This window comes from Lissotriton vulgaris, chromosome 3_1 (genome assembly GCF_964263255.1).
Source record: "Lissotriton vulgaris chromosome 3_1, aLisVul1.2, whole genome shotgun sequence".
Lineage (NCBI taxonomy): Eukaryota > Metazoa > Chordata > Amphibia > Caudata > Salamandridae > Lissotriton > Lissotriton vulgaris.
The window spans coordinates 2,131,105,965-2,132,109,354 of NC_141689.1; the positions used below are offsets into that span (position 1 = coordinate 2,131,105,965).

The window sequence follows — 1,003,390 nt, forward strand, 5'->3', positions numbered from 1 at the left end:
TTCAAGCGGCGTTGGCCAAGACGGACAACGCTTAAGAAGACTGGGCACTTTATAGCATTATATATAAGCAGGAGAACTTGGCCGTGGGCGGGTGGATGGGAAAGGTTGGCCACATGCTGGACCCTATATTGCCCCCAGGGACCCTCAGGATGCAAGGGGACTTAATCCCCCAACTTAAAATGCGTCAAGGAGTGCATTTGCACACTTGTCACATCAGGCCCGCCCCCTGCTATCTCCACTGTGCAAACACAGCAAGTGGCTCGTTTTAAGTTGGGGGATAAAGTTCCCTTAAATCCTGAAGGTCCCTGGGGTCCAACCAGCCAACCAGGTATCTGCAGTAAGAGCCACAAAGCTGAGTTGCAGAGAGGTGTAAAAAGGGGCGCGTTTGCATAGTTTTGCTGGGAGGGCTTTTTTATTTTATTTTATTTTTTTAGAAGGGGGGCTGTGTAGCCTCCATCCTTTCCTATTTTTTGTGCCCTGGGGACCCCATCCCGTGGGGCCTGATCCCTATTTTGTTCATTTTAATTAAAAAAACGGAAGGGGCCCCCCTCCCGAGACAATTTTCAGCCCTGGGGACCCCATCATCCCCCAGGGCATGGCCAGTATTTTTTTTTTATATTCAGAGGGGGACCGTGTGGCCCACTCATCAGGCCAGGGACCCCCATCCCCCGGGGCTGGCCTTTCCTTTTTTAATGTAAAAAACATTTCTTTTTTTAGGAGAGGTGGGCCGCATGGCCCTCCTCCCGGGCCACTTCTGGTCCCGGGGACCCCATCCCCCGGGGCCTGGCCGTCCTTTTTTTAATGTATTTTTGGGAGGGGGTCTGCGTGGCCCCCCTCCTCAGGCCAATTATGGCCCTGGGGACCCCATCCCCTGGGGCTGGCCCTATCCATTGGGGACCATGGGGGGACACCCAATTCCCCCACTGTCCCGCCGGCTCCCCGCCTCCTGCAGTTGCCGGCATTGCTTTTCCACAAGGGGAGCTGCTGACATGCATCTCCCCATGTGGAAAAGCAATCTGCTTTGGATTTTGGAAGAGATAGCAGGTTTCCCCAGCCTTTTTTATGTTAAATTAGAATAAATTAACTGTGTTCCAACCGACTACTTAGCCTGGTCAGTTGAGATTATTAAGACTGTGCAAGTTCTGCAGTTATGAGCAAAGCTACTGCAATTAAAATTACGAATTATTTTGTCAGTGTGTAATGTAAACAATTCAAATACAGTTTAAAACACTCTAAAGATTTTTAAGTTGAGTCTGCAATAAAATCAGTTTGTGGGGTTCTGAGTTCTTTAAGGCCGGGGCTTGTCAGCGGCTGCTGGACTGTTGAAAGTTATTCCTGCGTGGCCTCTGGTAGTTCAACCTGGCAATTGCTGACTCTTTCCGCTATATCTTTAGTTTTTAGTCTTTGAATATTCTCAGGAACTTTACCATGCAGCAGTTCAGTTGTACATCCTCGCCAGAGAAGCATGCAGTTACCGTATGCTTACATGTCTGTATTCTTTTGAAGTTAAAGACTGGCCTCAGCAATGCACTCCGTTCGTGCAACAGTTCCTTGCATATTAATAACAGGTGAACAATGTCCTCTTTCTTCTACCCCCACAACCGGCAGCGTAATGATAACGAGGAGCACCTCCATGTTGGAAGATGGAATACTGAAGTTAGTATGCCTAGGTGATATCGCAGTAATTTCGCCTTGGTGATTTTGGAGCAACCAGTATCTAATTAGAGTTGAGGGATTGCCTTAGTGAGGTATTGCCTAAGTATAGCTTTGTAGTGCGAACCATCCATGCACCCTTGCCAATATTGCTGCTTGATCCTCCAGCAAGTAGGCTCTTTTGACAGTTTTGTTCAAACGTTTTTTAAAGCTTTCCTGTGAAACTGAAGTCTCCCAGAGGTCTCGCAAACCAGGCTGTTCTAGAGAGTCTTTCAGGTATATCCTAGAGGCACCCATCTCCTTAGATGTAAATGTAAATGTAAAATGTAAATTCGGCTTTATAACAGTGTATGCCACTCTACTCTACCATACTCTTTGACGCCCTACTTTACTGTATATCACTGCACTCTGCAACACTCTACAACCACAGTAGGCCACTCCGCTGTATTCTGCTGTACGACATGTTAATCCACTCTACTGTATGACACGCCACTCCAATTTATGACACTTTAATCAACTGTATGCTATGCCAATCCACTCAACTATACTCTATGCCACTATACTACACAACACATTGACACTTTACTCCACTCTACGGTATGCCAGTCCATTCTACTGCACTGTACTTTAGCCCACTATATGCCACTGTATGATACTCCACTCTATGATGGTCCATTGTACTACACTATCCTCTACTGTATGCAAATACACTCTACAAAATTCTGCTACACTGTATGCCACTCAACAACACTCTACTCCACTCTATACCCATCCACATTATACCACTTTACAACACTCTACAACAACCTAAGATATGCCACTCCACTCCTCCTCACGACACGCCACTCCACTGTATGACACAGATCTCCACTGTCCGACACTTTTCTTCACTCTACTCAACAACATTCCACTTGATGACACTCAATTCAATGACACTCCTCTAACCAACACTCCACTGTACAACACTAGAATATACGACTGTGAACTCTACAACACTACACTGTGGGAGACCCACCTCCACTGTACTGTACGAGACTGCACTCAAGAACACTCCATTCTATGACACTGTAGTCCACTGTACTCCACTATATGCCACTTCACTGTACAACTCTCTAATCCACTGTATGCCACTCCACAATACTCTGTTCAATGACACTCCACTTTACGACACTCCATTACATTCCAGTCGACAACACTCCACTGTACAACACTCAACTCTACTGTACAATTCACCATTCCACTGTACAACAAGCCACTCCACTCTACTACATTTTACTCTATTCCACTCTACAACCCTCTTCTCTATGACACTGCACTCTATGACACTCTCTTCTACTGTACTATACGACTCTCCACTTAACGACACTCCACTGGATGACATTAAGGCTAACGATTTTAAACATATTAGTAATAAACACTACTGAAATTCAATGAAATAAACAAATGAAAAGTTACAGTTGGGGGCGTGGCCAAGCTGCCGACTGCGATGGCCGCACAGCTTTGAAGCTCCTCCATAGTGCCCACAGAAACGTAATTTATTAGCACCAAAGACGTCCCCTAGATCATGGGAGACCAACGCAGGAGTGGTGCAAGGTGTTGGTGACTCGGCAAGGCTGGGACCCGGCCCGATCAACTTCACTGAGCGGAGCTGCGCGCTGGGGCCTGAGACCAAATCCAGGCCCAGACTTGCAGCCTAGCATAAAGCTGTGCTGTGGACTCGCGGAGCGGCAGTGAACCCCCACCAAACAGAACACCGGAGTGAGTGGCGAGGTGAGTGGGACTATGTTGGCTACTCCCTTTACCCCTTCCCCCCCAAGATTCAGATTTGCCATTACTGCGAGACACGGCGTGGGGCCCGCCCGGCGGAGATCTCGGAGGCCCTGCAGTGACAGGGATCGCAGGCGAGCCTGGGATACGGCCACCAAGCCGGCCCGACAGGAGTGGAGGGGGGTACAACAACACATCAGCCCTCCTCTTCAATTTGCAGCCATGAGATTGGTGATGGGGAGGAGCCCAACAACATGTGGGCCTACTAAAAGTCTATGTGCAATGAACTAAGTCCTGCTAGGGAATCCCATGTTCAAACAATTAGGGCTGAAGCTGCTTAATATCCTGGTCTGCAACAAGACAGCGTTTTGTGTGCGGGCAGTGTGTCGCAGCTCAGCGCCCCAAAGAGATATAGTGGATGAGAGGGCCCGCGGTGCGGAGACCTTGTCAGCCCAGAGCTCTTCTCTGGGTCGCCTGCTTTGCCCCTGCGACCGTCACAGCCTGCCCCTTGCTTCTACACTGGTTTTTGCACCCTAAGGAACCTTCCGGCTGGTGCACTGAGTGTGCACATTAGCGGATGTGGTCGAGAAGGCATGGGCCATAAATACCCGAAGCAACAAATATTGTAGTTCCCCAAGGTGATGGAGAGGGTCCCTACTACTGACGCAGATATGGCTGCTGGGGGTTCTGCACGGATTTAAAGCCTTGGATAGCTGATTTGACGTTTTGGACAAACATTTGGACAATCTAGGTGCCAATATTGATGTTCATGAGAAGCATCTGGACACTGTTGAGGGGAGGGTGTCAGACTTGGAGGATGGGTCGGCTCAGGCTGTGGGCAAGCTTGAACGATTCGCAAAGATTCTCAAGGATGTGACAATTAAAAAGAAGGATTTAGAATCCCACAGTAGACGGAATAACCTGCCCATCTTAGGCGTTCCAAAATCTTCCAATACTGGTCGCTTGAATCAGTTCATGGGAAACCTATTAGTTGATCTATTTGGCAGAGACATTTTCACCTCTGTTTTCATTGCTGAGCGCGCCCATCGCTCACTGGGTCCTCCCCCTAACCCTGGCTGCCCCCCTAGACCTATGACTGCGCACCTGCTAAATTTCCGCTACAGGGACCATGCTGCAACTAGCAAGGTAAAAGGACTCACTAAGCTGGTAGGGTTCTACGCTATCAATTGTACCCAGATTTTACTATTATGGTGCAAAAGGGGAGGCGTAAATATAACGGTGTGAAGGCGACGTTACGCAATTTGGGCCTGCGATATGGGCTTTTATACCCACACATCTTCATGTTGATATTGAGGGCAGGTCTCGAATATTTGAGTCCCCTTCAGCAGTACAAGAATTTTGCAGAGGCTACAAGGGTTGCGGGCAGCGTAGTAGCAAAGATGCAGCAGAATCCCCCACCCCACAAAGTGGCTCTGCTGCCAGTGTGGAGCTTTTCTCTACTGAATAATACAGCAGCAGGAGTGTGGCCTTCGGTATCGCTCTACAATATGTAGCTGCGCTATCTTAATTCATGGACTGTCATTGGACGTATTGGATAATCAATAGTTTGGGAAAACGGAGGGCTTTGCCAACCCCCCTCCATTGTTTAACACACTTTTGTGTAGGATGTTGATAATTTGTTCTGATACTTATCTCTTTTCAGTGTTGAATGGTTTGGGGTAGCTAACTGTATGCTTACTGGGGATGTTCCCTGCTTCAGGGTGTGCAGGGATGGGAGGGGGCTGGAAGGAGGGGGCTGGGAGGAGGGAGTTTACCATATTCCTGGCAATATTTGCTGCCGCTCCATTTAATTAGTTGTACACTTTGCCACGTTAATACCGCCAACAATTTGAATACAATGTTTAACAGAACAATATGACTGCTATAGATGATTTACCTACCTCTTCCAACCCTAAAATTATCACTTGGAATGTTAGGGATTTGAACAATGCAAAGAAAGGAATGAATGTATTGCAATATCTACAGAGACATGGAATTGATATTGCATTTCTGCAAGAGACTCACCTCCCTAAAACAGAGGCTACTTCATTTGCTTCCACTTGGGGTCCACATAGATATTTCGCCGGGTTCAGCACCTATGCTTGAGGTACAGCGATTTTAAAACATAAACGCTTGCCATTTCACCTACATAAAGTACATAATGATACAGGCTGCCCCCCATTCCCCCCCGGCTCTTCCCCCCCTCTCCCTCGTGTTTCACCCCCCCACTGGTAACGGAGAACGCACGACCAGGTGCAGGGAGAAATGACTTTGTGACATTGGCAGTGGGAGTGAAAACAGATATGGCAGGGTTCTAAATGGGAGATAACACTCTGTGAAATGCAAAAAAAGTACTAAGTGTTAGTTGGTTGAACATGTGTAAGTGCCCGTGTAGTTAGCGGGAGGGGGGAGTTCTTGTAAATAGAAGGAAGGGAACAAAACGAAAATATGAAAACCACTCTTATGTATACGATTATATGTAATGGATGGACCTAAGCCACTTGTTATGTGATTAATGCAATGTTTTCAAATTGTACATGTCCATGATTGATACCGGAAATAAACATATTTTCAACAAAAAAAGTACATAATGATACAGAGGGCCACTACACCATGGTAACAAGACAATTAATGGTCCACCGTGTAGCCCTAGTGAACATACACGCCCCTAACATAGATTGTCCGGAGTATTTTCGTGATGTAAATTCCCACATTCTGCAAATGGAAGCAGAGTTTATATGCATGGGGGAGATTTTAATTTCCTAATTGACCCAAAACTAGACAGCTCTTCTGTTTTCTCAGATGCTAAGGCATGAGTGCGCCAAGCTCTGTTTGAGCTTTGCGATTCAATTGGACTGTTAGATGTTTGGCAAAGACGACATCAGACCACCGCCTACACACATTACGCTGCGCAGTATGATACCTGGACCAGATTAAATTATTGGTTAATTACTCCAAATTTGTCTACTTGGTACAAAGGTATTAAACTACTCCCCAGAACGTATTCAAACCACGCTCTAGTGGTTTTGGAACTGCTGGTCTCTAGGCTTGAAGGGGTGGAAAGACAGTGGAGATTCCCTGGACGGGCACTCCTGGATGGTCTCTTTCGAGCATAGCTTCAGGTAGCTATTGAAGAATATTTTGAATTAGACATGGGCTCAGTTGCTACTTGGGCGACACTCATGGAGGCTTTTAGGGCCTACCTCCATGGCGTTTGCATTCCTAAACATGCAGGAGTTTTAAAAGATCTCAGAGCTACGATTATGAGCATTGAGCGAAAATTAGAAGACCTAAATAGGGAGCAAGCTGCCCAACACCACACGATATGGCACTATATTGACCCTACTGACTGAATTTAGGGAGGCCGCAGAAAGGGAAACTCTTTTTTTGATCAAATACAGTAACACCCGGTGACATGGAATCAGTGATAGGCCAGGGCGGACTGAGATTCACACCCCTGACGGACAGATTCTCACGAGCACAACGGAAATACGAGATACATTTTTATCATACTACATGAACCTGTACACTTCCCGGAGAGACGATGATGGCTCTGCACAAGCAACCTACCTGGCAAAGATTGTGGTGGTCTGTCTAGAAAAATGTGTGCAGGAGTTCCTTGAGGAACCCTTTTCTAAAGAGGAAATCTCCAGCACAATAGACACGATCAATGGATCCATGGCCCCCTGACTAGATGGATTTTCGGGTAATTTTTATAAGGCTTATAAAGACCTATTGGTATCGCATTTGCTCAAAGTTTATAATGAAGCCTTGGAACAAGGTGAACTGCCCCCCACACTACGGGAAGCAGTAATTATACTCCTTCCCAAGCTAGGTAAAGATCTGTCATCATGTGGAGCATATCGGCCTCTCTCGCTCCTGAACTTAAATTATAAAATCTTGGCTAAAATGATTGAGACATGTCTAGCCCTGATATTAGACTAGATCATTTCCCCTGCTAAATCTGGTTTCATTCCCCTGAGTCTCAGGACACTATTTGCTGTCCTGCATAGAATTTCACTAGAGGTGCTTGCTGCCGCGCTATTACTTGACTCCGAAAAGGCCTTTGATTCTCTGGAATGGTCTTTTTTTCCAGGCAGTGACGCGCAAAGTGGACATGCCAAAGGGTTTTATAGCTCTCTCTGTGCTCCTATACCAGAAGCCCACTGCTAGGCTCCACTTGAACGGTACATTGTTCCAGTCTTTCCACCTTTTTCGGGGCACCAGACAGGGGTGCCTGCTTTCCCTGTTACTTTTAATTACCGCAATTGACCCTCTGGTTAGGCACTTTCAAGAACATCATTTTCATAGAGGACTACTGTTCAAGACCGGCCCTTTGCTTGTGTCTCTCTATGCGGATGATATTATACTTTATGTACGCACCCTGGAGGAGAACCTTGAACCACTCATAAGGGAGATCATTCGTTTTGGGTTGCATTCTGGCTTGGGGATCAATTGGGAGAAATCTGTGATTTTTCCAAAATAATGCAGCGCACTCTAACCAAATTTGCAATCAGCAAGATCGGCGACCCATATTCAGACGGCCATGTCTTTGACGGAGACGAGGAAATATAGATTTAGTTAAGCTACGGGTATGGACAAATTCATCCTTCGACGGGTGCTAAGAGCGTTTAGGGCTACATTTATAGAATTTTCCTTGGCACCAGCCGACTTCAGCCCGTTAACCATTGTAATTTCTTCCCGGTGTAGTGCCTGACTGGTTTCGAAAATGTATAGTTCATGCATGACACTAGTTCCTGGAAAAGACGCCAAGATCAGTGAGGCTTGGGAAAGGGATTAAGGGCATCCTTTTCCAGACACACACTGGGACTTTAGCTGTGCACAAATTAAAGACATTTTCTTAAACAGCAGACACTGATTATTACACTTTAAATTCTTATGGAGGGTCTACATGTCCCCAGGAAAAATACACAATATCGACGCTAGCAGGCCACACGCATGTTTAAAGTCTGGTGCGCACTCAGGGGTCGATTACAATGGGGGGTGCATCGCCACCGCCCACATGGCGGTGGCGATCTGCCCGCCATAATCCACCGTCCGCCACCCAATTACCCCATCATATTACTATGGCGGGGGGACCCCGGCAGATGGAAAGACTGTCTGGTCGATGAGTTGACAGGGCGGAAAATGTTTTAATATGGTGGCGGTGTCTGGTAGACACAGCCATCCACATTAGGATACATGCAGGGATTTGCCTTTCTGTGGCGGCGCCGTCACGGAAAAGCATGCGGTCCTTGACATTGGGGGCCTGTAGCGAGTCCCCAGGTATTTTGGTGAGTGGGAGGGTGCACATGGGGGTACCTATGGTACCCCCCTGCATTTGCATGTACAACGTGGCAGGCACCGAACGGTGCCTGTCACGTTGTGCATTCAAATGCATAACTTGCATTTTTAACCTTGCGGTGGGGGCTGCAGGCAGCACTGCCCGCCGTCATGTTAAAAATGTTACAGATACGGGATGCGCCCGCCAGTATGCAGTAATCCAAATTGCAATGCGGGGCCGCCGCATGCATTGCGGGCGGTCCCATTTCCTGAGGCTATGGGGGGTGCCCGCCTTGCTAATCAGCCCCTTAGTTTGGAACTGTGCAAAGATTGGGGCATATTGGCGTTCGATTTCTACTGAAATAGCTAAGATGATTGATGAGGATGTGGCTCTGTCACCGGAGTCTGCATTATTGAGCTGTGGACTAAGCTTCCCTAAGCCCGTTCGTAAATTTACTGCAACGGTCTTCCTGCTTGCCAAGCGGGAGATTGCACTTAAATGGGGCTGCAAGGCCCCTCCCACGGCCAAGGCCTGTTTCCAGAGTTTAGCCTACTGTAACATGAATAGTGATCTGTACGCAGACACCATACCTACAGTGTCGCGTCCAAAGGAGACCCCTTCAAAGCCTATTTAGTGGACATGAACACTGCATCGCATTTGGGGATGCAGTGCACACAACAAAATTTGTTTTATTTATTTATATGTTTACTTACCTATAAACTCCGTAATCCATAGATTACAACACCCCACCCTGCCCCTCCCCCTCCTTCCCACATCACCGCCCTGCAGGAAAACCCACTACCGACCGCGGCTGGTGGGGGAGACAATCTCGGAAAATGTATTCAATATTCATTGTATGATTCAACGTGGAGTTACCTACTGCTGTGCGGCAGTGTACTACATATGTGAATGCTGTGACTTTTTGTATTATGGAAATAGAAAATAAAGTTTTTTTAAAAAAAGAATAAGTTACGGTTAGGAAAACTTTATTTTGTCTTTCTATATGAAGCCAACTTAAACTACACAAACATCAGAAATGTTAAAGTTATAACTTACGTGTATAATTTACTATAGTTTATACAAACCCTACTTGAGCTATACTAACATTAGAAAAATCTACAGTTAGAGATTTAACTGAAATGTATAATTTACACAACACCTTCAAATTACTAGAAGTCAGGGGCCTTCGTACACAGTAGAGTCAGCTCACTTGTAACAGTACATTAACTATAACTAGTGCCTTCTCCATACACTGCTTATACCCTTACATATTACATAACTTATAATGTGTAAAATCATAGCATTCACAACAGCACTTATAACATCTCAAATGACATAATTTGCGCATGGTAGAGTGATGAATTATAGTTAATGTAGTGTTATGAGTCTGCTAACAACACTGAGTACTAAGAAGCAACTTAAAGTAATATGAAGGTTGTGTGTAAATGATAAATTTCAGTTCTGACTCTAACTGTAGATTTGCAAAATGTTTGTATATTTTAAGTAAGGTTTGTAAAGAAAGAGTACATTATACATTTTTGTGATAACTATAACTTAACTTTTTTTTATAAAGTTTCGAACTTTGGAGAGGTAGATTTACTATGACTAATCTAATCTGAGAAACACTAGAGAATGTTTTGTATTTTTGAGGGGTCAGATTTATTATTACCACTCTGATTTTTTTAATAAAACTTTTAAATATAGACTAAAAAAATCCAATGTCAAAAAACTTTAAAATATCATAGTTACTCATTTAGGATAAAATAAAATTTCATTTAATGAATCCAAATGTTATATTTCAAATATATTCAAAAACCTATAAAAAGATTTCAAATATTTTCACTTGCCACCCTTCTAACATAAAAATGAACACCGATAAACAATTAAAATTAATTAAAAAAATAATAACTTAGTAATATTACATTAAAAATTAAACCAAACAATTAAAATTAACAAGATAATAAACATAAAATCAACACAGTTACTGAATTAATATATATTGATTAACAAATTAACAACTCATTAAAACATATTAAATAATTAAAAATATCAACTAATTATTACATTTACAAATATAAATTAAATAAATTAAATAAAAATAATATAGATTCAAAATAATTATTTATATATAGAAAACCTCTGCCCTTAATCCTAACATACCCAGCAACCCACTAAATTACTAATTAATTACAGATGCCATTTAAAAAATATATATTTACATACAAATTTACAAAATATACTAAAATAATTTAACATAAAACTCATTACAATACTAGTAATTAATAAAGCTAAAGTGAAAATTATCACAATGTACATACAACTTTATTTAAAAAAAGATGTTAAATACTTTAAAATAAATGATAATCTTACTGTCTATATTTTGTCTGACAATACTCGGAATCACAATATTCTTTACATGATATTTGTTTCTCACAATATTTTTTTACACAATATTTTGGCAGAATACCGAGTCTTCACCACCCTGATCTTTTTGTCTTCTGGCAGCATATAGTTTGGATTGGAACTCTCTGCCCACTCTCCTTCGCAGTGAACCCAGCCTTCTAAAATTTCGGAAGGATTTGAAAACTTATCTGTTCATTTAATTTTCTTCCTTTTTAATGGTATGACTGTACACAGCGCTACGAGGCCTCCGGGTTGTTTGCGCTTTATAAAACCCGATTAATAATAATAATAATAATAATTTCTGTCGCCACTGGTAAGACTCCTCCAAAACAATATAAAACAAACATCGACATAATATAAATAAATATAACCTCAAGTATGAACTTACAAAAGGAAAAAAAGGAAAAGGCATGGGGTAGTGTATCTGGGGTTAAGCCAGTATTGTCAATTGCCAAACAAACATTCCAGAGATACTTCAAGGTTTGTTTGGAGTTCTTTGTGGTATTTAATAATTTCCTTTTATAGTTAATATATTATTTATGCATTTATCCAACAATGCAGTATTCAGCAATTGATCAAATAATACCTGACAGTGGTCTGAGGATTCTTTCGTTCTGTGGAAACCTGGTTAGCAAACTGATTTTTGTTATCATGTTAGTCACTGCTGTCAGTAATTCCCAAGTATTGCTTGAACAAGTGAAGCACAATGTGCCAGAAGTATGGCTCGGGGATAAGAGCTGCCATGCTTATCCTACACATTATGGTTTAAATCTTTTTATTAGTTTCAAAGACAAATAAGACAACAAGGAGTATGACCCCCAGCTCTCAAACTTATCTTAGTACAGACAACAAGTGTCTTAGGTAGCTGTGATACTGTAAAGTCTGCATGGAGCGGGTCTGGTAAAGCTGATGCATACGGCACTGCAAGAAGCCAATAACTGAAAACAAAACACAACAGTCCCACCCCACCACACCCCTCGTCCACCAAATGAATACAAATAAGAAAAAAAGGGGAGAGGCTAAAAGAAAAGGGGAGGGTAAGGACAGAGTACCTTATGATTTATCGCAGTCCGAGAGACCCTCCTGTGGAACTTGCCTGCCGTAATGGTGTTTCCGCTAGGCGTAAGAGTCGCAGATATCTGGGACACGTCAATTCCCTGAATTCTGTTGTGAGCAGCGCTAGGCAAGGACGCCACAGTTCGGGGAACTCAGAGCTCCTACCCGCTAAGGTGAGAGACATCTTTTCCATCCGAAACACCATCCAAAGTCTCTGCAGCCATCCGGAGTGTGGAGGCGGCCTGGGAGAACGCCACTGTGCAAGTATGTTCTGGGTAGCCGCTCCTAGGGCGATAGCAATCAGGCACCCTTTCTGTGACATAGCCGGATAGGGTAAGCCCAGAAGGATATAGGCCGGGAAACGTGGAAGTTGTGTGTCCAGGTGCGAGTCTACTTCGTCTAAAATGTGGGACCAGTACGATTGAACTCAGGTGCAATCCCATAGAAGGTGTTCCAGTGTACCCACCTCCCCACACTCCCTCCAACACAGGGCGCTCTGGCAGGGGTCAAACTGGTGGAGGCGCTCTGGGGTGTAATACCAGTAGGTCACTACTTTAGTCAGTGTCTCGGTAAGGCCTGCCTGATACGCCGAGTGCCTGGTCCTGTAATAAATACTATCCCATTCCCTATGAGTGAGAGTGCGCCCTAAGTCCCTCTCCCAACGCACTCGCCCTGCATTATATGTGTGTACAGTGGTGAGTAGTATGTGCTTGTAAAGATCTGAAATGAGCTTCTTTTCTCGAGTGCGAGTGATAAGCCACTTCTTGTATGCAGTTAGGAATCGCTGAGCCCCGGGTCTGACTTGTGGTTGGAGAGCCCAGTATCTTAGTTGTAGATAGGACAGCCTCTCCGTTTCCGCGATACCCTAACCTGTCCGGAGACGTGTAAATGGGATAATTCCTTCCAGGTCAAATAAGTGACCCAACTGTCTGCAAGGGGTAGGGCGCCAGTGTTTAAAGGCCTTGGCAATGGTACCCGGATGGAACTCTGGGTTATTAAATAGTGGAGTGAGCGGGGAGGGGAACGACATCAGCCCATGGGTTATGGCAGTGCGATCTACTGCTTCCATCATGGTGCCCGTGATGTAAGAGGCATAAAGATTAGGTGGTCTGTGTGCTCTGTTAAGGAAGGGAATACCCTGTAGGGGCGTACCGGCGACTGCTTGGTCCTGAAACAGCCACTGTTTCTCGGATTCGAGACAGCTCCACTCCACTAATTAGAGGAGCTGGGAGGCATAAAAGTAGAGCTGTAGGTCAGGGACCCCGATACCTCGTTGCTCCGGAGGCAGATTTGCTATGGCATGCTTAAACCTGGGCTTACAGCCCTGCCAGATGAATCGCGCCAAGTCTGATTGGGTTTGTTGGATCCAGCCCATAAGGGGACGCAGGGGAAGCATCTGGAAAAGATAAAGTATCTGTGGAAGTATCGTCATCTTGGTGGCTGCTATTCTGCCCAGCCAGGAGAGGGTATGAGGTTTCCAACGATCAAGCTCCTGGCGGATGTGGGTAAGGAGCCTCCCATAGTTGGCAGCGATGGTGGCAGGGATGGTGGCCCCAACTGCACTCCTAGATATGGAATGGTGGAAGTGGACCATTGTATCGGGTGTTCGTCGCGTATGTGAGCCAGGGTGTCCGGAGGAAGTGATATGTCAAGGGCGGTGGATTTCTCCATATTATCCTTGAACACAGAGGCCCGTGCAAAGCTGTGTAGCTCAAAGAAGAGAGCCCTCAGGGTCTGGATCGGGTTAGAGAGAGAGAGCAGAATATCGTCTGCGTATAAGCTAATGGTGTGGGTATCGCCACCAAATTTAATCTCAGCAATAAGAGGGTGCTGTCGGATTCGCCGCGCCAGTGGCTCAATGTAGAGCGCGAAGAGGAGAGGAGAGAGGGGACACCCCTGCCTTGTTCCTCTGCTTATGGGGAATCGGGACGATGTTGGGCCATTACACAGACCGTTGCCTTAGGTAGGCGGTAACAGTTTAGTATTTGTGTGCGTAATTTGTCCCCAAAGCCGAATGACGACAGAACTTGCTCCAGGTAGGGACAGTGCACCCTATCAAAGGCCTTCTCTGCATCAATAGCCAGGAGCATATACTCCCCTTGAGTGCGAGAAGCCTTCTCAATAAGGTGTAGTACCCTTTTAGTGTTATCGCTGGTCTGTCTCTGCGATATGAATCCTGCCTGACCTGGTTCAATAAGCTGGGGCATGTAGGGCGTTCGGCGAGTTGCTAATATACTCGTGTAGAGCTTTATATCAATATTTAGAAGGTAGATGGGCCTATAGGCGCTACAAAGCGTCTTGTCTTTCTCAGGCTTAGGGATTACTACGACGGAGGCCTCCAACATTTCACCAGGGATTGCCCCCGTTTGTGCAAAGGTATTAAAAACGTCCCGCAACAGGGGGGCAAATTGACCACAAAAGGTTTAATAAAAGGCTGCCGAGTAGTCATCGGGCCCAGGGGATTTACCAAGTCTGAGGTGGGAGATGGTCACGATTACTTCCTCCGTCCCTATATCCCTATCTAGGTGTTCTGCCTGTGCTTGAGAAAAGTGAGGGTATCTGGTGGTCTCTAGGTAGTCAAGCCCGTGAAAATCGTCAAGAGAGTTGCTCGCATAGAAATCCGCAGAGAAGTCTCTATAAACTTCCGCTATGTCTGCGTCTTCCGATTTAAGCTCAACCCCAGGGTCTCGAATGGCCTGTACACCCTGGCGTTGTCGCGCTTCCCACAGTTTGTGAGCTAGGAGGCGGCCACATCTATTGCCCTCCATGTAATAAGAATGGCGGAGACGAAGAGCTGAGTATTTGGCCTTGTCCTGGTCTAGTGCTGCCAGTTGTTTCCTTTCTATACAGAGCTGGCGCCAGGCTCAACAGCTCCTGTGCGTTGGTGCATTTGCTCTAATTCCGCTACCCGCTGGGTTAGTTTAGCGCTTTTTTTGCTGCGTTCCACATTAATGGGCGCAGAAATGGCAATAAATTCCCCTCGCACGACAGCTTTGAGGGAAGACCACTGCGTCGCCAAAGATGTGTCTGGATTAGAGTTGAGGGTCAAGAAATTTGTGATGGCTGTCTTGGTTTTAGTGACCGTAGACGCGTGATGTAGTAGTGTGTCGCGCAAGCGCCAGTGTCACTGTGGCTGCCGGACATGTGGGAAGTGAGAGGTGGCCGCGAACGGGGAGTGATCAGAGAGGGATGCAGTGAGGATCTCAGTGTCTATTGCAAGCGCCTGTAAGGGGGTGGAGCTAAGGTGATAATCCAATCTGGCATATGTTTTATGTGCCCCTGAGTAGTACGTATAAGCCCGAGAATGAGGGTGAAAGTGGCGCCACATGTCTGAGAGCCCAAGATCGCGAAGCCGATCCAGGTCGGTTTGGGAGAGAGCTCTGACTTGGGTTGTGCGCTGACAAGAGCGGTCAGTGACGTTGTCGAAGACCATGTTTGAGTCCCCCCAGCAGCAAGTATCGTTCAGAATTAGCTGTTGCCTCTGTGAGTGTTGTGTGGAGAAATCTCCCTTGACCTTCATTGGGGGCATAAATAGAACCCACTATGAGGGGAATCCCCGCCACCTGAAACCGGTATGTGAGCAAGCGGCCTTTAATCTCTGCCTCCTTCTGGAGGACCTTACCTTGGAAAGAGCGAGAGACAAGTATAGCAACCCCGGCTGATTTAGTGAAATTAGAAGAAAATAGTTGCATGGGGAATGCCCGGGACCTCAATCTGTGGTGATCCTTAAGGACAAGGTGGGTCTCTTGTAAGAGGCAGATATCAGCCTGTGAGTGTTCTAGACAGTGGACGACCGCTCTGCGTTTGATCGGACATTGAGGGTTAGAATTTTAAGTGATGTCGGGACCATAGGACATGTATAGGGGCAACTGGCTGGGATAAGGTCCGGAAGGGCCTCTCAAGAGCTCCTGGTTACAAAGGGGAAAATAAGGCTCGATAGCGCTGCAATCTGGTACCTAAAAGGGAATGGAAGGTGGACAAGGGGAATACCCCCCAAAAAACCCTGCAAAACCTGCACCAAAGAAAAATCCCACCCCCCATAACCCGAAAACAACCTGAGCAAGAACTGTTTGTAAGAATGGTCCATCTGCCCAAGACGACTGGTGTATCATCCAGTTGGGGTCCATGGTGTGATCAATGGGAAGAGAAGCTCTCCCCCCACCCCACCCCGAACCAGCAAGGAAGCATTAGGATGGTTCAAAAAAAGCATAGTAGTGCTTCCTGTTGGCTACGGGCAATTTCCGAGGCGGGCGGTCTTTGAGGGCGTCGTCTTCTGCCCTGACGTTGCCATCCTGATCGAGAGGCCTCTGGCCTGGATCCCGGCCCGTCGGTCTCCTCTTCCTCACTTTGTGGGGCCAACCCCAGCAGTCGTCATGAGTCCATTAAAGAGCGCAGTTGGTGGAGTTTGCTGTTGTATCTGAAAATGAGGCGAAATGGGTGCCCCTGTGGAAAATGAGCCCGCATTGCTATCGATGCCCAGGCTGCTGGCGCAAACCGCCTCTTGGTTCCCATGTTGAATAATTACCAAATAAAGAGACGGGCGCTGGAAGCAGGAATCAAGAGCAGAGTTTAATTCTCATGAGGAGAGCCAGTCATTTCAGACACGAAGCAAGGTGTCATCGGGAGGTGCTCTAACAAGTGAGCTGAGACTCTGGCTTTTATATCTTACAAAACACTTGAGAGTACAATCAGGACAGTATGACGCAAAGGAAAAGACATCCCTATAATCCTTGTGTCAATCCTTCCCCACATGCGTTCACAATAGGGACCCTTGACCTGCTGATAAGAGGGGAGGGGTCATCACGCAGTTGAGTGTTCTGCCGAGTCTTAGGATGTGTGCGCCTGATCATATCACAGGGGGTGGGGAGGCCTTGGATCAATAGAGGGTCCTTTGAAGGAGAGGGACCTTATACAATAAGGGGGCAGTAAATGGTATCTTCCGGCTTAGGCGATGGCCTCGGACCTGTGTGGTCAGCCGGGCTCGGGGGAAGGGGTCATCAAAAGGAGTGGTATTCATGCCGCGTGGACAATCGAGCGCTGAAGGAAGGCTTGTCAACAGAGGGGCATTCATGGAAGGGAAGGAGGTGTTGGTCAGGCGCGGCCGTGACTCCCAAGGACAGGGTCTTGCAGAAGAAGAAGGTTTATGACTTGCCCATGTGAGGAGAGGGAGGGGGGTCAGGGTGCGCGCAGGGTCAGAGTCGCACAGAGAGAGAGAGAGAGATCCTATGACCTGTACATGGGAGAACAGGGGCAGTCAGATACAGCTGGGGGGCTATGTCAGCTGAGGCGAAGGATGCTTCTTCGAGAGGGAAATGGGGAATGCCTGGGTCAAGCAGGAGGGTTGCCTTTCACATCAGGGTCGCGCAAAGGGAAAGGGTTTCATGGTCTATACATGAGAGAGGGGGTGCAAGATACGCGCAGGAGGGAAGCCGGGGATTCCAATGGGTAAAAAGGCCATGGTGCCCAGAATGGTTGTGCATATGCATATAGGTATGGGCTCCCACTGGCGGAGTGATACGGTCAATAGTCTATGGCATTCACGGTGTTCACAGGGAGAGAAGTGAGAGAAAAAGGGAAATGAATGCTGTCTATGTACATCAATTTCTTCAACTTTCACAGTCGCCCCTTTTTACATAACAGTAGTCATTTTTGCAATCGATGGGTTTACAGATAGACAGGCATCGCTGATGAATTAGTATTTTGTCGATACTAACATTTGACGTACAATAATAGACAGTCGAGGTGATGGGCAGAATGCAGCACATAGGAAATTGCATTTCGTTGTGTTCCTGACAATTAAACGCACTACATAGCATAAATCCGTCTAACTTAAAAAGGTGACCAATGAACAGTTTTGACCAGGTAGTTGAGAGCGGAATTCAGTTCAATACACAAGATTTCTTCGTCACAGTGTCTTTTTATCAGCGAGCCATCACTGGTAGGCTCTAATCTGGGTACTTTCGTTGGCGCTGTTGAGCACCGGCGGTGGAGCTATAGGTCCAGCTCGGTTCTATCCTTACGCGTTGCAGGGTGCGGTCAGTCCTCTGCTGTTAGACCACAGTCCTGTTCCCTAAACAATCCGTTTGGCGGCGCCTTATGCTCGGCACCTATAGTTCTGTGGCAACACCCTATTCCCATATGAATGCAGTTCTTTCCTTTGGCAAAAAGTCACGTGGGAAAGAGGGTGAATGTGGTTCAAATAGTCGATAGGAGAGAGAGAGAGCGGAGTTGGGTCAGAGTTCCTGGGACACACAAAAGGGACCAAGGGAGCAAAGGATAACAAGCAGGCAGGCCCATCAATCGGGCCCAAAGAAGGCGGACGGAGACTCCAGGCACACGTGGGTTAGCAGTCAGAGGGCTTCAAGGCGGCCCGTCATTTTTCATTTTCCACGTTGAAATTGCGGTCTCGTCCCGTATCTTGTTGCTCTGCAGCTCCACCTCTGGTCGATGTCATACGTGTCCCAAGATCTGCAGTCAGGCTGTACGTCACATCTGACCCATCTCCTTCGGTGATCGTGAATCTTTGAATAGGTACAAGACAACGTTTTAGAGAAATGGCAGAAGAAGACATCTACGCATATGAATTCCTCCCTCAATTCTACGCATTTGAGAGTTTATGCTCATCGGTCACAGTCAGAGGTCCATTACCAAGCAGTGCATGTGTCAGCATTCCTACTGAGTTTTATGGCATATTTATTCATCGTCCCATTTAGAATTCAAGTGAGGACAAAATAATATTTCCATCAACTGTGCATTACATCATATTCAACATTTGCGGAGCATTTCCCTTCAGGACTGGCTAACCTTTTCCCACAGGGCGGGGGCGCTATCGTCGAGAGTCGGGCAAAACAATGTTTTCTCGAGGGTCAACAGCTACTCATGGTCATCATGTTTATACCCGGGACAGCAGCTGGGGTCTATCAAATGGGGAGGGTATACTTCGGGCGCTCGCGCTTGGGTGCGAAGGGGTGGGGCAATCTGGGCATTGGGTGTCAATCTAGACGTTGGCGTTCGTCTCTGAAGAACAGACATAAGGTGCCATTGACATACAGTTCCCCTATGAATAGCCAGATTTTGGGGGACCTTAGCCGTCTTACCTGTCCTTTCCTTTTCAGCCAATTCAAGTTCATTTATTTTTGTAGAAAGGAGAGGTAGTAATATGGCGAGGTACAATCATTTTTATTTCGGTCAATTTCGCTGAACACCTCCGTGTTCAATAAGTATCAAATCAGGCTGGTGCCGGTGGGGCACAATTTTACCAAAAAGAGGGAGAGAAAATAGGGAGACTCTCATAGAGAGTGAGAGTCGTCCGCAATCTAAACGAGCCATTCGGTACACGTATGACATGCAAAGAGAGAGAGAGAGGGAGAGAGAGAGATAAGGGGTTGGTGAGAGAGAGAGAGAGAGAGAGACGTGTACGAAAATAGGTCATTTAGTGCGCTCACAACACAGAACAGCAAAGGTCAGGTAACATGCAAATACAGACAGAGGGAAGACATAAATCCGTACATTACACACACAAACTCAGACAGGGAAGACAGCACATGCATTACACATATATAAGACATTCACGACAGGACAGGAAACAACAGGTGGCCAACAAAATTCATATTATATCCTACGTATCTTTACTATCTTATTTATCTATGTGCTTAGCTCTTTCTACCCTTCCCTCCCTTTCTTTCTCGCCAGTTATGTCGGCCAGCGTTCCCAATTGCCAATACTTACACCTCAGTCGTTGGTCGGCCAGAAATTAGCCTGGTCGTGCTATTTACCCATGGTTGGATTTTAAACCATTTTTCAGTTCCTTCCTTTGGTGGGAAGTTCTTCGGGCTGAGGCAACGGCAAGTATTGATCGGGAGAACAGTCGGACAGCTTGGCTACATCTATAAGAGTGCGAAAAAAGGGGGGGCAGTGCATTTTGAACACCAGCAACATTTCTAACTTCCCAGACGGGTGGTGCCGTGATAACCCTTACCCGTATATTTTTCTTTGTCCTTTCCCTACCTAGTCAAAAACGTCCAGTTACATTATTTAACGCGTCGTTTCTAGTCAATTTTTCGTCATTCAGTACCTGTCCAGTTTCTATGTCAGTCCATCCTCCCAGTTGCTATGTTCTAAGGAGGAACAGTCATGTTTAAGTCTACGTCTTTTAAAAACTTTTATTTGTCATAAGGACCATGCTCATATTCCCTTCTTCCCCTTCTCATTGGCTGTTCGGTCATCGTCCTTCCATACATCAGCCAAGGTTCCGACGTGACCTGCAGAAGGGAGGAGAAAGAAGGGGTGGGGGGGCAATATTCAAACCTCATCAGCATGCAATAATCCGGAAATGTTTTTACCTACCACATACTCAACCTATCTCCACGTAGTGCATTTCTCTACCATCACGGCGTTTAAGCCCAGAGGGACCAGAAATGTCAGACAGATAATCATTGACGATCTGCGTATCTACATGAGTTACTTGGTCGTAACCCCTTTTGATCGGGTACAAGGGTGGCGGTCAGGTGGCACTTCTGTGGTGTCGTTTTAGGGCTTCTAAAGCACCTTTCCGGCTGCCTGTCACACATAGTGTGGCTGCTAAATATCGGGTCCTTTTTAACCTTTAGCCTTCATCATACTTTCTCGTTGCTCATAGTAGTAATACATTCAAAACTCATTAATGCAACCGCTACAACTATGCTTTCGTTTTCAAAATACTTTTAATAAAAAGTGTTGACGTATAAATACAGGCCTACAACCCAGTGGACTAGCCACGGAGCAGATTGGAACTGTACATAGGAAGAACAAAGCTGGTGGCAGTTCATTGCATAAAGTGCGGCAGTGCAATAAAATCGTATTAAACTCCCCTACAGAGCAAACATGATGCATGTCAGTAACTCATCTCTAATAAATTCATAAATACATTATCCAATGTTCATTCATTACCTAAATTACACCAATTCATTTTCCAACTCATAATCAGTACCCACCCTAAATCAATTCATTGTCCAAGCACATACTCAATATCCTTCATATCTACTTTCATTATCCAAAACGTTATATATATCTCGGGGCAAAAAGCTTGCGCAATCAGGGTGCAACAAAGTTTATTCAAAACGTCTCATTTTGTGTCGACGCCATTTTGGGTGGGGTCAGGCGAGTTCCAGCACAGTCAGAATGTCTCTAGTCTCGCATGGTTGGCCCAGAACCTTCCGTTGGCAGTTCAAAAAGTTTTGTGCTATGTGGTTAACAGTCTAACAAATATGGACCATTAGTCAAAGAGTGGGGAGGGCGGCAACAATTTTCCTACCGGGTCATTCTGGTGTTCCTCCGGAACTGAACAAGTCTGTGCCGTGGCTGCATTTTGGCCATTTCCAATCCGAGGCTGGCGCCGGCAGGAGTTGCACCGGTGTCGTGATTCCCAGTGAAGGGGCGGGGGCACCCATGCGGGGGGGTCGGGGGCCCCCCCGGCTCTTATAGAATCTTCAAGGTCGAGGAGAGACGATATGGAGCGTGTGCCCGTCCTGGGCAGAAGACCGCTTTTTGATGTTGACCCTCTTTAAGTAAGAGCATTGGGGTGTCGCTGGAAGCCTCCACCTGGAGGGAGGTGGGGGAGGCTCGTTCGCGCCGCCTCCCCCTTCCAGCGACCCCGCGCCGTTCCTCGGCTCCGTCGCTTCGATATTGGCCGTGCCAGCCATTGAAGATGGGGGGGGGGGGTGGTCGGTGGCTGAGGCAAGACAGCCCCCCCCCCTCTTTTCTCTTGACATGTGGCGGGACTACCTGGAACTGTCCAGGGGTGGACACGTGGCAGGACTACTTGTCACTATGCAGGCGATGGCATGTGGCGGGACTACTTGCAACTATCAGGCGTTGGGTGTAGTTGCGGCCATTATAGCACAAAGAAATGCCGTCATCCTCGCCTTGGCTTCGGCCTTCGACGAAAGCCGGATCGGGTGAGAGAGAGGGGTGGTCGGTGGCCGAGGCAAGACAGCCCCCTCTCTCCCCGCGGCCTGCAGGGCGGCAGAAGAGAAAAGATGGAGAGGTCCTTGTCATCCTTTGGACCGCTTGCCCAACATCACCTCCTACCGACCGTGGCCAGGCGAGCCCCTCGTGCCTCGAGGCCTCGCCTTCCGGATGGGCGTAACCGCGGACCTGCTGCACTTCGGGAGCTTCCGGAATGGGGGTAGGTACCTATTGAATTGTTTCTATTTTATGTGACCGTTATTTGGGTGTGGCGGGCAATGAGGCAGACATGTTGGAAGCAGGAACAGGCAGTGAAGCCTAGCTACCTCGTGGCTATTTTTTGCTGTCAAACCTTTTCGCCATTTTACATTTCTTATTACGAACTATTTCTAATGTTTCTTATTTTTGGTGAAGTCAAAAGCTCATCAGGGGGTTACTGACTTAGCCTGATTTCTTTTCATTTTCTTTCTTTTCCTTAGCGTGTTTCAAGCTAAAGTCTTCTGTTAGTAGGGAACGGTGATCACTTCATATTTTTATGTGTCCTTTTCACTAGGGGGTACTTCTGGACGGACCAGACGAGTTCCCTCCAATAAATGGTCCGGGGTGGAACGAGATTATCGATCAAAAAGGGGAACATATATTCCTTCATTAGGGTATCATCCTGGACAGACCGAGCGATGTACTTCCACTTACTAGGGTAGCCGCCTGGACGGACCAGTCGGTCTATTTCTACTAAATGGCCCATGAGTGGAGAGCATATGTCCTCCATAAGGGTAGTCTCCTGGGCGGACCATGCGAGCTACCCCCCAATAACCAACCAGTGGGGAGTGGGTAGGACTGACGAATTCACAAAGGGGCATAACCTACCCTTTTCTACTTGCAAAGACTAGACAGAATATTTCTATTTCACGTTGTTTGCAAATAGAAAATACCTCAAACGAAACAATTCCTGGGACAACAATGTCCAGGCAACCAACCAATCAATGGGGAGAAAAACAGGCATGACGGATTACAACGGGGACAAATGTCTGCATTACCTGCCCTTCGCTATCCATAAAGGAAACAGAATATTCCTATTCGTCTCTGTTTGTGGACAGGGAAGATCTCAAAGAACAACAATCGATTATTAATCGACTTCAAAACAATTCAGTGGGGAGAAAAGTGGGCACGAAAAGTTATCGTTGCCCACTCTTTCTCTACCTGCAAAGCGAGACCTTGTTCTTCCCTGTTTGCAGACGAAGAATCTCCAGACAATAATCCACGAACGACAGTTCGGGAAACAGTGGGGTAGGAAGATAAGCACGACGGATTACAATGGGGACAAAAGTCTGCGTTACCTATCCTTCACTGCTTGCAGAGAGAGAGCCTGTTGTTTTCTCCGTTTGCAGACAGTGAATCTCCAGAGGGTTTCAACAAAGCGTAATACTAGTATTATCCAAAACAATCATTTCACAATTTGTCGCATTTACGCGACCTTACCCGGACCGGACCGTGTGGGCAGTTCTTCGCCTTCCTCCCTCCAGCGCCCGATCGTTCTCTTACTCCGTGTAGCATTCCTGTGGGATTCCAGTCAGGACAATAGGTCACTCAAGAGAGGTCCGTTCAGAATTGGCGAAGTTCTTTTGATCGGCAGCCGGGCTAGGGCCCTCTCAAGGCAGGTATACTCCGATCATTTTAGATGTTCGCTTCTTCGTCTGGATCTCTCTTACCGAACCCTATGTCACTGATGGACCCCGCGTTGGGACGCCAATTGTGGAAAATGAGCCCGCATTGCTATCGATGCCCAGGCTGCTGGCGCAAACCGCCTCTTGGTTCCCATGTTGAATAATTACCAAATAAAGAGACGGGCGCTGGAAGCAGGAATCAAGAACAGAGTTTAATTCTCATGAGGAGAGCCAGTCATTTCAGACACGAAGCAAGGTGTCATTGGGAGGTGCTCTAACAAGTGAGCTGAGACTCTGGCTTTTATATCTTACAAAACACTTGAGAGTACAATCAGGACAGTATGACGCAAAGGAAAAGACATCCCTATAATCCTTGTGTCAATCCTTCCCCACATGCGTTCACAATAGGGACCCTTGACCTGCTGATAAGAGGGGAGGGGTCATCACGCAGTTGAGTGTTCTGCCGAGTCTTAGGATGTGTGCGCCTGATCATATCACAGGGGGTGGGGAGGCCTTGGATCAATAGAGGGTCCTTTGAAGGAGATGGACCTTATACAATAAGGGGGCAGTAAATGGTATCTTCCGGCTTAGGCGATGGCCTCGGACCTGTGTGGTCAGCCGGGCTCGGGGGAAGGGGTCATCAAAAGGAGTGGTATTCATGCCGCGTGGACAATCGAGCGCTGAAGGAAGGCTTGTCAACAGAGGGGCATTCATGGAAGGGAAGGAGGTGTTGGTCAGGCGCGGCCGTGACTCTCAAGGACAGGGTCTTGCAGAAGAAGAAGGTTTATGACTTGCCCATGTGAGGAGAGGGAGGGGGGTCAGGGTGCGCGCAGGGTCAGAGTCGCACAGAGAGAGAGAGAGAGATCCTATGACCTGTACATGGGAGAACAGGGGCAGTCAGATACAGCTGGGGGGCTATGTCAGCTGAGGCGAAGGATGCTTCTTCGAGAGGGAAATGGGGAATGCCTGGGTCAAGCAGGAGGGTTGCCTTTCACATCAGGGTCGCGCAAAGGGAAAGGGTTTCATGGTCTATACATGAGAGAGGGGGTGCAAGATACGCGCAGGAGGGAAGCCGGGGATTCCAATGGGTAAAAAGGCCATGGTGCCCAGAATGGTTGTGCATATGCATATAGGTATGGGCTCCCACTGGCGGAGTGATACGGTCAATAGTCTATGGCATTCACGGTGTTCACAGGGAGAGAAGTGAGAGAAAAAGGGAAATGAATGCTGTCTATGTACATCAATTTCTTCAACTTTCACACCCCCAGGAGTACGAGATCCCCTGTTGCCGCAAGTGGACGGTCACTGGGCGGAACTGCCGTCGTCGCTGAAGGGTGATCAGTGCTAGGTCTTGATATAGGACCGGGGAATTGCCTTGAAATGAGATAGGGTGGAGAGTCCTTGCTTTAGAAATGATAGATTCTTTGGTCTTGAAGTCTTGAACGCACACCAGGATATCCGCCAGTGGTGCGTTGGGACCGCGGGACGGACTCATTCTGTGTGCTCTGTCCAAGACAACGTCAACCTCGTGGGAATCACCGAGTATGTGCCGGAAGAGGCCAACGGTGAAGGCAAAGAGGTCCCGGGTATCGTCTGTCAACCTCACTCCCCGAATTTGGATGTTATGTCTATGGGAGCGGTTTTCTAAATCTCCCAAATGCATTTGCCTGTCCATGTTCTGGTCTTGCAACCAAAGGGCTTCTTGCTGAAGCGTCGTCAAGTCTTTGACTGTGGAATCGCTCTTCTCTTCGAGTGCAGCCACCCGCTCACCGACTCCGTCGACATCCCGGCGTACATCTTTGAGTTCCGTGGCGAATTTGGCCTTGACTGACTGGATATCTTACCTGAGAGTGAGGAAGAGTGTTTCTAAGAAGGCCTTCATGATGGGTTCATCTCTAGCTACCGCAGGGCGCTTCACTGTCTCAGTTTCCGGCGCTATGTTAGCCATGTCAGTAGGTGGGCTGTGGGCCACCAAAGATGTCTTCCTGGGGTTTCGGTTTGGCTGTCGTCTCCCTGGGAGAATTAGTGCTGACAGAGACAAAGGTGTGTGGGCCCTGCCTATCGCGGCAGCACCGACGGCTGGGGTCCAGTGAAAGGGTGATTCCCAGAGTTGCTACTGTGTGTACTCTCCCGTCAAAGATGGCCACTGGGAGAACTCTAAGCCCACACGTGGAGGCAAATGCCAAACACTCCTTGTATAATGAGGTGCAAGCTGGGATGTTCCCGTGGAGAGCCCTGTGATTGGGGTGTAGTGGCCGCTCACTGAGTGCGTCAGGCCCCCTCCGAAGCAGCCCCCGGGCCGCCCCTCCGTCGAGTGGTATGTCCAGCAGAGCTGCGTAGTCAGGAGAGAGATAAAAGGCTAGGTGTAGGGGAGTGCCGCTCTCGATGGGTCACCCCGAGCCCACCTCGTCTCCCAGCGCCAGATATCAGCGGTATCGGGGTCCAGCGGTCTCTCCCAACTTGTCAGCAGACCCACTAAGGGAGCAATTTGGGGCCTCTCCCGATCCTCGGGTCACCACCGATTTGGGACACGGACCCGACACCGGACCCGGCTGAGCACCCAATCGAGCATCGCGTTGTCTCTCAGGGCCCTCTCCTACATCCCCCCGCTGGCGGGTCCCAAGGCGCGGTCTTGAGCGCGCCCCCCAATCGTCCCAGTCCGGCAGGCGAGTGACCCAATCCCAGTCCGCTGGCCTACCGGCTGCAGGCCCACTTCACTCTCTAGGCCTCAGAAGGTCTTCCCTACTGGTGCTGGCGACCTGGAGCAGCTACTCCCAGGCACGGAAGCAGGAAGTGGTCCTCAGATATCCCCCCCAGCAGGCATGTGGTGGATAGGGCGTCAGGAGGGGTCGTGTCAGCTCGCTGAACCAGCGAGTTGGGACTGTAGCAGGCCCGCCCCCGGGAACCGCGGCCTCACCTGCTGCACCGCCGCGTAGTGTAGTGCTGTGTCGGGTGCTCCGCCTACCCTGGGCCGGGGATCTGCGCAGCCCAGTCGGATGTTAGAAACCGGGCCGCAACAGCACTCGACCCGCGCCCCGGGGCGAGCTCGGCGGGGCCTCTGCAGCAGGGTATACAGTTGCTCCTCCGTTGATTCCTCTTCTCCGCAGCCTCAGGGGACCGCGCCCACTTCGCTCGGGCCCGTTCCTCGACCAGCACGGGCGTCACCGCCGGACGACTGACGTGTGGCCCACCGGCTGCCAAACCTGCACCGCTGTGGCTGGGAGGGGAGGTGATGGCCTTGACGGTCCGCGATGCGAAGCAGCGTGTTGTCAGGGCCTCTCGAACTTGGGGAGGCCTGGGCGGCCTCCCGGCCGTTCCTCGTTGCTTCCGGCAGCCGCTCTCTCCGTTGCCATCCTGCCTTGCCATCCTCCGCCGGGACCCAGGGCACCTAGTGGTTCCGTAGGGACCTCTACCGCATTATCAATGGACCTCGGGCTATTTAATGCCCCAAAAGGGCCGTGCTGTGCCGATTCAGGAGGCGGCAGGCAGGAGCTAAGGAGAACACGTCCTTTCCCGCTGCCATCTTGGCCACGCCCCTTATCCTACTACACATTAGAGGTAACAGTGGAGAGCCTTGAAACATGTCAAACCCTTTCTGCAAGACATATCCTTTGTGTCCTTCATCTGCAGTCAATATGCTCCACCTAGTGGTAATGATTTGACTACAATTTCTGTTTTAGGTGATAAATAGAGAATGAACTGGAGACGAACCCTCACAACTGTGTGCTCCACAGTTACAGATGATGCTGGTGCATCCAACGGAAACAGCCGCCTGTAGGCAACTATTGAGATATGGTCCCAGATTACCAGGAGAGCAACAGGAATGACATATACTTGGCGGAATTTAACTGATGCCTGTCCAAGAAAAATACATGTTTAGTTAATTTTGCAATTAGCCAACAAACATTTTTAATACCAACTTCGTTAACATATAACTATTTCTGTGGTGCTGGATCAAAATATGAACCAGATATCATTCCTCCATGACCCTACAGGTATATTATTGCCAAACATACTAGCAAGATCAGCACTAGAATACAATGTTGTTCCCGACATATTCGTTTTACTAAGAATCTTTAGACAGGCTTCATGAGTTCCAACACGCAACCAACACCCGGTGTTTATATGCTCATACAAGTATTTGTACGCTCATTCCTACAATAGATTTCATTGTAATCGTGTCAATGCTTTTGGCAATACGGTATTTACCCAAGTGCACAATTATATGTAATAAAAACAGAAAGTTTCAAAGTAAATTACCTCCGCGGACAAGAAGGCAAACAAGGATGAAGAATAATAAGACTCCTGGGAAGAGGAAGGGAGAATGGAAAATAATGTAAAAAAGTTTTAGAAATACATCTACACAAAAAAAGTAACCTAATCAAATTAAATGCTTAAGTTTCAGAATGTTCATATCGCTCCTCTACAAAAATGTAAATGAGTGTTAGCTAACCATTTGTTTACGTCAACATAAACCCCACTAAAATACTGAAGTGCTTTTTTTTTTAAAAGAATGGTAAATTAATTCTCAGTTTCTGCAGCTGGGTTTTTGGATGTAAATAACATTCTTACATATGGAGGTTTATTTGTGTGTATAATTAAGTATTTTTGAGGTTATTACAGAGCTTAGAATTAATGGCCAGGCGCAATTAATCTTCAATTTTGTTTATGTTTTGTAGAGTCTGCTAATGTAATATCCAAATGAATCGTAGTGCTCCACCACCATAAAGTGGTTAGAACTTGCCCACTTAGTGCTAGAATTGCCAGGTTTTTAAGAACGTTCTAAATTACATATAGTTAATAGATAGATCAAATATCGATGGGCCAAAGGGACAACACCTATAAAAAAAATGATAGCCATTTTGAGCAGATTTCTTTATCTTATGATTAACAAATTGATTAACGAATGTGATGAGGGGCCTCTAAGTCTCCCATATCTTAAAGATATGCATTTGCCATGGTATGAATTGTGGCCCACTGAAGGGTTGGGGGGCCCCATGTGCCATAGGGACTGTAGGGGACATTGTTGTGCCCCTTTGGAGAGAATTTGAAGATGAAATATGGACGGTATAAAAGATGGGCTGTTACAATGAGGTGTTTTGAAACAAACACAAAGACTTTTGAAAATGACATGCTTGTATACAGGGAACCAGCTAATTTAAGTGTTTGGAAATTGGAGTCTAAGCCATAGCCAGTCCACAGAGGTTTGAAGCAAATGTAGAGAGTGGTCACAGGAAGACCAAAATAAAGGCAATTGGCATAATAATGGTATAAAGGGTGTGATCTGGGAGAAACAGGAGGATCATCTTTAAGGTTTTTAGATGAAAAAACAGAAGGCATATATATGAATGTATATAGTATTTTTATAGCACACACATAACCAAAAGGCAGAAGAGTGCTGCACATTGTGAAAGGCAAAGTTAAGGTCAACAAACAATAGGAGAGGAAGGTGTTTTGTGGACAGTTAATGCATTGTGTTGTAATGTCTTTAACAAGATGAGACTTCAACTCTTTCCTACATTGGATTATTTTGAGGTGGCACTGATGGATATGGGGATGCTGTTCCAGATCTTAACAACATACTTGGAAAATGCCTGTTGTCTTGCTTCTTCTTTTTTTTTACAATTTTAAGTCTACAGTCCAGGCTGCCGGTGAGCTTAGAACTACCAGACATTTGGACCTTGCCTGCAAGATAAGCGGAGCTGCTGGTCATTATTGTTGTAAATGATGCAGCTGGTTTTGAAGATGGTGCACGCTGGCAAAGAGAGTCAAAGGAGTTCCATCCGAATAGCGGTAATGTTATCATATTTCTGCAGGCCCTGTATGAGTCGTACTTTGGTGTGTATAGTGCTCCTAAAGTGGGTCTGTGTGAAGTCAAGGATGCCACCATCTAGATGTGAGAGTACAAGGACTTGAACAGTAGTTTGAAGTCGCTTTGATGAGAGTTTGTCATCAAAATGAACACTAATATGTTTTACCGTAAAGGAGGGGGTGGGGCATTTGGTTAGCATATCCAGCCACCAGGCTGACCACCATGTCACAGCAGGGCCCCAGTACCACCACCTTTGTTTTATCTGTGCAACTTTAAGGCAATTGCGCTTCATCCAAGCTCGAGAGGCTGTTAAGCAGGTGCGAAGGTTGAGCAGAGAGGCCTGGTAGTTTGGAATCTAAACTCAGAATGAGCTGAGTGTCATCAGCATACCACACACAAGACGAAGTTTATAACTAAATAGGCTTGCCTCGTGGAGTCACATAAAGATTGAATAGGCTAGGGCTAAGACAGGAGGTCTGGGGAGACCCCACCTATAATTTTAGGACTGAAAGAACAAAAAGGTGGCATTAAGACCTCCTGGCTCAATCAGAAAGAAAAGAAGGAAGCCTTGCCACGTACAGATTTGTTAATGAGTGCTCCATGGGACATTGTGTCAAACGCCTCAAATAAATCAAGAAGAATGAGAGCCACCATGTATCCTGGATTAAATATCATGCAGAGCTCATTCTGCACAACAATCAATGCCACTTCAGTGGCACAAAAAGGGCAGAAGCCTGCTTGAAAAGGCTGGAAAAGAGAATTCTAAGTAATAAAAGAGGATATCTGAGTTACATAGGGTGGTAGATATATTTAGAAGTGGAATCACACAGGCTCTTTACTATTCCGTAGGTACTGTTGCGGACGTGTAAGATGAATTTATTAGTGACTGATTCTCGGGTGCCTCAATGGTAACCATGCAATGAAGACTCCTTGTGGGGCATGGACCATCATGGGAATGTGACTTGACAGCTTTAAAAAATTGTGTTGAGAAGTAAAGAGACAACAATCTCAACCAGCAGTTAGGTTAACCAGACCCATCAATGAGTGTCTACTAGCTGGCAACTAAACGGGTAGAACAGAAAGAGCAGAGAATTAAAAACATCATAGCTGACCTGAATTGTGTCCCTCAAAAAGGTAGTGACTGAGTTGTGTATGCAGAAAACTGCTAATTTTTATTAAGCGCTTGAACTTCACCTTACCCGACCCCCTTTTGCCTTCCTCCACAGCACTCCGTGATCAAGGGCATTTCTGCCCGAAATGCATTGGAGAATGTTCATATACTAACCCAGTGGACTTATGCTGCTCCTGATATGCTGTTAATATACTCTTAACTCTTGCTGTTTCCCTCTGAGGCGGAAGCCGGAGGTTTACTGTGCTCTCTTGCACCTTTCTACCATAAAAACGATTGACTGATAATTGTTTTTTAAAATTGTATGATATTTTAATTGGAGCGCTTTTAAGACTTCCCTGACACCCCTACAGCGAGATCACTTCGCTGGGCACCCCCTTTCCACAGCGTCGATCCACTGAGGCGCAGGGAACATTTCAACACAACTTTGGCAGCCATCTTAGATTGGGCAGGCTCGCCGGAGAGCTCGACGCCCCTCCCGCCCTCCCTGGGTATTTAACAGGGCGTAATTCGGTTCCGCGAGATAACTCTTGCTGTTTCCCTCTGAGGCGGAAGCCGGAGGTTTACTGTGCTCTCTTGCACCTTTCTACCATAAAAACGATTGACTGATAATTGTTTTTAAAATTGTATGATATTTTAATTGGAGCGCTTTTAAGACTTCCCTGAAACCCCTACAGCGAGATCACTTCGCTGGGCACCCCCTTTCCACAGCGTCGATCCACTGAGGCGCAGGGAACATTTCAACACAACTTTGGCAGCCATCTTAGATTGGGCAGGCTCGCCGGAGAGCTCGACGCCCCTCCCGCCCTCCCTGGGTATTTAACAGGGCGTAATTCGGTTCCGCGAGATAACTCTTGCTGTTTCCCTCTGAGGCGGAAGCCGGAGGTTTACTGTGCTCTCTTGCACCTTTCTACCATAAAAACGATTGACTGATAATTGTTTTTTAAAATTGTATGATATTTTAATTGGAGCGCTTTTAAGACTTCCCTGACACCCCTACAGCGAGATCACTTCACTGGGCACCCCCTTTCCACAGCGTCGATCCACTGAGGCGCAGGGAACATTTCAACACAACTTTGGCAGCCATCTTAGATTGGGCAGGCTCGCCGGAGAGCTCGACGCCCCTCCCGCCCTCCCTGGGTATTTAACAGGGCGTAATTCGGTTCCGCGAGATAACTCTTGCTGTTTCCCTCTGAGGCGGAAGCCGGAGGTTTACTGTGCTCTCTTGCACCTTTCTACCATAAAAACGATTGACTGATAATTGTTTTTTAAAATTGTATGATATTTTAATTGGAGCGCTTTTAAGACTTCCCTGACACCCCTACAGCGAGATCACTTCGCTGGGCACCCCCTTTCCACAGCGTCGATCCACTGAGGCGCAGGGAACATTTCAACACAACTTTGGCAGCCATCTTAGATTGGGCAGGCTCGCCGGAGAGCTCGACGCCCCTCCCACCCTCCTACCGCCCCGCCCAAAGTATGTATAAAAACAACAACATCGCCCGTCCGCGCAGCGGGCGGGCGCAGCGGGCGCGCCGGCGGCGCGCCAGAGGCGCGCCAGAGGCAAGCCCGTCTGCGCCCGTCCGCGCCGGGACCGGGCCTAGGGCCACAACCCCTGGCCCTCCTCTCTCATATAACCGGAGCACACTGCTGGAGATCGGTCCCTCCTACGCCCCTCTCTGTACCAAATACGATTTCTCCACAATGTTACCAGAGACACAAATACAATGCCAACATTGTAATACTACACTCGCGTTCACAAACCCAACCAGCCTAGTTCAAAACCTAGGATCTGAGAAAGACACTCACGTGACCATGGCGCCAATCAACGCGCGTTCCCTGAGCAAGCACTGCCAGGAAATAGCCGATCTCATCAGCGATCTCAACTTAGATGTTCTCTACATCACAGAGACCTGGTCTGATGAGGCATCTGCCCCAGACTATGTTACGGCAGTTCCCTCAGGCTTCAGTGCCTATCGGCAGGACAGGCCCAAAGGGAAAGGTGGCGGGCTAGCCATTATAGCGCAAGACCATTTGGAAGTCCGCTCCTCGCCTATACCCATTACCTCATGCGAAGCTATGCATTTTAATATAAAGCTGTCCCCGACTTACAACTTCAAGGGAGTGCTCCTCTATAGACCCCCTGGGAACAGATCTGCGTTCCTTGATAACCTTAGTAACATCACTGAGTCTATAGTTACAGAAGAGTCTACCACAATTATGGGCGACTTCAACTTCTATCTGGAGCAAAGCAGCGATAAGGACACTATTTCCCTCACATCCGATCTAGAAATAATGGGCCTCAGTCAACTGGTCACGACCTCCACCCATCAAGCAGGTCATACGCTAGATGGAATCTTTTCAAATGTGGAAGGTCTGTGCATAGCCTCAGTTCTCCCCATGACATGGACTGACCACTCAGTCATTCTTAGCAGCCTCACTATTAAAGGCTCGCCGAGAAAAAAGGCTGCTCACACGAACAGTGGCACCTTTAAAGCATGGAAGGACATCAACTCCATTGACCTTACGATGCTGTTAAACAACACCATCCCGGATCTATCCACTGACCCCAATACCGCCACCAACCAATTTCAGAAATGGTTGGCCGAAGCCACCACTCAGTTGGCACCTACCAAATCTCTGTCAAAGAACAGAAATTTGCCTAAAGCTCAGTGGTATACAAAAGAACTGAAAATTCAAAAACAACTAACTAGGAACAGAGAACGGCACTGGCGAAGAACTTATGACAGCGAAAATAAGGAAAAATATAAACAAGCTCTTGCTTCTTATAAAGCTATGATAGTAGCAGCAAAAAAACACTATTTCACCACCAATATAGAGACCGCGAAAAATTCTAGCAGACAGCTATATAACATTGCTAAAACCCTTTCTGGAAATACCCCGGACCTTAACCCCCCCCCCATCACAAGCACTATGTGATGCCTTATCCAAGTTCTTTTTCACGAAGGTCAATGACATCTACCAAGCTTTTAACTCTGACCCCGCCAGCAGTCCTGCTACGTCCTCAATGATCACACCGAAAAACACCATGACCAATTTTAAACCCCTCACCACGGATCAAATTAAGGGCATAGTAAAATCGATCAAAGCCGGGTCAGCTCTGGATCCCTGCCCAACCTCGGTGATCGCAACCGTACCAGACACAGTCATTCCCATTATCACACATGTCTGTAACACTATACTGACATCTGGAATTTACCCTGATTCATTAAAAAACACGCTGATTAAACCCCTGCTAAAAAAGCCTGGTCTAGATAAAGGTGAATTAAAAAACTATCGCCCTATCGCGAGCCTCCCTTTTCTAGCAAAAGTCACCGAAAAGGCCATGAACCAGCAACTCTCGGAATTCATTGAGAGTCACAACCTGCTGGATGATACACAGTTCGGTTTCCGTAAACACCATGGAACGGAAACCGCTCTCATCAAGGCAGCTGATGACATAAGAGTCATCCGTGATCAGGGAGGAACAGCATTGCTCGTCCTTCTTGATCTCTCAGCGGCCTTCGACACGGTCAACCACAAGATCTTGGTCGACCGTGTCGAAAGGATGGGTATTCAGCTTACTGCCAAGGATCTTCTTGCCTCTTTCCTGGCCAACAGAACCCAGGCGGTCACCATGGGTCTTTTCCAATCAGCGGATCTGTCGTTGCCGTGTGGGGTCCCCCACATCCCTCAGTCCGACACTATTTAATATCTATGTGTCGGACCTTGCTAGTGTCATCTGAGGATAATAAAAAGGCACATCGTGCAGCCCAAGCCAATTATTATAAACACATCAAGGCTGCCCGCAAAAACAACATCGCTCAACAGCTCATGGAAGCCGATAACTCTCCCAGAGAACTGTATAGGATTCTTGATACTTTTGTAAAACCTACGGCATGTATGCCCAGACGACTTCTCACAAAGCCTATGTGAAGAAGTGTCATCTTACTTTGAAAATAAAATAGAATCAATTTATGGAAAAATCCTAGGATCCCAACCTAATAGCGATTCCCAAAATGCCTCCTCCCTCAATGAGAATATAAACCTTACCTTAACTACATTCCCTCCTATAAACACTGGAGAGCTTGACACAATAATGACTCAAGTCAAATCTGGATCTCCGGATGACCTTATTCCTGCTAAAATCTTAACCCCCCTTCGTACCCTGTTAGCCCCCTACATTCAGGATATCATCAACCAGTCTCTTAAAGAGGGAAAAGTACCAACTGAATGGAAAAGAGCAGTGGTGAACCCAATCCGCAAGAATGCGGCCCTTCCTTGGACGGAGCTTTCCAACCTCCGTCCTATCTCCCTCCTACCTTACTACAGCAAGATGGCCGAGAAACATGTCAACGCACACCTGTCCAACTACATCGAGGCAGCGGGCGGCCTAGACCACTCACAATCTGGTTTTAGGCCCAACCATAGCACCGAATCAGCCCTTCTGTCAGTGACAGATAACATCAGAATGTTACTTGACAGAGGGAGCTCAGTGATTTTGGTGCTATTGGATCTGTCCGCTGCCTTCGACACGGTGTCGCATGAAGTTCTTCTCGGCCGTCTGAAGGGAGCTGGAGTAGAAGGGACCGCCCTTGCGTGGCTGGAAAGCTTCCTCGAAGACAGACAACAAGGTGTCAAATTAGGCTCCTACAAATCTGTCTGCAGGAAGCTCACCAAGGGGGTGCCACAGGGCTCATGTCTAAGCCCCACGTTATTCAACGTATATGTGGCCCCCCTGGCAGAGATCATTAGATCTCACGGGTTCTCACCAATCTCTTACGCTGACGATACTCAGCTGCTTTTCCCCTTTCAAACCATTACACCCGCAGTCATGCAATCTTTCCAAGACGGTATGAGAGCGGTGGCAGGTTGGATGGCCCAGAACTTCCTCCAATGCAACGTGACCAAAACTGAGGTCATGTTGTTTGGAGGGGCCACCCTGCTCTGGTCCCCGGAATGGTGGCCACCTGAGCTCGGACCTGTCCCAGCGCCCAAGCAAACCATCAAGAACCTGGGGGTACGCCTGGACCAAACTCTGATCATGAAAGACCACGTCAATCAGGTTGCGGGAACGTGTTTCCGCACAATTGGTCTTCTACGGCGTATCTTCCCTTTCCTACCAAACACCCATAGGAAGACGCTGGTTCAGGCACTAGTCCTTGGACGGGTGGACTATTGTAATAGTCTACTCATATCCGCCAACCAGGAACAACTTCGCAGACTGCAGGTGGTACAGAACACCGCGGCAAGACTTATCCTGAATGCTCCCCCCCGCACCCCCTCCCGACCCCTCCTCTCCCACCTTCACTGGCTCCCAATGCAACAGTGGATTCAATTTAAACTTTGCTGCATCATGCATAAATGTATCTACGGCTCTGGTCCCAAATATCTGAAGGATATCTTTCTTCCTTACTCTCCTGGACGCACCCTACGCTCCAGCAACACTATGTTGCTATATGTACCTAAAGTAAACAGAGCAAGACAGGGTGGCCGTGCCCCCTCCCTTAAAGGTCCAATGCTGTGGAATTCCCTCCCCCCCCAGCTAAGACAAACTCCTCACCTTCTTAACTTTAGGAAGAAATTGAAAACTTACTTATTTACACAGGACTAACTTAGCCTCCCCTCTGCCTTTTCCGACTTATAGTTTTGCCTAACTCACTCAGAAGCCACGCGCGGAGATACCCCTTCGGGGCTGATTCACGCGCGATACAAGACTATAAATAAATAAATAAATAAATAAATAAATCAAAGCACACGGGATGAGCCTCACCTCATACGCTGACGACACCCAGCTGGTTTTGACCATAAAGGGCGATGGACAGGAGGTGGCAGAAAGATTCCAAAGGGGGATGATTGCTATCAGTGAGTGGATGGCAAGAAATTGCCTGAAGCTCAACTCCGATAAAACTGAGGTGGTCATCTTTGGCAACCTTCTGCCAGCCTGGTCGGCAGCTTGGTGGCCATCGGCTCTTGGTGTCCCTCCTACCCCCACCGCTAAGGTCAGAAACCTAGGAGTGACATTTGATGACAAGCTCAGTTTCATGGCCCATGCAAATAAGGTGGCAGCTAACGCCCATTTTAAGCTCAAAATAATAAAAAAGATCATCCCTTATTTACCAGATTCAGCGGCCAAGACGTTAGTCACCTCCCTGGTCCTGACATCGTTGGATTACTGCAACGGTCTATTGCTCAATGCACAAAGCAGAGTCACGAAAAAGCTTCAGACTGTGCAGAATGCAGCGGCACGCGTGCTATCCAAAAAACCCAAGTTTGCTCCCATCTCGGACACCCTGAAAGATTACCACTGGCTAACCATCCAAAATAGGGCTAAATTCAAAGCACTATGCATAGTCTATAAGACCCTGCAGGATCAAGGACCGCGCTTCCTCAAAAAGCTACTAATTCCTTATAATCCGTCCAGAACACTTCGCTCCTCCTCGCTTAACCAACTTGTGGTTCAACGAAGCAGAACAGTCTCATGGGGTGACCGCCGCTTTTCTATCGCAGCCCCTAAAATCTGGAACTCCTTACCGAACTACATTAAAATAAGTTCCACACTCCTCCAGTTCAGAAAGAAACTGAAGACGTGGTTATTCAACCAGTAAACCCAGCCACCAACTTTTTGATCAGGGATAGACAGCATTGCATACCAGCGCCGAGACGCCTACGGGTAATTGCACGCGCTCTACAAATGCCATTAAATAAATAAATAAATATCAGTCTGAAGATTTTGAATAAACTCTCCAAGTACTAATGAACTGAACACTCGTTTATGTTGTGAATCAAATTATTGATCATCCCCGGAGTGCCTCAACAGGGGATGTATCAGCAGTTTTCTGCATAGACAACTCAGTCAGTATTTTCCGGTGTGTGGACGGACAACACCACCCTTGAGAGCACCCATAATTTAACCTACACGTTTCCTAAAACGCGATCTAACCCAGCAGTGCACCCCCTATTTCTTCTTTCCTCAAAAAGGTAGGCAATGATTCATCAAATTCCAGCAAGGGGCAATTGATTTGAGAGTGCATAGATGAATGGAGAACACTTGCACAATCTTAAACATCTTCCGAACGACATTCTTTGCCTTAGCGATGCATGAGTGTTATATATTTGCCTGGCGCCATCGTGATGCGAGGCGAGCCTGTGCCCAGAATGTAGAGTGGAGGGGTTTGAGTGTTTGGAGGGCGGTTGGTATTGAGGTCTCAGGAGCATGGAGGATGAAGCCTGTCTCCCTCCCATTCTGTATACTACTGTTTCAAATAAATTACTTAAAGCCTCCATCGGTATCCATGTGCCTGAATCCCACAACACTGACGAAAAGTGAAGCACGGTATGACACTATTGGGTATTCCCTGTGAAGGACTAGAAGATTTATAATTCCTCAGTGAAGGACTTCGCACAGAGTGGTGTTTTGCGGCACTGCACTGCAGTGTAGTGCACACCGATTTCAACTTTCACCTTGTTTTATGCTGCGGGCACCAATTGGCCAAATTGTATGCCGGCCATCAGCATTCATAGACGTCATTATCTCTCTGGAGCAGGGTGCATGGGTAATGGTGCCCATCTTTGTTGCTTGACTTTGTCCCATTGCGAGAGACAGGCACCTAATTTGTTACAGGCCACAAAGTGGACAGGTTTAGGTGATTGCCTATACCTGCTTGCCCATGCATAGATTTTCAAATACATTTTGGCATTGTGCTTCTTACATGGGGTATGTTCCATGTAGCTTAATACCTTTGTATTGCTATTGTGACCTCCTATTATAGCAGACATTGTTGTTTCCTGATCTGTACTGCTGCTAAGGTCAGGTATCATTGATGAGTACCTAACATCAAGTTTCATATCTGGTACTGTATTTTACACCAGCATGCAAGCAATAAATCTGCCTCCGCCATTTTTACAGTCACATGGTGAATCATCCATTGCCTGGAAAGAGTGAATCTGAGCATTTAAAGATTTTCTGGGGGTATTGATGGCTTAAAATCCAAACCTGAAAGGAGAAAATGGTTGTCGGAGCATTCATTAGGGCTAGAGGTTCAGGAAATGTTTGCGCATTTGTCTCTATTCATACCTGATGATGAGGAAGAAGAGCTGGTGGAGTATGTCGAAGCATGTGAAAGATTAGAGAGACACTAGTCTAAGCCGTCTAACTTGGTTGTTAGGAGGCAGCAATTTTTTTTTCAAGAGAACAGCATGCTATGGAATCAGTGGACCTGTATGTGGCTTCTTTGCATGTGATGGCAGCCAAGAGTGAATTTAGGGTATTCATTGACCAGCTTATAGGAGAGCTGCTGGTTACCAGCTGCTTTAATCAGTTTATGTCAAAAGGCAAGTGGGTCAAAGCCTCTGTTGTCACTGTGGATTTAAGTTTCATATTGCCTCATCTAAGCACTCTCCCACTGTTGGGAAGGACCTCAACAAGTGTGGGGTTTCTGCCAATTTTCCAGAATGTGCCTGATGAATACTATGAAAAATACTGTGAATACAGTGTCTGAAAATCCTGATCAAGGGTTAGCAGATTGTATGAACAACCTACCATTGTGTATCAGAGTTCATGAAAATTATGTTCCCAAATCCAGGGATCCCATTGAGTATTTTGCCACAGAGGATGTGTTTGCACCTTTATTAACTGGTTCAGAGTCCAAAATCACTATTATTTCTATGAACACATTTGCTGACAAATTTGTTAACGTTAATTTGTTGCCTCCTGATAAATCTCCTTATGGATATAATGGTGAGAAAATTAATTTGGAGGGTTATTTTGACAAAGGGAGGGCTGTACAGGAAAGAGTGTATATCTCAGGTAAGGACCCTGATATTCTTGGGTGGCATCACCAGGGATGTTTGGGTATAAATCCTAGGCCTGGATATGATCAACAAGTGTGGTAAGTGGGTGAAAACACAAAGTGCCGTGTCAGTGATTTAAAAAAAGTGCTGAAGGCACAATATTGTGTTTTTGAGGGCAAATCTGAGAAGTTAGAAGGTTTTGAGTATGAAATTAAACTCAAGGAAGGTTGTGTGGCTGTCAAACACAAATTATGATGTGTTCCTTTGAGTATCAGAGAAAAAGTGGAGAGACTTCTCTCTCAGTTGTGTCAGGACGGTGTAATATAGTCTGTGGACTCATTGCTATAGTTCTCACCAATTGTGGTTGCTTAAAAAATGACTGGTGAGTTGAAGATATGCAACGACCTCAGGAGCCTGAACAATGCTATCTGTGTGGCTTGGCATCCTTTGCAGAAAACAGAAAAAATTATGGCCACTTTAGCAGTGGCCAAGTTGTTTTAAAAACTTGATACGAGGTCGGCGTATCACCAAGTTGTTCTTGCCAAGCATTTGAGACGTCTTACGGCTTTTGTTACTCCTTGTGGAGCTTTTCAACTTTGCAGAATGTCTTTTGGCCGTTCATTGGCTGTGGATATTTTTCAGCGGGTGATTGGAGAAGTTTTGAGAGGAGTAGAGGGGATTTTGGTTTTTCAGGAAAACATTTTGGTGTTCACCAAGGATTATACTGAAGACGTAGTGAGGTTGAATGCTGTGATGAGTGCATTGAGTGAGAAAGGTCTGAAATTGAGGAAAGATAGGGGTGAGTTCTGTGTACAAGAAGTGGAGTTTCTTGGGCATGTCATTTTGGGAAAAGGCACTGGGTTGGTTAAGGCCATTGAAGAAGTGGGTCACCGTAGAACAGAGAACAACTTCAGGCTTTCTTGGGTGTGTGTGAGTGCTATACTGAATGTATTCAGACTTTTGCCAATAAGGTTGAGGCTCATTTTAAAGATAACTGTCAGATTTGTGTGGGGCCAGCCTCAAGAAAATGCTTTTCAGGAGGTGAAGAGAAAACTGTACAACGCTTCTCTTTTCAGTCTATAATGACCAAGAAAGCCTTCGCTCATCAGGGTGGATATGAATATTGTGGGTTTGGGGGCTGTTTTGTCCCAAGGCAAAGGTGAGTCTGAGCATGTCATTATGTTTGCCTTACAAACTTTGAAGCCTCAATAAAGGCTTTATTCTGTGATAGAGCGAGAAATGCTCTTGTGCACCTTGGCTGTTGTACGATTTAAGGCTTATGTTTGGGGTGTTTAATTCTTGTTGCAAACTGATCATAAGACATTGGTGCCCATCATCAGAGGTTCTAATTATACTTTAACAAAAGCTACTGCAAGGTTAGTTAGACAGTGTGTGAAGCTTCTGGATTATTATTTCGAAGTCAAATACATAAAGAGGGGAAGGATAATAATAAAGCAAATTGTCATCCTAAGCTTCCTTGTTTCCCGGACGAGGTAGATGTTAACCTGAAGGATCAACACGATGAGGATTGTTTGGTAGCTAGCGTGGTTTGGAGTGATGAAAAATGTGTATGTGAGTAGGAATGGAGAAATGCACTGTAACATGATATTGTTTTTGGGGAGGTTATAAAGGACATGAAGGACGAATGGCTTAAAGAGGACTTTTCCTGTGAAATTGCAGTCTTACAGCAAGGTCCAGACTGAGTCATCTGTGGATTCTGGGCTGTTATTTAGATCGGAGAAGTTAGTCTCTCCTACTGTCATCAGAGGATCGTGTTACGTCTCACGCATGAGGGTCATTTGTGTATGACTTTTAAAAAGAAAAGACTCAGGGAAACCGATTGGTGGCCTGGGGTGGATAGACATGTGGAGGATGTGGTTGTGAGGTATTCTAGGTGCTCACAGAATGACAAAATGCAGTGGTTTAAGTATTTGGAGGTGTTGGGATTGAGGTCTTGGGAGCACGGAGGACGAAGCCTGTCTCCCTCCCTATTCTTAATGCTACTCTTTGAAATAAATTACTTAAAGCCTCCATCAGTGTCTGTGTGCATGCCTCCCACAACAGTTTGTCCTAGCAATTCTGATCTATTTCTTATACTTTCCAAGCATAGCATTATACAAACTCTTGGCAGTCAAAGAATAATCATGCAAATTCCAAATGTTAGCAAACTTGCATGCTTTCCAGTAGAGAGAGAGTAAATCAGGGAGCCGGGATTTGATTCAGTGAGAGATTATATTTTGAATGGGGGCCTCCGCATGTAAGGCTGAGGTCAGCTAGGCATTGGGGTGGGTATTATTGATCTGAGGGTCATGAGAAAGATCAGAGTAAGCTGTTACAGGATGAGTTAAAGGGTCATCAATTTTAGGAAAAGTGATTTTGGCCCAGCAGTTAGCAGAAAAAGGCTCAGAGCAGGACTTATCGTCACCATGAAGCAGTGAAAAGAGGGTGGTTACATGGTTAGACTAGGAGATGAGGGAATTCATCAGATTATCTATAAATGTTTATGAGCATTGGTTAATGTTGAACACTTTACTTTGTATGCCAATGTTTACCATTGCTCATCAAGACTTTGGGGCCGATTACGATGCGGTCCGGAAAGGCCAACGGTCGGAGCCTTCTGGGCCGCATCGTAACCAGGCCCTCGGTTTAGTTTCCGACCGCTGCAGTACAGTGCTGGCGGTCTGAAACTACACTGGCCAGTTATTTCGGCTTGCTTCCGACGGGCTCAAGGTGCCCGTCAGCCAGTCGGAGGCAGGCCTGTAATCCCAAAGGAACTCCCTTCCTCTCATTATAAAATCTAGCCCCACATTGCTCACTTTCCGAAAGCAACTTAAGACTTGGTTGTTTTCTCAATAAGCCCTCAGCTTTTTAGACTTAGAACCTACTTGTCCTTAAGATACTGGTACCATACATAGCTCTTAGCGCCGAGACACCCAAGGGTAATTGTAGCGCTTTAAAAGTCACATAAATAAATAAATAAATAAAGGGTGGTCTTTCCACCATTGGAATTACGATGCACAGTTTCCAGGATGGTTTCCATATAGGCTTGTCTGACATGGAAACCACGTCGGGAAGTGTGTTTGGAGGCCCCCAGCAGGGCCCCCTTGTCAGTGCGGACTCTGGTTGGAGGCTGAGGAGGACCCTATGGTGCCCCCCCTGTTGATCCCTGCACCCCGTGGCAGGCACCTGTTGATCCCTGCACCCTGTGGCAGGGACCTGTTGATCCCTGCACCACAGTGGCAGGCACCTTATGGTGCCTGCCATGGGGTTCAGGGATCAACAACACCTCTCATTTCCCTATGGGAGCATGTATTACAGCTGGTCTACAGCCGTAATGCTTGCTCCCATAGGGAAATGTAGAATTGCAACCAAACAGTTTTCAGTCGCATTCTAATTAGGCGGTGGAGAATGCCGACCAGAGGTCGGTCGGTCCCAGGACAAAGACGGTATTGGGTGGAAGCAATTCTGCCCGACTTCATAATCGGCCCCTCAGTTTCAGTACAATTGGGGAATCATTTAAAGTTTGTGCTGCAGCACTCCATGAATCGTTTTGGTCTTCATAGTGTCTTGGTTTTTCATGTGCCTCCTCACTTGTGTACATAACCCCTTAGAAAGGGTTAAAGCACCTGGGCATATGACAACTGGCCAAAGTCTCTTTCTAGTATGGAAACACCTCGCCAAAATCCTGCCACATTTTTATTTTGCTTCAGTCCTTGCAGTGAGTTGCCCATGTTCACATTAGACAATTTTCCATGAGCCACATTTGTTGTAAGCAAAAATAATTACACCTTGCTTTAACAAAATGTCTTCAGCTTTGTGATTTAGTAAATAACTAAAAATAAGATAGTTGGTGTCTCCATGAATCATGGACATCCTTTATGTGCAGGTTAGGAAAGAGTTTCTGTATTTGCAAGGGTCTGTGTTTAAGTAGTTCTAAAAGTGATTTCCTGGGCCTGGGTAATCCACTGGGACATTTCCAAGCCCTCCAACTTCAGCTTTTAAAGTTGTAATTTTAGAGCTATCAAGCGTTTTGCAGGTTTCTCAAATATGAGGTGTCCACCCTGGTCTAGTCCATAAGGATGCCCTCTTTGAGCTGTAGCACGTTTGACTATGTATTGTACTTTAATTTTCTGGGTCCTATACAAGCCTGAATGGTATGCAAGATTTCTCTCCATGTTTAATGTTTAATATGTTTCTACTAGGGAGAGCACTCACATACTCCCCATGTGTGGGTAAAACCTTTACATCTAAAACTTCGTCAGTGGGTTCGGCTGAAGTTTGTGCTTTCGTAATATTTATTCTTATTGGCTTGCAGGTTGTGTTTTTACAGTAAGCCAGTAGCGGGGGTGGTGGGGTGGGGCGGGAATGAGAAATATTTTTTAAAAAACATGGCTGGCCGCCGCCTCTCCTCCGTCCTCTTCATCTTCCTCGAGTCTGGCAGTAGGAAGAACCCGGGCTCCCAGGCTGCCCATAGCCAATCACAACACGGCAATGCAGTTGTGATTGGCCTGAGTGCTATGGTTCAGTGCTCAGACAAGCAATGGGAACCTAGGCATGTTCTCCGCCCAGGCTGTAATCAGTGGCGTAACGAACCTTGAGGGGTCCCCCCTGCAGGTTACATGAAGGGGCCCCCTCCGGACTCAATCTAGAGCTTCCCAGCAGAAGTGCCGTGCAGATGGGGCCCCCTGGAGGGTGAGGGCTACCCCGCAACGCGGGGGCTGCAGGGGCCTGTGTTACACCCCTGTCTGTAATACAGCTTGGGTGGAGAACATGCAAAGTGCGCATGACGGTTTGGCCTGGCGAAGACAGCTGGCCAAACCCTCATGCACACTTACAGAGTGCCCACCAGTCCTCCCACTGCAGTGCTCTGGAGTCACAGAGTCCAGCCCCGCCCGCACATAAGGAACTGAGCCACTGCAGTAGGAAAAATAAAATGATAATAACGCTTCGTTATTATCATTTTCTTTTTTCTTTTTGAACTGCTCAGAGCGCAGTTGGGTGACGCTCCTCCACCCTAGCGGAGGAGCTGCTGCTTCCACGGATATAGGTTATATCTGCTGCATTGATGTTCAGACTTGGAGAATCGATACTTGCACAATGCACATATAGGAGCAGGCACTGGAGACTTGCTAACAAGCAGGGCATCTTCGACAAAACACTGTTATACATATCATTACTGTGGAAAAGAACAGGGCAGGAGCCGACAGACAGCTATGTTTGACTCCTCTAGCTATGTCGGTTGCAATAAGAGGAATTATAGTTTATACCAACTAAATGTATTCAGTACTCCTTATTGTATACCACGATTGATTACTTTTTCGCTTCACTTAGCAATAAATAAAAGGATCAATTGAAAAGAGATTCATATTGGCTCTGCAGCAGCCATCATTCAACATCTGGCAGCAGGAAATATCATTGCACCACAGGGATGAAAAGACCAACAACGCATTTCCATTCACAAACATACCATTATTGCCATGAATAATTTAAGAAACGCTCTGGGTGAGTGTGTCTACTGAATAAAAGGAGAAAGGCGACACTTTCTACGAGAAATAGTTTACCATGGTGCCCCCAAGTCAGGAAATTTGTTTTCGAGGGTGTTGGGGTGGTGGCGGAGGTATTTCCATATTTGTACAAAAAAACGAAGATGTATTTATTGTACCTGTGAGTGTTCTGCTCATGCAGTCTTAATTTCATCTGTTGTCATATCCTGAAAGAACCTCTGTTGCTTTTAGCAAGTTTGGTAGGAAGAGCACAAAAGAGCAGAGAAACATTCCAGTAACCTTTCTCAGGACAGTGCATGCCCATCGACTCTAACCCGCCTGCAGTTCGTACCAGTATTTTCTTCCAGATGTGGCTTACGAGGGCAATAGGATACACATTTCAATTAGTCCCCATTGTCAGGGTAAGCACTGTTTCCTCATTTCATTGTTTGTGCTCAAAGTTGTGACGTACTACAGTGTGGAAATTAACTTCAGTAGAACATCATTTTAAATCTTTCTGTAAAAAAATTGTTATGTTTCCTGATGAAGGGTATCACCGCACTAGCACATTTTTGTCACATAATGAGAAAAATGATCTGCCTGCAGAAGGCATCCAAAAAAATGTATCCCGTTTTCCAGTTATTGGGGCCTTTGTTGCTCGAATTTGCTAATTCTTAACAGCTTGTGATCCTCCTTGGCACATTAGTGACCAGGAATGGTTCAATACTAGCCCCTGCAATATGATGTTAATTGCGAGCATATTGTGGACCTGCATGGCAAGATGGTCCGCACCCATAATACTGGCCTTGGCCTGATAATTAAAAATCCTGACATCTTGTGGCCATCCTTGGTATAATTATGTCAATGTATGTATAATGTTGTCCCTGGCAGAATGGTGATAACTCTTGTCATATTGGGACTATCAATGAAAATATGAATCCTATGGCTGGTCCTGACTGAATGGTGACAATTCTGGACATACACAGTGTGAATTCTGGCACATGGTGGGAATCCCCAGCAAATTGGCCTTTATGTCTAGTATGAAAGCCAGCATTATGGTGGTACTTCATTACATACTGTGTTTTTAATATGTTTTTGTTGGCATGTCAAAATGTACAGATATTGTTTACATTTCACAAATAATTCCATAGTGTTGCCTCTTCCTCTTGCATATACTTGTATACATACATGTCCAAGCCGTTTTTTCAACATATTTGTTTCAGTTAACGTCTCCAGATATATGGATTTCAGCTTACTGGGAGCCAGGTATACCAGCGTAGCACGTTATACTGAAGAAGCTTAAATTAAACCCCTTCATGAATCCTTTCCCAATCTTTCTTGGTGAGGTGCTTTTCCACCTGTGCCTCCCACTGCCTCTGCGCTGAAAGTGCTTTTTTGGGGCATCCTCTTTCAGGGCCCTATGTGAGATCAATCTTCTGATCGTGCCATTGATAGGATAACTGCTAGCGTTCAGGATGTAGGTGGCGCGTCTTGGAAAGACGGCCAGATCTCTCGAGTGGTGGCCGCTATCTTTGCGTATTGTAAAAACTGTCCAGGTCCCAGCTGGAATGTCGCTATTGCGTCCATCAGTGATATGAATCAGTTGTTGGGGTAAATATCTCCCAGGGTCGCACAACCACAGCTCTCTATCTCTGCAAAGACATAGACCACTTGATGTTGCGAAATGAGTGTAGTGCCCATTTCCTCATTCCATATGCAAATGGGACCCGTTTTATAACCGTCCTTACTGTTCTGTCCCAGGCCTTATACACCATACGGACCACGTGTGGCAACCAGTATGGAGCCCCAGTCCCCATCATCAGGACTTCCGGCAGTGAATGTCCACTACACGTGCCACGCAACAGTCTACTCTCCCAGCTATTCTCTTCATCCAGCCAATGCACCGCACGCTGGAGATGTGACCCCAGGTAATAATATTCCATACAAGGTACCTCCAGTCCACCCATCCACCATTCACGCATCAATGTAACATCACTATTATCGCCTCACTCAGGGAGTCCGGGAGAACCTCTATCTGTAGGCCTCGTGATAGATCTCTAATAATCTCTCAGCCAGTTTTTCCTGTTGACAGTGGTAATACTCAGATGGCAGGCCATCTCTGCCTGGGGGCCTTGGCTGACTTTAGGCTTCTAATGGCCATTAATATTTCCACCCTTGTGAGCGCATCTAGATCACTGAGGAGTTGTCGCTTAACACCATACGGTATCTTCATGCACTCCCCTCTCAGTACCACCTTCATGGCATCCCAGTCATTGCCCTAGATGAGGCACTGCCGCAGTTGTCATAAAATAGCAATCCAGCACCCCAGTTAACTCGTTCACAAACACCTAATCAGATAACGCTTCCACGCTCATTCACAGCGGTACCACTGGTATCCACACCTGTATACAAACAGAAAACAGCAGGGGGGAGTGATCCTAGAGATAGCGAGCCAGATACAAGGATGCAGCAACCCACTACAACACTACATCCGATACCAGACAGTAGTCTATCCGGCTATATGTGTCCAAGCAGGCACATGGCATGAGTTCTCCCTATTCAGGGAGTGGCACACTCTCCATACATCATGTAGCGTCAAAACTTTAATAAGTTCCAATAAAGCACCTGTCATTGCAGGTTTAGTGGCCTGTTTAGGGGGGTAGCAATCTACAGCATCATTAGGCACACAGTTTAAGTCTCCTGCCAGAATCACTGCAGACCATGTGTGTTTCAAAACTGCTCTCAGAATTCCACTATAGAAAGAAGGATCGTCACTGGTCGGGGCATATACATTCACCAAGCAGATCTCCCTTGCATTTATCATGCCAGCTACGATCACCTACAGACCCCCCGGATCTATCTTAACCTCTCTCACCACAAATGGTACCCTTGGTGCCACCCAGATCAAGGCTTCCCAAGCATAGCTAGAATGCGTGGTTGCAAAAATGTGCCCCCGCCATCTGTGTCGTAGAGCGGGCAAGCATTCTACCCATAAATGTGTTTTTTGCAAAAAGGCTACAATTCCCCACATAAAACTGTAACAAGCTCCAAAATGAAACCCCCCTCCCTCGGGCAGTGTGACCAAACTGGAGAACCCCACCCCAACTTAGCCCTCATGTAGGATACACCGCCCCAAACCCCGTAGAGGCAACAGCCTCCGTGTCATCTTCCCGCTGTTGGCAGAGAGACCGGGTTCCGACGAGCTGGCAAGGCCGAAGCACTGAGCTCTCTGGTCAGACCCAGGCTCACTTGGAGCTCCCCACCTAGTAGTATACATAATACCCTTGCATCAATACCATGTACCTCCTTGTTAGCTGTCTCGGCCCTTAGATTCTCTCTCACAACTGCAATCATTGTACGTATAATTATAATACATTTCGAAAAATATCCTATCAGTGTTCATTCGTAGGCCTTAAAGTAGATGAGCAGTTAGAGAAGAGCAATCAGAAATTTGCACCCCCCTCAGTCCTATTGAGTTGATGATCGCTCACTCTCCTTCAGTGGTTCCCCTTCCTCTGCCCATGGTCTCTCAACGTGGCTGTGGGGGTTCGTCCGTGTCTGGGATGCAGTTTGAATCTGCTAGGGTGCCATCCGGGCAAACCATAATTCGGCCGGTGTGGCATTCGTCCTGATTTGTCAGTGACTCCGTTGAGTGTCTCCCGGCCCGAGGGCCTCGCCCCAGTCCGCTCAATCTGCTCCTCGCTCTCTCCTGGGCACTCCGCTGTAATTTGATCCCTAATGTGTCTATCCACTGGTTCGCTTTGGCGGGTTTTGTGCAAAAATATGCCTTTCCATTATGCTGGATTCGGAGTTTCGCAGGTAATAAGAAGCTGTATCTCATGTGATTGTCTCTTAGCCTTTTTTTGTTTGCCCAGGAGTCCTTCCGCTGTTCTTGTCCTTTACGTGTAAAATCAGGGAATATCATGATTGCTTGACCATTGAACTTCCAGGCACCATGCTCTCTGGCGTGTTTAAGTATTGCGTTCTGATCTCTGAAATTGAACAGCCGGGCAATTATCGCACATTGGTCTAAGCGGAGGTGCCAGGGCTCTGTGCGCCCGCTCAACTGTGAAGAAGTTGGATAACTTTTTGGGGTGCAGTGTGTTCAGAATCCAGTACTCCAGGAACAGTTCCATTGACTGACTTTCCAGCTTCTCCGGGAGACCAATTATGCGAAGATTATTTCTCCTTGATCACCCTTCCGCATCCACGACTAATTTCTCTAGTCGTGTGGTCTTAGTCTGGAGTTCCATCATCGTCCTTTTCAATGAGGCTAGTTCTGTTTGTATGGTCTGCACGTCTCCCTCCGTGGCAGTGACCCTGTCCAATATCTTCCGAACGTCGGCGTAAAGCAACTCCTTCTGCAGTGCGACAGGGTCTATCTTGGCGATGGTGAGATCCCTGGAACCCTTTAATTCAGCCATTAAATAGGCGAGCATGGGGGCCTCCTGTTCATCCATTCTGGGCCTGCTGGCCTGCAACCTTGTCGCTCCATCAGTTTGCAGTGGCAAGGCATAGTTATCTATTTTGTTGGCCTGTACTTTATTGCCTCCTTTATTCTTGGCCTGGCCTCTTTGTAGCAGCACGCACGGCGTGGGGGCCCTAGTAGTGTTGAGGCCCGGTAAGTTCCTCACTCTCATCTACTACTCCCCAGGGCCTCACCTTATAGACTCGGCCCTGGGTGGTGCCTTACCTCCACTCTCTCCAATCTGGGCCCTCCGATCCAATCTTGTCAGGGCCCCCTGGCCCATTGCAATCACTGTTGTGGCACGCTGTTGCCCCCTCCGTGCGATTCTAGAGGCTAGGAGGCCACCTGAGCGTCATGCTTCATGCCCCTTGTGCCCAAACCGGGCCTCTCGAGAGCCGCTCATCTCACTCCCCGCTCTCAAGCATGGCCCGACCAGGCGCTCAGCCTCTACATAGCTTGCCGAGCCGCTCTCCTCCTCCGATCTTGGTGTGGTGGTCGTCCCCCTCCGACCTCGACACAAGGCAGTCCATCACCTCCCACGATAGGCGCCTCGCAGTGAACACCCTTGCACCTTCCGATACGTGCGACCCCCTCACCTGTTTCAGGGGTCTGCTGTCTCAATCGTCTTTAGTAGTGCTGAGGGCCCACCTTCCTGTGGCTGAATTTTGTCTGCCTCAGTCGCAATGGGGTACCGATACCCGGTCTCCAACCCCACTGCCGGAGCGCTGCCTACTCGGAGACAACGTTGCTGTTTTTTCCAAGGGGCGTCACAGGGCAGCCCCAGGACACATTACTCACCACTGCAGCAGTCCCGACTCCTCCAGGATCTTCTGAGTTCCCTCTTGGGGGGAGCGTGAACAGTCAACTAGTCACAAACCTGCCATGCACTGCACCCCAGTGCTCAGAGCTCGCCCGGCTCTCTTTTCTCTGGGGTGTTCCGCCGCACCGCTGCCCCTACCAGGGAGTGGTGCAATCCAGTGACAGTATGTCGGTGCAGCCTCAGGCCTCAGCCACGCCGCAGGCCCCGCAGTCATCTCAGTCATCGCCCCCGCTGCCTCCTCCCCAGGTGACCACGGGCCAAGTTTTCAGGCTCTTGGTGTACCACAACTCCGTCTCAGCAGGACAGCTTCTTATTTCCGGTGGGTAAACACAGGATTAATTCCTGCTGGATTCATTTTTCTGTGGTTGGTACACCGGGGCTCCGCGTCTAGTTCGCCATCTTGCCTAGCCACGCCCCTACATACTGTGTTTTACACGTAACCTGATGGTGCTCATGCTGACATAATCCTGGTCCTGTCTTAGTAGTGGTAATTCTTGGTATATTGTGGGTATACATGACCTGATGGTGCCGAGGCATTAATGTAAATCATTTTCAATATATTAAAGTGTAAGCAGGCTCAGAGTGACAGCAAGTGGACATACGTATTATCCATGCTCCAGACAACTCTCTCTCTAAAACTCAGGACAGATAAGTCTTTGTTATGCTATGATATGTTAATATATTTTTTTTTTTTTAAAGAAGGAAGGAGTTAGGCCCTTATTTAGTGGGGAAGGCTGGACCTTGTAAATAGTTTTATACCACAAAAAATGCCACCCCACTCATTCCATTAGCCCTTGATTATAGGCAACACATCAGCTTCAGTCGGATATGTCAGGTATTTTATTTACCTTTGTTCTCAAAAGTTTTTTTCAAAGAATCATAACTTCTCATGGCAGAGAAGAAACACTGTACATATAAAGAATAATAGACATATTAACAACAATACAGTATTTACAACATGAACAAAATCGCAAAGTGAATCATACAAAACAACTGTACCAGTTTCAGGATGTTCAGACAAAGGTGCAAAATGAATATGCAAACCTCAATGACCATAGATGAACAAAGTTTTTGAACACTATTGGACAGAATCACATTCACAAGGAGATGTCACATTACACAAATGTTGTAATTCTAGAAACTCTCAGTGATCAGAAATTACGTCTCCTTTCATGCTGACGCGTTTCGAACTCCAAACAGTAGTTATGGGTTCTCTTCAGGGCCTGGTTGCTTTCTGTCTGTATGTGTATGAAAGAAAGGTAACAGTGTGTGAATATCAGTGTGTAACCTCCTTAATTCTGACTGCTAGTGATGTATCACATTCAGAAGTGATAATACCTTATTTGTCGCTGTTGTTCTCAGGTAGGATTTTGTGCATCAATGAGACTGTCGTCTGAGGGAAATTAAATTAAAACAATCAATTTCAAGCATCGTTCTATGCTAGCTAGCTCTGCTGTGACCTCATGTCAAAGCGCTGCAGAACGTACCTTTCAGTGTTTATCGGTCCGTGTGGGGGCCATCCCTACGCACGGTGAAGTTTTTGTCCTAGAGGAAAGGCGGGGATAGATTTACTGTCATTGCGCTTCTGTGGTGTTCTCAATGAGCATGGAGCGTTATGTGAACGATTCCTACCTTTTAAGCCGGCACCGCGCGTTTCGGGAGCCGCTGGCTCCGTTATCAGCTGATTTCAGTATGTGGCTCTTAGCGCGGGTCCCGTGTACGTTCCCGTGTTGCTTTTAGCTGTGCGCTATTTGGAAAGGACAGGGGGATTAGTTGAAGTCCCTGTAGCGGGCAAGGGTTGTATCTAGCATCCTTTTGAACAGCTCACCTCGTTTAAGTGTCTTACTCCCACTAGGATTCCGCTCGCTATGGCAGGCGGCGGCCCGGTTGCTAGGTGACTAAGAGGGGTTCTGGGACCATAGGCATTCTGGGTAATGTAGTTCACTCGGATTGCGCTGAGTGCAACAGAAGCTTTATTCTAACTCGCCTGGTGTTCTACCCTTCAGACAAGGGGGGGCATAACAGACCACGTGGAGCCCCACGTAATTAAGACATTATAGCCTGGACACTTCTGACAGAGAATTTAATCCATTAAGCGTGCTATTAAATTTTAGAATGAGATATGCTTCTTTCCTAAGGAGTGTTTCTTCGATATCAATTGGGCCCTTATTGACAATTGGCGCTATTGTCCAAAGTACAGTCCACTTAAAATCCATTTCACTGTGATTTTGATCCAGGAAATGTTGTACCATGGGAGCACTTACAACCTTCTTTTTGATTCTTGACCTGTGTTGGGTCACACGGCTGTTGACCTGCTGGGTAGTTTTACCTATATAGATCTTCTGGCAGTCACAAATGATCGCGTATACCACGTTACGCGTTTTGCAATTTGAAAAACTGGCATGTTTGCATTTGGTACCTCTATGGACAAACTCCACCCCCTCAATTGTGGAGTCGCATGAAATGCAGTTTCCACACTTGTGGTGTCCTTCAATAGGTTTAAGGCCCCATAGTGATAGTAAATCACTTTTGGGCTTTGGGGCTGTCACGTCGGCTCTAATGAGGTCCTGACCAATACTTTTATTTTTCTTATACGCGAACAGCGGTCGCGGGAAAGGGCATTCAAGTCCTTCAAGCAAATGCCAGTTTTTTAGGATCATCTGTCTTACTTTATGCGTGTCTGGTCCAAATGTAGTTACACAGACCAGCCGGTCCATGTCTTGCTTGACTGTTCTCTCAAGTAAGCACTCCCTGGGGGTGTATTTTGCCCTCTTCATCGAATTACTCAGTAATTTCTTAGGATAGCCCCGATTCTTCATCTCATTACAAAAACGAGTTGCATGTTTCTCATAGTCTGTTACTTCCGAGCAGTTCCTCCGTATCCGAAGCAACTGCCCGTAGGGCAAATTGTCCCTCAGACTCCTGGGATGTGCACTTCGGTGGTGGAGGATGGTGTTTTTGTCTGTCTTCTTTCGAAAAAGAGAAGACTTCAAAAGTCCATCTGTGCAACTTATTTCCAGGTCTAAGAATGTCATTTTTTCATTGCTGGAATCTAATGAAAACTTTATTTCGCGGTGTCTGTCATTAATCCAACGGTGGAAATCGACCAACTCTGTGCGGCTCCCCTGCCACAGGAGCCACACGTCGTCGATGTATCTCCACCATTGTCTGATGTGTTTACTGAAGGGGTTATTGGAGTGAATAAATTTATTCTCATACTCAGCCATGTACAGTATGGCCATCTCCGGCGCATATGGACAGCCCATGGCCGTACCTTTGATCTGCATAAAAAATTGGTCATTGAACCTGAAATAATTATTTTTAAGCGTTAGTTCAGCTAATTTCAGGATAAACGAGGTGGGGACCTGATGAGGTCTGTCTCTTTTCTCAAGGTATAGTTCTAGCACTTCTAGTGCCTCACTTTGCGGAATTTGTGTGTACAAGGACGTAACGTCCATTGTCACCATAAGTTCCGTCGTTGGGTCAAACTGGGTTCCCTCAACTTTTAACAAAAAGTCGGTGGTATCTTTCAAGTATGATTGAACATCACAGATGAAGGGCTTCAGAAAGAAATCAATATATTTCGATAGGGGTTCCAAACACGATTCACATCCGGAGACTATTGGTCGTCCCGGGGGTTCCTCCGAATTTTTATGAATTTTAGGCAAAAAGTATAGGATTGGCGTCCTTGGAAATTTCTTTATCAAAAAATCACTTTCCTTTGGTCCCACAAATCCCTCTTCCACACCACTTTTTATTATCTCATCGATTTGTCCCTGAATAGACCGCATCGGGTCATCTGGGAGCTCTCTGTACCATTCTGAGTTGTTGACCTGTGTCGCACCTTCCTTGAGATATTTCTCCCTGGACCAGATCACCACTGCACCACCCTTGTCCGCTGGTTTAATAATGACCGATGGGTCACATTTCAAATTTTTAATGGCTAAGCGTTGACCTTTAGTGATATTTGGTTTAGTGTATTTCTTATTCTTTTCTAGTTTGTTGATTGCTGATAGCATTACCTGTTCAAACGCTACCACCTGTTTCGGGATGTTTTGGTAGGGGATAAAAGTGGATTTATTCCTCAAGCCTGTTACCTCTGGGTCTGGGTTTGGTGGTTTGTTTGCAAAAAAGGCACGCAGCCGGATCTTCCTACAGAAGGCAATGGTGTCTAGTTTAAGTCTAGTGAAGTCTGTACACTGGGTGGGGACAAACTTTAAGCCAAGGTTGAGAACAGCTTCTTCATCTTTAGTGAGTATTTTGGTGGAAAGGTTCACTATAGATGATGGAGTGGGATTTATGACTTGTAAAAGTTCCTGCGGGTGCGCATTTCCCATTGTGGTTTGAATCGGGTTTTTGCCTGGGGGCCTTTGTCTAAAAAAGGCCCTTTCTTGTTTTGGTTATTCCCTCTCTCCTCAGTTCCTGATGAGTTTGATGAGGACGATGTATCAGAAAATGTTTTGAAACGATTTCTTGATCTACCCTGAAAGTTATAAAGGGCTCCACATGATTCTGTCTGCGTGTAATAATCCTCCTTGAGGAAAGGGTAGGCTCTCTCAAGTGTAAACGCCTTTGAGTCCCTCTCGTATTGTGCAGATTTTGAGTTTATAGTTATATCTCTGAAAGTTTGAATATCCTTTTCGATTTTTTCGAGCAACGCCTTGGCATCAGAGACAGCTGGGCTATCCTGAAAGCTTTTAGTGAGAGCCTCAATTTCTTCCAGTTCTTTTACACATAATCTTTGAGCCGTTTCGATGGTGTGAACCATCAGATCCCGGCTGCACTTGGTGTTGATGCAACTAAAGCCTTTTTTATATTCACTATCCTCCGTAAATATAACTGGGACGTTTTTAACCTGAAGGCCCCATGGGATGGTCCCACCCCTGAGGTGTTTCAGGAGAAAATGTCCGTGGAGTTCGGTTCGGATGTGCTTTTTCTTGAGTCTGATAAGTTTGTCTGACTCGTTTTGTTGTTGAGCGGAGGTGCTCAAGGTGATATTATCAAAAGCAGTTGAGGCACACAAGTTCTGAATGTGTGCTTCAGAGAAAGAAAGAGTGTCTTTCTCTGCCATTACTTTGGGAAGACCTGGAAGTCCCCCACAGTTATTATGATAGGTAGTTCGGGCGAGACTTTAAATGCCCGTAGTCTACTCTCGCGAGTGTTCACCCGCTCTCAATCTTTAAAGAAGGAAGGAGTTAGGCCCTAATTCAGTGGGGAAGGCTGGACCTTGTAAATAGTTTTATACCACAAAAAATGCCACCCCACTCATTCCATTAGCCCTTGATTATAGGCAACACATCAGCTTCAGTCGGATATGTCAGGTATTTTATTTACCTTTGTTCTCAAAAGTTTTTTTCAAAGAATCATAACTTCTCATGGCAGAGAAGAAACACTGTACATATAAAGAATAATAGACATATTAACAACAATACAGTATTTACAACATGAACAAAATCGCAAAGTGAATCATACAAAACAACTGTACCAGTTTCAGGATGTTCAGACAAAGGTGCAAAATGAATATGCAAACCTCAATGACCATAGATGAACAAAGTTTTTGAACACTATTGGACAGAATCACATTCACAAGGAGATGTCACATTACACAAATGTTGTAATTCTAGAAACTCTCAGTGATCAGAAATTACGTCTCCTTTCATGCCGACGCGTTTCGAACTCCAAACAGTAGTTATGGGTTCTCTTCAGGGCCTGGTTGCTTTCTGTCTGTATGTGTATGAAAGAAAGGTAACAGTGTGTGAATATCAGTGTGTAACCTCCTTAATTCTGACTGCTAGTGATGTATCACATTCAGAAGTGATAATACCTTATTTGTCGCTGTTGTTCTCAGGTAGGATTTTGTGCATCAATGAGACTGTCGTCTGAGGGAAATTAAATTAAAACAATCAATTTCAAGCATCGTTCTATGCTAGCTAGCTCTGCTGTGACCTCATGTCAAAGCGCTGCAGAACGTACCTTTCAGTGTTTATCGGCCCGTGTGGGGGCCATCCCTACGCACGGTGAAGTTTTTGTCCTAGAGGAAAGGCGGGGATAGATTTACTGTCATTGCGCTTCTGTGGTGTTCTCAATGAGCATGGAGCGTTATGTGAACGATTCCTACCTTTTAAGCCGGCACCGCGCGTTTCGGGAGCCGCTGGCTCCGTTATCAGCTGATTTCAGTATGTGGCTCTTAGCGCGGGTCCCGTGTATGTTCCCGTGTTGCTTTTAGCTGTGCGCTATTTGGAAAGGACAGGGGGATTAGTTGAAGTCCCTGTAGCGGGCAAGGGTTGTATCTAGCATCCTTTTGAACAGCTCACCTCGTTTAAGCGTCTTACTCCCACTAGGATTCCGCTCGCTATGGCAGGCGGCGGCCCGGTTGCTAGGTGACTAAGAGGGGTTCTGGGACCATAGGCATTCTGGGTAATGTAGTTCACTCGGATTGCGCTGAGTGCAACAGAAGCTTTATTCTAACTCGCCTGGTGTTCTACCCTTCAGACAAGGGGGGGCATAACAGACCACGTGGAGCCCCACGTAATTAAGACATTATAGCCTGGACACTTCTGACAGAGAATTTAATCCATTAAGCGTGCTATTAAATTTTAGAATGAGATATGCTTCTTTCCTAAGGAGTGTTTCTTCGATATCAATTGGGCCCTTATTGACAATTGGCGCTATTGTCCAAAGTACAGTCCACTTAAAATCCATTTCACTGTGATTTTGATCCAGGAAATGTTGTACCATGGGAGCACTTACAACCTTCTTTTTGATTCTTGACCTGTGTTGGGTCACACGGCTGTTGACCTGCTGGGTAGTTTTACCTATATAGATCTTCTGGCAGTCATGATATGTTAATATGTCACTAAAGCACCCGAAATACCCAAGAAGGGCATCTTGCCACTGCTTGAAACTATAGGTCAAGTAAATTATTCAACATGGACGCTTAAGAGAGGACAATAACTAGGTCTTCAGTGCTTTCCTAAAGGCCAGGAGGATAGGTATTGATCTCATATGAGGGGGTAAGTTGCTCTAGGTTTTGGCCGCTACCACCACAAAACTTCTACCTCCGCATTTTGTAACTCTGAACCTCTCAACAGCAGAGTTTTGAGTAGAGGGTCAGATAATATCAAACCAGCTGCATTTGTAAATTCTTTTTGTTTTTAATGATACAAAGTTGTTCTTATGATGTTGATGGTTGTAAAAGACAGAATTAGATGAAATAATAGTTGTGGGTCTGACCAGATAATTCCTCCTTCTTTATTATGTGTCTTATTTCACATTAAACAGAATGTCTAGCTTCTTCCACTTTTGAAAATTCTATAATTATCTTTCAAATCCTCAAACAACACATGGCCTGGAGTTTGCAATACTTGTTTTTAAACTGTGAAATCCTGTTTTAGTGTACAATTTCCATGAAAATATTATTCTTTGTTATTTGAGAGCAGCATTTCCTGATAGAGAACACAGGGCCAGATGTACGAAGTCACGAGTTTGCGATTACCTAATAGCAAGTTTTAGTGATTCGCTACTAGGAAATCACAAACATTATAGTGTGTTTAATACTGTTAGTTATACTCAGTGGGTAACAATTGACCTACCTCATTAATATTCATGAGGTACCATTCAGAATCGCTAAAAACACAGGCTGGTGGCCTGCTGGGGACAGCAGACCACCATGTCTTCGTTTGCTTTTAATAAAGCAATGTTTTTTTCATGCAATGCAGCCTGTTTTCTGGGATGCATTTCAAAACTAAAAATGATATGTTTTCTTTACCACTGCCTGCTCTTAAGAAATGTTTTTGCATTCATTCTCAAAGGGGAAGGGGCCCTTTGGGGACTCCTTCCCATTTGCAAATAAGTTACCATCAACTTGAAGTTGGTCGTAAAATGCGAATGTTTCACTACCGCATTCCGGTTGCAACACATTCATACGCACGCTGGAAATTCGGAATTAGGGAGGGACGCCCTTAACACGCCCCTTCCTAACATCGAATAGCAACCCAATATGCGATTGAGTAATAGGTTACTGAATTGCAAAGTGGTTCTTTGTATACGAAAAAATTGCGACTTTGCGATTCCCTAATAGCAAATTTTTGCGAATCCGCTACTAGGAAATCACAAACAGTATAGTGTGTTTAACACTGTTAGTGATTCCCAGTGGGTCACTCTAGACCTACCTCATTAATATTCATGAGGTAGGTCCCAATTAGCGACCCACTCAGAATTGCTAAAAACACAGGCTGGTGGCCTGCTAGGGACAGCAGACCACCATGAATTTGTTTGCCTTTAACCCCTTTAGCGCGTCGAACATTCCGCCCCAGTGCGGACGTTCGATCGCGCTAACGGGATTCGGACGTCCAACGGTCGTGAGCAGCACCAGCGAGGTAGCGCGCGCGACGACCGTTGGACGTTCGAAGCACGGAAGGGGTTAAATAAAGCTATGCTTTTTCCATGCAATGCAGCCTGCTTTCCGGGATGCGTTTCAAAACTAAAAATGAAAAGTTTTCTTTTCATTTTTTAAGAGTAGGCAGTGGTCCGTGGGACCACTGCCTGCTCTTAAGAAATGTTTTTACATTCATGCTCAAAGGGGAAGGGGTCCTTTGGTGGTAAAATGCAAATGTTTTACTACCGCATTCCGGGCGCAACACATTCATACATACCCTGGAGATTCAGAATTAACATTAACATGCCCCATCCTAATACTGAATGGCAAACCCAATCTGCGATTCAGTAATAGGTTACCGAATTGCAAATTGGGTCTTTGTATAAGAAAAAAGGCTTTTTTGAAGTCGCAAACGGACCGGTTCTGCGAATCAGCCCGTTAGTGATCTCAAAAAAGCTTTGAACATCTGGCCCTATTTACCTTCATATGACCACATACATCCCGTGTTGAATTAGCTTATGAATGGTTCTCCACAGCCATAAATCATTTGTACAGGTGATTAAATAACTATGTCCCAGCAATCCACCATTATACTATTATTCTATGGTCTGAAGAAAAATACGAGATGAAAGATTTCAAAATGACTATGACATAAAAGAAGCAGGCATGAAAGGTGTACAAAATATTGACAGTTCACGATAGTAGGTGTAGTAAGCAACTACCATTGGATTGAAGGAGCAAGGGATGGCATTCATAAACGGAGTGGGCAGTCTTTTCTAGAAAGGGTGACAAAACTTGAATAAACAACCATAGGTCAAGAAAAAACGAAATGGCAAACCAGCTAACACAATCATACAGACTGGATAATACCACAAAAATAAAGTGAGAAGCTATGCAAAGAGAAATATGTAAGGAACACTAATTTGAAAAGTCAAATAAAACCACTAATATACACTGCACCATAGGTAGATCTTTGAGAGGGTTACCTTTATGATTTGTAACATTATTTCCTGCTCATATTTCCCAACAGTAGAATGATACAGCTGAACACAATAGACACTAGAATCAGGCAAATAGTAAAAACCTGTCAATCTTTGATGAATTAAACAGTAAATTCAAGAGAATAGTTGACACCGCCACCCATCATTGCAAAAGTTCCTACTCAACTTTCTCTTACTTCACTGTCTCAACTCACCACCTGCTCTAATTCCTAGCACGCATCCTATAGTGAAGATCTCACCCAATCTTGGCATCATGCTTGGACGTCCACTTGCTGTAGCCACACCTACCAAGAGCCACATACAATGCAGAAAAGCTCCGCCTGACTCACAAAGGCACACCTAAGGAACATATCCCCTTAATGGCAATAGAAGGTGTCAATCTAAGATTGCAATTGAAGGTGTCTTAAAAGCTAGGAGCATATTGACCTACTAACTGAATCCCAATGCTAGATAGTGGATCTAACAGAAACCTGGTTCAGTGACAATGAAGTGGCCTACTTAAATTAACTTCTTCCTATGGGTTTCAAGGTCATTCATAACAACGGAGAAGCAAAACGAGGGATAGTAGTAGTCTTTATACACAGTGCTGAAATTACCTGTGATGACCTCCAAATATCCAGCACCTTTAATTTGGCTGCTTAACTACCCACTACACAATCAACAGAAACATTTCTTTCAATATTGTAGTGATCTACTGCCCCAGGCCACAGTTCATCTTTCCTAGATGCATTCCTTGCACTGCCCTTCTACCTGCAGACAATAGCCAATAAAAAGTATAGACAGGCGATGTGTCAATGAACCCACAGCCATCATCAGACCTGCTATCTGACCCAAAACCTATAAACAGTTAAACCTCACAAACAATCAAATCAAAGCATTTCAAAACAATAAGCACTAAAAAGTTTGAAGTAACCTAACGTTATCTATAACAATCATTCTGAATGATTCAGATCACAAAGTCTTGCAGAAAGATTTCTACCATAACATCGTATCCACCCAGTAAACTCTTGCCAATATATGAACTTGAAAACCAAACACCAGCATCAAATAAAAAGGTGGGGTTGTGGGACGGAGGGAGAGTGTCAGGTGAGCTTAAATACAGCAGCTGTCGCTTATGAATGTCAACGTTCAAAGTTAAAGGTAAATGAGGATACAATCCTCTGCAAATCGCATAGAAGAAATGACCACAAATCCATCCAAAAAGCAAAAAAGGCTTACATTGCCCAAGAATTTAATGATATCTAACCAGTCTAACCGTTACCAGGAGGTGACCAATCCTGAAGCTGTGGAAAACAACTTCTTTGTGACATGCAGACACTGTGATTTCCTCCCCCTGTTCTTTGAATTAAAACTCATAAAAATGTACGACTCTGATTCTAGCAATCCAGAACCATCATCTAATCGTCCAGTTGCAACCAGATTTGGTTCAATCATCCTCTAACTCCTTACACTGGATGACCAAAGAGCATTTATCAAAGATGTTCCAAAGGACAAAACCTTTCAACTTGGCGGCAGAATCCTGCTTGTGGCATGTATGAACCCTTGGCGGTATATTTCCTATGAAATCATCCTTTCCACTGAGAGTTATACCATTCCCTCGACACGTCACCATCATGCCTCTCCTACTTAAACCATCTCCAACCCTAAAGTCCTGTCTAACTAGTCAATCCCAACCTGCCATAGCCCAGGACGATCTTGATAAGGCAGGTTACAAAAGAATTCCAGGATTACATCAAAACAAATCTCCTCCTTCGTGATCACCAGTCTGGGTTCAGTCCAGCAAGGGTCAACAAAACAATCAAAGCTGTCCTCAAATAAGAGTTACTTTTGTCTTTGGATGAAAACACGAACACGGCCCTCAAAGTCCTCAACCTTTCAGTGGAGTATTACACTGTGGACTATGACATACTGCTGAACTGACTCAACGCCTTTGTAGAAGCACATGGCTCTATCTTGGAATGGATCTTAGGTCTTCCTATCTTGCCGTAGCTAACACGTCCGGGTCAATGGAACCATCCCTTCAGAAGATATTACGTGGAATTACCCATCGCTTCTCTTGAACATCAACATACGCAGCTCATAGAACAGTGCCAAGTGTGGCTCAAAACATAAGCATATGACAGTGAAATCCATGTTCAGCTTGAAAACAGGCGAGCTAGCCAGTCCAAAATGTCTACCTGTGTTGACTATGTATTCTTCTGCAAGAAATAGCTTTTTTTTCCCAGACAGACCCAAGACAGAAATGTTGGTAATGGGCGGACGGCTCACTACTAGCTCACTACCTTTTAAGTTGCCCACCAATCTCAGATCCCCACCTTCCACCGCAAAGAAAGTCAAAAACTTGGAAGTATTATTCGACTCTGAACTGTGTTTGATTTCGCAGGTTAAATGTACTGGTTAATGGATGCAATCTGCCACTCTCCCCTATCTGTAGAATTCTTTCTCTACCTTGAACTGATCACCGTGTGGAGATTACAAGAGCACTTGGAGAGGCCCGATTAGAATATGATACAATTATTTATACCGAGTTCCCGGAGATCACAAGCAGGATTCACAGGCTCCTGAACAAAGCTTCGAAAATGCAACAGAATATGCGTTGCCACCACATCAATCCTGCCTTAAAAACTCCCCAGTGACTCCCGTAAGTGCCAGAATAAAGTTGAAAGTTCCTGGCACCATGCACATGACATATTTGGATTTTCTGACGAAGCAGGTCGCAAGCTATGGCCCTCTTGCGAGTAGCTCGTTCTTCTCAGATTCATAAGCAAACTTGCTTGCACAGGGATCAGAGTTACGAGGTTTGTGGTGGTTTCCATATCCTATGGAATTTTCAACAGGCAAATTTCGTCAGGTAAAATCTGTTGAAATTTACGAGGGGTAAATACTCAGTAAACACTAGTAAATGTAAATGGTGATGCACAAAGCACCAAAATCTAGATACTATGATCCATCTTAAAGGGAAAAACTTGCAATAGGAGCTCATTATCGCACCTGTTAAATTGGTATAAGAGATTAAAAGGTGCGTTAATTTACACTTCACTCACAGGCGACTGTAACAAAGGGCCTGTCATGAAGTTCTGAAGGGGCTGTGTGCACCTCAGAACCATGTGCACAGCAACACGAAAATAATATGTCAGCAATCCTTAAAATGTAGTAAACACAGAGGCAGGTTCCTCGGAGTGCAAGGATCTAGCCTGTGGAATCCAATGAATCCATGCCTCGTGGGCCCCAAACAACAACCTTTACAAGAAAGGCCGGAATCGGAACCGTTCCAGAGTGCTTACAAGAAAAATACGTGCCTCTGTGAGCAGTTAAAGATAAATAAATACAAGAGTAGGACTCGTATTGGAATACAAAAATCACCAGAAAAGTAACGAAAATTAGCAACTGAATGGTCGGTTTCTAAAAATCGAAGTGGTAGGAAAGTGTGGCTGATGTATGCAGTAGAAAGCAAGCTCAGCATGTGGAAGGTAGACTAAAACAGCGTCAGAATCCAGACATGCAGAGCCCCTCTGACATGGAGGCATCTCCTACAAGTCCTCCCAGCCCGAAAGTGACACCCAGAATGTGACTCACTCATGTTCAACAGGTTCAGCCTGTTGCACAGGATCTTGGCTCTTTGTTGGCGTTGTTTAACCACCTCCTCCTAATACCATCCCTTACCGTTAATGTAAATTTCTTGCAGAATGTCATCAGACATGTTTTTACAACCAGTGCTACTTTGTAGAGGATACCTCGAGTGGTTTCAACAGAATACTAAAGTGCTGGTAATCTAATTCACAGTACCTCTTTACTCCTGACAATTGCCGATACTCTCCCAATATTAGTATTGCAGCAGAGGTGATAAAGTGCACGCGGTCATTGACAGCACTGCTTGTCTTTCAACTACAGGCCTTTTCCTTTCTATTACAATATATTGTCAAATTGCCTTTCACGGTTGGAGAGGTTTTCTGAAAAGTCAATGGGCCTCATTTATGAGAAATGACGCATCGCTGCGTGAAAGCAGCGATGCGTCACTTCTCAGTGCGCACTCCTTGCGACATACCTGATGCGTCATATTTACTGTATAACGCATCATGTCGCAAGGAGTTACAGATACGTCAGTATTTCTAACGTATCTGTATGGCGTAAAAGTGACGCATTGCTGGAGTGTCACAAAAGTGACGCAACTCCAGCAATGCGTCCTTTCACATGGGGCAAGCCCCATGTGAAAGGGCCTGCGTCAGTCTTATGCCTGCTGTGAGGCAGGCGCAAGAATTTTAAACGCAACAGCATCCTAAAAGTGACGCAGTGAAATCTCATAGATTTCACTGCGTCACTTCTACGACCCTTCCTTGCGTCAATACGCCCCCCTTGCATACATTGGGCCTCATTTATGAGGCTGTGCATCACTTTTACGCCGCCGGTACGTCTCCTTTTGTGACGCACCAGTGGCGTAAAAAATGCACCTTGTTGCATCTTATTTACAAAGTGACGCATCTAGGTAGATGCGTCACTTTGTAAACCCCTGCGCCACATTATACCTGCACCAGGTATAATGTATGCAAGGGAGGCGTATTGACGCAAGGAAGGGTCGTAGAAGTGACGCAGTGAAATCTATGAGATTTCACTGCGTCACTTTTAGGACGCCGTTGCGTCAAAATCTTACACCTGCCTCACAGCAGGTGTAAGACTGACGCAGGCCTTTTCACATGGGGCTTGCTCCATGTGAAAGGACGCATTGCTGGAGATGCGTCCCTTTTGTGACACTCCAGCAATGCGTCACTTTTGCGCCACACAGATACGTTAGAAATACTGACGTATCTGTAACTCCTTGCGACATGATGCATCATACAGTAAATATGACGCATCAGGTATGTCGCAAGGAGTGCGCACTGAGAAGTGACGCATCGCTGCTTTCATGCAGCGATGCGTCATTTCTCATAAATGAGGCCCATTATACCTGGCGCAGGTATATTGTGGCGCAGGGGTTTACAAAGTGATGCATCTACCTGGATGGAAATATGGCGTAACAAGGCGCATTTTTTACGCCAATGATGCGTCACAAAAAGTGATGCACCGGCGGCGTAAAAGTGACGCACAGCCTCATAAATGAGGCCCAAAGTATTTATAATAAAAATTTCCTATGAATACTAGTGGACTTTGCCACACATATACATTGATTGATGAATTCGAAATATCTTGTGTCCCATTAAATAATAAACTGGTGCCAGCAAAACGGCATGTGAAGGAGGCAACTGTTTGTTAAATAATCCATGTATTAAAAGAGTCACGGCCACAAAAGGCATAGCACTCCCACTGGTAATGCTCACACCCTGCAAGGAGACATAGATGTATCTGTCATAGGCACACAGAACGGAAAGGGCAAACATTCAGTGTGTGAGATCCAGGCTGTAGATTACATGCTGGTGAATAATACATGAAACCAATGTTCCACGGTTGGTCATAGAATACAAAGGCAGCACCTGTGACATGATGCTGTGCTAATCACAATCAGGCCATTAAAAAGGGACAATGTCGCCCAGAGAATGTGCTTAGACCAATTTTATGAACTAGGGCAAGGGTGTTTGTCTGCAGCAAGAAACAGAATCCACAAGTAAAGAGTCAAAATAATGATTCCTACTCTGTCGAGTTACTTTCGTTCACTGTTTACACAAATTCATGTTCACCTCACAGACCCTGTTCTCAGGGAAACATTTATTTCAACAAGGCAACGAAGCTTTAGATGTAGACTTTTGTTCTGTATTTTCTTAGTGCTAGGGAGCTGCAAAACAGCTCCTCCAGGCATCGGTCTGCCTGTTTCACTGGAATATGCTCAAGGTGCACTGATCTATGCAATTCTTTGCATAAATGTACAGGTTTAAGGTAATTGACGCAAGTGCTGCGCCACCCAGCTTTAATGCTTTGTGGCTGCTGGTGCACGGAACATCCAGATTGTCAACTGCAGTTGTTTAAAGGGCATGTTACTTTTACCCCGCAGGATTTACCCGACATTGCCTTTACCCATCAGTCTTTACTCCACAGGACAGGTTAGTACGACATAGGTATGTATATATAATAGCCTTGTACCTTTAGTACACATCCTTTACCCCACAGAATTTTGCAACGCAGGCAAAACTCTCTGGAGGCTCTAGACCATCTCGGAATGCGGAAAATCTTCTGCTTGAACCTCCCCACTTTCAAGAAGGAAAGATCAATGGCCCAATCCTTTTCAGGCAACGCAGTGAGAATCTGGAACTCACTCCCGCCTCAGCTCCGGACTACCTCCTCCTCTCAGGCCTTCAAACGGGACCTTAAGGTTCTCCTCCTCCAAAGACACCTCCAAGTCTAACTCACACCCTTGCCTTCGTTTGAAGGAAGACCTCCCATTACTGGAAAGTCTTTTGGCCTTCCTCCCCAGTGTGTTCTGGTAGTTTAAATGTTTAGTAATATCCCAATACCTGTGTATGGTACCCTTTTGGAACTTGCACACGTCACTTTTGTTTTGTAACACACTGTTTGCTACCTCACACATTTTGTTTGTTTTGAATACTTGCACAAGTGCCTCCATTGCCTACGTAACGTTTGTTCTTGTGATGGAGTGTCTGCCTTTTATTGCAGTATTATACTTCGACTTGTATTTTGTACATTTTTGTAACCTGCACCCATTTCACTTTTTTCTCCTGTAATGCACCGATTGCTACCTCATGTATTTTGGTTGCTCACTAATGTCACTTGTGTTCCATGTGAGTTATTGTTTGCATTTGTATTTTGTGCCTGTATATCATTATTGGTCCTTCTGTGAAGCGCTCTGACACCTTCAGGTAAAGTCCGCGCTATATAAAATTGCATAAATAAAATTAAAAAAAATAAAAAAAGAAGATATATGTTCTAAATGACATCATTTTTATGTTATTTAAAAACAGGGGGGTTTAGGTGCGGTAGAGGTGAAAGAAGATGGTAAGGGTGAATTTATGCTTTAGAGTGGGAGGAAGTAAGGGCAGGTAAGGGTGATTTTAGCATTAATAGTGGGTAGAGGTAAAGGGAGTTCATGGCTACCCTGGGGCAACGCGTTCAGTGAAAGACAGAGCAACTGCTTACAGGCGCTCCATATTTAACAGTGGAGGCAGTAGGCGGCAGTGGCCTGCACTTTAAAGAGGAGACAGAGATTCCCCTGCAAGTGGGTGCAATGAGTGACTGCACTGGCCTGCAGGAGGATGGCCGGGGTGACCAGGACCCCTTTGCCCCTCCGGGGTGCTGCCTTCAGGCAGTGCACTAACAATGAGCCACCTTTTTATAACTCACTGTCAGTGCGCCTCCTAATGGCTTATTTGTCTCTGTGTCTCCGCCAGTGATAGGGCGGGCGCAGAGGCAAAATAATTCCCTCATTTGCATGTGGCCACACCCTATGCAAATGATGGAGTGCCCATTCACGACAACGCTGGTGCTACATGTGCACCAGCACTAACAGTATTACAGGCGGGCCACAGAAGCATCTGCAGCCCCTTCTGTAATACCATATTATCCCAGGGGCGCAAAAATGGGTGCACACATCTGTTGCTACACAAGGTTGCTATACATAATACATCCCGTAGTGTATTTTTCTCCCTTGTAAAATCCCTACCAAGAGACAATTGCCCTCTTTCTTCTTCCTGGAAGTAGTTAGCAGCCACTGAAGAACACCAAATGGTGGTGATGTTTATTCCAAAAATTCCTTTCTAGGCACCTAATTTCTCTACTCCTGTTTCCAAAACTAAAATCAGGGCACTTATGCCTCCATTGTGAGGCGTCTATAATTATGTATGATATTTCCCGGTCCTGGATTTACCATTACTTGACATCTCGAAATTTCATAGGGCCGAAAATAACAGGAATTATGCGTTTTTGTAAAATAACGTGGAATTCAAACTGACTGTGCCAATATCAACATCTTGTCCCTCGGTATTCCTCCCGGAGAATTTGCTTTTTGAAGCAGTGGTATTTCAGCTGAACTCATGAGGCCTCATTTATGAGGCTGTGCGTCACTTTTACGCCGCCAGTGCGTCACTTTTTGTGACGCACCAGTGGCGTAAAAAATGCGCCTTGTTGCGCCAAATTTACAAAGTGACCCATCTAAGTAGATGCGTCACTTTGTAAACCCCTGCGCCACATAATACCTGCGCCAGGTATAATGTATGCAAGGGGGCGTATTGACGCAAGAAAGGGTCGTAGAAGTGATGCAGTGAAATCTATGAGATTTTACTGCGCCACTTCTAGGACACAAATGCGTCAATTTCTTACGCCTGCCTCACAGCAGGCGTAAGACTGGCGCTGGCCCTTTCACATGGGGCTTGCCCCATGTGAAAGGACAGATTGCTGGAGTTGCATCACTTTTGTGGCACACTCCAGCAATGCGTCACTTTTGCGAAACACAGATATGTCAGAAATACTGACGTATCTGTAACTCCTTGCGACATGATGCGTCATATTATAAATATGACGCATCCAGCATGTCGCAAGGAGGGCGGAATGAAAAGTGACGCATCGCTGTTTTCATGCAGCGATGCGTCACTTTTCATAAATGAGGCCCATGATTCTGATGGACATGGTATCTTCTATTCTCGTCCTTTTTTCAGCTTGTTGCTCCTAGACCAGATGCACCCTGGGAACCTTCCACCTCTAGTGTCACATACGTTCATGAAAAAACTAGCTACATGTTTTTCAATTGAAGAACATCTAGTTTGTGTTATGCTTTTGTGAAATGGGTGCATCTAAAAGGTATGTCAAAGAAGTTAGGGATGTTGCATGTTTCATTTACCTAACAGGAGTCCGTCAGAACATTTAATATGGCACCATCGTTTGCATGAACGGTTTTAGTGATAAAATCTACACAAAGAAAGATCCAAGACTGCAGAGCTGAAAGCTTGAATGTTCCCCAAGTCCTTTGTTTGACCATCTGCTCGCGGTATGGTGGCACATGCTACCAAACTAATCAAGTACAGTCTGTAAGGCATTCAATGGAAAGATTTAACCATATGAAATACAGTCTTATTCGAACATTTTGTGGAAAAGATGAGCCCGTTAATACGAGCGCTCCGCTTATAAAAAACGCTTTCTGTATCAAAGAGGGATCTTTTATAAGTAAGCTATCAAACTTTAAGCTACTTCCCTCAGGGACAGGGGAATTACATAACTAAACATTTAAATGTTGCAAGATATCCAAACTCACTAATGATGTACAGAGTACAGAGACAATTGCGAAACAAGAAAAGAGACCCACATTTCTAGATTTACAAAATATGATGTAGTTGTGTAAAATTCACATTTCAAACATTAAAACACAATACGCAATAATAGTAAATAATTAATTAAACTGCACACTTATGAAGACTAAAGGTGCTCTTAAAGGTTGTATGATGTTACTATGCATTCCGTTGCAACTCATGCCCTTTCCACGCATGCGTTATAATGCGAATGCCACTACCACGAATATGCTTTACAACAAAAATGCCTTTACCACGCATAGTTATACAACGATTTTCATTGTATAACTATGCATGGTAATGGCATTTTCATTGTAAATGCTTTTTTCGATCCCTGCCCCAATTCCTTATATGTTCCCTAAAATCATTAACTGTTAGTATATTAAAAAAAAATACTCACAGTTTTTCATAGACGGACTTCTCCTTCTTCAATGTTAAGTGGTCCTTTTTCTATTTTTTTGTAAAGGCAGTACGTAGACGCGCGTACGTTATTACGTCGTTAGGGAGGCTGGCTTATTTCAGGAAGGTCAAAAGGCACAAATCATCGTCTTTATGGTAAGAGTTTTCTTTCTTTTTTTAAACTCACTCTTTTTTGGGGGGGGGACTCCCACCCAAGACCCCAAGCCCCCTTTTTAGGTCTCGTAGCGATACAGCGTGTCAGCGCTGTACTCGCCGAGATCTTTTGTCACGGACTCTGCTTCCCAGGAGACAGGCTCGGCCACGCGCATTGCCTCTTCAAGGAGGCGATTTCCGCTGGCCACGCGCTCGCGAACGCGCTCAGCTGCTGTCTCCTGGGAAGCAGCAACACCACACTCGCATGCGCAGAAACAGCGACAGACACACACACGAGTGCTCATGCACGCACGCACCCACACATACAGAGAACCCACCCCCGCCGTCGCATACACACACACACACACGTGCACCGAGCATCCCTCCCCCACCCCTCCGCCGTCGCACACACAGACACACACAGACACACACACATGCACACATACAGGCATCCCCCCCCCTTCCCCGCTCACCGGTCAACGGCCCTCCGGACTTGTGCAGCCTCCGACCGCGGGGCTCTCCCTCGGTGCTCCTCCAGGCACTCCGTGGGCGCGGGCTTCACAAAACGGAAGTCCCGCCCCACGATAGGTTTCGTTTTGTCAGTCCCGCCCCACGATAGGTTTCGTTTTGTCCTTTTGTTTGTATTGGTGTCCTCGCAAGATTACTTTTGGGTGAATCTGACCCGGGTGAGAATTTTCTTTCCTACAGAACACGAAGGTGCTATTTGGCAATGCCTTTTTAGAATACATTAATTGGCAATGTTGTTATAGCTGCCATTGATTGGCACTTAAACATCTGCTGGCAAGTGAATGGGTGAGGCCCGCTACCTTTTTAAGACATTGAACACGCAGAGCTGATACATTTTCTCTTAAAGAGCTCTGCCCCATGATAAACGGCGCCCAATACCTCCACTCTTTGATGATGTAATTTTCTGCCACAACAAACGGCACACAAGCCCTTCTACTCTTTGATGTCACTATCAAACAATCCCCTAGAAGTTCGGGAGTTTGAAACAAACTACTGTATTCCATCACACCCTGATCAAAGGTGGGCGAGAACCTCCTAATCAGTGGTAGTTAAGAGTGACAGAGTATATGAATAGCCCATTCCAAAGGGATATGGTTCGCAGCTGGGTATGGAGGACATTTGATTCCCTTGGTTTTTTGTCTGCTCAGTGCTGGCAAGTGCACCCTGTATTCCGTGCTTCCTGTTTCTAAGATAGCTTACCTCTACATGGGCGAGAGATGATCCCGAGGCCTAAAGGAAGAGCTCAACAGCCAACGTGTGAACCAACACGAAGAGCAGTCAGAAGACACGCTTCTCTTGCTTTTTTTTGTTATTGTGCACATTACAAACAGTTACGAACTATTGCATTGCAAATGCTTGTTTAATTCTACCTTTACCACACATTCCTTTACTACGTATTTCGTAGTAAAGAAATGCTTGGTAAAGGCTTTACGTGGTAACCACGCATGGGTTGTAAAGCATGCGTGGTTAAGTACAGCGTGGAAACGGCCGCGTTGTAGAGGCTGTTTCCCGCTCTTAAAGACTACGAATGAGTGACATATTGGACATGAAAAGTATTTGAACATGATTATGTCTGATACAGTTACATACATGCATATGCTGTTAGAATGGAATTGTATTTGTTCACCATCAAAAACAGAAATGTGTCGAGAAGACTGCTGAAACATTTTTATTTTTCACATGCACTAGATAGTACATTTGTTTCGTTTTTTTCTTTAGTCTTTCACAGCCCCTCGCAGTATAATGGAAATGTGATAGTAGGAGCTTCATAGCTTGTGAAAAGTTGAGTGACCGAAATGTAGACCCAGAGCCAGATTCACAAAGAACTGCTGGAAGAGATCTTCGCTTCCACCAGAAAATATTTTCTTACATTTTGCTATTCAAAAACATTTTCATAAGTGTGCTTGGAAAGTTGACTCAAGCACAGTTTCGAGCCAACTCCTACGAAGTTCATATGCCTTTTTGTTGGGCTCCTATTTCCACAGAACTGACTTATTCATAGAGGACAAAACCTCAAAACAGTAATAGGGTCCACTGTTAAATGCACTTGTACCCTTTTTCATCTATGGTATTTTTTCCTATGGAGAAATCCCTTCCGCAACACTCCCAGCACATCTGGTGATGATCCATCCCCTTCCTACTTGGAAAGGAACTTATGACAGCCCTATGCTGGGGTACATTTACAACCTTTTCGAGGATGTAAGGGGGATGGATCAGAGCCTAGGAATTCCCACCAATGTACGAGTTTGTGGACCTTCTAAATCTCCAAAGCAAACAACACTTTAGCATGACCAATCCCCTCTTGAGTGGCCTTTATGACCAGTGCACAACTGTTTGGTAGCTTGATACAGAGCAGTCAGGCTTAACTTGGAGGCAATGTTTAAAGCACTTTATAGGATGAACTTGACGATGATCGACTGTGCTTGGGTTCTACTTGTCGTAACTGATGTTGCCTTTTGGCCTTGTGTGCATGGGGAGAATGTTTCTGGAACCTTCTGGTGTCAATTTTCCCTCGCTGTGATGCATTTGTTTTCTCTTTGACTTTGCAGACCATTATGAAGTGGTTTTCTTTGTAGCAGCCTTTGCAGATCTGCCCTATAGTTGGACATTTACCTTTTATAGGGAAATGAAAACCCACAGTGGAATCATAACTATATCTTCTTCAGAGACGTTGACTTGTGTGCATCTATTTTATGCTTATGCTTGCTTTAAATGATCAACGCTGATTCCTTATGCTCTGTTCCCACTTCCATATCATCAGCTTGTCAATCTGCTCCATCTCCTGTACTTTGAGCTTTTAGAATTTTCTCTAAACTGAGTGTCGCTCTCAATATGAATCTCTTGAAGAAATCTGAAAGACAGCCATCAATGGCTCTGAGGTGCATGGCTTCTTCATCATTAAAGTCACAGACCTGCCAGTGTTCGTTAAGTGCATCAAGTCTCTCAACAAATTGATCCATAGTTTCACCAGCCTGTTGTGCTTTGTTGAAGATGAACCTTTAATAGTCAATATTCTGCATCGGATTAAACTTGGCTTACAATGCTTCTTTTATCTTCTGGTACAATATTGCATCAGTTTGTGAGACTTTCTTCCGCACTTCTTTCACTCTATCACCGGCAAGGCTTTTTAAATATTTTTTTTTTTTTTGGAAAACCTTTATTTATAGAGAAAAGTACACCGCTATTCAGCCATACATCCCGGAGGCCAGGCAGCATTAAGGTAGCAGGTAGACTCATGTACAAAACAATGCGCTGAAGCAGTCAGGTTTAATTTTCAATTACGAACAACCTGGAAGGAAAAAACCCAAAAAGAATATGAGGGCCCCGAAAGGCCACCAGAGAACGAAGTGCCTAGGCACGAAAGAAAGTAGGAGAGAGAGAGAGAGAAGAGAAAGACTTGGCCGAGGACAGTACATAAGTAGTAATGGGGCACAGCGGGAGGGGGCCTGGGGCCGCACATCCAACATAGCTCAGAATATCAATTGTGACACGAAGGTATGGGGGGGGGTATCGTTCCAGGATGTTCTGTCTGGAATAACGGGAAGGGTTGCAATCTATGGGGAGGAATGGACCTCCAAATCCGGCTCAAGCGGGGGTTCGCTTTAATCGCCCCGATACGAATTCCAGGCACCCCATACTGATCTCCACATTTTGGGCTTGCCCCTGGCCACATACACCGCTTTCTCCCGCAGCATGCACCAATCCATGTTGTTCTCCCAGAGGCTAAGGGAGGGGGGAGCGGGCGCACCCCACTTCTGGGCAATGTCCCTCTTGGCCACCATGTTGCCTAAGGTGACCCATCGGGTCTGGGCCACACTATAGTCATTCGGACACCACACATTTAGGAGGCAGCGTCGAGCCTCGGCCGGTAGGGCCACTCCAGTCACCTCCTCCATCACCTCATGCACTCGCTTCCAGAACCGGGCCACACCAGGACACTCCCGAGGATGTGTAGGAAGGTAGCAAGCATACCACAACCCCGCCGACACAGGCCATCCGTGGAAAGCCCCATGTGGATGAGCCTGGGGCCAGTGACATACACTCTATGCAGAATTTTCAACTGGACCAGACGCAACCGCGCCGATATGGCCACTTCCCTGGGGGAGGAGGCCGCTGACTGCCATTCCTCGTCGTCCATTTCTATGCCATCATTCACCCAGTGCATCCGCAGTCGTTCAAGCAAGTCCACCCTCACGTTGATCAGTTTTTTGTAGGTCAGGGAAATGGCGCTGTCCGGCATATGGCCGTCCAGTACCCGATCCTCCAGGGGCGAGGACTCAGGGATAGCACCACCATCAGAGACGTGGGGGGAGAGGGCATGGCTAAGCTGGGCGTGTCGGAAGTATTCCGTCGACGCCAGCTGGTACTCGAGTTGTAGCGAGGCAAACGACTTGATCCTTCCCCGCGCGACCATGTCACCAACTTTAGATATTCCGATGGTGTCCCACCGGTCAAAACCTTTGGTCTTCCACAGTTTCCCCAGAGCATCTGAGTCATACAGGGGAGTGGCCAGAGTGATCTTATCTTTCCAGCCAAGGGTGTCCGTGGCTGCACGCCATACGTGTACCATCGTTCTGGTGGGGCCTGTCAGCCTACGATCCAACCACCTGGAGTAAAGAGCTCTATAGTAGTTACCGTCGTTAACTAGCCACCGATCCATAGCGTAGCCCGGGCTTACCGCAGGGCCATAGAGGCCATGGTTAACCGCCGCAAGCTGGGACGCCCAATAATAACGCCGCATATCCGGTAGTGCGATACCACCGTCATAGCAGGGAATAGTCAATTTAAGCAGTGATATTCTCGGCCGCCCATCCCACAACAGTGCCCGCTGCAGGGATTCGATCTCGCCAAAGTACTTGGTCGGGACCGGGTCCTGTGAATTCTGCAAAGCGTATAGGAAGCGGGGCAACGCCATCATCTTAAACAGCGCGGCCCTGCCCATCAAAGAGATAGGCAGTTTCTTCCAAATCTCGACATCCCTCCGTAAGCGCTCGAGCGGTGGCAGAAGATTGCGTGAGTATCGGGCTCGGGGGTCGCGCGACACGTAGATGCCCAAGTACCGGAAGCCCTGTTGGGCCACCTGAATCGAGCACCCACGGGGGAGGCGCGGAGTATCCCCACACAACGTGTACAGTGAGGATTTAGACCAGTTGATCACCAGTCCCGAGAACGACCCAAAGGTACCCAGCAGGTCAAAAACCACGATGAGCGAGCAACAAGGAGAGGTAAGATAAAGGAGGATGTCGTCCGCGTAAAGCGACACTCGGTCCTCGAAACCAGGCGACCACGTGATCCCTGAAACATCAGGGTGGGTTCTAAGCTTCGCCGCCAGGGGCTCCAGCGCTAGTGCAAACAAGAGCGGCGAAAGCGGGCAGCCCTGTCTGGTGCCTCTGTGCAGTGCAAAGGAGGCCGATAGTCTACCGTTAACAGCCACATTAGCCAGCGGTGCAGAATATAACAGTCGGACCCATCCAATGTAGGATGGCCCGAAGCCCAGCTTGGCTAGAACTGCCCACAAATAATTCCACTCTAGGGAATCGAAAGCCATAGTAGCGTCAAGTGAAGCCAGGACCACCGGGTCGCGAAGCAAGTGAGCGCGTGCCATAACTGCGTGAAGTCTCCTTAAATTAAGCGCCGTGTTCCGGTGTGGTATGAACCCGGACTGGTCCGGATGTACCAGATCTGCGATCACGCCCACCAGCCGGTTGGCCAGCAGTTTTGCTAAGATCTTGGGTTCGGCATTTAACAGTGAAATGGGCCTGTAGGACCGGGACAAATTCCGCGGCTTCCCTTCCTTGTGGATCACCACAATGGTGGCGAGTCTCTGGTCGGGGGGGAGTTCCCCCTGCTCGCGGGCCTCGAGGAACATTTTGCGCAACGGCGCGGCCAACGCGTCAGCCTTTAGCTTGTATAATTCAACCGGGATACCGTTAGGACCCGGCGCTTTGCCAGATCGCAACGAGCGAATCGCCAGGGCAACCTCGTCGTCAGTCAGGTCCCGATCCATGTCCTCACGGTCAAGATCAGATAGGCAGGGGAGGTCAATGTCTTCCAGATAGGAGGCCGAAGCGGACTCCGGGAGGGGAGTTGCGGAGGAATAAACCCCTTCAAAATATTCAGCGAAGGACCCGGCTATAGCCGCCGGGTCCGTCAAGGTTAAACCGTCCTCACCCACCAGTTCCGGGACCACCCGGGACGCCAATTCCCGCTTGTCCAACCAGGCCAAGAGCTTACCAGCTTTGTCACCGGAATCATAAATTCTTCCCTGCTGTTCCCTGCTCAAGGCCTTCGCTGCGTCAGTGGCGGTGGCCCGGAGTTCGGATTGCTTAAGCGAGATGGCATGGACCAGGTCGGGTGACGGGCCCAGTTCCAGCTGGGTGTCCAAGTCTGCGAGGTCCGACTCCAGCCGCACCACGTCTTCATCGCGGCGGCGGCGTGCCTCCGCGATCAGAGAGAAGGCCTCGCCACGAAGAACAGTCTTAAAAGCCTCCCAGAGGGAGACGGCGGAGTCTACGGAACCGGTATTCTCAGCAAAGTACCGGTCCATAGCCTTGGTCAGGAGGGATCGGGTCTTCGGATCGCGAAAGTACCACGGGTTGATGGGGGCAACTCGCGAGCTTTTTAAATATTTAATGATTTTCTTATCGTATTCTCCTTCTAGCACATCTATGAAATCATCAAACTTTTGGATCCCTGCAGTCCTAGCACTGATGTTCTCTTTCTTCACTATATCAAACAGTGATGGTGGCTTCAGGAATGTAGCTGTGGTATATTTCATGCTTCCTTCTATTGGCATTGAAAGTATATGCTGTTCGGGCAGTGTTTAATGTACATGATGCTACCTGAAACTGCTGCACACATCGACCTTGCGTCTGAGCAATCTCGTCCTAGTAGAAGTTGTGTGGCGTTTACTCGCCTGTGCTGGTAAGTTTCTGTTTTTGTACCTGGTCATCATTGCCTTTAGTATTTGTTTTGTATGGATGATGGCTCTGTGTCATGGTGTGACCTGGTAGCTCTTCTTTCAGCCTTACCACCGGGTTCAAGCAGGCTTTTAGAATGTGTTCCTCTGTAGGGCCTTCAACTTGTTTGATGGCTTGTGTGTGGACTGGAGCGGGGCTTTAACCCCTCATATGGAAAGGGGCGACCACTCGGTCCCCCCGAACGTATGGTGGAGTGCCTCGATCCCCCCGGGAAGCCATTTTTGGGCGGGAGGCGTGTCTCGGCTGGTATGCCCGAAGCGGCGTAGCCGGAGCGCGCTTTTTCCCGCCCTAGAGTGGGCTGGCCTAGACACCAACGTAGCCAGCCCCGCCCTAGGGGCAGGCAGGGGCGGGTTCTCGCCCGCCCTGAAGACGGATAAAAAGTGACGCAAGACCAGAAGACGTCCTCTTGTTCTTGTGCTCCGAAGCTGCACCTCCTCGCTACACGTGAGCTCGGGACAGAACGAAGAGCCAATTTTGAGCGTTTTGATCTTTTTCTTTGTCTTCTAGATTCTTCCTCGGAGAAATGCCCAAGAAAGGTGCAAAGAGAATGACGACCGACCAGATGGTGCGGGCCCTTTGCAAAGAGGTGTCCGACATAAAGAAACGTTTGGCGGAGCGAGATGGGGAGGAGGGTTCGGGCCCTGCGCCGGCTGGCGGGAGACCGAAGAGGCCGAGAAAGGTTCCAGCCGGTGGAGACGTCCCGGTTCCCTCTGCCCCGCTCGAGGCGCCGACCCCAGTACCGATGGAGGGGAATCCAATCCCCGTTGTCGTCACCCCGACATCTAAGGAAGACATGCACCCCGAGCTGGCAGCACAGCTGGCAGCTTGGTTGGGGGATATTAGTGATGGCGCCACGGCTGCCGAGGCACAGGCACTGATAAAAGGGCTTCGAGAGAAGAGAGAGGCGGCTAGAGTGGCTGCGCCGTTGGCGGGGATAGACAAGCCGCAAGCGGCAGAAGCTGCGTCCAGTTCAGGTAAGCGGCCATTGCCGATTGCAAGGGACGAGTCAGCACCCTCTCGTAGAGAGAGATTGGGACAACATGTGCCTTTAGCTATAAAGGAAAAGATCTGGGCAGGGGAATACGTGAATATTTTTTCCTTGCTTGTTGACCATTATGATGTGGAGCATGTGAAAAGTCAGAAGGACTTAATGCATCCGAGTGTTTGGCGCGCAAAAATGGCCGCCTTTAAGGTAAATGAGAACATTGGCAATTGGGGCAATGCATGGGGTATTTTTACATCGATTTTGGGGGAACGTAGGCCCGAGTTGCTTCCCGAGTTTCCCGTTTATCAATCAAGGATTATGGGTTACTCGACAACGTATCAAGGTAACCATTGGTTTTGTTACGATAATCTGTTCAGTAAAGAAAAGGAACATAACAAGAGTTTAACTTGGGATTGTTACGATTCTCTAACATGGGATAAAATGAAAGAATCGGGAATGTTAAGAATGCCATTGGCCGGGAGCAATGTTGTTGATTACTCCCGCCAAAACGTGGGGACGGCCTTTCGACCAAGTACGAGCACCGACGACCAGTCGAGGCCCGCAGGTAATACAGGGAGAAAGGGTTTCTGTTTTAATTTCAACAAGGGGAAATGTACCAGGCCTCCTGGATCGTGTAAATTCAAACACGAATGTAGTACGTGTGGGTCATCCCATCCTGAGTCATCGTGCAGAGCCAGAACGAGTGAGAATGGGGGTAAGGGAGGCGCCAAACAGGTCTGAGCTAGGCCGAGGGGCGCCTTTACCAACCCCGATTGATACCTTGGCAATGATTCCCTGGCTCAGCGAATACCCGGATCGTACTTCTGCCGGGGTGCTGCGGAACGGTTTTACACATGGTTTCCGCATCCCGGTAGGGGACTTTCAGGGGGTGGGGATGTGCAAAAACCAACTTTCCATTTTACAACATACATCTGTAGTGCAAGAAAAAATTCAGAAAGAGGTTAGCCGGGGACGGGTCGCCGGCCCGTTTAGTGTACCCCCGGTACCGGATTTCGTTTGTTCTCCGTTAGGGGTAGTCCCCAAGAAGGACCCAGGTGAGTTTCGTTTGATCCATAATCTGTCTGCTCCACATGGTCTTTCGGTGAACGACGCAATTGATCCAGAGGTTTGTTCGGTGCGATATGCATCTTTTGATGAGGCAGTAGCCATCTTGAATCGCCTGGGGCACGGGACGTTGATGGCGAAATCTGATATCGAGTCAGCGTTCCGGTTGCTCCCGGTACACCCAGACGATCAGCGTCTTCTGGGATTCGGGTTCCAGGGGTCATTCTACATGGATAGGTGTATGCCAATGGGATGTTCTATATCATGTGCTTACTTTGAGCAATTCAGTACCTTCCTGCAATGGGTGTTCACGAAGAGAACGGGTTTCCGAAATGTAATGCACTACCTTGATGACTTTTTGTTTCTTGGCCCCGCCGGTAATCTCGAATGTGCACAGGCCTTAGCTGAATTCTGTGTGTTAATGGGTCATCTTGGCGTGCCATTGGCACCGGGTAAAACTGTGGGTCCCACGACTTGCCTCGAGTTTTTGGGGATCGAGTTGGACTCAAGGGAGGGGTGCTTCCGTTTACCAGCAAGCAAAGTGTCAAAATTCAGGGCAGCACTCCAAGTTTGTTTAAATGCATCCAAAGTTACACTGCATCAGTTGCAACAATTAGTGGGAAAATTGAACTTTGCCTTGAGAGTGATACCAATGGCTCGCCCTTTTTCCCGCTCAATTGCCCAAGCGATGGTGGGCCTGAAGGAGGGTCATCATCGCACAAGGTTATCGGCTGAGGTCCGCCAGGACATGCGGATTTGGTTAGCATTCTTGGCGGACTTCAATGGCCGAGTCGTCTGGAGCAAGCCAGCCGTGTCCTCCGAAGAGCTTGGGCTATGGACAGATTCAGCAGGAAGCGTAGGTTTTGGCGCCATCTTCGGCACAAAATGGTCGGCACAAAAGTGGCCCCTATGGTGGCATGAGAAGGGGCTGACGGGTAATATCGCTTTCCTTGAACTGTTTCCCATTCTGGTGGCCCTGAGAACATGGCCAGAAGGGTTGAGAGATCATTCTGTTGTGTTCTGGTCCGACAATATGACCGTGGTAGAATGCATCAATAATCAGGCAGCCCGTTGTAAATTGATTTTGAGGCTGCTCAAAGAAATTGTCTTACTGTGTATGCGACTGAACGTGATATTCAGAGCGAAACATGTCCCAGGGGTGATGAATCAGGCTGCTGATGCACTGTCTCGTTTTCACATGCAGGCTTTCTCGGGTTTCCTTCCCTCAGCGGACCCAGAGCCGGCACCCTTCCCCGAAGCTCTCTGGTCTCTCGGTGCCCCGAACTTCGTCACCTCGTGGGAGAGAGTCTAGCACCCAGGACAAGGAAGGCATATGAAGGGGCGTTTCGGGCCTATTTAGCCTTTTTGGGGGCAGAGAGAGGGGGACTTTGGGGTCAGGAGGAGTCGGTAATACTTTTTCTGATGTCTTTACGTAGGGCTGGGAAATCGGTGGCTACGGCCCAAAGGCATCGTGCCGCCATTTCCTTCGTTGCCAGGGCCCATGGCATCCAGGACCCAACAGCGTCTTTTACAGTTCAAAAGGCGCTGCGTGGGTGGCAACGCCTAGAGGGTCACAGTGTAGACGTAAGACGACCGATAGGGCTAGATAGATTGTCCCAGTTACTGGCCTCGCTCCCTAATACATGCTCGTCTCCCTTCGAGACCTGTTTGTTCCGGACTGCATTTACGCTAGCGTTTCACGGGGCTATGAGAGTTAGTGAGCTGGTTGCAAGGAACAAACAGGATGTGGCGGGGGGCTTGTGCAGGGAGCATGTTCAGATCAAGGGCGATGCGATGATTGTCTCCTTTCCCAGGTCCAAGACCGACCAAGATGGGAGGGGGGACTGCACGATCATTCGCAGGATCCCCGGGTCATCCATGTGTCCGGTACAGTGCTTAGTAGATTACCTAGCACGAAGGGTGGCATCATGGGGAGGGGCATTGTTAAGGCATGCAGACGCCACCCCACTGACGAGGTTTCAGTTTCAGCGGGTGCTTGCAATGGCCATCGCCGCAGCGGGCTTGGACCCGGGCGAATTCGGGACCCATTCCTTTCGGATAGGGGCTGCCACTGAAGCTGCAGCCGGGGGTCTTACTGTAGAACAAGTGAAACGTGTGGGGCGCTGGTCCTCCAATTGTTATAAGAGGTACGTGCGATTGCACATGTTGTGAAGCTGTAATCATGTACTCACGCTTCTTGTCTTTTGTTTGTTTTCAGTTGCGCAAGCCTACGCGGCAGGGCGGACTGTGCAGTCGACCCAACACCAGGCCAGCGGTCGCACGTCACCGGCTGAGAGGAAGGAGGTGTGGGTCGTGGGCCACTCATACGTGAGACGGGCCGCAGACGTATTCAAAGCAGGTGACATGATTCACGTACCTGGGGAATACGGGTACAGAGTGTCCTTCTACGGAAGGGGCGGTCTCTGTATTGACCAGTTTCAGGCATTCTTTGAGGGTTTGTTAGAGCGGATGAGGTCACCGCCGTCCATAGTCATAGTGCATTTGGGGGGCAATGATTTGGTCACCACCGGTAGACGACTTCTCCTGGAGTCTATGCTTTCCACGGTAAGTTGGTTAGCAAGGAGAGTTCCGGGGTGCGTAATTGCATGGTCTCATATGATCCCACGTAAAGTATGGCGGGGGGCTATCTCGATCCCTGCTTTAAATCATTCGGTTAGAAAATTGAATAACAAAGTGAGTAGGTTGTTCCGTTCCAAGACATTGCATTCGATCTCGCATAGTTGTATTAATGATGACAGTATGTATTTGGGGGATGGTGTGCATTTGTCGAGGGTGGGCAATGAGTTACTCATAGGAGACTTCTTAGCTTGGTTAAAATCGTTGAAACATGACCTTTAGGTAGGAGTTTTGTGGGGGGTCCGGGTAGCCGGTCAACTATCCGGACCTGTGGCGGTAAGGTCATGATCGGTGAGCACTAATTGGTAGATCCCTATGAGTGGGCGTCACCCAACACGGATGGGAGCGCTCGGGAGAGGTGGCCATTGGCCCCTCAGTGGGGAGGCGGTCCCGTCTAAGGGCGGGTCGCCGGAAGTAAAGGAAAGGCGGTCAAGGCCCCTTCCTTTGTAGGAGGGGTTACAGCCCCCTCCTGGGGAATTTCCCGGGGCCAGGGTCATCTGCGACGGCAGATGCGGTAAGTTGTGTGGGATGGGGGGAGGTCCACGATACCTTCTAGATACCACACACAAGTCTTCGAACGACCTTTAAATGGCGTCGAGTCTTAAGTGCCCCCGTCAAGTCAAGGGAAATTGTTAGTAGTTGCACTTGAGGTAAGCCTCTGTGCTGTCGCCCCTCACAAGTGGGAGGGGTAAGTCTGGTTAGGGATCTTGACTCCGGTTATGACCTTGCCGTTGGCCCTTAAACGTTAGGATGTACAATTTCAGTGTTTCTAGAGAATGTTTTGTTGGATGCTAGTTCGGCTAGGAGAAACTCTGTATTAGAGAATATGTTAAGGTGAGCCAAACATCGCAATGTGATAATGAAATTGTACATAAAATGAAACGTTTAATGTTTTAATTTTTTGTTTTAATAAATACGGCCGGGGGAGGGTCACTCCCTCCCCACATCCAAAAACTTCAAGAACTGTTTCCGGTTTCCCTCCTTTTGGGGATTGTGTTGAGAGGGGGTGGCGGGTATCTCAGCCATATGGAAAGGGGCGACCACTCGGTCCCCCCGAACGTATGGTGGAGTGCCTCGATCCCCCCGGGAAGCCATTTTTGGGCGGGAGGCGTGTCTCGGCTGGTATGCCCGAAGCGGCGTAGCCGGAGCGCGCTTTTTCCCGCCCTAGAGTGGGCTGGCCTAGACACCAACGTAGCCAGCCCCGCCCTAGGGGCAGGCAGGGGCGGGTTCTCGCCCGCCCTGAAGACGGATAAAAAGTGACGCAAGACCAGAAGACGTCCTCTTGTTCTTGTGCTCCGAAGCTGCACCTCCTCGCTACACGTGAGCTCGGGACAGAACGAAGAGCCAATTTTGACCCACCCACCAGCCCCTGAGGACAGCAAGTTGTTGTGCAATAAAGTGAATTGATAAGTTTGTTTTTCCATTCCGTTTACAGGCTGTGAAAGTATCAGTTTGTTGTTGATCATAATAAAGTATGGTGAATATTGTGTAGGTTGTTTTCGATTAAAACGATTTGATGTAGTGTTGCAATTTTAGCATGTTCCTTCGGTCGTAGCGACCAATGTTTTTTGTAGGTTTGAATAAAAATTTGTCGTATTTATTTTTGGTAGGCGGTAAGGTCATGATCGGTGAGCACTAATTGGTAGATCCCTATGAGTGGGCGTCACCCAACACGGATGGGAGCGCTCGGGAGAGGTGGCCATTGGCCCCTCAGTGGGGAGGCGGTCCCGTCTAAGGGCGGGTCGCCGGAAGTAAAGGAAAGGCGGTCAAGGCCCCTTCCTTTGTAGGAGGGGTTACAGCCCCCTCCTGGGGAATTTCCCGGGGCCAGGGTCATCTGCGACGGCAGATGCGGTAAGTTGTGTGGGATGGGGGGAGGTCCACGATACCTTCTAGATACCACACACAAGTCTTCGAACGACCTTTAAATGGCGTCGAGTCTTAAGTGCCCCCGTCAAGTCAAGGGAAATTGTTAGTAGTTGCACTTGAGGTAAGCCTCTGTGCTGTCGCCCCTCACAAGTGGGAGGGGTAAGTCTGGTTAGGGATCTTGACTCCGGTTATGACCTTGCCGTTGGCCCTTAAACGTTAGGATGTACAATTTCAGTGTTTCTAGAGAATGTTTTGTTGGATGCTAGTTCGGCTAGGAGAAACTCTGTATTAGAGAATATGTTAAGGTGAGCCAAACATCGCAATGTGATAATGAAATTGTACATAAAATGAAACGTTTAATGTTTTAATTTTTTGTTTTAATAAATACGGCCGGGGGAGGGTCACTCCCTCCCCACATCCAAAAACTTCAAGAACTGTTTCCGGTTTCCCTCCTTTTGGGGATTGTGTTGAGAGGGGGTGGCGGGTATCTCAGCCATATGCCAATTGCAGACTGCTTTGCATCGATTTGGGGTGCACATGGCACACACAAGCAGTTTGCTGTACATTTGCGAGCTCACAGGGAGAGCAGACTTGTTTCTTTGTGGCACGTATCCCCTACTCATCACCAGTTGTATCATCTTCCCCAGCCCTGGAGCATGCAAATGACATGCCACACACTGAGCTCTGTAACAGACATCATTATTCTTCAACATACGATCCTGATATGTAGACATTGTGTCATAACTTTCTTAACCACACCTTAACACCTTTCACAAGACTACGTAATTCTTGTTTACAGTCCACCCAGAACAGTGAGGGTCCTAGTGTGCATAATATCAAAGACACTACAGACTTTAGCACTAGTTAGCAATGGTAAAGTGCAAAGAGTCCTACGGCCAGCAAAAACAAAGTCAACAAAAAACAGGTCTGAAGGCAAAAGGTTAGGGGGAAACGACACACAAAGTATGCCAGGTATACCAAATGGGTTTACATCTGCTAGGAATCATTTGTAAATTTGTGCCAGGTGTAAAAAAAGAAAATACTTTTCTCGTCAGACACAATAAACAGCTAACATGACATTTCACAGGGGTGAGAACTGTCTATCTATCTATCTATCTGTCTGTCTGTCTGTCTGTCTGTCTGTCTGTCTGTCTGTCTAGTTAGATGAATATTGCACAGTGGTACTTGCCACAGTGTAGTTATGGCTAGGTCAGAGTTTCCATAAGAAGAGCATTTATTGTTTTGCTAATAACTTCGGTACTGTTTGACAAATCTGCATGAAGCCTTCCAAAATATGTGCATCCACCTCATCTTCTTCCTGGATAGGTTTCACCTCAGGTTTTTCCTGGAAAGGTTCATGCCGATCCGTCAAGTGGCGGCCAAGAAAAAGAAGGCGTCCCAAAACACGGATTTCCAATGTTAATTCACACAGGAATTTTTTCTCTCAGACAGAGAAAAACATGGCTGAATGGACCTACACTATATTTGGCAAAAAGTTAGAACTGTACTCAGAAAGTGTGATTTTTGTATTTTGGTGTAAATCCATTTAGTCGTTTAGGAAATTTGCATTTGAAGATGTACTTAGATGGACTTGAAGATTAAAACATTAGGTATATCTGGTTGGTTGATCCCACAAGACTCCTGCGGTAGTTCTGCAGGGTTCACTGATAGAGTACCGATTGTAAAAACATTGATGGTAAAAATATTGAAAAAAATATATATATAGTAAAAATATCGACTCCCTATACTTAAACAGGTAAGTAAAAAAAATCGAATACAAAATATCAAAGTTAATAATAGATGTACAAAATACCGATTTAAAAATCTAACTAAAATAAAACAATATATATTAAACATATAAAAAGTTAATATTATATTTAACAAAGTAAATTAAATGTAATATACATGTTAACTAAATATAAAAATTAAACGAAATTTAAAAAATATAACACATAAACATAATCATTTATACATATACATATATTTACTTTAAAATAATTTCTTAACTATTATCTTTATTTATTTTTTAAACTTTTAAATTATGTAAAATACAATATATACATATATCAATAATTTAAAATAAAATAAACATTCTATAATTAATCAACACATTAAACCATTAAACCAAAATTAAAACATGCATTTCGAAACACAATAAATACAACAGTAGGGAAAATGTTGGATAGCTAAACAATTAAATGTACTATTCCAACTGTAATAAGTGCAACAGTAGGGAAAGTGTTGGATAGCGGAGGGGTAAAAATTACTATTCCCACTCCAAAAAGTGCAACAGTAGGGAAAGTGTTGGATAGCGGAGGAGTAAAACTTACTATTCCCACTCCATTGAGTACAAAATTAGGGTAAATGTTGGATAGTAGAAGAATTAAATGTACTATTTCAACTTCAGTGATTGCAACAGTAGGGAAAATGTTGGATAGCAGAGGGATAAAAATTACTATTTTCACTCCAGTGAGTGCAACAGTAGGGAAAGTATTGAATAGCTGAGGGGATACAATTACTATTCCCACTCCAGTGAGTGCAACAGAAGGGAAAGTGTTGGATAGCGGAAGGGTCAAAATTACTATTCCCACTTCAAAGAGTGCTACAGTAGGGAAAGTGCTGGATAGCGGAGGGGTACAAATTACTATTCCCACTCCAGTGAGTTCAATAGTAGGGAAAGTATTAGATAGCGGAGGGGTAAACATTCCTATTCCCACTTCAAAGAGTGCAACAGTAGGGACAGTGCTGGATAGCAGAGGGGTAAACATTACTATTCCCACTCCAGTGAGTGCAACAGTAGCGAAAGTGCTGGATAGCAGAGGGGTAAACATTACTATTACCACTCCAGTGAGTGCAACAGTAGGGAAAGTATTGGATAGCAGAAAAACAAACATTATTAATACCATTTAAATAACTAAATAGAACATGTAATTACATATAACAAAAACCTACAAATATAATATAAAAAACAATAAATACATTTATAAACAATATTTATTTTAAAGGAACTAATATTCACAAAAAAACAAATTGTTTTAAAAATAAATGTATTAATTTTATTTCCTATCCTATAACACCACACCAATAAAAAAAAACATCAGCATTTTATTGAAATGTATTTCCATAATTGTTATAATTAATAAGGAATTTAACATATATTATTAATAGAAAAAGATAATAAACATTCATTGAGTACACATTCTTTAACGCTATAATACCCACAACACACACTTAAAAATAATTACACTATTATGATGATTAATTACTAATTAATTAAGTTAAATGAATTAACAAATAAATAATAATTCATCAATACAAAAAAATACTTCCCACTCATCACACCATTTATACCTAAACACTCGACAACACACGCCTAATATGAATTACACAATTACCATCATTAATTACTAATTAATTAATTTAAATTAGTTAACTAATTATTAATGTATCAATAAAAATGAATTAATACCTACCCTTCACACCATTTACACCCATAAACACCACAAAACACACCTACAATTATTTACACAATTACCAACATACATTTCTAATTAATTAATTTAAATGAATTAACAACGAATTATTAATAAATTAATTTACACATTTAACACTATAACATCACAATTAAACAAATATTAATAAATAAAAATGATTCAATAAATGTTATATAATTAAATTACTTCCCACCCTATTCCCCTATAAACCCACAACCCGCTACGGAACTAAAAACACAAAATTCAATTACATTTTTTTTATTAACAACTAAAATTTTAACACTTATAATAAAAATACAAACAATTCTTATACAAAAAACAAACATCATACACATATAAAATATATAATAAGATACAAAGATTAATAAAAAATTCGATATTTTTAACAACAATATTTTTACAAACAATATTAAACACTTTGATATTTTTTTAATCAATAATACTTACCTGAAATCGATATTCTTAACCACAATGATTTTACTGTCGATATTCCTGACCCACAATATTTTTACCACGGTATTTGTGCAATCCGATATTTTTACCTCGATATTCTTTCTCTGTACCGTTCTGCTGTACTGTAAATTTTAAAAAAGGGCCCTGCGATTGGCCAAGGGGAAAGGTCATGGTCACCCTATCATCCTGGACCCCCAGCTCCTTTGGGGGGTGGGCTTAGAGGGACTAAACCATTATGGCAAAAAAAAATTAAAATTGCGCTGTCGGTACTGACCCTCCTGTGAGGTCTTCAGTACTCCAGCTAAACTCTCCACTCAAGCTTCACCACCTCATCAGATTAGCCAAGAGATCCTCCTTCAAAGACCGCTTGGATAACAACGCATGCGACAGCAAAGAGCTCTTCAGCATCGTAAAGGAACTCTCCAGCCCCAGCGCCAACGCCAACGACATCCCGCCCTCACAAGAACTATGCGACTCACTAGCCATCTTCTTCCACCGCAAGATCGCTGACATCTACGACAGCTTCAACACCACGACCGCCCCGACTACGCAAGACTCCACCTCCCCGGTGAACACCACCAGCGCCAACCGCCTGACCTCCTGGTCCAACGTCAACGACAAGCCACGCAAGCTCATGAACTCCATCCACTCAGGATCTCCGTCAGACCCGTGCCCATACCACGTATTCAACAAAGCAGGCGCAGCCATCGCACCCCAACTACGGAAGGTCATCAACATCTCCTTCGAAAAAGCGACATTCCCGGAATGCTGGAAGCATGCCGAAATCAATGGCCTCCTTAAGGACCTCAAGAACTTCCGGGCCATCTCCCTGCTCCCGTTCCCGGCAAAGGTCATCGAGAAAATCGTCAACATGCAATTGGCCCGCCACCTGAAAGACAACCACATCTTGGACCTTCCCAGTCCGGATTCAGACGAAACCACAGCACCGAGACAGCCCTCATCGCAGCCACAGACGACATCAGGCGCCAACTAGACAAAGGCGAAACATCAGCCCTCATCCTCCTGGACCTGTCAGCCGCCTTCGACACAGTCTGCCATCGCACTCTAAAGACACGCCTCCTAGAAGCCGGAATCCAAGAGAAGGCCCTTGACTGAACCACGTCCTTCCTCTCCGGCAGAACCCAGAGCGTCCGCCTCCCACCCTTCCGATCCGAAGCCACCAACATCATCTGCGGCGTCCCCCAGGGCTCATCCCTCAGTCTGACGCTGTTCAACATCTACATGGCCCCCCTCGCACAAGTGGCCCGCCACCACGACCTCAACATCATCTCCTACGCCGCCGACGACACCCAGCTCATCCTCTCCCTCACCAAGGACCCAAACACCGCCAAAACCAACCTCCACGAAGGAATGAAGGCTGTTGCCGACTGGATGAGGAGCAGCCATCTGAAGCTGAACTCGGACATCCTTGGACACACCCCCTCAGCCTGGAACGACTCCTGGTGGCCGACCACACTGGGAACAGCACCAACTCCCACCGACCACGCACGCAACCTAGAATTCATCCTCGACTCCTCCCTCTCCATGTTTAAACAGGTCAGTACCGTCTCGTCCTCCTGCTTTAACACCCTTCGCATTCTCCGCAGTATCTACAAGTGGATCCCCACCGAAACTAGAAGAATGGTGACACAGGCTCTCGTCAGCAGCAGGCTGGACTACGGCAATGCTCTCTACGCAGGAATTCCAGCCAAACACCTACGACGACTACAACGCATCCAAAACGCCTCCGCCCGACTGATCGTCAACGTCCCCCACCGCGGCCACATCACCCCCCTACCTGAGAGACCTACACTGGCTTTCTGTCAACAAGAGGACCACCTTCAAGCTCCTCACACACGCACATAAAGCACTCCATAACGTTGGACCAGCCTACCTGAACAGCAGACTCAGCTTCTACACCCCCGCCCGCCAGCTCCGCTCCGCCAGCCTCACCCTCTCCTCGGTCCCCCGCATCCAACGAACGACCTCCGGTGACAGATCCGTCTCCTACCTCGCCGCCAAGACCTGGAACACCCTCCCCACCCACATACGGCAAACCCAAGACCTACTCGCCTTCAGAAGACTCCTCAAGACCTGGTTCTTCGAGCAGTAGCAGCACCCCCCCCCTCCCCTCAGAGCTTTGAGACCCTCACGGGTAAGTAGCGCGCTTTACTAATACTTTGATTGATTGATTCACCACCATGGTGCAGCAGTACTAGTGTGAGCTTGCCTGCTACTGTGGTACCATGAGGATGAAGCTTATCTAGAAGGTACCATGGTGCAAACAAAACATTAAAAAATATATATATATATATAAAAAATGCATGCAATGTAGGTTGAGTGTACGCAGGACGGTGGGGGCACATGGTGGGTTGATCCCAGGGTAACCGGAGAGTGGGGGAACATAAGTTGTTGATTGCAAGATCTGGCCCAAGTATGACAGGAGAATGGTGGCCTCCTTTGGTAGGGTTGGAAACAGAGCTTGGCCAGAAGTTGGTGAATATGATCAAAAACCCAGGAACTCAATGAAAAAAAACAATGGTTCAAGTTATATTATAGTTAGATATGGTAATAAGATCATCCCTTATGGTAAAAAAAAGCACAGCAATTCACTTAAAAGAAGAGAATTTAATGTGACATTATGGATATGTATAGATATAAGATCTTAGCCTACACTTAAAAAACCTGGTAAAACCAGTAGTTAAAGTGACATTATGGTCAGTTGTTGAAATAAGATAAAAAACAACATTTAAAAAACTAAAAACACAGAAATTTACCAGTTATAGGTTACTGAGCTAACTATAACTTGCGACCCACAGCATATGACCTCGGATATTGCCTTATTTATGACATGTTAAATTACATTATTAATGACATCACTAATGGCATCTCAAATGACATCATAGACACACAATATAAAACATTTAACCTGAGAATAAAAACAATAAGCATCTAGCACTTTAGAATTAATTTAATCAATGCTTGTGTTCCAGAGTGATTGGCCGAGGAAATCTGCTAAATCTCCCCATATAGGGGTCGATTCCGATCTCGTAAGGAAAGCATCCCGACCGATCCTGATCAGGAATGCTTTCCATACGATTTGGAGCACTGGAGTCGGACCGAGCGAGTACGATGCATCGGCATGCTTACGGACTCGGTTTGCTCGGACTCCCATAGAACATTTCCCATAGCAAAAAGGGGTGGCAGGGGAAAAGCGTAACCCTCTGGTGGGCACCCCTTGGTGCCCGCAACATGGGGCATGCTCCGATCGGGGGGACCAATGGGTACCCCCACAGGACACCTCTAGGTGAAGAGGGGCCTGATACGGGCCTCCAAAAAACGATTCCGGCAGCCTTTTCAATCCGGACATACCGTATCATGAAGGCTGTCCAAATCATTCATCGTACTTGCTCGCTCGTAAATAGAGTCCATAGAACTGTTCGAGTCGTCTCCGCACGAGTCGTATTGAATGGATCGGGTTCACAAACGATTTGGTCGATGAGGGCGCCATATTCGCATTGTACTTGGTCGTTCGGAATGGGGGACGATTCGGTATGGAACAAGGGCTCCGTTACGGTTTCGGCAATTTCGTACACAATTCCGACTCCTTACTTACAAGATCAGAATTGACCCCTAAGTGTTATGCTTAGCACAGTATGTTTGAAGATGGATCACACACAACCTATAGGTGCTTGGAACACTGTGCAATAGGGAGGCATCTTTCTATGTCCTGAACGGGGTCAGACATGGGTCTGGTCAAATGGAGCAGATGGGTGTCAGCCCATTGGTACAAAGGAAAGACATAAGAACTGAACAGAACCTAAGTTAAACTTTGGAAAGCAGGTATTAAAAAATTATTCTCCAAATGTGAAACAGGGACCCACTTTTACAGCACCCCTACCACTAAGTTATTTTTTTAAAGGGGGTTTTATTGTTTTTTTAAACATCACATTTACAGAGCAAGCTAATCAAAAAGCGATCATAAACAGTTGTCTCTCCTATAACAAGCAGGGGAAATGAGAGTTCAGATGGAAGCTCACAGATACCAGATAAAGGCAGCGCGGGATGACCTAAATTATGAATAATCACGAAAGGCCACAGAGTGGGTGTTACTCATCAGGCATGGTCACATGTATCTGTGATTAAGGTAGTTTGGCATTGTGGGACAATAGTTGGCTTTCCGAGTTTCCCTTAGCATGTAGCCTTTGTTGCTAACAAGTCCTGGATGAGTATCAAGATGTGCTTACAATATTAGAAATGCTGTTCAATCCAGTTTAGTGGTTCTTAAGCACAAATTCTTTAAACCAGTTAATGGCAAAGGGAAATTGTTGAAACCTACTTCACCACACTTTTTAGATTAGTAGTGTACTGTCAATTTTAACATTTCACAGATCAAGGTGTTTTCACATAACATCTTAGGAATTAAGGGTGAGTGAAGTTGGCAGAGTACCACTACGCAGAATACTGCAAAGTTGAACTCTGCTCTGCAACCCCGTTCCATGGTATCCCAATTTATAAAACAGAAACCTCGCATACTTTTGGTAAAACAAGTATCTCTATCTTCACATGCTAAAATGCATGTAGTCATCTCACAAAAGTGAAACTGAAAATATAGCAAGCAGTGAGAGAGGTGATGATTTTGGTGTACTCCCTAACCTAGGGAGAAAACCAAGCACCATGCCTGGTGGTCGCATCCTAATCTGCGGTGCGGAACCGCAGCTCCCCTGGCGGCCGGTCCCAGCACCGATAGGGTGGTGAGCGGACTTAAGTCCGCCCGCCATCCTAATGGGGCCCTATGTCTTTTTTAAACAAAGGAATGTGTATCACAAAAAAGGTGGACTGTTACATGTAGGCTAAGCAACAAGGTATGCCATTTTGCAAAAGTATGTCACATTTTCCAAGTTAAAAAGTAACAAGATTGTTGCTATAGGACAAAAGGAGGAGGAGAATTGTGAAGTTGCTCAGTTAAAAGAGAATGTACATGACTTTGGTAAATTTTGGTGAAGATGTATGAAGTGGTGATTCATTAGACTGTATTGATCTAAACATTGTTGTAAATGTGGATGACAAAACTCTGCATTTGCTTGTTCAGTATAAGGTAAGAATCACTATGACTACCAAAGAACATTTTCAATATACATGGGGAAACAGAAAGTTATCTCTGCCAGATACAGCACTAGTATCATATGATCCACGGGAACTTTGCAAGTATGCACACACATTTAAAAGGAGAAAGATGCAAAGTTAAGTCTCTGTACCAACCTAGAACCTGAACATATTGGCATGGTTTCGCCAAGGTCTGTTTGGTATGATATTGAGACCTAGAACAAAGGAACAAGTACTCAGAATCAGGTGTGAAAGTTTCCTAGAAAATATATTAGGAAAGTACCCCAGAGTTTTCTCTTATTAGTTGGGTAAAATCAAAAGGTTCCAGCATAGAATTAAGGTCAAAGCTGGGGCTGCCCCTGTCAAAAATACATTGTATGGAGAGCCTTTTAGCTAAGGCAAGATCTAGAGAAGTAGTTGAACTGTCTGTTCCAGCAGCAGATCAAGTCGGTTGATTCTTTGCTCTGTCTTTCACCTCTCATAGTTGAGAGGAAATACAATGGAGAACTGAGCGTGAATGCACCTGCGTAGTTGGAATAGAGAAATTTGCATAGCTACTCATCTTCTACCTCATATCAATACGCTATTGGTCATGCAAGGTAGAGCAGAGTGCTTTACAAATTAGACCTTGCATCAGCTTACCACCAAGTTGAGCTGTAGCCAGAGTCAACACATTTTACAGCTTTTGTCTATTCCATTGGGCCATTGCAATATTACCACATGCCATTTAGATTGAATGTGGTAGCCTTTTTCAGCAAAATATGTTTAATTTCTTCAGAAATGTGAGAAGAGTGGCCATGCCTCAGGATGAGGATTTTGTCCAAAGTTCAACACTTTTCTGGAGCATGGGGTTGTGGTGAGATGAGAGAAGTGTGAGTTCCTGAAACATGAAGTAGAGATCCTGGGACATATGGGCCCCCGGAGGGAGTGAAACTGAGACTAGGCTCTACTGCCCAAAGGCAAAGATGAGGTGAAATATTTCATGGGGTTGTTTAAGTTTAATGCATGCTTTGTTGCTGATTATGCTGCACAAATAAGACATTTAAGTAACATGCTAATCAATGCAACATTTGAGTGGGGTGAAGATTAGCAGAATACTTTTGATTGGGTCAAGGATCAGATGCCTGGGACCACATGATCCAGTTCTACCTTGGAACCTCAGGGTCGATGCCAGTGGCCATGGATTGGAAGGTGTGTTGACACAAAAGAAAGAGGATGTCGAGATGATGGTGAGTTTTCCATCATGTGTGCTAAGGGTGCAGTATTGCATTTCTCTGCCATTGAGAAAGAATTGCTGGTGTGCGGTTGTGCATTAGAGAAGTTCCTCAGTTTTGTGCGGGGTAGAATATTTACTCTGTAGATTGAGCACAAGCCTTTGGTGTTGATTTTCAGTGGCAACATGGTGAGGGCACTATTCCAAACATTGTCAGAGATGCCAGCAAATTGCTGTAATACCAGTTTGAGATTCGAAGAAAGAAAAACAGAGCAGATTCTCTATCCAGATTTCCTCTAAGGATGATGAGATCAATAGAAGGTCCTACGTTCGTCTTGGGTTCCCTGGCAGCCTAGAAGCGGCACCGCGTGACATGTACAGGCTTGACATGGAGTTTTGTTTTGTTTGTTTGCGCTACTAGATGAGACTTCGTCTCATCACAACTTGACATGGAGTTTGCCATTGGTGGCCACCATATCTGTGTTGCTTGTGCTTGGCATCATGAGGTGCGATGTTTGCTGTCCATGTTTGTTGGCCTGTCCCTTGGAAGGTTTTTTACTGATTGTTAGAAATTAGGTTTCTAGTTGGCAGAGGTATACACCCTGTCCCTAGTCAGGGTAACGCAGATACACACCCTAAATTAACCTGTACTCACACTGTAGTAGCTTGGCAAAGAGCAGTCAGTCTTACGAGGCAGTGTGTAAAGTATGTATGCAACATTTCAAAAAGTAAAACAGTGAAAACACCATACAAAAAGATACCACACCTGGTTATAAAAATATAGCTTACTTTAATGAAGAAAACAAGACCAAAACAACAAATATCCAATAGGTAAAACTGGAGTAATTCATATTTAACGAATAAACTGAAATGCAATGCTTAAAAGCATAAAGCACCAACCGGGGATATCTGGTCGTGCTAAATCCGGATCAAATCCAAAAGTTCAAGCCAACTGCAAGGGAGCGGGGATCGGATACAGTCCCAGATTAGTCCAGCTTAAGTTTTACCTTCTCAAGAATTGTGCTAAGAGTCTAGTTAGCGGGTAAGAAGTTGGCCAGGAGTAAGAAGAGAGTCATGCAACCCAGACGTGTATAGGAGACAGGCAGCAGGCACACAGGAATTAAGAGCAGAAAAATGCCAACTTTCCAAAAGTGCTATTTTTAAAGTTGTAATCATAAATCCAACTTTGCCACTGAGAGGACTTATTATTATAAGTCCATAGTTACCAAACATGACAGAGCCAATCCATCTCAATCAGGAATTATAACGTATTAAATGTAATATGAAATCTCCAATGTTAGCCTATGAGAGGGGTAGGCCTCACACTAGTGAAAAATGATTTTGGGAGTTTTCCACTACCGGAACATGTAAAAATTAAAAGTACATGTCCGACCTTTTCGTTACATACCTTAGAGGTGACCTACATGCAATAAAAGGGGATATTATAGCTTGGCAAGGGGGTTCAAATGCCAAGTCAACATGGCAGTAGAGCTGCACACACAGGCTCTGCAGCGGCATGCCTGAGACATGTTTTCAGGTCTTCTTAAGTGGGTGGCACAATCAGTGCTGAAGGCCTACGAGTAGCATTTAATTTACAGGCCCTGGGCACATATAGCGCACTTTACTAGGTATTCATAAGTAAATTAAATATTCAAATTGTGGATAAACAAATGTCACCATGTTTAGGGGAGTGAGCAAATGCACTTTAGCACTTATAGCAGGGGTATATTGCCAGAATCCTAAAATCAACTACAACAGTTCAGCAAAAAGTCAGGCAAACAGGTCAGAGCTTTGGGGGATGACCACCTTGGGGCTGATAGGTCAAAACTGATATTCAGTTTTCTTTTCCTTCCAAGGAGCTTTGCTCTTGTGGGTGAACCCCAGTGCACAGTTAAAAATCAGGAGCCGGAAATTACCAGAAGAATTAATAGGTCCTATCTGTGACCCAAACTGACCATTAAGCCATTGCAAGGAAGGCCAGCCCTTTACAGGATGCAATGTCAAAAGACGGGTACAATGGCTCAAGTTCAGAATTTATTGCTAGAATTAAATGATATGACCCTTCAAGTGCAAATTCTGACAATAGAAAATGCAATGTTAAGGCAGTCCTTGGCTGTACTGCAACAAGAATATTTTGACCTCCCTTTAGCTAAATTAGCTGAACAAACGTTTAATGGAAATCCATGCAAATTAAAATATTTTTGGGACCTTTGCCAGGTTCACTTCACTTTCAACCGCTGAATTCACGTTTGATAGAGCCAAAGTAGGCTTTATTGCTAGTAACACTGTGGGTAACACCCTAGCCAAGCCTGGTTCACACCTCTTGTCTCTGAAGCCAACCCCCTCCAGGATAATTTTTCACCCTTTTTGGTGGAGATTAAAAAGATGTTGGATTGCCAGGATCAAAAATATTCTGTTCAAAAAGAGATTCTTGATATACATTAGGGAACCTTAAATATTCGAGCTTACATCACAAAATTAAATTCAAGGCGCATGGTGTATGAGGTGGATTGGCCAGATTCTGGTCTTTTTACCCTGCTTCGCAAAGTGTGGAAGGAGGAGTCAAAAGACAAATTATCTTTAGTCACGCATCCCACTTCCCGTCACAAGCTAATCTTATGGGTAATTCAAATTGACGGCAGGATTCAGGATTGTAGGTCTGAACGGTGGAGATAGCTTTCTATTAGACTAAGAAATAGACCCATTTTCAAATTGTCAACTAAACTCTGACGCAAAGGAAGAGCTTATGCAGATTGGCATAACTAGGGGTCCACTAAAAGAAGAGGAAAGATCAAGACGAAGAAAAAGACTGGAATTGTTCCTTTAGAGTTGCGAAAAAGGGCATCTCGTGAGTGCCTATCCTACTCCCAAAATCAATGACCTCCATAAAACTAATTGGCCCGTCTCCTTTGAAGGAAAAAGGGGTATTTCGAAAATTGTAACCCTAACATATCCTTCTAACCCTTTGGGATTTTGCAAAAAGAATTAAGTTACTCTAAAACAACCTGATTTGTTCATATTCTTGTTGATTGCAGTGCCTCCAGTTCCTTAATGGATCTTAAATAGGCAAGATTTCTATTGACCTTAAATAAAAATCTAGTAGCAGTCAAGGCTTTGGGTAGTAAACCATCAATATTCAGCTGGAATAGCCGCTCATTGTGAAGTCATCAGTTGTGACTTGATATCATTTACTACCCTTTAATTCCAGGAATAGCCTAGTCGATAAAACACAACCCTTATATTAACTGGGCTGCACAACCCATATCTCTTGAATCTGATTTCTGTGTTTTTCAATGTACCAGAGCAAGGATAATGAATGAAAATATTGAACCTGAAAAGAAACTGGATTAATCTTTCATCATTATTGCTCAGCTTTCAACCATTCCAAAAGCATACCAAGTATTTTCAGATGGTTTGTCTGAAGAAAGAGAACTTCTTCTGCATCGTCCATATGAGTGTTTAATAGATCTGGTTTCAAGCGCTGTTGTGCCTTTTGGTTGCATTTTCCCATTCCCACCCATGAAGAAAACAGCTTTGAAGGAGTATCATGACAAAATATTACAAACAATTGATTTATAGCACCATCTAAATCTCCTGCTGGAGCCTCTTTATTTTTCGTGCCAAACAAGAGTTCGATTGAACTACTTCATTGCATCGTGTACAGAGGACCAACAAATAATTATCAAGGATTGGTATCCTCTGCCCTTAATCACTGATATCATTGCTGCTGTTCAAGATGGTAAAATATTTTCTAAACTAGATATAAGGGGAGCTTATCACTTGTTACTCATCAAGGCAGGGAAGGAGTGGAAAAACATGTTTCAAGCAGTGGCGGCTGGTCCATAGGGGCGAAAGGGGCGTTGCCACACTAGACTCGGGACGAGTCTCGAAGTCAAATCAAAAATGATTCTGACTGTTTTGTTGTTTGTTCCTAGGAAGGGAGTCGGGATAAGGTCACAGCGGGTCAGAGACACCGCCTGCGCATGTGCTTGCCGGGGCGAGGACTATTGCTCGCCCTCGAAGCACATGCGACAGGAGTGATGTCATCCTGAAGGGAGTGGCAAGATTAAGCGCAAAATGAATGGTTTCTTTTGGGGCGCCTATGCTGCGCCCCAGGCATCTCCAGCAGCGCACCACTGAAATCAATGGCAAGGGGCAGGGCAGTGGGTGGCCACAACCCGAGCACTCCCTCGCCTTTGCGCTAGTCCCAGACCTCCTGATTGGACAGCGAGAGGTGAGGGAGTGGGTTGCAGATTGCGGAAGAGCCCGTCGACCGCCACGCAGCGCCCGAGGCAGTGGGAAGGAGAGAGGCGGGCTGCGAGCAGGAGAGCGCAGGACGGTGACTTTCAAAAAATTGTGATGCAGGCGTGACCAATAGGGCCCATTGTGTGTCGCTCCACTATGTTCCCAGGCCCAGCAGCACAACAACATTTCCAGGGCCGGGCCACAGGATTCGGCCAAGATCAAGGTGGTGACCGAGCCTCCGTACCTGGGCCCCATGTGTGTGCGTAAGAGCAGCTACAAGGGGTCCTAGGGTTTAGAACAAGACTTGCAATGCAGCATTGCGGAGATACCTTTGTGGACGCAGGCACCAACTCCCCCCATTCACCGAGGGCGAAACCTCTGAGTGCGACCAAAGGATGTCCGCTCCCAGTGGGGCAGGCCAGCCCTTGCTGCTCCTTTAGAACCCGTAAGCGCTAGCAACAACCCTGCCTGAGCCTCCTCCTGGTCGTTTTGTTAAGGCCCCGCCACCTTCATGAGAGCACCTGGCCAACATAAAAGTGGGGCAGTGGTACCTGCCGTGGGATTGCCTTGAAGGGCTAGACTCGTGACGACGCAGAACTGGAACGGGCAGGCAAAGGTAAGTTAATTTTTTTAAATGTATTTAAATTAAAAGTCCCACCGAGCGACCCCCCGTCCCCGCGTGACCTCGTGAGTTATGCCGGCCGCTACTGGTTTCAAGCTCCATTAAACCTTGTTGAATATAGAGTAATGTCCTTTGACATGAGTAATTCTCCATCCATCTTCCCCTGGTTCATGAATGCCATATTTTTTTACCTTCTCTTGTGCTCGATAGTCGTCTATCTAGATCATATATTGATTTTCTCAACAGTCTATCAGCAAGAAAGAGATCTTTATGAAGTTCTATTTCGACTCCATCAACAAAAACTTTTGGCCATATTAGACTAGTAAGCTCTTTGTAAGATATTTTTGCTAATTCAAGAAGGTTGCGACGGAGATGAACATACAGCGACATATTTTTCTCGAAAATTCTCCCCTGCAGAATTAAATTATTCTGTGCTAAAGAAAGAACTAGGGGCCAGATGTAGGTAAATCTATTTTACCGATTCCTAAATACCGAATTTTACCGAATCGGTATTTTAGAATCGGAAAATGGTATGCAGGAAAAAATTCGGTAAAAAATACTGATTCGGTAAAATTCGGTATCGGACAATCGGAACTTACCGAATCGGTATTTACCGAATCGGAAATCAAACAAAAGTTAAACTCAAGTAGGCAGCCAATCAGGTGCTACCACCCTCCCCCTCCCTACCAGGAAGTGGCTACACAGGCAGCTGCAACTAATTAGAAGCTTCTGGAAAGGCAGTGGAGCTGAGCAGAGTGCAGGAGCAGCAGAAAGAGGTTTGAGCACTTTTAAAAGTGAAATATGACTAGCAGCCAAGGAAAAGAGCAGCATGAGAGGAGGAGGAAGCTGAAATTCAGCAGCATGGAGCTGCAGGTCCTTGTGGAGGAGGTGGTGAAGGTGCACCACAAATTGTTTGGCAGGCAGTCCCTCACTGTGGCTGAATCAGCCAAAAGAAAAATCTGTCTGGACATTATGGAGAAAGTAAATGCCGTTGGGGTGACCACCAGGGACACAGAGGACCTCAAAAAACGTTTTTATGACCTGAGGAGCCAAACCCCAAAAATAAATGGCAGAACATTACAAGCAGGCATCAAAAACAGGCAGAGGCAAGAACCCAGCACCCCCCCCCCCTGACTGGCCTGGAGGAGATGGTGGCCTCAACCATAGAACCAGACAGCGACTGCGGACTAGGAGAAGTAGACAGCTCCGCCAGAGCTGCAAGCAAAAAAGGTAAGACAAATGCACTGCATTCCCCCCAATACCATCACCCTTACCTGTACCCTTAGTGGGCAATTGAACCCAAGTCCAGTACTACTAGCAATATACAGGGCCAATGCATGATGCGATAAGTAGACAGGAAATGTCAGGACAAGTCATACAGCACACCAACCAACTAGTTCATATAATGACTGCATACAGAACATGGCCAATGTGATAAATATTTAATTATAGTGACTGTGAGACAGTAGTGCTTCGCTAATGTACGCTCATATGTCCACAAGTGAAACGTCTCGCAGGCATTCGCAGGAGGCTGGAGGGACACCACCTGAGATGGAGGAGAGTCAGGATGCAGGACAAAGTACCCCCAAAGTACCACAGGACAAAGCTGCTTCAAGTAGCCATCCACCTGCCCAAGACACAGAAATGGCCCAAGAGTTGCTGGCGTGCCCTAGCAGATCTCAGTCCCCTCTCCTGCTGTCATCACCAGAAATGCCAGCATCACAGCATGATGTGATACCCCCATCACAACCAGGCAGGAGGCATGTCATGGGTCCACTCCCTGATTTTTAGTCCGTAGCAGCTGACATGGAGGGTGACGGACCACAGAACTTGCCTGTAGCAGTGGGCTCTGGCACAACACACTCCAGTGCAGGGATGGGCCATAGTACTGCAAGATGCCGCAGAGTGCAAGAAAGGCCAGCAGATGCACCAGTTGAGGGTACAAGTGTGTTCCTTGGTCTGGAGGGGAGCATGGTGCGCATACAAAGGATGCAGGGAAGAGCCATCCAGGCATGCCAACGACAGCTGAGGTCCCTGAATAGTAACATGGGAGAGATAGGAAAGGGCATCAGTGAGCTGGTACAGGTCAACAAGGAGATGGCAGCAGGGATGCGGGAAATCAACAACTCTGTGCAGCTACTATGCACCAAACTGGACAATGATTTTGCTGCAAGGCACAAGGATAGGCATTTTGCACATGTCCAAAGTACAGCCATCAGCCGCCTGGCCACTGCCACATCCCTGTTATGCAGGAGAAGCACCAACATGCAGGAGGCCATGACACAAAACACAATTGAGGTCACTAGGGGCATGGCCAGGATGACCAGTGCTCTTGAGGCGCTGTTGAATGCACAAACTGCACACACAGCTGCTCTGGATGTGCCTGTAAGTGAGGAGAGCACGAGCAGGAGCAGCATCGGAAGCACCCTTGTACCTGAAACTAGGAGGAGCAGGCGCCATGCTGAGGCCACAGGCCAGCAAGACAGTGAGCAGGTTGAACCACCTACTAGTGTTATTAGGAAGCGTGCAAAGAAATAACTTTCACAGTTCATGGTGAAGTTAACCAGAACTGAGAGCATTGCAGTTATATGCTTTTTGTTGCACTTTTGTGCTTAAAAAAAACAACGTCTTTACAAAATTAAACTAGTGTTGTAGCATACTAAGCCAGTCTTTGTCTCCTTACTTACTTAGAAATAGTTGCGTGTGGCCTCTTCCTGTCTGTGTCTGCCATCAGTTGATGTTGCTCCTCCAAATGTGTGTTGTTCAGGCATTGCTTCCTCGTCGTCATGGTCCTCATAATCTGAGATATCCACTTCTGTGCCCTTCTTGACCGCCAGATTGTGCAGCATTGCACAGGCTGCAATCATTTTGCAGCAGGTGATTGGTGTGTACTGGCGGGCCCCTCCACTTTTATGGAGGCAGCGAAACCTACTCTTCCACATGCCAAAGGTGCGCTCCACAATGTTTCTAGTTGTTTTGTGTGCCCTGTTGTATCTCCTCTGACTTGGTGTTGTTGGGTTGAGGTAGGGTGTGAGGATGAAGAACCGGAGGGCATATGCACTGTCCCTTATTAGTGAGAATAAATTAAAATTAATGACATGCTCACATCCACCTGTAATACAATGCAAGTGATTTTCACACAGTGTCTCACCTAGCAAGTATCCTTCGCCGAATTCCCCCGCAGTCAGGCGTGCGTAAATCCCACTGTTTTGGAAGATGTAGGAGTCGTGGGTACTCCCTGGGAATTTTGCTACTATGTCAGTGATCACGTATTTTGCGTCACAGATCACCTGTACATTTATGGTGTGGGTGGATTTACGGTTCCGATAAATGTACTCTGTGGCAGCAGGTGGGCATATTGGTATGTGGGTACCATCAATGCAGCCAATGATGTTAGGGAACTGCGCCATCTGATAGAACTCTGTCTTTGTCCTTAGCAGTTCTGAATGCGTTGCAGGGAAGCAAATGTAGTGCTGCATTCTCTGCAACATGGCATCAAGTAATTTCTGAAAGAAACGGGACAGACAGCTCTGGGACACCCCACCTACCGCAGCAACAACAATCTGGTAGCTTCCAGATGCAAGCAGGTGTAGGCTGCACAGCACCTGCACATGGGGTGGGATGGCGTGGGCCCTTGGGGTAGGATGGTCCAAAAGTGGGTGGAGGTCCCTGATGAGTTCCAGGATTGTTTGTGGGGCCAGCCTGTACCTCTGTAGGATCTCAGGCTCAGTTAGCTGGAATAGTGTGATCCTCTGCCTATACACCTGCTCCTCTCTCCTCCAGACCATCTCTCCTTCTGCCTGGAGCCGTAGCCGCCTCGCAATGACATAGAACGCCGCCATTCTGGTGTAAGTGGTGCATTTTGGGGCTTTTTTTATAGCCTCCATCTGGTTACCACCTGATTTCAATCCATGGTAATTACCGACTCTTAAATACCGATTTTCATGCAAATTCGGTATTTTAAAGGTGACCTACATCTCGAAATTCATTTTTACCATTTCTTATTTTCCGAATCGGAAAAATTACCGATTCGGTAACTTTACCGATTTGGAAACTTTACCGATTCAGTAATTATACCGAATCGGTAAAGTTTCCGATTCGGTAACTTTACCGATTCTGTAAATTTACCGATTCAGTATATTTACCGATTCGGTAGTGTTAGAACCTGGGGTAGCCTGGCCTAGGGCAAGACATACATTTCAGAGACACAGTGTGAAGGTTGCAGACCACCCAACAGTAAAACCACGCAATGACACACAAAAAGATAACGCTACACCAAAAATGTGGAAAAATAAGTACTGCTTTATAAAAATAATATACTCTTCGTTTTCAAGATATACAGCTTAGGACTTTTCAGGTTATTTTAGTACCAGCAATTATATCGCTTAAACTGCTAAGCAAATTATCAATTAACTTCTTCAGTACTCTTAAACTTATTACTTTAGGATTCACAGTTCAGTACTTTATAATCAATCAGGTGAAATAATAATCCGCTAAAGCCTTGGGAGAGAAAACTACAACTCAATATAAGTAAATGCAGATTTCATGGAAGTAATAGAGATCTTTTTAGCAGTGTTAACTGACATTAAAAATCCACATCAACAGTATCTTTCATTACATTTAGATGACATATAAATAGTAGCTCTACTTTCAGGGATGTTAACTTATCTCAATTTTTATCATTAATAATACATTTAATCAGTTCACAACATTGGCCAAATCTGGCTTCAGTGAGGAATTCCAGTTTACCCCAAAGTTTAGTTAATAGCCAGCAAACTTTGTAAGGAACTATGCCTTCACTTAGCCAACAGGCTTCTTTATGCTACTCCCCAACCTGTGTTGAGCAGGGATTGAATGACCAGTATCTACTTCGCTCCACTGTAGGCACTAGCGCCACTTCCCCCTGCAATTCACCTCCTTACTTGTATCCACCACGTTGCTGGGTCCTTTCCTGTGTCAGAAGCAGGGGGGCTGAATACACCACCGAGGTGGCCAATCAATTGAATGGGGCGAAGGCTCTCTGGAAACTCCCCTGCTCTCTCCTCACTCGGGCCAGCTCCTCTGCTGGGCGCTCGAGCGGAGGGCAGGGCCGATTACACAATGCCCCCAAAAAGCCACCGAGTCCCTCAGCTCCCTCTCCATGCTCGGCCAGCTCCTCTGCGTGGCGCGCGAGCAGAGGGAACAGGGCGGGACACTCACTCGGGCTGCAGCCGGCGCTCCCTCCTCACGTTGTTCGGCGGGGTCACTGCTCTGGCGGGCATGCGCGGAAGCGCTCGCTCTGGTGCTTCCTCCTCGCGTTGATCGGCGGGGCCACTGTTCCCGCGAGCCTGCGCGGGAGCGCTCGCTCTGGTGCTTCCTCACCCAGCGCCTGCTCTCAGGAAGGACGCTTCACGCACGGGCCTGCTCGATCCTAGGCCCTTCCTGAGGGAATGAATAAACCGCTTTGGGCATGCGCGAAGGCGCCTTTTTGTAGCGTCTCGCCCTGGCTTTCCCTGGCAACCGGGTCGCTTCACAACAATGCAACTACAGCGCGGAAGGCGCCCCCGGGGTCCCGATCACGGCGAAAGCCTTCAGGACTTCCCAGATCAGATGAGACTTTTCTCCACTCTTCACCACCTTAACAATAAGAAGAGGGTCGGCTCGCTACCAGTCCTACCACAGGTAAGGGGTGTCCAGCGCCACCCAGGCCAAAAGCTTTCTTCTTACCCTCAGAAGGGAGGGGGGAACAAAGGGGGCTTCCACAGATTACGGCCACAGTGCACTTTCTCCGCACTAGTCCACCAGCCCTCCTTACTGGGCAGATAAAGGGGCACAGGAGTCTTCTAAATTCAGTTCTTAGATCCCAAAAGTTAACCCCTAACTAACTGTCCAGGGTCAGCAGGATGAACTAGCTTGGCTAGGACAACAGGAATGGGTGGTGGAAAAGCCTTGACAGAGGGCTACTCTTGTAGAGGAAACCACCCTTCAGGATCCTACCCCTACCAGACCTCAGCCTTCACTCTAGCTGCTCCTCACTGACAGACAAAATGGCTGCCCCGCATTCCGCCTTATATAGGCTGACCCTCAGTGGTCCAGAATGGACCAGAAGGTTCTGGAACGCCCTATGCTAGGCTATGGCCAAGTTCTGAGTGTGACAGTTAGGGCAGTTGGTAGCCACCATTTTGTGTGGTTCCAACTTTTCCTGTCAGAACAGGCCTCTGGGCCTGAGGTGAAAAATTATGAGGGACAAAAGAACACCTATCCCCTTGGCCAACACCTATAAAAAGTCAGTGGACAAAAATTATTAAGGATATGAGGGGCAAAAAGGGGACAAAATAAATAATGAATAGGAGGGACTACGTCAAAAAGCCAGACAGGTCTAACACGCGTCCCCCCCAGCTGAAAGTGGGGAGAACTACCCAACCCCTTGGGAGTCCTCATCACTAAGGCGGAAATACCTGGAGAGACCGTCTGCATTGGCGTGGTCCACTCCAGGTCGATGTTCCACCCGGAAGTCCATTCCCTGTAGGGAGATGGACCACCTCAACAGCTTGGGATTTTCCCCCTTCATTTGCATCAGCCAACGAAGGGGTCGGTGGTCAGTCTGAACCAGGAAGTGCGAGCCAAAAAGGTATGGCCGCAGCTTCTTCAGAGCCCACACCACCGCAAAAGCTTCCCTCTCAATGGCACTCCACTTCTGTTCCCGGGGAAGCAGTCTCCTGGATAAGAAGACGACAGGCTGATCCAGGCCCTCTTCATTTAGTTGCGATAACACTGCCCAAATGCCATGTTCTGATGCATCTGTTTGGACAATGAACTCCTTGGAGAAGTCTGGGGCCTTCAGGACCGGTGCCGCACACATCGCCTGCTTCAGTTTCACAAAAGCTTGCTGACAAGCTCCCGTCCAAACTACCCGTCGAGGTTGTTTCTTGGAGGTGAGCTCTGTGAGGGGCGCTACAATAGTGCCATACCCCTTCACAAAGCGACGGTAGTAGCCTGTGAGGCCCAGGAAAGCTCGGACCTCAGTCTGTGTCTTGGGGGGCTCCCAGGCCATGATTGCCTCAATCTTCGCCTGCAGGGGCTGCACAGTCCCCCTACCCACCAAGTGTCCCAGGTACACAACCGACCCCTGCCCAATCTGGCATTTGCTGGCCTTGATTGTCAATCCAGCTTGTCTCAGGGCCTGGAGAACTGCTTGCAAATGCTGCAGATGGTCCTCCCAACTGCTACTGAAGACAGCAATGTCATCCAGGTAAGCAGCAGAGAAACTCTCCATTCCAGAGAGGACCTGGTTCACCAGCCGCTGAAATGTGGCAGGGGCGTTCTTGAGCCCAAAGGGCATCACACAGAACTGGAAGTGTCCCTCAGGCGTGGAGAAGGCTGACCTTTCCTTTGCTCCATCTGTCAAGGAGATCTGCCAGTACCCTGAAGTGAGGTCAAAGGTACTCAGATATTGGGCAGCTCCTAGCCGGTCAATGAATTAATCCGCCCTAGGGATCGGATGAGCATCAGTCTTTGTCACTGAGTTCAGTCCTCGGTAATCCACACAGAACCTCAGTTCAGGTGTGGTGCCTGGTGGTGCGGCTTTTGGCACGAGCACCACCGGACTGGACCAAGGGCTGTTGGAAGGTTCAATAACTCCCAGCTCTAGCATCTTGGCAACCTCTCCATGGATGCTAGCCTTCACCTTGTCGGACAGCCGGTAGGTCTTCGACTTCACTGGTGGGCTGTCCCCTGTGTCCACGTCATGGGTACACAGGTGAGTCCTTCCCGGGACAAGGGAGAACAACGAAGAGTACTGCTCCAGGATCTGGCGGCAGTCCTCCCGTTGCTCAGGAGTTAGAGTAGGAGAGAGAATCACTCCCTCCACTGACCCATCCTTCTCTTGAGACGAAAATAGATCTGGGAGAGGTTCGCTTTCCGCTTCCTCTTCCCCGTCAGTCACCATCATCAACATGACTTCGGGCCTCTCATGGTGGGGCTTGAGACGGTTGGCATGCAGCACCCGTAGGGGCTGTCGAGGGGTCTTAAGGTCCACCAGGTATGTGGCCTTACCCTTCTTCTCCAACACCTCAAAGGGGCCTGTCCAGCGATCCTGGAGGAAACTAAGCTCTCCAGGCTCCATCACCCACACTTTCTGTCCAGGCTCCAATTCCACCTGGTGAGCATTGTGGTCATACCACTCCTTCGTGACTGCCTGGCTGGCCTCCAAGTTGTCAGAAGCTTGCTTCCACAACTTCGCCATTTGGCTCCTGAAGGCCAGCATATAGCTCACCACATCCTGGGGGGGTTTCCTGGGAGACTTCTCCCAACCATCCTTCACCAGGCTGAGAGGACCGCGTACAGGGTGCCCATACAGAAACTCAAAGGGGCTGAAGCCCACTCCCTTCTGGGGCACTTCCCTGTAGGAAAAGAGCAAACAGGGTAGGAGGACGTCCCATTTCCTCCGCAGGCTTTCGGGCAGACTTCTGATCATGCCCTTCAAGGTCTTATTAAACCTCTCAACCAGTCCATTCGACTGGGGGTGATAAGGAGTGGTGAACCGGTAGGTCACTCCACACTCCTTCCACATTGCCCGCATGTAAGCTGACATGAAGTTGGTCCCCCTGTCAGACACAACTTCCTTGGGAAATCCCACTCGGGTAAAGATTCCCATTAGGGCTCTTGCCACTACAGGTGCAGTGACTGTCCTCAGAGGAATTGCCTCTGGGTACCGTGTGGCATGATCCACCAGAACTAGGATAAACCTGTGACCAGCTGTTGTTGGTGGATCTAAAGGCCCTACAATGTCGATGCCCACCCTCTCAAAGGGTGTGCTAACGACTGGAAGTGGTTCCAGGGGAGCCTTTAGCTTCACCCCTGTTTTCCCACTGGCCTGGCAGGTTACACATGTCCGACAGTAAGTGTTGGACGCCACTTTCATCTGAGGCCAGTAAAAGTGGAGGACAAGCCGTGCAAAGGTCTTGTCCTGGCCTAAGTGTCCTGCCAGGGGTATGGCATGAGCCAATTCCAAAAGAAAGGCTCTGTATTGTTGCGGGACTACCAAGGCCCTTGATGAACCAGGCAAGGGTACCTTGGGTTCACCGTAGAGGAGTCCATCCTCCCAGTAAACATGGTAGTGTCCTGTAACATCACCTGCTGCTTGGGCTTCAGCCTGTCGCCTCAGTCCCTCAAGGGTGGGGCACTCCCTCTGCCCCTTACAGAATTCCTCTCTGGTAGGACCTCCCTCCACATGCCACTCAGCAGGGATGGGTAAATCCTCCAGAGAGTCTACTTCCCCCTCCACGGACTCCTGGTCCACCACCGCAGGTGGCCGATCTGTCACATGGGGTGTGGAAGCCGGAGCAGGCTCTCTCTGTCTCCGGGCCTGTCCCTTCTTAGCAGCGGGTTGGGCCATTGTTCCAGGCTCCAACCCAGGCGAACTCCCTCTCCGGGCAGTTGCAGACCGTGTGCTTGCACAGGCCCAGACAGGTGTACCCAGCATCGCAGAATGCGTCCGGTATTCCACCTCTCTCCAAGTGTTGTGTTCCATGTCATTCCCCAACAGACAATCGACTGGCACGGCAGGGCTTACGGCAACTCGAAGTGAACCTGCAACCCCCTCCCACTCAAAGGGAACCTCAGCCACTGGATAGTGGCCCATTCTGCCGTCAGCCATCGCGGCGGGGTGGAGTACATTAGGAACAACCTGCTCTGGAGACACCAGTTGACTTCTCACCATAGTCATACTGGCTCCTGTATCTCTCAGAGCCTCCCCTCTCTGGCCATTGATGGTAACCCATTGCCCATACTTTGTAGTATTTGGGGGCACCTGGATCTTTGGAACCATCTCCCGCTCTCCCAGGGACACTAAGGTGACACCCGCCCACTCACCCCCCTTATCTAAGGGCAACTCCTCCCCGAGCGCTACACTAGCTACTCCCGGTGACTTTCCTCCGGTGGGAGGGGGTGGTCTTTTTGGGCATCTGACATCCCCCTTATAATGTCCACCACCACCACATTCAAAACAGTGGAGAACCCTTGGCTGCTGGCTTTGGCCAGGATTAGGGTTTCTGGGCGGGTTTGCCCTAGGGGTGAAACCTGCTCCCTTCCCTTGGAAGTTATTTTGGGGACCTTTAGAGAACTCCTTCTTTTTCTCTCCCCGACCAGCAGGAGGCATGTATTTATACAAACCACCCCCCAGTGCTTTTCCTGCACCCCATGAGCTCTCAGGGAGACCTCGTAAGCAGCCAGCCACTTAGCTATGTCATCTCCCTGACTGAAGCTAGCTGTAAGGTCTTTCGGCAAGTAGGGTCTAGTCTCCCTGGCTGTCTCCTTTGTCTCGCTGCCACCATTCATTTCAGGAGAGGACCCCCGTTGCAGGCTCTTGAGTTCTAATTCCTTCAGCCTGAACTCGTGGGCCATCCTCCTCTCCTCCTTCTCCTGCTCCAACTTAGCCAACTCCCATCTCAACTGTCTTTTCTCCCTCCTATCCGTGAGCTCGGCTTCAGTTAAGCTTCCCCCAGAGGCGCTACTGCCCCTTCTGGAGTAGGACACTGGTCCTGGGAGTAAGTTTTCCCCCTCAGTGTGGAATAACCCATCTATCTCCCCCACTGTGTCCTGGTCTACCCCTTCATCCTCCTCCTTCCTTTCTTGGTGTGCCTCCACCCAAGCCCTAAGGCTGGTCTGGAGCTCCCCCTTCCTGGCACCATGCTTGAAAAATACTCCCATTTGCTGGCAGAACACTTTCAGCTGTGACACAGAATAGACCTCTAGGTTTTCCAAGGCGAACTCCATTTTGAGTCAGGCAAACCTAGATAACATCCAGAAATTGTAGAGTTGCAAGGGCAACCTAAAGCCACCTCCACCCACCACCAGGAACAAATTTGGAAAAATCAAAAAGACAAATTAGGAGGGCCGCAAGGAGAAAACTCCTGTTGTAGGTTTAGTGTATTACGTTGAATTACTATTGAGTAGCTGCAACCAAGTCAGTATCCCACCGCTAGGCACCAATCTGTTAGAACCTGGGGTAGCCTGGCCTAGGGCAAGACATACATTTCAGAGACACAGTGTGAAGGTTGCAGACCAATCAACAGTAAAACCACGCAATGACACACAAAAAGATCACGCTACACCAAAAATGTGGAAAAATAAGTACTGCTTTATAAAAATAATATACTCTTCGTTTTCAAGATATACAGCTTAGGACTTTTCAGGTTATTTTAGTACCAGCAATTATATCGCTTAAACTGCTAAGCAAATTATCAATTAACTTCTTCAGTACTCTTAAACTTATTACTTTAGGATTCACAGTTCAGTACTTTATAATCAATCAGGTGAAATAATAATCCGCTAAAGCCTTGGGAGAGAAAACTACAACTCAATATAAGTAAATGCAGATTTCATGGAATTAATAGAGATCTTTTTAGCAGTGTTAACTGGCATTAAAAATCCACATCAACAGTATCTTTCATTACATTTAGATGACATATAAATAGTAGCTCTACTTTCAGGGATGTTAACTTATCTCAATTTTTATCATTAATAATACATTTAATCAGTTCACAACATTGGCCAAATCTGGCTTCAGTGAGGAATTCCAGTTTACCCCGAAGTTTAGTTAATAGCCAGCAAACTTTGTAAGGAACTATGCCTTCACTTAGCCAACAGGCTTCTTTATGCTACTCCCCAACCTGTGTTGAGCAGGGATTGAATGACCAGTATCTAATTCGCTCCACTGTAGGCACTAGCGCCACTTCCCCCTGCAATTCACCTCCTTACTTGTATCCACCACGTTGCTGGGTCCTTTCCTGTGTCAGAAGCAGGGGGGCTGAATACACCACCGAGGTGGCCAATCAATTGAATGGGGCGAAGGCTCTCTGGAAACTCCCCTGCTCTCTCCTCACTCGGGCCAGCTCCTCTGCTGGGCGCTCGAGCGGAGGGCAGGGCCGATTACACAATGCCCCCAAAAAGCCACCGAGTCCCTCAGCTCCCTCTCCCTGCTCGGCCAGCTCCTCTGCGTGGCGTGCGAGCAGAGGGAATAGGGCGGGACACTCACTCGGGCTGCAGCCGGCGCTCCCTCCTCACGTTGTTCGGCGGGGTCACTGCTCTGGCGGGCATGCGCGGAAGCGCTCGCTCTGGTGCTTCCTCCTCGCGTTGATCGGCGGGGCCACTGTTCCCGCGAGCATGCGCGGGAGCGCTCGCTCTGGTGCTTCCTCACCCAGCGCCTGCTCTCAGGAAGGACGCTTCACGCACGGGCCTGCTCGATCCTAGGCCCTTCCTGAGGGAATGAATAAACCGCTTTGGGCATGCGCGAAGGCGCCTTTTTGTAGCGTCTCGCCCCGGCTTTCCCTGGAAACCGGGTCGCTTCACAACAATGCAACTACAGCGCGGAAGGCGCCCCCGGGGTCCCGATCACGACGAAAGCCTTCAGGAATTCCCAGATCAGATGAGACCTTTCTCCACTCTTCACCACCTTAACAATAAGAAGAGGGTCGGCTCGCTACCAGTCCTACCACAGGTAAGGGGTGTCCAGCGCCACCCAGGCCAAAAAGCTTTCTTCTTACCCTCAGAAGGGAGGGGGGAACAAAGGGGGCTTCCACAGATTACGGCCACAGTGCACTTTCTCCGCACTAGTCCACCAGCCCTCCTTACTGGGCAGATAAAGGGGCACAGGAGTCTTCTAAATTCAGTTCTTAGATCCCAAAAGTTAACCCCTAACTAACTGTCCAGGGTCAGCAGGATGAACTAGCTTGGCTAGGACAACAGGAATGGGTGGTGGAAAAGCCTTGACAGAGGGCTACTCTTGTAGAGGAAACCACCCTTCAGGATCCTACCCCTACCAGACCTCAGCCTTCACTCTAGCTGCTCCTCACTGACAGACAAAATGGCTGCCCCGCATTCCGCCTTATATAGGCTGACCCTCAGTGGTCCAGAATGGACCAGAAGGTTCTGGAACGCCCTATGCTAGGCTATGGCCAAGTTCTGAGTGTGACAGTTAGGGCAGTTGGTAGCCACCATTTTGTGTGGTTCCAACTTTTCCTGTCAGAACAGGCCTCTGGGCCTGAGGTGAAAAATGATGAGGGACAAAAGAACACCTATCCCCTTGGCCAACACCTATAAAAAGTCAGTGGACAAAAATTATTAAGGATATGAGGGGCAAAAAGGGGACAAAATAAATAATGAATAGGAGGGACTACGTCAAAAAGCCAGACAGGTCTAACAGGTAGCGTTACCGAATCGGTAACTTTACCGATTCAGTATATTTAGCGATTCAGCTCCTTTTTGGTCCCCTAAATCCCGAAATCCCAATACCGGTCGGTAATGGCCGAAATTACCGATTTTCGGCCGTTACCGACCGGTATTGGGCCACCTACATCTGGGCCTAGATATTTATGAAGCATTCATTGAATGGCGGCGCTGTTTACTTGGAGCTCCATTTAAAGTTGTTGTCCAAACTGATCACTGAAACTTTCAAGTTCTTCAGCAAGCAAGTGTTGGAACAGTAGGCAGGCCAGATGGGCCTATTTCTTCGAGCAATTTGATTTCTGATCAGATATTTTCTTGGTGACCACAACATCATTGTTGATTGTCTTTACAGAAGGAAGCCTGAAAGAGACTTTGAGACCAGAGAAAAGATTCTTCTTGAAAAGGCCTTTATTGCCACTTTAGCTATGTATTTTTTTATCTGATTCAAAAGAATACCAATAAATTAGAGTCTTACCCTTTTAGGGGCACCTGCATCAAGCTAGGCATTTGTGGTTTCTTAATAGCGATTATTAAGGAATCGCTATTAAGGAATCGCAATTGCCTATGCATGTAGGTTTTGCTAAAATATTAGCGATTCCTATAAATTCCTTAATTGCGACTCGCAAATTGCGAATCGCATTTAAATAATTGCTTCCTATTCATTCCTATGAGCCTAGAGACAAATAGGAATGAATGGGAATTGAATGCGCAATTTGAGAGTACCCAATAGGTACTCGCAAATTGCGCATGCAATTTCAAAGGGTGCAAGGGTGCCAAAAGGACACCCCGATGCAACCCTGAAATTGGCGTGTGATCACATGTTGCACACACACATGCACAATGGCATGAATGTGTGCAACATGGAACTTTGAAAAATGCACTTAGGTGCATTTTTCAAAGTTTTAGCAAATTACCATTAACTTGGAATTGATGGCAATTTGCGATTCTTATTTGCGAAATCGCAATTTTTGGGGGGCTAATGCATTGCATTTAAGGAATCGCAATTTGCAATTTCTTAAATGCAATCGCAATTTAAGTAATCGCAAATGTTGCGATTTCTTGAATTCCGATTTTTGCATTTGGGACAATGCATGCCACATGCAAAAATACCGGTTGCAAAGGGACATATTCTGCGACTCTGCCCATTTGCAACCGTTTTTTTCGTGCATGTGGCCCTAAGTCTTTAGTATCCCAAGGATAACTTTAAAAAATCCAAGGGTTTTATTTTTTTGGAAAGATGATTGTTTGTACCCAACAAAGGACTGCAGAAGACATGTCTAACGATGTATCATGACTCCAAAAAAGCAGAACATAATGGTCACCAAACAACTGAAAATCTCGTTCAGTTCAGAAGTGGTGGCTAACTCTAAATAAAGCAAGATATTATAAAATACATCGATTCTTGTGAAATCTGCACTCAAAGTAAGGCTACAACTATAAAGAAGTTGGCTTTTTGTTACGTCCGGAAATACCATCCAAGCCTTGGGAAATAATATGCACCACTTTCATAGTCGACCTAAATGAATGAATGAATGAAGGATTCTTCTATAGCACACAGCTACCCTGAGGAGTGTGCTCGCGCTTTTTTTAGGCACTGAAGGGAATCAAAGCAGAGACTCGCAGAAATCCTAATATCACTGAAATCTGAATAAAAAGGTTTTCAGTTCCTTTTTAAAAGATTTACTTCCTCCGAGATAGACCTCAGATAAACAGGCAGCTGATCCCATATACCTGCCGCTGTGACCATGAAGGAAGCGCCTCTCCTCTGTTGTCTCTGGAAGCGAGTAACCTTGATAAGTCTAGCATTGCTGGAGTGAAGGGGCCTCACTTGGCTACATTCTTTATTTAATCTGTTCATCAAGGTACCCAGGCCCCTGTTGTGATGGTTCAACTCATGATCCTTCTGATGGTTTTGCAACCATTATGATAACCAAGATGGCTCCCTTCTCCACGTTGCTCAAGGCTCCCTCCGCTGTAGAGATGGCAAAATAATTTTGAAGGATATTTTTATACTCTATGGGAATAATAATTTCAGAATGTGAGCCTCCGTACATTTCCAAATTTTGGACATCATTGTGCAAAAAAATGTAGGTATTCGAAAAGCTTTAACTTGTGGATATCATGCCCAGACCAGTGGCCAAACCGGTAGACTTAATAAAGCCCTGATTGAATATTTACAATTGTTTACTTCTGATTCCCAATATAATTGGAGGGAGTTTCTTCCTAAAGCGGAGTTTGCATACAATAATTCCTTTCATGCTTCAATCGTGTACTCTCCACTTTTGTATAATCTGGTATTTATCCTCGATCTTTTCCTAAATTCCGGAACTGGATGAAAGTGTTCCAGGTGTTGAAGATATTTTGACCAAATTAGACAAAGTATGAGAAAACGTGATGCCTAATTTAATACGTAATAGAATAAGACAAACTAAAAAGGCCAATTGCCAAAAACAATCTGCTCCTGTCCATAAAGTAGGAGATAAGGTTTGGCTCTCCTCTGCCAACCTTCCAAGATTCATAATCAACTCTAAGTTAACTCCAAATATCTGAGCTCCTTTTTCTATTTCCACAGTTGTTTAGCCTGTCACCGTACGGCTAACCCTCCCTTCTGACTACTTGGAAGATCCATCCTTTCTTTCCTGTGGCTATCATAAAACCTTCCTACCTCCATCCTTGGGTCCCCCGCCAGCCTAGACAAGGCGCTGTGCGACATGTACAGGTTTGACTTGGCAAGTGATGAGAACCGACTGCCATGTCCATGTTGGGCAGGCAATGCATCATGGGGCTCAATGTTTGCTGTATATCTGTAATGCTATTGACTCGCACAGCCCATTTTATTTTTGGGGCCTTTGCTGGAAAACAGTTTTATGCATGCAGCATAATTGTAATGTTCCATGCATTCTTGGGAGCAAATAATCCGGTCCTTATTTTTCTTTTTGGACTTGACGCTCTAGTTCCTCTGTCTTTTTAGGTCGAGACCTGCGTAGGCTGCGCTTGCGCAGTCGCAGGGAGAGATCTTATGTTGACAGTGTGGGGGCTTGAACCCGCCCCTTTTCTCCATTGGCTGGCTTCCTAAACGGAGGCCAGCCATTGGAGGAGAGGGGCGTCACTCCATTCAAGCCCTATCTTTTTGGGATTGAGGGGTGTGTTTTTTACGTTCTTTCTCTTTTCTTTCTCTCCTCTTCCCATTGGCTGGAATTTTACATTCCAGCCAATGGGAAGAGGAGAGAACGAAAAACACGCCCCTCAATCCCAAAAATGACGTGCGTTTCTCGGAGGCATTTCTTCTTCGCCTCGGAGAAACATGGTTGTGAAGAAGAGAAGCTGTAGTTCGGTACTTGGCTGCTTCTGCCTGGCGGAGCTCGCTGGCTTCTTGCAAGGGCCCGTGAACGAGCCTGTGAACAGGCCTGCTGTTTATGCAGCCACTGTCGGTGCCTGGTGAGCTGGGGGAGGGGTGAGGTGCTCCGGGCTGACTGCCCACGGCCCACGCTCCTTTCGATCCTTGTACTTCTCCCATGCTTTCTTGTCCCTGTGCTTTGCCCCCCGTCTGTTTTGTTTTCTCCTGTCTGGGTTCTTCTCCCCATCTGCTCTATGTTGTCTGTGTCCCTCCCTCTTCCTACCACCTGCACTCCATGTTGCTTGAGAGGAGGGCCCTGTTCCTACCGTGGTCTCACCTCAAGATCCCATGCTCAAAGCCGCTGTGCTCCTACGATCTGCAGTATGTGTTGGACTTTTTCCTGACTCCGGTAAGTTTGCAGGGTAGTGGAGCAGCTGTATTCCCCCTCCCGTCAAACAAAGCTGCCCAATCACCATGCTTGCACTAAAGTATGGGGGCACAGAGGCCTGTGGATCCTTTTTCCTGCTCCAGGGACAAGAGAGTTTTATTTATGGTCCGTGGTCTGGGGCGCCGCAGCTGTGCTATCGGCAGCTGATACTCTTATTGGATGAGTTGTAGTGCTCATGCAGCAGGGCGTTACAGCACAGCCTCTGTACATTCCAGACCCACCCCGATTCATGGTTAGGTCGCCCCCACGCCGCTGCCGCCTGCTCCCGCCTGCTCCCCCTGGTTGCCCGCTGCCTCCTTGCCGCTCGTTTTTTTCCCGCCGCTGCTCCCTGCGGCCCCGCCCCCCGGACCACCATGCATCCAGATTCGCCTCCCAGCTTCCGCCGCCCAGCTGCTCCTCCCTCCCGTCAGCGCTCTTAAGGAGTCCTCGCAGCAGCCCAGGGAGCGACCTCTGACCCTGTCTTCAGGTTAGGTCGCCCCCACGCCGCTGCCGCCTGCTCTCCCTGGTTGCCAGCTGCCTCCTTGCCGCTCGTTTTTTCCCGCCACTGCTCCCTGCGGCCCCGCCCCCCAGACCCTCCCGGACGCAGCGGGTGCGCCAAAGCCGCGCCTAAGGCAAGCCCGTCTGCGCCCGTCCGCGCCTGTACCGCGCCCAGCGCCAGGACCCCATGGACCTCGACGATACCAGTCCACATGTCGGACCTACGATGCCGTCACCCTCCACGCACTCAACGCCGGCCGGAACCCCGCCTGCTACCGAGCCACCCCGAAATGCACCCACAGACCCTTCACCTGCCAAACCTGCAAGCTCACCTGCCTCCGGACCTGCACAGCACCCGCAATGCCAAGCACCAGCAACAATCACCTCGAGTGCATCCTGTACAACACCCGCTCCGTCCACAGACACGCCGTTGAATTCTGGAACCTCCTCGACGCAACATCACCAGACGTCGTCTTCCTCACAGAAACCTGGATGAACGCCTCCTCAGCCCCCGACATCGCCATAGCCATCCCGGAAGGCTACAAGATCCCCCGGAGGGACCGCATCAACCAAACCGGAGGAGGCATCGCCATCGTCCACAGAAACACCATCCGCATCACGACCAACTCCGAAGACGCCCTCACCGCCGCCGAGCACCTTCACGTCCAGATATACATCGACCCCAAGACCACCCTCAGAGGCACTCTCATCTACAGACCCCGGGACCACGCACACAATTCAGTGAAGCCATCGCAGACTTCATCAGCCCACACGCCCTCACCTCCTCAGACTACATCCTCCTAACGGGACCTCAACTTCCACCTGGGGAACAGCAATGACAGCAACACCGCCGCCCTGCTGGAGAACCTCGCCAACCTCGGACTCAAGCAACTGGTGAACACCCCCACCCACTACGCCGGCCACACGCTTGACCCCGTCTTCTCCTCCAGCAAGCACATCTCCTTCAGCCACTACACTGGACTGATCACAGCTGCGTCCACTTCAACTTCAGGAGAACCACGGCCCACAAACACCCACAACAGGTTCCCCGCAGGAGCTGGAGCAGCCCGCAACTTCACAAAGTGGCTCACCAACTGCGCCGATGACCTCGCGCCACTGAAGAACCCTCCCAGCAGACCCGGCAACAAGAAAGCCTTGTGGTTCACCAACGAACTCAAAACCTCCAAGAAAAACGCCGCACCCTCAAGGAAGCCTGGCTCCACAACCAGATTACAGACAACATGACAGCCCTCAAGAATGTCACCAGCATACAACACCAGCTGATCCGCACCACCAAAAGTGCAACATTCAAAGAACGACTGGACAACAACACCCACAACAGCAAGGAACTCTTCAGCATCGTCAAAGAGCTCTCGAACCCCAGCGCCTGCAACAACGACATCACACCCTCGCAAGTTCTCTGCGACTCACTCGCCTCGTTCTTCCACCGCAAAATCGCTGACATACACAACAGCTTGGCCGCACAGACCACGCACCCAACCACTGAACCAGCGCCCCCCACCACCACCCTCTGCAACTGGATAGCGGTCAGCACCGAAGACACCACCCGCACGATGAACACCATCCACTCCGGATCCCCAACTGAACCCTGCCCGCACCACGTCTTCAACAAGGCCGACTCCATCATCGCACCCCAACTCCGGGACATCATCAACATCTCCTTCGCCACTGCCACCTTCCCGGAGAACTGGAAACATTCTGAGCTCAGCGCCCTCCTGAAGAAACCCACCGCGGACCCCACGGACCTCAAGAACTTCCGCCCCATCTTGCTCCTCCCTTTTCCTGCCAAAGTTATCGAGAAGACCGTCAACAAACAACTCGCCGCCTTCCTCGAGACAAACGGATCCCTCGACCCCTCACAGTCCGGTTTCTGAGCTAACCACAGCACCGAGACCACCCTCATCGCAGCCACCGACGACATCAGATCCCTGCTTGACAACGGGGAAACAGCTGTCCTCATCCACCTGGATCTCTCAGCAGCGTACGACACAGTATGCCACCGCACACTAATACAGCGCCTCAGCAACACCGGAATCCAAGGGAAGGCACTGTAGTGGATCGTCTCGTTCCTCAACGGAAGAACCCAGAGAGTCCGCCTCCCCCCGTTCCGATCCGCGGCCACCGAAGTCATCTGCAGCGTACCTCAAGGATCCTCGCTCAGCCCCACCCTCCTCAACGTCTACATGAGCCTCCTCGCAGCCATCGCACGCCAACACAACCTCAACATCATTTCCTACGCTGACGACACCCAGCTGATGCTCTCCCTCACTAACGACCCCGCCACCGCCAGAGCCAGCCTCCAGGAAGGAATGAAAGAAGTCGCAGAATGGATGAAGTCCAGCTGCCTGAAACTGAACTCAGACAAGACAGAAGTCCTCATCCTGGGATCATCATCCTCCGCATGGGATGACTCCTGGTGGCCCCCTGCCCTGGGCACCGCCCCCAAGCCAATGGACCACGCACGTAACCTGGGTTTCATCCTGGACTCCTCCCTCACGATGGCCAAACAAGTCAACACGGTCTCGTCATCCTGCTTCAATACCCTGCGCATGCTCCGAAAGATCTGCCGATGGATCCCCACCGAAACCAGGAAGAAGGTCACCCATGCCCTCGTCACCAGCCGACTGGACTACGGGAACAGAACACCCTCTACGCGGGAACCACAGCCAAACTACAGAAAAGACTCCAGCACATACAGAACGCCTCCGTGCGACTCATCCTGGACATCCCCCGACACAACCACATCTCTGCCCACCTGAGAGACCTGCAGTGGCTCCCCGTCAACAAGAGAATCACGTTTAGACTCCTCACCCACGCACACAAGGCTCTCTTCGACTTGGGCCCCAAGTTCCTCAACAACCGCCTCACATTCTACACACCCACCCGCCAGCTCCGCTCGACCAGCATCGCCCTCGCCACCGTCCCACGCATTCGCAGAGCCACTGCCGGAGGAAGATCGTTCTCCTACCTGGCGGCCAAGACATGGAACTCCCTCCCCATCCACCTACGACTGACCCAGGACCATCTCTCCTTCTGGAAACAACTTAAGACCTGGCTATTCGAGCAGTAGCGGATCCCTCCCCTCCCAGGGCCGTGAGACCCTAACGAGTGAGTAGCGCGCTTTACAAATTCACCTGATTGATTGATTGCAACCAGACATGTGTGATATTGTAGACCTTGTCTTTGTTTATGGTCTGCAGGCTTTGTTGGGTATGGCATCACATGGTTTCCTTATCTGTGTTCAGGCTGAATGTCCTGTGTTTATAGTAGTTTTGTTCTTGGTTTATAAAAGGTGGCAGTGGGTTTGACGTGACTTCATGGCCTGTTTTCCTTCTGTGCTGTCAGCAGACAAGGTTACATTATGAGGATGTCCTGCATAGTCTGTCCTCTATTCTTGAAGCGTCTTTAGATTTATATGGTTTTCTACTGAAAAACATGGGACAGTGTCTTTTTTTCTGATCTTTACTGTTTCGTTTTATTTTTTGCAAGTAGATATGAAAACTGTTGCACCTTTTTTTCCTTATTTTAGACCGTGTCATGCGCTATGTTTATTTCTACCTGCTATTGCACAAAGACTTCCTGTCCCTTTACACGTGAGTCAGTGTGACTCAGTCGCCACGAGCCCCATCAAAGGCGCTCTGTGTCGCTGGTTATTCTTCAGATATCGCCGAGCTGCATCATTTGGACTGGAAAATAATTCAACTTTCACTCGTTAGCTGGGAAAAGGTGCAGTTGAATCTGTCTGGAAGCCCTGAGGTCCTGGTTGTGCTCGCCTGGGGCTCTCGAGTAGTGAGATGTCCGTGTTTGCTTCTGCGCAGCATCTTCCCTGACGTCACTGTGGGTACAGCATCCTGTGTTCAGGCTGTCGTTGAATAGGTGAGCAGACTTGGAAAAGCGCAGGACTGAAAAGCCAATTCCTTCTAGGCGTCCGCAGGATCTTCTTGGGCATTTAGTTACTTTTCTTCATTTTTCTTCCGTGTCTGCACTGTCCAGGATGTGGTCACTCTCCACACCTTGGGTGTTCTAAAGTGATTGCTGCCTCTGTGGTCTCCTGTGCGTGCTGCGTCTCTTCCTGTGTTTGTACACACACTGAGCCTTAGTGTTCCACTCTATTTTAAGGCACGTATGAGACACTTTTTAAGGTCGTAAAAATGTCACACTTGTAAGAATAGCACCGTCCCACCTATATCTGTACCCCCTTACTTACAAAAATTCGACACCCCCCATGTCCAATTCAACCCTATAAGCTTAACAGCTTTGTGGGCAGCCTAGAGCCTTGAAGACAGTGAATGTCTGTTCCCGCACAGTACAGCCCTTGCGATCGTTATGCAGTTGGCATGATTTTTTTTTACTGTTGCTGCTCATGCACTGTGTGCTTCCACTTAAGCTGTTCACAAGGTGTGCGCCCCCTTCCTACCTGTGGGTGAAATGTATGCACCTATCCCAGTTGTTCATGCGCCTGTTCCCTCATTGTGCTTGCGTTTCTGCCTCCCCATTCCCTTGTTGTGCTTGCTTTTCTGCCCCCCCGTTCCCTCGTTGTGCTTGCTTTTCTGCCCCCGTTCCCTCGTTGTGCTTGCTTTTCTGCCCCCCTGTTCTCTCATTGTGCTTGTTTTTCTGCCACCCTGTTCCCTCGTTGTGCTTGCCTTTCTGCGCCCCTGTTCCCTCATTGTGCTTGCTTTTCTGCCCCCCGTTCCCTCATTGTGCTTGCTTTTTTGCCCCCCCTGTTCCCTCGTTGTGCTTGCTTTTCTGCCCCCCCGTGTTCCCTCGTTGTGCTTGCTTTTCTGCCCTCCCCTGTTCCCTCGTTTTTATGGCCTCTGTTCCCTTGTTGTGATCGTTTTTTCTGGCCTCTGTTCCCTGTGTGTGTCTGTGTTTGTGGCTCTGTGTGTGTGGCTCTCTGTGTGTGTGTGTGTGTGTGTGTGTGTGTGGCTCTGTGTGTGGGGCTTTGTGTGTGTGGGGGGTTCTGTGTGTGTGTGTGTGTGTGTGTGTGGGGGGGGGGGCTCTGTGTGTTTGTGTGTGGTGCTGTGTGTGGGGGGGGCTCTGTGTGTGAGTGTGGGACTCTGTGTGTGAGAGTGTGGGACTCTGTGTGAGAGTGTGGGGCTCTGTGTGTGAGAGTGTGGGGCTGTGTGTGTGGGGGGGCTCTGTGTGTGTGTGTGTGTGGGGGGGGCTCTGTGTGTGTGTGTGTGTGGGGCTCTGTGTGTGTGTTTGGGGCTCTGTGTGTGTGTGTGTGGGGCTCTGTGTGTGTGTGGGGCTCTGTGTGTGGGGCGCTGTGTGTGTGGGGGGACTCTGTGTGTTGGGGGGGGCTCTGTGTGTGTGGAGCTCTGTGTGTGTGTGTGTGGCTGTGTGTGTGTGTGTGACTCTGTGTGTGTGTGGGGGGCTCTGTGTGTGTGTGTGTGGGTGTGTGTATGGGTGCAAATGCAATAGGTCTCGCATTTGCGAGAGATTAAGCTATTGACATTGTAATGACAATGCCATTTATTTATCTGTTTTCAAAACCAACACATAAATAAACATTTTGTCATTTACAATGCCAATAGCTCTAACTTTGGTAAAGGCGAGACCGTTGCATTGTAAATGCTTGTTTCAATCCCTACGTAGCATGGTGGAAAAACACTTCATGTGTCTTGAGGATCTCCTTCCTGCCTTTTGTGTATATATAATGAAAACTGCATGGAATACAGAAGCATCATTACATAAATGGATGATACATTGCTGTATATTCATGATCCGCAACAAAATGTGTCACCAGTCCTGCAGGAGGTGGTGAGGTTTGGCGGGCATTCATAGCTATGGATAAATTGGACTAAGTTGCTTATAGTATCCAGATGGAATTCCCGCTAACCCAGAGAAAGTCTTAAGATAGAATAATGGGCAGGCTGTGCAGCAACTCACAGAGGCAGTGGATCCGGCTCCCACTCTCGATGCTGGGTCAGGTAGCGTTGATGAAAATTATTGTGTTACCACACTTTTTCTTTTTCTTTTTCTTTGTGACTATACCAATTTTGTTACCGAAGGTATTTTTTAGTACATTACGAAGCATACTGGTGCATTTGGCATGGGCAGGCAGGCTACCCCGCTTTCAATGGGCCATGCTCACATTACCTTATTCGGCAGGGAGTCTTAATGCCCCAGACCGCAAGGTTTATTAAAGAGAGGCACACATTATGTTTGCATACTTCTGGCTGCACGGTCCTCCTGAACTGCCACACTTGTATCTGGAGCGTGATGGTGCAGACCCGCTGACATTGCCTCAGTACCTACCTGACAGATCGCAATGCGGGTTCCATACTATTGACCCTTTTGGTGTCACACGGAACCTTTTAAAGAAATCCGCAAACATGCTACTTATTAAGCTGCTATATTCCCCATGGCTACCATTAGAATGGTGCAGTTTGTTCCTGCTAGGTAGAGACAGGGCGCTGATGAGGGCGTTGCGAACTCTGCGGATCTGTTATATAGAGGATTTTTTTCGAGAAGCTATTCTTTGTAAATGGGCGCAGGTTGAGTCACTTGTCCCAGACGCATCCTTGCCTACCAAGTATCACTACTACCGTGCATGTCACTCACTCCGCAGAGTGTTAGATGTCGAGGCATCTGAACCAACCAAACTGACCCTGCTCACGTGCCTGGTGCAGGCCCAGTCCCCAGGGCCGGCTCTAGGCTCATGGTGGCCCTGGGCAGGGAGCGTCGGTAGGGGGCCCGGAAGAGGGGGTCCGGGCGGGGCGGAGCGCACAGGCCAGTAAAGAGGGGAGGGGGTCAGGAATTTTTTAAAAGTGGAACAGAGCCGGAGGCCGCCAAATCCCTGCCAGGGGCCACCACGCAAATATGTATCCATCCTCAGAGGATTAATATATTAAGGATATATATTGGCGTGGTGGCCCCTGGAGTTTGGTGGCCCTGAGCAGGTGCACAGCTTGCACATGCCTAGAGCCGGCCCTGCAGTCCCCCAGTTGAGCGATATCGACACTGTACACCAAGGTGCGAGAAGACAGTGGCTTATCTAATGTTAAACTGAGGCAGGAATGGCAGGATGAATTGGATATAGAAATAACTGAGCGGCAGTGGACATACTGCTGTTCAGTCATTCAGACTATATTGCTGAACGGGCGGCATGGATTGGTACATTTCAAATACCTTAATCTGGTACATCACACACCCGCATGTCTGTTTTGGTATGGTTGCGGGAGGGTATTTGCTGCCAGAGATGTGATATTGGGGTGGCTGGTGTTGCACATTTGGCTTGGTATTGTACGGGAGTTTGCAGTTTTGGGGCAGTATAATTTGTAGCCCTCTGAGATATTGTGGGTGCCACACTACCTGAGGCGCCCTTAAAAGCACTGCTGGGGTATGACCGTGATGTGCGGAAAGCGACTCAGCGGCTGGTGGCGATGGGTTTATTGTTAGTGAGATGTAGAATCGCTATGTGAAGAATGAAGGGCCCCTTACCAACTATGCCAGTGTGGTATAATGATATGACCTATTGTAATACGCACTCAGACACGTATAATGCTCTCATGCCATTAGGTAGCGAGCCACACGATATATGGGACCCATTACGGTCATATTTGGTTTGTACATCGGAAAAGGACGAGGATACAGATAAAGGGGGAGAAGCTGTCATCGGGGATGATGTGAGGATTGACTAGATAGGATTCCTATGGTGAGATCACCAATCGCTAACGTGGAGGACGGGAGGGAAATTTGTATGCCTAATTACTTAGGTGGTAATGTGGTTCTATCTTTAAATGATACTCGCATTCTGTGCTTTGATTTTGTAAATTTAGAGTTGTGGATACCCAATTGACTACTTTCATGTTATTGCACACTCTAGGAAACTAAGTAACACTTTATCATGACTGTTTCAAGGCATGCACTGAAATGAGCCTGGAAACACATGACTATTATACTGTTTGTATAACTACAAAATGGCAAATAAAGCTTAACAAAACATTGATGCTTCATAGCTTTTCTTCTAGATAATTACTCGCTTGTGTTTTACACTTAGATTCCTTGCTCCTGCTTGAAAGTTTTTGATCTTTTCCAGTTCTTCAGTCAGTGGTTTCTCCTCTGTGCCCGTTAGCCTGTTCTTTGGAAGTTTTTTTCTCGGAAATTAAGGGACTAATCACGAACCTGGCCGTCAGACCACCAGACCACTGTGTCGGCGGCTGAGGCATTAAGCCAGTGGCTTCCCGACCTCGTATTATGACATGACCACCACAACCGCAGCGGTCTATCAACAGTGGCATGCTCCAGCTCACTATGTGAGCCTGACGGTGGTGCCGCTGCGGTGCACTATCACATGCGCTCTGTTACAATGCACCATGTCATGGATGGCAACAGTGCATCAGGGGTGGCACACCATGTGAACCCATGCAGTGCCCACCCTGGGCAAAATCACCTGGGGGGCCTGTTTGGGACCCCTCTTCATGTTTCTAAAACCTTCACATGACATGGAAGCCGTCATGTAAAGAATGTCGGAATGCAGATTATAATCTGCACCGCAGTGCCTTTCTCAGCACTGCCGCAATTCCCCTCAGCCATAGCCGCTGCCGCACTGTCGGGATCCATGATCCTGTTGGTGGCGGCTGTGTGACATCTGGCTGATGTACTCCTGATAAGGCGGTCGGACCAACAGACTGTTGGCGGTCAAACCGCCACCAACAGACTGACAGCAGTCCGACCGGCAATGTCGTAATCAGGCAATAGGTCTTTTTTTGATGTTGAACAAATGGGTATGTGTACTGAATGAGAGGGGTTTGTTGCAGGACAATGGCATGAAGTCTTGAGACTGGTTATGGAGTTTGCTCAACAAGGTTGAAACAGTGAACAAGAGTTTCATGTGAGTGTTCAGTCATTTGCCAAAGTAGCTGATGGGTTATCTGTTGAGGATGGTATTCCTGTATGAAACAATAGATTTGTTTCTCCTGAGAGTTTGATACAAAAGATTATCAATGATGGATACCTGTACAGAACAGTGACAAAAACATAGAATGGACAACATGGAAAAGAGTGCTAGAGAGTGTAATGTCTGCTTTACTTGTGAGAGAACATGAGGAAGAAGCGTCCCTTGAACACTGCTGTTTCTTGTAAGGAACCTAGAACAAAGTTGGAAGTTATCTGGTTGGGCTGTTTACTACATAACATGTGTATTTCTAAAGCACACGTTTACCCTGTCAGGGTCTCTTGGCGCTGAATAACAGATGTTTATTGTTACCCAACTCAATGGTACTCATTTTATCGATCTCAGATCGATGAAAGGCTGAGTGAACCCACCGGGATTCGAACCTGTACCCATGAGGTAGAACACAGGCCACTGCAGTGAATGCATTAGTCCACTGAGCCACCAGACCCGCCTTACATTAGCAACACAGTATTTTTTTGCACTGGTATTGATTGATTACTATAGCAATTGGCTAGAGTCAGGCATATCTGAATCAAACTCACAGAAAGTTATTGATTTCTAGAGACATTTTGACAGGGAGTATTTCCCTGAATGGCCCTGACTTTCTAGTCTTGGACAATGGGAGTCAATTTGTCAGTGCAGAAATATCTGCTTACTGTCAATTTGAGGGGTGTGAAGCGTTGAATGGGGTATAAGGGAATTGCCTCAGGGGGCATGAATGAACAGTTGTAACATTATTGCTGCTGTTAGCTCCATGCTATGAATCGACCAGACAATTATAATGCACTCACCTTAGAAAATAATTGTTGTTGGGCGATTGTTTGTCTTCAATGTTTCCTTAGCCTGGAACCTTTGTTGTTAACTGACAGTTTGAACCTGAAGGTATAATCTGAGGGTAGCTGTTGGAGTGGTCACATCACAGATGTGCTGGGGGGGTTCTCCATTTGTTTGTTCATACATAAGCCTCACTTGGAGGAAAATTATTTCTCTTTGTATCTCTTCTTACAAACCCTCTCATACAGCTATAAACTCCAACAACAACAAAATTCTAGACCATTCCCTTTTTTTTTATCACACCACTATTCCTTTTTCAATCCAAATAACAGACTAACATGTCCACCACTCAAATTAATTGCATATTTCCCTATAGTAATTCCCAATAATCCTGTTTGGGTTTCAGAGTAGCATTCTACTCATTGAAAATGCGCTTCAACACCTCATCAAGGGTATAAAGCGCTATATAAATGCAAACTTTTTTCCTTCTTCTATCCCTCCACTATCCTTCTCAATCCAAATAACAGACGAACATATTCACCGCTCAGATTACTTCATATTTCACTATACTAATTCACCACTAATCCTTTATGGGTTCCGGAGTGACATGCTACTCGCCGAAAAAGCTCTTTGGCGCATTGTCAACAGTAGTAAGTGCTATATAAATGCAATTACAATACAGTACAATACCTACACTTGTAGATTGGGCAGGTCTCCTCTGGCTCTGGTGTGGGGTGGAGAGGGCTTGTTGATATTTCAGGTCATTGCCTCTAGATTTCATGGGCTGGCTGAGGGTCCCACCAGGGATGTGATGATCATCCAGGTTGTAAAATACTCCTGGATTGCACAATTTCATCACCGTGCATAAAAAAGCAGCCAATAGTGCAGGCTCCATTAGTGATCAGGGACCTGTCTAGCTGGTTGGATTTGACAAATGTATAGGCGCCCACTTGGGCTTATGACATTCTAAAATAATACTTAGTGGCGTGCCCCTTCCGACATAAAATCGCTACAAGATATGTCAGTATCTATTTCATAGAAATAAACCGTTACATCAGGTTGATTTGTAATAAAAAACATTAAACACCAACTAAAGTACAGCAAAGTTAATAAGTGTTTTCTCAATAAACATTTTCTTTTTTAATCATCCTTTTACAGATATATTGATAAATGTGCAGTTTCTGTTGTAGTCTCAGTTTTAAGCATGTTGATTTTGCATTGATTTGCAACTGAATTCATATAGCCGTTTAACTCCTGATGATGCATATACGTGGACATGAGGACATACTTTAATGTAAAAGAAGAAACGTGCCGACAGCTTTGTTGTCAGGCCAATAATGCAGAGAGCTCACTTGAAAAAGTCAGACTGCCTGTTTTTAGCCATCGGCCTAAGAAATCAAGGTTAATTCTTCAGCCTACTTCCTGGGAACAGACTACAGAGCACTCTGTAGTTATGAAAAACGACTTTAAGTAAATGAAAACGTTCCTATTGTGTTAATAAAATGCTCTTAGCTATTACACTAAATTAAATTCTCTGAACAATATGACCCTGGCCAGATTTCCTATGAATTATACAGTCACACAAATAAAGCACGACTGACACAAAATGCAACCCACAGCCCACTTTCAAAATAAAAAACTAAATATGTTTTTGTGCCAGCAATTATAAAACTAGAGACTAGATTCAGAATTACACAGTTTTCTTCATAATATCAAAAATAGTTACTGCATTGGAAGGCAGAGGAGTACTAGGCACAGCATCAAAACTGTGGTAACTACTTTTGGGAATATTTTGAGTTCTCTAAACATAAATAACAAAGACAATCATTATGTACCATAGCAAATGTCACATGAATAAATGTATTTCTTTGTAATTACTGATTAAAAAATACTTGTTTAAAGAAGAGATGAGACAGACGCTTGTCGCACCTTCAGGACATTAGATGTCGGAGGCTCATTTTGGGTGTAGTGGCCTGCCTGCCTGCCTGCCAGTGTGATTGGCAGAGGGTTCGCACTACCAGGGGAAGACTGCCCGCCATACGTGAATATCGCCGCTGGGAAGGCGGGAATCTTTTTGCCGATGGCACTTTGGTCAAGGCAGAAGGCTGAGCAAGCCAGTGTGTCCGTGCGGCCCGCTCGGCATTCAGTTTTGTTTTTAAAAAACAAATCCTCAAAGCCGGGGAGGTGGGGGTGTTTTTGAGAAATAAAATTGAAGTACCCCTGATATGGATAGACTCAGGCATGGAAAATATTCATTGATAGCACCACCTTAATTAACAGGCATTGGTGAATGCATTGGGTTTCTTCCGCATTTGTGATGAATAATAAGCTGTTTTTGTTGTAAATTGTAGCCTGCTGAGTAGTTGCACAATGTAAGTTGCAGAAAGTCTGTTAAAGTGTTATGACTTATTTATGAACGAACTGTCAATGTATTGTGCTGTTACTAGCAGTATAGTGCGGGTAATAGCAACATTTTGAAAAATGAAATGGAAGAGGGACATAATAGAATTAATTAATGTAATAGCAATATTATGTGTTTAGAGGAGTTCTGACAACTTTTAGGCCCGATGCCACTGCACCTGTGGCACACATTCAAATCATGCCGCTAGTGCCTACCAGATACCTGCATTTGTGCTTGTTTACTAGTAAAATATAGCAATACTTGTTGTTTAGATGAGTTATGACAACTTTTGCTCCTGGTGTCACGGCACCTGCTGCACCATTCAAATCATGAACCTATTGCCTGTAAGGCAACTACACTTGTGACTTCCTGTTTAGTAGTAAAATATTGCAATATTTGGTTTTAGAGGGGTTAATAGAGCTTTGGGGACCTGGTGTCCCTGCATCTGCTGCACTGTTGGCATCATCATCCTAGTGCCTGCAAGATAACTTGTGACTGCTTATTTAGTAGTCAAACAGCGATATTTTGTGTTTAGAGGAGTTCTGACAACTTTTGGCCACGGCGGCACAGTACCTGCAGCATCTTTGAAATCATGGCCCCAGTGCCTGCTAGATAACTGCACTTGTGACTGCCTGTCTAGTAGTAACATTTAGCAATATTCTGCATTTAGTGGGGTCCCTAGAGCTTTTAGCTCCATTCAAGTCGCCATTTAAGTTAAGGCCCTTTTAGCTGAATGAAAACTGCAATTGTGACTGCCTGTTTAGTAGTCAAATATAGCAATATTATGTGCTTAGAGGAATTCTGACAACTTTTGGGTCCGGTGCTACTGCACCTGCGGACCATTCAAATCATGACCCTGTTATCTGCAAGGTAACTGCACTTGTGGCTGCCTGTTTAGTAGTAAAATATAGCATAGCTCCTTTATATTAACTTTATTTTTAATGTGCAATGTTTATTACAACATTTAGAATTTTATCATAATGACCAAATAGAGTAAGTTGAAAAAATCAATCCAATATTGAAAGGTAACTGCACTTGTGATTGCCTGTTTAGGAATATAGCACTATTAGGTTTTAGTGGGGTGCCTAGAGCTTTTGGTCCCAGTGCCACTGTACCTACAGCACTATTGAAATCATGACTCTAGTGCTTGCTAGATAACTACACTTACGCCTGCCTGATTAGTTGTAACAAACAGCAAACTAGGTGTTTAGATGAGTTCTGACAGCCTTTGGGCCCGGTGCCACTGCACCTGCTGCACCATTCAAATAATGACCCTGTTGCCTGCAAGATAACTGCACTTGTGACTGCCTGTTTAGTAGTAAAATGTAGCAATATTTGGTGTTTAGTGGAGTTATGAGAAGTGTTGGCCCTGGTGCGACTGCACCTGCTGCACCATTTAAATCAAGCCCCTTTCAACTACATGGTAACTGCAATTGTGACTGCCTGTTTAGCAGTAAAATATATCAATATTAGGTGTTTAAAGGAGTTATGGCAACATTTTGGTATGGTGCCACTGCTGCACCATTCAAATCATGACCCTAGTGCCTCAAAGATAACTGCACTAGTGACTGCCTGTTTGGTTGTAAAATACAGCAATATTTGGTGTTTAGTGGAGTTATGACAACTTTTGGCCCCGTGCCTCTGCACCTAATGTCCCATTTAAATCAAGCCCCTTTTGACTGCAAGGGAACTGCAATTGTGACTGCCTGTATACTAGTAAAATATAGCAATATTAGGAGTTTAGAGGAGTCCTGACATGGAGAGTCGCACACATCTTGACCTAAGATGGCCGCCTAGCGTTGGAGCCTTGCAATGCGCCGCACTTCGCGTTTCCTTTTTGAGCGGTTCTAGCTTTTCGCCAAACAATATGTGGGCATATTTCTGAGTAGGAATGCTTGCCCTACAGTATGCTACCTTCTACATCCTTAATTTTCATGGAGACATAACAGAAGTTACAGGTGACACTTTAGCTGCCTAGTGGCTGCCATTTTTTTTTCTTCCTTCAGCTTTTTCTCTTCAAAATCTCCTCACATGGCACTTTGGGAGGCAATTTTTCGACGTTTTCCTCTACCTTGTGCACATTTTCTTTGACTGAGCATTTCTAAACATTGGAGGGTCTAAATATATATCGGAATTGCTGTAATTTGTGAGGTAATTTTGCCCGCTCTCATGTATGATGCCTATCTACATAGCCTCTTCCTGACCTATTCATATCACGTTTCATGGGTAGGAGCAAATACTTACTCCATAATACCAAGAGACATAAGTCCAATGTCCTGCAGCTTATTGTACCAACTCTATATCTTCCAACAATTCCTCACATCCACCTGAGGTTTTGACGCAAGAGGTTTGGTCTAATAACACAGCGGCTCTTAAGACAATGGCATCTAAAACACAATTACCTTCAGCTACCGTTAAGAAACTCAAACAAGATCCCCCCTCCCCTCCTAAATCTGTCTCTCAGGTTTCTTTGGATATTGTTTTGGAGGAAAGCCGAGCCCTCCGACCCTTCATTGTGGAAACTAACTCTCACCTACAGACCTTAGAGAACAAATGGTCATCTATGGAGTCCAGCCTCACTGTGATGGAGCAGCATCTTAATGAGGTACAGGATTCATCTTCTAGAATTTCCTCTTTGGAGCAAGAGGTCCTAAAACTGAGAAGATTGACCAAAGACCTGGAAAATAGAAATCGTCACAATAACTTACACATGTATGGGCTTCCTGAAGGCCTTGAAGGGGATGACCCTGTTGCGTACTTTACTTCCTTACTGCCACAGGTCTTGGGTCTCCCTTCTTCGACCAAATTGAATATACAACAAGCACATAGACTGGGTCCACGTTTATCCTCCTCAGTCACTCCATCTAAACCTCGTGGAATAATTCTTTTATTTTTACAATTCAAACACCTTCTACATATGCTGGGTGCCGTTAAATCCAAAAAGCAACTGACTTGGCATGGCACAAAAGTATTTATTTCTCAGGATGTTTCTTCAGCCACCGCCAAGTGGCGAAAATAATTACTTCATCTTTTTCCAGCTCTTCGCTACTTGGGTGCACAATATGGTTTATTTCACTCATGCCTGTTTAAGGTCACTTTCTTAAACAAGACTTCAAATTTTGAATATCCGGCTGATCTCAGAAGGTTTATTCAGTCTCATTCTGCTGCTTCGATGGAGATTGTTGCTCCTCCTTCTGGAACTTGACTTTATTGCTTCTTTTGTTGTGCTGCTTCATTTTTTCTGTTGTTATAGTTTTATGTTATTTTGGTTTCAATGTTCTTCTTGCTCTTACCTGCATAACTCTTTATTTCCTTCTACAGGTTCATTGATTTTTTTTATTGTGTTCCTCGTCATGTTCCCGCTCCTGTTTATGTTTAATTGATGTCCTGGTGGGGTGTGTTGACCTTTGTTGGGTGTGCTGATTTCGTTGTCTGTTGCCGCCCCTCATCCTTCCCTTTGTTCCCCGTAAGGTAGGTACCGCAGTTGTAATTTTTGACATGTACGTACGTACTGTCTTCTCTTATTCTTATTTTTCCTCCCCTTCTATTCTTCCCTCTTTATTGTATCTTTCCCCTTTCTTTTCTTGGTAGTATTGCATCCTTTTTCTTATATGTTTCTTTCTTCATATGACTTACTAACTTCCCTCTTCCCTACATTTTTTCCTTTCTCCTTGAGACCTCGACAGAGTTTATCTCTTCTTCTTTTTTCCTCTTCCTTTCTCTTACTTCATGATTTCATTGTTGCATGCATTGTCTTTTATTTATTATTGATGTTTTACATTCAGATTTATTTTGTGGAAGTGAAAGGTTTTATTAGTCCAATTAAAAGACAGAGAATATTATCACATCTTGCCTCTTATAACCCTGAATTAGTTTTCCTACAAGAGACTCACCTAACAGAACCAGAGGCATTAACATTGAAAAAAGGTTGGGTTGGCTCAGTTTTGGTCTCTCCTTCTTCTAAGAAAAATGGTGTTATAATTTTATGTCACACAAAATTGAATTGCAAAGTTATATCGAAGGAGATTGATACAGAAGAGTGATGGTTGTTAGCTAAATTACTTATTAATAATATTTCTTTGACTGTATTTAATTGTTATGGCCCTACTCAACCAGACTGCCCTTTTTGGCCTCTGATCACACAAAAATTTATTCAATTTATAGATGATTCCTTTATTCTAGGAGGTGATTGCAATCAAGTTGTTGACCCCATTCTTCACCACAAATCTCAGGTACGCTTCACTCCTCATAAATCCCATAAACAATTTCTCGACTCTATTTCCCAATCACACTTCGTGGCTGCTTGGAGGCTCTCTCCCCCTGATACTATTGATTTTTATTTTTCTCTCCTCCTCACAACTCTCTCTCACGTTTAGATTATATCTTTCTTTCTCAATCTCTGTCTCAAAATCTTTTATCTTTTTATGGACTGAACAATAATCATAATATTTCCCCCCACTTGCTATGGGACTCTTTAAAGGCTACGGCTAGGGGCTTCATCATAGACTTCGTCTCACACAAAAAAGAAACGTTTCCTCCAACAGCATAAAATAACTCTAGCAAATATTAAGGCCCTACAGCAAACATACTATACCTCACCATCAGACTCTATTTTACAGGATCTTGTCCGTGCCAAATTGAACTTTATTAAAGCTACTACTGATAATGCGTCTTCTATTCTTCTTCGTAGCAGTGCTCTATATTATGGAGGATTTAATAAAATTGGTAAACTTCTGGCGAATTGTCTTGAATCTCAAAATAACCGTACTCTAATTGACACTATTTATTCCTCAGATGGTACTCTTATTCATAAGGATCAGGACATTCTCAATTAATTTATGCTATTTTATAAAGATCTATACACCCCAGAATCTCCTTCTTCTAATCCCCTTATTCAATCTTTTCTTAATCATATTCTGACCCCTTCTAACGATCATCTTAATTTTTCTAAACTTGAAACAGACGTATCCCTTAATGAAATATCCAATGCTTTAATAGCTTTAAGAAAAGGCAAAACCGCTGGTCTGGATGTTTATTCAGTTGAATTTTATTAACACTTCTCTAGTTTATTACTCCACAAACTCTTAGAGCTTTTTAATTCATTCTTTCTCTCTGGCAAGACAGACAGCACTTTTCAAGAAGCCACGATTTGTCTGATCATAAAGAAGGTCGAGATCCCATGTTTTATAAAAATTATCATTCGATATCCTTGGTCACTGTAGATTATAAAATATTTGCTAAATTACTTGCTTTACGTCTTGAACATTTTATGCCCTATTTGGTTGGTAAGGAGCAGTGTGGTTTTGTCAAGGGTAGAGTAAATTTTGATAATTCTCGTCTTTTTCTTATTGTCTTGAGCAAAATTCCTTCTCTTTCCACATTCCTATCGGCAATTTCCGATGATGCTGAAAAAGCTTTTGATAGGGTTGATTGGTCCATTTTATTTGAATCTTTGAAGTGGCATGGTTTTGGTCCCAAGTTGAACTCGCTTCTTTCCTTAGTATACTCTGCCCCGAGAGCCTCGGTATTAGTCAACGATTGTACATCTCTTACTTCTCCTTACAACGTGGTGTCCGTCAAGGTTGCCCTCTCTCCCCCTTCTCTTTATCCTAGCCCTTGAATCTTTTCTATCATCCGTCCATAATAATGATTCTATATCTGGTTTCTTTTTTTTGGTGACCAACATTTAAAACTTTCTGCATATGCAGATGACATTTTACTTTTTATTTCCAATCCTGAAGTATCTATACCTCCTTTATTACACAGATTGCCTTCATTCTCCCTCGTCTCTGGTTACAATATCAACTCAGATAAAACAGAGATTCTCCCTCTTACAAAATTATGTTTTCAACATTCCCTTTCTTCTACTGTTTTTTTCATGGAACAGTTCTAAAATCAAATACCTTGGTATGTGGTTTTCCAACTCCATTGCTTCTTCGGTTAAATTAAATATGGTTGAAGCTTTATCTCGTATTGACAAATTATAGAATCATCTTTTTCTTTTGTGGTAGGGTCGGTTAGATTCAATTAAAATGATAATCACTCCCATTTTAATGTATACTCTTTCCATGCTCCCTATCCACATTCCTGCATTTTATTTTTAAAAAAACGATTCTCGTCTTTTCAAATTTCTTTGGAAAAAAAAACAGAATATCTCTTCTCTGTAAGACGAAATCTAATGGGGGTGTTAATTTTTCTTATTTTTGCTCTTATCATAAATCCTTCTGCCTCCATCAAGCTTCGAAATGGCTCCTTTCTGATTCCTCCCCTTTTATGCATTTATGGTTTTGTATTGAATGTTCTTTGCTTCTATCTTTTTCTTTAAAGGAGATTGTGGCCTTTTCTGCCAAAACTCCTCAAATTTCTCTTCCCTTATTTAAACACACATGTTCTCTGGTGAAACCTTTGACCCTCCCAAAACTATTTCCAGGTACTCTTTTTTATGCTCACCAATTTGGCCTAATTCTCCTATCACTAATAATACTAGACCTATCTTTTGGAAATCCTGGAGATTAAAGGGAATAGCTTGGGTCAAGGACTTATTTGATGGTTTATCTCTGGCTCTTTTCCCCAATTTCAATCTACCTTTAATTGTCCCTGTTCTTTTTTTACAGAAATTCTCCACTTTAATGTCAGTTATTCTTGATACTTTTTATTCTCTTCCCTCAATTCCTTCCTCCTCTGAAGAAAACTCTCTTCTTAAGATTATTTTTACTATTCCTAAGGCCTACCTTATTTATAAACACTCCCTATCTCCTGATACAAATCGTCCTAAAAGTAAACAGGAACTTGCTTGGGAATTGAATCTGGGGTGAGAATCGTCCATCAATTTTTGGGAAAAACTCTGGTCCCGTTCTTTAAAAATCTCTAGATCTGCTTCTGTCGCTCAGTCTATGTTCTTCCTTTATCACAGACTTTATTTCACCTCTACTTCTATAGCCACTTTCTCCCACTCTACTGACAAGTAATGCCGGACTTGTGGATCCCCTGCTGCTGATCTTATGCACCTTCTTTTTCTTTGCCCTCCTGTTACTCATTTTTGGAAGAGAATTTGGTCCTATATTTCTTGTTTGTTTAATATTATCATTCCATTTTCTATCCCTATTCTATTCTCTGGGAGTTTGTTTGAGTCTCTGGATCTCCCTATTCATATGCATGGCCTTCTTGACAATATGTTAGCTTTATCTTTCCGACAAATAACACTTAATTGGAAAATCTGTGCCATCTTCATCGACTTGATATTGCTTTTGCCTCCTCTTGTAACCCAATTGTTAATAGAGATCTTTTTTGGTTGCCACTTACAACCTAACTAGACAAAATGGTAGTCACAAAAACTTCTTGTTTGAACTCTGAAAATTGTAAATCCCTGTAATCGCTTAACTTCTCTGTTCTTTTTCTCTCTAATCTCTTGTTGGCATATTGTATTTTTCAAATTATAATAGGATTACTGTTTACATTAATTTGCAGATAAGCATTATCACATGTTCTTCATTTGTGAGAGTTGCTCCTTTTTCCTCCTGTCTCCTCCCCCATTTTCCTTCCCTCACCCATAACTCTTTATAAAACAGCTTTCTTTTTGCCCTTATTGCTAGCTAATTTTTGTTTGTATATCTTATTTAGTATGATCTCTTTAAATTTGCTAGCCTTTTTATTTCTTGTTATTTCAAAACAAGCTTTTTAAACATAACAAAGAGGAGTCCTGACATATTTTGGTACTGGTGCCACAGCGCCTGCTACACCATTCAAATCATGACCCTGTTGCCTGCAAGGTAACTGCACTTGCAACAGCCTGTTTGGTAGTAAATTCTAGCAATTGTAGATGTTTTGTGGGGAGCCTTTAGCTTTTGGTACTGGTTCCATTGCACTTGCTGCATCTATGAAATCATGACCCTGATGTCTGCAAGGTAACTGCACTTGTGACTGCCTGTTTAGTTTTTAATTTTAGCAATAATCTGGATTTAAATACAAAAGAATGATTGAGGCAAGGAGAATTGCACCTATCCTTAGTGGAATGATTTTTCTCTAAGCATGCAAGGTGCTAAGGACCTGAGATCCGATACCCCTAGATCTCCTAAGACACTAAGGGCCAGATGTAGGAAGGCAAATATCGGTCGGTAATGGACGATTTCCGCCGTTACCGACCGGTATTTGGAGTTTGGGATGTAAGGGCCGGTCAAGATACAGATTCGGTAATTTTACCGATTCGGTAAAATACTGATTCGGTAAAATTACCAAATCTGTAGCTTGACATGTAGGTAGCACTGTAATCAGTGCTACAGGGATTTAAGAATTCGTTATTTACCACCAACTAGAAGATGGTGGTAAATAATGAAAACCCTTTCTTTTTTTATTTCAAATCTTTTTTATTGAAGAATAAGGATAAAAATAAAGACAATACAATAAATCTTTAAAGGTACAAATGAACAAATTCTTGGTATCATGACACTTACAATAATCAAAAAGCAAATCAAGGGAAGAAGATAAGAAAAGGGAGAGAGAGAAAGAGAGGTAGAGAAGGGAAAAGATAGAGAAGAAGAGAAGAGAGAGGTGAGAAGAGAGAGGACAGGTGTATCCATAGGGCAATAGTAGTTGGTTTACCCAGACTCGGTACACTGTGTGCGTAGCAGAGAATATACAGTAAGTATACAAAACCAAAAGCAAACACCTCAAATTCCGCCTAGATACTGTCTAGGAAAGTCAATTGTTGAGATGCATATCATGGTGGTTCAAAGTGGGAGGATGACGCATCCAGGGATGTCCAGAGTTTTTTGTTCGAGGGCTTCCAAGTGGCTGACTGCAGTGCAGGATTATCTGCCCCTCTTAAAAATGAGAGCCATTCCAGCCACATTTTGAAGTTGACTTCGTCAAAATTTTTCCATTTGTAGAGAATGACCTTGCACGCCAGTGTCAGCATAATATCAAGCAATTGCCTGTCATGAATGTCCGGCAGTTGTGTTTCCAGAGGACCTAAAATGACATATATGAAATCTTGGACAGGCGTGATTCCAAGCACTTGTTGAATGTATGTAAATATTTTACTCCAAAATGTTCGTAATAGGGAACAATGAAAAAACATGTGTGCCAAGTCACCAGGAGCTTCATGGCAGTTCCAACAGGTAGGCGTATCCCTCAATTTACATTTAAACAGTCTCTGGGGGGTCCAGAACACTCTATTTAACAGCATATATTTCGTTTGACATAGGATCGGGGATATCTTGTTTGCCAGCGCGGTGTTGTGTATCACTTCCCAGTCTAATGCAATGCCTGTGGAATTAGGTTCCGCTTCCCACTTAATTTCGGTCAGCCTATGTGGTGTCTTGGGTAGGGGGAGGAGCAATTTATATATTCTTGATACAAAATGGTCAGCGTGGTGTAGTATTCGTAGCCGGGACACAAGCCAGGGTAAGTCTGTGTTGAGGGGGCATTTGGAGATAGCGGCCTTCAGTTTTAGGAACTGGTAAAATTCTATGGGTGGTAAGCTAAACTTTTCTTGCAATGTCGAAAAGGGCAGGGGTCTGCCATTATCATAGAGGTCATTCACTATGTGTATACCTTTTCCAGCCCACACTTCCCAGTAAAGGGTTTTCCCTTCTATCCGGATCTTAGGGTTATGCCATAGTGAGAGTAGGGTGGATCTCTTAACCACCAGAGCAGTCTTATGATACTGGTCAAGTCGGAGAAGTGCTCTTCTGGTATTTAGAAGGATGTATTTGGAGTGAGGTATATGGGCCAGATCCATGGTGAGGAGAGACGAGAGGGGTGCATCTGCTATTAACGACCGTTCAATAGTTAGCCATACTGGAGTATAGGATGTATCCTCGACCAACCAAAGGGCCCCTTGCTTACAGAGGAAAGCCGTTTGGTAGTTCCTAAACGAGGGCAGGCCCAGGCCGCCCTTATCTTTTGCTAGCTGCAGCTTTTTAAGTGATATCCTGGCTTTTTTCCCTCGCCATAGGAACTCTCCGAACAGCTTGTCCACCTTCTTAATAAATTCGTCTGAGAAAGTCATGGGGAGCATGCTAGCCAGGTGGTTAACTAGAGGCGTGCACATCATTTTTAGAGTCTCAGCCCTACCCCACCAGGACAAGAATTTTGGTGACCAACTGTCTAGCAAAGTGGATATCTTTTTTAATGTTGAGTCTTCATTTAACTTCAGAGTCGTAATCAAGTCCTTCTCAAAGTCTAGGCCCAAATATTTAAAAGCTTTCGGTTGCCAGGTAAGGCCAGATGTTCCCAGAATTCCTTTATCCCCGATGTTGTTTAGTAACTTAACCTCTGTTTTATCCTTGTTTAATTTATATCCTGAGACTCTAGAGAACCCCTCAATTGTGTCCATCAAGGCCGGGATAGCCTCGTCAGCTTTTTCCGACAAGATCAGGACATCGTCGGCGTATGCAGTCAATTTTACAGTGCAATCACCAAATGGAACCCCAGCAATGGCTTCATTGTGTCTGATATGCCACAGAAAGGGTTCTATTGCCAATAAGAACAGAGAAGGCGATAGTGGGCAGCCTTGTCTCGTCCCTTGTTTTAGGCAGAAAGAGGAAGAGATGGAGCCGCCAGCTCTGACCTTAGCAGTGGGGCCGGCATACAAAGCCATTACGAGTTTAGTAAACGTCTCTCCTAGGTTGAAGTTGCGTAAAACTGCCTCAAGGTAGGACCAATCTACCTTGTCGAAGGCTTTTTCCGCATCCAGTGTGACTGCCACCGTGGGGGTCGTCAAAAGCTTCGCTTTTTCTAGAGCATGGGCCAGTACTCTGGTGTTATCACTAGATAGCCTATGTTTTAAGAAACCCGCTTGAGACGGATGTACTAGGGTGGGGAGGACTTTTTGCAGACGGGCTGACAGGATCATGGCTAGTAATTTACAATCAAGGTTAATCAGGGAAATCGGCCTGTAGTTCTTTGGAAGTGATGGGTCTTTGCCGTCCTTAGGCAGGACTGCAATAGTTGCCTCTGCCAACGTGCCTTTGACTTCTCCTGACTCCGTAAATTCGTGAAAGAGGTTTAGAAGAGGATCAACCAAGTCCACTGCAAAACTTTTATAAAATTTTGCCGTGAAGCCGTCCGGACCTGGTGCTTTCCCACATTTTAACCCTTTGATCGCTTTTTCCACCTCATTAGCCAAGATCGGCCCATTCAGACTGAGTTGTTCCTCAGGCTTTAACTTTGGTAGAACACATTCTTGTAGATATTCCTGAATTTTGTCCCCCATCACCAACTCGTTTTTAGCGTATAGGTCCTCATAAAAGTCTTTAAAGACCTCGGATATCTTTTGAGGGTCCGAATGAGCAACTCCCGCCGAGTCCCTGATAACATTAATAGCATTCCTTTGTACCTTAAATTTTAAGTATGCTGCCAGGCTCTTACCGGCTTTATTAGATTCACATAGCTTAAACCTTCGCTTCCTATCCAGCCACACTCCCGCCCTTTCGCTCACTAGCTTGTTATATTCGTATTTTCTATGGGTCATGATATTGAACGTTTCCTGGTCTCTTGTCATTTGGTGTTTGTTCTCTAAAGTAGCTATCTCAGCTTCCAACCCTTCTAACTTCGCATTACAATCCCTGTTCATTGCTGAACGGATTTTGATGCACACCCCCTTATTGTGCTTTTTAGGGCCTCCCATCGCACTAGTTCTGAGGTGTCCCCCCTCACATTAGTCTCCAAATAAGATCTAATAGCCTCCAAGATTTTAGTCCTATTCTGTTCTTTGTGTAGGATTTCTTCATTAAGTCTCCAGGCCGTTTGTTTAGGGGATGGTTTAATGTTACTGATGGATAGAGATATACATGAGTGGTCCGACAGTACCCTTGGCTCAATTGAAGTATCCTCTATCCTTGCTACGCCATTTTGTGTAATGAAAATGTAGTCAATACGGGAGAACGAGTCGTGAGGGGAAGAGTAGAATGTGTAGTCTCTATCAGTAGGGTTTTGTATCCTCCACGCATCAATTAAGTGGAATTGTTGGCATAGTTTGATGAAGGCATTATGTGATTTGTTTGGCTTGAATGTACACTTAGAGTCCCTATCTAAGGTCGGGTCAAACGGAAGATTAAAGTCCCCCCCAATTATGTGTATCGCCGTGTCAGGAACCGTTGCAATCTGTTTGACTAAATCCTGCCAGAATTCTAAATCATTAGTGTTAGGTGCGTAAACATTAGTGACAAAGAATTCCGTGTTATCCTTAGTGAGTTTCACCGTAACCCAGCGACCTTTTTCATCTGACGAGGATGATAGTAGCTCTACCTTGGACTTCTTTGACAATAATACCAGAACCCCATTCTTTTTACCAAGTGCACCTGATCCTACAACCTCTGTATAAAACTTGTTGCGCAGAGTATAGATTTGTTTAGCATCCAATTTGGTTTCTTGTAGCAGAACAATGTCCCCCTTTTGTCTCCGCAAATAATCTAATATCTTTTGTTTTTTAACGGGTTGATTCAGACCCTTAACATTCATGGATAAAACTTTCAATCGATCAAGAGAGGTTGTACCAAGTGGAGTGGACAGCGTTCTATGTGACATTTACAACGGTGTATGTGTCATGGTTGTACCAAGAGACCCAAGGGAAAACATGGTATTCGGCGCATCATGTAAAGGACATATTGTTCTGCCACTCAAGATGAGATACAGTCGAAAACCACCACCAGATACCTGGATACCTGATGATATAGCACGCTTAGTCTGAGTATAGATATATAGACACATCATATGCATGATACAACTTGTCCAGTCAAGAGCAAAGAGACAGGTAAGAGAAGAGAGAGGTGATACGGGAAGGAGAGGAAAAAGAGAGAAGAAGAATGAAGGAGAAATAAGGAAAAATAATACAAAACACAGAACACAGCACCCACCCCTCCCAACCCCACGCAACCCCCCACCCCACCCACCCCAATTGTAATACAGAAGCATGGCGACGTGAGGAAAACTGCAGTAGCCCCCCCGCCTAAACTTAGTCATTTAAAGACATTGGAACAGCAATACATAACGGAAAATGCATATATAAGGCTATGCAAGCAGTGGAACGTTGAAGTAATGCAGCAAAACCGACATGTGTTCAATAGCACACTTACTCATTATATCTTCTTGTTAATGCAGATTAATTTCTGAGTGTACACTATACTATGATTATCGAGCAGAAATTTGAGAAGACATCATCATGACCTATTATAAGATATTATGGCATCATATCTCACATCAAGGCACGAAGTGGCTAGTAGAATCTAAGTCATCGCATCAGTGGCGAAGAACCTGAACAGAGAACAGTAGGACATCAGTAATCAATAGACAAAGAGACACAGTATTGCCAGAACGAATCCGGTCTACTCCGGGTAGCCTGACAGTGTACTAAAGTCTGGAGTTAGACAACACTTTACAATGTATACATTACCGGCCATCGTCTCATTGGAGCCAACCAGGCGAGCCAACTTTAAACAAGAGGATCAGGTCAATACCAGCTGGGCCACGCCAGCCTGAACCAGATAGGTAAATTAAAGAAACTTCCAGTACATCCGTAGACTTGAGGTCTATCCGGTAGGAACCCAGCAACATATAAGCCCATCAGGCTTTCAATAACAACAGAGCACAGAAAACTTTATGATGAGACCTAACGTGGTCACTTGTATCCTGAAGCAGAAGCCGAGGCCGATAGACCATCCGGGTTATTAGTTTCCATGTCGCGCTCCATGTCTCGTTCTTCCACATCCTCAAGCATGCGTTTGAGCTTCATTGGGTCCGTAAAGTAGTGAGCCGATCCTCGTATCGTCACCCGGTATTTCGCTGGGCCCGCAAAGCCAAATTGGTATCCCTTCACTGACAGATGCGGACGAAGGGCGAGGAAAGCCTTCCTTGTTTCGACGGTCTCCTTACTGTAATCTTGAGAGATGTAGACTTTGGTGTCCTTCCATAGAATATGATTGTGTTTTCTCACGAAGGCTAGGATTTGCTCCACATGTTGGTAGCGTAAGGGCTTACATACGATGGGTCTTGGTCCTCTCTGTGTTTTAGTGATTCTCCCTGGGACTCTATGTGGCCTATCAAATTCCAGAGGATTTGCGAAAGTCATGTTTGTGGCTTTAGTGAACCAGGATTCCAAGAACTTGATGCATGAACCGTCCGAATCTTCTGATCCTTCCGGAATTCCAAAGATGCGTAGGTTCCCTCTCCTGTTCCTGTCCTCCAACTCGGCTAGTCGTCTGGTTGTCTGGTCAGAGGAGATGTGGAGGTGTTTCAAGGCCATTGAGGTTTTAACCTCTATGTCTTCCAGGCGACTGATCCGGGATTCTGTCTCTGTTAGACGCGCGTTAGTGTCTCGAATATCTTGACAGATTGCCACCACTTCCTCCTTTGTAACCTTGGCTAAGTCTTTCACCTCGTCTAACCTATTTAGTATCATATCCAGTGCATCCGGAGTGACTTTCTTTGGCTTGTTTGGTGACCCCGGGTTCGAGTGGTCCGATTTAAGTCTCTTAAAGGTTCCTTGGTCTTTGGTATCCATTGTAACCTTCTCTGGGATGCTCAGGTGCCTAGGCAGCAACTTAAGAGCTCTCTTCTGGTGGTACTCACGTAGCGCAAAGCAGACAGCACCAGCCTGGGTAGGGGCTTAGTCAGCCAGCACCTAGATCACTGACATTAATAGCATTACGCAGCAGGCAACTGAGGAGTAGAGCGACCCATTTATTCATTTATCATAGCACATGGTGTTAGCTGAGACTGGGACATTAGGGAGCCCCCTGTGTGTTCATGTGTTCATTTTCCGCAGACTTGGGTTTCCATACACAGAAGCATCAGCCAGTGTGAATAACACGTGCATCTGAGCCACTAGAGAGTGTTTTGTAGGCACACAGAACAGCGATTATCCTCTCTTTCTAGGTTTCTGGAAGTGCGCCTAAATCCTTCCCCACATGTCTAATTTGTTGCCAGCAGTGCTCGTTTTGGCGTCAAAAGTGGTCTTTTAATTAATGCTAACGTTTGGAGAGACCTCGCTTCGGTGCTCAGGAATTACCGAGTGGCGGCCGCCATCTTGGTAAAGGTCAGTGAAGTCTCTGCATGGCCGGCCCCACTGTCCTCACTCGATCGGCATATGTCAGCTGCCTGCCCCCGAGCGCTAACGACCGCAAACGCGCTCACCTACTGCCGCTTTCCTTGCGCTGCCGAGTTTTCTGCTGTGATCCTCTGAAGGCTCACTTCGCTCTCCGCCGTCCGTTCTACAGCCGCGCTGCCGCCATTAGCGCCCGAAGCCTCAGTCGATGCAGCCTTTGATCCGCTGCAGCCACGGACACGGGAATCAGGTCAGCATGTTCAGGGAGTGATCCGATGCACAAATCTTCGGTCACGTCCCCGCTACAGGCATGGGAAGGTGTCCCAAATGTAGATAAGGACGCTCGTGGCGGGAGGAGAGACGCTTCAAACCGCCATCTTCCTCGGCGTCCAAGCCACGCCCCCAATGAAAACCCTTTCAAAAGCAATTTTTTTGCTTTTAAAACAGTGCCATGTTGCAGAAATACATGGCCTAAGGGCATCTATGTCTGCAACATGTGCACCCATGCACAATTGAGGGGTGCAACAGGGTGTCAAAGTGACACCCTGCCACCCTTCTATGTTTCCCCCAATTACCGAATCGGTATTTACCGATTCGGTAATTGACATTCATTCCTATGGGCCTACAGGCCCATAGGAATGAATGGCAATTACCGGATCGGTAAATACTGATTCATAATTACAGAATCATACCGATTCGGTAATTAAATCGGTAAAATTACCTACATCCCGATGCCAGTTCTTAAATACCGAATCGGTATGATTCTGTATTTAAGAATCGGTAATCTGGGATTACTTACATGGGGCCCTAAGTGTCTCAAATTTACATAAATAACACAATGGTCCAGCACACTGGTTTAGGCAAGATTTAGAAAAAGTAAATCATTTAGTATGACCAACAGTAATATCGCATTATAAACATAAGAATAGCAATTAAGCAGAGTTGTTTCTTTGGTACCAAACGTCTCAGCACAATACACCTGCACTGATTTCAGCATCAGATTTATTCAAAAGTGCACACAGAGGGGGTCGTGGCCAAGATGGCGGAGTAGGAGGACGCGACTTTGGCGATCTCCTCCGGCCCAGGCCCCTAAACAGCTCATTCACCGCTGATCCCCCCCCACCGTTGCTAGCGTTCGACGGCGGATGCAGTGGGGAACTAGCGGACCTCATTGCGAAGAAAATCTATGCACCAGAAGGCACCGTCGGCGGTCTGTTAAAGCCGGACCGCGATATGCGGGAGCCGTGGCCCGACCGGAAGTGCCGCTGGGCCCGCCCTGTGAGGTGTCCTTCCATAGAATATGATTGTGTTTTCTCACGAAGGCTAGGATTTGCTCCACATGTTGGTAGCGTAAGGGCTTACATACGATGGGTCTTGGTCCTCTCTGTGTTTTAGTGATTCTCCCTGGGACTCTATGTGGCCTATCAAATTCCAGAGGATTTGCGAAAGTCATGTTTGTGGCTTTAGTGAACCAGGATTCCAAGAACTTGATGCATGAACCGTCCGAATCTTCTGATCCTTCCGGAATTCCAAAGATGCGTAGGTTCCCTCTCCAGTTCCTGTCCTCCAACTCGGCTAGTCGTCTGGTTGTCTGGTCAGAGGAGATGTGGAGGTGTTTCAAGGCCATTGAGGTTTTAACCTCTATGTCTTCCAGGCGACTGATCCGGGATTCTGTCTCTGTTAGACGCGCGTTAGTGTCTCGAATATCTTGACAGATTGCCACCACTTCCTCCTTTGTAACCTTGGCTAAGTCTTTCACCTCGTCTAACCTATTTAGTATCATATCCAGTGCATCCGGAGTGACTGGGCCCACCCTGTGAGCTAACTCGAGCCTGAGGCGCCACGCGGAGGCCGCCGGTGCTGCCTGGAGAGGAGCGGGGACCTGATCGGGTCCGCCCGCCACTGCAGCATGGCGCCGCTGACTACAGCACAGAGCAGAGGCGAACGAGGCAGCGTGGTGCCAGAGCCCCGCTACGAAGAACGGCCGAGTCATGGCCACAGGTGAGACGGGAGCGGTACCGGGGCGGCCCGGGGGCCTGCTCGGACCGGAATGAGGTACGGGATCGTCCCACCCACTTCAGCCACACAAGAGGTTGCGTGTGCCTGACGGCGTAACTCGGGCCCGGTGGTGACTTAAGCGCCATTGAAGCGGCTGACCCCTGTGAATTGCAAGCTCCCTTGTTGTGAACAGAGAGGGGTCAGACCGGGAGCTGCCTGCGATGTAGGCTGGCGCCGGCACGCTAAGGATTGGGGATACCGCTCCGAGACCGGAGCCTACGCTTCAATCGGCCTGGCACTGAGGCGGAGTTGGCGGGAGTCTTGGCCCCGAGGAACGCGAGGCGGTGGAGGGTGCCGGGGTGCACCTCAGTGGCTGGAGAGGCCGGTGGCTCACGGGCCCACTGAAGAACGAGACCCCAACCCCCGGCCTTGGGCTGTCGGAGACGTGGGGGGCAGCGCCCGGACAGTGCGGTGTGTAAGGGGATCCAGCACTGTTGTTTCCCGGCGGAGCCATTGGAGGGAGTGAGGTCGTCCCCTTCTGTTCCCCCTAGGCAACATATGGGAGTGGCGGAGGGCCTGTGGGCCTAGACTACTGGAGTCCTGCGTCTGGCCTATTAGAGACTTTGCAGTGGGCCCGGCCTGCCCTTGGGACTTGTCTGGTCGTGGGCCGCGAGGGCTTGCTCCCGCTCCTGGCTGACCCGTGCTGGAGTGGATGATCCTGGTGGGGCCCTAGACGTGGCTGGAGTGCGTGACGGCAGTGCGATGCGTGGGGAGTGTGGCGCCTCACTCTAGACATCTAAGCTCGCCCGTGTTGATTTGGGGCCGGGACTGACGAATGCGGGTCCCCGGAAGTCTCCTGAATTTGAAGTATACAGTTGGCGGACGACGGAGTGAACGGACGGAAGGCTCAACCAACTAGGACGGTCAGCCAGCTGGTGGCTAGGTGGTGTAGTGGTCGCTGGTGTTGCAGGTGGGGATTGGACACTTCCATCTATCGCCTAAAATGGCCGGCAACAAGGGGAGCAAGAAGGGTGACCGCACCCTACCGGAAATGCTGAGCAGGGGCACTGCACGGCAAGACCGCGGACAGCACTCCCCGGGACAGTCGAGAAGCTCCCAGGGGGCGAGTGGAGGGGAGCCGCCAGTTACCAGGTCCTTTCTCGAATTGCTTTTTAGCTCCCTCTGGGAGGATTTCCAGGCATTCAAACAGGAGGTGGCAGGAGAGGCGACTGAGGTGCGGAGAGAGGTTGATGGTCTGGGGGAGAGGGTGACCTCTGTGGAGGAGGCTGGTCATGCCTGGGATGAGGAACTCACGCAGCTCCAGCAGGAGGTGATCAGGCTTCGAGACCAACAGATAGATCTCCAATCGCACGTGGAGGACCTCGAGAACCGTTCCCGGAGGAACATCATCCGGGTCCGGGGTGTTCCTCTCGGAGAAGAAGGGGAGGATGCGGTGGGCTACCTGCAGGATCTGTTTAGGGATATCCTGGATGAACCGACTGACTTTCTTATCAAGATCGACAGGGCGCATAGAGTAGGCCCGCGACGCAGGTCCCCGGCGGCCCCTCCCGACCTCCTGGCCTACCTGCCGGATTACACCCTGAAGGAGAGAATCCTCCGGGTGGCTCGCACCAAACCATCGCTAGAGTTCAGGAGCCGCAGGGTGGCCCTCTTTCAGGATCTCTCGGTGGTCACCCTACAGAAACGCAAGTCCTTTAAAATTGCGACTGATTTCTTGCGGGAACATGACACTCAGTACTCTTGGGGTCACCCCTTCCACCTCATCTTTTGCTGGAACGGAACATTGCATCAGCTGCGCTCCCTCCAAGATACCTGTGCAGTATTGGGCATCACAGCGACCGACGAGGACGAACCCACTCCACGCCGCTGTCGAGTCCCCAGAGATGGCTGGCAGACGGTCCCTGGTCGCAGGCATTCGACCTCTTCGGCGAGACCTGACTCGCCTACGATTGGCAGAAATGGATAGTGCTGTGAGAGGAGTCGCTAGAGAAACGGCGACTGGCGAAGTTGCATTGACCGCCTAAGAAGTTCTCCGGGGGGAGATCAACATCGCTTTTTGGAACTGCAGGTTTGGGGGCCTGGGAGGGGGGGGAGCAGGGGTTGTGCGGTGGCTGGACGTCCACTTTTTTTGACTTTCCATAGACTTGCCGTTGGGCCGGGCTTTCACAATGGTTCCCTTGACTCCATTTTGGGGGGATGGGGACGGGGTTTGGGGAGTAGGGGGGGTTGTGTTGGGGTGTGGGGGAATTGGGAGAGGTTGTGGGAGTTGGGAGTTGGGGAAGGGGTTGTCCAGTGCACCACGCAAGAATCTATTGCTTTACTTGTCTTTCTCCACCCTATCTTGATCAGTGCGGGAGGGGAAGCGGGTGTAGGGATAGAGAGAGGGGCTGGCCGGTGTGTGAGGGGAAACACGGACACGTTGGAGTTTATAGCTGGTAGCGGGCTGCCTGGTGTGGGGGGAAGTGGCCTCCCTTGTTATTTTGGTCGACTGTTCTGTTGCTGGTGCGGGGGGGTGCAAATGCCCGCCTTGCCATCCATGCAGGATCCCGACGCATTCACATTCACCTTCTTCTATGCCTCCTTACAGTTTTAAAGTTGTGACCTTGAATGTTCGAGGTCTGAACAACCCCGTCAAACGGCGGGCAGTGCTCTCCCTGTTGGAAAATACCCGAGCAGACATATGCCTCCTACAAGAAACACACTTATTACCACATGACACGCACAGACTACGCTCCCATAAATTTCCGACGCAGTTCTTCTCCTCTGGCGCCACTAAGACAGCTGGGGTGGCGATTTTGGTGGCCCGACACTTTAGAGGGGAACACATTCACAAATTCTCTGAAGTAAAGGGGAGGTTGTTGGTACACAGGTTCAAAGTAGGGGGAACTATGTTCACGATTGCCTCCCTTTATAGTCCTAACGACAAACAGGAGCGTTTCTTACAATCGGCGGTGGAGGAGATCACCGCCTCACAGGATAGACATATTATTCTCGGGGGTGATCTTAATATGGTCTTCGACTCGGCAGTAGACAGATCGGCACAGCGCTCCCCACAGGTCGGGGAATTCTCAGCTGGTTGTAAAGCCCGGCTGGCGGAGGTTGACCTCCTGGACCTCTGGCGTCATATGCACCCCACAGATAGGGACTACTCGTACTATTCTCACGCGCACAAGACCTACGCGAGGCTTGACCATCTTCTGGTCACTTCGCCAGTGCAGGCTTTGGTCTCTGCCGTCGACATGGGAGTACTTTCCTTGTCGGACCATGCCCCGGTTGAGGCCTCGTTTTGTCTGCCCCCCTCTGCCTCCCCGACGAGGACCTGGCGCCTCCGGGATACTCTGCTGCATAGGAAAGTGGTGATAGACCGTATTGAACAGGTGCTAAGTGAATATTTGGCTCACAATGACAACACCGATACCACCCTGGCCACGCAATGGGCGGCTTTGAAGGCTGTCCTCAGGGGGGAGTGTTTGTCGATTTCCGCAGCCGAAAACAAGGAACGAGTGGCCAAGATGGGTGAGCTTACTGACAGAGTCCGGGAACTGGAGTTGATCCATCGCAGGACGGGGGCGCCAAGGATTTGGCGGCAGCTTGAGGAGGCAAGAAAACTTCTAGCCGCCCTGGATATGGATCGGGCAGAATATGCGGCCCTTCGGCTGCGCCACGCCTTTTATACCAGGGGATCGTTGTGTGAAGCTACTGGCCAATAGACTCCGGGTCACTCGGCAGAGCCAGTCGGTGAAGTAAATCTACGACCCTACGGGACATACAGTGACGGATGATGCCCGTATCTCCGCCGTGTTCCGAGGGTTCTATGAAAACCTTTATGCCGGCAACCCACCGGACGTACCGGCTTTGACCTCCTATTTGGACTCGGTAGCCCTGCCATCCTTGGAGCCTCTACAGGCTGATCACCTGGATAGGGATATTAGCATAGAGGAGGTGGTGTCGGCCATTGCCAGACTTAAACATGGCAAGGCGCCGGGTCCGGATGGCTACCCGGCCCTCTTTTACAAGACATTCTGCAAGTCATTAGCTCCAGTTCTCACTCGCCTTTTCAACTCCTTCGCGGAACCTGGTGCCATACCCCCTGATCTCCTGAGGGCTTCTATCACGGTCATCCCTAAACCAGGGAAGGATCCTAAATCTTGCGGGTCCTACAGACCGATATCCCTCTTGAATGTGGATTTGAAACTCTATACCGGGATCCTGGCTAGTCGTTTGGCGCCCCACCTGCCCGGCTTGGTCGACCCGGATCAGGCAGGCTTTGTCCCAGAACGGCAGACGGTGGACAGGGTTCCGTGCTAATCACAGCACGGAACTAGTTATGCTATCCATTTTGGATGAGCTAAGGATGCGAGCTGATGTAAAAACACCGAGCGCCCTGGTACTACTGGATCTCTCCGCGGCGTTTGACACCGTGTGCCATAAACAGCTTCTGTCGCGGTTGAGATCCTTTGGCGTCGTGGGTACAGCACATGCATGGCTCACTTCATTTCTGCAGGGAAGGACACAACGAGTACAGCTGGGGGATCTACTTTCTACCCCTGCTCCGATCACCTGCGGGGTCCCCCAGGGATCTGCCTTGTCTCCACTACTTTTTAACATCTACCTGCAACCACTAATTGCTCTCCTGAATAGGATGGACTGCCTAGTGTACAACTATGCCGATGACACCCAGATAATCATCCGGCTGGATGATGGTCCAGGAGCTCCCACCAGGCTACAGGACATATTGAAAACTACAGTCAATTGGATGTCCGAGAACTCCTTAAAAGTCAACCCGGATAAAACGGAAGTATTACCCATTTCCATCTCGGGTAACCCTTGGAGTGATAAATTTTGGCCTAGGGAGCTGGGTGTACCCCCAAAGCCGGCAGTTGCAGTCAAAAGCCTAGGCCTATATGTGGATAATAAATTATCCATGGAAAAACAAGTTACCACCGTAGTAGGCACCAGTATAGGCTTGTTAAGACAACTTAGGAAGATCGCGGCCCTACTCTCATTCTCTACCTTGAGACACGTGGTCTCAGCCACAATTCTGGCTAGGCTGGACTACGGGAACTCCCTTTATTTAGGTTTGCCACAGCGGCTGCTGGACAAACTACAGGGAGTCATGAACGATGCAGCTAGGTTGATATTTAAAAAACCCAGAAATGCCCATGCCTCTCCCCTGATGCAGGAGTTACACTGGCTACCAGTTCGCCAGAGAGTTGTCTTCAAAGGGATGTGCATTGCTCACAAGGCTTTGTATGGCAAAGCACCAAAATACCTAAAATCCCGACTATCCCCTTACATACCGGGTAGGACTTTGCGTTCGTCGGACGCCACTCTTCTGTCTCAGCCCCGCTTTAAATTGACCACGGTGGGGGGCCGTGCTTTCTCCAACACAATCCCAGCTCTATGGAACAAATTGGATCCAGAGCTCAGGAAGGAGAGTAATTTACTTTCCTTCAGAAAAAAATTAAAAACCGCACTATTCAAACAAGCATGGAGCAGACCTTAGGTGTACAGCTGGTTTCAAGTGAATATAACATCTATCACGTAAATCTGGTCAGACAGCGCTTAGAGACCCCTGTGGTTATAACGCGCCATACAAATTAAATAAATAAATAATACAAAGCGGGTGGTCCATCTGCTGGAAAAGGCTTCCCGGATTCCGGGTGAAAGGATGATGCTAGCGGTTGACGCAGAGAAGGCGTTTGACCGAGTACATTGGCCCTTTTTGGAACAGGTACTGGTGAAGGCAGGCATCGGGGAGAAGTTTCGCTCCATGGTCCTCAACTGTTACAAGGAACCATCGGCCGTGGTCCGAGTTAACGGCCACTCCTCCGCGGCCTTCGCCATTGAGAGAGGCACTAGGCAAGGCTGCCCACTCTCACCCTTACTCTTTGCTCTCTACATGGAGCCGTTCGCCCAAAGGGTGCGGACCCAACCGGCAGTAGAAGGGATACGGATGGGTGGGTTTACCTATGCGATCAGCCTTTACGCTGACGACGTCATCTTCACGTTGGCTACACCCCGGACGGCACTGCCGGCCTGTATGGAGGAACTGACCGCGTTCGGTTCGGTCTCGGGCTTTAAAATGAATATGGGGAAGTCAGTGGCGTTGGATATCTCCCTTGAACCAGCCACCAGGGCGTATCTGCAAAGCAGATTCCCGCTGCTTTGGTCCTCGGAGGCGATACCGTATTTGGGGGTTCAGATAGCACCCACATTGCCGGCTATGGTCTCGGCTAATTACTTGGCCTTGGGAGTCAAGATCAAAGAAGATTGGGCCGCTGGAACCGCGGCATCTTCTCTTGGTTAGGTAGAATTGCTGCCGTTAAGATGACGATCTTCTCGCAGGTGCTCTACTTGTTCAGGGCTCTGCCGCTTCAACCGCCGCCGGGGTGGATTCCGCAGCTGCAGTCAGATGTGGCCCGCTTTATTTGGCAAGAGAAAAAGCCTAGGTTGCGCAGGACCCTCTCCCTATTGTCTCCTGACGCTGGAGGTCTGGGCATTCCCGACTTCCGTAAATACTATCAAGCCACGCAGTTGAGGTATTTAGTAGAATGGTGCAGATGGGAGTCGGATAAGCATTGGCTTTTTCAAGATCAGGCAGTGGCGGGGCGGCCTCTGCAGGAGATACCGTTTCTGCAACGGTCCCATCGGCCTAAGAATCTCTACGCCTCCTTTATCACTAGAGTACCCTTGCAGGTTTGGGACGCTACTTACCTTCGGTATGACCTTACGTCATTCCCTTCGCCGCTCTCGCCGCTGGTGGACAACCCGGCCTTCACTCCCGGAATAGAGAAAGGAGCCTTCACGCACTGGCGGCAGGCTGGGTGCAGAGCTTTATGTCACCTTTACGACCCGAGGGGGTCATCCTGTTCACACAGTTTCATCAGGAATTCTCCCTCCCCGAAACTGAGAGGCACCGTTATATGCAGGCCCGGCATTGGGCTCTTCAGCCGCAAGTGAGAGACGCGGCGGATAGATTGCTTTCGCCGTGTGAGAGATGGTTGCTGTCGCATACGTCGGACTCGAAACTAATCTCGGATCTATATAAGTTCTTACAACTGCCCTCAACACACTTTCACAACCCCGGGAGGGCTAGATGGGAGCGGGAACTTGGGAGGACACTAAGCCCAAGGAATGGGACCACATCTCATATAGGGTGCGCCACTCAGCATTCCACATGGGCCTTACGGATACCTTCACCAAGGTGTCCACTTACTGCTACTACACGCCTGAGCGGATCCATGAGTTCGACCATAGTAAGGCAGACACGTGCTGGCGTGGGTGTGGACATCGAGGTATGCTCACGCACATTTTATGGGATTGTCCTCTTTTAGCTGGTTACTGGAAGGAGGTGCTGGACGAAATAGACTCTCACTTCAACATTGAGCTCCCGCGCTTCCCGGCCTATACTCTACTAGGACTCCCCAATGATTTAATGTATTCCCTCAGGTCCAGAAGAGGCAGGCAGATCGCCATCGCCCTTGGCTCTGCTGTTCAGAATATCTTGATACACTGGCGCACAGACACATCGCCCACAGTCACCGGCTGGCTCCACAGACTGTGGCATGTGCTGGGTATGGAAAAACTGTCTTTATTGGTGGCTGGGGACATAGCGCAATTTAATGAACTGTGGCAACCGTTTCATTCTTTGCTTCTCACGGAATTCAGGGAACTCACCTGTCCTAGATACCTGCGCCTCCTGCGGCTCACGAGCCCGCCGGCGCCAGATCAGTGAATGGGGTTGGTTTCCTTTTTCCTGCCTATATACAGCCGTGGAGTATTGGTTACATGACGGTAGGGCACTGGACAACGGGTGGGGCGGGTGGGGGGGGAGTTGGGTCGGGGAGATTGGGTGTTGGGGAGGGAGGGGGGTGTGTATTAAAATGTTGTGTCATGCCAGATTCAAGCACTTTTCCTACTGCCGATCCTATGTTGCTGTGTATTTGTTTTGGTGTGTCATGCTGAATAAAATACTTTGATGCACAGAACAATGACTCTCCTATGTGGAGGTTTTCACCCCCCCCCATTCCCCCACCGGTCAGGAAGAGCTATCAGTGGCGGCAAGCTTCAAAGGCCCTGCTGCCTTTGTAATGCAACCCCACCCTCTCCTGTTAGAGGGAGTAGACCCCCTTCCGGTCCTCACCCACTTTTTTTTGGAGCACAGGCGGGAAAACATAGAGAGTAGGAGGAGTGCCCCCCACTGTGCTCCCGTCTGTCAACTCCACCCTTCAAGAGCTGGAGGCGAGGTGAAGTACAGTTTTCAGTGCCCACCATCTTGAAGATGGTGGGACTCCTCGAATCACGATCAGGTATAAGCCAATTCCCCATGTGGGGTGAGCATGTGGAGGGTGTAATCACCCGTAAGGTAAGTAGCCCATGTAGTATTTAGGTGGCCTCCCTGAGCCCTGAACTGCAGCAGAGAAGACTGCTGAACCAAAAGATGGCCCGTTCTGCAGCCTGGTGACCTCCAAAGCCTTGGGAGAACTGCCTGCCTTCAATAATGATCCAGCTAACCTGTTCACCAAGCAACCATCTTGAAAGTAAGGACCCTGTGACCTGAAGAACCACAAAGTCTGCCTCGCTTCCACCCCTGCATCCAACACATCTGGCCTCAGTCCAAGGGGCCCACCAGTCCCTGCAAGGTTCCCCAGTGCTCCAGAGCCCAAGTTCACAGTGTGCTGACCTCTCCTGGACTCCTGGACTTCACCAGCAGCCTCTGCACAGAGTCACTCACCTGCGACTTGCACCGGTAAGCCGTATCTGACACCTAAAGGCACCCTGCACCCATCCGCCCTGGGACTTGGTGAAGAGGACAAAAGGTGTACCTCCGTCCCGAGCATATCAACTTACCTCTGCACCTGGGCTGACTGCCGAAGGGGCAGGGAGTTCCATGTCTTGGCAGCGAGGTAGGAGAACAATTTTCCTCCAGTACTGGTCTTGTGGTTCCTTGGGACGGAGGCGAAGGCGAGTTGGGAGGATGGGAGTTGTCAGGTGGGTACGTGGAAAGTGAGGCAGTGGTTCAGGTACGCTGGTCCTTTGTTGTGCAGGGCTTTGTATTAAAAAAACAAAATGATGTGGAGGAACAGATATCAAACACACTCAAACTAGAGTACATTTAATTACTCCTATACATTGGTTCAATATCCCATCAAATTCATATGTATTTCTTAAAAAAACACATTTGTTATTCATTCCTGGTCAAAATCATGTTTTATTTCTTAATTCATATCTGGCTAGGACCAATGGTCTTTTTTTCTGCCAATTTTAAAAGAAACAATCAGACAAAAATATATACACCATACATATCAAGCACATACAAAATTACAAAAGATCAAAGATGGTAATATTTCCTAGACATCGAATTTTTTACAACAAGTGTCCGTTCCTAAAATACATTGCAATCCACTGTGAGATAACCCTATTCACATTAGAGGTATCCTCTCAACCTCAAAGAAAACCTTTTTATGTGCAAGTTCGTGATTATATTTCAATTCAATATTCAACGGATTCCTCCTTCTTCAGTCGTCGCGCTTTTCAGCCTACTACTTGGGCTTCATCAGGACAGAGGTACAAGGAACAACCTAAAGCACAATTCCACAATATACAAAACATATTACTACACATCACAATCCCTACGGAGGAAATACAAAGCTGTGCTGGTAACACCTTAACAACATGCACTTAAACCCATGAGTGCGTCTGGTGACACAGTATGTGCAAGGAAACTACAAACATTTGTGGAAAAAGAAATACCACATGTGTGCATGCTATTTAAAATATATTCAAAGGGCAGTTCTCAAACCTTCAAGGATATAGATACATACCACCACCAAGTACTATAAATAGGTCAGAAAATAGAAAGAGAGATTACCTATTCATTTACTCCCCGCTAATGACGCAAGCTACTAGTAACTCTTACAGCACAGGAAAAACTATGAAACTCAAACGTAAAAGCACACAACACTCACTGAAAGGTGTTGTGTAATTGCCAACATGAAAGAAAAGGCCACTACTGGCGTCTAATGGCCTCATCACAATGGTTCTAATCCAGCCTTATTTCTACAACTACAAATGTAAAATAATGCTCTGTCATAATCACAACTATCTGGGCGTATACTAATTGCTTAAAGGATTTCCAAAGTATAAAGAGAGTAAAAGTACCTGTAACAATCCTCAAATGTAAAATGTATCAGGGGATGGGCTATTTTTAACCCACAATATAGTCCATAAAATTCATAGAATGTGGCTGCTGAGAAAAGAAAAATTGAGAGTACTCCCATGAACATGAACCTGGTTAGCAAGAAAACGAAATCATTACAAGGAAATTTGAATCAACACACACCCCTATTCGTAACTTTCTCCTTCTCACCAAAATCTCCGCGTGTGCCCAATACGCTTCACCTCGGGCTCCATCAGCATCTGTGCACCGGCCAACAAGAAACCAGATAATATCTGGGTGCCATCATATGGGATAGAGACAGAATAGAGCTGGGAGAAATACTTCCGCCGCTAGAGGCAACAATCATTCTTTAAAATGGGTCCAAGGAACTAATGTAAAAATGGAAGATCTAAACCCACAGATTCTTTGGCAATTAAAATACAAAAATATCAAGAGCGGGAATAATTATGAATAATAAATACCAGAACAAAAGAAAACATATAAAATTAGTTTATAGATAGATCACAAAGGATAGTCACCTTAATCCCATATCCCAGCCAGCCTTGTAGTTGATCTTCAACGCTACACATAAAAGAATAAAAACACATTAGAAGCAAAAAAGCAAAACATTCATAAATAGGAGGAGTAGTCCAAATTTTGTATCAAATCAGAAGCTAAACAATTACTTATATACAGAAAATATTGTCAAGGAGCATTAGTATTCATATCAATATACATTAATGGTTCATTGACCCATCAAGAATATTCATTGTACAATCTTTCTCATTCTTAAAACTCTCAGATGATCTCCTACTGGATACGTGTCACCCTGCAGCAGGGCTCAGAACTGTTGTATCTGTGTATCGATAATGACTAGATCTATGCTGTATCCACTTCCCAATACTTCAGATTTAAATCAGTGTCCAAATCTCGTCCCGGTCATTAAGACAGTGTATAGCTGTCTTGTATTTCTCAAACATCCTAGCCTCTTCCCTATTGAGCTGAATTTGTAAACCTTATGCACCAATAGAACTGACCTCATTCTCATTATGGTTGTATGCCTGGTAATGTTCAACCAAAGCGGCGCTCTGGATCTTACATTTCAACCTAGATTTGTGTTGCAATATGCGCATTTTGACTGGTTGGGTTGTTTTGCCTATATACGTCTTTCCACATGGACATGTTATGCAATTGACAACATTTTTAACATTACAGTTGGAGAATCCAACTGCACATGTTTTTGCTCATTTACCATCACAAATTTTGAATCCTTTGTCATAGTACATGCTGCAAAGTTGTTGCATCTAAAGTGCCCCACTACTGGTGCGAGGCCCAACATCCCTCGTAAATCCTTATTGGCAGACGGGGGTCATGCTGCTTTGATCAGATATTGTCCTATGTTTTTACCTTTCTTGAAGGCAAATAACAGCCTTGGGATCCCCAGATGTTTGACTAATCAACAATTTCTCAGGATTATTTTCTTGATTGTATTCGCCTTTGAGCTATATGTCAGCGCACATGTTAAGGGATTATTCTCCAATTTGGATTTAAGGATCAATAGCTCTTCCTTCGGGGTAACCCAGGCTTGTTTTAAGGCTGCCTTAACCAGTTACTTAGGGTAGCCTCTCTCCAATAGCTTCTACTGCAAGATTTCTGCAATTTGAAAATAATTACTTTTGTTGGTACAGTTCCGCCTAATCCTAAGAAATTGCCCATAGGGCAAATTTTCTTTAAGGCTCCTGGGGTGTCCACTTGTGAAGTGGAGAAGTGTGTTCCGATCTGTCGGCTTAGTAAAAAGGCTGACCTCTAGTTTTCCTCCTTTGTTCATGATCCAAACATCTAGAAAATTAATATTTGTATTACTGGCCGTGATAGTGAATCTAAGGTCTTGCGTCCTTGTGTTTAGCCAGCCATGAAATTGTTTCAATTTATTCTGTTTCCTTCCCATATCATCACAATATCGGCAATGTATTGCATCCAATGAAGGATATTTGATTAAAAGCCACTTGATTCATTGAAGATATATTGATCTTCGAAGCAGTTCATCACCAAATTCGCGAACTCAGGGGCAAAACAACACTCCATAGCTACTCCCTTGACCTGTAATAACAAGTCATCCTTAAACCTGATGAAATTATTTCTCAGGCATAGAGTAGCTAGTGCTGTAATGAACGCTGTTGGTACTTGATGTGGCCGTTCCCTCTTGTTCAAAACCATTTCAAGTACAAGCAAGGCTTCATCTTGGGGTATTGAAAGATACGAACAATTGGTTATCTTCATTGAATGGGAGGTTCTCTATCTTTGCTATTAGATCCATAGTATCACGGATGTAGGCTTTGGTCTGGGTCACACATGGTTTGAGGAAAAAAATCGATATATTTCACAGCAGGTTCCAGGAGGGAACTGCATGCTGAAATAATGGGTCTCCCAGGTGGTTGTTCTCTAATCTTATGTATTTTGGGTAAAATATACATATTAGGTGTTTTCTGTGCGCTGGTATTAAAAAAACGCACATTCTTTGTGGGTAATCCATCCCTCTTCTGATGCCTCTGATGTCAGGTATAAAATCTGTGCTCTTAATCTCGGGGTCGGATTATTTTCAATTGTCCGATAATGGGACACCTTGCTAAGTTGTCTCACAACCTCCTTATCATCTGCCTCACTTTCTAAGAGCACTATTCCTCCGTCTTTGTAGGCTGGTTTGATTACCAGCTGCAGGTTTTCTGCTCAATTTCTCACTGCTTGCATTTCTTTTTTTGAACAATTAGATTTATAATGAACTTTGTAGGCATGAACCTGAAAGCGACTCTTTTGTTGACTGCTATCCAGTGAAGTTGTCAGAGGTGTTGCGTGATGTGACTACGGCGGGGGATGTTGAGGACCAGACTTTGGAGTAGGCCCATTGCTATTCTTAAGCTTCACTTTTAAATCTACTAGAGCTAAAAAGGTTTCAAAGTAGTAGCAAATGTACTCCACCTCAGACAGGGAATAAATCTAACAACAAACATGGCCACCCACAGCAACTGCAACGCCCTCACATATGCTATAATGGAGGCAGGGGCTTAAAATTAAACCCCATAGGGAATGATGTTAAATAAATTAAATGAACTTTGACCACTAAGATGTGTTTAAACATTTTGTTTAACTTTAAAAAAACTATAAATAACTTTAAAAGTAATATTTTAATTATATAAAATATATTTATTACGTTTAATTTTTAAATATGTATTAAATAAGTAAACATATTTGTTATTAACTCTAAAAATAACTTTCATTAATTTTTTTCTACATAGAATATAAATGTAAAACTGATACTATTGGTGGAATATTTTCATAACCCCTTAACTGCCGAGGCTACACCCTAGTGTTGAGCCCTTTTTTTACTATTTGGGGTACTTTGTCCTTAAGCCTCCTTAACATTTTACACATAAGTTTCCCACGCCAAATTTGTTTCCTTTATCCAGCATCCTGGGGATTCTAAAGGTGCCCAGGATTTGTAGATTACCCTTGAGGAAATTGAGGAAATATCCAAAATGTATCTACATTTTGTGTTTTTGTAAAGCTATTAGAAAAACATGCTGTGCCTCTCTCTTTTTTTTAAAATGGCATCAATAAAACATTTGCTGTGCTACAATCACAATCTACCCAGCTTACAGGAACAGGCAGAGCTATATTAAAAAACAACTTTTTGCTACAGTTTTGGTATTTTTCTCCACTGGAGTCCAGTTTTCATACATGTTTGGTTTTGGTAGGTTATCCTAGATGGCAGCTGATCCCAGGCCAAAAATTCACAGCTAACCACATTCCAAAAGAAGCGTTGTTTTTTTGGGGGGAAATTGATTGTCCATGTTGCATCTTGAAACCTTTAATATTGCAGGCACTAAGACCACCCACACAAGTGGGCTACCATTTTAATCCAGATATGTGTGGGATCGGTGGGTAGTTGGAAATTTGTAGAGTACTGCAGATTCCAATCCTTTCCATCAAATTCATGATTTTGGCCATTTAGGGAAAGTTTAAAGTTTGCTGGTAATTCTGATAACGTGAGTGGGATCAATCCAAGTTACACCACCCTGGACACCTCTAGGTGTTCAGTCCTAAAGATTGTGAGGGGTTGTTAATGTTTACTCAGATTTTATCCACAACTGAAGTACAAACTTACACCAGTTGGTTCAAAGAGAAAATTCTAATGACAGTATCAGAATATTGAGCCCTTGATACTGGAGGTGAGCCACGAAGCCACGTCAAGGCACCAACCACTTGCCAGGAGATTTGCATGCCTTTCACGCACCACACACAATACCCATCATAGGCCAGCTACAGGACCAATACTACATAGCACAACCATCATACCAACATACTGCAGCCATTCAAGGGCCCAATACAGTTATAAGACACATGACTGATTAACCAATCACACAAAATCGAACCCAGTCAACAACCAACTTTCATTCAAACACACCAAGAGCAAACCTCTACACACATAAACCAGATATGTTATAGGTTGCTGATTTAACAAGCTTCACAACATCCCAAATGAAAAAGAACATAGACTGAGGGCCCGATTTAAAATTTTGGAGATGGAGAAATCTCTGCTGGCCTAGAGGAGGAATTAACACTTGCCAGGCCGAGAATACTCTGTTGGCCTAATTTAAAAATGACCACCTAGCCACCAGTCATTTCTAAAGCATTGTCAGGAACCGCATTCATGGCAGTTCCTGTTAAACCTTTTTAAATGTTGGGGCACGGCTTGGTCAACATCACGGACCCGTTCATCAAACCTATTTCTTTTTTTTTCAAAAACAAAATACAGAAGCAGAATTTTCTTTTCGAAAATAAAAAAGACACTCCCGCCACGGGATTTATCTCCCATTAAGAGGGACGCATTAAACAAATTCACTGTCCCTGCAGTGATGGGCAGTAAGACTGACATATATATTCGTCCATCTAAATTGGGTGGGAAGACAAACAGGTCAATAGCTGACGGCCCTCACTCCATTGGAATGTCGGAAGGCTATAACCATGCCATGTCAAAAAGGGCAGCTGACCTCTTAAAAATATGCGCGCCGTTTTGTTTTCCTCTGGGGGAGATGGGATTGTGCCAACCAGGGAAAGTAGAAATATGCATTAAAACAAATTGTACCTCTCCAGTCGGGGTCGGCCCATTTATTAGAGGTGCTGAGACCCTAAAAATACAGTAAGTCCCTGGTATCTAGTGGTATTCCTGTTTGTGGATTGCAGTCGCTGCATCCACTTCTTCTTCACCTAACCCACAGTACACCACCATGCCCACCGCTACCCTCGCAGAAGTTGGAACAAGATCACAGAAGAACAGCTCACCCCCTCCCTTAGCAAAGCCCTATCCCCGACATCCGAAGACGCTAATACCTCAGCATGCAACCTCCTCCAATGGATCTCCAACTGCAGCAACACACTGGCTCCCTTCAAGAAAGCCCTAGGCAAGAAACACTCCAAGAAAATCAGCTGCTTCTCCCCCGCCCTTCATGAGTAAAGACACATCTGTAGATGATTCGAGAAGGGATGGAGGAGCATCAAGACCCTGGAAGACCACTCAGCCTTCAAAACCTCTGTCACCACACACCACCACTGCATTAGAACAACAAAGAAAGTGGCCCTACAAGAAAGGATCAATGCCAACCCACTTAATAGCATAGAACTTTTCGCCGTAGTCAAAGAATTAGCCAAACCCAGTACAGAGACAGCTGACATCCCACCCTCCCAAGACCTCTGCAGCAACCTCGGTACCTTCTTCCACTGCAAGATTAAGGAAATCTAACACAGCTTCGATAGCCTCGATACCCAAGACCCTCTCACCGTACCCGCAACCATCACACCTGACCACTTCAGACCTTGCTCAGCTAGACTCCCCTTACCACTAAATACACCCTCAAAATCATGAAGAGCATCCACTCAAGAGTACCCTCAGACCCCTGCACCGCATCATATATACAACAGAGCCAGCACCTTAATTGCCACTGAACTCTGATGCACCATCAACTGCTCCATCATCTGAGCCACCTTCCTGGAAGTGGAAACGCCTAGAGACAAACCCCTTGCTGAAGAAACCCTCTGCCGACTCGACGGACCTCATCTCTCTGCTCCCCTTCCCAGCCTAGGTCATCGAGAAGGCCATCAACGCACAACTTTCATCAAAGTGAAACACATCCTGGACCTCTCCCAATCCAGCTTCTGAAGAAACCACAGCTCTGAGACCGCCCTTCTTGCCGCCACAGACAAAGTCAGCACCCTCTTTGACCGATGTGAAACTGCAGCCCTCATCCTCCTGGACCTCTCGGCAGCCAGACTCCATGATGTCGGCATCCACGACAAAGCCATGGAACGGATCCTATCCTTCCTCACCAGCTGACTCAGCTGAGGAGTGCCTCAGGGTACCTTCCTGAGCCCCACTCTCTTCAACATCTGCATGGCCCCGCTCACAGCCATCGTCAGGAACTACAGACTCAACATTGTCTCCTACGCCAACAACACCTAGCTGAATCTCTCCCTCCCCAACGAACCTACAGTCGCTAAGAACAACTTCCATGATGGGATGAAAGCTGTTGGCACCTGGATGAAGGACAGCTGCCTCAAGCTTAACTCATAGTCCTCATCCTGAGCTCCACCCCCTCTGCCTGGGATGACTACTGGTGGCCCTCATGGCTTGGAACTCCCCCCCACACCCACACAACATGCACAAAACCTCAGCACCATCCTGGCCTCCTTGTTCACCAAGAACCACAAGAGCAACGCTGTCTCATCATCCTGCTTCCACACGCTATGTCTGCTCCAAAAGATCTTCAAGTGGATCCCCACCAAATCCAGAAAGATGATCACCCACTCACTCATCAGCAGCAGACTAGACTACTGCAATGCTCTCAACGCAGGCATTACCATCAAAAGTGTAAGAGTAAATTTACACGTTACTCATCTGTAAGTTTACCTTTGTGAGTAGGCCACTAAATATTTACCTCAGGAACCCATAAATTGTGCCCAGAGGTGGGTGACAGTGGTAGAAGGGAGATGGAGACACAAAGGCAGCATCAATGGCAACTATTCTACGAGCTGCCACTACACTTGAATTATTTCAGCATACTTTGCCACTCTACCACCAAGGAAACTGACAGCAAATTAGAATATAGTAGTAAAGCGATCTGGTTTGTTTATATAATCACAGACATACATATTTTTGTATTGTTATTGTTACTTTATGGAGCTAATTTTACCATTATCTTCAGTACTGTAGGAAGGTGTAACCTTCCAAATGGTTTCCATCACAGCCCGCAGCCCAATTTTGTTTGTTGTCAATTTAATTCTTCATCATTGTTCTTGTGGTTACTGTTTCAATTAAATGCCCCTTAAGTGTCTCTCACCAGTTCAAGTGTCAATGAGATGTAATGTCTGAGGAATGTGGCCGAGGTCTGACCAAATAATGTGTATGCTAAGTTCTGCCAAGGCATTCTCTTGGCTGGTAGCATGAGCTGTGAGAGCAATACAAACAGATTCATGTTACAAGACATACAGACTCCGGTCAAAAATTATCATTAAGATACATCAAAGCTGTAAAACATTGGTGGGGAGATAAAACTCCATTGGATATTTTCTTGTATTGCCCGAATTTGACACCTGTTTCAGGCCTGTTACCAAGTACACCCAATTGAATCTCAGTTAAAGGGGCACTCTCACATCTGATTACTTTCCCCTCATCTCATAATATCCTGTATCTATAGCATGCATCATAGCACTTAATTTAGTGAGCTACAGTTTGCCAGGAGGTGAGGGTTTACGCAAAGGGTTTTCTTTGTCAGATAAGCGGTGGAGGTTCAGCTATTTCCAAACTAAAGTCATCTCTCTCAACAGTAGATAGATTATTGTTTAACACATTTTTACACAGACCTAACTATACCCTGTGAGATTGAAATTCTTCGATTGAGGAGTGTATATTAGCTGTGTTATGCACCAACACACGAAGGCTGATTTCATTCATGTGGCTTAGACATAGCCCATGGTACTATCATGCTGGCTGAAGATTTTCGATATATTCTCAGATATCATGGACACTCATGCAGCTCTTTCGTCTAGTGGCCCTATTGGAGTGTTTTAAAGAACTTCCAAATTCCACGAGGCAATTTTCCTAAACGTGGTCAGCTTTATGGTGGGGAAGGGGAGTTGTTGTGGGGTTTATTCATTGAACAGATAAATAATACGTTGATGAAGCAAATGTTAATATATGTATGCAGATGACAATAACTTGATGCCGGACAAGAGGAAAGATGTCCATGAAAATGTATGCATAATTTGAAAAGGAAATAAAATCTGTTTTACAAAAAAACTTTATGGTGGGGAAGAAGTCTAGTGCCCCCCAAAAAATACCGTATAAAGGACTTAGAATAATGTAATGACACAGCCAACATCTGTGCTTCACTATTGCCGCAAACGTTCCACCCTATTGGCATATGGGATCCCCTCTGCAGATACACACCAAACAGGGAAATGCAGCAACATGATGCGCAGAGGAGGGCTTTGAATATGAGTTATGCGGAATACTAGAAATATGCTCATAAGCGGGGAAGGTTTATTCGCCTCCTCAGCTACTCAAGGGTGCTCGAAAGACTGTACAAGAGAGGGAACATAGATGATCCTCCGCTGTCTTTGGATTGCTTCCTGAACATACCAACTGCTTATAATAGATATTATTGTGGTGAAGTTAATGTTATATCCATGTCCAAAACATCTAAGCATTAATTTCATTTCAAGCCAACAGAGACAGAATAGGTATACTTTATTTCTATAATTATACCTATTCCTTTGTCTGTCGGCTTCCCCGTTCCCCCCTCGCCTCACCACCACACCGTGCTAACCTGAGCCGGCCGCTGCTGGTGGCAAATAGGTATGGCCACAGGATTTATGGGAATGTGCAGCTGTGGAGTTTTTCACTTAACTACATCCTTGCCACATTTGCCACATAATCCATCATCTGCTGCATAATCTGCATTTCACAAAAAAAAATGTTTCTAGCTCAACCGGTTCAAAGGTTAATAAAAATGCAGGGACAAGTGCTGTACGAAGGCGAAGGCCCTTTCAAAAGATTCAGTCGTCACCTTTCTGTCGCTAATTGCTTTATGTGGGTGTTAGAACAATGCACAGACAGCGTTAAAAAGTGTAAAATAACTAAACAATGAAGTAATACTATCACAAAATGTGCTGCACAATTGGCCATTCCCTGCCGTAGTATAATTCCGTGGCCCTGCTTATAGGCGAGTGATTAAAGAGCTGCCCCATCAATCTAGTACAGGTGGAAGCCCTGGACAGTGGATTTAGTAGAAGATGTCAGTATGTAGTAGCAATCCAATTTTGTAGAGAAGATTTAGTTCGAATGATCCTGCCCCATCTAAACTATTGACTGGTGAATTGCCAAAACGTTGCCTTTCGTTTAGGGAAAAACTGAAAAATTAGGGATTTTAATGGAGATTCGCCCCAATTAGTGCTATGAAGGGCAGTATAAAGGATGTAATTCAATGACAATCACTGTTAACAGAACTGGGTGGCTAATGAGCACGTGTCCTTTTACAGTATCATGCATGCACTCTGATTCTGGCAAGCTGGGAAAGAGCAGAAGGGAGCAGAATAGAAGGCTGGTCTGGTTCATTAATGAGATGGAAAAATATATGGCATGTGTCACATAGAAAATTTGCAAAAGATAAACCAGTTGTATTGTTTCCTTTCCTGCATAAACCTAACGATCAGAAATATTGGCAAGGGAAACACACACAGATTCAGATTCAGATTAGCTTTATTCGATTTTTGAATTTAAAATCATAAAAGCAACAACAAAACATAGATAAATACAACAATATTTCATTATATATCAATTTCTAAAACACGATTAAATTAATAAGAGAGGACAGCTAATCAATAGAAAAACAATTTAAAACAATACCCTGTCAAATGGAACACCTCTAGGACACACAGTGCTATTAGGTCGGAAAGTGCGTTTTTTGAACAAAGGTTCGAATCTGTTAAGAGCTAGGAAGCTAGGGGCACTAGGTACACATGGTCCCCCACCCCAGACGTTATAATTGTTTACTGCTGTTCTTGATGACGAAATAGGTGGGATGCTCGGATAAAAGTCATGTAAATCCCAGATGCGAATTGGGCCATCCCACTCTTTGTGCTTGCATGATCGTAAAAAAGGGACTATATTCATGTGCTTGAATTTAATTAGCACCAAATCCCCAGGGATGGTTTTTGGCAGCGCGCCCAGCCACCCCACCCTCCTGACACTTAAAATTCCACCATCTAAGTTAGGTGGCAAGGGTCTGTTGGTCTGTAGCCAGGGCATGACCTTGTTTAAAAGGTCTTGACGTGTTTCATATTTTTCCTGGCTTGAAGGTGGGACCCCAGATATGACTGACACATAAGGGGCGGCTTCAGGTGGCAAGTCAATTCGTAGCATTTTAACAAGTCCGGGTTTGGCCTCAGTATGTTTTATCAGCGGGTGAATTTTGGCCGGTTTGAGGCCTGTAGCAAGCGACAATGTTTGCGAGGAGGCGTTCTTACGGAAATTTGATTTAGGTATTTCCGGAATAGTGAGGGGGATAGGACAGTTGGAAAATACCGGTTTTATACTTGGTGAAATGTGCGTTTTCATTGTTTGTTCAATGCTGGATAACCTGTCCCCCAAATCATTAATTTTGGTCACCAGTGGTGATATGAGAGATGTTAGCAAATGTTCAAGCTCGGCCAACAAAGATGGTTGAAGGGGTGATGCACGATTTTCTATTTTTCCATACACCGTCTCCCCCATCGGTGTAATTGGGTTGGAGGGGAGAAGAGCAGGACAGGTACGTACATTTGGATGTTTGGCTTGCTTCTCTTTAATAATATCGCCATCGCGAATGTTAAACCCCGCCGGAGGTGTATTGGCTAAAGTGTTGTGTTTAGTCAAGTGAAGCAGTGGATCCAGCAGGGTGGCGTTTACATCATCTAGACTGGTAATAATAATAATAATAATACTGAGTTTTATAGAGCGCAACAGCTACCTCCGTAGGAAGTGTCCCGGCGCTGGCATGGGCAGTGAGAGTCATAATGCAAGAGAGAAGAGATTTATTGCGTGAAAAGCCATGTTTTCAGTAGGCTTCTGAAGCAAGGTTCGGAGGGTGCTTGCTTATGGTGAGCAGTATGTCCGGTATATAATTGGTTCCACATAGTGCGTTCAGATCCTCCCAGAAGGACATAATGAAAAAGCAGTATGGCTAGGAAAGTCACAATATGAAAAATGAAATTTCAGTACCTCTTAAAAGGAAATATCAGATGGGTGGCCCGTCCCGTCCTCCTTTGGCCTACCGAGGGCTACAGAGGGCCCGCCCTTTGCCCGGGCTTAGCCCTGCTGGTCCCGCGCGCGTCCCGCGAGGCGGGAGGGGCGGCTGCCACTTATGCGCCTCCGGGCGCTGCAGAAAGATCCGGCGTTTCGGCGCCCCCGGTGGCAGTGAGGGGATGCCGGGATTTGAAGTCTTTGGTCTCTCCCCGCCGCGACCGCGATGTCAGGAGCGGCGTCGGTGGGGGGGAGAGCGAGTGCAGCAGCAGTAGGTGTGATGCAGATAGATGAGGAGCTGGGCCCCCACAGGTAAGAGCCCCCGCCAGCAAATGACCCCCGCTCAACAGCAGGGGCGGCTGCCACTTATGCGCCTCCGGGCGCTGAAGAATGATCCGGCGTTTCGGCGCCCCCGGTGGCAGTGAGGGGATGCCGGGATTTGAAGTCTTTGGTCTCTACCCGCCGCGACCGCGATGTCAGGAGCGGCGTCGGTGGGGGGGAGAGCGAGTGCAGCAGCAGTAGGTGTGATGCAGATAGATGAGGAGCTGGGCCCCCACAGGTAAGAGCCCCCGCCAGCAAATGACCCCCGCTCAACAGCAGGGGCGGCTGCCACTTATGCGCCTCCGGGCGCTGCAGAATGATCCGGCGTTTCGGCGCCCCCGGTGGCAGTGAGGGGATGCCGGGATTTGAAGTCTTTGGTCTCTCCCCGCCGCGACCGCGATGTCAGGAGCGGCGTCGGTGGGGGGGGAGAGCGAGTGCAGCAGCAGTAGGTGTGATGCAGATAGATGAGGAGCTGGGCCCCCACAGGTAAGAGCCCCCGCCAGCAAATGACCCCCGCTCAACAGCAGGGGCGGCTGCCACTTATGCGCCTCCGGGCGCTGCAGAATGATCCGGCGTTTCGGCGCCCCCGGTGGCAGTGAGGGGATGCCGGGATTTGAAGTCTTTGGTCTCTCCCCGCCGCGACCGCGATGTCAGGAGCGGCGTCGGTGGGGGGGGAGAGCGAGTGCAGCAGCAGTAGGTGTGATGCAGATAGATGAGGAGCTGGGCCCCCACAGGTAAGAGCCCCCGCCAGCAAATGACCCCCCGTGTCAGTAACATAACATATTACATACCTGTATTCATAACGTGTACGTTCACCCTATTGGGCATTTAGCGGCTGAAAGCTGATTTTTATTGGTACCCAGCTCAACGGTACTTATTTAAAAAGGATGTACATCGGGAACAAATGTGATGGATGTTGATAAGATTCGGTAGTAATTGAATCTTCGTGGCTTGTGGTAGGATTTCCAAATTTGATAAGCAATATGTTGCTTTGTTGTTTGCACATACAATCTGATTACTGAACACAGCCTTCAAGCTGCTTTTAATTATCTTTTCAAACTCTGCCATGTATTGGGTGTGAACAGTTTTATAGTAGTTTAATGTAATTCATATGAATATTACGATAATGAAAGGTCTTATTGTTTATTTAAGCCTTAAGGCTTTTGGCACTAACTTGATTTTAGCTTTTGTAATAAAGTCCAAGTCCCTTTATGAACACTTTGTAATCTACGTCAGCATTGCATAACATTTTATATTGCATTTTTGAATGCTGTACTATGAATTTCGCTAATACCAAGTGAGCATTTAATCAGGAGTATCTTCCTGTGAAAAAGCTCATGTGAACCTTCTCCCAGCTCCAAACTCTGTGGAAAGAGAGATGCCGGTGCATTTGTTCACCACTGTAGCATTCTTCCCAGCTCAGGTACAGGAAAATTATCACACCACACATGGAGCTTGGCATTACAAGTCTTTATTCCTCAGCATGTAACCATTAACTGCACATTCTACATCATGAATTCTATCACCCACACCCACAGGTCTCTGTTCTACGGAATCCGTCAGGAACCAAAAGGTTCCCGTCATCTCTAAGTCACAAGACACTACATTACCCCCTTTATTAAATAAAAAGTACAAATAATATATATATACATTACAACTCTTCAATAAGTCATTTTGGTGCTCGAATCAATTGCCCAGATTTGATCATGTGAGGCTGCCGAGATCCCAGAGAACTGTCCATGACGGGCACTGGCGACGGAGACATTGGTACAGTCATTGGGCTCTCTGTATTCTCAGGTGGGCAAGTCTCACTCCTGGTATCTGGAGCTGGCAAATGTGCTTGAAATGCAAAGAATTGTGCGTAATGGACTTTCCAGGATGGTGAACAAACACCATGTATCCTTTACTAGTCACAACCCTCAGTAGGTCAGCATCAAAAGGAGCATCACACTTGCATTTCCTTTTCTATCTGGCGATAACTTGGTCTATCTGTCTGCATAGCTCTTCATTTTGCATTTGTGAGATAAATCAGTGGTCCGAAGTCTATTAATGTCAATAGATCTCTCAGTGGTCTATTTGGGCAATTTGGTTCCTATGGCTCTCCCAAACATTAAGGTGGCAGGGTTTTCACCCGTGGTAGAATGGGGAGTTGACCTGTATGTACGAAGCATAGACTGACAAACTGATTTGAGTTTAAGCTTTTAACACCTTGGCTGCTAGGTGTTTTCCCCTCCTGTGCTGGAAACTGCACTTTGGCTTTATTCATGACGAGCTCAGCTCGTCATCAGCACAGCTCAACTGTGCATCATGACGAGCTGAGCTCGTCATGAGCATCGAAAGGGTTAAAGAACAATCTTCTTGAGGGCGCTCATAAATCTCTCAACAACACCAAACTTGTGGAAGCTTTTGAGGAGACAGGTGAAGTTGAGGATGCTTTTGTGGCGACAGGAGTACTACTAACAACCTTAGCAACTCTAATCAAATTCCACCAGAAACCTCCCTCAACTTGTACAGCATTTCCCACAATTTTGACCACTTTTACGGGAGACCCAAACTTGCTTTCACCCTTGTTGACATGGACAGACTTCCTAATCCTCCCACAGTCTCCAACTTCCAAAACACTCTCTTTCGTACCCTTCCTAACATCAAAATTTTCCTTTTGCTTGGACTGGGCATGCAGAACATTACTCTTTACAATGGACATGAGACTCGAGACATCAGAACTAGACTTCATCCACTTAGACATCCATCCTGGACAAAACGAAGTGTTTGGCTTTCGACCTCTCATTAACTCAAAAGGAGAGACCTTAGTGGAAGAGTGAGGAGTGGTCCTATAAAACCAAATCATGCTCTTCAGCGCTTTGCTGACCTCAACATTACTACTCCTAGCCCACTTCACACAGACGCCAATAACTCTGTTCATCCTCTCGACAAGAGCATTCCCTTGAGGATGATAAAGAGAACTTTTGATATGCTTCACACCTGAATTTGACAGAAAGTCAACAAACTCATGACTCACAAATTGCTTACCATTGTCGGAAACCAACACTTCAGGAAAACCTTCCCTACTCCAAATATCACACAAGAATTCAATGACACTTTTCGTATCAGCATCTTTTACCAATTTGTACTCAGGCCACTTAGAGGCATAATCAATCAAGACCAGAATGAACCTGGAGCAGCCACTCAGCACAGAATAAGGTCCCATGATATCAATACCCTGTTTACCCAAGGACGATCCGGGCACTCAACCGCCATAAGAGGAGGAACCCAAGTCTTGAGACTCTTATCTGAAGATTTACAAATACAACAGTCAGAAACGAAAAGATCAATATCCGAATCCATAGCGGGCCACCAGAACATTTCGCGAATCCTACGTTTAGTAAGTGAACAACCAAGATGACCCTCATGAGCCTTCACAATGATATCTTTTCTAAATGCAAATGGAGGAATGATCTTATCGTTACGAAGTAAAATCCCATCTTCAATGGAGATCTCATGCCCAACTTTAGAAAAGGGTTGAAGAGAAGAAGACAAGACCTTCTCACGTGGCCAGCCCAACTTAACAAAATTACAAACATCCTGAAGAACACTATCTTGTTCCAAAGCCTTCCTCCACTCCACTTCAGAACAAACTTGTAGTTCAGGGATGTCTACACAGGCAACCAAACAATCATCACAGTCCTCTTCAATAAGATCGGAAAAGGAAATGTCAACATCATCATCATGCACAGCAGGTGGAAACCGGGACAAAAAATCTGCCCTTACGTTTTTCCCACCCGCAATATACACAACATCAAAATGGTACTGTAAAAGCCTGGTCACCATCCTCAAAATCCTAGATGTGCAACATTTTGTAAGACCACCACCCAAAATGTTGACCAAAGGTTTGTGATCAGTTTGAAGTAGGAAACGCCTTCCCCAAATGAACGGTCTAAACTTCTCAATAGCCCATGTACAAGCCATAAGCTCCTTCTCTATAACAGAGTATTGAACCTCAGCAGATCTCAGAACCCTGGATGCAAAACTGATAGTTCTTTACACACCACCCTCACTTTGCGTTAAGGTAGCACCAAGACCAACCTGACTCGCATCAACAGTCAAACAGCACGGCAAAGCAGGGTCAAAAGGTTTAAGGACAGAATCCGACATCAAAGACCGCTTCACTTCGTCAAAAGCCTTAATGCATTCCTCGCACCAAACAAACTTTACTCCCTTTTTCAACAGGTTACTAATAGGACGCACGATGGTCGCGTAATGGGGAATAAACATAAGTAGAAATACAACCTATCAAAGACATATGTGAAATGCATAGAATACTACACCATCTAAAACAGTCCTCTGAGGATTTAACACAGGTGTTGAGACATGGAGCATCTCTTGAATGTAGTGGAGAAGGAGGCATAAATAGTTGCCACTTTGTCAGAAAAGAACTGAGCTAAAGCATTACATCTATCCTTAGAAGGCACGGTGAAAACTGAAATTTGAGACAATGAGGAGAGGGACTTGACGATGGAAAAGATTTCTCGAGAACAGTTCTGAGTCAAAATAATTGTATTGGAGTAGAAATCACTGCGAGATTGTCTAAACCGGCCATGGTAAGCTTTAAGGGCCACTTGATAATTAGCTTTATTGACAGAGTCATAAATTACATGCCAAAAATGCTCCAGATACATACAGTTTTTTTTAAGTAAGAGTAGTTCATCATTGAACCATTGAGCGAAGGATTTCTGTCTATAGAGAATCCGATCAGCCAAAGGAGCTATTTGATCCAATGCATCAGTAATCCAGCATTCCAGTTGAGAGTTGGCTATAGCAACCCAATATCGAGGGAGGGACGACTTCAGTTTAATGCCTGTGTATTGGACGGACGGTATTGGGGTTTAGCAAAGGGAACCAAAAAAGGAACAGCAAAATGATCAGACCAGGTAAGCAGATGAGCGGAGTGGGTAAATAAATTAGCTATGCTGGAATTGAAAAAATGGGATTGAGCGTTTGTCCAAGTGTATGGGTTGGGAAAGACAGATTCACGAAGCTGTAGGCCTTCCCAGTCATCAACCAAGGTCTCTGCCATGGGGCAAGCAGCGTAGTCGAAGTGTTAATTAAAGTCTCTAATAACAAAAGAATTAGATAACTCAGAGCGAATTGAGATAGTACATCAGCTAGCGATATGAAAAAGTCGAAAGCCGAGCCTGGACGGCGGTAGATTAAGGTTTCTGTTAAAGTGAAAATAACTGAGAGAGTTAGGGATAAGGAAGCAGCTTCGCATCCCTCAATGGATAAATCCAAGAAGGAGCAGTGTAAAGTTTGCTTTAAAGTTATGGTAATGCCACCCCCTCTGTGTTTGCCTATCCAATCTCATAATAGGAACCTTGAGATATAGCTTGCAGAATGTCCGGTGAGGAATTCTCAGTCAAGCAAGTTTCTGTCAGGAACATAGCATTTGGCATGTGATCTTCCATGAAATCATGAATCTCCCATTTATGTTTAACCAGTGATCTGCAGTTCAGAGAGAAGAACCACCGCTGGCAGAGGCTGTGGTATAGTACTAACCTTCGTGCTCAGAGGTAGTATGGTTGAGACCTGATGGCCACACTTTCCACAGCAAGCCTCTGCCTGAGTGAGGCCAAGCCCATGACAGCAAATAATTTGCAGAAGGGTTGCTATGTGTTTTAACGCCAGCTGTGCACCTGTGGTGCATGTCAGTGCCATAGCCACCATTTGAAGGTGAGCGAGCTCTAACATGATCTGCCTCCTGACGTCTGATTGGCCTCCCACCAGCTAATCAATGGTCCTCTAGACACATCTGGAGCCTTTCACGGCAAAAGCGCGAAGAAGTGTAAAAAACATCGACAGTACAAAATTCAAGTTCCAATTTTTAAAACAAAGTGCTGTCATAAACTTCATTAAAAGAACACCAGAGCAGCGAGAGCAGTAGCTATAGCTGGTGCGTCTGCGCAGTAGCCACCATTAGAAGGGAAGCAAGTTCTTACAGGATAAGCCACCGTATGTCTGATTGGTCCCCCGCTAACCAATCAATGGCCCCCTGGTCTGGTGTCTTTTTCCTCAAAAGCGGAAAGAAGGGCAAAATATGGTGACAGTATAAATTCAAGTTTTTAAAATGTTATTAACAGTATGGAACTTATTTTTTTAAGGCCAGAGCTGATGGCAATTGGGTAGATGGAGATCAGAAAGATATGGGTTTTCTGTTCTGTTGTGAGCAGGGAGGTTATTTAAAAGGACTATGAGTGTTTGGAACTGGATTTTTGTCCTCTTCACCGGTGTGTTGAATGTAGTGATCACGCTTATTGATTTTGAAATGTCAAATGTAAAATGTCAAAGAAAACACACATGTAGAAATACTTACGAAACACAGTGAGGATGTTCTTTCGAGTAAACTGTGCTGATTTGATAGGGCAAGGCAGGTATGATTTTTTCAGTTATGGGCCAAAAAAATAAATAAGTTATGAAGAATGGTCCAGCAGATATGTTTATCATTCATCCTGAGGACAATGGTTTATAAAAGATGATGAAAAATAATTTTATGAGAATAAGGGGGAGAGGGCCACAAAGGTGGACCAGACTGTTACCTGAGAAAATGCAGCAAGAGATAAAGAAGACGGAAGCTATTAACATGGCAAAGTACAAAATCGATATGAGAAAGGCAGATGTTTGTCATAAGAAGAGTTTAGGTTTCCTTGACTATTATTTTAGAAACTCATATTTACTCCAGTAAAATGGGGTCTATCTACCCATGTTATGTACCAAAATATATTTGATGAAGGTAATCTAAAGAGTGGAAATGTTTGTGGCCAGTTTGCGGCCAACATGTGTACAGGGGAACTGGTGGGGCATAAATAGAGACATTTCCGAGTTGCAAAAAGAGAAAGGAAACAAACATTGGCAAAGCCAACATGTCCGGCAATGGCTCTCAGCCTTTTGGCTCTGTTGATGATTGTTTTGTCTGTCGTGGTTTTTGCTAAACCTTATTGTTGGAGAAGCTGCAGGACCATCATCAATCTGAAAAAAATGGCTAAAAGAAAAGCTCACATTTCCATAATAGTCCTTAACACTGAAGGAAACTACTTTGTTTGGAGATATGCTCCTTATGTAAGGGGACAATGTTGTTACTCACAGTGAAGTTAGCCAATGGTTGAAATGGGCTAACCCACTGTCCCATGATAAATCAGATATGCTAAATGACACAAGAACACACCAATCAATGAAGAGGGCTGGCTGACTGAAAAATCCTACAAGTATATTTATTATACAGGTACTTTTAGCAAATTTAAACGGTGTTGGTTAGCATTATAGCTAATAGACAAGGTATTGAGATCATATTACGAACAGAAAAGAAGGGTGGGCAGTCTGAATAGGAAATAAAAGCAAGAGAAGACTGTTGTAAAACAACAATGCCCCAAGCCTTCACAGAAGTAGGATCACCATACGCAAAAAAGAAGAAACAGCGAGAGGGGAGGTTGTAGGAAAGGCAAGCTAAAAAGGATGATCATGAGTGGTAGGGGGGAGAGAGATATACAGAGGGCGACAGAACAATTGGGGACAAATGCACAATATAGAAATCAGAGTGAGAAGTAAAGGCTGTTTGGCGGGGAACAGGAGCCAGACTAAGAGATAAAGTGGCGGAAAGCCACTATTACTTACCCACACTGCACGATAGATCAGAGGAGCTTCCATCCACATCCACACACGCTGTCTGGCCTGATCCCACCCCGTCCTCTACTTGAACCCTTTGCCCCAGTCCGAAACACCCCTCATAACTCCACATAAGGAATGGTGTAGGCAGTGATTTAGGTGGGATGAAAATGGTGGGAGGTCTCTAAAAAGGGCCGAAGATGCATAACTAAGTTTCGTTTCCAAGAGACAAGGCCAGTTGAATTAAGAGTGTGGCTTACAAAATCTAAACTTAAGTCCTGTGCTTCATGTAGTACGTCACCTACCAGTATTTGGCTACCTCTATTAGTTTTCTGTTATTGCATCCAAACAAGTCACACCGCAACACAACAACAAACACATCTCCTAAAATAAGGCCTTGCCACAGCTTGTTAAATGTATCAGAAAAATGAACAACAATTGTGCTGTGAATAATGAAAATTAAAAGTTTCAATTGTGAAAATGAAACTTACTGCAGCCTGTGGACGGGTTAGTGGACATCAGGGTGTCTCAGACAATCCTGTTTCCCCTTCTGAGCACTTTTATCTGAAATCTCTCATTTTGTAAGACAAATATGCCCTTTTTCTCACCAAATCTTTCTGAAATCATCCATCTATATATCTCACACTTTTCCAGGGTTACCACTGGCGCATAGGCAACTACGGCCCTGCAGAGAGGCCAAGCATTGGACATGCATGTAGTCTGCACACCTCTATGACACACTGAAAGGCACTGTGAGAATCTCAGACTATTTTCTGCCTCAACGTCAGAGCTCACAGTCATACAGAAATCACCAGCATCCAGCACAAGCTGAACTCACGTAGATACCCGGAGGCAACTCAGGTCAAAGTACATACTGTGCAAGAAGTCATATGTTGCAAAGAAAAAAAACCTCCAGAAACACAACACCTTGAAAACAAAGACAATAGTCTTAGGGAACGCAAGATGAAATGTAAACAGGGAGTGAGTCTCTGACATGCAGAACGGTAGGCGTTTTAATGCACTACCGTAAGGGTTTCAACAGCCATCAGGCAATAAGTAAACCACAGTCCATATGGGGTAAAAGGTCACTTTATTTCGGCAGGCATACAGCTCACGTAATTTATAACAAATTTGATAATACAAAAGCAAGTCTAACAGACCGCTGCCCCTAATTGATTACCCACGAAAACATTTCCCAACATTGTTCCACCAAACCTCCGCCCCAACCCCTTTGTTTCGCCCCCTGCCTCATTCCTCAGTAATCTGTTTTCCCTCTGTCCTGAGCTACTCTGACTGCCCCAACCCTTCCTGCCTGCCTCAATCTCATCCAAATCTGGCACCTGTTCATGCGACAATTACAAAAAACACGCATAAATGACAATTTTCTTAAACCAGCGAAACAATTGCCGAGTTAACCTGACAAATATATAGGGAGGGTGGGGGTCTACAAAATGAACTTCCTGCCTCTCCAAATCTTCTCGCCTGACTGAGACACAACGGTCTAACCGCCGCGTTCTAAGGCAGGTGCCCACCTGCACCAATCAGCTGCGGCCTGAGGACTGTACCAAACAGTCCGTAGCGGCCCTGGAGCTGGACATTCCATGAATGCCACCCCCGGGAGCCCTCATCGGGCAAGGAGGACGCCACAATCCATATGGAGTAAAAGGTCGCATTATTTGGACAGGCATGCAGCTCACGTTATTTACAACAAATTTGATAAAGCCTCACTAATACAAAATCATGTCTAACACCAGCCGACCCTCCTTGATTGATTCCCCACAAAATCTTTTCCCAACATTGTTCCACCAAACCTCCTCCCCAACCTCTTTGTTTTGCCACCTGCTTACCTCCTGCCTCATTCCTCAGTCATCTGTTTTCCCTCTGTCCTGAGCTACTCGGACTGCCCCAACCCTTCCTGCCTGGATCAATCTCGTCCAAATCTACCACCAGGAAAAAAACCTGTAAAGTTATTTTTCCTGTCCCACCCCTCCGAGTTCCCAGGTTTGTTTCTTGTAAAATACTATAAGAAAATGTTTAAATTAGTTGAAGTAGCTATGAACGCCATATTAGGACTGAAAAATCCTTGAAATTAAAAAGTTGAATTGCTAGAAAAATTCACTGTTGCTGGAACAGTTAAATAAAATATTATAAGCTAATGGTTGAAAAAGGGGAGAAAGCTGCTGTTCAAACAGCTCATTTACTAACACCCAGTTTTTAAACCCAGCACATCTGACAACTTCTCTTTGAGATTCAGTAAATATAACTCAGCTCCTATGAAGGAAAGATGGACCCCATCCGGGCGGAAAAACTGGAAATGTTCCTTAGTTATATCTGTATGAGCCAGCCAATTTATGGCATTAATACTGCAAAAACTGAAGTTCTCTGTTTACTTTCCTTCTGGCCCTGTCTACAGTTGTAAACTTCTGCGCTCCCCTCCAAACGCTTCTAGGCACTAGACCAGTCAGGATTATTTTTGTGTTTAAGCCGGGATCTGATTATTAATTCTAAATGTTTTCATTACGAACAACAACTCAAGACCTGAAAGTTGAACAATGTCATTTTCACCCAAATGAATAAGTAACATTTTTGGACATCTCTTAGACAAACGCAGTCCCCTTAAAAATGGCACCAATTGACCCCATTTCATACGACCTTTGCCCCACCAATTGAATTTAATATCATCAAAACTAAAACAAAGGTTTTGTCCATAATGATTCCTTTCAGCTTGTTTTGCCGCTCATTTTATGAACGAATGTCCAACAATCTAAACGTTTGCCATGGATGTACACAAGTCCCACAGACTACCTAAAAAGAAACACAATGTTAGTATATATACTAAAATTACTCTAACTCCTCTAACTGTCTAACGTGCTTCAAACAACAATTGGTCGATCACCGGCCTAAATTTTTTTATTGTTTTAAGAAGATACCCCACCTTGCTGCTTCGGAAGCCGCGCCTATTCTGAAAGAATGAGTACTAAAATGATAGGATTACTACCTAATGAACTTCATGCTCTTCTTAATACTCACAAAATCTGTGCTGCTTTCAAGCGAAAGTCATCTTGATGAATAGAATTCAAACCAAGCTTTGACCGGGCATAGCGGGCCGCCCAGCTTCCACAATGCCACTGTGGCTCCCTTACCATTTTGATCAGTTTTTGATTTTTCCAAGAAAACTTTTACAGATAGCTTGGTTATCAGAATGTTTGATATTTTAAGGTCCTCAATATTGGATCTGCCCAGTAACTCTAAGATCCTGAAGGCTCCAAAAATAGCCAAACCATACACAATTTGAATAATAAAAACTAAAAATTCAAATAGCAAATTTGTGCTAAAGTCTGAATGATCATTGTTGGAACCTGGGATGTCAGGTCACCTAGGGTAGCCTGGCCTAGGGTAAGATACATTCACTAGAGGCACATGTGTGAAGGTTGCAAACCACCCAGCAGTAAATTAACGCAATAACACCCAAAAATGACGCTACACCACTGTTTGGAAAAATACGAGTCTGTTTATAAAAATAATCTTTGCTCTTTTGATTCAGAAATCACAGCTCAGTGTATCACATTTACTTATGAAATTTTGAAGCTTTTCAGAGGTGCTAAATTATGAAAATTAAGCAATTTCTCAACTCAACAGCACAGTACATTTAGATATGAGATTTCTAAATTCCTCACAAATTGTTAAACCATTCACGATACTCGGCTGGTCACATTTGCATCACAGGGCAGTAGTTCCCAAGAAGCAGAGTTAGTACTCCTCTAGAAAAGGGGATTAAACACTTCCTCCCTCTCCACCACTGTTTTCAGCAAGATCAGGGCAGCCCTTCAAATTCCCCTTTGATTTAGACGGGCTCTCCTGGAGAAATAACCCGCTGAAGGCAATGAACCGATCTGGGTATTTCCAAAGTAAACAACAGACGATGTAAACCCTTCAGGGATTCCTCAGGGGCGCTGCACAAACTGAGTCAGTTTCTCTCTTAAAATGACTGATGAATCTCCCTTCCCGGCCCTCGTTTACTTTTCTTATGAAGACCACTTCCCCTCTGAACCGTCTCCTTACTTGTGGATGAATTTGCTGGCTTGGGTCTCGGTATGCCAGAGGAAGCGAGGGAAAAACAGGCAGGAAAGAAGAGCCGAATGACGTTTAGGCTCTCCCGCCTCTAGGGGCTCCTCCGCTCTCCCCTCTCACTCGGCCCAGCTCCTCCGTGTGGCGCTCGAGGGGGAAAGGAAGATTCCGCACTATCTTCGAGCCGCTGCTGTGCTCCAGGCGCTTCCCCGTCCGGTCCCGCCTCCACCTTCCTGTAGGGAAGCGGCGCGACCGGGCATGCGCGGGAGAACAGCGGCTCGGCTTGGAGTCTGCTCGGCACTGCGGGACTGCCTCCTCCGGTCCCGCCCACACGCGCCAGCTGACGCGTTCCTTGTGCCAGACCAGCGCTGACAGGAGACAGCTAGGGAAGGGTGATTCTCCTCACGAAGCAACCGCCGCAGCCACCGGATTCAGTGCAACATAGGCGGGCTGAACAAGGCGGTCAGTGCACTCTGTGGCACCTCGCTGAATACACGTTACTAGCCCCACAACAGTCACTTTGATATCTCCTTAGCAAAGGCTGCCCCAGGTAACGGGGAAAGGGGGAAATAGGCTTGAGATTTATGGCGATTGACTCCTCTCCTGCTCACAGTCCTTTTAGCCACTGTTAGTAGTATCCTGGAGTCACTTCCCTTAAGTTCCACCCTAAAGCCTCTTTTCTTACTGGGGAGGGGGGAAAGGCTTCCCTCAGGAACAGTCTCCCTCACCCACGCCTTATACTGGGACCAGGGGGGAAATTGGTGCCCAGGGTCTCCAAGATTTCTCACCCAGCGGGGTCAGGTCAAGTAACCAAAGGGAGGTCGGGTGGTGAATCAATAAGGAGCGTCCCTAGACTGGGAGGTCAACCCTTTGACTATCCTACCCCCACCTTCCACTACAGCCTGTCCTCCACCCATTCTACACTGCAAGACAAAATGGCTGACCAGCATTCCGCCTTTTATAGGCTGACCCTCAGAGGTCCAGAAGGGACCAGAAGGTTCTGGAATGCCCTACTCTATCCTATGGGACAGATTCTAGGTTTGTCAGTTGGGACAGTTGGTAGCCACCATTTTGTGACTCCAACTGAATTCCTGTCAGGAAAGGCCTCTAGGCCTGAGGTGAAAAACTATGAGGGTGAAAGAGCACCTATCCCCTAGACCAACACCTTGAAAAAGTTAGTGGACACAAAAATAAATAAAGGTATGAGAGGCAAAAAGGGGACAAAATAAATAATAACTTGGAGGGACTACGCAAAAAGTCAGACAGGTCTAACACGCGTCCCCCCCAGCTGAAAGTGGGGAGAACTACCCAACCCCTTGGGAGTCCTCATCACTAAGGCGGAAATACCTAGAGAGACCGTCTGCATTGGCGTGGTCAACTCCAGGTCGATGTTCCACCCGGAAGTCCATTCCCTGTAGGGAGATGGACCACCTCAACAGCTTGGGATTCTCCCCCTTCATTTGCATTAGCCAACTAAGGGGTCGGTGGTCAGTCTGAACCAGGAAGTGCGAGCCAAACAGGTATGGCCGCAGCTTCTTCAGAGCCCACACCACCGCAAAAGCTTCCCTCTCAATTGCACTCTACTTCTGTTCCCGGGGAAGCAGTCTCCTGGATAGGAAGACCACAGGCTGATCCAGGCCCTCTTCATTTAGTTGCGATAACACTGCCCCAATGCCATGTTCTGATGCATCTGTCTGGACAATGAACTCCTTGGAGAAGTCTGGGGCCCTCAGGACCGGTGCTGCACACATTGCCTGCTTCAGTTTCTCAAAAGCTTGCTGATAAGCGTTCGTCCAAACTACCCGTCGAGGTTGTTTCTTAGAGGTGGGCTCTGTGAGGGGCGCTACAATAGTGCCATACCCCTTCACAAAGCGACGGTAGTAGCCAGTGAGGCCCAGGAAAGCTCGGACCTCAGTCTGTGTCTTGGGGGGTTCCCAGGTCATGATTGCCTCAATCTTTGCCTGCATGGGCTGCACTGTCCCCTTACCCACCAAGTGTCCAAGGTACACAACCGACCCCTGCCCAATCTGGCATTTGCTGGCCTTGATTGTCAATCCAGCGTGTTTCAGGGCCTGGAGAACTGCTTGCAAATGTTGCAAATGGTCCTCCAAACTGCTACTGAAGACAGCAATGTCATCCAGGTATGCAGCAGAGAAACTCTCCATTCCAGAGAGGACCTGGTTCACCAGCCGCTGAAATGTGGCAGGGGCATTTTTGAGCCCAAAGGGCATCACGCAAAATTGGAAGTGTCCCTCAGGTGTGGAGAAGGCTGAGCTTTCCTTTGCTCCATCTGTCAAGGAGATCTGCCAGTACCCTGAAGTGAGGTCAAAGGTACTTAGATATTGGGCAGCTCCTAGCCGGTCAATTAATTCATCCGCCCTAGGGATCGGATGAGCATCAGTCTTTGTAACTGAGTTCAGTCCCCGGTAATCCACACAGAACCTCAGTTCTGGTGTGGTGCCTGGTGGAGCGGCTTTTGGCACTAGCACCACCGGACTGGACCAAGGACTGTTGGAAGGTTCTATAACTCCCAGCTCTAGCATCTTGGCAACCTCTCCATGGATGCTAGCCTTCACCTTGTCGGACAGCCGGTAGGTCTTCGACTTCACTGGTGGGCTGTCCCCTGTGACCACATCATGGGTACACAGGTGAGTCCTTCCCGGGACAAGGGAGAACAACGTAGAGTACTGCTCCAGTATCTGGCAGCAGTCCTCCCGCTGTTCAGGAGTTAGAGTGGGAGAGAGAATCACCCCCTCCACTGACCCATCCTTCTCCTGAGACGAGAACAAGTCTGGGAGAGGTTCGCTTTCCGCTTCCTCCTCCCCGTCAGTCACCATCATTAAAATGACCTCGGGCCTCTCATGGTGGGGTTTGAGTCGGTTGGCATGCAGCACCCGTAGGGGCTGTCGAGGGGTCTTAAGATCCACCAGGTATGTGGCCTTACCCTTCTTCTCCAACACGTCAAATGGGCCTGTCCAGCGATCCTGGAGGGCACTAAGCTCTCCAGGTTCCATCACCCACACTTTCTGGCCAGGCTCCAATTCCACCTGGTGAGCATTGTGGTCATACCACTCTTTCATGACTGCCTGGCTGGCCTCCAAGTTGTCAGAAGCTTGCTTCCACAACTTCGCCATTTGGCTCCTGAAGGCCAGCATGTAGCTCACCACATCCTGGGGGGGTCTCCTGGGAGATTTTTCCCAACCATCCTTCACCAGGCTGAGAGGACCGCGTACAGGGTGCCCATACAGAAGTTCAAAGGGGCTGAAGCCCACTCCCTTCTGTGGCACTTCCCTGTAAGAGAATAGCAAACAGGGTAGGAGGACGTCCCATTTCCTCCGCAGGCCTTCGGGCAGACTCCTGATCATGCCCTTCAAGGTTTTGTTGAACCTCTCAACCAGTCCATTTGACTGGGGGTGATAAGGAGTGGTGAACCGGTTAGGTCACTCCACACTCCTTCCACATTGCCCGCATGTAAGCTGACATGAAGTTGGTCCCCCTGTCAGACACAACTTCTTTGGGAAAACCCACTCGGGTAAAGATCCCCATTAGGGCCCTAGCCACCACAGGTGCAGTGACTGTCCTCAGAGGAATTGCCTCTGGGTATCGTGTGGCATGATCCACCAGAACCAGGATGAACCTGTGACCAGCTGTTGTTGGTGGATCTAAAGGCCCTACAATGTCGATGCCCACCCTTTCAAAGGGGGTGCTAACGACTGGAAGTGGTTCCAGGGGAGCCTTCAGCTTCACCCCTGTTTTCCCACTGGCCTGGCAGGATACACATGTCGGACAGTAAGTGTTGGACGGCACTTTCATCTGAGGCCAGTAAAAGTGGTGGACAAGCCGAGCAAAGGTCTTGTCCTGACCTAAGTGTCCTGCCAAGGGTATAGCATGAGCCAATTCCAGCAGAAAGGCTCGGTATTGTTGCGGGACTACCAAGGCCCTTGATGAACCAGGTAAGGGTACCTTGGGTTCACTGTAGAGGAGTCCATCCTCCCAGTAAATATGGTAGTGTCCCGTAACATCACCTGCTGCCTGGGCTTCAGCCTGACGCCTCAGTCCCTCAAGGGTAGGGCACTCCCTCTACCCCTTACAGAATTCCTCTCTGGTAGGTCCTCCCTCCACATGCCACTCAGCAGGGATGGGTAAATCCTCCAGAGAGTCTACTTCCCCCTCCACGGACTCCTGGTCCACCACCGCAGGTGGCCGATCTGTCACATGGGGTGTGGAAGCCGAAGCAGGCTCTTCCTGTCTTCGGGTCTGTCCCTTTTTGGCAGCAGGTTGGGCCATGGTTCCAGGCTCCAACCCAGGCGAACTCCCTCTCCGGGCAGTCGCAGACCGTGTGCTCACACAGGCCCAGTCAGGTGTACCCAGCATCGCAGTGTGCGTCCGGTATTCCACCTCTCTCCAAGCGTTGTGCTCCATGTCATTCCCCAGCAGACAATCAACTGACAGACAGGGCTTACGGCAACTCGAAGTGAACCTGCAACCCCCTCCCACTCAAAGGGAACCTCAGCCACTGGATAGTGGCCCATTCTGCCGTCAGCCATCGCGGCGGGGTGGAGTACATGGGGAACCACCTGCTCTGGAGACACTAGTTGTCTTCTCACCATAGTCATGCTGGCTCCTGTATCTCTCAGAGCCTCCCCTCTCTGGCCATTGATGGTGACCCATTGCCCATACTTTGCAGTATTTGGGGGCACCTGGATCTTAGGAACCATCTCCCGTTCTCCCAGGGACACTAAGGTGACACCCGCCCACTCACCCCCCTTATCTAAGGGCAACTCCTCCCCGAGCGCTACACTAGCTACTCCCGGTGGTTTTCCTCCGGTGGGAGGGGGTGGTCTCTTAGGGCATCTGACATCTCCCTTATAATGTCCAACACCACCACACTCAAAACAGTGGAGAACCCTTGGCTGCTGGCTTTGGCCAGGATTAGGGTTTCTGGGCGGGTTTGCCTTAGGGGTGAAACCTATTCCCTTTCCTTGGAAATTGTTTTGGGGACCTTTGGAGAACTCCCTCTTTTTATCTCCCCCCTCCTTCTTCTGGGGGCGCCCTGTCCGGCCTTTTGGGAATCCCCTCCAGTCCCCTTTGAAGACACCCTGGTACTTGCCCAGATGTCCGCCTCATCTGCAAGCTTCCGGGGATTGGTCAGCTTGCTGTCCACCAGGTGTTGGCGCAGCTCGGGAAAACATTTCTCGAGGAGGTGCTCTTTCAAAAATAGATCATACAACCCCTCATAATCTTTCACCTCACTGCCCTTGACCCAGCCCTCTAAGGCCTTTCTGGCGTAGTCAAGGAAGTCCACCCAGTTCTGGGTGCTTAATTTGTGGCTCCCCCTGAACTTCTGACGGTACCTTTCTGGGGTAAGCCCAAACTTCCTTACCAACGCTAGCTTCATGGTGGGGTAGTTGGTTTGTTCCTCTGGTTCTAGGGCCAGCAAGGTGTCCCGACCAGCAGGAGGCATGTACTTATACAAACCACCCCCCCAGTGCTTCTCCTGCACCCCATGGGCTCTTAGGGAGACCTCATAGGCAGCTAACCACTTGGCGATGTCGTCCTCCTGACTAAAGCTAGCTATAAGGTCTTTTGGTAAATAGGGTCTGGACTCCCTGGCTGTCTCTTTTGATTCGCTGCCACCATTCCTTACAGGAGAGGACCCCCGTCGCAGGTTCTGGAGTTCTAATTCCTTCAACCTGAACTCATGGGCCATCCTCCGCTCCTCCTTCTCCTGCTCCAGCTTAGCCAACTCCCATTTTAACTGTCTCATTTCCCTCCGGTCAGTGAGCTCAGCTTCAGTCAGGCTTCCCCCGGAGACACTACTGCCCCTCCGGGAGTAGGACACTGGTCCTGGGAGTAGGTTTTCCCCCTCAGAGGGAAATAAGCCTTCTATCTCCACAACCGTGTCCCGGTCTGTCCCTTCATCCTCCTCCTTCCCTTCTTTGTGTGCCTCCACCCAAGCCCTTAGACTGGTTTGGAGTTCCCCCTTCCTGGCACCATGCTTAAAAAATACCCCCATTTGTTGGCAGAAATCTTTCAGCTGAGCCACAGAATAGGTGTCTAGTTTTTCTAATGCAAACTCCATTTTGAAATAGGCAAAACCAGATTATACACACAAGGAAATTAGAGTTGCAAGGGCAACCTAAAGCCACCTCCACCCCACCACCAGGAACAAATTTGGAAAAACAAAAGTAAAATTAGGAGGGCCGCTAGGAGAAAACTCCTGGTGTAGGCTAGTGAATTCCGTTCATTTACTACTGAGTAGCTGCAACCACAGTCAGGATCCCACCGCTAGACACCAACTTGTTGGAACCTGGGATGTCAGGTCACCTAGGGTAGCCTGGCCTAGGGTAAGATACATTCACTAGAGGCACATGTGTGAAGGTTGCAAACCACCCAGCAGTAAATTAACGCAATAACACCCAAAAATTACACTACACCACTGTTTGGAAAAATACGAGTCTGTTTATAAAAATAATCTTTGCTCTTTTGATTCAGAAATCACAGCTCACTGCATCACATTTACTTATGAAATTTTGCAGCTTTTCAGAGGTGCTAAATTATGAAAATGAAGCAATTTCTCAACTCAACAGCAAAGTACATTTAGATATGAGATTTCTAAATTCCTCACAAATTGTTAAACCATTCACGATACTCGGCTGGTCACATTTGCATCACAGGGCAGTAGTTCCCAAGAAGCAGAGTTAGTACTCCTCTAGAAAAGAAGATTAAACACTTCCTCCCTCTCCACCACTGTTTTCAGCAAGATCAGGGCAGCCCTTCAAATTCCCCTTTGATTTAGACGGGCTCTCCTGGAGAAATAACCCGCTGAAGGCAATGAACCATCTGGGTATTTCCAAAGTAAACAACAGACGATGTAAACCCTTCAGGGATTCCTCAGGGGCGCTGCACAAACTGAGTCAGTTTCTCTCTTAAAATGACTGATGAATCTCCCTTCCCGGCCCTCGTTTACTTTTCTTATGAAGACCACTTCCCCTCTGAACCTTCTCCTTACTTGTGGATGAATTTGCTGGCTTGGGTCTCGGTATGCCAGAGGAAGCGAGGGAAAAACAGGCAGGAAAGAAGAGCCGAATGACGTTTAGGCTCTCCCGCCTCTAGGGGCTCCTCCACTCTCCCCTCTCACTCGGCCCAGCTCCTCCGTGTGGCGCTCGAGGGGGAAAGGAAGATTCCGCACTATCTTCGAGCCGCTGCTGTGCTCCAGGCGCTTCCCCGTCCGGTCCCGCCTCCACCTTCCTGTAGGGAAGCGGCGCGACCGGGCATGCGCGGGAGAACAGCGGCTCGGCTTGGAGTCTGCTCGGCACTGCGGGACTGCCTCCTCCGGTCCCGCCCACACGCGCCTGCTGACGCGTTCCTTGTGCCAGACCAGCGCTGACAGGAGACAGCTAGGGAAGGGTGATTATCCTCACGAAGCGACCGCCGCAGCCACCGGATTCAGTGCAACATAGGCGGGCTGAACAAGGCGGTCAGTGCACTCTGTGGCGCCTCGCTGAATACACGTTACTAGCCCCACTACAGTCACTTTGATATCTCCTTAGCAAAGGCTGCCCCAGGTAACGGGGAAAGGGGGAAATAGGCTTGAGATTTATGGCGATTGACTCCTCTCCTGCTCACAGTCCTTTTAGCCACTGTTAGTAGTATCCTGGAGTCACTTCCCTCAAGTTCCACCCTAAAGCCTCTATTCTTACTGGGTAGGGGGGAAAGGCTTCCCTCAGGAACAGTCTCCTTCACCCACGCCTTATACTGGGACCAGGGGGGAAATTGGTGCCCAGGGTCTCCAAGATTTCTCACCCAGCGGGGTCAGGTCAAGTAACCAAAGGGAGGTCGGGTGGTGAATCAATAAGGAGCGTCCCTAGACTGGGAGGTCAACCCTTTGACTATCCTACCCCCACCTTCTACGCCACAGCCTGTCCTCCAGCCAGCCTACACTGCAAGACAAAATGGCTGACCAGCATTCCGCCTTTTATAGGCTGACCCTCAGAGGTCCAGAAGGGACCAGAAGGTTCTGGAATGCCCTACTCTATCCTATGGGACAGATTCTAGGTTTGCCAGGGCCGGTTTTGGTTCCCAGTCCGGCCCTGCCCATACCTCTTGAGGAATCTGGGTTTTTACCAGGTCTGCTCTGGGCGCCAAACCACAGAACCTCAGCCACTTGGAACGAGATAATGCATCTGCTATATAATTATCTGTTCCTTGTTACGTGTTTAACCTTAAAAACTATATTGTGCATAAGGCAACCTAACATGAATTTTTGTAACAACTTAAGAAGTCTGTCTTTTGCTTTTTGACCTGTCACTGGATCAACAATAGTCTTATTATCAACGTGAAAGATTACTGTTTTGTTTGATAATCATATCGATAATGAAACCAGCAGTGGAAAAAAATTGAATAAGGCTATACTTCTTCTCTCAGAAATCCATTTCGATGGCCACTTTTATGCACACCATTTTCCTTCCGAAAAGAGTCCGAAACCATTGGCCCCTTACGCGTCAGAAATAATGTGTATTGACCATAAGAAGTCTTCATCCAGAGACCAAATTGTAACTTGGGCGATGAACTTGGCATGCTCCAACAGCTCCACCATGTACTTCACTTTCTTAAAAGGCAGCCTTGCTTCCATATTGACTATGTCTATCTCAATTCCCAAGAAAACCAAACAATTTGAAGGGCCTTCTGTATTTTCATGTGCCAGAGGTATACCCAAATCTTTGGCCAATAACTTAACAAATTGAAGAGCTCTGTTACATTGCTGAGTGCCAGCTGTGCCTATAAACAGGAAATCGTCTAGGTTATGTGTTACTTGAACATAACCTGACAACAAAACACCATTGAATAAAAAAGCTAAACTCTTCAAAGAGATTGCATGAAACTGTGCATCCCATAGGCAGCACTTTGTCTGAAAAAATTGTTTTTCAAAATAAACACTTAACGAGAAATCAAGAGGGTGTACAGGTAACAACCAAAAGGCAGATTTAATGTTGCATTTCGCCAATTCTGCATTCGAACCTACTTTCCTTACCAGCTCTAACGCTACATCAATTAACGTAAACTGAACCATGGTATCCTCTTTAGCTATAAAGTCATTAACTGATAAACCTCGTGGCCATGACAAATGTTGAATCTTGCAAAAATCACCAGCCGTTTTCTTTGGCACCACGCCCAATGGTGATACAATAAGATCTTGTAATGGCCATTTAGAAAATGGACCTGCCACCCTCCCCTCTGCAACTTCAGACAAAAGTTTTTGTTTAATAACCTGTGGGAATTCTTTGGCTGATTTGAAATTTTCAGCAAATCTACGGTATCGATGTCCTTGATATCCTAGTCTGAAGCCTTCTTTAAAACCCCATTCAAATCTGGCTGCCTTATCCCTCAATTAATAGAATTTCAACCAGAAGTATAACTTCTGTGTATCAATTGGGGTAAAAGCCCTTGTACTTAGGCTGGAATGAATTTCCTCTTCCTCTGCCTTGCCTAAAATTCCCCTAGTTTGCCTGTTCCCAAAAACATTGTAATACAGCATGCTTGCCTCTGCATTTTGAACATTCATGTTTGTATCTGCAGTGTTTCTTTTGGCAGTGCCCCGTTAAAATTCAAGCATGCTCCTAAATATGCTGAATGTGGTTTGACCCAATTACCCTCCCCTCCCGAGGTGGGTTTGCTAAGAAAGGGCCGATGTGAAACAGTAAACTGCTCGCTGTATACATAGTAGGAGGAGGCCTCTGGAGATACATCCACTGCACCCATAATTCAATATCAACCTCCCCCCAGGGTTTTTCGGGACTAAGGACCAGCCTAGCTCTGAATTCTTTGTCGTAATGAAGCCAGGCAAAACCCCCAAATTCTGTGTGAGCCTTCCAAATAGTGTTTAAATATATAAAAATTGACACTGATCTATCTGGAAACTTCTCACAGTATACACTTGACTTAGCCGGGAGACAACCATCTTGACGCATGCGTTGACATTGTGTGCACTTACAACGCACGTGACATTACGACGCATGCGTTGTCTACGCACGCCATTACGTTGCATGCTCTTGTGACGTAATGGTATGTGTTGTGATTACTCACGATCTAAGGGGACATGCGATGTAACAATTACGATGTTATGGCATACGGTGTAAGTTTTTACGATGTACCATCATACATCCCCTTTGCCTTTTAGCTAATTCCCAATCTTCTTCCTAGATCCCTCTTTTGATTGAATTTCTCTATGGAGAAGCTTCAAAACGTCCACAAATCCTTATTTCCATATTTTCTCTCATGTGTTCTTACTCAAATGTGATCCCAAAGGCATAGATAAACCCATATAAGGAAGACTTTAAACCTTCAGATTTTGATTTTTCTTCTTTTTCACTTCCGTTTGGCTCACGATTGCATTTATATTTATTTGAGTCTGATAACCTGCCCTTCATCTTGTCTTTCTTGCTTAATTCTTCCTCATTCGACAATACATTAGTAATTTCACATTTTGAACATCCATCATTCCCCACACCTTTATCTTAAACCCTCATGTCGGATATTTTCAATTTTTTAATAATAATTTTTCTATACCCATCCTCAAATTGCTTCTAACCTGGTCCTAAAGACTTCATCCAATCCAACGTTTTCTTCTTTCTGTCCCATCTTGGCATCTTGTCTGCCCTTTAGCCTCAAACCAGGAATCCTCAGCATCTTTTTCCTCAAAAATATGAGCTTTGGACAGCTTTTTAGACAACCCCCATATGCTTTGAAGGACCCGCCAGGATTCAATGTCATTATCATCCCCAATTTCCCCCTCTTCCAAATCAAATGTGTTGTCATCAGCTATCCCCCCATCAAATTGAACGCTCTTACTACTCCTGCTACTGCTTGGATGTTCTCCGTCCCCCACCCCACTATCATAAACTCTCCAATTTATAGCTCTTCTCAATTGTGAAATACGATGTTCTTCCAACAGCGCAGGAAAGACCACATCAAAATCTTCCTTTTCCTCACCAATCGTGATGCAGGATGTTTTTCACCTGCTTGTCGGTTTTTTACTACACTTGCCGTCCTTTTGCAGCATTATCCCTGCCTTGGCCTCAAAGTCGCCATAACTTGCTGACTCTGGAACTGTTCCGGCATTGTTGTTTGCAGACGACACTATTTTAATTTCCCAGACACCCAGGGGGCTTCAAAACCTTTTAAATAAATTTAGCTCGTATTGTCATGACAAGGAACTAGAAATCAATTCCTCAAAAACAAAAGTTATGACAATCAACCCTCATAAAGGTTTTAGCAAAGTTTTTAAGATAAATAACGAACCCATTGAAGAAGTCCCCAATTTTAAATACCTGGGTATCATTTTAGACAGTAACGTTACATGGAAAACACAATTGGAGAACTCAAAATTAAGGCTGATTCAAAATCAGTGTCCGATTTTAAAGAGGCATAAGAATAGCCATTTTAAAGCAGTCTCACCAGCCATTGAACTATTCAAGTACAAAGTGCATCTTCACTTTATGGTGCGGATCTCTGGGCTTATGCCTCAAAGGATACTTTCCGAGTGAGGGAGAATTCCTTTATTAGGCAACTCTTAAGGATACCTGGGTCAACACCAATGACACCCGTATTATGGGACCTTAACTTTCGACGTACAGATGACTATGCTTCTCTTCGTCCGCTGCTCTATTGGGTCCGCTTATGGTCCACTGAGGAGCTGACTGATTACAGAGAAGCATTGAAAGAGATACTGGCTATAAGGAATATCACGCATTTGCCATGGTTAGAGTACGTCAAAAAATGGTTTGAAAAACTAGGGTTAAGTGATTTTTGGTTTGACCCGGATTCTCTTATAAATAGCTCAAAAAGGATCTTGAAACAAAGGTACTGGGACTATATTAGAGACTCAGTGTTATCAAACTCTAGAACAGGGACTCTAACTTCGAAATTTTTTTAATTAAAAGTGACCTTGCAATTAGAGCCCCTTATGGACGAAATTTACCCTCCATTGGCCAAAAGCCTATACTTAAAGTTCCGGTATGGTATCTTGCAATTAAAAGAAAGGACAACTAGCTGGAACTGCAACAAGGGGCTGGCCGGGGCCGCTGGATCCGTTATATGCAAGTTTTGCGAAATGGGGCTGAAAGAGGATGTGTCCCATGTTTTATTTATATGCCCAGCATACCTTAAAGCCAGGAAAAAATGGCTAAAGCCAATTTGTAAAAAGCTAGGCCTCCGACAAATTAAGGTTGGGCTCAGAATTTTTAAGGGAGACACTGCCCAACCGATTGTGTTCAGCCTGAGCCGTTTCCTTTTATGCGTAGCCCTGATAAGGAAGATGAAAGACCAAAAGACTTAAGGAAATAGGCTAATTTTCCATGTTACTGTTAGCTGCTAAAGTGCTGCTTTCTTTACTGTCCTGGTGTACATTTTTAAACAAAAACAGATACATAATTTATTGTTTTATTCTGTATATTTATTCAGTGTTCGTGTACATTAGAGGGGCCGACTAGGACCAAGTTACCCCCAAGTGGTCATTCTGGGAAATGAATTGAATTCTATGTATTATATGCAAAGGAAGTGTGTTGATATTTTTACCCACCCGCTATTTTTATGTACTCAAACAAATTTTCTTTTTTTATTGTGATATGATGTATTATGATTAAATGTACTGTATCTTATGAGGTTTTTTAAACCGAATAAAGATTGAATTGGAACACCCATTTCAGACAATGTCAAGCTACTTTTATTGATCTCATCATGATCCCACACCCATTTCCCAGGACCTTCAGGAACATATTCCTCCTTATTGGACATAGCTTGTTTCCTACCAACATCAGTCTTCAGCACTACTACATCTTTAAACTGACTGACATTGAAACCCTGAACTTTCCTGACTGGTTGCAGAATTAACTGCTTAGCTTTGCTTTTTAAGGATGGTATACCTTTTTGAGCTTCATTGTGCCTTAATAATACGTCACCATCCTCACCTGAAATCATAGAGGATAAAGACCTGTCACCTGAAACATTTGGCACATTATGAGCTAGTTTTAATCTTCCGCCAAAATTGGTGTGTTTTTCATTATTCTATATTCATTTACAGAAACCCATTGGTCAAATTTAGCATTTTTTGACTGGAAGGAACCACTAGGGGGCGTCAACGTTCGTTTTTTGTCAAAAGACTCTTTGCCTTTAACAAAACTTGCTCCTTTAAGGGATTTTCCTCTCCCCATGAGCCTGCCTCTTAACGCACGTGTGCGCGACCTGCTCCTCCCTCTCCTCACATCCAACGATGCAAGCTGCCCGATGGTGGTAAGGGGAGCTATCCTGAAGCCGCCTCATTAACGGATGAAATGTCTTTCTTCCTTAACATAGCTACAGATGAGCTATTGCTTGAAGAGCAGGCAAACATGGCCCTGGATATGCCGTCGGCCGATGCTCTCTTCTTTTTCTAATAGTCCATCCATGCTTGTGAAAGGGCACCGAACATGAGCAAGTCCTCCTGTCCCGCCTCGCACAACAACCTCAGGACCTCCCTTACTGTTGTAGCTGACTCAGCCATAGCGGCAGCAACTAAAATAACCAATTATGCCGAAATATGGGCTTGAAAACAAAATACGCTTCCTACCTCTGCGAACCCTCTCGCCTGACTGAGACGCAACGGTCTAACTGCCACTTTCTATGGGAAGCACCCACCCGCACCAATCAGCTGCAGCCTGAGGACTGTACCAAACAGCCCAAAGCTGGCCGGGGGTGGACATTCCATGAATGCTATCCCCACAAACCCTCATTGTCGATAAATCGATAAGTATTTTGGCCAGCAAACTTTAAAACATGAATACAGAGCCTTAGGGGCATGAGTCAGTTATAAGTCAGATCTGAGATCAGACAGGACTCAGCCCACTGAAAGCAACTGACACTGAGAACCACCTAACAGTGATTTAAATAGGCCGGTACTGTCCAGTACTCAGTACCTGCACTTCTTTGTTTTAAAAGGGATAGCATCTTCCCTTTTTAGGTCGAACCTAGCGCAGCGGGCATGTGCTGCTCAATGAGAGGCTTATTGTGAATGCTCAAAACTTATCTGTGTTGGTCTGACTCCTTCCACACATTGGATTGGTCTAAGCGTGTGGCTTTCAATAATGAAAGCACGCAAAATGGCCAAACGCCGGTACATGTCCCACCTCTTCTTAAAATGTTCTCTCCCACTGTGTTTTGTTCTCGGGAGCGAGCAGCGGCGTGCAGGGTGGCAGCTGCAATCCTCCCTCGTCGCATTGTGGATCAGGTTACTAAATAAACACAGTGCGGTCGCTTTCACTTTCGCTGCTGTGCGTGTTTCATTTTCTGTTGCTTTGTTCCCGGCCTCCACTGTGTTCAGAATGCTTCCACTCTCCTCCCGTTGTCGGTGCCCTGCTTCCTGCTCTGTGAATGCATTCATTGCGGGCCGCGGTGATCAGTGTGCGGCTGACAGCCCGCTGGCCTTGTGGTGCGTGACGGCTCATGGAGGCCTCGTGGAGCCCCGCTCCGTCTTCGCTGCAGCCCCTTGCCACTGCGCTGACGGCGTCTCAGGCCTGTCATAGATATAAAGAAATTAGAACAAGGCCCAACTGCCATGAAAGTGGATGGGAACGGGAGGAGTGCTTGCAAGAAGCGGTCGTCGGGCGTTTTTTTTTTTAAAGCGCTAACTGAAAACACCGTACACAGCTCAAGTCCAGCTTGACTCTCGCTGTGACCCAGAGCCTCTACTCTCTGCTCCCATGCACTCCTGCCCTAACTGTGTAGCCGAGGTCCTGCGTAGTGCACACAGCTTCAGACTCCCTACCCTCACTGCGTACATGAGCTTCTGCTCACAGCACAGCTCATCTCATCTAACACCACACTGTAACCTGAGCTCATGCTCACAGCTCCAGTTAACCGTTTGTACGCTTACGGTGTGGTGTTACGGAGCACCAGCTCCCTTCTCCACACTTTGTACCTAAACTCCGACTCTGAGCTATAATCTCCTCCCTACCGCGGTGCACCCTAGGTCATGCTACCATCTCTAATGTTCCTCTCCCACTTACCATGTATGCTAGCCCCTACTTACTGCGTCAGTACCCTCAATGTGAATCCGTGCTCCTGCTCACGAGGTTGTCTACCTCTTCCCTACCCTCTCCGAGTAGAGCACCTGAGCGCATTGCCCCAGTCCTCTCCTACCCTCGCTGCATGACTAACCACTTATAAGGTCCCAAAGGCGAGACCGATTGGCTATGCCAAAACTTGTTAGATGTGCTGCAATGCATTTTATAGGAGAGCATCAGCACTTCTAAAGAGCAAATAGGTACTCTGAGAAGAGAGTACCAGCACTTTTGTATTTCCATTTAAGGCGCTGCCAGTAAGGGAAGCCAGGCTACCGCCGCGGATGAGACTGGCAGATAGTAGCACAGAAGGCGATCTTTGGGCGTAGGCGACGGCGGAGGGGTGCACAATGTCACTGAGCACTGGGGAACTTCACTGCTGTTGCTTTGTACCTGGGTGATATGGGCTGGAACGGGACATAGCGCTCTTAGTCCCATTCTAGCACTAGAAGCTAGCGACAGCGCTCTGTTGGAAGTGGACATCAGCCCAATGACAAGAAAACAAATCCACGGAATGGAGACGGGACCCGAAAGGGAGTCAGATACCACTACCCCGGCAAGGGTACGGTAAAGCCAAGCAGGTCAGGTCCTGGAGGGGGGCGGGGCAGAGGTCCAAAAGCCTTGGAAACACTTTCGCATGATCTGCAGCAGATGTCCACCCCTCCAGGCCTGGATCGGACCATTAGCGGGCCACTTCCAAGACACGTTTTTTTTCCCAGTCAGACAGCGATGAGCAGGAGCGCCATTGATTTCTGGAGAGAAGGCGGCAGGTCTTCCGTCCGTCTGTGTCTTTAACCGAAGGAGAAGAGAGAAGGGGCAGCGGTCCGCCCGTCACCCACCAGCTCTCCGGCGTCTCTCCGCCGCTGCGCTGTTTCCTCTCTGACAGGGGGCGGAGGAGGAAGCACTCCTAAAGACAGGGTGCGCGGCGAGGCCCTGCCCCTCTCCCCAGCGCAGCTCCGCCCCTCCCCCAGCCTCGCTGTGCCCATTCATTGTTGCGGGCTGAACCCGCAGCTCGGCTCGCAGGGCTCCCGCAGGGAGGGCGGCGTGTGTGTGGATGCGCGAGGGAGCGGAGCCCGAGGGGAGCAGTCTGCCGCAGGGTCAACGGAGGCTGGAGTGGACGCGCCTCCCCCCCCCTTGCTTTAGCCGCAGCCAAAACTAGCAGGTGCCACTGAGGGGGAATCCCTGGCGCTGCACCCTCGCCAAGATGCCCGCCACCAGCAGGAGTGTTCAGAAAACCGTGGCGGAGATCCGCTCCAGAGCTGAGGGTAAGTACCTTGGGGGACTTCCTTGGTGTGACGTACAAATGTTGCAGCCACCCAAAATGTTATGATAGGCAAACCAGCGTTGTCTCTTCTGCCCTGTGGTTCCATTTCTCTTTCGCTTAAGCTGTGCCCTCTTAGTGGCACATTGTTTTGCATGTGCCTAGTCAACCTAGTGGTGTCTACGCTGCCCCCGTGTACTTCCGATATGCTGACATATGGAGACTGACCCAGCTGTGAAGGAACCCTGCTGGTCTGACATGACATGTCATGACGACACCTCTTAAGACGGAAGCCCCACTTTCCTTTTCACCGGCATACGGCGGGTAGCTGCTGCTTCCTGGTGTGAGTGCCTGCAGCCCCTCGCTGCTTGTTGTCAACCGCCGCAGTCCTCGGTTCACTCCCTTTTCTTCTCAGTGTAGCTGTAGTGCCAGCACCTCTTGACATGACTGCAGCCCCAGTGGGTACGCTGCATGCGGCCCTAGTGCCCGGCAGTCCTGCCACCCCACTGACCGCACAGTTTCCCTCGAGCGACAGTGTTGTCCTCACACGGTACAGCGCCCAGCAACACTGAAGCCGCAGCAGCACTTGATGCGTTGCTTTTAACCTGTCAAACTTGGCAGGGCATGTTTCACAGAGACACTGGGCCATCTTCCGATTTTATTTGAAATACATAGATGAGTCATTTGGACTGTCAAAGAAGCAAGTTGATAGTTGTTAGAATTTAGGGTCGTGGACCTCCATTGAGACACCAAATTGCTGTGACGAGGATGACAGTGCACGGCAGCCCCAGCGTTTGGTTATATATACTTCAGACTCGCGTTCCTGTTGCAGCGTGGCTCAGTGCGTACTGACAGAGCGACAGTACCGTAACAGTACTTTATGACACTGCAGCCCAGCCCATGGAGTCGACGTAGCCCCTCGCTCTGAGTGCCATCTCCTGTAACCAAAGTCTGCTGATCCAATGGTGTTTAGCAACTACTTCTCGCTTCTAATTCTAGTGGATCTAGTTGGAACTCAGCAAGCTCACGTATTCTTGCGTCCTTTTATTTCCTTCTACTGGCTAGGCTGCTTATTGTCTGAGAGTTTCATTCAGTCCTTTTATATTTTATATTTTTTGTTAGCCTCACTGTGGTATTGCTTTGATTAGTTGACTAGGTGTTTAAATTACAGTTGCTACGTCTTGTCTGATGAGAACTAGCATTGGTAGATTTTTTTTCCCCATTGTACCGTACCGGTTCTCTTGTCACACTAACCTAATGTATTGTTTTCGGTGAAAGTGTCTAGGCCCGAAGTTGTGTCGGTATGACTTAAGCATCAATACCAAAATGTGCACAAGCCTTCCTGGTCCTCCTCCTCCTGACCCACCTAATTGTTTTTCACCTCGTTTTCGTGATCCTGATTTCGGTCCTCCTGGTCCTACTCATTTTGACACGCCTACCAATCCTATCGTAGTCCTCTTGTTGGTCCAAGTCCTCCCTCTGGTGGTGTTCTTTTCTTCCCCTTGTACTCTTGGTCCACTTGGTCATGGACCTTCTGGAAAAAGGCTCACTGTCTGCTTGACATGTTGCTTGCAGGGGATGGTAGTACATTTTTCATTTCCTCACATTGCCGGCACAAGCCCTCTTGAGAGTGAGGTTTTCAGAATTCCATAGTGTGTAAACGGTAGCCAATGATTTAAGCGGGCAGCAAAAGGCGTGAGTCTCTCAAGGGGATGGGGCCTAAGAAAAATAAGTAAGAGCCATTTTAAAGTATGTTGCATCTGTAACTAGACCTATAATAATTTCTTATCCACACTGTCATCGTCCTCCTAGTGTTTCTGATCCTACTTGTGGTTTTGGCACTGTTGGTCCAAATGATCCTGATGGTTTTGGTCATCATGCTCTTGCTGGTTCTGACCCCCCCCTCTTTAATCCCCATCCACTTCCTCCTGTTGCTCCTTTCTCTACTAATCCTACTGTTCCGAGCGCCATGGTCTTGGTCCACTCCTGATCCTCCTGGTTCCAATGATCCCACTGGTTCTCCCAAACTCCCTAGTACTGGTGCTCCTGATCATGGTCCTCCCTCCAATGTTCCAGTTCTCCTGGACGTCTGTTTCTAGTCCTCTTGCCCTCCTTGTAGTCCTGTCCGTGAGCCTAAAGGTTTCCATGGTTTTGTAAATCCTGGTCCCTTTGTTGGTACTGGTCCTCCTACTCCTAATTCACCAGATAATTCCCTCAGACTTCTTGGCCCTCTCTACGGTCCTCCTCTTCATCCTTTTGGTACTGCTCTTTCTGGTGGCCGTCTGTCCTTGGTCCTCCCTTTGGCTCTCATACCCTGTCCTCTTTGTCATTGTCCTCCTTTTCCTAATGGTGTTCATGATCTCAGTGGAGGTCCTTATCCTCCTCCTCTTCTGGTACTCCTGATCCTTGTCCTCCTGGTAGTCCTGTCTTGGTGAATAGGCCATGATCCTTCTTATTGTCCAGTTTCTTCCCCTTCTGGTAGGTGTGGTGGCCGTGTTTCTCCTATCCCTGTTCTTTCTCCACCTTCCCTTTCTAGTTCTCCTCCGCCTGCTCTTTTTTTCCTCTAGATTATTGTCTTTCTTCTTCTGGTCCTCCTCTTCATCCTCCTGGTTCTAGGCCCTAATCCTTTATATGGCCTGATCTTGTCTTTCTGTTGGCACTTGTCCTTGTGTTCATAGTCCTCCTTATGATACTGGTCCTTCCTCCCCTCCTGTCTGACCTTCTGATTCTCACCCTCTTCATCATCTTGGTGCTCCTGGCCTCATTCTCGTGTTCCTGCCTGCCCTGATCCTCTTCCTTCTTCCCCTCCTAGTCCTTCTGATCTTCGGTCGCTTTTCATGGTCCACCTCTCGATCTGCTTCCTTCTTTCTCTAGTTCTTCACTTTGGCATTTTATCCTCCTGCTCCTTCTCCAACCTCCTTATCCTCTCCCAACTAAAATTAGCCAGACAGCCTGGGGTGCCACAAGTGGCCTGGCTGGATTTCCTTTGAGTCACCCTGCACACTGTGAACATGAGTGCTGCATAGAGCTGGGTGAGTGGTATGCCTTTGTTTAAAAGTTGATTGAGAGGTAGGAGCGGCATCACACAAGGTGTGCCGCTCAGTGAAGTTGTAGATACTTTCGTTTCTTCTTTAGATATGCGTATAAGAAGGAATGCAATGAACAGGCCCTAAATCAGCACTGGGCCACTCTAAAGCAGACTTAGGCAGGGCAGTTTGCCCCTGCTTTCATGCATGTTACTCATGCTTTGATCGTTATTGTTTTAGCTAACTTACACATTTTATTTCCGGTGGGGGCTTTCAGAAGGTCTTAAAACCTGGGTTTTGTGTACTGGCAGGACCTGACTCGCTTAAAGCTATGTTGCGCATAGTTGTTGAGATGTGCCCAACCCTCTGGTATCATGGCACAGAGTGGTCAGGCTTAACTTGGAGGCAATGTGTGAAGTGTTTATGCAGCACTTTAAACAGTAATGAAGTGAAAACACAACACAAGAAAAATCTCACACCACTTTTATAAAAAGAGAATACATTTTAATACATTTTAATAAATCGATTTTGGAAAAGGGGGTGGTGATGGACAGAGCAAGGGACTCACGTCTGAGTACACTCTCCCACACTTAGTGTGGACAAAATCGATTTTGCTCATTGCACCATCAGGATTCAAGCAAGCCGGGCCGACGACGGCTGAAATGCCAGAAACCGGTCCCCGGAAGCTTGTTTCCTTCCCAGTATAAGAATTGGCTTGGTAGTTTGGTTTGCCCTGTCCCCATCATGCACTGGGACAGGAACAAACTAATTTGCATGTAGCCAGGTTCTGAGCTGGTATGGTGCAGTGAGCTAAAAAACGGTGATGGATCAAGCCCTGATCTCTTGACTGGGTGAGAGTATTCTGCATCATTTAGAAACTCTGTCCATCACCACCCCCTTTTCCAAAATCGATTTTGTCCACACTAAGTGTGGGAGGGTATACTCAGACGTGAGTCCCTTGCTCATTGCACCATCAGGATTCAAGCAAGCTGGGCCGACGACGGCTGAAATGCCAGAAACCGGTCCCCGGAAGCTTGTTTCCTTCCCAGTATAAGAATTGGCTTGGTAGTTTGGTTTGCCCTGTTCCCATCATGCACTGGGACAGGAACAAACTAATTTGCATGTAGCCAGGTTCTGAGCTTGGGATGGTGCAGTGAGCTAAAAAACGGTGATGGATCAAGCCCTGATCTCTTGACTGGGTAAGAGTATTCTGCATCATTCAGAAACTCTGTCCATCACCACCCCCTTTTCCAAAATACATTTTAATAAATAACACAAGACCAACACAACAAAAATCCAGTCAGTAGAACTGGAGATATGCAATCTAAAAGATTTCAAAGAAAATAGTGCCAAAAAGCACAAAGTGCTAACTATGGCTATCTACTCATGCTATACTGAGACAAAGTCACAAGTTCAGGCAGACTGTGATGGAACGCAGTTTGCTACAGGGACCCACTTAGGCCTGCTGAGTAAGGGTATACTAAGTCCTGGGTGTGGAGTGTTGCGAGGTCGAGGATGCGTTGTGCAGCTGAGGCGATGTGTCAGTTTCATGGAGTTGCATAGCTGTGATACAAGGTCCAGTGTCGTCATCAAGGATCTCTCCGATGACAGTTTGCAATGCAAAGTCCTGCATTGAAGGGGCGTTGCGCAGTTAAGGCGATATGTCAGTTCCGTAGACCTATGAGGCTGCAATGCTAGAACCTGTGTCATCATCGAGGCTGTCCTAGGAGAGAGATTTGTAATGCAAGTGCCTGCAGTGGTGAAGCTTCGCACAGCAGTAATTCCGATGTGGAATGAGAGGTTGATGCAGAGTTCTTGTGCTGGAAGATCCTATGCAGCATAGGCGATGCGTCAGTTATGTTCGGGATTGCGCAGCAGAGGTGATGTGTCTGTTCTACTGTATCCACAGATGGGCTGGCAGAGCACATTTAGGCACACTTCAAAGTGTCCAGGACTGTGGTGGCACCACTTGGCAGGGTAGGACTTGCAGACCGCAAGGTCCAGTTGCTGGGTTAAAGATTGTTGGAGCCTTCTGTTCCAGAGGCTGTAGTCAGGAGGCCAGCCAAACGGCCCTTGGAGTCACTCGGGGGTCCTGGGTTCAACAGATGCCGGTCCAGTCCTTCTCACCCAGGCAAGAGGTCAGCAGGCAGAAAGTCCGCAGGGCAGCGGTCAAGCAGAGTGCTAGTCCTTTCAGCAGTATAGCAGTCCATCTTTCTGGCAGAGTAGCTACAGGCCCAGAAGTGTCCTGAATAGTTAGTGTCTAGAGTAAAATATTTATACCTTTGAAGTGGGAGCAGCTTCCAGAGGTATCCCTTTGAACTCCACAGGCACCCTGCCTTCCCTTTCCTGGCTGCAGACTAACTACAGGGGGTATGCAGCCCTTTGTGTGAAGGCAGGACACATCCTATTCAGGTGTAAGTATGGCTGTGCCCAGCTCCTCCCTCCGATCTGGCCAGTGATGGCCCATCGAGGCCTCTATTGTGTGGCTGTCTAGGAGGATTACACAAAGCCCAACTGTCATCTACACACAGTCATGTGACCCAGAGATAGGCAAGGCACTAAAGGGCTAAGACAGAAAAATGGCAACTTTCTAAAAGTGGAATTTTCAAAATTGTAATTCAAAATCCAGCTTCATCATGAGAGTGGATTATTCATTATAAACAAGTACTGGTGGCCTGCTTTTGGAAATTATCACTTATTGACTGTAATAAGGTAACTCCAATGTTATCCCATGGGCGAGGTAAGCCTTGAAGTAGTGAAAACCCGAATTTAAGAGTGTTCACTACCAGGACATATAAACATGGAAAGTACATGCCCAACTTTTTAACCCCTTCGCTTCGGCGGCAATTCCGCCGCAGCGCTAGGGGGGGGGGCCCGAGCGGCGCTCGCATGCTCGTGACGGAGCCGCTCCGTCACGAGCCACGGTTGCGCTGTGCTCATGACGGAGCGGTTCCGTCATGGCCCCGTCCGCTTAATAGAACGCGCCTAGCAGGCGCGAAATCAGCGCTGCGCAGGCGCGGCGGCAGGGCCTTGATGGAACCACTCCGTCATGAGTACAGCGCAACCGCAGCTCATGACGGAGCGGCTCCATCATGAGCATACAAGGGGTTAAATACACTGCACTCTGGATTGCCCAGGGTGTACCCTAAGGGTGACACGTGTTTTAAAAAGGGAGGGTTGTGCCTCGCAAAAGGTTTGTTTTGCCAGGTCGAACTGGCAGTTTAAAATTACACATACAGGCTTCAGTGGCAGACCTGAGACATGTTTAAAGTGCTACTTCAGTGGGTGGCACAATCAGTGCTGCAGTCCCTCTTGTAGCAGTGAATTTCCAGACCCTGGGCACAGGTAGTGTCACTTTACTATGGACTTACAAGTATATTAAATATCCCACTTGGGTATACACCAGTTTTACCGTCCTTGAGGGGAGGGAGTGGGCGAGGGGGGAGGGTCAGTAATTCAAGTTGATACATTACCTGGTCTGCTATTGGTAGCTGTTCATTGCTACCTTACTAAAATATTTGGCATGTTACGGCTGTGTTATTGGTGCCCCAGCAGGATTCTGGACCTTGTGAATAATACCTACTGTTGTTATGATATGCTTAGTATATTGTACTGTTTCTTGAAATGCCAATAATAATAATTTTAAAGAAATCCAGTTATACCATGTTTCAAGGCGATATTACAAGCACTTTGTACTGGTTAGCAGTGTTAAAGTGGACAGGGTACTAAAGCCAACAAAGATCAAGTCAGCAAAACAGGAGGGATGAAGGCAGAAAGTTAGGGGGGAACCACGCCATGGATGCCAAGTTTAATAGCCACTATTCCACATTCACTTTTCTCTATGAATGATTCTTGCTGAATGTGTTTATGTACGCTTATTTATGGAATTGCTATTGTGCAAAACTATCCAAAAGGCAGTGGAGTGCAAGGAAAAGCAAAAAGTCAGTAAGTAGGAGGAGATGGAGCTGGATTGCGGATGGTTAATGCTTTGTGATGAAGTGTTCTTTAAATATGTGAGTGTTCAACTCTTTCTTCAATTGGAGTAGCAGTGGGGCAGTCCTGATGCATCCAAGCATGTTGTTCCGGATCCTGGGTGCAAAGATTGAAAAGGCGTGCTGTTGCCTTTTTCCATTCTTACTCTGTAGTTTGATGGTGTCCTGCTTGTGGGTGTGCTGCGATCCGCCAGAGATGGTGATCTTGTCTGCAAAATAATTGAGGGTGCTGATTGTAATATCTTTGTAATGATGCAGCTAGCTTTAAATATCGTGTGGGCTGGCAGGGGAGCCAATAGAGTTGTATGAGGGTGGCGATAATGTGATCCTATTTCTGCATGTCCTCGATGAGATGTGCTGCAGCATGTAGGAGACCTCTAAGGGTGGTGTGGGTTTGGGAGGCCATGAGGACGTACCTCGGAGTACAAGAGTTTGAACAGCAGTACTGAAGTCACTTTCTTGCTCTTAGAATTGCTTACTTTCTGTGCATCTGCAATTACTCCTCTTCTTAATACAATGCAAGATGACCCAGTCTACTATGAGATAAGTTTTTATTAACAACATGAGACTTTGAGGCAAATATTAAGCATTATACCTCTTTACTACTATAACATTACATATTCTACGAAAAAGAACAGTGTGTTTGTATCACCATAAGGATTCACAGTCCAAAAGTCAAAGGAGCTTCCTTCCCTCTCCCAATCAGTCTACTGGATTCACCACATCCTTCCTTGACGGCGGTCACTTCCCCTCACTTCCTCTTCTTTCAGGCTTAGAATGAAAACCATGTTTCTTCGAAGGATGTAACTGTGATGCACCAACTTTATTTAGCTGTGCCAGAGCATCCTGAAATGAAACTGAGAAGCAAACACAGTTAAGGGATATCTGGCATAGTATTTGCCCACGATGTACTTAATATTACATAAACCTCCATTTACTATAGTGCTGGACATTCAACTGTCAGTTGTAAGATTGGGATACTAATCTACAAGATTAATTCTACTTTACACGTCGGGAATCCGACCCCGAACTTTATGGATGTCGGGGCAAGACTGATAATAGCTCCAGGAGCCCTTGACATTGGCCCCTAACTGTTTAATGTAAGGGGGACCTTCAAGCTCACTTTACCTAGCCAATAATCACCGTAGATTTTGCGCACACGGAGTGATACAGATTGTCAAAAGATTCCCGTGTGACCTTGAATGAAAAGGAAATTTTTGCGAATTCTCGGCTCACCGATATTTCTTGGAGGTCTTCGCGCTTACGGACCCGCATACATATCCAATTACTACTGAGAAACTACGATCGGGAACCTAATTCTGTTTTGGTGAACCATATGACACACAGATGCAACTTTTAAGTCTTGAGAAAGTTGTTCATCGACGAAACACGTGTTGTCTGCCTATGTACTACAACTACGCATAAACATTGCTGGAAATTAACCGATAGTCTTTCATGTTCTTGTCATATGTACTGATTTTATTCACAACTAGCTTACCCGTCGCGCGTTGCTGCGATCTCAGAAGAAAGGAAATTTAATGAAACTTGTTATGATAACATTCAATTTACATTGTGTAATTTTTATTGAAACTTATTCATTTTAATATGGAAAACATTTTAAAGTGTTGTTTTAATTCTGTTTATTTAATCGAGTGCTTGTGGATACACGGTGTCTTTTGTTTTTCCGTGTGGTGCGTACACTAATAAATCAGAAGGTTTTCCGATTTGTGAGCTGGCCACATACAGTTTTCCATGTGAGAAGCACGGATTCTCCAAATCTAGTCCACACACTTGCAGCGATTGTCCTTGTGCTTTGTTGATGGTCATTGCAAAAGCGAGTCGCACCGGAAACTGTAAACGTTCAGTATTGGAAAGATTATGAGGGCCCTGGGGGGCCGATATTTAACAAATTGTTCTTTTTTTTTTTTTTTGCCCGAAACCTTCATGGTAGTGTACTCAATTTTTAACAATTCTTTTTTTTTTTTTGCCAGAAACCTTCGAGGGATTGTACTCAACAACTTCCCAAAGTTTCATGCCGATCGGATGAATAGTGTAGTAATGCATAAAGGACAAACGGACAGACATACTTTCGTTTTTATATATATAGATGTACTATTGCAATTAAAATACATTACTTACTCTTGCTGGTCAGTTGTTACTTTTGTGGTGCTGTGCTCTGTCTTCGTATTTTTAGAATTAACGTGCATTGAGGAAGTTTCCCTCATTGCACTGAGTGACACTGTAGATGGCACAGTATTCACATGGAGCACGACGGAGTAGGTATACAATTGTGCAAACTATAACAGAGGTGCTGACTGTTCTTTTGGTAACCATTGCCATCATTCATATATCTTACAATACAAGAATAATTAATTGCTCTCACATTTTGCGAAATACAACCTAATAACGTATGATAAAGTATCCTAAAAGTGGATCGTAAGAGCAATCTGCTTTTTTTTTTAAATATCCCCCAGCCTAATAGACTCCACAAAGGCTTCAAAAGCTATAACTACTCGAGTAATGAACCCAAATAAGGTAGTATTACAGCCCTATTCACTATTGTTCATCTTTTAACCCAGCTTGACAGCATAGGAGAAGAAATAGAGAGTAACAATATCTTAAAATAAATTAACCTGGAACTGTTGGTTGTCTGAAAATCGCATTTTTTCTTCATGGCGTTTTAGAAATCTCATAGTCCACTGTTAAGTCGAAAACAAGGATAAGTAGCCAATGGGGTTATTGTTTTAGTTTTTTCTGGTGATATAGATAATTGGGTTTTTTGTCTGAAGGCTGAAAGAATTATCTACATCCAATTCTTTTACACGTGACTGTGTGTGAAAAAAAAGGCAGGCACAGCAACATGGTTAACCTGGTGGTTAACTGCTTTAAAGATGAACATATATTTTGCCGCTATTGGCAAATTAAGTTAAGAATCAACCAACACCCATAGTACCAGGTTCCTTGCCCTATTAGGGTCCATCCTACAAATTGATATGGGAGCTCTCCTGACCGGTAAATGGTTATTTGTTATATTCTATTTTCTTTTGGTAGTTTTAAGCATTAACACAACCCTAGAGCAAGAGCCTCACTTATGTACAGTTATAATAAATTACTTACAATAAGAGATGTATAATAAACAATCTCATTTAGGTTACAGAAGTAAAATATGTGTGATACAGTGTTAGCTTGCTGAGCCATTGATTCATAAAATTTCAAAGATATTTGCTTAATAATATCCGGTGTTAAAGATACAATTTTGGGAATTTACATACTTCAATTCCTTGCTTGGGTAGTTAAAACACACAAAGACAGAGGGATATCAAGTAACAGAGTATTTCTTGAGCAAAAGACATTTCAGGGAACTTTTAAGTCTTACGTAAGTTGAAGGTGTTCAGCAGCCTATTGGACACTGGTAACTTGTTCCATATCTTGGGTGCATGCCCTAACAAGCATTGGCACAGCCAATAGGGCTCACCTATGCAAGAGCAATTGGCTTTGCCAATGTTTTATAGCCATGTTGTAAACCAGCATGGCTAAAAGTTAGAGGCCTAGAGGACAGCAGCCTGGAGTGGCAAAGAATGGAATGGCGAAGAGTGAAGTGGAGTATTGTAGAGTGAAGTGACCGAGACTGGTGTATATAGAAGTGGAATAGTGTGGAGTCACATGGAGTGACGTACACTGGAGTGGCATAGAGTAGAGTGGACTGGTGTTGAGTACACTGGTGCAGAGTGTTGCAGAGCATAGTAGTGTAGAGTGCAGTGGCATTGAGTGCAGACGTACAATTCAGCGTTGTAGATTGCAGTGGAGTAGGTTAGAGTGTTGCATAATGGAGTGGTGTGGGCAGAGAGGAGTGGTGTGTAAGCATGGGCGGAAAATCCGTTACGCTCGCGGATTTTGCGTATTTTTGGTAAATTCGTAATCCGCGAACGCTCGCGAATTTACCGAAAATCCGCAAATTCGCACGCAGCAGATTTTTTTTTCTTGGTGATACAATTTTGCGGCGTGCGGTGTAAGTTCGCAATTGCGAACATGTAGGTGCGGCGGGCAGCAACAATCTCGCACTCGCGAAATTACAAAAATTGCAATTCTGCACAGGAAATCCACTAGCAAGCAGCATAGACCTTCTGAAAATGATGATTTTTATCAGAATAACTCCTCAGGTTGACATTTGCCTGCACTTTTTTGGATTTGAGGCCTTTTGACTTTCTTTGGATCACTTTTGGATTAGAAATCAACTTTCACAAGTAAGCTTGTTTGGGGCATTACAGTTGCTGTAATGCTGTTCTGCAGAAAAACGAGTTTTGCAAAAGTGAAAGCATTCAGCAGGTGCAAAAGTTCAAACTCATCATTAGTAACCATTCCCTGTAGTGCTACCTGACTGGGGCCCCTCCAGAGTTCAGTTGCTAGTTGCAACAATTGTATGACCTTGCTCTGACCCTCACAGCAGGCTCATAGAATAGCTACAAGTAGGCCACAAAGGTCCTGTAAAAATAAATTGCACTGCAACAGAAAGCAAATTACAGATAAGGAAGCAGGTGCCAGACTGGAATTTTAAAACAGTGACACATTAATAAATCAACCCCAAATTAATTCATGTCAGTTGAAGCAGGGCAGGTGTGCTTGCTTCCCCCCCCCCATAATCTACAGTGATGATGAACCAGAGGGTGGCATTGATGTACCAGAGGGTGGCATGGGTGAAACAGATGGTGGCAGGGGTGAAACAGAGGGTGCTGGGAACCTGTGATGATGAACCAGACGTAGAAACAACATAATCGCGACAGTTGCGAGCCGACATGTAAGTTCGCAATTGCGAACTGGTACAAAACCCTCGCGAACTGGCAGAAATCCTTGCAAACACAAAAAAAGAAAAAAATCCGCAAATTCGCGAGAATTCGCGGATTTTGCGGATTGCGAGTTCGCAAATTCTCAAAATTCGCGAACGCCAGATTCGCAAAATTCTCCCATGCTTAGTGGTATAGAGTAGATTGGCTTAGAGTGGTGCAGAGTTGAGTGGTGTAGAGTTGAGTGATGCAGAGGGCAGTGGTGCAGAGTAGAGTCAAGTGGAATAGAGTGCAGTGGCGTAGAGTGCAGAGTAGAGTCGAGTGGCATGGAGTGCAGTAGCATAGAGTGATGCCGAATAGAGAAGCATTAAGTGGTGCAGAGTAGAGTTAAGTGCTGTAGATTTTAAAGGTGTAGAGTGGAGTAGCGTAGAGTTCAGTGGCGGAAAGCACCATGTTGCAGGATAGAGTGTAAAAGTGCACTAGTGTAGAGTGGCATAGAATACACTGATGCAGAGTAGATTCCATTGGTGTAGAGGGTGTAGAGTGCAGTGGTTAAGAGTAGAGTGGCATACCGTGCAGTGGCATAGAGTGGATTAGAGTAGAGTAGCATTGAGTGCAGTAGCATAGAGTAGATTCTTTCAGAGTACAGTGAAGTGGTGCAGGGTAGAGGACAGTTACATAGAGTTTAATGACATGGAGTAAAGTAGTGTAGAGTATAAGAGAGTGGCATGCAGTGGATTGGTGCAGAATGCAGAGGCTTAGAGTGGAGTGTTACAGAGTAAAGTGCATTGGCGTAGAGTGCAGTGGCATAAAATGCAGTCTTCCACAGTGGCATAGTGTACAGTGCCATGAGTGTAGCTGTGCAGATTAGATTTTTTAGGCCTAGACTGGAGTGGTGTTGAGTGCAGTGGCAAAGCGTGCTGTAGTGTAGAGTGGCAAAGAGTTAATTGGCATAGAGTAGAGTGAAACTTAATTTCTATGAGTTGCAATAAAAATGTAGTGACTGCTGTCAGAAAAGGATTTGGTGGAGCTTGTAAGTGACAAGGTCAGAGTTTTATTTAGTTTTCTTTACATAGGTAATGTCTTTCCTTTGTTCTTTTTTGTGAAGTAACAAAGTATAACACATGCCGGAGTATAAGGTCTCGCAATAAACTTATTTTCCTCACTAAGCAATTTTTTTGAAACACTGACAAACTTTATTGTAGCAAGAAGCAATTAAAAACAAATAAATTATAGTTTCCCATAATGTGGCTCCCTTGATACTGTTTACATTTTTTTCTTTTTCTTTCTTATTATTCATTGTCCTCTTGAGATCTCTGTTCAGTGGCACGTTCATACTTTTTTCCATGTGTTCGAAAAACTCATTAACCCTTGACACTCCCATGTTTACCGTGACCATAGTTCTCCTTTACTTTTTAAGCATAGTAAACCAAAATTGTTTTTAACAAGTTGGTGCAAGTGTCGTCTGAAAGGTCAAATCTCGGAGTTCTCTAAGAAGCAAGACAAAACTCCTCCTAGCAATTTGAATGAAGAATCCAATGGCTATTGCTGTATTCAACAGCAGAATTTGTTTAGATCAATTCTACAAATATCTGTTATGTATCCTAGCCACCATGGAAGGGGACCTACAGCCTTCCCTTACTGGCTTGATCAGTAATGAACGACATAGTTTACATTACCTTTCCTGTTCACAATTTCAAAGTGACGACGTACACTTCGGAAATAACACATAGCGTGTGATGGAGTACAGTACATACACTCAGTCTTGCAGGTTTGACTCAGACTAAAGATGTTATTTGTAGGGTATGTACAAAGCTGTTAAGAAACGACACTTTTGAGAGACTGAAACAGGCTGTCCCTTTCCTGTCAATGGGGGCGAGTCCTTCTTGCAACTGGCTTAAGTGCATGTGAGTCCTTCCTGGATTGGGTGTTCTTCAAACCGTTAACAGGACTCAAATAATAATGTAAACATAGAATTTAAAGTCAAGGTCCTCATCCCCAGCAACGCCAAAATTTCCCGTCCCTCAGTGCTGCACTCTAAATAGATTGGGTAGCATAGCCAGGGAGTTGAGGATGTGCGAAGGCCCCCTTGCGGGGTTGGCGTCAAGTCTTTAATGGAGCAGGATTTTTAATTTACGCCTCACAAATTGGTTCACCATCTTCTTATTCTTGTGTAAGTTAATACTAAGTCGCTGCTGAGAAGGCAAGTACTCTGCTCCCTTTCAGGAATCCCAAAATGCAGGCCTAAATATGAGATCATGTCGAGGTGATTGCCCACATAGCTTGATTGGTGGCGTGGAACTTTATCCACCTCAAAGGTTGCCTATCCACCATAAATAAATAAATACTTGGATGTTTGTCCTACCTGAAACTTGGGCTCAGCCTCATGAAAACTGACATTTTGCTAATCGGCGTCAACCAAACCAACAGGCATATAAGCAAGATTGGCTGTCAGTGAGGAACAGCACCTGGTCAAAAACACTTTAAATTCAACATTGACACCCCGCCCTTCCTACCTGAATTGCAACAAACTGCCTGTCACACAATCATCATGTGCCACAAAGTGAAAGCATTTTTTTCTGAAGCACTCTTCAGATCTACCACCCAAGCCCATGACAACACACCTTGCCTTCTTGTGTTACAATCCTAAGCCCAACAACTCAGAATTTTTTGAGACTGTGATATTGAGACTGGCTTAGTTGGCTTTGGTGAGGCAGGGCGATATCCATATTTGGGTCTCTGTTGAGGAGTGAGTTTACAAGAGAGGAGGGTTTTGGAAGGGACTGGCAGACATTCAGGAACAATTAGCTAGCACAATGCATACACTAGTTGTTCATGTCTACCACAGGAACCATAGTTCCAGTGGTAACATACAAAATCATGGGAAATGCAGCTTCGAAGACAACTCAAACCCATTCTGAGGGCCTGGGCGGCTACTGGTGCAAGATAAATTAGGATGTATGGTGCCTGGAAGATAACCGAGACCCTAGAAAAGCAAATGCTTTAAGTGGAACACCATGATGAAATTGTATGCTAAGTAATTTAAGCTCACCCACTGCCCTCCAGGTTCATGAGGGGGAGGCACGCATAGAAGACATCACAACATATTTCTTATTCAAAGTGGCGCCTAATCATCAATCAATCAGAGAATTTGTAAAGTGTGCTTCTTACCTCTTACCCGTGAGGGTCTCAAGGCGCTGAGGGGAAGGAGGGCTCTGGAGGGGGGGGGGGGGGGGGAGGGGGGGAGTGCTGCTCCTGCTCGAAGAGCCAGTGCTTGAGGAGCCTCCTGAAGGTGAGCAGGTCTTAGGTCTGCCTTAGATGGGTGGGGAGGGTGTTCCAGGTCTTGGCGGTGAGGAAGGAGAAGGATCTGCCGCCGTGCATTCATTGAATGCACAGGATGGCGGCAAGGGCGAGGCTGGCGGAGCGGAGCTGGCGGGCGGGGGTGTAGAAGATGAGTCTGTCGTTCAGGTAGGCTGGTCCGGTGTTGTGGAGTGCTTTGTGTGCGTGGGTGAGGAGTGTGAAGGTAATCCTCTAGTTGATGGGGAGCCAGTGCAGGTCTCATAGGTGGGAGGAGATGTGGCTACGGCGGGGGACGTTGAGGATCAGTCGGGCTGAGGCGTTCTGGATGCGTTGTAGTCGTTGCAGGTGTTTGGCTGGGATACCTGCGCAGAGTGCGTTGCCGTAGTCTAGACTGCTGCTGACGAGGGCTTGGGTCACTGATCTTCTTGTTTCGGTCAAGGATCATGGAAAGCATTACACTGGAAAAGCCTAGTCCATTTACTATAGCAAACATACAACATCCCAAAAGCAGATAACATCCGTTAATTAAATCTGTAGCTCTTGTATGTACTGTCTGGTGGTTGTTCATAACCACCACACAAACCAAATGATTGAAAGTCTTAGAATGCATTAAGTGCTTTTAAGCCTGGCGCTGACAGCGTGTTGAGGATGCCTGTTCAAAGCCGGTGAGGAGATCTCATTATACCTGGATTTATGATATGGGCGGTGCCTCTCCACTGAAAATGCGAGTCCCTTGTGAAAATAGAGATTTTTCTTTCATGTTATATTATATGCTTAGGAGTCTGTAAACGAGGTCCTTGAATTCAGAGCAACTGAAATCTTATGATCGCATTTCCATCCGATTTCTCTTAATCCGTTTCAGGTACAGTATTGGACATACGAATAGAAATGCACGACAATTTGAAATTCCTCTGGTGTCATTGTTTACTTTTGATTTTTATTATACACAAAACTTTTGCTACAACATTGTGTTTTCTCCTTAGATTGTCAACGTGAGTTTAGTAATCGTTCATAGGACTGTTTTTTACCCAGAATTATTATTAATGCAGTGATTTCTCATTTTGTACCATAAATTACTTTGTTCTCTTATTTTGCATTCCCAGTAAGTTACATTACCTTTCCAGTGCAAGGCCCATATTAAGAAACATTGTTTTTAAATTAGTCTGCAATGAAGTCTTCCTCATTTTTTCTTTTCACGGGGGTTCTCCCCATTTTCACTTTCTCTCTTGTCAAAACTGTGCTAACACAACCTGTAGCCTTTCCAACATATGAGTCAAATTAAAGCTGTGATTACCCTCTTTGAATTCCAGATTTGGGTCAAATGGCTCAATTAAGTATATTTACTTAACTCCCACAAAACAATCTGAAGTTTAGTATACCTATGTCTAGCTCATACATAATGAATGTTCCCGAAGAGCCTGGTCTTAATTGCTTTACGCTTAACAGTGTAAAAGATAGGCAAACTATTGTGTAATATTCATTATGATGTATTCTAGATGTCTTAATGCCCTTGTGCAAATACTACCTGGCCATACGCCTGCTCTTACTGTTAGTCTGCAGATCCGGACACGTGTCTGTCCATAACCCCAGAGCATTCATAACCGGTTTCTCACCCACATTGTAATATTGAAAAAGATAATCGTTTAGAATAAACTCAAGTGTTCTTGAAGCGCAAATGCCTCTTTTCCAGATGTAATCACTGAGTTATGTTGTATATATTAGAAGCCTGAATTTACCCCACTGTTTAAATTGGAAACTACTTGCTAACACTCTTTGCCATATTTTTTTTTTTTTTTTTAATTTTTGAAAACCTTTATTGTGCATCAGTAAAAGGACAAATACGGGCCCACAACCATCAGGCCGGCCACGGATACTGTTAAAGCACCAGAGCACGCAATACGGCGACACAGTAACACATTATTACATAGGCAAGCATTTAAAAGTTACACTGTAGATCATCGTGATACCATGTCTCAGGAGCAATGAAGGTTAATTTTCAATGTTTTTGTTGCAGCTATTAAAGTTCGACTTTTCCGTTTTTTAATTTTAAAATATAAACAATAGACTAAGAAGGCAGAGTCCGTGCAGGCGCAGCATGACATTAGCGACAAAGTCACCACCTAGTCAACAAGCCAAAAGTCAAGTCCCCCCAGGCGGAATGGCGGCTCAAAGTATGTGCAACAGGGGTATCAGATCCAACATCTTAGCAAATGTCCACCGCCACCCGCCCACTAGCATACCCAAACACGGACCCAAGATAGAATAAAGAAGAAGAAACGAAACGAAGAGAAAACAAGGCACCATAGAAACTGAGACCAGGAAACTAAAAACCCATCTCCCAAACCCCCACCCTACACGCATGCAGAGGCTACGGCCTACCCCCCCCCAGCAGTGTGTCTGTCGCCCAATAAACCCGAAATATAGAACAAGAAAAGAAAGAAGAGAAAAAGAAGAAAGAATTACAGTAATACCTGAAATATAGGGAGTAAGAAAAGAGTATCCTAATCTAAAGCTCCCATAGAACACATAAGACCGGAGGAGGGCCAGAACCACTTAATCCCTGACTCCCCAACCCGCACCGAACCTCCACCCCATCAACTAGGATCAATAAAAGAAACAACCAGCTTGTGAATCCTCGGCCACCCATTCCCGGATCCCCGAACCGTAGAAAAACACAAGTAATCAACTCCACAGTTTATGTCCTGCAGCCCCGACAGTACACTCTACCGCAAATAAGGATAGAAAGAGCATCCTCAGCCCTGGCCCCTGCGATCTGGGGCACCGACGCAGTCCGGTTGCACAGTGGCCATATTGAGCTGGAGAGATAAACGGAGAGATCCTGGCAAGGTCGAACGCCGCCCAGCAGAGCCTGTCCACACCAGAGTCATGCGAGCAACAATGATAGGAAGGGGGACTTCATGTTGTTTCAGTGCACTCAAGTCAGTCTGCCAAAACAAAGCCATCTGCTTCAGGAGAAAGTTGCAATCGACACCAGCCGAACACAAAGGAAGAGCCAAACATGGCGTCCAGGGACGGCTAACCAGCCATACCTCAAAACCCCCGTCCTCAGGCAGCCGCTCCGTCATGTCAATCCGCGCCGGAACGCCACCAGGCACACTCACTCCCAATTTATCTGGACTCAACTGGGTAGGCTCCCCACTATGATCAGGGACAGGATGTGGAGTAGTGTCCTGCAGTCGGGCGCCACCAAATCCCATCGGAGGCACATAGGGGGAAATAACATCCATGCGATCTATTATGTCCCGGGCATTATCCAGCATTTCAGATCGTAAGGCGCTCAATGCCCGCATGATGTCTCCTACTCTCAATGGTGCCGCAGAAGTGTACTGGGCAGCGGGTCCCTGCACACAGGGCTCGCAATAGGGTTGCAATCCTCGAGGCCGGTCGCCACCGTCTCTCCCACCTAGATAGACGTCCAGTCCGGGTGCCGCAGGATATGTATTATCAGGGAGCACAGAAGCAACACACGCCATTCTGGCGCCATGCACGGCGCCGATGCAGCAGAAACAAACGGACATCTCGCTGGCAGCAGCCCGGAGGAATCGCAGGAGCAGGGAGCACAGTCAGCAATATGGCTTCCACCTCTTCGCCGGCGGAGACTAGCGAGCCAGCAGCGCCGAGCATGGACCAAGGCGCAGATACAATGTTTCCCTACCAATCTCAGTAGTATCGAAGCGCGAGGATGATCGAGGCTAAGCTGAGCCCCGCAGCGGTAACCAGAGCGCCGCAAATGTTCCCTGCCGGTCAGATCTTCTCCGCTTCAGGATCCGGGAAGAGTTCAAACATGGCCGGCCATGTCGAGGACAAAGAACCGTCCCGCTGCCGCCAGCGCCGAGGAGGAGACAAGGGCGTCCCGGCACTTCTGCTCCACGGAACGTTCAGGGAAGCACACCGCTGGATGCCGAATCGTCTCCCGGTCCCGAGGATGCAGTTTAAAAGCAGGATTGGCAGCAGGAGAAGTCGTGGACCGGGAGAAAAGCGGAGGGATCGGCGGAGCCGAGGGATCAGGCGGCCATCTCGGATGTAGGCTAGGCTCCTCCCCACTCTTTACCATATTTGATAGGATTTTGAGTTTTATTTTATTTGAAAATAATAGAAGAAGTACCTTATGATCATTGTAGGGTTGAATGTCCAAACCAGCATAATTTCTGTACTAGTCTTGGTATTTTTTCTTTGACCCTAGCTGTTCTCTCAGCATTGGAAAAAGGCTCTTCCTGAAGGGCCACCCCCAAACCTTTTGCCTCCTTCCTCGTACTGTTGGCTGTCTTCATTTGTGCTGGCCTTAGAACTCTAAGCACTTTTCCACTGCTAACCAGTGCTAAGGTGCATGTGCTCTCTCCTCTAAAGGTGGTACAATTGGCTCATACCTAGTTGGCATATTTAATTTACTTATAAGACCCTAGTAAAGTGCACTACATGTGCCCTGGGCCTGTACATTAAATGGTACTAGTGGGCCTGCATCACTGCTTGTGCCACCCACTGAAGTAGCCTTCTAACAATGTCTCAGGCCTGCCATTGCATGGCCTGTATGTGCACTGCCAATTCGACCTGGCAAGATAAACCTCTTGCCAGGCCTACACCTTCCTTTTTTTTTTGTGAAAATGCTTTTATTGAAAACAATGCAGGGCACATGTCAATCAAATGGCACAGACATTGAGTATCACAGGTTACATTAGATCTTTGCAACATTTTACTCCGCAGTAGAATTAGTGGCAAAAAACTAATTCCCTTAGGTACTACCTTGGATTCCCTTCTCCCCCACCCCTTACTCAGTATAGCGTTGGCGGTTTACATAGATAACATCTATATTTGTTCCAGGCCCCCCAAATTTTCTCCCATTTCCGTGGACAACCATGGTGCAGATAAACCACCCTCTCTGCCATCATTGCTGCATCTAAGTCCAAGCACCAATCTTTAAGCATCGGTACCGCCTCGGATTCCCAATACCTTGTTATGTTTCGTTTAGCATACATTACGCCCAGCGTCACCCAGTCCTAAGCGGGGTGTGTAAGATCATTCGGCTCCCTAAGGTTCAGGAGGCAACATCTCGGCTCCGGGACAATTGACACCTCCACCACCTGGGACACCGTTCTCATGATTTTTGCCCAGTACACTGCAATCTGGGGGCACTGCCATATAGTGTGAAAGAATGTTCCCTTCTCCCCGCAACCCCTAAGGCAAAAGTGATGTGTGGCCCTTCCTATGGTGTGGAGGGTGACCCTTGTATATTATACACAGTGTAATATCTTCAGCTGTACTAGAGGGTATAGCCACCTCCCGTGGGGAAGACAGCGCTGTCTGCCAGTCCACCTCGTCGAGTTCCCCTAAATCAGTTGACCATTTGTGCTTTCATTTTAGTGTTGGGTCTGGTGTGTTGTTGACTAATTTACGATAAGTAAATGAAGTCGCCTTCTTGGGCATATGTTCAGTGAGCAATCTGTCCTCTAAGGGGGTGGTTTCCTATACATCGGTACCTGGTGGGAGAACCGATTCCAAGGCATGTTCAGTCCTGTCAAGCGTCACGCAACAGGTGTGACACTCACGCATTTCAGTGCGGTGATCCGGATCACCGCACTGAAATGCATTGTCACACATAATTGCCACCTGCTGCCAGGCGCGGCGCCAGGACGTGCCCGGGCTCTCTTTGCTGCTCCGAGAGAGGTGCGCCTGTTTCGAGTTCCTAAACAGTTAAGTCACGCTTGACAGGACTGATCACTGCGGGGGGCCGGACTGCCCTCGATTACTGCAGGTCAGAGGTGTCAATCACCGACCAGGTACCAGGATGGCCGAGATTAAATCCGGATGTGCGGCGGTAGAGTGCCGTCACATCCGGAGGAACAGGAAGTAAGCAGAAGCGGGGAAATCTGAGAGAGTGCAGGCTGCTCACAGTCTCTCTCATGCCCCATGGCCACCCACCGTGGCCGCATGAATAGATTGCGGCGGGCCGCGGCCTCCTGCGCCCCGCTAACACTAAACACTGCAGGCTGCAGCACCTTGATCTCCTGGAGCCAGCGAAAGTCAGCTCTGGCCAGCCGCCACCACCAGGAGGACTGCGCGCGCGGCGGGGGGGGGGCGGCGGCAAAGGAGTGTCTGACAGCGACCGAAAAAGCCGGGCTCACCACAAGCTGGGCTGGACTGGAGGCGGAGGAGTCACTCAGAACACCCAGACTGACTCTGGGGGCCGGAGTGGTTCGTTTGCAGGTCGGAGCACAGGGACAGGCCTGACTGAATTTGCGCTGGCCAGGACCAAGCCAGGATGACGCGGTCCGTCGGCCCGGGCTGGTCAACACAGAGAGAGGGGAGAAGGTAGCTGACGTCGCCTGAGCTCACTAAATGCAGCTGCTCTCGAGCTGTCGGAAGCTAAATTCATGTCAAGTAAGAGTGTGCCTAGCTCTGGAGTTAGTGAGGGGCACGGAATAAGAAGTTATTGATAATAAAGTTGCAAATCTGTGCTCAACATGCCTTACAACATTCTACAAAGTTCCACGCACACAGGAGTCACATCTATACTTGCAGGCACATACAGACTTGCACTTAGCACGGCCAGTCAGTGACACGCACACAACATTCACGCACAGCACTCTTCTCAGGCCAGCGGGCTGATGTAACATAATTTCACTATGCTGGCCTAAACGTTGATTTTACACTGTTCTACTAATACCACTACAAATGCTCTATCATTGACCTTAAGCACAGCGCCACCGTTGGACAGTTTTCTTTTGCAACTGGCGATTGCACGTATTCTTAAAGGAAACTCTCAAATTTAGTTTTCCATGTGCATTATTACCATTTAAAAATACTTAACATGGTTCAGTTTAGCAGTGGGGATGGATCAGATGTTGCTTTCATGACAGTGGCACCGGGATTCAAGTTATTTTTGGTGGTGACTCTGAGATTACATGATGTTTGATCTGTATATATCTTTTCTTTTCAGTGGGTGCTAGTTCATATTGGGCCTGTAGCTGGTCAAAGGATACCACCGCACCCTTCTTCCAGAAATCTCCCACCGTGGAGATGCCTTTTAGGTCCCAAGCCCTGAATACTTTACTATTCAGAAGTTTGCCCAGTTGCCGAGCTGTCCAAAGGGGGGTCATTTGAGTGATAGTATCTTTGCATTTAAGACGGGTCTGCACAGCATACCAGATACTAACTGTATGTGCCGTCGGTCCCAAAAGGGAGGAGGAGCCACTCCTATCATATAGTGCAGAGATAACTCCAGCCTCACCCAGTTCATATCTGTCTGCCTGGAACACCGGTTCTGTCTGGTGTGTGTGTAACCACTGAATAATTATTTTCAGTTGGGCTGCCTAGTAATATAACTGGATATCCAGGAGGGCAATACCCCCGTCATACCTGCTCCGGATCAATTTGCCCCTCGAGATACGCACAGGTTTATTTCCCCAGAGCAGGCCCGAGACAACCGCTTCTATATTTTTAAAATATTGTAACGGGACTTGGAAAGGGGTATTTTCAAGTACATAGAGAAGTCGGGGAAGTGTCATAATTTTATAAAGGGCAACTTTGCCCAAGAGTGTCAGAGGCAGGTTATGCCAGTGTTTCACATCCCACCTAAATCGGTCAAGGGGGGCTTTAAATTTTTGATGAGGAAGGCTTCCGATCCAGGCGTTATCCAAATTCCCAGGTATTTAAAAGAGACCTCCGTGACCGTGAGTGGACAGTCTGCCGGGACCAATGGGGGCGGGCCCTTGAGGACAAACAATACTGATTTGGACCAATTGATGGTATACCCTGATGCCCGACCAAAGATCTTACAGATATTTAAACGCACTATTATTGAGCGTCTTGGGTAAGACAGGTATAACAGCACATAATCCGCAAAGAGATATGCGGTCCTCCCAAGTCGCAGTCCAGTTAAGTCCCCGAATCATGGGGTCCCATCAGATCCAGGCCGCCAATGGCTCCAGCGCCAGCGCAAACAGCAATGGAGACAAGAGGCAGCCCTGGCGTGTGCCCCGTCCCAAATGAAAGTCTCTAGAGATATGACCATTCGCCACCACATAAGCGAGTGGACGTGAGTACAGTAATTGCACCCATGCGCAAAATTTGGGGCTGAAGCCTAGGTGTCTAAGAACTGCGAACATGTACGGCCATTCCAACATATCGAATGCCATGCGGCGTCGAGAGAGAGAATAACTGCAGGCTCATGTAGGCAGACCCTACGCGCCATTACCGCATGCACCCGTCTGAGATTAAGCGCGGTGTTCCTATTGGGCATGAACCCGGACTGGTCCGGTGAATCAGGGTTGCAAGGTGTGGGGTCAGTCAGATAGCGATCAATTTAGCTAATATTTTGGCCTTGGCGTTGAGTAGAGATATTGGGCGATATGAGGAACCTTGGTCCAGGGGTTTATCAGGTTTTGGCACAGCAATTATAGTTGCCGTTCGTTGATCATGTGACAACTCTCCCACTTCTAAGCCATTTGTAAACATCTTCAAAAGATGTGGGGCAGTTAAGTCAGATGTACGTTTATAGAGCTCAATAGGGATTCCGTTGGGTCACACAGCTTTCCCTGACTGTAGGGAGTGAATGGCAGTTAGCAGTTCGTCAATTGTAATGTCGGCCTCCAGAAAAAGAGCCGCTTCAGCAGAAAGGGCGGGCATTCTAATAGCTTTAATATATGTTTGCGCCTCCTCTGTTGTCATGTTCGATTCAGAGGTGTATACTTGTTCAAAATACCCTGCCAAAGTTTCTACTATGTCTTCCGGAGCAGTTACCACTTCCCCAGTCTGAGTACTGTCCAACCACGCCAAAAACTTGGCTGCCTTGTCCCCCAGTTCATATACTGTATGTTATGTAGTTTGTATCCGCAGTTTAACCTGGTCACATTGATATTCCTTGAGTGTGCTTTGCTTAACGCAAAGATTTTGTGCTGTTTCTGGGGTGGTATTCTCTTCGTGCCTGGCCTGAGACTCCGCCAGTTCCGCCTCCAGGGCCTCTAGTTCACCTTTCGTCCTACGCCTATAGCCAATTATGGAGGCAATTGCCTGCCCTCTTAACACTGTTTTGTATGCTTCCCACAGTATACTAGGGGATTGTACGGAGGACACTTTTTCTTGGAAATAATTTTTTGTGACTGTCATTATATCTTTCCGGATCGCAGGGCCCTGGAAATAACCTGTAAATATGGGGAAAACACGCTTCCTCACCCTAATGTGCATCTTGTAGGTTATGGAAATGGGTGCATGGTCTGAAATGCCACGTGTACGAATCTCAACATCTGTAAAATGGGGCAGGCTGTCGGCTGAGAGGAAAACATAGTCTATATGAGAGAGGCTATTATGCACCCCGGATTGAAAAGTGTATCGCTGCGTATTGGGATGCCTGTACCTCCAATGTATCCGTGAGGCCCAAGGCACCTAAAAACCCTTTCATAAGGGAACCACCCGCTCCAGTTGTCCTACTTGGGTAGCGATCCTTAGTGCCATCTAGGACTGTGTTAAAATCGCCTCCGAAAATCAGTTCCCCTTCGGGTAGGTTTAATAGGAACGTACTAAGCGCCGGAAGGCCAAAGTTTGAAGGGCCGGGGGAATTCACACTGACACAACATTAAAACGCTTCCCCTCCCACTGACATGATATGGCTGCAGAACGTCCCTGGTCGTCTGTCCAGGTGTGGTGTACTATCAGTGGGAACTGCTTACTTACCAGTATGCCCACCCCCCGTGAGCCCCAGGAGAAATCAGAGTGCACTACCATTTTGTAACCCCAGCGATCCATAGCTCTACATGCCAAACCCATCAGGTGTGTTTCTTGTAGTAATGCCACCGCCGGTGCATTGCGCCTTATATACTGCAACACCAACCTCCTTTTAATCTTATCCCCCAGACCATGTACATTCCAGGTAAGCAACGTTAGGGGGGACACCAAGGACCGCGGAGGGCTGTCAGTACTCTCACCAGAGCTTGGTAGCCATGTTTCTACTGCCATGGGAAATGTAGTGGTACAAAGCGACCCCCATGTTGTGGTCCCACAAAATGATAACATGCATAATCCACATTAAGCATTGCTCTGAACAAAAAAACAAGGAAACAATTAACAATTTGAATAAACCACCCTTCCCTTCCCACCCACTAGCCTGCCTCCCTGCTTGACTGAATCAAAACTACCCGCCACCCCAACAAAGCAGAGCGCTTAATACCCTTTCCCAGTTCTGCAACGGAGGGGGTAAGAGAAAACAGCCCCTGCCCATCTTCGGGCCAGTACACCTGTAACTTCAGGAACCCAGAGCCCAACAGTAAAGTCAGCAAACAGGACAAACGAGTAGTCATCGCAAACATTCCATATACCATCACTGCAGGTAAGCCCCCCAATAAAAGACGTAAAGTACCTATGAAAAGCAACCCTGAGCAGCTGCAACATCATAACTTTCATTTGGAACCCAGGATTACATTGTCAAAGAGGATATGGTCCCAAGGAGGCCTGGGCCAAGTTCCCTCCCACGGCCATGGATTCAGTCTGAGATGGACAGTTCGTTGGCTTCCGAGGATAACTGTTTATTCTTGCTCCATGTCTTCCTGTTGTTCATTGCGCCTCGCGTCTCTAGGCCCAGCACGGCCTGACTTCGCTGTCTTATGCCATCCATCCAACCAGTCAGTAATGTGCCTCCTCAGGCATGGAGAAGAACCATGCTTTGCCCTCCGCTTCCACTCTCAATTTGGCTGGGAATAGCATGGAGTATTTTAGTTCACGCTCCCGAAGCGCCTTCTTCACCTCAAGGAATCCTCTGCGCTGTTTCGTTTCTGCCGCAGTGTAGTCCGGGAAGATCGTGATTGCGACGTTATCAATGCGGATCGGAGGGGCCTGCCGAGCAGCTTGCAGTATTGCATCCCGGTCCCTGAAGTTGAATATACGCACCAGGATCGGACGTGGGGGGGGGGGGGCGAATTCGGTCTGCCACCTGGGACCCGGTGCGCGAGTTCAACTGAGAAGAAATTTGAGTTGTTACTAGGTCCTCCACAAAAAGATCCAGGAGCTGGCCCCCTGCCGTTTCCGCAACCCCAATAAGGCAGATATTATTCCGTCTTGAGGGCCCCTCCTGATCCTCAAGGCAGGCCATCATGAGCTTATTGTCTGCCTCCAGCTGCCGTACTTGCTTCTGGAGGGTGGAAGTGTCACAAGAGAGATGCTGTCGTTGTTTCAACTTTGGACACTTTTGTGGACATTTTATTGAAATCAGCTCTGATCAATGCTAGGTCAATTGCGAGGGTCCCAATCCTTGAATCCACCTTATTGAGGGTGGTCATAATGTCCTGTAAGGTGGCCTCTTGCGGAGCGCCCTCAGATGCCCCCGTTGTTGACGGGACCTCTTTGTCGTGCCCATCTCCTTGCGATTTAGTGAAGGCATATTTGTCTAGCTTCACCTGGTTGGCCCCTTTGGCTGTTCTGTTGCTCATTTTATTAGCAAAGAGAAGGATTTCGTGCCAGACAGGGTCCACAAAGGGTGCTGATTGCAGGCCCGCGCACTACAATGCTAGAGTCAAATAAAGGAGATCGGTCCCTAGTACTTGAGGGGGGAGGGGGGTTGAAACGATTACTTTCTTCTGAAATTGGCCGGTTTTCCAGCTGTTGCTCCTGCAGGTGGGTCGCTAGATGCCAGGTCTTGAGTCCCAGGATTACAGAGCCTTGCGCGCCCTGCGACAGCTTTGCCGATGACTTCCCTACCAGAGTTACGAGTGGTGGCAGGGCTTCCCCCCTGGTGAAGGTTGAAATCTCAGCGGCGATGTCAGCCCACCAGGACGACACAGGCCGAGCCCACCTGCGAGAATCTGTGTAATTGCAATATGAGCGTGACCGGGAGGGGGTGGATCGGGGGGGGGGGGTGTGCCTCAGCCCGTTTTCATGTTCCGCTGCTTCCTGATATGCAGCTGCGTTAGGGCTCAAAATGGTGGCAGGGGGATTTCATCAGCCTCCACCCCAACTGTCAGTCACTGACTTTCGGACAGCGCTGAGGGGTCATCAGCAAACCTTACCCTGTATTATCCGCCACGCCTCGATCTCCACTACTCAGCGCCACCCTAGGGCCGGAGGGGGGGGGAGCGCTCCGCCCGCCGACACTTCCGCTCCTCCCCGATCCGGACTCCTGGCCTCTTATTCCGGACAGCTCCACGACTGTGGGTCTCGCCCGCCGCGCCCCAGTAGGCCGCTGGATGTTGCTCTTCTCCCCGGCGTCTGTGCGTCCCGCTGCCCCCGGAGTTGGACATGGATGATGCCTGCCAGCCTCCGCCTCTCTCCCACAAGTTTCTGGGTTGTTTAGGTAACGGATATGTGCACTGATAGTCTGGGCCCGTTTATGGAGCTCGGAGCCTCCCTAGGCTGCGGCCATATTCATCGGCTGCTAGCCACGCCCCCCTACTCCTGCCTTTTTTAAATATGTCAACCCTAAGGTTGGTCCTGTATAACCCATAGGCAGGGTGCAGTGTATTTAAAAGGGAGGACATGTACTTTTAAGTTTTACATCTCTTGGTCCTACATCACTACTGCAGGCCTATCTCTCCCATAGGATAACATTAGGATTACCTTATTACACCTTTTAAGTGTAATTCCCAATTGCGAAGAGATGAACATTTCAAGTTTGGTGTCTCTGGACACACAATTTAAAATCATAACTTATGGCGAAGTTGTATTTTAAGTTGAAAGTCTGAAAATGGCACTTTTAGAAACTTGGCATTTTCTTACTTTAGCCATTCTGTGCCTGCTCCCTGTCTCAGAACCCACATCTATTGTGTGTGTCAGATAGGCTTTGTGCATTCCCTCTAGACAGCCACATACAAAGGGAGCTTAAGTGTGACTGATAGGCCATCTACATCCTGATGGGCCATCCTGGGCAAGATAAGTGGGAGGAGCTGGACACAGCCTCATACTTACACCCGAATAGGCTATGTCCTGTTCCCACACAAAGGGTTGCTTACCCCCTGTTGTGAGTCTGGAGCAGGAGCTGGTTGAGGAGAAGGAAAACCTGGACAAAGAGGAGAACGTTGTAGCCTTCACACAGAAGAGATGCAGGTGCAGTCCTTCTCACCAAGGCAGGAGAACAGCAGGCAGCAGAGCAGCTCAGCCAGTGAGGTCTCTGGCAGCTTGTTGTGTTCCTGTAGCTCAAACGGGTGATCAGCCAACTGACCGTTGGAGTCATTTTGGCTCAAGGCAAGCAGGTCCAATCTTCCTTCGAGTTCCTCGGACATCAGGGAAGTCTTACTTCTAAGTCATCACAAGTCCAGCAGTGTTCCAATGAGGGGGTCTATGAAGTCCACCTTTATGCCCAGTGCCAGCCTGTGAGTGGAGGGCAAGTGTTTGTCTACCCTCTAAACCAGGGCCTGTTCCTCCCCTCCCACTGGGTTTGGTGCCAGCCTGACCAGATAGACAAAAAGGAGGCAGGCCAAGGCATGAGCTTCATCTGCCAGTGACAAAGTAGGCATCCTTTGAAGGGATTGCACAAGCACTGTATTACTGGTTAGCAGGGGTAAAGTGCACAGATTCTACATCCAACAAAAAGAGGGTTCAATGAAAAAGGTACAAATCCTCGGTGACCCTGCAGGAAGGGAAACTTTCCAACAAATACAATATATGTAGATTGAAGAATTGCAGGATTCATTTAGTTACCAACATTTCCTCTTTTGCCCTCTATAGGTATTTTCACTTCTGCTTGTTTTGGTGCTAGAACGTAGAAGCAAGATATGATAGCACATGTTCTCCAGTCTTTAAGCTGGTTATCTCTCAAGATCTTGTCTATTCATGCATGGGTACCTAATCTATACCGCTTTGATTTTCTTTCATTTGGTTTATTTCAGTGGTAAATTGGTAGTGGCTGGAGAAAGAACTTTGTGACTTGAAATATTGAAGGTTGTCACAGCTCTTACTTCCTTGCAGACGTTTTCTGTGGTAGCCCGTTTCTAGAACACACCCGTTACTAGTGTTTGTCATGCTCCATTGTTATGGTTTATGAAGGAACTGACATTCTTCTATTTATATCTGATAATACATTTTATTTAAAAATCACACAGGTTTTGAAATGGTCATAGTAGTTTCTCGTCTCTTTTTTTTATTTCATTATTTTGTTTGTGCATTATAATTACCTGCTGGTTCTGATGTTTATTCAACTAGAAAACATCCAGAGGTAATTATAATGTAAAAACATACACGGAGGAGGAGTATAGACTTGAAATCCAGATCAGTATATTGTCTCAGATTAATACATTCTTGACTGCTATCTTAAACAGCACTTAAAAGCAAAAAAATACATCCCTCTGTTCCCAGCAGTCTATCCCTGCGTCCAGGTGCGCTGAACTCCAAAACACTGCCCTCCGCTGATTATTGCTACAAGCTTCCCAAGAACGTTTCCTTTTGGTTAGTCCTTCCCTTTTATCTTCAGGGCTTTTTACCTGTTTTACTTGTTTATTAATTGTTTATATGTTGTTTGTTCTACTATTCACCTGTTGCTGTGCTGGAGTCTTCTGCTCCTCGTTATCTGTGGGATTAATGCTGGTATCCTGGTTGATGTCTGAGCTTCTACTATATGTATGTATGCGTTATTTGTATAGTGTGAACCTAGCCAAAAAGCAGCAGAGCGCTGTACAGGGTCAATGACCAGCATAAAGTAAACAAGTGATTGGAGGATTGTTAATGCATTGTGGTATACTGTGATTTAAAGTGCTGCATCCTCAAGTGCTTTGGCCATAATCTTATTTGATAAAATAGCCTTTGTGGGAGAAATACATGTTGGATACTGGTAAGAGGCTGGAGGTATGTCAGTGTATTGTCCGTAGAGTGGGGGTGGATGATGTTTTGTATGGTGCTCCATGCAGGTCTATGTGTGTCAGCAGTAGTTTACAATTACTCTTTAAGGCCACAAAGCACCCAAAAGGATAGCGATCTCCATCTCAACCTGTACATTACTCTCTCCCTTTCAATAACGAGATATGTTTGTTATTTGGCAATCTTTTACTTATTATCTTTGTTAGTTTTTCATGTTTTTTTCCCTCTTTTTGCATTTCAGTCTTTAATGAGTGTTTTAAACTTACAATTGCATCTATCCATGTACTCTTGGTACACCATATTAGCACACTCTTTAAGCTGTGAAAGAATAAGTCTTTTTTTACTGTCTATTGGTAGCGATCTCAAGCTATAGGTTAACTGTCGAGCATTATTATCCTTTCCAATATCACATCGACTTCTTAATTCTGTTGACTTTATATAGATGTTAAAGGCGTGACACATTTTTCAGGATTCTGACTTCTGATTACAGTGACTAATATGTTTTTTTCTTTTTGAAATGATGACCGGCAACAAGAAGTATTTAATTTTTAAAATGTACTTATTTCATTTTTATATGTTATTCACATGATTTTGCTGTAATGGCTTGTGTAACCAAAAAGAAGTCCAAAGAGTTGAAACCACCATTTCACTTACAAATCATACCCATTATTATCTTGCCCCCTGGTAGCTTTACAGCCTACTACAAGCACTGTGTTGACTCTGTGGTTGAGCTAAGTGCAGTAAACAAAGCACATAATGGATCATAAACTTTATTAAAGGTATATGATAGTCGAGACACGTTGATATCGGTACATTCATTGGTGGATTATTTTTGGACTGCAGATGCATTCTGACATCAAAACATATCTGTAAGAAAATTATGTCAGAACTCACTGTAAAAAGTTATTACAAGTAAGTTGTGTGTTCTTAAAAAATAAACATTCAAAACAGGCGAGTCTTTTTATTCTACTGGAAGAGCAAGATGGCGCTGGTGTAGAACGTGACCTCGTGCCACTCCCCTTCGTGAAACTCTCTAACCTGGAAGGAAGCCCTGCGACGGACGCCGGAGCATGTTGTCCGGGTTTCTACCTCTGCGAGCACTGCAGGCAAAGCGTGCCCGGAGTTGAATCGTGGACTTGTTCCGATGCTCCAGGCAGCGGCTGGCATAGCCTTAAATGCTTTGTGGTTGCTTCCTTGGTTCCATCGTTTTCCGCTGCGGTCCTGGATTACAACGGCAAAGAAACTAAGAATGCCCAGCTGCGGGACCAAGAAGGCGATGTCGGCTGCCGACACAACGAGCGGACTGTGTTTTATCAAGAAGGACCAGTACCATGTAAGATTTATTTAAAGGTGAAGACTCAGAGTTGTACATTTTCCGAAGAAAAGGAACCGCTTGGGTTTTTCATGAAGCCCTCACCCACCGACCTAGTCGGTGGCATGCTTCATCATCGGGCCCACCACAGTGACACTGAATGTGTCCCGGGTGTGCTGCGACGCCAGATGTTACTGCGGAGCTGGTATTCTTACTGAGTGTGCAGTGAAAAGGTGAAGGAAGTGAAAGTTAAAATGCCATACAGGAAGTCCCAGTTCCCGAGGGATCAATTAAATTTAATTTCTGGGCCCCTGTTAGCGGTTAAAAGGCAAGCGGATGCGGTGGAGTTATTAGTGAACTCCTGCATCCTGTGTGGTCGACATGTTTCAGCCAGGCCTCTTTATTAAAACTGGCTTTCCTCAGGACCAAATGATATGTGAAGAAGTGCAAAGTAAACTATGAAACTAAATTATAGTGATTGTGTTAACTGGTAACAATGTGTCGCACACCCTAAAGTGCGTATATGTGTTAGAGGGGGATTCCCTCTGGTATTGATAGGCTTTTTCTGTTGAAGCCTTCTTGGGTCACCTGGCAGAGATAGAGACCGGTAATGCCGATCTAGATCCTCCTTGGAACCTACGTCCTTCTGCGGTGCCCGATGCGGTGGGTGAGGGCTTCATGAAAAACCCAAGCGGTTCCTTTTCTTCGGAAAACGTACAACTCTGAGTCTTCACCTTTAAATAAATCGTACATGGTACTGGTCCTTCTTGATAAAACATATAACCCCGGGGATTCAAACCAGCTTACCTGGTCCTCTCTCTCCTCTTGATCTATTGATTGACAACGAGCGGACTCCCTGGACGTTGGTAAGGTGACGAGGGGAGGGAAACTACAAAGGGGCTTCAGGTAGAGGTAATGCCAAAGCTAGTAGTTGGGAGAGTGGAACCAGGACTCAACCTAGAAAGTCAGGCATAGCAGGAGATCTAAGGGGGTCCCAATCCTTAATCTCTACCCTATTTGCTGGCAGTAATAAAGGTCACCCCGTGGACTACAAAGAGCGGGGTCAAAATTGGGAGTCTGGAGAAAACACAGTTGTCCTACTGGTAGAGGGAAGGACAGATGCCCCCCGCAACAGAATGCTGAAGTCCCAAACAACCATAACACACCTCAGAGTGAAGTACTGCTTTAAAACGTCGACTCCCAATCCTCCTCAAAGATAGGCGATGGTACACTAAATGATGCAGCTTCAATCCCGGTCGTTGTTCACGAAGGCTTCGCTGGTGACGGACCTAGCAAGAAGGATCACCTGGTCAAACAGATACAGCTGAGTTATGCTCATTCAGAATCCCTGCATATTGGCCAGCCTGTGACAACCACCCACCTGGAGATCCACGCTTGAGGACCAAGAAAACAGACCGAGACTCAATAACCTGAGAGTATTAGGAGTACCTAAGGGAGCTGAAGGCTCTGACACTAGAGCCCACATTCTAACTCTATTTAAGCGTGCCTTTCCAGAAAAAACAAAGTGGGACTGAGAGGCAGAAATTCAACAGGCCCATAGATTCCCCTTAATGCTGCAGAAACCCTGGTCCAACGAAGTGGAAAGACCTAGGACGATCTTAGTCTACTTCAGGAATTTCTTGCTGCGTCAAGAAATGTTCGAGCACGCCCGTCCCAACGCGAAAAAAGACTTTGGGGGTGCTTCATTCTTTGTTAGACCAGACTTAGCTTATGCCAAGGTAGAGAGGCGATGGCGGCTGCAGCAATTGTTTAACTTATTTCAGTAAATTGGGGCAAAAGTTTATCTCCAAAACCCAGCTCGTCTGAAAGTGATATACAAAGGGCATACCTGTAGTTTTACATCCAAGATTGTGGCACAGGAATATTTAAAAGAAATTAGTGGGGGTTCGGCTACAAGATTGTAGGTAACATAATCTTACGAGGTATCTGGGCCCTCTCGCCTGGTTAAAGAGTAGGTAACTGGCTCCCTTGTTAGCTGGAAGCGTTATCAGAGATTAAAGTCTAGATTAGTCCTGGTGTACACTAACCTGTACGGGGCGTTATGTTTGATCTTTCAAATTTTTTTTTTGGGGGGGGGGTCACGGTTGAGGAGCGGCCGGGGGTGCATGCTTCTATAGGCGCCATCACTCAGGCTCATTGCCTAATTGCTCATTTGGTGGGGGGGAAGGATGGAGGGGACAGTGGCAAGGGGGCACGAGTGATGGTTCTGGGTGGGCGCTACACAAGGAGATAAAGGGTACAAAATCATAGGAGGGGGAGCGCGATTAAAGGAGAGAGGGACCCTAGTGGGTGGCCAGCGTCAAGATGGTAGGCTTGAGGTGTCTAAAAGTAAGCTAGAGAAGAGTAGTGATGTGTAAGCTAAGAATCTCCTCTGTAAATATTTGTGGGCCTAATGACAAGAAACAGAAGGCTATGGTAGCCTTAGAATTATAAGCCTTGGAGGCCAATGTAATATGTCTCCAGGAGACCCATATTGAGGGAGCTCAACTGTCACTGTTGGACACACTGGCGTTTAAACTGGTTGGTAGTACTCTCCTGTGGGGTGGCAGTTTTAGCTAAAAGTAACTTTATGCAGCTCTTTATACAAACACACACAGATAGGTTGGGGAGATGGGTCATCTCAGAATTCTGATCTGCCGCTTGCAGCTTCTCATTGTGCTCTGTGTATGGACCAATTCTAGACGATGTGGGCCTATATGACTGGCTGACAAATGAATTGGTATCTTGGCCATCTCCTATAGTTTTATGTGGAGACTTAAATATTAACTTACCTACTAGCTGGTCTTGTGAGGAGCAGTATAAATATTGTGGAAGGAACCCAAAAGTATTCCAGTCTCTCAAAGGCCTTTGTAAAGAGCACATCCTGATGGATGTTTGGCAAATGAAGAGATCAACTGAACAGGTATATTCTCTTTTCTCCTCTCCTCATCAATCGCATGCACAACTAGATTTCTTTTTTGTCTCACATTCTACAATCCAAGATTGTGATATTGAAATCTACCTCCGGGTCATGTCTGACCATTATCCTCTTGTTCTAGTGATCTAAAAGGGGGTGCCCTGCATAAAGGGCAATAATTGGAGTTTTGAGCGTGCACTACTGGTCAATAGTGAATACCTCAGTCATATGAGGTGCTGAATACCATTGTATCTTGGATAAAATGTAGGTAGTACTTCACTGGAATTTGTCTGGGATGCGCTGAAAACGGGGATTCAGGGAGAAACCCTTCAGTTTACGTTAACTCGGGTGAAGAAGAAAAAACAGAGAATGCGGGAGCTATATGCCACACTAGCCTTGGAAGAGAGGAAATTAACCACTGACACACATCAGGGGTAAAATATTCAAGAGGTGCGGATGGGGGTTATGCTAGCAAAAGCGGCTATCAACGAGATCACGATAGCAAAGATTGCAGATACATTTACAGTGTATAGGGAGCAAGCTTATGAATGCAGTTAGCAAGTCGGTCCTGCTCTTGCCATAAGAGCGAGACAAAAGGGTGGCCAGAACGAAGTTAGAGAAATACGGCATCCAGTACATGGTATGATATTCGATCCGGTAGGAATAAGGTCAGCGTTTAAAAGATTGTATCTAGTACTGTACATAGAAACCGGTAAGGGTGAGGATGTTGATATCATCAACTATCTGGACTCAATGCAGTTCCCTAGATTTGGTGAAGAAGAACAGCTGTGTCTAGAGTGGAGACCCCTGTGGGAAGAGATCTTAACTGCTATCTCCTCTCTGGCGACAGGGAAGGCTGCCGTGATTGATAGTATCCTGGCAGAATTTTACAGAGTATTTCCGCCTGAATTGAGAGACTGCCGAACTGGCTGGTGTACGCATATATTTGAAGGGAACAAGGCCCCACCTTCGTGGTCGCTGGCAAAGATTGGGGTTTTCCCCAAAAAGAATAAACCTGCAACCGAACTCTGGTCCTTTAGACCAATTACCTTGATTAACTTGGACTCCAAAATATATTCAAAGATTCTTGCCTCCTATTTGTCACCAATTATCAGCAAGGTGGTAACCAGACGGCAATATGGGTTTATACCTGAGAGAAGCACCATGGACCACATCAGGCGCGTAATTACATTGTTCGACGCAGCCCAAATTGCGAGAGACCCTATGGCTTTGATTCTGCTGGACGCGTAGAAAGCTTTTGATATGGTCTCCTGGCGTTATCTTTGGGTTGTGTTAGAGAAGGTAAATATAGGACCTGAGTTTCGGCAAGCTATTAAAGCTCAATATTTTAAACCAGAGGCCAGGGTGTTTGTTACAGGGGAACTCTGAGATTTCAAGAGGGGCTAGGCAAGGGTGCCCATACTCCCCACTCCTATTCCCCCTCTATATATACCCCTTTATACACAGGCTCAAACTTAATGTTAGGATCCCCCTATTGTTTTTCAATGGATGGGACACAAAATCCACTTGCCTATGCTGAGGATATTACCCTAGTTATGCCCGAACCTTCTACAGCACTTGTTGAGATAGAGAAAGAAGCGTCTGAGTTCCGACGTATTTCGGGCTATTCACTAAATAGGGAAAACTGTAATTTTTGTTAATGATCAGATCTCACTGCAGGACTCTCTGGTAGCCACCAGTGCGGTATATCTAGGGATTTCCATTGCCCCTGATGTGGATCTTATCATTAAAGATAATCTCGAGCCCTTGATAGAAAAATCCCCAAAAAACGTACATAGGCTGAATAACCTACACCTATCTCTGGCTGGCTGGTGCAACGTTATTACAATTATTTCTTTCCCTAAAATCCTTTATCTTTTTTGTGCTATTCCTTTAGAGATGAAACCTCTGGTTTAAAAAACCTGATGAATTGATTTTCCGATTTGTTTAAAGCAGTACTACTGGGCCACTATTATGCAGCATCTGGGGCTCCTACTATGAGAGAAATCATCCTCACAAACAGGAACTGAGTATTTCCCCTCTCCGTCTGAATTATTGGTAGGTGGATGGATGTGGGGGAAACTCTGAAGCCAAATTGAGCTCAACTACTTTAAGAGAATCTGCTTTGACTGTTGAACACCTTTTAAGGTCTGGTCAGCGGTCCGTAAATTAATGGGCTTGGGCAGACTTAATTTTTACACCCCTCTATATGACAATAAGTATCTGCCTACAATGTTTGGGGATAAGCATACCCTACGTTGGGTCCAAACTGGCCTAAACAAGGTAGGTCTCTTCTTCTCCCCGTGGGTATAAAGTCATTCCAAGAGATCAGGAATGAATTTGTTATCAGTCAAAAATACTTTTTTCTAAGTACCTTCAGTTCAGGGATTTTTTAAACCGTAAGGGAGATAGCCGGATCAGATTTCAAAGGTACCTTATGGTTGATGGTTGATGGTTTGGTAGGGGGGCACAAAGCTTCAATTGGAGCGAAATACTCCCGCCTTAATAAACGGATGAAGGATGACATTGATAAACACTCCTTGAGATGGCAAGAACAACTGGCCACCGGTAGTCTTTCTCTTTGGCCCAGTCGACGTTTTTATCTTCAAATCTACATGTACAGTATTACAAAACCTGTTTTAATCTTTATTACTCCTAGTAGCCATTATCAAATGGGGGGATGGTAAAGGCTCGCAATGCCCTAGATGTCAACGTAGGGGGGCTGATATTGTACAGATCTTTGCTACCTGTCAGATGCTAACGTCTATTAAAATCCAGATTGCAGAATTTTTCAACACCAAATTAAATATTCAGGTATCTCTGACCCCCGCCGTGATTCTTCTGGAAGTATCTGATGTTGAAAGGCTGTCATGAGGTAGGGCATTGGTCTTTATCGTCATGACCATTTTCCGTTTATGTATAGCTTCGGCATGGCTAGAAAATAATCCACCAGTGTTTATAGGCTGTCAAGAGGTTGGCATTGATCTTTATCGCCGTGACCATTTTCCGTTTATGCATAGCTTCGGCATGGCTAGAAAATAATCCACTAGTGTTTAAACAATGGTTACCTAGGGTGCTGGCAACATGTAACGTCGAGGAAGCAATTGTTTGAAGGAAAGGGGTTCGTAATAAAAGGAAGGGTCTTAGGAGATGGGGACCGTTATTGCACTGGAAAAAAATCAAGGAGTTGAGGAAGTTGTGCACAATGCACTTTAATTAAATTTTTGGTTTAGATGTATGCATATTCGTCCGGAAGGGCCTGTTGTTAATCTCCCCTTGCATGAAATCATTAAGAAATATGATCTGTACTAATGGTAAAAGATCTCACTTAAATGTTTAGCTGGGGTGGATGGGGCTTGGGGTTTTTATACTGAGGTATCATGATGGTCTTTTTTTCTGTATTATGCACTATTGAGATCAAAATTGATAAATGTATCAGCCTGGCATGTCCTGTGTAACACACTGCCACCTGCCAGTCTGCCTGCTACACACCAGGGCAGCCTCCTGCCATGGCCTCCAGCACATGAGGCCAAACAGGTCAGGACACCAGCTCAACTCATGACATGAGACACCACGCATGCTAGGTTGGACACCTCCTGTGGTCCTGTTAGGCCTGGCTTTTTCAGCAGGTTTAACCCCAGACTTTTGGTTTTTGGCCTCCTGTTTTTAACCCTGTTTTTGTTGGATTTATGACTTTGGGCAATTTACCACTGCTGATCAGTGCTAAAGTGCATAGGCTTTCCCTGTAAAGTGTGTTTAGGGATTGGTGATTCCTTGAATGGCTTATTTGATTTACTACTAAGTTCCTAGTACAGTGCACTGTGTTGTGTGCCCAGGGCCTGTTAATCAAATGCTGCTAGTGGGCCTGCAGCACTGATTGTGCCACCCACACAAGCAGCCTTGCAAAAGTTTCTCAGATCTGCCACTGCAGTGTCAGCATGCAGTCTCTACAGTAGACCCTAACATTCCCATTTATTACATGTGAGTCACCCATAAGGAAGCCCAAGGTACCCCTGTGTGCAGGGTGCGGTATATGTGAAAACTAGGACATGTACTGATGTGTGTGACACGTCCTGATAGTGAAATACAGTGTATTTTGTTTTTCACTATTGAAAGGCTATCTGTTCCATTGGATAAAATGGGAGTTTACATATAACATCTTATATGTATAACTTCCCATTGGGACAAGATATAAAGACATCTAACTGCACCCCTCATCTCCTTTTCTGGGGGTCCAAACTGTCGTTTTGTGCCTCTGGATGAGCAGATTGGTGCTCTTACCCAAAAACAAATAGTTAAAAAAATATATATAAACGTAAAAGGGGTGAAAGTGGTGGCACACACTAACATTGTTCTGGATTTCCTTGCCTCTGGGGCTCAGACAGTTTGTCTGCCGCCACATATTCCTTGTGGACCATTTGGGGCTTAAAACCAATTTACCCACAGAAACTAGGATTCATTGAATAACACTTGAATAGGGTGAGGAGGCCACTCCTGCCTGCTATTGAGCCACACCCCCTTCACTGTCAGAGCCAATATTCTATCTGCCCACTAGACTTCTTTTTTTCAGTTTCAAAAGCCTTTATTGTTGTAATCATGGTACAGCATAGTAATTACATTCCTTAATCAGTGAATCAGTAAAGGAGATCTTGATTACAATATGTTTGATCTCGTGGTATATTTGTAATTTCAATTGCAAACATTAAACTACCCCCTTCCAGCACTTGAAGCAACATTGCACAGTCAGTCAATACCTCATTTACAACTTTCAGTGAAGATGAAGGCATTGCTCTAGTTCGGATTTCTATCAACATGAGTTCGTCCGGTAGCAAGTCTGTGTATTTGGTACTTGAACAGGCAGGGTACTAGCTCATTGATACACTAAGGAAAGTCAGGACATGTACCCACACCGCCCAGAGCACTCCACCCCCCACCCCATATTCACTTATCAAGGCTCTGGAGCTTAGATCATCTCTTGTGATTGCAAAGGGCCATCAGTGGTCTCTCCCTCAGTCTGTATCTCGTTTCCTCCCTCCGCCTCGTCCTGGTCTCCCCCTGAGTCCTTCACCATGAGATATGCAGTTAAGGGTCCCCAAATGTCGTTAGGTCTCGATTTCAGGGTTAAAAGTTCTGTGTGACTATTCAATTGATCTTGCATGGTGGATAAGTCCTGTAGCACAGCCTCTACCCCGCCTACAAGCCACTTTGAGTTTCGCTAGAAGCAGGCTTAGTGCTAGATATTTTTTTATGAGCTGTGATAACTTCCTGAATGCAGCCCAGCAGGGCTATCCGGGGGGATGGATGCACTTGTATCCCAATCATTTTTGATATTCCTTCGAACACCTCCACCCAATATTCCCACACCTGTGGACACTATCACGCCAAGTGTAAAAAATCGGCTTCCTCCCCACCACATCTAGCACATTTGTCATCTGCGCGCAGATGGAAATGATGTAGTTTAATAGGAGTATAGTATAGTCGGTGTAGGAATTTATAATGAATGAGTTTTAGTCTACTGCTGGCTGTGGCCTTCTCTGTCTGCATACTACTAAATTCACATTGTTCATCAAACAGTGGAGTCTCTAGATCTTTATCCAATTCCGCCGAGCATGTGGAGACTGGGAGGGAGGAGCGTTTTGTGTGTGTCTGTGCAATAGGGAAGTGACAGGTTTGGGAGCTTCGGGCTATAGCAGAGCGTGCAAAGGAGGCAGGACAGTCAGTCCTCTGGGGAACGTTGGTGTGGCAGCCTTGCATCTTTGCCGGAATCTTATACATAAATAGGTCCATAGTGGTGGGGGGTGCGTCCCAAAAAATTACTCCCTGGTGCGGAATTGCCAGTCAACGTAGAGGTCACCCCCTGTGGTGTAGTGGAGAGTTTCCAGCAATCTTCTGCATATCCCTTCATTAGTGACCTGCAGTAAAGGGTTGCAGAACAGAGGGAGTCTTGGGGTGTACAACATTGGGGCTTCCAGTCTACGAGCAATTTGCTGCCAAGCCATGATAGTTCAATCTACTGTAGACGGATCTCTTTCCAGCTCCTTCACTGCTGAGAATAGATACCCAGAGGGGGTGTCGGGCCATGTAGCCATCCTCCACCACCAGGTTCAGCATGAAAGGGGGTGGGTGGAACCAGTAAGTAGCAAAGTGCGCCTGGGGACAGTGATAGTAGTATTCAAAATTAGGAACCTCGAATCCTCCCAGATGATATGGCAGCATCAGCGTTGCCAGATTTAATCGCACTTGTTTACCTCCCCAAATAAGACGCGAGAGTTGCGTGTTAAGTATTTTAAAAAAGAACCTCCCAGGGTGGTAAGGTATATTTATGAAAAGGAAGAGGAGTTTTGGAAGGATGACCATTTTGATGAGAGATATTCTTCCTGCCATCGAGAGCGGCAGGTGCACCCATTTAGTTATGTTGTCTGTTATTTTTTCTATAGCAGTCCCGTAGTTTGTGCGCATGAGTGTATCTTTGTCTCGGGATATTGTATGCCTAAATATTTGAGTTTGTCAGCCTTCCATTCTAGGGTATAGTCCAAAGGGCGTGAGGTGATGTTATCGGTCAGTGGGAAAATTGCAGATTTAGCCCAGTTTATTTGAATCCCAGAGATGGCCTCAAATTTGGTTATTTCCCGCAGGACAGGATTAAGGTTGTCCTGAGGCTTCTTAATATCTAACGTCTTGCCGTCTGCGTAGAGGGACATAAGCAACTGACGAGATGGGTATGCTCATGATCGTACTCTATGATACTGTCGTATCTTAGCAGCCAAAGGTTCAATTGCTAAGGCAAATAGGATGGGGGACTAGGGGCAGCCCTGCCTAGTGCCCCTAGAAATACCAAAACTGTTTGATCTAGCGCAGTTTAACAACACTGTGACTATTGGTTTCGTATATAGCAACTGTACCCAGTTAAAAAAAAATGGGGGGCATTCCAATGTATTAGACTCACACTACAGAGAAGTGCTACAAGGTACGCTATCATCTGTAAAAATTATCAGACAACAGACTCGAACCCAAGATCATGTAATGATCTATACAGGAACAGTAAATAACATATATATTTGAACCTAGGACAAAGAACGGGAAGACAACACATGTCTTAATACTGCCCTCACACACTTTGCAGTGTCATGCTTCATCATTGGCCCGCATCATACATCCAGGTGCAGACCAACACACTGGATGGAGCACAGTTTTTTTTTTTAAACCAAAGACCAGTGGTGAGGGTAGAGAGAGGAAGAAAAAATTTGAAAATGCACATATAACACGTAAAAAACCATTGTAACCAAAAGAAATGAAAAGAGAAGGGGGGTCTAATACCTTCTAAGGCCAGACAATTTCTCCCAGAGGGAAGCTGTGCAGTACTTGAATATTAAAACAACCTAGGAGTCAACAGAAAAACTTTTATTCTGTCTGTGGACCCCTGGAAGGGTTACAAACATATGTATCTGGGTATAAAGGGAAGGTAACGGTCCCTATAGCCCCACTGCTATTACCAACATGTTTCTGCCAAAATTAGACCCCCACATGGGTGGCGCTGGCATTCATCAGGGTGTTGGTCCCCACTTTTCAATCCTTACCCGGTTTGGGTGTTTATTACCATTGTTTATTTGACTGTAGGTAATGTCTCATACCCTTGGGCCTCTCCAGAATTTCTGTGAGGGAACGAATTCACGAGTTCATAACAATTTAGCTGAACCCGGGTCTGCGTGGAACTGTGCTCTCGCTGTCACATAGTCACAAGAGTTTTACCCCCACTGCCAATCTTCCGGCATTCCCATGTATCCCAGGGTGCCTATGAGGAAGTCTGACTTCACCGAATCAAACGCCTTAGTGGCGTCCACAAACACTGCCACCACTGAGCTATTCGGGTCTATGTCCTGCATGACTGCCATGAGGGTTCTTAAATTATGTGCCGTGGCCCTGTTTGGAATGAACCCCGCCTGGTCAGGCAACGCCAGACGTTCCATCAGAAGACTAAGCCGATTGGATAGAACTTTAGCAAGTATTTTAGTGTTTCAATTTAATAGTGACAGGGGTCAGTAGGATTTGCAGTGTAACTGGGATTTGTCCGGCTTCAATAAGGAGACTATCTGGGCTTCTCTCATGGTTGTAGGTAGACTGCCCTCCTCCCCTGCTTCATAGAATACCTCTTTCAGGATGGGGGCTAGGTATGTTATATAACTTTTATAAAATTCGATAGGCAGGCCATCCGACCCTGGCGCGTGTCCTGATTTCATTTATGATCGCCTCTTTGATTTCATCAACTTCTCGGTCCAAACTTAGGAATTTTCGCTGTGTGTCCCCCAGCCAGGCTAGCGCCGTATCCTCATAGTACTGATGGAGGTCAAGCGGGAGCCCTCTTTGGGAGGAGTACAAGGAACTATAGTACTCCACGAATGTCTGCAATTGGTCTGGTAAGTTTCTATGTGTCCTACCTTGTGAGTCTTGGATCTCCGCTACATAGTTGGAAAATTTTACCGGGCGCTCTACCTTCGCCAACACCTTCCCCAGTCTATCTCCTTCCCCATATGTTTTAGCCCTGTGATACTTTCCTTGAAAGTTAAACTCTCGTTCAGCAGCATTTTCATAGTCTGTCACTTTTTCCTTCAGCTTAGCTCTGGTTACATTTCCACCCAACCCTGCATTGAGTTCCCCTTCCAGGGCTTTGATGTCCTTCTCTAAGGTGCTTCGTTCTCGCCTGATGTCTCTGAGGATACCACCACCTTTAGAAATGCACCACCTCTTGCTGTGACCTTGAATGCCTCCAATACAGTGGTTAGGCTAGACATCGATGTAATGTTACGCTCAAAGAAATTCTGTATCGCCTGCTCAATCTCATTTCTGAAAACAGCATAGTGCAAATGTAGGGGGTTCAGACTTCAGCCAGCGTAGGGGGGGTTGATCTATCGGGACCTGCATAGCCACCAACACAGGGGAGTGGTCTGAGAATGTATGGGCTAGGTGGGTAACTGTGTCAAGCCAATGTGCCATGCCCACTGAAACAATCAAATAGTCCAGCCTGGACCATGTGGAGTGCCCCGCAGAGTAATGTGTACCCTCTCTCAGCGTAGGATGTTTATATCGCCAGTCATCTAGCAGATGATTTGTGTTTAGTAGGTCCCGTAGTGACCTCTGTGTGGTCGTGTAGTGAAGGGGAGAGGCATGAGACCTATCTTTCTGTGGGCATACTACAGTGTTGAAATCACCTCCCCAGATGATATATTGCCTGGATCTTGTTCCATAGCATAGCATGCTTTGCCAGGTGCCCGCATCTTCATCGAGCGTCTAAAATGGCGGCCGTTCCAGCCGGCAGTGCGGGGTGCTATGTTGTTTTTTAACAGGTAGGATCTGGGCAGTGTTGCGCCATGCGTGCCCACCGTGTGCCTTCTTTTTTATGTGAAGGGAGTGCCTGGGGACCCGCCATCCGCAAGGTTACGATGTTTGATGCCCACCTCAGATGCTCGTCCCACAGGACAGACAATTTCTCCCAGAGGGAAGCTGCTATGCCGCAATTAGTAGGGGTCACGCCTGTGATGAGTTCTGCTGCTCACATAAGTTGTGTCCAGGCTCAGGGGATCCAGGGCATTGCCCCTGCAGTGGCTTTCGGCATCTGACCAGATCCTGTGAGGTGTCTGTGATCTCGACTAGCATCTAAAATGGCGGTCCTCCCTGCTGGCAATGCTGGGAGCTGCGTCGTACTGCATTAGATAGGAATTAAGCAATGTTGTGCTGTATGTGCCAGTCACGTGCCTTAACATATGTCTCTTAGTCCTGAAAGATGCTAGATAGCCTGCGATGCCTGCGTGCAGCCACACAAACCGTCAGGCCTCCGCGGCGCCACCTTTCAGCCGTTACTCACGGTCGGCCACGTTTCTGCCTCCCGAGTCTTTCTTATGGCAACGCTGCGGAGTATTTCACCCGTCGCTCCCCCTCTCAGCTCACCTCGCTGTGTCTGTTGAAGCGCTCGCATTCGGTGTTATCTCCACTGTGGCTCCTATCCCGTGGCCTCCGCACCTACAGTTGCTCGTTGGGCGGGCCTGTGCTCTCCCGTTTATCCCCGGACTAGCCTGGAATCTGCTTCCGTCTTGCCACACCAGGTTCCACTCTCGGCTCGCTGCGCAGGGCTTTCAGCAGTCTCTGTTTGGCGATTTGGGCGCCAGCAGCCTCATAACTTCACCGCCTTGGTCAGCAGAGCATACGATCTCCGAAGATATATGTTATGGGCATTTTTAGCATCTGAGGATGGGGGTTATGTATTTTTTACCGCCCTGATCGGCGGGAGCCTTACTGGAACAAGGCCATCTTAGTCGCGCGCCACCTAGCGCCCCCCCCTGCCCACTAGACTTCTTTCTGCAGAAATCCCATTAGACACAAGAGTTTGCTAAGTAAATTGTCAGGATGACTGTCTGTTCTTGCACTGGCCTTCACCCCCTGCACATAAGGCCCAAACTTTATTTCTCTCCTCCTCTTCCAAAGGTTTTACCTTTCATCGTCCCATTATAGTGTCTAATGGGAAAGGCCTTTAGACTCCAAGGTTTTCTGTATAAAGGGTAAGTAGGATGTGGGTCTAGTCAGTGGGCTGCTCCCAGCCACCCACCCTTTGGGCCCTGGCAGTCTTTCTGCCGTTTTGGCAGGTGGTTTGTGGGAAAATTGCACAAATCCAGCAAAACTATGCCTAAAAAACCTTCTGTTTCCATGGCGATGGTTGGTGTGTTTGGGACCACAGTTGTTTAGCAACCACAAAAACCCTAAAATCTTGGCATTTCAGAAACTACGGATACAGGGGAATCTAGGGTGGTGTGACTTCATTGGATCCTGATAAATTTTCTTACATAGAATGCCTTGCAAACTTCTAAGCTGCAAATAATGGAATGTACTCAGATCTGGGCCCAGGTACCTCAGCTAAACAAATGCCATAAACAATACAAATTCAAAGGAAACATCTTGTTGTTTCTTTATTGCATTTGGGGCATTTGATGCCCCAAGCAATAAGCGCACCCACACAAGTGGCGCACTGTTTTCAGTAGGTGAAATGTCAGAGTGCCAAGTGTCAGCACTTGTGTTAGTCCTCACATGATTCTCACATGAATGTGAATTATTTTAGTATTTTATCCTAAGTTTGATATTTGCAGTTCATTGGGGCTTAAAAAAAGTAGTGGGCTCCATGAAAAGCATATTACCCTGGGCACTGCTGGGTGTCTAGTTTTCATAGATTCCTTGGAGGAGTTAGGATTCCAAGGTTTCAGGCTGGCTCCAGGCTCAAATCTCACATCTGTCTTTTATCTCAGAATCAGTACATCATGTTTTTTTTTTCACTTTGCATTTTGGACCCCTTCCTGTCTCTGGAGCAGTGGCATAGCTTGTGGGATTGAGGAGGGGGGGTGCAGTCTGCCCCATGCGGCACTGTTTTTGAGGGCAGAGGAGGCGAGTAAGTGGTGTCTTTAAAGTACCCCCATTCCCCCGCCCCAAGAACAAGTCGTCTGTCAGTCGCCAGACCCCTCCTGCCCCCAAGGAGCAAGTTGGCCTATAGCCACCACCCACACCTCCCCCGCTCTTATCTGCATCAGGTGGCAAGCTTAGGGCTCGCCCCAGGTCGGAGTAGGTCTAGCTAAGCCACCGGCCGGGAGATTGGCCCATCCATATCAGGGAGAAACAGTTTTCATCAGCGGAAGCATGGAAACAGTGGGTGGTCGAACTGCTGTCAATCCATGAATATTCAATAACTTTTTCTCACTGAACTGTGGGGGATATCCATGATTTTAGCCAAAGGTTGACGTTTGCAGGGAATTCTGTGTAAGGAAAGGTAGTGAATGCTGTACAGCACACACCACCCTGGTCTCTCCATGGTCTCTATTTTCCTAAAAGTTCTGTAGTTGGTAGATTTCCATAGGTGTCGGTTCACCCCAAGTGCAAATGCTGCAGGCAACCACCAGCCCAAAATTCCATCCTTCACAAACAACACTTTTGTGTCTTTACATGGTTGCAGTTTTGAGCCTTTCCTGCCCAGTGCAATAGGGCCATCCATAAATGTGTGATACGTTTTTAATTATTATTAATATTATTTTTTAATAAACGTTTTATTGTGCATCAAACAAGATCTGCAATGACATTTCTTATATAGGGAATAATACCTTGATAAAGTCTCATCAGTTAGCATCATACATAGCGATACAGCAGTTCCACAGTGTCAATTATTATACCTCATCTTCAGAGTCTCGATCTAAAACAGGAGGGGTACATATATGGCCTCTATAGGCATTCCATTTGCCCCACACTTTCCCCCATTTCCTGGTGCATCCTCTGTGAACATACGTAGCCTTCACAGCCACCATTATCATGCCCATATCTCTGAACCACTCTGTCCAGGTAGGATCTTCCGCAACCCCCCATTTCTGAGCTATATTCTGCTTAGCGATCATCATCCCTGTTGTTGCCCACTGTTGCCCACTGTCGATCTGTATGGTTGAGGTCCGTCGTCTCCCATATGTTCAACAGGCAACACTTGGGATCAAGCGGGACTAAATTCTCGCTAACCTCTGTGATAGTATCCATCACTGCCTTCCAGTATAGTGTAATCAGAGGACACTCCCATAAAATGTGATCAAATGTTCCTAATTCGTCACATTGGCGCATACAGTGCGGGCGGTGGCTCTACCTATCTTATGCGTCGTCACCCTCGTGTAATAGGTCCTGTGCAGTATCTTTAGCTGCACCAGACCCAGCCTCGAGGAGAACGCTACCTCTATGTCCCCAACCTCCGCTGCCAGACTGTCTGGAGTTGTATCAGGGGGTCTGTTTGATTATTGAAGATTTTTGGATAAGCAAGAGAAATTGCTTTCTTGTTTTAGTGGTCTGTTAACACTTGGTCCTCTAAGGGGGACGATTCAGGGAGTACCTCCGCTGCTGGAATAGCTGCGTCTAGTGCATATTTAATCGTGGGATACATTTTTTAATTGGGAGATATGCAGCAATGCAGTAGGGTAGTACGTTTGCTTTAATATACTAAATATGTCTGCATTTTTGACTTCCTAATGGAACTGAATGTCAGCAAGAAAAATACTTTAATCCATTCCCTTGGAATCAACTGGCATTACTGGTACAGCAGAATTTGGAGATATACAAACCCAGATCTGTAAACTGAGTTTCTGAGTACATAAAAAAGCTTTAACTGTCCTCCATACCTAATTATAATTCATTAGATTATTGATTATCTAGTGATGCGCGGTAGGCAAAGATTGAAAAATCTCCCTATGCTATGGATTTGTTATTGGCGCTGGGTACTGTGGATTTTTCGAAAACTTACAAGCATTCTATATCTTTGTGTCTGAATTTCTTTGGAGAACACAATGGTATACTACTGTCTTATATCAACATTCGGTGCGCAAAGTTACAGATACAAATCTTACTGCCAATTTCACTTTTTCTGACTTGATTTTACTATTTTTTCTTTCAATTATTAGTTTCTATGTGAAACCCTTAAGTGATCTACACAAACCTATCTTTGCGGAATTCAGAATGTTGTTTTCTTTTTAGAAATGTATAGCTTTCTAGGTTCACCCAAATGGTCTGCACCCGTTTCTCCCACCTGTTGCAAGCAGGCAGTGCTTAATTTGGAAACAAATAAGTGCCAGGGCCCTTGTCAGGAGGCCACTGCAGTTTGTGCCACCCATTGCTTCTGCCAGCGCTGTAAATGACAGTATTAGCACAACTACTAACCATTACACTACTACACGTGTGACAATTCAGACTATTCCAGGCCCCCAAAGCAAAAAGAATGGCTTGGAGGGCGTGCATTAGTCATTTTTAATGCAGATATTGAATGAATAAACAACTGTTGTTATCCTCATCTCCCCATGTGGTAGACTCTCTGAATTTGACAATTAAGTGCCTCTGCCGAGCACCAGAAACTACCCACTCACTGAAATTTAGCCCTAGTACAAACTGCTAAATCAGGAAATGCAAGCCAGCGCTTAGAAATCTGTGAAAAATAATGTTGAGAAATGTTATTTCCCCTTTTCTAAAAGGTCAGAAGAGGGTGATATTGAACACAATAAATCTTTTGTTGTAGTTTAAAAAACATGTACACTTTTTTCCACAGCACTTTTTTCCACATTTTGTTTTTTAAATAACAGGACATTTTTTATGTTTTCGCGTATTTCTCAGGTCCTTTCAGAATAAATAACAGAGCTTTTCAATTCCCAATATGTGGGAACAAAAAGACGCACACTTGACCATGACACTATGTAAGGTAAATGTTATGACGGTTTTAAGCCATAGCTGCCCAATGTCATAAAACTATCTTATGATTCTGTGGGGAAGAGTGATGTGACTCTAATATGAACAAAAATACTGCATTTATGTATCTTAAAGCAATATATATATATATGGTGTGCAAAGGCTGCTTCTGTTAGAAATGCACAGTGAGGAGTACAGAGAAATGTTCTGTATGACTTGCAATCAGGAACTGCTTAGTTATTTAGTCGACAATGGGCCTCTAGAAAACTAATAATTGACAGCTTTGAAAATGTTACACATGAGCTGACAGGCAATCCAGCTTTTATCCGATAAATAAATTTGTCTACTAGGAAGATTTGACAAAAAAACTGAATAGAGGATGTGCGGTGTTTACAACTAGATCACCAGTGACAACACCATTCACTCCAAAGCAAATTGTTTTCCAGTAGTGGAAGGTTCGCCTCAATTCTCTGATATGACTGTTGTTGCCCATGGGATGCAGAGAGAGAGTATTAGTTAAATGATTGCTCATCAAATATTAGCTTTCTATGATACACGTACAAAATATATGTAAAGTGTATTGACGACACTTTTTTTTTTGCAAAACCTGTTGATACTAGTTATTCTGAGAAACAGAACTATATGTTGATGGCCCATTTTCTGTATGCTATCAATGCTGAAGCAAAAAGCCATCCCAGAGACACCTAGGGTCACATGTGTGACCGTTTTTAGTAGTTGAAAAACTGAGAATCAGGCCTTTTGCGACTGGTAAAGAGCCTTTTAGCATGTACTTTGCGAGTCAGTATCAGGAAGGGGTGTGCCAAGGGTGTTCCTTCCTAATAGCGAGTCGCAGGGGAGATGTACGAATGTTTTGCGACCAGAATGTGACTGCAAAACAATCGCAGTTTACCGCCTACTTCACCTAACTTCAAGTAGGTGGTAAGCGAGTTGCAAACAGGAAGGGGTCCCCTTTCCGGTTGTGAATGGTAGTGAAAACATTTTGTAAGATCAGGCTGTGGTCTCACGGACTACTGGCTACTATTAAAAAATGAAACAAACATTTCATTTTTCTTTTTAAATGCAGTCCGTTTTCCTAAAGGGAAAACGGACTGCATTTAAAAAAAAAAGTTTCTTTATTTGAAAGCAAACAGACATGGTGGTCTGCTGTCCCCAGGATTTTAGTGATTCCCAAAGGGTCTCAAATTGCGATATACCACATGATTATTAATGAGGTAGGTCATTTGTTACCACATTAGGAATTGCTAAATGTGTTTGAGACATTAGTACGTTGTGTTTTGAGACTTCCTAATTGCGAGGCGCAACAAATCACAATTAGGAAATTGCAAAATGCTTATGTCGTACAGGTGACCCTAAGTCTGTAAGTATTTAGGCATAAGGCTTGAGACAGTGCTTAAAGCATAATTAATCTAACACTCGTATGTCTTTACCTGTACAGCCCCTAGAGGAATACAGTTTCAACTTTTTTTTCAAATTCTGGAACTCAAAATAATAGGAATTTGAAACCACTGGGTATTTTCATCAGTTTTCTGTCCAAGACTGACCTTGAAAGTAGTCATAACTGATGTCTTTTATCTTCTGGTGTGGTGGGGAAAATAAAAATGGGAAAATCATCACATTCTAGATCAAGCCAAGGTATTCCAACACCCTTCACATATGGAAATAAATTACATGATCAGCAAAGTCAAGCCATTTAAAAACTGTGAGAGACTGGATTATTAATTGGTGGTTGTTAGGAGTCCACTACAAGTAATGATGTCACTAATCTTGCTCGTCAGGAATTTAAACCTGAGCTCAACATCCGGTATCAATGGCACAGAGTGCATAGGCTTAACCTAGGAAAACGTGTTTAACAGTTTTGGTAATTCTACATAACACAATAAAACTCCTTCTCCAATTTATGAAAACGGAGAATAATGTAAGGAACAAAATGACACCAATATGACAAAAATGCAAAAGGTAAACTGGACTGGAAATATGAATTTCCAAAGTTTTAATTTAAAATAGTGCCAATCAGCATTAAGCTTTTTGCCCTTTGTTGGACTTGGCCCTTTCTACAGGGTCATCCCCAAATTTGTTGCCTTCACCTTCCCGGTTTTTTAACCTCTTTTTGTTGGCTTTTTGGACTCTGCGCACTTTACCACACCTAACCGGTACCACAGTGCATGTGATCTCTCCTTAATCTCTCCTTAAAACATGGTAGAAATGGCCTACACGCATTGCAGCCTGAATGTGTAATTTTTAAACTGACATTTTCACCTGGCAAAATGAACCCTTTGCCAGGCCCAAACCTTACGTTTTAAAACATATCACCCCGAGTGTAGACCCTAACCATCCCAGAGGGCAGTGTGTAGTGTTTTTAAAAAGTAGGACATGCACTTTTCAGTTTTATATGTCCTGGTAGTGAAAAAGTCTTACATTCGTTTTTCACTACTGCAATGCCTACCACTCTCATAGAATAACATTGGAGTTTCATATTACATTTAATAAGCTGAAACTTCCATTTGAGAATAGGATAATCTGTTGAGTTTGATGTGTAAAGAATTGAATTTAAAGCCCTCTTTAATGGTAAAGTCGGATTTTTAATAACAATTCTGAAAATACCACTTTTAGAAAGTTGGCATTTACTTGTCCTAACCACTTGGTGCCTATAACCTGATTCTGGTTCACATTACTAGGTATCGCTGGAAGTTGGTCTTTGTGTATTGCTCCTAGACAGTGAAACAAAGAGAAGATAGGTATTAGCAGGATGGGCCACTCTTAGTTAATGAGTGGGAGAAGCTGTCATCTACCACATTTAAACATCACAAAGGCTCTGCCTGAGCACTCTCACGAAGGGTTTGTAACTAGTCTTTTGTGACCCCAGACAAACTATGGATTGAGCAGGGAGAAAGGGGATGCCTGACACCTGTAAAAACCTGTAGAAGCTTCCTCCACTTCAAAGTGGGCACCAAGTATAAATGTTGCCAACTCTTCAGTACACCTCTTGATTTGTGGACCTTGCCAGGAAGAACGTCTACTGTGCTGCTGAAAGGACTCCCATTCTGCTGGACAGTTGTGCTGACCTGCTCCCCTCTTGCCTGGTTGAGAAGAACTGAATCTGCATCTGTTGAACCCTAGACACCAGAGTGATTCCAAGGGCTAGTTGGCTGGCCTCTTGACTAGAGTCTCAGGGACAGAATGCTCCAGCAACCTTGAATGAAGCACCTGTACTCTCCTACCCCAGTCCTGGAACTTTGAAAATGGGCCTGAAGCCAACCCATCTGTGTTTTCCGCAGTACCAACGTATATCCCCTGCTGCACGGCGCTACCTCAAACAAACCTAACTCATCACCTTTGCTGCATGGATTTCCCTGACACAAGGACTTTGAATGGCAGCCTGTAGCCTCCCAGGAATCACGGCTGCGTGATGCATCATCAGCGCAGGGCTTCGCATCGCAAGCTCTTTGTCAACTGCATCCTTGACGACTGCACAGGACTCAGCATCGCAAGCCCTGACGCTTCCTCAGAACTAGCCGGTGTGCAAAGCATCTCAACTCAGTACTTCGCATTGCAACCCTTCGTCAACAGCATCCTTGAATATGCCGCAGAACCTAGCTTTGCAGTTCCAGGAAATCCACACACTCAACTCATCCTCGACGCGGGACTCCCCCATGATCCGCAACGAAAATTGAAGGTACTTTTGTACACTGGACTTAACTAGGTCCCTGTAGCCAGCCCGTGCTCCATCCTGGTTGACCTGAACTTGTGACTTTGTCCCAGTCTAGTGTGACCAGATATATACAGTTGGCTATTGGGCTTTTTGGTGCTATTAGTCACTTAAATATTTAAAATTGCATATCTCTAGTTCTACTGATTTGAGTTTTGTCATTTAAATCATGATTTATTTATTAACATTTACTCTATTTTTCTCATCTGGTGTGGAATTTTTCTTGTGTTGTGTTTTTACTTTATAACTGAATTATTGCATAAATACATTACACATTGCCTCCAAGTTGAGCCAGATTGCTCCGTGCCAAGCTACCAGAGGAATGATTACACGTTAATTTGGGGTTTGCTTGTGACCTCACACTGACAAGGATTGCGGTTGCTGCTTGAGTAGGGTTTTATCCCCCTCAACCAGTAACCTGGTTTCTTAAACAGCATTGTTCTTGTCCAGTACCAAGCTGCAAGTTTAGGCCAATCACAATGGAGCGCGGGTTGGATACAGGGACCAGGTTCGTCCTGGTGTAAAAGTTACCTGTTACCTCCCACATCGATAGCCTTCAGTGAAGCACGCAGTTGCCTGGCATCAAGAGAAAGAGCTTAATGTTGACAGATTCCCGTGTCAGTATGGACCCATTGGTTTTAAGCAGAAAAAGCTCGGGAGAAAGAAGTTCAAGCTTTTGCGCCCTGGATGTTTCCAGTGTTAATCAGTTCTCCTTCGAAGGTGGTGCAGATGAGACTATGCTTTGGCACTGAAGAGGCCTTGATGTTGACTGATTCCAGTGCTGAGAGATGAACATAGCCGGAGCTACAGCAAAGTGGGCACAGCAGGGTTGTATCCTCATTGCATTGGCTGGGCTGGTTGGTCCCTGTCTCCTGATGGTTCTCGAGGTAAAAAGTTGTGGAACATTTCTAAGTCCCAGCTTTTGGTTTAGGCAGGACAAGTAAACACTGACACCAGCCACTTGCTCTAGGATCTCAGGATCAGTACTTGCGGTTCAGGACACATTCCAACAGAAGCCACAAGCAAGGCTATTCCAGTTTAAACTGACCCACTGGCTGCTACCAGGAAAGTGGGCTTCCTGCAGCCTTTGTGGGTTAGTGGCTTAACAGGAGGTCAGCCAACTAACCCTTGGAGTTAACTCCTGTGTCCTTGGGACAAGTGTGCACAGATTCAGCCCTCAGGATTCTCCTTCCCAGTGCAGTCTACCTTTGGTCTTCCATTGGTCCAGAAGTGGTCCACAGAGACAGCCCAGGGATGCCACATTCATGCCTGGCACTAGCCTTTGTGTGGGGGTGACTTCTGGCCCCTCCCTAACCAGTAGGGAAAAAGTTCTCGGGGGTAACTCTACCCTCTTTTGCACACAGTTCCTGCGTGCCCTACTGCAAACAGTTCCACGGTGCCTCTTTCTGCCTAATCCAACAGGAGAGAAACTTTCTTTCCCTGTGCAGAGTTCCTGTGCCCACCTTAGAGGTGTGGCCAGGGAAATTTGGTTCTGGGGGCTGCCCCTTTACCACTGGGATTGGCTTACTAGATGGCAAAAAAGGGGGCAGGTCGGTTGTTAGCTACATCTGCCTGTGACAGGGCAGGCCTCTTTGAAGTTCAGTAAGTTCTTGGGCACTGCCCAGATGTTCATCTTGTCAGAGGAACAGAATACATGCCTACACCAATGCCTTTGTTTCAGCTATGGGTAGATTTTTACAACTCATCAAAGCAGTTATTCAGCTCCTGGGGGACAGTTGGAAGCTCATGCAAAGGAGCTTCTAGAGGCTTAAGGCACGTAAATGGTGACTTTTTAATACCTTGGCTGCGGTGCGAATTCTGCCGCAGTGCTGGACATTCCATTCTTGGGCGTGATTCAGACGGCCTCCGGCAGTCGTGCGCCCACGCCCACCGTGACTCATGACGACCGGAGGCCGTCATGAGCACCGAAGGGGTTAAAAGTACCCTTTGTCAAATATTTTGTACAAATTTGACTTTACCAATGAAGTGAACTTTGTAGCGGTTTCCTAAGCAGAGATAACAGTATTTAATATGAAATCTGGAGGCTTTCCTTTGGAACACCTAACCAGACTACAGTGCAAATAGCTTTGGGGGTATTTCCACTGTTGGGATGTTTTTACCTTTAACCTTTATTTGTTCTTCTTTTGAATACCAAGCACTCACCTTTTTGGGCATTAAAGCCTATTTAGGGGTGAATTATTGATAAGTAAAAGGAGGGTTTAGACCACAGTGATGGCGCAGTGGGCCTCATTACGAATGCGGCCAGACGCCTTGGGCAGGTGTCCGACCGACTATAGGTCGGCGGTCCCACCTGCCTGATTACAATGCAACCACTGTGCAAATGGTCAGAAAACTGCTCTTTTCCATTATGCCTTGTGCTGCTGCCCTATAAAAGGGCTGCAGTGGAAAAGTGCAGTTCTCAAACATCCATGCACTGTGAGCCAAGCACCAGACGGGCTGCTGTCTCCCTGGGCCCATTGCGGAGGCCCACAGCGGACAGGGGCCCTGCTAGGGGCCCCAAAGTTCCATTCCGTCTGCCTTTACATGGCGGTCAGACCGCTGTGTAAAGGCAGAGGGAAAATGGTTATAGTCATCCCTACGACTGGGCTTCTGCAGGCACCGCCCCCATTGTAGGGATTACCCTCCGACCGATGCCCTGATGGGCTCCTTGAGCCTGTCGGAGGCATCGGGCAGTCCCTTTGCCTGCTGTGCTCCGACCGAATGCATCATTATGTGGCGGTCGGACTGCAACCTCCGATGTCATACTGACAGCCACCCTCTGCTCGTGGGTGGCGTTCCGCCTGACATCATAATCGGGGCCAATGTGTGCAACAGTCCATTAGCGACATTTAACTTTCAGGCCCTCGCTGCACTTTGTCCCATATATTAGCAGACCTCGAGTCTGACCCAGTCTGTGCGCTGGCAAAGAGCAGGGGTTCTTGAATTAAAAAAAAAAAAAAAAAAGAAAGTGAATGAGTAGTAAGGATTTCTTTAAATTGAGATTTTATCTAGTCACATTTGCTGTGCGTTGAAAGACGGAGGCCAAATGTGAGCTTATGTCTTCTTACAAGTTGCTTCTTATTTTATCCGGGAGATTGATATTTACTTTTCTTTCTCTGAATGCAAAGTTAGAGATTTTGTAAACTGTCTGACAAAGGTGCTGGTCACACAAAATTTAATTAACTTGTAAATTAACTGTACAGTTATTTTACAATATATTTCATTAGTTAGAAAACACTTTTTTGTAATGCTAAAGTGAGATGGAAATACTGATTTTATAAGGATCAAAACAAATTCTGAATACATTAAATGGTGATATGCAAATGATAAATATTTGCTGAAACCCGAACACAAGCACATCGTTTATGCACTATCTAGTTTTATTAGTAAAACTGCATGTAAGTTGGAGTTTAATGGAAAATGTCTGTAAATGAAAGTGTGCTGCCACAATTTGTTTTGGTAATATGTTTATTAAAAGTTGGAGTTTTAAACATGAACTAAGAAACATTCCGGCCCTTGACTTGATGACAATGCTATTAGTGAACTAAAAGGCAAGTCAGGGTGATATGTACCCTAAATGTGGGCCCTATTTATAGTATACCTGGAGTTAAAGTTTGGTTTATTTAAACGAACAGAAGAGTTTTTGTTCTGCAGACATGCTGAACTCACATATTTGAAGGTGCTCTTGTATGTGATGATGAAGAAAAATGTGACTCTGTGAAATAAGATATTTGCCTAGGATCACACAATTTGAGACGAGTTTGAGTCAAGTGCATTACAGTTAGGTTGAATAGATTATTCAAGTCAATAGATCTGCAGTTCTGGTTACATTTTTCTGATTTCTCAAGGCCTGAATAGAGACTTAGAGGTAAGTTGAATATGCTAGTAAAGGAGTAAAGCCAATTCCGACATGTTTTAGGAGGCCAGAGCACGTGCACTGGGGCCTGGTTAGCAGAGTCCCAGTGCAGAATCTAAAAAACACAGCAGCATCAGTCCAAATAAATAGAAGCATTTCCGGACAATAACATCTAACTGGGAATACGAGCTCTCGCAGTTATCATTTTCGCAAAAATATTGAGTGGTAAAAATAAGTGTTAAACAATTCCTGAGTGGTCAAGATTTTTGGTAGAGAATTAATAATGGACTCCTATGTGGTTTTAGTTTCACCCCTACCATAGCGCCTAGTCTCCATGAATAGCATAGTAGAACATTTTTCAGTCTGTCCCCTAACTTTGGCATGGTAGTTCCATAGGCATTTAAATGAAAATCCTGCAGTATCTCCTGGCCAGAAAGAGGACAGAATCAGTTGAGTGACAGTCTAAAATCATTTCTATCTCTAAAATAGGTGTTTGAATCTCTTCTCATGTGAACTTCACAGTGTAGTCTTCTGAAGGCGGTCATTTTTAGGTCTCGCCTGGCGTTGCAGAGCGAAAGTGCTGTCGCCAGCGAGGTCTATAGTGATTGTCTTGCCTTCCAAGTGGTACAGGCCGGTGTACGAGCAGATTGTGGTCTGTGGACTTGGAAGACATGCTTGCATTTTGAACGCGCGCGCACACGCACAAGCCGCCCCAAGCCACTGCATACATACTCGATTGCGCGCTTGTGAAACGCGCTTGTTTTAAATATTTACGTTGGAGCCCACCGCGCTGATTTCACCTACAAGGCGGCGTTCCTCCCGCACACTGTTAAGTTCCACCTTTGATTCACGTTTACCGTGCTGAGGTAGGATGCAGCCATTTTTAGACGCTTTGAAGGTTTAATAATATTAACCTCAGTTAAATTTTACATGCCACTATTTACGTTTGCGCCCGATCACTTTTCACAGACACAGGAGTCACCTTTCCTGCACTCTCGGCGAGTCTCCACTCGGTCCGTTTTTTGTATTTAGAGCCACTGGTGGTATTTAGTTCAGTTAGTAGTTGCACTGGGTCCCTGATATCTTCCGTCATTTTCTCACGTTTTCCGACCTCACCCCAGCATGTTAATTTCCGGTTTCTTTGTGGACTTGCATTGCACACGCCCTTCAATAACCCTCGTCTGTCTAACGTCTGACCCCTTTCCTGACGCTGCCTCCTCACCTTCACAATAGTTGCTGTTTCCTGCCGCCATCTTTGTTGTCCAGCGTCACCGGAGCCAGGTCCGTGGATACAGAAGGGAGCAGCAAATAGAGAGTCATCGACCAGTAACTCCAACGCGGCACTGACCATGGGCATAAACAGAGGACTACTCTGACAGAGGCCCAATACGCCGGCGTGGCGGCCATCAAAAATTGGGTTACTCTGTATTCAGTAAAATTGCAGGTCCGTCTGTCAGTTTTGTTGGAGAAGCAGACATATATTTAAATGCAACTGTATAGAAAGTTTGCTGCTTAGAAAGACTGAAAAATAACATTATTGCTCAGTCTTTCAGAGAGTAAAAGTCTGCCCTATGAGAAATCGCAGTTTCTTTAGGCTCGCGATGCAATGAACACGGTAGCTTCCCAATAGAAGATGGCCACCGAAGAACAGACCCCAATTAATGAAGTGTTCTCACGATGTTGTTAAAGGTAATCGGTTTTGAAATTGCTGCAGTTTTATCGGCTGTGGTTGCTACTGTAGGGGTGAGGAAGAAAACACCACCTCTATACAAAATATTTTGTTGCCATTTTTCTTCAAGGAAAACGAAGAGCACCATACAGGGTCTGTTCTATGATTTTTTGGGACCCAAGATTGGCTGAAATGGAATATGTGAGCCTGTACTGATGGGGCTCTGGTGAAGTGGGCCCTGTGGTGATGAGGTCGCCTCTAGTCTTGTAGGCTTATGTTAAGGTGGGATCTGACATTGGGATGGGGCCTCTGGTGAGGCGGGCTCCGTATTGGTGATCAGTAGTGGGGTGAGGTAGGGGCTCTGCAGAGATCGTCTGTGCTATTGTGATCTCTGGCGGTGTGAGACAGGCTTTTGTATGTGTGCGCTGCTGTTGTGATCTCTTGCTGGGTGTAGTGGGCTCTCATATGGTGATTGACACTGGTGATCTCTGATGAGTTGCATGCAGAAGGTTTTTGTGTAGTGGGTTTAGGGGTGGAAAATGGAGCTTTGTAATTACGTGGTGCGCTCTAGTAAAGTGGATTTGTGGCCTGTGTGTGGCGAGAGCGGTCAGTTCTGCAGAAGGTGATGTGGTGTGCCTTATTGGCTGTGGTTAGTTTGTACTCACTACACCTATCTCACACCGCCAGAGATCACAACAGCAGAGCTCACCTCACCCTATCAGTACCCACCTCACGCTATCAGTGCCTACCTCACTCTGCTCTTTGGTTCCTATTGTAGGGGAGGACGACTCTTTTGATGCTAAACAATGCTTTTTGACTGCACACTAGTATTTTGTAAATAGTGAGAAACTTGTGCTGTCTTATTTATTAAAACGTATTGGGCTGCCTGTCATTGCAATCAGGGATAAAAAGACAGAGGAGTGAGTGACAAAGAGAGAGAGAGAGAATATGTGAGTGTGAAAGTGTGCGTGACAGCTTTATGGGGGAGGGTGGTGGTTAGCACCAACAGTTTATAAATTAAAAACAAACTTTGAAAGTGGGCCTTTCTTTAAAGCCCTTGTGTTTCAAATGTTTCAAAAGAAAATGATTTCTTTCTCAACAATATGTGCAACAACCCTTATGTTCATTCAAGTCGGTGATGCTTTACTGCAAAATGCATGGTATGTGGACTCCTATTTCCTGAGAGTGATATCTTTTCCCAGATGATGTGTTTCTGCAGTTTTGTTTTTCGTTTAACATATGAATCTTGGATAGCACATACTGCAAACTGAGCCGCCTTTAGGTTTCGGAGTGAGTTCCAGAGGTGGCTGAGTGGTAATGATAGCATGCCTGAGATCTCTGTAGTTTAGGATGAGGGAAGGCAGTGCGAAAGTTACCGTGCCATAAAGATTCTCAATAATGCCCATTCAATCCTTTGCTTTTTTGCAGAGCATACAGAGTTATTGTCAGGTGTGCCTATTGTAATTACTTTTCTGTGGGAAACTTTGTGAAGGAGTTGCTCAACTTTTAAAATATGGAAAGTGCCATGGGAACATTTGTCTAACTCCCACTAGCTGCCGCCTGCACCACACCGCACACACACACACACACACACATTGTGTGGGAAGCTGGCCTGCTGGTTTTGCCTTCTGGCTGCAATCTGGCTTTGAAACTTTCTATACAGAAGTGAGTGGTGCCAGTGGGGAGAAGTGGGAAATGACCTTTAGAAGGAAGCGGGCATTGCGAACTGGAAGGGAATTAGTTGCAGCCTCCTAACAAACATTTTGGGCAACTATATATATTTTTTTATACAAATTAAGCCCAGTTTGGTGATTTGGGTTCTGATAGGGTTGAGTCGGGACCTGGTTTGGGGTGCTGTGCTCTGTCATCACAAGGTGGGCACTGTCCTTTTGGGGAGCACAGTGGAGTGTAGGCTGGGGTCCCCAGCTGTCTCTCAGAGTTGATTGACTCAATGACGCTGGCCCGTAATCTGACGTGACGCAGCCTGGCTCTTTGTGTGTGTGGCTCTGTGTGTGTGTGTGTGTGGATATATGTGTGTGTGGCTCTGTGTGTGTGTGGTTCTGTGTGTGTGTGTGGTTCTGTGTGGGTCTGTCTGTGTGGTTCTGTCTGTGTGTTTGGTTCTCTGTGTGTGGTTCTGTCTGTGTGTGTGTGTTTTTCTGTCTGTGTGTTTGTGTGTGGTTCTGTCTGTGTGTGTGTGTGTGGTTCTGTGTGTGTGTGTGTCTGTGTGGGTCTGTCTGTGTGGTCTGTCTGTGTGTTTGGTTCTCTGTGTGTGGTTCTGTCTGTATGTGTGTGTTTTTCTGTCTGTGTGTTTGTGTGTGGTTCTGTCTGTGTGTGTGTGTGTGGTTCTGTCTGTGTGTGTGGGGGGGGCTTCTGTCTGTGTGTGTGTGGCTCTGTGTGTGTGTGTGTGGCTGTGTGTGCGTGTGGTTCTGTGTGTGTGTGTGGTTCTGTCTGTGTGGTTCTGTCTGTGTGTTCGGTTTTCTGTGTGTGGTTCTGTCTGTGTGGGCATGTGTGGTTCTGTCTGTGTGTGTGGGGGGGGTTCTGTCTGTGTGTGTGTGTGGTTCTGTGTGTGTGTGTGGTTCTGTCTGTGTGTGTGGTTCTGTCTGTGTGTGTGGTTCTGTCTGTGTGTGTGTGTGTGGTTCTGTCTGTGTGTGTGGTTCTGTCTGTGTGTGTGGCTCTGTCTGTGTGTGTGGCTCTGTCTGTGTGTGTGGCTCTGTCTGTGTGTGTGGCTCTGTCTGTGTGTGTTGCTCTGTCTGTGTGTGTGGGTGCATGTGTGTGTTGCTGTGTGTGTGTGTGTGGGTGCAATTGCAATAGGTCTCGCATTTGCGAGAGATTAAGCTATTGGCATTGTAAATGACTGCCATTTATTTATCTGTTTTTAAAACCAACAAATAAAAATGTTGTCATTTACAATGCCAATAGCTCTAACTTTTGCAAAGGCGAGACCGTTGCATTGTAAATGCTTGTTCTAACTATGGGCTCCTCTCAAAATGGACATGGAGTATGCTTTATGAACCACTGAATGCATGTACTCTGGATTCTTCAGGACACGGACCTACATGTAAACTCACTCCTCAGGAAATTCATGCTCATTTGATAAGAGCAAAGGCAATATCCGGACCCTTCCAGAGACATGTACCTCTTGCAGATAAAACTAGGCGTGAGTTACTTAGCATGTTTTCTGTACATATAACTTTCTAGACTCATCTTCAAGAAATGATGCAGCTTTCAGCCAGGGCATTTTAGTCAATTTGTATTCTTAAGCCTGCTCTAACTTACACTGCCTTTTCCTCTTCCATGTGTTTCAACTGTGATTTTTTTCTCAGATAGTTGGAAAGGCGGGGAGAGCAGAATGATGGGCACTAAGAGAGAATATTACTTTATGGGACATTTCTACACTCTTAGTTCTTGCTAAGAACAAAATGTCCCCTTTATGGGACATTTCTACACTCTTAGTTCTTGCGTTCCTTCCTTTCCAACACCCACTTCATTAGGTCTATGTTTTGCTACAATATGTGTTGAAAAATATATAAAAGTCGGTGTTCTTTTGATGAAGCCACATATATGGGGCAAAGCTTTAGGCACAGAGTGATAATCTCAAATTCATTGTTTATGCAAGAAGCTTTTTATGGTCTTGCATACGAAACATAACATGAGTGGTCAAGTCGATCAGGTGTGATTTACTCCTAGAAATTCAGGATTAGGTCAGGCATGCTCACAATTGAATGTTCGTGAATTAGTCCCTCACTGGGCTATCTATGTCAAAGGTTTCAGTGAACAAAGAGTATCACTGATTATACATCATTAAATAAATGAATTACAACAGACTATTTTGTGATAGATGAGTGATTCCTATTTAGTTAGGCCCACAATCATCTAACACTTGTGTCTGGAGGGGATTGTTTGCCTTATTATGTCTCTCCTACAGTTATAGCTGTTTGTTGTTGAAGACCTACTTTTTAGTATACAATCAGTGCCCTGGTGGCCACCGCAAAACTGAAGCAGGGGCCCTGGGGTATCGGAGGACTAGGGGGTAATAATTAAAACAAAAAACCGACCTGCCCTGACACTGCCAGCTGCCTCGGTGCTTCTCTCATCCCGGCAGTCACTGGGGCACAAAGCACACGCTCCCCTCCCAATCCATACGCTTAAATTAGCTGAAGTGTGCATATTTGTTTGGCCGGTCAAACCGACATGCGCACTTTACAGTGCCCATCACTCCTCCTCCCTTCCATGGCCCAGCCCCACTCAAGACCCCCCCGGCTCAGACAGTCAGAGGAAAATTAAATAGTTGTTTTATTATCATTTTATTTTTCGCTTACTGACTCGGACCAGTGGGGCGACTCTACCCCACCATTAGAGGCACCGCCTCTGTATACAATACAACATATAGAGTCATCTTTTGGTATGCCCATAGCTTATGATTGGTTGGCTTTATTGTCTCTCTCAGACGCTTGCTCCTTATTTGACTGCTTTTCCTGGTAATCTTGTGTTTGGCTAATCCCTGTGAAGCATTGCTGCTTACAGGCTCGACACTCATACTGTGTCACATTAGTGTCCTATCTACAACAACATTGCTGTCGGAAGCTCCAAATTTTTTTTTAAAGGACGAAAACATAACAAGGCACATTAGGAAATAAAATCCAAAATTAAAACTGAGTTACACGGAAATATTTTCCGTCCAGTGTAACTAGGGGAAAGAATAATTTGGTCTTAATAACCTTTAAAAGTTATTTTTTCAGACAGCAAACTTCCATGCTGCCTCCAGGGCCGGACTGGGAAACAAAACCGGCACTGGCAAAGTGCTCGGCCGGCCCCCCTTCAACCGGGGGTTCGGGGTGCGACCGAGCTCTTTGCCAGGGCCGGTTATCGGTCGATTTTGTTACAGGGCCGATTTCGTAGCTATGCTGCAAAAACGGCCCTGTAACAAAATCGGCCCCCAGGGGGCCCAAAACCGACCCCCACCCTTGCGGCGCACCAGGGGCGGCTCTAGGCTCATGGCGGCCCTGGGCAGGGAGCGTAGGTAGGGGGCCCCGGAAGAGGGGGTCTGGGCGAGGTGGAGCGCGGAGGCCAGTGAAGAGGGGGGGGTGGGGGGGGGGGGGGTCAGGGTGTTTGGAAGTGGAACAGAGCCGGAGGCCGCCAAATCCCTGCCAGGGGCCGCCACGCAAGTATGTATCCATCCTCAGAGGATTATTATATTAAGGATATATATTGGCGTGGTGGCCTCTGGGGTTTGGTGGCCCTGTGCAGGTGCACAGCTTGCACATGCCTAAAGCCGCCCCTGGACGCACCGGGGGATTGCCCAGTGACCGCAACGGCCAGTCCGGGCCTGGCTGCCTCCCAAAGTATATTGAATTCCTTTCTTTGGAAGCCGGAGACGAGAATACAATCTTAGGGCCCGCTTCACAAAGATCCGGCGCCGCAGGTTTGGCGGGGAGGACCTCTTCAATGGATATGGGCACGACTGAGGTACCGCCACGAGGACAAGACCTCCGCCACGAGGGCGCAGGCCCCGGCCACGAGGGCAGGATCTCAGCCATGAAGGCGTCGGCCCCGGCCACGAAGGCAGGACCTCCGCCATGAGGGCGCAGGCCCCGGCCACGAGGGCAGGACCTCAACCATGAAGGCGCAGGCGCCAGCCACGAGGGCAGGACCTCAGCCAGGAGGGCGCAGCCCCCGGCCACGAGGGCGGAGGCCACTCCGAATCGGATCCCTAGTGTTTAAATTAAGATTGCGTTGACGCCTGCTACTAGTTGTGAGGCTTATTCCTGATGGTGGTTTATTATAGTAAGTGTACTCGGTGTCGACTGAAATTTAAATTCTACTGCTATTCTACTAGTAGTTGTATTGCGCAGAGTGTGAAACAAGTAGGAGTGTAAACATGTTTCTGGCAAAACCCAGGACGATTTATCAGTTAAGAAAATCTCACAGCCCGCCACAGAGTGAGCAATAACATGCAATAGGCAGTGCGCACGTGCTAATTAAAAGGCCGCCCCAGGTGCATTGAGAGCCTCGTGATGCGTGGCTTCAATAGGTGTAATTATTTTCTAATGAGGTAGTAAACTGACTTGCTTTCCAACAAGGTTTATGTTTAACTTCTTGCGAAGTGAGCAATGGCAGCCACTGCGACTAACCAATGACACCGTATTTATGTTTAAATGGGAACAGAATTGCTACAGTTTGCCCTTCGCAGTTCATACACCTTTTAATTTAGCCTTTGTAAGATGGTTTTTGCATGTATGTATTTACTATATGTATTTAGTGGGCAACTGAAGTGCATTTCGACAAAGAATTCCGCAGCACACCAACATAAACACTGTAGAGCAGTGGTTTTAACCTTTTTGACTTTTGGAGACCCCCCCACCTAATCATTGCTGGAAGCAGAGGACACCCACTGAATTTTTATTGGAATCTGGGGACCCCATTGAGTCAGCCATAAGCCCTTTATTCGGTTTCCCCCCCCCCCCAAAAAAAAATAGAAGTTCACACATAAAAAATATAATAAAAACATAAATACATGTCAATAAAAAAAAGGATACAATTACAAATAAATATTTCATCCATCCAGTAAAAATATTTCCTTCCTGTGCATAATTTTCGTACTGTTTGCATTCTAAAATTAACCTCCATAAAAATGTAGACACTGAAAGGCAAACCTCAGAGGAATGCATTTGTTTCAAAGAGCGCTGGTCTACACTGTCTAAAATCACTTTTTCACAGACCCCTTTGCTTCATTACTAGAAGCCAGGAAAACAAGTTTTAAGTATTTCAACCAGAAAAAAATACACAAAAAATAGAGAAACTAGCATTCATCAAACAAATAGACAAATTCTGAAATATTATATTTATTTCACTAACAAAAATTTAAAAAAAAGTTTAATTTAAAGGAAAGGATCGAGCTTTTCTAAATTCAATCAAGCCTACTAATCAATGCACTTTCATTGCGCCCAGGAATCAATTTGAAGATGCTAACTTAATTTTTAGCCTCCAATGTCAAATTCCTGCACATTTACCAAAGGTTTTAAAATTCTGAATTTTACATTCCGCTTCTTTTTTTATGTAGAATTTATGAATCTATTAATATTATTTAATTTTCTAAACGGTTGCAGACCTAGAGTAGGCTTCGCAGACCCCCAAGGGTCCCAAGACCACAGGTTTAGGAACACTGCTGTAGAGGACATAACGTTTTGTTTTTTAGGTAAGGTTCACCACGAATAATAGATTTAGATAAAAGCGGACAAGACACATTTGTACCATCAAGCCTCCTAGACCGCCTAGAGAAAATATACATATTGCTATAATTACCGTAGGAAATGTTGAGCAGATTTATAAAGTATTGTATGCACTAGAATTGAACTGGAGTACGCAAACTGACCACTTTGTCCTCCTTAATTTTAAGTCTGACTCATAAATTGAGAGTTGGTGAAATTTTAGATGAGCAAACTGCATGTGAGAATTCGGAAATGAAACCAGAATAGTGTATTTTCTGCGTTTTCAAGTTTCAAGTTTGGTGGCGGTTTTGTCGGCTTACCTAAAAGTTAGTGCATTTTCATGCACTTCATCCAAGTTGTTTCTGTACTCTAGGAATGCACGTAGGTTTACTCTTAGTATGATTTTCCATGTAGAGAAGTACAAAAAAGCACGCTAAAATGCACAAATTTGGGGGACTGTTTGCGCCTGCAGAATTTTCTACAAGGGAGGAAGTTCAAGGACATACATTGAATGTATTTTGGTGTTGGAGAAATCTTCAAACGTTGCAGATTTACTTAATAGTTTTGGTACTGCCCGAGTTTTGCTTCAATCGTAGTCCTACCGGATCAAAATATTCAATTTTTAAGGTCAAATATTTTTATTGATCTAAAAATTGAAAGCAAAATAACAAGATAGCTTATTGGCTACATTCTAAGCTAGAGGCAACATATGTTCCAGGTCCCGCAACGTAACATAATGAAAGCATAACAACATAATGGCCATAGCCAATGTTCCCTCAAATTTTTTTCCTCTGTGTGCGGCAGTGTAGGGTCTCTGTGCGCTGCAGCCATGGCTTTGTGCGCCATGTGTGTGCAGTGCCAAATATCACTCCAAACCTTTGCTTAAAAAACTGAAATGATTGTGCATTTCCACCTGCAGTTTATACGTTTGAATCCTAATATAGCACAGTGAGCTATTAAGTATCAAAGAGCTGCATGCAAACTGTAAGGTACATATTAGAACATTATGAATATTCCTCCCAGTCTTTCATTATCGTAATGTTGCAAAAAGGTTTCACTTGGGTAGAAATCAATTCTTATCAGTAAAGCTATGGTGTTACGTTTAAAATTCTCAGTGTATGCTTCTTCAGACCAAGAACTTTTAAACGCTACTGTCTACCAGTATGGATGACTTGTGCCTCTTACAAATTGTACTCCTGTCTGATGTAACATTTCCTCTACATTGATTTACACACTATGATTCAGTGTTTCTGTGTATGTGTATGCAATGTAAAGTGCTTAACACCTTATACTGGTATGACTGGCGCTATTAAACAAGATAAATATGAAACAGAGAGGGGTTATGGACTTGAGGGGCACTGTTAAATGTTGGTAATGAGAGCATCTGTATCGGAGGTGGTCATTGTGTTGTTAACAAACATTGTCACACCAGGCGCCACCTGAACTAAAGCCGGCCCTGTTCAAATGGCACTAATAATAGCAGTGAAAACGTCCCACATTGCAATTTGAAACTTTGGAAGCTATGTTGCTGCATTTCTTTCATTAATATGGCTGGGCTGCAGGGTGATTGTGTGCATTTGTTCAGGTTTTCGTGTTAATTACAGCTCATGATGGGTGCTGCAATTAACATGAAAACTTTAACAAATGCACAGGGACATCTAAAGGATTTTGAGGGCCCTTGGCCAAACTTATTTCTGGGGCCCCTGATCAGAACAGCTTTGAATTTATGATTTAATCTCAGCTTTTTGATGTCCAGGTCACCGACACTGCAGAGGCAAACTTGTCCAAATTCTAAATGTGCTTCCATCTAATATTCAGGGATAGTGGCATGCGCTTTCAAAATTGTAACATAGCAGCCAGAAGAAAAAAGGGGCGGAGACTAGTGAGAAACAGGATTTAATGGCGGAGAAAGGGGGAGAGAGGAATAAAGGAGAAAAAAAGTCAATGAGCAAAGACGAGAAATGGAGACGGGGGTAATGGAGAAATTGGTAAGAGAGGGACAGAACGAGAAAGGCAGGCAGAGGGTTTGGAGAACTTGGAAGGAGAACAGAAAATGGAAAACCGGTAAGAGAGAAAGCAAAGAACAGGCAGAGAGAGGGAAAACGAGACAAGAATGGGATGGGGGGGATGGGGAAAGTGGGTAAACGTGGAGCGGGACAGATATGAGGAAGAGGAAAAAGAAGAGGAGACGGCGAGAGCAGCTGGGGAGTAGAAGAAAAAAAGACAAAAGATATGTCAGAGAAGACACCAATTGGGGTATGGCAATGCTTCAGAAGTAGCGTCACTGCATATCAACGTTGGGGTTCTATAAGGAGCCTTTTTTGCCATCTTGTCATTTCTAAACGCACGCTCTATGTAACCGTGCTCACCTGAACGAACTAAGAAGGGTGGAAGGCCTTGCTAAGATTTTTTATGTTGCCGAGATGCAGGTCTGAGCAGATGGCAGCTGCAAGTGTGTAAATGACTGATCCATCTTTTCAGGAATATTCTCTCCACTAACACTTGCTTTCCTTCTCTTTTTGAAACTCCGAGGCAGCAACGTTGTCGTGGTGTCATCAGGGCTTTAAGTGGAAGCTTTTTCAATACTATATACAAGTCATAGTTGCTGCTTATTTATCTTATGCAACTAGAAACCACTTACAAAGCCAATAGTCCGACTTGTTGCAGGTATGTTGTTACTTGTTGCATCATATATCTGGATGACAAGCACAGAAAAGTTTCAAAAGTGTCAATCACCCCGCAGCTGCACTCTATTAAGAAGAGAAATAAAGCAAGCCTACAAACACGGCATGTGCCTTACACGCCAGGTTTGTAGAGTTGCTGCATTTTTTTTTATTAATAGATCGATATTTTGTGCCCGGGCCTATTTTCCGTTCTAGTTTCTGACCCTGCCTTCCTCCTCTATATATATATGTCTCTTTTTGCGGGTCTGCTCTCTGACTTTGGCCCCTAAACGAGTTTTCGCCTTTGCTACTGTGTCTGCTGTGACATGTCACCCTGCTCCAAGCAGCTTAGTGCGAATTTGATTTTTTTCCAGTGTCCAAGGAGCGCAAGCTGTAAGCACAGATCCCTCCAGGTTTGCTCTGTGACTCACTTGTAACTTCAACCTGAAATGAATCTACTACCAGTTTCAAGAAGACCTTCTGCCAATTAATGATCTTCTTATGCATCCAACACTATAGATTCTGCACCGCAGATTTTTTTTAGCACAGAATTAAATCAAATTAGATTCATCTGGAAGCACAAAGACCTTACGTCCGGCAATGTGTACTTTTTTGAAGCGCTCTCGAGGAGATGCAAAACCTATACATTCCGCCAAGGTTCCTGTTAATCTGTTTATCATTCTTATCTGGGAAGTTTAACGCTGCTGACGGCAGCCAGACAATAAGGCTGGAATCTATACTACTCGCCGTACCGTTCGCTGTATTCATTCACATTGTGAGTATAAGCCTGTGTAGGTGTTAGCCATCAACACACTTAGCGGCTGTGGGCAGATTATGTGCTTTTCTTTCAAGTATTCATGTTAATCGCAGCTCGTAACGGCGCTTCAATTAACACGAATACTTAAACAAAAGCAAGCACACAATATGCCCCGCAGCCGGGCTCCTCATTCAAAAGAAGAAAGCAAGTGAGCACAGGCTGCCGCAAGACTTACCAGCGGCTCCCTCGTCTTTTGTTGAACTTGTGTATTCCACCGCCATCCGCAACCAGGAAACACCAGTTTTTCGCGCCGCTGCTTTTTAAAAGCGAGCGGGTTGGAAAACTGGTGTTGTCTGGGAAGTGCTGTGTGTGTGTGTGTGGCGCTCCACACACAGCACTGCGCGCTCCGGGTTACAGAGCTGCTCGTGTGCACATGCGCGCAGCTTATTGGGAACAGTGACCATAACCTCATTCAAACTCCCTCCCAGCCACCACCCCATGACACCCCCATTGACATACAATATAGTCATAGCTGGAGAAGTGTGGCTCACTGTTTAGAGGAGGCAGACCTGGAAGCAGAGGTCAGCCCGGGACCAGGGTTCAATTCCCGGCTCGGCGGGTCTTGAATCCTAAAATGTCCACGGACTCGACAATTCTCGCTCCGGTGCCTACTCGATTCACGGGTTCACACTCTGCGACTCTGGGCAATAGCTTGCTTAATCTCCACAACGGCCCCTTGCGGTGGGATGCCTGGCTTTCACCTTGTGGATACCCTGCCGGGGCTATCTCACAGGGGAATACCAGGACGGGTTCCCTAAGCAAGCGCTTAGATACCGGGTCAGTGATTTGCGCTATATAAATACATGTACATAGCTGCCAAGTTTTCATTGAACTTATGCGTGGCATTTCCGTGTTCTAAGTATAGTTTGTGTGACATTTCAGTGCTGTAGGTGTAACACTCAGCAGGACGCTATCAGGAGCAGAGCCAAGCAGTCATGTCCATATAAATAGATCATTTCACAAATTACTCCTTTTGTCACAGTCAAATGACATATGGACGATCTTAACACAGTTTCAACCTCTTAAAGTGCTTACGCTGTGTCTGCAACAAACTGCCCTGCTCTAATAGGATCGTACTGAAAATCAATCAATCAGTATTTGTATAGTGCTACAATCCAGGCACTAGGTTTGTAGGGCTCAGCCGGAAAGCCAGGTTGTGAGCCTTTTCCTGAATTCTGCCAGCGAGGCTGATGTCAGGAGGTGGAGGGGAAGTCCATTCCTGGACTTGGCGGCGAGGTTGGAAAAGGAACAGCCTCTACTATGGCTTCGGCAGATGCGCAGTGTCTTTGCGAGGGAGGCACACCTAAGATGACACTGGATGGTTGGTGGAAGTTCAGGCAGTGGTTGATCTGTGCTGGTCGTAGATTGTGGAGGGCTTTGTAGGCTTATATAAGTATCTTGAAGTTGCATCTTTTCTGGGCGGGGAGCCAGTGGCGGTTCCTTAGGGGTGGGGTGATGTTGGTACGTTTGGGCAGTTATAGGTTGAGTCTGGCAGCTGAGTTCTGTATTGCCTGTAGTGTCCCCATGAGTTTGGTGGTGGGTCCTGCATACAGTGCATTGCCATAGTCTAACCAGCTAAAGCAAAACCAAAGGGGATGATGGACGGAGTGTTGAACATTGCATGCACTCACCCCCAGTCAACTGATCTGGGTTTAATCCATCATCATTCTTTAGCTCACTCCGCCACCCCAGTTCATTCATGGCCATATGCAAATCAGTCTGACCCTGTGCATCATGGGAACAGTCCAACACGAACCGCCAAGCTATGTCTTCCCTGGACCGGAAACAAGCATCCTGGGACCGTTTTCTGGCTAATCAGCCGTCATCAGCCAGGCTAGCTAACATGAGTGATGAGCTGTTCCCATGCGGTGATTGATTGGTCATGGGAGGCTTCCGTTGGAGTGAGGAGAATATGGAGGTCGATGGATTGGGGCTCGAATTTCTTATAGCTGCTGGATATCTTGTTGTGGAAATGGTCTGCTAGAACGTGGAAGAGTTTTTGTGAGGGGAGGGTCGTGTTCTCAGTGGTTATAGGGCAGGAGAGCTCTCTGCAGGTGCTGGAGAGGTGTTTGTTTGGTATGATTGGCGCTTGTTTCGATGCGGTTTGCTGTAGCATCTTTTTCACATCTTTGAGTATGTGGTGCATGTTGTGGGCTGACATGAACTTGGCTCGGTCTGTGGTGTCTGTTTGTGCGCCATCTTCTCTCCACTTGTTTGCAGCTGCGATTCAGTGTCCTGAAATCTGATGTGTACCAGATGGCTTGCTTGGTGGATCTACAGGTCTTGACTTGATTGATGGGTGCAACTCCGTCTGTGGTGCTGGTGATCCAGCTGGGAAAGTGCTGGACTGCTTCTTCCAGGTTGGTTGTGGGATTGGGCTGGGTGGTGCTGAGGGTGTACATCCATTGGGTATGTGTCACTTTGTCCCTGCTCCAGAAGTAGGTGTTGTGGAGCTGGTGGCGGTGCATGGTGATCCTTCGATGGTGATTTGGACGATGGAGTGGTCGGTTCAGGTGAGTTCTGTGGCTTGGCTGTATTAGACTCTGTCGCTGGCCATGAAAATAGGGTCCAGAGTGTGTCCTGCTATGTGAGTGGGTTGGTGATCAGCTGGGCGAGGCTGATGTTGCCCATGCATTTCAGGAGGTTGGCAGAGTTAGTACTGTGGGGTCATCCAGGCGGAAATAGAGGTCTCCGAGGAAGAAGTAGTGATTGGACTTGATAGCTAGTGGACCAATGAAGTCGGTAGTGGTGTCGCGGAAGCTGATGCATGATCCTGGGGGTCTGTAGGTGAGGGTACCTCAGATGGTCAGTCTGTTGTCATAGTGGGTATGGAAGTTGAGGTGTTCCATGATAAGTGTGGTGCCCTCTTCGGTGCTGGTACAGTGGATTGTTTTTTGTGAAGAATGGCTAGGTCTCCTCCATGTTAATTGGTTTTGTCCCAATGAGTCCTCTTGCAGCCAGTGGGCATTGAGGTGGCGATGTTGGAGGCGGAGGAGGGGGTGAGCCAGGTCTCTGTGATGAAGCTCACGTCAGGGTGAGGGTGGAAAGGGTGTACCAGACTTCAGTGGAGTGTTTGCAGCGCGATCGGGCATTGAGCAGGAGACATCGGAGTGGTTCTGGGTCAGTCTCAGTCGGCAAAGTGGGAGTGGCGCTGATTTCTGTGAGGATGGGAGGTCCTGAGCTGCAAGTGAAGAGACAGCGGTGGCAGGTGAACGGTCCTGCCATTGAGCGAGGATATGGGAGGCAGCAGTTGCTACGGCTTCCATGGCTCAGAGTTTTGCAGAGGAGGATCTGTAGGTGGCCAGAGGGCCAGAGTTCCTGGCGCTAGGCATGGTCCAGGTGTCCAGAGCTTGCCTTTGGCACAGGCATGCTGAGGCCTCCATTAAGTAGGTCTTGGTAGGAGGGAGGGGCGTGGGTGGCGGAAAGCGAGAGGCGGGAGCTGAGCACAAAAATGGCAGGAGACGGCACAAGAGAAGAAATGCACAAAGCTATTTCACAAAAGTAAAGGCAACAGAAGAACAAGAAATTAAACAAGTTAACAAAATACATTCAGGCACACTAATGCAGCTGAGCACTAAGCGAAACTAGTACTGGAATAGAGGCTGATGCTGTGCTGGACAGAAACAGAAGAATCTTCTAGTCCAGCAGCAGCATTACTACTCTGCAAAGGTAGCGAGCAGGGGAGAAAGAGGAGAGCAGACAGCAGTGGACTTGGTGCCAACACAGGGCCCAGGGCCAACACAGGGCTGAGGAAGACCTGATGACTGAAGCATGAGGGGGCTGGCACAGGACCTGTAAACATTTGCTTCACTAGCGTAAGCAATGTAAGTCCAGTAATTGTGCAAGGCAAAAGTGAGGTGTGCACTCATAGCTTGATAGGAGACCTACCAAATGTCAATTAAACCTCTTATATGCAGCACTTAGAAACGATCAACATGCAGAATGAAACGCTGTAAAAAAAATAGATTATCTGATTAGTTTCAATGCCCTTTTCACATTATAATGTAGTACAGTTTACAAACAACGCTGCACTAGGTACCTCCGCCAATATACGGTGTTTGCCTCATAAGTGAAAGGAACGCTGTGCAGCCAAGCTTTGGAAACATTTATGTTTACTCATAGCAGTAACGCATATTTGATTTTTATTTTATATCTCTGCACAGTGCTGCCTGTCCTCAGCCCCATATTCACAATGCGAACCGAGATTAACTAAAGGAGGGAAATTGCAATTTTTTTATTGAAAATCATACGTGTTTCTTGAGATAGTTTTCAACAGCGGCACAGCAGATCACAGGCTGAAGCGCAAAGCCACCCCAAAAACAAGAGACTGAAGTTACCAGGCTGTCTCATTTTAATTGCAAGTTGTATAATCTTCTTGTGCCAGGGGTCTCCAACCTTTTCTGTAGTCGGGGTTACTTCTGATCAGTGAAAATCATTGTGAGCTACTGAAGGCTAAGAAACGTGTGCATTGTTATCAGACAACCCATACCAGCTTCATTGACTCTAAGCGTAATGTCCATAGAGTCAGATACTATGGTTTGAACAAAATACTTTGACTGGGGGCACTGTGACAGAGCTGCCATGTGTGTCAGTGAGAGCATGGTCTTTGGAGCTGTATGAACATATGTGCGTGTGATTGAGATATATATGCGTATGGGTGACTGAGAGCCTTTGTCATATGTACTTGTGGCACAGGACATACCTTTCTCTATATGTGGCACAGTTACATGTAAAATACAAACATACAACCTTTTTTTAAAATTGGAGAAAATTAAAATGCAGAAAAGTGTTCAGCAAAGTTTTCATAATGTGGAACATTTGTCTTTTATAAATATGGCACAGTGTCTACTAGTCAGTGGGAGCAAGAGCCCCGCTGTTTGTAAATGCAACACTTTAAAATGGTAGAAAATGTAAAAGAAGAGTTAACTTAATTAAGGTAACTTTTCATTTTAATTTTCTCCCATTTAAAAGCATCCAGAAACATAATTTTGTTCTCATGCTACATTATTGGGTAGAAAAGGACTTTTATTCAATAGGTAAATACCTGAGTGCTTCTTCACTGCTGTGCCCCACCTTAGGTCATAAAGCTGTCTGAACACTGCTCCTGGTCAGGCCTTGCTATATGCAGCCTGATGATAATGTAAAATAAACACAGCCTTCTCTTAACTTTAAAAAGGAAATGTTACCCTGTGCTTATTTAAAAAACGCACTCAAGGCTATGAGCTACTCTGAAGATGTCTGCTTTCTAAGAGTTCTGAAAGTGTCAAATAATTCTACTAATGACATAGATGTAACACCTGATGAAACATTAGTCTGGGACAAGGGTCTACTTTTTACCATGTCAGGATTAAATATAACTTTCCTAGATTTATTGGTCCCTTCAAATATAGCATTGTAAGGTTTGACAGGAAATTAAAAAAGGGGAGGCTTGCTTGCATTTACTGCTCAGACCTCCTCGTCACTGAACTTCACGCTGACCCCACAGACTCCTGCGAATATCTTGCACTCTCCATATGTAACGATGCTATCCAGTTGTGCAAACAGCACATCTTCTACCACCCCCAGGCAAGAACGACACCTTCATCCACCACCTCATGGAAATCATTACAGCTAATGTTTCCCCCCCATTCCAATGACATTTTCCTCGTCGGCTTTAATCTGCACTTGAATGACCTCAATGACCCTCAAGTTAACGCCCTCAAAGACTTCCTTGCTGACCAATCACTTACTCAAGCCTGCACATTACCAACTCACACGAAAGGCGCCACGCTGGATTGGATCATTGCTAAGGCAATGGCTGTCAGGCTTAACTCAATAGATCCATGCGACTGGTCTGACCTACCACTATTGCCTTGCACCCTCAAGAACAGGCCAGTGCAACCTGTGAAACCGAAACTCTGGCTCAGGGACACAAAGAGCCTAGATCTCGAGAAGCTGGCTGCACGTTGTGAGAATGACACCCCCTCCCATATCTGTCAAAGGTCAACAACCTTACAGAACACTACAACTCGACTATGTCTGGCATAATTGATGATCTTGCACGGTAAAGCTCAAAAGATACAGAGTCAAAGACAAAACCCCCTGGTTCAACGGATCCCTCAACAATGAAAGGAGAACCCTCCGGCTAACAAAAAGAACCTGGAGCAGGCACCCCTCAGCCTCCCAACTAAAACTTCTCAGACAGACCAGAAATGCTTACAACAGGAACATCCTCAAATTTAAAAAAGAGTTATTTAGATCGGAACTGGAACACGCTAAGAACAAACCTCCTAAGCTTTTTAAAATGGTCAAACATCAATCCAACAAACTGGCTAAAACTTCCAAAGAAACCTCAAAATCTCTAATAACCTGTTAGGAGTTCTCCTCCTTATTTAGAGCCAAAATTACCTCCCTAGGAAATTAACTTTATTCCCCCACCAACAACCGACCTCTCCCTGCCAGGTCCCATCTCTCCTCTCTTCTCCCCAGAGAACACCTGAGAACCAACCGCACTGGTCCACCTTCAAGTTATGACGACAATTCCATCTCGAAAATTGTATCCTCCTTAAATCTGAATAACCACTTTAATGACCCACTCCCCTCCAGCTGCGTGACCTCCCAATGTATCATTTCCATTTCGACTACAATAATCAACTCTTCCCTACTACAAAGGTCCATACCTGACTCCCTAAAAGCTGGTCAAGTCGTTCTCATCTTTAAAAAAACACCTTGAATCCTGCTACTCCAGACAATTTCAGACCAATATCCAATACCCCACTTCTAGCGAAAGCTCTGGGGAAATGTGTGCAATTTCAACTGAGCCAACATATCACCAACTTTAATCTGCTAGAGGAATTCTAATCTGGGTTCAGGACTGGGCACAGCACGGAACCTACTATTCTCCTTATTTTGGATGATGCTCTTCAAGCCCTTGACCAAGGCAAAACATGTCTCCTAATTCTACTGGATTTATCCTCTGCATTCGACACAGTCAACCACGAGATACTATGTGAAAGCCTTAAATTTAGGATGGGAGTAAGGGGAACTGTTCTCGAATGGTTTAGATCTTTCCTCCTGAACTGTGCCCAGAGATTCTTAGTCAACAGTAATATACCTGCTCTTTCCCAATACCGATAACGATCGGAGTCCCCCAAGGATCAACTCTTTCCCAACACTCTTCAATCTATATTTTTAACCGTTAGCTGAATGACTTCGTACCGTCAACATCTCCTTCCACATGTATGCAGATGATACCCGGATCTACATCAGAATCTCATCTCTAGAGGAGATCTACACTTTGGATGAGACCCTAAAGCCTGCAAATAGCCTAAACAAAATGCACAACAAACGGAGTTCCTTCTAATCACCCCCCTAAAAGTAACACAGACGTACAGGAATGGACCAAGTCAATTTCAGCACTAAACTGCACTCGGACCATAGTGGAATCTGCCAAATCTCTCGGAATAATCCTATGCAACAACCTGAATATGCAAGACCACACCAAATCAATGGCTTAAACTGCCAGGTTTCACCTGAGCTACCTGAGGAAACTAAAACCTTTCCTTGATGCCTCTGACCTAAAAATTGCAGGCCAGTCATTAGTTATCTCCAGAATCATATACAGATGCTCAACCCTTTCAGGCCTGCCCAAGATCTCCACGGCCCCCCTAAAAGCTTGCCTCAATGCCCCCGCCAGACTCTTAGCAGTCTCAAACAAATTCAACCACATCGCACCTCATCTGAATGCGTTGAACTAGCTTCCTCTTGATGCCAGAATCCAACTCAAACTGGCATGTATCGCCCACAAAGCGCTACACACGTAATCCCCTGCATTTCCAGCCCAGAAAATCATGGTTTCTGGAGGAGCCAGAAACTCCCGGTCCGCCAGAGTCTTTGTGCTCCAGCGACCCCACTTCTGAAAGGAAAAAACGTACAATCGTGCTTTCTCTCACAAAGAATCTGGAACTCGCTGAAGTCTTTCATCAAAAGAATTCCCTCTCTGTCAATATTTAAAAAGGAAGCCAAAACCTTCCTAATGGGCAAGTTTCTCCCAAAAATCATGCATTGCACACACCGCTCAGTGGCTTTGCTTATTTATGTTGCTGCTGGAGTTTGGACTGACTGCTAACCATCTTGTATTGACCTTGTACTCCCACAAATGTAATTGCTGGATTTCTCTTCATTATGATCTGAACATTGTAGACCCCCTGTTATTCCTCATATGTTTCACTTCTTTCTACACCTACTTATGTATTTTTTTTCTCAGACTATTTCATACTTGTATACAACGTGTTATCCCTGTGAAGCGCTCCGATACCCTCACAGGTCACGTTCACGCTCTATGAAACAGTAAATGAATAAGTAAGAACAAATGCAGACATATAAATGATAAAGTGTAGTCTGAATTGATGTCCTTTTACCTTGTATGTTCCTAAGACAATGTCTGAGATGCACACTTTGATGCATATAACTTCTGTCAAACATTCCTAAACTTATGTCAGAAATTTCAACTTCTGATAAGATGTAATATATAAGGACTGCCACTTGACCACTTGCCTGGAGAGTTCTTTTACCCACATTATTGTACAGGATTCTGCCAGAGATGGTCTCCCCTGCTGCCAGTACATTTTGCAAATGCTACACCTTACCTGAACCAATAAAGCAGAGTCCCAGAGGAGACCTCTATTGTAGTATATGTTAGCTCTTCGCAGGGAACACTGTCTTCACGCCTCCACTGATAAAGACAGTTTTTGCTGTCAACAAAGTATGCAGTGCATCTCTTCTCCCTAAGAAACTCTAGACTGCAAGTTGCTCTGCCTTCTATGCTCTCTTAGTGTAGCGCATAGAAGTATACTTTAGGGTGTTTGCTAGTAGATTACATTTTAACCATTTATTCTCGTTGTTTATAACGCGTCTACTCGCTTTTTTATAATATTCTGTGTAGTTGTTTTAGATGTACTGAAAAACAGGTTATTCTTGTACAGAGAGATAAATACTTTTTACATATGTGTTTGTTTTTCTTACTGCAGTGGGTGTTTGATACTGTGAATAATGAAATTAGGAGTGTTGCTGTTACTACGGTGCCCCCCTGATTCCGTCATAGGGATTGTTAGTAACCCAAAAGCACTACCTCTATTTTAATAACGCATTGAATAGTGGTCTTAAAGGCTACAACAACCTGTCTTTCAAATTCAAAATGAGTGCATTGACCCAAGTTCACCCGTGACACCAGTGGGTGTGAAAGCATACCTTTTAGAACTACAGTAGAGCTGTGATTTACACAACAATGTTTGAGAATATTTTTGCTTCGGCCTATAGGAGCTATGTTGGAAATTGGGTTATTGGTTGAGGAGAGTTTAAGCCTACTTGAGCAGAAACCACAATCTCTGTCAGGGTGAAGCACAAGCGAACCCTAAATTAACCTGTGCTCAACCCTGTGGTTAGGTTGGTACAAAAGCAGTCAGGCATATCTTAGAGGCAATATGTAAAGTATTTATGCAGCACTTCAAACAGTTATATAGTGAAAATACAATATTAAACAAATTCAAATTTAGAACAATAGAGTGAAAGATGATAAATTATTTGAGACGAAAAACAACAAAAATCCAATCAGTAGAACCAGAGTTATGCGATTTTAAAGATTTAAATGAAAATTGTGTCTAGAAGCACGATGTGCCAGCTATGGGTATCTGGTCATGCTAAACTGGGAAAAAGTCAAAAATTCAGGCTGACCACGGTGGAGCACGAGCTGGATACAGGGACCAAGTTTGGGCCACTGAACAAAAGTACTTTACATCCTGGTTGCAGAGTGTTGCGAGATCCCATGTCGAGGATGCATAGTGGAGCGGCGGGTCCAAAGAATGCGAAGTTATGATATGAGGCCCTGCATCATCATCAACGATGTTGTTGACGAGGGGCTTGAGATGTGAAGTCCTGCTTAAAAAATGTTTCATGCACAGCTGGTTCCGAAGACTTTGCCTGATTTACGATGCAATGTCCTGTGTCATAGTCAAGAATGCCGTAGACAAAATGCTTTAGTGCAAAAGCCTACATCGAGATTTGTCATGCACGGCGGTTCCAAGGAGGCTGAGATGAAAAGTCCTGAGTCGGGGATGTGTCAAACATCTATGGTTCCGAAGCAGAGCTGCGAAGAGAAGCATCTGTTCTGTCAACAGGATCACAGCTGGGCTGGCAGACCGCCTTCAGGTCCACTTCCATGGGTCAGGATTTGAGTGGCATCACTTTGGAAACGACTCAAAGCATATTGAGACATGGTGCTGGGTTCAAGGTGGTTGGAGCCTGTTCTGTCCCTAGGCTTCTGATCAGGAGGCCAGACAACTGGCCCTCGGAGTCCCTCTGGTGATCCTGGGTTCAAGACACAGGTCCAGTACTTCACTGAGGCAGCAGGGTAGCAAAGTAGAATGCCGTCTGTTAGAGCAGCACAGCAGTCCTTCTGAGTCTTCCAGGGGTTCTGGCATGTACTGAAGAGTTGGGTCTGAGGGTCCAATAGTTATTCCTGGTGGCCACTTTGAATTAGGAGACGGTATTGAAGGGGGCACCCCTCCCCCCCAAGGTGCTTGGAATTTCCTGCCTCTCTCCCCTGGCCCCAAATTGTCTAGGGTTACAATAGACTAGTGGCAACCCCTTTGTCAGTGTGCTCAGGCTTTGTCTTCGTGATGTGTAAGTGTGGTGGATGAAAACTCCCCCCCCCATCAAGTCAGAGATGACCCATCCTGCTAACATGTTTGGCCTTTGTCCCACTGTTTGGGAGCAATACACAAAGGCCAACTGCCAGCTCCACCTAGCCATATGACCCAGGATACATGCAAAAGACACAAAATAGTTTGGACAAAAAAATGCCGACTTTCTAAAAGAAGGTTTTCACTACCAAAACAGGTAAAACTTAAACGTACATGTCCAACTTTTTTAATACATTGCACCCTGTTCTCTGGGCAGTTTAGGGCTGTTTAGGTCCTAATTTAGGAGTGACATATATGCAGTAAAATAGGAGATTTGGGCCTTTGAAGGCCCTGGGTTAATGTGGTACCACTATACTAGGAACGTACAAGTACATTAAATGTACCGATTGGGTGTTAGCCAATGGTATCATGTTTAAGGAGAGAGCACAAGCACTTTAGCACTGTATAGCAATGGTAAAGTGTGCAGAGTCCTAAAGCCAACACAAATTAAGTCGGCAAACACAGGAGGCTTAAAGGCAAAAATCTGGGGTAAACCAGGCCAAGGATGTTTGTTCCAACAAGCTACATTACCGAAATGAGTTGAAGAGTCTTGTTAGCTTCAGAGAGGTGGGCATTCACAAAGTATTGGAGTAGGGAAGTAGGGTATAACTGTCAGTGCCTAGAACATTGCTAGGCTGTTTTTCAGGCTTGTCTCTAATGCAGTGCTGTCAAATTTGGATTACATGTTATGTACCTTCTCCTTCCACCTACCTCAGGTGGCCCCTGAAACTAATATTATTCCAGTGGGAACTGTTCTCCATGCCTTCAAGTTACACTATAGTTCTGTGTTCTGGTGAAAAAGATTATGGATAACATCCACTGTATGGTATTGCTTCTCTGAGCAATCAGCTGTGGATTTTTGCTGGTCATCTACCCTAGCCCCCAGGGAGATCACGTCTACTTTCAGTTCCTTGAAGCACATTTTAAAATCATCTCACTTTTGATATTGGTAAGAAACAGTTGCATGAAGTTGTTGGTAATTTTCACTTTATTCGGCAGAGTTTGCTATTTATCAGGAGGGGTATTCAGTGAGGATGGGGGTTGGGCCTCTTTTTTTTTTTTATAGGTCAAAGCCTACCAGACAGGTCAGCTGTCTCTTTGTCAAGACATGCTTGGGGCACGTTGAAAGCTTTACTTGGAATGCATTCCACTCATTGCTTACCATTGGTTTGGGTTTTGTAACTCACTTTTGTTTATGTTCTATTCACTGGCGTTATTTTTTTTAGGATGTCTGGCATTTCTTTTCCCCTCCCGTGGAGCATAGCCTCTTTACCACCTCTCTGACTGGCTCATTGCATTCTACCACAAGTGCTTTGTTTCCAGGAACTGTTTTTACTTTTTTATGAGATACTGGGAGTGCTTTTGTTTTCAGCTGTCTCTCTTATATGCTGGTTCACAGAGCAGCTGCTGCAGCTCAGTGATTTGTTATACATTTACTGTATTACTTAGAAAATGTTTCCTATATTCTGTGTGTTTTTCTACACTTTTGGCAACAAGGATGATTAAATACCCAACCCACCACTTCAAGGTTCTGTCCACTGTCTACATTATGTTCGATCATGGCACCAAGAGCTCATCCATCAAGCAAGCCTGTGATCATGCTAGAGTTCAGATAACAAATTAGGCATTTGCTGTATATTCAGAGACCAAGGTCAAATGTCAGGCTATGCCTTCTGACACATTGCTGTTTATTCTTTACAAAGGGTAGTTGGGGTTTACTTTACTATCTCTGACTGCAAAATGAGAGTATTTTACTAAATGAACTAAGCAACATTCTTGATGGTTACAGAAAGTGTGAAAGGAAAGGCTGCAGGATATCATTTTGTTCTAGCACACAGCAAAACTTAATGAACTGTACAGATATTTCAAAATATACTCGCAGTTTGCAAAGCACAAATGAAGCACATTTTATTTTTTTGTAATTCTGAAGTGAATTGGAAACAAAGATTTTAATATGAATAAAACAGATAAATACTCTTGTTGTTGCACAAATGTAATATTCGCTGAAAACACGTTTGCGCGCTGCATAGTTTTATGAGTAAAATTCTATGTGTGTGCAAATTTAGTGGTCATTTCAGTGGAAAATGTGTTATCTGTAAATAACAGTGTACTCCTTCACCATGCTTTACTTGTATGTTTGTGACATTGTGCACCAAAATGTATCCATGAGCTATGTACTAAACCTTTACCGCTCTCCTGCTAAATACATGTGCTATACTTGTTCATTGGATATCGCATGGATTCTTTACAGCTCCTATGACTTCTGTGATATAACATTAATGGCAGCACCCCCACTCTGAAAATTGTTCCTGCAGCACTGGCGAATGCCAATTGCAAAATGTAATTCGCATTTGAGCCCTTGCTGGTACACTTCTTTTCAACGATCTGGTTTCTGGTGAAGTCTTCTTGACAGGAGGCAAACTCAACTCAAACCATTGGAGAACCTTAGAAGCAGAATACAGAAAGCAAAGTCCAGTCCTTTCACTCCCAGGACAGAAGCAGCAGGTCTATACCGCAAAGCAAACAGCAAAGTGGCAGTCCCTCCTGACAGCTTCTCCAGCTCTTCTTCCTTGCAGAATGTCTTCAGTCCAGAGGTGCTCCAATTTTGGGATTTCAGAGATCCAATACTTATAAGTAGGCAAAGAAGGAGACTTTTAAAGTGAAGTCTTTGTAGTGCACAAGACCCTGACTTTCCCTGCCCTGGCTCCAGACACACAACAAGGGGGTGGAGACTTCTTTGTGTAAAGACAGGCGCAGCCCTATTCAGTTGTTAGTGACAACTCCTCCCACTATTCTAGCTCAGGAAGGCCATTCAGCCTGGTGATGGGCCATCAGGAAAATGCAGGGCACACCTCTGCTCCCTTTGTGTGACTGTCTATTGTGAATTTTCTAAACGTACAAATTAAAAACCAACCTCACAAAAAGATGTATTTTTAAAATGAGTTCAGAGACCCCAAAACTCCAAATCTCTTATCGGTTCCCAATAGGAAATTACACTTTTAAGCTATTTCAAGGCAATCCCTATGTTACCTTATGGGAAAGATACACCTTGCAATAGTGAAAAACGCAATTTGCAGTATTTCACTATTAGGACATGTAAAACACACCAGTATGTGTCCTACCTTTTAAAAACACTGGACCCTGCCCATGGGGCTGTCTTGGCCCTACCGTAGGGTTGACTTACATGTAGTAAAAGGGAAGGTTTGGGCCTGGCAAGTGGATGCACTTGCCAGGTCAAATGGCCGTTTAAAACTGCACTTACAGACACTGCAGAGGCAGGCCTGATACAAGTTTGCAGGGATACCCATGTGGGTCGCACAATCAGTGCTACAGGCCCTAAAGTAGCATTTGATTTACTCGCCCTGGGTATACCTGGTGCACTTTACTAGGGACGTACTAGTACATGAAATATGGCAATCATGGATAAACCAATCCCCAATACATTTTACACAGGGAGCACTCGCACTTTAGCACTGGTGAGCATTGGTAAAGTGCCCAGAGTCCTAAAACCAGCAAAAACAAAAAGCAGCACACAGAAAAAACAGGTCAGGAACAAAAAGACATGAGAAATCATGCCATAATAGCCAGGTCTAACAAATAGCTACTAAGATACAGCTTAACACAGTATTGTCAAATCTAAAAGGATTAAGAATGAAATTGTATTTCATTCTTAATCCTAGGCTTTTTTAATTTACATAGATTTTTTAGCCAAAGATCTGTATTTGGGTTCTGTTTTTGTAGTTGATTCTCCATCCTTTTTGGGCTGCTTCTATCAAGTATCTGAGTCTTTCAGAATATCATGTGTACGCTCCCCCTCCCCCCCCACCAGCTCTATCTACCAGGACAATATTATGTTATCAACTAAACTTTTCCCTAAAAAGCACGAGTCCTGAAGACTTTTCTTTGAAGACGATAGCACTGTGTATTACAGACTCATTAAATGAATGGTTCCCCACTGTGATACAAAATGCACATCCTATTATGAAAGTTAAGGGGCCAGCTCTGCTCCTGGTATGGCTTGTAATATTTTTGCACAAACCTAAAATTAGGGTTGTAGGTTAGATAATCACTGTAGACAGTAAAAACCCCTGGCAAATGCAGTGTTCTGTGCTGTCATCTAAGGTTGCATCGGGTTAACATCAGGAAGGTTAGATAGGCTTATTATACATTTAGAATAAATCTTTTTCAAAACGCCTCAACCAAGCATGTTGAGGTCGAGACTGAAATCACCCCACATAATTCTTGTATTTTTCAGCTACTTCGGCGAATATATTTGGTCTAGTGGTTAAGTTACTGACCTTCGAGCATGGAAGCCTAGGCTATAATCTCAGTTTCGCCATATGACCCAAAAAACGTTCCTTCCTAAAAAATTATATGATGTCACTGTTCCTTCCCACAAATTATAAATCTTTCTAATTTAAATAGATGTATAGGCAAGCTGTAGAATGGGCTGTTGTCATGCACTTGCTGATACGGTGCTGGACCTGGAAACCTCTTGAGCTCTACTTCAGTTAGGAGTGTGTGGGACAGGTGGATTTTGGTAAATCTGAAAGAGCTTCATTAAGGAATGGGAAAGGAGAGAACTGCAACTTAATTCTACCCATGGTAATTACCACGATCGGCAGAGATCACATTTGTGTTTTTAAATAAGTTCAGCACTTTCTTAAACAAGGTGAGAAATTAAGGGAGGTAAAACAACGTTGTTCCTTATTTGAAAACCATGATTTAAGTATGTGTTGCTACATTCACAGTTCTTTATTACTGTACAACTTCACAACTGTTTCAAACCTGCAACTCCAGGTATAGAACAGCGCAAAGACAATAAAAAGCTCCTTGAGTGGGTGGAGATGAGCTTGAACAAGGGATTCACAAACATGATAAATCAAGGCATGTGCAGGGAACAGAGCAACCCTCCATTACTTTAACTTGCCTTGGAAATATCCATAATAAATATATTTAAAAATGAGTGATCATCTTAAATTAAAAAATTCAGACTGTAGCCAATGAGCCAGAGCAACTGCGAAGGGTGTGGCATTGGCCGCCACTGCCGACGTCAGGGGTTTGATCTTCTCTTTTATATTTCTGCTATCATTTTTGGTTTTAAAACTGTTACTGTCAAGGATGGCAGCCCTTTAACAAATTGCTAGAAAAAAAACACTAAAGTACCCCATTTGTAGCCTTCAGCCACCTCTGCTCCAGTTAGCTCTCTCATGTATCTGCCTTTGACTAGTGACCGAGAGCCACTAAAAAGTGTCAGGACCTGTTTCTTGGGCACTCTGATGTAGGAGCGACTTGGCACCTCCAGCGTCTGTCAGCTAGTTGTGGAAAGTATACCTCTTTAGGCATCCTTGACTCTATGGATAGATGTGAGTCAAGTCAAGTCACGTCAAATGATTTATATAGCGCACTACATACCCAGAGGGTCTCAAGGCGCTTGAAGAAGGGGTGGGGGAATTACTTGTCGAATATCCAAGTTTTAAGTTGCTTTCTGAATGCTAGGTGGTTCTGAGTGAGGCGAAGGTGAGTGGGAAGTGAGTTCCAGGTTTTAGCTGCCAGGTAGGAGAAGGATCTACCTCCCATGGTGGTTTTGTTGATGCGAGGTACAGTAGCAAGGGCTTGGTTGGAGGATCGTAGCTGGCGGGAGGGGGTGTAGAAGGAGAGTCGTGTGTTAAGGCATTCGGGTCCAAGTTCGTAGAGTGCTTTGTGTGCGTGGGTTAGGAGGCGGAAAGTAATCCTTTTATTGGCGGGGAGCCAGTGGAGGTTTTTCAGGTGACCAGAGATGTGGTCTTTACGCGGGATGTCTAGTATGAGTCTGGCTGAAGCGTTTTGGATGCGTTGGAGTTTTTTCTGGAGTTTTGCGGTGGTACCGGCGTATAGGGTGTTTCCGTAGTCCAGGCGGCTCGTGACCAGTGCGTGGGTTACAGTTTTTCTAGTTTCGGTGGGGATCCAGCGAAATGTTTTTTTGAGCATGCGAAGAATATTGAAGCAGGATGATGAAACGGCGTTGACTTGTCTGTTCATGGAGAGTGAAGAATCCAGGATGACGCCCAGGTTCCGTGCGTGGTCCGTCGGGATGGGTGCTTTTCCAAGGGCCTCTGGCCACCAAGAGTCATCCCAGGCGGAAGGGGAGGTACCTAGGATAAGGACTTCTGTTTTGTCTGAGTTCAGTTTTAGTCGGCTGTGCTTCATCCACTCGGCTACTTCTTTCATTCCTTCATGTAGGTTGGTTTTGGCAGTGTTCGGGTCTTTGGTGAGTGATAGGATCAGTTGAGTGTCATCAGCGTATGAGATGATGTTGAGGTTGTGTTGGCGTGCGATGACCGCGAGGGGGCTCATGTATACGTTGAAGAGGGTGGGGCTGAGTGAAGATCCTTGTGGCACGCCGCAGATGACTTCAGTGGCCTCTGACTTGAATGGTGGGAGGCGGACTCTTTGGGTTCTTCCGGTGAGGAACGAGGTGATCCAATCCAGTGCTTTTCCTTGGATTCCGATGTTACTGAGACGCTGTAATAGGGTGCTATGACAGACTGTGTCGAAGGCTGCGGAGAGGTCGAGGAGGATGAGGGCGACTGTGTCTCCATTGTCCAGTAGAGTTCGAATGTCATCTGTGGCTGCGATGAGGGCGGTCTCAGTGCTGTGTTTGGCTCGGAAGCCGGACTGTGAGGAGTCGAGGGATTTGTTGGTTTCGAGGAATGCGGCGAGCTGGTTGTTGACAGCTTTCTCGATGACTTTGGCCGGGAATGGAAGGAGCGAGATGGGGCGGTAGTTTTTGAGTTCGGTGGGGTCAGCTGTGGGTTTTTTCAGAAGGGCGCTGAGTTCGGCATGTTTCCAGCTTTCCAGGAAGGTGGCGGAGTTGAAGGAGCAGTTGATGACGTCTCGGAGGTGTGGTGCTATGATGGAGTCTGCTTTGTTGAAGATGTGGTGAGGGCATGGGTCTGTGGGGGATCCTGAGTGGATGGAGTTCATCAGGCGGATGGTGTCCTCAGTGGAGATTGGGTTCCAGTCATTAAGGATGTTCAAGGGGGGTGAAGGTCCTGCAAGAGGGTTGGGTGGGTTGGTCTCCGGGTCGGTTGTCAAAGCAGTTGTGGATGTCTGCGATTTTGTTGTGGAAAAATGAAGCTAGGGAGTTGCAGAGGGCTTGAGAGGGGGTGATGTCGTTGGAGTTGGCTGAGGGGTTGGTAAACTCTTTGACGATGTTGAATAATTCCTTGCTGTTGTGGGCGTTGTTATCTAGTCGGTCTTTGAATGCGGCTTTCTTGGCAGACCGGATTAGTTGGTTGTGTATGCGGGTGGCGTTTTTGAAGGCGTCCCTGGTGCTGGTGTTTGGGTCTTTTTTCCAGGCCTTTTCGAGGGAGCGACAGTTTCTTAGATTTCTTAAGATCGTCATTGAACCAGGAGGCGTTTTTGCTGCCTAGCTTGATTTGGCGTTTTTTCAACGGTGCTAGGATGTCGGCGCTGTTGGATAGCCATTGGGTGAAGTTAATGGCTGCTTGGTCGGGGTTTGAGGAGTGGGCAGGGGGGGTTTTGAAGAAGCGATGAGGAGATCTGGTCGATGGTGATTCTGTTCCAGTTTCTTCGCAGGGTATGTTGAGGATGGTTGTGGGTTGTGGGTTGTGGTCTTATTGTAGATAAAGTGAACGCAGCTGTGGTCCGTCCAAAGGAGAGCTGTGGTGTGGCTGAAGGAGACATGTTTGCTTGAGGTGAAGATAGGGTCGAGTGTGTGACCTGCAATGTGGGTGGGGGTAGTGACAAGTTGTTTGAGTCCGAGGTTGGCGAGATTGTCCAGAAGGGTGGTTGCGTTGCTGTCATTGTTCTTTTCCAGGTGAAAGTTGAGGTCTCCCAATAGAATGTATTCCTCGGAGGGGAGGGCGTGTGGGGTGATAAAGTCAGTGATGTCGTCACTAAATTGTGCACGGGGTCCTGGAGGCCGGCAGAGGAGGGTGCCTCTGAGTGTGGTCTTGGGGTCGGTGTGGATCTGGAAGTGAAGGTGTTCGGCGTTAGCGAGGTTGACGTCTGAGCTGGTAGAGATGCGGATGGAATTCTTGTGCACGATACCGATGCCTCCTCCAGTTTGGTCGGTGCGGTCCTTACGGATGATCTTGTAGCCTTCCGGGATGGCAATGGTGATGTCTGGGGCTGAAGAGGCGTTCATCCATGTTTCTGTTAGGAAGGCGACGTCTGGAGAGATGGTGTCTAGTAGATTCCAGAGGTCGATGGCGTGCCTGTGGACCGAGCGGGTGTTGAGCAGGATGCATTGAAGGTGGTTGGGGTCAGATAACTGTTTTGTGTCCGAGGATGAGGAGTTGTTCTTGGTGCCGTCGAACTTGCAGGAGTTGCAAGAGAAGGGTCCATGTGTGTGTCTAGGAGTGGCTTGGATGCAGTTGGGGAAACGGCTGGGGTTTAGAGCTAAGAGGGTGGTGGCGTCGTATGTAATCCGGGTGGGGTAGGTGGTACAAGGGCCAGGGGGTCTGGAGCTGGACGCGGTCCAGGCGCGGACGGGCGTAGACGGGCTTACCTTTGGCGCACCTTCGGCGCGGCCGTAGCGCGTGGACGCTGCGCGTTGGGTCATCAGCCTTAAGTGGAGAGTGGAGGGGGGGCGGAGCGTGGGCGGGGCAGCTGGGAGGCGGGAACTAGGAGGAGACACGGGCTCACACAAGGTAAACAAACACTCCACAAAATGGCAGCCCGGTACCAGAAACGAAACTGGGGCACAGCCGGAGTGCGAGATGGGTACACCAATTATTAAAATAATTTAATGACTGTGCAGGCGCTTTTTACCTTCCTCGCAATGCAAGGCCAATGAACAATAATTATGTAGGCACTTAAATGATGTCAGGCGCAATGCAAACGCTCTAATAGGGCAAGCAGGCAGCAGGCATAAAATTAATAGTAACGATACCAAGCGCGATACCAAGCGCTGCGTGCACTTCGAGGCGCTCAATCAGGGCAATCAGGCAGCTGGGAGCAAAGCGTCTGTAAGGAGGCACAGCGCGAAGGGAGCAACCGCTGTGGTTAGGGTCCAGCTAGTTACAGATTACGAGAGGACGGGGCGAGGTAGCTGAGCTCGTGGGTGGGCGGGGCAGCTGGGAGGCGGGAGCTGGGAGGAGACACAGGCTCACACAAGGTAAACAAACACTCCACAAAATGGCAGCCCGGTACCAGAAACGAAACTGGGGCACAGCCGGAGTGCGAGATAGGTACACCAATTATTAAAATAATTTAATGACTGTGCAGGCGCTTTTTACCTTCCTCGCAATGCAAGGCCAATGAACACTAATTATGTATGCACTTAAATGATGTCAGGCGCGATGCAAACGCTCTAATAGGGCAAGCAGGCAGCAGGCATAAAATTAATAGTAACGATACCAAGCGCGATACCAAGCGCTGCGTGCACTTCGAGGCGCCCAATCAGGGCAATCAGGCAGCTGGGAGCAAAGCGTCTGTAAGGAGGCACAGCGCGAAGGGAGTTTAAATGAAGAATTAATATCCAGCCATGGCTGTGTTTTACCCAAGGCTAATAATATTATTTCATAATAGTAGGTATATTTATAGTAATCAGAAAATATAACAAACATAAAACACAACGCACAAATGTAACACTGTATTCATGGAGGGAAATTTGTGACCTCACAATGAAAATGGTAATCAATAATGCTCTTTCCACTGGATACTGTATCTGACCTTTAATTACGCACCTTTAAAATTTCCCTAGGCCTCAGGATCTTTAAACTTTTCTAGCAGTTGCTCCAATACAACAGTATGTGATGCCATTGTACTCCATGGAACCTCATCCAGCCTCCTGAAATGATGGCGCAGAGACATAGGCGCCACACCTGCACGTTGATGTCATTCCCAACAAAGCCTTCCTGGTCCCTAGATGCGGAACATTCATGACTGATCAAAATTGTGACATTGTGCAGCATTTAACATGTAACCTTCTTGTATCTTAGCCCAATTCACTGAATGGAGAGGTGGGAACTTGATAAATAATCTGCAGTTAGATAGAGTATCCACCAGAAAGATTGTTACGAAGATAAGTAACTTGTTCTTCTGAACCACCAATTGCTCACCTTTTGATAGATATCAAAGTAGTAGCTCAGAAAGGTGGAGGATCGAAGGAGTGGACCTCACACCAGGAAACCCTGGAGGATCGTGGGGTAAATATCTCTCTGTGTACATGTGAGTTAAGGTAGTAATGCCTGATGAATATGTGGACTGATATCCTTTTAGCTGCCTAGAAGATGTCCAGGGATAAGATCATAGTGGCAGCCTTAGCTCTGATAGAATGAGCCTGAAGGCCCTCAGCAAGCTTCTTTTTGGTCACGGCAAAACATATCTGCAAATAATGTTCCACCTTGGCATGGTTTGTTTCTGATTGCTTTTCCCATCTTAATACCAGAGAACCTCACAAAAAGTCATCCACCCAGTGCGCCATAGTCCATTCAATATAAACACTAAGGGCTCTCATTTGATCCAACCGATGAAACCTCTCTGCCTCCTTTGATGGAGGGAGTGAAGAGACGAAAGGATGAAGCCTCATCAGTTGCCCCAAATGGAAAGGCGACACCACTTTTGTCAGTAACGATCCAAGTCCAAACATCAACTTGTCAGGAAAGAAGATGGTATATGGTGGTGGCACAGACAGTGCCTGCAGTTCAATGGCGCAATGTGTAGATGTAATGTAAATGAGGGCTTGCATATAACCTTTAACAGTGACTAGGGCAATGCCTTCTCAGGCTTAAGACTGGAAAAACGTAAATATATCAGATTTTATCCTGCAGCAGGCAACCCCATGATCTCTGCTTCAGTCCACAAATGTTGCTCAATATCTGGAATAGATATAGATTTGGACAGATGCCAAGATGACATCTGCTACTTCCTCCAATAGATCGAATCCACTCAGATGATGTGTGGAGTTGTAAAATGTGAAGGCTTGGGTGCCAAGCCCTGTTCTATTGTTATTGTTGGGAAAGCAGGTTCTCCTGATGGGGTAGACGCAGCAGGGGAAAGACACACAGAGGTCTGGCCTAACAGACCCTCTGAACCAATACAGGGATTCAAGATTTGTTGAGTCCGGTTCTGCTTGACCTTCTTCAGAACTCTGGGAAACAGAGGAAGGAATGCATATGCATACAAGAGACTGGAATCCCACAGAAAGCGAAAACTCTGCAGTGCAAAAGGCTCAACACTGAGCATTCTCTGCAACAGTGAAAAGAACTACCAAGACTTACCAAATGGGTGAATACTTCTTGAACTACCTCTGGATGCAGATACCAGTATGGTTGATTAGTTTGTCTGCTGAGTTTCCGGATCCAGTTTTGTGTCCGGGAGACTCAAAAAGGTGAGGAAACTGATCTGTGGTTATAAGTATCCATAACCTGATACTTGCAAAGGACGCAGACGGTGTCTTTGAATTCTATGAGGACTTAGTGAATGAAGTGGAAGGCACAGTCCTGCCCAAAGTGGTGGTGCAAGCGCAAAAGCACAAAGGGCTTAGCAGTAGACCACAATGGTTTCAGCATTTAAAAAGCTAAATAGCCAAACCGGTGTTTTACGGGAGCTCACTCTTCAGTCAAACCATTCATCCCCCAACAGCGATAACAAACTGCCAAAATTATGTAGATACAATGTAGCAGTCCATATCTGTAGGTATTTAGAGACTTGCCATCAGCATAATGAAGCAGTGCTTCTGATAACTAATTGGAACCGGGAAGGAAAACTGCAGCATTCTACGGCCATGTAAATTGCCCCAAATCAGCAAGTTAAAAGAATCATGAAATGGAGAGCCTTCCCCCAAGGTCTCCGAACCAGCCCCCTCCCATTGAAGCACGCATCACATCTGCATGCACATTATTTGAAGCAAAATGATTAGTGGTGGATAGGAGGAAACACCCCTGACATCAGTGTGAGGAAAGAGGTTTTAAGTCATATATTGACCAGTCGGATGCAAAACATAGTTTTGGGTGTCTTGCCACCTGTAAAGCTGAAAAGAGGTAACGTCCCAACTTCCAGAAGATCCAGCAGTTGAATCCACTCAGTTTTGATAACCAGGTATTGCCCTTCACACACATGCAGCAGAGATTTAAGAGTTTACATTGAAAGCACAAAACAACCATTAAAACTCTCTATTTGAGGCATCTGCCCCACTCATTGGATATCAGAGAGGCACCCAAGAGAAATAGTGGCTGGAAGCAGTCACTAACAATTTTGAGGGCAATCGGATAAAAAGTAAAACAACCCAATTATGAAACCCAAATTTATGCACTTGACAGTTTTGAGTGAGGATCAGGTGAGAATCAAAGCTTAAGTACATTAGAGAAATGCTTCTATTCAAATTTAAATTTAAATATGTAATGATGAAGAATCCACCGAATCAGCCATCCCTTATGAACTCTTATATAAGGAAGAGAGATTTTTATAGCTAATTTGGGGAGAGGGCAAGACCAACATCAGACAATAGCATTATTTTCCTTTTTATAGTTATGCTGTCCAGCTTTTGCTCTCTGTTTCAGGCAGTTTTTTATCACATCCTTTTCCAATGTACTTGAAGCTCTTTTATTGGATGGCTTTCTTGACTATTTCAATGTTCTGCTTTGGATGTGCGGTTTTCTTTCCTATCTATATTTGTCCCACCCCTGGGGTAGAGCTCTCACAGCATGCGTTTCAATTGGATGTGTTTTATCCTGTGGAGCTTTACATAATCATTTGTCTTTTTGAACTCCATATATCTCGAGGCCGTTGGTCTTCTTTTCCGATCCTTTCTCTTTTCTGTTCTGTCGTTTTCCATTGTTCAGCCTTCTGGCTTTTTCAGTCATCGTCTAAATATTTTTTCTACCGCACTACCCCTTCATCTCATTGCCCTCCATCACTGCTCGCTCTGCCCTCTTCTGAATATTGTTCCCCCTTCTACCCCTCTCTTGTTTGTTTCCATTGCTCCACATCCCCGCTTACTCAGTCGTCTTCTGAATATTTTTCTCCAGTGCTGCATCGCACTTGTGCCATAGGGGTAGCTGTGATTGAATTTGCCAATGCTGCTGGCTTTTAAAATCTGGCAAAGTGAGTAGAGGTGACCAGCCTTGTTAAAAGAATTGTGAAGTACAAACCAAAGTTCATTTATTAGCATACTTGAATGGGTCCTCCTTCGGTAAGCACCATAGAGATACTCAAGGAGGAAGCACCCTCAATGCTGGTTGCACAGGTTTTTATAGCAAAAGATCAAAAACAAGTGACGCCTTTGGGAAAAACACACAAATGAGGTAATGGTAAGAATCGACAACCTTGGTGTCTTGTGCAGTTGTTGCATCCTAAGGCTGCACAAGATATGCTATCTGGGTAATCTTTACTTGAGGCTTTACCATTGTCTGCAAAACCCCGAGCAGACGCCAGCTATTCTTTTGCGCTGACTCCGCATGTATACATAGCCTACAATACCCTAATCTAGATTCTTAACCAATGTTTATGCAAGTGCAGTGTGAAGGATAGAGCCGGGGCTGAAAGTAGGGCTGGGGTGAAAATGGATGATGCATCAATCAAAAAACAAGAGAATCAAATTTTTAATTTCAACAGTCCTTCCTTTTTAGTCTATGCTGAATCAATTTTAAAAGCACATATATTAATCTTGTATATCAATGTTCATAAGTTCGTTAATTTCAACTTGCATCAATTCTCGATTCAATTCATGAATGTTAATCGGGGAAGGTTTAACACTATTACAAGTGGCTATCCAAGCTGTACATATCGTCGGTAAACATTGAATGCAGCAACAGCAAGTCAAAAAGATGATTCCTATGGTTACTATTCCCATTAATAATTTCCAGCCCCTAGTAGAAACAATTCCCCATAACCACTCTGACCAAGTCCATGTTCCTTGGTCTTGATGTATTTCCGCAGCTATTTTATGCGACTTGGAAATGGCGTCATACACAGATGGGCCATGGTCAGGGATAAACACACAGCAGCTACTCCGGATAATGCGACATGCTTCACCACGATTGGCTAAGACTACATCTAACACCATCCTGTTTTGTAAAGTTACAATTCTCGTAATTTGGAGCTCTTATGTAATATTTCCCAGAGCCATCGCTGTTTGATTAGTTACTGCTTCTACTACTCGAGTTAGGCGTCGGATTTTCCTACTATTTAGTGCTGCACCCACAAAGAAGAAGAATCCCAAAAGAAAGTCAATTTATTGCTGTAATGCAGTATCAGTTTGATCTACTTCATCATTAGTTATAGTTCTTTGGAATCGGTTCAAGGAAACGTCATTAATCAATTTTTGGTCCTTGTGATAAGATGCAGGTGCTAAGAACACGGGAGGAAGCAAAAAGGACACATAGCATATTCCAGACCAACCAATTGGTAGATGATAGTAACCTTTGTTTCCACAAATGAAGTAAGTGTTATGAGAAGATAGAAAACTGCTATTGTTCATTCCAGTAATTTTCAATACTGTAGTACAGTCAGTTTTTCCCACAGGGATACTGCCAAAACTGCTTACACAGAGATTTGCTCAGGCTCTAGTAACAGCGATGACAGGAGGTCCATTACCTTTGGCTGTTTGAGTGTTAGGAAAATCGTATCTTGTGGAGGAATTTCCTCTGCGATACTCCTCCATTTCCCATACAGTTCCTTTGGCCTGTGGGAGGCCTTCATTATCGGGGTAACAGACCTGATTTAGCTGTGTATTAAGTCTTCCTACATCCGGTGGAGCAATATTATCAACAGCAGAGGCCCACAACAGGGCGAACCAGGCTCCACAAGAGCCATTTTGTGAAAATGGCAGCGGTGTTCCTCCCTTCTTCTGAAGGGCTGACAACATTCCACATACCCAGCAGTTAGTAGTATTTGTAGCATTGAGTATGATGTACCATTTGTATGAAAGTGTTATTGAGGTATGATATTCGATGCTTCTTTTCATGATCGGGAAGAGTGAAGTAATAATGTTCCGTGGGGGCAGGAGTACTAGTGAGCAATAAGTGTTGAGATGAAATTACTTCCTCCATTGTCCAAAAAGCTGCTACCAATATTATCAATAATATGAACAAAGTCACCATACACAGAATCTTGTCATTGCTTTGCATCTTAGATCCTAATTTCTGCATTTCTCCTTCTCGGTATCAATACAACCACAGGTCGGAGAGAGACCCAGGCACGACTGAACACTTATTTATTTATTTATTTCATTTCATGAAGCTTTATTCGGTACATATAAAATGACCATAAAAGCACAAAAGAACAAATCATACATAAAATAAAAATACATCGGATTTCAGGGCAAAGAACGACCAAGATACTACAGACATAATTCATTAAAAACACATACTTTTCCTAATATTAATACGCTGAGTTAAAAACGTTGCAGTATAAAAACAGATATCGACAGATTGTAAATTAAAAATTAAACTCATTGCCTGATTAACTGTACGTAGCCATATTTAACAAACATAGGTTTCAGATAGGCAGGATGGAAATTCATGTACAGTTTACAAAACAGTAAAAAGTGCAAAGTGCTCTGTTTAGATACACCATCACCCAAGCATGGCCCTAGTGGGTGTCTCTTGAGGTTCGGCTGAGCCACTAAATGATGTGCTATTCCAAACCTCAGTCTGGTCAGCGCAAACTTGTCAGATGGCTTAGTCACCCATACCAAATAATTGGGAAAACCTCCAACGGTAATATAACTGTTGTAAAACATAACAGTAGATAGAGATCCATGGGCTAAGGCCCGCTTCCTTTCAGTATAAGCCATGAATTTAATTTTCAGCTCTGTTTTGGGTATCTGGGATACTGCACTGGGATCGATCAAGACATTTAAATTAAATATCTCAGAAAAACAGACAACACCATATTTTAACCAGGGTATATTTAGATGTTTGTCCAGTGAGATACAATCCTCAATAATTGATCTGTTAAAACTTTTTTCCTCCTGAAGCCAAATAGACCGCCAGATCATAAGTGGCCTCAGGGATAACAGGTCTGTTAGAAGATTGATATCCACTTCCCGGTGGATTAACTCAGTAGGGGCGGAGGTTGGTAAAGACAGGAGCTTTTAAAAAAAATAATTTTCCTCCTGCTGCAAATGATGGTCTCTTCCGTGACCCCACACACCTACCCTGTAGAGTGCAATTGAAATGCATCTTGCTTGGTAAATCTTAAGCATATCCCTGGTGCGTCTATCCCCCACCTTAGCAGCAAATCTGAAGATACCGTGGGCACTTTTAGCCATTTTAAAACGGATATTACTAAATTCATTGGACCATTTTCTATCTTTGGAGAAGGTTATACCAAGGTAGCAACATTTTTCTACTTGTTGCACCTTTTCCTGATCAATAAAAAAGGCATTTAAAAAATTGCTTCTAGCCCTACACGTCATAGTGTGTGTTTTTCCCTTGTTAATGATCAGTTTTCTGTCTTTGATAAAGACAGAAAATCTATTGAGTAGACGCTGTAATCCCAAAGGGGTTCTGGAGAGCAAAACAGCGTCGTCAGCATATAGTAACACTGGGACAGGTACGCCTTTGATCTGGGGGGCATCCGCTTTGACATTTTTTAAAACTGCATTGATACCATTAATAAATAAGATAAAAAGTAGGGGGGCCAGTACACATCCCTGTCTAATCCCTCTTTTGACTTTAAATTTTGGGGTACATTCACCCTTAGCGCTGTCACGCACAGATATTTGTAGTTTCCCGTACAGCCTTGCAAGAAAAAAGATAATACCTTCTGGTGCTCCTAACTGTAACCGGGTTGGCCACAAAATAGAGTGGTCAACCATGTCAAAAACACTACTTAAGTCTGAAAAGCAAAGGTACAGAGATCCTTGTTTTGCTTCAGTGTATTTCCCGATCAGTAAATCAAGGTTAATACACTGGTCGAGTGTTCCGCGACCCTTTCTAAATCCATACTGGCTGTCGGCAAAAATACCCTCTTGCTCGAACCATTCCTCTAGCCTAACCAGCATGACTCTACTCATGATCTTGACTGAGGAGTCAGGAAGGGAAATGGGGTGGTAATTTTTCACATCAGATCGACTGCATTTTTTGTGTATTGGAATGATAATAGATTCCCCCCATGATTTGGGTGTCTCTGTACATATTGCGGCGTAAAAAACGATAGCCAAAAGAGGGCTCCACATCTCAGGGGCTGCTTTATAAACATCAACGGGCACCCCGTCGGGGCCCTGGGCTTTCCCCCACTTACTAGCACATGTGGCAAGTTAAACCTCTCTAACCGAGATTTCCAAAGGTAAAACAGCCCACCTACTAGAGTTAAAATCTGCACTGTTATTTGAATCAAAAATGTTTGAAAAATGTGCAACCCAGCCATCACTCGAGACATTCGAGGTTAATTCTGGCATATTATCTTCTTTCAAAAAGGGAGAATTAACAGTAGCCCAAAACAGAGTACTGTTAGATAATTCAGCAGCTTGATTAAGAGAATCCCAGGCCAACTCCTGTAACTCCCTCTTCCTCCTTTTTAGGGCACGCTTAAATTCTGATCTTAGATTACTTATATAATGTATCCCTCGGCCTTTTGGCGAGTGCATGTTTTAATTCAGTTAATAAACTAGTGCATAATTGGTCAAACCAGCCTGGGCCGTTTCTAGTCTGGGCGCTTTTTGACCTAGTGAACCTGGCATTAATTGATTTATTAATATTATTAAAAGAAGATAAAACCTGCTTGTGGTCAGGACCATTATCAAGGATAGAGGTGATATCTAACAAACAGTCCCCGACAATGGAGCTGATTAGTTCGTTGGCTTTGTCCCCTGCCCATCTTAGACTTACTCCATTAGGTCTGTGCGGTTCCACATTAGTAACTGTAGTACCTATTTTAACAAAACTTTCATCCCAAAATATTGTTTCCAGGATGATACAATTATGGTCACTTGTTGACGTTTCTTCAATCCTTGGAACAGCACAACTAGAATTAATGTTAGAAGAGATAATAAGATGATCAATAACCGAGCTAGTATGCCGATTCTTAAAGGTAGGAATAGTTTCACCTTTTTAATCTTTGCCAAAACCCAGAATTTCCAGGTCATAGCAGCCCATAAATGAGTGTAGAGCCTCACCATAGCTTTTATGGCCGAAATGCAAATCGTCAAATCCGGCATTATTTGTGAACCCACAGACTTTTTGAGTAGAAAACTCACATAATGGAGTATTGAAATCACCAACCCAAATAAAATCAAAAGAAACATTTACTTCTAAAATTAACTTTTCAATGGCACTTGCCAGATCATATACTACTGTAACCCTTGAGCTATCAAAAATGTTATTGTAGTAGTTTATCAGTAGAATTTTAAGTCCTTTGTCCTCAAGTAACCAAAGGATCTGCATGTGTGCTCCCACAATTATATACCATTTAAGTACAATCGGGCGATTAATAGAAACAAGTACCAATATACCACCTTTAGCTCTCCCTGGTCCAGTGCCCTGGGCCGGCAGATTGTAACAAACAAACCCCTCAAAATTAACATCTTCCCGGCACCAAGTTTCTTGGAGACATAGTATGTCGTAGGTATTAATAAAGTCCAACCATCCTAGGACGTTACCCTTGGATTTCAATCCTGCAATATTCCAACTAGCAATTGTTATCCCTTTGCCCCTTATCCCAATGCTATCTGGTATCATAATCACATTACTACTGTCTTCCTCCCTTGGATTTCCACTAGGTAGAGCCCCAAAGTCATTGGTCAGGTCCAAGTTTACCACCTGAATTGGCTCTTGGACCATAGGGTTATAACTGGTCTCACTCACCACTATATCTGGGATCTCACACTGGAGGGACTCAAGAGCCTGGGGAAGTCAATCATTAGTATCCAAGCTATTTAGGGCATGGAATCGATTTTGCAATGGGATATCCAAACCGGGCCGGTATGGGAATGCCTAGTTTTATTACTATCGTTAGGGATGGCTTTACTAAGATGGCTATAGAAGTAACCAAGTGGACAGACACAGATACTGTTATCAGTAAACGGTAAGGATGCTGCTCTTAACAAAACAGTAGCAGCATGTTAGGGGTGTTTAAAGTTGATAATACCACAGTCACCCCTGCTATTCTTTGGGGAGTTGCCAATCCAGTTGACCCTTCTAGTTGTTAAAATTTGGTCGGAATATGCAACTGGAAACCCACATTGCCTGTGCAGCCAAGAAACTGTTTTATTTTTTATAGAGTCATGTGTTTCTTGTTGGGGCTGGGTCGTACATGTTTCGACAGACGGAGCATTAGTTAAAACGACCACATAGGGGGCACAATCAGGGGGAAGATTGATAAAACGCCTTCTCTTCACTTCTGTCCACCCTTCTTTACTCTCAACCACTGGGGTGGCCTTATTTTCCTGACGAATTCTAGAGGGGCTAACTAGTAGGGCTGTCTCAATAACACTATGCATCCCCTCAACTGGGGTATTTACCTCTTTACACACTCTTGTGCCCTTCTCAATGATTTTAGGCTTTCCAGCCAGGGCAATGTGAGAATCCAAAAGGCCTCCTAATCTAGTTACTTCAGCAGAAATCAGATCTAATTTGGCCACTAAAGGTTTAATGATGCTTTCTAACTTAGCATCAATAAGGCTAACCAGTAGATCTAATTGCTCAGTGTTCAGTTTAGCAGTAACTTCCTTTTCCATGGCAACCTCCTCGCCTACTATACTTTTGGGGGAGTTCCCACTCTTTTTTATTCCGATTACCCCCGCGTCTAGTAGGTACTTTCCTACAGGCTCTAACTACTCTACGTGCCGGGGAAACCTGTACTGGTGTGTCAGGAAAGTCAGGGGGATCATCCAGCACGGCCTGGCAGGATGCAGCTAGCACTGGTACCTCATTATTAATAACATCCACATTATCCACTTCACAGCTATCATCCATTGTGGATACACCTAGAGAGGTAGACAAAATCGGGGAACTGGCACGGCCTAGTGATAATCGCCGATCGTTGTTGATTTTCTTAACTACTTCAACTAAATAGTTATCCAGTGTGGCAGGCACTGGTTTTTTTTCCCACTGTTTTCTGTTTAGACGTTATTAAAGCCGTCAACAGGGTCCACAAAACTTATATTAAAATCCGAAAGCTATCATGAATAATGCAATAAAATAGTATAACACAAATATAGCAAATCTGTGTCTCACTGTTCGAAGAAAACTGGCCCTAAAAGCGACGGCCAGGGTTTGTGGCTCAGCCCAGCCTGGTCCTGCCCCGGACTGCCACAGACTGTTCCGCCCTTGTCCCGGGCTTCTCCCGGCGCGTCCCGCGCACGATCCCGCGACGCGGGGGCTCTTGCCAAACTTTATGCGCCTCCGGGCGCTGGGCAGGGCGTGTGCAGCTTCCTGGCGCAAGGGGAGCTGGGAAATGGAGTCCCCCCCCTCACAGCGGCCGTGCCGTGGTCAGAAAAGGCAACGGCGGCAGGGGGAGACTAGCGGCAAGGTCGCGTTCCCGGTATCCTGCTGGGACACACAAAGAGCTTCCACAGCCCCCGCCGATAACAGGTATTTCCAAAAGATAGCCCCGCTCCACCAGGGCTCTCGCCAAACTTTATGCGCCTCTGGGCGCTGGGCAGGGCGTATGCAGCTTCCTGGCGCAAGGGGAGCTGGGAAATGGAGTCCCCCCTCACAGCGGCTGTGCCGTGGTCAGAAAAGGCAACGGCGGCAGGGGGAGACTAGAGGCAAGGCCGCGTTCCCGGTATCCTGCTGGGACACACAAAGAGCTTCCACAGCCCCCGCCGACAACAGGTGTTTCCAAAAGAGAGCCCCGCTCCACCGGGGCTCTCGCCAAACTTTTTTTGGCTGAGCACTTATCGCAACCCAAACTGAACCTAGTTCAGCCGATTCTGTGATCCTACTGTGTCACAGTCGAACAGTCCCACTAATTGAAACTGGTCGTCCCGTATCTCTATCTGTTCCTTGCCTTCCTTGGTTGTAATCGTACCTGGTTGCCAAAGGAGTAGTTTGATCAGGAAACAAAGTGTCTTAATTCAGAGGAGCAACACTCTTCTGAGTTTGTAAGATGTCTTTCAGATCGTTTCTGCCTTCTGGATGGAGAACAGTCGCCGGGATCCTATTACGATGTGCAACATTAATCCAGTTGCGTCTGTTGATGACACCGACGACAATTCGGGTTGCCAGCAGAACTTGCTCGGCTTTCTTCCAACGAGGTTCTAAATTCTTAGAACGTTATAAATTCTTTATTAAAACGAATTCTCCTGGTTGGAGACCATGAGCCGGACCCTCTGATTTATCTGGTATAGCTTCATGCACCTGCTGGTAAATCAGAGACAATTTTTCAGTCAAGGTTTTCAGGTAATCACTCAAAACAGGATACAGTATTTCTTTTATCAGATTTGGCCTTGGAGGTCCCCATACATTCAGTGGCCTGCCAAAAACTATTTCGTAGGGAGAAAGTCCAATCCTACTATGTGGGATGGAACGAACAGATAACAATACTAGAAGCAGAGCGTCTGACCAATTAATGCCCGTTGTTGCTTGTTTCTTTGCCAGTTTAAACTTTTATGTGGCATTGACCTCTCTACTAGACCTGCTGCCTGGGGATAGTTAGCAGCATGTAACTTTTGTCTTACCCCTCAACCCTTTATTAGGTACTCTATTATTTGGCCTGTAAAATGGGGCCATTTTCACTTCATAGCACTCTACAAATTCCAAAACGGGGGAAGAACTCTTTTGCCAGAATTTTAGCTGTTGTCATGTCTGTGTTGTCTTTGGTTGGATACGCCTCCATCCATTTACTAAAGGAACAAACCACTACTAATACAAACTTCAAATTATTACAGCACTCTATCTGAATATAATCCATTTGAAGTGCTTTAAAGGGGATCTGGGGTGTAGAAAATCCACCAGTAGGGGTTGATACTTCCTTCCCAGGATTATGCTGTAGACCTATCATGCAATGTTTAACCAAATGCTCAGCTGTTTTCCGAATGTGCTGATGATCCGAAACAGTTCTAATTGGGAAATGGTGTTTCTGGCACTAATGTGAGCAGGTCCATGAGCCATGGTTACAAAGGGCAGTAAATAGGCATAGGGCAACTTCCATTTCAGCATATCTTTGGACCTCCAACAGCCCTTATCATCTAACTCTCCTTCCTTTTTCCATTCTGCCTTTTCTTGTTCAGTAGCTAACTGCTGTATTTCCTTGATCTCCGTGTACATATTTTCCCATCTTTCAGCTTGGGATCGTAGTACATACATCCTACTCGTGTGCGTACTTGCTGTATTTCTTGCAGCTTCATCCACAAAGGCATCTCCTTGACCCACTTTGTCTGTAATTTTCTTATGGGCACTACATTTGATAATAACTACACTTCTTGCCAATGTCAAGGCAATGAGAAAACTATTGACCAATTCACTGTGCTGTATTTTAGAACCATGGGAGGTTAGGAATCCCCGTTCCTGCCAAAGCTTGCCAAAATTGTGTGCCACACCAAATGCATACTGACCATCCATGTAAACATTTACTGATAACCCTTCACTACGTTCACAGGCCCTCAAAAGTGCAATGAGCTCAGCAGCTTGGGCAGATTTTTTCAGAATACGGGCTGTTTCTACCACTGTTTGTAATGTGGTTGTGGCATAGGATGCAGAGGTGGCGCCATCAAGTAATCTCAAGCAAGAACCAGCCACCAATAATTCTCCCTCAGGATCTAACAAAGGTGTATCTTTAAGATCTATTCTTCTTTTGGTTTGTTCTTCTGTCAAGAAAATTCAATCATGCAAATCATGAGATTGTTCTGCTGGTAAAGGTACCAATGTGGCTGAGTTTAGTGTCAAACATCTTTTGAGTGTGATATGGGGTGCCAAGAGAGTAAGTTCGTATCCTGTGAGTCTAGCGCTAGTTAAGTGTTGTGTCTTGGTCTGATTAAGGAGTGCACCTACGGAATGTGTTACCATAACATTGTTACTGAACACTATCCCTTCAGATTGTCGTATAGAAATGGCTGTGGCGTCAAACTCTCTAAGGCAGCTCGGAAGTCCTCTGGCCACTGGATCCAATACAGCTGTGAAAAATAAGCACATGGACAATGTTTACTGCCATGTAGCTGTGTCAAAACCGATAATGCATATTCTTCCTTCTCGTGTACATATAATATAAAAGGCTTGGTGTAGTCTGGAGCAGAACAAAGGGATGTGCGTAGCTGCTGATATGCATTTTGACATTCAGATGACCATGTTAGAGGAAAGGGAGGGTATTTAGTAACGAGGGACAAAAAAGGTTTGATGATAAGTGAAAAGTTGAGGATCCACTGTCTACAATAGGAAGTAATACCGATAAGTGCCCTGATTTCTTTTTGAGTACTTGGAATAGGAATATTCAGGATAGTTTGAATCCTGTCCTTAGTGAGAGTGCGGCCTTCTTTAGACAAGAGGTGACCCAAAAAGTGACCTCAGTCTGACAATATTGCAACTTATTGTTAGAGAACTTATGTCCCTTAACAGCAAGATGATGTAATAGGGAGAGAGTGGCCTCTTTACAATTCTCAGCTGTGTCTGATGCTAGCAAAATGTAATCGACATATTGCACAAGTGTAACTCCAGGTGGCAAAAGAAGTTCATCCAACTGTCGTTTAAGTGCCTAACTGGAAATGCTAGGACTTTCGGTGTAGCCTTGTGGAGCCATAAAAAATCTAAATAAACGGCCCGTAACAAAAATCCAAACAAATATCTACTATCCTTATGTATAGGAATAGAGAAAAAAGCATTGTTAGGGTTGATAACCGAAAATACAGTGCTTGTAGGTGGGATTAATGTCAACAGGGTCGTAATATCATAGACGACAGGATATTGAGGAACCACTATTTCGTTTATTTCTCTTAAGTCAATCACAAATCGGTAAACCTTGTCTGGTGTTCCATCACCCCTTTTAAGGACAGGAAGAATAGGGGAAGAATTAGAGGAAACCTCCTCAATGACTCCTTTACGTATCATGTCGTCAAAGATAGATATTAGCGCATCCTCACCTTCTTTCAATATTTTATATTGCAGGACCTGTGGTAAGGCAGTATGTGTACTGGGGAAATGTCCATTCTTCCTGCATATGTGTTAGTAGTAGCCCAAACACATGGGTAAACAGAATCAAGATCTTTACATAAATAAAAATTATATTGTTTAGGGAATGTCTTTTTCCCAAAAGGACACATACTCTAGATGGGGAACAATGTATAGTAGTATGAAAATATTTCAAAAGGTCAAGTCCCATCAAATTATCAAGAGCGTGTGGGGGAATTAAAAAAGGGGGCTAAAGTGATGAAATTCTCAACCTGCAAAGGTAGTCTTTGGGACACAGGGCTAGGAGTTTGTGTTCCATCAAACCCTATTGATGTGATTACTTGGCCAGACAAGGGTGTCCCATGGACCATTTTCTAAGATATTGCACTGCGTGTCTCCCCTGTATCCACAAACAATTTCTGATCCTGCCCAAGTATGGTGGCTGTTATATAGGGTTCCTGACTGGTCTACAGGTATCTCAACTGGTCCTCCTTGTCCTAGGCAAAGTGTATTCCGAATCTTCCGTAGAATATTGATTACTTTGTTGATCAAAATAATTTTCTGACCTATTTTTCTCTGGAGCTTGAGCTTGTTGTAGCTTCTGTCGGGAGCTGAAATCCACCGGCCACCGTTCACTTGTCCCCTTCCTCTCCCACCAGCAGCTAAAACAGGGCATTCAGAACGCCGATGTCCCTTTTTTTTACAATAAGCACATTGATCCAGCCCTAATAGAGTCTGTCTATGCGGTGGCCCTACTGGAGGTGCTTGTCTAAAATTCTGATCCTAGTTTTGACCATGACCTCGACCTTGGGGTCCATAGGCCTGGACCATCTTTACCTTAGTTTTCAATTGTTTTAGTTTTCCTTCTTTCCGTTTTTGCTCAGTTGTCACCTGATTCTGATAATACTGAGCCATATCTAATATAGCTTTAGGGGTTACCAAAGCCCAGGTACTCTCAGAACTTTTTAAACGAACAGATACCTCAGGAAGTACGTTTCCCACAAATCGATCTACAAATAAATGCGCACCCGTGAGTGTAGATGCATCTTGCCCACTAATGTCATGGAACACTTCTTCAAAGCGAGTAAAGAAATCAGGGACGTCCTCTCCCTGTTTTGTTTACAAGCAGTAAGAAGTGCCCAATGTATTGTCCTTGCCGGATCTATTGTTTTTATATAGGTAAGTATGTTACCCGCGAGATCCAGTACGAGCTGACTAGGTTTCTGACCAGGCTTCCTATGCCTGTAGTCTGCTAATATAGCAGTCCAATCTCCTCCTAAGTCAACAGCATGGTCCTGTTTCCGAGTAAGTTGCCACATATCCGGTGGTAGGATCATACCAAAAAACATATCCATATCAGCTAAGGTCATGACGCAGGAATCAATAGCTACCTGTACATCATCAGAAAATCCTCTAGAGTTTTTCCGTATGTCTGGTAAGGAGGCTTTTAAATTGAGTACATCCGTTCTTTTCCAGGGCGTATATATCCAACTGTACATAAAGTGGGCTCTAGCATTTGGACTATTAGGGTCATCATTATCTGCATTCCCTCTCGCAGGAATAAACTGCGGCGCGGCTTCCCTCATTGGTCTTATCCGCAGGGAGGAAAAAAGTTCATTACGATATCTAAGTCTTGTTGTAATGGTGGTGTTAACTCTACTTATAGGGAAAGGTCCTATCTGACACTGTCGATTAATGGCCCTAAGAACATCGGGACCATTCTGTCCTGTAGTCATCTCCCATTGGACTATGAGTTGATGGGAAAGCTTATTCACGAGACAAAGAAGCTCACCCTCAGAAAAATCCTTCAATTTAATTTTATCAGCCTTATTGCGTCCTGACGTGACTGGGGTTACAGTAGAACAAAGAATTCGGGGGGTCGAGACAGGTACAGTAGGTACGGAATCATCATCCATTTCGGGCTCAGTAGTCTGGGATGGAGAAGGTAAAGGATGTACCTGTACTGGTTGAAAAATAGGGAGTTGAACAACCGCAGGTAAAAGAGGTGGGAGCCGGATGTACAGGGGGGATGACATTTGGTGGTCCAGGGAGAAGAGGTGTTAAAGGTACATATGGGGTGGGGGTCGTTCGATCAATAATCCATCAATATCTGAATACACATCTTATTGGTGAATCTGAGCTGCTACTGTCGGTCTGACTATATATTCCTTAGATAATAGCAATCTATGCTCCCGATCTAAACATTCCTTTTTCTTCTGAACGTCTTTATCCTTCAATTCCCTATACTTTTGATACTATGTCTTCCTTTCCTGTTTCCTTTGTACCTTCTCTGCCTTGAGCTGCCGCTCTTTCACTTCTTTCCTCCACATATGCAAACTGTCAAACATAGCTGGCCTAATTTTCTTTATGAACAATCGTTTTTCTAAATACTCGAGTTTATGAGGGTCCATTGTTCCCTCTAATGGCCATTGCAACTGGGGATCCCCATTGTATATTTGTTCCACAATGCATTATACATTGTGGGAGAAATACCATATTTGATGTACATCTCAAAATTCTGCGTGCCTTCTGCTGGCGCCGGCTGACTTGCTTCCAAATGTTCTGCTTATCGCAGCAGAAGCAACAAAACTTCCAAAGTGTACTCATTACAGGCATGTAATGTAAGATATAAAAAACTTACAGAGAGAAATACAAAACATTCTCACTTTACCTGTAAGAAAAAAAATTAATCAATACAAATAGCAAGTTCCAAAAAAGGTTTTGAACAAATTCCAAATAATTTCCAAATAGATTCCAAACAAATGCCAAACAAGTTCCAGACAAATTCCAAATAACCAAAAGAACCGGTTCAATACAAATCTACCTTATTCGTAGTCTTCAACTCCCACCTGCCGATCCTCCCTGATCCAAAAGAATGACCGTCCGAAGGCCCCAGTCGAGGTTAGCAGCCGCCGGGAAGATCAGAGTCGGAGAGCTGAAAAATCACCTTGGACACGAGAACTAGTCTCTTTAGGTGGTGCGCTCCTCAGTGAAGTTCGTCTTCCTGATGTGATCTCCTTTCCCGATCCAACTGCAAACCTTTGATGGGGTCCCATTTTGGCCGCCAATTTGTGGAAGCGGATTATTTAAAACCCACTGGTTCAGGGTCACCCTTCGTCCACGGGTTCTTTAACAAGTAAGGAGGAATCATCACTAGAGTGAAGTACAAACCAAAGATCATTTATTAACATTCATAAATGGGGCCTCATCCAGTAAGCACCATAGAGATACTCAAGGAGGAAGCACCCTGAATGATGGTTACATGGGTTTTTATAGCAAAAGATCACAAACAAGTGACGCCTAGAGGAAAATAGAGCTTTGGGAAAAACACACAAATGAGGTAACAGTAAGAATTGAAAGCCTTGGAGCCTTGTGCAATCGTCTCATCCTAAGGCTGCACAACAAGCGCTTAGATACCTCTGGGTGATATAGCGCTTTACAAGCCAATAATAACATAACATAACATAACAAGATATGCTATCTGGGTGAACTTTGCTTGAGTCTTTACTATCTGAAAAATCTCGAGCAGACGCCAGCTGTTCTTTTGCGCTGACTCCGCATGTATACATAGCCTACAATACCCTAATCTAGATTCTTTACCAATGTTTATGCCAGTGCAGTGTCAAGGATAGAGCCGGGGCTGAAAGTAGGGCAGCGGTGAAAATGAATGATGCATAAAAAACAAGAGAATCAGATTTTAAATTTCAACAAGTATCAAAGGAGAACAGCTAAACGCAAACATTTAAAATCTTGACAGTTTTACTTGTCTAAAATAATTCCTGGTGAACCCTGCTCTTAGGAATGCTCTTAGGATCTGTATTGTATGTCTGGTAATATTATTAAGGAACTTGCTGTAATGTTAGATTGGGAATCATTTTAGTGGGTAGTCTAAAAAGGGGTACAACATAGATGAAGTCATTCTTAGTCTCTTTCTATACCTTTTCCTCTCTATACCTTCTCTTACACAATATTTTACTTGCTTTTGCTTCCTACCTTCTTATATCTCTTTCCTGGACCTTGTTTTCTTGTCTGAAAACTTGCTGCACTTTGACAGTGAAAACGCCAGTCACAGCCTGTCATTAAAGGTGTAGAGTCCCACCCACCTCCCATATTCAAGCATGGTGAGTATCTGTCAGGCTGAGCATAGGTCATCCTGACAGACACACACCTTTGCTCCGGTCAGGCAGCCATATACTTTAAATGCAAAGATGGCCTGCAGACTGAGCCAATCTTTGCCAGATTAATATTTCACAGCCCTGGGGGCGTGACCTCATCAGCCTGGTAAAGTATTGTCTGAGCCTCCCTCTCATTATGGGGGGAGCGTCACTAATTGACTTTGACCTGGGCACTTCAGTTTTAAACTCTGGGGATTCCTTCTCACAGAATGGGGTGGGGTCAGCAACTCTCAATGACCCCCATCCCACTCAGTGGCGAGTTAGGGAAGGTCCGCATCTTATTGGCTGACCTTGTCATGGGTCAGGCAAGGAGAGGAGGACCTTCCCTAACTCGGAGGTGGCATCTTCTGTCATTCTCTTCCTTCCTCAAAGCCTCCAGGCACCACTGAGTCCGTTCTGCTTCTTCACCCAGTAAGTGTTTGTTGTATGCGGGGTCCATGCATGTGTGTGTTTGTATGCATGAATGTATGTGTTTTTTCACATGCTTGCTATGAAATGGTGTTTGCATGTGCTTGTGAATGGTGGGTGTAAGTGCCTGTGTTTGTGAATGTCATGCGTTTGTGAGTGGATGAGTGTTAGTGAAAATGTATCTGGAAGGGTGGGTGTGAGTATGGGTGCGGTGGTAAGTTGATAGGTTGCGCATGTGTACCCACCCCACTGCTCAACCACATCATTGGCCTACACTGAAGTCAATCAGTAATAAAACATGTTTGAGGTTGTTCTTAAGTATGTATACAGCAAAAGAGAAATCAGTTGACAATATTATTCTATATGGGATAGTGGAGACAGCTGAATATGACCATAGGTTAGTGCTGTTTACATATCCCCTGGTACACATTTCTAGAAATGTGAAGGGTATTTCCCTCAAATAACTTGAGATTCCTCATAATAAATTAGAATGTGGTGTTGCTGCAGTTCCTTTTTTGGCTTACTGTGGTTCATAGCTGTAACAAAATTTTTCTTTTTTAGGGTATGAAAAAACAGACGACGTTTCTGAGAAAACCTCATTAGCTGATCAAGAGGAAGTGAGAAATATATTCATCAATCAACCACAGCTAACAAAATTCTGCAATAACCACGTCAGGTACTGCATTTTTGTTTGCTCTTTAGGTTTCATTTAACCCACTAGCGTCAATCATGGCAATGTTTTGCATATGCTATGCAGAAGGCTCTAGGTGTTTAATATGTGTCAATTATAAAGATGTATCGCTCGAAAGCAATTTTTTAATAGTATGGCCCAACAGTTGGTTCTGTAGGAAAGTACAATATCACTTTTACAAACCTCTTTGTTTCCTGTTTAACTTGAAACGGCCACATGAGTGGCAAAACCCATCAGGTTAGTAACTGAGGAATAAATCATTGACACCAAAGATTTTTGAAGTAGAGACCACACTGGTGCAAGTCCAAATTTCAGCGCAGGCCGCAGCACATAGTTAAGAGCCTGGTGTTTGTAGTAGCTCTGTGACAGCCGCAGTCTGTTGGTCTGGTGCTAAGGGGCTGGGCACCAGGTAGCGGCACGCCAGTGCTTGGTAATCATTTTTATTAGGGTTGAACAAGAAATCCTATAGTCCAGTCTAATACAGCGTCCTGGCTGGCTGTAATGTGTGCACCTCACTCTCCGGATTTCTGGTGCTTAGCAATAGTTTTAAGATCTTCTTAGAATTTCTTGTTCCTCAAATGGGTGTCATTTCTGGTATTTCCATGTTTCCCTTGTCTTCATTGCTTGATTTGTTTGCTAGAAAGTGTCAATCATAGTCGTTGAAATGTCACTTATAATTACTCTCAAATGATGAAAATGTCACACATAGCAATGTGAAACTTTGGCAGCTACGCTTATTTCTTCTAATCTGCAATAGAGCAAGATTAAGGGAACATAAAATGTCCTGCATCGGTCTGTTCCTACTTGTCTGTTTTTTCAAATGCAACCGCACAGAAATGATTCAGGAAGGGGGTAAACTTGCTCCAGCACACCCAGATTTGTTATCGTTGGAAAGTCCCATAACTAAGTTTCTTAGTGGAGGAAGTCCTGTCTCAGAACCGCAGAACCACACACAGCAAGGGATATAAAAATAGATACAGGACCTGAGAAATGTCTTTGAAAAGATTAACTCGGTCCGCCCTGAGAGTGGTTTTCAATCAATCAATCAGGGCTTTTTAAAGCACGCTATTCACTCATGAGGGTGTCTAGGCGCTGGAGGGGAGGGGGGTGCAGCTCCGGATCAGTCGAAGAGCCAGGTCTTGAGGCTCTTTTTGAAGGTGTGGGGGGAAGGGAGTGTCTGATGTTGATTGGGAGCTTGTTCCAGGCCTTAGCCGCGACGTGGGAGGAGGCTCTTCCTCTTGCACTGGTTCTGCGGATGTGTGGTGTTTCTGCTATGTCCAGGTCGGCTGAGCTGAGGTTTCTTTTGGGTAAGTCGAAAGAAACTCTTTCGTTGAGGTATTTGAGTCTGATGTTGTGGAGGGATTTGTAGGCGTGGGTGAGTAACTTGAAGGTTACTCTCTTCTTGATGGGGAGCCCGTGGAGGTCTCACAGGTGTGTCGTGGGGTTCCGAAGATGAGTCAGGCCGCAGTGTTCTGAATGGTCTGGAGTTTGTGAAGGAGGGATTTGTTGATTCCAGCATAGAGGGCGTTACCGTAGTCCACTCTGCTGGTTATGAGTGGGTGGGTGACCGTCTTTCGGGCTTCGGGGGAGATCCACTTGAATGTCTTGCGGAGGATGCGGAGGGAGTTGAAGCAGGTGGAGGAGATGGCGTTGATCTGGCGGGTCATGGTGAGGGAGGAGTCTAGAATGATGCTGAGGTTCCAGGTGTGATCTGTCGGGGTGGGTGGGTTTCCGAGGGCAGAGGTCCACCAGGTGCTGTCCCAAGCAGAGGGGGAGGGTCCAAGGATGAGGATCTCTGTCTTCTCTGAGTTGAGCTTTTAGGCAGTTGTTGCTAATCCAGGCTGCGACATCCTTCATTCATTCCTGGAAGCTGAGTCTGGTGTCTTCTGTGTTCTTTGTGAGGTAGAGGATAAGCTGGGTGTCGTCAGCGTAGGATACTAAACTGAGCCCATGTTGTCTGGCGATGGCGGCGAGGGGGGCCATGTAGATGTTGAAGAGCGTTTGGTTGAGCGATGATCCTTGGGGTACTCCGCAATTAATATCTGTAGGTTCGGAGAGGAAGGGTGGGAGTCTGATCCTTTGGTTCTGCTGGCGAGAAAGGAGGGGAACCAGTTGAGGGTGGTACACGTATGCAGGCGTCTTGGACTCTGGCTGCAAGAGTGTGGTGGGAGACGGTGTCAAAGGCTGCGGAGAGTCTAGCAGGATGAGGGCCGTGATGTGGCCCTGGTAGAGTATCATGCGTATGTTGTGGGTGGTGGCGAGGAGGGCGGTCTCGGTGCTATGGTTGTTGCGGAAACTGGACTGGAAGCGGTCAAGGATGGCTTTCTCTTCGATGAAGGTGGTCAGCTGGGCATTGATGATCCTCTCGTGAGTATGGCTGCGAAGGGAAGGAGAGAAATGGGCCGGTAGGTTTTCAGGTCCGTCGAGTCAGCTGAGGGTTTCTTGAGACGGGGCTTGACCTCTGCCCGCTTACAGTTGTCTGGGAAAATGCTAGATTCGAAGGAGGCATTGATGGTGCGGCATAGTTCAGGTGCTATGGCTGCATCTTCTCTGTGGAAAATGTGCTGCAGCAGGGGTCCGTGGGGGCTCCTGAGTGGGTGCTCTTCATGGTCGTGTTGGTATCTTCGGTGGTGACCGTAGTCCAGGTGGTGATGGTGGGATGGTTTTGGTTGACAGATAAGGGGCGAGCAGGAGAGTTGAGTAGAGCAGGCTGCTACCATGTTTTTTTCCTGTGTTCAAAGGGACTCCGGAATTTTTTTTCCAGCAAGCTTATTGCTGAAGCAGGAAATGGTTAATTTTGCTGAAAACATTGGGTGGCGAAAGTGATGGAATTTTCATGTGATTCTTTTAGGTGTCTTTGTCAATCTCCGGTTGGGTTCACCCTTAAAATAACCTTGCATGACCATTAACAGGAAAGAGCTGACTATATCATAATAAACAATTGTTTAAAAGCTTCCCTCCTTAGAGTTAGAAATCATATCTACCCAACAAAGGGCTGTTACAATGGTTTGGGAAGCTAGCCTTCTGCTCGTATCTAAAGACATAGTAATCCACGTCCTCCCAGTTATCCCTGCTTTCTTTGTGGAATTTTCCTCCTGAAGCTTGAGAGTGCCGAAGACTGAGATAGGTTTGTAGACTTATAGACCAGTTATAAGTAGACTTGCCTCCTACCTGGGTTGGACGAATGGAGTGGTGCTGCTATACAAGGAATCCCTGAAACCAGTTGTAACTCAACATTTTATTTAGATTTGGACTGAATTATTGCAAAGCTCCCATCCATCTTAAAGCCATGGAGTGGGGTCTCAAAAACCAGATTTGAAGATTTGTACAATGTCTATCAAGGTCTATCTGGTGCTGCAATTGAACAAAATATAAACTTTTCAAACCATCTTTTCGAAAGGCATTCTATTCTCCAATAAGCAAGCACATTGGGCCTTGCCTTCTTGTAATGACCAAAACTAACATACCGCTGCCCCCTGGTGGTCCCTGCTGGTCATCTTGAAGAAAGTCCTTGTCACTTGAACTGAAAAAAGCTGTTTAAGTAACCCCAATTAATTGTTTTGCTATTCCGTTTAATCCCTACATCATACACTCTAAATTTGGTAGCATTTTACTTATACTTGCATTTTTTTTAACTAACTTTGTATCTTTTACTTTCTTTTCTTAACTGTCTTTTTGTTTTGATGTGTTTTCTCATTCCTCAGAGGAAAACCTTGCTTAATAAGCCAGACTCACAGTAACCAGTTTATCTTTAGCGAGTCAGGCAATGTGTCTTTGTGAAACAACAGTCACTAGCCTTTCTCCCTTCGGCGTGACAATCCAGTTTTTTAGGTCTTGGTTAAGAGCGCATGCGTTTTCTCGAAGAGACATGTTTTCTTCTATCTGTGGGCTCACAGGCTGCCAATCTATTACCACTGGTAAACTTCAACATTGCTCTCATTTTCGTTTATGCCATTCGTCCTGGCATGCAGGTGTCATGCCCTGTTCTTGTGTTTGTCCCTTCCATAGCGCATGAACCAAGATGTGCTGCTAGACAACATAGCTAAAAGACATTCATATTGACAAGGCCAATAACTTGGACACTGCCAAGATCTTTTGGCTTTACCAATGCTTGCTTTACACTAGCCATCTACACTCTTCTGACATGTAAGGTGATATCCTTACTGCTTCTGCATCTTGCTAACTCCCTTTATCCTCTACTCCTGGTTTGGCTGGACTAGTGACAGTTGTGCTGTTTAAAATAAAAAGTGGGCCATTAAAAAGTCTATAGCTCTTGAGGTGTCACTGGTCAGACTGTGATGAAAGAGCTGAACATTTGAGGACGTCGGTGGACAGGATTCGTTGTTTATAAAAAAGTCCAGTGAATGCAGTTGTTTGTTTCTGTGATATGTGCACTACGATTTTGTTTATCTACTTTCTCGCTTTCTCCCACAGTGATAGGATTTCAGACACAACAGTATTACCGTTCTACAAGTTGTCATTAATGACCAGAAACTCTTTCTGTGAGAATATTTTGTGGTTAATATTCTTCCTTTTTACCTTCCAGCACAGCAAAATACAACGCAGTCACGTTCCTGCCACGTTTCTTATATTCCCAGTTCAGGAGAGCAGCAAACGCCTTCTTCCTGTTCATCGCATTGCTTCAGGTAGGCTGATGCTGGCATAAGGGTCCCCACTGTTAGTCCTCACTGACAGGAGTCTCTGCCCCTCTTTGATACACACACCACCGTTCTAACTCGCAACGACCTCTATCAATAAAAGTTGCGAAAGTTATGCAAAGTAATACTGTTTGTGGCACTGTGACTTTTAATTCACTGCAGTTCAACTCGAGACACCCTTTCGAAGCTATTGTGAACAAACACATATTTTTTGACTGTTCAAAGTTTATGTAGATGTGTTATACGTATCACTTTATATTATAGTACGAACCATTCTCGATTGAAATGCATTTTTAAAACCATTATTTTGACTTTACATGCCTGAATATTGACGTTTACATAAAGTACATTTGTGTTTAGTACAGTAATGTGGACAGCACCAACTTCGCATTTGCTCAATCTTGAGAAAGGTTTCGTGCCTCTTTCAATAGGTAAATAAAGCGCCGTAATGCAAATGTAATATTGATTTGGCCATATTTGCACTCCTTTACATACTTTGGTTATATTTCTCTGAGTCAGGAGTTAATTACATTTGATCTTTAAACTACCCTGCTTGGCCAAGTTAAAAACTTTGCAGACCAGTAGGTGGAGCCAAGCCCCACCCACTTAATAGACCCATTTCGACAAGTTTTAAGTCTGTTGCTGGAAGAGGAGGTAGTGGGACAGAATCTTGTGTGGTTAATTACAATCACACTGACGGCTTTCCTAGAGAAACCATATGGAAGCAGCCAGATTTCTGTCTCTATTCTCTCCAGGATGCCCCTTTGTAGTTTCGGTGGTAGTGAACTAGTTTGGTAGTGGCCGTTAGGAGTGAGATTAAAGCTTGTTGTGGGATTAAAGCTCAGAGAGCTGTGGCCACTTGAAGTAACCTTATTGAAAAGCCGCAATATCCAAATATTCTGTGCAGGAGAGATGGGACCGGGATGGAGTGATGTGTCATTTTCGGATTGGGCAGAGGTGCCTATTTTATGGAACTTTCCACTCCACTTAAAAACCTGTGCCCTAGGGAGAGACTTTGGGAAGCACTGAATCGTGCAAAAGCGAAGGATGGACAGACCTTCATGGATGAACCCCTGACTGGAGAGATTGGTCACTCTAGACTTCTTCTGACTTGGACTCTATGGATTTTGTCTCCAGGATTAGTAGCACTGGCCTCCGAACTCCCATTTGGAGACAGTAGAAGATGGCTTGCTGGTGAACCTGAAGGAGAGGGTCACCCTTCTACTTTTGCGGACATGTTCTGTGGAGGGTACCTTTGGATAGTGCTTACCTGGCTCCTGCTGAACACACCAGCGACCTGCAAGTGGCCAGGAGGCCATGGGATCTGGGGAATGCAGGAAGGGAGTGTAATCTGCCTAGACTGCCATGGGTGGATGCTGGAGGAAGACCCACGTCCAAGGAGATTACCAGGGGCTCAAACAGAAGAGCAGGTCATGGGACCTGGAACAGCCACTGCTTCTGGAGGCAAACAGCTGGGTGGGTAATGGAGCAGAAGGAGAAGCTTTGGCAAGCAGGCTATGAGGACCTAAAAGGGCTGCCCCTGAGCTCTCCCTTATTGGAGGGAGAGCAGTGAGAAATCAGTTTTGTGAAAAAGCCCAAACTTTAGAGGTCAGCAGACCTGACACCAACAGCCTTGGTGGCTTGAGCGTGCTACCAGAAACATAATGCAACATTTCTATCAAAAATGGCTCTACAGAGCCTGACCTAGGAGCTTTTGTGTTCTCCACTCATGGGACGACAGCACAGCTGATCCTGAGGCTAACGGGCTGCAGAACAACAATATGCTGCGTTTTGTGAAGCATCCATCATCGTCTGGGAGGACAAGTTCCCGGGGCAAATGATTCATCTGGCCCATATGGTGATGAATGGAATGCTTTTTTAGTCTTAAGCAATTGTGCAGGCTGCATTCCATCCATGCCATCCTGGACGAAGACTCACCTTACGCAAATCAGTGCTGACCGTGCTCCTCTTGGGAATAGTCCGTCTCGGGCTGCAAGACAAAGCCACCTCAAGAGAGGACCACAAACCACCCAGCCCTGTTTCGACCTACTTAGGTCTCATCAGTGAGGTATAGTTTGAGTCCTGAGGCACAGAGAGCATGGGACACACGTTTGGGCATACCACACTTAGGGCTTAAGCTGCAACAACAAGGTGATTAATGTTCGGCCTGAACTCTACCTATTGGTGAAGGGTCAAGACTCATTTCCTTATGGATGGGTCCCAAAAGAGGTGGCATGATGGGCAGAAGAATGATAGGTTGGTATGGTACCTTGAGTGATTGTGTTCCTGTTCAGTGAGGACCTGGATTGGCAGTTCGGACTGAACTCTACCTATTGGTAAAGGGTCAAGACTCCATTCCTTATGGATGGGTCCCAAATGAGGTGGCATGAATGGCAAAAGAATGATAGGTTGGTATGGTACCTTGAGTGATTTCTAGTGGTTAAACTTATTGCAAGCATTACTTCAATCCCCTTTTGTGTGTTTGAGCTATAAAGCCCATGTACAAAAAGTTCTCCCCAGACGACACTGAGGCTGCCCTTGTTTGCATATTTCACTCAGTGCCCTCAGAGGACCGGGACACAGCAAGAACCTTACTGTAGTATTGCAGGCTACCCAGGAGCGATGCTGGATCCCCCAAATTCTTCCTTGAGCCTCTTAAATTATTTGTGTCACCCTAAGTCTCTCAGGTCACTGAAATACTTGGATTGATGAACTTTGGCAAGCCCTTCTTAAGATGAGACGTTTAGTTTCATGGTTCTTGGGGTTAGGGACTTTTGTTTCTGGGACCTGTGGCTGCTTTGAAGCTAGTATAAAGATAGAAGAGAGACTCAAACGCTGCATAATATTGAACACTTTCTTGACAATATCTTTTTGCATGTATTGTTCAATGTCTTTGAAAGGTGGTACCATCCTGCAAAGTTTTAACAGGGATTGCACATTGCTTTGGTCTTATAATTCTGCCTTTAGCTGTTGTAGTGACAGTTGGTCTGAATTTTATGAACTGCACCAACAGTGTTGGTTTAGACACAGAGGCGGGCATTTAGGGCCAGATGCATCAAGCATCCATTTTGCGATTCCTAAATAGCTATTTTTTGCGAATCGCTATTTAGAAAGCGCAAAATGGTATGTATGTACAAAATCGCTATTTTTTAGCGATTCCTTCTTATTCTTTATTTGCGAATTCACATTTTGCGAATTCGCAAATAAAGAATAATTTGCAATGCATTCCTATGGGCTAGGGTCCATAGGAATGATAGTGCAATAATTCACAGATTGCGATTTCACAATTAGCTAATCGCATTATTTCAAGGGTGCAGGGGTGTCTCAAAGACACCCTGCTGCACCCCTGCACCCCTGAAATTTACATGTGTGTGCATGTGGCACACATACATGCCCTATGGGCATGTATGTGTGTCACATGCCACCCTCACAAATGCCAAATAGGGCATTTATAAAAAGAAATCGCAAATTACCACCAACTACAAATTGGTGGTAATTTGCGACATCTTAACACAAAATCGCAATTCTAAATAGTTACAAACATATCATTTAAGGAATCGCAAGAATTGCGATTCCTTAAATGCTATGGCAAAATAAAGAATCGCAATTTTTTGCGAATCCTTAAATTGCGATTATTTGATACATAGCAAATCATGCTAACAGGCCGTTTGTGAGTCGCAAAAGCCTTGATGCATCTGGCCCTTAGATTTTAGGTTCATGGCTTGTTGGTTCACAAAATGTGGAGGGTGTTACTCCAAGCATTTCCCCCTGCCATTCTCTATAAATTTGTGCACAGTATTTAGTAGTGTGTGTTGTAAAAGTATTTTTCATTTTATAAGAGAAAGCAATGACCGGACAGTGGTTTATTGTGTTGTAGAGTGTGGAGTCTATTCCCCACAGTTCATTTTCTGAGTAAGCGAAGGACTCTGCTGCCTTACTACCCTGAGAGTCAACTGCTAAAAAGAGGTACTTGGCTCCCAGTTTGGGGCTCCGTTGCACTGTGACACCAGTGGCAAAATATCTCAGTTGCTACAATTGGGGCCTAGTACACCTGTCTTCCCTGGAACTTTCCAACCCAAATTCTGGGCACTGAAGATTGAAACCCAGTCAGAAGGATGGCTAGAAGGTAACCCTGGGCGTAGTTTGCATAGTTGCGCTACGAAAAGCTACGCAAAGTGCACTTCTCACTATGCACGCTACACGAACTGCGTAATGCGGTAGGGAAAATGCTATTTGCACAGTGCCGGATGCCTGTCCGCACTGTGCAATCATTGCAAACGGCATCGTGCACAGTGCAAGCAGTCGTTTTCTGCCGCTCGAGTAGATTTGTACTCGAGCTGCAGCTTCTCAACGCGGACTGGTAGTTTCACATCGCGAGCGGTCGCGAACATACGCGACCACTCACAATGAGAAACCTGACCTCCCAGTGTTGAGAATCTCGCCGGGAGGTTTATTGTCCACGCTCGCGATCGACAACTTGATGTTGCTGATCGCGAACGAGGAATATGCCCGCTACACGTTTTTGCACTGTGCTATGTGCAATTCGGGTAGTACATAGTAGCACAAACTACGCAGGTCCGCGAGAGTAGCGTAGTACTATTCCCGGGGTTACTAGATGGTTCAAGATAAGGAGTCTTTTTGTGTTTGAGTCACCAAAATGTCCTGCTCAGAAATAGTTTGAATGAAAAAACATGCATACTCATGTTCTGAGAGAAGCCTTGATTATGGGGAGAAATTGACACTTGGCACAGTACATATTATATACAGGGTTTTGCAATGTGATATGTTAAATTACTTCCAGGGCTTGAGGGAATGATGTGTAACAGGCTCTGAGGGAGGGGGGGCAGACCGAGATTGGGATGAGGCTCTCATGCATCCTAGGAATGTTGATATCCAAATCAGTTTAAGACTTGTGCAGTTTAAGATTTTAGTCTCTGTCGAATGGATGTGTAGACTGCCCCTATGCTGGGTCTGCCAAATTTCATTTTGTGATTGAAGATATTTGTGATAGGTGCTTGTGGCCTCGTTAGGAGGGACCCACCTAACTAGCAAATACCGCACATTTATCTATAAGTAGAGGTGAAGAAATATAAACCTCCTAAGGGGTTCACTGATACACCTGGTCCTTTTAACCAACAAAGTAGAAATTGGCACAGAAGCTATAATATAAAAATAATGTATTTATTAACCTCAGATGAGGGAGACTGCGTCATACGGTACCCTCAAACCACTGTAGGAGGAATTCTAAGGAGTATAGAGAACAGGGGCCTTATATATGCATAGGGTACATTAGTCAGCATAAAACCACCGTGAGGTCCTACTGCCTAGTATGGCTATACAAAATTTGCTTGCTCAACAAAGTGGGAGGAGAGATATTTCTCTTCACATCAGCAAGAATAGCCTGACATTTATTTTACTAGAAGCAGGTGCATTCTGCCAGCTAAGCCTTTCTGAGCATGTGCAAGGCTCTGGAAAAGGAAGAAAGCACATGGCAAGCACATAACTAACTAAGATGGCTGCCAAGTACAACATGTCTTTCAGCTCATGATAACAGCGATTCATGCAATCTTTAACAGATGGTCCTTTTAGCATGAGCTAAAGACATTCCTATGATCTAGTAGGAACATAGAAAATATTTTGCACATTTATTCTCATGAATGTATCAATATCCTAATCCATTGCTAGGTAGGCATTTTTCATTCTAAACATTTCATTAAGCGGGTATATAAAAGGTATAAGCAGGAGTACAAAGGGGACAGAGCATTGGGTCATAATTAACATACAGATAGCAGGAGAGACTAATGACTATTATCACAAACAAAATTGTCAACATTTTTCCAGCCCTAAGCAAAAAGCAAATCCTAGAACCATCAAGTTCAATTCTATGTAAAAATATTTTACATAGACTTTTCCAGTGTTCCTTTTATAAGGGCTAGAGTATCAATTAATATAGTCAAGGAAAGGGCAAAGTCACATTTGTTAACTGCTCAGAAGAATGATTCTCTCGCAAACAAAAATTATACCTAATGCAAATATTAAAGCAGTCAAACATATTATTACAAAAATAATCCTGGCTCCACAGAATCAGGACGACTACACAGGGTCATAGGATTTAGGAGCCGCAAAGCGCTACTCCTCCTCAAAAATGGGACGTCTGAAAGGGTACATTACTAACAAAAAAGAAGTTTTTGGGAAATTGAAGCCGCTGCACAACCAGCCAGAGGGGAGTCTTCTCCCTGTGTCCGTTTGAGCCTCACAGCCAGGCTCTTGTTGTTCCCACGGTGGAGCTCCACAACTCGCAAATCAGGAGTAGAAAAAGTCTCGACGATCCTGTCCAGTGTCTCAGGCCGTGCACCAGTTTTCTTCACTTCAATCTAACAGGCACCAGAGACACAGCACCTGTACCCTAAACTCAAGTCCTTCCCAAACTCCTGTATTGCTCTGCTGGTGCACTGCTCTTTTGTTGGGGCCAAAGATTATCCAGTATGTCCAAGCACTCTTGATCAACAAACAAAGGTGCAAACTTGCATTCACTTTGGGACCAGGATTCAGAGGCCTGATGCTAGGATCTCTGAAGCAACCCTTGTTTCAAAAGGGGTCACCTCAAGCAAAAGCCTCCTCGCCGTTCTGGTAGGTCTGTGACTCTCTCAGCTGGGCATCAAAAAGTTGATCCACGATTTCTCCTTTCTGATTTGTGACCCCGTCTTTCGCCCAAGACAGTGGCAGGGGTACACACTTCACATCCCAGTGCTTCCACCTTCACTGAGGTCCTAGTTGCCAGCAACGCCTGTGCTGGTTACCTTCACCTTGGCTTCAAGCTGGACCGGTGCTAACTCCCAGGCTGGATCTTATGTCCAGGCCCCTCTGCAATGGTTGTAAGGCAGGAAATATCTATTGGTGGACAGAACAAAAGGTCTTTAGACAAGGCATACAAATAATCTATCAACAGAGAGGATAGTCTCAGAATACTTCCTAGTCTTGGGACTTCCCGTATATTAGCAAGGCACCCAAGAACCACTTCATCTATCTGAAAGTAAAAAAAAAACCTGGACCTATTACTCTATTTAAAGCAGCTAAGGAAGTCTGTGTTCATTCACTAAATTCTGAGGAAAAGAGAAAAACAATACAAACATACTCCAAATCCTTACATCTGTGTATTCCTTTATTATTCATCTGAAGACCCTCACGAAAAAAGGAAATATTCCACACTTTTACTCATAGACTTTATATTACTTGTACAAGACTGCAGGCACTTCTAAAATGATTTTTCTTTCATTAAATCACCTACATTGTACGCTTGCACCATGCTCTCATGTTATAGGTGCAGCAGGAAAATCTAAAACTGCTAATTTAAAATGGATTCTTATTACATAAAGAACTATAAAAAACTTCGACATGGTGGGTACATAAATTGCTTCAGCAGAACATGTTGTGACAAACAAACTCCTATAAAACAATATTTTCTTCAAAAGTGTTTGCCAAGAATCTCATGGGCGTCTTTCCTGCATTCTACTTTTCACGATTCAAACTATGCAACATCAGCTCTAATAAGGACTGTCAGTTTATTTACACAGATTAGCTAATAATAATGGTGTTATAACTTGGGAATTTTAGAACAAAAACTACCCACATCTAGTTCCCCTTAAAGGTCAAAGAAGGGAACAGCAATCTAGACTACTCATCCTTTCATAATTTCATCAGACAGGACGGGCAGTAACATAGCTTATTTTTTTATTCATTTTATTAATGTTATGTTATGTTATGTTATAGAAGCTTATATAGCGCTCACCTGCCCCAGCAAAGGGGCGTCCCGGCGCTTCCAACAACAGAGAGATAGAACTGATTGCCACGGCGGGCAGCTCAACATAACAACTGCAGAATAAACTATTTTAGAGGAAAGAGGTGAGTTTTAATAGCCTTCCTGAAATCCCAAAAATCCTCAAGGCCCCGAATATGAACCGGCACTGAGTTCCACAGTTTGGCTGCCAGGTAGCGGAAGGAACGTCCTCCTGCTCGACAACGCTTCACCCTAGGAACAGTGACCAAGTGCGGCCCCAGAGAACGCAGTGCACGGGGTGGAAAATACGGGGTCAGCAAATTGCAGAGCAGATTCGGTGTAGCAAGTTTCAGGATCTTAAAATAAAGACATAGAGTCTTGAATTGGATCCGCTCCGCCATAGGGAGCCAATGAAGTCTCCGGATGGTATCGGCGATAGGACGGAACCGTGGAAGCCCTACTAAAGCTCTGGCCGCCATGTTTTTAATGCGTTTTATCCGGATGATCTCAGCTCGGTTAGTCCCCAATAACAAGGAACTAGCATAGTCCAGGCGAGAAAGAATAGTTCATGCTAGCAATTTTTAAAACAATATTACTGAATAGCCAATTAAATGTCTCATGGCTGTTTCACAGACAGCTTAGACAGGCTCAAAAGAGATTTAGAAAAAAAGAGAGAAAATATAAATTTGCCTACCCTTAATTTGTAGAGGATCTAGCCTCCTTCCCCCATTTCAACAGTAGGAAAACCTGAAACAGGTTTCACTTCTGTCGACACTCTCTACTTCTATTTGTGGCAGCTGGTTCACAAATACACTTGTAGGAGTTAAATAGCACATGTAGTTAGCTAGAAAACATTAATAACCAACCACCAATTCCTTTAGCAAGTATACTAGTTGTAACATGAGGGCACATGAATTCAAGTTAAATCCCATTGCCTCCTTATATCAGCCCTTGCACAGTAATCTTCAATCTAAAAGCATTAGTGCTATATACATGGCAGAGCTATCTGTTTATAATTCACAAATAAATGCTGCTATCCCTCCATAATGTTATTCAATAGGATAACCCCACCTGCACATTTCCTACACTTGTATTATATTTCAAGAAAACAGTGATATCCCCATGTGCTCCTAACAAAATATGCAATATTTCCTTTAGGTAATGTTATCTAAAACATTACTTATAGTGCTTTACCCTACAGTGTGAGGATCAGGATATTTAAGTAATACAAATAAATCACATACTATCACAGTGGCTCCCTGCGTGGTAATTGCACGTTCAGTTGGTTAGTTCTGAAAAGAGACTTTGGCCTTTAGCCCTTAAACCTGTTGTACCGTGTCTTAGAATGGTTACACCATGCAGACTTTCCAATTCAAAGCCACTATGAAGAATCACAGCTAAAAGGCAGTCCTGTTCATTCCTGTTTGCCAGTAATTTAGAGGTACGCTTAATAACTTCTGCTGTTTTTTTATATTTAGTTTCATTTGTGTGCAGTGTGCGGTGCTCTTTCCTAACAGTCTAGAGGTCAGCTATTTGTGGTACACTTAAATGTGTGCATTTACTGAAGCCTAAGATCAGTTGGAAAACTGCTCTGAGTGGCAGAACTGCTTTTAAACAGTGAATTTTGCCCAATTTCGACTTTGGCGTTAGGGGCACTTAAAAATGAATAACCTACAATGTTTTGGCATATTAGTCATACCCAGAGTGTCCCCTAGATATCCCCGGAATGGGACATCGGAAATGTATAAGGTACACCGTTAAAAAAGCATTAAGAAAGGAAATCCCTACTTTCAATCTTTTCTCTGTTATCCAAAATAATGAAACAGTCTTTTGTAACTTTTTAAAATCAATAGTCTATAATACAGGCTTTTATACCAGGTTTACACTAACTTAAAATCTAGTTGACTCAGCATTTTCCCTCTGTGGCCTGCGGTCAGGAATAGCCATGTATTATTGACGCAGCTGTTGCTCTGACCAGCAGGCGTCAAATTCTCACGCCTTTCGAGCCAACATAAATCTATTGTTCTGTAATGTTGTGTTTAATACAGTAACAACCAATTCACTCAGATGAAGTGAATCACTTTTAATATCTAATAAAATGTATCTAAGGAGAATGCTGTAACATTTTCTCTTTTAGTCTTATTTATTACAAAGTACACAATTTCGTTGTTTCCCTTCCTTTCAATGAGGCTTATTTTATTCCTATTGAATGTGAATTCTAATTTTATCTTTAGCATTGTGGCAATTTGCACACATGTATAGTTTCTTACTCTGTCAATGTAATAGTAGCATGCAGCTAGTTAGCATATGTTATATAATTAATTTCTGGATTTTTTTATTTAATATGTAAATAATTAAATGACATTTTGCATAACAGAATGATGACAAAAAAACAAACACATTGAGCTCATTCCAGACATTTTCAGAAGGAGTTTATACACTCAGAACACACAATACAGCACGCTCAAGGCTAGCCATTCTTACACAAAAAGCGCAATCGCTACTTACTCACACAAGTACCACCAATGTTAAATCACAAACCACATCCACATTTAAATACATAATTAACCCACAAATCAACACTTAGGACAGAACCAAGAGACAGCCCAAAGACTGTACCTAAACCAACCCATTTGTAAATACTAAATGTAAGTCATATTTACAAGAAATGCTCTCAAAAGCAGTAGAAAAGACTGCACAAAAAAACAGCCCAAAAACTGTTCCATCTTCAAGAAGCCAAAATACACCAAATTCACTAGTTTTCGCTGGCAGAACACTCAAAAGGCCCTCTGCATTTCACTACTTATAAAAGTTAAAGTGCACAAATCAGGATCCTTTTTTTAATGTACATATTTTAATTCCATGGGGTACTTAGTCACCAAGGAAGAAATATGTTTTTATACCTAAACCTATTTAGGTATCCTCTCCAGGGTAGCTGGCTGAGTTCATTCAAGATTCACAATGCTGCTTCCAAGAAAGCAGCATATTCTACGATGTGTGCTAAGAACAGGCATGCCTAGAATATTGTAGCATATACAATATTATATACAAAGTAGCACTTAGCTTAGAGTGTGCCGTTCAAGTATTCACAATTTAGAGAAAAATCTCCTCATTACCTGCCTACATACATTTCAATTTACATATAATTACATAAATAACGATAATCACATTATTAGCCAATACAAGTCAAGCACATGTCGACGATCTTTCCAAGCACAAATCTCCAACTTCTCATTGCCAAGTTCTGAATGACCTAACGGTCATTTTTAGAATACTGACGCCAAGAAGATTCTCAGTCAGGAGTGGTAAACATTTGGGGGATCAAATCAAGAAGACCAGAAATATACTCAGCTGCAGAGACAGAGAATCTCCATGCGCAGGGTACCTCCTTAGTAGATTCATGTCCTGTCCCCCTCAGTAGATTCCTGTCTCCTGTCAAGACCACTCCCTTGGATAGCCGCTTCTCTGATTAGGTCCACGTCTGGCGCCATTTGAAGAAATATAAACCTCCTAAGGGGTTCACTGATACACCTGCTCCTTTTAACCAACAAAGAAGAAATTAACACAGAAGCTGTAATATAACAATAATTCATTTATTAACCTCAGATGAGGGAGGCCGCATCATAAGGGACCCTCAGGCCACTGTAGGAGGCATCCTAAGGAGTACAGAGAACAGGGGCCTTATATATGCAAAGGTTACATTAGTCAGCATAAAACCAAGGGGAGGTCCTGGCACATGTAAGCATGCTTACTGACTAATATGGCTATACAAAATCTGCTTGCTCATCAAAGTGGGAGGAGAGATATTTCTTCTTACATCAGCAAGAATAGCCTGACAGTTCTATGCTAGGAGCAGGTGCATTCTGACAGCTAGGCCTTTCTGAGCATATGCAAGGCTCTGGAAGAGGGAGAAAGCACATGGCAAGCACATGTCTAACTAAGATGGCTGCCAAGTACAAAATGGCTTTCAGCTCAGGCTAACAGCGATTCCTGCAATCTTTAACAGAGGTATGTAGCACTTTAGAAAAAAAATCCTGAGTATTAGGCGAATATTGCACTTCTAATTTGGAGGGATTGTAAGGACTTTTTTATTATTTCAAATAATGAATAGGAAAAATACGGTAGACGTTTCATGTGGGCGTTTGTTGCCAAGCGCTTTGTAAAACAGTGTATTCAGTCTCATAGCCCACACATAGACAAATCTATGCGCGGAGACCACAGCCAACCATGCTCTCAGAACCAAAGTAAATATTCAATTTCCCATATGACTCTATTGGTAATTTGTGCTCGTAGACTTAAAGAAATTGTGGTCTATACAGAGAAAAGAGGTTTGCTGTGACAACTAGCTTATTCAATTTAGTGCCGGCTATCTGTCAGTGACATATCTTCATTTTCAAAGTAGGGCTTTGTGCGTTATTTCCATTAGAAGCATTTATTATGAGCAAAGGAAAATGCATGTTTAAAAAAAAAACTAGATATAATACATGTAGTGCTTACTTGCTTGGTATCTTGTTCCCGAATCCCAAACAACTTTCAATTAGTTTGAAAGCACATACATTTAAAATTGAATATGTTGAATACAATTGTCATAAATACCAAATGTATGCTTAGCACAGAGAAAGAATTCAAAAAAACACTATAAAAGATTGATTTATGAATAGAAAGCCCTGAACTGGATATACTGTGCTGGGTTTCGGGCAGGATCTGACAAACCGAGGTATTATCTGTTAGTACCAAAGAAGTGAAGGTGCTGATGTGCAGTGGTATATACGTATGATTATACAATGAAAAATAAATTCCTACACAATCAAATGAATGATAAACAGATGCTAAATATGTGTCTTTAAAGTCAATTGTAACTATACTGAACAATAACATGAAAGAGGTCAAAGCAATTGATTTAAAAAACTATATAGATATTTTATTCATTTATTCATACATTACATTAAAAATTGTGCAAATGTCGCATACATTGTATTATTTTACACTCGTATATAAAAAAAACAGATCATAAAAAATTAATATTTTCCATAGAACAGAGTGGACAATGCTGTGGCAAGACTGTTTACTTTTCGACGCACGTTTCGGCGTGAATTGCGCCTTCGTCAGGAAAAATCCGCAATTCCTGCAATTAATAAAAACAATGCTAAACGTTTCATGTTATTGTTTCACAAATTTCTATATAAAATAACGTTACATTTATATGACTAGACATGTTTATACTATTAGATGGTATGACTTTATTTCTACAGCAATTAAGAGATGGTCTGCAGACAGTTAGAAAAAAAGTAAACAGTTTCGCCACAGCATTTTCCACTCTGTTCTATGGAAAATATTGATTTTTTTATCATCTGTATGTTTTTTTTAATATATGTGTGTAAAATAATACTATGTATTAGACATTTGCACAATTTTTAATGTAATGTATGATTAAAATATCTATATGGTTTTTCATATCAATTGCTTTGACCTCTTTCATGTTTTTGTTTAGTATAATTACAATTGACTATAAAGACACAAATTTAGCATCTGTTTATCATTAATTTGATTGTCTAGGAATTTATTTTTCATTGTGTTTTACCCTGTCCTAGAAATTGGAAAATATCAGGGGGTCCATGTTACTTTCAAATATATACTTATGATTATACCAAAGAGCCAGCAATGAGGTGGACGTGCAGAGCACACTAATTACTTCAGAGAAGCTAAGCATTGGATGGTCAGGAAGACTAATCCATATCCTGTCACCGCTTGTATGCGATATCTCAAATGAGAGACCAATGATTGAACAGGCATTACCATAATGCCTTTCTGTAGCTCTGATTTGAGTTTTTCTGCAAAGATTAAAGGGACATAAAGTTTACATCTATCTGTCCTATAATTTTTTCAGCCTGTGGATTCCCCTGTGTGTGCTGGTTTGCATGCTGTCTGACTGTACTTTGTGTATGGCTGTATATGTATCTGTGTTGCTCTATCATGGCCTGGCTCATTGTTGTTTTATATTCTGTTTTGCTATATGATTTCTATTGCACAAGCACATACTCAAAGGGATATCCCGGTGCAGCTGGTCGAGGTCAGAGAGTAGAATTACATGGTAGGGGTAGAAATATGTACTGCAAGAAAAATTAGGAGCCAGGTTTTAAGACCCTTTCTGAGCAATGGGAGGCTCGATGTTAGATGCATTTTCATGGGAAGGGGTTGAGAGAAGGGAGCAAGGTAAGTAAAGGAGTGACCACCATTATGACCAATGAATGTGGAGTAGTGCAGCTCACTGGTTAGAGGCGGCAGACCCGGAAGCAGAAGACGGCCCGGGACCAGGGTTCAATTCCCGACGCGGCAGGGTCATGGACCAAGGTCAGCGGACTCGATAATTCTCGCCTCGGTGCCTACTCTAACCAGGGATCACACTCGGCAACTCTGGGTATTAGCTTGCCTCATCTCCACAACGGCCCCCCACATATGCCGGGGATGCCTGGTTTCACCTTGGAGATACCATTAGGGACCATCTCACAGGGAAAGCCAGGACGGGTTCCCCTGCGGTCTACAGCGCGGGGATACCCCATGTGGGGTGATTCATGCGCTTTACAAGACTTCATTACATTACTTTACAATGCGCCATGTATAGATGAGGGCCTGATTAGCTGATCTGGTAGACGTAGATGATCTGTAAAAGAATATTCTACTACGCAAGTAATTGGTCCCTGTTGCATAGTGTTTTATGGACATGACCGAGCAATTTAAAGATGGCACATTGGCAGCCAACGTTTAGGCTTTAGGAGTGGATTAAGAGAGTGATCTGCTTGAAGGATTACAGATCATGTGGGCAGCTGTATTTTGGATGGTGTGCAAGCATGATAACAAATCACCCGTCATGCCCATATACAGAGAATTCTCATAATCCAGGTTGCTAGTGATAAGTGCCTGAATCATGTTTATACAGCACTGTATCAGTAGTCGGCTGAAAATCCTGCAAAGTAGACACAGGATTCTGTTATGGGTTATGCCAAAACGACAGTGAGCTGGTCTTTCATGGACAGCGTAATATCAGCTATAATTCCCTGGTTACTAGCCAATTTCTTAGGAATTGGGGCAGGGCTGATTGTGCTTGGCTACCAGTTTTCCTTCCAAATAGTCATCTTTGCCAAACACGATCACCTCTGTCTTATCTCCGTTCAGTTTTAAACAATCTTTCTACATCTATGTGGCAAACAATGACAAGCAGTCCACAAGGCTGCATCTTGTAGCCCTAATGTTTTCCAATAAATATAAATAATTGTGCATTATCTACACAGGATATAATATCAATGCCTTTGGCTCTTAAAATAGCCATCAGCAGGTGTTAAAGATATCAGAAAGCATCTGGGTCAAAGACCATCCTAGTTGGATGGCACAAATATTGGATGCAGGATCCAACTTGAAGGGGTATAGGTGGATTCATTGTGTTCTGTCTGACAGGAAGGACAGAAGCCACTTGCAGACCTTAGAGTTTATAGGCCGGTATTGTGCAGCTGTATTATCAGGATAGCTTGTGATAAACAGTGGCAAAGGCTGCTGAGAGATTGAGGAGGAGGAGCACAGCAGATCTGCCCTTATCCAGACTTAGCCTGATGTTATTGTTCACAGCTGTCAATGCAGTTGCAGTGATATGGGACACCCTAAACCCTGATTGGGATGCATCCAGCAAGTAGTTCTCCTCCAAATAGAGTGATAGGTGAGAGCCGGTCAGTTTCTTAAAAACTTTTGCTGGAAATGGGAGTAAATAAATCTGTCTCGGATTTCATTGTCGTCACTTTTAGCTTGGATTACCTCCAGGAGTTGTGTGATGTCGGTGGTTTTGGCTGCGACTTGTTGTAGGCCGTCTTCGGTGTCTGAAATGCGTTGTTCAGCTTTGCCGATTCGCGCCACTTGTTTGTCTAGTTTCGAGGACATGTGATCCATTCTACCATTAGGAGCTTCTATTTTTCCATCTATGTAAGCTAGCCTGGATGGCGGAGAGTGTTTTCTCTATGGCGGACGGGGCCTGCGCGGCAGAGTCTAACTCAGAGTCTGATGCCGCATTTTGCAATGTTTTGCCCCCCTTGCGTAGTTCAAAGGTAAGCTTTGGTTGATTTTTCTCCGGTTTACCCATGGTTGATGGTATCCGTGCAGGTTTTTCACCAAAAGCAATATTCAGAGACTCCCAAAGCGACGGAGTTCTCCAAGTGGCACTGTTGTCCAGGTAGGGGTCTGTCTGCGAGAGCCGATTACTTGTTCCCCCGCAGCTGTATATGATCAGCAAGAGGCGAGTGTGTGCCCAATCCAACCACTTTGTGCTGGTCCGCGGACTGCATGTTTCAATAGTCTCGAAAATGCGGTTGCGTCACTGTAGGATGGTAGTAAGTTCAGAGAATGTCACCAAGCAGGGAGATGGTCGCTGCGTGAATGGGCCCGAGCAAAGACCAGACGTGCAGTGGAGCAGTTCCCGTATGCACAGCCTCAAGCTTCTAATGTAAGTCTACTGTATTCAAGTTCAGTCTCTTAGCGATTCAATAGCAGCCGCAAGCAGTGCAGTATCAAAGCTGGGCCGCCCTGTAATGAAAATGGGCCCAGCGAGCTGCCCTCTACCCTATATCATGCAGTTTGGATGAGGGGTCACCAGGCAATGGCAGCAGATAATCAGAGCTCTAAATCATGAGTGCCCTCCGCCACGCAGGCGTTCCCGCCGTCTTGGCCATGCAGGAAATACTTGGGCAGCGGCCTATCACTCCGGTTCAGGCCGGCGGCTTGTGTAGGTGCAGCGCCCCGGGTCCTCTATGTCAGCCGCGGGGACTCACCTCAAGGATTGACAGCTCCCGCGATGTGGAAACCGGGAGACCTCAGCGCAGGCACAGCAGCCTGCACAGCCCTCTCCTAGCACTGTATTGTAGTGTGCGCTCTGTACGCGATTTCAGCGTCGCTGCGGGTTGTCCTCACTGAGCTCGTCTCGCCGCCAGCAGGTGCCCGAGAGAGGGCCTCAACACCTCATGCAGAGTCCAGGAACCTCCCCTCTCACTATTGGCGGCAGATCTCGGTAGTATGTCGCAGTGGCCACAATATTCACATAGTAGGCAGCGATAGTGGGCGTTCAGGGAGCAGGATGTTGCAGGATAGCAAAAGTGGCCGGCGGAGCAACACTACAGTGCGGCCATCTTGCTGTGCACCAGGCCACGCCCCTCGATTAATATGTTGCTGTGTCTGCATATGTCATGTGTCAACTATATCTGATCGAGACATCTAGCTCCAGATTCCTTACCTTTGAATTTCCCAGGCGTTAGACTGGATCCAGAAGATTTTTCTTTGAGCAGTACTCTTGCGTGGTGGTGTCGGTTGGCTCCGCGTGACGTCCTCTGCGTCATTTCTTCCAAAGTGAAATCCGCGTCACCTCAGAGCGCTGATGTTTCCGCACCAGCCAGCGCAGTTTGATGAAGAGAGCTACCCTCTGTCACTTTTGGACAGATTTTCTCAATGTTTTGTCAAATGTTTTTTGGTGTGTAGATTTCCAACATGCCCAAGAAGACCTCTGAATTCAAGCCGTGCGGGCCTACCACAGCAACATGTCGGTGACGGATCCACACTTGGTGTGTGTTTTGTGCTTGGAGTGTGACCACGACTCAAAGTTGTGCTCTGAATGCCAGGCCATGGCTCTGAAAGCTTTGAGTGAGCCAACCCTAAAGCTGCTTGCAGCCCGGCACTGCGTTGTTTGCTCCGGAGGTCCCGGTCGAGAGGAAGTTCCAGGTACCACTCCGGGAGCCCCAAGTTTTCGTTCTCCCACTCAAAGTCTTTGGGTTGGTCAGGTAAGAAGCACAAAAACCATAAGAAGTCGAAGCATGCCTCGACTTCTCCCTATCCTTCTGCCGACGCGACAGAGGAGCTTTGGCGCTCTAGGCCTGGTTTCTCTGAACTTGCGCCTGGGCTGGCTCTGCGCTTCCCAGTCTTTCCAGGAGCCCGAGCCACCCCTGTTGTCAGAACCAAACCATCAGTCACTGATAGTCGTGTGTCAATCAATGTAATCACACATCAGGCATGGTACGGTTAGGTAAGGTAAGGTTAGAAATGGTGTAGGTTCAGTCAGTGGGGAATTCCCAAGATGGCTTCTAGGGGAGGGGCGAAGAAAGCATAGTGCAGCATTCTAGTGTTTCTAAATGCAGGAAGGCAGCTTTAGAATGTTGGGAGCTGAAGAACAAAGATCCTCACACTTCACCTGAGATCTTGGAGGTATTGGCAGCATTCTTTTTGCCGTGCGCATAGTTAGTCAGGGTAGCGTCATTGAATATTGTTTGCTCCATCGTTTTAGCTTCGACACGTATCTAGCCAGAGTGTCTGGAAGAAGCGCTCAGTTTCATGGCAGGCTAATTTCTGAATATATTTTGGAGTGCGCATTTTAGATCAAACTGTCTGGAGGGAGCTAATGTTCAGTTTCTGAGCAGGCGTTTGGGCGAAGTCTTTTGGTGAGTGCACAGCAGTTTAAGTTATTTGGGAACACTGTTCCATTTAGGGGCAGTCTAGTTTTTGTAGTCCTGTGTGCGCGCGAGTCTAGTGATTATTGTGCATTCAAGAACTTGAGTCGCTCTTCAGCGCTCGAGTTGGCATTCCAGTTCAGAGTGTTTAGTTGACTTTGGCCCGGGTTAAGCACTAATTACAGGAGTGAGGCTCCTTGTTGTGCAGCAGTTGGGCATACAGTTTTCACACATGCAGTGAAGTTACAGGACAGCTAAGAGATTTCTGGCATGGGTAAGTCATGGCATTGTAACAACAGAAGAACAATACCTTCTCAGAAATGATTAGGTGAAGAAATTGTGGCATATTTTTTAAATACTTACCCACACAGAGTGGTGTATACGGAACAGTTTCAATTCTCCAATCACCAGAAAAGGTTCCTGAAAAAAGAAGAACACAAATTAGTGAGAAGTACTGGAAGAAACATTTTTAATCAAAACACAAATAGAAGAGAGGCAATAGCTACAGCCATATTGGGTAGGTGTTCAATAAGTAGACCTGTGTATTAATATCTATGTTAGTTAATACTTGAGTGAAATGTATGACATGTAAGTTTACAAGTTTTCTTACTTGCAGTATTACAACAAACCAGAAGAGCGATAGCTGTGAGCAACCAGAAGGAAGGCGTAGCTGTCTCTTCTCGTTCCCCTACACCTTCCCCCCCTTTTGGTTTCTACAGCCACACAGTATTTAGACCGTGAGTGGCTGGGAAGTCGCGAAAAGGGAATTGGGATCTTGCGTCGTTCTGCTCCTGTGCATTCACGTGGAAGCTGATCTGACACCTGCCCAGCTCAAGGAATTTTATAATGCCATGTGCCTCATACTTGGACGGCCTGACCCTACTGGCATGCCTTCGGGCCCTGGAGGCTCAGAGGGGGCTCTATCGGGTTCTGCGCTGGCGGCTGCTGCTCCTATACCCCCCCATAGATCCAGTGATAGATCCTTGCCCGATGCTGGTCCAGACGCTGAGAGTTCGGCGACGCAGACGACTGCTGGTGGCGCCAGCCCCATTCTTATCCCCGACGATCCAGAGCCGGATCGGCCACAATAGATTCATTGGATTTTGGGTCGTTTCTTCAGCCCTAGTCTGAAGGGATAGGAATGGAATAAGATTGGGAGTGGTCACTGGACCCATTACAAGACCAGCATTACTATGACATGGACTAGTGTGAGGAATTGGGTGGGGCCAGTGGACTGGATACCTCTCCAGATTCTGGCCTGGTTTCTCCCCTTACTGTGGCTATGGAGGAGGGAGCATCATACTCGATGGTTGTGCGAAGGATAGCTGAGGTCCTGAGCCTTGAGCTCCATTCTGTGGCAGTCAAGAGGAACATCTTGACAGAGGTATAGTAGCCTTGTGTATTCTCATCGGAACCCTTGCTGCCTTTCAACCAGTGGCAGCTTGCCCATTGGGGCGGTGGGGCGTTGCCCCACAGCCACCGCTGCCTCCGCCACAAAATGCTGCCGCCACAAAATACATTATGTGTATTGTCAATACATATAAATAATAATGCTTGCAAAATGTTTAAAGCGCGTGGCGGCGTCACGTCACACCGGCTTGGCTAGCTTTCCATGTGCACAGACTTCGCACCACTTCATACCGCGGCCCGCAGATGCGCACTATGCGGCACAAGCACACTGTACGCATGGCGGGTTGGTTTGGCCGGGCGCTGCCTTTCGCGACCTAGATCCCCCTCATATGCACAAGTTGCACTTAATGAGGAAGATACTGATAACTGGGGGGCGTGGCGCAAACCACAGACCCCAATGTTCAGAAATGGGCGGCAACTTTTTCAGCACACCCCAATCCTGGCGCTGCTGTCTTTAAGAGAGAGCCTCTCTCTGTAATAGAGCAGCGCCAGGATTGTCTGCAGTGCTGCAGCGTCATGGCAGTGAAGGGCGGCGGTTCCGCGGTTGCCAGTCTAGTCTGCACTCAGTAGCAGGCATGATTGACTTGGCACCGCGTGGGAGGTCCCGCCCAGCGTCCACTAGCAATGCCCAATCACTGTATGGCTTTATTGTTAAGCCATGCAGTGATTGGGTCATTTCTTCCCTCCTCGGTCACCACCAGTACTGTAACAGTCACTCAGTCTGCAGTGCACCAAGTTCCGACACTGATCTCATCGATCTCTCTGGGACCTGTAGAGTGCAGAGGGCACATGGCACCTCGAGTCCTGACCACTGTGACTTAGTGAGTTCTGAGTTGTCTCTCGTACTGTACAGCAATAACACAATAATTATCTGGGGCTTGCCTGTCACGGCCAACTTGAGTTTTTAAATGTATTTATTTGCCTTCGATGACTGACTTTGGCAACACAGAGACAATGCCAGTTCAAGAATGGAAGTTCCGAGTTTGATTATTTAAGGTAGGATAATATAAGGGGAGAAAATTACGTACATTTGTTCTTTGCGCCCAGCGTCCACTAGCAATGCCCAATCACTGTATGGCTTTATTGTTAAGCCATGCAGTGATTGGGTCATTTCTTCCCTCCTCGGTCACCACCAGTACTGTCAGTCACTCAGTCTGCAGTGCACCAAGTTCCGACACTGCAGTCCTGATCTCATTGATCTCTCTGGGCCTGCCCTTTGGAGTGCGGAGGGCACGTGGCACCTTGAGCCGTCCCGTCCCGAGTCCCGACCACTGTGACTGAGTGAGTTGTCTCTCGTACTGTACAGCAATATCACAATAATTATCTTGGGCTTGCCTGTCAAGGCCAACTTGAGTTTTTAAATGTATTTATTTGCCTTCGATGACTGACTTTGGCAACACAGAGACAATGCCAGTTCAAGAATGGAAGTTCGATTATTTAAGGTAGGATAATATAAGGGGAGAAAATTAAGTAAATTTGTTTTTTTCCCAGGCTGCTCCAGTGTAAATCGACATTAAAGTGGGTAGGACGAGCAGTGGGTGTTCTACGTGGGTTACAGATGATGAAAATGAAAATCGATTGATGGCAAATTGATTGAAAGTTTTCGCACTATTAAGAAACTGGATATAATAAGAAAATGTCAATTTACAGCTGTAGCTTTTCCACTTAAAATGTGTCCCACTTGCTACATAATGCACACCAGCTGCTACTTAACTTTCAGATTTAAAAAAACGTTTCCATCACAAATGGATCAAAAAGGATCGAAAGTTATTAAAACATATGCACATATGCCACAATACTTCTCATAAGGATTAGCAAAATAGAATGGACCACATTTTACTGTTTATTTTTGTATTTAGGTGTTTAAGGGGGCAGGGGAGTGGCCATTTTGCCAAGATACTGTAAACATCCCAAACGGGTATACTGAGAGAATCGCTTTTGTCTTCCGCTGCAAATTCACACCTTAAAGATGTAATTATAATTAAAACAGGGTAGAAAATGATCCCTTCTTTGTTCAGATGCGTCATTATTCAAACAAATACGCATTAACATAATATAACTAGTGTTTGGAAAGAAGCTGTCATTTCAGGGGGACATTCATACTTAAAAAACATGATGTGTCTCTTTTAAGGTTCAATGTTCAATGTCTTCAATCTTTAAGTGCATCCTAGGGAGGCTTACATAGCAAATTTAAAGGTGGAATTATTTTCATCTACAGCATTTATTCTTAAGGGAAATAGGTGCTTCCGTGGGCCATATAATGTGAGTTAAGAGTAAACCCAAAACTGAAGTTGTCTTCTGAAAAATAGCTGTGGTTTTCTGAATAAATGACACAAGAGATGTGCACATTAACGCTTGTTCTCTGCAGAGAGCAGCGTTGTATATGGCTTAGACTGACAATCTATTTCACTCGGAGGTGTTAATAAAATATTATTAAGAAAATTACAGCCCTATGACTGCTGCAAGATAAAACTATTAATTTGCGGTGAAAAGCATTTTTAATAGGCTCTGCTAAATGTGTTTTGCTTTCTTTTTATATAAGTGTGTTAAAATGTCAAAATAGCCAGACAACAATACCATCGAGTTTCTGTGCATTATGGGATAATTGATTGTGTTAACACTACAGACATGTGGTAGTACAATTCAATAGTGGTTTTATATGACACCACTTTATTAATGTAATAACTGCACTTTCACAATTGCTTTATTAACCTTCCTTCTTTCTCAAATTTGCTTGAAAATGCACCATTTGTCCACTCTTTTTTCAAAATATTCCTTAGGGGGTTCGGGCTCGCTCGCTACGGTGCAGTATGATTATCATTTTACGGCCAACTACTTTCAAATGTCACCAGCCACCACTGCTTTCAACTAAGCCTTAACTGATGTCCTACTGGACACTTGGTCCAAGTCCAGCACAGGGGATCCTGTGAATAGGACAATTGCCCAACACTATTGCCCTGCACCGAGAGACCCATCTTTCTTTTCCAACCACCCTACCCCAAGAGCTTGGTGGTCCAAGCCTCTACCTCCCAAGGGGCGTTCCCTTCTGCAGCCCCTCTAGGGAATCCAAAAGGCTTGACACAACTGACTCACTGGGCAAAGTGATCTCAATGACAGTGGCTGTTAGACGCCACGCCTGGTTAAGGACTTATGGCTTTTGGGGGATGCCCAAGCCTCTCCCATAGATATGCCCTTTAATGGCACCTGTCTCTTCGGACATAAGGCAGACATGGTGCTGGAGCACTTTAAGGCCTCCTGGACTACAGCCAAGTTATTGTGCCTCTCAATGGACATTTGTCCCCAGCCTGCCTTTCGCAGCCACGGAAGTGGCTTTCATCAGTGCCAGCCATACTCCAGCCATAAGACCAGGCAAGCTCATCAACCTCTGCACTGCTTGTTCCGGCTCCCTGGGTCAGGCAGCCAGAGGTTGAGTCAATCCACCAGCTTCCCGCAACCTCAGCCTTCCTAGTCCGGCCCTTCAAGATCATGGGTGGCCAGTTGGTGGCAGGATCACCTCCACCACCAGCAGGACCTCACGTTGGACAGGTGGGTTCTTCAGATAGTGCGAAGGGGCTTCTTCCTTCCCTCCAAGTCCAGCTGTCCCTACATGCCTCCAACTTACGAAGGGCTGACTTTGCTTCAAGTGATTGTCATGACTCTTTTGGCCAAGGGAGCCATAGAGAATTCCAGCGCTAGAAGTTGGCTGTAGTAGCTATTCCCGCTACTTTCTGTTCCTGAAGAAGGAAAAGGGCCTGCGCCCAATCCTAGATCTGCGAGCCCTCAACTACTTCCTCAAAAACAATAAGTTCAAGATGCTCACTCTAGCTCAGGTGTGGTCTACCCAGGACAGAAGAGACTGGATGGTAGCGTTGAACATGCAGGTCGCTTATTTTCACATTCTTGTCCTGTCAGCCCATCAACGCTACCTGCGGTTTATGGTAGGCCATGATCACTTTCAGTTCACCGTGCTCCCCTTTAGTCTTACCAGCGACCCATGGGCGTTCACCAAGGTGATGGCAGTGGTAGGAACTCATCTGTTCAGATCAGGGGTTCCAACCTAGCCCCAACTCGACGACTGGCTGTTGAAGATCTCCGAACTCCAGATTACGGCGAACCTCCTGCATTCGCTGGTGTTGTCTATCAATGTGCCGAAGTCACACCTGACTCCCTCTCGGACACTCCTTTTCACTGGAGCTGTTCTGGACACAGTGCAGTTTGGGGCCTATCCTCCCAAACAGTGAGTCCAAGCTATTTAAGCTATTGATACCGGTGCTTCAGCCTACATCCTGGATTTTGGTGAGAATGACACTGAGGCTGCTGGACCTCATGGCCTCCTGCATCCTGCTACTGACACATGCCAGACAGCATATGCAGGCTCTGAAGTGGTACTTGAAGTTCCAGTGTGGGCTGCATCAGGGGAATCTCTCCTATATGGTCCAGAACTCGGAGAACTGCGCAGGACCTGCAGTTGTGGCCCTGATTGGGTCAGAGGCAGTCCCCTCTCCCCTCCCCAACCAGAACACACAATAGTGACAGATGTGTCATTCCTGGGATGGGGCGACCATCTGGGAGAGGTCTAGATCAGAGAACTCTGGTGGAATACAGACTCAACATAAACTTGCTGGAGCTCCAAGTGATTTGTTTGGCACTGAAAGCCTTTCTTTCTTCAATCGAGGGAAAGCTGGTTCAAGTGTTTACGGACAACACCACACCCTTGTGGTACTGCAACAAACAGAGTGGGGTGGGGCCTTGGACCCTTTGTCAAGAGGCCCTGCATCTCTGGACATGGCTGGAACAGAAGGGCATATAGCTGGTGGTTCCACACCTGGCAGGTTCTCTGAACGCCAGGTTGGTTGAACTCAGCCGTTGATGCTTAGCAGGTCACAAATGGCGTCTCTATCCGGAGGAGGTGAAAGGTCTCTTTCGGCAGTGGGGAGAGCCTTGGTTAGATCTGTTCAGCTCTGCAGAGAACTCGCAATGTCAGCATTTTTGCGCACTGGAGTTTCCAAAGTGGCACTTGCTCTGCGATGTTTTTTGTCTCGAGTGGAGCTCTTTTCTGCCAGTACAACTCCTGTCCAGAGTACTCAAGAAGATCAGGAGCAACCGTGCCCAAGTCATTCTTGTGGCTCCAGATTGGGCACAGAGAGTCTGGTATCACAAACTGCTCCAACTGAGCAGAGATCCTCCGATCAGACCTTCGGGAGGATTTTCTGTTGCAGCAGCAGGGCAGGGACCTCCACCCGAACCAGTCAACTCTACGCTTTCTTGTATAGAGATTGAGCGGCAGCAGTTGATAGCATTGGACCTTCCTCCCAAAGTCTGTAATCTTATTTTGGCAGACAGGCGGCTCTCTACCAAGACCGTGTAAACCTACCAGTGGCACAAATTTGTAAAATATTATACAGAAAGATCCATTGATTTTCTTTCTACTTCCCTCTCTCAAGTCCTTTTCTTTATTTTGACCTTTGCCCAGCAGGGCTCTGCTCTGGGTACTCTCAAAGGGTACCTTTTGGCCCTGTCTGCCTTATTGAAGCTGCCAGACCAACCCTCTTTATTTAAATTTCCAATTGTAAATAGATTTCTTAAGGGGCTTGTACATATGTTTCCCCATGCCCCTTTCATCATGCCTCAGTGTGACCTTAATTTGGTTATTACCTTCCTGATGTGAGCTCCTTTCAAACCTCTGCACAACTGCCCTCTCCTGCAGCTTACCATAAACACAGTATTTTTAGTGGCAATAACATTTGCAAGGAGGGTGAGCTAATTGCTGGATGTGTCCTCTAATCCTCCTTACCTGAGCATCTTCCCTGATAAGTTGGTGCTTCACACAATGGCTTTTTCTTACCAAACGTTTTAACACCATTTCCATGTGGGGCAATCGGTCACCTTGCCCACTTTCTGCACTCCTCTGCACCCCTCTAAATAAGAGGAGTGACTCCACTGTATGGAACCAATAAGAGAGTTGTCATTCTACTTTGACCGCACTAAAAAATTCCAGTTGGACGACCAACTCTTCATGGGGTATACTTGAGCAAAGAAAGGTTGTGCAATGCAGAAGAGAACTATCTCACGTTGGGTCATCCTCTGTATCAAAATTTGCTATAACAAATCAGCCTCCTGAAATCTTAAGGGCTCCGCCAGAGTTAAGGCTGCTAACAGGGCTTTGCAATGTGGTGTTCCAGTCCTCGAGATTTATCAGGCAGCAGCGTGGGCATCTCTGCACACGTTTACCAAACAGTACTGCCTTTTTGGATGCTCTGCCCTGGAGGAGTTCATGGTCAGAACTTGTCCGCAGTACTTCCTCGGTGGATGGTATTGCTTGGGTCCCTATTCGAAGGTAAGGAATCTGTGGCTAGATGTCTCTATCAGATGAATAGGTTACTTACCTTCGGTAATGCCTCATCTAGAAGAGAACTGATCTAGCCGTAAATTCCTTACCGAAAGACCCAACCTCCCCACACTGCGGACATGTTTTTAGGGTCAGGGCTGAACCCCTTTCAGGGCCCTGGTTCAGAATTACACCAAGGTCAGTGCAATTCATGGCTCTGTGCTTCTGGCGTAAAAAGTTGTGAAAAGTAACTTCCATCAGTGCACTAAGGTGGTGCCTATATAGGTAATGCGCACGTCACAACAGCAGAGATGACGTGTCTTGGAGCCTGCGACGCCACCTACTGGCTCACAAGGGTATTGCTCAAAGAAAAATCTTCCTGATCCAGTTTGACATCTGGCAAGTTCAAAGGTAAGGAATCTGTGGCTAGCTCATATCTCTACCGGATAAGGCATTACCGAATGTAAGTAACTTGTCCGTCAGTGTGTGTGTTTGCTGTTTACTTGGTAGGAGTTTTTTTCAACTGGAATACTGATAGGCCATCAGATTCTGTTATTAATCACCATCAGTCTTTGAGTAATATAACCTTCAGGGGAAAACATTTGAAAATGTAAAATACTAAGTTAACACGTGAAGGCAGGACTGTTGTGATTATTCTTACCTAACACACTAAAAAATTCCCAACTCTTTTTTTTCACTGACACTTTTGATAACATTTCCAGTTGAAATAATTGTTCTCTATTATTAGAAGATATCTAAAATGTATTTTCTTGTCTTGCAGCAAATTCCTGATGTATCACCTACAGGGCGTTATACAACACTGGTACCACTTTTGTTCATTTTAACTGTAGCAGCAATTAAAGAAATTATAGAAGACATTGTGAGTATACTTAGTTGTGTATCTATGTATAATTTAAATGTTATTGAAACTTGAGTTTGATGTCAACCATGCAGTTTTTATGCTTCTGTGTTGTCCCACCTGCCTTGACAAAAGGTAGGATGCAGACTATACATTTCCTCAATCAGCTGCCATTTTTCTTTGCTGTTTTTATTAAAGTAGACTGTGGTTGATAGGCTAATGTCAGTGTTTTGTCTTCATAATATTCTCCTTTTCTAACCATTAGGCGTTTTTTTCAAATGCCCCTTTGTACCTACGAATCTAGCTTGAAATTACAAAATTAAAAAGTGTGAAAACCAAGATTTTGGAAATAAATGTAATTTACTTATCCCTTACTGTAACCCTAAAACAGTGCCTAATACTTGCCCAAACTAGCAGCCTATCCTTAATGCTAATATTCATAATCGTAACCTTTACCCTCACCTTATCTTTAAAATCACTCTTATCACTAAGCTTAATCCTAAACTATTCTGTTAACGCATCAATAACCTTAACTTTGTTTCCAACAGACTACATAACCCTAGCCATATTTCTAACCCTTACCATAGCCCTAGAACAAACCCTAACCATAATCCCAATGCACACCCTTACCCTAATCCTTGACCCCAACCTATAGTTAACACTAAACTACCCCCATCCCCATTTTAAATGTGTTTACATTTATTCACAATGGTTTTGGACTACCTACTTTTTTCTAACTTTTTATTTTCTAACATTTATTTTTGAAATTTGAGTTTTCTGGCTTTGGTATTGAGAAAGTTAAACCTAATAGGAGGCCTTAGTAGTTAGTCTGTTTTTTTATTTTTTATTTTCAAGTTTATTGGTAGTTCGAAATATAATATTTCATCATCAAAATACATAAAACAATCACAATAAAAATCTAAAACAACCAGCCTAAAAATATGTACGGGATAAGCATTAAAAGTGATTAAAAAGCATATATATTAAAAAAAAGTCTATTTGCACACATTTAATCAACTGTCAAAATGCTCAGCCTGGGGGGTTTGCTATGCGGTTAGTCTCATTGCCCATGCTATGTACAAGAATTTTGACACTGCCACAACTAACATTGGCGTGTTGCTTTTACAGATTATATAAGCATCTCCCCTGAGTGCTAGGCTAAGATATCGACAAGAGGCACTTACCACCTACTTCTAGCTTTAGCATAAAGGAGACAAAAAAATAGCAGGTGTTTATCTGTTTCCATTGCAGTTTTACATTAAAAACATTGGTGTGACCCCAGGTAAGGGCCCACTCATGTGGCATTAAAAACAGGTACTCTGAGTATCCCATATCTAAATTGTGAGAAAAAAACCTGAGTGTGCGTGGGCAGGACGTATAAAGTCTGAAAAGTCTCTAGCCTTACTTCTAGATTTGAGAAGCAGAAAGATACTTGTTAGGCTGCCTGTCATATTTCAATACTCCCTAATAAGGACTGCTGTCTCATAGGACAGTTTTTTCACTAACTTTACATCACCATGACAGATAGAGCGTGGGTCTTTCCAGAATTTTTCTAGGCCCAAGTAAGACCATGGTTTTTTTCAAGGATCCCAACGACTTAATTTTAACTTTCAAATTTATCCTTAAAATATCCACTAATCCCTCTCTAAAATTGACTAATTCACTAGTACTCCAGATGTGTATCCTGTAAGCAAGGGTCTTAATGCGGCCACCACTGCAATTTCATGTATCCCTAGATCTAAGTGCAGCGGAACAAGAGGTGTGCCCTTCCCTAAGCCAATAAGGACTCTAAGGAAGTTATTTTCTGCCACACTCAGAGGCTCTGCATTGGAGTGACACCAGAGTTCAGGACCGTAAAGTGCAGCCCCCCTGGCTTGAGCCGTATAAATCTCTACTGCTGGCTGTATCGGGCCCAGTTAGTCTTCTTCGCATATTTACACCTTGCCCCTGCATTATTCTTCACCGTTGGGGTGCTTTTTATAATCTGTGATACAAAAGGGGATGATGGACGGAGTGTTTGAGCAAATCAAACACTCACCCCCAGTCAACCTATCTGGGTTTAATCCATCACCATTCTTTAGCTCACTCAGCCACCCCAGATCAGACATGGCCATATGCAAATCAGTCTGACCCTGTGCCTCATGGGAACAGTCCAGCCCGAATTGCCAAGCCATGTCTTCCCTGGACCGGAAACAGGCATCCTGGGACCGTTTTCGGAGAAGTGTGGCTCAATGGTTAGAGCGGCAGACCCTGATGCAGAGGTCTAGCCTGGGACCAGGGTTCAATTCCCCGCCTCGGCAGGTCTTGGGCTCAAAATTCCACGGACCTGATAATTCTCGCCTCGGTGCCTATTCCAATCATAGAGTCCCACTCTGCAACTGTGGGCAATAGCTTGCTTAATCTCCACAACGGCCCCCACAACGCTAAGGATGCCTGGCCTTCACCCTGGGGGTGCCCAGGAGTGGACGCCTCACAGGGAAAGCCAAGACAGGTTCCACAGCGGTTTTCGTACCAGCGCCTTGAGACCCTTGCGGGTGAGTAGTGCGCTATACAAGTATCAATGTAAAATTTTTTACCATTTATAATTCTCATCAGCCAGGCTATCTTGAATCTAGTGGCCGTGAGCAAGGGACTCACGTCTGAGGATACCCTGCCAACTTAGGGCGAACAAAGCGATACAAAAGGGGTGGGATAGACGGAGCGTTTGAGCAAATCAAACACTCACCCCCAGTCAACTGATCTGGGTTTAATCCATCACCATTCTTTAGCTCATTCAGCCACCCCAGTTCAGACATGGCCATATGCAAATCAGTCTGACCCTGTGCCTCATGGGAACAGTCCAGTCCGAACTGCCAAGCCATGTCTTCCCTGGACCGGAAAAAAGCATCCTGGGACCGCTTTCGGATTCATAATCCTCATCAGCCAGGCTATCTTGAATCCAGTGGCCAAGTGAGCAAGGGACTCACGTCTGAGCATACCCTGCCAACTTAGGGCGAACAAAGCGATACAAAGGGGATGATGATGGTTCCCAAGACCCAGCGTCAGCTTCTCTAATACTAAATAGTGAAACTCATGCACTCTTTCTTGGGTTTCACTATTTACTTAAATACTCCCTCTCACCTTGCTGCTCCTAGTGTAGGTCATAAATGTTGTTTTAGAGGTGATCATTTCAAGACTATACTGTACGCAAAACTGATTGAATCTATCATCCAAGTTTTGGGGGCCCATCCTAGTTTTGGACAACAAACGCTTGTCTTCTGCAAACAGAAGTGCAGGGATTTTTTTCTCCTGCCATGGAAAAGGGCCGGGGGGGCATTTACACAATTCTGCAGATAGCTAACACAATTGTTGATATTTAGGAGAAAAAGAGTTGGAGCAAGAACGCACTCTTGACTCAGACCGTGATTGACTGGGATAGGGTCAGTCGGTTCCCCACTCGGACCACACCTATCTCTAGCAAAATTGCCTTTGTGGAGTAGGATAATTATATAAAGCAGATTGGGGGGGTAACCCCCCATCTCAAAGTACACCCCACAATTTCTCTCTAGACACCAAATCAAAAGCGGCAGGTAGATCAACAGACACCAAAAAAGGTCGCCTTTGGCCAGGTCCTCCATTCGACAAGGAGTTATGGAAGGCCTGGTCAACTCACTGGTCTTGTGCCTAAAGCCTGTCTGCAGGTTTGAAAGGATGTGGTTTTCTTCACATTAATGTAGGAGCTGCTCCAAAACCTGTGTACTGAGGATTTTCTGCGGGTTGTCTATAAGGGTGATTCGGTGATAATTTGAGGGGATAGTAAGGTTTACCTTTTATGTAAATAGGGGCAATCTCAGTGCACCTACAGGACAAAGAGATGGCTCTTCTTTTATTGTTGCATTTGATACACGGTGTATGTAAGTTCCCCACATAGCTTAGTCAGATTTAAAAAGATCAGCAGGGACCTTGTCAAGCTCCGGTGCCTAACCCTGCCCAAATGAAACCACTGCATGGGCAGTTTCTTCTAGGTAAAAAAACTATTGGGCGCCGGTTGTAGTTTAACTGGAAGCTGGCATCTTTAGTGACAACCACTTCCTTTACATCTCGTGATGGTGAGTGCAGATTTCTAAACTGAGCAACACATTCACAGGGTGGATTGAGGACTCGGTTGGTTTGCTTTTTCTCTCGTTACCCAAACTAGCTAGTGACCAGAATTTCTTCTGGTCCTTGGTTGTTACTACACCCAAAAGCTCTGTAAAGATGGGCATTCAGTTGTAGAAGTAATACTTTATTCCAAATTACTGGCACGGTACAGGAAACAGTGCTGACCCTCCGACCAGCATCCACTCAACCGTCAAACCTCCCACGTCAAGTCACGAACATTATACCCATGCTCTACATGCCGAACCTCGTGCAGCAGGCACGAGGACGCAAGTCACCACACATCCCCCCTCTTTTAATAAATATAACAAGAAATAAGAAAGTAAGATCTTTCAATGAGAATCTAGATGCACAAAGAAATGGTACTCCTATTTAAATCCCTCATGTCCACACATAACCTGAGGTAACCGTTGGCCTTCCTGGCAATCACCAAGGGAGAAACCCATTCAGATGCTTCTACTCTCTCAATAACTCCTTCTAAACACATTCTATCTAATTCACTCTTGACTTTATCCCTCAAGGCTAAAGGAATGCTCCTAATGTTGTGTACTTGTGGTACCACATCTCTCTTGAGCATATTCTTATGTCGAAAACTCTTCAACTCACCAATAGCTCTTGTAAACACTTTGGGTTACATATTAAGAATTTCATGTTCTAATTCACTTTGTTGTACAACTAATACAGGTTCAGGATTATTTGGGTTTAAAATAATCCTCAACTTTCCTTAATCCCCCCCAGCCGAGAAGAGATGGTTCTGTAGCACCTACAAAAAGTTTCACCTAGCTTCCCTGTTTTTGAATGTAAAATTAAGCACCTTAACTCTTAGCATCTTGATGTCGTCGCCAGTGAAAGTTTTAGGGGAAACCTCAGTGGGATCTAGAACATTCGCTAAAACCGGAACACATTTTTCTTTCCAAACTTTCTCATTCACAATTGTATAAGGTGATCCTGAATCCAAGGTAACAGTGATCAGAATGCCATCCATGACAATCTCACATTTGGGTTTTTCTTACTTTGTTCACCTAAATTAGAAACTCCCTCGTCAATGTTATTGATACACAGGTTTACCTCATCTTCAGAAGATTCATCAGAATCAGACGAGTGGTCTGGTGTAAGAAGGTTCTTGTAGCTTTTCTCTCGTCTAGACATTTTTGAAAATGACCTACCAGACCACAACTTGATCAGTTTTGGTACCTTGCAGAGCATTTTTTATAGTTGGCTAAATGCCCTTTGTTGCCACATCTAAAACACCTGGCAGTAAATGTAGGACGATCAAACCGTTCAGGGTGGTATTTTGAGTGGTTAATTGCATTTAACCCCCTTTCTTTTTTTTTTTTTTTGTACAATTTTGCTATACTTTTGGATATATCCTTCATCTGTACTTTGGCTACCACCGTTTTCTCTAAGTCATCACATACTTTCTTACCCTTCTGCATAACTACAGCTCTGGCATATCTACTCATTAATTCTGCTTTCTTCACTGCATTTATAACATCTTGTAAAGATGATTCATCCATTGTCCAAAGTTTATCTTGAATATTGGTATTGGAGCAACACATGACAATCTGGTCTCCTATGAATTCATCATGTAAATTGTCAAATCTACATGTTTATGCCTTGTTTTTTAAAGCAGCTACATAATCCTCCACTGGGTCTTCTTTTTCTAGCCTTCTCCTAAAAACTTTGTATCGAACAACTGAAACACATACGGTATGATTGAAGTACCTGTCGAGATCTTCTAGTGCATGCTCAGACACATTACCTTGGTCTTCTTGTCTGACCTTCTTTTGTATACGGTTGTAAATTTTCAACCCACAAAGCAATGTAGTAAAAAAATATGTCATCGTTTCTGGCGTTAATTCCTCGTCATCAGAAAAGGTGTAGATCTAGTTAGCAAAATGTTCCTTCCATTCATTCCATTTTAGTCTGGGTTCCCCTTTTCCTGCTAAAAATGCTTGTGGTGGTGACAAGTTCCAAATATTTATGGATATCAAAAGGAGACTAGCTCTAGAATGGGTTAATCTGACATTAATATGATAGATTACTATTAATTACATAGCGACTCAGTATTGTCTTGCCAAGTGGCAGTGGCACCTGTTGGGTGTCTTTAGAAAGCCCTCACCCACCAACCTAGTTGGTGGCATGCTTCATCATCGGGCCCACCCAGTGACACCTAGCGTGTCCCGGGTGTGCTTCGACGCCTGATTACAGCGGAGCAGGTATGTCACTGTGTGTGCGGTGTAGGGTGTTAAGGTATGTGAAATTAAAACGGCTTGGCGGATGGTCCCTGGGGTGAGGATACTTTATTAAAAGGGCCTCCGTCAGCGGTTAAAAATAAGGCTGTGGGACGTTAGAGGCGGGTTACGACCTCCTACGTCCTTAAGTTGTCAACATGTTTCAGCCAGTGCCTTATACTAATCTGGCTTTCTTCAGGACAATAAAATATGTGTGGGTTAAAATAGGGGTTGTGTAGTGTAGTCTATGTGTCTACACGCCCTAAAGTGTATCTAACTGTGAGAGGGGGGATTCCCTTCTCAAGATCACGCTTTCAATGCTTGTTTTTAGCTCCAAGGTTATTGAAGTGGCAGGGTGAGGCCAGGATTTCTGGCCAGCACCAGCGTGGGACCTGTTGTGCCTCCTTCGCAGAACCGGAGGGAAGGGAATCCCCCCTCTCACAGTTAGATACACTTTAGGGCGTGTAGACACATAGACTACACTACACAACCCCTATTTTAACCCACACATATTTTATTGTCCTGAAGAAAGCCAGATTAGTATAAGGCACTGGCTGAAACATGTTGACAACTTAAGGACGTAGGAGGTCGTAACCCGCCTCTAACGTCCCACAGCCTTATTTTTAACCGCTGACGGAGGCCCTTTTAATAAAGTATCCTCACCCCAGGGACCATCCGCCAAGCCGTTTTAATTTCACATACCTTAACACCCTACACCGCACACACAGTGACATACCTGCTCCGCTGTAATCAGGCGTCGAAGCACACCCGGGACACGCTAGGTGTCACTGGGTGGGCCCGATGATGAAGCATGCCACCAACTAGGTTGGTGGGTGAGGGCTTTCTAAAGACACCCAACAGGTGCCACTGCCACTTGGCAAGACAATACTGAGTCGCTATGTAATTAATAGTAATCTATCATATTAATGTCAGATTAACCCATTCTAGAGCTAGTCTCCTTTTGATATCCATACATATAAACCGGGGATCTGGACTAGCTTTCTGGTCCTCTCTCTCCCTCTTGATTCTCGCAAGTTCCAAATATTGCCAGAAGCCATACTAGAGAAAGTGTAAAGAAAGTGTCTAAACAACAAAAAAATAAAATTATATTTATATATATATATATATATATATATATATATATATATATATATATATATATATATATATATATATATATATATATTACGTATCCCGCTTTCTAATTGCGCTGCAACGAATTCCGCCAGCCAGCAAAGGAAACTCGGACGCGGACCAGATAGGCTTCTGTTTTCTTTATTACAGAGGTACAGTCAAAGACGTTTCGGCTCAACGGAGCCTTGTTCACATGACAACGTTTTGATCGTAGAACAGCCCTTTTAAAGTGCTAGTGACGATAAACAATAAGTTACACCTGTGAATTCCATTAGCATGGATATGGAAAAAATACTTTCTGCTATTGAACGGTAGAATTAGCTTTTACATGAAACACATTGAATATTGGTAAAATACCCAAGCTATAACCTACGTCATGAATATATACAATTGGATGCTAATATGAATAAATTAATCATGGCAACAACAATAACTGTAAAATACATGTTAAAACAACAGGTTTGACTATGATTAAAAACATGAGGGCATACGAGAAATATATAGAATAAAGTGCGAGTGCATAACTATACATTGTAGATAGTCTTTTTAAATATGTGCAAATATCGCAAAATGTGCAATTAGAAGCAAAATGTTAAGCATTTTGTCTACAACAGAACATGTGCAAAATATGCCAATCTTTCTCCTTCCAGGGCTCAGTATTGCTGCTGAAACCCAGACCTCATGTTTTATAGTAAAAACCCGTCATAATGCAGTTTATCTATGCCTGCCCAGCCGTGTAGGTTCATAATCCATTATTATCTATTCAAGTTTGAAATATGTGATTCTTGTCAAGTCTTTTTTCTTTTACAAATCATTTCAAGAAAGTATTGAGACCAGAGGTACATGCTATCGTTAAAAAATAGTGATAACCTTAACCAAAATGATAAAACTAAACAATGTTGATAAGTGCATGGTGAATATATAAAATCATTGTTGATGGCTTATCTATAAGCAGCAGCTAAAGTCGGTCAGATTTTAGGACTATTTATTCTGTCGCAGCCAATTCATGGTACCTGCACGAGTTCCACCCAGCCGGGCTACCCTCCAGTACAGCTACCATGAAGAGGAGACATTAATAGGTATATATATATATCTGCAGACCAAAGAGTGTCAAGAAAGTAGTGTAAATATAATTGCACAATGCAAAATTTTCCAGCACAACTTCCTTTATACTTTGTGTTGGAAATGGTCCTTTTTGCAGGGTTATTCCCAAACTTTTTGCTACTTCCTCCTTTATTTTTCCTGACCCGTGGTTGTTGGCAATAGGACTCTGGGCACTTTACCAATGCTGATCAGTGCTAAAGCGCATATGCCCTCTGAGTAAATTGTGATTGGTTATCCATGATTGGCATATTTGTGTTACCAGGAAGTCCCTAGTAAAATGCACTGTGTGCCAGGTCTGGTGATTCAAATGCTACTAGTGGGCCTGCCACCCACATGAGTAGCCCTAAAATGGTGTCTCAAGCCTGCCACTGCAGTGCCTGTGTGCAGTTGCTAACTGCCATGCTGACCTGACCAGTAACCCCACTGACCAGGCCTACCCCTTCCCTTTCTGTGCACATTGGTCACTCCTATGGAAAGCCCAAGGTACCCCCTTGGGCAGGGTGCAGTATATGTGGAAGGTAGTGCAGGTGACATGCTCTGGTAGTGAATTACAGCCATTTTCGTGTTTCACTATTGTAAGACTATCTTGCCCATAGGCTATCATGGGAAATGCTGGCTACAGTGGCTACCTGCATATCTTCCCATAGGCGCAAGATAGGACATAAAAGTCTGGTATCCCTGAACTCAGAATTTAAGAAACACCTCTTTTAGGAAAGGTGGTTTTTAAATCCTGTGTTTGAGAACAGCACTTTTAGAAAGTGGCTGTTCTCTTGTCTGACCTTTCTGTGTGCCTTGGCCTGTTTGTGAATTGACTGTCTGGTTTGTGAGTGGCAGTGGCTGGGTGGCTCCCAGAGGCTGAGTGTGCCATCCCTGGGCTGAATAGCTCCATCTGCATCTTGAGTGGTGGGAGGGGATAGCACCAGGGCCTGAATAGGGCTGTGCCTGCCTTCCACAATGCTGGCTCCACCTCCTGCTGGGCGGATGACGACCCTGCCCCTCTCTCTGAAAGGAAAGGAGAAGCCAGGAAAACAAAGTGCTCAAGGAACACCCAGAACTGGTTCAGCCCGGGCTCAGAGCCCTCCTGAACAAAGGGAACAAAGACTTTTAGGAGTATAAGTACAGGACCCCTGACTACAGAAAATTAGATCATCCTGGAATCAAGAAGGAACCTCTATCAAGGAGAAAGCTGAAAGACTGAAGAAGGAAGACTGTGCTCCTGTTGCTTTGCTGGACTGACCTGCAGTCCACTGTCAAGGAGAGTGGAAGGACTTTGCTTTGTGCTGTGTCCCCTTGCTTGGAGGAATCTCCAAGGGCCTGAAGAAGAGCTGGCTCCCTGTTAAGAAGTCCCAGGAACAAAAGGACTTCACCCCCAGCTTCCCTGAACTCTGCTGAGAGAGTTCTGTCCTTCCTAGAGTGCTTGGGCCAGTTGTGGTGCCTCTGGAAGTTGTACCTGTGTTGGGAAGCTGGAAACCAAGATTTTAAAGACTTTCTAAAAAGTTTTAACGCATCGCTCGCTTGCGGAGTGCATCCTCGTCAGTGCGAGGAAATTCCCGCAGCTACGAAGACCGAGATCATCGCAGCGCCTGTTGCCGCTGCCAGAGTTGTTGCATCCTTCGTTTGCGGGACTCGCCAGTCCGGTGCGGGAAGATTGCCATCACTGCGAGTATCAAGGATAATACAATCCGAATAAATATAGACCAAAATTGAAATCTATATTTTGCTGTCCAGCCGGACAGATTTTAATAGCATAAATAGTTATATATATCCAAGCTGTAAAGCAATTACCAAGCGGGACACAGCCTGTGTCCAGCTATCACATATGTGAAAACATATGACATACATATAAGGCAAAAGAAAGGGCAGTCTGTAAATACTTCACAATTATAACAGACGATGGTAAAAATACACTTTTTGTGATCTTTTCAATACATTATAAAAGTCATCAAGTGTATATTGTCGACGACGTTTCGATCCCTGTTTAGTATGGGATCATCATCATGACTTATAAATGCATGCCTCGATGTAAAGAAAAAAGACAGGGTCGTCTAAAATAACAAGGTCCGGAGACTGTTTCATATGAGGACCACTTGAACGTTCGCGGAGGAGGAACAGGTCCGGATTCGGATTGTCCTATCCTTGCTAATGTTTGGGACCACTGTCTTCTGAAACATTATACTCCCAAAGGTCCCAGACCAATTGCTACTTTTGGGTTCCGCTGTTCCCTGTAACAATCACTGCGAGTATCATCGCAGAGCCTGTCGTCACTGGGTGAGATTGTCGCACTGCTTCCTTGCGGACCGCATCACGACACTGCGAGAGTCGTCGCAGAGCCCTCGCATAGAGGGGCCGCGAGAGGAGAAGATTGACGTTGAGCCGCACATCGTTGCCCCACCGGAGATCGTTGCTGCCCCGAAAATCGTGGCATCGTACCTTTCACGAGCCGCTTCCACCAAAACCTCTGCACCGGAATCCACGCAAGGTATCGCATCCTTCCCCATACAGACCGGAGTCACCGCAACATTCCGCTACATCCAGCGGGGTTGTCGCATCGCCTCCCTAGGGTCTCAGGAGTGCTGCATCGCTTGCTTTTCACCGCTACAGCTTTCACTTGGAACTTTTGTCGCAACTAAAGGAACTGTTGGCCAAAACGTGGTGCAACTGTGGATTATTTTAACGCAGCCATAAGAACTCATTTGAAACCATATTCTTGAACTGTGTATGTTGGATTTTTGGCGTTTTGGTCTTGTGTAGTTTAGATTAAATACCTTTATATTTCTAAACTGTTGTGGAGTCAGTTTGTGGTGTTTTCACTGTGTTACTGTGAGTGTTGGTACAAATATTTTGCACATTGCCTTCGATAAGCCTGACTGCTCGTGCCAAGCTACCAAGGGGGTGAACAGGGGTTATCTGAAGAGTGTTTCCTCCTTACCCTGACTAGAAGCAAGGGTCCCTATCTGGACAGTGGTACCTACCCAGGGGCGGCTGCTCCATAGGGGCGTTGGGGCAGTGCCCCCCAAAAGAATCGGGCAACAGAAGAACAGAAATGTAAGCAGACAAATTGACAGTTTACAATTCGTCTGTTTACATTTCCGGGCCGCCTGTGCACTTCACTTTTGAAAGTGCTCAGTTCACGCACAGCGCACGCAGGCAGAGACGAGCAGGAGTTCCGAAGATGGTCTGCGCATCTGAGAGAGGAGCGTTGCCCCTCACTCACATTCACAAACCATAGGTATGCTGCGCATGCCCAGTGTAGTGCAGCAGTTTGAAGATAGGCTCCTGCTCGGGCGGTGATGCGTTTTACGCAAAGTCGCCCCATGCCCTAATAAATGGCAGGACAGAGTAAACAAGGTTCAGTCGACTGGCACCCCGTCGCATCCAGTCTCCTAATTGGCAAAAGAAAAGAGCGAGGAGAAGTTACTTCCACCACGCGAAGCAGAGGAGACGTGATGCACCGCAGGACCGGAGCCGGAGGGGATGCCTGGTAAGTTCTTTTATACATTCAATTATCCCCTCCCCCAGCCCCCCCCCACCCCCAGCTCCTCCCCCCAACTCCCCTCCCCCCAACTTCCCCCCCACGAGTCATGCCGGTCGTGTTCTGGGTTGAATGTGTGCATACAAATACAATTGACATGCACCTTTGTCTTTGTGTGAGCACTCTGAAGCCACAGCCAACGCTTGTTTGTTATCTCCCATCACGTCTGGGCATTCACGAGACACGACCCTCCCACTGGTGCTCGCACCACACCGCACACTGCCCTTGTCTCTGCCCCACTCATCAGACTAAGATACAAACGTTTATTGGTCTGTAACAGAGGGGTTAAAACAGGGGGCTGGAAAAGGGTTATTTTACCACACAGGGACTCTGTCACGAAAGCGATCGTATTTGACTTTTTTTGTGTGTCTAACCTCCTGGGTCACTTCATTAACACAGCAAGTTAACTTAGAAAAACGATCCAGGTACAGTTTTAATAAACTGTAATCTGGCTGATTATTAGAAAAAGGAGCAGTGTCTATCAAAATATAGCATTCAGATAATTTTGATTTATATATTTGAGTATTCAGTTTTACAGATGTTTCCTTACATCTTTAATGTAAAATATACAGTTATATTGGCATATAGCAAATACACTCGATTCCCGTGCGTGGTGTTTGAGGCCATTCAAGGAAACGAGAGGTAGTGAGTAAAGTAGTGGGAGTTACAATGAGTGTGTGATTGAAAGGGAGTGGGAGTGAGTCAGAGGTGCCTCTATCAATGGTGCACCTGGTGCAGTGGTACCATGGCATAGAGGCCCTGGTGCAGCTGCTCTCACTGCGCATTAAACAACTGTACCTTAGGATTTCAGATCAGAGCCCCTGTATACCAATGGTTGTGATTGAGGGTCAGTGATTATAAAAGTGTGTGTGCGTGTGCGTTTGTGTGCAAGAAGCAGTGTTAGTGTATGGGTGCCTTAGTGTGTTAAGTCACCTAAGGCAATTTTTGACAGTTATGAGGGGAACCAGTGGCACGTATTACGCCTCACCACTTTCAGGGATCATCAACCGCCACTGTACCTACCTCTGCCAACTAGAGACCCCCAGTTCTAACACTTTCCAGTTTGTGCCTGTCACTGTGTAATTAGTAATAGGCTGGCGTAAGAAAAGCGTGCCTATCGCTGATGATTTATTACATTAGTATAACATAGTATATGATAAAGTGTGCTTATCGCATATTTTTATTTTTAATTTTTTTTTAAACATATTTTATTGGCTTTTACATGTTACATACAACACTTGACATTTCAGTTTAAATACAGAACACATGCCATATATTCTTCGCAGGGTACCTCACTGTCTCATACATCGGGTAGAATGCAGTTATCCTTTGATACAGTTAGAGATACCTCAACACTTTGGGCCACAGGTGCTCCCAAACATCAACCTAAAGGAAGAGGGATATCTTTATGTCTTTCCTATTTATTCGTTCCCCATCATGCCTGTTGATAGCTATCTAGGGTCCACGGCTCTCCCTTTGGCAAACACCCCCCCTGGGTCACTGTGTCACTAGCACTTCAAGGCATTCCCTTCATGGGCTACTTTCAATATCAGACTGTTCTTGTGGGGGGTCGCACAGCTGGCCCTATATTCATTCCATTTCCCCCATATTCTAGTCCATTTTTTGGGGCATCCTCGGTGAACATATACTGCCTTTTCTGCCAACATAGCTATGTCCATATCTTTTCCTCACTGAATGCATCTGGGTGTCACACCCGATCTCCAATTCCTGGCAATGTTCCGTTTAGCAAGGGCTATACCCAAAGTTGCCCATGTCTGCAGTCCCCGATTCATGTTCGTGGGCGACCAAATATTTAATAAACAACATCTGGGTTCTCTTAACAATTCAACACCACTTGCTTCCGATATTTCAGAGAGTATATGGCCCCAGTATGATTGGATCCTGGGACAGTCCCATAGGGTATGGAAGAATGTGCCCGGGAGGCCGCATCCTCGCAGGCAGATAGGTTCCGGGATGCGGCCCAGCCGGTGTAGGAGTGTGCGGGAGTAGTATATTCTGTGTAATATTTTCAATTGCACTAATTTGAGTTGCGATGGGATGGAAGCCTCCCTGGCAGATGCCAGCGCGTACAGCCAATCCTCATCTTCTATGTCCCCTAGTTCTATTTCCCATTTGCTCCGAAGGACAGCTGTGGGGTCAGGCACGTTATTGATAAGCTTGCGATATGTTAGGGAGATCGCTTTTTTCTCTAGACAGTCAGTAAGGAGTCTGTCCTCCAGGGGGGAGGATTCAATCAATTGTTTGCCTGTCGGAATTGCCCCTTGTAGTGCATGCTTGATTTGCGCATAGCGATAGTGCTCGGTGTCTGCCATCCCGTATGTTTCTTTAAGGGCTGGGAAAGTGATTACTTCACCCCTGTTCCATAAATCCCCGATTTTGGATATCCCAATTAAGTCCCACTGCCGGAACCCCTGTGTGTTTGCCAGTGTACCCAGACGCCGCGTGTCCCAAAGTGGCGTGGCGAGCGTGAGCACTCCCTCACATCCCAGGGCTCTCTGTGCTACATGCCAGATCTTGATCGTGTGGGCTGTCGGGCCTGTAAAAGCGTGGCGTCGTTTGTTCGTGTATAGCGCCCGCATGAGTCGGTCAGGTGGCAGCACCGTTCGGTCAAGGCGGAAGGCTGGGTTAAGTTGTGGGGCGTGCAACCATTGATTAACCACTATTAATTGTGCCGCCCAGTAATACAATTTAACACTTGGCAGGGCGATCCCGCCGTCATACCAGGACCTTATTAATTTGGAGTGTGCTATACGGGCTGGCTTTCCATCCCACAGTAGTGCTGAGATTTCCGTGTCTATGGACTTAAAATAAGTGAGAGGGACCGGAAAGGGTGTGTTTTGCAATGCGTAAAGAAATCTAGGGAGGGACAGCATCTTAAATAATGCGGCCCTTCCCAGCAATCTAAGCGGTAACGAGCGCCAGTGTGTGACGTCAGATTTTAGCCTCAGTAGGGGTTTCAGCAAGTTTTCTGTCATGAATAATGATTCCAGTGGCGTGACATAGATTCCTAGGTATTTGAATCCCCCGGTGACCGTCTGTAGGGTGCAGTCAGGGGGCAGCGTCGGTGTGTTGCCTTTTAAGAAATAAAGAAGTGATTTGGTCCAATTTATTGTGTAACCTGATACCTCACCGTAGGCCCTGAGTAGGTCCATCAAAGTCGCCAGGGATTGGGTGGGGGACATCAAATAAATCAAGACATCGTCCGCATAGAGATGCCATCTTCCCATCCAGTCCCCCATGTGATTCCTCTAATTACGGAGTCTAATCGCACCTGCACCGCCAGGGGTTCTAGAATAAGCGCGAAGAGGAACGGGGATAGAGGGCATCCCTGCCTCGTTCCTCGTCCCAGTGTGAATGTGTGGGAAGTGTGGCCATTGGCTACTACCTGCGCCGTCGGTTTGGTGTAGAGAAGTTTGACCCAATTGCAAAAGTTAGGGCCGAAGCCCATTTTTCTGAGGACTGCAAATAGGAATGGCCATTCGACCAGGTCGAAAGCCATGGTGGCGTCAAGAGAGAGGATGGCCGCGTCTTCCCGTAGCATGGGAATACGGTGCAGAACCCCATTGACGCGCCGCAGATTAAGTGAGGTATTCCTACCAGGCATAAAGCCCGATTGGTCCGGGTGTATTAGGTCTGTGAGGTGGGGCTGTAGTCGTAGCGCCAGAATTTTTGCCAGCACTTTAGCATCCACATTCATTAGGGAGATCGGCCTATAGGAAGATGGCTGGGCAGGTGGTTTGCCGGGTTTGTGTACTACGACTATTGTGGCCAGCCGTTGGTCGCCGTGAGTTCACCTCTCGACAGGCAGTCTTTATACATCGGGAGCATGTAGGGGATCAACTGTCGTGAGAGTGTTTTGTAGAGTTCAACAGGTAGGCCGTTGGGCCCCATCGCTTTCCCAGTGTGCAGTGCTGCTATTGCCTTCCCCAATTCTTCCCCTGTAAAGTCTTCCTCAAGTGTCTGTGCGTCCTCTTGCGGTAATGTGGGCAGGGGATGTCCTGCAAGTACCGCAAGCAGTCTTCTTCCGTCTTCTCACCCCGTGCAGTGTATACGGTCTCATAATATGTGGCCAGTTCTTCTACAATTTCCGGGGGGAGGGGGGTGGGGGGGGGGGGGGGGCAGTCGTGCGTGTGCCATCTAAGCGTTCTAGTGTGGCAATCCATCTATTGGCTCTTTCCTTACGTTCAATCCATGCAAGCATCTTACCAGTTTTGTCACACAACTCATAGACCCTATGCAGTGTGTCAGTTAGTTTTGTTCTGGTCATGTCCTCTACGTATGCTTTGTATTCCCGTACTGCCAATGTTAAGGTGTGCGCTGTGTCTTCCGAGTTAACTGAGGCTTGGGCCAATTCTGCTGTTTGGACTGCCGTTTCCAGTGCTTCCACAGCCGCCTGTTGTTCTTTTTTGTGCCTGGTAATGGTAGAAATGGCCTGTCCTCTGAGCACTACCTTGAATGCTTCCCATAGAACTGAGGGCGAATCTACTGAGTCTGGGTTTTCCTCAAAGTAATGCGTGGTGGAAGTTTTTAGAGCTTTCAAAATAGCCCTGTTTTTAAGATAAACGGGTAAATCAGAAATATTCTTCGTCGTCTAGTGGGGTGTGTCGTGTAGGTGAGGTGCAGCGGGGAGTGGTCTGATATCCCTCTGGGGAGGAGCTCTAGGGCCGTGATCTTTTCCGGGGGGATCGCAAGGGTTAGTTTGTAGGCTATTCTAGAGAGGCTGTTGTGGGCCCCTGAATGGAAAGTGTAGTGACGGTCATGGGGATGTTTAAGTCTCCACATATCCATCAAACCTATTACTTCTAGGAAGTCGGTAAACAGTTGGTCAGATCTAGTGGATCCACGAGGAGGTTGTCGATCAATTGCTGCATTCGATACTGCATTGAAATCCCCTCCAATGATCAGTTAGCCTTCTGGGAGTTCAAGCAGGAGTTTACCCAGGTCTTGGAATGCCCCTTGGTGTAGCGTGGGGGGAATGTATACTGAAAGTATATTATAGGGTCGTCCCTCTCATTGACAATGGATCGCCGCAAACCGCCCTTGGTCATCTGCCCATGTGCGTTGAATGAGGAGTGGGGCGTTTTTGTGGGCCAGGATTCCCACCCCACGGGAACCTGCCGAGAATTCGGCGTGTGCAACCATCTTGAAGCCCCAGTGATTGAGGGCCTTGGAGGTAGTCCCTACTAGATGTGTTTCCTGTAGCAGAGCTAATGTGGGCGCCTTCCTCTTGAGATATTGGAGGACCAGTCCTCTTTTAATCTTATGGCCTAGGCCATTGACATTCCACGATAGTACTGTGAGTGTGGGGGCAGCTAGTGGTTGTGATTGGGGGCTCAGTGTAGAGACCTCGTGATCAGCCATGGTCATCGGTAAACAGGTGTCGCAGTGTCACCGGATTCAGGATGTGGACCGAGGTCCGAGGTGCGTGGTAGTGTAGAACATACTCCTGTGTACCTAGCAGTGTGTCTGTGGGGTGGGTGACATGTGGAAGGAAGCGAGACCGGAAGCTCCCGGGTGGTCGCTCCGGCCAGGCCATCAAGCCTAAGTGCGTGAAGAAGAAACTGTGTATGTGTTGCGTGTGTCCGTAATTAGCCAACCAAGTTAGAAAGAGACTATTAAAACAAAAACTAAACAAGGTAAAAACATTAAGAACCCCTACCCCCCTCCCTGCCTCCCTGCCCGGCGGACAATGAACCTTCCACCTCCCCAACTGAGCAGAGTGCTTACAGTCCCAACACATGAGATTGTTCGTGGGGGTGAGACTTCTGTGTCCGTTGTCGTACCTCCCTCTCTGTAGATACTCGTGCAGTGCTATTCTTAACCGTACAGTCATACCTGCATGGGTCTTGCCCCGTTGAATCATAGTTCCACCATATTCGGCCCTCCGTAAGTGGCCCTCCGCCTCACCTTCCCACTGGATGTCCGGCACTTGCCAACAGATTGGTGAGGGGATTAGCGTCTGTCGTGGAAATCAAAGGTTTCGAGATTTTGATGACCCCAACGGAGATTTTAGTGCGACGTCCCCTGCTCATTCTGCTTCGTTGTTAGGTTGAGGGCTCCTCTCTCCGGGGCTGCGCTGCGGATTTCGGTTCTTCAGGGTTTCTCGCCGGTCTCCATCCCTCCAACCACTCCTGAGTCGCTTGTGGCGTGTCAAAGAACCACGTTTTGCCTTCGGATTCTACACGTAGCTTCGCTGGGAAAATCATCGAGTATTTGAGTTCTCGAGCACGCAGTTCTTTCTTTACCCCCGTGAAGCTGCGACGTTGTTGAGCCACTGCCGCTGTGTAATCCGGGTAGAAGTGGATCTCCGAGTTGTCAATTTTGATAGGTCGAGTGAGCGCTGCCTGTAAAATGGCGTCTCGGTCCCTGAAGTTGAAAATGCGTGCCAGGATAGGTCGAGGCAGGGCCCCGGGCTTCGGCTGACCTCCAGGGACTCGATGGGCACGTTCCACCGAGAAATACTTCGAAAGTCCTTTAGGTTGGAGCTGCTTAGTAACAAGATCCTAAAAATATAGGTCCAGGGCCGGGCCGCGTTCTGATTCTGGAACGCCAATCAGGCGTACATTATTTTGCCTCGAGCGGCCTTCCTGATCATCCAGTTTCGCTTTTAGCATGAGATTGTCGTCCTCCAGCCGTTGGACTCTGCGCTTTAACGCCGACGTGTCTCCCACAAGGTCCCTAGTTGTCTTCTCGACCGACTCCATGCGGTCAGACATTTTAGCGAAGTCAGGGCGAATCAGGGAGATGTCCGTTGAGATGGTGCCCATTGAGGATTGCATTGTCTTCAGGGCCGCCATGACGTCGTGGAGAGTGATCTTTTCTGTGTTGTTTCCACTACCCCGGAGTGGGGTGGTGTTCGCGCAGAGTCTCCCCTTGCAGCGTCCGGTGGGTCCTTATTAAAGGTGTATTTTTCCAGTTTCGAGGTCTGCTGACCCCTCGTACACCTGCCACTCATTGCCGCCGACGTCGTTTGGGGTGTGCAAGAAGTTGTTTGGGGTGCACCAAGGAGTGAATCCCAAATTGGTTCTGGCGGGCTATTGTGCCGTCTGCCTCGTTGTGCGGTCGTCTCGCAGCCTCTGCCTGCTTGTAGTTGCAGTCCCCCAAGTAGATCAGCGCTTCGGTGGTCGTGAATACCCGGGGCGAGCGAGGGCCGCTGTGGATGTTTTGAAAACCAGACCCCTGCCTCGCCACTGCCAGCGGGGTTCCTAGGATCTGCCTGCCGGCGTGGGCCAGCCGAGTTGTATTAGGGGGGACACTTTACCCCTGCTCCTGTCGTTGTGTTCTGCCTCGGATAGTCTGTGCAAGCGGCCCGCAAAAAGCGTGAGCTTTGGCAGGCAGTCGGGTGCGAGCCGCTTTAGTCCCAGCGAGTCTCCAGAGCAGGAGCTTACCGCGGCTGGACAGTGGGGCCTTCACGCTGCGCGGCGCTGTGGCGGTGGGGCTTGGTGAGGTTCCTTCACTCCCCAGTCCTTCCTGTCAGCATCCGTCACCGCCTGCAGCCCGGCTGAGCCCTCGAACCAGCGCGGGGGGTCAGGTGTCACACGGGGACGTTGGCAGGTCCCGTAAGTGGAGCGGGAGTGCGTCTGGTCCGCCGATGGCGGTGTGGTGTGCACGCAGGGTGCAGCAGGCGGCGCAGGGTGTGGGGCACCCCGGGTCCAGTCTTCACGCCAGACCCCTGCTCTTGGCGCCAGAACAGGCCGCAGTCCTCCTCACGACGTAGCTGCTCCAGGGAACCTCGGATTTGGACGCTGGTAGGATCCGCCTGCACCGGAGGAAAAGGGGGCCACAATCCCGTTGTGCAGCAACTGCTTAAGGTACGGATAGGTGAGCGGATTTCAAGAGGAGGGCTCGTCAGTCACAGAGCTCTCTGAGTGCGGCCATCTTGGCTGGTGGTTAGCCACGCCCCCCGCTTATCGCATATTTAAACAGCGTGCCAGTCGCTGTATAAATCATAGTAGACAGGAGTTTGTAAAGCTTGCCTATCGCTGGTAAATATGCAAAACACAAAGTATGGCCGTTGTAAAGATGCATGGACGCGGTGTAGAATAATCGTTAGCGCACTTGCTTTAGGATCCCTGCAGTGACATGCGCTTACATCATAGGATGTGTAATCCGTACTTCAGCTCGAGCGCATGACTTGCGCACAACTTAAATCAAGGTAGGAGTCTGGGGCTTCAGCTCGAGCGCTCGAGCGCTTGTGGACTCGCGCACAGCTTGAATCAAAGCAGGAGTAAAGTGCAGACTGGGCAAACCGCCACCACAGAGGTAAGGAATAAAATTTACAATACCGCTAAACAGTGAGTATCCAACAATACGGTAGTCCTCTCACCATTACAGGTATCGTAAGGATTGTAAAAGCAGCTCAACAGTGAGTCAGCTCCTTCGCTGAAAATGGCCAAATCACACACGTGGGTACACCGTGCCAGTGTCGCTCCCACTCGTCGCCATTTTTGTAAAGACAGGCTGACACATTCAGTTGTAGAAGTACTACTTTATTCCAAATAACTGGCACGGTACCGGGAACAGTGCTGAGCCTAAAACCAGCATCCACTCAACCGTCTAACCTCCCACGTCAAGTAAAAAACTTTCTACCCACGTTCTACATGCCGAACCTCGTGCAGGAGGCACGAGTAGCTCTACACAAATACCATTTTCCAATTTTTCCCTGGCTTCCTTTATTGTAGCTCGGTAGATCGCCCTGTTTTTCCTAATGTCCTGATAGCTCCCTTTTTAAGTGCTTCCAATAGCCTTGTTTTTGCAAATCTGCAGGACCTGTTAAACCAACCCTGGGGGTCAATTGGGTTACGAAGCCCCAGTGCTTCCTTTGTAAACATATCCTGTAACTTTAGTAATACTGCGTGCATTATTACCCCAGTTTGCTTGCATATTTTCCATAGGGGAAACAAGATCTGAGTACAGATCCATGATTACATCAGGTGAAGCACTCACTATTTCCCACTTGACATTCCTCCAGTTGTTTGTTGCTGCTAACGCAGTCTGGAGACATCCTACTGCAGGACCCAATGTTACTGACAGGTTCAGTTTCAATATTAAAGTGTTGTGAGCACTCTCAACTCACTCTACCACTGACATGTCTCCCAGTTTACTCCATAATCTCACATCAAGGAGGATATAGACAATTGTACTGTAATATCACCCTAGTCTAAATGTGGGCGCACATGATTTATCTGAAGATGAACAACCATTACAAGCAAACAACTCATAAGACAGTGTAAAATTCACCCCCTGAAAGGCCACTCTAGAAAGTTTTGTTTTTGTTGGGACTATCAGCCTGATTCATGAAAACCGGAATCTGCGATTCTCAAATAGCGATTAACTGCGAATCGCAATTGAGAAATCGCAGAACGGTATTCATGATGTTTAGCGAGAAAAATAAGCGATTCGCACGCGGCCGCAAAAACCGTTTGCGATTATTGAAAATCGCAGAAAAATCTCAATTTTCGGCAACATCCGTGTCGGATTTGCGATATCGCAAATAGCGATATCGCTAATTGCGAGATCGCAAAAAGCGAGATCGGGAAAACGGGAAGTCGCATTTCGAGCACAGTGATGACATCACAACCAGGAAGCAGCCAGTTCCCACCCCCATTCACCACAGTGAGGCAGACCTCGAGGCAGCAACAGAGACAGCTCCTGCAAGGACACCTGCAAACTTGGACTACCACTTCCAATTCCACTGCAGCAATGGCTGAGGAGGCAGTACCTGGGCCCAGCAACACCACCGGGCGCAAGAGAAAACTTAAGTTCTCCGAGCAGGAGTTGGAGCACCTAATCGAAGGGTTGGTGGAGAACCACTCCAAACTGTTCGGGAGAGAGTCAAGGAGGGTGCCCGAGCAGGAGAAGCGCAGGATCTGGGTCGGGATAGCGGCCGCAGTGAACTCTGTGGGTGTGGCCGACAGGTCACTTGATGAACTAAAGAAAAGGTGGTACGACCTCCGAGGTCGTGCCAAGGAGAAGGTTGCCGAGAGGCTGGAAACGTCCCTGGCCACTGGAGGGGGAGGACCTACAGTCCCTCCAAACACCCCCATGGAGGATCGCGTTGAAGACACGCTGGAGGCTGAGGCGTGCATTGGAGTCACCCGATTGGACTCATCCCGCCCCACCCAAGAGAGCCAAGGTAAGTGGCATGCGACTGCGACAATGTCCCCTATGAATGGCCATGACCCTATAGCCTCCCATAATGTTCCAAAGTCATGCCATCGGTGCACATTAGGTAATGCCCTAAAGCATTGTGGGACATGTAGTGTGGCCACAATGCACAAGTACCCCAATGCAGCCAGACAGGTTCAAAAGTACGCAATACCATAGCCAGTCAGGGAATGTCACCCAGCATGCATGTAGCAACTGCACGTGTGATAGATACATGCAACTAATGGCTAATGGCATATAGATGAGCAAGCACAGGATGACGAGGAGGTGCAGTTACCAACACAGCCTCCAGCGTCTGCCGCAGCACCAACCCCTGCAGCCCGGCCCACTACAACTGTGCCTCCAGCGTCTGCCGCAGCACCAACCCCTGCAGCCTGGCCCACTACAACTGTGCCTCCACCGTCTGGTGCACCATCTATGCCTAGCTCGACTCCACCAGCAGCTGGCGCATCCACCCACTGTGGCCAGCCAGGAGAGCAGGCGTGGCAGGGCTCGCCTGCAGACCAATGCTCCCAGCGCCAGGAGGGGGATTGAACAGCGCTTGCCGAGCATGAGTATCGAACGTAGAATGCTACGGATTCACCAGCTGCAGGCACGCCGGCAAGGGGCCATACCGTTGCAGCTGTATAACATTGGCCGCAATGTGGCAGGTGTGGGGGAGCGGATGGACCGCATGACGGCAGCCATGGCAGGTGTGGGGGAGGGGATGGCCCTCATGACGGCAGCCATGGAGGCCAACACAGCTGCTGTGATATCTCAGCGCAACACGGCCCGCCGCCGCCACCGGCAGCTACTGACGCGGCTGACGGCTTACACTCGGCCGAACTATGTGATCGGTAATGCCACGTCGCAGCTATCGCGCCGGTCCCTGGCGCAGCAGCAACTGCTCATTCAATGCTGCGACGATGTGGCCAGGGTTTTAGAGCACCTCACCACTGCCGTAATGGCACTTCATCCCGCTCTACCTGCCACTGTCGGGGGGGGCGATGCCAGCGAGGGCACGTCAAGTGTGAGCAGCCGCTCTGCCTCACACGTAGGGGCGTTGAGACGTAGCACCAGGCCCACTGCAGGGTCACGTGCGGTGGCTGAGGAGGAGCCGGAGAGGCGCTTGGGTGCTTCGCGCCGGAGGCACAACTGACTTACATGTACTTGTACAGGCACAGGCTGAACATAAGCCTGCCCTGTGTATTGGACGCTGCAGTATGGGGCAATACTGTTAGCAATGGAAGGATGGCAACATGCACAATTATTGTGAATCAAACAATAATATTTAATATAGCATCACACATTGGCGTTCTGTCATTATTTCATTTTGCATGCAATTGTGATTTGTTGGGTGAGGGGAGAGGGTGCACTAGAAACTGTTCACTGTGATGTGGTTGCGGCGTCTGTGGCCTTCAGCTGTGTTCTCCCCGCGTGCATGGCGCGCATGTGCAGGTGGCCGGTCATTCCCTTCCGATTCACTGCCAGAGATGTCGACAGGTATCCGGCGCTTGGTAGCAATGTTGTGTAGTATTGCACACACAGCCACAATGCGGCAGCACACATCAGGACTGTAGTACATGGCCCCACCTGTCTTGTGAAGTATGCGGAATCTGCTCTTCAGTAGCCCAAAAGTTCTCTCAATGCAATTCCTTGTGCCTATGTGTGATGCGTTGTAACGCCGTTGCTGTGGTGTAGCAGGGTTGAGGTATGAGGTGAGGAGGTATTCACGCAGGGCGTAGCCACTGTCACCTGAATGAGAGGAGCAGAGGGTGAGTGCCTGTGCAGCGCAGCTACTTCATCGCAGTGTGACATTGTGGGCAAAGTGTACTTACCAAGTAGGTGTCCTTCCCCAAAGTCTCCCCTGGCCAGTCGTGTGTGGAGGCCGCTGTGCCGGAATATGAATGAGTCATGTGTACTCCCCGGGTACTGTGCCACTATGTCCGTGATGTATGTCTTAGCATTGCAGACCATCTGGATGTTGAGGGAGTGGTAGGACTTGCGATTGCGGTACATGTACTCCGTTGCAGCAGGTGGGCAGATGTGGATGTGGGTACAGTCAATGCATCCTATCACGTGTGGGAAATGCGCAACATTGTAGAATTGAAGCTTGGTCTCATCCAATTCCTGTTGGCTTGTTGGAAATTTGATGTGGTGGTGTAGCTGGGTCAGCATTGCGTCAAGGAAACTCCCTAGGCAGCGGGACATGGTGGGCTGGGATATCCCCCCAGCAGCCGCAACTATCCCCTGGAAGCTCCCGGAGGCCAGGAGGTGCAGGCTACACAATACCTGGACATGTGTTGGCACGGCATTGGTCCGCCTTGTTGGGTGCTGCATCAGGGGGTCAAGGTCCTGAATTAGCTTGATGATCATTGCCCCATTCAGGCGGTACTTTGCGTAAATTTGCTCTCTGGTTTGGCCCAGCAGGGTGACCCGCTGGCGGAATATCCTGGCCTGGATTCTGCATCTCCTCCGTGCTGCTTGCTGTAGCCTTCGCCGCCTGACCACCATGTACATTCCTGGCATTGTGACACTCCTTATGCTGATGCTGCTTCTCCTTAAGTGTGTTTGGTCAGGCCAGCTGCTGATTGGCCAACGTTTTTTCAATTTTTTTTTTACTATGGGTTTGATGGTTACCACCTGCTTTGGGTTGTCCTTAAATTGCGCCTCGCAAAAAATTTGATTTTGGGGTTTTTCGCTAATTGCGATTTTTCATGAATCCCGATTGCGAGGAAATTGCGATTTTGCTATGATTTTCGCAGAATCCGTGATTTCTCGCTATTTCCGATTCGCAACTGGTCTACTGCCGGGAATCTGCGAATATTTTAGCGATTTCGCAAATCTGTGTTAGCGAATTTGCTATGTTCGTGGTGAATACCGATTATGGGAATTGCGCCCGCGATAGCATTTTCGCAGCTATTGCGAGCGCAATTTAGCTTCATGAATCGGGCTGTAAAACATCAGAGTTCCCAATATCTGTACTGGATTAATCTCTGGCTAAACTGCTTGGTTAAAAAAAAAAAAAATTACAATTCCCTGGCAAAAGAACGTGGTCGGTTTGAGAGTGGGTCATCAAAATTCTTTCCCGTATGTGTAAGGTTTGAGATTCCTGCTTGTGGCTAACTCTCTTATTGTATATATTAATTATCAGGGTCGATTTAGGTTCTATCCCAGAAAAAATTAAACCTTGGATGTCCGGGGCCTGTTTTTAGTAGAGAGATTGAATATTATAAGGTGGTCCGTACCAGTATCGGTAGCCTGCCAGAGGGATGCCCTGCTGCAGATTTAATGTCAGGCACACTATAGCTCTTCTGGCCACCCTTAAAGATTTGATCAGTTGTCCAGGTCTCTTGGAGTAAGCAGATGTCATGGACATCCGTAAACCTGCACCAGTCTGGATCACCTGGTTTACTACTTATACCTGTGATGTTCCAGCACAGTAAGATTATCTGTGAGGATGTATGACTAGGTGGCCGAAAACTAATCCCTCCAGCATCTATCTGGGGGCACTCTTGTTCTTCAGTTTCCCCAGTACCTCGCCTCCAGCTATGGCTATGGTCACCCAATACGCCAATGCTTACAATGGGAGATCTGATCTCACAGGAGGCTATTTCAATGACAGGGCATGGTGGTACACCTTGCACAGCCTCTTCTGTTATCAACCTGGGTAGGAGGAGAGGAAGTTCCTGCTCTAACAGGTGGATATTGACGTTCTATGCTTCCATTCTTGCTATAGCCATGACAAGTCATTATCGGAAAACGGGGTGCAGGCCTGTATCCATCTCTTAAGTGGCGATAAAAGAAACTCAGTAGGAGAAGAGAAATATTGGTGCCTAGTACATCCAAATGTAAATGACTAGCTAACAAGTTGTACACAATGCTGAAGTGTCTAAAATTTAAACAATACTATCACCCGCCAGCGACTTGGTCAGGGGCCCAACCTAACCCACCCTCCTGACCATCAAAATATGATGTGCATCTGATTATGTGAAACTAGTGTGGGTACAAAGCCAATGCAGGACCTTGTTTTTCAATTCAGTGAATGACTCCTCTATGTCCTCTACTAAATGGGGCACTTTTTATTACACAGTCACATATGGTGCAGCATCAGGTGGCTGATTTAGACAATTTGGTTTGTAATCAGAAGTCTGGCTCTCACCTGTGCAAACCTGTGCCCTTGCCATAACATCCCTGTCTCTCTTGCTCCACCTGCTGCACTTATGGGCTGCATTTGTTTTAGCACATTGAGCAGGGATGGAGTTCTTACTGGCTCACCCTAGTTGGGTACTGCCTAAGAGAAATTGTCCTTATTCATTTAAGAAAGGGTGTAGTGCTCAGCCTCCTAGCATTCCGTAACTGGTGTGGCATTAATCTTCCATAACTCAGTTTCTATGATGACCAGACGCTCATAAATAGGGTCTAGTATGCTCATCACAGCTGTGGTCAAATTGTCCCATAAGTCCTTTTCTGCTTCATACAACTTTTCCTTTTCCCCTGCCTCAGGGGCCTTCTACACAGTAGGTGCAGAAACAGTCTTTTGGATTTGGTGCCTTAATCAGTTCTCTTCCTTTTGCCCGCTGTACCTGCCGTTGCACCCTAGGCTGCCCCACTACATAGCTGTAGTTTTGATTGTGGTCCTCTAAATTCTTGGTCTACTGTGGGGTCGACATCCTTTGGTTTTTCTATATAACCCCCACAATGTAGGCTGGCACATGTGGTTTCTGCATCTATCAATTCTAATTCTGGTGTTCCTGATAGAGACTCAGGGGCACAAGGAGGGTGGAAAGATGGCGGAGACCAGAGTGGCAAGCAGTGCTCCTCTAACTCGATTTCCTTGCTAATTACACCTACTGCTCTCTGCAAGAAGAATTCGAGAATAGAGCCAGGTTGAGATTTTGGGCCACTCTCCAGCACCTTTCGTTTTCCGATCATAATTCAAACAAATAAGGGTATAGCCACACAAATGAATATAATAACATACACAGTACCTGCAATGACCAAGATGAAAGAGGGCGATGACGGGTGATGGACTGGTCTGCCTGTGGACTGGGCTTTACCCGCGCCTGGCCTTTGCGCATCGTGATGGAAGTATTGTAGCACTATATGTGCGGAAGTGGTGCGGGAATGCTGCAGAAGCCCCTCCTCACTGGGCTGGCTGGATGCAGTGTTCCCTAGGACTTTTGAGTCCCTTGGCAAACCTCCTGGCCCGCAACAGCAAGCAGGAATGTGTCCCGCGTGGAAGGAGGTGTTGTAGAGCTGTTAGAAATGGGGACTCTAGTTGGCAGAGGTAGGTACCTTTGTCCAAGTAGGGACCCTTCTTCCTGTCAGGGTATTTTTTTTATTTCATTTATAAAGTTTTATATAGCGCAAACTTGATCCTGAAGGATATCAGAGCGCTTTACAATTTGAAGGGGGATACATTTCTACAATAACCCATGCTCACCCCCTTGGTAGCTTGGCACTAGCAGACAGGTGTCTCTCAGAAGCAGTGTGTAAAGCATTTGTGAACACATACAGTAATGCAGTGAAAACACTACAAATGGACACCACACCAGTTTAGCAAAATAAGTAATCTTTAGCTAAACCAAACAAGACCAAAACAGCAAAGAATCCATAATACAGTTATTAAAATATGACTTTCAAATGTAGAAATAGTTCAGTTCAAAGCAAATTGCAGTTGCAACACTTTTCACACAATGTACCTTGGATGCGTTGCAAACACAAACAAAAAGGGTCGCAGGGTAGGTGATGTGTCGGTTCTTTACACTCAGGGAAGGTGATGCGTCAGTTCATTACTGCTGCGCAGGGGAGGTGAGGCGTCAGTTCCTTACAGGAGATGAGGTGATGCATTGGTTTCTTACTGGGTCCCCCAATGATCCGACAGACCTGGTGCCTTGATGCGATGCGACGATTCAGGACGATGCGTGAGTTCTTGCAGCCACACAGCAGAGTTTGCGTTGCTTTTCCAGCTCCCAACAATCCAAACAATCTCCAGAGGTCCAGAACAGATACTGGCACCTCTTGGCAGGTCAGAACTCCCAGCAAGGAAGTTCAGGGGAGCTGGGGGTGAAGTTTTTGTGTCCCGAAGACTTTAGAACAGGAGGCAAGCTCTTCTTCAAGCCCTTGGAGATTTTCCTCAAGCAGGGAACACAACAAACAGCAAAGTCCCTGAAGGCATCGCTTGGCAGTTCGGGCTGGACTGTTCCCATGAGGAACAGGGTCAGACTGATTTGCATATGGCCATGTCTGAACTGGGGTGGCAGAGTGGGCTAAAGAACGGTGATGGATTAAACCCAGATCTGATGACTGGGTGTGAGTGTTTGATTGGTTCAGATGCTCCGTCCATCACCACCCCCTTTTGTACCGCTTTGTTCGCCATAAGTTGGCAGGGTATGCTCAGACGTGAGTCCCTTGCTCACTTTGCCACTGGATTCAAGCAAGCCGGGCTGAAGACGGCTGAAATGCCAGAAATCGGTCCTCGGAAGCTTGTTTCCAGTCCAGGGAAGGCATGGCTTGGCAGTTCGGGCTGGACTGTTCCCATGAGGCACAGGGTCAGACTGATTTGCATATGGCCATGTCTGAACTGGGGTGGCAGAGTGGGCTAAAGACTGGTGATGGATTAAACCCAGATCTGTTGACTGGGTGTGAGTCTTTGATTGGTTCAGATGCTCCGTCCATCACCACCCCCTTTTGTACCGCTGTTTCAAATAAGGGCTGTGTTAGATGGATAGAGGCCCTCATTGCCTCCTACCTCTCAAATGCAGCCTGAAAACTTTCACAATTTTGGAGGGTACCTTTTCAAGATATCTGCAAAGCTACAAAATTGACTTTTCGACAAACCTTCTAAAAACATTTCCTTCATTTTACAACTGGTACAGAATCCGATATGGGAAGACTTGTACAGTCATTTGATTTGAATACAGGTTACACTCTTCTGACTCCCTTTATTGCTATATTATCTTAATACAAAGATGTAATTTGATTAAAGATTGTATCATGGAGAGGATTCTGCACGTGACCCCATATCCCATTTTTTAGAGGCATAATTTCAGACTTTTCCTGCCAATCTTTTGGGATCAAAATCTGATTCATTGTGGCCTTTTGGGAAAAGGTTGTAAAAGGTAATATTCCGTAATAGTTAGGCCCTAAAAAAACGGAAATGTGCGATTTACTATTGCAATATTTTGAAATGCATTTATACATTTTATACAATTATATTGTTTCAAATGCTACTAGGGTTCCCTGTCTGATGATGTGGAATAATTCAAGCATCTGAATTAATGAAAGTTACCAATGCCAGAGAAATGTAGTTGCTGGTTACCAAGTAACATTGTTATTAACACCACTGGGCCCCAAATACAGATCTAAAATATATCCCAATTCCCTCCCTCAAATTAGCTCGAATTTTCTCTCTTCATCTTAAGTGATATTTCATTTATTGCTTTTGTTTCAAAGAAAGTGTGATTTCCTTCTAGAATGCTGTTACTGACCTAAACAAAGGCAGGACAGGCTTCTGAAAGATGTAGGATTTTGTCTGCATACCGTTTATTGACCACTCCAAACACTGTGTCGATCTTTCAGAGAATCCTATCTAGCTCACTAACCTCTGCATTGTAGAACCAGGTATTTCTTGTGCCCACTGTCGCAATCCTCTCCCCTTACGCAAGAGAGCAGATAACTGTTGTATTCAGATGCTAAAATTGTCCTGTGGCACCATTCACCATCCGAAAAACCTCTCCAGAACTTACAAGTCTTCAAGGTGAAGTTTTACCACGGTTCCAAACATTTGGGTGGGTACTTGGTACCAAGGCCAATATTACCCGATAATTACGTGGGTGAGCTCCTCACATGTCGCTTTGTTTTTCATTATTTCTATTCGTCAGTGTCTATTTGTCCTCGACATTGAAATGTGTAGTGTAATCATTTGTATAGGAGGTAGTACTTTAGTTAATGTTCTCTACATGTGCCAATGCATCCCACAGCAATTCTGTACAAAAAAACGAATCAGCCCAAACAAATATAGTTTTAAAAGTGTGACCTCTGAGGTCAAGGTGCCGGAGCCTGTGTCACAATCAAATGAGGTATTTTTTTCTTTTCCGTTGAAGCTTTTATTTCCCTCTCGGTGAGCCCTTTTATGGCATTTAAGGATGGCAGACAGTTCCCTACTTTGGTGCATGTGTTTCTTTAGTCGAAAGACCCCCTCCTATTAAAAGCAGGGCTCCGGAAGCACAAGAAACTTTAATGATGCGCGTGGCGAGAGCGCAGCGTGTCTTCGCGTTATTTGAAGACGGACATTCGACTCTGTTCTCGGCACGTGACTAGAATTAGGGCAGAGGTTCGGTCTATTTTTGGGTCTGTGCTCTCCGTATAAAATTTGTTGAATGTGGAAGAATCCGCTATATTTAAAATCGGCGGATAAGGGTCCCCTGTAAAATGTTTATATAGTAAACGTAAATATTAAAATTAGAATAATAATTGTAAGAGTACACTTTCGTTTTTCGTTTACTTTATTTCGCTTGAAGACCAATAAAGCAGCACCAAAAAGAAAACACATTGTGAAATCAATTAAATAAATACATACTAATATTTTCAGATGAAAGAATCCCTTTTAAGAATAAAACACCATTTTAAAAACAGCTGCTTCAAAACATTGCTTTGTTAAAGGATTCAAGAGTTCTTGACAAATTGTGTTTACTAGTCAGCTACATAAAAAAAAATTGTATAATAGCAGCTATCATAATTCTATACTAGCCTCGGACATTTGTGTGTGTACCCTGACAGGAATAGGCCAGATTGCTTCCAAGAATTTGGCTACAGAAAAGCCCACACAAGACCCAGTGTCTGACCTGCAGAGACTGTGTATGGAGCTCTTTCGTTATGCTGCTTCTGCGTTATGGAACAAAGGCGTGATCCATATCGTTATGCAGTGGAAGCATGATTCCAAGGACCTTTCCTGTCGAACAAACTCCAGATGAAAGTGAAAGGTCTGAAATACTCTAGTACAAAAAGCACTGCTAAATCCCATTTGCATTTCATCTTGATTAATGATGGCATGGGATTTGCATATTTTTTCATGTTCTCACTCGCAGTAGATACAATATGCATTTAATCAGGATCATCTTTGATATAATTGTACAAGCATTACTCATCTGTGATGCGTGGGCTGTAAAATATTCCCCCAAATGTAATTTAGCATGTCGTGCACATTCATAAGTGACAAAGCAAAGAGAGCTTGAGTGAACATGGTTGTTAAGACTTAAATTGATTATATCCGGGACAACTGTGGATCTGCTAAGTAGTAGGACGCGTATTTGATATCTTTCACCTTAAATTACTGTCGAGTTTCACGTCACAAATACATCCGTATTGAACAATAGCTCTGTTCTCCTTGGAAACCTGATAGCGCACCTGCAACAAAAAAGATCAGATATTTGGATGAATGGCACTGTGAACAAATTAGGTGTAAAGAAGAATGTGAGTTGAAGTGTGCAGTGAAAGAGGCTTCTGTGAGTTAGTATCTGTCAGCACTAACAACCAGTTTCTGATTACGGCAAAGAAACAGCGACTTTCATGATGGAACGTAGAGTGAGCCACAGCTTATAATCGCTTTACCAAAGGTAAGCTCCATAAACGTATTGCTATTGTAGTCGATAACTAATCCTTCTTAATTCCACATAACTTTCAGCAATGTGGAGAACATTGTCTTTTCAGCATTGGATCTTTCATAGATTCACACGCTTTTCTATTGTTATAAGGCTGGAAATCCTCTCTTATCTTTTACACTATGCTGTTAAAGGTATATTGCTTGGGGGCGTGGTCTGGCCATGCAGGAAGATGGCCACCTGAAGGATGAGCGCCGCCGTAGGACGGACCCTTACGGGATCTCTTCACGTACCTGAGCGGCTGAAACTCTCTTTTTCTACCTTGTAGTGGTCGGAAGTCATGTGGAGGCGTCTGGGGCAGTTTTTCGGCGGCTGGCTTTGGTGGTTTCATTGAGAAGAATTCTCCTCATAATTTTCAGCATATGCCTCTATTACCTTTGACCACAACTATCTGAAGTACACTCATGCATGATACTATTTATTAATTTATTCACTGTGGAAAAGCAAACATCGTTTAACACTTTAATGGTATTCCATCTTTATTTGCTACTAATAGCGCAAAATGACTTGCATTGCTGGTAGTGCGCCCATATTTCTGACAAGGTCAGTTCTCTCTGTAGTGTCGTCAGAGCGCTTTTACCACCCTCTTTTCAGTCAGCCACACTGTTTGATGCGCTTTCATAGACAGTGATTCTCTAACCCGTTGCAGGCATTTTTCGCGGGCTTCACTGCTGCTGGGGTCATACTTCCATCATTTTAAGCGCGCCATATCAGCTGGTTCTTCTCACTACCATCACAGCTGTTACCACGTGCTCTTGGATCATTCTACTCATTTGAGCCCTGCTCTCCCATGGATAACACTTTCTCAATACCATAAGCTTTCGCATTATTAAGCTGGCGCAGTCTATTTGGGCTTGTTCTTTGAAAAGAAGGCAAATGTTGTTTAGCTTTTGATGGTGTTTTCATTTTCCTCATCTTGTATTTCTTATGAAATTCTCTTACTGCCTCCTCATTTCATATATATGACAAGCTTAGTTTGCGTAATTGCTTTGTATGTTCTATTGCTACTTATTGCTTCTTGTTGTCAATTGTGCAATTGCTTTTTAAATTTCTACTTACCACGCTCCCATATCAATACGTTACTGTAAAGCATCTATGAAACGCAAAATACAAATGTCTACTAATAGGAACAGGAGTAAAATACCTAAACAACCACTCTTCACAGAACTTATGAAACAATCTACTATTATGCCAACGAAAGGGAACTCGTCCTCTTCAACGACTTTACCTCAAGTTTCACCCTCTCACAGTGAACAGGCATTAACGGACACTATGCAACGTATATAGCAGGAAATTTCTGGAGTTAGTCGTTGCTTGGAACGTATGGATATCACAATCACATCTCTGGCTAAGGACACTAAGTCAATTAGAGCAGATCTCACAACCTTTCATACCAGAATAGAAAGTCTTGACTCTAAACTTATGGCCATGGAAAATCGTCTGGATTCAGTTCAAGGTTCCGACCAAGATCTTCTCTTTCTGCACAGCAAAATTATTGATTTAGAAGATCGCAGCAGAAGAGATAATGTCAGTTTTTTTGGGTTTCCGGAAAACATTGAAGGGCATAACACTAAACTGTTTCTGTGTAATACCCTTCCAATACTGACTGGCATTTCCTTTACTCCACTTCTTGAAATTCAACGAGCTCTCAGAATTGGCCCTCCACGCACAGATCCTGCAGCGCGCCCAAGACCACTTATTGCCTGTTTTCTTCGCCATGAGCAAACCCGACAAATATTGGCTGCAGCTCGTTCATGGGGTTCTTTTTCTTTTTAAGGGTCATGTCATTCATCTAGCAGCGGATTTTTCTGAGGAGACGAATGAAAGACGGAAGGTGTTTTTCTCCATGCGGCCTCAACTACGTCAGCTGGACATCAAATATGGATTATTTGAACCTGAACGCTTCCGGATCACCCAAAATGGAGAATCAAAGGACTTCTATGATCCTGAACCTCTCCAAAAATTCCTAGATGACATCAACTCTCGGGTTATGGAAATGCAGTCCTCACATTGTGACCAGTCCCAACCATCTTCTTCTTTTTCATCGCAATCTTTGATGCATGGTCCACGACCTTCTAGTAATTCTAGACAGCGAGGTAGAGATTTGAACAGACCCAATCGTTCTCAGGAAGATAAAACTCCAGCTTTACATTCTATCTCTACACTTACAAAGGAACCTCAGAGACACAAATCTAAATCACCTTTTAAAACTCCTTCGGATGCTGACTGAATAATTTGCTGTTATTTACTTGCCTCTTTATATGACTTGCTGTGTTTTTATTATATCTTCTACTCAACATCGGTCTTTTCTCATCATTGTTATTACTAGAGTTAATAAGTTTACCTTTACATGCTATTTTATCTATTTATATTGTTAGATAATTTTTAGCCAGTATTGCTTTTATGCTGTAAGATATCAAATATCACATTGTTTGTTGCACGCTTAGACATAGTTTATAGTACATTGCATGTCTATTCTTCATCCTCAATTCCTTCAGGGATAATGGAATTATTTTATTCACATCTTCATTTATCTTCCTATTTTGTTCAAAGAATTAAGGTTGGTATTGTTATTCCTTCTCTTTATATATCTGACTTTAACAACTATGCATATTTCTCCCCTCCCCTTATTCTATAGTGTAATACGCTCTCTTTCATTGTAATACCTCACCTTAGTATATATTTTTATTGCTATAGCTTTAATATTAAGTGCTTATATATTATATTTCTTTTGAGTCCTTTTCCTTTTTTTTTTATTGAAAGTTCATGACAATAAAATGTGAACTATACACAACAGTAGATATTAACCCCTTCGAGGCTGATGACGAGCTGGGCTCGTCATGGTGTAGCCTCCTCAAACACTGATGACGAGCCCAGCTCGTCATGAACAATGGGTTTTTTAAAAAGTCAGCATACAAGCAGAAGTAGAGCAGCGCGCATGTGGTTAATACAGGCAGATAAATATACATACAATAATATAAATATACGTAATAGGGATAAAAGTTCAGCTGATATAACGTAGGGCAATAAATACAATAATTACAGTAGATTGATAGCAACGCATACATTGGGCATTAAAAGAGCTAAAAGCCTCCGCTTTTTACCCGCCTCCATGATGCCACAGGCGCCCAGATCCTTAGCCCCATTTCCCTGGATTTCACTCCCTTTAGGGCGTATAATTCTGACTCAATGTTATGGATCCCAAGCATCCTGCATATCACATTTGGAAGGTTGGGGCCTCAACATCCTTCCATGCAGCAGCAATTAGTATTCTAAGAACAGCTGTTGATATAAAAACAAGTGCCTCTGACTCTATACTTAAACCCGTTCTAGCTTCACACCCAATTATTAAAAGTGTAGGGGATAGATCTATTTTGACAGCTAGCAGCCCCTCTAAAAACTTTTCGATTTCCTTTTTAATGGGCCCTAATTTCCCACAGCTGCAAAACATGTGCACAGCATCAGCGGGCCCATTTCCACATCTAGGGCAGTTGTTATCCGCTCTCTTACCCCAGTCATGCAGTTTCGCCGGTGTATAGTATAAATTAAAGAGAGTCTTAAAGTGCTGTGCTCTTAGATTTGAGGTGCGTAGGAACCTTTTATCCATTTGGATAGCTCTGTCCAGATCGATGTCAGGATCTCTCAATTTATCAACCCAAGCAGCCTCTGTCTTGAGCATGTCATCGAGTAACGATTCCAAGAATAACAAGTACATTGTCATGATTCTGCAGCCACCTCCCTTCATATAATCTAGTAGTGTACAGTCTTTTGATATGTTTATGCTCGGCCTTTTTGATTTTATTGTATTAGACAACTGCATATATTTAAACTCTTGACAGCCTTGAAGTGAGAAACGTGACTTCAGGAGTTCGAGGGGCCTCAGGACTTCATTTGTCATCACTTGGCCTAATGTAGTGATTCCCTGTCTTTCCCAATGTCTCCAAGGGCCATCCCTGCTTAGATACGGGAATAGTCCTGATTTCTAAAGTAGGGTATGTTTATTAAACTTTGGAATGCTCTGATTTTTCTGTATAGCGGACCATAACCACCAGATGTCTTCCAGTATTTTATATCCTGATGCCTTATAAAAACATTTATCATATTTTCTAAGCAATACCCCGTGTACTTCACTCCCTAGAGCCAGCTGATAGATAGATGGGATATCGCCCTGACTGTACAGCCTATCCTCAGGGAAAAAAAGTATAGCCATTTCTGTAAGCCGGCAAGACCAATTGTAGAACTTAAGATTGGGTAATCCTAGCCCACCCTTTTCCTGGGGAAGAGACATATATTTAAGTGATCTCCTCACCTTGCCATATTGCCAGACAAAATTCATGAAAATTGCCTCCATTTCCTTGCTCAGTGTGTCGTCAATTTTAAAGGGGATAGACCTAAATTTATATAGGATCTTCGGGAACATTGTCATTTTAATGACATTGACCCTGCCTATAATTGACAAATGAAGAGTATCGATTCTTTTTAGGTCATGTTTCATCTTTTCCAGTAGTGGCAAAAAATTGTCTTTAATGATGTCCCTTGGCTGGGCATTGATTGTTATGCCTAAATATACTACTGAGTCTACGTATCTCTCGTCAAGTTTGGCTATATTTCTTGAACACAATACCTGTGTTTTTGCCACATTAAGTCGATATCCGGAGAGCCTCCCAAAATCAGATGTAATACTAATTATTCCCCTCATGGCACTATCGGGATCAGTGGTGGTTATGGCTAAATCGTCCGCATATGCAAGGATTTTGGTGTGAAATCCATTAATGACGACTGGCTTTATATTAGTGTTGTTCTTTATTAAAGTAATTAGGGGGTCTATGTTTAGTGCAAAAAGAATGGGTGAGCACGGACTCCCTTGTCTCATGCCTCTCGTGATTTGAATCTGCCCAGAGCTCTCGCCCATAAGCTGGATGCTGGCAGTTGGATTGAGGTACATAGCCTGAATTGCCTGCAGGAATCTAGGACCAAAACCTCTGTCTACCATTACTCTCCACAGATAGCTCCACCTAACACGGTCAAACGCTTTTTCCGCGTCGAGGAGGATCATTGCGACCCCCCCCTCCATCAGCAGCATGGATATCAAATAGGGTTATGGCTCTTCTAATATGGTCAGTAGTATCCCTGCCAGGGACAAAACCATGCTGCCAACGAGAGACGAGAGTCGCAATAATCCTCCCCAACCGTGTAGCCATGATCTTTGCATATAATTTGTTATCGCTATTTATTAACGATATGGGCCTGTAAGAGCCGGGGCTATCCTTGGGTTTCCCTTTTTTGTGGAATACCACTATATTGGTTTTGGTCCATGATTCTGGTATGATTCCGGTATTTATAACCCCATTAAATAAATCTAAAAGAAGGGGTGCCGTTTCATCCTTCAGGTGTTTATAAATCTCCAGGGGTATGGCATCAGGCCCTGCTGCCTTACCTGCTGCTAAATCTTGTAGTGCCTCAGAGAGCTCATCCATGGTGATATTCTGCTCCAAGGTTTCTTTTTCACTAGGCGTAAGTTTAGTACCTGTATCCGGCCAGTTTATACCCGGGTCATCTATATCCATCTCTTCCTTATATAGATCCTCGTAAAACCTCCTAAAAACTTCAAGAATTTCAGTTGGTTTATTATAGATCTGATCCCCTTCTTTAATTTCAGTGATAGTATTTTTTGATGTAGCCTGTCTTATCCGTAGCGCTAAAGCCCTACCTGCGGTCTCCCCTGTTTCGTACATTCCGGCTCTACGGGTTTGATATTCTGCTGCAGCTTTCTTGGCCAGTTGTCGTTGGATATCTGCCTTCATGCTATTTAGCCGTTCTAAACTCTGAACGCCCTGCATCCTGTGACATACGTCTCTCCTATGTTGTTCCTCGGCCTCCGCCAGTTTTATCAGTAGGCGTTCTCTGTCTTCCTTAACTCCTTTCCACTTCCGACCCGAGTAGCTAATTGTCTCTCCCCTCAGGCCAGCTTTGAAGCTATCCCAGACCATGACACGGGATGCGCTATATCTATTTGCATCAAAGAAAGACTGGGACCAGTTCTTTATATGTGCTACGCAATTATTATCTACTAACAGCTTCCTGTCAAAAGTCCAGGGTCTGATTTTCCCCCTTTGTTTATTAACTATCATTGTAAGAACAAGGGGATTGTGATCCGATATCAGCCTTGGGAGCATTGCGATTTCTACGTTAGGGAGACAAGTTGTTGTTATCATAAAGTAGTCTAGTTTTGTATGTTTGTTAAATGGGTGGGAGAAGTATGTGAACCCAGGTTCGTCTTTCTTTAGGCTTCCCCACACGTCCCTCAGCCCATGAGATTGAATTATAGAGGATACAGCTCTGAATACCCGGGGTTTACGACCAATATATGGAGTATCACCTGTAAAATCTGCTGAGATATTTAGATCGCCACACATTACTATAGGCTCAGGCCAGTTAGTTAGTTCCCTCTCTATGTGATCCATCACCCCCGGATCATCCAGGTTAGAACCGTATACTGAGCATAGAGTTATACCTAGGTTCAATTTGCATATCGCCCATCTTCCCAGAGCGTTGGCTTTAGATTTATTTGCTCCTCCCAGTCCTACCCGGCCCAGAATTGCTACCCCCTTTACCATTGATGTCTGTGAAGAGCAGGACAGTATTTCATATGCCCTTAGATTTAGCCAGTGTTTCTTTTTCCAGGGAAGGTGGGTCTCTTGTAGACATACAATGTCGGCCCCTATTATTTTAATATACTCCTCGAACTTACCCCTCTTTTTCCAATTATTCAATCCACCTATATTTAGGCTTACTACCCTAATCCTTGACATAGCCCTGTAGGGAACAGATCCAGCACGCTAACCAATTGAAAATCCTCCTGAGCTTTTCGTGAATGTGCATATCTACCTTTAACATATCATTTGTATTGATGAACACATTCTTTGCATGAACTTTTTTTTTCCCCTTTGCTTTCCCCTTTGCCCACCCCCCACCCCACTCCAAACCCTGGCCCCCCCTAACCTCCCCAGCCCCCTCCCCAATGAGGCGCGCAGACGAGGTCTGTGCGTGTGATGGGTGCAACCCAGCAGTGGACACTATGCAGACTACTTGTTGAACCTCATCCTCAACCTCAAAGGCAGACCATGGACCACCTTATAGTGACACCCGTGACTCTGTGAAAACTTAGACTTAGGCATAAACTCGGAGGACATACACTGCCCCCCAATGAACTATACATCCAAAAGCTGCCCCCTCTTAAATAGATCGTATGAAACCTAATAGGAGGACACACAGTACTAGTAGCTATATTGTATATAGAGTGAGCCTATGCTGTATAGATTAATTGCCATACTATATTGAGTCCAGATACTCTCGAGCTTTGACTTCAGAGGAGAAATACATTGTCTTGCCCAAGTGAATTATTTTTAGCTGGGCAGGATTAATGAGATAAACCTGTACTCTTTTGTCCTGGAAGGGCTTGATTAATTGTCTTAATCTCCAACGCCGTTCCACGGTGGTGTGGCAAAAATCGGGCCTTACGAAAAAAGAGCCCCCCTCAAAGGTTCTTTTGGCATCAGGTCTCGCTTTCTCTGAGATGGATTGTCGCAAAAGAAAGTTACCTATGTAGATTAGAATTGCTCTCGGCTTGTCACCTTCTCTGGGATTCTGTCTCATTTTGAACGGTGTCCTGTGCGCCCTCTGGATTTCAGTGGCCCAATTCCAACCAGCGATGTCTAGAAAGGCTTTCTCAAAAATGTTGACTATGAATGCTTTAACGTCTTGCCCTTCAGTACCTTCCGGGATTCCAAGGACCCTAAGATTGTTCCTTCTTTGCCTATTTTCTAGGTCCTCCAACTTCCACTGGACATCAATTGCTTGTGTTCCAAGGGATTCCACTCTGCTCGTGGCGGCTGCAGCCTCCGCTTCAGTGGCGACTACCCTTTCTTCTAGATTTGAGACCCTATCCCCAACATTCACACAGGCTTTCGAGAGTTTCCTGACCACTCCTTTCATCTTCCTCATTGCTGCTTGGGCCTTGAGACTATCTGATCGGGTCTCTTCTCTATGCGCAGTTATTCCTTGATGGATTGATTCCATCATTGCCATCAGTGATCTCATTGAGAGTTGCGTGCTCTCCTGGTGTTGTGTGTGGCCAGTAGCCTGATTCGGGTTTCCTTGTAGGGATGTCGTTGGGGAGTGATCCCATGTTAATTCCGGTTGACCCCTTTGAGAGGACACATTTTTGATAGTAGTAGGTGGTAACCCCGCCTCGCTGTCGCTCTCTGTTTCTGGGTTACTGCAGTCGATATCAGAGCTGTGGAGCTCCTCGTCCTCTGACCAATCAGCCTCCTCTGTTACAGAGAAGAAGCATTCACTTGGGGTCTTCTCCTTTTCCTTTTCCTTCTCGCCATGTAGCAAACCAGAGTGATTGGCATTTGCCGTTGAACGACCAGGTTCATCCGGGGCCATGGTAGTCCTGGTAGTCATGATAGCCTCTTTCGGTATTTCTTTTGATATTTCGCCTGCTGTTGAGCCTCCTTGGATGACTCCGCTGATAATAAATGCGGGTGTTGAAATATGCTCTAACACGCCTTCTGGCAATGAATTTGGCATGTCCTTGGCCTTATCCTTAGCTGATATAGGAACCGTAGGCTCACTGTTCTCTTTGCCGGGCCCCTCATCAATACCCATAATCATATCCCCTGGAAGTGCTGGTTGTGCCATCAAGTCCAGAGCCCCGTTAACGGCATTGCCCTCAGCTCTCATCTCCTGATATGGCCTATGTAACTGATGCGGCTGTGATTGCATATGGGGTTGAGGTTGAGGTTGTACGGCCAGTTGTAGCACAGACTCGATCTCAAATTCGGGTTCGGGCTCAGGCTCAGGCTCAGGCTCACCATCTTCTTCAGTAGCTGATAATGTTGACTCTAAAGCCACTGAGGCCGTTGCTGTAGTCAGTTCCATTTCTTTCAACTTTTTTTTCCTTTCATTGCGGTTCAACATATCTACCACACTTATAGTGGCGGTGGCTGTGGCTTGTCTAGTTCTTGCGGAAGGGGGTCGCATCTCTTTAGGGGTGCTCTGTCCTGAGGACGGTTGTTGTTGCTTTGCCTGACCCCCAGACTCTGCTTCTAATGCTACTCCCTCACCCCCAGTGCTGGTTGCGGTCACAGTCGCTGCGCTCGTGGGGTTGCCTGCAGAGTTGCCTGCTATACTGGCTTTGTCAATTACATTTCTTTTTTTTGCTGGCGGCTTACCTCCAGTGTTGATTTTAGGGGCCATTCGTGCAGCAGATGCCGAGTGTAAAGAAAGGCGCTGCTTCCCCCAAATTGATCCCCTATGCACACGATCCTTGCAACCTCCGAATTCCGCTCTGCCGCCACAGATCCTCCGCATCCACCTCCGCCTCCGCCGCTGAGCTTTCCAGCCAAATCGATCCTCAGGAGCAATGAGGCAACCAGCCTCTGCAGACCAGGGGGGAGTGCCCTGTAGCGGAGATCAGCGAAAAACATCCAAGCCCAAGCCGCAAGCCAAGCCGTCAAGCCCAGCCGTCAAGCCGCCGTGCTGTGACCGGGCGCTTCTCGCACAATCACTCCATAAACCTTCCCGGCCCGACTAGGCTCCGCGAGCGCTCATCTACTGATTGCCCGGTAAGCCCATGGTGCGATCCAGCATATGATCCAGCATGAGGAACCAGTGTGTCGAGGTTACACCCAAACTGTGTCCACACTGCTGGAGCTGCCGCTCAGCCGCTCCTCACGGCCGCCATCTTGCCATCCTTTTGAGTCCTTTTCCTTATGAGTGCTCATCTTATTAACAAATCGCGTTTTATTAGAACTTGCTGTTTCCTGAATCCCTTATAATTTTGTCATTGTATATTGTGCTCTTCCCATACTATATTTCTATTGTTTTCGCATCCTACGATCTTGTTGATTGCTATTTTGTTTATAGGCTGTGACATGATATTGTAGGGTATAATCTAATGTAGTCATTCTGGTATTTGGCTGTTTACATATTACTTACACGATTATCACATTTTCTTCATTACTTCTCTATCGTTTCTTACTATATCTATGTATTTTTGTTAATTCATGCTTCTGGGCTCCCTGCCTTCCACTGTCATCTAATGTACTGCTCTATACCATTTTTTCTTTTCCTTGATGGGGTCTTGTCCCGCGGTGGTGCCTCGGTGCGCCCAGACCCGCGGTTTACAGTCTAGGTTTCCTAACTTTCCTCATATTTTACTCTTCCATCCACTTCTTCTAATCTCCCTCTCCCTTATGTTTTTCTCTTACATTTTTCCTTCCAAATACACACCATCAGCCTTATTTTTCCTTGACTGTTCTCTTTTGTCTGTTCTCCTTTATTTTATTTCTATACAGCTTTTCTTTCCTTTCCTTCGCCTTTTCTCTTGCACTATTATTTTGAAAAGTTTCTAACACTACTCATTCTTTTCTCACTTTATAGCCAGAGTAAGTCCCCCTCCTGTTCTACCCTTCCCTATTCTTCTTCTTTGTTATTATTTGTTTACCATACTAATTATTACAATTTTTTTTATACTCCAAGTAATCAACTTGATTTGGATAAAATGTCAACTTTTCTAAAGAGTGTGAATCTTCCGCTGCTTTCGGATGATGGCAGAGCCTTACTCAAAGGTAACATCACAAGAGACGAGATTTCCTCGAATATCACTGCTCTGCCTTATAAAGCCCCTGGCGAGGACGGTTTCCCTGCCGAATTTTATAGATGGGCTGGTCCGAAGATGATAGATACTTTACATGCTGCATTTCTAGAAGCTACAAAAAATCTTCTTTGGGCCCCCTTTCTAATAAAGCCATCATAGCTGTTTACCCAAACCAGGCAAGGATCCTCTATTATGTGGCAGTTATCGGCCTATATCCTTATTAAATTCTGATATTAAGATCCTGGATAGTATCCTTGCGTCCCACCTTCGCAAAGCATTACCCTCCTTGATACATAATTCCCAGGTGGGTTTTGTCCCGGGTCGTTCCTTCCGAAATCATCTTCGTACATTGTCCCACATGCTCTGGTCTGCTAAACATCTTCCAGAAGTTGCCTTCGCTCTCTCACTTGATGCTGAGAAAGCATTTGATCGCATTGAATGGGAATATCTCTTTACAATAATGGATAGATTTGGATTGAGCGACCAATTTATTATTAAAGTACGTTTATTGTACGATGCCCTGTTAGCTCAGGTTAACTGTGGTGGCTTTTTATCTACCCCATTTCCAATTCGCAGAGGTACTCGCCAGGGTTGTCCGTTGTACCCCCTTCTTTTTCTCTTAGCGATGGAACCTCTTGCGGCTGCAATCCGACAATCTAATGATGTTACAGGTGTCCCCCTTCCAATTGGACATTCCAAAATTTACTTATAGGCAGATGACATTCTTCTTACTCTTACTAATCTTCCCTGGTCTCTCCCAGCCCTTCTTCAAATTATTAGTGAGTTTTCCTCCTTTTCCGGTTATAAAATAAACTGGGACAAAAGTGAAGCGTTACCTATTTCAATTGGCACTGCGAAATCAGCAATCTATGGCTTCCCTTTTCACTGGCACTCTTCACACCTTAAGTATCTAGGAATTCTGATCAATAGAGGTTTGGACAATATGGTTGCAGATAATTTAGCTCCTTTATTTTCTCAAATGCAGAGGGATTTCGACAAATGGAAAGTTCTAGGATTATCTTTATGGGGTAGAGTTCAAGCTATTAAGCTGGTCATCCTACCCAGATTCATTTATGTTTTGAGCATGCTTCCCCTCCAAGTTCCTTTAGCTACTCTTAGATCAATTGATTCGAAAATAAAGCTCTTTATCTGGGCTACAACTAAACTGCGTCTTGCTGCTGCTAAATTAAAGGCCCATCAGCTATGTGGAGGTATGAGACTTCCATCCATTGAACATTACTCACTTGCCTTACACATCTCTCAACTCTCATATTTTTTACCCAAATGTACAGACATCCCACAATGGGTATCGGTTGAATGACATCTTCTATTTAAGGATCCAGGATTATCGCTTTTATACAGTAGAGGTACTAGTTCTTCTGATCCTAAAAATCCCATGTTATTGTCCATGCATAGATCTTGGCAGAGGCATCATCGTAAATTACATTCAAATCAGCGAATTCACATCAAAGCTTCCTTGTGGAATAATTCCGCCATTCGTCTCAATGGTCGTATTTTATCCTGGCCTTTATGTAAGGTTGCTGGCATTTCTACTCTTGATCAACTCTTACATGATGGAGATTTTAAACCTTTCCCCCAACTTTGTGAGGAATTTGATCTTCCACTCCAACAGTCCTCTAAATATGTCCAACTTCAACAATGTCTAAAAAACAATTGGGTTCTCCACCTTGGGTACTTCAGGTTTCTCCATTATTATCATATCTACAAATATGGGGAAGATTTAAGGGGCTGACATCGGGTCTCTATAAAACCTTCTTGCTCCCTCTTTTTTCACAACCACTTTTTCTCCTACTGTACATACTTTACCCATTTAATTTCATATTCTCATTCTTTTCTGTACCTTTTCATTCTTTGTACCCTTTCCCTTCATCCCTCTCCCTGTTACTCTGGCGCTGTCCTATTTAATTTTTTCTTGCCTTTCTTTAAATCATGATTACACTTATTTAGTCACTCTGTTACTTACATAAAAAACATATTTAAACATTTTAGTAGTATTAATCTTAAATCAGATCGTAGAGTATGCACTGTTAATTTTTTTCATTATCCCTATTAATAGGAATAATTTTCATAATCTATCAATTCATTTTTTCATATCTTAATACTTTACAAACAAAATTTCCACATGGTTTCTATCTTTGTTGCTTTGATATTTTATGTATTTGATATTTACTATGTATTTTATTGCATAATTTAATTAAACATTTCAACACAAAAAATGGTATATTGCTGGGCTTAGCTAGTTTGCAGCAGGAAATGCTGCTGTGCCTGGGAGCTGTTTTAGTGGGCTCCGTGTTCTGCCACCCCTGAGACTTACAGTAAAGGGTGTTTGGGTTGTCCAATCACCTTTCTGGTGTGGGAACCAGAGGTGTCTCAGAGTGGGGCACAGTTTGCCTAACCACAAAAGATCAACACAGCTGCCCTTCTCCCAATCGGGAAATCCAAATGGCACTTGCCGCCCTGAGCCATAGCGGGTGAAACCTGTGGGCATGAGAGGGCAGCACTGACTCTGCAAACCTTTGTGTTTAGGTATGAAACCATGTATAGCCCTGGGACCCCTGAGCAGCATTAAGCCTTAGACCTGAATGGTAATGGAAAGATGATGTGGAAAGATGTGCTGTGTCATAAGCAAGCCAAGCAATTGAGGTTTTGGCTCACCCAATATGCCTGTAGAATAAAAGATTTGTGATGACGGAGCAGGAGTACTTGTAGACATATACGTTTTACTTTGAAGCCTAGTTTCTCTTCCGGCACCTTGTTTGAACTTTTGGTGGCTTAGTACCTGTTGGATATGGCCCTTTTTGCAGGGTTATCTCTAAACTTTTTGCTTATTCCTCCTTTATTTTTCTTGACCTGTGGTTGTTGGAAATAGGACTCTGGACATTTTACCACTGCTGATCAGTGCTAAAGTGCATATGCTCCCTGAGTAATTGTTATTGTAATTGGTCATCCATGATTGGCATATTTGTATCACCCAAAAGTCCCTAGTAAAGTGCACTGAGTGTGCCAGGGCTGGTGATACAAATGCTACTAGTGGGCCTGCAGCACTGATTGTGCCACCCATAGGAGTAGCCCTAAAATGGTGTCTCAGGCCTGCCACTGCAGTGCCTGTGGGCAGACTGTGAACTGCCATGTCAACCTGGCCAGTGTCCCCACTGGCCAGGCCTAACCCTTCCCTTTCTGTACACATTGGTCACCCCTGTGGAAGGCCCAAGGTACTCCCTTGGGAAGGGTGCAGTCTATGTGAAAGGTAGATGACATGTACTAGTGCAGGTGACATGCCCTAGAAGTGAATTACAGCCATTTTCGTCTTTCACTATTTTAAGGCTATCTTGCCCATAGGCTATCATGGGGAATGCTGGGTACAGTGGTTACCAGCATATCTTCCCATAGGAGCAAGATAGGACATACAAGTCTGGTTTCCCTGAACTCAGAATTTATTAACACATCTTGTAGGAAAGGTGGTTTTTAAATCCTGTGTTTGAGAGCAGCATTTGAAGAAAGTTGTTGTTCTCTTGTCTGACCATTCTGTGTGCCTTGGCCTGTTTGTGAATTGACCGTCTGGTTTGTGAGTGGCAGGGTCTGAGTGGCTCCCAGAGACTGAGTGGGCCATCCCTGGGCTGAATAGCTCCATCTGCATCTGGAGTGGTTGGAGGGGTTAGCACCTGGGCCTGAATAGGGCTGTGCCTGCCTTCCACAATGCTGGCCCCACCTCCTGCTGGGCGGCTGACGACCCTGCCCCTCTCTCTGAAAGGAAAGGAGAGGCCAGGAAAACAAAGTGCTCAAGGAACACCCAGAACTGGTTCTGACTAGGCTCAGAGCCCTCCTGCAGAAAGGGAACAAAGACTTTTAGGGGAACAAAGACTTTTAGGGGTATAAGTATAGGACCCCAGACTGCAGAAAATTAGATTATTCTGGAATCAAGAAGGAACCTCTGCAAAGGAGAAAGCTGGAAGACTGAAGAGGAAGGACTCTCCTGCTGTGTGCTTGTGGACTGACCTGCAGTTGCTTTGCTGCCAAGGAGAGGGGAAGGACTTTGCTGTGTGCTGTGGCCCCTTGCTTGAAGAGATCTCCAAGGGCCTGAAGAGAGCTGGCCTCCTGTTAAGAAGTCTCAGGAACAAAAGGACTTCACCCCCAGCTTCCCCCCTGAACTCTGCTTAGTGAGTTCTGCCCTTCTTAGAGTGCTTGATCCAATTGTGGGCCCTCTGGAAGTTGTTGCCTTCTGTTTGGAAAGCTAGACAAGGAGAAACGAAGAAGATCTGCAATTGTCACGCATCCCTCGCTTGCGGAGTGCATCGTCGACAGTGCAATAGAATTCCTTTTGCCGCGAACATTGTCGCAGCGCCTGTTGCCCCTGCAAGAACCAATGCTTGTTCGCTTGCGGAGCGCTTCGCCCCGGTGCGGGAAGACTTCTGTCGCTATGAGTACCATCGCAGAGCCTGTCGTCGCTGGGTGAGATCGCCGCACCGTTTGCTTGCGGACCGCATCACTTAGTTGCGAACATCGTTGCAGAGCCAACGCATCGAGGGGCTGCGAGAGTAGAAGATCAACGCTGTGCTGCGCATCATTGCCGCACCATAGATTGTCGCATCGTGCCTGTGCGAGACGCTTCCTACCGAACCTGCGCACCGTCGTCCATAGAAGGTATCGCATCCCTCCCCATACAGACCGGATTTGTCGCAACACGCCCGCTGCATGCAGTGGGGCTGACGCATCGCCTCCCCAGGGTCTCAGGAGTGACACCTCGCTTGTTTTTCAACGCTGCAGCTTCCACTTGGAACTTTTGTCGCATTTACAGGTACTTTGGGCTAAACGTGACACAACTGTGGATTATTTTGGCGCAAACCCTAGAACTCTTTTAAAGACTTACTCTTGAACTGTGTATGTTGGATATTTGTTGTTTTGGTCTTGTGTAGTTTAGATAAAGATACTTTATATTTCTAAACTGGTGTGGAGACCTTTTTTGGTGTTTTTACTGTGTTACTGTGAGTGTTGGCACAAATACATTACACATTGCCTTTTATAAGCCTGTCTGCACGTGCCAAGCTACCAAGGGGTCGAGCAGGGGTTATCTAAAGAGTGTATCCCCCTTACCCTTACTAGAAGCAAGGGTCCCTATTTGGCTATTGGTACCTACCTCGACCAACTAGCCACCCCCCAGATCTAACAGTACCCGTGTCAAATAATGGAAGGAAAATAAGGCCAAATTATTTGGGATACAAATTACTTTCTTAGCCCAAATATCCCTGCCACATGCATTGGTAATAGAAGTGTTACAGGGGCAACGGGATCAGTTCCCTTTTCCTGACAGTCACTTATGGACACAATCAAATGTCTGAAGGCCGTGAATCTCTGCACTGACATAAAGATGTCCTTTAAAGAGAGGAATCTGGAGGCTATGCAGGCATAGTTTCTAATCAAAGAAAAAACATGTAGGGGGAGTAATTGGTGTGATGTTGCCTTGTGACATTGGCAGAGACCAGGAATGCCTCGTAAAGTTTAAAACCTATGCAAGAATGATAATAAACAGCTGGAATTGAATGTTTAGAAGCTGTAGAGCTTGTGAAAAGCCTCAGAGCCTGTGTATTTTTGGTGTCCAGTTACTCAAAGTGTGAAAAGAACCAAAGGAGGCGGTGCAGCTCTTCTTGGACTTCAGAGGACTTGTGGATGGAGCATTAGATGATGCCATAGGCAGGTTAAACCTTGACACATTGTCCAACTGAAGCCAAAGTGGGTGAAATAGAATAGTTAAATAGAGGGCCGCAGGCGTATGTATCTGAGTATTTCTATAGTGCAAATTTAGTCAAGAGCAAAAGAGCAGTGCATAGTGCAAGTGGCTGAAATTACGATCCATGAATGTTTTCAAAGAGCAGGAGGATGCTACTCTAGTTTGTAGAGGAAGCAGAACATTCAAAGGTGTTGAAATGTAGTATTCTTTGAAGGAGGGAGCCTTCACTACTTTCCTGATAGAAGCTGAGTTGGTCACAGGGATTTTGATCCTGTCCATAGGGCATAGATGGAGAAGGCCTGCTACCAGATGTTTTCTTTATTTCTTTGCCTAAAGATGGTTAATTTATCAGCCAAATATGCAGGACTGTCATTCATGGTGGGCTTGTAGATGATGCAGTTATTATTGAAGATGACGTGGAGTTCCCTCTCCGTGGGAATAATGTGTTCAAACTTCTTTAGGCCATTGATGGCACATGTTGCAGGTAAGATGCTCCTTAGTAGGCCCGTATGTTGCATGGGTGGCATTAGAGCAATGATTTGCTTATACCCAGGTGCAAGAGTATAAATGCTTGAACAGTGCAAGGGTTCTGGATTCTACTCATCAAAACTCTTAGGTTTTTTCAATTTTGAACCTCTGCTTTCTGAACCTTTGCTGTGGGACCCACAATTGAGTGGTGCCTGCTTTAACACTCTGATTTAAATGTATTTGAGCTGAAACTTAAATGGTCGATCTTTTTTAAATAAGGTCATCTGCTGTGTACCTGGAGCAGGTTTCACATGACATGTGTACACTTGTAAAGGCTATCAGCCTGATTCATGAAGCAACATTGCGCTCGCAATAGCTGCGAAAATGCTATCGCGGGCGCAATTTCCCTAATCGATATACACCACGATTATAGCGAAATCGCTAACACAGAATAGCGAAATCGCAAAAAGATTCGCAGAATCCCGGCAGTAGACCATTTGCGAATCGGAAATAGCGAGAAATCACGGAATCTGCGAAAAAAATAGCGACATCGCAATATCATCGCAATCGGCATTCATGAAAAATTGCAATTAGCTAAAAAAAACAAAATCGCAGTTTGCGAGGCGCAATTTAAGGACAACCCAAAGCAGGTGGTAACCATCAAACCCATAGTAAAAAAAAATTTGAAAAACCGTTGGCCAATCAGCAACTGGTGCTGGCCTGACCAAACACACTTAAGGAGAAGCAGCATCAGCATAAGGAGTGTCACAATGCCAGGAATGTACATGGTGGTCAGGCGGCGAAGGCTACAGCGAGCAGCACGGAGGAGACGCAGAATCCAGGACAGGATATTCCGCCAGCGGGTCACCCTGCTGGGCCAAACCAGAGAGCAAATATACGCAAAGTACCGCCTGAATGGGGCAATGATCATCAAGCTAATTCAGGACCTTGACCCCATGATGCAGCACCCAACAAGGCGGACCAATGCCGTGCCATCACATGTCCAGGTATTGTGTAGCCTGCACCTCCTGGCCTCAGGGAGCTTCCAGGGGATAGTTGCGGCTGCTGGGGGATATCCCAGCCCACCATGTCCCGCTGCCTAGGGAGTTTCCTTGATGCAATGCTGACCCAGCTACACCACCACATCAAATTTCCAACCAGCCAACAGGATTTGGATGAGACCAAGCTTCAATTCTACAATGTCGCCCATTTCCCACACGTGATATGATGCATTGACTGTACCCACATCCACATCTGCCCACCAGCTGCAACGGAGTACATGTACCGCAATCGCAAGTCCTACCACTCCCTCAACATCCAGATGGTCTGCAATGCTAAGACATACATCATGGACATAGTGGCACAGTACCCGGGGAGTACACATGACTCATTCATATTCCGGCACAGCGGCCTCCACACACGGCTGGCCAGGGGAGACTTTGGGGAAGGACACCTACTTGGTAAGTACACTTTGCCCACAATGTCACACTGCGATGAAGTAGCTGCGCTGCACAGGCACTCACCCTCTGCTCCTCTCATTCAGGTGACAGTGGCTACGCCCTGCATGAATACCTCCTCACCCCATACCTCAACCCTGCTACACCACAGCAACGGTGTTACAACGTATCACACATACGCACAAGGAATTGCATTGAGAGGACTTTTGGGCTACTGAAGAGCAGATTTTGCATACTTCACAAGACAGGTGGGGCCATGTACTACAGTCCTGATGATGTGTGCTGCCGCATTGTGGCTGTGTGTGCAATACTACACAACATTGCTACCAAGCGCCGGATACCTGTAGACATCTCTGGCAGTGAGTCGGAAGGGGACGACCGGCCACCTGCACATGTGCGCCATGCACGCGGGGAGAACCCAGCTGAAGGCCACAGACGCCGCAACCACATCACGATGAACAGTTTCTAGTGCACCCACTCCCCTCACCCAACAAATCACAATTGCATGCAAATGGAAATAATGACAGGACGCCAATGTATGATGCGAGTATAAATATTATTGTTGGATTCACAATAATAGTGTTAAGTTGCCATCCTTCCTATGCAATGAGTATTGCCCCATACTGCTGCGTCCAAAACACAGGGCAGGCTTGTAGTGTCAGCATGTCCCTGTAAAAGTACATGTAACTCAGGTGCGCCTCCGGCACACAGCACCCAAGCGCCTCTGCGGCTCCTTCTCTGCCACCGCACGTGACCCTGCAGTGGGCCTGGTGCTACGTCGTAACACTGCAACCTGTGAGGCAGACATGCTGCTCACACTGGAGGTGCTCTCGCTGGTATCGTCCCCCCCCCCACATTGCCTGGTAGAGTGGGATGGAGTGCCAGCACGGCAGTGGTGACGTGCTCTAACACTCTGGCCACATCCTCACAGCATTGGATTAACTGCTGATGCTGCGCCAGGGACCGTCGCGAGAGCTGGGACGTCGCATTCCCTATCACGTAGTTGGATCTGGTGTATGCGGACAGCCGCGTCAGTAGCTGCCGGTGGCGGCGGGCGGTATTGCGCTGTGATATTAGCGCAGCAGTGTTGGCCTCCATGGCTGCCGTCATGCGGTCCATCCTCTCTGCCACATTTGCCACATTGCGGCCAATGTTATGTAGCTGCATATGTATGGTCCCTTGCCGGCGTGCCTGCAGCTGGTGAATGCGTAGCATCCTACGCTTAATGCTCATGCTCGGCAAGCGCACATCCATCCCCCTCCTGCCGCTGCGTGCATTGTTCTGCAGGCGAGCCCTGCCATGCCTGCTCTGCTGGCTGGCCACATTGGGTTGGCGCTGTGTCACCGCAGTCGCTGGACCAGATGTGGAGGCTCCAGCTGCTGGTGGAGTTGAGGTAGGCACAGGTGCTGCGCGTGATGGTGGAGGCGCAGATGCTGTGGGCCTGGCTGCAGGGGTAGGTGCTGCGCCTGATGGTGGAGGCGCAGATGCTGTGGGCCTGGCTGCGGGGGTAGGTGCTGCGCCTGTTGGTGCAGGATGTGTTGGTAACGGCACCTCCTCGGCATCCTCTAGTTGCTCATTGATGAGCAGCCTATCACTGTCGCTGCTGTCTGCGCCACCTGTGAGGGGAAGTGGACGTTCATTAGTTGCATGTATTTGTCACACGTGCAGTTGCTACATGCATGCTGGATGACATTCCCTGACTGGCTGTGGCATTGCGTACTTTGGGACCTGTCTGGCTGCATTGGGGTACTTGTACATTGTGGGCAGACTACATGTCCCACAATGCTTTAGGGCATTACCTAATGTGCACGGATGGCATGACTTTGGAACATTATGGGAGGCTATAGGGTCATGGCCATTGATAGGGGACAGGGTCGCAGTCGCATGCCACTTACCTTGGCTCTCTTGGGTGGGGCGGGATGAGTCCAATCTGGTGACCCCAATGCACGCCTCGGGCTCCAACGTATCCTCGACGCGGTCCTCCATGGAGGTGTTGGGAGGGACTGTAGGTCCTCCCCCTCCAGTGGCCAGGCTCTCGCACAGCCTCTCGGCCACCTTCTCCTTGGCACGACCTCGGATGTCGTACCACCTCTTCTTGAGTTCCTCCAGTGACCTGTGTGCCACACCCACGGAGTTCACTGTGGCCGCTATCCCGACCCAGATTCGCCGTTTCTCCTGCTCAGGCACCCTCCTTGATTCTCTCCCAAAAAGTTTGGAGTGGTTGTCAACCACCCCATCAATGAGGTGCTCCAACTCCTGTTCGGAGAATTTCATTTTCCTCTTGCGCCCGGTGTTGCTGGGCCCTGGTACAGCCTCCTCTGCCATTGCTGCAGTGAGATTGGGTATGGAATAGCAAGTTTGCTGGTGTCCTGGTAGGAGCTGAGTTAGTTGCTGCCTCGAGGTCTGCCTCACTGTTGTGAATGGGGGTGGGAACTGGCTGCTTCCTGGTTGTGATATCGCAATTCCTACACGGATGTTGCCGAAAATAGCGATTATTCTGCGATTTCCGTAACTCACAAACGCTTTTTGCGGCCGCGTGCGAATCGCATTTTTTTATCGGTAAATTTCATGAATACCGATCTGCGATTTCTAAATTGCGATTCGCTGTTAATCGCAATTTGAAAATCGCAGATTTCGGTTTTCATGAATCAGGCTGTAAGTGACAAAAACGTGTCTGATTTAGCCTGGCATCTGAGTGAAGGTGGCACTGTGGCTCTGCTATGCTACCCGTGACACTGTGGCAATCTAAATTGTTATAATTAATTTCAGCATTGTTGGCTCTTTTTATATCAAAAAGAACGATGGATGGATGAGAGCTATTTGTGAGTCTTAAAAGAGGAGAGCCCTAAACACAGATTACAATAAAACACAGAGCTACCCACATTTGAAAAGTTCACCAAGAAAATCCACACACAGGACGAGTTTTCAAGATGCAAACCATTTAGGTTTATTTAAAATTAAGAATCCAAATAGAAGGCAAAAGACTTTGGTTAGTCAATAAATTAAAAATCCTCAAAATACAAATAAATGTACATGTAATTGGCAGTGGAAACAAAGCCCTGATCAAATCAATTGCCAGCACTGAATACAGTCTAGAACTAGGCAAATGCGTTTCAGGGAGTATTTGTCATAAGGACTGCTAAGTAATTGCAGGAGAGAAAATAATCTCATTACCAAGTGATAATTGAGCATGGAGTCTGCTCTCAAAGAGGGCCGGTGAAAGACTTCTGAAATAATTATTAGTGCAAAGTAATAAAAGTTTTGATGTGAAGTCGTTCTCTGAGGATAGCAAGGAAAAATCTTGGCCTGTCTCCCGAGTGGTGGGTTTATATAAACTGTTAGCCTAAGAAACGTGCAGTCACTGAGGTGTGGCAAAGAAAGTAACATCATACATCCAATAGGCAAATAGATCACATGGTAACATAACACTTGCCCCAAATCAACTGAATTTGCAGTACTATGCCTTACACAGAAAACAATACTACATTCAAAAAAATAAACTGCATCTCCATTTGGCTTTAGTAGGTGTCCTGCAATTTGTATACAGTTGCGAAATTAGTCCTGTGTATGAATGTTAGGAATAGAACGGATTACATTTTATAAATATTACAAAGCAAACAAGACAGTTGCCCTAACTGAATTTGACACTGTTAAATTAACAGTAAAGGTCTCATCTTAGGCTCTGTGGTGAGCATCGAGAAAAAGGGGACGATGAGTTGGTGTCACAATCTGCAAATCAAACGCATCTAAAATGTGCAAACTGAAAACATAAGTGAGGCCTAAAGCCTCACTCATGTTAAGCTAGCAAAAGTTAATCATATTATACACAGTAAAAACATTGCATTTGCGTCTCTAAAGTTAATACGAAGAAGTGTTTACTGTGAAGTATACACCCACGGCATCATTCCTTTAACCCTTTCGCTGCGGCGGCTATTCCGCCGCAGCGCTAACGGGGCGGGGCGGCCGCGCGGCGGCCGCATGCTGGTGACAGAACCGCTCCGTCACCAGCCGCGGTTGAGCTGTGCTGGTGACGGAGCGGTTCCGTCATGACCCGCCCCGCTCAATACAACGGCCGCGCAGGCGCGAAATCAGCGCCGCGCAGGCACGGCGGCTGGGCCATGACGGAACCGCTCCGTCATCAGCACAGCCCAACCGTAGCTGATGACAGAGCGGTTCCGTCATCAGCAGGGGAGGGATTAAGGTAAAGTGTACACGTGTTGTACTTTTACTTTGTGTATCATATACTCAAAGGGTAACTTTGGAAGAGAGCATGGTACAAGGATCAGAGTTGTTTCCTTATACATATATTATTGACTAAAATACATTTCTAAAGATATATTTTGCCCCTCATTAACTTCTTAATATAGTTAATATGTGAAATTTTTTCTGTGTCGATTTTTGCAAACTACAAATATTCCTTAAAAATTGTACCAACAACCAAAACCTAATTACTTACCTCTTTTAGATAGAGGGCCAAGTGCTGAACCTAGGAGTCCAGTACAAGATTACAAAAGTAACGTGAACATACTTTACCTGCAAATTGAATTTTCTTCCGTAGGAAACCATGACTGTTATTCTGTGAAATGTCTTCTGTGTCGATTTTTGCAAACTACAAATATTCATTAAAATCGTACCAACTATCCAAACGTAATTACTTACCTGTTTTAGATAGAGGTCCCAGTGCTGAACCTAGGAGTCCAGTACTGGATTACAAAAGTAACGAGAACCTACCTCCAGCAAATCGAATTTCCTTCCATAGGATAACATTGGTATTTTCAGCTGAAAAAGTTTCTGTCAACTTTGAAAATACATTTATATTCTTTAAAAATCACAACTGTAACCAAAACGCTTTTACTTAACTTTTTACAGCTCATGTCCCGGGACTGAATCTAGGATCCAGCCCTGCGGTTAGAAAAGTAATCTATAAAGTAATCAATTGCATTTATGTAGAGAAACCTATTGAGCTCTGTTAAATTGTGTTGCCTATTGCAACCACTGTAGCTATTGTACTTACAAAGTCTATTGCCTTTTATCAAAGTAATTACCTAAACTCACTCATATTCAGAAAGTATATTTTGATACCTTGTTGGTTCTAAAATTAAAAAACAATATATTTTGATATAAAACAATTGGCCTAGAGTTCAGTTCTTGAGTGTGTGAGACCATTTGCTGACTGGGTGTGTACAACAAATTCTTTACACTGTCCTGTGATACTGCCTTACTGCTCGACCAAGCTACCACTTTAGAGAGTAAGGTTATATCTAACTTTAACCTCTGCCATACCTCTGGAGACTGGGGACTCTATACACGTTGTACCTTACTTTGGTCAGTATATATAGAGCCACCTTCTTACACAGCACTTTTAGAAAGTGGCTGTTTTCTTGTCTGACCTTTCTGTGTGCCTTGGCCTGTTTGTGAATTGACTGTCTGGTTTGTGAGTGACAGGGGCTGGGGTGGCTCCCAGATACTGAGTGAGTCATCCCTGGGCTGAATAGCTCCATCTGCAACTTGAGTGGTGGGAGGGGATAGTACCTGGGCCTGAATAGGGCTGTGCCTGCCTTCCACAATGCTGGCTCCACCTCCTGCTGGGCGGCTGACAACCCTGCCTCTCTCTCTCAGAGGAAGGAAGAAGTCAAGTAAACAGTGCTCCAGGACTGGCCAGAGCTGGTTCTGACTAAGCAAATGGCCTCTCTGCCCTCAGAGAACAAATAGAAAAGTGGTATAAAAAGGGCTACCCAGACTACAGAATATTAGATCATCCTGGAATCAAGAGAGAACCTCTGCCAAGGAGAAAGCTGGAAGACTGAAGAAGAAGGACTGACCTGCTGTAAGGCTAACCTGCAGTTGCTTTGCTGCCAAGGAGAGGGGAAGGACTTGGCTGTTGCTGTGTCCCCTTGCTTGAAGAGTCTGGCCTCCTGTTAAGAAGTCTCAGGAACAAAAGGACTTCACCCCCGGCTGTTTCTCCCCTGAACTCTGCTGTGAGTTATGACCTGCCTAGAGTGCTTGATCCATTTGTGGGGCCTCTGGAGGTTGTTCGGGGAGCTGGATAAGAAGAAAAGAAGATCTACAATTTGCACGCATCGCTCGCTTGGGGAGCGCATCGTCGACAGTGCAAGAAAATTCCCATCGCCGCGAAGATCGGCGCAGCACCTATTGCCGCTGCAAGAAACGATGCATCATTTGCTTGCAGAGCGCATCGCCCCGGTGCGGGAAGATTCCTCTCGCTGCGAGTATCATCGCAGAGCCTGTCATCGCTGTGAGAAAGCGTGGCACTGCTTGCTTGCGGCCCACATCCCGTCGCTGCGAACATCGTCGCAGAGCCAACGCATCGAGGGGAAGCGAGAGGAGAATGAACGCTGCACCACGCATCGCTGCCGCACCGTAGATCGACACCGCCCGAAAATCGTCGCATCGTGTCTGTGCGAGACATTTCTACCGGAGAAACCTGCGCCCACGAATCCATACAAGGTATCGCATCGCTCGCCATACAGACCGGATTCATCGCAACACGCCCGCTCCGTGCAGCGGGGCTGTCGCATCGCCTCCCCAGGGTCTCAGGAGTGACGCATCGCTTGTTTTTCGACGCTGCAGCTGCCGCGAAGAACATTCATCGCATCTACATGTACTTTGGGCTAAAAGTGACGCAACTGTGGATTATTTTAACGCAAACCCTAGAGCTCTTTTAAAATCATATTCTTGAGCTGTGTATGTTGGATTTTTGTCGTTTTGGTCTTGTGTAGTTTAGATAAAGATACTTTATTTTTCTAAACTGGTGTGGGTTCCATTTGTGGAGTTTTCACTGTGTTACTGTGAGTGTTGGTACAAATACTTTACACATTGCCTTTGATAAGTCTGTCTGCTCGTGCCAAGCTACCAAGGGGGTGAGCAGGGGTTATCTAAAGAGTGTATCCCCCTTACCCTGACTAGAAGCAAGGGTCCCTATTTGGACATTGGTACCTACCTCTGCCAACTAGAGACTCCCAGATCTATACATTTGTGAAGATATTTTGTCCTAGATTAACTTCTTAATATAGTTATTTTATTAGTTCTTCTTACAAATTTTCAATTTTCTCATCATTCATTTGAATCTTTTGGAGCTTTACATGTGTTATATTGTAACCATTAACAACAAACAGAACATAATCTAATCGTCTGCAGTTTTTAGTGGGGCTATTATCACAGTTCCCTGTTGTCACTTGGGGCTAATCTACTTCCATTAATATTCTTCCTTAGTGAATGCTAGTGTCTCTTGTGTCCTCTTAAGTCAGGGCTGCCCTTTGTGTAAGAACACAAAGACCGCATTTGTCAATTTTTGTTTCAAGGGAATTTAGGCTAGTTTCCCATACCTTTTGTGCCTCAGCACTCTTTTTGTTTATGTCTAAGTTTGAGTGTGTCATGTTCAGCATTTAAGGTATATGAACCATAGTTTAATGATTGGAGCCACTGAGGCGTTCCTTATGGTTCTTTTTCTTTATCCTAGTTTAAGGGCTGTGGCTTTCCACTTCTTGGATCTGGCTGTTAATCCAAGGACAAATGTGGCAGGAGTTACCTCAAGTTGTCTCTCTGTGAGTTCTGAGACCGTGTTTGTCATTGTTTTATAGAAGGGTGTAATTGTATTGCAATCCCACACCATGTGATAAAAATTCACCTCTTTTCATTTACATGTTGGGCAGTTGGCGACTGCACCGTTAAACAGCTTCCCTATTCGTTTAGAGGAGAAGTATGTTTGGTGTAATATAACTAGATTGGATGAATTTCGATCAGATGGTGGGGGGGTGGTCCCCCAGACCTTTTTTTCATGAATTCTAGGCTAACTATAGTCACTTCCCATTTTAAGTCACTGTCGTCCTCATAGTATGAGGGTAGAGTTGTGTTTCATATTATGGTTTTTGGTCATTTCTTGCATCCGTGCATCAGTACTAAAAACAGGATCTCAGATTTTGGGGAATTTTTTAATTCTTACCCAAAATACAGCTGCTTCTCCATTGTCTTGTGTCGATTTTTGTTCAGGCGGTCTAGGGAGTGAGTCAAAACACAGGCGCTGGCAAACTTTCTTGTTGAAGTGTCTATGTTCTGCGCTGGGCAGGACCCCTTTGGCGGTAGAGGTCTGTCACATTGTGAGGCATCTCTACATTCAGATGAGTTCTGTTGAGGAATAAGTCTTTGAGCTGGCTTTCGAAGTTTACGAAGGAGGGATTAGTCCTGATACGGACTGGTAAGGAGCTCCAAATTTTGGGTGCAATTCCCGAGAAGGAGCGAGACAGTTTTTTGTTTGCGACTTTTTCGTGGAATGTGAAGAAGAGTGTTGGTGCTCCTGAGGTTCCTCGTTTGTCCTGCCTTCTTAAGTTTGAAAGCCAGGTTGACCGGTTTACCGGTGTGAAGAGCTTTATGTGTGAGGCAAGCCATCTTTAAGTTGGCACGCATTTCGATTGGGAGCCATTTTAGTTCTCTTAGAGAGGGAGAAATGTGGTCGTATTTCTTTACTCCAGTGAACATCCTGGCAGCTGTATTTAGAGTTGTTCGGAGGGGAGCGAAGTGATATTTTGCCGTGCCCGTGAGTGTTGCGTACCCGTAGTCCAATCTGGACAGAACCAAGGATTTTGTGGCCAGTCTAGATCGTTGGGCGGGGATGAACGGTTTTATTTTGTTAAATAATTTTAGGTTCAAGAATGCGCTCTTTGCTGAGTTCTTGATATGTTTGTCCATGTTTAGGCTTGGGTCCAGAGTGATTCCTAGGGATTTTACAGAGTCTGCTAGTGTAAGATTGCAGTTAAGCGCGTCAATGGCTTTTAGCCATTCTGTGACTAGGGGGGTCTGCTCCTTGTTGGATATGAAAAGGATTTCTGTTTTGTCTTGGTTGAGCTTTAGGTGTTTGTGGAATAGCCAGTGTTGGACTTCTCGTTGAGTGTTGTTTAATTTTTGAATGTCTCCAATTGTTTCTGGGTAGATCTGGGTATCATCTGCATTGAGGTGGAAGGGGATGTTGGCTTTTTTGAGTTTGGATGTGAGGGGCTCCATGTAGATTTTAAACCGTGATGGGGAAAGAACTGATCCTTGTGGGACTACTCTGGTTATGGGGAAAAGGTCAGATGTGAAGTTGTTCATTTTTATTCTTTGGGAGTGGTACTGAAGGAAGGAGGTAAACCATTGCAAGACCACCTCGTCTGCACCAATTCTCTCTTGGAGTACATTTATGAGCAGAGTGTGGTCAACCTTATCAAAGGCTGCCGATAGGTCAAGGTGTATGAGTAGGCAGCCACAGTCTGCATCAAGTGATTTGTAGACATCATCTATGACATCCAGGATCGCTGTCTCCGAGTTGCAACCTTTTCTGAAGTCTGATTGGTTAGTATCTAGAAGGTTGTTGGTGTGAATGTGTTGGCTAAGTTGGAGGAGAACGCATCTTTTCAGGATTTTGGATAAGAGGGGGAGATTGGAGACCGGCCTAAAGATTTTGGGGTTGTTTGGGTCCGAGCCCGTTTTTTTAAATAATGGCGTGACTTGGCCGATTTTTAACAGTCTGTCATGAATCTAGTACTCGTGGAGCTATTTATAATCTTGGACCAGAGAGGGGCTAGGGTGAGGTTGAGCTTTTTAGCCAATTGAGCGGGAATAGGGTCAGCTATGTGTGAGGAAGGTTTGGACCTGATAATCATTTGTCCCGACGTCTGTTTTGGCATTGTCTAGTGCACTATGGAAGAAGGTAGATTTTTCATTCTTAATGTTTTTTTTAATTTCCTGCGTTCTGATTTGAGTTGGCCAGAGTCTTTCTGCAGCTCTGAGATGTCTTCTGTCAGAGTTTAGGTTTGTATTGAACCAGGCTCTCAGTGGGGATTCCTGACTCTTTGTTGCTTCAGGGGAGCTACTTGGTCAAGTATGGTTGTCATTGTTGTATTGGAGTGTGAGGTAAGCTCAGTTGTAGAAAGGTCATTCGTGTTGGCGGGAAGTAGTGTTCCTACCCTTTCTTCCAAGTCAGCAAAGGGAATCTGTCTTAGATTTCTCGCCCAATGAAAGGCATCCTGTGGACGGGGAAGGCAGCGAGTCAGATGATTAATGTGAAATAGGATGATGTGGTGGTCTGACCAGTCGACAGGAAGGATGTGGTCTAAAGTAACTGTATCTTCCTGAGCTATAATGACATCCAGGATTGAGTCTCTATTGTGTGTTTGCTTTGTGCAGTTTTGGATCAGGTTACTGTTGAGTAATAGTTTGTTTAGGGATTGGATCAGAGTGTTATTTTCATCAATTTAATGTAGGTTGAGGTCCCCTAGCATTATGGGATTGCATCAGAGTGTTATTTTCATCATTTTAATGTAGGTTGAGGTCCCCTAGTATTATGTTGTTGGAGTGAAAGAGTGAGCAGTGAATTATCAGGCCAAAAGAGGGAATGTTGCCTGGAGGATGGTAGTGGAGGTGGCAGTGTATTGTTTTGCTGTTCTTCATCTTAATGGTGAAGGATAGATATTCAAATGTACTGTAGGAGAAGGAGTCTTTCAGTTATGGAGATGTTGCTCTTATGGACGATTGCAATACCCTCGCCATGATCGTTTTTTCTGTCTTTGTTTATGATTGAGAACCCAGGGGGCACAAGCATGTCAAAGATTGGTAAGGAGGATTTGTTCAGCCAAGTTTCTGTGATGAACGCGATATCGATGTTGTGGGTTAGGATGATTTCCGCCAGTTCTGCTGCGTGTTTGGTCGCAGATCTGCAGTTTGAGCATGCAGTGGGTTGTTGTCTTGTTGTTAGTATCTTCTGGGGAGGGGCCATGTGTACGTTCGTGTGGAGGGCTGGTGGTCTCTCCGTTCTTTTTTAAAACATTTTTTTTTATATAAATCTTTTTATCAAACCATCATCGAGATATATATATATATATATATATATATATATATCAAACATTACAGAGGAATCTGGTGCAGTACATTCAGCAGTGGCAGTAATGTATGACAGGTAGTGTAGGAGCGCAATGGGTACAAGTTATGGGGTTGGGGGATCATCAGGGTTGATTGCAATCGGAGGGGTACAGATATGTCCTCTGTAAGCGTTCCAGGGGTCCCATATCCTGGACCACTGTTTGGGGCAGCCACGAGCTGTGAAGACTGTCCTTTCTCTGTACATGCACCAGTCCTGGTCCTCTTTCCAGGCACCCACTTCAGTTGCCTGTGTTGCTCCCCACTTCTGTGCTATTTTGCTTTTTGCCAGCAGAAGTCCTAGCATGGCCCATTGCGTGTGATGAATATATAGATCAATTGGCTTCCAAATATTTGAGAGGCATCGCTGTGCATCTGGGTGTATGACCACTGAGAGCACCACGCCCAGTACGTCATAGATCCTGTGCCAGTATGCTTGTGTATAGTCACATTCCCATAACATGTTTAGAAATTACCCCTCTCGACGGCACCCCCTCCTACTATCTCCCGAGTCGGATCTACCCATACGGGCCAGAGTAGGCCCTGTGATGTAGACTCTGTGAAGAAATTGAAGTTGGATTAGCCTAAGTCCCGCCGATATTGCCACTACTCTTGGTGAAGACACTACCTCCCGCCAGTTTTCATCGTCTAATTCGAGGCCATCTCTTACCCATTTCTCTCGTAGTTGCTCGAGAAGTCTGTCATATTGTTTATTAGTTTTTTATAGGTTAGTAATATGGCTTTTTCGGGTAGGTATCCGCCTAACAACCTATCTTCTAATGGAGAAGGTGCCGGAGGGGAGAAGCCGGCAGGGAAGTGGGATTTTAGTGCATGACGAAATTGTGTGCATCTGAAACGTTCTGAGTTAGCCAACGCATACTGTTGCTGCAAAGAGGTAAAGGATTTTACTTCTCCCTTTTCCCACATGTCTTTAATCAGTGAGATTCCGATAAGATCCCACTTATCAAATCCTTTTGATTTCCATAAGCTGCCTAGTTGCTCAGAGTCCCATAGGGGGGTTGCCAAAGTGAGTTTTCGCTCTCTCAGCCCAGATTTTTGTTAACTGCCTGCCAGAAGTAGACAGAGTAGTTTGTTGGACTGGTTAGGGGGTATCGCTTGGGTTTGGAATATATTGCCCTATTATAGTTCCCACCCGGTAGAGTCCATAGCCGGGGTCGTCCAGTCGACCTTAAGTGCACTGATTAATGGCTGCAAGGTGTGCTGCCCAGTAATATTTTTTAATATCTGGGAGTCTGATCCCCCCCGTCATACCAGTTAAGTGTGAGTTTGGTCAAAGCGATACGAGGTTTCCCGTCCCATAACTGGTCTCTCAGTAGGCTCTCGACCTCTCTAAAACACCTAGCTGGGACCGGGTCCATGGTGTTCTGTAAAGCGTAGAGGAAGCGGGGCAGCGACCTCCTCTTGAAGAGGGCCGCTTTGCCTAACAATGACAGCGGGAGGGTTTTCCAGCTAGCTATGTTGTGCTTAAGCCTCTTCAGTGGTGTGTTTTGGTTGAAGCGAACCTTGGGGTCTAATGTAATATAGATACCCAGATATTTAAAGCCCACAGTGTTAATCAGAATAGGGCAATTACCTGGCGTGACGGGAGGGTTTCCATGAGGACGTATATGAGGGATTTTTTCCAGTTGATGGAAAATCCAGAATATCTACCAAATATTGCCATGATGTCGAAGACACATACTAATGACTTCCTCGGGGAGGCAAGATACAAAAGGATGTCATTGGCATAAAGAGAGCTGCGGTCCTCCCACTCAGGGGACCAACGCAGGCCTCTTATCTCTGGGTTTTGATGACCCCATGTCGCCAGTGGTTCAAGGGCAAGGGCAAAGAGGAGATGAGAGAGGGGGCATCGTCTAATTCGAGTACCCAGACTCAGAATAAATGGGACTGATTTCTTGTTGTTAACCACGACCTGTGCATGGGGTTCTGAATACAAGACCCTCACCCATCGGATAAATTTGGGGACAAAGCCCAATTTTGCGATCACTGCAAACAAGTAGGGCCACTCAATGGTGTCAAATGCCATGGTAGCGTCCAGTGACATCACTAGGGCATCTTCACGGATAGTAGCTACTCTACCCAGAACCCCATGCAATCTGCGCAGGTTCAAAGCGTGTTACGGTGCGGCATAAAACCTGACTGATCAGGATGGGCTAACCCCCCAATCACCTTGATCAGGCGGTTTGCCAGGGGTTTGTCCAGGATTTTGGGTTAAGCATTCAGAAGGGAGATCGGTCTGTATGAAGCGCAGTCTGTTTTAGGTCGTCCCTCTCTGTGAATAGTGATTAGCGTGGCTATCCTCTGATCCTGCTGCAGTATCCCCAACTCTTTGTTTTCTTAGAACATGGATTGTAGATACGGGGCTAATTTGTTTGGATTAAGTTTGTAGAGCTCAATGGGAAGGCCGTTTGGGCCCAGGGCTTTTCCAGTGCGCAGAGCTCTAATGGCCTGGCCTGCTAAATTTCGTCATTCGTTAAGGCGCTGTCTAGGAAGTGACGCTCCTCTACCGACAGGGTTTGGAGTGCAATGTCTCACAGTAGGTCCTGCACGTCCTCCTTCGTGTGGGGTGACCTGGATGTGTAAACTGAATTATAGTGGGTGGCAAAATGATTCGCAATAACTTGAGGGTCAGTAATGGATTCAGCGTCGGCACCTATGAGTTCGGGCACCAATTGACTTGCCCACTCCTTGTTGTGAAGCCAGGTGATTAATTTCCCTGCCTTGTCTCCCAGTTCGTACACTCTTCCCAGCTTTCCCTCCTGATGCGTTTGACCCTGTCTGTTACTAGAGCTTTATATTCATCTTATTTGCGATGTAATGTGTGGTTTTGCCTGCGTGACCTCATCTTCTAAATTGTCTTCTAGCCTGCCAAGTTCTAACTCCAAGTCCACAATTGCTTTCTGCCTCTCTTTTTTAGCAACAGAAATGAGTGACAATGCTTGACCCAGAATCACGAACTTGAAAGCTTCCCAGGGGGTTTGAGAAGAATCTACAGTTCTGTCATTTTCTTGGAAGTAAGAGTCAATAGCCGTTGATCATACTTTCCGGATTTTAGGGTCCCGGAGATGCCATGGGATAATTGGGGCGATATATCCCATCCTTGCCTAGTACTATCTGAACCCAAACTGGGGAGTGGTCCGAGATTCCTCGAGCTAAGTGTTTAATTTTGCGGATGTATGTAGCCTGTGAAGCCGGGATCAGGACATAATCAATGCGGGAAAGGCTATGATGGGCCCCGGATTGGAAGGTGTATTGAATGTTCTCTGGGTGGTATGTTCTCTATCCGTCTACAAGCCCCAATGCTTCTAGAATATTGGCAGCCACTTGTGGGAAGACCCAAGCACACGCAGTGGGTGTCTATCCAGTATACCCGAGGTAACAGAGTTAAAGTCCCCCCCCCCCCCAACCACCAAAAGACCTTCCGGAAAAGAGAGTAGAAGAGTGCCTAAATCTTTGAAAGTGGTATTCTGTAGGCCGGGTGAGCGTGTAGCCCTCACAGGAGCCCGTGACCTCTATATATCTGCCTTTGTCATCGGTCCAGGTTGATTGGACGGTCAGAGGGAAGGAATTTTTCACTAGAATGCCTACTCCCCGTTAGCTAGTAGTGAAGCCTGCGTGGGCTAGTAGCTTGTGACCCCACCTATTAAGCGCCTTGCAGGAGGTGCCCACCAGGTGCGTTTCTTGTAGCAACACTACATCAGGGTCATGGCGTTTAATGTATTGCAGGACAACACTAGGTTTGATTTTATCTCTAAGCCCATTGACGTTCCAGCTCAGGATGTTAACACTTTTGTCCCATTGCATACTCATTGTGCCAAAGATAAGATGTGAGTTCCTCTGTCCTCCCCCCTGGTCCTCTCTCTTCTGGCCCCCCTCTCTTGGCCCTTCCCCTGCACCCTCCTCCTCTGTTAAAACCCTAGGCATAAAAATCAATTCTCAACTCACCCTTCACTCCCAGGTTAGCTCTGTGGTATCTTCCTCTTTTCTTTCCCTGCGCACTATTTGCAGAGTGTCTCGCTTCTTCACTTTCTCTGCTCTCAAGCTTATAATCCTGGCCATGGTGGTGTCCCGCCTGGATTACGGCAATGCCTTATATGCCGGCATCCCTGCTTACAGCTTGCAGCGCCTACAACAGATTCAGAACCAGGCGGCCTGCCTGGCCTTCAAACTTCCTAAATTTCACCATTCTACCCCCCTTTTGAAATCCTTACACTGGCTCCCCGTGGGTGCCAGGGTCCAATTCAAGCTTGCAACCATCACCTTTCTGGCCCGACTTGGCTTGGCTCCGGCGTTTATCTCGTCCGAGATTACTCCATACGTTCCCACTAGGGAACTACGTTCGTCCTCTCAATCCCTCCTCACTGTCCCCCGTTTCCGGAGAAAGAAGTGGGGAGGATCTAAATTTGCCACCCTTGCCCCGACCCTTTGGAATTCCCTTACCCTTGAACTTCGTACCATTACTCTGTACCCACAATTCCGTAGACACCTTAAGACCTATTTGTTCACTAAGTCTTTTGACTAATCTTCCTCCAACCCTCCCGGTCTATTAGCCCCGGATCCGGTTAGAGTTAGCGCCAAGAAACCGCTGGTATACGTGCGCTCTAGAAATAATTTTAAATCAAATCAAATCAAATCTGTATGAAGAGCAGGATGTACCATTGATATAACTTCAACAAAATATTACTGTTGTACAGTTTCAACCCACCACCCTATCCCATTCCCGGTTCCTCGTTAATAGGAGGAGGGGAGCAAACAATAGAAGCAAACCCCCCCCAGAACATCCCTTCACTCCCTGCTGCCCTGCTGTGTAGGCTCAAAACTACCCACATCCCTAACTAGCAGAGCGCCTATCGCCCCAATTAACTGAGAACTACTACAGGGGAGTAGAGTGGCTCCGCTTTAGGCCCCCCAGAGCCCAACTCTAGCCCCAATTAGGAAGGAGGCATTGTTACGTATCATTAGTAGCACAGTGTCCCACACACTTTGTGTCTGCAATACCTTAAAAGGAACAAATAGTATACATTACAGAAAAACGTGAAGAATCTCAGTAATTGTCTCTAGTCACAAAAGTTATTTCCAAAAATGTAAGCTATTGCCATTATAAATTACAATAACTTTTATTTAAGTATTAATTATGTAAAACGAATTTAAAGCCATTGTTAATTGTAATATCAATACATCTAAGTCACGTAAATACAACACAAATTGCATTACAAATGCTATAGGTGTCACATTTGGGAAAGTTACAACTATTGGCATTGTAAATGACAAAGCTATTCATTTCGCTATTTTCAAAACCAACGCATAAATAAAAAATGTGTCATTTACAATACCAATAGCTCAAACTTTCCTAATGCAAGACCTATTGCATTGCAAATGCTTGTTTTAGTTCTGCTGCCTGTATTTTTGCTGTGTACTGGATTATGTTTTGCTGGTCTGAATGCTTTGGGCACTTTGCCACTGCTGATCAGTGCCAAAGTGCAAGTGCTCGCTATGTAAATTATGTTTATGGATTGGTGTTTCCAAGATTGGATTATTTGTTTTACTAGGAAGTTCCATGTGGAGTGAACTGGGTGTGGCCAGGACCTGTAAATCTAATGCTGCTAGCGGGTCTGCAGCACGGATTGTGACAAGCACACAAGCAGCCTTTCAAAGGGTTCTCAGACCTGCCACTGCAGTGCCTGGGCAAAGTTTTTACTGCCTTATCGACCTGGCAAGGGCACTCACTTGCCCGGCCCTAACCTTCTCTGTTCTTACATGTAAGACCCTCAGGTAGGCCCAAGGTACCCCCATGGGCAAGGTGCAGTGAAGGGTAGGGTATGTGCTGATGTCCCTGGATCATTCTTCCATCTGCAGAGCGATGTATCCAGGAGAAGTAGTTACAGTCAGTCATTTCATATCTGTCATCCTATCTACAACTGCCTGCAGAACAATCATGCCCCAGTGGAGAATGGTTGTGTCTGTTCCAGGGACTGTCTATTCCAAATATTTCTGTTATCTGAGCTATCGAGGGTCTTCTTAAAAGAGAATGGAAACATCCTGACAGATATGTCAAGCAATCTGATCATAGACTTTCAAATTGTATATAGTTAAGATGGAGCAGGGAGTTCTTAGCTTTTTTTGCCCAGATGCAATGTCAAGCCTAATTCCTCTCAGAAATGGTGTTTTCTAATCTGAGAGCTTTGGTAGTTGCTTCTAGGGATGTTATGACTGCCCTTCTTGATTTACATCTGCATGGATGGAGATGGATGCTTCCCAAAAGAACAGTTTGTTAAAGATGGCTTTTTCTGGCAGCAAGTTATTTAGAGAGGAATTGGAGGCCGTTCTTCACAAATCTTTCAAGAACCAGAAATGCATTCAGACTTTCTGTCACAGCTATATCTAGACTCCAATAATCTGCTTGACTCAAGTCAGTTCGGCTAGGGTCAATCCCTTTGGAATCAAATTTGGTGGCCGATTGAGGCTGGTGAATGTCCCCGTCCAACAGTTAAGGCCAAGAACCTATGAGTGATCTTTGATGATCAGCTAATTTCGCAGCTCAGATCAATCGTCTAACTTCTTCCTGCTTCTTTTTACTGAAGATCTTATAGAGGACTTTCTCATTTATTCCTTAGAAACTCAGGAAGTCTGTGGTACTAGCTCTTATTCTTTCGAAGATATACTACTGCAATGCACTTTTTATGGGCATTGATAAGGCACAGAGGATGAAATTACAATTGTTATAAAATGCTGCTGCACGATTGTTAATAACCAGTCCTAAAAGCCATTCCACCTCTGCTGGCATAAGATCACTACATTGGCACCCCATCCAGCAACGTGTAGAATTTAAGGCCCTCTGTTTGGTGCACAAGGCACTATATGGAGGTGGTTTGGTTGATAACTAGAAATTGTTCTCATGGGACACTCCCACCAAAAATCATAGATCCACAAATGTGGGTCTCATTCATATCTCCAAAATTCGCAGAGCAAGATGGAGAGGTAGGAATCTATCACATTGTGCAGCCAAACTGTGGAATCAGATGCCTATCGCAATGAGACTACAATCCAGCAGGCAGCTTTTTAGGAAATTGTTAAAATCCTGGTTGTTCCCCCCTAACAGTCCCTCTTCACACTTTCAGCGCAAAGATTCCGCGGAATTCGAGCGCTTCACAAAATGTATCTTATCTTAGGTCTTTCAAAAAAAGCAAATGAGGTTTTGAGAAAAACTGTCATAGAAAGAAGGATTTCTTTTTCTTCAGCTCCTGATTTGAACTCATAAACACCTAGAACAATGATTAGTCCTGAAAGACCTCAGAGGAAAAGGGAATTCAAAATTGCACCCCTGACTATGCTGAGGAAGTGCCTGGCTCAGACCCAGTAAGGGGGCAGCTAGCTTTTAGTCCGGATCAGTGGAACAAACTAATACCAGACACATGGGGTGCTGGATATTATCTTAGAAGGCCAAATGATGGATTTTTTTACCTTCCCCTTCAGTTCTGGATATTATATTTGAATGCCACATGATGGATTTCTTACTTTCCCCTTCAGATTCTCATCTGGGTAATCTGTTATCAAACATGGAAGCGTCATCATGGGAATGACTTCATGACTTAAAGTGACTGCCTTCTTATAAGAAAGAGCTTCTCTTGTAATTGTTATTAATGAGTGCGGTATAGTTGTGCTTTCCTGCCTTTGTTTGTTTTCTCTTTTAGGTAGCTACCCTATTTATAATACTTTGGGCATGTATGAATGTGGGCAAGGTTGTTCTACATATTTTTCAACATTGGTCCGTTGTCTCAGAAGAGTAAGAGGCTGTCGTCCCAGTTACTCAAGACATTCAAGCTTATCTGTCATGGTGGTCGATTCTGTCACCTCTGAAACAAGACACTTTGTTTTCTTTTCATGATACAAAAATTCTCACACCTGATGCCAGCAGCCTGGGGTGGCTGTTTTTCGAGGCCCAGTCAGCCCTGGGTCTTTTCTTGGAGCAGGAGAGGCCACAGTCTTCCACTTGGAAAGGCAATAATGGCAGTTTGGACAACCATTCTGGTTTTTGCAGTCCAACTCATGGTGCAGTTCTTAAAGTTTGTACAGACAACAAGGATAATTTATCGAAGTCACCATTTTGGATGGGTTCACAAGACCTAAACGTGTTGATTCATCAGAATTTTTCCTAGGCGGAGGACAATCTTCTTTCTTTTAGAGCTGTTCACATCTTGGAGGTTCACAGTGCTCAGGCAACTGAGCTGACTTTCCCATGGGTCACATTACTTTATTCTCAGTCTTCCTGTATTCTAAGATTATTTCTTCAGTGCTGAATAGGTGCACCTGTACTTTTCTGGGTATTGCTTTTTGTAAATTACTACTTCATGGTTATGTACGTGTAGTTCATTCATTCATGCTACTACTCCCTGTGACATTGTTTTTCATGGTGCTAGTTATTTATGTCTTAATGTAAACACAAAATGTAAATACCCAATAAGGGATGTCTGGTAAAAATAAAAACATTCTCTGCAGGCTTTTGTGTCTGGAGTTGTATCTGTTTGCAAGTCAGTCAAATGCCCAACTTCATGTGTATTTTTCAAGATTTCAATATTTCTAGCGATAAGAACAGATGCTGTCCTGAACCTTTGCGAAGTCTATTCTTATATCTTTCCCCCAGTTTCCTCATTCCCACAGATCTAGCAATAGTTTATAGGTAGGGAGCTGAGGTCATCATGGGTTTCCCTTATTGGCCAACGAGAACTCCCTCTTCTCAATCTCCTAGCCATAGGCACAGAATGGGATGTTCCTCTGACCCCTGTCGCATTCCTAGTATTGTCTGAATCTTTTCGTCTGGAGGTTGAGAGAAGGGGTATTTAAGACACAGATTGCATCTTCCAATTTCTCTTTCTTTTCAAACTTCTAGGAAAAAAACAAAAAAACAGTCTTACCCCGCAGATGCATCAAGCCCATATTCTGCGAATTCTAAATTGCAAAAAATACCGAATCACAATTTAGAATTCGCAGAATGGGATGCATCAAGAAAAGCGAGTTAATAAAGCGAATCGCAATCGGCCGCAATTGCCGATTGCGATTTTCGCTAAATCGCATAAAATTTGCAGAATCACCCGTTTTCCATGTAAAAATTGCGAACTCGCAACTACCGAAATCGCAAATTGCGATCTCGCTATTTGCGAAACCGCAAAAATGGAAAGTCACATTTCGAGCACAATGATGATATCACAACCAGGAAGTAGGCAGTTCCCTCCCTCATTCAGAACACAGAGCCTGAGAGTGGAAGCAGCACCGCCCAGAGCTCCACAACAGACTACCTGCAGCACCACACCAGGACACAAATAACAACTGAAAATGTCCCAGGAAGCAGTAGGGAGCTGTGCACCAGGCAGAAAGAGGAAAATACAATTCTCAGAGCAGGAACTGGAGTACCTCATTGAGGGAGTCTGAAAGGACCATGATCGCCTGTTTAGAAAGGAGTCCCAGAGAGTGCCTGAGGGGGACAAGAGGCGCATTTGGCTGTACATCCGCACAAAGGTGAACTCAGTCAGAGTGACCCTGCGCTCCATCTATGATCTAAAAAAGAGGTGGTACGACCTCAGAGGGCGTGCCAAAGAACGCATCGCTGAGAGGCTGGGGGAGGGAATTGCCACCAAAGGAGGAGACCACACTGTTGCACCCAACACTCCACTGGAAGACCTTGTGGAGGACACCCTCAATCCTGCAGCCTGCGTGGGGGTCACCCGGCTGGACTTCTTCCGACCCACTCAAAAATCCCAAGGTAAGTGCCATGCGACTGCGACCCCGTCCCATAACAATGCCCATGAGTCCAGAGCTAGCGATTTGACAACCCCAGTAATGCAAGCCATGCACACTTGAAATGCCCTATTGCATTGTGGGACTTTTAGTGTGACCACAATTCCCTGATAGCCACACACAGTCACGTGAAAGTTATTCCTAAAGCCAGTTAGGGAATGCAAGCCTGCATGCATGTAGCAATATCCCATGTGCAAGATACATATCATTAATCATGCACCCATTTACATCACAGGTGTGTCTGAACAACCCAGCACCGACAGCGAGGGTACACATAGAGAAGAACCCTGAGGACACCGAGGGAGAGGGCCATCCTGCACCCCGACCCGGACCATCACAGCCAGCAGGAGCAATACAACCACCTCCCCATATGGACAGGGACACCCCTGCGCCCACAGGTGCCCAGCAACCACCCCATGTGACATCCATGGCAGTGGTACAGGCCACACCACCAGCACCCAGGAGGCAGACACGGCGCACAGCCACTGTGCGGTCCCAGTCCAGCGGACTGATGAGGCAGCAGCGCGACTTCTCAACACGCACTGGCAGGGGGGTACATGTCGGGGATACTGGGCTGGCCATAGAACGCCGGATGCTTGCAGTACACCTGAAGCAGGCACGGCACTTGGCAGCCATCCACCTGCAGCTGAATAAGACTGCGCAAAATGTGGGCCAGCTCACAGAAAGCATGCAGGTCATGACCGCAGCTGTCCGTGAGAAAAGCCAGATCCTGGTGTCCCAGCAGGATATCACCCGCCGCCGCCACCGCCAGCTGCTGACACGCCTGTCAGCATACACGAGATCTAACCCTCTCATAGGAAATGCCACCTCCCAACTTTCGCGCCGCTCTCTTGCCATGCAGATTCAGATGGTGCAATGCTGCCAGGACGTCGCCAGGGCCCTTGAGCAAGTCACCACAGCTGTGCAGAGTCTGCAGGCGTCTGGCCATGGCCAAGGAAGTGTGGAGGATGATGCCAGTAAGGGCACTTCCAGTCACAGCAGCCTGTCCTTGCTGCTGGTAACTGAACGCCACTGCAGCACCAGGCCCACTGCAGCATCACGGTCCAATAGTGTTGTGGAGGACGTTGAAAGGTTACTGGGTGCGTCCGGCCATGTACCAGCAGGGCCATGCTGATTACACAAGCACGCCTCTTCTCTAACATGGGGCTGTATGAGAGAATACAGTTCTCATGTGATTTGAGAAAAATTGAAATAAACATTATTGTGAAAATAACAATAAGAATTTTTAGTCACAAGTTAATCCGACTCATGTCATTATTTCATTCGTCATGCATGAGTGCAGTGTGGTGTGAGGGGAATGGGTGCGCTAGAAACAGTTCATTGTGATATGGTTGCGGCGCCTGTGTCCTTCAGCAGGGTTCTCCCCGCGTGCATGATGCACATGTGCAGGTGGGCGTTGTCCCCTTCCGACTCACTGCCAAATATCTCCACAGGTATCCTCAGCTTGGTAGCAATATTGTGGAGTATTGCACACGTGGCCACGATGCGGCAGAAGACCTCAGGCTGGTATTTGAGGGCCCCACCAGTCTTGTGTAGGATGCAGAATCTGCTCATTAAAAGCCCAAATGTCCCCTCAATGCAATTTCTAGTGTGAATGTGTGCAGCACTGTAACGCCTTTGCTGTGGTGTGGCAGGGTTGAGGTGTGGGGTGAGGAGGTACTCATGGAGGCCGTAGGCGCTGTCACCTGAATGATAGGAGCAGAGGGTGAGTGCCTGTTAAGTGAAGCTACATGGTCTCGATGTACTGTTTATTGGCATGTGTACTTACCTAGAAGGTGTCCTTCGCCAAAGTCTCCCCATGCCAGGCGTGTGTGCATGCCGCTGTGCCAGAATATGAACGAATCATGCGTACTCCCCGGGTATTGTGCCACTATGTCGAGGATGTATGTCGTTACAACGCATACTTTTACTCCGCATACCATTACAACGCGGTTTTTACACCGCATACCATTACAACGCATAGCGCTTTGAGGTGCTGGATAGTGGTAAGTATAATTTACTATTCTAACTCCAGTCCCCGTGGACCCTAGGGAAGGTGTTGGATAGTAAATTAAACTTACCTCTTATCCTAGAACGCCCCCCAGCGCAATGCGTTGTAATGTCATGCGGTGTAATACCGGCGTTGTAATGGTAGTGCGGAGTAAAAGTTGCGTTGTAACGGGTGTATACCCTATGTCGATGATGATAGTCTGCGTTGCAGAACATCTGGATGTTTAGTGAGTGGTATGACTTGCGGTTCCGGTACATGTATTCTGTCTCAGCGGGTGGGCAGATGTGGATGTGGGTACAGTCAATGCATCAAATTACATGGGGGAATTGCATTATGTTGTAAAATTGTATCTTGGTTTGATTCAAGTCCTGTTGGGAATGTTAGTAATGGTGTAGCCGGGTCAGCATGGCCTCCAGGAAACTCCTTAGGCAGCGGGACAGTTTGCTCTGGGACATCCCCCCTGCAACAGCAACTATCCCCTGGAAGCTTCCGGAGGCCAGGAGGTGCAGGCAGCACAAGACCTGGATATAGGTGGGCACGGCATTGGTCCTCCTCGTTGGGTGCTGCATCAGGGGGTCAAGGTCCCGGATGAGCTTGGTAATCATTGCCTAATTCAGCCTGTACCTTGAGTAGATTTCCGCCTCAGTCTGGCCCAGGAGTGTGATCCGCTGGCGGAACATTTGCTCCTGGATCCGGCGTCTGTTCCTTGCTGCAGCCTGGAGCCTTCGCAGCCTTACCACCATGTAGAGTCCTGGCATTGTGAATGTCCTCATGCTCCTACTGTGTTTCCTTAAGTGTGTTTGTTCAGCCCGCACCTGTAGCTAGTTAGGACATTTAAAATTATTATTATTTTTTTTAACTTTATGGTTACCACCTGGTTTGGGTGCTCCTTAAATTGCGCCTCGCAAATAGCGATTTTCAGCTATTTCGCTAATTGCGATTTTTCATGCATTTCATTTGCGATTATTTTGCGAATTCGCAAATGAAATCGCAGAATCATTGGGAAATCGCAATTACAGATTCGCAAAGAGGGTTCCACCTTGATTCTGCGTTTTTATTTGCGAAGTCGCAAAATAAATTTTGCGATTTCGCAATTTGGTTAGTTTTCTTTACATGAATTGCGGATCATGGAATTACGGTCGTAATAGCTCTTTCGCAGCTATTGCGATCGCAATTTGTGTTGATGAATCTACCTGTTAATGCCGTCATTAGGCTTCTTTTGACTGATCGGCTAATGCAAATATATTTTCTGCAGTCACTTGTCTGCCTGAGAATATTCTGGAATTTTTGCACTGTGGGTTTGAAAATAAACTGTCCGTTTCCACTTTAAGACTACAGTGGTCAGTGATTAGAGTTTTTACGGTTCAGTGAGGCATCTTTTCAAGGGTGGAAGTCTTGTCTCAAAGATGTTTAAAGGCTTCGAGTTATTAAAATCAAGAATAAGGAGTCTTTATCTAGCCATGGAACTTTTCTTAGTTTTAACCGTTTTAAAGATCTTTTAATCTTTGGAGAAAGTTACAAAAATTTTACTTTTCATTGCTTTCACCACACCAAGAACAGTTGTAGAGTTGAAATATTTTCTTTGTTGTGATCCAATTTGGCTGATTTGTAAGCACTGGTTCTCTTTGAGATTGAGGCCAGGATTTGTTCCTAACATTATTTTGGCCCTCCTTAGGAAACAGGAAGTAGTTATTCCAGATTAATGCCTTTATGCTTCTTCACAATCCGAGGCTTCTTCGGAATCCGAGGCAATGCTTTATATTGTAGCTGTGGTAAGGGCCATTAGAGATTTACTTACTCCGGTCTACAGAATATAGTCAGTCAGACAGTGTGTTACTCAGTTTTGGTAAGACTAAGAGATTTTAAATTGTCCCAAGCTACTTTAAATCTATGAGATAAAACTGTAATCTCCTTAACATATCAAGATAGTCAGGCAGAGAATTTCTGCTATCAGTTCAGTTTGCTCTACCATGGGAGTATCTGCATGACATGGACTCTTCCTTCCACATTTATTTCATATTGTATCATGCATTCAGCACAGAAAAAATTGTGTTTAGGCGCTGTAATTTCTAAACCTACTATGTTATACTTTTTCAAGTCTATCTTTAAATATTTCAGTCATTATCTTTTTGTAGTGTTGTAATAAAGTTTGTATTGCCACTGTTTTTTATAGTTGGTAATTCATATTGTGATTAATTGCTTGAGCACATCCTCAACTATGTAAGGAGTGGGAAGAGTAAAGAGGAAGTAATGTCCAGATTACTTCTCGGTAATCATTACCCTAATTCTTCCTTCCTCGTCCCAGTACAATGACCCTCTGTTTGTAGAGATCTTCCTCAGTGTTCTGATTGAATGGCTTCATAATTTCAGGAAGTGGTTGGGGGAGGGGCTGTAAAGTTTAGCATTTACTGTCTAGGTTTCATAGCTATGGGAAAGAGCTTTGTAAGAGAGTGATGTGATATATCGGCGGGCCTAATCTCAATTAAGTACTGGAGGGAGGAAGGAAGAATTGAAGGTTACAGATAAGTAATCTGGACTATATGGTTTCCGGCCAGTCATGCATTTTGCCTCATGCCTCATAGAGATGAAGAATGTACATTATTATAGCAGATCACGTGGGCCCCTCAATATTGTAGGTGATGATAATATGTCTTTATATAGTGCAGGGTGGCAATAGCCTGCATGAAAAAATATTGAATTTCAGAAATGAAATATCCTGTTAATGAACAATAGCACAATCTGTCAGTTACATCAGGCACATCAAGAAAAGCAATAGGAAGGTAAAAGTACAATCTCAGGATTATTATTATACGCTGTGTTTAATTAATTCAGACGTTTCTTGTTTTGCGACCAGTTTCGTTCTCACCAGGCAAGGAGGGGGAGAAGCGGACTTTCCAGAAGTACAACTGTCAAGTGGCCTAATGTAATCTGTGACACCATCAGTGTGGCCTTGGCTTTTAGCCAGCAACACTTTTTTTTCCTCTTGGGTTTCTTGAGCCTATACTTGCAACCATAAAATCTAAATTCAGTTCTCAGAATGTAACCTTACGTTGAAATAGCAAGTCGTAAAAGAACTACTTGGAGCTAGGCCCAAGCGCGGCAGAGTACCCTACCTGCAGCTTTGGCACTACTTTTAGAGCTCATGAGGATTGAAATTGATTCAGTGTGTCACGCTGAAGGTTTTCGCACAGTCACTGTGGCCCGTTATGTGTATGATTGCTATAGTACCGCTGTTTTCTGGAAGGGAGAAGTTTACCTTCTCAGGCAGTGGGCATATGTTGTGAGGTTGTGCACAATAAGCAGTCCGGTTTAGTTAGTTCCTGAACCTCAGTGACGTCACTCTGCTCCAACATGGAATTCATCACTGGTTCCCAATCTGTTTGCTGACACCTCCCGTTTCACCAATCAGAGGCAAGGCCGTGCTTAGTCTTTCTTGTGTGCCTATCCATGTATGTATTCCGTCGTAAATTTCAGTGTTTAGTGTGCGTGTACATTTTTTTGAAAAAATTATTTTTTTCCCCTCTTGCACAGCACTTTTTTTAAACTATATTGTTAGACAAATAATTTTATCTCCCGAAGAGTATAAAGCACTTTGCTCATAACGGCCTAAGTAGACTGTTTCTAAGGAAGCCTGTGTCTTTTCATCCCTTTTACTTACATTCCCAAGTACAGGGGTCTCCAACCTTTTCTGTAGTGAGAGCTAATTCTGCTCAAGGAAAGTCCTGCCGAGCTACTAGCATATTTTATCACTGTAAAATGCTGATGATATGTATTAACATTACACTGTGATCACCCGAAGCACGATTATCAGTAGTAACCACCCAAACATTCCAGGTGAAGTTATCAGCAGAATGCTAAGGAAACGTTTATCAATATTAAATGCTTGTAATCAAGTAAAGTTCATATCATCACATACTGTGTGCCACAAACGGTATTACCACAGCAATAAGTCTTCCGAACTCAAATTGAATTATCATTCAGCGAACAACTTTAAATTTGTTTTATAATTGCAATATTTTGTCTTAATTAGTATAGTAGTTTTTGAAAATACACATATTTTTCTATCAAAATCACTTTCCACTTTGAGCAATCAAACTCCGTTTTCCAGAACAAAACCCTTTCAGAAAAAACTTTTTTTTTCCTTTAAATTTCAAATCAGTTTTCCTTGTTAGAAAATACACAGTCGCTAAACATCAGCTTTTCTTTTTCATTGAGTACCGCCATGTAAAAATGCCTCTCATGGACAAATTCTGCTTCAAATACCCAGGTATTGGAATCATAGGCCATGCTTGCTCACCATACCACTATGAATGCCTCTAATATGCTAATAATGCTAATCATTAAACAAGGGCTACCACTGTGCCACAGCTGTATGTCCAACATATATTAGTTATGGCCATTATAATGGAAGAAGTGGTTGCTACTCTGTCAGGAAGGGCTAAAAGCAGGCCAGTCATGCTCTTTATATGTCAGTGATGGCAGCAGATATGTAATAACTAAACCTGTATGCACAAAATAGGCAAGGAGGAACATTTTATTGCTATGGTACAATTATACCATGAACGGGCTCAATTGGGTCAGAGATATTATTCTTATGGTGGCGACCAGCATACATATTTGGCAGTCCTTGACACTAGGAGTAGCTTTAAGGAATCAATACTGTTTATTAGGGAAGGACACAATGTCACACACCCACACAAAATTGAATGTGAGGCTTCTCATTTTCTCTGCCCTGGATGCATCCTCCTCTTCAGCTCTTTGGTTGATCATGCTCACAACTAACACATTTTCACTCTAGTTCTTGCAGTCACACACTTTGGTGAGTCAGCCCTGGTTACTGCTGCTACTATTCTTTGCTGTCGCACACAGTGCGACTGATAGAGCAGGGCATATAACATGCCCAATCTACTACTTAGGTAGATTTAAAGTGGCGGAAAAATAGGCCAACGCCGTAGCCTCCACATGCTTCAACACCCTCTGCAAGAACTTCAAATGGATCCCTCCCCCCAAATCCAGGAAGACAGTCACCCACGCATTCATCGCCAGCAGGCTGGACTATGGGAACACCCTCTAAGCCCGAATCAATAAATCTCTACTCCAAAAACTCCAGACCGTCCAGAACGCCGCAGCCAGACTCGTCCTCCGCATCCCACGACAAGACCACATCCCCCAGCACCTAAATAGTGACCTTCAAGCTGCTCACACACACACCTACAAAGCCCTCCACAACACCGGACCCCAATACCTCAATTAAAGAATCTCCTTCTACGCCCCCAAAAGAAACCTCCGCTCCACTGACCAGTCCTTGGCCGAAATCCCCCGCAGCCACTGAGCCAGAACAGGAGGCAGATCCTTCTCCTACATTGCCGCCAAGACCTGGAACAAACTCCCCCTCAGCATCAGATGAAGCCCCACACTGCAAGCATTCAGGAAGAGCCTCAAGAGCAGGCTTTTCTAATGACCGGAGCGGCCCAAATCCCCCACTCCCAGTGCGCACTATAAATCCCTGATTGATTGATTGATAGGCCAACACAGTGTGTGTTTGAGTGTTATCAAGAGGCACTGCCATTGGGTTGGCTGTCTCACAGGTAATAAAACGAGTAGTGCTGCCTACTTTAATACACACAGAATCTCTGAGATCGGCTTGGTTTGGCTTCACCTCTGAGAGATACTTTGAGGGTGCTGGTGAGATACCAGTAGCTTCAGAGCTACAGCTTGGAGACCCCTGCTCTAGTATGTATACAGTGTTTTGATACTTTGTTAAGTGGGAATTACAGGTTTTGCATGCACCGCAGTTTTATTGTGGTAATTTGTTTTTATTAACACTTCTCAAATTGTGTTGTAGGTTATCAATTATATTTCTTTTTACTGTTCGTCATATATTTTCAATGGCTTAAAAACCCTTACTTGTGTTTTTATTAATATAAGTATATGTGGTCCTAACTTGTTGATCTGATGAGCAAGTTGCATTTTTTCAGTTCGCGCTATATTATTTAGAGCATGAAAATAACAAATTGTCACATTTTTTACATGTTAACTGAAGCATCCTTTTTGTTTACTTCAGAAAAGACACAAAGCCGACAGGCAAGTGAACAAGAAGAAAACACAAGGTACATGCTGATATTTTTCGATCCAAACTTTTTATGTTTTAGCTAATGATAGTTAGTTACTTTGTCCTTTGAGTAAATTTATTTTCTCATGTGTAGTTTTTAAAAAAATTATCTTGTTATGATAGTTTATCATTGTCATTATTGAAATGTCTATCCACTACATTTTCTTAGAATGAAGGCTACAAGAATGCAGTTCCTCAAAAGGTGGCTTCCCAGAGGTCTAGTCTATAAAATTCGCATCAATGATAAACCTCATTCAAAAATGGCCATGGACATTATTTCCAAAGTAAATAAACTGCTAAAGTCTCACCAATTCATAGCACAAATTAAATTATTATTCAGAAAGTAGTTCAGTGCATGTTCCTTTAACCCGTGTTTTTTCAGTGAATTTCCAGGTTTTTTAAAATGCTACATTCTAACTATAACGTCCCTGAAACCTCTGTTTTTTTCTGTGAATTTCTACGTTTTTTTAACTAGAAGTCGCATTGCAGAGTGGTGGACAAACTGGGCTGGACCTCCAACCTGCGCTTAGGAATTCTACTGCGTAGGACTTACAGGAGCTACCAGAAGGGATTCTTGGCCCCCAATGCCCCTCATGAGTAAAGTGGATTTCATCCCCTACCCAGTAGTGGTTGGAACAGTTAGCAGCCAATCAGATTGCAGACACAAGCTCAGGAGGATTTGCGCTTCCTTCATGGCTATATTTGCATATCTGAGAAATATTTAAATTTCTCAGCAACTACTGAACGGATTTACACCATTTAACAAATACAGTGCTTTCTGAACCAAAAGCTACAGTTTTTGCCAAATTTGGTGTAATTCCTTTCAGCAGTTCGGGCTGTAGCCATGTCTAAAGTTTCCTTTGGAAATTAACATGAAGGAAACACCTTTTGGGACCCCCCTTTTTCTCTGCCCGCTTGACGTTTTATAAGTAAGTCAACAAACTTTTTTCCTATGGAAGCTAGGTCCTACCCGTAACTGTAACTACATGCTGGCGATCACCATAAGGTTTTATATATATCTCTAGAGAGAGCGCGAGAGATGTAGACATAGTTATATATATATATATATATATACATTCTCTGTAAAAAACAGGCAAGATAAAAATATAGCTTTGGTTATTACTTTAACATATGTTTTTAAAAAGAAATCTGAAATTCACTTTAAAAACCACAGGTAAAGTACAGATGTGATTACAAATTAAAACCAAAAAAACATTAAAATTCACAAGTTATGGTTCGTTTTACAATTCGTACCTCCCACTACAACCATGCAGGCCATAACATGCTAAATGCAATGCTCGAGTGGGTAGTTTAAAGTTTGTTTGCTTGCAACGGTAAACAAATAGTTGGAACAGTGGATGTTGGGCAATCTAGGAACAAATTATTCCATTGATGCAGACCATATTGTGAGTTTTATACTGCTGGATAAGAGCGGAAAATGAGCAACATCCAAGCTTACCTTCCTGTATAGTACATTATATCACGAATGGTGCTCAAATGGGAAAAGTTGCCCTACAGTAACATTCTTGAGTACTTATTTGCATTGATCACTGTAGCTGGAAGGTATTCTTCATCGGCGTTTTCACCATACCATAGTAAGTGAATACTCCCAGGGTTAATCCTTGGGTATTTTTTAATATTACCCTGGATCCGTGCTTTAGTCCAGAATAAGAAATATGAAAGAACTTCCTATTACGGTGGGTCCGCCAGAATAGTTGGTATTCAGCTTCTCTAATGTGTGAAGAGAGATTTTGTGATGAAGGCAAGATTTTTGAGGACCTATAACATTACTAGAGGGTTGACCATCTCCCTTAACATTGGGCTAATTTTCTCCAAACCCTGTGGTTACTGAACAATCCACCTCCTTCGTCATTGTCATCAGGAGAGCAGCAGCAGTCCTCGACTTAACATTACCCATGTAGGAAGTCAATACCAATGTACTTACTGAAGTCCTTATCCCGCAGCCACTACTCAAGAACCTCTGCTTCCTTTTAATGAGGCTCTTATTGATATACTTGTGGGTTTCTCTTGGGGATCCTGACTTTCTGCTCCAGCAGCCCACTCCGGAGAGCTTGGTGATCGTCCAGTTGCCTGGACTTCAGTTTGTTCCCTACCATCCACCCAATAGGGAATCTAAGAGGACAGAAAAAACTGTAGGCACGTATTTTCCAGTATTACCTTGCCTTGCGATTTGTCAACACCTCATACCTCCCTAGGCACCTTGTGGGATCGAGTGGTGGAAATCTTGCCAACTGTTCCGGAAGAAGATAACAAAACCCTGCCATGCCCGCCCTTGCCTGTCAAGATTCTGCAAAATACACCATCTGTTCTGGCCTGGACATAACAGACTGTCTGGACATTGCAATTGGAACCAGTGTGGTACTTGGCTGCCAAGCCTGAATTCGTTCCACAGGCTTTTCAACAGACATGCAACAGTTGCTCATGGACATGCCCTTTGATAGCTCAAAACTTTTCAAAGTTAAGGCTAACTTGGCTCTGGAGAAAATTATAGAGTAATGCCACCATTAGCCCTTTGGGTCTAGCACAGTCTCTTCAGCATTTCCTCTAATGGCAGCGCCCGTTTCAAGAGTTCAGTAGGAGATACCTGCAGAGGCAATGCCAATTCGGGCCACAGCTGCAACAGGCCTCCCAGCCCTTTCAAGGTCGAGGCTGGGAGCTGTCAGATAACTTTAAGGCCCCAAGGGGCATTGCACTACCTCATATCCCAATTTCTCCGCCAACAGCCACTACCAAACCACTTTAAATGTTTTTGTGGCACACTATTACCTGGTAGGAGGATGACACCTTTGACCTTCCTGGATGGCAAAACACCACCTCAGACCAATGGGTGCCCCAGATTGTGGAACACAATACTTCTTGCCCATCCTTTCCTATCACTTAGATATACCACCCATGCCACAACACCTCTTGGAGAACCAGTTGTCCATACTTTGTGGAGAAGTTCGGGATCTCTTGGCTAAGGGAGCAGTAACGAGGAGAGATCGGGCTGGTTGCTATTCACCGTCTGAACTGCTTTCTCTGAAAGCACAGGGTTAAAATACTCAATCTGGCCCAAGACTTGTCTGCCGTAGATCCAGGAGGACACATACTTGCACATTCCAATCCTGTAGTCTTGTTACCTGCGGTTTTAGGTAGGCCATGAGCACTTTCAGTTCTCTGTGCTCACCTTTTGGCTTATCAGTGCACCTCGGTTGTTCACAGAGGTGATAGTGGTGGTCCAGCCCATCTTTGGAGGTTTGGAATACCAGTCTTCCAATACATTGATAAGTGGCTATTGAAGGCGGGTTTGCACCAAACAGTCACAAGCCACCTCCCAATGAGGCTGGACTATTGACATTGTTGGGTTTCTCAATCAAAGTACCAAAGTCACGCTGACACCTTCACAATGCCCGACCCCCCTTAATTGGCGGTATCCTAGATACAGTGCTCTTCCAAGCTATCTGTTCGCCTCAAAGAGTCCAGGATGTTTGCACTATGATCCAAATGTTTCACTCTCTGGCTTGGCTCTCAGTGAGAGTGGCTCTGAGGCTTCTGGGCCTCTTGTCCTTCCGCATCCTGCTAGTGGACCACACCATGAAGTCTCCGTCGGCTCTCCACCAAGCAACGTCTCAGACTCAATCCAGGTGTTGAAGGAGACTGCAAAAGACCTGCAGAGGTGGCTACAGAACTGCAGTTGGACTGGCGGCAGATCCCTGCCCCACCCAGAGCTAATGGTTGTGAAGTATTGTTAAAAATTCGAGTGCTGGTTGACTGGGGTGTGATCTGTGGTCCAGCAGCAACCACAATCCTTGTCAGGGTAAGGCACAAGCAAACGTCAAATTACCCTCTGCTTAACCTTCTGGTAGCTTGGCACAGAGCAGTCAGGCTTAAATTAGAGGCAATGGGTAAGGTATTTGTGAAACACTTCAAACAATAAAAAAGTGAAAACACCACACTAAAAGATCCCACACCAGGTTAGAATATAGGGCTAAGATTAAACTGTTAAATAGCTCCTAACAGCCCAAAGCTCCGACCGCGACTATCTGCTTGCGCTGGACTGGGTCAAAGTCAAACGTTCTGGCTGAGTGCGATGGGGCTTGGGTAGGATACAGTCTCAGGGTAGTCCAGCGGAAGTTTTATCTACTCACTTTTTTGCCAAGAGACCATTCCACATTAGAGAGTGTTGCAGGAAGCAAGGAGAGCATTGCGGGCAGGGGTCGGCGTGGTGCAAAGAGCAGGCCGGGCATTGTGGCTGGGCGGGCTGGAGGCTTTGCGACGGGGGTCTTCCGCAGGCGATCAATTCTTGCTGTACGCAGAGATAGGCTGGCAGTGGCTTGTGCTGAATTTTGGTGTGAGTGGTCGGGTTCTGAGCGAACAGGCACGTTGGCGATCGTAAAGAGCCTAAAAGCTTGGTTTCAAGAGCCTGTGAGCCACACCAAGGGTCCAGGACCTGAGAGTTTTGCACTACCGGGACATATAAAACCTAAAAGTATATTTCCTGCTTTTCAGAGCCTATCCTAAGGGGGTCTTATAGGTATTAAAAAGGAATGTTTATGCATAGCAAAAGTTTTTTTTTCAGGTCGAAATGGCAGTTAAAAGCTACACACACAGCCTCTGCAATAGCAGGCTGAGACATGTTTACCAGGCTTCTTAAGTGGGAGGCACAACCAGTGCTGGAGACCCACTAGTTGCATTTAATTTAGAGGCTCTCGACACAGGTAATGCCACTTTAATAGGGACTTACAAGGAAATGAAATATGCCATTTGGGTATAAGCCAATCTAGCATGTTGAGAGAGCACATGCACTTTAGCACTGACTGGTACACAGACAAAATATCGATTTTTAAATATCGATATACAAAAATATCGAAGTTTAAATATCGATGGGACAAAATATCGAAGGTAAGTAATATCGACAGTCTAAATATCGATATTAGTATGATATCAGTAATATCGAAGTTGTAAATATCGATGTCAATAATATCGAAATAAATAACTTCGATGTTACTAATATCAATTTTTAAATAAATTTAGTGTATATGATATTGTATTTATTATGTTTTATTATTTATTTTTAATGTAATTTAATTAAATATTGTCTTTTACTACTGTAGCGGGTTGTGGGTTTATAGGGGAATAGGGTGGGAAGTAATTTAATTATGCTAAATTAATTATTAATTAGTAGGAATTATTAATTAATTAATTGAGAATTAATTTTTAATTAATTTTAATTAATTGATTATTTGATAAATATGTTCTGTAGCGGGTTATGGGTTTATAGGGGAATAGGGTGGGAAGTAATTTAATAATTAATTAATTAATATATGTTTGTACATATTTAAATTAATAATTAAATGGTAATTAATTTATATTAATTAGTTAATTAATTAATATAATTTTGTACATATGTTTAATTAATTAGTTGGTAATTAATTAATATTAATTAGTTAATTACATTAATTATAGTAATTTTTTTATATATATATTTTTTTATTCTTAATTAATTAATTGGGAAAAATAATATTAATTATTAATTTAAATTAATTACAGCTAATGTGCTAATATATTTACTTTATTGTTATTGTTAATTAATAATTAATTGGTAATTAAATAATATTAATTAATTTTGGGTAAAAGGAGTATTTTTAGGGTTCAGGGTCAGTTTTCAGTTTTTGGGTAAAGGGGTATTTTTAGGGTTCAGGGTCAGTTTTCAGTTCTTGGGTAAAGGGGTATTTTTAGGGTTCTGGGTCAGTTTTCAGTTTTTGGGTAAAGGGGTATGTTTAGGGTTCAGGGTCAGTTTTCAGTTCTTGGGTAAAGGGGTATTTTTAGGGTTCAGGGTCAGTTTTCACTTTTTGGGTAAAGGGGTATTTTTAGGGTTCAGGGTCAGTTTTCAGTTTTTGGGTAAAGGGGTATTTTTAGGGATAAGGGTCAGTTTTCAGTTCTTGGGTAAAGGGGTATTTTTAGGGTTCAGAGTCAGTTTTCAGTTTTTGGGTAAAGGGGTATTTTTAGGGTTCAGGGTCAGTTTTCAGTTTTTGGGTAAAGGGGTATTTTTAGGGTTCAGGGTCAGTTTTCAGTTTTTGGGTAAAGGGGTATTTTTAGGGTTCAGGGTCAGTTTTGGGTTTTTCGGGTACAGGGATATTTTTAGGGTTCAGGGTCAGTTTTGGGTATTTGGGGTACAGGCGTACAGGGTAAAAACAAAAAAATATTACATTAAATCAATTAAATAACATTAAAAAAAATAAAATTACATTAAATAATTAAGTGTTTTATTTATTTTAAATGTATATGTATTAGTTTTAATTTTGTTTTAACATTTTTATTTAATATTTGTAAAAGTATATGTATTTTAAAATTATTTTTACATTATTATTAATACATTTAAAAAAACGATATTTTTAATTCCGATAATTTTGTACTACGATATTTTTTTTCTCGATATTTTTGTACTTACCTTTATGAAGATAGGATTCCGAGATTTTTGATGTCGATATTTTTGTTCCGATATTTTTGTAGTTCGATATTCTGTCTGTCGATATTATGTCAGACATTCGCACTGACTAGCAGTGGGAAAGTGTGCAGAGTGCTAAGGCCAACACAAATGAATTCAGCAAAAATAGGAGGAGTGAAGGCAAAAAGTTTAGGGATGACCCTGCAGAAAGGGCTAAGTCCAACACGGATGGATTGTTGCTGTGTTGGGTAAGTCATCTGGGAGAGGAGCCAGGGGAGGCTGGCCTACTTATCAACTTGCTGGAGTTGCAACCAAATCGCTTTGTACTGACAGCGTTCCTCCTGACCATCAAAAGGTAACAGGTGCAGGTATTCATGGACAACACAACGAGCATGTGGCAAACGTGGTAAGCAGGGCGGTGTGGATTTGTGAGTTCTTTGGCTGCTGCTATGGCGCTGGTGCGCAGTGTGTTAGTTCAGGACATATGCCAAGCAGTACATGGGTTTCCGTCCACACATTCACAAATTGCTAATGCCTGGATATCCATGTCCAGCTGGATGGACACCTCGCTCAATTGGTCCTGCAGAATATTCTGGTCTGAGGGATTCCACATACCAACCACCTGGCGAGGTACTGCTTTAGTATCCATTCACAAGGTGAGGAATCTGCGGGTAGAAGCCTATATCAAAAGAACAAGGGCCATATGTAGGTAATAAATGTTTTGCGATTCTCCTATTGCGATTTTTAGGGAATCGCAATTAGAGAATCGCAAAACGCAGTGTAGGTAGGATTAGCAAAATATTTTGTGAATATCACCTATTCCTTATTTGCGAATCGCAAATTGAGATTCGCAAATAAGAAATACCTTCCCATTCATTCCTATGGGCTAGAAGCCCCATAGGAATGAATGGGAAGACATTCTCAATTTGCGATTCTCAATTATAGAATCGCAAATTGAGAATGCAATTTCAAGGTTTCAAGCGTGTCAATAAGACACCTGTGGTATCTCCCTCTTTCTTTCCACCCCCGGCGTCTCCGCGTGTAATGGTGCTGCTCGCTGTGACATCACTTAGAATGTCACCGCGACCAGCGTTCCAAGGCGAGCGCCGGAGACACCAGCTGAAGAGGCTGATTGCGAGGCTGTGGCTGAAGTCACAGGAGTTTGTATCTTGGAATAAACCTTCCGTTGTTATTCACCATCCTGAGTCTTGGTCATTCCTTTGGTGAATTCTACACTGGCGACGAGGGTGAAAGCCTCTTGTGACCTCAACACGCCCAGGGAAAGTGAAAGAGCACAGCCGTCTGAAGGAAAAAATGAAGAACAGCTGACTCGAGTAAACCCAGCCAGATGACTGGGAAAGGTATCGCGTTACTGTGAAACTGACTGCAACGCGAAGAGCTGACCGGAGCAAGAAGCAGCTCAAGAAAGGAATGTGTTTGTCGAACACTCGAAGGATTGAAGGTCCCCCGGGGAAGAACGTGTAAAGTCCTCGTCTGACTGACGCCCTGGATGTGAGGTACGCCTGCATGTAACCCTGCGCGCTGACCCCAGACCTTCCGCCTACGTCTTGTGTGGCGAGCCACGCCATCGGCAGCTGACAAGGTGAGGTAGACTTCCTGTTCTTGTCGGAGCCTGCTAGCGGCCAATTATAGCGCCACCGGAGCAGAGACTGAAGGCGAGAGCCAGGCGCATAGTCATCAGCTTTTCATCTGAGACTTTCACCGCGCGTCTTTCTAACAGCAACTGGGCAGCGTTGTGTGTTGACGCCTCAGGGGCGTGTGAAGCCTGACTATCCTGTGTGAAACCACCCTACTCAGAGACCCTTGTCATTGTGGCGCATGACACCTTGCGCCTAGTTATGAGAAAGCACGCACAGGGCAGCGCGGGAGGAGAGATTAGCGGGGTTGGAGGCTGATATCCCTACCGCATTTGACGTCGAAGCGAAGTGCTTTGGGCTGCTGCTAGAAGTGAACATATCAGCGCTGCGAGGAAGCAAGGAGCGTTTAGGCGGCTGCAAAGATCGTGAGTGGAACACCAGGAGGCGTCTAGGAGCGCGACGTGGGAGGAGGAAGGAGCCTAGGAGCGCAGCGGGACAGAGTTTTTCTTGCAGAAATTCGAAGCCACATTCCTGAATAACTGTGTGTTCAAGCGACAGCGCGGCGTGGGAAGTGAAAAAACATTAGGAAGAGCAACTTCGTGTGGTGGCACGATTTGAGAGCACAAGCAGGGGGACAACTTTGATTGTGCATGGGTTTCGTGCTGAATAGAGCTCAGCTTGATGCACTGAAGGGTTCTGGCCTTGTTTTTGTATCTCCATCACTGCGTGGATGAAGTCAGGCTACACTGGAAGATGGGTGTAGCATAGTGGTGTGCATCAGAGAAACGTAACAGTATAACCAGCACCACTCTATGGTTAAGGCTTCTGCACCCCACACCCTCATTTTTTTTTATTAAGGATTGTGCAAGCATTCTTCTCTCCGTATGCTCCTGTTTAATGTCACTGGGGGAACTTGAAGTATAGAATGTATACTTTTTATGGTGTATGCTAACTTACCATTTTTCAAGCGTCATTGTATCTAATGTGTGCGTAGTTCTCTTGGGGGTCAACAGGGGAAGACTTAGCACCCAGCATGCAGAGCGTGACCCCTCCACCATTTTTCTTGACCACCCCTTGGGATCCCAACATTCAGTGGAAGAAATGGAAAAAGTGTTCTTGAATTACGCCACTGTTTGTGGGCCAAACCTGGGCTTAGAGAGAGAGGTTGCATTATTAGCATACTATCTAGGCGCAGAGGGAGAGGAGGTCCTGGATCATCTCCCAGATTTAGGGACACAGGAGGCGAGAGGTCTGAACGAGTTTGAAGTGAGCCTTAAGAAGTTAGATTTATACTACCTTCCCAAGACAAGCACAATCATGGAGAGGTACCACTTTGGGAAGAGAGCACAGAAGGAAGGAGAGTCTATAGAAGATTTTGTGTCTGAGTTGAGAAAATTAGCCGCCACTTGCAAGTTGGTGGAGCGAGTGAGGAGAGAATTAGGGACCAGTTTGTCTTGACTTGCAGGATGGAGCGGGTGCGTGAAGAGCTATGGCTTAAAGATGACCCGCCGTTGAGAGAGGTCCTCATCATAGCCAAGCAGGTAGAGCACATGTTGCAGTGCGTCAAGGAGATTAAGCAAGATGCAGGGGAGAAGAAGAATGATGACAAGACCAATGTCAGTGAAGTGTCCGAATGCGAGACTGTGTCCGTAGTTAAAGGTCAGAAGGTAGTTGGCAGAGAACAGAAGGAAGGCAGGCCAGGAGGATCATTCAAAGGTACCTGTTACAGGTGTGGCAAGCAAGGGCACCTATCCAACGACAAAGAGTGTCCCGCCCTCAGATTCACATGTAACAAATGTGGTAAGAAAGGCCATTTCAAGCAATATTGCAAGAGTGGGCAGGGGGCCAGTAGACAGAGTAGAGACAGAACGAATGTGGTGTGCGACGAGATTGTAGTGCAAGTACAAGAGTTGAAGGCGCCTGGTCCCAGAAACCCCACGTGTATGGAAATTACAGCACAAGTTGATGAAGATCAAGTCAGTAGTCCTAAAGACACCATAAAAGTAGGGGAGGTTGACCTAGAAGCATTGTTTGACTCCTGTTCTAGAATAACAATTATCAATGCCAAGGAGTTCTCACGTGTGTCTAAGGGAAAGATAATCTTGAAGAGGCTAGACCTGAGGCCAGGAGGGTATGCGGGGCGCCCCATCTCCATGAAAGGATACTTTCTGAGTAAAATTGAGTACAGGAATAGGACTACTGTGTCTAAAGTATATGTATCCACTGTAGGAGACAACATTTTGGGGTGGCGAGCTCAGAAAGGTTTGGGTGTGTATCTCAATCCCAACAGCAATCCCCAGATTTTAATACAGGAGATACAAGAATGTAAGACTGACATCACTAAAGAATTTAAAGAGGTGTTTAGGGATGGGCTTGGATGCTTGAAGAACTACTGTCACAAAATAAGATTGAAGGTGAACGCCAAGCCCGTTGTGGCTAAAGTAAGAAAGCTCCCCATAGCCATTCAGGAGGAGGTCAAATCCGAATTGGAAAAACTGTGCAAGGCTGGAGTCATCGAACCTGTGGAAGCGACTGAATGGTTGGCACCCATCGTGGCAGCGAAGAAGAAGGATGGGTCAGTCCGGCTCTGCATTGATTTAAGGGCACTAAATAAGGAGGTCGTGGTGGACCGATACCCCTTACCGAACATCACCCAAATGATGAGCATGCATGCTAGAGGGTGCCAAGGTGTTTTCCACCCTCGATCTCACCTCGGCCTATTTCCAGATAAAACTGCACGAGGAGTCTCAGGAACTCACAGCTTTTGTGACACCTATGGGTGCTTACAAGTTCAAAAGGATGCCTTTTGGGTTAGTCTCGGCAGCCGCCGTGTTCCAAAGAATCATGGGCAACATCCTAAAAGGCATCCCAGGCGTCATGTGTTACCAGGATGACGTGCTTGTTTTCGCAAAGAACCACGCAGAGCATGATGAGAGACTGAGATGTGTGTTGAAGAGGTTTTCGTCCCAAGGCCTTACCGTAAAGAAGAACAAATGTGTATTTAGCTGTGCAGAGTTGGATTTCCTGGGTCACAAGGTGACGACGGAGGGCATACGTCCCAAGGCCGAACTGCAAAACACAGTTGTGAATCTGTCACCCCCCAAAAGCAAGGACGAGATTAAATCATTCATGGGGATGTTGGAGTTCTATGTAAAGTTTATAAGGAACCTGGCAGGCAGGACTTACGCCATCAGGCTACTGTTGAAAAAAGATAACAAATTCAAATGGAGCCAGGAGTGCCAGAGAGAGTTCGAGGATGTAAGGAGAGCACTCGCCGAAGCCCCCAGTTTGAAGTCATATGTGCCCAACCGGGCAACGATCCTCACCACAGATGCAAGCGCAAAGGGGCTGGGAGCTGTCCTCACCCAAAAAGGCGAGGAAGTAGAAGAAACCATAGCTTTTGCCTCAAGGTCGCTCCAGAAGTCTGAGAACAACTACTCAGTTATCGAAAAAGAGGCATTAGCGGTATCATGGGCAGTAGGAAAATTCAGAGACTTCCTGTGGGGTACACAGTTCACCCTCCGAACCGACCACAAGCCGTTGGTAGAAGTATTCAACAAAAAAGGTTTGGATGCCATCTCCAGCAGGATAAGGCGTTGGGTGGTCAGCCTCCAGGAGTACACGTTCAATGTTGAGTACGTCCCAGGAACGCAAAACCTTGCAGCTGACTGTTTATCCAGACTCGTCAGAGAAGAAGAAGCGAGGGTAATGCAAGAAAAAACAGATGAGGAAGAAGAAGGATTCATGGTGGAGAATGTCTGCACCATCCAGAAGGCGTTGGGAGAAGAAACATGGAGAAAGGCACTGGATGAGGACAAGATACTGGAGGAAATTTGCAGAAGAGGGAGAGATGGATGGAAACACGGCGACAAACGAGATGAAGACCTACGGCCTTACCAGGCTATTAAGGACGAGTTGACCATAGTTGACAGATGCCTGTTCAGGGGAACGAGGCTTGTACCACCGGCGACTGTGAGAGACAACCTGGTCGAGATAGCCCACGAAGGGCATCTGGGTATCACTAAAACCAAGCAAAGACTCAGGGAGAGTTATTGGTGGCCGAACATGGACCTGGTCACCGAAAGGAGAATCAGGGAGTGCGTTCCATGCAACAATAGCGACAAGGTCCTGAAGCAACAGACGCCACCCATGGTGTGTAGGCCGCTCCCATCAGGACCATGGAATGAGTTGGCATTAGACATCGTGGGCCCCATGTCTGGTGAACTGCGGACGCCCTACATTTTGGTGCTCGTAGATTTGTATTCTCGGTGGCCGGAGATAAAATTCGTCAATGAAGTCACGACCAAGACTGTCATCGGATTTTTACAGGAGGTGTTCATCCGAGAGGGGCTCCCCAGCAACATCCTCACTGACAACGGTGTACAACTATGCTCGAAGGAGATGGAAGACTTCCTAGAAGAAAGGGGCATCAGACACAAGCGTTGCGCGTTATACCACCCCGAAACCAATGGCATGGTCGAACGTTTCAACAAAACCCTCAAGGAGAGCATCCAGTTGGCCAAAGCCAGTGGCATAAGCTGGAAAGAAGAGGTGTGGAGGCGCATAGAAGCATACAGGTTCACGCCGCATCAAACGACTGGCGTCACCCCGTTCAAACTACTCCGCGCCAGGATACCCAACACTAAGCTTACCCCAGGGTGGATGGAATGGCACAAGGGGTGGTCAGACCGAACCAAAGAAAAGGATAGCCTGAAGAAGCATGAACAAGCCATGAAAGTGAGGAAGGAAGGATACGACCAGCGCAAAGCCACATGGGAGGTCGAATTCAAAGTAGGAGACGACATTAAAATCAGAGCTCCCACAGGGAGGGCAAACTGGTCAGGGTACAGCAGTCCTACCAAAATCACTAAACTATTTAGGAACGCTGTCAAAACTCAGGAGGGGAAAATATGGAACCTGGGGAGAGTTGTAAAATACCACCCTCCAGCGGAAGTTCCTGAAAGTGCACGGGGGGGGGGAGAGGGTGACTCTAGACTGGACCCTAGTTCCACCACCTTGACGCCGTCAAGTGCCCCTCACCCTGGCCACAGGCCCAAAAGGAGAATGACCAGACCCCCCAGGCATTTTGATCAATATGTAATGATATAACCTTTGCTACCCTGCCTAATGTAAACTTGCACCCTCTCTGGGTCTGGGTTTCTGTGTGCTCCACTCCCCCATACTCGTTCCTTTAGTCACCCCACGTTTTCTTTCTGCACATGTTGTATTTAATGTTTTCAATTTACAGGGAAGGGGGATGTGTGGTATCTCCCTCTTTCTTTCCACCCCCGGCGTCTCCGCGTGTAATGGTGCTGCTCGCGGTGACATCACTTAGAATGTCACCGCGACCAGCGTTCCAAGGCGAGCGCCGGAGACACCAGCTGAAGAGGCTGATTGCGAGGCTGTGGCTGAAGTCACAGGAGTTTGTATCTTGGAATAAACCTTCCGTTGTTATTCACCATCCTGAGTCTTGGTCATTCCTTTGGTGAATTCTACAACACCCTTTTGCACCCCCTGAAATTAACATGTGTGCACATGTGGCGCACATACATGCGCTAAGGGCACTTTCCGAAATGTGCATTTTTCACAGAAATCGCAAATTACCACCAACCTGAAGTTGGTAATTTGCGATTCCTTAAGCATAAATTCACACAACTTGGGTGCTACCTACATTGCATTTAAGGAATCGCAATTTGGGATTCCTTAAATGCATTTGCAAAATAAGGAATCACAAATTTTGCAATTCCTTATTTTGCGTATGGGTGTTTGTGTGCTACATAGCACACTGCCCAAATTGCGATCGCAAATGCAGAAATTCTGCAAATTTCTGCATTTGCGATTGCAATTGGGCTACCTACATATGGCCCCAAGTCACTTACCTTTGGTAATGCCTTTTCTAGTAGAGACACTATATAAAGCTGCAGATTTCTCATCAACCCACTCTTGTCCTCTTTCTGTAGAATGGTCTCATACAGTCCATTAATAGGATTCCAATCTGGAAGCCTGCACCCTGCCACATTCTGATTTCAATGGCTCTGCATCTATCGGCACAGACAGAGGTCAGAATGAGATTGACGTCAGCGCCCGGAGGTGGTGTATTGATGTCCCCTCCGGGCGGGACTAATCCAATGTAGAGCCACATGCTAGGGGATTGCTACAAAAGTTTACGGATCCAGTCTGGTGCCTGGGGAAATTCAGAAGGTCAAGAATCTGGGGTGAGATAGTCTCTACCAGAAAAGACAATACTGAAGTAAGGTCCAGGTGTACGAATTATTTTTGAGGTCGGTAACACCCTGAGTAATAGAGTCAGGCCTTTTATGACGGCAAAAAAGCCTTTTTTATCTACAATTGCCCAATTTGCGATTTGGTAACCTTTCACTGAATCACAAATCTGGCTTGCAGTTTTATGGTGTCCCTTCCTAATAGCGACTTGCAGTGGTATGTGTGAATGTTTTGCGACCGACATGCAGTCGCAAAACATTTTCATTTTGCCGCCCTCTCAGAGTTGGTGGTGACCCATTTACACCTTTGTAAATGTTGGGTTAAACCTATTTTAAGAGCAGGCAGTAATCCCATGGACCACTGCCTACTCTTAAAAAATAAAAAGAAAACTTCATTTACCATTTTGAAATGCAGCCCATTGTCCGTTAAGGAAAATGGGCTGCTTAAAAAAAAAGAATGTACCTTAGCTACCTGATACATGTAAACACGTTTATAAGGATCACTCACATCAAGCATTGAGCAACAGCTTTTTGAGATGTCAGAGTTCCTTTTCGTCTTGTTTCGCTCCTCCCCTGAGCTCCAGTCTTGATCCATGTGTCTGCAACGCTCATAGTTGTCAATGCTGCGTTGAACTCCTCCTCTTCTTTACTCTCTTTATCTTCTATGTCTTGCAAAGTTCTTTTTAGAAGCACAGTGACTTTTTCCTATTATGTAAAGAGATGCACATTGTTCTTGGATTCATATGTAATGCCAAAGGGAAATATCTTCATAAACCTGATTTCCTAAAGTTTGTGGTAAGAATCTAAATGATTTGCTGTGCTGTAGAGAAGCTGAGATGTCCTTGAAACAAAATGTCTTATTTGCTTTTTCTGAAAAGTAGTCAAATTGCACTGATATGTCTCTAGGTTTCTGATCTTTATGCTGGTGTTTCCAGCCTACCCTGCCCAGTTTACATCCTTTGGCTCTACTTTGTGTTCTCTCTTAAATACTAAGAGGACATCCAGGGGATCAGCTTCATTAGGGCCATGATTGGAGTTTGCATATTGGTAGGAGCCCCTGGCCCTGCTGCTTCTGAGGGAGGTTCTTTTCCTTCCATCACATTTGGCTTAGGTGTTGGGAGAAGGAATTTGTTAGCCTTTTCTAGTTGTCTAAATTCGGATATATCTTTGAAAAGGCAAGCCTAGTGATGTAGGTAGTGCCTCAGCTAAAAAATTTTAAACTATTTTTTATTGAGGTACAATATCATACACATGTTACAAGAATAAGCACATATTACAGTTATATCAACTTGTCCCACAATTCACATTTCCTGATTTTTATACAACTTGCAAAATATCATAGCCGTGATGTACAGTTGTATTTTCCGAAAGTTGTACCTGTAACAAATTCTAAACCAAAACCAAAAACATGATACCCAACATTCCCTCCCACTACTGCCATCTACATCATACACTATGAAGGAATGTACTTTCGGCCTGGCCCCAAGAGGCCACCACCCTAACCCATGCTGGCACGGAGGGGGCCGTAGGTAGTCTCCAATGAAAAGCAATGGCATGTTTTGCTAAGAGTACAGGAACTGCTGTGCTGGCCTTTCCAGCTTAGGACAGGGGGACCATTTCAGGCGCACCCCATCAAGGGAATCCGGCATGGGGAGGCCATTTGCAGTACTGAGCACTTGTAATATTTGAGACCAGTAGGTCTGCAACAAGGGGCAGGCCCATAGCTTATGGAGAAGGTTAGCGTCTGGGAGTGAGCATAGTAAAAAATTCTGGCTAGTTCTGTCTCCCATGCAGTTCGAAAGTGATTGGAGGGATCTGTCGGCTTGGTAAAGCTATCAAATGTTTCCTCCACATTCCTGCTGTGTATAATAGCTGGCACACCTTGTCAGTTGGGGGGGGGGAAGGTATGTGTAGTCGGGTTTTAAATAATGTTTAAAAGGAGCACATAGAATAAGCCTCATAAGTAATTGCCCTGGTGAAAGATTGCAATTTGTTACTAATGCAGAAAAATCGATTCTCTTCCAGGGGATCCTCATCAATAGTCATAAGCATTAGAATATTCCCGCCCATGCGCGGGACCCCAGAAACATTATATTATATGTGCCCCACATATATATATCCACATATATATATATATATATATATATATATATATATATATATATATATATATATATATATACAGTTTCACCTTTGCCAAAGCTTACACATTTCCATCAGTCAATCTCCATCGATAAAGGCAACATCGCAGTCTGCAAATACACAGGTAAAATATCTTAGCCTTACGCGTTTCAGACGATAATACGTCCTTGATCACAAGCATGGATGACAGCACATTAACTGGCAAGAGACTTCTGATATATTTTACAAGTACCATTTATTGCCCTCAGGTGCGGCAACACGTGAATGATCACGTAATGTCTGAATTGCATTGTGGGTACAGAAGTCTTTCAATAAGCACCACAGTTCATGATAAAACTCAATGCTGCCAAATCCAATTGAAATATCACAAAATATAGCCATTAGTGGGCTCCCCATGTACGGCATTCTGCGTTGTAACAATGTTCATTGCCGAACTGATGGACCGGAATCGGCCCCCCAGTAAGGAGCACCCATCGGCCCGCTGTCGTCCGCGGTAGTGCAATCCCCACGGATGTGCATCCTAAGCTTTGGCAAAGGTGAAACTGAATATATATATATATATATATATATATATATATATATATATATATATATATATATATATATATATTCAGTTTCTCAAAAAGCTGTTGCTCAATGCTTGATGTGAGTGATCCTTATAAACGTGTTTACATGTATCAGGTAGCTAAGGTACATTCTTTTTTTTTAAGCAGCCCATTTTCCTTAACGGACAACGGGCTGCATTTCAAAATGGTAAATGAAGTTTTCTTTTTATTTTTTAAGAGTAGGCAGTGGTCCATGGGATTACTGCCTGCTCTTAAAATAGGTTTAACCCAACATTTACAAAGGTGTAAATGGGTCACCACCAACTCTGAGTGGGCGGCAAAATGAAAATGTTTTGCGACTGCATGTCGGTCGCAAAACATTCACACATACCACTGCAAGTCGCTATTAGGAAGGGACACCATAAAACTGCAAGCCAGATTTGTGATTCAGTGACAGGTTACCAAATCGCAAATTGGGCATTTGTAGATAAAAAAGGCTTTTTTGCCGTCATAAAAGGCCTGACTCTATTACTCAGGGTGTTACCGACCTTATATATATATATATGTATATATATATGTATATATAAGCAATTGCAGCCTAATAGACACCAGAGCTGAATTATGCTGTAAAGAATTTCCATAAACCATGAACAAACATGCATTATAAACATGAGAGACAACAACATTATTGTTTCAGAACTGTTTTAATGCTCAGAAAGCAGTGGAAATTTTCATGAAACACTGAAAGCATAGGAAGCTCCCAGGCTGCATTGCAAAACTATGGTCTAAAAAGACTGAAAAGCTAACCTGCATCAACATGCAGCAAACTGACACTGTGCCTTTAAGCCACCCATGACCCCCAGCTTCCCATCATGCCTCAGGGGTGACAGTTAGGTCAGTTGTTCTTTCCGGCTCCTTCAGGAAGGACCCTGGTAACACAGCTCCACTCTTTTCTGGCTTTTTGTCAGAAAATTCCTTCATTATACAGATTTTTTGACTTACTTTGACATTTTACATCAAGTCAAGTAAGTATCTGTCTTTATTGGCAGTTTTTTTGAGGCATTTTCTCTCAAAATGCCCTCACTCTTTGATAACTGCCCTTCTTGTGGCAACAAGAAGGCCAAAACAGACAGTCATGATGTCTGTATACTTTGTTTGCCTGAGCATCATGACCCAAAGACCTGTCCTCACTGCGAGCGCCTGTCAGAAAGAACTCTTAAGGACAGGGAAAGGAATCGCATTTATGGCCTGGCCCAAAGGTCATCCAGAGGAAGTTCTCGGTGAAGAAGGGCTCTAAGAGGGCTAGAACACCTTCAAGGGACAAGTCTTCACGTCCTTCAGCTTCAGCGTCGGTCTCGGCGCTGAAGAAACAACTACCGGTGGGTCATTTATCGAAATCCCCTCCGCCGTCGTCAACCAGGCGACGATCGGCGTTGAGGGAGGTCACTCCTCCGCCATCGTCAAGGCGACGATTGGCGCCGAGGGGCGTTACACCTCCGCCGTCGTCATCCAGATGACGATCGGCGCTCGAAGTGTGACCCCGCTGCCGTCATCAACAAGGCGACGATCGGCGTCGAGGCCCAAGATCCCTCCGCCGTCGACAACCAGACGTCGATCGGCGTCGAGGAGACTATCTTCGTGGGCGTCTCATCGGCGCTCGGCGTCGAGGATGGCCAATACCCCTCCGCCGTCGTCGCATAGACATTCGACGTTGAGAGAGGAAGCTCCCTCGTCGGCTGGTCATCGTCGTTCGACGTCGAGGGACCATCATTCCTCGCATCGTTCGCCGTCGAGACATTCGACGCCGAGATTACTTGCTCCGTCGACGCCCCAGAGGTTTTCAACGTTGAGAGAAGAGGTTCCATCGTCGGCAGTGCAACGCTGTTCGACGCCGAAAGACCAGCGTTCGTCGACGTCGAGGCATTCGACGTCAGAACACCCGACGTCGAGGCCACATAAAAGGGCTGATTGGACGGCAGGGGACTCGGTGATTATGGTGGCTGAATCAGCTTTGCGCCACTCCTCTTCATCTTCTGGCTCCTCGAAATCACCCTCAAGGTCCATAAGTCCGGTCAGTAAAACACCTTTACGACGGACAGATCCTTCTTCAGAGGGGGTGAGGTTGTCCCCAAGATGGTACCAACCTTTGGATCGTTGGCAAGACTCAGGGGCTGCCAAGCGGATGCGAGAGTACGCTAGTCCAGAACACAGGTCTCCACTTCAAAGACTGGTGGCAGAAGTGGACAGACGCAGCCCTCCCAGGCGCCAAGTTGAAAGATCGCCTGTGAGGAGGCCATCCAGGTCTCGTTCTCCCAGAAGGGAAGAGCCGGCCAGATCTCGTTCTCCCAGAAGGGAAGATCCAGCCAGATCTCGCTCTCCAAGAATAGAAGAGCGTCCAAGAAGATTGCGTGAAATGAGGCATGGCTCTCATCACAGGAGTCGAAGAACTCCATCGTCTTCTTCTTCTTCTTCTTCCTCAACCCAATCTTCCAGGAGAAATTATTCTTCCACACTGACAGATAGTTCTGTCTCCAGAGTTTCTCCAGTGGACGACATCAACATGTATCTAGATGTCTTGCAGAGAGGGGCTAAGAAACTGAACATTGAAATGTCTGTCCCCCAAGTGGCAACGACAGTGATTTTTGAAACGTTGCATCAAAAATCTGTCTCACGTCCATTAGTACCCTTGGTTCCGGGTATTATGGATCCTGTTAATGGTGTTTTTTCTAACTCCAGCGACTATTAAGGCGGTTCCGGCTCGCATACAGAAAAAATACAAGCCAGCTGACTCCGACCCAGTCTTTGTGAAGGCCGACCCTCCAGCAGACTCTGTGATTGTAGCGGCGACTCGGAAGACTCATGCAGTGTCTGCCTCTTCCTCAGTGCCGCCAGACAAAGACAGCAAATCACAGGACTTGTGGGGCCGAAAAGATCTCCAGTGCGTCCGCTCTATTAGGTAGATATGATAGAGCCCTATGGGATTCCATGGATCATTTCAAGTCCAAACTACCAAAAGAGGACCAGAAGGACTTTGAGGAAACGCTGACAGAAGGCTGCCTAGTGTCTAATCAAATAATTAGCACAGCGGCGGACAGCGCAATGCTGGCGGCTCATTCTTATTCTCATGGAGTTTGTGCCAGGAGGTATTCTTGGCTGCGCCTCACAGGTCTCAAGCCCGATGCACAACAACGTATCTTAAACCTTCCTTTTTCTGGTACTTCTCTCTTCGGGGAACACGCGGACGAGGAGATGAGCCGAATGAAGACCGAGCTGGACACTGTGAAAGCAGTCGGTCTAGAGAAGAAAAAGGAGTTCAAGCGCCGCTTTAAAACCAACAAGGGCAAAGGGACTCAAGAGAGGGTTCAAACCCCTCAGTGGTCCCAAAACAAGAGTCAAGGCAAGTCCCAATTTTGAGGAGGCAAATCGGGCAGAAGTAGAGAAGGTCACTAGCAGTCCTCTAACAAGGCGAGGGGAGGAAAAGCCTGAACAGTGGCTTCCTCTGGCGCCGTTGCCCACTCCAGTGGGAGGAAGTGCTTCACAACATCTGGCAGAGTGGGTCAGCATCACAAAAGATCGTTGGGTGCTGAATATACTGTGCAATGGATACACGCTACGTTTCCGTGCGCTCCCAAAGAACATTCCTCTGAAGAAATCTCTCCCCCACCAGTTGGAACTTGCCCGGAGAGAGGTGAAAATTCTTCTGCAAAAAAAAGCCATAGAAGAAGTACCTCCCTCTCAAAGGGGAAAAGGAGTCTACTCCAGATATTTTCTTGTTCCCAAAAGAGATCAGGAGGATAAGTTCAGACCCATCCTAGACCTTCGTCTTCTAAACAAGGTCATAGTCAAAGAAAAGTTCTGCATGCTAGCTCTCCACCAAATATGTCCACATCTGCAAGTCTGGGATTGGATGTGTTCGGTGGATCTGCAAGATGCATACTTTCACATTCCGATGGCACTGCGTCACCGAAAGTACTTGAGGTTTGTGATCGGCAACAAGCATTACCAGTACAAAGTGCTGCCCTTCGGGTTCAAGTCCGCACCACGAGTCTTCACCAAATGCATAGCAGTGGTGGCGGCTTTCCTTCACAAAAAGGGACTTTTCATCTATCAGTACCTGGACGACTGACTCATAAAAGGTCCATCTCCTGTACAGGTAGCGAACGATTTCCAGCTTTGCCTGCGCCAGTTGCACAAACTCGGGCTCCACGTCAACTTGGAGAAGTCAGTCCAGCAGCCAACACAGTCCATCCACTACCTAGGCTCTGTTCTGAACATAAAATTGGGAAAAGCGTTTCCTTCGGAAGAGAGACTTTTTTCTATGCGGCAGAAATGCAGAGTTCTGCTCGAGTCGAGAAACCCAACAGTCCGACAGGTTGCCTCCCTGCTAGGTTCCATGGCGTCCTGCATCTTTCTCATACCGAACGCCAGGTTGAGAATGCGTCCTTTACAGCAGGCTCTGGAGGACCAATGGGACCAAGCAACAGGGCGTTTGGAGGACGTCAAGGCAGACACACTCAGCAGGCACTTCGAAGATCAGCCAGACTGGGTGCTAAACGACGAGGTGGTAGACGAGCTTTTTCGTTGTTGGGGTCGTCCAACTATAAACTTGTTTGCAGACGACGAAAACAAAAAATGCCACGCCTTCGCGTCCAGATTCCACGGGCCGGGGACGCAGGGGCATGCTCTCTTGATGGATTGGTCAGAGACATTTGCTTACGCATTTCCTCCCCTATCGCTGATCCCAAAGGTGGTTTCCAAGCTCCTCATGTCGAACATGGAGATGATTCTCATAGCTCCGGACTGGCCACGGCAGTGGTGGTACCCGGACCTTCTTCATCTGTCTGCGTGTCCACACAAACGGCTACCTTGCAGGCCAGACTTGTTGAGCAAGATGAACGGGAGGATTCTGCATCCCAACCTTCCGTCACTGAACCTGACAGCATGGCTCCTGAGGTCCTGCAGTACGGACAGCTGAACCTGCCTCCTGAATATATGCACATTTTAAAAGAAGCTAAGAGGCCTTCCACAACAGCGTCTTATGCGTTCAAGTGGAAAAGGTTTTATATGTGGTGCAGGGAGCGTCATCTTGACCCTACTACGGGGCAGGAGGAGGTTGTTCTACCATAACTCCTTTCCTTAGCAACATCTGGGTTGAAGTATGCTTCCATTGGAGTACATCTGTCAGCCATTGTAGCGTATAGGAAATCACCAAGCCAACTTTCTTTCTTTTAAGTTCCAGTGGTCAAGGATTTCCTTCAGGGGTTGAAGAAAGTCTATCCCCCTGTGCGAAATCCTTCTCCTCCTTGGGAGTTGAACCTGGTTCTATCCAAGTTGATGGGGCCTCCTTTTGAGCCCATCCACAAGGCCTCGTTGCAACACCTCTCTTGGAAGGTTGCGTTCTTGGTGGCAATTACATCAGCGCGAAGAGTAAGTGAGATACAAGCGCTGTGTACAAAAGAACCCTACACTGTTTTCCACCATAACAGAGTAGTCTTAAGAGCAAATCCATCCTTTTTACCTAAAGTGGTCTCTGATTTTCATATTAATCAGTCCATTTCTCTTCCATCTTTGTTTCCAAACTCTACGACCCCGGCTGAGCGGTCTCTGCACTCTTTAGATCTAAAGAGAGTGCTTAAGTTTTATTCGGAAAATACCAAAAGTATTAGGAAGACGGATCAGCTCTTTGTCAACTATGGTTCAATGAGAACAGGCTTTCCAGCTGCCAAGAGATCCATCTCCAGATGGATTGTTTCCTGTATTAAATTGGCTTATCAGCTGGCGGGCAAGCCATTACTTTTGTCACCTAAAGCACACTCTACTAGGGGGAAAGCGGCCACAGTAGCTTTCTTACACGATGTCCCTATGCCTGAGATTTGCAAGGCTGCAACCTGGAGATCAGTTCATACCTTTACAAGGCATTACTGTCTTGAATCTGATTCCAGGACTGGTACTCAAGTAGGACAAGCCTCTTTGAGGAATCTATTTGGGTAGCCTGCTGCCTGTACAAACTTAGTTTTTCTAGGCTTAGTATTGATATTACTGTTTATCATTACTCCTTTGCCCGCAGGGAGATGAGGTGAGGCTCGCTATTCTATTCTAATGCTTATGACTATTGATGAGGATCCCCTGGAAGAGAAGGATTAGTTACTTACCTGTAATCCTAGTTCTCTTCCAGGGGTATCCTCATAAGCAACCCTCCCGCCTCCCCGCGCAAAGGATTATTTTAAGTTGGAGATATGGTTAACCTAAATTTTTCATGGTTTTTTCAGTCTCCGCAAAGAACAACTGACCTAACTGTCACCCCTGAGGCATGATGGGAAGCTGGGGGTCATGGGTGCCTTAAAGGCACAGTGTCAGTTTGCTGCATGTTGATGCAGGTTAGTTTTTCAGTCTTTTTAGACTGTAGTTTTGCAATGCAGCCTGGGAGCTTCCTATGCTTTCAGTGTTTCATGAGAATTTCCACTGCTTTCTGAGCATTAAAACAGTTCTGAAACAATACTGTTGTTGTCTCTCATGTTTATAATGCATGTTTGTTCATGGTTTATGGAAATTCTTTACAGCATAAGCATAATTCAGCTCTGGTGTTTATTAGGCTGCAATTGCATATATATATATATATATATATATATATATATATATATATATATATATATATATATATATATATATATATATATATATATATATATATATATATATATATATATATATATATATATATATATATATATATATATATATATATATATATATATATATATATATATATAGATATATGGATATATATATGTGGGGCACATATAATATAATGTTTCCGGGGTCCCGTGCATGGTCAGGAATATTCTAATGCTTATGACTTTGATGAGGATACCCCTGGAAGAGAACTAGGATTGCAGGTAAGTAACTAATCCTTATCTCACATTATGAAGAGAACACCCTAGGTAGATATTCCCGTTGCATGCGTCCCATCTTCAAGCACCCTATGGGCAAATCTAATCCCAACAGGAGAAAAGCAGGGACAAAAGGTTTCAATGTGTCTGTTAGTTTATTGGTCCTAGTTAGACATGCCTTTGCCAATCTGAAGAGGTTTGTGGCCCTGGGAGGCAAACAAACAGAAGGTAACAGGAGATATTTCAAAGTACCATCTTTATAGGCAGCTGGCAAAAGCTGCGTTTCATAAAGGGAATGACCAGGGAGCCAGCGGGTTTTCCACTGCTACTGTGCGGCTAGATAGTAACGCTCATCATATGGGCTAGCCAGCCATCCTGCATTTACTGGGAATGTCAGTGTAGCAAGTGCCACCCTACATCGTCCCAACCCCCATAATTTACATAACCAAGAAAGAGCCTATGCGCCTAAAGAAAGACTTTGGAAAGAGGAGGAGAAGGTTGGCGAAATAATAAAGGAAAAGTGGTAACGCAACGATTTTCACCAGGGCAACATAACATGCCCAATTGCCAACAAAGGCAGGGAAGACCAGAAAGTTGTTTGTGTTCGGAGTGTTTGCAGGTTGCCCAGGTTTTCATCGCATAGATCAGTAGGTTTATAATATACGTTGTTAGCCCAATTCACCTTGAGAACCGATCTGGAGGCAAACACAGAGAAAAGCTTTGTGATGTCCGATATGTCAATGTCATTGTCACAGACATACAAGAGGAGATTGTCAGCATATAGGGAAACTATGTGCATGGTGCCATGTACTGGAATCCCCCAAATCGCTCAGAGCAGACAAATCTGGTCCACTGAAGGCTCCATGGCAATGCTGCATAATAACAGTGCCATGTCGGGTGTCTCTACCTGTGGGCCACGGTGCTGATATACACTTCCTGGGATTTACCCGAGCCGAAAGGTAGAGAATTGAATGGGTATCCATTTCCACCGGTAGTTTCGGTAGTAGGCAACAGGCGTGTAATTTAGTTAAGATTTGAAAGTTCTTATTTAAAATAGAAATTAAGCGATACAAAGCTAAATCTGTTGCGTCTTTGTGGGGCTCAAGTAATGTAGAGATAAGGGTGGCATTGATAGTCAAGGGAAGTGAGCCCTTAGAAAAGATGGCTGCGTATAGGATCAGTAATTAGAGTGCCAATTGGAGAGCAAACTGTTCCAACCGTACCTGGGAGCTTCCCATGACGCAAGTCTTTACGGATTGAGCGGATCTCTGAGGATGTAATGGGTGTGCCTCAACTACATAACCCCGTTAGTGTACATTTTTCTGGAATCAAAAGGAGTGAGCTTAAGTGTGAACAAATCCTTACATGGCAGTATATTTATCAGAGCGATACAAAAGGGGGTGATGGACGGAGCGTTTGAGCCAATCAAACACTCACCCCCAGTCAACTGATCTGGGTTTAATCGTTCACCCTTCTTTAGCTCACTCAGCCACCCCAGTTCAGACATGGCCATATGCAAATCAGTCTGACCCTGTGCCTCATGGGAACAGTCCAGCCCGAACCGCTAAGCCATGTCTTCCCTGGACCGGAAACAAGCATCCTGGGACCGGTTTCGGATTCATAATCCTCATCAGCCAGGCTATCTTGAATCCAGTGGCCAAGTGAGCAAGGGACTCACTTCTGAGCATACCCTGCCAACTTAGGGCGGTCAAAGCGATACAAAAGGAGGTGATGGACGGAGCGTATGAGCCAATCAAACACTCACCCCCAGTCAACTGATCTGGGTTTAATCCATCACCAATTTTTAGCCTTGTTACAATTATGATGACAAATGTTTTCATTAGTGGCAGTAGTCTAGTGACTTATGTGGCTCTTCCTTTTCAAATGATTCCTCCCACTTGATTCTAGGCCCTCACAGAGGGGTGGGAAGAATTCCTCCGGAGGTATTGAACAACATTTACCGGCTGCTGCCTGGTAGGCTAATAACATAAACGTGCCATTTGGCGTGCTGAGGTCATTGATTGTGGTGGGAGAAATCCCTTGTCAACAACGTGCTTTGATTAGGTGTGCTGGCGAGATTGCTAAATTTGGAAAACAGGCAAATAGATGGAGTGTCTTGCAAGAGATGTAGAGCAAAACTGGCATTGAATATAATTAACTTTTCTGCTGTAACATGCATTTCATTTAGATTTAGGTGTGCACCGCTAAACTTTACTTTGTTTTTAGAGTCCTATGAGTTACGGCAATGTCTACAAACCATTTTAATTAAGTTATTTTTATTTCCTACTAGTACTGAGGAACGGTGCTTGGGAGATTGTCCACTGGGAAAAGGTTAGTTTTTTTCACCTTAAACCTGCACCAAATGTGTATCTGTTGCACGTAGACTGCCATAGCTTAGAACGTTGTTTACAATGCATGTTTTTACTCTGCAGGTCAGTCTTGATAAATCATATGCTACGAACTTGCACTAATCTATAAATTATACTCGCTTTTCCTTTCTGTACCATGAATGCAGGTGTTTGTGAAAGTGTGTTTTTTGCAAGTCGGAATCTAATATTTAAATAAACTACATGTTACTACAATTAAAAGGAAATAGTGAGGTATATCTTGAAGTCCTCGTTAATCCAACAACTGAGAAATCTAGTTTAAGTTGCAAGTACTGATTAGAATTTTAAAATAGCTGTTTAAATATGATTAATTTGGAACATATTGCCACATAAACCAGCTTTAAGGTTGGAAGTACTTTGCAAAGTATTGCAAATATTTTGTAACATGCTAACATTCAGATTGAAAGCATTTACCAACTTTCCTGATACCCTATATGACTATACATGTTGGTCCCTATCAACACGTTTTTTTCACTTATTTGAAAATGTACCTGTTGGGCACAAGAATACCTTTGCAGTTTGAATTACTGGGCAAAGGGACTCCAAAGTAATTGGCAAGGATAGATCTGTCGCTAATTGATTTCTTTTTTTATGTGTGTGTTTCGCTATAGAGAAAGCATTCCCTAGTGCATCAGTTGGCATCGAAGTGACATCTGTAGTTAAACTGCTCTAATTCCAATATCTTAGTTTTGCGTGTTACATTTATCTGATACAAATACTAGAAATGTCACTATGGATAACCGTAATACTCATGACTCTTAGTAATATCACTTTTATTGGTTTCCACATAGGTAAGCATGGGCGAATTTTGCGAATCTCGCGTTCGCGAATTTTGCGGATTTGCGAACTCGCAATCGGCAAAATCCGCGAATTCTCGCGAATTTGCGGATTTTTTTTTTGTGTTTGCGCGGGTTTCTGCCAGTTCGCGAGGGTTTTTTACAATGTCGCAAATTGCGAACTTACCTGTCGGGTCGCAAGTTTCGCGAACTTGTTGTTTCTACGTGTCCAGCCTGTTTGGGACACTCTTCTTCATCACTGCCACTCTCTGTCACCACTGCCACTCTCTGACTACTCATGCCACCCTCTGGCCCACCCATGCCACCCTCTGTTTCATCACAGCACCCTCTGGTTGTCCAGTCAGTGTACATTATTGTGGCAACGCAAGCACACCTTCCCTGCCTCAAGTGACCTGAATTAATTTGGGGCTGATTAATGTGTCACAGAATATTTTTTTAGCTGGCACCTGCTTCCTTAGTGCTTCCTGATTAGTGATCTTTTGCACTTGCTAAGTGCTTTCATTGTTGCAAAATTAGTTACAACACCTGCCCTGCCCCAACTGACAATAATGCATTAGGGGCTGATTAATGGATTTGAAAACTTCCAGCCTGGCTCCTGCTTGTCTCCCTTAGCTGTAATTCAGGACCTTTGTGGCATATGTGTAACTATTCTGAGGTTCAGAGCAGGGTCACATAATAGTTTCAACTGGCAACTGAACTCTGGAGGGGCCCCTCAGGAAGCACTACAGGAAATGGCTACTAATGATGAGCCTGAACTTTTAAACCTGGTAAGTAGTTACTTTCAGTTTTGCTAAGATCGTATTTCTGCAATTTTGCACTTATTCGCGGGGCGCGAACTCACGCGAACAGTGCGAGCAAAATCCGCTGCTCGCGGATTTGCGGATTTTGCGGGAGATTCGCGAATCTCGCGGATTGCGAATTTACCCAAAATCTGCAAAATCCGCGAGCGGAACGGATTTTCCACCCATGGTTACACATAGGTCATTTATTCTGAAACTAGTGTAATCCTCATGTGTCTAGAAACAATGTTTCTGGATGAATCAGGAATTACAAGTCGTTTGGAAATACTGAATTACTACTCTTTCACCGCCAAAGAGTTCACCAGTTACATCTGGTGAAATTGGTTGGTAAGACATGTCTGAAAAATGTACAGTTACCAAATAATGGATAATTATGCTGGAAAACTGGTTCAGTAACACTGATTCCTGTAGTGACTTCCCATGTATAAAGGCACAATTACAGTCCCACCTTTAAAAGGTAAGCGATTTTCCACACAAAGCCATCACATCAGGAGAGTACTCATGAGAAAATGGAACATGTTGCCACATGAATCAGACTTCAGTGGTATTTTTGAGAAAATTCCGTTGTTTGCATATCAAAGATTTAAAAATATCAAGGAAATAGTCATAACACCAAGAAACAATTTAACAATGGACGATTAGAAAAACAGACAACAGAAGACCGGAGCATATCTATTCTACTATGCGAAGATTGTAAAATTACAAAATCAAAGGTGATTTAGTATTGAGCCGCGCCCATACAGTAGCAGAACATTCGAAATTGGGAATCAGGCTGCAAGTTACACAATGAACTCTCTCTATTTAATGATTGTGTGGCTCCATATATTTTGGCAAAACTGATTGCAAAGGAAAGACTAGATTAACTGAACATAAAAATCATATTTTAACAAATATTATGAGATTCACTGTAGATGTAAATGTATTATAAAGAAAGCCATAAAATCAACCAATTAAAATGTTTGGTATTGGGTGAAGGGAGACCGAACCCAGAATGGGATCCAAAAAAGATTCTGATGCAAAAGGGGATGTATTGGATGGGAAAGCTGGACCAGCTACAAGGGAAATGTGGGAAAACATTGAAATGTCATCTTTCCTGTAGGATGTTTCTAAAACATAGTGAGTTGAATTGCTCAGTAGTATAGTGATGATCAACCTAGGGGACATACTCTAGTTTAAGTTTAAGCGCGATTAAGTTCAGAAATATTGTCATAGTGAGTGATAGCCTTCATAAACAAACGCTGCAGTTTGCTTTACATACTGCATGATAGTAGGTGTCATTTCACATTGTCACTTTTTGTTGGACAGGCCTCGTGGAAGGCCCGCTCCCTCCCCGCATGGCGGGGACCGAACCCCTGCTCTCCCTGTATCCCCGACAAGAACCATCCCGGCAACCCGATGGGGCAACCCACGACCCGTCTACAACAGAGCTCCAGCCCGAACCCCCCAGTACCGGCTGGCCCGGGCACCCCGTCAGCACCGCTGCCCTGGTCCAGCCGCCATCTTTGGACACTACCTGGCAAGGCCGCGTGGCCTCGGCGCGACCCCAACCCTGGGCCTGGCCCGGCCCCGACATCGAGGCACCACCATCCTCCCAGGGGGTGAAGAGACCACTTGGCGGGTCAATGGGAGAAGGAGTGTCAACGGCTCCCCTCCGCCAGGTGTCGATCGCCCCCGGCCTCCCCGGGCGCTGGCTCCACCCCCCTGCTGGGTGTCTGGACTCCCTCATCCCGGACCTCCCGACCTCCAAGTGCGAGGGTCCGGACATCAAAGTGCACCAGACCTATAACTGGGGCAGCTCCAGAACAGGAAGGCAGTTGTATCTTGGAGTCGAGAGACACCGTGAGTAACTCATCCTTGACGGCCTGCTGGCGCTGCCGCGGCCCTTTCCTGTGAACCATCATCGTAGCCTGCTGGCGCTGCCGCGGCCCTTCTTGCTGTGAACCCTCATCGTAGCCTGCTGGCACTGCCGCGGCCCTTCTTGCTGTGAACCATCATCGTAGCCTGCTGGCGCTGCCGCGGCCCTTCTTGCTGTGAACCATCATCGTAGCCTGCTGGCGCTGCCGCGGCCCTTCTTGCTGTGAACCATCATCGTAGCCTGCTGGCGCTGCCGCGGCCCCTCTTGCTGTGAACCATCGACCTAGCCTGCTGGCGCTGCTGCGGCCCCTCTCGCTGTGAACCATCATCGTAGCCTGCTGGAGCTGCCGCGGCCCTCCTCACTGTGAACATTCGACCTAGCCTGCTGGCGCGGCCCATCTCTACGGATCCTCAAGCTCGAGGATTGTGAGCTTCCCTCTTACCGCACCTGTACCGAACCGGTACTAAGACTGTCACGCTACCCCTTTCCCCTGTAGAGACTAGAATTGAGAGGACCCTAGTGTCCTGACCCCACTGTACCGTACCACCTTGCTTCAAGATTCGTATATAAAGTGTGTTGAACTCATTCTGGTGTGGTGTCCATCTGTGGGGGGGAAGTTACTAGTCTGTACGATTGCTGGAGACGGTCCTCACCGGAGGCCTCTCCCCCCGTGCTCGGCTGACCCTCCGGGTCTCCGTCTAACATTGGTGGCCAGCGGCGCGATCCGAGCCAACGCATAATCGTACAGAGAGTGACTCACCCCACGACACACGACCACCATGACAACAAAAGAGAGCGGAACAACGGAAAAATTCCAGATGGAAAAACTAGAAGAATACAGCCACAGAGAATTAAAACAATTCTGCATAGAACTAGGCATTGCTACCACAGGATTGAGCACGAAAGAGGACTTCAAACACGCCCTAGAAGCCTGGGCAGAGACGGGTACGACCGTACCCCAAAACCAAAGCCAAGAGACACCCGAAACCGGCCCGCGCCGACAGAAGAAAGAAGACCGGGTCTCTCACCAGAGGAGGCCCAAGAACGGGAGAAAAGCAGGCTCCACGAATTGGAGCTGGCTCGACTTCGCTTGGATGGAGAACTCAAATTGGCGGAACAAAAGATAACTTTGGAACACTTACGACTCCGAGAGGAGCGAGAAGAGAAGCAAAGGCAGAGAGAGTTAGGAGAGAAGAAACTAGCCTACTAGCATGAGCGCAACTTGAAGGAACTAGAGATTCGGAGACATAACAAAGATCTCGGGGTCCCCGGGCACCCGAGCCCCCCTGTCACTACGGACCCCAAGGTCCACATCCCCAAGGATGTCGTCAGAGAATATTACCGGAACGATGATCTCCAGCAATGGTTCAAAGCCTACGAAGTGGCCATGACCTCCCACCGGATTCCCCGGAGCGACTGGGGAGCCGGGTTATAGGGGAGGTTTGTCAACGAAGGGCGAGACGCCCTGCTGCAACTCCCGGACCATCAGATGACATCCTACAACCACATGAAGGCCGCTCTCCTCACTCGATACGGACTCACACCCGAGATGTACCGCCAGAGGTTCCGCGACTGCAAACGGATCCCGGGTACGACTTGGGTGGAGTACGTGAACTACTTTAGCCGAGCCTTCGAAGGGTGGATCAAGGGCAGCAAGGTGACCTCTTACGAACAACTCTTTGACCTTATCGTCTGGGAGCACCTTTCTAATAACTGCTTCATCGAGCTCCGGCAGCAACTCCTTGATAGTAAATTGACTGAACCCCGGCAGCTCGCCGCAGAAGCTGACCGGTGGGAGAGCACCCGAGTTTCCCGAAACGGGCCCAGTGAACAGAACAGAGCGGCCCAAGGGCTCCATCGCCCCCGAGGGGGAGGAGGGGGCCAGGGTCGGGGCCGAGACACCGTCCCGGTGGCTCCCGCCAGCAACACCCCGCCCCCGACCGGCCGAGGGAGCCTCCCGATGCAACCAGGTTTCCGCGCCAACGTTACCTGCCACCGATGCCAGCGACCCGGCCACTACGCCAATGATCCCAACTGCCCGAAAAACCAGAGCCCTATGCCCCGCCAGGTCGCTGCCGCCGCTCTGGGAGAAGAGCAAACACAAGAAGACACTGAAGAGTACGAGCCAGACCAGCCCGAGTGGGAACCCGCCGCCATGTCCCTGGTCTGCCTAGGGGAAAGAGACCTGATTCCGCGGGCAACCCTGCCCGCCAACACGCAGAAGTACAGCCAGTGGGTCAACATTAATGGGCACCGGGCTGAAGCCCTCCGCGACACCGGGGCCAGTGTGACCGCAGTCCGCTGTCATCTGGTGACCCCGGACCAGATCTTGCCTAATATCCTTTGCCCCGTACGGTCGGCCGACAACTCAGAAAGCCTATGTCGGATGGCCTGCGTCCCCTTCGAGTGGGGGGGAGTATCCGGAATGCTAAAAGTGACTGTCCGCGATGATGCCCCTGTGGACTTCCTCCTGGGGAACGACCTCGAAAGTTCTCCCTGGTCCGCCGTCGAGAGAAGAGAACACCTGGGGATGCTGGGCCTCCCTGAATGGGTCTGCGTAACGACCCGGTCCATGGCCGCCCGCGCCATCCCCAGTCCCGAAGAACCAGAATGGCCAGCACCTCCTCCCCCGATCGTCCACGAGGGAGCCACCCTGGGGGCCTGTCCTCCGGAAAACAGCGAAGAAGGACTCGATCGGCTCCGGGACATTCCCGAACGGGCCCAGTGGCGTCAAGAGGGTGGCCCCACTCAGGAACAATTCAAACAGGAACAGAGATCATGTCCCTCCCTTGAGGGACTCCGGCAGCAAGCCCTCGCCCAGAGCACAGGAGACACATCGGGGGCCCACTGGATTTATTGGGACAATGACCTGCTCTACAGCGAGCAAAAGATTGCCGAGCTGGGAGCCAGCCGGGTGCTGGTGGTCCCCCTCCGCTTCAGAGACTTCCTCTTGAACCTAGCACACGATGTGCCTCTTGCCGGACACCTAGGGCAAGACAAAACGTACAGCCGTCTGGTGACCCACTTCTACTGGCCGAAGATGCGAAGTGATATAGCCAACCACTGCCGGGCCTGCCCCACCTGCCAGGCCAGCGGGAAGAGCGGCCGAAAACTCAAAGCACCTTTGCAGCCTTTCCCCATCGTCACCACCCTGTTTGAACGGGTGGGAATAGACAAAGTGGGGCCCCTGGACCCCCGAACAGCACAAGAGCACCGATTCATCCTGGTCCTGGTGGACCACGCCACCCGCTATCCCGAGGCCATCCCTCTCCGGACCGTGACGGCGCCAGTGGTAGGCCGGGACCTGATGGGAATCTTCTCGTGGGTGGGCTTCCCCCGGGAAGTCGTCAGCGACAGGGGCACGAACTTTATCTCTAAATACATGAAGTCTCTCTGGCAACAGTGCGGGGTCACCTACAAATTCACGACCCCCTACCACCCGCAAGGAAATGGCCTGGTCGAGCGGTTTAACCGCACCCTCAAGGGGATGATCATGGGCCTAGAGGAACCCCTACGTCGCCAATGGGATGTGCTGCTCCCGTGCCTCCTGTTCGCCTACCGAGAAGTCCCCCAGAAATCCCTGGGCTTCAGTCCATTCGAACTCCTATATGGGCACCCCGTCCGGGGCCCCCTCAGCCTGGTCAAAGAAGGGTGGGAGGTGGCCCCCAAGAAGACTCCCCCGGATGTATACAAATATCTTCTGACCCTCCGCAACCAGACCCGGCGATTCAGGGAACTCGCCAAAGCCAACCTTGAAGCCAGTCAGGAGGACATGAAGAGATGGTATGATCAGCATGCCTCCTCCATCGAGTTTGAGCCGGGACAACAAGTCTGGGTGATGTCTCCCGGTATCGGTAGCCTCCTGTTGGCTACCGATAGTGGGACGGAGGAGGACTCAGAGCCTCTTCCTGACCTGCTGAAGACACTCGAGCAAGACGGCTCCGTGGAAGGAGTAATGTAATGTAAAATAGCATTTGTACCGCGCTGCATTCACTCCAGGGAGCATCAAGGCGCCAGATACTGATTCAGTGATGAAGGAAGCAGGTAGGGAGTGGATGGGACTCACCCAGCTGTTACACTAGTGCTCTAACGTGGGAGTCCTGAAGCTTGAAAATCCAGGTTTTCAGTCCCTTTCTGAAATCTTTTTCCTTGTCTATGGCACGGAGGTCGGGGGGGAGAGTGTTCCACGCTTTTGCTCCGAGTACTGGAAGGGATTTGCCACCTCTCGTGCTGAGCTTGAACCTAGGAACTGACAGGAGATTAGAGCTAGATGAACGGAGATTGCGAGAGGGATGGTATCTGGCGAATCTCTGCTGTAGGTATTTTGGTCCCAGAGCATGGGTGGCTCTAAAGGTGATAATCAGTATTTTAAAGAGGACTCTCTTATTAATTGGGAGCCAATGTAGAGTATTTAGTGCAGATGATGCAGAAGATTTCTTCGGCCATTTAAGGACTAACCTAGCTGCGGCATTCTGCACCATTTGAAGTTTATGTGTGGTGGTTTTTGTAGTGCCTGCATATAGACTATTACAATAGTCTATCCGCGATGTCACCAGAGCGACTGTTACCGTCTTCCTAGCCTCAAAAGGAAGGAGGTCGAAAAACTTCCTGAGTCCTTTAATAATGGCAAAGCAGTTACCTGCCACTTTCAAGGCTTGCTGCTTGAAAGAGAGATTGCTGTCAAATGTAATCCCTAGGTTTCGTGCCGATTGGGTAGTGTTCAGTGGGATTTCTGCCTTTTCTGGCCACCAGGTTTTGGGCGTGAAGTTGTTATTTGGGCCCATTGGCACGATTTCTGTCTTGCCTGTGTTGCATTTTAAATGATTGGCTTTCATCCAATCAAAGGTTGCCGTGAGGCAGCTTTTAAGTTTTTCTTCCCATTCCTGTGTGTCTTTGTCCAAAACCAATATCAATTGAGTATCGTCGGCATAGGCGACTACATCAATTCCAAATGACGATATTAGTTTAATTAGAGGGGCGGTGTAGACATTAAACAGCGTTGGGCTGAGGCTTGAGCCCTGTGGTACGCCCATCTTTATCAATTTTTCCTTGGAGCGAAATTCTCCGAGAGTAACTACTTGTCTCCTGTCACTCAGGAAGTTTTTGATCCATTCCAATACTGTGCCAGAAATTCCAGAGGTTTCAAGTCTGTTAATCAGAATGGCGTGTGACACAGTGTCGAAGGCCGCCGACAGGTCCAATAAAATCAGGACGGCCTTCTTACCCTGGTCCAGGGCCATGCGGATGGTATCTGAGGTGAGCAGGAGGGCAGTTTCCGTGGAGTGTTGAGCCCTGAAACCCGATTGATTAGGATGCCAGGCTTCATTTTCTTCCAGGAATTTGGTGATCTGTTTGTTTACACAGGCTTCAGTGATTTTACACAGCATAGGGAGAAGGGATATTGGTCTTAAGTTGGATAAGGTGGTAGGATCAGGGAGTGGCTTTTTTTGCAGTGGTTTGACTGCCGCTAGCTTCCATTCAGCTGGGACTGTTGCTGTGGTCAAAGAGGAGTTCACAATGCTGTTAATCACAGGGTTAGCTACCTCCACCATCATATGTAGCAGTGCGGGAGGACATGGGTCGAACGGGGAACCTGACTTGGCCGCTAAGATAGCCTTATGGGTCTCGTCCAAGCTAATGGGCATGAAAGTTTCCAGTCTGTCCCTTTTCACGTTTTCCTCATTTACCCTGACTTCAGTGGTGATGAAATCCTTGGTGAGTGCTGATACCTTGCTTTCAAAGTAGTCTGCGATGGTATTGCATAGTTGTTCTGAAGGCGGGATTTCTTGTTCCAATATTTTCGGTTTATTAAAACTATTGACAATTTTAAAAATAGTTTTTTGTTTGTTTCTGGCATTTTCTACTTCCGAGGTGTAAAAGTTGGTTTTGGCTTGTTTAATCAGAGCATGATATGCGCTTCTGGTGGATTTGTAGTTAATCCTGTCTTCAATACAGTAGTTAGTCCTCCATCTGCGTTCGGCTCTACGAACCTCTCCTTGTTTTATTTTTAACATGGGGTTAAACCATGGTGCTGATTGTTTTTTAGCCGTTGGTCTAGGTTTACGGTTGGTCGGGGCTGCTGTTGCTTTCAAGTCTGACATCCATTTCCTGAAGTTGTCATTATCATCTTCAGGCTGTCCTGACCATGAAGGTTCGTGTTCTTTTGCTATGTTAAGCAGTTCTGGATTTTTCATGGCATCTTTCCATTCTAATTGACTGCTGTGTACAGTTTTCCCTGCGAGTTTATTATTTCTTAGTATTTTAAATGGTAGTACAAATGGTATTAATGTATGATCTGTCCAGGTTAGGATTTTATGGGATTTGATTTGGATGTCTTGCAGGTTAGTTGATATGCAGTCAATCGTATGCCCCGCCTCATGTGTGGGCTGTGTGACGCATGTAGTCAGGCCCAATACGTCCATGGTATCCCTAAAAGTGATTGCTGAGGTATCCATAGGTGAGTCAAGATGGATATTGATATCTCCTAATACAGTGAAATTAGAGAAGCGCGTAGCCAGGGGGCTCAGTGCCTCTCCTATGCTTTCTAGAAAGCTTTTGCAGGGACCTGGGGGGCGATAGATTAAAGCACCAGCAAAGGTAAAAGAGTCTGTGAGTTTAAGTAAAAAGCACATCCCTTCCGCGTCCTTAAGCTCTTGAAGTTTCGCTGTGGTGCAGTTGTAGGAGTCTCTATATATTATTGCTATTCCACCCCCCCGCGTCTCCTCCCTGTCCATTCTTTGGATCTGATATCCCAAGGGGAGTGCTTGCACTATGTCTGGCGTAGACCATGATTTTAGCCACGTCTCTGTGACGAACAGGCAGTCAAGATTTTCTTCTACAATGGTATCATATATGTCGAGTGCGTGTTTAGATAGGGATCTAGCATTGATCAGTGCCCCTTTTAGAACAGCATTATTTGCAGAAGCAGCAATCTGCTTCGGGTAGAACACTATATGGCATTGACCGCAATTTATTGTGCCTTTTAGTGTCGTCATGTCAAGTTTACAGCCGCAGGTCGTGGCAGATCTACCGATAGCCAAAAGCTCCTGACTGCTGTATGTAATGAAGGGTCTAGTGCTGACAGCGTTTCCAGCCCTATGCCCGGTCTGTGCACGGACGGGCACAGACGGGCCTACCTTTGGCTTACCTTCGGCGCGCCTTAGGCGCGCCCGCTGCGCCCATCCGCTGCGCTCCTTGGAGGGTGGTCCCATTTTGTAGCTGCGAGGGCGGGATGTTCCGAGCACTAGTCTGCTCGTTTGCTGTCTCCCTCACCCAAGATGGCGGATCCTAAAACGCGGTCCCCAGGTAGTGAATAACTCTGCTACTGGGTCGGCGTTTACAGCTGGAGGGTAACGGGGGTCCCTTACTAGTTTAGGAATCAAATGTCAGGTACAACACGAGTGAAAACTAATTAAAAATCGGCGAAATTACAATATTTTAAAAACGATGTAATGTGGGTGAATATTCAAGCAAACAGTTCCACAATACATGCAATTCACACAGTCCCGGCTTTCCGCCTCAGGACACCACAAAGCACTCAATCAGTCTGTGCTTGTGAATTCCTACTTCCTTTTGTAGCTGCGAGGGCGGGATGTTCCGAGCACTAGTCTGCTCGTTTGCTGTTTCCCTCACCCAAGATGGCGGATCCTAAAACGCGGTCCCCAGGTAGTGAATAACTCTGCTACTGGGTCGGCGTTTACAGCTGGAGGGTAACGGGGGTCCCTTACTAGTTTAGGAATCAAATGTCAGGTACAACACGAGTGAAAACTAATTAAAAATCGGCGAAATTACAATATTTTAAAAACGATGTAATGTGGGTGAATATTCAAGCAAACAGTTCCACAAGTACATGCAATTCACACAGTCCCGGCTTTCCGCCTCAGGACACCACAAAGCACTCAATCAGTCTGTGCTTGTGAATTCCTACTTCCTTTTGTAGCTGCGAGGGCGGGATGTTCCGAGCACTAGTCTGCTCGTTTGCTGTTTCCCTCACCCAAGATGGCGGATCCTAAAACGCGGTCCCCAGGTAGTGAATAACTCTGCTACTGGGTCGGCGTTTACAGCTGGAGGGTAACGGGGGTCCCTTACTAGTTTAGGAATCAAATGTCAGGTACAACACGAGTGAAAACTAATTAAAAATCGGCGAAATTACAATATTTTAAAAACGATGTAATGTGGGTGAATATTCAAGCAAACAGTTCCACAAGTACATGCAATTCACACAGTCCCGGCTTTCCGCCTCAGGACACCACAAAGCACTCAATCAGTCTGTGCTTGTGAATTCCTACTTCCTTTTGTAGCTGCGAGGGCGGGATGTTCCGAGCACTAGTCTGCTCGTTTGCTGTTTCCCTCACCCAAGATGGCGGATCCTAAAACGCGGTCCCCAGGTAGTGAATAACTCTGCTACTGGGTCACCTCCAGACTCTCCGATGCCTTAGCCCTAGAGCAACGCCAAGACTGCCGGGACCTCCTGCTACAATTTGCAGATCTGTTTTCCCTCATCCCCGGGGTCACCCCCTGGTGCCTTCACGACGTGGACACCGGGGATAGCCCCCCTATCCGACACAGGGCGTACCGAGTGCCGGATCGAGTGCGCACCTGCATCCAGAACGAAGTCTCCAAGATGCTGGCTCTAGGAGTGATCGAGCCATCTGACAGCCCCTGGGCCAGCCCAGTCGTACTGGTCCCCAAGGCGGCCGCCCCGGGCGTTGCCCCCGAGCTCCGGTTCTGTGTGGACTATCGGGGCCTGAACACTGTTACCAGAACCGACGCTCACCCCATCCCCCGGGCGGATGAGTTGATTGACCGCATGGGGGCCGCCCGCTACTTGAGCATCTTCGATCTGACAGCGGGCTACTGGCAGATCGGCCTCACCCCCGGGGCCCAAGAGCGATCCGCCTTCTCTACCCCGGATGGCCACTACCACTTCAAAGTGATGCCATTCGGCATGAAAAACGCCCCCGCTACCTTCCAGAGACTCGTGAACAAGGTACTGGCGGGCCTCGAAGAATTCAGCGCCGCCTATCTGGACGATATTGCTGTATACAGTCGCCACTGGGCAGATCACCTCCACCACCTCCGGGAAGTCCTGCACGCCCTCCGGCGGGCCGGGCTCACCATCAAAGCCAGCAAATGCCAGATTGGCCAAGGGTCCGTGACCTACCTGGGACACCAAGTGGGGAGCGGTCTGGTGGCCCCCCTCCAGTTCAAGATCGCTGCCATCCAGGCCTGGCAACCACCTGTCACCCAAACCGAGGTCCGAGGCTTCCTGGGGCTCACCGGGTACTACCGGCGGTTTGTGAAGGACTATGGCAGCATCGTGGGGCCCCTCACAGAACTCACATCCAAGAAAAACCCCAAAACCGTCAACTGGACTCCGGACTGTCAAACAGCCTTTGAGAAATTGAAGGCCGCCATGTGCACCGCCCCCGTGCTCCAGGCCCCCGACTACAGCCGAGAGTTCATAGTGCAGACGGACGCCTCAGATCATGGCATTGGGGCCGTCCTCTCCCAGCTCAACTCCGAGGGAGTCGATCAGCCAGTGGCCTTCATCAGCCGACGCCTGCTGGCCCGAGAACAGCGCTGGAGCACCATCGAGCGCGAGGCCTTCGCTGTAGTGTGGGCCCTCAAGAAGCTCCGGCCCTATCTCTTCGGCACCCACTTCCGGGTACAAACAGATCACCGACCCCTGCAATGGCTGATGCAGATGCGGGGGGAGAACCCAAAACTGTTGCGCTGGTCCATCTCCCTGCAGGGGATGGACTTCACTGTGGAACATCGTCCAGGCCAGGACCACGCCAACGCAGACGGCCTGTCACGCTTCTTCCGCCTCGGCGAGGAGAGTACCCTAGAGGATGGGTGACTCTCCCTGCCTTCAGCTGGGGGGGACGCATGTTGCACAGGCCTCGTGGAAGGCCCGCTCCCTCCCCGCATGGCGGGGACCGAACCCCTGCTCTCCCTGTATCCCCGACAAGAACCATCCCGGCAACCCGATGAGGCAACCCACGACCCGTCTACAACAGAGCTCCAGCCCGAACCCCCCAGTACCGGCTGGCCCGGGCACCCCGTCAGCACCGCTGCCCTGGTCCAGCCGCCATCTTTGGACACTACCTGGCAAGGCCGCGTGGCCTCGGCGCGACCCCAACCCTGGGCCTGGCCCCGACATCGAGGCACCACCATCCTCCCAGGGGGTGAAGAGACCACTTGGCGGGTCAATAGGAGAAGCAGTGTCAACTGCTCCCCTCCGCCAGGTGTCGATCGCCCCCGGCCTCCCCCGGCGCTGGCTCCACCCCCCTGCTGGGTGTCTGGACTCCCTCATCCCGGACCTCCCGAGGGTCCGGACATCAAAGGGCACCAGACCTATAACTAGGGCAGCTCCAGAACAGGAAGGCAGTTGTATCTTGGAGTCGAGAGACACCGTGAGGAACTCATCCTTGAAGGCCTGCTGGCGCTGCCGCGGCCCTTTCCTGTGAACCATCATCGTAGCCTGCTGGCGCTGCCGCGGCCCTTCTTGCTGTGAACCCTCATCGAAGCCTGCTGGCACTGCCGCGGCTCTTCTTGCTGTGAACCATCATCGTAGCCAACTGGTGCTGCCGCGGCCCTTCTTGCTGTGAACCATCATCGTAGCCTGCTGGCGCTGCCGCGGCCCTTCTTGCTGTGAACCATCATCGTAGCCTGCTGGCGCTGCCGCGGCCCCTCTTGCTGTGAACCATCGACCTAGCCTGCTGGCGCTGCCGCGGCCCTTCTCGCTGTGAACATTCGACATAGCCTGCTGGCGCTGCCACGGCCCATCTCTACGGATCCTCAAGCTCGAGGATTGTGAGCTTCCCTCTTACCGCACCTGTACCGAACCGGTACTAAGACTGTCCCGCTACCCCTTTCCCCTGTAGAGACTAGAATTGAGAGGACCCTAGTGTCCTGACCCCACTGTACCGTACCACCTTGCTTCAAGATTCGTATATAAAGTGTGTTGAACTCATTCTGGTGTGGTGTCCATCTGTGGGGGGGAAGTTACTAGTCTGTACGATTGCTGGAGACGGTCCTCACCGGAGGCCTCTCCCCCCGTGCTCGGCTGACCCTCCGGGTCTCCGTCTAACACTTTTAAATATGCATCCCCATTATTCATCAGTAAAATCTCTGCAATGGGGAGGGTGCTTTGATTCGTTAATAGCTCTGTTGACAAATATTTTATGAGTTATTATCTCTAAATTGTTAGCATTTATCGCCTTAAATCTTATGAAAGTGTCAGCAGTACACTATAAATATCCTATCCGAGATGGCAGGACCTTCTAAGATAATATAAGTTGTTCATTATGTTCCATTTGAATCATAGTATTCCTTCAATATAATGGGTGTAATTGCCACCAATAAAAATGGGCTGGAGGCGACATAGCCTTTATGACTAATGCCACACAGTGTTTTCAACATGGCGCATGAGTAGTATGCCACTCACCATGGCCATGAATGGAGGTCTTCAGGAAACAAAAGGAATAGACAAGAAGGTATTTTATAATCTTAGTTTGTTTACACTTACATATTTTATAGACATCTGGGGTAACAACCATACCTCTCATGTTTGCATTTGCTTGTTTCTGGAAAGATTAATCAGTTACACAATATATCAAATCATCATATATATTGGGGTTGATGAAAAAGGTTGTTGCAACATATAAAGCAACACCTGAATGTACAAAGGAATCAGTATATGAATAAAATGGAATCCTACAATGTTATAATAATAAAATTGTTCACTTTTAATGGAGTTGGAGCATAATTTATATTCGTTGGGACCAACAGACTTTATCAAATGTATACAAAGCTATACATCTGAGAAAAAGTATTTGTAGACCTATGAGTTACACACTGGTGGCAGTTAGGACATGCTTCATAATTTGGAGGACAAGTGAGAATGCATTAAAAAAAAATCTCCATCTAAATGTTGTGGTCTGTCTTCTTATATTGGAATTTTTTGCTTCATTTGGAGTAGGCCATCTGTTGCTTTTCTTGGATAGTTGGCCGAGAATCACTCAGTAGAAGATGTGCTAGATCAGGGGGTTTTCGTAAGTCTAATAGAGCTGTATTCATGCCAGAATTTCAGGATAAACACTGACTATGCAAATGAGTACCATTTAGATTAACTGTATGCCCTTTTACCTCATCACGGATCCTAAATATAAGGCTGGGGTCCTGGCATTCTGGATATATGTTTTACACCTCTGCGCTGTGCTTTGGAAGCCAATGCACAGCATGGAACTAATCGCTTTTGGGCCTGTTTCTCCCACTGGAGAGAGCATGACAATGTGTTTGTTGCTGCTTTCCGTACTTTTCGCATCCTTCTCCGAATCAGCAGTGGTATATTGTAAAACATGTTGTAGCTAACTCAGGGAATATCTTGGGGATGTGTCTTCTGCGGCTTTGCCACTGAAACCTGTGGTATGGATGTAATTAACCTATCACCATAACCAGATAGTTGTATTTTTATTTTGTATTTTTGGGTTTTGGGTTTTGAACACTTTTGTCTCATCTATCCCATTTTAAGTTCTGGCTGTCATAACTAATGATTAAACCAAAAATTGCCTGAAGTTGGCTAGAACCTTTATGATCCAAAGTTCAAGTTTGCCCATCAACACAATGCACTTGGCTCCTACGAGCTCTAATTTGATTAACTTAAAAAGTTTGTATTAACAAACTGTTGAGACCTCCCTGCTTGCCCCGCCCTGTCCCTTAACTGGTCAACCATTAATCCACTTTAAAAACCTCATTCTCCGCTCCAAGGTTTTCTTCATTGATCCAGATGTGGGACACATTCAAGGACATATAACTAACAACCAAATTGACCAGAAGTGAGTGTCTGGGAAGTGCAGGTGATAAAACAATGGAAATACAACATATAACTGTTGCAGATGTACTTGCAGACTTCAGAAGCAGTTAAAATATGGTTCGCAACTATCGATTCTTAGATGCATGCTTACGCAAAACTTGCTGTTTGGTCGTCTGCCTTACAAGCCTCACCAGCTCCACTGAGCCTCCATCTTTCTTGCCCTAACCTTAGGTAATATGGAATGATCAGTACCAGATTCCACAGCAAACCGCATCAACTGCTGTTGTACCCAATCAAAACACTTGTTTGAGCTAAAGAGTTACTTTATAGTCTTCTCTTAATCCACGTTTGGAAAACAAGAATGTGACAGAAGATTGAAAAATATGCGCAAATATGGCCCATTATCCTTTGGGAAGCCATTGAGTTTGGAGAAAGGAGGAAAAGGAAAAGTGCAAATCTGAGTCAACATGTCAAGGGCATAATTGTCCTTGATACATGACCCCCAAACTAGTACTGATATTCTTTTATATACCAACTCTACACTTGTTAGAATGATTATCTTCCTGCAAAAAACTGATAAAGCATAGAAAAATATTTAGAGTGTGAGACTGGCCTGGTCATTTAGCTCAATTCTTGTTCATACTTGAAATTCTGCCAGTAAGGGTGTTGCTTTAGGTTTATGTCCTAGGATGACCTTATCTGGATACATGCAACTCTAAACAGGAATTAAATACTCTTTGTGAAGCTCTCCTATTGGATAAGTAGTATTCCATTCATGAAGTTTAACATCCCGATCTAACCCAGTATTGCTTCACGACCTAGAAGTGTCAAAAGTCTTCTGTTTATATCTGACTGGACCTGTTCATTTGTTGCATTTTCATATGCATTTCTCTTGGAGAACAATTAAAATCTAATGTACAATTTCAGCTTAACCATGTGTTCCAGAACATCTTAAAGTCATGTTGCTATTGTAAAGACCAAATGTGTTAAGTATCAAGGTGGAACCATTTCCATTAAAGCAAACCTATTTGGTTGAACTGAAAGGAATACCTACCATTCAAATATAATGCATTCAAATATTGCTTTAAAGAAGTGGATTACCCCAAATCACAAAATGAATGGAATCATTAACTTATTGGTGCCTTGGATGCATGCTAGTGTATACATGAGGGTATGAGATGAACAGCAGGTACCTGCTCTCCTCACGTTGGTAATTTTAATAGCTTAAATGCCATACTTCATAAGCATGCATGAGTGCCTCTGATGGTAGAGAGACAGCGGTGCTCACTAAAAAAACAGTGCACTTGAAAAATACTATTGCCCTAGATATCTGGGTAATGTTTATGTATAGTAACCAATGTCTGACTGACCTTTCTTGGGTGCCTTCCATTAGGGCAAAAAAATAATAATTTTATACTACAGTATTACTGGAAGTGGAAACAATAGTTATTTGTGTCGAAACAGAGCTGAATGGGGTTTAGTTTGATCAAAGATCCACAGTGAAGGGTATCCATAGATTATTGCATTTGTAAAATGCTGATGATAGTACCTTGCACTCTAGCAGCAGACTGAAATAACTGATACAAAGCTTTTTGCTACTAATCCAATCTTTATTTTCTACAATCCCAGTCATATGTCTACTTTTCATTCAGCCATCACTCATACAAATATATACATTCATGTTTTATTGCTATCTACGAATTTAACTCTATCTTTAAAAGCCTTCAGAAATGGTTTCCAAAGAAATGCTTTGATTTTTAGACTGTCTTTTGCTTGTACTGAAACAGGAACGCAAATCAGCTATTTAATTGGCCCGTAGACAATACAAACATTCCTTCAGCAGACTTCCTGCTACAGTGTACTTTTTTCCTTCATCATTTCTTATTTTAATCTTGTTTCCCCTTTATCTTTCTCAACCTAGAGGAACATTGAAAGTTACTACTGAATAAGTTGCCTTTCTAATCGCCATGAATTAGCTTTATGCCCAGAATCTGTTGTTTAATGTAATTTTTCATTTCATCTGCTGGTATAGACATAAAAGCAGTTGGTAGGTGAGTTTTAACATATTCATTGGATGTGTCGTTTTTTTTATTTCAGAGGATTTCCTCATTTGGGATTTTAAAAAGGCCTAATGTAATCCTTACATTTGTTGTAGATTAGATACTCAAATCGGCTTTTTAAAGATTTTAATATTGAATTTTTCATTTGGCCTTTCTGAAACCATGTTAAATCTTCCAAAATGAACAGGCCTGGCTTGGTTGACATCCTTAAACAAGTTAATTCAGATAATTAAGATTGGGACAAAAATTCCAGACAACTTCCCCGCTGCTTCTCCAGCTCCTAGTTTCAAACACAAACCTTCTTCCTTGGAACAGCTCTTGCCCAATACATTCTATAGAACAAGATGACATCTCAGTGTTTCAGTTATAGTCCCAGATACCATACAACTCACTTCTTTACAAATACAAAGCCAACTCATAATCTCTAAGAACATTATAAAGTAACGTATGGAGTACAGTAACAAACAGCTCATGACAGTCATGAAGAGGTGTAAAAACATATATAGTGAACAAGAACTAAAGTATATGTGCTACATAGGGAAACACATTAGTATTTACAAAGAACCTGAAGCCCAATAATCTTAATCTGAAGGTATATATGCAAAGAAACTAAAGTCCATTTATCTTCATCTGAAGATGTTATACAACCCCTCATTACGCCTTACTGTAAGCACTAAACACTTACCTGCCTTTACAACTCTGTGGCTCATTCTCACTCCCAGCCATCTTCCCTTTTTATCACTTCCCTTGCCATCATTCCTATTACATGTAGAACTGGCTTTTTGGAGACCCCCTTCCTCACTAGGAGAGTCAAAGCCAGCGGTGCAGGGGACACCTAGAATCTACGGGTTCTTATTGCTTAAATCATACATTCCCAAAGAGACCAGGACAACCAGCCATGGAGGGAAGTAAGTTATTTATTAGCTCGAGCTAAGGACAGGGTCCCAGAATGGTACAAAGACAATTCTGCGGAGACTGCTGCTTCAATCCGCAGCGCACACATACTTATAGTACTAGCCACACCCATTTGCACAATACGTAGTTCCACATTTTGATAAGTTCCTCATCTGACAAGTTCTTCGTCAGTCTTGTTGTGCAATCGTGGCCAGGGGGACATCTGTCTCTGATTGCACAGTGTACACAGCCTTGTGCTTCCTTGCGCAATTGTGTGGTCACAGGGTGCAGCCTCGTGCTTCCTTGATCAGATGGTGTGGTTACGGGGCACAGCCTTGTGCTTCCTTGACCAGATGGTGTGGGCACAGGAGTTGGTCGTGACAGGCTGAGTTACCAACAATGGACAGGATGTGGCTAAGTCTCTGACACAACTGGGGGGTGAGGCACACAGGCAGCTTCTCGGAATAGTCTCGACCACAAGGAGGAAGGAGGGTTGAGCAAGCTTCAGCAGGGACGTGAAAAGTAATTCTTCATCAGGTTGCCGAGAGCATGGCAACACAAAATGGAGTCTCGTGGGTCATTTAAATTACAGTTCAACACACATAATGTCTCCCTTCTTTCATTACATCTTTTAACAACCATACAAATTCCAAACACGAAAATCTGCCTCCTTGACTGCATTTTTAAACACTGACCACTCTTATGGGATTTTACAACTTCACTTTCTCAACAATTCCAGGTTTTCTGATTCACACAAACTCATACATTTGTCACCTTCATCCCTCTTCTATCATCAAACCATTTCTTTTTCTTTCTTTCATTCATTTTCTACACTTCTCTCGCATGGCAATTCTCACTTTCACCACCCTTCCTCTCACATTTTGCATTCACCCACCCAGGAGACATCGAACTTGTTCGGCTTCCTCCCCTTGAATAACTCAAATGGAGTTTTACCCATTACTGAGTGTGGAGTTAACCAATACATTTCAGCTCTTCTGCACACCTCACCTTTCCACTCCATCCCACAACCTTTAGCAATCTGGATAGTTTCTTTCCACACCCTATTGAAACGCTCAATCTTACCATTGGCTTGTGGGTGATATAAATCACATTTCTTCTGCATAATGCCATTGTCTATCAGAAAATCCTCCATCTCTTTGGAGACTAAATGTACTCCATTATCTCTCAGTAAAACATCCAGTATGTCCTCTTTCCCTATGATATCCTACAGAAATGACACAACATGCTTGTTTCAATCCCATGGGTAAAGGCTACCTCTGGCCATCTATGTCATCCTCGAAAACATATCCAACAGAACCAATACATACGATTTTTCACTTTTCAAATGTATTGCACCCAATATATACAAGGCCACCTCTTCTCATGGACCACTAGGTAAATTCTTAACCACCATGGGTTGAATCAGAGGTTTCAATAACTTTTCACTCAATATACATTGCATGTAGCCCCTTAGAAATATTTCAACTTCTGCATCCATTCCCAGCCACAAACACACTATCCTCAATCTTTCCTTAGTCTTGGAAATACCTAGCTGTCCCTTGTGAGCCATATTCAACAATCCACCTCCCACAGCAGCAGGAGGAACCAATCTTATTCCTCTAAAAAGTAACCCCAGCTTTTCAGAAAAATCGTCCTTCATATCCCAAAATTTTCCACACTCAAAAGTGCCATTATCCTTTTTTATCCAGCCACACTTCAGGAGTTTAAATGCTTCTTGTATCACATCATCTGCTTCAATGGCTTTTCTCCACCTGCTTTCAGAAATCCCACCTTCATCTACCTCACAAACACAAGAATCTTCTACTTTCTCACTCTTTTCCACAAACTTAATCACCATCATGCAATACTGTAAGCAGCTGGCTCTCTATATAGTGTACTAAAATGAAGGACACTGTGCATAGAGTCCAGTGGGTCCCCAATTGGTTTACAGAGGCAAACCTAGATAATAGTAACGCTCTCTTTTGCGGTAGTGTGGGCGAGCAGTTAGGTTAAGCTTTTGTTGTACTCACAGACGCAATAAATGAGACACACACTCACAAAATAAATCAGAGACCAATTTAGAAAAATAACACTTCCTTTTATATACATTTTAAACTCAAGACTTCATTTAACAGTAAGTACAGTTTTCAATAGAAATATTCACAGGTAAATAAAACGTTCAAACCTGTGCGCCTTACACACAGTACAATCCTATGGAGGAAAAGTCAAAGATGCATATAAGGTAGGTACAGTCGGTTTCAGGGGTTCACCGTCTGGGATCGGAAAAGTAGTAGTGGACCACGGTTCAAAGTACTACCAGCAGTTTTTTGGGAACTGCCTGGGTTTTACCGGGAGCAAGATGCTGGTGAGACTGGTAGCTGGTGCTACAGAGAAGGGTGGCCACCTGAAAAGAGGCTGCACCTGCGGGCATGTCAGAGGCCTTCTAAATGGGGGCTCAGGATGCAAGGGGTGTTGGAGCACGGGTACACAGCTGGTTCATCAGGACTTGGGTTTTGGGGCTCCGGAGCAGAGTGGTTTGGTCGTCTGGGCTGGGGGCTCAAAAATGCACCTCACAGTCGGGGACAGTTGGAAGAGGAGATATCAAGGCAGCTGGACCATTCTCGAAGTGGGGCTCAGTGATGCTGACGTCCCTTGACGGCTGCTTGATCCTGGTGCATTGAGAATCTGTACTGGACTCTTGCTGTTTGTGTTTAGTGCAGGGCGTCCGGTAACCCAGGAGTTGGTACTGCACGACTCCTGTTGGTCCTGGTGTCTTCACACGCGGTGTGGAGACAGATGTGACCTTCCAGAGCATGAGTACCTTCTCCTGGTCATGTGCGACATCAGTCAGGCTGGGAAGCTGCAAGGCAGTGGACCAAACTCTTGTCTGTGCCTGCAGACTGCAGAGGAGTAGCTCCTCTACCCCAAGGGAGATATTTGGTGAAGTGCTGGCAGACTACCTAAGGCTTTGGTAGTTCTCCATCTCCCAGGATGACTCGCTCTGTCGCGATTGCTGACAGAGGACTGAGGACATCAGGTTTTCGCGCCAAAGTCAAAGGTTCTGCTGCAGTTCTTTGCAGTCAGTGACTCTTCTTCGTCCTTCTTCTGTTGATCTGTCATATCTGAGTTCTTGGATTCAAGGGTGCCACCTAAATACTCAATTTAAGGGTGTTTACGGGGAATAATAGGTAGTAGTCAATGGGCGACCTACCTTAGGGTGTCTACACTCACTATAGGACCACTTCTTGTGGGTAGTGGGCATAACCCTGACCCTAGAATGCTAATTCCTGCCAAAATAACATGGAGGAATCTGAAAAGTGATGTCCACATTAGCTTGCCACACTAGGGGTGGTGCTGGCTTAATGTTGGCACACCTCCTAATCAAACCAATTTTCCCACCTGTCTTGCTGCCAAAACGTGGGTCAGGGGGTTGGTGCATCTCCTGGAGAGGCCCGGGGTTGCATAACAAAGGCGGCAGGGCCTGTGAAGGTTCCCCCCCTAGAATGTCCATACTGCTTGGAGGAGGTGCGAAAACCTCTTCCCAAAGCATGCTTTGTTCCAGACCACTGAGAGTGAAGGCTCTCCATCAGGAGGATATAAACAGGACTTTGGTGACTGGCTGGGCGAGATCAGTCAGTCAACACTTTTGTAGTCAGTAGGTTTACAGGGGGCACCTCCAAGGTGCCCTTTACGTGCATTTATGAATAATTCCAGTATTGGTATCAGTGTGGGTTTATTAAGTCGAGGTATTTGGTACCAAACACCTTGAAGTACAGTGAAGCCATATTATAGCTGTGGAACTCGTAATGATAAGTGTCTAGCCCGTGTACTCGTCGTGGCTTCCCTGCAAACTTTTAATATATATGGTGAGCTTAGATATCACAGGGACACATCAACTCAGGCAGATGTGCCCGCACATGGGTATAGTGCACTCTGCCTGCGGGCTGCCAGGCCCCTGCCATAGAGGTGACTTACCTATACCACATACAGTTTTTTGCTGACATGGCACACAGGGATGTGTGCCATGTCGACTCTTTGGTTTTCTTTGCACTAAGACATGCAGGCTGAAAGTGCAGTTTGCATGAGCTTGGTGAGGGGTCCCTTTGGGTGGCACAATTCATACTGCTGCCCTTAGCAACCCACTTTAGGTCAAATGCCCTAGGTAGCAGTGGTACCACTTACTAGGGACTTGCAAGGGCTCCCAAAAGGGTGCCCGTTGAGGATCAATTGTACAGTTTAGGGAAAGAGCAATGGTGCCGGGGGACCTGGTTAGCAGGAAGGCAGCACACTTTCAGTCAAAGCTGCACCAGATACCAGGCAAAAAGTAGCACTTTCCTACAAATACCAATCTGGACAAAGATTCCACCACTAGGTTCTTTGCGCCAGGACTATATTATACCACAAACCTATACTCTTACAGTGCTATGATCCATTTGGTGATTCTGCTAGAGACTGCATCTATACCTTAATTTCCCTCTACGATTTGTGATCCATTTTGACTGTAAATTTACCTTACCAAAGAAATGTTCTCTTCTTCACAGCTCAATAAATGGCTAATGCCTCCCTCTCAATCACAGAATAGTGCATCTCTATCCCTTTTAAGCTATATGTGGCAACATAATTGTCCTTTAACATTCTCCTTCACCCTGCATTAACACTACCCCCAACACTTTGAGGCTTGCATCAGTTATCAAGGTTGATTTTACAGGTGGGTTGAAACTTCTTGGATTAGGGGCTGTGGCCAGTTCCAATTTTATCTAATTAAACTCTTGTTCACATACTTGGTCCCACAAAAATTCTGTACCTTTCTTCAGCAGTCTCCTCACTCTTTCACTCTTCATTTCAAATTTAGGCACAGGCTTGTAGTAGTACTCTGCCATTTCCCAAAACTTAAAAAGTTACTCCTTGTTCGTGGGCGAGGACAAGCCCTTGATCACATCAACCAGACTGATATTAGGCTTAATGCCATCTGCTGAAACTTCACGTCCCAAATGTTCAATATGATAATCTGAATTTTTACTGTTTATTGTCAAATTAACTTCCCACAACCTCCTGAGAACCTCCCTTACTCATCTATCATGCTGTTCCATATCATAGCCTAAAAATCAACACATCATCTTGATAAACCTTGATACCCTGTAAGCCCTTCAAAACTCCCTCCAACACTTTCTGAAGGACTGAGGCCGCAGAAACTAATCCAAACGGTTGCTCTTATACCTAAAAGCACTAAAAGGTGTGACTAAAGCAGTAAGTTCCTTGGACTCCTCTTCCATGACACTCTGGTGATAAGCTGACTTGAAGTCAATAGAAGAAGACCCCTTAGCACCATCCAACGATGTCAACATATCCGCAATCTTGGGTATGGGATACTTATCCACCACCACACCATCTATTCAACACTCTCAGCTCCACAGGCACCGCTAGTTCTTCATTATTCTTCCTCTCTGCCACTACAGGAGCCAACCACTCCGTCCTCTCAGCCTCTTCTATGACACCTTCATTTCTCAATGTATTCAATTCAGCTTGCATGTCTGCTCTCATGGAAAACAGCACATTGTGTACCTTACTACATACCATTTGTGCACCCTTCTTTATTTTGATTCTGTGTATGTACCTTTTCAAATATCCAAGCTCTTTCCTAAACACAGAGGGAACCTATTTAATCATTTCCTATCCGAAATACTCACAGGCAGCATCATCACCAAAAGTATGGGTATTCTGACTTAAATCTTTCAAGATTATAGGGGGATCACTATTAGGATCCAATATCAGTCAGAGAACTTTCTAGTGAAACTAACTCAAAATACTACCTCCTGTTGATGAAACATACACTTTACCAGAAATGTACCTCCGTTTATATTCAATCAAACCCTCAAAATGCCTTTCTAGTTTTATAGGTACCCCTCATCTGCATATGGCTTGATGTCTGGTTTCTGATTTTTTTTTTCTTTTAGATTGTTCATTAAAGAAAATGTTGGATACCAAGGTACTTTTCGAATCCAAAACAAATAACATCTTTGTGCTCTCGCCTTCCACTAAGATCTCATTAGCAGGACTTTTCCTTTTCCCATTTTTATTCTGTAGTACTATATGTCCACATTCAATTTCACTGTCAGCCCCCTCTTGTCGTAAACCCACTTCTTTGACTTTTACATTTCCTTCTTACTCTTGCATTCACTTTGAAAATAACCTCTCTTCCCTCAGTTTCTACACTGAGCTTTTCAAAACAGGACATTCTTTGTTAGAAGTCAAATGGCTCTGGCTTCCACATCTCAAGCAATATGCCCGAATTCACCCCTGCAAAAAAACAAAAAAAACTTAACACAACTACTGCCCGAAAAGTCATGTAAGAGGTGTGTCCTTTATCATTTGTTGATACAGGCACAATTCTTCAAAGATGTGCTTATCACCGTGTATTGAATGTTCCTTCCATTGATCCCTTTTCCAATTTAGAGATTCCGATCTTCCAAAATAATACGATGTTGAAAGAATGATCCGCTCATAGTGTTGACTTATAACCAAGTGCCCAATGTTACAAAATGGCCGAAACCAGTGTTGTGTTGCGTCTTTTTCTAAAGGTGATCCAGCGTGTTTTTTGTTTACAGTTCGACAAGGTGAGCCCAATCCTCTAAAATGGCTGAGACCAGCCTTGCGCTACATCGCCAGCACATGTCCCCCAGTAGTAGGCTATCATACAGCCGGCAGGCACTATTGGAAATTAACAGGTACGCTCCCATATCATGCACTAATAAGGTGGGTTGCAATTTGGAGGGGCCCTTCTCATGTTTAGAATGTCAGGAACAATTTTCAATCTGTTCAGATTCTACAATTCACCTGCCTGAAAGGCGGATTTTGACCCCCATTTCACATCATAGAGGGCTGATTGACATCCCAATAAAGGACCCATCTTTAGACTGTAAAAACATACTATGTAATATCCGCTCCCTAGCTAAACATACTACACAGGTATGGGACCTCATAACATCTGAGAGTCCACACCTGTGCTTTCTAACAGAAACATGGCTGAAGCCACATACCACACCGGCTATTACGCTGGGAGTCCCACTAGGTTATAAGATGGTGAGATCGGACCGACCCATTAAAACTGGAGGAGGGCTAGCCATTGTATTTAAGCAGGAGCTAGATGTTACTATCATTGAGACAGTGTGTACTCCCCAAATGGAACTTTTAATTTTTAGACTTAACTCTAGCTCTAAAGAAAATAGAAAGGGAGCGGTAGTTTATCGCCCCCCAGGCCCATGTGAAAACTTCTCCATACTGCTGGTTGAGGCCCTGGCACCATATGTACAGGAGAACTCAGACTTTCTTTTGGTAGGGGATTTCAACACCCATAGCGAACTAGATAACTGTGTTGAGGCCATGACCCTATTGACAGACCTAGACACTTTGGGGCTTAAAAAGATCAATCAGGGACCAACACACCGGGCAGGCCATACTTTGGACTTGGTGTTGTCTAATTCAATTGCTATAATATGTACACCTCCCATTCAGGTGGAATGGACAGACCATTCCATCATCACATTTTATACTAGCATTAATCATAAACCGCAACCCACTCAGAGGGTGATGGCAGATACCAGGAGACCCTGGCACAAACTGACATCAGATGGTTTTAGGGGGAAATACATAGAACCCAGTTGTGGCAAATGTACAGCCAACGTAACCACTGCGTTATGTAACTTTGAGGAAGCAGTGACAGTGGCCATAGAGGAGGTTATACCTTTGAGAACTTTTAAATCTCGACCTGCCTCTAAACAAGAAGTATGGTTCACGGAGGACCTAAGATTATTAAAACTAACTACCAGAAAATTAGAAAAACTCTGGAGGGGAACTCACAAGGCAGAGGATAGGGTGACTTATAACACCTCTCAAAATATCTATCACAAAGGCATCCGCGCTGCACGTAAACAACACATAGCAGCACAACTATCAGCAGCAGGAAATAATGCAAGGATTTTGTATCAAGTTCTACAAACCTTCACTAAACCTGCCGCCTGTGAGACCATTGAGATAGCTTCCAAGGAACTCTGTGACAATATATCCCAATTTTTTGATAACAAGATCAAGGGTATATATGATAAAATAATAGCTACCAAAGATAAGAACATAGTGGACAACATGGCCCACCTAGCCAAGGGAGCACAGATGGATATTATCCATCCTAATAAGATGACAGAATTCCCTCCTATAACAACAGAGGAGGTAATTACTTTGATCAACCAGACAAAGAGCGGGTGCCCCTCTGACATCATCCCGGCACGCATTATGCCATCCGTGGCTGATGTTTTGGCCACAGGAATCCAGCAGGTGATCAACTTGTCCCTGAGTACAGGGGAAGTCCCCTTAGATTGGAAACGGGCACTGGTAAAACCCCTCAGGAAAAATAATACCATCCCCTGGACTGAATTGACAAACTTAAGACCTATTTCACTCCTTCCATATTTTGGAAAACTGACGGAGAAGTTTGTCAATCGGCACTTATCAAATTTCATTGAGAGTGCAGGGGGGTTGGATCCCTCCCAGTCTGGGTTTAGACCTAGGCACAGCACTGAGACTGCCCTGTTGTCCGTCGTTGACGATCTTTGCATGCTCCAGGATGCGGGCTTTTCCGCTATCCTGGTGCTTTTAGATTTGTCAGCGGCGTTTGACACGGTGTCTCATGACATCATGACCTCCAGACTAATTGACATCGGCCTGGGAGGCAGAGTGCTGTCCTGGTTAAGGAGCTTTCTCACTAACCGTACCCAAAGTGTTACCATGGGGACGTATCGGTCAGAGGAGCTGGAGATCTCCAAGGGGGTGCCACAGGGCTCATGTTTGAGCCCCACCTTATTTAATATCTATGTGGCCCCCCTGGCGAACATCATGAGATCTCACGGCTTTATTCCAGTATCGTATGCCGACGATACTCAACTCCTCTTTCCGTTTAAAACTTTGACATCTGAAGTGCAAAACTCCTTTGCCCGGGGTATGAAAGAAGTGGCCCATTGGATGGCCTCAAACTATCTACAATGCAACGTTTCCAAAACGGAGGTGATGCTCTTTGGGGAAGCCAAATGCCTGTGGACTCCTGACTGGTGGCCGCAAGATCTAGGCCCAGTCCCTGAACCCAAACAATGTGTGAAAAATCTTGGAGTAAAACTGGATCAGGAGCTTTCATTGAAACAACATGGAAACCAAGTGGTTGGCTCCTGTTTCCATGTCATTGGGCTTCTCCGTAGAGTGTTCCCCCTGCTCCCTGATACCACTAGAAAAACCTTGGTACAGGCGCTTGTGCTGAGCAGGCTTGATTACTGCAATGGATTGCTGTTAGCTGCCAACGAGCGGGTCATCTCCAGATTGCAGGTTGTACAAAACACTGCTGCACGCCTTGTCCTTAATGTCCCTGCACGTACTCCATCTAAACCTCTGTTAACCAAGCTTCACTGGCTTTCAGTGAAACAGAGAGTACTGTTTAAGACATGTTGTGTCATCCATAAGTGCCTTACAGGGAAAGGCCCTGAATACCTGACAAAAAAATTTAATGCCTACGTTCCCTCCCGATCTCTTAGATCAGGAGATCAAGAACTCCTATGTGTTCCTAGGATTAAGAAGGCAAGGCAGGGGGGTAGGGCCTTGTCAGTGGCTGGCCCAAGGTTGTGGAACACTCTCCCCAGAGAGATCAGACAATGTAGGGATCATCTTCCTTTTAGGAAGAAACTAAAAACTTTTTTCTTCCAATATTAGTTATATACCTCATTGTAATATTGTAATATCCATACTTTGCAGGACCTGCTCTGTTCAAAGATGATGCCAGAGGCGCGGAGATACTCCTTCGGGAGTCGATTCCCAGCGCGGTACAAATCTGTAATAAATAAATAAATAAATAAATCTTTTTGTAGACCATACAGCTTGTTTACACACCGTGTGGGAGGTATGGGAGGAAACAGAAGCGAGGAGGCCGGATGTGGATAATAGTGAGGCGTTTTATTGTTCAAAACAGTCGAATAAAGAAAAGGATAAAAGGGGGGGAGTTAATGTATATCTATCTGGGAGACAGCAGTTCAACATCAATTCAGTTTCAAATAGGGTTCCAACTGAAATAGGCTTTCTTACTCCTCTCCTTTCCTCCTGGTATCTTCACTGTTTTTTCTCTCTCATGGGCTTTAGGTGCCTTGTTATGCTGGAGGTGTCCCCCGAGGCGTGCTAAGCTGCAACTCTCCTGAGTTACGGCGCCTCTTTGGACGTCCTCTGGTGACCACCACTCCTCACTCCACACGTCCGGGGCTTCCTCCGTTCCAGCTTCCTCTTGGTCGGTGCCTGGCTCATCCACTTCAGTGAGGCTATTTTTTTCGCTTCTCCCTCTGTGCTCGCTCTCCTCGTGTCTTCCTCGTTCCTCCTTCTCTTCAACGACTTCCTTGTTTCGATCCCCTTGTCCTTTATGCCCGCTGATTGGTCTGCTGGTCGCAATGTCACACTGTCACAATCCCGGATTGGTCCGACCAGTGTGAGGCGGGGCTTCAGTCCTGCGGAGACGAAGCACAGTTCTTTCTCAGTGTTCTTTCCTCCCTGGCAAGTTTGTTTGGACACTGAAAGAAAAGGGATCTTGGGGTTGGAATAGGGGGTAAGTCAAGTCCTAAAAACAGGATCTAGGGTCCTTCCTCACGCACCGCTATGACGACACGGAAACGCACCTGCAGAGCATGCTCAATGAGGATGGAGCTCGCATACTTATGTTACTTATTGAGTTTGATATAGCGCAAACCTGACCCGAGGGTGAGCGCTTCACATAGTTCACTTAGCGGCCTTACGTTTGCAGTAGATAGAAATGCAAGGTGATAGTGTGTAAACGAAGTATACAAAAGACATTTGGGTGTAGTTGCAGGTGTAGTTTTGATGTAAATACAAAAGACATAGGGTATAGTTGCTTATACAGTTTTGAGGTAGATACAGTGCATCCATACTAATATAATAAAGAGAGAGCCTAAACCTTTGAGGCGGGTAATCTCAGAAACCACAGCACCAATCACAAAACCCAAAACAGCGTTGGAAAGGGCAGTTGCAGCAGAAGGACATAGGCTATGCAGACGCCTACGATATACATTTAAAAGGTAAAAGAACCATGCCAGCAAAGTGGTCCCTTGTGGGCGTGTCTTCGTTGTGATGTTGGCGTGTGCTGGGGGAGTGACAAATGCTGGGGGCGTGTGGTACGTTCCGCCCTTCATTCCATGTCTCATATCGTGTGCTAATCCCACCCTGCTCCCTTTAAATACTCCTGCACCCCATAATCATAACCCACCCTTACTCCTTAAAATACCCCAATACCCTTAAACACTAACCCATCTTAACCCTATAAATATGCCCTGTACCCCAAAACCCAAACATATCCCTAAACCCTAAAAAATACCCTTGTACCCCAAAGCCCAATCCTAGCCCTGAACCCTATAAATACCCCTGTACTTCAAAACCCAAACCTACCCGCTGAACCCTAAAAATACCCCTGCACCCCAAAACCCAAACCTAACCTTAAACCCTAAAAATACCACTCTACCTCAAAACCCAAACCTACCCCTGAACCCTAAAATACCCCTGTACCCCAAAACCCAAACCTAGCCCAGAACCTTTAAAATACCTCTGTACCCCAAAACCCAAACCTACCCCTGAACCCTAAAATACCCCTGTACCTCAAAACCCAAACTTAGCCCTGAACCCTAAAAATACCCTTGTACCCCAAAACTCAAACCTAGCCCTGAACCCTTAAAATACCCCTGTACCCCATAACCCAAAACTATATCTGAACCCTTAAAATAGCCAAACACCCCAAAACATATACCTCAGTACCCCAAAGCATATACCCCTATACCCATACTTACCTTATCCAAACATTAAAAAAATACATGCTTTTACCATTCATGCATTTACAACGAATTTCGTTGTAAATGTATGCGTGGTAAAAGCATATAAAATGTAATGCCATGCGTTATAATGACATTGCGGAGTCATGGTACTTTCGTAATGAAAGTATGCAGAGTGATGGTATGCGGAAAGAAAGTTGCGGAATAATAGGTGTTTACCCTCCCCCGGTAAGTACATTGGTGGCACGGCGGCCCACATCTCCAGCAACATACTCATATTTTTTCACCACCCATTTGAAAAATACACAGGTCTCTCTCATTGATGGCCAGCACCGACATATACTTTTAGACACACCTCCGCCACAATTTCTAAAATTGTGAACTTTAGAGCTGGGGAGCTACGTTCGAATCTCGGCATCAGCTCAACATCCTGTGATTACAGGCAAATCGCTTTGTCTCCCCGTGCCTACCACAATTGAATGTGTTCTTCTGTAATGTAAATTGTGCTCATGCCATGTTGTTGAGTTCACGCTATTTAATATTGCAAGGAAAAATAAAGTAGGGAAACTCGAGTTCACACACTACTGAACGCGCAGTCTTAAGTGCATCAGCAGTGCACTGTGAATCGGAGCGTTTCACAGGCCTGTCACAGTAAGAAATGCTATTAAAACGAAATCCTACAAAACAATATACTACTGGCCGGCAGCAATTCATACCCGGACAACGTCGGGATGGGCTGCTAGTATATATATATATATATATATATATATCAGTGATCAGTCCAGTCAGAAGGTAGGAAAGATTAGAGGGATAGGGTGTTATGTTTGGAGATAATTTCGTCAAGTGTCAATCCTTCATTGTGAGTTTGTTTATTGCAGGGTTGTGTAAGGTTTGTTAGTTTCTAGGAGGGCTTGTACTGTGGTATCTTTAGCATTGTTCCTGTGCAGGTTTAGATCTTCTAGTATAACTTCTGTGCTGCCTTTTAGGGAGTTTTGCAAAATTAGATATGGTTAGTTATTGAGGAATTGTGTGTTCTCCCCTGGAAGGGGGTAAATGGCATGGAATTCTTAGGGTTGTGGCCTTTAGAAGAGCGCTAACTCCTAAATATTCAAAGGTAGGGTTTTTGCAGTGCGGAAGAGAGTTAAGCTAAGATCGTTCTTGTGACTGACTGCTATTCCATCCCCTGTGCAAATAATTAGAAACCTGGTGGGGGTTAGATGGTTGATATGAGGGGATGAGTGGTTGTCTAGCCACATTTCTGTTAGATAATCAGTATTGTGTTGTAGGATGGTTTTGGCTATATCAGTGGAATGCCTGACTGCTGATAGGCTGTTAATAAGCATGCAGCAAGGCGCAGGTAGTGATCTTGGGCTGGGCTTACTGGTTTGGATGGTAGTTAGTTAGGACGGGCGGCCAGGGAGGTATTCAGGGTCCTGTTAGCACCAAGGATGAATAGGATCTTGCAGTGGCAGGATTGACTGGGGGGATTGTTGTAGGTGTTGCTTTGCAATTTGGCATTCCGCTGTGATATTCGGTCTAGGTTTGAGGTCGTGGTGAATGTAGGGGATGGTTTGATTAGAGGTGAGGGACGGGGTCAGAATCACTGATTGTGGCCGGGTTGATGTTTACCATAGATGTGTGGGATTGTGGTGGGGTATCGCTAATCTGTGTGTCTAAACAAAGTGATGACATTTGCTCCAGAATAGTGTTGATTTTGAGTTCTAGTTGGGCTAATATAGGGATCAGTTGAGTGGTTTGGGATTATAGTGGCGGGTGGAGTGTGATGGTGCTTGCCAGAGTCAGGGGAGTGGCTAAGGTGGGATCCAGTCGGTTCAGGTTGGGGAACAGAGAGGATATGGTAGTGGAGGAAATCTCGAGCTGGGTAGTGAAAGTGTGCCCTGAGGAAGGGGGAGTTGTTCTGGTTGTATAACCATAGCGTCAATGCGTCTGGTAGTGGATGAGACTGTAGAGGGGACGAGGTGGACACAGTGTGGAGGGTATTGGGAGTGGAAGGTTCCTCCTCCGGAGGTGTGGGTTCATGGATGAGTTCTCTGCGAGAGGGTGGAGGGGTTGGCATTCTAGGAGTGTGCCGTGGGAAGGGGGGGAATAGTTCTGGTGGCGAAGCCGTCGTGTCAGTGCATCTGGTAGTGGAGGAGGCTGTAGGGATGGTGATGGCGGAGACAGTGTCAAGGGTATTGAGAGTAGAGGGTTTAGATGCCGGAGATATGGTGCATGGATCAGTTCTCCTGGAGAGGGTAGGGTAGTTGGCTCTCTGTGAGATGGTGGAAGGGTGGGAGTGGGACCCGATGGCAAGGAGGCGCAGAGCGCAGTGAAGTGGCAATCAAAAATGGATAGATTTTGTTCAGAGACTCATGTAGACAGTTCTGGACAAGTGTCTGTTTATGTTCTGAGATTGGGATGTGGTGAACCTAGTTCCATTGGCAGTCTTAGTTACTTGAAGTTGTTGTATGAAGTTATCTCTCCATTTGGCGGGCTTCTTAATGTAGAAGCGGGTCAGCTTTTTGCCTCTGTGAATTGGGATGAAGAAGATGTCCGTTATTAGTCTTTCTTGATGACTTTTGAGGATTTTGTGCTTGAAATTGTTAGCAGTAGTCTTGGATAGGTTTCATTGAAATGTAATGCTGTATGAGTTGGGGCCATGCCTTTGCATGATAGTGTTGCAATGGGCCATTGGTGAGTTGTCCTAATGCAGTGTTGCCAGACTTGGCCCTTCCTGGGGGATGGATACCTCTGAGATGGTTACCTGTTTCAGCAGTGGGACAGAACGCCATTGGCAGAACAGAGCGCCTGTGGTGGGGACATAGTGAGGGGAGTTTGTCAAGAAGATTTGATGGGATCCCTTGCAAGGGAGATGTTGCTTGAATGCGAAGAGCACTGCTGAGCTTGTTCAAATTTTTGTTATTTCTTAGTAGTTAGAATATCTTGGAACTAGAGATTATGGTAGGGTTTGAAGGACAGTTAGCTGGAGAGGTCTACCTAATCCAGGGCTTGAACACATGAATACCACGCTCAGCAAGGGCTTGGTACTCTTAGGCTCGAGAAGGCAGCTGCAGCACGTTGTAAGGTCACACTCAATGCCAGTTGTCGTCAGTTCATAAAGGCCCAACAATGATGGAAAGTGCTTGCCAAACCATCATACTTGTACTCCCACCACAATGACTGTAGCTTGGTCTGAGGGTTCCACCAGTGAGTTAAAGTTAACTCTAGGCCGCAGATGCTTAGGCTGCCACTCAGTTCTTCCCATAGTCATGTCACCCCACCTCACCCCAATGTTGGGATGAATGCTCTCCAATCAAATCCTTATCTCTGATCAAATCCTTATCGTCACCAGTAAAACAATGTTTAATTCTCCAAAAATAACAGGCATGGCTGAAATCCTTAAACAAGTTTATTCAGTTAATTGAGATCAGGAGAACAATCCCAGTCATCTTCCTCGCAGCTGCTCCAGCTTCCAGTTTCAAACAGAAACATTATTCCTTGTAACTAGTCTGGCCTAATATATTTTATAGAATAAGGTGACATCTCAACATTCCAGTTAAAGCCCCAGGTACCACACATTCCATCCTCATTCCTATGCTATAAAAGTCTTCATATTCAAGTTAGTTAAATGTTTATCCTGTGACGAAGCCAGCAAAATAAAATGCATTTACTTAAAGTTAGTGTTTAAAGCTTTAATGCTTTCATAGCCGCAAGTAGTACCTTTCCTGACCTCAACTGCAGCCGCTTACCTAATTGAGGGGGTGAAGTGCTGGCAGATATTGGACATCAGCTGAAACTTTTTGTCACAAAGGATATGTTTGTTCCCTATTCAAGGCACCTTAAGTAAAATGTCCGAAAATGTGAGATCCTGGCAAGTTTTCTGTCAATGATCGTTAATTGCATAACAGAAATGCACTGTTATAGGTCTGTACTAATTCCTGCTGTGCAAGTGATAAAAGATTTGTAAGCACAAGATTCTTTAAATGTAGCCTCATTGTTAGATTTGGGGGTCTCTAGTTGGCAGAGGTAGGTTGCCTTTGACCAAATAGGGACCCTTGCGTCTAGTCAGGGTAAGGGGGTACACTCCTAAAATAACCCCTGTTCACCCCCTTGGTAGCTTGGCACGAGCAGACAGGCTTATCTTAGAGGCAGTGTGTAAAGCATTTGTGAACATACAGTAACCCAGAGACAACACTACAGATGGACACCACTCAAGTTGTATAAAAATAAGTATTATTATATAAAGACTTAACACAAGACCACAAACAACAAAAATCTACAATACTGTACTTTAAAAATGGTAGAAATAGCTTAATTCTCTTTAGATGTAAAATGCAACACTTTGAGTTCAATGTACCTTTGGATGCGTAACGCTATACAAAGGAAAGTGTTGCAGGTAAGATGATGCGTCTGTGCCTTACACGCAAGAACGGTGATGCGTCAGGTCCCTACTGCTGCATAGGGGATGCATCGGTTCTTCTCTGCGTGGGGAGGTGATGTGTCGGTTTCGTACTGCACTTACGTGGTGGTGCGACCAGCAGCGCGGTGATACAATGAAGATAAAATGGCGTCTTCTTCTTGATGCAACAACAATGTGTGCACGCCAGACTTCCGTGCAGCGACTCCTCAATTCTTCTGAGCCACGACAGGCCCTGCAACACGCTTCTCCGGTGATGCGCCGGCGTCTGCTGTGACTGCAACACTGCTCCGGTGATGCGATGTGCTTCAGGTGATGTGATGGCGGCAGCAGCGGCACGCTTCTCCGGTGATACGATGGTGTCTGCTGCAATGGCGACGCTCTTCTCTCGTGATGCGATGACAATGGCTGCAGTGGCGAAACGGTTCTTCATCTTGAGTCGCCCTTCCAGCTCCCAGCGACACTCAGTTTCTCAGAAGGCCCAGCTCAACAGCAGGCACTTCAATCCCCAGCAAGGGAAGTCAGGGGAGCTGGTTAGTGAATTCCGTTGTCCCTGAGACTTCAGCAGGAGGCAAGCTCTATCTCAAGCCCTTGGAGATCCTTTACAAGTTGATTTGAAAGTAGCACAAAGTCCTTTCTCCTTTCTTTGGAAGTCAGGCAACCATTGCAGGCCAATCCCCCAAAACAGCACTCAGCTTAGGGATGGTCTCCTCCTCAGTTTCTCTGGTACCTCTCCTCTGCATAATTTCTTCTTGTTTCCCAAAAGTGATCTAATTCTCTGGGGTCTGGCTCCCCATATTTACACTAGCAAATCCTTGGTCCTCTGAAGGCAGAGGGTCCTGTACCCAGTCCAAACCAGTTCTGGTCAGTTCTGGGCACTTTATTGACAAGCTTCCTTCTTTCCTTTCACAGTGTAGGTCAGGAACATCAGTCGCACCACAGGAGATGGAGCCAGCATTGTGGAGAGAAGGCACAGCCCTTTTCAGGTCCCAGGTGCAACTCCTCCCACCCATCTACATGCAGATCGCTCTATTCAGCCCTGTGCTGACTCACCCTGTCTCCTGTAATCCCCCAGCCCCTGTCACTCAAACTCCTGACAAGGAATGCACAACCTAGCAGAGGCAGGCTTGGACAGTTTAGGCAAAAAAATACCTACTTTTTAAAAGTGGTATTTTCAAACACAGAATGTTAAAACCAACTTCACTAAAAGATGTATTTTACCATTCTGAGTTCAGGCATACTAAACTCTAATTTCTACCTAGTTCCCTGAGTCAGATAGGATTATAAGATTTTATAATCAAACTGAAAATTCTGGCGTATGGGGAACAGGTAGCCTTGCAATAGTGAAAAACGAAAATGGTTGTAATTCATTATTAGGACATGCTACACACACCAGGGCATGTCCTACCTTTTACCTACAATGCACCCTGCCCTTGGGCCTATCATAGGGGTGACTAATATGCAGAAAGGGGAAGGTTTAGGGACTGGCGAGTGGGTGCACTTGACCAGTCAACATGGCAGTACCAGACTGCACACAGGCTCTGCAATGGCAGACCTGAGACACACTTTACAGGCTGCTTCTGTGGGTGGCCCAACCAGTACTGCAAGCCCACCAGCAGTGGGCACCCGCAGCCGCAGCGCACTGTACTAGGGTCTGACAGTAAATCAAATAAGCCAATCATGGAGTCACTAATCCATTCATCAATTTACAATAGGGATAGCATATGCACTTTAGCACTGATCAGCAGTGGTAAAGTGCCCAGAGTCATAAAACCAACAAAAACAGGTGAGACAAAATACGGGAGAAAGTTCAGGGATGACCATGCAAAAAGGGCCAAGTCCAACACTCATTTATTGCCCTATTCTTGTTATTGCAAGGTTTATGATATGGTTGTGGTGACACATCCTGTGACATCACTTTCAGTGCCATACTTCCATGTGATATCAATGTGTATTACTTGTTAATTAGTCCTTTCACTTTTCCAAGATGATTACCATACAGTGTTATATATAGTGTTGCCAGTACATTCATTTAATTTGATATGTGGCTTGTTACTTGGCCTGGTACTTAATCAGTACCAATAATTCAATGCCAATCATTGGGTTGTCTGTTGCAATCCAGAATCCATTTCCAATAGTAAGAAATGGCAAACATGCCTTTTGTGACACCAGAATTTGCTGTCTTTTAGAACATAATTTGTGTTAGCAACACAGTAATAGTTGTGATAAAAATGTTCATAGTAAACGATTGCAAATTTCCAAAAGTCCTATGTAGACTATACTTTTCTAAATATATGTTTATATTCTAGAAATCAAAACTCCATCAAAGTACTTGTACATTTGTGTTTCATTTTTTACTAATGATGCAGCTGTTTATTGCTTTCATCATTCCTTAGAGTTCTTCTGCCTAGCTTTCTCTTTTTTCTATTGCAAGTTTTAAAGGTCACTTGAGATGGTATCCACAATCCTTATTCTAAGATACTGCAGTGTCTCCCTATCAAACATTTTATTTCACTGATCAGTCAATTAAACCTAAACAGTCCTGCATAATAAATATTAACTTGCTTAGATATTTAGAGATTGCTGTTTTACAGCCTATTTAATGTTACCTAATTTTTGGGGTTCAATGGTGTAACTCAATTTGTGGCCTTCAAAAAGTGCAGAATGTAGCATTTTGAATGGGAATAGAAATAAAATAATTATGGGTTTGAGTCCAAAAGATATTTGCTTACCAAAGTTTAGCATACATGTAATTGTATTTTGAAGGGCCTATTATGTTGCTGATTCACAGATGTTGGAATGGTGAGCAGGTTTGTCGGTGGTACAGAATAGATTTACCTGTAAAAGTCTGTGGCTCCAACAAGCTCGCAGGTTTTTGGGTACTCAGTAGACTTACTTGGTTAGCTTTCCACCCTCCATAGTCATATTGATTTACATCCAACAAGGGCACAAGGAAATAGGTATACAGTGTAGAAATGGGAAGAAAACACCACCAATATTTATGAGGGCATAGGTGAACTGATTCTTCTATGATAAAAATATTCTCTCCATAGAGAAGCAAAAAATAAAATATTTTAATATTTCAATGAACATATCAGTACTGCACTCTATTTAGGAAATGTACACCTTTTTACTTTGTGTGCATTAGGGATTATGTATGTAGATATTTTGAGAATCTGAAGCGGTAGCAGAATTCCATGGGTAATGGAATTAAATGAGAATGTCTAACAAGCCGAAAGTTTGCTTCAAAAGTAGGTGCAGGTCAATGAGTGTAAATGTGCGATTTGTTTTTCTTTCAGCTCTTCAGAATTATTTTTTCAAAATCATGTAAAGGTCCATTTGATTCTGGAGAATTTTCATGTTAAATTTTATACATAAGTGTCAATGCCTGTGGTTTTTAGATACATCTGTACAAAATGAAGTGCTAACTTTTATGAGTCGCCACTGATGATGCCCATTGTAACTGCTGTTAAACTGTTGGAATTGTTTTCCCTAGTACTGTGTGCAGCAACATATTGTAAAGCTAAAGTATTCTATGTTTTCTAGCAATGCTATCACTTGAAGATTATTAACCAGTTCCCAGTTTTCTTTCAGGTAGAGGTTGGAGATATAGTTATTATAAATGGCAAAGAATATATACCTGCTGATACTATGCTTCTCTCGTCAAGGTAGAGATGCCTTCTGATGCTAACAGTGTAGAGGCCGGTTTCTCTACCCTGTGTATATTTTATTGCTCCAAGGAAATAAGGATTAAACAGAACTACTAATCACTACCCCCCAATAATGTGTGCCATGTACTTAAGACAAAAGCCTAAATCACATTTGTATGATGAGCATCGAAAATGCCTAACAAATTATTTGTTATATTTAAGTGAAGTTACTCTGGTAAATATGTTTTTGGGTTGTTGTTGGTCTAAGAGGGCAATACTTTAATTTACTTCATGTTATATTTACCAGCATCGGCTCCAAAAAATCATATTTTAATGATTGGTTTCTTGGAGGCTGTTTATCATAATTTCCTTGGATAATTTTATTTGGAAAAACCACTTAACTGAAGAGTGCTTCATTTTCAAAATTCATTTCTTTATTAAGACTTAAAAATGAAATCACTGGCCATGTTAAACCAACCTTACATCTGTATAAAATATTTATATTATATTGAAGATTGTTTCTTAGATGTCAACATGCTTATTTCTCTTGCCTTAAAGGCCACCATTTCCCATGTATTAGGAAATCATGTTTAGCACTGTTGGCATTTCTGCATTAAAGACTCATTTTAAAAACATTTTTTTTTACAAAATACGGCTTGTTCCCTGCATTTAGACAACAATGGCAAATGTCCCTTTTAAGTACAAATGTACTTAATATCATTATATTGAATATGTTAATTACAGAATTGGGCCCAATCTAATTTTATGTTTTAATTCCTGTTTTTGGAGAAGTAAAAATGTAAAGTAATGTCTATTGTGCTATTGGTCAATTGTGCTGATCAGAAAAAATGAATTTTGAAAATGCTGCATATAACTTTTTTATTAACATATGTATTGTTTTTTACAATAATTTTTCGATTTTGTCTCTTTTTTCCATTTGTTTCCTTTCTTATTTTATGTTACTCATTTTTTTGTTCTCATCATTTTCATGCCGGGACATAAAGGTGGCCATAGGGGAAGTAGTGAAGGTGACCAATGGGGAGCATCTCCCGGCTGACCTCATCAGTCTGTCCTCAAGGTTAGAATAACATAGCTGAGTGAGAAATGTACATGTGGTCCTCCTACATTAAAATCTAAACACAAAAAATGGGATAAGGGTTATGTCACTCACTTTTGCTTTTGCACATTTTCATGCAAATTAAATTGTGACTAATGTATCTGTTTAATGAGGCACTATTTCGAATACAGCCTTTCATAATATACCAAATAAAATATTAAATGGACACATTCTAACAATTCACTAGCTGGGAATTGTATCTCATTTGTATAGAATCCGATTGAATGTATATACACACCTTGCCGAAAGGTTGCGTCTGAGCAAATTAAAAGTTTGACAAACGTAGTTTGTTTTGCTATCATGTACCCTAAAAAGAGTTAAGCTAGCTACCCATACACTTAAACACAATGTGTAGAGGACCCCTGTGCAAAAATGGATGTTGTACTTTGTATTCAGCATGTTAAAGGGTTTGAAATTCTCTTTCTGCATATAGTTAACAAGCATGTCATGTAAATAGTAAACATTGGCTTGACACTTGTGCCACTCTTGCATTGCTTTTCTCTTACTAACTTAAATGCATTAGCTTTAATACATGTGTGCTTATTGTTGGTGTGCAGAAATGTTTTGCTGGTATTTTGCCTGCAGTAGTTTTGCCGGTCTTGAAAAATTTTATCCAAATTAACAGGTTTATCAGTCCATTTTCAAAAGTATCTCTTATCAAGTGTAACTCCTGGCATCCTACACTTCCTGCTTTTGTACTTTACTTATTTTTCAGAAAATGTTCTTGAGCAGCATCATATATGTATTTTGTATTAGAAAATTATCAGTTTATGATGGTGACTGCTGAAGTTTGTTCTAGGTAGCCTCCAAACCTAACACTGGTACAGCTAGGAAGAAACGTGAGGTCATATTTACACATAAAAATGTAGGGGTTTCAAACAATATTGGTATTTATTAACTATTTAATAATGTTAATAAGGTTTAACTTGTCATATACTATATCCTTGTTTAGGAAAATGATCCAGTCAGTCTCATTGCTTAAAAAGATGACATTAACTGCCTTTAGTTGTCGCGATACAATAGCAGAGATATGAAGCATACAGACAGTGTTTCTTTACCTGTGCTAGGTGATAGTAGGTGGAATGTTGTTAATAGTGCTATTGCCGCATTCAGCTGGGTCTTTACCGTCGTTTTGGCACTATCATTTTGGAGTGCTAAGGGCTAACATCCTATGTATTGACCTTTGAACACTTATGCCCTGGTCCGAGGACAGTGACAATAATGTTAATGTATATTAAGTTCCAATAGTGAACACTTATCTGAAAACAAGGAACGGTCTGAAACTGCAATAATGCAATGTCTCGGTTGGACCTTTTAAATCAGCAATGCATAGATAAGTGTCCACCCTCGGTCTGCGATACAAAAATAATTCTAGATTTCTCACCTTTACACAGGAAGACAACTGGAACAATGAGCTCCAGTGGCCGCTCTCTAAAGAAGCCATTCAACTTTCGCAATGGGATAATTTGCGTGCCAGTGTCAAGTCACTGTTTATAGAATTACATTAATTTCCTTATAAAGGATGCCAATTTATGGAGCAATTTATGATGCTCAACAATGTAAGAAAGGCCGTGCTATTTCGCGACAGCAGCCTCTCATTTTACCAACCACCACTATACTGCAAAACTTTTTGGGAATTCTTTTATTAATTCTGAAAGATACACATCCAAAAAGAGTTGCTCATCTGTTTCCGATGTGAATGTTGTTCGTACTAAGGTGCAGCAGTTTAAGTTCAAACCGTTGAAAACCCAAACTTCTTGAAAGGTTTCTTTATAGCGTGGAAAATATGCCGGTAGTTAATTCGATGAAATATTTAGGCTGTTGTGCTATCAATGAATGATTTCATTTTAAAAGGAGATCTGTAAAGACAGTATCAATAGGATTAAAATGTGCTCAGGGTACTACCTCTAGAAGCACTGAGAACCGAGATAGTGCAATACATTTTCTGCATCTCGCATTATCAATATACACAGAATACTGAAGAAATTTAGTTTAACGCCGCCATCTTTAAATACCCGCATTCACTGCTGTCAGGAACAATAGTTTTATACTTGTATAAGAGCAGCTCTTAGTGTTGCTCCGAGGGAATATCAGTATATACTTTGACATTTCTCACTTTTTAAATTGCTCTACTCCTCTAAAGTATTTTAATGTTTTTAAATAATTCACTTTGTCTTCTCAGTGTTTTAGTCTAAAACACTCTGTATAAAAATGATTTTCTAATCGTTGCCTCCAGAACATCTTACTTCTAGCAGATGTCTACTGAAGCGTAAAGATTTTGGTGTGTAAACTATACTATTTGTGCATTTCTGCACTCTACATCTTTATTGAATCTCCATTGGAGTAGTGTTTTCATTCCAGCATAAAGCTTAGAGCTAGGCTGGGGGAAAAATGCTATAAGTGCCCGTTAAGGAATCTTATTATTTGTATTGTGGCTTGTTTACAATATCTTTCCTTGTGGGGACATGTTCCCACTTCCTCTTGATCTCAAATTGGGTCCCTCTTAAAGAGCAGCCATCTTAAGTCTGTGTGAAGATAAGTGATAGAAGCTTGCTTGTGGTGCTATACAGCATGCTGAAAATAAATAATAGGTTCAGGTCAATTATGACAAAGGCTACTACATATGAGGGCACTTTCATGGTGAGTTATTTTTTTGTTTGCCAGTTGTTCGCAAAGTAATTGTATTAAGGAGGTTTAGCACACGTGGTCAAAAGTCGGTATATTTAGCCTCCACATGTCTTGCTTTTTGTGGTTCAGCAATTCCAGTGTTGTGTACTTTTGGTTAGCATTTGTTTAGGGTTCCCAGGTCCCCAATGTAGGTGGGTGCACATATATCCTCCTGCTCTCAAGTTCTGTGCAATACTAGTTGTGGAATTGTTTCCCTTATGATTCTGCCTGTCAAAAAAGTTATTTTAAATCAGTCAAATGGTGACTAGAGAAAATAAATGCTGTAAATTGAAAGCATCTTAAAACAGTATTTCTGCACAGGAGTCTCCAATGTGCACTTTCTGTGGATTAGATCCTCATTACTAGAACCAAACGTACAAGGTAAGAATCTTAGAAGCAAGAGTGAAAACCCTTGGTAGAGACAAAGGTCATAGAAATTGCTTTCAAAGAAGAAATTGGTGAATTTCTGACACATATATTTAACGACATGTCCCTCTCAAATACTTTATTTTCCATCAGTAGTAGACTACAAATGTGCATATTCCCACCAACTTACTACTAGGACACATGCATAGAAATATTCAAACATAAAAAAGTACTTGTATTTATTTATTTGTAAAAAGAGAGCATAGCAAACCGTTTGTGGGCAAGTGTTGTATTGTTAATTTTTCTAACAAGACATTATTTGTATAACAGTGAGCCACAAGCTATGTGCTACATTGAGACATCAAACTTAGATGGGGAAACAAACCTAAAAATACGACAGGTAAGCTACATTCATTTATTGTTTTCAATTGCATATGTTTTCTCAATTGCCTTAAATATATTAATCTTAAACACTGTTAAAACTATTGAACATGAATGGTCTTGAATAAACATTTAGGTTTCTTTTGAAGATGTTAAGAACATTGACCTTTCATGAAATTGTGGGATGAAGTGAAGAAGTGCACATCATAGACTAACATGTGATATTAACAACGTACGACATATTTTGTGATATGGAGTGAACAGGACAGTACCTGTTTAATTGCATATGGTGAAATCATTACAGGGCAGATAAGTGGTCCACTTGACAAACTGTTCACTATAAAACCAGTATGCTAGCATTCAGTCCTGTTTGGGAGGGCATTGGAACAAGTTAAATGAGTATGCTCCGTTAAAAAGTTGGACGGTTGCACTTTTTAATTTGTGCATTAAAATAACCTTTCAAAAATGCTAAAGACTATTTTCAACCATATGAATTTGGATAAAGTTTTGCTACACTGGACTGCGAAATCTCTTTTAATAAAATAGGCTCAGGCCTACATAAGAAAGCCTTAGACATTGTGGTTTTTCTGCTGTTTGGCTAATACAAGCAAGCAAGCAAGATGTGCCATATCCATATCTAATATGGTAACCTTTGTATATTCCATAATCGATTATGCTATTTGATATCTTAACAGGGCTCGAAAAATCTTGAAAAATGCACTACACCTGCAGGTCTAGTAACCTACAACATCTCCTCGACCTAATTGAAATGCACTTGACCTCTGACTCTGAAAGATGAGCAAATGTGACAAGTTACAAGATTTAAAAGCATTTTTATTTACTTTGTGAGCAATAAAGATGCCTTTAAATAAATCTTGTTATCTTGTCACATTTCCTCTGCTTTCAGAGGCAGAGGTCAAGTCTCAGTTTGTCTTTCTACTCACCAGAAAGGGGGAGTAGGACCTAAAAATAGCTCGTCCTGAATTAATCTAACTCGCAAATGCAAGCGGTTGAGTGAAGTTTTCGAGCCCTGCTTAATGAAACCTTTGGTCAGACTATTTAGAACACCCATATTTTCATTCAAGCAATATGTTAACATCATGTTTTTATCAGAGTATATTCAAAGTAAAGTAAAAAAAAATATCGGACCAGATTTCTACTTCATGCCTTCTGTGGATCTTCAAGAATTTTGCGCCCAGGTAAGTCCTCTCACTAGCCGGCTACTTTTGGTACGTTTGCCCGATCAAGATTTCTACTTAGTATCTTTTTCGGAGCTCAGAATCCTCCGGCAGGAAAAGGCGACAGTCTCTATCCGACGAGCAGTCCACAAAGCAAGATATCTTCTTGCTGAGGTCCAGCTGAATTGGGTATACAACTCTCCAAACCAGAGAAACCTGTTACTTTTACCCAGCGGCAAAGCACCTTAGGCAAATTGACTCTGCAGGTTTGTCCCACTTTTCTGGATGAACGTTTTCAGGGCTGGTAGGAGGATACCAGCTAGGTGTTTCAGGAATTGAAGACCATCACTAGGTGAGTCAGGACTCACTTCAGCAGTGTCCACCAGCAGGGTCCAGGTCACATCCAGTTGGTACTGGTCAGCTGGTAGTTGCAAAATAAATTCTTGTGTAGCTTTTTGCAGGCCAAGCAACTAACCCTTGAAGTCCACTTATTTGTCCTGCCTACAGGAGGGTGCAGGCATGTTTCTTTCAGGGCTCCTCTTAGGGCGCAGTCCGAACAGTTCCAGTCCTCTTCTGTTCTTTCACTGGTCCAGCAGTGTCCTAAAGAGCGTGCTACGGGATGCCACACTTATGTCTTTCACTAGCCTGTGGGTGGGGTGACTCCTGGCCCCTCCCTAACCAATAGGGTAAAAGTTCCCAGGGGTTACTTTACCCACTTTTGCAGCACTTCCTTTGTACCCTAGTGCAAACAATCCCAAGCCATTATTGTCTCTGCTCTGAGTGCAGTTTTCATATCTGGCTAATCACCCACTGGGCTACTGCTGGAGAGCTAATGCATATTAGACTGAAGAAGCATTCTCACAGCTGTTTTCCTTAATATTTATTAAGAATCTGACTTCACCATTAAATTGGACTTTTAATAAGTACTAAAAAGTGTGGTTTAATTATGTTTTTATCTGGTCCCACTCCAGAGATAGCAAATTTAATATGTATTCCCTCTGTCCAGTATTTCCTATGGACCTGCCAGAGCCTTATTAAAATGAAGATGACTTTTGTGTGCTAGCCACTTTAAGGACTTGTTAACTTCAAATTTCTACATGTCCTACATCTGAATTCCATGCACCCTTCCTTGGGGGGCTGCAAGTCCTACATAGGGGTGACTTATAAATATACAAAAGGAAGGTGTTCTCCTGTCAAAAAGAGTCATGTTGACTGGTCCCAGTGCAGGTTTTATACTTCAGTAGTCGGGCTACACAGGGTAGGCCTGAAGCCATTTTTGCCCGGCCACTGTAGCAGATGGCAAAATAGGTACTGCAGTACACATGCATCATTTACCTTCCAGGCCTTAGGTGCACTTTCTACATTGTATAATAGGGACATATAAGCTATTGGTTAGCTTGGGTAGAGTGCACAGTGTTCTAAAGCCAGCAAAGCAGATAGGATAAAAATGTATGGGTGCATCATACAAAAGATGTCCATTTCCTACAGATTCCATGAATGCTGCACTCAATGCTGCTCACCTAAGAAGAGGTAATGTAGAATCTTAAAAGACCACATTTTTTGTAAATTGGCAGATGCTCAAATGCAGGCTCTTGCTTACTTATGTTAAAATGTTAACCACTATCTGTTTACGTTACAAAATCTTGAATATGTGAGAGAACTGAAGACTGTTAATAAGTGGCAGCCAATTTGAAACCTGTTTTGCATGCACAAAACTGGTTGTCCCTAAATGTATCAAAGAATGAAATACTGCTCTTGGACTCAACTGACCCAACACTGTTTAGTCTCAACTGGGCACACACCGTGAACCTCCTCCTTTATCTGCACATGAAATAAGCGCCCTGAAGAAATGTCAACTTCAGCCTCTTCTTCATCATTACAAGTGAAAGCAGTCCTCGTATGGCACTCCAGCATATATGAAAAACACACCAGGAGAGGCACGGGAATAAGACTTCTCTGGCTCCCTTACTATCAATGTAAACTCACTCAACAGAGAAGTACTGAAAACTGTGCTCCCATCCGTACAAAGTCAAGGACAGGCTGAAACTATGGATCGTGTAATGATCCACTTAGGAGCAGTAGATAGCATATCTACTAGAACCTAAAACTGAAAAAGGGAAGACAACACGTCTTAATACTGCCCTCACACACTTTGCAGTGTCATGCTTCATCATTGGGCCGCATCATACATCCAGGTGGAGACCAACACACTGGACGGAGCACAAACTTTTTTTTACGGAGGTGAGGGTAGAGAAAGAAACAAAATGTGATAGTGCACATACAACCCGTAGAACAACGTGAGACAACAAAGAAAGAGAAAAAGAGGGGAGGTCTAGTCCCCTCTATAACGGGACCAAACTGTGCAGTATTATAGATTTTAAAACAACCTATGGGTCAACATAGATACTTTTTTCTGTCTGTGGACCCCTGGAAGAGTTAAAAATATACATATCGGTGTATACAGGGAAAGTAACAATCCCTATAGCCCCACTGCAATTACCAACATGTTTCTGCCAATATTAAACCCCCACATGGGTGACGCTGGCTTTTATCAGGGTGTTGGTCCCCACTTCACAATCCTTGCCCTAATTGGGTTTTTATTACCTTTGTTTTTTTGTCTGTAGGTAATATCTCCTATTCTTGGTACTCTCCAGTAATTCTGTGAGGGAACCAATTCACGAGTTCATATAGATTCCTCTGAACCTGGGACTTAGTGGGGCTGTGCTCTCGCCGTCACATAGTCACAAGAAACACCAGGAATTCTGCCCCACTTCCAGTCCCCCGACTGTGTGCCATCTCCCCACCCCCAGTGTAGCTGGATCAGGAGGTCACCATAATCCTTGTAGTGGTAAAGTCTTGTTTTGAAGACTTCCAGCACAGATACATTTTAATCTCGAGACGGTAGAGAGCCAAGCCTCAAGCACACTGTTTTTCATTTTTTGACAACATACTAGCATATCTCCTGTACTGGTGCACCTGTATCGAAGAAGCATCAATTAGAAGGGTATTTCAGTTCTGGGCGTGCACATAACACTCAAGCTGTGGCTGCAAAGATATCTCAAACCTGCCACTTGGCCTTTGCAACTGCTTTAAGTGAACAAGATACAAGCACTTTAGATGCTGATCGCTGAATGTTGGAACCTTGGTGCTCTGTAATACACAAAACCACTGAGTGAAAGAAAAATGCCTGAGTTGTTATCGTTGAAATTTAACAACTCACTCCATGGCCATGGGTGTGAACGTGGCCTATTTTCTACTGTCCACCTATTTTCTACTGTCCACCTATGCGAAATGGACTCTGTTTATGCCACACGCTGAACATTACCTACTCGTCCGTCTTCCTCGCCACAGTATATACATGTGAGCCTCCGGCTCCACACAGAACTCCAAGCATAAAAACAGCGCTCTAGTCTCCCTCTCCCTCCTCCAAGATGGCCCCCAGTGGCTCCAGCCAATCCCATAAAGGGATTCAGAGATACCAACTCGACCTGTTCTTTTTTTCTGCACTACTCCGAGTGCTTTGTTCCCTGATGGTTCAGGTGAGTGGGGAGGGGGTCTTGCTTCAGGAGCCCCTTATTTCCGTGGGTATTGGAAGGGGGGAAGTTAGTCTCTATTTTTGATGTTTATCTGCTTATGTTGTGTTTAATTTGCATTGGTTCCCCCCTTCTTTGCCGGGCACCTTGACCTGCTCTAGCGGACTTTCGGGTGCTTTGTGTGTTTGCAAGAGCGTCGGGGTTCTCGCTTCGTATGGGGGCCTCGCCTGCTCTTCCCACTGAGCGGAAGGTTTCTTGTTTGTGTGGCCCCCTGCCGACTGCGCGTCCTGTTCCATGGACATCGTGCGGTCGGGTTATTTCTCCCATTGCCATGCCTGCGTTTTATTTCACGCTTACCTATTGCCATGATTGTTGTCTGCTTTAAGGAGCACGCCGGTTGGCCGCGTTTTTCATTTGCTTGCCGTGAAGGGTTGGGAGTCTCTTTGGGAGGCGCGCGCTGGACATCCTCATTTTTTATAGTGCATTGTGGGCGGACGATGGGAGTATGCTTTGGTTGCTTAGCAACCTGGTGCTTATTTTACCGATCGGGTGTTTTCAATGCCTTGCTGGTGTTTTTTCACTTGGTCTTTTTGCTGTCATGGAGAGTGGTTCGTGTTTGTCTGCTCCTGAAGCAGTGGAGGCTTCTGGCTCTGGAATGTCTGTTCCTTCTATGGATTTGCTGCAACAGATTATCAATTCTGCGGTGGCAGCAGCCTTACAGGACAGGGTTCCTCCTGACAAGAAAGCACGTGTTGATGGCGTTCCGGCTGTTGACTCAGACGCTGAGGAGGAGGTTGATGTCAAGGGTCGTTTTGTACAGAGTGCCGACCTTAAGGAGGTGCTGTGTCACATTTGCAAAAACTTGGTTTTCCCTGACTCTGTTATGTCTCTGGAGGATGACTTGTTTTCTCAGTATCAGCGTCCTGTGCCTGATTCATCCCCCCTTCATTCTTCGGTGTTGAAGGTGTTGGAAACTGAATGGAAGGATGTGGACAAGGGCTCTTTTCCTCGTTTCTTGAATTAACGGTATCCTCTGCACGATTTTTCGGAAAAATTTCCTTCCTCGGTCAAGGTGGATACCTTGATGGCCAGTATGCCGTCTCATGGTACTGTGGTCTCTGATGATTCCTTTCCTGCTGACCCTGTAGATCGGAAAGTAGATGGTGCTGTCAAGCGCACTTTTGCGGCTGCTAACTTTTCCATTAGGGCGGCGGCCTATTCCAGGAGATGTTTGGCTGTCCGATTGTGGACCTGTTTGCCTCCCGGTAAAATGCCAAGATCCGCTGCTTTTGCACGATTATGCCTTGCTGGGATGCCTGGAGAGTGGACGCACTTTCGTTCCTTTGGCCGAAGGGTCTATTGTATGCGTTTCCCCCTGTTCCCCTGATTCTTGCTGAAGATCAAGAGAGAGGGGTCCTTTGTGCTTCTGATTGCTCTGGGTTGGAAGCGTTGCCTTTGGTATCCCCTGCTGTTGTAATTGGCTGTGTCTCCGGGGTGGGCTTTACCGTTCGTACCTTATCCTCTGATGGGTCCTCTTCTTCCGCTGCCTGTGTTCCATTCCCTGGGTCTGCGGGCCTGGCTCTTGAGAGGGATTCTTTGATGCGGGATGGTTGTTCGGTGACTGTGGCTGGGGTCATTCAGTAGTCCCGGAGGCCTTCTACACTGAAGTCCTACGCGAAACACTGGGATAATTTTGCTTCTTGTTGTGTGGGTCGCGACCTGTCGGTGGCTTCTTTGGACCCAGCTCGCCTTCTGAATTTTTTGAATGATGGATTTGTGTTGGGCTTGGCCATTTCGACTCTTCGAGCTCAGTGGGCCGCCATTCGGGCATTTCATGTCCTCCCTTTGGTTTCGATTTCACCATTGGTTGCTAGACTTTTTAAGTCTCTTTCTTTCCAACGCCCCGTCCTATCATGTGTCCTCTTCCTTGGGACCTTCCATTGGTTTGCGTTCCTTGCACTTGGCTCCTTTCGAGCCGTTGGAGTCGGTGGACTTGAAGTTTTTCACGCTCAAGGTGGTATTTCGTGTGGTGATTGCTTCTGCCAGGCGTATGGGTGAGTTGGGTGCTTTCCTTCGTTCTGCCCCATTTTTGTTGGTTTTGTCGGACCGTGTGGTCTTACGCCCTCATCCTACATTTATACCTAAGGTGGATTCTTATTTTCACCGGTCTGCTGAAGTGGTTCTTCCGGTTCTTTGTCTTGATCCTTCCTCGGCTGAGGAATCCCTTTTGCACCTCTTGGATGTTCGTCGTGCCTTATTGATTTATTTGTCACGCACGTCTTCCTTTTGTAAGGTGGACAACTAGTTTGTCAATTTTGTTTGTCGTGTCAGGGCCTGAAACCCTCCCTCTCCACAATCAGTCGTTGGTTTAAGGAGGCCATTATGCTGGCATATGCTTCGGTTTCTGAGGTACCCTCCCTTCCTGTTCAGGGTCGTTCCACCCGATCTGTTGCTGTGTCATGGGCTTCCTTTAAAGGGGTGTCCATGGAGAATGTTTGCAGGGCTGCTACTTGGTCGTCCCCTCATACCTTCATGTCCCATTACCGCTTTCAGATTGGGGGTGGGGGTTCTGTTTCTTTTGCCTCTTCTGTTCTTTCTGCGGGGGTTCCTTGAGAGGTTGTCCTTGTGGTTGCTATGCCTCTGAATATTAAATTATGTTTTTCGCTGCACTGATGGTGTGTTCTGTTTTCCTTACATGAAGCTGATTGCTTTGGTATCGGCTCATATGTATATACTGTGGCGAGGAAGACGGACAAGGAGGTAATGCCCCGGTTACTTACCGGTAATCTTCATTACTCCGAGTCCTTGTCTTCCTCGCCACAGTATAGTTTCCCTTCCCTCCCGGCCCTGGTGGTGGCTTCATGTCAGCGGCTTGGTTTTTCAGGTCGAGTTGGTATCTCTGTATCCCTTTATGGGATTGGCTGGAGCCACTGGGGGCCATCTTGGAGGAGGGAGAGGGAGACTAGAGCGCTGTGTTTATGCTTGGAGTTCTCTGTGGAGCCGGAGGCTCATATGTATATACTGTGGCGAGGAAGACAAGGACTCGGAGTAATGAAGATTACCGGTAAGTAACCGGGGCATTCCCCAACTTCCTACGCAAGTACAAGGCCCTAGGGCACTTTGCCACAACCCTCGGGCATCTCCATCAGAAGATACAAGGACTCCTCCTTGTGAGGCTGGGTGCTCATATCTCCCGAGTACAGTGGCTGAAATCTACACCTTGAATAGCTTTGCCTGCCCCCTTTTTGTCTCTTCAAAAGTTAAGAAGCTGGTGAGAAGTGCCACAAAGCAGTTTATAAAACAATCCAAATATCACATGCCGCACACACTAGAAAAGCCACCTGCAAGTTTGAAGCAACAATCTTTGTCATGTATTTTATTCTGAGGGGTGTCTCACTTTTCACTGCTGTTGAAACATACAGTTCCTTTTTTGCTGTAATCCGTATTTCACCATTGGTGTCTTATGTGCTTTCTCAGTCTTTGCTCTTATAATTACTGTGACTGCTTAATTTACTGCTGCATGCTTTGGTCATTGTTACGGTAGGTATTGCACACAGCGCCTCCCACTCATTTTCTATTGTTTCCAAGTAGTTGGTCAACGCTGCCCTTTTCTATCCTTACATCTGAAGACGTCCATCCCCACCTCCCGTCCTCTTCAACTCCTGCCCCAAACCCTGTGTCATTTTAGTAATCTGGTGACCTTTCTTGACCTTTCTGCTCTTCATCTTGGTGATTGTAAGGTATGGAGCAGCAGGGCACAATAATTGAGAATTGTAATTGTTTAATGTTTGCGACAGTGTTCCCTGATTTGCTGTGAAACATTGCTGTAACAGTCACTGATGGAAATGGCACTTTAAAGGCTCTGGTTATAAACTCCGATATATCTGCTCACGTCACTAAAGCGTGTGATCCAGCTCACTTTATTTCGGGCAGTGCTAATAATAGCGCCCAGAAACCCGTTCCCAAAGCCATTAATATGAGGCATTATGTTTGTCATGTTTACGTCCGAATGCCTTGCGCTCCCTAGTGCTGCTGCTCATTATTCAGAAATATAGTGCGTGAAGAAAGATATTTATTCTGCGTTTGGTAATAACGTCCCAGCCAGCAAACATCCTGTTTCCCTCGTGCTCACGAGGTCTGTAATTCAGCGCGTCCGGAGATCGCGTGCCCGCTGACGCTGGTGCTTTAACACTCTGGCTGCCTGCCTCAGCCCCTTCTGGAACAGGACAGCGCAAGGAAATCCGTATTCACGAAGCAACCAGAAGCCATAAACATTTCCCGCTCCACCGCTGGGTAATGAGCTAGAAGTTCGAAGTCTCTCAAGAGGATTTACTAAGTGCATCCAACTGCAGGTTGGTTGGGAATGGAGAAGACTAAATTCCGTGCCCATGATGCAACATGTTTACTCGCAATGTGTATTTGTAAGCCTCAAGTTCACCCCGAGGAGGCTTCTTGGTGCAGAATTACATGTGGGTGGTGTTACCCAGCGCACGCAGTGGTACTCCTTTCATCCACCTCAGAGTGAAAGACTCATGGAACTCCTGAATTAGAATTAAAACTGTGACCAGGAGGTCAATGTCTTATTCTTTCCGTGGATGCACTAGACTAGTCCACTGAGCAACCAGAGCCAACATATAGGATGTGATTTCCGTATAAACATACATATAAATAAAACCAAACACTTGCTTAAATATGCTCATGTGTTTATGCAGTCTTTACATTTAATCACCAATATTTTTCATGTTTAAATAATAGTATTTTGATAATGTTTGAACACATGTTTTCCCTCCCCCCAGGGTTTGCCGCTAACCGCAGAAATAAGGGACATTGATGGTTTAATGAGACTTTCTGGCAGGATTGAATGTGAAGGGCCTAACCGACACCTCTATGATTTTGTGGGAAATATCAGACTGGACGGACATGGGTAGGTGGAGTTTTTTTTAGTAGAATGTGATCCCACATCTAATATGCCTTCTTCGAAGTATTAACATTTTCAAGTGCTCCTCCTGTTTACCTATCCTGTTAGTGCTTTGGCACCTGCGGGTTTTAGTGCGCTTTATACATTTTTATCATATTATTTCATATCATTGACATGTCTCATCTACACGTCAGACTGTGTAGAAGCAATATGGAATTTTTCACCATGCCTCATTTGTGTATTCGTTCAATTAACTTGATACATTTTCTCTGATTGGACTGTGTCCCTGGTTAACTGATATTTTGCTGTAAGCTATATCAAAACGTATGAATTGAAATAGTCTCTTTTAATAGCAGTTTACCTTAATGTAATTGTCCAAAACGTCAGGCAATGAAGTGAACGCACTTTGACATCTGGTTCTTTAGAGTCCAACATAATTAAAATTTTTGCTGCATCTCGTTTGTAAGGGACTTTCTTTTCACAGCTATTTTCATCAACCATCTACTGCATTTCAGATGTGGAGTTCCAGGTAGAACGAGTTTCATTTGTTGTCTATTCCATTGATTTCTATGACTCCCTTCTCAAGATGGAGGCTGAGCTCTGAGGCGATAACTTATCCTATATTGTTGCACTGAGGCACAATACCCGAACCCTTTCCAAACTACGTCCCACATGCAGCTTAAAGATGTATACCGATAATCCACATGCCAAGAGTTTGTACTGTTTTTTAATCTCCTCTTTTGCCCTAATTCTCTGCTATCGGCAAAACGTGTTCCACAGAAAATCAGAAGGACACAGAAAGCAGATGATTCAGCAAGGAGCAGACGATTTCTGTTCCTTGAAAAATGGAAACCTGTCTGGTTTCCACTGCACCGTTAAAAACCCTTTTCCCTGGATGATATCCCTTGTCTTTCATCTGAGTTAAATTTGCCTCTCCAGAAAGCCTCAAAACCACTTTTTTTGCCATTAATGACACTGTTGATGACCTCCAGGTTGCCAAGTCCCTTGTTAGTAACCAACTCTCTCTGGATCAAATCTGTGTCATTAGTGAATTCATCAGTCCTCAGTTAGTCCCTTTGAATCATCATTTTGATCGACGACCAAGTCTTACAGTGACCATACCCTAACAAGTGAGCCAATCATCCATTTCATCCTGGAAGGAGATGGAGCAAGAATAAGAAAATGAAGAAGAGGGAATGGACCTCAACAGTTAGTGATAAGGACTGTATCAGGACCTTTATCTTAGCATTTCTCCACAGCACAAAAGTGTGGAACTTCCAATGATGGTAATTCTTGCTGATTTTCATTTTTCTCCCCAACATATGCTCTTTTTACACCAGATTTGAGCGCACAATCAGCAGTCACTGGCACAATCCCCATACCCCTTGGTTCCTCCTCTACCAGAGGTGTATGATGTTATTGATTTTTAGGGAACTCTGGAACCGGTTATCGCACCTATCATTCTATTGTGGCATGACGATTAGTAACCTGCTACAGTTACTTCAGAGGAACCACTAGGAGACATAGCTGAAGTTGTGCTGCAGGATGAAGAAAGAATTGTGTGAGAAAAAACAGGCTTCACAGGATGATATTGCCCATTTCCCTTTACTTTTGGACAGGAATTTGAAGTGTATACATATACCCTTAGCATTCAAAGAGAAGTAATACTTCTTACATGATTTTAAGAAGAAGCCTAGGCGGATGTATGACATTACCACGCATGCCTTTACATCGCAAGTTTTACAACGCATGCTGTTACAACGCATAGTGTTAAGGGGTGCTGGATAGTGAATAGTTTAATTTACTATTCCAACTCCAGTCCCCGTGGATAGTAGGGAAGGTGTTGGATAGTAAATTAAATCTATTCCCTATCCTAGAGCGCCCCCCAGCGCAATGCGTTGTAATGGCATGCGTTGTAATAGTTGCGTCGTAAACGCACTGCGTGGTAAAAGTTGCGTTGTAAAGGATGTTCCCCAGCCTAGGCGTCTATCAAATGGGACATTTATGGCATAAGGCTCGGGTGCTTTTAAAAACACCGGCCCCTTCTCCAGCAGTGATAATGAGATTAAGCTCCTGTGTTGCTCAAAAGCCATCCAATGTGACACTCCATAGCCTCAGCAGCCTAAAGATAATGAAGGGACAAAGCAGGCACACACACAGCCCCCTAAGTAATGAATGTGGATGATTATAGACTTTTGCAGAAAGGAAGTTCTTCATGGCTGCCATCCTGATAAAGGGAGCAAATATCAGAGCCCTCTTAGGAAGTTATAGTTGACAGATGTGACCAGGCAAAATTTTAGAATAATTTGAGGAAAGGGAGTTAGCTTCTGCAGCAGATATACGTGCTTCCTTGGAGGCTTTCCAACGTAGGTGTTCAGCAACTGGAATTGCAGCAGTTCGTGCAGACACGGATGGTTCTCCAGCATATTGTTATGACCAGATGTTTAGGGAAAGATTTTTGATCTTCTCTACGAAGGAAAGGAGTTCTTTAAAAAGTAAGTAGACAAAGCCTCCAGGCTACTAACATTGATTTTTACACCACACTCTACTATGGCCGCTACAAAACAGATGCTTTAATTCCTAAACGCGCTGCATCGGTAAGAGGAGGCCATTCTAAACGGCTCTAAATAGCGGTCATAGAAGTAGAAGGAACATTCACATAGAACTCAGTTAAGGGAAAATACTGTCCTAGTCCACAGTTCACAGCGAGGTCTACCTGTCTAAGGGCCATATGTATCAACATCCCGTTTTGCGATTTCTAAATAGCGATTTTTAAGGAATCGCTATTTAGAAATGGTATGTATGTAGAAATTCACTTCTTTTTAACGATTCCTTAAAATTCCTTAATTGTGATTAGCAAATTGCTAATCGCAATTAAGGAATAATTTCCCATTCACTATGGGCCAGGAGGCCCATAGGAACGAAGGGGAAATTTGCGATTCGCAGTTTGCCAATCGCAAATTGAGAATATTTTCAAGGGTGCAGGGGTGTCCAAAGGACACCCTGTTGCACCCCTGAAATCTGCATGGGTGCACATGTGGCGCACATACATGCCCCAAGGGCATGTATGTACGTCACATGGCACTTTGAAAAATGAAAAAATATGCATTTTGAAAGGAATTCGCAACTTACCACCAACTAGAAGTTGGTGGTAATTTGCGATTCCTTAAGGCCAATTTGCTCGCCATGGTCCCATGGCACTCGGTGCAACGCAGAGCCTCTGTAGCCTCCTCCTGGGTATCTGCAGGGGGCAGCAGCGAGCAGTAAACAGTGAGCAAGCAGCAAGCAGCAGGCAAGCAAGCAAGCAAGCCGTGCCGCGAACCGGGAGCCGTTAGAGGTGGCAGGAGACCGCAAGCATCCCTACGGTAGCGGCGGAAAGAAATCTCGAAAACCCTATGGCTTGCAGCGGTACCGAGGCGAGTTAGGAGACTGTGGTGCCTCTCCTGCGCCTCTCCTGTGGTGATAGAATTCACGAAAAACCCTTCGGCAGCAAGAGGCACCTGGCAGTAGGAGACCGCGAGAGCCTCTCCCCAGTGGTAGCGGGAAAGCAAAAATCTCGGCAGCGGCTTGAGCGAGATACGTCAAGAAGCAGTGGGAGCCGCGGCAGCCCTATAGTATTGCACACAGAGGAATATTGGGGAAATATTGGCGGTAGAGGGAGTAGTGGCGAAATATTGGCGGTGAGGACTCGCGGGGGACGCCAGAGACCTTCGAACCGGAAATCGGACACAAGACAACGGTGAGTGCGCCGAGGCTGCGGCTGCGGTGGCTGCAGTGGCTGCAGTGGGTGTTAGCAGCCCCCCAAATAGCTGAGCTTTGTGGGGGTGGGGGGTGTGCAACTACAGAACACAGTGCGCACCTCAGCTCAGCTCAGACAACGAGAAGTGCAAAGTCCAAAATTGCCGAAAATAGTGCCCCACATAACAGCGGTTGAAATAAGAACAGTGAGAGCCTCAGTTGGTGCTGTTGGAGACTCAGTTGGTGGTGCAGGGTGCTTAAGTGTGTTCAAACCAGCAGCAAGGCCCCCTGAACTTTTTGACTCGCAGTGCTGCACTTTGGAACTCTTTTTGAACAACAAACTGAACAACAAACTGCTAGCGAAGAACAGCCAAAGTAAAGCACTAACTAAACACAAACATATGTGATTTGCACAGGCTAATAAGCCAACAATTTGCACGATTATCCCCGTAAGAAGATATACCCTGCAAGAGAACTGTGGGCGATCGGTTCTGTTGCGGCTTTGATGCTGTTGCTAAAAAGATGCTAAAAAAGTCTCCGTAACCACGGAGAATCTGTGCTCTGGTGCTACAACACCATTAATATCATTAAGGAGCATTTAAGAACCGTATAAAAAACTCGATAGCGAATCACGAGAAGCAGGAAAGCGAGAAAGGAGAAGCGGGATTCTGCAGAGGGGTATTGTGGTCGTATAAGTGAAAGAAGTGTGCACTTGGAGTTGGAGTTCCGGGTCGCAACCTATTCTCAGAATAGCAGGCACCATGAGATCGGGCAAAGAAAGACGGAGCATTTCATCACTAGTGAACAACCGGAAGAAAAAAAACAAGATTCTTAAGGTGCCCTCCGACAACAATGAGAAACTAACAAGCCAACCGAGATCTGGCCCTGAGGATGATACCCTAGTTACTTTGGCCAGCGACGCCGAACTAGAGGGATTAGTCTCAGATCAATCTAACCCACAAAACCATATCAAACTAAAACTAAAAAGACCTCTTTCTCAACCAAAAATCTATTCCAAATTTGCCTTTGTAAAAGATGCTGGAGCAGGGCTAAACTACATGAATTTCACGCAGAGGGACCTTCCCTTCCCTCTGCTTCCGGAGAAAACCGTTGCGATAATATCAGAAGGCATAGGGCCAGGGAGATGCTCTCCACCGGCAACGACATTGGCAACCCTCCCGGAAAATGAAAGTCCTCTACAGGCCCGCCGGGCCCCTACCTCCAATTCATCTATGTCTATGTCTACGCTCAATTCAATTACAGCAGCCATCATTCATCAACAGACTGAAAAAGATGGAGCAAGGCAACTCAAACAACCAGAAGCCAATAAGGAAGTGAGCGCAAAAAGAGGCCTTGAAGTAGGTGAGCACGACGACCAAGGCAAAGAGTCATCCTTCTACGAGCATCTAAAACAACTCCCATTACAAAATCAATCGCACCACTCTACACCAGTTAAAAAACCCAAGTCGGAGCCCCTCGAGCTAGCTCTGGAGAAAATAACTCCACCTCGACCTCAACCTAGTCTCCCTGGCACAATTCTAACTGAGCAGGACGCAAACTGGCAACAAACCAAAATTGCTACTCCACAGAATAATGTCTTCATCAAACAGCAGACTCGACCCCTGGGGTCAGTTGGAACCAATTCATTCTCCCTGACAACTGAAGAATGGGAGAAGATGGTGGACACATACTCCCAGGGAAAAGGGGTGACGCTATCTCAAGACAAAGAAAGCAAACCTGACGACTCAGCAAAGAATCAAAGGATAGAAGAGAGTGGTCTATGGGCGTCACTTCTAAATACCATGACCCTAGTGACAAAAGCAATGGAATACCATTCGGACAAAATGGACATTCAATTAAACTTGCTAACTAGACTAACCACTCATGTCATTAACATTGACACTAAGTTACTAGATTTGAATGAGCTGATTAAAAGAGTTCAATCACAAACCACAATCAGCCCACCCAGCTGTACATGTTACTCTATCATCGACAAGTTATCCACCTTACCAAACGCAATGACCGAACTTTTAACAGACCTCAAGTCCGTAAACAACTTGCAAAGAGAGGTGCGGGTAGCAGCAAGTAATGAGAGAAACAATCCGGTAAAGGAAAAAAGTGACATAACTGAGGTCGTGACCATCTCCAACTCTACCACGGACCAAAATAACTTAACTGATCACCCTAAAGACTCGAACGAACCAAGATTCCAACAAGCAGGATGCTCATCTGATCACCGGCCAGAAGTACATCAGCAGGCCAAGACAATTGTCGAAAGCCAGGATCAACCGGGCAATCGAAAACTGACTGCTAAACAAAGAAGGAAAATGAAGAGAAAAGGGAGAAACAAGACAGGTTCCATCAAAACTTATTTCCTAGAAGTAAAAAAATCCCTGGCGGAAATAAAGGAGGATCAAGGGAGTACAAAGGAGGAATTAAGCCCCAGGTCTGGTGAGAACATCCTCCCTGCTCCCGATCTTAAGGGTTTAGAGACAACTCTTCCCAAGATCAATCATACAGAAGAACAACCTACGAAGGGGACAGACGAAGAAGGGCTAAAATGTGACGAGCTGGTGGCGACAAACAAAAGTGCAAAAAAAACCCAGATGGCGGACCCACTTACAGTACACAACTTGGTCGCCCAACCGACTGGAGGCACTAATCCCTGGAATCCCGCCACCTGTATCTTTTCAACAGCCAGCAAAAAAGAACTTAATGTAAAGCTTGATATGGATTCTCGGACCCGGAGAGTTCAAGTCTCAGGACCAGCTGAAAATACTGTACCCGAGATTAAATCTGGTCCATTACCGGAGAACAATGAACATGACCTCTGTGATCCTATAGTCAACTCGTGTCCCTTGACCGAGAGAGAGCAAGGGTTACAAGCCCAGAGAGTGCGGGGCTTACAAGCCTACGATATACATCAAAGTATGGGACGGGCAACAAAACATGAACTACCACAGGAGGCTACCAGTGATGATGAGTATAAAACAATACTCTTCATTCCTGACTATAGATCCAAAGGCCATGATGATATTTTAAACCGAAGCAACATCCTTCGAGTGTTGAACTCGATCTTATCCTTAAGCGCACTCACTAGCAAAAACTTGGAATCTATTGAATTTATTACCATGAAACACCTATCCGAGCAGGAAATAACTAAAACAACCTGGAATACAGGAGAAACGGGGAAGAAAATTTTAAAAGAAGAAAAACAACTGAAAGAATGGGGGATTCGAATCAAAACATACCTCATCCCCGGTTACCCGGTTCCTCTACTCCGTAACCCCCAAGAAAAGATTATATCGACCTTGAGTAAACCCCAGCCAGGGACTTTCAAAATATCTATACTAAGAGGAGCACGTGGAAGCTCAGCCGAAAGAAAGGCCGGGGCATCCTCCCAGCAAAAAAACAGGAGCCCACATCAAGAATGGGACTGGATTGCAAAAACAATCAACACCAGACAGCCCGACCAATGACAACTTAATGAAAGAAACAGCACCATTCCAAACATAAGGCCGCCACTAAAACTATGTTCCTGGAACATAAATGGACTAGGAGCAAAGACTCTTAACAAAGACCTACTATCATATTTTCAGCAATATGACTTAATTTTGTTGCAGGAAACCTGGTTAGCAGAACCATTCCATCTTCAGGGTTATAAAACATTCTACCTCCCAGCAAGGAGAACCTCAAAATTTGGTCACGAGAAAGGCGGCTTAATCATATACACCTCGATCCAAACAATAAATCACGCAAAAGAACTCCTTAACAAAAATACTTCGGGGATCGCAAACGGGATCATCGCAGTCCAGCTGGAAATATCAACATCGGGAACCATCAGGCAGGAATTAATCCTGGTTAACACTTATTTGCACCCAAAAGCCAAAAAAAGCGGGGCTAAACACCTAGTAACAGAATTGACTAAATTAATAACGGAAGCGGAAAACTCGAACCTTATTGTCTCAGGAGACTTCAACTTGTTCCTTTCGAAGTCATCTGGCGAGATTCTGCCAATGGAAGATCACCTGCTTGTCAGGGGGATTCCCCCACTGGAAGCATGTCCATGGGGCACTTCGACAAACCTATCAAAAAGGTTAATGGAAGATTTATTAAATCTGGGCCTGATTTCGATAAATGGCCGGTCCCTGGGGGACATACCCCAGGCGGCAACTTTCCACAACACCGTGGCCAGCTCGGCGATCGACTACACCTTTCTATCTTTCTCAATGTTCACATTAGTACAAGCCTTCAGAATTGGCACATTCGACTGTAGCGACCATCTCCCGCAAGAACTGACACTATGGGCTCAAGGAACAGCTTTGACATTTCCCACCAATGGCCCTAAGCTATCGACAACTACAAAATGCAAACGAATCAAGTGCAACATCAATGACCCGGAGCGACTAGCGGAAGATGCGAAGAAGTGCTGGGAAAGCGCTGCAGACCAGAATGCTGATAACATCGTTGCCTGGGAGTCCTTCTTGAAATCTTTTGCCCTCTCGAATTCCAAGTCCAAATTGCCTCAAGAAATTGATGTACAGATAGCCCAAAAAACATCCGTCAGGCCCATCAGCGTTTCAAAAAAACACCCCCAGACTCTTTTATCTCTCGATTTAGGGGCAATAAAAACGGCCATAAATCGAACACTGCGCGAGCTGCGGAAAGCCGGAAGTGATAACGACCTAATTACCAAACTGAGAGTATTAAAGTGCCAAAAGAACAAAATCCTGTGGCGAATCAAGCAGGAGTCCAATGAACAAATTTGGGCGAAACTGCTCTATGATTCAAAAAACAACAACAGTGCAAGATTCTGGAAAACCATCAATAAAATAGAGAATCTGAATGCTCACGGTGTGAACTCTCACATTACTGAGGACACCTGGGCAAATTTTCTATTTAGACACTTTAACGATGATGGTCCAGGTAGAAATCTACACAGTCCTGAATTTCGTCAAGCGATACAGACGGTTTCAAAACCCTTAGCTGAGGAGTCCGACTTCCCAGGTTCAACAGTCCAGCTGAAGGGCCGAATTGCGAAAGGCCGGAAGGAGGGAGCTCCAGGCCCAAATGGAATTCCACCCATCCTTTACAAGCAAGATCCGACTTATTGGGCCGGCCAATTGCTCCCGCTTTTTGTAGAAATCTGGAGGGCCGAACAACTCCCATCCTCTTGGAGGGGCTCAATAATTGCCCCAATTTACAAAAAGGGCAACAAGAACGAGGCGAAGAACTACAGGCTCATAGCCCTTATAGATATAGACGCCAAATATTTTTCGGGGCTTCTCTTAGAAGAATTAACTGCATGGGCATCACGTAAAAAATTAATCCCCATTAATCAAACCGGTTTTCAAAAAAATATGGGGACCACGACAAACATTTTAGCCCTTTCCCTGATGACAGATGCTATAATCAAACACAAAAAACAACTATATGTGTGTTACATCGATTTTTCCGCTGCATTTGACAGCGTTGACAGAGGAAAATTGTGGGCAAAACTTTCACGGTGGGGAATCGACCCCAAGTTGCTGAAACATCTGATGTTACTACATACAGATACCTGGATCCAAGTAAAACTGGGGGCCGGCAACTGTTTGTCGAAAAAAATACCAACTACAAAAGGGTTGAAACAGGGGTGCGTTCTCGCACCGACCCTGTTCAACCTTTTTATGTCCGACCTCTCCAAAGATCTGGATAACTGTAACCACCATGCCCCAAAGTTAGGGGGTTTTACGCTGTCCAACCTACTATATGCAGACGACCTGCTATTAATCAGTCAAACACCAGTCGGCCTGCAACACCTTATTAACACCACGAGCAAATTTGCCGAAAAGAATGGGTTAAGCGTAAACAATGATAAATCGAAGGTGATGGTACTAAATCAAAAATCAAAAAGGCATGTTTTCCAATGGTCTCTCCAAGACAAAAAAATGGAAACAGTTCAAGAATACAAATATCTGGGCATACATTTTGACTCAAAAGGATCCTTCAAGCAACAACTAACATCAATAAGGAACAGAGGGATCTCATTGGCCATAACATTAAAAAACATCAAAAATAAAATAGCGGGCCCAAATTTAATCCCCTTACTTGACATATTTCGTGCGAAATTGCTGCCGTCAATTACATATGGCAGTGAATGTATGAGAGGGAAGGATGAGACCATCTTAGACAACGTGGTCAGTAAAACATTGCGAATATTATTTGCGCTTCCTCCATACACTTCGCCAGCACAGCTAAGGCTTGAGTTTGGCCTACAAAAGCAGCAAATCGCACGTAAAGGTGCATATGCAAAATGCTGGCACAAAGTAAAGAATGCGGAAGCAGACTCTCTGAATGCCCATCTTTGGAAAGAATTGGAAACAAACAAGGACTCCCCTGCAATGGTTTACCTCCAAGCAGCCATAAACTCCCTTGCGCTAAGAGATCTTTGGGACTCGAGTTGCACAGACAAGTGCTTTAAGCGTCTGGTCAATAAATGTGTGAAAATAATTTCCTTGGAGGAGGACAAAACAGCACTAACCAAGAGGTCTCATGGGTGGTTTGTGATTCAAGGCTACACCAGCGCCTCACCACAGCCATACCTTAGCACCGGCTTTTCAAGGAAGGCGAAGGAAGACTTTTTGCGGTTGAGGATGGGGGTAATACCATCTCAGCCACATCTTGCCCCCTGGAAGCGCCTGGACTGCAACCCCAAGTGTAGGCTTTGTGACAATGCTAAGGACGACGTTTTGCATCTGCTGTGTAGTTGCAAAGCTCTAGATAGTATCCGAAAGAGCTTACTAACACAGCCTTGGAATCAGAGACGTGTGCGAACCCGTAGACAAGCTCTGTTGATGAGCTTTAAGGGAGAAAACATCCAACTAGCATGCAGGCTAGTGCGCTTTATGAAATTAGTCAACACAGCCCTAAACTCAGCAGTTAGTAATTAAATTTGTCGTACCGTGAATGGCTTCTCCTCTCAAGACTATTTTCCTTTGATAATCAAAGTCACAATCGATCGTGAAAGTCCTTTTTTCCTAATGTATAGTACTGTACTTCCCGCAGGGTTTTTCTCTCACTTTTTAACTTTTCGAAATGTTTTTATTTTTCTTTTTATTCATGTACTTTGCTTTTTCTTGTTTTCACTGCCGAATTGCAAAGATTTTAATTAATCATGCAATAAAGATTATTATTATTATTATTAAGGCCAATTTGCGATTTTTTTTGGCTTCCTACATTGCATTTAAGGAATCGCAAAATTTGCGATTCCTTAAATGCAATCGCAAAATAAGGAATTGCACATTTTGCGATTCCTTATTTTTAAAGCACATTTCATTCATACATACCATTTGTCCAAATTGCATTCACAAACGTCGAAATTCTGCGAATTTCGGCGTTTGCGAAGTCAATTTGGCTTGATGCATATGGCCCTAAGTCTCAGGAGAACTTGATTCACCACAAGTAATGGCACCAATCTTTTTTCCTGAGGGTGGGTAAGCAGAATATTGCAGAAGATTAAGTTGTGCAAAGCAATCAGTTATAACAAGCGGACACTGGGCAGAATTCATAATGGGCACATGTTTGAGTAAGCCCACCACAAAACAAGTGGCGAGTTGAGGCCCCTGGCGGAGCTACAAAAGGCAATTCTAAATGTGCGGCTAAAGTGGGCCATGAGAAGATTCCAATAAAAACAAAGATATTAGGAGAGTTGAGGTCTACCTACCTCAGGAAAGTATTTAGTATGATCACATTTCAAGGCATCACCTTTCTTCTACAGCAAGGGTAATATCTAGTTACTGTCCGCTTTCAGAATTCCTAATTTCATTTACTCATGTATCAAAACTACATTGTATTTCTTTGTGGCTGGTCGACCACAAATTTGAGTGGCTTCCTGCTAGCCTGAACCCTCCCCGCTGAACTTTTAGCAGAAGCCAGACTTAGCTTGCGATCTCTCTCATGAATCAAAAATAGCAAGTTTTAAATAGATTACATATGGGTTTGCAGCTTTGTTTCCACCACCAGCAACCTCAGCTGAAAGATCCCCTTTTTTATTTCTGTGTTAGCCATAGTTAAGTTCTACCTGAACATAATGAGTTTTTAGATAGGAGCAGATCATCTGTTTATTTCTTATGACCTCCAAAGAGGGCATCATAAGGTGGGTCTCACATTTATAGCCTTGTGTGATGCTAAAGCCAACTGTCCAGCTACAAATCTATTTTTTAACAAGACAGCAGTCAACCATTACTGCGATCTATACAGAAGCTCCACTTATGAACATTTACAGGGCAGCGATGATGAAGAGATGCCTCCCTTAACCATGCATTATCATTGCTCACCTGTTTATATCGTTCTATGGATTTAACCTATGCAGGGCCGGACTGGGAACAACAACTATCCCTGGCAGATTGCTGCTCGACCGTCCCTGGGAGCGGGGGTGCTAGCAAGCACTGCTCCTGCTTTTGTTACATGGGGGGCAATATTGCAACACTGCTGCAAGACTGTCCTCCAGTAACAAAACCGGCCCCCATGGGCACAAAACCGGCCCCCACCCCTCTGGCCCTCGGCCCACCGGGAAAATGCCCGGTGCCAGCTACGGCCAGTTCAGCCCTGAACCTATGTGCTATTTTTATTTTATGTAGTGCATTGTTCTTGTTCTTTCATGATTTTATTTAAAATCGAATACATGAATATTAGATTTGGTTTGACTTCCAAGGTGGCCAACATGATGGGAGCTCTTCCATGAGCACCGTGGCTTGGGAAGGATATCCCAACCACACCAAAGCGAATATATCTAGTTTTATTCCCAAAGCCCCACAAATACACGAGAGTCCGATGCAGATGATGTCCATTACACCAGGATCCAACCTGGCGCAGTCTGCTACAGTTACCACAAAGAGAGAGTACTCCTCCCTGCCCTTAGTGCTGGAACCTGCTTTGGCAGCTCTTCAGGGAATGGCTGCAAGTGGCCGGATGACTAGAGCTGTGGTGTCGGACAGTGGAATTAATCTGTCCGTGAATGGAAAATACAACCTGCTTTGAAGAAAAGGAAACAAGTGAGGGAGGCGAGGAAGAGGTTGAGGTAGCTTGGCATGGCTCCAGCTATTCTTTGCCCCTCAGTGCTCTTAAGCCATGCTCTGAGCTGAACAGGAGCCAGGCACAGTCAGCCATGAAGCATCATAAGAACAATGGGGTAAGGAGGTGGAAGGGAGTGAGTGTGTGTGCCTCAGAAGCCCTGTAAACTGACACATCTCACAAAAAGTTGGGACGCCGTAAATTGTTTCTGTAAACACTGGCTATGCCACACTAGCTCTGAGATCGCAGGACACTGCCAGAGCATTTGTGAATCACAGTGGGGATGTGTGCTGTGTATAAAGTCAATGTCATAATCTGCTGCGCAGCAAGAAGGGCGACAGCCTCTTCTAAATCGGCTTGTGGGAGTTTTCAAAAGCTCATAGTAGGAATAATCAGCTGTGTGCGAAATGCACTGCAAGGCGCCCCACCACAATGCCTAGTAATTTATGAACATCATTCTAAATTCATTCCTATTCAGTAACATTTCACCATTATCGGAAACATGAGCCGTTTAAGCAACTTCTTTTAACTCTTTGTTTTAATCCAGCAACATCAGGAGTGCAGAGAGCTCAGGCGGACGGCGGTCACGGTCATTAAAAAGGACCCGAGCTTTAGTATTGATGGTGGCCATCTTTGTGAAGGTTGGTCTTGTTTTCCTTCTGACTCCAGTGATTTGTATCTGCCACATCACAAATTACAATGTAATGCCCCCGTGGGCTACTATCACAGGCATTTCCTCCACACAATCTTAACACAGGAGTAGAGAGGCTCCATGATGTCCCCTTTCTTTCTTGTTTTTTTTCTATGTGCAGGACTTTAATGAGGGACCAGTTGGCTTCTATACTAATTAATCGTTCCTCAACCGGCTACTTTATGAGCAGTGGTTCACATTTCTCTTGCACACCTGCTGACGGGTGTTATGGACCTCCAGAATTGCCCGCTACTAAAACTGGTGGAGCTTGTAGAACGCTTCCACAAGGGCATGACCTATTGAAAGGCCCCATTCCAAAAATTCCAAAAAGGTCTTAGCTGACCTAAAACTCAGCGGGGCTCCAACTAAATCCCTCTGGGTATACAGCACAACCAGCAATTGCAGTGGCGTCAGCAATCGATAAATCATTTGGCTGTATGCTGCGCCCATGCCGAGGCCTTCAGATACCTAGCAATGGACACTCGCCTGTTGTGGGCTGCTGTTGGGAACACTGGCACCTCTGCTTAGCTTCTATTGTCCTGAAGTCTGATGAAAGTGGTGTGGAGGGCGGTATCAAGCGCCAAGATACTCCTTGGAGTGGTAGCGCGCTATATAAGTCCCATCTCACATCACATCACATCACATCACATATCTGAATGAGGCTTGATAAGCTCGCAATGATGAGTGGCCCTGAAATCTAGCCCAGGGAAGTGCCGGAGCAGCTGGGAGGGCGCGTGCCCTAACATTGAATATCTGCTGGGAGGAAATTGCTTACCCAGCCAGGCAACAACTTCTGTTATCCCTCCGTACCTCCTTACCTAGAAAGTATTTAGGACTTTGCAAAAATTAAGATGAAAAATCCCTCAAAGGCGTCTGGGCCTAAGATCATAGAAATAGAAATAGAAACAGGACGCCCCTCTTTGAGGGAGGTAGCCATTTCAGGTCAACCCAAGACATGAAGACAGGGTCACAGAAACAAAAAAGAACTTGGACATTCTGCTGTACCTCCTCCAAGGATGAAAATAAAAAATTGAAAGAGGATCACTTTAACTGAGGGACGCTTGACCAAGAACATATGTAATATTTGTTAAAATAGTAAGTGAACACTTACAAATAGGCCATCTTGGCCTGCTATCCCTGGCCCCTGGAATTGGGCAGCTGGAACCCCGAATCCTCAAGGGCTGCCACCACCTCGAATTTGTCTGAGGCTCACCGGACTCTTATCTGCTGATCGCTGGAGGTTCAGAATTCCAAACCCAAGAAACAAACCTGCAATCTCCTGCCGCTTGTTGGCTTTCCACGACCTCGGCCAGCCACATTCCTCTGTAAACCCTCAGTGTCTATTAAGTAGAGAAAGCTCGGATCAACTAATTTAAGATCATATACCCTCCAAATCTTCCAAACCATCAGCAAACAGAACTAAACATACAGCCCGGGAAGAATGTGCAAATACTCTCTTTGCCGATCAATATCACAGTGACTGATATGGGAAGCTTAAAACAGACCTTCTCTTCTTTACCCTGGCCTGAACCCCGCATCCTGGTCTGACGTCTTCCACAACAAACTCCATATTACATCTTCTACTAACATTTGTCATGGCTGCAAGCTTCAAATTTCTCCCTCATCACTATTTAATTGAACTACCATTATCTCTATTTATAATACTGGTAAGATACCTATTCAGTCCACAGATTTATGCCTTTCATTATTTGACTATATTTTCCTATTCCTGCTCAATGCTCTATCACAAGCTTCCTCTGTCTCCCGCCTTAACACATCACCCAAACCCAACACACTTAAGTCAACGCCCATTTCAACACTCCCTCACCACCCCTAATCCACACTCGGGTATCTGAATACCAACCTCTAACAGGGTGCTCATACCCTCCCTAGCATACCTCCTAATGTCCAGGAGTGTTTCACAGGCTAATCCCCGAGTCCCACTGCCCTCAAGCTTGTGGTAATGGTAATTCCCCCTTCACTACAGACGATATTCAGGTTAAGCACCTCCAGTAGTCCGAGTCTCAGGAGTCCCGGTCCGACTCCGTATTAAAGTCAAAAGTGTTCCAGAGCTGAAGCACTACCTGGCAAGCAAGTTCCCCTCGGGCAACTTTCTCAAAATCAGTCTTATCCACACAAGCAGGACAAAAGTGAACAGAGTCTCTGAGCGGGCCCCTTTTGTGGGCTCTAAAGCTGCAACTGGTGCCTACGTTAAGTCTTGCACATGCAGCCCAGGTAGGCTGCGGTCAGCTGCCTTCGAGTTTCTCACATGCAACTACAGTGGACGGGGGCTTCTCAGTGCTCCTCCCACAGGGTAAGTTCTTTGGTTCCTCCTGCGACAAGCCTGACCCTGATCTTCTGTCATGGCTCAGTCCTGCTAGCATCACCACGGCAAACTGTCTCCTCCAATGATGACCTCAACCAGGTTTCATTTCTTGCTTCATTTCAGTGGCCAACTCTGGCATACAGGGTCACTCTCTCCACTGCACACAAGCTCTGACACAGTAGGCACAATGGTTCTCTTCACTGAGGCCCCACCTGGCAAATGGGATCACCAGGTGTACCGCTGCACACCGGCTATGGCCCTTTCAGTACAGCAGTACTCTTCACGGTGGCCCCACCTGGCATATAAGGAATGACCCGTTCAGTGAAGCAGCGATCACGTCTCACTTTACAGCTGCCCTTCTCTAGCATTAGAGTTTCCCTGCACATGAGTAACAACCTGATTGGTGCAGCAGCCATCCCCTCACTATGGGGATACACCTGCCAGAGTTTCCTATTGATCCACAGTCCCTCCAGTGCTCTTCTATTCATAAAATGGCACACAGATCATGGCAGACGGAAAGGCGCTGGTGCTCCTGGCCCCAGGGCAGGTGTTCTTAGATTCCCTGGATGATGTCCCCTCGCCCAGCTGGGAGACTGCCTGTATGGTGCCCCAGTTCTCTTCACATGCAGAAGCCTTGCAGAGCCCGACTGGCTGCTTTACAGTTGACAATTGTTGGGGTCACAAGCTCCCCTTCTTATAGTCCATTCCTAGAAACCAAAATAGAATGTATTTGAGCTTTATGTTGGGGTCTGCTTCTTTGAAAGTTCCCACTAATCTGCCATCTCTTCCTCCAGAAAGCAGTCTGTCACAGTGGAAGCCATTCAACTTCTGATAGCCCCACAACACAGGCCATGAGAGTGACTACAAGAACACACCTAGATGTCAGTCACAGTGATATGTGTATCAAAAGGTTACCCCAGAGCCTCAGTCCTACTCTTTATGATTTGCTTTTCAGGCCCATCTCCTTCCTGAGCTGAGATGTGCACAGACCTCTTCCTCGTGACCTCTCTCTCAACAATGAGCAACCTTTGAAGTGTACTGGAGAGCTTGATTCTCCTTTACTTCAGTGTGCCCAAACCAGCTTGCAGCAATGCATCAATACCCAAATCAGTCTGGGGAAGTCCTCTACCTCCCCATGTTTCTCCAGTCAGCCCGGAGCTTTCCTAAATAGAACCCAGAGTTTGCCATGTATTGTACTATTTTCAGGCACACATACATCCAGCATATACATACTACATACACTCACTACATCCTTTATGTATTGTACTATTCACCGACACACATACATCCAGCACATGCATATAACATACAAGCACTGCATAGTGCTGCATCCATTATGCATTGGACCAGTCACAGGCACACATACACCCAGCACATGCATATTACATACACGCCCTGCACAGCACTGTATTATCACTTAGTTGTACCATTCATAGGCACACCTACAAGCCCATGTGCACCACATATGCACTGTGCAGCTCTACACACCAAATTGATACAGGCCATGGGTGAGTTAAGCACACAGCCGCAGGGCTTTAAACGAGTGAACCTATATGCCTCACTCCAGTGACCCGGGTAAAAAGGACCTATTTACTCCTACTGATCACTACATAGTATATTGCCACCACTGCACTTGTGCTGCTTAACTCCAAAGGCACTACTATGAGGTGGCGTTTTAGGCTCCCTTCCCGGTCCAATAATGCTACAATCCGTGAGACAGGCCTATGTCATGTCACACATGCATGATTCATGTTTGCCTATGACAACAAAAAATCAGCATTAGGGATCCAGTCAGACATCAGTACAGTTGAGACACTCAGGGCAGGGATGCATGTCATCACCATGTGAAGGGCTTTTCCATCCCAGCAGAAGCTAACACATATTTGCTTGAGTCAAGACTCAAAGATAGCAGGGGTGCATACCAAACATCCCTGCCCAATGTTGAGGAGAGTGGCATTGTCATACATATAAAAGGAATAAACAAACAACAGCACAGAGTACTCAAGTGAGATTAAATTGATATTTTGTATATAATTTGGTCTATCTAGACCATCCAAAGCTGCTGGTTCATGAGTTTTAAAAACTCCAAAACAAGCCATCAAGATGTACTTGAATATATATAAGTACGACCATGCATGGCCCGCAGTGAGAGCACTCAGTTGGCTCACACTAGGGTGTTAGGATGAAATCCAAGACACTGGATTATCCTTAAAACTTACTAGAACAAAAACTGGCCCCGCATTATATCCCCAATTGGACCTTTATTCAGGCCTACAGCACCTTGTAGCACAATGGTTATAGAAGAGGAAAAAACACAGTACTTGATTTTTGGGTATAGTGGGCCCCAAACTATGGAACATCTTTGGCCTCTAAATCGGAGCTGAACTGACCTATCTCTAGTTCAGGAAACTGCTTAGGGGTGAACTCTTTAACCCCTTCGAGGCTGATGACGAGCTGGGCTCGTCATGGTGTAGCCTCCTCAAACACTGATGACGAGCCCAGCTCGTCATGAACAATGGGTTTTTTAAAAAGTCAGCATACGAGCAGAATAAGTGCAGCGCGCATGTGGTTAAGAAAGGATTTGCTTGACTCCACTCTTTCCTGATTGCATTTGAAGAATTTCTGATGAGTCCCACCTTAACTTGCCTTAACTTGCAGGACTGCAATGAATTATTGCCTATTGTCATTGTTGTTATTCCTATTGTGTCAAAACAACCGGGTCTCAAACAAAATTCCTAAATAAAGTAATGTTACATTATGTTATTTGGATTTGTAAAGCGCAACTTATCACCCAAAGGGTATCCATGCGCTTGAGCAGGTGTGGAGGTAGTCTGCTGGGTGTCAGTTTAAGCACCAGGTCTTTAGCTTCTTGTGGAATTCCAGAAGCTAGGAGGAGGCCCTCATGTGTGGAGGGAGTTCGTTCCAAGTTTTGGGTGCGAGGTTGGAGGTTGGAGAAGGCTAGGCCTTCTGTTTTGCTTTTGAGTGTGTGAGAGAGAGAGAGAGAGTGAGTCACATTGTAGGAGTCTGGTGGGGATGGTGAAAGTGGAGGTGGCAGTTGAGGTAAGCTGGACTAATGGTGTGCTGTGCCTTGTATGCATGTGTGAGGAGATTATATTGGCAATGCTTGTGTATCATCATCCAGTGGAGTTCTCTGAGGTGTGGCGTAATGTGGTTGGGCTATAGGAAGAGTCTAGCTGCGGCATTCTGGATGGTCTGAAGTCAGTGGAGGAGGTGATTGGGGATGCTGGCATAGTGTGTTGCCGTATTCTAGTCTACCGGTGACTAAGGCTTGAGTGATGGTACGGCTGGTGCTCCTGGGGATGCATTTGATGAAGTTTCTGAGGATACATAGTATGTGGAAGCATACTAATAATGTAGCCTTATAGCCCGCTCTACCGGCTATTAAAGACACGCTCTAGCGTTAACAAGGGAGCGGGACCTTAATAGCCGGTATAGCCCAGCTGCAGTTCTAGATGACTTTCCGGAGTAGATATTGACCAACTAGGAGCCCATCAAAATCAAAAGTTTGGTAGAGAATAGACATCTGAACTACAGTCTTCATCAGGACATTAGAATATTGAGAGCTCCATTGAAGACAATGGAGTAGCTCCGGGCTTATAATGGCTGGTATAAGCTCGGACCTTCAACATTCCAATGTTTGTCTTTCTGTTTCTCTCTATTTAATTAAAACCATTCTACCCTTAGTGGGTGAAATATGCCTCCGGCTATACCTGTTGTTGAAGGTCCTCACCGTCTTTAAAACTCCGGTTCAGGGCCTTTAACAACTGGCAGAGCCCTCGGCAGGGAGCTATAAGGCTTTGCAAAAATGATTTTGACGCCACTGCCCATTCATACAGTGAGATGCAAACTGACAAAAGGAAGTGGGAGAAGTAAAAAGAAAAATTGAATGTACAAACAGCGCATTTGGGGGGTCTCGCTACCTTTAGGAGCACTTTTGTCATCTATATGGACTGTTATCTTTCCAGTTAACCATTAGACCTCTGTGTTGCAGCTATATGAGAATAGTGGGGAATCAACTAACAGACTGATTTTGGAAGCACATTTAACTCAGTAGGCTGGATTTTTCCATTTTAGAAAGATGAGGAAGAATGTGAATTTATTTTTAAAAAAAAGGAGTTCTCATTAAAGATTTCTGGGACACTAATTATAATTCCCAAGATAAAAGTACACCCCTCGTCTTGTTCGTATACTGCAGTCACCTCCATGGGAAATGCTTTCAGTTCTTCAGTTCCTGTTCAAGCACCATGGTATTTAGGTGTGCCGCACATTTGTCATCAGTATAGAATGTTAGCAATGTAGCTGTTCATTAGAGCTCTCCGGTGAAGCTGCAGTAGAAATTAACTGGCAGGCTGCTGCTGGAAATACATGTTTTACTCGGCACGTCAGCCCTTTTTCTCACAAGAATGAGAAAGACATGTATATTTATAGAAAATGGGACCTCATTTTACTGCTTGGAGCAATGACCACACTTTCCATGACAAAATCATAATTGGAAGAACCATGAAAAAATCGCAATGCAACAATTCTCCGCAAAGGATCAGCTTTTTTTACAGTGCAAAATCACTTAAAAACTCACTACATTTCCTTAAATTCATATGGCACCACCAATAAATGATTTACATTGTCACTAATCTGTTATTGCCCTTTCTCTGTGCACTTTTTTATGATCCTTACACAACCAGGCATCCACTACAATACATTGCATTTGGGCAAAATGTATGTAGCTTTATCAATAAAAAACGATCAAAAAGGTTTACTTCTTATAACCTACCACCTAAGTAGTAACGTAAAAACAAACCAAACAAAAATTACACCATCTAAAAAACTGTTTGGTTAATTTCACCCTAAATTAGAAGGGTCTGATTTCAAGTAGGAATAATTTCCGAATGGAAAGGTTGCTACAGCGTCTGTAGTGACAGGGGCGGATTAGTTACCACTGGCCTTCTGACTCCATTCCAGAGAATAGTTACCTGAGAGTGCTGTCCCCACTGGATAATATTGATGAATTGTAAATCAGACAGCTGTACTCTACCAAAAAATCTTCATTTTGAGAGACATGTTTGTAAGTTCAAGCAATGACGACACTTTTAAGCCTAGAAAACAACACAATAAAATTCTCAAACTAATTTACAAAAATGTAGAGAAATGTACTGAGTAAAAAGACACCTGAATGATTAAAATTGGTTACAGGAAGCTAAAAAAAAGGAACCACAGCATTGAAAAAAAATGTTTTGAGCTGGATCGGGATCTAGGTACAATGTCAGGTTGATCGAAATGGAGTCGAACTGTTTACTTTGGGAGCTCAATGCCTTCTAGAGGTAGTAAAGTCCAAGAATGAAGCATATAAGGTTCCCGCAGACTTAGATATGTTGTTGTCATGCTGCTAATGAAGCCATTAGTTTTGACTTCAAATGCTTCAAATGGGACAAAGCTGGAATTGTACCCTCTGAGGTTTCTATGCTACTGGAATAGATTTGCCGCCTTTCCATACTCCAAAGTTTTACCTTCTGACCGTTTGGTTGTCAAAATCCTGCAGAGGAGAAGGGTTGGAGGCTTTTGTCAGGCAGTACTCCAGTATGCCATAAATATTTACCACAGTGTCTTGCTGAACCCGTTGTCAGCACGACAAAAAGCTCAGAGTGGGACAGACATGCTTTTTTTGCTTGTCTAGGGTGCACCCTAAATGACCAAATATTAGTACCTAGTACCATTTCTTCGGAGTCGTAAAAAATGACTCACTTTCATCCAACCGCTAGGAAAGTTCTCCTGGTCGCTTTGACAGTCCCCAGGTCATCAGAGCAGGCTTCTGGGCACCAGGTCTCTCTCCAGCCACGGCTCCTTCAGGGTCCAGTCTTCAGTGGTGAGCTGGGTCTTGTTGGAGTCAAGAGTATTTCTGCTTTGGTGTCCATTGAGCAGGCAAACAGGAGTCCAGTCACTTGACTCCTGGAGTGCAGTTCCAGCCTCAGAGTCCTGGCAGCAGTACACATTTTACAATTTTATTTTATTTATTTATTTTATTTTTGCGATTTGTACAGCACGCAACTACCCGGAGGTGTCTCGGCGCTTTAAAGATCAAAAACTACACGAACAAGGGCATCTACTGTGCAAACAGCCACGTCTTAAGGGGGTTCCTGAAGCTGAGTAGCGTGGGGCAAGTCTTAATGCCCAGGGGGAGTTAGTTCCATAGTCTGGCTGTGGCCACTACGAAGCGTCTGTCACCCCAGTTGACCTTTTTTGTACCTGGGACGTTCAGGAGGTGGGCTGAGAATGAGCGGAGGGTTCTTGGTACCTCTAAAGGTCTGAAAGCTAATTTGAGGAACTGAGGACCAGTATTGGTAATGGCCTTATATGCTATGCATAGAGCCTTAAACTTTGTGCGGCTTCTCACTGGAAGCCAGTGCAGTTTACGAATGAAGGGGGAAATGGAGTTGTGTTTTGGAATGTTGAGCAGAACCCTGGCTGCAGCGTTCTGCACCAACTGGAGCTTATTAAGCACCTTTGCCTGAGCATTGAGGAGGAGGGAGTTGCAATAGTCCGTTCGTGAAAGTACGAGGAAGGTGATCAGGGTCTTTGCAGCTGAGGTGGGAATGTAAGGTAGGATTTTTTTAATTTTCCTCAAGGTGAAAAAGGATGAGGAAACAACATTGTTTACATGATAATTGAAGAGAAGCCGATCATCGAAGATGACTCAGAGGTTTCTTACTTTTGTGACAGGTTTGGGCGGGGGCCTAGTTCGCTTGGCCACCACTGAGGGGACCAGCAGGGCTCTAGTTTGCCAACAAGCATAATATCAGTCTTGTTGGAATTCAATTTGAGACAGTTGGCCGCCATCCAGGAGTTGATGGCCAACATTCCCTCCTGGAAGTTGGCGGCCACCCTGTCTCCGTCCCGGTGTATTGAGAGGACTAACTGAGTGTCATCAGCATAGGTGGTGAGGCTGATGTCTTGTTCCTTTATCACCCTCGCTAAGTCCGATACGTAGATGTTGGAAAGAGTCGGACTTAGCAAGGAGCCCTGTGGGACACCGCAGGGAAGGGAAAGGGGAGATGAGTAGAAGGAACCCAGTTTGACAGTTTGGGACCAGTTGTGTAAGAAGGATGCGATCAGGTCCTTGGCTTTGTGTTCCACCCCCATGGCTACGACACGGTCGATCAAGATGTTGTGATCGACCGCTTCGAAAGCCGCTGACAAATCCAACATTATCAGGACTGCCGCTCCTCCTTTGTCTAACGTGTGTCTGATCTCATCCGCTGCTTTGATGAGCGCTGTTTCGGTTCCATGTGCTTTCCTAAAGCCACATTGTGTGTCGTCCAATAAGTTATGGGTGTCAATGAAGTCTGATAATTGTTGGTTCATGAGGCTTTCGAAAATTTTGGATGGAAAGGTTAGGCATGCAATGGGTCTGTAACTAGCAGGATCAGTGGGGTCAAGGGAGGTTTTTTTTAGAAGAGGTCTGATGATCGCCTTTTTCCACACCGACGGGTAGGTACCTGCTTGGAACATATTGTTGCATATAGTGGCTATTACAGGTGAGATGGCCTCAGGGATGAGGTTGAGGATGGAAGGGGGGCAGGGGTCTAGTGGTGAGCCTGATTTGATAGTAGTGATAAGGTGTGAGGTTTGTTCAAGTGTGACTGGGTGGAAGAAAGAAAAGGACGGGGGATTGGGGGAATGGTTGAGAACAGGGGATTTGACAGTGGGCGCAGCTTGAGGAGTAAAAGCAGAGAATATGGAGGTGACTTTGTCAGTGAAGAAGTCCGCCAGCGAGTTGCACAGCTCTTGAGATTTTAAAAGTGATGAGCTTTTAAGTTACTCACACAATGATTAGTCGGAGAAAACAGATGTGGAAAAGAAATACTGCACATGGATTGATCTCTTACATTGATTATTTTCAGCTAGTTTCGTATCTGCGTTAGCCTCTTAATGCCCTTTTGCTGCAATCTGCTCCATAGGAAAGACTTTACTTTCAGTTGCACCCATTGAAGCAACATGGGGTTAAGGAATTCCACCTTTGTCAAGGAATTCGGATATTAGTGCTCTCATTATGATTAATTAAACCCTTTATTTTATTTACTGCGCTTTCCTCCAAAGGTAATGCTTTTGATGTTACAGTTGCTATTCTAGCAACTAGGCGACCAGGAGTGTCTCACTTTTGTCATGAATATAGAATGTTATCATTCTAGTTGTTCATCAGACCTCTGTGCTGAAGCTACAGTAGAGCACTAGTAAATCAATAGACAAACTGCTGCTCCTTTGAAAATGCATGACTTACTCAACCTGTTGGAATTTTCTCACATGGATGAAGAAAGTATTTGTGAATTAAGAAAATATAGTGCCCTTATTTATGTTTCTGTCACACTAACCATAGGTTTCGTGAAAGAAACCTGTTTTATCTCAAAGATGGTTCATCGAATCCGATTAGAGGATCAGCACTTTGTGAAGTGTGAAATCTCTTTAGATCTGAGCCCTATTCTTAAAATTAGTATGCTGTCACCAATAAATAACATATTCTGAGTAAACGTTCATCACCCATTGTATATGCTCCATTTTGTAACCTTAAATACCACGCTTTACACTTCAATGTACTTCAGTAGGACAAAAATGCAGAAGTCTCATCACCCATAAATGTATCAACTTGAATTTTGTAACCTTCCAGCTAAATAGTACCATGAAAACCACACCCTCTAAAGAACAATTTTAGTATTACACCTCAAAAATGCAGGGTCTGATTTACAGTGGCTATAATATCCAGGTTAGAGATTTAGGGGCCGATTCTGATGTCAAGCGGTTGGACCGCTTGCTGTTATTGTGGCGGTCGGGAGACTGCCCGACAGGCATGCAGCGGTGTAACTTCCGTATTTCAATTTGACTGCCGGGCTGGCATCCGTACCATGGTGGGGGCATGCTGCGGCCGTGGAAAAGGGTTGCAGCACATGCCTCCGCCATGAAGCACATACATGCTCTCTTTGCCATGCACTGTATGTGCCCCCGGGGCCACTTTTCAGTGGCCTACGATGGCCGGAGGCCCTTTTTAGGGCCCCTGTATCCCTTTCTTACAACCTTTTCATGGTGGGGTTCCCGCAATGAAAAGGCTGTCGGAAAGAGAGATTGTAATCCTGACGACGGTGCCTGCCTTAACACCGCCACCATTCTGGTACGCTCCTCTAATTGCCACCCTGTCGGGATCTATGATCGGTCTAAGTATCTTGCTTTACGCTCACACCCGATTGCTTCTAAAAAAATGTAGGAACAATCTCATCTCCCATCTACAGAGATCTAAAAAAACAATTTTTAAACACTTCAGGACTTGCAGGGAAAAGGGCCAACCATAATGTCCAAGGGAGGCATGTTTCAAGGTAAGGTTCTAGGATGGCCTTCCTCTGCCCATATAGCTGGATTTGGTCCCCACCCAAAGATTCAGCTATCCAGAACACAGACTTCGTAAACTATATGTGTGCATTAGTGTTATTTATGCATTGAATTCATGTGTCTTAATCCATTCCTGTTGTGGAGGCATAGGGTCTGTTGTCAGGCTGGTGCAATTTAAGGATTCAGGAGCTTATAACATGTATCGTTAACATGGCCGCTAGCGTCCAGGGTCCTACTTTGATAAGAATTCCTAATTGTCAAAAGAGAAACGAACTGTGATGAACAAATCACAACGTTGAATTCAATAACCTGCCACTTAAAATGATACGTTTTCTACTAAAGTCTCAGTATGTTCCGAGCAAACGTCATCAAGCACCAACTTAACAAAACACTTGTGGTGGAATTGTAAGTAATTCTCCTATGTTTTAGTAACAGCTATACATCCCAGTTTTTCTAAGTTCACGTTTCAGCTTAGTTTTAATTTCAAGACACGGTTATTGTGTATTTGAAGCATGTTGTACAATCCTTAAAAATATTGCAATGTTGTTGACTCTAGAGCTGTGCCCCTGGGAGCTGACCAAATTCTTCTTCGTGGAGCACAATTACGGAACACTCAGTGGGTTCATGGAATTGTTGTCTACACTGGACACGATACAAAACTCATGCAGGTAAAAGAGGGGGTATATGTTTGTTATGAATAGGTATACTGGTTTGGTATGAATTGTATCTAAATCATGCCATTTTCATTTCTATGCTTCGTAAAAATGTTTAGATTAGTACTGGCCTATAATTTGCGAGCTGCAAAGCCTGAAAAATCGATAGCCAGTATAGCAAAAAGGAGTAAACCTGAATAGGAGCAGCAATAGAATGATAGAAATGTAGACAAAAGCCAGGCATTTCATTCGAAATAGATGTTGCCTTCTGGCATGACAGGGTTTGAATACTGTGATTCAAAAGGTGAAATAGAAGAACAACGGGAGGTGGTTGGCTCCTTCTAAATTGTGATTGCATTTCAGAAATCCGTGTATGTGAATAATCATATGCTCACCTGTACTGTTGCCAATTTTGTATCGTTTGTACATCAAAATCATAAAATGTTATTTATTTTGAGGGTGTAGTCTGGGAACTGTCTGCAGATTGTACAAATAAAGAGGCTAATGTATCTGTTGTGTGGTAGGTTTGTGTGATATGTACTATTCCCTGCATAGGAGTGGGTTTTACCCAATATGTTAACCATGTTCAGGATCTCTGGCATGTTGACCTAATATGCCTCATTCATATCCTTCAGATCTTACAACTATCTATCTGTGATACTTAACACTATTCTGGCTCATTAAGGGAGCCATTGGGCTGAACTGAGTTCCTTCCGTTTCCACAAGGTTATGCTGCTTATAGCAAATAGTGAATATTTTATAGGGAGGTAGCTGATCCTTTCACCATTCTTTTATTTTCTTTGCTCTTGAGAACCCATATAAGACAGTATCTGTTAGTCATTTATTTGTAAAATGCGAAATGTCGGCTACGGGCATCCTGGTCATTTAACTGTCGAGGAACGGGTGGGGTGTTGCAGAAAACACTCCTGATCTGATTTTTCCTGCTCAAGTATCCCCATTATATATATTCATTTATTTGAGTGCGCATTTTTCAATGATAAACACATTGCATTTAGTTTTGTCAGCACGAAGGTATGGTTTAATCTTTTGATCTGTACAATTTGATAGCACAGCAATTGTTTATAAATGTAATTCAAGCACTAAACAATGTTTGATACTGTTTAATACTTTCCATCAATTGTTTATATGTGTTTTAAGTCAACGTTTCATAAACGGGTGAAAATGTGTGTTGATTATTATTCTTTATAATGCTCAATAAGAATCCCATTCTTTAAAAAAAAATATCTGAAGAGTGTTTTTGAGGTAATACAAATAAGTGTTAGAGAGAGACAGAGAGAAATCATCACACTTCCCGGAGCTGTTTGATTGGGCTTGCGGAAACAGAAGCTGTGAACTGCCTTTTGGTCACAAGCAGGGGACCCTGGACTGCAAGACAGGCACTGCAAACCGGTGTGACCTCTGGCGTGATAGTCGCAGTGTGTAGCCCCTCTCTCCCTATAATTTCATACCCGGGTTTTTATAGTATCTGTTCGCCAATTGTATCCTATATTTAAAAAACAATGTAGGACTTGCAGACACTTGAGCATCAACAAGTGTAAACAATCATGGCGGCAAATGCATTTTGTCAATTATCATATTGATTATAGGTAACCAGCATTATTAAAAAACTAAAATGTCGTCTTAGACAGTAAGCAGACATGATGCAAACATTTCTAGGCATATCTTTATAAACTTCACACTTTCTATGAAAGAGATTGAAAGGTCTAAGGATAGACCGAGAATAGAAATTGTAGAATTGGATAGAACCCCATGATGGGAATAGAAAATATGGAATGGGAACTGTCACAGTATTCTTGACAATCTACTTTATGGTAAAGACCCTGGGATCCCTGTGTGTGCCAACAACAGTGGTGGCTGGTGACATTTCAAAGTGGTGAGGCGTAACAGTTCGGGATGAGTGCCCGGTAGCGAGTGAACGTAGCAAGTCCAACCATCATAAAGGGCGCTTGCGTGAGTTCTCCCTCAAGAAAAAATTGAAAATACAATGGGCAAATGGTGCATTTTCAAGCAAATTTAAGAAAGCAAGAGGGGTAATAAGGCAATTGGGAAAGTGTAGTTATGAGATCAATTAAGAGATTTCATATGCTGATGACAGAGGTAGCTGCTTATTCGGTATAACCAAAGTACTTCATAACAGACTTTGAGATAACAGTGCTGAGTACCTCACAGATTTCTATATTTATTCATAGCCTGGAGTATTACCAACTGTAATGCTACTCCATTTGCTGACCTCCTTAGGAGGTAAGGCTGAGCTGGCTTTGCTAGGGTCTCAACTTATGACCTGCAAGTCATTGCAGATGTCAGCAACGAGCATTAATTTACTGTCCCATCTTGCCTCATATCCACAAACGCAAAAGCATAGAGAAAAGTATGGAGAATAAATCACGTGCTGCTGACTGAACTGATCACAACTTCCTATGTACAAACAACAGCTACTTGAATTGAGTAAGTACACAAGTCAGAGTGATGGGTAATTGACATTGCCTGATTTACTTATGTTTAACAATCTTGGGCCCCTCCTGACCCCAATTCCCTTGTATAAAGTAGAAATGCAGTATTTATTGGCTGATTTCCTTAAACCAGCAAAATATTCATTCAAACCATGCTTCTCCTCCTCTTATAACAACATGGGATGTAAATGCTTTAATATTTCTCCCCCTTCGGGTTCCCAGACAGGTTTCTACTAGTAGTTAGAATCTTGGTGGGACTGACTAGCCTTTCAATCGCTGCAGCGATAATCAGAAAGCCTTTTGCTTTGGGTTATATACAACATTAAAAAGCCCAAGTTCTGCGGCTGTGACAGGAAGCACCAGACATTGTAAACTCTGAAGATCTGCTGCCTCAGGAGTTAGCCGAAACATTGTCAAATTCTAGCCCAATCAAATTCAAAGTCCATGTGACTGAAACAATAGACGACTACTGCACGTAGGTCCTTTTTGTCCAGAAGCAGCAACCAAACTGCAGTCACGGCTCACGGTGGGGGGAGGGATGTCGCGCGGGGGGGAAATCAAATATAAAACAAAAGCAAGCAAAACTTACCTCACCACCGCCGGTCCGGGTCCGTGCCACCTCTGCTCCCCTTGGTGCCGTCACGTTCTCACGATCGAATGGCAGTCCGGCAGCCCCTCTCAGCCAATCCTGGTGCTGCTTCACTGCTGCTGCAGCGCCAGGATTGGCTTGGGCAACAGGTTACTCTTCGCCCGCAGCACGCCCATTAGGAGACCGAAGGGCTCCTAATGGGCATGCGCAAAACAGCGCAAACACAAGTGCGCATGAGTGGGCACGGGTAAAAAATTCACCCTCAGTCCCCACTCATGCGCACTTTATGTTGCTGCCTGTTGCACTGCTGACAATCATGTCAGTCAACGTGACGCCAAACCGTCCACCCTGGGCGGTCTGACGTCATGCTGATTGACATGATTGTCAGTGAGTTCTCCCTCGGTGTCTTTCAGTTTACTTAACTTTAGAAATGCCGAGGGAGCTGCGGGCGGGCTGGGGGGCTAAGCCCCCACTCCCCAAAGGACGCACCGCGCCTGGCCAACAATGACTGATTTGACTTCTACTATAGATTGTAACCTTTATGAGTCAAAGATAGTTAATCTTTTCATGAGCACAGTCGCACAGGCCACAACAGAAAAGTGAAGTCTTTCAGTACTGAGCTCACCAACTTTAAAGTGCGGCTGGATATCAACACTAAAAGGCTGGACGATGATTTGTAGAATCTACATCGAAAGCTGATAGACTTGGAAGACCACAGCAAACACTCTCAAATTTGAATCCTTGGGATCACCCAGAAGGCAAAGTGTGTCCTCAATAAGCTCATCTTAGAACTCTTTGGAGCACAATTTACACCACCCATCAAATTTATATTGCATACAGTCTGGTCAAAAGTGCAGTGCAAGTCCAGTGTGTCCGGACCAATTATGGTCTACTTAGTCCATCACCGGCAAGTGAAACAGATACAGGAGGCAGTAAAGACGCTCAGCTACTATCAAAGAGGTGATCAGAGAATGCCATTTTCAGCTGACTTTTTTATGAAACAAATCCTATCAGAAGAGGTTTCTAGCACTGCGACCACTTCTTATTTTATTTATTTTTGTAACAAATTTTATTGGGTTTCTTTAAAAGCAGCATTCCATATGATAACATATACAGTCCATATCGGTGATTGTTTGGATCACATTTGGTAACCGCATATATGAAAATAGTGAGTCAGCGTCTTATACAGCAGTGAGTGCATAATGACAGGTACCATGTTGGTAAGTTGTGCTTACATTTAATAGTTCAACCCTGCTTTATTCACATAACAATTAACTAGTCTCTTGTTCTACATAAGTCCCCCTCCACCCCAGCGACTGGTGCTACCAGTAGTCTCTGCTTACGTGAAGGCCCTTTGTAGGTGATGGTGTTTAGTGATGGGGGGTGGGTGGCTTAGGTACCTATTGATTAGAGTTCGTGGGATGGCAGATATCAGAAAGATTTTATTGGTACCCATTGTGTTTGTGACTTCGCGTGTAGTGGTGGTAAGGCAAGGTAGGCAGGCCGGCAAAAAGCTAGTCAATACAAAACTGACTGGGTCTAGAGCTGTGTGGGTGTAATCACAGCATGCCACTAGATGTTGAAGGTGTCTGGAGCCTTGAAGGACTCTAGTAAAAGGTCCCAGCCCATTGCTATAGGTCTTTCCCGTAGGCCTGGCACACTTCCCGGCAAAGAGCACCACTCTGTGCTAGTCCCCAGTGCCCCACTTCTTCTTTCCATGCCAATACCCTGGGAGGGGGCGGCAGATTTCCACCGTCAGGTGATGCTGCGTTTGGCCAAAATAAGCGCTAGATCTGCAAATTTGGCCTGGACTCTGTAACCCTTTCTCCGTGGGTAGAGATCCAGGAGGCTACTTTCCACCATGTGCCACGACGTGCCCCCCACTACTCCTCCAGGGTCGATGAGATCTGGCTCCAGTATTGGAGGAGGGCGGGCCAGGTGCAGAGCATGTGATGCACTCCGACCACTTCTTATAAAAAGGGGATATTAGATTAGGAATCCTTGACCATGCAGTCATTCTGGTGACAAAAAACTGCAGAACACAGGAATATCAACACCCTGCTGATTTAATAAGAAAAAAGAGACCCTGGAAGAGATTGCAGTGGATCTGCATAGTCAGACACCTGAGACAAGAGGTACTTTGAACAGATTGTAAAAAGTCCCCCCCCCCCCCCCCCCCTACCCGCCATATAATAATTTTCAAGGAAAGACCTAGGCATGACTTCCCCTTCCCATCAGAGAAGGCTTCTTTTAAAGTTGGAGAAAAATCCAGATCGCCCTTCAAATCTTATAATAAAGAACCTTAAGACACTAAGTCATGCTGCCCCTGTACTTGACACTTCTTTGCCCAGGTTTCATTACCAAAGTACTATTGATGGAACTTCGCCCTACTATAAAATGAGACCTAGAGTGTGAGCGGTGGATGACGCATTTGCCGGAATAAAGCTAATTGTTAGTTGTTGCTTTCTGACCAGGTATCACTTTTTTCTTAGTACACTACCCTGGCTGTTCTCCACCATTCATAATACTGTACACATGTTGGCCTGCTGAAATTTGCATTGAGCACCGGCCTCCATTGAGATCTCTGACTGCCCTCTCATCTGATTCATGTAATATCTCCCTTTGTCAGGCAGTGGGCTACGTTGGCCTTATTAAAAGATTTGACAATGTGGCCCTTGAATGACATTGATTTTCAGGATATTGTAAACTGTAGAAGGTACTGTTATGTCTTGATATGAAACACGCGTATGTGGTGTTTTTAAAGGAGACACGCCTCTCTGACTCTGAATTGGAAAAGAGAAGGTATTGGTTATGGAAGGTGTTCTCATCTTCTGGTCCGGAGAATCGTACAGAAGAGCCAGCATCTGACTCTCCAGGCCATATAAAAAGAAAGTGTGGAGAGGGGTATCTACATAACCGGCTTGCAGCAGGCAGTATGCAATACTGATTATTGTTTTAATTTATGCTCAGCTGGTTTAAAAATAGAAAATCTTCACTAGGTTTCTCAGACATTTCGTTTAAGCATGGATCAGCAAAAGTGGTTGCTAGGGATGATTGAAATGTAGTTCCAGATCTGATACTTAATCTTACAAGCCCAGCCACTGAGAACAAATCAAGTGACAGAGATTTGCTTCTAGAACATTGACAGGATTTTTGTTGTTTGGTCTTGTTTTACTAAGATACATTTTCTTTATTTTTCTAACCTGGGTTTGTGGTTTTTTCCATTGTGTTACTGTAATTAATTAAAGTGTGCACAAATACTTATCACATTGCCTTTTAAGTAAGCCTGACTGCTGTGTGCCAAGCTACCAGAGGGTAAGCACAGGTTAATTTAGGTTGTGTATCTGACTACCCTGACTAGGATTGTGGTCCCTACTTGGACAGGGTGCATATCTCTGCCAACTACAGACGCCATTTTTAACAGGGTGGCATGTGGCCCACTATGCAAACACTACTGATCTGACCCTCAACACCATCACTATCCCTCACAAACCTCTATATTACACTGGAGACCGTGGGAATCAACAAACTTATGAAACAATGGCTAGACACTGCTGTGTCTATGGCCAAGCTGTGTATATAAGTAAGTGGAAGCCAAGACCTCCACTCAATCAGGATGACTTGCATATTGGTTTGAGGCTCCTGGCGTCCCGTGAAAGTACCATATATAAGATCACAGATCAGATCCAAAACTTCGATATAGGAGCTTTGTAGAAACATTGTTATACAATTTTCCAGGGCATGCACCTTTTGTGCATGGTGGCCACTCCCTCCTCCACCCCTGAAAATCATTTTAGCTACCTTTCAAGAGTTGGTGCTGTATCAAGAACATGCCATTTCAAAAGAGAGCGAGAGACTGATGTGTTCTTAAAGTACTTTGTTTTTGAAGACCCTGGTTTACTAGTGGCAGGGAAGCCGCTCTTTTTCCTATATAGCTTTAGATGACACTGATCCCGTTTTTTGACAACTGCTATCTTAATTGTTATGATAGTTGTGAGTGCTGATCAGGGACTCATTTTTTTCTTTATGCTATGTTATGTTTAGATGATGGTCTGTCAGACCCACGTAGTATGCCATTGTATTTGGTTTACCTACTTTGCAATGTTATACTCTTATCCTGAGTGTAAAGCAGATCTGATTTGTTTGCCAACATTTTTAAAAAATTCGACACAATAAAATAATAGCCATTGAGGAGTGTTTAAGGCTAAGGTCTTAACAAAAGGGTTATCCTGGATCCAGTAAAACTGTGATTCTTATCCACATCCCTAAGTACAGCACAGGGTTGCTTACATTTTTTTTAAACTACAGTAACAAATTGTGGATCCTAATTCCCAGATAGTGAATATGTAGACATTTATGCACACAGATTGAACTTAACTCTGTGGATAATCTGCATTTTTCGCAGTACTGGGCAACATTTATTTTCCCGGGGGATGATTGAAGATGGGGCAATTAGGAAGGTAAGGAACACTGCCAAAGTTGTGATTTTGTGGTTATTCACTTACCTACCCACTATGTTTTTTCAGATTTCATGTACTTGTAGTTCTGGTAGACACGTCTGGCCATAGATTCCTCGCCTTTTAGATATTCCTCAGGTGTCAGACTGGATCCCTGAGCTTTTTCAGTAGTACCTCTGCATGCCTGCAAGGTGGCACCTTGTTAGGTCCGCACTGATGCCATTTCGGAAAGGACATGCATAGCTTATGTAGGCGTCACTCCCTCGTGCTGATGTCATTCCCTTTCTTTACGCGCCATCAGATACAGATCCAGAGCTTCCTCTTGTCATCAATCCAAAAAAATAAAAGTTTCAAGCCCTGTAGGAACCGTCACAAACAGATGTCTGCGACGGATCCCCACCAGGCAGGCCTGTTGTGTCTGGGGTAGAGCCACAACTCTAAGACCTGCTGAGATGCTCCGTTGGTAAAGCTAAAGGCCATCAGGGAACGCAAGGCAACACTCTGTAGCCAAGCATAAGAAAGCCCAGCGCAGGGATCGCTCGAAGTCCCTCTCAACGTTGAAGGTTCGATCTAGTTTCCGTAGTCGATGGAGCCGCTCTAGACGCCAGTCTTCATTGCAAGAAGTCAATGTGGAGTTCTGCTCCTACTTGGCACTCGCACTCCCCTGAGCAGGTGCGTGGGCAGCGTCAACAGTCTTGATCGCACTCTCGAAGTCGGCCTACTTCACAGCCAGTTCCTACACCAAATAGAACAGGTCAGATCAGCTATGCTGCAGCTCTTTGATTGCTCACTGACTCTCTCTAGTGTGCCTTCGGGTCCAAGGAGCCAAGAGGCTTTCCACCTGTATTATAGCCAGTGAGTTTGCCCTAGACATCAGCTGGTCCCTTGGAGCCCATCATGCCTCCGGCTCCTATTCCGTCATCGTTACTACCGGCGCCCAAAACTGCACTAGGCCTGGGTTTGTCAATGCCGACCTCGCCTCTTGAATTGGTGGCCCGATGCTAATTTGACACTGGTCCAACTTCCACCAATGTTATGTTTGAATCTGACGGAGGCACCCATTTCTACTCTTGACTTACCACAAGGCAGACACCATTCTTTGCATTCACTCTTTTGAACACTCTGTTAACGATTGTGACCCCTGTAATTAGTCAGTTCAGCTTATCAGGAGGACACCTGGTTTGAGGACTTGCAGGAGACAACTGGGCTCGACACCTTTCTGGAGATAGCTCTTTCTCTCTTCCTGGACTGTCCACAGAGGAATCGGTGTCCTACGTCATGGTCGTGCTTAGACCTCAAGCTCTCCATCTTGTAGCTAAAAAACAATGTTTTGATCGAAGACCTGCAGCTAAGCCAGACTTCTTCTGAGCCCCTCCTGCCCTTCAACGAGGCTCTGATGGGCACTCTTTTGGGCACTTGGGCCAAGCCCTGCTCTGACCTGCCAGTCAATAGACAAATTACCAAGGGGCACTAACCAGATTCAGGTGATCCGGATTTCTTGTTCCAGCACTCTTCCCCAGAAAGTTCATGGTGCAGGCTTCCACTAGCAACCCAAACAACTTTCCTACCACTTCTATTGATAAGGAACCAACGCAAGTTCATTCATTCAGAAAGTGCAGTTTTTTATGCACTAGTTTAACACTGCATTATGTTCCTGTCTGTTGGGCTTGTGTAATCATGCCCTCGGGTATTCAATGGCACATGTCCTCCCTGGTGTGCTTTTCAAGGTGGTCGTGATACAGCCAAGTTCACAATTTGTTGTGGTTGGATACCACTGCTTCCATTGGGCGTGCAGTTGACACAAGCATTGACATCTGCAGCCATACATGGTTGCGCTCTGCTGCGTTCTCTGGCGATGTTCATTTCTCCTTGGTGGACGTGCCCTTTCAATGGGATTCGCCTTTTCAGGGACAAGACTGACTGACTGGAGAGTAGGGCTACTACTTGTTCTCTGGGTCTTTTTCATCACTCATTACCATCCACACCAGATCCAGTGCTCCTTCTGTGGCTTTGGCAAAGACATCCTTGACCGCCAGTCTGTCCTGCCCCTCTCAACAATCCCAGCAGTTTTGAGGGAGTGGTCCACCACTCCTACAACAAATAACAGGGTGCTGCTCAGCCCACTAGCCCCGCCCACCCACAGCCCCTCATGCCAAACCTTTTTAGAGTACTCCTACAGGGCCACAGCCACCGGGTGGGAGGCAGACTCCACAGATTCTATCCCAGTTGGCAAGTGATCACATCTGACAGGTGGTTACTACAGGTTGTTCACACAGGCTTTGCCTTGATTTTGTCCCTGCTGCACCGTCCACTGTCCACACAATGACTGAAGGAGAGCCATTTCTCCATTTTGTAGCAGAAAGTGCAAGCCACTTGGCCAAAGAGGCTGTTGAGAGGGTACCCGTGCCAGAAGTCGGATTTGGTTGTTATTCCCGCTACTTTCTGGTGCCATAGAAGGACTGATACGGTACACAAAAGTGAGCAACCCAATATACCCTTGAGGGTTTGGGCAATAGATATGTTATGGTAATTAGACCTTCAAGGGTTTTAATTGTCTTAATGTTTCAAATATTATTTTAAATATCTACAATTGTACGACCTGATATATTGGATGCCGTTAATGCACAACAACTGTGACAAATGTCTTTTTAAGTCAATTTCTGTTTGTCACTGAACAGTGATCTTTTTGAGAAAAAAGAGAGCAAAAGAAAGGGTGTATATGAAAGAGTATTCGGATTTAATATTTGTTACACGGGTACATGATAGATATACAAAGTTGTAAGAGAACATACAAATAAATTGATCTACAAAAATTCTCTATACAACAATTGCAGGAGCTTTTCTATCTATTTACAATCTAATTTATTATCCAGTAGAAAAAGCAATTGTCGACGTTTCGGTCTCTATTCTTGCGTTTCCGAGACCATCCTCAGGACATAAAAAATCATATCTTGGGAGACCCTAAAAATAACAAAGATGCCATTAAAAAACCATCTAAGTATCCTAAGTATCCTATGCTTAGGAAATAAGCAGTTATCAAAATATAACACCCTAAGCTCTCAATATTTTATAAAACAAAATACATTGTATATCTATTTACATATCATTCTAGAATTTGATTTAGAATTATCTAAGTTACACATCCCAAATGGTTACATCCATCAAATGCAATCATTATATAGATGTCTATTTCACAATTAAATTGTTTTCTGATTCAAGACAAAATGATATAGTGCCTTGAATGGTTTAAAAATGACCTTTCAAACAAAGCGGTTTGCATGATTCTCAAAGCAGAAGGATAAAGAGTCACTCATGATTGAACTGTGGTTACATTTACAAGAAAACATTGGTTTGTAGTACTACCTCAATTTCAGTTATTAAATAATGTCTATATCTTTTGGAACAATGTAATCATTATTTACTGCATTTACTTTAAACTAGAGCTTCAAAAATTCTGTCTTGGCTTTATGATTGCATTTGATGGATGTAACCATTTGGGATGTGTAACTTAGATAATTCAGAATCAAATTCTAGAATGATATGTAAATACATATACAATGTATTTTGTTTTATAAAATATTGAGAGCTTAGGGTGTTATATTTTGATAACTGCTTATTTCCTAAGCATAGGATACTTAGATGTTTTTTAATGGCATCTTTGTTATTTTTAGGGTCTCCCAAGATATGATTTTTGTGAATCTCCAGGCCAGAAATCTGCACACTTCAAAAGATTAAGCATATGATATGTAGATTTTTGGCGATCAAGAATAGGGTTTGTGAATGAGAACTCACAACATTGGAAAGATTTTCTCGAAATTAACTGTGTTGACTTGAGCTTTTTTCGGTGGGTCAAGCCCTTAAGGCTAGGCTAGGCCAGGGAGGGATATAGCCAAGGTGCAGTGTTTTGCCAAGCTGCTGAATGGTTACCTCTTTTCTCAGTGTTTCTTGTGGAGCAAATTCTCTTAACCAAGGGTTAGCTTCTTGCAGTGTGTAAGATGATGTCTCGACAGTTATTAAATTGGCCAGCACGTGCTCGGAGAAATGCAGGTCGAAGAGGACAATGCTTTATGCGGGATTGGTTTCAGGCACATCAAGGGCCTTAGAAAGATAAGAGCCTTTATGGTAGATGCAGCGTTTGCTCAGGCTATTTTATTGGAGGGGAAAGAAGGTCAGAGGCGTTACTTGTGCAGGAGTTTAGATGTTGCTGTGTTCCCTGCAGGCCTTTACTAGGTGCTTTCATTTCATGCTCCAGAAAGCTAACGATATTTTCCACTTAGAGTTTTTTCCAAGTTCTAATGGTTCGATTTTCACAAGACACTGAGACAAAATCTTCATCTTGCTTGTATCAGAAAGCATAGTGGAGGGTTAGAGGACCAGTGCTCCTCTGGTGTGGGACAGTTTTCATAGTTGTCTGATAAGTAAATTGGGCCTAAAGTTCTGCCTCATAGGATGTGAAAAGCATTTCAACAAATGGTGTCTGGGAGCTGCGTTTCAGAGATCTAAATGTTTGGATTGCAATTTTTGTTAACTGTAAGTACCGCACAGATGCAGCTCTCCTGCTATAAAGGCCCTCCAAGAAAGCGTGTTGGAAACAGTACATTGTCAGAGCACTGCACAGTATTTTAACTTTGCAAAAGATAGGAATAAACAATAGGTGATGAGTATGAAAATTAATTTAGAAATGCCACAAATATCCTCTAAACGAAAACTATGATTAGAATTAACATTTTTATGAGCCTTAAGTTTGGCCAACAATTCCAACTTTTTCTGAGTATTTTTAAATGGGAGGTAGCAGCGCTTGTTACTTACGTCATTTAGAAATAGCAGAAGTTTGGCACTTGTAGGCAATATGGTGGCTAGGTGCCATCCGGAAGAAGGAGCTCTGCTGAGTTCACCGTTTTATGGATACTCATATCTGCATTTGGACTGACAATTTCTTGATATGAATGAAGTATGTATGGAGTTTCTTTGTTTCCCTGGCTGACTGTGCTGCTAGAATCTTTGGAGTCACCGGAGAAGCACTCAAAGCCGGGTCCCTTTTGATAGCACAGCACTGCATATCTTACTAACCATGCCCTGGCATTCCCAAGGATGTACCGTGGCGCTTCCAGGCACATATTGGAGGTGGATTTTGGATGCCATCTGAGTGCTGGCTTCCTTATTACTCCCTTGAGTTTCCACTGAGGTCATCATGACTTGATTTGAATACAGGGGCCGGCCCTCAATACATGGAGTTAGCTAGGAGCTAACTTCTACTGTGCTTTATAAGAAAATTGCCAACACTGAACAAGCTTAACAGTAACTCTAGCAGATTAAAAATACTATGTTGTGCCTGCAACAAACTGCAAACATTTGGTGCCTCAGTGCTTTGATCTTCCCGCACAATATGGTTAGGGCCAGTTTCAAATGTGATCCTTGCCACATGAAAGTAGATTTACTTACGGATTGGTGCCTGGCCCTAGGATGAAGGGTACAGGTAAGGACATGGGGCAGTGCTAGAAAATGTAATTGGCACCGAGTAGCCTTTCAGAATATGCCAGTCATAAGACAACCTCAACCTCCTCATTTGACAAAGCAAAGCCGGTTCAAGGAACTTACACCCTAGCCTCGCAGAACGCAAAGGATTCTGCTGCCAAAGTGGGAGCACGCTAAGAAAATAATATCAAGACAATACCACACAACTCAAAACCATCCAGTTAAGCCTTTGGGGTAATCTCTTCAAAGACATTAATGCCGTTAAGTCAACCTCCTGGACTTTGCAAATTCCAGCTTAACCAGCTCAATAAAATGCTACATTAAATTTTAACCTGTTTCAGGTTCTTGATTTCGCATCCCATCATGATGAAAAAACAGTATTCAGGGTGTCTCTTGACAATTCTTCCTTAGCCGATCTTTTGACAATCTCTTCCACCTCCTACACTGAAGAATTGGCTAACTGCAGTACTAATTCCTCAGCTTTAGTATCAACTAAATCAATGTTTCATATGATCATTAAGGTGGTTTGCACCATCAAGAATATCAGCTTGCACAAACTGGGAGTTTCAAAACATTGACACAAATAGTGAATTTCATGGATGAGCAAATTACTTAACTCATAAAAGCTAAAAAAAATTAAAAAAAAATTAAATGACTAAAGCAGTAGGGAAATATCAGAAAAACATGAACCACCAGATTCAAGTCAAGTCAAGTCAAGTAGTTTATATAGCGCGCTACATACCCAGAGGGTCTCAAGGCGCTTGAAGAAGGGTGGGGAATTACTTGTCGAATATCCAGGTTTTAAGTTGCTTTCTGAATGCTAGGTGGTTTTGAGTGAGGCGAAGGTGAATGGGGAGTGAGTTCCAGGTTTTAGCTGCCAGGTCGGAGAAGGATCTTCCTCCCATGGTGGTTTTGTTGATGCGAGGAACAGCAGCAAGGGCTTGGTTGGAAGAGCGTAGCTGGCGGGAGGGGGTGTAGAAGGAGAGTCGCGCGTTGAGGCATTCGGGTCCAAGTTCGTAAAGTGCTATGTGTGCGTGGGTGAGGAGGCGGAATGTTATCCTCTTATTGACAGGGAGCCAGTGGAGGTTTTTCAGGTGACCAGAAATGTGGTCTTTACGCTGGATGTCTAGTATGAGTCTGGCAGCTGCGTTCTGGATGCGTTGTAGTTTTTTCTGGAGTTTTGCGGTGGTACCGGCGTATAGTGTGTTTCCGTAGTCCAGGCGGCTTGTAACCAGTGCGTGGATGACCGTTTTCTGGTTTCGGTGGGGATCCAGCGAAATGTTTTTTTGAGCATGCAAAGAATGTTGAAGCAAGATGATGAGACTGCGTTGACTTGTCTGGTCATCGAGAGTGAGGAGTCAAGGATATCGCCCAGGTTCCGTGCGTGGTCCGTTGGGATGGGTGCTTTTCCAAGGGCCGCTGGCCACCAAGAGTCGTCCCAGGCGGAGGGGGAGGTACCTAAGATAAGGACTTCTGTTTTGTCTGAATTCAGTTTTAGACGGCTGTGCTTCATCCACTCTGCTACTTCTTTCATTCCTTCATGTAGGTTGGTTTTGGCGGTGTTAGGGTCTTTGGTGAGTGAGAGGATCAGTTGAGTGTCATCAGCGTAGGAGATGATATTGAGGTTGTGTTGGCGTGCGATGTTCGCGAGGGGGCTCATATATACGTTGAAGAGGGTGGGGCTGAGTGAAGATCCTTGTGGCACGCCGCAAATGACTTCAGTGGCCTCTGACTTGAACGGTGGGAGGCGGACTCTCTGAGTTCTTCCGGCAAGGAACGAGGTGATCCATTCAAGTGCTTTTCCTTGGATTCCGATGTTTCTGAGGGGTTGTAACAGGGTGCTATGACAGACTGTGTCGAAGGCTGCAGAGAGGTCGAGGAGGATGAGGGCGACTGTGTCTCCATTGTCCAGTAGAGTTCGAATGTCGTCTGTTGCTGCGATGAGTGAGGTCTCAGTGCTGTGTTTGGCTCAGAAGCCGGACTGTGAGGAGTCGAGGGATTTGTTGGTTTCGAGGAAGGCGGCGAGCTGGTTGTTGACTGCTTTCTCGATTACTTTGGCCGGGAATGGAAGGAGCGAGATGGGGCAGTAGTTTTTGAGTTCGGTGGGGTCAGCTGTGGGTTTTTTCAGAAGGGCGCTGAGTTTGGCGTGTTCCCAGCTTTCCGGGAAGGTGGCGGTGTTGAGGGAGCAGTTGATGACGTCTCGAAGGTGTGGTGCTATGATGGAGTCTGCTTTGTTGAAGATGTGGTGAGGGCATGGGTCAGTGGGGGATCCTGAGTGGATGGAGTTCATCAGGCGGATGGTGTCCTCCGTGGAGATTGGGTTCCAGTCATTAAGGATGTTGAAGGGGGGTGAAGGTTCGGCATACGGTTGGGAGGGTTGGTCTCCGGTTTGGTTGTCGAAGCTGTTGTGGATGTCTGCGATTTTGTCGTGGAAGAACGAAGCTAAGGAGTCGCAAAGGGTTTGAGAGGGAGTGATGTTGTTGGAGTTGGCAGTGGGGTTGGTAAATTCTTTGACGATATTGAATAATTCCTTGCTGTTGTGGGCGTTGTTGTCAAGTCTGTCTTTGAATGCGGCTTTCTTGGCTGTCCGGATCAGTTGGTGGTGTAAACGGGTGGCGTTTTTGAAGGCGTCCCTGGTGCTGGTGTTTGGGTCTTTTTTCCAAGCCTTCTCAAGGGAGCGACAAAGTTTCTTGGATTTCTTAAGATCATCGTTGAACCAGGGGGCGTTTTTGCTGCCTAGTTTGATTTGACGTTTTTTCAAAGGTGCTAGGTTGTCGGCGCTGATGGTTAGCCATTGAGTGAGGTTAATGGCTGCTTGGTTGGGGTTCGATGAGTGGGCAGGGAGGTTTTGAAGAAGCGATGAGGAGATCTGGTCGATGGTGATTTTGTTCCAGTTTCTTCGCAGAGTAGGGTAAGGATGGTTGTGGGTTGTGTTTTTTTTGTAGACAAAGTGAACGCAGCTGTGGTCCGTCCAGTGGAGAGTTGTGGTGTGACTGAAGGAGATATGTTTGCTGGAGGTGAAGATAGGGTCGAGTGTGTGTCCTGCATAGTGGGTAGGGGTGTTAACTAGTTGTTTGAGTCCGAGGTTAGCGAGATTGTCCAGAAGAGTGGTGGTGTTGTTGTCGTTGTTCTTTTCCAGGTGATAATTGAGGTCTCCTAGTAGAATGTAGTCCTCGGAGGGGAGGGCGTGAGGGGTGATGAAGTCAGTGATGTCTTCACTGAATTGTGATCGGGGTCCTGGCGGTCTGTAGAGGAGGGTGCCTCTGAGTGTGGTCTTGGGGTCGATGTGGATCTGGAAGTGGAGGTGTTCGGCGCTAGCGAGGTTGACGTCTGAGCTGGTTGAAATGTGGATGGAATTCTTATGGACGATGGCGATGCCTCCTCCTGTTTGGTTGGTGCGGTCATTTCGGATGATCTAGTAGCCTTCCGGGATGGCTATGGTGATGTCTGGAGCTGATGAGGCGTTCATCCAGGTTTCTGTTAGGAAGGCGACGTCTGGAGAGATGGTGTCTAGTAGATTCCAAAGGTCGATGGCATGCCTATGGACCGAGCGGGTGTTAAGCAGGATGCATTTAAGGTGGTTGGTGTCGGATCTCTGTTTGGTGTTTGTGGATGTGGAGTTGGTCTTGGTGCCGTCAAACTTGCAGGAGTTGCATGTAAAGGGTCCATGGGTATGTCCAGGTGCGGCTTGGGCGCAATTGGGGAGACGGCCAGGGTTAAGTGCTTAGAGGGTGGAGGCATCGTATGTGATGCGGGTGGGCTGGGCATTGCGGGACCAGGGGGTCTGGCGCTGGGCGCGGTCCAGGCGCGGACGGGCGTAGACGGGCTTACCTTTGGCGCACCTTCGGCGCGCATGGGGCTAAAATGGGATTAAAATCTTGGTTTGTAAATTTGAGGATCTAGAAATTTATCTAGCCAAACGTTGTCTTGTAGGTATCCCGGAAGGAGGAGAGATGCTTCAAACCAGCATCATACCCTGGATTATCATTTTAACTAAAATTCCTGACCAATAAACTGATCTGCTGAAACAATCCAGTTGTAATCTCTCCATTGCCTGACGACACGGAGTTCCTGTTATACCTGCCGGTGCTTGTGGGCAGCATCTTCCCAGGCAGGTGGCTTCAAGTTGGAGACCCTAGCACCAGTAGATCTCGACTGGTGCAGGACAGGTAGCTGCAGCAGGGAGAAGGACTCATTCTAGCATCCTTTAACTGCTCAATCCTGATGCCACAGTTCGTTATCCTTGCCTGCCCCAAATGCTGGATCCCTGCAGATTCCTTTCCGGACGACAGTTCTACGGAGTAGGGGAGAAGGACGGGTCAAAGACTCACCAGCAACCTTATGGCCTTTCTGGGAGATAAAGACAGTTGTTTATCCGAGGGCTTCTAGAAACCTTTTAATGGGTCTCTAGAACATATTCTAGTGTTGGAATTTATTTATTTCCTTTAAGTAAATCCAATATGGATCAACACCTTATCCCAGTTTAACATGGGAGTTGACCTATGATCCTTTTTGTCATGTTCTTTTCTTGTAGGTCCACTGTTTAGGACTGCTTTTTTCCCCGTTGCGGCATCTCAGTGGTTTCAGCTGGTTAAGTGCCCATCTGGTCTCTATTTTTGGGCCTAGTGTTTTCCCTTTGTTTCTGTGGTATGTTATGTTTCCTGGCCTAATTCCTTATTCCTATAAGTGAATAATGGCCCTGCCACGCTTGGAAATCAAAAATATCTTTCTACAATTATGTCTCTCCAAATGGATGAGAACAGTCAACAAATGAAAAAGCAAATTACACCTTATGTCCAAACCAAGAACCGCAAAACTCTTATTAATACTGTTCGCTTATAGTATTAACCCCCAGGTTCTGCACTGTACTGGGCTACCCCATTGTTTTATATCGTTAATTCCTTATTCCAGCTTAAGTTCCCCAGGAGCAGCTTCCGGGGAAGGATCCTCTTCACTGGGACTCCTTATGTGGGAGCGCCGGGGAATGTTCCACCCCTGCCCCGTAGAACGCTGAAGTCTTATGATCAGCTAAAAAAAACTAAGTGACCAACTGGATGAGCTCACACTCCAATCTGGGACCTTCATTCTACAAGAAGATAAATATGTTGAGGAGAGTGAGTTAGCTGGGGAAGGTTGTGAAAGCTTACAAGGGGGATTCCGTGGTGGGGAACTTTAACCGCCTGACATAAACTGCATGTATTCTGAAAGCGGTGGGCTCATTTGGACAGGCGAAGCCTTCCTCAATTTTGGCTCTCTTTGGGCTTCTATTGCAGGCTGGAGGTTGTTTTGCTCTGCTGCATTGACACAAGTTGTCTGTTTGGGATGCTTTTGCCTTTGCAGCCTCCTTTACCGCCCCCTCTAGAATCTGTCAATGCTTTGCCCCACTGAGCTCCCTGGAAACCTGTGACTGACTGGCATTACACAACCCACCTCCATCTTTTGTTATTCTCCCTGTTATTAGCCTGCCAGCCCTTTCATCGACCACTCCTCTTTTAAAAACATGCAAGGATTTGAGCTTAGTAGGTTGGAACATTGCAGAACTGGCCTCCAAATTTAGCGACCCAAATCGGCATTTACTTATCAGGAAGTTCAGCGTAATTTGCTGACAGAAAATTGGAAGCACTTAAACCATTTATTTTAGTAGGGGTATAAATCTAACTTTTTTTGTGGCTTTTGAATCACGCCCTCGGAGATCTAAAGGAAATCTGGTGATATATGTATCCTTGACTCTGAATGGTTGTGTTGTCTAACTTTCTCAACGGTGGTCAATACTGCAAGATTTAGGAGTGACTTTATCGGGTTCCCTTGATTTTTATTTACTGAATTTTTATAACTGAAACTCTGGCACCCAGCTTGCTTCCAATATTCAATATGGGGTTTCTTTTATCGACCTATCCGAGAATGAGGACTATTCACCTAATTTTGTCTTTGCGGGTGATTTTAATATACACTTATGCGAGTGCCCTTTTGCTCCGTTGAAGGAGAGGGAGCGGCCTACACATGGAGCATTTCTAGGGAAGGTACTGAGCTAAAAAACATCTTGTATACAAATAACTTTGTCTTCTCTATGGACAAGCTGACCTATTCTTATGCTTCGCAAATTATTCCCACATTTAGGGTCGGAGCTGCTACTCTATTATAGACATTGTTTATTTCAGCACATATTATCTTATTGGTTTCCAGTTTTAATATTTCACATATCACTTTCAGCGACCATATTCCTGTTCCACTTACTTTGCAGGGGTGGCAATCTATTCATTCTTGAGTTAGGATGTGCTCTTCGCCCAACTGATCAGGGAAAACGCATAAGGAGGGCAACAATTCAGCCTTAACATTTTAAACGCTCTCTATTCAATAGTTGTGCACAGGATTTTGCGAGTTGCCTTGACCTGTAAACTAGTGACTACACGATCTTAGTAGCCCTCAGGAATATTTCCAACAAGGCAGCAGCACTCCTATCTCGCCCAGGCATTAGTCCAACCCTTGCCAACCCTGGTTGGTTCAACCTTTTGCAGGCTTTAAGTCACGCTCTGAAAGCTAGCCCTAGAGATGGAAACCTTGTGTTTGATTCCCGTTTGATTTTTAAATCGGAAATGTAACAGGGCAAAGATACCCTGAGGGAACAAGCACAGGCAATTTTTTGCAGGCATCCATGGGGAAGAACAGCTCTATTTTCTGGTGTATAGTCAACCAACCATGCCTCACCCAGACGAATGATACCATCCTATGCCACCACATAAATGCTGATTAGTGGGTCGCCCACATCGAGGAAATATACAACTGCACACACGTAGGGGAGCTGGTCGAGATAGACTTACCCACCTGCGGGAGGGCAAACCTGGCATTTAACCTAGATGAAGTTACCCATGTGCTCTTAGGTCTCACACGTAACAAAGCCCTGGGCCATGATGGCATACCCCCAGATTTGTACCTTAGTGATGTGGCAGTGTGGGGCCCTGCATGAACCCAGATCTTAAATGCAGTAGTTAGGGAGGGTCCACCTCCTTCTTGGTCCATCTTTGTTATAGTAGTGATATTTGAAAAGGAGGATAAGGATAACCCACAATGTTATATACCAATATCCCTTATTGACTCTGACGTTGGGGTCCTGGGAAAGGTTTTGCTGCCAAGACTCCCTAGCTGGGCAGTGGAGAACAACTTTGTTTCTGGCCTGCAATATGAATTCAGGCAAGGGGTGTCCACATCGGACCAGTGCTTGAACTTGTACTTCATTATTAGCAAGCACACTATGGCTCGCCCGGGTCCCTTCATCTGGCCTTCATGGACCTTATCGCCGCTTTCGTTAGGGTCAGTAGGGATAATTTGTGGGTTATCGTGGACCCAAGCCTTCACTTATTAAGGAATTTCCATGCTTGTACCACAGCCTCAGTTAGGTACCAGAAAGCCAATATGGACAACTTTAAAGTTGGTAGAGGGGTATTCCAAAGGTGCATACCCCTTTCTTATTTTCTCTGTATGTCAATGGACTTGAACAAGCCCTAGTGTCCGAAGGGACGGACTGTTCATACCTACCTTCCTTTTCTTTTCCGATCCTGCTTCATGCGGGCGACGCTGCCCTGATGGCAAGGACCGCTAGGGGCTTACAAATATTGCTGACACCTTCACAGATTTCATGGCAAAGTTAGACTTAGCAGTTAATCCCACTAAATATTTTGTGATGATGGTGGGCTCTGGCTCCCCTAGGACTCAAGCCTTCAGTATCTGTAACCCCAACCTTTCCAAAGTCCAGGCTTTCCCCTACTTAGGAAAATTGTTTGACTCGAATATTAACTTAAAGCCCTTGGTGGCAGCCAAGGAAGCAGAGCTAGTTGGATCAATTGCTGCGGTTTTCAGTTTTGTGACCAGATTGAGTAGTAAACCACTTAAGTTCTTGTTGAAGATATACCAGTATAAATGTATCTCCAAGGCTTTTTACAGTACTGATATTTGGGGCTATGTGGAAGGCAATGGTCTCCTAGCCCTCCGCCCTCTTTTAAGCTCGATTAGCCTTTGGACAAAGGAGAAACTCCACTTGAACAGATTAATCCATCTTGACGACACACTTAAAATACCATGGATCAAATATATTAAGGATACCCTCATGACACTGGGGAGGGGAGAGCTGTTTTATGGTCAGGAAAGTGGCTGATAAAATAAGGGAAGGAAAACGTCCTAGCGAGGAGATCTTTGCATAGAGAGAAGACCTAACTGGTAAAAACTACGGTTCAGAATTTTATATTGTTGAAAACCACACCGTTTTAGGAGCCATACCTTGTTTTTATATAAAAACATTAGAGAGCTCTATCTGCTCACTTGGTTTAGGTTAAACCTCCCAAATCTGTTGCTAGTTTCTCCCAAAAGATATTTTAATCATGGGGCTCTGCGACTGCAACACAATGTCTCCGCAGGACACAAAGGGCTCAATTTATTTTCAAGCGGGAGGGTGGCAAATTTCTTTCCACCCAGGGCACTGTCGTGTGTGGCAAAGGCTGACTCTGTTAGCTAACACATTTATTTTCTCCCAAAAATAATAGCCTTATATTCCTGGCTGGTTTGGTTGTTAGGGGCGCACTTGGGGTGGAAGGGTATTTTAGTGACTTATGAAAAGGATCATTTCTGGAATATCATGAAACTGTGTCTGCTATCAAATGATCTTGTTTTTGTTTAATTTTATAGAATTCAACGAGGCCACCCCTAAAGTTATCCAACGTGGAACGGATCACAAACATACAGATTTTGCTCCTATTCTGCACCCTGCTGGCAATTTCATTGATCTGCTCTATTGGCTCCTCTATATGGAATGCGAAGCACGAAGGAGACTGGTACCTTAGTTTGAATTGTAAGTCATAGTTTGGTACAATGCAATGCTTTGTGTGGTAGAAATCAATCTTTTTTACAGTTTCAGTCATCAACCAATTCTGGGCCCTTTGCCATACGTTTTGTTCAAAGTAGAACTGTAAGCAAATTGGTGATTTGTCCTATTTGTATGAACACAACGAATTATGTGCTTTGCAGTGTGCTAAATAGAAAGCATTTTTGTTGTTCTGATATCTAAATTAGGTCAGTTTGTTGGTTATTTGTTTAGAGCTGTGGTCTTCGCATCACAACACACAACGCCCTGCTCTTGATCTGTAAAAGAAGTTAACATTTTCATACATTAGAGAAACAAATCAGTGGCAAATATTCTATATCTTGAAGCAGTGTAGCAGTAATTTCCCTATGAGTAGTTCTTTTGTGCCATTTTGATCATAATCTGCTCCTCGGGGCATCATGACTGTGGAGTGGATTCAATATGTTTTTATTGGACCGCCAATATGACAAGTTTTACTGCCATTATATTTTTGTCCACACGCTATTCTTGTCACTTGTTTGGATTGAGTTCCACGAGAATTGAAAGATTTGTGTCGAGGAGACAAAACCCAAACCTTCCTAAAGTATATCTATATATTACCTTCTAACCCTGCCACCAAATCTTCATACATATATACACATTTGAATTTGATGTCTGCACATTCTCTTGCAACAGTACTAAATGTACTTAACACCCACAAACTCAGGTTAGTGGGTATTTTCAACATTTTTGTATAGTGTTTTCTACCCCATGATCACATGTAAAACTGTTCCTGAAAAAAGTCACTGCAGAAGGAAGGCTTGATTTAGACGTAGGCAGAACTCCTACCCCCAGCTACACCCTCCTCCCACCTCCCCCAATTAGGGCAGAGGAGCGTCATCCCCCCCGCTAGTGCAGCAAAAGTGAAAATTTCAATGGTAATAAAAATAATTAATATATTATTTTTCACTGCTTCCACCCCGAGAAGTGTTCGGGGGCAGGGCTGCTGCTGACTGGCAGCAGTGGAGTGGTTTTCACTCCACCAGTTTACACTGCATATGTCTCTTTGGCCAGCTGTCTTGCAAAGGCCAGCCTGACATGCGCAGTGTATACCTCTCCACCTAGCTGTCCTAGATAGCTGGGTGGAGAGCCGGCACAGGCACCCTGCGCCTGCTGGAGCGTTGAGGCAGCACGCTCCAGCCATCCTGGTGCTGCTCACGTGCTGCTCATCTGCAGCATGAGAGCTCCACAAGGATTTGAGGTGACGAGAAAGCGTAGGTAAGTATGTTTAAAATTTTTGTATTCGGGCCCGCTTATAGGCACTGTGAGAAACTCGCATTGCCTTCAGTCTTAATACCAGAGCTCTCAGTAACAGACCGTTATAAAATCTGTTCACGAGTCCTGATTGAGAGATTTGCAATGTGAGCCTAAAGGCATTGTGATTTATCACACTGCCTGCCACTGGGTTTGGCACTGGCTACACGACCCTCGATTTTTCAGGGTCACCGATCGCCACTGCCGGCCCTGCTAAACCCATGGTTTTCCCGACTTTAAAAATTGGGAGAAGCGCTGCGTTTACATCGACAAATTCAATGTTGGCTTTGGCAGTGTAACCCCTTTGACTTGGTGGCCCATCCACCAGAGGTTTGCCAGGACACCCGTTTTCCCTGCCTGTGGCCACCATGATGTTCAGGCATTGAAAATACAGAAATCTTTCTGCACATTGGATGAGCAGAGCAGTAGAAGAAATCAAACATTCACCCCCAGTCAAGAGACCTGGTTAAAACAATGAGAAACCAGTTCCAGGACGCTTGTTTCTGGTCCTGGCAGGACCTGGCTTGGCAGTTCAGGATGGACTGTTCCCATGAGGAGCTGGGTCAAGACTGATTTGCCCATGGCTGGGTCTAAAATGGGGTGGCATTGTGAGCAAAAGAGCAATGGATTGAACCCAGATCTCTTGGCTAGGGGTGAATGTTTGATTTGCTCTGCATTCTGTCCATCTTATGTGTGTCTTTTGCTTTCTCTCCCTAAGTGTGCCGGGTATGCCAGACTTGGGCCCTGGGCTCACTATGCCACTGAATTCAATCTAGCCTGACTGATGAGGGGTGATACCCCGAAACTGGTCCCAGGTTGCTTGTTTCTGATCTAGGGACGACCTGGCTTGTCAGTTCGGGCTGGATGTTTCCCATGAGGAGCAAGGTCAAGACTGATTTGCATATGGCTTGGTTTAAACTGGGGTGGCATGGTGAGCAAAAGAAGAATGGATTTAATCCAGATCTCTTGACTGGGGTTGAATGTGTGATTTGTTCCACCTTCAGGCTATCAATTGTGTGTCTTTTGCCTTCCCTTTTTGGGTACCACTCAAATAGGTGACACCATCAAGTCTGCCATGGGCCACTCCTCAAACAGCCTTTCCTTCCTACCTCCCTGTATCTCTTTCAACAATTTCCCTTGCACCATCTGTTTGAGGGGCCCACCTGGTTTGAGGTTATTTGCTCACCTGTGCACCTATAGTCCCTGGTACACCAAGCAAAACCCCCAAGTGAACCCTTCTTCCAACAAATTAGCATTGTCACGCTGGTCATATCGCGCTTAACCAAAACTTGAGCGGCTCCAGTTTAATGGGAATACAAGCTCCTGCCCCCAGGTCATTGTGCCCCACGTCCACCGCTGAAACCGGGGGACTGGCATTCCAGTTGATTGCTAGGCTATCCCTGTTGCTGTTGCCACTGTCCCAACTAATTATTGGATTGTCCTCCCACCTCATAGCAATTAACGAGGGGGGCCTGCCTGCACATTTGGGGCATTCATGCCGAAATGTACAGTACTCCCTGGTACACATGCCTTTATTAAAATCCCAGCACGCCCCTGTCTGCCCAGGTTTTCCTCTGCCAGATGACCCCACCCCAGTCCTCCCCGAGTGTGGCGCCCTTAAAAGGGCCGGTGCACAGTAGGGAGTCCGCTGGACGTGAAGATTGTTTTGTCAAACTTGACAGTGTTCATAGTATGGTGCCCAACATCCGAGTCCACTTCCGCCATCGTATGTGGGGGTTCCAGCAACATGCGCGCCCCAAACTCATCATCATGTTGGGCACAGGCATAGCCCCATAATTTATCAGTGCCTTGCATATTGTGTCCATAGATTTAAACAGCGCTACACACCTCTCAGTGTGTTTTTTGCAATAAACTCTGGCATAAATGAGGAAAGCTGCCATCCAATTCAATATTGGCAACATGACCTTGGGACACTTGGTCAGCTCATATTCCTCCTCTTTAGAACCCTCCTTCACCCTCAACTGCCTGTGTAACAGTTTCAACATTTCAACATATTCTCCATTCCATATTTTCTCCTTGGCTGGCAACATGAGGTGTGCTCCGAACGGCTTTGCGCTCCTCATGTAGGGGAGCTTCTTAAATTTTCATTCCTAACTCTCTAGGCCCTTGACCGTGTCCCCTGTCTGTTCCCCCTCCATGAACCTCCCACTCTTCTCCCCATCCTTGTCCTGTGCCTTATTCATCCCCCCATCCTTAGCCTTTGCACCCTCAACCTTGACCCAACACCGCTGCCACTGCGTTCCTGTCCTCCTTGCCTACCCCTGTGTCAGTCACATAGAATCCTTTTTGCAAATGGACCGTGCCCCCATCCTTCGTCTCCTTCCTGCGTTTCCATCGCATCCACATCAATTGAAACCATGACAGCTGCCATATGCTTGTTGGCATGAATGAACCTTACCTGGTGCCAGGGCCGGTGCCCGTTCTGAAGCCTGCCGCCTCGCCATTGTAACCTTCCATTTGGCACCTCCCAAACTGCGTGCTACTGCTGTACCATGCTTGGACACTGTAAAGCCCTGTCGCCACTCTTGAGTGTCTCCCTCCACACCTCCATGCACCTTGTTGCCACCATCTCCTTTCCTCCTCTCAATGTACCACCTCATCCCCCAACTCACCCTCCTCGAGACTGTCCTCATCGTAGTCTAATACCGTATGCTCCAACACATTTTCACTTGCAGCACCCATGGCAGCGTTTGCCACCTGCCACTGCGGCCGTACCAATGTTTCTTCACCTATCTGTTGTTCCCTTCAGTGGTGAGGGGCTGTACTACGCCCTCCAACCCAATCTTCTGATTCAGTTGCCAGGGATAGTACCATACTCTCCGGTCAGTTGCACTGCTGAGACCGTTCTGGGCCTTCTTGCGGCAGTGTTCTTATTGTCCCCCTTCACCATTCATCTGCTGTACAGGGCCAAACCTTCTTTCCATCTCTCGGCATTCGAGCTGTACTGAGCTTCCCCAGGTCCACCATGCTGCAGTCCTAAACGCCCTGAAAAGCAGAAGGGCCTGATGTGCTGGAAACTAACTCACTCCGAACAGGGTTTCTCCCTGCATCCGACAACCACCAACCACTTCCTTTTCTGCACCCGGCAGCGCCTGAGACCGCACGCACAGTGCTCCTGATACCCCATGCTGCTGCTCTTTCTTAGAGGCGATGGCTGACTGGCAGTCTGCCCTAGTATAAACTCGTTTTGGTCTCTATCTCACCACCTCATCCTCCTGGCCATCGCTCCACTCAAGGCCTGCTGCCACAATGACTGCGGCCTGAGGCCTTGCCAACTGGGCCCTTCTCCCTACTGGTTCTCGCTCAAACAAGTTCTCCCTGTTTAGAGGCACTGGAGACCGGGTGCTCCCATCCCTCCATTTCCTGTGTGCCCCCACTATGCTCTGTGCTCCACCATAGCCCGCCCTTGGACTCCAGATGTGCCCAGCGCTTCCTGCACAGCCTGCCTAAACTGACCTCTCTTCCCAGGTTTTACCCTCCCAGCTAGTGCCTCCCACTGCCCGCTGCTCTTTCCCCATCAAGTCTAGGCTTGCAGCCCTTTTACAGCCTGTGTTGCTAACACGACCTGATAATACTCCCCCCCCCCCCCTCTTTTTACGTTTAGGCATGCACGTTGTGAGAAGCTCTGCCCACCACTTCGATCTCATACAGGTCACCTATGCTCCCAGACAATGCTGGAGCTCCACTTGCTCTGTCCTCGCCCGCCTGCCAATTCCTCAATGGCCTTTAAACTGTGGCATGCAAAGAGGCCATCTGTGACCTCCCAATATTCCCCGTGGACCAAGCAGCCTCCCCGGCCTCTGCACACTCCCCGAGGACCTCCGTCCCACACTCTGCATTATTAACGTGCATGCCCAGGGCTGCATTGGCCCAAACCCCGCCCCATGGCCCACCACTCGCTCTCGCAGGCCGCTCTTCTAACTGTAGAGCGGCCCCTCTCCCTTATTACCATCAACAGCGCTGCAGGGTCTGGCACAGCGGCTAGCAAGCCATTACTGCCGCTGGGGCCCGACTAATCAGACGGCTCTCACTGACATCACAATGGGCAGTAAATCGAAACAGCTAGGCTCCTGCAGCACCCTTAGCTTTTGGGCAATCTTTTCTCCTGCAGACTAGGCCATCCCAGCTAACTACACCTATCTACACTGAACAGGGAAACACTTTTGAATAGCTTCTTTTTGAAAAGCTTATCTGCCTAAATGCCAGCCACTGTGTCACCACTTATAAAATGGCGCCTGGCAACCTTAAATGGCCGAATAAATATTCCACAAGCCCAACATAGCCCAATAGAGCCCAAAACTAGCTATAGTTGCCAGGCTGAACCATTCCCCAAATTTACCAGGGTGCAGACCTCCCGGTGTTCGGCTGCCCCCCATGACCCTATTATAAGGAAGGAGGTCGATGAGCCTTTAACTTCATTTTCATTGCCTTTTTTTCCTTCAAATGGCTCCCTGTCGTGCTGGAGCAGCTTTGTGGGCTGCTGCAACATATAGGATCCCCGTGGGACTCCTGTCATTTTACCGTTATTTTAAAAAAATGTTATTTCTTGCAGTTTATAAAGCATGAACTCGACCCGAAAGTATTGGAGCGTTTTACATGAGCACCTGTTACATTACACATGGGCACATTAATTTTTTGTTGGTATAGGGAAATTAAGTGATTTACCCATATTCACAGGCTTTTGAGTGGACGCCGAGACTCAAACCTGGTTCCCCAGTTCCATAGTCTGCAGCTCTGGACCGTTATGCCACCTACTCTCTCCACCTCCTTGACCTGTCAGCAGCATTCAACACCATTTCACATCACATCCTTTTGGAAAGGCTCCAAGACATAGGCATTCATGGGCCAGCAATGAGGTGGATCACCAACTTTCTTACAGATAGAACTCAAACAGTTACCATGGGATCTTTTACATCTACCACTACAAACAAAGTCAGCAAGGGGGTCCCTGTGGGATCCTGCCTAAGCCCTACCCTTTTCAATATATATGTCACCCCCCCTGGCCAGTCTCATGAGATCCTTGGGGTTCACTCCAATCTTATACGCAGATGACACCCAGCTCCTTCTAACATTTGATAAAAATACACCTAACACTGACCTATTGTTTTCCAAAGGCATGAAATCTATCGCTGCCTGGATGCGTAACAACTTTTTACAACTAAACAGGGGCAAATCAGAGATCATGTTGTTTGGAGGAGCTACCACTCTCTGGTCACCTACTTGGTGGCCAGAAGAGCTGGGAACCGCCCCCTCTCCCAAAGAAGTGGTTAAGAACCGAGGTGTCAAGATTGACACAAACTCACACATAACGCACATGCCAATACCACCGCAGGTTCCTGCTATTATGTTCTTGGCCTTCTGCGTATGATTTTTCCTCTTTTACCCTCCTCTACAAAAGAAAAACACTCATGCAGGCCCTAATATTGAGTAGGCTTGACTATTGTAATGCCCTCTTGTTTTCGGCCAACGAAAGTGCCATTAATAAACTCCAGGTAGTGCAGAACTCTGCTGCTCGACTCACCAACAATGCCCCATCTAGAACACCCTCTGGACCCCTACTCAGTCAACTTCACTGGCTCCCCATAAAGAAAAGGGTAAAGTTCAAAATAGGTTGTATTATTCACAAAGCTCGTAATGGCAAGGGCCCCATGTATCTTACCAACAAGCTCTCCTCCTATATCACGTCACGAACTCTCAGGTCTAGCACCGAACATTTGCTCACCATTCCCAGAATCAAAAAGGCTTGCAGTGGTGGCAAAGCATTTTCTTATCTTGCCCCCCCCGATTCTGGAAAAGCCTGCCGCCTCAGTTACCCTCAGGAAACAATCTGATTCAATTTAGAAAGATGTTAAAAACTCACCTCTTCTAAATTTCTTCCCTCCTGTTCTGATGTTCCTCCGTCCCCAGCGCTGAGATACCCTCAGGGTGATTCAGCGCTATACAAACCAATAAATATCAAATATCAAATATCACGTTTCTTCATTTAGTGTTACAGTGCTACTTCTTAGTTTCATGTTTGCCTCAGTTTGTCTTAGCCTCAACAAACTTCTAACTGATCTTGCAAGGTCTTGTAAGGTCAACCAGTAGGACGTTTTCATCGGTTAGAACCTCCTCCTAATACACGTCCTTCAACAGAAGACAGAACAAACAGTCCACCGCAATGTTTTTATCTCCGACAACTTACTCATCTTTAGAGTTATAAGCCTCTTGTCCATTTAACCAGTGGGTAGACTCTAGCCCCTGGGAGGTTAAAACATAAGTTTAAGGTTTCTGGGCTGTTCTGACCACAAAAGGAAGTCCCCATTAAAAGAACTTGAAGTGGTTGATTTCCCAGATGCAACAACTGAATAGGTGTATTTGGGCCCTTTCAAAGCCCTTGAGGCAAAATTCAGTGGTGAATTCACTGCCTCCTGCCATCTATATTTAGGTGGCGCCTAGGCCTTTGACCTGCTATCAGGAATCAAAATGAGTATTTTGGGCACGTCAGACTTCCCAGTGGAAGGAACATCCCAAATTGACTGCATAAAGAAGGACAAATGTCTCATAGGAGTTGGTTCTATGGTGTATTTGGGACACACTGTATCTTGAGATGTGGTTAAAACCAAGTTAGATTTGAAGGAATCCATCAGCAAATTACCGACTCCAACTAATAAAGTGCAATTATAATCCTTTTTAGGTTACGCTGAGGCAGCACATGCGTTGCCTCTACGAGGCATCAAGTAATCAATATTACTACTGAAACTCCACCCATTGCATTTGTCTTTGTTTTGTCGCTTGCCATTGGTGGAATGTGGCATTGCTGTTCTTATCTTGCTCATTGTTAGCTTGTGGTCCGATAAATAACTTCCTTTTTCTTCCGTTTCTGGAGGAAACAGCATCGACCAGCTACAGTTAACTTGCGCTGCTGGCTGTTATCTTTTTATTTAGGGACCTACTTTTTCGTTGCTGCTCGCATTTCCACATCTGGCAGCTTCCTGCACTTACCCGATTTACGTTTAATTTATTCATAATCAAATCACGCTTAAATGATGCAGCCCACGCCCAGGCTCCAACCCTGTTATTCTGCTCCAAAGTCAGCAGTGTTATTTGTTGAGCCACCTCCTCGCACCTTTTGTTGTACTTGGATTCAGATGCTACATTTGTCCCTCTTAACCGTGTTTTTTTAAAATTGTATCTGTCTCCCCCTCCATGTTTATTATTATTTTTTTTGTCTCTCCCCACTCCGAGATCTGTTTATTTTTTAATAATTAAATAATGCAGCCCACGCCGAGGCTCGAACCCTGTTCTTCAGCTCCAAAGTCAGCAGCTTCAGCAGTGCGCTGCCTGCCATCTGTTTTGGGTCAGGTTACAAATGCTTTCACTTTCGCAGCTTCGCTGCCGCGCCTGTTTTCCCCAGCGAGCGCACACCACTCGTTCACTTTCTTGTTTCGTATTTGTCACCGTTTTTGGAATACAGCTAGGGTGACCAACCGTCCGTAAATTTCACGGACAGTCCGTAATTTCGGCCGTCTGTCCGTTGTCCGTGAAGGAATCCTTAACGGACGCCATTTGTCCGTCATTTTAACAGGGCACCGGTTGCTCCACCCTAAAGCCGGCACAGCTTGCACCCACCTCTTTTCTTCACTCCGATGCTGCACCAAAGCTCCTCAGATGCCCCGCAGCATTGTAGAGGCACAGCGGGATGGCAACCCTCACACCTCCAGCCCTTGATGACCTGTTAAGAGGTGCTTTGAAGGTGACTGAGAGGGAGGGGCTGCCGGTTCAGGAGCAGCGACATCCATTCACATGCAAACAGCCCTGAATGTGTCATGTCTCTGCTATTTAGAGGGGGGCTCACACATTCCATTTCTATCCAGGGCCCCAAACATCCGAGACTCGGCCAGATTACACCCCTGATTACACCGAGGCAGCACGTGGTTCTCTTCACAGAGCTTAATTACTGTCACTAAATTGTAAACAAACCTCGGTTCTTCTAACATGCAGTCTATAATGTAAGAAAATAAGGAAATGGCACAATCGCACCCACACTGATTAACAAAGTATGGAGGACAATCAGTTCAATCAGTTCTCTTAGAGTATCTCCTGTAAGTACTGTACATCACAGTGGGGGATGGCATTTTGGACAGAGAGCCTGTCTTCTCGTTGTCTTGTGCAGGAGAGGAGCCCAAGATAATACTAGAATACTGCATGCCCACCCCTGTGTTCCCTCTCCTGTGATGGCTCCTGCCCTCCCCTCAGTGATGGCACCTGTCCCCCCATGTGGTGGCTCCAGTCCACCCCACGCCTGGGATGGCTCCTGTCCCCCCATGTTGTGGCTCCAGTCCACCCCCACCTGTGGTGGCTCTTGTCCCCCCTGTGGTGGATCCTGTCTCCTCCCTGGGTGGCTTCCGTCCCAGTCCTGGAACGGCCCCTGCAGCGAGGGTGAAGTTCTTGATGGGCCTCTTCTCAAAAGGGCTCAGCTCAAAATTAATATGGAAAGGTCGGCGAGTAAGTAAGTGAAGGGATGGGTGAATGGCTGGATGAATTAGTGAAAGGGTGAATGGATGAATGAAAGATTGAATAAATGGCTAATGAGAGAGGATGGATGGATTGATGAGTGAGGGGAAGGGGAAGGATGGAGAGAAAATGTAAATAGCTGGATGTATGGGTGGAAGGGTAGCTGGATGATGGATGAGGGGAAAGATGGATGAGGGGAAGGATGATGGATGAGGAGAAGGATGGATGGAGGGGAAGGATGGAGGGGAAGGATGGATGGATCAGGAGATGGATGGATGGATGGATGAGGGGAAGGATAAATGGACAAGATGGATGGATGGGTGAGGGAAAGGATGGATGATGGATGAAAGGAAGGATGGATGAGGGGAAGGATGGGTGGATGAGGGGAAGGATGGATGGATGAGGGGAAGGATGGATGGATGAGGGGATGGATGGATGAGGGGAAGGATGGATGAGTGAGGGGATGGATGGATGGATGAGGGGATGGATGGATGAGGGGATGGATGGATGGATGAGGGGATGGATGGATGGATGAGGGGATGGATAGAGGGGAAGGATGGATGGGTGGGTGAAAGGATGGATGGATGGATGGATGGATGATGAGGGGAAGGATGGATGATGAGGGGAAGGATGGATGGATGATGAGGGGATGGATGGATGGATGATGAGGGGGTGGGTGAAAGGATGGATGATGAGGGGAAGGATGGATGGATGATGAGGGGAAGGGTGGATGGATGATGAGGGGGTGCGTGAAAGGATGGATGGATGATTAGGGAATGGATGGATGATGAGGGGGTGGGTAAAAGGATGGATGGATGATGAGGGGAAGGATGGATGGATGATGAGTGGGTGGGTAGAAGGATGGATAGATGGATGATGAGGGAAAAGGATGGATGGATGATGAGGGAAAAGGATGGATGGATGATGAGGGGATGGATGGATGATGAGGGGAAGGACGGATGGATGGATGGATGATGGGTGGGTGAAAGGATGGATGGATGGATGGAGAGTCGGTGGGTGAAAGGATGGATGGATGGATGAGTGGGTGGGTGAAAGGATGGATGGATGGATGGGTGGATAGTGGGTGGGTGAAAGGATGGATCAGTGGATTGGAAGGTGGGTGGGTGAAAGGAAGGATGAGTGGGTGGGTGGATGGTGGGTGGGTGGATGGTTGGGTGGATGATGGGTGGGTAGGTGGATGAGTGAAATGATGGATGGATTGATAAGTGCACGGATGAATGAATGGATGTATGAGTGAAAGGGTGGATGTAAAGATGGATGAGTGAGTGAAAGGGAGGGTAGATGGACAAAAGGATGAATAGATGTGTGAAGGAGTGAAATGATAGATGGATGAGTGATAGGATCAATGGATGGATTCATGAGTGGATGAGTAGATGGATGGATGGAAGGAAGGAAGGATGGCTAAGTGAAAGGGTTGATGGAGAGAGAAAGGGAGGATGGATGGATGACTAAAATAGTGGATGGGTGGAAGGATTAGTAAGTGAAAGGATGGCTGGATTGGTGAAAGGGTAAATGGCTATATGGATGAGTGAATGGATGGATGGGATAAAGAGTGGATGGATAAGTGTACAGATGGATAGGGTGAAATGGTGGATGGATGGATGGATAATGGAGATGAGTGAAAGGATGGATGAGGGGATGGATGAAGGGATGGATGAGTGAAATGATAGATGGAAGGATACATGATGGATAGGTTTGCAAACGGTTGAATATGTTTGGAAATGGCTGGGCTTACTTATATACTATTGCGCGACCTCTGATGTGTCTGTAAAACGTACCTATTGTCCTGAAGTTTTGTCCTGAATTTTGACCTCCTGTCCTGAATTTGTGTCCTGAATTTTGACCCTTTGTCCTGAATTTTTACACTCGCCGTCCTGAATTTGCACCAATGCCAGTTGGTCACCCTAAATACAGCAAATCAATCGACAAAGAACTGCATTAATTTCCAGTGGGCTACTCCCTCTCTTCTTCCCACAACCCTGTGCACTTTAGCCTCACATACTGGCAGACGCGAAGCGGACCATAAAATCGTGATGTTTTCTGTCCGCAGGGCTGTACAAGGGGCATTAGACAAACACTGGCAATCAAATATTCCGATAAACAGAACTATGAATGCAGCCTCATTCGTTACAGCACAGAGATTAGCAAAAGGAGTGATAAAAACCTCAGTTTGCCACTGTTGCGTTAGGGGACTCTGCAAGGCATTCGGCATTTACTTTGTTAGCAGCAAGGTCATTCTTTCAGGTAGTATTACTGTTGCAACAGTAATCGTATAAGCAAGCACTCTGAATCGAGCCTGGTTACTTAACAGGCGCACTTTGCAATAAAATACATACAACAGATTTGTTTTATGCAGAATGATTCACGTACAAGACAGTCAATCGTGTGAAACGATGTAGGCGGAGGGTGTGTGGTACAACCACTTTCCGTCTGCGATCTGGGTTATTACACCACATTTTACATTTCCTTTTCACTCAGAGAGCTGAATTTATATTTGGTGTTTTCAATTAAGACCTCAACATTAAAACACAATTTCCAATTAAAACAAAAACTCAAATGTTGATTAGGCCCAAATTCAGCTTTGTTGCCGCTCAGATTTTTTTCTACGTGTCTTAGCCACATGCCAGCAGCAGTTTCTGGACTAAGAGGGCTAGGTGTGCATAGAGTTGGAAATATTTGCGCCTTTCATGACACATCCTTAACCCTTCATAGGTTACAGTATGAAACTAAACCCCCACATTTGATTAACTGCATCCGTCTGAAGCGGAGGTCCATTGTGCTTTCTTCTCTGGTGCATTAAACCTTAAAAATGCACGAATAATGAGTAGGCCGCTTGAAAACTCGTAGAGACAAAATGTTTGGAGGCAGTCCATGTGCTTCAATAGCCTGAAAAGTGTGTGACTGAAAACCCTTTAAAACTGAAGACCAAGTAGGACCTTTATTTCGAGTTTAGAAACAGAGAAGACAGGCAAGGATCTTTTGGTTCCTAACTGGCACCTCACTTCAAAATCCAAGTTGTACAAGCGAACATGACCGTTTTTTCATTGTGCATTTGGCCCATCGAGTTTCATTTTCTTGGCTCCTCTTTCCCCTCTTAGTTTGGCAATGTGTTTTTTTTCTTCATTGTTCATTTCATTTCACTTTCATGGGGCTACTTTTCCCATGCTGTTAATCTCAGTTTTACATTTTATTTTGATTTTCTGTTTGCATTTAGCTCAGGGAGTTTGTCTGGCCTGCTACTTTCATAAAGCATTTGGAATGCAACAGGTCTCGCATTTACGCGAGTTTCAGCTATTGGCATTGTAAATGACAATGGTTTTTATTTATCTTTGGGTTTTTGAAACATAAATAAAACGCATTGTCATTTACAATGGCAATAGCTTAAACTTGCCAATGCGAGACCTATTGCATTGCAAAGGCTTGTTTAGGACTATCTGTAGACTATGCTAGGTTTGTCAAACCTTTCTCCAGCAAGGTTGAGCCCATGAAATCTTTTTTAAAACAAGGCGTCTGCTGTTCAGTATGGTTGAAAATAAAGGGGAAAAAAGTTCTATGGCACGGCCAGCATTGACTGCTTCATATTGCTATTTTTTAGGTCTGTGTTATGTACAATATACTTATTTAATGGAGTTTTCAGCTAGCTTTATTCATCCATTGATCTGTTGGTGTGTCATTCATGTTTTTTCTGCCTACTATACAGCATACAGCTTTCCTTTTTTCTTTCATTCCTTTTTTTTTTGCTTTCCTTTTCTTTCACTCTCATTCATTTCCTTCTTGCTTTCCTTCTTTCATTACGCTTTTCCCTTTATTCTTTCAGTCCTTTGTTCTTTACTATTTTTCAATTTCTTTTTTCCTTTTTTTATTTCCATCTTTCTTTCTTGTTTGCTGTCCCTTTTTTCCTTCTTTCAATTCGTCTTTCTTGCTTTGTTTTCTTTATAATTTCTTTCCTGTTTTCTTTTTCTCTTGCCGTCTTGCTTTTCTTCCTTCTTCCTTGATTTCTTTCTATGTTGCCTTCTTTCTTTCCTTCTTTCTTGCTTTCATTTCTTATAACTTGCTTTAATTCCTTTCCTGGTTTCATTCCCTCTCTCTTTCTTGCTCTCCTTTCTTTCTTTCCTTCTCTTGTCTTTCTTGCTGTCTGTTTTTCTTTCTCCCGTTTTCTTTCATTCTTCTTTCCTTGCTTCCATTCATTGTTTTTTCTTTCTTGCTTTCTGTCTTTCTATTCTTCATTCCTTCCGTCGTTCTGTCTTTTTATCCTCTTTCTTTCTTGCCTTTTTTGTGCCTTCCTTTCCTTCTTTCTTGTCTTCTTTCTTTCTTGTGTATTTTACGTACCTTTCTTTACTTTTTGCCTTCTTTCTTTCATTTGCCTTTCTTCCAATCTATCCTTTTTTTCTTTTTCTTTCGTTCCTGCTTTCGTTCGTTCCTGCTTTTTTCCCTTCTTTCTTCCTTACCATCTTGCCTTCTGAAAAGCAAGAGGCTGTTAGCCAATAGCTCAGCAATTCGTTTTTAATTCAGAGTTAGCCAGGATCTTTTAAATTTACTAAAATTAGGTGCATGACTTAGTTACTTATAGTTGTTTTCAGCCACACTCCATCCATTTGTCTGTGGTTACATTTTTCTCCAGTCCACTCGAGCATGCATTAAGGGGCAACCCTTTACCTCACTTCAGGCATTGGCATACTTCACAATGAGTTTTGCAGAAGCAATGACAAAAGAAAACAAGAATTGCCAAAAGTCTGGCGGACAAAGCCGGACCTATTGGCTTTGCCAATGGTTTGCATGCGAAGAATGTGTCTAGCTCGACAACTATTGTTGTCAGTCTCCTGGGAATCTGAGACAGGGGTCGGGCAAGAGCGTGGATTGCACCTCGTAGGCCCGCATGCCCAGGCCGGCGCCGTGCACATCCCCTGCCTCAGATTGCCAGGAAGTCAGCCATGCATGCCTCTCTGTCGCGCGCGCGCACACATACACACACACACAGCCACACTCAAACACACACACATACACACACGCAGGCACACACACATGCGCGCACCCCCCCACCCCTCCACGGGCTCACGCTCACACACACAGCCCACCCCCCACCCCCACTCACCGGGTCTCTTGTTTTAAATTACCGACATCGGATAACTGCAAAAACTCAATCAGCTATGGGATGAGGGGACATGCTAAAAGCAGCTGGACGAGCTCCAGGCCTCTATTAGCGTGTGAAACGTAAACATTCGGACAAACGTTACCTACGTGCTTGTGGGGCGCTCGCTCCTGTTCGCGCTCATCCCAAAAAAATCAGGGGCGGGAAGACGCTGTACGTGTTTTCAACTGTCTAGCCAAACGTCAGCCATAGAGTTCAAATAAAGAACTAGAGCGCCTACCTCTTCTACTGAGACTTGCGCATGTTTTGGGCCTCTTTTAAAGGTCTGTGGTGCTTGTTTTGGAATTGGTGTTTGAACCAGAAGCATGTATGTGTGTGCTCATTATTTAAATCAAAGGCTTGGTGAAGCATTGGTTGTTCTAAAATTAAGAAATGATAATAAAAATTGGTGCATGAGAATACGTGAAGCTAGGAAACTGGTAGTGTTGCTACTGGGCCTATATTTGATTTGAATGAAAGTTTCTTAAGTTTTGATTCAAAATTTGTTAAGTTGATCAAATATGGTCTCTTGCAGAGAGCACCTTGCGTTTTCACGTAACATTAAAACTGCCGCGGCCATTTATGTGATTGCAGTTTAACGCAAACGTATCAATCCGGCTTTTAAATTTACGAATACAAAATATCAACTCTTACTTTCATTCTGAAATTAACAGTATCCAGAGCGGAAACGTAATTTAGTTCCTACTCTTTTATATAAGGAAACAGCGCCTCCTGCTGTGCAGTCGAATTAAAACAGAGCAGAGTTTCAATGGCCCAGAAAAATGCTGCTTTTAATGCAGTGACAAACTTCCCTAGTCCCGCATGCTTCTTCGCTCAGATTGCAGGAACAAGATTCGAAGTAGTTTAATAAGTAGCGTATCAACCTTTATTCGGAATCTGTGTCTACGACAGAACTCCAGCTACCGGGCACCATTTTTGCGCATTTTAAATACTTTGCGGAGAACGGTATAAATAAATGCATTTTATCGAAGAATAAGTTGTACGTTTTAGTGGTTGCTACAGAAAATGTACTGTTTATAAATCTGTAGTGGCCCAGATTCTTGGCATGCCGTTTTCTTTTGACGATGTGTGCAGACGCTATAAACATGCAAGCAAACACCTGCAGCAGCTGGTATTGGTCTTGTGACATGAGCTTGTCATGAACAATGGGAGTAAAGGATCTGCAGCACAGAGGGGGAATTGCTGCAGCACTGATGGTGTTAAAGACATTGGCAATTATTCTTTTGTGAATGGGGCTCTGTGGCTGTCCAGGGCCCGACAAGACATTGTTTCTCTTATGGTAGAGAGAGCAAACTCTGAGTGACAACTCAGAAATCTGATCACGTGAAAGAGCCAGGGGGGCAAGTGCCATCAGCTCGGATTTTAGGCCCCTGGATGAGCAACAGAGAAAAAAGTTGCTCTTGTCACTGGCTTTCTTCCTGCTTCTAAGAGGGTTCAAGGCCTGCACAACAACATGGAGGTACTGGAGGGTTGGAGGCAGCACACAGCAACAGGAAGGGATGAGGAGAATAGGCAGCAACAGGAAGAGACTGGGAGCATGGAATGGAGCACTCAACAACACCGAGGAATGGGAATGGGTGGGAAGGAGCTATAAACAACACAGAGAGAAAGGGAGAGTGGGAGGGAGCAGGGACCAACACAGAGGGACGAGGAGGGTGCGAGGGAGTATGGCATAACATGGAGGGACCCAGAAGGGTAGGAGGGAGCTTGTAACAACACAGAGGGACAGGAGCATGGGAGGGAGAACTCAACAACTCAGAGTGATGGGGAGGGTGGGACGGAGCACGCAAGCGTCATCTTTTTTCACTATGAACTTTAATTAAAGTGGTTTATAAGACTGCATTTGCAAAACTCAGGTGCATTCTGCCACAGTTCCAGGTCTCAGGGAGATATTCTTCCGATACTGATCATTGAAATAAATGCATGGGTGTAAGCATTTAGCTAAATTTTTAGTTTATAGGTATAAAATCGTAACACTGAAGGCCATCTGGAGTTCACTTCCAAATCTCCCAATTAGTGGCCAAGCACACTGGCACCTCGGTGCAGAGCCACTGATGATGCAGAGCTTTTCGACGGAGCAAAATGCTACTCCACTGCTTATTAATCGCAGGGCAGCTGACATGGCTAATACCGCTAGATGGTGCCAGATGCTGGACCGGGCTTGCTTTTTCTTAACATTTAGAATATTTTTCTTTTAAAGATAGAAAAAGATCCAAGTTCTATGAGGGCACACAGAAATTGTAGTCCAGCGCCCTGCAAAAACCTGACATGCCTCTTTGTCAATTAATTTTAAGTGTGGTTAGCAGTGGCAGCTGGCACAGATCGGGGGTGGCGAGGCAGGGGGAAGTGGGTGTAAAAAAATAACAAAATAAAGAAAAAACGTGCCTTCTCTCTGCTTCCTTGCCGCGTCTCTCCTCTGTAGTCTCTCGCTCCAGCCTAGAACAGGAAGCACACCCAGGCGCCCCATAGCCGTGGTTCGGCCCTCAGACAGGCAGTGGGAGCCTGGGAATGTTCTCCACCCAGGCTGCATTACAGCCTGGGTGTAGAACATGCAACATGAATGTTGGCCGGCCCGAGACGACCGGCCAACCTTCATGCGTAATTACAAACTGTGCTCACCACTTCCTCTGCTCCTGTCGTCAGATCAACCCTGCCCCGGCCTGCAAAGCTGCTGCAGCAGGATCACATAAAATTATAATAATAAGTATTTTTCCTTTATTTTACTGTTAAAAAGCAGTGGGATGACTCTTTTCTGCCGTAGCGGAGGAGCCACCACTAGTGGTTAGCTATCACACTTATTATGATCTTAAATATCTGGCTGGTGTAGTTGTAGGAATGCACTGCTGGTGGAAGGGTTTTTTACTGTATTATGAAAAGGGTAATTTCTGTAATATCATGAAAATGTGTTTGCAATCAAATTATCTTGTTTTTGTTTTATTTTACAGAATTCAACAGGGCCAACCCTAAGCTTAGCAACGTGGAACAAATCACAAACATACCGATTTTGTTCCTATTTTGCAACCTGCTGGAAATTTCATTGATGTGTCTAAATTAACCATTTTGACTACTGATGCTAGTTCCAAAGGCCTAGGTGCCACCTTAACACAAATGGTGGGAGGCAAAACATTACCATTGCCTCAAGGGTTTTGAAAGTGTCTGAATACAGCTGTTCTGTTATTGAGAGAGGCAGTTGCATGCTTCTGGGCTCTCAACCACTTAAAGATCTTTTTATGGGGATTTCCTTTTGTGGAAAGAACAGACCTCATGTTTCCACCTCCAAGGGGCTAGAGCATACCACACCGAGAATTTCCTGCTGGGGATTTGGCCTAAAGGCTTATAATTTTCAAGTTGAGTATGCTCCAGGAGACAAAAACGTTGTGGCTTGTTGCATTTTACATTGAAGAAGATCAATGAGCACGAAGTTTTGCCTGATGAAAACATCCTGTTGGTTGATCTTCTAGGCTTGCAGGAAGATGAATGGAAAAAGTGCATTGCAACCAAAGAAGAATTACTTGAACTTTGTGAAATGTTCAAGTCAGGGTGGCCTAAGAGATGAGATGACCTTGCAGGTAGTTTAACCAGATACTCGAAGGTTAGGAATTAACTTAGTGTGGCTAAAGGTAACATTTTCAGAGGTATACAATGCATTCCTCCAGTAGAATTGCAAGAAAAAGTTATTGACCCGGTACGTGAAGGCCATTTGGGAAGGAGCTTAACGAAGTCCCGGGTCAGGTCAACATACTTGTGTCTTGGTGTTCGAGGCATGTGGGCTGCTGAATTCATATCTGTGCATAGATCGTCGCCTAGTGTTGGGTCCGGATGATTGCACATTGTTGTCCTGGAAGAGTCTTCGAAGTATCACAAGATAGGTGGCTTCTCCCCCGGACTACAGTGCGCATGGGCATCCTCTCCATCCTCAGATTGTTTTTTTCCGCCATTGGGTTCGGATGTACTTTTCTTTGCTCAAGTTCGGAAACTTTTCTAAAGGCCAAAAAGCCTTTGGGGTGTCGGTATTGTTTCGATCGGTGCCGAAATCGTGTTCCAGTTATTCTTAATCAGGACGTCGAAGAGAGCCGCGTGGCCTTTTTGACACCGGTGACGATCGTCGATGGAACGGAGCCCGTTCAAATGATGCCCACTTTGTAACTCAAAATACCCGCACATCGATGTTCACCCGTGTGCAACAAGTGCTTATCACCGGAGCACAACGAGGACAACTGTCTAGCTTGTGCTCGATTCAGGTCAAAGAAGACGCTTAGACTCCAATGTGCAGCAAGGCAAACTATGTCGAAGCCAGTGCCCGACCCGGTGAATATCTTCGACGCTGAAGACGATGAGGTCGTCGAGACTGAGGATCCAGAACAGCAGTCGGATCCCGGCTCGGAGCATGACTCCAACTGTTATGAAGACGACGAGGAGAACGTCGAGGATGAAAACGTCGTCGAGGTAAGGGACGACGTATCCCCCATCGGAGCCGTTGACGACGACTCGAGCGATGAACCAGGCCCAGCGGTGGGTACAGGGCCCGAAACAGACCTTCAAAGGCTTCCAAAGGCTCATGTCGAGGCATCGCCAGAAGGCCTTAGCCAAGATCTTCAAGAACATTCTATAGCCCCGCATCAAGGCCCGGCTAAGAATCTATCACATGAGCCATCGATCCACCTACTAAAAACGAAACCGAAAACCCTCGAGTCAAAATCGAAACCAAAACTGCTGAAATCAGTCTTCGGATCGAAGAGCTCCAACCCATCGGAGTCGACGAACAAAAGAGGTGTTGACGACCCTGCGGGGTCAAAAGTGAAGAGTGTCGATTTGAAGATCGGTGCGCTAAAGTCTACCATCAAATCCAAGCATGTCGAGCCGATGAAGTCAACGTCGCCGGACAGCGACACAAACAAGGGACTCGAGTCTCGGAAGCTTCTCGATCCGAAGCATATAGTCAACAGGCCCTAGCTCGTCAAAGGCCTCGAGCCGAAATCCAAGAGCTCCTCAAAAGACCACGTCGAGCCGAAACAAAGAAGTGCGCCTCCGACGCCACAAGCGCTGAAGTCGACGCAAGGACATAAACTTACTGGCAAAAAGGCAAAATCGGTCGGGCCTCCATCGATGCCGGCCCCGAAGAAGGTCGGTCTGTCTAAAGACACTGTGCCGCCAATAAAGTTCTGTCTGCACCCGACTGCGCGCCCTAAAGCGCTCGATCCGAAGTCTGGGGTCGAAACGTCCAAGACGGTGTCGTTGGGAAAACGGACACATCCTCTAGAAGAGGATGTTTTGTATCAGGAGCCCTAGTAAGATGACCAGTCGAAGCTATATATCGACTCCGAATCTGGTAGACTTACTATCTATCAAAGGAAGATAAGGTCGGAACATCCTGTGGAATCATACAAAATCCCACTCAAGAAGAAAAGGGATTCTTCAACGTCGCTTGTCCTTTTTGAGACCGTAGGGTACCATGGCCAGGACGCTTCTGCATACTCTCCCACTACTGAGGATATGGGGTATGACGATGATGAACAATATCATTACCCTGCGGACACGGATCAGGATGACCAGATGTAGTGAGCCAGCTTGCCTCGCGCTGTGTACACTGTGAGCGCGAGGCACTGGTCTCGTGCTGCCCGCTGACGTAGTGCTTGCCTGACAGTTGGTGGCGGAGTTAACGGCCATTATTCTCCTGTATGCCTCAAGTGTATGTCGCGCTAGCGGGAGCTTGAAATAAATACTGAGTTCAATTTACTCTTGTCACTTGAGTTACTACACTCTTGATTGGCGACGAGGTGCTCAAGCTTCCGCAACGAACCCGTGCAGCCTGAAGAAAAAACATGGCTTACCCGGCACGAAGACAGGAAATGTAAGGCGAAGATGATGAAAGCTGACCGCGTTTCACAGCGCCGTCACCCTGCATGTTAGATCGGCTCTGCTGACGATCGGCGGTTTCCCCTTTCTCTCCGATTCAGTCGGATGTAAGACGCTGAAGTTGGGACTGCGCAGACTCAAGTAAGTCACGCGTAAGGACGCCTACCTCATTAGCTTCCCGGCACAGGCTGCTGTCTTTCATAGCTGCTTAAAGGGGAAGTAACCCGGTTGGATGTGAGCTCACTTCAGTGGGAAAGACTTTTTTTAAAGCGTTTTGCTGCATGAAACTAGTGTAGTTTCTCAGAAAAAGCATCGCTGGGCCTCACACAACTCATCTGTGGGAACAAAAGTATAGCACGACATACTGATCCTGTTTATTAGGGAAAGGAGATACAATGGGAACAAACACCCGATGATTTTATTTTCTCCACATTATAAAGGATATTGACACGGTCAGGTCCTGGGACAATCGTTTGTGTTCTTCCAGCTTATCGTGAACCACTTTTGTTCTATTTGACTGTAAAATATATATTTGCTGTTTGACTACAAAGGAAACTGCTGTGGCATACATTTTGCATCTTGCTCTCTTCACAAAATAGGCAATGATGCAGTCAATTCACCCTCCGCCTCCTTTCTTAGATACCCCAGGTGAACCACCCGTGGCATGGAGAAAATGGTTTGACGCATTTGAGAATTATTTGGGTGCCATTGGAGCGCACAGGTTTAGAGCAGAAAGAAAACGATTTATACTTCTTCACTCATTGGGGTTTGAAGGTAGAGAAACACTTAAACATTTACCCGAAGTGGTTAATGAAGGAGGTGAAGAAACTGATGAGTATCAAAGAACAGTTAATAAACTCAAGACAAGGTACGACAAGCAACCCAGTGTTGTAGTTTTAAGGCATAAATTCTTCAAGAGAGCACAAAAAACAGAGGAGGATGTTGACACGTACATTACTGCTTTGAGGAAAATGGTGGCGGAATGTGAATTTGAGAATTTTAGTGAGCAACTAGTGCGTGATCAATTCATCAGTAAATGCCTGGACAAATCCATCAGACAAAAGTTGCTGTCCTTAGAAAATCCGTCTTTAGATGAATCAATCCGCATAGCTAAAAGCATTGAAACTTCACAATCCTCAATCAGAGAACTTGAAAGTAAAAATGCTGAAGTGGTGACCCCAGTTCGCTTTAAAAATGTAGTGAGGAAAAAAGAATTGCAACTTAACAAATTTTTCAAAAGGACAGATATCTGCTTCAGGTGCGGTTATCCTTCACATAACAGAAGCGGAAGGCCTTGTCCGGCAAGGAATGCTACATGTCGTAAGTGTGGAAAGTTGGGGCATTTTGACAAAGTGTGCCAGACAGACAAGAAAAATCACAACCAAGTGGCGTGTATTAAAGACTCGAGTGACAGTGACAGCGAAGACGCCCTCTGTGAACTTAAAGACATGGTTCTAGTAGTGAGTGAAAAAGATATAATAACTGGTGATCCGAATGACTGTGTTGACCCGTATGCTATCATAAGTGTTGGAGATAAAAGTCTGAGACTTTTAGTAGATTCAGGCGCAAGGATCACACTTATCAGTGAAACTTTATTCCGAGAAAAATGGGGTAAAAGATCCCTGGAACCTCCTGATCGTGAACCGGTATCCTACAATGGGAAGAGCATTGAACTTCTTGGGTATTTTGAAGATGTCCTGGTGTTCAAAAACAGGCACATATATGGGAAAATTTATGTGGCTGTCGATGGATTAGACATTCTGGGATGGTTCCATCAAGGTTTGTTCAGTATGATGTTATGTCCTGGAGCAAAAGAACAAGTTTTGGTTATCCGCGACCAAACACATGTGGAAGAGCTTCTCAATAAATTTCCAAAAGTGTTTTCTGGTGAACTTGGAAAAATCAAGGGGTTCAAGCACAAGATAAAGATAAAGAGTGATGCCGTGCCTGTCAAGCACAAAATAAGGAGTATACCTTTCAGCATCCGCAACGACTTGGAAAAAGAGCTCTTGTCTATGCAAAAAAGAGGTGTAATTGAACCTATTGAATCGTCGGATTGGTCTTCTGCATTAGTTGTAGCAAGAAAGAAGAACAATGATCTCAGGATATGCATTGACCTGCGCAGCCTGAACAAAGTGATCTGGGTGGACTCGCACCCACTACCGAACATCGCAGAAATGCTAGGTGTTGTGGCAGGAGCTAAAGTTTTCACTAAACTCGACTTGGCCTCTGCATACCACCAGATTGAGCTTGACAAAGATTCTCGCCACTTCACTGCGTTTAACACTCCATCTGGATTATTTCAGTTCTGCCGTATGCCATTTGGCCTGGCGTCGGCAGCCTCTGTCTTTCAGAGAGTCATGGTCAATCTACTCAAAGGAATAAAAAATTTTGCTATTTTTCAAGATGATGTCCTGGTATATGCAAAGGATCAACAGGAGCATGACATTGTTTTGTCAAAGATTTTGTCCATTTTCCAAGAGCACGGTGTTGTTCTTAAAAGAGATAAGTGTGTATTCTCCAAAGACAGTGTGGAATATCTGGGCCACACAATTTCTAGTCAAGGCGTCACACCTAAACCGAGTTTGGTTCAAGCCATAGTTGATGCATCTGCTCCGAAAGACAAAGCAGGAGTTAAATCGCTTTTAGGACTCACAGAATTCTATTCCCGCTTTATCCAAGACTATGCCACCAATATTCGCCCCATTTCTAGATTGTTACAAGATAAATGTGAATTTGTGTGGGATGAAGAATGCAAATTGGCGTTTGAATGGATCAAAGATAAGTTGTGCACTGTTAGTGCCTTGAAGCCCTTTGTTCAGGAAGTGCCTTGCACTTTGACTGTTGATGCCAGCAACTATGGGTTGGGCGCTGTTTTGACACAACAACTTGGTCCTAATGAACATACAGTAGGGTTTGCTTCCAGAGTACTTAGAGAGGCAGAAACACACTACTCTGTGATTGAGAAGGAACTCCTAGCATGTTGGTGGGGCATTGAAAAGTTTAAAAACTATCTGTGGGGGCGCAAATTTACTCTCCAAACAGACCATAAACCACTAGTGTCTATTCTGGGTAACACCAAAGGTCGCAGTGCCACTCCCCGCATTGCACGTCTAGCTTCCAAGTTATTACAGTACAATTTTGATGTTGTCCATATTGCTGGAGGGAAAAATGTGAGAGCAGACGCTTTGTCACGCCTACCTCCCTCCCCGAACATAACCATGCAAAGTAATGATGAGTGCTGTTGTGATGATAATGAAGATTGTATTATTGCCAGTGTTGAACTGTTACATGTATGCTCAGTAGGACAAGAAAGTTGGAGGGAAGCGCTAGAATGTGATCAAGTTTTAAAGGAAGTGAAAAAGTACATCATCCAAGGGTGGCCGAGGGAAAGGAACGTGGGTGTGGACTTACAACCCTATGTGAAGGTGAACGATGAACTCACCATTGAAGATGGTTTAGTTTTCAGAATTGAGAAACTGGTACCCCCCGAGAAAATTAGAACCACGTTGTTAGCCAAGGCCCATGAAGGACACCTAGGAGCCACACTCACCAAACGTAGAGTAAGAGAGTACTTCTGGTGGCCCCAGATGGATAAAGATATTGATGCGATGGTGCAAGAATGTACAGTTTGTTCATCCTGTGACAAAAGCTTTCGTACATCCTGTCCACCACTCACGCCCATACCCCTTCCAGGTGCCCCGTGGGAGAAACTGGGTATAGATGTGCTAGGACCCTTCCATAACTTACCCCATCAATGCAAATTTGCCATCGTTATGATGGACTACTATACTAAGTGGCCTGAAGCCAAGTTTGTGTCCAAGGTCGACTCCAAAGAGATCATCGACTTCATGAAAGAAACTTTCATGAGAGAAGGGTTTCCCCTTTCCATCATATCCGACAATGGGGTGCAGTTTGTGTCCACTGAGGTGGAAGAATTCCTTAAAGAATCAGCCATCACACACTATAGAAGTTCCCTTTACCATCCCCAAACCAATGGGCTGGTGGAAAGACTCAACAGAGTCATTGGTGATTGCGTTAAATGGGCTATTGTACACCACAAAGCTGTTCCCCAGAGTGTGAGAGCCATGCTATGGTTCTACAGGACCACCCCGCATTCATCTACAGGAGTGTCTCCCTTTGAACTTCTTAGGGGGAGGAAACCTTGCACGGAATTTAGACCAGCATGGATGTCCAAATGGTTCAAATCTCATTCTTCTCCCCAAGATATTGATGAACAGGTCAGAAAGAGGAATGAAAAAGTTCAATCTAAACAGAAAGAATATTTTGATGAAAGAAAACATGTTAAAAACAGGGCATTTGTTGTGGGGGACTGTGTAAGGATAAAGAAACAAGGTTTTGTAAAAAAAGGTGAAACCAAGTTTGGTGATATCGTTGTAGTTGACAAAGTCTGTGGTAGTGCTGTTCGTGTCAATGGACAGCACTGGTGGAACGTCAACAAGGTGGTAAAAGTTAAAAATGCCGAGAACAATCTGTTGAACTCTAATGATGCAAAAAATGCATCAAGTGACAATGCCTCATGTGAGTTAAGTGTTCAGTCTTCCTCTCCTCAATCCTCTTTGGTGAGAAGAAGCGCCAGAACTATTAGAGTTCCTATTAGGTTCCGTCGTTGATTTTGATTTTCTCTTCTCTCCCTGTGCTTACCTTTTATCTTCTTGTCTTCTTCCTTTTCCTTCCTCTCTGTCTGTTTAAGGAAAGGAGATATGTAGTGAGCCAGCTTGCCTCGCGCTGTGTACACTGTGAGCGCGAGGCACTGGTCTCGTGCTGCCCGCTGACGTAGTGCTTGCCTGACAGTTGGTGGCGGAGTTAACGGCCATTATTCTCCTGTATGCCTCAAGTGTATGTCGCGCTAGCGGGAGCTTGAAATAAATACTGAGTTCAATTTACTCTTGTCACTTGAGTTACTACACCAGACTCAAGCCTGGAAGGACCCTGCTGACCAGGGGGAGTCACAGACTATTCCGGATACTCCTTCTTATCCTGTTAAAACTTCCCGAACAGAAGATACAGCTGCGTTCAACGCTTTGATTGAAAGGGCAGCGCTAAATCATGATGTGGACATGCACGCTGACCCAGTGGAGGAGAACTTCCTGTTCGACACTTTCTCCACTTCGGAGAAATCTGTTAAAACTTTACCAATGCTAAAAGGTGTCCTTAAACACGCAGGGGACATCTTCAAAGAAACCACTAGAGCAAGGGTTATAAACCCCAGGATTGAAAGAAAGTACAGACCGGCGCCTGTGGACCCTACATATATTAAGGGGCAGTTGCCATTGGACTCTCTGCTGGTTTCAAATGCTCGTAAGCGAGCCAACTCGCAGACTACGGGTGATGCTCCTCCTCCAGACAAGGAATCGAAAGTATTGGAAGCTTCAGGGAAAAGGGTAGCTGCCCAAGCAGCTAATATCTGGAGAATTTCCAATACACAGGCCCTATTAGCCAGATACGATAGGGCGCATTATGACACTTTAGAACAACTGCTTCAACATTTGCCAGAGGCCTACAAAGAAGGAGCAGAAATGCTAATCCAGGAAGGGAAGCTCATAACAAACGCATCCATCAAATGCGCGCTAGACGCAACAGACACTGCAGCCAGAGCCATTAACACAAGTGTCATGCTCAGGAGACATGCTTGGATGCGAATCTCTGGGTTCAAACCTGAAATTCAGACCACATTACTAAATCAGCCTGTAAACCCTTACTTTTTATTTGGTCCTGATGTGGACACAATCTTAGAAAATATTAAAAAAGACACAGAAACAGCCAAGTCTATGGGTGCCTTGCAGTCCCAACAGTTCAGGGGAAGTTCCTTTCATCGCTTCAGTAACAGAGGAGCCACGCGAGGCTAGGCATCACAACAAGGTCCATACAATAAAGGGAGCACGCAGACCACCTATAATAAAAACAATAGAGGTGGATACCGTGGAAACAGCAGCAAAGGCAGAGGACGAGGGAACAACACCAGATCCTCCACCAATAATAAACAGTGATGTCTTGTCATTGCCCCCGGACCATGTAACACTGGTCGGGGGGAGATTACAACAGTTCCTGCCAGTCTGGGAGAGCATTACCACAGACAGGTGGGTGAGACAGCTTATTCAGTACTGCTATTGTCTAGAGCTCACTTCCACTCCACCCAACATACCCCCAAGACACCGTCCTATGCCGCAGAGCATATAGCCTTATTGCAGCAAGAAGTTATCAGCATGCTGCAAAAGGGGGCCATAGAACTCGTCCCCATACAAGAACAAGGCACAGGGGTATACTTGCTGTACTTCTTAATACCCAAAAAGGACGGGTCTCTCAGGCCAATACAGGACCTCAGGCCCCTAAACCAATACATCTTGTCAGTACATTTTCACATGCTCACTTTACAACAGGTTCTGCCATTGCTCACTCCAGGAGACTTCCTGGCAACGCTAGACCTAAAGGACGCATACTTCCACATACCAATACGTCCTGCACTCAGGAAGTATCTCAGGTTTACCATACAAAATGAACATTACCAGTTCAAGGTACTACCTTTCGGGGTGACAACTGCCCCCAGGGTGTTTACCAAGTGCCTGGCGACAGTAGCAGCGCACTTACGAAGAAACCATGTCCACGTTTACCCATATCTGGACAGCTGGCTCATCCAAGCAAAGTCAGTCCAGCAGTGTGCCAGCCACATGTCTCGCACTATTTACCTCCTCCACAGCCTCGGATTCTCATTGAACTACCCTAAGTCCCGTCTCCAACCTGCCCACTTACAACAGTACCTGTGAGCAACTATAGACACTCTGGTAGCAAGGGCACAGCCAAACTCAGCGAGAATCAACAGCATTCAATTACTGATTCAGAAATTCAGACCCCAACACTCGCTCCCAGCAAGGGTGTTTATGCAGTTGATATGCATGATGGCCTCCTGCATCTTCATAGTCCCTCACGCGAGACTTCACATGCGTCCGCTTCAGGAGTGCTTAGCACGGCAGTGGAACCAGGCTCAAGGACAATTGAAAGACCTAGTGTTGGTGACCGGTCGCGCATACCACTCTCTGCATTGGTGGAACCCACAAAACCTTTGCAGGGGACGACTGTTCCGAGAGCCTGTGCCACAAATAGTGTTGACGACGGACGCATCTCTCCTGGGCTGGGGAGCGCAGGTCCTCCACTACACAGTGCAGGGACTATGGACAACACAGCAAAGGAAGATGCATATCAACCTATTGGAACTGATGGCAATCTTCATGGCAATGAAGGCGTTCAAGGTGCATTTGTGCAACAAAGTTGTTGATCCGGACGGACAACATGACTGCCATGTACTACATACAGAAGCAGGGAGGGACACACTCTCCACAGTTGTCACACCTAGCGCAAAGCATGTGGAAGTGGGCCATTCAGAGGAACATATTCCTCATGGCGGAACACCTCCCAGGCAGGGACAACCTGATGGCAGATCTGCTCAGCAGACACAGCCACCAGATGCACGAGTGGGAGATACATCCCTCAGTGCTGCAACCGTACTTCCAGCGGTGGGGTCACCCAGAGATAGACCTGTTCGCCACAAGGGAAAAAGCAAAATGCCAAAACTTCGCCGCCAGGTTTCCACATCCGCAGTCTCAGTGCAATGCGATATGGATGAACTGGTCAGGCAGGTTTGCGTACGCTTTTCCCCCAGCCCCGCTTATACCTCTAAGGGCACGCAAACTGCGACAACCCTCCATGACACTCATCCTAGTTGCTCCAACGTGGGCGAGGCAACCGTGGTACACCACGTTCCTAGAACTTTCCGCGGTGCCTCATCAAAGGCTGCGACTAACACCCAGTCTTTTAACGCAGAGCCATGGAGACATTCAGCACCCAGATCCGCAACAGTTGAACCTTGCGATCTGGCTCCTGAGGTCATAGAGTTCGGTTACCTGAACTTGCCTCCTGACTGTATGGATATTATCAAAGAGGCAAGAAAACCTACAACCAGAGCATGCTATGCGGCAAAGTGGAAACGATTTGTAATCTATTGTACCAATAACAACATAAATCCACTAGATGCATCCACTCAAAACATCATATGTTACCTGTTACATTTACATAGATGCAATCTAGCCTACAGTTCCATACGCATACATTTGGCTGCGGTGGAAGCTTATCTTCAGAACGGGCAACACCTTTCACTCTTCAGAGTACCTGCTATTAAAGCTTTTATGGAAGGACTCAAACAAGTGATTCCTCCAAGACACCCACCTTCACCTGACTGGAACCTCAACGTGGTTCTAACCAGACTGATGGGCCCACCTTTCGAACCTCTACACTCGTTTGAGATTCAATTCCTAACGTGGAAAGTGGCTTTCTTAGTGGCGATTACATCACTTAGGAGAGTTAGTGAGCTACAAGCCCTAACTATTCAGGAGCCATTCATACAAATTCATGCAAATAGGGTAGTGCTGCGTACAAACCCTAAATTTATGCCGAAGGTGGTCTCCCAGTTTCACATCAATCAGACTATCGAAATGCCAGTGTTCTTCCCAAATCCAGATTCAGTGGCAGAAAGAGCTCTACATACCCTGGATGTTAAGAGAGCTCTCCTGTACTATATAAACAGAACAAAACCTTTCAGGAAAACTAAGCAACTGTTTGTTGCCTTTTCACCACAACACAAAGGCAACCCCATTTCAAAATCAGGTATAGCCAGATGGATTATTAGGGCATACAAATTTGTTATCAGAAAGCTAAACGCACGTTAACAGTTCCCCCAAGTGCGCATTCCGCTCGCAAGTTAGGGGCAACCATGGCTTTCCTGGGAAACATTCCTCTAGAAGACTAAGTAGAGCAGACACATGGACCACCATACATACATTTACCAAACACTACTGCGTAGATGTACACTCCAAACAGCAAGCAGCTGTAGGACAGGCTGTACTCAAGACTCTTTTTCAGGCTGCTGCGGCTGGCACGGGCAATCACCGCTAAGAGGGAGACTGCTATACATTCTATGCCCAGATATGAATTCAGCAGCCCACATGCCTCGAACCGAATATGCTACTTACCAGTATGCATCTGTTCTAGGCATGTAGGGCTGCTGACATTCATATCGCCCTCCCTCCTCCCCGGTGCCTGTCGCAGCTGAAGCACTCAGAATTATTCTATAGCATGGACATCACTTACTGTATCATACTCCATCCCTGCCACAATGGCGAAAAACAATCTGAGGATGGAGAGGATGCCCATGCGCACTGTAGTCCGGGGGAGGAGCCACCTATCTCGTGATACGTCGAAGACTCTTCCAGGACAACAATGTGCAATCATCCGGACCCAACACTAGGCAGCAATCTATGCACAGATATGAATGTCAGCAGCCCTACATGCCAAGAACAGATGCATACTGGTAAGTAGCATATTCCTTACCTTCTATGATGGAGAATGAAGTTAAGTTTTGTTACAATTGTGCAGCCAGTGATAAAACCAAAGTGGTAAGGTGAACACCATTTTGTGTTATAGAAACATCACATAAACTATGGGATACGGTAGCTTTAGATGTAATTGGAAAGAGTGTGCCCAAAGAGCATGTGCGACTGGTATAGATGTCGAGAGGGCTTTGCAAGAATTGATGTGGGCTTACCATACCACACCTAACAGTGCTACAAGTATTTGAATGAAGGGTAGCAGCATTGCTGGAGTTGATTGAGGGAATATCATGGAAAAGATTGAGGTTCACCAGTCCGTTTATAAGATGAGATTTAACTCTCGTCCGGAGTTAAAAAACATAGTGTTCAACCTTGAGATTTGGTACAGATTTACTTTCTCACAGGGTGAAGAGAAGGGTCTCGCGCTTTTTCAGTGCCTCAATAAGTTTAAGGGGTGGGGCCCAGCATTCTCTTCCTAGACAATTGTAATACATGTAGTGCGAATAGTGTTCTCAAATGTGACCGTCACAACCGTGATACCGGTGAATTTACTATTTCTCCTTGTAATAGTACCATTAATGTGAGTGACCTCAACATGAGGTCTTTACGGGCGTCCAGAAGGGTCCTCAAATAGTAACATGATTACATTGCTAGTTAATATGTCTAACTGCACACTTGCTGTAATTCCATTATATGCCTTTCACACATTGTATCTTTCTGTTTCCTCTAATTCCTTCCTGCCCTTGTGCAGATTATTTTTTCCTGCCTAAGGAGATGTGTTAGGATTAGTACTACATACCTGCTCTTTATACATATATTCCACTTTGGTATTTCCCACTGTCCTCCCACCACTCCCTGTCTTCACCTCCTGGTTTGAGCCATCAGAATGGTTCCAGCTGTTTCCCTGATAGAACTCGCATGCATGCTATTGACAACTAATTTAATACATTTTACCTGAAGAGTTTTGTGAAGTATATATCTTTATTATGGTGCGCTGTGAGGCGAGCAACTACAGTGGCTGCTCCTCTCACAACGCAGAGATCCTGCCAGGCAGGTGTAGTTTTCTAAATAGGATGGAAACTTGACCACCAGGGTAGCAGAAGCCATGGCCAATTCTTTCCTTCCACCCCACCCGGGATTTAAATCATCTTCCTCAGTGGTAAGTTTAGTGGAGGAAGTATGTGTTTATATCTATGATTTGTGTAGATTTAGATGTGCATTCTTGGGGATTTTTGCGTACTAATTAAACATTCTGCACAAATTATCGGTATAGGTCTTTTAATTGTAGAATTGTGGCTGTTAACTAAAAGCTTAAAAAATTGTGCCCTGTTTGAATATTTCTGTCTCTTTTTGCTGATTAATTGAGACTTGAGTTACAATTACAGTTTTTTCGCCACCTTAAGTCAGTAATTGACAGATTGATTTATTAATTTCAATACTAACTTCTACCAGCATTGCTTTGGAATGTCGTGCTGACAACCGGAAGACTACAGCCAATTAAGGAGGGTTTTAGTGTATGTCCTATTGTAAGGTAATCCATCTTTTTGCCTTGTTCTACCCATTTGCATTTCTAGAAATCTGATATTTTGTCCTCGACAATGGGTTTACTGGAAATACCCAGACTCCCACATGTACTCTTAATGATAAGCCTTTTAATAGGAGACTTCTAGACAGTGCATGCACTGTCTGTTGCACGATCTATCGGGGCTTACCATAAACATACAGCCTGTTACTTACTATTGGTTAGCTTCCCTGTCACTCTCATTTGCCTGCTTCTAATTCAGTGGCTTGCCTTGTCCATCTTGGGTGTGTCCCTCCCATGCACATAGCCTTTTTACCATTTCCTGGATTGGCTGGCTTCTATGCTTCCTCTGCTCTCTTTTAGAGGCCTTCTTTTTTCGATGGGTTTCTAGCGGTCTTCATAGTGGGCTTCCTCCTCCTCTCTGTGCACTGCTCTTTCTCCTCCGCACCCTGTTTTGGTCTTTCGCCCATTTGCTTCTCCCCAGCTTCCTGCTGTGATGTGGTCCTCCTCGTATGCTCCCCACGTTGCTTTCTTGCCTGTGTGCTTCTACCCCTCAGCTCCATGTCTCTCTTTCTCTTGCCTGTTTTATATTGTCTCCACCCATACTTTATGTTGCTCCCCCTCTTCCCCATTTTCTTCTTCTCCATTCCCTTTCGTGTTTCTTCTCCCCTCCCATGCCCTTCATTTTGTTTTCCTGGGATTTGTATTGTTGTATTGTGGCATACTTGTATAGCGCGACCTGTCACCACCAAGGGCATCCTGGCGCTTTGACCCATAATCCAGCGAAAACAGTAGTTCAGCCTATCCTAGGAAAAAGGTGAGTTTTCAGAGCCTTTCTAAAAGCTAAGAGATCTTCAAGGCTTCTCAAGGATACTGGCAGAGAGTTCCAGAGTTTGGCTGCCGCTACTCTGAACGAACGGCCGCCCATCCTCACTCTCTGGAATCGCGGAACTACCAGTAGCCTGGACGACGAGGAGCGTAGAGCTCGAGCTGGACGATACCAGGCAAACATTCGCCGCAGAGGAATTGGGCCCAGGCCATGAATAGCCCTGAACACAATACACGCTGCTTTGTAGCCCACCCGCAGATGGACCGGCAGCCAATGAAGTTCTCGCAGCGCTGCCGTAGAAGAGCTATGGTAGGGGCGAGAGAGGGCGAGTTTGGCAGCAATGTTTTGCACCCTTTGCAGCTTGCCCAGAAGTGTTACCGGGGCCTCCAGAAGCAGTGCGTTACAATAGTCAAGTCGACTTAGGATGGTACAACGCACTACTTCTGGTCTGGCTTGCTCAGGGAGGAGAGGTAGAACCTTACGCAGCATACGAATCAGCATCATACATGTGGAGGTGGTCTTATTTACATGTAGATCCAGCTGCAGGTTGGGCCCAAAAATAACGCCCAGATTGCGCGCTGATTGTGCAGCTGACACCGTCTCTGAGAAGGACGGAGGCCAGAAGTCAGCTGGGAGATCTCGAGGAACTCGATCAGTGGAGCAGTGCAAGACCTCTGTCTTGGTTCTGTTGAACTGTAACGAGTTCAAACTGAGCCATTCCGCTGTCGCCTGCATGCACCGGTGAAAAGTCTCCAGTGTGACTGCATCCTGTTCCTCCAGGGAGAAGACCAGCTGGATATCATCCGCATAATTAAATGCGGAGATACCAAAGGATTTAATGAGCTGGACTAGAGGGCGGAGGTAGATATTAAAGAGTATAGGGCTGATGGCTGAGCCCTGGGGTACTCCTTGTCCCACTCTCCGCTCCTCTGAACTGAAGGGGGGTAACGAAACCCGTTGTTGGCGGCAGTCCAAGTAGGAGATTAACCAGTCCCTGGCCTTGTCTTTGACCCCGCATTCTTCCAGCCTACAGATCAAGGTGGGATGGCTGACCGTGTCGAACGCGGCCGACATGTCGAGCAGCACCAAAAATGCTGCCCGACCACTGTCGACTCGCGCCCGCAGATTATCTAACACGGTCACCAGCGCGGATTCCGTCCCATGCGCTGGGCGAAAGCCGAATTGCATCTCATCCAACCAGGTGTTCCCTTCTAAAAAGCCGGACAGAGCGCGGGTGACCAACTTTTCCATGATTTTAACCGGAAAAGGAAGCAGGGAGATTGGCCGGTAATTGGAAAGGCATGCAGGGTCGAGCGTAGGTTTTTTTAAAAGCGGAGATACCACTGCCTTCTTCCAGCTACTTGGTACAATACCTGTCTCAAATGACTGGCAGCAGATGGCATGCAAGGGCTGGAAGAGATCCTCTTGAAACACCTTCCATAGTTTTGGAGGAAGAGGATCCAGAGGCGAACCAGATGAAATCGTAAGGGCTAAATCGCCGAACTCCTTCAGAGAGGGAAGGGGAAAGCTACTCAGCTGGGGTCGACTGGCCTCACTCGCCGGAGCTCCCAAGCTGAGAGCCGGCTCCAGAGGAGAAGGAAAAGGACTACTCTGCTGGGGTCGACTGGCTGCAATCGCTGGAGCTCCCAAGCAGAGAGCCTGATCCAGAATGGGAGGGGAGGAGCTACTCAGCTGGGGTCGACTGGCCACCATCGCCGGAGCTCCCAAGCAGAAAGCCGGGTCTAGAGAGGAAGGAGAAAGACTGCTCGACTGGGGTCGACTGGCCACAATCGCCGGAGCTCCCAGGCAAAAAGCCGGATCCAAAGAGGGAGGGGAAGAGCTACTCAACTGGGGTCGACTGGCTACAATCGCCGGAGCTCCCAAGCAGAGAGCCGAATCCAGGGCTGGAGAGGAAAAGCTGCTCGGCTGGGGTCGACTGGCCACAGTCGCCGGAGCTCCCAAGCTGAGGGCCTGATCCAGAAGAAGGGAAGGAGAGCTACTCAGCTGGGGTCGACTGGCTTCCGTTTTGTGCCTCCAGTGTTGCTTTTGATACCCTGTGTTGCTTCTGCCTCCCCACCGTTTCTCTCTCGACCCACTTTAAAAAAATTACTTTTGCGCTTTTGTTTTCTTTTTATCTACTGATCTAACTCAGATGGGTAGATAAGCGCCTTTGAAATGATACAGGCAGACACATTATAGGTGTAAAATGTTTTTTTTCAGCCATGTTGCACTGCATCAGGGACACTGTTCAGCATGGCTTGAAACCCTTGACAAAGCCATTAGATACAAAAGGCGAGACCTGTTTGTAGCGGCATAGCAAGAATTGCCAGTGCCCAGGGCAAGGCAAGTATCCGCCCATTTTTCTTTAAAAATTATGCGCCCCTAAGAATGCCCCTGTGCCCCTAAGAGTGCCCCAGTGGCCCCGCCCATGCTACACCACTGCCTATTGGCTTTACTAGTGCTTGTATTGTTACACAGCTACTATTTATTTTCTCTATGCTGGGCCATCATGACTACATGCAAAATATTGTCCTTTTGTGACCTCATTGAAATGATGTACATTCTCTTGGCCAGCGATGAGTGTAATGGGTTGATTTGCATTGTTTGTGAAATTCTGCAAGCTTTGGAGGATGAACAATGCAGCAACCTTGATCATTTTAGGACAAAAAATATTTTTGTCCGAAGGTTGCTGGTTTGTCTGCGAGCATTGTGATAGCTCAGTGGATTACTTTATTTGACGCTGCCCCGCGATCGTTTTGACAAATTATCCGTCACACCTCTCTTTAAGATATGCTATGTTTCATCCATATGTTTGGATTTTTAATGCGCTTGAGGGCTATTGAGTGTGCCTCACATTCTTTCTAAATTTCTGGGATAATCTCACAACTGGTTTGAATTCCAGTAGGCCAAATAGCATTTCATCCTTCTAAGGTTAAAACAGAATAAGCACGTATCTTTGCGAGAAATAAGCATGCGTGCAGGCAATGTATAAATCATGCCCGGGAGTATAGTTTGTGCGCTCACTGGCATAGATTTGTTCATCAGTATCCTTTTGACTTCTTTCTTGAATGAAGCAGTTTAGGGATTCATTCTGATTGCCGGTGGAAGGGTGTTCCAGATAGTCGTGGCCATGCCCGAGACGGTTCAGTTGTAAGTTTTTTTTTTTTTTTTAATGAAATTGTGGTGGTTTCAGCAGTAGGGAACTAGTGCTTCTAGTTGCTCTTATGCCGCCATTGATGTCCAAAGCCATGTCTCATGACACAAAGATTTCTCCCGAAAAACTTCATGAGAATTACTTCCTCTCAACACAAACACCATCTCCTACATGCAGTGTAAAAGCTGCCCTACTGAACTCTATCCACAAGTATTCCCTTAAATGCAAACTGGTTAACTCAATAAACTCCTTGTATCAATGTCTCACCCAGGGAATTTCAAAAACAGCATCTAAACTAAACTATGGTACTGCCCACTCGGCACCAAAACTTGTTTTACCGATAATTTGTTTAGTTATAGCTCTGATCTGCTCGCCTCTTATTGTGTTCATATTTTCATGGAAGATTTCAGCATCTAAAGACAGTCATTCACATATCTCTACTCAGTTTTTTCTACAAGGCAAAAACATGCTACAACATTGAGGCTTACCTTCACACATCAAGGGCTCTACTTTGTACTTGATTTTCAGAGCGAAACACCACATATAATTCTCTAAACTTCTCAAGTTGGATTTGGCATGCATAATCTCAGTTCCTTTCAAAATCTTTAATTTAACACATAAACAGGGAGACCCATGGTAAAATCGAGAGACCTCAAACACATTGAAAACACAGATAGCAAAGCCAGCATGCTACACCCTTGAAAGGGCTCTTAATGTGCTGTCATGGACGGTAAAAAAAGATACTAAAGATGCCTTTTGTTGAAAAATCAATTTATGATCACACCAGGAAGCAAATTATCATTAGTGTAAAATGCATTTCTCTGTGTGGCAGATGAGGCCAAAACCATTGTGCATTTCTTTTTGTAATTCAGCCTAGTTGGTTGACTCTTTCGATAACATTAAGGCCGAACCAAGGAACCAAGGAAAAACATAAAGCTGAATGGTTCTCATGATTTGGGTGAATAATATAAGAGGGAAAAGGAGGGGGGCACCAGATGATGCTAGTTTGTAGTTATGCCATGTCATGAAATGCTCCTTATCAGGGCCTAATGGTTCATCCATCGCCAAATAGATTCTTCAGAAGATACCCATGCCTAAAAATAGTATCTCAAGTATGTGGAATTTGTTTGCGAGTATGAGGTGAACCTATCCTTTGGACAATGTCACTTTTGTACATATTAGGAGGTGTCTGCTTCTTAGACACACTGAAATAGAAGAAATTGGAAATCCAGATGTGTCTCAAACACTAACGAGCCAAACATTGTGCATTATAAGAACTACCAAACTGGACCATATCTGGTATGGCAATGCAACAAAGCATGTTTTGCTTTTTTCGGTGACATTGCTTTTAAGTTGCAGGGATCAATTATTTTTAAAGATATGTGATGAGTTATTTCATGTTGGGAGTTAGAACCCAACCTACTTCTGTCAAGTAATGTTTAACACTCATAGAATTTGTAGAAAGAAGATTTATTGTCGTTTTAATGGTATTTTCTATTACTTTCTTTTAAACAGATGGAGGAGCTAGCAACTTTGGACTGAATTTTTTGACCTTCATCATTCTCTTCAACAATCTCATTCCGATCAGCTTGTTGGTTACTTTGGAAGTAGTAAAGTTTATACAAGCGTATTTCATAAATTGGGTATGTATGTAGATATATCCTAATTAATCATGACAGTTCTAGTAAATGAATAACCAATGCATTCCTTGAGTTTAAAGGTTCATATATCTAATATATTTTACTATCTTCTAGCGTTGTTTTAATGCTCTACATCAGATATCTATTTTTTCAACATAAGTAATTCTATCAAGTAACAATCTTTAAGTGAGTAGTTTTGAGCTGGCCCCAAAGAGATGGATCAGTGTATTTCCAGCAAAAGCAAATCAGAAGTAGTCACGTACGCAGAGCAATTTCCTACATTTTTTCTTGACAATAGGAACTGTTTTTTATTGTTCGATGTAAGATCCCTGCCTTCTAAATTTGTTAATATTAATATTTGGAAGATTCATAGTTCTTGATGTTGTGTATAGTATTACTGTAAATATTGATCTTACAAAGTAGCTTGTAATTACTGTTTACCCGTCAAAGATTTCTGGATCTCTCTGTTCCTGCATTTAGGGAAAACTCCGAAACATGAGGGAACGTCTTAAGAAGGGCTGGTCTGAGTACCAACTGCATGCTTACAGTTAATGTAGAGGTTTTTTCAACATCACATATTCCACTTTTTACCTGTTCTTCCAATACCCTTGTAAATAAGGACCTCAAAATTTTGTTAGGTATGTTGTATGCTCCCTAATGCGCCAGAAGTTCACATTTTGTTGTCCATTTGTCTGAATGCACATTGCTGCTGACTGCGGTTTGAACTTCCAAAGGTTTCTCCTAAACTTCTACAGATTTTTATCCCCACCTTTTGCCGGTGAATTTCACTTTACCATACATGCTGTGACCATGTACCTACTTTGCACTCAACCTTGGTTCCGCAGGTACTTTATTGTGGTTTTATTGTGTAATTGTAGTGAATGAATATTCCTGTTAAATTCAGTGTTATAGGATTGGCTGTAAGGCCGCACAGCTATTTACCTTACCAGGATTACCATCCAACGTACTGCCAGGAAGAAGCAGCTGAAGCACTTTCAGTTACTTTTGATGTAGTTGATGGCTTCTCTTACAGTACAGCAATTAATTATCACTGCTGGAGGACCAGCAGTCAGGCTTCAGACCAACCAGAGTTGGTGAATTTACATATATTGACATATGTAAGACAATAATGAGGGCTCTTGATGAGAATCAACCAGCATCTTAATAGGACTGGCCTTCTATCTCCAGCTATTAACATTGTTAATCACTCTGTACTGTTCAACACATCCATGACTACAGGGGCATCTTTGGGAAAGCAGTGAAGTGGATTGTATCTAGCTGTTCCTTATATATTGTACTCTTCAAGTAAACCTGAGTCATTTCTCATTGGAAAACCACAAAATCGCCTGCCTGTTTCTCTGTGGATCATCCTTTTGTCATGCCAGTGTGTACTTACTTTCTCTAGCCTACACTTACATTCTTTACCAAACATTATAGACCAATTATTTGAGAAATGTGCAGATGATGCACATATCATAACCGATTGTGTGGCTCACCGGTTAGAGGAGGCAGACCCGGGCGCAGAGGTCCGACCCGGGACCAGGGTTCAATCCCCGACGCGGCAAGGTCTTGAGCTCAAAATGTCCACGGACTCGATAATTCTCGCCTTGGTACCTACTCGAATCATGGGTTCACGCTCTGCAACTCTGGGCAATAGCTTGCTTAATCTCCACTATGGCCCCACCGCGATGGGATGCCTGGCTTTCACCTGGGGGATGCCCAGTAGGGGTTTTCTCGCAAGCCAGGACGGGTTCCCAAAGCAAGCGCCTTGAGACCTCTCGGTGAAAGGCGCTATATAAGAACGTATGATTTACGATTTACGATTAGGAGGGGGCAATTTACTACCTGCCTCATCCATGTCCAAGAATGTATTCCTTACCTGCTCAAAGACAGAAATCAAATTCATTTGAAAACCTTGAATCAGGCCAGGTTCACCTTTCCAGTGATCACTAATGCTAGTTGGTCCATCAGTTCCTCAACCAAAGTAGAGAATCTGGAAATCACCATTAACCTATACACTTGTTAATGCTTCTAGTTAATCTCCTGATGATTGTGTAAGGTCACTTTGCTGGGCTTTGCAAAGTCGAAATATAACACAGTGGATTTTATCAGTGGTTGTAGACTACCAGGTCTAGATTACTGTAATGATATGCACCCATGCCACATGGAAAATAGTTATACGACAACTGTAGCTGGGACAAAGCTGAGCGGCAGGACTTGTCCATGGCAGGAAAAGGATGGAACACACAAATCCGCTCTCTGTTCCACATTCTGCCTGCCAGTGGAACAACTAGTAACTTTCAGGACGGTTTGTATAATGAACAGAGCCTACAGGCCTTGAGCATCAAATATCCTATCAAACTACGCATTACTGAAAATTAACCTGCAATCCACCAAAAGCAGTTTCAGACTGTTGGTTCACCCTGTTCTTTCACCAAGAAGGGTGCTAATGGAAACTGTTTTGATCACAAGGTCCTTATGTTTGGAACCGTTTAAAGAAACTTAAATTTAGTTTGTTCTCTGAGAACAGTTCACTCACATGTGCACTTTGCATTCACACCTCAATCGCCCAAAAATATTTCCAAATCCAGTACCACAGCAATACTGCAAGGATCCAGAGATGTAATATTATATTTTCTACATAATTTTAAATACTGAATCCGTTGGGACTGTGGATCTAGTAGATGGTGATTTGGCCACCACATGAAGTATTTGCCTACCAAAGATTGAACAGATCAGTTTGTATATATAGACAATTGTGTCTGTTTTTGTTTCTCTCCCTGTTTTTGGGTTAATTAATTTTTTTTGTAATGTATTAAATTGTGTTGCGCCCTACTGTGAAGATTATATAATTTTTAAATATTTGTTAAAATCTTTTGTGTGGACCGTTCTCAGAGTGGAGATTAAACTAAAGTTTCTGTAACTGTGCCCTGACCCCATTGTATGGGGCCAGCTCTCTTTCTTTACATTATGGTACAGTTTAAACCCAGTCCTCGAACATGAGCAAGATCATTTTAGGATGCAACCGAACACTGTACTATTCCTTCAGGTCGTTCCTGCAGCCATATGTGAATGCCTGCTTTTAGACAAGATTAGAGATATTAATCAATCACTGCCTCTTGAATTGTTCAAAGAAAACTGTGCTTGGTCCTGAAACTACAAGAAATTGAATGTGGCTTTCAGGAGCTGCAATTTATAGGGCAGGCCTGCGTTCTTGGTATAGTTTTGCTTGCTCTTTTTATTTGATGTCTCCTTTCATCTTCCTGTAGACTGAAGGAGCCTGCAATGAAAACTCACAAATGAAAATAAAAGGTGTCATCAATGGTATATAGGCTGTATATTTTTCAGTATGTCCTAAAAGTCATTGTCTACTCACTATACCTTGCCTTTCCTGTTATTCTCTTACCACAGCCGCCATGCCTCTGGATGAGCCCAACTTACTCTACTCATGCAGGTTCTCGTCTCAGTTGCTCATTCTAGGTTTGTCAGCTGACCATCTTGTGCCCAGCCACTTCTTCCTGTGCAGCTATTTTGAGCCCCCAACATGGACACAGCTTTTTCAGGGTCACAGATCTTCTTTCTTGCCTTGAAGAGGTGATTCCTCAGTGGGATTCCTTGACAAAGAGGTCCCTTAGGAAAGGACAGGAGCATTGGGAATTCAGAGCATAAATTCTGCTGCCTGATGTTTGTATCTCTTTTAGAAGGTCTACATAGGCAGCGAAGAAGCCAGGGACTAGGCAGAAACACAAAGGCAACACCTCTTTTCAAGCTCAACTCTGGGCCCTCTACCTTTCAAGACATTCTTAAATGTGTCGTGTTGTATGCCCAAAATAAAATGTTTTATTACAGCGTAAGACAGAGATTTACAGTGTACTGTTATCGTTGCTCCATTGTGTTTTTTGGTAAGCTTGTTATACTAATAATCTGAGTGGAAATTACACGCATTTACTGTGTTGTTTCTTTAGGACATGGACATGCACTACGAACCAACAGATACCTCTGCAATGGCCCGGACATCAAATCTCAATGAAGAACTTGGGCAGGTAGATACCTTTTACTATTTTATATATTACTGTTCCTGACAGAATCTTGCTGCATCAACCCTGGCGAAAAACAACAAAATATAAAATAAAATGTGATTTTATAAGTTGTTGTTACCAAACCGTATTGCGGATGCTTGTTTAACGTGGGGCGGTAGGTGCACATTTTTGCTATGCAATTTTCTGCACATGTCATATTCGAAGCACTGCACACATGATATATGACTTTTGAATGTGAGGCATTTATGCCTTTTAATAATGAAGTGTAAACCTAACCCAGAGGGGACTCCAGTGTTTCACTTAGCAACAGTAATAGCCAACATGTGAGCATTCAGTAACTTGTAGTTTATTTTACAGTTAAAATTAACAGCAATAATGCATATCAGTAGAGAAGCCAAAAAATCAGAAACCCGACGTCAGAGTGACATGAGTTTGGCAAAGGAAGGCATCCAGCATTGGATGTTGGTGTTGAGACCTTCCCTTAATTGCACCAACAAAGAAGCACGTTTGAGGCCTTTATGAAGTCTCAGTCATCATCCCTCATTTAGTGAACTAGCCGAACTCCCTAATGCAAAGAAGCAAAAAAGTAATTGAATTGATATGTATCCTATTGTTTATACCCTAGTTTCAAGAGCCTCTCTGTGTAGCCACCACACTAACACAGAGGGCCTCCTAGTATCAGACTGCCAGAAAAGAGGGAATTTCAAATATTTCCTGAGTTTATTATGGAGGTTTTCCTTTGATTTGCAGTGGAAGAATGTGTGTCCCACCAATCCCGTGCTTTATTAGGTCTCGCCTAGGCAGAGATTGCCCTGTCTCTTCGAGAATGCTGTATCTACTCTGTGGGCTTCGAGCACGCCCATTGTTTTTCATTTGTTCTTTCGTGTGCTGTTCTGAAATCCTTGCCTTTCAGAGGTTCATTTGTATTATTTGTCCCTCCTGTAAGTGCTTCGTTTCCTCCCATGACCACTGGCTCTATTACTTGTATTGTTACATTTCTGAGGTTATGGTTTGTTTTGGGGGACTGTTTCTTTTCTTTCATTCCAGCCTATGTTCATTTTTTCTGGTTTAACTTGTTGCTCATGTCGTATTTCTTATTTCCCCCGTCCCCCTCCCCTATGCGCCGTCCTTGCTTACACATATACCCACCCTTCCTCCATCTTTTTATTGTTGCTTCCTTCTGCCACTTCGCGGTATGAGCCATCCCCCACCCTCTGAGCTCAAATACAGCGGTTTTCTAAATCATACGGTGGCCACTTTACAGCCCCCCCGCTTGATGAAAAGGCCGTGATTCATGTACGAAGAGGCTTACGTTGAGCGTTCTTTCAATCCAGTTCTACAACCTGGTGGTTTAACATATAAACATTTGGAGGCACACGCAGTACGTGCTGCCGGAGCCTACCCGCCCCCCTCCGAACTGCCAGCCCGCTCGGTATATGCTCCATTTGGAGCAGGATGTGTATCGCTGCATCCTGCAAAGCTCCCATCCTACTGATGCATCCGCTAGTTTTGTTTCCGAACAAACGCCTCTCCTATTGTTACGGGCTAATGTTGTGCACACAACACAAGCTCCTTCTTATCTTTACGTACTGTAAATGTAGAAATGAATGGTGTGGAAATGCTACGGTAAATTTATTTTTACAGCACGGTTTACTGTTGTGGTTGCGCAGCTCTATGTGCTGTTTGTCCCATTGTGTGAGCAAGCAGTACTCACTGCTGTGTGTACGTGCATTACTGTTTATGGGGATAGCTGTACCTCTGTATAATACAGAAGGTACTTTCTAGTATAGTATTGTTCTGTGAAAAAAAACAGTGGTAGTGCATCGAGGTCACAATGCTGAGCTATACAATGGTTATTTGTTGAGAGTAAATGACTTGAGGGAAGTCGTCAGCGAGTGCAATCGGTGCAGGCAGACTGCACTCGGCTCCTTTTCCTCCCTTCCGTTCACTAATGACTTTAGACATGAGCACGCTCTCCGGTGCTTCCCTCACCTGTGCTGCAGCCAAGACTGCTGTTTCCGGGGGGGGGTGGGGGTGGCATTATCCTATGTGGAATGCCCTTCCGCTGTCTTTGAGGACTAATGTCATTCTTTTGGCATTTAGGAAGAACCTCAAATCCTGGCTATTTGTCCAGTAGCTTCTTCTTTGTCTGGCTCCGTTCTGTACGGCTCTGGTTGTTTTTTTGCACCGGGACACTCCCCGGAGTAGCTGAGCGCTATACAAAACAAATTTTAACATAACATAACATAACATATGGAGGCAGTTGCTGAGTACAGCCCCTAACCATGGGCAGCTTAGGTCGGAAAGATCATGTCTCCATTTCCAGGGGCAAGTTACACCATTTGCGAATTGCAGATGTGGACCACAACCTACTCTGTAATCCCTTCTGTCCGATATACACACTTCTTCCCCCTGGTGGATCGCACCAGTACATCTTGAGAAGAGCCAGTGTTCTGAGAAGGGCGGGGGAAGCGCATGCTTTGGAGGCACAGCTGTAAAACACCTTACACACACAGCAATTGTTGGCAGATTCTGCTCATGCACAGGAAAACTATTTAACTCCGCTTGAATGACACCACAGATGCATACTTTTTTTTGTGTGTGTGCTGGACCGATGTCTCCATGTACAGCGCCTGTACACCATAACAGCTCTCCCCATCAGAGTGAAGTTGTCCCCCCTGCAGTTGGTCGTGACATCCTTGTCTTGATACACCAGGGACAAATTAAACCAGGGATAGGGTCAGTGCTAAATTTGTAAAACAAAGACTTGGTGCATGAAGTGCTGCTATTAAACTTTGGTGCACCTCAGACCAGGGCAAGTAGCAGGAGATAAAAAGAAATTAAAACGTAGTCATTGCGAGACCTATTGGCCTTGCCAATGCTTTGGTTTTTCTTTACTTCCGTGGACTATAAAGAGATTATCTAAAGAGGAACAGAAGGTTCCAATGGGGCACTAAAATGACATATGCAAGGAAAAGGAATGTGGATATTTTTGGTGAAGTGTTTAATGTATTAGGCACAAGTATTTAAATGTGCACCTGAAATCCTTTTGAGAAACTGACAAGAAGGTGAGGCTTTTCAAATGCAGTGGGCTTTAGACCATGTACAACTCACCCATGCATGTTCTTTGGCCATACGTCCCCCCTCTTTGAACTGGCTGTGCAGGGTTTTTGGCCGTGTACAGAATCCTCCGGGGCATCTCAGGCCCTCTGCAGCTCACACCAGTAGAGCATACTCATCAGGCTGTACGGTCATAGACTGGCAGTAGGCCAGGCCATGCACCTGCCCTGCACAAATCAGCATGCCTTGAGACCAGCCCATATGTTTAGAGTGCTCTCTCTGAATGGCATTTGTTCATAGGCAGTAATTTTTTCTTTTCTTTTTCTTCAGTATTCATGCCATGACAATTATATATAGGTTAATGAAAAAATTTGCTGTTTGGTTCATTGATCTCCTCTTAGGAGGCTGAATATAAAATGTCAGCTTGTGATAAAAGTTGTTTTCTAATTTTGGGATTTGTCTGAACCTCTGGGATCTGCCAACATCCCCACATCCTCTCTGCATATGGAGGATTCCCATCGTCACCTAGAACTCCTCACATGTTTTTCAGAATACAATAAAAACTTTCATATGTGACAAGCTTGTGAGCGTGCTCATCTTTGTAGCTACTCAGAGCATCTCCAGTTAGAATCCTTTATTTTTTACTTATTGATTGGCCCACTTGGTATATTAAAGATGACGACTCAAGTGTCAAAATGTTCACAATTGCTTTACCTCATTTGGACCCTCACTTTTTGGCTTTTTGCAAAAACCTCTGATGGGGTTAGCAGCAAAAAAACAGATTGTGCGTAGGGTCGAGCCATTTCACCTCCTCCAAGTTTGGTGAAAATCCAGCTATTTGTTCATTCTTTTGCTCCAACATGGCTTTTCCCTACAGAAATTAACTTGGGGTTCAAAACTTGCGGACCACGCCTACAAGAAGCGTCAACTTGTGGCATGTAAGGTTCACAAAAGGCATTCCTATGAAGAGGGTGATATAAATATTACTAAGTTGCTGTCACCAATTCTCTAACATGTAACTGACTAACTGAAAAAAACACAGTTGGGGCCTGAATCACAAAGTTAAACATACACATTTGTGTAAGTTTACAACTGTGTTTCACATAGGCATTTTCCTAGTAGTATCTTTATGACTGTGGAGTCTCTGCACATAAAACAATAGGACTGCCTATCTTTCTATGTGTGGAGACTCTGCAGTCATAAAGATAATACTGGTAAAATACCTTTGTAAATAGCAAAAAATTGTAAACTTACAAAAAAATATGTAAATTTGCTTTTGTAAATAAGGCCCAATAGATCATGGAACAAAACCTATGAAGCCCTGAAATTTACAGTTATGTTGTTGTTAGTGGCTTAGAGGAACTCACGGACACAGGTAATGATTTTAAGCTGGCCTTTATTGGCTTTAACCGTTTCTTTAGTCTGGGACTGAGTCTATAATATGGTAAGGTTCCTTCGGGGTCTTTGTCTGGAGGTAGATGTCCTCTCAGAAAGGGCTTTCCTTTCTTCCTCCACTCCAGGGTGCTCCCGTGGCAGTCGCCGGTCCGGAATGCAAAAAAAAAAAAAACAGACTTGGATTCAGTCTGAGGTCTTGCCTCAATAAGTGATAGGGAAGGGGAGTGAGGAGGCACACAGTGCGCAATATCAAAAAGAAACCAAACAGCAGGTAACTGGTTGCCCCGTGTCAATAGTGCTAAGGGAGAGGGGGGTGATTGGATGTTGCCGGTGTGGTTACGGGAGTTTGAAACCCTTCCTCCCTGCCCACCCTGAGACACGCGCCCGTACCTGGGTGAGCCACGCGTCTCCTGACGTGTGGCTGGGCGATGATCTAAATCGTTGGCCTCCTGGCTCTGCCGCACACTGAAGCGCCTCGTCTCTGCTGGATTCCTTCGTCAGCGGTCCTTCCTCGTCTCGCTTGGCACCTCCTCCACGCTAACGTTCCTCTCCTGGTGTCGGACCCACCTCCTCCTCCGTCCTTCTGGGTTTTGAGGCCTCTGACCCAGTGACGTCCCAGGGGACGGGGCCTTCCGCAAACTATGCCCAATTAAAGAAACATGGCCCTGCTTGATCCTGCGGTTGGAAGAGTGTTGTTTCCGCTGGGTTCCAGTTTTCGGGTTGCTGTGGGGAAAGAGGTGAGACTGGTATAGTTCTGGTATTTATCTAGTTTCTCTCCAGGGATCCGGACTGGCCGCCCTCGTGACAGTTGTTTCACGTAGAATGTATTGAGGATTGTCGCAGCAAGGTTCCTTCAGAAGCCCTGCTTCATTGCTCATTATTTACACAAATATAACCACTAGACATGCTGCTGTTCTTTAATGCACAAAGTACTCTTAGGCATTGAGTCACTTTACAGACTATGTGTATGCCTAATGTATACTACTTATTTATTAGATTTTTCATTTACTCTGATATTGCCTCCAACTATCTCTCATAGAACTGATCCTTTGTAAGAACTATTGGTGGGGGTAATATGTCACCACCTTTATTACTAAATATGTTGCCATTTAAAATGTTTCTGAAAAAGTCCAAATATAAGTCCAACCCATTGTAGAGACCCCGTCTGTAATCATCTCCAACACAAAAATCATATTTGTTAAAGTACAATGAATTGTATTTATATCTCCATATAATGTAAATATTGCATATTGTGTAGTGCTCTGAAACCCTCTTGGTTTAAGTCCCACTATATAAAACAATTATACAATTTTAGAAATTGGGTGTCTGGTTTGCAGAGGTATGGACCCTGCCAAAGTAGGAACCACTGTCCTAGTCAGGTAAGTTAGATAGATACCCTAAACTAACCTGTGCTCACCCTTTGCTACCTTGGTATCGAACAGTCAGGCTTAACTTAAGAGGCAATGTGTAAAGTATTTTTGCAACACTTTAAACAGTAAAACTGAGAAAACACCACACAAAAAGATACTGCACCTGCTTAGAACAATAGAGCTTAATTTAATGAACAAAACAAGCCCACAACCTAATAAATTCAATATGTACAGCCAGAGTTATGATTTTTTAAAGATTAACCTGAAATGTAGTGCTTAAAAGCAATAAGCTCCAACTGGGGCTATCTGTTCGCGCTTGACCAGGTAAAATCCAAAAGTTTAGGCTGACTGTGATGGAGCGCGGGTCGGATACAGGGATCAACCTTGTCCCTCTACTAATTACCTCTGTTGCGCTGTTGACGGAGCCGAAATGGGTTGAGCAGGAAAGGATGAATCCGTGCCCAAGTACAGGATTCTTAGGCGATGTATTGTCGTTGAGCCGCCCAATCATGGATGCATAGTCATCGCACCCTCCTATTGTAGGGGATGCTTCATTGGCGAGCCGCACAGCCAGCGATACGATGTCGCCGAAGCGGCGATGCGTCGGTGTCAAGGGAGATGCTTCGGTTCCCACTGGTGCAACAACAGTGGATTTTTACAGTTACAGCACGTTGCAGTCACGTCTAAGGGCCCAGGATTGGCTTGGCACTACTTGGCAGGACAAGACTCTCGGATGGCAGAGTCCAGATGCTGTTGGGGGGTGGATTGAAGTCTTTGATGTCCCTGAGACTTCAGAACAGGAGGCAAGCCCTTGGAGTTACTTTGATTATGGGGTGTAGAGATGCAGGTCCAATCCTTCTCACACCCAGGCAAGGGGAGCAGCATGCAGCAGATTATCAAAGCAGAACAGCAGTCCTGCAGAGTCCAACAGAGTGACAATCCTTTCAGAAGCACAGCAGTCCTTCTTCCTGACAGAGTATCCACAGGTCCAAAAGTGTACAGTGCTGGTGGTGTCAGAGGTCCAGTATTTATACCCAGTTGTGCCTTTGAAGTGGGGGAGACTTCAAAGAGAGGCCTTTGAAGTGCACAGAGTCCCTGCCCTTCCTCCCTACTCACTATAGGGGTTAACCAATCCTTTGTGTGGGGACAGGACACAGCCTTTTTAAGTGTGTCAGCTCCTATCATGCCCAGGATGGCCAATCAGGATGTAGTAGGCCCGTCAGCCACACCTAAGCTCACTTTGTGTGTGGTTGTCTGGAGGAAATGCACAAGCGCAGGTGCCAACCACCCCAGACATGTATTCAGATACACTTGAATGGCTGAAGGGGTGAACTATCCCAGTGTTGGTTTGTTCTAGTTTAATGGGTACTATCAAATAGGACCCAGATGCCCAAAATGTGAAACCCCTAACCCATTAGAGCAAATTCCATAAGATCTTTCGTATTACGCTTCCAATATGGACTAGTTAATCCAAAGTAACAAGAACATTTTGAAGTCTTCTAATATTCTAGAGTGATTCCTAAAGGAAAATAAAAATGTCCAGAGAACAGCCAACACATGTTTTTCTATTTCCCTGTGCACGTGCCTGGGCTTTCTCAAGGTGTAAGTAAATGGATACACAAATGTGTAAGGTCGTTGGCTCTGTATGTGCCTAATTCCCTTAAAGACAGGGCAGATGTGGAACCTCTGTAGACCGCCAAAGGTTCCCGTTAGCCAGACTGAACAGTGACCATGCTGCCCCGTCTTTAAGGGGTTTTAGCACGTACTGAGCCAACGACCTTACACATACGGGTATTCATTTACTTATGCCTTGAGAAAGCCCCAGGCCTGCGCTCAGGGAAGGGGTGAAAAACATATTTAAGAAAAACAGCAAAATAGCAGTAAGGAAATACTAGTTTGCACAACCGCACTATACACCAAAATCACAGTAGGTTATTTGTACAAATGTTGCCCACCTCTCTGGTCCACTGCCAAAGGACCATAAGCATTTAAACAAACAACAAAACATAGAGAGGCAACAATAAGAGTATTAGCACAGGAAATCACTTTTGATACATCCTTTAAAGTATTCTTGATTCAAGATGAATGGACATGGGTTGGGCTTCCTCAGGGCAAATACTCAGGCTCACCGGTGTAGCGGTGTTTTTCTGTACTTTAAAGTAAAGGAGGACGTTGTATAGACGTAATGCGGTACCCCAACAGTCAGCACAGTGTTTCTTTTATAGGTTCATTGTCAAAAAGCTGTCTTGCAGAAGCAACTACAAGGCAAATCTTATTTCAGTGGCTGTCATTGAAAAAGAAAGTGTCAAATTTGTTGCTGCCACTACAGAGCAGTGTACAGTTAACTGCACTTTTTATTACCTTCTGAGAGATGCACTTATTTGTGCTATTATACTCTTGCCATGTGTTTTGTTTGGCAGTAATCTTAAAAGTATAGAAATTACTTTTCTGTTTTCTAGACTTTTGACATAGCTGCTTGGCCATCAGAAAATGTTACTGTGCTTAACATTGGAAAGCGAAACGGTTAACTTTGTCATTGCTTGTGTCCTACTGGTTTATGATCTGGTTTAATAAAAGGTCCAAAACTTAGTTGCTTTCCCTACACTTAGAACAAAAGATAAATATATGAATACACACCTCCAAAGGTGACTCTACAGGTAAACAGGTGATTTTTGTCTAGGCTTTATCTCTTTGTGTATACTGTAGCCCACAAAGCAGAACTTGGCAGTGAGTTCATTACAGCTGTTCATTAAGGGCCTGATGTAAGAAATGGTTGTGCAGAAAACCACAGGCTTTGCTATTGAAAGAGAATGTATACAAATGTATTAAATTCTCCCTGACTCAGTTTGCCTTGTGTGACTCATTGCAAATTACGAATCACAGACGATGTGAAAGGACTGTGTCTCTACTCGTGATTTGCAACCACATTTGCAGTAGCAAACCATTGAAGAGAAGCAAACACCTTTGCATGGTAACTGATTTTCAAAGTTGAGGCTGCCCTCAGGGGACCACATGAGCAACTGCAAACTCCCTCCACTTTTATTTGTAAAAGTAGTCCCTGGTTTCAGAAAATGTTGGCAAGCAGGGACTGCAAATGTAGGTTTGCTGTTCTTGCAGGCCTACAACCCAGTTATGCCGCCTTTCTTCCAGGGGCACCAAGTATCTTCTGCCTTGTACATATATCAATGAAGTAGTTGTTTTTGTGACATCCTGTGATTGGGCACTTTGCAACACGACTGATTAGTACATCAGTCTCATCGCAAAATGAAAGCCAAAGTCTCAAACTAGTTGGTGTGCAAAAATAGCACATCAACTGGTTAGCGGCCTGGACTTTTTATGTCAAACCCTAAAAAATAATGTATTATTTAGACTTCCAGTTGATTAGATCTTTGTGAACCATGTAGATTTGCAACATCTTCGCCAACCTCTGCTGATTTGGCATTTATGCTTAGGGAGTGGAGACAATCTCTTGCTTGATCTTTAAGCCTTCGTTTTGACCAAATGTCTTTGTTTTTTTTACCTTATTAGAGTCCCACCATCTATATTGTAGATAGATATGAGGAATATGTTCAGATAGCTGGGAATGTAGAAGCAGAGTTCATCTTGTAGGTACTCTCTCCTTTATTGTTAATTTCTGTAGCCAATTATTTGTCTCTACTACTAACCTTAAGACCCACTTGGCACTTACGAACAGTTGTAAAGGTTTCAGTGTCAAGTACCTGATACTGCCAACACCATCAAAGAGATGAGAATCTGCAATTAATCTAATTTGGGTTGTAACATTTGCCTGGATGATGCAGCCCTGTGCATTCGTTTGTGATGTGTAGCAAGTCAGTAAAGACAACTTGTGGCTACAATAATCAAGGAATGGAATCTGTGATTTAATGGGAGGCTATAATGCCATAGAATGCAAGAATGAGAGTTTTGCATTGCCTCCCTGCATTTATTTCTCAACTGTGTGATGATCATAAACCAAGAGAAATAGCGCCTTGAGATTTCCAGTAATGCAGCAAATGCATAAAAATGAGCTCCTGACAACATATAATTTTTCCTACATCTGTCGTCTTAGGTTTGACATAAGCGACTATGTGCTTTACATTGAAACAACTTCGATTGTTGGTGACTTTCGTTCTCTTTGAATACTCGCACCTTTAGCTGGTCTTGCAGTGATTTTTTCTCTGTGTTTATTAACCTTACTCAAAGACGAAGATAAATTCCCTTTGGTAACCAAATAAAATAATTGTTCAACCAATTGTCTCAAATATGTCACAAATCATTTGTGTCAATCATGCAAAAAAAACATATACCTATACTTGCAATGCCATAAGACAACCACTGACTAATAATGGAATGGCACCTATAATTTATTAAAACATTTTGGGAGCCATTAAAATATTTTCAGAATTCATAAATCTTCATATTATAAAAAACAAAAATCATTGTACAATTTTATGTGTTACATAGACAGCATATCAATAAATCAAGAGGGAGATACAAAAATTCCTCAAGTATCAAGAACAAATATTATATCATATATATAAATCCTACAAATGGTACATACACAATATCTATGTATTAAAAACAATAAAAAATGTATAATCTAACAGAAACAAAAAACAAAAAAAGAAGAGAGAGAGACTGATAGCAAATACAACAGTACTCTTATTAGTGGTTTGCGGACAAATCCAGGTAAAAAAATCTCAAATGCCAGACATATATGTAGTCCACTTTTTTTTATCATCGTGACTGGCCGGTACACAGGATGTAGTGTATCCCAAGCGTCAATGCGTTTCGGTGGTTTTCGCAGAGTGATTGCCACCTTTATCAAGACAAATATCATGTGCCTCTCCTTATAAAATCTTCATACAAATACCCAAGCAACTGTGGCGAGTATCCTACAGGCGTGAATAGTCCTTGTAGGGAAATGGGTCCACCGCTTACTATAGGGATACCATCATTCCAATTGGAAAATCCCGCAGTGATGATCTATTTAATTGTGCTCAATGATTCCAGGTCAATCTGTTTACGCTGTCCCTTCTTACGAGTGGATATTCCAGGATCTCAAACCACGGGACCTACAATCTCCCGAAAGCATTTGGATCCTATATTTATTTATTTATTTATTTATTTAATTGATTTATATAGCGCATTATAACCCAGGGGTCTCTAAGCGCTTTGTCAGGGTCTGCTTAAGCGATTAAGAAAGAATACAGCTGGTCAAAAATTAGAGGCAACCCCACGCTTGCTGAAAGAGCACTGTTTTTAATTTCTTTCGGAAGGGCATCAGCTTGGTTTCTTTCCGCAGTTCCAGTGGCAATTTATTCCAGAGAGCTGGGAGTGTGTAAGAAAAGGCACGACCTCCCACAGTAGCCAATCTACAGAGTGGTTGAACAAGGAGGGTAGCTTCTGCAGATCTTAACGCCCTCCCCGGCCTGTAGAGAGTCAGGCGTGATTTCATGTAGCTTGGTGCCCTACCATATAGGGCTTTGTGGACAATGCACGGCCCTTTGAACGTTAGCCTCTGCTTGACTGGCAGCCAATGTAGTTCACGCAAGAGGGGGGATGCATGCGTGTTCCTCTGCTTTTTAAAGATGAGTCTGGCAGCGTCATTCATGACAACCTGCATCTTGTTTAGAAGTTTTTGCGGTAGTCCTATGTACAACGAGTTGCCGTAGTCCAGCCTGGCTAAAATCATAGCAGAGACCGCACTCCTCAAGGTGGAAAAGGACAGCAACGAGGAAACTTTCCTGAGTTGTTGAAGGAGGCCGACACAGGTGCCCACTAAAGCTGTAACTTGTTTATTCATGGACATCTTACCATCCACATGGATGCCCAGGCTTTTGACCACCGCCGCCGGTTCCGGGGGCATACCCAGCTCCCTAGGCCAAAATTGATCATTCCATGGGTTGCCAGCGATGGTAATTGGCAACACCTCGGTCTTATCCGGATTGATCTTTAAGGAATTCCTGGACATCCAGTTGGCTGTACTTCTCAGGATATTTTGCAGTCTTGCGAAGGCATCCTGGCCATCATCCAATTGGATGATGATTTGGGTGTCATCCGCATAGTTGTACACCTGGCAGTCCATTTGGTTGAGCATTAGAATCAGAGGCTGTAAATAGATGTTGAACAAAAGGGGTGACAGAGCAGACCCTTGCGGTACTCCGCAGGTGATCGATGTTGCGGTGGAGAACAGGTCACCAAGTTGCACTCTCTGCATCCTCCCTTGAAGAAAGGAGGTGAACCATGCAAGTGCTGTGCCCTGAATGCCGAACTCCCTCATCCGCGACAATAGTTGTTTATGACACACGGTGTCAAATGCCGCGGAGAGGTCCAACAGCACCAGGGCACCCGGGGTTTTCTTGTCTGCTCTGTTCCTCAGTTCATCTACAATCGACAGCATGACGAGCTCCGTGCTGTGATTCGCACGAAAACCCGCCTGATTCGGCTCTAACTGGACGTTACTTTCCAGGTGTTCCGACAGAGTGGTAAGTACGTGTTGCTCCAGCACCTTCGCCAGGAACGGTAGCTGGGAGATTGGTCTGAAGTTTTTCAGACATTTCACGTCCGCCCCCGTTTTTTTCAGCAGGGGGATCAGCCGGGCTTCCTTGAAAGAGGAAGGCACTTGTCCTACCTGTAAGGATGAGTTTAGGAGGCTCAGCACATCTTCCTCTATACCAGGGAGTGCCAGTTTAAACACTTCAGGTGGGCACGGATCAGCCCTGGAGCCCGACTTGACCCGCCCCATAAGAGAAGACAGCCTCTCCTTTGTGATCAAGGGTAAGGCAGTTAATGGGGTTATCACTGGCATTCTAACTGGCATGACCTGCGGCGGGCAGTCAATCTTGGGGGTCGCAGTGATTTCAGCAACAAGATCTGTAATTTTGTTAGTAAAAAAGTCCTGACATTTTTGGCAGTCTTCCTGGATAAACTCCGTAGTCTGTTCCTTATTTTTCCTAAGCTCCGTGAGGACTCGGAATATTTCTTTCTGGGGATTCGTGGCAGTTGCAATCCTCTCCTCAAAGAACTCGGACTTCCTAGCTATGATCGCCTGCTTATAGCTAGCGAGTGCCTGTGTATATCGGCTCCGGGAGTCGGAATTGTAATCCTTTCGCCAGGCTCTTTCCAGTTTCCTTAGCCCCCGTTTCTTCTCTCTAAGTAGTTCATTATACCACGGGGCCCCAAGTCCTCTGTCCAGTAGGTTCACCCTATGGATTGGTGCCACCCAATCCGCGGCCTTCGTGATCTTATCCATAAGTTCCTTACAAAGGACCTCTGGATTATCTGTCCTGTTATTAGGTGGGGGATAAGTTCGAAGGAGATCTACCATTTTATCTCCATCGATGTTTTTCCATTTTCTGACCGCCTTCCACCCTCCCCTGGACGTCGTTTTTTGTTCGTCCACTAGTAGCTCACCTCTCACCAAATGGTGATCGGACCATACGCATGGCTGGGCAGTTACCGCGCCTTGCGCAGGGACTGTCATCCAGACCAGGTCAAGGGTATGACCCTTGACGTGAGTCGGGCCCTTCACTTGTTGGAACAAATCTAGTGATATCAATGCCTCCTCAATCTGGAATGCTTGACCTTCTTTCGGGACTTTTTCCCAATGGTAATTAAAATCACCCATGATGACTACTTTAGTGTTTTCCAGTCCTTCGGCGTCCGTGCGTCTGATCCCTAGTGTTGAGGCATGGTCCAGTGCACATTTTTTATTGTTTTTAATACATGAATATAGTGTATGTACCATTTGTAGGATTAATATATGTGATATAATATTTGTTCTTGATACTTGATGAATTTTTGCATCTCTGTCTTGATTAATTAATATGCTGTCTATGTAATCCATAACATTGTTCAATTATGTTTTTTACAATATGAAGATTTATGAATTCTGTATAATGAACAGTTTTTTAATGGCTCCAAAATGTTTTTAATAACATTTAGGAGCCATTCCATTACTACTCAGTGGTTGTCTTGTGACATTGCAAATACAGGTATATGTTTTTTTGTATGATTGACACGAATGGTTTGTGGTATATTTGAGACAATTGGTTGAACAATTATCTTATTTGGTTACTGAAGGGAATTTATCTTCCTCTATGACTAAGCAACGCCCTGTCCCTTTGGTACATGGGGCTTCTCTCCCTCTATTGGGTTTATTAACCTTATTTACAGCCATTGTGTTCTCATTATTCTCAATTGTTTATTTCTTTAGGTCAAATACATCTTTTCAGACAAAACTGGTACCCTTACCTGTAATGTGATGCAGTTTAAAAAGTGCACAGTTGCGGGGATTGCTTACGGGTAAGTACTTACTAATGAGTATGTCTCTTTTGGGGTGCTTTATTATTTTTGGAGGAATGTATGACCATCATGATGAAAGTTTTCCCTACTAATCAGAAATACTTTGAAAATGTTTTTGAAGAAATAGAATGTATTTCTCTGTGTGCTTTTACAAATGGAATTTAAAAGTTTCTAGCTGATATACTTTAACGTTTTCAATTCTGGTAATGTTGCGGATACACAGATTATGATTCCTCTTTCTTCACTTCAAGACAGCAGCCCTTGTCTGCCGCAACAACACACTAAATTTCCTAAGAGTCATGGGTAAAGGAGTTACCCATAACAACCAATAGCATTTCATGTCTCTGTGTGTATTCCCTCCTTTTTAGACTCCTGTCCTCTTTCCTCCTGGGAACACTGCTTTTCTGATTCCTGTGAACTTATTCTTGCATCTGATCCTTACCTAAAAAAACGACTCAAATAAACCTTACAGCATAGCACCTACTACCTGAAAGTACGTTTAGAAAAAACATTTCAACCCTTAAGATACAATTCTCTTAGAAAATACCTAAATGTATCTCTACTCCTTAAGTTTCATTGGGTTGGGTCCTCTAACAGATATTTCCTTATCATATTTGTGAGTTGGAATAATCCTTGCCTCCTTCTCTTTAATAGAATTGAAAACCTTCCTTTTTATTAGCAAGGAAATGTTATATTCAATGACTGGAAGGCTAGGATTGTGCTACTTTAAAGCTTAAGTATTAGTAATGAACCCACGTGTACTACTAGTTTAATTAGTATTTTTTGAAAATAAAATCAGATAGCCAGTCTGCCTTGTTCATGATGTCCTCCAACCAAGAACCCATAGATGAACGTGCACCAACTTACATGCATCTACCCCGCTTTCTGCATTACCCATCTAACCAATCTGGTTATGGTGGGGTAGAACAAAGGGTTGAAAGGCTTTTTTTGTAGCAGTGACACATTTAATAACTCTTGGAGGCCTGAGGGCTTCCATCATGGCTTTGTTACCCTTAATGCATTTCATCACACACAATTTAGAAGATTCCTTAAATTCTGGGTAAGAAAATACTCTGGTATTAAGCTTTGCCCTTCTAGAAACTGAGAATGAGACTCCATGTGCGGTGAACATTCTTTCTGAAAGTTCTAAGCTTCTCTCGCCCAACACTCTTGCCAGAATTAAACAAATCATCATTAACTTATCCAGTGTTAGACCTGTCAGCCTTCCCTGGGCCTTCCCCAAAACCTTTTGTCTCTCTTCCTCCATTTTGCTGGATTTCTTTTAGGCCTTAGGATCATGTGCACTTTACCACTGCTAACCAGTGCTTAAGTGCTTGTACTCTATCCCCTCAAACATGATTGCTTTGTCTCATACCCAATTGCCATATTTAATTTACCTTTAAGACCCTTGTAGAGTGATATACCATATACCCTGGGCCTGTAAATTAAATGCTACCATTGGGCCTGCAGCACCTATTGTGCCACCCGCTTAAGTAACTATTAAAACATGTCCTGAGCCTACCACTGCAACCTGACTGCAGTTTTAAACTGCCATTACGAAGTGGCAAGAAAACCCCCTTACTAAGCCTTAAACTCCCCTTTTATTACATATAAGTTAATCGTAAGGTAGGCCTTTGTAGCCCATTGGGCAGAGTGCATTGTAATTAAAAGGTAGGACATGCACTTTTACGTTTTACATGTCCTAGTAGTGAAAAACACCTACATTAGTTTTTCACTACTTTAAGGCATACCCCGCTCAAAGGAAAACATTGGAGATTACTGATTACATTTTATAAGCTGTAATTTCCAATTTGGAGTCGGTAGCTATGTCATGTTTTGTGTCTGTGGAATTGTAATGAAAAACCCTAATTAATGGTAAAGTCATGTTTTTTGTATTGCAGTTTTGCAAATGCCCCTTTTAGAAAGTATATATTATTTGTGTGTTTTGCTCTTAATCTGCTTGCAGCCTGCATGAGTTGGTGTAACTGACCATTAGACTTTGTTAATTCCTCCGAAACAGTCACACAATAGAGGGATTAGGTGTGCATGAATGAGCCATCTGCTGGCAGGATGGGGGCGGGCTGAGCACAGCCCTACTCGCAACCATATAGGAAGTCCTCTGACTTCACACACAGGACCTATCACTTCCGAATTATCACTCCAGCAAGTTTGGAGCCGGGGCAAGGAAGTCAGGAAATTCCATGCACTTCAAAGCCACTGTCTAGAAGCTTCTCCCAATTGCTAGAAGGAGGGCACCAGGGTATAGAAATAGGATCTCGGACACCAACTCTTCAGTTCACTTCTGGCCCTGCAGTAGAACTCTCAGAGGACTGCCTGCTGTACACTCCGCAAGACTGCCTTGTTGTACCTGGAAGGACTGCTTTGCTGCCAGAAGCCTGTCTTGAACCCTCAGAGGCCAGCACTGCTATTGAGCCCTGCATCTTTACCTGAACCCAAGACTACCAGAGTGACTCTGAGGACTAGTTTGCTGGCTTCCTATACAGAGTCACAGGGACACAAAAGGCTCCCACCTTCCTGAACCCGCACCAGAGTGAATCCCGAACCCCCAAAGGAATGTCCCACAAGTCCTGGCCCAGATGGTCAAATTCCAAAACTGAGGACTTAGAAAATGTTTGGCCAAAAACTTCTCTGAGAACCAGAGGAAGACCAGAACCAACCAGCTCGCCTATCCGTCTGAGGTGCATCGCCGGTTGGATTGACTTTGTGGCTTCTTCTGCTACGTTCTTCTCTGCAGCAGAAAATCCTGTTCAGCTGTACTTCGCCAAAGAGTTAATGGACCACATTAAACTGTCTTCAGCTATAGCCTCATGCCTCGTCCTGCTGGAGAGTTTTAACTTCAAAAAAGAGGCTAAGTCTGAGCATTGAAATCTTAACCGCAGCGTTGAGCCAAGGCTCCCTCCTCGGACACTTCCTGCTGCCATGTCTGTTTGAACATTACCTTCTCAGAACGTTTTTCCCAAAATTTCTTCTAAGTCTCAAGGTAAGCACTAACCAGGCCCAATTCGCTTGTATCTGAACCTTGCTCCATCGCCGCCTGCCATATTCTTTTAGTCTTTGACCCGATCTCGCACAACTAAATGGCCGCGGTTGACACTTTCATCTGATAGGCGGTCATTTTTACAAAAAAACTTTTAAAATTCATAAATCCGGTTCTCCTAATCATATTTTTGTAATTTTGGTGTTAAAATTTTTATACAAATACCCTCTGTTGTTTCTAAATTGGTCTGGGATTTTTCTTGTGTTGTTTTTCGCTTTATTACTGTTGGTGTGCTGAATAAATACTTTACACATTGCTTGTCAGTTAAGCCTGGCAGCTTTTTGTCCCAATCTACCCATGGTTAAGCACGTTCATGTTGTGACTTTTTGTGGTTCACCCTGCAAGGGACTGTGGCTGTTGCGTGACCACATATCACACCTCAGTCCACCAACAACCCAATTTCTCACACCCAATAAATGTTCTGGACAGATACTTACTACTTTGCCAAAAAGAGAAACAAGTTCAACACTTGGTTGACATTCCACAGATGAGAGTATTTTAGTATCCGGAATAGTGGTAGTTCCATCCCTCTGAGTAACATTCATACTAAGAGATGTTCCCCCTCAGTCACGCCATCTTTGCACACGTGGCCTGATGAAATGACTGGCCAAAAACTATTTACTAACTTTTAATATTGGCCTTATGTGATAATGTGTGATCTAAAATATAAAATGTAGACCAGATTTGACTCCATGCAATCCCCATTCAACACAGCTACATATCCATCTCATCCAAGTAGCTTTGTATTGCTTAACCTTGCTGTCTGACCAAACTTTCTTGATGAGGTCTTGAGCATGTTTAAAAGGCCCAGAACTGTCCAACATTCCCTCTAATCCTCCATGCCATAAACTAAAATGACTCTTCCAGGGTGTTCCGAAAGTAAGGGAGATGGTGAAGCCCAAGAAGATTGATCAGAACTAAGAGACATAGTTGCGACTACTAGATCTTGTTTCTCAGAATCAAGTATACCTTTTGTCTTGTTAGTTGGACTGCCACCTGCGCAAGCATGGCGAGTAGGGGGTAGGCATAGTTGATCGCTGGTTTCCACACTTGAAGGAAAACATTAGTTGCTGCTGCTTCTGTCTCCAGTTTCCAGCTGTAATATGCCAAAAGCTGATGGACCAGTCTGGTGGCAAGCAGGTCTTTGTGACAAGGGCCATTAGGTGCTTGAAACACTCCTAAATGTAACTTCCAAGAGTTGGCATCCTGAAAGTGACGTGATTGCCAATCTGCAGTTGTGTTCTGATGTCCCTGTAGGAATTCTGCCATCACCGCCACCTGGCTGTCCAGTCAAAAGGGTTCCAAAAGTCCTTGATGATTTCCACTAGGAATCAGGTACTAGTTCCCCTTCTGTAATTCGTATAGCACACCTCTGTAATGGTGTCCTTCTTGAGTAGTACACAATGTTTCTCTTTGTCTTTCATCCAACATTTGAGGGGAAAAGATACCACCAGAAGTTCCATGCAGTTTATATCTAATCCTAGTTCCTCTTCTGATCATTCTCTGCCTGTAAACAAGTATCCACAGCGTGACCTTCTGGCATCGGATTTGATGATCAGGTCTACTGTCGAACCAAAGATGCCTTGCTATCCCATTTTGCATGTGCTGAAGCCACCAGTATATTTCTTCTTTGTCATTGTATACTAGCCCCATTGATTCTGAATAGGTCAATCATCTTCTGAGATGTGCAGCCTTCAGGCGTTGCAATGCCTGAGAGTGCTGCGGTCCTAGAAATATGGCCTGGATGGATGAAGTAAAGAGTCCCACCAAGCAAGCCAACTGTCACAAACATATCCTGGATCTGACAGGGCTTGCCATAGTTTTTTCCTGATGGTCATCATTTTTTAGTTTGAGTAATCTGACAATCACTCCTGTCAGATCCCCTACAAAACCTAGAAACTGAATTGACTGTGTAGAAATGAGCTCAGATTTCTCTTAATTGATCATGAAACCCAGGTCTTGTAACAGAGAACCGTCAAAGATTTTCCAACAACCCTTAAGGACATTAATCCATGATGAGAATGTCATGTAGATAAAAAATCAATCTCACGCCTCTTTCCTGGAGAAATTCTATTACGGGTCTCAGGACTTTTGTGGAACACCACTGTGCTGATGTTGAAAGGTACCGTTGTGAACTAGTACGGCTTCTATCTCCACTGGAACTGCAGGAATGTGGGATGTGGTTGGAAAATTAGTATGCCTGGTATGCATCTGTCAAGTCCAACTGCACCATTTAATATTCCTTTCTGAGAATATCTTTGAGTAGATGAATTCCTTCCATTTTGAAATGTCTTAAGATCACCCACTCATTGAATTCTTTTGGACTGATTACTGGGTGGAAGCCATTGCCCTACCTCTGGACTAAGAAAATGTTGCTGATGAAACCTCGGGTGAGATACTGTCTAAATGACAGGTCTTTTTAATTGTAGTGCCACTACCACTTCATCTAGAACTCCGGAGTTTTCTTCAGAAAATATGATGGACTTCGACTTCTGCCATTAGTTTAGTCTGCCATAGAGTTTCAACTGAAATATTGTGATGGTTTGGGGGAAGAAGTGATGAGACTTACCGGAGTAACAACTGCCTGCAGTGTTGCTGCCTATAAAGGAGGCTCTGAAACCATGTCCCCTGTTCGCTCCTCGAGACGGTAAGGCACCTCGGTATAGGTTATTCTCCTATCAATCAATCAATCAGAGTACTTGTAAAGCGCGCTACTCACCTGTGATGGTCTCAAGGCGCTCAGGGGAGGGGGTGCCGCTACTGCTCGAAGAGCCAGGTCTTGAGGAGTCTTCTGAAGGCAAGTAGGTCCTACCATTGTTCCTGGAGGTGTGGTAGACCCCTTTAAAAGCCTTGGGTTAAGAAGCAGTCATCTGAGTGCTTTCGTCCTTGGCTAGCCCCTCCAAACTCTTTTGGCCAAAAATGTTCTTTATGTAGGACTGTGCCTTGTCTGAGGAATTGAAGATAAACACATATTTGCTTTGCTCCCTTAGGAACGTGTCAATGAACAGGCCACCTTCTGCTACCTGGTTAGCCTCAGACATGGCGAAGTCACCCAGTTTCTGGTGTACCTTAATGAGCAAGAACCTAAACCTCTCCCTTTAGATGGTGCAGTTCGCATTGCCCAATAGCATGACAGCATGTTAAGCTCAACCTGACAGGATCTATGGTGAGATAAGCTATCTTTCTAAGAAGTGGAGCTGTCACATTTAGAAGTATATTCTGGCAGCCCGACAGAGTATGCCAATAGCCTTCTTAGGAACTTTTACAAATTTTGCTAGGAACATAGCCACTTTACTGTCAATCTTAGATGGTTGGTTGGATGCCTTCAGCTTTCATTCTAGCGCTGAACTCTTGATCTAAGGGTTTCCCGATTGAGGTGGCATCATTTGTGCAACCCAGTCAGCCAGAATCTAAACTGAGGATCTGGGGTGATAAATGTTCCCAGGATCCAACATATACATGGCTGCTTTTGTGTATTGGTCCTGATCATCTATTTTCTGCCCTTTAAGGTTAGAAGTTGGGTGGTACCGTCTGCCGGTATCCACATCATCATCATCATCATCATCATCATCAGAGTCACCAGGGGACTGCAATCTCCCTTCATCACCATCCTGAGAAAGGAAAGGTTCAGTGTCAAGCCAGTCATTGCTGGCAACAGGTTTCCAGACGTTCCAGGAGGGGATCTGCTCTGCATCGTTTCCCTTCTGTTGTGCTCTTGTGTGTTTGGCACCAAGTTTAGGGTAAGTCCTCAGTTCTTGTGGTGACTGCTGTATTTTGTCCTTCTTTCTTCCCAGGTAGACAAATAGGAGTTCCTGGTGTAAGGGGACTCCTAAATACTGAATTTAGGGGCATTTAGGGGAGTGTAGGGAAGTGGCCAATGGGCTACTTACCCCTGGGGCAACTACACCCCCTATATCACCACTCCCTGTGGAGAGTGTGCATAATCCCTACCCAGATTTCCTAGTTTCATCAAAACCAAGATGGTGAAACCCTTCTTCGACAGTGCACCTCAGGTGGCCCACCTTAGGGTTGTGCCTAGCCTGTAAGTGTGACACACCTTCTGACTATCTAATTTCCCACCCGCTCAGGTGCCAAATGGGCCTCAGGGAAGTGGGTGGCACTCCCCAGGACTTGGGTAAGCCAGGGTCACATATCAAAGGGGGCAGATGCTTTGATATGGCAAATAACGCGCTATCCTGCTGGAGGAGGTGCGAGCACCTTCCTCTGGAGCAGGCATTGTTTGTGGCCTCTAAGAGCGTGGGCCTTCACCTACAGGGGGTCAGAAACTTGTCTGTGGTGGCAGGCTGGATGATACCAGTCAACCAGCTCACTAAACGACTAGTAGGTTTTCAGGGGACACCTCTAAGGTGCCCCCTAGGTGCATATCAGAATAAATCTGACACAGGCATCAGGATAGATTTATTGAGACGAGGTGTTTGATACCAAATACCATTATTTTCAGTGCAGTCGTTATATAGCATGGTAACTCGTAATGATCAATCCCTTGTACATGCCTTTAACATGGCTGCCTGATCACTTGTAATGCCCTAATAATGGAACTGGGCATCACAGGGCATATCTGCTTATGCAGATATGCCCTCATATGTATTATAATGCATCCTGACTTACGGCTCTCAAGGCTCTAGGATTCACTTACAAATAGTATATGTAGTGTACTTTGCCATTGCTCACAGGGAGTGGGCAATGTCATGTTTTTAGAAGGGTTTGCACCCTTTCACACATCATGCAATGGCACCTTGCATGCAGTTTTTGTGTGGGTCCGTTTGGGTGACATAATACATGCTACAGGCCATAGGGACCTTCTTTAGCACCTATATCATAGGTGGCATTAACCAGAGACTTACAAGGGTGCTAAACTCCTTGCCAATTAGGTTACAATGGAACACATGTACAGTTTTTAGGGAAAAAACACTGACACTGGGTCCTGTTTAGCAGGGTCCCAGTGCACTTTCACTGAAGAACACAAGTACCAGTGAGCAAAATGCACGGGTGACCATGTCAAAAAGGGGCACTTTCCTACAGTCATGTGAAGAAAATTTGATAAATACAGTATTTTTGTAACACTAGAAGGCATTGTTTTTACCAGAATTACCTGCACACTCTTACTGCAGGCAGAAATTTGTTGTAGAACCTGTGTTTTCAAATGAAATTGTAGTGATTTTCCTTTTGAATGCTTTAGACCATTAAGAATTTTCTAAAACTCATAGAACATCACACTGCTGCTATTTCTGGTTTTTCAGTTCACAAACTTTGAAAGGCTTTTCAGGACAGGCATCAATATAATTTGTATATGTGATCAAAGATTGATTAAGTATTCTAAATCCAGACTTGTTTCTGTCTTCCTTCTATTCCCAATTTTTCATTCTGACATGCCTGCTTTGCCTCTTCCATTGAAATATGATATTTGAGCGTTCATCACTAAATTCTTTGAGTACATATGTCCACCTTTATTTTAATGATTATAAATACTTTATCTTTGAAGGTTACTTTTATTTTACTGCCAGCTGCACATATAGATTTATTTTATCATTCTTTTTTCGTTACCCTATAAACTGGTTTATAAACTTTCCACTTGTAAGCATGCAAGTGTTTCCAAGTTTATGTATGTGAATTTCCGACTTCGATGTCTGTCCTCTCTGAATTTATTCAGGATGGCTACAATGCTTTGTTGGCCAGTCCCCAAAGGTGAGCCCACTCCAGTTACTCCAGTCTGTGCTTCCACGGGCTCTGGCGCCTAAGAAATCAAAGCTTGCCAAGGCACCACCCCAGTGCTAGCTGAGATGCCATCCTCTGCAACAGCTTCAAAGTCAACAAAAATCATCCGAGTTGCAAATTAAAATATTAAGGCATGTTTTGAGGGTGCACTCTTGGCATAGCACCTTCTCTTGACCCAGGTACCCGTCTGGATGTAAGAAATATGTGGTTCCGGCTCTAATGTTAATGCCATGCTCAAACATGATGATTCGCAGGTTGATAACCTCCTTCACCCTTTTAACTCAGATGCTCAAAACTGATTTGCAGAATGCAGAAGAACATCCCATGTTTCTCTGTAAAACCTTTTAAAGAAGTCTCTTTGCCCACTACAGTGACATGAAACGCAGCAGAAGATTTGGAGTTGACCATTACTTCTGCAGGGGTAAAATCTTTCAACTGTCTTCTGCAGTTACTGAGCTCTTGGTCTCCTTCAGTGAGGAATTACACCCTCATTGGGTCCAGTATCCATAGGCCAATAGCCAGGCAGAACAGAGCTGCCCAGTGTGTCTCTAAGTTCTTGTCCCACGATTTGGCAGAAAGTGTACTGGTCCAAGCTTTGTTTTTGAAATTGAACCCAAATACATTTCCCTTCTACCTTCTAAGTTCTCACAGTCTGCAGCTGAAATAGCAGGAGGTGTAGCGCTTTCTAAGTGTGGCTTACAACATACTGGATCTGTGGGGTTTCCCTCATTTAATTCCTTATAAAAGTCGCTTTTTTCCACCTCCCCGGAACCATGAACCATGTCTATTCTATATGACATTAAGCCTACAGCGACTTGTTACCTAATTTATAAAATTGATGTCAAGTTATTTTGAGATGAAACTTGCTCCATCTGTTTTGAGCAGCCAAAGCTGCCCCCACAGGCTCGCCACGTCCTACTAAGTGTCTGGGATTGTGTGCGTTTTGCGATTCCTCAACGTCTGTTAGCTATATCAACCGAAGAGATAGTGCCTATTTCAGCCTGGCACCAAAATGAGCTGGCATTCACTTCCCTGTACTCCTTATGTGATATGTATTCCTTAAAAGCTTTGCTCATATTACTAATTACAATAGGGTTCTTCACCAAAGCTTTACCATGAGGTCAAGTACCCCTTCTATGCCCAGGGATGTGGGCAATTCCAGTGGCTCATGATCAGAAATAATTAATGGTTCCTAGTGGACATCCTGGACCTCAGGAGTAGTCTCTTTTCTAAGAGCATATGATCAGTTTGTGCATAACTTTTATAGGTGGACTAAAAATGGGATGGGAAGCCTATATCTCTACTAAAGCTGGACCATCAAGATGGGTTTTCCGTAGACCCGTGAGGACAGCCATCCCTCCATAATTATATTGCATTTGATCAAATTCTTTGTTCATGAACAGGTTCAGGCGTCCTCCCACCATGATGAGGCATTTTGCCCATTCCAATGTGAGGTCTAGTCCTCAGAAAAAGAATTTCTCCTGGCCTTGGTTCAATCTGTAAAGTGACACAAGTGAGAGGGATTTGTTTCTATTGGTACCCCACACTCCCACCTATCTCCCCTTCATTGTCTTCCAGTGGTCTTTAACTTTGAACAATATCCTCCTTAAATAAGAATTACCACCCCTGCTGTCTTTCTTCTGGATGAAGAAAAGAAATGGGAGGGGAAGGTGTTCGACCTGAGGCGAGCTTAATCAGTGGGAAGCAGGTGGGTCTTCTATAGAAGGCCCATGTCCATATTTAGTAGTGCAAGTTCATACAGAAGCCATTTCATCTTTGCAGCGATATTTACGCATATTCATTCTAGGTGGTTATGATCAATTGTGTCATGAAGATAAATAAGTGAGCTGGAGGTAGTCTTTCAAAACACTAATGTGTGGTGGGCTTCTGGAGGAAGGTCAGGTGTGTAAATGTACAACGATCGCCCAATAGTAAAGTCTGTAAAATTAACTTGAAAAAAGTTAACCAGAGCTTGGACTGCCTATAAATAGAAGATAGACTGTCCCTAAATTACAGTCATCTTGGGTCTCGGCAACAAACAATTTAAATATGGTATTTCTAATCTCAGCCGAAATTACTGTAAAAATTACTTGAATAGAGGGGTAGTGTTCCTGTTAAACAAGTGCCCAGATAGTGGTCCCATTGAAGTCTGTATCAGGTTGTCTGGTTTGGCAATGGGAAGCATAAGAATTTTTTTTAATTGAGATTCTGCTGGAGTAAATCTTTAAGTGGCCTTTACATTTATTTCCGGCAAGCACCATGGTAGGTCTGTGGCACAGGCCCCTCTTAAACTTCTAGACAGCATGTCTGGATCTGTGTCAAGCTGAGTCATCACTAGGGAGGCAGTCCCAGAGGGCTCAAAACAGTGGGCGCTCAGACCAAGCAGAGTTCCAACAGGAGGAAGGACACACTAGAAGTGTTTGTGGCCAACATCCAAATCAGTGCCTGAATGTCCCCCCTCTCAGCATGCTAATTAGCATGGCCCAATCCAGTTTCTCCCAGTGGTTGCCATCTTAAAGTCCAGCGCTCGGCAATGTCTTAACGGCACCAGCCTCAATGTTTGTCCATTTAGGCCCACTTTGCTAAAAGTTTATAGACCAAGCAGGCCACAGAGACTGCTCGACCTGTGTGAGGGGCCCAGGACTCACCAGCAAATATGTTCTTTCAGGCGGGGAGGCTCACCACGGGTCCCCCGCAGCACCACCAGTCCAAAACACAGGATTTCCGAGCTTTTGTTTATAGTGAAAACTCCTCACTGAACAAAACGCCAGAGTATTGTGGTGCATTTCCGCCTGTTAGAGCGGACCACCATCGACTTCCATTTTGGTTAGCAGTCTAGTCCTCCTCATTAGGAGGAGTGCAGACTTTAGTATTTGCAATGCAGGCATGGACAGGCAAGTAACTTGAGGAATTGTGTGTTAATTTGTTGTCACCCGCAGTTTAAAATTACTAATGCTAAACTAACTGCGGCTAGTTTGATTATCTTGCTATAACGAAGTTTTCTAAACGCTACATTCTAGAACCAAATGTATTGAATCTGACGGTTGTTAATTGTAAAACACGGTGCTAAAACAAAGTTTTTAGAGAAAAACATTTTTAACTTTTAATTTACAGTGGAAGGATTTTAGAGACCTGGTGTTCTGTTTATGACAAGGACTTGAACGACCACAGACTCAGACGTCGACCTAGGTTTAGTTTGCTCACTAGGGTACAGTGATGTTTCATAAACCACATGAGCAGAAAAAGGGAGGCAGAGTGGGCCTAATCTATAAAGGAAAATTAGACTTTGCCCTTCTTAGCCTAGATGAAATTGCTGGCCCTGAGCTTCTGGGTTTTTCTTTTAAAAACTGTAAAGGTCATGTATTTTCAGGCATACTGTGCTACCGTCCTCCCAGTCCATCAAACCCTTACCTTCAATCCTTTATTAGCATTTTTGGTAGCATGACTTTGGCCCATTCAAGGTTCCTCATTTTGGGTGATTTAAATTTATGGTCTTCTGGCGAGCCTGAACCTGCACTGAGAGATCTTCTCGGTTCATGTGATAAATTGGGCCTGCAACAATCGGTGCCGAGACCAACTCACCAGGACGGCCATATTTTGGACCTTATTTTTTCATCCCAGGACCTGGCTACGATTAAGAACCTTTCCCTGTGTGCTGGATAGATAATGTTTTAGTGAAATTGTCTGTACAAATAAAAATATGTAGTCTTACAAAAAGCCTTGCAACCTACCAAACGCTATGGCAGGGCATGGAAACAATTCCCGGAATCACCCAGGGACAACTGGGCAATTCAACCATACTGTGATAATGACTTTAACTTTTGCATTTTATAACCAAACACATAGTAACAACTCCCCCCACCCCCAGATCACGCCAATTCCACATAAACCTGTTCACCACTCAATAACACAGCAGGAAATGCTAGCCCCACAAGACCTGCCTGCCCCGGTCCGACTCGGCAACCAGTGCCGTTGAGCGAAGGGCGGGACAGGCAGAGCCAGGTCACTTCCGCCCACATCGAGCGGTTAGCGCTCTAGCTGCAGCACGCAGAGGGGTATTTAGGCAGTGAGGAGCAGGCGGCGAATTGCGGTAGGGAAGACGGTGGCAGTGTGTATTGCAAGCTGCTGGACTTAGCATTTTAACTTCTATGACAGTAACTGTTGAAATCGAATTTTAATTTGCGCCGTTTGTTTATCATTTACTTTATTTACTTTACTTGCTCTGAAGGTCAGGGGCGTTTAGGCGCACTGTTAAATTAAACACTTGAGAAGCCTGGGCTCGATCACACGACCTGCCCGCCCCGGTCCGACTCGGCAACCAGTGCCGTTGAGCGGAGGGCGGGACAGGCAGAGCCAGGTCACTTCCGCCCACATCGAGCGGTTAGCGCTCTAGCTGCAGCACGCAGAGGGGTATTTAGCCCCCTCGTCGCAGTGAGCGCGCAGCGGTCGCGCGCAGCGAAGCGCCTGAGACGCGCCAGAGAGAAGCCCGTCTGCGCCCGCCCGCAACCGGACGGGACTAGGGGCCATGGCAGTTACATCATCTGGACCTAAGGTACCCAGGTTGAGCTATTCCTCACAGGCTCTGATGCGCTTAAGAAGTAACCCACTTACATTATGTATGGAAAAACACCATTGTCTCCTGAAGGGCCGTTTTCGTGCAGGCTATGTCAACACCATTTTCAAATTGTAAAAAATGTATGCCCCCAACAACACATAACATACAAACCTACTGCAATAATTCAGGATGGGAAGAACCTGTTATGTAATATAAGGTCTTTAGCAAAACATTATATTGAGGTCTGGGACCTCATTTCTACACATAAAGCCGATCTGTGTTTCCTCACGGAGACGTGGCTTAAACCCCATTCCATCCCGGCCATTACCCTTGGCATCCCGGAAGGTTATAAAATCATCAGACTGGACAGACCCAAGAAAGCCGGTGGGGGAATAGCAATTGTTCACTAAGACAACATCTCGGTTTCGGTTGTAGACCAATGGTGTAATCCCGCCTTTGAAATGATGGGTTTTAAGATTGGTTTGTCAGCCAAACACAGTAGAAAGGGAGCTTTGGTTTATCGCCCTCCAGGCCCCACAAAAGGTGCCTCTAAACAGTTAGTGGAAGCACTCGCCCCGTATGTCTGCCCAGATAAAGATTTTCTGTTGCTTGGTGATTTTAACATCCATAGTGAGATGGAAAATAATAGTGAGGCTCAATCCTTCTTGACTGACTTATCTTTAATAGGACTGAAACAGCGTAATAGTGGACCTACGCATCTGGCAGGTCACACTTTAGACTTGATTCTCTCCAATTTATCTGGTATTGAATGCTATACGCCTAAACAGTATAATTGGACAGATCATTTTGTGCTTGAGTTCTTGATGCCGGAGATGGGTACATGTTCCAATCTCCCTGTACAAATTCCGGTTAAACGAAGACAATGGCATAAAATTACTGATGAAAATTTTAAAAAGGCTTATGTTCCCCCACATATTCTGGTTACTGATGATATTAATACTGCACTTTCAAAACTGGACTCAGCCACTGACACTGCGGTGGAGCAGATTGTCCCGCTAAAAACATTTAAAAAGTGTCTTGCTAGGAAACAGGAGGTTTGGTTTTCTGAAGAACTGCGAAGCTTTAAGCGCATGGCTAGGAAAACTGAGAAGGTATGGAGAAAGTCGCACTTGGAGGAAGACAAAATCAATCATCAGAAGGCAATAAACATCTATCATAAAGCCATCCGATCTGCACTTAAGAACCATGTTACCTCGCAATTAGAGGCAGCGGGCAATGATTCGAAAGTACTCTTCCAGGTTGTAAATGCCTTTTTAAAACCTGTGGCATGCGAAAGTGCGGATATGGCATCCCAACATCTTTGCGACAACATTTCGAGTTTCTTTACCGAAAAAATTGATGCTATCTATGAAAAGATAGAGGCACTTATCCCAGCCATGACTAGCCAGGATGATCACATACCGGTGCAAACTGTGTCCACTAACTCCAACACCTTCTATAATTTTCCGGAGATCTCTTTGCCAGAGGTTGAGAAGCTGCTCAATAACATTAAAAGTGGGAGCCCGTCTGATTTACTACCAGCCATATTAATGGGAACTTTAGGGAGAACACTTGGTCCTGATATTCAGAGCCTGGTGAATCTCTCATTAACAACAGGGAGTGTCCCACGGGAATGGAAAAAGACCCTAGTCAGACCGATTAGGAAGAACACCTCCTCCCCTTGGACCAACATGTCTAATCTTAGGCCTTTTCTGGGGAAAATCATCAAAAAGCATACAAATAAACATCTGTGCAACTTTCCGGAAAAATCGGGGAGCCTTGATCACCCACAGTCGGGTTTCAGGCCAAAATACAGCACTGAAATGGCCCTGCTGTCGATAACGGATGATCTCCGCATGTACCAGGACAGTGGTTACTCCGTTGTCCTGGTGCTGCTGGATTTATCGGTAGCGTTCGATACCATCTCACATAACATCTTGATCGAACGACTGACTGTGAATGGAATCGGCGGCAAGGCACTGGACTGGATAAAGAGCTTTCTCTCCGACCGCACCCAATGTGTCACCATGGGTGAGTTCAGGTCGGAAGAGGTTAAGATCACCAAGGGGGTTCCTCAGGGATCTTGTTTGAGCCCGACTCTTTTTAACACCTATGTGGCCCCCTTGGCAGATATAACAAGAGCCTTTGGTTTCTGTCCAGTGTCCTACGCTGACGATACACAGCTGCTTTTTCCCTTCAAACTACTAACTCCGGAGGTTATACAATCTTTCTCCGAGGGGATGAAAGCAGTATCTCGGTGGATGCCTTCCAACTTTCTTCAATGTAATGTTGGCAAGACTGAGGTGATGCTTTTCGGTGAAGCTAGGGTCCAATGGTCCCCTGATTGGTGGCCACTGGACTTAGGCCCAGTTCCCGAACCTAAGCTAATAATCAAGAACCGGGGGGTATGGTTGGAACCGGAGTTGACTATGAAACAACATGGTAACAGCATAGTGGGATCTTGTTTTCATATGATAGGTCTCCTTCGTAGGATATTCCCTTTCCTCCCGGACTCCTTCAGAAGAACTTTGGTTCAGGCTTTAGTAATCAGCCATCTTGATTATTGTAATGGTCTTCTTGCAGGTGCAAATGAAGAGGTACTAGACCGTTTGCAAGTAGTGCAGAACACAGCAGCCAGGCTGGTCCTCAATGCCCCCCCCTAGATTTCCATCTAAACCTCTGCTGAATAAACTGCACTGGTTGTCCATACGACAACGAGTAAAGTTTAAGACCTGTTGTACTACACATAAAGGTCTACATGATCTAGGACCGGACTATTTGGCCAAAAAATTTGTACCATATGTTCCTACCCGCACTCTTAGGTCTAGTGAACAGCGGCTGCTGAGTGTACCCAAGATCAGTAGATCTAGATTTGGCGGTAAGGCCCTGTCTGTGGCGGGTCCTATTTTGTGGAATGCGCTTCCACTTTTACTGAGACAATGTCCCGACCATCTTCTTTTTAGGAAACAATTGAAAACTTTTTTGTTTAGCCAAAATTAGTTGTTGCCTATCCTTTGTTTAAAAATTAGGTAACTGTTTCAGATGGTTTTATAATTTCAATGTGACTGCTCTGATACTTGCTTGCCGGCTGTCCTAAGCACGGAGATACTCCTGCGGGAGTCTATTCCTAGCGCTATACAAACCTGCAAATAAATAAATAAATAAATCCCTCCCACAACCCGCCCCCATCGTCTAATAGTGTGCATGTGTATCATTCCGGCAAATGTGCCTCTACCACCGGTGGCGGGTCCAACATCAGACCCCGATAGTCTTCCCACCGCTTTCAAATTATGTAGTGTTTGCGTGGGCACCCCCTAGCAATGAAAATGGGTTGTTCTAGCCCCATTAAACAGCCCAGCCCATTCTTCCATGCGGCCACCAATGGGGCCGTAGGTGCCTTCCAAGCCCTGGCAATATCTATTTTCGCCAGTGTAAAGCCCAATTGTAGGAGGTGCCGTTTATAGATATTACCCACTACCTCCTCCATAACACGCAATAGGGCCAGCTGCGGCGTGCGGGGGAGCTCCCATCCCAGAACTTCCGAGAAGCAAGAATATACCGCACTCCAAAAGCGACTAAGAGACGGACAGCTCCAGACCGTATGAATAAATGTGCCCTCCTCCAGATTACAGCGAAGGCACATGGAGGAGGCGATCCGCCCTGCTTTCCACAAACGCACCCTGGTGAAGTAGACCCTATGTAGGTACTTGAACTGCACCAGCCAAAGGCGCATCGCTATTGCCGCCCCCGCGGGGCTGCTAAGGCCTCAGTCCAATCCTCCTTCTCCAATGCGCCCACATCTTCCTCCCAAGCACTCTGAAGCCTCTGTAGTGTGGGGGAGCAATGAGTGACCAGGGATTGGTAAATTCGAGAGATCTTCCGGTCAGTGAGATCTTCCATGAAGTCCTTCGCCTGTAAGGGGCTAAATTCCGGTAGTAACTCCAGGCCCTCTAAGCTAGGGGATAGGGCATGCCTAAATTGCAGGTAGCCGGTAAAACTGGGATTGAGGCATGGAATATTACTTCTACAGGTCCTGAAAAGATTTGAGCGTCTGGCCCCTCATGACATCTCCAAGGACCGATATACCTATTGCGTCCCAACCCCGGAAGCCCCGTAAGGTCGCTAACTGAGGCAGACGCCCGTTATCCCAGAGGGGTGGTCTCAAGGTTCAAAATGTTCCACCTCCCCATGCAGCGCAGAGCTTGCCTCCAAATCGGAAATACCACCCGCGTGACCGATGGCAGCGACCCCCGCAGCGGTGCCGAATATACTATCGTATGTATGGAATGGGGCCCCGTAATCTGCCACTCAACTGCATATGCCGGGTTTTCCCTGTCACCGTACCACCACTTATTTAGAACCAGCAAGTGTGAAGCTTGATAGTTCGTGAGGACATCAGAGGGCACAGCCCCCCACAGTAGGTGGACAGAAAATATGTGCGCAAGGCCACCCGCACATTTCCCCCCTTCCCACAGGAATCGACCCAGCGCTGCGTTCACTTGCCTAAACCGTCGAGTGGGATCTGGTATGGATGGTTCTGCAATTGGTAGAGGAGCCCGGGAAGCGCCACCATCTTAAAAATCGCCGATCTGCCGTATAGGGACAGAGGCATACGGGACCAGGACTTATGATCTTCCCGAGTGCGTTTCCACATTGGGACCAGATTGCATTCCCAGGAAACTGCAGGTATATCTGATAGAAAAACGGCCAGGTAATTCAGCCCGCCCCGCCGCCAGCTGGACCGAGGACGCCCACGCTCCTACTCCCGTCTGGCCCCCTAAAACCCATAGGTTAGACTTGCGAACGTTCATATAGAGTCCTAAGGTTTCCCCAAAGATTTGCTGAATGCTCAATAGCCGCAGCCCCGTCCTATCTAGAGCCGTGAGAAAGAAAAGGACATTGTCCGCATATAATGCAATCCTATCGGATAGGCCCGGTGTCTATTCAAATCCCCAGATCAGAGTGTCAATGCGCACCCAGGCTGCCAGCAGTTCCATAGCGAGTGCGAATAAATATGGGGACAGGAGGCAGCCCTGCCGTGTACCCCGCTTAATAGAGAAGGACGTAGAAAGTGCCCCTGCCACCCGCACCGACACCGTCAGGTCTGTGTACAGTAGCGTTATGAAGGAAAGAAAGCGCGGGCCGAAGTTTAGCCTCTGCAGCAAGGCAAAAAGGTACCACCAACTCAGGGAGTCGAACGCTCTGTCCATATCGGCCAATAGCAGTGCAGCTGGCTCCTCCAGTTGCCCGCTGGCCGTCACCGCCACTTGTGCCCGCCTGTTATTGTGCCTGGGCGCCCTCTGGGGCATAAACCAAGCCTGGTCAGGGTGCACCAGAGTGGAAATGTGGGGCAGAAGACGGTTGATCAACGCCTTGGCCAGAACCTTTGCCTCCACATTCAAGAGGGAGATGGGACGATGTGACGCATGCTGCTCCGGAGGCCTACTGGGTTTGTGGAATACCACCACCTCTGCGTGCCTCCTCAACCACCGGTCTAAAATGCGGGGCCAGCTGTATAAAGAATTGTCTGAAAAATTCACTGGGGAATCCGTTGGGTCCCGGAGCCTTCCCAGGGTTTAGTTCCCCCAGCGCAGTGCCCAACTCCTCATCTGTCAGCAGCAGCTCCAATTGTTCCCACACCTCATCCGACACGGTCTTGGGCGGTAGATCATTGATGAATTTGTCTATGATGGCAGCTGATAGGCATTCCTTCGGAGCGCAAAGTTCTGCATAGTATGCAGCGAAGATTTCGGCAATAGCCGGGGGGTCGATAATTGGTTCTCCCGCCGGGCCCAGGACTCCCGGTAAGGCCTGGGAATGGAAGGCACCCTGACAAAGCCGATGCAGCATCTTGCTGGACTTATCGCCCCATTGATACACTCTGCTACGCGTCGCCAGCCAGGCTTGTCGGGCCTCATCCATCAAAAGGGCCGCATAATTTTGTTGTGCCAGTAATAGTTGCCGCCTGACTGGGCCCCCCTCTGCCTCCCGGCTCCTACGTTCAAGCACCTCTATTCCTGCCTCTGCATGCAGTAGCTCCTTCTTACGCTTCCTACGCGCCGCTGCACACCAGGAAATATCTACCCCTCTCAGCGTGGGTTTTAGTGCCTCCCACAGTGTCTCAGTACAGGAAACGGACCCCATATTAACAGTCAGATAGTGATCGATAGCTTCACTCATATGCTCCCTATAGTCATCTTTCTGCAGGTGCGACACAGACATACGCCACCTAAGCGGCTGTCACCCTCGACCCATCTTAAGCATAAGGGTCACCGGTGAGTGTTCCGACAGGCCCCGGGGCAGAATGTCAGTCGACATCACCCTACTCACTGTCACCCTGGGGACAAAAAGATAGTCAATTCTGGAGAATGAGTCATGTACTGCGGATAGGTAGGTGAATTCCCGACTATCCCCATGGAGGCGCCTCCAGACATCCACCCATTCAAGCCTCGTCACTAGGGAGCGCAATTTCGTGGGATGACCGCTCTCCAGTCCGCCCCCACCCGCCACCTATGCCGGCCCAACTCCATGACATCATTCCAGTTCGACCGAGAGCGCCTCTGGCATATCCGCCCAGATGGTCATGAGCCGTTCCACCAGATTCCATTGCAAAGGAGGGGGAGCGTAGACACTGCCCAATATCAGGAGATCATGCCTAACCTTGCCCCGAAGAAAGATATATCGCTCCTGTGTGTCTGACCACTGTTTTTCATGCGTATAGGGGACCCAGCGGTGTATCAATATCGCGACCCCTCGTAAAGCCAGAGTGGAAGACTTGTTGGAACCCGTATCTCTGCAGACTTTGGACCTTGGTGCCCATTAAATGTGTTTCCTGTAGCAGGAGCATGTCGGCCCCAACCCGTTTGGCTTGTTGAAGTATGGCCCGCGTTTAATCTGATCTAGATCACTGCGAACATTCCAGCTAATAATGCGGATGGTACCAGGGGTCACCCGCATCCCATGCGGTTTATTGGCCATCTGGGCAAGCATTCATCATTATGACGGGTAAGGGGACTCTTCGATGTGTGTGTGAAAAAGTGTGGACCCACAGCGGGCGCGCAATCTATAAACAGGAACAACCCCCCAACAACAGACCCCCCACCCCATTCCTCAAAAACACTGAAGTATCTGTTGCGCCTTGCAGGATCCCAATCCCCAACAGGGGAGCCGCTCCAACCAATGGATCCCCAACTCACAGTCCATGCCCCTCGGGCACCTCCCCAGCCAGCAAAGGCCTAGCATAGGGACCAGCCCAAGTCAAGTCTATCCGACAGTCAATCCACAGTCCGGAGCCCCGCAGCACCCCGCAGACCCAAGAATCAATCTGCTGATATCTGTCGCTCAGAGGCGGAGCCCCAATCCCCCCCCTCCCCCGAGAAGGGGCATTACATGAATGGGAGCGACGCCTGGACCGTGACCTTTTGTTGCCCTTCAGCTGGCCCCGGAGGCCTCTCCGGGCCACCTCGCTTGGCGATGAATCAGATTCTCTACCAGGTGGCGTGTGGACTCTCACTTGCACGGTCTCACCAGTCCATTTGAAAACGTCCTCCGGGGTATCAAAGTAGTGCGTGCGGGAGCGGTATACAACCCGCAGGCGGGCAGAAAACAACAGAGCATAGGGAAGCTTAAGGTCTCTTAGGCGGGCCTTCGCCGCCATAAACGAATATCGCTGCTGCACCTGTCGCGTGTAATCCGGAAATATAAGGATGCGTGCATTGTTGTAGGTAAGAGGTTCTTTGGCTCAGGCCTGCTTCAAGATGGCGTCACAGTCTAAGTAGTTTAAGAGTTTCGCTATAACTGACCGCGGGCGAGCCCCCGGCGGAGGTTTTGCATGAGCGCCCTGTTGGCCCGTTCCACAACAAAGCAGCGGGAGAGAACCTCCGGGGGAAGCCAGCCCTCCAGCCACTGTGCAAGGAAACGATACATGTTGTCCCCCTCTCTGCCCTCTGGAAATCCAACGAAGTGGAGGTTGTTACGCCTGGCTCGCCCTTCAGCATCTTCCACCCGCAGCGCCAGTCCCTTCTGAACCGTCACCATGGCAGTGACCTTCTTCTTTAAGATAGTGACGTCATCTTCTACTCTGGAGATGCGTGTTTCGGCCTCCGTGATGCGCGACACTGCATTACGCAAGTCCTGCCTCAATAGCATGACATCTGAGCCAACCGCACCAATTTTGGCTTCAAGCATGTCCCTGGACTGGGTGATGGCCGCCAAGAGTGTTGCATTGTCCGGCACCGCCCCCTGCTGTCCCAATGTCCCAGCCGCCACTCCAGCACTGGTAAATTTATCAATGGGGCCCTGCTTGGTCTGGCCCCCACCGCCCTCGTCTTGCGTCATGGCTGTTTGCAGGGCTTTCGGGCTGGCATCAGAGGGCGGCAGACAAAATACCCACCAGCGGACAACTGCGGTCCAATCCAACCGGCGTGCGGGGGACTCACCAGGGTGCGGCTCACTCCCAAAAAGGCCCTCCTCCCACTGCGGCCAGATGCGACCGCTGAACCCCCAGCCAGCACCAGCCCCAGCCCCAGCAAGGGGAGGGGAGAGGATAGTGGTCAGACACCCCCCACCCCGTGCCGACACACACTTGCCCCCGTCAGCTACAGGATCAAGCAGAGCCCTTGGCGCCACAGAGAGCCCCACTCACTCTAATGATCCAGCGGGTACACCTCCAGCGATGCAGCAGTGCCCCAATATGGCATTCTGCACCGCCAGCAATGCCTCACATCCAGGTCCTGCAGCCGTTCACAGGCCGATGCTGTACAGGGTGGACGGCGCCGGGAACTAACTTAGCACCCTGATAGGTCCTGAGCACAGCGGCGCCCCTACCAACCAGCTCCAGGGATCCCGTCTGTCGAAGCGGACTCTCAGCAGCACAGCCGCTCTGGGTCCCCCCCCCGCGTCCCGACACGACCGCTGAAATCCCCGCGTGTACACTCTCCAGTTGAGCGGAGGTTGGGGGGGGTGACAGCAACAGTGGGCACACCCCGACAATGTACAAGGCCCCAGGGAAGCCCCGGTGTCACAGCAGGCTCCGCTCGCCCCTGAGATCCAGTGCGGCCGCCTCCAAGACTCTCAAGATGGCTGTCAGTCCGCCGGGCCGCTCACTCCAGCCGCCTCTTACCTCAGTGGTCTGAGCTGGCCACCGAAGCGCGCCGCAACCCCTCCGATCCTCCTCCAAGCAAGGGACTCCAGGCCTCCACACATGAGCTCCACTCCGCTGACCATCAACCAAGGTCGCAGGGGTCCCACAGCCGGCCCACCGTCAGCACCGCTGCTAGATCTATGCCTCCGCCTGGTCAGGACAGGAAACTCCCCGGCTTCTGTCAGGGGCACCTCCCCCACAGGCCACAGCTCCTCTCGGCGGCCGCAGCACTGCAGCCGAACCTCCCACTGCATCGTAACTGGCCCTGGAGAATGCCACCGAGCTCCGACCGCAGTAGAGCTACTCAGAAACCGACCCTGAGTCGGACAGACAGGATAAGTGTGCAGGATATTGCGGGGCTGAACGGAGCGCGCGCAAGACATGACCGCCATCATGGCTTGCCAAGCCACACCCCCTCATCATAATACCTTTTTGGACAGACTATCCTCTATTAGAATTAAGGGCTCAGTGTCAAAATGATTGCATTCATATCTGGTGGACAGACAGCAGGCATCCCTCTCTCCTTTCTGTTCTGAGTTCAGGTCTGTTAAACATGGTGATCCACAGGGCTCATCAATCAGTCCTATACTTTTTAATATTTATATGAGCCCTCTAATCTCACTAATCAAATCTTATAAGATTAGGCTGGTAATCTACACGGATGAGAGATCCTTCAGGGACACCGGATGGTTTTCACAACTGTATGAATGACAACTGGCTCAAATCAAACTCCCTGAAGTTTAATGGAGAAAAAACTGAGTTCTTATGCTGTCCGTCGACAGAAAGTCCAGCATCGCTTCCACCTGACTTCTGGCCATTATCTTGCAATAAGACTTTGATACCTTTGGAGGTCATCAAAAATATGGGAATTACTTTTGACAAGAGACTTAGCTTGGAACTATATGTCAGTAAGACAGCACGAACCTGCTTTGTCTCAATAAAAGCACTGCATGAGATTCTCCCTCTGCTACCCAACGCTTCAAGAGCATTGGTAGTTCCCAGTACGATTTTAAGCTGTCTGATACTGCAATGCCTTACTGCTTGGGACCTCGAACTATTTGATTGGTCAGCTTCAGAGGGTGCAAGCAGCAGCAGCCTGATTAGCACTGTAGAGCTCAAGAAGGGCCACAGTCTTGCTGGCATTGAAAGATATATTATGGCTACCACAAAACAAAAAATACAGTTTAAGTCCCTTTGTATTGTTTTTAAATCCTTGCATGGTTCGGTCCTGACCCTCTGAAAAAGAGATTAAACTCAGATGTCCTTGGGAGAAGCCTACGTTCTGCCTCAGCCAATTTTGCTTGTGTGGCTATCAATAGAAGAGCTAGGCAAAGAGGACAGGCCTTTTCCATTGAAGCAGCCCGACTCTGGAGTCACCAACCGGACACCTTAGACTCTCCACCAACCTACTGCAATTGAGGAAGGGTCTCAAAACTTGGCTCTTACCTTTGTAACACTGATGCTGATCTGCATTGCTTGGAAATTAACACAATGTAGGACAATTGTTTACTCCCTCAGTTGATACAATAGTGCCAGGATACCTGTTGGGTGACAGACGTGTTTTAGAAATGTGTTAAATAAATAAATAAGGAGGGCCTAACAAGCACCCCTCCTTGCCCACGTGGGGCATTTGACAATTGATGATCGACTGTATTGGAGGGGCGGGAGATTGAGGTTTGCAGGAGGATGGGCCCACCAGCTCAGTCACCTTATCATAGAACCCCTGCCTCCTTAGAGACTCTACATGGCACAACGGAGAGGGTCCTGGTGCCCAGTCTGCAAGGCCCCTTTGTCTCGGGCCTTGTAGCAGGGCAAGACCTGTTGCTGTAGATGTTGTGGGGGACCAATGTGCAGTTGCCCCCCTTTCTCACACTCACCTCATCTTTATGGACCCAGGCACCAGACGCTGAGGGTTGCACGCACTTAAGAGATTGTGGCCGGATTCATAAGTCCTGGCCGGTCTGTGGCTGGTGTCTTGATAATGCCCTGCTAACCGCACCATCCGGTCTTGGATTCACTGTCGTACTGCAGCAGTCTGGTCCCTCAGCACGTCCATCATGCATTCGCACCAATCACTCGTTAGGGGCTTATTCTGTAGGGTTATGGGGGAACCTAGGTGGGCCCACTTTCTCCTCACAGAGGAGAGAGCTCGCAGCTCACAGGTCTGGTGCCATCTTGGTGCAAGCTCTGTCCCCCAGACAATCTTTAATTGAGTAATGTGTGTGCAATCTAAGGCTCTTCTTGATTGCCATCCACTTACACTTGACAATATTGCATGTAGTGGTAGACACGGTAGGTCAATAATGGCATGGGTGATGTATTTAAATTCTGATTGGAGTCAGGCAGTGACTTAGAAAATGTATTACTGATTTCGGGTAATAAAGGTTTTCTGTCATACTTCTGAGGACGTCATTTCCGCTATTTTGTACTGATAGTATTACAACTTTAATTGTAGCCTGAATATTGACTGAGGGTTGTATATTTCTGGATGTCTTCAAATCTGACTGTTCAAATTATTAGCACCTATCTTAAGAGCTTTGAAGAGAGGAAGAACCTGCGCAAAATAATTTGTATTGATTCAAATAAGAGACTGAAGGAGTATTCAGTCTAATGCACCATTTATCCTTCAGCAGATTATTCATTTATATACTTAATTCCCCTAGTATACTTACCTCTAGACACCACCTCTGGTGGATGGTGTTGAAAATCGTAAGAGCAAAGTTGCTGTTGTTTGCCATATGTACCTTAATAGTGTCCATCCTAGTTGTTTGTGGGGTGTTGCACAGCATTGTTGAGTATCTATGGCAAGACAAATTTGAGTATTAAAAACAGGGACGTCATGCACGCCCAAGCAGCGCAGAGGAACCCACAGCCCTCCAGGGGACCCCCAATCCTTTAAGGGTCCCCCATTCAACCCGTGGCCAATGTATATCTGTGAAATATGAGAAAGTTGGGGGCCCCTCTGCACATTCTAAAAGAGGGGACGGGGCATCATTTTGTGTTTCGCCACAGTTTCTAAACTGTTTTTGATTCTAGAACCTGGAAGAATTTCCATTTCCATTCTGGAACCTGGAAGATAACCTCTTTAACCCGTTCACCGCGGCGGTAATTCTGCAGCGGTGCGGGTGTTTCCGTGCGCGGGTGGGGCCGCGTCGGCCATCGGCCGACAGCAGCACTGGGAAGGTAGTGCTGCCGTCGGCCAATGGCCGACGGCAGCAAGGAAAGGGTTAAGAGGTGAAGGAAAAAAAACAGCGTCCATCAGAAATATTTTTACTGTCCGTTAGGTAACTATCTTTATAATGTTTTGATGTTTCTTCTGTCTTGTTTCTTTTCTTTCTTTGGTTACATCTCTTTTTCCACTCTTTTACTTCTTGTCTAGCAATTGCCCAGAGGCTGAAAAATATAGCTATTCTGAAGATGATTGGTAAGCACTGAAGATCTTTCCATCTGTTATGTGTTTAATAACATATTGTGTACTATACAACATTTTATTATGGTATTGGTGGTTCCCTCCCACTTTTCCCCTCTGTAAACCCTGCCTTCGCTGTCTCATGATATGGTCTGTCCCATGGAACGTTGGTGGTTGAAGTGATATAGCGAGTAACGGTACCGGCGACATTTTATGTGTGGATGTGGTCTCAGAGCGTACTCAGTAAAAACGTTACTCCCCAGTTGCTTTGTGTTGTATCACGCACAAAAAAATGATGTGGAGGATGGGCTGCGCATCCACACCATCGAACTCTTCAGGTTCCTTCAGTGGTTTTGAGTGGTTCTCTCATCCAGGCTAAGAGCAGTTGCACATCGCTTGATCAACGTACTGAGCGTTCCTCAGATCTTGCCTATCCTGTAGGTGAGATCAGTGAAAGTGGTTGCTGCAGTCTCCTTGAGAATCTCCATTAAAACTGCAGTTAAGACCTTTTCAGCTTTGCTGCATATAGTACCTGTGCACCCAAGCTGAAGTAAATCTCCTCCTCAGTGACTTACCTGCTTCTAGCAGTCTGCTGCCAAAGTAGCTTCTGAGCTACTTAGGAAAACCCCCTGGAAAGTCTGATCCTGCCGTTTCTTCTAAGTCTTGTCTGGTGCTTCCGATGTATGTTGGGACACGGTGTCATCAGATCTGCAGAACTTTCCAAGCAGAATTCACACGTCTTTCACTGCTATCCCTTGGGGGGGTTTTCTTTTCTTCATCTATGTTTTAGTACCATCCATGGTGACTGTGCTTCCCTAACCATTTCAGGCTGACTTTCACCAACATTTATACATCTTAGACTTTAGTTGACATCCCTCCCACCTTTTGTATTTTTTGTTGGCTCATTATGCCTCACCTTACCCAGCAGGTAATGTATTCCTCCATAAAAGTTCTTGCAAAATAAAGGGGATCCCCAATTCCATTGAAATGGTGGGTTGAGGAGTTCCAAACCTATTTGTTGGCCATTGATGCCCACAAGATGACAGTTGAGCGGTAGAAGGGAATTCTCTTACATTGTTTGGGGTCTGAATGCAAAGAGACCTTCTGCAAGTTACTCAAAGTCGAAACACCAGATGATAAAGAGGAGTGTAAGGATTTTGAAGAGGCATTGATGAGACTAGGGGAAAGGTTTAAGCCCACCATAAGCATCACACTGGAACTCTATCATTTTTCTACAAGGAAACGAATGGCGGGAGAGTCATTTTTTTATTTTATTTTATGTTACTTTATTATGCCATTACACTGAAAAAATGAGAAAAACAATAATGCACAAGTTATTAGGAGCAAGCAACACATGAGTTAACAAATAAAAACAAGAAAGAAGTCTAGAAGGGAAAGATATTTACAAAGCAAGGTGTGGGAGAATATATAGCTACAAAATAGAAACATTATTTCATTGACTGTTGTGCATAGGGATAAATAAAAAAACACAAAAAAACAATAAACCCACTAGTAAGTTCATAGCAGCCATCACATTTCCTACCGATTCAAACGTTCAGCCAGGGTCCCCCAGATGTTTTCCCCTAACTGCTGCTTTCTATATCCTTCACATATATAAAGACTAAACTCCGGGGTCTTTTTATTAACCCAAATAGAAGCAATACATAATCGGACCACAGCAGCTGCTACAATTAACAAATACCGTCCTTCCCTTAACAGTTGACTAGACTGCATCTCACCTATTATACCAAGCAACATCAATGAGGGTGTAAAAATAACAGATGTGCCGATAGCATCAGTAAGAAAATGCTCTAACCCTTCAATTAGCGGTCTGAGTTTGGGGCACAGAAAGAACACATGAAGAATCTCCGCCTGTATACCCCCATAGCGTTTGCATTTACTATCTGCTTGCCCACCATTTAGCTATCATTGCTGAGGTATAGTACAGGTTGAAAATACTTTTATAGTGCTGTGCCCAAAGATTCAATGACAGTAGAACCTTATCTGCCATGTAAATCGAGTCCTGAAGTAATACTCCCACCCAATTAAGCTTGCATTCCATTTTGGGTTCTGGATCTCCAGATCGGCTAATTGAGCTTCTAGAAGCCATATCCTAATTCTGTTTTTCCTGCAAATCGCTTTAATTAGAGGAGTCTTTATCAGCTTGCCCAATGAATTATTCTTTCTAATCAGAAAATCCTGAACTTTATAAAACGTTAAGAAATCAGATCGTGAAAGCCTAAAATTATTTTGAAACTCTGAAAAGGAGCTGATTTGGGAGTCAGTGAAAAAGTCACCTAATCTACTTATCCCTTTGGACCTCCAGCTTCCCATCACTGTATCCCAGAAAATAGAGGGCAATAATAAAGAGGCTGAAGTTGGTGTATAGTGGCAGACTAACCCTAACTGAAGAGATCGTCTAACTTGCTTCCAGACTTTATAGGCTGCTATCAGGACCTTAAATCTAGTCTTTTTATAGTAGCTAGGCTCCACATTCTTCAAAAGGCATCCCTTTGCTGCTGCCCCCAGCAACATTTGATATATAGTTGGGGCCTCAGCTTTGTCTATAGTGTCCTCCCCCGTTATCAAAATGGCCATATTCTGTAGAAGAGAAGCCCAATAGTAGAGTGTAAAATTGGGAATTGTCCATCCCCCCGGCTTTTGGGGGGGTCATGTACTTCTTGGCTCTTCGAGGCTTTTTCCAACTCGAAACAAAGCTGGAGCAGATCACCTGTAATCTTTCATGCTGATTCTTATTAAGTTCTAAAGGGACAGCTCGAAAAAAGTATAACACTTTTGACAGAATACACATTTTTTGAACGTTACATCTTCCACCGAGTGATAAATGTAGACCCCTTGACTCTATTTAGCTCCTTTTTAATTTTCCCAAGAAGAGGTAGCCAGTTAACCTCTACCAATTTGTCGAGATGTGATCTTATTTAAATCCCTAAGTATAGTGCCTCATCAACCACCCTTGGGTCCTCCGTAGAGGCTTGTTCAGTACAAACGATCTGTGTTTTAGTTGCATTTAACTTATATCCTGATACCAACCAAACTGTTTTGCCACCCTCTCAATTTCAACTAGTGCCATGACTAGTTCTGGAGTAACAATAGGTATGTCATCAACATGTGCAAAAGTTATGTTATGTTATCATGTTTAATAAAGCGCACAGCTGCCCCAGCAAAGAGGCGTCCCAGCTTGTGATGTCTACGAAAAATATACTTGATACTCGTATTGCGTTCCAATAACGTTAAAAAAGAGTCAATATATAAAGCAAATAGAAGGGGGTAGAAGGGACAACCTTGTCTTGTACCTCTAAAAATAGAAAGTGAGTCTAATTGAAGACCCATTGCACAAATGTTTGTAGTGTGCGTTCTATACATAGTCACTGTTTGTGGCATGAGCTGGGACTCATTGGGTGTTGTTAAAAGACTCCTCACACACCAACCTAGTTGGTATCATGCTTCATCATTGGGGTCCCAACCTGGTGGCCGAATGGCCCCCGGTTGTGCTACGACGCCTGATTACAGCGGAGCTGGTGATGGTGCTTAAGTGTGATGTGAAGCTCTACAGTTAAAAATACCTCTGAGAATCCTTGCCTTTACTTTTATCATTGGCGGTTCAGGATATGTTTAAAATATGTGTAATGCAACTAGCAAGGATCAATTACCTATGAGTTGGCTTATGTGTGGCGGTCTACATGTTTCAGCCCCGCTGTGTGATTAACGGGCCTTTCTTCAGGACCAGAAAGGTGATAAGTGAGTGGCTAAAGGTGAATAAAGCCACGTGAAAAACCAATGTGGTACCTCCACACGCGCTAAGGTGTGTGGTTAAAAATGTGAAAAAATGTTGGCGTACTCACAGACACTTTAAATAAGCAAACAAAAAATTCCTGTGGGAAACAAGAAGACAAGACACAACATATAAAGTTTTGCAACTTAAAATGCAATCTTATTGGTTGTATTGAAGTTATTCAGTTGTCCTTGTGGAAAACCACTACAGTGACTGTTAAATATGCTCATGCAGATTGCGGCATGCGTTGATACTGTGAGGCATGCCTCTAGCTAGGTAAATACACAGGGCGATGTGGGTCAAGCTGCATTCCTGTGAAATAAAATAGATAATGACTGCAATATGAGTGCTTAGGGCGCTGTATTCAGGTACTGTACAGTGGTGCATGTTGCACTGAAACGTGCGAGAAGGCCACTGGGGAAGGTGCCCGTGGTCCCGTGCGCACAACGTGCTTTATAGTGAATATCTCAAGCATTAGCGTGGTACAGGGCGCCTGAGAAAATGGCCCCTGTAGTGAGGGCATGTAAGGAGAAGAAAAATTGCTGGAAGCGTAGTATTATATAAATTTTGCAAAAGGTTTAAAAACGTGCACCAATATTTACAATTGTATAGGCTTTTCAGCAGAAATCGGGGCTCGAGGGGAGAGGTTCAAAGCGCATCCGATCTGAAATTAAAAGTGACAGTGCTGCTGTAAGCCCTCCCGGAAGGGATAGGCTCACTCAGGTGCAGCATTAGGGGAGATACAAGGCCTTACTTGGTAAAGAAGAGTGAGTCCTCTGCTAGACAACCTGAATAGGGTCCCCGCGGTCCCGGCTGGTGTCTGTAATGCCGGGATTCGAAGGTTTAAGTAGTGTAGTAACCATCTAAGGCATCATAAGGATGTAACGTTCTAATGAGTGAAACATGTGAGTAATGATAAAGTGATGAACCACATGATATATAAATATAACAGTAGTCCCCTTCTCCGGTACGTGCGAGGCGGCATTTCCGGGTCTGCGATGATTCAGTAGACCCGGGAGGTGCCGGTGTGTTGCGCATGCGCAATGGCCAGGGACTCTGTGTAGTTTCCGTTGGCCATCTTAGAAGGGGGAATTTGTACATGTTATTAACCAAGGATAAAGTGCTGGGCATTTAGGTAATTTGGTACCTGTGGGGAGGGGCCAGCGTTAAGGAATAATACCTGATGTAGGTTATGTGTGGAGAATAAATATCGCACGTAGTACAGCGTAGTTATACCAGGCAATACATAGAGTGCCCAGAGTTGCTTGCTGTCGGTATAAGCGGCACTGGGTATGGGTATTAGTGAAAATCCTAAAGGCAAGCTCGCCAGTGTAGTGTGCTGTGCATATTACAATGCTCGTAGAGTTTATATAGTGAACTGGCCACGTAGGGTAAGAGTGCCTAGAGTGCCTTAGGCATTTATTAAGAAGGGTGATCTGGTAATAAAGGTATTAGAGTGCCTGATGCAGGGAAGGCCCTGCGCCGCTGATAGTGGCGCGTCATGATGTCCCCACCACTAGAATTTATTTGGACAGTTGGGTACCTGTGTCCCGGTAGTGTGCTAGTGTTTGCTTGCACAGTGGCGCTATGCACAGAGGCGCTATGCACGGTACTTCATGTTGGTAAAAGGATTTCCTTTTGGCGACCCTCATATGGTCCTGAAGAAAGCCCCGTTAATCACACAGCGAGGGCTGAAACATGTAGACTGCCACACATGAGCCAACTCATAGGTAATTAATCCTTACTAGTTGAATTACACATATTTTAAACATATCCTGAGCCGCCAATAATAAAATTAAAGGCAAGGATTCTCAGAGGTATTTTTAACTGTAGAACTTCATGTCACACTTACGCACCATCACCAGCTCCGCTGTAATGAGGCATCGTAGCACAACCGGGGGGCATTCGGCCACCCGGTTGGAACCCCAATGATGAAGCATGACACCAACTAGGTTGGTGTGTGAGGGGTCTTTTAACACAGCCAATGGGTCCCAGCTCTTGCCACAAACAGTGACTACAAGTAGTTACATGTACATAGTGGGCCCGCCCACATTGTTTATATATTATACGCCTCTGGGGATAAGGACGCGCCCCCCAAAAAACCCTTGCTCTCCCATTGATTTGTCTATTACCTCTACCCCGTTCTATACATAGCCCTAACAGCTGTTATGAACCCATCACCAAACCCTTGCCAGTGCATCACTGCTCAAAGAAAGAAAATTCCAGGAGACAATGTCAAATGCCTTCTCGGCGTCCAATATGATCAGGCAATTGAAGCTTGCTGTATATTAGCCAGGTCAAATAGTGTCACCACCTGCCTTATGTGATTGACCGTGCCTCTTCCCGGGATAAAGCCATGTTGTCTGCGTGAAACTATTGGGGTGATGTTCTTGGCTAAGCGACTGGCCATGATCTTTGCCTGCATTTTACCGTCGCAATTCAGCAAGGATATAGGTCTTTATGAGCCTAGCAGCATGGGTGGTTTGTCCCTCTTTCTAAAAATATAATAATTGCCATATCCCAAGAAGGCGAAACCAGACCCTGCTGAGCAACTAAAAAGATACTTAGCATATCATTACATAATTCAGAGAAGAAGATTTGATAAAACCCGGGAGGAAGCTTATCCGGGCCAGGTGCCTTGCCCTGTACCAATGAACAGATCTCTCTCCAGATCTCCTCCAGTGAGATAGGGACATCTAGGAGCGCTTGGTCTTCCTCTGTAAGCTTACTACGGTCTAGATCACCAAACAGTTCCTCATATCCCTCTCTAGAGCTTACCGATCCTTCTTTATAAAATTCCTTATAGAAGTTCTTGAAAACAGACAAAATCTCCAATGGTGTTTCCACTAGTCTACCGGAGGGTCCTTATTAGCTGCTGTACTCCTCCCCACCTCTTTTTGCCTAATCCGTCTTACCGGAAATTTACCAGTGGTCTTGCCACATTCATAACATTTTCATTTGTATAATGAATATTTACCAGTGACCTCCAAACTCCAGTGCTGGCTGATTTTAGCCTTACAGACCATGACAGGGTACTGCGCCACAGGGATATCCTGATTATTTTGTAATCCCTTAGTGAACCTAAGTTCGGCCTGAGCAAGAGCGTCCACTGGTCCCTGAATAACTCTATTTTTCTGCTTCTGAGAGAACAGCCAAAAGCTAAGAACCTGCCCCCTCTTTCCAGCTTTTAAAGCATCCCAGACAATCGGGCTAGCAGCTGTATTACGATTGAATTGTGAGAACAGTGTTAAACTCTCTCTAAAATGGCTGATAAAGGTTAAATCCAGTAACAACTTTCTATCAAAGCTGAAAGCCTCGATGTCTGATAAATCCAGTCAGCACAATGTCAAGTATCAAAAGATTATGGGCTGAAAAGACTCTCGGAAAGGAGTTTATCTTGGCCTCAGCAACATGGGTAGAACACATAAAAAAAATTGTCCAGTCTATGCAATTTATTATGCAGAGAAGAATAAAAAGTAAACCTAGGATCAGCGTGTCTGTGTTTCGCCCAAAAATCAATTAAACAATGGTCCAAAACTAAACGCTGTAGTGCCCTCTCGACTTTGGGTTTCCTACCAGTGTAGCCTCCACTTATCATTTAAGTGTGTGACACCTCTAGATGAATATTCAGGTACCCACACGAAATTAAAGGGGTTGTCCAGGTTGCAAGCTCCACATTGAGAAAATCAAAGACTTGCGCCTCTTCGACATGTGAGCCATATACCAAACAAAGTGTAAATTTAGAGAGAATACAACATTGGAGAACATTTTAGCATTGCACAACTGTATATCATTCTCCAGCTTGCTGCTTATAGTGGAATTACTTATTTTAACCACACCCAAAACCCTCTGTGCCAACCCTCTACCCCACTCCCCAACCCAGAACAACCTTTTCACCTGACCGGGTCCCCCACCCCCGAGACTCCATCCTTTATCTTCCCACTCTATGGAACCACCCACCCCACACCCAACCATAGAAGCTTTTGAACCACTTAGGTCCATTGGGATGTAGATCGCTCCTCCCCCCGGCCAGTCACAAAGTGTCAGTGATTATACCACAAGATCAGCCTAGAAAAAACCAAAAGGGAAATAAATATAAACATTATCCTGTTTCCCGGTTAGGATACGCCCACCAAGCATAATGCTTAGGACTCTAGGGTCTTCAAAAACTCTTTGGCTCTGGTTTCAGAGGGAAAAATAGGTTTTATCCTTGAAGATAACCTTGAGCGTAGTGGGATTTAATAGAAACACCTGGTCCCCTTTATTCTGAAACGCTGCAATTAACTGTATAAATTGCCACTGTTTCTCTACAGTGACCTGACAGTAGTCAGGCCGCACAAGGAACTCATGCCCCTTCCCAGACCTTTTCCTGTCTGACCTGGCAAGATCTTACATAGCCTGACGTGACAAAAAATTATTCAAAGAAATTAACAGAGCCTTAGGTTTTACACTATCTTGTCAAGGTTGAACATGGATTTTAAATGGAAAGCAATGAGCCCGCTGCACTTCATGATCCCAGATCCATTGAGTTAGTTCCAGAAAAGCCTCCGAAAAAAAGTTTAACCACAAATTTGCTAGCATCTGAGCCTTCAGCGCCCTCTGGAATCCTGAGTATCCTGAGATTTTTCCGTCACTTGTGGTTCTCCAACTCGGTGAGCTGCCATCTGGTATCTAAGGAGGTTAGTCTTATCTTTGTGCTGTCAGCTTGTCTTCCAGTGTAAAGTTGCAGTTTTCTGCCTCACCAATCCTTTCAGCAAATTCTGAGCAAGATTTTGCGACTCTGCGGATGGAGTTTTCCATTTTACGACAAGCAGATTGGGTTCCTTGACTTTCACATCTTGTCTCTTCATGGTGCTCCATTATACTTTGATATATAGCATTCAGCAAGACTTTCTCCACTCTTGCTTGAGCAGCTGAATTAGACTGACTAGACTTCGGCAGGCAATCTCCAGACACATCAAGCACCGGAGCGAATGAGTAATCCCACAATAGATTACCTTCCTGCAGCTCCCTTGCATCTGATTGAGGTTTCTTATGAATCGTGAGAAAAGCAGGACCCACCACCTGTATATGTTCCTCTTCTAAATGTAGGCTGCTTGAATCGCTCCAACTGCTCACAGGCGAATTGCTCCCTAAACTCGGCTTATGAGTGTGCAATTCCTCGTCACCAGATGAATTAGAGGGGTCAGATAATGAGAAGAATGGATCACCTCAGTCAACCTCATTCCCCCCTACAGTTTCCGACAATTCAGCCTGAGCCTGCTAACTTTGCCCATGGTAAGTCTGTACTTCCTTAGATCTTTCCTTGAAGGATAAAGTCCACTTACCATGGGGGTCAGCCGTGTCCCATTTTAGTGCTAGCAGCTTTAGCAGCTGGAATAGGTTCCAGGAAAAGGGGTAGTGACCTCTGTTCAGCTGGCGTTGTGTGAGCACCTCCCTCAACCCCAATGGACCCACTGCGCCTGACCAGTAATGTCCCCTCTGAGGCGCTCACCTCTGCATGTGTCTCTGGAGGAGTGCCCACAGCTTCTTCCGTAGGCAGAAGGGGTGATGCAGAATCCTTCTTTTGCTGGTGCCTTTTGTCCCAAAGATGGGTTCTGGATTCTGTTTGCTATTGCCCCCTTCAGAGATCTTCTCAGAGCTGCTCACCGTTGATTTGGTAGCGTGTACCGCCATGTGCTGGGAGTCGCTCTCTGTTTTTGGCTCAACTGTAGAATTCCTTGGGATCACCGAGCTCACAGAGCTGTGCGTCTTGGCATCGCAGCTTCCTGTCTCAAGCCCGTCCGTCCAGCCGGAGTCACGCCAGAGATTGAAGGAGACGCTAGGTGAATCACCCCACCAAAGATAATCGATGAGACCTCTGTATGCACCGGGTGAGTAAGAGGCTGTAGGCAGTCCAGATCATTTTGTTCCATCCTGCAAGTCTAAGGGCAGCCTCTGAGATGTCCCAACGGGTGGTGTATAAACTGGTCGGGGAAAGGCTGTTCGGCTGACTACTCAGCCGCCATCTTGCCTCCTCTTCCCTATAACCTCAGGCGAGAGTCATTTGATGATGAATTCATCACAGCATTGAAAGGGTTGTCAATAACTTGTGACTTTGGTGAGTCTGTAGATGAGTTTATTTGTGATCAGCTAATGGTCAACACAAATAGCAAATGTATTCAGGTGAAATTGTGGGTTATAGGTTACCTAACTCTAATTATCAAATCAGCCTGAGCGATCAAACAATCTGTTTCTTGGGTGGGAGAAGTGAATTATGGAAAAGGCACTAACAAGAATAATGCAATCTGCAGCTTGATGAGCAAATCTGGAAAAACAGAAGGGAACAAGACCAAAAGAGGTGATGGAAAAATGTAATGTCTCAGATGCGGCTGCTCATCACATCTAGCCTCGTTCAGGAATTATTCACAGAGGGCAAACGATCCAGGCCAAGGATGGCCCAACTTTCAAATGATGCACATTGTGGGATAATGAAACAATGGAGTCTAAAATGAAACTCAGACACGGGATGATTCAAATGGTTAGAGTGTCAACACTATCTCTGAAGAAGGGAAAGGTAGGCTGCCAATATAAACGATCTGTGTTCTAAACAATGTGTTGGACATTATAGCTGATTCAGGATTGCCCTTTACTGTAAATAACAAAATTATGTTGACAAACAAGTTTACCCCATTAGTAGGCCCTTTGTCCAAACCTGAAGATAAAACCGTTACCTTTGATGGAAGATCAATTGAATTAATTGACCATTTTTCCACTTAGCGAAGGTAAACAATGTTAATCTTTGTTTGTGTCGATCTCAGGGCACTGAATGCGGACAATGTACTTGAGGGTAATCCCTTACCGAAAGTGAATTAACTTCTATCTATTCTGGGTAGAGCTTCTGTGTTCTCAATGTTAAATCACTGCCATTTTGTAAGAAACTGTGAAGAGTTTGCCAACTGTGAAAAAATCCTTAAATGTGCTGTTCCCCCCCAATGCATCCTGTTGCGTGGTTCCAATCACCATGGTAAAAATGAGCTCTCAGCATATCCTGACTTTTATTGGATTACCAGCCCAAATGCAGTATGCCATCGTAATGGTCGATTATTTTTCTAGGTGGCCTAAATTTCATGAGGTAGCTGTTAGGTAGAGAAGGTTTCCCTGAATTTGTGTTACTGGCAATGGCATCCAGTGTACATCCAATTCCATGTTGCAGTTCTTGAATTATAATATAAAACACATCCTAACAGCTGTTTATGACCTATAGACCGGTTCAACCGTTACCTCAAAGCAGTGCCCCCATAGCTCTGCAAAATAAGATTCCTGTTCACAATCTGGTAAGGGAGCGGATGAAGGTATACATCATCAGTCCCCATTCAATCACTGGGATCAGCCCTTTTAAGTTATTAAGGGGTAGAACTCCATTCTCTGATGTGTGTCCATGGAGGATGCCCAGAAAATGCCCCAAGGGGCAAGATAGCAGCAAATACGTTGACTATGACAATGTCATAAGTAGAGTGGAAGAAAAGCAATGGTTGTCCAATCAGGTGCGATGCATCACACAGAGTTGAGTTTCAAAATCTGCTTGTGGGAGACATTGTGCGCATTAAATTACCAGTAAGAGTGAAAAAACCGTTAAACATTGTAGAGGTGAATACAAGGAGTGTTATCGTACGGGACAGTAGATGTTGGAGTGTGAAGAGAGCTGCCAAGTGTCCAGAAGGGTCAAGGCACACCTACGTGGAAGGGGAGGTGGAAGATGATGACATCAGGTATTCATAATATGACCCTGAATCTGTGCCTTCTTACTCTGAGGTTGTTGCTCCTGACGATTGCAATGGCCAAGGTTTTCAGGTACAAACCAGTTGAAATGAAGGGATTGTCCGTGAGTACCATCTTGAACAATGCAGTGTTGGGGAAAGCTCCATAGCTGATAGGATCCAAACATCCTCAACGTCAAAAAAAGATCATTTCTGTAAGGACAAGGGTATGTTTATATCTGTTATGTGTTTAATAAAACAGTGTGTATTGTACTACATTGTATTATTATATCGGTGGTTCCCTCCCTCTTTTCACTCTGTAAACCCCTCCCGAAGTCCCGTGAAATGGTCTGTCCCATGGAACGTTGGTGGTTGAAGTGATAAGCAAGTAACGGTACCTGCTCCATTTTATGTATGGCTGTGCTCTCAGAACGCTCTCAATAAAAGCTTTATTCCCCAATTGCTTTGGGTTGTATCACTGTGTCTCATGTTTCACTACTTTGCCAGCTTTTAGCTGCAGGGCCATCCCAGTTTATTGTAGAATGTAAGCACCTTGAAGAATGAAATTAATTTTAAGGACTACAGTCAGCAATGTACATCTAGTCGAAAAGATTAGATTAACATGAAGTTAAAAAGAAAGAACAAAGCAAATCAATTTTATGATTATGAACTTAAACTAAACTGTAAAATGAGAATGATCAAGCTTACAGTGAGTGTACTTTGCGTGAGCATGAATATCATCTGTTTATGAGAAAAATAGCAGGTAATGTACAATATATGTTGCAATTTGAAACCTGCCTATTATTGTTTGCATGACCATTTAATTTCTATTGTTCTCTTCCAAGAGTCATTATAAAATCCAATTCTGAGAACATTTTGGCTTCTACTTTTCGATGCTTAATTTGATTAAAATGTAGCTCCTGCTCTGTACGAATCTGAGCAACTGAACTCGGTTAAATCATTGAACTGTTGCATAATTTACAGGTTTCAACGAAATAAATGGTTCCGAGCTCAGAGAGATCAAAAGCTACTATTAACAATCATTGGAAATGCAATAGGTCTCTCATTTGGTTGAGTTAGAGCTAATGGCATTGTAAAGGACAGTGGACTTTACCCATGTGTTATGGAGTGTATGTATGTGAACTGTAGTGGAATTATGAGGGCTGGATTGGAATTGTTAGTTGTTGGATTTTGTGGCATGGAATTGTCGCATTGTGTACAGTGGAAATACATGCATAGTTATTATGTGGTATTGAATGAACTAGATTTATGTGGAGTGGGATTGTGTGTTATGGAGGGACTTTTTTTCTGTTGTGGAGTAGGATGTAGTGGAGTTTAATTATGTGGTGTGTTTAATTTTACGGCATGATGTGAAATTCTGTGGTCATTGGATGTATATGGTGAGTTGTGTAATTGTGTTGAGTTGAATTATGTGGATTGGTGTTGAATTGTGTGGCGTGAAATTATGTTGATAACTTTGCCTTTTCGGTGGTGGGAAAAAACAAATATGTAGGAGCTAAGCTCCAGATCTGTGTGTCTTTTTTTAAAGCATTGGTAAATGCATTAGGTTTGACCTATGTGATTAATACATTTTTTTTGTTGTTGTAAATTTTACCTTGGTGAGCAGTTATATATAGCTTTATAAGTTACTGAAACTACGTAAAAGTGAAATACATTGTTTATTGAGAAAGGCAATATGTGCTATAATGGCGTTTTGCACACAATTATGGATTTGCCACATTGGCCACTTAATCCATCATCACATGCATAATCTGCAGATTTTTTTAAAAAGCGTTTCTAGCCCAAACAGTAAAAAAGTTACTGAAAAGGCAGCGACATGTTTCTGTGCAGTGGAAGGCCCTTTGCAAAGGTTGACTGGTCACCTTTCGGTTGCTTATTGCTATATTTGGGTGTTAAACCTGTAAAACCTGTTAAAATGTTTTTGTTTAATGCAACTGGTGCTCATATAAAGTACTCCAATACCTTCAAATCCATCACGCTATCTAAAAAAAGAAGGAGAAAGTGATTTTTTTCCTCAAGGGTTGCAGTGACACTACAGGGAGGGTGACAGACATGTAAACAATCAGCACAGCACTTTGAGGGTCCATTACACAGAAATAATGTTCCAAAAAGCACAACTTCAAAAACGACATGCAGTCTCGAAAAGACATTGATTACAAAGTAAAAAGAAGCTCCAGCAGCAAAAACAAGTCAGTTGAGCTGAGGCATCCTGAGTGGGGGCTTCGTAGTCTACACCTTCAGCAGCCGTATGAAAGGAATGCCGCATTGAGGGGTTTTGCGAGGTGCGGTTAAGGAAAGATCTTCAGACTCACATTCGATTGTATTGGACTGTGAATGCTGGAAATACAGTGGACGCAATGTTACCAAACAACTCCAGCACTATACGCTGTACAGCAACCTTCCCCTATAATTTCAAATGCCAGAGGTCAGCGCAAGTTTAGAGACGGACACCTCCCCCAGCAGGCACATGCATCCTTGCTACACCTCTGCATGTTGTGCTTAAATCGCCCTCCAGTAGACAGCTAAAGAAAGCAAGGCTCAAAGTAAGGGTGTAATGTCTCGGGCGTGGTATAACGGCTAGAGCTGACAAATTCAGAGCTGGGGAACCAGGTTAGAGTCTCAGCATCGGCTCAACATCCTGTGATTCTGGGCAAATCACTTGATTTACTCATGCTTTTCCCCAAAAATTCATGTGTTATTGTGTATTGTCACTGGTGCTAAAATAAAGTGTTCCAATACTTTCCTGTCCATCGTGCTGGCTAAAAATACATGCGAGTAAAACTGCAAAAAAATCAAGCTGTGAGGGAGGTGATGTTGGGGAAACGGCTCTGAGAGATTAAGGGCCAGATGTAGGAGCCCTAATACCGGTCGGAAACGGCCGATTTCGGCCTTTTCCGACCGGTATTAGGGTTTTCAGATGTAGGGGCATGTTATTTTAAGAATCGGTAATTTTACCGATTCGGTAAATATACCGATTCTGTAAAATACCGAATCGGTATATTTACCGAATCGGTAAATCCATATGTAGGTGACACTCCTAAGAGTGCCACAGGCCCTTAAGAGTCGGTATTTTACCACACAATCCTATTGTGTGGTAAAATACTGAATTCAGGTGTGCATGCACATCTGTGCATGCACACCTGTGCAATATGACACACAGACATGCCCTTAGGGGCATGTCTGTGTGCCACATGGCACACATGCCTGTATTTGGGGTACTAGAGGGTGTCAAAGTGACACCCCCTGCACCCTTGCAGGATTCGGTATTTACCGATTCGGTAAATACCGAATCGGTATTGCCCATTGATTCCTATGGGCTTCATGGCCCTTAGGAATCAATGGGCAATACCAATTCGGTATTTACCGAATCGGTAAATACCGAATCCTACCGATTCGGTAATTCTGAAATTCAAATTGCCTACATCTCCCCTCTTCATATTTACAGACTCTTAAATACCGAATCGGTAAAATTCGGTATTTAAGAGTCGGTAAATATGAATTACCTACATCTGGCCCCAAATGACCTGGGAGCAACGCCAAAAAACGGTAAATACCGAATCGGTATTGCCCATTGATTCCTATGGGCTTCATGGCCCTTAGGAATCAATGGGCAATACCAATTCGGTATTTACCGAATCGGTAAATACCGAATCCTACCGATTCGGTAATTCTGAAATTCAAATTGCCTACATCTCCCCTCTTCATATTTACCGACTCTTAAATACCGAATCGGTAAAATTCGGTATTTAAGAGTCGGTAAATATGAATTACCTACATCTGGCCCCAAATGACCTGGGAGCAACGCCAAAAAACTGCAAAGAAACAAGTTGTGGGAGGTGGTGTTGGGGGAACAGCTCGTGGAGATTAAGTGACCTGGGAGCAGTGCTTGGCACAAGCGAGGCGAAAGCGGAAAAAAAAAGTAGTGCACTGAAACTAAAATATATGGCTAATAATGAAAGTATCCATGTAGCAGGGGCAGTCTGCAGGGCGGAACAAAACAGTCAAAAGGCAGGGTGAATGTATACTATTAACCAATGAAAATGAAGGAATTTGTAAAAGCAGACCGATGAAAAGTGCTAGGCTTGTTCAAACCCAAAGAACTGAATACCAAATGCCTCAAACACAGAGCAGGCACTGCCTAGACAGGACCAAAAAACTAAAACGCGCCATGTGGTGCTGCGCAGTGTGGTGTCATAAAGGTTAACTGGTCATCTTTCACGTGCTGAAGAAGTGTTAATATAACAGAATAACTAAATTATACCTCCACCGAATGTGCTGCATTTAGCTGTATAGTCTGCATTTTCCTTCTCCATAATATAGTAAATTAATACTGAACTGAAGCAAATACTAAATATAACCTGAGTCCTTACTACTCTGTTGTCAAGAGTCAATAAGAACTTCTGTAGGTATTACTTCCATTCAAGAGTATAGCAAAGTCTTTTAGTTCTGGTGAGAAGATGCTCTCAAAATACCATTAATCAAATTCAGTTCTTACAAAGCACTGGCTTAATATTGTTTAAATTCTTCCCTAGTCAGCTGGTACTTATTTTACTCCGGAAGATCAATTGCAACCTATTCCTGTTCCTTTCTCATACACTGTGACACGCTTAACAAATATTTCTGTTTGTGCTATCAGGGTGGACTCAACAATGCCTTCGTATCAAATGCAAACGGCTTTGCTTTTGCCACATAAACCTTTTGTAGGCCTCATTATATGATGTTTTATGACTCAGTCAGTCAGTCAAAATACACTTTATTCGATTTTTGTTAAAATCATAAAAGGCAAGAATAATACATACATTTAAAACATTTTAAAAGTACCCACAATACATTTATTTTACACAGCGTCCTTAAAAAAGTCACTTAATTAAACACCATAATGTGTAAAAAGAGAGTTAAAATTGATATATTGGTTCACTTTTAGTTTAAAATAATACAGTTCTAGGGATTCTTTTGTTTCTTCCTCTATAAGCGGCTGTTAGAAAACTTGCAACACAGAAAGTGACATGTGCATCCGGTAACCGTTGAAGAAAAAGCAAGGCTGGTCTCACTTGTATAAAGCCCATAGTTTTCAGGAGAGGTATTAGATATTTTCCCCTCTCCATATTGTAAAGCCCACAGAAAAACGTAAAATGGAGAGTGTCCTGATTAGAAAACTGGTCACACTCACAGGGTGGTGCTTGCTCTGGTTTTCCCCACACAGGGAAACAGCCTAGTGAATAGTGGATCAAGTTCATTCTAAATCTGGTTAATAAAAATCTGTGCAAGGGTTTAGTAACAAATTGCAGGTATGGTTCCATAGAGGGGGAAGAGGACAAGACCAAATGTGCTCTTACTAATGGTTTGTTGACTTCAAACTCCTCTCTCTCTAAATGTGTCCTCCCCTGGAATTCCTTCTTAATCCATGCAATGTCCGTTTTCCTAATATTTGAAGGTGTTGTATATAGTTCTGGTCTCCCGAGGGCAGTGAATGATGACTTTATGTATTTCAACCATAATATTTTCATTGCCCCCTTCCTTGCAATCACATCTTTAAGAATTATATGGTTTAAAGACAACTCCGTATTTAACCAGGTATTGGCCCAGAAAAGTAAAGGGGCCAATTTCAGTCCATCTATGATATAGGGTAGGCCAACCTCTTCATGTATGGAGTAGGTAGGTGTAGAATTTGGAACCAATAAGATTCTTCTAATAAGCTTGTTTTCTACCCTCTGCATGCTATCCAAGTTAGCATACCCCCACAGAGCTGCACCATATGAAGCAATGGAAACGCATTTACTTTTGTAGACTTTTAACACAGCCTCCATTGGTTTAGCCCCTAATCTTTTCGTAAAGGCCATCAAGGCTGCTGTAGAACGAGCTAAAGAAATGTTCTTGGCCTTAATCTGCGGAACCCAAGAGCCTTTCTCATCAAACAGGACCCCTAAATATGGGAAAACAGGGACCCTGGAGAGAACCTCACCCTTACAGGTAAAGGTTTTTGTGTGTAATTTATTTTTCTGTGGGCCCACAATCATTGTGTGTGATTTGGTTACATTGATTTTTAAGTCTAAGTTAGCCATAAAGGAGCCAAAAAGCTCCAGAAGGGTCTGTAGACCAATGCCCGTACGGGCGATGAGAACGGCATCTAGAAAACATTCAAATCCTACAGATCCCAGTAAACATTATTTATCATCTGTTGCTTAGTATGTTTGAGACCTGTAAAAGGTTCTACTTAAGATGAGGCAGGTAGGAGGCACTTTGGTAGTTTGCGTTAGTTGCACCCTTCCATTTGAGACTTGCTTCACTGTGGAACCTTATTTAAGCTTAATTTATTATGTATTTAGTGGTGTTACTTCAGTAAGAAGGGTAGGATAACTTAAAGCTGTCTCCAAAAGACCTATGTCTAGTTTAAAATGAGGACAAAGCTCTGCTGTGAAAGTGATCTCTTTTATTGCAAAGATTTTGTCAGAGTGAAGCCTAAGCCAGCTAATAATTATTTTTCAATTCCAACCAAGACGTTATTCTTCCCTGGCTGTGGAAAGTCTGCCTAAGTTAATTTTTTCCATTGCTCTTATAATCTACTTGGATAGGTTGTTTTCTTTCAGAAGGCAAAGGCTCCCATTGCTAGCTGGATAGTCTCCTGAATCTCCATAACCAATGAGGCAAAAGTATTTTGATCTCCTCATGCTTGGGCCACTAAAGCTAAAGCAGCATCTGTGAAAGAGTGCAGGACAGCCATGTTTGCTACCCTGCTTTTATTTGCATTATCCACTGGATACCTCTTCCTGTAAAGCTGAGCCCACTGATCCAAATGTTTTGCACTTCCTGTTTGCTTGAAACCTAGTCTTGCATATGCACTCTCCCCCTTTTCAATGTTTTTGAGGGTCTTCAATTGTATTTGATATCAGTGGTGAAGAAGGGGAAATAGAATGACAGTGTAATGAGAAATTGCCTTCTTGGTGATTCCTATATTTAGTTCTTCCTCATAGTGACCTCTTGAAATTTGAAATGTCTGTGGTGTAAGAAGGCCTTGTTGGTGTCTATAATAAAGCCAGGCACACAAGCAAGTTGCAAGACCTTTGCACCTCAGAGCCCTTTGCAATGTTTTTATGGGCAGAGTTTGCACACTTCTTGCATTTGGAAAATATTATAGTTCCAATAAAACAAAGATGACTTTCACCCGATGTCTTTCCTAGTCTTAATTCTTCCTTGACTCAAGAGATCCCATAACAATTCCATGTTAAGCAGGTCCTGTTCTTTAATCTTACCCAAACCATGGACCTACTTTTGAAAGACCAAGGGCCTGATTTAGAACTTGGCAACGGGTTACTCCGTCACAACAGTGACGGATCTCTCGTCCACCGAAATATAAATCCCATAGGACATAATGGGATTTATATTTCGGCAGACGGGTGTCCATCATCAATGTGACGGAGTTAACTGTCCACCAAGTTATAAATCAAGCCCAAAGTGTTTGTGGCTTACAGGGACAATGATGCCAGGAGAGCAGCTTCTAAGGCCAAATAGATACTGACCTTAATCACCCATTGCTGACATCTGTGTAGAGCCCAAACAATGTCTGGTGTTGGGCTCATTCCGCAAGTGCTAAGGTGGTGTGCCTTAAAGATACGTAGTGGCTGGCTATGTGGCTAACTGATATGCATTCTGTTACATTAAGGTCTTGAGGCTTCCTCTTGGAAAGATGAAAGGGTTGGCTTCTTCTTGTCACATATGACGTTGGCATTCATCTGTGCTTGCACAACTCTGGTAAAACATCGATGGAAGCCATTTCGGATTTCGTTACTTAGTGGCAAGGAGAACCAAGGTAGTGCATGCGACGACCGTTGGCCGACTGCAGCAGCCAACGGGTTAAATAATTGTATTTTATTTAACATTATTTCCAATGGCGTTTTATTTTTCGGTCCCTACCTCCATTATTTTCTATGGGAGGTTGTTGCACCACAAATTGTTGGCCAAGCCTAGTGAATAAGAGCAATTTGGGACCTGATTACGATGCAGAAGGAAACGGCTCCGACCCCATCATATTATACCACTCTGATTCCTTTCTGATTGCCTCATTACGATGGAGGCGGTCGGAACGGAATCTGGATGGTCATTCTGCTTGTCTGCCAGTGAGAATGTGGCCAGTAATCCAAGGGCGGCTCCTTCCGCCTGTAGGATTGCGATGTCTGGTTTCGGCAGCCTTTCCCGGCAGAGCCCTCTTGGGGGTATGGCCGAGGGGGTCACGTATGGTGCCCCCTGTTGATCCCTGCACTCCGTGGCAGGCCCCTCAAGGTGCCTGCTACGGTGTGCAGGGTTTAACTGCACCTCCTATTTTACAATGGGAGAATTAATTCTGGCCAGAGTAGATGCTCCCATTGTAAAGTATAGGAATGTGACCGAACAGTGTTCAGTCGCATTGTAATTAGACAGCCGTGACCGCCGACTGAGTGTCGGTTGGAGAAAACTCCGCCAACATCGTAATCAGGGCCATTGTGTATAGAAAAATAACTATACTATTTTCTGCATGATGTGTTGCATCGTACCATTTAGGTTTTTCATATATATTCTGTTGACAGGCTGTTCAGTGGTATTCCCCAGCACACTTGTTGTGGGCATGGGTACATCCAACACCTCCTTTTAATTTTTACCTTAAAAACACTATCTGGGACGCATCACCTGAAATTCCGATTGTTCAAGTATGTGGATTTGTAGAGGAAATATGATGCAGGTTGAACTTTGCAAGTGCTTCTTTTTTCTCATTTGTAAGGGCTACAATGAAAATTGGGTCCTTGGAGCTCAATTCTCTAAATGCAAAATTCTGAAATCTAGTAGATGCAAGATTCAAATATTTGAGAGAATAAAAAATGGAATAAAAGCTATTGAGCAAAGTTCAAGAAGTACATATTATTTTTTGTTTCTATTTTTTTTCTTAGGCATGAATCTCAGTTTGTTGAACAAGAAGGTTTTAATGATTTGTCATTGCTGGAAAATCTTCAAAGCAATCATGTAAGTGGTGTCCCAATAATTCTCTGTTACAATATTTTGCAAAAGTAAAAGAAGTTGTAATTTTGTAAGGTTCTTATAAGATGTTCAAAGGAAAATAACAATGTACAAAATATGTTTTGTTATTTAACTCATATCATGCTGGCAAAAGATATTGCATTAAAATTTAATAAACAAATATTTTTATAATTTATTTTTTAAAGTTAGCTAAACGTTTTTACTCTTACCAATACTGTATGGTAGGGAGATATCCACCCTGATAATTAAAAATTATTATAAGCGATGTATAGAATTAATTGCAAGTAATTTAATTATCTTTTTATAAAAAGTAATGTTATATTAAGGTTTTCTTTCTAAAAAGTTATTGAACTGTTTTCAAATACTGAATATTTTATTATATTTTGAACATTAAATTAATTAATATTTCGAACTAGTTCAACCCGTTGGCTGCGTAGAACGTTCAGCTCCAGTGCTGAACGTTTGAAAAACGGGTGGGGCAGCGTTGGCCAACGGACGTGCACAGCACTACCAAGGTAGTGCATGCGACGACCGTTGGCCGACTGCAGCAGCCAACGGGTTAATTAATTGTGTTTTATTTTTTATTATTTCCAATGGCGTTCTATTTTTCGGTCCCTACCTCCATTATTTTCTATGGGAGGTTGTTGCACCACAAATTGTTGGCCAAGTATGGTGCTCGATGTACTCCAGCTCTGCCGTGGAGTATATTTACTATTGCTGTGGCTGTGGGTCTTTTCTGGCTGTGGTAACTTTAGAAGTGTAGTTTGTGAATGGCAATAGGCTTACTCATTTGTGGGTGGGTACATGTCCCTATCTAATATTCTTCCTTACACTTCCTAAATTCCTCTTACTCCTCTTTAAACCCTTTCCATTTAATTGGAAGTATGCCCCTTTTTCCAGGCTCCTCCATGGTCCCATCCCCATTTACTACTAAGTTGTAAACTTGCATGTATGATGTTCTCCCCATAGAAAAGATTGAAGAGGTGGAGATTTTCACTTGTAGGTTTGTGGATTTCATTTTGTAGTAAGTACTACTGTAGTACTACTTTATGTATTTCAAAATGCAGTGTGTGAATCAAACCCAGTACCTGTAGTACATGTGTTACAGCAAGCGCAAAATAATATATTTGTATGTAGAGACCCGAGTTGTTCCAAAATCAAAAGCCACGCAACAGGAAACAATGGGAAGTCAACCCGATTAATCAATGGGGTGCAGTAGACCAGGACGTAAGCTGTCTTCGCAATTTCCCTGAAAAGAGACGCTGTTGAGTTCAAGTTGGTAGGTGTTCTAAATGCATAGCTCTATTTTTGGCAATCCGGCTCAAGTCCCTCTTATAAATATCTCCAGAATTGTATCCTGGGCAGAAAGTGGTCAGAAGAGAAATTGGGTTGCTGGTTGAAGGGGGTAAAACCCTACTCAAGCAGGAACCACAGTCCTTCTCAGGGAGAAGTCACAAGCAAAGCCTAAATTAACCTGTGCTCAACCCCATGGTAGATGGATACAGAGCAGTCAGGCTTAACTTGGAGGCAATGAGTAAAGTATCTGATAGAGACTTCTAGCCGCATATTCCTTACCTTAGAATTATCCCCAGGTGTCAGACTTGATCCAGAGGTTTTTTCATGAGCAGTACCCCTGCATGCTAGTAGTGTGCGTTGATTGGCTACTTGATGTCATCTGCGCCAGCAGTGACATCTGCAGAACCTAAGTAGGTGCCACCCAGGTGCTCTGACATCAGTTCTTTTCTTTCTGCGTCAGGCTGCGCAGATAGAGGAAGAGCTACACCTTAGCAAATCTTTTACTCGATTTTATCGATGTTTTGTCAGTCATTTTTGATGTTTTCCTCCTGGTGTGGCCTGGATGTCATCCAGAAAGGCCGACCTAAGTCCCTGCGGTGCCTGTCACTGACAGATGTCGGTGACGGACCTGCACCTTGTATGCCTCTGTTGGCTCAAGTGGGATCATGATGCGAAGGTCTGCTCTGACTGCCATGCCATGCACCTGAAGACCTTAAGGAAGTGCTCTCAAGTTCATGGTGGCTCGATGTGCACCACTGCTGCAACCTCTGCCCAATTGAGAGCGTTTGATGAGGCCATGCACTTCATCTTTGGGTGGCACTTTTCCCTCTTGCGCACCTTCGGGCCCTGCAGGTTCGAGAGGAGCTCCTACTGGATCCATACCAGTGCCAGTCGAGCCCCAGGTAACCCCTGATGGATCCGAATCTGCCTTAGTCGGTCCACCTTAACCTTCCCCAACGCTGATCCCGAGACTGTTGCTCCCGGTGCGACGGGCGTCACCATCCCCACTCTCATCCCCGACTCCGACACGGAACCGGAGGGGCATCGTCCGATGCCGTCTCAAGCACTGAGTTGAGCTTTGCTTTCCAGACCGGAGCTTAAGCCCTATTCTTACGGGCTAGGGAGGGGTCGCTGGACCTTGAAGAATACCAGCCTTACGAAGAACAGAATTTGGACTGGAGTGAGGATCTGGGTGAAGCCAGTGGACTGGAGACTTCTCCAGATACTGGTGTGCTTGCTCTCGCTACTGTGGCTACTGAGGAGGAAGTATCAATTGAGAAGGTGGTGCAAAGGGCAGTTGAGGTCCTGGACCTTAGCCTGCCCTCAGTGGTAGTCAAGACTAGCTTCTTGACGGAAGTGCTTCAGCTGGGAGTGTCCCCATCAGAACCACTCCTCCCTATCAATGAGGTACTTGCTGGTGTCCTGATTGTGACTCCTGTGAACAGGACACTTGCCCGCAGCAGTCGACCCGCCCCTGACGACCCAAATTTCCTCACCCAACCCCAGATAGCGTGATGGTCAAAGTCTCCATGTCCCACTTAATCCTGGCACATTTTCTACCGCACCCCTGGACAGGGAATCCAAAAGACTGGAAATCTTGGTAACAAGATGTTTTCTTCCGCCAGCCTGGCACTGTGGTCTATGAACACTGTGTGCCTTTTGGAACGTTATTCCCTGCTCTGTGGGATACAGTTATGCAGGCGCTGGAAATCGTCCCAGAGGAGAGCCGGCCTTTACGCTCTCAGGCTTTTGCCAATGGGAAGGATGCAGCAAAGTTCACCATCCGTTGTGGACTTGACACCACTGACTCACTAGGCAGAGTGGTTTCGTCGTAAGTAGCCCCTTGACGCCACACCTGGTTGAACACTACTGCCTTTTCTTGGGTTGTCGAGTCCTTACTCATGGACATGCCCTTTGATGGCTCACATCTCATCAGAGACAATGCGGATTCAGCACTAGAGTGTTTTAGGCACAGCACGGCTACGGCCAGGTCCTTGGGCCTTTCTATGCCCCCTTGTTACCCTCAATCCACCTTTCGCTTCTTTCGTGGCCATGGAAGGGGCGCACAACTCAGTCTATACCCGCATAGCCACTGGGGTGCGCACGCTTAACCGCCTCTGCATGGCCGTGGATTCAGTTCTTACCAACCCCGGGAGTCTGGTGGACAGCGGTCGTGTCAGTCTACAACCTCCCTGCAGCAGCAGCCTTCAAACCCTCCTAGACTGCCCACTTATCTGCAAGAGCACCCAGTTGGCGGCATGATTCGCCATCACCTGGCAGTCCATAACATCAAACAGGTGGGTTTTGCAAATTGTCCGAAGGGGCTACGCCCTCTCCTTTGAGACAACCCTATCCTCCATGCCACAACAGGCTGATGGAGGACCACCTTTCTCTTCTCCTCCAGGAAGTGATGGCTCCTCTTGCTAAAGGAGTTATAGAGAGAGTGTCAGCACCAGAAGTAGATCGTGGTTTCTATTCCCGCTAAATTCTGATGCCCTAGAAGGACAGAGGCCTTCGTCCTAACCTTGACCTGCGCGCTCTCTCAACTTCTTCCTCAAGAAAGAGATGTTTAAGATGCTTAGTCTGGCTCAGGTCCTGTCTGCCCTAGACCCTGGAGACTGGATGGTAGCGTTGGACTTGCAAGACGTATACTTCCACATTCCCTTCCGGCCTACCCACAGGTGTTACCTGCGGTTCATGGTAGACGAAGAGCATTTCCAGTTCGCTGCGCTCCCCTTTGGCCTCACCAGTGCCCCGCGGGTGTTCACCAAGGTGATTGCGATAGTTGCAGCTCATTTGCGTAGATCTGGGGTGCGAGTCTTCCCCTTTCTTGGTGACTGGCTGTTAAAGGTGGGCTGGTTCCAGGTTATCTCCAACCTCCAGACTACGGCGGGCCTTCTGCATTTACTGGGGTTCCCTATCAATGTGCCAGTGTCACACCTGACTCCCTATCAGACGCTCATTTTCTTCGGAGCTGATCTGGAAACAGTGCAGTTTTGAACTTATCCTCCCAAAAGGTGAGTCCATGATATTCAGGCTATGATACCGATGTTTCAGCCTCCAACCTGCATTTCGGGGAGGCTGACTCTGAGGGTGCTGGGCCCCATAGCCTACTGCATCCTGCTAGTGGCGCATGCCTGTTGGCATATGCGGGTTCTTGAGTGGGACCTGAAGTTCCAGTGAGCACAGCATCAAAGAAATCTCTCTGACATGGCCCAGATCCCAGAAGGAACTGCAAAGGACCTGCAGTGGTGGCTTGCGAAACGCGATTGGGTCAGTGGCAGACCCCTCTCCCTTTCCTAACTAGATTTGACATCAGTTACATCACATATGGGATGAGGTGGCCATCTGGGAGATATGGAGATCACAGGGCTCTGGTCTCTGGTGGAATCCGGACTCCACATCAACCTGTTGGAGCTCTGAGGAATCTGATCGGCATTGAAAGCCTTTCTACCCTCAATTTGGGGAAAATTAGTGAAGGTTTTCACGGACAAGAGCAACGCCTTGTGGCACTGCAATAAACAAGGCAGGTGTGGTTGTTGACCCTTTGTCTAGGGGACATGGCTGGAATGTTGGGGAATTTCTTGGGTGGTTCAACACTTGGTGGGGCTCTTTGAATGCCTGGGCGGACAAACTCATCCAACGATGCCTAGTAATTCATAAGTGACGTCTGCATCCGTAGGTTGTGCAAGGTCTCTCTCAGCAGTGGGAGAGCGTTGGTTAGATCTATTTGCCACAGACAAGAATGCACAATGTCAGCAATTCTGTGTGCTGGAGTTTCCAAGGCAGCTCTCTCTCAGAGACGCCTTTCACCTCAAATGGAGCTTGTGCCTCCTGTACGCATTTCCGCCCATACTACTTCTGCCCAGAGTTCTCAAGAAGATCGGGAACGACCAGGCCCAAGTCCTCCTTGTGGCCCCGGATTGAGCACAGAGAGTCTGGTATCTTGAGCTACTGAGCATGGCAATCAGTCCTCCCGTTTTACACCGGAACCTGCTAATGCTCCACTTTCTTATGTAGAGATTGAGCGGCGACAGTTGACAGCTTTCGACCTGCCGCCCGAAGTCTGTAATGTTATCTTGGCAGCCAGGCTGCGCTCTACCAAGTCGGTTTACACCTGATGTTGGGCTACATTTATGGCATGGTGTTCTGGAGGACACATTGACCCCCTTTCTGCAGCTGTTTTTCAGGTGTTCTTGTTTGTTCTTTCCCTTGCCCAGCAGAGAAACTCTGGGTACTGTTAAGGAATACCTGTCTGCAACTCTGCTTTCCTTCGGTTGCTGATCAACCTTCACTGTTTTAATCTCCTCTTGTACATAGGTTTAAAAAAGGTTTGCAGCATAGGTTCCCTCCCACTACTTTTGTTATGGCCCAGTGGGATCTCAATCTTGTCCTCACCTTCTGAATGTATGCTACTTTTGAGCCTCTACCCAGACGGCCTTTCTAGTGGCGATAACATTTGCCCTGGGAGTCAGTGAGCTTCAGGGCTTGTCCTTCAACCCTCCTGATATGAACATCTAGCCACACAAGTTTGTGCTTTGTACGAGGTCATCTTTTCTCCCGATAGTGGTCACCCCATTTCATATAGGCCAAACTATCACTCTGCCTACATTATACGCTCTGTCTCATCTCTTCAAAGGAGAGGAGCAATTTCACAGTCTGGACTCAAAAAGAGTGTTGTCGTGCTACTTTGACAGCACACAAGAGTTCCGGGTGGATGGCCAACTCTTCATGGGGTATGTTGGTGCGAAGAAGGGAAAGGTCGTATTGAAAACCACCATCTCCCGATGGATCATACTCTGTGTCAAAATCTGCTACACATTGGCTAAGAAGTAACCCCCTGAGGGTTTGCGCGCTCATTCCATCAGATCAAAAGCTGATACCACTGTGTTAGGGCACGGAGTTCCGGTCCTGGACTTCTGCCAGACAGCAACGAGGGCGTCATTGCACACGTTTACTAAACATTACTGTGTGGACAATTGGGTCCGTAGCGATGGGAACTTTGCCTGTTTGGTCCTGCAGGATTTCCTCGCATGAAATAGGTCCACAGACCAATCTCAGGGGAGGTATTGCTTGATGATCTATTCTAAGGTAAGGAATCAGTGGCTAGAAGTCTCTATCAGATGAATAAGTTACTTACCTTCGGTAACTCCTTATTTCGTAGAGACTCTGTTTAGCTTCAGATTCCTTACCAACCCACTCATTCTCCCTCCTCTGCTAATGGATTTCTAGGGACAGGGTGTCTCCTCTTTCAGAGCCCTCGTTTTCCACACCAGTTGTCCATGTACTTCATGGCTCTGTTCTTGTGGCATGGAAAGTCGCAAAAAGTAACTGTTGGGCCCTTTGATCCCGAAGGGTCTTTTTAGACCGGGATGACTTGCACGCATTGCAGTCAGCTTATTTATGGTGGGTGAAAGGCACAGGTTGCACATGAGGTGTTGATCGATGTGTGGATATTTTGAGTGGCACCGCAGGAAGAGTCAAAATGGTGTACATTCCATTCGAAGCAAATCTTCGATGTAGGCGGTGACATGCGGGAAGGTAGGCCCGAGAACTTGCCTAAGTGGCACCTATATAGGTACAGCAAACGTCACTTCCGGTGCAGATGACGCCAAATGGAGCCAACTAACGCCACCTATCTGTGCGCAGGCTTACTTCGAACTTAAAAAATTCCAGATCCACTCTGATGTTTGGAGATTATTCCAAGGTAAGGAATCTGCTGCTGGATAGAGTCTCTATCAGATAAGGTGTGACAGAAGTTAACTTGTTCATTTGTGCAACACTTCAAACAGTAGCACAGTGGATCCAACACCAGATTTAGAAAAATAGATTAATCTTTAATAAATAAAAAAGGTCAAAACAACAAACATCCAATTAGTAGAGCTGAAGATATGCAAATGTAAAGATTTCAGCGAAAATAGCACCAAAAAGCTCAAAGTGCCAACTGTATATCTGGTTGCACTGGACCAGAACAGATTCATTAAGTTCAGGCCAACCATGATGGAGTGCGGCCTGGTTATAGTGACCCAGTCAGGTCTTCTGAACAGGAGTTGTGGAGCGTTGTGAGGTTCGTCACCAAGGATGCGCTGCGGAGCTGAGAGGATGCCGAGAGGACACCAAGGAGCTGCGAAGCTGCTAGACGAGAATCTGCATAATCGTAGATGCCATTGACAAGTGATTTGCAATGCGAAGGCCTGCATATGAAAAACTTTGCATAGGCGGCAGTTCCGATGCGGGCTTCGAGGTTGGTGCAGGGTGCTTGCACTGAGAAAACCCTGCAGCAAGGGTGATGCATCGGTTCTGCTTGAGATTGCGCCGTACAGCAGAGGAGATGTGTTAATGCTGCTGGGTCAACAGATTGGCTGGCAGAGCACCTTCAGGCCCACTTCCAAGGGCCCAGGACTGAGCTGGAACAGCTTGGCAGGGTAGGACTCACAGATGGCAGAGTCTAGTTGCTGGGTTCAAGGTTGTTGGAGCCTTCCTGCCCCTAACACTCTAGTCAGGAGGCCAACTAACTAGCCCCTGGAGCCACTCTGGGGTCCTGGGTTCAACAGATGCAGGTCCAGTTCTTCTCAACCAGGCAAGAGGGCAGCTAGCAGCAGGTCAGCTCAGCAGGGAAGCATTACTTTGGAGCTGCACTTCAGCAGAGTGGAAGTCCTTTCAACAGCACAGCGGTCCCTGTTCCTGGCAGAGTATTTACAGTGTAATGAAGAGTTGGTGCCTGAGGTCTAATATTTATACCTGGGCCTTTCTTTGAAGTTGTAGAAGCTTCTAGTGGGTTCCATTTGTAGTGCATAGGCTTCCTGCCTTTCCTGCCTTGGTTCTGGACTAACTAATTGGCGGTGCACAGCCCCTTGTATGAATGCAGGTCACTGCATATTCAAGTGTAAGTAGCATATTGAAGTGTAAGTTGGGCTATACCCAGCTCCTCCCTCCCATCCTATCAAGGGACACCTATGCTCTCTATTGTTTGTGGCTGTCTAGGAGGAATACACAAACCCCAACTGCCAGCTACTCTCGGTCGTGACTTAGAGACAGTATATAGGTACTAAGAGGCTAAGGCAGGAAAATGCTTATTTTCTAAAAGTGGTATTTTCAAAATTATAATTTAAAATCTGACTTTACCATAAGAGAGGATTTTTCATTACAATTCCAAAGACACCAAACATGAACTAGCTCCCTGTTCCCATTTGGAAGTTGCAGCTTATTAAACGTAGTAAGGTAGCTCCAATGTTATCCTATGGGAGAGGTAGACCTTCGGTAGTGAAAAATGAATTTAAGTGTTTTCACTATTAGAACGTGAAATACTAAAAGATGCTTGTCAAACTTTTTAAAACACAGCACCATATCCTGTGGGCTGTCCTGTGCCTATCCTATAGATGACTTACATGTATTTAAAAAAGATGGGTTGGGCCTGGCAAAAGGTTTATTTTGCTAGGCTGAAATGCCAGTTAAAGATTGCACGCACAGACTGCAATGGCAGACCTGAGACATGTTTAAAGGGCTACTTAAGTGGCGCAATCAGTGTTGCAGGCCCACTAGTAACATTTAATTTATATGACTTGGGCATTTGTAGTGCCACTCTTTTAGGAATTTACAAGTAAATTAAATATGCCATTTGGGGATAGGCCAACGTTACCATGTTTTTAGGAGTCTGCACATGCACTGGTTAGCAGTGGTAAAGTACACAGAGTCCCAAGGCCAGCAAAAACGAGATCAGCAAAAATAGGAGAGGTGAAGTCAAAATGTTTGGGGGACTACCCTAAGACTGATCTGTCTAACAATTCTTATTTCATGCCTAGTTTGAGTTCCGTTTCAAAGCACTGCTTACCTCAGTATGTGGAGAAGTGTGGCTCAGGGGTTAGAGGCGGCAGACCCGGAAGCTGAGATCGGCCCTGAGCCAGGGTTCAATTCCCCGCCTCGGCGGGTCTTGGGCTAAAAATTCCACGGACTCGATAATTCTCGCTCCGGTGCCTTCTCGACTTACGGGTTCACACTCTGCGACTCTGGGCAATAGCTTGCTTAATCTCCACAACGGCCCCTCGCGGCAGGATGCCTGGCATTCACCTTGTGGATACCCTGCCGGGGTTATCTCACAGGGGAATACCAGGACGGGTTCCCTAAGCAAGCGCCGGGAAACCCACTGCGGGTAGCTGTGCGCTATATAAGCTCAAATACATCATTTACATTTACATTTATGTGTCACCTACCTCCTATGTTTTCTCATTCTATTAATCAGTGGATTCATGTAAAATAATTGATGGGAGAGAGAGAAAAGTAGTTATTGTGTTGTGTGCTCCTTTTCTTCTGGGTGATATAACCTGGCATTGGGCTATCATGCAACAAAAACGTGGCCTGGTGTTCGTGGCCAGGAAGAGATGTATATTCTCTAAACTACTTTTTAGATTGCAACTTTTTAAAGTATTTACGTGTTTTTTCCACTGGAGGAAACTATACCATGTTAGTGATGCATGAAGAACCATTGCTCATCAGAAGGCCATGTAGGGGTGTGATTAACTAATCATTTGCCCAGAATTTAATCACAGAAACTTCCAAGTACTCCAAGCCAGTACTGTTCAAGTTATCAGTTTCAGAAGGAGGAAAGCCTTAGTGAGCAAGGATTTGAGTCTCTGACCTTACCAGTTCTCAGCAGTGGACGTTTTAATCCATTGAGCAGTCTTGGATGCTGCGCACTAACACTTTGCACATAAAAACGCTCTATATCATTACATTGTTGCTAATACATTGTGTTTACTTTATTATGTGTGAGGCTGATGCATTTGGAACATGACACATACATCTATAAAAGGGTAATGTTCCCTAGTGTGGAGTGGAAATATGCTGTTAAGTGATTTAACATTTTCATATGAATTTGTCATTTCTAAGATGCTCGTTTAGCGCCTATAATAGTGAAGAACTTTTATTTTTGTTTCAGCCAACTGCCCCAGTGATTTGTGAGTTTTTAACAATGATGGCAGTTTGTCACACTGCAGTACCAGAACGAGACGGCGACAATATCATTTATCAAGCTGCATCGCCAGGTAATGTATTTTGTGCTGTAGGTCAACTAAATATTTCAAACATATTCACTGAAGTAACGAGTTAATATTCTTTAGGGGTCTTTTCCAGAGGTTGTGATTGGTCAACCCTTTAGAATGCATGCGTTTGGGAATGAAAAATATCTGAAATCTTCCTTCAGCTTGCATTTATTGCCCTTTTTCTAAGAAACTCCTTAAACCACTGCAACACCTGGGCAGCAGGCCATTTATGTCAAGACTGCCTTTGTTGAGATTGATTCTTTAGCCAATCATCCTATAGTTACCTTCTACATGCCTCAATATTTTAATTATGATCTGTTGTTTTTTTTTATATCATGCACAACCACTGACGTTTCTTGGCGCCGATAAGGTTGTTAGTTTGAGATATGATATATAAAGCTCTAGTGTAGGATCACTAAAACCGAACTTCAAGATTATAAATTGAAAAGATAGGTTTTCATAGACTTTCTAAATCGAAATAGAGAAGATTGACAGTGTATATTTAAAGAGTGTTACAGAGTCTTGCTGTTGCAATAGAAACATATGTATCTCCTTAAAAGATAATCTGGGAATTTGAAGCAGAAATTTCTGTTCTGAACGCAAATATCTTACTGGTTTGAAGTAGGTATTATTTTTGCAAAAATTATGTAGGTGGGTTTATGCACAGTAGTCGTCGTTTTAAAGATCATAATTTTCCAGACAGGAAGTCAATGTAATTTCTTAAGGTGGGCCAAATGGAGTCATGTTTTCTTAGCCCCACACAAGTCATACTTCTGCAGTTTAAATAAGTTGGACCTGGAAGATCGTTTTTTGTGTATTTGTGGAGGAGAGGGAGGAACTGACAAAGTATAGCATTACATTATATATTCAAGATTGAATCAAAGCATTGATCGAAAGAGAAAAAAACATGTTTTAGTTTTACATGAAACACGCGATTCGAGGATTCAAAGATTTGACTCTGAATAAATGCCAAGTTGCAAATTAGCTCGTCCCAGTGTCAAAAAGGCATGAGGCCGATTTTCTGTTAATAGCACATTCCTTTTCGGTCTATTGGGATCAAGTTCGGCACCTCTTGGGCATTCTTGAAAGTTAGTCTCATACATATACCATACTCTAACTGCCAATGTCCCTGATGTCCCTACCCGCCTGAGGAGGCAATGGGAGGGCTGGGTTGGCCCTCTGGATGACCTCGACTTGTGATGTTTCACAGTTCCTTACAAATTTAGTAGGACTGTGGATTGGATCAACAAAACTTCATAATACAGGCGGTGAGTCTTCTTATTTCATCAGTAAATGTTGGTCTGGCTAGCTCACAGTACCGCATCTGAACTCCTAAACCTCTAGAGTTATAGATGCTGTTGGCAACCTTGAACCTGACCTCCTTTATACCCAAGGTATTTATGTAAACAGATCTGACACTTTCGTATTTCACTTGTGCATGCCCAAGGTTTGACACAGAGAAGAGACAATAATACATTTTCAAATGTTTATTGAAAATATCTAATCCTTCTAACTAAAACATGAACTGCAATTATTCAACAAATGAGATGCATCATTGTTATAAGCCTTAATAAAATGGTAAATAAAACGAATAATTTGACCTCGCGGATTTTTCAAAATATTACTCCTATTTATCACTAATACCCCTAAACTAGCAAGAGCATTCTGGGAGTAATCTTCTGCGAGACCCAGCTGGAAGGATTTAACCCCACTACTTGGTGTAATGTCTCAGACTGCTGGCCTCAATATATTAACGAATGCACTCTGCCTCGGTGTGTAAGTCCATCTTTTCTTCTGCCTGGTCAGCTATATGCCTTTTTAAAATGTATGTTGGGGCTGTGGAGCTGACTCTCACTCACAGCTCTCCGCAGCATCCATAATAACAATGATGTGAAATGCCTCTTGTCTGAATTCAAAATGGACGCTACTTAAATATTGAATCACGCTGTTAGATCTGGGGGTCTCTAGTTGGCAATGGTATTCACCTTTGTCCAAATAGGGACCCTTACTTATAAGTCAAGATAAGGGGATTACACTCCTTAACCCCTGCTCAACCCCTTGGTAGCTTGGCACGAGCAGACAGGCTTATCTCAGAGGCAGTGTGTTGAGCATTTGTGAATATACACAGTAATACAGGGATAACACTACAGATGGACACAACACAGATTTTATAAAAATAAGTATTCTTTATATAGACTTAAACACAAGACCACAAATGACAAAAATCCACAATACTACACTTAAGATTATTTAAAAGATGATTAAAGTCTCTTAGTTCAAGTTGTTGGTAAATGCAACCAAGTTCTCAACAAAGTACCTGGATGCGTAACGCAAAGTGAACAAAAGGCTCGCAAAAGGGGAGATACGTCGGTTCTGTGACCCGGGGGAGCGGTTGCGTCCTTCCTCAATGCTTGCGCAGAGTAGGGGATTCGTCGTGAGCCTTACCGGTGCGGAGATGATGCGTAGATTCTCGACCTGCGGGCCTGTTGCGGTGCGCAAGATGGCGCCTTGATGCGATACGATGATCCGGTTGCGATGCGAGAAGATGGCGCCCTTGATGCGGCGATGCGATGACGCCCTGGCAGCCTTGCGACGACTCTGTACTTTGGAGCCGCGACAGGCCCTGCGACACGCTTCTCCGGTAATGCGATGGCGACTCTCTCGATGGCGTCACGCTTCTCCTGCGATGCGACAGTAGACAGCTTCGATGAACACACTCTTCCAGGGAGATGCAAAGCACGCTCTCTTCTCCAGCGTTGCGATGATTTCAGCTGCGGCGGCGACACGCTTCTTCTCGATGCGTCGCGCTTCCAGCTCCCAGCGGCACGCAAGTTACTGGAGTCATAATTCCCAGCAAGGAAATCAGGAGGGAGCTGGAGGTGAAGTCTTTTGTCCCTGAGACTTCAGCAGGAGGCAAGCACAGTTCAAGCCCTTAGAGAATATTCTGTAGATGAAAGTCCTTACAACCACTGCAGGCCCAGCAAACAGCAGAGGGGCAGCACAACTCCGGCAGCTTCCTTGGTTCTTCTCCTTGGCAGAAAGGTTTCTTGTTCCAGAAGTGATCTAATTTCTTGGGATCAGGGTCCCAATATTTATACCCAAAAATCCTTTGTTCTCTGAAGGCAGAGAGACCTCTGCCTAGTCCAAACCAGTTCCTGAGCACTTTGTTTACATGACTCTCTTCTTCCTTTCACTGTGCAGGGCAGAGACATCAGCCGCCCCACAGGAGGTGTAGCCAGAACAGGGGAGGGAAGATACAGCTCTGGAGCACTCTGTTGACATGATTCCTCCTCTCCTTTCACAGTGCAGGGCAGAGACATCAGACAAGCCACAGGGGGTGGAGCCAGCATTGTAGAGGGAAGGCCCAGCCCTATTCAGGTCCCAGGTGCAACTCCTCCCACCCATCTAGTTGCAGATCTCTCTAATCACCACTGGGCTGCCCCAGCCTCTCTCCTGGAATTCCCCAGCCGTGTCACTCACAAACCCAGACATGGAATACACAACCCAGCAGAGGCAGGCTCAAATGGTTAGGCAAGCAAATACCTGCTTTCTAAAAGTGGTATTTGCAAACACAGAATATTAAAATAAACTTCACTAAAATATGTATTTTATTATTCTGAGTTCAGGCATACTAAATTCGAATTTCTACCATGGTTCCTGAGTCAGTTAGGATTATAAGAATGTAATAATCTAACTACCCATTCTGGCCTATGAGAACAGGTATCCTTCGATAGTTAAAAAACGAAAATGGCTGTAATTCACTATTAGAACATGCTACACACATCAAAGCATGTCCTACTTTATACTTACAATGCACTCTGCACTTGGGCCTACCATAGGGGTGTCTAATATGAAGCAACGGGAATGTTTAGGGACTGGCAAGTGGGTGCACTTGGCCAAGTCGACATGGCAGTGCTAGACTGCACACAGGCCTTGCAATGGCAGGCCTGAGACACACTTTACAAGCTGCTTCTGTGGGTGGCACAACCAGTGCTGCAAGCCCACCGGCAGCATTTGATTTACAGGCCCTGGGCACACATGGCGCACTGTACAAGGGGCTGACAGATAAATCAAATAACCCATTCATGGAATAACCAATTAGTACATCAATTTAACATAGGGAGCACTTGCACTGTGGCACTGATTAGCAGTGGCACAGTGCCCAAAGCATAAAACCAGCAAAAACATATCAAAACAGAGGAGGCAATCCGTCAAAATGGAAGGGAGACTCACGCCAATGATGCCAGGTCTAACACTGGCCTTAACTCATTCTGTAAGAGATGCGGAAAATAAGCTTTATTCAGTCTGGCCCCACATCAAATTGCCATATCCTCCTGATTAGGCAAATCCAGCTGCATTTTTTACATAGTGCCTATCTCACTTCCTTGAAATTATGGCATAGGGGTAAATGGCCCAGCCTTAGCCGTTACCGCTGCTCTACCACAGACGCCAACTTTTTCGACATGACACGGCAATGGCCATTGATAACAACTTAATGGTGACAGATAACTAACTCTAGGCTACCCTCTAGAATTGATGCCAAACAATCCTGTAGGAATATTGGGCAATCGGATGAATACTGGGGGGGGGGGGTACCTCATTGGCATGGACGCGATCAATAAAACAGACATAGCGTGGAAATGCAAAACAACCAGCCTACCACTGTTAGCTGAATGGCGATCAGGAATTGACTGGTGTGCAAAACTAGAAGAACCCATTTACAGAGCTAGAGGATGCCCCATAAACATGAGCGGATTTGGGGGAAATAGTGGGACTATTATGGACCCAGGTCTCTGTTCCTTGATGTTTGATTATATTATCTCCTATTGAATAAGAGAGGATGCCTTTGGGCGTTTTGGTGAGAAGCTTTCTTTTGTATTTGTAAAATAAGTAAAATAGTTTATTTAAAAAAATTGCTTTTTAATTGCTTTCTAAAACTAACTTTGGCATTCAAACCATGACAGAAATATTGTGCAATGGAAATTACTGAAGAAGAATTGGAATACCTTTGCTTTTGCCAAAACCTCCTACAGGTTTTCCTCTTTGGTACAGCAATTGTCTGACTGTCCTGTAGTATAAGACTGTGGGTTTTTCTATAGCCTGTATGCCTATCTTGGTTCCTCTTATGATGCATTTTCTAGATTGTTCTAGAAACCTATAGGTCAGTTTTCTAGACCCCCTGGTGCTATGTACTTAGTCAGTGTGCCAATCTGAATCAGAAAACCAGTTGTAGTGCAACCATTCCCTAACTCACTGCAATATTTGAGGGAGATTTGTTTTAGATAATAATCAATCCAAATCCTCTTTCATTAAAGGATTACGCATTCAAGAATGCTAGAACTCGAGGGCTACATATTAAATATTTATTTCAAATCATACTCCTGGTCTTGTGCACACCATATGAATTGCAGCCACAATAAAGACAAATAAAATGTCTGCAACAACGTTCACCCAAAGTGTAAATAAGAGGAACTACTCTAATATGCTGCAGTGATAAATCTATAGTAATCCTGCCCTCATTTTGCTACTTCTAAGCGTTAATAAAATTTTAGCCCAGCAGAAAATAAAACCTATTTTGAATTTCAGGGATAGTACACAACTGCATACCTTTTTGCACAATAGCTTTAATGTTTAATGCAGATGCAAGGTCTCCTATTCTAGTCTCACAAGGCCAGCTGCACTGATAAGTCATAAAGCAAAGGCTAAATGCCTCCTGTCCCGGTAGCCATTAATTGGGGCCGGGGCATGATTCCATGTGTCCTGTCCTAGTGTCAAGATTCCCCTCTACCCTTCACTATTTGTGCTCAACTTGTGTGAAATAATCTTGTTGTCAGAAACTCTTAACAAAAACAATTAACAGAAAGTACCCTTTCAGATATTTCCATCCTATAAGATTGTTATTTTGAAATAGCAACAATAGACAAGACGCGTAGTTGTGAACCATCTAGAAAGTCTTTGAAATCAACAATGAGCTATTGTAAAAAGAAGCAGTCAACATTCAAAGTAAACGCTGCAAATAGATTTATGTAAGCTTGATTATCACACTGCAGAACATAATAATGTAAACTAAATATGCGTCATATTAATCACCTGCACTCAGCATTTTGATTCATCGACTAGTACATGTAACTCAAGCAGAGAATACCTTGATTGAAAAGCCATAATATTCATGACACTTAGCCTTGCATTTAGTTGTAGATGAGTCAGGCACCTTCTTTTTACATCTTTTTGTCCTGCTGTATTACGCTTAATTCAAAATCAAAAAGGGGTTTGATTATTCCTAAAGAACATCGATCACTTGAGACTTTTAAAGAAGTTTAAAATTATGTGATGATATAGCTTCAACAACTGCGCAGTAAAACCTACAAGAAAAAGAGTTCTCCTCATTTGTGTGAATTGACTCCTTTTCATCATAGGTCTCCTCTCTCGGGGCAGGCAAGGGTTGCAGGTATAGGTACACCATCTGTAAAGAGAACAGGCAAAAGCTTTCCCGGAAGAGAAAGCAATCCTTGGAGTTCTGACAATCATTGTGCAAATGTTTCTATTGCTTACTAAATGCACATTTGGTAAAGCACCATCACTCTAATTTCTGCTTGTTGACTAAGACTTTAATACCAGTTTCTAAAAATTGAAATGTAATATTCTACATTTTTTAAACTATGGTAACATGATTTTTAAATTTAGAAACAGGTATTAAGTTTCTTAAAAGAAAAATATCTAAAGAAATTGATGGCTGCTCTTGTCTGATTCGGCTGGGTGTAACAATATCAGATTTTCTTGTGGGGCCAGAAAATAAAAATCTGGTACACTTTAGCTGTCCTCTTTGATAGCGCTGAATTATGTTTATATGTCCACATATTTATCTCACAGATTACTTCCAGCCATTATTAAAAGTGGACTCATTTTAAGATTTCTTGTGCAGAAAATCTAGTTTTGGGCGTAAAGTGGAAGTTAACAGGTATGGGTAAACTAAATATATTGCATAATTGTGTTCATCTGCATGTATTTGGAAGACTATTCTCTGAATGAAATACAATGGGTTGTTTCTCAGTAGAAAAATTCAGTATCTTGCTAGAGCTTTGAGACCATGATTTCCAAAACAAAAGCCACTTTCAACATGAGATCCTCAGTGTCATGATTATGTTGTTAAAGTGTGGCATAGCGCAAAAGGGTGACTGTGGTTCCAGCCCCTAGAAGTATTTACAGCAGGACTCTCACTTCATAGAGCTCTGAACTTTTTTAGAGCTCAATGGGTTGATTACTGGGCACATCTTAGCATCAAATTGTACAGCAGAGTGGATGAGAACAGGTGATGGTTCTTAGTAGCCCCGCCAGTCTTTGAATATCTTCAATCAGACTTTAGCCAGAGCAGCTCCACTTTATAGAGGTTAAAGTAACAGCACCTCTTTAAATAGAAGTTTGATCAGACCCATTTGTGTTGTAGCTTCGACAGATAGATGTGAAGGTGGAACAACAAGCAGTAAGGATACCTGAATCCCTATGAAGTAAAGTACTTCTGATCTCAGACCTCATCCAACTTCTGGAAGAACTGAAATTGGTATTATGTTGAACACATTATGTTTGAACATAAACCAGAGTTAAAGGTGAGTAACATTTTTCATCCTTCTGTAGTAATTTTGCCACATAAGCTATCTATCTGAGTATTCACAGTTGCTAAAACTGTCCATACAAGGACTGATGCAGCATTATCCCTTGATTACCCCAATGACTGGCAGACTATTACGTTGTGCTTCATAAAAAATCAATCTGGCAGTCTTTTGCTCTGTCACAGGATACTGTACATCAGTGATGGAAAGTGGAGAAACCAGAGAATTAACGTACAATGAAAATGTCCCAGATTATCTTCACCTGTTGTTGTTATTCCTTTGTAAATGTCTGTCTTGGTTGGAACAAACTCGGCACAGTTTATGAAAACGTTTTGTGCCATTTATTTCATCATTGCCTTTTTTCTTACTACAGATGAGGGAGCTTTAGTAAGAGCAGCTAAGCAATTGCGCTTTGTTTTCACTGGAAGAACACCTGACTCTGTCATTATAGAATCAGTGAGTATATTTCATGGTAATCTTTCTTAGTATGCAGGATAAAAATATTGCTCTGCACTGATAATTTTTTTTAGAATTTGTAGCTGAAACTATTTTGGTACAAAGATTTGTATTTCTGATACAGATACCAATAACAAAGAACTAATAAACCGGTTTAGGAATAACATAAAATTGTAAAAATGTATTGAAACTCTGCTTTCTTTATACATTTTTAAAGCAAATTATTTTTTGTCAGCAAAAGTTTGGTCGTTTTTCTGGGATCCACAGTTAAAGAGAAAAGCATTTACTCCTTCATTCGTGCTGGTTCCTTACAATGACATTTGAAGTGTGGCTCCATGGTTAGAGCGGCAGACCCTGATGCAGAGGTCTAGCCCGGGACCAGGGTTCAATTCCCGCCTCGGCGGGTCTTGGGCTCAAAAATTCCACGGACCTGATAATTCTCGCCTCAGTGCCTATTCCAATCATGGAGTCCCACTCTGCAACTCTGGGCAATAGCTTGCTTAATCTCCACAACGCCCCCCACAACGCTAAGGATGACTGGCCTCCACCTTGGGGGTGCCCAGGAGTGGACGCCTCACAGGGAAAGCCATGATGGGTTCCACAGCGGTATTCGTACAAGCGCCTTGAGACCCTTGCGGGTGAGTAGTGCGCTATACAAGTATCAATTTACAATTTACAAAAGAAATTGTATGTTTCGCAAGATTATTTTTTTCCATCCATGGCACCAAGTAATCTTTTTACTTTTTTGTGAAATAGACCTAGAATCCTGCACACAGAACACTAACTGAAAGGAAAAAGGATGTTGTACAGGTGTTTAACTACTGGATGGATTAAATGTAGCAAGAGTATAAAATTAGTGAGACCAGCAATCATGCTTGGATAGACCATAGGGTGTGTGTATACTTATGCTGTGAATATTAATATTTACTGTATTAGACCAAGAAACTATTTTAATTTAATATTTATAGTCTAATACCGGTGTTGTAATGTTGTTGTAGCAAATAAATTCATTAGTCCAAATAAAGAAATCTAATTTGAATTCATTCTTTCTAAAACATTATAGGAAGATATCTAATCACAATATCTTGAAAATGGTTGCAAACCATTCAGTGTGTAAAGATGTGTACTACATATTAGTTGCTATCTTAACAGATTGCTTTATTGTGGTGTAGTTTTTCTTTTTTAGGTTCTCAAAATAATTCATATGTTGTCATGTTGTTGTCTTTGTTAAAAATATTACATAATCATATAGCAGTTGTCTTGTACTACACATAGTAACTGCTGTATATTCATATTGATGTTCTTTTTTTCTATTTCAATAATATGTAACTTAAATCATTATTGTCCAGCTAGTTTGTTCTAGCAAAAAGGCCTATGAACCCTACTCTTGCAATATGTGCTTGGTAGTAATTCTTAGCAGAGTAGCCTGTATTTCTTAAAGCATATAATTATTAAACAGTGAGCTAAACTTGAATCCCTACAATAGCTTTTCTGACTGGAAACCTAAGGCGTTCAGTTCTTGCTTTAAGCTTTATTTGCCTTTTCAGAACATTAAAATTGCTTTCCATCTGTATAAATGTTTGTGCAACGCCATCTAATTAATCACAAAGCAAATATAGCAGTGAAGGAATTAGCTTTTTGAATTGCCCTCATATTTTTTAAGAGTTTAAAGTGAGTTATTTAATGATGAATCAATCATACATGAGCCTGCATCAAAATCCAGCTTGTTAAACTACAAAGCCAGATGCGGTAAGTAAAATAAATATATCTTTACATTTGCTTTGTTTCCACGTCTGTCTAAAATATGTAGCATTTAGTTGGAAAAAAATGAATGGTCTGTTCTCTATCCCTGGCAGTTGTGTTGTCTCTCCCAGGCCACTGTGTGTCAGTGGTGCATCAAAATACATTACCTTTTTGCTTATCGGCTTCCAGGGAAATTGCAAGTTGCAAATTATTTGCTGCCTTTACATCCAGTGTAATCCGCGAACTTCCAAGCTGTATCTATATTTGATCTAGTCCATGAACTTGGGTGCCTTTTTATATTCTAAAAAAAGAGTCTTACATATATTGGCTCCCAAGCAAATTGAGGTACCAAGCAGTACATAGCACCACTTTGATTGAACTGCCACTTCTCAAAACAAGTAATAATCAGCACACTGTAGCAAGCCAGATCTATTCTAGATGTAAGATAGCTCTACCAATGTATCTGGAAGGAATAGTTCATGGTGGTATCACTGTTGTGGTTTATCTTTTCATTGGAAGAATAATTGTGTGTGTAGATATTATGTAAGCTGATTTTTGTATTCCCATTATCGTTGATGTCTTGGGAACAATTGGCTGGTAAAGAGGAGTTCCTGGAGCACAATGAAAAGTAGGTCTGAATAAACTTCAGATCTTTTTGCACTAATGCCTAAAGAGTGTTATTTTCATTACTCCTTTTCCAATGTGTCCACTTCTTTGGACTTGTTTTTTATAGTGCAGAGGCCAGGACTGTTTTTGCCCAATAAACAATTTATGTACAGCTTCATTCACTGCTTGTGTTAAGATCACACAGCCTTTAACAGGCACTTCAAAGTCTTGTTTGGCATCATTTCAGTATCCATGCTAGTGGTGCTTTCTATGCGACTTCATTTTAGGTCTTAGTAGTAAATTTGTTCTGTCTGGTGGTTCTTGACGTCTGTATGTAAGAACTGGTGATATTTCTGACAGAATCCATCAGGTAATGCTACAGATGGGAACCTTGCTTAGAGGGTATGAGTTTTAGTACTAGAAACCATACTAGTGATAGAAACAGAAACATCTTTGTCAGAGTCATGCACCATACTTCAGTAATGATTGACCAAGCAGCATGTGGCTATTGAAAGGGTTTTTGTCGACACAGGAATGTGAAGCTTCTTGCCTCGAGAAGCTTTGATACTATTTACTCATTACAAATTTGCCCTAATGGTAGCAAAGAGTGCAACATATACTTTAATTGGAAACAGACGTGTAAACCAGGCCTGTGTAAAAGCCTCTGTAGCTATACTGCAACCATAGGATTTATGCCATTCAAAGGCAGTGCTTAATTTGAGCCGATGGTTTCCGGTGCTTGGCACTTATTTGTCAACACTGGTGCTTGTGACAGTCTGCCACAAAGTAGTGCTTTCTGGCTAATTTTGAGATGATCACAACAACAGTTAATTATGAATTAAATATACATTAAAAATGACTATTATCTACCACACAAGCCATGCTTATAACTTTGGGGGCCTGAAATATTCAGAATTGTCACACTTGTAAGGAGTGTGATGGTTAGTAGTTGTGTTGTTACTATCATTGGCAACAATGCTGGGGCAATGTGTGGAACAAGCTGCAGTAGCCTCCTGGCGAGAGCCCAGGCACATGTTGTTATTATTTTCTTTATTAATTAAACTCTGGAAGGGAATCATGATGTGGCTAGTTATGTGCCAGGACAAATATATTTCAGTAAGAATGTCCCTGACACTCTGTAAATGGGTGAGAATCATAAGAAACAGTACATTGTGATGTTCTCTTAATACAGAGAACGGATGTATTCACATATGCTTGATCTTCACTACTCCTCTCTAAATTGTAATTGTACCTGCACAGGAAACTGGACAATTCGTAGCGCCAAGACGCCTCCGGGCATTCGTGCGCTTTAGAAATGGATAAATCAAATCAAATCAAATTTAATTGTAAAGGTTTTTCTATAGCGCATGGCTACTCGGAAGCATCCCAGCGCTTGATGTTAAACAGAGGAAAATAGACATCAGAAACCTAAAGTACAGAGGACCTACTTATCTAAATCTTAGGGAACAGTACTGTTTTTAACTTTTTGCGAAATGCGAGCAAGTTAGGCTCTTGACGGAGTGGTGAAGGGAGAGCATTCCACAACTTGGCTGCATTTCGCGAAAAGAGACGGCCCCCTGTTCGGGCCCTGTTGGTCCTGGGGATTATTAGAAGGTTTTGCTGGTTTGAACGAAGATCCCTGGATGGTTTATATGGTAATGGTAAGGTTCCAGAGCTGCTAAAAAAAATAGTGACAGGTGAGTTAGACCATACCATGATCCACGTGGCTTGGTTGGGTATGGCAGCTGGATTTTCACACCAGATGCACACAACGATTGTTGTGCCAGTCAAGCTTGCTCTTCATGAGGAATCTCTACATAACCGGTACTTGTAAATATATTATTCTAGTTCTTGCGGTGCATAAGCTTATGAATGCACAAGTCTTAAATTCTACATTCGGAAAGACTTGTCCAACTTTGGTAATGGTTTTTGTACATTGTAAAAAGACCTTTTTCTGTCGCATAGTCAACGTGATTTTGCAAACCACCAAAGGGCTTTGTCATTCAGCCCAAAATGAGAGCTTCCTCACAGTTAGGGATTTCTTATACTTTGAATAAGGATATTAGCCATGTATTCTATAGGTGGTAGTGACTGTGTAAAATAGTAAAGAGTGGTATATCAGCCAAAAAGGCCCGTCATTATAGTTGAGCCTTATTACCTTATCTGGGTTTGCCCCTGCAGGTATCCTTTATTATCTCATATTAAAGCCTTCAGAAGAAGAACTAAATAATGGTTGTTCATGACTTGACTTAGAAACGTGTGATAAAATAACCTACCTTTGAGACAATTTGGATGCTTCGCAGGAGATTAACTTTGGAATTAATGTTTAATAAAAAATCACTGTTATCACTAATTCATTCTTTAGTTTATGACTCAACCTGATTTCCCAAAAGGCATATATCTTCCTTTTGGGATCTACAATTCATTTCACTTAATTGCTCAGTTTACCTTCAATAATTTCTATAATAGTTGTCTTGTGCACACATATGCTTTTACTGTTAATGTCGAGCACAGCATCTGCTGTGGACAGACTTACCTAGTTTTCAGACCGGAACTCTGTAATTATGTTTTCCTTAACTATAAGCCAGATTTACTATTTACTGGTTGCAAAATACTAACAGGAACCGACCTTTGTCCTGGGAGTTCATTTCTTAAAAATATAAATTGTAGTGGGTCGTAATCCAAACTACTTCTTGCCAGGCTACATTTACTATAACTTGCCCCTTCTCCATGCACTATCTGCACCCTTGGATATTATGTATGGTATAGCATGTGAAATTATTGCAGTCAATAAAACACTTATGACCTCAGAAATCATATTATTAGCCAGAACACAGTGCAGTGGTACAGTTGCAAGTTTTAGCTAATGTAGTGTGACCAGCAGGGTGATAAGACTGTATATGTAAGTGCAGGATTGATAATAATTAAAAGGTGGTGTGTAAGTATTAAGGTGCGTTATAAAAATGACTTACAGTAATATGAAAGTAATATGAAAGCAGAATGTAAATGATATGTTATGAATTTGTTATGGTGGTTGTGTAATTTAAGGCGTGTTTGGGGCACAAATAAGATAGAAATAAGTGTGTAAGTGGTGCATAAAATTAAGAGATAACTATAGCTATAGAGTTTCTAATGTTTGTGGAGCTTAATTTGAGATATGTATACCAAACCTAAATAAAGTTTTCCTAATTATAACTTGTGTGTAACCTTTGTTTTTTTGTGAATTTCAATAGTTTTTTACAATGTTAGTAGCAATTTTATAATATTCTTCCAGTTTAGTTTAGTGGAGTGTTATTAAGTGGAGTGTAGTACAATATAGTGCAGGATAATGTTGTAATGTACTCTGGTACAGTATATAGTAGTATAGTAAAGTGGAATGAGGTATAGTTTTGTAGTGTTTAGTGGAATGGCATACAGTGGAGTGACATCGAGTGGAGTTGCATACAGTGGAGTGGCGTATTGTGAACTCTTATACAATAGAGTGGCATTTATTGGAATGAAATGGAGTGTAATGGTGTACAGTGCAGTAATATACAGTGGGATAGCATACAGCGGAGTGTGGTAAAGTAGATTGACGTCCTGTAAATATTGTAGAGTAAATTTGCATACACATTCACTGTAGTGGTGAAGAGTTTAGTGCTATACACTGGAGTGTTGTACAGTTTAGGGGTCTTCATTGGAATATCATGTACTGAAATAATGTATAGTGGAGTGGCGTACAGTAGAGTGTTGTAAACTGAAATAGCGTACACTGGAGTGGGGTATTCTGGACTGCTATAGTGTTGAGTGGGGTATAATTGAGTGGTGTACAGTGGGCTTACGTAGAGTGGAGTACGGTGCAGTATACTCTTGTAAAGTTAAATTGCGAAAAATGGAGTGGGGCATATTGGAGTGCCGTTCAGTGCAGTGGTGCCCAGCGGTATACTGTAGATTACTGTGGGGTAAAGTGTAATGTGGTATATTGCAATAGCGTATAGTGGAATAGCATAACCTATAGTGCGATAGAGGGGAGTACCATAGAATTTAGTATTGATTAGTGTAATAAAGTTGGGTTTAGTGACGTTAACTGTTTAGATGTGCAGTGGAGTGCTATATATTGGAGAAGCGTGCAGTGTAGTGGTGTACAACTCAATAGGGTTCATTATAGATGCGAAGACTGTAATCACGTGAAGTGTGGTTTAGTGGAGTGGCGCAGAATGTACTCTTGTAAAGGGAGAGGTGCAGTGCAACGGCCAGGGCGGCGAACTCCGGAGCACGGGGCTCATGGTTCGATCCTTAGTGCTGGAGGCAAATCAGCTCAGCATCATGTGACTCTGGGCAATAGCTCACTTAATATCCCCAATGGCCTCCAGCGCCTTGAGACCCTTACGGGTGATTAGTTTGTGCTTTGAAAATACACTTTTATTTTTTTTAAGAGAAATAACACATTCGATTTTGGTATGGTGCAGTGGTGCATAGTGCTTTTCAGTACAATGGAGTGGCGTAGAGTGTAGTAGCCGAGCCTGGTACAGCATACACTCCAGTAGTGATTTGATTTGGTGATTTCTAAAGTGCACGGCTGCCCAGAGGCTGACGATAGGAGCTGTTATCAAGAAAGGAGCCAACTAGTGGTTTCCAGGAAACAGCCAGGTCTTCAGTCCCTTTCTAAAGGCCAGCTCATTTTGTTGACTTCTTAATTCCAAAGGCAGCTCATTCCACATCTTGGGGACCAGATATGAGAAGGATCTACATCCCCATCTGGATCTTATTATTCTGGTGGTGTGAAGGAAGTGGGCGTGGGAGGACCTCAGTAGCCTAGTCTGGGTGTGAACAGAGATCGTTAATCTAAGTTTTTCTAGACCTTTATTGTTAACTGCCCTCTGAGCAATGCAGAGGGCTTTGAACTTTACTCTTGCGGTGACTGGGAGCCAATGTAGTTGTTTCAAGGGTTCTCTCACTGATGTATATTTTTGGAGTTTAAGTAGGAGCCAGGCTGCCGCGTTCTGTACCATTTGAAGCCACTTAATCACATACTTGGGCGAGCCCAAGTAGAGAGAGTTCCCATAGTCCAAACGGGCAACTATCAGAGACTGAATGACAGATTTCCTGTGCTGCTCCGGAATAAGATCTAGAATCTTCCTGAGCATTCTCAACAGTCCAAAACAGATACCGGACTATTTGTTTGCCTGTTGGTTCATAGAAAGGGAGTTATCTAACCCGATGCCTAGATTTTTTAGCACCTGTTTAGGGACTGGTGGAGAACCCATTCAGGCTGGCCAGTTGTTCAATGGCCTGGAAATCTCCCTGTTGCCTAGAATCATGAGTTCTGTCTTTCCACCATTCAATTTTAAATGGCTATCTGACATCCAGCGTGCCAATTTGTCCAGGCGCGGACCCAATTGTAAGTTGCCCTGGTTATGATCTTCGGGCAGGGAGACAATCAGCTGGATATCATCAGCATACGATACACCCAGGATACCAGATTCCTGCATGATGGAGGCAAGATGCCTTACATAGACATTAAATAACGTAGGACTAAGGGCAGAGCACTGTGGTACTCCAAAGTTTATGGGCAGGCTGTCCGAAAGACAATCCTGTTCCATAACTTGGAGACACAGCTTGTACAAGAAGGATCATAGCCATTCTAATGCTATATCCTGAATGCGTATTTCCCTCAATCTGTTTTAAAGTATGGCATGATTAACGGTGTCAAACGCAGCGCTGAGATCAAGCAGGATAATAGCAGCTGACCCTCCTTTGTCTAGCAAAGCTTTGAGGTCCTCTATAACTTCTAGGAGCGCTGCTTCTGTACTATGAAATTTACGGACGCCCATCTGCAGGGGATGTAGTAACTTGAACTCCTCCAGATAGTTAGTAAGCGTATGTTTGCACTGCCTTTTGAGGATATTGCCTAGGAGGGGAAGAAGCGATATGGGCCGTAGATTTCCAAACACATCAGGATCCAAGTGAGCTTTTTTAACTATTGGTTTTAATATGGTATGCTTCCAGGCTGGGGGAACTGACCTTAATAATGGCATGCGGCGGGGTGGAGTCTAGCGGGGAGCCTGATTTAATGGCCTTAGGCAGCTTTAGGGTAGTTTCTTCCTCGATCCTTGGGAAGTGTGTCAGACTCGAGGTGCATGTTTGAGCGGGGTCCACATCTGGCTCTTCTCTAGTGGAGTGGGTGGCGATTTGAAAGAGATTATAGATGTCTGTCACTTTCTTGTGAAAAAAGGAGGCTATTTGGTTGCACCTGTCAGCTGTGACCTTCAGGGACACAGGGGCTCGGAGGTCTATAAACAAGGATGCCGGAGTGTGCGCAGGATGGAGAGAGATTAATATGAAACTGTGCTCATTGACTTCCTGGTAGTGAAAGCGGTATCATGGTGCAGCTAAAGAAATTTTTAAAGATAATAGCAATTCCACCCCCCAGTTGGGTCTCTCGATCTAACCTGTGGATGTGAAATCCTGGGGGGAGCGCAAGAACAATGTCCAGTCCTGAGCTTGTATTAAGCAAGTTTTCAGTAATAAAAAGTGCATCCAGGAAATCCTCTTCTGAGGTTCCTGATGTCTAAGGAGTATTTTGGTAATGACCGGGCATTAATCAGTCCAAACTGCCATAAGGAGTTTTGAGGTTTCAGAGCTCGTATCTGTCCATCCTTGAAAGGAGGAGTCAGCAGCCCACACGTCTGACTGTTCCCTCTACCACCACTAGGACTGGTAAGATCCAGTTGAGGTTCATTTGACGGTGTGACAGACCACGCACGGAACCTTGGCGTCATCCTGGATTCTTCACACTCAATGAACAGACAAGTCAGCGCCGTACCCTCTTCCTGCTTTAACATTCTTCGCATGCTCAGAAAAACATTTCGCTGGATCCCCTCCGAAACAAGGAAAACAGTCACCCACGCTCTAGTCACGAGCCGACTGGACTACGGAAACACCCTCTACGCAGGTACCACCGCTAAACTCCAGAAGAAACTACAACGAATCCAAAACGCCTCAGCCAGGCTCATATTAGACATCCCACGCAACGAACACATCTCTGGTCACCTTAAAGACCTCCACTGGCTACCCGTCAATAAGAGGATTACTTTCCGACTGCTTACCCACGCACACAAATCACTCTACGACATCGGACCAGATTGCCTCAACTCTCGACTGTCCTTCTACACCCCCTCCCGCCAACTTCGCTCTTCCAGCCAAGCCTTCGCCACTGTACCTCGCATCAACAAGACCACCATGGGAGGCAGATCCTTCTCATACCTGGCTGCCAAAACATGGAACTCACTCCCCGCTTACCTTCGCCTCACCCAGAATCACCTAGCGTTCAGAAAGCAGCTTAAAACGTGGATAATTTGACAAATAATCCTCCTCCCCTTCCTAAGCGCCTCGAAACCCTCTGGGTATGTAGTGCGCTATATAAATTTTATGACTTGACTTGACTTGTCTGAGGGGCTAGGTGCATGGAGTTGCTCCCTAGTAAATGTTTTTCGGCCTGGTAAGAGTGGGACAGAGTTTATAGCTCCTGGTCCCGGACAGGCGCAGACGGGCTTGCCTTTGGCACGCCGGCGAAGCGCCTGTGGCGAGTGTCCTTTATCTGGTTTTATGTTTATGCGGAAGCAGAAATTGACGTGTCAGGGGGAGGGGCTGTGTCTCTCCGCTCAATCGGCAATGCCGTGGCGGACCGGAAATACAGAGTGAATGCAGAACAGCTTCGGGGTGGTGACAGAGATCCACAATCCTCCAGCAAGATCCCCAGTGAGGAATTAAGTAAAATCTTACAGGCAATCAATAAACTACAATAAACTACAATCTAAAAACTTTTAAAAGTCAAATAGCAGCAGAGCACAAACCGTTAAAAATACGGGCTAAAAGCAAGCTGTATCTTGCCTTCAAAGGCACTATCGTCTATCATTAAGTGGGCCATAGTGGAATAGGATGTAGTGGTATAGAATACATTGGAGTAGGGTACAGTGGATTAGGGTCAAGTTACAAGAAGCACAGATTAGGGGCGTCCACTAAACTGGCATACACGAAAGTGAATACAGTGCAGTGGGGTCCACTATAATAGCATAGAATAGGGGGCTCCAACCTTTTCTGTAATAAGAGCTATTCACTTTCAATGAAAATCATCCCAAGCTACTAATATTAGTAATGTAATAGTGACCACCACTTCCACGATTGTTGGCTGTGATCACATCAGTGCACTAGGCAGGGTTTCGAGCAGTAATGTAAAAAAGGCTTAGACAATTTGAATTAAAATATTACATCCGTAATGCATAAAAGGCATAGCTGCAATCACCCTGGCACAAAGTTAAGAATATGAGAAATAAATCTCTCCAACACAAATAATGACTTTAAATATGGTTTGCAATTAAGACAATTTTTCTCCAAACATCAGCTCATCAGTTCTGAAAATGCACACATTTTAGTCTTGAATAAATGTGTTTTAATTGTGGTATTCATATAATTATTCAACCAAACAAAAGCTTCTATATTAGTAAGCTAGTCTGCACTCAGGAGAGCTACTCACCGGTAGTTGGACAGCTACTTGTAGCTCACTATCTACTAGTTGGAGACACTTGGCTTAGATATAGTGGTGTACATTGCAATGTTGTATAGTCCATTTGGATTGAGTACAGTGCAGTAATGTACATTGGATTAACGTACAATGTAGTGGAATACCCTGTAGTGTCGTAAAATGGCATATCATACTTTAACTTCAGTACAGTGGAGTGGCGTAAATTAAACAGACAGTGGAGTAGCATAAAATGAATTGTGTGCATGAAAAGAGATATAGCGTTAGTGTGCCCAAAGAAGGACATTTTTTCTCGCGAAAATATATACTATAATATGCCAAAGTTGTCGCGGGTCCCAAAAGGTGGTTAAATTCAATGCATTTTCCATATTTATTTTACTGAGTGTGTTGTGCAATCTGTAATTCGGATTTGGTTAAAACTTGGCTGGATTAGATATAATCGTGTGCAGATGCCTACTTGGAGTAGTGCAAGTAAGTAGTGTAACTAATTTATACGTTTTCGTTTATGTACGTTTGTGAGATCTGTTTTTGCAGTATGCTTGAGAAATTTGGATGTATTTCACTTTGGCCCCATGGTACATAGTGATGCCAACTCATTACCTGATTGGCTAATTCTAATAACGAAGTCTGGTAGCCGACATGTAGTTCCAATTGATTTATTTAGTATTAGTTACAAGATGTTATGTTCATGTGAAGCAGCCCAACCAGGAGCAATCTGACTGCTGCTCAGCCCATACTCCAACTGTCACACCTCACGGGCACCCAAACATTCCATTCATGTCATCACACCAACATTCCATGCAGCATATTCACACTGGCTGAACAGCTGGGGATAAAGTAACTGGGCAAATACATAAACAGGATACTACACTAATGACTGCCTTTACAGGCATGCTGTTTTTAGCTACACTTTGCCCATGTTCTGCGTTATGCCTTTGGATATAGGTAAGTAATTAGTTTGGTATTTTTGCCCTACCTATTATCATTTTACTGAAGTGGTAAAAGGTTTTCTGAAATATTTGTTTTTTTATATTTTTTTGTATAAATATGAAGTTGCGCAGTTCTACCACCGTCTATTGTTATTTCTAACTTTGTCTATATTTTTGTAGCATTCTACGGGGACCTGCTTTTTATTTTAAGTAGTGCAGTCATTTTTAGTAATTAATGTTCTACTCTGTCCCCTTTTTTCTGAATATTTTAAATATGTTAAAATTTGAAAATACACTTTAGCACACTATGTTTACAGAATATAGTGTGTTATAGTAGGTACCACAGTAGAACCACAGTACTCTGTAATTTGTTTTAAAATAAAATATATAAAGTTATGAATATTTTTCACTTCCTATTACCACTTTAAAAAAGTGGTAATAGCTATTGGAATAATAACAAGCCTAATACTTACCTACATTATAAAGTGTGGCACAGAACACAGGAAAACGCGAGTTGAAAACACGATGGCTGCCTTTAACTTCTGTAAAGGCAGTCATTAGCCAATCAGCTAATGACTTGTCACCTCTATGTACCTTGGGAATACCATTGTACTACTGCAGGCACAGATATACCTAAATTAAAAACACTAAAAACATACGAAATACTTACTCTACTTACCTGCAGTACCCCACCTACTCATCTGTGCACCATATCATATAATCCTTCCAATGTACTCAAAAGCAGACTAACGGTTTTCGGGTTACGTGAAATACAAAAGTCTATGTAAAATACATTGGAATTTACACATGTTTTGGGACCCCTCCTTTTTTTCCCACCCCTTTTACCAAACAGCGCAAAGCTGTCAGTATTCTGAGAATAAAATGGAGGCAGTATGTCTGCAAAGTTTTGCAGAAATCCGTCAAACAGGTGCAAAGTTATTAAGGAACAGAAAATTCCCAAAATCCCTATCTCTGGTGACCCTAACTATAACTACAGAGTGACTTCTGCCAATTGGTAACATATGTCTGTGTGTGTGTGTATATATATATTTATCTATATGTGTATGTTTTCAGTTTCTTTTGTCACTTCCAACCAGAATTTCTCTTTCTTTCCAGCTTGGGCAAAAAGAAAGATATGAACTGTTGAATGTGCTTGAATTTACAAGGTAAAGAAAACCATTGGTTATGTTTATTACTGGTTGCTAGTGTAATCTATAATCTTGTTTAATGTAATATGTTGCAATGCTTACTGTCAAATAATTAAATAAAAAGGATAATACGATTGCATTAGTTGGAGGAATTTATACATTAATTGACGTTCAGCAGAGTAGCTTATGATATCCTTCTCCTTAGTGTGTTTGCTTACCTCTTTGATCAGCCATTAAGTTAATTATGATAATTTTTAGCTGAAAAATCGCAAAGTGTGAATGTAGGGATTCTTGTGTCCGATATCATCCACGTTGCCTGTGGCATTCCATCAGGTGTCTCCAGCGTTATGTTTAATACCTAGGTGAGAGCATTGATTGACCTCCAATACGGTTATCTCAGTTACCCCTGATGCATTGATCACACACAACTGTAACGTAACTGGTTTGTTAAATCGTTATTCCATCAAGGTTGGGTACCCTCCAGAATAGTTTGACAGATTTTGGTTCCTGGCCGCTGCCAGTAGTTTAAAAACATATTATGTTCACTAGCCTACCCCATTTCAGTTTGTGAAACCTATGTCTCTTATGGGAGTGGTGAATTACCTAAGAGTATGGTGTGCCTCTGACATGAACACGGACTTCCTGGTGCATACTGTAGCCTGGTAAAATTGTAGAAAATGTTCCTTTTTTGGCTGTCAGGAAATCCCAGGAATAGTGATCGACTCATGTTTAGACTAAGCCAGGCTTTCCACATTAGTATTCCTGCTGATAAGTTTAAGAGGAGTGCATTAAATTGCATCATATTTCTTTGAAATCTTCACTGGTGCCTTGTTAATTGTGCCATTTTTAGGTCTCGGCTTCGAGACCTATTGCAGCCGAGTTGCTCCTCAAGGGACACAGAGCGGTGCACGAGCCGACCAGGCTTTGTGGACGCGCTTAGCAGGCCGGCCGAAGGCAGTGTAATGTTCAAAGACTGCATACGTGCAGTCTAGTTGTTGCGCACGTAGTCGTGCGTTAGCGCGACCGTGATACGTCACGGCCGCGTAGAGTATAAATAAAAGAGGCGTGGTCACGGAACTAGTCCGGACCACGCGGAGACTAAAAGCGTGTCCTGGGTCCATGATTCATGCGCAGCGGCAGTGGCGCTGCGCAACAGATCGTGAGGCCCGACAATGGCGACGAGGGCCTAAAGAGCCCGTGCAGTGCCCTGAAGCACTCCATGCCCCGCTCCACCGCCGATCCTCGGCAGTCCTAGCCCGGGCGGGCCCCGCTAGCGAGCACACGTGGTGTGAGGAGCCCCATGCCGAGTGAGTGGCGGTACGCGCCTGAGAGCCCAGCTGCCAGACGCACGGAGGCGAGCTCTGCCCTATCTACGGCCCGAGGTGCCCAAGCCCAGAAAGGAGGTACCCGCGCTGCCCCTCGAGTGGCGGAACAGCATATTCCCCGCACTCCCAGTTATGCAGGGTGAAAAGGGAGGGTATACTCCCGAGTGGTGACACAGATTGGCCCTGCAAGCGACGGCCTATTACTGCGCACCCCGCTGGCGTGTCCTGGCAGCCCAGACAGTGAGGAGCATTGGTCCTGCTATCGATCACCCTGTGAGCCCGAGTCAGTAAGGGGCTTCATCTCCTTCCGCCATGGCGACCATTCCGCCCATAGAACCCTTCACCGTTGACGGCGCACCAGCGTCCTTGGCCCCGAGATGGAAGGACTGGGTTGAGAGGCTGCAATTCTATTTTGAAGGGGCAGGTACGGCGAGAGAAAGGCGCAGGGCGCTTCTCCTACATCTTGGTGGGAAGGACATTTATCGGATCTACAAGACCCTGGCAGAAGCTACCCCTCATACATATGTCACGCTTCTCAACGCGCTCAATGCCCATTTTGAGCCAATGCAAAGTAAGGACTACGAGCGGTTCATTTTCAGGCAGGCGCGACAGGAAGCGGAAGAATCCCTCGACGCTTTCCATGGCCGTCTGAAGGAGCTAGCGAGCACGTGCGGATTCCGCGACGAGCAAGAAGAAATTCGCGGCCAGATTATTCAAGGCTGCTACTCCTCCGACCTGAGGGTAAAGATTCTCCAAGAGGATGGCAAACCATTAGCGGACATCCTAAAGCTTGGCCGCTCTAAAGAATTATCCCAGGCGAGGGCGTCTCATATGGAAGCAGCGCTCCACAGACCGATCAAAACGGAGCAGGTCCACGTAGCGGAGCACGTCAATGTGGTGCGGCCAAAACAACGCCCGGCAGGGAGAGGGAGGCCGCCAGAACGCCGAAAAGAATGTGGATATTGCGGAGGCGCGCCGCATAGAGCACAAGACTGCCCAGCACGCGGGAGAAAGTGTGGGTCATGCGGGCGCATGAACCACTTCGCATCAGTGTGCAGGTCATCCGAGCCCAAACCCGAAGCTGCTCACGCCATAAGGGAGGATCCGGAGAGTGAGGACATGGACGACGACGCTCACAGCTATCCAGTGCACTACGTGTTTGCCATAGACCAGCCGCTGAGGAAAAAACGGCGACTCCCAAAGTGCAGGATAATGATACAGAACCAAGAGGTGAGAGCAACCATCGACACAAGTGCACCCATCGAACTCATGGCGGCAAACGTCTACACCCAACTGCGAGACAAGCCGACTCTGAAACCAGCCAAAATCAGAGTTTTTGCCTACGGACAAAAAACACCCATACCGTTAATTGGATGCTTCCAAACGGAGGTACAGCACCAGGATAAGAGGACACCGTCAACCATCTATGTCACCAAAGAAGGTAGTGGGATGCTACTCAGCGGCCAAACAGCTGAAGAACTTCACCTGATATCCTTCGCAATGGCGGTATTAGAAGAAGAACTGGACACGATCTTTGAAGAATTCGAAGACGCTTTTAAAGGCATTGGATGTCTCCGTGGAAAGGAAGTATCCTTACACATCGACTGGTCCATTCAGCCTGTGGCCCTTCGTCATCGACGAATAGCGTTTCACCTGAGAATAAAAGTGGAACAAGAGCTGGAGGCCCTCGAAAAACAGGGGATAATTGAGAAGGTCAGCGGGCCCACCCCCTGGGTGTCGCCAGTCGTGGTGGCGCGAAAACCCAAGCAGCCAGGACAGGTACGCAGCTTCGTCGACATGCGCCTGCCCAATGCAGCGGTGAAAAGAGAAAGACACCTGACACCCACAATAGACATCCTGGGAGAGTTAAATGGAGCAAAATGGTTTTCCAAAATGGACCTGAGGTCAGGATATCATCAACTGCCCCTGCACCCGGACTCCAGATATATCACCACTTTCTCCACCCACGTAGGGCTCCGGCGCTATCGGAGGCTCAACTTTGGAATATCAAGTGCAGCCGAAGTCTTCCAAAATACGATTTGAGAGGTACTGAGCGGGATAACGGGAGTCCTAAATGTCAGCGACGACCTGCTGATATACGCCGACACCGTGGAAGAACACCACCGGAGGCTCAGGAGCGTATTGCAAAGGATTAAAGACTCAGGCCTTATGCTGCATCGAGAAAAGTGTCAATTCCTACAGAACAAGATCAGCTTCTTTGGATACACTTTCTCCAACAAGGGAGTAGCCCCGGACCCTGAAAAAGTGAGAGACGTGCAAGCAGCCTCAGCGCCGACCAACACGTCAGAAGTTCGGAGCTTCCTCGGAATGGTGAATTTCTGCGGGCGGTTCATCCCAGACCTCTCCAATCTCACGAGACCACTAAGGGAGCTCACAAAATCTACCACCCCGTGGCATTGGGGAAAAGAGCAAGAGCTGGCATTTCAGAACACCAAGGCCGCCCTGTCCGCCAACACAACTCTATCATACTTCGACCCTACCAAAGCAACCAATATAGCTGTAGACACCAGCCCGTATGGACTAGGGGCGGTACTGACACAGAGCCAAAATGGTGAAGACTGGGTGCCCAAAGCCTACGCAAGCCGGTCACTAACGGAAACAGAACAACGCTACTCTCAAATTGAAAGGGAGGCCATCGCAATCCACTGGGCCTGCAGACACTTCCATGTGTACGTCTATGGACATCCCTTCACTGTCTCCACCGATCATAAGCCTCTGCTTCCTTTGTTCCGAGGGTCAGTCTCCAAACCCCCCCCCAGAATCGAAAGGTGGATCCTACAGCTCCAAGAATATGATTACAAACTGGAGTTCAAGCCCGGTGCAACTAACCCGGCCGATTACCTCTCCCGACATCCCCGAGCGGCAACCAAGCAGGAAAAGGAAGATGCTGAAGAGACGGAGGAGTATGTGAAGATCATATTGGAGCGATCACGACCCCTACCCAGGGGCATCGACCTGATCGTGGAAGCGACCCGCGGTGACGAAGTCATCCAGCACGCAATAGACGCCATGCGACGAAACGACTGGAAATCACTCCAGAATTCACTGAACCAGAGAACCCCCGAGGCGAAGAGTGCCCTGGAAGCGATCCTCAGAGTGAAAGATGAACTATCCGTGGACAATCAAGGATGCCTCCTCAGAGGACCAAGAATTGTAATGCCCGCAAGTTTAACCCAACAGGCGGTTGAACTGGCTCATCGTGGCCACCAAGGGATGGTGAAAACAAAAAGCAGGCTCAGAGCAAAGGTATGGTTTCCGGAGATGGACACCAAGGTCGAACAGCTGGTTAGAGGATGCCGCTGGTGCCAAGCGGCAGGTCCACCCGAACCTCCACCCCCGGTGATCACTGAAGATGACCCGGCGAAGCCCTGGGAACGAGTAAGGGCCGACTTTGGACACCTCCCGGACGGCCGCTATATGCTCATTGTCATCGACGATCTGACGAAGTATCCAGAAGTGGAAATAGTAACATCTTTGACCGCAAAAGAAGTGACTGCCAAGTTGGAAAAGATAATTGCCACCCACGGCATCTTTGAACAGGTGAAGACGGGCAACGGACCGCCGTTTCAAAGCCAAGAGTTTGCCGACTACCTCTAGGAGTGGGGGATTCAACACCGGAAAATCACCCCCAGATGGCCTAAAGCCAACGGGGAGGTCGAGAGGTTTATGAGGACTCTAAACAAAGTCATCAGGATTGCTCATGCTGAAGGGACACCAGTAGAGAAGGCCCTATACACATTCCTGAGTGAATACAGGCAAACGCCCCATCGCACAACTACAGCCGCCCCGAGACCATCCGCAATGGGCAGAATAGTCCGAGACACCTTTCCTCATCATCGCACCTGGACTCCAACGGAGGCAGATCCTCAGCAAACCCTGCGCAACAGGAAACGCTTGAATGATTATGCCAGCTTCAGACGCAGGGCCAGGGAATCGCCCATATGGGAAAGAGATCGGGTCTATGTGAGAGACCGATACCCCGGGAGCAAGTTCAGGCTCCCGTTTGAGCCCCGACCATGGACAGTCACCCGCTGATCGGGCACAATGGTAACCGCCCAACGCGACGGCGAGACCGTCACACGCAATATATCATTCTTCAAGCGAGCATTTGCCCCATCTGGAGAACAACATGATCAAGACCTGGACAGAGCCACCTCAAGCCCAACAACGCCCAGCACCAACTCCCCGGCGAGTGTGCAAGGGAGCACCGAGGAACGAGCGGCGGTGAGCACTCCGGCTTCCGGGAGGCAGGATGCGGCTAGCCTCCAACCCTCCGGCGACGGGCTGTCACCGGTCCCAGCCCGACAGGACACTCCTTGAAGGATCCTGTTCCGAGGTGAGGCCGCAGGCTATGGGTTGAGAAGAAACCCAGCACCCTCTTCGCAGCTGGCGGACTTTGCTGTGGGCTGAGACTGTGAAACCTGATCATCAGACTGGTAACAGGCCTGCCGGCCATTTTGATTTCTCACATGTCCAGGTGAAGCAAGTGACTTTGTGACAGACTATCCTGTTTGTGGTTGTTTCTTTTGATTTAATAAAGGTTGAAAGGAGTGTAATGTTCAAAGACTGCATACGTGCAGTCTAGTTGTTGCGCACGTAGCCGAGTATAAATAAAAGAGGCGTGGTCACGGAACTAGTCCAGACCACGCTGAGACTAAAAGCGTGTCCTGGGTCCATGATTCATGCGCAGCGGCAGTGGCGCTGCGCAACAGTTCGCGAGGCCCGACAGGCAGCACACATACAGAGACAGACGCGCAAACGCAAAAAAACACACACACACACCCCCCCCCCCTCCCTCTCCCCCCCTCCCCCCCCTCTGTCCCCCCCCCCCCCTCTACCCCCACTCACCGGGCTCTTTCCCTCCGCAGTGGGGCAGTCACGGCAGCAGGTAGACTCGGTGTCTTCTCCCGGCGATCTTCAGCTGATGTGCACGCTCACGCTGCGTTTCGTGCGCGCCCACCACGCTGTTTCGTGCCCGTTTTTGTTGCTTTTCTTTTTTAGCAGTCTTGTTTTAGCTCACCCTTCACCTTTTGCACCGTGTCTTTCCCTTCATCTCCTTTCTCCTACGTTGATCTTTATGGCGTTCATGCATTATACTAACCCCCTCGCCCCGCCCGCCTCCACAAAACAGAACCCCCTCCTGTGCGCCGTTGCACGGCCACGCGCATTCCATGTCCTGCACCCGCTGTTCAAACAAATGTATTTGAAGAAAGACTTGGTGAACAATAATACACTGACAATCGCATAGCATTCAATTATGACCAGCACCTTGAACTGCCAGTTAACAGGGCATGTGTTAACACTGCTTGCCACCACCTTTGAGATGACACGGCTCTAGCAGTGAGAGTTGAATACAGAATTATTCACTTGTGCCGAGAGGCAGCAGCACCTTCATGGTCTTGATCCGAACCCAGGCTGCTTGAAGAACGTCATGCCTCCGAGCTCGGGCTGTCAGCAGCACTGCGGAGGCTCGCCTTCCCGCGGCGGCAAGCTGTGATTTACTCCACTGTAGGAGCCTGTCTCGCCTCTGCTCCTGTTGTAGTCCCGCTTTGAGGCACGTGGAGGCAGGAGTGCAGCCGGTGGCCCCAACTTACCAGTACTCGTTATCTGCTGCGGAGGGAGGCGCTTTTATAGGCACTCTCCCTGCGCGCTCGGCCTGCAGTCTCCTGCAAAAGCGCCCTCCGGGGCAGGCACAAAAGAGCAGATGCATACACCCCGTTTATTTAAAAGCTGATGAAAGGGGACAGCTCTTGTCGATGCTGTCAATCAAAGACGTAATAGAAAAGATGCATTCATGCTGGAACATGCCATGGTCCTTTCTTTGAGTGTGTCACCGCGCCACAAACTCCCTCTTTTGCTTTACGTGATTTGTTTGTGAAGGACACCCAGACACTCATAAAACTGACTATTGCAGGCATATCTGGATGTAACGCACCGAGCCTACTACAGAAGACAAACTTTCCCCTCCCTCCTTCATTTTCGCCCACTCATTTCTTTCTCTTTTAATGTTTCCAACTTTCTTTCCTTCCATCTCCCTTCTTTCCCTCCTCCTATGCCATATGTTCTTCCTTCCATTCTCCTTCTTTCATCCTTTTAATTCCCATTTTCTTTCTACATTCCCTCCTTCCTTCCCTCACTCTTCCTGGCATAATTTCCTCTCTCCCTATTTGTATCCTTTCTTCAGTCCTTATTTCGCTTGCTACCTTCTTCTATCATCTTTGACTTTACTCCTTTAACTGATTCTGTCCCTTTCATCCTTCATGTGTGCCCCCTTCTTTTCTACCTCCTTGTGATTCTTTACCCTCGTTTTTTCCTTGCTTTTTTTTACCCCATTGCCTCACTCCTTCCTTGCATATCTCCTTCCTTGAGTCCTTCAATCCTTCCTTAAATCCCTATCTTCTTTCCGTCTTCCCTCCTTTCTTGCACTTCCAGTATTTTATTTCAGCTCGTTCTTCCTTTTTAGGTCCCGGCAGCGAGACCTATTGTTGTTTAAATGCCTCCCAAGGGAGACAGACCGGTGCACGAGCCGCTTAGGGTATGTGGACGCGCTTTGCAGAGTTGTGAGTGCAGAGTTGTGAGTGCAGAGTGCAGAGGAGTGAGTGCAGAGTAGTGAGTGCAGAGTGTAGAGTAGTGAGTGCAGAGTGTAGAGTAGTGAGTGCAGAGTGCCGAGTAGTGAGTGCAGAGTGCCGAGTAGTGAGTGCAGAGTGCAGAGTAGTGAGTGCAGAGTAGTGAGTGCAGAGTAGTGAGTGCAGAGTAGTGAGTGCAGAGTGCAGAGTAGTGAGTACAGAGTAGTGAGTGCAGAGTGCAGAGTAGTGAGTGCAGAGTAGTGAGTGCAGAGTAGTGAGTGCAGAGTAGTGAGTGCAGAGTGCAGAGTAGTGAGTGCAGAGTGCAGAGTAGTGAGTGCAGAGTTCAGAGTAGTGAGTGCAGAGTTCAGAGTAGTGAGTGCAGAGTTCAGAGTAGTGAGTGCAGAGTTCAGAGTAGTGAGTGCAGAGTTCAGAGTAGTGAGTGCAGAGTGCAGAGTAGTGAGTGCAGAGTAGTGAGTGTGCAGAGTAGTGAGTGTGCAGAGTAGTGAGTGTGCAGAGTAGTGAGTGTGCAGAGTAGTGAGTGTGCAGAGTAGTGAGTGTGCAGAGTAGTGAGTGTGCAGAGCAGTGAGGGCAGGTGCAGAGCGCTGTGTGCTGTTGAGTGCAGAGTGCTGTGTGCTGTTGAGTGCAGAGTGCTGTGTGCTGTTGAGTGCAGAGTGCTGTGTGCTGTTGAGTGCAGAGTGCTGTGTGCTGTTGAGTGCAGAGTGCTGTGTATTGGCAATGTAAATGACAATGCCATTTATTTATGATTTAAAGAAAAAAAAAAGAAATGTCATGAGCAATGCCAATAGCTCTACCTTTAATGATGCCGAGACCATTGCATTGTAAATGCTTGTTTAACTTGTGTGCACGATGTTCAAATGTTTGTGTGGTGTTACTGTTCTGTGTTTGGTGCTGAATATAACAAGATTTGTAGTACTTGACCCTCTATCTTACTTCTAGATTTATGAAGTTTATCCAGTACTGACCTTTTAGATTTTTGTCAGGCAGAAAGGAAGGAATCTAATTGCCAGGCCAGTTCTATTACCACTGCCCACTTCAGAAATCAATCAAATAGGATTTTGTTATCAACTGCATTGCAAGATGGTGGAAGGTAGATGATTAATGAGGGTATTGATTCTGCATGATACACCTAATGCTCATTTAAGTGATCGTTGCTCCCTTGGCCAGTCTCATTGTTGGTTTCCCAGTAGTTGATGTGCAGCATGGCAGTCTTATGATATAGCTCTCCTGAATCCATCTTCATTGGGAAACGGACTACTTTATTCAGGTGTTAAAGGATTAGGGATCTGCTAAAGGAATGTGTCTTTTAGGAGACATTTGAGATTGATTTATGTTCCACACTTTTAAGATTCATTGGAGTTCTTCCTATTTGTGCTTCTCATCAAGCAATGCAGTAAATCCAGAGGTGTGTGTGCCAACATTATAATTCAGAACTGCATCGTTGCTGGTGACTCTGAAGCTAGTGGACTGAAATGTGTTAGTGATCCTGACTGTGACTTACAAATAATACAAAGAATTAGTATTTTATTTAGAAAGAAAAGTGGATCAGTTGGAACAGTTTTGTAATTCAGCAAGTAAATGTTTCCAGTCTGTTGCACAGTTTCATTCACCAGGTATAACGTACAATGTTGACAGATGGATCAGTTGATTAACTCCTCAGTATGATTTACGGTGCTTTGTATTCCATTGTAAGATTGTTATTGTTGTTGTACCTTAATGTAATTAGAGGTCTAATCATATATTTGCAGCAACAGAAAAAGAATGTCTGTGATCGTTCGTAATGGTGCTGGTAAAATTAGACTATACTGCAAAGGAGCGGTAAGTTAATTATATATTGTTTTATGTCAGACATAACATATTTGTTGAGTGTGCCCAAATAAGTTGTTGGTTCTGTGATAAACCTTGTGACATGTTACAAAATGAACAGTCTTATATATACTCTGCCCAAGATAGAAGCATCTTGAAACCGGTGAGTGGATCACAATCCCACTGCTGATCACTCTAAGAAAACAACAAGCATTGTCAAAACCATAAGTTAGCTTTTTTTGTTTTGTTTTTAAATGGCATGCCAAAGCTAATAGATCTGCATTTAGTTTTGTTATGGGAAGTATTTGGTAATAGTTGGGTGACTATTTGTCTGTTGCTCCCAGCTGTCCTAGAAATAGAATCCCATAACGAGGCAACATTTTGGGCTACAGACATATGCAAGTAGAGAGAAGGTCCCTTTTGATGAACATACTACATTACAACAATTAAGCTGTACCTTCAAAGTAGAGTGTAATAAAAAGGAGTCAATAGAGGAAATGTGCAATGTAAATGGTGAACCTTAAAGGCACAAAGAGCAAAATACTGCATCATTGATATTTTTGACAGTGGGACAGTTTTCATTGCAGCTGTAAGAAACTTTGAAAACAAAAAACAAAAACAACTAAACCCAAGACCATGTTGTTAAAGCAAACTAAAACAAATGAACTTGCAAGGGTGATTAATGAGAAGCCTTAACCTCTTCCTTAAAGAAAAACAGGGCATACTTCCTAAGGAAAAAAGCCATAAACTAACATTTAAAATGCAATCACGGCAGCTAAGTAAATACATCAAAGAACAAGCACTGACTCTTACTTCTGCAGTTTAAGAGAAGGACTGCTTGAAAACCACCATCAATGGGACTCGAATGGGACAGTGTAACAATCCTCAAAATGCCATTGCGTTTACAGACAGCCAGTGCTAAACAATGAACAACCCAGGAAAGCCAATGGCTAAAGACAGCTGATGCAAAGTCCACTCTTTCTATGCTAGTTTTTTAATGTACATTTTTAAAGTATTGTTAACAGGAGATCTCCTAGAGAGCGAAAACTCTGTGGTGAGACCTAAAACAAGCATTTTCAATGCAATGGTTTTGCCTTTGTTAAAGTTTGAGCTATTGGCATTGCTCCTGACAATATTTTTATTTGTTTTTTCAACATAAATAAATGGCATTGTCATTTACAATGCCACTAGCTTTATCTCTCGCAAATGACACACACAAACACCCACAGAGAGCCCCCCAACACACACTCAGAGGCCTCCCCACACACACACCCACACAGAGCCCCCCACACACACACCCACACAGAGCCCCCCACACACACAGCCACACAAAGCCCCCCCCACACACCCACAGAGCCTCCCTACACACTGCGAGCCCCCCACACACTGCGAGCCCCCCCACACACTGCGAGAGCCCCCACACACTGTGAGCCCCCCACACACTGCGAGCCCCCCACACACTGCGAGCCCCCCACACACTGCAAGCCCCCCACACACTGCAAGCCCCCCCACACACTGCAAGCCCCCCCACACACTGCAAGCCCCCACTCACACACTGCGAGCCCCCCACACACTGTGAGCCCCCCCACACACTGCGAGCCCCCCACACACTGCGAGCCTCCCCACACACTGCAAGCCCCCCAACACACTGCGAGCCCCCACACACTGCGAGCCCCCCCACACACTGCGAGCCCCCCCACACACTGCGAGCCCCCAACACACTGCGAGCCCCCCAACACACTGCGAGCCCCCCAACACACTGCAAGCCCCCCAACACACTGCAAGCCCCCACACACACTGCAAGCCCCCACACACACTGCAAGCCCCCACACACACTGCAAGCCCGAGCCCAAGCGTAGTTACAGGCAAATAGAAGGGGGTCACGTAAATGAAAAGGACGAGAGTTCGTAATGATACGTGTATTAAGCACACAAACGCACTGGAGAATGAATAAAGGCAGTTACGCAGGTGACACTGGAGAGTGGTAGGAGAAGGTAATATAGTGTCATATAGTGACATGTAAGAAGCTCAAGTAGTGCATGGTCTAAAAACAGTCTCTGGGAGAGACCTTAGTCGAGTCTACATAGAAAGAGGATATTAATATTGTGTGTCAATAACACAAGAAGAACCCCACAAAGGTATACAAGTCACAGAGGAGGGCGGGGGGGGGGGAGAAATCCTGGAAGAACCGCTAGTCGGAAGGAATGTAAAATGATGCACGTTTCACCTGCTGCGCTCTGTGGATGTCCAGGTGCTCTTCGGAAGACTAAAGAAAAGAAAAAAAGTACGGGGTGATTATCAGAGGATGAGAGTGCGAGCGGCGTGATGACTGACAGTGGCAGGGGGTCTTACCGTGGTGGCGACTACTGGATACAAAGTCGGCCACATGGTAAAAAGTACAGTAAACGACCAGGGCATCCCGTGCCAAAGGTGGGAGTACTGTACTGGACGGGTGCGTCCAGAACTATTCGAGGCGACCTGGGAGGGAAAATAAGAATGAGGTCAGAGAGAGATAATAAGGGGCTACTGCGGTCAGCATCGGGTGGACGGGATGGCTCTTACCTGAGTCAGAAGGTCAGAAGACCCATCCGGTCTGCGCGTCCAGGTAGCGAGTTCCGGGTAATGGACGTGTCCCGGCGCCCCTCCCTTCTCTGCGGCCGCACTCACCGGTACTTGGACGCTGCAGCTCTTCCTCGCCCGGTCCCGCTTCTTGGGGCCGGGTGCTCTCACGGGCGGCGGCGGGGCTCCTCTTCCACCATGGAGCCCTGCCGGTGGGTGCAGCTGCTTCTCCTTGTCCGCGCTGGGGGGGCGGGACTTAGCTGCAGCTCTTCCTCACCCGGTCCCGCTTCTTGGGGCCGGGTGCTCTCACGGGCGGCGGCAGGGCTCCTCTTCCACCAGGGAGCCCTGCCGGTGGGTGCAGCTGCTTCTCCTTGTCCGCCCTGCGGGGGCGGGACTTCCGGGTCGCCCCCTCAGCTTCTGGGTCGTCGCGGGCAGCGCGGCGGCCCGTCTCAGCTACTGCAGGCGGGGAGTGAATTCACCGAGGGGTGGGCTCCCTCGAGGTGAAAATAAACAATAGCGGCAAGGTCCCTGGGCGCCTGCCAGGGGACAATTTAATTACAAAAAAGCGAGGTGAACACTCGCTAGGGCAGAAAAGCGCTATGAAGCGCTCGGAGTGTTTTTCACGAAACTCCCCGGCCCCGAGCAGGAAGGAGGGTGCCGGCTCCATGCCGGACCAGATTCGGGGGCGTTCCCGAGGGCTTTTGGCTGACGTAGCGTGACGTCGCCAAAAGCGAAAAATTCTCGGGAACGCCCCCGAATCTGGTCCGGGATTGACGGACAGAGCTGTCTCCCAATGGCTAGCCTCCATTTATGGAGCTAGCCAATGGGAGAGTGGGGCGGGTCCCTGTTCCACACTCTAACTCATAAGGTTTTTTAGCGAATGCGCACTTCGTGCGCATCGCTAGGCAAAACCTAAAAAGGAGAACGCATGGCATAAATCCATGAATTGAGACAGCCCAACTTCTTGTTCATTTGCTCATCCTTAATGATCTTCTCTAAAAGCATGATTGTGTTTATTTCACTCATAGGCCCACTGCTCCTGAGCACAGAAAATTGGAACATGCTCGTAATCTTTCCATTTCAGTGCATGAAAAACTACTAAAACTGATAGCACAGCATAGGCATGGTGGCAGATATGCACTGCTACTGTCTTACATGATATTACAATGGACCTAGCATTTGGAAAGCTTTCAATCGTTGCAACTCATCAGCAGTTCCTTAGCTTGGGCTTAGCGCACTTGTCTTAATGATTTGCAGTACCCCTTTGGTAAGATCCAGATTCCTACAGCCTGAATGAATCTAACGCGGGACCTCAAAGATGGCAGCTATCCACAATACCACTCCTCATACCTAATTATTATCCTTCTTACTGGGTGTTCCATCCCATGTTTCAAATACTATCCAACCTTATTTAAAAGGGATTCACAGATGTTCAGTTTTTCTCTATTGCAAGGTTCTCTGGAATCAGTAGTGGCCCCATCCAAGCCAGATAACCTTTTACTACATAATTTTTTTCCATGTGGGTTGATTGCAAGTTAAAGTGTGTCTTGTCGATACCCATAACTCTGGCATGTATCTGAACTCCTATAGTTATGTTGGTTGCCCTTGCACTCCCTCTTGTATATTGGCGAATTTGGAATCATCCAGAGCCGATTCTCTACTAAGTCTATGAAAGAGCATGTTTAAGAGAGGTCTAGCTCAGAACTAATGAAACAATGGTTCCAATCCCATCCACGCTGTCTTCCGCTTCTCAGTTTTGAAATCTCGTAGATGGCCTGTTGGCCTGAAGTGTTGTTGTTAGCTATTTTTAACTTGACTGATAAGATTAGTTCAGAACTACATCTTGTACACCATCTTGATAAGCCACTGTTATTTCAGCTTAATTTCAGTAGTCAAAAAATATTCTTGCCCAGACTCATCAATAGTCCACTGATTTGTTTCATATTAATTACAGAGAACATGTAATCTTATAAAATAGTTGTAAATGTATATTTCAAACACAATGTATTCAGTGGTTAAAACATTGAAAAGAGTCAAATCTATGAAAGGTTTGAGATTACCACAAAGAAAATGTGTTTTAAGGTACACATTTAAGTTAAAGAGAACCTACATTTCTTCCAGTTGTACATTATACTATAAAAGAAATGTCATATCTTCAGTTGTTCACATTAAAGTCATACAGTAAGAAAAAAATTGTAAAGGTTATTTGGAATTATTGCATGAACTGCGTCACCCTGTAAAGCTTTATACTGATAAGGCTAGTAGAAGTAAATGTTCTTACCAAAGTGATTAAGTAGATATTTACAAGACAAATACTGTAGAGGGTCCTTTCACCCTAGTGTAAAATGTAATAAACTGTACATCAAGGTCTCCCGTTGTTCAAATGTGTCTCCTAAATTGAAAGTGAAACACCGCTGTAATCCTGATATTTTGGGAAGTAAGTGACGTGTTTATCACATTGGCAGCCCTATTAAACATAATATCTAATTTGGGTAGATATTGATATTGAATATGACATCAAAAGGAAATGTATATAATTATATGTTTTTCGGTTTGTTTTTCAGGACACAGTAATTTATGAACGTCTGGCTGAAAGTTCTAAATATAAAGAAATAACTTTAAAACATTTAGAACAGTTTGCTACTGAAGGTAAGTTGCAGATACTGCTGTATATGGTGCGATGAACTATTAGATAATTGTTCCAGCAAGGAAACGTTTCACTCACACACCATACCAGGAGTTTACGTACTATTTTTCTGAATGCCTGGACAAGAACCTAATCCAAATAGCTCGTCATTTATATGAGCAATGTGATTGTTTTGCAGTTAGTATTTCAGAATTTTGAACTACAAGCTACTGGGGGTGTAGAAATTATGACCACTGCACAAAGTAACTCTACGGTGCCCAGGAGCCTCGGGGGAACCTGCACAACATAACTTTAAATAATTCCCCTGGCTGAGTGGCAGATATTGTGCAATAAAAGTGACCACAATTAAAGTGCAACGAAATGCCAGTAAAGAAGTGAAGGTTTCATCATTAGAAGCGGTCTCGCTGCTGGCCCATGTAGACTCCTTCCTTTAGTACAGAAAGGTGACCAAAAGTTTGGTACTTTCACTGGGCGCAGAGGAGGTGGTGCTTGAACCGGTGTATCCGTGAGAGTCAAATCACAAAACAACAGCGAAGTAAGTCACAGAATATAAAGCCATTAAAAATTCCTGAAGGAAACTCTAGTGCAACACATCCGCGTGTTGGCTTCAACAAGAAAAGTACTGTCTCCAAGTCTATCTACGCTTTAGCTGACCCGTACCGACTCGGTTAGCTGGAATAGTTAGACTCTGTCGTGTTTAGTATCGCGGTAGCCCCGAATGGAGCTACAGAGTCGGAGGAACTGTGTTTTCATGTTATTTCTACAATCTAAAGGTTATTTTGCACAGTAACTATTTTGACAGTATTATAAATTGGATTTTTGTCATTTTTGGTCTTGTTGGTTTAGATAACATTGTGCTTATTTTTAGAAAGTGTTGTGGTGTCCATTTGTAGTGTTTTCACTGTGTTACTGTATGCATGCACAAATGCTTTACACACTGCCTCTGAGATAAGCTTGTCTGCTCGTGCCAAGCTACCAAGGGGGTGAACGGGTTATTTTAGAAGTGTATTTCCCTTACCCTGACTAGGAAGAAGGGTCCCTACTTGGACAAAGGTACAAACCTCTGTCAACTAGAAACCCCCATTTCTAACAGCCAGTGATGGTGTGGGTTGGTGAGTGTGTGTCTCAATTACTATGGGTGAGTGAGTGGGTGTCTGAATTGTATGAGTGAGTGATTTGGAGTGTAAGTGGCTGGTTGGGGGAGTGAGTGGCTGTTTGAGTGAGTGTTTGGTTAAGTGAGTTGGTGTGAGTGGTTGTATGGAAGAGTACATGTCTGTGGGGTTGGCTGTATGGGTGAGTGGGTGCCTGTGTGAGAGGTTGTATGGATGTGTGAATGGGTATGTAAGTGGTTGTGTGGGTGTGTGAGTGTTTGTATAGGTGAGTGAGTGGCTCTGTTGAGAGGCTGTATGGGTGAGAGAGTGAGTGGGTATATGAGTGTCTGTATAGGTGAATAACTGCGTGTGTCAGAGGCTGTAAAGGTGAGTGTGTGGCTGTGTCAGTGGCTGTATGGGTGAGGGACTGGTTGTATGATAAGGCTCTATGAGTGAATTGGTGTTTGAGTGGCTCTATGGATAAGTGAGTGGTTATGTAAGTACTTGTATGGGTCTGTGAATGGGTATTTGTGTGGGTGTGTGAGTGGGCATATGAGAGGCTGCATAGGGGTATAGGTAGGTGCATGAGTGGCTCTGTGGATGATGTCATCAGTGATGTCATTTGAGATGTCATCAGTGATTATATCAGTGATGTCAATAACCATGTCATGAGTGATGTAATATGAGGTCAAAAGTAATAATTAGTACATTGTGGGTACGTAAGTTATAGTTAGCTCAGGTAACTATAACTGCTGATTGTCACTGGTTTTGTACAAGTGAAATCTGAGCCTAACTTTAATGCCTCTGTAACCTTTGTTATTTTCGTGAATTTTTAAGGTATTATTAATTCTATTTCCTAACTCTAATGTTTCTGTAACCTTTGTTTTTTTCAGTGAATTTCTAAAGTAATTTTTATTCTATTTCGTAACTATGATGTCCCTGTAACCTTTGTTTTTTCCAGTGGTTTTGCACATTTTTTTATTTCTATTTCCTAATTATAATATTCCTGTAGCCTTTGGTTTTATAAGTGAATGTGTTAGGTTTTTAAAATTTAATTTCCTTACTGTAACCTTTGACATTGAGTGAGTGCATGAGTGTCTTAGTGGGTGCATGAGTGTCTGAGTAGGTTTGTAAATAGGTGTGAGAGAGTAGGAGTGGGCTGTTATTGAGTATTTTAGTGTCTGTGGGTCTGTGAGTGGGTGTGTGAGTCTCAGAGGGACTGTGAGTTGATGCAGGAGTTTCTGAGTAGATCTGTGAGTGGGTGAGAGTATGAGTGATTTGGTAAGTGGGTGTATGAGTGTCTGACTGCGTCTGTGAAAGGGGTATATGCATTTGAGTTCATCTGGAAGTGGGTCTGTGAGTGGCTGTGAGAGTGTCTGAGTTGTTCTGTGAGTAGGTGCATGAGTGCCTGAGTGAGTGCTGCTTGTTTTCTGTAGGCCTGGGTGGTGCTCGCAGAGTTTCACTTCGCTGAGTTACTGAAGCTGGCGGCGTATTGCTCGGCGACCCCTAATGAATTCCCCTTGGCTGCTGAGGGTTGTTGGGCGCCCAAAACCCCTATTGTTGCCACCTATTAGTCCCACACTGTGGGACTGCTGAGACCTCGTTGGAGGCCTCACCCCCTTTCTCACCACTCTGCAAAGACACCCTGGTGCACTACTAGTTGGGGGATGAAGTTCCCTTGACTGCTGAGGGTTGTTGGGGGACAAGCAACTCTATTGTTGCCACAAGTAAGTCCCCCACAGCGGGATTGCTGAGACCTCGTGGAGGCCCTGCTTCATTTCTCAACCACTCTGTAAAGGGGCAAGGGGCCTCCTGTCACACTACTGGTTGGGGGATGGAGTCCCCTTGGATGCTGATGGCCCTTTGGGGCCAAGTACTCCTCCTGTTATCTACGGTAAGTCCCACACTGCAGAATTGCTGAGAGCTGGTTGAAGGTCCCACCTCCTTTCTCCACCACTTTACAAACGTTCACCCAGGCGCACTACTGGTTGGAGGATAAAGTCCTCTTGGATGCTGGGGATCCTTGGATGGCCAAGAACACCTCCTGTTACCTCCATTAAGTCCCACACAGCGGGATTCGTGAGAGCTGTTCCGAGGTCCAGTCCACTTTCTCCATCACTCTGCAAACAAGACTACTAGTTTAAAAGCCATAGAAATTTACTGAAAAAATCAAAGGCTACAGGGACGTTATAGTTTGGAAATAGAATTTAAAAACCTTAAACATTCACTGAAAAAAACAAAGGTTACAGGATTGTTATAGTTAAGCTCAAATTTCACTAGTACAAAACCATAGAAATTCAGCAGTTATAGTTTTCGGAGCAAACTATAACTTACGTCCCCGCAATGCACTGCTTATGACCTCACTTATTACATCACTCATTACATGGTCAGTGACATCACTGTTGACATCTAAAATGACATCACTGATTACTTCATGCATATAGCCACTCACACACCCACTCACTCGCCCATACAGCTACTCATACTAGTCACTCACCCATACAGCTACTACACACCCACTTATTCACCTATTCACCCTCTCACACACTCTTCCATTCAGCCTCTTTAACACAGCCACTCACTCTCACACTCACTGGCACACCCACATAATCACTTACATACCATTCACACATCCATACATGTGCTCATGCATCTGCTCACTCACCCATACAGCGATTCAGAAAGACACATACTTTCAAATACAGCCACTTACACACCAACTCACTTAACCAAACTCCCACTCAAAGAGTCACTCACCCATACAGCACACTTACACACCCACTCATCCATACAGCCATTCAGACACCCACTCACTCATCCATACAGTCACTTACACACACTCACCCACCCACTGGCTCACCCACTCACTACCAATACAGCCACTCACTCACCCACACATATATAGCCCCTCAGACACCCACTCACACATGGATACACACAGCCACTCACATATTACATTTTGAAAGTTGTATCACTCATTGGTAGTACAACTAGTATAATAATTAAACTTTTGTGGTAGCTTAGTACATATGTTTAACACTCCTACATTTTTAGAAAACACACTCCCTTGATGTCATCAGTGATGTCATTGAAGATGTCATCAGTGATGTCACTGACCATGTCATGAGTGATTTAATATGTGAGGTCATAAGCAGTACATTGTGGGGGAGTAAGTTATAGTTAGCTCAGGTAACTGTTGCTGCTGAATTTCGATGGTTTTATACGAGTGAAATGTCAGGCTAACTATAACGTTCCTGTAACCTTGTAATGGCATGTGTGGTAAGGTATATGTATATTTAAGACATGCGTTTTAAAGACATTTGCTTTTCATGCTTGTGTTATAAAGGCATGCGTGGTAAAGACATTTGCTTTTCATGGTCGTGTTATAAAAGCATGCGTGGTAATGGTGTGCATGAATCTGACATACAACCTCTTTGTTGTTGTAGGCTAAGGTCGCTACATGAGAGGGTAATAACCTGATTTTGTTCCTTGCTACCTTTTTTGTCGCTTCCCAATTGATTGATATAGAAAACCCCAATTCTGCTGCTACTTTTATCTCCACTTATGCACTCTTTCTAGTTTCCACTTATGTGTTTTGAATGAAATCACTATTTTAGATCTTTCAATATCGCGAGTTAATTGTTTCTTCTGAATTACATGAACTTGAAGTCTTCCTCTGACGTACTTTTGCAAAATGACTTTTTTTTTACATTTCATTCTTCTTCGCTGCAACAACACATGTTTCAATAGGTCCTAAAGGCCAGGCCTATTGCCACCCTACTGTTTTTGTTTGAACCCCTATGTCACTATTGTACCCCCATCTCTTTTCCCCACTGACTCACAAATGAAACAAAGAAGGATGAGGTGCGAATCACTCAGCCTCCTCCCCTCTTCCTTGATCATATTTGGCTACTCCATTCAAGTCATTCCAGGAGGCAGGTTCTCCACAATTGTCTGTGCTACCTGTCTTTGTCCAATTGGGCCTCCAATTGGACAAAGACAGGTAGCGCCTGGCCCAGGATATTTGTTTGTACTGTGCATAAGTCTTTGATTTTGCCTTGAACAAAGCTACTCATTAGTCTGGTGCTTATACAGTTATTAGCATAACTGACGCTTATGATATGTTCTATATTTAAAGGGCATGCTCTTTCCTGTTACCCTCATGTAAGTTCTCTAAATCATGCTGCTATTAGTTGTGAATTGTGTGACCAGTAGCCCATCGTCATATAAAACGAACTCCATGTTTAAATTAAACAGCATCGTTTATATTTTTGATCTTTTTATTTTTCTGACTTTTAGGTTTAAGAACTCTGTGTTTTGCAGTTGCTGAAATATCAGATACTGCATATGAAGAGTGGTTGAAACTCTTCCAGCGAGCCTCCACTGGAGTTCAAAACCGCGCACTTAAACTTGAAGAAAGTTATGAGATGATCGAAAAAGTGAGTGGTTGATGTTTATGGTGTATTTTATAAACCAGCGGTATTTCTCGACTAAGTCTTAGTCTCTGGCAGAGCATGGCTATCATACAGTTACCACCTGTTCTGGTGGATACCTTTTCTTTTTTGACTTCTTATGTAATTCTTTATGTGGACCTCTGCCCAACCATCAGACTGAATCTCGAACATTTTGTGTCAGTGACTCCCTTCAGCCTCCACCAAGCATTTGCACTAAGTGAGACTGCAGATCTGTGACACTCAAACAAAAGTGACTTAATGTGTCTCTACATGAGGTGCCAGGGAAGCTGACGACATTACTTCTCGTTTTCTTGCACCACAAAGACGTGGGAACAGGAATCACTGAGCTTTCTGATTTGTTTTCGCTGTATTTTCTGTGAAGGAAATTATTTGCCTGGGATATATTCCCTGAATGGTCCTCATACTTTAAAACTTGTGATGAACACTGATTATCCAATGTTGTTTACTTCAAACACACAAATGGAGATGGGAGGATACTTGCAATAAGTCTAACCACTGGCAGTCACTCCGGGTAGCATTCCAACACATCGTTCCTTTTCCCACAATGCCACCTCAGATTAGACCCAGCCATATGCAAATCTTTCCTGACCCTGCTCCAATAGAAATTGGAACAGGACGAACCCAAGACCTTTCTGAACCGGAACACAAGCAACTGAAGGCCGGTTTTGTCCTGATTGGGGCTCTTCAGTCGAGTGTAGCTTGGTTTCATTGGTACAGCGAGAATGGCGCCCTTGCATGGGCCTACCCGTGGTCATCAAACACACAAAGGGTGATAGAAGGATGCTTGCAATAAACCTAACCACTGGCAATCACTTGTGGTAGCTTTCCAACCCACCGCTTTTTTTGTAAACTAAGTGCCATTTACAGGCCCAGATTCAAAGAACTTTTGTTGTCCCAGGTGAGAAATCACAATATGGGCGTGTGCCAACTTTGTGCTCCTGTGCATTCTAAGGCCATTCGAGAAAGAGAACTCACATTTATAGTCTCTATGAAGGATATTAGTTGACTTTAAACACCCAATCGCCATGTAGGAACACTTTTGATGTTCCAGGTAGTGTGCTACGTTGCTAATCCAATCTTGGTTTGGGTTGTTCACACTGCAGGAGACATTGCAAAGAATGTGTATTGCATGGATATTCTGTCAAGAGACTGAAGCCACCGCGGGAGTAGATGAGTGAAATATTGTACTACAATCAGGTAATTAGAGGAGATAGCTAGCTGTGTCAGGCCTGCTCTATCCAGATGTCTATGTACGTATGTAGGTCATTTTGTGATGTGGTATTTGTATAGAACAAACCTAGCCAAAATCTTTAGGCTGGAGGTATTAGGCTGTGCTGTGATATTCGGGGTGGGGGAGATAACCAGAGGTACTACCATGGTTAACGTGTCCACACTCGAAGGTAGTGGCCATGAGTACATTTTTAAAATGTTAGGGTTTAAATAGCTACCGTGAATCAGACCTAGCGTAGTAACAAACTCGACTTGCCCCAGGGATATTTAGAGGTTTGTGTGGTATGTTGCTGAGCTTGTGTCTGTGCCTTGCTGCAGACCTTCCTCATGCAGTCCTTCCTTTCGGATTCTGGGCGAGAAAGTTATGGGTTGAATTGTTGAAGGAGCTTGGCCAGTTGCTGATGCCGACAGGGTGCGACTAGGCTGGCTGCAGTTTCTGTATATAAATAACATCTTGAAGTTCTAATGAACAATTGACATTCCTGTGTTTTTTGTCCACATTCACAGATTCCTCCTCCCAGCTAAAAAGTACACATTTTACAGTGCAATTGCATATATGTTTTCGAAAACACTCGCTTTTACAGCTAGTTATTAAGGATCACTCTGAAGAAGCATTCAGTGAACTATTCTAACACTGTGACCGGAAATCTCCAACCCAGTCAGCCACAACCCTACAGCGCTGAAGACATAATGGCAAACTGGTTAGAATCGGGTGGAAATCATAGGTTTCACCTGCAACTCAAACACTCGGGGTTTGCAGTGTCTCCACTTTCTTCATGTTTACCTTTCACGTGTTATCCTGCCGTTTCCAAGAAGGTTCTCGGTCTCCGATACTCTACTCAGAAGGGCAGGCTGGAAACATTCACTTCACACAGATCTCCATTTTGGGTCTAAGGGAGCAGATTTCTGCATCGCGTTCGACTGATCATACAAGCTTTGGCTCTAAGATTGCCGCGCAAATCAGCAATCTGACAAGTTCTGGTAGCAATCATAACTCTTTCTTTCCTGCATGGGCAGCATGCTGGGCCTTGTAGGGTGCGTAGTTGGAAGAGTGTTGTCTTTATTTTTATTCTTACCTAAGAACTATTTCTATGTCGAGCATCAGGACAACCGAGTGCTTTTATCGTGTTTTGGGACGCAGCCCTTACAGTATGTAGATGAAGAAATGTAAGAGATGGATCGAGAAAAATCTTAAAACATGCAAACTTTGCCCCGACTTATCCACCCGCGGAGTAAACCCCACGCAGTTGATTTTAGGAGAACTGTAAAGGGTCGGGCAATGTATTTACCTTAATGATAATTGAATAAAGGTAAATACATTGCCTGGCCCTGGACCCATGACTTGGAAGCATGTATAGCCCCTGCCTGCAGCGTCCTCCTTACAGACAGGTACCATGCACAGGCTCCACTGCTCTGGGGAACCTGGTTGATGCACTGCCAGGGAGAACAGTAAATGCAAGCACTATTAAGGTAAATCTATGTTTGGCAAATGACTGTGATGTACAACGCAAGAATTCACCCTTCTGTGTACTGCTTACTGTGTAGAGCAAGACATTTTTGCGCAGAAGAACATCCTGTCTGCATTTCTTTTTTTTTCTCAAAATTTGAGTTGATTTGCTGTCTGTGGAATAAAAAAAAAAAGATTTCCCCCATCTATGCTAGCGAACATGGGCGGCCTGTCCTCAAATTGCTGTTTCGTGGAAACATAATTTCTCCATATCTATTTTTGCGTTCGTTGTCACATTAAACACAGATATTTTAGCTTTGCCAATGTTTGTCTGATATGGCCCCCAAAGCGGAGATAAATTTTTCCTTCAGGATTCGCTTTGAACGAAACGTTTTGGTATTCCCTGAAAAAGCTCCAAGCGCCGAGGTGACCTGAGGGGTACAGTTGGCCGCTATGGAACTCTCAAGTTGAACATTACGTCAACGACGGATTTTTTGCTTCTGCGCACTTTAATGAAAAGTCCAACAGTCTAAATGCTACATCTGCAAATGACCCCGGGTGACCCGTCTGCAAAAATGCTCTAAACTGATCTTTCAACGTTTTTTTCATTTGTAAATTATGTGCTGCAAATCCGTGCATGTTTGTAAAATAAAATGTACTGAGACGTCCAGCAGATGGCGGAATCAGATCAGGTAATGTGGCCTTTTTCCCCTTTCTTCAGTCACGTAATTTATTCCGTTCATTTTGTATTGCACTTTTTGCCTCATCTGAAGACCACTGTCCAGAACACAAATACTTCGAACTCGAAGGAAAAATATGGCAAATGCAACTGTTTTAAAAATTCTTGCAACACGGGCATGAGCAAGCAGTATGTCCACAAAAAAAATTAACATAGTGAATTTGAGAAAATTGATGTCCCGCTGGTTTCAAATATGAAATATGAAATTATATTTTACACATAATCATTTTATCATGTTTTATTGAATAAGTATTACAAATAGTAAAATGCGCGGAAATAATAAAATGATGGAGGTCGTATTACAGGGCAACCCGTATTACCATGTAGCAGATCCATAAATCCCACATATTACAAATTTCCGATTCTGCATTAATAAGTACTCACAAATTCGAAATATATTTCTTGGAACATCGTAATTTTAATGCGTAGCAACAACCTCTGATAAGCATTCATAACTCATGTTTCTGTAAATTGTTGCATTTGAAGATCAAATTCAGAACAACAGTACATTAGATTAAGACGATTTTTGTTGGGAAAGACAATATTATTTAAGATACTTTTCTTTTGCCAATTGTGGTCACCTCTAGACAAGAGTTTCAGTGAAATTAGATTTTTAATTGTGTTGTTCATCTGAATAATGCTCTCCCTATCTCAAGAGCTTCACCTTTTGACTTGTTATAAAATGGAATAGGATGTTGACAATTTTTTCACACAGGCCAGCGATATATCCCAACCTAATTCTTCTCCTTATAATGAACAGACTAACAAGACAAAAACATATATGAGTACATTAGTATGAGCCGATTTACTTTTTTGACTTGATTTGGACCCATATAATGTTATTCGTTCCTGTTTTTTAGGTCTCGCAGACCTAGCGCTGGACGCGCTCCTCGCTCTGCGAGACATATTGGGGTAGAGGAGATTTTCGTAGTGGGCTTGAAGCCCCGCCCATCTTTATTATTGGCTAGCGTCATCATTTAAACGCTCGCTTCTGATTCTGGATCAGGGTTTTTTTGTTACCGCCCTGACCCCTTTTTGGCCCAGCCCACCTGGACTGGATTGTTTTCTTGCGGCTTTACACGCTCTCCTTTAAAAGTCCCTAAGCACTCTTTTATTTTCATTTTGAACGCGGTCCACTTTGGCTGCGCTTGTTTCTTTAAGCGTGGTCCGTGACAGCCTTCTTCCCGCTGTAGTTAACGTGCCTTCTCCTCCCGCTATGGGTCCCAGTACAAGGTCGTGTTCGGGCAGTGGGGGTTTTGTAAGGAGTACCTGTAAATTGTTCTCTGTTGTTGGGGATCAATGTGTCCTGCTATCTACATATCGCCAGTAGTGGGGATGTAGTCCTTCGATGCGGTCTGCCTCGGCCGCGCTTGTCCTGCCCAACCCCCTCAACCTCACGGTGGGGATGAAGTTCTTTGATGTGGTCTGCCTCGGCCGCTCTTGTCCCGGCCAAACCCTTCAACCACACGGTGGGGATGAAGTCCTTCGATGCAGTCCACCTCAGGCGCGCTTATTCCGCCCAACCGCCTCAACCACGCGGTGGGGATAAAGTCCTTCAATACGGTCCGCCTTGGCCGCGCTTGTCCCGCCCAACCCCCTCAACCACACTGTGGGGATGAAGTCCTTCAACTCTGGCCTGCAGTATAACCCGAAGACCGAAGTAAGAGCCTTCTTCCCGCGGGAGTCAGCATGCCTTCTCCTCCCACTTTGGGTCCCGGTTCAGGGTTGTGTTCGGGCAGTGGGGGTTTTTGTAAGGAGTACCTGCAAAATGTTCTCTGTTGTTGGGGATAAATGTGTCCTGCTCTCTACATTTCTCCGATTAAGGGGTCCCGCTTATCCAGCTCTCTGAAGGGAGCGCTTTGGGGTCTCAGGTACGAAATGTTTATTTTTGCGACATCGACGTGTAAAACACAACGTTCAATGGTACGTCCCTCTACTATCGGGCTTGGATTGTAGATTTGATCTGATGTAAGGCTCCACGCGCTGCAATGTGAAATATATTTGTTATTTTGAGTTTGAAGTGAAATACAAAACGTGGTAACTCCCATTCTGCGTTGAGTTACTTACTGTCAGTACTATCTATTTATTTGAGGGCAGGAGACATCTTCCTGGATCGCTCCCTGAGAGAGGGACATCGTAGCCTCTTGTTTAGCTGTAGCCTACCTCCTCTGAGGACACGTAGCAGTCGGTGACAAGCAAAACCACCACTACTCCCCGTAGGTCACACTCTAGTTCAGACGAAGCTACTTAAGTCACTGAGTCTAGAGCAAGCGCCAGCGGCCAGGGCCTGAGAGACAGCACAGAAGTGCTAGCTATTGTGGGGCCTGGATGAGTGACTGATTAGCCATACCTGCTCAAGCTGGTGGTGAGATGCTTAGAGCATAAATGTTCTGACTTTGCCTGACCTACATCGGATGTGGGTGACGTTAACGCTTGTTATAGCACTAAAAAAGCAGTAACTGCTGCACCTATAAAATCTGCCGTTTTTATATACAGCACTCATAATTATAATTTAGTTATACAATCTTGAATTATGCAGCAAAGGTGGACATCTCGCTGCAGGTTATCAAGAACGCAGCTTCTGGGCTTTTCGGCTTCAAAGCAGAGCTATTCTTTAAGATTTGCCCATTAAAGCAAACCAGCTACCACACCCATAATGCATTGTTGTTTTACGAAAACCCAGTTCTCAAACTGTCCTATAAAAGGAGCGACGTGGCCGCTTTAAGAGGGGAGGGGTGTTTGTTATGGAGTTATCTTTATCTCCCCCACCCTTAAAGACTACGTCCGCCTGTAGCCCATTTTTTTTTAACATTATTGCACTTCACCGTCACTTGGCGTTCTGTCATGGGCACCATACACCTGTTTGCGAGACGTTGGTAACTCCCTAGCTTTAACGGCACAATAATGTGAGAGGTACCGCCTCCACCCACTGGCCCTCCGGTCACACTCACAGGACTAAGGCTGAAGGGTGCAGAATACGAGCACACTCTGACACCACCTCCCCTCTCCTCTGAAAAAAAAAACCTCTCCATTGGCTAAATCGACTCCCCTTTCTGCGCCAAAATGCAAAGGTATCCTTACACCCCAAACCTGTTTTGGCTTATAACATGTGTATATTTCAGCCCATGGCATCGTAGAAAAAATAAACAATGGCTCGCATTAACTATTATGCCATTGAGTAGGATCATAATAAAGGGTATTATTTAAATGCCAGTTGGTGCCAATAGATTTGTTTGCTTTACAAACGCCTACACATTTTAATGTCATGTGCAGTCACGTGGAAATCGAGGATGCATCGTCGGCGCTACGTTATAAATCCAGACATACCAGTACTGGTATGTCCCTGCCAGCTGGTGTGTGTGTGCAGCATGTCGCTGCCAGCCGAAGTGTAATGAATTCGCCCTCGATACATGGACTTTTAGCCGTAAAACCTAGGCTTATCGCAGTACCATTCCTTTCCCTGTGATGATCAGGTAGTAGGCAAAATCAGTAACCAAATTCACGGGTGGCGACTAGTGCAGGTGCTTCCACCCCATACTAGAGCTGATGGCTGTCCAAAACACAATCTGGGACTCTTCCACGGTTGGGCATATTCAACCAGTGTTAAATAATTGAGGCTGGTCCATTTCTCGAGATGAAATATCTTAGTGTACCTCAGCTTCCACTAATGCAAATAGTTCTGAGGATGGTCTCGCATACTTAACTCTATGGATACCAAAACAGCGACATGGTTCCACTACTTTTCTAGAATTTGCTTACCATTGGAACGAATTCTACTGCTGTGTATGAGGCTTCAGCTGACTGTGTTCCTGAATGTGGGCATGTCTGTGTATGCGTGTTTCTGTGCCTACACATTTGCGTGAGTCTCTCTGTGCAACTATATTTATTTGGCCGCTTTTTAGGTCTCGCTGGCTTTGCAGCACGAAGCGCTGCCGCCAACGAGACTTATAGTCACCGTGTTTGCCTCCAAGGGAGACAGACCTGGAGACAGACCTGTGCACGAGCCGATTGTAGTATGGGCACGAGCCGATTCAGGTCTGTGAACGCGCTTCACAGTGGAACAGCTTGTGCACCGCAAGTAACAATTATCACAGCATGAGACCCCACTATCACAGCATGTCAACAGGCGCCCCAGGCTGCTGGAGCACTCAACTATAATTAATGCGCAGTTGAGTGCTCCAGCAGCATGGGGCGCCTCTCGGCATGCTGTGATAATTATCACTTTGGGGCCTCATGCTGTGATAATTCTCACTTTCTGATCGGGAGCAGGCGTATTACTGGCGCCACCGCAACGCCTTCATTAGTCATAAAAGCTGCATAATTCGCCCTCCCTCCCCAGCACTTTCACACCCTTCTCCTGTGTCTTTCATCTAATTCTATCCCCTTGCCCTCTCTTCTTTCAGCCCTTCCTCTCCCTGTCAGTCTCTCCCCCGACTCACTCCCCTCTAGGTCACTGCCTCTCAATGCCCTGTCTATCTCCAACCCTCCTTCCTTCGTTCCTCCTTCCTTAGTTCCTCTTAGGGATTATAGTTAGGAAGCTATTTACATAAACAGGTCAATTTCAAAGACTGCCAGAGTAATAGATGGAGAACGAGGAGACACCGCTTGTTTCACTCATTCATAAAGTTACACCTCAATACCTGCAAATGTGCATGTGACTTACAAGTAAAATAACTTCCATTCACATACACTGGCAGGCACAAGAGCATGCCTCCAGATGCCGCAGCGATGCACACGCACCTCACAATCACTCCAGACACACCGGTCACGATAAACACACACCCTCACTGACACACGTCGTTTACACACACAACGCATTGCCACACTCCTCTCTGCTCCACACAGCCCTCGTTTTAACGCGCACACTTCAGTGAGACAGCGACGCCTCAAACGCTCCCGCACACACGTGGTCACTAATAGTGAAAGCAGATTACCACATACATGTGACACACACACGGCTCACGCAGGCTGGCCCCTCGCCTCTCACAGGACTTCACCGACATACACCTACCTCAGTGCACAAAAGAGAGCGCTCCCTCGCCGCCTCCGCACAGACAACCACACCACACCGCACCTCACACCAGGGGCCAGAAGCACATCAAACACTCCCATGGTGGGACGGGGACAGAAACAGGCCTGGCAGCGAAATAAAAGTCCTCCTTAGTGAATTAGAGGCTAAAAAGTGTCAGTCGTGTGTTCCGTACTCGTGACGAGGCTGTGTGAGGGTTTTGCAAGATATGGGGGAGGGCATAGGTGTGAGGTTGCAGCAGGCAATGTGTGTGGTAAGAGCAGGTGAATCAACAGTAAAACCCGGCCCAGCAGGCCATGAAGTGGTCCACACTGACCTGTCAGGCAGGCCCTTAGGCCAGTCTGAACGTCATCACCTCCTTCAGCCACGGAGGCCGGGCCAGAAGGGCTGGGCCGGACCCTTCAGCCTGTTTGCTGTCTGACAGTCGGGGTCTGCATTGTCGGGCGCCTGTTCCTTGAAAGGCTGGGTCAAGGATGCCGTGGTGCAAGCAAGGCCCCGGCCCCTCTGACTGCTGTTGGGGCAGTAAAGTACACATCCATGACCAGGTTGCACAGGGCTCCGCGGGCCTTTGGGCCCCAGTGCCACTGCACCAACAGCAGCCACGCCCCTGGGTATGAGAGAATGGGCAGCATTTCTACAGCGGCGCACCCAAGGCTGCAGTTCAAACCCACCTCTCGTTTCTCAGACCCTTTACACTTGTGGTACTGAAGGCAGAACATTACTTGTTGAAAACCCGCCCTCTTTAAACACACCAAGCAAGGCGGCCCCTTTTAAAATGTCCTTTTTTCACTGATTCATAAAGTCTACACCTCAATACCTGCAAATGTGCACGCGACTTACAAGTAAAATAACTTCCATTCACATTTTAATTCGGGATAAAATCTAGTATATTTTTTAAAGAGTCGAGAAAGTCAGGAAGCCTATTCAGGGCACCAATAACAAGCATTGAAAATGCAACAGGTCTCGCCTTTAATTAAGTTAAAGCCATTTGCTTTGCTAATGGTATTTTATAGCAAAGCAAATGGCTTTAACTTAATGAAAGGCGAGACCTATTGCATTTTTAATGCTTCTTTAACCCCTTCGCTGCTGCGGACAGCATCCGCCCGCCCCCCGTGATGGTGGGCGTCTGCTGAGGATGGTCGGGGGCCGTCCGAACCCCGCCCACTGATTAGAATGGCAGCACAGCGGCAGGATTCGTGCCACGGTCAACGTGTTAATAGCACATAAAAGGCACAGACAGTGGGAGAGAACGCTTTACTGAGAACAATATTTGTGACAATAACTACTTCTAAACATATGAAACATTGAGGAGCTGAAAACACAACAAAACAAACAAAATGGGTCCGTTACACACCTGAACTTGTTGTTATACTTGGTTGTCCTCCTTGGTTTTATCTTTGTCTACTTTGTATTTGTTGCTACTTGTTCTATGTACGTGCTTTGAAGAAGATGTCTTGGCATATCAGCACTATATACAAACAACAAAAACATATTCAATAAGTGAAACAAAACAACATATGTTGTAAAATGTCAAGTTTTTATAAGCTGTGTTTTATGCCAGGTAGTAATTTTAATTACTTAAAACTGTGGCATTCAGGATTGGTTAGTGTTTTATTACGAAAAGGACATTTCTCTATGTTTTTCTTTTCATTATAACTATGTTAATACTACATAAAAACATACACAACGGAGTTCTTTATTTTATTAAGGTGACAAGGGCATATCTGTTGCATAAGTAAAACGAATTGTCTTTTACAATACCAATAGCTCCAAAACTGACAAATGCGAGACCTATTGCATTTCCAATTCTTGTTAATGCATGTCTCCCATATTGTTGCGGTGACATCATAATCAATAGACCGTCTTCCCCACTGCAGTTTTAGTGAGGCAGGCGTGTTTGATAAACAATATGTGGGGTAAAGTACCACTACCCAGGTCATTTAATATCTATTCTAGAGCAGGTTCTTAACCCTTTGACTTCTGTGGACCCCCACTGAGTTCTTTCTCATCAGAAGCACGGGATCCCGGCCTGCACATTTTTGATGATTTGAACTGCAAAACAATACACAAATTGTAGGAAACAAGCACTCTTTATATAAGTACACAAATTATGAAATATTTTCTTAAATTCACCAGCAAATTAAACATTTTTTTTAAATTTATTTTAATAGGAAGATTGGACCCTTTATAAACTAAATTGAGGCCACTCATTGTCAATAGTAAATTTTATTTGATGCACTTCTCCCACGAAATACTAACTTAATTTATAGCTTTCAATTTCAAATTTACAAAACGTCTTAAATTTTTCGATTTTACATTTTGCTTCTTTATTTGTCTGCATTTTATTAATCTATTACTTTTGAAATACTTTTTTTTTTATTTCAAAGCAGTCGCGGACAGCCTGAGTAGGCTTCATGGACCCAATGAGGGCTCCAGACTACAGGTTAAGAACTACAGTTCTAGAGCATATGCACATCCAGACACGTTTCTTGGTGTCAAGCCTACCACACACATCCAAAACCCCAAAAATAAATCTTGAGCAAAATGTTCCATCATTATTTAAAATGTTGATAGGGATATAATTCCACAAGGCTGGGGGCTAGCACCTAGAAACCTCAACCATCCATATGTATTGGGTTGAATCTTGGGATGACAAATTGAGAAGACTCAGTTGAAAGAAGGGTACACCTCGGCACACATCTTAGAATAATTTCTTTCATAAAATGGGAGAGTGACTGAACATGATGAGATGCACTTTAAATTTCATTTTAAAAGATACCCATGCACCTCCAGTGACCCAAGGACTCGGAACAAGAGAGATGAGTGTACAAAACATGCCGTAGAAGAGAGATTGCCAACCACACTCTGGGTCACTTGCCACCGATGCACCATACATCTTAGAAGGCCAACAAACAGTGACTTGGAATTGTCCTGAAGAGAACCTGCCTGGCTCATGAATACTGAAATTAAGCCAGACTGCATAAACCAAAGAAGAATTTTACTGAGACGTGGAAGCTTATAATAGCATGAAGATGCTATACCTGCGACCTGTGGATGAATATCAGGATGACCCCCAAGTTGCTTGCAACCTTAACAGGAACTGTTCATTATCCCAGATCCGGAGGTGAAAATGGGTGGCCAGGGAGATTCAAACTACTTCCAGTCAGCATCATTTCTGTTGGATCTGTGTCTGGTTAAAGCCATGTGCTGCCCATCCATCCCCATAGCTGCAACATACACTGTTGGTGGTTGCATCCTATTACCTTACCATCTAACTAGAGGCACCTGTGTAACTTTGGCATATACAGTGAAAGCCATATGATCAGATGAGAAGAGCAACTGTGCCAACAACATATTAGAAGCTTAGTGATATTGTCAAGCTCTTTGGAACACCAAAGGTGAGCCTTTTAGAAGTAGAAATGAAGGTGGGGATTGCAAGGGTGTGGAATTTTCTAAAACACCTGCTTATCCATTGGATTTGATAAATCTGCTTCTTTTTCTTTTTGGTGCCATACTAAATCGGTGTTTGGATTGTAGCAAGGCTCCGATTCAGCCACGTCCACAATAAAACCTGGTTGGTTACTGGTTTCCCCTCACTGTTCCTGCCGCCGGCCTGTGTACCTGAACGAAGGGACTGCCCTACATCGGTGGGATTCCCATTTGTCCACCAAAAGCGGCTACCTCCAGAAGCTCACCTTTTGGGCCAACACCCTGGTGGCTTCCTGCAAAGGGGAGGTAGCAACTCCCTCTGTAGCAGGCTTCTTTTGTTTCTGAGCCTAAGAGACATTTACACTACTTGCCAGGCAAGCAGAAGGCTGTTTGGTGGCCAGCAACCATGCAAGGCCACTGGATAACTGGGCAACAGTGTGGCAACTTTCTAAAAGTGACATTGAATTAGATTTGTGCATTAAGTCTGGTTAATCCCACAATTAATTTGATACATTGAAATACCCATTTTAGTAGTCTCATTCAGAAGTGAGCCGGGCTGAGAGGTCATTCGGTAACTCTGTGTTAGGCAATAGGGCTACTAACTTTTCCACAGCAAAAACAACTTGGAAGTTTTGCAGTTAGGACATATTAAAAGTATATGTGCTACATATGTAATATATAGCAGTCTACCTTACGGCTCCATAGGCCGTCTTTAGGGGAGACTCATATACATTGTTAAGGGGAGTGGGCACTTGGCCATTGCTTTAAATGGCAAAGTCGCACTAGCAGTTTTAAAACTGCTCTTCCAGGCTGCAGTGGCAGGTTGTGAGCCATTTTGTAGCTTGTCACACACAGGGTGGCACAATCTGTGCTAGGGACTTACAGATAAGTAAGCTATTGCCAATTGGGGATAACCAGTTCCACAAACAATTTATAATGGGTTAGAACACTGGCATTGTGGTTTGGTTAGCAGCCTTCAGGGCACTCTGAGTCAAACAAAAAACCAGCAGCGTTATCAGTCCAAAACTTTGAGGATGAGAATGCAAAAAGAGGCATTTCCTTACAAGAATGGTAAAGGAAAAAAAATTGACTAAGCCATTAGGTCGGTGTTAACCTTTTAAAGGTGTGACTAATTGGGTTTGCCAGTGCTTGTTGTGACTATTTCAGCCTCTGGTGTGCCCACTCCGACTCACAAGGGCCGTGGAATGCGAGCTCCTGGTGTTTATTGACACTTCACTGGCCTAACGGAAAGGTCAACTGAAGGTGATTAAGCTTTCTGTGTTTATAGACTCACTGCGGTTGCAAGTGATTAAAACAACTGTAAAGCTCAATACGTCACTGTGAGACATGCCTTGCCTTGTGCATTGGACGGGTTAACTCGGCAAGAGCTAGGTTCACCTATAAAACGTTATGGAACTTTTTAAGACAGGAGCTGACATGGAAATAATTCTGTTGTTTAACCCATGAGGCCGCCTGTTCTTTTGTTGGCCTGCAGTGTATTTCAGCAGCTGGTAAGTTTTCTCTGTGTTTTTTCGTCGCACCGTGTTAAAGTCAACTCCTGACTGCTCTTTAGAAATGAAAGGGCCTTGCTTGCCCCCGTTGGGGAGACCACCATGTTAACAACATTATCCACCTACTGAGTTTTGGGATCTGCATGTTTGCTAGTGCTCTCAAAGGTGTACATTTCTTTCCAAGAAAAGCTGCCAATGAAAATGGAGACTTCTGGACTGAAGATTTTCCACCATCCTGCGCTCCAGAAGTTTTACTGAAAACCTACGATCTGAAAGCTTTTCAGATTTTGCCATACTGATTTTATACATTTTTTTATGGATCGTTTTATTCCCTGTGAGTTCATTAAAAGCCATCCGTGGCAGAAACGCATATGTGGTTAGAATGATGTTTCAGAACACTCATGCGTTGCTAGTATCCGGACAACAACAAGCAGTTCATATAGTGAATGCTTTGTCTTCGCGTGTGAAATAAAACACAAGAACAAGAAGAGACTTTTCCAAATTAATGAGCCGATCTGTTTAGGCGCCGACTGATTGTAATCGCTACCATACAAACAGTACGATTTGCAAGAGGCTGTCAGTAAAGCAAACAAACCTTGCCTGCGGATTTCAAAGTGCCATGCAAAGCTGTGACCCTCGGCAAAAGCGGATGCAGCATTTCAGCAGAGCCTGTCTACAGAAGAGGGATGCATTGGCAGCAAGTTATGTGTAAGGCCTGATAAGTATTCTTGAAGATTGAAGCTTTGTCTGGTTAACCCTCACATGTGTAAGAGCTTTCCGATAGTGACCCCTGGTAAACCATAGAATTGTTCCTCCAGAATCTACGGTGTAATTACTGTGTTTTCTGGGGCCAGTGTGATGTGTGAATATGCATGTAGGTAGTGGTATATACTTCTTTCTTTCTCTTATCCTAGCTTGAGTCTGATACACAAACTCAGTGAGGCCTACCAGAATGAACTGCACACGTAAGCCGCTGTTTGGGGATTTGCCTGAAAAAGTGGTGGCTTATACCGGCTTTTTCCTGGTACCTTTCTTTGAATTTTCAAATTGGTTTGGTGTATTTAAGCTGCAGTTCCCCATCTCCCTGCCAAGGTGGGGTCCTTCCACCCCAAGAAATAGTTAATAAAAATGTTTCACGTCCCTTATGTAAATGATTAATTAAGCAATACAAAAGGGGATGATGGACGGAGCGTTTGAGCAAATCAAACACTCACCCCTAGTCAACTGATCTGGGTTTAATCCATCACTATTCTTTAGCTCACTCAGCCACCCCAGTTCAGACATGGCCATATGCAAATCAGTCTGACCCTGAGCCTCATGGGAACAGTCCAGCCCGAACTGTCAAGCCATGTCTTCCCTGGACCGGAAACAAGCATCCTGGGACCGGTTTCGGATTCATAATCTTCATCAGCCAGGCTATCTTGAATCCAGTGGACAAGAGAGCAAGGGACTCACGTCTGAGCATACCCTGCCAACTTAGGGCGAACAAAGCGATACAAAAGGGGATGATGGACGGAGCATTTGAGCAAATCAAACACTCACCCCCAGTCAACTGATCTGGGTTTAATCCATCACTATACTTTAGCTCACTCAGCCACCCCAGTTCAGACATGCCCATATGCAAATCAGTCTGACCCTGTGCCTCATGGGAACAGTCCAGCCCGAACTGCCAAGCCATGTCTTTCCTGGACCGGAAACAAGCATCCTGGGCCCGGTTTCGGATTCATAATCCTCATCAGCCAGGCTATCTTGAATCCAGTGGCCAAGTGAGCAAGGGACTCACGTCTGAGCATACCCTGCTAACTTAGGGCGAACACAGCGAGACAAAAGGGGATGATGGACGGAGCGTTTGAGCAAATCAAGCACTCACCCCCGTCAACTGATCTGGGTTTGATCCATCACCGTTCTTTAGCTCACTCAGCCACCCCAGTTCAGACATGGCCATATGCAAATCAGTCTGAGCTTGTGCCTCATGGGAACAGTCCAGCCCGAACTGCCAAGCCATGTCTTCCCTGGACCGGAAACAAGCATCCTGGGACCGGTTTCGGATTCATAATCCTCATCAGCCAGGCTATCTTGAATCCAGTGGCCAAGTGAGCAAGGGACTCACGTCTGAGCATACCCTGCCAACTTAGGGCGAACAAAGCGATACAAAAGGGGATGATGGACGGAACGTTTGAGCAAATCAAACACTCACCCCTAGTCAACTGATCTGGGTTTAATCCATCACCATTCTTTAGCTCACTCAGCCACCCCAGTTGAGACATGGCCATATGCAAATCAGTCTGACCCTGTGCCTCATGGGAACAGTCCAGCCCGAACTGCCAAGCCATGTCTTCCCTGGACCGGAAACAAGCATCCTGGGACCGGTTTCGGATTCATAATCCTCATCAGCCAGGCTATCTTGAATCCAGTGGCCAAGTGAGCAAGGGACTCACGTCTGAGCATACCCTGCCAACTTAGGGCGAACAAAGCGATACAAAAGGGGATGATGGACGGAGCGTTTGAGCAAATCATACACTCACCCCCAGTCAACTGTCTGGGTTTAATCCATCACCATTCTTTAGCTCACTCAGCCACCCCAGTTCAGACATGGCCATATGCAAATCAGTCTGACCCTGTGCCTCATGGGAACAGTCCAGCCCGAACTGCCAAGCCATGTCTTCCCTGGACCGGAAACAAGCATCCTGGGACCGGTTTCGGATTCATAATCCTCATCAGCCAGGCTATCTTGAATCCAGTGGCCAAGTGAGCAAGGGACTCACGTCTGAGCATACCCTGCCAACTTAGGGCGAACAAAGTGATACAAAAGCTTAATTCCGGTCCAGGGAAGACATGGCTAGGCAGTTCGGGCTGGACTGTTCCCATGAGGCACAGGGTCAGACTGATTTGCATATGGCCATGTCTGAACTGGGGTGGCGGAGTGAGCTAAAGAACGGTGATGGATTAAACCCAGATCAGTTGACTGGGGTGATTGTTTGTATTGTCATCGCTCCGCCCATCACCACCTTTGGTTTTTCCAATGAGTAATTAAGAGCATCTTCAATTTCAACTTCAATTTAAGCCCTCCCCCTCGCTTGTCTGTCCCTCTGCCTGACCCTTACAATACATTTCTTATTCTGTTTCTGGCCCATTAGGTAAGTAGTGGTGTCATGCTAGTGGTGCGTACGTGTAATGAAAGCGCCTTCAGGCAGTCTATTCTTCAGGAACTATGCCTACATGATCCTGCTGTAACAGAGAAAGAGAGTAGCACCCTATTTCCCAGACTGCCTTCTTTTGCCACAGAAGCGCTCCCTCAGTTAAAATGTGAATAGTTGCTTCATTTATAAGGCACTCTCCCCACATTGAATGGTCTCCACGTGATATGAAAAGGATAGCATAAGAAAATAGGAAAGAAAATAAGGAAGTGCAATAGAAAAACAGCCTGATTTGTGCTACTCTGCCAAGAATAAAATTACTTCTGAAACAGAAACTTTTTGCTCCTTTTGCGACATGAATGTCAATTTGGATTACTTTAACTTCAAGGGGAGGACTATTCAGGAGTTGAGGTACCTATATGGTAAATATTTGATCCTGCTCTCCATCTAAGTGTAGTCTTACTGTCTCTGAGGAAGAACTACATTTCTAGATCTCAAAACACTTGGGATGTACATTCTCCATCAGATATGGAGAGACTTTGTCATGTAGACATTTCTACCCTAGGTATAAGACTTTGAATGTTACTGTCGTGGAGCAAGAAGCCAATGTAATAATGGCTGTCTTGTGAAATGTGATTGATATTTTTATATTCTAGAAATATACCAGCAGATGCATTTTAACTTCATTGTAATTTGGTTTCTTGAAAGGCTAGGAGCCCAGCATAAAAACTGTTGGCATATTTCAGTTTAATGTTTTTCATGGTTGCCATGTCACATTGTTTGTGATTGGCATGGATGCAGGGAAGTAGGCGTGTCATCTGAATGTCGCAAAAAGATGACCTGAATTACAGTGCCAGTATGAGAGTCAAAGCTCAATTGCCCCACCCTTATCAGTTCTAGATTGCATGCCCTGCCAGCATAGGTGATAAACTCAAGAATGTTATTTTCTCTGCTAAACATAAAAGTTGATAGGGACCTAATTGCAAGACCTCCATCATGGGATGGTTCAGGTTGAGTACACTGGAGATCGAGGCCGGCTCCAGGGCGGTGCGATCGGTGACACCGCATCGGGAGCTGTCTTGGGGTGGGGGCGCCTTTTGTCAGAGATCCTTTTGTTACTTGCAGTTTATTCTTTAAAATCCTAATATAGGGCAGTGAGCTATTAACTGCCATCAAAGAGCTGCATGCAAACTACAAGGAAAATATTAGTGCAACATTTTTTTGCCACAGTCTTTCGTTGTCCTAATACTGCAAAAGGGGTTCATTTGGGTATAATCAATTCTTATTATTAAAGAAAACCTCTAACAATGGTGTTACATTTTAAATTCTGAATTTGTGTTTTTCCAGTCCAAGGACTCTTAAACTATATTGCCTAGCAGTATGGATAAATTTGAGTCCTACTCCTTGAAGGCCTCTGTCTTATGTAACCTTTCCTATACACTGATTTACACACTGATGATTGATTGTCTTTGCAATGCGTGTGTGATGTAAAGTGTTCTGACATCTTAAACTGTTGGGAGTGGTGCTTTAAAACTAAATGAATCGGGTGCCTGGCCAAGATGGCGGAGTGAGTAGTCGCATTCACTGCGATCTCCTCCGAGCCTGGGCCCCTAAGCCGTTGAAATTTAGCTGATCTCCCCCCACGTTGCTATCACTTGGCAGCGGAAGGTGAGAGGGACCCCCGGGTGTCGGTCCCGAGAGAAGCGGAAGCCTGGTGCCGCGATTGGAGGGCCCCGGGAGCGAGGTGGAGTCCGGAGGCGGCCTTAGCCGCAGGCCGGAGGCGGAGCCGAGTTTGCCCTGTGGCGGGGTCTGAACCTGGAGAGTGCCCCACGGCTGCAGAGTTCGCCTGGTGAGGAGAGCGGCGCGCCCCCGGTCCTGCGGAGATCCCAGGGGGCCCGGACGGCTGACCTTTGGTCGCGCTGGTGCGGAGGGTGCAGGTCCGGGACCGGGCGCTGAGCTGGACTGGGGTCGCGGTCCGTGCACCGGACCTAGAAGGCGCTAGGAGGGGCTCCCGATCTGCTTCGCTCCACCGGTGGTACTGGGGAGGAACCGGAGTGAATCCTGGTGGACGTGAGTGACCCCGGTTGGGGGGAGAAGGCCTTCGAGCGTCACCCACCTGCTGAGCCACCGCTGGTGGAGCGGAATCACGCAACGCCGCGGCTGCGGCCTGCGCCTCCGGCCTCGCTCCGGAGGGGCCTGAGGCGGGCGAGCCCCCTGTCTCCGCACGGACGGTCACGTCCTGCTCCCTCCTGCTGGAATCGATCCTGCCTGCAGTGTTGACGCCCCACTATAGAGCAGCCTGCCTGGCGCATAGCTCCCTGGACTTGGTGGGGGACGGTAGTGAGTTGCGTGCATGGTGGAAACCGCACCTGGCCCCCCCTGTGTGACTGTACCGGCTGCTGCAGTGGATTGATCGGGCTTAGCCTGGAGTTCTGGCAGGTCCCGGGACATGGGGCCCAATTCGGAGGCGGCCCTCCCCAAAAGGCTGGAACTGTTGGAGCCGAGTGCCCTGCAAAGAGGGGACTCAGGAAGCCGGAGAGGCTTAGAGATGCCCTCGATCGCCGGGGGCTGCTGGAGGGCCTGAGAGGGGAGTGCAGCTCTACCCCCCCTTATCATACGTGGACCAGGCAGCGGAGTGGGAGGCCCAGTTGTTCGGCTAGGGACCTGGGCGCCTAACGGCGTGGAGACCTACGCGACGCTGCGGCCTGCGATTCCAGAGGTGCCTGTGGACGAGGGGCCTCGCTGGCCAGTTTGGGGGACCCCGCCTGGCTCTCCCCCGCAAAGCTTAGGAGAGGTTGAAGTGCCTGCTGGCCCGGTCTGCAAGTGGACTTCCGGGCCCACTGGAGGAGAGGCGGCGCGACGAGAAAGTGGTTGTCCAGACCTGACCCCCGGTATGTGACTGCGCCAACGAAAACGCCCTACCCTCGCTTGGACTGAGGGGCTGTGGTTAGCAGCAGCACGGTCTGGGACGCAGTTGGTGAATTAGGAGGTGGCGCAAGGTGGTTACCGAGTGGCGTGCCAAGTCGTGGAATGCACTGTGCCTTCACTACTTGCAAGTGAGACAGCGAGGACCGGTGCAGGACTGGCAAGTGGCGCAGACAATTTAGGAGACAGCCGGATTTTTGGGAGTGCGGTCAGCAGATGACGGCGTAGGAGCACAGGGGACCTGAGAGAGACGTGCTGACCTCTTAACTAGTGGCCCCGGGGAGCAGCGAAGGGCTGCGGCCATTTAGGGTTCCGGCAGGTGACCAGGGAATCCAGTATATCGCACGGAATGGCCGGCAACAAAGGAAATAGGAAGGGTGAGCGCACCCTACCGGACATGCTGAACAGGGGCGCACTGCAAGGCAGGACCGGGGACAGCACTCCCCAGGACAATCGAGCGGCTCCCAGGGGGCGAGTGGAGGAGAGCCGCCGGTCACCAGGTCCTTTCTTGAGCCACTCTTTAGCTCCCTGCGAGAGGACTTTCAAATATTGAAGCAGGAAGTGGCGGGGGAGGTTCGAGAAGTTCGGAGGGAAGTCGATAGCCTGGGGGAAAGAGTGAACTCAGTGGAAGAAGCCGGACACGCCCGAGATCACGCAACTCCAGCAGGAAGTGATACGGCTCCAGGACCAGCAAATCGATCTTCAATCACACGCGGAGGACCTTGAGAATCGGTCCCGGAGGAACAACATCCGGGTCCGGGGTGTGCCTCTCGGAGAGGAAGGGGAGGACACCGCGGGCTACTTGCTTGACCTGTTCAAAGAGATACTGGGTGAGCCAACCGATTTTCTGATCAGGATAGACAGGGCACATAGAGTGGGCCTGCGGCGCCGTTCTTCCGCACCCCCCCCCGACCTCTTGGCTTTCCTGCCGGATTATCCCTTGAAGGAGAGGATCCTCCGTGAGGCCCGGACCAGGCCTTCCCTGGAGTTTAGAGGTCACCGAGTGGCCCTCTTCCAAGATCTCTCAGTGATCACGTTGCAGAAACGCAAATCCTTTAAGATAGCGACTGATTTCCTGAGGGAGCATGGCACTCAGTATTCGTGGGGCCACCCGTTTCGCCTCATCTTCCGATGGAATGCCACACTGCACCAGTTGCGCTCCCTTCAGGACATCTGCGGGGTGCTGGGCATCACGGCAACTGACGAGGATGCGCCCACCCCACGACGCAGACGTGTCACCAGGGATGGCTGGCAGTCGGTGTAGGAGAGTAGGGTCTGCAATCCTATGATCACCTAGATTTTTTGCTTTTGTTTCACTGGTTTACGACTTTCTCTGGCTGTGGGCCTGCTAATCAGACCCACAGCCTGGCTGTTCTCTTTCTAAATTACGATATGTACCCTAGGTGCATTTACCAATTGGTACTGGGCCACCTTATCAGACCCCGTAACGCAGGGCATAGGTGTACCCAGGGCCGCCAGGGGCTGCAGCATGTATTATGCCACCCCTGGCTGGCCTCTTAAATTTGACACAACTGGCTGCACGACAGCTGGGGCGAAGGCGTGTAACCACCCTTCGCTGTAGGTATAGTAGCTCTATATCTAACCATACAATGGACACCCGAGTTCCTATCAGTCACTCCTATGGCAGGCCTTAACAATCCTGAAGGCAGAGTGCGTGGGCTTGTGTGAGCTAGGTTCAGGCCCGAGCCGAGCCCGGTTGCAGCTTGCGGAATCGAGACCCAATGGCTGTTCCATGATAACGCGTACCACATCGGTAACTTCGGTGTCGCGTTATCAAGACATGTCGAGTAAGGTGTCATACGAATCGGGATGCTGCCCTCTCACCAACTCTGGCGACGAGGTTAGCATTCCGCCCTTCTAGAGGGACACGACATGTACGTAACTGTGAACCCCGGTTAAAGTTAACTGAAGCCTCAGCTCCACAAAATGGATGCTGCCACCACAGACACGAGTCTGACCTCCTGCTGCTGGGAGTCCTTCCAGCGAGGAGCGCTTGGACAAAGGGTTTCCTGTCGAGGGCGCTGTTCGCACCGTCCCAGACAGGGTTTGTGTATTCTGGGTAGGTAGGGCTTTGGCGAGAAGGTGACTGCGGAGTGGCACCCCGGTGCTCACTACGCATCTGCCGGTTAGAACCAGTTCCAGGGGCGACAGCCCTGGCCTGGGGAAAGCCCGGCAGGGGAGAGGGGCGTAACTACCCCCCTTCCTGGTCCCACCCTTAGGGCAGGACCTAGTCATGTACCCACCCCTTTCTTTAGGATAAAGACCGGAGCGGGGACCCTTCCAAATTAGATCATCTTTGAATCAAGAACTACTTTCTACGAAAGGACACTCAAGACTCTTCTCAAGATTTCTCCCTTGTGGCTAAGGAGTAGTCACCCTGCATCAGCGGGCACCAACTAAGAACTCTGCGGTTTGCTGCAAGTCCTTCCTCAAGGATCCGACGGCCCAGCTCGACGAGAACCGGCTTCCCTGGCACCTCTGACCTCTACCCACGTCATCAGCTCAGCTGTGATCTGTGGGTGCGACGAGACCTCGAGGGACCGGCCATCATCAGAACCTGCACGCTCTTAAAAACCAGCACGACCATCGAGGTAACTCTCTGGTGAGTGCTCTGGGGGTCCGAGAAGCCCCGACCCTGAGCCGCTCTAGCATCGAAGTGCAGTCTCCCAGCATCTCCACGATCTGCGTGGGGCCCTTCTGCTCGCTGCTCAACACGTTGTCTGGTCACTCGCCGCTGGCTTGTGCCCTTCTGTGACGACATCCGAGAATCATCACTGCTGGTCTGGTTGCTCCAGACTGGCCCTTGCTTCCATCTTTTGCGAGAAGCACCCCGGACCCTCCTGGTCCACTCAAGACGCCATCTTAGGCCCACCCCGTGGCCCTGAGATCTGCCAAGGCTTGTTGCCCCATCCTGGGCCCAGCGACGCCGACAGCATCATCCTTCGTGGGACAGCTCGCACCTCCACCGTGGTCGCCGACAACGCCTCCTGGTCCGTGAGACTGCAGAGCCTAGCGTCGCCCACTCACCTAGTCGAGGTGACGGCCAACCGGTGCCTTCCTGGTACCCTCTGACTACTGGCTAGTAGTACGAACTTGGTCCCCTCTGCTTTCAGGTTTTCATCAATCTCCGATCCAGGCTTGGATCTCTACGAACTATTCAGCACTGGTCGCCGGCCAGCAACTCCTTTCTTCCGGCTCCTGGCTCGTCAGCGAAGACCCCGACGCCTGTAAGACTTGTGCAGCCGCAGCCCTCGTGGCTAGGTAACTCGGCATTTCGGTGCCTGCATAGCCTCCTTACTCTAGGGTCCCGAGTCCCTCGCTTCCGACTTGCCTTATCGGGTCCGCCCGAGACCTTAACCTTTCCGTGTCCTCGGACACTTGTTTTAATTGTGCACTTGAAGTATTTGCTAAAGAGATTTGGTTTGTGCTTAGTACCCTGTCCTCATAAAGAGTACAGGGCTGTTGTGATTCTTAATAAATATCCTGTTTATTTTCATAACACTTGTGTGGTGTCCTTTCACTGGGTGTTCAAGGGGTACATGTGTGGTAAACAGCTGGCTTAACACGCCCTCTCGAGTCTTTAGCCTTAGACTGCTCGTATCCACGCTACTAGGATAGCTGGTCTATAGGTTGACTTACAACCAAACACCATAAGGGTCGTTGGAACGATACATAGCGGTCGCTAGAATAGCGAACGTTGCATATCGGGCCAACTTCTCACAGTCGGTCCCTGGCCGCCGGCATTCTACCTCATCGGCAAGACCGGATTCACCTACTATCCGGGCGGAAATGGATAGCGCAGTGAGAGGAGTGGCCAGGGATACGGCAACCGGTGAAGTTGCGCTGACTGCCTAAGAAGAACTTCGGGGGGAGATCAACATCGCTTTATTGATGTCGCAGGTTTGGGGGCCTAGAGGGGGGAGGGGGGAGCGGGTGGTTGCGTAGTGGCTGGACGTCCACTTCTGTGACTTTCCACAGACTTGTCCGTTATGGACCGGACTGGGACATTGGTTCCACTGGAACAGTTTGGGGGAAGTGGGGTGTTGGGTGGGGGCTGCAGGGGGGCTTAGTTGGGGAGTGGGTGTTTCAGGGAGGGATCCGGGAGTTGGGTGAGGGAAAAGGGGTCGTCCAGTGCACCACGCAGATAATTGCCGCGTTCACAGCCTTTGTTTGCTGTGTCTTGGCTGGATGGGGGCATGGCGCGCCTACGGGGAGAAGGGTGACGGCTGATCAACGCGCTGCGCAGCTAATGGATACGCTGGAGTCTGCCACACATTGCAGGTTGTCTGGCGGAGGACGTTGCATGCCCGCATACCATTTTCTCTTTGCCGTTTTGCTTATGACACCGGGGTCGTTGCCCACGACTTCTGTGGCCTTAGGTCAGGGTAACCGCGTTTTCACACACATAATCCATTATGCCCCCTTACACTTTTAAGGTTGTGACCCTAAATGTCCGGGGTTTGAATAATCCCGTCAAGAGGAGGGTAGTGCTTTCCCTCTTGGAGAATGCTCATGCGGACATATGCCTCCTCCAAGAGACACACCTGCTGCCACAGGACACGCATAGGTTACGCTCACATAAGTTCCCGGTCCAATTCTTCTCCTCCTGCACTACTAAGACTGCGGGGTGGCAATTCTGGTAGCTAGACACTTTCAAGGGGATCATCTCCATAAGTTTGCCGAACAGAAGGGTTGATTGCTAGCACACAGGTTCAGGATAGGGGGACTCACATTCACTATCGGGTCACTCTATAACCCTAATGATCGGCAGGAACGCTTCCTGCAGTCAGCGGTGGAGGATATCACTGACTCGCCAGACAGACATATTATTCTCGGTGGATATTTTAATATGGTCTTTGACTCTACTGTGGACAGATCAGCCCAGCGCTCTCCGCAGGTCGGGGAATTCTCAGCCTGCTGTAAAGCGCGGCTAGCGGAGGTAGACCTTCTGGATCTTTAGCGTCATATGCACCCCACGGATAGGGATTACTCCTATTATTCCCACGCGCATAAGACATATGCAAGGCTGGACCATCTTTTGGTTACGTCTTCGGTGCAGGCTCTGGTCTCAGGGGCGGACATGGGTGTGTTATCTTTATCGGACCACGCTCCAGTGGAGGCCACGCTGTGTCTACCCCCCGCAGCTCATCCTCCGAAGACATGGCGCCTCCGGGATACCCTGTTACATAGGAAAGTCGTGGTGGACCGTATTGAGGTTGCGCTCCAGGACTACTTGGCCCATAATGATAACGCTGACACCACCCGGGCCACACAGTGGGCGGCCCTGAAAGCAGTCCTTCGGGGAGAATTCTTAGCGATCTCTGCGGCCGACAACAAAGAACGACGGGCCAAGAGGGAAGAACTTACTGACAGAGTCCGGGAGCTAGAACTGATACACCGCAGGACGGGGGCACCTAGAATCTGGCGCCAGCTTAAGGAAGCGAGAAAGCTTCTAGCAGCCCTAGATCTGGATCGAGCGGGGTACGCGGCACTCCGGCTGCGCCACGCCTTTTATACAGGGGGAGACCGTTGTGGAAAGCTGTTGGCCAATAGGCTCTGAGTTGCACGTCAGAGCCAGCTAGTGAGGGAGATTATCGACTCTGCAGGGGCAGTGGAAACGGAAGATGCTTGTATCTCAGCCGTGTTCCGCGGGTTTCACGCGAAGCTTTATACCGGCGAACCGCTAGACGAAGCAGCCATGGCCTCCTATCTGGATTCGGTCGCCTTTCTCTCCCTAGATCCTCTGCAAGCGGAACACCTGAATAGGGAGATTAGGATAGAGGAGGTAGTGTCGGCTATTGCTCGACTTAAACACGGCAAGGCTCCGGGCCCAGATGGTTACACCGCGCTCTTTTATAAAACGTTTTGCACGTCGCTAGCCCCTATCCTTACTCGCCTTTTTAACTCATTTGCGGAACCAGGGGCCATCCCACCTGACCTCCTGCGAGCTTCCGTTACGGTCATCCCTAAGCCAGGGAAGGACCTGAAACACTGTGGTTCCTACAGGCCGATATCCCTTTTGAACGTAGACTTAAAACTCTACACGGGGATCCTGGCCAGTCGACTTGCACCTCCCCTACCCGGTCTTATCGACCCTGATCAGGCGGGCTTTGTCCCGGGGAGGCAGACGGTCGAAAATACAAAACGGGTGGTCCACCTGCTGGAGAAGGCCTCCCGGATTCCGGGGGAACGAATGTTGCTAGCAGTGGACGCGGAGAAGGCGTTCGACCGAGTGCATTGGCCCTACCTGGAACGGGTCCTGGAGAAGGCGGGCATAGGGGAAAAGTTCAGCTCCATGATCCTCAACTGCTACAAGGGGCCGACGGCTGTGGTCCACGTGAATGGGTACACTTCTGCGGCCTTTACCATCGAAAGGGGCACTAGGCAGGGATGCCCACTCTCGCCTCTGCTCTTCGCTTTATACATGGAGCCGTTTGCTCAGCGAGTCCGTGACAATCCGGCGGTGGCGGGGATACGGATGGGAGGATTCACGCACGCTATCAGCCTTTATGCTGACAATGTCATCTTCTCATTGGCTACGCCCCGGACGGCCTTACCGGCCTGCATAGAGGAGCTGGCCTCCTTTGGAGCGGTCGCGGGCTTTAAGATGAACATGGGGAAGTCGGTGGCTTTAGATGTCTCCCTGGAGCTGGACACTAGGACCTACCTGCAGAATAGATTCCCCATGCTCTGGTCGTCAGAGGCGATACTCTATCTGGGGATCTTGATAGCCCCCACGTTGCCGGCTATGGTTTCGGCTAACTACTCAGCTCTAGGGGCAAAGATTTGGGAGGAATTGGGTCGATGGAACCGTGGCATCCTTTCTTGGTTGGGCAGGATTGCAGCCATTAAAATGACGGTTTTACCGCAGGTTCCTTATTTATTCAGGGCTCTGCCGCTCCAGCCACCGGCCGGCTGGATCCCACAGCTGCAGTCGGAGGTGGCGCGTTTCATTTGGCAAGGGAAAAAACCCAGAATGCGCAGATCCCTCTCACTTCTGGCTCCCGAGGCGGGGGGGCTGGGAATCCCTGACTTTCGTAAATATTTTCAGGCCGCGCAGCTGCGGTACTTCGTGGAATGGTAAAGATGGGAGTCTGATAAGCATTGGCTCTTCCAGGATCAGGTGGTGGCAGGCAGGCCTCTGCAGGAAGTCCCGTTCTTACGCCGGCCTCACCGACCTAAGAACCTGTACGCCTCTTTTATCACTAGGGTGCCTCTGAGGGTCTGGGATGCCACTTGCATCAAGTATGACCTTACCACGTTCCCGTCGCCGCTCACGCCATTAGTGGACAACCCAGACTTTGCCCCTGGAATGGAAAAAGGGGCGTTCACACACTGGCGGCAGGCGGGGTGCAGAGCTTTGTGCCATATGTACAGCCCTGAAGGAGATGTCCCCTTTCCGCAGTTCCGTCAGGAATTTTCTCTCCCGGAGACTGATCGACATCGCTATATGCAAGCCCGCCACTGGGCTCTTCAACCTCAGGTGAAAGAGACGGCAGATAGACACCTTTCATTGTACGAGAGATGGGTGCTGTCACGTACATCGGATTCGAAACTGATCACGGATCTCTATAGGTTTTTACAACATCCTCCAACGCACTTTTACAACCCGGGGAGAGAACGCTGGGAGCGAGAGCTAGGGAGAACGTTAAGCCCCAAGGAGTGGGAACACATTTCCTATAGAGCGCGCCACTCGGCATATCACATGGGCCTCACCGACACACTGACCAAGGTCTCCACCTACTGGTACTACACACCTGAGCGGATTCACGAGTTTGACCGTAGTAAGGAAGACACGTGTTGGCGAGGGTGCGGGCACAGGGGTACACTCATGCACATTCTATGGGACTGCCCTTTCCTGGCCGCCTATTGGAAGGAGGTGCTGGATGAAATAGACTCTCATTTTGGTATTGAACTCCCGCGCTTTCCTGCATACACCCTGCTGGGACTCCCGAATGGGCTGATGTACCCCCTCAGATCCCGTAGAGGTAGGCAAATAGCCATCGCCCTAGGTTCAGCGGTCCAGAACATTTTGATACATTGGCGCACCACCACAACACCCACCATCACGGGCTGGTTCCATAGGCTGTGGCATGTGCTGGGTATGGAAAAATTGTCCCTCGTGGTGGCAGGGGACATAGCGCGATTTAACGAACTCTGGCAACCATTTCACTCCTTACTGCTCACAGAGTTTAGGGAACTTACCTGTCCCAAATACCTCCGCCTCATGAGGCTCACGAGCCCGGCATCGCCTGACCAGTGACCCGGTACGAGATTCCCTTTCCCCGTGAGAGGCGGCCTTGAGGTACGCTTTGGATGGAGCTTGTGCACTGGATGAGGTGGGGAGGGTGGGGGGGGGCTGGGTTAGGGGAGTTGGAAGTTGGGGTTTGGGGGGTGTTTGCAATAAAATGTTGTGTCATACTGGGACAATGCATTCTTCCTACTGCCGTGTTCGATTAACACATGTGACCTGCGTCTACTAGCCCTTTGCCAGGATCTTGATACTTCCAGCTTCCACAGATTGCATTGTGTATTTGTCTTGGTGTGTCATGCTGAATAAAGTACTTTAAACATAAAACTAAATGAATCTAAGAGACAGTGGTTATGGAAACTTGAGGGGGCTGCAAATGGTGGTAGTGGGAGAATCCGTGGCAGAGGTGGTCATTGGGGGGTGCCAACACACATTGTCGCACAGGGTGCCACCAGTGCTAAAGCCGGCCCTGCTGGAGATCCAACACTTCGTAGAAGTCATATAGAGAGTTACTGGCTTGCAGACAGTGAAAAAGAAATCCCCCGCCCTCTCTGTTTAGCTAAGAGACAGAGACTGGTCAGTTTCAACCTTCCCATTTTATTTATTTATAGAGTTTTATATAGCGCGAACGTGACCCAAGGGTATCGGAGCGTTTCACAGTTACATGAGGTAAATAGTTTACAATACAGTAGGTATAGCAGCATTAGTATATATATGATGCATGTACATGTCTTTCTTAACATTTTCAACAATAACATGTTTAGATCAGCTTAACCTCTCCCATGCTGGTGACAGAACCGCTCCGTCACCAGCCTCGGTCGCGCTGTGCTGGTGACGGAGCGGTTCCATCACAGCCCGCTCGGCAAACCTGTGTGGCGCTGATTTCGCGCCTGCGCTGGACGTTCCACTAATCGGGCGGGCCGTGACGGAGCCGCTCAGTCACAAGCACAACGCGCCCGAGGCTCGTGACGGAGCGGTTCCGTCACGAGCATGGGAGCGCTGCGCGGCCCCCGCTTCCCCCTAGCGCTGCGGCGGATTTGCCGCCGCAGCGAAGGGGTTAATGTACCAAAGGTATAACAGTGGTTCGTATGTTTAACATCACTACTACAAAGATCCATTAATTGTAGAACTGTACAGTCTGAGAAGTCTTTGCAGCTAACTGATGAGTTTATCTTAATTCCGAAATAGTGTATGAAAAGGATATTATTGCCTCCTTACAATGAAGGCTCTGAACTCCGCCAGGGCAGAACAGCAACAAAGGCCACCATAAAAATCATTCATTGTCCTTGTTATCAGTTGTGGATATAAGTTGACTAAGTTCTACAGGCATAAACCCCCTCATCTGCAGAGCAGTAACTCCATCCAGCAATGGGACGAGCAGTGTAAAAGTCCTGTGTATGAGTTACAAACCTGACTGACATTGATTAGTCAGTGCATGTGTGTGTATCCATTAATGCCTTGCAGCAATTCCATCATAACCCTTTACAAAATCTTTGAAAGACAGAGAAGTCCAGCAGTTGGATGATATTTGGGACTTGTAGGGATGTGTTTTCAATGGTGTGAAGAGTAGAACAGAGTTCTTTGACAACTGCTAAACAATGCCAGAATGTAGGGTTGGCGGATCACTTTGGCTGCCCTAGGGCGGTCATTTCAGTATTCAGTTGCCGTGAGGGCACACATGTCATAACTGATTCTGTGCTTTGATAAGAAAGACCACAGAGTGCGTCTCAGCATGTGCAAAGGAAAGTACAGGAGGCAAAATTACTTTAGCCTGTCCCTGTTTCTTTAGAGGGTGGTTGTGCTGTGCTGTAGCTTCAAATACGATTGCCTGGAGGGCTTTGAGTTCTAGGTATGAATAAAGTCTTAAAAGTTGGTAAAGGCAGCCAGAGAAAGAAAATATTGAAAACCTGAAAAAGTCCTTCCAATTAGTTAAATGTAATCTTATTGTTTAAATACCCTTTCTCCCCTGAGAAGATTTCTTTCTTGTTGCTAAGGCGGCCTTCTTAAGATTTTTTGATCATCTGGTGAAATAACGTTGCATCATTTCTTTTCATGTCTTATGCCTTCTTAAAAGCAGCTGGGGATTAATTGCAAATAAATAAATAAATATCTTGCACTGTGAAAATAGCATTTGAGCACACCCTCATGATCAGTGTTATTTCTCTAGGTCTGTGTTGCTACTTGTGATGTGTACAGAGCTCTTTGTTGAGCTTGGTTTGTTCTTTTTTCAATGGAAATGGGGGGTAAACCAGAAGATAGCATAAAGCAGTGCTTAATTTGTAAAAAAAAAAAAAAAATCCTGGTGCTCAAATGTTTTCATAGGAGGCCACCAGCCACTTTCCTGGCTCCACCCACATCCTCCATTGGCTCCACCCACTTCCACCTTTGGCTCCAGTGATACGTACCCAGTAAAGAGGAAGAGAAAGATAGTAAAGCAGAGGCCAAGGTAGAAAGTGGAGATGAAAAAGCACCTTTAAGAGAGCGAGATGATAAGGAAGTCTAGGGGGGGGCAGAAAAAACATGCATTTAGTGGAATTAAAACTAGGTTGTCCTGGTATTTGTCGAACCCCAACATTCACAATAGGCTTATAAGAAAAATGTAAAGGCCTACAAATTCAGTAATATTAGACCAGTATTATTTGGCGCAGCCTAGCCACTTCCTACATTACTACAGTAAAGTCAGGCTCACACTTGCCAACCTTTTTGAAAGGTTTTTAATTAGCACAAACCGCACGCATCACCATCCCAGCCTGGGTATTGCAACTGCAACTTTTTAAACTGTCCACAGACACTTGTACATTTAATCATTCTAAATGAGACTCATTTACAGAATGAATGGCTGTCCTCGATGCCTGGCAGGGTCCGGCTCTGAACAGTCCTGCTACAGACCCTGTGAAGCTGGCATGCTCTGGAATGCTTAGTGACGTGCACCTGTCCCTGTGCCATAACCTTATGCACAGAGGGGGTGGGCACAGAGCACCACAGTGGCCGAATGGGTTGCGGGGGCGAGTTCCTGTGCTCGGTTTGGAGGCCAGGCTGGGCACGAGGTGAAGTCCCAGTGTGGCAGTCCCTCTGCCCACAGTGCTCTCTCTCCGATGCTTCAACCACTCCCTGTGCCCCGGATAGAGCCCACCATCCCTGATCAGCTGGATTAGAGGGAGACCCCAAATAAGGCTAACATGAAGGTATGGCAAGGGATAAAACAGAGCAGGCCCTAGAGGAAGGCCCATGTGGGCATACTAAACGAGGGAGACCCTTAAGGGGCATCGATTACGAGGTCAATAAGGGATATACAGTGAGTAAGAGGGAGACCTCCCAAGAGGGGCCAAGTGGAGGGTATGTGAGTGAGGTCTCTGAGGAAGGGCCCGGATAAATAATGAAGAGCTCTGGTGGAGGGCAGGGAGTATAAGAGGGGCGCTGCAGAGGATAGGAGAGTCCTGAGGAAGACTCAAATAGAGGTGCAGTGAGAGAGCCCTCGGAGGAAAGGAACCATTGCTTTCACAGACGCCCTGCAACTGCTCTGCCCCTCCGTGCTCCCTACGCTCATACCCACAATGTATCCCTCATCTGCACCGACAGAGTCAGCCACTGGGGGCCCTAATCTCCCCCTCAAAGGCCCCACTGAGACATCTGTCCACATTGTGTTTAGGGACTGAGTACTGGGGTATGTGGGCACTGCCTGTGGTACCTCATGGCCTCTGACTTGGTTCAGGTTACTGGGTGTCACCACGCATAATAAAAAGCAGCGTTGGCATTCTTTTTTTATTACTTACTGCGGTCGGTTACTGCTGGTGACACTGCCTTTATTAAGAGGCCTGCTGCTCTGCTGCTTCAATGCACCCGCCTCAACATCATGCTAAGTGCTGCTACTTGTCCACTGCAGTGTGTGTGCAGGCCGTGGTCCACCGTCCGTAGAAGGAAAAATGGTACACACCGTACACGCTGCCCGCCTTAGCCCTCTACCATCATAGAACCAAAGGCAGCCCAATTAGTGGCCTGCCCACCGGCAACACTGAAACTGAAAGCAAATTGATTTGCATAATTGATATGGATTTATTATCGGGCTCGCTGTGCTCTCAGCAGCACTGCACAGCAACACTCTTCTTATCCAGTGTTGGTGTATCTTTCATAGATTCACATGCCTGAATCATTCCCCGTCGCCGAGGCGGGAGTCCCACGGTAAATAAAAAACCTGTGTCAAATGTAGATAACAGTAGTAGGCCCAAAAGAAAAAAGGCCTGAGGCCTAGATCTTAGTAGCCTATCTACATCATTATGCTAAAAGAACCATACTTTGGTCCCAACCAATCAGCTATCAGCACCCTCTAGAACACTCTCGCAGAGCCAGTTCTCCTCAGATTTTCACCGCACGTCGTGTGGAAGGGAGTCTTCCTGAGTGCCACTCAGTCTTTTCTTCAATATGTTCGACAAGAAGGCTTTGTTCAAGCCCTGCTGAACCTGCGACAAGAAGAGAGTCCATGTTTATGATCAACAGAAGGACTGTATCTACTGCCTCTACCTGAAGCATGAGGCAAAAGATTGTAACATTTGCCGTACCTTCCCTTCTAAAACCCTCAGGGATAGGGAGACAAGAGTCCTGTTGTGGCTTAAATCCTCTTCGGCTGAGGAGGATGACAGAGCCCCAACTTCCAGCAAGAGAGCAAGATCACAGGACAGTTTGTCTAGTGAGGGGAGAAAACACCTCAAATCCTCCCACTCTACTTCTGGCCCTTCTCAGAGGTCTCCTTCTACAACCTCTGGGCCTACGCAGTCTCCACAGACTTCTGCTCTCAAGGACTCTCGGAAACAATCTTCTAAAACAGTGAGTAAAAGCTTCTCAAAATATATGGCTTTCACTCTATCTTCGACAATTTCTTTCACTTCTTCTGCTCCTTTGTCAACGGAGACTATTTCTACTTCGTCTATCACATCTCCTATACTGTCAACGAGGATTTCTGTCGTATCTAAGATGACCGTCGTCGAGGAACCGTCGATGAAAACCTCATTGTCGAAGCCATCATCGAAGCATACGTCGATGAAAGCTCCGTCGACGAAACCTCCATCCTCAACGAGAGACGTATCGTCGACGAAGATACAGGTACCTTCTACGACTTCCCCGTCAACAAAGATCCCTGGTCCGTCGACGAGGATTCCATCGACGTCGAGCCCGTCGATGATCCCTTCGACTGTGATTGCGTGTACGGTGCCTACTACAGTGGTTTTACCTGCTCCAACTAAGGCTCTGGTTGCAGTTCCAACTTATTCAACGCCTGTCCCATCTAGGAGCTTTCAGCTCAAAACATTTCAAAGGCATGACTATTGCAATATTTCACCTCTTACTCCGTTGCATCTCCTAGAAACATATGCGCAAGAAGAGGATGATGATTATAAAGACGAGGATGAAAAAGGGCCATTTGGAATAGCTCACCATCCTTCTGAGTAACATATAAAATGTCAAGATGAAAAGGACGAGGAGGAGGATTACAGCAAGCAATTTTACCAGGAGGACATTGTTGTCCCGCATCATAAGGGGTATCATAGGCAAGTTTGCTGGTCTGACACTTGCCATCTTCCTCCAAATCTTATCCAGGACTTACAAGCCATGCTTGCAGATTATAGGCAGCGATTTCCACCACAGCAGGTGATTCCACCACCTCCGCCTGTGACCGTTCCAAATCCTTTACCTCCACCTAAAGCTCCAATCCTAATGCCTCCGAGTACAGAACCTCCTCAAGAACAACCGTCACAACCTCCTCAAGATCCAGACACATCCTTTGAAGAGGAAGCTAAAGAGGGTGAATTACCAGAAAACCCTCATGTTGATCCATGGGATTCATATATTATCCCTATGCCTTCACCACCGATTGCTCTACCATCTGATTCGCCACCAGAGGATATAGGGGGGTTTCACAATCTCATGCAGCGGGCTGCTGCCAGATTTCAGCTCCCTGTTACTGTGGAGCACACCGAATGTTTCCTTCACGATTTTAAAGCGGAAGCTAGGAAGATTACCAGGGCAGTACCTATAATTGATTATATATAAGACGAAGGGGTCTAGATCATGAAAAACCCTGCATCCGTACCTGCGGTACTTCCACAGATAGATAAAAAGTATCGTGCTCCAGCAAATAGCCCAGCTTGTCTCATTGGACACCCTAGACCTGATTCTGTCATCTCTCAAGCTGGCCAGTAACGGTCTAAGAACCCTGCAACACCTATTACGACACCGCCAGACAAGGAGGGACGTCGTCTAGATCTTATTGGAAAAAAGTTTTCAACTTTGGCAGCTGCTTCCATCAGGGCAGCTAATTCCCTAGCCATCATAGGGTGTTACGACCGCCAAATGTGGTCAGATATGGCTGGATTGATTGACCTCATTCCTGAAGACAGAAGGCAGGAGGCACGGAAGATCTTGCTAGAGGGTGAGTGTGCTGCATCTGAAACGATAGATTGCGCCCTGGACATTGCTAACACAAATTTTAAACAGCTAGCTGGACCTGCAGTTCTCAGGCTCCAGGGTTGGCTTAAAGCCACCACCTTCAGACCAGAAGTCCAGACAAAGATATTGAACATGGCCTACGATGGCGAATCGTTGTTTGGATAACATATCGATGAAGCCCTCCAAGCAATAAAGACCGATACGGACACAGCAAGATCTTTGGGTTCCTTACAATGCAAACTTGGAACATTCAGAGGTGCTGAGGGACGTGGTTATTCCTCTAGAGGAGGTTACCAACAACAGAACAGGCAGTATCAGCCCCAATATAGGTAGAACTACCAATCATCGTACCGCCAAACCAATACGGCTGGTTTCTCTCTCCAGGGGGGTCAAAAGCGATCCCACAACCAAGGGAGAGACTCTGGCAGAAAGCAGTGATCTCAGCAGGGCGCCAATCACACTTCTTCCCCTTCCTGTGGGCGCAAAAATGTCAACGTTTGTGGACAAGTGGCGAGAAATTACCTCTGATCAATGGGTTCTAGACCTGGTGGAAAACGGGCATACCCTTGAATTTGTCACCAAGCCACCTACCACTCAGCCCAAGGGACCCACTCACCTTCGTCTTCACTTATTGTTCATAGAAGCTTTTACAATGCTCCTCAAGAATGCAACAGAGACCGACAGGTTTCTATTCTCGTTTTTTCCTGATAAAAAAGAAATCCGGGAATGGTGACCGATCCTCGACCTTAGCAACCTGAACAGATTCCTCAAAGAACAGGGATTTCGCATGGTCACCCTCTCAGAGATTCTAGATTGCCTAAACGAGGGAGATTTTATGGCCTCTCTGGACATGGAAGACGCTTACTTCCACATCCCAATCAATCCCAAACATCGCAAGTATCTCGCTTCACTGTGGCTGGCTCCCATTATCAGTTCAAAGTACTCCCGTTTGGACTAAAATCTGCTCCAAGGATCTTCACGAAATGCCTAGCTCCTGTAGCAGCTGCATTACGATCCTGGGGAATCCAGGTATTCCCGTACTTGGACGATTGGTTAATCAATGGTCCTTCGAAGCAAGCGGTCAGGACTGCCATTACAACGTGTCTCCATCTCTTCAACTCTCTGGGGCTAACTGTGAACAAAAGCAAATCCCACTTACGTCCGATGCAAGTCCTTCCTTTCCTTGGAGCTCGTCTGGACACGGTCCATTGCAAGGCATTCTTTAAAAAAATTTTTTTAAATTTTTGGTAAACCTTTATTATACTTAAAGCAATACAATCGCGGGCAAGCAAAGCGCCAAGATCAAAAACATACGTCATTACATCTCCAAATTGCCCCATTGTAGCTCAGGATAATGTTCGTATTATCAAATACCAGGATGGATGAGGTTTCTTTTTTCTTTTGGGATTCTAAGGAACAGGAACAATAGCGAGCAATCTTTTCAAAGTGTACAGCCAATTATCAGATCTTACAGAGGCGATCAACTGGACAGTTAAAGTGGGAGTAGGGGCGAAATAAGCAATACTGAACAGCCATAAGCGCAGTCTCCATGCAGAACAAACCAGTGCCCCCCCCCACAAGAACTGAATACGCCATAGAATTCCCGAAGAAGAAAACAGAAAAGTGCAAAGGAAAGGGCCATAGAATCAAGAAGAAACAAGAAGATACACAGTACCCAGCCCCCCACCCCCCACCCCCCGCCCCGCACCCCTGCAGAAGGCCATGGCCTATCCCCCCAGCAGTGTGCCCGTCACCCTAATAGGAGACCCGAAATATAGTTAGAGAAGAAGTGAAAAAAGAAGAAAAGATGGAGGAGGAAGACAACCAACATGTATATTCTCAGCCGCCCACCCCCCGACCCCGCAACGGATGAGATACCAACGTTTAACTCAGTCAATGTCCCGCTTGTCCCTCATAGTCCCAGCAATGTGAGCATCAGCAATCCAGAAAACGTCCTCAGCCTTGCCCCCTGCGATCAAGTGCGTCAACGGAGTCCAGCCGTCCAGCCGCCATCGTGGATGAAAGAGGCGACCGGGATGGCCATAACAGAATAGGAAGCTGTCCACCAAAGTCTACCCAGACCAACGCTGATACAAAAAAGATCAACGCAAAGCAGTAATCCCCCAAAGGCAGCGGGCCAGTCCGATAACACCAGCTCCAAGAAAGGATGAAGAGTCACGCCATCAGACCACAAAGGAGTTGCCGGACATGGCATCCGAGGACGATTCCCCAAGCAGTGCACGAGTCCACGAACACCAGACCTCTTTCGGACCATTGCGGTCAGCACCGTGGCGGAGTCAAAATCTCGGTCTTCCAACGCCTCCGTATGTACCTGGGTAGGCAGTTCACTGCGGTAGGGTGCAGGGTGTGGCGTAGTGCCCCGCACTTGAGGACAGCCACGGCCAGTCGAGGTCACATCAGGAGCAATAGCATCTAACCGGCTCCCCAGATCCTGGGCATTATCATGAAGGGCAGCTCGTATAGCACCTAGAGCGCCCAGAAGATCGCAGATCCCCAGCGGTGCCTCAGGAAGAGAGGAAGCAGCATTTCTCGTCACCCGAGGCTCACGGGCGTGTAGCAGTTCTTGAGGCCGGTTGTCATCATCCCATGCTACCAGCAGAGCACCCCGCCGACACTCTGCAAAGTACAGCCGGGCTGGAGGCACAGGGGCAGCAGACTGCATTGCGTCACCACACACAGCGCCGATACAATGTCGGCAATTACCTGGACTCCCAGTCGCGGTTCAGGGTCTCCAGTTCCAAGCACCGAATGCGCAATGTACAAAATGGCTCCCACCACAGCGCAGAGAAAGACAAAGGAACTGTCCGGGCCGTCCACAAACGGGGAAAAGATACAATGTAACTCCCTCATCTGCAATATTTCCAAGCGTGCAAAATCGCAGGGCGGAATGAAGCACTGCAGCGGGAAGCGCAGCGCGACAGTCTCTCTCCGGCCGATCGACTCCGCCCCGTCTTCGATGGCCGCTGTTGTTGTGGCCGGGGCTGACCGTCCCTCACACACAAAGACCCGGTCTCACTGCCATTAAGGGCCGGGGAAGAAGCGAGGACGTTTCACCACCGGTACCGCTAGGAACAAGCCGGGAAACACACCATTAGAATCGGAATCGCATCCCCGTTCCAAAAACTTGGCTCAAGTGCAGGATAGATTGCAGGATGCTGGGGGAAAGCGAGAAGGTCGGCGGAGCCAAGAGTCTAGGCGGCCATCGTGGTTGCAGGCTAGGCTCCTCCCCCTGCAAGGCATTTTTATCTCAAGAAAGACAGCTTCATCTTCAGAAGCTAGCCCTTCAGGTCTCAAAAAGAAAGTCAGTTTCGGTTTGCATGTTCTCCTCACTCCTGGGGATGTGCTTTTCGACCATAAACCTCATCCCCTTGGCTTGACTCAGAATGAGACCTCTGCAAGAGGAATTGAACCTTCAGTGGCAGCAAGCTGTAGGATCCTTCAGCGACATCATCAAAGTCACACAGCGCATGGTAGACGCTCTACATTGGTGGTCACAGATAACCAGTTTGGCACAAGGACTCACGTTCATACAAAATGTCTCAGATTTTGTTCTTACCACAGATGCCTCCATGGAAGGATGGGCAGGACATCTCCAGGTTTTGCAAATACAAGGCAAGTGGTCTCAACAGCACAAACAACAGCATATCAACAGCCTAGAATTGGAAGCAATTTTTCTATCCCTGCAAGCTTTCCTTCCAAGGATTGCGGGCTCGTCAGTGCTGGTTCAGACAGACAATACCACCAGCATGTTTTATGTGAACAAGCAAGGAGGGACAAGATCATCAACTTTGTCAAGAGAGGGTCAAGAATTGTGGGAATGGGTGACATTCCACAACATAACCCTCAAGGCAGAGCATGTCAGAAGCCTCAACAATACCCTGGCGGACACGCTCGGCAGATCCCTCTCAGAGTGTCACGAGTGGGAACTAAAGCACATTCAAATCAACAGAGTATTCCAGACATGGGTCAAGCCGACTTTGGACTTGTTCGCAACAAAACTCAACAAGAAATGCCGATATTACACCAGCAGATATCCGCAACAGGGATCAAGGGGGAATGCCCTGTCCATGCGATGGTCAGGGATTTGTGCTTACGCTCCCCCCTCCCCCGATACCTCTAACTCCGAGGGTGTTACACAAGATGAAATGGAAGAGCTGCCGTCTCATCCTTATTGCACCTTGATGGCCACGTTAGTACTGGTTCCAAGAACTTCTATTACTGTCCCAGGACCAGACGATCCGTCTTCTTCCAACACCCACAATGCTCTCGAGAAACAAGGGACACGTGGTTCACCCACATCCTCAGTCCTTAAAATTACATGCATGGCTCCTGATTTCCTAGAATTCAAGGACCTTGACATCCCTCAGGATTGTCGTGGCATCTTAACTAACTCACGAGCTCAGAGCACAATTAAGACTGATCGTCTTAAATGGAAAAGGTTTTGCTGTTGGTGTGAGAATAACAAAGGTCATCCGACAGAAGCTGCAAAACAAATTCTTCCCTATCTAATGCATCTAGCTAGGTCTGGACTCACTTTTTCATCAGTTAAAGTTCATCTAGCCGAAAAAGTGCTAAGCTGCCTTCCTTATGTTCATCCTCATTAATCCAACAGTTCATGAGAGGTCTTTTTCTAGCCTTTCCTCTGGTACGACCCCGTCCACCAAAGTAGGAACTAACACCGTCCTCACACAGTTGATGAAACATCAGTTCGAGCCCATCCACAAGGCAGAACTCAAATTTCTCACACGGAAAGTCGCTTTGCTTCTAGCTCTAACATCTGCCAGAAGAGTGAGTGAAATTCAGGCTTTCACAGTAAAGGAGCCGTATTACATTTCTCTCAGGATTATGTGACCCTCTGGACTAATCCTACATTTATACCTAAAGTGCTGTCACAGTTTCACCTCAATGAGCCGTTGAGGTTACGGACTTTCTTTCCAAATCCGTCTACACCAGCAGAAAGAGCATTACATTCTCTTGACATCAAGAGGTGTTTAAAATTCTATCTACAAAGAACAAACACCTTTAGAAAATCCGACCAATTGATTGTGGCATACGGACAAGCTACTCTGGGAACTGCAGTCACTAAGGCCACAATTGCCAGATGGATAGCTTCTACAATCCATTCCTGTCATGACAAGGCTAACAGGCCATTGCTACGGAAGGTCAAGGCCCACTCCACAAGAACTGTGGCAGCGTCAACAGCGTTGTTTGCTGGAGTGACTCTAGAAAATATCTGTCATGCTGCGACATGGAAAAATGTCCACACTTTCACGAGACATTACCGCCTTCAATCTACTTGTCAAGAGGATTCGGCAGTTGGATAGGCTGTTCTACGCCACCTTTTTCTTTGACAACAGTTTCAGGTACCCTTCGGTTTCTTAAATATTATCTTTGGTCGTCATTGTTCATGATATATAGCTATATAATATGTGCATAGGCATACATATCCATGTATTGGCGTTAATATGCATGTCTCTTTATTTCTTATAGCTCATGTTTTAACTTTGAAGTTTCGCTATTTCATGCCTCTATTTAAACATTTTGGATGCAACTGGGAGTTTATCAGCACAAGTCTCCCACCATCTTGCTACTCTGATTCAGGCATGTGAATCTATGAAAAATACCCCAATACTGGATAAGAAAACAAGTTACTTGCCTGTAACTACAGTTATCCAGTATTGGTATCTTTCATAGATTTACCTACACCCACCCTCCTCCCCGGAGAGTCAGTTCTCTGTTTTGGGATACTTATTTCCCACTTGTGCTAACGAAAATCTGAGGAGAACTGGCTCTGCAGAAAGTGTTCTAGAGGGTGCTGATAGCTGATTGGTGCTGATAGCTGATTGGTTGGGACCAAAGTTTGGTTCTTTTACCATAATGATGTAGATAGACTACTAAGATCTAGGCCTTAGGCCTTTTTTCTTTTGGGCCTATTACTGATATCTACCTTAGTCACTGCCTTTTTATTTACCGGTGGACTCCCGCCTCGGCGACGGGGAATGATTCAGGCATGTGAATCTATGAAAGATACCAATACTGGATAACTGTAGTTACAGGTAAGTAACTTGTTTTCTTCTTCACCGAAGGACTCTGGAGACTGTCTGAGACTGTAACAGAATGTGAACAACACTGCAGTAGGCCGGCAATTATATTTAATTTACTTTGACATATGACATTCAGTGATGTAAGTTGGCAGTGGCAGTGTAGACCCGGCCCTTGTATGCTAAGCACCGGAAACCACAGGCACAAATTAGGCGCTGGTATAAAGAGATGTAAACGCGTTCAGAGAAAACGTCAGTAACCTATTATTTGTAGACACTGTACTCGCAGGTCAGGTAATACTAGTTAATGCTCCTGAAAGGCTGTATGAAGCCCCTGTCAATTACAAATGTGACATGACAATTCATCAGTCCAATATATCTTTTTCTTTCAGAATTTACAGCTGCTTGGTGCCACTGCCATTGAAGACAAGCTACAGCAAAACGTCCCGGAGACTATAGAAACTCTGATGAAAGCTGACATTAAAATTTGGATCCTTACAGGGGACAAACAGGAAACTGCTATTAACATAGGTATGTCAGTATGTTATGTGCTGGATTTGTGTCTCGTAAACATATCCTAGTCACTGATTTTGTAGTGGATAGACCTTAGGGATTAATCGAGTCCATTATCATTTAAGTGGGAAAAGTGTTTATTTGGACATAATAAATGTGCAAGGGAAGTCTTTATTGACTTGACTATCCAAGATCTTTACCATAGCAGAGCAATTACAGTGTTTATCCCCAGAAATCTCCGTATCACACTGCTCTCAATTTAAAAATCTAAAATGTCACGAGACAACCTGCTTTGGCATAAGCAATGTGATACTGTACACCTGTATTTTACTTTCAGTTCCAAACTCTAGATAACTACAAGTCACATTCAACCATAACTCAAAAACAAACCATGTTCAACTAGTTGAAGGAAAAGATGAACATGCTTATTAAATTTAATAAGCTGCTAGAGTGATGGTGACACCAGACTTGATAATTAGAATGATTTATTAAGTGCTCTGAAAAAATGTCCTCTCTAGTATAAACACAAACTAAAATGTTGTAATATGTGGATGATTAAAGAAATACATCTATATACAACAATATAATTAAAAAGATCAAATTGACCAGTGACCAAGAGTCTAAAGTCATACTGGGACAAACCACCTGAGTGAGCCTACACCAATTAGTATTGTCCTATATACACAAGTTGCTTCACTCTACTGAATGATGCTTCTTCTCTGACACTCCTGGTCCCTCAGAACCAAACAGGTCACACTGTTATAGAGGCCAGCCCTGATTGTGAGCTAGCTGACTATAATTTGAAGCCTTTGCCTGCTGACTCAGCTCTGGATACTTTTGTTTTTCCAATTATAGTTAGTCAGAAGAGCAGCAGTAGGCGTGTAGCCGGAGAGAACTAGACGGTGCACTTGGCCAACTGAGTCTGCTCTCAAAGATGCAATGCCAGCTGATGAATTGGTACTTTTGCTGCTCTTTTATTTATACTTCATTATTGAGCTACATTTTTTAGGTCTCACTAGAGTCAGCACATGCGCTGTCTTGCGAGACATTTAGTAGCTGCTTCAAAAATACTACCTTGCCGGCCACCAGCTTGCTAGAACGCGCACAAGCGCGCGCGACACGCACAGCACTTTTTCCGGGCGCGCGCGCGAGTGCGCACAACTTGCGTTTTTTTAATTTTATTTCACGGCCGCGCTGCGTTATTTTTACGGTTGCGCAGCCAATGCTGTCACAGCTATGTCACTTCCCATCCTAAACTACCTTTTCACGAGCCTCTCGTTCCCACAGATATTCTCCCTTTTCTTCGTCCAGTCACATACCCCTTAATCTCCCAATACAACATCCGGCATTTGCCATTCAGTCTACCTTCAAACTCCACCCAAATTACTCCAGTTCCCAACCCAACACCACCCTTACTTTACGTTTCCTGGCTATAGCCTGTCCGCTGATTTCATGATCTAAAATAATCCACCAGTCAGTAAGTCTGCTCCATTCAATAACAGTGTCCCCTACATTTCCCCTCAAGTCACGGCACTAGAATACACCTCTCAGTTAACCACAGCATCCCTCAGGGCCACCACATCAACGTTCAGGGCCAGCACAGCATCCCTCAGGGCCACCACAGCATCACTCGGGGCCACCACAGCATCACTCGGGGCCACCACAGCATCACTCGGGGCCACCACAGCATCACTCGGGGCCACCACAGCATCAATCGGGGCCACCACAGCATCACTCAGGGCCACCACAGCATCACTCAGGGCCACTGCAGCATCCCTCAGGGCCACTGCAGCATCCCTCAGGGCCACCGCAGCATCACTCGTGGCCAACGCAGCATCACTCGTGGCCAACGCAGCATCACTCGTGGCCACCGCAGCATCACTCGTGGCCACCGCAGCATCACTCGTGGCCACCGCAGCATCACTCGTGGCCACCGCAGCATCACTCGTGGCCACCGCAGCATCACTCGTGGCCACCGCAGCATCACTCGTGGCCACCGCAGCATCACTCGTGGCCACCACAGCATCACTCAGGGCAACCACAGCATCACTCAGCTCCACCACAGCAACACTCAGTTCCACCAAAGCATCACTCACGGCCAACACAGCATCACTCACGGCCAACACAGCATCACTCACGGCCACCACAGCATCACTCAGCACCACCACAGCATCACTCAGCACCACCACAGCATCACTCAGCACCACCACAGCTTCACTCAGCACCACCACAGCTTCACTCAGCACCACCACAGCTTCACTCACCACCACCACAGCTTCAGTCACCACCACCACAGCTTCACTCAGCAACACCACAGCTTCACTCTGCACCACCACAACATCACTCAACACCACATCAGTATCACTCAGCATCGCCTTTGCAATAGTACACCACCACATCATCATCACTCAGCAAGGTATAAGTATAATTCAGCACCGTCTCAGCACCAGTCACCACCACCACCATCACCTCAACATCACTTAACACCACCTCAGCCTGTTCTCAGAATCTGCCATCTGTTGATTCTCGCCTAGTGTCTGGTAGCTGCTAGTTTTATAATACAGCTACTAGTTCACAACCTTCAACCTCCAATTGTTTATGCCCCCTCAAAAAGAAATTAAACAATCAACCATTGGAATAGGGAAAAACAAGTTGCCAGCATTGCAATAACAAAAGAAAAACGAGGAACTGTTTTATTGTACATATTTTTTTTAATAGGGTCGTTCTGTTGGACAGAATGCTTTCTTGGTTATATATACGGTAACAAAAATGCTTCTGGCACTTTTTTATTACAACTATTCAGCATGCTGCACAGCAGCCACATTTCTCTACAGCACAGCTTAAACACATTGGCAAAGTCCATAGCTCTGCCTAAACACTTATAAGGCCCCAAAGGCGAGACCTATTGGCTATGCCAATGCTTATTCTTCTGGACTCATGGCCTCTGGTGTTTTTCCACCTGGGTCACCTCGTAAGCACTGCACTGAAAAAGCAAAGTAATCAAATGACGTCAGCCCACCAGCAGATGACTTGGGGAATCGTCCAATCACTCACTTTACACGTATGAAAAGGTTGATTCCTCGACCACAAGTAAAACATCGCATTGAAATGACCAGGGCAGTGATGTTTCTGAGAAGTGATTATTCTGACAGCATTTCTGCTGTAGATATAACAAATAATTACAGAGTCTCTTGGTGGTACAGTGGGTAAAATTCAAGTTACTTTGCATCCAATTCAAGAGAGGGTACGTCAGAGGTCCAAAATACTTCAAGCTGTATTTTTTTTTTTATTTAATGCGATTTTATATAGCGCAAACTTTACCCGAAGGTGTCAGAGCGCTTTACATAAGAACCAGTTGCAAAACATAAGGACTTAGGATTACATGTGTTACATAAAAGATACACACAGAAAAGAATTGCAAATGTACAAGATGTAAAGTCACACAAAGAAGAGACTGGTGATTATAATTATCTCTATATATATAGGGAAGGGATACGAATGGATATACTCTAAGAGTCAAATAGGAATGGTAGAGAGTACAAAGGTCTACTGCATATACTAGTGATTAAAGTTATCTCTATATACATAGGGAAGGGATACGAATGGATATGCTCTAAGAGTCACATAGGAATGGGAGAGAGTACAAAGGTCTACTGCATATACTAGTGATTAGAGTTATCTCTATATACAGAAAAGCAGAATTCCATTAAGTGGGGTCGGAGGGGGAATGCAGTCACAGCACCAAGGGAGGGACAGAGAAGGGCAGGAAAGTGAGACAAACGAGAGAGGGAAGCAGATAGTAATGAGTAAGACAGTGAGGAGTGTGTCAGAGGCAACAGGAGATACAAAAGAAAGGTCGCTGGGACAGAGGGAGAGGTCAGAGATCGCTAAAATGGTGCAGGAGAAAGGTAGAAGAAGAAGCGAGTCATAAAAAGAAAATGGCGGGGAGCATAAAGGTCCAAGCCCGAAAGTCCAGGAAGAGGGCTGCCATAGCCAGCACGTCCGGGGGAGAAAGGCAGTCTGCACCAAAGTCACAGCCTCATCGTCCTTGAGGAGCTGGGGCAGAGGAGTTCAATCCAGAGACCAGGGGTCAGGGAAGAAAGACCACAGGCGCCAAGGCAGCTGATCACAGAACGGGAGGCAGCAAAGTCTAAAACAAAGTTCAAAGGGAAGGAGGAGGGGGCCTCTCACCAGAGCCCAGTTAAACACGCTGTGGGTGGTGGCGTTGTGCGTGGGGGGCTCAGCGGCAGCCAAAAGCAGGCTCTCGGTGTTCCGACAGACAACCAAGAACCAACCCGGTGAGCCCCGGAGCTTCTCCGCAGAAAATGGCGCTTACCCGGGCGCTGAGCTGTTGGTGGTGGAGGAGAGAAGTTGTCACTTGCATCCACTGCTGTCCCGCTTTGCCCGGTTCGTAGCCGGAGCTGAGAGCCTCCTCTGCTGATGTCTGAGAGAGCTTGGGGGTCCTGCATCGGGCCTCCGGACCTGAGCTCCGATGTCTGGGAGGGCTGGGGGTCCTGCATCGAGCCTCCGGAAGACCCTCCATTATAGAGAATCCTTTTCTCCATGACTATGGAAGTGTGAGGGTCTCAGTGACAGGCAGAGGTGTGTGATGGTCTCAGTGACAGGCAGGGCTGTGTGTGGGGGGTTCCTCCAGGTCTGGATTGAGGTGCACTGGCAGAGCTGTGCTGGACCCATCAGTGCACACAGGGGCCCCTCCAGTTCAGGACTGGGGCGCTCCTGCAGGGCTGTGCCGGGAGTCCGCAGAGGCAGCGCCTCCTCAGGGCCCCATGGGGTCATCGTCCCCCCCGGCTCTCAGCAGTCCATGTGTGCGGGCCCCGGCCTCAATCCCGTTCTCCGAGGGCTTGCATGCCTCCGGCTGCGCTCTCGCTGGCTCTCTCCCCCGCTCCCTCCCTCCCAGGCCCTGCCTCCGCTCCGGCGGCTCCTTCCTGTATTACTAACTGCAGCTTGAGATCCAGCTAGGCAGATCCACCCAGGCAGTCCTGATTTCATCACAAGAAGCATGGAGGGAGAACAATCCAGATGATGGAAGCACAACAGTGAAACTTTCTGCGACATGAAAAGAACCTTCTAACAAATCTATCATCAATTAAAAAAAAAAAAGGAAATTCTGCTTGTTCAAGGAGGCTTTCCCCTTCTACATCGAATCTTCTTTTGCACTCACACCTCTAGAACAAGCTTTGACAAAGTTAATAGTTCTTGACTGTGACTCCTGTTTGCTTTGCCAGTACTTATTCCGCCCCCCCTCACCCCACCTTCCCCCCCCCTCCCAATGGTTGTTGTGCATGCAGGTATGAGGGCCGTTTTGGAATGATTTTACCTTTGTTTTGTGCACACACAGTAGTGGTCAAGTTGTGGAGGGTTTATATCCATTTAAAGATTGCTAATGCTATCTGCTGATACCTCAGCAGACAACGATAAGAAGGAGACAGGACTGAGGGGGCCAGACAGTGCAGGAGGGTTAACAATGGTTAAAGAGAGCAGGCTGGAGCATGGAGTGACTTTCAAAGAGAGAGAAAATATTCCTCATGCACTGCAATGCAAGGATCTGGTATCAGCGGAAGAATACAACTCATTCAATTAAAACGCGGTGACACCGAAACTTTCTATGTGGGACAAAAACAAGAATATAGAGGAAAGCCATTGATTCAGGAGCAGGTAATGGAGTTTGACACGAAAAGCCATTGAATCATAGCTAATCGGCGGACACAAAGCCCACACGGTCTGTAGTGGATACAGTAGATCTGTTTGGCAACAGACCCCTTTAACTAAAAATGAACAGATGCACAAATGGCTTTTAACTAATACCCTTCCTTAATTAAACATCAGGGGATTCCTGATCCACAATCATGTGTTGCATCTCATTCCAGAAGGAGACTGGTTTTATTCATGATTTTCACGTTAAGCTGGAGCAGAGCTACAAAGTGACTTAAAATAAATTAGCAAAAGCCATCACTCTCCAATTACAAACGTACATTTAATCTAACAAATGTTTCTGATAGTTGAAGTTGAGCTCAGACCCAACAGAGGGAGGACCGAGACAACACTGCTTGGCTTAGTTGTTTGTAATGAATATGCTGTAAAGTGGCAACCCTACTCTGTTGATGTTGCTGAACAGATCAACAGGTTTTTACATTCTAGAACACACTATCCTGATCTTAAGAATGAGAAAGATTGTTGGAAGTGGCAGAGAGATGGCTGGGTCCTTCCTGGGGAACAGACGGTCAGGAATGTCTTTGGCAAAAAGGATGTCAACAATAGGTGGGGTTAAATAAACTGTGCAGTGCTCATTTTTATCACTAGTACTTTTCTTCTTATATTTGCGAAGCTACTGCGTGATGTTTTCCTTGCACTACGGGTTGGTTGTCAAAAGTATGCAGATGGCAGTCAAGTTGCCTTCAAACTCTCAGATGATCCTGAAAATGTCAAGGACGAGCACAAGACTACTGAGCTGATCAAGGAGTGCCCAGCCCTGAAATATCTACATTTGCATAAATCCAAAATAGAATTCCTTGATTAGCCTAGGTGCCTACTAAAAAATGGTCATGCCAATTGCCCCACTTGAAAGTTTTAATTAAGTATTCCTTAATGGAAATGTGATAACATTATGAGTATTTAGTGAATTCAGAATTTTCTGAAACCTGAACCTGAGGCCACAATGTTTGCACTCATGTGGTGCGAGTTGTGGATTGGCTACTATCCTGGACACAGACTAAGGTGTCAAGTTAACATGGGCGGCTTGGCCTGATATTGAAATTATCCAGGGTGTGTAATTGAACGGGACCCGAAGCATATATGGTATATTTCCATATGGTGAACTACAGTTTCACAAGACGCATATCATGGTATATTAGCTGTACAAAATCGGAACACCCTGAAGAAGTTCACAGTGATGATCTAAATGCGTTGACTGTGTTGTTTTTCTGGAACATTTGGATTTATATGTCTACTGTACAAGTACAATTAGGAAGATATTTAACATTCTACATTTTGATTTTGATTCTTTCACATTATTATTTACTGTAGATGAACCACTATATGTATTTTTCTTTAAGTATAGGAGAGGTATCTGGTTTAGGAACAGCTAATGCCCTGTTATGTAGTGTTATTTAAAGAGGTGAGTCTCAGACTCGTGCTTCGGGGCAGTCCTAATGGATACGGGGATGTTGTTCCAGGTCCTGGATTCGTAGATGGAAAAGGCCTGCTACCTTGTTATTCCTCTTTTTACTCTTGTTAGTCTGCAGACTGATGGGGCCTGATTCACAAGGGGACGTAGGACTTGTAAACTTATGAGTGTGGAGTCTCTGTATTTGTGGCGTTATGTTCTCACTCACGAGCATTGTCCGTGCTGCAGTGCTCAGTGCGGAGACTCTGCACAGAGTGCGGAGGCTCAGCACTATAACTTTACGAGTCATAAGTCCCTTTGTGAATAGGGCCCATGGTGTCCTGTCGGAGGGTGTGTCCAGAACCACCATAGATGGTTAGCTTGTCTGGTATCACCATCCAGATGTGAAAGTACTGGGGCGTCAACAACAGTTCTTAAGTCATATTCTGGAAGAAACAGTTTTGCTTTCTTTAGAAGAGAGAGCTGGTACCAGGCCATCTTTGTTTTTTGGTGATGTCCTTCCATGAGGGCAAGGCTGGTGTCCAGGGTGAATCCAAGTGACTTGCCATTCATTTTAAGTTGGGGGTCGAAGCCATCAATATTCCTGTCATTGAGCCTGGTTTGTACTGTTCCTTGTTTGCTGCTCTTGGCAAATAACAGGAATTCTGCGTTGGTTGGATTGAGTTTCAGGAAGGCGCTTTAAATCCAGATCTGGATGATGTGCAGCAGTGTTTGAGTCATTGGATATCTGAAGCTGAGGAAACTTTCAAACAGAGTTTTTGTATCCTCTGCATTTTGGTGAATCTTGTTGCTGTTATATGTATTTAGAGCACAAAGCATCTCCATGTGAAGGTTGAAGATGAAAGGAGACAATATGTAGCCCTAGGGACTCCTCAGGTGATAGGGATCTATTGGGATCAGGAGGTAACCGTGTGAAGAAACTGGTGTCATTTGGAAAGGTAGGGGGAGTGCAATGGAAGGACATTGCCAATGAATCCCATTTGAGACTCCGGGGTACGTATGAGGATGTGATGGTCACTGGGTCGAAGGCATCTTCAAACAATATTAGGAGGCAGATTCACCTACACTTGTGGTCAGTAGGGCACCGTCTATGATGTGTACGGTAGCGGTCTCCGTACTGCAGCTTGATCTGAAGCCAGACTGATAGTAAGGCAGAATATGGTTATCATTGATGTGATCTTGGGGTAGAATATAGACTTCTTTCTCAGTGATCTTGCCAATGAATGATAAGTGAGTGTTGGGCCAGTAGTTTACAAGGTCAGCAGGCTCTAGTGTAGGTTACTTTCGAGGCATTAGAATCTGGTCTGTCTTGAGAACCTCTGGGAAGATGCCTTTAGTGAGGGAGGCATTGCAATTGTGAGTAGGGGTGAGTGAGCATCTCCAGAGAGAGCTTTCTTGAAGGACAAGGATAAAACATAGTCATCATAAGAGTGGCTGTGAGTATGTTGGTGAGATCTGCGAGAGACAGGGCTAAGATGTCTGACCATAAGGGATTCTATGGGAAGGGGTAGTAGTAAGAGATGAAGCAGGCTTGGTTTTGTTGATATGCTGCTGGGTGCTCTGTATTTTTTGACTGCAGAAGAGATTGATGGCATTTGACTTTTCTATGGACTGAGGAATAGGTGGGTCTAGCAGGGGGTTAATACAATGCTGGATTGTCTTGAAACACGTTCTGCTCTCCATTATAGTTGACAAGGTTACTTGCCCTTCTTAATACCCAGTTGGAGTCAGCAATCATGTTCAGCTCAATTAAAACTGGAACTATAAGTTGCCAGGGTTACGTGACGGGGGTCCCATGTCTCCTATTTTAGTCACCATATTGAGAGAACCTTTAGCAATTGAATCAAGCAGACTGCTTAATATTTCAACAAATAAACTTGACCACAAAACTCCATATTCTTGCAGACAGTATCTTGCTGTTTCTAAAGTCTGATGGAAACATTATCCATCATGTCTTCCATCAATTTACAAAGTTCTCAGCTCTAGGAGGATATAAAATCAACCATCAGAAAACAGAAACAATCTGTTTTAATACATCTAGGATTTAGTTGCCTGTTGATGGCTCCTGTCTCTTTGGAGACAACTTGGACTCTGCACTAGAATGCTTCAGGAACAGCATAGCTACGGCCATGACCCCTTGCCAACCCCAGTCTGACTTTCGCTGATTTCATGGCCACGAAAGGGGCTTTCAGCCTCATCTCGAACCGCTAGGCCACCACATCATGCAAGATGTCTCTGCGTGCCCAAGGTCGCAATACCCACAGACCACGTGGGCCAGGTAGCCAGATGTTAGGTCAGTCCACCACAGCAGCTGCAGCTCCAAGTCTCTTTCATTTGCCCTCCAACAATAATGGGCACCCAGTGGGAGGCAGGATACGCCATCACCTGCACCCTGGAGGCCGATAACGTTTGACCATTCTGTTATCCAGATTGTGCAAAAGGGCTACTCCTTCCCCTTTGTGACTACTCCTCCACCCATGCCACCAACTAGCGACAGGCTGACAAAGGACCATATCTCCTTACTTACAAGGGTGCCTGTGACAGAAACAGTGGTTCCTGTGGAAAAGTACTAATCAATATTGATAATACTATGCTCAATCGCAATGGTCATGGGTTAAGGAGATGTCAGAAGGAAAGGAGAACAAAGATGAGCTAAAGCAGGAACACAAATATAGCAGGAGACAAAAGTTAAGGATGCAAGCCCTGCAATGGATATATCCACAGTTAATCAAAGAAGACTGGATGTGTTCTATGCATCTTCAAGACGTATATTTTCACATACCCAAAGTGAAAAAACACCGAAAATTCTTAAGATTGGAAAATCCAATTATCAGTACATGATCCTTCCATTTGGTCTAAAGTCAACACCCAGTACATTCTCCAAATGCAAGGTAGTGGCTGCTGCTCACCCCCGGAATTTTTTTTAATTTAACACTATCCAGATGGTTGGCTGATTAAGGCTCCTTCTTATCGTTAAGCACAGTTGGATTTCAACATAGTGACCAAACTCTTGACAAAGCTGGGCTTGCATACCAATCACGAGTAGTCGATTACTTCATCTTGCCAACTTCTCGATTATCTAGAAGCCACTCTCGAGAATATAAAAGGCGAAGTGTATCCTTCAGAGGAGAGAGTGTCTACCATTTTTATGAAATGTCACCAACTCCTTCAAAAGTCACATCCAAAGGCTCAATAGATCTCATCTCTACTAGTGTCCATGTCATCTCGGATTTATCTAGTTCCAAATGCGCATCCCCAAATGAGACCTTTAGAACAATGCCTCGATCCCAATAGAAAGACAATTGGTAAGACATACTCTTTCTCATAACACAAGCCAAACAGTCCCTGATGTGGTGGTGCAAGAAAAGCATTCTGCTGAAGGGAATCCCCATTTTCCAGAATCTTCCAAAACAGACAGTTGTCAAAGATGCTTCCTTGACAGAATGGGGAGCTCATTTACAAAATCTCACAGTACTAGGTAAATGGTCACAAAAAGAACAATTGTACCACTTAAATGTTTTGGAATTGAAGGCGGTCCATCAAGCCTTGAAGGCATTTGCACCATTCAAACAGACAATACCACAACAATGCACAAACCAGGTGGCACTAAATCAAAGATTCTGCCTCCAGAAGTTCAAACAATCTAGCACTGCTTACTGCCACAAAATCTAACGATTCCAGCAATTAATTTACCAGGCTTTCAAAATTATCAAGCAGATCTACTAAGCAGATACTTCATAACCAATCGTGAATGGGAATTAAACAAATCAGTCATATTAAGTATTTTCCAAGAAGGTATATTTACCGACATAGACTTATTCGCCACTGGAGAAAATGCAAAATGCCCAAACTTCGCATAGAGAATGTGGGATCCAAACTCATTGGACAATGCCCTTTTGATTGATTGGTTGAAAAGTTTTCTTTGATCCCAATAATTTCGACAGTACTAATCAAGCTCAAAGCATTGGATGCCTTAATGGTTCTAATGCAAAAAAAACTATTGATGGTCAGAATAGAGTACAATGCCATACATTCACTCCAATACAACTAGCCAGGGTAATGAGCTGTGAATCCCTGAGACCGGTCCCTGGATGCTTGTTTCTGGTCTAGGGAGTTCCTGGCTTGGCAATTCGGGCTGGACTGTTCCCATGAGGCACAGTGTCAAGACTGATTTGCATATGGCTGGGTCTAAACTGAGGTGGCATGGTGAGCTAAATAGCGATGAATTTAACCCAGATCTCTTGACTGGGGTGAATGTTTAATTTGCTCTGCATTCCGTCCATCATCAGTGTGTCTTTTGCTAAATGATTCTAATAGCAACAGAGTGGCCCAGGCAACGGTGATATCCAGAGCTACTTCACCTCTCCATCAAACCCCACAAGAGGTTGCAGTGCAAACGCAACCTCCTGTCGAGGATGCTAGGGAAGATTTTTCTCCCCAAAATACACTCCTTGAATTTGGGGGTATGACTCCTGAAATCATTCAATACAAACACTTGAATCTTCCTTCTGATTGTATGACCATTGTCTGGTAAGCTATATGCCCGAGCACAAGAGCATCTTTCACTTTTAAGTGGAAAAGATTTGTCACTCGGTGTCTTCAAAATAACAAATATCCAATTAAATGGCAGGAAGGTGTAATTGTACATTATCTGCTTCATTTGGTGCAACCAAAATTACAATTCAACTCGGTAAAAGTAAATTTAGCTGGCATTTTAACATACAGAACAAAACCCAAACAAAGATCCTTCTTTACTGCACCAGTTGTTAAAGACTTCTTAGAATGATTGAAAAATAATTGTCCTCATTTTAGACTGCTCCTCCTTGGGAGTTGAATCTAGTTTTATCCAGATTAATGGCTCCTCCTTTTGAGCCCATACATAAAACCCCAATGCAGCACCTCACCTGGAAGGTAGCCTTTTTGTTATCTTTTACCTTAGCAAGAAGAGTTAGCGAGTCACAATCTCTGTCTTCTTTAGAAACATTTACAGTTTTTTCACAATAGTATTAAGAACACATCCTTCTTTTGCCAAAGGTTGCGTCAGATTTTCACATCAAATTCTCAATTTCACTTCCGGTATTTTTCAATAACCCTTCTTCACCAGCAGAAAGGACTCTTCACTCCTTACATGTTTGAACAGTTCTTTAGTTCTGTTCAGCCAGAACTAAAGAAATCTGCAAAACAAACCAGTAGTTCATAAATTGTAGGCCTTTAAGAACTGATATGGCTTCATCTAAGCAAACTATAACTAGATGGACAGTTTTCGATTACTCTCAGCGAGCTCATTTTACACGTGGTAAGGCCAAATCATGTGCCTGGATAAAGAAATGCCCCAATTACAGACATTTTAAAGCTGCTACGTGGAAATTTGTTCATACTTTCGCTAAACATTGTTTAGATGAACACTCAAGCGCTGATTCTTTGCTAGGTAATGCAACTTTATTTTTTTCCCTTTATAGCTGTATTTGACTACCACAAGTTATGGATTTTTTTTGCTACTCTATTCTATTTTTATGACTATCAGTGAGGATCCTATGATGTAGAATGAAAGGTTACTTGTATTCCTAGTTCTGCATTGTCAGTATCCTTACTGAATTCATAAACAGTCCTTACTCCTTCCCAGTTGTCAATACATTTGCTAAATTTTTGCTTTTTATCCATTACCGCCATTCAAAAAGAATTGAGGCTGTGAGGCAACCTGCCAGTACAGTGCAGGCGGGGAAGGGATGCTGCTGGCTTCTTAAAGTAACGGTCTATTTTCCTCACAGTCGTGAATGATTAATTGTATTCTCAATATGATTAAATGGTAATTATTTCGTTAAAAAAGGAAATGAGTAATGTGAAAGCACCAGTCTATGATAACGCGGTGCAGGAAGAGAGATAATGGCTTACCTGTTTCTTTGAGGATAAAGGGTAAAACTGTTTTAACACTATTCCTGCGTAACGTGGCTCTGGCATCACATATGTTTCAAAATGTAACCGGGAAAGCCTTGATTGTGTAAAGCAAGTACAAACTAGTCCAAAAGGCATTGCAAACTAACTCTGTTGCTACTACATCAGCTTGTGACCCATTTGGGTAAAGAAAATTAATTAAATCTATCTACCTACCTATCTGTAATGGTGTTTCTTTGTTGTCTTTTTCTAGGACACTCTTGTAAACTCCTGACAAAGAACATGGGACTCATAGTGATTAACGAAGGAACTCTTGATGTAAGTACAAATTAAAATCTACATTTAATTGCAATTTAAGGTCAACAAATGTTGTCTTCATGTGCTTTTTGTGTCATTGATATTATATAGATGACTGTCATAATAATTTGCTATGTTTACTGCATTCAAAGCCACATTTTGTAATTCTGGTTTCTGGATTTAGATTTCTTTACAAGAATACTGAACCTTAGAATAGTAATCCCATGTAAAGTCTTGCTTTAACTCGCCATAAATTCTTTACTGCATTGAGGGATGACATTAGGAATGTATATATCTGCCTTTGGCTCGGGTGAGTTTATTCCAGGAGGTTGGCAGACATGCTAAATACTGCCAGCAGTGCCCTGATACTAGCCAGGTTCTGACAAACTCCATGTAACTCAAAAGTGGTCATTTGCAAAGGACCCGTTATTCCCTGCTTACAAATCCTTATGTTTCCCCCATTAAAAGTTGAAGGGAAGCGAATCTGCAGGAAGTCTATCATGAATCTGAAATGACTACCTAAGAAATTGGGTTTTTGATTGAGTGAGGTCAAAACCCTTCTCAAACGCCACCCACAATCTTCTCAGGGTGAACCACAAAAATCACTAAATTAACCTGTGAATACCAGTCTGGCAGCTTCACACAAAAAATAGTTGGGTTTAACTTAAAGTCACTTTGTTACTTATTTATGCATCACAAAAACAGTTATTAAGTGAAAACATAACATGAGATATCCCACACCAATTTAGAAAAATAGCTTGTTCAGTATCTGTTGCCACCGCCAAGAGTCACTTGTCCTTGAACTTACCTGCTGGGGCCTTACAGGTTCAGGAAGCAGCCACCGCTAAGAGTCATTGGGGCCATTGTTTCGAGGTCAGGATGCCAGAGGGGAGGTAAACTACTGCTCCCAGCGTCCCTTGCGGCGTGCACGCCGCTGACGGCAGCTGGCAGTGCCAAGAGGCGCCTAAAAGGACGCTCGGGCTCCCGCTGCGTGGGGCGCACGCGCGTCCGCGCCCGTCAAAGGCCGGAAGAGGCTGGGCTGGGCCACCCCTCCAAGACTCTGGACTGAGAACGGTATATTAGTTTTTGTGGTATTGTATATTTTTGCAATATTTCCTTGGTGGTTGTTTTTTCTTTTATTGGTTTGAATATGTCAGGTCCATGGCAGGGACCCTAGATGCCTTTTTGTTAATAGCAGAATCTGCCCTTATGCATGAAATTCAGCTTACTGAGCGAATGATTCTCTTGAACCCCCTCCCCCCCTTCCCCAGAGTAGACTTTCTCAGACCCCTACGATCTTGGCATCTAGTGTGACAGTTAATAACAAGGTCCTGTCTCCATAAACTGGTACCCCGGTACAAGTTGGATTAGATTCCCCGTCGAATATTGTTTTATTATCATCATCTGGACACAGTACTATGGGACCACATGTAATAACTAGTGGACAAAAGGCCAAATGTAAACGTAATCACACTCATAATGATGAACTTCCTTCAATTTCTCCTAAAGGAAAAGGCAAAAATAATACAAAACCACGCAAAGCTGCTATTAATCCCACGGGGAGGAAAGGGAAAAGGGCTACAGGCGTAGGTGAATTAGTGGGGCAAACTGTTAGTAATATAGAGCGAAATAATTCAGGTAAACCCGAGGAGGATGAGAATTTCTGGGGCAGACTTGAGACATTGATGTCGACCCTTTTAGAACCCATTCATTTAAAAATTACCAGTATTGAAGCCCACTAGTGAAAATGGAGGAGTTGGTGCAGAGTACATGTCAAACTGCACCAATAGTTGCCACCAGTGTATTAACACATACATCTCCTCATAAAGTGAAAGATAATGCTAGGAGTACGATTTCCAACCCTGCAAATGCTGACCAATTGAAGAGCAGGGAGGTTAACACCATATTAAAACACAATAGCCTTGCCCGTATAATTAGCAGACCCTGTGAAGTAAACACAGGAGGGATAAATAGGGGATGTAATGATGCAGTCGTAAACGGCACAGACCATCAGGGCCAAAGGGACAACATTTATAATCAATCATTAAATTTAAATTTACCTCCAGAAGCCACACTGTATACAGTTGTTTTGGCTAATGTCCCACCTTTGGTCCCTAATGTATTAGAACATCGGTCAACGCTAAGGAACAAGTCACTTAATTTCCTTACTAACAGGAGAGGGCTTAAAAACTCTCTTTTTTCTGACTTTAAGGATTAGCTGGGTTGGTACATACCCTAAATCTTTAAATGGAGACTGTGTTGTTTTAACTTTCAGGGCACTACACTTGGTCCGTACTATCATTTAGAGGGGCTTTAATGGGCATGCCAACACTCATGACATCAATATTCTACCTTGGGCTTTTTTTATCGCCCCTTGGAATCTGTAATGAATTCAGGTCCCAAGCGTCTAGCAGAAAATTACCTGGGTTTTAGGCAATCAAGATATAGTATACCAACATTTAATCATTTTGAGGCCTTGAGTGGTTTGGAAAATAATGATTGACTGCACCCTGAGCCGTGCGCAAAACTAACCTGTGAAATAGGGCGGCATAATAAAAATGTTTTTAATCAGACCCCATCCCTGGGTAAGAGTGTATGTCCTATTGCCAATTGTATTGAGCAATGTTCAGGACCTTTGATTAGTGGGAATAGTGCTTTACATCTGGATATCAAGGAGAAGCCCTGGGGCCTCTCACCGGAGCTCCCCTTATATAGTTGCTCAAATGAGGTTTTGGGGGATATTGCGAGTGAGAGGGTTGAGGGGCACAGTACCCTTGGTATTAAGAGTCCAAATAACGACCAGGCCATCCCTAATGCCTCCTCCCAGATAGTACAAATTAATAGGATTTTACTAGAAGGTGTAAATACCCTGGTTACTGCTCCAATTATTGCCAAACCTCCACCCTGCCACATTGTCTCCTGGAACATCGCTGGAATCCGATCAAAAATAAATAACCCATTATGCTGGGATTTTATTCAACATCAAGAGGTGCTTTGTTTCCAAGAGACTTGGACCAAGGAGCCGGGGCATTTAAATGGGTATAGGACTTATCATACCTTGGCAGTTGAGAGCTTGTGGGAGAGTTAAGGGGGGGCAGTGTGTATATCTTTCTAATAATCTGAATTTAAAACAAATGACAGAGCCCGTTAAGGATATCTATTACCAACTTCTTGTGATGCACTTGGACTCTGTTTTTTCTATTGCCTTGGTCAATTTTTTATAATAATATCCCTTTAGGAGCAGTAGGTAATGTTATCAAGAATATGTCTCAAGCACTGACACGCCTAGCTAAAAGTAAAAGGAAAGACTTGATGTTACTTTTGGCAGGGGATTTTAATTGTACGCTATGTGGAAATGCAGAAGACAACTGTGGAGCATTGTGGGAAGAGGGTACAAGCCCCTCACACTTTAGTCATACTGTTTTGGGTGAACAGTTAAATTAACTTATTAATAGTTTTGACCTTGGTTTAGCTAATGAATTATGTGCACAGCCATCCCCCCTACCCCTCACATTTAGTGGTAGGGATTGTCGCTCTCCTATTGATTAAGTTTTTGTTACTAGTAACCATGCTCACAGACTCCGTTCTTTTTATGTCACTGATAACTCACTAAGTGATCACTTTCCTCTCTGCCTAGTTGTCACATTGCCAACGAAGAAAACCATAGGCATAAGCAAAAGAGATCGATTTCCAGAGAACTTATCAATTGGTAGTACTCACGGTTATTCCCTACGATGGGCCATGGTAGATCAATCGGAAATGCTAAAATTAGTAATTGGTAAATGTAGGACAGAGTTTGCGATTTGCCTGAGTGAAGATACTTCCCCTGTGACCCTCCTAGCCTCTTACTTAACAATAACAAATACAATAAGGGATTCCCTTATTGGGCAACATAAAAGTAATAGAGTTCAGAGTGGGTGGTTTAACTCTAGATGCACTCAAGCTTACGCACTTTTAAAAACCAAGAAGCATTCCTGAGGTGAGGGGAGTTAGGAATGTATATAAATTAGCAGTCAGAGATAGGAAGAACACAATAAAGCAAGAGGCTTGGGAGGTCTTGCACTTAGCCTCAGTATCTAATGATAGTGCAGGCTTCTGGAAGGTTATTAGATCTCCTTTTTTTATCCGAGGAAAACGGTCCTAAAATTGAGATAGCTTTCCCAGAAACGGAATGGATTAAGCATTTTGCCAAGGTATATGAAGGAGATGAACCTTTAGCTGTTGCTTGTTCCACTAACTATCTCCTTAATTCAAGAGATCTTGTGTTTACCCTGGAGGAGGTTTAGAGGGCCTTATGTGCCAGTCAGGGTGGTAAGGCTCCTGGCCGAGATGGTATCCCCCTAGATATATTCAAGGTGAATGTACCTCTGTGGGGGCCCCTTCTGGTGCAGGTGCTCAATGCAAGCTGCAACTCTGTTTTTTTATCTACCTGAGTAGAGTCCACTATGGTCACTATTTTCAAAAAGGGGGAATAGACATAACCTGGATGTTATAAACCGATTTCCTTATTGGATTCTTTTACAAAGGTAGCTGGTCGGATTATTTTGGAACGCCTCCTGATTGGGCTGACAAAAATTCCATTTTATCTGATTTGCAATATGGATTTCGGGCCGGTCTAGGGACAGTAGAACAAGGCTTAAACCTTTTACTGTTGGTGGGGAAATACACAAGGGCTAAGAAAGGAAACATGTTTTTAGCTTTTGTGGACCTCTCGGCCGCTTTTGACTGTGTGGTCCACTCTAAACTATGGAGATTGCTGGGAAACGTAGGGGTTGATGAAAATATTATTTATTTCCTTAAGCGTTTTTACAGTGACGCCTCGGTTCGGGTTCGCTATGGTATGAAGGGTGAACACATGGCTGCAATCCCAATTAGTAGTGGATTCAGGCAGAGATGTGTCCTGGCTCCATTCCTTTTTAACTTTTATATAAATGGGTTGGAGGATGCCTTGTGCAGAGATAATATAGATTCCCCTTATGTATCTGGCCACCCAATTCCGGCTCTTTTATACGCGGACGATGCCATGTTGATGTCACGTACTCAAGTGGGCCTACAGCGTGTTGTGGATAGTTTTACCCTTTTCATGAAAGATCTTGGATTAAGGGTAAACTCCACTAAAACCTTTATTATGCCCTGTGGCAGGGGTTTTAAGATTAAGATAGAAATTTTTATTGCAGGACAGAAGCTTGAGGCCACTAAAAAATGTTCTTACTTTGGCATACTGTTTGCACAGAACGACTCCTGGGTACAAGCTGTAGCAGCAAAGAAATTGGCGCTCTTACGCACTACATCTGCCATCACTATTTTTGCCAAAAAACTGAGTAAAAGACCTCCAGTTGAACTAATTGAAATATATAAGGCAAAATGTGTATCCGCTGCCCTTTATGGGAGTGGAATTTGGCGATTTGCTGATTCTACACCTATCCAGTCAGTCGAAAAGTCCTTTTTAAAATATATTTTACCTGTCCCAAGTAGTACCTCAGGATATATCTGCCATACAGAGCTAGGCCTTAGATTTATATCTGATTTAATCAGACTTGAGCCTGTGCTATTATGGCACAGGCTATGGTCAAAAAAGGAAACCAAACTGAATAGAGATATCCTTGCAGATATTTTGAAATTGGAAGGAGCAACGAGGATCCCCTGGTTGAGTTATGTGTATACATTTTGTAAGGATCTTGGTAAAGCAGAGTACTTCTTAAATCCTCTTACTATCACAGCAGTAACTAGAAAGAACCTGAGGAAAGAGGACTTGATCCTGTTGGATACTCTAAGAATGACAACTGAGATCATAAAGTCTACTGTCCTGCATAATCAAATGTTATTAACCACTTTTAATATTCAACCTTACTTAATTTTTGTTCCCGGCAACTATGATAGATGTTTATTAACTTGTTTCAGGCTGGGGATCTTTCAAAGACTGTTCAGTTTTCCCTCTATTAATGATTGGTCGCGAGATCTCCAGCCTTGTCCCTGTGATAATATGTCTCCCCAATCCACGATGCATGTTATTTTATTCTGTAAATTTTATGCTACTGTTAGACGACTGTTGCTGGTGCCTTTTTTAAAACAGTTGGGACTACGACAGTCTCGCCCTGCTCTATTGTTACAATTTTTAGATAATGAAAGAGGTGTTCTAATAACCACAGCCTTCTTGAAAAAAGTAGTTACTGGAGGAAATGTATGTTTACTTAAATGCCCTTTTACACAGTAGTAATGGTTCTATTTCATTTTGAATTAGTTAATAAGGTAATGCTGAATAAGTTTTTAAATTGTGTTCTGTGATTTTATAATATGAAATTGACTTTGAATATTTTAATTGTATGAATTTATGAAAGCTATTCAACAGTCAAATAAAGCTATTTTTGATTTAATTTTATTTGAGTCATATTTAATAAATAAAATGAGACTAAAATGACAAAAAGCCAAGTAATAGAACTGGAGATATGCAGTGTTAAAGGTTTAAAACTAGCACCAAGAACCAGAAAGTTCTAAGTGTAGCTACCTGTTCGCGCCTGACCAGGACAAAGTCACAAGTTCAGGCTGACGGCAATGGAATGTGGGCCAGAAACAGGGATCGTGTTAGTCCCACTGAAAAGTTACCGAACTAAAGTCCGGAACATAGAGTTCAATACTTCAATTTTTCACTGCAGGAGCTCAACTGTTGTCAGCCAAGGGACCAGGGCCTGTTTGAGATCAGGAACTCACTCCAGCTGAGGCCAGCAGTGCTTAGGAAGGTTTGGTTACAGGACCAGAGAAATCCAGTCACGGCCACAGGCCAGCTGGGAAGTTGCAGGGACACCTCTAGAGTTTGTTGTGTTGCTGTAGCTTAGAACAGGTTGTCAGCCAATTGACCCTTGGAGTTACTCCGTTTAGCCTGAGATAAAAGAATCAGGCCCAGTCTTCTTTCCCAGAGAGCAGGGCAGGCCGCAAGCAGCAGAGTAGTCCTCTGGGGAACACGTCAGGCCTCAAACCCTCTGGTAGCAGCAGTACAGCCCTCTGAAGAGCAGTAGGGCAGTAATCTGGGAACAAGGCAATCCTTCTTGTGTAATGACCCCAGGACCAGGAGAATACTGAGAAGTTGGTTTTAGAGTGCAATATTTATACCTGGTGCCAGTATTTGAAGTGGGAGAAACTTCTAGGCTCTGCCCCATCTGATTCTGGAAATGTCATTACTTCCTTTGAAATGTAAGTGAGGCATGGAATAGCTTTGTTTCAGTGTATTGGAGGAATACATAAAGGCAACTTCCAACTAGGCACAGTCATGTGACACAGGATACAGGCTGTAGGCACTATGTGGTTAGGACAAGAAAATAGCAACTTTTTAAAAAGTGGTTACACCCAATAGGGGGGCGGCCCTCCTAACCCAGAACCTGGGGCCATTAAATAATATGAAAACCAAATGGTTTCAGAAGAAATAATCCCACAGATATGTCAAAACACAAAAACAAACAAAAAAGACAGGTGCCCACAGTGGTAGTTTTCAAAACATTGAAAGAGATTATTCCGTACTTTTCACAAAGAGAACACAATACAATGTACAAGCAGGCAGTTTGAGCACAACATGTTACACTAAAGCAACATATAAGGTGCGTGAGGGGCACCTTTGGCAAATTGGGATAAAGCATTGATTGCGTCTGGTTCAATTTTTTTAATGTGGACAACTTTATTGAATTTTATACCCTTTGCCATTGTGATTGTATTTTGTTTACACCTTATATTGTCTGTATATGTTGGTTTAGTGTAACATGATCATGATCCACTGGTCCTTCTACTGTGGACTTTTTCCACCTTTTCCACCTCCATCTGGGCCTCTGTACTCTTCCTGTGGGTGTAGTACACCCAAAAACTAGAGCATTACAGGTAACTTGAGCGGCCGCGCCACCCAGCTCTTCTAATATTGGTGGTATTCCCAGAATACAGTCAATGGGCATTTGGGGACTAACTATGACCCTCGTCAGGGGCCACTTCCCTACCCCATTCTCGGGGTACCAGAGCCATAGGGCAGACAAATTATTGCCCCAAGGCCTGACCAACCCTACACATCTGTCCAGTATACTGATCTAGGGAAACAAACCTTTCCACCGCTATAGACTGGCTGGCACCGGTATCCCCCAGAGCAGTGACACAGATCCCATTCACTGTGATCTGATGGAAGTGACAACTCCCACCCTCTGGTATCACAAGCCTAGCCTCTGAGTCTATTTCCCAAGCAATAGAGATGAGGGCATATTCTACCGCCTGCTCCTAAGTACTACTTCCCCTGTAAGGCCACATTGGCCACCCATGTAGGGTTCCCACCAGTGAGTGGTTTCTTAGGACAGACAGAGTCTCCCTGCTTGTGTCCCACCTGGAAACCCTCAACGCTGTGGGGTTGTAAATTGGATACCCTGGGCCACTGCCTACCAGAACCCTCGTGCCCTCCTCATTTTCAGAAGGTGCATGGGAACCCTTTCCCCACACTTTACCCTGGGACTTGTTTACGTCACCCTGGACCTCTCCTTCACTCTGCTGAAAGGAACCTGACCCACCCTTCTTGGGGTCACTCCTAGATACCTTCTGGGAGTCTCTGATGCTGACCCAGAGGTCCACATCTTGGACAAGCTCCCTAAATGAACTTCAAGAGGTGAGCCTGAAATTCAGTTTTTTCAAAGTATTGCTTGACTGACACTGGTCCCCTTACAAACTTCATAAGGCCGAAATCCCTCACCGGCATGCTGGAGGGATGAAATGTGAATGGGGGACTTGACGCATTGGTTGTAGTATTGTCCTTCCCTTTCTATATATTGGAACCAGGTATGGTCCACTGGGGTGTATATATAAATGGCATCAAACCGACATATTCTTCAGCACTCACCCTACTGTATGATTCATAAGATCAGTGTTTCTCAAACTGTGGTTCACAAATCACTGGTGGTGCAGGAATCTTCAAGCAATAAATAAAGCTGCCTTTAAATTCTATATTAATCTTGTCACATGAGTTGCACTTCAAACACATACGACAGAAGTCAAATGTCAGGCTGTCTTTTGACAAATTCCTGCCTTTTTTAACATGGGGATTGGTGTTTACAAACTCCGCTCACTTTGCAGTCAGAGAATGAAAACTGAATTTAATTTTGTGACAATCTTGCTGGGGTACAGGGAGCGTAAAATGAAAGGCTGTAGGATATAAACGTAACACAAAAATATGTAAATAACTGTAAATGGACTGTACACATTCAGCAACTAGGAAAACAAAAATTAAGCATATTTCTTTGTAAATCTAGAAGTGTGATGGAAGCAAAGATCTTAGTAGGCTCAGAATATACAAGACACTTTACTTGGTGATGCACAAATGATAAATGTTCCCCAAAGCCTGTTTTCCACACATTCAGTTTGTGTGCAATATAGTTTTATCACAGTAAAACTATAGGTCACTCACGATGTTGTAGTTACATTAAAAAAAATCACCCACCTCATGTCCATTAAAGGTAAGTGGGCCGTGGAAGTTTGCTGTTCTAAAAATTGGGTTGTGGTGCCAAAAAGGTTATGAAGCACTTCACTAGACACTGATAAGACCAACCACGTGGGATTGGAAGTTGGGTGTTGCTATTGCTGTGGAGTCACCAACATGTTTAACCTGTGCATGCCGAGGCAGAAGGTTACTCTCACACATGAAAACTATTTGAATGGCCTTTCAGTGTGGCATCATACAAGATTGCAAGATTTTTTTTATTAGATTTGGTTTAGACTTCACCTGAATTCAACAAATACATAGTTAAAAGTGAAAACAATTTTTAAAAACTTATTAATAATGTATACAGATTATAGCAAGCAAATTCATGCGATGGTGATTTACAAAACTCAAATAAACTTTGTGCAGAGCAGAGATTGTGTCTAAACCATATAGGCTTCATATACCGGCGCCGGGCCACTACCAAAATCAGATTTGGGCAAACTAGCAACACATGTACAAAGTCTTGCACTCCTACTTTGCATACATCACACATTCCTGTGGAGCTTTCTGATTTATCCCATTTAAAAGTGTGGGTCTATAAGGGAAGAATCCCCAACTTCATTAAAATTATGGCACACCTGACGATGTGCTCTACAGAAAAAAGTATATATTGTTGCACAATTTTGTATTCTAGACTATCTGGGAGGTCTGCAAAGTGTTTTAGCTATGAACAATGATCTACATCCAGTTCGTAGATTATTCTTGGAGACAGCTTCTTTAAAAAAGCTTCAAGTGTCCAGGAGTCCAAGCTTTCAAAAGTGCTATCGTGCAACTGGACTGGATTAGTGCAATACTAAGATTTTTATTTAAAGTATGATGTGAGGAATCGTCTCTAAAAGTCTCCGATTTTAAAATGTACCTTAACCCCTTCACTGCGGCGGCTATTCCGCCGAAGTGCTAAGGGGGCGGGGCGGAAATGCGGCGGGCGCATGCTGGTGACGGAACCGCTCCGTCACCAGCGTCTGTTGCGCTGTGCTTATGACGGAGCGGTTCCATCATGGCCCCGCCCGCTCAATAGAACGCTCAGCGATGGCGCAGAATTCGCGCCGCGCAAGCGTCGGGTGGGCCATGACGGAACCGCTCCGTCATCAGCACAGCGCCACCGCAGCTGATGACGGATCGGTTCCGTCATCAGCATGCAAAGGGTTAAAGACCCTAGCTTTGCAGTAGGAGGTTATAGGCCCAGCGAAGTATATTTGTTATAGCTTTTGCGTAAACACTGACTATGGATAACTCCAAGCAAATTGCTTGGACAGGGACTGACTGGTTAACTCTGAACAGTTTATGTAATAAAATCCCTTCTCTTACATTTAATGGATGACATGCCTTGATCAGGATATATATGTTAAAATTGATGGATTTTTGAACGATAGACCTCGAGCAGGGTTGAAAAGTATCTATTCCCCGAGGAAGAGTAAACTCTCTGTAGTGCACTGACGTGAGCATCAGCCTTCATACCGATGTGCTTAAGATGGGAGGAATTTTGTACAGTCTGATTTAAAATTCTCCCCAAGTAAGCGTATTTCTGGCAATCTCCAGGAGCTTTTCGTCTATTGTCCAGTTAAAGTGGAGACATTGCTTTCTCCCTCTAAAGGGAACGACTTTTGTTTTAGAAATGTTTGGAATGAGGACATTTTCTTTAGCATAATGATCTAAAGCATTTAAGTTTCTTTTTAGGCCTGTGAGAGTGAGGTCCATGATTACTACGCCGTCGGGGTACATTAAAATATGTATGTCACTTGAAGCTAATGTTGGCGAAGAATTATTAATTATTGGAAAACACTCTGGGAGATCACTTATATAAAGGGAAAATAAAATGGGGACTAGAACACACCCTTGCTTTCATCCATTCCTCATAGGGATTAACCAAGTCAGTCCCTTTTCTTCTCCCAATTGGACTTTACACCATGTTGCAGAGTGTAATGATATAATTATGGTGAGTAGGTTGTTAGGTATTCCAAGCTTCACTGATTTAGTCCAAAGGGTTGGCCTAACTACCCAATCAAAACCAGTGGTAAAATCGACAAAAACACAATATGCAAACGGCTGCTTTGATACTACGTATTTAGCTATTACTATTTGCAGGGCTGCAATGTTGTAAGTTACAGAGTGCTTTGGACTGTAGGATATAAATGTAAATAACTGTAAATGGACTTTACACATTCAGCAGTTAGGAAAGCAAAAGTAAAGCATAATTTTGTAAATCTTGAAGTGTTACAGAAACAAAGATCTTAGTACACTCAAAATATGCAAGACACTTTACTTGGTATTGCACAAATGATAAATATTAACCGAAACCTAATTTCCACACATTCAGTTTGTCTGCAATATAGTTTTATCACAGTAAAACCATATGTCTTTGCAAATTTAGTGGCCATTTAAGTGGAATATGGCTGCCTGTAGTAGGCTCAAAATATGCAAGACACTTTGCTTGGTGATGCACAAATGATAAATATTCGCTGAAACCCGATTTCCACACATTCAGTTTGTGTGCAATATAGTTTATCACAGTAAAACCATATGTCTTTGCAAATTTAGTGGCCATTTAAGTGGAATATGGCTGCCTGTAAATGACAACACGCTCCCACTCGATGCTGTAGTTACATTAAAAAATCACGCCCCTTGTGTCCATTGAAGCTAAGTGGGCCGTGAACTTTGCTGTTCTACAAATGAGGCTGTGGTGGCTAAACGTTTATGAAGCACTGCACTAGATACTGATAAGACCAACCCTGTGGGATTGGAATTTGGTTGTTGCTATGGCTGTGGAGCCACCAACATGTCTATCCTGTGCATGTGGAGGCAGAGGGTTACTCTCACACATGAAAACTAATTGAGTGACCTTTCAGTGTGGCATCATATAAGCAGGTTGTGCATAGGTTGAACTATCCATATCAGATTTTTCAGGCAATCTAGAGCCCCTCTCTGCAGCGTAGAGATCTGAATGATGGTAAGGTATGAATGACTGCAAAGTATAGGGCCTCGCCGCATATTACTTATAACAAACATAATCATTTACACTGGTACATGACAAAGACAGGGATCTTTGCCAATATGATTGAGCAGTTTGGGTGACAGGTCTATCAGGATGGTGAACATAGTTAACTGGGGGATTGATGCCTCCCCTCTCAATATATTTTGTACATTGTCTATACGGACGGGTAGTATTTATTTTGGTTCCTAGCACTCTCACTTTAAGAGGTATGGGAGGTTAGTAAAAAAGCAACATCTGACATGACCATTATAAAGGAACAGTATGTTTAGTTGCTTATTGCTTCTACTAATGTAAATGGTGAAGCTGATAGTGACTTCATGATGGGTAACTACTTGGTCATACTCTTTGTAGGATATGAAGTCTTCCTCCTATCCTTCCTATAGGATTATGGGTCAGATGTGTAAAAGCATTTAGCAGTTGCAAACCCTGCAATTTGCTAAATCATAAATGTGTTTACCGCCAGTGGCTTTTTTAAGTGTACTAAACCTATTTTGCTATTCTGTACCAGGTTACCAAATCTCATAATGGGTTTAGAAAGGCATTACAAATTGCTATTTGGAAATGGATTTATTAGCCCGTCCCTTATAAATAGTGATTCAGTATGGTATGTATCAATGTTTTGAGACCGAAATCCGATCACAAAAAAAGTTTGCAAAATGATTTTCCATTCTTAAAAAGTCAGGGCATTCACTATTTGCAACTACTTTTTGAAAATGAAAATGTCATACATCCCTTATGCATTTCATGTATGGTAGAGGTGCCCTGGGTTCGTCTTAATATATTTGTGAGTCTGCATAAGAAAGGCCCTTGTTGTGATGTATATAGTGAACAGTATTGGAGCCATGTACATGAGATGTTTTGATTGAACTTTCACATAGTAATAGGTTTCCTGAAGCGGGCTTGTCATCAGACAGTACAGAGTGGAGGGATACAGGATGCATTGTAATGAGATTATATCTGTGGTCCCTGAAAGCATGTGATCTGCTTCATGAAATATAGTTTGGAATGTATTATTATTGCTTACTTCTGTGGTTTACTGTGCATTGTTCTAATAAATATTTAAAACAAAAACATGTAGTTTTTCTTAGATTTTATACATAGAGATATATCATCAGCAGTACTAGCATTGTAATCCGAATAATTGTTTTACATTTTTACTGAATTTAAATACAGCCTGCATCAAAAGCTGCACCTTAAACAATAGAAGATTTCAAGAAAAAGTGCAAAAGAGACCAATACCAATTGCAGTGACAGCTGTGTAGCCCTAGAGTTAACCATTTACTAGGAGTGGGTGGAACTTCCAGAGTTACATAAAAACTCAGTGAGATTCTGCTGTTCCGCCAATGGGCAGAAAATATGCATGTCGTGCTGCAATCTAGCACCAGTAGTGTGAGCAGCGCAGAAAAATCAGTGTGAACGGCACCATGCTGTCCACAAGATAGTGTGGCTATTCGAGTTGATTTTGCTGCTGCTCTAGTAGAAAATCTACTTGAGTGCCAGCAAATCTCCACGAGAAGCATCCCTCTGAACGCAACCACCCGTGTTAGAAAATATTGCTTGGGATGCCAAATCTCACTCACCAGCTCGCATTTATGGAGCCTTGTGGGAAAACAATTATGCAATGCAGCAATTGACGGAATTCACCCACTCTGTGTTACAAGAGTAACGCGGAGTCTGAAAAATTCCACAAATTCCGCGGGCAGACTCCTGCCATTTACATTCTGTTACTTAAGAGATGCACAATACAGTTAACAGTGTCAAGTACTGGTGGAGACAGCAAGAAGAAAGATTTAGTTTGAATTCAAATTGAGGTATAGTGAATTCATTGAGTAGACTATTTAATCATCCAGTTTATATGAATAGTTCACAAAGGTATTCAAAGTCACAGATTGTTATGTAATGCTATATTTGTGCTCATTGGTTGTACAGTTACTAGAGCATCTACTTTTTTTCATTTAAACCAATATGTGTATATTGTTTCAAACAAAGCCAGGGTATGTCCACAATATGTATTATTGCTGTTATACTTTTTATTAGTCCCATGTAGTGCCTCTGTGTTTAGGTGTCACTGTTGTAAGTTATCTTTATTTCAGGCAAATATTGTTTATATCTATCATATGCTGTTTTTTGTGCTGAGCATTGGAGCCTTCAAGAATTCAGGTCAAATTAGTCTAGTGAAACCAAGAGAGTAAGAACCTGATTTGTTAATATGCCCACACGTACAGCACTTTAAGCTTTTGTAGGCAAAGGGAATAAAAGAAAGGAACATTTATCAACTCTAATCTCCCATATGTATCGGTAGGTTACCTAAAACTCCCTCAGCTTATTTTTGCAACTATGTGCCTCATACATTTCCTATTTTATTAACAAGTCGGAACAGATGTGCTGTTAGAAGGCAGAATTCTCCCGAACAAGACCTTTCAACGTATCTCACAACTTTATACCATTTAGAAAAATTGGGCCACAACTGCTTTGTAAAACAAATTTATTGGTATGTTCTCCAAACATATGCTATTTGTTTCCCTACAAAATGTGCCCTATTACCGGCACTTTTGATGTTGCATGATTACATTTATATATTTTAATTGCATGAAGTTGTTACTTATTTTATTAATCAGGTACTAAAAACATGTTTTATAAACCCTCTTTTAAGTGTATTTCTGCAAGTGAGCGGTTCAATGTTTGTGACATCATGAAAGTAGTAACTCTAAAACTTTTAGCCCTAAGCCTACCAACAATGCATAGAGTTACCCTTTCCTTGGTGAATCAGCTTCATTGTGACTTTTTACTATCTTCATGATACTCCTAGAGAAACCTCTAGATTCTAGTCATCCTAGTATGTGAGAAAGGCACCTTTGTTATTAATCATTATAGTTATAGATTTTGAAAGCTGATATTGGCTTTGGAATTTATTCTAGAGCTATCAATGTAGCAATGTGATTTTTATATGTGGAAATGAAGTGAATTATGTATGGTACTGTTATTCAGCTGTTTGACATCAACCTTTTTGCTGCATTTACTTCAATTTTTTTAATTGACTATTGAGTCATTTTAAATCGATGGATAACATTTAGTTGATGCTCTGTCTACTTATGAAAAGTAATGACGATGTGTTTTCTTATCCATGTCTTTCAGGCCACACGGGAGATTCTCAGTCATCACTGTGTTACACTAGGTGATGCTTTGAGGAAAGAAAATGACTGTGCTCTTATAATTGATGGGAAATCACTCAAGTATGCATTGACGTTTGGTGTAAGACAATATTTCCTGGATCTGGCCTTGTCATGCAAAGCAGTTATTTGTTGCAGGTAAGCCTATCTGTTAGAAGATATTCAGATTGACATCTGAGACACTGTCTTTGTTGCAACTTATTTTTGTGCCACAATAAATTCACAATATAATTGGCCCATATGTTCCTCTTGTTTATGTACCGCCAAATACCTTTTATATCCTTACTAATGTAAATATTAGCACAATTGACTACTCCTCTGCTTTGCTACATCAGTTTGTCTCACAGTGCACATGCTTATCATTCTTAAGCACACCAGATGTAATTGACTCAAGATTGTGCAGACCTCTCTTTGCAATAGTGCACCTGTTTCAGATTTTCTCATTATAACCAAACATATCAATGTCAATAATAGAAGTATTTTAATTTGTTTTGTGTTGTAATTACCTTACAATGCAAAATAAATCCAGTGTACAAAGTATATTGAGTGACAAGTTTTTCAGTATTGATGCACTACATTTTAAAATGAACTTCCTGTTGGCCAAACCTGTATAGCAATCATGACAGTTTTCACAAATCTTTATGGGTTGATGGTGAAGTCTTTAATGGTCAAATTGGGGTCTTGCATGAGCAAAACAGCCATAATAGGAAGGAACTCTAGACACTACACTACAATGAAATATTCCTGTCCTCTGTACCAAGGATGATGCCAATTTAGTGCAAGCCATGTAAGTTTGGCAGTTATAAATGTTTATCATCTCCAAAGGAAAGTATCCTTGCACTGTAGTGGCTCCATATATTAAAGGAAGCCTCATCTGGTTTGATGTATTTCCTGTATTTCAAGCTTAAACCCGTTATTTTCGTAAGTGATTTAATTGTTATTACTATTTCATCAATTGTATCTACTCGTGACAAATTCTCTTTCACTAGTAAGATACACATCAAGTTGTACTTCAGTCAATATTGAATACAAAACCTGCATGACTATAATAAGTTTAGATTCTACTTTCTACTCTTTTTTTATGAATAGCAAAGTACAACAGTTTGAGCAAGCACATGGTATATCAATCCGTAAATGTTAGTGGAGGGGCTGTCATCTCTTAACAGTTATTCCTATAATGGCTGAATTCTGATTTTACTTCAGCCAAGAAAGACAAAAGTAGATCCATCAACCAACTCTGAATGCACTATGATATGCAGCAACCTGGTATTAGAAAGGAATTGAAGCTGTTGTATGAATAAATCTAGTCAGAAAATGTATACAACATATACAAATTCACCTCCAGTGCAGTGGAAAGTGGAAGTCAAAAGTGAAAGACTGCAATGTTGATACCATGATTTATAACACAGGATCATCTTAGCATTCAACTGCAATAAGATATCTAAAAACACTGGAAGAACAAGTCTTTGTTGGCTAATAGAGTAGATAAACGTTATTCCTGGCAAATAATGAAAGTGCAATTAGAGAAATCACAATGCATGGTAATGTGTAACTCAAGTCCTAGCAGATGCAGAATATTAACTCTGGCTCATTATCAGGAAGGTTTCTTCAGCTTTCACTTGCATGAAGACACCGGAAAACCAGAATACTTGGCAAACAAACTCACAAAAGCTGGCCAAAGTAGAATCTTGAGAAGCTCTAACTCCCTGCTGCTCATCCTACCAAAAACCAGAAAGAAGAAAACTGCGGACTGCTCCTTCACAGAAAATGCCCCCAAAATATGGAACTCTATCCCCCCGCATATCAGAACCATACCGTCCTATGCGGAATTCAAGAGCCAACTCAAATCCTTTTTCCTCATCCGTTCCCTAGGTCCTGGGTAACTAGGATCAACATCATTCCCCAAAACTATGTGATATCTCTGTATCCTATTACCAAGAAGTCCTACTGTACGAACTTCTCCTCCTCCCTAATTGTCATTCGATGATCGCCTTTATTTGTTATGTGTCTTTTTGTTCACCTTTTCATTCCTTTTACTGTAAAGCGCTCTGCTACCTTCGGGTCTTGTTAGCGCTATAGAAAACTTCTAAATAAATAAATAAATAAAATATTGAGTTCCTCTAACTGAATGCAACAGGGATGCATCCATTTTCAGTTGGATTAGTTCCTTTTTAATTATCTCCCTCTACACTGCGTGTTTTGCCTGTAGTCAGAAAAAAAGATCTTCTCCCTGGCTGATGATGCAATCCTCCATTTACTATCCTCTTGCAGAATGAGCTCCCACTCTTTCTGGCTATAAAGCCCAGCAATAACAGTACTCCTGGTTTCCACAGCTCCCTCTGAGTCTGTTGTTGGAACTCTGTTTGTTTTACAAACTGTTATTCCAGCATACACATCACTTGGCAGAATCTACTTCTAAAGGAAACACTGGATCATCTCCTGGAGTGAATCTGCCTAAAGTTGTTGGAGTTTTCTGCGATAGACAAATGTTTGTGGCCCTCAGGGAATCCTCCCCAAAAATGTTGTTACTTTTGAAAGGCTAGTGCAGGAAGAGTTTTAAAACTGTTTAGGAATATTCAGATGAAAAGCACATCATTATTTCTCCCTCTGGCAATTGTGGGTGTGTGGCAGTTATGAAAACATTTGTTGATCTACTAGACACAGTAAAAAAAGTATGACACAGGCTGATGTATATTACTTAATGTTTCCTGCTATGACATTAAAACAAAACTCAGATGATAACAACCTTATTAAGCATGATGAATTTGTTGTCATCACCACCAAATTTAGCACCATTTACGTGTTTTATTTACTGTCACATATTGAATCCTTCTGTCTCTTACTGAACAAACCAGATTACCAAAAACTGTCCTGATTGCTGATATTTAGTCTGTTTCCTAAACAAAAATGTGGGCAACTGCACTTTTCTTCCTATTTAAGTGTAGAAATGTGGACAGAATTGTGGGATACTGCACGCTCACCCCTTTGTGAATTACAGAAGGTGTGATTCTGGCCAGCTGATCTGAAGCCCTTAAAGGATACTGCCTATTCGCTATAATCTTTTGTATTTCTTTATTTGGATGGGTGTACATGTCCACTCAGCTTTTTAGTCAGAACCTCACATTGATAGGTAAGGTACCACCCCAACATCATCTGTTCAAGTGAAGGAGGGCCTTGAACTGCAAACATTGCAAAGTGTTTCCCTACCCCAGTTGAGATTAGTTAGGGTCATGAGATGTTTTGCATCCGCCCATTAACCCATCCAGCTCTAATCTGTACTTGTTAATGAGTGTTGGTTGTCCCTGGCTGCTTTTATTAAGGTTGACTGAACAGCACTTCCTGTGCTTATCATTACTTTCATAGTGATCCGTTAGCCTGTACCGGTGCTGAAAGTATCAAAATCATGTGGAAGAGTTTATACTCCTCTCCTTCCATTCGGTCTTTAATATTTTAGGGACAATTGGGAATAATATGACTCAATTCTTTACCATTGAGACATCCACTGATTGGAGGAAGTGGTGTTCACATCATTCTCTGGGAGCAAGACCTCCCCTAATGATTCCTTTGGGTATTCCTATAGTCAGTTGCTCTTCCTGAGGTCACCCTCTTGGATGTAGGGTATAAGCAATATGGCACTTGAGTTTTTCAAAAAGTATACAAAACGAGGAGGACCTGGGGCACAGGGAAGGGAGGTCCAGTATACGCGCCCCAAGAGCTAAACTGTGAAAAGAGAGGTATGCAGTTCCTATGGAAAAGGGGTGTGGGAGTTCTTACCAGGTAAACACTAGAGGGGAGTACTCCTTATAGGAACAAGGGCCCTTACACACATGTGGGGTGTCATGCTTCATCATCGGGCAGCCCTTCGTTGGGCCGGAGCTGCAATGCCCAGCGCGTCCTGCGGGGGAGCGTCTTTGCCAGAGTTCTTTTCTTTTTGCCAATGATAAGTATGGGCTTGTGATGAGTGTAGGGAGTGAAGAGGGTGAGTAGAGTGTAGGAAAGTTTAATCTAATAATAACCATAAGTGCCCATTAAACCTATTTTAATTGGCGGGTTCATATGTCATAATAAAAACCTTCAATGTTGCAGGAAATGGATATAATGGTCCTTTCTGTCGTGTGGGAATTAAGGATGTGGGTCTGCATGTCTCATGCCTCTTAATGTCTGAGTGATCGTGGCATTTTTTCAGGACCAGTAAACCCTTATCTACTCACTGAGGGGTGATGAATGCAAGTGTGTGACACCATACCCTCACAAAATGACACCAAGAGGTAAGAACCTGTAGACGTCACCCTCTTGGATGTAGGCTGTAAACATTATGGCACTTGAGTTTTTCAAAAAGTAGTCACAACATTTAAATTCTCTTAATCCTTACCTTCCAAGTGCTTCCACCTTATCCACTAAAGTTTGCCCATTGTAATACTGCTTGTTTTGCTTCCAGCTCAAAGTAAACAAAAAAAATCCTCCTTCTTGATATTCAGGAAATGTTAATTTATTGATATCAAGCTAGTTTATGGGCAATTTGAAAGCTGCTATATATTTCTCCAATTATTCTTTCTGTAGGATTTGTGCTGATTCATAGAATTTCACCAAGAATTCAAAATCTCTGTTTCATCATCAGTAGAGCCATAAACAGAGACAATTGTAAAAGATCCCGCAGCTGATTCTCCCTCGACCATAACCCATCTCCCCCATTGATCCTCTTTTTTTCTTTTAATTTTGAAGACGCCCTTCCTAGCTAGTATAGCCACCCCCCTTGTCTTAGATCCTTGTCTTGTATATGCAAGCACATCGAATCCCATTTGATCCAACATAAATTTGTTGTTCCCCTCTATATGAGTCTCTTGGAGGCAGGCTACGTCTAATTTAAACATTCTTAACATAGCAGCAACTTTCTGTCTCTTCCCCCCATCATTTAAACCACAAATATTTATGGAGGCGATCCTTAATGCCATCTATACTTGCTAAATGTTTCCTTCCTGATATCCCCACTATACCACTCCTCAGTTAATGTGTTCAGTGCTTTTAACCAAAAAGAATTGTGACTGTGTAGTTTCTCCTCTCGTGCTATATTTACCAAATAACCCACCTTACCTCTCTGCTCCCCCCTCTCCTCCCCCCTCCCCTAAGATCCCCCCCCCTCTACGGGCAAATAGGTCAAGCATGACCTATGTGTAGCCTCTATAGGTTGTAGTGTCGCCTCTCTCTCCTGCCCATGTCTACTATCCTAATTTAGAGCTGGTTATAAACTATATCTATCCTATGGAGTTTTAACGGAGCTTTTCCCTCTATTGTTCCTCCCCCTGCGCTGTTCTGTAAGTTCCAGAAGGAACTCCCCCGCCTTGATTTCTGAGAAGAACATCCTAGTCTGCCCCCCGTTAATGACTTTTAGCTTCGCCGGGAACATGAAGTATGCCTCAGCGCCTTGTTTTTGGAAAGGGGTGACTAATTGCCTTAACTTCCATCTTCTCTCAATTCTTACGTGACAGAAATCGGGCCTAGCAAAAAATGTAACCCCGTCATATGTTTTTTTGGAGTCAGGCCTAGCTCTATCCATGATTTCCTGTCTTGCCAGGAAATTCCCTAAGAACACTAACATCGCCCTAGGCAAAATATCTTGTTGACCCCCTCGTTTCTTCTTCAGTGTTAGTGGGAATCTGTGCGCTCTCTGGACCTCCGTCTCCCCTGCCACTGGGACTCAGGGAAGACTCCCCTCAGGAGCTTGATAACATACCCTCTTGGATCCTGCCCTTCCACCCCTTTCTCTAATCCAAGAAGACTCACATTGTTACGCCTCTGGCGGTTTTCAAAATCTTCAATCTTCCATTGAAGATCTTCCACCACCTTCACTTGCTCCATTTTGAAAGCCTGCCAGTCTGTTGCCTCATCTTCCAATCTGCCAGTTCTTTCTTCCACTTGCGAAATCCTCTCCTCAACTTCTTCGTACTTCTTATTTATTTTCCTGAGCGATGCTTGAATCTTTTTTTGTATCTTGCTTTGCTCTCCGGCTTTCCGCCCTGGCCTCAGACTGTATCTGTTTCAGCGTATTAAACATCAGATCCATTGTTACATTCTGCGCTGGAGGTCTTGTATTCGTCCCTCCACTCGCCCCTTCTCCATGAGTGCTTTCCTGGTATACACCAGAGGTGGCTGAGTAGTCCCATGAAAGTTTTTTATTCATGCTGCCCGGGGTTCCCCCTCCTTCCCGTCTTGCCTCAAGTCTCTTTTTCTTGTGCGTGCTTTTCTCCCTGGAACCTCCACTTCTATCTGAGTCTGTGGAAAGGTCTGCGGAGCTTTCCCCCTCACGGTCACTTGTGCAGGTGGAGTCTGACCCTTCATTAACAGAAAAAAATTCTGGAAAGCCCCCTCTTGATCCCTTACTCTCAGCCCGCTCATGCTGTGAGTCCAGGCTTATCAAGCTCCTCCATTTATGTTCATTACTCTGGCTCTAGCTGCGAGCAGTGTTTAGTCCTGCCTCGACTAGCAGCAAGGCATCCAACATCCGCGTGTTATTCTGTCTTTCTAAAGCCTCAAAAGTCTCAGAAGTAGCTCCAGTCCCCCCAGGTCCACCCCCCCGCTCACCGATGGGGTGTTCGCTGCTCCTTCTGTGTGCCTGGCGTTTTCCGCGGGAAGCGTGTCTCCTGGGGTCGCTCCTGCCGGTTGCTCAGCAACCGTGACGCTGGCGTCCTCGGGGACGGCTTTCTCCGATCCAGCATCTATCAAGGAGGATGACTCATCGTACAGCTGGCTGTCTCCTCGTTTGGACCCGGGGTGTTAGGCAGTAGTTTGACAGCAAAAGACTCTGTTAAGGTGGGTTGCCTAAGACCAATCATGTCTTTGTTGGGGAGGGGGAGGGGGTTCGCCCGCTGAGAACTGGGTAGTTCTTTTCCGCGCGAGCCGGCATCCTGCTGTATCTCTTTCTGTGTCTTGCTTGCCATGGTGTGTGTCGATCTTGGCTCCAATTTCTTTTCGGCTCTTTCTGCTCTCTTCTGCTGAGCCTTTGACAGCGCGCTAGTTGCAGGGGTCAGCTTTTTACTAGTGATCGGTATCTTTGGCGTTGCCCCTGGTCCTGAGCCGTCTCGTTGCCCTGGCCCTTTAGCCGTACCAGTCACAAGTGGCAGAGGCTTCTCCTTTTCCTTTTCGTGTCTCCCGCACTGAGACATTTCCCGGGATGTTTTAGTGCCGCTGAATACGCTCCTCCAATAATTCTTCAAAGCTTGAAGTGCAGAGCAAACCGCTTGCTTAAACCAGCGATCGCCACCGATACTACCAATGCTGCTCTTTTCATGGAAGCAATTCAGCCCATAGGATAGTAGCATATCCTGACATTTTTAAATTGGAAAGCAACAGAGCACCAGTCAATATCTGGGAGAGCCACACCCCCTTTCAGTAGTTTACGTCTCAACTTCTTCCATGACAGTCTAGCACTCTTATTTGCCCAAATAAAACTTCCAATCTTGCTTTGAATTTTGCCAATATCCTTACTAGGAAAGTTAAGGGGGATAGCATTAAACAAATAAGTCAGCTTAGGAAGGATGACCATTTTATCTAAGTTGACCCTATCAAAGATGGTCAAGGGGAGATTTTTTCCATCTAGAAAATAAACGATCCACTTCTTTGATGTGTTTTTGTAGATTGATCTGTGGAATTTTGTCTAAGTTGTTGACTATGGTAAATCCCAGGTATTTGAACTCTTTACTTATTCTGCCCTCCCAGTTATTGATGTTCCAACACATCACTGTGGTTTCTGGATGTATTGGCTTGATATCCCGAGTGTGAGCCAAATTCTTCCAATAGGGCTTCAACCCTTGGTGTTACCTCAGCCAGGTCATTAGTATACAATAGCAAATCGTCTGCATAGAGCGCCAATATTGGTTGGACCTGAAAGGAGTAATCTGTTCGTCTAATCTTATTGCTTGGACGAGGAGCTCTATATATAGATTAAATAACAGGGGCGAGATGGGACAGCCCTGTCTTGTTCCCCTTTGAATGTTAAAACTTGCTGTTAACATACCATTTAACAGGAATACTGCAGAAGCCCCTTGGTAGCAGTTAATCATAGTCCAAATGAAGACGTGCCCAAAGCCCATTCTCCTCAGGACCTCGCAGAGGAATACCCAGCATACTCTGTCGAAAGCCTTGGCTGCATCAAGTGCCACTACAGCCAAGGGTTCCGAAAAGGAATAGGTTTCTGTTTTCAACTAAGAGAATGCGTTCTAATTAGAACAGCTGGATCTGAGTGGACGTGACCAAGTGCTGTAAACTCAGGAGGGAGGCCAAACAAAAGTGTGGTATGATTCAATAACCACTGATGGGAAAACTAATGACATTGGTTGTAATAAAGGAAATATACCACATCTACCAGATGGCCCTGTAACAAGAAATCATTGAATTTCAGTGGTTCATCTACAATTGGGAAAATAACTTTATAAAGAATCTTTGTATGATTAAAGAGATCCTCATATTTATAAGCAAGTACTACCAGTAAAATCAGATGGGACAGCCGGGAAGGTGTATGGTATTGATTTTGAAATATACACAATGACAGTTATTATTATGGTCTTGATAAAGATGGTGTAAACCAGAACGATACCAACGAAATGTGTTGACGCTTAAGGTTCTTAATCTGTGACGTGGGTTGGCACACAGATGAACTATCCTCAATCTATTGTGTCCCAGCCCTAATTAAATACTGTCACGGATAGGTTGTGTTCATGACAAAGCATATTGTCTTGTAGATACTCTCAATCCCCTTATTTCTTCATCTTTATTTGCAGTATGCTTGTGTTTTAAATGTATGTTTATGCTACAACTATGTGATTAAATTATCTATGAATATGTTCTTTAGCTAATGTCACAAACTGATCATCCTTTTTATATGTGTTGAAATATAAGACGCTAAAAGAAAATATTTTTTTTAAGTAAGTACTTTTTAGAATTATATATGTACATCTTCGTAGTAGCACACTATATCGAAAAGAGTATACTCTCCCTTGGTTCACTGACACTGCATCGATGTAAAAAATATTGATGTAGAAAATATTGAATAGTAAAAAACATTGACAACAAAAAAAATCGACTCCTATACTTAAACAGGTAAGTGCAAAAATATCAACTAAAAAATCTCGATGTAAAACATATAGATGTATAAAATATCGACTTTTTTATAGATATAAAATAATATATATTAAATATTAAATATAATTGTAACATAAAATACATTTAATATACATTTTAATAAAATATAACGAATAAACGTAATTAAAAAACACACAAACATAATTTATACATATATATTTACTTTAAAACAATAAACCATTATTTTTATTTATGTTAAAAGTTTAAAATATAAAAAATAAGACTATATATTAAAATATAAAAAACAAAAATCTATAATAAATTAAGACATTAAACTATTAAAAAATAGTTAAACTTAATGTCACAATATAATCAGTGCAACAGTAGGGAAAGTGTTCGATAGCGGAGGGGTAAAAATTACTATTCCCACTCCAGTGAGTGCAACAGTAGGGAAAGTGCTGGATAGAGGAGGGGTAAAAATTACTATTCCCACTCCAGTGAGTGCAACAGTTGGGAAAGTGTTGGATAGCAAATGGGTAAAGTTTACTATTCCCACTCCAGTGAAAGCAACAGTAGGGAAAGTGTTGGATAGCAAATAGGTAAAGTTTACTATTACCACTCCAGTGAGAGCAACAGTAGGGAAAGTGTTGGATAGCGGAGGGGCAAAAATTATTATTCCCACTCCAAAGAATGCAACAGTAGGATAAGTGTTGGATAGCGGAGAGGTACACATTACTATTCCCACTCCAATGAGTGCAACAGTAGAGATATTGTTGGATAGCGGAGGGGTAAAAATTACTTTTCCAACTCCTGTGAGTGCAACAGTAGGGAAAGTGTTGGACAGCGAAGGGATACAAATTACTATTCCCACTCCAGTGAGTGCAACATTAGGGAAAGTGTTGGGTAGCGGAGAGACAAAAATTATTATTCACACTGAAACAGTTTAAAAAAAATATATATATATTAAAAAAGTAAAGAAATCATAAACATAAACAATGTTTAAAAAACGACAAATCAAATATATTAAATAAATAAAAATAAAACGTATTATTATATTAATAACATAACAATAACCTACAAATAATATATCAAATAAATACATTTATAAAAAAATAATTCTTTAAAACTAGAAAATATTTACAAACAGAAAAATGAATACATAAATATATGTATTTTATTTCCTACCCTATAACCAATAACAAAACACAGCAAAAATTTTTATTAAATGTACTTCCATAATTAACGTCATTAATAAACAATTGAAAAATATTAATAAAAAAATTAATATTAATTGACTACACACACTTTAACACTATAATATACACAACGCACACAAAAGTTAAACTATAAAGTAATAAAACACAACTAAGACTTATTTTTCAATTTAAAATTACTACTATTAACAGCTAATAATAAAGTATTTAAAATGTATATAATAGCCACCCTTTAACCCTTTAAAAGTAAAAACAGCACACACAAAAATAAACAATTACCCAAAATAAATATTAAATAATTAACATTCATTAACAATTAATTAAATCCAAATTACTTCCCACCCTTTACTCCTTTAAACACCAGAGCACACAGCACAGTGAGTGTGGCTCACTGGTTAGAGCAGGCAGACCCTGAAGCAGAGGTCAGACCAGGGTTCAATTCCCGACGCGGCAGGGTCTTGAGCTCAAATGTCCACGGACTCGACAATTCTCGCTTCGGTGCCTGACCTAATCATGGGTTCACACTCTGCAACTCTGGGCATTAAGCTTGCTTAATCTCCACAACGGCCCCCCCGCAGCTGCCTGGCTTTCACCTTGGGGATGCCCTGTAGGGGCTATCTCACAGGGAAAAAGCCAGGACGGGTTCCCAAGGCAAGCGCCGAGATACCTCCCCGGTGATCGAGCGCTATATAAGAACATACAAAAGAAATATATATATATATATATAATTAATGACACAATTACCATCATTAATTACCAATGAATTAATTAAAATTAACAACCAATTATTAATTAATAATTTATTTTACACATTTAACTCTATAACATCTCAATTAAACAAATATTAATTCATAAAAAATCAATAAATGTAATATAATTAAATTACTTCCCACCCTATTCCCCTATAAATGCACAACCCGCTACGGAATTAAAAACTCAAAATTCAAATAAAAATATTGATAACCACTAAAAATGTAACACATATAATGAAAATACAAACACTTCTTGTGCTTGAACATTTAATAGGCATTTGTTTTTGCTGCCTATTAAATTTTCAAGCACAGCAACTCCTGGTGTGTCGTTTACGTGTTTTCCTGATGGGAGAATGGTTGGATAAAGATATTGGGCTTCCGGAACCCTAAAAACGACCCACTCGTGAGCAGGTACTGGCTTTCACCGGAAATCTGTGTTTGATGGATATATATATATATATATATATATATATATATATATATATATATATATATATATATATATATATATATATATATATATATATATGTATATATATATATACTAAAATACAAAACCTTAATAAAAAACAATATTTTTAACAACTATATTTTTACAAACGATATATTAAACACTTAGATATTACTTACCTTAAGTCGATATTCTTGACCACGATATTCTTGCTGACGATATTTCTGAACCACGATATTAATGACTCCATATTTGTGCAACTCAATATTTTTTACTCCGTATCCTGTCTCTGCACCCTCTCCTTTGTGTGTTGTAGAGTGAAGTGGCGTTTCAATGATAGGTTATGGGAATGAAGTAAATTTGGTTTTCATATGAAATGAGAAATGGTCTGCTAAAGGAAAAATATACTTTATTACCTTTTTGCTGTTAGCCTTTTCCATTAGCTGATCTCTGATAATTCCGTACTTGCAGTCTCTGTAGTTGCCTGTGACAGCTAATGCTCTCAATAACTTTCTAAAACAACATTCTGCCAGGGCTATACCACTTGTCATACGGTTTTTCGATAATGGCATAGTCAACTACTGTGTCAACAATCCGCCACACCTACAGTGTCTTCCACTTCTTCGCCTGTGCGCATTTTGACTACATGCACTGGTAGTTTTTAAAATACTCCTGCTTTGAGGCCCAAGTTCTGGATTAAAAAGGCTCCCTTCATTAGTGAAAACGTCCCAGTCTATTGCATCATGATATGCTTCAAAGACCTCCTTCTAACACCCCCTGTTAAAATGTGGTATCACTAGGAATGCTAAGAAAGGAGACGGTGAAGCAAACCCTTCTATTATGATTGCACTGGTTCCTGCAGAGAATGTTAATTGTCTAGCTCGCTATAACGGGCTTCCACCTCTTATACGTTTTTCTTTTTCCCAATTCGGTTATGTATGCTCCCACTTAGGTTATGTCTGCTGCTTTTATTTGTTCATTAAAATACCTTTGGGAGTCTGTAGCCTCCTTTAGTCATGCCATCCACCGGAAACAGACAATTGACAAACCATTACACTATTCCTTAATTTCCTCCCTTCTCACTTCACAGTTTATCGAAGATTCGCAGGCTGCAGGGTTGTTTATTATATGCATCCTGAACCATTGCATCAAGTATTTGAATTGAACATGCTGGTTGTGTAATGGTGTTCAAGCATCAGCGCATCTACATCATGTACCACTGCACACCTGGATGATACGGCATGCTGGATCTCCTATTTTTAACAATGACACCCATGATCAGTTATTTACCTTGGTGCAGTGTGCACACAATGTATCAAATGTGTTGACTGTCATGTGCATTGCTAGGTGGCGTTGCCAATAATTGATCGTTGGAAGGAACATGACTAAGGGTCCGATTACGACTTTGGCGCAACGTCGCATGCTCAATGCCAGCTCCCCTGCACCAAAACCGTGCAGCGACCACCAGCAGCATTATGAGTAAAAAATGTGTAACTTGTAATACTGCCGGCGGTCTTTTGCCTTTCCCACTGCTATGGGAACGGCAATAAAGTTCCAGCATGGCATGGACGGTGACGTCCATGCCGTGCTGGAACTTTGTGTGAATACAGACAGTGGGCACATGTTGTGCCCTCCTGAATTAATCCCCATGGCAGGGGCTATGAGAGCCCTGTGGGGCCCCCTTTGTTCTTGCACCGCAAGCTTTTTCATGGCGGGGCTGTGCCATGAAAAGACTGGCAGTAAAAAAACGTGTAATATGCTGAGTGGGACTGTGCCAGGCCCTGCTCAGCATATTGGGTTGTGGCGCAGCAGCGCCACCACCAGTGAACGACGGTTCGGTGGCGCAGCCGACGTTCCACCTCTCGTACAACTTTTGAAGTCACAATTGGCACCACGGTGGACCACCACTGCTGCACCACTGCGAGTCACAATGTCGCAAGACTGCCAGACTCGTGATCAGCCCCTAAGTTTTTCCAGGTTGTGCACTAAAATGGCCATGGTTATCTATGTTAAAATTCCATACTGTACATTCACAAGAATCCATAATGGTGCAGCGACACAGCAGGTCCTCTCAGTCTCCGGACCCCGAGACCAGTTGCATCCTCTGACTGTACGTCGCAAGTGACACGACAGAAGGCTCATAAATGATGAACCTGGGTATAATGTAGTAGAACAGGAGAAACCACCACCTGTCCACCAAAATGCAGCAACTGCTTCGGTTGAGACCCAGACATTAAGAGATCTACACACACTACAGCTCAATTGCATCATAAACAGTAAGAACCACGGAACAACACCATATTTGACAAACCCCAATAAACTCTTAAGTCAAACTGATTTATTCCATGCAACGTTAATAAAAACCATTGCATGGATGAATATACACAAGTTAAAAGTGACATATTGCAAAGCTATGACAAGCAGCATTTTAAATCAGGTAAAAATAGCTTTGCCAGTAACCTTTATAGAGTGCCTTCTAATTTCTTTTCACATGCCATATGTTGGATCCGTTATTGTGTGCTTTTAAATATTCTCAAATATTTTTAATGGCCATTCTCATCTGTAAATGCTTATGAAAAGAATGGAGTCATTTTGTTTTCCTTGGTACTGGACACCTCCAAATGACCTGAGGGTGCAGAGAATTGGCTTCTCCGGTAATAGAATTCTCCTTGTGAGCAAAAAAACGTTACATGTGGAAATGTACATTTCTGCCTAATATAGTTACGAGTCAATGTTGGCTAGTAGGGGTGCTTTGTAACCTGGACTGTCATAATTCTTTTAGACTGCTCCTGGTGATATTTATGAACCCACAGAAAGTAAAAATTCTGCTGCATGTTATGGTTTTTTAAAATAACTTTGTAATGTGGCTACCTATCCCAAATCATAATTATTTCATTTTTATTCAGAGTGTCTCCACTTCAGAAGTCTGAAGTTGTGGAAATGGTGAAAAAACAAGTCAAAGTAATTACTTTGGCAATAGGTGACGGTGCAAATGATGTGAGTATGATACAAACAGCACATGTTGGTGTGGGAATAAGTGGAAATGAAGGACTACAGGCCGCTAATTCATCAGACTACTCAATTGCACAGGTATGTCTATTTATATTTCGAGAAACCTACAACAAATATTTGTCAAATGAGAATGTGACACATTTTCATACATCAGTTCCACAGAGGTACATTTAATGATCATAGTGAGGTTCATCTTGCAAACATACTCCTTAATAAGAAATCACAGAACAGCTGTTGTTTACCCATAAGTCTCACCTATGGAGTTAGAGTAACTTTTTTGAAACTTTCACTCTGTGCAGATTTAAGAGAATCCTTTTTATGTATTGAATGCAGACAGCGTGAACTGTATATTATCAAAGGTTTATTGCCTATAGTAACAATAAAATAATACATAGAGATAGCTTTCTTCGAGAAAAATCATTCCATGATGGACACCCATACATGTACGTGTGGTGATTGGTGAACATTTTCGAATGGTTTTCCCAAAGGAAATATTTTTCAAGATGGCGCCCGTCAGTATGCATGCGTTGTGATGCACCAGCGGCCATTTTTGTATTTGTTTGAGCCCTGGTAACACAAACAAGCTTTGACCAAGCTAGTAGCTCATCACTGGCACTTTCAAGGCGAGGCACATTGGCTTTGTCAGTGCTTGTTTACAGTAGTCTTCACTTTTAGTTTATAGGGAATTTCAGAAAGTCACACACTGGAATTGATATAATTTGTTTCTTTTTTGCGATTTATTTTCTGCTTTTTATTTTCCCCTTTTCCATAGAATTCAAATGCTTTAAAATCTAGCAAGGGAAGAGCATAGGACTCTAGTGTTTCGTTATATCCCCAGAATGATTTCATATAGTGTATTGTTTACATTGTTTGTTGCATTATACATATATTATATATATTTTTTGCTGTAGATATTATAAGAAACTCAATTTATATAGTTCATTCCCTTGGTCGTCAGTATGCGAATTTTAACATTTTGGTATAATGGCTCTAATGATGATCAGTATTGCTAATATATTATTGGCATACTCATCTTTACCTTGAAGAGGCAGCTTTATGCTGCTTTGTCTGTTCTATTTTTGCATTTCTCTAGACACCTGTAGGTTTAACAAATTCAGTTAAGTTATAGTATCCAATTTCCTGATATATCTTTCCTGAGTCATAAGAATTTCTTTTCATTGTTCTGCTACCATCATGCTGCGCCATCATGGTCCTATTATGGTTCTGTGATTCATAAAAGGTTTCAATTCTGTGACTTAGGGAGCTCACTTAATTTGTAGAGTGCTAGGCTGTCTTAAACCTTTGTGCTTCTTCTTATTTCACTTATTCACTAAAACCAGAGAATTACAACCTGCCACACTTCTTTTCAACTAAACCATTTTCAATCACTGTAGACATGTAATATTGTGAGACTACTTTTGATATAACGGGGAGGCTCGTATAGTTTACCTAACTCCATGCACTGATTTAACACAGATTTGTGGAGACTGCTTTACTAACACTGACTTTGTAAACTCAAGGATTTTTACTAAAGACCAGTCATTAATAGAGAGCAGTTTGTGCTGTTAGAGGACAGATATATATTGCGACCTGTACTACGAATAGATACGTCAGTAATGCACTGGACATTCACAATTTCTATACAATTCTGATCATGCTTCACAACTGTGTTTTGTCAACTGTAATTGCCCTAGAACCTACTTCAACACAGGCCTACTACATACCTTACTTTCGTTCTTATTACGTAAATTGTCTGTTGCACTTTCAGAGCAATCTGCCTCAGCTGGCCTCATATATATTTTCACAGGCCATACATGATGGTGCTGCATGTAATGCTTTTGTCTCTGTTGGTTCAGAAAGTTTATCCTGAGCCCAGGATAAACATCCAATTGGAATGTCCAGTATTTCCATTTGTGGTCAGCTGTTCCTTACAGGCATTTAAGGATAGGCTTTCTTCCACCTAAAGAACATTTTCTCAATTGAACTTTTATAGTGAAGTTGGGTAGCTCTGAAGAGTTGTTCCAAAGTACCAGGGAATGTTATTCTTATGTGCATCTGAAAAAGCAGAACAGCACCCACGCCCATCCTCATCGCTCATTTGTCATAGAGTACAGTGGAATGGAAGCTTCATCAAAACATTTAGCTTGAACCCATCTCTTTATTATATTTACTTATATATTCTAGATATTTAAGATAGTGCAGACTGACTGATAGTCAAAGAGATGTATAGCACTTTGTGTAGAACATCATTACAGTAGCAGCATCTCAGACATTTTGGGGCTTTACATAAGACGATATTATGTAAGTGCTGCCAACCATATAGAAAAGACCAAGCTATAATGGGCAGAGTAAGTGAAAACATGGTGTTGAGGCAATTCTAGGCAGTACACATAAACATTGAAGTGCACATATTTCTAACAGCAACAAGAGAAATAGATTTTCCCCAAATCACACCATCTTTGGATGAAGTAATGAAGCCAGGATTCAAATCCTGTCTCTACTTTTGAGTGCCACCTTACCACTAGGTTGTGTCTCCTGGAACTATTGTGGTCTACATATTCAGTTTTTATAGTCCTGATGAAGACCGCTGACCTATATGGGCACCACGGAATGGCTGAAACATATTGACTTTAAATATGATGTTTGGCCAGTTAATAACTCTAGACAGCCACACATTGTTGTAAGCCTTATTAGGGGTACCATCATTAAATTAGATTTTTTGGTGACCAGCCCGATAATTTTACCTCAGCCACACACATAGTTGAGCCCATCCAAGCATGAATCTATGTTGGATATGGACTAGACCCAGTGAAGAATTATGCCATAAGTTGTCGGTTGGGGTGAGTACAACAACTGAAATCGTTCTGTGTCTGTAATCAGATGGATTGGCATTTTTGCTACAATATCGTTTTGCGGCTGTACCCTTGTGTGTTATCATAGAGCTAAAATTGTTATCTGCTTAATTATTATTCTTCAGGCACTTCACTTTATGAGCCCCTGCGATTGTACAATTTATTTTCATCAAACAGGGTAACTTGTTATTGCATAGATGACATCTAAAATCGCACTCCCTTTTGCGAACTGGTTGGTGTGAAAATTGCACACACCTGGAGTGAATATACTTTCTTATAATGGTCTGTTAAGTTTTCATAGCGGTATGCCCACAGACTCTCTCGTCCTTACTAAATACTTTTTGTTTTAGAATGTGTTATTCTGTTGACAAGTCAGTTGAGGAATTAGCAGCGTTTGCACAATGTTTTGTACCACTGTAGGTAGAGTATTATTTGTATTTTCCTCCTCCTAGGAGATGATGGTATCCTTTACAACTTAAAGGGGCAATTTGGTGTTAATTTGCAAATAGTACCACTGCGGGAGGGATTGGAACCAAGGTAGTTAACAGCTCATGGGCATTATTACATTTTTTCAGGCTTTTTACCCCATTTGAAAGTGAAGGCATTGGTTTCCTGTAGTTTATGAATATTTTAGGGCTGTGTTGTAAGCCTTTTCAGATGAAGCTCTCGCCATTCCTCTGAGACATCTGGCATATGGATGATCTTTAATTTAGCAAACATCCGACAACTCGTATTTAATTGCATTCTGCACAACCACTCCTAGCTTTCTCGTCTGACTTCCCACTGTAAAGTTCTCCATTCACTAACAACTACAACAACGATATGCAGATGTTGATCTCTGTAACCGACTATATGGTACAGCTGTCTACAATTTACCTCTTTAATACGTCTTTATTAACTTCTTTTAACCTTGTAGCCTCCTGTAAAAGCTACCCAGAACCTTTTACTTACTCTACCTGTTTACCCTCTGTCTAGTTCAGTTATGTCCCCCCAATGTATTCGTAAGAGAAAGACCTGTTTATGATTGTAAATTGCAGTAATACCTTCCTTGGAACAACTGTGCTTTAAAAGCATTTTCAAAATATTCACAAGAAACAGTTTAACTTGTATGAAATAGTACCGTTTTTTAATTGTTTGCATTACATTTTCCTTGTTTAAATTAGCTAAGCAACAATTTCCTTTTGTAATACTTTATTGATGTACATTGTATGATATATGTACAGTATTGACCATGTTTTCAATTTTTACTTGTAGTTTAAATACCTGAAGAACTTGTTATTGGTTCATGGGGCCTGGAACTACAACAGAGTATCAAAGTGCATCCTGTACTGCTTCTACAAGAATATAGTTTTATATATTATTGAGGTAACTTTCCAATAAACATTTTGCTACAATATACAAATGTTATTGTAGGTCATCTACTGTTGACTTTGTGTGTGAGAGAGAGAGAGGTTCGCCTAAGGGACCTTGCCTGATGGCAGTCATGAAGCAGATAGCTCTACTAATCTTATAACATATAGTTTCCTTATTCCATCTGTCACAAAAGCAGGGTCTATTTCCTACCATGTGGAAATATGCTCTTGTAAAACATCTACTGAAAAAACCCACCTTGTCAGCATCATATCCAAATAACTACCGCCCGTTCCGTTCTTATCCATTCTGGCAAAAATATTGGAAAAGTATGTCTTTTACCCTTTCCAACCATTCGTAGAAACACGTGCCATTCTAGATTTCAAACAAGCTAGTTTTAGAGCCAGGCACTGCCCATAGATGGTAATTGTCTCTGTGTTGGATGATTTTATTTGGAAAGCAGACAGAGGCGAGGCAGCTGTTCTTGTCCTTTTAGATCTTTCTACTACTTTTGATACCATTGATCATGCTTTACTGGTATCCCATTTGGAGATACTGGGCTGTGTTTATCAATCCCTAATGTGGTTCTCAGCCTTCCTATGAATCTAACTCAGTCTGTTACACTTGTCACCTTTTGAATCAGAATCTAATATCATGAAATGGAGTCCTGTTAGCCCTCATTTTATCTCTTCTGCTATTTAATATGTGCATGTCACCATTAGCTAAACTACTGAAGGACAATGGAGATAACTTCTGTATGTATGCAGACGAGGGGCGTGGCTAGCCGGCCAAGATGGTGGTTGACTGAAGCCTGAGCTCCGGTGCTGCCCAGGGGTAAACTCCTGTTTTCCGCCGTCTGGAGGGACAGTAACACCTGCTGGGGGTCGGATCCTGCTGCCGGGACCCCCCCCCGGAGACAGCGGTGAGAAGCCGGTGGCAATTGCGATCGACGGTGCCCCCCGCGAGCGCCTGGGCCTGCTACCGCCTTTCTCCATAACTGAAGCCGGGGACTAAAGTGCGAGCAGAATCTGGGACAGTACTGGCGAGAGAGAAAAATCGAGGCGCCCGGTCTTGGGCTTAGCGGACACCGGAGCGAGTCCTGAGTGCTGGGCGGCTGCCGTCTCGAAGGTTGGTGTTCCGGCACACTGGTGAGTCGGCTGTGGCCCAGAGGACGGCCGACGCTGGCTGGATTGTCCGGGGGGTCTGAGTGAGTCCTAGAACTGCAGGAATCGCCGGGGTTGGCCGGAGGTGGGGACCGGCAGGGATTCAGTGGGTCCGGAGAGCGAGCTGAGGAGCGCAAGGCTCTCACGGCCGGTGCCTCGCGGGGGAAAGTTCCTGTGCCTGCAGATGGATGGTGAGGAGGCTTGGTCCATCGCATGAGGGGATTGACTACCCCACCTCCCCCCGCTGGTCCTCACCTCACCTGTTTTCTTTCTCCCTTTGCCCCGGATCGGCCCTGGAGGCCAGCACGGAAGACACGTGGTGACAGCCCAAGGGATATCGGGACAGAGAGTCCGTGTGGTTAGAACGGCCCGAGCCCTAGGAGGAGGCCTCCCCCTGATCGGACACAAGACGGTGGGAGAGCCCAGGGCAGAAAACTGCAATTGAGAGGCCCCGGAGACGTGGGATCGCTTGAAGAGGGGGCACAGGGACCCTTGTAGGGAAACGCGGTTTGAGACTGCAAAAGGCTGGTCAGCACCTGGCCGCACTCGCCATGGTTCGAAAGGGAGCGAAGACACTGGACAGCCAGGATGGCCTGGCTGGGATACAACAAGCCCCGGCCACAGGGAATGGCTGAGCCTCATCTGGAGCTGGGGGTTCGGACATTGCTAAGAGACAACAATCGGACAAACTAGATCTGATACTGAAGAGATCAGAGATTCTAGGACAGAGATGGAGTGGCAACTCGGGACTCTCACTACCAACCTGTCACTGCTGAGGGCTGATCATGGTAAGCTGGCTGACAGGGTCAAAGAACACAGACTTTGCGCTTGCTGACCTCCGACGGTGTCTGACCACACAATGTCGCTTCAGCGACTGCAACAGCAAGTAAGATCACTACAGGACTGCACGGAGGATGCGGAAGGCCGCAACCGACGCAACAATATTCGCGTTATTGGCCTTCCGGAGCGCTGTGAGGGGACCCAAGCAGCGGACTTCATGGAGCAATGGTTCCGAGACCATATTGCAGCAGAGGGCCTATCATCACATTTCTGCGTGGAAAGAGCACACCGCGTCCCCACGGGGAGACCTAAACCTGGACGTCCACCTCGCCCCCTGATAGTACGGTTATTAAATTACAGAGACAGAGATTCCCTCCTCCAAAAAGCGAGGGAGAAATCCCTAATACAATATGAGAATTGCCGCGTGTCTCTTTATCCGGATTACACCAACCTAGTACAAAAACAGCGTTCTTCATACCAGGAGGTCAAAAAGAGACTTCAAAAGGCCAAGCTGACATACGCGCTATTGTTCCCAGCTCGGCTGAGGATCGTATATGATAAGAAGACGTATTTCATTGAGAGCCCGGCGGACGTCGAGGAGTGGCTGGACGTAATGGACATTGATGGCGGAGGCCTCTCGGAATACAATTACCGATGGCTCGGAAAGAGTTCTAGATCCGACCGGGGGGGGGACAACCCTGCCCTGGGAAGGAGACCCGGGAATTGCGGCCAATCGAAGGAGAAGCAGCGGGAAGAACAGCTTGACTTGGTCGAATTGGTGGGCAGCTTTCGGGAGGAGCAGGAGAAAATTAGCACGGACATGGAGGAAAGCACGATTCACTCTGATTCGGAGCATAGCATGGTCCTATACCCCACTGTCACACCGAGGGCGGCAGACGACTTGTTGGACAATTGAAGAGATGCGGAGACCGGCCTATACCGGTTGAAACACTTGTTGACATTTAGTATCCTTTTAATGATAAATAACTTACACTTGTAAACTTAATACGCAGAGGAATCCGAGGGGACTGGGGAACTGTACTTATCTGTATCAGGGGGGTGGACTACGGGGCGGACTCCCATCTTAGTGGTGGGAAACCCGGTGATGGGGCCTTCCTGGTCAGTTACACCCCTATGGGGCTTATATACCCGCTCTAAAAGGACCTCCAGATGGTAACGAAGAACAGACTCCTGGACTGACTGTCCCTGGGTTGGTTCACTGTAGAGCCGATGGCACCCAATAGGGCAGTTAAGATAACTAGAGCAGCGCTAGGCCACCCCCCTACTGGCGAATGCAATTGTGTTTTGTTCATTACGTTTATGATTCCTTTGTTCGGCTCAGCACCGTTACAATGCTGTGCCAAGTTAGTTTTGTTTAGGGAAGGGAAGGCAGAGGTCTCCAGGTTGACACTCGTAGAATGTAACAGAAAAGTCCTACTGACACTCCGAGATCAGATAGGAGATAATGGCTGAAAGATCAGGGTCATATAAATTTGCCACCTGGAATGTGCGCGGGCTTGGTGCGATTCAAAAAAGGCACCGGATCCACACGTTTTTACTTAGGCAACATGCACAGATCACATTCTTACAGGAATCACACCTAACCACAGCAGAGGCGCAGACACTAAGGAAACGATGGAGAGGTACTATATATTCCACGACATACTCTGCCTTCTCTAGAGGGGCAACCATCTGGGTTCGACACGGGAAGCCCTTTGTTGAGATAGAGAGGAGAGTGGACGACCTAGGGAGATACATTATGGTGAAGGGCACGCTAGATGGTACGTTGTTAGTTATAGGCAGTATATACGCCGCGAACTTCGACCAAGAGGTATATCTGAGTAAGGTGAGTAGAGTGTTGTCCGACTGGGCCGACATCCCCTGGATACTAGGAGGGGACTGGAACATGATTTTAGACATTGATCTGGATAGGTCGCACCCCCCCCCCCCCCTGCAACTAGCTGGGGGTACAAAAGTGACGGAGGGGTTTACGGCTTGGGCTGCGGGCTGGGGTCTAGTGGATGCATGGCTGGGGCTACACCCGACCCATAAGGAGTACTCTTACTATTCCCCCGTACATAACTTGCACACACGTATAGATAGGTTTATGTGCTCTAGCTCCTTAATGACGAAGACTGGCAGTATGGAATACTTAGCTAAAACTTTCTCTGACCACAGACCACTGACACTTGACCTCCTCTGGGGCAGAGTACCGAGCCCGGTGCCTACCTGGAGACTCGACCCACCGCTCTTGGAAAATGGCCCTTTTCGAACGTCCCTGTCCACTACCCTGAACAGTTATTTTCTTGAAAATTGGGATTCTGCGACGTCCAACTTAGTGGAGTGGGATGCCATGAAAGTGGTAGTACGGGGGGCCGCCATAGGGCAACTAGTAGGGGCCCGACAAGAAATTCATAAGAGACTCTGTGAGGTCGAAGACCGCCTGAAAACGCTGGAAAGGGAAGCAATTATAGACCCTGAGAAACTAGGCGACCTACAGACAGGAAATATTGACCACACGGACATCCTAGAGACACTGCGGGTCATTGACCATAGGGAATATCTACAACGGCAACACGCCGCGGCGGACAGATCAGGTACCCTGTTAGCCCGCTTAGTGCGGGATCGTCCGGACACTCCGGTGATTACCCGGATACGCAATGGAACGGGCAATGTAGTCCATATGCAGTCCGAGATCAATGAGGCGTTTTACGCCTACCTGAAAACATTGTATGCTCCTTTCCCTATGGAGGACCTGGTCCGAGTGGCGGAGTTCCTACATGGTATACCTTTCCCAACCCTGTCTGCGGATGCCCGAAAAGAAGTCGGTGGTCCCATAACACATCGAGAAATCCGGGTTGCCATACGGTCCCTGAATCGAAACAAAACGCCAGGCCTGGATGGGCTACCGGTAGAGTTTTATCAAACCTACTCCGATGTTCTAGTGCCGGTCCTAGAAAAGATATATAAGGTGGCGTTTGAGGAGGGTCGATTACCCAAATCCACGATGCAAGCCCTAGTCATATCGATACCCAAGCCGGGGAGAGACACACTTGAACTGACCAACTACAGACCCCTGTCCATCCTCTCAACAGAGTACAAGATCCTTAGTAGGGCCATCGCCTTACGGATACAACCCCACCTCTCTGATTTGGTGCACCCGGAGCAGTGTGGTTTTCTCCTGGGAAGGAGCACGTCCCAGAATACGCGTCGACTCCATGCCCTTATGACTGCTACATCACAGGAATATCCCTGGGCGGGCTGTATAGCATGGGACCTGAAGTAGGCGTTCGACTCCCTGTCGTGGACGTTCATGTTCGAAACGCTGCGGCGTTTTGGCTTCCCGTACTCCTTGTTGACATGGATGAAACTACTCTACACGGACCCCTCGGCTCGTGCACGTATAGGCCGATATATATCGGATAGCTACCCGATATATAGAGGCACCCGGCAGGGCTTTCCCCTGTGCCCGATTTTGTTCGTCTTAGCGCTAGAGCCCTTAGCCATAACCCTTCGGACCCACGGAGAACGGAGGGGTATATCAATAGGGGGTACACATCACCTAATATCCATATATGCAGACAACATCTTACTGTATTTTCGTGATGTGGAAGAGGAGCCGACTGACATGGCGGACGTATTTCGCCGATTCGAAGAGGTGTCCGGATTAGCCATAAATCCAGGGAAATCCACTGGTTTCTACTTTAGGGACCTTTCGAAACAAGTGTGATCAATGGACCATTGATGACATCCCTAAGGCACTCACTCTGGTGTATTCTTCCAAATGATTCACAAGAAGAATGGTAACTGCGTTTCAATCTGTATTTAATTGTTTTTCAAAAATGGTATTCATTTTATATCCATTTATAGAAGTATTTCAGAAACATTCCAAGTTCAAAGATACAAATTATTGGATCCCGCTCCAATGCATTTCGGGCCACCGCCCTTCATCGGGGAGCATGAACCTTGGTGTTTCGTGAAGTTCCGGACGTCCAGGGCATATCTAATGTTCCTTACCACCCTGATGATGACAAGAAGGCAAACAATCTGCTCCTGCATCATTACACTGATGAAGGGATGTAGTTAGACTTGAAAAACTTCAGTGACTAGGTGCCTCACCAGAGGCAAAGCTTGACTTGCCACCTCGTTCACCAATGGTAGAAAGCGCCTATTTCACTGTACTAGTGAGTCTTGTTTCTTGTAGGCACTATTCTCTCCTTAGGGGGTGTGGACATTACCTTCCATGTGCATCATGCAGAAGATATATGTTTCTTTTTTCATTGTTCAGGAATAGTTCTTTCAGGTCCTTTTGTCCCACCATGAATAACATTGTACAACAATAACTTTAGACGCAAACCCAAGTCTCTGAATTGAGCGCATGCACTAGGTGCACAGTAGACTGCCCATCAACATACGGGCACCTTTTACAGTCCAAATACTTGTAGCCGCAGCTGCAGAGTGTAGAATTTCCAAAGATCAAGGTTACATAGATTGCGATGGCAGGTAAGGACTGACACATTGTTTAGGTCGAGCCTGGGATGCGCTTGTGCTGCTCCGCGAGGCATTATGTATTGAGGTATGGCATAGAAGCCCCGCTCATTTCCCACCCATCTTTTCAATTGGCTCCCATTACTGTAAAAAAAAAGGCATTTGTTTGTCAACTTAACAAACAAATGCTTTTTTGGTAAAATCGTCAAATGCCGCACTTTCACTTTAAAAGCGCCTGCGGGCATTTTCGAAACTTCGACCTATTGGTATTGTAAATGACAATGCCTTTTATTATTGCAGGTTTGTCAAACACATAAATAAAAGGCATTGCCAAATTACAATGCCAATAGCTCAAAATCTCACAATTGTGAGACCTATTGCATTGCAAATGTGTGGTTATTTTTTTGCACCTACTGTCATACGTGAACTGCTGAGCTCTGAAAGAATTCCAAATAATGATGTATAGACATATGCAAAATCTGGCCCGTTTAGTCTCTCTGTATCTATTTTTGAAAATAATAAAGTAAAAAAAAAAAGAAGAAGTAGGAGTCAAACAAAGAATATAGTTGCCTTTCTGGTGAGTGTTCTGCAGGTCTAATGCTCTCTACTAATCCCACCTGCTTCCGCTTTGTTTGCCCTCCCAAAAACATAATCAAAATGAATATGTAAAGTCGATGTTTTTACTGCCATCAATGTATAAAACCTTCTTGGCTCATGGAATCTGTTTCCAAAAATGATGTACACGCCATATTGTATGGGGAAATAAGACCTGAAAAGAGTTGCATATCGGGCTGGTCTCATGTCTCAGTGGAAAAACTTTCGTGAATCCTAGTGTGGATGTTTTCATGTAGATAAAAACAATTGAATGGACATGTGGGCAGTTGCAATCGAAAAGGAGCCCTTTATACTAGCCAACGTGAACGTCTGTGCTGATTGTAGATGCAAGCACATGACAGATGAGAGGGAGGTCTGAAGATCCGTGGTGGTCCTTTTTCTGTCTAATGTGCAGCGATTTCAGACTGGCACAAAGAAATTTTCATGTTGTTGTAAAGTTTTCTTTCTGCTGCTGTCATGGCAATTTCACAGTTAATGCAGGCATCGTGAGGGCTTGTGGACGCATTTCTGAAGGTCTTGGCATGGCATTGTATTACCGTACATTGACGGGACAGAGAGCAACAACAGACAGTGTTGCAACATTTTGGTGTGGTGGGTTAATGGGTTACTTTTGGCGCATCCAAGACAACCCCCAATTCAAGGGTAAATTAGAAACTTATGGCCAATGAAAGGAAGTATATTAGACAAAGTGGTGCAATCAACTAATTTTGTAAAAAGAAAAAATTATAATCTTTGGGGGGGGGGTTCCTATCACCAGTTTCACTTGAATTCTTTGGATCCCCTTACCAGTGATCAAAGCACAAACACCAGATCTATTTGATACCGAGGTACAAAAAACTGTATATTCAAATACATATAATGTGTTTAGACTTTTAGAACAGGCAATAGGACCCATCACGTCACTTGCCAAATCATAAGCTTCTTGGCCTGTATCCTGGGCCTCTTATTGTAAACTACCTACCTTAGATCCTCTATGACCTTCAGTTTCTAAAGTTTTGTCTATGTTCTTGAATCCGGGTAACAGAGCAATTGAAAAGGCCAATGAAAATGCATTAAATACTTATTTGAATGCCCTCGAGCACACTAGCTTCCAGTTTTGAAGCTCGCCTTTCATTTTTTGTGTTCATCAGGCGTGGGAGCAAGGAGCTCATGGCCCATTTGTAAGCTGCTGCTTGATATGCAGAAATGCTCCATCATGCTGCAAGTGCCTGCAAAGCTTCTCAGGACACGCCTCCGGTGGGCCTTGGTGGTTGGAAATAAATGCTTTGACTGACAGGTCTTGAGGTTTCTTCCAATAGAAAGAAAAAAGGACGTATTGAGCAGTACTGTTTAGGGTTCTCTGATCACCTAAGCTCATCTGATTGACATTTGGAAATCTGCCAGTCAATCTAGATTTGAAAACCAGCATATAAATACAATTGCAACTTTGTGCGTAGTTTAAGGAAATAAAATGTGGAGACACAGGTGCCATTGCAATCTGAACAGTCACCTCTTTCCTATTTTTCCCGCTTTGGCACTGGCATCTCTTTTCATCTTTTTTAGTATTTGTTTTTTAAATAAATCTAACAAGTTGTTCCTAAAACTACTAGTAAAGTTACTAAAACTACTAGTAAATCAGATTTGATAACAGATGAGACGGTTTCTTTTCAGTTAATGAGTTCGCCTTTGTAGTGTTCACGCGCCCCTCGTGTGATAAAAGAAGGCACATTTTGCACACAGAAGCTGCTCGTCGGGAGGTCTGCCTGCTTACATATTGATAAATGGGGAATTTGTACCGAGCCTAGCTGCCATAATGCGGTTAAATGAAGCATGCAATGTAGCCACCTCGGTGGATCACTGTTTCTAAAACTCACCGGGCCAGCATGTCATGCTTTATTGCCGTAAATAGGCATGTTTTTTTAAGCTCTTTTCGTGTCCATAATCCTTTCATTCTGGAACAAAATGCCCGTTTATTAGACCGTTCAGTGTTTTATCATTACCCTGTAACTGTTTTCAAAAGCAGAAACACTGTCTGAAGGACATACTCTTAAAAGAACATTGTAGTTTTGCCAGTTGCCTTTGTCCTTTGGGTGTTAATTGCTGCATGTATGGCGTAAAAACACGTTTTTCAGCTTTTTTAACTTTTTTTCACATAAATTGCAGTCAAACGTTTTTAATACGGTAATTCCAATTTTATTTTTTATGAACTTTTCTTCAGTGTGGACGAGATATATAAAACAACACAATTTCACAAAGTTATGAGTTGTAGAAATACCGTATGAAACATTTTAAAGCATATTGCAGGAGCCGTGTCATGATGGACTCCACTGGCGCAAAGCAGAGCCCGCTGTGTGAAAAGTCCATTCATTGAAAGCCGATGTTTCTCGCAGTTAGTGGATTATTTTAGACCAGTGGTTCTTAACCTTTTACATTTAGTGCACCCCCACCATATCACTTTTGGAAGCCGACACCCCGCCTAAACCGAAACAAACAAAAAAAATACAAAAATCCTTTTTTTTATTTTAAAAGAAAAGTTGTAGATTTTCAAAATTCGGTTGAATTTCTAAAAGACAAAGCAATATGATAGGCCCTAGTATATCACTTTGCCTTTTTTTGCCCCTACTGTATCCTCTATTTTTGTTAGAGCCTTTTAGTGGTCCGATGAGGCCACCAGTCACCCCTAATTCTGTTTGCTGTACTTGTGCTGCTCCTGCAAATAAAGCTAAGGATACCAGTTTTAACCTACAGTTTCAAATTACTTTGCATTTACAGAGCATTTTAGAAATGTTACTGTTGCTTTCTGTTGTGCATATGATGTATTAATGTGGTCATATTATTTCATTTTCTAAACAGTCACAGAACCCCCTGAGCAGACTTTGCGGATCCCTCGGAGTCTGCAGACCACAGTTTAAGAACCACTGTTTTCGACAGCACTGCCCAGAAGCAGAAAGAGCCAAATCTTTCTCATTGTTTCCGAGCAGCACTGTCTGAAAATAAAGCTCGAACTAAGAGAAATATTGGGTTAAATGACTTTAAACACTATACATGGATGAGAACTAGTGCTCCTCTGGGCACAGCCAGTGCACACCATCATGATACAGACCCTGTTTTCTCTCCTGAGAGTATTTAAAACATACAATCCATTGTGGATGTGTTAGAGGTGAATTAGAATATATTCACTTTAACTCAGTAATGGTAAGTGCGTAGAGGGAAGTGGTCACCAGACCTATTCCAAAAGCTGCATAGCTTTCCGTTGAGACTGCTCAATGCGGAAAAAGTAGATTCCCACCCAAAATACTCATATTTGTGTACGACCATTCTGGCCTCAGGGCTCTTGAAGGCATCCTGAACAGAGGATAGTGCTCATCGTGAAGACCACTGTTCTCATCTTCTTGTCCCGAAAAACCTAGAGCAGAAATGTATATCCTGGTCAAATACACCTGATACATATATAGCTCGTGTGAGTTGCCCGGGCAGTTTACGAATTACCTAGTAAATGATGCAAGAGGGTTTAACATTTGCAGGGCATATCTGTATGCATTTTCCTGCATCTTACCTGTGATTAGATTCAGTGACATTCAGCCGGTAAGAGTACTTTCAATAATAATAATTCCTAGGCAACAAAATACCTGTCTAGAGTCAGGTTTAAACAAAGGAAATTGATGAACAGAGCCTCAATGTACTAACAAACAAAGCAAGTTAAAAAAAAAAATATTTTTATTTGAGTGTTGTACATAAAAAAGATTTTTTTCCCTTATTATAAAAACAATGACATTATCACATACATGACAAGATGACAATCTTTTCTACTACAATTTCTGAAAACTCTTGTCACTTTTTATATTTAGATGTATATGCTTTTTAAAGAATTTTTGAAATATTTGTCATTTTGTATGATTTCTGTGCAATGTATGTGATTATGTCATTGTTTTTATAAAAAGGGAAAAAAATATTTTTTATGTATAACATTCAAATAAAAAAATATATTTTTTTAACTTGCTTTGTTTGTTTGTTTGTTAGTACACTGAGGCTCTGTTCATCAATTTCCTTTTTTTAAACCTGACTCTAGACAGGTATTTGTTGCCTAGGAATTATTATTTTTGAAAGTATTGTTACCCTGTCCTAGGAACATTCACTAGACTCAGGGGGTCCCTTTTATTATATTGAATGCAGCCGGTAAGAGACCTTATTTTTAAATTGTTTGTAATTCTCAGTTTTGCCTTTAGCATGTGGAGGGACATTTGCCAAGATAAGTTTGTACGGGCAGGCTTCAGGGCGCAAGTCGATGATTGGGAGCTTTTAGGTGGGGCCTTGCGAGTCTATGTGGAGAACAGAGGAATCAGTGGTCGGGACAGGCACTTGTATAGCAGATGAGGGAGTAAGTAATGTCATACGAAAAAGATTGAAATTGGAGACCCCACTGCTTGGTTAGATATGGGCCTGAGCTAGTTGCAAACGTATCCACCAGCACTGGCATAGGACTATGCCGGGATTCCATCATAGACAATAAGTTGGAGGGCTGCGAACAAATTCTGTCCTGAGCGACACTTCCATCCTGACTTGTGTCACAAGACTACTCTGCCCCATTCCGTTGACCAGGATCTTAACCAGATCCATAAGTGAGACCTCCAAGTTACTGAATAATCTGACACAAATAGCATCCACATCACAAAGTGCAGCTGCATCAGAGAAGGTTGAGCTAGCCTCGGTATTGGTTCCAAAATCTCCAGTAGCCACAGCAGGAGTTTTTTCGGCTTTCCTTTTAAACATGGTGGCTGGCATGGCATGGGGGAAAGTGGCTGCCCGGTAAGCTGGCATTTGACATACCACCTGTGAATTATTAGTATACTTAATGACGCCTTCCGGGGCAAGATATATACCAGGGTGCTGGCACAGCATGACAACATATAAGGGCCCAGAACAACAGTAGAAAGGCGGACTCCAGCTCTTCATTCAATACATCAACTGCTCTGACAATGAATCTGTCTATAGTGCTAGAGCATGCACCCGTGCTGGAGCCAGGAGCTGTACTCTCGTGCCTACAGCTTTCTCTTACCGATAGTGGAAGGGCATAAGAGGTTAAAATGTAAACTAAATTCTCACCTCCAGAGGGCTTCGTAAAGTTAAACGGAACACCCTAAGCGGTTATGGGGGCCACGCCTCGGCTGGCCACAGACAGGCCTACTCTTTGCCCGGTCTTCGATAAGGGCGTCCTGTGCAGCGGGATCAAGGAGCGCTCAAATATGGGGCTTCAGGCAAGCTCTTCCTCCTCCAGGAGGCCCTAGGCAAGGGGCAATATGGGCCTTGGAGTCCTTTGACCGCCCTCTGTGTCAGCAACAAACAGAAGCACATAAGCCTGCCCTACTGTTTTCACAAACTTTATGGCAACCATATATTTGTTTAGCAGTCACTACCTCTAAAATGTGCTATCCGCAGCAGGACTAGTATGTCATTGTATTTTTCACTGTATTATACCAGTGGTTCGCTGATTTTTATATTTTATTGTACCTAGTATTTTATGACTGCTAATTGATTTTAGTCCGACTGTGATCAATGGCTCAGTTAGTAAATATTTTACCAATTTGTGATTTTGATGTCACTGATGAGTTTTTTTGTTTTTTATGGTTTTTTTCAAACCGAATTAAGTTTATATTGATTGATTCAGTGACGTGATTTGTACAACACCATGTGAAATTGCATGTATGTCACAAAATTCTGATATTGTCGTAATGCTGGGCTTGAGTTAAAATAGAGCGGCCCTTTCTGTAATATGCAGTGGTGCTGAAACTACAAAAGGTTATGTTGTTCAACCTTTTGTTTCAATAAAAAAAAGGCCCTTTACAGTTGCACCACAGTTTGTATGCTCTGTGAAGCCAGGCAGTAGCAGCTGCTAGTAATGTGAAGTGGTGGGGCAAGCAGAGGAAGAACAAAATAAAATACAATAAAATAAAAATGGTAAAGCACTTACCTGCTCCGACGGCTGCTGCCTTCCTCCCGATCCTCGCTTTCTTCCAGGAACTGCTGCACACCCACTGCGCAGGCTCCCAGCTACCAATCCCATCCCTGCTCACTGCTGAGAATGCTATTTCTAGAATGTGAGCAGCCCTGGGATTGGTCTGAGTGCCTCGGTTCAGCGCCAAGACATTGACTGGGAGCCTGTGTTGGTTTCTTCACCCATCTGTGAAACACAGCTAGGGGGAGAAAAGGGTAAGTACGCATGACGGTTTCGGCCAAACCATCATGCGCACTTAGCAGTGTCCACCACTCCCCCTCCTCCCTGGTGCTTGCTGCAGCATCACTGTGGCTGTACCCACCCCTCCCTCAGCTGGCAGGCAGCCTGCAGGACGCAAAATAAAATGATAATAAAAAGGTTTTATTATCATTTTATTTATGTCCTTGCCTCTGCTAGCTTTCAGCAGGGGGAGTGATGCTCCTGTGCCATAACAGAGGAGCCGCCACTAAAGCCAAGCCTAGAAAATCCCTCTACTGGCTTTCCGAGAGATAGGATCAGATTTTAAAGCTAGCCTAGCTTTCAGATGTAAAGATTTAACACCTCTCCACTCTGATCTGAACCCTTATAAGTGCAATTGTTAACTTACGTAAGTGAGCTTCCTCTTCCTACTGCTCCCAGCTCTAATCTTAAATCTAACGTGAATTGTGTGTTTTTGGTGCAGGCCACTCATTTTTGGAATGGACCAGGTGAAGATACGAGGCAAAGCATGTTATTGGCCGAATCACATCATGGCACTGTGCCTGCAGGGTGTCTGTGATGCAGCCAGATCTGATGTTTGCAATGTGCAATATCTGCGATTCCAGCAAAGTGGCCATTTGCCACCAGTCAGAAATCTTTCCTCATTAGTATGCATGAACCAGTTTGCATTGCGCAAGTGCTTGTGAATATCTACAAATGCAGAGATTGAGTCTGGTAGGATACCGCATATCTCAGTCTCCGCAGCACCAAAGTGGCCAGCATTGAGACCTCTCAGATAACAAGGCCCACAATACCTACAAACCTTTATTCCTACCATTAGTCAGTTCAATTCCTGGAAAAAGTCACAATTTATGCCCTTGTCGAATTTGCATTATTCACATAACCATGCATAAATGGAATCTACACTCATAAGTGTGTTATATTTTTGTGTAATGTGCTATTCATTCGTACATTACACTCTTGTGAATTTACACTTAACATGGAAAAGTGGTCACATCAAGTAAATATCAGAGCAGGTAAAGAACATACAATGCAATGCAAGCTAAGTTTGTATTTACAAGCAAATAATAAAGTAATTACCTTACTAATCTGGATACCAAACATGCACACAAATGGATCAGGGTCAAGTTGTGTAGAAAGTATGGGAAGCTGCACCCTTCTGTCAAAGGAAACATGTACAAAGGCATGACGCACACATCCTAATTAATTTTAGTACAGGAAAAGTATAGTTAAATGTTATAATGATACACTGTCCGCCTTACTCAAGCGTAGTATTAGGGAAATTGATGTACATCACAAACATATGTGAGTACCACTCAGTCCTCTCATACATACTGCATACTTGCTTTACATCTATATCTATACTACTATTATAAAGGAAGAACTTTGAACCTTTGAGGCGGGTAAACTCGGAAACCACAGCGCCAATCCACACACCCGATACATCGTTGTAATCGTCAGGGTGTGCAGATACATAGGCTATATAAACCTAATAAATCTACGTTATTTTAAAAATTGACCGAAAAAAAAGTAGTCCCTTGGAAGAAGCGCCGGCCGCGACGTGCGTGCCCGACTTGAGGAGCGCGGGGAGGAGCGGCGTCCAGGAGCGCGAGGAGGAGCGGCGGACATGGCGCGGGGAGGAGCGGCGGACAGGCGGTGAGGAGCGGCGGACAGGCGGTGAGGAGCGGCGGACAGGCGGTGAGGAGCGGCAGACAGGCGGGGAGGAGCGGTGAGCGGCGGATGAGGTAGGTTATTTATTTATTTGTTTAGGTGCGGTGAGCGGCGGAAAAATGAAGCAAAAATGAAAATCGTGAGCAAGAGGAAGCAAACGGAGCATTACAAAAGTGAGCCAAATGGTGCATTACAGGAGGAAAAAGTTACGTGTGCAGGTTACAAAAGCGTACATCGTGAGCAAGAGGAAGCAAACGGAGCATTAAAAAAGTGAGCCAAACGGTGCATTACATGAGGAAAAAGTTACGTGTGCATGTTACAAAAGCATACAAAGTAAACATAGAGGTATAGGAGGAAAAAGTGACGTGTGCAGGTAGCAAGAGGAAGCAAACGGAGCATTAAAAAAGTGAGCCAAACGGTGCATTACAGGAGGAAAAAGTTACGTGTGCAGGTTACAAAAGCATACAAAGTAAACATAGAGGTATAATACTGCAATATACGGAGGAAGGCTCCGGGGGACCCACGGACAACGTCGGGGCGGCGGGGGCCCTGAAGCCTAATTGCTGCCGGACAACGTCGGGACGGGCTGCTAGTATTACAATAATACACAACATTGACAACCCTAAACCACCTGGGACCAGGGGCAATCAACACTTACTAATGTTTGTATATACTTGATTATCCCACAAGCAACTACTGTTTCAAATGTGTGTGCCTAACACATTATCCACAAGAACGTATGAAGGATTACAGACATCGTAGTAAACCGAGGTATTACATAAATGTATCTTTTACAATCGCCAAGTTAATACGTTTCTGTGTCTGCCTCATAATGTTACAAAAATGCCTTTGAATTTCATCCCTAACGAACCGCAAATCTTCAATTATCTTTTGCATAAATAATTTCCGAAAGAATAGCCAGCATTAGAACGTGAACTGGTTGTGAACTCTGCCACATGAGCATGTTCACTAAAAATGAATCTGTTTTTCAAAAGCATCCACGCAATACTTGCAGTATGCCTTAATTCTGCAAATATAGCGTTCTGTTCTCTGATTCCGGCGTGTATTGTGCCATGAAACGCGTCTAAATAAATGAATAAGTAAGCTGATTATGAAATGTGGGCTCTTATTGAATTTGACGAACATTGGCCGTGCTTCCAGATTAATTGACACATAGAGCAAGCCTTTGCCGATGCAGCACGCAGAAAAATCCCCTGAATGTGTAACTGACCACAGTAGTTATTTAAAAACTCATTCGGGCACGTCACGAAGTTTGTTATAAAATAGGTCAACTCATAACGACCCTACGAGGCAGGCGTATAGTTTACCGTCTCATTGAGAAAAGGAGTGCACAGTTTATTGACGTATGTCTTATGAAAAAAAACGTTTGTGAGGTTTGCAAAAAGCACATGAAAAACGTCCAGAAAGCATATTACCATTCAGGCGGAAAACCCCTCACCACACAAAGGGTTAAGAAAGTGGAATTGAAACGTAGTGACAGCTGGACTTTGTTCTAATGCGAGTATGCAAGGATGGGAGTTAGAACATTAGGAAACTCAGGGAAGCCTGCATGAAGTAACCCCCCCCCCCTTACAAATAACCAAAACCTCGCACAGTCCGTCCGAGTCCCTTCTGATTTTTATACTTTAATAATGATATATCGATTCGCAGGTGTTAAACAATATATATTTGAAACCATAAGCACATATACGTATATGTAATCTTTTTTTCTTTACTTGTGTAATAAAAGTGCAAATCGCATCTCTTTGGAGCTACTATTTGTTTAACTCATACGATTTGTACTGTTGATGAAAAGCTATATGCTAATTTCAAATTTTCAACATCAAACGTTTTTGATGAGTGTTTTGATGAGTTATAGAATTAGGCATAAAGACATTTGCATAGATATATTTTTGCAGCGAGATGTGTTTATGTAGCAAGCCATTAACTAACTCATTAACTGTGGCATGTTTAATGATTGTTTACTTTATAGATAGATACCAGCTCAAATTTATCCACGGAAAGAAAGGAATATACACAAATAGGTAAACACAGGCAATTTTTTTTTTTACTTTTGGTTAAAGTAAAAACAAATAAGCATGTAGAGACAAAATGCAAAAAGATAGTTTTTTATCAAAAAAGTAATAAAAACAGATTGTTATTAATGTTTTTCTAACAGTAATAACTTAGGGCCTGATTATGAGTTCGGACCGCTGAACCCGTGGTGTAGGTGTGGTGACGGCCACAGTGGTCCGAATACGACGGTCGGACCATGAGTGGACCACCACAGCCGACAGAGATACGTGATCCCTGCTGCTGGCGAGGCGGTCTTGAGGCAGCAATATGCTTTGTGTTGCTGCTTGGGCACCAACAAGCATATTTTTTGTTAGGGTGGCGGTGAGGAAAGAAAGTGGGCCCTGCAGGGTTCTCTAGTACCTCATGGCCCATATAATGCATGCAGAGGGGTTCATGGTGTGCCCCTTTGTGTTTATATACACCCAGTTCCTGCATGGCATAGATTTAACAGTCCATGCCGTGCAGGAACTTGCTTTGGCTTTCCCATTGCGGTGCCTTTTTGGAAGACACCACAGTGGGAACGCTGAAGGACCGCCTGCCAGACAACGGAGAATCTCATAATCTGGCAGGCGGCAGTCGAGTTTGGCGATGCGGGTCAGTGGCGTGCCGCCTCACTCCTGCACCGCCAAACTTGTATAGAGGCCCTAAGTGCTTTGAGTGCAACAGAGAGATGCAGTGCAAAATTGTAAATAAAAAAAGGTGCAAAAATGTGTAACAAAAGCCTTATTACACATGTAGCAGTCTGCAATAAACTATTGTGTAAATATAGTTACTGAATTCCAAACAAAAAAGGGTGAAGTATATTTAATCTTGTAAGTACTAATAATATTCAATACTACAGTCCATATTGCAAAGCATTAGAAAGTCGCTGTTCTAACCCCAGTGGTTAAATTGATCAGGGTCATCTTCAGGACAGTTGTCAAAAGACACTTGAAAAGAAAAGCAGCCTAAAGCAATACCAAAGGTATCAAATATGAAAATGTATGGGAGAAACAACCTCTAGCACCCAAGGGAAGCGAAACATGAAACCTAAGAGAAACTAAACATAAACCTGAAAATAGAAAATTAGAGATGTAGACAAGGCGTCAAATTTTCAAGGAATAACGAAAGAAGCCTAGTCCATTAGGCAAAAATCATCCTACTAAAAGGGCAGCCGACTTGCAAAAATGGAAACCTCATGGGACATATATGAATGCCAAACAAAGTACCAGGACAATTCCGAACCGCAATACGGGAGAAGACAGAAGTTAATTATGATAAGAGGCTGTATATACCAGCCCAGTCCACTCAAAACGAAAGGGTCACATATGTTAGTTGGAACGTCAAGGTGGAGATATTTTTCCATGCCAAAAAATCAATTGGGGAATTGTAGAGGAGATGATAGAATCACCCTCCTGAGCTAGACTTGTAAACAATGGGATTCTATCAATGTGAGTGGTGACTAATTTTATATGATTTTGTATATTTCTCTAAAGTCGTGAATACACTGCAATGTGAAAATTAGGCCTCTCTGCGGGTGGCAGAATGAGGGCACTGTGTGTTTTTAAAATACCCCTCACACACTATGAATCCCATAGTGTCATTCTCCCATCATTGGGTTTTCCCGTCCCTCTACGGGGCGGGGCGTGCTTCGACCTATGAGTGACGCGGGAGCACTTATATTTTTGACAATAGGCTATGTGATGTGATGAGGATAGTGATATGTGTTAGGAAGTGTAGGGACCTATTTACGTGAATGGTAGTGTAAAAAAAGGGTTAAAAATTCCCTGGCTAATCGAAAAAATTAACTTTAATGGTTTCGCAAGCTGGGAACATTAAAAGGGGGTTAGTAAGTAGAATTACAAGTGTGGTCTACTTTGTCGACATGACATGTTTCATAGGCAGACCCCTCCTGCCTACTCATCAGGACCTCTGTTGATCCCTACAAAAATACTCAATTCTAAACTAAATGTTAAATGCCTATGGTCCTAAAACTTAACAGCAAAAATCGGCCGCTAGGTTTAGCCTCGGGGCTTGAGTTGGCCTTTAGTGAGGCATTATCATGAAGATGACCTAATATGGTCTATTTGAAGCGTGGTGATAGGGCCTCATGAGCCTGCGTCTTAAGGTGATTAGTTGACTGGTTAGTGACCGCATGCCTAATCTGGCTTTATTCCATACCCTTCAGCAGCTCCGTAGATGTGGATAACAAGATAACAAGCTGCGTGTCGTCCGCATAGGAGACCATAGTACGGTCCCATTGCTTGGCGACCACAGCCAACGGCTGAACATAAAGATTAAAAAGAGAAGGGCTCAGTACGACCCCTGGGGGATCATCTGATTAATAGGATGGACCCTAGAAAGGAAAGGGGGGCAGACACACGGAAAGATCTTTTAGTCAAAAAAGAACGAAACCATTCTAGAGCAGACCCCTTCATCCCCACTTCTTCTAACCTTCGGAGTAGGATGCCATGAGAAACCATGTGAAAGATGGCACTGAGATCAAGTAAAAACAGAGTCGCACTTTGACCGGTATCCATGATAGACCGCAGATGCTCAGTTGTGGCCAGCAGGGCCGTTTCCGTACTGTGACCCGTACGGAACCCATTCTGTGAAGAGTCCAGGATGTTATCAGAGTTCACAAACTGCGTCAGTACGTTATTAACATGTCCCTCTGCAATTTTGGCCACCCAAGGAAGAAGGGATATGGGTCTGAAATTCTCAGGTTTGGTAGGGTCAAGTGTAACTTTCTTGACCCTACGTATAAGGGTATAATGGCGAGACCCATGCCTGTTTCCATAAGGCCGGAACTGTTCCAGTTGAAAAAGAGGAGTTGATAATTTTGCAAAGCAGGCCCCGAAAAATGGAAAGAGATTCCCTGAATTGCGTAGGCCTCAAAGGGTTAGAGGGGGAGCCAGATTTAATTTTTTCGCATAGTCTAATGAACTCTTCCTCCGATAGGGTCGGGATTATTGACATAGTAGCACCAGAACTGCTGCCAGACAACAGTGAGGTAGGAAGGGTGGAAATTTGTGGGAAAGATTGGTAAATGGTACGGACCTTTTCCACAAAAAAGGTCTCTAGTTCGTCGGATTGGCGCGCAGATGATATAGCAGGTGCAGCAGCTTTCCTGGTTTTAGGATCTTTAAGAATCTTAAAGATGCATTTATCGGGATTTGGACTTGACCTACTTTCATTCGCATCGAAGGCAGCACAGGCTTTACAAATAGCTCTGTGAGAATGTTTAATTTTGGCCAGATAACATAGCTTTTTCCCGGACTCATAATCTTTCCTCCAGCCCCGTTCTGCCTGTTTGCATTCTTTCCTTAAAGCAATCAAGGAGTCGTCGTACCAAGGGCTAAGGGCTAGAAGAGGAAGTCCGTTCCTTGACCCATTTAGCAGGGATAAGGGTATCTAAGCCCTTCTTAATCCAATTGCAGAACAGACCATAATCTAAGTCACTGTCATGCGAGGGTCCTAGCGGGTTGGCATCAAGGAAGGTGTGAAAATCTGCCAGCTTCAATTTGTGCCAAGGGCGTTTAAAGACCGACTTAGGGGTCACTGGATTAGGAGGCTCTGCGAGCGGAACTTACCACTCCACCAGCGAGTGATGGGTCCAGCCCATAGGTTTTGGTGTCGCCACTCTTACAGATGACAGATTAGAGATTAAAGGGTCTAACAGGTGCCCAGCTTGATGCGTGTGACGTGTTTTTAATATGTAAAAGAGGAATAGAGGAACTTGAATGTTTTTTACAATCTTTGAATCCGAACTTCTTGAGATTAAAATTCACTTATAACATCAATAGGAATAAAATTGACTACTTGGACATTCGAGTATATATAAAAAATGGGAAGATCTGCACAACTTTGTTATGTAAACCGACGGCGTGCAACAGCATTTTTGCTGACAATAGTAGCCTAAAAGCTCTAAAATGGAGCGTGCCATATGGATCGTTTCTGAGTATCTGAAGAAACTGTTCAGAAGATCTAGAATATGAGGCACAAGTCACTGAAATGTATACAAGGTTCAGGAGGCGTGGCTGTCCGGTGACTCACCTAGAGCGAAGAAGCAAAAAAGAGAAAATCTACTTGTTCCAAAAGCATCTAGGAAAAGTAATGAGACCAGAGAGGTGGTAAGGTTCATTACGGATTTCAATATGCCAAATCAAGCCATTAAGGAAGCACTAGGAAATCATTGGAAACTGTTGAGACAAGATGAAGATCTTATCAACATCACTTACAGGAAAGCACCTTCTTTAGGTGATCTATTAACTCAAAGTTACTTCACCAGATCAGGAACAGGAGCAGAAAGGGAGAATTGGCTTAAGACTAATTGCTTTGTGAAATGCCACAAATTCAAGGCCTGTCAATATGGACAAAACCTGCTAGACATCAGAACTCTCAATGGCCCAAAGAAAAAGATCAAGGAAAGGATACTGTGTGAAATGATACATGTAGTATTCATTCTGGAGTTCAGATGTGGTAAACAATACATTGCCAGCACAGTTAACAAGCTTAAATGACACATTCTCCGGCATATGAAAGGGATTTTGAACAAACACTTTTCATATGTAATGTCCAAACCTACTTGGAAAGAACATGATGGAAGATCGAGTAATTTTACATTTTCTGGCATTGAACACATTCCGAAAAAGACTAGAGGATGAGATTGTGATCTAACAAAGGCGGAATCGAGATGGATTATAACTGTTGGAACTGAAAGTCTGTGGGGCTTGAATACAGATGCTGAATTATATACGTGTTTATGAGATTGCCAATAGGTGTTGATGATGAACGTATAAGGGCATAATTGAGTATTGAAACAAAAGCCATGACCATGGTCTGATCTTGTAGGAAATGCATGCTCGTTGCCATTTTTTGATCTGGTTTTATATTTGAACATCTGGATTTTAATTTGAAGGAGTGTTCTGGCCTTTTGATATGGAGTGGGTTTACAGGAGGACATTTAGACAATGAGATCATTTTCTTGATTCTTGACAGAGAGAAGCACCTCATACTTTACATGCATTTGCACAAATGATAGTGAAATTTGGGGAGGAGAGAGTCTTGTTGCTAAATGACTGCCGGATATAGACATATGGGGACAGATATATGCACATTGCACACATAACAATTAAGTACTGTATATTGTACAGACATTTACTTAAATCTTGCACTTTGACATTGAGTACTGTATAGGCAATGATAATGCGAAGTTTGCACACTATAAAAGCACTGTACAGTTATGATATCTATACATTAGTATACAACAGAATACTGTATCCTACTTAAATATTGATTTAATACTTGCACTTTAGCAATAAGTACTGTATAGATAGTGATATTGAAAAGTTTGAACATTATACAAGTACTGTATAGTTATCGTCATCAGCTTTTGAGTTTAAATGGTGAGCAATGTGTAGAGATACAATTGTTGGCACTTGCACTTTCCTTTATGGTATCAGTTTACCTGGGGCAAAGAAGGTGTTTGGAATAAGTGAGAGTTCAAGCCAGGCATAGTACTGTCATGAAGAGCACTTTTTATAAACATGAAATTATGCATGTAGAAATGAAATGCAGTCCCCTCTTCCACTCGTTCCCCTTTCTCCTTCCCTTTCCCTCCCCCTTTTCATCTTTTTGTTAGGTTTTTGTCTTTAATTTGACAGGAACATTGGATGTTAACATCAAGGGGGAATACGTTTTTGCGATGTGTAGATAAGAATTGTGAAAATATTTTCTTTTGCTTTAATCTGAGATTATACACATATGTAGAATTATAAAATTGTCTACTTTACAATTACAGGAAATAATATAATGAGCTGATCTAAAAATTACCAAAGGATAAAGGAGTTATGTGGTCCAGTTCCTTGGAAATGTAAATTTGGTTTTATACAGTTGGTGGGAAAGAGGGCTTGTGCCCTTTAAATATGGCACTTTAGACACTGACTCTATGACCTAGTTGAAGGCTTCGGCTGAAACGCGTAGGTCTTCTTTTTCTGGCGCACATGCACTTTGCAAATGAAGAAAAAATGGTAAAAAGATTGCGGCTGAAAAATCCACAAACCTTCGTGTGTGCTGTCTTCCTGTGTTGCCCGTGGCTGACTAGTTGGAAGGATTACAGGGCAATATCCGGGAGTGAGTGTTCTCTTTTTACTATGTAAATCTATGGTAAAAAGAGAACAGGCTTCTGTATAAGTATCTTAGGGTTCTTGTGACATTTACTAACCGCCTGACCTCAGGCCTTGTAGTTTATGATGTTGCCAGAGCCCTTCATTATTTTGTAATCTTAATGTATTCGAACTGGCTATTATTTCTATAAATTTTGATGCAAGCATCACCGCCTGTATTGTATGTGGGGGCAATTACCTTTTTTTTTGTCCTTCCTGTACTTGTTGTGTCCTTATATACATGTGACTTCTGAGCCAATAAGCACCTTAAGTATGTGTTTTTATGAACATTTCATTCTCTATTGATATAATGATTGTAATATACTGTGTGGTATTTATAAATATCTATGTTTTGCAGTTCATATGCTTTGCTATGCACACTTACTGTTTGGTAGTTATCCAACCAAGAATGTAACTGTATTTCTGGTGCACGCTATCATTCCGATTTGGTCAGTTGCTGGGCTGCTGCTGGACTCACCAGTCCTGCTAAACTTCAAACTTACAATCGGTACTTCGATTGGTGTGTTTCCTCTACACCACAATTGATCTTTTTTGTTACAACTGTGTATAAACTTAAACATTTATATGTTAAACAGTAGAACAAACTTTTATGGACTCGGCCATCCCAAATTTCCACTGCTTTTCTTCTGTTATTTCAGCAAACTATTTGTGCATCCACATCTATTTATCTTATTGTTTTGACAGTTCTGTAGTTTCAATTCCTGTATGTGGCATGAATTCTATACAACTCTTGAATAAATGCATTTTCTGGTTCCATTTGACTAATTGCTATATGTTGCAGTATTTCTTTACTAAAATTGAAGAAGCTCATTTGTATTAGGTAATGTATCCACCATATAACATATGTTTTCTTTCTCAGATCTGGTTTGCCTTTGTAAATGGTTTTTCTGGACAAATACTCTTTGAAAGGTGGTGCATAGGTCTTTACAATGTGGTAAGTTTATTTTCTGCCTTTAATTTGCCTTTTTCATGCGAATACAGTCTACTTTAAAACTTGTCAAAACATTTGTTTATATCCACCGTAGATGTTTACAGCTTTGCCTCCTTTAACACTGGGAATCTTTGAGAGATCTTGTCGAAAAGAGAACATGCTGAAATATCCTGAATTATACAAGTCCTCTCAGAATGCACTGGATTTCAATACAAGGGTAAGAAAAATGTGAACTTTCAAAAAATTAGCAGAACTGAATTTACATTTGTTAATATATATAACTGTAGTTATAGCATTTGTAATGTTATCTGTTAGGATCAGTACACACAGAATTGCAGAACTTTCTTTAATTGACCATTGACTTTTATTTCTCTCAATTGTTCATCACAAATTGAAGAATAAATGTTATGTGCATATTTGCTTTCAATAATCAAGTAAGTTAGCACCTATCTCCAATCTTCTTATTTCATTGTAACTTTGTTTTAGAAAGGAGTGTCAGGAACCAGACTGTAGCACTATGATGTATGATCAGTCTACAAATGCAGAAAGGTTTTCTCCATGAGATAAGCTTGGTTCCTTTGGTAGCCTGGCTTGAGCAGCAAGGAACTAGCCTTTGGTTTCTTTTTCAAAAAAGAGAGATTTATTGAAATCATAAAGAGGATACATTCATGAAAATGCATTTGAATACAACATTGTAAAAAGAAAAAGAAAAAAAGCAGAATTCATAAATATTAGGTGAGGAGGGAGGGAGGAAGGAAGGAGGAGGACTGAAATACAAATGAGATAACAATGCATAAACGTCTGACTGTAAGTATTGAAAAGCATGCAGTATAAATCAAACCGTAATAGACAAGGAAGAACTTTGCAAGAAAAAATGGTATCAGGGAAGTGTAAGTACCTCTTGAATGGCAGGTGAGACTGTAGAAAATCTTGTGGTGAGTCATCTAAAAACTGGGTAATTGGCTTCCAAAGTTCTTGCAGTTTCATAACAAGAGACAGAGGGTGCATATAAGCAGTATTCAATCTATGATTGTAACAGACTGCATTCGCCCATGCTTTAGGCGACATCTGTTTAGAATTCTTTCAGTGCTTAGTGATTTGTTGTAAAGCAACTGCCAACAGAAGGTCAGTTATTTGAAAATTATTAGAAACATGAGCCCACACATTGGAGATGCTTTCTAAGAAAACATTTACAATAAAGTAAGGGATATTTAAACAAAATATGGAATTAATTTGATCCCAAACATGGTGGCAGAAAGTGGAAACATAGGGGCAAGTGAAGATTAAATGTTTGAGGTCAGCAGAGTGTGCAGAACATGTCCAGCATGTATCTGGAGTATCTGGATGTATCCTATGTAGAAGAACGGGCATTGTAAAAAGTCCATTATAAACAAAGAGTGTTTGTGTAGTATTAGCCACACAAGAGGATTTCCTGATCTTGAGCCAAATCTGTTTCCATGTAGAGATAATGTAAGCACCAAGACCCGGTCTCTGAGGCAAATCTTTATCAATTAGTATGTGTGCATGTTACTGTACTTTTCTACATTACAAATACTCCTCTGTTTTATTGCTTATGAGGTAGTTTGCAACACGTTTTTTCTGCCTCTCATTAAAAACCTTTTATCAAAAGACAGTCTACAAGAAAACGGTTGGACACTGAAGTCTTGTTCCCCAAGTTCCAAATACATTCAGTACCAAAATGTTTTCCCGAACAGGCAGAAAGCCATATGAAACACAATTATTGTGAAAAAAATTTGCTAGGACAAAATTACCCCTAACGGGCGCACCACCAACGGGGTAACTGGTAGGTACTCACCAGATATGCCCACTTTTCTCATCATCAGTGGTCATTTTGACCAAAAGAAAAAATGTCCAAAAAAAAGATAAAGCAGATAAGTGTAGGTGCAGTGAAGTGACAGAAGATCACACTGTACGTTGTAACGAAAAGTGATTAAAATTGGCAGACACACACTTATCGCAATCACTTTATTGTTCACTAAGTGTGACCTGTCAAATTAAACTAGGCAGGGGCTATTCACACATACCAATAACAACCTGCCTATTTTAATTTGACAGGTCACACTTAGTGAATAATTACTGTGCTTTTCTTTTTACTTGACACACAGGGACTAAAGTTGGATATGGCTGATGTCCTAATTTTTACAGTCAAAATGTATTTATTACTCCAGTGTGTAAATCAAGATTACATTAAAACCAAGTAATGCCTAATTATGCAGGAAAATGAAGTACAATTAGGTCACATGAGCAATCTTTGCTAATTAGCACAAGGTTTTACAAAATAAAATAAAAAGTGCAGTCAATTGTTCAAACCGAAAGGTAAGTGGACAACAAATAAGTCACCTTGAATTGATTTCGAAACTCTGTTCAAATTGGTTAATTGTATCCAGCAAGCTGCTAAGGAATCAAATCTCCTGTGATAAAGTAACTAATGTTGGGTGTCTTGTCAGAGGCACAGAGCCTGGTGAGCTCTAGCAAGCTGGTTAACAGTGTGGTTTAATTCCTAAAAGATTTCCAAGATGTTAAAAATGTTGAGATCCTTTTCGCAGGCACTGACCAGTTGATGAAAAGTTGTAGAGAGTTGTATATCTCTACGTTAATCCTTGTACTGGTCATGAACATCTACTGGACATCCCCAAAAAGCATTGTGTGAGGCTCTTTTCTACATCCTCAAATCATTAGGAAAGGAGGTTCAACGGCAGCCAGGCCCTAAGGGCTTGTCTTGCTTTAAGCAAATACGCCCCATCTGTTTATCTGAAAGTGAATCAAGCGCTTGACAAATTTTTCAGCACTCATGCTGTGCACTGGAAGTGACAAGGTCCAGCTTACCCACTAAACGTTCATAGCCCTGCCAGGGAAAATAACACTGCACTTACAGTAGAGGGAGCACTGGCTTGTCTCACATACTCGTCCTATGTCAAATGGTTGCCTTTAATTGACTTTCCTTGTTGAAGCCAAATGATTGACATGCGTATTTGTATTCTCTAGTTAGAGTTGTTGTCTTTGACCATAATGTAAATTGCCTCAACACCAGCTGACTGAAAAATATGGTGATCATATTTCTCACAGTTGTCAAAGTCTGATTACAACTTCAGACTTCACAATTAGAAATAAGTCTATGAATATGAGCTTAATGCCAGTTGCTGCCACTACAGTAATTCTTTGCAATAAGCACATTTCAGATGGATACTTCTAACCATAGATTCCTCACCAACTGAATCTTCTCAAGTGCCAAACTGCATATGGAAAAGTCTTCAATAGCTTAAGGGTGCTAGCCAGTGGCGCCCATGAACTCGGTCACAACTTCGGTCCGTTCTATATGTGACCTCACAGAGCAACATATAGGTATGCCAGTTTGTCTTTCCACTGTCTTTGATTTGGGTCCTGAGTTCCTCTCCTAACTTTTTGGGGCTTTACTGTAATATTGCAAATTTACAGAGACAGTATGCAGCAATGTTTTTTGCTAAACCATGATTCATGTCAAGCCGTACTTGCTTGAAGGAAATGAGTCTTGGACCAACCTACGTTTGTCTGTGGTGCCTCACCAACAGCCACAACTTCAAGCCCTGTGACCAATGCTCCCTGATGCATCGCAAAGCCAATTTGCGAGGTTGTTCGTGTTTGTATTCTCAATCCTCTGGTAAGTTCAGGATGAAGTGGAAAGACAAATCCCAGTGCAAACATAAGTGTAGTAAGGAGGGACAACGTGGTTGAGTGTTAGGTACAATAAGGAATCGCAGTAAGGGTTTTGTCATTTTAGTTTGAAAACCTAAAGGTTGGTTGTTGGTCCTTTTGTACGTTCTCTGTTTGTCGGATCAGCCCTCTTTATTTAAGCCACTGGTTGTGATGTAGTAAAGACGATTTCCTCCATCTGTCTCCTGGCTGCAGTTATTATGTCATAATAGGACCGTCATTTGGTTATTACCTTTTTAATGTTTGTACTTTTGAACATATGCACGGGTACACCCTGAGACTTTTGACTCTCAAGAATGGTATTCTTAATGCTATCACTTTAACAACAAGTTGGTACTATGGACTCAGTTGTTAATTCTTCTGAAAGTGATGTCACCCTTTTATATGGGACAGCCCATCACGTTTCCTTTGCTCTTTTCTCTGCGACATGCCTCTGAGGAGGAGGACCAGCTTCACTGTTTTATATCCTGAGTGGGACTACTGGTTGAACAATAAGCTTTTTCTTTACATTCTGCCGATGTAAAGAAGGAGAAAGCAGTTCAGAAATGCACCTTATCTAAATCGACTGCCACTTTTGTAGTAACTTAGTCCATGCTGGTATGATGTAATCCAAGTAGGTTTATTCAGGTAAGTAAACAGGTAGCATAAAATGTTTCATCAGCAGGAGTATAAGTGCTGTAGGACAGCCCCACCAGGAGCACCCTGCTAGCTGTCCAGCCCCATCCACCAACTGTCAGTCAGTCACAGTCAAAAGTTATGTTTATTTAGACCATAGTCTTAAAACAATGCAAATAAATATTTGCGAGTTAAAACATTCTACAGCACTATTTAAACAAAATTCACAAAATGGATACATAGATGAAAAATGGGGTACCAATAAAAACATCACTTCTTTGGGCGGCCCTGCCCTTTAAAAAATTATATACACTTAAGATGAACATTTTCTCTTATAAAAGCTATATAGTTCATTTATTTATAAAATTTCAAAAAAATATTACTCATATGTCTTTAGGAATCTTTGTACTACCTTTATATAGTTCCCTAGAGCGATTGCAATTTCAATATTAGACATTTCTGTGAGAAAGTTAACCGCCTGGGCACACGTTCTTATATCATATTTTAAGAATATTGGACGAAGACATAGTTTACGCTGCTCTAGAATTATTCTACAGTCTAACAGGATGTGCTCTAAGTCACCTTTTGTACCCAGCCTGCACTTGCAACACCCTTTGTGGTCCAACATTTTTAATTTTAATTCTTCGTTTACCAACCACTGGTTAATACCAATTCGCTTTCTTAATATGTCCTGTCTATACCAATGATTCGGTAAGATATCCAGGTAAGGGAACCAGTTTTCATTGGACCAAGAATCCATCATATACTGTACTGATTTTTTCTTAGCCAGGTATTCCATGCCAGTTCTTCTAGACACTTCTTGCCCGTGAAACTTCAAATCACTTTTAGTGCATTCTACTCGTAAGGATTCTTGGCAGAGAACAACCTTTATATACTTACAGGCCTGCACCATTTTCTTCCTACTCGCTTTTGCCCATTTTAGATTCCTAGATTGAATCTCTTTTCTACACCATTTTGCTACTTTCTGGCCTTTCTCATTATCCAGACGTTTCCAGAATCTGATCACTGCTATTTGGGATTGAACCCCCTTAATTCAGATCTTATTGCTTGAATCATTGATGAACATGGCAGGGACAACAGAGTTTTCAGGCATTTTCCTTCCTCCAGGTCCCACACACCTTTACCGCTCAAATAAAGGACTTCTGCACCATAGAGTACTTGTGGGGGTATCATTGCACCGAATCCCATTAACAGCGGTTGGTGAGACATATCCCCGTAGTCGTGGTTAAAAATTTTCAGTCCAGAAATCGATATAAGGGCTTTCGCTTTCTGAGCTTCAAGATGCGTGTGCCACTTTAGGGACTTATCAAACCACATCCCTAGGTAGCGATATTCATTAACCGATTCCAATTTCAGGTCACCTAAAAACCAATTAAACTTAAGTACTTTTTTTCCAAAACATAACATTTTCGTCTTTTCCGAATTTACTGTTAAACATTTCCTTGCACAATATTGACTAAAAGATTTCAGCTTTCTTTGGAGGCCCAATTTAGTCTGGTCTAATATTACCAGGTCGTCTGCGTATAGTAAACAGGGCACTTATTTACCATCCATTCTTGGACTTATATTACCTTCAACTTCTAAACAGGCAGGTAAATCAGATAGAAATATAGAGAATAGCTGGAGGGCCAAGACGCAGCCCTGTCTCAGGCCATTTTTGATAGGTATTTTTGGCGTCAACGACCCCTCAGTATCCTTAATTACTTGTGCCCAATTACCTTGATGTAGTTCTTTTATTATAGCCAGCAGGTCTTTCGGTATGTTTTTATTTATAAGAGTTTCCCAAAGACAGTTCAGATCTACTGAATCAAATGTTGCACGAAAGTCAACAAAACAACAGCAAAGCTTACCATTTTGTTCCGTCCACTTTTGTGCTATTGCCCATAGGACAAAGCAATGACCTATTGTGGAGAGCCCTTCTCTGAAGCCCCCCTGTTCAGTAGGTGCGATTGAGAACTCCTCGACCCAATCATTTAGCCTATTCAGGACTATTTTTGAGAATACCTTTTCTCCTATATCTAAAAGATTGATAAGCCTATAATTTTGTGGCGCATTCATGCTACCTTTTTTATGGCTTGGACTGATTACAGCATCCTTCCAATTCATTGACATTCTACCTTCTGCTAATATTATTTGGAACAGTTGGGAAAACAATCTCACCCACCACTTTATCTGTGACTTCTGTATTATTGCTGGGAGATTGTCTGGCCCTGCTTCTCAGGTTAATTTCTGTATCATTATTGTGCTTTCTACATTCTGTTCGGTGAAATCTGATTTAAATTCTTCCTTTAATGCCTGCCAATGCTGGGGCTCTGCAGCTACGGGATCATCTTGAGGTCCATACAGTTCCTTCAAATACTTCTCCCAAGCTGCCTCGCTAACGACACACTTCATTACTCCTGCTAAGGGAACGGATGCTGCTTTTACCAGCTTCCAAAATTGTCTTAAATTTTTTGTTTCTATTCTAGCAGATTTGCCCAGCTTTTTTCTTTATACGACCTTTTTGCGTCAGTAACCATCTTTTTATACCCGCTTTTCAACTTATTAAGGTAATTTTGCCTTGCTCAGTTGAACTTTTTCCTTAAACTTCCTGTTACTGTCCTTATCTCCCTTTTTTTATTTTGGCAGTGGACAGAAAACCATTTCAGTCGGCTAACCGGGATTTTTGCACATTTTCTTTTATCTTTTTTTAATTCTATCCGGAGACACTGTACTACTTGGTCTATCTTTTCCTCATACCATTCCAGATTTTTACTCCCAGAATCCCCCAGTTCAACCTTATGCTGAAAGGTCTTTAATTTTTCCTGATACTCTTCCATCAGTCTTGTTGTCGCTCGCTTGGGGTAGTCAACTTCTTGTGGGATCACTTTCTCTCTATGTTCCCTCCTTCCCCCGTATACATTCAGTTGCAACGGATTGTGATCTCTGCCTTCACTTTGGGGTATCTTAAATCCCCGTACTAGTGGGAAATTGCAGGCAGGCATAAATACATAGTCAATTGGGCAGTTTTGTGAGCCTATTTTAAATGTCTTCTTTGCCGGGCAATCTGTTTTGAATCTGCCATTCGGGCAGAAGAGAACCTTCGTCCCTAGATAATTTACCGAATCTATGTCCTGTCTCGAGGATTCACAAGCTGGGAACCTGGTATGATTTATTCCATAGGCGTCCAGTAATTCTGTGTGCCAAAGGTCGACCTTCTTTGAATTCAACTTATGGTTAAAATCCCCCAAAATGAGAAACGCGTCTAAAACATGCTTTTCACATAAAGAGTCTATGTCCTCTTTAAAATTTCCCATCTCAATTCCATACTCTGCCACATTCTCCCAATGCATATATACATTTATAACAATTACATTTTCATATTTCTTGTCCTGGGGAAGGAGAGCTAATCTACATGCCAATAACCATTTACTTTCACTTTGATCAAAATTGCATTTCGTATTACTTTTGTCGATATGAGGGTCATAATCCCCCCCGACGGACGTCCAAACCTTTTTTTCTTGGCCGGTCTGTTTAGTTGTAGGTAACCTTCGAAAATAGGGGTTTCGTCGCATAACCAAGTTCCTTGCAGACAGCCAATTTCCGCATTATTCACTAATTTCTTTATATGCTCCTTGTTTTATTTCGTTTCCTAAGCCATTTATAACCCATGATAAGAGACTTAGGCTGTGCGGCACCCCCTCTTCCTATTCCACCTCACTTAAATCACCATCTTCATCCATTACCTCCATATACTTCTTGGAGGGGGCCTCCAAGGCTACTTCTTTGACTCCAGTTACCCCAGGAGTCATCATTTACTGAATTGTTTACCACTATGTTCAGGATACTACCCTCTTCTTCATTATCCCTCAGTATCCTCACCTGTCTCCTACCAAGGCCTGCATGGCACTTTAGGAAGCTACTTCCTGATTGGGTGTTTCTTTTTAGTTCACTCTCTGGGATTAACCTTATTCCTTCTTGGAGTATCTCACTTGCCGCTTTCCCAATGGCCATTTTTACCAGGTCAGAGTAGAGTAGTACTCTTGTTATTTCCTTACCATTTATATTTTCTGTAAAGCCCACCTGTCTCAGATCTTTTGAGCCTATCCCCCTCAGACTTGGACATTTAGAGAAAGAGAGCAGGAATTGCGCCCTATTTAATGGGTTAATTTTCCCTAACTTCTTCCCCCTTTGTCCGGATTGCTCCGGTTCAAGGTATACCCATTTGTTAGTACCAACCTCTAACCCTTTCTTGGGGCTTCTAGATTTCGCTGTCTGCCGTTTATCCGTCCGGTAAGCCCCATTTTACTTTCTACTTCTGCTTTACCTTGAAGATGTGGTACTTCTCCTGGGTTATAATACCTCTGAGAATTACTGGTTTGTCCCCCTAGGGATGGATTTACTATCTGGTTTGCGGTTTTAGTTTTTGGTAACTTCTTTCTTAGGCCCTTACTACTCTGACTCTTTACTTGTACAATTGGGGCATTTCTTTTATCCTCAACTATAGGAGTCTTAGTGGGTACAAAAGTCAGGGCGGAGGAATTTAAACTTAACTCTTCCTCTACCTCCCTTTCCTTCCTTTTTCCCTTTGTTGCTGTTTTAGTTACCCTCTTCCTACTTGTCATTCTTTTAGTATGGACCCTTGCATATTCCCCTCTTCTTTTTATCAGCATTGGGCATTTAGCTATGTATACGTTGTCTGGGGATTCTACTGACTCTCTACCTACATTTTGTTCTGTGGGCTGGGGGGCAACTGCCGGTCTTAACTTATGCAGCATTTGCCATTTAATTCCTACCAGCTCCTCTTCAATCTTTTTTAAATACAACTTTTGCGATTTCAAGACCCCATTATTCAACATTGTTACTTCTAGAATCCCCTGAAGGGTTTTCTGTAGCATCAATAGTAAGTCCATCATTGAGGAGGAGGGTGATGCTGAAATGTCCAAGTCCTCGAGGCTGTTTCTCTCAGGGGCAGCTAGGCTTCCTGTCCTTGATGTATCCTGCTGGTTTAAGATTTTTAGCCCATTTAGATGTTGTGTTAATCGGTTAGGTGAGTCACCCCAAGCAAAGCTTGTTCCTTGGCTTTCATTTCCCAATAACCCTGCATTCTCCAGTTCTGATACATGCATTGAGAATAGTTTTGGAGATGATGATAGTCGCGGTGCTGCTATTTGTTAGTTTTGACTCAGAAGGGAGTGGTTTATTAACCCTTTCGATGCTGATGACGAGCTCAGCTCGTCATCACCCACGGGTGTTGTGTGCTGATGACGAGCTGAGCTCGTCATGGTGCCACTAAAATGGCATTTTCCAGCACAGGGGGGGGGGCGGGGGGGGGGGGAATGGCCAGCAGCCATGTGGTTAAAAAGAATTCCGCCGTTGACTCCTCTGGAGATACTCCCGTACCATTCTCAGTTCGGTGCTCCTCCTCGATTTCCACGGATATTACATGTTGCTCTGACCTTTTATAATGTTTCCCTAAAAGTCCTTTATAGATTTAGTTGCTGAGGGGCTGCCTTTCGGATTAGATGCTGAGGTACAAACATTTTGGGCTTGCAAGGATTTTTTGGTGGCTTTTTTTATTTTTCCTCTTCTTGGGTGCCCCTTTACTATTATCCTCGGGGGTAGCCTGGCTTTCCTGGCTCTCTTTCAAAGTCCTAGACCCCCCCCTGGTAACTCGCTCCTCCCTGGGCTTTCCTCCAAAGCTTCCTTGCGTGATTTTTGCTTCCTCTTCGGAGCCATCGCCCTTTGATTCAAAAATACTCCCCTTTGTTGGACGCTTTTGGCTCTGGATATACAGTATGGGGCGTAATCCTAACTTCACGCCCTGCAAATGCCCCCTAGACGACACCGATTAACAGTTGGTGGATAACTAGAGGGACAATGGGGTACTGCAGTTATTCTCTTATACATACACACTCTTATCTCTATTGTGCCATTTGCCTGCCGAGCCTGCCAAGCTATATTTAAAATTCTCTCTTGTTATCACTGCTCACTGGTCTGATTGCCTCCCCCTCTCCACTTTCCGCTTACTTCCACCGGGACACTCCAGCCGGCGTCTGACACAGCCTAGGGGAGCTGCCACTCCGAGCTCAGCTCCACTCCACCGGCCCCTCCCTCTTCTGGGGGTTCTAGGGGTTCTTTCCCACCCCGCTACGGTCTTGGCGATCCTCTCTTTGCTCTGGATCAGCTCGCCCCCCCCCCCCCCCTCTCCTCCGGGGCAGAAATCTGCAGGAGCGCACCAAGCGCCCAACACCACCTCAGCGGCTTACTAAAGTCAGGCAGCGCTGGAAGGTTCCGGGTGGACTCCGGGTTGGCTCCGGGTGCGCAGCTGCTCCCGTGCCGCTCTGCGCAAGTAACGCCTCGTGACTCGATGCACTCGATAATCCGCAGTCTGGACTCCGCACTCCTGTGCGTTCGGTTCGGTTCTCTCGGCTCGCGGCTGGCTGGCTTGCGATTAGGTAGGCGGGGGCGGCCACAAGAGTGCTTTTACCAACTGTCATTACACATCCAGTCACCCAAAAAGTCCACTCATGGCCCATTCACTAACATTCCATACAGAGCACACGCACACACACAGGCTGAGCAGCTAGGACAAGGTAACATAGGGCATGAATCATAACTCAAGAATACTACATATCTCTTCCCTATTGAACATAAGAATAGCAAAAGCAAAACATAAAACTATAAGCATGAAAGAAAAACTATAAACATGAAAGTACAGCAAACGTAAACAGTCCACAACCCAAAGATGAGGGAAACCCCACCCGCATTACAAAATGGATATGTACTATTACAATAAGAGTCAAAATCCCAGACCCAGGGATGACGGGAACACCGCATCATGAGAGGGTAAGGAACTAAAGACAAGAAGGAAAGATGGATACAGAATACCCATCCCTCTCCACTAATAAAGAAAAAAATAACGTCAAAATGTAAGTTCTCCATGGAAGGAGACTAGTCATGTGGACCAAAGGGACTGACACCCAATATCCTGCCCCCAACTTAAACAAGGGACAACGTGTAAGTTCATATATACACTCCATGTGAGAAAACATGACATGTGGACTAAAGGGACTGAAACCCAATGTTCTGCCCCCACCTTTTACAAGGGACAACAACGTTACGTATATGCTCTCCATGTTAGGAGACAACAAGACGTGGACTAAAGGGACGGAACCCAATATCCTGCCCCCACTTTTAAAAGGGACAACAACATTACGTAAATGCTCTCAATGTATGGAGACAACAAGACATTTGGACTAAAGGGACTGAACCCAATATCCTGCTCCCACTTTTACAAGGGACAACAACATTATGCATATGCTCTCCATGTAAGGAGGTAAACAAGGACAAAACCCTGCACAGCAAAAACAAACGTGCGGCACATGGTGTCTACGCACGCAAGGAAACCAGGAAAAACCAGGACAAAAAAGGAAAAACCCTTAAAGCCCACCCTCATAAAGGGCACAAAAACTCCCAATGTAAAAATTATAACAATACCCATGAACTCCAAAACATGTAAACACTTCCTACATAAATAGGGTAGACTGTGGCAACACTGTAAGAAATAAACTGTACAGAATCTGCAATAATTAGCTAAACTTATCTCACTGTACTTGAAGGTTGTAAGAATAAACTGTACACAATCTGCACTATTTAGAAAAACTTATTTCACTATAACAAAACTTTTAAGATAATTTACAAAACATATATAACCATGCTGGTGAGTGATCTCTCACCCGAATAGCGTGAATGGCAGCATACAAGGCACACTCTAAACGTATGCACCCCAACTGTTACCTGTAATGTAACCAAACCTGGTAACTACAGTCAATAACTGGGGTAGCAACACCATTTATCTGGGAGTGCACTGCAGTTTCCAACAGCTGCCTCCCATCTGTAGCAAGAGCGTAAACGGCCCCTTTTGAGTTCCAATGAAGAAAAGGATGAAAAGTACCTGTGGAAATTGTAGATCATCAAAACTATAGAACACCTCAACCCGAAGAGACGATTTAGACACCACAACGTCCTGTAACTTCATGAGGTTTTCAACAAATTTTATTGAGAATGATGTGGATGGCAAAAGCTCCACAAGAATAATGGAATAATGTAGCCAAACACAAGATGGCGGCACATTTGCCTCCGTAACCCGCCGCATAATAGCAATAATTTATCACATGTTTGGTACTCCTACCGTCTCTGTAAATTAATTTTACACAGGATCGTATGAATAGTTGTGCAGAGTCGAGTGTAGACACCCGCATCGTGCTTTTAATGTAGCAGTAAAGCACTAATCTTGTCAAAACCACACCGCACCTGTGGCACAGGTGCTCACTCATGTTCGTCCATAATCTAACCTGCAGTTTGTTGTGACTTATTGAAGACTCACTCAGTGCAGCATCCATAAAGTAAAAGAAGTGGCTCACTGTATTTGAAGTCTCAGATCTTGTTGTTGTGGCTTCTTGCGACGAGGTACGGCACGTTTGAGTAGGGGCTGTCCGTTGTAATGGACACTGGTGGGGCTGCACGGTGCGCTGTACCAATTTCATTAGTTCCCTTTATAGCATAAAGTGTTTCAAGTGATCTTCATGTGTGGCCATTAGTGACTCATAGTTGTTGTATCTTGTCCTTGTTGTCTGTGCCTGTGCCTGTTGTCTACTCCCTGTTGTAGCTTCTTCCCAACATGTTGTAGAAGGCATCTTTAAGTTTCTTCAGACCACTTGTACCAACCGTAGAGCGTGGGGACATCTTGTACTCAACGCCAAAATTGATGTACTAACTTAGTCCACGCTGGTATGATGTAATCCAAGTAGGTTTATTCAGGTAAGTAAACAGGTAGCATAAATGTTTCATCAGGAGGAGTATAAGTGCTGTAGGACAGCCCCACCAGGAGCAGCCTGCTAGCTGCTCAGCCCCATCCTCCAACTGTCATTACTCATCCAGTCACCCAAACATTCCACTCATGGCCCATTCACCAACATTCCATACAGAGCACACACACACAGGCTGAGCAGCTAGGACAAGGTAACATAGGGCATGAATCATAACACAAGAATACTACAACTTTGTATCAAAATATGCTATGCTTAGGCACAGAAAGACCCTTCAGAGGCCATCTAGGCTTATTCTACAGCCCATCCAGAGTCCTTACCCCCCACAAACCCTGCCCCATTAGCTGCATTACTACACTCTGACCTGTCGGCAATACACACCCTCTTACCTCCCAGATCAGGAACAATGGTTAGGGCTAATGAGACTAGGGGTGGATCCATCTTCCAAAGTACAGCAGGCTCTGTGCTGCTGAGCCCAAGGAGGTGACAGGCAGGCCCTCACCTCCATGCTTTTGTGACCACACCCTGAATACCAATCAGCCATGCAGGCCTATGCTGGGGCCATAAGTGAGAGCACTATCTTGCATTAAGGCTCTCATGGCACACAGGTGCAGGGCAGAGCACCAACTCACAGAGGACAAAGTCTGAACTGTCTCCTGGTACATGACACCTGAACCCGTGCAAGTTGTACCTTCTCTCCATGTCTTGTGTGACTCAGCATCCTGCCCTAAACACATATGTTTTGTTATTTGTGGGAGCTTTGATAGCTCTGTGTCTAGTGCTTCAACAGTAAAAGCACCACATTTACAAAACATTGCTGCCCCCAGGGCGGTCAGTCCCCAATACACACTTCTCCTACCTTGTGCCCTCTGCTCCTCCACACCAATGTGCAATCTCACATTAGCAGCATGTAATGTGACAAGGCAATCCCATCTTGCATAGCATTCTAACCATCCTCAAGCCGTACAAACCCCCTACCTCCCCACCACCACCTCCCCCTCACCCAGCCTCAACTCAATGGGGAGGGAAGCCACTCGGCGCCCTACCTGGGCCGATTTTGGCCCCAGAAACCCCCTCCCAGGAGCCCAGGTATGTTTCCCTTGGTGCTCTGGACCCTACCCAGGGTGCACCCAGTGTGCTAAGGGACTGCTGGAGGAGCCTCAAAGCTCCACACTCGTAGCCGGCTCCTCTCCCCTTGCGGTACCATTATTGCTACTGCATAGAGGGAACCGCTGGAAATGCAGCTCCCTCTGTGCCAGAGCAATAGTTTAATCTCTTTGCCTACCTGCATCTCTTTCACTGCTCCTGCCGGCTGGAACTGGAGTGTTTGCTTTTGCTTAATGGGAGCTGTCAGCTCCCGCAAAGCAAAAGCAAACAGCTTTGTCCCAGGGGTGGGCACCTCAGCATATAGCGTGACCTGGCCCTGGGGGGCGGTGGTCCCCTGGGTCATTTCATGGCTCCAGGGGGTTAGCCGCGAGGCCCCCTTTCTTCTCTGCACGGACTGGCCCCGGGGAGATGGTGGTTCCCGGGACCATATGTGGCCCAGGAGGGGCACCCTGTGTAATGTTTATTTTAGACCCGGGCGGTGGTGGTCTGCAGTGCCAGGGGGGTCTGCGCAGTCCCCCCGCTATCATTTTATTATTAAAATTAACCTTTGAGAGGTGGTTGTCCCTGGGGCATTTTTAAGCCCTTGGACTGAGGCCCCGTGCACCCCCTCCCATTTTTTATTAAAAGCGGCATGTCTCCAGGACCTTGCCAACCGGGGGCTGCAATTAGACCAAGCGCAGGAGACTGCGTTTGGTTTTTGTTTATTTAGAGTTCATGGCAATATTCACGAATATTTCATGAAAATCGCTGTGAACTTAAAAAAATGATTTTTTTGCCCTGTCGGGCTTGGGGGTTCCGGTATTTCTACCCCGTCCCCTTTCCTTTTTTTCACCTTTTTTGGGGGTGGGGGGGGGGGGGGGGGGGGATCAACTGAAGCGGAGTTCCAAGATGGCTGCCAACACTTCCTGGTTGAAGTGTTGACAATCAGAGCTCCTCAGATGTTTGCACAAGTTCGTTCGTATTCGTTAAGGCTTGGCGATTGTAGATACGCAAATTTGGATTGCCTTTAATTTCTCATAAGCTACTGAACGGATTTACAATAAAATAACAGAGCGTGATCTGCATAACCAAATCTACCCTTTTGCCAAATTTGGTGTAATTCCGTCCAGCAATTTGGGTTTTAGTCCTGTTCAAAGCTCCAAAGGGAATTAATATAGGAAATGCACTTTTCTTTTACACCCCACCCGTGGAATGCAAAGCAAATGATGGTCAGTGGAACTCAGTGCTCGCCATGGAACGTATGGGGTGCATAGTCCCTGCAGGATTTCAGGGCCCAGGTCGTGTAAAATCTTATGTATAGTGCATAGAGTTTTAAACTGAACTTTGTTTGATTGGCAGTCAATGAAGATAACGAAGAAGGTTGGAGGTATGGCAATGCTTTGGTAGGGCAAAAAGAGTACGTGCTGCTGCATTCTGTACCCGTTGGAGTCGCGCAGTAACTGTTTTATTCACGCCAAGCAAGAGCCCATTGCAGTAGTCTAGGCGCAATTGAACAACAGATTGAACAATCAGTTGGCGGGTAGGGGCATCAAAAAACCCCAAGATGGGTCTTAGGCCATGTCACTGACCATGTCATGAATGATGTAATATGTGACATAATCAGCAGTGGATTGCGGGTGCGCGAAATATAGTTAGTACAACTAACTATATAGGAGCAATTTCAATGTTTTTTTAAATGCTAATTCCTAACTATATAAGGCCTGAAACCTATCGTGTTTTAAGTGAATTTGCAAGGTTTTTAAAAACCTAATTCCTCACTATATAAGGCCTGAAACCTATGGTTTTGTAAGTGAATTTGCAAGGTTTTTTAAATGCTAATTCCTAACTATATCGGGCGTGAAACCTATATTTTTTTCAATAAATGTCAAAGGTTTTGTAAATGCTAATTCTATTAGCAGATAACAATTATATATGTTATTATCCTTCTGGGACCACCTGAGCATCCATCTTGTTTCTCAGGAGAAGTGAGGCACAAGAGAGCACAAAACAAGAGTGGAAAACGCGAAAAGGGGGCAGGGTTGAGACCCCCTGACCCCCTAGCCCTTCTCAGGGTGTCCCAGAAGGACCACCAAGTGCAAAAAAAGTATTATTTTTTTTTAAATCGCGGGGTACCCCGCGATTTATTTATTTTTTGCCCTTGGGGGTCCTTTTGGGACCCCCTGAGAAGGGCTAGAGGGTTGGGGGGTCTCTACCCTGCCCCCTTTTCGTGTTTTCCACTCTTGTTTTGGGCTCTCTTGTGCCTCAGTTCTCCTGAAAAACAAGATGGTGGCCAACACTTCCAGGTTTGGACAGTTTGGAATGTTGACAGTCGACTGCCAGCCAATCAGAAACTCGCTCGCGCACGTAAGGGTACGCCAAAATCCTGGAAAATTACACACAGATTCCTCAATCGGCGCCAAAGTAATTCCCAATAGAATGTTGAGCGCATATAGATATATAATTTGATCAAATTCAATTTTCTCAACAACTACTTGAGGGATTTTCACCAAATATAGAAAAGGCACTACTGCATACCTGTCCCTACCATTTTGCCAAGTTTGGTGTAATTCCGTTCAGCCGTTCGGGCTGTAGCCGTGTCTAAAGGTCCCATAGAAAATGCCATTTTAAAAATTTCAAATTAAATTTTCTCAAGAACTACTGGAGGGATTTTCACCAAACATAGCAAAGGCACATCTGCATACCAGGCCCTACCATTTTGCCAAGTTTGGTGTAATTCCATTCAACCGTTCGGGCTGTAGCCGTGTCTAAAGGTCCCTATGGAAATTAACATGAGGAAAACACGTTTTGGGACCCCCCTTTCGGCCCCCGCTTGACGAATCCCCCCGAAATTTTCAGGGAAGGAGCGGAGCGGAGCGGAGCTGGCCAAAATCCTGGAAAATTACACACAGATTCCTCAATCGGCGCCAAAGTTATTCCCAATAGAATGTTGAGCGCATATAGATATATAATTTGCTCAAATTCATTTTCTCAACAACTACTGGAGGGATTTTCACCAAATATAGAAAAGGCACTACTGCATACCTGCCCCTACCATTTTGCCAAGTTTGGTGTAATTCCGTTCAGCCGTTCTGGCTGTAGCCGTGTCTAAAGGTCCCATAGAAAATGCCATTTGAAAAATTTCAAATTCAATTTTCTCAAGAACTACTGGAGGGATTTACACCAAACATACAAAGGGCACTGCTGCATACCAGTCCCTATCATTTTGCCAAATCTGGTATAATTCAGTTCAGCCGTTCGAGCTGTAGCCTTGTCAGAATGTCCCTATGGAAATTAACATGGGGAAAACACATTTTGGGACCCCCCTTTTTTCTCGGCCCCCGCTTAACGAATCCCCCTGAAACTTTCAGGGAAGGAGCGGAGCGCAGCGAGGCGCATTTAAGGAAAATTACAGGCAGAACCCTCAATCGGCGCCGAAGTTATTCCCAATAGAATGTTCGGAATTTCCTATGGTAACTAGGTCCTAACTATATATACCTACTGGCGACCGCCAGTAGGTAATACATATATATATAATTTGTATATATATATTTGTATGTAGATGTTTGTATATCAAAGCAAACACTAGGGAATGATGGTCTGAGTATTGAAACTTTTCAGACACTCGCCCCCAGTCACACATCTGGCTTGAACCCATCATCGTTCTTTAGCTCACTTTGCCACCCCAGTTCGGACCCAGCCATATGCAAATCTGTCTTGACTCTGTTCATCATGGGAACAGTCCAGTTGGGACCCAGCCATATGCAAATCAGTCTTGACTATGTTCATCATGGGAACAGTCCAGCCCGAACTGCCACGCCAGGTCTTCCCTGGACCAGAAACAACCATCCTGGGACCGGCTTCTGGGTAACACCCCTCATCAGCCAGGCTAGCTTGAGTCCAGTGGCAAAGTGAGCAAGGGAGGGACCCACATCTGGGCATACCCTGCCAACTTGGGCAAACACAGCAAACACAAGGAGATGATGGATGGAACACTGTAACTTTTAAGACACTCTCCCCCGGTCACAGATCTGGGTTGAATCCATCATCGTTCTTTAGCTCGCTTCGCTATCTCAGTTCGGACCCAACCATATGCAAATCAGTCCTGTTTGTATATCTATGTATCTGTGTCTGTATATAGATACACCTATACTTCGTTCTGCAAGCTACACAAACGCTTGCTGTTCTTTTCCTCCTGTGAGTTATACATTGTTGCCGATTTCTGTAGTGTTACCACTCGTCTTGGCAACTTTTTCTCAGTACAATAAATCGTTTTTTTTTTGCCTTAGACAGATGTCTGTTCGGGCATTATTCAGTGCTCTCTCCATTGTGGATGGTTTCTTGGATTCCTTCTCCTGGTTTGGCTTTTATATGTCACTGCTGACCATAGTCAGACCCTCTCATCGGAGCGCTCTGTATTCTGTTTCTGTTGAATGTTCTTTTCAGACACTTTTTTTGTTTGTTCCTTTGCCATGGGAAACACTGTTTCCCTGCTTTTCAATGTCTGTATGGCTTTAGTTGCCTTGATTCTTGCCACAGTTCTTTTTTTATTTTTATTGAGTTTTTTAACAAAAGAAATACTGAGAAATAACATTGCAACAAAGTTACAGTTTTACATACAGTTTCATTTAGGTATGTGCGGTGGGTACATATTGTAGGTGGCTTGCCACACTTCTTAGGGTGAAGAGTATCATTTTGTTCACTTGAATTCCTAAGAGCATCTAGTTTCTTCTGCATTGTTATAGACCGGATACTACTATTAAGGGATTTTTGGCAAGACCATTTTGCAGACCCTCCACCGCGTATGGTTTTGCTATGGTATGTAATTCAGAGGTAAGGAATCTGAGGTAAGATCTCTCTATCAGATGAATAAGTTAGTTACCTTGGGTAACACCTTATCTAGTAGAGACAGGATCTAGCTGCAGATTCCTTACTGACCCTCCCATTCTCCCTGTTCTGTGAACTGGTTTCTTTTTACCTAAAACATACTTTTCTTGGCATTGTGATTCCTTTTGTTTCTACTTCGTACTTGTTTGGCACAAAGTTGTCTCTTTTTTGGCACACTTTTTCCACGGGCAGTTTCTACAAGTGACTCTGTGTTTTTGGAGAGAAACCCACATCCGGGGAGGACTTATATGGACCTCATTAATGTCACATCTGGTGGTCGCCATAACTACGGAGTCACATGACGCCCTCTACTGACGTGCAAAGGTACTGCTGTAAAAAACTTCTGGATCCAGGCTGGCACCTGGGCCGAATTCAAAGGTAAGCAATCTGCAGCTGGATCCTGTTTCTACCAGATAAGCCATTACCGAAGGTAAGTAACTCATTCTTCAAGACCTAGTCTGGTGATGGGAGATTCAGGAGATGAGGAATATGCTGTAGGATATATCATCCACCAGCAACATTGTCATGGAAAGGGCGCTAACTTGTTTGTTACATTTTTGGGGTGGAAGCTGCAGTATGGTCACAGCCTTATCACACAGATGTCTGATAATGTGGATACAATTTGACTCTTTTCAGCTTGCCGTAACTATTGGACTAGCAAACTGGGTACTTACTGATCAATGGTAGGCTTATGATGTTTCAAATATGACCATTCTTTTCTTTTCAATGTCAGCTGCCTGGCTTTTAAAAATGTTCCTTTTTACAGTGCAGATGTGTCTGGGTCCTGTTTAGCAGGCCTATAATAATGGAAGTGAAAAAATGAGGGATATACGCAAGAGTAATTCCTCAGAGGACGACATTTGTGACTACGAAACATAAGGACTCATAATGATAATTATTCACTGGAATACAATTATGGTATTATAATAAAAGCAGGAGCCTTGAGAAGACTTGAAGTTCTTTTAATGACACCCATCCTCACAGTTTATCATTGGTGTCCATTTGCCGCAATATAGAAGCCCTACTTGAAGTGAGTAAAAAATAACATTTGAAGCTAGTAATGTCCAACTTTGGCCCAGTAGGGTTAACTGCATGCCAGAGGTGTGGGCTGTCCACATAAGTGAAATTCATTTAGGTAAAATCTGGCCTGGGCCTGGTTCTCTTAGATCTCTGTTGGACACTTTGTTTTAAATAAATATTACATAGACAAAACACAACTTATTTCCTTCGCTAAAGAAAACCCAGATACCATGAGTAAAATGAATGAGGTATAATAATACATATTGTAGGAAGGAGAAGGCAGCTACATCCAGAAAATTCAGGATTCAGTGAACAAGCACTGAATCCTGATGGTGTATGCACATCAGAAAAGAACAAGGTCGCTAACTGCATTGGTGGCGCACGGCTGCATTGGATGAGAGAACTCCATCTACAGATCCAGTTTGTCTGTGGTAACTTATAACGAAAAGCACTGTAGAAGAATTCCCAGACCATACACCCAACACCAACAACATACTACAGTGCCATAGTGCCATATACTGTTGTCCAGGAAGCCATGACAAGGTAGTACAGGGCGGTGGAGCACTGCGCTGCTCCAATGGCTATTATTGTGCGTGTCATGACATATCACTGAGACATTTTCCCTGGAAGTCTCACCATGCTAATGCTCACCAGTGAGAATGACTGGACTTGTGGTGCCTCACCACAAACAGATATTCTGGAAGCGGGCCTCAGTGAGTACATAATAAGCTGCGCCTGGCAGAACTTTAAATCCCAAACCTGGGCAAGCATTCTACAGTTCTCGTGATATATGTGCCCTGCACATACAGATGGCACCCTCGGTTGTACAGATGATACACTAGCGTGTGAATGAAATGCTTTTGGGCCGCCCCATCTATTCGATGTTCCCCCAAACGGAGGCAACTCACTGGTAGGTCACTGATATCCATGATGATTCAACAACATATCCCTTGTAACTGGACCCATTGTGCCTGAAGGACAAGCTCTGACTTGCATTACATGTGAGGCAGTCTGGTAACCCTCCCATCACATCACTCCTACAGATTCCTGAATTCCCATTTCATCAAAACCTACCAGGCAGTTGCTCTTTTCTGAAGTCTTGTTGGGAAGTAAGCATCACCTCATCAGCAACAGTCCAAAGTGTATACAATAATGAAGAAAATATTAGCAGTTAATACAAGGATGGGTAGTATGAATTTAACAACGGCTGAGATGTACTCTGACATTAAATCAATGCACAAAGACCTCCCATCCCAATGATTAGACATCACTTTTAAGAGACTTGAAGAAGTACTTGGAGTCACTAGATTTCCAGAGAGTGCCTAGGATCCAATCAAGTAAATAAACTGATCTTGTCCCGTTAATGCATGCCTCTTGCATCACCAACATGTACACACCATACACCTAGTGCCAAAAGAGCACTGTGGCCTGTTTTTGATTGCTGTACAAACTATGCATATCTTGGAGCTGAAATTCAATGTGGCTCAATTCTTAAACCTCTTTTTGGAGACGTTTGTGCGAGTTTGAATTTTTTAACCACTTTGACTACGTACGAGAGAAAACCGATTATAGCAGTTCCCATTCCCAAAAGCTTCCTACATCTGAAAATGAGAATGAAACAATCCACTGCCACGTGTCCTGAATGGGTGAGTTTGAACTCCACATCCAACCTAGACGGCGCCACGAAAACAACAGCAAATATTATTGGGACGCATGGCTGACCGTCCATGCAGTTTTACTACGTACCTTTGATGACAGAACCACCATAATCATGTTAAAGTTCTATAACACCATGATTGCAGGCAGTTTATCTCGGTCTGCTCTTGCAGCTGCAGTGAGCAAAGCATGGAAGAACCAGTGTAGAAGTTGGAGGAAGTCTAGATGACGAAGGCAACTGAAAAAAAAGAAAAACCAGTTTGCCTAATGGCTGCATGCTGTGACGATAGACGTTAAACTTGGCAGATATTATAGAATGGTAACATCCTTGTTTAGCTTTAAATCCTGAGCCAGTTGCAAAAGCAGACTGAGTCTAATAATTAATATTAATGGAAAGAAACAGTAGGTGTGGGCATGAAACAACATACCACAACGGAACTTGATGCAACATAAATGCCAGTGCCGTGGGGGGAAACATACTTCAACAAACACCAGCGCTGATAGGTTTTGACAAGGTCATGTGATACGGAGGACGCCCAATGGTGGAGCAAGTATGTTCTGTGATGTGAGGTGACTCACACAGAAGTAATGGAGGAACGACTAGGAGAAGCAATGAGTGTATACGCCATTGGAGGCAACCAATCACACATTGACTGGACAATTATCACCAATGCACCAATAAAAAGGCAGCATTTCTGAATGCCATATAAAAGAACGAATGGAAATCAGTGGGTGTACTTGAAGCCCACAGAGGAGATACAACTGTTCATCCTGGCAGCGCAAGCGCTGTCTAGGCTTGACCTAAATAGGAAGATTTGGGCCAGGCAAAAGGTTAATTTTGCCAGGTTGAAATTGCAGTTTAAAACTACATTGCAGACTTCAGTGGCAGGCTGGAGACATGCTTTACGTTAGCATGTGGCACAAGGGATGTTGCAGCCTTCTAGTAGCAATTCATTTATGGCCTCTAGGTACATGTATTACCATAGACTAGGGACTTTCAAGTAAATTGGATGGAACAATCCAGTGTATATCAATTTTACCATATTTACGTGAGGGAGTACAAGCACTTTACCCCTGGTTAGTAGGAGTAAAGTGCACAGAGTCCTAAATGGCAACAAAAAGAGTTCAACAAAGGAAAGCAAAAATGTTTTTGTTTGTTTGTTTTTGGAGTTTTATATAGCGTGAACTAGATCTGAAGGTATCAAGAGCGCTTTGCACGAGCCCCAGGTACGTTACAGACGGACACATTAATTTTTAACACGGGGAGATTAAGTGATTTGTCCAGAATCACAGGATGTTGAGCGTCACGGCCGAGACTCGAACCCAGTTCCCCAGCTTCGAGGTCGACTGCCCTAGCAATTAGACCACATCCTCGCCCAAAAATGTAAGGTGACCCTGCAGAAGGGGCCGTATCGAACACATTCAATGCGTCTTAGATGAAGGCAGAGTTTGCCTACTCATTTTCTTTGATCTATAATCAGCTTTCAACACTCTCAACCCTAGAAGGTTCCTCAAGATGCAGAACATCTGAATGCATGTCGGTTATAAGGTACTCAGGTGGTTTACCTCTTTCTCACTAATTTTTAACAGCTCATCACAATGGTTCCCTAACACCTACAGTTCCAACACAGTCACCTGTGGTGTCCCCTGTGATGTCCGACCACCCCATCCAGGACTTATACTAGTACCGATGATGTTCACTATTTACATGGAACCATCAAAAGAACTTAGACGGAAATGGAGGTAAGGATCCACCAATGCTCCGATTATGCTCAGATCTATTTGGAAATGTACTTCTCTAAAATATCTAAGCCCCATAAGCATGCATGGAAAGCTTCATAACAGTATGATGTTAGAACTGTCAGCGTTAGGGTGGTTTTCCCTCCAAGCATTTTGTCTTTACCCCTCTTATTTTTGCTGACTTTGTTTTTGTGGGCCTTAGGACTCTGTGCACTTTACTACTGCTAACCAGTGCTAAAGTTCCTTGTTCTCACTCCCTAAAAACATGCTAAAATTTACTTCAACCCAATTGGCATATTTGATTTACTTAGTAAAGTGGTACACCAAATATGCTGGGCCTTTAAATGTAATTGTACTAGTAGGCCTACGACACTTATTATGCCACCTACTTAAGTAGCCCTGTGAAACATGTCTTAAGCCTGCCATTGCAGCCTGCTAGCAGTTGTAAATTTCTAAATCGACTTGGCAAAATAACCTCTTTGCCAAGCCTTAAATTCAAATCTTAATACATATGTCACCCTTAAGGTAAGACCAAAATATCCCCTAGGGCAGGAAGCATTATAATTCAAAAGTGAGATATGTACATGACCTAGTAGGGAAAAACTCCTAAAGTTGTTTTTCACTACTGTGAGGCCTACCTCTCTCCTAGTGTGAGGTTACCTTATTAATTTTAATAAGCGCTAACATTTGATTGGCAACAGGTAGGAAAGGTATGTTAGGTGTCTGAGAAAATCTAATTTAAAAACCTCTTTAATGGTAAAGTCGGATTTTAACTCACAATTTTGAAAATGCCACTTTTAGAAAGTTAGGAAAGAAGGGGGGTGAGGCCCATAGGACAGGAACCAGGTAGAGCCATCTATAAATGCAACAAAGGGGAAGGGACCTGGTATCCTAGTTAATTCAAACAATTTATTCATTACAACAACCACACTATATTCTTTTGGGTGGTTGGGTTATTTATTTATTTAACCTTTTTTAAACAACTCTTTCTTTTTAGTTATATAAGGACTTTGCATCCTTCTAGTCGAACACATATCAAATGACATTTACATATTTGCAAACATTTACAATTTTCACCACATTTACCACATTATACATTACAAACAGTTTTCACAAACATGAATACACCACCATTTTACACGTACATAAATATAACACTAAACCAATGTATTAGAAAGTTGGCATTTTTCTGCCCTATTTGGTGCCTGCAGCCTGTTCCTGGGCCACATGCCTAGGTGTGAGTGGCAGCTCACCCTTATATATAGCCTCCCCGACAGCTGCACAATAAAGGGATTGGACATCTCAGGCAGAATGGAGGGGGCAGAGATGGTCACAGCCCGCTTGCAATAGGCTGTGTCCTGTACACTTACAAAGGTTTTTACTGTAGGCTATTGTGCCTATAGCCTGGCTGGAGCTAGGGCGGGGATGCAGAAAATTCAAGCACTCCTGAAAGGGAGTTCTAGACACTTCTAATACAAAGAAGGCACCAGGTATGAAAAGGAACCCTCAGACCCAATCTTCAGTTCACTTTTTGGACCAGCTGATGGCCTGCTGCAATGGCCTGCTTTGTAGTTAAAGACTGCTTTTCTGCACCAAGGACTTCTCTACTGCCTGAAACCTGATATTCTCCCCAGAGGTCTGCCTTGCTGCTTGAGCCCTTCACATCACTGTATTTATTTATTTAGAGGTTTGTAAAGTGCGCAGCTACCCCCAACGGGGGTGACCCGGCGCTGAGGCAGTCGGCTGATTACATCCATGGGAGGGACTAGGTGTTGGTGAAGAACCAGGTTTTCAAGGCACGACCAAAAGTAAGTTCTGTCTCCGATAAGCGGATGGAGAGAGGCAGGGCATTCCAGAGTTTAACGGTTCACACCGCGAAGACACTGCTGCCTGTCCTTGTCTTACGAATGCGGGGAATGACGAGGAGACACAGATGGTTGGATCTCAGGGCCCTGTTGTGATGGTAATGCTGGAGTCTGGATCTCAGGTATGCCAGGCCCAGTCCCCTGGTGGCTCTGATTGCCTGGGTAAGAGCCTTAAATTCAATGCACTTGATCACAGGTAACCAGTGAAGGTTTCTCAGTGAGGAGTGATTGAGTGGTGGAAAGGTATCTTGCAGATAAATCTGGCAGCAGCATTTTGGACTATCTGCAGACGCCGAGTCAGATAGGTGGGGCGACCCAGGTAGAGACTGTTGGCGTAGTCCATGTGAGATGTGATTAGTGCATGGACTACTGTTCTTCGACACTCCAAAGGTAGGAAGTGAAGGGATTTCCACATTGTGCGTAGCTTCCCAAAGCATGAGGAAGAGACTTGCCTGATTTGGGTTTTTCAGGAGAGTTCATTGTCGAATCTGAAACTCTGATTTCTCACTGAGTCAACGGGCTCAGGAGGAGGATTCATCTCCTGTGGCCACCCAAGCGCAGGGGGGGAGGCTTTGGTTTTAGCCGAGTTAAGCTTGAGACAGTTCAGTGTCATCCAGGACGAGATGTTACTCAGCATCTTCTGAAGTTAGCAAAAGCAGCTTCAGATTGCTCCTCAAAGGAGAACACCAGTTGGGTGTCATCCCCGTAGGAGACCACCATCACCCCACAGGATAACACCAGCGCCATAAGCAGTGAGGGGTAGGTGTTGAAAATAAGAGGGCTCAAGGCAGATCTCTGGGGAACCCCACAAAGCAGGGGTTTCTCGACAGAGATAATAGGGCGGAGAAAGACTTGTTGTGACCGGTTTCCCAAAAAGGACCAGACCCAGGACAGGGTTGTGCCATGAATACTCAGGTCTCTTGGTCTATCCATAAGAATGGAGTGGGCAACTGTGTTAAATGCCGCTGACAGGTCGAGTAGCACAAGCATAGCTGCTTTGACCAGGTCAACACTATCGCGGACACTCTTCAAGGGCGGCGGTCTCTGTGCTATAGCCCACTCTGAAGCCGGACTGGGAGTCATGAAAATTATTCCAAGACTGTAGATTATTGGAGAGTTGCTCTTGGACTATTTGTTCGAGAATTTTTGCCAGTGCCAGTAGTAGGGAGATGAGTCGGAAGTTTTAAAATACAGCAGGGTCGGCATCTGTTTTTTGAGGATCGGCGGGAGATAGGCCTGTTTCCACACTGCTGGGAAAATTCCTGATCTCAAGGAGGAATTCCAGATCTTATTTAACGGGGCATTGATGCAAGGTGCCAAGAGTTTAAAAAACTGGGCCAGGCAGGGATTGCCAGGTGACCCAGATTTGCAAGTTAAATGTTTTTGCAGAGAAGCATCAAGAGAAAGAGGGTGGAATGTGGTCCGCGAATCATTGTTGTCGAGCGAGACAGTGGGCTCTGAGAAAGTCTGTGGGGAGGCAAAGGTGGTGTGAATAGCTTGGATTTTGTCTTGAAAAAAGTCTGATAGTCCAGTGCAGAGGGAAGCGGTGGGGAGAACTGTACTGACAGTGACCTTGAACCCAGAACTTCCAGAGTGACTCCAAGGGCTAGTTGGCTAGCCTCCTAATCAGACCCTCAGGGACAGAAAGGGTTCCAACCATCTTGACCCTGCACCTGGACCCAGCCTAAGTGAGTCTTGACCGACCTTCCAAGTGGACCCTTGGAAGTAGAGCTAAAGGAGCCCAGATAGCCCAAATACAAAACTTGGGACTTAAAACGTTTTTGTCCCCAAACTACTCTGAGAACTAAGAGAACACCAGAGCCGCCCTGCTAAGCGATCCACCCAAGGTGCATCACTGGTCAGTCTGAATAGGTGCCAGCTCCTGCTACGTTTATTTCCACCACAGCAAATCCTGTTCCGCGACTCCTCGCAGAAGGCTTTTCATGCCTTGCAGAGCTCTCGTTGGCTGCAACCTGCAGCCTCATCCCGCTGGAGATTTTCGCCCTTCAAAAAAGAGTATAAGTCCAAACAAAGGATTCTTCACCACAACTTCAGCCAGGGGCTCCCCAACAAGGACGGCTCCTCCTTGGCCTGCTGCCTTGCCCCGCTGCACTTTACCGTCACAGACATTTTTTCCATGAAATTTCTTGTAAGCTAAGGCTAGCTGAGACCGGGCTCATTCCACATTTTGTATCCGACCTCCGTGCAATCTTGGTCAGTCACAACTCTCAATTTTTGATCCAGCCTCACATGACTAGGTGTGCGTGGTGCTTTTATCCTTTAGGTGCTAGATTTCATTTTAGACTTAAAAAATTCATATGCCTGGTTCTACTGTTTGGAATTTTAGCATTTTTGTGTAAAATAGTTTATTAAAATGTACTCTATTTTTCTAAATTGGTGTGGGATTTATTTTGTGTTGTGTTTTCACTTAATTACTGGATCTGATAGAGACATCTAGCCGCAGATTCCTTAACTTAGAATATTCCCAGGCGTCAGACTGGATCCGGAAAACTTTACGCAGCAGCACCTCTGTGCGGCGGGTCGGCGCCGCATGGCTCTGCCCTGACGTCGACCAGGGACGTGACGTCAGCGGAGCCCTATATTCCCCTCCTGGCGCGCTGATGTCAGTTTCCTTCTTTTCCGCGTCCCAACTCGGATCCTGGAAAACCAGCGGTTCCATGGCCTGTTTTTGGGCCTTCTCGACGCCTTCGACGTCACGGTACAGTGTGCAATGCCTTTGGGCTTTAAGGCGTGTGAAACCTGTGTGCGCCAGATGTCTGTCACGGACCCGAACGCCATCTGTATATGGTGCCTGGGAGTGCACCACGACTCCAAAGAGTACGACGCCGTTCAACAAATGAAACCTAAGTCCTTGAGGGAGCGCTGTATGAAATTGCTGGCGGCACGGCTGTCAGGCCCTTCACCTTCGCGCCGCCGTTCTCTCTCTGGGGATCGGGCCCGTTCCCGAAGTCGTTCCCGCGGATGTCGTTCAGAGGCGGGTAAGCACCAACGTAAGTCAGGGAGGTCTTTCTCCCATACGCGTGACACTGGCACCCGTTCCTCTCGCTCCTTGCCAGGCACGGGCTTCCGGCAGTTGTCTCCTCTGTGCCCTCCCTTCCTGGGAGTTAGAGGGGCGCGGGCCCAAATGGAGGCTTATTCAAAAGCACTTCATTCTTACTTTGGGTCACCCTCTCTCCCTGGTGCTCCTTCGTGTCCCACAGAGGTGGAAGGCACTCATGTCGGGTCCTCGCCGGTGGATTCGTCGTCGGCACCGCCTGTGTGCAGCAACTCCTGTTCCGGAGTCGATACGACGCCGACGGTACACGGCCCAGAGGGCCATCCTAGTTACCCGTCCAGCCCAACCCTCAGTCACCGAATAGCCCTGCGCGGCTTCCAGCGCTAACGTTCGAGGCAGCGCCGAGCTCGGTACTCTGCTGACGTTTTTCCTCCCCGCATGTTGCGGTGGGATCGCCGTCGGAAGGCGCTCAGGCCGAGTCCCCTCTGGAGGTCTTCTACGTCAAGATGACTCCGACTCGGTGCCGATGTCTACGCCTCCTCTTTTGCATGAGGTTGACGATCCTCTCGACTACTCAGACGTCGATGCGACTCCCACACGGCGTCGGTCGACGCCGGTGCCGGCACCTAAGCATTCTCTTTTGCAAGAGGTTGACGTTCCTCTGGACTTCCCGGGTCCGAGGTCGCTAGTGTTGCGTGGCCTTTGGATCAGCCTCTGGCTCCTCCGCTTTTACTGTCTAGTGGACGGGTTAGTCTCCAACCGTCTCCTACCGACGTTTATTGTCGCCTCCCAGGATGGCGACTGAGGTTAGTGCTGCCTATGCATGGGCTATTCACAGGGCGGCAGCTATTCTTCGATTTCAGCCCCCTGTGATTTCCCTGCCTTCTGATCCTTTACTGGATCTTCTGCACATGAGCCTATTGAGGTGGAGCCTTTGCTGCCCTTTGAGGGATCTATATTTGACATCATGCTTGGCATATGGGCGAGGCCCTCCTCTGGAGACCCTGTTGATTGGGCCATTGCTCGTCAACACCGTCCTGCCCCGGATGATCCACTCTGCCGGTCCCTTCACCCTAAAGTTCAGGGTCTAGTTGTTCAAGTGGCTTTTGACTTGCAGCCTTCCTCCGCTTTGCCATTGTTACGTCCCGCCAGGGAGTCTAGGTGGTTGGGCACATGTGGCGCCAGCTTTTTGCCTCTGCCAATGCGGGCATCTGCACATTAAATACATCTTGCATGTTCGCACGTGCTTCCTCTCCCCTTTGGGACTTAGTCGAGATCCTTTTATTCCAGAAGGGCTGCGGGCAGAATTACTTCGCCGTCTTCTTGATGGCAGGGAAATGGCGCAATGTTCCCTCCGATCTTCCCTTAATGCAACTGACTCTGTGGGAAGGGCTCTTGCTCGGTCTGTGGCTTTCCGCTGCCTTGCATGGTTGCGCGATAGTCGTTTCCCAGACAATGTTCGGGATTCTCTTAGAGATCTGCCATTCAATGGAATAGACTATTTTGACAGCCATGCAGATTCAGCGGTCTTCCGACTCATGTCTGGGCTACCGTAACTCTTGCGGCACTCATTTTTGTCTTGTATCTTTTTCTTCTGCATAGGCGATGTTGCCTTGTTGGTTTGATTTTCAAAAATGTCCTGGGTTCTTTGCATAGTAACCGGTTGTTCCTCTATCTCAGTATTCAGTATCCGGCTGTGTTTAGTACAGCTGGACGACTGGTTCTGTCTTCCTTTCAGTCCTCTGAATGTGTGCTTTACCCACAGGGGTTGAGATTTAGCCTATGTGGGTTATTTGCTGGCTAGTGGGTAACTCCCTTAGCCTTGGTACGCTCCTATGGAGTCTTCCTCATGGACATCCTTCTGGGGGTCAGGTTGTCCTATTTTTCTGCTGCGATCCTAACGTTCGCATCGCTCTATTGCACTTCGGTTGCAAGTGGCTTGAGTTGTCTGCAGTACCTCTAGGCCTCGGTATGGGTTCCTTACCTTGCTGCATCTGCCTCGCCTGCCTTGACAAGGTCTTTTTTTCAGCGTTGCAGTGATCCTTTTGTCTATGATGGCTGCTCTTCTTTTGACTGCGACTGTCTCTTGGGGCCCTTGTTCAGATCAGTTGAGGCGCAGTTCTTTCACGTCTGACACCCTGTCCTCGATTTGCGCCAGGGAAGAACAAGCAGCAAGCTTATTAGTATTGGCAAAAACTTGTAGTGCACCCTGGTATGCCTGCTATCACTGGGTGTTTGCATTTTTGCTTCTATGGTCAGCCCTTACTGGGCTTGTCTTTGAAGGTAGCAGATTTACCATGTACGTCTCTGCTGTGCTTTGTCTTCTGACGCCCATGTCTTCGTTTTCTTGCCACTTTCCCAACAGGAGTTTTTTCCACATTCTCTGCTGCTTCCACACAGGTATTTTCCTTACTTCTGCTTTGAGTTCATACTGTCACACTCTCAAGGTGAGTGTTTTCTTCAGTATACTCGCTTCTTGGGTCTCTGAACCATTGGGTTGGTCCTGACTGTTTCCACTATCGTGTCGGGCTCATCTGTCTTACGGAGGACCGTTGCTTTTTTCGGGCGAGGGGCTGATGTCGCTTGCGGGCCTGGATATTGTCCTATCCAGTTCTGCTTCCGCATAACTGTTGGTCCTTTTTGCGTGCCCTAGTCTTTTATGTGTTACGCTTCAGTTTTGAGCGTCTTTCTTCTTCTCATATATCTGCTCTGTGCTCTTACACAGCGCAATCATGCAGGCAATATCCCTTCATACGGTGTCTGTGGTCCTTGACCCGGTAGGCTCATACTGTGAGCTCTTTTGTGGGTGTCCAGCGTGTCTGGTGCACCTTTGTGCCGGTTACATTCTTGCTATTGCGTCTCTCGCATCTAGGCTGCTCACGCTACCCCACAGGACCGTCTTTCCTATACTTCATGTGGTTCCAGCTTCCACACGGTTTGCTTATGTGTCTTCCGTTCTTCCACTAGACTATCGTTCTTGCTGTAGACCTGTTTTGGGAGTTTCTGCTGTTTGCCGTCCGCCCTTTCACAGGTTTTGTCACTGACCGACTATATACTGGTGTATCTTCTATACTAGTACTACTGGTACTTTCTGGCCATGGATTGGCATCCTGACAATGCTGTGCCATGTATTTTGGCTGCTGAAGATGTCAACAGTGCTTCTTTCCACTGACGTGCATACTGACCGGTATGCGCTGACTCTGTCATACCAGTTGCCATCTCTCTGAGTTTTAATTGCAGTCAGCACGCTGGATCTTGCGGATCTAACAGAGCCTAGGTTCAGTTCCACTTCTTTGCAAAGTCATGACCTGTTCTTTTCACACCAACATTTCTAGTATGTTTTCTTTCTCCCACCTGGTATACAACCGAGAGTTTTCATTCTGTTCTTGGACGACTTGTGGTGCCTTTGCTTGCCCATGTGTTCCGCTCTTTTCTGAGCTTCATGGTCTGGTGAGGCTGCGCTGGCTTGCGGTCCCCACTGTGTTTCGTCCCTTTTTTGACGGCTACGTTCCCTGGGGAACTTCATAGGGTTCAGTCGCCTCCACTATGGGTATGGCTTTAGTATCTGTTCTAAGTTAAGGAATCTGCGGCTAGAACGAGTTACTTACCTTTAGTAACAATGTATCTGGTAGAGACACAGTCTAGCCGCAGATTCCTTAACGCCTGCCCGTCCTCCCCGTTCTGCGAGGACCTTTTCAGGATGGGTTTTCTATACTCTCTTCCCTTTGTGTGGCTTCACCTTTCTATAGGGTGACATTTTCACTTCACTGCTACACAAAATGTTCCTTCTGTTTTCATTGCTGTACTCCGCCCATATTTTCCTGATTTGGCGGTATGCTCATATGTCATGTGTCCTTTCCAACCCTGTGCCTGGATTGTATGGTATAGGATCTATTCATGTTTCCCCCCTCCGCCCCCGGCTCCCCTTCTCCGTCTCCTTGGGGTCTCTTACCACCTCTGCCACTCATTGGTTCAAGTCTATGGGCTCTGCCACATTCTATTGGTCGCTTATTGGGGTTCCGATGTCTCTTTCTGGTGACGTATTGTGGTGAAATTGTCCTTGTTCCCATGTTCTGGACTTGTTCTCCTTCACCTTTATGCTTAATAGTTGCAGACTTTCTGTCATCTGCCTTGCTGTTTTTTCACATCTTCATCTGCCTCCACAGGTGGTTTGGCCTTCATTCTGTGGGGTTGCTTCTCAGAGCGGTGCTCTGCTCTTTCCTTTAGTTATCTTTCAAAATACTGGGCCTGGCACTGTCCTTTATGGCTCTATTTTACTTCATTTTCGCACACTGTTCCCATATTCTCACAGTTTTTGGTGTTGACTCACGTTGTGGCATGGAAAAGTTTCTTCAACGAAAACTAATGTCAGCGCGCCGGGAGGGGCAAATATGGCTCCGCTGACGTCACTTCCATGGACAACGTCAGGGCGGAGCCGTGCAGCTCCACCCCCGGCGCGCAGAGGTGCTGCTGCGGAAAGTTTTCTGACGCCTGGGGATATTCTAATTTAAGTAATCTGCGGCTAGACTGTGTCTCTACCAGATACATTGTTACCGAAGGTAAGTAACTCGTTCTTATGTGCTGCAGAAATACTTTACATATTGCCACTAAGTTAAGCCTGACTGCTTTTGTGCCAAGCTAGCAGAAGGTTAAGCACAGGTAAATTTAGTGGTTCACCCTGAAAGAAATTGTGGATGTTGCTTGAGCAGAATCCCCTCCAACGGCTCAACCAACAACATAAATTCTTACCAATGGCATCACATTTTCTCAAACCCTGAGAAAAACTAAATTCATTGTTCTTTGAAGAAACCAAGAACTTTAAGTCTACAAAGAATGACTAAACGAATTAAGGTATTATAGCTTCGACCCCCATCTAAAAGATTAATAGCCAGATTCATCATAGTGCCGTTTTGCGAGTCCTTAATAGCGATTATTAAGGAATCGCTATTAAGGACTTGCAAAACGGGATTCATGTAGGAATCGCTAAATAAAATGCGATTCCTACACATTCCTTATTTGCGATTAGCCCATAGGAATGAATGGGGAGTTATTCCTTATTTGCGATTAGCAATTTGCTAATTGCAAATAAGGATGCAATTTCAAGGGTGCCAGGGGTGTCCAAAGGACACCCTGTAGCACCCCATAAATGTGAATTTACACTGATGTTGTGCACACACATGTCCAAAGGACATGTGTGTGTGTGTAACATGCAACTTAGAAAAATGCATTTAAATGCATTTTTTTAAGTTTTTCGCTATTTACCACGAGGTTTGACTTCGTGGTAAATAGCGCTCCTAAATTGTGAATTCGCATTTTTAAATGTTTCATGAATAGCATTTAAGGAATCTCTATTAGAGATTCCTTAAATGCTAATCCTCGCAAATTTGCAAATTCTTTATTAGCGATTTTTGCATTTGGGATGATGAATCCCAAATGCAAAAATTGCACTCGCAAAGGGCCAGATTCTCAGAATCTGGCCCTTTGCAAGCGTAATTAAGCTTGATGAATCTGGCCGTTGGTGAAGGGTGTTGGCTTCTGCATAGAGCAGTCAATAGCTATGTAATCACAAATCCGACCACGCTATAAAATCTACTAGAGCAACTCTACTCTCCTTTAAAAGAAAAACCTCCAACCTTGCCTGCTATAAACAGACTTCCGACTAGTGGAACAAGCCCCATTCATCTCCTAAATCGATTATAGAATGTCACCCTCTGGGTAGTTTATTAAATGCACAAACTCAGCTCTCACTACTATCCTACATTATGCAGTTGGACTGGTGTTTAGAAGAAGATCATCCTACCCCTACAGTCCTGTTCTGAAGGAAGTACATTGAGCCTAGAATCAACTTCAAACAGACCTGCTTAACGTACTAATCTGTACACTTTATCAGAATATAAATGGTACATTCTAAAAATCCCCAGTTGAAGCAACAACTCCTTCACTTTTTCCCTTTACCTCCTGGTTGGCTCTTCTACTCATTTCTGTTTTCTCTTCTCTCTTCTGCCTTGCCACACCTCTACACTCCTATAATCCACTATCTCCATCCTTCTACTGCCTAACTATACTTCCTTGCTGTCCTAGCCTCTTCTCTTAGCTATTGCCACCCTTTCCACACCTCCTTTTTTGCCACAACCTTTTTTCGCTGTACCTCTTGCCCACGTCATCCACCAATTTGTCCTGAATGATTCATATTGTGTGTTACAGAGACCCTATTCATCTCCTCGGTGTTGTCTAGAAACCCCTCATCACAGCCTGTCTGTTTTCATTCTGTTTCCATAAATGCATATGATTGCAAAGTTATTTTATCGTATTGTCCATTTCCATAGTTCTGTTTCATAATAAGGCACACTGACATCACCCCGCAGAGTGTGCTATAGAAAAATGCAAAAAATATAAATCTCAAAGGTTGAGCTCTGTAAAATAATTATGATGCTATGTAAGCCAAATGGCCTTTCATCCACTACAGTATAATGATCCGGGAACTGCTCAAGCTGCACGGTAGCAGAGTGTCCAAAACAGTAAAAATGAATGGCCTGAGTATTGTCCAATAATTGTATAAGCTGCACAGGTCAGATCTGGGTTGCTGAAATACCTTGAGGAGTAGATGAGATGGCTTTTAGGATTCTTGGCAACAGAGGGGACTTTGCAGGCAGTAACTGTTGTAATACCTTCTGCAGCTACAGCTTTGATTCCTGCCATAATGCTTCCTAAGGTCCATTACATAGTTTTCAGTTCAGATGCATGCTGTGAGCACCTGTGTTATAAGTGCCATTGGTCCTCATCTACGACAGTGTGTAAAGATATTTCTAATATTGGGGATATCCGTTCCAGTTAAGTCACTGAAATAGCATTTTATAACTTTGGCTCCCAAAGCAGGTGCTTGGGACATGTAATTCTAAATAAAGTCACATATACTTTTTAGGCTCAGAATATCTTCTGTCTGCCACGATTGAAGTGGGTCATCCATCTGCCCTCTTTTGATTGAGGTGTGGGCTGAGAGTAGCAGCGCCTGGTTCAGCACAAGTTAGTCTGTGTAAGTCTAGATCTTAAATACAACCTAGCAAGGATGTATTTGTTCTTGTACACTCGCAATGTTATGTGAAGTCTCCTCATCTACTTTGTCTGTTTTGAGCTTTCGTTGTACTTGTTCTTCCATGAATGTACACTGGGTGTCCTGGGATCTCTTTAGCAAGAGTTTAGCAAGTCTAACTTGCTGTTTATACTTTGTTGGTAGCTAATACCATCCAACACCACTTCTTTAGGTAGTTTAACATCCTAAAATGACTACATTCACTATCAGATTTTACCTAGCTTCCCCAGTTTCTGAGGTTATGAAATATTGAACATGGCTTACGTTAGTTCAACATTGCAGCCAGTTTTTGGAACCCTGCTTCCGAATGTCTGTTTACCATTTACAGAGTTGACTAAATGGTACATCCTGGACCAATATACGTCTCTGAATTACATACATGTGGCCATACTGATTGGTAGATAATCTCTAATCTTAAAATATAGATTCCTCTCTGAGAGCACTTGATTTAGGATATATAAGTAAGGTAGGCTTCATTTAACAATTATAGTCTGTTTAAAGACAAGACAGAAATAGTGGCCTTGTCTCTATTTTATTTTTTTATACACTTTATTTTTGATTTTACATGTTATAGGAACAAAAAACCACACACTGGCATCAGATCATTGTATGCAGGCAAATCTATGACATCATTAATGGCACATAGGACAACAGTTAGCATCAGGGAGGGAAAGGTACAACGAGGAAAGAAAAAATAATTTGCAAGCATAGCATCGTGAGGAAGGAACCTGGCATGACACTGAGTCTCACTACGGACATTACTGGGTCCTCTCGCTCCCCCTCGGGCCCAGACCCAATGGCTATGTCTAACCCACTCTCCTCACTGTCAGTTGTATCCTATGGGGGGGCTCCCCTTCTGCTAACCCAGAAGTACACATAACCCGCCAAGCCATTAGGTTGTCTTGTAGCTTCTCATCCCTTCGAGTGAGGCCTTGCCTCTAGTTAGCAGACATTGCTGATCAGACTTGGAATTGCTGAACTACTTTACATCATTACTATGGTTTTAGGTGAAAAGTGATGAGTGTATTTCCGCTTTAGAATGACGTCTTGTCACAAAGAATGGGAACTAGTGTTCACACAATTCACATTTTTCTAACCGCCACAGTTAATCTAATTCTAAATACATGTCTCATCACTTGCAGATTAAAAGGGCGTTAATAAGGTGTTGGCTACATGTAACGTTCTTAACACTGGTGTCTAAAATGGTTTTAAGTTGTGTCCATCATGACTTGCTACAAGTTCCTAGTAGTAACACCCATCATTCGGTTGGTGGACTACACTGGTAAAAGTTGACAATTGTACTTAATATTAGAACGTTACATATATTGTTCAGTTTCTATCGCTGATGTAGCCAATTGATGATGAAACAGGTGTTGGCTAGAACAGAACATTATTGCAACTGAGTAAAAGAATACTTGGAATGTGCAGAGTGACTGGTAATTACATTAGTGTTTACTTGTAATCCCGGGTAGTACGAAGAAAATGTGAATCAACTGAGAGTAAAAAAGAAAAATTATCCTTGTCTGTGTAGTGTAGCAACAGTTTTGACAGAGATGTAAGTTAAAGTCACCCGAACAAAAAGACTGGAGTATAGTTCAAGTTCAAGTTTGGCATTTATATAGCGCACTACTCACCCATCGGATCTCAAGGCGCTTGAGGGAGGGGGGAACTTACTAATCAAATAACCAGGTTTTGAGTTGTTTTCTGAAGGAGAGGTGGTTCTGAGTGAGTCGGAGGTGGGTGGAGAGGGAGTTCCAGGTTTTGGCCGCTAAGTAGGAGAAGGATCTTCCCCCCATGGTGGACCTGTGGATGCGTGGGATCGCGGCGAGGGCTTGATCGGATGATCGAAGATTGCGGGTGGGGGTGTAAAAGTTAAGGCGCGTGTTGAGGCATTCGGGTCCTATATCGTATAGGGCTTTGTGTGCGTGGGTAAGGAGTTGGAATGTGATTCTCTTGCTGACGGGCAGCCAGTGGAGGTCTTTCAAGTGACTGGAAATGTGAGCTCTGTGGGGGACATCTAGAATGAGTCTGGCTGAGGCGTTTTGGATACGTTGGAGTTTTTTCTGTAGTTTGGCGGTGGTTCCGGCATAGAGGGTGTTTCCGTAATCCAGTCGGCTAGTGACCAGAGCGTTGGTGACTGTCTTTCTAGTTTCGGTGGGGATCCAGCAGAAGATCTTTTTGAGCATACGTAGTATGTTGAAGCAAGAGGAGGAGACGGCGTTGACTTGTCTGGTCATCGATAGGGAAGAGTCTAGGATGAAGCCCAGATTGCGTGCGTGGTCCGTAGGAGTGGGGGCGTTTCCTAGCGCCGGTGGCCACCATGAGTTATGCCAGGCGGAGGGGGATGATCCTAAAATGAGGACTTCCGTTTTGTCCAAATTCAGTTTTAGGCGGCTGTTCCTCATCCATTCTGCCACTTCTTTCATCCCTTCGTGTAGGTTGGTTTTGGCGGTGTTTGGGCCTTTGGTGAGGGAAAGGATTAGCTGGGTGTCGTCTGCGTAGGAGATGATATTGAGGTTGTGTTGGCGTGCGATGGTCGCGAGGGGGCTCATGTATACGTTGAAGAGGGTAGGACTGAGTGATGATCCTTGAGGTACGCCGCAGATGACTTCGGTGGCCTCTGGTTTGAAAGGGGGGAGGCGGACTCTTTGCGTTCTTCCGGCGAGGAACGAGATGATCCAGTTCAGTGCTAATCCTTGAATTCCGATGTTGCTGAGTCGTTGTATAAGGGTGCTATGACAGACAGTGTCGAAAGCTGCGGAGAGGTCAAGTAGGATGAGAGCAACTGTTTCACCATTGTCCAATAGTTTTCGAATGTCGTCTGTTGCTGCGATGAGGGCGGTCTCTGTGCTGTGTTTGGCTCGGAAGCCAGACTGTGAGGGGTCGAGGGATTTGTTGGATTCGAGGAATGCGGCGAGTTGACTGTTGACGGCTTTCTCAATGACTTTGGCAGGGAATGGGAGGAGCGAGATAGGGCGGTAGTTCTTAAGTTCAGTGGGGTCTGCTGTGGGTCTTCTGTAAGATGAGGATGCCTCTCAAGAAGACATCGAAAAGAGCTGACATGGTCTGCAGTGAATTGTGCACTATTGGCATTGTTAAAGAAAATGACAAGGCATCTGCATGAACTAGAAAATGAAAAATGAACCGCAAGTAAATTGGGTGAGCCAGTATCCAGTTATTACAATTTAAACTAGGGCCTACTAAAAACAAGAGTCCACCCTTAGCCCTCCCCAACTGAGAGCTGAACGCTGGTACAGAAAAGCCACAGTAGCCATCTAGAAAAAAGTTGTCATTAACTTCCCAGGTTTCTTGCAAGCAAATAATATTTAAAAATTTCAGAAATGACAACCAACAAGAGTCATCCATTTTGCCCACAATGCCTGCGATATTCCAACTCAAAATGTCAAGGGTAAAAAGATGTCCATTCTTAGTGATCATGTCCCTCAAACTTATAGTCACATGATCTGTGGAAGGGGAAAGATACAGGCAATTGTTAGCATTGAAGTTACTCAAGGGTTTAAAGATGTGACTGCGAGGGTCATTCAAATATTTCTTACTAGGTTAAGGAGCATTGCGATAAGGTGATGAGACAGGGCAGATGTCAGAAATGTTGGGCTGTAGATGCCTGTAGAAAAAACCGAAAGGAAGAGGTGCTATGCCAGAAAAGGTTTCGCTGCTAAGATGAAAGTTCACTTAAAAGATTACTGACAAAGGGAGCGTTGCTAGAACTAACTACTATACAGTCACCAACCAGCGTTTTAGGACCCTTACCCACCCAGGAGACCAGTCTGACCATGTTGATGCAATTAAATAAGAGGCAAACATCACATTTGTCCTTTGAACCAATAGCAACCTTATTCCTCAATCGAGTGTAGTTCTCCTTCATTCCGGCCTTCAATTTTGACACTGTTAAAGGGCTCCTAAAATGACACACTAGCAGCTATTGCCATTTCTTCTTCAGCAGTAGTAATCTCTCCTGTAATTACCCCTACTGCAGAGGATAAGAATGTCAAGATATTGAATCCTTTACAGAACTGCCGCTGGTCATTGAGAACAGGTTAAGATTTGCTCTTACTCATGTTGTAATTGATTGGCTGCATCAAAGCCAAAGGGGGTGACCTAGTCTGGTCTCAATCAGGCACATATGGGCCTGCTGTTGGCCCAGTCTTCATCTTGGCTGAAGCCCGGGTGCACCCTTCGCTGTGGGACTCCAGCTGGTGCTATTTAGTCATTTGATGAAGTCCGTCTGTGAAAGAGGCTCTGGTAGACAGAGTCCTGGGCCCACCAGCAGTCGCTGTGTCTCCCGCACTGCAGGACTTAGGATGGCACTATGTAGCAAGTTTGAGGCCCCGCCGCTCCTGTGAAAGGGGCTCTAATTGATTAAGTCCCGGGCAAAACAGCAGTCGCTGAGTCTCCTACCCTGCAGGATTCTGACTAGCGCTGTGTAGGGCATTCAATTAAGCCCCACCTGTGAAAGGAGCTCTGGAAAATAGTCTCTGGCCCACCAGAAGTCGCTGTGTCTCCCTTTTTGTCACCTAAAAACAGTACCTGTGGTTTTGTTAATAATAATGCACCCACGCATAATGGTATTCCTGACACAAATGTGTGTAGAATTTTAAGCATAAGCCTTAGACATAGAGGGATTATGCCCTGAACCTGAGTTTTCATAGTTGTAATAGAACCTGAATGTTCATAGTTACTATGCATCTTTTCTTATCATCAAGTCTTCTCTCTTTTATAAAGAACATTGCCTGGACAATATTTTTTATTAGATCTGGAATAAGACTTTTTGATTTTAATAAAATTATATTCATTATACACATATTTGGGCTTTCTGCCAGCCCTCTTCATCCTTTGGTTTGTTGTTGTGTCATTCACATATTTTTTCCGTGTACTACAGCATACAGCATGGCGTAGTGCATCAGCCCACTTCAGCAATTTGATAACTTCACTGTGAGTGATAGTAGTCTGCCCTTTCAAAAGGATTACATCCACAGACAAAGTAGTTCCCTTCAGTACCAGGGGCTACTTTTTAATTTTGGCGAGAACTCAGTAGGTCCCCCAACAATAACATGTTACAACAGCCAGCAAAATGAACGTCTACAAAGCCCAAAAGGCTGGCAGCTATAGCCAGACTCATTGGTTTTGCCAATGCTTGTTTTGGTTAGTATTTAATTAAAATATATATATAACTAGTATAAATACTTAATTACCGGGGCTTTCATCCAGCACTCTTGATCCATTTGTCTACCCACCTCAGCATATAGAATGTGACGGAGGCAGCATTCTATTCATGCAAAATGTGCATATTTACACATTTGCACATTTACATTCTTTCTTACAACAACCATTCACAAAATATAAATATTGGCTAAGCCTAAAGGACAGCTTCCATCACCTGATTTATTGCCATTGCCAATGCTTATTTAGCATGTAGTCAAGTCAAGTCAAAATCACTTTAATCGATTAATTAAAATCATAAAAGTTCATCAACATGTTACATTTCAATACAAGTGGGTGACCAAAAATGGTTAAAAGTGACAAATATCATAAAAAGAGAAAGACGTCTATCATGTATGGATATTTTAAAACAGGTATAAAAACATAATCAGGAGAAAATCTGTACAGGGCTTAATATTTTCTTTTTCCTAGCAGCTGCAACCAAAAAACTTGCAATGTTTAAAATAACCCATGGGGTATCCAATAGCTGCAGGTACATTATAGCTGGTTTAACCTGGAGAAACCCTTTACCTTTTAAAAGTGGTAGAATAAACTTTTTTCTATACTCAGAATATGAGTCGCAAAACAATATAAAATGTGCGGTATTTTGAATAGAGCTGTGATCACACTCACAAAGAGCGGCTTCCTCTGGTTTAGTCCAGACCTGATAATTCCCCAGGATAAAATGAATCTTGTAGAAACGAAACCTTGCCAATAGCCAGCCATAGAAAGGCTTGGATACTAGCCTTAGATAAGGTTCTATTGAGGGGGATGTGATTAAAAGAAAATGAGCCCTAGCGGTCGGTTTTTTCAACTCCGCGGACTCGCGATTCTGTGCCATTAATAGCAAAAAGTTAGTTTTTACCCAGCTAACATCACCCATGGTAATCAATTCTGGCTTAAAATACAATTCAGGCCGCCCTAGTTTAGCAAACATGTTTTTTATATAGGTGAACCAAGGTATTGCGGAAGCTCTATCCAGGAGCAATCAAGCCTAAACCCTAAACTCAGTATGAATCAAGCGATTCATACTGAGTTTAGGGTTCATCCAGGTTTTGACCCAACAAATTAGAGGGGCCAGACTTAACAGGTCGGAAACGTAGCCCATCCCCAGCTCTTGATGTACAGCAAAAGTAGATGATGATTGGGGTAAAGAAAGAAGGGATCGAAAAAATGTATTCTCAACCAGCTGTATCCCCTCTACATTCTTGTACCCCCATATAGCAGCTCCATAGGTCGCTACTGTGATGCATTTAGCTTTGTAAACTTTCAAGACCGCCTCACAGGGCCTGCCACCCAGGCGCCGCGCAAAGCTTAGTATAGCAGATGCAGACCTGCTTACACTGTTTCTTTTAGCTAGAGGTTTGGGGGCCCAAGAACCTCTATCATCAAACAGGAACCCCAAGTAAGTAAAAACCTTAACACTAGTGACGGCTGACCCCATACAATAAAAGGTTCTGACTTTATCTTTTTTGGGGCCCATAGTTAAGACATGAGACTTAGCTATGTTGACAACTAGGTCCAAGGAACTCATGAAGTCACCGAAGGAGTTCAGGAGTCTTTGCAAACCTAGAGGGGTGCTTGCTATTAAAACTGCATCGTCCGCGTATAGGAGGACCGGGATGGCTTGGCCTCCTACACGCGGAGTATCCAGAGTTGCTTCCCCTAGGGTTTTATCGATGCTGTTAATGTATAATGTAAAAAGTAGAAGGGCCAGGATTCACCCCTGGCGCACTCCTCTATCTGATTTAAAAAGGCGAGTACAGTTACCATCATGAGACACTCTGACTGCCGCATACAAATCCTGGTGAAGGTCAGCTAAAAAGTTCACCAGGCAAGGGTCTAGCCGCATATCTAGGAGTATAATCCACAGCCTTGATCTGTTGACCAGATCAAAGGCTGAGGATAAATCCATAAATCCCAGATACATCGATCCCCTGGAGGCCAGGGCGTACTTGCCTAACAATAGATACAGGTTCAGGCACTGGTCAATAGTGCCTCTACCAGCTCGGAACCCATATTGAGATTCAGACAGGATCCCCCTCTTAGTCACCCAGTCTGAGACCCTATCCAGAATAACCTTCCCAAGGATTTTCACAGCAGAGTCAATTAATGAAATAGGTCTGTAGCACCTTGGATCCCTTCTCTGCCCTTTTTGAAGACTGGGATTATGATCGCTTTGGACCAAGACTTTGGAAACCCCTGGGTGACACTAGCGTTAAATACGTTATTAAGTATATTAGCCCAGAGATCGATGTTGCTTTTATAGAAGTCTACAGGGACCCCATCAGGACCGGGGGCCTTTTTACTAGTTGAATCCTTGATTGCCTTCTTAACATCCTGGACTTTAAAGACTAGAGTAGACTGAAGGGGGGTACGGGGGGCACAGGAGGATACGACCCCCTGTTTGCTGGCATAGATTCCTTCAAAATGAGTCACCCACTCATCCTGCGGTATAATGATGTCAATGGCCCCATTTTGATCTCCAGTAAACAATGGATTATTAATAATGGACCAAAACTTAGAGCTGTCTTTAAGGGCCTCTTTAGTAAATAGGGCATCCCAGGCTGCCTTTTTAACCTCTTTTTTTCGTGTCTGGATAACGAGTTTATATTCTTTTCTGAGACGAGCTACAAGTATTTATTTCTGTAGGGCCGATTTCAAGGATTTAATTAGTTTTTGGTGAGCCCTAGTACAATTAAGGTCAAACCACCGTTTTACCAACTTTGGTTTAGTGCTTGTGTGTATGGTTAGGTCTATAGCAACCTGAGTGCCGATAGTTTAAAAGGCTGCGATAGTATCCCTACCTATTACAGAAGGATCAGAACACTTGCTGATTTCCGCCTTAACTTTGTGGTTTAAGCTCTCATGAAAATGTTCCGGGACCATTTTGGTCCATTTCAATTTCCTCCCTTGGTCCTTAGGAACCACGGCAGTGGGGCCTGTCAGGGTGGATTTGGTAACCACATGGCAAAAACCTTTATCCAGCGTTAGGGTCACTGGGTTGGGGTCACTAAAGGGGGATCGGGTCGCGTTATACCTGAGGGCAATCCCCAGAAGTACAGGAGATATAAAGATGTAATCAATAATTGTTTCACAGCCTCTGGCTTCAAAGGTAGCAACCCGTTCAGCATTATCAAAAAAAACGGGCGCATAGAGGTCTGCTTGTAAAAGTAGTTCCTCCAGAGCTTCACCCCCGGACGTATGCTCAAAATGAGATAAAACAGAGTAAGGGGGGCCATTGGGATCTTTTATCTGGCAATTAAGAGTGCATAGATGAGTATTAAAAGCTCCCATTAGTATGATGTTGAGAAAAGTGATTTGCTGTTCTTTATATATAGTTAAAAACTGTAACAAATAACGCAGGTGTTCGTTCGGACCTCACCAGCACCCCTTCCTGTGTACGTGATGTATCAATACTGGTAGCTACCCCAGTTGACACGGGCATCCCCCTCCCTGCTATTGTGTTAGTATCCCCAGGACACACCAATTGCCCTCCCCCAGGGATTGGGGCGTTGTGGTTAATAACAGCTGGTTGGGTAATACCTGGGGTGAGACTATGGAGGGTCAGAAAAGAATTAATACGGTCACATTTTGCCAATAGGTTCGCCGCGCATGAGTTCAAAGTATCAATAATGTCCTTAGCGACCTCCGAGCCTTCTCTAGACGGCTGGTAAAAACCTCTTCCACCATGTCCCGAACAGTAGCCTGTATTTGGTTGGATAGTGCTGGGTCACAAGACAAGATGTCTATTTTTGGCATAATATCCCTTCTGCTTGGTTTCTTTGCAACTGTCTTTGGCCCCTTTTTATAAACCTTGGACTTGTCCTTGTTTACAATTTAAGGGCCGGGCAGAGTTGTGGTGGATGAATCCTCGACTGAGGCCATAACTTGTGTTTGCAGAGAGCAGGGTGGATTACTAACCTGTATAGAGGGTTCCAGGGGGACTACACGTCTCAGAGGAGAGGTAGATAAGCCAGGGGAGGGTCAAGCCCCAGTTCCTTTTCCGCTATTGCGATTTCGGATGATAAAACGCCCTCAGCAGTGGTTAGATAGGAAATTATTGATGGAGACTTTCTACGTACTTTAGCGTTCGCGTTCTCCTGATCAGGTGAATGATATAGTTTGCGCTTACCCATATCTTCTTGATGCGACGTCGGGGGTGGCCCAGCCCGGCCCCCTTCCTCCACAGACGGCCCGCCCTTTGCCCGGGCTTAGCCTGGCGCGCGCCCTGGCTCGTCCCGCGGGGCCGGTATTGTTGGGCACTTAAATCACCCTCGGTGTCCAGGGGGAGGGGCCGCTGTGCTCCTGATCTCCTGCGGCGCTGGGTCCTGCCGCTCGCCCACACGCTGCGTCTCCCGCGGACCGGGAGTCGCGAGGTCCGTTCAAATCACCCCTGGTGTCAAGGGAGAGGGGCCGCTGTGCTCCTGATCTCCTGCGGCGCTGGGTCCTGCCGCTTACCCACACGCTGCCTCTCCCACGGAGCGGGAGTCGCGAGGTCTGTTCAAATCACCCCCGGTGTCAAGGGGGAGGGGCCGCTGTGCTCCTGATCTCCTGCGGCGCTGGGTCCTGCCGCTCGCCCACACGCTGCGTCTCCCGTGGAGCGGGAGTCGCAAGGTCTGTTCAAATCACCCCTGGTGTCAAGGGGGAGGGGCTGCTGTGCTCCTCATCTCCTGCGGCGCTGGGTCCTGCCGCTCGCCCACACGCTGCAGCTCCCTTAGCATATATATATATATATATATATATATATATATATATATATACTAGCAGCCCGCCCCAGCGTTCCACGGGGCAGAAGGGGGCTGGGGGCAGCATTTAAATCTCCCTGCAGATTGTTAATAGCCTGGCCCTTCCCTATCATCCTCTGGGTAAGATTCCACAGTTCATGAGCTATGGTCTGTTTTCTTGCAGTCCATGGCTTTAGTGCATGATTTACAGTGTGTGTTCATAGTAAAAAAGTATGATGGAAGCATTGTGTGCTACATGAGGGCCAAAACGATTGTCAAGCCTTGTTTATGCAGATTGGTGACTCATTTTGGCATGACTGTATCTCCCGCCCGTCCCGTATGATGGAAGCATTGTGTGCTACATGAGGGCCAAAGCGATTGACAAGCCTTGTTTATGCAGATTGGTGACTCATTTTGGCATGACTGTATCTCCCGCCCGTCCCTCCGCCTGTCCGGTATGATGGAAGCACTGTGTGCTACATGAGGGCCAAAGCGATTGTCAAGCCTTGCTTATGCAGATTGGTGACTCATTTTGTCATGACCGTATCTCTCGCCCGTCCCTCCCTTGTTGCGCACCCGCAGTTCTTTCACTTACCTTACTCGCCACTCCTCCTCGCGCTGCTGATTTTCCCGCTCCACTGCTCCTCCGCTTCTCGCTGGTCATTACCGCTTGTCCGCCGCTCCTCCCCGTGATCATGTCCTCCGCTCTTCCTGTTGCTCCTGAACGCCGCTCCTCCCCGCACTCTCGATGTCATGGCGCAGACGTCGCGGCCGGCGCTTCTTTCAGGGGACTACTCTCTTTTTAAAGTTAATTTTTTTAATTTACGTTTTTTTTTTATTTTATGTACCCTATGTCCATCTACACACTCTGACAATTTCAAGGATGTATCGGGTGTGTGGATTGGCGCTGTGGTTCCCGAGTTTACCTGGCTCAAAGAGTTGTGTTCTCTCTTTATAATAGTAGTATAGATATATTGTAGCTCCCTTCCCCCTCCTCAAGGAAAAGTCTGCACTCATGGGGCACTTGACACTGCTTTATTCACAAGCAAACGACAAACAACAAACGTTTGTTGTTTGTCGTTTGCTTGTGAATAAAGCCGTGTCAAGTCCCCTCCGAGTGCGGACTTGACCTTGAGGAGGGGGAAGGGAGCTACAATTTAAGTCGGTTTCCACAAGCCGCAACCCGCACCCGTCCGAGTGCTTCCCAACAATTGTGGAGTTGGAACGTGAATATATATATATATGTGTGTGTGTGTGTGTGTGTGTGTGTGTATATACATACATATATATACAGGAGGCTTTTGGATGAGTAAAAAGGAGTTTTGGAGGGGAGGACTCAACCTTTCAGGGGTAACAAGTGCTATATGAATGCAAATCCTTCTTCCCCTTTTATCCCTCCGCTATCCTTCTCACTCCAAGTAACTGACTAATATCCACCACTGAAATTACTTCATATTTCACCATATTAATTCACCACTAATCCTTTGTAGGCTTCCTGAATAGCGTGCGTCAACAAGCGCAATATAAATACAAACCTTTGTCCTCCTCTATCCTTCTGCTATCATTCCAAATCCAATTAACTGACTAACCTATCCACTACTTAATGTACTTGCATGTTTCACTATACTCATTCAACAATAATCCTTTATGGGTCCCGGAGTAGCATGCTACTCGCCGAAAAAGCACTTTGACGCATCGTCAGGAGTAGTAAGCGCTATAAAAATGCAATTACAATATATATATATATATATATATATATATATATGTGTACGTTCCTGTCAATAAAGTTGCTCTGAAGATAACCTCCTCTGTGGTTGCCGCCTTCTTCCTTGTGTGGGAGGTATTTTGGACATTGTTATGCGCTAACCAATGGCGCATTTGGATAACCCCTGTCACGTTTTGGGAAGAAGCTCATTGGTACCGCCTCACGGCTTATACAACATTCCTGGTAAGGATACACTTCGGACCTGCCGTTTGTGGGTGGAGACTAGGGCGGTGGAGGTAATTTACCTCCTGTTGTGGCAGTTTGCACCCGTTCACTGTCTGCCACGCACGGAGGCTGTGACAGTTTTGAGGAGACCGGAGGAGCGACTTCACTGGCGGAGAACGACGAAGGCAACATCAAGCCCTGCTGGTATGGGCTGCTGCATAAAGAACTACAACATTTTGAGCCTCCGCCATTTCACCGGCCCATTCTGCCTCACCATATGGCATTGTGGGAGTTGCAGTGCAAAGGTATCAATTTGCACAACAACAGGTGTGCTTCACGGCCAAGGGGGGAGGAGCAGAGCCTCGATTCCATCATAAGGCAGCAGGTGTGACTTACCGGGACAATCTGTCGGGTGAAGGGTGCTGAGGAAGGCAATGCGCCGAAATGCATTCGCCGCCACCGGACTGTACGTTCCTGTCAATAAAGTTGCTCTGAAGATAACCTCCTCTGTGGTTGCCGCCTTCTTCCTTGTGTGGGAGGCATTTTGGACATATATATATATATATATATATATATATATATATATATATATATATATATATATATATATATATATATATATATATATATATATTACCTACTGGCAGTCGCCAGTAGGTAGTTATAGTTAGGATTATTTTCAATAGGGAAATCGCAACATTCTATTGGGAATAACTTTGGCGCCGGTTGAGGAATCTGCCTGAAAATTTCCTCAAACTTGCCTCGCGGCGCTCCGGTCCTTGCCTGAAAGTTTGGGGGGGATTCGTCAAGCGGGGACCGAGGAAAAAGGGGGGTCCCAAAACGTGTTTTCCCCATGTTAATTTCCATAGGGCGGTCGACCTCACTTTTAGCCCGAACGGCTGAATGGATTTCCACGAAACTTGGCCAAATTGTAGGGACTGGTAGCCCGATGTGCCTTTGCTATGTCTCAAGATATGTGCTCCAGTGGATTTTGAGTAATTTAAGTTCAAAAAAATATATATATCTATAAGCACGCCCCGGTACGCGCTCCGGGGCGCGAACCAGCGCGCTACGCGAGTTCGCGCGCGGAAAGCTGATTGGCTCTCGGATGTCTGTAAACATTCCAAACAGTCCGGAGCAGCCGCCATCTTGTGTCTCGGTAGGATCGAAACACAAGAGGTGGCAAAAACAAAGAGGGGAATGACCAAAAGGGGGCAATAGACCCCCCTGATCCCCTAGGTTTGATGTGGGGGCCATAAAAGGGCCCCGCGGGGCAAAAAAAATTATTTTTTTTTTTTCGATTTGCGCGGGGGGAGCGCCAGTTACGCGCACCGGGGAGCGAACCGGGGAGCGTACCATGGGGAAAAAAGAATGACAGAGTTTTTTTTTAAATGTAGCCTTTTTAGGTTTCGACTGGGGAACGGAGCTTTTAGCTCCGCCCCCAGAGAAATCTTATGTGTCTTACAGTGTACTCTTAGTCCCGCCCTCTGTTTCATTGGCTAGCTCCATAAATGGAGGCTAGCCATTGGAACAGAGAGGCGTCCGTCATGGCCGGACCAGATTCGGGGGCGTTCCCGAGAATTTTTGGCTACGTCAGCCAAAAGCCGGGAACGCCCCCGAATCTGCACGGCCTCCGCTCTCCCCCTTCCGTCCCACAGCAGATCCCCGCCTCCCCCTCCCCTCCCACAGCAGATCCCCGCCTCCCGAGCCGCAGCTGATCCCGATCCGCTCTCCCCGCCTCCCTCTCAACTCCCACTGCAGATCCTCGCCTCCCTCTCCCCTCCCACAGCAGATCCCCGCCTCCCGAGCCGCAGCCGGTCCCGATGCCGTTGTAACACGGCCTCTGCTCTCCCCCTCCCCTCCTACAGCAGATCCCCGCCTCCCTCTCCAGGTGAGTGCTGTTTTATTTTTCTTGCGCCGTTCCCGCTCCCCGTTTGCGCCCCCCCCCCTCTCAAAAGAACTCTGAAATCATGGCACATTAAAGTACATATTCCGTAGATGCATCGTATATACAAATCGGTTAGTTCGTTTTTTCCTGTGCATCAGGCGCTCTTAATGTCGATCCGCTCTCCCCGCCTCCCTCTCCCCTCCCACTGCAGATCCCTGCCTCCCGAGCCGCAGCTGATCCCGATCCGCTCTCCCCGCCTCCCTCTCCCCTCCCACTGCAGATCCCCGCCTCCCGAGCCGCAGCTGATCCCGATCCGCTCTCCCCGCCTCCCTCTCCCCTCCCACAGCAGATCCCCGCCTCCCGAGCCGTAGCCGGTCCCGATGCCGTTGTAACACGGCCTCCGCTCTCCCCCTCCCCTCCTACAGCAGATCCCCGCCTCCCTCTCCAGGTGAGTGTCTACTTTATTTGGGAAACACCACAGTGAGTGCTGTTTTATTTTTTCTTGCGCCGTTCCCGCTCCCGCTGTCCGTTTGCGCCCCCCCCCATCCGTCCGTGTACCGCCAGCGCTATGCTGCAACTTCCCACTTCGTACGTGTTCCACGAGGCGTTTTGTCTTGGAAGTAGCAGCTGCTTTTTTCTTTTCAGATAAAAAGTGTGCAAGGTGACAGGCACATCAGAGGCTGCACAAGGGATAAGTGAAACGTGTACACGAAGGATTTGGAAAATGAACACTGTTTCTGGGCAGAAAAAGAGAAACTTTGTATTACAGCCCTTTGATGTCCGAAAAAGAAGAAATGATTTGACTTTAGACGTTAGGGAGGCTGCCTGAGGTACAGGGCGGCTAAGTGGCAGATGGCATTTCACCGAAATTACCTTTTGTCCTTGCCACGTGCCAGGAGGCACCTCACTTTATTTGTGTGAACACGTGCACACTTGGACTGCTATAGACACGTCGTTTTTCAATCAGATTTTTATTTTATTTTAAAAGGAACATGGCCATTTATTTTTGCTATGTTCCATCCTGGTGGGGTCCTAATGTCATACTTTTAATCCCATCTACGCTAATAGCATGAATATGACGTTTGGGAAATTGCAGAGTGTAGTTTATAGTTTTAGATTAAAATAGCTTCCCCTGTGTCCAGAACATGCACTGTGCGCTGTTGTACCAAAACTCCGAAAATGGGATATTCTATTAAAAGATCTCCAGTGGGAGGAGCTTCGCGGGCAACCAAGATGGCCGCGTAAGCTCGGAGCTCCGCGGACCTTCCGATCCTCCGCAACCATCCTGTCCGTAATCCTGATCCACGTGGGTGGATACTTGTTGCTGATGGTCCACTGAGGCGAGAACCGTTTTCAGATCCCGAATCGGTGTCTCCTACGCTGAGCTACGTCGAGTGGGACTCCGTGCCAGTCCAGTGCCACTGTCTCTCCGGACTCCGCCACTACGCACTGCCGATCTGCGGAGTGCCTGCCTGCCTTCGCCAGCGGCGAGGTGTACTAGACAGCGGAACGACCCGGTGACGGCATTCTACGATCTGTCCCGGACAAATCTCCGGCTCCCTGGGCTCGGACCTGCCTGGCATAGCCCTTTCTTCTCTTGGACCAAATATGGCGGGCAAGGGGGACCCCTATAAGACATCGAACAAAGGCGTCCGCGGCAAATCGCAGCAACAACAGAACAGGATTGAGCGCTATACCCAACCAAAGACGCCGCCTGTTACTGGGCCCTCTGCCAAGACCATTCTGCACTCGGGCTCGCTGGACGGCTCTGAGCCCACTTTGAGTGACATTTTGGGGGCCATTACAAGTTTCCGGGCGGATATGCAGCAACAGCATGAAGTCCTTACGCATAAGGTGGATGGCATGGCCGTTGACCTGACTCTCATTAGAGCCGACCTGGGTAAAACTAATGATCGAGTCAAGAACTTGGACATCAAGACGTCCAGTCTGACGGGAGACGTCTCGGACTTACAAACTGAAGTCCGGAACCTGCAGAGGACGGCGGAACAATTTACAAGGCGGCTGGATGACTTTGAGAGCCGTGCCAGGCGGCAGAACGTCCGCATTGTCGGTGTACCGGAGGGTTCGGAGGAGGCGGCGACGGACCTCCTCGTGGAAGACCTGATCAAGACTCATCTGGCGCCGCCTGGCCTCAGCAACTTTTTCTCGGTGGAGCGAGCCCACCGAGTGCCGGGTGGCCCGCCGAAGTCCGGCGTGGCACCCAGACCCATCGTAGCCCGGCTGCTCAACTACCGCGACAGAGACGCGGTCCTGCAGGCTTCCAGACGACATGGACCGCTCAAATTCCAGAATGCCGATGTCCATTTCTATCCGGACTTCACCAGGACGGTTCAGCGACAGCGACAGAGCTACGCAGGGGTGAAGCGAAGACTGCGGGACCTGGGACTCAAGTATTCTATGATGTTCCCTGCCAAGCTCCGGATCGAGCACGAGGGTCGTGCCCTTTTCTTTGATTTTGCTGAAAACGTAAGTGACTGGCTGGACACTTTATCGACGCGCCGAGATGCACAGGAGGACCATGACGGTGGCGCTGCTGGCGGCCCGGACCTATGAGACTTGGCTCTATAGTGGGTGATTCCTCGTCTGTAATATTTGCCTCAATTGACTATCGAATGTGGCTTTAAGATGCCGTATTACTTTTCCTGTCAGTACATGGAGGGTGGCGGGGGGTGTTCGCGGAGATTCCTCACTCCTCTGGGTGTCTTCTTGTAGAGTAGTTATGGGGCGACAGGCACACTGCTGGTTGGGGGGGCTTTTTAGTCATATGCAGGGGTGCAGGGTGGGGGGTGCAACTATGCAAGTTTTATTGTTTGTTTGTTCTATCTCTTTCTCTTTCTTGAGGCAATGGACTGTGTTTTTCACTGTGCAATTGATAATTGAGCTGGTTGGAGTCGGGTGGGGCGGGTTGTTGGATGATGGGGGGTAGGAAATTGAAGGTGCTTAGCTGGAATGTCAATGGACTAGGTGACCGAGTTAAGAGAGGGGTGGTAATTCAACTGATAAAGAGGCACATGCCCGATGTTGTGCTTTTGCAAGAGACGCACTTAGTGGGAAACTCCTGTAGGGCTCTAAATCGTAAGGGTTACAAAATGGTTGCCCACTCTGGGTTCTCCTCGGGTTCCCGGGGGGCGGGCATCCTTGTGCGTGCGTCCCTTCCTCTTGAAATAGACGTCACACTACTTGATGACAGAGGACGCTACGCAGCTGTGGCGGGAAGATGGGAGGGGCGTTCCCTGACGCTGCTTTCGGTTTATGTTCCCCCAGGCCTCCAATCTAGCACCTTCCACGACCTTGGTAGCGCCATCTTGTCCCTGCCTTCGGGCTTATTGATCCTAGGGGGCGATTTCAACTCAGTCTGCTCTGGCACCCTTGATCGCCAGCCACCGAGGGACCTACCGGGCTCCCAACTGTGGCTGCCGACCTTCCTTGACTCTATGGGTTTGGTGGATTGTTGGCGGCTACTGCATCCTGCGCTCCGCCAGTTTTCGTTTCTCTCCGGTGCCCATGGGAGCCTGTCCCGCATAGATTATGTTCTCACCCTGGCGGCGCAGTCGCCTGCCATCTCCGAGGCCCGTTTTCTAGCAAGGGGCATCTCCGATCACTCGCCGTTGTGGGTCTCCTTTGATTTCGGTGTCGTCCTGTCCAGCCGTCCGGCAGCGGTAAATCCTTGGTATTTCCGCAACCATAAAACGCGAGCGCTCCTGGCTAAGGCCATCGACCTATATTTCACTGAAAATGTGGGCTCTGTTGGCTCTGCGGTCACCCTGTGGGAGGCTTTCAAGACTGTGTTGCGAGGTGAAGCTCTAGCTCTCATTGCGGAAGCCAAGCGAGCTCGTGATGCCGACCTTCTGCATGTGGAAGAAGAAGTCTTGGATCTCGAGTCCCGTTTGGGGCCTGAGCCTGACCCTTCCCTCCTACACGAACTCTCCCTGAAACAGTCGGAGTATCATGATCTCGCTACGAATGCTGCCCTGGTTTTGGCCAAGGAGCAGCAAGGCCGCATTTATGACGTCGGTGATAAGGCCGGCAAACTGCTGGCCTGGTTGGACAGGCGGTAGATGGCAAGCCGGGTGGTCCCGGAGATCCTGGGCGAGGACGGAGTGGTGGTCACAGATCCGAGTGCCATCGCCGAGTCTTTTGCGGACTATTTTCGGGGTGTTTATACAGCCGGCTCGGATCGTTCCGAGGCCGATTCAGCTGAGTTTCTCTCGGTGATTGACCTCCCTTGTCTTTCGGAAGAGGAAAGTGTCGATATGGACCGGGATATCACCGCGGACGAGATTGCTTTGGCGATCCGCGCCCTGCGAACGGGTAAGGCTACCGGCCCCAATGGCATACCGGTTGAATTGTACAAGACCCGGCCGGATGTGATCTCTCCTTATTTGAGGGGTATGTTCCTACGGGCCCGTGAGGAGGGTGTCCTTCCCTTGGACCAGCGGCTGGCCACCATAGTGGTCATCCATAAGGAAGGCAAACCGCGGGATGTTTGTAGATCCTACCGCCCCATCTCTCTCCTCAACGCGGAGCCCAAGATCCTGGCTAAACTACTGGCAAATCGGCTGGTCGGGGTTATTAGCGACTTGGTGCACCCGGACCAATCCGGTTTTATTCCCCGCCGCAACACTGCCCTCAACTTGAGACGCTTGCACGGGGTCATGGCCAGAGCTCACGCCCTTACGGAACCGGCGGTGCTTGCCTCCCTTGATGCCACGATGGCCTTTGATTCCCTAGAGTGGAGCTACTTATGGGCGGTGCTGACAAAGCTTGGGTTTGGACCGGGCTTCCTGGGCTGGGTGCAACTTCTTTATTCTTGCCCACTGGCTGCTGTCACGGTTAACGGCCGCATGTCTGCTCCTTTTGCGCTCCACCGCGGCACCAGACAGGGTTGCCCCTTGTCTCCACTCCTGTTTGCGTTGGCCCTGGAGCCGCTCGCGGCTATGCTACGCTCGCACCCTGACTTGCATGGGATCTCCTGGTCCCCAGGCTTCGAGGACAGGGTCTCCCTGTATGCGGACGACATCCTGCTTTACCTCACCTCCCCCTGTAAGTCGCTTATTGTGGCGTGTGACGTGCTCAGGTCGTTTGGGCGCTATTCTGGCCTGATTATTAATTGGGCCAAATCCTCCCTTTACATCCTCAAGGGTGACACGCCGCGCCTCCCCAGGGGTTGCAACATACAACTGGCCGGGCAAGGCTTCAAGTACCTAGGGATCTATATATCGAATAATCCTAAAGCGAGGTATGACCACAACTTGCTCCCGCCGCTCCACCGATTGCGGAGGGATGTGGAGAGTTGGCGCAAGCTCCCTCTCTCTCTCCTGGGCCGGGCGGCATTATTTAAAATGATGTCCCTGCCCAGGTTCTTATATGCCTTGCAGAACACTCAGGACCTTGTTCCGGCTCGTTATTTTAGGGAGGTTGAGAGCCTGCAGCGTGCCCTGCTTTGGGATGGTCGGCCCTGTGTCGCTGTCCAGAAGCTTACGATGCCGTGGTATGACGGGGGCATTGCGTTGCCAGATGTGCGGAGATACTACTGGGCCTCTCAACTCACCGCTATCAACCATGGCCTTTATGGTCCTGTGGACAGCCCGGGCTATGCTATGGATAGGTGGCTCTTGCACGGAGGCAATTACTACCGCGCCCTATATTCTGGATCCTTCGATCGGCGCCTCACGGGCCCGACCAAGGCGGCGGTCCACACGTGGCGAACGATCAATAAGATACAGGGCTGGCAGGGCAGACTGACGAAATTCACCCCTCTATATGATTCAGATATCTTAGGCAAGCTCTGGCATACCAAGGGTTTCGACAAATGGGACCTCATAGGTATTTCGAGGGTGGGAGACATGCTGGCCAGGGGGGAAGTCAAGACTTTCCCGCAACTACAGGCGGAATACCGATTGGGTGGAACGGAGTTTTTCCGTCATGCCCAACTTAAGCACGCAATCACTGCCGCCAGACCGGAGGAGGGTGAAATCCCCGAGAGCTCTCCCTTGGAGGACAGAGTTCTGGACGGGCATATGCCAGATAGCGCCATTTCTCTGTCCTACAAGAAGCTGATTAATGTTAGAATCGACCTCCTCCAGCACTTGCGGGACCAGTGGGTAGCCGATGGCCTGGAACTGGACGACGAGGACTGGCAGAGTGCTGTGTCCTCCCCTAAGGAGGTCGCCATCTCCTCGCGTCTGCGGCTGGTGCAGTTTAAAATCCTCCACCGGGTGTACGTTACCGGCCCCCGGCTTGTGCGTATGGGCTTCTCGCCTGACGGCTATTGTCGTCGTGGCTGCGGAGCCCTTGCTACTTTTATGCATATATTATGGGAGTGCCCCGTTATTGCCCCTTATTGGGAGAGAGTACACCGAGTGATGAGGGAGGTGACTGGAGTTGAGTTGGCTGCAGAGGCGCGTAGGTGCCTCCTCAATGTCTGGGAGCCGAATGACTACAACACGGCGCAGACTCGTTGGGCTACACTGGGCAACATGGTCGCTAAGAGGGATATAGCGCAGAAATGGGGATCCAACGCGGCCCCCCTGGTGGTGCAATGGAAGGCTAACATGGACTGGTGTATGCTGCGTGAGAAGACTGTGTATACTGCCAGGGGGCGACCTCAGACATGGAATAAGGTGTGGGGGGCATGGAATGCTTACAGAGGTGACTTGTGCCTGCCACCAGAGCCGATTCCCTGCGATGAAAACCTGTCACCGTAGCAGATGACACCAGCTATGCCACTCGTGTTGTAATTCTCCTGTTCCTTCCTCCCACCCCCCTTTTCTACATCCTACTTACGTTCTTTACTAAATCTTACCTGGCCTCTGACGCCTCCTACTGACTCATAGGCATTTCTCCTTCTCCATTGCCTTTCTTCTGCGCCCTCGGGCGCCTCTGTTTAGGTTTCTCTTTGTATATAAAATAAAAAACAACCTGCATTGTTCTGATATGAATCGCTTTGCACACTACTTCTTCTGATACCATGCTGCCTTGCCTCCGGGATGTTAGGCTGAACAGCTGTGTGCTTTACTACAATAAAGGTTTTAAAAATTTAAAAAAAAAAAAAAAAGATCTCCAGTGTATGTTTGTTGTTGCCCTTTGTTTTGGTTTTCGCTTGATAAATGCGGAACTACATGTGGCAAAAAACAAACGGATAGCTAAGATGAGGTCGGTTAATAGGCAAGAAGACTGAGGGATGTAAGCGTTCAGCACTGACGTGTGGTGGTATAGTATTCAGCCTGCTATGGAATGATTGCATTGCAGCGCATGAAGGAATATTTTATATCTCAACAGAACTCTGAAATCATGGCACATTAAAGTACATATTCCGTAGATGCATCGTATATAAAAATCGGTTAGTTCGTTTTTTCCTGTGCATCAGGCGCTCTTAATGTTTTAGCCGGCACTCAAAATGCAAACCAAACATTCTGGCTTTGCCAAGGCTTCTTTTGTCTTTGTCAACATGTGCGCCGCCCTCTTGCTCGGCACGCGCGGGGATAGTTCGTGACCGCTCGGGGGTCCTCTCCCTGTGAATCCGTCACTGCTGTCAGCGCCCAGGCGTGGGGTGATGCTGTTGCCAGGATACCTTTAAATCCAGGGCTGGTAAATCTGTGCAGCCTTCTCGACAGTGGTATTGATTAGAGGGTTTGAACTGTGACCTTTCTCCTCATTGACTGCACCATGACCACCTCTGCACAAGTCATTCAGCAGGAACTTGAGGCGCAAAAATGAGCATGGTTAAACCTGAATATGGGATAAATGTCATTATGGGTGCATGGTGTACAATTAAAAATATGGAATATGGTCTCTTTTTTTAAAACCGCTCATTTGTGGTATGATAACTGAGGTGAAATAGTCTTGCAAAACAGGGTTCCCTTGATGCTTTGTTGAGATGCTTGATAAACGTACGTTGTCGTCTTAGACACACCGGGGCTCCAGGGTGTGTGTGTATGTGACTGCTCCAGAGTGTGTGTGTATGTGACTGCTCCAGTGTGTGTGTGTGTATGTGACTGCTCCAGTGTGTGTGTGTGTGTGTGTGACTGCTCCAGTATGTGTATGTCACTGCTCCAGTGTGTGTGTGCGTGTGTGACTGCTCCAGGGTGTGTGCGTGCGTGTGTGACTGCTCCAGGGTGTGTGCGTGCGTGTGTGACTGCTCTAGGGTGTGTGTGTGTGTGCGCGTGTGTGACTGCTCCAGGGTGTGTGTGTGTGTGTGTGACTGCTCCAGGGTGTGTGTGTGTGTGTGTGTGTGTGTGACTGCCCCAGGGTGTGTGTGTATGTGACTGCCTCAGAGTGTGTGTGTATTTGACTGCCCCAGAGTGTGTGCGTGTGTATGTGACTGCTCCAGTGTGTGTGTGTGTGACTGCTTCAGTGTGTGTGTGTGACTGCTCCAGTGTGTGTGTGTGACTGCTCCAGAGTGTGTGTGTGTGTGTGTGTGACTGCTCCAGAGTGTGTGTGTGTGTGTGACTGCTCCAGAGTGTGTGTGTGTGTGTGACTGCTCCAGTGTGTGTGTGTGTGTGACTGCTCCAGAGTGTGTGTGTATGTGACTGCTCTGGGTGTGTGTGTGTGTGTGTGGGGGGGGCTCTGGGTGTGTGTGTGTGTGTGGGTGGCTCTCTTCTGCCCTCACTCTCCCCTGTGCCCCAGCCGTCCCCTCTCGCGTTTCCCCTCTATTTCCTCATTGGTTCCTCGCTCTGCCTTTCCCTCTCGTTCTTCTCCTCACACCCTGACCAGCTCAACCTCCTCCATTCGCTGTCCCTCCTGCCCGCTCACCGTTGTCCTCACACACCCCTCTCCACTTAGTATGCCCCCTCCTTTCCTTTCTCCCTCCCATCCTCTCACATCCTCCATTGATACATTGTACTCGCCCTATCTTTCTTTTGCTTTCCTCTTCCAAATCTACCGCTTGTTTTTAAAATGTATATTGCCTGTCCACCTCCTGCCCCTTTCCTGTACCCCCCGAACTATCGCCTTCTCTCCCTTTCGTTTCACCCTTCCAGACTCTTCCCCCGTTCTCTCTCTGTCCCCCATTTCTCTCTCTGTCCCCCATTTCTCTCTCTGTCCCCCATTTCTCTCTCTGTCACCCATTTCTCTCTCTGTCCCCCATTTCTCTCTCTGTCCCCCATTTCTCTCTCTGTCCCCCATTCCCCATTTCTCTCTCTGTCCCCCATTTCTCTCTCTGTCCCCCATTTCTCTCTGTCCCCCATTTCTCTCTCTGTCCCCCATTTCTCTCTCTGTCACCCATTTCTCTCTCTGTCACCCATTTCTCTCTCCTATTTCCCATTTCTCTCTCCATGTACCCCCCTTCTCTCTCTCTCTCCCCCCTTCTCTCTCTCTCTCCCCCCTTCTCTCTCTCTCTCTCCCCCCTTCTCTCTCTCTCTCTCCCCCCTTCTCTCTCTCATCCCCCCTTCTCTCTCTCCCCCCCTCTCTCTCTCCCCCCCCTTCTCTCTATCTCCTCCCCTTCTCTCTATCTCATGTTCCTGTGACCCATGGCGTTGGCTGCAGGTGGGTTGGCACAACTCCTGTCAGAGAAGTGTCTCAATCCTGCTGTGGATTAGGGGCACGTGCCCCTGCTTGGTCCATGGTGAGGTGCTTTTTACACAGAAAAAGGTGTCTCTGTTAAACCGTAGTTTGAGAGTCTTTTTAGTTATTGTGTTTTCTTATTGTACAAAACGAATCATGGTGGAACCGGGAATCTTATGCCAGAGCATCCCGGAAAACCCAAAAAGTGAAAGTGAAAAAAACATTTTGGAGAAAAATCACGTGATGTCACAGAAATCGCTTCATCTCTTAGTGGTGTTTAATGTAGGGGCATTTACAAACCCCAGCCCTCACATAAGGTGCCTGAAATGACTCAGACCTGGCAGATTCTCTTGATGCCCATGAGCAACAGTAAAGAGCATGTTCACAGCTGAAGAGTGACCACTTCACCATTCATCCCTTTGTGCCTGCAGACAGAGCTGAATACTTCACCTTTCACCACTTTGCATCTGCAAACAGAGCTGACCACTTCACCAGCTGAGCATCATTTGCATAAGCGTCATTGACACCCCATACTACCGATTTTTTTATTACATATGGTTTCCACAATTACTTAAAGTACGTATGTTGTGATCGGTAGTCTGTCACCTGCTATACATTCCACCATACAGTTTAAGATTCTTTTTGGTATTTGTATTCATCCATTTACACCCTTTTACGTTAAAATAGCTATAGCTTTACTGTATAGTTGCTATAAAAGCTTATAATATGGTACAGTGGGCACTTAAAAAAAAATATCACTCCACTGCTAACAAAGCATGAATAAAAAACATTGCCATTTACAATGCCAGTAGCTCCAACTCCAACAAATGTGAGACCTATTGCAATGTAAACAGCAATGCCATTTATTTAGAAGTAAAAAAAAAAAAAGAAATGTCATGAGCAATGCCAATAGCTCTAACTTTTCCAAAGGCGAAACCATTGCATTGTAAATGCTTGTTTTATAAATTGGAGGTAGTTCTGAAAAGAACTGCTTTTTTTTCTTCTTTTTGTTGTTTTATATTTTTTTAATGTTTTTTTGAACATTTTGTACTTTTTTTGGCTTTTATGAACTATTTTATATATTTTTTTGTTATTTTTATGGGGAGAAACAAAAAACAAGGAATTGAAAACGGCTCAACTGGAGCAAAAAAAAAAAACAGGAAAAAATTATGGATTTTTGGGGCATTTGTGGTTGTCAACAGCACGGTTGATGAGCTTTATGCTTTGCTCACCATGGGTGATGGTTTTCCCACAAAAAATACAAGTGATCTTGTATTTCCCAAACTGGGGTTGAATGTTTGGGACCATCTCTCTTGTCTCTGGTCCCGATGGAGTGGGCTGCTTTCTTTTTGAGGTGCTGGGTGAAGATTGGGGAGGGTTACTGGCCAGTTCTCTCACCTCTGCCGCAGCATAGTTGTTGGGATGCTTGCGCTGCATGTGGCAAATCATGGTGTTATTGCCAAATGAGTATTTTTTGTTAGGGTTCCCCCTTGAAAGTTCCATGTTACAGATTAGGCATCTCACCTTTGGCGCGTTCACCTTTTTTTGGCCACTTGGGATGGAAAAAAACTCCCATACAATGTGTGGCTTTGGCCTATATGGGGTATTGTCTTCTGGCAGGAATGTCCTCCTCCCCTCCTCCTCCTCCTCTTCCTCTTCCTCCTCCTCCTCTTCCTCTTCTTCATCTCCACCAGCGTGGTGGTCCTCTAAGTGGTGGTGGTGGTGGTGGTGGTGGTGGCTGAGATGCTCCTGCTGCTGCTGCTACTGAAGCCTTTTTTCAGTCCAAAAAAGTACAGAGAGGTATTTCAACAGGTCTTCTTTACTCAAAGTACAAAGTGAGAATGAGGAAAAAAGGTGGGGGCTTTCATCATTAGGAAAGAAAACTGTCCTGAACCAATGAAAAGTGTTAATTTCAGGTCACATGACAATGGCTTTCATCATTTGGAAACCAAAACTGTCCTGCACCAATAAAAAGTGTTATTTTTAGGTCACATGACCCGACGCGCTTACGCTATGTGCCCAGGGGCGCGTCGCGTAAGTGCGTCGGATGCTTACGTTGCGCGATCGTATGCGCTCGAGTGCTTCCGGGTGCGTTTACGCTGTGCGTATCACGCGCTACGCGATACGTCACGATGATGTTTTCGTTCGTGGAAAAAGCGCTAACAGGACGCTCACCGGTACGCGCCCTGGGGCACGCCGCAAGACTGCGCTTTCCGGTGCGCTCACCGGGACGCGCACCGGGAACGCTCCAGGGCAAAAAAAAAAACCATGAACAATATACATAAAAAAAATAGTATTACATAAATATACATTATAGGATTCATTATAAAAAATATTACATTTCATAGATATAGAAATTTGCTATTAAAAAACCTATGAAATTCACTGAAAACACCCAAGGTTTCACACCAGTTCTAGTTACGAATTAGCATTTAAATAACCTATTAAATTCACTGAAAAAACCATAGGTTTCACACCAGTTATAGTTAGCTGGAAATTTTACTGACATAAAACCATTGAAATTCCCACGTTATAGTTAGTTGGACTCACTATAACTTGCCTAGCCGGGGAGTCGTCGAAAGCTTCAAGGGCGGCAACCTCTCTCCCCTTGCGTGCGCCGGCCGCCATGGTGTATACTGAATTTCAACTAATATCGTACTCACTCAGTACGGGGGTGCTGCCTATATATATATATATATATATATGTATACACACACGCACTCATACTTACATGGTCTTTCAGTCAGCCATCTGTCGATGTGTTGGTCAGCACAGCAACAACTTTAGGTAACCTTATTTCACTTAATAAGGGATAACTTTTGTTTGGGAGCAGGTAGAAATGTCCTGTTTGATGTCTAAGAATTGAAATTTAAACCCCTTTTTACTGTTAATGTCCGATTTTAAGTCCCAATTCTGAAAATGCAACTTTTAAAAAGTTGGCATTTTCTTGCCCAGACCATTTGGTGCCTGTTTCCTGGTTCACATGACTAGATGTAGTTGGCATTTGGCCTTTGTTTATTCCTCCCAGACAGTATCACAAAGAGGGATGGCATGTTGGCAAGGTGGGTCATCCTGACCAGGTGGGAGGGGCGGAGCTGTCACCTATCTCATTTGCACTTCAAAGGGGCTACCTCAGCACACACACAAAGAACTTTTGTGAATCCAGACCCCTGGGACCAGGGCGGGGAGAGAAGATAATCCAGAACCATATATGGGGAGGAAGTTAATCCCATTTCAAAGCAGGCACTGGTATAAAATGTGGAGCCTATGCTGGCATCAGTTGAGTTTCTCCTGTAAAATTCTGAATTTTTGAGTTTTGCACACTGGACTTTGAGAAGGTAACTTTTTCAGCCGAATTTACCTGGTAACTGTATCCAACTTGCACACCACTTTGGTCAGCCTGAACTTATGACTTTGTCCCGGTCTAGTGCGACCAGATACCCTCAGTAAGCACTTTCTGCTTCTTCATGTTATTCATACTTAAACCTTTGAAGTTATATATCTTTTGTTCTATCAACTGGATTTTTTTTATTTTGTCTCAAATGTTTATTAAATTATACTCTATTTTTCTAAATAGTTTTGGGATTTTTCTTGTGTTGTGGTTTCACTTTATTACTGTTTGCGTTAAGCACATGTTATGTTAGCGACGAGGATTGTGGCTGTTGCTTGAGAAGAGCTTCACAACCCCTTCCCCCCCAAACAGCAAACCGATTCTCACAACCTCTAAGCCAATCAGTGTGTGTCTTTCATCCTTGCTGAAGTGTGCCCACAAGTGGTATTGCTCATGCACTTATCTTTAACACATTACACATGGCATTTTATATATATATACCATGTGATCAAGACTGTAGGAACAGTCGAAACGCGTTATGGCGGACAGGCTCAGCAAGACACTTGAATAAACACCCTGTTATTGCACAAAAATTGGGTTCAACTCTTCGTTCTTTCTTGGCTGATTGTCGGATATAATTGGCGGCACAGGCTTGTGCCAGAACGAGTTCTGTCTCATATATATATATATATATATATATATATATATATATATATATATATATATATATACCACCAGTCCCGCCTCTTCCTAAAGAACGGGTCCGACACATGCATTGGGATCACACCAGGAAAGTTTTATTGCCACCATCCGGACATCACAGTTCCTTAAAAACACCTGGCAGACGCGTTTCGGCGTTTGCCTTCCTCATTGCCAGCATTGTGTTCCTAGGTTCGATAGTTCTGTGTGGGGTGTGGGGTATATCCTGCTCAGTATACTCCCATTGGAGGCAAGCGTGTCAAATCAGAGGCGTCGTTCTTCAAACCTCTGCAGCAGTCCTCGCTGTGCATGCTGGTAGTTTGAGTCCCCACACTGGTCCGTAGTCCGTTCAGATCACACAGGCAGGGTGTGTAGGCAAATCCTTCAAACACGTGGACTCAAGGTACAGTGACCGGTCCGTGCACTCAGTAATGCCCCAACAATTGTCAGCCGTGTGGGTTTGCCCACTGTCTGCTGCGCGATCACATCCTGACGGCAATATATATATATATATATATATATATATATATATATATATATATATATATATATATATGTATATATATATATGTATATATATATATATATATATATATATATATATATATATATATATATATATATATATATATATATATATATATATATATATATATATATATATATATTCTGCGTTGGGAAGTAAAACAATTACGTTAAATTGTGCTCATATAGTTTTAGTCACATTTTTTTGAAGTATTTAGTAGCATATTTCGGAGTTAACGTCGGCAGCAAATATCTTTGAGGGGTTTTCCTCTCGCGCAACAATGTAGCCGTTTCTAAATGTTTTATTTTGTGTTCTTCGCCAAATTATCAACGCATGGGAGTTTATGTATAGGAAACTAAAATCGAAACAGACAAAGCATGTCTGAAGTCAACTTTAAAAACGTTGTCTGGGCTTCCCATTAAGGACACGTGAAACATGTCGGCAGATGTAACGGATAAAAAATTAAACAAAAAATGAGTGTAGGAAATAATGAGGTGGATAGAAAAAGGCTTTATAATAAGCAGTGCAATCGGAGTGGATATTTTTTGTGGGTGTGCGGATTCTAGATCATTGTTGCTCTGACTAACGGTGGTGGGGTTTGTTATGTTAAAAAGGGTGAAAGGCTGCCAGACAGTGCCAGAGGTCAAAGGATTAGCGTGTGACAATAAGCATTGGGCAGGAAAATGCTAAACTAGGGCTAATTTTTCTTGCTCCCACCTGTGCTTTCTGTCAAATAAAAGCCGTGCGGTGGTGACACAGTGAGAATCACAGAGACAGAGGTTAATGGGTAACACCGGTTCCCTTGTCCAAAGCATCGAAGCGTGCACTGTGTCCCGCAGCCCAGTCGTAGTTGACTAGGCCCACAAGGCACCCAGACCACGGGGGCAGTTTTGAGACCGGACCACTTATTTCCTTGTGTTTGAACAGCTTTAAACTATTACTTCAATCCAGCGTGTACAGTGCATGCATATATTTAAAAACCAATTTTCCTAGAAGAGACGATTACTATTCTTCCATCAGCCTGATGGCTATTTATTGTATTTTCGAGCGAGAGAACCCTAGCTCCACCTAAAGCATTCATTCTAGGTTTATTTTTTTATGAGTTTACAACTTTCATAAGCGCTAATACTGTGTTTGCTGACCGTACAATGTTTTGATTCTGTGATTGGGCTGTTTTTAATTGGGAGCATTCACTGATGAAAGACGACGCTAATTTTGGAACATTATAATTCGTTAGAGGTGTACTCGCTGTAAATTGCAGGAAATGTAAAGCAGATTTGTACCGGTTTGTTAATTAAAATAAAAGTGTTCTACATTGTGTGGCATCATCTCCAATGTCTGGAAAGACAGCTTCTATCTACTGTTGTGACTATGGTTATTGATGTATAATTTTCAATAGTTTTAAAACTATTATGTTACTATATTTTGGTAAACTAAAGAAATATATGTTATCAATGCAGAGAAATAGATGTTAAGAGTCTGCAGCAGTTTCTGTGTGGGAATGAATGCCCTTTGCACGTTCCACACTTATTTTTTAAAATAATCTTTGAAATGTTTAAATTTAATAAGAATTACATTGCATCTCAGTTTACCCTCCATTACCTAGCATTCTCTTTTTTAAATAAAATTGTTGTTGTCTTCTTTAAAATGAAAATGAGAACTTAGGATTTGAGACATTTTTTTGCAAACAATATCATGGAATTTAACGTGATCTTGAGATATATTCAGTTAGGGAGAAATCTAATTCAAACGTTTCATTCCCTTAATTTGGGAAAAATGCTAATTACTAATGGCTATGCACTGCTGGCCCCGGTATTTAAATATGATAAAAAGAGTGTTCTCACATAAAGAGTGAAAGGCATCATTTCGGTGGATGGTAAGTTTTTCTAGTCTTTGTCACAATGTGCATAATGAGATGAATTAAAAGTTAGGGTGGGCATATGTTCTCGAGGGAAAGTAGAAAATAAAGAAAGTGTCTGTCAATTCTGTTAGTTCACAGTGGTGGCCTGACCTAAAGAAACACATTTTGCGATTCTTAGTTACAGATAAAAAGAAAGGTCAAAGTTCACAGAGCTAGTTTATCGCTAAAGGTTCTCATGGATTTTTGTTTTCCCTCAGGTTTTCTGGGTTCATTGTTTAAATGGCCTCTTCCACTCAGTGATTCTGTTTTGGTTTCCATTAAAAGCCCTCCAGCATGGTAAGTAGCAAAGAAACAAAATATAGGACAAATGCATTGACCCTTTCGGCAAATTAGGAATCATTAGCTGTCCGGAATGCGCTGCATGTTGTTTTGTTGCATGGCTTTCTCTTCATAGGTTCCCAAGACCAAAAGACCCCTCCGGCGAGGCCGGATTCCAAGCACGGATTTCAAAATGAGGTGAAATTGTACCGGGATCCCACTTGCAGGATCACCCTCGTTTTTTCTCTGTCCACCTCTGCTCTGTCTTTTCTGCGTAAAAATAAGTCTGCTTTTCTGGGAGTTAATTCTCGGCACACAAATAATGCCTTGATTGGACTGGTATGATTTTTGTGGGTTTTGATTTGGAGCTGTTTTGAGGGACAAGGATGTTCCTCCTGGCTCTACAGTCAGGGGTCCTTTTTCTGTGGGGGGTCGGGGGGGGGGGGGGGGCATGGTCGAACTCGGCCACATCTCCTCTAGATGCTGTTATTATCAATCTCAGTGTAACGTCGATTATCTTTGCCAGAGTGAAATTTGAAACTGTAATGTTTGTCGTCCCACTAATGTACAATGATGTTTCCTGTTCATTTTAACACTTTCTTTGAATATGGGAAGGAAAACACCTAGGGCCTTTCGCTCCTCTTTGTGGTAAGAAGAGTGTCCATGTTTAGAGGCTGGCTCGCGCCTGCACCCCTAGACAATCACGTTTAGCCTATAAAGAATTCCTAGTGCGGGATCAACATGCACTCTGCACATCTCGAGCTGCATTGTGGTGCAAACCCCTTTACAGAACGCAGCAAGGCTTTTGCTTTAGGATTGAGACGTGTGGTTTGATTCAGATGCAGTGTGCTGTGGGACATTGCCATGTTCTCCTAGTGTTGGTTTGTTTTATCACCGCTTGGAATTACCAGACAGCTGTGCTCACATCCAAATCTGCACCATTGCTCTCCGCCACCACACGTTTATGCCTTCCACAGGATTTTACACAGAAGTACAAGCCTCTCTCACAGATAAGCCCTTTGATTGCTCGTCGTTTTGGTGAAGAACCTGATTTTGCCCTAGAGCGTTCTAAGAACAGTGGAGCCAGGGTCTTCACCTTAGGGTCTTTTGACCCCTGCTAAGCAGTACACACATTAGTTCCGAAAATTCAGTGGCTACACCAGGTGGCTAGCATGTAGACAGCAAAAGTCGCCCTAGTTACTGCAGCAGTAACCCCAGTTTATTAAAGGTTGGGGTTGTCGATCTGGAAGGCAAGGCACAAGCTAACTGTGCCACCAGTCCTCCTAGTCCCTTTCCACAGTGGCATTAGCCGCCATATTTTGCGACTGAAAAGTGCTCTGTACGGTAATGACTCCTGCCCTGAGTGCCCAACGGTAATGTTGTCTGGTGTAGTGTAGTGTGTGTTAGAGATAGCGGGACACCTATGGTCCCTGACATACTCTTTAGAATAGTGACATAAGTGTTTGGGTGTGGTTCGGAAACTTAATGATGTAGTTAGTTCAGTTAATGGTTACACTATGAAGAATAAAGACGTGTAATAGCGAGCTCCATGTGTGGCTTGATCATTTACATGTGCCCGAGCTGAGGAGGACGCTACATCTTGAGCCCTAATGCCGATTATTTTTGTCATAGGCGAACACAGATTATGCGTGTTCAGCGCGTCATAGGCCTAACAGATTATGTTCTTGTTGGACCAGGAGGAACAGGACCTTTTTAACCTGCCTCACTAGAGTGACACTTACAGGCTCACTCACCTTTGTAAAAGTTCAGCTGCTGTGTGCTTAACTAACCATGGTCTACATCATAGTGCACGAGTAGTGACTGCGTTTGTTGTATGTGTGCCTGGGAAGGGTACCTTACAGGGATAGAGTAGTACTGTGTAGTACATGTGCGATTAGTGCATTTGCTGAGTGTACTTATGCCTGTGAGGAATACATGACATGAAAGATGTGGCGCTGTGCAGTGCATGTGCAATGAAAGCATGTGCTGGGTGTTGTGTTCTTGCATGAAGTACAATACATGAAGGATGAAGTGTTGTGCAACTCGCGCATGGTAGTGTGTGTGCTGGTAGTGCTGTGTGTGTAAATAGCACCATAACCACAAACGGAGAGGCAAGGGAGTGAGGCTACTCTAGCTTCCCTCAAATACATTTAAACTCACCTAAAGTGATGGTCTGAAGTATGCTGTAAAAGAAAAGCAAAAACCTAGCAAGTGTTCACTCTGTCTTTGAATTTACTAGATGTGCTTACAAGAGGGTCAAAGTGGGATATAGAAAATCTTAGTGGAAAATCATTAGATTTTTTAAGAATGCCCTCACTTATTATGTAGTGGCATGCTTCATCATAGGGTCCCAGTCAACACCCAGGTACAGACCAGCACACTGGATGAAGCGCTCATTTTTTTTTGGGGGGGGGGGGGGGAGTGAGGGAGGGTGCGGGAGTGAGGGAGGGATGAAACAAGAAAGAAAGAAAAGTTTTTCAAGTGAGGAATCCCTAATGCAGAAAGAAATACAGATTAAAACTGCCTAAGAGGGTACATTATATACTCATGTATTAATGGTCCCCCTTGACAGTATTAAAAATTAAGTGTTGGGTGAATAGGAGGAGTTACCGTTCCTGTACCCCATCTGCTGTAAATAACACACCCTGGTTGGACATAGAAAACCCTCCGTGCTAAACTGTGCACGCAGACTGCGTGTGTGTGTGTGTGTACACACTCGTGTAGTGAACGTGTGTGTACTTGTAACAGTACAATGCATGGAGGTAAGTGTGCTGTAAATGTACACTTAGGTAGTGTGCCTGCAATGGTAGATTACATGGAGGACCTAGGATCCAGTTTGGGAAGCCCAGGCCTGCCTGGTGAGGACATGAGGAGGAGAATGAGGAGGAGAAGAATCCCCTCCCAGACAGATTTGTGTATTACTACATTCCTTTGAGCTACATAGGACACACATTGGAGTGAAAAGGAAGAGACGCCCTTTACACTTGAAAAGACTGCTCTTTTATTCAGTGAGAGATCACAAGGAAGCGGCCTGGACACATCTTAGAAAGAGAGACGGGACTGATAAGGGAATCATAGGCTGGGTGTCTGGGATTAACCTTTTGATGCACATATCACTGAGGCTGACATCCAAGTGTGAACTTTAGTCACTCCAATGAGTGGTTCGGTGGGACAATCAGTTTAAGAGTCTTGTCTGCTGTGACAGACATCTTTCATGAGGTAAGAAGAAAGAGAGAAATGTCCACTTCAAAAGAAGCAGAATCTCAACATAAAACTTCAAAGACTCAGACCTGAAATACCATTTGGATTCTGGAAAAAGACTATAAGAAGGGGAGATTGAATACCCCAAAATTTGTCATCTGCTAAACTGTCAGACGGGCTGTGTGAGAAGGGGAAGCTCTGCAAGATTTCTGCCTGTGACCAGGAGTACGGGCAAAGGCCTGCTAGTCTCCCTGCTGGGTGAGAGGACTTCACTCAGGACACCAAGATCACCTGCTCTGGAACCTGAAATACCTTTGTCTGCCTTCTTCCCAAGACCCGTGTGCCTTGGTTAGGGAGAGGAGTGCTTTGGAGGGAGGGCAGTTCAGTGGGGAAACCTGCTCAAAGATTCCCCAAGCAAGGTGTGAGGCTGTGCGCCAATCAGGCCGTTGCTTGTGTGCAGTATTGGCTGTGCAACCCTCGTATGCCTGGAGAGGGCTGACTTTTTCTGAGCCGTATTGGAAGCGCTTTGCGGGAAGCACCAGACCGTACCAAACCACCGCGGTGTACCTGTATGCCAGAGGCAGTTACCGGTGAACCGATTTTGGGCCAAGAGCGTGCGACTTGTGACAGCCGAAATCGGCAAGCCCGTATACCAGGAGGGGCCGCTGTAGTGAGGGCAATGGCATATGGAAGGTCTGCACCCTGATCGTGAGGACCACAACAACCCTGTTTGCCAGTAGGGGCTGCTGGAGCACTTTGGCCGGGGTTCGGGATGTCACCTGGACCAAAGGACTCTACTGTGACAAGCGGGTCGAGCCCGCACACTGTGATCTGCTCCTGACCGATTTTATGAGGATCACCAAGACAACGCAAAGGACGTTGTACACTTGCTTGAGCTCCGACAGGGAACCAGAGGATCACACCAGCACCCCCTCTGGTAGGGGAAAGAGCAACTTATCTTTGTGTCTTCTGAGCAGGAGCTACTCCGATACATAAAACAAACCGACAGCGCTGCTTGACTGAGAGAGACTGCGCCAAGGAGATCATCAAAGGCCAGATTTTGCTTCTTTTAACACAGTCAGATGCGGAAGAGGGATCTTTAAATGCTGTATGGATGCTCCCCTGCTTAGCCACTGTAAACTTGATAATAATTAAGTAAAGGTTCAGGGCCGGATCAGTTGTGCTTTCCCCTGTCTGAAGCCATATTGAATATCAAAAATAATCCCATTCTGCTCCGACCAGTCCTGCAATCAAGCTGAAATGACGTACTCCACTATTTTGACTGTGGAATCCAATATTGATCTGTAACATTTTGGGTCTGTCTTATATCCCTTTTTAAAAATCATGATAATCACAGAACAGGTCCATGACAAGGGAATCCCGGTTTTGACTACAGCATTCAAGAACATAGGAAGCAGGGGTGCCCACAGATTAACGTTCAGCTTAAATATATCAATGGGAACCCCATCAGGTCCAGGTGCCTTATTACTGCAAATCCTTGACTTCCTCTGGTTCAAACCAAAGATTAGGATAATACCAGACAGTGGAGGTCTCCTCAATCCCTCTGACAGATACCATAGGTCCATATATTCCTCTAAAATAAGTCACCCACATGTCTGGAGCTATAAAATCATAGATGGCTGGTGAGTCATTACTGAAAAAAATAAAAAGGATGATTGGCAATTTCCCAGAACTTGGCGCTACAATTCATTTGGCATGCTTCTACTAGATTTTCCGAAGCGTCATCACTAAAAACTTTCTTCCTATATTTAATTGCTGCTATTCAAATCCTTTGATAAAAACTTTGTTGAAGATCAGTGCGTTACTTCCTTCCAATGGTTATCTGGTCATACGTGAAGTCAGGGTGCTACTGGGGTATGACCTCTGAATGATAATTGTGTTTCGTATTGATAGGTGAACACTGTTCGTTTTCTGGGGCAGAGTCTCCCCCCCTACACCACTACTGTTCCCAATGGGGATTTCTCCTTGATCTTATTCTGTTTTTTCAAAGTTTTTCCTCAGAACTTTTATATTATTGTTTAGCTTATGTCACATCAACGAATTTATACATATCTTCAAAATAATCCTTCAGATAATTTCATTGTTATTATTCATTTATTCAAGAGCTCATTCATGGTGTACAAATACAGTATTCCTCTCGTATTACACCTGTCCCCTTAGTCTACAAAGCATTTCTACCTTAATTGGTCCTTCAACAGGGGGGTAGTTTCCCTTCTAGATGGAGACGAGGTACACTGGACAGGTTTTCCGGCATGTTTGTGAATCCGCCTACTTTCTTTCACTCTAGCTGCCACTCTAGGCTTAGAATGAAGGGCCAAAACCAAATCATAAGCCATCGAACAGCCCTGGTCAAACCAACCAGAGGAAGCCCTCCTGCCACTATTCCCCGATGAGTGAGCATAACGCTTACTCTAGAATAAATATTAGAAGAAATAGCCACTCAGCATTTCTCTTGCAGATCTACGGATAGACAAGCCTTAAAATCCACATTATCCATGTGTTACCGACTCAATTAGTAGAAGAGGACAGGCAGATCCTCTTCCAGCTTATGGTTCTCCCTTGAGCAACTAGCAGCACATCATTATCCTTTGAAAATGAGTGGTGAACAGAGGGTCCTGCAACATCCCAATATATGGAAACCTTAATCGAATTATGATCAGTCTAAGCTGGTCTAGAAATATTGTACTTTGAAAGGAAAGGGCTGAACTAAGCCAAGAGGAGAACATAATCAATTATAGTATCCACCCCCCTTCCAATGTATGACGGTTCAAAGGAGATATAAAGGTCTTTCCCAAGACAACCCCCAGCCAAATAATGATTTAAAATCACACATAACTTTATTCAACAGATCCCCCGTGGAGTATGCTCGAAGTATAAGAAGTGCTGCTCCACCTTGCTAAGTATCCCACTCACAGTTTTTAACACGCAAGTGCAAGTTGAAATCACCCACAATGACCACTGGAATAAACTTACTGAACTCTCCTTTCAGCCGATCTAAAAAAGTCTGTAGGCCCACCAACTGTGTTGAGGTCTCTAGTGATGCGTTAGTGTTATGAAAATTCAACAGAAGGACACTATCAGCATTAGAAAGCAAAAGCTTTACTTTTCTTAGCCTCTTGCATCCTCCTTGTCGACTACGCCAGATGGCACATGCATGTTCTGCAGTGAGTGGAAATTGAAGTTCAAGTAGGCCCAGTACCTAAGTAATCTCACTGCATCCAGATTTTGCTAGAGGCCAATCAAGTTGTGCAGCAATGGCTGCTCAAAAGAAATTTGTCCAGCAGCAGGCCCTTCCCCACCCAGAGATGATGGGGCTGACAAATGTGTCACTATTAGGTTGGGAAGGTCATCTGGTAGAGAGGTGAAGATCATAAGACTCTTTTCTCTAATGGAAAACTGGCTCCAAATCAATCAGTTGGAGTTGTGGGCCATTTGTCTTGTGCTGAAAGCCTTCCTGCCATCTTTCAAGGGGCGGCATCCTTGAATTTCACAGCGGATGTGCTAAGCAGGCGGCACCTGGCGAATTGCATCTACATCATGAGGTGGAGCAGGGCATCTTCCGATTGTCCGGAAAATCCTGGCTCAATTTTTTTCACCTCTGTCAAGAACACTCAGATCAATGTTTTTATGTGTTGAAGATTCCAGGAGAACGCTCACTAGGAGATCAGTTCCATCTGGAATGGAACATGGGACTCATGTACACCATCCTGCCTCTCCTTCGCCAAATTCTGAACAAGATCAGCAGAACCCCAGCTCAATCTTTTCACCACAGCTGAGGGCACTCAATGTCAGCACTTATGTGAGTTGGAGCTTCCTGAGCAGCTCTGGCTGGGAAATGCCTTCCATCTAGAATGGAGCTCAGGAATCCTGTATACTTTCAGCTACTGCAGCTACATCCCCAAATTCTGAAGATCAGGAACGACTGGGCCCAAGTCATCCAGCAGACTGGGCCAGGAGAGCGTGGTATCCGGAACTCCTGGGCATAAGCATCTGTTCTCCGATCAAGCTGCCGCTTCGGGAGGATCTTTTGGTAAAGCAGCATGGCAGGGTGTTGCACTTGGGTCTGCAGACTATGCATCTCCATATTCCGAGGTTTAGCAGTAACAGCTGACCTCCTTCGGCCTTCACCCTGAGGTCACTGATGTCATCTTGGCATTAAGGTGTTCCTCTACAATTCATTGAACACCAGTTGTTGGGACAAGTTTGTCGATTGGTATGGCACCTTATAAATCGACCAATTACAGACAAATGTATCCAAAGTTTTAATTTTATTGTCTGTTCCAAGGATTTGCTTTGGGCATGTTAAGGTGTACTGATCGACACTTTCTACTTTTTTGCTGTTGCTGGATCAGCTTTTGTTATTCCAATCACCAGTTATGATGAGATTTATGAAAGATTTGCAACATTTGTTTCCACCAAAACCTTTAGTGATGCCTCAGCAGGACTTAAACGTAGTCCTTGCATTGTTCATATACACCAGTTTTAAGTTGCTGCAAAGTTGTCTCTTGAGACTTCTGACCTTAAAAATTGTATTTCTTATTGCTATAACATCAGTTAAAAATGTGGGTAAGCTCCAGGCTCTTTTTGTCAATCCATCAATACCATCTTCTTCTCATATAAGTTGGTTTGGAGGACTTTAGATTCATTTCTACTAAAAGTGGTTACTCCTTTACATGTTGGGCTGGCTATCACCCTTCCGGCATTCTTTGCTCCACCTCATCCTTCCATCAAGTAAGAGAGACTCCACTGTTTGAATCCTAAAAGAGCATTAAGCTTCTTTATTGGTCGTACCAAGGAACTTCAAGTGGACAATCATCTTTTTGTAGGGTTGTCTGGAGAAAAGAAGAGCAAGTCAGTGCAAAAACAGACCATCACTTGATGGATTGTTCTCTGTATAAAGATCTGCCCTGTACTGGCAAAGAAGCATCCCTTTGGAAGCTTGCCGGCTCATTCCAACAGGGCCAACCCTGCTACCACTGCATTAGCATGAGGAGTGCCTTTCCTGGACACTCGTTAGACAGCTACGTGGACGTTGGTTCACATGTTCACGAAACACTACTAAATCAACAGTCGGGTCCATCAAGAGGGACACTTTTCCTGCTTTGTCCTACAGAACATTTTGTTCTGAGCTAGTTAACAGTCCCACCTCCGTGGGGGGTACTGCTGGGGTATCTATTTACAAGTATAGGAATCTGTGGTTTGAAGCTTCATCAAAACAACAAGTTACTTACCTTTTTGTGACAATCTTTCTGGTGGACTCTCTTATCAATCTGCTGCTTCTTCACCACTCCTCTCACCTCCCTCTGTTAGCTGGACTCTTTTCTATTTAAAAAGGTCCCAATCCACTAATTCACATTCTGGTCTTACTTCTGCGGACAGCCTAGAAATAACTGACATCAGCCTATGTGGGCCGCGCTTATATGTGGGTTCGCTCATCATTTCTGGAGTGGAACAATGTTGGTGTAAAGTCGCACAACACCACCTATCAGTGCGCCTGAGAACAACTCTTGAAGTTTCCGGATCTAGTCTGACGCTTAGGGAATGTTCATAAGGTGAGAAATTTGCAGTTAGAGTGTCCACTAGATGGATCGTTACAGAAAGTAAATAACTTGTTTATCTGACAGATAAATAAACAAAAGTGAAGCGAGGAATGATATCAATTTCTGCTCTTGCACATTGTTCTCTGTGAGTTCTTGAGATTTTAGCTTTTATATCCTCTACAGACTATGCAGCAACAAAATTTCTCTACAAATCAGGGATGTTAGGCCCATTTAATTCAATGTTACAGTCAATGTGTCCATCTTAACCCTAGCCGCATTCCCAACCAAAATCAACATTGCAAGTGAAGATCTGCTCTTATAAAATAGTTCAATCCCAAGAACAAATGGAGTATTGTCTATTCTTAGCCAGAAAAACTATAGTATAATGCATTGGTCATGGACTGCAGGACCTCCCTCCTATTTATTGGACTTGTGATGGGCTCTTTTTTGGAATTTAGAGACAAATGAGATTGAAACACTATCAAACCAGAGGTAAGCGCAGAAAAAACATCTTGCTTATACCATTAGCCCCTGGAGCATGCCCTGAAGACATTTCTGTTACTCCAGCTATCATTTCAGCTGTTGACACTGGTTCATTTATATTGGCACCCTCGGCCACAAGAAATTTGCTTAATATCTCCGTCTGCCTCAAATGAAAAGATTACCAGACCTGAACCTTGAACCAGACTCCCAACACCTATTTCAAGTGTATTCAGAAGATCAAGGGTGCTTGGAGGCTAGTTTCACATGAGGCAAGATCATTTACTTCCTTGTATGGATTCTTATCCTGGGCTGTCCATTGACCAGCAGAATGCTGGTGAGTTAGGCACTCAGTAAGTTAGACTTTCTGGAGGGCCCTTGGAATTTCCTTTTCCTGGGTGCTCCCACCCTCGTTGAGCAGACTCATAAGTTGTTCTCAAAGAGCAGCAAAGGCTCTTGAGGGTGTAATGAACACTAAATAAAGGGTACAGGCAAACCTTGTTAGAAACAGTGCACTCTGTTGTAGTTCCGTTGGCACAGGGGTCATACTGAGAAGGCAGTCTCTGAGATTCTAACGGATTCTGAGATGGGGTCCATACACAACCTTTGAATATCAACTTGATTGGCCAAGGAATGTGACGAAAGTGGATAATTCACTCAAAACCTATCCAACACAGGGTCCCTGGGGCTGTGAATATCCCAGCCAATGTAATAGACTATGCAACTATCGCAACCTCCACCTCATCAGTACATTTGTCTTTACTGAGTAAGAGATTCTGCAGGGAAAGACTATTGCAGTCACATCTCTGTTTATTTGGAAATATCGTTTGTAAATATTTACTTTGTAAGTAGTTATAATATAGTCTTGAACATTACATCGCCCCTTGCTGGATATAGGTCCTCTTAGTAAAAGTTGATGCCTTCACCATATTGGAACTAAAGAAATCTACATGTGAAAGGCTTTGCTCTTATTCTAGGAAATAGGAAAAATCTTAGTAGAACTCTTAGTCAAACAGATGCAATACCTTTTTAGTGCATTGCACCTTCAGAAATTCAGTGGGTAAATATCTTGACCCAAGAATCTGTAGAATAATGTAGCAGTGACATGTTTGTTTTTGTCTGCAATTTCTAAATATCATATGATGAGCAATGTTAAAAGTGTCCCAAATCAATGTCATCACAGTACGAGAAAACGTTTTTAGTTCAGTATCACCAAAAAAGACATCACCATAAGAGGATCAGCCTCCTTTGCCTCCTACTCATAATAATCCATTGAATCTGTCTCCAACAATTTTATTGTAACTCATTGCCACGAATGTCTCATTATTGTAAATTGTTCCTCCTTTCTGCTGTCATACATAAAAAATGGTCTCTCTCATACCTTTACTTTTCTAATCTGCATCAGGGCAATCCGTGTACGATCCAAATGTGTTTCAGGACCCAGTACAGAAACATTTTTCCTTCCTTTCTAATTTGTTTTTGTTTGTGCCATACCGTTCCTTTCCAGCCCTGATTCCAGCTTGGTCAGTCATTATATATTTAATATCACAATTAAGTAAATAGGTCTGGCCTTGTCTGGTTAGTTCAATGGTTATTTTTCTTTTTTTATTGCAAAAATGTTCTACAAAACGAAAACATTTGGCCACCTAAACATGGCCATCATATGTTGGTTTTAACTCATTTCAATTTAAAAAAAACATTCACTGATGTGGCCATTTTACTAGTGATTTCTGACTTTTGACGGGAAAGTTCCGAGTGGGAAAAATGCTAATTTCACTCCCAGAGAAGGTCCCTCGTTGGCCGGATACTTTTTGTTCCTTACCCAGGGGAGATTTCTACCTTCGGACCTAGTCACTTTTTTGGAGTTTAAATTCTTCCAATGGGGCAAGGTTGCATGCTGAATTGAAATTTTCAGAAGGTGAAGAAGTTCCTGTTGTGCTATTAGAGGTACTGCCTGGAGTTCAAGAAGGACAACTTCCTCAAGACCTCATCCAGCACCTCAAACCTCAAACACTCTAAGAAAGCCTGCCGTACCCTCGAGAAAGCCTGGCGCCACGAACAGTAGACAGAAAACATGGCAGCCCTCAAGAACGCCACCCGCAAACACCACCAGTTGATCCGCATCACCAAAAGAACATCTTTCAGAGAACGACTGGACAACCACACCCACAACAGCAAGGAACTCTTCAGCATCGTCAAAGAGCTCTCCAACCCCAGCGCCAGCAACAACGACATCACGCCTTCGCAAGACCTCTGCGACTCACTCGCCACATTCTTCCACCGCAAGATCACCGACATACACAACACGCAGAGATCAGCGCCCTCCTGATGAAACCCACCGCCGACCCCATGGACCTCAAGAACTTCTGCCCCATCTCGCTCCTCCCCTTCCCCCGCAAAAGTCATTGAGAAGACCGTCAACATACAGCTGACCACTTTCCTCGAAACGAACGGCTCCCTCGACTCATCACAGTCCGGCTTCCGAGCGAACCACAGCACCAAAAACCGCACTCATCGCAGCAACCGATGACATCAGGACCATGCTTGACAACGAGAAACTGCCGCCCTTATCCTCCTCGACCTATCGGCCGCATTCGATACAGTCTGCCACTACACCCTAACGACCCGCCTCCACCACGCCGGGATCCAAGAAAAGGCCCTGGACTGGATCACCTCCTTCCTCTCCGACAGAACTCAGAGAGTCCGCCTCCCGCCCTTCTGCGCCGCGGCCACCAAGATCATCTGCGGCGTACCCCAAGGCTCCTCGCTCAGCCCTACCCTCTTCAATGTCTACATGAGTCCCCTCGCGGCCATCGCACGCAAACACGGCCTCAACATCATCTCCTACGCAGACGACACCCAGCTTATCCTCTCCCTCACCAACGACCCCGCCACCGCCAAAGCCAGCCTCCAGGAAGGAATGAAGGACGTCGCGGAATGGATGAAGCTCAGCCGTCTGAAACTGAACTCAGACAAGACTGAGGTCCTCATCCTCGGACCATCCCCCTCCGCCTGGGACGACTCCTGGTGGCCCCCGGCTCTGGGCACCGCCCCCAAGCCCACAGACCACGCGCGCAACCTTGGATTCATCCTTGACTCCTCCCGTTACTTCTTCCTGCTTCAACACCCTTCGCATGCTCCGTAAGATCTTCCGCTGGATCCCCACCAGAACCAGGAAGGCGGTCACCCAGGCCCTCGTCACCAGCCGTCTGGACTACGGGAACGCCCTCAACGCTGGTACCACAGCCAAACTACAGAAAAGACTTCAGCGCATACAGAACGCATCGGCACGACTCATCCTGGACATCCCCCGACATAGCCACATCTCTACCCACCTGACAGGCCTACACTGGCTCCCCGTCAACAAGAGGATCAAGTTCAGGCTCCTGACCCTTGCACACAAAGCTCTCCACGACATGGGCCCCGAATACCTCAACAACCGCCTCAAGATCTTCACACCCACCTGCCAGCTCCGCCAGCCTCGCCCTCGCCACCGTCCTGCGGATCCGCAGAACCACCACCGAAGGAAGATCCTTCTCCTACCTGGCTGCCAAGACGTGGAACTCCCTCCCCACCCACCTACGTCTGACCCAGGACCATCTCTCCTTCAGGAAACAATTCAAGACCTGGCTATTCGAGCAGTAGCTTCCTTGCCCCACTGAGGAGTTTTTACTTCCTTCCCATAGACTAAGTCCAAAGGAAAAACTTGTCATCGCGATGAACCAAGTCCCTGACTCGCACTCCATCGTTGTCGGACTTCAGCCTTACCATTGTCCCTGTCAAACGCAACCTGATGAACCTGGTTTGTGCTTAATACTTTTTGGTGCTGTTTTTAACCTAAAACTGTAAAAAATCATAAATCTGGTTCAATTTAATGTTTTTTTGTTGTTTTGGTGCCATTGCCTTTATTACAATATTATCCATTTCTCTTTGGTTTGGGAGTGTTCTTGTGTTGAAATTTTTCTTTTTTTGAATTTTCACTTTATTATTGTTAAATACTGTTTTTGTTGTTGTTTAAGTACTGAATAACTACTACGCACACTGCCTCTAAGTTAAGCCTTACTGCTTTTGACTGATTCCAGCAACAGCAGATCCAATCCCTGTTCCCCTCTGTGGACACTTCCAAAAACTTCTTACTCCTCACCTTAACAACATCCTCTTCTGGTGGGAGGGAGGATCTGCTGTTTTGTCACATATTGGGAGGCGATTATGACAGATGACAAGGCCATACAGCTAGCAGACTTCCTTTAGAGCATGCTCTCTGGCTCATGCCTCGATCTGAGAAGCAGAAGTCCTAGCCTTGCTGGACAAGGAAGCATAAAGGTGGTGCCTGTGAAGAAGATGAGCACAGTGCCTTACAGTCTTTACTTCTTATTTCCCAAGAAGGACAGAGGCCTAAGGCCTATCTTGGGTCACTGATCTCTGAACCTATTCATTTGCCAACACAATTTGAAGATGCTGTCCTTGGTCTGGGTCCAGTTAGCCTTCAACTTGGGAAATTGGTTAGCATGCCTGGACCTTCTGGGCTATACTTTCATCGTCCAATTCTGTCTTTCCACAACTGCCTTTTTGAGGTTCACATTGGGAACCAGCACTATCAGTTAGTAGTCCCACCATTCAGACTGATGTCCACTCCATGCGTCTTTACAAAAGTGCTGGCAGTCATGGCAGCTTCACTGTGACAGTAGTCCTAGGTGCTAAGGACCATCTCTAGCAGAACATTACTTGACTCTAACACCTGGACTTTACAAGCGCGATAACCACCCTGCATCCGTATTGCACTGAGTGCTGCTATTACCACATTATTGTTCAAATTTTTTCTGCCCTAGTCACCCCCGTATTCTTTCTTGCGCCACTTGTAGCTCTTGACTTATGCACCGATTACAGATATGTTGCTTGCCTTGGTCTGTCCAGCACCTGTCACATATAACCGTGTCCTTTGGTCATTATTACAGGGTTCTCACCTTCAATGCATGTGACATTCTGAAAGTTACTTGTTTTGTTTAGTTTCATATGCACAATTTTATCAATAGTTATTGGTTCATTCAATGATTGTTTGATGTGCTTAACTTTCACCAAACGGTAATTGGTCATGTGAATACTGATCATGTACACGGGTCCAATTGCCAGACATGCTGGCACTTCACCCTCTATGCATGTGTCAATCTTAGTGGGAAGACTGAATAAATGATGGACCCTACCTGAGATAAGCACCTGACTACTCTACCCCCATGAGCTATCCTTGCCCTTAAGTTTAATTGAAGGGGTTGTGTGCACACTGAATGGCACCCATCAACACCGTGCCTATTCCCTAGGGAATTACAATGCAAAACAAACAACAGCAAAGGTGCACCACAAAAAATGAATCAGTTGGTATAAACGATATTAAAGTAACCATCAGAAGAAAATTCCTCAGAGATATTTAGAGTTCTTCTTTCAATCTTTATTTTTCAATCAGTATAAAAGCACAAACAGCCGACGCGTTTCGTCCCAACATGGGACTTCTTCAGGGCTGTCGGTAAAAAAGACATACACATACAATCAATCTTAATGTACAAAAGAGTATTTTTGACTTACAGTTAAAATAACATTTAACATTTACAAGACCAATTTTAAAAGAAACATAAGACATTTCTGACAAGAACATGAAGCTCATACATGATTTGGTACTGGGGCTTTTGGTCCTTTATCAATCGTTTTTATGGCAAAATGCCGGATGGCCTAAGTTTATCTGCATTATTAACAATCCTAGTGTAGATCGGAGATTCAGGATAACCTGTAAATCCCTACAATAATCCCAATTGGAGTATGATAAAATGCATTACAAGTTTATATCATCGGAAAATCTTTATACATCTTGCAGATTGCAACATGGGGAGGCAAACGTGTATGCCTAGCCTTCAACCCATGTAATTAACCGTGGAACAGTGGGAAGTGGAATGCGGACCAGGGAGGCCAGAATAAATTTAGTAAGAATGATTTCTGTATATAAATGGAAATGAGCAAATGAAATCAGCCAGCCCAAGTGGAGAAAAGAACCCAAAAGTAGCATAATATTATGAAGAGAGAAGGCTGGCCCCAAATGGGTGATATGTTGTACATAGGGGGACCAAGCAAGGTAAGTCACAACATTTCAACTGCAGCAAATGTCCCATAGTCAAAGCACTATTACCTTATGAATTGGTTGGACGTCGCATGTGGGAGTAAACTTGTGAAGCAGCGTGGTCCTGGGGTAACCTTCCAGGCTTGTGTGATCCTGTTCTCTATTATATTGCTCCGAGGCTGAGTATTTAATTAGGTTTCTAGGCTAGAGTGCGAAAAAGGGGGATGACATGAATTATAGACCTCACCATATAGTGTCAGCGTATTAGACGACCTTCCAATAGGCAAAAGATTATTATTAGTTTAATTATAATATCCCTGCTGGAGATAAATCACTCCCTATCCCTATATCTGTTCAAAGAAAACAAATTCAACTTACTATAAGCTTTTCTTGGTTGACAGATGAAGCAGTATCTATAAAATATATAGGTGATGTAAGTGATCATATCACCTTGCTCATACAGGGAACTCAGTACGTTTGCTGAGGGAAGAGAGGATAAATGAGCACGAAGAGCAAATTAAAAAATGTTCTGGGAAGGTGCAAATGCTATACATACAATTAACAGTGTCAAAGAACACCTGCAAGAGATTGAGTAAAGTTCCCCAAAAAACAGTTACCTGAGTCTGAGAAAGAACTGGTTTGGGACTGGGGGTCCTATTCGTCCATTGGGAGAGGGAGTGGGCACTGTGTCCCAGTAGGCCTGTTAGAAGAAAGATTTTAAAGATAGTAGGTATCAGTAAATGATAGCTCCTGAACTCTATGAGTCTACTTTCCCAGGTTTCTTAAAATTATTATACTAGAGAAATCTATATATTAGTCAACCTATTGAAAATGTAATTCCTAATTTCTATTGTCTTAGGTATGTAGTCCAGGATACATGTGCCCCCAGCTGGATTTGGCATGTTGAGTCCACTATTAGAGAATGTTTTATACTGAAAAGGGCATCCCAAGTGGACATGACCAAAGGATATTTTGAAATATTGTCACTCTAACAAGGCAAAAAAGCTCTATCCCCAGTCTGATCTATGGGACAAAGGGAGTCTAGTATGATGGCAATAGTCCACTAGCAGTTGGCAGGCTAAAGTACTCACCGTTCTTAATATATCGGCCGGCACCCATCCACAGCCCTCGACCCGGAAGAACACCCGTGGCGACGTCGTGTTGCAAATGATGTGAGCCATAGCTGCTCCTTATATAGTTGGAGCAAAGGGTCTACACCTGGTGAGTTTCCCGCCAGCGCACACAAGCGCTGTAACAGGGGACAGAGGTATAACGCGATAATATCTTTAGTGAATTGGGCGGCCATCTTAGAACGTCTAAGGGACGTATTGATACCCCTGTTCTAAATGGTCTGTCACCAGTAGAGTTAGCGTGTCCCCTCCCTAGACAATGAGAATATGTTAATTGTATGTCTTACACATTTACGTAGACATATGACCGCTTGTATAAAAACGAAACCACGCTGCTTCACAAGTTTACTCCCACATGCGACGTCCAACCAATTCATAAGGTAATAGTGCTTTGACTATGGGACATTTGCTGCAGTTGAAATGTTGTGACTTACCTTGCTTGGTCCCCCTATGTACAACATATCACCCATTTGGGGCCAGCCTTCTCTCTTCATAATATTATGCTACTTTTGGGTTCTTTTCTCCACTTGGGCTGGCTGATTTCATTTGCTCATTTCCATTTATATACAGAAATCATTCTTACTAAATTTATTCTGGCCTCCCTGGTCCGCATTCCACTTCCCACTGTTCCACGGTTAATTACATGGGTTGAAGGCTAGGCATACACGTTTGCCTCCCCATGTTGCAATCTGCAAGATGTATAAAGATTTTCCGATGATATAAACTTGTAATGCATTTTATCATACTCCAATTGGGATTATTGTAGGGATTTACAGGTTATCCTGAATCTCCGATCTACACTAGGATTGTTAATAATGCAGATAAACTTAGGCCATCCGGCATTTTGCCATAAAAACGATTGATAAAGGACCAAAAGCCCCAGTACCAAATCATGTATGAGCTTCATGTTCTTGTCAGAAATGTCTTATGTTTCTTTTAAAATTGGTCTTGTAAATGTTAAATGTTATTTTAACTGTAAGTCAAAAATACTCTTTTGTACATTAAGATTGATTGTATGTGTATGTCTTTTTTACCGACAGCCCTGAAGAAGTCCCATGTTGGGACGAAACGCGTCGGCTGTTTGTGCTTTTATACTGATTGAAAAATAAAGATTGAAAGAAGAACTCTAAATATCTCTGAGGAATTTTCTTCTGATGGTTACTTTAATATCGTTTATACCAACTGATTCATTTTTTGTGGTGCACCTTTGCTGTTGTTTGTTTTGCATGTGTCAATCTTAGTTCCTCATTCTGCGATCTGGCTAGCTATTGTTTCCTCTCTTTTCAACTCCCACCTCCTACAAACTGACTTATTATGGTTTAGGCCTCACCCCCATTGTCTGCCTTATACATGGACTCCTTTCTTCATGGCTTCGTCTGTGATTATCTCTCCCTGATGGTTTTTGACTTATCGGTTGTGAGTGATGTATGCCTGTCCCTTAGCACTTAGTAACAATTCCCACAGGGTGGACGAAAGGTTCTCTTACTCGATACCTTCCCAGGACAGCTAATTCCTTGTTTTGTTTTTCTTTTTTCTTCCTCTTTTGATTAGCTCCTGCTGACTTTCATCATTGGTATTCTTTCACAGGCACATTCATTCATGTCCTGATGATGATCCCATGATTGTTTAGAGATATAAATTTGTCGGCCACAGTACCTAGACTCAATTTCTAATTGTTAATATTGTACACTTGACCATTGGTACTTTTGAATTGCGACTATAACCATTGTATTCTAATTTTGCCACACCTGTAATGCTGAGTTTATGAAATAAAAATTGACTAGCGTGACTGCTTGTTTGTTCCCACGCTATTCTTTGAATTTTTATGCCTAATACATATGTATGAATCATCCATTGGACAACAAATATAGATTTCATTGTATTCCTATATATATATAAGTAGTTTATTTTCGTGTTTGAGGGACTCCTGTTCCTTTATAAATACATATACCTCTGATACCTCTTTACCCATGGGTTTCCCCTTGTTGTATATAAACATGAATATTGTGTGGGGCAATTTGAGTGCCTTTGATCAGCCCTTAGAATTTTTGGACAACACCTTTTTTGTTCCTCCACAAATTTGTTTATTTCAGCCATTGGTCATGCTTTGGGTCTTGGTATGCTCAGGAACACGTTGATACACTCAAGGCACACTTGTGATGCTTTGTGGTTTATACTTTTGGCCTGGTAGAGCCTTGTCTTGGGCTCACTGTCGGCCTTTTTTGTTTTTCTTACTGTGCAGTGCCAGCCTTTTTTCTTTCTTTAAATCATCTGTTGTGATGCTGTTTCTGGAGAAATTAAACATTTGTTTCTACTTTTTCTGTTTATCATACTCCAGTGGAACCGTAGTTTGATTCTGTCCTTTTTAATATGCTTGTTATTTCATGTAGGCCAATCAGTAATCCTACCAACATTTTTCGGTTTCTCTACACCCTACAATGGTGTAAGAGGGACTGCAGCTGTGGTGTTCTCCTCATATAAATAAATGAAGACTCATAGGAATGAAGTAAGCAGGTAAGGTTTAATGATCCTCATCCTCAAACAGCCAACATCCAGCTGTCAGATAAGAGAATCAAATGATACCATTCTAAAGAGATTCGGGACACTGGAGCAGGACGATAGGTCGCAGGAGCACGCTGATCGGAAATACCGGTCTTCTTTCTCTCCCTGCCAAGTGACCCATGAGGCTTTAACAGCAAGTAGCAAGTTAAAGTAGAGGGAATCCCCCTCTTACACGTACAGCACCTTAGCGAGTGCGACACTTTTTACCACACATTGTCACTTAATATAGTTTATTATCACTCACACATACTCATTGGTCCTGAGGAAAGCCAGTTTTAATCAAAAGGCCTGGCTGAAACATGTAGACCACAAGGACGTAGGAGCTCTTAATACACTCCACATCGTCCACAGCCTTTTTATCTTGCTAACAGGGGCCCAGGTATTAAATTTACCTTTCACCCTCGGGAACTGGGACCACCTGTATAGCTTTTAACTTTTCACTTTCATTCTCACCATCACTGCACACTCAGCAAGCATACCTGCTCCTCAGTAATCTGGAGTCGCAGCACACCCGGGACACATTCGGTGTCACTGTGGTGGGCCCGATGATGAAGCATGACACCAACTAGGTTGGTGTGTGAGGGCTTCGTGATCAAACCTAAGGGTTTGCCAGCAGATATACCCCCTGAGTCTCACTAACACAACCTAGCTAGTCCTATATTGATATTTCTACCATTCTAAAGAGAACATTCTTTAACGAACATTGCACAACTATATTCTACATTCTGATTCCATGCTTGTCATGTATTACTTAACAACAATATCACACATCTTCCTCCTTAACAATAAAAATAGAGAAAACAAAAAAAAACTTAAACAAGTAAAAATACATCAATGTACTAAATGACATAAAACAATGTATAATCAAACATAATCTTTCATATACACAGGGAGTCTGCATATTCTTTGACTTCTTTCTCGAATACTATTAGCTATTAGGAAGTCTGGAAGAACCTGTGGAAGAATATAAATTACTAGACAACTTAGAATGAGAATCAACCTCTCTACAACTGTCATCTGGTAAAGGAATGTTAGAATTTACAACCACAATACGACTTTTATTCCATATTCTCCCATCTCTAGTTTTGACAGCATTCTTGAAGATTTTTACAACCGGTCTGACCTCAGTACATGGTCGACAGCCAACAGGAGCTTTGATCTTAACAAGATCACCTATTCTCACTTCTTGAAACTGAGCACATTTCTTATCAACAAAATATGTCTTTCTATTCATCTGCTTACCCAACTCTCCCTTTCTCCATTCTCCTATGTGATTGTCCTCTAAACCTTTGTTTAACTTCATTCACCCAGGACACAATTTAGTATTGGGCATTCTTCTCTTGAATAGTTCAAAAGGAGATCTCCCAGTGGTACAATGTGGAGACATGCGATAAGATGTAATTCTGTCTTGTAGCACATCTTTCCAATTCAAACCATTGACTCTAGCAAGTTGTATGCATTCTTTGAGCATCTTGTTGACTCTCTCTACTGCTCCATTAGTTTCTGGGTGATAGATTGCACATTTTTTGTGAGAAATACCACATTTATCTAAGAAACATGCAAATACACTCAAACAAAACTGCGGACCATTATCCGAGATAATGCTGTTGGGAAAACTCTCTCTCTTAAAAACCTGCTCCAAAAATTTGATTACAGCTTCTGAAGAAATATCCCTAACAGCCTGAACCTCAATCCACCTTGAATATAGGTCTAAAACAACAATAAGATAAGAAGTGTCACATACACCATGAAGAGGACCAAGAATGTCAATAGCAATTTCATCCCAAGGATGATTATGCAACTTCCTACAAACCATAGGCATCTGTTTGGTCTTAAGAATTTTAACGCTGGCACAACATTCTACACACTCTCTAACCATTCTCTCAATCTCAAAATCCATGCAAGGCCACCATAATTGTAATCTCAGCAACTCTCTTGTCTTAACAGTTCCTAGATGACCATTATGGGCAAGACTTAGGAGTTTACCCCTAATACCCACAGGAGGTACCAATTTCATTCCACGAGCAAGCATACCATCCACAACAGAGAGTTATTCACCAACAAGAGACCAAGACTTATCTAGACGTTTGTTATCCTTCAACAATTCCATAACTCTCTTTATTTCATCATCTTTATCTAACTCAGACTTCCAATCATTCTCACTAATTGCACCATCAGTAATTTCACATACATTAATAACTTCCTCCTCTTCTTGGCATCCCTCATCTTCAAGACACTCGTTAACATCAACTAGCCTTGAAAGGCAATCAGCTAATTTATTGATGACACCAGGAATATATTCAACATCAAAATTGAATTCTTGTAAAGAAATTATCCATATCCTAATTCTAGATGGGATGGCATCAAGTCTTTTTTTCGAAAGTACCTCCCTTCTATTTTTTATTTTTTTTGAAGTAAGATTGCACCTAGGCCCTTATCACTTGCATCTGTAAAAATATTTGTGGGATCACCAGGAACAAACGCATGAAGAAAGGGAGCTTTTCTTAACTCCCCCTTGATAGAGACAAACACTCTCATGCACTCACAAGACCATTGAAAGGCTACATTTTTCACAGTAAGTCTTCTCAAACTGAGTTTTATCTGAGTAATCAGGATCTAATTTACTATAAAACTCAACCATGCCTAAAAAGGAGCGATGTTCATCTTTTTTTAACTGGTTCAGAGATTTTGGTAATGGAATCTACCAATTCTTTCTTGGGAAATACACCTAATCCAGTTATGTGATGGCCAAGATAATTCACTTCTTCTACTCCAAATGTACACTTGTCCTTTCTAAATGACAAACCAGACTCTCTAAGTCGCTCCAAAACCGTACAGACATGTGTATTGTGCTCATGCATGGAATTTCCATATATTAACAAATCATCTTGATAGCACTTGACACCCAAGAACCCCTTAAGAACCCTCGTCATGATACACTGAAACACAGAGGCAGCGGAAATAAGCCCAAAAGGCGTTCTACGAAACTTAAATGTGCCCATGGGAGTCATAAATGCTGTCAACTCTTGTGAGGATTCATCTAGCTCTACCTGATGATAGGTGGAGGCCAAATCAAGAGTAGTGAAATACTTTGCACCAACTAACGTTCCAACCATTTCATCAATGTTCGGCAAGGGAAATTTGTCTACAGATGCCTTCTTGTTCAATGAGCGCAAGTCAATACAGAGGCGTAATTCGCCACTGGCTTTCTTAGCTACCACAAAGGGAGCCAACCACTCTGTGGCCTCCACAGGTTCAATAACTCCCATGTCTACAAGTTTCTCAATTTCTTTTTGTACACCAGCTTGTTTATTTAAGGGAATTCTCACTTTCGCAACAACCGGCACAGCACCTTCTCTTAATCTTATCGATATTTATATCCTTTTAGACAACTAAGACTATCTCTAAAAACATCGGGAAATTGATCTGCAAACATGGAGGATAAATTATCTACTTCTTGCACTTGCACTTGATGTGAAGCATTAGGATTTAGCCGTACACCAAGTAAACGTTGATGAGGCCACCCTAGAAGTGAATCACCACGTTTAGCTACATATATTTTACCTGTAATCATGGGACCACACAACTCAATTGTAGCAAGAAAATATCCCAACATTTTAATTGGATGCGTCCATAACCCAAAGGTGAAAGATCACTTTTAACAAGTTTGATTTTGTTATGAAAATGTTGATGAAAAACTTCTTCTCCTATCATTGTCAGATGAGAACATGAATCAAATTTGAAAGTGATTTGAACATAATCAATCCCCACCAAATAAGATGGATGTCCCTCTATTTTCCCATTAATCTGAAACGTGACTGCCTTCACCTGTGGTTATGATTGTCTTTTTGTTGTGAAATCACCTTTATTAGCTTTGCTTTTGCAAAATTTTGCAAAATGCCCCTTGCGACCACATGTTTTGCATGTCACTCTTAAGGCAGGACAGAATGAAGCATTAGCTAAATGCCCAAAACGTCCACACCTAAAACAAACAGGTATACCTCCTTGAGTAGAGATATTAGGGTATGCACCTGTTACAACGCATTTTTTACAACGCACTACTGTTACAACGCATCTATTACAACGCAGATACTGTTACAACTCATGTTTTTACAACGCATTTTTTTACAACGCAGGTACCTTTACAACGCATACCATTACAACGTAAGTATTGGTAAGTATATAATTATATTTTAAATGTTATATGTTTGGGGTAAAGGGGTATTTTTAGGGTTCCGGGTCAGTTTTGGGTTTTAGGGTAAAGGGGTATTTTTAGGGTTTATGGTCAGTTTTTAGTTTTTGGGTAAAGGGGTATTTTTAGGGTTCAGGGTCAGTTTTTAGTTTTTGGGTAAAGGGGTATTTTTAGGGTTCAGGGTCAGTTTTTAGTTTTTGGGTAAAGGGGTATTTTTAGGGTTCAGAGTCAGTTTTTAGTTTTTGGGTAAAGGGGTATTTTTAGGGTTCAGGGTCAGTTTTCAGTTTTTGGGTAAAGGGGTATTTTTAGGGTTTAGGGTCAGTTTTTAGTTTTTGGGTAAAGGGGTATTTTTAGGGTTCAGGGTCAGTTTTTAGTTTTTGGGGTAAAGGGGTATTTTTAGGGTTCAGGGTCAGTTTTCAGTTTTTGGGTAAAGGGGTATTTTTAGGGTTCAGGGTCAGTTTTTAGTTTTTGGGGTAAAGGGGTATTTTTAGGGTTCAGGGTCAGTTTTCAATTAAATTAAATTAAATGGGGTACAGGGTAAAAATAAATTAAAATTAATTTTAAATTAAATTAATTAATTGAAAATAAATTAAATTAAATTACATTAAATTATTTTTGGGGTTGAGGGTCAGTTTTGAGTTTTTGGGGTACAGGGGTACAGGGTAAAAATAAAGTAAAATTTATTTTAAATTAAATTAATTAATTGAAATTAAATTAAATTAAATTTACTTCAATTTATTTTTGGGGTTGAGGGTCAGTTTTGACTTTCTGGGGTACAGGGTAAAAATAAAGTAAAATTAATTTTAAATTAAATTAATTTATTGGAATTAAATTAAATTAAATTACATTAAATTATATTTTTTAAAATTAATTTACGATTATAATATTAATATTAATATATACTTACCAATACTTACGTTGTAATGGTATGCGTTGTAAAGGTACCTGCGTTGTAAAAAAATGTGTTGTAAATACATGAGTTGTAACAGTATTAGCGTTGTAAAAGATGCGTTGTAACGGTATGCGTTGTTACAGTCCGCGTTGTAACATCATATATCCAATATTAGCAGAAGTAGGCATAGAATTACTTTTGTCACAGTTCACTGTGTTATCCTTCTTAACTTGACAAACAATTTCCTCAACTTTAGTTTTTACTTTAGCTTCAGATGTGGGAAATGTATCCTTCTCACCTTTAAGTTCATCTCCACATTTCATCATATGTTCTACTTGTTTTGCAATAGATAACACTTCTTCAAAAGGAGGTTCGTCCTTTAACCATAGTTCTTTTCTGATATTGTCATGAGCACATTTTAAAACAAACTGATCCCTAATTTTCTCCTCCGCTGCTTGCCCAAATTTGCACGATGAATCTAATTTCCTCAGTGCTGATACAAATTCCTCAACTGACTCGTCCTTTCTTTGTTCTTGTAGACCAAAATGGTATCTTTCCATTATGGTACTTAACCTTGGAAGGTAATGATGATCAAGTTGTAGAATACATATTCCATATTCATTAAGATTTCTTTGTTCAGCAGCACTAAGTTCAGGTAAATGCTCTAAAACGTCTTGCCCTTTACCCCCAAGACAATGTAGCAATAAAGAATGTTTACGTTCAACAATTAAATGAGTACCACATACTCTGGCATAATTTACAAACATTTTTTTTCCATTTTTGCCATTTTACATTTGGTTCACCTGGACTTGTGAAATAGAAAGGAGGTTGAGTTACATTTTGCATTATGACCACAAGGTAATAAATAAAGCCTTCAGTCACCAGTTATTTACTTTTTATTAATGCAAGATAATATAAACTAAATATAATCTCTATAATCTTATTGAAAGGTGAAACTCGAACAGAAGATACTTCCTCTTCCATTGATAAATGCTTTTAGACAAAGTGTCTCGTAGACATGAATGCGTCTTTACCCACCAGGAGAGTAAGATAAACAAAGCTTCACTCTTTCTCAACGCGCCTGAAACTCGCGTTGTATTGTTGCTATGCAACGCGTTAATTCTTTGAAGAAGCGCAAGCACTTTGAAGATGACGATGCGAGAATTCCTCAGACTCGCACGTCACTGGAACGCATGAATCCACACATCTTTGAAACGCACATTAGCACGTTAACGTACGTACCAACTCCCACGTCACTGGAACGCACAAATCTTCACGTCAAAGAAATGAAGGCCAATACACTGTTGCAATGCAGTCAATCTTCACCAAAGTACTGCAACGCATGCGCAAATTAAAACAAATGCCACCCTCCGTCCTCCTCACCACATATCGAGGGAAGGTACTGATCAAAAGTTCACCTTCCATTCGCAAGAAACAGCCGCTGTGAAGTCAACGCTTTTAAACAGCCGCTGGAGGAGACGTTTCTCAGGGTTTGACTCGGCTTGTGTTGAGGTCACCCGCCCGATCGTCGCCAAAGAAATGTCGTGTTCTCCACATATAAATTAATGAAGACTCACAGGAATGAAGTAAATAGGTAAGTTTAATGAACCTCATCCACAAACATTCAACATCCAACTGTCCGATAAGAGAATCAAATGATACCATTCTAAAGAGAACATTCTTCAAGGAACATTGCGCAACTATATTCTACATTCTGATTCCATGCTTGTCATGTATTACTTAACAAAAATATCACACATCCCCTTGACCCTAATTGGATTCTGAGCTTCTACAATGACAGAACTTGCTAACGAACAGCTCCTCCTGGGCAAGTCCATCCATTAAGTTGTGCTATGCTCTAGCCAAGAACGAGCCACAAGCATTAGAGTGAATTCCACCAGCGAGAAAGCAGCTTTTTCCAAGGGAGTTCCATTACTGAACATCTGTTGGGCTGCAGCTTGGGTTTCAGTACCTCCCCTTTACAGATCACGACTGCCTTCATTGTCAGACTCGTAGGGTTCGTCTTTTTGCCAGTGCTTTTCTGAAAAATATTTTTGTATAATCCTTTCCTCAGACTCCTGAGAGGGTACTGAGGGAGAATTCATTCACAAGAGAGGAATCTGTAGGTAAAATTATTTGTCATAAAAAGGTAACTGATCTTTAACAATTTTTTGGGGAGATACCCTACTACCCAAATATTCCTTACCGCCCACCCAACCCCTTTATCTGAGGAGTGATCTTATGGATGTCCTTCACAAGGTCCCAATTTATTTATTTTGTGTGCGCTGCCATAATTCATTCAACTTGAGATGATTCTCTTGGCCATTTTGGACATTACATCAGACACACAAGAGGTGGTAGGTGGAATGTTTACAGTTTGTCTAGCTACTGGTAAATGCCCAGGGTAGCATTCCAACCCATTGTTTTTTTGGCCACCATACCACCTCACATGAAACTCAGCCATATGCAAATCAGCCTTAGCCCTGCTTCAAAAAGAACAGTTCAGTTCAGTTCGAATTGCCATGCCAGACTTATTGCAAGCCTTAATCCCATCACCTTTTGTGTGTTTGATCTCATGCCCTAAGTGTGCTAGGGAATTCTCAGACCTGGGCCCCTTGCTCACTGTGCCACTGAAACCAAGCTAAAACTGACTGAAGAGGCCCAATCAAGATGAAACGGTCTTGGGTTGCCTGTGTTCCGGTTCAGGGAAGACTTGACTTGGCAGTTCAGGCTGGACTGTTCCTATGGGAGCAGGACCAAGACTGATTTGCATATGTTGGGTCTAATCTGAGGTGGCATAATGGGCAAGTCAAGTCAAGTCAAATGATTTATATAGCGCACTACATACCCAGAGGGTCTCAAGGCGCTTGAAGAAGGGTGGGGGGATTATTTCTCGAATATCCAAGTTTTAAGTTGCTGTCTGAATGCTAGGTGATTCTGAGTGAGGCGAAGGTGCGTGGGAAGTGAGTTCCAGGTTTTAGCTGCCAGGTAGGAGAAGGATCTACCTCCCATGGTGGTTTTGTTGATGCGAGGTACAGCAGCAAGGGCTTGGTTGGAGGATCGTAGCTGGCGGGAGGGGGAGTAGAAGGAGAGTCGTGTGTTAAGGCATTCGGGTCCAAGTTCGTAGAGTGCTTTGTGTGCGTGGGTTAGGAGGCGGAAAGTAATCCTTTTATTGACGGGGAGCCAGTGGAGGTTTTTCAGGTGACCAGAGATGTGGTCTTTACGCGGGATGTCTAGTATGAGTCTGGCTGAGGCGTTCTGAATGCGTTTTTTTCTGAAGTTTTGCGGTGGTACCGGCGTATAGGGTGTTTCCGTAGTCCAGGCGGCTCGTGACCAGAGCGTGGGTGACAGTTTTCCTAGTTTCGGTGGGGATCCAGCGAAATGTTTTTTTGAGCATGCAAAGAATATTGAAGCAGGATGATGAAACGGCGTTGACTTGTCTGTACATGGAGAGTGAAGAATCCAGGATGACGCCTAGGTTTCGTGCGTGGTCCGTCGGGATGGGTGCTTTTCCAAGGGCCTCTGGCCACCAGGAGTCATCCCAGGCGGAGGGGGAGGTACCTAGGATAAGGACTTCTGTTTTATCTGAGTTCAGTTTTAGTCGGCTGTGCTTCATCCACTCGGCTACTTCTTTCATTCCTTCATGTAGGTTGGTTTTGGCAATGTTCGGGTCTTTGGTGAGTGATAGGATCAGTTGAGTGTCATCAGCGTATGAGATGATGTTGAGGTTGTGTTGGTGTGCGATGACCGCAAGGGGGCTCATGTATACGTTGAAGAGGGTGGGGCTGAGTGACGATCCTTGTGGCACACTGCAGATGACTTCAGTGGCCTCTGACTTGAATGGTGGGAGGCGGACTTTCTGCGTTCTTCCGGTGAGGAACGAGGTGATCCATTCCAGTGCTTTTCCTTGGATTCCGACGTTTCTGAGGCGCTGTAAAAGGGTGCTATGACAGACTGTGTCGAAGGCTGCGGAGAGGTCGAGGAGGATGAGGGCGACTGTGTCTCCATTGTCCAGTAGAGTTCGAATGTCGTCTGTGGCTGCGATGAGGGCGGTCTCAGTGCTGTGTTTGGCTCGGAAGCCGGACTGAGAGGAGTCTAGGGATTTGTTGGTTTCGAGGAATGCGGCGAGCTGGTTGTTGACAGCTTTCTCAATGACTTTGGCCGGGAATGGAAGGAGCAAGATGGGGCGGTAGTTTTTGAGTTCGGTGGGGTCAGCTGTGGGTTTTTTCAGAAGGGCGCTGAGTTCGGCGTGTTTCCAGCTTTCCGGGAAGGTGGCGAAGTTGAAGGAGCAGTTGATGACGTCTCGGAGGTGTGGTGCTATGATGGAGTCCGCTTTGTTGAAGATGTGGTGAGGGCATGGGTCTGTGGGGGATCCTGAGTGGATGGAGTTCATCAGATGGATGGTGTCCTCAGTGGAGATTGGGTTCCAGTCATTAAGGATGTTAAGGGGTGGAGGTCCTGCAGAGGGTTGGGTGGGTTGGTCTTCGGATCGGTTGTCGAAGCTGTTGTGGATGTCTGCAATTTTGTTGTGGAAAAATGCAGCTAGGGAGTTGCAGAGGGCTTGAGAGGGGGTGATGTCGTTGGAGTTGGCTGAGGGGTTGGTAAACTCTTTGACGATGTTGAATAATTCCTTGCTGTTGTGGGCGTTGTTATCTAGTCGGTCTTTGAATGCGGCTTTCTTGGCAGACCGGATTAGTTGGTGGTGTATGCGGGTGGCGTTTTTGAAGGCGTCCTTGGTGCTAGTGTTTGGGTCTTTTTTCCAGGCCTTTTCGAGGGATCGACAGTGTTCCTTAGATTTCTTGAGATCGTCGTTGAACCAGGAGGCGTTTTTGCTGCCTAGCTTGATTTGGCGTTTTTTCAACGGAGCTAGGGTGTCGGCGCTGTTGGATAGCCATTGGGTGAGGTTAATGGCTGCTTGGTCAGGGTTTGAGGAGTAGACAGGGGGGTTTTGAAGAAGCGATGAGGAGATCTGGTCAATTGTGATTTTGTTCCAGTTTCTTTGCCGAGTAGGTTGAGGATGGTTGTGAGTTGTGGTCTTATTGTAGCTAAAGTGAACGCAGCTGTGATCCGTCCAATGTAGAGTTGTGGTGTGACTGAAGGAGACATGTTTGCTGGAGGTGAAGATAGAGTCGAGTATGTGACCTGCGATGTGGGTGGGGGTAGTGACCAGTTGCTTGAGTCCGAGGTTGGCGAGGTTGTCCAGAAGGGTGGTGGCGTTGCTGTCATTGCTCTTTTCCAGGTGAAAGTTGAGGTCTCCCAGTAGAATGTATTCCTCGGAAGGGAGGGCGTGTGGGGTGATAAAGTCAGTGATTTCGTCGCTGAATTGTGCACGGGATCCTGGAGGTCGGTAGAGGAGGGAGCCTCTGAGTGTGGTCTTGGGATCGGTGTGGATCTGGTAGTGAAGGTGTTCGGCGTTGGTAAGGTTGACGTCTGAGCTGGAAGAGATGCGGATGGAGTTCTTATGGACGATAGCGATGCCTCCTCCTGTTTGGTCGGTGCGGTCCTTACGGATGATCTTGTAGCCTTCCGGGATGGCAATGGTGATGTCTGGTGCAGAAGAGGCGTTCATCCATGTTTCTGTTAGGAAGGCGACGTCCGGAGAGATGGTGTCTAGTAGATTCCAGAGGTCGATGGCGTGCTTGTAGACCGAACGGGTGTTGAGCAGGATGCATTTTAGGTTGTTGGGGTCAGATAACTGTTTTGTGTTCGAGGATGAGGAGTTGTTCTTGGTGCCGTCGAACTTGCAGGAGTTGCAAGAGAAAGGTCCATGGGTGTGTCTGGGAGCGGCTAGGAAGCAGTTGGGGAGACGGCCGGGGTTTAAAGCTAGGAGGGTGGTGGCGTCGTATGTAATCCGGGTGGGGTAGGTGGTACAAGGGCCAGGGGGTCTGGCGCTAGGCGCGGGACAGGCGCGGACGGGTGTAGACGGGCTTACCTTTGGCGCACCTTCGGCGCGACCGGGGCGCGAGAACGCTGCGCGAAAAGGCGTTGGTCATATGTGTATAGAGGAAGGGGAGGGGCGAGGGAGGGTCAGCAGGGAGGCGGGGTGGAGATCGGTGGAAGGAGGTACAAACAACAAACAAAATGGCAGCAAGCAGTCCAACTGCAAGCAACACTGGGGCATAGAGTAGGCGATCGCGATGGCAAAGGCGGTCAGGCAGGTATGCAATGTAATTAAGGGCGCAGGTCAAACACAGGCAGAGTGGTTGCTAGTGGTTAGACTTATTGCAAGCATTCCGACAATCACTTTTTTGTGTACTTGATTGATACCTGAGATAAGTAACCTCTTTATTTGACTGGAGTTGAGTCTGTCTTTGAAGCCATGATTTGTGGTTTGTGAACGTGAAACTTTCATGAAATCAATCAACTGTCAACCTGTACCATAAATGTCTGTATTTCCAGATACTTCTTGAATGGCCTTAGGTTCACAAATTACCTGCATGGCAATCTGCTTCACTCCCTACATTATTTTGTCTCTATAGGGTTATGTGTTTGCTTCTACGCATGCTGCGGGTGGCGCAACAGGCATGTTTCTCTTAGTTTCCTCCCACCGAGTATGAGAATTGCATGAGCCTATTACAAGTAGTGATGTTACCCATTATGCTGGTAAAGTTTGTAAAACATATTGTAAGCTATGCCTTTTCTTTGTTTTTATACAGATACTGTGTTTGGCAATGGCAAAGCGTCGGACTACCTCCTGTTAGGAAACATTGTATATACTGTAAGTTTCTAAGCATTGTATTTTTTTTTACTGCAATACTGTGTTTTGAACTGCAAGCCTGTTTAGTTACCCCATATTTGTGTTTAAGAATAGCTTTGTCATTAAGTCTGGCACACACAGTTTTAGCAGTTGCAATGAGACAGTAGTAAGTAAAGGGAAATAGAGAACTTTATACTATCCCTATCTGAAAGAGACACGTTAGTGATAGATTCCTTACCTTAGAATATCCCCAGGTGTCAGACTGGATCCGGAAACTTTTGCGTAGCAGTACCCTTGCGCATCGGTAGGCGTCGTCTGCGGCTCCGCGTCTATCGTCGGCGTCGTGGGCGCCGTGATGATGTCGTCGGAGTACTTAGACGCCGCCTCCGCGTGCTGACGTCAGTTCTTCTTTTTTCCGCGCCAGCCAGCGCAGATCTGGAAAGAGCAGTTACCCAAGTCAATTTTTGACTAACTTTTTGGATAAATTTTTGATCATTTCTCGTAGTCTAACGACTCCGATCGGTGCCGTAGGGATGCCTGGGTTTAAGCACTGTGAGGAGGGCGACCACACGATGTCGGTCACGGACCCTCACCGCCTGTGCCTAACTTGTCTAGGCGTCGACCACGGCGACGAGGCCTGCCCCGACTGTCGGGCCCTCTCGAGGAAAGCCAGGCGGGAGCGGTCCCGCAGGCGGCTAGAATTCCGGCAGTCGGCCCGCGCCGAGTGAGGTCCCGGTCCCACGGGAGGTCGAGGTACAGGTCGCGGGGACAGAGCCGTCACAGCTCTGGGAGTTGGCACCACTCCTCCGGGTCCAAGTCGTCAGGTAAGAAGCACAAGAAGTCGAAGAGATGTCATCGCTCTTCTGACTCCCCCCGACGCTCGCGCGATGCGGCCGGGGGTTCGGGTGACACCGCCCACGCGGCTCCTTCGGAGTCGCGGGCGTCTCGTCCCGCCCCACACCCTCCGGTCCCTGGGCAGGACGCGACGCCGGAGGAGATTGAGCGCTTCCTCATGGCCATGAGGTCCCTTTCTCCTCCGACGGGCTCCGCGGCGCCTTCGGGCCCAGCGGACCTGTCTTGGGGCCCTAGCGGGTCGGGGCCTTCGACCCCGACGCCGTCGGGTGCTTCGGCCCCTACGCCGCCGGCGCCTTCGGGCCCGGCGCAGCAGGGCCCCACGATCCCGACACCGCCGGTGCCTTCGGGCCCGGCGCCGCAATCAACAGCGGCTCCGGCGCCGCCGGCGCCTTCGGGCCCGGTGCCGCGGGACACCGCTGGGCCTTCCTCGGGCTCTGGATCGTCACCGGTGGACCTTACGACCCCCCCCGGCGTCGGACCATCAGGTGTCACCTCCGGCGCCGTCCTCGGGCGGCGCCGCCCCTGATCCCTCCTTTACTTCAGTTCCGAGGTCGGGCGGCGCCGCTGGGCGCCGCACCCTACGCCGTTTGGAGATTTCCACTTCTACGAACCGAACCCATTCAATTACGACCCTGAGTCTCAGGAGATGGGTGAAGAGGATGATTGGGAGGGTTCTGAGGAACCTCTGACCAGGGAGTGTCAGTCTCATGAGGACTGGGCAGGAGACCTTGGGGAGGCCAGTGGCCTGGACACCTCTCCAGACACTGGTTTTGTCTCTCCTCCTACCGTGGCTTCGGAGGAGGGGGCTACCTATAGTGTGGTGTTGACGAGGGCTGCCAAGGCCTTGGGCCTTGAGCTCCCCGTCGCGGCCGTGAGGACTAACCTCCTCACAGAGGTCATTAAACCGCAGTCATGCTCAGCTGAGCCTCTGCTGCCCTTTAATGAGGCCTTGATCGACGTTCTTTTGGGCACTTGGTCCAGGCCCGCTACGGGTTCGCCCGTAGATAGGAACGTGGCCAGACGCCACCGCCCGGCTCTGGGCGACCCATGTTTCCTGTCCTCCCACCCCACCCCCGAGAGTCTGGTCATCCAGGCCTCTAATTCCCAGACCGCATTCCCGTCGGCCCCGCCGGACAGGGAATCCAAGAGGTATGAGAATTATGGTAAAATGATATTCTCCTCCCTTAGTTTGGGACTGCGGTCTTCCAACACCGCATGCCTCTTGGACCGCTACACCCACTCTCTGTGGGGTACGGTGGCGGAGGTGCTGCCAGAGTGCCCGTTGGAGATACGGGCCAAACTCGGCCAAGCCCTTGTGGAGGGTCGGGATGCAGCCAAGTATTCGATCAGGTGTGGGCTGGATACCACCGACTCGCTGGGCAGAGCGATGGCTACATCCAGCGCGGTGGCGGCCGTGGAAACCACCGTGGAGGCGGTCGGGGAAACAGGCGAAGTCAGTCCACACCTTCCCCCGCAGCATCCGCCTCTAAACCCTCTAAACCCTCCTAGTCCGTGCTTTTCGGCCCACGTGACGCCAGTGGGAGGCTGGGTTCGCCATCACCACTCTCACTGGCGCACTGTCACTTCGGACAGGTGGATGCTGCAGATCGTCCGGAGGGGCTACTCCCTCCCCTTCGAGACGACTCCTCAAGCCATGCCACCGCAACACCACCGCGTATCGGGGGATCACTTGCGGCTCCTGCAGGAGGAAGTTTCACCAAGGGGGCCATCGAGCGCGTTCCTGGGCCAGAAGTAGGACGTGGTTGCTACTCCCACTACTTTCTGGTACCCAAGAAGGGCAAAGGGGGCCTACGCCCTATCTTGGATCTGAGGAACGTCAACGGCTTCCTCCGGAAGGAGAAGTTCAAAATGCTGACTCTGGCTCAGGTCTTAGCTGCCCTAGACCCAGATGACTGGATGGTAGCGTTGGACTTGCAGGACGCGTCCCGGTCCTGCCAGCCCATCGGCGTTACCTGTGGTTCACAGTAGGCCACGAGCACTTTCAGTTTACCGTGCTCCCCTTCGGCCTTACCAGCGCCCCACGGGTGTTCACGAAGGTGATGGCGGTGGTCGCAGCTCATCTGCGCAGGTTCGGGGTCTCAGTCTTCCCCTACCTCGACGACTGGTTGTTGAAGGCAGGCTCGCCCCAGACAGTCGTCAGCCACCTCCAGACTACGGCGGATCTCCTGCACCAACTGGGGTTCTCCATCAATGTGCCGAAGTCACACCTGTGTCCCTCTCAGAAGCTCCTTTTCATCGGAGCGGTTCTCGACTCGGCGCAGTTTCGGGTTTACCCGCCTGAACAGCGGGTTCGGGATATACAGGCTCTGATTCCAATCTTCCGGCCTTTATCCCGGGTTTCGGTCAGGTTGACGCTGCGGCTGCTGGGGCTGATGGCCTCCTGCATCCTTCTGGTGCATCACGCCCGGTGGCGGATGCGGGCTCTGCAGTGGGACCTGAAGTTTCAGTGGGCCCAGCATCAGGGCAACCTGTCCGACCATGTCTTGATCTCGGAGGGCACTGCGAGACAACTGCAGTGGTGGCTCACGGACCGTGATTGGGTCAACGGCAGATCCCTCTCCCTTCCCCAACCGGAGCACGTAGTTGTGACGGACGCGTCCCTCCAGGGCTGGGGAGGCCACATGGGAGAGGCGGAGATCAGAGGCCTCTGGTCTCCGGCGGAGTCCCGGCTCCATATCAACCTTTTGGAGCTGCGGGCGATTCGTCTGGCACTGAAGGCATTCCTCCCGTCTGTCCGAGGGAGTGTAGTGCAGGTGTTCACGGACAACACCACCGCCATGTGGTACTACAACAAACAGGGCGGGGTGGGGTCGTGGACCCTCTGCTCTGCGCCTCTGGCAATGGCTGGAACATCAGGGCGTGACTCTGATGGTTCAACACCTGGCAGGTTCTCTGAACGCCAGGGCGGACGAACTCAGCCGCCGGTGCATGATGGATCACGAATGTCGTCTGAACTCGGACGTGGCGCAAGGTCTCTTTCAGCAGTGGGGAGAGCCTTGGTTAGATCTATTCGCCACCGAAGAGAACGCGCAATGTCATCAGTTCTGCGCTTTGGAATTTCCAAGGCGGCACTCGCTCGGAGACGCTTTTCGTCGCGAGTGGAGTTGCGGTCTGTTGTACGCCTTTCCGCCTATACCACTTCTGCCCAGAGTGCTGAAGAAGATCAAGCGCGACCGGGCACAAGTCATCCTTGTGGCTCCGGACTGGGCACGAAGGTACTGGTATCCCGAGCTACTCAGTATGTCAGTCGATCCCCCGGTTCGTCTGCCTCTTCGGGAGGACCTTCTGTCGCAGCAGCAGGGGACGGTCCTCCACCCGAACCTGTCCAGTCTCCACCTCCATGCTTGGAGATTGAGCGGCGACAGTTGAGGCCATTTGACTTGCCTCCTGAAGTCTGTAAAATCATTCTGGCAGCCAGGCGTCCCTCCACAAAGTCGGTATACGCCTGCAGGTGGAATAGATTTGTGGCATGGTGCACAGCAAAGGCTGTGGATCCCCTTAATGCCCCTCTTTCTGAGGTTCTCCTCTTTCTTCTCTCTCTTGCCCAGCAGGGCTCTGCTCTGGGCACTGTCAAGGGCTATCTCTCTGCTCTTTCAGCCTTTCTAAGGCTGCCTGATCAACCTTCTTTGTTCAAGTCCCCTATCGTTAATCGATTCCTGAAGGGCATCACTCATACGTTCCCTCCTGTCCCCTTCGTGATGCCTCAGTGGGACTTGAACCTGGTTCTTACGTTTCTGATGTGCGCTCCCTTTGAGCCACTTCACAACTGTCCTCTTCGCCTTCTCTCTTTGAAGACTGCCTTCCTTGTAGCCATCACCTCTGCCAGGAGAGTGAGTGAGCTCCAGGCTCTATCTTGTAAGCCTCCTTTCCTTTCAGTCCATCCGGACAAGGTTGTGTTACGAACAAGGCCCTCCTTCCTACCCGAGTTAGTCATGGCCTTCCACATGGGGCAATCCTTCACCTTGCCAACCTTCTTTCCGCCTCCGCACCCCTCGAGAGAGGAAGAGAGGGTCCACCGTCTGGACCCAAAACGTGCGCTCTCATTTTATTTGAATCGCACACAACAGTTCCGGGTGGATGATCAACTTTGTTGGATTGTTTGGCGCTAAGAAAGGGAAAGCGGTGCACAAGCGGACCATCTCCCGGTGGATCATCTTGTGCATCCAGGCGTGTTACTCCTTGGCTAAGAAGGACCCCCCTGTTGGGCTGAGGGCTCATTCCATTCGAGCCACAGCCACTACAACTGCCTTGGGCCGCGGTGTGCCCTTGCAGGACATTTGCCAGGCGGCTACGTGGGCCTCGCTGCACACGTTTGTGCGACATTATTGCCTGGTCAGTCAAGTCCGGAGGGATGGCTACTTTGGCCGTTCCGTCCTCCAGGACTTTCTGGTGTGATTATTGGTTCGCAGACCCACCACCACGGGGTTGGTATTGCTGGGGTATCTATTCTAAGGTAAGGAATCTATCACTAACGTGTCTCTTTCAGATGCACAAGTTACTACTTGTGTAACGATATATCTGTAAGAGACATTAGTTAGTGATAGATTCCTTACCGACCCACCCATCCTCCCCGTTCTGCGATCCGATATCTAGGGTTAAGGTCATCCCCTTTCAGGGCCCTAGTTTCATGGCACCAGTGTTGGTTTTTGGCATGGCTCTGTGCTTCTGGCGCGGAAAAGCTGTGTCTAAGAACTGACGTCAGCACGCGGAGGCGGCGTCTAAGTACTCCGACGACGTCATCACGGCGCCCACGACGCCGACGACGGACGCGGAGCCGCAGACGACGCCTACCGACGCGCAAGGGTACTGCTATGCAAAAGTTTCCGGAACCAGTCTGACGCCTGGGGATATTCTAAGGTAAGGAATCTATCACTAACTAATGTCTCTTACAGATATATCGTTACACAAGTAGTAACTTGTGCTTTCAGCCATTTGCTTTTCTGCAAACAAGGAAACTATGGGAGGCATCAAAGAATTCTTGGAAATTCATATTTAATTCAAAATCAAAGAAATAGCTTTTCCACTAATCAAAACTAATTCTCTGTACGCTGTTCACAAATGTGCATCTGGTTTTGAAAAATAATTGCAATTTATTTTAATGCCTTTTTGTTTATGGTATGCTTCATAATTCATCTTCATTGTCTTTATTTCCAGTGTAACTGTTCATAACCCAACAAACTTTCATTTGAGTGTGTTTTCACAATACCCTTTTCATTTTTGGCAACGTACGAGATTTCATACAGTTCAATTAAATATATTGCTTCATAAGGACAACGAATACATTCTTAGCTATTACTAGTATCCCTCGATGGATTATACTTTCTGAAAGGCAAATAAAAACAGAAGATAGATCAAACTATAGATATTCCATTGTATTGAAAAGCATGATGTAAATATAGCTGCTTAATTAAGTGAGCTAAAAGGTTAATTTAGCATTTAATCAAGTACACTTACAAGAGAAAAAAACACAAAATAATAAAGGTTGCATACACTCATATAGTCAGCATAGTTTCATGTTTAGAGACTTATATGTTGAATCATAAAAAGTTTGAATCCCATTTCCTGTTTTGCATTTAGTAACATTATGTCAATTAATCTGTCCGGTTACTGGTTATTCTATGTCAGCTTTCCTTTGAGACAATCAGAGTAGAAAGTATTAGTCCATTGGTTTTGTTTTAGCTGATTGTTTTTGTTTTGCATCCTCGTGCAGATATCCAGAGGTTCACCAGATTAATCCTCGGCGTTTTGCAAGAACTGCTTTTGCAGATCGGGATAAGACATGTAAAAGAAGAATTTTTTTGGGCTGAAGCACTCAATTAACGTGATTCTTTCACAGGTTGCATGACTACGTTAGTCTTTCATCTAACCTCAAAAGAAACGTTTTTTCCAATCTCTTAACATGGACATAAAAGATGCAAGAAGGAAAACACGAAGGAAGAAATCTCCATCGCCATAAAGTGGTCCTGGGCTGTTCTAGGAACAAATCTTACGTACACCAAGCCTTTGTTGGCCACAGTTAATGTCCATCGTCCCTCTTTAGCTTTTTAACCTTTAACCATATTTTCTCTTTTGGGGTTTGCTGCTCTTGCTGGATGCAGAACACTTCAGGAATCTTATCGCTAAAGACTCATTCGGGACACTAGATCGTCATACTTTAGTATTGATTATTTTTAAAGTACACCTTAGTGGAGTTCCTATTTTGTACATAGGTTAATTTGGCTTCACAGTGGCCTTTTCATACTGTTCCACCTATAGCCCACAGCCTTCATTCAAGTGCTTGTATCAGTGCTTCAGTTGTTGTGAATATTACAGGCTTAGGTGCCAGATTTTCAGGCCACCTGCTTCTCAAATGTGACTTTATTTTCGTAGATCATATGTAGATTGTAGCACTCTAATATGAGCTTTCAAAGGATTAATATTGTTGAGACCTCTGAGTGAGATATGTAATTGGAGTTTCAAAGCATATCAACTTAAATTGATTTGAAGAAGCCTTGTTTCCTTCTTGGGTGAAGCAGGGATAGGGGCATTTTTGCCAAGTAATGTAGCTGTCTCAACTTAGAGCTCTGCTGCTGCATCAAGAATTGTAATTGAATCAAGGGCATGCTTTATTTTGAGGTTTTTGTATTTGGGCTTACCTTAGGCAGAATAGTTAGAAATCAAAGTGTGTCCTTGAGCATGTCTAGGAGAATTACCAGGCCCAAGGGCCGCCCTAATTTCTTCATCTGCCTTTTTCTATGGTCTGTGTTTCCATGCTTCAACAAGCTTCCCTGTCAGGTCTATTCTGTTAAACCTCTCCGATTTTCTGCCAAGAGGTCTTGCTTTTGAGTGCCCAGCAGCAAGCAAAAGGTTAAAATCAGGAGAAAAGATTATTTCATCTTTCAACTATTTACTTTGCTTTAATTTTCAATGTACCCGTTGCTTAGCTTTGCAAATCTGAGGTTGAATTTTTAATATGTTAGTATCTGTTCCCTTGTTGTTTCTTCATGTTCTTCTGTGTCTCAACTCCTCTTTAATCAAAATAATGCAACCTCCTTGCAGTACCGAAAGGGCCAGAGCAATGAAGCAGTAGCTCCTCTTTTCCAGTTGCGTGGGTGGCTGTTCCGACTGAGCATTAATTTCTGATTGATACTTCTAACCTCAGACTCCTACTTTAAAATATACCCCAGACACCAGACTGGATCCAAAAAATTTTGAAGCACTGGTCCCGCATGCCGATACGTGGCTCCATTCTGACTCTGTACTGCCCCAGAAGTGACGGAACAGAGCAGCAAATAAGCACCACCATGTGTGCTGATTTCTCTTCTTTTCTGGGTGGTCTGAAACATATCCAGACCTCCACTCCCACTTGTGTCTGTCTTTTGACGATTTCAAACAACTCTTTGACAGTGGGCTTGAAAATGATGTCCCCACCAAAAATGACAAATTCAGGGTATGCCATTGACTGCAGGAAGTCACAGACCAGCCCAAGGTGTGCCTTTGGCGCCTGGACTCTAGCTGCAACTCAGTCATTTAACAAATGCATCACAAGGGAAGCAAAGTTGAAGTTGTACAGTGGCAAACATAAGAAGTTGTGGTTTTGACACAGGTCCTGCTCCCGCTCCAAGTTGTAAGTCTCACCCGGTCAAGGTCACAGGGCCATTACTATGTCCACTCTTCCTCCTGTTCGAAATCTTTTGGTAAGTCGATGTCCAAGCACAATCATTAGAAAGCGGAACAGATCTGGTCCCTATCCCTCCATTATGACTCCAAAGAGAAGGCACAAGGGTGTCAAGATCTGAATTATACTCCCTCAAGGTCAACGGCCATGGACATTGCCATGGTCCTGACATGCTTAGAGTTCACTGAGCCATTGCGGACCCAGCAGCAAATCTAATTTTTCAATGAGAGTTTGTTGCAAATTTTTAGAGTGACTTGTGGAGAAAACACTGGTCGGCAGTTCCATCACCCCTGAAACGACTTTATGCTCTTTACTGATGAAGCAATTCATCCAGAAGCGTGTCTAGAGTCTAGAGTTACACAGCACAGGCTGCACCAACAAGTGTGCTTCCATCCTCCTTCCGGTTTCAATACCTTACTCTGACTGGCCTAACCTGCAGATTGTCCATAGTTAGTAGTATGGGGCTCTGCAAACCCTCTACGAAGCTTCAGAATTCATTGTGTTCTGGAATATCAGAGTGGGCATGGATTTCTATTTCCCGGACGTGAGTCAAGACGTCTGGAAGTTGTGCCTCACTTATAAACTTACATGCTAACTTGCCTGGCAAGAACAATGAGACATTTGTCTTCTGTATTTTTATCCCACATTGTTCCTTTGGTTTGGCTGGCAGTGTGAAATACAGATCAAGATCCCTTCTTATTCTATTCTTACCAGTTTTTGCCTCTAGTTCTAGGTCATTAACTGCTCTGGGGCCTAACCAATATATGATCTCCACAGCATCAAGAGTAGGGGAGCCTATTTCAAATACATGGCTATCTTTTGCCTAAAGTAAGGTTTCTTTTGTCATCTTATCATATAAATGTGGCAATAGTATTGTGCTACGCAAAGTAAATTGCTGCCAAGTTGTAACTGAACACATAAAGCATGGCTCATTTTGCTGACTGATCTCTGAAATTTGGGAGTGAGCTCTGTCTTGCATCTTGATGTCCACATCGCATCAAACAACACATTTGTGAAGATTTTGACCTAAGTGACTAAATAAAATAATCTTATGTGGGGAAATTTCACCAGTTGCAGTATATTGGTTTTAAAAATAAAGCACACAGTGCGTTGACTGGTCTGCTTGAGATATGATGTGTCTTTTGCAGCTGCTGTGCTCGTCTGGCACTGTCATGCACTCTTAAAGCCATTTGAGTTTGGTCAGCTCTGCTCACATTTCAGCATACACACCTCAATGGGCCAAGAGCACTGGACAAATGAAAGCACATTTTTTCCAGGGATACACATACACAGTGAGCGCCATCTCTGTGGTGCCAAGTCGGCCTGGGTGACATTTCAATTACGTAGGAGTAATCAGTCATTTTGATACTTTTGCGTTACTCGTGCGACTCAAAATTACAGAAAATTATGAAATTGCGCCTGCTCGAGTAATTTAGGGGAAGAATGCCTGAAACAAGAGCACAGGCTACTGCTTTTCGTGTTCTGTTGCATTCAGCACTGTTTTTATAGTGCAAGCTGCATCCTCTGATACATTTTGCGCTAAGAAATTAGTCTAAATGGAGGTTTACACTCTCTGCATAATCCCACTTACACTTACTCATGTAGGTTTGCTGTAATTTCACGCAATTATGCTACAGTAAATGTTACCTCCACCCATAGAGCAAGCTGCTGATAGCTGTTTCCTGACTGAACTTGTGACCTGTCAATTCAGTGCTTTTTGCAAAACAGCATTTAAGCACTTAACGCTGGCTGAAAACAAAACTGAAAGTTCGCTCGTGGTAAAGTGTGTCAGTCAGTAGCTTTACCTTTGTTTGGTTCTTAAAGACGAGCAGGCATCTATTTAGCGAAATTGACGTTTAATTTTTTTCCAGAAATTAAATTTCAGAAAGAAGCCCTGTTTACTGTCTATTGGTGATATAATTACTAAATCAGGGGTCACAGAGACTCTGCCAGTGGTAGCAAGGAGCAAGCCAGGGGTCACAGTTGTGACCCCAAATTGAGGTCTATTGAAAAAATGTTGTTGTGTTACTTTAAAGGAACAATAAACTTATGATTGGAGAAAGAATTACACAACTTTAATCAGATCCTATTTCATCTTATTTTCCACGAGCTCTCTGGCGCTCTCTTCCACCATTGCACGCCTCAACGTCTGATGCAGTCCCCTCTCGCCCGCAGTTCATCTGCATTTTTTACGCTTTTTAGATTATTTGTGCGACGGTCTGGAAGCTACACACGGCCGCCCTCTAAACAGCTCCTTCCATACTTTTCAGCAGCAGCATTCCACGCATAATTTGTTTCTTAATGCACTGTTTGAAAATTGCTGTCGGTCATTTGGGAACAGTAAATTGATAATATATTGCCAAATTAAATTTAAAAAAGCATATATGTCGATTGCGCAAAATGAAAGGGGTATCAGAACTGATATCACACTCTGACTTCTCCCCTCATGATTTCACAGGAAGTGCCCTCACTTTTGACCCTGATGACATCACAGTACGTTATGTCACAAGGCCTTAGACTGTTGATATTACAGGAAGTGACCTCACTAAACTTGAAAAACAAACAAACTGAAAGCATTGTATATGAAATGTAAAGAAAAGATACTGAATCAGATAAAACCCAATTTAAATTACGACCCCTAGAGTCCTGCTATGATAGAAGAAGTGCGGTAATAACTGGCTAACAGTAGAACTGTTACATTCCCAAGTACCTCCTCCAGTGGTCCAGCACAACCTTCATTTGCTCAAAAGCAATTATCATAGCATCATGATAAAATATAGCCAAATTAGAGCATGTGTGCATGCTCTTCCCCCGCTCAGGACTAGTCTGCAACATGGTTACATGGGCCCTCAGGTCACACACCATATGAAATTGTGTGAGTTCTGCTATTTAACAACTGAGGGCTCGATTCTGATGCGGGTTGGAAAGCTTCCCGACCGAATCGGTTTGGAAATGGTTTCCGACCCACTCGGATCGGGAGAGTCCGACCGATGGAGTACGATGCATCTGGATGCTTCCCGATTTGGTTGAACTCCCATTGACTTCAATGGGGAGCATATGTTCCTAACTGCATCATAATTGGGCCCTCAGTTGGGAAGACATGTTTCCGATACGATTTGGAAGGAGCAAATGCTGTTAGGAGGCCTTCCTAACCGCATCAGAATCAGGCCATAGGTGGGAATGCTTTCCTAACCGCATCAGAATCAGGCCCTTATTCTGTGTTCAGGACATCTCAGTGTCTATTCTAGTGACATGATTCATGATTAGCTTGATCATTGATTGTTGTAACAAGCATACAGTGTGTTTAGAAAAATTATAATAGTTTGATTTTACATACACTAAATATGTTTGCTATGTATTTAGAGCACACCACCAGCCACAACAGTGTGATTTTACATGTGCTAAATATATTTGACATGTATATAGTAGGGTTGTGTGAAGTTCACCTAATTTGACTTTGCCTAATATGAAATTTTGGGATCATTACACATAATTCTGTGAAATACAAAACTGGCTTTAGTATGTAATGCATCTTTGCGTCTACTGTGGATGTGGTGTACTTCAGGCAGAAAAAATAGTGCAAAATAAGAAAAGCACCGCAAATAACAGCTGCTCACACCCTTTCACTCAGATTCTTCCCATTCATGCAAGGGAATTTATGCGAATGGCACATATATACGTGATGTGGTGCAACAGTGTAAATTCAGGAATTTTGCGTCACAAGAGAAATGTGGAAAACCGAAATTATGCTAATTATTCCAGCAGAATAACAATGTCGCCCTGGCCTAGTACATAGCACACATAACAAACTGAATTGCCTTGTGTGGATGTATTTATTAAATTACTATGCTGAGTGAGACGCAGACGGTTGGTAACTGGGACTACATACCCTTACAACCTAGAGAGGGTCAAGCATAAAACAGGACTCACAGTAAGTTCTTGAAGGTCTGCACAGCAGTGCTCCTCTTGCCACCCGACACTTTAGACTCATGAAGCACACACAGGGCAAAGTGCAGTTGCATCGCACTGCTCTAATTGAATGTCTTTATATCGCCTAGTAATGGCGCATTAACCCCTAATACAAAGTGATGCAACAAAAACTTTTGTGCATTTCATAATTTTGGGGATTGTGGCTGTTTATAATTAGCAAGTATCTGCAGCAGACAGGTGTGGAGTAGAGAGTATTCCTGTAAAGATATTTAGTTAAAACCTCATAACGTTGGTTATTTAATGTTTTCTACACTTTGTGAATATAGAATTCAAAACTTTATAAGGAAACAAGCAAGATAGAAAAGCCAGACCGCCTACCAAAAAACAAAAATATGCTTATAGAAATATAATACTGCAATACTGCAATAAAAATCACCAATTGCCCAAGTTGCCTCAAAAGATATGTATTTCTGGTCAACTGGAATTTCTACCATGACTCTGAAGAAGAATTTTAGTGCTTTCATTCACATTTCTATTTTCTAGCTTAATGTTCATATATATGTTAAGGCTGTTAGGTTCAACATTAAATACATGAGAAACAAATGCATTCAAACCGTATCAAGCTAAGGGACATACATTGCTATTTGATGCTTTTAAAAATGAAGGGAACCATCAGTGTGTCAATCTGCATTTCTTTTAATAATGTATAGTAGGGGGAAAAAGCAGCACCTTTCTACTCTGGATTCAGGAGTTTAAATGGTGCATTCACTGGCTTAGGCAGGTAGCTGAGTTCTCCTACCTCTGGCATGGATATAGCTCGCGACATTGCAGCCCCTGACATTGGTACAGACATAGTCACAAGCTGTGGCGTTGCAGCCACCTGCTTTCTGTTCCGTTCCTCTGCAAATAGGTGCCCACCGTTCAGTTCCTCTCATACCACACACCTCTGTTATCTCAGAGAGAACATGTAGCGCGTTCTGGACACTGGCAGCTGTATTTCTTCCATTGGTGTACCAGTGGACAGGGGAAGGCGAGGCACTCTTTTTCATAAATCTGAGATTCATTGATGAGGTGATAAGCGGCCGGTGCTAAATAATTCCTGCCTAAACGTGTGACTTGTGCCATTTCAATGTTCTTGCAAAATTGGCTAAAACACAATTGAAAACAAGGCCTTGCTTAAGTTCAACCAAAGTGAAAACATAAATATATCCCTTTAGACAATGGAGATCCAGTGAAAAAATATTAAGCTTTATTAAGCTACCCTGCACCTTTTCTATGCAGAAAATAAATATTACTTGGCGAGCTAATATATGGCTGGTGGTCTGACGCCAGCAGTCACAAGAAGCCTGCCAGGGATTGCAGCTACGACCCCTGGTGACTTCTAAATGGCATCCATGCTAAAAAAAGCCACTGGTGCATTAGAACGCATGTGCACACTTTGGACTGGCTTTTGTTACAAAGAAAAGCAAAACGAATTCCAAGATGGCCGCCCATGCATGTCCCTGGTGACAAAATATCCAGTTTAATATAAAAACAGTTCTTATTCCTCATGTAAAATGACAGTATTTTTTTTGTTGAAAAGTGTAATTCACATACAAGACCCCCTCTATCAATAGTTCTCCAGTGGTGCATAGTGGAGACATTTCCACAAAAGTCATCACAAGGGCTGTTGTCTGTTGATAAGAGGAAGGTGCACCAAGGATGAAGTCAGTCATCAAATTAGTCCAGCAGTTTCCTTTATTGTAGAAAAATTCTTAAAAATTGGACATCAGCCAACGCATTTTATTCCCTTGAGGGAACTTCATCAGGCCTTAAAGTATTGTCACCTTTGGGTCACAAGGAGGGAAGGAGCCAACCCTGAAATGGGCGTTTGTAACCACTTTATTCGGGTTATAACAAAATAGTCACTTCTAGTAAAAATAAATGCAACAAGGTTCGAGGGTCCTTCCTTGCGGTCTTCAGCTCCGAGTCTTGGGTGAAGGTCCGGGGTTACCACGCCATGTATGGGAAGACAAAGAAAACGAAAAGGCTTTAAGACTCTGTACGCTATTCTGCTTCCGGAAAGGGTTAAGGGAGTGAGGGAACAGTCAGAACCACCACCAGCAATCACGGTCCTCGTGTAAAGTGCTCGGGACAAGTGTGCCGACCCTCCCGTGAACAGGTAAGCAATAGTTGTGGTGCCAAACCTCCCCTCCCGTCTCTCTACTCGGTTCCACCCTTTTTACCCCGGAACAGTGAACCCAAACGAGCACGCACCTGGGTAAGCCACGCGTCCTCCTTGGCGTGGCTGGGCGATACGCAGTATCGTTGGCCTCCTGGCGTTTCCTTTGGTGGTTTCGGGTCCTCGTCTGCTTCTGTAACGGTTCCTTCTGCTCTCCTCGGTTCCGCTCCCGGGAAGGTCTTCCTCTCCTTGGTCTCGACTCCTGTGTCGGATGTCGTGGTCTCGGTTTCTCCGTTCCTGCTCACGTTCTGCTCCTGACGTAGAACTGCAGCTTCCCACGAGTCTGCCAACCGAGACCTGGCGTCTTCCGAATCCACCCTCAAATGGTGCGAGGTCGCACCGGATAGGCCTACAAAGTCAGGTGGTCCAGAAGCGAGGCCGTCATCCAGATAGCACGGGCCGTCCTTAAAGGGCCCGTAGTAGTCCGCCTGTAGGGAAGATGGAGAATCAAGCAACTCAGTCTGGGCCGAGTAAGGGACCCCCTGACAAATCCTCCCCTCATACTTTTCCCGATCGGGGGAAAGTGGATACCGGGACAAATAGTCAGCATTAGTCTGGGCAGAGCCCTTCCGGTGACAAACCTCAAAGTCAAAGGGCTGTAAGGACAAGAACCACCGAAGGATCCAGTCATTGCTACCCTTATTCCGCTGTAACCACTGCAAAGGGGCATGATCAGAAAATAAGGTAAAGTGCCGGCCGTCCAAATAATAACGAAGCTTTTCTATGCTCCATTTCATCGCCAGGCACTCTTTTTCAATGGTGGGATAGGCAGTTTCCCTAGGGAACAGTTTCCTGCTCAAGTACAAAATGGGTCTCTCCCTACCGTCACTATCCTGTTGGGACAAGACAGCCCCCAGACCCACCCCGGAGGCGTCAGTCTGTAAATAGAATGGCTTATCAAAGTCGGGCGTTATCAACACTGGGGAGGATGACAATGCGTCCTTCAAGGCCTGAAAGGCACTGCCAGCTTGAGGGGACGGATGTTTGAACTGGGCTGAAGTAGCGTTGTTTTTCAGCAAATCAGTCAAAGGGGCCGAGAGGGACGCAAAGTGAGGAATGAATCGTCGGTAGTAACCGACCAGGCCAAGAAAGGCTTGTAGGTCTCGCCTATTCGTGGGAAAGAGTTGACACTGTATGGCTTTCACCTTCTCTTGCTGGGGATATAACTGACCATTACCCAGGATGTAACCAAGATATTTGACTTGAGAAAAAACCAGTCGGGACTTCTTGGAATTGATGTGTAACCCCGCGTTCTCCAAAGCTTCCAAGACCTGTCCCAAATGCTGCAGATGGGTCTGCCAATCGGGACTGTGAATGACTATGTCATCCAAATAGGCCGCAGAAAAGTGGCGATATGGAGCTAACACTGTGTCCATGAGTCGTTGGAATGTAGCAGGAGCCCCGTGTAGACCAAAAGGGAGAACGGTAAAGTGAAAGAGACCGTCCGGTGTGGAAAAGGCGGTTTTCTCCTGATCTTCTAGCGCAAGAGGCACCTGCCAATAACCTTTAGTAAGGTCAATAGTGGTTATGAACTGGGCCTCACCAAGTCGTTCTATCATTTCGTCCACTCTTGGCAAAGGATACCCATCTTGTTTGGACACTTTGTTTACTGCACGGAAGTCAATACAAAACCTTTTACTTCCATCTGGTTTTGGGACCAGTACTACTGGGGATGACCAGTTGCTTTTGGACGGCACAATGATCCCTGCCTCCAACATTTTCTGCACTTCCTCTTTTATCAGTGCCCGTCGAGCTTCGGGGAGTCTGTATGGTTCTTGTTTTATAGTTATCCCTGGAGCAGTGGGAATATGATGCTCGGCCAAGCTAGTTCTGCCTGGCTGATCAGAAAAGATTGAGTGGTGTCTTAACAATAACGACCTCAACTCTTCCTTTCTCTGGTCGGAAAGGTCCGGATTCACAACCGCCTGGTCAATGGTATGCTGCTCTGTAGGGGCAGCCAATGAAACAGCTACAGGAGTTTTAGGAGGAGGTCCCAGCCACTTTTTCAGAATATTAATGTGGTAAATCTGGGTTCGTGTGGGAGACAACTGTAATATATAAGTAGTTTTTCCTATCTTCCTTATGACTTGAAATGGGCCTTGCCACTCCTTGCGGAGCTTGTGGGTAGAAGTGGGAAGGAGGACAAGAGCCCAATCACCCAGATTTAATTCTCTCCACTTCTTGCCTTTATCATAAAAGGTCTTTTGTTTTTCCTGCGCTTTCTCTAAAGTTTCATAGGACAAAGTCCTTAATTTGTGCAGCCTGGTTTTTAGTTGTTGTGAATAGTCTAGTAATTCCTCGACATCCTGAGACCCTGCCTTTTCCCAACTGTCTCTGGTTATTTCTAACAGGGTACGAGGCTTTCTTCCAAAGAGTAACTCAAAGGGTGTGGTCCCTAAACTGCTTTGGTATTGACTTCTCAGAACATACAGGGCCAGCGGAAGTAGTTGATCCCACTGTTTGCCATCTCCTGACAACAGTTTTTTTAAGGTGGTCTTTATTAAACCGTTGTAACGTTCCACCAGGCCATCGGTTTGTGGGTGGTATACCGAAGTGCGCAGGTGTTTCACGTTTAGGATACTGCAAACTTGCTTCATAAGCCGTGACACGAACGGAGTTCCCTGATCTGTGATAAGATCCTTGGGGAATCCCATTCTAGCAAATAACTCAACCAACTTCTGTGAAATGGCGCTTGTAGTGGCCGCTCTTAATGGAAACGCTTCCGGGTAACGCGTTGCGTAGTCAACGACCACCATGACATATTGATACCCTCTATGTGACTTCGGTAGAGGACCGATAATGTCAACTCCTATTCTCTCAAATGGTTTTCCTATAATAGGAAGAGGGACAAGAGGTACTCTGGGAGGAATATAAGGATTTCTCTTTTGGCAAATCTGGCATTCTTGACAATATTTCTTTACTTGAGCAAACACCCCTGGCCAATAGAAATGTTCCACGATGGAATTAGTAGTCTTTTCTGCCCCGGAGTGTCCTGCCAGTAGGTGCGCATGAGCGTAAAACATCACTTGGTCCCTGAATGCTGTGGGCACTAGTAGTTGGGGAGTAGCCTGGTCTTTAGCTATTCGATACAAGAGGCCGTTTTGTTCAATGAAACAGGGATATGTTACCTGAGCCTGACCCTGATTACCGTGTGCACTCTGCCAAGCAGTTGCGAGGGAGGCATCATTTAACTGAGCTGCCCTAAAGTTGGTATCAGTGGACCAGGGTTCTTCAGTCAGCAGGCCTACGCTCGCTTTGTTGCTATCTTGTTTATCCAAAACTTCAGATATGAGGGTGGTAAACCATTTGTTATCGGTTCCGATAATAAGGGGTTCAGGCAGATCTGGGAGAACTCCTAATTCACACTGTAAACAGGTACCCTTGTCAGTCGTTAAAGAAACCTGAGCTAAAGGATATGTGCGGACGTCCCCATGTACACATTTGATTCTTACTGTGCGTTTTAACAATGTAGAAGAATCAGACAAGGTGCTTTTCCTTACTACTGAATGTCGACAACCTGAGTCTAGCAATGCCCTGATGTTCCTACCATCCACGAGGACACTTACGTAAAACGCTGCTCCAGTCTCTTGGGCATACATGATAGCACATGGAGCATACCCAACTTCCATGGGCTCTTCCTCTTTCTCTTTCTTTTTGCGGCAATACCTTGCAATATGTCCCCACTCACCGCACTCATAGCATTGAGGACTTGCTAGGGCGGGCGGCTCGACTTTCACTGGTCTAGGTTTGAAAGGTGGAGGCTCGTTTTGAGGTTTGAATGGCTTTTTGTCAGGTTTTGGAGGAACCTTATTGACAACAGGTTTTTCTTGCTCCCTAAAAACCGGCTTAGTTTGTGCACGAGCATATGAATTAGCCATCTCAATGGCGTGATCTAGAGTTAATCCTGCATGCTGTCGAAGCCATCGCTGTGTCCCATATGGAAGAGCCTCAAGAAATTGTTCCAGATAAATCTTTTTCATAACACTGTCCATATCACCATCTTGTGGTTTCAACCACCTATCTGCCGCATCCTTCAGTTTGTAAAAGAGAGTTTTGGGGGCGTCTGTGGGGGTTCCCCTTTCTTGTCTAAACCTAATTCTATGGGTTTCATCATCTACCCCCAATCTGTCCAGTATGATTTGTTTCACATGTCCATAAGCGGCTGTTCCATCCTTATTAGCTAACTGATACGCAGCCTGTGCTTCCCCAGTTAACAAAGGAGCTAAATAGAAGGGCCAGCGATCACCTGGCCAGGCGCTCGCTCTAGCTGCCCTTTCGAAATTCAAAAAAAAAGAAACCGGGTCATCACCTGCAGCATATTTCTGAAGGGGAACTACTGCGCCCGGTGGGTGAGCGGCTCTACTCTGTCCCAATACAGCCAACAGCTGTGTCTGACCTTCTGCCAATTTGGTAAGGTGATCCGACTGTTGTTGGATAGCGGTAGTAAACGTAGCTCTGTCTGTGTCTGCTTGTTCATTCGACCGCCCAGTGGCCCACTCCAGTTTGGACTGTCCTTCGCTCATTTGATTTAACAGGGCCTCCATCTTGTTTTCAGATGGAATGTCTCCTGGCTGGCTCGCCACTTGTCACCTCTGGGTCACAAGGAGGGAAGGAGCCAACACTGAAATGGGCGTTTGTAACCACTTTATTCGGGTTATAACAAAATAGTCACTTCTAGTAAAAATAAATGCAACAAGGTTCGAGGGTCCTTCCTTGCGGTCTTCAGCTCCGAGTCTTGGGTGAAGGTCCGGGGTTACCACGCCATGTATGGGAAGACAAAGAAAATGAAAAGGCTTTAAGACTCTGTACGCTATTCTGCTTCCGGAAAGGGTTAAGGGAGTGAGGGAACAGTCAGAACCACCACCAGCAATCACGGTCCTCGTGTAAAGTGCTCGGGACAAGTGTGCCGACCCTCCCGTGAACAGGTAAGCAATAGTTGTGGTGCCAGACCTCCCCTCCCGTCTCTCTACTCGGTTCCACCCTTTCTACCCCGGAACAGTGAACCCAAACGAGCACGCACCTGGGTAAGCCACGCGTCCTCCTTGGCGTGGCTGGGCGATACGCAGTATCGTTGGCCTCCTGGCGTTTCCTTTGGTGGTTTCGGGTCCTCGTCTGCTTCTGTAACGGTTCCTTCTGCTCTCCTCGGTTCCGCTCCCGGGAAGGTCTTCCTCTCCTTGGTCTCGACTCCTGTGTCGGATGTCTTGGTCTCGGTTTCTCCGTTCCTGCTCACGTTCTGCTCCTGACGTAGAACTGCAGCTTCCCACGAGTCTGCCAACCGAGACCTGGCGTCTTCCGGATCCACCCTCAAATGGTGCGAGGTCGCACCGGATAGGCCTACAAAGTCAGGTGGTCCAGAAGCGAGGCGGTCATCCAGATAGCACGGGCCGTCCTTAAAGGGCCCGTAGTAGTCCGCCTGTAGGGAAGATGGAGAATCAAGCAACTCAGTCTGGGCAGAGTAAGGGACCCCCTGACAAATCCTCCCCTCAGACTTTTCCCGATCGGGGGAAAGTGGATACCGGGACAAATAGTCAGCATTAGTCTGGGCAGAGCTCTTCCGGTGACAAACCTCAAAGTCAAAGGGCTGTAAGGACAAGAACCACCGAAGGATCCGGTCATTGCGACCCTTATTCCGCTGTAACCACTGCAAAGGGGCATGATCAGAAAATAAGGTAAAGTGCCGGCCGTCCAAATAATAACGAAGCTTTTCTATGCTCCATTTCACCGCCAGGCACTCCTTTTCAATGGTGGCATAGGCAGTTTCCCTAGGGAACAGTTTCCTGCTCAAGTACAAAATGGGTCTCTCCCTACCGTCACTATCCTGTTGGGACAAGACAGCCCCCAGACCCACCCGGAGGCGTCAGTCTGTAAATAGAATGGCTTATCAAAGTCAGGCGTTATCAACACTGGGGAGGATGACAATGCGTCCTTCAAGGCCTGAAAGGCACTGCGAGCTTGAGGGGACGGATGTTTGAACTGGGCTGAAGTAGCGTTGTTTTTCAGCAAATCCGTCAAAGGGGCCGAGAGGGACGCAAAGTGAGGAATGAATCAAATGGTGCGAGGTCGCACCGGATAGGCCTACAAAGTCAGGTGGTCCAGAAGCGAGGCGGTCATCCAGATAGCACGGGCCGTCCTTAAAGGGCCCGTAGTAGTCCGCCTGTAGGGAAGATGGAGAATCAAGCAACTCAGTCTGGGCCGAGTAAGGGACCCCCTGACAAGTATATTATGAAAAATAATGCCTTTTCACTTAAATGTTCCTTCAGAGAAAGTAGCCTCTCAGACTTAAACCCACAGTACAATCTCCTGACGAATCAGGTGGGAATTTATTTCTCAAATCGCAAACGTAAATATAAATATAAAGAGATCTCCCACAGTCAGGGTCAATAGTATCCCGGTTAGTCTCCTTGATAAGGAAGGTCTGTATATCTTAAGGATCGAGCCTTCAAGGTCTCCACACCTCCTTTTGTCTCTGCTTCTCGCCCTATACTTCAGGGTGTTCCCCAGGGATCGGCCCTTAGCCCTACCTTGTTTAACTTATATGTTCAGCCATTAGCGGAGGTAGCCCATAGTTTTGGTCTCTCCTTGGTGTCATACGCCGATGACACGCAGCTGGCGGTGGCACTCAACGGTGACTCCGACATGGATGCCCCCACCTTTCAGTCAGCTTTAAAAGCTGTGGCTGGCTGGATGGCGAACAATCGTCTTCAACTTGATGCCTCTAAGACCGAGGTCATTATTTTTGGTATGGAAAGTGGATTATGGGGAGATCAATGGTGGCCTTCTGATCTAGGCCCCGTTCCATCCCCCGTGACTGAAGTCAGAAATCTCGGGGTGTGGTTTGACGACAAGCTCTCTTTCACCTCCCACACCAAACGTGTGGCTGGCACTTGTTTTGGTACTCTGCAGTGCCTTCGACCAATTTTTAAGTTTTTTGATGCGGAGACCAGACAGATTATAGTCCAAGCTCTGGTTCTTACCAGGCTGGACTACGCCAGCTCTCTGTTTTTGGGCTTAAATCAGGCCGAGCTATCCCGCCTTCAGAGGGTCCAAAATGCGGCGGCTAGGATGCTTGTCGGCCTCCCGAAGTTTGTCTCAGCTCGTCGGACTATTCAGGATCTCCATTGGCTACCGGTGGGGCAAAGAATTAAGTTTAAAGCTCTTTGCTTAACTTTTAAAATTCTCAAATCAGCTTCCCCACCTATTCTTGCACAGACTATTCTGCACTATGTCCCTGCCAGAGCTCTGGATCTAATCTCGCTATTGTGCCACGCTTTAAAAAATCCAGAATGGGCGGACGTTCTTTTTCAGTGCTGGCGGCAGCCCTCTGGAACTCTCTGCCGGCCCCTCTCGCCTCCATCCCTGACTTGCTCCCTTTTAGGAAGGCACTAAAAACCTTCCTTTTCACTACAACTTAGGCCTATTTATTTTGCCTTCTCTGTTGTGTTGTGTTCTCAATTCTCCAAAGCGCCGGGACGCCACTTGGCTGCGGCATCCGTGCGCTATATAAAAATTAAATAACATAACATAACATCCCTAAGCTCCAAGTTCGAAAAACAAAACAAATTCTAAGATGGCCGCCCATGCAGGTGCCTGGTGACAAAATATTCAGTTTAATACAAAAACCGCCATTATTCCTCATGCAAACGTGTGTAGTGTTTTTTTTTTCTTTTTCAAATGCGTAATTTACATAAAAGACCCCCTCTACTATATCCATAGCTCTCGAGTAGTGCGTGGTGGAGAGGCTGGAGACATTTCCACAGAAGACATCACAAGGGCTGCTGTCTTCTCTGCTTGGCAGTACAAAATGCACCCTGAGCATTAAGCGGCATTGTGACGTGTACTCCGCCCGTCCTCAGCTGGAGTCGGTCCTTGCCAAGTATCCTGGCCCTCTCTAGCACTCCCAAATGCCCACTCGGCTCACGGTGCGTCTTTTCTCGGGCCACCCACGCCGATACACCACCGTGCTGTTGTGATCCTAGTGTGAGGAGTGAAGGTGCTTGAGACTGACAAAATAACCCCAGCACCACATGTTGGAGCGCTCAAGGCACTCTCAGAATTACATGATGTCTCTGATAAAGAACTGGTTTGCGGGTGGAACGTGTTATTCGATGCTACTCTTGTTGACACCTTACGTGAACCGTGCCTTATATCAGGTACGCAAGTGCTCATCACGTGTGTGACTGACGCCAGTTCCTCCTACGTGCTTTCAACTGCCAAGCCCTCCACGCAGCACTCCAGGGAGCACAGTGTGCGTCTCAACAATGGGCCTCTGTCCGCAGCCACGTGGGCGGCGGAAGCATCCGCCGTGTGACAACAACGCAGATTAACGGAAATATCTTCATAGATAACTAAAGTCCCCGAGGGAGGCGAACAGCTGGGCTTTAATGCAATTGCCTAAAATTCACAAAGTGTAATACATTGACAACAGAAATGCGCCGTCTATCGATAGACTTGTGTTTACAAAACATTTACTCGAAGGGTTTCTTTTTTAAATATAGAAAATTAGTTTATATCTTAATGTATGATATTAATTTTAAATACTTTTAAATGTATACATTAAAATGGTGAGCAAAAATGTTCTCTGTACTTTGTGCATCCATAGATTTTAAACCATTGTTTCCACGACAACTTTTGGGACCACCATTTTGTTCGTCCAAATCGGTACTTTTTGTCAGAACCCGATCGCCTAAATAACTGTTAGAAGTATGGGTCGATTAAATAGAAAATGTCGTCATCAAATGTAAATGTTTGCCAGGAAAGCACTCTTTTATCCACAAAACCTAAGCGAACAGCACCCGTGGCACATTATCAATGCCTGAGACATAGCACAAGCTTTGCAGCATAGTAGTAACAGTCCACTCGGTGACAGAGTGTTTTTTGCCACCTGTCCACGCCACTGAAAGAAGACAAAATCACAGCATCCCATGCCCTGAGACAGCGAGAGGCAGCTTTTTTAGCGATGCACCTTGCAGAACAATTGTTGCGGGACTGTGGCAGGGCCTCGACCCGGCAGCAGAGTTCTATCCGAGAGGGCCCGAGTGACACTCGAAAAGGATATGCTCATGGATTGCGGTTTGTTTATTTGTTTTGTCAAGAGAAAAAAGAGAAGCGAAGTGGAGAGCCGGGATTCAGGGACAAAACATGCCTCCCCTAAGTACCACAGCTCCCTTCACAATCCACATTTGAGCTCCCTTGGGGAACAGATGTGATGTCACCCCTGAAAGACGCCCTTCAGGGGACCTAAAATGCCACCTAGGTTACCAGGCATCATTTTTGCTCAATCAAAAACACGAACCGGAGTGGAGAACCGAACTTCCTCCTGGCACAAGCATGCCTCTCCCTGGCATTCACTCACCATGTGCATTGGACTTACACTGGGGAGGCAGATGGTGAATGTTATGCCCCCCTTCTGCTCCCCTCGGGGTACCTGAAATGTCCTTCAGCACCAGGATCATTTTTGGTCAAGCAAAAAAAAAAAAACAGAACCGGAGTTTGTACAATTTGCCTCTGCGAGGAGTCACACTCAGTGCCTCGGGAGCTCTCCTCCCATTTTTACATTCCCTGATTGATGATCTAGTTTGTTTGCCCGGAGCTCCCGACCCTGAAAGGACCATTCTGGGTCGGAGAGAGAGATGGGTGATCTCATTGGTTGAAACACAGGAGCAGGGAAAGTCTGGTTTCCTTTGGCCCTCTGGTAGAGTTGTCGCCGCCAAATGCCAGGTGGTTCACCCAGGGGCGGCTGGTGACATTTGAAAGTGGTGGGGCGTAAACTAATTTGCATATTGCTCCGCAGTGAGCGAGCGAGCCCGAACCACCTTGCATCCATCCATACATCATTCATGCATCCACCCATCCATCCACCCACCCACCCATCCTGCATCCATACATCCTTCATTCATGCATCCACCCATCCATCCATCCACCCATCCATCCACCCATTCATCACCCATCCTGCATCCATTCATGCACCCATCCATCCATCCACCCATCCACCCACCCATCCATCCACTCATCCATATTTCAATCCCCCATCCATCCTGCATCCATCATTCATTCATGCACCCATCCATCCATCCACCCATCCATCCACCCATCCATCCTGCATCCATCATTCATTCATGCATCCACCCATCCATCCATCCACCCATCCATCCTGCATCCATCATTCATTCATGCATCCACCCACCCATCCAGCATCCATCCTGCATCCATCATCCATTCATGCATCCACCCACCCATCCATCCTGCATCCATCATTCATTCATGCATCCACCCATCCATCCATCCACCCATACATCCACAAATTCTGCATCCATCATTCATTCATGCATCCACCCATCCATCCACCATCCATCATTAATTCATGCATCCACCCACCCATCCATCCACCCATCCACCCATCCATCCACCCATCCATCCTGCATCCATCATTCATTCATGCACCCATCCATCCATCCACCCATCCATCCTGCATCCATCCTGCATCCATCATTCATTCATGCATCCACCCATCCATCCACCCATCCATCCTGCATCCATCATTCATTCATGCATCCACCCACCCATCCATCCTGCATCCATCCTGCATCCATCATTCATTCATGCATGAGGGCAAACCGATATGTTGTGGGTATTAAATTGCTTAATAAACGACAATATTGGAATTAGAATTAGTAGAGGGGATCTTATGTTATCATTACACCTGTCAAATGACTACATTGTTACTTCATTCAGTGTGTTTAAGAGTTTAGTGAAAAACGTTTTCTGCACAGGAAAATGTATGTTTATTTCGGTTTTCATACTTTTACAGACTGTCTTCCTATGTTCTAAGTGAAATCTTTTTGTCATCTGCCTGGGGCTTCTTATCTCTGTGTTCTGGGAAGTGCGGGCGGGTTTTCTACACAGTAATATAAGGCCACAATTGTTATATGGGGCAGTTGCGGCCGGTGGAACGACTCCAGTCGCGGCCGGCATGAATCAGGGTGCTGGGGGGAAAGAGAGGGGTGGGTTACATTTTAATGCAATGAATTAAATTTACCAGGCATGAGGCATCTTCTTCGGTCCCACGTCTCCTTTGCAACGCTCAACAGGAAATACTAACGGCGCCAAATCAGGAGACCGAATGCGACGGGGGTGGAGGGGTGGGGGCGGGCGGCGGACCCTTGTTTCCTCGTATCCTGGCATTTGATAGGGCATGGGGCGACTTTGCGCAAAACGCTACCCCGCCCGGGCAGGAACCTATCTACAGACGCATGCACTATACTGGGCATGCGCAGCATCCTAATGGTGTGTGAATGTGAGTAAGGGGTAACGCTCCTCACTCACATGCACAGTTAGACCATCTTCTGGAAGCCTGCTCTCAGCTGCGTTCGCAGGCGAGAGCAGGAGACATGCGCACTTTAACCCCTGAAGCACTGGCCGGCCGGAAATGTAAACAGACGAATTGTGAAAGCTGTCAATTCGTCTGCTTACATTCCTGTTGCCCAAACTGCAGTGAGCAGTTTCTTTTGTGGGGCGCTGCCCCGGCGCCCCTATGGACCAGCCGCCCCTGGGTTCACCCCACCTTTGCATGGTGGTCCAGGGGTTGGCTTTCTAGTCCGAGACCATGGCCTGCTGCTGTCCCGAGTAGGGATCCACTTGCGAGAGGCAGAGGCACATTTGAAGAAGGAAGAGTTTCTTCTTTGCAGTGACTCGTCTTCCATATGTGGAGAAGTGTGGCTCACTGGTTAGAGCAGGCAGACCCTGAAGCAGAAGTCAGACCCGGGACCAGGGTTCAATTCCCGACGCGGGCTCAAATGTCCATGGACTCGATAATTCTCGCTTCGGTGCCTGACCTAATCATGGGTTCACACTCTGCAACTCTGGGCATTAAGCTTGCTTAATCTCCACAACGGCCCCCTGCGGCGGGATGCCTGGCTTTCACCTTGGGGATGCCCTGTAGGGGCTATCTCACAGAGAAAAGCCAGGACGGGTTCCCAAGGCAAGCGCGGAGATACCCCTTTGGGGGTCGATTCAGGCGCTATATAAGAAACAAAATAATAATAATAAATATTCTCATGTGCCCGGAATGTAGAGCTATTCTTCCCGGGTGGCACCATGCTCCCACAAAGACGTGAAAGACGTGCTTGTTGGCACGGAAGGTGTTGTCTCTCAGGCATCATCCATTGCAAAGAGCACCCAGTTACTGCAGAATCCCTCCGCTGCAGCCCACCCGAGGTCCCTGATGCACGTACCTGTTGTTTCACTGCTCCTGGGCGCCAGGATAGGATCTTCGGCTCCACAGATGTAGTTCAGTGTTCATGAAGGTCGCTTCCTTCACACTAGATGGATTAAACAAGATTTGTTTGGATCATCCTTTGTAACACAAGTGTTGACATGTATGGAGGGCAGTTGAGAGGTGATTGTAATAGTTTTCATACTTAAGAAATTTACGATAGAATAATATAATAGCCCCATAGACTCTCGTTCTGACTGGACCACAGATGCTTGTTTCCGGTCCAGGGAAGACATGGCTTGGCAGTTCGGGCTGGACTGTTCCCATGAGGCACAGGGTCAGACTGATTTGCATATGGATTTACAAAAGGGGGTGGTGATGAACAGAGTGTCTGAATTGAGCAGACCACTCTTACCCAGTCCAAAGATCAGGGCTTGATCCATCACCGTTATTTATCTCACTGCCCCATCCCAGCTCAGAACCTGGCTATATGCAAATCAGTCTGTCCCTGGCCCAGTGCATCATGGGAACAGGGCAGAGTAAACTACCAAGCCAATTCTTTACCAGAAAGGAGACAAGCTACCGGGGACCGGTTTCTGGCATTTCAGCCTCTTCGGCCCGGCTTGCTTGAATCCTGATGGAGCAGTGAGAAAGGGACTCATGTCTGAGTATACCCTGCCACACCTATAGTGGCCAAAATCGATTTACAAAAGGGGGTGGTGATGAACAGAGTGTCTGAATTGAGCAGACCACTCTTACCCAGTCCAAAGATCAGGGCTTGATCCATCACCGTTATTTATCTCACTGCCCCATCCCAGCTCAGAACCTGGCTATATGCAAATCAGTCTGTCCCTGGCCCAGTGCATCATGGGAACAGGGCAGACTAAACTACCAAGCCAATTCTTTACCAGAAAGGAGACAAGCTACCGGGGACCGGTTTCTGGCATTTCAGCCTCTTCGGCCCGGCTTGCTTGAATCCTGATGGAGCAGTGAGAAAGGGACTCATGTCTGAGTATACCCTGCCACACCTATAGTGGCCAAAATCGATTTACAAAAGGGGGTGGTGATGAACAGAGTGTCTGAATTGAGCAGACCACTCTTACCCAGTCCAAAGATCAGGGCTTGATCCATCACCGTTATTTATCTCACTGCCCCATCCCAGCTCAGAACCTGGCTAAATGCAAATCAGTCTGTCCCTGGCCCAGTGCATCATGGGAACAGGGCAGACTAAACTACCAACCCAATTCTTTACCAGAAAGGAGACAAGCTACCGGGGACCGGTTTCTGGCATTTCAGCCTCTTCGGCCCGGCTTGCTTGAATCCTGATGGAGCAGTGAGAAAGGGACTCATGTCTGAGTATACCCTGCCACACCTATAGTGGCCAAAATCGATTTACAAAAGGGGGTGGTGATGAACAGAGTGTCTGAATTGAGCAGACCACTCTTACCCAGTCCAAAGATCAGGGCTTGATCCATCACCGTTGTTTATCTCACTGCCCCATCCCAGCTCAGAACCTGGCTATATGCAAATCAGTTTGTCCCTGGCCCAGTGCATCATGGGAACAGGGCAGACTAAACTACCAAGCCAATTCTTTACCAGAAAGGAGACAAGCTACCGGGGACCGGTTTCTGGCATTTCAGCCTCTTCGGCCCGGCTTGCTTGAATCCTGATGGAGCAGTGAGAAAGGGACTCATGTCTGAGTATACCCTGCCACACCTATAGTGGCCAAAATCGATTTACAAAAGGGGGTGGTGATGAACAGAGTGTCTGAATTGAGCAGACCACTCTTACCCAGTCCAAAGATCAGGGCTTGATCCATCACCGTTATTTATCTCACTGCCCCATCCCAGCTCAGAACCTGGCTATATGCAAATCAGTCTGTCCCTGGCCCAGTGCATCATGGGAACAGGGCAGACTAAACTACCAAGCCAATTCTTTACCAGAAAGGAGACAAGCTACCGGGGACCGGTTTCTGGCATTTCAGCCTCTTCGGCCCGGCTTGCTTGAATCCTGATGGAGCAGTGAGAAAGGGACTCATGTCTGAGTATACCCTGCCACACCTATAGTGGCCAAAATCGATTTACAAAAGGGGGTGGTGATGAACAGAGTGTCTGAATTGAGCAGACCACTCTTACCCAGTCCAAAGATCAGGGCTTGATCCATCACCGTTATTTATCTCACTGCCCCATCCCAGCTCAGAACCTGGCTATATGCAAATCAGTCTGTCCCTGGCCCAGTGCATCATGGGAACAGGGCAGACTAAACTACCAAGCCAATTCTTTACCAGAAAGGAGACAAGCTACCGGGGACCGGTTTCTGGCCTTTCAGCCTCTTCGGCCCGGCTTGCTTGAATCCTGATGGAGCAGTGAGAAAGGGACTCATGTCTGAGTATACCCTGCCACACCTATAGTGGCCAAAATCGATTTACAAAAGGGGGTGGTGATGAACAGAGTGTCTGAATTGAGCAGACCACTCTTACCCAGTCCAAAGATCAGGGCTTGATCCATCACCGTTATTTATCTCACTGCCCCATCCCAGCTCAGAACCTGGCTATATGCAAATCAGTCTGTCCCTGGCCCAGTGCATCATGGGAACAGGGCAGACTAAACTACCAAGCCAATTCTTTACCAGAAAGGAGACAAGCTACCGGGGACCGGTTTCTGGCATTTCAGCCTCTTCGGCCCGGCTTGCTTGAATCCTGATGGAGCAGTGAGAAAGGGACTCATGTCTGAGTATACCCTGCCACACCTATAGTGGCCAAAATCGATTTACAAAAGGGGGTGGTGATGAACAGAGTGTCTGAATTGAGCAGACCACTCTTACCCAGTCCAAAGATCAGGGCTTGATCCATCACCGTTATTTATCTCACTGCCCCATCCCAGCTCAGAACCTGGCTATATGCAAATCAGTCTGTCCCTGGCCCAGTGCATCATGGGAACAGGGCAGACTAAACTACCAAGCCAATTCTTTACCAGAAAGGAGACAAGCTACCGGGGACCGGTTTCTGGCATTTCAGCCTCTTGCTCATTGCACCATCAGGATTCAAGCAAACCGGGCCGAAGACGGCTATAATGCCAGAAACCGGTCCCCGGGAGCTTGGTTCCTTCCCAGTGTAAGAATTGGCTTTTGTAGTTTGGTTTGCCCTGTTCCCATCATGCACTGGGACAGGAACAGACTAATTTGCATACAGCCAGGTTCTGAAACTGGGATGGTGCAGTGAGCTAAAAAACGGTGTTGGATCTAGCCCTGATCTCTTGACTGGGTGAGAGCTTTCTGCTTAATTCAGAGACTCTGTCCCTCACCACCCCTTGTTGTAAATATTTTTGTCCACCCTAAGCGTGGAAGGGTATTCTCAGATGTGAGACCCTTGCTCATTGCACCATCAGGATTCAAGCAAACCGGGCCGAAGACGGCTGTAATGCCAGAAACCGGTCCCCGGGAGCTTGTTTCCTTCCCAGTGTAAGAATTGGCTTTTGTAGTTTGGTTTGCCCTGTTCCCATCATGCACTGGGACAGGAACAGACTAATTTGCATACAGCCAGGTTCTGAAACTGGGATGGTGCAGTGAGCTAAAAAACGGTGTTGGATCTAACCCTGATCTCTTGACTGGGTGAGAGCTTTCTGCTTAATTCAGAGACTCTGTCCCTCACCACCCCTTGTTGTAAATATTTTTGTCCACCCTAAGCGTGGAAGGGTATTCTCAGATGTGAGACCCTTGCTCATTGCACCATCAGGATTCAAGCAAACCGGGCCGAAGACGGCTGTAATGCCAGAAACCGGTCCCCGGGAGCTTGTTTCCTTCCCAGTGTAAGAATTGGCTTTTGTAGTTTGGTTTGCCCTGTTCCCATCATGCACTGGGACAGGAACAGACTAATTTGCATACAGCCAGGTTCTGAAACTGGGATGGTGCAGTGAGCTAAAAAACGGTGTTGGATCTAGCCCTGATCTCTTGACTGGGTGAGAGCTTTCTGCTTAATTCAGAGACTCTGTCCCTCACCACCCATTGTTGTAAATATTTTTGTCCACCCTAAGCGTGGAAGGGTATTCTCAGATGTGAGACCCTTGCTCATTGCACCATCAGGATTCAAGCAAACCGGGCCGAAGACGGCTGTAATGCCAGAAACCGGTCCGCGGGAGCTTGTTTCCTTCCCAGTGTAAGAATTGGCTTTTGTAGTTTGGTTTGCCCTGTTCCCATCATGCACTGGGACAGGAACAGACTAATTTGCATACAGCCAGGTTCTGAAACTGGGATGGTGCAGTGAGCTAAAAAACGGTGTTGGATCTAGCCCTGATCTGACTCTGTCCCTCACCACCCATTGTTGTAAATATTTTTGTCCACCCTAAGCGTGGAAGGGTATTCTCAGATGTGAGACCCTTGCTCATTGCACCATCAGGATTCAAGCAAACCGGGCCGAAGACGGCTGTAATGCCAGAAACCGGTCCCCGGGAGCTTGTTTCCTTCCCAGTGTAAGAATTGGCTTTTGTAGTTTGGTTTGCCCTGTTCCCATCATGCACTGGGACAGGAACAGACTAATTTGCATACAGCCAGGTTCTGAAACTGGGATGGTGCAGTGAGCTAAAAAACGGTGTTGGATCTAGCCCTGATCTCTTGACTGGGTGAGAGCTTTCTGCTTAATTCAGAGACTCTGTCCCTCACCACCCCTTGTTGTAAATGATTTGCATATGGCCATATCTGAACTAGGTTGGCGGAGTGAGCTAAAGAATGATGATGGATTAAACCCAGATCAGTTGACTGGGGGGGAGTGCTTGCAATGTTCAACACTCCGTCCATCATCCCCTTTGGTTTTGCTTTATTCGCCCTAAGGAAAGACTGAGTTGGTACTCCCTAGTAACAGCGCACTCAGTTGGGGTCCCCACTTCTGGCCATCCTCAATGGGCACTCCCCCATCCCCCTCCCAGTCAGCTAAAAGCCTTGGGGTCACTCTCAGCGCCGACCTCTCACTGAAAACCCAGGCCGGAACAGTGATCTCCTCCTGCTTCTTTCAGCTAAGAAAGATTAAAAAATCGCCCATCTGCTGACCCATTCTGCTCTCATCCAGGTAGTACTCGCACTGGTCCTCTCGCGATTAGATTTCTCCAACTCTATCTACCTGGGCCTCCCCCTCACCATCGCTAAACGCCTGCAGATTGTTCAAAATCAAGCGGCCAGATTAATATTCAAGAGCAATCGCAGGAAGTCAGCCAAACCTTTGTTGGCCTCCCTCCATTGGCTCCCCATTACCCATCGGATCACCTTTAAGACAGGCTGCATAATTTTCAAGGCTCTTCACGGAAAAAGCCCCAGGTTCGTCAACCAACTCATAAACAAACATGAACCTACCCGCGATCTTCGTTCTGCCCATCTGTCCCTCCTCACGGTGCCGACATTTAAAAAGAAACGACTTGGCGGATCCTGCTTTGCATACCTCGCCCCAAAATCCTGGAACTCACTGCCCTTATCTATCCGGAACTGTACCAAGCTGACAGAGTTCAGGAGAGCGTTGAAGACCTGGCTATTTAAACAAGCGTACGGTTAGAGCACTATTCCATCTGCCCCTTCACTTACCATCTACCATCTGTTTCCTTCAGCGCCATGAAACCCCTGGGTGACCGTGCGCTTAACAAATTCCGCATAAGATAAGATAAGATCAGTTGGCAGGGTTTGCCTAGACGTGGGTCCCTTGCTCACTTTGCCACTGGATTCAAGCTAGCCTGGCTGATGACTGCTGATTAGCCAGAAACCGGTCCCAGGATGCTTGTTTCTGGTCCAGGGAAGACATGGCTTGGCAGTTCGGGCTGGACTGTTCCCATGAGGCACAGGGTCAGACTGATTTGCATATGGCCATTTCTGAACTGGGATGGCGGAGTGAGCTAAAGAATGATGATGGATTAAACCCAGATCATTTGACTGGGGGTGAGTGCTTGCAATGTTCAACACTCCGTCCATCATCCCCTTTGGTTTTGCCTTGGGCCACGATTGCGCCATCTGTGTTTCGGCACCAGGAAATGTCTACGGCCGCAGTTAAAAATTCTGGCGTGCAGGTAGGTTGCAGTATTCTGAGTGGGGGCTATGAGCAGGCCCTTAAAAGTTATTGTGTTACTGCGTCCAGTTCCTGCAATAATTCCTCAATATCTTGCCTTTGAATTTCACTAGTGTTCAGTTGGCAAAATGTTCGGATGGGAAACACCGGGAGTGCAGTTTTCAGACAATTTTTGTAATTCTGATACTGCTAGTAAAAAACTTTACCGACCGAACCGGGGTTTACTCGGCCCTTAAAATGAGAGCTATAGTGCTGTGCTGTAGTTTGGGTGGTTTGTCAAATTGTGTATTTTTTCTGACACTGTAAGCGTGATGTGTAACTCTCATGAAAACTGCAAGTTTTTACATATGGTACCCGACGAGGGTTAACTATGCAAAAATCAGGACCAATGTAGTGCTTTTCATCATGAGAGTTCCATTTTCTCTATCTGTTCAACCGTAAGTATTGTTACATTACAACAGTTGACTTTCCAGTTTCTGTCAGATGCACAGTGAAAGTGGCTAGCTCAGTGTATGTGCACACATCCAGTTTCGGGATTTTGCTCAAACCAACTCTAATGCAGGAGAAAGCTTTAAAACTGGTTTAAGTTTTGGGACGGAGAAAGGTCTCATGTATGGTTATGGAAAGTGCACCCCTGATTTGAGCATCATAACAAGCTGTATTTTTTGTTACCCACTATTTCAGAACACACAACAATCATACAAGTGTGCTGAAATAATTTCTGTGTCATAGATTGAGACCCAGAGCAGGTCTGGAGGAGTTTGCCATGTGCAGCCTTCGTTCGTAGCATCACTGTTGCCAGCTTGCCATACTGTAGATGACTGATGAAGTTGACAAGGATACTGTATGTAGTGGCAAGATAGGCTTTTTTTCCTGTGCTTGACTTGGAGAGTGGCCTTCTGGTCTCACCCTTTTTACATTTGTCTGACAGTCCCCCTCAACTGAGTCTTTCTGATGCTGCATCTTCCAGCAAATCTCTCACCTTATGCATACTCCTTCCAGGGTTCACAATAGTCAGGAATGCTTTTTACAATCAGCGACTTCCCAGTGCCTTCAGGTGGTGTCACATGGTTCCAGTCCATGCTCCACTTTTGGACATGACATCTCTGGAATATATTAGGTGCCCACCAGCATGCTGGCATCATTTCTGTTTTTCCATGGCTCATCATCATGGTGCTAAGCCCTTTCTCAGTGTTTCAGCGACTAGGTGAAATATCTTCTCAAATAGACTTCAGGACTTACAGTCACATAAAGATGTCCCTTTGGATCCCCATGACTACTCTATGTGGTGTCTGGAGTTGGGACACACCACTAGGGCCTGTGACACTCTTGCACCTCCGTACACGTGAATACCTTCAGAGAGTGAGAGGTAAAGTCATATTTGACAAAGGTATGTAAAGATTCCCAAATGGACTCCCTCTGCTAGAGATATGTCACCTTCCAGGGAATGCTCTCCTAAGAGATATTTCCACAAGAAGCACAAAAGGAGTCATAGAAGGAGATCCTCTTCTTCCTTACACAAGTGGTTTTGTTCTCAGGACCGTTTGGAGTCTCAATGAAGTTTGCCAACGCTGGACTCTTCTTCAAAGTCAGACAAACCTCCGTCACTCACACAGTTAAGACTAGAGGTTCCCGGTCCTTTCGTTGACCCTGTTGTAGAACCAAGAAAAGCCCACCTCAAGGAGGAGTGGGGGCCTGGCGGTGAGGGAATTACCCAAGTCTACTCTTACCCTCCTCATATAATAAAGTGGACCTGGAAACCTTCGTCTGCAGAAAGAACCACCTTTATTACAATAGCCCGGGCTATGGAACAGAGTCCCAAGCTAGTCAGAGACAAAACCCAGGAGGCTGCTGCTTTACTCCACAGCGAACAAGCCTTATATATATTTTTATTCCACTCTTTTGGCATTCAGTCCATTGTTCAATCAGGGCGGTGTTTGTAGTTGATGACCTGATCAAGGCTATGTTTGTAGTTGATGACCTGATCAAGGCTCAGCATTCAGACCATTGTTCAATCAGCTTGATCAAGACTCGGCATTCAGACCATTGTTCAATCAGCTTGATCAAGGCTCAGTCAGTCAGACCATTGTTCAATCAGCTTGATCAAAGCTCGGTCAGTCAGACCATTGTCCAGATGACCTGATCACGGCGACAAGGATGTTTACCAAGCAGGGAGCAGAAGATGAAAAACAAGCTTGTTTACACAGGGCGCAGGTGTCTCATGGCTTTTGGTTGATGAATTGGTTAACTGCAAAGAACAGGGGGCTTGGGTATGTGATAGTTTTTTTTAGCGTCAGCAGAAATGGAGGCTGTAGGCAGTGTTTTGTCACGAGATGGTAAGAAATGGAGGAATATAAGGAAATTAATATGACCTAGTAAAAACGTATTTTCTTCAGACCCTTCTTTTGCCATTGAGTGGCAAAACATGTTCTTAGGAAATGTGTATCTGCATTAGGTCGCCAATTTCTTGTTGAAGCATTATTCTTACGTTGGTGTCACGTGTACTGACCGGGGAACTTTTAAGGGCCTGTGTACACATAGCACAAAGCCTAGGCAAGCACTGGATACACAGGCAGCATGAGATGATGACTGCTGTTCCTAAGGCAAATAAAATGAGGATGCCCCATTCCCATCTGGAAAGGAGGCCCCAAATCCAGCCCATGAGGGACCAGTCGTTTTGTTGTTGATGAATCTCAGAAGAAAGTTTATGAAGACGTTGGATAGCTTGATAGACTGATGGAGCGTTATCAGGTATGTAAATGCAGCAGCTGGAGCCGATTAGTTTACATACACCACCACGGTCAGCAAGGATGATGTCAAGTACCATTCGATGTTGTAGTGTCATCAGGCGGTCCGCTCGAAGCTCTGCGCTGATGTTGCCCAATGCCTCTGCTGTTTCATTAATGGTTGCCTCCACCACTCGGGTAAGGTGTTGTATGTTTCGGCCGTTGACCATAGGACTCAAGAATGGCAGGAAACCTTTTAAGAAGTCCCCGGCCTCCTGTCCTGCAGACCCATCTGCCTCAATTACTCCCCTAGGCATACGATGATGGAGGTGGGGATTGGTCAAGTGATGTGTCCCAACAGCAGTAAAGGTAGGGGGAAGAAGAAAGGCCAAATAACACACACCTGACCAATTTCCTGGAAGCCAGGTATAAGCAGACTAATGCAAGCACAAAGGGTATGGGGAAATAGATGACTGCAACTATCCCTTAATCAGGTTACAGTAAGAATTTGGGTGCCAAGGATCAGAGATGTAATACCCTTACATCCCCTATGGAAAATTCCATAAAACACAATTAAGTACAAAAAATAATTCAGCACTCCAACAAATAGTGTCGATTCTTATAACAAATGAATGTTCAAAACAGAAGGAATCAGCAGGTGGTGATGTAACTTCTTTATTCAGTATTCTTTTTCTTTTAAAATTTACAACATGAAGTAGCCAACGCGTTTCGTCCTTACGGACTTCTTCAGGGCTACAAACAGATACACATAAACACAAACTTTTAGACAATATATACAAAATATGTCTTATATAGAATATATACAAAAGAGAGGTATAAGCAGACTGTCCACAAACAAAATAGGTATTTCGAGAAGCGATTAGGAGTGGTGAGGTAATATTCAGTGTACTGACTATTGTGCAGTCAATGACTCCTACCTCCCGGGTCCCCAGTCCTTTTATGCACACTTGGCCATGCATGTTGATCACATTGAAAGCCTGCAATTTGGTGGGAACTTTGCGTCTGGACCGAAAGCAGGAGAATATTATTCTACTTGAGGTGTTGAACACACCCATCTCATTGCGTTCAGCACGAGAGATATTCAAGATCTCAGATGTCGTAGTAGGGCAGAAAGGATTACTGACATTGCCTGTTCTGTTTCGGGGGAAAGTGTCATAAAAATCGGCAATGATGGAGCTCGTTGTTCCATTGATCGTATATTCATCGGTAACGAGCATTCTCCAAGCCAGACAGGACCCACAAAAGAGAAAATGGATAGACAAAATAGGGGACAGTGTGTGTCATAGAGAGTGGCATGAGCCCACATAACCCAACAGTTGGAGGTATTAATCAAAAGCTGATGCTGGTGCAATAATTGTACACAAGTATTGGTCATGAATTCCAGGCGTCGTGGTAGTTCATGGGATGACATGGTGGCGTGGAGATGTTCTGCAGGTGTCGGTGTCGTAGCCAGAGGAGTTGGGGGAGAGGTCAGTAACAGAAACGCGTCGTGGTAGTTCATGGGGTGAAAAGGTGGCGTCGATATGTTCTGCAGGTGTCGGTGTCGTAGCCAGAGGAGCTGGGGGAGAGGTCAGTAACAGAAACCATCCCACAACCAGCAGGATGAGGAGAGCAAAAAGTATACCTTTCGTGGAAAGGAAGCATTTATTGTTCAGAAGTTTGACATATTTCTTGTTCACTTCAGATCCTCGGACCGCTGCCATTGTGCTCAGCCTGTTGTCACTAGCGGCTGTCTGTGATTGGTGGTTGCTCCACAGGATGTGGATACCAGGAGTCCTACAGACTTCCCATTGGTCCAGCATACCAGCACTGGTCTCAGCCGGAAATATCACAGCCCTACAGCCTATTAGACAGCCCCTTTTCTTGGTCTCTAATTGTAGCGAGTGGAAGAAGGTATGGAGTGGTCTGGAAAGAGAGCTTCTTGTTCCTTCCTCTGGTCCTGCAGAGGAGGGATGACTGGACCCCCTAAGATTCGATCATTTTCGGCTTCCGTAGTGGTGTAATGAAGCTGAGCATCACTGAAAGGGACAAAGGTCGGTACTACTTCTGTGTCGCAATCCGGCAGTCCTTCTTTCACCCATTGGTCTTACGGGAGGGGGAGAGGCACCCTTTTACAATGGGTAGCATGTATCCAGTTCTTTCTCCCTTCGACTTTTACAGCAGTGCAGGTGGCCAGAAGAACATGTTGGGGTGCGACCAGCGGGGCTCCAGACACTTGGTACACTAAAAATTTCGGATCACCACCCAGTCACCTGGTTGAATGGTGTGACCTGGGCCTTCGCTCTTGTCGGGGATAGCAGCATGTACCGGATGATTAAGAGTACGAAAAGAATCGGTTAACTGGTACAATTAGTCAGTCAATACTGGGAACTCAACATCAGACAATTTCTTTGGCCTTGGTACACCCCATACATTAGCTAGTCTACCGAATACCAATTCATAGGGAGATAATCCGATCCTTGAGTGGGCAGTCCTCCTTACTGACAAGAGAGCAAGGGGTAGGGCATCTACCCAGGTAACGCCTGTTTCCGCCACTATTTTGGCCAATTTTAATTTAAGTACCCCATTGTATTTCTCCACCAATCCGGCTTACTGGGGGTGATTAGCAGCATGAAACTATTGCCTGACACCAAGCCTGGAACCCACAAACTGGACCACATTGGCTGTAAAATGTTGGCCATTGTCACTCCAAATCAAACGGGGCAACCCAAATCGGGGAAAGTTTTCTTTCAACAAAACTTTAGCCATTGTAATAGCTGTGCAATCCTTGGTGGGGTAGGCCTCCACCCATCTGCTGAAGGCATAGACCACTACAAGGACATATTTCAAATTCGCACACCTGTCCATGTGGATATAATCCATCTGGATGGCCTCAAAAGGAAACGTAGGTGGGGAGAAACCACCAGCGGGGGTAACTGTAAAATTTTCCTGGATTGTGCATAAGGCAAATCATACATGACTTAACCACTCGGTCAGCATATAGGGGTATTTTTTCATTACACCATGTTGGCTCTAGTAACTTGCATATTTCCTTTGCACTGATATGGGCAGGGCCACGGGCCACTATGTCAACTGAGGGGATATGACTGCCTGGTAACATCCATTGCCTCCCTTCGGATATACGCACCTAACATCCCCCTATCTCTTTCTCTGCCAGATGTTCCTCCCATGTGTGCAGTTCTTTTGCAGTTGCATGAGATTGAATCTCGACCACACTCTGACTAGTATCTTCCAACATTCCTCCTTCCACCACCCATCAGGCTGGTCCTGTCACAAACATTCTATCTGATTTACTTAGAGCAGTCTGTCTTGCTGTTTGGTCTGCAAGGGCATTGCCTTCCCCTACATCATCAGTCACTTTCTCGTGGGCTTTACATTTAATCACTGCAACTTTTCTAGGTAATGTCAAGGCATCTAGAAGTCTGTGTATCAGGGGGCCATGCTGTATTCTGGTCCCATGTGAGGTGAGAACATTTCTTTCTTTCCAGAGTCTACCAAAATTGTGAGCCACCCGAAAGGCGTACTGATTGTCCGTATAGATATTAAGAGTCATGTTTTTACAGATTTTACAAGCTTGTGTCAAGGCCATTAATGCAGCCGCTTGGGCCGATGCTTGTGGAATTTGTGCTGTCTCAACTACTGTAACAAGAGTGGTGAGGGCATATGCAGCAGATGTAGTTCCATCCGATCTTTTAAGACATGAACCATCTATGTGTAGTATTCCCTCAGCGTCTGTTAGGGGAGTGTCTTGTAGGTCCACACAACCCTTTGTCTCTTCTTCAGTCCGTAATATGCAGTCATGAGGGTCAGAATTTTTCCCTTGTGTCTCAGTAGGGAGTAGTGTAGCTGGGTTTAGAATATTACATCTCCTAATGTCAATGTGACTGGAAAAAAGAGTGAGCTCATAACATGTAAGTCGTGCACTGGTAAGGTGTTGTGTCTTGGTGTTGTTGAGCAAGGTATCTACTGCATGTGGGACCATTAAGGTCAAGGGTGAAGACATAACAATACCTGCGCTCTGGCGGACCATAAGTGCAGCAGCAGCAGTTGTGCCTAAACATCCAGGGAGGGCTCGGGCTACTGGGTCAAGTGTAGCTGAGAAATAAGCACAAGGGCGATGTTTGTCTCCAAAAATCTGAGTTAAGACCGCGCAAGCGCAGCCGGATGTATGATGTTACTACACGATCAAAATGAGCGCGGTACATCACAACACCGTTTTTACACTTGCGCTGTAGGGTGCTGGACGTAGGAATAGTATAATTTGCTATTCCAACTCCAGCCTACATACAGTAGGGAAGGTGTTGGAATAGTAAAGCTACTATTCCTTAGTCTAGAGCGCCCTCCAGTGCAAGTCGTGGTAACGACTTGCGTTTTAAATGCTGTGTTGTAATGGTACCGCGGTGTTTTGACCACGTCGTAAAGGTTGTTTACCGCGCAGCCATGTGTCTCATGGACAAAAAGGAAAAATTGTTTGCCATAGTCTGGGGTGCCTAACACTGGAGCTGTACATAAGGCATCTTTGAGTGTCTGAAAGGCAGCCACATGCTCAGTTGTCCATGGAAAACCTCTTTCTGGCATATCTTTAGTAGTGAAAGCTAAAAGAGGTTTGAAAATGGCCGAGAAGTTAGGGATCCATTGTCTGCAATAGGAGGCCTATAAAAGCACATACTTGTTTCTGTGTCAAAGGGGGAGGCATGGAGGTAATAAGGGACACCTGGTCAGCAGTAAGTTGTCTTCCCTCCTTCGAGAAGAGGTGGCCGAGGTAGGTCACTTTCTCTCGACAAAATTGCAATTTGTTAAAGGAAACCTTATGATTGTGGGAGGCAAGGTGGTGAAACAGACGTACTGTTGCTTGTTCACAAAGTGGAGCAGACGTGGCTGCAATTAAGAGGTCATCTACATATTGCAACAGAGTGGCTCCTGCTGGGAGCGTCAGGGAGTCCAACTGATTCTTGAGAGCCTGACTATAGTTGCTGGGGCTTTCAGTAAAACCTTGGGGGGGGGGCGCGGCAGAACCGGAAACTCCGCCCTCCAAAGGAGAAGCCAAGAAGATGTCTACTGTCCAGATGTATGGGAATGCTGAAAAACGCATTCTTTAGGTCAATAACAGAAAAATGAGTGGCGGTCCCTGGGACCATGGTCAAGGGGGCTGTGATATCAGGGACAACGGGATACTGCGAGACTGTAATTTTGTTGAGAGCCCGCAGATTGATGACAGACCAATACATTTTGGGGGCCGCGGGAGAGGGATCAATACATTTTAAAGAACTGGAATAATTAAACTGTTACACTCATTACCATGTGTCTCCTCAACTACTCCCGTCTTCATGAGATCTGATGTTATAGATAATAGGGCAGCTTCACCTTCCTGGGGAAGGTGATACTGGCGAAGCAGGGGCAGTTGGGCACCTTGCTGGATACGGACAGTATGCGGAGCAATGTCGAGAAGTCCTACATCAGTGTCAGAAGTGGCCCAAAGTGATGAGGGTAAGGCCTGCAGAACGGGAGGGAGGGGTCAAGAGAGGAACATAGTGGCGGAGGAATCCGGTGATATGGTAAGGGACACGCCATCAGGACTACAAGAAATGGTGCCATGTATTGCCTTTAACAAATCCATACCCAACAAATTTTCACTACATCCAGTCGTGAGAATCAAAGGAGCATCCATATGAGCTGGACCGAGATCCAGCGGGAGAGGCTTAGAGACGGGGTTGGTGACAGGGACCCCAGAAAAACCCACAGAGACATTGAGAGAGCCAGAAAGGGGCGCCTCCTGTATCAAGGTGTGCGCAATAGAGGATCTAGTAGCCCCGGTGTCTAGGAGGAACGGACATAAGGACCTCGCTGATCCACAGGAATCGGCACTCTTACATTACCCCTTTCCTGGCTTTCCTATGGCTGGTAGAAACCTGTCTGATCGGTCTCATCATAATCATTGTTAAAGTATGTCCTAGTGGCCTCACACCCGTTGTCAAATCTGTTAACTGTAGCCTGGTGCGGACCCATACGGGGTCGAACTTTAGGATCTGGTGCACGCTTCTGCCTAGGAGGTCCCATATTTCCTTCCCTTTGAATTCGGATCCTAGTTTTTCCTGACTGAATATTCTGGGCTAATACCGGGCATTCACTAATCCAGTGGCCATAAGCCTTACAGTAGGCACACTGGTCTTTATCAATGGCACCTGCCGAACTGATAGACTTCTGTAAAGGAGACTGAAGGGGGCGCTGGGGCAGCCTCTGGCACTGGTCCGAAGGCGGACCTTGGCCTCTAGCATTTTGTCCCTGGGGTGGATAAGCTTGTTGTTTACAAAACTTTTGGTTTAAGGTCCTTGTTCTTCCTAACCGCTTTGTCTTTATCTTCATTCTCTCTATTCTCATGATATTGGGCCATGGCAAGGATGCCTGCCATAGTCTGAGCTGACCACGTACTCTCAACCTTCTTAAGGCGGGCCGAGAGATCCGGTAATAAATTAGATACAAATTTATCAATAAACACTGAGCCCGAGCCAGGGGCTCTAGCGTCCAATCCACTGTGACTTTTGTACTCCGTTTCGAAGCGGGTGAAAAAATCAGCAACAGACTCATCCTTACGTTGATTACATGCATTTATCTTATCCCAATTAACAGCTATTTCTGGCAAAAGGGTCTTCATGAGTTACTACAGATGGCCTGGGAGAGCCAGAATAGCCGGATCAGGCTTAGTCCCCCCCCTCTCTGTCATTCTCCATCCTCTCAAAGTCGGTCCAGTCACCATGCAAAGGGGCATTATGGTTGGCATGGCGTATTTTGTCCCATATGTCGGGTGGTACTACTGACCCGAATAATAAGTCAATATCCTCTAAGGTAAGGACACCAGAAGAAACAATCTGACCTAATTCCTGATAGTAAAGAGCCGGATTTTTACGGGGTCTGGTAATTGGGATTTCAATTGAAGAACATCCGCTCTTTTCCATGGGACTTGCACCCACATCCTTCGCCAGTGGGCTGGGGCTGCTCCAACACCCTGGTTATTGGCGGGCACTGGAGGGATAAAGACCGGAGCTGTCTCTCTCATAGGCATAGCTTTGTCATTCGGAGATGGCGGAAAAACCGTTGTCTCTGAACGCAATCATGGTAATAAGGGCTTCATGCATATCATCTCCCTGAACATGACCCTTGGCAATAGTTAGTTTTAAATCAATTAATGCCCTAGGAGTGTCTATGAACAATGCTTAATATCTTTTCATTATAAGTGTGCACATGTACTCCGAAATGTCTGTTTGTTGTATGGCCGTCCATTGTCTAAACGTCGACCAGATATCTTTAACGCCATAAATATTACCGTTATTTACTCAAAATGCACATTGTTTTTGCACAGCGTCCCTTTCACTACCCCCAGCGAGTTCAGCAGACCTCAAAGACTCCTGTCTAGGGGTACCGAAGAATCCATACCAGGTATTGGGCATAACGGAGGACCATCTCGTTAGGTCCGGAGTGGCAAAAGAGTCACCAACAGGGGTACCAATAGACTTATTATCAAGCAGACGGGAATGTATGGTCAGGGTTGGGTCAATAGGTGGGGCGGTATGAACTGTTGGAGGTAGGGGTGCTGGCAGGATGACGGGAGTCAAAGGATCAGGCAGTGGTACAATGGGTGGGGCAGCCTCAACCACCACTGGTGGGGGTGGAGCAGTAGGAACATTTTGAGGAAGAGTGGGATACATAGGAGCCGGAGCATAAGCAGGAGGTGGACCTTCAAGAATAGCATTCAACAACAAGTCCCCCTCTTCTCCTTCAACCTCAAGGTCCTTGGGAGAACGAGCGAGGTAACATTTTGTCGCCTTAGCCCTATGATGCCTGTCTGCCATTTCAACCCCTTCCTGAACCTTATTTTCTAAATGCGCTTTCGCATGATCAGCCATAGACATCCTCTCTTTCTTTTTATTCAACGCTTGCTTTTTTTCGAATTTTTTAATCTATTTTTTTCCTCCACAACGCGGTGGCGTCAAACATGGCTTGACGAGACCGTTTGCGGAGCAGCTGCTCTTCCGAACTTGAGAGGGCCTGGAGATCAAAGGAGCCAAACTGTGGCCAATGTAATTCAGCATTGCTTTGTTTCGTATATTTTACCCATAAGGAAGAAAACATGATAGCAGATGGCCCATATTTAACATACATCTCATAACTTGGAGTTCCTTCTGGAGGAAGCGGGCAGGCTGCCTCCAGAAGGAAGTCCTCTGTACATACGCAACAAGATAACTTTTGGAAATTACTACTGACTGGCATATTTTTACTTCAGGCAGACAACAGTGGGAGAAAAACACTCACCTCGCTGGCTTGGCTTTTGCAAAAGTCAATACAGACAGAAAACAGAGCACAAGTGGTGGATGATCAGTCCAGCCTTGCCCGAAAATGTTGTTCTCTTCTGCAGACGTCGGCACGAGTCCAGATCCAGACAGAGACCGCACTAAAGGGGGCACCAGCGGGACGCAGTCAGCGGGCCCAGACCGGATGGGGAAGACCGTGTGCAAGACTTCTGGTCCACCGGACTCAAAATGTTCCCTCGGGTAGGGTACCTCCGTCTGACTTCCACCACGGGCCCCCTCACGTCAACCGGGCCAGACCTACGTCTCCGTGCTGTTCCTGTTCAGGCGCCATTTGTAGAACCAAGAAAAGCCCACCTCAAGGAGGAGAGGGGGCTTGGCGGTGCGGGAATCACCCGAGTCTACTTTTACCCTCCTTATTTAATAAAGTGGACCCGGAAACCATCGTCTGCAGAGAGAACCACCTTTATTTCAATAGCCCGGACTATGGAACAGAGTCCCAAGCTAGTCATAGACAAAACCCAGGAGGCTGCTGCTTTACTCCACAGCGAATTAGCCTTATATACATTTTTATTCCACTCTTTTGGCATTCAGTTCCTTGTTCAATCAGGGCGGTGTTTGTAGTTGATGACCTGATCAAGGCGGTGTTTGTAGTTGATGACCTGATCAAGGCTCGGCATTCAGACCATTGTTCAATCAGCTTGATCAAGACTCGGCATTCAGACCATTGTTCAATCAGCTTGATCAAGGCTCGGTCAGTCAGACCATTGTTCAATCAGCTTCATCAATGCTCGGTCAGTCAGACCATTGTCCAGATGACCTGATCACGTTGTCAAGGATGTTTACCAAGCAGGGAGCAGAAGATGAAAAACAAGCTTGTTTACACAGGGCGTAGGTGTCTCATGGCTTTCTGGCTTTCTGTTGATGAATTGGTTAATTGCAAAGAACAAGGGGCTTGGGTATGTGATAGTTTTTTTTAGCGTCAGCAGTAATGGAGGCTGTAGGCAGGGTTTTGTCACGAGATGGCAAGAAATGGAGGAATGTAAGGAAATTAATAGGACCTAGTAAAAACATATTTTCTTCACTGTGCAGGCTGATTCTTTCCGGCTAGTGATAATTGCTGTTTTCAGAACAGCCCCATTATTTCTAAACCACTGCCCATTTGAAAAATCAATTCCTCCTGGTTTGGCGATTCTTGTAGCTCCAACCTTTATTTTTCCCACCTTTGCAACTTCTCAGGCTTTGCCCTAGACACCCAAGGCATGGTCAAGCCTGACTACGGTATTCTCTGAGCTCTATGGTTGGGGTATTCCCCACCATTTCCCAAGCCTGGTTTTTGACCATACATCTGGGATCTTAAGCTTATGCTGCCAGGAAGGGCTACTTTAGACCTATTTCAAGGGAGAGAGATGGCCACCTACTTAGGAAGAGTCCTTGAGGTGCCCTTGCACAAACAAGATGCTGCTCAGAAGGAGAAGGCTGTGAAGGAGCTAACTTGGGATGAGCTGAAGATGCCCACTGCTGCATCGGGGAAGGACTTGCATCGACCTGCGATGGTGAAACCAAGGGATCCCAAAGTGACACCACGGTGTCAGCAGAACCTATTTCCCTGTGGATAAATGAAACTGTGGAACTCTTGTCTTGTGAGTTCTGTTCCCAAAAAGCCATGCTGGAATAAGGAAAACTGACTGCAGTCTATGGTTCCTCTGAAAGAGAACTATAAGTGTTGGAGAAGAATCACATTGACTAATAGGGTTGCTCCATGACTCTCCGACATCACCAGGAGTGGGCATCTAGCTACCTTGGCTGGTTGGTTTTGCGTTTGGGTACAAGCTTAAGCGTCTCTACCAGAATGAGCCTTACTGAAGGAAAGTAATATATTCAATAGGGTACATGCAAGGTTACACTTGCATAATAAAACAGTGTGCAAGACTATAGTATTACTATGATCTAAGTACAGGATATGCAATATTTCATTGGACTCCTTTTTCCATCATTTTTTAAAGGTTGATCTTCACATTTGTGGATGTAATTTTGTCTTGAAAATTTTTTAAACTCTGAGCTGTTGTCGATAGACAAATTTGACCATTCCTTAAACATCTTGCATTTAGTATCTATTTGCCGTGGTCTTCTGAAAGGAACTACTTGCCTTGCTCTTCAGAATTTTGTGTTTCATTTCAGAGCAACCATCTGTCAAGGTACCACTGGTATGCTTTGCATTAGCACGAGGGAGAAAAGTTTGGCTCCTATTGATAAATCTCTGGACTCTGCCTACCAAGTTTATGCTTTATACCTTAAGTGGAAGACGACGGGGTTGCCATCATCCTTGAGAACTATGGAAGTACACCAAATCTATCGGGCAAAGGGTATGAAGACAGAAAAGGCACTGTGTGACCTGACCAATGACAGCTGGGGTAACAGTGGCAAGGACTTTCTCGTCTTAGAGAACGGCCCTGTGCTTTTTTAATGTAGTATGTTGGTTGGCTTGTTACTTCTGTGCAGTTTTGTGAGACAGTGCAGGTGGTGGTCCCTCCAGTATGTGTTAGTTTCCGGACAGCTAAGCAGCTTCTTGGAACTAGAACTGACATATTGCAATCAGTAGCTGGATCCTTAGGTTCTTCTTTACCAAAGTCCTCCATGGTATCCTTCTTGTGGTCTTCTGGAGGACGTCCAGGCTAACTTACTAGACCTGGCTTGATGTTTTCTGTTTATTTGATACAATGGCTGAGTTGGTAATGGAGATTTACAGGCAGGGGCATTTTCCTTTTCACCATTGCCTGTGGGCTCCTCTTGAGGGCTTGCTGTGTAGGAGGCAGATGTTATCAGGTATTTGTTTAGGGTGTAGGCCATACCGAATATGTTATTCTCTTGTGCAGTTACGTAGCTATCGCTCTTTCCCTTATTTTGATGAAGAGAGTAATATTTTGAAAAATCTTTAGGGAAGCTTCTTTGTCCTCTATTTTTTGGCCTAAACTTTCATATCACCACTCTTTGTTAACTGGACGACTATGTGGTTTATTTGGGATTGGTATCTCATGTCCTAATTGGCACCCAAGTAGACTGATTCTTCATGTTTTGAAGTAACTAGGACCTGGAGGAGTAATGTTTACTGGTCAACTCGGCCTCTGAAAGATACTAGGCTGTTGTTTGCCTCTTGTGAAGTGTCTGCGACATTCTTGAGCTATCCTTGTTTGACCTTGTTATCACTTCTCCTGGCCTAGGTGGACAGAGACTGTGGCTACAGTCTACTACATAATTCATTTTGCACTGTCTGCATATAAGTTTGTTCTGCCAGCTGCCTACACATCCTCTAGTGAGATTCTCTTGCAACAGGTCATGTTGTTCTGTGTGGGCTGTCTGCTGGTGCTGTGCTGTATTTCATTGTTTTGGGTGTATGTGCCAGTGTATTGAGGCTTAACTAGGATGCCTCTTTATTTAGTTTCTAATGTTGCATTGGGTTGCTACTTCTGTTATCTCAGCTTCTGCTTTACTTCTAAGAGGTCACCATCATAAGGAGTGTGGTTGTTCATGTTATGCCCACGTGCTTGTTCAGGTCCTGCCACGTGTGATAGTTGTGATCATTTGTTCAATACTGTTGCTATTACTTTGGGTGTTGCCCACCTCTGTTGGCCATTGCTTTGGTATTGATTGAAGAGGTGAGGAAACTGCAGGTAGAAGTTTCCAACTTATTGCCTTTTTTCATGATCTTTTTGGTGGATACTCAATCTGCCTTTAGATTTCTCAACAATCCTCCCACTCAGTTCTGAGGAGTGGTTACAAACACTTGTTCATATGATGTTTTTTTAGTCCTGGACTGCTCATTTGTGTTTAATTAGTCAGGCTTGTCACCCCGTCTAAGGGCATTTGGGAAAGGAAAGAAAAAATTATGGCTCTGCAAGTTCGTGTCCTGGGAGGCGCAGCAGTTGAGTCTGAGAACTGGTGACACCTGTCAGTGTGTGCAAGTTATTGCATATTTTTTATGGCCAGTCTGTCACATGGGGGGAGAGTGAAGAGAGGTGGAGGACAATCTATAGGTAGAGTATCAACCAGAAAGATTGTTACTGAAGGTAAGTAATTCTTTTGTGGAAATTATTTGATGTTTATCAGCACAATAGATAAAATCCTTGCTTGGCAGGGTTAGATACATTCATACCAGGTCTCTTGGGAGCAGTAGCAGCCAATTCCCGTACCAGGGCTGTGATGCATTTTATTGTGTCTCTGGAACTAAACACGTTAGAACAACCAATTATGGGCCTTTCCGGAAAATTTAGGGTGCATTTGATTGTGATATCTGACTTTTGATTCATGGCTTATTTATCGTTTTGTCTGCTCATGAGAGATATAACATCATATAATTTTCTTTTACAGTTTGTGGTGATTACAGTATGCTTGAAAGCAGGACTTGAGACATCCTATTGGACTTTGGTATGAACTTATTATTTCTTGTTGTATTCATTAAGTCAAACTTAAAATGTTGTAAAAATATATATTTGGCTTTACTTAAATGAATGGGGATTCTGGTTGTTGCATGAGATTGGGTAAGGGGAGTCCCTTCACACTTTCCTTGAACTAAGTGAACAACATTTGTGTCCTCTTTCCCCACAGCCTTAACATGATTGCCCAACTGGTTTCCACTGTTGGGGTATTAAGGGTTGATAGGTCAGGACATTTGGGGCCCGATGTAGGTAATTCCGATGTACCTTCTCTTAAATACCGAATCATACCGATTCGGTATTTAAGAGTAAGTAAATTGGAAGGAGGCAGATGTAGGTAATTTTAATTTAACAATTACCGATTCTGTAAGATTCGGTAAATACCGAATCTGTATTTCCCATTGATTCCTATGGGCTTTGAAGCCCATAGGAATCAATGGGAAATACCGAATCCTGCAAGGGGGAACGGGGTGTCACTTTGACACCCAGTAGCACCCCAATTCCAGGCTTGTGTGCCATGTGGCACACATACATGCCCTAAGGGCATGTCTGTGTGTCACATGGCGCAGGTGTACATGCATAGATGTGCATGTACACCTGAATTCGGTATTTTAACACCCAATAGGATTGGGAGGTAAATACCGACTCCTAAAGGGCCTGTGGCACTCTTTGAAGTGCCAGCTACATCTGGAATTACCGATTCGGTAAATATACAGAGTCGGTATTTTACCGAATCTGTAAATTTACCGATTCGGTAAATTTACATATTCGGTAAAATTCGGGCCCCCTACATCTCAAAAACCAATTACCGGTCGGTAACGGCCGAAATCGGCCGTTACCGACCGGTAATTGGCGACCTACATCTGGCCCTTGATGTCTTAATATTTTACTGTAAACTGATACCATCTAAATCGGGAGACTGAGTTCAATCTCAAATTAAGAAATTAAATAAAATATGCGATTTATTATTTTGCATCTCTAAAGATTTGGAATACCCAATATGTGGCCCACACATACAAATGAAAAAAAATTATTATTCTCCATTTAATAAGCAACCTCTGTTAAACAGGCAATTATTTTCGTGATTACTTTCATAATGTTACCTTGCAAAAAAAACAAGATCTGAATTTGAAATCTATGCTCCTTCCATAAATTCCTCATCTTGATCCCTTCCTAGTCCTAAAGCTCGATCAATAGCACCAGGTGATGCTGTAAAGGCGTCAGCTACAGGACCAGGAAACACCAACTTTAAGTAATGAACAGACCTACTAGGGCACCACACAGTGACATGACTTAATACTTTACTCATAGATGCTACGCCTATTTATGCATTTTTTGTAATTTCATAGCGTTGCTCCTCTAAAGCTTTATGGGGGTATAAGCCCAGCTCAAACTGCAAACAGAATATATTCAGTACAGACTTCCAATTGTCATAGCTCTGTTGACTCAGTCCCAAGCATGAAGGAACATCTTTATCTCATGCATGCTTACTTACACAAAAGCAATAAGACAATTGGAGCTAAAATTCATAATGACCACACATAATGATTTGTCCTAGTCAAAACCTTAATCCAAATCTTCGATGAGGAGTTGCACTACTAGAGCTCCTCACCACAAGCGACATCAACACAAGAAGCATAAATCCGCATTAATCCTCTCACCACAGTAAACAAAGGAAGCAAGGTTTGGACCAGCCATTGGATTTTTCCTCTTCGTAGCTTGGCCTCTGATCTGTTTAGTTCCTAGCTTCATCCTTTTGAGGTTACTCTGGCAACATTCCTGAACTTATGGATGGAGTGATTAACACCAGTGCCATTGGCTCCAGTGACATTGATATGAGGTAGAGGCGGTGGACCCTTGTTGTTCATGTGGCATGAGGCACATGATCTTACAGACAACTTGAAAGAGAAAAGTGAGTTACCTTATAAAGGGGAACAAGGAAAGTCAATTGCCAGATTTGCAGTTCTTTTGAGTCCGACTCTTCCACCCTCTGGTTTCCAAATGTCTACGCACCTGGGCAAGATGAGATTAATAGTGGTGTAGGAAATCATTACAGTATCAGCTAAGCTAAGCAGTTTGAACCAGTTTTATTGGAGCCTGTTGCACATGATTAGCTCCTGAATTCCTCGCTTCATCAGATTTAATGATGTGTCTGCCTGACTATAGAACTCTCCAAGTAATCTGTGTTAAAGAATCTAGTCAGCAATTTTGCAAACATATAGAGGTAATACCATGAGGCAGTCTTATGGATGTCCTCGTAGAAAATACACTGTTGCAGCTCTCAGCATTCTAAAATCGCAATTGTGCTATCTGTTGGACATTGGTTGATTATTATATATATATATATTTTTATTTTTTTTACGGGAAAAAAACTAAGGTTAAAGTAATGTTATAGTTAGGTGAAACGTTCAGTAACAACAACGTTTTAAACTCTAAAAACTACTGAAATTCTTCAGTTATAGTTATATCAAGTAACTATAACTTTTGTCCTCAGGTAACTATAGCTCCCACCCCTACCATGCACAGTTTTCCCATCAATAATTTCGCGGCAAATGTCGCAGTGATATTATCAATGAAGTCATAGAAGATGTCATGATTTATGTAATATTTGGGGTATTTACCAGTACATGGCGAGGGCGCCAGTTATAGTTACTTTAGGGCACAAGTTGTAGTTACTTGAAATAACTATACCTGTAACTGGTGAATTTTAGTGCTTATTCGAGTTTAGAACATTACATTGTTACTGTAGAAAGCTGGCTCTTTATATACTATACCAAAATGAGATATAGTGTGCACAGAGTCCAGTTGAACCCCAGAGGTAGGCAAAGATAAAAGTAGATAGCACCATACTCTCTATTTGTGATAGTGTGGGTGAGCAGTAAGGCTTTATCAGAGGGTAGTGTTAAGCATTTGTTGTACACACTTAATTAGCAAAGCATGTCACACACTCAAAGACTGAACTCTGACCAATTTTGTTTTTATAAAAATATTGTTAAGTTATTTTATTTCTAGAACCAAGCCTGGCTTATGTAAGTGAAATAAATGCTTGGCAAAATCTTATGCAGTGTTTATAGTGGAATGCAGGTTCAAATGCAGTTTGATTGAAATACAGGTAAGTCAAAATATCGAAATTATTGTACAGATTACTTTTCAGTTACTTTTTAGATTATTTTTTTAAGCTACTTTTTCTACTCAGTGTGATATGCCTAGATATCACACTGGGACATTTCCTAGAGAAAAGGTAAGTAAAATCAGTTTTGCACAGTTGTAGTTTTTCAGGGTTCAATAAAAATCAACAATTTTTTTCATAGAAAAACAGTCAATGTATTCCTTTAGAGAGAAATTAAGTGATTGATTACCAGGTAAGTACTCGGTCTTTGGGGTTGAGTTTCTTGGGATTAGAACAAGGGTTGCCCTAGGGTCAAGAATGCACTCTCAAAACATCTTCAGCGGTACTAGGGCGTCCGGGTGCAGAGGGCTGGGGCCCAATGTTATTCAATGGGGAACAGGCGGCATCCGGTTGGTGGCTGCTTACGAGCAGGCCAATGGGTTGTGGGAGCAAAGCTCCTGTTAGTCTCAAGGCAAAGGGGGATCCGAGTTAGTACCCAAAGTACACCCACAGTGGCGCAGAGACGGCTGGGTGCAGGGTGCTGTTTTGGCATTGTGCGCCCTGTTGGTTTCAATGGGGATTCTCCGGTTTCAACAAAGACTGCAGACTCGGGGACGAATATCTTCTGGAGGTGACCACCGGTTGGAGCGGTAAGTTGGGATGCCTTGGGATGCTGGGACACCGTCAGTTGATCCCCCCAAGGCCTTGGGACTTCGGGTGCATGTGTCTCTTTAGGCCGTTGGGTTTTCTTACCAGCTCTGGTCTTACCAGCTCCGGTCTTACCAGCTCCGTTCACGGTCGGGGGGATCCTCCAGAAAGAGGCTGCAGGCTTCGCAGGGAGATTCGAGGCAGGTCAGAGATCACCAGATCTCAGGTCATGATCGCCGGGTAGACCTCCTCGTGGTGGTGGGTCACTCGAACTCGGGCCATGGGTGACGGGTGCAGGCGGGAGCCAGAGTCTGTGGGTGAACATATCCGGTGTTCAGGGGAGACAAAGTCATTTCTGTGGAAGGCAGTGCAGATCCTTGGGTTACTTGAGGTTGCTGGCTGCAGGACACACTGGGATTTCGCTTCTGCAGGTTGGAGGTGGGGACAGGCTGGTAGGGCTGGGGCCAAGTCGGTGGGCATCCTCCTCTTCTTAGCTTCCGCACAGCTCTTCAGTCCTTCTTCTTTTCTTCTTGTTCGGTTCTTATCTGAGGAGGCAATGTTCGGGGTGGCCCCTAAATACTAAATTTATGGGCGTTACAGGTGTGGTACTGAAAATCTAGACCCTGCTATAATATGGTACCGAGGTCCAACATTCGTGTCGCAAAATATCATCGTAACCTGACGAATTTGGTATCAGCAGACCGGTAATGATTAGGACATCCTCCCTATGTATTTGCGTCAAGATTGAGTGATGTTATCCCCCTCGAATCATGGTTTCCGTCTCGAACCCTCGGATTCCATTTTGTGAACGACATCCATCTTGTGACTTGCCCTCATATAGTCAATTGATTAAGGCTGAGTTTGATCCGAAAGGACACGTCCACCTTAGCTGACTCCTCCATGACCTGGCCAAGCTGACTCCACTGCCTCCAGCCAAACCTGTTCGGGCAGCCCCTCGCCCAGTGGCCGAGTGAGATAGCATCTAGGCACAACATGCCATAAACCATACACTACGTACAAACCATGTTATCCACAAACATACACCTGTCCATGTTTCTTGTTTATGGCCGGTTGTATGATGGGGAGGTGCCCGATTTTATTATGGTTTAATCGATATCTGATGGTAATCCTGGGCCGGGCTGGGTCATCTATCACAAACTGGACATCTAAAATATGGGTTGCTATCGTGACCTTGCCTTTTCCAGTGTTTTGGAAATATGTGTTTAACCGTGTTGTAAACTAAAGAATTCTTGCCTAGAGCATATATTTTAGTATAAATAGAGAAGGCTGGTTCTGTAAAAACGAACAGTCTCCTGAGAATCTACATCCCCTGCTGTTGTACTTCTAGGACACCTGTTACTTGGTTGCAGCCAATAAAACTCGATCTCTGACTACACCTAGAAGACTCCGTGTTTCTGTGGTCCGGAACAGGGAGAACTCAGAGGTCTTCGGGTGTTATCCCCTGGCACCACCGGGTTCCTAAAAACCCGGCACCTCAGTTGGCGCCCAATGTGGGGCGGTATCAAGCGGTGACGGTCCAAGCCAGATGTTCGTGAGGAGCTTCGTGTGAAAATTCCAGAGGACGGCCAGCCACTTCAGCGACCCCTGGCTACGAAGGACTGCTGCCCTGACTATTGCCCTGTTTTGGACCCAGTGATCCTTGGTAGAGCGAAACGATAGACGAGTCTTCAAGTGACGTCATCGATCATCAATACTTCAGTTAAGTATAAGTGGAGCGTCTCCAAGTCCTTAGTTTGATTCTTAGTTTTGGTATCCTTGAGATACGCTTTGATTTGGAACTTGCAAGCGCCAAAGCCGAAGGACTCGCGTATTCACGAGAAGTATCGTAATCGATAATCCTTTGAAGTTTGAAGCTAGACTAGAGAGCAAAGATGCCTGGCCTTAGCAGACTTGAAAACTTGTTTTGTCTTGGTCATAATAGGGACTCCCGATTAGAGGATTCGTGTCTGGTTCCTCCGATTGGAACTCCAACATATGAGCTATATGTGAAGCATGGGGTAGGGCCCATCACATACAATGAAGTATGGATCAAATACACCCGTAAGGATGGTGTTTTAAAATGGCCACAATATGGTAGCTTCGACACAGAGATTTTAGATAATCTAGAGGTGAAACTGTTCAAGAAGAAAGCCCGGCCGGCGATGTTTGACTCCTTTCGCCTATGGCGTAAAGAAGCCAAACAGAAGGAAATAAAATTAGCGAAGAAGAATAAAAGAGGTATGTCCATGGTACAAGCCGCGATCGCATATAGGGACAATAAGGAAGGGCAAGAGAACGAACAAATACTTAGAAGCAAGAAGTTAGCAGTAGATAAATGCTACCCAATGTTGCCACATGAAGGACAAGGTCCGAAAGGGACATCAGAGAAGGATCCATTAATTTCCCACTTATTAAGTTCACCACCCCCATATGCACTAGATGCTACTGCACCGCCAAAGTGTTTCGTTATACCGCGCCCCGGCGCGCGAACTCCAGTTCTTACACAAGCACCAGCTCCTCTTCAGCTGGTTCCTACTTCTCCGGCGCAGCCCCCTCAAGGGCCGCCGCCTTTGCTACATACTCCGTCTGCCCTTTCTACAACTTTGCCTACTGCTCCTACTGTTTCTCATGATACTACTTCTGCTACTGCCTCAACTTCCTCTGCCACTGCCTCGACTTCCTCTTTACATCAGCCAGTCTTTTCTGGCATATCTGCCTCTCCGCAAGCTTCTCATTCTGTTCGACAGAGAGTGGCAAGTACTGTCACTGGTCTGTTCTCACCTTTCTTCGGGTCGCCTAAGACGACCCCTAAAACAGGACGTAGACAGTTGCGTAGTCAACTACCTGATTATCAGGAAAGAGAAGTGCTGAATGAGTTAGCACGTAAATGAGTTACTGATACGGTAAAGTATGATGCTCAGTCTGTTATGGAAGTTTTCCGTCAATGGGACGCACCCACTCAGAGATACGTATTCAAAGAGATGTGTGTATATCTTTGCGAAGATTTGGAAACAAATGACCCAAAATGCAAATTGAAGGAATTATTCCGTATGCGTTTCAAGTTTTATGAAGGCATGATTGTAGGTGCCGATGTTGAACGAGCGATAGATCTGTTGTTATCTTATAGGAGTAAGGGAAACGTCTCTAGATCACTGTATGAGGATGACATGTCAGGTAGGAAAAAGGCGCGACAGTACCCCATGAGAGAGGTTCCTCCAGTTTGGAGGGAAGGTGATGCAAACGCGAATCCAGCAATTCCGCCACATTTTCAGCGTGTATGGGTACATGTCCCTTGGAAAAGATCTGAAGTTTTGGCTCTAAAACAGACATTGCCTGATCCCCGCAAAAATCCTGCAGGGTATTATAAGGAGTTATCGCAGACCGCAAGCTCCTGTATTATGAATTTGGCCGATGTAGACATGTTGTTTGGGAATGTTGTTCCACAGCCTTTATGGGGAAAGATTCGTCATGACCGAGAGTTAGGCGATACATGGGTAAATATTGCCGCTGCTGACGCTAGACAAGTTGGTGGTGCTAAACCTGAGCCTTTAGTAGCAGAACTCCCTGGTAGAATCATCACGTATATGAAGACTTTAATGCCTGAATTACGTGTGAATTGGGACAAGTTATCTGCGTGCAAGCAGAAGAAAGACGAGAATGTGTCTGACTTTTTCACGAGGTTTGAAGAGACTTTCGTCGATCATAGTGGTCAAGATATGGCTACCGAGGGCGGCCAAAGATTGTTTGTAGATAAATTTGTACATAATCTGCTTCCTGAATTGTGTAATAAATTGAGGGATTCTGAGAGCGCTTGGGCTGTTTCCACGTCAGCGCAGATTTTAGCCACAGCCCAGTACTACGAGAATAGACGCAAAGACGAGCTAGAGAAGGCAGATAAAAAGACTAAAGATTTGAAAACTAAAGTCCTTCTCCAGCAAGCTTATCCGCCTCGTACTGCTGGTCAGCACGATTACCAGCAACCTCAACAGTATTCGAGAAACTCGCAAATAAGCGAGTCCTCTCAACAGCGTTTACCATATGGTCCGAATCAGTGTGCATATTGCAAAGAAGAAGGCCACTTTAAGAGTAGCTGTCCAGTTTTACTACGACGTCTGAATGGCGTTTCTGGTGCAAGAGGTAGAAGCGTTCCGCAGGCTCCCAGGGGTAGGGGCCGTGGAACTTTCTCTCAGAACACTCGTTCCTTCCCGCCTCAGAATTCCGTGAACAGAATAATGCGTCCTCTAGGACGACTCAGTACTATGCCGATGACTACTATGCAGAGAGCGAGAGCGAGAACGAGGGTACTGATTACTAGGACAGCCATGGACGAAGAGAGGGAGTTGTCTCAATTCCAGTAGAACAGAGTGGACCATACGTTGAGGTGATTACATCAGGTGTGTCAGAGCCTTTTCTGTTGGATACTGGTGCTACAAAGAGTTCTAAGATGCACTCGAAACTCCCTGGCGCACCTTTGTCTGGCGAAATGAATGTTTCTGTAGGTTTTTCTGGCGCCCCGGTTAGGAACGCGATTTCATGTCCTATGCCCCTTTCTGTTGGGCCATGTGAATTGGAAGCACCCCTCATTCTTACAACAGGTTGTGGCGAAAACTTGTTAGGTCTGGATTTGTTAAAGAGATTGTATGCGACTCTGTACTGTTCTCCTTCGGGAGTACAACTCACTCTGGGTAGGAAAGTGGTTTCTCCAACGTATTTGTCAAAGGAAAATATTCCAACAGAATTGCTATCTCTACCCGATATTCTTTGGGCTACTGGATCCAATGATATGGGTCTTTTGGAAAACGCGCCATATGTCATAACCCTGCGGACCAATGTTAGGTTGCCACGTATTCCCCAATACAAGATCTCTAGCGAATGTGAAAAAGCGTTGTTAGCGATCATCTACGATCTGGTTAAGAAATATGTCATTGAAGAGACAACAGGCAACATCTGCAATAGTCCTGTTCTGCCTGTCTTAAAGCGTATGGATCCATCTCAGCCACCTGTATATAGATTTGTGATTGATCTCAGAGAAATAAATAAGATTGTTGTGCCACAATTCCCAGTTGTTCCTGATATCACTGCTGTACTGACTATGGTTCCGGCGTCAGCTACTTGGTTCTCGGTTATTGACTTGAAGAATGCTTTCTTCAGCATCCCGATTGCCGAGGAGAGTAGAGATATTTTCGGCTTCAATCTAGGAGGACGAAGTTTCCGCTTCAAACGCGCTTCTCAGGGCTACTGTGAGAGTCCATCGATATTCAGTCAAGCTCTGAAATCACAACTTGACACAATTGTTCTACCTGGTAGTGCGACTCTTATTCAGTACGTGGACGATCTGTTAGTCACTGCAGATACTGAGGAGATTTGCAAGCAAGCTACATTGTCATTGTTGCGTCATTTATGTGACATGAAGCACAAAGTCTCTCTTTCAAAGTTGCAATTTTGTCGACAAGAAGTGACCTACTTAGGTCACATCTTATCGAAGGAGGGAAGGAGACTGACCCCAGAGAGAATACAGGCAATTGCGAAATTGGGTGTTCCAAGGACACAGAAAGAAGTGCGTGCTTTCTTGGGCATTACATCATATTGCAGGCAATGGATACCAAATTTCTCATTGCTAGCCAAACCTTTGCTGGCACTAATCCGTAAAGATACAGCCAATCCCGTGCCTTGGTCTGATTATTGTCAGAAGAGTTTTCACGAGTTGCGCGATGCATTGTGTTCAGCTCCTGTGTTGGGTAACCCCGACTACAGTAAACCTTTCACATTATATGTCCATGAGAAGGAAGGTTGCGCATTATCAGTCCTGACACAATCCTTTGGGGACAAACAGCGTCCATGCGCGTACTTTTCCGCAACTCTAGAGCCCGTAGCTAAGGCATTGCCAAGTTGTTTGAGGGCCACTGCTGCAGCAGCTGTCTGTATTCGACAGTCTGCTGGGATAGTAATGAATAACACGCTAGTCGTTAGGGTCCCACATGCAGTAGACATTTTATTAAACAGAACAAGGACACAGCACTTAACTAGTGCTCGACTGTCAAGTTATGAGTTGACACTATTAGCAAGTCATGTTCACATCAAGAGGTGCGATACACTCAACCCAGCCACGTTATTGCCCATTCCAGCAGAGACAGATGAGGTTGAACAACATGACTGCTGTTTTAGGACAGAAGAAGAGACAAAAGGGAGAGTAGATTTGCAGGATACCCCTCTTCCTGAATGTAATGATGCTTTATGGGTTGATGGTTCATGTTTCAAGTTGCCGAATGGTGATACGACTGCAGCATATGCTGTGACAACATTGCACACAATTGTTGAAGCTGCACGCATCCCACACAATTCTGCGCAAGCAGCAGAATTGATCGCACTCACAAGAGCATGTGTGTTGTCAGAAGGAAAGTGAGTGAATGTGTACACGGACAGCCAATACGCCTTTGGCGTGGCTCATAGTTTTGGACGATTGTGGCGTGAACGTGGGTTCATGACATCACACTGCACGAAGATTCAGCACGGTCAGCTAGTAAATGAGCTTCTCGAGTCACTGACTTTGCCACTACAAGTCGCGATTGTGAAATGCAGTGCACACAGGAAGATTCAAGATGATGTTGGTCGTGGGAACGCATTTGCAGATGAGGTTGCAAAAGAGACTGCAAGGAACATGATGAGTCGAATGTATGTTGCAGGTCCCGCAAGATGGATTTGTGATGTGGGTATGTGTGAAGACACAATTGAAAGCGTAAAGTCGATACAGTCCCAGGCCACTGAGAAAGAGGTGAATGAATGGAGAGAGAGCAAGGGTAGATTGGATGCTAATGGTTGTTGGGTCGAATTGTCAGAGCATCAACGATGGCTTTTACCCGATGCGTATGTGCTTGCAGTGGTGACGATGGCTCATGGAATAGCTCACATCAGCGTGAAAGGGATTTGTAAGTTGTTGGCCCCAGTATGGCAGAATAGTGGTATCCCAAAATGTGCAGAGAATGTGGTTAGGAACTGTATGGTGTGTCTGAAGTACAATCCCGGTAGGGGAACCCCCACTCCAGCTGGTCATTTTGCGCCTCCTATGTATCCGTTCGAGGTATTGCAGCTCGATTTCATCCACATGGAGAGGTGCAACAATCTGAAATACGTGCTTGTCATCGTTTGCGCCTTCTCCAGGTGGGTGGAAGCGTATCCCCTTATGGACAATACTGCCTTGTCCACAGCCAAAGCCCTTGTAAGAGAATTCTTCCCTAGATTCGGTATGCCTAGAATTGTCTGGAGTGATAATGGAAGTGAATTCGTGGGACGAGTGACGAAGAGAGTGTATGAATTTCTAGGCATCCGCCAGAAGTTCCACGCTGCAAATCACTCCCAATCAGCTGGTTTAGTAGAATGCTACAACGGCACGTTAAAACTGAAGTTGGCCAAGATCCAAGCCAGCACAGGCCTTAAATGGCCTGATGCCCTGCCTTTGGCACTCCTATCCACCAGAATGACTGTCCATTCTAGACTGGGACTTAGCCCACACGAAATTGTGTTTGGTCGCCCAGCTAATATATGGGGAGTACCAAGACCCAAGAAACTCAGCGAGGTAGAGCACCCTGTACTGCTTGATTATTTACACGAATTGACAACTAAATTGCGTGTTTTACACCAACAGGTCCACAGCTCCTCTCCACCAGCGTCTGATTATCCAGGTCACGCCATTGAACCAGGCTCCTGGGTCCTAGTGCGGAATTTGCAGCGGACCAGGAACGAGGAGCCTCGCTGGACCGGACCTTTCCAAGTCCTACTGACTACCCGCTCTGCCGTACGTGTCCACGGCAAGAAAAACTGGGTGCACGGCGCCCACTGCAAACGGGTCCCGCTGCCCCTTCCATATGACCGACAGGTACAAGAAGGAATTGCCGACTCTGAAACAGAGTCCGTGCCACGCTTCACACCTTTCAGCGATGCACGTTTGAAAGGAACTTGTACAGACAAGGAAAGTGACTACGTTCTGCAAGGATTTGTGCCGCCGTCGATGCAGTTGGAAAACTACAGAACCTGAAACTTTGTTTGAAGACAACACCATACCAGGGAAGCAAAGATACCATCTGAGGCCAAGAAAAACGAACTAATAAAAACGAACTAATAAGGGTTTTTTTCCCTTTCACCCAAGAACAATTTTTTGTACAGCTCTCTCGCCCAGGGAACTTGCTCATTTTAGATTTTTCGAACCGCCATCCGGGTTCCGCTGCTAGGGTCGCGGTTGCCACAGTCTTCGGAGTGCAGCTGGAGACGATTAGGTTGACAGTTCTGGTTGGTCTGAGGGAGTTACCCTGGACTGAACGGAAGCACTCTGGGGCAGAATCAACCTCCCACCGCGGGCAGCAACATAGAGGATGGAGTTTCCAAGGGTAGAGAGACCTGCTAGATCTATGAACTTTGAAGAGAAAATATGCAATGTGATAGCAAGAAAGCAATTCTTGATAATATGCATTTTGATGTTGTGTAGCATAATGATGTTCTTGATGGGTTATGCTCTGTCCATATTTAGAGTTACCATTATACACAACATTCAGCCAACACCTCCTCCTACTGTTTCCCCGCACTCTTTCCACCGCCTACCTGAACACGAATCTGTCAGAAGAATAGAATTCATAAACAACTCATTTATCCAGCTCCTACACCTAGACCAGTCCGTAGTAAACACCACGAACTGTTGGGTATGTGGACTTATGCCACACACAATAGATAAGGGTATTCCGTACTTTGTCCTGCCATTCAGTTACTATGGTTCTCTGTGGGCACTCAGAGCAATGTTCCTGTTTGCCCTTGAACCATATGTTCCAGGGAAAAACTCAAGCAACAAGGCACTAGTGGTGGGAATTAGAAATATGAGCAGATGTCGACACATACAGAACGATTCCCAGAGATGAATTGACGCCTTACAGTCGATGGAATCTCACTCAGTATGGGATTTCCTTAGCTGAAAGCCAGAAAGCAACGAAATCCTCCCCCATCTGGATAGTACCCCATCGGGGTCACCTATGTCTGCAGGGAAATGGCAAAAACCCTAGAGCTCAGTTGGGGAAGAGTGTCTGCACTGAGACTTACGTTCTCTCGTCCCAGACCTCCCCCTCATTCCTAGCGGCTAAGGGTACCTACTTCGTCTGCCACGACAAGGCATATACGTGGTTGCCCCCTGACTTCTCGGACACATGTTTCATATCGTTTCTGTTGCCACCCACCTACACGGCCGATGCAGATTACCACCGGACAAGGATAGTTAGGGGTGTCGTGAGTAAAGACGACACTGTGGAACAAGAACTTGGAGATTTCGCAAAAGGTTTTCTGCCGTTTTGGGGGCCTATGGTGAACAGCAGGAACATTCGCCAATTGACGAGGGTAGTTGAATCCGCCGTGATCGAAATGGCCGGTGCCCTTAGTAACTTGACTGCTGAGCTCCAGTCTGACCGACTCATGACTCTTCAAAATAGGGTTGCCCTAGATGTCATACTCGCAGACCGTGGTGGGGTATGTAGAGTGATCCAATCCAGTTGTTGCATTTTCATCCCCGATAACGCTCCGACAGTGTACCAGGCCATCTCCAAACTGCACAGAATCTCTGATTCCATTCATATGGAAAAAGGGGACTGGTCCTTGCTAGGGTGGTTCTGGGAACTGATATCTGCCTGGGGATGGAAAATTCTGATATTCGTTGGGATGATTTCAGCCATTCGGTTCATGTTCTGCCTATGTGTACCATGCGCTCTTGCAATATGTGGCCTCTGTGCCACCTCATGTGTAAGGTAGCCTGTGTCAAGAGACAAACTCAGCAACAGGATGATGCTACAACAGCATCTTCATGACTTCATGAATACAGATTTAGACTCAGATTAGCACGAGTTATTGCCTATATAAGGGCAAAAGGAGGGTCTGTGGTACTGAAAATCTAGACCCTGCTATAATATGTTACCGAGGTCCAACATTCGTGTCACAAAATATCATCGTAACCTGACGAATTTGGTATCGGCAGACCGGTAATGATTAGGACATCCTCCCTATGTATTTGCGTCAAGATTGAGTGATGTTATCCCCCTCGAATCATGGTTTCCGTATCGAACCCTCGGATTCCATTTTGTGAACGACATCCATCTTGTGCCTTGCCCTCATATAGTCAATTGATTAAGGCCGAGTTTGATCCGAAAGGACACGTCCACCTTAGCTGACTCCTCCATGACCTGGCCAAGCTGACTCCACTGCCTCCAGCCAAACCTGTTCGGGCAGCCCCTCGCCCAGTGGCCGAGTGAGATAGCATCTAGGCACAATATGCCATAAACCATTCACTACGTACAAACCATGTTATCCACACACATGCACCTGTCCATGTTTCTTGTTTATGGCCGGTTTTATGATTGGGAGGTGCCCGATTTTATTATGGTTTCATCGATATCTGATGGTAATCCTGGGCCGGGCTGGGTCATCTATCACAAACTGGACATCTAAAATATGGGTTGCTATTGTGACTTTGCCTTTTCCAGTGTTTTGGAAATATGTGTATAACCGTGTTGTAAACTAAAGAATTCTTGCCTAGAGCATATATTTTAGTATAAAGAGAGAAGGCTGGTTCTGTAAAAACGAACAGTCTCCTGAGAATCTACATCCCCTGCTGTTGTACTTCTAGGACACCTGTTAATTGGTTGCAGCCAATAAAACTCGATCTCTGACTTCACCTAGAAGACTCCGTGTTTCTGTGGTCCGGAACAGGGAGAACTCAGAGGTCTTCGGGTGTTATCCCCTGGCACCACCGGGTTCCTAAAAACCCGGCACCTCACAGGTAGGTAAAGGTTGGGAACACTGAGTTCCTTCTTTGGGGTGAGTACACCCACTATTATGCCAGCCTCCAGTGGGAGGGGGACATAGGCCTCACTCTGGTTGGCTGGGTCCCCCATCTGCAAGATAACGGGCACTAAGAGTTATGCTTCACCTCGTCTCCCCCTCCTGAGGGGTGGGGTTGGCAAAGGTGGGCACACCTCCCTTCCTCACTTGGTTTTCCTGCCAATTCTCACTCCCAAAGTGTGGGTCAGAACCGATGGGGGCTAGTTACTGGAAGCAGCAAAGCGCCTGGGGAAGCTCACAAAGGCAGCAAGCCTTTGAAGCTTCCCCTTTGTGGACACTGCCCATCCTGGGGAGGAGGCTTGGCACCTCGTCCCAGGATGTGCATTGTTTGGGACCCCTGAGAGCAGCAGGCTCGTGACCTAGGGGTCCAGAAACATGTCTGGTGGTGGCAGCTGAGCTCCCACTCAACCTGGGAACTAGTGTTAGGTCGTTTTTCATGGGGATCACCTAATAAGGTCCTCTGTGTGCATTTTCCATTAAATCCCACCCTGGCATCTGTGGGTTTAATGTGCTGAGAAGCTTGATACCAAACTTCTCAGTTTTCAGTAAAGCCATTGTGGTACTGTGGAGTTCGTAATGACAAACTCCCAGCACCAAATACTCTTAATGGCATTACTGCATTTTCAATTCTAAGAATTTACTTAGACACTGTAGCAGTACAGGGCTCATGCACCTGTACCCTCACCACTGATATAGTGCACTCAACTAGAGGGGTGGTTGATCTATGCCAGAGCAGTGGGTTAGAGTCATGGCACACAGAGATGTGTGCCATGTCGACTCTTCAATTTGGTCTGCACCAAAACACACAGCTTGCAAAGGCAGTGGTACCATTTACAAGGGACTGACCTATGACCAAAGAGTGGCAATTGGATTTGTTTGCAATGCAGTTTAGGGAAAGAACATAGGCCCCTGTTTAGCAGGAACCCAGGGCACACTCAGCCAAAGCACATCAGCAGTTCAGCAACAAGTGGGGCAATCATGCACTTTCTTACAGTTACTGAACATTTCACCTAATTATAACACTACTTTAACCTCTGTTTTATTCAGTGAAATCTAGTTTTTTTTAATCGTACAGTAATATTTAATTACCATATGTAAACCCAACGCCGGGGTTTGCCTGCAGGGCTTGGCCTGTGGCCAGGCCCCGAAACCAACCCCACGCATTGAGCCAACCCCACACTGTGCAGGGCCTTCAGTTCTGTAATGTAATGGGTTGGCCACAGGGCCTGGCAGCAGCCAACCCCACACTGTGTACAGCCTTCAGCCATGCCCTGTGGGGGGTGGACCACAAGACCTGTAGTCAACCCCCTGAAAGGCAGCCAGCCCTACACGGCGCAGGCAGGGCCATTGTCATACACGGTGTGGGATCAGGCACAGGACCTGGTCCTGGGAGCCCCATCCTACAGGACTTTTATTTTTTTAAAGGGGAGGGGTGCGTGGTCCCCTCCCAGAGCCTATTACGGCCTTATTAGGGCCTGAAAACCCGTTCCCTGGGGCCACTACTTAAAACAATGGGGATGGGGCTGCATGGTCTCCATCCCGAGCCTATTAGGTCCTGAGGACCCCATCCCCCAGGGCTGTTTTTTGTATCATAGAGTAGGGGAGGGGACCGCTTGTTCTTCCTCTTTGAGCCTTGTTAGGCCCTGGGACCTCAATCCCACAGCCGTTTTTTTTTAAACTAAAAGGGAGGTGGGCCACATAGCCTTCCTCCATGAGCCTTGTTAGGATTTGAGATCCCATCCTTCAGGGCCATTTATTTTAATAAAAGGGGAGGAGGGGGGCACATGGCTCCCTCCCTGAACCTTGTTAGGCCCTGGGAACCCCATCCCTCAAGGGCCACTACTAACAGTTAAGAGAAGGGGGGTCACATGGTTGCCTTCCTTGAACCATTATCGTCCCCGGAGGCCCTATGCCCCAGGGCTCACACTTCTTATGGTTGGGTGCCCTGGTACCCACTCAGGGCACCCACCATATACTCCTTGAGGACAGCCACTGGAGCCCCAATGGCCCCAGCTGGCTCCCCGCAGGCAGCAGGAGCCTGTATTGCTCCCGCCCAGAGGGAGCCACTTCTATTGCTACTCCCTCCATGCGAGAGCAATATTTTGATCTGTTTCAAACGGATCGAACGTCTGCTCCCAACCCAAGCATTTTCACCACCACTGGGAGCAGACTTTGTGTGTGCTCCTGTGTGTCAGGAGTTTTGAAAACGCTCCCGTGGAGCGAGAGTACACACAGGTTTCCCTGTCCACGCTGGTGCTGGCTATGAAACCGCTATGTTCCGGGAGTGGACTTCCCAGGACATAGCTTGTGAACTGGTCCCAGGGGATGGGGTTTCAGGGCAATGAAAGGCTATGGGAGGTAGGCCATGCTGTACCCCTCCCTTTTAATAAGTTTCCATGCCCTTGGGGATGGGGTCCCCTGGGTCTTTAGAGGCTTTAGGAGGGAGTCCCCCTCCCCTTAAAAAATATGCCGACCCCCCAGGGATGGGCCTCGGGCTGCAAGTGGCCCGGGGTGGGCGGTTTCTTCCCCCTTCCACTCAAAAAGACATCGGGACCCATGGCATGGGGTTTACGGGCCAAAAATGACTCAGGGAGTGGGGGCCACATACCCCCTACCCCTGAAAAAGACCTTGGCCCCCAGGAGATGGGGTCCCTGGGGATGAAATCGGCCTGGGAAGGGGGTCGGCATACCCCCTCCCCTAAATAATATATTGGACCCCGGACCGAAATTTGCCTGAAGAGGTGAGCCATGCACATCCCCACCCCCCAAAAAAGAAACCCCTCATCTCCCCTCCAGCCCCCCCTCCCCCGGTACATGGCCACCCAATTCAATTCAATTCAAATAATTTATATAGCGCGCTACATACCCAGAGGGTCTCAAGGCTCTTGGAAAAGGGTGGGGGATTACTTGTCAAATATCCAGGTTTTAAGTTGCTTTCTGAATGCTAGGTGGTTCTGAGTGAGGCGAAGGTGAATGGGCAGTGAGTTCCAGGTTTTAGCCACCAGGTAAGAGAAGGATCTTCCTCCCATGGTGGTTTTGTTGATGCGAGGTACAGCAGCAAGGGCTTGGTTGGAGGAGCGGAGCTGGCGGGAGGCGGTGTAGAAGGACAGTTGTGTGTTGAGGCATTCGGGTCCAAGTTCGTAAAGTGCTTTGTGTGCGTGGGTTAGGAGACGGAATGTTATCCTCTTATTGACGGGGAGCCAGTGGAGGGATTTCAGGTGACCAGAAATGTGGTCGTTACGCGGGATGTCTAGAATGAGTCTGGCTGATGCGTTCTGGATGCGTTGAAGTTTTTTCTGAAGTTTTTTCTGAAGTTTTGCGGTGGTACCAGCGTATAGGGTGTTTCCGTAGTCCAGGCGGCTAGTAACCAGTGCGTGGGTGACCGTTTTTCTAGTTTCGGTGGGGATCCAGCGAAATGTTTTTTTGAGCATACGAAGAATGTTGAAGCAAGATGATGAAACGGCGTTGACTTGTCTAGTCATCGAGAGTGAGGAGTCCAGGATGACGCCCAGGTTCCGTGCGTGGTCTGTCGGGATGGGTGCTTTTCCAAGGGACTCTGGCCACCAAGAGTCGTCCCAGGCAGAGGGGGAGGTACCTAAGATAAGGACTTCTGTTTTGTCGGAATTCAGTTTCAGACGACTGTGCTTCATCCACTCGGCTACTTCTTTCATTCCTTCATGTAGGTTGGTTTTGGCGGTGTTAGGGTCTTTGGTGAGTGAGAGGATAAGTTGAGTGTCATCGGCGTAGGAGATGATGTTGAGGTTGTGTTGGCGTGCGATGGCCGCGAGGGGGCTCATGTATACGTTGAAGAGGGTGGGACTGAGTGAGGATCCTTGTGGCACGCCGCAAATGACTTCAGTGGCCTCTGACTTGAATGGTGGGAGGCGGACTCTCTGAGTTCTTCCGGCAAGGAACGAGGTGATCCATTCCAGTGCCTTTCCTTGTATTCTGATGTTTCTGAGGCGTTGTATCAAGGTGCTATGACAGACTGTGTCGAAGGCTGCGGAGAGGTCGAGGAGGATGAGGGCGACTGTGTCTCCATTGTCCAGTAGAGTTCGAATGTCGTCTGTTGCTGCGATGAGTGCGGTCTCAGTGCTGTGTTTGGCTCGGAGGTCGGACTGTGAGGAGTCGAGGGATTTGCTGGGTTCGAGGAAGGCGGCGAGCTGGTTGTTGACAGCTTTCTCGATGACTTTGGCCGGGAATGGAAGGAGCGAGATGGGGCGGTAGTTTTTCAGTTCGGTGGGGTCAGCTGTGGGTTTTTTCAGAAGGGCGCTAAGTTCGGCGTGTTTCTAGCTTTCCGGGAAGGTGGCGGAGTTGAGGGAGCAGTTGATGACGTCTCGGAGGTGTGGTGCTATGATGGAATCTGCTTTTTCGAAGATGTGGTGAGGGCATGGGTTTGTGGGGGATCCTGAGTGGATGGAGTTCATCAGGCGGATGGTGTCCTCAGTGGAGATTGGGTTCCATTCATTAAGGATGTTCAAGGGGGGTGAAGGTGCGGCAGAAGGTTGGGTGGGTTGGTCTCCGGGTTTGTTGTCGAAGCTGTTGTGGATGTCTGCGATTTTGTCGTGGAAGAACGAAGCTAGGGAGTCGCAAAGGGTTTTAGAGGGAGTGATGTCGTTGGAGTTGGCAGTGGGGTTAGTAAACTCTTTGACGATGTTGAATAATTCCTTGCTGTTGTGAGCGTTGTTGTCGAGTCTGTCTTTGAGTGCGGCTTTCTTGGCTGTCCGGATCAGTTGGTGATGTAGACGGGTGGCGTTTTTGAAGGCGTCCCTGGTGCTGGTGTTTGGGTCTTTTTTCCAGGCCTTCTCAAGGGAGCGACAGAGTTTCTTGGATTTCTTAAGATCATCGTTGAACCAGGGGGCGTTTTTGTTGCCTAGTTTGATTTGACGTTTTTTCAGGGGTGCTAGGTTGTCGGCGCTGTTGGTTAGCCATTGGGTGAGGTTAATGGCTGCTTGGTTGGGGTTCGAAGAGTGGGCAGGCGGGTTTTGAAGAAGCGATGAGGAGATCTGGTCGATGGTGATTTTGTTCCAGTTTCTTCGCAGAGTAGGTTGAGGATGGTTGTGGGTTGCGGTCTTATTGTAGATGAAGTGAAGGCAGCTGTGGTCCATCCAAGGGAGAGCTGTGGTGTGACTGAAGGAGATCAGTTTGCTGGAGGTGAAGATAGCGTCGAGTGTGTGACCTGCGTAGTGAGTGGGGGTAATAACAAGTTGTTTGAGTCCGAGGTTGGCGAGATTGTCCAGAAGGGCGGTGGTGTTGCTGTTGTTGCTTTTTTCCAGGTGAAAATTGAGGTCTCCCAATAGGATGTAGTCCTCGGAGGGGAGGGCGTGAGGGGTGATAAAGTCAGAGATGTCTTCACTGAATTGTGCACGTGGTCCTGGTGGCCTGTAGAGGAGGGTGCCTCTGAGTGTGGTCTTGGGGTCGGTGTGGATCTGGAAGTGAAGGTGTTCGGCGCTAGCGAGGTTGACGTCGGAGCTGGTTGATATGCAGATTGAATTCTTGTGGACGATAGCGATGCCTCCTCCTGTTTGCTTGTTGCGGTATTTTCGGATGATCTTGTAGCCTTCCGGGATGGCGATGGTGATGTCTGGGGCTGAGGAGGCGTTCATCCATGTTTCTGTTAGGAAGGCGACGTCTGGAGAGATGGTGTCTAGTAGATTCCAAAGGTCGATGGCGTGTCTGTGGACCGAGCGGGTGTTGAGCAGGATGCACTTCAGGTGGTTGGTGTCAGGTCTCTGTTTGGTGTTAGTGGATGAGGAGTTGGTCTTGGTGCCGTCATACTTGCAGGAGTTGCATGTGAAGGGTCCATGGGTGTGTCCAGGGGCGGCTTGGGCGCAGTTGGGGAGTCGGCCGGGGTTAAGGGCTAGGAGGGTGGAGGCGGCGTAAGTACTGCGGGTGGGGTGAGTGGGATGGGGGCCAGGGGGTCTGGCGCTGGGCGCGGGGTTGGCGCGGACGGGCGTAGACGGGCTTACCTTTGGCGCACCTTCGGCACGACTGGGGCGCGATCGCTGCGCGTGAATGCTGCGCGCAAAAGCATCTGTCATATATGGATAGTGGAGGGGGAGGGGCGAGGGAGGGTCAGCAGGGAGGCGGGAGCGTGATTGGAGGATCGGGCTGGGACTACACAAACAACAAAATGGTAGCAGCCGTAAACAACAGTGGTCAGGAGCAGTGAGCACAATAATAAAAGCACCCAGCAGCGCTATAGTAACCGTGTTAAAGCAGAGTGCAGCGCTATTAAAATGAGGCAAAATTAAATGCAGAAACTGCACAGGAAGCGTCTAATTACAGGCACAATGCGGCGAGATTACATGAAGTTAAAGAGCACAAGTAGCGTCTAGACACTATGCACAATTCGGCGCTATGAAATGAGGCTAGATGTAATGCGAAGCTAAATGAGCTAAATGATGTAAGCAAAGCCCAGGCAGCGTGTAGAGAAGCGCTACGATACCAGGAGGGATTGCGGGGAGCGGCCGGTTCTGTGCAGGACAGGACGGTCACAACTCTCAGAGGGGGTGGGGTCGGCCTTTACTCTAAGTGAGAGGGAGGGTCAGCAGGGAGGCGGGAGCGTGATTGGAGGAACGGGCTGGGACTACACAAACAACAAAATGGCAGCAGCCGTAAACAACAGTGGTCAGGAGCAGTGAGCACAATAATGAACGCAGGAGTGCAATGATGCTATTTTATGTCATTAGTGAGGTCATAAATTATGTCATGGAACATGTCATAAGTGATGCAAAATGTGAGGTCATAAGCAGTGCATGGCGGGAGTTCAAGTTATTGTTGGCGCTGCTAACTATAAATGGTGAACTTCTGTGGTTTTCTTTATTTCAGTGTTGTCAGTGGCAAATTCACCTATCTATAACGTTACTTTAAACTTTGTTTTTTCAGTGAATTTCTAAGATTTCGTTTTTTGGTGTTTTCAGTGAATTTCCAGGTTTTTTAACTCAAAGTAATACTTAGATACCATTCGTAAATGTAACCCTGCCACCCCTAGGCTGCAGACAGTCAATAAAACTCTGTGCAGGGCCTTTGGCCTTGCACAGTGGGAGATGGCTATAGGGCCTAGCCCTAGAGACCCCCATCCCAAAGGGCCGTTTTTTTTTTATTAAAAAGAAAGGGTAGCTGCACCATGCCAATCCAGTTTGGACCCAGACATATGAAATCATTCTTGACCCTTCTCCCCATGGGAACAGTCCAACCCGAACTGTCAGGCCAGATCCTCCCTGGACCGGCAATAAGCATCATTGGACCTATTTTGGGGTATCAGCCCTGAACAGCCAGGCTAGTCTGGTGGAGAGTGGGGGTTCCAACATGCCCACTGCTTACACCTACCTACAGGCAAGCCAACCAACCAAGTTCGCTATAAGATACCAAAGCAAATAAAAACGAGCGTAGTGTACCCTCTGATGGCTTCAGAGTAGGGTGGTAAATGCATAAAACAGCTTCCCTGAATTCGTGACGGAAAAAATGAAAGAAATGATTTTGCAGAGAGAGAAATAAAGAGACTGTGATATGACTAGACGGGGAGGGGGAAGCTGGAGATTCTTTGAGTCTGCCCATGAAGAACTAGATACATTTGATTTGAATACACTTGTTCACATTTGATAAAATCCAACCTAATTGTTTACCTTTCTATGTGTAGTCATAACTTAAAAATTAATAACTTTCATTTGCACATTTTTTTTCAACAGTTCAGCCATATAGCTATATGGGGCAGCATTGTATTGTGGATAGTGTTTTTCGGCTTCTACTCTACTTTGTGGCCTGCTATTCCCTTGGCACCTGATATGTCTGGAGAGGTAGGTCGTTTATTGCAATTATGGAACTAACCTGAAGTGCACCCGTTGATTAATTACTTATGGTCTAATGCGGAATATTGTCAAAATAATTAAAAGTGCCTTTTACATGCATCAATGGAAATAAACGTGTTTTCCGATTTGTGTTCTGCAATTGGGTTTGATGCAACTTCTGATTGTTTTGCTTTACTTTACTGTCTGAGCTCATGCTCTCTAGTTGCTTGATTAAGTTGGTTATCTCCACCACACTTTAGACAGGCTACATTAGGTATTTCCAGCTGGTGCCGTCAACACACTCATCATATAAGCAGTACTGATCATCTAATCAAAATTCCTATTGTAATGCATTTCCCAGTACTGGAAAACATGTACTGTGTATTACATTCCTCATTATTAACCACGGGAATCCTCAAAAGCCAAATTGGCACAAACCCTGATATGGTCGTCAGTATTTTACATTTGCACTTCGGAAACCATTTACCAATCTTGCCTCTAAAATCTCACTGAGCAAAAATATAAAATACATTCCTCCAAGAGGTTACCAGAGGAATTTCCACTTTAAAATAGGCACACAGAAACTTGGATCGGGCTTAGAAATTTTGTGTCAGTGTTTTGTTTTGTTTTAAAAATGTACCAACCATATAAAAAATAATAGTCCAAGGCAAGTTCATGGTTTTGTAAGCCTGTGGCAACTGCACTCAATATTGCTGTTTTTTTGTGGGCATACTTTGGTCTTCCGCAATACAATTTGTAATATGAAGCAAAATATTTATAGTCCATCAGGACCCAGCAAGTCTTGCTCCCCCCATATTTCCGAACCCAAGAACTTCTTCTGCGGAGTACCTTAAGGATCAGCACTGAGCCCGACCCTCTTCAGCATCTACATGATTCCACTCTCCCATGTCATAAGATCCCATGGAATGAACATTGGGCCAGATGTACAAAGCATTTTACCATTTGCTGCGACCAGTAAAATGCATTTTGCCATGTACAGAAGGCGACTCAGTAACTTGTTACCGAATCGCATTTTGCTTTTGCGTATCAGTGTTCGGAAGGGGAGCGTTTAGGGCGTTCTATCCTAATACTGAATTGTACTGGTATGTATGAATGTTTTGCGCCCGGGAATGCAGTCACAAAACATTCACAGTTACCACCAACTTCAAGTTGGTGGTAACCCATTCGCAACTGTGAAGGGGTCCCCAAGGAACCCCCTTCCTCTTTTTGAATGTGGGCGCCAACATTTTTTAAGAGCAGGCAGTGATCCCAAGGTCTACTGCCTACTCTTAAAAAATGAAAAGGTAACTTTTCATTTTTATTTTTGAAATGCATCCCATTTTCCTTTTAGGAAATAGGGCACCATTACTAAAAAATGACTTTATTTAAAAATCAATCAGAAACTTTGTTGTCTGCTGACCCCAGCACTCCACCATCCCCGTGATTGTAACCATTCACAATGGATCGCAAATTGCGACCTGCTTCATGAATATTGATGAGGCAGATCCATTTAAGACCCACTGCGAATCACTAAGAGTGTCGAACACATTGTTGTTAATCGCATTTTGTGATTCCCTAATAGTGCATCGCTAAAATTCGGTATTAGGAAATTGCAAATACGCAATTTCATTTATCTGGCCCATTGCCTCCTACGCAGACAATACCCAGCTTCATTCTCTTCCTCAGCGACCACAACTACACCAGCAGGACCAGCTTCACTACTTGCATGTCAAACGTAGCAAACTGGATGAACCAGAACTGCCTTAAACTGAAAACAAACAAAACAGAGGCCCTGATCTTCAGAAACCAGAGATCTCAATGGGACTCCTCTTGGCGGCTAACAGAACTGGAAGCCACGCCCACCCCGCCGACTACATTAAAAACCTCTGCATCATCTTATTCGACAGACTCATGATCACCAAACAAGTAAACACTGTTACCGCCTCCTGCTTCTTCCTCCTACTTATGCTCCACAAAATATTCCGATAGCTCCCCACTGACACCAGACGCACGGTTACCAAAGCCCTAATCACCAGCAGACTGGATTACGGCAACACACTCTACGGCGACATTACGAATCAACTCATACAAAGAATCCAGACCACCCTCAATGCCGCCACCAAACTCATCCTCAACATCTCCAGCAGTGCACACATCAAGCCACACCTCAGAAAGCTACCCTGGCTACCAGTCAATAAGGGATGCCAATTTAAACTGCTCACCCACACATATAAAGCTCTCACAACGTCCGACCTGCCTACCGAAACAACCACCTACACTTCCACCAACCCATCAGGCAATTGCGCTCAGCCACACTCCACCTCTCCCAAATACCCTGCACTCGCAGGAGCATATCAGGGGGACGCTCCTTCTATTTCCCCGCCAGATACTGAAATGACCTATCACACCATGTCAGGACCTCCCCATCCCAGCTAGAGTTCCACAAGATGCTGAAGGCCTGGCTATTTAACGAGGAGCCTGATCGGCATACTAATCTGCTCCAACACCTAGAGACCCCTCAGGTGTAAGCACACTATGCCTCTTCCTCATGGGCATGGGGTTAGTCATTTAGTCACAGACAATAAGTAGCTACTACTAGGTGAGGCCTACACTTTGAGCTTTTGTTTAACTCTTTCTACTCATTGCATATTCACTTGCAGACAATCATATGCATGTGTTCTCTTCAATTAAAGCAAGTGCTGAAGATGTTCCCTTTTCTTTTATTGTTACTATTGACTGTGAGGGGGGTCAAACAGCTTTGATGTGGTTGCCCCATATGTACCTATTGAGCACGGAATGCATTGGCCTACATACTGCTATAACTACACAAGTGACTTCAGCATTAGTTGCTAAGCGCTCCCAGTGTAAAGCCTGTGGAGCCCGTGGAGGCCCAGAGCTTTCTTTCAGCAAAAAAACACCAGTATTTTTGAGTAAACATCTTTCTGATGGATACTTACTTGTAACCGCTGATTCCTCACCTTTAGAATATCCTCAATTGCCAGACTGGATGTGAAGATTTTTTAGGATATCTCCTGAGCACCAGTAGGTGAGTTGTGCAGCTCCACATCGAACTTGCTGAGAGACAGGTCAGGCCTTGAGGGAGTTGCAGAACCACCACCTGTGTTACTGAGCCTTTCGAAGTCCGTGGGACGTCAGGAGCAGCAGGCTGGGCTGCTTCATTGTGGTGCCTACAAATGCGGGGAGAGTGACTCCTTCACTCTAAGAGAGATTACTTCAGGAGTCCTTGATGCCCACACTTCCGTTGAAGATCCTGGAAGAAGCACCGACACAGACAACGATGAAGACTTGCAGAACAGCGAGATCAAGGGCAGCAGGAGTCTTCCTTGATGCAAGCTGGTTTGGTTTCAAGCTTGAGTCTTGTCCACGACGAATCTGAGGACCCACCCACAGGTGAGCCCTTTAATACCCTATGAAAGGGGTTAGGACGACTCGGGGGTCCCTCCCAGAGGAGGGGCTGGACAGAGGGGATAATACTCCTATGTCCTCTATCCAGTTGCGCTCCACCAGAGTGGGAGCCACGAGCTCTCTGTAGTGGCTCAAACTGGAATTTGCAAGGAGGGCACCAAATGTGCCCTTCAAAGCAGTCTGGTGGCGCTGGCAAGCGCCCCCACCCACCCCAATAAATAAAGTCCTGTCTGGGAGGTGGTCACACCTCCCTGTGACAAGAAACGTATTGTTCTACCTTCCCCTGCTCAAGCTCAGCTCAGCAGCAGGAGGGAAGAATCGTGTCTGTGGTTGGCAGCCAAACTAGCTTGCTAGCAGACCATGAAAGGCTGTTACTGGGAGTACTGTGGGCTCCCCGGAGTAGCCCCCAGTGCATGGAATCATACCTCTAACACTGGCAACAGTGTTGGGATATAATTCTAAAATGTTTGATACCAAACATGCCCAGGTTTGGCACAGCCACTATATCGCGTAATGACGAATGGCCATCATAACTCTCAAAATGGCTGGCTGCACTTACAAAAAGCCTAGAAAATCGACTCCAGGGTTTCTAGGGGTGTCCATCTCATGCAGGGGCACCCACACACTTATAACCCAGCACCCTGTCTTCAGGATTGAAAGGCCTGCCTTAGGGGTGACTTATAGGTTTTAAGTGTAGTGACCTCAGCTATAAGAAAATGAATATTTATTGTAAGTGGTGCAAGCACCATCTTACACAAACTATGGCAGGATGGTAGTCACAGTCTGAGTGGTCTCTCATGAGTGGAACAATACATGCTGCAGCCCATGGGAGACCCCATGGCACCTCAGTAGCATATACCAGGGACTTATAGTAGTACACTAGTAGCCAATTGTGGAGGTACAGAAGTACTTACCATGTCAAATTTAGGGAGGAAGCCCAGTGACTGGGGTCCTGATTAGTAGGATCTGGGCTTCCTCCCTAAAAAACACACTGACATCAGGCAAAAAGTGGGGGTAACCATAAGGGCCGGACGGGCATAGGAGGCACCAGGCGTTTCCACGGTGGGCCCCCATGGTGGAGGCCGGATATGGGACCGTGTTGGGCCGTTTTTGTTACGGGGGGTCGGCAATATCGGCCCCCTGTAACAAAATCGGCTGAAACCAGCCCTAACAAACAGCTCGGCTGCACTCCTCCCTACTCCCCGGGGGGGCCAGCCGAGCAGTTTGCCAGGGCTGGTTTTGGTTCCCACTCCGGTCCTGGTAACCATGCTAGAAGGATCCGACCTTCCTACAAGTGGGAAATATGAAATGTATTAAAAAAACAAAATCTCGTAGTTGTGAGAAAGTGGGAGAAGTTTCCACTTTCTCACAACTACTTTGTTTTTAAAATACATTTCATGTTTCCCACTTGTAGGAAGGTCGGATCCTTCTAGCATGGTAGAAGTATCCAAACCGAACGGTTCCATTCACCCGTTTGTCTTTTGCCTTAAGAAGCTCTCAGTTGCAAGGCAAAGTGAGGCTGATTCTAGGACACGATGTACAAAGAATAATAGTTTTAAAATGCAACATGTTTGTTCTGTGGGTACTTTTTGAAAACGAAACCAGTGTGTAGACGAACATTTATTGGCCAAGCACCAGGCCACCAGCCCTTAAAAACATCTGTTTGCCCATTAACAGCTAGTGATAAATACGCCCATGAGAGTCCAAATCTGACTGCAGCCAGTGATGCTGCATCTTGTTGGCCTTTGCATTAGATCTGGTGCAAGACGGGTAGCAGTCTGCAGGACGGATGCCCAGAGGACCAGTAAAAAAGATGTGGTGACCAGGGCTCGTTTGGCGTTTCACAGTCCATGTCATGACATGCCGACACTAAACAACTGCAGTGCTATGGCGGGTGAACTGAATAATTGGGTGACCTTGACACCATGACAGATTAGCCCCATTAGTAATCATTTCACTGTTAGGCGGCTCAATTACTCCAGGTGAGGGAAATGTGATGTGACAGGTAACGTGGCTAGATATGGGAACCATTTCTTGCCTTTCATTGACCTCAGTTAGTGTAATGTGATTTTTAGGTCTCACCTCTGCAGTGCTACAGTAATTTACTATGGTAAATGGAGATTTTTGAATCGACTCCACTCTGTCACGCTCAAACTCGCTTTGCATTTTTTTTAATATGACAGTCTGGTTTAAAGGTTATATATTTTAAAGCATGTATACCCAGCTACCAACAGCCTTTGTACATTTTCGTACCTAGACACGGGTCGCATTGTCTCCTGCGGTTATGTTCCGTGAAATAGGAGTACATTTATAAATATACCTATAAATAAATCCGTCACTGTTTGTCATGTGATAGTTTTGAACATTCAATTGACGTGACACAGACTGGGATACATTAATTTATATAAAGTCGCCCTGCATGCTCCCGACTTTACAGAAACTATTTTAATATTGAATTATAACGTAAATAGATAAGGCCTTGTTTACAGCCGAGTATATGTCAGATATTCGAATAAAGAAACAATACTAATTTACCCACATTGCTATCGACCATTAAAGGGCTACGATTATGCGCCTACGGTCTACAGTCCACTTGTCTGAATATTAAGATGAGAGTTAGAAGCTAGCCACTTGCTCAAAATCTTGAGCCTGCCAGCTTTGGAAAACATGTAATTCCTCCTTCCAGTTAAAAATAAGAAGCTTTCACCTTATCACATTTCAAGGAAAAAAGTCAATTAAAACAAAAAAACGCTAACTTCCTTATTTTACAGAGCCGTGGTAACTGCTCAGAATGAAAGAGAGGGGCAGCATAATCCCCATTTGTGCGATTTCCTGTTGTTACAAAACTGTAAATTTAATGCACTTTTTCTGCATCACTTGTGTTGTGGTACCACATTACATGGGCTATCTAATTTCATTATCTGCGGTATTTAGCACTAAAACGGAAATTAGGAAATGCCAAGTTTGTTGTAACAAGCTGTGTACCTGTATGCTATCATTATTTATATTTAAGGATCGGAAATTAATATTATTGGTGATGTATCACGATTATGTATTTCTGGCACCTTAAAGAGCGTGCCCCCTCGGCCATGTAAGTGCAGTAGTGGATGTGGTGGCATAGTGCTCTTTTTATACGTCCCAGATGTATGAAAAGCTGAGCTGACCTTGCCCGGATTCAAACGTTTGAACTTCAGATCATATAGTGATCTCAGCAGGACTAGGTCAACTTGTTTGAAAAAGGTGTCACTCTCTTTAGTGCTTTTTACAAAAAACAGTGGACCCTAGTACTTGAGAGATCAGGGTAAGAATAGACATACACTCGATAGTCAGTATGTCCTTTGTCCAGCCAGACAGGAATTTATTAGAAAGATGCACACAATTAGAATTGAATCTTAAAGTAATGTCAAGTGGGCACAGCCTGTGACCCACAGTGAACAAGACAAAACAACAAAATTCAGGCAAGAGCGAACAAGGCGGTCTGTGTACTTGTAGTCTTATCTTATCTTAGGTGAGATTTATAATAGTCAGTGAACAGACTTGATTACGTCTTTAGGGTACCATTGTACAGAACGTTTATGAACATTTTAGGTACATATGTGTGTCGACGTTTCGATGCCGAAACCTTAGATACATGGCATCTCTTTAGTGCAGCACATGATTGAGACTAAAGGTTTGACGAGCCCATGTAACGCTGTGGCATAGAGCCACAGGTAGAAGTGGTTATTTTCTTCCGTGCATTAGGGTCTATGGTACACATACGTACAATACAGTTAATCAGCGTAACTCCTGCAGCTCGACATTAAAGGCTGTCATTAACAGAGTGGATCTCCAGACTTTCATTTCATCTGTTTTTGGTGCGACAGAAGGAGTCCAAGTCATGCTCAATCTCTAGGAGCCACCTGAAGTTACCAAATGAAGGCTAAATTGCCCATCAATCATTTAAAAGAAAATAAAACACAACATTTTTTTTTGCTGCAATTTATATTTTTGGGCTGAAAACAGATGATGCTTCACTTTTTGAGATCCCAAATACTATCTTAAATTTTGAAGGGTTTGGTGAAAAGAATCCTTCATCACTCAGTGGGATCCCAAGTTGGTGTTGGCTCAGTTGATAGTGTATATGTAGTTATGATCTTGAGTGCCTTAATGTTAAGTTGCCATTAAGTATAATGGGAGGCAGGAGGACAGCAGACAAACCAGGTGCTGCTGCTGGTCACATTCTAAATTGGAAACACATGAAGCCACGATTGGGCCAAGAGGACTACAATTGAAGGAGGGTAACTGATCAAGACAAATACACTCCATCCCCACATCGAGTGTACCCCAGCTGGGGTCTGAGATGTCATGGTGCACAACTAATGGACACTGTTCTGGACATGTCATATGTGTCTTTCTTTGAATACATTTAAGGCTACTCTTTGGCTGTTTTAGTCCTGAGGAAGACCCGCTATGATGTTTAGTCAATAATACTTGAATACAGGGTCGAAACATCGATGACTTTACATTATGTCCTATGTCAGCTATCCTTGGAATATGCAAATGAACATATAAGTATACACTGAACAAAATAATTTTGCTGGGACATTTTGACTCTATGTGGTTCCAAGGTCTCATGTTTGCGTATGTGATCACTGGGAGATTTTTGATTTTCACTATGTATATGTTATTGTGATCTACTGTTCTTATGTATTCCCAAATAGTTAGTCATACACTCCTACCCTGTTGCATGTGATCTGTGTAATAGGACACAGCTCTTCTGAGGCTAGTCTTTATTGCCTCTCCTCATCTTGGGATGAGGAGTGAAGAAGGATTAAAGGGTAACTGACTGGCCTATGTGAAAGGCAGATACTATCTACGGGATGAAGGGTGGGCAGGTATGAGGGACGTACATTCCTCTGTAGAAAACCATAAAAGGTAAATGAACATAGAAGGACTCATTTTCTCCTACCATATGATTACCTTCAACAAAAGTGTTTTCAGAGAGAGAAGCTGCACTCAACTACTTTGCATCAGGTTGGAATGCCATTAAGAAAAGTCAATACATGACTCAAATCCCTCTGAAGAATAGTAAACAGAGGTTGGAGAAAACAAGAATACAAATCGTTTTGAAAATATTCTATAAGTATGGATGGCTGGTCCAGTAAAGACATGAAGGCGGACAAGGCCGAAAAATAGCCCATAAGTGTAGCTATTGCCCTGCTATACAAGATACAAAGCAACGGCAGCTTGCTGGAATAGCAGGATTTTAAAGGATCAGGCCTTCCTATTCGCACTACCAAACACATCTGTTCCAGTGACCCTTATAAATGTTTTTTTTGCAGTGAGTTTCCAGGCACCTAAGATGATGTCTGCAATTTCCACAGGAAGGCAGAAGGCAACACTCAATCTCTATGCATGCATTTGCAGCGTTTGAAAATTGGGATAAAGAAACTGACCATCCTACTAGGAGATCAGGTCCACCCTGTGTGGGAGAGGAAGAGGTGGTCAGATGCTGTGTGATTCATTTCCTCCTTGCCTACTCTATGGCAACCAGTTTTGTTCAGTCCTCCAGCAGGACCTTTGACCGAAAGCTGACAGATCAGCTGAACCAGAAGGACCTTTGACATCTTTGACAGATCAGTTGAACCAAGGGGCATCCCCCAAGAATCCATTCAGAGAAAAATGAATTGCACAAAATTGTGTATGCTTACTGTTTTGGGCCATGATGTAGAGATTCACACAGGGATACCTAACCTGCAGAACATCTCTTACAACAGGTGTAGTCCCGACTCTGGCCCTCCAATGAGCAGCACCTGAGAGCATCTGTTCCACTCACATGTTGAACCTTAGAGGTGAGTTGCTGCCAAGAAAATTCCTTGTTGTGGTGCAAACTGCCTCAGGTGACTCACCTCCCAAATCCGGGTCCACAAACCCACTCTGCTATTTCTGTTAATATAATGGACAGGTAGATGTGTTGTCAGACATAATCTGAATGACATTCTTTTTGGCAACACTGGTTTTGATGGCCACTGTGTTCCCTGTGCAGAGTATTTACTGCCTAGCAATATTACCTCTTAGTCCTCAGAATTTCTGACGACTAATGTGCTGGAAGATTCTAGGTAGGAACTGAAGGGGTAGGGCTAAACAAAATTCAGCTGTGCCAGTTTGACATCCTATGAGACAGATGGCCTCCTACTATGAAAAGTTATCAGCCAGTGACATGAAATGTTATACAAAATAATATGAAGAAAGACCACAGTATCAAACAGAGCCAGTGTTAACAAAAACATGTAAAGTCTGTTAATTGATTGTAAATCTGAGCCATAGTTAAGCTTGTTGCACTATTGTGATTTCAGTCTGAAAGAGATACGTTAAGGATAGATACCTTACCTTAGAATTACCTCCAGGCGTCAGACTGGATCCGGAAAGGTGGAGTTGTTCGGGTCCACGTCCGTCGTAGGCGTTGTGGTCGCTGAAATGACGTCGCAGCAGCTACTTATATGCCGCCCTCACTCGCTGACGTCAGTTCTTTTTCCGCGCCAGCAAGCGCAGATCGGGAGAGAGTGGTACCCCCAGTCAATTTTTGACAGAGTTTTTGGTGTCTTTTTTGCGTCTTTGACTCCTGGTGTTGTAGGGATGCCCGGTTTCAAGTCTTGCGAGGTTTGTCCCCGCATGATGTCGATAACTGACCTGCACCGTGAGTGTCTCTACTGCCTAGGGCGTGACAACGACCACACGTTGTGCCCCCACTGCCGGGCCAAGGCTCCAAAAACTTTGCGGGAGCCATGGGCCGTCTCTTTGCGCCGTCGGGCCCGCTGGCCCGCCTTCGGGCCCACAGGTCCATCTAGGGGTCCTCGCCCTTCTTCGTCAATGGCTCCGGTCTGACATCGTCGACAACTCCGGCCTCGGGCCACGAGACCCCCATGGATCCATGCATGGATCCCAGCCGATGTCGGTTGACCTCGTACAACCGATATCGACGTCTAAGGCACCACCGCCGGCGTTGTCCGGATCCCCGGTCGATGTCATCCCCAGTTTCCACCCCGACATGGAGACGGTGCAGAACCGGTGTGGAACGACACCCATGGGGAATTTTTATCCCTTTCTCCATCCTCCTCCTTCTTTTCCACCTACCCAGCAGGTTATGGAGGTCGGGGAGGACTGGGAGGGGTCTGAAGACCCCCTCACAGCCCAATGCGAGTTAGACCCGTACTGGGCAGAGGATTTGGAGAACGCCGGTGATCTGGATTTCTCCCCAGAACCTGGTGCACTGTCTCCTTCTACCGTGGCTACAGAGGAGGGTGATTCTTATTCAGTGATGTTGCGTAGGGCAGCAGAGGCTCTCCACCTCGAGCTCCCTACAGTAGCCGTCAGGACTAACCTCCTGACAGAAGTGCTTCGGCCGGAGGATTTCTCTCCGGAGCCGCTGCTGCCCTTGAATGATGCACTTTCAGACGTTCTTTTGGACACCTGGTCCAGGCCCAACACAGGGGCTCCTGTGGATAGGAACGTGGCCCGATGCCATCGCCCGGCCGACCCCATTTTCCTCTCCCAACACCGTACCCCTGAGAGCTTGGTTATCAAGCCTCTGCATCTCCGAGCGCATTGCCTTCTGCACCTCCGGATAGGGAATCCAAGAAACTGGAGCAGTTTGGGAAGAAGAGTTTCTCTTTCGCCAGTTAAGGGTTGCGGTCTGTGAACACCGCTTGCCTCTTGGGCCGTTAGTCCCACTCTGTGTGGGATACGGTGGTGCAGGTGCCACCTCAGTGTCCGGAGGAGGTCCGGACGGTCTCTCCCAAGCTATTGCTTACGGGAGAGATGCAGCCAAATTCACGATTCGTTGTGGCTTTGACTCCTTCAACTCGCTGGGGCGAGCGATTTCCACGACAGTGGTGCTACGCCGTCACGCCTGGCTGAGGACGGCTGGCTTTTCAGGGGATGTCCAGAACACTCTGATGGACATGCCTGTTGATGGCGCCCACCTTTTTGGTGACAAGGCAGATAGTGCGTTGGAGCGCTTTAAGGACTCGCGGGCTATGTCCTTGGGCCTTTCGGCCACGCGCACTTCTTCAGCTTCTGCTTTTCACTCCTTTCGTGACCAAGGAAGGGGCACCCAAACACATTCATTTCAGAGCCACAGGCCTGCGCAGCAACAGTCTCAGTGCAGCCGCAGACATGGGACCCGCCAAGGTGGGTCACGGGGACAGCGGGTGGGTCAGTCCACCACCTCCCCTGCCACCACTGCCTCCAAACCTTCCTAGTCCGGTGTTTCTGGCCCATGACACCCCAGTGTGCGGCAGGATTCGTCATCCCCTCCCCCACTGGCGCACTATCACTTCGGACAGGTAGGTTTTACAGATCGTCCGAAGGGGCTACTCCCTCCCCTTCGTGACTACCCCTCCAGCCATGGTGTCAAAAAAATTCCTTTCTGTGTTGTTAATTTTTTGTCAGTGACCAAAAAGCCTACACATAAATTTCACCTTTAAATTGTGCTAAGTAGTGACACAGATAATTATTGCTATAATTATCTGTGTCACTACTTAGCACAATTTAATGGTGAAATGTATGTGTAGGCCTTTTGGTCACTGACAAAAAATTAACAACACAGAAAGGAATTTTCTTTTTTGACACTATTGATACCCGGTCCTTTCTGGTTTCTGGGGAACTCTCTTTTTTGAAAGTTACCCCTCCAGCCATGCCACCTCAGTTCCACCGAATGTCAGGGGATCACTTGGCACTTCTCCAGCAGGAAGTTAGGGCCCTCTTGGAAAAGGGGGGAATCAAGCACGTTCGGACACCAGAAGTAGGTTATGGTTGTTACTCCTACTTCTTCCTGGTTCCAAAGAAGGACAAGGGCCTGCGTCCTATCTTAGACCTTCAGGATGTCATTCGCTTCCTCCGGAAGGAGAAGTTGAAGATGCCCACACTTTCTCAGGTCTTTTCTGCCCTAGACCCGCAAGACTGGATGGTAGCGTTAGACTTGCAGGACGCTTACTTTCATATCCCCGTCCTGCCGGCCCACCGGCGTTACCTGCAGTTCACGGTTGGCCATGAACACTTTCAATTCACCGTGCTCCCTTTTGACCTTACCAGCGCACCTCGTGTGTTCACGAAAGTGATGGCGTTGGCCGCAGCTCATCTGCGCAGATCAGGGGTTCCAGTCTTCCCCTATCTCGACGAATGGTTGTTGAAGGCGGCTCGCACCAGGCAGTCGTCTCCCTCCGACAGACTACAGGCGACCTCCTGCATTTGCTGGGGTTCTCCATCAACATGCCGAAGTCACACCTGATCCCCTTTCAGAAGCTCCTCTTCATCGGAGCAGTTCTGGACACAGCGCAGTTTTTGGTTTATCCTTCCGAGCAGCCAGTCTAGGACATTCGGGCTATGATTCCGATGTTTCTGCCCATGTCCTGGGTTTCGGTCAGGGTGAACTTGAGGCTGCTGGGCCTCATGGCCTCCTGCATCCTGCTGATCAATCATGCCAGACGGCATATGCAGGCTTTGCAGTGGGACTTGAAGTTCCAGTGGGCGCAGCACCAGGGGCACCCGTCCAACTACGTCCAGATCTCGGAAGCACTGCACGACAATTGCAGTGGTGCCTCACGAATCAGCATTGGGTCAGCAGCAGATCCCTCTCCCTTCCTCAACTGGAGCACACAGTGGTGACGGATGCGTCCCTCCTTTGACGAGGCAGCCACATGGGAGAGGCAGAGATCAGAGGCCTCTGGTCGCCGGCGGAATCCAGGCTCCATATCAACCTTCTGGAGCTCCGGGCGTTCCTACTTGCACTGAAGGCATTCCTTTCCTGTCTCAAGCAGAGAGTAGTGCAAGTGTTCACAGACAACACTACCGCCATGTGGTATTGCAACAAGCAAGGCAGGGTGGGGTCGTGGACCCTTTGTCAGGAGGCTCTGCGCCTCTGGACATGGCTGGAACACCAGGACATTTTTCTGGTGGTTGAACACTTGGTGGGTTCTTTGAACTCCGGGCGGATGAACTCAGCTGCAGGTGCATGATGGATCACGAATGGTGTCTTCAGTCGGAAGTGGCGCAAGGTCTCTTTGAACAGTGGAGAGAGCCTTGCTTAGAACTATTTGCCACCGAAGAGATCGCGCAATGTCAACAGTTCTGCGCGTTGGAATTTCCGAGGCGGCACTTGCTCGGCGACTCTTTTTGTCGCGAGTGGAGTTGTGGTCTATTTTACGCCTTTCTGCCTCTACCACTTCTACCCAGAGTGCTGGAGAAGATCAAGAGCGACCGGGCCCGAGCATTCTAGTGGCTCCGGACAGGGCTCGAAGAGTTTGGTATCCCGAGCTACTCAGTATGAGCGTGTATCCCCCGATCCGACTGCCTCTTTGGGAGGATCTTCTGTTGCAGCAGCAGGGGACGGTCCTCCACCCGAACCTGTGCAGCCTCCACCTCCTTGTGTGGAGATTGAGTGGCGACAGTTGATTCCATTTGACCTGCCTTCTGAAGTCTGTGATGTAATTCTGGCAGCCAGGTGTCCATCCACTAAATCGGTATATGCCTGCGGGTGGACCAAATTTGTGGCATGGGGGAGGTAGGCTACGTATTTGTTGCATCTCTGAAAAGAGAAACCGCAGGCACTCCTTCAGAGAGCCATATTCTACAGGAAAGCGGCATAAAAAGCAGAAATCCCATAAAATAGGAAAGTAAAATGCCAGAAGAGCTGCATGGAGCGTTGAGGTCAGTATAGCAAGAGACAGACCCCTAAATGGTCGGTATTCCCTCTTCTGGAGCTTGCTTGAAAGAGAGGTCAGACGATGAAGGGTTCACACATGCAAATGCTGTAGCTAAAGCCAAGCATGCCTCTTTTCTCCAGAATTATGATGTTAGACTTTATTGCAGTACTAAATGATGGTCGTATTGTCTGTTAAGCCCAACACGCCCTTGATGGATGGGAATAAAGTGATTAAAGCAACTCAATGGCACAATGCTTCAACACAGCCTCCATTGGGAACCAAAAATCCCTCATCTCGAATCCTCCAACGTGCCAAAACAAGTGCCGTCCAGTTTCTTTACTTGCGTCACAAAGTTCAGATTTTCATCGAACCAGACGCCAAGATTTTTGGCAGCACCTTTCCTCTCAGTAGGGCGAGGAAAGCCAGAAGGCCAGAGCTTCTCTCTGAAGTCCGTCGAGAAGGAGCCATACAGCAACACTTCAGACTTTCCTTCATTGCATTTCAATTGTGCATTTGCCAACCACTGAAAGACTGAGGAACGACAGTTTTGAACTGTCGTCCTCCTTGCTCCAGGTAAACAACAACTGGGTGTCGTCGGCATAGGCCATCACCTTAGGCCCCAATGACTCCACAAGATAAACCAGTGGAGTCACGTAGATGTTAAACAGAAGAGGGCTCACAAATGATTACCTCACTCCTACAAATTCAAGCTCTCACCAATCATATAAATGAAATATAACCATATACCCAAGGTCAACAAAGTTTAAAAAAGTTATTTGTTAAAAAATATATAATTTATTTATTCATAATGGTATCATACAATACATAAATCATTTAATGCATAGCCATTTACTTGTAGCATCCCTAAAATGTAATTCACAACGTTAGACACATAATAAAAATATCTAAGTTAAAAAGAGAGTACATACAAAAGACAAAACAATATGTCATTAAAAAAGCACTTATCCGAGATCTCACGATAGTTAGGACTAGAACCTGAAACTTCAGTACTGATAAGTAGTCTATAATTCCAGCCTTTACATGGATTGTGTTTCTACAAAGAGCGTCAACGCGTTTCGATAGTACACCTTATAACACCATCTTTATCAAGACTGTATTTATGACTCTCAAACAAAATGATTTTGCCCAGAACCTTTAACAACATCTCTTAGTGATAGGATGAGGATACAAGGGTGCTTTATAACGAAGCGTAGGAGTGCAAGTCCGGGGCACTAACCTCCATCCTCCTCAATTAATTCCTCGCTCGAGTAGCGGGAATTATCTTTTTTATAACCGGTTATAGACACCAATTTTCCTTTATTGTATAAGGGCTTTCGTCATTCCACTAGCAAATTGGCCCTCAGCGCTGAATTCACAGCCGTTCCACCTGGTGGGACCTATTTAGTTCACTGGAAATTTGTGTGTTCCCTGCTTCAATCTCGATGTTGTCCTTTTCCAGTTAGGGTTAGTCTGCGTCCGAGGGCGTCACTTGTTCTTCTAGAACAGTGTTTCTTAATCTGTGGTCTGAGGAGCCTCAGGGGGTCCGCCATTGTTTTGCAAAATTAAATAATATTAAAAAAAATTTTATTAAACTATATACAAATTAAGAAGCAACACTGAACATTTGAAAACTATTTCTATATTTGTGAATTATTTCACAATTTAAATATGAAATATTTGAGCATTTGTTTGCTGTATACTTGTTTTTATATTTTTATGTTGTGAGGTTCAAATCACACAGATTGCTTAGCCGGATGATCCCAGAACTGGTATGTTCTGCCTACCTCTAAAACGGGAAATAGAGGCATTTCTATGCAACTCTGGGAAGCCATCTTTGCCAAAAGTGAAAGGCAACAATGGGTCCCTGCTCCTGTGAAAACCCACGGCAGACCCCAATGACCTGAAGAACTTTCGCCCCATCTCTCTTCTTCCCTTCCCGGCCAAGGTCATCAAGAAGACCGTCAACAAACAGCTGACCGCTTTCCTCGAGGCTAACAACTCGCTCGACCCATCCCAGTCGGGATTTCGAGCCAACCACAGCACAGAAACCGCCCTCATCGCAGTCACTGACGACATCAGGACCCTGATGGACAATGGAGAAACAACCGCCCTCATCCTCCTGGACCTCTCAGCAGCCTTCGATACTGTGTGCCACCGCACCCTAATAACCCGCCTCCGCGCCACTGGAATCCTTGGAAAAGCCCGGGACTGGGTCATCTCGTTCCTCTCCTACAGAACCCAGAGAGTCCGCCTCCCTCCCTTCCGCTTAGAACCCACCGAGATCATCTGCGGCGTACCCCATGGTTCGTCGCTCAGCCCAACCCTCTTCAATATCTACATAAGCCCCCTCGCCGCCATCGCACGCAAACACAACATGAACATCATCTCCTACGCCGACGACACCCAGCTGATACTCTCCCTCACCAAGGACCCAGCCACGGCCAAAACCAACCTTCAGGAAGGCATGAAAGACGTCGCGGAATGGATGAAGCTCAGCCGCCTTAAACTGAACTCAGACAAGATGGAGGTCCTCATCCTCGGACAAACCCCTTCAGCCTGAGACGACTCCTGGTGGCCCACGGCGCTGGGCACCGCACCGACCCCCGCAGACCACGCACGCAACCTCGGGTTCATCCTGGACCCCCTCCTCACAATGACCAAGCAAGTCAACGCCATCTCGTCATCATGCTTCAACATCCTACGCATGCTCCGTAAGATCTACCGGTGGATCCCCGCCGAAACCAGAAAGACGGTCACCCATGCCCTCGTCACCAGCTCCCTGGACTACGGAAATGCCCTATACGCAGGAACCACCGCCAAACTACAGAAACGACTACAACGCATTCAGAACGCCTCTGCACGCCTCATCCTGGACATTCCTTGCTACAGTCACATATCTGCCCACCTGAAACACCTGCACTTGCTCCCCATCAACAAGAGGATCACCTTCAGGCTCCTCACCCACGCACACAAAGCACTCCACAACAGAGGCCCTGAATACCTCAACAGCTGCCTCTCGTTCTACAGGCTCGCCCGTCAACTCCGCTCAGCCAGCCTCGCCCTCGCCACTGTCCCACGGATCCGCAGAACCACCGCCGGAGGAAGATCTTTCTCCTACTTGGCTGCCAAAACGTGGCACTCCCTCCCCACACGCCTCCGAACTACCCAGGACCATCTCGCTTTCAGCTCCTTGAGACCCTCTAGGGTGAGTAGTGCGCTCTACAAATGCCCTGATTGATTGATTGACTGTGTCTTGCGATGCCCTAAAAACATGTAATAAGTTAAAATATCAACAAGGTTTTCACATTTTTGCCTATTTCCTCAAGTTCCTATGATTATATTAAGAAGATAATAATCATATATTTTGAAGATTACAATTTATTGTGTTGAGGAACCGGATCTTCTATTCATGGAGACCTGCTTGATTTTCCCTCATTTATAAGGCTCCTGCATAATTCAACGTGGGTAATATATCTGACAGTAGGTCATCCGCCTCTCTTGATCAGTTTCAGGGGGATTAAACAGAAGTGGTATAGCAGATTCAAAGAGGTTTCACATGACAGGAATGACATTAGAGAACTTGATTGAAACCCTGTTCAATATCTCCGTCATTTACAGAGTTATGCTATTTTCCTAAAAAGTCTTTTATAATCTTATTTTTTTGGTTGAACTTCGGTCACCTTTCCCTTCTGCTGGAAGACGTGGCTCTGTTAGCTCTCGGTATGTTTTTTGCTTAGGTCTACTTGACCTTCCATTCTTCTGAGGTGGATGGAATGTGTTCCTCTGGATTGGGTAACAATAAAACATTGTTCTATCTGACCTAGCTCTCAGTTACAGACCCACTAAAAAAATTAGTCGAAGGAAAATTAGTAGAGCCTTTGCTCGTTCGGATATGTCATTACAGTGTGAGATTTAAACTGGGTATGATCACATTCTTTAGTCGAAGATGTTTTTATTGCCTTTTTAAGGCATCCAAAGGGTGAGAACGGTGCACTGGTATTGAATCACAAAATCCTAGCTATTTCAGAAATATTCTGATTTGCATTTCAAGATTCTCTTAACTTTCTACACATGGTACAATACTGGCCAAAAGTAAATTGTTTTTGGAGGATGACGGGAAAAAGCACCTAGAAAGATGGCTGGGACCGTCCTACGGTCAAGCTATACTGTTAGTGAAGAGCTGACCGAGGTTGCGATAAGGAGATAAAGTGTAAAAGAGAGAGAAGAGGAGGAAAAAGGGAATGCAAATGTTGACAAGTGTTTCTTGCTATATTTCTGGAAGATCAGAGGGGGCGCTTATGATTATCCCATTTTGAAAAGTGGTTTGAGGCAAGGGTCAGATCTGCATGTCGCTTCTGTATCAGGTTTTTGAATATGCATGTTTTTGGTACATTATGGTTTTTTACTTTTTATACTGGGAGTATAGGTTGTTTGGTCAATCTTTTTCAGTAAGACCCCACTGTGCCAGGGGACTATAGATACAGGACTCAGATTTCTACATGATGATCCATCTTTAAGATATTTTTCTACAAGTGCTGCTTAAAAACCGTTATTGGAAGTGCCAAGGTGGAGTTCACTAGCAATGCCGGTCCACTGTTTTGCTTTCAAAAAAGTATTCTTATACTCTAATCATTGTCTTCCCTCTCAAGCAAGGTCCGGATTCAGTCCCTTCATATTATCAGTAAAGCCAATTAAATCTGATGGTCTTGAAGTCATGCATTCAAAGGCATGGGTAAACTGCTGCTCTGCAATCCTTGGATTGATATTATTCTGGACATGGTTGTCAAACACCTGCGTCATAGGATGATGAGACATTCATACAAGTCATAAGGTGTATTCAGGATAGGTTATCATGGTAGTTCATTCATGGGCATGTAAAATGGGGTTTGGGGTTTGCTCTCTACAGTCCCGGAGGTTCTCACTTCAAAGTCTTCAACTTGGATTGGGTGGTAATTCTGAAGAACCTGTTACCTAGGTTATGTTTGGGATTAGGAAAGAGGATGTTGTTCCTGAATATATTTATATTATTCTGCAGTAGAATTTTTAACAACATTTGATCAAGTGGCCCATTAACCTTACATGCATCTGCTGCTCAGTGCTTTGGTCTTCACAAATTGTAGTTCATTGAGGGCAAAATCCTAAGATTTCCATACTCATCCCGTAATCAGTTTTTGGGTTTGATTTTATTGGAGTTACCTTTTTGAAGAGACTCATGATAATTCCTAACTATAAGGAATGTATTCTTGGGGGCATTCAATTCATCTAGGAAATTTGGAGAAATGTTTCCTTCTCTGTCAATGGTATTTAGGGTCATATAATGGCAGATTTGTCGAATCTTTCGATCATACATTTATTTAAAGAGTTATTTCAACTTTTGCTAAAGATGAGAAAATGTCCTTCTCATTCTAAATCTCAATATCTCTTAGGAGTTCAAGTTTTTGATTCACCCTCTAGAGTTTCTAGGACCTTTCTGTTGGTTTGGCTGGGCTTATCTCACAGAGTTTCTATATTGTCTAAGATAGGCCGTGTTTCTTTTGAATCTTTAGTAAGGGGATGGAGTAGTGGTTAACCTCTTTTGCTTGCTGCTAGACTTTGGGAACATTTCCACTGGGGCCAGTATAGGTGTTTTCTACACAGTATATTTCCACCTCCTGGAGGAGTTTCTTTCGTAGATAGCTGCCGGCTGCCACTTGGACTGCTCATTTCTTCCTTTGTTACTCAGAAGGAAAATGGCAAAGGGAGTTTGTTTATGTTTTGGAATTAGGATTCCCTTTTAATGCAATAAAGGTTTCTTAAATCAACATTGATTGTATGATATCATTGTTTCATCAGGGTGCAGTAATTATGGAAGTGTGATTTATATGTATCTTGATTTGACATTGTCTTTGTGGTGTGTCTTGTGGGCTGTTTCTATCGCACCATGATGAAGGCATACTGCTTGAGTACACCGCCAATGAATAAGGGACGGGGAACTAAATGAGGCGGTAATGTCTAGATTTTACCAGTAATCTTCATTACTCCAATTCTTCCTTCCTCGTCCCAGTACTTACGACCCTCCCTACCTCCCGTCCTGGGAGCCTTCATAAACAATCTGATAGTGGGCTTTGTAAAACAGGAGCAAACTTCAGCGGCAGTGGAGTTTATAGGAGAATGACTATTGTCATCCGTGGAAATTTGGGAAGCTTGGGAAGTGGTGAATGTTTGAGGAGTGGAGGATAAATCTTGAATGAAAAAGTACTGGGACGACCAAGGAAGAATCGGAGTAATGATGATTCGGGATTACTAATCTAGGCATTTAGCAGTTGTCATAGAAGAGCGCAGAAATTATTCTGCAAAAGACACTGAATATTTTCTGAAGTGTTTTGAAAACTGACTGCTAATCAGGATACATTCTGGGAACAATACCATGGTCATACTGTAATACAGATTAAAAGACCACAGACTTCTTCTTTGAACAGCGTGCCTCCAAGCTAGTCAGTGGGTACTGGTTTAGTCAGTCATTCACCACATGATCTATTACTTTTAGCTGAGGCATATTTGGTGCCTGGGAGAAGCCTGGATTTCTATAAATATTTAAATAACATGGAGTTAGTGATGCTGTCACCAGATTCAGATCTGCCCTCATCCCTGTAGCTAAGGATTGATCAGTCCTATGCTAAATCCCCATGTCTGGTCCTAGTAAAGTTTACTGAAAAGTTCAGGAATGACCCTCCAAAAAATCAGCTGTGTCATTACTCTGGTTCAAACAACAGTTTGCAAGATTACACATAATAGAAAGCACATGGGATATGCAGGTGAACTTGCCCGCCACAGGTCAGTTTTTTGGTGCACCTTTTATGACATTCGAGTCTTCTTTCAGGATAGGCCATATTATTGTTCACATTTATCATTAGCACTGGAGTTGAGCCAATCTAATTCAACACAAGTTGACTCACCTAGCATGCTGAGCCTGCCCCACAGTACATAGTCGTCATTCATTTTGTCCATCTCAGTGGTATTAATTTTCTCTCACCTTATCGTGTGACCTGGGCACACTGACGCAAGGACCTAGATTATAATTTTATGTGAGATTTGGCTCTTGATTCCATCATTGTCATTGGTCTGGACCTCCTGCATTCTCCCCTCAACAAGTTAAGTATCTACTTCTAGTACGGAGACCTCTTTCTCGCAGCAAGACATACCAGTATATCAAGCAACTTACTTCCCCATGAAAGGAGCTCCAAGAGCAAACCATTCTGTAATTTTTCTATCCCTTTTTTCTACATTGTTCCCTTCATTGGGGCTTCTACGTTTGACCTCCTGTGATCCAGTTGTGTGTTGCCGAGTAATACTTCTCTTTCTAAAAATGGAAATTCTTAAAAGCAGTTAATTTGTCAGGTAGCAATCTCTACAGCCCTTTCATGCTGCAGAACTCCCCTAGTAACTCTTCATCCTTGCAGAAGAGGGTCATTTGCCAGTCTGCAGACTGAGGCTGTGACTCTTCCGGCAGCTTGCCCCTCCAGTATCCAAATGTCCCAGGACTTATTTGATATATTTCCTTCCTTTGCAACCTTGACTTGTAGCCTTTCCCCACGATACTTTGTGCATCTCTTCTCCTCACTGACAGTTCTGTGTTCATCACAGCCCTGTTGCACCTCAGCAGAGTATTAACATTTCATCACTGCCAGTTTTGTGTTCCTCACAGACCTGTTGCACCTCAGCAGGGTATTATTACCAGTGGTGGGTTTTCAAGATTAGATATGCTTTGATTAAAAAACTGTTCATTTATGTTATTGCCTATCAAGGACTGTTGGTCCAACAGAAAATAGTGGTTCCCAGCTCACTGTCTAACAACAAATAGGTTGTGTATGATAGAATTTGTGGACTACAGAATACCATGGGGTAATAGAATGTTGAGTAAATTTCAAAGGGGTAGACTGGATGGAGCCTGTCGGGGATTGTTTCTTTCATATCAGTCTGCATTGGAACAGGCACACTCTCTATTCCATGTATGCTACAGGAACATAACTTAATTCCTATTAACTCTAAAAAGTGCCTCTATTCTAATTTCAGTCCTAGAGGTTTCTGTATGATCATCCTCCAAATCAACATGCTCTCAAACTGTGTGCCATGCACAAGTTTATTTACAACCTGCCCATATTGCAGAAAAGCAAATAAAAAGAATAACAACCATGGTTCTCCTGGAAGAAGGGTACAGTTCAACACGTTGTACAAATACACTTATGCTGTCTCACTCTCTTAGCACATGAGACACACACAGACCAGTAAGGTAGCATCTCTACTTCCACTGCATCTTCATCAGAGGTGAAGATAAACTTCCACAGAAGTGCCCTACAGCGTCTCCATGTACCAGAATAGTGAGGGACGACTCAATTTGAGTAGGATGGGGATGATTTAACCTAAGGTCCCTCTCTGGGGCATGTGAATACTTTATTCTGCCAGTGCTGCCTAGATGAGAAAAGCATGAAGTCTGGCAGTGACTGAGGGCCAAGTCTATGAATAGGAAACCTTTGAGCAAGGTATGCTTCCCCATTGGCTGTAAACTTGCCTACTTGGTTTAAAATCCTTAATGCGACTAACTACACATCGCCCAATTCAATCACACCAAGAGACTGGGGCGCTCTTCTCTATCTTGTATGTCTTTATGTGACTCGTGTAGACTGGGTGCTTGATGTGACGTACCTAAAAGAAACTGTACCAGGTGGCTCAAGTGGCCAATTGTTTAGCTACGTAGACATTGCGTCACCTATGCAGATAGACCTCACAGTCCTGTCCCCTCTGCATCACCCATGAATGCCGCTCCCGTTGCAGGCAGCTCTCAGCTCAAAACTGAATTAGCTACTGATATGTTCCACTCATGCACTTCCATTCACACATGATCAGTCAATCAGACAACAATACTGCTCCCACCCATACAAGAAACCACAACTTCATTAGCACTTGACATTCTCATTCTTCCTTTTTCTCTTTATTTCAGACCTCCAAGTCAAGTGTATTGAAACATTTGAAAGCTTTTTCTTTATTTGATTGTGAATTATTTTACAATTTCAGTATGAAATATTTGAGCATCTTTTTGGTATATACTTGTTTTAATATTGTTGTGTTTTATTGTGAGGTTCAAATCACAGAAATTGCTTAGGAGGTGGATCCCAAAACTGGTCCACATGTTCTGCCTAACTCTAAAATGGGCAATAATGGCATCTTTCAGCAACTTTCAGAAGCCCAAATCTTTGTCAAAAAAGAAAGGCAACAACAGTCACCTGTATCTGTCAATTAAGATGCCCTGTGGGATCATCGTGCACTTTACAGAGACATGTAATATATTAAAATATCAACATCTTTTTCACATTTTTTGCCTATTTCCTCTTGTCCCTAGGATTATATTAAGGAGATAAGAATCATATATTTTTGAAGATTACAGTTTATTGTGTTGAGGAATCGAATCTTCTATTTGTAGAGTCCTGCTTGTTTTGTTTTTTTCATTTATAAATACCCTGCATGATTAAACATGGGCAGTATTTCTGAAAGAGAAACCATCCGCCTCTCTTGATCATCTTCAGGAGTTAAATAGAAGTGTTATAGCAGGATCATAGAGGTTAGTCATGTCATGGTTGACGTTAGAGAACTTGATTGATACCCATGTAATTTAAAGAGGTGTTATGCTATTTTCCCAAAAATTTTTATAATCTTATTGTTAAATTGAACTTGGTTCCAATCTCCCTTCTGTTGGAGAAAGTCACTCTGTTAGCTCCGGGTTTGTTTTTTTTTTGCTTAAGAGATTGGTGCTTTTCAGTTAACATTACACCTGCTGCAGTGCTCAAGGTTCCATATGGGCGCTTACGCGTAAGAGATGGGGAAATGGCCTTACTGGTTACTGATGGAATGCCCTACTTGTTTATTATTGTACTTATGTGTGCCTGGTTAATCATAGAATGTGGCACTTTAGTAGGTTTTTAAATATTTAATTCACTGCTACTCTAACAATTGCTAATAGTGCTTTACTTAATAGTTTTTGCTTTTATTCACAATTATTTTAAATGGGCCTTTTCATTATAGCACTGTAATATGCCTACATCGTAAAAGTGTAAAAAAAAAAAAAGGTTTGTTTATATACACACACGTTTGCTAGCACATATGTTGTGCATGTCTCCTGGATTCATCATTTGACCTCTTGAAGTGCTGTAAATGTAGAACCCCTGCTTTGGAAAACTAACATTTGAAGCCCTTCGTGTACAGCTCATTTTTGCATTTCTTTAGACAAATGCTAATGTTTTCTAGAATACCATCTGGTTCTGCTCTAACAGGCCTATGGGATCTATGAAACCACTGACGGAAATTGCAGTCAAGCAACAAGCCTGTGTTTTACAGAATTTCTTATCACTTGATTGAGGTTCATAGAAAAACAATAAAACTCTTTGTTTCATGGCATGAATTGAGATGGAAATGTCTCCTTCATGGTATACAGTTGTGTTCTCCTGCCCTGAGTGCCCAACTGCGTGTATCTGTATTCTGTTTTTTATGTTTTTGCCCCTGATGTCACTTTAATCGAAGCGTGAATGCAGAGGTCTGGACCTGTCTCTTCTCCTAAGTAAGTCCTATGCCTATCCTTTAATTTGTAGGGGTGCACATGAAGACTGTTCGGTAGCCACTGGCTCAGCAAAAGGCCTAATAGAATTTCTGAAGTAGCTTTGGCTCCTCTTCCCTCACTTAAGTGGACTACGCCTCCTCCTTCCAGCGTTAGTAATGTCAATAAACAACCACTGTCTGAGAAATAACCTCCACTCCATCTTGTGCAAAAGGCCAGGTTAAGGATATCTAAAATGGATCCAAGAGCCCTCAATTTCTCTGGTTCATACACACACACCATGCATGTACCACACGGCCCACGCGCACAACATACACTTGATATTTTAGCATTAGGAGTTGGGTAAGCACATAGAAGCAGAACATTAAGTGAGTGGTCCAGTAGACCTCCACATGCTTGCAGTATATCAATATATAGCTTAATTACAGTTTTTGACATATATAGATGGGTGTATGTGTGCGCAGTTATGCATACATATTTCCCTTTAGAATAAGAATGGAGTAATGCATCTTAATAACTGAGTGTGTCAGTAGAGTGCTTTGGTAACACCAACTGTTACACATCAATTAATATTCTAGCCCTAATGTATAAGATGCGTTGTTCACATAAATGTGAATGTGGATGATATATATCCCTGCTGCAGTAGTGTGATATCATCTATTATATGATCATCAGCAGTTCATCTCTGGGTTGAGGTTTCCATGGTACACAAACTGAGCATCATTTATTGCCTGAAGGCAATTACATTTAACTCTTAACTTGACATTCCTTCAGTACTTTTGAATGATCACGTTTTTTGGGGGTTCTCAGGACAGAGTTTAATGGGTGCCAATTGTGTCAATTGAGACCTTTTATTACTTCAGTTCAGGGGCATATCTTACTATTAAAACTAAAATGATGCCACTTTAACCCTTGATGCAAAGGGAAAGGAACCAGAGCTGTCCAGTTTGGGGACAACTCAGAACTCAATACAACACAAATAGCACATAAAAATCAATGTCCAACCAGAGCTTTATTTTTAGCCAAAGAAAAATGATTTACTCTACCAGCAACAGCAACACATTAATATATGTGTATGTGTGTGTGTGTGTGTGTGTGCGTGTGTGTGTGTGTGTGTGTGTGTGTATATATATATATATATCTGTGTGTGTATATATATATATATAACCAGTGATCAAGACTACTGTGTAGTCGAAACACGTTTGGCAGCGGCAATAAAGAAATCGTGAAATCTCACTTGGCGTGGTCGTTTATGCAAAGAAGTGTGAGGGACTCAATCCAAGGAGTCCTACTGAGACGACGCAACTCTCGATCTGGCGGAGGCAGTCAATACTTGGATTTTCTTTGTATATATGTATGTGTGTATATATATATATATATGTGTATATATATATACACACATACATATACAGACACAGAACTAGATATCTGCATGTTTGCTATTAGAAGGCAATGACGTCCAGTAAGGATGTTACCACACTCCTGAGTGTTCCCTTGCTGTAGTCTTTGCAGGACCCACTCTCACAGTCTCTTTTGCATAGCTACTCAGGTGCACCATGGGGATCCTAGTCTGAGCAATACCCCTTTGAGTGATTAGGACCCCACCCTAGGTCACTCGACTCCCTGAGACTCTGCTACCCTATTGCTGTACGCAACTCTGTATGTGTTTTAGTCAGGTTTTTTTACCATGTACTCACCCTTCATTGGTGTCCTTATGTGCTAACTTAGACAAATGCAAAAAGAGCAATTGATGGACAGAATGTAGGACAATTTCATAAATTAACCCCAGTACAGAGATCTGCGCCTAAATCCATCGTTTTTTTCTCCCCATGCCATTCCAGTTTGAACCCAGCCATATGCAAATAAGTCTTGACCCTGCGCCCAATGGGAACATTCCAGCCCGAACTGCCATGCCAGGTCCTCCCTGTACTGGAAACAAACATCCTAGGACTGGTTCCGGGGTTTCACCCTTCCATCAGCCAGGATAGCTTGACTCCAGTGGCATGGAGAGCACAGGACCCACGTCTGGGCATACCCGTCCCACTCGGGGTGACAAATGCAAAAAGAACAATTGATGGACAGAATGCAGAACAATGTCATACATTCACGCCAATGTGAAAGGGACATCTTCCTGCACAAAAACAAACCTGAAGGCAGAAGGCAGCACACATGGAAAGAGGAAATAATGTGGAGAAATGAAAAACGTTCTACTCGTTACATGGTTTTGTAAATCAAAGGCAGTCTCAAAATCCATGGGTGTTGCATGGGAACACCCATCGGAATGCCGGTGGAACACCTACTTGCAGTGCCGGACTAGCCGTGGCGGGCATCGGATGTTTTCCTGGTGGGCCGGAAGTGTTGGGCCGGTTTTCGTACAGTGGGTCCGCTTTTGTTACTAGGGGCCGCTTTTGTAGCAGTGCTGCAATATAGGCTCCCAATAACAAAAGCAGCAGCCCTGCTAAAGCGACTAGCGACTCTTTGTCCTAGTCCATATCTATGAGGCCATGCAAAGCCATGCAGGGTGACTTTGCGCTGCCTCATAGATTAGATTGAGAGTCTTGTGCCGCCGGGCATCAAAAAAAGGTGATGCTCCAGCTGCGCAAACCTCTCATAAATCTGCTCCAAAATATTTTGTTAGTTCTTTAGGTCTTTCACCATCAGATAGCTACATATAAAATAGTGGGTAGCTTAAATCAAAAATAAGTTTAAAAAGTTGTTACACAGTGGGAAATGTACTGTAGTAAATTAAGCCACCTCTATTAGTTAATGCACTGCAGAGGTCTGTGTGTAACCAGAGAGCCATATAATGAAATTTGGTTGGTGCAGTGGCGAATAGTGATTTGTGTATTTTTAGTTCAACGAGGTCACAGCCTGTGAAAGAAATCACTGTGAATGTGTAAGTCATTATTTCATGCTTGCATTACACGCATTATAAGATAGACTGCTTCAAAGTGTGCAATTAGTTTTAGGATAAAATGGGACTTACAAAGTGTAGATTTTAGTAATGTATGACCATAAGTAATGCTTTTTTAAAGGCATGCACTTCACAGCCCAGTTGTACTACCACTCGAAAAAAACAAATCTTTGCCATCACAATCCTTGGAGTGATTCTAGCAATTAGAGCCAGAACTGCTCCCAAGCTTCCTTTACATATGCAGATTAAATCATAGCGCAGGATGTGCATTTCTTTCAGGAAAGCAGGCATCCTGGCACGAAGGTGTGCCCAGCCTCATCATTTCACAGCACAGAAGCCTCAATTATCTTCAGCTGAAGTATTTTAAGGATAGGAATAAAGTGTCCCATTCAGTTGTCATTTTCCAAAAGGAAGACCACGTATTTTGGATTCCAGGCAGAAATGAGGCCTGCAAATGTGCGACCCCCTTCTACGACCCCCCTGGGTGTCGCCACCCACAGATTGAAGACCTTTACCCTAGATGAACCACAGGACAACTGGTATGTGGAACTGGTGGATGGCAGTTGGTTAGACATCTCACTAGACACTGGTTTGGTCTCTCCTTCTACTGTGGCTATGGAGAAGGGAGCCTTCTTTGTATGGTGCTTCAGCTGCGAGTTCCCCCTTCCGAACCGAACCTCCCATTCTTCAAAGCCCTCACTGATGTTCTACTTGGGGCCTGGTCCATTCCATGCCCTACCCAGGAGTTCCTGTGCATAGGAAAATTGTCTGCCACCATCATCCCGCTCCTGGGGACCTGAGTTTCCTCAACCTGGACCCCATCCCGGAGAGCTTGGTGGTCTAAGTCTCCACCTCCAGAATCAATCCAGTCGCATCCCACTCCACCTGATAGGGAATCTAAAAGGCTGGATACCTTTATCAACAGGATGTTTTCTTCCACCAACCTGCACTGCAGTCAGTGAACACAGCGTACCTTTTGGGCTGCTACATCCACACTGTGTATGGCTCGGTTGAGCAAGTGCTGCCTATGGTCTCCCAGACTATTGCTGATAGGATAGACATAGCAAAGTTGTTGTTTTTTAACTTTATTTACCATTTTGACAGACAGTACGATAATACCATGAAAGCTTACTGTGTACTACACTTCGATTAAGAATAAAGGAAAGAGAATCCAAACGAGGAACATTATATCAACACAAAATGGGCAGCTATTACACATATGGTTAAAGATATCATCTATTTTCCGACGGCCTGACCCCCCCTGCCAGAATGCATACCCCGCACATTGTTTACATACATATCATACATATCATCAGGTTGCGCCATTGCTTTAGTTAGCATTGCATCCAGTTATCATTCAATTCAAATGAATTCCTTCTAGCCCACTCCCATGGGAACTATCCCCT

The 1,003,390-nt window shown here is 45.3% G+C and overlaps 1 protein-coding gene across 1 annotated transcript; it reads left to right on the forward strand.

The window, feature by feature from the left end:
• Positions 1 to 194,346: 194,346 nt before the first annotated feature.
• On the forward strand, positions 194,347 to 974,416 carry ATP8A1 (ATPase phospholipid transporting 8A1). Its single transcript, XM_086963885.1, has 33 exons — positions 194,347 to 194,642; positions 302,793 to 302,907; positions 307,469 to 307,568; positions 334,349 to 334,447; positions 413,533 to 413,578; positions 439,715 to 439,755; positions 479,964 to 480,037; positions 483,440 to 483,509; positions 492,998 to 493,125; positions 518,875 to 518,986; positions 540,640 to 540,802; positions 578,072 to 578,199; positions 582,162 to 582,239; positions 596,280 to 596,368; positions 622,239 to 622,283; positions 642,740 to 642,812; positions 653,059 to 653,164; positions 661,142 to 661,224; positions 674,140 to 674,189; positions 683,850 to 683,919; positions 689,031 to 689,115; positions 694,504 to 694,643; positions 735,291 to 735,429; positions 748,701 to 748,765; positions 764,368 to 764,540; positions 778,801 to 778,984; positions 783,013 to 783,123; positions 807,118 to 807,192; positions 807,284 to 807,406; positions 872,668 to 872,746; positions 903,506 to 903,567; positions 951,900 to 951,956; positions 974,279 to 974,416. The coding sequence occupies exons 1-33, from the start codon at positions 194,582 to 194,584 to the stop codon at positions 974,414 to 974,416; spliced, it is 3,162 nt and encodes a 1,053-aa protein (XP_086820011.1). The 5' UTR covers positions 194,347 to 194,581.
• The last annotated feature ends 28,974 nt before the right edge of the window (positions 974,417 to 1,003,390 follow it).

Bases quoted from the DNA above. Each gene is read 5' to 3' on its own strand.
- ATP8A1 (XM_086963885.1), top strand. From the start codon at position 194,582: ATGCCCGCCACCAGCAGGAGTGTTCAGAAAACCGTGGCGGAGATCCGC. The intron at 694,644-735,290 runs GTGAGTGGTTGA...TTTTTCTTTCAG, and splicing joins GTTATGAGATGATCGAAAAA to AATTTACAGCTGCTTGGTGC. The intron at 764,541-778,800 runs GTAAGCCTATCT...ATTTTTATTCAG, and splicing joins AAAGCAGTTATTTGTTGCAG to AGTGTCTCCACTTCAGAAGT.